Consider the following 1,153,433-nt stretch of genomic DNA (forward strand, 5'->3'; position numbering starts at 1 on the left):
ATGGTTGTCCACTGTTGGCGAGGAAGGTTTGATCCTTCAGGTTGGACTGTGGGGTCCTCGATAAGGAATCCATTCCGTATGCCGCAGTTCTTCCAAGCATTTCGCCCTCGGTCATCGAGGCTGAGGGGAGGTCGCTGAAGGGCTGCGGCGATGGTTCAAAATGGCCGCCTAGATTTGAGACGGGTTGGTGGTAGGTTGTTCAAGTCGGCCTGAATCGGCATGTCTTTGCTGGTGTCGTGGTTGTATTCGCTAGTGACTGCGTATTCGCGAAGGTAAATTGGGGCGACACAAGAGGTCAGGATTGGAGGAGGGTTGTAGAGCTGGAGGAAGTTACAGAGTTAGGAAGGAGCCATATGAACTAGGCCTACATGTATGTATGAAGTTTGTGTAGCCAGCACTGACCTATATGTCAGTGTTAATGGTAATCACTCACTATATCAACATCCATCGATTATCTGCTGCACCAACATTGTTAGTCGTGACCCAGGTCATTAAAATATTTATATTCCCCACGGGATTGTTATTATTACACACATTCATTCAGAGATGGGACAAGTTGAAGGACTAACATATTGTCCAGTTGTGGCTCCGTCATTTCATTGACTTGACCATGATGAATCATAGAATGGTTACAGCACAGAAGGAGGCCATTCGGCCCATCGAGCCCATGCCGGCTCTCTGCAAGAGCACCTCAGCCAGTCCCACTCCCCCACCCTTGCCCTGTAGCCCTGCAATTTTTTTGCTTCAGGTACTTATCCAATTCCCTTTTGAAAGCCACGATTGAGTCTGCCTCCAGCACTGTCTCAAGCAGCACATTCCAGACCCTAACCACTCGCTGCGAAAAAAAAGTTTTTCCTCATGTCGATTTTGGTTTTGCCAATCACCTTAAATCTGTGTCCGCTGGTTCTTGACCCTTCCAACAGTGCAGCACTCCCTCACCACTGCACTGGGAGTGTCAGCCTAGATTTTTGTGCTCAAGTCTCTGGAGTGGGACTTGACTCAGAGGCGAGTGTGCTACCCACTGAGCCACAGCTGACACCCAAATGTGCAAATTGGCTCTTCAAAAGCACTTCGTTGGCTGTGAAGTGCTTTAGGACGTCCTGAGGTTGTGAAAGGCGCTATATAAATGCAGGATATGGTGTTCGGCTCTCAGGCTGGTTCACACGTTCGCTGCGTGTTTGGACCCTTGTTGAAGTTGCAGGAGGCAGGCCTCCCTGCTTGTTCCCAACACCTGCACAGAGTGTCCCTCACTGACCTCTTACCACCAGTATCATCTTATAAGGTGAATGGAACGGTCACGATGAATAATGTTTGGCCTCTTCTTGGTTCTGGGTGGAAAATACTAGACTAGTCTGGGGCCTGTTCTTGAAGACCCACGCAACCCAAACTACCCCCTCAGCGCAGCAATCCAATCCAATCATTGGCCTGGAGGGGTACCAACTCTGACTAACACTCCCACCATCCTTAGGCCTAACTAAAGACATTTATATAGCGCCTTTCATGACCACTGGACGTCTCAAAGCACTTTACAGCCAATGAAGTATCTATGGAGTGTAGTCACTGTTGTAATGTGGGAAACGCGGCAGCCAATTTGCGGAGCAAGGTCCCACAAACAGCAATGTGATGATGACCAGATTATCTGTTTTATTACGTAGATTGAATGATAAATATTGGCCCAGGACACCGGGGATAACTCTCCTGTTCTTCTTCGAAAGAGTGCCATGAGATCTATTACATCCACCGGAGAGGGCAGACGGGGCCTTGGTTTAACGTCTCATCCGAAAGACGGCATCTCCGGCAGTGCGGCACTCCCTCAGCTCTGCATTGGGGTGTCAGCCTAGATTTCAGGTCTCAAGTCCCTGGAGTGGGACTAAGACCCCGAACCCAGAGCCAAACCAGCTGGTGTTGACCCCCGACCTGCATCGCTCCCCGCTCGGATATGGTGACACATTCCTCCCACAGTTGGGAGGTGCAGTGACTTAATTAATTGTGCATGGGATTGTCTACCCTCATTAACTGTGTCACTCTACACCTAAATGTACAACAACCTCATAAAATAGAATTGTGAGTGTAGCATTAATTGCACAATGGCTTCATAAAATATAGGCGCACTGCCACACACAATGTGTAATCCCTTCATAAATCCTGATTCTACTCTCTGAAGAACTCAGTAAAAATCGCAATAACTGGAGGTACGGAAGAGTGCAACGACTTGGCTTCACTTCAGAAGATTGTAGCAGGGCCTCATTTGAGCTGTGGCATAGTGGGTAGCATCTCTCACCTCTGAGTCAGAAGGTTGTGGGTTCAAGTCCCACTCCAGGGACTTCAGCACAAAAATCTAGGCTGACACTCCCAGTGCAGTGCTGAGGGAGTGTTGTACTGTTGGAGGTGCTGTCTTTCAGATGAGATGTTAAACTGACGATGTAACTATTAATACTGCACTTTTTTGACACACAAGCGCCCGTCCAGCCCTGCCGCCTCGTTGCCCGCACTGCACTCTTTTTAACCAGACACGCGACAAGCTCCGCCCCCACCCCCCGCCTTCCCGGCCCGAATCATTCCATCCACGTGGTGCTGAGAAGCAGGACCTGAGGCCCCGATTCTTCGCCCCGGCGGTTCTGAGGCCAAGAGCGAGAGAGAGGCTGGGGCGAGAGAGGCTACACTCCAAAAGTACTTCATTGGCTGTAAAGCGCTTTGAGACGTCCGGTGATCGTGAAAGTCGCTAAATGAATGCAAGTCTTTCTTTCTTTCCTAGTGTGAGGCAGCCTCTTGCAGATTGGTGAGTGGCTGAACGGGCTTCTCTGTGTAGGAGACGCAAATCGCTCATTGTAATCGATAACTAAAGATTATCCGTCGTAACAAAGATGGTGGCCTTTGGCTAAAGCCCAGATAGGCCGCCCCCTGCGACTCACGAGGGAACACAGCTTGCTGCTTTGAACGATGCACGCGGCACCCCTTCAGTCAGATCGCCATCCCTCCAGGGTTGTCCTGGCTTCTCCAGGAATTAATCTCCAGGAACGAATCTCCTGCTGTGAGCAACCCCCAGGGAGAAAAATTATAGGGGGCTTCAAAATCAAATTTGTGCCTTTTTTTTCTTTGTGCACTCGCGTTTATTAGTTCTAAAAATGTTGAAGGTGGGGGAAAAAAGGCCGGGCGGGGCGATTGGAGCTCGTGTGAGAAAACCTCCAGAAATACATAGGATTTACACAAGATATACAACACAGAAACAGGCCATTCGGCCCAACCAGTCCATGCCAGCATTTATGCTCCACTCGAGCCTCCTCCCGTCCTTCCTCATCTAAATCTATCAGCATAACCCTCTATTCCCTTCTCCCTCATATACTTATCTAGCCTCCCCTTAAATGCATCGATACTATTCGCCTCAACCATTCCCTGTGGTAGCGAGTTCCACATTCTCACCTCTCTCTGGGTAAAGAAGTTTCTTCCGATTCCCTATTGGATTTCTTGGTGACTATCTTACATTGATGACCTCAAGTTATGCTCTTCCCCACAAATGAAAATGTTCTCTCTGTATCCACTTTACCAAAACCTTTCATAATTTTAAAGACCTCTATTAGGTCACCCTCAGCCGCCTTTTTTCAAGAGAAAAGAGACCCAGCCTGTTCATCCTTTCCTGATAGGTATACCCTCGCATTTCTAGTCTCTGCACCATCTGCACTGCCTCGATATCCTTTTTATAATATGGCGACCAGAACTGTTGATCACTCCTTTTCAGGCTGGTGTTCCCGATACTCATAGAAGTTACAGGAGGGGTCAGAACAGCAGGAGTGAATCAATTCAAGTTCAGGACTGGAGCATCGGGTCCTTCATTGAAACATCTGTGAACTCTTGTGGAAGCAAGTCATCCTCGTTCGAGGGATTGCCTATGATGATAATCAGATCAACATGCCTGAGACCTTACCCCTCCTGGTGTGACAGGAGATCTACACCTAGTATTGCCTAGTATTGTCCGCATGCCAGACACGAGACGCCCAAAGCAAGCGCTCTACTCAGAACTCCTTCACGGCAGACATACCAAAGGTGGGAAGAGGAAACGTTACAAGGACACCCTCAAAGCCTCCCTGATAAAGTGCAACATCCCCACCGGCACCTGGGAGTCCCTGGCCTAAGTGGAGGAAGTGCATCCGGGAGGGGGCTGTGCTTAAGTGAGATGGAGATGGGGATGGGGTACAAACTGGTAGTGCGGACTCTGTCCAGAATCCAGAGGGACACTGCTTCTGCGCTGGGAGCTTGGGATTGCAGAATGACCCTTTCAGCTGCGTGCTTTGTGGCAGAGGTTAGAAACACACGATTGAATGTTTCCTACCAATTAGGCCAAACACTTACATAGAAACATAGAACATAGGTGCAGGAGTAGGCCTTTCGGCCCTTCGAGCCTGCACCACCATTCAATAAGATCATGGCTGATCATTCACCTCAGTACCCCTTGTCTGCTTTCTCTCCATACCCCTTGATCCCTTTAGCCGTAAGTGCAATATCTAACTCCCTCTTGAATATATCCAATGAACTGGCATCAACTACTCTCTGCAGCAGGTGATTCCATAGGGTAACAACTCTCTGAGTGAAGAAGTTTCTCCTCATCTCAGTCCTAAATGGCCTACCCCTTATCCTAAGACTATGTCCCCTGGTTCTGGACTTCCCCAACATTCTTCCCGCATCTAACCTGTCCAGTCCCGTCAGAATCTTGTAAGTTTCTATGAGATCCCCTCTCATCCTTCTAAACTCCAGTGAATAAAGGCCCAGTTGATCCAGTCTCTCCTCATATGACAACCAGCCATCCCTGGAATTAGTCTAGTGAACCTTCGCTGAACTCAATAGCAAGAACATTCTTCCTCAGATTAGGAGACCAAAACTGAACACAATATTCCAGGTGAGGCCTCACTAAGGCCCTGTACAACTGCAGTAAGACCTCCCTGTTCCTATACTCAAATCCTTAGCTATGAAGGCCAACATACCATTTGCCTTCTTCACCGCCTGCTGCACCTGCATGCCCACTTTCAGTGACTGATGAACCATGACACCTCCCCTTTTCCTAATCTGCCGCCATTCAGATAATATTCTGTCTTCGTGTTTTTGCCCCCAAAATGGATAATCTCACATTTATCCACATTATACTGCATCTGCCATGAATTTGTCCACTCACCTAACCTGTCCAAGTCACCCTGCAGCCTCTTAACATCCTCCTCACAGCTCACACCGCCACCCAGTTTAGTGTCATCCGCAAACTTGGAGATATTACATTCAATTCCTTCATCTAAATCGTTAATGTATTTTGTAAAGAGCTGGGGTCCCAGCACTGAGCCCTGCGGCACTCTATTAGTCACTGCCTGCCATTCTGAAAAGGACCCGTTTATCCCGACTCTCTGCTTCCTGTCTGCCAACCAGTTCTCTATCCATGTCAGTATATTACCCCCAATACCATGCGCTTTGATTTTGCACACCAATCTCTTGTGCGGGACATTGTCAAAAGCCTTTTGAAAGTCCAAATACACCACATCCATTGGTTCTCCCTTGTCCACTCTGCTAGTTACATCCTCAAAAAATTCCAGAAGATTCATCAAGCATGATTTCCCTTTCATAAATCCATGCTGACTTGGTCTGATCCTGTCACTGCTTTCCAAATGCGCTGCTATTTCATCCTTAATGATTGATTCCAACATTTTCCCCACTACTGATGTCAGGCTAATTACCTTTTTTCTCTCTCCCTCCTTTTTTAAAAAGCGGTGTTACATTAGCTACCCTCCAGTCCATAGGAACTGATACTTAAGGGGTTGACTGTGGATGGGCAATGGCAGACATTTAGAGACCGCATGGATGAACTACAACAATTGTACATTCCTGTCTGGCATAGAAATAAAAAAGGGAAGGTGGCTCAACCGTGGCTATCAAGGGAAATCAGGGATAGTATTAAAGCCAAGGAAGTGGCATACAAATTGGCCAGAAATAGCAGCGAACCTGGGGACTGGGAGAAATTTAGAACTCAGCAGAGGAGGACAAAGGGTTTGATTAGGGCAGGGAAAATGGAGTATGAGAAGAAGCTTGCAGGGAACATTAAGACGGATTGCAAAAGTTTCTATAGATATGTAAAGAGAAAAAGGTTAGTAAAGACAAACGTAGGTCCCCTGCAGTCAGAATCAGGGGAAGTCATAACGGGGAACAAAGAAATGGCGGACCAATTGAACAAGTACTTTGGTTCGGTATTCACGAAGGAGGACACGAACAACCTTCCGGTTATAAAAGGGGTCGGGGGGTCTAGTAAGGAGGAGGAACTGAGGGAAATCCTTATTAGCCGGGAAATTGTGTTGGGGAAATTGATGGGATTGAAGGCCGATAAATCCCCAGGGCCTGATGGACTGCATCCCAGAGTACTTAAGGAGGTGGCCTTGGAAATAGTGGATGCGTTGACAGTCATTTTCCAACATTCCATTGACTCTGGATCAGTTCCTATGGAGTGGAGGGTAGCCAATGTAACCCCACTTTTTAAAAAAGGAGGGAGAGAGAAAACAGGGAATTATAGACCGGTCAGCCTGACATCGGTAGTGGGTAAAATGATGGAATCAATTATTAAGGATGTCATAGCAGTGCATTTGGAAAGAGGTGACATGATAGGTCCAAGTCAGCATGGATTTGTGAAAGGGAAATCATGCTTGACAAATCTTCTGGAATTTTTTGAGGATGTTTCCAGTAGAGTGGGCAAGGGAGAACCAGTTGATGTGGTATATTTGGACTTTCAGAAGGCGTTCGACAAGGTCCCACACAAGAGATTGATGTGCAAAGTTAGAGCACATGGGATTGGGGGTAGTGTACTGACATGGATTGAGAACTGGTTGTCAGACAGGAAGCAAAGAGTAGGAGTAAATGGGTACTTTTCAGAATGGCAGGCAGTGACTAGTGGGGTACCGCAAGGTTCTGTGCTGGGGCCCCAGCTGTTTACACTGTACATTAATGATTTAGATGAGGGGATTAAATGTAGTATCTCCAAATTTGCGGATGACACTAAGTTGGGTGGCAGTGTGAGCTGCGAGGAGGATGCTGTGAGGCTGCAGAGCGACTTGGATAGGTTAGGTGAGTGGGCAAATGCATGGCAGATGAAGTATAATGTGGATAAATGTGAGGTTATCCACTTTGGTGGTAAAAACAGAGAGACAGACTATTATCTGAATGGTGACAGATTAGGAAAAGGGGAGGTGCAAAGAGACCTGGGTGTCATGGTACATCAGTCATTGAAGGTTGGCATGCAGGTGCAGCAGGCGGTTAAGAAAGCAAATGGCATGTTGGCCTTCATAGCAAGGGGATTTGAGTACAGGGGCAGGGAGGTGTTGCTACAGTTGTACAGGGCATTGGTGAGGCCACACCTGGAGTATTGTGTACAGTTTTGGTCTCCTAACCTGAGGAAGGACATTCTTGCTATTGAGGGAGTGCAGCGAAGGTTCACCAGACTGATTCCCGGGATGGCGGGACTGACCTATCAAGAAAGACTGGATCAACTGGGCTTGTATTCACTGGAGTTCAGAAGAATAAGAGGGGACCTCATAGAAACATATAAAATTCTGACGGGGTTAGACAGGTTAGATGCAGGAAGAATGTTCCCAATGTTGGGGAAGTCCAGAACCAGGGGTCACAGTCTAAGGATAAGGGGTAAGCCATTTAGGACCGAGATGCGGAGGAACTTCTTCACCCAGAGAGTGGTGAACCTGTGGAATTCTCTACCACAGAAAGTTGTTGAGGCCAATTCACTAAATATATTCAAAAAGGAGTTAGATGAGGTCCTTACTGCTAGGGGGATCAAGGGGTATGGCGAGAAAGCAGGAATGGGGTACTGAAGTTGAATGTTCAGCCATGAACTCATTGAATGGCAGTGCAGGCTAGAAGGGCCGAATAGCCTACTCCTGCACCTATTTTCTATGTTTCTATGTTTCTATGATCCAGAGTCGATAGACTTGTTTTATAAAATGCAATTAAAATTTTCAGTCTAGACTGGCGGTGGAAATGAAAAGCTTTGTGACTGGAGACAATCGTTTCCATTGATCAGTGAGGCACCCTACCTTTTTACAGGCTAAACAATAGAAGATTAATGCTGTGGTGCAGGCACGATGGGATGTATTTTATCATAGAATCATAGAATGATGGGGAAGGAGAAGGGAAAGGGAAGATAAGAATAAAAGTTGGTTGGTTCATGGCCACATAGAAACATAAAAAATAGGTGCAGGAGTAAGCTATTCGACCCTTCGAGCCTGCACCACCATACAATATGATCATGGCTGACTGAACGTCTCAAAGCGCTTTATAGCCAATGAAGTACTTTTGGAGTGTGGTCACTGTTGTAATGTGGGAAACGCGGCAGCCAATTTGCGCACAGCAAGCTCCCACAAACAGTAATGTGTTAATGACCAGACATTGAGTCAGGATGGTGGATTTGAACATTAACCTTTTACACAGTTGGGAGCCCAGACACTGGCCCTCCCCACTTTAACATGATCACAACTTGCTCTTTTTAAAACAAATGAATATACCATTGCAATTTTACAGAATTGAGACAACTAGGAAACTTCTGCCTCCATTATATGTCTTTTTGTTAATAGCCAAGGCCCAAATTGAGTTTGGCCTCTCTTTGCCAAGTTACAGAAATAATGAAAGCCTATCTTCCATTGACCTGGCAAGCTTGTTTGATTGAGAGATTTGTGAAATAATTTTTAAAAGGCCTTGTTCCAGGTGCAAATTGAATCGGACACCTCAAGGGCTTTCACAGGTGTTTGAGATGCAGCATGCTAATGAGCAATTAGTCACTTGCCTTCTCTTTGATTGTTCGCTTCTGTCGCACCTTTGATCACAACTGATTGACGGCACTGTCTTCAAACTGTATAAAACAGGAATTTGCCCATTTAGCTCTGATGTGTAAGGACAGGAAATCCATGGGAGCTTGTAGCTCACACCGTCCAGCGTCCACCGCTGCATTTCAGCTGCGAAACGGAAGACTTGACTTGACTCGACGGAAGACAAGACCCGTTCACCCATCATCACCATCATAGGCAGTCCCTCGGAATCGAGGAAGACTTGCTTCCATTCTTAAAATGAATCCTTAGATGGCTGAACAGTCCAATACGAGAGCCACAGTCTCCGTCACAGGTGGGACAGACAGTTGTTGAGGGAAAGGGTGCAGGTTTGCCGCATGCTCTTTCCGCTGCCTGAGCTTGGTTTCTGCACGCTCTCGGCGATGAGACTCAAGGTACTCAGCACCCTCCCGGATGCACTTCCTCCACTTCGGGCAGTTTTTGGCCAGGGACTCCCAGGTGTCGGTGGGGATGTTGCACTTTATTAGGGAGACTTTGAATGTTAAGTCCTGACTCTAATGTACTGACTTACACGAGGCACATGCTGAAGTCAAGGTCACTCAGGACCTGCAGCTTTAATTCCAGCTCTCCAGTGCTGCACTTGCCCGAGACCTCCCTTTATATACCACAGTGGGACAGGTATGGAGTGTCTCCTGCAAGTGCACCCCTGGTGGTAAGGTATGCTTATTGTTACAGGTCATATCCAGTTACAGTCACGTATAGCATGGTAAGATACAGTTATATACAGTAATGTGAGATACATGACATTGAGGGTGTCCTTTCCGCTCTCACCTTTGGCTCGTCACCCCTGTGCCCGCTGACCTACATTGGCTCCAGGTCTGGCAACACCTCAATTTCAAAATTCTCATCCTTGTTTTCAGTTCCTAAATCTAGAGGAAGCTGTTCAGAAATTGTATCTAGAGGACTAGAACACAAGAAGATTGGAGTTATTCTGCAGCTGTACAAAGCCCTGGTTAGACCCACACCTGGAGCACTGTGAGCCGTTCTGGGCCCCACACCTTAGGGAGGGTATATTTTCCTTGGAGGGAGTGTAGCGTAGGTTTACCAGAATGATACCCGGACGTCAAGGGTTAAGTTATGAGAGATTACACAAACTAGGGTTGTATTCCCTGTGAATTTAGAAGGATAAGGAGTGATCTGATCGAAGTTTTCAGGATATTAAGTGGAACAGATAGGGTAGATAGAGAGAAACTATTCCCACTGGTTGGGGAGTCCAGGACTAGGGGGCATAGTCAAAAAATTAGAGCCAAACCTTTCAAGCCCTTTCAGATCTGAAATTAGGAAACACTTCTACACACAAAGGGCTCAAGTTTCAGACTCCCGCTAGAACGGCGCGCATCGGAGAGGCCCGCCTAATTTGTAGACCAAAAACTGTGCCGAATACTTACCTTGCGATTCTCCGATAGCTGTGGGCCCGTTTCCAGCTCGGCGCAGCTGCTGGGGACAGAGCTCCAGCCCTGCGCCAAAAACAGTGCCGGCAGCTGCGTGCGTGCGCAGTAGTTCCTGGCCCTCCCAGCGCGTCCTGTCTTCGGGCGACGACCCTATCCCCGGCCGAAGGGACGTCGCCCCTATCCCGGGCTGAGTGGCCTGACATCTCTTACCTCGTCGGCGGCGGGACCTGGCCGAAGTGTCGTTCGGCGGCAGCGGCAGCGGCCCGGCATCATCTGCGTGTGGGCCCCGCCCGAAGTCCTCGGCGGGGCCCAATCAGCTTTCCCCCTTCCCCCTCCCGTTCAGCTTCTCCTCCTCCCCCCCCCTCCCGTTCAGCTTCTCCTCCCCCCCCCTCTCGTTCAGCTTCTCCCCCTACTCTTTCCCCCCCTCTCTTCCCCCCTCTCTCTTTCCCCCCTCGCTCTCTTTCCCCCCTCCTCTCTTTCCCCCCTCCTCTTCTTCCCCCACCTTCCCTTCCCTTCTCCCGCCCCTCCCCACCTCGCTGTCAGAAACACAGGGAGACAGAGAGAGAGAGACACTGACAGAGAGAAAGAGAGAGAGAGAGAGACACTGTGGTGGGGGGCCCATCCCAGCATGCTGTTGGAGGGTTCCCGGTGCTGCAGTGGGTGAGTAGAAATAATGTTTTATTTATTTTGGCGACTGATAGCTTTTTGTCAATTAACGGTATTAATGGATATGGGGCAAAGGCGGGTATATGGAAAGAAAATGCAGGAAATACTCAGCAGGTCAGGTGACATCTGTGGAGAGAGGAAGAGAGTTAACGTTTCAGGTCGCCGACCCTTCGTCAGAACTGGAAAACGTTAGCGATGTATTTCCAGCATTTTCTGTTTTTATTTCAGATTTCCAGTATTTGTGTGGGTATGTGGAGTTAGGTCGCACATCAGCCACGATCTCATTGAGTGGCGGAACAGGGGCTTAATACGACCAATGATGGACAGGTAAAGACCATCTGGCCCATCGAGCCTGTCCCACACAATTGCGATACCTTGTGTATCACAACATATACACTCCACCCCACCCGAAACCATGTGATCTCCTGGGAGAGACCAAAAAATAGATTAAAAACCCAGGCCATTTTGGGGAAAAAAAAATCTGGGAAATTCCACTCTGACCCATCTAGGCGATTGAAACGAGTCCAGTAGATTCTGGCCTTGAATTCCCTGCAGTGCCTACCAGAGAGGTGATCGCCGCCGCAGCCAGAAACAAATCTAGGCCTACTCCTGTTCCTATGTTTCCTCCATGGCCTTGTCCCTCCCTATCTCTGTAACCTCCTCCATCTCTACAATCCTTGAAGCTGCTGCATAGCGTAAGGCTTCTCATCCCTCGAGCCCGGTGAGGAGACGTTTGGTGGTGGTGTGGCACTTTGAAAAAAATCCAAAATTAAAGAATTGCATTAGACATCCATTTTCTCCCTTTAAGTTTGAAAAAAATTAAGATTCATGATGCATATTTAATGTCTTCTTGACTCCCTCCAAAACTTTGCATTAAAAAAACAATGGCGTCTTTCTGTGCCGATTTTTTAATGTGCGCTGATCTTTCTTAAGTGCCCAGAAGGTTTTTCGGGAGTGGTCACATGTGCTGTCCTTGGAGAAATGTAAGTTGGCCAAACTTGCATAAATCTGAAAAACTGGCGCAGGCATCAGGTTACGCACTAAAATCCGAACCTAAATATATCGTAACTAACTGAGTTACACTGGCGCAGAAACTTTGGGGAAACGTGGATATTTTAAGTTAGGCCAAAAAAAGCGTCACGCGCCAAAAAAACGGCGCAGATCACTGGGGAAAATTGAGCCCATCGTTTTGAACACCTCTATTGGATCTCCTCTCAACCTTGTTTGCTCAAGTGAAAAGATCTCTAATTTCTCTTCATAACTAAACGCTTTCATCCCTTAAAAAAAAGTGTTTGGGAGAAAGCCCGAGCTGCAACCAGAATATCTTTCCAATTATTATTAGCCGATGACATTATAAAGCTTTGCACCGTGCAACACAACTTGTAGTCCTTCAAAAACGTTGATCAAATTTGGAAACACGAGCAGCAAATGATTTCGGATTAGCTATTGCCTTAATATCCCAAACTGATTAACATTTAGCAGTATTACATTTCTTCCTTATCGGCGGAACGGCTCCCGCGGGTCAATTATGATCCATCTCTGCCTCAAGCTAGCTATCGCACCTCAACCGAGCAGTCAGAGTGCCTGAGTCACAGTAACAAGCTCTTTATCTTCGGCGGGAGAAGGGAGATTGTGAGCATGCACTCTACGGAGACCAGTACTAGGAATGTCCACATGCTGCTGACATTGATTCGTAAGTGGCTCTGACAGACAGCCGAGACAGCACAGGCACCTTTGTGTTACCATGGGCCACTTCTCTAATCGCTCGGGTTGCGTATAATGAACGTATGTAGAGTTTCCACTCCGGGTGCAATCCCTCGCTATCAAAAGAAAGATTTGCATTTATATAGCGCCTTTCAGGGCCACCGGATGCCTCAAAGCGCTTTACAGCCAATGAAGTACTTTTGGAAGTGCAGTCACTGTTGTAATGTAGGAAACACTGCAGCCAATTTGCGCACAGCAAGCTCCCACAAACAGCAATGTGATAATGAATAGATAATCGTTTTTTTGTTATGTTGATTGAGGGATAAATATTGGCCCAGGACACCGGGGATAACTCCCCTGCTCTTCCTCGAAATAGTGCCATGGTAAGAAAGAGAAAGACTTATGTTGTAGCCACCGGATGGTGGCATGAAGCAGGGCTGATCTCCTTTTCTATTGCCAACAGCTAGACATCTCTGATAGCATAGATACATTTAAGGGGAAGCTAGATAAACACATGAGGGAGAAGGGACTATGCTGATGGGGTGAGATGAAGTAGGGTGGAGACAGGCTCATGTGGAGCATAAACACCTGCATGGAGCAAAAGGAGTGAACGGCCGGTTTCTGTGCTGTATAACTAAGACCGCCTACTTCCACCTCCGTAACTTCACCCATCTCCGCACTTGCCTCAGCTCATCTGCTGCTGATGCCCTCATCCGTGCCTTTATTACCTCTTGACTATTCCAACGCACTCCTGGCTGGCCTCCCACATTCGACCCTACATAAACTAGAGGTGATCCAAAAATCGACTGCCCCGTGTCCTAACTCGTTCACCCATCACCCCTCTGCTCGCTGGCCTACATGGCCTCCCAGTTAAGCAATGGCTCGATTTCAAAATTCTCATCCTTGTTTTCAAATCCCTTTTCGGCCTCACCCATCCCTATCTCTGTAATCTCCTCCATCCCCACAACAAAGATGTCTGCAATCCTCTAATTCTGCCCCCTTGAGCATCCCTGATTATAGTCGCTCAACCATTGGTGGCCGTGTCTTCTGTTGCCTAGGCCCCAAGCTCTGGAACTCCCTGCCTAAACCTCTCCACCTCTCTTTCCTCCTTCAAGACACCCCTTCAAATGTATCTCTTTGACCAAGCTTTTGGTCACCTGTCCCACTCCAGAGACTTGAGCACAAAAATCTAACCAATATTTATCCCTACTACAAGTCTTACCTTCCAACTCCTGGAGTTATGTCACGTTTGGCAAGTCCAAAATTGAACAGAGAGCAGTATGGGGTTGGGGCAGTTCTGGTCTTTACTTAGGCATTGAGGCCAGTTAATTGAGAACTTTAATAACGTAATTATGCCATATCATATGTCGCAGAAAAAGGACCCAAAAATCATCTTCACTTTTACTATGCAAGGCCATCGACCTGAAACGTTAACTCTGTTTCTCTCTCCACAGATACTGCCCGACCTGCTGAGTGTTTACCAGAATTTCCTGTTTTCATTTCAGATTTCCAGTATCCGCAGTATTTTGCTTTTGTCCAATATTATCAAGTTTGAAAGCAGTTTGTTCAAATGGCATAGCAAGTATCATCTTAGTAAAGACAGAAAGCATAACTTTTTTGCGGGGTGGTAGAGTGGGGGAGTGGTAATTGCCACGTTAACATCACCCCCCACATCGGGAATATTTCGTCCAAAAGTTTGGAAAAGTGCCAGACATATTGAGCAGTTCAGCTGTGCAGTTTTTGTTTCTAACCATCTGAGAATATCTGATATTGGTGTCAGAGGCAGCTTTCAGTGCGATGTTTTACATCACAATCACACTGATAGACAAAGGAACATGTCTTCAGCCCCAGTGGCTGTATGTGTTAGTTGATTGACAGGTTAACAAGGGGAATGACTTGTTGTTTTTAAGGAGACTGTTGCGGGGGTTAAGCACCCTCCCCACTGTGGTATGTGCAGATCAGTTCGACAAGACAGCCAATACGGTGGCATCAGTCATTTTAGTGCACAACGTTACACACAGTAACAAGGCTGTAAGTACAAAAGATGGATATCACTCCTCAAACCTTTAACCAACAGGCGATTATGTCTTAAAACTGTCTGCCTCATTGTACTCTGCTCCTGTTCTTGATGGCCGTACCTTCTGTTGCTTGGGCCCCAAGCTCTGGAGCTTCCAGCCTAAACCTCTCCACCGCTCTACCTCTCTTTCCTCCTTCAGGACGCTCCTTAAAACCTACCTCTTTAAGCAAGCTTTTGGTCACCTGCGCTAATTTCCACTTGTGCGGCTCGGTGTCAAATTTTTATCTCGTAATACTCCTTTGAAGCGCCTCGGGACGTTTTACTACGTTAATCATCATCATCGGCAGTCCCTCAAATCGAGGATGACTTGCTTCCACGTCAAAAAGTTCACAGGTGTTTCAATGAAGGACCTAATATTCCAGATCCCGAACTACATGTTGAAGGGTGGAAGAAACCTGTGCGTGGATTTTTTTTACGTGTGGTGGCCGTTGCACGCCAGCCATCACACGGGCTTGACAGAGCTAGGTCTTGATCCAGCGACAAGGATTAACTAAGACGACTGGAGACCTGCTCTGCTGCACGGACCTAGTGCGCGCACACATATTGCAGTGTGGGCTGGGCCCGTGCTGCCCCTGGGCCCTTGTCTCTTCTGGGCCCCGAACTCACGCCTCTCCTGGGCCCCGATCACATCCCTCTACAATCTCTCGCCATTCCTTCGCCCCGACCTCGCCGCTCCTGCTGTGCCTGCCCACGCTCCAATCACCGACCTGGATCTTGGTGACGTCCCGCTTCACTGCCGTTGCTCTCCTGCTCCAGCACGTGCTGCTCCCTGGAGTGGTACACCACCACGCTGCTCCTTCCACTCCCTGGCCTGCTCCAATGGTGCTCGCAGGCCGGGGGCCACTCAGCCTGCTGGGCCAGGCCGCTATATAAATACCAGTTATTGTTGTTGTTCCCCCTGCCATTCCCCCTTAAGACAGTTCTTTATATACCCCCAACTCCATGCGGCATCCACATGACCATGACATCATCCGCCCTCAGCCAACCAGTGACATTAGGGATGCGGCTGCTACCAACGACCCGGAAGTAGATGCGCATGCGCAGTTCCAGCAGGTTTTTTTTTAAAGTTTTTGCCGGACTTCCCAAAATGATGAACAAAGAAAAAAAAAATCTGGTTCAGTTGTAGTTTAATTTGTTAATTGTGTGAATTGTAGAATTTATTCAGATATGAGACACTTGTCTGAAAGGGGATTGTGATCTGCCTCTGTGTTTCTGATCAGACATTTCTCCCAATAGCTTCCGTGTTGACAGCCCTGACAAGTGAACATATCTCAGTTCCTACTCGTATCATGCTGAATATGTTGAAGTTGCATTTGGCACGTGGAGGAGGCACTGGCTCAAAATTAATCCTCGTGATTCCTGTAAATCAATGGATTCTATTACATCTGTAATGTACTTATGAATGACTCCACAAGGCAATGTGTTGTACTCAAACTGTAGTGACCTGAGTCCTTTATTTGTAACTCCAGAGTGAGGCACAAACAAGGTGGGCAGCCTTTTATACTGGGCCCTGCATACCTATCCAGGTGACCCTCAGGTCTCCCACTGCAGTGCCCTCTGGTGGACAGCCTCTGCCACAGGGGCAGGAAATCCCGATCTCCACCAGTTGCACCCTCTAGTGGTGCCAGCATAGTATATACACAGTGTAAACTTTATTGATAGTACATCAGGTAACAAGTCTCCATCTTATGCAACTATACAGTGACTACACAGAGAGTATAACTATAGTCTGCATATATAACAGACTCCTTCAATGGACTTCAGTCTAGCTTGATGGCAACAGTCTAAACAGGTGTATCCCGGTTAAGCCATGCCTCGATTTCAAAATTCTCATCCTTGTTTTCAAGCAGAGTAATGATCCCTCCATGGCCTCGCCCCTCCATATCTCTGTAATCTTCTCCAGCCCCACAACCCCCTCGAGATGTCTGCGCTCCTCTAATTTTGCCCTCTTGAGCATCCCAGACTATAATCACTCAACCATCGGTGGCCGTGCCTTCTGTTGCCTAGGCCCCAAGCTTTGGAATTCCCTCCCTACACCCTCTTCGCCTCTCTATCTCCCTCTCCTCCTTTTAAAACACACCTTAAGACCTACCTCTTTGACCAAGCTTTTGTTAAAGTATCCTAATACCACCTTATGTGGTCCGGTGTCAGATTTTGATTGATAACACTTTTGTCAAGCGCCTTGGGATTTTTTTACTGTGCTAAATGCGCTATATAAATGCAAATTCATGTTGTTCACTTGCCTGATTGAAATGTGTCTTTTTATATCTTGCAGAAACAGGCCACAGAAACCATAATTAACCCCGTGTGTACTGCCACTGTAATATAGAGCTCCCCTAGTGGACTACTGTGGTAATGCAATTGATGTAAATACATTAAAAGGATCGTGTGACAAGGTCTCATGACAATTTCCTATGGAGCCATCTTGTGTGTAGTGTGCTTAGTGATGTTGTAAAGAATATATCACATTGGCAATGAGGATGGGATAATCGGATTCCCTCGCTGAAATTTTTGTTGGTGGAGGATTCCTGCTAAACAACAGAGAGACTTTGAGAGGTTCTCTGTCTTGCAGCACAGCTATAAATCCGCGGTAAAATACAAGCACACTTGTAAATTTGGCTGAGTCTAGATGGCCGTGCCTATGGGAATAATAGGGCGCTTGGGTGAGATCTATAACGACCGAGAGACTTTCGGAGCGTATGTGGAGCGGCTAGAAATGTTGCAATAAGCTAACACAGGGAAAAATGTATCATTGGCGATCCATTCAGGCTGGGGGCCGTGAATTGGACACCGGGATCAGTTTCAATGAGCTGAGTGTCCCTTTCTTCAGGCTTGATTTATAGTCTAAAATCTCCTGAACAGGGCTCACGGTTTGTGTATGTGTCAGACTGCACATGTCCCTTCATGGAAAATCAGCAGCCATTCAGGGGAAAACAAGCCGAGTAATGATGTCTGGATAATGGAGAAGTGATTCGCTTTGAACAGCAATTTCTTTTCACGAGCTGACATTAGCGGAGATAGCGCCGTGTTCGCTCTCCGTCGGGGTCACAGTTCACGTCTGATTGAAAGAGCAACAAGCTCACACATGTGCAGCAAACATCACCTTGATTTCTCCCAGAACAGCTGAGCCCTTCTTATTAGTTCTGCTGATTGTTTAAACAAGTCTTTTTCTTTTCATCTGTTAATTAGAGTGATTGTTAACAACATGGGGAAATTGAATGGACGCACTCTTGAAGTGTACAATTCCTCCAATTTACAGCCATTTGCAATGGACAAGTTTTCACACCGTGGTTTGTCTGGCTATAAGCAAACGTCTGATTCGGCCCGTTCAGGTCAGCAGGGCATTAACTTACCTCGCGCTTGATTTTAAAGAAAAGAAAGACTTGCATTTATATAGCGCCTTTCACAACATCGGATGTCTCAAAGCACTTTACGGCCAATGACGTACCTTTAGAGTGTAGTCACTGTTGTAATGTGGGAAACGCGGCAGCCAATTTGTGCACAGCAAGCTCCCACAATCAGCAACGTGATAATGACCAAATAATCTGCTTTTTTTATAAAATGTTGATTCAGGTAGAAATATTGGCCAGGACACCGGGGAGAACGCCCCTGCTCTTCTTCAAAATAGTGCCGTGGGATCTTTTACGTTCACCTGAGAGGGCAGACGGGGCCTCGGTTTAACGTCTCATCCGAAAGACGGCACCTCCGACAGTGCGGCTCTCCCTCAGCACTGCAGTGTCAGCCTAGATTTTTGTGCTCAAGTCCCTGGAGTGGGACTGGAACCAACAACTTTTTGACTCCGAGGCGAGAATGTTACCCACTGAGCCACAGCTGACACTTTAAAATAACTACCAAGCCTCCTGATGCAGCTGTGGCTATTTCGCAGAAGAGCAGGGGGAGTTATCCCTGGTGTCCTGGGTCAATATTTATCCTTCAATCAACATAACAAAAACAGATGATCTGGTCATTATCACATTGGTGTTTGTGGGAGCTTGCTGTGCGCAAATTGGCTGCTGCGTTTCCCACATCACAAAAGTGACTACATTCCAAAAGTACTTCATTGGCTGTAAAGTGCTTTGAGATGTCTGGTGGTCGTGAAAGTCGCTATATAAATGCAAGTCTTTCCTTCTTAAGGCGCTAGGTATCTGACATTTATATCATCTAATCACGGAAAGGAAATTGCACCTCTCTAAAAGAATGGCAAGAGCTGGAGAGAGGCAAATGATGCCGGGGAGTCCAGAATAGACAAGGGAGCAGCACTGGGTCAGGGGTAGGTGAGTGCACTCCTGAAGGTAAACGACATTAGTATCTACCTCAATGATGGAAGACCCTTCCCCCGGAGTCCCTCCTCCAGTTCAACCCCAAGCAGTGAGCTGGAGGTCTAGTCCTATACGGGAGCAGATAACACAGCGAATGGACAGAGGTGTGGCATCAAGAGCAAAGGAAATGGATTTGAATGGGCCGTGTCCACGGACCAAGGTAACGGTGTGAGCTTTCCTTAATCCTATTCAAATGTGTATTTTGGCAGTGCACTTTGGAACGAAATAAGAAAAGGAACAAATTAGAAGTGAGTGAGTGGTCTTCACAGCAGATTCCGAGAATATTCAAAGCATAGAAACCTTTGCAATCCGATTGATTCATTCTCTGAATTATCCCAATAACACTGCAGGCACACACGCTCCTGTCCACATTATTTTTTTTATATTGGAGAATGTACTGCGAATGTAATCCCTACCTTATTAAGTTGCATTCAGAACATGTAAACCTTCTTTGTTCACATCACCAGTGTTTGGTTGTCTGTGCATTTACATTATGCCAACATCTTTGGCCAAACAGTGTGCAGATACTCACACATTGTGTGACTATCCCGTTGTTAAATGTCAAACCTGATGCAGCAGGCACGCTTTGCAGTGATTCAGTGGACATTCTTCCAACTGTGACATATGCATAGGATTACATAGGATATACGGCACAGAAACAGGCCATTCGGCCCAACCAGTCCATGCCGGCGTTTATGCTCCACTCGAGCCTCCTCCTGTCTTTCCTCATCTAAATCTATCAGCATAACCCTCTATTCCCTTCTCCCTCATATGCTTGTCTGGCCTCCCCTTAAATGCATTGATACCATTTGCTTCATCATCATAGGCAGTCCCTCGGAATCGAGGAAGGCTTGCTTTCACTCTTAAAATAAGTCCTTAGGTGGCTGAACAGTCCAATATGAGAGCCACAGTTCCTGTCACAGGTGGGACAGGTAGTCGTTGAGGGAAGGGGTGGGTGGGACAGGTTTGCCGCACGCTCTTTCCCCTGCCTGCGCTTGATTTCTGCATGCTCTCGGCGATGAGACGCGAGGTGCTCAGCCCCCTCCCGGATGCACTTCCTCCACTTAGGGCGGTCTTTGGCCAGGGACTCCCAGGGTGTCAGTGGGGATGTTGCATTTTATCATGACGATCATGATCATGATGATAATAATGATTCGCTTCAACCACTCCCTGTGGCAGCGAGTTCTACATTCTCACCACTCTCTGGGTAAAGAAGTTTCTTCTGAATTCCCTATTTGCATGATCAGCTGTGATCATATTGAATGGTGGTGCAGGCTCGAAGGGCCGAATGTCCTACTCCTGCACCTATTTTCTATGTTGATTTCTTGGTGACTATCTTATATTGATGGCCTCTAGTTATGCCCGTCCCCACAAGTGGAAACACTTTCTGTGTATCCATTCTATGACAACCTTTCATCATTTTATAGACACTATTAGATCACACTTCATCCTTCTCTTTTCAATGATTTCAATCTCTTTTTTCCCCGCTATGTATACCCTCGCATTTCTGGTACCATCTTGTAAACCTTCTCTGCACCCTCTCTAGTGCCTTGATATCCTTCTTATAATACGGCGACCAGGACTGTTGATCACTCCTTTTCAGATTCATCTTCCCGACGTTCCCAGAAGCTATAGGAGGGCTCAGAACAGCAGGAGTGAGTTCAGACCAACACGCCTGTTCCGAACAATTGATAGAGTAATTTTTTTCCCCGTGGCATCCATGCTTTCGTGACCTCCAGACACAATCATTCCGATGCTCTCCTGGCCCATCTCCCATCTTTCACCCTCCGTAATCTTGAGCTCATCCAAAACTCGGCTGCCTGTACCCGACCTCACACCAAGCCCTGTTCACCCATCACCCCTGTGCTCGCTGACCGACATTGGCTTCTGGTCCGGCAACGCCTCAATTTAAAAATTCTCATCCTGGTTTTCAAATCCCTCCATGGTCTCGCCCCTCCCTATGTCTGTAATCTCCTCTAGCCCCACAACCCTCCGATAACTCTACGCTCCTCCAATTCTGGCCTCTTGCGTATCCCCGATTTATTTTGTTCCACCATTGGCGACCATGCCTTCCGTTGCTATGGCCCTAAGCACTGGAATTCCCTCCCGAAACCTCACCACCTCTCCTCCTTTAACTCTCCTTAAAACCTACCTCTTTGATCGCTCCTGGTGAAGCACCTCGGGACGTTTTACTATGTTCAAGGCTCTATATAAATGCAAGTTGTTGTTGCAGTTGTGACAAATCCCGCAAATGCTTTTGGGCTTGGCAAAAGACATAGGCCACAGAAAATTCACAACACAGTAGGAGGAGCCCACGTTGGAAGCATGGTTCACTTCAGTTTAGACGGATCTTTAGTCTGTATCGAACACCAATCTGTATCCGTGTGCTTGATGAAGACTCTGGGTTTGAGAAGTAAACACCTTGCCTTGATTGGGACAAAAATGCCGTTTACCAATTTAAAAATTGCGTTCCTAAGTAGTGAAATGATTGAAAATGAAGTTGTACAAAGTGACCATTCTCTGAACTTGAGGTCTGCAGTGGAAAGGCTTTGTTCCATCACCATTTGGTGCCTCCTGCATATTTCACGTAAAAAGGCATGAAATAAACCTGCCATCAATTAGCACCTATCGAATGGCTGGCGTGATGCAATGGCCGGCTGTTATAGTCCCACACCCAGTGATTTATTCAATGCCGTTGCTGTTTCAGATGAGATCTGCTCAAAGTCTCCGAGAACATCAAACACTTGGCTGAATCTGCATGGCTTCGCTTTTCTAACACCTTCAATTATTGAGAGAGAAACTCAAGACTGATCAAATCAGATGCCTAGCGAGACCTTATATTTTATCAGTTCATGCAGCCATCTTCTTGCATTATCATCTGGACTTTGTGAACAATCTCCACTCTAAAATGAGGCTGTTCACCGATTGAGCGGCTGAAATCAGCATAACATTGTAATGATACTGTTTAAAAATGCGTGTTTGATGTCTGGAAGTTTATACCTGCAGGACTAGGGTGCTTGCAGCTCACCGCAGTGCAGGGTGGAGGTGTGAGAATAATTACATTGGAAATGAAAGATTAGCTTCCAGGCTATTTTCCTAATAAATACTGACTGTGTTATTACCTGATTAAACTTGTCGTTGCTTATTTTATGATTTATAATTCTTCGCTGTCGCTAGCCATGCAAATTAAATAATATCAAGGGAGCCTAGATGTCAACTTATATGTTGAGTAGGTTGGGCCTCTACTCATTGGAATTCAGAAGAATGAGAGGCGATCTTATCGAAAGGTATAAGATTATGAAGGGGGTCGACAAGGTGGATGCAAAGAGGATGTTTTCACTGATGGGGGAGACTAGAACTAGAGGGCATGATCTTAGAATAAGGGGCGCGCCCATTTAAAACTGAGATGAGGAGAAATTTCTTCTCTCAGAGGGTTGTAAATCTGTGAAATTCGCTGCCTCAGAGAGCTGTGAAAGCTGGGACATTGAATAAATTTAAGACAGAGATAGACAGTTTCTTAAACGATAAGGGGATAAGGGGTTATGGGGAGCGGGCGGGGAAGTGGAGCTGAGTCCATGATCAGATCAGCCATGAATGGCGGAGCAGGCTCGAGGGGCCGAATGGTCGACTCCTGCTCCTAATCCTTATGGGACATCCCACAGCCAATGAAGTTCTTTTGAAGTATAGCCACTGTTGCAATGTAGGTAGACAGTCAATTTATGAAAAGTGAGGTACCACAGACAGGAATGAGATAAATCATAGAATGACACTGCACAGTAGGAGGCCATTCAGCCCATGGTGCATGTGCTGGCTCTTTGATAGAGTTATCCAATTAGTGCGACTGCCCTGCTCTTTCCTCATAGCCCTTTAAATTTGTTTCCTTCATGTATTTATCCAATTCTCTTTTGAAAGTTACTATTAAATCTGCCTCCACCACCCTTTCAGGCAGTGCGTTTCAAATCACAACAACTCGCTGCACCAAAAAATGTTTCCTCATGTCGCCTCTGGTTCTTATGCCAATCACCTTAAATCTGTGTCTTCTGGTTACCGACCCTTCTGCAGCTGGAACCAGTTTCTCCTTATTTACTCTATCATAGCCATTCATCATTTTGAAAACCTATATTAAATCTCCTCCTAACCCTCTCTGCTCCAAGGAAAGCAATCCCATCTTCTACAATCTCTCCACAGAACTGAAGCCCTTCATCTCTGGTACCATGCCAGTAAATCTCTTCTAGAAACATAGAAACATAGAAACATAGAAAATAGGTGCAGGAGTAGGCCATTCGGCCCTTTGAGCCTGCACCACCATTCAATATGATCATGGCTGATCATGCAACTTCAATATCCCATTCCTGCTTTCTCTCCATACCACTTGATCCCTGTAGCCGTAAGGGCCACATCTAACTCCCTTTTGAATATATCTAACGAACTGGCCTCAACAACTTTCTGTGATAGAGAATTCCACAGGTTCACAATTCTCTGAGTGAAGAAGTTTCTCCTCATCTCGGTTCTAAATGGCTTATCCTTAGACCGTGACCCCTGGTTCTGGACTTCCCCAACATCGGGAACATTCTTCCTGCATCTAACCAGTGCAATCCCATCAGAATTTTATATGTTTCTATGAGATCCCCTCTCATTCTTCTAAATTTCAGTGAAAATAAGCCTAGTCGATCCAGTCTCTCCCCATATGTCAGTCCTGCCATCCCAGGAATCAGTCTGGTGAACCTGCCCTGCACTCCCTCAATAGCAAGAATGTCCTTCCTCAGATTAGGAGAGCAAAACTTTGCACAATATTCAAGGTGTGGCCTCACCAAGGCCCTGTACAACTGCAGTAAGACCTCCCTGCTCCTACACTCAAATCCTCTCGCTATGAAGGCCAGCATGCCATTTGCCTTCTTCACCGCCTGCTGTACCAGTGGATGTGGTGTATTTGGACTTTCAAAAGGCTTTTGACAAGGTCCCACACAAGAGATTGGTGTGCAAAATTAAAGCACATGGTATTGGGGGTAATGTACTGACGTGGACAAAGAACTGGTTGGCAGACAGGAAGCAGAGAGTCTGGATAAACGGGTCCTTTTCAGAATGGCAGGCAGTGACTAGTGGGGTGCCGCAGGGCTCAGTGCTGGGACCCCAGCTATTTACAATATATATTAATGATTTAGATGAAGGAATTGAGTGTAATATCTCCAAGTTTGCAGATGACACTAAACTGGGTGGCAGTGTGAGCTGTAAGGAGGACGCTAAGAGGCTGCAGAGTGACTTGGACAGGTTAGGTGAGAGGGCAAATGCATGGCAGATGCAGTATAATGTGGATAAATGTGAGGTTATCCGCTTTGGAGGCAAAAACACGAAGGCAGAATATTATCTGAATGGCAGCAGATTAGGAAAAGGGGAGGTGCAACGAGACCTGGGTGTCAAGGTACATCAGTCATTGAAAGTTGGCATGCAGGTACAGCAGGCGGTGAAGAAGGCAAATGATATGTTGGCCTTCCTAGCTAGGGGTTTTGAGTATAGGAGGTCTTACTGCAGTTGTACAGAACCTTGGTGAGGTCTCACCTGAAATATTGTGTTTAGTTTTGGTCTCCTAATCTGAGGAAAGACGTTCTTGCTATTGAGGGAGTGCAGCAAAGGTTCACTAGACTGTTTCCCGGGATGGCTGGACTGACATATGAGGAGAGACTAGATCTACTGGGCCTTTATTCACTGGAGTTTAGAAGGATGAAAGGGGATCTCATCGAAACATATAAAATTCTGACGGGACTGGACAGGTTAGATGCAGGAAGAATGTTCCCGATGTTGGGGAAGTCCACAACCAGGGGACACAGACTAAGGATAAGGGGTAAGCTATTTAGGACTGAGATTAGGAGAAACTTCTTCACTCAGAGAATTGTTAACCTGTGGAATTCCCTACCACAGAGAGTTGTTGGTTCATTGGATATATTCAAGAGGGAGTTAGATATGGCCCTTACGGCTAAAGGGATCAAGGGGTATGGAGAGAAAGCAGGAAAGGGGTACTGAGGTGAATGATCAGCCATGATCTTATTGAATGGTGGTGCAGGCTCGAAGGGCCGAATGGCCTACTCCTGCACCTATTTTCCATATCAACCCCTTTAAAATTGCACCAGGTATGAGCAGATCAATGACTAGGTAATCTGTTTTATTGGTTTTGGTTGAGGGATTAATGGTGGGCAGGACTCTGCGTAGAAATCCCGACCGAATGTTGAATTCCTGATAAATTAATGCTGGCAACACTGGCCAATTGGAAAAACAATACTGGTGCTTGATGGAAATGTGAGTTGTCCAACTGATCAATTGTACTTTTGGAAACTTTTTGATAATTTCTTACACCTACATCTCTTTTTTTTAAATCAATAGAAATCACACAAACTAATTGTAAAGAACTTTACTTGTGGCAACAGTGCAATTTACAGGTAATAACAATTGTCCTATCAACAGCAACAACTTACATTTATGGGGCTCAATTTTCCCCAACGCCATTTTTTGCCGTATTGCAAGAGCTACGCCCGTTTTTTTTGGCCCCGACTACTCCAAAAAAATAAGTAGCAAGTTTCCCCGTTCTATTTTTTCAAATTGACTGCGCGCAACCTGTCCGTTAGCTTCGGGGGGGGAGGTGGAGCCTAATGTCTATACCGTAAAAATGATCCTCCCCCCCCCACCTTCTGCGCATGCGTGAAAAAAATTGAAGAAATTTTTAACGCGACTGCTACGGACACGCATGCCCAGTACACCTCCTGGTCTGCATTCGGCCATTTTAAAGAGCCAGTTGTGTTTGAGAACTTTAATTCTCATTGGAAATATCGGAGCTGCAATACCATATGCAACGCGGCACAAGGACCAAGAATTTCTCACAGGATGAAGTGGGGGCACTAGTTCATGTAATTGAGGCCAGATGGCACGAGCTGGTCAGAGCAGAGTTCACATAAAACTTTCACCCAAAGAAATGAAGAAACGCTGGAACCAACTTGCAGAAGATTACAGTGCAATGGTGACCACCCCGAGGTCTGGAAGCCAGTGCAAAAAGAAGTGGCAGGACCTTGGTCAAGTAGTTAGTGTAAGTAATATTTTCATTTATTCAATGGAATTGCAATTGTAAATGTGACCATTTGTATATGTCTCACCCAGCAGAAAGACACCCTCTCTAAAAAGTTACATTTTTATCTTTGCAGAGAAAGGTAGCACACAACAAAAGGGAAAGAACTCAAACAAGAGGAGGCCCAGCAAATCTGCACCCACTGACACCCTCGGAAGATAGGGTCACTGCTTTGATGGCTCCTGATAGGTGTGGCTGATTGGCTGAAAGCCTCCTTGATAAAGTGCAGCATCCCCACCGACCCCTGGCTAAAGATGGCCCTAAGTGGAGGAAGAGCATCCGGGAGGGCGCTGAGCACCTCGAGTCTCGTCGCCGAGAGCATGCAGAAAGCAAGCGCAGGCAGCGGAAAGAGCGTGCGGTAAACCAGACTCCCCACCCACCCTTTCATCCAACCACTGTCTGTCCCACCTGTGACAGAGACTGTAATTCCCACATTGGACTGTGCAGCCACCTGAGAACTCACTTTTAGAGTGGAAGCAAGTCTTCCTCGATTTCGAGGGACTGCCTATGATGATGATGAGGTGTGGCTGATCTAAAAAATGAGCAGGCTTATAAAAGAACAGTCGAATAAAAATCCAACTCAAAACCATAGATAGATGATGGCAAAGCGATTCCTGAGGCTTGGAATTTAATTAGTGGAAATATTGGAAATTTTCTAACTTGTGTTTGTTTATTTGCTCGCACCAAAAGATTGTGTCTTCTTTACTGCACCAATGCAACATTTTCCTCACAAACCCTCCAATGGCCTCTCTGAACTGAATTGAGACTGCCCATGTTCACTAAAAGCTGGGTTTATACTAATGCACCCTAACTCTTCCGATCTTACCATCCAACTATACTTTGAGCATCCTTAATTTGTTTTGTTCACCTCCCTCGCGTATTATCCCTAATAATTTTTACCTTTTCATTAAATAAGTTCCTCTTGATGTTTGAGATCTCGGAACAGATCAAGGAGATACCTTCCGGTGTAGCTCCGTGGGACTCCAAGATCTCATCCTCTGCTGCATTCTCCAAAATCTTTTGCGAAACAGAGAGGCCTAACCATTAACGAGGAGGAAGCCAATCCATAATCGAAACCAAAGCAGGAGGCAAACACCGGCTACCAGGATGCGGCTCCTGAAACACCAGAAAGGCTGCTCACCAAGTGCTCATCCAAGGTCAATTCAGCCAAGTGCCTGAACTGCGCCTTTAAGGAACGCTCCTATCCATATGACAACCACAACAACCTGTATTTATGTAGCGCCGTTAACGTAGCACAATGTCCCAAGGTGCTTCACAGGAGTATAATGACTCAAAAACAATTCTGACACCGAGCCACGTAAGGAGAAATGAAGGCAGGTGAACCAAAAGCTTGGTCAAAGAGGGAAGTTTTAAGGAACGTCTTAAAGGAGGAGAGAGAGGGAGAGGGAGAGAGGTTCAAAGCTTGGGGCCTCGGCAACAGAAGGCATGACCACCAATAGACACCATATGGACACAATTAAGTGGCTCACATCACCTTCAGTGATACTGTCTTCTGCGCTCCCCCAACTACATCAAAGGCCATCTTTTGTCATGTTGCTCCCTTATTCTAAACCTCTCCGCCTCTCTACCTCTCTTTTCTCCCAGAAGATGCCCCTTAAAACCTACCTCTTTGACCCAGCCTTTGGCCACCTGTCCTAATATCTCCTTAAGTAGCTTGGTGCCAAATTTTGTTTGATAATTGCTGCTGTGAAGCACCTTGGGATGTCTTACTATGTTAAAGTTCTTACATAAATGCAAGCCATTCATTCTACTTCCCTCACATTGGAAGGACATATCCTGTGTAAAGAAAAATTCAGATATTATAAAATTCCATGTTTAATTCTTGGAATATAATGTAGAATAATAGTGATTCTGTTTATCCTCAGCAATAAATCGCTTCTCCCATTTTTGATTAAATACCTCAGTATGTCATTTCAGCAATTCAGCTGCTGTAATATTACAATGTGTGTTTTTCTCATCAAATGATAATCCATTATTAATTACTAAGTTTTGCAGTGGTTATGTATGCAACAAATTCCTTGCCTTATTACTTTCCTGGATGTCAGCGTGTATTGACTATGTGGATATTAAGCATCTGCTATTAAATCCATTATTGGAGGAGGGAGGGGGGTGTTATGTCCTTGGATGCTCTAATAATGACTCCACGAGGCAATGTATTGTACTTGAACTGTAGTGACCTGAGTCCTTTATTGATAACTCCAGAGTGAGGATCACACCTGGTGGCCTGCCTTTTATACTAGGCCAGGCACACCTGTACAGGTAACCTACGAGTCTCCCACTGCAATGCCCTCTGGTGGCACAACTTGTAATAGTACCAACAGTAGCCATGTAGGATACATGACAGGGGCGGGGGTAGGGAGGGGGGTGGGTGGATAAAGGGCCCAAGTTTCTCTAAAGAAAACAAAATGGTGCTCCTTTACCTGGACGCCTGTTTTTTTCCGGCCCCTCAGTGCTGAGAATAAAAATGCAGAGTTTTCTCAACACATCCTCATCATAGGCGATCCCTCGAAGCAGGGATGACTTGCTTCCACGCCAAAAACGGATGAGTTCACAGGTGTTTCAATGAAGGACCTAATATTCCAGATCCCGAACTACATCCTGAAGGGTGGAAGATGCCTGTGCGTGGATTTTTTTAACGTGTGGTGGCCGTTGCACACTCTGGTGCCAGTGCTACCCGATCTGAACTCGCAGGGCGGGGCCTCCAATGTGCACCTAAAACGCACTGCGCATGCGCTGGAAAAATAAAACGGGCACCAAATCACGCATAAGCACTGCACATAAAAATTTTTTTTTAATCCATTGCACATCTACTACGAAAAAAATGACACCATTGCTGGAGAAAATTTGGGCTAAAGACCCAAAACAAAATAATATCATCCTTCCTCAACAGTCCAGTGTAAGAAAACACATGTACATAGGAGTGATTGCAAGGCTTCCTGTGACAGTTTTAAACAACATTTTTGCTCATGGTTTATGACCCGCTTGGTGAGATTACTATCATTGGATCTCGCCAGGGTATCTGCTGTTCTCTATTTAATCAAATGCCTCTCTCGGACATTCACCGCAATATATCCAGTATTACTGCCGCATCATGCAACGCGCTGTCACTTTCTATGTCATTACAATCCTATTACCCTTTCACCCATGTTTCACCCCTATAATGCTCCGGGCTGGCTGACCTACATTGGCATCCGGCCCAACGACACCTCGATTTAAAAATTCTTATCCTTGCTTTCAAATCCGTCTGTGGCCTCGTCCCCTCCCTATCTCTGTAAGCTCCTCCAGCCCCATGGACCCTCCGAGATCTCTACAATCCTACAATTCTGGCCTCTTGCCCTAGAGTGGGACTTGAACCACAGCCTTCTGACTCAGGAAGTGAGTGTGTTACCCGCTGAGCCACAGCTGACACTCCTTAATCTCATTACGTGCCTCAGTGCCAAATCTTGTCTGATAACATTCCTTTGCAGCGCCTCAGGCCACTTTACTACTTTAAAGATGCTATGTTTTATGTTCAGAAATGGAGTGGAACTAAACTACAGAACAATGGGAACCTGTTCAACTTTCGTCGTCTCCAGGCCGGATCGAAGGTTGTCCCAACCTCTGTCGTCGAACTACAGTACGCGGACAACGCTTGCGTCTGTGCACATTCAGAAACTGAACTCCAAGTCATAGTCAACATCTTCACAGAGGCGTACGAAAGCATGGGCCTTACACTAAACATCCGTAAGACAAAGGTCCTCCACCAACCTGACCCCGCCACACAGCACTGCCCCCCAGTCATCAAGATCCATGACGCGGCCCTGGACAACATGGACCACTTTCCATACCTCGGGAGCTTATTATCTGCAAGGGCAGACATCAACAACGAGATTCAACACTGCCTCCAGTGCACCAGCGTAGTCTTCGGCCGCCTGAGGAAGAGAGTGTTCGAAGATCGGGCCCTCAAATCTGGCACCAAGCTCATGGTCTACAGGGCTGTAGTGATACCCGCCCTCCTGTATGGCTCAGAGACAGGAACCATGTACAGTAGACACCTCAAATCGTTGGAGAAATACCACCAACGATGTCTCCGCAATATCTTGCAAATCCCCTGGGAGGACAGATGCACCAACGTCAGTGTTCTCGTCCAGGCCAACATCCCCAGCATCGAAGCACTGACCACACTCGACCAGCTCTGCTGGGCAGGCCACATTGTCCGCATGCCTGACACAAGACTCCCAAATCAAGCACACTACTCGGAACTCCTACACGGCAAACGAACCCAAGGTGGGCAGAGGAAATGTTTCAAGGACACCCTCAACACCTCCTTGATAAACACATCCCCACCGACACCTGGGAGTCCCTGGCCAAAGACCGCCCTAAGTGGAGGAAGTGCATCTGGGAGGGCGCTGAGCACCTCGAGTATCGTCGCCGAGAGCATGCAGAAACCAAGCACAGGCAACGGAAGGAGCATGCGGCAAACCAGTCTCACCCACCCCTTCCCTCAACCACTGTCTGTCCCACCTGTGACAGGCACTGTGGTTCTCATATTGGACTGTTCAGTCACCTAAGAACTCACTTTTAAAGTGGAAGCAAGTCTTCCTCGATTTCGAGGGATTGCCTATGATGATGATATAAATGAAGTTGTTATTTATTAAATGATGTCTATGGACATAGTTCTGCATCGGGCAAGTTTGACCGCTTGACCTTTCCTCCCTGGAAACATACAACGTTTCACTAATGTGTTTCTGTGGAAAATCGGAGGGATGGGGCCGGGCCATCAGTGGGAATTCTAAGTCCATTATTTGCCTCAGAAGAGATACTTGGATTAGATAGCTTGATGCTTTTAAAATTAAATGCACGGAAGGTCAGCTGAACAGGATGGAGCAATTTAACATGCAGCCATGCTCGGAGGAGCCCTGATCTATAAGGATATCTCACGTGGTTTCCCTGACATTCAGGGAATTCTTTGGAGATACAACGTAACATTTACTCAGCCTTGATCGAGCCCTTCAGCTTCGATAGATGAACATGTGATTCTTCATGGTGAACCTTGCAAGGATAGGACTGGTAAGACTCGATGCGCAATGGAATATGTACTTTGTAAATGCTCATTCAAGCTGGAATCGCATCGCAACATAAGTAGACCAAGGACGAGACTTCATAACAAACATGATAGATGTGGCAGCAAAAATTAGACCCAGAGTGAGTTTCACAATATTGATGATAAAATTGAGGAGGAATTGCATCAGCAATGTCAAACAAGGGTATTTATTTCAATTGGTTGAGAATTACCTCCGGTACTCTGTAAGCTGCAGTGGCCATGTTGCCTGGATCACTGAAACCTTAATGTGTGTGCTGGTATAATGACTCATGAGCTCTGCGCTGATAAGGTCAATTGCTGCACTGTGTTTCCTGTACAGCAGTTGCAAAGTGATTTATCATCCGTGAACTAGAGACGTTTGCGAAAGATGTGATAAGATGCTGTATAAATACTAGTCTCTTTTAATGACCTGAAACAGGAATGCAGCCCATGTAATAAAACGACTTTCTGACCTTCCCAAATCCTGTTTTGTGTTTCTAGCTTTCATTTCAAGGAAGAAAGGAGTTTACTTTGCCACCCTTGAGTGAGGAATTTTACATTAAGTCACATCACAACAGGACACATTCCTACTGGCTATGGATAGATGAGTTTGTCTATATATCAACTCTTTTGAACATTTGCTTCGGTTTAGCATCTCATCTGAAAGACGGCGCCTCTGACTGTGCAATACCGCTCAGAACTGCACTCATGTGTCAGCCTAGATTATGTGCTCAAGTCTTGGAGTGGGATTTCCTATGAGTCAGCAATTTAGTTGCAATCAGTGAAATATTTGGCACAGAACACACAGGGGGAGAAATTCGGCTTTGTTGCGGCGTTAATCCAGGCGGAGCGGTACTTTTAGCGCCTTGAAAAAGTTTGCGCGTCCCGCCCAGAAACTCGTCAGAATCAGTCGAAGAGCTGACAGGGGCGATGAATCGTCAGTTGCACACCCAAGCTGGGGATGAGGTGGGGGGGGGGCGGTAACAACAAAAATTTGGTCGGTACATTTTGTGTGGCCATTGCGCATGCGCGGAACTCCGAATCAGATCCCGGGAAAAGCCGAGTCTTAAGGGAGCGGCATAGTAACGCACCCATTAAAGTTTTCAAGATCACTTGTTTTCAACCTGTACACCGTTGCAAACTCGGAGGCTCACGCATGGTGCTGTGTGTAAACGTTGCACTGACTGTGACCTCCGAAGGAAGTGCTTCCTCATCCCTTTAACTAGCGCTGCCTCCACAAGATCCTGCAAATCCACTGGGAGGACAGACGCACCAACATCAGTGTTCTTGCTCAGGCCAACACCCCCAGCATCAAAGCGCTGACCACACTCGACCAGCTCCGTTGGGCGGGCCACATTGTCTGCATGCCCGACACAAGACTCCCAAAGCAAGCGCTCTACTCGGAATGCCTGCACGGCAAGCGAGCCCCAGGTGGGCATAGGAAACACTTCAAGGACACACTCAAAGTCCCCTTGCTAAAGTGCAACATCTCAACCAACACCTGGGAATCCCTGGCCCAAGATCGCCCAAAGTGGAGGAAGAGCATCGGGGAGGGCGCTGAGCACCTCGAGAGCATGCAGAAACCAAGCGCAGACAGCGGAAGAAGCGTGCGGCAAACCAGACTCCCCACCCACCCTTTCCTTCAACCACCTGTGACAGAGACAGTAATTCCTGCATTGGACTGCACAGCCACCGGTGAACTCACTTTTAGAGTGGAAGCAAGTCTTCCTCGATTTCGAGGGACTGCCTATAGAAACATAGAAACATAGGGCCCAAGTTTCCACATGATCTGCGCCTGATTTTTAGGAGCAACTGGTGGAGAACGGACTATCTTAGAATTCGCAATTCTCCACATTTTTTTTCTGCAGTTCTAGTCAGGTAGAACAGTTCTACTTTGGAACAGAATTTTTTTCTTCAAAAGGGGGCGTGTCCGGCCACTGACGCCTGATTTGAAAGTTTCCACAGTGAAAATGTACTCCAAACTAAAGTAGAATGGAGCAAGTGAAGATTTTTGTAGAACTGAAAAAACCTGTTCTACACATTAAAAAATCAGGCACAGGTTACAAATCAGGCGTCCAGAACGAGGTGGGGGGAGAGTGGGGGGGGGAAGGGAACTCATTAAATTCTACAATCAATCCTTATTTATACTTATACAAATATTATACAAATAAATCCAACCTGAATAAACATTTATAAGCAAAGAAAAGATTAAATAAACCATCTTCCTACCTGTGTGAAAGTGCTTCAGCCAGGAAGAATGGTGCAGCAAGCCTCACAAAACGAGGGAGCCGACCGAACGCGGGTCGGGGGGGAAGGAGGGAGCCGACCGAACGCGGGCCGGGGGGGGGCGGGGGGAGGAGGGAGTCGACCGAACGCGGGCCGGGGGGGGCGGGCGGGGGGAGGGGGGAGGAGGGAGCCGACCGAACGCGGGCCGGGGGGAAGGGAATGGAGCCGTTCCAGACGGCTGGCGGGAAAGAGCGAAGGCTGCAGGAAGCATCAGAAATCGAGGAGCCATTTCCCGACGGCAAAAAGGGGAGGTTGTCGGGAAACGGCTGCCTCAACTTTCTGAGGCTTCCTGCACCCTTCTCACTGCTACAAGAAGCCTCTGTGCTGATGGCAATGTACTTTTATTAAAAAATGTTCAAAAACTAAACAGCTACAAAGAACTACAAAGAACTACAAAAATGGCCGAGTGCCAATGTTTTTTTCACACTGAGCATGCGCGAACACTCCAACGCGCACGTGCAGCGTTGCCGGCAGGAAAAAAACTAATTTAAATAGTACCTGCCCCCTCCCACTTACAAAATCGGCGCGAGTGTAGGCTCCGCCCCCCCGGGCGCTGCGTCAAGCAGACAAGGAGCTGCAAAGCGCTCCAGAATCGCGAGTTTTTTTTCCGGCGCCGTTTTAGGCGTGAAAAACGGGCGCCCAGCTCGGAGGGGCGCCCGTTTTTTTATCATGTGGAAACTTGCGCCCATAGAAACATAGAAAATAAGTGCAGGAGTAGGCAATTCGGCCCTTCGAGCCTGCACCACCATTTAATAAGATCATAGCTGATCATTCCCTCAGTACCCTTTTCCTGCTTTCTCCCCATACCCCTTGATTCCCTTAGCCGTAAGGGCCATATCTAACTCCCTCTTGAATATATCTACTGAAATAGCATCAACAACTCTCTGCGTCAGGGAATTACACAGATTAACAACACTCTGAGTGAAGAAGTTTCTCCTCATCTCAGTCCTAAATGGCCTACCCCTTATCCTAAGACTATGTCCCCTGGTTCTGGACTTCCCCAACATCGGGAATATTCTTCCCGCATCTAACTTGTCCAGTCCCGTCAGAATCTTATACGTTTCTATGAGATCCCCTCTCATCCTTCTAAACTCCAGTGAATAAAGGCCCAGTTGATCCAGTCTCTCCTCATATGACAGTCCAGCCATCCCTGGAATTAGTCTGGTGAACCTTCACTGCACTCCTCAATAGCAAGAATGTCCTTCCTCAGATTAGGAGACCAAAACTGAACACAATATTCCAGGTGAGGCCTCACTAAGGCCCTGTACAACTGCAATAAGACCTCCCTGCTCCTATACTCAAATCCCCTAGCTATGAAGGCCAACATACCATTTGCCTTCTTCACCGCCTGCTGTACCTGCATGCCCACTTTCAGTGACTGATGTACCATGACACCAAGGTCTCGCTGCACCTCCCATTTTCCTAATCTGCCGCCATTCAGATAATATTCTGCCTTCGTGTTTTTGCCCCCAAAATGGATAACTTCACATTTATCCATATTATACTGCATCTACCATGAATTTGCCCACTCACCAAACCTGTCCAAGACACCCTCAGCCTCTGAACATCCCCCTCACAGCTCACACCGCCACCCAGTTTAGTGTCATCTGCAAACTTGGAGATATTACACTCAATTCCTTCATCCAAATCGTTAATGTATATTGTAAAGAGCTGGGGTCCCAGCACCGAGCTCTGCGGCACCCCACTAGTCACTGCCTGCCATTCTGAAAAGGACCCGTTTATCCCGACTCTCTGCTTCCTGTCTGCCAAACAGTTCTCTATCCACGTCAGTACATTACCCCCAATACCATGCGCTTTGATTTTGCATGCCAATCTCTTGTGTGGGACCTTGTCAAAAGCCTTTTGAAAGTCCAAATACACCACATCCGCTGGTTCTCCCTTGTCCACCCTACTACTTGCATCCTCAAAAAATTCCAGAAGATTTGTCAAGCATGATTTTCCTTTCATAAATCCATGCTGACTTGGACCGATTTGGTCACTGCTTTCCAAATGCGCTGCTATTTCATCCTTAATGATTGATTCCAACATTTTCCTCACTACTGATGTCAGGCTAACCGGTCTATAATTACCCATTTTCTCGCTCCCTCCTTTTTTAAAAAGTGGTGTTTCATTAGCTACCCTCCAGTCCATAGGAACTGATGCAGAGTCGATAGACTGTTGGAAAATGATCACCAATGTATCCACTATTTCTCGGGCCACTTCCTTAAGTACTCTGGGATGCAGACTATCAGGCCCCGAGGATTTATCGGCCTTCAATCCCATCAATTTCCCGAACACAATTTCCTGCCTAATAAGGATATCCTTCAGTTCCACCTTCTCACTAGACCCACTGTCCCCTAGTACATTCGGAAGTTTATTTGTGTCTTCCTTCGTGAAGACAGAACCGAAGTATTTGTTCAATTGGTCTGCCATTTCATTGTTCCCCATTATAAATTCACCTGAATCCGACTGCAAGAGCTTCACTAATCTTTTTCTCTTCACATATTTATAGAAGCTTTTGTAGTCAGATTTTATGTTCCCTGCAAGCTTCCTCTCGTACTCTATTTTCTCCCGCTTAATTAGACCCTTAGTCCTCCTCTGTTGAATTCTAAATTTCTCTCAGTCCTCAGGTTTGTTACTTATTCTAGCCAATTTATATGCCTCTTCCTTAGTTTTAACACTATCCTTAATTTCCCTTGTTAGCCACGGTTGAACCACCTTTCCTGTTTTATTTTAACTCCAGACAGGGATATACAATTGCTGAAGTTCATCCATGTGATCTTTAAATGTTTGCCATTGCTTATCCACCTTCAACCCTTTAAGTATCCTTTGCCAGTCTATTCTAGCCAATTCACGCCTCACACCGTCGAAGTTACCTTTCCTTAAGTTCAGGACCCTAGTTTCTGATTTAACTGTGTCACTCTCCATCTTAATAAAGAATTCTACCATATTATGGTCACTCTTCCCCAAGGGGCCTCGCACAACAAGATTGCTAATTAGTCCCTTCTCATTACACATCACCCAGTCTAGAATGTCTCTAGTTGGTTCCTCGACATATTGGTCCAGAAAACCATCCCTAATACATTCCAGGAAATCCTCCTCCACCGCATTGCTACCAGTTTGGTTAGCCCAATCAATATGTAGATTAAAGTCGCCTATGATAACTGCTGTCTCTTTATTGCACACATCCCTTATTTCTTGTTTGATGCTGTCCCCAACCTCACTACTACTGTTAGGTGGTCTGTGCACAACTCCCACTAGCATTTTCTGCCCTTTGCTATTCCGCAGCTCCACCCATACCGATTCCACATCATCCAGGCTAATGTCCATCCTTACTATTGCATTAATTTCCTCTTTAACCAGCAATGCCACCCCACCTTCTTTTCCTCTCTGCCTATCCTTCCTAAATGTTGAATACCTCTGGATGTTGAGTTCCCAGCCTTGGTCACCCTGGAGCCATGTCTCCGTAATGCCAATTACATCATATCCGTTAACTGCTGTCTGCGCAGTTAATTCATCCACCTTATTCCGAATACTCCTCGCATTGAGGCACAGAGCCTTCAGGCTTGTCTTTTTAACACACTTTGCCCCTTTAGAATTTTGCTGTAATGTGGCCCTTTTTGTTTTTTGCCTTGGGTTTCTCTGCCCTCCACTTTTACTATTCTCCTTTCTATCTTTTGCTTCTGCCTCCATTTTATTTCCCTCTGTCTCCCTGCATAGGTTCCCATCCCCCTGCCATATTAGTTTAACTCCTCCCCAACAGCACTAGCAAACACTCCCTCTCGGACATTGGTTCCGGTCCTGCGCAGGTGCAGACCGTCCGGTTTGTACTGGCCCCACCTCCCCCAGAACCGGTTCCAATGTCCCAGGAATTTGAATCCCTCCCTTTTGCACCACTCCTCAAGCCACGTATTAATCTGGGCTATCCTGCGATTCCTACTCTGACTAGCACGTGGCTCTGGTAGCAATCCTGAGATTACTACTTTTGAGGTCTTACTTTTTAATTTAGCTCCTAGCTCCCTAAATTCGTCTCGTAGGACCTCATCCCATTTTTTACCTATATTGTTGGTACCTATGTGCACCACGACAACTGGCTGTTCACCCTCACGTTTCAGAATATCCTGCACCCGCTCCGAGACATCCTTGACCCTTGCACCAGGGAGGCAACATACCATCCTGGAGTCTCGGTTGTGGCCGCAGAAATGCCTATCTATTCCCCTTACAATCGAATCCCCTATCACTATAGCTCTCCCCCTCTTTTTCCTGCCCTCTTGTGCAGCAGAGCCACCCACTGTGCCATGAACTTGGCTGCTGCTGCCCTCCCCTGATGAGTCATCCCCCTCAACAATACCCAAAGCGGTGTATCTGTTTTGCAGGGGGATGACCGCAGGGGACCACTGCACTACCTTCCTTGCACTGCTCTTCCTGTTAGTCACCCATTTACTATCTGGCTGTGTACCCTTTACCTGCGGTGAGACCAACTCGCTAAACGTGCTATTCACGTCATTCTCAGCATCGTGCATGCTCCAGAGTGAATCCACCCGCAGTTCCAGTGCCACAATGCGGTCCGTCAGGAGCTGGAGGCAGATGCACTTCCCACACACGTAGTCATCGGGGACACCGGAAGCGTGCCTGACTTCCCACATAGTACAGGAGGAGCATAACATGTGTCTGAGCTCTCCTGCCATGACTTAACCCTTAGATAAACTTAAACTGGCAACAACAATGCTAAATGTTACTTACTGATATAGAAAAGAAAAAGAAAAACTGCTTACCAATCACCAGCCAATCACTTACCCCCTTGGCTGTGACGTCACTTTTCAATTTCTTTCCACTTCTTTTTTTTTGATGAAGTAATCACCAGTTAATGACTCTGCAAGCCTGTACCGACTGTTTTTCCAGGCATTGTTATTGCCAGGCGCTCAACGAGGCGCACGCTCCGAGTTTAGCGACGGGGGCGCAAGCGTGCGCGTTGCACCAGGATTACGCCATGCTCGGAGTGATGATCAGCAGCCGGGCGCTCATGGTTTGCATCCTCGGTGAGCCTGTAATGAATATTCCGTTGGGGGCGCTAAAAGCTGTGCTCCCGGTTGCTAAGCTCTAACGCTCACATTAACGCCCCCTCTGGATGCTAACTGAGGCTGTAGACAACCGAAAATCCAACCCACAGAGCTTTATCTCCATGAAAAAATACATTTTGGCAAATCTTCAAATGGATAAGGTTCACTGATGTAAATCAACAACCGCAGCAATGTGTATTTATATAGCACCTTTAATGTAGTAAAACGTCCCAAGCCGCTTCACAGGAGAGTTACAAAACAAAATTTGACACTGAGCCACATATGGAGATATTAGGGCAGATGACCAAAAGCTTGGTCAAAGAAGTAGGTTTTAAGGAACATCTTAAAGGAGATAGAGAGGTGGAGAGGTTTAGGGAGGGAGTTCCAGAGCTTGGGGCCCAGGCAGCTGAAGGCACGGCCACCAATGGTGGAGCGATTACAATCAGGGATGCTCAAGAGAGCAGAATTAGAGGAGCGCAGACATCGCGGAGGATTGTGGGGCTGGAGGAGATTACAGAGATAGGGAGGGGGCGAGGGCCAGGGAGGGATTTGAAAACAAGGATGAGAATTTTACAATTGAGACGTTGTTTAAACGGGAGCCAATGTTGGTCAGCGAGCACAGGGGTGATGGGTGAGCGGGAATTGGTGCGAGTTAGGACACGGGTGGTAGAGTTTTGGATGACCTCATGTTTACAGAGGGTAGCACATGGGAGGCGGTCAGGAGTGCATTGGGGTAGTCAAGTGTAGAGTGACAAAGGCACGAACGATTATGATGTCAATGTGATGGAACTGGCACATAGGTTTCCTAGCTCCTTTAGCTCATGAACTTAAAAATAAATGTTGGCGAACAGTACAGGTAGTGTCCCTTTAATAAAATGGCTGCCAATGGCTTAATTCAACATTGTTATTTGGGAGCTTAAAGGGCCAAGTATTGGATCCCTGTAGGCTTTCATGAGACAAGTAATAACTGATGAAGATTATGCTAAGTGTGCTGTCAAATCTTATCCTCATAATCTGTTCAGGTTAAATAAATTAAACAAATCTTCATGACCAGACATTGCTAGTTTGGATAGTGATACTTGTGAGAGATGAGTAATTATTTTTGTGTCGAAGAGAATTAATCTAACCCATTAGATCTGTCCACTCACAATAATATTTCAGAAGGTAGTTTTGGCACAAAATGCAATTTTGTTGCTGCTATGGGTGTGAGCCATGGCTCAATGGTTAGCAAACTCACCACTGAGTCAGAAATAGTTGTGGGTTCAAGTCCCAAGCCAGGGACTTGAGCACATAAATCTAGGCTGACACTCCAAGTGCACGACTGAGGGAGAGCTGCACTGTCGGAGGTGCCGTCTTTTGGTTGAGACGTTAAACCCAGTCTGCCCTCCCAGGTGGACATAAAAGATCCCATGGCACTATTTCGAAGAAGAGCAGGGGAGTTATCCCCGGTGTCCTGGCCAATATTTATCCCTCAATCAACATCACAAAAAAAAATGATCTGGTCATTATCACATTGCTGTTTGTGGGAGCTTGCTGTGCGCAAATTGGCTGCCGCGTTTCCCACATTACAACAGTGACTACACTCCAAAAGTACTTCAGTGGCTGCAAACACTTTAAGACGTCTAGTGGTTGTGGAAGGCGCTATATAAATGCAAGTCTTTCTTTCTTTTACTTATGATTAATAAAATATTATGCACCCCACAATACAAAGAGAAATGTTAGTTTAAGTAGCAAATCGACGAAGCGAATGTGTATTAAACATTTTTCAACATATTAATCTGAAACAAAAAAAAAGACTTACATATCTATAGCACCTTTCATAACCTCAGGTCCCAAAGCACTTTACAGCCGATGAAGTACTTTTGAAGTGTTATCACTGTTGTAAGTTGCATAAACATTGGTTTATCGTCTCATCTGAAAGATGGCACCTCCGACAGTGCAGCACTCCCTCAGCACTGCACTGGAACGTCAGCCTAGATTTATGTGCTCAAGTTGCTGGAGTGGGACTTGAATCCACCACCTTCTGACTCAGAGGCTACCCATTGAGCCATGGTTGACACGCTATGTGAGTTCATATTTAGCGTTTTGTAAGGAAATTAAGCCTTCTTTATTGAAGAGGTAAGCATTGTAGAATTTCTGCGATCTTCAGGCAGTCAATACCTTCAGAGTTTTGTAAGTCTCTGGTCCCCAGATAACTGATCCACCTGTCGCGTCTAACCCTCAGTCTCCCTGCATGTTATCGATCCCACTGTGGTCACGGCTTCTCAGTACTTTCCTCTCCTTCCTCCCGAGGCCTAAGTGGGTCAGTATGTACGGTGACTCTGCCCTTGTTCACATGGCGTTCGAATGGCTGGAAAAACGAGGACTGAATCCTGCTCCAACTCGTTATTTAACACAACTTGGAAACTCTCGATTGACCTCCTTACCTGTCTTGTCATCTACAGCCTGGCCTCGACTGCAACCTATAGCTGGTGCAGTGGACCATTTGAAACAGGAGCTACTGTTACTGAAGTATTTGGTATAAGAGGAGTGAGACTGTAGCAATGACTGTGACCATTTGTGTGCAGAAATCAACTATTTTAAAAGTCCTGAGCTTGTGCTCTGCGAAAAACAAAGACTTGCATTTCTATAGCGCCTTTCACAACCACCGGACGTCTCAGAGCGCTTTACAGCCAATGAAGTACTTTGTAATGGTAGTAGTAGTCGCTGTTGTAATGTGGGAAATGCAGCAGCCAATTTGCACACAGCAAGCTCCCACAACCAGCAATTTGATAATGACCCAATAATCTGTCTTTGTTGTGGTGATTGAGGGATAACTATTGGCCTTGGACACCGGGGATAACTCTACTGCTCTTCTTCGAAATAGAGCCATGGGATCTTTTACGTCCACCTGAGAGAGCAGACGGGGCCTCGGTTTAACGTCTCATCCGAAAGACGGCCCCTCCGACTGAGCAGCTTCCCTCAGTACTGCACTGGGAGTGTCAGCCTAGATTTTGTGCTCAAGTCCCTGGAGTGGGACTTGAACCCACGACCTTCTGATTCAGAGGCGAGGGTGCTACCCAATTTTTAAATAAAATATTATTCATTCAACATAAAAAACATTTACCATGTCCTCCGCCTGCTCCACTCTCCTGGCCACTCCACTCACACCTCCTGCTCCTTCTCCCATCTCCTCGTCACTCAAGGAGCTTCCTTCTGCCTCACACTCACAGCGGGTGGGGCCTTTGCGACAAACCGCACAGCTCTCTGCCCTGCAGTTCCGAGCGATGTGTCCAGACTTGCCACAGTTATAACAGTACAGGTCTGGACAGCTTCTTATTAAATGGTCGTGTCCAAGACAGTGTCGTGTCCAAGACAGTAATAGCAAACCTTCACCTGGTTATCATGCAGGACCCAGAAGTACTGCACTCCTTCCATTGTCTCGAATTTCATGCTGTAGGGCAATGACTTCATCGCCTCTGGGAACCTCACCTTTATATAATGGGTTCCATCGGCTACCTGCGTTCCAGGATAGTATCTCCTCTTTATTGCTGAGCAAAGGTTAATATCCCACGACTCCAACTTTTTTATCAGCACATCGTCCCCAATATAAACCATCAGGTTTAAGAATGAGACCACCACCTCTTCGGAATACAGCAGAGATACATCCAAGTGCTTCTCACCAACCTTGATGCTCAGTAAAAATGTTTCCACCTACTCTCGGCCACTGACCATCACTTCGAATCCAACATTCGGCTTTGGTCGGCAGGCAAAGCATCTTCCCTCACCACAGTCCTCGTGTACCGCCTGGATGATATCCCAAGCTCGCATCTCCTTATTCTGGCAGAGAACCACCACCGTGTTTTCTTTTCCAAACCTGCTGGGGTCCCGGCCCAAATCTTTGGGCCTTTTATTCTCCCTTCTCAAGACATTCTCTCCCCTGATTAAATTCCTCTGAGGGGCCCGGCACTCCAGGCCCCTCAGCAGCCCTCTGGCTGATGTTTATGGGCCAAAAAGGCCGTAAAATTTGAAAAAAAAAACAACCCAAAAACCCTCCACCAACTTTTTACAAACTCCCTCCAGCTCCCGCAGTGATCAGCAGTACCTGCTCGCTCCTAGCCCCTCCCATCGAGAGAGTGCTACCCACTGAGCCACAGCTGACACCTGAATGATCTTGTACAACACTGAGTCACACAGGCCAGAAGATCTCAAATCAATTCTTGGTCTGTGATGATTTAGTTGGTCTCAAACCTGCTGTTAGAATTGGCTTCAGTAACCAGAGGGGTTTGGAGGAGGGAGGGGAAATCATCCAAGGTCTGATTAGTCCAGAACTCCTGTAGATGTTAATTGAAGATTAAATAAGACTCAATGGTGATTACCCCGCCATGGTCCTATAACTTGCTAAAACTCATAATCCAGGCAATGGTCATTTGGGTAAAGGTGCTGGAGGGCTGCGGGTGCCAATGGATTGGGCCCCGGTAAGAGTTTGCAACAATAGTAACGTGCATTTATATAGCGCCGTTAAATGTCCCAAGGCGCTTCACGGGAGCGTTATCAAGCAAAATTCGACACCGAGCCATGAAAGGAGATATTTGGACAGGTGACCAAAAGTTTAGTCAAAGAGTTTAGTCAAAAAGCCTCTTAAACGAGGAGAGAGAGGTAGCGAGGAGGAGTGGTTTTAGGGAGGAAATTCCAGAGCTTGGGGCCTTGGCAGCTGAAGGCACGGCCACCAATGGTGGAGCGATTATAATCAGGGATGCTCAATTGGCCAGAATTAGAGGAGCGCAGTCATCTCGGGTAGGGGGAGGGGGGTTGTGGGGTTGGAGGAGATTACAGAGATAGGGAGGGGTGAGGGCCGTGGAGGGATTTGAAAACAAGGAGGAGAATTTAAAATCTGAATAGCGTAATTTGCCTAGTTGCTTCTCATAGTTCATCTCTTGCAATGCTCGGTATCAGCCTAGGACCTTGGCAGCTGAAGGTACGGCCACCAAAAGTGGAGTGAAGGAAATCAGGGATGCACGAGAGGCCAGAATTGGAGCAGTGTAGAGATTTTGGAGGGTTGTAGGACTGGAGTAGTTTGCAGAGATAGGGAGGGGCGAGGGCCGTGGAGGGATTTGAAAATGAGGATGAGAATTAAAAAATCAAGGCATTGGTGGACTGGGAGCCAATGTAGGTCAGCGAGCACAGGGGCGATGGGTGAGTGAGATCTTCAGAAGAGGAGAGAAAATTCTGTGCATCATAGCACAATTTCACTCTCTTTCATGTGACAGGCCTTGCTACATGCCTGCCCGTGATTTTGCCCTTGGTTTTGCAGCCAGGTGCACAATGAAAAGTGGACCGCCAGTAAGACACTTGGGGGAAGTCTGGATGATGAATGGCTAACCAATGTCTGAGCTGCTTCACCCCACGCTCGCCGACCTACATTGGCCTCGATTTTACAATTCTCATCCTTGTTTTCAAATCCCACCATGCACCTCCCTATCTCTGTGACCCCCTCCAGTTCTACAACCCTCCGAGATCTCTGCCCACCTCCAATTCTGGCCTTGTGCGCATTCTCCGAATTCCTCCGCTCCACCATTGGGGGGGGGGGTGTGGGGCCGTGCCTTCAGCCACCTGACTAAACATAAGAACAGAAGAAATAAGAGCAGAATTATATCATTCGACCTCTCGAGCCTGCTCCGCCATTCAATAAGATCATGGCTAATCTTCTACCTCAACTCCACTTTCCTACAGTTCTCATATCCCTTGATTCCCATAATATTAAAAAATCTATTGATCTCTGTCTTGAATATACTCAACGACTGAGCCTCCACAGCCCTCCGGGGCAGAGAATTCCAGAGATTCACCACCCTCTGAGTGAAGAAATCTCTGCTCATCTCAGTCCTAAATGGCCGACACCTTATTCTGAGACTGTGACCCCTGGTTCTAGACTCCCCAGCCAGAGGAAACATCCTCCCTGCATCTACCCTGTCAAGCCCTGTAAGAATTGTGTATGTTTCAATGAGATCACCTCTCATTCTTCTAAACCCTAGAGAATATAGGCATAGTCTGCTCAATGTAGTTCGGAATGTGGAATAGTAGGTCCTTCATTGAAACCCCTGTGAACTCATCCCTTTTCGGCGTGGAAGCAAGTCATCCTCGTTTCGAGGGACTGCCTATGATGAGTCAATCTCTCTTCATAGGACAATCCCCCCATCCCAGGAATCAGTCTGGTGAACCTTCGTTGCACTCCCTCTATGGCAAGTGTATCCTTCTTTAGGTAAGGAGACCAAAAATGTGCACAATACTCCAAGTGCGGTCTCACCAGGGTCCTATACAATTGCAATAAGATGTCTTTACTTTTATGCTCAAATCCTCTTGTAAGAAAGGCCAACATACTATTTGCTTTCTTAATTGCTTGCTGCACCTGCGTGTTAACTTTCAGTGATTCACGTACAAGGACCATCTTGCCGTCCGGAGGAGGCGGGGGTCCCCGATGGAGGGCACTCTACGCAGGGGTCCTCCCACTATTCATCGGGGACTTGGCCTGGAGGGTGGTGCACGGAGCAGTGCCGTGCAACAAATTTTTAAGCCGGTTCACGGACTCCCAGGCCGCCTGCAATTTCTGCGGTCTGGAGGAGTCCGTGTTCCATGTTTTTATTGAGTGCACGAGGTTGCAGTCCCTGTTCCATTATTTGAAGGGGCTGCTCCTGAAATTCTGGCTGCACTTCAGTCCCACTCTCCTGATCTTTGGGCACCCTGTGCGGAGGGGAGCGGGTAGGTCCGAAGGCCTCCTCGTAGGACTGCTCCTGGGCACGGCCAAGGGTGCCATCAGCCGGTCCAGGCAGCGGGCGGTCGAGGGGGTCGTTCAACCTGACTGCCTGCCTCTCTTCCGCTCTTACATCCGGTCCAGGGTGTCCTTGGAGATGGAGCACGCGGTGTCCACCGGTACGCTCGCGGCCTTCCGCGAGAGGTGGGCACCGGAGGGACTGGAGTGCATCATCATGCCCGGCAACCAAATTTTAATTTGATTTTACGTTTTTAAGTTTAATTTGTTTTAATTGCCGGTGCTTTTAGTGTCCCCCTTCCCTTTTATAGGGGGCACTGGGGAAAATTGTGATTTTAGTGCCCAAAAAAAAAACCAAAAAAAGAAAAACACAAAAAAAAAGGGGGGGGAAAAAAGGGCCTTGTAAATGTCTGGAGTGTCACCCAGGTCGGGTGGCACCGTTTAATGTTTTATGTTTTCGTAGGTGAACTCCAAAAAGAGTTTCACGTACAAGGACACCCAGGTCCCTCTGAACACCAACATTTCCCAATCTCTCACCATTTAAAAAATACTCTGCTTTTCTGTTTCCTACCAAAGTGGATAACTTCACATCTCTCCACACTATATACCATTTGCCATGTTCTTGCCCACTCACTTAGCCTGTCTATACCCGCTTTACGTTTCTTTGCATCCTCCTCAGAACTTACATTGCCACCTGGCTTTGTATCATCAGCAAACTTGGCTATATTACATTTGGTCCCCTCATCCAGATCATTGATGCAGATTGTGAATAGCTGGGGCCCAAGCACCAATCCTTGCGTGGAATGTAAAGAGCAGTGGTCCAGCAGTATATAATCATCATAACACCAGTTAAAAAAAACATACTCCTGTATCTCGTAAATAACAGAAAATTGAGCCAAATTAAATGTAAAGGTTGTGTTATTTAATGTGACAGGTTATGAAACAATTGGATTCCAAACATATTAATATAATCCAGCGGCAGGGAGACATCACACATGACAACAGGTTTTAAATACCCTCGTCCCTGCTTTCTCAAGTGCCATTTAAAATTGACTGAAATTAGTGTTGAAGGAGGTGAAGGAAGTGCTTTGCTCGGTGCTGAAAGTAGGTTTTACCAGCACTTAGTATACAATCAAGATGATTACAGATGTGAGGTATAATTTAGAATAATTGAAATGCAATAACATAGCCACACGCAGGGATCTTAGCTCTCTGTAGGAATTTCACTTGCTGAATGAGCTGGTCTGAATACACTGTGCAATAGGTGAATCGTCGTACAATTAATTAAAGGTCTGAGGATGAAAACTGTTCATAATGTCCCTGACACTGATTTATAGCCAGCACGCAACTGAAACTCAAACTCATTTCAATTTCATAGAAATCTAGAAACAGAATTTATGCCACCCACATAGACAGAAGAATGTTAAATCAATCATCGCAAAAGTGTATCCTTGATGCCATTCCTAAGACCTTCATGAAGACCTGCTTAGACAACATCTGTCGTATTGCGTCCAGTTCTGGGCCCTGTACGTCAGGAAGGATATATCAGGCCTTGGAGTGGGTGCAGTGCAGACTCACCAGAATGATACTGGGGCTTAAAGGGTTTAATTACGAGGACAGGTTGGATAGACCAGGCCTGAATGTAGGGTGATTTAATAGAGATTTTTAAGATGAGTAATGACTTTGATTATTGGGAAGACCGTAGCCATTGATTTCGGCCCCCGCCACAAACTCCGTTCCCTGGACGCTGACTCCATCCCTCTCCCCAACTCTTGTCTGAGACTGAACCACACTGTTCGCAACCCTGGTGTCATATTTCGACCACATATCCACGGCATCACTAAGACCGCCTATTTCCACCTCCCAAGCTCTGGAACTCCCTGCCTAAACCTCTCCGCCTCTCGTTCCTCCTTCAAGATGCTCATAAAAACCTACCTCTTTGACCAAGCTTTTGGTCACCTGCGCTAATTTCTACTTATGCGGCTTGGTGTCAAATTTTTATCGCATAACACTCCTGTGAAGCGCCTTGGGACGCTTCACTACGTTAAAGGCGCTATATAAATACAAGTTGTTGTTGTTGTCGATAGGGTAGATACAGAGAGAAACTATTTCCTCTGGTGGGGAGAGTCCAGGAGAAGGGGGCATAACCTTAAAATTAGAGCCACGCCGTTCAGGGGTGTTGTCAAGAAGCACTTCTTCACACAAAGGGTAGAGAAAATCTGGAACTTATTTCCCCAAAAAACTGTTGAGGCTGGGAGTCAATTGAAAAATTAAAACCGAGATTGATAGATTTTTGTTGGGCAAGGGTATTAAGGGGTAAGGGACCAAGGCCAGTAGAAGGAGTTAAGGTACAGATCGGCCATGATCTAATTGAATGGTGGGACAGGCTCAAGAGTGTGCCAAGTATAGGCTTTAAACTTCTGTCTCTGGCAACCATTTTTTTTTGTTCTCCTAATGTTAAGCATTCGAAGACATATACACCAGTTGTCGTTGAAGATTGTAACCGGAAAGGGAAGACTGAGGGAGGTGAGGAGCTCCACAGTTTAGAAGTGCTGGATCAGGATGAGTTGGGGTGGCGACAGTCCAGTGGTGCTTGGCTTCATCACCGTGCGGATGCAAGGAAGGACAAGAGCACATGTAGAATTGAATGATATCAGAAGTAGCCACAGGGTACAAACTTTAACAAGCAGGACTGTCACCAGTCCCTAGTGAGGCTTGTATCTGTGGAATCTTTGCTGTAGGAATTGATAGGATAAGTGTGCGTGGTTTTGGGAGAAGTGATTCATCACACCAAGAGATAGAATTGGCAAGAAGACTTCAATGTCTATGTTGCTGGAGAACCTAATTTAGATTTTCAAAAATTAGGACTCAACAACAAAAATTTATATAGCGCCTTTAACGTAGTGAAATTTCCCAAGGCGCTTCACAGGAGTATTACGAGATAAAAAAGATTTGACACCAAGCTGCATAAGGAGAAATTAGGGCAGGTGACCAAAAGCTTGGTCAAAGAGGTAGGTTTTAAGGAGCGTTTTGAAGGAGGAAGGAGAGGTAGAAAGGCGGTGAGGTTTAGGCAGGGAGTTCCAGAGCTTGGGGCCCAGACAACAGAAGGCACGGCCACCGATGGTTGAGCGACTATAATCAGTGATGCTCAAGAGGGCAGAATTAGAGGAGCGCAGACATCTCGGCGGGGGGCAGGGGGGGCTTGTAGTAATGTGGCAGTTTTCTCGTTTCCCCACCTGTAGCTCTATTACAACGACTTTGCTGTCTAAAGGCACAGCACCTCTGCAGTCTGTGATTTTCCTGGCAATCCTGTCCAGTTGTTTGGTCCTCCAAAACTGAGATGAGGAGAAATTTCTTCTCTCAGAGGATTGTAAATCTGTGGAATTCTCTGCCCCAGAGAGCTGTGGAAGCTGGGACATTGAATAAACTTAAGACAGAAATAGACAGTTTCTTAACCGATAGAGGAATAAGGGGTTATGGGGGGCGGGCAGGGAAGTGGACCTGAGTCCATGATTGGATCAGCCATGATCTCATTGAATGACGGAGCAGGCTCAAGGGGCCGTATGGCCTACTCCTGCTCCTATTTCTTATGTTCTGAGACTTGAGGTATCGCTGCTGTACAAATGTGATGGGGATGAATGAATCACAGCGATCAATACGGTTTGAGTGAGGCAACAGGAAGCTGTAAGCAACTGGAATGGCCGAGCTTTCATTGATAGACACACGAGCACATAAAGGTCATCTTCACTCTCACACTGCAGGAGCTGAGAAGAAACAAATTGATATACCTGGCCAAGGATCAAAGAAAACTGCAGAGAAATATATATTTTGTCTGGAAGATAACTTTTATTGTATTTGCTCATAGTACAGGACCGGGAGTTAAGGGACATGGAGATCGGGCGGGAAGATGCAGTTGAGCTCGAAGATCAGCCACAACCGTATTGAATGGCGGAGCAGGCTCGAGGGGCCGAATGGCCGACTCCTGCTCCTATTTGTTATGTTCTTATGAGAGCTCAGGAGAGAAGGTGAAGCCAATTAAGGAGCAGGGATGAAATGATACCAAACTCAGGTTCTGCGTGCCTGTAGGAGGGAGGGAAGACAATGGGAGGTAAAGGGGGAGAACGCTGCATGGTTTGCGACCCCTCCCCCCATTAGCAGCCCCGGGAAATTGCACGGGAGTTAGCGGAGACTCAAGACTGGTAGCGCCCCGCTCCCTCCGGCAGTGCCCCAACCCGCTGCGCCTCCGGCGGTGAAGTTATCACCGTGCGCAGCGCCCCGTTTTCGCCGTGCGGCGGAATTTAAAGGGGAAGTGTGTGCCACCGTTTTGTCCTCTCGGCCTCCCGTTATTTTTTCCCGCGGGGTCCGTGCCGCGATGGTGCAGCCCGGCACTCCGCTTCTGTGCCGGGCAGCGGCCACGTCACCCTCCCCCCCCCCCTCCCCCCCCCCCCCCGCTGGTGCAGTGGCGGCCCCCCCCTGCCCACCGCAGAGCCCACAGCGCGCCCGCTCCCCTTTAACGGGAGAGGAGGTCCCCGCGCTCAGGCCCGAGCTACCCAGAGAGGCCGCAACATTCGCGCGCTTAGCGCCCCAGTCCCGCCAGCGAGGTTACCGCCCCCAATCGGCCCGATACGCAATATCGCCCTCAAAGAATCTTGAGGAACATTGCCGCACCTGGAATATTGTGTGCAGTTTTGGTCTCCTAATCTGAGGAAGGATATTCTTGTTATTGAGGGAGTGTAGCGAAGGTTCACCAGGCTGATTCACGCGATGGCATAACTGACATATGAAGAAAGACTGGATAGACTAGGCTTATATTCATTGGAGTTTAAAAGAATGAGAGTGGATCTCATAGAAACATATAAAATTCTGACGGGATTGGACAGGTTAGATGCAGGAAGAATGTTCCCGATGTTGAAGGAAGTCCAGAACCAGGGGTCACAGTCTAAGGATAAGGGGTAAGCCATTTAGGACCGAGATGAGGAGAAACTTCATCATTCAGAGAACCTGTGGAATTCTCTACTGCAGAGAGTTGTTGAGACCAGTTCGTTAGATATTTTCAAGAGGGAGTTAGATGTGGTCCTTGTGGCTAAAGGGATCAAGGGGTATGGAGAGAAAGCAGGAATGGGGTCCTGAAGTTGCATGATCAGCCATGATCATATTGAATGGTGGTGCAGGCTTGAAGGGCCGAATGGCCTACTCCTGCACCTATTTTCTATGTTTCTATGTTTCTATGTTTCTATGAAAGAATGAGTTAAATGCATAAAAGCAAGGCTATGTCGGAACAGAGAATATGACTTCACTTTGCATCCAGTGAGATTGTGAAGACCCTGTAATTAGGCATGGCGTGGAATCAGTAAGAATATAAGTAGAGATATCATGCCCTAAGAACCTACCTTTGCATTGTGAAAGCGAACGCACTCTGAAATCTGATTCCCATTACTGCAACCTTCACTTACTGCCTCTGGCTACCGATAGCAAACAGCTTTGAGGATGCTTCAGATGGCTGACTAATACTTCGCAGAGCACCCCAACCAATCATAAGATCCCAGCGTGCAGCTTCGGATCAATGGAGATCCACCAGTGCCACAATTTTCTCCATTTTTTAGCTTCACCAGTCAAACACATGTGCCCGCGTTCTCCCTGATGTTCCATTCAAATTAATATAAAAAATCACAGGAGCCATCACTGAATGGCTTCATAGTGCTCATCTTGAATATTTCACCGACGGAAGGGGCTGTATTCTATCAGAGTGACACCTGATTACGATCTCTCTTGGCCACAAAAAGGGAAAAAAAGAATATTCGACTGTGTTGGGGCAGAAGTGGCAAACGCAATCAAGTTAGTAAGAAAGACTTGGATTTATATAGCGCCTTTCATGACCACCGGATGTCTCAAAGTGCTTTGCAGCCAATGAAGTACTTTTGGAGTGTAGTCGCTGTTGTAATGTGGGAAACGCGGCAGCCAACTTACGCACAGCAAGCTCCCACAAACAGCAATGTGATAATAACCAGATAATCTGTTTTTGTTATGCTAATTAAGGGATAAATATTGGCCCAGGACATCGGGGATAACTCCCCTGCACTTCTTCGAAATAGAGCCATGGAATCTTTTACATCCACCTGAGAGAGCAGACGGGGCCTCGGTTTAATGTCTTATCCGAAAGATGGCACCTCCGACAGTGCAGCGCTCCCTCAGCACTGCACTGGAATGTCAGCCCCAGATTTTTGTGCTCGGATCTCTGGAGTGGGAGTCAAACCCACAACCTTCTGAGTCAGAGGTGAATGTGCTACCCACTGAGCCACAGCTGACAACAGAGTATGAAAAAAAGTGCATTGGTATCAATTTAAATGTGATATGTTTACGATCTATTCAAGCTCATGGTCTATAGGGCTGTAGTGATACCCGCCCTCCTGTATGGCTCAGAGACATGGACCATGTACAGTAGACACCTCAAGTCACTGGAGAAATACCATCAACGATGTCTCCGCAAGATCCTGCAAATTCCCTGGGAGGACAGACGCACCAACATTAGCATCCTCGACCAGGCCAACATCCCCAGCATCGAAGCACTGACCACACTCGACCAGCTCCGCTGGGCAGGCCACATTGTTCACATGCCTGACACGAGACTTCCAAAGCAAGCGCTCTACTCAGAACTCCTTCACAGCAAACGAGTCAATGGTGGACAGAGGAAAGGTTTCAAGGACACCCTCAAAGCCTCCCTGATAAAGTGCAACATCCCCACCGACACCTGGGAGTCCCTGGCCAAAGACCGCCCTAAGTGGAGGAAGTGCATCCGGGAGGGCGCTGAGTGTCTCGAGTCTCGTCGCCGAGAGCATGCAGAAACCAAGCGCAGGCAGCGGAAGGAGCGTGCGGCAAACCAGTCCCACCTTCCCTTTCCTTCAACCACTGTCTGTCCCACCTGTCACAGAGACTGTAATTCCCGTATTGGACTGTTCAGTCACCTAAGAACTAATTTTTAGAGTGGAAGCAAGTGTTCCTCGATTCCCAGAGATTGCCTATGATGATGATTTGATATGAATGTCAGGCAATGGTTTTAATTATCGCAAAGAATTTCATCCTTTATGTTGAAGTGCAGCCGAGCTAATCCGTCTTCCCTACGGCATTGGGATTGGCTGTTCTTCGGAGTCTGCTTAGTCGGGATGCCTGAAGACATGAAACTGTTGCTTCTATGGGTAAGTACACTGAATAAACATTTCTTTTCTATTTTGTCTGCAAAATGCTCCAATTTACATCGAAGGCTGTATGACTTCAATTTGAATAAATTTCAATAATCCTATTAAGATATGCAGAAAATTAACATTCATAATTAAGCTCAGCCCTACATTGAATGATGTACATCCCTATTGTTATTGCTTTAGAGGGAGTGAAGGAATCCCTCAAAGGGGCAGCACACGTTAATAAATATTCAAAGGCATATTAGGCATGTATAAATCGGCAGAATACACGATTAGTTTAAAGCTGCATGCTTCCGAGTCGTTACACAGCCTTTCCTGCCCACATCCAGGCAGGAGGCAAAGATACCGACTTCTTTAAATCAGATCTTGTGAGCACTGTCCCTATGAAGATGTCGAAATCTTCATGGACTCACGCAGCCGACCTCTGAACTTTGCCCCACGGGTGCTGCCAATCGGAGCAACACATGCAGGGGGAAGGGGAGGTCAAACCAATTCTGTCGCTCCGAACTGCGATTCGGGAAAGGGCAGTAAAATCATTTTGAAAGAGCCAGGAGGCTTGGAGATTGCAGGGCTGGTTTTTGGAAAATTTCAATTTATTCATTGACCTTTCGTCAGCCAAAACTTAAACTTGGGATTAATAAAAAATCCATCAATGTAGCACGAAGCAGGAGAAATGAAGACTTGCATTTATGTAGCGCCTTTCACGACATCCCAAAGCGCTTTCCAGCCAATGAGGTACTTTACAAGTATAGTCACTGTTGTAATGTAGGGAGCATGACAGCCATTTTGAGCACAGCAAGTTCCCACAAACAGCTATGACTAGATAATCTGTTTCTCAGTGATGTTGGTCGAGGGATAAATATTGGCCAGGGACAACACACCTGCTCTTCTTCGAAATAGTGCCACGAGAGCTTTTATGTCCACCTGAGAAAGCAGATGGGGCCTCGGTTAAATGTGTCACCTGAAAGACGGCACCTCCGAAAGTGCAGCGCTCCCTCAGCACTGCAACAAAGTGTCAGCCGAGATTTTCGTGCTCACGTCTCTGTCGTGAGACTTGAACCCATAACCTTCTGACTCAGAGGTGAGGGTAATGTGCCTGTGGCATTACTGTCCGTCATAACTCACTTATTCAGAAAGAAAAACCTGCTGTTCGCCCAACATAACTTCCAACTGGCTCAAGTGACTCTAAAGTTATCACCTCCATCATGCAAGTGTTGATTACTCTTGAACCTTCAGGGCTAAATTTGCCTCTTTTTTTTATTCGTTCATGGGATGTACGCATCGCTGGCCATTTATTGGCCATCCCCAATTGCCCCTTGGGAAGATGGTGGTGAGCCGCCGCCTTGAACCGCTGCAGTCCGTGTGGTGAAGGTGCTCCCACAGTGCTGTTAGGGAGGGAGTTCCAGGATTGTGACCCAGCGACGATGAAGGAACGGCCGATATATTTCCAAGTCAGGATGGTGTGTGACTTGGAGGGGAACGTGGAGGTGGTGGTGTTCCCATGCGCCTGCCGCCCTTGTCCTTCTAGGTGGTGGAGGCCGCGGGTTTGGGAGGTGCTGCCGAAGAAGCCTTGGCGAGTTGCTGCAGTGCATCTTGTAGATTATACCAGTTTAAACCAAAGACCCCCTTTTCCTACTCAACATTTTCCTTGAAGTAGTGCTCTCGATTCATCATTTCTGCACCATTTAATATTATATATGTCTATTAAGTCTCTCCTGAGATCACTTTTTAATCATAGAATCATAAAGCAAAGAAAAAGACCATTCAGCCCATCATGCCTGTGCTGGCTATTTGAAAGAGCGATCTGATTAGTCCCACTCCCATGCCCTTTCCCCATAGCCCTGTAAATGTTTTCTTTTCAAATATTTATCCAGTTTCCCTTTTGAAAGTTATTGCAGAATCTGTTTCCACTGCCCTTTCAGGCCGTGTGCTTCATTTCATGACAACTAGCTGCGTTAAAAAAAAAAGTTCTCCTCATCGCCCCTCTGGTTCTCTTGCCAATTATCGTGGTGAGTGGGACTATAAACATAGAAACATAGAAACTTAGAAAATAGGTGCAGGAGTAGGCCATTCGGCCTTTCGAGCCTGCACTGCCATTCAATAAGATCATGGCTGATCATTCACCTCAGTAATCCTTCCCTGCTTTCTCTCCATACCCCTTGATCCCTTTAGCCGTAAGAGCCATATCTAACTCCCTTTTGAATATTTCTAACGAACTGGCATCAGCAACTCTCTGTGGTAGAGAATTCCATAGGTTAACAACTCTCTGAGTGAAGAAGTTTCTCCTCATCTCGGTCCTAAATGGCTTACCCCTTATCCTTAGACTGTGTCCCCTGGTTCTGGACATCCCCAACATCGGGAACATTCTTCCTGCATCCAGTCTCGTCAGAATTTTATATGTTTCTATGAGATCCCCTCTCATTCTTCTAAACTCCAGTGAATACAGGCCCAGTCGATCCAGTCTCTCCTCATATGTCAGTCCAGCCAGCTCGGGAATCAGTCCGGTGAACCTTTGCTGCACTCCCTCAATAGCAAGGACGTCCTTCCTCAGATCAGGAGACCAAAACTGAACACAATATTCCAGGTGAGGCCTCACCAAAGCCCTGTACAACTGTAGTGAGACCTCCCTGCTCCTATCTAGCTAATTGGATCGCTCTACCAAAGAACCAGCACAGGCACGATGGGCCGAATGGCCTCCTTCTGTGCTGCATTATTCCATAATTATATCCTAAATCTGTGTCCTCTGGTTACCGACCCTCCTGCCAGTGGAAATATCGACTCAACCCCATCTAATCTATCAAAACCTTGCATAATTTTAAGGCTGAATAGCTGTAATTTGTTTTAGTCCTCCCTCAGAGTTGGCCGTGGAGAACTGGATTGTATAACAGTGGTGGTGCTTTGCATATGACAGGAAGAGAGGATTGTTAATGGGTTATAATGCAGGCCAAGGTTATATTAGAATCAGCTAATTGCAAGAGAGATATTTTTATTGAAAAATAACACTGTTTCACACATATGCTGAACATAAAAAATTTGGACCTAGTAATTTCAAACCATCCTATGTGATCAAACGTCATCAGATGCATTTTTGTATAAATGTGTTGATGCTTGTTGCTTTCCAACGGTTATTTACATAATTTATTCATGGATGGTGCCTGAGATTATTTTCCAGAACGAATGCTCCAGGAACTGTGTTTAATAGCTTGCCACGAGGTGAGTCTGAATTTCCATCTCTATAACTTTGGCGCTGTAGAAATAACGATATTTTAAATTGTCAGTTTGGGCAGAAGCTGAAGTGGTGACTGATTTCATGTTGTGGAATCTATTGAATGCAAAATGTAAAATGTTGAAGAGTGGCTTGAAGCCCCAGAATTAGAATGGCAAACTAGCTTTGTGACACGTTAGTGAAATATGTGGGTGGGAGTACCTACTCCATGGCCTCGCCCCACCTCCCAATCTCTGTAACTTCCTCCAGCCCCACAACCCTCCCAGATCTCTGCGCTCCTCCAATTCTGGCCTCATTCTCATCCCTGATTTTAGTCGCTCCACCATTGGTGGCCGTGCCTTCAGCTGCCTAGGCTCCGAGCTCTGCAATTTTCACCCCAAAACCTCTCTACCTCTCTCTCCTCCTTTAAGAGGCTCCTTAAGCTTTGGTCACCTGTCCTGATGGCCCAGAAATCCCGGTCAGCTGCTTCCCGCGGGCGACTGGGTAAACAACTTTAAAAAAAAAATGCGCACTTACCTTAAACCTGCTGATCCCACGTGAGCTCCCGGTCCTGAGGCCTCCGCTGACTGCGTGTCACTGCGCGTGCATGTTGGGACGTGCGCAGAGCTGGAGCTGCAGTCACATGGCTCTGGGCAGCCAATCAGGTAAAGTATGTTCTCATTCATAATAATGGGAATTTCGTAAGTCGGAGTTCCCATTATGATGAATGAGAAACACCCCCCAAAACACACAAAACCAATAATAAAAATAGAAAAAATACACCACATATTTTTATTAATTTAAATTAAAGTTATTTATGTATTATAAAAAAGATATATTTTTCTGATTTTTAAAAAAGTTTTTAAAATTATGGTTTTAAAATAAACTTACCGTAGCGGGGAGGGTTTTTAAACAATTGTTAAGTATTTAACCCCTTGTAACCCATTGTATCACACCACCACCAGAGACCGAACTGTTGGAGTCCCAAGGGATCCCAGCATCCCTTGGGAGCACGGTATATAAGCAGGTCTCCCACGAAGTACCTGCACTCTGGAGTCTTATTAAAGGAGCTAAGGTCACACTTGCTCATTGTACACAGTACTCAGTTTCATCCTTTATTATGGGCATAGCAACAATAAAATGTGCTTTTATAATTTTATTTTAAAATGTTTTTGTGTGTTTTAAAAGGCTTACGCCTGTAACAGTAGGCTATGTTTCTGCTTTTATCAGGCACAAGAGTTTTGAGGACATGGACTGGGCAAGAGATGGATAAATCCCGCAATCTTGCCCGTGCATATGTCCTCGCTCCTGAGATATGGAGGATCTGTCCAGCTCCAGCTTGACAGATCGTAAAAACCGGTTTTCAGCGCATGCGCATTGTGCGTTGAAAACCGCCTTTTGCGATGCCTTCCTGGGTCCGTATACATTCCGCACGGACCCGGGAGGCCAGAATTTCTGCCCCAATATCTCTTTATGCGGCTTGTGGGTCAGTTTTTTTTTGATAACGGTCCTGTGAAGCACCTTGGGACGTTTTACTAAATTCAAATTGTTGCTGTAGCGCGTGACCTATAAATCTCTGGGGCGACGATGTCGGACTTACTTCCGAATCAGATGGATCCTGTCACAGGACGACAGCACGGTCGGTATTCTGGAAGGATGAGATCAAACAGGCCGAAGGCTTAAAGGGCCGAATGGCCTACTCCTGCACCAATTTTCTAATAACTGAACTGATCTCGCAAAGTTACTGACTACAGAATACATTGAACTCATGAGTAGTGTTGTGTTCCGAACACAGATGAGACTGCACACAGCGAGGTTAAAGTAACAGTGACCTCAGTCTTTATTAAGACACTCCAGAGTGAGTAACAGGCCTTAGGGTTATATGCAGTGCTCCCAAGGGATGCTGGGATCCCGTGGGACTTCAGGAGATGCGCTCCCTGGTGGCGGAACGTGGGAGAGCAAGCTTTACAGATACACAACATCACTCCTCCCGCAAAGTCAAAGTGAAAACTATTTACAAGATGAGGCGGTTGGGAGCCTTTCTTTCCCTGGTGGACCGCCTCGGTACAAATGTCTGTTCTGGTGTGTTGGCTGTGCACTCGCTGGGTTAGCGTGTTGTTGGCCCTGCAGGGCTGCTGGGTGAGCCTGGCTATTGGGCGTGATGGGTTCGACTTCCTAGTCCAGCGTGGTGTCGTTGATCCTTTGGGTGTGTGTTTGTAGGCTTGAAAAAAGTGGTGTCTGCTGTGGGTTGTTCAGGGCAGTCTGTGAACCGCAGCCTCGTTTGGTCCAGCTGCTTTCTGCAAATTTGTCCATTGTCTAGTTTGACTACAAACACCCTTTTCCCTTCTTTAGCTATCACCGTGCCTGCGATGCACTTGGGACCATGTCCATAGTTTAGCACATACACAGAGTCATTCAGATCAATTTCCCGTGACACAGCGGCGCGACCATCGTTTACATTTTGTTACTGCCGTCTGCTCTCTACCTGATCATGCAGGTTGGGGTGAACCAGCGAGTGTCTGGTTTTAAGTGTCCTTTTCATGAGTAGCTCAGCCGGGGGCACCCCTGTGAGCGAGTGGGGTCTCGTGTGGTAGCCAAGCAGTACTTGGGACAGGCAGGTTTGGAGTGAGCATTCTGTGACTCATTTGAGGCTCTGTTTGATTGTTTGTACTGCCCGGTCTGCCTGCCCATTGGAGGCTGGTTTAAATGGGATCGAGGTGACATGTTTGATCCCATTGCGGGTCATGAATTCTTTAAATTTGGCACTGGTGAAACATGGCCCGTTGTCACTGACCAGTATGTCAGGCAGGCCGTGGGTGGCAAACATGGCCCTCAGGCTTTCAATGGTGGCGGTGGCGGTGCTTCCTGACATTATTCACATTCAATCCATTTTGAAAAAGCATCCACCACCACCAGGATCTTTTTACCAAGAAACGGGCCCGCATAGTCGACATGGATCCTCGACCATGGTCTGGAGGGCCAGGACCACAAACTTAGTGGTGCCTCTCTGGGCGCGTTGCTCAACTGAGCACACACGCTGCATTGCCGTACACAGGACTCTATGTCAGAGTCGATACCGGGCCACCACACGTGGGATCTGGCTATCGCTTTCACCATTACTATACCCGGGTGTGTGCTGTGGAGATCGAGATGAACGTCTCCCTGCCCTTTTTTGGTAGCACTAGCGGTTACCCCACAACAGGCAGTCTGCCTGAATGGACAGCTCGTCCTTTCGCTGCTGGAACGGCTTGATTAGCTCTTGCATTTCACAGGGGCTGCTGGCCCGGCTCCCATGCAGTACACAGTTTTTTACTAGGGACAGCAGATGATCTTGGCTGGTCCAAGTCCTAATCTGGTGGGCGGTGACAGGTGATTTTTCATTTTTAAACGCTTCCATGACCATCAACAAGTCTGTGGGCTGCACCACCATCAACAAGTTTGCAGGCTGCGCCATTTCCACCCCCATGGTGGGCAATGGTAGCTGACTGAGATCATCCGCACAGTTCTCGGTGCCTGGCCTGTGGCGGATGGTATAGTTATATGCTGAAAGCGTGAGTGCCACCTTTGTATGCAGGCTGAGGCATTAGTATTTATCCCCTTGTTTTCAGTGAACAGGGATATGAAGGGCTTGTGATCGGTTTCCAGCTCAAATTTGAGGCCAAACAGGTACTGATGTATTTTCTTTACCCCGAACACACACGCTAATGCCTCTTTCTCAATCATGCTGTAGGCCCTCTCGGCCTTAGACAAGCTCCTGGAAGCATAGGCGACAGGTTGCAACTTCCCTGCAACGTTAGCTTGTTGTAATACACACCCGACTCCGTACGACAACGCATCACATGCTAGCACAGGTCTTTTACACGGGTTATACAATACAAGCAGCTTGTTGGAGCATAAAATGTTTTTGGCTTTCTCAAAAGCAATTACTTGTTTTTTTTCCCCATACCCAGTTCTCACCTTTACGCAATAACACATGTAGGGGCTCTAAGAGGGTGCTTAACCCCGGTTGGATGTTACCAAAATAGTTGAGGAGGCCCAGGAACGACCGCAGCTCCATGATGTTCTGTGGCCTGGGCACGTTCCTGATAGCCTCTGTCTTGGCGTCTGTGGGCCGAATGCCATCCACCGCGATCTTTCTCCCCAAAAACTCCACTTCTGTTGCCATGAAGACGCATTTTGACCTCTTCAACCGCAGCCCTACTCGATCCAGTCGTTGGAGTAGCTCCTCCAGGTTTTGTAGGTGCTCGACGGTGCCCCGACCCATGACCAATATGTCTTCCTGAAAAACCACCATGCGTGGTACCGACTTGAGTTGGCTCTCCATGTTTCTCTGGAAGATTGCTGCAGCCGACTGAATTCCAAACAGGCATCTGTTATAGATGAACAGTCCCTTGTGCATGTTGATGCAGGTGAGGCTCTTCGAAGACTTCTCCAGCTCCTGCGTCATGTAGGCTGAAGTCAGGTCGAGCTTGGTGAACGTCTTGCCTCCTGTCAGCGTCACAAATAGGTCATCTGCCTTACGTAGTGGGTATTGGTCCTGTAGCGAGAAATGATTAATAGTTATTTTATAATCGCCGCAAATCCTGACCGTGCCATCACTTTTGAGTACTGGAACAATCGGGCTGGCCCACTCGCTGAATTCCACTGGGGAGATGATGCCCTCGCATTGCAGCCTGCCCAGCTCAATTTCCACTCTCTCCCTCAATCATGTGAAGTACCGCTTGCGCCTTGTGGTGAAAGGGTCATGCCTCTGGGACCAAGTGGATCCGCACCTTCGCCCCGGAAAAGTTTCCAATGCCTGGCTCAAAAAGGGAAGGAAATTTGTTAAGAACCTGGGTACATGAGGCCTCATCGACATGTGTTAGCGCTCGTATATCATCCCAGTTTCAGCGGATTTTGCCCAGCCAGCTCCTTCCAAACTGTGTGGGGCCATCGCCCGGGACAATCCAGACTGGCAGTTCATACACTGTGCCCTCGTAGGTCACCTTGACCATGGCGCTGCCCAGGACAGTGATAAGCTCGTTGGTGTACATTCTCAGTTTCGTGTGGATGGGGCTCAGGGCTGGTCTGAGTGCCCTGTTGCACCACAGTCTCTCAAACATCTTTTGACTCATGATGGATTGGCTAGCGCCAGTGTCCAGTTCCATGGCTACGGGTAAGCCATTCAATATTACGTGTAGCATTATAGGTGGACATTTCGTCCAAAATGTGTGCACCCCATGTACTTCAGCATCTGCTTCCTTTCCCTGAGGCTTGAAATTGCTTTTATCCACCATAGACCGATCTTCCTCTGCCACGTGGTGGTTAGCAGGTTTTGCAGAGCTTGCAGCTTGTCTGCAAGCTCGTTGGAGGTGCTCCATTGTTCCACAGCTCTTAATAACATACCCTTTGAAGCAGCATGAATAAGCTGAATGGAAGCCTCCACAACACCAACAAGGAATGAATTGCCTTGCATTCATCGTTTGTTGGGGACTCTGAGTCATCTGGGTCACCTGAGGCCTGCTGGCAGTTGCAGACTCGTGGGTTCAGCCCTGTACATTTCTGCTCGCAAACACAGTTCCAGTTAATTTATGAACATTGCTAGCACTTGTGTGCTGAGAGATTTGTTTGGCGTTATCACTGGTGGACATAAACGCCTGTGCTGTCGCAATGGCCTTGCTGAGGTGTCTCTACAGTCAAAAGTTTTCGTAGGATGGTCACGTGGCCAATGCCCAGTACAAAAAAGTCTCTGAGCATTTGCTCCAGGTAGCCATCAAACTCACATTGTCCTGCATGTCGCCTTAGCTCGGCAACGTAGCTCGCCACTTCCTGACCTTCAGATCGCTGGCACGTGTAGAACCGATACATCGCCATCAGCACGCTCTCCCTCGGGTTAAGATGCTCCTGAACCAAAGTACACAGCTCCTCATACGACTTATCTGTGGGTTTCACCGGAGCCAGAAGATTCTTCATGAGGCTGTAGGTCGGTGCCCCGCAGACCGTGATGAGGACCGCTCTCCTTTTTGCAGCGCTTCCTTCTCCGTCCAGCTCGTTGGCTACAAAGTACTGGTCTAGCCGTTCGACATAGGCTTCCCAGTCCTCACCCTCCGAGAACTTCTCCAGGATGCTCACAGTTTGCTGCATCTTTGCGTTGGATTCGTATACTCGTCACCAGTTGTTGTGTTCCTAACACAGATGAGACTGAACACAGGGAGGTTAAAGTAACAGTGACCTCAGTCTTTATTAAGACACTCCAGAGTGAGGAACAGGCCTTTGGGGCCGGCTTATATACAGTGCTCCCAAGGGATGCTGGGATCCCTTGGGACTTCAGGGGGATGCGCTCCCTGGTGGCGGAACATGGGAGTGCATGTTTTACAGATACACGGCAAGTAGGACCTACATACTATGCTTGCCATCCAATCGTGAACCATTCAGTTCCCCTCAGTCACAGGATACGCTGCAAATAGCGTCTACTCAACCGTGGGATGGCCTGGTTTTTCAAGCGTGACTTAGGGCGGGTGTTAAATGTGGTGTTAACACCTAATTTAGCGACAGGGGGGCGCTAGTGGCGACATTGCACGGCGACTGACGTCATGATCTGAATGAAACTACAGAGCGAGGCGGTCGTGTTTTGCCCCGTCGCAAATCTGCCACCGAATTTCCCGACGGGGCGCTGGAAGCTGGCGCCCGGGCGATCAGCATTTAGACACTAACTCCGGGGCGCAAACAGTGGAGCGATACAACTGAAAATCCAGCCCTTAATGCCTGGTCAGAGAGTATCCTTTATTTGAATAATGGAAAATTTCTTTGGTGTATCTCGAAGCAACGTCAAAAGATATATTTTACCACAGGTGTAAAAACGTTTTAACTTGCATCTCTGTGAGTATCTTTCAGATTATCAGTGTGACACTCATTGTAGCCCCAAACATTCCAAGGTAAATTATAACATTTAGGCCAGATACAATACTCCCTGTGGCTCATTGGGGGGCACTCTCACTTCTGAGATCAGGACGTTATGGGTTCAAGTCCCACTTCAGGGACTGGAGTACAAAACTCTCGGCTAACACTCCAGTGCAGTGCTGCGGGAGTGCTGCACTGTCGGAGGTGCCGTCTTTCGGATGAGACGTTAAAGTCGAGAACCTATCTGAGGTGAAAGTTAAAGAGCCCATGGCATTATTTCGCCGAAGAGCAGGGGAGTTCTCCCGACGACGTGCTGTGAAGGGACATCCTGAGGTCATGAAAGTCACTATCTAAATGCACCGTGGCTGCAGTGTGCACCATCTACAAGGTGCACTGCAACAACTTGTCAAGGCTTCTTCGGCAGCACCTCCCAAACCCGTGACCTCTACCACCTAGAAGGACAAGGGCAGCAGGCGCATGGGAACACCACCACCTCCACGTTCCCCTCCGAGTCAGACACCATCCTGACTTGGAAATATATCGGCCGTTCCTTCATCGTCGCTGGGTCAAAATCCTGGAACTCCCTCCCTAACAGCACTGTGGGAGCACCTTCACCACACGGACTGCAGCGGTTCAAGAAGGCGGCTCACCACCACCTTCTCAGGGCAATTAGGGGATGGGCAATAAATGCCGGCCTTGCCAGCGACGCCCACATCCCATGAAAGGATTTTTTTTTAAAGGATTTCTTTATAATTACCTTGATCATGTGACATGACTTCTTTATAATTACCTTGATCATGTGACAAAGCCCCAGCCTGCAAAGACCACCTTTGTACCAGGCCCATTGCCCCTAGGTGGTGTCCTGAAATGAGCTTTGTAGTGCCGACTGATTGTCACAGGGTTATACCTTCCTGAAGCTCGTTTTTTCATGGGACTAACTTACAGCCCATATTCCTATTCCTTGAAGAAATCAATAAAATTTAATAACCTCAGATTATATTCTGTGGACAATCGTTACTTCTGTAACTGTGCAATGAATAATTTAATTCAACTTTTATTAAAACTCGGGGATCACCTGCATTTCTGTTCAGAGTGAGTCAGAGGATAGACTGCGATCAATTTTCACAGTATCAACGGTGGCTCAGTGGGTTGCACCCTCACCTCTAAGTCAGAAGGCTGTGGGTTCAAGCCCCACTCCATGGAACTTGAGCACATAAATCTTGGCTGACACTCCCAATGCAATGCTGAGGGAGTGTTGCACAGTTGGAGGTACCGTCGTTTGGATGAGATGTTAAACTGATAAGATGTCTGCTCTCTTGGGTGGATGTAAAAGATTCTATGGCACTATTTCGAAGAAGAGCAGGGGAGTTATCCCCGGTGTCCTGGGGCCAATATTTATCCCTCAATCAATATCACAAAAAAACAGATTATCTGGTCATTATCACATTGCTGTTCGTGGGAGCTTGCTGTGCACAAATTGGCTGCTACATTACAACAGTGACAAAGTACTTCATTAGCTGTAAAGTGCTTTAGGACGTTGGTGGTCGTGAAAGAGGCTATATAAATGCAAGTCTGTCTTTCTGCCTATTTTTCTTTCTTTCTCCTCTTCTCTCTTTCTCTCCTCTTCCAGCCTCATTTAAATCTGGCAGGCGAGCTGCAGGGCACCAAACACTCGGGCTCACTGGATTGAGGCCTCAAGATCGGGCCGAACCGGCCGCCCACCAGGTAGGTTGCGTGGGAGTGGTCGCGATCGCAGAGGATGGGTGTCCCCGGGCCAGCAGAGGCCCGGATTATTTGTTGCAGGTCACTCCTGCTCCTCCGAGGCCTATAAAAATGATGCAACCCTTACCTTTGGCTGGGCCCCTTCGGCTCCGTTGCCGTGGAAACTGCCGAGTGTGTGCACGGCGCAGGCTCTGGCCTAAAAAGACAATCGGGGTCCTATTTACCTCACATTGCCTGAAACAGGCAGGCGTGTTGGACACCCGTGGGTAGGCCTCCTTCAAAAGGGAGCCGGCTGCATCACCGGCATTAAAGAGACGGTGAAGCAACTGACTCCATTTTGAGCGACAGACCCGCCCCCACACCCCTCCCCCACCTCCCACCCCATTAATGCCAGGAAAAGATTAGACAGGCAAAATCGCAACCACTGTGTTTTTGAACAGAATCGTTCCATTTAATGTATCATGAATGATTCTGTTGCTAAGGTGCTACAGTGTGTTATCCTGTATGTTCATTAAAGTCATAAAATGTAATTGCATTCCTGCCTTGAGGTCAATTAGAGGCTCTTTATTTTTTGGGTTGCAATAGCTTTATTATATGTGCAGAAGTTACCGCAAAATTAGTCAAATCTAATCCCGTGCAGCTCAGTTCGAATCCTGAATCCAGAAGTTATTTGAAGCTATTTTATGTCACAAGTTCTCCAAGGGCTCTGCGTTCTTCCAATTCTGGCCTCTTGCACAGCCCCGACTTCCTTCGCTCCAGCAGTGGCATCCGTGTCTTCAGCCATCTAGGCCCCAAGCTCTGGAATTCCCTCCCGAAACATCTCCACAACTCCACCTCTCAGATAGTAAAAGCTTTTACAGATATATAAAACGGAAAAGAGTGACTAAAGTAAATGTTGGTCCCTTAGAAGATGAGAAGGGGAATTTAATAATGGGAAATGTGGAAATGGCTGAGACCTTAAACAATTATTTTGCTTCCGTCTTCACAGTGGAAGACACAAAAAGCATGCCAAAATTTGCAGGCCACAGGAATGTGGGAAGGGAGGACCTTGAGACAATCACTATCAGTAGGGGGGTAGTGCTGGACAGGCTAATGGGACTCAAGGTAGACAAGTCCCCTGGTCCTGATGAAATGCATCCCAGGGTATTAAAAGAGATGGCGGAAGTTATAGCAGATGCATTCGTTATATTCTACCAAAATTCTCTGGACTCTGGGGAGGTACCAGCGGATTGGAAAGCAGCTAATGTAACGCCTCTGTTTAAAAAAGGGGGCAGGCAAAAGGCAGGTAACTATAGGCCGGTTAGTTTAACATCTGTAGTGGGAAAATGCTTGAAACTATCATTAAGGAAGAAATAGCGGGACATCTAGATAGGAATAGTGCAATCAAGCAGACACAACATGGATTCATGAAAGGGAAATCATGTTTAACTAACTTACTGGAATTCTTTGAGGATATATCGAACATGGTGGATAGAGGTGTACCGATGGATGTGGTGTATTTAGATTTCCAAAAGGCATTCGATAAGGTGCCACACAAAAGGTTACTGCAGAAGATAAAGGTATGCGGAGTCAGAGGAAATGTATTAGCATGGATAGAGAATTGGCTGGCGAACAGAAAGCAGAGAGTCGGGATAAATGGGTCCTTTTCCGGTTGGAAATCAGTGGTTAGTGGTGTGCCACAGGGATCAGTGCTGGGACCACAACTGTTTACAATATATATAGATGACCTGGAAGAGTGGAAAGAGTGTAGTGCAACAAAATTTGCAGATGACGCAAAGATTAGTGGGAAAGCGGGTTGTGTAGAGGACTCAGAGAGGCTGCAAGGAGATTTGGATAGGTTAAGCGAATGGGCTAAGGTTTGGCAAATGGAATACAATATCGGAAAGTGTGAGGTCATCCACCTTGGGAAAAAAAACAGTAAAAGGGATTATTATTTGAATGGGGAGAAATTACAACATGCTGTGGTGCAGAGGGACCTGGGGGTCCTTGTGCATGAATCCCAAAAGGTTAGTTTGAGGTGCAGCAGGTAATCAGGAAGGCGAATGGAATGTTGGCCTTCATTGCGAGAGGGATGGAGTACAAAAGCAGGGAGGTCCTGCTGCAACTGTATAAGGTATTGGTAAGGCCGCACCTGGAGTACTGCGTGCAGTTTTGGTCACCTTACTTAAGGAAGGATATACTAGCTTTGGAAGGGGTACAGAGACGATTCACTAGGCTGATTCCAGAAATGCGGGGGTTACCTTATGATGATAGATTGAGTAAACTGGGTCTTTACTCGTTGGAGTTCAGAAGGATGAGGGGTGATCTTATAGAAACATTTAAAATCTTGAAAGGGATAGACAAGATAGAGGCAGAGAGGTTGTTTCCACTGGTAGGGGAAACTAGAACTAGGGGGCATAGCCTCAAAATACGGAGGAGCCAATTTAAAACCGAGTTGAGAAGGAATTTCTTCTCCCAGAGGGTTGTGAATCTGTGGAATTCTCTGCCCAAGGAAGCAGTTGAGGCTAGCTCATTGATTGTTTTCAAGTCAAAGATAGATAGATTTTTAACCAATAAGGGAATTAAGGGTTATGGGGAGAGGGCGGGTAAGTGGTGCTGAGTCCACGACCAGATCAGCCATGATCTTATTGAATGGTGGAGCAGGCTCGAGGGGCTAGATGGCCTACTCCTGTTCCTAATTCATATGTTCTTATGGTCTTATGTTCAAGAGATTAATGTGCAAAGTTAGAACACATGGGATTGGGGGTAGTGTGCTGACGTGGATTGAGAACTGGTTGGCAGACAGGAAGCAAAGAGTAGGAGTAAATGGGTACTTTTCAGAATGGCAGGCAGTGACTAGTGGGGTACCGCAAGGTTCTGTACTGGGGCCCCAGCTGTTTACATTGTACATTAATGATTTAGACGAGGGGATTAAATGTAGTATCTCCAAATTTGCGGATGACACTAAGTTGGGTGGCAGTATGAACTGCGAGGAGGATGCTATGAGGCTGCAGAGTGACTTGGATAGGTTAGGTGAGTGGGCAAATGCATGGCAGATGCAGTATAATGTGGATAAGTGTGAGGTTATCCACTTTGGTGGTGAAAGCAGAGAGACAGACTATTATCTGAATGGTGACAGATTAGGAAAAGGGGAGGTGCAACGAGACCTGGGTGTCATGGTACATCAGTCATTGAAGGTTGGCATGCAGGTACAGCAGACGGTTAAGAAAGCAAATGGCATGTTGCCCTTCATAGCGAGGGGATTTGAGTACAGGGGCAGGGAGGTGTTACTACAGTTGTACAGGGCCTTGGTGAGGCCACACCTGGAGTATTGTGTACAGTTTTGGTCTCCTAACTTGAGGAAGGACATTCTTGCTATTGAGGGAGTGCAGCGAAGGTTCACCAGACTGATTCCCGGGATGGCGGGACTGACATATCAAGAAAGACTGGATCAACTGGGCTTGTATTCACTGGAGTTCAGAAGAATGAGAGGGGATCTCATAGAAACGTTTAAAATTCTGACGGGTTTAGACAAGTTAGATGCAGGAAGAATGTTCCCAATGTTGGGGAAGTCCAGAACCAGGGGTCACAGTCTAAGGATAAGGGGTAAGCCATTTAGGACTGAAATGAGGAGAAACTTCTTCACCCAGAGAGTGGTGAACCTGTGGAATTCTCTATCACAGAAAGTTGTTGAGGCCAATTCACTAAATATATTCAAAAAGGAGTTAGATGTAGTCCTTCCTATGAAAGGGATCAAGGGGTATGGCGTGAAAGCAGGAAGGGGGTACTGAAGTTGCATGTTCAGCCATGAACTCATTGAATGGCGGTGCAGGCTCGAAAGGCCGAATGGTCTACTCCTGCACCTATTTTCTATGTTTCTATGTTTCTACTTTCAGATGCTCCTTAAAGCCTACTTCTTTGACTGAATTTTGAGTGTCAGCTGTGGCTCAGTGGGCAACATTCTCGCCTCTGAGTCACAAGGTTGTGGGTTCAAGTCAGGTGCTGTCTTTTGGATGAGACGTTAAACTGAGGCCCTGCCTGCACTCTCAGGTGGATGTAAAAGATCCCAGGGCACTATTTCGAAGAAGAGCAGGGGGGTTATCCTCAGTGTTTTGGCCAATATTTATCCCTCAATCAACATCACAAAAACAGATTATCTGGTCATTATCACATTGCTGTTTGTGGGAGCTTGCTGTGCACAAATTGGCTGCTGCATTTCCCATAGTGACTACACTCCAAAAGTACTTCATTGGTTGCAAAGCGCTTTGAGATGTCTGCTGGTCGTGAAAGGCGCTATATAAATGCAAGTCTTTATTTCTTGCTAAGCTTTTGTTCACTTGTCCTAATATCTTCTGACATGACTCGATGTCAAATTCTGTCTAATAACACTCCTGTGAAGCATTTGAGGTGTCTCACTAGGTTAGCTGCGCTATATAAATGTAAGTCATTGTTCTTATCGGCCAGGGTTCAATCACTGGTCAGCCGGGGAGCACTAAGATGTACCACAATTGGTCATTGGTTGTTTGGCAGTGGAAGAAGAAAAATTAGGAAGCTTTCCTGCCCCTGGTCACTATCCTTGATCCCGAACAGAATGTGTGCGGACGTTGAGTGAAGACAGGACCCACTGTGATGCCCCCATGGCTGAATTGCCAGCGGGTGCTCACCATAAACACTCACGCAAGAAGCATGACCACTTGGATGAGGTAACAGAGGTTTGCTGATGAGTGAGGAATCGCACTCAATCAGAAGCTTCATAAAAAATTAATGGGAAAATTGGGGAGGGTGGAGAGGGAGGGGGGCAAGGAGAGAATAATGCAAACTCCTGTTAGTCTTCTTTTCATTTACTAATCCCGTACCTGTGTGAAATTATATCTACATCATGCAAAAGAAAGGCAGCAATGTAGAACTAACAGCAGGTTTAAGCTGTAACGTGAGCATCCTTTGTTCAAAAACGCCACGCAGATCGACTTAAGAAAAAGTGTTAATTGCATTTTCTCCTTCCAATCCTGGCTACTCATGCAAATAACTCCCCCATCCGACAGCAATCCCTCCCCTCGCCGACCCAGCCAGAGTCACCTTCTGGCGGGTTGGGGCATCGGCACCAGGTACATCCGAGACCAGCTCAGCTTTTCGTTCCCTAATTGGCAACCAGGAAGCGTGTTTGTAGAGCGGGGCAGGACATGCCATGTCACATTTATCTCCCCTGAGGTGATAGCTTCTTATCCAGACCCCAGACAAGAACTCAGGCAACTCGTTAAAACCGGAGGCTGGCACATACAAGAGCAATGCATCCCCAGCATTCACAGCCTCTGACCTCTGTGTTTCTAACCACGGGCAGCCAGCGGTCGGCCCAACAATTTCTATTTAACTCTTTCGTGGGGAGGAAGGAAGGAAGGACGGAAGGACGGAAGGAAGGAAAGAAAGAAGGAAGGAAGGAAGGAAGGAAGGGAGGGAGGGAGGAAGAGAAAAGGGAGGAAGAGAGAAGGGAGGAAGAGAGAAGGAAGGCAGAGAGAGAAAGTAAGGAAGAACTTGCATATATATAATATATATTGCGTCTTTTTATTTAGGCTATTGTTGGTCGTGCCTTCGGCTGCCGTGGCCCTAAGGTCTGGAATTCCTTCCCTAAACCTCTCTGCCTCTCTATCTCGCTCTCAGTGGGAAGCACTCTCGCCTCTGAGTCAGAAGTTTGTGGGTTCCAGGGACTTGAGCACAAAAATCTAGGCTGACACTTCCAGTGCAGTACTGAGGGAGTGCTGCACTGTCGGAGGTGCCGTCTGTCGAATGCGACGAGTACCCGGGCTGCCCTCTCAGGTGGACGTAAAAGATCCCGTGGCGCTATTTCGAAGACGAACAGGGGAGTTATCCCCGGTGTTCTCGTCTCTATTTATTCCCCAATCAGCGCCATCTGGTCATGATCACATTTCTATTTCTGGGAGCTTGCTGTGCGTGTATTGGCTGCCACGTTTCCTACAACAGGATGCTCCTTAGAACCTCCCTCTTTGACCAAGCTTTTGGTCACCTGCTGTCATTCCTTCTGATGTGGAATGGTGTCAAATTTATTTGTTTTGTCTTGAAACACACCTGTGAAGCGCCTTGGGACACTTTACCACATTAAAGGGCAATATAAATACAAGTTATATTTGTTGTAGACGGACACCAGTGAGACCATTGAACAAAAATGATTTGTCCTAGATTTAGCTACCCCTTTAAATATGTTCTAATCAATCTTCGCTTTACTAACAAGGGGCATTCCACGTATATAGACTGCGAGGAGTGTGAACAGCCGGATTAATGTGCTCCTTATTTTGTTTTTAAAAGGAGAAGCATGTTAAAATTTATATTAGGAAGGCTCCATGCTCCCTTTTTATTAATACGAAGCTCAGTGTTGAAGACTAATTTTTCTTCAGCATAAGTAAACTAATTTGGTTGATTGCAGGCAATGGAGCTGAAAGTGCTGAATATTAAATTAACGTGCACAGGAGTGTAATTCTCTCAGGGTTTTGTATTTTTATTACTGAGACATTAATAACGAAAAGTCACAGGGGATGAAAGTTTTGTGTGCTTGCCTCCATTTTCACCGAGTCTCTACACCTCTCAGTTTCACTTCCTCGTAGCAGGGGCTGAGGTGTCACAGTGGATTAAGAGGAAAAGACTGTGCCAGCACTTCAGTTCTGATGCTTACGGAGGCTTCCCCAGTCAACTTTAACCAGGATCATGTTTCAGGCTCTGTTTCGAACCCCCCCACCCTATCCGACTCTGAACATAAACATAAAAACAGCACCTCCGACAATGCAGCTCCCCGCTACAGAAACGTCAGAACATAAGAACACAAGAATTAGGAGCAGAAGTCGGCCAAACGGCTCCCTCGAGCCTGCTCCGCCATTCAATACGATCATGGCTGATCATCGACCTCAACTCCGCTTTCCTGCATTGTCCTCATATCCCTTGATTCCCCTAAAGTCGAAAAACCTATCGGTCTCAGCCTTGAATATACTCAGAGACTGAGCCTCCACAGCCCTCTGGGGCAGAGAATTCCAAAGAGTCACAACCCTCTGAGTAAAGATATTCCTCCTCATCTCAGACCTAAATGGCCGACCCTTTATCCTGAGACTGTGCCCTCTAGCTCAAGGCACTCCAGCCCAGGGAAACATCTTCACAGCATCTACCTTGTCAATCCCCTTCAGAAGCTTGTATGTTTCAGAGATCCCTCTCATTCTGCTAAACTCCACAGAGTATAGGCCCAATCTACTCAATCTCTCCTCATAGGACAACCCTCTCATCCCAGGAATCAATCTGGTGATTGAAGAAATCTGAAGGAAGACATCCCGGTTGCCATAGTAACCAGCTGTTCCAACGGTTAGCATTCACACTTGTCCTGTCATCGTTTTACAATTAAGCCCAGAAATTGTGAGACTTCACAAGTCAGAACAGGAGTCGGCTATTTGGCAACTTGAGCATCTTCCGCCATTCAATTAGATCCTGGCTGGTCTGTATCTTATCACCGGGGGGGGCAGAGTCTGGCATTTTCAGTGCTTTAACAACAACAACAACTTGTACTTATAAAGCGCCTTTAATGTAGTAGAACGTCCCAAGATGCTTCATCATCATCATCATCTTCATGGGCAGTCCCTCGAAATCGAGGAAGACTTGCTTCCACTCTAAAAATGAGTTCTCAGGTGACTGTACAGTGCAATACGGTAATTACAGTCTCTGTCACTGGTGGGACAGACAGTTGTTGAGGGAAGGGGAGGGTGGGACTGGTTTGCCGCACGCTCCTTCCGCTGCCTGCGCTTGCTTTCTGCATGCTCTCGGCGACGAGACTCGAGGTGCTCAGCGCCCTCCCGGATGCTCGTCCTCCACTTAGGGCGGCACTTCACAGGAGTGTTAGAAGACAAAAAAAAATAATAATTTGACACCGAGCCACATAGGAAGAAATTACGGCAGATGACGGAGGTAGGTTTTAAGGAGCTTCTTAAAGGAGGAAAGAGAGGCGGAGAGGTTTAGGCAGGGAGTTCCAGAGCTTAGGGCCTGGGCAACAGAAGGCACGGCCACCGATGGTTGAGCGGTTATAATCAAGAGGGCAGAATTTGAGGAGCACAGACATCTCGGGGGGGATGTGAAACATTGAAATGAAATTAGGATTGAGGCACACCATTGGTGCAGAGCAAAAAGGACAGCTGTTCATCCAGCTGTGTTGTACCTGACCTAGGAGGGCCTGATACCTGGCGCTCAAAATAGGCCCATTACCATGCACTGACATCCCTCAACTTGATAAGCGCACAAAGCCACGCAAAAAGAGGCAAATAAACGTCTCGTAAATCGGTAGTTTGAGCACATGTCGTCCTCCATCTCAACTAAAGTTTTACGTTCTCCATTCGTGTCACTGGTAATTGGCCAGATCCTGAGTAAAGCGTTCCAATGCCCTATACGTACCTTCTATGTATCGTAATACTTAGGAATTCAAGCAAGCCGTGCACCCATTGCGATTCGAAGCCTTGTGCTTCATGGCAATTGAATGAACCCATTAGTGTCTGTGGACGACAGTTGACAATCAAACTCTTTGACATCGCGCTCACGCTTTGGCGGCCAAGAATGTGCTATTAACAAAACTAAAAAGGGGTGAGATGCTGACTGTCGATGAAAGACCTCCGAGATCTGATTAGACTGCACTAATGAGTTGAGCAAAGCAACATGGTTTATAAATAATGCAGAATCCCAAATGGGGCCCCAGATAGTGGCGCCGTGCTAACCGATGAATCTTCAGCACCCTTACAATGTTGATAGTCGTCTTATAGAGCTTTCCGTGCTGGCATGAAAGAAAGACTTGCATTTAATAGGCCTTTCATGACCACCCGAAGTCCCAAAGCACTTTACAGTCCTTTTTTTGCAGTGTAATTACTGTTGTAATATAGGAAACTCGTCAGCCAATTTTGCACACAGCAAGCTCTCACAAACAGCAATGAGTTAATGGCCTGGTCATCTGTTTTGATGATGTTGATTGAGGGATAAATATTGGCCCCCAGGACACTGGGGAGAACTTACCCTGCTCGTCTTCAAAATAGTGCCGTTGTGTCATGTATCCAGACATGTTTACTGCTTGTACTATTACATAAGATGTGCCACCAGAGGGCACCAGCTGTATGGTCACTAAGGTGTGCCACCAGAGTGGGAGACTTGTAGGTTATCTGTACAGGTGTGCCAGGCCTAGTATAAAAGGCAGGCCACCATGGGTGAACCTCACTCTGGAGTTATATTAAATGGACTAAGGTCACTACAGTTCAAGTGCAATACGTTGTCTCGTGGAGTCATTATCAGAACATCTAAAGATATAACACATGGGATCTTTTACGTCCACTTGAGAGGGTGGATGGGGCCTTGATTTAACGTCTCATCCGAAAGACGGCACCTCCGACAGTGCAGCACTCCCTCAGCACTGCACTTGGGAGTGTCAGCCTAGATTTTTGTGCTCAAGTATCCAGAGTTGGACTTAAACCCACAACCTTCTGACTCAGAGGCGAGAGTGCTACCCAGTGAGCCACGGCACATGTAGACGACAGGTGAACCTTTGGTATGCAGGAATCATTTTTGACCAAATCCTGCCTTATTGCAAATAACTTAGAGCAGCAGTTACCAACAGGAAGAAAAGAACAGAAATAGCATCGAATACAAGGATGTGAGCCCTTGGTGTTTTCGTGAACCAGATCTCTTTAGTCTACAGGCTGGACATATAAAGGGTGATTTTGCAAAGCTTTGTCCCCCGTATGGAACCTTGCTAGACAGAATCACAGGTCACAGTGTCAGATCTGTGGTGTTATTGTTGAATCTTCGAACTGAGCAGATTTGGGTATAAGAGTAAAGTTGGGGCCGAAATTTCCGTTTGCGTCGGCCATTCCTAAAAATCGAATGGCTGCCGTTTTGGGGTCAACAGGCCGACCGGATCTAAATTCAGGTCGGGGATTTTTCGGTCTGGACCCCCATCCCGCCCAAGTAGATGCACCGCCGATTTCAAATAAAATAAATACTTAGCTATCCATTTTCAGCTCGATCCGTCAATCCCCCGCCGCGCGGGGCCCCCGGCAGGTTCCTCTGTCGGTGCACCATCTCCTCGCGGCGGCCCTTAAAGGGGAGGTCCCACTACCGCGGCCACAATGGAAGAATTTTTGCCGGCCGACTTGCCGATTGGCCGGCAAAACACTGGCCCCGGCTTCAGCCGAAACCCTCCCCGATGGCCCAGTGGCCAAAGTTAAAAAACAATTGAATCTCTCCCCTTTAACGGAGGGGAGAGAGCGTGGTGACGCACATGCGCTGTGCTGTCATCACGTTGACTGACAGCGGCGGGCGGCCCAACCGACCCATTTTCAGCCTATCAGCCTGGCTTTGAGTCTAAGGCCCGCCCTATTATGATCCATCTCCTGTCACCAAGAGTTCCAGCGGTGAGCATCAGTTTAAAAACTCATATGTGTGCCAGCTTTCTGGCCCACCTGAATTTCGTCCCCAAGACGTCTTACTGCGATTATACAGGGCCCTGGTGAGACCGCACCTGGAGTATTGTGGACAGTTTTGGTCTCCTTACCTAGGGAAGGATATACTTGCCATTGAGGGAGTTCCCCGAAGGCTCACCAGACTGATTCCTGGGATGGGGGGATTGTCCTATGAGGAGCGATTGAGTAGACTAGACCGATATTCTCTCGCGTTTAGAAGAATGAGAGGCGACTGGGTGGATTGAAGTCCTGCCCACAGTACGCATCAGCTGAGTAGGGCTTCCAAAATTTCTACACCACAAATTACCAGTGAAACCTGACTGTTGGGCTGATTCACTAACAGCTTTCATTCAAAGAGGAGTGCCCTTTGTTGCGAAAGCCAGTTGAATGGCCAAGGATCAGATGCTGCCAAGATTTAGGCAGTAGGAAAAAAAAGACTGGATAGATAAAGAAGCAATGGAGCAATGTGGGATGTAGCATTCCTGTACGGCTCAGAGACATGGACCATGTACAGCAGACACCTCAATTCGCTGGAGAAATACCACCAACGATGTCTCCGCAAGATCCTACAAATCCCCTGGGAGGACAGGCGCACCCCAACATTAGTATCCTCGACCAGGCCAACATCCCCAACATTGAAGCACTGACCACACTTGATCAGCTCTGCTGGGCAGGCCAAATTTTTCGCATGACAGACACGAAACTCCCAAAGCAAGCGCTCGACTCGGAACTCCTTCACGGCAAGCGAGCCAAAGGTGGGCAGAGGAAGCTTTACAAGGATATCCTCAAAGCCTCCCTGATAAAGTGCAACATCCCCACCAACACCTGGGAGCCCCTGGCCAAAGACCGCCCTAAGTGGAGGAAGTGCATCCGGGAGGGCGTTGAGCACCTCGAGTCTCAACGCCGCGAGCATGCAGAAATCAAGCGCAAGCAGCGGAAAGAGCGTGCGGCAAACCAGTCCCCCCCACCCTTTCCCTCAACGACTATCTGCCCCACCTGTGACAGGGACTGTGGCTCTCGTATTGGACTGTTCAGCCACCTAAGGACTCATATTAAGAGTGGAAGCAAGTTTTCCTCGATTCCAAGAGACTGCCTATGATGATGAGCAATGACTTCAACGGAACTCGGAGATGCAAAATCAGCTGTCGATTCGCTAGCGCCCATTTTACTCTGTCGCACAGAGAGTCAACGTGACCCGCGATGTGTTTGAATCTCACTGCCCTCTGGTGGCCACTACCACCTTCTCAGGGTAATTCGGAATGGAGAAAAAATTGCTCCCTTGCCAGCTTCACCCACATCCTCAGCACAAACTTTAAAAAAAGCTCCCTCGTGATAGATGAAGTGCGCTGACAAAGGATGACTAATTCTCGGGCGAAGTTGTACCCGCTAGAGAGACCTTTTTCGCAGAAGGTTTCTATTGGCAATTTTATAACTGTTGAAACTAGTTTGCAGGCTTGTGCATGGAAACACTTCTTTAATTACTGAGCTATTTGCTGGTTGCTATGTGGTGGTAGATATCTATGGGTAACTCTGCGGTGGCAATTTTTAAAGAGACTGAACATTTTATTAACGGCTCAATAATAATTTAGATTCGCAGAATACAATGCTTCAGTTTATTGCAGTCTGGCTTGTGATATCTGGGCTATCCATGGATTCAACAGACAATGAGTAAAAATAATCTTCCCTCAACAAATAAAGAAGACAATCATAGTGGACACCGTTGCTATGGCAATAGGTTTTTAGTAGAGGCAGTTTAAATTGTTTCGTTATCATTCTTGAACTAATGCACATGGAGAGGGAAAAGGGGCTGTATTATACGCGTGATTGAAAACCCGCATAGTTTCAATGTAACTGGATCTTTTTCTTGTCACCTTAAAAAAATGTCCTCTATTAAATTGTCACAAAATCTTAACTATTTTAAGATTAATTGGCAAAAAGAACCGGGGGGAGATGATGGGAATTTTTTTATACAGCGTGTTGTGATCTGGAACGCGCTGCCTAAAGGGCAGATGAATCAGATTCAGTAGCAACTTTCAAAAGGGGATTCGATATATAGTAATACCCGCCCTCCTATATGGCTCAGAAACATGGACCATGTACAGACACCTTAAGTCGCTGGAGAAATATCACCAACGATGTCTCCGCAAGATCCTACAAATCCCCCGGGGAGGACTAACGTACCAATATTAGCATCTTCGTCCAGGCCAACATCCCCAGCATTGAAGCACTGACCACACTCGATCAGCTCCGCTGGGCGGGCCACATTGTCCGCATGCCAGACACGAGACTCCCAAAGCAAGCGCTCTACTCGGAACTCCTTCACGGCAAACGAGCCAAAGGAGGGCAGCGGAAACGTTACAAGGACACCCTCAAAACCTCCCTGCTAAAGTGCGACATCCCCACCGACACCTGGGAATTCCTGGCCAAAGACCGCCCTAAGTGGAGGAAGAGCATCCGGGAGGGCGCTGAGCACCTCGAGTCTCGTCACCGAGAGCATGCAGAAATCAAGCGCAGGCAGCGGAAGGAGCGTGCGGCAAACCAGTCCTACCCACCCCTTCCCTCAACCACTGTCTGTCCCACCTGTGACAGAGACTGTGGTTCTCATGTTGGACTGTTCAGTCACCTAACAACTCATGTTAAGAGTGGGAGCAAGTCTTCCTCAATTCGAGGAATTGCTTATGATGATGATGTAAAGGAAAAATTTGCAGGGCTATGGGGAAAGAGTATAATTGGATCGCTCCTTCACAGGCATGAATGACCCCTTTCAGTGCTGTCTCATTCAATGATTCTATTATAAGCAGGTACATGGACAGTTATCCAGTCACCAGATGACTTGGTCACTTTCGTATTATCGTATTTTGCACTTTAGGCTCTGGTTAGGAACAACCTGAAAACAGATATTTTAGAAAGAACTTGCATTTATATAATGCCTGTCACAACCTCAGCCAGTGAATTACTTTTGTGGTCATTGCTGCTTTGTAGTTAAATGTGACAGCCAATTTGCATACAGCGAGCGAGGTCCCATAAACAGCACGTGAAATAAATGACCAGTCAATTTTTCTTGGTGGTGTGACATCACTGGCACGGAGGGAGAGGTAGGGGAGTGTCAACATGCCTCTGATTCAGAAAACTGTGGTTTCAAATAACATTCCAAGACGTGAACACCTGAACTAGGCTGATAGCTCAGTGTAACATAGAAACATAGAACATAGGTGCAGGAGTAGGCCATTCGGCCCTTCGAGCCTGTACCACCATTCAATATGATCATGGCTGATCATGCAACTTCAGTACCCCATTCCTGCTTTCTCTCCATACCCCTTGATCCCTTTAGCCGTAAGGGTCACATCTAACTCCCTTTTGAATATATCTAATGAACTGGCCTCAACAAGTTTCTGTGGTAGAGAATTCCACAGGTTCACAATTCTCTGAGTGAAGAAGTTTCTCCTCATCTCGGTCCTAAATGGCTTACCCGTTATCCTTAGACTGTGACCCCTGGTTATGGACTTCCCCAACATCGGGAACATTCTTCCTGCATTTAACCTGTCCAATCCCGTCAGAATTTTATATGTTTCTATGAGATCCCCTCTCATTCTTCTAAATTCCAGTGAATATAAGCCTAGTCGATCCAGTCTTTCTTCATATGTCAGTCCTGTCAACCCGGGAATCAGTTTGGTGAACCTTCGCTGCATTTCCTCAATAGCAAGAATGTCCTTCCTCAGATTAGGAGACCAAAACTATACACAATATTGAAGGTGTGGCCTCACCAAGGCCTTGTACAACTGCAGTAAGACCTCCCTGCTCCTATACTCAAATCCTCTCGCTATGAAGGCCAACATGCCATTTTCCTTCTTCACCGCCTGCTGTACCTGTATGCCTACTTTCAATGACTGATGTACCATGACACCCAGGTCTTGTTGCACCTCTCCTTTTCCTAATCTGTCACCATTCAGATAATAATGGTAGTACTGAAGGAGTGCTGAATTGTTATAGGTGTGAGCTTTCAGATGAGACGTTAAACAAAAACCCTATCTGCCTATTCAAAAAAGAAAGACTTGCATTTATATAGCGCCTTTCATGACCACAGGTCATCTCAAAGCGCTTTACAGTCAATGAAATACTTTTTGGAGTGTAGTCACTGTTGTAATGTAGGAAACGCGGCAGCCAATTTGTGCACCGCAAGCTCCTACAAACAGCAACGACCAGATAATCTGTATTTGTTATATTGATTGAGGGATAAATATTGGCTTAGGACACTGGAGAGAACTCCCCTGCCCTTCTTCGAAATAATGCCATGGGATCCTTTACATCCACCTGAGCGAGCAGACGGGACCTAGGTTTTCAGGTAGACCTACATAAGAACATAAGAATTAGGAGCAGGCGTTGGCCATACGGCCCCTCGAGCCTGCTCTGCCATTCAATAAGATCATGGCTGATCTTTGACCTCAGCTCCAATTTCCCGCCCGATCCCCATATCCCCTGAGTCCCCTCGAGTCAAAAAATCTATCGATCTCCCAGACTTAGAGACCGAGTGGCACAATCTGGAGAAACGCAGTGAGTTCCGCAAGGGTCCTTGTCAAAATCGCTGTCTCAACCAGCACCACCAAAAGGTAAGAACTGGTCATTTATTGCAAATGCCCTTGGAACCAACTCTGGCAAGAAGTGGACACTTGCAGGAGAAGAGGAGATCTGGGCCGAAAATTCACAAGCGAAGAGCTCCCTTTGTGTATGTGGCACTTGGGCTGGTGCCCTCCCAAACTACATCCTATTATAGACGGGCAAAGAGATCACGGCCAGGAGAAAGGTCGAAAGATGAGAAAGAACTGGCACCAAAGTTGAAAGTACTTCAACAAAGTGACAATCAAAATGCCGAGAGAAAAACAAAGCAAGTTGTATCTGCTAATTATTTTTCTATTTATTATGTTTATCATTTTCTGTTTCTGTCTTAACTTTGTATCTTGTGTAAGGATAGTGCTTCAGTGGGATTCGTATGTGCATACAGGCAACTATAATGGGAAGCTCTCTGTTACCATCTACAGTAAAAGGCTGAAGATCACGTCGGGCCACTTGCCTCAAGAACGTCAATGAGGCTGCAGTGGTAATGAAGTGACTCCATTGCGAGTTTTGCAAATACTGAGCAGGTTTGCAAACAGATTACTGTGTAATGATGTTGGCACAGTGACATCATGTCACTGATCACTGCTATTACTTCAACTATCTTAAGTGCCATCAATGTAAAAGAATCAGACATCACTGAACTAATTTCACACTGAAACAGATAATGAGACATTTATTTACACTTCCACATTTATTTCCTCCCTCCTCCCTGCAGCCTCGCATTGAAACCAAGACTCAAAGGGGGAGAAATTCGGTCGTGCCTCATTTGGGGCGCTAATCCAGGCTGAGCGGTACTTTTAGCGCCTTGAAAAAGTTTGCGCCTCTCGCCCAGAAATTCGTCAGAATCGATCGAAGAACTGACAGGGTGATAAATCGGCCATTGCACACCAGATCTGGGGGAGGGGGGGATAATGAAAGTTTGGTCGGTACATTTTGCGGGCACATTGCGGATGCGCAGAATTGCAAATCAGATCCCGGGACAAGCCAAGTCTTAAAGGCACGGCGCAGTAATGCACCCCTTAAAGTTTTCAAAATCACGTGTTTTCAACCTGCAGTGTCGTTGTGCTTGCCGCTGCATATTCTGAGGCTCACTTGGAAATTGAGCCTGCTCAGCACTTTAAATCCTCTCCGCAAATATCATTGAGTTCTGGTGGATCAATCTGGCAGGACTGCAATTAATTTTGAACAGTTTCAATGGACCATAAAGATGGAAAATAATATAGTATCTTCCATTCCAGATCACTAGCTGCAGTATTGCTATTAGCGAACACAAAGCCAGCCTATAATATCACATCAGAATAAAGAGATGCAGATGGATATTTCCTTTGACAAGTTCAGACACTGTAAAACTGGAGTCTAGTATCTGTGTCACGCCTCGCTGTTACTGAAATAATTAAACGGAGCCGAGATTTGCCCGAATCCCAGGGTAATTCGGCATCCATGTTACATCCACAACAGGCTTCAAACCGAGGCAGAAGAAAATGTTTCACTTCAAGTGGGCAGCAACGTATGTACTTTATTGAGTTGTGCGATGTGTTATAATTATAGAGGTGGGTTAATGTGGATTTAAAATAGGAGCGGATCTTGCATGGCGTTGTTGAGTATATTCAAGAACATAATAAGAACATTAGAAATAGGAACAGGAGTAGGCCATACGGCCCCTCGAGCCTGCTCCACCATTTAATACGACCATGGCTGATCTGATCATGGACTCAGGTCCACTTCCCCGCCCGCTCCCCATAACCCCTTATCTCCTTATCATTTAAGAAACTGTCTATTTCTGTCTTTAAATTTATTCAATGTCCCAGCTTCCAAAGCTCTCTGAGGCAGCGAATTCTATAAATTTACAACCCTCTGAGAGAAGAAATTTCTCCTCATCTCAGTTTTAAATGGGCGGCCCCTTATTCTAAGATCATGCCCTAGAGTTCTAGTCTCCCCCATCAGTGGAAACATCCTCTCTGCATCCACCTTATCAATCCCCCTCATAATCTTCTATGTTTCGATCAGATCACCTCTCGTTCTTCTGAATTCCAATGAGTAGAGGCCCAATCTACTCAACCCCCTCATCCCTGGAATCAACCTAGTGAACTGCCTCCAAAACAAGTATATCCAAACTGCACGCAGTATTCCAGGTGTGGCCTCACCAATAACCTGTAGCAAGACTTCCCTGTTTTTATACTCCATCCCCTTTGCAATAAAGACCAAGATACCATTGGCCTTCCTGATCACTTGCTGTACCTGCATACTATCCTTTTGTGTTTCATGCACAAGTACCTCCAGGTCCCGCTGTACTGCGGCACTTTGCAATCTTTCTCCATTTAAATAATAACTTGCTCTTTGATTTTTTCTGCCAAAGTGCATGACCTCACACTTTCCAACATTTTAACTCCATCTGCCAAATTTTTAGGCTGAGATCGTTAGATTTTTGGATTCTAGGGGAATCAAGGGATATGGGGATCAGGCGGGAAAGTGGAGTTGAGGTCGAAGATAAGCCGTGATCTTATTGAATTGCGGAGCAAGCTCGAGGGGCCGTATGGCCTACTCCTGCTCCTAATCCTCATGTTCTTCTGTTGTTAATGGTCAGTTGGAGGATGTAATGTTTTACAAGGAGAGGAGCGTTATTTCTTATAATGCTCAATTGAAGCTTAAGGGGTGATCTAATTGAGGTGTTTAAAGGATTTGAAAGGGTAGATAGAGAGAAGCTATTTTCCAGAATAAGGGGGCATAACCTTAAATGTAGAGTTCGGACATTCAGAGGTGATGTCAGGAAGCGCTTCTTCACACAAAGGGCAATGGAAATCTGGAACTCTCCCCCCCAAAAAGCTGTTGAGGCCGGAGGTCAATTGAAAATGTCAAAATTGAGATTGATTGATTTTTCTTCGGCAAGGGTATTCCTCATCATCATCATCATAGGCAGTCCCTCGAATCGAGGATGACTTGCTTCCACGTCAAAACAGGAGTTTCAATGATGGACCTAAAATTCCAGGTCCAAACTAAATCTTGAAGGGTGGAAGTTGCCTGTGCGTGGATTTTTTTAACGTGTGGTGGCCGTTGCACACCAGCCACCACACGGGCTTGACAAAGCTAGGTCTTGGTCCAGTGGTAAGGGTTAACCAAGACGACTGGAGACCAGCTCTGCTGCATGGACCGAGTGCGCACACATATCGCAGTGTGGGCTGGCCCGTGCTGCCCCTGGGCCCTCGCCTCTTCTGGGCCCCAAACTCACAGCTCTCCTGGGCCCCGATCACGTCCCTCTACAATCTCTCGCCGCTCCTTCGCCCCGACCTCACCGCTCCTGCTGTATCTGCCCGCGCTCCAATCACCGACCTCGACCTTGATGACGTCACTCTTCACTTCCGTTGCTCTCCTGCCCCAGCACATGTTGCTCCCCGGCCTGCGAGAGACGATTGGAGCAGGCCGGGGAGTGGAAGGAGCAGCGTGGCAAGGGTATTAAGGGTTGCGGAACCAAGGCGGATGGTTGGAGTTCGGTCACAGGTCAGCCACGATCGAATTGAATGGAGGAACCGGCTCGAGGGGCTGGATGGCCTCCTCCTGTTCCTATGTTCTGATGTAACTCTGCATGGAACTTGCGACCGACCTGGTCTGTGTCGTTCGCTATTGGCTGACATGAAGACATGTAGATGACCTTTGAGCCAATTGGCGTGCATCTGATTTTATTTGCCCCTCCCAGAAGATTGCGTGACTGCAGGGAGGTGGAATGATGGATGGAGTTGATGGTGTGTGTGCTTTGGGACAGAATGCTTACCTTTTCTATAGAAAAGAGAAGACTGAGTGGGTGACCAGTTACAGGTCTTTAAACAATGAGAGGGTTTTGATAGGGTAGACCTAGAGAAGATGTTTCCACTTGTGGGGAAGACCAAAATTAGGGGGCCATCGATATAAAATAGTCACAAATACATCCAATAGGGCATGCAGCAGAAATTTCTTTAAAGGAAAAAGACTTGCATTTATATAGCGCCTTGCACAACCACCGGACGTCTCAAAGTGCTTTACAGCCAATGAAATACTTTTGGAATGTAGTCATTGTTGTAATGTGGGAAACCCATCAGCCAATTTGCGCACAGCAAGCTCCCACAAACAGCAATATGACAATGACCAGATAATCTGATTTTTGTTCTGTTGATTGAGGGATAAATATTTTACCCCGATAGTGGACAGAATGTGGAACTTGCTACCACATGGAGTAGTTAAGGCGATTAGCACAGATGCCTTTAAGGGGAAGCTAGATAAACATAGAAACATAGAAAATAGGTGCAGGAGTAGGCCATTTGGCCCTTCGAGCCTGCACCACCATTCAATATGATCATGGCTGATCATGCAACTTCAGTACCCCACTCCTGCTTTCTCTCCATGCTCCTTGATCCCTTTAGCCGTAAGGGCCACATCTAACTCCCTTTTGAATATATCTAACGAACTGGCCTCCACAACTTTCTGTGGTAGAGAATTCCACAGGTTCACAATTCTCTGAGTGAAGCAGTTTCTCCTCATCTCGCTCCTAAATGGCTTACCCCTTATCCTTAGACTGTGACCCCTGGTTCTGGACTTCCACAACATCGGGAACATTCTTCCTGCATCTAACCTGACAGGGTTTAGATAAAGAGGGGTGGGAGGAGGCTCATGTGGAGCATAAACACCGGCACCGATTTGTTGGGCCCAATGGCCTGTTTCTGTGTTGTACATTCTATGCAATTATTTGAATGGACAGGTTTGATGGAATAGTCAATCCTGTCATTTTTGTATGTTTCGTATGCCTGATGGTTTTTTTTAATATTCGTTCCGGGATGTGGGCATCAATGGAAAGGCCAGCATTTATTGCCCATCCTTAATCGCCCTCGAGAAGGTGGTGGTGAGCTGCCTTCTTGAACAGCTGCAGTCCGTGTGGTGAAGGTGCTCCCAAAGTGCTGTTAGAGAGGGAGTTATTATTGTTTCTTGTAGCGGTTTGTTACAACTGAGTGGCTCGCTCGGCCTTCTCAAAGGACAGTTAAGAGTCAACCACATTGCTGTGGGTCTGGAGTCACATATAGGCCAGATTTCCTTCCCCTAAAGGACATTTGTGAACCAGTTGTGTTTTTTCCTCTACAATCCAGTAGTTTCATGGTCACCTTTACTAATATCAGCTTTTTTATCCCAGATTTATTTAATTAACCACATTTAAATTCTCCAGCAGCCAGGGTGAGATTTGAACTCACATCTGCCGGATTATTAGTTCAGGTCTACTGGATTACTAAACTGGATTACTAATCCAGCGACATAACCATTATGCTACCCTTCCCGGTAGACCATGCGCAAGTGAAAATTCTAAGCTTGATGGGCGCAACCACAATTTTTGTTCATATATAGTGTAACATGCCTTGAAATAAATCCCAGTATTAGCACAGTTCAAGATGTAGGGTTAAGCACGTATTCCTTGTGATGATGGGTGCAGGGCTCGGGATGCGGCAGTGTTCATAGAGGGATGTGATCGGGGCCCAGAAGAGGCGAGGGCCCAGAGGCAGCACGGGCCCAGCCCACACTGCGATACGTGCGCACACTAGGCCCGTGCAGCAGGGCTGGTCTCCAGTCGTCCTGGTTAATCCTTGCCACAGGACCAAGACCTAGCTCTGTCAAGCCCGTGTGGTGGCTGGTGTGCAATGGCCACCACACGTTAAAAAAAATCCACCCTCAGACATCTTCCACCCTTCAACATGTCATTCTGGATCTGGAATATTAGGTCCTTCATTGAAACACCTGTGAACTCATCCCTTTTCGTCGTGGAAGCAAGTCATCCTCATTTCGAGGGACTGCCCGTGATGATGATGCACTATTGGTCTTTCGGATGAGACATTAAACTGAGGCCCCGTCTGCTCTCTCAAGTGGACGTAAAAGATTCCATGGCACTATTTTGAAGCAGAGCAGGGGAGGCCAATATTTATCCCTCAATCAATATAACAAAAGAAAAGATGATCTGGCCGTGATCACATTGCTGTTTGTGGGAGCTTGCTGTGCGCAAATTGGCTGTCGCGTTTCCCACATTACAACAGCGACTGCTCTCCAAAAATGTACTTCATTGGCTGTAAAGCGCTTTGTGACGTCCGGTGGTCGTGAAAGGCGCTATATAAATGCAAGTCTTCCTTTCTTTGCCCCTGCCTCTAGACTCGCTTAAAAAAAACCGCTCATCTCTAAATGACAAAAGGGACGAAGGTGCGAGGCAGAAGGAGGTGTTAATGAGACAAGTAAAGAAACAAAAGATGGTGCCAGAGGAGGTGTAAATGTTGCAGCGGAGGATTGAAGTTGATCAATGCAATGCTAAAGCCAGAAGGCTGCAAGGGCTGAGCCTGGATTGGCTTTGAGCGGCGAGTTAACTTTCCAGGGCTGGTTGATGATTTTGCTTCTCGCTCCGTGGACAATGCCGATGCTGCACCTGCAGTGGCAGACAGTTGCGAAAGCAGTCCCTTTTAGAACCCTGCCATTCTCCTTCCTGATCTGTCTAATTATTTCCTAGCGCAATTTAATTTCCTCAGCCTCCCGTGTCAATAACATGACAGAGTCTGCCCCTTCTCGGATCGCACCCTCGCACCCAGAGGGAATACGTCGGTGACAGCCCCGCATGTCAAAACTTATCAGGTGCTCGAGAAGAACACAGCTTGTCTGTTCGATGAAGAAGTGTCTATCTTGAAATGAAGTGCTATAATTGAAGCTCTGTTGCCCGGTTTCTTGATGTCGCGTAGAATGCAACATTATTATCTATTCATGAGAAACAAAATCATTTCTGCTCGCTAGCAACCAGATAACCGAATCTAAATGTGGTCGGAAACACGTTATCAGTCAAAACGTGTGTCCCCAAGACCTATTAACATTATCTCAGTGCTCAAGGATGCCTTTCAGGCTGACTAGCAAAATGATCACTTTTACTTAGGGAAGACCTATATTTAAAAAAAAAACAACCTGACGATATTTTCTTAGACATTTAAGATGTATATAAAAACAATTTGTATTTATATAGCGCCTTTAACGTAGTGAAGCATCCCAAGGCGCTTCATAGGAGTATTATGAGATAAAAATTTGGCACCGAGCTGCATAAGTAGAAAGTTAAACAAAGGCTTGATCAAAGAGGTATGTTTTAAGGAGCGTCTTGAAGGAGAAAAGAGAGGTAGAGAGGTTTAGGGAGGGAGTTCCAGAGCTGAGGGCCGAGTCAACAGAAGGCACGGCCACCAATGGTGGAGCGATTATAATCAGGGATGCTCAAGAGGGCAGAATTAGAGGAGCGCCGACATCTCGGGGGGTTGTGGGGCTGGAGGAGATTACAGAGATAGGGAGGGACGAGGCCATAGAGGGATTTGAAAACAAGGATGAGAATTTTGAAATCGAGGTGTTACTTATATAAAATACATTAAAAGGCTTGTGCACAGTACTCACTTTCTGTGTCACACTTATTTCCTGTAACACTTTCCCCATCACATTTTGATGAGAATATTCCCAATGTTAAAAAGCAACATATCCTCCAAATCACTGTTAGTAACGCTACAGGGAACTTCTCTCTCCCACACACACTCTCTCAGTCTCTCTCCCTCTCTTTCCCACATTACAACAGTGACTACACTCCAAAAGTACTTCATTGGCTGTAAAGCACTTTGAGACGTCCGGTGGTCGTGAAAGGTGCTATATAAATTCAAGTCTTTTCTTCTCACGCACACACACTTTCTCTCACAAACACACTCTCCATATGTATGAAACTGATGCAGCCGTATTTAAATGGAATCTTCTTTCTCTCACACACACTCTCACTTTCTCTAGTTCACACATGCTCTCTCACACACTCTCACTTTCTCTCTCTCTAGTCTCACATGCTCTCACATACTCTCACTTTCTCTAGTTCACACATGCTCTCTCACACACTCTCACTTTCTCTCTCTCTAGTCTCACACATGCTCTCTCACATACTCTCACTCTCTCTCTAGTCTCACACATGCTCTCACACACTCTCACTTTCTCTAGTTCACACATGCTCTCTCACACACTCTCACTTTCTCTCTCTCCAGTCTCACACATGCTCTCTCACACTCTCACTTTCTCTCTATCTCTAGTCTCACACATGCTCTCTCACACACTCTCACTTTCTCTAGTTTCACACATGCTCTCTCACACACTCTCACTTTCTATCTCTAGTCTCACACATGCTCTCTCTCACACTCTCACTTTCTCTCTCTCTAGTCTCACACATGCTCTCTCTCACACTCTCACTTTCTCTCTCTCTCTAGTCTCACACATGCTCTCTCACACACTCTCACTTTCTCTCTCTCTCTAGTCTCACACATGCTCTCTCTCACACTCTCACTTTCTCCCTCTCTCTAGTCTCACACATGCTCTCTCTCACACTCTCACTTTCTCTCTCCCTCTAGTCTCACACGCACTCTCACTTTCTCTCTCTCTAGTCTCACATGCTCTCACATACTCTCACTTTCTCTAGTTCACACATGCTCTCTCACACACTCTCACTTTCTCTCTCTCTAGTCTCACACATGCTCTCTCACATACTCTCACTCTCTCTCTAGTCTCACACATGCTCTCACACACTCTCACTTTCTCTAGTTCACACATGCTCTCTCACACACTCTCACTTTCTCTCTCTCCAGTCTCACACATGCTCTCTCACACTCTCACTTTCTCTCTCTCTAGTCTCACACATGCTCTCTCACACACTCTCACTTTCTCTAGTCTCACACATGCTCTCTCACACACTCTCACTTTCTATCTCTCTAGTCTCACACATGCTCTCTCTCACACTCTCACTTTCTCTCTCTCTAGTCTCACACATGCTCTCTCTCACACTCTCACTTTCTCTCTCTCTCTAGTCTCACACATGCTCTCTCTCACACTCTCACTTTCGCTCTCCCTCTAGTCTCTCACGCACTCTCACTTTCTCTCTCTCTAGTCTCACACATGCTCTCTCTCACACTCTCACTTTCTCTCTAGTCTCACACATGCTCTCTCACACACTCTCTCTCTCTCTAGTCTCACACATGCTCTCTCTCACACTCTCACTTTCTATCTCTAGTCTCACACATGCTCTCTCACACACTCTCACTTTCTCTCTATCTCTAGTCTCACACATGCTCTCTCACACACTCTCACTTTCTCTAGTCTCACACATGCTCTCTCACACACTCTCACTTTCTATCTCTAGTCTCACACATGCTCTCTCTCACACTCTCACTTTCTCTCTCTCTAGTCTCACACATGCTCTCTCTCACACTCTCACTTTCTCTCTCTCTCTAGTCTCACACATGCTCTCTCACACACTCTCACTTTCTCTCTCTCTCTAGTCTCACACATGCTCTCTCTCACACTCTCACTTTCTCTCTCTCTCTAGTCTCACACATGCTCTCTCTCACACTCTCACTTTCTCTCTCCCTCTAGTCTCACACGCACTCTCACTTTCTCTCTCTCTAGTCTCACACATGCTCTCTCTCACACTCTCACTTTCTATCTCTAGTCTCACACATGCTCTCTCACACACTCTCACTTTCTCTCTCTCTCTAGTCTCACACATGCTCTCTCTCACACTCTCACTTTCTCTCTCTCTAGTCTCACACATGCTCTCTCACACTCTCACTTTCTCTCTCTCTCTAGTCTCACACATGCTCTCTCACACACTTTCTCTCTCTCTCTAGTCTCACACATGCTCTCTCTCACAATCTCACTTTCTCTCTAGTCTCACACATGCTCTCTCTCACACTCTCACTTTCTCTCTCTCTCTAGTCTCACACCTGCTCTCTCACACTCTCACTTTCTCTCTCTCTCTAGTCTCACTCATGCTCTCTCACACACTCTCACTTTCTCTCTCTCTCTAGTCTCACACATGCTCTCTCTCACACTCTCACTTTCTCTCTCTCTCTAGTCTCACACATGCTCTCTCACACACTCTCACTTTCTCTCTAGTCTCACATGCTCTCTCTCACACTCTCACTTTCTCTCTAGTCTGACACATGCTCTCTCTCACACTCTCACTTTCTCTCTCTCTCTAGTCTCACACATGCTCTCTCTCACACACTCTCTCTCTCTCTAGTCTCACACATGCTCTCTCTCACACTCTCACTTTCTCTCTCTCTAGTCTCACACATGCTCTCTCACACACTCTCACTTTCTCTCTAGTCTCACATGCTCTCTCTCACACTCTCACTTTCTCTCTAGTCTCACACATGCTCTCTCTCACACTCTCACTTTCTCTCTAGTCTCACACATGCTCTCTCTCACACTCTCACTTTCTCTCTCTCTCTCGTCTCACATGCTCTCTCACACACTCTTACTTTCTCTCTAGTCTCACACATGCTCTCTCTCATACTCTCACTTTCTCTCTAGTCTCACACATGCTCTATCTCACACTCTCACTTTCTCTCTAGTCTCACATGCACTCTCTCACACTCTCACTTTCTCTCTAGTCTCACACATGCTCTCTCTCACACTCTCACTTTCTCTCTAGTCTCACACATGCTCTCTCTCACACTCTCACTTTCTCTCTAGTCTCACATGCTCTCTCTCACACTCTCACTTTCTCTCAAGTCTCACACATGCTCTCTCTCACACTCTCACTTTCTCTAGTCTCACACATGCTCTCTCTCACACTCTCACTTTCTCTCTCTCTCTAGTCTCACACATGCTCTCTCTCACACTCTCACTTTCTCTCTCTCTCTAGTCTCACACATGCTCTCTCTCACACTCTCACTTTCTCTCTCTCTCTAGTCTCACACATGCTCTCTCACACACTCTCACTTTCTCTCTAGTCTCTCACATGATCTCTCTCACACTCTCACTTTCTATCTCCAGTCTCACACATGCTCTCTCTCTCTAGTCTCTCACATGCTCTCTCTCACACTCTCACTTTCTCTCTAGTCTCACATGCTCTCTCTCACACTCTCACTTTCTCTCTAGTCTCTCACATGCTCTCTCTCACACACTCTCTCTCTCTCTAGTCTCTCACATGCTCTCTCTCACACTCTCACTTTCTCTCTAGTCTCACATGCTCTCTCTCACACACTCTCTCTCTCTCTAGTCTCTCACATGCTCTCTCTCACACTCTCACTTTCTCTCTAGTCTCACACATGCTCTCTCTCACACTCACTTTCTCTAGTCTCACACATGCTCTCTCACACACTCTCACTTTCTCTTTCTAGTCTCACACATGCTCTCTCACACACTCTCACTTTCTCTAGTCTCACACATGCTCTCTCTCACACTCTCACTTTCTCTCTCTCGTCTCACACACGCTCTCTCTCACACTCTCACTTTCTCTCTAGTCTCTCACATGCTCTCTCTCACACTCTCACTTTCTCTAGTCTCACACATGCTCTCTCTCACACTCTCACTTTCTCTAGTCTCACACATGCTCTCTCTCACACTCTCACTTTCTCTCTAGTCTCACACATGCTCTCTCTCACACTCTCACTTTCTCTCTAGTCTCACACATGCTCTCTCTCACACTCTCACTTTCTCTTGTCTCACACATGCTCTCTCTCACACTCTCACTTTCTCTCTAGTCTCACACATGCTCTCTCTCACACTCTCACTTTCTCTCTAGTCTCACATGCTCTCTCTCACACTCTCACTTTCTCTCTCTAGTCTCACACATGCTCTCTCTCACACACTCTCACTTTCTCTCTCGTCTCTCACATGCTCTCTCTCACACTCTCACTTTCTCTCTAGTCTCACACATGCTCTCTCTCACACTCTCACTTTCTCTCTAGTCTCACACATGCTCTCTCTCACACTCTCACTTTCTCTCTAGTCTCACACATGCTCTCTCTCACACTCTCACTTTCTCTCTAGTCTCACACATGCTCTCTCTCACACTCTCACTTTCTCTAGTCTCACACATGCTCTCTCTCACACTCTCACTTTCTCTCTCTCTAGTCTCACATGCTCTCTCACACTCTCACTTTCTATCTCTAGTCTCTCACATGATCTCTCACACACTCTCACTTTCTCTCTCTAGTCTCACACATGCTCTCTCACACACTTTCTCTCTCTCTCTAGTCTCACACATGCTCTCTCACACACTCTCACTTTCTCTCTCTCTCTAGTCTCACACATGATCTCTCACACACTCTCACTTTCTCTCTATTCTCACACATGCTCTCTCACACACTTTCTCTCTCTCTCTAGTCTCACACATGCTCTCTCTCACAATCTCACTTTCTCTCTAGTCTCACACATGCTCTCTCACACACTTTCTCTCTCTCTCTATTCTCACACATGCTCTCTCTCACACTCTCACTTTCTCTCTCTCTCTAGTCTCACACATGCTCTCTCACACACTCTCGCCTGCACGCACACACACTCTTTCTTTCTCTCACACATATTCATATCTATGGAACGGATGTCCCTTGAGAAATTATAATGGTCTGGATTTTCTGGGGCCTATAACGTTGTAGGCACAACATACACGGGCCGTAGGTGCCCCGGGAGTTCCGGGTCTGCGCACGCGCGAAACTCCAGAACTTGCGATCTGTCAAGTTTCAGCTGGAAATGGGGATCTGCTGGCGGAAAGTTGGGCTATTTGCCCAACTACTGCCCAGCCAATGCCCATGAAACTCTTAATTGTGAGTATTATAAAAATCAAAGTATATTATATAAAAATAATGTCACATTGCACGACTTTAAAATGGGATTGAATTTCAGCTGCATGCCCTGGTCCAATCATCTCCTGCCCTCTAACCCCACATTTCCTTTTGACTTCCTGCGTGCAGCGTTATTAATGCAACCCTCACTCCTTTAGCTTTGGACTGAGCAGTAGGTGACAGCTTTATTTGCTTCCCTATTTATTTTCGTAGTGTACTTAGGGCTTCTGACAGGTTACGCCACTTTGCTGCTTCACATGATTTCCCATCTGATATCTCCTTCTGAATTGTTTGTTTTATTAAGTCATGCTAAATCAGGTCAAAATGGAGCTTTTAACCCAAGTCTTTGAATGTGAACTGCCTTGGAATTGTGCAGCCCAATATTAGCGCGCAAATATTAGCCATCTTATGAAAATAAAGGGGTTAATTCCTCAGTTAAATTAGCAGACAGCGGAATTAAGTATGTACTCATTCGTGGTACGGACACAATGCATCTTCAAGGCTTACTGAAAGCAGCGTGCTTGCTTTGAACTAGTCGCTGGCTGACTCGAACTAAGAGCCATGCCAAGCAATTATCTTGTGATTACCTAGAGGTGTAAAGCCATCTCCCAGCACCACAGAGCGATTGCATACATTTTAGATGCAATGTAATCTTACCACGCACATTCTGGGAGCACGATCTTATTAGATGTGCTATGTTGGCGTCAGGTGACAACAGGCATAGCATCCAAAGAATTATAAACGGGTGGGGGAGTAATGGGTAAATCAGGTAAAGTCAGACACTTACCTCCCCTTCCAGCGCCTCCCCATTCCCGCTCCGAACCCATATTCCCTAGGAATAACTATAAGCTAAAGACAATTTGCATGATCTTAACTGGGTCTGAAAACCCATCAGTTTACTGTAATTGTTGCTGGCAGATCTGTAATTGAAAAACCTATCAGTAATTCAGATCCAGTGGAGAGTGCCAGTGTGCTATAAGGCTCACACACGTGGGGGATGGGAAATAAGCACGCTGACCTCGTAAACCATCAGAATGACGATCAAGCTGTTCCTGAATTCACCAGAGCTCTGATCGGAAGGGAGGGAAGCGAATGTCAGTTGTGGCTCAGTGGGCAGCATTTTCGCCTCTGAGTCAGAAGGTTGTGTGTTCCAATCCCACTCCAGGGACTTGAGCCCATAAATCTAGGCTGACACTCCCAATGCAGTGCTGAGGGAGTGCTGCACTGTCGGAGGTGCCGTCTTTCAAATGAAATGTTAAACCGAGGCCCCATCTACCCTCTCAGGTGGATGTAAAAGATCCCGTGGCACTATTTGGAAGAGGAGTAGGGGAGTTATCCCCAGTGTCCTGACCAATATTTATCCCTCAGTCAACGTCACTAGAACAGATTATTTGGTCTTTATCACATTTGTGGGAGCTTGCTGTGTGCAAATTGGCTGCCGTGTTTCTCACATTACAACAGTGACTACATTCCAAAAATACTTCATTGGCTGTAAAGCGCTTTGAGACGTCCAATGGTTATGAAAGGTGCTATATAAATGCAAGTCTTTCTTTCATTCAAAACACCTATTGAAAGGAGTTTGGAGACTTTCAAATGAAGATGATTCACAAAGATGATCAGATTTCATTCGCTGCTGAAATCAAGTCAACATGACTGACTGCGTGTTGTATGACGTGTGTGTGCATTATATTTGATTCTGTCGCCAGGTAGCTACGGGATCCCCAATCTCCGATGGGCAGGGATAGCGAGACGCCACTGATCTCCAACACTTCTGTCTCTGCAGTTTTCAGCTATGAGATCTGTGGAGGGCCACCTCCAGTTCTCTCCCTCTCCCGAGTGTGGTGTCCTGTGTTCTCTTCTCCTGCAGCGGGGGGGCGAAGAACAGAGCAATGAGTGAGTGCAGTGGCATGTGTTCACCCGATGGAGTGCTTTTGCTGAGGGTGACTATCGGGGAGAGGCCTCAAATTTTATAAGGATGAGGGTGAGCGGCAGTGGTCGATGGATGAAGTAGGATGTGAGGGGTGCATAGAAAGAGAAGGATGGGTGCGCTTTCAAGTTAAGTGGGTTTGAGGAGTAGGCTTGACAAGGCAGAGTGAGGGGGGGGGGGAGGGTTGATGTGCACAACAGGATGTAGGTGAACTGTTATAATATAAATACAAATATAACTGTTCTCACCTTCCCTGATCTGGTTAGGTCATTGAAGTGCTTCCTGCACTGAATCCAGGGGCATGGCACAATGCTCCTGCTGCTGACCCCCTGGGCCACCTCCTGCCCGCGCCGTTCTCGCGGCAGCAACAAATTTCTTCCTCTCATTGCTGGAAAAGAGTATCTCTCTCCGACTCCGCACTGTTTCCCAGCGGTACATCAGGCTAGCCGCCCTTAAAGCGGAACGCTGCCTTTGAGCATCCTGTGTCTACCTTCTCCGATTGCTGTCTCTACACAAAAACCTTCCAACCCCCCCCCCCCCACCAAATTCCATCTTTGGATTAGTTCTTTCGATACGTCACGTGAGTTCTCGTCACGCCCACTGCCGCGCAGTCAACTCCAAACCCAGTGGTAAAATGATAATGAGGTGGCTGCAATAAAATGCCACAGACTGACGGACTGAAATTCCTTTCGGGTTTAAGACTTAAGACTTGGACAAATGGTTTGCGTTTGCCGCCACAAAATTCATCAGCTGGGTCCGAAATTCGGAGCGCAGCACGACTGGAGGCGTTCCACACTTCTTACAAACAGAGAAACATAGAAACATCGGTGCAGGAGTAGGCCATTCGGCCCTTCGAGCCTGCACCACCATTCAGTATGATCATGGCTGATCATGAAACTTCAGTACCCCATTCCGGCTTTCTCTCCATACCCCTTGATCCCTTTAGCCGTAAGGGTCACATCTAACTTTCTTTTGAATATATCTAACGAACTGGCCTCAACAACTTTCTGCGGTAGAGAATTCCACAGGTTCACGATTCTCTGGGTGAAGGAGTTTCTCCTCATCTCGGTTCTAAATCGACTATGCCTTATCCTTAGACTGTGAGCCCTGGTTTTGGACTTCCCCGACATCGGGAACATTTAGGGCGCTAGGCCGGCTGAGCAACTGAAAATCCCGACCTAAACAGCCGGCCTGGGAGCGCCCTAAGAGAGGCTTCTGTGGAGGAAAAAAAACCTGAAAAAAACCCTACCACAAACATAAAATAAACACAAACAATCATACTTACCTGAGGTAGACATTTCTTCAATCACTTTGGCCGCTACAGCTCAGACCGCCCGCTTTTACTGGCGATTCCACTAGGGGCGCTACGGAGCGGGCGCGATCCAAATATCGAGATTGTGTTGCAACCAGGGACGTCGCATGCCGGCTCGCCTCTCCCGGGTGGTAATGCTCCTCGTATCCGCAAACCCGACACCGGATGTCCCGGCAGGGCACTGGAAGCTGGCTGCCTGGCCGCAACTGCTTTCCCGCTGCCATTGCCGGCCCTTCGGGGCGCTAAGAGGGGGCGGCAAAAGACTGAAAATCCAGCCCTACAGTGTCTATTAAAAAAATCAGCTGTTGATTTTCTCTCCTCCTCTCCTCTTGAAGGCAGCGATGACTTATTGTATATGGATCCATGGGTGGTCGTTATCATCTGGTACTTCACCCAAGGGTCATTCATCATTCAATTTTGGTAAGCTATTTGACCATAAGGAGGTCGCAAAGGAGCCTCATCCTTTCATCTCATGCCCACATACCGACATTCACGAGGGACTCTGGACCGAGATCAGAAGTGGAAACCCTGCTTGATTTTCTTTCAACCTTTTCTAACTCATGGGTGCTGAGGCCGATTTTACTGACCCAACCACTGTCCAGACTAATGCTAGAACCTAGAACCTTCCTGGGATGTATGGGTCAGCTATTCACTGGCCTAAATCAGGAGGGCATTCTGTGGACCTTATTTAAGATTCTTGTCAACCGTGACAGTTGTGGCTTAGTGGGTATCAGCCTCCTCTCTGAGTCAGAAGGCTGTGGGTTCGTGTCTCACTCTAGGCTGAGCACAAAAATCTAGGCTGACACTCCAGTGCAGTGCCGAGGAAGTGTTGCACTGTTGGAGGTGTCATCTTTCGGATGAGACGTTAAACTGAGGCCCCGTCTGCTCTCTCAGGTGGACGTAGCAGATCCTATGGCACTATTTCAAAGAAGAGCATGGGAATTATCCCCGGTGTCCTGGTCAATATTTATCCCTCAATCAGCATCGCTAACTCAGATTATCTGGTCATTATCACATTGCTGTTTGTGGGAGCTTGCTGTGCGCAAATTGGCTGCTGCGTTTCCTACATTACAACAGTGACTACACTTCGAACGTACCTCATTGGTTGTAATGTGCTTTGGGACATCCGGTGGTCATGAAAGACGCTACAGAGATCAACTTTTTCTTGAACAGAAGACAAAACTAGAATTATTACCCCAAGTCATTGTTACAATGGCTCAATGAGTATAGTGTCGAAAGAACTCATCGAACAATGAGACTATCATCATTGTGATTGTGAGTTCCAGGTATTTTAATGCAAATTACCATCCTAATTTGCCCTTGCCTTAAATATCAATGAGATCTTGACCTTCACATTCATGAAAGAACTGTAGTAACTTATCTCCACAGCGTAGACGAGAGATAGTGAAGAGCCCTTGGTTGTAGAAAATGAACTATTTGTCAACATTAGTTATGTAATCCTAAACACCGGAGGCACAATTAAGTTACATCATTCATGTCATAGGATTATTTGCATTCAATTTGGCACTAAACATGGTCTCATCTAGTAGTTGAACCCTTAAGAGTATGTTGGAAGGTTGAACTCTGTGTTTTGTGATTGTAATTGTGATATAATATAGAGTAGTTGCAGATTGTTGGAAGGGCCAGCAATCAACCTTTACATAGAAACATAGAAACACAGAAAATAGGTGCAGGAGTAGGCCATTCGGCCCTTCGAGCCTGCACCACCATTCAATATGATCATGGCTGATCATGCAACTTCAGTACCCCATTCTTGCTTTCTCTCCATACCCTTTGACCCCTTTAGCCATAAGGGCCACATCTAACTCCCTTTTGAATATATCATATGAACTGGCCTCAACAGCTCTCTGTGATAGAGAATTCCACAGGTTCACAATTCTCTGAGTGAAGAAGTTTCTCCTAGTTTTTCGAGCCTCTAAAAATATCTGGGTCATCTCGATAAAAAGTCAAAACGCATTCTCGTGTCACCGTACACCAAATGATCTCACCCAGAGACTGATGGCAAAAGAGCCAGTCCACACATATGTGTGTAGTCAGACACTGATTGATAGGAAAAAGCCTTCAAAGTTAAACTTTATTATGACTCGCAGATCTCACATGGTGTTGCTTTACAAAATTGTTTTACTTTCCATTTAGTTGTCCACAGCAGGATATAGTGATATACTGGTTATGTTACTGGACTTTTTAAATGATTCATTCATGGCAGGGTCAGCATTTATTGCCCATCCCGAATTGCCCTTGAGAAGGTGAGGTGAGCCGCCTTCTTGAACCGTTGCAGTCCATGTGGTGAAGGTACTCTCACAGTGCTGACTTTGTCGTAGCGATTTGGTACAACTGAGTGTCTCGCTGGGCCATTTCAGAGGGGCAGTTATGCGTCAACCACATTGCTGTGGGCCTGGAGTCACATATAGGCCAGACCCGGTAAGGACGCCAGATTTCCTTCCCTAAAGGGCATTAGTGAGCCAGACGAGTTTTTACGACAATCTGGTAAGTTTCACGGTCACCATTACTGATATTAGCTTTTTTATTCCAGAATCATTTAATTAACCAACCGCGTAGCTCCGCGCCTCTCGCGGAGTCTTTCCGCACGCGCCCCGCACCCCGCACCCCGCAGAGCAAGTGGAGCGTGATATTTTGCATTCCAGTTGCTCTCGGGGGCGGTATCCCGAATTTAGGTCGCGGGATGGGACTTGCGCGCCTAGAGTAGGACCTCCCGCTTCACAGCTGTTACCGTCCCCGAACGGGACGCTGCACAATTTCGAGGCCAGGTTCTGCTGGCCAAGTCCTTTTCTTCTTCACCCAACATGTGTACTGGTAGGCTTAGGTTTGTATGTAGATCTTATGATGATTCTGTAATCAGATTCAAGTTGGTGCTATTTTCCATTAACTGGTTAATTGCTGTTTTAAACCTGTTTAAAGTAGACATGATTTTGAATGATAAAGGAGTCAAGGATTATGGGGAGCGGGCAGGGAAGTGGAGCTGAGTCAATGATCAGATCAGCCATGATCTTATTAAATGGCGGAGCAGGCTCGAGGGGCCATATGGCCTACTCCTGCTCCTATTTCTTATGTTAACAGCTGTATTAGGAACGCAGGGGCAGGAATTTAGCTGGAAGGCGGTAGGGAATATTCCAAAAAGGTGAAATGAAAACCCTTACATTTCTACATCTATCATTTTGGCAGACATTTTAAAAATCGTTTTCCTCTTCGAGTGCTGAATATGAGCTTTTATGTTCTAATGTTTTTCCCTTTGCTTGTTCAATGGCATCTTTGCAATTTAAAATAAAGGACCAAATGTTATTTGAATATTAATAACACCAATCTTTTAAAATGATTGAGTCCTCCAATATTCTCCCCTGAAAGCACGAATATTGCAGAACCTTACCCAAATGACCTGTTCATGTCTGGGTCCAGACAGTGAGCACTGACAGGCCATTTGACTTTGGAAGTCCAACAACTAAGACTGATCACATGACATCGACACGTGGCCAATTCCAGCAGGATGTAGAGGATTGACACCAGGAGAAAAATGGCTGTCTCATTTTATATTATCCTCTAGCTTAGTCCAAGGACACTGATGACATTCATGGCACCTGAACTGCAGTCTTGGCTAACTCGCTATAGACTGGGGATGGAACCTTAATTATTATGATTATGGTCTGTACAGTTCAGCTTTGCAGAGAGCCATGAATTAAGCATCTGAGAAAGAAAGACTTGCATTTATATAGCGCCTTTCATGACCACCAAATGTCTTGAAACACTTTACAGCCAATTAAGTGCTTTTGAAGTGTAGTCGCTGTTGTAATGAGGGAAACGCGGCAGCCAAATTGCAAGCTCCCTCCAACATCAATATGATAATGATCAGATAATCTGTTTCAGTGATGTTGATTGAGGGATAAATATTGGCCAGGACATTGGGGCTAACTCCCCTGCTCTTCTTCGCAATAGTGCCACGGGATCTTTTTACATCCACCTGAGAGGGCAGATGAGGCCTCGCTTCAACATCTCATCCGAAAGACGGCACCTCCGACAGTGCAATACTCCCTTAGCACTGCACTGCTGGAGTGTCAGCCTAGATTTACATGCTCAAGTCCCTGGAGTGGGACTTGACCCCATGATCTTCTGACCCAGAGGCGAGAGTGCTGCCCACGGAGCCACAGCTGACAATCTGAGCCATCGAGAGAGCTACTTAATCCTGTCTACAGTCTCTCTGTTACTTGGCTATAAAGCACTTTGAGGCATCCTGAAATGGTGAAAGGCGCTATATAAATACAAGTCTATCTTTCCTTTTAACATTTTATCTAGTAAGGTGTTGACACCTCATTTGGGGATTTTATAGTTTGGGGTTTACAAGTAACAGGTACCTCATTGAACAAAATCACTGAAAAATTCCAAGAGTCAATCTACGAAAGAAATATCCACATATGTATTTGCTTCTGAAGCCCTTGCTTTACATGATGCTGCACATTATGTCCTTCATGGCAAACGAGCCAAAGGTGGGCAGCGGAAACGTTACAGGGACACCCTCAAAGCCTCCCTGGTAAAGTGCGACATCACCACTGACACCTTGGGAGGTCAAGCGCAGACAATGGAAGGGGCGTGCGGCAAACCAGTCCCACCCACCCCTTCCCTCGATGAATGTCTGTCCCACCTGTAACAGGGTCTGTGGCTCTCGTATTGGACTGTTCAGCCACCAGAGAACCAGCTTTAGGAGTGGAAGCAAGTCTTCCTCGATTCCGAGGGACTGCCTATGATGATGCTGTGTGAGGAATAAGATGGAATACCATGGTGACAGCCATGCTATGTTTTAACTCACCTTTCCCTCACTCGTCCATTGTTAGTACAAAACATTTTTTAAATTGCAATGCGTTATGAAGTTAACCAAGGTTTTCAGCTATCAGTTGCTGGGGAAAGCCCATTGTTAGCAGTATAAAGTATAGAACTGTGATAGACCCTCGCCTCCTCTAAGACGCTTCTTAAAACCGACCTTTTTGACCAAGTTTTGGCCACCTGTCCTAATACCACCTTATGTTGCTCAGTGTCAAATTTTGCTTGATAATGCCTTGCCTAGGACGTTTTACTACGTTAAAGGTGCTATATAAATCCAACTTGTTGATGGGATGTGCATGCAACTAGTATCTCATGTAAATGACACCAATGTTTCCCACATTACAACAGTGAGTACACTCCAAAAGCACTTCATTGGCTGTAAAGTGCTTTGAGACGTCCGGTGGTCGTGAAAGGTGCTATATAAATGCAAGTCTTTCTTTCAATGAGGCCACTTAGACTCAAACTCCCAATTTTAAGACCTGAAAATTAATTTTTGACCTTACCTGATTTGATGCCTGCCCCTATGCAGAACACATCATGCCTCGAAAAAACGCTCTTTCTCCTTGCCTTGACCCTAATTAATATGCATATTGAATATCAATTAACATTGGCGCCCAGAACATTTTGAAAGCTCCAAATATCCGAGAGCAGAGGTTTCTGCCTCTCATGTATATCTGATGGTGCACTTCAGTTCAACGTCACCCTACTCCCGTCCTGACCCTGAATACATCACTGAACCATTTGTTGGTGCTAAATTATTTCTGACCTTTAATAAAGCTTCAAGAGTCATTCAATATGTTTTTCTTAACAAAAAGAAATTACATTTTAGTGTCCCACGTCATTCTGCTATTAATTCTAGTCCTGCGGAAGAGACCATACTTTGTTTATCTGCAGCAGTGTACACAGTTTATCGATTATCCATTCCCTTTGTATGAAAAATTTATAAAATAATGTGACACAAAACTATAGCTCTAGAATAACTGGTTATCTAAAAAAAAATCACAGTTATACAGAAGTAAAGAGAGTTATATGTAATAAACTTGATTACTTGCGACTTGCTCGGTCCTCATATAACCTCACAAGTTGGAAGGGAGCTTGGGTCGGGCAGGTTCCAAATCAGAACCAAAGCCGATTGATCCTTTCCGAGGAACAGTTTCCTCTTTGGGTAATGGAGCTGGGACAGTAGCAGCAGATGCTCCAAGTACTTGTCCTTGGGGTTGAGATAAAGAGCTGGAGGACACCTGCCGAGGTAGAGTCATACACTCAGGGATGGAGTGGCACGGTTTGCTTAAGCGTCCGGGTCTAGAAAACGTTGTCGAGCTGCCCACAGATTCTCTGACTGAGGAAGAAGGGCTGCTCCGGTGCATTGCCTGGGCCAACTCTTGGGGCAAGGATGGCTGAGAAGTGGAAATCATCTTCAGGTCTGTGAGACGTCCGACGGGCAGTGGCTGCGTATTTTTGAGAGTTATGATCTGTTGCAGCGCCGTCGGGGTCTGTGGCATCAGGAGAGAAGTATGGGAGCCCGAGACATCAGGCGGACCGCACTGAAATGTTCTTTTGGTCACTGGGCTTTGCACGGGAGGACTCGGGGCACAAGGGGCGTAGCACAGAGAAGCGGCGGCTGAATGTTGTAGCGGGGGCATGGCAAGCAACGGGTAGCTGGGCTTCTCGGGCTGAATTTGGACCACGGAGCTGGGCTGCTGTCCCAATCCACTCGGTGGCATTTGGAAGTGTGCCGACGGGGAGCCGGAGCTGCCTTGAGGAAGGTGGCTGAAACTGGAGGAGGGGGGACTGATGCTAGGCTGATGGAGCTGGCTGAGGCTCGCAGAGGGGGAGCTGGATGGCATCTGTGGAAAATGCTTCAGGCCAGCCGACTGCTCACTGGCTGGGAAGTGGAGGTGGCCAGTGTTCACCTGGGGCGACTTCGAGGCCGATTGGAATTGGCTGAAGCCACTGGCGGCGGGGCTGGACGAAGGCTGGTGGAGCTGGGTGAAGATGGGGGAGGACGATCCCAGAGCGGGGGAGCTGCTCAAAAACTGCTGGAGTTGCCCCAGGCTGGACGAAGGCGAGCTGGCCCGGGATTGCTGCGCCTGGCTTAAAGCAGCCAAAGTTGGAGCTGGGTGGACAGCAGCGGGGGAGCCGGTTGTGAGTTGCTGCAGCTGATTCAAACCGCTGGAGGCTGTGGGCGATTCTGCACAGGGAGTCGGTGCTTGAGACGGTGTGCTGGACGGAGAACCCACCGACGAGGGCCCCGTGGCTGGAGCAGAATACTGTACCCTCTTCAGCTGCCTGGGCGTCTGGCTGGACGGCTGGCCCAGGGAGCCCAGGATGGACACCGGGGGCTGGAACATCCCTCCAGGGAGGCGTGGGTGATGATGTGTGAGTGCGATGGCCACCGAGGTGGTGGCTGCCGCCGCTTGGAGCGGGGCTTGAACCAGCGGTGTCCAGATGACCGGGGCTGGCGTGGACACCGTGGGCACCGGTCTCTGGATGTTCTGTGCCATGTCCCTGTCGTGTTGCACAATCTGCTGTATGATCTCGTTCTCCTGATAGTTCAAGGCACCAGAGCTCAGGTCATGCTGCACCTTGTGGAGCAAAATAGAGTTCTTCTTGCCTGCAGAAACAGAGGGAACATGTTAGAAGATCGTTTGTTAATTGGCAAAATCAAGGTGACTGACCAAAGAGGCAAAGATGAAGGGAATTCTTTTTTACGCAGCGAGTTGTTGTGATCTGGAACGCACCGCCTGAAAGGCTGGTGGAAGCAGATTCAATACTTAATAAGTGAGTTTAAGCTTTACTGTAATAGTGGTAGGAGGATTAGAGGGGGTTTGAGGAGAAATGTTTTCACTCAGAGGGTGGTGGGGTGCCTGGAACTCACTGCCTGAAAGGGTGGTAGAGGCCGAAACCCTCATCTCATTTAAAAAATACTTGGATGTGCACTTGAAGTGCCCTAACCCACAGGGCTACGGACCAAGAGCTGGAAAGTAGGATTAGGCTGGATAGCTCTTTGTCGGCCGGCCCTGATACGATGGGCTGAATGGCCTCATGCTGTGCTGTAAATTTCTATGACTCTATGCAGTCATCTTAGTCAGATTTAAAAGCACGGCAGCGTTCCGTGCTGGTACTGACAAGGTCAGAGGGTTGGCACCAGGCCTGTGCCGAGGGAGCTAATCTTGGTCCGAACTTGCCGCAGGTGCACTGTGGGACTGGCTCAGTGCCTGCGGCTACACAGGAGCGAAGAGATCGTCCACAGATCCACTCCCGATTGCTGTCCAGTGACCTCTGCATTTGCAGAAGATGGGAGTGGGCTTGGCTGTAACACCTCTATGATTGAATATCCTGCCGATATTCACTGCATAGACTCAGAAAAGAAAGATGATGGGTACTTTAGTGCGATCGTCTCTCATGAAATTGCGCAGTCCATGTGGCACAGGACATACAGGACAAAGATAAATCGTGAAGAAACAATATTGTGAGTAATTTGTCAGACTATTGCGAGGATATGATTAAGTCGTATGATAAATATCACTATAGTTATCTATAGTGCGTAATCTCACCATACTGTAATTAAAATGTCAGTTCTAAAGTAGTCAATGAGTTCAATTCCATCAGTTAATTAAACGGCTGGAATAGATCTCCACAATAGCAATTGGCTCATATCATAGTGTGATGGATTAGGGGTTGCAAACCTGAGTTCCATTTTCAAATAATTTAGCCCCATATGACCAAGGGCTTCTTTTTGTTCCTGAGATGTAGGTAAAGCTACATCCAGTGTGGAGGGGAGTGGGCAGGTGGGAGGACTGCTCCTGGGCCTGGCCAAGGGGGCCATTAACCGGTCCAGGCAGCGGGCGGTCAAGGGGGTCGTTCAGCCCGACCTCCTGCCTCTCTTCCGCGGCTGCGATCACGCCAGGGTGTGTCCCTGGAGATGGAGCTTGCGGTGTCCATCGGTATGCTCGCGGCCTTCCGCATGAGATGAGCACCGGAGGGACTGGAGTGTATCATCATGACCACCGACAATCAAATTTTAATTTGATCGTTTCAGGTTTGCTTAAAGTTTTTGTTAATTTGTGTGTTCTAGTGTCCCGTTAAAAAAGAAGGCAGACAAAAAGCAGGAAACTATAGACTGGTTAGCCTAACATCTGTGGTTGGGAAGATGTTGGAGTCCATTGTTAAAGAAGCAGTAGCAGGACATTTGGAAAAGCAAAATTCAGACAGGCAGAATCAGCATGGATTTATGAAGGGGAAGTCATGTTTTGACAAATTTGCTGGAATTCTTTGAGGATGTAACGATGAGAGTGGATAAAGGGGAACCAGTGGATGTAGTGTATTTAGACTTCCAGAAGGCATTTGACAAAGTGACACATAAAAGGTTACTGCACTAGATAAAAGTTCATGGGGTTGGGGGTAATATATTAGCATGGATAGAGGATTGGCTAACTAACAGAAAACAGAGAGTAGGGATAAATGGTTCATTCTCTGGTTGGCAACCAGTAACTAGTGGGATGCCGCAGGGATCAGTGCTGGGACCCCAACTATTTACAATCTATATGGAAGAAGGGACTGAGTGTAACATAGCCAAGTTTGCTGATGATAAAAGCAATGTGTGAGGAGGACACAAAAAATCTGCATAAGGACATAGACAGGTTAAGTGAGTGGGCAAAAATTTGGCAGATGGAGTATAATGTTGGAAAGTGTGAGGTCATGCACTTTGGCAGAAAAAAAATCGAAGAGCAAATTATTATTTAAATGGAGAAAGATTGCAAAGTGCTGCAGTACAGCGGGACCTGGGGGTACTTGTGTATGAAACACAAAACGTTAGTATGCAGGTACAGAAAGTGGAATCTTGGCCTTTATTGCAAAGGGGATGGAGTATAAAAGCAGGGAAGTCTTGCTACAGCTATACAGGGTATTGGTGAGGCCACACCTGGAATACTGCGTGTAGTTTTGGTTTCCATATTTACGAAAGGATATACTTGCATTGGAGCCAGTTCAGAGAAGGTTCACTAGGTTGATTCCGGAGATGAGGGGGTTGACTTATGAGGAAAGGTTGAGTAGGTTGGGCCTCTACTCTTTGGAATTCAGAATAATCAGAGCTGATCTTATCGAAACGTATAAGATTATGAGGAGGCTTGACAAAGTGGATGCAGAGAGGATGTTTCCACTAGTGGGGGAGACTAGAACTAGAGGGCATGATCTTAGAATAAGGGGCCACCCATTTAAAACTGAGATGAGGAGAAATTTCTTCTCTCAGAGAGTTGTAAATCTGTGGAATTCGCTGCCTCAGAGAACTGTGGAAGCCGGGACATTGAATAAATTTAAGACAGAAATATGCAGTTTCTTGAGCGATAAGGGGATAAGGGATTATGGGGAGTTGGCGGGGAAGTGGAGCTGAGTCCATGATCAGATCAGCCATGATCTTATTAAATGGTGGAGCAGGCTCGAGGGGCCGTATGGCCTACTTCTGTTCCTATTTCTTATGTTCTTATGTTTAATAAGAGGGCACTCGGCTTTATTTGTTTACTCAAAATAGCTGTAGGCGAAGCTGACAGGTCTGCGTTTATTGCTTCATTTCCCTGACACGTCAGAGAATATAACAACCACACATAGGTTAAACCAGGTAGCGGTGACAGTAAGTTCCCTTTCTCTGAAGTCTATCAGTCAAACATTTGACAATATTATAATAAAACAGCAGCTTTAATGGTCATTTCTTTCTGGTGTCACCCCACAAATTGATTGAGTAGATCGGGCCTATATTTTCTGAAGTTTAGAAGAAAGGTAATCTCATTAAAACATGTAAGATACTGAGGGGGATTGACAGGGTGGATGCTGAGAGGTTGTTTCCCCCTGGCTGGAGAGTCTCGAACTAAGGTGCATAGTGAGGATAAGGGGTCTGCCATTTAAGACTGAGATGCGGATGAATTTCTTCACTCAGAGGAATTCTCTTCCCGTAAGTGCTGTGGATGCTGAATCGTTGAGTATATTCAAGGCTGAGATAGGTAGAGTTTTGGCATCTAGGGGAATCAAGGGGTATGGAGATCAGGCAGGAAAGTGGAGTTGTCAAAGGTCAGCCATGACTTTATTGAATGGCGGAGCAGGCTCGAGGGGCCAAATGGCGTACTCCTGCTCCTAATTGTATGTGAGAACATAAGAACATAAGAAATAGGAGCAGGAGTAGGCCATATGGCCCCTCGAGCCTGCTCCGCCATTTAATACGACCATGGCTAATCCGATCATAGACTCAGGTCCACTTCCCTGCCTGCTCCCCATAACCCCTTATTCCCTTATCGGTTAAGAAACTGTCTATCTCTGTCTTAAATGTATTCAATGTTCTTGAGTTATAAGAGTTATTGAATATAATTCGCCATGGTAGGATTATGAACTCATGACCATAGACTAGAAGCTGCAGTACTATAACCATTACTCTGCCATATGGTGTCATTACACATGCAGAATTCTTACAGGGAAGTAGAGATAACTCCTGCGGCCTATGTAGGCGACTCAAAGCATTCTAGCCAGAAGAACAAGGATCTGTTGAGAAAGATTCATATTAACAAAGTGGCAGGGACAGAAAATGGAATGAAATGAAAGAGGATATCTCCTCCTCTGGGCAAGGTTGGTAGAGCTTAATTGGCCAGTCAGACTGCCACACCCATTATATGGTGATAATATAACATTGTGGTGATTCGCCAGACCAAATCAGATTAAGTTGTGCTGTAAATGTGAAATCTCTCCCTGTTTTTACCATGTCTTAAAGGATGAATTCCAGTAATCCTACTAGCTCGTAGAAGAGGCATTATGCTACTAATTAATGGAGTTGCAATATGCTATCTAATCCGTTATTCCCCGCAGAGATTTTACTGCCCGCGATTTAGTGGGTGAAAAGAAAATGAAAGCAAAGTTACATTTCTCAGGCTTCTTTCTCACCCTATTGTGTTGATCCAACGATTGGTTTGAGCGTTATAATTCAAAGGGGCTAACAAACCTCCCGGGGGCCGGGACTTTTATCGCCTGGCCCGGAAGTCCTGCCCCTGATGCGGAATTGGGCACATGCGCCCTACAAAGCAGGGGGAGCGCTGTCTCGGGCGCTCCGTGATCCTTGGAGGGGCGCTCCCCGGGAGGCAGGGCGACACTGAGTCCACTCCGTTATGGGTGTCGGACTGCTGGCCCGGTCGATCGGGTCCCCTGTGGCCCAGTGGCAGCCACCACCAGTCCTGCAGAATGCGCAGAGGAGGGGGCGTCGTGGTGCATTAGCGATATCCGCGTAGCGCTGCGCTCCTGAGCACGGCACTTGCATTACACGACGCACATCCCACCCTGGGAGCACCCCTGCAAGGAAACGGAGCGGCGGAGACGGTGCTTTCGCCTTGTTTGAGGTGGCGCACGGGCCCAATTTTGCATCAGGGGCTACCGAGGGGTCAGCACGCACGACGATGGTATCATTGCCGGGCGTGCACTGACACAGGGCGCTAATCACGGGGCGCTAATCACGGGGCGCTAATCACGCCAGGACAGCGCCTCCCCCTCCCCCCCCCCTCCAAATCTCCTGGGCAATTTCCCGGGAGGTGCTATCACCTCCCTCCCCCGGGCAATAATGGCATTGCGCACGGCTATAAAACAGGGCAATTTCGGCCCCATGAAGTTTCGACCTCTGGTCTGTGCTCAGTTCGCTGGTCTCATCTGGTGCGGTAATAAGAGAACTACTGTATGCTTCAGTGATACAATTGAAACATAGAAACATAGAAAATAGGTGCAGGAGTAGGCCATTTGGCCCTTCGAGCCTGTACCACCATTAAATAAGATCATGGCTGATCATCCCCTCAGTAACCCTTTCCTGCTTTCTCTCCATACCCCTTGATCCCCTTAGCTGTAAGGGCTATATCTATTGAATATATCCAATGAACTGGCATCAGCAACTCTCTGCAGCAGGAAATTCCACAGGTTAACAACTCTCTGAGTGAAGAAGTTTCTCCTCATCTCAGTCCTAAATGGTCTACCCCTTATCCTAAGACAATGTCCCTTGGTTCTGGACTTCCCCAACATTGGGAACATTCTTCCCGCATCTAACCTGTCCAGTCCCGTCAGAATTTTATACGTTTCTATGAGATCCCCTCTCATCCTTCTAAACTCCAGTGAATAAAGGCCCAGTCGATCCAGTCTCTCCTCATATTGACAGTCCAGCCATTCCTGGAATCAGTCTGGTGAACCTTCGCTGCACTCCCTCAATAGCAAGAACGTCCTTCCTCAGATTAGGAGACCAAAACTGAACACAATATTCCAGGTGAGGCCTCACTAAGGCCCTGTACAACTGCAGTAAGACCTCCCTGCTCCTATACTCAAATCCCCTAACTATGAAGGCCAACATACCATTTGCCTTCTTCACCCCTGCTGTACCTGCATGCTATCTTTCAATGACTGATGAACCATGACACCCAGGTCTCGTTGCAACTCCCCTTTTCCTAATCTGCCGCCATTCAGATAATATTCTGTCTTTGTGTTTTTGCCATTAAAGTGGATAACCTTGCATTTATCCACATTATACTGCATCTGCCATGCATTTTCCCACTCATCTAACCTGTCCAAGTCACCCTGCAGCCTCTTAGTGACCCCCTCACAGCTCACACCACCACCCAGTTTAGTGTCAACTGTAAACTTGGAGATATTACACTCAATTCCTTCATTTAAATCGTTAATGTATATTGTAAAGAGCTGGGATCCCAGCACTGAGCCCTGCGGCACTCCACTAGTCACTGCCTGCCATTCTGAAAAGGACCCGTTTATCCCGACTCTCTGCTTCTGGTCTGCCAACCAGTTCTCTATCCACGTCAGCACATTACCCCCAATACCATGCACTTTGATTTTGCACACCGATCTCTTGTGCGGGACCTTGTCAAAAGCCTTTTGAAAGTCCAAATACACCACATCCATTGGTTCTCCCTTGTCCACTCTGCTCGTTACATCCTCAAAAAATTCCAGAAGATTCGTCAAGCATGATTTCCCTTTCATAAATCCATGCTGACTTGGACTGATCCTGTCACTGCTTTCCAAATGCGCTGCTATTTCATTCTTAATGATTGATTCCAACATTTTCCCCACTATTGATGTCAGGCTAACCGGTCTATAATTCCCCGTTTTCTCTCTCCCTCCTTTTTTAAAATGTGGTGTTACATTAGCTACCCTCCAGTCCATAGGAACTGATCCAGAGTCAATAGACTGTCGGAAAATGATCACTAATGCATCCACTATTTCTAGGGCCACTTCCTTAAGTACTCTGGGATGCAGACTATCAGGCCCCGGGGATTTGTCGGCTTTCAATCCCATCAATTTCCCTAACACAATTTCCCGTCTAATAAGGATATCCTTCATTCCTGCTTCTCACTAGACCCACTGTCCCCTAGTACATTCGGAAGGTTATTTGTGTCTTCCTTCGTGAAGACAGAACCGAAGTATTTGTTCAAAAGGTCTGCCATTTCTTTGGTCTCCATTATAAATTCATCTGAATCCGACTGCAAAGGACCTACATTTGTCTTCACTAATCTTTTTCTCTTCACATATTTATAGAAGCTTTTGCAGTCAGTTTTTATGTTCCCAGCAAGCTTCCTCTTGTACTCTATTTTCCCCCTCTTAATTAAACCCTTAGTCCTCCTCTGTTGAATTCTTAATTTCTCCCAGTCCTCAGGTTTGTTGCTTTTTCTAGCCAATTTATATGCCTCTTCCTTGGTTTTAACACTATCCTTAATTTCCCTTGTTAGCCATGATTGAGCCACCTTCCCCGTTTTATTTTTACTCCAGACAGGGATGTACAATTGCTGAAGTTCATCCATGTGATCTTTAAATGTTTGCCATTGCTTATCACAAGGGAGGGAAGAGGGAGGGAAATAGAAATGGCCACGATTACATGTCTGCTGGAAGTCCACATGTAGATGTGATGTCAGGGCAGCATCGGGCCTCGCTCTGAGTGCTACCCCACACCCGCCCGCCCAATTGTTGAATAGCCTGTTGGTGCCAATGAATAGTGGTCTCTTGTGTGAGATACTCTGAGGGCAACTGTCACCCATCGGACTATAGCCTTTCAGGAGCAGAAAGAGATTGCTGACAGAGAACAAAAACGTTCTGCATTTTAGCCGATTTTGTATTCAAGATGGCCGCCATACCATTGGACACACTGGCCAATACAGATAGGGCTTAACACATTTGAAATTTGAAATACATTCACAGAGTGATGTGTTGTATGGTACCCTTAGGACTGAGTGAGGCATTACTTTTGATCGCCAAATTTAGTTCTATAAACGAGAGAGTTAATGCATAGTGATACTCTCCAGACCAATTAAGTGCATTCTTTTGGACAATCCAACTCTTAAAAATTAATAAATGTAAAGTTCTTCCAGGCCTTCATGAGAACATTCACCTCCAACGTCCCCTCCAAGACCCTGACTGATGGAACTATATCGGCATTTCATCATTGTCGCTGGATCAAAATCACGGCAGCACCATTTGCACAAAGCGGCAACGGTTCATCAAAAAACCCACCGCACTTTTTGGGGAACTGGGAGTGGGCAATAATTGTCTCCTAACACGTCAAGAACAAATTAAAAATTTTTTTTCGACATCTGCAATTGGATTTTTTTATTCATTCATAGGATATGAGCATCGGTAAGATTTCCTGGGAGCTGTGGAAGCTGGGAGTCATTAAATAAATTTAAGACAGAGATAGACAGTTTCTTAACCGATAAGGGAATAAAGGATTATGGGGAGCGGGCAGGGAAGTGGAGCTGAGTCCATGATCGGATCAGCCACGATTGTATTAAATGGCGGAGCAGGCTCGAGGGGTCATATGGACTACTCCATTTCCTATTTCTAACATTCTTATGTTCTTACTGCCCATCCCTAATTGCCCTTGAGAAGGTGGTGGTGAGCCACCTTCTTGAACCATTGCAGTCCAGCATAGCAGTTTTTTTTGACACGACAGATTGGCCATTTCAGAGGGCATTTAAGAGTCAACCACATTGCTGTGGGGTCTGGAGACACATATAGGCCAGACCCTGGATTAGGACGGCAGATTTCCTTCCCTAAAGGACATTAGTGAACCAGATGGGTTTGTACAACAATCCGGGTCGTTGCACCTTTTATGTTGAAAATATTTAAATTTAAATTCCCCAGCTGCCATGGTGAGATTTTAACTCATGTCTCTGGGATTATTTATCCAGGCCTCTACATTATTAGTCTAGTAACATAATCACTGTATTACCATACCCTTACATTACTTTTAATTTCATTCTCATAAAAGAAAATAAACACTATTGTTGGAGAATAGAACATTCATCTACTTTCAACCCATTGTTCAGGCCAGGTGCTGTGCAGGCCAATAGAAGAATGTGTTCAGGTTGGATTCAAACCCACGTCTTAGATTGTCTTGTATTTCACTCTACAATCCAGCTCCCATTAGTCTGTTCTCTTTAAAAGAACAATCAATTCCTTCAAAGGAGACATTTTGCAGATCATATCAAGGCTCCGCTGTGTGATATACATTCGGAAAGATTTCTAATGCACATTGAATGCAGGAACCACTTCAATGTGAGCCACTTATCTTATCTAATAACCTGTTTGCTGTGGGATTTATCTGCGCCCTGGTTCCTACCCAACAATATTTAAGTGCAGATTAAAAGTGCATATTATTTAAGAACAGCAAAATGCACTGAAGTGCTTAAGTAGAGATTGCAGAACAAACTAACTAATTTTAATACCATGTGGTAATCATGTTCGTAAGTAGCCGATAATCCCAAAATTCTCCACACTGAGTAAGAAAGGTCACATTGGGTTTGTGTTTGAACTTCATTTAGACTATTCATCTGAGTGTTGAGTAACATAAGCAGACAGGATTACGTCCATTCTTTGGTCATTTTATGATATTCACTCAATTGGATAAATTCAGCACTCCTATGTTCCCAGCAGGTAAGCTACATCGAATTACATTGCATTAACAGCATAGAAACAGGCCATTCGGCCTAATGGGTCCATTCCGGTGTTTATGCAGCATAGATTTACTGGAATAATACCCGGATACTTTTTGGAGTGTAGTCACTGCTGTAATGTAGAAAATGCGGCAGCCAATTTGCGCACAGCTAGCTCCCACAAACAGCAATGTGATAATGACCAGATCATCATTTTGTTATGTAGGTTGAGGGATAAATATTTTCCTAGGACACCGGGGATAACTTCCCTGCTCATCTTCAAAATCGTGCCGTGGGATCTTTTACGTCCACCTGAGAGGGAAGACAGGGCCTCGGTTTAACATCACATCCGAATGACTCCAGCTCCGACAGTGCAGTGCTCTCTCAGCACTGCACTCGGAGCGTCAGTATCAACGAGACTCCCTAAGCAATCGCTCTACTTGGAACTCCTACACGGCAAGCAAGCAAGCCCCAGGTGCTTCAAGGACACCCTCAAAGCCTCCTTGATAAAATGCAACATCCCCACCGACACCTGGGAATCCCTGGCCCAAGACCGTCCTAATTGGAGGAAGAGCATCCGGGAGGGCGCTGAGCACCTCGGGTCTCGTCGCCAAGAGCTTGCAGAAACCAAGCGCAGGCAGCGGAAGGAGCGTGCGGCAAACCAGACTCCCCGCCCACTCTTTCCTTCAACCACTGTCTGTCCCACCTGTGACAGAGACTGTAATTCCCACATCGGACTGTACAGCCACCTGACAACTGACTTTTAGAGTGGAAGCAAGTCTTCCTCGATTTCGAGGGACTGCCAATGAATGATGGGAGTGTCAGCCTAGATTTCTGTGCTCAAGTCTCTGGAGTTGGAACCTGAACCCACAATTTTCTGACTCAGAGGCAAGTGTGCTACCCACTGAGCCACAGTTGGGAAAAGAAAAACAGGGTTCTTGATGAAAATAATTCATCAGTGACTCCTAATGGAATGTATGTCTGTGGGGTCATCGAATGAGACCAAGATCATGTCCGGCTTTGATGGCCACAGCTGCTAACACCCGGTGTCTAGACTCACAAATGAAGAAGCGGCCATTTTGGTAAGATGCTGAAAGGATATCAGTGCCTGTGGAACAGTTCTTATTTGCAAGGGGGGTGGGGTGGGGGGAGGGGTGGAGTATAAAAGTAGGGAAGTCTTGCTACAACTGTACAGGGCATTGGTGAGACCCACACCTGGAGTACTATGTACAGTTTTGCTCTCCTTATTTAAGGAAGGATACACTTGCATTGGAGGCAGTTCAGAGAAGGTTCACTATGTTGATTCCTGAGATGAAGAAAGGTTGAGCAAATTGGGCCTATGCTCATTGGAGTTTAGTAGAATGAGAGGTGATCTTATTGAAACGTATAAGATTCTGAGGGAGCTTGACAGGGTAGATGCAGAGGATGTTTCCCCTTGTGGAGAAATCTAGAACTGGGGGCATAGTTTCAGAATAAGGGGTCGCCCATTTAAAACGGAGATAAGAAGGAATTTCTTCTCTCAGAGGGTCATGAATCTTTGCAATTCTCTACCCCAGAGAGCTGTGAAGGATGGGTCATTGAATATATTTAAGGTGGAGATAGACAGATTTTTGAACGATGGGGGAGTCAAGGGAGCGGGCAGGGAAGTGGAGTTGAGGCCAAGATCAGATCCGCCGTGTTCTTATTGAATCGCAGAGCAGGCTCAAGGGACCAAATGGCCGACTCCTGCTCCTATTTCTTATGTTATGTTCTTATATAGCACTCCAGCAGGGATCAATAGCTTGGGAAAAATGGGACAAATACATAACATATATCCTCAAATTTCATAAGAAAGAACAATATTAAGGATTATCATTCCACAGATTACAAGGGATTGGTGCTGGGTAATATTAATGAATCTTCCTCTGACCCATATTCGGAATGTGAACGAGATTGTTATTTAAGTATGTCCGAATGAATAAGAATTACTCAAACTGGCTATCATGTCCCTGAGGTCTAAAATATTGACGACGTTACATTAAGAACTCTGCCTGTGTGTAAATGTATGTGGACATCCAGATTTGAATTATACCTAGATCATTAGCTCATATACCTATTAAAAATAAATTGAATTTGGCTTAAAGCTTCAAAAAATACAGATCGCTTGATGATTAAACAGGCTATTTTGCACTTCCCTTTCTGCTCTTTGAATGTTGTTCTAAAATTATATTATAGAAATATCACTTCACAGAAAATAATGGGATTGCTGCTGTTTAATATTTATGAAATTCAACCTTCTCTGACCCAGGCAAATCAGCATTTCTTTATACATTTATTCGCTCTGTAGGTTGCTAACAAGGCGAGAGGGCTAAATCCGGTAACTGCAGGCAAATCAGCCTCACGGCGGTGGTAGGGAATATTGTGGAGATAATAATCCGGAACAAAATTAATTGTTAGTTGTAAAAAAATGTGGGTTGATAAATGACAGCCGGCAGGGCTATGGGGAAAGAGCAGGGCGGGGGGGGGTGGGGGGGGGGGAATGGGATGAATTGGTTAGCTCTTTCAAAGAGCCGGCACAGGCACGATGGGCTGAGTGGCCTCCTTCTGTAAGATTTTGAGAATCATTGGTAGATTCTCTCTGCTCTAAATACGAAGGTGCCATAGCTGGGCAGTGCACCCCTCAGGCCAACATCGAGGTGGAAAAATTGGGGTTGTTTGCATCTCCAGTTATTGACCCCAGGGGGCGCCAACTTTTTGCCCGGGCGTGACTCCCACGAAATTCCGCGTAAGTTTAGCGGCGGCACTGACTGGTAGCGCCCCACTCCTGCCGGTAGCGCACTGCTCCGCTGTACGGCAACGTTGACGTCGTCACCACGCGCAGCCACCCCTATTTCTCCCCCCAGAGCGAAAATTCAGCAGTGCCCCGTGAGGCCGCCATGGGGCGTTGCCGATGGCAGCTTTGCGGGGCGCGTATTTGGCTTTCGGCCGCTCGCGAGGCAAAAAGTAAAGGGGGAGGTCCGGGCGCTGAAAGTTTTAAAAATGGGACGAGTTGCCATGTCCCGGGCCTTCTCATCTTGTGACGAAGTGGCAGTCCGGCACTCTCTGCTTCTGTGCCGGGCTGCTGCCACTGTCATGTATTTCACCATCTTGCAATGACTATACGTATGTAACTGTAACTCATGCATACTGTACCTGTACCCTTGTAATGCACACTCTGACCACAGGGAGTGAGCTCTTCACCTGGGCTTCCAGGTATAAAAGGGGAACTCCCACCCAGGATCAGCACTCTTCAGTCCTGGGAATAAAGTGAAGGTCACAGAGTGAGCGTGCCTGATATATCCATGCCTCGTGTGAGTTTGTAACAAGGTGCAGAGACACTACATCTGGCGACGAGAATCGGGAATCACCGAACCACGAGGATGGCCACCGGTGGCACAGAGGAACGCTACTGTGTGGGTGAGGACTGAGACGACTTTGTGGAAAGACTCCAGCAGAGCTTTGTCACAAAGGACTGGCTGGAAGAGGCAGCGGCTGACAAGCGGAGGGCGCATCTACTGACCAGCTGTGGTCCACAGACATATGCGCTGATGAAAGACCTGCTCGCACCCCAAAGGCCAGCGGACAAGTCCTTCGAAGAGCTCAGTCAGCTGATCAGTGAGCATCTCAAGCCGGCAAGTAGCATACACATGGCCCGGCACCGGTTCTACTCTCACCGGCGTCGGGAAGGTCAAAACATCTCGGACTTCATGGGAACTGCGGCGTTTGGCCAGTCTCTGTAAGTTCTCCGATGCCTGCAGGGGGGAGATGTTCAGGGACTTTTTCATCGAGGACATTAATCATGCCGGCATTTTCAGGAAGCTCATAAAGACTAAGGATTTGACTTTAGAAGGGGCAGCATTGATAGCTCAGACCTTCATGGCAGGGGAAGAGGAGACCAAGCTAATTTACACACACAACCCTGGTTTCAATGTTGCGATGAACCAGGGAGTTAATGTTGTAAAAAGGACACAGAGCCCCACAGGCAGGCAAGGGCAATTCGACACCGTCCAGTCAGGCAGGTTAGGGCAATTCGACACCATCCAGTCAGGCAGGTAAGGGCAATTCGACATCGTCCAGTCAGGCAGGTAAGGGCAATTCGACACCGTCCAGGCAGCAACTAGCTCCAGAGTGGGCCTGCAACAGGGACAATGGAAAGGGGATCGGCAATTCATGCCACCACAAGGAACAATGCATCCTGTGATGAGACAATTAATAACCCTCCATCAGAGTGCTTAGAAACAGCCAAACGAGCCATCAGAGAGGAACGCCTGGGAATAGCCCTTTTGTTAACAGCAATCTCAGCTCATGTTGGAGATGTGGGGGCAGACACACTGCAAAAATCTGCAGGTTCCAACTTTACACCTGTAGGATTTGTAATGTCAAGGGACACCTGGCTAGGATGTGCAAAAAGGCAGTAGCGAGGCTAGTCTGCGAGACAGACGAACCAGACGAGGGGTCTGAAATGCTGGATGAGGCCTGGGGAACAACCATGGATGCTGAAGTTCAGAGAGTTCATGTGGCCGACGTCCACAGCTCATACACCAAAACGCCACCCATGATGATGAAAGTCTTACTGAATGGCGTCCCGGTGCACATGGAGCTGGATACCGGAGCTAGCCAGTCCCTCATGAGCGCCCAACAATTTGAGAGACTATGGCCACACAGAGCTAGCAGGCCCAAATTGGAACGCATTAAGACGCAGCTACGTACGTACACCAAAGAGATCACCCTGGTGCTGGGCAGTGCAAACTTGGTGGTAACGCATAATGGATCACAGAACCGGCTGCCACTCTGGATTGTCCCGGGATTGTACCGCGCTCTAGGGGAGGAGTTGGCTAGCTGAGATGAATTGGAAATGGGGGGGATGTGCACGCCATTTCATCCGTGGTGTGAAGTTCATGCTCGCAGGTATTGCAAAAATTCAAGTCACTCTTTCAACCCGCTGTCGGAACGTTAGTGATACACATCACTCCGGACGCCAGACCAGTGCACCACAAAGCCAGAGCGGTGCCGTACGCGATGCGTGAAAAAATTGAAAGTGAACTGGACAGGCTGCTCAGAGAGGGCATAATTTCGCCCGTTGAATTCAGCGTCCTCAAAGCAGATGGCTTGATTAGGATTTGTGGCAACTACAAAGCCACCATCAACCGAGTGTCGCTGCAAGACCAATACCCGCTCCTGATAGCGGAGGACCTTTTTGCCACGCTGGCAGGTGGTAAGCTGTTCACGAAGCTGGATCTCACTTCGGCCTACATGACTCAGGAACTGGTTGAAGAATCCAAGTTTCTGACCACCATCACGACACACAAAGGATTATTTGTTTACAATAGGTGCCCATTTGGCATTCGTTCGGCAGCGGCTATCTTTCAGCGAAACCTGGAAAGCTTGCTCAAAGTCTATCCTTGGAACGATGGTGTTCCAAGACGACATCCTTATAACGGGTCGAGACACTGAGGAACACCTCCGCAACCTGGAGGAGGTGCTACGCCGATTAGAACGGGTAGGCCTGCGGCTGAAAAAGGCCAAGTGCGTGTTTTTGGCCCCAGAGGTCGAGTTTCTGGGCAGGAGGGTTGCCGCAGACGGGATCCGGCCCACTGAATCAAAAACTGAGGCGATTCGCCGGGCGCCCAGGCCCGGCAACACGTCGGAGTTGCGATCATTCCTGGGACTCTTGAACTATTTTGGGAACTTCCTGCTGAACTTAAGCACATTGTTGGAGCCGTTACACATGCTCCTCCGTAAAGGTTGTGAATGGTCTTGGGGGGTTTGTCAAGAACGGGCTTTCAATAAGGCGAGGAACCTGCTGTGTTCCAACAAACTGTTGACTTTGTATGACCCCTGTAAAAAACTGGTTTTAACATGCGATGCGTCATCCTACAGAGTTGGGTGTGTTTTGCAGCAGGGTAACGATGACGGCCGACTCCAACCGGTGGCTAATGCCTACAGGTCACTCTCCCAGGCAGAGCGTGGATACGGCACGGTCGAGAAGGAGGCACTCGTGTGTACAGTGTGCAAAAGATGCACCAGTACCTTTTCAGTAGATGGTTCGAGCTAGAGACGGACCACAAGCCGTTAACATCCCTGTTGTCCGACAGCAAGGCTGTCAACGCTAATGCGCCAGCTCGCATACAGCGATGGGCCCTCACGCTGGCTGCGTATGACTACACCATACGGCACTGGCCAGGCACCGAAAATTGTGCTGACGCGCACAGCAGGCTCCCACTGGCCACCACCGAGGGAGCGTCGGAGCAAAGCGCCGAGATGGTCATGGCCGTTGAGGCTTTTTGACACTGCGGGCTCCCCCATCACAGTCCGACAGATCAAACTCTGGACCAACAGGGACCCCCTCCTATCCATGATAAAGAAATGCGTCCTGACTGGGGACTGGGCGCCCGCACACAGGGCGTGCCCTGAGGAAGTCAGGCCGTTTCAGAGACGGATGAATGAACTCTCTGTCCAAGCCGACTGCCTGTTATGGGGCAGCCGGGTAGTCATGCCCTAGAAAGGAAGGGAAGCATTCATCAGGGAACTCCACAGCGAGCACCCTGGCATCGTGTTAATGAAGGCCATTGCCCGGTCACACGTGTGGTGGCCGGGGATTGAGTCAGACCTGGAACACTGGGTTCGCAGGTGCATGACATGTGCCCAGCTAGGCAATGCCCCCAGGGAGATCCCACTCAGCCCGTGGCCCTGGCCCACCAGGCCATGGTCACATATTCACGTGGACTCTGCAGGCCCGTTCATGGGAAAAATGTTCCTAATCGTTGTCGATGCATACTCGAAGTGGATCGAGTGCATCATATTGAACTCGTGCACGACATCCATCACTGTGGAGAGTCTGCGTACGGTTTTCGTGACCCACGGCTTACCGGACATCCTATTCAGCGATAATGGCCCGTGTTTCACCAGCCATGAATTCCAGGAGTTTATGTCGGGCAATGGGATCAAGCACGTCCGGACAGCGCCATTCAAGCCGGCCTCCAATGGCCAGGCAGAACGGGCGGTCCAAGTCATAAAGCAGGGCATGCTACGCATCCAAGGACCCTCCCTTCAGTACCGCCTATCACGCCTCCTGCTGGCCTATAGGTCCTGGCCGCACTCGCTCACGGGAGTCCCGCCAGCGGAACTCCTCATGAAACGCACGCTCAAGACGCGGCTGTCCCTCATTCACCCAGCCCTGGCAGACATTGTTGAGGCCAAGCGCCAGTCCCAAACCGAGCTCCATGATCGAGGCTCAAGGGGGAGGTGTACAGAAATAGATGACCCGGTATTTGTCTTAACCATGCTTTGGAATCCAAATGGCTTGAGGGCGCCGTAATTGGCAAAGAAGGAAACTGGGTCATGGTGGTCAGACTAAACAATGGGTAGATATGCCGCAAACACTTGGACCAAGTAAAGACAAGGTTCAGTGCAGACTCGGAGGAACCGGAAGAAGAGCATGATGAGATAGCACCCACACCACTGCCAGCGCACGAGCAACAAAGACAGACCTCAGCATGCACAGTCCTATGGCCAGCCCGGACAGGCCGGAATCACCTCAAGTGACAGAGACTCGTGCTGAGGCTCAGCCACCAGAGCCACAACTGCGGCGCTCCACGAGAGAGCGCCGACCACCCGATAGACTTAACCTCTGAAACTAAAAGATCTAAGGGGGTAGGTGATGTCATGTATTTCACCATCTTGCAATGACTATAAGTATGTAACTGTAACTCATGCATACTGTACCTGTACCCTTGTAATGCACACCCTGACCACAGGGATTGAGCTCCTCACCTGGGCTTCCAGGTATAAAAGGGGAGGTCCAACCCAGGATCAGCACTCTTCAGTCCTGGAAATAAAGTGAAGGTCACAGAGTGACCGTGTCTGATATATCCATGCCTCGTGTGAGTTTGTAACAAGGTGCAGAGACACTACAGCCACGACACCCCGCTCCCCGGTAGTCGAGCAGTGGCACCTTCTCCTTAATGTAGAGTCCGCAGTGGGCTCTCCCCTTTAACGGAAGGGAAGAGTCAGTGTAGCGCTAGAAAATTCACGGGCCCTGGAACATCATGGGCCGCCCCGACCTGTGTGGGAATACCACCGCAGGTCGGGGCTATAAATCGAGCTGGAGCGCCGGGCCCTGGAACATTGTGGGCGAAAGTGCGGCGATTGAGAGTACGGGGCCCAGAAGAGGCGAGGGCCCAGGGGCAGCACGGGCCCAGCCCACCCTGCGATATGTGTGCACACTAGGTCTATGCAGCAGAGCAGATCTCCAGTTGGCCTGGTTCAACCCTTGCCACTGGACCAAGACCTAGCTCTGTCGAGCCCGTGTGGTGGCTGGTGTGCAACAGTCACCACACGTTAAAAAAATCCACGCACAGGCATCTTCCACCCCCTCAACTGGAGTTCAGGACTGGAACATCGGGTCTTTCATTGAAACATCTGTGAACTCTTGTGGAAGCAAGTCATCCTCGATCGAGGGACCACCTATGATGATGAGAAAATTTGCGATGGTTAACGACCCAGACCCACCCTCGAGAGGAAGTGGAGCGTGAGATTTTGTGCCCCACTCCCCTTTGGGGGCAGTAAGCCCAATTTAGCTGGTGTGGCGGGGCTTCTGTCCCTGGCCAACCGGGGCGGTACACAATTCCTGCATTCCAAACGTTAACGCTTACGTACAGATTCAAGTCTGCCCTTTAGGTTTCCCTTGCTGTTATTTTAAGTTCTTAATCACTCACCCTTCAACTGTGATACAGCTTGTCTATGGGTTCAGATGTCGTTTGACCTTTTTCCAAAGGCCTTTGGGAATTATTGTCACCTGACTGCAACATTTTCCTTTTATTGGCCCCGTCTCTTTAAATTTCAGGGGAATTTTGCTCCCAGGGCCAATGTATTTCCTGCACCCACCCAATTCTGTCAATCATCAGCTAAACAGCCTTGCCCAAGAAATATGAGTGAGAGTGGCAGAATATCATCATCGTCATCATAGGCAATTCCTCGGAAATGAGGAAGACTTGCTTCCACTCTTCTTCGGTGGCTGAACATTCCAATACGAGAACCACAGTCCCTGTCACAGGTGGGACAGATAGTCGTTGAGGGTAAGGGTGGGTGGGACTGGTTTGCCGCACGCTCTTTCCGCTGCCTGCGCTTGATTTTTGCATGCACTCGACGACGAGACTCGAGGTGCTCAGCGCCCTCCCGGATGCACTTCCTCCATTTAGGGCGGTCTTTGGCCAGGGTCTCCCAGGTGTCGGTGGGGATGTTGCACTTTATGAGGGAGGCTTTGAGGGTGTCCTTGTAACGTTTCCGCTGCCCACCTTTGGCTCGTTTGTCAAGAAGGAGTTCCGAGTAGAGCGCTTGCTTTGGGAGCCTCGTGTCTGGCATGCGGACAATCTGGCCTGCCCAGCGGAGCTGATCAAGTGTGGTCAGTGCTTCCATGCTGGGGATGTTGGCCTGGTCGAGGAAGCTAACGTTGGTGCGTCTGTTCTCCCAGGGGATTTGTAGGATCTTGCGGAGACAACGCAGTCAAGGCCACCCACGGTCCAAATTCCCAAGGACCCATCCCACTCCTGGCCAAGAATGGGGAAACACTCATCAAGGACACCGAGGCAGTCAGGGCCCACTGGAAGGAGCACTTCGAAGATCCCCTCAATCAAGACTCTGCCTTTGACTCGAGTGTTCTCGACTTCATCCCGCAGCATGCTACTCACCATCACCTCAGTAAAACCCCAACACTGCACGAGCTTAAAAACAACAAGGCTACAGGTATGGATGGAATCCTTGCTGAGGCACTGAAGTATGGCGGAGAGGCATTGTTGGCATGAATACATGACCTCACCTCTCTCATCTGATGGGAGGAGAGCATCCCGGGAGATCTCAGAGATGCAGTGATCGTGACCATCTTTAAAAAAGGGGACAAGTCCGACTGCGGCAACTACAGAGGAATCTCCCTGCTATCAGCCACGGGGAAGTCATCGCTAGAGTCCTCCTCAACCGTCTTCTCCCTCTGGCCGAGGAGCTCCTCCCGGAGTCGCAGTGTTGATTTTGCTCCCTACAGGGCACAACGGACATGATCTTTGCAGCGTGACAGCTGCAGGAAAAATGCAGGGAGCAGGGCCAGCCCTTATACATGGCCTTCTTCAACCTTACAAAGGCCTTTGACACTATCAACCGCGAGGATCTATGGAGCGTCCTCCTCCGTTTCGGATGTCCTCCGCCTGCTCCACGACGACATGCAGGCCGTGATCCTTACCAACGGATCCATTACAGACCCAATCCACGTCCGGACCGGAGTCAAGCAGGGCTGCGTCATCGCCCCAAACCTCTTCTCAACCTTCCTTGCTGCCAGCAGAATATAATTCTGGCAAGGTTAGCCCCAGTTCTTAACCATTAATGCTGAATTATATCAGAAGCAGAAAATCAGGCCCAAGAAGACTGCATGAAGATTTTCATGTCCAAATTGTCGATAACGATTGACGGATTCATGAGTTAAAGTGGAAGGAGTTTTGGATGTTCTGCCCTTTGATGCATTGTAAATATTCAATGTAAGCTTAGAAATGATAATCTATGATACCTGCGCGAGAACTTGCATTTATATATTGTCATAATTATTTGTGCACATATACCCCCAGGTATTCATTTTTTGACCTGGGTTTTTATTAATGGACCGAAAATGGCAGTACGAACGCCTCTGACCCGGGAAGAATTTATGAAACAACTTGTTGGTCCCGGAGGAACGTAGGATGCCAATCTGAGGCCTTCATTCGCTGCAAAGCGCACGGGGATCTGTCTTTCACATACGAACGCACGTGGGCCTGGACCACCAATCATAAGAACATAAAAAAATCGGAGCAGGAGTTGGCCATTTGGCCCCTCGAGCCTGCTCACGATTTCGTATTCTCATTGATAAAAATGGGAGCCCTGTTTGTACGGGTTCCCATTACCATCAATGAGAAAAACCCCTAAAACACTGAAACACAGCACATTAAATTAAAAAAAACTCACATATTTAAAATGAATTGAAATTAAATGTTTTGGAAAAAATATATATTTTCTGGAAATTTTTTAAAATGTGTTTTAATCGAGTTAAAAAATAAACTTATCTTAATGGGCAGGGTTTTTAACATAAAAATGAATGATAACATTTAATTTTTCTGTGTTTTAAAAGTGTTACACTGGTAAAAGTAAGCTATGCGCTTGCTGTTACCAGGCGTAAAAGTTTGAAGGACACTCGCTGGGCATGAGTTGGGCAAATAGCCCAATCTCTCCCGCGCGGATGACCTTCTCCCGGGGATGCAGAGGATCTGCCGACAGAAATTTTGACAGATCGGAAAAGCATGCGCATCGCGCCCCGAGTGCCGGCTTTTGCGAGGCCTCGCCGGGCACGAGAGTACTTTGTACGGAATTTGCGGGCCACGGTGTTTTGGGTGAATGATTTCGCTCTTCAAACTGAAGGTGCTTTAACATTGCACGGGACGTGACGTAGCACTGCCAATCTCCGAAGCTCAGGACCTGCACTGGCGCTGCCGGGCTCATGCGGGTGCTGCATGGCCGACTGAGAGCCGAATGTAAAACTGCTGGAACTTGTTTAGTTGAGCAGGGAGGCCCATCCTCAACAGGCAATCTAGGATGCTGATCGTGCAGGAATTGCACTTCAGGATCTCAGCATAATGAGAGCAATATAAAGAAAATTAAATTCAGCGTTTTTTTTTTGCAGCTTGTGCACACATGAAGAACTGGCACTTATATAGTATATTTCATAACTTCAGGACATTCCAAAGCGTTTACAGCCAATGAGGTACTTTTAAAGCATAGTCACTGTTGTAATGTAGCCAACCAACTTGCCCACAGCAAGGTCCCACAAACAGCAATGTGACAATGACCTGCTAAGAATCTGATTTTAGTGATGTTGGTTGAGTGGTAAACATTGGCCAGTACAACAAGGATAACTCCCCTGCTCTTCTTCAAAATATTGACATGGGATCTTTAACGTCCACCTGAGAGGGCAGACGGGGCCTCGTTTTAACGTCTCATCTGAAAGACGGCGCCTCCGACAGTGCACCACTCCCTCCGCACTGCACTGGGAGTGTCAGCCTGGATTTTGTGCTCAGGTCTCTGGAGTGGGACTTGAACCCACAACCTTCTGACAGGGGCGAGAGAGTGCTGCCCACTGAGTCATGGCTGACACAAGAAGAGTTCAAACCCTACTTGCTAAAAAGCCAGTTGGTGGGACATAAGAACATAAGAAATAGGAGAAGGAGTAGGCCATATGCCCCCCCACCACCCCCCCCCCTTGAGCCTGCTCCGCCATTCAATAAGATCATGGCTGATCATCGACCTCAACTCCAATTTCCCGCCCAATCACCATATGCCTTGATTCCCCTAGACTCCAAAAATCTAGCGATCTCTGCCTTGAAAAAGACTCAGCAACCACAGCCCTCTGGGGCAGAGAATTCCAAGGATTCCAAACCCTCTGAGTGAAGAAATTCCTCCTCATCTCAGTCTTAAATGGCCGACTCCTTATCCTGAGACTGTGCCCCCTGGTTCTAGACACTCCAGCTCGGGGGAAACAACCTCTCATCATCTACCCTGTCAATCCCCCTCAGAATTTTGCATGTTTCAATGTGATCACCTTTCATTCTTCTAATCTCCAGAGAGTATAGGCCCATTCTACACAATCTCTCATCATAGAACAGCCCTCTCATCCCAGGAATCAGTCTAGTGGACCTGCATTGCATCGCCTCCAAGGCAAGTATATCCTTCCTTAGATAAGGAGACCAAAACTGTGCACAATACTCCAGGTCTCACCAAGGCCTCGTACAATTGTAGTAAGATTTCCCTACTCTTATACTCTAGCCCCCTTGCAATAAAGGACAACATGCCATTTGCCTTCTTTATTGCCTACATGCATGCTAGCTTTCTGTGTTTCCTGCACAGGACACCCAAATCTCTCCAAACACCAACATTTAAAAGTTTCTCACTAGTTAAAAGAATTCTGTTTTTCTATTCTTCCGACCAAAGTGATACCACTTCCTTAACAATGGATTCCAGTATTTTCCCGACGGCTGATGTCAGGCTAACTGGCCTGTAGTTCCCCGTTTTCTCTCTCCTTCCTTTCTTCAATAGCGGTGTTACATCCACAACAGCAGTTTAATATTTCAAACCTTTTGACAGAAACTATAAATAGCTCCTGCAACGAAAGTAGTAACATAAAACAAACGTATGTCTTAGAGCCACGGGGTTAATCCAACAACATTTCATCAGCAGCGCTACATTGTTAAGATGACAAATGGTCAGTGAGATTCACCCATAGTAATCAACTCTAACATCAGTCAGGAAAATGAATTGCCTCAGCCTAATTAAAAAAAGTATTTGATTGCATGGATCGACAACAGTGGGAAATGAATTTTGGGTGATGTTAAAGGATACCTGTTAGGAAAGAGAACTAATTCCTAGCCTGTTTACAAAGTAGCTACCCAACATCTTTGGAATTCTCTACAAGGCTGAGTCACTGAGTATATTTAAGGGTGAGACTGATAGATTTTTGGATTCTAACGGAGTCAAGGGATATGGGGGATCGGGCGGGAAAGTGGAGTTGAGGTCGAAGATCAGCCATGATCGTATTGAATGGCAGAACAGGCTCGAGGGGGCCGTAAGGCCTACTCCTGCTCCTAGTTCTTATGTGCTTATGTTCTTACATACACTGAGAGGTGATTCGCTGCCACATCTAATATTGAGCAAAAACAAAATAATTTGAATAATTAGGTATTGGATGTCAAATGTTAATACCTGAAAACCAGGTTACACTTTTCAAATGCAGCTAACTTTTGGATGAGAAGTTAAACCAAGTCTGCCCTCTCAGGTGGACGTAAAAGATCCCACGGCACTATTTCCAAGAAGAGCAGGGGAGTTATCCCCGGTGTACTGGGGCCAATATTTATCCTTCAACCAACATCACTAAAAACATTATCTGGTCATTATGACATTGCTGTTTGTGGGAGCTTGCTGTGCGCAAATTGGCAGCCGTGTTGCCTACATTCTAATAGTGGCTACACTTCAAAAAGTACTTCATTGGCTGTAAAGTGTTGGGATGTCTATAGGCGCCATATTAATGCAAGTCTTTCTTTTCTTTCATACCTTAGGGGAAACAGCAAACAGCTGGCAGAATTTTATTCTGTCGGTATCAGAACTCACTGGTCCAAATGCCTTGCTCACAAATTAAACCTGACCTTAAAGATCCATTGCCTTGTTTTGTTAAAAAAGCAGCCGTGGGGATAAAGTAGGAATCCCCTCATTGTACTCATCCTAAACTTTGCGCTAATTTAACAGGGAAAATGTACTGGCCCGTGATGAGGTTGAGAGGCTAATGAATTATGTAGTGGACATGTTTGCTTTTGTTCATTCCATTGTGATAATAAGTGTAAACTAGATTATCTGGTCATTCGTCTTGTTGTTTGTGGGATTTCCGCCAATGCCTTGCCTGCTCCCGTAAGAATAACTGGTCTTCATCGAAAGGCATTCCTACATGAAATGCTTGGAGACATTTCCATGATAGGGGGCCAGGTAAGTGTAATCCTATCTTGCTTTGAAGGATCAATCAGAGGGCTACATGCCTACAATAGAGCTCCCCCTAGTGGACTACTGCTCCATCTAGTGGACAACTGTGGAAAGCAACTACTGACGTAAATAATAAAGGATCATGTGGCAAGGTCACATGATGACAGGTTTCTGTTAAGAGCCATCTTGTGTAGTGTGTGCTTCTTAGTGATGTTGTAAGAATATATCACAATGCCAACCTGATACAATTCCTTAAAAAAGATGCAAAATTGATCAATTTGCACAACACTTGTAAAATGTGACTTTATCCAGTGCCAGCTACTGCAAATTGATGGACCACTGCACTTCATTTTCATCAATTGCTGAATTTTTGTAGGTAAGTTTTAGCAAATGATAGTCACAAGTGCAAGACTGTTACTATAACTGTTCCGTTGGTCAATTAAACTACATATTTTGCATCATTCTGATTCAATGTAGGCAAGTAGAGGATGAGCACTTCAAGGAAGCAATCTGACTCTGCTGCACTGAAGCAAAGTTTAAAATATTCACGTGGGATAAAGGGCCACTTCAAATTTAATTCTAATTTTTACCACTGGGAGTGCTATCGGTTACATAGAAACATAGAAAATAGATGCAGGAGTAGGCCATTTGGCCCTTCGAGCCTGCACCACCATTCAATAAGATCATGGCTGATCATTCACCTCAGTACCCCTTTCTTGCTTTCTCTCCATACCCCTTGATCCCTATAGCCATAAGGGCCATATCTAACTCCCTCTTAAATATAACCAATGAACTGGCATCAACAACTTTCTGCGGCAGGGAATTCCACAGATTAACAACTCTCTGAGTGAAGAAGTTTCTCCTCATCTCAGTCCTAAATGGCTTACCCCTTATCCTTAGATTATGTCCCCTGGTTCTGGACTTCCCCAACATCGGGAACATTCTTCCTGTATCTAACCTGTCCAGTCCCGTCAGAATTTTATATGTTTCTATGAGATCCCCTCTCATCCTTCTAAACTCCGACAGGCCCAGTCGATCCAGTCTCTCCTCATATGTCAGTCCTGCTATCCCGGGACTCAGTCTGGTGAACCTTCGCTGCACTCCCTCAATAGCAAGAACGTCCTTCCTCAGATTAGGAGACCAAAACCGAACACAGTATTCCAAGTGAGGCCTCACTAACGCCCTGTACAACTGCAGTAAGACCTCCCTGCTCCTATACTCAAATCCCCTAGCTATGAAGGCCAACATACCATTTGCCTTCTTCACCGCCTGCTGTACCTGCATGCCAACTTTCAATGACTGATGTACCATGACACCCAGGTCTCGTTGCACCTTCCCTTTTCCTAATCTGCCACCATTCAGATAATATTCTGCCTTCGTGTTTTTGCCACCAAAGTGGATAACCTCACATTTATCCACATTATACTGCATCTGCCATGCGTTTGCCCATTCACCTAACCTGTCCAAATCACCCTGCAGCCTCTGAGCATCCTCCTCACAGCTCACACTGCCACCCAGCTTAGTGTCATCTGCAAACTTGGAGATATTCCACTCAATTCCCTCATCCAAATCATTAATGTATATTGTAAAGAGCTGGGGTCCCAGCACTGAGCCCTTCGGCACCCCACTAGTCACTGCCTGCCATTCTGAATAGGACCCGTTTATCCCGACTCTTTGCTTTCTGTCTGCCAACCAGTTCTCTATCCACGTCAGTACATTACCCCCAATACCATGTGCTTTAATTTTGCACACCAATCTCTTGTGCGGGACCTTGTAAAAAGCCTTTTGAAAGTCCAAATACACCACATCCACTGGTTCTCCCTTGTCCACTCGACCAGTTACATCCTCAAAAAAGTCTAGAAGATTTGTCAAGCAGGATTTCCCTTTCATAAATCCATGCTGACTTGGATCGATCCTTTCACTGCTTTCCAAATGTGCTGCTATTTCATCTTCAATAATTGATTCCAACATTTTCCCCACTACTGATGTCAGGCTAACCGATCTGTAATTACCTGCTTTCTCTCTCCCTCCTTTCGTAAAAAGTGGTGTTACATTAGCTACCCTCCAGTCCATAGGAACCGATCCAGATTAGATAGACTGTTGGAAAATGATCAACAATGCATCCACTATTTCTAGGCCTACTTCCTTAAGGACTCTGGGATGCAGACTATCAGGCCCCGGGAATTTATCAGCCTTCAATCCCATCAATTTCCCTAACACAATTTTCTGCCTAATCAGGATTTCCTTCAGTTCCTCCTTCTCACTTGACCCTCCGTCCCCTAGTAATTCCGGAAGGTTATTTGTGTCTTCCTTCGTGAAGACAGAACCAAAATATTTGTTTAACTGGTCCACCATTTCTTTGTTCCCCATTATAAATTCTCCTGAATCTGACTGCAAGGGACCTACGTTTGTTTTCACTAATCTTTTTCTCTTCACATATCTATAGGAGCTTTTGCAGTCAGTTTTTATGTTCCCAGCAAGCTTCCTCTCGTACTCTATTTTCCCCCTCCTAATTAAACCCTTTGTTCTCCTCTGCTGTATTACAAAATTCTCCCAGTCCTCAGGTTTGCTGCTTTTTCTGGACAAGTTATATGCCTCTTCCTTGGATTTAACACTATCCTTAATTTCCCTTGTTAGCCACGGTTGAGCCACCTTCCCAGTTTTATTTTTACTCCAGACAGGGATGTACAATTGTTCAAGTTCATCCATGTGATCTGTAAAGGTTTGCCATTGCTTATCCACTGTCAACCCTTTAAGCATCACTTGCCAGTCTATCCTAGCCAATTCACGTCTCATACCATCAAAGTTACCTTTTCTTTAGTTCAGGACCCTAGTCTCTGAATTAATCGTGTCACTCTCCACCTTAATAAAGAATTCTACCATATTATGGTCACTCTTCCCCAAGGGGCCTCGCACAACAAGATTGTTAATTAGTCCTTTCTCATTACATATCACCCAGTCTAGGATGGCCAGTCCTCTGGTTGGTTTCTCGACATATTGGTCTAAATATTGGTTTTTCCTGTCACATCTTTCCTCAGAAAATCTTACCAGCATTTTGATGCCAGGAAGCATAGCTTTGATGATTTAAATTTCGTAATCATGCAGCAAAGTATTTGGTTTCGAAAAATAAAGTTATTTGACAGAAACATGGAAGCTAGTGTCAAATTCTCGCCCTGTGGATAGGTGGAGCCGATCTTAGAGGAACTCGCTTTTCTGTGAGTTAGACAGAAGCCTTTCACTTCTGGAGTCTGGAGTCTGGATCCAGGTGCAGTCCACATTAAAGAAAGAAAGGAAGAGTTGGCATTTATATAGCACCTTTCATGACCTCAGGACGTCGTAAAAGACTTTACAGCCAACTAACGATTTTTAAGTGTAGACACTGTTGTCACGTAGGAACCAATTTTCACCCAGCAAGCTCCCACCAACAGCAATGAGATAATGACCAGATAATCTGGGGGGGTTTTTTGTGATAAATATTGGCCAGGACATCGTTCTTTTTCAAAATAGTGCCAAGGGATGTTTTACGTCCACCTGAGAGCACAGGGACAGCACCTCCGACAGTGCAGCACTCCCTCAGCACTGCACTGGAGTGTCGGCCTAGAGTACGTGCTCAAGTCTCTGGAGTGAGACTTGAACCCACAACCTTCTGACTCAGAGACAAGAGTGCGACCACCTGAGTCACAGCTAGCACCTGTTAGTTATGACCTATTATGGCAGTCTTTAAAAAAAATGAAAGTCCCCCCCCCACTGTCTGTTGGCTGCAAGGGTCCAATGTGAAATGAGATTGACGTGCAGAGGCCATCCATGAAGATCATGCCTTCGCCGGACATCTGGACACTTGTGTTTTTTAGCAGCTGCTATAGCGATTGGGAGAAGGAAGCCTGGCTGATTTCCCCACCCAACATCACTAGGTCAACTAAGGTAACCCTTAACTCTACCTTAAGCATCTCAATACACCAGAGATCCTGTTCTGGTACGGATGTAATACCACACCAGAAGGATAACTTACCTACTGAGACATTGGGATAGTTTCAGAGATAAATGACATAAATACCATTATTACAGACAAAATAGTCGCCATTGGGGTGAGAACCCTTCTGCTCTTCTTTTTTAGCTCATAATACTCCCATGAAGCACCTTGGGTCATTTCACTACATTAAAGGCACAATATAAATCTAAGTTGTTGTTGTGAAAAAATGCCACGGGATATGTCACGTCCAACTGAGAGGTTTAACGTCTCATCCGAAAGACGGCACCTCCCTCAGTGCTGCACTGGAGTGTCAGCCTAGATTTCATGCTCACATTCCCTGGAGTGGGACTTGAACCCACAACCTTCTGATTCAGATGCGAGAGGAATATTGCAACATATCCCTCGGGGAAACCCAGGGACTGAAATTCTGGTCATTAATTTTAGTGAAATGTATTGCATTTTACTTTCATATTTTTCTCGCTAAACTGAACAAAGGCAGGATTTTCAGTCTCGGAATAATTTCCAGTTTATTTCCTTAAATGGCACATTCCCTCCGGCAATATGTCCAAATCTCCTGCTATTCTTCCAATTATCAGTCATATGGTTTTAAACACCTGCTTCTTCTATCCCCACGAGGCATGTAGAATTTCAGCCCAGTATCAGCACGTGTGTGGTTGCTTTATTTTATCGTGTAAGTGGAATTTATCAAGGATACTATATCTGTGGAAAAACCCTCTCAGATTTCAGGGACCCAGTTCTATCTGTGATTTCTACATGCTGACCTGTAGAGCTTGAACGTCAGCTGTAGAGAAGATTCTGGCCTCTATCGCATCCCCAACTTTCATCACTACACCATTGGCAACTATGCCTTCAGCGACCTAAACCTCTCTGTCTCTCCTCCTTTAAGACGCTCCTTGAAACCTACCTCTCACAAAGAAACATAGAAATTTACAGCGCAGTAGTAGGCCATTTCATCCCATCGTGTCCGCGCCGGCCGACAAAGAGCCGCACAGTCCTCGGTCAGCAGCCCTGAAGGTTACATATAAACCTAGGAACAATGAACAATGGCGGAGAGGTAAAGAGCACCCAGCCCAACCAGTCCGCCTCACACAACTGCGACCACCCGTCACACTGAAACCTTTTACACGTCACTCCAACCGGAGCCATGTGATCTCTTGTCGTAATATTTCCTGATGTGATTCAGTGTCAAACTTTGCTTGATAAAACTCCCGTGAAGCGCCTTGGGTTGTTTTACGACGTTAAAGGCGCTATATAAATGCAATTTGTTGTTGTTTTTGTTGTTGAAGATCACCAGACAAGGTGGAGTAAGATACAAATGAATGTGGTCTCCAGCACTGCTGAATCAGCCCTGCAGGATCATTGGAGCAGACTGAGTATAAAGGAATTGGATCCTACTGCAGAACCTCTTCCATTGGGACGTGTTTCTGTGATATAAATGGCAGCACGAAGCTCTTTATAAATTGTTGCATATAGTTCCGCATTGCACGCCGTCATTGGGAAACAAATGGTGGTGATTGCATAAAATTACATCGAATATACAGCACAGACACAGGCCATTCAGCCCAACTAGTCCGTGTCGGTGTTTATGCTCCACACGAGCCTCCTCACACCCCGCTTCATCTCACCCCATCAGCATATCCTTCGATTCCTTTCTCCCGCATGTGTTTATCCAACTTCCCCTTAATTGAATAAGAACATAAGAAACAGGAGCAGGAGTAGGCCATAAGGCCCCTCGAGCCTGCTCTGCCATTTAATACGATCGTGGCTGATCCGATCATATTAATATCAGTATTGAAGCACTGACCACACTCGATCAGCTTTGCTGGGAAGGCCACATAGTTCGCAGGCCAGATATGAGACTCCCTAAGCAAATGCTTTATGCAGAGCTCCTTTATGGTAAATGAGCCAAAGGTGGGCAGCGGAAGCGTTACAAGGACACCCTCAAAGCCTCCCTGGTAAAGTGCGACACCACCACTGACACCTGGGTGACCTTGGCCGAAGACCGCCCGAGGTGGAGAAAGTGCATCCGGGAGGGCGCAGAGCTCTTCGAGTCTCAATGCAAAGAGTGTGAAGAGGTCAAGCGCAGGCAGCGGAAGGAGCGCACGGCAAACCAGCCCCACCCACCCCTTCCCTCGACGAATGTCTGTCCCACCTGTGACAGAGTCTGTGGCTCTCGTATTCGACTGTTCAGCCACCAGAGAGCTCACTTTGGGAGTGGAAGCAAGTCTTCCTCGATTCCGAGGGACTGCCTATGATGATGGCTGATCCGATCATGGACTCAGCTCCACTTCCCTGCCCGCTGATATGCTGATGGGGTGAGATGAAGTGGGGTGGGAGGAGGCTCGTGTGGAGCATAAACACCGACACGGACCAATTGGGCCGAATGGCCTGTTTCTGTGCTGTAATTTCGATGTAATTTTATGCAATCACCACCAACAGAATGACGGTATGCAATGTGGAACTGGGTTTATGTTACTCGACTTAACTATTCTTTGTGGTAGTGAGTTCCACATTGTAACCACTCTTTGGGTAAAGACATTTCTCCTGAATTCCCTATTGGATTTATTAGTGACCATTTTTATTTATGGTCCCTAGTTTTGGTCTCCCTTAAGAGTGGAAATATCTTCTCTACGTCTACCCGATCAAACCCTTTCTTAATCTTAAAGACCTCGATCAGGTCAATGCTTTATTCGAGAGAAACGAACCCCAGCCATAACAAAATCATTGTGCAATGTAACGCAGAGGTAGTGTAGCTAACCAAGCTGAGCAAAAGCTCAGGAAGGAACGGTTAATCTATATAAAACAGAAAAATACAGTTGAGAGTAATAAAGCGGTCATTTTAATTTATATGCCATCTATAACTGACCTAAACAGAATTCTTGCTTTTTATGGGGTCAACTAAGAGGTGAATAAATTTAAGACAGAAATAGACAGTTTCTTAAACGATAAGGGGATAAGGGGTTATGGGGAGCGGGCGGGGAAGTGGACCTGAGTCCATGATCGGATCAGCCATGATCGTATTAAATAGTGGAGCAGGCTCGAGGGGCCGTATGGCCTACTCCTGCTCCTATTTCTTCTGTTCTTATGTAACTAGACCCCCTCGATTAAGGGGATAGGAAATTTGCTCCCCTTCTCCTACAGCCAGTGACTCAAGTTGGGGTATGGCTCCACTGGCGTCCTCCGGTGCCTGGCACAAGTGACCATTCTTCATATGTGAATTTGGAGAGTGTAAACAGGCTATTCCACCATGGGAGGCATCATAGCCGAGCCTAATCCTGTCCTTGTCTCACCTGCCCAACGGACAGAGGTGGAATTTGGGTAGCAGTCAGGAGCAGGAACACGGGCCAATTTTCCGCCTTCCTCACCCGAGGATGCTCAAGCCTAATAGAATGACCCAAGTGAGGTCACTGGACTGATTCCTGGGATTGGGGCATTTTCCTATGAGGAGAGAGTAAGTAGACTTGACCTATATATTCCTAGAGTTTAGAAGAACGAGAGGCACTGGAGGACGCCAGTGGAGCCATACCCCAACTTGAGTCACTGGCTGTAGGAGAAGGGGAGCAAATTTCCTATCCCCTTAATCGAGGGGGTCTAGTTACATAAGAACAGAAGAAATAGGAGCAGGAGTAGGCCATACGGCCCCTCGAGCCTGCTCCGCCATTTAATTGAAACCTATAAAATTCCTAAGGGGCTTGACAGGGTAGATGCAGGGAGGATGTTTCCCCCTGGCTGAGGAGTCTAGAACCAAGGGGTTCAGAATAAAGGGTTGGCCATTTAGGACTGAGATGAGGAAAAATTTCTTCACTCAGAGGGTGGTGAATCTCTGGAATTCTCTTTCCCAGCGGGCTGTGAATGCTCAGTTATTGAGTATATTTAAGACAGAGAGTTTTGGATACTAAAGGGAAGTAGGAGATTAGCCCTGATCTTGTTGAATGGCGGAGCATGCTCGAGGGGCCGAATGGCCTACTCCTGCTCCTAATTCTTATGTTCTTATGAGATGAACTAACTCAGTACAGACTAGGAATTGAGCATGTAACCTTCTACATTAGCCTAGGTTATCTGATTGTGGTTATTTAAATGCTGGACCCTAAAGGGTTACCACTGGCATTAAAATAATGCTTCAGAAATCCGAAGCCACAGGGTCTGCTGATAGAGCTTGTTGAGGAAGCATTGTCTTTCTTTTTAACTAAATAGTAACAGGATTGATTCTTTTTTATTTCTATCATGCACAAAGTCAATCAAAGAGGGCTTAATCTGCGGTTCATTAAGAATCAGCAATCAATCTGTTTGATACATCTTCCCACCACTCTTGCCGGAATTGCACTGATAAGACCGATGTTTCAATGTCACTGCAGGGATTATTTTAGCTTGTGCCACTGGAATGGTGAGTTAATTGATGAAAGACCACTGCGTGTAATTCAAGTCTTTCGGAATGCTTCCTTGGCTGCAGCTGAATTAAGCAGCAAGGCGACTGACTGCTGCTATTGTCAACCCCTGCTAGTGTGATCATCGCTAGACTCAATAAAACCTTATTGAAATGCATTGGAATCCGTCTTATCAGTCTGGCAACACAGTGAATCCTAGCCATTAGATAATCTGCAGCACATTTAATCAGAGTGACTGCTCCTTGCATTATACTGGAGAAGTCCGAGGGGTCAAAACTCCGTTTCTAACACCACCCGTTACCACCAGAGAGGGGCGGCAAAGGCCTACCATAGGCGGTAAGCGGCATCGGCGACTCCGGAGAAATTCAGTTGGGTCTTTGGTGCTGCGCCCTCGAACGCCACCCACGAGGTGACATCATCCAGCGTGCAGCGCCCCCCCTTGTGGCCGCTGTCGCGATATTCGGTCCCCACGGCGGCCTTACCGGCAGGCGTTGGTACAGCCTGAAAAAAGTGGTGAGTACATAGCAGATCTCGGGTGACAATCGGCCAGAGAGCAAGGTGAGGTTTTTTTCTTTATTTACTTCTGCGTGTTTTCATTAGTTGTACCAGTGAGGAAAGTGTGTGTGTGTGTGTGTGTGTGCGTGTGGGTCGGAGAAGTTGTATTATCTTTTTCTTTCCGTTTTTTTCACCTAGCATGCCGGCAGCCTCCCGTTGGGGCCCGAGGATGAGAGCGCAACGCCACCTTTTAGCGCCGTTCGCTCATCGTTGGGCGTTAAAAACTGGATTTGGCAGTTGGAGCCTGCACTTAACGCCCGGCGGTAAAATCAGCACTCAGCCGGTGACACCGCCTCAGAACCGGCGGTGCCAAATTTCAACCCCCTAATCCTTCACTTTGGTCCCCTATTGAAGTGACACTGATTACCAAGAACTTGTGACATGTGAGTTAGGAATTCTTACTGGCAAAGGAGGAGCAATGCCGGGAACTGAGAACAATAGCACGAATGAAATTGTTTCGTAATTCATTGCAGCGAAAGTTAAATTTGACTTACATAGAATGACATAGGGCCCGAAATTGGTGCAGACCCCCGTCTGCCCAAGTGCCGCCCGAAGGACAGCCGATGGCCGCCGAGATACCGGACGGTACTTTAGGCGGGTTTTTCATCAACAAAGGCCCCTCGAAGGTCGGCGGACAACAAATGAGAGACTTACGCCGCCAATCTGGGCGGCAGCGGGCGGGAGCTCCCAATCTCGGCAGCAGAGGATCTTGCCGCCCGAGTGCTGCCGAGGATGGAGTCGGGCCCACGGATTGTCGAAGACCCACAAAGTAAAAGCATTAAAAAAAAAACCATCGGAAGACCTTCAGGGGGCCCCATCCAGGTAAGTCCCTGCGAAGAAAATCAAATTAAAAATGTTTACTCACCTTTTTTTCAGCTCTTCATACTCACCATCGGGGACAGACCAGCCTCCTCGCAGCGGCCCAACCAGATTCTGACGCCTACGCCCGCCTGCACCAATCTGGCATCTCGGCGGGCGGGCGTCCACTTACGCCACTCGGCCATCCGCTGAATGAATTAGCATCTGTTTCAGGTATCTTAATTCGAATCCATTGATGCTTTCAAGGACAACCATTCCATTTGTGAGCGCATCTCAAATGTTTCGTCTCCATGCAATCCTGAAACTATCCAAATCCGAACAGAGCTTTCTACCTCGCATCTAGTCCACTGCCAAGATCACCAACTTCCGGCTCTGGAACATGCCCACTTATGCCTCTTCCTCAACCTCTTCAGCGGTCTAAACTGTAACTCAAACGTTACCAGCTTGAGGATTGATTTCTCAGTGGCAGAGGTGTGACGAATGAGTGTACGGGGCCCAGAAGAGCCGAGGGCCCAGGGGCAGCACGGACCAGCCCACACTGCGATATGTGCGCGCTCTAGGTCCGTGCAGCAGAGTAGGTCTCCAGTCGTCCTGGTTAACCCTTGCCACTGGTTAAAGGCCTAGCTCTGTCGAGCCCATGTGGTGGCTGATATGCAACGGTCACCACACGTTAAAAAAATCCACCCCTTCAATTGGAGTTCAGGACTGGAACATCGGGTCCTTCATTGAAACATCTGTGAAGTCATGAGAAAGGAAGTGATCCTCGTTCGAGAGACCGCCTATGATGATGATTTCTCAGTTATCTTCTCACGAGCCTCACAAGCTTCAAGCTGATCCAGAACTCCACAGCTCAAGCCTTGTTGCAAAATTCTTACAGGGCTTGACAGGGTAGATGTAGGGAGGATGTTTCCCCCGGGCTGAGGAGTCTAGAACCAGGGGTCACACAGTCTCAGAATAAAGGATCAGCCATTTAGGACTGAGATGAGGAGAAACCTCTTCACTCAGAGGGTGGTGAATCTTTGGAATTCTCTGCTCCAGAGGGCTGTGGAGGCTCAGTCTTTGAGTAACTTCAAGACAGAGATCGATAGATTTTTGAATATTAAGGGCACAAGGGATATGGAAACAGTGCAGGGAAGTGTTGAGGTGGAAGATCAGCCATGATCTCATAGAATGGAGGAGCAGGATCGAGGGGCCGAATGGCCTACTCTTGCTCCTAATTCTTATGTTTTATGTTCTCCTCTTGTGTAATGTTCTCCGCACCCATCAACTCCCATCCTCGGCCAGCTCCATTAACTCCCTGTGCCCCAGTGAATTGGCTTTGAGATATTCCTCCATCTTTTCGCATCTTTCAGTTATCTTGCCCCATCCTATTTGAGTAATCCTCTCCTGCCTTATATCCTAGCCCACACCTTCCCTGATTCTACATCAGTGCTCTCGCCTAACGGTCCATTACAGTATCAGATGCTGATCATTCAGTTATTATCCCACAGTCCTCAAGCACTCTCTTCCAAAACCACTTTGCCTTGTTATTTCTCTCCCTCGTATCTAAACATGTATCCCTTTACCACGCCTTCAATCTTTCCCAAACCCTAACCCAAAAATCTGTTCCTCCCTTCTCAGTGCCATCTCTTCCCCTCTCCTTTATAAAGCACCCTGACATGGTCTTTAAAATGATAAGCACTATATATATACAGGCAGCGCTCGATTATCTGTACACGGATCCAACGGGAAACGGTTGTAACGGGATTTAAAATTCTGTGGTTAACAAGTGAAAAGACAGCTCCAAATAATTTGGAAAAATTGCCTTCCAAACACTGTGCTCATTTGTATTTGCTCATTCTCTCTCTCACACACACGCTCTCTCTCACACACTCGCACATTCTCTCTCTCACACTCTCTCTCTCTCACACTCTCTCACACTCGCATATTCTCTCTCACACTCTGTCTCACACTCGCACATTCTCTCTCACACACTCGCAAATTCTCTCTCACATTCTCTCTCACACACTCTCTCTCTCTCACTCACCATAAAAATCTGCCCTTGCTTTGCTGGTATGTGTGTGTGTGTGTGTGTGTCAGTGGCTGATGCAGAAGTTGACTCTCGCAGCCGCCACTGACGTTGGGAACGGGGGTAGTGCCCGCAACTGGTTCCAGGCACAGAACCTGTACGTGCATGCTGGTAATGTCCATCTTTTGTTACTGTTTGTAGCTGATTGTATTGATTCATTAAAGTTTTAACTTATAAATGTAAACTCGCCCTAACGATTGTATTTATTCATTAAAAACTTTTAACTTTAAAATGTAGACTCACCCTAACGGAAAAATCATTTACCCGGAATAGCCCAATCCCCGAAGGACCCGGATAATGGAGAGTTGCCTGTATAATAAGTTGTTGCACAGGACATGCCATGGAAGGTGTCAGATATAACTCACTTGGTAGCACTTTATCCTCTGAGTGAGGAAAGTCGTGGGTTTAAATCCCACGCCAGGGACTTGAGCACATAATCCCGATTTATACTTCAGTACTGAGGGAGTGCAGCAGTGGTGGAGGTGCCGTCTTTTGGTTGAGATGTTAAACCGAGTCCCCTCTGCCCCCTCAGGCAGATATAAAAGATCCTACTTCACTATTTGAAGAGCAGGGGAGGATTCTCCCCGGTGTCTTGGCCAATATTTATCCCTCAACCAACATCACCAAAAACACGGCTTATCTGGTCAGCGTCACATTGCTGTCTGTGGAACCTTGCTGTGTGCAAAGTGGCTGCCAAGTTTCCTACGTTACAACAAAAGTGACTACTTCAAAAGTACTTAACTGAGGTTATAAAAGCCACTGTATATATACAAGACTTTCTTCTTTCTTTCATGTCATTCTATTCTGGTTGTCATTGTCTTAACTCATTTATGTCATTTATGGCAGCTAGTCACTCTCTCTCCATGCTCTTCCCCCATCCTGCATCTCTCCTTGTCCCAAGATTGATCATAAGCAAGTCATTTTTGTAATCTCATGGTATTGGGGGTAATGTACTGATGTGGCTAGAGAACTCGTTGTCAGACAGGAAGCAAAGAGTAGGAATAAAAGCGTCCTTTTCAGAATGGCAGGCAGTGACTAGTGGGGTGCCGCGGGGCTCAGTACTGGGACCCCAGCTCTTTACAATATACATTAATGATTGAGTGTAATATCTCCAAGTTTGCAGATGACGCTAAGCTGGGTGGCGGTGTGAGCTGTGAGGAGGATGTTAATAGGCTGCAGGGTGATTTGGACAGGTTAGGTGAGTAGGCAAATGCATAGCAGATGCAGTATAATGTAGATAAATGTGAGGTTATCCACTTTCGGGGCAAAAACAGGAAGGCAGAATATTATCTGAATGGTGACAAATTAAGAAAAGGGGAGGTGCAACGAGATCTGGGTGTCATGGTACATCAGTCATTGAAAATTGGCATGCAGGTACAGCAGGCGGTGAAGAAGGCAAATGGCATGTTGGCCTTCATAGCGAGAGGATTTGGTATATGAGCAGGGAGGTCTTACTACAGTTGTAAAGGGCCTTGGTGAGGACACACCTTGCATATTGTGTACAGTTTTGGTCTCCTAATCTGAAGAAGGACATTCTTACTATTGAGGGAGTGTAGCGAAGGTTCACCAGATTGATTCCTAGGATGGCAGGACTGACATATGAACATAGACTGGATCGACTAGGCTTATATTCACTGGAATTTAGAAGAATGAGAGGGAATCTCATAGAAACATATAACATTCTGATGGGATTGGACAGGTTAGATGCAGGAAGAATGTTCCCGATATTGGGAAAGTCCAGAACTAGGGGTCACAGTCTAAGGATAAGGGGTAAGCCATTTAGGACCGAGATGAGGAGAATTGTGAACCTGTGGAATTCTTTACCACAGAAAGTTGTTGAGTCCAATTCATTAGATATATTCAAAAGGGAGTTAGATGTGACCCTTACGGCTAAAGGGACCAAGGGGTATGGAGAGAAAGCAGGAATGGGGTACTGAAGTTGCATGATCAGCCATGATCATATTGAATGGTGGTACAGGCTCAAAGGGCCAAATGGCCTACTCCTGCACCTATTTTCTATGGGCTAGACTTTTCACTAGGTGGCTAAGGCCCCCAAAAAATGGGCCTTGTTCCAGCGATGTGGGACGTATTGCCCGTGCTGATCACTGGCACAAGGTCCATTTTTTATTTTGCGATTTTCCACTCGGCCGTTTCCCCAGCAATGTCAACTGGGCGATCTGATTTTTCGGTGATCTCACGATCACCCAAAGAAAACAGAAGTGAATGAAAAAAAAAGCTTCCCTAGCAACGCTATACTGCGCATGTGTAGCTTGATTTTTTTTTAGGTTGATTTTCTTTGCTGTGTTTTGAGAGGTCAGGGGTCGTTACACATGCTCAGAAGCTCTGTGAGGGTCGGGGAGTGAGAGAGAGGAGAAAGGAGAAAAGAGAAAGGAAAAAGCAGTTGCTGGATTGTTTACATTTATATGATAATATTACCCACATTTCGAAAATGGAGGGATCAAATGGAAAGGCGAAGGGCCAAGCCCTTCAGCGAGGAGGCCAATGAGGCTCTCTTGAACATAGTCAGCGAGAGGTGGGAGGATCTGACACGGGGTGGGCATGGGAAACCTCCACCCCGTGCATATGGGAGGATTTGGGCAGAGATTGGCGACATGGTCATGTCGGCATCAAATGAAGCGCAGACACCGGACCAGTGCCACAAAAGATTGAACAGCCTACTGGCGGCTGCCAGAGTAAATTGAAATTTATATTTGAAATCATCCATGTGTATTATTTAATGATGTATGGAAATTGTAACTAGAATCTGCAATGTTATTTCATAATTTTTAAACATAACTAAATTATGAATAAATTTATGCACCCCAGCATAAAGTTGAATGTTATAGTATGAAATATTTTATTCCTGTGCAATATAATGCAAATTTGTAATTGAACATATAAATCTGTCAGTCTTAAATGTTTATTGCCAAATCCATTTGCTTATGCCGTGCAATGTTATCTTATCATTTACAGAAGAAGATATCTATCAACCACCGCGAGCAACACAGGACGGGCGGGGGCTGTGCCATGCTGCAGTCTCTAAGTGCTTACGGTGGCATTGGTGGGCCAGAAAGCCGTTCGGCCAAAACCCGTGGTGTGGCCGAACCCACCCTTGAGTCACGTGAGTAATGAGAACTGTGCATTGTGCAATGTGTGAATCAATAGTAAATACTATATATATCTTAGTTACGCATGTAATGTTATGCAATTATAATGTAATTTGATGTATAATTGAGATGTACTATTGATCTTCGAATGAGGTCATGTTAGGCCTGGTGATTGCTTGTGCATATGGGGTAATGGAAAGCATTGTAATGTTTTGAGTTCTTGAAAAATTGAGATGTATTGAGTTGAATTGTTAAACATTGTTTATAAACTTGTATGCACAATCATTTGGACGATCATCTCGCCGACCAAAGTGAAAATTTAGGCACCTGTTTTTCCGGCGATATTTTGGGCCTAGTTTCCGCTTTTTGCTCAAAATGGGCGATAGAGGTCTGTTTTGGACGATTGATGGGCCATAGATGAGCGACGTGAAGTGGAAAGTCTACCCAAAGTTTCTATGTAATCGAGAGCTCCACCTAGTGGACTACTGCTCTACCTAGTGGACTACTGATGTACTGCAACCACTGATGCAAACAATAAAGGATCATGTGGCAAGGTCACATGATGGCAGGTTCTGTGTTCAGAGCCATCTTGTCTAGTGTCTTTGTTAGTGATGTTATAAGACAGATGCACCAACGTTAGCGTCCTCGACCAGGCCAACATCCCCAGCATCGAAGCACTGTCCACACTCAACCAGCTCCGTTGGGCGGGCCACATTGTCCGCATGCCCTGACATAAGACTCCCGAAGCAAGCACTCTACTCAGAACTCCTATATGGCAGGTGAGCCCAAGGTGGGCAGAGGAAACATTTCAAGGACACCCTCAAAGCCTTCTTGATAAAATGTAACATCCCCACTGACACCTGGGAGTCCCTGGCTCAAGACCATCCTAAGTGGAGGAAGTGTATCCGGGAGGGTGCTAAGCACCTCGAGTCTCGTCGCCGAGAGCATGCAGAAACCGAGCGCAGGCAGCGGAAAGAGCATGCGGCAAACCAGACTCCCCGCCCACCCTTTCCCTCAACGACTCTCTGTTCCACCTGTGACAGAGACTGTAATTCCCGTATTGGACTGTACAGTCACCTAAGAACTCACTTTTAGAGTGGAAGCAAGTCTTCCTCGATTTCGAGGGACTGCCTCTGATGATGATGATGAAGAAGAATATATTACAATTTTAATTCTCATTAATCTTTCCTCATTCTCTTTCCCCATTTCACTCTCATTTGGTACAATTGATGAGCTGCTGATGTTTCATGTTTGCTGTTTTGTTACCCAACCAATCCGGCACTTGACCCAGCCTCGACAAATGGAGACCACGGGCTTTCATTCATGTAGCGCCACCACCATCCAATGCAATGGCGCTGTTGAGAGACTGGAACTTCTGGGGCATCATCCAATTCTCCATCGCTGGTAGAAATTCAGCGAGCGTTGCAGAATGCACATTGTTCAACTTTTTGTTACACCGAGGTCTAGTTGTCAACTCTATAAGTACCTGGCAAATTAGCTTCTCGCAGCAAGCCAGATCTTCGTCAGTGATTGCAAATCAAATCAATATCGTTCACAGAGTGACTCTACACCAATTCTCTCAGTAATTCTGCCATCATTGCTGTTATTGCAACTTACAGTTTGACTTAAATAAGTAAAGGGATGATTTGCATTCTCACTGAACTTCCATGCTCATTTAAAACCTGTCAGCTTTCCATTAATTCGCACTACGCTCATTAGCTTACATTATTCGTTTCATGATGTTGAGTGGTTCCTGAGAGATACCTTTAGCTCTTCATTGCTCTTCCTGTAAGGCAGTATCAAACATTGTATTGAAGTGGCAAATTTATTACACAGTGCCTTTTTAGCTTTAGCTCCACGCTACAAAGAGCCTGACGGCCATTCTAAATCCAGCTTTTCCTTCTGGTTATTGTTTTGATGCTAGATTGTAGCTCTTTGTGAATCACTGCGCTTACAAGGCTTAGATTTATTCCCTGATAGCTTATATATTCTGCCGTTTTTTTTAAAGCTTTCTTTTGGTACAAAGGAACAATGATTGCTTGACACCAGTCACCAGGTGGATCTGCATGCTATCACTAATACAGAACATCGCCTCCTCTGTTGTTCTCCCTTTTAAGAGCCGCCTCAGATGTGATCCAATCAGTCCCCAATGACTGCATTTTCCACTTCTCTCTCGAACAGAACTGGTGCCTCCTCCACAGGCAGCTCGAATAAACGCTGAGTGACTCAGCGATGGCAGATTTTGGATGCTTGTGTAATTTATGTTCTGCTCGATGGTTCGATAAGTTTGCTTTTCTCTGTGTGTTGATTACACTGCTCATCACTCACTTCACAGATTGCTCTGTTGTCCACCCGGGAGACAACTGCAAACCTGTTGCGGTGTCCATTAGCTGCGCCTGCGCTCTCGCATGTCTCTGCATGCCTCCTCCTCTTGGCACTTCTTGTACTTTCTTTGCATTTCTTGTACCCAACCATCGGTGGCCGTACCTTCAGCTGCCTGGGCCCCAAGCTCACTCAGAGAGTTGTTAACCTGTGGAATTCTCTACCACACAGTTGAGGCCAGTTCGTTAGATATATTCAAGAGGGAGTTAGATATGGCCCTTACGGCTAAAGGGATCAAGGGGTATGGAGAGAAAGCGGGAAGGGGTACTGAGGTGAATGATCAGCCATGATCTTATTGAATGGTGGTGCAGGCTCGAAGGGCCGAATGGCCTACTCCTGCACCTATTTTCTATGTTTCTATGTTTCTATGTTTCTAACTCCCTCCCGAAACCTCTCCGCCTCTCTTTCCTCCTTCAAGGCGCTCTTTGAAACCTAACTCTTTGACCAAGCCTGCCGTAATTTCTTCTTATGCGGCTCGATGTCAAATTTATTTGTTTTGTCTTATAACACTGCTGTGAAGCACCTTGGGACGTTTTACTACGTTAAAGGCGCTATATAAATACAAGTTGCTGCTGTTGTTGCAATTTCATTGCATTTTTCTACTTTTTCATCGACCACAAGTTTCATTAAGGAGTGTTTGGAAAGGGGGCCCTCTGTCTAACCATCCACCGAACTCCTGGAACAAAACTTTTTCATAAATATCCAATCATTTCTGGGGTGGGGGAAGGTAATGTCTCTGTACCAAACAGTTTTAGGTTTGACCTCCAGTATGTGTGAATATTCTAACTGCCCACCCTTGAGATGGAAAAGGACACCGAGCTACCAAAGCTAACAAAAAGGGGGAGCATTATATCAGATGATCAATATTGAATTTACGCCAAGTCTGAGGAGATCAAGTAATTCGCGAGTGGCTTGTGCAACGTATTTCTGTTAGTCCTCTCATCCTCAATACCTAAAGCTAGTTGGTCCGCATGTACAAACATTTAAAAAAAATGCTGAGCCACTATTTAATAACTTTGCAATTCCTTCATCGTCGCTGGGTCAAATCCTGGAGCTCCCTCCCTACTGTGTACTGTGGGAGCACCTTGAACCACACGGACTGCAGCGGTTCAAGAAGGCGGCTCACCACCATCTTCTGAAGGGCAATTAGGGATGGGCAATAAATGCTGGCCTTGCCAGCGACAGCCACATCTCAGGAACGAATAAAAATAAAAGTGGATAGACGACCTCAATACAGATGACAACTTTTCACTGATTGATGGCAGGCATGGTGGACTTCTATAAAAATGGAACTCTGGCTTGGAGTAGGTTGTGTCGGAGCACATGCACTGAATGTTAGTGTTGTGATAACTACAGGTAATTGAGGTGGATATAAAAGGTACTTCAATCAGAGGCATTCGGAAGACATTTCCGCAGTATATCCTGAATGCTAAACTTAATGCCGCTTAATATTAAATGTAATTGTTGGTTAAAGGGGCAGTGCACTGAATTTCAGAACAAAAATACATCGAATTCTAGCGTCAGCTGTGGCTCAGTGGGCAGCACTCTTGCCTCTGGCTCGGAAAGTTGTGGGTTCAAGTCCCACTTCAGCATGAAAAATCTAGACTGACACTGCAGTGCTGAGGGAGTACTACACTACACTACAGTGCAGTGCTGAGGGAGTGCTGCACTGTTGGAGGTTCCGTCTTTCAGATGAGACGTTAAAGTGAGGTCCCGTCTGCCCTCTCAAGTGGATGTAAAAGATCCTATTTTGAAGAAGAGCAGGGGAGTTATCCCTGGTTTCCTGGCCAATATTTCTCCTCAAACAACATCTCAAAAACAGGTTATCTGATCTTTATCACAATGCTGTTTGTGGCAGCTTGCTGTGCACAAATTGGCTGCCATGTTTCCTGCATTACAACAGTGACAATATTTCATTGGCTGTAAAGTGCTTTGAAATGTCTGGTGGTCGTGAAAGGTGCTATATAAATGCAAGGCAAAAACATTCCCAATATCTTACTGATGCCACTTCCACATGAATTGCAAAAGTAAAAAGCAATCACACTTACCTCCGGTCGGCATTACTTCACTCTCTGCGGCTGCTACAGCGTTCACAGGTGGTCCCTCTAGACGGTGCCTAGAATCGGGCATGCGTCAAATTTCTAACCAATATCGCAACCAGGGTGGTACTGCTCTGCACCCCCCCCTCCCGCGCAAACCCCGCCTCCGAATATCTCGGCATGGTGCTGGAAGCTGGCCCCCCATCCGGCAATGTTTCCTGCCGCCATTATCGTCCCTCCGGGGCGAAAACAGAGGCGGCAATGGACCGAAAACCCAGCCCATAATTTGTGTTTCTGAAGGAAGATTGCTTATACCAAAACCCGCTCTGCCGCAGTGTAATACCTCCCTCCTTCTGAGTCAGCAGAAGGGAACAGTTTATTGCCCTCAATGCTGTGGGTTGGCAGCTGATTATAAATCCCCAACTCCTTCCCTTGGAGAGGAGTCAGATTATCAGGATTATCAGGATTAGCAGAAACCAACAGCAAATGTCTGTTGTTTTTCCTCTTATACTTTAAATCATTCTGTTGTTATTTTTGACATAAATATGATATTTGAGCCAATCAGGGGACAATCAAGTGCGACATACACTTTGCATATGGCCCCTTGAAGACCCTCGGGATGTGCTACAATGCTTCACAAATCACTTGTCAAGTTTAATCGCTGTTGTTTTGTAGAAAAATGTTGCAGGCACATTACACACAGCAAGATCCCATGAAACAACCGTGAGCCAAACGCCCGGTTAATCTGTTTGGTGATGTTAGTTGAAGAATAAATGTTTGCTCTGTTTTGAATAGTACCATGGGATCTTTCACGTCCACCTGAACAGCATTGCATACACCATCTCACCCGAAAGACAATTAACAGGGTCCTCACCATGGCTCACAGTCTCAGAATAAAGGGGTCGGCCATTTGGACTCAGATGAGGAAAAATCCCTTCGCAGCCCTCTGGGGTAGAGAATGCCAAAGACTGACAACCCTTTGAGTGAAGACATTTCTCCTCATCTCAGTCCTAAATGGCCGAACCCTTTATTCTGAGTCTGTGACCACATGTTCTCGGGTCCCCAGCCTGGGGAACTATTTTCTCAGCATCTGCCCTGTCATAGAAACATAGACATAGAAACATAGAAAATAGGTGCAGGTGTAGGCCATTCGGCCCTTCGAGCCTGCACCGCCATTCAATGAGTTCATGGCTGAACATGCAACTTCAGTACCCCATTCTTAAGTCCCTTAAGAATGTTATATGTTTCAATTAGATCGCCTCTCATTCTTCTAAGCTCTGAGGAATATAGGCCTGGTCTACACAATCTCTCCTCATAGGACAATTCCCCCCATCCCAGGAATTAGTCGAATGGACTAATGCACTCCCTCGAAGGCAAATATGTCTTTCCTCAGGTAAGGAGACCAGAACTGAACACAGTACTCCAAGTATGGCCTCAACAATGCCCTGTATAATTGTAATAAAACCCTTTGTAACTAAAGCTAACATACCATTTGCTTTCCTAATTGCTTGCTGTACCTGCATGTTAACTTTCTGTGATTCTTGTACAAGGACACCCAGGTCCCTCTGACTGCAAACATTTCCCAGTCTCTCGCCATTCAAAAAATATTCTGTTTTTTTTTCCTGCCAAAGGACCCAAACATTAAACACAGACATACAATTTCAATACTGCAAATTATCCAACCACCTTAACCTGTGCATAATAACATCACTCATTGGCTACTTCATCAAAGGAATTCACCAGGTTTCCGAAGTACATTATACCTGGATCTAGTGGACCAAGTTTACAGAAAGAACGTATGGAGATTAATACCACAGTCACTAACAACATGAGGGCAACATGAGGAAGAACTCACGATATAAAACTTGAGCCTTTGCATTTTTCCCAAATTAGGCACTCAATGTAAATTAAATTGTGCGATCAATGAAAGCGTAAGCATGAAGAATTTGATGATGAGGTATGTTTAAATAACCTTATCTCCAGGAGAGACTCTTGAATATTTAACAATCTTTCAGAAATTGGGCTGGTTTCTTCCAGATACTAATCACAATTTAATGTGGTCATTAAACCTTGCTGTTTGTGGGAGTTTGCCTACCGTGTTTCCTACATTACAACCGTGACAGCACTTTGAACGTATTTTTTTGGCTGAGGCCGTGAAAGGAGCTATGTAAATTCAAGTTCTTTCTTTCCAATGTATTCTAAAGTACTCATCTAATAGGCTGGAGGGAGCCTTAATATTAGAGGTTGAAGTTATGGGGAGTGACAAAAATGGGCTGTACACGATTCTCCCCCCTTTTATCATACAGTGAGCACATGTCATTGTGACTGGAGTGTTGCTGTAATGTCAGCTGTGGCTCAGTGAGTAGCACACTCGCCTCTGTAGCCGAAAGGTTGTGGGTTCAAGTCCCACTCCAAGGACTTGAACACATAAATCTAGGCTGACACTCCCAATGCAGTGCTGAGGGAGTGCTGCACTGTCGGAGGTGCCGACTTTCGGATGAAACATTAAACCGAGGCCCTGTCTGCTCTCTCAGGTGGACATAAAAAACCTACGGTGTTATTTTGAAGAAGAGTAGGGGAATTAACCCCAGTGTCCTGGCCAAAATTTATCTCTCAATCAACATAACAAAGACAGATTATCTGGTCATTATCACATTGCTGTGTGTGGGAGCTTGCTGTGCACAAGTTGGCTGCCGCGTTTCCCACATTACAACAGTGACTGCACCACAAAAGTGCTTCATTGGCTGTAAAGCGCTTTGAGATGTTCTGTGGTCGTGAAAGGCGCTATAGAAATGCAAGTCTTTCTTTCTTTACGATGAGCGGCATTTACTTAACTAATGGCCTGCTTCCAGCACATAGTGCCTGTGTCCCCAGATACAACTACTGTCAAGAAAGTAGGTTATCATTATTAATCTGTGCATTCACAAGGCGAGGAGAAAAGGTCCAAAAAACTAGACCACTCTTAGCACAGACGAACTGTATCACACCATTTTTCATTTAGTTTGATTTTAAATAGGCGCCTCATTAAGATGAAAGATGTTAATAATGGTGGAATTAAGCATTCTTCCACTTTTCTGCAGCTGTTCATACTAGATCCCAGGTCATGCATAACACGGGCACGATGTAGTGAGTCACATCTGTCTCATGGCCCGCAGGGCAATTTCCTGCACGAGGCCTTAAGGGGTCGTCGCGGGGCGTTGATAGGTTGGCTTGCATGGCGATGACGGCCCCGCCCCCTAACCTCTGGGGCAACTTCCCCCAAGGTGGCAGCGACTCCCTTCCCCGGGCGAAAACGCCATTGCGCCCCATTAGTGCCCCACGGACGTGCTAACGGGGCTATAAACGGGGGCAATTTCGACCCAGAGGCCCCCCTCCAAAGCACACAATAGTGTCCGGTCCCTGTAAAGGAAAGGTGTTTAACATTTCCTTGGCTCCGTCTGTTGCCTTCCCTTTCTCAGATTCTCAGCAGCAAGTTTATTTTCCTGAGTGCTTATTTCATGGTTGGAGATTCTGCATTTGAACTTCTCTTTATCTCTTGAAAAGAAAAGGCTGAGGGGTGACCTAATAGAGGTCTTTAAATTGCTGAAAGGTTTTGGTAGAGTGGATACAGAGAGAGCGTTTCCATTTGTGGGGAAGAGCATAACGAGAGGCCATCAATATAAGATAGTCACCAAGAAATCCAACAGGGAATTCAGAAGAAACTTCTTAACCAGAGAGTGGTGAGAATGTGGAACTCGCTGCCACAGGGAGTGGTTGAGGCGAATAGTATCGATGCATTTAAGGGGAGACTAGACAACGTATGCGAGAGAAGGGAATACAGGGTTATGCTGATAGAGTTAGGTGAGGAAAGATGGGAGGAGGCTCGAGTGGAGCATAAACGCCGGCATGGACTGGTTGGGCCGAATGGCCTGTTTCTGTGCCGTATATCTGATGTAATCCTATATAACTTCCAGGCAGGGGTGGGGGGCGGGGGGAGAGGTGTGGTGACAGCTGGAGATGGGTGTGTTTTTAGGACTGAAATATTTCATGATGGAAGGAATTGTAGAACTGACGATGTATTTTTTGACAGAGTGCAACATCCACAGCAAAATTTAATTGTTCTTTGACCTTATTGGGTGGCTGTGGAAAAAGTACTTATGAAAGTCTGAATGTTGCAGAAATGAGGTCAGAGAATTTGGGCTGAGGGTCAAAAGCTGTGAGCAAGGTCAAAAGTTGTAGTGGTGGGGTCAAAGGTTACATGGCTTGAGGGGGTTTCGTACAGCCTTATAATTTGATCATATTTCACACTATGGAAAACCAATCATTGCACTTAAGCAATGCAAACAACACAGCAATATTAATGCTAAAAATGTTGAGTTAGCAGATAACCTGAATTAAGAATCATTGGGCTGGATTGAAGGGGTGGCAATGGTGGAAGTGAGCACTTCCAAGCGGGCGACCAGCTTTCAACGCCCTGCCTGGACTTCCGTTGCCGGTATCGATGGGGCGCGGAGCATTACCGTCTGGGAGAGGCGAGCGGTGTGCAACGCCCCTGTTTGCGACACTGACTCGATATTCGGATCGCGCCCATCCGTAGCGGCCCGTAGTGCCCCCCCTTGGTGGAAGCTGGCATTGCAAGCTGCAACGGCCACAGTGAGGCAAGTAATGTCGACCTGAGGTAAGCGTGATTGTTTTATTTTTGCAATTTACGTTGTTGTGGCGTGAGTTATTTATTGGGAATGTTTTTTGGTGTTTAATCTTAACATTTTTTTCCCCGCGGAAGCCTCTCTCAGGGCGCTCCGAGGCCGGCTGTTTAGCTCGGGATTTTCCGTTGCTCAGCCAGCTTAGCGCACTAAGAGGGGTGTGGAACGCCTCCATTAGCGCTCCGCCCCACACTCAGGGCCCAGCTGGTGAATTTTGTGGCTGGAGACGCAAACTATTTCCCGGCGCAAAATTTACCGCTCTGGATTAATACCGCAACAGAGGCGCGACCAAATTTCCCCCCCTCTGAATTAGTAGTAGACGATGCTTCTGCACAAGTTTTGCTTTAAACGCTGCTGGCAAAAGTACTGGTTGACTATCCTGTGCACCTACTAGAGGAGATGGCGCAAAGTGTCTCCATTTCAACGCAGCGAGGGTACAGAAAGAAGCGAGAACGTGCAGAAAAACACATTCAGACGTTACTGGGGCACACGAGAGAGCAGGAGCTCAGAGGAGCAATGACCAGGATTGGAGTACAAGAGTAAAGAAGTCTTACTACAACTGTACAGGGCTTTGGTGAGGCCACACCTGGAGCACTCAGGGCAACCTACGGTCCAAACTCCCAAGGCCCCACCCCACTGCTGGCCAAGAACGGGGAAACACTCATCAAGGACACCGAGGCAGTCAGGGTCCGCTGGAAGGAGCACTTCGAAGATCTCCTCAATCAAGACGCTACCATTGACTCGAGTGTTCTCGACTCCATCCCGCAGCATGCAACCCGCCATCACCTCAGTGAAACCCCAACGTTGCACGAGGTAGGAAAAGCCATAAGACTCAAGAACAACAATGCTACGGGAGTGGATGGCATCCCTGCTGAGGCGCTAAAGTGTGGTGGAGAGGTGCTGTTGGCGCAGATACATGACCTCATCTCTTTCATCTGGAGGGAGGAGAGCATGCTGGGAGATCTCAGCGATGCCGTGATCGTGACCATCTTTAAAAAAGGGGATAAGTCCGACTGCAGCAACTACAGGGAAATCTCCCTGCTATCAGCCACTGGTTGTTGCTAGAGTCTTCCTCAACCGTCTTCTCCCTGTAGCCGAGGAGCTCCTCCCGGAGTCACAGTGCGGATTTCGTCCCCTAAGACATGATCTTTGCAGCGCGACAGCTGCAGGAAAAATGCAGGGAGCAGCGGCAGCCCTTATACATGGCCTTCTTCGACCTTACAAAGGCCTTTGAAACTGTCAACCGCGAGAGTCTATGGAGCATCCTCCTCCGTTTCGGATGACCCCAAAAGTTCATCAACATCCTCCGCCTGCTCCACGTCGACATGCAGGCCGTGATCCTTACCAACAGATCCATTACAGACCCAATCCATGTCCGGACCGGGGTCAAACAGGGCTGCGTCATCGCTCCAACCCTCTTCTCAATCTTCCTCGCTGCCATGCTCCAGCTCACAGTCAACAAGCTGGAGTGGAACTAAACTACAGAACCAGTGGGAAGTTGTTTAACCTACGCCGCCTCCAGGCCAGGTCCAAGACCACCCCAACCTCTGTCGTCGAGCTACAGTATGCAGACGACGCCTGTGTCTGCGCACATTCAGAGGCTGAATTCCAGGATATAGTCAACGTATTTACTGAGGCATACGAAAGCATGGGCCTTACGCTAAACATCGGTAAGACAAAGGACCTCCACCAGCCTGTCCTCGCTGCACAGCACTGTCCCCTAGTCATCAAGATTTACGGCTCGGCTCTGGACAACGTGTACCATTTCCCACACCTCAGGACCCACTTATCAACAAAAGCAGACATTGAGGAGGAGATTCAACACCGCCTCCAGTGTGCCAGCACAGCCTTCGGCCGCCTAAGGAAAAGAGTGTTCGAAAACCAGGCCCTCAAATCTACCACCAAGCTCATGGTCTACAGGGCTGTAGTAATACCTGCCCTCCTGTATGGCCCAGAGACATGGACCATGTACAATAGACACCTCAAGTCGCTGGAGAAATACCATCAACGATGTCTCCGCAAGATCCTACAAATCCACTGGGAGGACAGACGCACCAACATTAGCATCCTCGACCAGGCCAACACCCCCAGCATTGAAGCACTGACCACACTTGATCAGCTCCGCTGGGCAGGCCACATTGTCCGCATGCCAGACACGAGACTCCCAAAGCAAGCGCTCTACTCGAAACTCCTTCATGGCAAACGAGCCAAAAGTGGGCAGAGGAAACGTTACAAAGACACCCTCAAAGCCTCCCTGATAAAGTGCGGCATCCCCACCGACACCTTGGAGTCCCTGGCCAAAGAACGCCCTAAGTGGAGGAAGTGGATCCGGGAGGGTGCTGAGCGCCTCGAGTCTCGTCGCCGAGTGCATGCAGAAAACAAGCGCAGGCAGCACAAGGAACGTGCAGCAAACCTGTCCCACCCTCTCTTTCCTTCAACCACTGTCTGTCTCTCCTGTGGCAGAGACTGTGGCTCTCGTATTGGACTGTTCAGCCACCTAAGGACTCATTCTAAGAGTGGAAGCAAGTCTTCCTCAATTCCGAGGGACAGCCTATAATGATGATGACTGTGCACAGTTTTGGTCTCCTATCTGAGGAAGGCCTTAGAGATGGTGCAACGAAGGTTCAGTAAATTGATCCCTGGGATGAGAGGGTTTTCCTACCAGGAGCGATTGAGTAGATTGGACCTATACTCTCTGGAGTTTAGAAGACTGGGAGGTGATCTCATTGAAACATATATGATACTGGAGAGGATTGACAGGGTAGATGCTGAGAGGTTGTTTCCCCTGACTGGAGAATCTCGAACCAGGGGTCACAGTCTCAGGATAATAGGAAGGTCATTTAAGACTGAGATGAGGAGGAATTTCTTCACTCAGAGGGTGGTGAATCTTTGGAATTCTCTGTCCCAGAGGGCTGTGGATGCTGAGCAGTTGAGTATATTCAAGGCTGGGATGGATAGATTTTTTAAAGGAAGTGGGTGAGTACATTGAAGATGCCTTAACTATAATCTTCCAACGTTCTCTCAATTCAGGAACTGCTCGTTTAGATTGGAAAATTGCACATGTCAGTCCACTATTTAAGAATGGCGAGAGAGGGAAACCAGAGAATTATAGACCAGTTAGCCTAACATCTGTTGTCAGGAAATTGGTAGAGTCTATAATTAGGATGGGGTGACTGAACACCTCGAAAATTTTCAGCTGACCAGAGAGAGCCAGCATGGATTTGTGAAAGGTAAGTCATGCCTGACAAACCTGATTGCATTTTTTGAAGAGCTGACGCAAGTAGTGGACAGGGGAATGTCACTGGATGTTATTTATGCGGACATTTAGAAGGCATTTAATAAAGTCCCACATAAGAGATTGTTAACTAGGGGAGAAGCCCACGGAATTGAGGTCAAATGATTGACCTGGTTAGGAAATTGGCAGGAGACAGATAATGGGCAGGTACTCAAATTGGCAGAATGTGACTAGTGGTGTCCCGCAGGGATCTGTGTTGGGGCCTCAACTATTCACAGTATTTATTAATGGCTTAGATGATGGCATAGAAAGTCATATATCCAAATTTGACAGCACTGTAGGCAGTGTAGATGGAAGCATAACATTACACGGGGATATTGAATGGGCAAATGGATTTCAATGTAGGCAAAGGTGAGGTCATCCACTTTGGACCTAAAAAGGATAGCACAGGGTATATTCTAAATAGTGAGAAGCTAAAAACAGTGGCGGTCCAAAGTGACTTGGGGGTCTCGGTACATAGATCATTAAAATGTCATGAGCAGGCACAGAAAATAATCCAACTGTTAATGGAATGCTGGCCTTTATATCTAGAGGACTAGAATACAAGGGGGTAGAAGTTATGCTGCAGCTGTACAAAACCCTGGAGCACTGTGAGCCGTTCTGGGCACCACACCTTAGGGAGGGTATATTGGCCTTGGAGGGAGTGCAGCGTGGGTTTACCAGAATGATACTCGGACTTCAAGGGTTAATTACGAGGAGAGATTACACAAATTAGGTAGTATTCCTTGGAATTTAAAAGGCTCAGGACGATCTGATCGAAGTTTTCAGGATATTAAGGGGAACAGATAGGGTAGCTAGAGAGAAACTTTTCCACTGATTGCGGATTCTAGGACTAGGGGGCATAATCTAAAAATTAGAGCCAGACCTTTCTGGAGTAAAATACTTCTACTCATAAAGGGCGGTAGAAGTTTGGAACTCTCTTCCGCAGATGGCAATTGATGCTGGATCAATTGTTAATCTTAAATCGGAGATTGATAGCTTTTTCCTTAACCAAAGGTATTAAGGGATATGGGCCAAAGGCGAGTACATGGAGTTAGGTCGCAGATCAGGCGTGATCTCATTGAATGGTGAAACAGGCTTGAGGGGCCGAATGGCCGACTCCTATCCCTATGATCCTATGAAAGATTTTTGGACTCACTGGGAATCAAGGGATATGGGGATCGGACGGGAAACATAGAAACATAGAAAATAGGTGCAAGAGTAGGCCATTCAGCCTTTCGAGCCTGCACCACCATTCAATAAGATCATGGCTGATCATTCCCTCAGTACCCCTTTCCTGCTTTCTCTCCATATCCCTTGATCCCCTTAGCTGTAAGGGCCATATCTTACTCCCTCTTAAATAAATCCAATGAACTGGCATCAACAACTCTCTGCGATAGGGAATTCCACAGGTTAACAACTCTCTGAGTGAAGAAGTTTCTCCTCATTTCAGTCCTAAATGGACTACCCCTTATCCTAAGACTGTGTCTCCTGGTTCTGGACTTCCCCAACATCGGGAACATTCTACCAGCATCTAACCTGTCAGAATCTTGTATGTTTCTATGAGATCCCCTCTCATCCTTCTAAACTCCAATGTATAAAGGCCCAGTTGATCCAGTCTCTCCTCATATGTCAGTCCAGCCATCCCGGGAAAAATGAACACAATATTCCAGGTGAGGCCTCACCAAGGCCCTGTACAACTGCAGTAAGACCTCCCTGCTCATATACTCAAATCCCCTAGAAATGAAGGCCAACATACTATTTGCCTTCTTCACCGCCTGCTGTACCTGTATGCCAACTTTCAATGACTGATGAACCATGACACCCAGGTCTCGTTGCACCTCCCCTTTTCCTCATCGGCCGCCATTCAGATAATATTCTGTCTTCGCTTTTTTGCCCCCAAAGTGGATAACCTCACATTTATCCACATTATACTGCACCTGCCATGCATTTGCCACTCACCTAACCTGTCCAAGTCACCTTGCAGCCTCTTAGCGTCCCCCTCACAGCTCATACCGCCACCCAGTTTAGTGTCATCTGCAAACTTGGAGATATTACACTCAATTCCTTCATCCAAATCATTGATGTATATTGTAAAGAGCTCGGGTCCCAGCATTGAGCCCTGCGGCGCTCCACTAGTCACTGCCTGCCATTCTGAAAAGGACCCGTTTATCCCGACTCTCTGCTTCCTGTCTGCCACCCAGTTCTCTATCCACGTCAGTATATTACCCCCAATACCATGCGCTTTGATTTTGCACACCAATCTCTTGTGTTGGACCTTGTCAAAAGCCTTTTGAAAGTCCAAATACACCACATTCACTGGTTCTCCCTTGTCCACTTCAGTAGTTACATCCTCAAAAAATTCCAGAAGATTTGTCAAGCATGATTTCCCCTTCATAAATCCATGCTGACTTGGTCCGATCCTGTCACTGCTTTCCAAATGCGCTGCTATTTCATCCTTAATAATTGATTCCAATATTTTCTCCACAGGCTAACCAGTCTATAATTACCCGCTTTCTCTCTCCCTCCTTTTTTAAAGTGGTGTTATATGAGCTACCCTCCAGTCCATAGGAACTGATCCAGAGTCGATAGACTGTTGGAAAATGATCAACAATGCATCCACTATTTCTAGGCCCACTTCCTTAAGTACTATGGGATGCAGACTTTCAGACCCCGGGGATTTATCGGCCTTCAATCCCATCAATTTCCTTAACACTATTTCACGCCTAATAAGGATATCCTTCAGTTCCTCCTTCTCACTAGATCCTCGGACCTCTAGTACTTCCGGAAGGTTATTTGTGTCTTCCTTCGTGAAGACGGAACCAAAGTATTTGTTCAATTGGTCTGCCATTTCTTTGTTCCCCATTATAAATTCACCTGAATCCGACTGCAAGGGACCTACATTTGTCTTCACTAATCTTTTTCTCTTCACATATCTATAGAAGCTTTAGCAGTCAATTTTTATGTTCCCGGCAAGCTTCTTCTCGTACACTATTTTCCCCCTCTTAATTAAACCTTTTGTCTTCCTCTGCTTATTTCTAAATTTCTCCTAGTCCTCAGGATTGCTGCTTTTTCTGGCCAATTTATATGCCTCTTCCTTGGATTTAACACTATCCTTAATTTCTCTTGTTAGCCACGGTTGAGCCACCTTCCCCATTTTATTTTTACTCCAGACAGGGATGTACAATTGCTGAAGTTCATCCATGTGATCTTTAAATGTTTGCCATTGCCTATCCACCGTCAACCCTTTAAGTATAATTTGCCAGTCTATTCTAGCCAATTCACACCTCAAACCATTGAAGTTACCTTTCCTTACGTTCAGGACCCTAGTTTCTGAATTAACTGTGTCACTCTCCATCCTAATAAAGAATTCTACCATGTTATGGCCACTCTTCCCCAAGGGGCCTCGCACAACAAGATTGCTAATTACACATCACCCAGTCTAGGATGGCCAGCTTCCTGGTTGGTTCCTCGACATATTGGTCTAGAAAACCATCCCTAATATACTCCAGGAAATCCTCCTCCACCGCATTGCTACCAGTTTGGTTAGCCCAATCAAGATGTAGATTAAAGTCACCCATGATCACACATTCAGTTTTGGTCTCCTAATCTGAGGGAGTGCAGCGAAGGTTCACCAGACTGATTCCCAGGATGGCAGGACTGACATATGAGGAGAGACTGGATTGACTGGACCTGTATTCACTGGAGTTTAGAAGGATGAGAGAAAATCTCATAGAAACATATAAAATTCTGAAGGGAGTGAACAGGTTAAATGCAGGAAGAATATCCCCGATGTTGGGGAGGTCCAGAACCAGGGGACACAGACTAAGGATAAGGGGTAAGCCATTTAGGACTGAGATGAGGAGAAACTTCTTCACTCAGAGTTGTTAACCTCTGGAATTCCTTACCGCAGAGAGTTGTTGATGCCAGTTCATTGGATATATTCAAGAGGGAGTTAGATATGGCCCTTACGGCTAAAGGGATCAAGGGGTATGGAGAGAAAGCAGGAAAGGGGTACTGAGGTGAATGATCAGCCATGATCTTATTGAATGGTGGTGCAGGCTCGAAGGGCCGAATGGCCTACTCCAGCACCTATTTTCTATGTTTCTATGTTTCTATGATAACTGCTGTACCTTTATTGCATGCATCCCTAATTTCTTGTTTGATGCTGTCCCCAACCTCACTACTACTGTTTGGTGGTCTGTACACAACTCCCACTAGCGTTTTCTGCCCCTTGGTATTCCGTAGCTCCACCCAAGCTAATGTCCTTTCTTTTTATTGCATTAATTTCCTCTTTAACCAGCAATGCCACCCGGCCTCCTTTTCCTTTCTGTCTATCCTTCCTAAATGTTGAATACCCCTGGATGTTGTGTTCCCAGCCTTGGTCACCCTGGAGCCATGTCTCCGTGATGCCAATTACATCATACCCGTTAACTACTATCTGCGCAGTTAATTCGTCCACCTTATTCCGAATACTCCTCGCATTGAGGCGCAGAGCCTTCAGGCTTGTCTTTCTAACACACTTTGCCCCTTTAGAATTTTGCTGTAATGTGGCTCTTTTTGCTTTTAGCCTTAGGTTCCTCTGCCCTCCACTTTTACTTTTCCTCTTTCCATCTTTTGCTTCTGCCCCCATTCTACTTTCCTCTGTCTCCCTGCATAGGTTCCCATCCCCCTGCCATATTAGTTTAACTCCTCCCCAACAGCACGAGCAAACACTCCCCCTTGGACATTGGTTCCAGTCCTGCCCAGGTGCACCTGGTCCCACCTCCCCTAGAACCCGTTCCAATGCCCCAGGAATTTGAATCCCTCCCTTCTGCACCACTCCTCAAGCCACGTATTCTTCTGAGCTATCCTGCGATTCCTACTCTGACTAGCACGTGGCACTGGTAGCAATCCTGAGATTACTACTTTTGAGGTCCTACTTTTTAATTTAGCTCCTAGCTCCCGTTTTTAACCTATATCATTCGTACCTATATGCACCATGACAACTGGCTGTTAACCCTCCCTTTTCAGAATGCCCTGCAACCGCTCTGAGACATCCTTGACCCTTGCACCAGGGAGGCAACATACCATCCTGGAGTCTCGGTTGCGGACGCAGACACGTCTATCTATTCCCCTTACAATTGACTCCCCTATCACTATAGCTCTCCCACTCTTTTTCCTGCCCTCCTGTGCAGCAGAGCCACCTACGGTGCCATGAACTTGGCTGCTGCTGCTCTCCCCTGATGAGTCATCCCCCCCAACAGTACCCAAAGTTTTGCAGGGGGATGACTGCAGGGGACCCCTGCACTACCTTCCTTGCACTGCTCTTCCTATTGGTCACCCATTCCCTATCTGGCTGTGTACCCTTTACCTGCGGTAAGACCAACTCACTAAATGTGCTATTCACATCATTCACAGCATCGTGGATGCTCCAGAGTGAATCCACCCACAGCTCCAGTGCCACAATGCGGTCCGTCAGGAGCTGCAGGTGGATACACTTCCCGCCCATGTAGTCGTCAGGGACAGCGGAAGCATCCCTGACTTCCCACATAGTACAGGAGGAGCATAACACGTGTCCGAGCTCTCCTGCCATGACTTAACACCTAGATTAACTTAATTTGGCAACAACAACGCTAAAGGTTACTTACTGATAAAGAAGTAAGTAAAGTGGAGCTGAGGTCAAAAGATCAGCCATGATCTTATCGAATGGTGGAGCAGACTCGAGGGGCCGAATGGCTGTCTCCTGCTCCTAATTCTTATGTTGTCAAAATTTGTATCCAAAAAATGGAGAGAGATGAGAAAGATTGCAATGGAGAGAGTAAGGCTGGCGATCAGAGGCTAGAGGTGAATCACTTAACGATGCTTGGTAATAACTCCACTCTGCTAATTTGATGCTATAATTTCCCATTCGCTGCTCGTCAGAAGAAGGAGAATATATTTAGTCACAACAACATTGTAACTGGATGCTATTCATAGTGCTTTAATAAGCCTTAGCCTTCTGAAGGGTTCTAATTAGCCTGAGGGAAGCAGCGTTTGTCTTCCTGTGTTCCTGTCATCGTTACTTCAGGAAGTGTGATCTAAACCATCAGTACCATGTTGTCACTATATGAAAACATTCTTCTTGTAGAAGCTCTACCAGCCCAGAAATCATTGTTGGCGATATAAGCGGTTGCCCGCTTAAACACAAAGCACCCGATGTCCCCTTGTCCACTTTGAGTGGCAGCGTTTAATCCTCTTCTTCGAAATGTGTTAAACTTCTCTGTTAAAGTAATGCACCATGTGAGCACGTCGAGTGTTTGCTCAGTCGTATCAGTAGTTTCTCAGCTACTGTCTGTTCTACTGAGCCGGATACATCTGTCAGTGCTGAACAAAACAGGGAAGACGAGTGCATAGTGGTAAATGCGTTGACCAGAGATTTGAAAACAAGCTGAATGACTGTCTCCAACTTGATCTTGTTGCACGGTCGCTATCTTGTCTACCGGGTTCTACTGTAAGAACATAAGAAATAGGAAATAGGAGCAGGAGTAGGCCTTGCGGTCCCTCGAGCCTGCTCCGCCATTTAATACGATCATGGCTGATCCGATCATGGAATCAGGTCCACTTCCCCACCCGCTCCCCATAACTCCTTATTCCTTTATTGGTTAAGAAACTGTCTATCTCTGTCTTCAATTTATTCAATGACCCGGCTTCTACAGCTCTCTGAGGCAGCGAATTCCACAGATTTACAACCCTCTGAGAGAAGAAATTTCTCCTCATCTCAGTTTTAAATGGGCTTCCCCTTATTCTAAGATTATGCCCTCTAGTTCTAGTCTCTCCCATCAGTGGAAACATCCTCTCTGCATCCACCTTGTCAAGCCCCCTCATAATCTTATACGTTTTGATAAGATCGCCTCTCTTTCTTCTGAATTCCAATGAGTAGAGGCCCAACCTCCTCAACCTTTCCTCATAAGTTAACCCCCTCATCCCCAGAATCAACCTAGTGAACCTTCTCTGAACTGCCTCCAAAGCAAGTATATCCTTTCTTAAATATGGAAACCAAAACTGCACGCAGTATTCCAGGTGTGGCCTCACCAATACCCTGTATAACTGTAGCAAGACTTCCCTGCTTTTATACTCCATCCCCTTTGCAATAAAGACCAAGATTCCATTGGCCTTCCTGATCACTCGCTGTACCTGCTGTAGTTGCTGCTTCACTTCCTACTGTGCAGAATTTCACTGAGTAGTCTTGACATTGTCGACATATGGTGGGTTTTTATTTTTGCAATCATCAAGGAGACGGAGCCTGTGCTAGAAGAGAGCACATCTCCACTTCGGAAAGCCAGTGGTAGTTTTTCCAATCAGGCCACCAACTATTGGATGTGTCACTGCTAATGTTCCCTCTAATTTTTCTTTCTCGTGCACAGTCTTTTTAAATTGCCACAGGGCCCATTCAGACTTTGCGCGTGCGTGGTTTTTACAATCAAACATAAAAATATAAGAATTGGGAGCAGGAGTAGGCTATTCGGCCCCTTGAGCCTGCTTCGCCATTCAATGAGATCATGGCTGATCTTCGACCTCAACCATTTAAAACAGATGAGGAGGAATTTCTTCTCCCAGAGGGTTGTAAATCTGTGGAATTTGTTGCCTCAGAGAGCTGTGGAGGCCGGGACATTGAATAAATTTAAGACAGAAATAGACAGTTTCTTAAAGGATAAGGGGGGAAGGGGTTATGGGGAGCGGGCGGGAAAGTGGAGCTGAGTCCATGATCAGATCAGCCAGGATCTTATTGAATGGTGGAGCAGGCTCGAGGGGCCCCATGGCTGACTCCTGCTCCTATTTATTATGTTCTTATGTTCTTATAACTCCACTTTCCTGCACTATCCGCATATCCCTTGATTCCCTTAATATCTAAAAATCTATTGATCTCTGTCTTGAATATGTTCAAAGACTGAGCCTCCACAGCCTTCTGGGGCAGAGAATTCCAAAGATTCACCACCCTCTGAGTGAAGAAGTTTCTCCTCATCTCAGTCCAAAATGGCCGACCCCTGTGACCCCTGGTTGTAGACTCCTCAGCCAGGGGGAAACATCCTCCCTGCATCTACTCTGTCAAGCCCCCTAAGAATTTTGCAAGAGGGCTTGAGCTGCCGAGTTCTGGATCAGCTTGAAGCTTGCGATGGATGGTGAGGCTAGCAACAAGAGAAATCAGTCCTCAAGCTGGTGACGTTTGAGAAGCAGTTTAGGCCGCTGATGAGCTTGAGGAAGAGGCCTAAGCGGGCATGTTGCAGAACTTAGTGATCTTGGCAGTGAGGTAGAAAGCTCCATTCGGATTTGGATCGTTTCAGGATTGCATGGAGACAAAACATCTACCCTGTCAAGCCCTGTAAAAATTGTGTATGTTGCAATGAGATCACCTTTCATTCTTCTAAACTCTAGCAAATATAGGCCCACTATGCGCAATCTCTCCTCATAGGATAATCCCCCCATCCCAGGAATCAGTCTGGTGAACCTTCGTTGCATTCCCTCAATGGCAAGTATATCCTTCTATCGATAAGGAGACCAGAATTGTACACAATACTGCAGGTGCGGTCTTACCAGGGCCCTATACAGTTGCAACAAGACACCAGTGAGCTGCCTGCGTGGAACCTCATAGACAACACGCATCCACATGGTCGTGGGGGCATTGGTCACTGACCCTCTACCCCCACACCACCTCGCCCCCACCCTCCCGATTCTGTGGGGTCAGCCTCATTGACATAATGTGGGCCGAACGCCCCGCCCAGATTAGACTTGGGAGTGGGGGCTCGATTTGTGTGGAGGGAAAGGTGGTGGGAATTTGCACTCCAGGGGCGATGAGTAGGTTTAAGGACACAGGGGCAGGTAACTGCGTATGGGGATAAAAATGCTGGTTATATTTTGAATGCATAATGCAGCAATTTGTAACGGCCGGGTAACAAGATTCCCTGGCCAAACGCACTGGTTGGCATCGTAGGTATGGAGGCAGGAAGCCGAGTTTCTGTCCAGGTGACAGAGTGGCGCAACCCTCTAACGCCCAGGTTGGCGGCTGCTAAAGCAACGGTGGTGCAGAATGAAGTCATAGGGCTAGAGTTTCCCTAACCTGATTTTTCTGGCGCCCTCGCCCAAGGTGTGGCGTTTTTGTCTGCCTCCAAGAGCGCCGACAAAAGACGGTGGTATTCTGGCCGCTCTCCAGCCACTCCTCGGTCGTGGCGCAGCGTGGCCCAATGGATTGGGGGCGGAGCCAGGTCCCGGCGCTGAAAACACTGCCGGGACCTCTGCACATGTGCAGTAGCTCCTGGCAGGCCGAATCTGTGAGTGCGCGCTGCAGGCTGTGTGGGAGGGGCCCGAAGCACGCCGTCCCGAGCCCTGGCCGAATGGGCTCCCTCATCGGCGGCCCGCTGCATTCCCTAAGGTAGGACTTCTATTTTTTATTTGTTATTTACTGATTGATTTTGGTGCTTTAGGTGCAGGGTTCCTTCTATTTTATTTGTTAATTAATTGCTTATTACTTTTTGTGCTTTGTTTGGTGCTTGGTGGAGCTTTAAATGTAGTTACTCGCGCCGATTCCTTAACTCTGGGTAAGGTTTGTCTGTGCGGACAGAAGTGGCCACATACGCTGGCCTAAGTTAGTTTGGAGCAACTATTTGCTGGCCAAACGCCTAAAACAGGGGTAAGTGGCTGGGAACGCCCCCTTTTGAAAAAAAAAACGGAACTAAAAAAAAACCTAACTAACTCACTTACACTGGCGCAAATTAAATGGCCAGAATTGCAACTAAAAAGCTAGTCCAGAAAAATCAGGTTGCTCCAAAAAAAAATGAGCAACTCCTGGGGTAATTTGGGCCCATAGTGAGGAGGGGGCCTCACTAGGCATTCTCGCATGGAACTGCCTGCAGCATGCCTGGAGGGTGATGGAGCCAGTGCTGGACCTCTGGTGCATTTTAGCTGCAGGTGTCCCTGCAGGAGATGGAACGGTTCTGCACCTGGCTTACCGACAGACTGTTGAGCCAGTTCCACATGGGCCATGCAGGTTTGACGTGCCTTTGCTCTTCAAATAAGGGTAGGAGGCAGCCAGGAGGATATGGGCTGTCCTCCTTGTGGCCTGACCAGCTTGGGTCTCTTCCATTGTACCATCTCTTCCTCCACAAACAAATATAAGTATCGGTGGAGTCCCACTGGGAAACACATTGTGCTGATGTCCCACTCCACGGGACTTGAACACATAAATCTAGGCCGAGGCAGCGCCCGCACTGTGGGAGGTGCCGTCTTTCGGATGAGAAGTTAAACTGAGGGCCCCATCTGCTCTCTCACCGTCTGATGGATGTAAAAGATCCCACGGCACTAATTCGAAGATCGAAACGTATAAGATCATGAGAGGGCTTGACAAGATTGATGCAGAGCGGTTGTTTCCACTGATAGGGGAGACTAGAACTAGGGGCCACCCATTTAAAACTGAGATGAGGCGTAATTTCTTCTCTCAGAGGGCTGTACATCTGTGGACTTCGCTGCCTTGGAGAGCTGTGGAAGCTGGGACATTGTATAAATTTAAGACAGAGATAGACAGATTCTTAACAGATAAGGGAATAAGGGGTTATGGTGAGCGAGTAGGGAAGTAGACCTGAGTCCATGATTGGATCGGCCATGATTGTATTAAATGGTGGAGCAGGCGCGAGGGGCCTACTCCTGCTTCTATTTCTTATGTCCTTATGGTCTTAGAGTGAAATAGTCAATGATTACAGTTACACTATCAATAATCTCGGTCGTGTTACTTTAAAAAAAATCGCACTAATATTTATCCGCAATAAATACCCCCCTCCCCCAAATCACTAACAGCGTAATCTAAAAACCTGACAAGTAACAGATTACTTATTAAAATTATAATGTTCTGAGGTTTCAATTATATTGTCAAATTTACATTGCTTCCTCCTGCTCTCAAAGGAGTGTTTCGCTGATTAGGTCACAGGCTGTCTTTCAGTCATAGTCCTTCCATTATCTGCTCCACTCATTACTTCATTCAGACAACAGAAATGAAAAGAGCAACATAATTTTGGCAATTAAAAAATGAAAGGTCTAGATTCAAGATTGCGAACTTTTGAACGCTGCCTGAATTGAAAAGAAGATGTTTGGTTAGGGAATTCAAAAGTTTGCGAAATTACAGTTCAGCAGTTATAAAAGCTTCTCAGTAATTGACCACTTAAAATCGATATTACAATCATAGTAATAATTTGCATTTTTGTCAGTTCTCTTCACCGCTACATGAATTGTTTTGTAGCCTGCACTCAGTGTTTGGGATTGCCCTGGTTGTTGTGTATGGTAGTGTATGTATGTGTGTATGTGTCGCTCAGCCCAACATCCCCAGCATCGAAGCATCGACCACGCTCGATCAGCTCCGTTGGGCGGGCCACATCGTCCGCATGCCCGATACTAGACTCCCAAAACAAGCGCTCTACTCCGAGCCCCAGGTGGGCAGAGGAAACGCTTCAAGGACACCCTCAAAGCCTCCTTGATAAAGTGCAACATCCCCACCGACACCTGGGAGTCCCTGGCAAGATCCCTCGATGTACGAAAATAATTCAGGAAGGCGCCGAACACCTCGAGTCTCTTCGTCGGGAGCACGCGGAGACCAAGCACAAACAGCGGAAGGAGCGCACGGCAACCCAAGCACTTCATCCAACGTACTTCCAACCACCGTCTGCCCAACCTGTGACAGAGACTGTGGTTCCCGCATCGGACTTATCAGTCATCTGGGAACTCGTTTGGAAGCAAGTCATCCTCGACTCCGAGGGACAGCCGAAGAGCTATGGTAGTGTACACCCAATATCCTATGACGATCTTGAAAATATCAACATTCAAAATCGCCAATAAGATCATCGGCGAGAATTCATATTTTTTTCCTCGGTTTGAAATTTTTTCCCACCTCTTGTTGGGGTTTGGTATCATTGGCGCCAGCAACACTGTGCTACATCATCAAAGGGCCTATCTTCATGAGACAGCAAATGTTGGCAGTCTACCACACTTTATGGACCATCACAACCGTGCCTCAGTGATGGTCAATTGTGTTAACCAACCATTTTCCGAGGCCTCATCTGCTCTCTCAAATGGACGTTAAAGATCGTATGGCACTATTTCAAAGAAGAGCAGGGGAGTTCTCCCAGGTGTCCTGGCCAATATTTAATCCTCAATCATAGAATCACAGAACGGTTCCAGCACAGAAGGAAGCCATTCGGCCCGTCGAGCCTGTGCCGGCTCTCTGCAAGAGCACCTCAGCTAGTCCCACTCCCCTGCCCTTTCCCCGTAGCCCTGCAAATCTTTTTCTTTCAGGTACTTATCCAATTCACTTTTGAGAGCCACGATTGAGTCTGCCTCCACTACCCTTTCAGGCAGTGCATTCCAGATCCTAACCACTCGCTGCTTAAAGAAGTTGTTTCCTCATGTCGCATTGGTTCTTCAGCCAATCACCTTAAATCTGTACCCTCTGGTTCTCGGCCCATCCGCCATTGGGAACAATTTCTCGCTATCCATTCTGTCTGGACCTCTCGTGATTTTGAATGCCTCGATCAAATCTCCTCTCGGCCTTCTCTGCTCCAGCGCGAACAACCCCAGCTTCTCCAGTCTATCCACGTAACATCGCTAAACAGGTTATCAGGTCATTATCACATTGCTGTTTGTGGGAGCTTGCTGTGCGCAAATTGGCTGCCGCGTTTCCTACATTGACTACACTTCAAAAGTACTTAATTGGCTGTCAAGGGCTTTGGGACATCCTGAGGTCATGAAAGGCACTATATAAATGCAAATCTTTCTTTTTTCTTTATGACAATCAGTTAGTTCAGCTCAGACCTTCCTGCCTATGAGGTTCAGTGTCACACCAGCTGGTACTTACTAAATTTGTGAATTCACACTTTACAGAGAGAACACAGTGTAATGTTCTAGATCTACTGAATGAAAATAGCATTCCACTATTAGCGGCACAGCATCTTAAGAGTCAGGTATATTTCCGCTCATTGTTCGAGGTATCCTGCTGGAAATAAGGGGGCGAGACCAAGAAAGCCAATGGAAGAAAAAGGAGAGTGTACCTCACAAATAGGATAAAAAAAGGAGATATACCTATCCTGTCGAGTCTGTCGAGAGCCACTGTCTCGAAGGCACGCCTCATCATTGGGTATTCCTCCAGCACTTCATTGAAGTGGTCCACAGAGAGGGAGTACAGCCTGCAGTACGTGTCGGCTCGCACACTCGCTGTTCGACGGCCACGGGTCAGCAAGCAAATTTCTACCGAGAGGGAAAGAAAGTGAAATGGATTAACGTGGTCATTTACTTCACACGCTCGTTTCACAAACCCACAAGGCATTGCCCAAATCCGAATGCTTCCAAATTGGGCCAAAACCCCATTGGCTGAATAGGATGCTTTCTTGATGAAGTGCAACATCCCCACCAACACCCGGGAGCCCCTAGCCAAAGACCGCGCTAAGTGGAGGAAGTGCATCCGGGAGGGCGCTGAGCACCTCGAGTCTCGTGGCCAAGAGCGTGCAGAAAACAAGCGCAGGCAGCGGAAGGAGCATGCGACAAACCAGTCCCACCCACCCTTTCCCTCAACCACTTTCTGTCCCACCTGGGACAGGGACTGTAATTCCCGTATTGGACTGTACAGTCACCCGAGAACTCACTTTTAGAGTGGAAGCAAGTCTTTCTCAATTTTGAGGGACTGCCTATGATGATGATGATGTTATGTTAATGTTAATGTGAAGCACCTTCACTGTGTACTGACATTGCTGTGGCTCAGTGGGTAGCACACTCGCCTTTGACTCAGAAGGTTATGAGTTCAAGTCCCACTCCAGGGATATGAGCACAAAAATCACAGCTGACACTCCCAGTGCAGTGCTGAGAGAGTGCTGCACTGTCAGAGGTGTTGCCTTTTGGATGAGACATTAAACCGAGGCCCTGTCTGGGGTCTCAGGTGGATGTAAAAGATCCCATGGTACTATTTCGAAGAAGAGCAGTGGAGTTATTTCTGGTGTCCTGGCCAATATTTATCCCTCAATCAACATAACAAAAACAGATTATCTGGTTATTATCACATTGCTGATTGTGGGAGCTTGCTGTGTGCAATATGGCTGCCACATTTCCCACATTACAACAGTGACTACACTCTAAAAGTACTTCATTGGCTGTAAAGTGCTTTGACATGTCTGGTGGTCGTGAAAGGCGCTATATAAATCTTTCTTTAAATCGCGAATTGAAGTAGAATGCCTGGAAAGTGGGTTTCCGATTCTGCTTCTCTACAGACTCACACAGGCCTTCACCCCCGATTTAGGATTAGTACATAGAAAATAGAAAATCGGTGCAGGAGTAGGCCATTGGGCCCAGAGTGGTTTCAGCTTTGCCCCAGTATATAATATGTGGAGTGCAAATATGCCATTACTTTAAAATCAAGGCTGGAATGAGAAGCGATTTCCGTACCAGTTGTAAAAAACACTGTGAAATGTGAGAGAGCAATAAGCTGTAAGTCACCAAGGACACAAAGCTTTAGAAAAATGCTCCCACTGACAACTTTGTTCACCACAAAGCAATCATCAGTGGGTTTGCAGCGCAGTAATACAGATTAGATAGAATGCCATATGACAGATAGCAAAAACCAAACCCCCTCGGTTCAAACTCTTCTTAACTCAAGTGCTTTACAATAACATTTGCCTGGGGCTCTGGATGATTTGGGCCAGTGCATATAGCACAATAGATTCCACAAATATTACCCATTTATGATTCGGATTCAGATAAAGGGATTCCAATCTCCCAGCCCATTTTCTATTCATGCAAACCATATAGGATCTCACTGAATAAACAACTTCATATCCAATCACATTGTACAGAATCCCAAGATACCTAAACTATTTCTTACTCATTGCCAATATAAAGAATGTCTATGGACCAAACCATAGACTAAACCACATCCTATTCACTCGCTCTTTTTTACAGGAAAATAATTTCCTCTTCACCAATTTCTTCTTCATTCTCATTGCATCGATTCTAATGCCTCCTAATTATCCATTGTTAATACTAAGCACACGTTAAATCAACCCAACACCACAGCTCACCTTGGGAAGCACACGTAGAAATGTAATCGCTTTTATCTGAATAACTCTTCTATTTTCTGTTTATTTGCTGACTAAATGATTAAATAAATTTAACCACTGGTCATTTTAATTCAGGTACAAAAGAGATTTACGAGAATTATTCCAGGGATGAGGGACTTCAGTTACATGGGTAGACTGGAGAAGCTGAAATTGTTCTCTTTGGAGCAGAGAAGGTTGAGAGGAGATTTGATCGAGGTGTTCAAAATCATGAGGGGTCTGGACAGAGAGAGATAGAGAGAAACTGTTCCCATTGGTGGAAGGGTCGAGAACCAGAGGACACAGATTTAAGGTGATTGGCAAAAGGACTAAAGACGACATAAGAAAAAACTTCTTTACGCAGCGAGTGGTTAGGATCTGGAATGCGCTGCCTGAGAGGGTGTGGAGGCAGACTCAATCGCGGCTTTCAAAAGGGAATTGGATCAGTATCCGAAGGAAAATAAATTGTAGAGCTACGGGGAAAGGGCGGGGGAGTGGGACTAGCCGAGAGGCAGCACGGGCTCGATGGGCCGAATAGCCTTCTTCCGTGCTGCAACCATTCTATGATTCTATTCACGCTTTAAGAACATAAGAAACAGAAGAATTAGGAGCAGGAGTAGGACATTCGGCCCCTTGAACTTGCTCCGCCATTGAATAAGATCATGGCTGATCTTCTACCTCAACTCCACATTCCTGCACTGTCCTCATATCCCTTGATTCCCTCAATATCCAAAAATCTATTGATCTCTGTCTTGAATATATTCAACGACTGAGCCTCCCCAGCCCTCTGGGGCAGAGAATTCCAAAGATTCACCACCCTCTGTGTGAAGAAATTTCTCCTCATCTCAATCCTAAATGGCCGACATCTTATTCTGAGATTGTGACCCCTGGTTTGTCGGATGTATAGGACTCCTGCTTTAAACAACAATATTTTGACAATCCCGGTCATATATTTACTGGGACTTAACTGCATTGTATTAGTCTCCCCTGTAAGCATTATTGCAGAATAAGATTTAGTGCCGTTAATAAATGCCACCCATGGTGCGTTTATAATGCATTGGTTTTCAGACCAGCATTTTAACTGGATTGGATAGTTTGAACCAACTTAAATGAAGCCAATCATCTCTTAATATTGTGCTTATTGCATGTCCATTACTTCTCTCCCCCACGTGTCAACGCAAGAGGTAGAACTCGGCAAAAGCAACCAGAAAAGTGCAAGTGCTACTTGAGACAAATTAATTCTCCCACGTCCGAAACAGCAGAGGGCTGAAATAAATCTTTCATTTTTTCATCAGCAGAAATAAAACCACTCTTGTGTAGAGCACCAACCAGGCTGAGAGGTGCTGGGATTTATCTGAGTGTTGATGGCTACGCACTAGTGACGGGCAACTTTAGGATTCAGACTCTGTTACTGAGAAAGAAAGATGTGATGCGTTTATTTAGCCCCTTTTGTGCCCTCAGGATGCCCCAAGGAGCTTCACAGCCATTTGGTCCCAGTATTTATGGGGAGTGTGCGGGGGAACACTGCAAGGCCGAGGACACGGAGGTCCCCAATTTCCCAATCCTCATCCTTGTTTTCTAAAGCCTTGCCCCTCCCTATCTCTGAAACCTCCTTTACCCCTTCAACACTCCGAGATCTCTGCGCTCCTCCAATCCTGTCCTGTTGCGTATCCACCATTTTAATCGCTCCACCATTGGCGGCCATGCCTTCAGCTGCCTCAGCTCTAAGCTCCAGAATTCCCTCCGTAAACATCTCCTCCTCTCTACCTCTCCCCCACAAAAAAAACAAAAATAACAAAATATATAAAAAAAGAGGGCAGTTAAAAGTGTCTGGAGTGTCTCCCAGATCGGGGGGCACTTGATCTAATGTTTATTTTGTTCCCCCCCCCAAAAGAGTTGTAGAGCTGTTCTAGTCTGGAGGAGTCCGTGTTCCATGTTTTTATTAAATGCACGAGGTTGCAGCCCCTGTTCCATTATTTGAAGGGGCTGCTCCTCAAATTCTGGTTGCACTTCAGTCCCACGCTCCCGATCTTTGGGCACCCTGTGCGGAGGGGAGCGGGCAGGTCGGAAGGCCTCCTCGTAGGACTGCTCCTGGGCACTGCCAAGGGTGCCATCAGCCGATCCAGGCAGCGGACGGTCGAGGGGGTCATTCAGCCCGACTGCCTGCCTCTCTTCCACGGTTACATCCAAGCCAGGGTGTCCCTGGAGATGGAGCACGTGGTGTCCACTGGTATGCTCGCGGCCTTCCGCGAGAGGTGGGCGCCGGAGGGACTGGAGTGCATCATCACCCCCGGCAACCAAATTTTCATTTGATTACTATTGTTTAAAGTTTAATTTGTTTTAATTTGCTGGTTTTAGTGACCCCCCCTCCCACTTTTTAGCCAGGGGGCACTTGTATAATTTGTGTTTCAGTGCCCTAAAAGAAAACAAGGGAGCACTTATTTGAAAATGTTTGGAGTGTTTCCCCCTCCCCCCCCCCCCCAACTTTAATCAGGGGGCACTTGATTTAATGATTTAATTGTTCACAACAAAATAGTTGTAGAGCTGTTGAATTGTGAGTGGCTTAGCCAGTCACGTGATGTTCACAAGACTCAATAAAACCCCAGCCAGTTGGGTTCGGGGAATCCACGATGAGGCAGGTGGTTGTGAACCCGGTGGATGAACTGGTAATGTGTAGTGTGACTGTTAAACCTTTGCTAATAAATCAACTCGTTCTTAATAGCAATGTGTTGCTATGAATTCTTAAGTACAGAACCCATGAAATAAATACATTACACCTACCTCTTCTAATATCTCCTTCTGTGGCTCGATGTCAAATTTTGTTTGCTAACGCTTCTGTGAAGCTCCTTGGGACGTTTCACTACTTTAAAGGTGCTATAAAAATGCACGTTATTGTTACAGGTACAATGTCCGAAATCCAGAATCCTCAGGATTGAGTCCGTTCTGGTTTTTGAGTTTTTCCCGGATTTCAGACAAGAAAATCTGAAATCCGGAATCCTCGATTGAATACGTGCCGGGTTTTGAGGGGCGAGGTCCAAAATCCGGCAAAACCTGAAATCCGGCCACGGATTTAGTCGAGGATTGCAGATTTCAGACTTGATTTTTTTTTTGTTTGAAATCCAGAATCCTCGACCGAATCCGTGCCGGATTTTGGGTTTTGCCTCAAAAATGTCCGAGTTTCGGACAATTCCGGTTTTCGGAGTTCCGGATTCGTGACGTTGCACCCGCATTGGCCTGCCCAAGGACCTCATGAGAAATCTTTCTTCCGTTCCCCACTTGGGGCTCCGGCCAAGTTCACACTCTGTTATTTATCCAACAAATCCATTAAGCGGACGGAAGTTCTTCACCAGACACAGTTTCAGTCCAACTCCTGTGACGACAGGCGCAAACCTATTTAAATGTAATACCCTGCTGCTGTACACGTGATTACTTTTCCCTGAAAATCTCTCAGTTTGAGAACATGTTCAAACAAAGTTGCAGCTGTTGCAGTGATTATAATTCACCGACAGCAATAAAAGCTGACTCTTTTTACTACTGTTAATTAGACTGACGCAGATGACTTCCACTTTTCTCGAAGAAAGCAGTGAGCGCATCTTCAGAAACAGGGTGAGCTGGGATAGCTAATGGCTTGTGAACAGCAGTGCGGCTGGATGAAGGGTTTAAGTATCCCCAGAGAAGGATTTAAGCAAGCAAGTGAAGGATACATGAAGGGGAGTAGGAGAGGAATAAACCATGGAGAAGGGAAAGTTAGGGCTGTAAGATCGAAGGAGGGAATGGCTGTATTATAAGTCCAATCTTTCTTCCATTTCTCACTTGGGGCTCCCACTTGAGTACAACAACAACAACTTGTATTTATATAGCGCCTTTAACATAGTGAAACATCCCAAGGCGCTTCACAGGAGTATTATGAGACGACAAATTTGACACCGAGCCTTATAAAGAGAAATTAGGGCAGGTGCTTGGTCAAAGAGGTAGGTTTTAAGGAGTGCCTTGAAGGAGGAAAGAGAGGTAGAGAGGTAGAGAGGTGGAGAGGTTTAGGGAGGGAGTTCCAGAGCTTGGGGCCCAGGCAACAGAAGGCACGGCCACCAACGGTTGAGCGATTATAATCAGGGATGCTCAAGAGGGCAGAATTAGAGGAGCGCAGACATCTCGGGGGGTTATGGGGCTGGAGGAGATTGCAGAGATAGGGAGGGGCGAGGGCCACGGAGGGATTTGAAAACAAGGATGAGAATTTTGAAATCGAAGGTGTTGCTTAACCGGGAGCCAATGTAGGTCGGCGAGCACAGGGGTGATGGGTGAGCGGGACGTGGAACGAGTTAGGACACGGACAGCCGAGTTTTTGATCACCTCTAGTTTACGTAGAAGAAGGAGAACCAATGCAGGACCAAAGCAGGGAGAAGGGAAAGACATTAATGTCGGTGAAGGGGAGGGCAACACTAGAATTAAAATATGCAGAAGGAAGGTAGGACTGTAGGTACACAAAAAGAAAGGAAGAATCGCCTTTCTATAGCACCTTTCACGATCACCGGACATCTCAAAGCACTTTACAGCCAATGAAGTACTTTTTGGAGTGCAGTCGCTGTTGTAATGTAGGAAACGCGGCAGCCAATTTGCACACAGCAAGCTCCCACAAACAGCAATGTGATAATGACCAGATAGTCTGTTTTAGCGATGTTGATTGAGGGATAAATATTGGCCCCAGGACACCGGGGATAAATTCCTTGCTCTTCTTTGAAGTAATGCCATGGGATCTTTTACGCCCACCTGAGAAACCAAGGCCCCGTCTGCTCTAACGTCTCATCCGAAGGACGGCACCTCCAACAGTGCAGCACTCCCTCAGCACTGCACTGGGGGTGGCAGCAGAGATTTATGTGCTCAAGTCCCAGGAGTGGGACTCGAACCCATAACCTTCTGACTCAGAGGCGAGAGTGCTCCCCAATGAGCCTCGACGACACAAGCTGAAGAGAGGCTGAGAACAGACCGTTTCAGTCAATGATCTGTTAGGGAATGTTGGATTGGAGTAACAAAAATGAAACAGCAAATGTATTCTGAGTCAGAAGGTTGTGGGTTCAAGTCCCACTCCAGGGACTTGAGCACATAAATCTAGGCTGACACTCCCAGCGCAGTGCTGAGGGAGCGCTGCACTGTCGGAGGTGCCGTCTTACAGATGAGATGTTAAACCGAGGCTCCGCCTGCTCTCTCAGGTGGATGTAAAAGATCCCGTGGCACTATTTCAAGAAGAGCAGGGGGAATTATCCCCTGGTGTCCCGGTTAATATTTATCCCTCAATCAACACGACAAAAACAGATTATCTGGTCATTATCACATTATTGTTTGTGGGAGCTTGCTGTGCTCAAATTTTCTGCCACGTTTCCCACACTACAACAGTGACTACGCTCCAAAAGTACTCCATTGGCTGTAAAGCGCTTTGAAACGTCCGGTGGTTGTAAAAGGCGCTACATAAATGTAAATCTTTTCTTTTATTCTGGGGTTCATGACCTTTTCTCGTTCCACCACTTCGATGACCACCTCACCTCCGAAGTAGGAACCATCTGAGAGTTTGGTCTCCTTGTTGCCTTTGGTAAGGATGCTGACGAGTCCATGCTGAATGAAGTACATCTTCTTCCCGATCGTTCCCTCGCGGATAATGTAATCCCCGGGCTGGAAGACCTCGAAGAGCAGCTTAGTCAGCATGGATGTGACAAAGTTGGGATCTGCATTCGCAAAGAGGGGCATGGATGCCACCAGCTTCCTGCAGTTAAAGTTTATGATTTCCTGCAACGGCGAAAAAAGGAGGAAGAAAAAACAGAATTAACAGAATGCTTCTGCACGCAGCTTACATAAGAACATAAGAAATAGGAGCAGGAGTCGGCCATACAGCCTCTCGAGCCCGCTCCACCCTTCAATAAGATCATGGCTGATCTGATCTCAGCCTTAGCTCCACTTCCCTGCCCGCTCCTCTTAGCCCTGGACTCCCCAGGAGCTTCCGGTAGTTTCTGGTTCGTTGGCAGGAGTCACTCCGTATACAAGGACACCCTCAAAGCCTCCCTGGTAAAGTGCGACATCACCACTGACACCTGGGAGACCCTGGCCGAAGACCGCCCGAGGCGGAGAAAGTGCATCCGGGAGGGCGTTGAGCTCTTCGAGTCTCAACGCCGCGAGCGCGAAGAGGTCAGGCGCAGGCAGCGGAAGGAGCGTGCGGCAAACCAGTCCCACCCCCCCCCTTCCCTCGACAAATGTCTGTCCCACCTGTAACAGGGTCTGTGGCTCTCGTATTGGACTGTTCAGCTATCAAATAAATCACTTTGGGAGTGGAAGCAAGTCTTCCTCGATTCCAAGAGACTGCCTATGATGATGATGATGAAAAACTCAGCTGCCAAGAATTATCATCAACATTAACCTCCATTGGTTTGCTCTTAATTGAATAATGGGACAGGTCACCTGCAGGTTATCAACGCGGCCCATAGACTGCGGGAGTTCATACTGAATCATCCCAGGTCACAAACTGGAACCATCCTAATGTTACTTTGGCTCTTGCACAAACCGTGGAGCTCAGAAATTCATTTGAGTGAATTCCTCCTCGGGAGTCACCAACACTTCTTAATCACCAATGACCAAAGAAAGCACAAAAAACCCCACAAAACCGGGCATAAAAAGAATAAAGTTAATTCTTTATGAGAGTTTGATTTCTAAGAGGGGGAGTCTGTAGAATGTCACTCGCTCTTCAAGCCTGCGAAAGGTTTCATCTCTCTACAATCAAAATCACGAGGGGTCTAGATAAAGTAGTCAGAGAGAAACTGTTCCCATTGTAGGAACGGTCGAGAACCAGAGGTTGCAGATTTAAGGCGATTGGCAGAAGAACCAAAGGTATCAGGAGGAAAAACTTTTTAACGCAGCAAGTGGTTAGGATCTGGAGTGCACTGAAAGGGCGGTGGAGGCAGACTCAATCATGGCTCTCAAAAGGAGAACTGGATAAATAACTGAAGGATAAAAAGTTTGTCGGGCTACAGGAAAAGGGCGCGGGAGTGGGACTGGCTGAGGTGCTCTTGCAGAGAGCCGGCACGGGCTCGACGGGCCGAATGGCCTCCTTCTGTGCTGTAACCGTTCAATTCTATGATTCTATAAGGGTCAGAGAAACATAGAAACATAGAAAATAGGTGCAGGAGTAGGTCATTCGGCCCTTCGAGCCTGCACCAGCATTCAATAAGATCATGGCTGATCATTCCTTCAGTACCCCTCTCCTGCTTCCTCTCCATACCCCTTGATCCCCCTAGCCATAAGGGCCATATCTAACTCCCTCTTGAATATATCCAATGAACTGGCATCAACAACTCTCTGCGGCAGGGAATTTCACAGGTTAACAACTCTCTGAGTGAAGAAGTCTCTCCTCATCTCAGTCCCAAAAGGCCCGCCCCTTATCCTAAGACTGTGTCCCCTGCTTCTGGAACTCCCCAACATCGGGAACACTTCTCCCGCATCTAACCTGTCCAGTCCCATCAGAATCCCGCACGTTTCTATGAGATCCCCTCTCATCCCTCCAAACTCCAGTGAATAAAAGGCCCAGTTGATCCAGTCTCTCCCCATATGTCAGTCCCGCCATCCCCGGAATCAGTCTGGTGAACCTTCGCTGCACTCCCTCAATAGCAAGCACGTCCTTCCTCAGAACAATTAAGTGAGTCACCGACTTCACCATTTTGATGCTAATTCGCTCAGCTTACTGCAAAAGGAAATTCTTTGGTCTGTTTTTCATTTCTGAGATGTGACAACTTCACTCGAGCAAGGTATTCTACTAATGAGCCCATCTGTGCAGTAATGATGTGCTATACTCTTGTGGCTGGTCAATGTAGGATCTGCTTGGGCCAAAAGCCACATGGATTGGAGTTACAACATACAGTGCAAGACGGAAACCAATAGTGTTAAGTAGCATTAGTGCCCTCATGTGACATTGCCCCCCAAAAGTCATCACCTAACCCCATTTATATTACAGGACTGTCTTTGGGGGCTGCATATGTTAGGTGGCATATGTACCTCTTGAGGCATAGAACACCACCACATGAGGTGATGTCTTTCCTTGCCCAGAACAAGCAAAGTGTGCCAACGGCAAAAGTAATAGTTGCTGCTGTCACCACTTTGAAAAGCCCTCAAGTTGTTCGTACATTTTCTTTTCAGTTATTCATTCTTGGGATGTGGGCGTCGCTGGCAAGGCTGGCATTTATTGCCCATCCCTAATTGCCCCTTGAGAAGATGGTGGTGAGCCGCCGTCTTGAACGGCTGCAGTCCACCGCAGCAGTTTTTTTGGATACAACAGAGTAGCCATTTCAGAGGGGTAGTTAAGAGTTCAACTGCATTGCTGTGGGTCTGGAGTCATGCAGAGGCCAGACCGGGTAAGGGCGACAGATTTCCTTCCTGGGTTTTTACGACAATCCGGTAGTTTCATGGTCACCATTACTGATACTAGATTTTTATTCCAGATTTATAAAATTAACTGAATTTAAATTCCCCAACGTGGTGGATGGAGGCCCACAGCCAATTTCCGAATGGTCCTTGAGAAACGTGAGTCCAAAGAAAAATACGTTCCTGAGCACATCTCCAATATAGTTCTTTCTAAAGCTCAGATCTGCTTTGCACCTTTTAACTTCCGCGTGCAAGATGTACCAAACTTACATCGTCGCCTGCAGATGATCACAAGCAATGCAATGGGGATCTGTTCGCAGTGTAATCCAAATCTATCAATGCCCTAGAAAGCGTGAATCATAAAGGTTTGGTCCCCAGTGTCTGCAAACATTACGGGATACCCAAGTCGGTGAAAGGATTTAAAAATTCAGAGCTAGCTCTTCAACTCACCTCACGGAGAGGCTCGCTCAGCTCCCCGAGAATGCTCTCCTCGTCAAACATCTTGCCCTGAAAGCGATGCTCGTAGTAGTCGTGGATTCGTTGGCGCATGTCAGCCGGCAGCTTGTGGAAGCACATGTACTGCTCCACTTGCTTGTACTGCAGGAAGAGGGAGGGAATCAAAAGGTGAGTTTTTGAATGCCGTGCGTATTTGATTAGATGCTGGTCCGAGGCGAACGGCACCTTTAATAAGAATATTCCAACATAAGAAATAGGCCCCTCGAGCCTGCTCCGCCATTTAATACGACCATGGCTGATCCGATCATGGACTCAGGTCCATTTCCCCGCCCGCTCCCCATAACCCCTTATTCCCTTATCGGTTAAGAAACTGTCTATCTGTTTTAAATGCATTCAATGTCCCGGCTTCCACAGCTCTCTGAGGCAGCGAATTCCACAGATTTACATCCCTTTGAGAGAAGAAATTCCTCCTCATCTCAGTTTTAAATGGCCGGCCCCTTATTTCTAAGATTATGCCCCCTAGTTCTAGTCTCCCCCATCAGTGGAAACATCCTCTCTGCATCCACCTTGTCAAGCAAGCCCCCTCATAATCGTATATGTTTCGATAAGATCACCTCTCATTCTTCTGAATTCCAAATGGCCTGTACTTTGTACCTGTGATGATGGTCATATTTGGAATGGCCGGACCAACAAGCCACCTTTGAGAAGATGGTGGTGAACCGCCTTCTTGAACCGCTGCAATACATTGTAGCAGTTTTTTTATTTGATATGACAGAGTGACCATTTCAGAGGGGCAGTTAAGAGTCAACCACATTGCTGTGGGCCTGGAGTCATGTATAGGCCAGACCGGGTAATAGTGGCAGATTTCCTTCCTGAAAGGACATGTGGAGAGAGAGAGAGAGAAAGAGAGAGAGAGACCCCAAACTGAGGACAGGGACCGGCAAGCCCTTCGGGCGGGGGTTGGAGGTAAGTTGGTGCTATGTATTTTTCAATTCTTTTAACGTGTTGGGAGCTGGCTGTATGCTTCACTTTGCAGCCTCAGCTCGCATTGTGTCTCTGGTTACCATGGCAGCCAGATCTCTTTGGCGCAGATCAAGACTCCACCCCTAAAACTAAAAGTTTGGGTTCGGCCACGCCGAAATGAAGAACTCCAACGGGGAAACTTAGAACATTTTTTTTTTGGCGTACTTAGGCCCCCAAAAAATCAGGCTTAACTCTTCAAGTTGCCAAAAAAAATGCTTTGGGGAAAATTGAGCCCATTATGAGGCACATTAGTCTCCATGACTTCTAGCAAAGCTGATACTCAATGGCGACGAACCCTCTGGAATGACTTGGCCTACATTTGCATTGCCGAAGCACTTGAGCCCAGTGCTGCGGAATTTGTCCCAGTTATACGGCAGGGCAGCATCCATAGTCGCAGAATAACAGACATAACTGCGCAGGGACAGAACCGGGCAGACACGCACACCTCACGTGCAAGCACACATTTTAAAGTCGCGATTTACAGCATTATTCTCTGATGGTGGTGGGAGAAACTCTTAGTTCAGAGGCATCACTGGACTGGCATGAGTGAGCTCAGTCTGCTCCTGACCTCTTTCTCCAGCACGTCCACAGCCTCCCAAGTGGCATGGCAGCAATGCTGTGAGGGAAATGATCCATTCAATAAGGAGTTGCCTACATAAACACAGTCACTGCACTCCAACTCATCACGCAAAGCACTTTGAGACACTTCCACCATACGGAAAGCCTCTATTCAAACGTTGCTTTTTTCTTTAAATAAGCCTCAGGTAATCCAGGGTAGAGATTAGTCAGTATTTAGTCACAGGTAAGAGCGAAAGTGTACCCCATGAGCACAAAGGTGCCAAATCATAAAATCATAGACTGATACAGCACAGAAGGCCACTCGGCCCATTGTGCCTGTGCCGGCTCTTTGAAAGAGCGATCCCATTAGCCCCAGTCCCCCCGCCCTTTCCCCATTAGCCCCAGTCCCCCCGCCCTTTCCCCATTAGCCCCAGTCCCCCCGCCCTTTCCCCATAGCCCCTGGCCCCCCGCCCTTTTCCCATAGCCGCAGGCCCCCCGCCCTTTCCCCATTAGCCCCAGTCCCCCTGCCCTTTCCCCATTAGCCCCAGGCCCCCTGCCCTTTCCCCATTAGCCCCAGGCCCCCCGCCCTTTCCCCATAGCCCCAGTCCCCCCGCCCTTTCCCCATAGCCCCAGTCCCCCCGCCCTTTCCCCATTAGCCCCAGTCCCCCCCGCCCTTTCCCCATAGCCCCAGTCCCCCCGCCCTTTCCCCATAGCCCCAGTCCCCCCGCCCTTTCCCCATAGCCCCAGTCCCCCCGCCCTTTCCCCATAGCCCCAGTTCCCCCGCCCTTTCCCCATTAGCCCCAGGCCCCCCGCCCTTTCCCCATTAGCCCCAGTCCCCCCGCCCTTTCCCCATTAGCCCCAGGCCCCCCGCCCTTTCCCCATAGCCCCAGTCCCCCCGCCCTTTCCCCATTAGCCCCAGTCCCCCCGCCCTTTCCCCATAGCCCCAGGCCCCCCGCCCTTTCCCCATTAGCCCCAGGCCCCCTGCCCTTTCCCCATAGCCCCGCAACTTTTACCCCTTTCAAGTATTTATCCAATTCTCTTTTGAAAGTTTCTATTGACTCTGCTCCCACCGGCCTTTCAGGCAGATCATAACAACTCGCTGCGTAACTTTTTTTTCCCTCATCTCGCCTCTGGTTCTTTGGCCTTCAGTCTGTGTCCTCTGGTTATCGACCCTCCTGCAACTGGAAACATTTTCTCCTTAGTTACTCAATCGAAAGGAATGGTATCACATGACTGGCAAATGACAGCCCAGATAGAGTGGATAGGACGGACCTATTTCCCTTAGCAGAGGGGTCAACAACCAGGGGGCATAGATTTAAATTGATAGGAGGTTTAGAGGCGATTTGAGGGGACATTTTTCACCCAGAGGGTGGTGGGGGTGTGGAACTCACTGCCTGAAAGGGTGGTAGAGGCAGAAACCCTCACCACATTTAAAAAGTACCTGGATGTGCACTTGAAGTGCCGTAACCTGCAGGGCTACGGACCGAGAGCTGGAGAGTGGGATTAGGCTAGGTAGCTCTTTGTCGGCCGGCGCGGACACGACGGGTCGAATGGCCTCCTTCTGTGCTGTAAATTTCTATGATTCTATATAGGGGCGGGATTTTCGGGTCTTCTGCGCTCCGTATTTCTGCCCTGGAGCCGCGGCAATGGCGGCGATGAGGTGTTCCGGGCGGGCGGTCAGCCTCCAGCGCCCCGCGGCGATCCTCGTGTCCGGTTATCGGCGGCGCGGAGCAGCACCGCCCGGAAGAGCTGCGCCCGGTGTGCAACGCCCCCTGGTTGCGACACCGGCGCGAGTTTGAGCTACTGCCCGACCCGTCTGCCCCGCAGCGCGCCCCGCAGCGTCCACCTGGGAAATCGGGGCGGGCCAACGATCCCGACTGCGGAGAGGTAAGCACTGGACTCCTAAGTGTGATTGTTTCTTCTTTTAATTTTATTTGCGATTTACGTTGTGGTGGCGCGGGTAATGTTTTTTGGGTGTTTTTTAGTTTTCCCCGCCAACCCCACCTCCCCCAGAGTGTCTCGGAGCGCTCCCGGCCCGGCTCTTTAGCTCGGGAGTTTCCCATGCTAGCGCCCAAGAGAGAGGGGTACAACGCCTCCCTTAGCGTTGCGCCCCCTGACTCAGGGCCCAGCTGCCCAATGTTACTGACTGAGGCGCAAACTGTTCCCGGGCGCTAACTTTACCGCCCCGCCGCCATTACCGCCCCGAAATCATCAACGCCCAAAATCCAGCCTGTTGATTCTATGATAAACAAACAACCTATTTTCTGGATTCTACCAACCTTGCTCCTTCACTCAGGAGGTTTAATATCCAGCCCGGTGAGCTGCATGTGACCCTGGAGCCAAGCCCTCGGATCCCAGGTCGCTGGTTCTACTTGCACACCTGTTTCTTATTCATTAGCTTGCCCTGTTTAATTTAGTGCGCCTGGAGGATTAAAAAAGGGGGCTGTTCCTAGCGCTGTTGGCTCAGTGGAGAACATATCCTAAATCAGAACACCTAGATCTGTCAGAATCAGCTGCGAATTAATTGGAACATAGTTACAAACTTCATGTGTGGCTCCCGTGGCATTAACTCTATGGGGCTTTCAAAGACAAAAGGTTGGACTTCCTGCTACAGCTCACTGATCCTCTGATTTTTGTTCTATCTCTATAGGGAAGAACGAGACAATTATCCATTCAGAAGTCCAAAAAATAAAAGTTCCTATTGACTCATTGTTACTCTACAGTCTGGTCGTACGGTGATAACACAATTTGTGGCTTCAGATTCACACAGGTGCTGGTGGCAATTGCCAGATCTGTTGGATCCCTTACTGCTGTTACTGATGGCAGATCACACTGTGAGCAGATGTGTGAGAGAATCATTTCCACAAGGTTCTCTGGGGATACTTTATTCATGCAGAGCATCCAACCCTTGCATCAGCGGACTGGGGAAATCAACCATATTTCGTGCACACATTCAGCTGACTTCATAATTTTTCAATGGACTAGGTCCAACCAGAGTGGATTGGCTGTGAAATTTAATAACGGAAACAGGAGCAATTGAGAATTCCTTGCATCGACGAATGGAATTGTAGTGAGCAACATATGGGAGAGCGTTGGGAAGATTAACCTTAGCATTCTTGTGTCAGCTGTGGCTCAGTGGATAGCACCCTCGCCTCTGAGTCAGAAGATTTAGAATTCAAGTCCCACTCCAGGGACATGAGCATGACAAATCTAGGCTGACACTCCAGTGCAGTGCTGAGGGAGCGCTGCACTGTCAGAGGTGGTGTCTTTTGGATAAGACGTTAAACCGAGGCCCCATCTGCCCTCTTGGGTGGATGTAAAAGATCCCATGGCACTATTTCGAAGAAGAGCAGGGGAGTTCTGCCTGGTGTCCTGGGCCAATATTTATCCCTCAATCAACATAACAAAAACAGATTATCTGGTCATTATCACATTGCTGTTTGTGGGAGCTTGCTGTGTGCAAATTGGCTGCCGCGTTTCCCACATTACAACAGTGACTGCACTCCAAGAGTACTTAATTGGCTGTAAAGTGCTTTGGGACTTCCAGTGGTCGTGAAAGGTGCTAGATAAATGCAAGTCTTTTTTATCCTTTAGTGTAGAGGCTAATGGTAGCACCTCTGTCTGCAGTTCGCTCAACCCACACCTGGGATTGGAATCCAGGACTATTTGGTCTATCCAGTTTCGTTCTGGTGGTGCCTTTAGTCACAAGGCCAGCAGGGAAGCACTATTTGCTCACGTTAATGTTGATGGACAAACATGGGAAGAAAAACAGTGGAAGGACATGGGGATTCCTCGTTGAACACTGAGTGCCATAGATTGTAAGCTTGCTATTCTCGCTTTGTCAAACCACTACTTGTTTTTAGCAAAAGCTTCATAAAGATTTTTTGTGAAGTTAAAACCCATAAGAAAATCACAGCTTTGCCGCAAATAACATGCTGCTAAGGGTAATTGCTTTATGACTGCAAGTGCTCGGATAATCTATGTGCTTTTAAATTTTGCACCCCGGGGAAGAAAATCTACAGACATAACCAAATTATTACTGTATACAGTCATCGCCTCAATGGCCTCACTAGGATATATCCAGCAACCAAAGCAGTTTTTCAGAACCCGCTTTTTGATGTGTAATGCGAAAATATATTGTACAAGAGAGGTAATTACCAGCATCAAAGGATTAAAGGAGGACTTAATATCCCCCATGTACATAAAGTACTTTCTCTGGAATTTTATTGCCTGCACTAATAATTGTGCGAACCATTCAAATGCATTTTGTTTTGTGAGCTCGAGATTCTCCTTTCCCCCCCCCTCACACATAAGTCCTCTTCTTCCTTCCATGTTGGCGTGAGAATCTGGGCTCCACATAACTCTCCATCTTTGCCTCTCCCGACTGTATCAGGTTGTCTCAGTTCAAAGCAATTGGGGCGTAAACTGCGGCCTCTCTGGGCGCGTACGATGTGCGCACGAGCCCGAAGAGGCCCCACGAGTTCCGGGCGCAATGCGCATGTCCCTAAATCCAGCACTTGCAAACTGTCAAAATGTCTTTTAAGGTCTGCTTTTACCAGCGTAAGAGTTTTAAAAGATAGAAAAATAAAATGTTATCACTAATTTTTATATTAAAACCCTGTCCATTAAGATAAGTTTATTTTTTAACGCTATTGAAACATTTAAAAAACATTTTCAAAAAAATAAGTATGTTCCTAAACATTTTTCCACCTTGGAAAAAAAAAACAGTAAAAGGGAATTTTATTTGAATGGGGAGAAATTACAACATGCTGCGTTGCAGAGGGACCTGGGGGTCCTTGTGCATGAATCCCAAAAAGTTAGTTTGCAGGTGCAGCAGGTAATCAGGAAGGCGAATGGTATGTTGGCCTTCATTGCGAGAGGGATGGAATACAAAAGCAAGGAGGTCCTGCTGCAACTGTACAGGGTTTTGGTGAGGCCGCACCTGGAGTACTGTGTGCAGTTTTGGTCACCTTACTTAAGGAAGGATATACTGGCTTTGGAGGGGGTACAGAGACGATTCACTAGGCTGATTCCGGAGATCAGGGGGTTACCTTATGAAGATAGATTGAGTAGACTGGGTCTTTACTCGTTGGAGTTCAGAAGGATGAGGCGTGATCTGATAGAAACATTTAAAATAATGAAAGGGATAGACAAGAAAGTGGCAGAGAGGTTGTTTCCGCTGGTCGGGGAGACTAGAACTAGGGGGCACAGCCTCAAAATACGGGGGAGCCAATTTAAAACCGAGTTGAGAAGGAATTTCTTCTCCCAGAGGGTTGTGAATCTGTGGAATTCTCTGCCCAAGGAAGCAGTTGAGGCTAGCTCATTGAATGTATTCAAATCACAGACAGATAGATTTTTAACCAATAAGTGAATTAAGGGTTATGGGGAGCGGGCGGGTAAGTGGAGCTGAGTCCACGGCCAGATCAGCCATGATCTTGTTGAATAGCGGAGCAGGCTCGAGGGGCTAGATGGCCTACTCTTGTCCCTAATTCTTATGTTCTTATGTTCTTATGTTCTTATTTCAATTAATTTTAAAGATGTGAGATGTTTTTGTTATTTATTGTGTTGTGTTTCTGTGTTTTGAGGGGTATTCTCATTGATAGTAATGGGAGCTCCATACAAATGGAGATCACCATTATTATCAATGAGAATATTATATTGTGATTGGTGGTCCAGGCCCATGTGATCCCAGGATGCCCATACCTTCCTGGGATGTGTGGGCCCATATGCTGGGCTGCACATCTAGGCCTCGGACTGTAAGTATGCGATCCTCCGGGACCACCAAGTACATTCGTAGAACATTTTTTGGCCGGTGGCATCCGTCCGCAGGAAGCCTCCAACTGCAATTTTTGGCCCAAAAGTATTTACAGCATAGAAAGAAGCCATTCGGCTCAACTCATCTGTGCCGGTGTTTATGCTCCACACCAGTGTCCTCCCATTCCTCTTCATCTAACTCCATCAACATAACCTTCTATTCCTGTCTCCCTCACACACTTGTCTAACTTCCCTTTAAAAACATCCATGCCATTTGCTTCAACCGTTTCCTGTGAGAGCGAGTTCCACATTCTCACCACTCTCTGGGTAAAAAATTCTCCTGAATTCCCCATTGGATATATTCGTGACTATCTCATATTGATGGCCCCTAGTTCTGGTCTCGCACACAGTCAAAGACTTATCAAATTCCTTTTTAAATGATGTCATCGTCTCTGCCTTGCTTGTATTCCATGTTCTAATAACCCTCGGTATTAAAGTATTTCTTCTCATTGAATTGTTTATTGCCGAGTCATTAGGTTTGTGCATTTAAGTCCCACTGCTGCATAGAATCTCGGCTGACACTCCAGTGCAGGACTGAGGGAGTGCTACACTGTTACATTTGGATGAGGCATCAAATGAAGCTCTGTCTGCCTGTTCAGATAGATGTCAAGGATTCCAAGGTGCTATTTGACGAGGTTCAGAGAGTTGTCTTGAGGTCCTGGTTAATTTTCCTTGCACAGCTAATACCACCCACAACAGTTCGATGGGTCTTTCATCTCATTGCTGTTTGAAGGATATTTGTGCAATAAATGGCTTCCACATTTACCCATGTAATATATTTGCTTCATAGGTTCTTTGCTTAGGAATTCATAGCAACACATTGCTATTAAGAACTAGTTGGTTTATTAGCAAAAGGTTTAACAATCACACTACACATTCATCCACCAGGTTCACAACCACCTGCCTCATCGTGGATCCCCTGAACCCAACTGGCTGGGGTTTTATTGAGTCTTGTGAACATCATGTGACTAACTAAGCCACTCCTAACTCAACAGCTCTACAAACCTGTGAGCATACTCACAGGTACATACATTACAACCCACACAACAACACACTGCATTTCAAAGTAATTCATTGCATGACAAGTTCTTTGAGGTGTTACACATGATTGTAATTTCCTACATTACAACCAGAATACCAGAAATGCAAGGGTATAACTATCAGGAAAGGATGAACAGGCTGGGTCTCTTTTCTCTTGCAAAGAGAATGCTGAGGGGTGACCTAATAGAGGTCTTTAAAATTATCAAAGGTTTTGATAGAGTGGATACAGAGAGAATGTTTCCACTTGTGGGGAAGAGCATAACTAGAGGCCATCAATATAATATAGTCGCCAAGAAATCCAATCGGGAATTCAGAAGAAATTTCGTACCCCAGAGAGTGGTGGGAATGTGGAACTCGCTGCCACAGGGAGTGGTTGAGGCGAATAGTATCGATGTATTTAAGGGGAGGCTGGACAAGCATATGAGGGAGAAGGGAATAGAGGGTTATGCTGATAGATTTAGATGAGGAAAGACAGGAGGAGGCTCGAGTGGAGCATAAACACCGGCATGGACTGGTTGGGCCGAATGATCTGTTTCTGTGCCGTATATCCTGTGTAATCCTATGTAAAACAGTGACGACACTTCGAAAGTACTTCATTGGCTGTGAAGTACTTTAGGACTTCCTGAGGGTGTGAAAGACGCTATATAAATGCAAGTTCTTTCTTTCAAGGTACCATTTACAGCAACAAATGAGGTAATTCTGCCACTTAATAAATCGTTGGTGTGACTGCATTGTGAATCCTGTGTATGGTTCTGGTCGCCGTGGAACAGAAAGGATAGTGCAGCTATTGAAAGGATACAGAAGAGGGTAAGCAGAATGATTGAGGGGATGGGAGGATTGGATTGTGAGGAGCAATAATATAAATTGTGCATGTTCTCACTGGAAAAGAGAAGGCTGAGCAGTGATTTGATAGCTGTGTTTAGGATTCTAAAGAGACTAGATAATTGAGACGATGACAACCTATTTCATCTTGTCCAGAACAGTAGAATCAAAGGACATGGCCTGCGCTCGAAGTGGGGGTAAATTGGAAACAAATCTGCGGAAGCAATGGCTCTGAAATTTCGATTTGGCCTTCCCGCGGGCATTTTAGAGAAAAAATCCGTACTTAGCTTAAGCTGCTGCGTACTTCCGAGCCTGTGGCCTGCCCTGACCGCGAGACGCAGCACGTGCACGTGGGGACGTGCGCGGTGCTGGATCTGGCGTCACAAGGCTCTGGGCAGCCAATCAGGTAAGGTATCATCGTAATAGGAGTTCCGCAGGGTCCTAAACTCCTATTACTACGATTGTGATAGAGCCCCAAACACCCAAAACACGAATAAAAAATAGGAAATAATCACACTACATTCATTTAAATTAAAGTTATAAATGTCTTAAAAAAAATAATTTCCCGATTTTTAAAAAGTTTTTTAAAATAAACTTAGCGTTGTGGAGAAGGTTTGTAATGATAATATATGTTTTAATAACTTTATTTTTAGATGTTTTTTTGTGTTTTTTAAAACACTTGCACCTGTAACAGTAGGCTATGCGCCTGCTTTTTCAGGCGCAAGATTTTTGAGGACATTTGTAAGCATAAATATCGGAAATTTCCACTTACAAGTGTCCTCGCTCCCGAGATGCGGCTATCTGTCAAGACAGAAACTTGACAGATCGGTTTCCAGCGCATGCGCATTGTGGACTGGGAAGGCATCGGAAATGCCGGAACTCCGTACGGACCCAAGGAGGCCGGAATTTCAGGGCCAATATTTCAGTGAGTGAGTGAGTGTTCTGTGGAACAGGAGATGGTGACAGTAGTAAGTAATGATTCATTCAAATTTAATTAGATAGATTTCTCTCAGAAAATAACATGTTGAGATATAGTACATGAGTAATTTGAGACATGACGTGCGGTGAGAGTAGTGAGCTCAGGAGGAACAGGTGACCTTGGACCTGTGGTTCCCAAAGCTCGCCACCACTGAGGGCTTTCCTCGCCTCATGTCTGGGCCCGTGGCAGACTAATTGATAGAGACTGATTGCTGTAATTGGTCAATAACGCCATTATCATTGTGTCATGTGACTGCCAGGATGGGAGAAGGCGAACTAGATGGACCGCAGTGTTTTGTTGTCTAGCAATTCCTACGTAGCTAAGTAGGGACTCGGGAGGGGCAAGGTTGGTCTTCACAGAAAAAGCTGGGAAGACAAATCGGAACGTCCACGACAAAAACTCACTGGGGATAGAAACAAAAAGCTGATAAACAAACTGACTGTTAAATGAAAGTTTTCCCCCTTGCATGCTGGGGGCACTTAACGGAATATGAAGACTATCTCAGAATAAGGGGCTGTCATTTAAAACTGAGCTGAGGAGGAATTTCTTCTCTCAGAGGGTTGTAAATCTGTGGAATTCTCTGCCCCAGAGAGCTGTGGAGGCTGGGTCATTGAATATATTTAAGGCGGAGATAGACAGATTTTTGAACAATTGGGGAGTCAAGGGTTATGGGGAGCGGGCAGGGGAGTGGAGCTGAGTCCATGGTCAGATCAGCCATGATCTTATTAAATGGCAGAGCAGGCTCGAGGGACCAAATGGCCGACTCCTGCTCCTATTTCTTATGCTGTTATTTAATATGAGCCATAGAGGCTAGTGTGCATCACACAGTCTGTCCAATTCTCTATCCATTAAGGAAAAAGACGGTCACCTGATAGAGATCTTTACGATTATGAAAGGGTTTGATCGGGTAGACGTAGAGAAGATATTTCCACTCTCGGGGAGGCCAAAACTAGAGACCATAAAAATATAAGATTGTCGCTAATAAATCCAATCGCGAACTCAGGAGCAACTTCTTTACCCAGAGAGCGATGAGAATGTTGAACGTGCTACCACATGACGTAGTTGAGGCGAATAGCGCAGATGCATTTAAGCGGAAGCGAGATAAACACATGAGAGAGAAAGACAAAGAAAGTTATGCTGGAAGGGTGAGATGAAGAGGGGATAGGAGGAGGCTCGAGTGGAGCATAAACACCGGCATAGACCAATTGGGCCGAATGGTCTGTTTCTGTGCTGTATATCCTATATAAAAAATGGACAAAGAATGGTGTCAGCTACGAAGTGCAGGCACCGACTAATGTACACTGTGCTGGGAGTACAAACGCATAAATTTATTCTTAAGTGCCACAATTCAAATCACTAATTTGATACAGAAGTATGGCACGACCTCTCCCTAATATTGCCCAGGCTGCCAATTTTGGGATCAAATTTCCAAACAGGCACTTTCTGCAGCACCTTGGTATGTTCTTATCCAATCTAAATCAAATGTTGTGGAACTGTTGAAAGAAAGTGATCCTGTTGCCAGACAGTGCTGATGATAACTGAAGTTGAACTGAAGTTAAAGTGCATAAGAGCTAGTGTCCGAAATCACCCCCCCTTTTTTTAAAGAGCCGTTGCCACCTCTTTGTGCGGAAAGCACGCACCGCTCGGTCTGCGCGGAGGGGCCGCCTTTTTCTCAATTGCCCTCCTTTAGTTTTGGGGCGGTGAAAGGGACTGCCCCGGCCGTCTTCCCGCCCCGTCGGGCACGCGCCGGCCCCTTACCGACCGGCGGCGACCCCATTTCTGCCCCGCTTGGGTAATTGCCCCGCTGCACCCGACAGCTTTCCCCGGTGGGAAGCTCCTTTGTGGCTGAGCGGCGCAACCGCCCTTAAAGGGGAGGGCGCGCGGCCGCCATTTTATTTTAATTGTCGGGCCGACTTCAACAATGGCGGCCCACGGGTTCGGTTCGGCCGCCAATAGGCAGCCCGGCTCCCCCTCTTGGGTAGCGGGCCGCTGGCCCAGCCGAAACCCTCCCCGGTGGCCCAGTGGACATCACTAAAGTGGCTACAGTGCTCGCGGTGGCCATCCACTTTAACTGAAGGGTGGGGGGGGGGGGGAAACGTTTTGACGCGTCAGCGTGATGGTGATTACGCGGAGCGGTGGCCGAGCCGACCCGACGGATCTTCCGCCCCGCAACCGCCTGGAACACCGCACCAATGAAAGAGCTTAATGTGGCTCTACTCTCCGCCCCATGGATTGGAATTAAAAAATGGTAAGTGCACCCCTGTTTGGGGTGGAGGCCAATTTCGGCCTCCCCCCCCTCCCCACCGCCCCTAATCTTTTCTCTTTTGGTTTTAACAGCCTCAGGGGAGAGAGTTACCTGCATGTTTCCCCGTCCCTGGGCTAACCTGGCACCCTGTGGTATTGGCCTGCTCCATGGCTGGGCCTCACACCAGAAGGTGAATGAACTTTAAACCCAGGCCCTGCCTGCATACTTATGCGGATGTAAAGGGTCCCGCGGCACTATGCATAGAAGAGCAGAGGCATTCTCCTGGTGACTTTGACCAACCTTTATCCTTCTGCTGAGAGACACAACTGGTCATTGATTTCATTTGCTGTTTGTGGGACTTTGCACGTTGTAATGTATTTTCTTGGCAGGTTCTTTGCTTAAGAATTCATAGCAACACATTGCTATTAAAGAACAAGTTGGTTTATTAACAAAGGTTTAACAATCACACGACACATTACCAGTTCATCCACTAGGCTCACGACTGCATACCTCATCGTGGATGACCTAGACCGAACTGGCCGGGGTCTTGTTGAGTCTTGTGAGCATCATGTGACTGGCTAAGCCACTCACAATGCAACAGCTCCACAAACCTGTGAGCATTCTCGCTGGTGCATACATTACACACGTTAGCCTATGATATCACAGTGGCTGCAGTTCACATCACATTGGGATATCCTGAGAGTTGTATAAACGCAAGTTCTTGCTCTCAACGCCAAAACCAACAGCTGAAAATGGCAAAAATCCTTAGTCCAGTCCTCCCAAAACGCATCATAAAATACATATGCTAGTCTAAAGTTCTGAAAATATATAATTTTAAAAAATGAGGAAAGAAAGGAGTGAGAGGGCAAGAGTGATAGTATTGCTCAAATTTTTAATTAAAATGATCTTTATTTTGGTATTCAGTGATTAATATGAAATACTAAAGAAGCTTTATTACAGTAATATCAGCATTTGTTTCAGTACTTTTAAAAATACAATGTGGGCATCGCTGGCAAGGCCAACATTTACTGCCCATTAGTTACCCTGAGAAGGTCGTGGTGGGCCCTGCTCCTTGATGTGCCAGCTGTGGCTCAGTGGGTAGCACACTTGTCTCTCTGAGTCAGAAGGTTGTGGGTTCAAGTCCCACTCCAGGGATTTGAGCACAAAAATCTAGGCCGACACTCCCTGAGGGAGCACTGCACTGTTGGAGGTGCTGATGAGACGTTAAACCGAGGCCCTGTCTGCTCTCTCAGGTGGATGTAAAAGATCCCATGGCACTATTTCAAAGAAGCGAAAGGGGAGTTATCCCCGGTGTCCTGGCCAATATTTATCCCTCAATCAACATAACAAAAGAACCAGATTATCTGGTCATTATAACATTGCTGTTTGTGGGAGCTTGCTTGTGCGCAAGTTGGCTGCACGTTTCCCACATTACAACAGTGACTACACTCCAAAAGTACTTCAGTGGCTGTAAAGTACTTTTGAGACATCCGGTGGTCGTGTCTGCATACTTACTGGCTGGAACCAGCCAAGCCCATTGTGCAATCCAAGATTCGAAGATCTGTGACTTCACACATCCAGGGCCACAATTTTACAAACGGTGAACCAAATCAGTGCGGAGCATGCGATGAAAGCACGCTGCAAGTGTCCATTGTCAGATCTGCAAGAAGACCTCTGGTTAAAAAGGGTGCACAGGACAGGGCATTGCTTTCTGTCACCGTGGGCTCGCGACACAAGTGAATACTGAAATCTACAGCCACTGGAAAAACTAACCGCTATTCATCAGAAGCTTCCAGAAGAGGAAATTCTGCCCAATTCATTTCGTTCTGAGTTTTGCTAGGTGTTCCCTGTGGATTTTTGCTCAGTCCCTCACGCCTGCCAATTTTCAGGACAAAGGACAATCATGAGGCAGAGATGCCTGATTTAGTCATTTTGCCCATTTCATCACCGAGCTGTGGCAAGCTAGATAGATAAGTTTCCCTTTTATAAGCTGGCTGCTCTTAACTCACTCAGGACTGTTTACCGCTCACTGCTTGGGAATTTCACAGCCTGGAGCCAGGAAGCCGAGGGGGAGACTGGGAGTTAACACGTCGTGACCCAAAGAGTGAGATAGAAGTAAGCATGATAGAAAGCATCGCATTTATACAACACCGTTCGCAACCTCAGCTAAAGGCCGACCAGCAGTAATTGAACAATCATAAACAGGGATGCTCCAGAGGGCAGAATTAGAGGAGTGCAGACATCTCGGTGGGGTTGTGGGGCTGGAGGATATTACAGAGATAGGGAGGGGGCGAGGCCATGGAAGGATTTGAAAATAAGGATGAGAGTTTTGAGATCGAGGGGTTGCTCCATCGGGAGTCAAAGTAGGTCGGCGAGCACAGGGGGTGATGGGTGAGCGGGGCTTGATTCGAGTTAGGGCATGGGCAGCCGAATTTTGGATCACCTCTAGTTTATGCAGGGTAGAAAGTGGGAGGCCAGCCAGGAGTGCGTTGGAAAAGTCAAGTCTAGAGGTAAAAAAGGCATGGATGAGGGCTTCAGCAGCAGATGAGCTGAGGCAGGAGCAGAGTCGGGTGATGTTACGGAGGTGGAAATAAGGGGTTTTAGTTATGTCATGGATATGTAGTCAGAAGCTCAGTTCAGAGTCAATTATGACATCAAGGTTTCTAACAGTCTGGTTCAGCCTCAGGCAGATGCCAGGGAGATGGTGGTTCGGGAAAGGTGTATGGCGGGGACCGAAGACAATGGCTTCGGTCTTCCCAATATTAAGTTGGAGGATATTTCTGCTCAGCCAGCACTGGATGTTGGACAAGCAGTCTAACAATTTAGAGACTGTGGAGGGGTCGAGAGAAGTGGTAGAGCTGGGTGTTGTCAGTGTACATGTGGAAACTGATGCCGTGTTTTCGGCATGTAGATGAGAAATAGGAGGATCCAAGGATAGATCCTCGGGGGCACCAGAGGTAACAATGCGGGAGCAGGAAGAGAAGCCATTGCAGGGTCATTCTCTGGCTACGATTATATAGCTAAGTTAGAACAAGGCAAGTGCATTCCCACCCAGCTGGACGATGGTGGAGAGGCGTTGGAGGAGGATGGAATGGCCAACTGTGTCAAAGGCGGCAGACAGGTCGAGAAGGACAAGGAGAGATAGTTTACCTGTGTCACAGTCAAAAAGGTTGTCATTTCTGACTTTGATAAGAGCTATTTTGGTACTGTGACAGGATGGAAACCTGATTGGAAGGATTCAAACATGGGGTACGCTGCTCTTCTTGAAAATGAGATCTTTTATGCTCCCCTGAGAGGGCAGACTTGATTTAATGGGGTAGAAATTCAGGTCCGCCAGAAATGGGGCACACCTACCGTTGTTGAGGTGTTTTCTCCCCGCGTTGGATGAGGTGGCCTCTTGCGCGAAATTCGGCTCTTTGTCATTTTGTTTCGAGCGGACCCGAAGTCGGTCATAATGGGGGCGGAAGTGGGGATGTGAGCGCTCTAGCGGGGCGGAAGTGGAGGTGGAACGGAGTCTCCACCGCTGTCAGTCAGCAACGTAGCGCTGATGATGTCATGACGCGCGTGCATCACCACGTCACGCCCCTTCACTTAAAGGGAGGAGCCTGGGTCCACTGGGCCACCAGCGAGAGTTTCGGCCGGGCCGAGCCTGAATTTCGGCCCCAGTGTCTCATCTGAAAGACAGACTGTTAGTTAGAATAGAAGGTGAGAGTGAGTTGATAAGAACATAAGAAATAGGAGCAGGAGTCGGCCATTCAGCCCCTCGAGCCTGCTCCGCCATTCAATAAGATCATGGCTGATCTTCTACCTCAACTCCACTTTCCTGCCCGATCCCCATATCCCTTGATTCCCTTAATATCCAAGCATGAAGTTATGCATTTTTGAAGGAATAATGAGGAGAGGAAATATAAAGTAAATGGTATAATTGTAAAGCGGGTGCAGGAACAGAGAGACCTGGGACACACAAATCCATGAAATGGGCAGGACAGGTTGAGAAGGCTGTTAAATAAGCACACAGGGTCAATCCAGAATTCACGTTCAGCGTTAAGTATCAATTCAGTGTAACATTTGAGAGATCCAGTGAAGAATTCATGTGCATAAGAAAGCAAGAAGAAAATGAAAGAAAACATTTAGCCCGTCAGACACAGTCAGCTTTTGCCGACTCACTTAATGTCAGCCGTGGCTCAGTGGGCAGCACACTTACCTCTGAGTCAGAAGGTTGCGGGTTCATAGACCCACTCCAGGAACTTAAGCACATAAATCTAGGCTGACACTCCCAGTGCAGTGCTGAGGGAACACTGCACTGTTGGAGGTGCCGTCTTTAGGATGAGATGTTAAACCAAGGTCCTGTCTGCTCTCTCAGGTGGACGTAAAAGATCCCACGGCACTATTTTGAAGAAGAGCGGGGGGAGTTATCCCTGGGGCCAATATTTATCCCTCAATCAACATCACAAAAACAGATTATCTGGTCATTATCACATTGCTGTTTGTGGGAGCTTGCTGTGTGCAAGTTGGCTGCCGCGTTTCCCACATTACAACAGTGACTACGCTCCAAAAGTACTTCATTGGTTGTAAAGCGCTTTGAGACGTCCGGTGGTCTTGAAAGGTGCCATATAAATGCAATTCTTTCTTTAATCACCTGAGGTGAATGGACTGCAAAATTGTTCCCTCATCCCCGAGAAGATTGATCAAGCAAAACTTCAAACCAACCGCACGCTCTGCATTATACATCCCAGCCCATTGATCCTCCATGAGTGCGGCAGTTGAGGACTTAGAGTGTTTGATGCAGCATTCAATTATCTCAAACTGGTGGCAGGTTTTGCTCTGTGCAAAACAGCTGCAGCAGAATCATAAATGCTGCATCTATTGTGCAGAGCATATTCCTCCAGATCTCAAACAGCATCAGCTGGCTATTGCAGATATGCGCACATTGTCAGGGGAAAGCATTCCTTCTCATCTCAAGACTACACAAATTAATTACAGTCAAGGAAGGCCAACTGGTCTGTTTTAATCCATCTATCCAGAATAACCCTCCAATTTTCCATTAAAGCATTTAATTGCTTCCTTGAATGATCCCAGGGTTTTTCTCTTCTCTACTTTGTTTGGATGTCCATTCTTAGTGTTTAACACTTTCATGTGAAGCAAAACTTTCTGACATCAGTCCAAAATCTATTTTTTTTTAAGCTTAAAGTGATAAAGTGCCACATAACAGACTTGTTGGAAAAATTGAAGCCCTTGAGATTAAAGGGAGAATGGCAAGGTGGATACAAAATTGGCTAAGAGACAGAAAGCAGAGGCGAATGGTAAACAGCTTAACATCTCATCCAAAAGACGGCACTTCTGACAGCGCAGCACACCCTCAGCACTGCACTGAAGTGTCAGCTGAGATTTTGTGCTCAAGTCTCTGGAGTGGGATTTCCGTCAGCAGCTTTTTCAACCATAATACCCGGCATCACTTCACTGCTCTTCTTCGAGATAGTGCCATGGCATCTCTTATATCCACCTGAGAGGGCAGACGGGGCCTCGGTTTAACTTCTTGTCCAAAAGACAGCATCTCTGACAGTGCAGCACTCCCTCAGCACTGCACTGGGAGTGTCAGCCTAGATTTTTGTGATCAGGTTTCAGGAGTGGGGCTTGAACCCACAGCTTCCTGACTCAGAGGCAAGAGCAGCTACTGAGCCACTGCATTTAATAACCTGAATGTTGGTATAAAGGGCATCATTTCAAAGCTTGCAGATGACACAAAACTTGGAAATGTTGTAACCAGTGAGCAGGTCAGCAGCAGACTTCAGGAGGACATCGACAGACTGGTGAAATGGGCAGACCCGTGGCAGATGAATTTAATGCGGAAAAGCATGGAGCTATGCATTTTGGAAGGTAATAACGTGGAGAGGCAACATAAACTAAAGGCTATAATTGCAAAGGGGTTGCAGGAATAGAGCGACCTGGGGGTGTGGACACACAAATCTATGAAGGGGGCAGAACAAGTTTAGAAGTTTTAAAAAAAAACATACGGGATCCTGGGCTTTATAAATAGAGACAACAAGGGGTTAAATTGGGCCTCATGCCCGTTTTTCAGGTGCTACACGACCTCCTAAGGCGTGCAGGAAGCATGTGCACACTTACGACTAGGAGAGCAGCACCTCCAATTGGGACAAGCAACAGATGTCCTTTACCTGAGGAGTGGCATTAGCAATTTCCACATGCAAATAAGGGACCTAACTCTTGCTTCCAGTCCCTCCTGCAACATTGGTTTGCCTCGGAGAAAACCAACACCAAACATCGCGTAAGAAAACAAAGTCTTTTCTTACCACAGTCGGCACCACCCCCGTCCCAAGATCCCTGCCCATGGCAACCACGCCGCCCCCCCCCCGATCTTCCTCCCGACCCGTGGCCCTGACAACCAAGCCCCTCCTCACCCCCCAAACAATCTACAATCCCTCCCTCCCTCCCAATCAAGAGGAGGGTCGAAGAACACAATCCTCTCTCTGATGCTGACCCCCGAATCCCCCATGCTGAGCGTGACCCCTGATCCCCCGCCCCCCCCCCCCCCAATGGAACCCCACCCTTGAACCACCGATGCGGGGCCCGACTACTCCTGAACCCTAAACCCCTGAGCCCAACCCTTGATAATAATCCTGACCCCCGATGTTGAGCTTAACCCCTGACCCCCCGATGTTGAGCCTGACCCCTGACCCCTGATGCTGAGCCTGGCCCCTGACCCCTGATGTTGGGCCTGACCCCCCCCCCCCGATGTTGAGCCTGACCCCTGACCCCTGATGTTGAGCCTGACCCCTGACCCCCCAAAGTTAAGCATGATCTCTGAACTCCCGATGCTGACCCCGACCCCATCATTATACTTCAAAATAGCATTTTGCATGTGTAGTGCTTTGAGTCGTCCCTGATGAGGTGCTCTATAAATACAAGTATTCCTTCCTTATGATCGAAAAGAGAGCTAATACACAGGTTAGAGAGGATAGCAAAATGCTGACTCTCTTCCTTGTGATTTTACGTCAACCAGAAATCTTGTTTTCATTCTGCCGCAGAATACCAAGGCATCATCATTCTTGTCTATGTAAAAGTCAGAATATTTTCATTACATGTTCTTACAGCACTCTGTCTGTTCCTTTTGTTTTTTTTGTGAGTTATTCCATGTATTCTTCAGTCTCTAGGGAGACAGCTTGATCCTAGACTTCTGACATCGCTGCTCTCAATTTGACTATTTGAAAGATCCACGAATAATAGTGTGGAAGTTGAAGGATTTTCCCCTCCCGCGCACAGGGTTGTTAGAATATAAAATGCATCCCCATAAATGACTATCAAAGCCATGTCAGCCAGGGGGATTTAAGAGGGAATTAAGGGGCCGCTCTGCTGAAACGCCTGATCTTAAAGGATGTGGGGAAACCAGCAGAGGAAAGAGATTAGAAGAGCTAGCTGTGACACGATGCTCACAATAACACAGGCTCAGACACATTGGGAAACCACCTGATCACCACCTTGTGTCTCCTTCCCCGCCGGAATCTGTCTCTCACGCAGGGGATGGAGGATTTCGGTTTTAATTGGGTCGGCTTGTAACAGGTATAGACTGCACTGCACACTGTTCCTGTTGCTCTGAGGCACACATCATAGGCAGCTCCTCGGAATCGAGAAAGACTTGCTTCCACTCTTAACATGAGTTCTTAGGTGACTGAACAGTCCAATATGAGAACCACAGTCCCTGCCACAGGTGGGACAGGTAGCCGTTGAGGGACTGGTTTGCCGCACACTCCTTCCGCTGCCTGCGCTTGATTTCTGCATGCTCTCGGCGACGAGACTCGAGGTGCTCAGCGCCCTCCCAGATGCACTTCCTCCACTTAGGGCGGTCTTTGGCCAGGGACTCCCAGGTGTCAGTGGGGATGTTGCACTTTATCAGGAAGGCTTTGAGGGTGTCCTTGCACACAAATACACGCACATCTACACAGTTAGCTGCTGACTCAGAGGACTGTACCTTCAAGCAACGCTGTCAGCTCACTGCCCGCACAAGATCGATTTTTCAACGCATTTTTTGTCACTCCCTATCCTAGAATATTAAACATTTACGGCACGGAAGGAGGTCATTCAGCCCATCGTGTCCGTGCCGGCCGACAAAGAGCTATCCAGCCTAATCCCACTTTCCAGCTCTCGGTCCGTGGCCTTGCAGGTTACGGAACTTCAAGTACTTTTTAAATGTGGTGAGGGTTTCTGTCTCTACCACCCTTTAAGGCAGGAAGTTCCAGACCCCCATCGCCCTCTGAGTGAAGGCATTTCCCCTCAAATCCACTCTGAAACCTCCTACCAATTACTTTAAATATATGCCCCCTGGTTGTTGCCTCCTCTCATGGGCCCTCTTAATTTTATACTCATCAATAAGTGTCATGTATGTATATTCTGTTTGTAACCACCAGATGGTGTCATTGTTGGAGGCCACTGAGCAGCACGCACATGGTGCTGCTCTGGTATAAAAGGCCAGCCATTTTAAGAGTCAGGCACTTTGGGCCTAAATTAAGCAGAGCCAAAGTTGTACCTTGCTTAGTTAAACAGTACGCAGTTTGAACCTTTATTGCATACATAATATTTGGCGATGAGAATACAAGAACCTTTGTTTGCAAAATGAGCACGATTGGATTTTTAGAGCGATTCGTGGAGGGAGAAGATTGGGCAGACTTTGTGAGCCGTTTGAAGCAGTACTTTGTGGCCAAAAAATGAAGGGGGTCGACGATGCAGATTGGCGCGGGGCCGTGTTCCTCACTGTGTGCGGTTCAAAGATCTATGGTCTGATAAAGAATCCACTCGTGCCTCGTGATCCAGCAGAGAAAATGTATGAGGAGTTGTGTACATTGGTACGGGAACACCTGAAGCCAGACGACGGCATCATCATCTCGAGATATAGGTTTTATACACACGTTCGATCGGAGGGCCAGAGCGCAGCAGAATTCGTTGCAGACCTGAGACGTCTAGCGGGACCATACAAGTTCGGGACGGTGTTGGCAGACATGCTGCGGGACTTCTTTGTTATCGGTATCAACCACGAGGTGATCTTGCGCAAACTTCTGGCGGTGGAGGAGTTGGATTTAAAAAGGGCCATCCAGATCGCTCAATCACGTATGACGACGGACAGGAGTCTAAAGCAAATATCGGTGAAGAACCGAACCTCGGCAAGTGCTGTAAATGCGATTGATTCGGCGTTCGGCAGAGCGGCACATGGCAGGGCCTATCCGGCTGCGTTCGCGAAACATGTGGCTGCCCAAAGTCCACCAGCGGGAATATATCCGACTTCTCCGTGTTGGCGTTGTGAGGGAAATCATCGGCACCAGCAGTACAGATTTAAGCAATATAGGTGCAAAGGCTGTCTGAGAGTGGGGCATCTCCAGTGCAAGTGTCCGCAGATGAGCAATCGAGCTGCAATACACCACGTGGAGGATGGGAGTCAGACTAGCGCAGATCCGATATGCAATCGGAGATGCCAGAGGAGGAAGTGTATGGATTAACTCCTTCATAACCAAGCGTAAACCAAGTTTGATTAATGTGAAGTTTAACGGGATACCGGTATCGATGGAACTGGACACAGGGGCGAGTCAATCGATCATGAACGAGAGGGCATTTAATAAGCTGTGGGATACTAAGACTGTGAGGCCCAGGCTGAACCCTGTTAACGCCAAGCTGAGCACGTACACCAAAGAACTGATAAAGGTGATTGGCAGTGCACAAATTAATGCGTCATATAACAGTGCGGTTCACGAGTTACCGCTGTGGATTGTTCCAGGCAATGGCCCAACACTGCTCGGCAGGAGCTGGTTGGAGAAAATCAGATGCGACTGGAACGACATAAAGGCGTTGTCATCGGAGGAAGATTCATGTGCCCATGTATTGAGCTAGTTCCTCTCGCTGTTCGAGCCGGGTATCGGCAACTTCACGGGAGCCCAGATGCAGCCACGTGGACTCAGATGCAAGACCCGTCCATCATAAAGCTCGGGCAGTGCCCTATATGATGAGGGAGAAGGTCAAAATTGAACTGGACAGACTCCAGCGTGAAGGAATCATATCACCGGTCGAATTTAATGAATGGGCCAGCCTCATTCTTCCTGTGCTGAAAAGTGATGGCACAGTCAGAATCTGTGGAGACTACAAGGCTATGATCAATAGGGTTTCGAAACAAGATCAGTACCCGTTACCGAAGGCTGATGACTTGTTTGCGACGCTAGCCGGAGGGAAGTCATTCACAAAACTGAACTTGACTTCGGCTTATATGACACAGGAGTTGGTCGAGACATCGAAGAAACTTACATGCATTAACACGCACAAAGGACTGTTTATTTACCGCAGGTGCCCTTTCTGAATTCGCTCAGCTGCAGCAATATTCCAGAGGAATATGGAAAGTCTACTGAAGTCTGTTCCCAGAACCGTCGTGTTCCAAGATGATCACCGGTCGTGACTCCAAGGAACATCTGAACAACAGGTTCTACTATGTTTGGATCGAGTGGGACTCAGACTGAAACGCTCGAAGTGCGTTTTCATGGCACCGGAGGTCGAACTCCTCGGGAGGAAAATCGCCGTTGATGGCACCGGACCTACTGATGTGAAAACCAAGGCCATCAATAATGCACCCAAGCTGCAGAATGTGATGGAGCTGCGTTTGTCCCTGGGTCTACTCAACTACTTTGGTAACTTCCTACATAATTTGAGCACCTTACTAGAACCACTGCACATGCTATTGAGAAAAGGCAACAACTGGCTGTGGAGCAAGACAGAGCTTTCGAGAAAGCCACCAATCTGCTTTGCTCGAACAAGCTGCTGGTACATTATGACCGAAGTAAACATTTAGTTTTAGCCTGTGACTCATCGTCATATGGAATTGGTTGCGTACTCCAGCAAGCCAATGAGTCGGGGAAACTTCACCCTGTTGCATATGCATTGAAAAGTTTGTCTAAAGCAGAAAGAGCCTACAGCATGGTAGAAAAAGAAGCTTTAGTGTGTGTGTACGGTGTTAAAAAGATGCATCAATACCCGTTCGGTCTGAGGTTCGAATTAGAAACGGATCACTGCTCATTTCATTGTTTTCTGAGAGTAAAAGTATCAATACCAATGCTTCCTCACGCATCCAAAGCTGGGCACTGACATTATCTGCCTATGATTATGTCATTCGCCACAGACCTGGCACAGAGAACTGTGCCGATGCTTTGAGCCGGTTGCCGTTGCCCACACTGGAAGTGGAAATGCCACAACCGGTGGATTTAATGTTAATCATGGATGCTTTTGAGAGTGAAGGAATCCTTGTCACGGCTCAACAAGTTTAGACCTGGACCAGCCAGGATCCGATTTTATCGGTGGTAAAGGGTTGCATCCTCAAAGGGGATTGGTCTGCCATACCTAAGCAAATGTGCGAGGAGGCCAAACCATAACATTCGTCGCAAGAACGAACTGTCTAATCAAGCAGATTGCATATAGAAACATAGAAACATAGAAAATAGGTGCAGGAGTAGGCCATTCAGCCCTTCTAGCCTGCACCGCCATTCAATGAGTTCATGGCTGAACATGAAACTTCAGTACCCCCTTCCTGCTTTCTCGCCATAACCCTTGATCCCCCGAGTAGTAAGGACTTCATCTAACTCCCTTTTGAATATATTTAGTGAATTGGCCTCAACAACCTTCTGTGGTAGAGAATTCCACAGGTTCACCACTCTCTGGGTGAAGAAGTTTCTCCTCATCTCGGTCCTAAATGGCTTACCCCTTATCCTCAGACTGTGACCCCTGGTTCTGGACTTCCCCAACATTGGGAACATTCTTTCTGCATCTAACCTGTCTAAACCCGTCAGAATTTTAAACGTTTCTATGAGATCCCCTCTCATTCTTCTGAACTCCAGTGAATACAAGCCCAGTTGATCCAATCTTTCTTGATAGGTCAGTCCCGCCATCCCGGGAATCAGTCTGGTGAACCTTCGCTGCACTCCCTCAATAGCAAGAATGTCCTTCCTCAAGTTAGGAGACCAAAACTGTACACAATACTCCAGGTGTGGCCTCACCAAGGCCCTGTACAACTGTAGCAACACCTCCCTGCCCCTGTATTCAAATCCCCTCGCTATGAAGGCCAACATGCCATTTGCTTTCTTAACCGCCTGCTGTACCTGCATGCCAACCTTCAATGACTGATGTACCATGACACCCAGGTCTCGTTGCACCTTCCCTTTTCCTAATCTGTCACCATTCAGATAATAGTCTGTCTCTCTGTTTTTACCACCAAAGTGGATAACCTCACATTTATCCACATTATACTTCATCTGCCATGCATTTGCCCACTCACCTAACCTATCCAAGTCACTCTGCAGCCTAATAGCATCCTCCTCGCAGCTCACACTGCCACCCAACTTAGTATCATCTGCAAATTTGGAGATACTGCATTTAATCCCCTCGTCTAAATCATTAATGTACAATGTAAACAGCTGGGGCCCCAGCACAGAACCTTGCGGCACTCCACTAGTCACTGCCTGCCATTCTGAAAAGTACCCGTTTACTCCTACTCTTTGCTTCCTGTCTGACAACCAGTTCTCAATCCACATCAGCACACTACCCCCAATCCCATGTGCTTTAACTTTGCACATTAATCTCTTGTGTGGGACCTTGTCGAAAGCCTTCTGAAAGTCCAAATATACCACATCAACTGGTTCTCCTTTGTCCACTTTACTGGAAACATCCTCAAAAAATTCCAGAAGATTTGTCAAGCATGATTTCCCTTTCACAAATCCATGCTGACTTGGACCTATCATGTCACCTTTTTCCAAATGCGCTGCTATGACATCCTTAATAATTGATTCCATCATTTTACCCACTACTGAGGTCAGGCTGACCGGTCTATAATTCCCTGTTTTCTCTCTCCCTCCTTTTTTAAAAAGTGGGGTTACATTGGCTACCCTCCACTCCATAGGAACTGATCCAGAGTCAATGGAATGTTGGAAAATGACTGTCAATGCATCCGCTATTTCCAAGGCCACCTCCTTAAGTACTCTAGGATGCAATCCATCAGGCCCTGGGGATTTATCGGCCTTCAATCCCATCAATTTCCCCAAAACAATTTCCCGACTAATAAAGATTTCCCTCAGTTCCCCCTCCTTACTAGACCCTCTGACCCCTTTTATATCCGGAAGGTTGTTTGTATCCTCCTTAGTGAATACCGAACCAAAGTACTTGTTCAATTGGTCCGCCATTTCTTTGTTCCCCGTTATGACTTCCCCTGATTCTGACTGCAGTGGACCTACGTTTGTCTTCACCAACCTTTTTCTCTTTACATACCTATAGAAACTTTTGCAATCCGCCTTAATGTTCCCTGCAAGCTTCTTCTCGTACTCCATTTTCCCTGTCCTAATCAAACCCTTTGTCCTCCTCTGCTGAGTTCTAAATTTCTCCCAGTCCCCAGGTTCGCTGCTATTTCTGGCCAATTTGTATGCCACTTCCTTGGCTTTAATACTATCCCTGATTTCCCTAGATAGCCACGGTTGAGCCACCTTCCCCTTTTTATTTTTACGCCAGACAGGAATGTACAATTGTTGTACTTCATCCATGCGGTCTCTAAATGTCTGCCATTGCCCATCCACAGTCAACCCCCTAAGTATCATTCGCCAATCTATCCTAGCCAATTCACACCTCATACCTTCAAAGTTACCCTTCTTTAAGTTCTGGACCATGGTCTCTGAAATTACTGTTTCATTCTCCATCCTAATGCAGAATTCCACCATATTATGGTCACTCTTCCCCAAGGGGCCTCGCACAATGAGATTGCTAATTAATCCTCTCTCATTACACAACACCCAGTCTAAGATGGCCTCCCCCCTAGTTGGTTCCTCAACATATTGGTCTAGAAAACCATCCCTTATGCACTCCAGGAAATCCTCCTCCACCGTATTGCTTCCAGTTTGGCTAGCCCAATCTATGTGCATATTAAAGTCACCCATTATAACTGCTACACCTTTATTGCATGCACCCCTAATTTCCTGTTTGATGCCCTCCCCAACATCCCTATTACTGTTTGGAGGTCTGTACACAACTCCTACTAACGTTTTTTGCCCTTTGGTGTTCTGCAGCTCTACCCATATAGATTCCACATCATCCAAGCTAATGTCTTTCCTAACTATTGCATTAATCTCCTCTTTAACCAGCAATGCTACCCCACCTCCTTTTCCTTTTATTCTATCCTTCCTGAATGTTGAATACCCCTGAATGTTGAGTTCCCAGCCCTGATCATCCTGGAGCCACGTTGTAATGCCTAAGAAAGGGAGAGAGAAGTTCGTGAGTTACACAGCACACGTCCTGGTATAGTGATGATGAAGGCCATCACCAGGTCCCATATATGGTGGCCAGGAATTGATTCTGAGCTGGAAGCATGCGTGCATCAGTGCAACACCTGCATGCAGTCCAGCAAAGCACCAGTGGAATCGTCGCTGAGTCTGTGGTCATGGCCATCCAAACCTTGATCCAGGATCCATGTAGATTTTGCAAGTCCCTTCCAGGGCAAGAATTTTTTAGTGGTGATCGAAGTGGATAGAATGTATAATCATGTCATCCAGCATGTCCACGGCAACCATAGAGAATCTCAATGTCATGTTCGCGACACATGGTCTGCCTGACATAGTGGTGAGCGACAATGGGTCGTGCTTCACTAGCTAGGAGTTTCAGGAGTTTGTGAAACTTAATGGCATAAAACATGTAAGGTCAGCACCGTTCAAGCCTGTGTCCAACGGGCAAGCTCAACGTGCAATACAAATTATCAAGCAAAGCATGAGGAGAGTAATCCAAGGGTCACTGCAGACCCGCTTGTCCTGCATACCGCTGAGTTACAGGACAAGACCCCACACACTCACAGGGGTCTCGCCTGCTGAACTCATGATGAAAAGAGGTCTTAAGACCAAGTTATCTCTTGTACACCCAGATTTAAATAATCATGCTGAATACAGAAGACAAAGTCAACAAGGGTACCACGATCGCGCAACTGTGTCACGCAAGATTTCTGTAATGATCCTGTATATGTGTTGAGTTATGGTCAGGGTCCCAAATGGATCGCTGGTACGGTCATGGCCAAGGAGGGCAACAGAGTATTTGTTATTAAGCTCAAGAATGGGCAAACTTGCAGGAAACACATGGATCAAACAAAGCTGAGGCACACAGATGAGCCAGAGCAGTCGGACGAAGAAACAGTTGACGACCAACCGACCTACCAGCAGCCTTCAGTGGACTCAAGGGTCATCAATGAACCCGGAATTTCCATCACGGACTTGTCCAATAAAAATGGACTTGCAATTCCTGACATGGCCACTGCCACCCCCAACAAGTCAGCCTTCCAGCCACCAGCCACAACAGACCCCACACACTCACCCAAGGCCGGAATCGAACTGAGACGGTCAACCCGGGAGCGCAAAGCACCGGACCGTCTCAACCTGTGAAAGACTATGATAAGATCTCAGAGGGAGGAATTGTCATGTATGTATATTCTGTTTGTAGTCACCAGATGGCGTCATTGTAGGAGGCCACTGAGCAGCACGCACATGGTTCTGCTCATGTATAAAAGGCCAGCCATTTTGAGAGTCAGGCACTTTGGGCCTAAATAAAGCAGAGCCAAGGTTGTACCTTGCTTAGTTAAACAGTACTCACTTTGAACCTTTATTGCATACATAACAATAAGGTCTCCTCTCAGCCTTCTCTGTTCTAAAGAAAACAACCCCAGCCCAATCTTTCCTCATAGCTATAATTCTCCAGTCCAGGCAACATCCTCGTAAATCTCCTCTGTACCCTCTCTAGTGCAATCACACCTTCGATAAGGTGCCACACAAAAGGTTACTGCAGAAGATAAAGGTATGCGGAGTCAGAGGAAATGTATTAGCATGGATCGAGAATTGGCTGGCTAACAGAAAGCAGATAGTTGGGATAAATGGGTCCTTTTCAGGTTGGAAATCGGTGGTTAATGGTGTGCCACAGGGATCGGTGCTGGGACCACAACAGTTTACAATATACATAGATGACCTGGAAGAGGGGACAGAGTGTAGTGTAACAAAATTTGCAGATGACACAAAGATTAGTGGGAAAGCGGGTTGTGTAGAGGACACAGAGAGGCTGCAAAGAGATTTAGATAGGTTAAGCAAATGGGCTAAGGTTTGGCAGATGGAATACAATGTCTGAAAATGTGAGGTCATCCACCTTGGAAAAAAAAACTGTAAAAGGGAATATTACTTGAATGGGGGGAAATTACAACATGCTGCGGTGCAGAGGGACCTGGGGGTCCTTATGCATGAATCCCAAAAAGTTAGTTTGCAGGTGCAGCAGGTAATCAGGAAGGCAAATGGAATGTTGGCCATCATTGCGAGAGGGATGGAGTACAAAAGCAGGGAGATCTTGCTGCAACTGTAAGGGTATTGGTGAGGCCGCACCTGGAGTACTGCATGCAGTTTTGGTCACCTTACTTAAGGAAGGATATACTAGCCTTGGAGGGGGTACAGAGATGATTCACTAGGCTGATTCCGGAGATGAGAGGGTTACCTTATGATGATAGATTGAGTAGACTTTACTCGTTGGAGTTCAGAAGGATGAGGGGTGATCTTATAGAAACATTTAAAATAATGAAAGGGATAGACAAGATAGAGGCAGAGAGGTTGTTTCCACTGGTCGGGGAGACTAGAACTAGGGGGCACAACCTCAAAATACGGGGGAGCCAATTTAAAACCGAGTTGAGAAGGAATTTCTTCTCCCAGAGGGTTGTGAATCTGTGGAATTCTCTGCCCAAGGAAGCAGTTGAGGCTAGCTCATTGAATGTATTCAAATCACAGATAGATAGATTTTTAACCAATAAGAGAATTAAGGGTTACGGGGAGCGGGTGGGTAAGTGGAGCTGAGTCCACGGCCAGATCAGCCATGATCTTTTTGAATGGCGGAGCAGGCTCGAGGGGCTAGATAGCCTTCTCCTGTTCCTAATTCTTATGTTCTTATGTTTCCTGCAATGTGGTGTCCAGAACTGCATGCAGTATTTTAGTTGTGGTCGAACCAGTGTTTCATACAGTTCAAGCATAACTTCCCTGCTCTTATATATGCCTCGGCTAATAAAGACAAGTATCCCGTATGCCTTCTTAACCACCTTATCTACCTGACCTGCTACCGTCAGGGATCTGTGGACATGCACTCCCAGGTCCTGTAATATATATAGCGCCACTGTGGACTACTGTGGTACTGCAGCCAGTCCTGTGTACAAAGCAGAGGGAACAGGTCACCTGACTAGAGTTCCAGAGTGTTCTGCCAGCTTCATGGTGATGATCATATTAAATGGCAGAGCAGGCTCGAGGGCCGTATGGCCTTCTGCTCCAATTTCTTATATTCTTATGTTCTTAAGATTGTGTGCGTCTTTGTGAATTGTACTGAAGATATATCAGTGAGTTGTACTGAAGATATAACAGGTGCCTTTGTTCCTCTAAACTTCTGAGTGTCCGACCATTTATTGTGTATTCAGTTGCCTTGTTGACCCTCTCCAAATGCATTACCTCACACTTCTCTTAAATTGCATTTACCACTGTTGTGCCCACCTGACCTCATCAGACTAATCCAGACAAGGAATGAAGGCGAGACAACTCCCGGCTCTCATTTCATTCGCTGTGGCACCGACACTTGCTTGACAGATGTTGAACATACGTCCACCGGCTCCAAGTAAGCAACTCTGTAAATAATGATATTTTCACCAGAGGGTACAGGCTGGAAGTTAATTAGGGCCTCAAACCCTGAGGATTATGGACATTTCTCCAGAGACAGTCACAATTTATTAGAAAAAAGTGCCAATGTCGGCCAGAGGATTACAGACAGAATTTATGAGATTAGTGGCAACATGAACAGCAACTTGGAATTCCATCCAAGCGTAGTTTTGTTTCTCTTTGCTGTGTTCTGGAAACGTCTGTCTGAGAATCAACCAGACTGTTCGCAATCTTGGTGTCGCATTTGACCCTGAAATGAGCTTCCGACCACATATCCATGGCGCAACTAAAATCGCCTATTTCCACCTCCGTAACATCACCCGTCTCCGCCCCTGCCTCAGCTCATCCGCTGCTGAAGCCCTCGTCCATGCCTTTGTTACCTCAAGACTTGACTATTCCCACGCACTCCTGGCTCGCCACCCAAGTTCTACCCGACGTAAACTTGAGGCCATCCAAAACTCGGCTTCCCCTTGTCCTAACTCGCACCAAGTCCCGGTCACCCATCACACCTGTGCTCGCTGACCTACACTGGCTCCCGGTTAAGCAACGCCTCGATTTCAAAATTCTTATCCTTGATTTCAAATTTCTCCATGGCCTCACCCCACCCTATCTCTATAGCCTCCTCCAGCTCCACAAGCAGTCCCACCCCCCACCCACTTACCGAGATATCGGCGCTCCTCTAATTCTACCCTCTTGAACAACCCTAATTATAATCGCTCAACCATTTTTGGCCGTGCCTGCTGTTGACTAGGCCCCAAGCTCTGAAACTCCCTGCCTACACCTCTCCGACATCCTTCAAGACGCTTCTTAAAACCTACCTCTTTGACCAAGTTTTTGGTCATCTGCCCTGATTTCACCTTATGCGGCTCGGTGTTTTAAGAGTAGAAAAGTGTGTATATGGATTGGAGAAGCTTTAGTTATTTGCTTTTTCTTCCTCTTTTTTTTCGAGCATGGTGGCAGCCTCCCCGTCAGGAAATTCAGTCGGCCTCCTGAGCTCCTGCCCGAGATGACTTTCAGCCTGCACCTAACGTCTGGCACAAAATCAGCACTCGGGCGGTAACAAAAATGGCAGTACAGGTTGAACTTCCCTTATCCGGAACCGTCGGGACCTGGCCTGTTCCGAATTTTTCCAGATGAGGGGTGGTCCCGTTAAATTGGATGGTACATAAAAACATAGAAAATAGGTGCAGCAGTAGGCCATTCGGCCCTTTGAGCCTGCACCACCATTCAATATGATCATGGCTGATCATGCAACTTCAGTACCCCATTCCTGCTTTCTCTCCATACCCCTTGATCCTTTTAGATAAGGGCCACATCTAACTCCCTTTTGAATATATTTAACGAACTGGCCTCGACAACTTTCCGTGGTAGAGAATTCCACAGGTTCACAATTCTCTGAGTGAAGAAGTTTCTCCTCATCTCGGTCCTAAATGGCTTACCCCTTATCCTTAGACTGTCACCCCTGGTTTTGGACTTCCCCAACATCGGGAACATTCTTCCTGCATCTAACCTGTCCAATCCCGTCAGAATTTTATATATTTTAATGAGATCCCCTCTCATTCTTCTAAATTCCAGTGAATATAAGCCTAGTCGATCCAGTCTTTCTTCATATGTCAGTCCTGCTATCCCAAGAATCAGTCTGGTGAACCTTCGCTGTACTCCCTCAGTAGCAAAAATGTCCTTCCTCAGATTAGGAAACCAAAACTGCACACAATATTCAAGGTGCGGCCTCACCAACACCCTGTACAACTGCAGTAAGACCTCCCTGCTCCTATACTCAAATCCTCTCGCTATGAAGGCCAACATGTCATTTGCCTTCTTCACCACCTGCTGTACTTGCATGCAACTTTCAATGACTGATATACCATGACACCCAGGTCTCGTTGCACCTCCCCTTTTCCTACTCTGTCACCATTCAGATAATATTCTGCCTTTGTGTTTTTGCCACCAAAGTGAATAAGCTCACATTTATCTACATTATACTGCATCTGCCATGCATTTGCCCATTCACCTAACCTTTCCAAGTCACCCTGCAGCCTCTAGCATCCTCCTCACAGCTCACACGGCCACCCAGCTTAGTGTCATCTGCAAACTTCCTTCGTCTAAATCATTAATGCATATTGTAAATAGCTGGGGTCCCAGCACTGAACCTTGTGGTACCCCACTAGTCACTGTCTGCCATTATGAAAAGGACCCATTTATTCCTACTCTTTGCTTTCTGTCTGCCAACCAGTTCTCTATCCACGTCAATACATTACCCCCAATACCATGTGCTTTAATGTTGCAAGGGGATATTCGGGGCTGGCTTGCTTGGTGCTGGGAGTGAGGCAGAGAGGTCATGGGGGGGTGGGGTGCGATGGATCGCGGGGTCAGGCCAGCGATTGCGGGAGTCGGCAGTGAGAAAGGACTTCAATTTGTTCGTGTCAGAGTTTTGCGTATGCGCCACCCGGTGGCCGGGAATGGTTCCGGACGAGGGGTGGTTCCGGATAAGGGAGTTCTGGATAAGGGAGGTTCAACCTGTACCAGATTTCGAACCCTGGCTGTTGGGAAGCAATTTTGACAAGAGGGGCATCACTGGCGTTTTCACCCGAACATCTGCATGTGTGCAATTTCCAGCCGGGGTCACTGGGTAATAACCAGTTGCAGAAGCTCTGGTTGATTTTAACCCTCCCTATCTCCAGCATACTGGGGCTGGATGTTTCGCCCCTATCATTGGTCCAGCTGAAACCAGATGACTAAGCATAGACTGAAACAGTGACCGTCCTTATCTCCCTGGCTCCAGAGTGTGGCATCTGATGGGTCCCTGCAGCTCAATCCCTCAGATCCAACCAGTTTATCTAAAATAGGATCCATTCACGTTATCCACACGTTGACTGTTAACTACTCATAAGAACATAAGCAATAGGAGCAGGAGTAGGCCATACGGCCCTTTGAGCCTGCTCTGCCATTCAATACGATCATGGCTGATCTGATCATGGACTCAGCTCCACTTCCCTGCCCGCTCCCCATAACGCCTTATTCCCTTATTGGTTGAGAAACTGTCTGAAATATATTCAATGTCCCAGCTTCCACAGTTCGCTGAGGCAGCGAATTCCACAGATTTACAACCGTCTGAGAGAAGAAATTCCTCCTCATCTCAGTTTTAAATGGGTGGTCCCTTATTCTAAGATCATGCCCTCTAGTTCTAGTCTCCCCCATCAGTGGAAACATCCTCTCTACAGCTACCTTGTCAAGCCCCCTCATAATCTTATACGTTTCGATAAGATCACCTCTCAATCTTCTGAATTCCAATGAGTATTCCTATGTGAATTACTCTACATTTATATAAACAATTAAAAAAACGTTCCTCAGATCTCAGCTCACATATGTGTAATTGGTTTACTTACATAGATATTACAACGCAGAAATGGGCTGGTTTATGCTTCACACAAGCAGTACTCCTATATATTCGGCCTGTTCCCAAGGGCATGGATTTTCGTTGGGCTCGCGCCTCTATTAGTGCCTCAGAGAGGCGGTAATGGGTCTGGGAATGATTAACGCCCCGGGCGGCCAGCTCCCAGCACCCCGCCGGGAAATTTGGTGACGGTTTTGCGGCAGAGCAGAGCAGTATCGCCCGGGAACGCCGCGCCGGTGTGCAACACGCCCGGTACCATCCCGATCTCAAAACTTTGACTCAGTTGCGCCCCGTAGCCAGCCCGCCTGAAAAACCAGGCGGTCAGGGCTGTTCTGGCGGCGGTGCGGGAAGGAATGACATGCTTGAGGTAAGTGTGATTGTTTTTTTTTTTTATTTTTGCGATTTATCTTTGTGTGGGCTGGGCCAAGATATTGGGAATGTTTTTTGTGGCGTGTTTTCCCCCCCCCCCCCCAGGGAAGCCTCTCTCAGGGCGCTCCGAGGCCGGTTCTTTAGCTCGGGATTTTTCAGTCGCTCAGCCGGCCTAGCGCCCTAAGAGGTGTGGAATGCCTCCCTTAGCGCTCCGCCCCACACTCGGGGCCCAGCCGGTGAATTTTACGGCTGCAGACGCAAACCATTTCCTGGCACAAACTTTACCGCCCCGTCACCATTACCGCCCGGAAAAACCTCCAACCGAAAATCCAGATGCCTTTAATTCCCAGTCCTTCAAACACCTTTCTAAACTATTCCTAAACATTGACCCAGTCTCTGCTTCAATCACTAACTCTGGCAATGCATTCCACACCTCTGTGTAAGAAAGTTCCTCCTGCTTTCCCTCCTAATCTTCATCTTGTACTTAAGCCAGCCGTTCGAGATTCCACAGCCACTAGAAACAATCTATTTCTACCTACCCTGTCTTCACAATCTTCAATCGTCTCTCAAATAATCCTTTGATCTACCAAAAGCAGACCCAATTTTTCAAGTCTTTTTTTGCATTTGTAATTCTTCACACCAGACTGTCCTCAGAATTATTAACCATACCTCCAATGTTAGCGCTGACTGATACTTTGCGTCGCTCCAAATCATTGTGCACAATGAACAGAAGTGGTCCCAGAACCGAACACTGTGTGAATACTGCTAACCACGTACAACCATGCTGAGAAACTTTCCTTAACTCCCACTCTTTGCTTTCTAACCAGTTTCTAAATCCAATGTGCTTACCTTCCTCCAATTCCATGCCTCTTCAGTCCAATAATCTCCTTTGGTACCTTGTCAAAACCTTTCTGAAAGTCCATGTATGCCACATCCACTGTATCTCCTCCATCCACGATATCTGCCACCTCCCCATTGACCACGGCCGGGTTTCTAAGCACACTCTTCCTTTCTGAAATCTACCTTGAATGCCTCTAATTATTTTCTCATCATTTGAATACGAGGCCATTTCAACTTTTATTGAAAGACTCCAAAATGTTCCCTGCCACATATATTAAACCAACCTGTCTGTAATGAAGCATCTTAGCTCTTTTTGAAAATGGCTGCAACGTTAGCTATTTTACACTGTCAGCCATGGCACAGGGGGCAGCACCCTCGCCTCTGAGTCAGAAGGTTGTGGGTTCAAGTCCCACTCCAGGGACTTGAGCACATAAATCTAGGCTGACACTCCAGTGCAGTGCTGAGGGAGTGCTGCACTGTCAGTGTTATGTATTGTCCAGGTATATTAAATGTATAAGTACAATGGTGCGCCACAGAGGGCGCTGTGGTGGGAGACCTGAAAGTACCTGCAAGACAGAGTATAAAAGGCTCCCCACCACACCTGAGAGGCACTCTGGAGTTACCTAATAAAGGACTCAGGTCACAGCAGTTAATACAACACCAGACCGTGTAGAGTCAGTGATTTGATTGCTACATACATCACATTGGCGACAAGGACACGGACAAACTTCACGCAACCATGGTAACTCTGGGCTCATTAAAGGATTTTACGGTGGGAAATGATTGGGAGGCCTTCAAGGAAAGGCTCGAGTACTACTTCACAGCAAATGACCTAACGGGGAACACGGACGCACTGAGAGAGAAGCGTAAGGCGATATTGCTTTCCAGTTGTGGCGATGATTTTTACTGTCTCGTCAGGGATTTGTTGGCACCCGAGAGCACCAGGGACAAGTCATATGAGGAGCTGATCACACTCATTCATGACCAACTGAAACCGAAGGAGAGCATCCTCACGGCCAGGCACAAATTTCACCATCACTGCAGACCCGAGGGCCAGGATGTCGCCAAATATGCTGCGGACCTCAGGAGACTTGCGGCACCGTGTGATTTTGGCACACACCTTGACGAAGCATTGAGGGACGTTTTTGTTATGGGGATTGGCCATGAGAGTCTTCTTCACAGGCTGCTATCCACGGAACCTACAGTCATTCTGCAGCAAGCCATCACCACCTATGACCTCGACCTGCAGCACCAAACAGATGATCCACACAGTCTCGAACCCGGCAGGCACAGGATAGCGCCCACCATGGACAAAACTGCAGGGCAGAGAGCACGGACCTTGGGGTCCTGGAACCCAGAGTCCGCCGAGGGGGGCTAATCAAGCAGCACCATGCTGGCGCTGCGGAGGAAGCCATGGGGCTCAGCGGTGCAGGTTTGCGGAGTACACGTGCAATACCTGCCACACGAAAGGCCACCTTCAGCGTATGTGCAAAAGAAACCTGACTCACCGTGTGGCTGAGGAGATGGCAGATGATCCACCATCCAGCGAGGAGCAGGCAGAAGAAGATGAGGTGCTTGGACTATATACGTGCACCGATGATTTGTCTCCAGTGACTATGGAGGTCAAGATTAATGGAGTCCCTGTGAGTATGGAAGTAGACACTGGATCAAATCTGTCGTTGATGAGTCAGAGAACTTTTGATAAACTGTGGGTCAACCCAGCTGCACGACCCAAGCTGGTCCCGGTCACGGCGAAGCTACGTACCTACACCAGGGAACTGATACCTGTTCTTGGCAGAGCGGATATGCAGGTATCCCACGGGGGCGAGACGCACGGGTCATTGTGGGTCATTGCAGGTGATGCTACTCGGCAGGAGGTGGATGGGGAAGGTTCGTGGGAGCTGGGAAGGCTTCAATCCTCCACAGACCGCTGTCCCACCGGGTCCCCAACGAGCAGCGCTGGAGAAAGAAGCTGTTCAATGGCAGTTCAAATCCCCACACTGAAGAGCAGACGTTGATCGGGAAATCCACCGACGGGCGACAAATCGGGGGGGGGGGGGCCCACGCGGAGACAAAGTCGGGCGGCGGTCACGGTTACGGTGGAGGCCGGGACGGCGGCGGCGGTGGCAGAGGAGGCTACAGCGGCAGAGGAGGCGGGCGGCATAACTCGGGAGAACGCAACAGCTACTCGGGTGGGTACAAGAGCCAGAGCAGCGGGGACAGCAGCAGTTACGGCAAGTACGGAGGCCACAGGGACTGATTGAATCGTTCTCGGCCGTTTTTCCTTCCTTCTGCAGTTATCAGTATGTCTGCACAGAGCTGCTTGAAGCATGGGGGAGGGTGCAGGGAGAACGGAAGGGTTCATATCATCCTGCTCATCGGCAGGCGCTAATCCTGACTCGACAAACATCTTGGAAATCAGTAACCTGGGTTAAGGTAGATGCTGAAATACCTTGAACAAAATTTTTTTTTCATTCAAAAAAAAACGTAACCTTGAATTAGTTTTAAAATCTAACACTTCTTAATTTAATGAAGAAATAACAATAAAGTGATCTCACTGCCAGCGAGCTCAAAATGGTGGCGAGCCTCGTGGCTGCAAGAACAAAGGCAAGCAGAACAACTAAACAGCACCACAAGATGACGTCTTAAAATGGAAATGCACCCGGGAGCCTTAAAAGGGCCTTACCCCATTGGTGGGTCATGGACTTACACTCAAATTACCGGCAATGGCTTTTGGAACTGGGGGGGGAGTGAGATGTTATGTATTGTCCTGGTTCATTAAATGTATAAGTACAATGGTGCGCCACAGAGGGCGCTGTGGTGGGAGACCTGAAAGTACCTGCAAGACAAAAGGCTGCTCACCACACCTGAGAGGCACTCTGGAGTTACCTAATAAAGGACTAAGGTCAGAGCAGTTAATACAACATCAGACCGTGTGGAGTCAGTGATTTGAGTGCTACATACATCACAGTCAGAGGTGGCGTCTTTCAGATGAGACATTAAACCGAGGCCCCGTCTGCCCTCTCAAGTGGGCGTAAAAGATCCCATGGCACTATTTCGAAGAAGAGCAGGGGAGTTATCCCTGGTGTCCTGGCCAATATTTATCCCTAATCAACATAACAAAAACAGATTATCTGTTTGTGGGAGCTTGCTGTGCACAAATTGGCTGCTGCGTTTCCCACATTACAACAGTGACTATACTCCAAAAGTTCTTCATTGGCTGTAAAGGGCTTTGAGATGTCCGGTGGTCATGAAAGGCGCTATATAAATCCATGTATTTCTTTCTTCTTTCTAGTCCTCTGGTACAAGCCTATGTAGTCCAAATGCTAATCATACTAGCTGAATTCAGAAGGAACAACTGTCACTAAGTATGAACAATAAAGTGAAAACTGATCACCCCACTATAATCAGTGAAGCAGATTCTTGTGCATCAGGACTGTATATATGTAAACTTGATTAAATTCATAAATCTTTAGAACAAGGTAATTATAGTTCATGGGATTAAGTGCACAGATTTTGTTGCTTTAATTTAGATCTGGGGCAACCAATTATTTTGTTAATCAAATATTCTATTGATTGGCGAAATGTATTAAATGAATATTTAATGACATGAAATAATGCTATAATTGAGTTTTATCTTTATTTAGGATCCTGTGCAATACTGTATTAAAGTAATGCAGTACTGGCATTCCTGTCCATCCTTGGGCCTTTGCAAGGGGACTGACAGACATGACCCCATGGGAGTTGGGACCATCTGGGCATCAAGTGGGCAGCAGTACCAAGCAACAACCTGCACTTACACAACACATCTATTGTGACCAAGTAACCCAAGGAGAGTGAGGGAGTGAAGGCGTGGTCAGAGCTGAGCACCAGCAGGAAGGAGGGTTATGGGGAGATGGTTAAAGGAGGTGCAGTTGAAGTGACAGGACTTTGAAAGTAGGAAAGACGTTGAACGAAAGAAAGACTTGCATTTATATAGCGCCTTTCACGACCATCGGATAGCTCAAAGCACTTTACAACCTTGGCACAATTAAAGCTAATCTTGCCAGAAACTTCGTCCCTTAGCCTTTGATCCTGTCCCTTAACCAGCAGCTCACTCAGACTGAACATAACAGTGTGCAAACTCAGTATCCCATTCACCCCCGAGCTTCATACCTCAAGTCCAATCTATCACCAGGGCAGCATACCACCATCTCCAAAATGTTGCCTTTCTAAAACAGGAGACCTGTCATCATGTGACCTTGCCACATGCTCCTTCATTATTTACATCAGTAATTGCAGTACATCGATAGTCCACTAGATGGAGCAGTAGTCCATTAGGGGGAGCACGATTACATCTATCCCTGCATCATCCACTCCTGAAACCTTCATCCAAGAAGATGACAGACGGTGCCACTAAAGTGGCTTTGCAGAGTGGATTCAAGTTGTGTGCAGGTGTGTGGTTAATTAACATTTAAAATGAACGAAAGCCAAGTCAGGGTAAAACCGTAAGTGTGGAGGCGTACCACTTCAGGGAGCAGTGCGAGCTGGTGCAGGAGGGCGACGGCAGTGAAGAGTGACGTCATCAAAGGTCCAGGCCGGTGATTGGAGCGTGGGCAGGTACGGCAGGAGCGGCGAGGTTGTGGCGAAGGAGCGGCGAGAGACTGTGGAGGGATGTGATCGGGGCCCAGGGAAGGCGTGAGTTCGGGGCCAGGGGCCCGGGGGCAGCACGGGACCAGCCCACACTGCGCTGGGTGTGCGCGCACTACGTCCGTGCAGCAGAGCTGGTCTCCAGTCGTCTTGGTTAACCCTTGCCACTGGACCAAGACCTGGCTCTGTCAAACCCGTGTGGTGGCTGGTGTGCAACGGCCACTCCACGTTAAAAAAAATCCACGCACAGGCATCTTCCACCATTTCAGCATGTATCTCAGGACCTGCAATATCAGGCCCTTCATTGAAACACCTGTGAACTCATCCTTTTTTGGCGTGGAAGCAAGTCATCCCCGTTTCGAGGGACTGCCTATCTTGATGATGGGTTAATTAACATTTAAAATGAACGAAAGCCAAGTCAGGGTAAAACCGTGAGTGAACTTGTACGGGAAAAGATAGGAATAGGAGAGACACAGAGTAAAGACGAGCATCGGGCTTTCGACCAAAGAAAATGGCTGTACAGGCAACACCGTGCCGCTATGCTTTGAGCCTTGGCCAGATTTCTCTGCTTCAGCCTTCATTGGACACACTTCCTCTCCTCTACCAGACCAAAGATCTGCTCACTACACTCCCCCACCTCCCTCCCGTTCAAGTCTGCTTTCTCCGGAAAAGAGAAGACTGAGGGGTGACCTGATTCTGAAAGGGTTCGATAAGGTAGATGTAGAGAAGACTTTTCCACTTGCGGACGAGACCAGAACAAGGGGCCATAAAATATAAAATAGTCACTAATAAATCCAATAGGAGATTCAGGAGAAACTTCTTCGCCCAGAGACTGGTGAGAATGTGGAACTCACTCCCACAGGGAGTGGTCGAGGCGACTAGCATAGTTGTGTTTAAGAGGAAGTTAGATAAGCACACGAGAGAGAAAGGAATAGAAGGATGTATTGATGGAGTTAGATGAGGAAAGACGGGAGGAGGCTCGAGTGGAGCATAAACACCGGCATGGACTGGTTGGGCCGAATGGCCTGTTTCTGTGCTGTATTTTGCAATACTTTGTAAGTGCTTCTCCTCAATTCAATGCTTGCAATCATCGGCAACTACTCTGCCCCACCTCCGTGAAGCATCTTGGGTCGTTTTCCTTTCATTAAAAGTACTATATCAATAGCAGTTGCCATTGTAAAAAAAGAAGCCTTGCATTAACTTAGTATCTGCTCACATCTATCATAAACGTCTCAAAGTGCTCCCCGGGTAATGAATTGCTTTAAAGTGCGGTCAATGTTGTTATGAAGACAAACGGCTCAGTCATTTTGTGCAGAACAAGCAGCAAAAAGAAAGACTTGCAATTATCTAGTGCCTTTCACAACCACCGGACCTCTCAAAGCGCTTTACAGCCAATGAAGTACTTTTGGAGTGTAGTCACTGTTGTAATGTGGGAAACGCGGCAGCCAATTTGCACACAGCAAGCTCCCACCAACAGCAATGTGATAATGACCTGATAATCATGTTTTTGTTCTGTTGATTGAGGGATAAATATTGGCCAGGACACCAGGGATAACTCCTCTGCTCTTCCTCGAAATAGCGCCGCGGGATCTTTTATGTCCACCTGAGAAAGAAGATGAGATCTCGGTTCAACGTCTCATCCGAAAGATGGGAGAGAGAAATGAATGCAGTGAGATGAATGAACAGTTCATCTGTTTTTGGCCACGGTGATTGAAGGAAGAGTCATATCAAGCAGACTCAGCTTCAAATAGCACCACTGATCTTTACTGTCTACCTAAAGCACTAGAGCAAGCAAATGCCTTGATTTAACACCTTATCCAAACGAAGTCCCCTCCAACAATGCAGCACCCTTTCAGCTCCATACTCTGAGATCTCTGCGCTCCTCCAATTCTGGTCTCTCAGGCATCCCTGATTTTAATCGCTATGCTATTGACAGCCGTGCCTTCAGCTGCCCAGGCCCTAAGCTCTGGAATTCCCTCCCTAAACCTCTCTAACCCTCTCTCCCCTTTAAGATGCTCCTAAATACCTCCCTCTTTGATCAAACATTTGGTCAGCTTCCCAATATCGCTTTATGTGGCTTGGTATCATTTGTTGTCTGATAGCGTGGAGGTCCCGACCTGCGTTGGAACACCAGCGGCAGGTTAGGGCCATGAAGGGAGCGGCATGGAGGCGTACTACTCCAGGGAGCAGCGCGAGCTGGTGCAGGACGTCCACGGCAGCGAAGAGTGACGTCATCAAGTATACCATGTCGGTGAGTGGAGCGTGGGCAGATACAGCAGGAGCAGCGAGGTCGGGGCGAAGGAGTGGGGCGAGAGACTGCAGAGGCATGTGATTGGGGGCCCAGGGGAGGCGTGAGTTCGGGGCCAGGGGCCATGGGGCAGCACGGGCCCAGCCCACACTGTGCGATATGTGTGCGCGCACTAGGTCCGTGCAGCAGAGCTGGTCTCCAGTCATCTTGGATAACCCTTGCCACTGGACCGAGACCTAGCTCTGTCAAGCCTGTGTGGTGGCTGGTGTGCAACGGCCACCCTACGCTAAAAGAATCCACGCACAGGCGCCTTCCACCCTTGAGGAAGTAGTTCGGGTTCTTCATTGAAACACCTGTGAACTCGTCCTTTTTGGCGTGGAAGCAAGTCATCCTCGTTTCGAGGGACTGCCTATGGTGATGATGTCTGATAACTCGCGCGCGTAGCACCTTCAGACGAAGGGCGCTATATAAAGGCAAGTTGTTGTTGTTATTTATGTGCTCCATTGTTAACCTCGATTATGTGTTCAAGTCTTAGAGGAAACCTTGAACCCATGATAGTTTGACATGGAGGCACTGAGGCAAACTCAGAACAGGCCGCTTTCAGCGACCTCCAAAGGTCTGGACAACTCCAAAGAACGAGGCTTTCATTTGCAGGTCGTATATCAGAGGCGTCACTTTTTTTTTTGTTGCTCCATTTCTCTTTTCATCAGCATCATAGGCAGTCCCTTGTATCGAGGAAGTCTTGCTTCCACGCCAAAAAAGGGATGAGTTCACAGGTGTTTGAATGAAGGACTTAATATTCCAGGTCCCGAACTACATTTTGAAGGGTGGAAGATGCCTGTGCGTGGAATTTTTCAACGTGTGGTGGCCGTTGCACACCAGCCACCACACGGGCTTGACAGAGCTAGGTCTTGGTCCAGTGGCAAGGGTTATCCAATACGACTGGAGACCAGCCCTGCTGCATGGACCCAGTGCGCGCACATATCGCCGTGTGGGCTGGCCCCGTGCTGCCCCTGGGCCCCTGGGCCCCGAACTCGCGCCTCTCCTGGGCCCCGATCACATCCCTCCACAGTCTCTCGCCGCTCCTGCTGTATCTTCTCACAGTTTACCTGGTTGTGGGATTTGTGTGGAAACTGCTGGGCTTAATCGGCATTAGCAGCACACTTGACTGGGCGATCCAAAAGGTGGGGCGAGATAACAATTTAGTGCGTGAGGTTGGCGCTGTAAGCCGGAGACTTGGCAGGTCTATTAGCGCGCCCATCGCACCAGCCAGAAGCAGTGGGTAATGTGGGGAAGCCCTCCACGTCCTTAGAATAGGAGCCGAGAGTTCAGTCTGAAGAGACTTTGACCGGAGACCATGAGCTGTCCCCTGGTACCAGAGTCGGACAGCAATATTGATGAAACCTTCACACATTCAGACATTAATCATACGTTTCACTGGATAAAGTGGTTGCTACTCTCTTAATGTCACAGCTGTTATTTTTCATTTAACAGCAACACCACAAGCTGAAGAGAAATCTCACGTTTTATTTCTCCAGCGGATTTGCAGAATCCCGGTTGAATTGCTGCCGTATACCATCCTTCGTGTCATCGGGTCTGAGCTATGACGAATGACCCGGTGGGGGAGGATTTTCCGGTCCTTCGCCCCGGAGCGGCGGCAATGGTGGCGGTGAGGTCTTCTGGGCGGGCGGACAACCTCCGGTGCCCCGCGCGGGTTTTCGGGCCCGGTTTTGCGCTGGCGCGGAGCAGCACCGCCCCGAAGAGCTGCGCTGGTGTGCAGTGCCCCTGGTCGCGAGACTGGCGCGGTTTTTGACTCCATTCCCAACCCGTCCGCCCCGTAGCCCGCCCCGCAGTGAACGCCTGGGAAATCGGGAAGAGTTATCATTTAATGAAATTTGTATTTTTCAATGACCTCTCATTCTTTTAACCACAGCGAATATAGGCCCAGTCTACTCAATCTTTCCTCATAGGACAATCCCCCCATCCCAGGAATAAGTCTGCTGAACCTCTATGGCAGGTAAGGAGACCAAAACTGTACACAATACTCCAGATGTGGTCTCACCAGGGCCCTATATAATCACAGTAAGATGTCTTTACTGTTATACTCAAATCCTCTTGTAATAAAGGCCAACGCACCATTTGCTTTCTTAATTGCTTGCTGTACCTGCATGTTAACTTTCAGTGATTTGTGTACAAGGACGTCCAGGTCCCTCTGAACACCAACATTCCCTGATCTCTCACCATTTAAAAAGTACTCTGCTTTTCTATTTTTCCTACCAAAGTGGATAACTTCACATTTCTCCACATTATATTCCATTTACCATGTTCTTGCCCGCTCACTTAGCCTGTCTATAGCCCCTTGAAGCCTCTTTGCATCCTCCTCACAACTTACATTCCCACCTAGCTTTGTATCATCAGCCAACTTGGATATATTACATTTGATCCCCTCATCCAAATCATTGATATAGATTGTGAATAGCTGGGGCCCAAACAACGAACCTTGTGGTACCCCACCAGTTATAGCCTGACAACCCAAAAATGACCCGTTTATTCCTACTCTCTGTTTTCTGTCCATTAACCAATCCTCAATCCATGCTAGTATATTACCCCCAATCCCATGAGATCTCATTTTGATTAATAACCTCATCGAATGCCTTCTGAAAAACCAAATATACCACATCCACTGGTGCCCCTTATCTATTGGACTAGTTACAACATCAAAAAATGAACAGATTTGTCAAACATTATTTCCCTTTCATAAATCCATGTTTACTCCGCCAATCTCATTATTATTCTCTAAGTGCCCTGTTACCACGTCCTTAATAATACATTCTAGCATTTTCCATCCTACTGATATCAGGCTAACTGGTCTGTAATTCCCAGTTCTCTCTCTCCCTCCTTTCTTAAATAGTGTGTTTGGGAGGTGCTGTCGAAGAAGCCTTGGCGAGTTGCTACAGTGCATCTTGTAGATGGTACACACTGCAGACTGTGCCGGTGGTGGAGGGAGTGAATGTTAAAAAGAAAGATTTACATTTATATAGTGCCTTTCACGACCACCAGACATCTCAAACAGCTTTACAGTCAATGAAGTACTTTTGGAGTGCAGTCACTGTTGTAATGTGGGAACCACGGCAGCCAATTTGCACACAGCAAGCTCCCACAAACAGCAATGTGATAATGACCAGATGAATTGCTTTTGTTATGTTGATGGATGGTGGTGGATGGGGTGCCAATCAAGCGGGCTGCTTTCTCCTGGATGGTGTCGAGCTTCTTGAGTGTTATTGGAGCTGCATTCATTCAGGCAAGAGGAGAGTATTCCATCACAATCCTGACTTATGCCTTTAGACGGTGGAAAGACTTTATGGAGTCAAAAGGTGAGACACTTGCTGCAGAATACCCAGCCTCTGACCTGCTCTTGTATGTTATACAAACATAGAAACATAGAAAATAGGTGCAGGAGTAGGCCATTCGGCCCTTTGAGCCTGCACCACCATTCAATAAGATCATGGCTGATCATCACCTCAGTACCCCTTCCCCTTATATATGCAGACTATAGATATACTCTCTGTGTAGTCACTGTACAGTTGCATAAGCTGGAGACTTGTTTCCCTGATGTACTATCAATAAGGATTACACTGTGTATATACACGCTGACACCACTAGAGGGTGCAACTGGTGGAGACCGGCGTTTCCTGCCCTGGTGGCAGGGGCTGTATAAAAGGGGAGCCACCATGCAGCTGCCTCACTCTGGAGTTACGAATAAAGGACCAAGGTCACTACAGTTTGAGTACAACACATTGCCTCGTGGAGTCATTCATAAGTACATTATGGACATAATATTGTATTTATAATTAAAATGGTAAACTATGGAGAACGGTGGTAAAGGCCTTAAATCCACTCTTGCCAGTGATACCAGAAGGTATGCCACCCATGTGGTACAGCTCAGTCCAGTTCAATTATGCAATATGGACACAAAACAGGAGGGATGATTGTACATCATGTCAAACCACACAGGTGACGGAGTGCATGCATGCTATAGTTTGCAACAGAAACTCAGAACCTTGCAACAAACTAATAACTAACAGATATGTGCTACAATCATCTTTATTTGGAGAATGATAGTGCATAAATCTGAATGCTGTGATGGGTTAATTTTCAGACACCTAAAATTCAGTTTGTGTAGGTCCAATCATTTATTTAGCGTTTGCACCAGTTGCCGAATAATTCAGTCTTGCATGGACTGTTAGTGGAAGAAGTCCTTCCAGACTAATCCCCCTTTAAAGCCTGATCTTTGTGTTAGGGTCTCAGCTGTTGCAAGGTGCCTGTAATTACTTCCGTATAGATCCTGCTTTGGAGATGCCAATCCTGTTGGTAGTGTGGCGGCTGGTGCCTTGAAGAATGTGACAACACAGCGATGTACAGTCAGTCGCCCCTGAGCCGACATGAACCTGGTGACATGTGTCACATTTCCTTAAACACCAGGCACTTACTGCCCTTGTCCTTTCCCAAGATATGTAATGTGGACTCATATCATAATTGCAACCATCTGGATTATCAGCAGACCACAACAGGACAGGCTGCACACTGTGACACTGCTGTGACCTCTCCGACTAGTTTGGGTCCATTACTGTCTCCAGTTACATTATTCATCCGTCGATTCTCTTAGATGAAAACATTTTAGTAAGGCTGCTTATTTTACAACATAGTATTAAATTCCCACTATAGAAATAAATTTGGAGTGTAATTGTAAAGAACAGTACTAATATTTTGTCAGAATTCATTCATATTGGTGAGATATTAATCAGGCTTGGCTTGACAAAAGTACAGGCACTGAGACACACTGAACTGGTGAATCATTTAAGACTCCTCTAAAAATGTCATTTCTGATTCATACAGGGTCTGTAATTGACTTTTCCTCACAGTTTGATAGGACACAGTACCGTGCCTACAATTCAGTGGCTCCCCATTCATGGCTCAGGAAAGTGTCGGAGCAAAGGACACTTCTCGAAAGAGCAGGAGAAGAAATGTTCCAAATGACTTATTCCTGGTCACTCCTGCATCTATTGCAGCAGTTAGTTCATCGATAGCCTGGGACCAGCTTGTTCATGATTGCTGTTGGAAGAGGTCTGGGTGTGAATTGCTCAAGTTTGACGTCAGAAGTAATTTGGGAGAAGGTCCAACAACACTCAAGAAGCTCGACACCATCCAGGACAAAGCAGGCCGCTTGATCGGCACCCCATCCACCACATTCAACATTCACTCCCTCCACCACCAGCGCACCGTGGCTGCAGTGTGCACCATCTACAAGATGCACTGCAGCAACTCGCCAAGGCTTCTTCGGCAGCACCTCCCAAACCTGCGAACTCCACCACCTTGAAGGACAAGGGCAACAGGCGCATAGGAACACCACCGCCTCCAAGTCACACACCATCCTAACTTGGAAATATATCGTTGTTCCTTCATCGTCACTGGGACAAAATCCTGGAACTCCCTCCCTAACCCTAATAGCACTGTGGGAGCACCTTCACCACACAGACTGCAGCGGTTCAAGAAGGCGGCTCACCAACACCTTCTCAAGGGCAATTAGGGATGGGCAATAAATACCGGCCTTGCCAGCGATGCCCACATCCTGGAACAATTAAAGAAAGAAACATTGGTGCTGATGGGCAAGAGAGTAGGTATGCTGCTCATCCTTTTGACTGATGCATTGCCGAGAATACGATATCCTCATGCCAACTTAAAGCAATGTTATGACTGCAGAACGGTCCAGTATTAGGTATACAAACATTAAGTAAGAAAGAAAACTGTCCTTTAAGGTGACTGGATAGCAGTAATGGACTTTACGTGTATCACTTTGTAGGACAACAGATATGATCGGAGACTGATGGAGCTGACCTTTTCATTTATCCTTTAATCATTCAGTCTGTCCTTAATTTAACAAGACAGCTGCATCTCCTACCTCCATATACCACAAGGAGCTTAATAGTCGATGAACAAGTTGCAATTTTCATGCACTGATTTTTAAAAATTATGTTCGATCCTACCTAACAACAACAACTTGCATTTATAAGACATCAGAGGAGCAAGTATACCGAGCCAGATCGGAATATGCTGGGCAGATGACCAAAAGCTCGGTCAAAGAAGTTGGGTCTGGCCAAGGTGGCTATCAACAGGTCCAGGCAGCAGGCGGCCAAGTGGGTCCTTCAACCCGACTGCCTGCCTCTCTTCCGCGGCTACATTTGCACCCGTGTGTCCCTGGAGATGAAGCACGCGGTGTCCACTGGTACTCTGGTGGCCTTCCGTGACTGGTGGGCACCGGAGGGACTGGAGTGCCTTATCACAACAGGCAATAACATTTTAATTTAATTTGTTAAAGGTTCCTTTAAACTTTTTGGTTAATTTACAGGTTTTATGGGTTGTGCCCCTTTAAAAAGGGGGTACATGCTTGACTTTTAATTGGCAATTGCCAACATTGTGCGTGTGTGTGTGCATGTGTATGTGTATGTGTGTGTGTGTGTCTGTGTGTGTGTGTGTGTGTGAGAGAGAGAGAGAGAGAGAGAGGTGTGTGTGAGAGAGAGAGAAAAAAATGGAGGAGGATGAGGGAGCGAGAGAGAGAGAGAGAGAGAGAGAAAGGAGGAAGCGAAGGGAAGGGAAGAAGGAAGGAAGACTGAGAATGGGACTGGACCGGCAAGCCCTTCGGGTGGGGGTTGGAGGTAAGTTGGTGCTATGTGTCTTTCAATTCTTTTAACGTGTTGAGAGCTGGCTGTATGCTTCACTTTGCAGCCTCAGCTCGCATTGTGTCCCTGGTTACCATGGCAGCCAGATCTTTGTGGCGCAGATCAAGGCTCCACCCCCAAAACTAAAGGTTGGGTTACGCCACGGCAAAATTAAGAAATCCAACGGGGAAACTTAGAACATTTTTTTTTGGTGTACTTAGGCCCAATCAAATCGGGCGTAACTCTTCAAGTACGCCCAAAAAATGCTTTGGGGAAAATTGAGCCCTGGGTTAGCGATCTCAGGGGATTGAAATTCCTCTGTGTACTATATTCAGCACACTGATTTAATCATTTAATGTCAAATTTCTCTGATTTATAAAAATCGTTAACCTGTTTAAAATAAATGTGTCAATGATTGTGTCCACAGAGATGTGATAAGCATTGGTGCCAAAGTAGGCCAGAGACAGAAATCTCAATATCCTGGCGAAACTCTTCGTGTGACTGACATGGCAACTGGAAATGTCACAGGTACACCAGTGGGTGTTCATTTGAGGTCAAATATGGAGACACTGTAGAGGTGTGGAACCCACACTTGGAAGTGCTTGATGCTGAAACTAGGTAGATCTCCCTCATGGTTGTGCCAGCTCCCAAGTGCAGCACAGAGCAAATGGAGGCAGCAAGGCATCATGTGACATCTCCAGCTCCACTACACTGCCCCTAATATTTCCAAATTGGGCAGGGAAATGGAGTTGAGGCCAAGATCAGATCAGCCATGATCTGCAAAATCAACAGTCTCAGTTGGTGGCCAAAGTGGAGTGAGTTATGCGGTGGCACTCCAGTTTCTTCCTCAAAGGGGGATGCAGTATAAAAGTAAGGAAGTCCAGCTACAACTGTACAGGGTGATGGTGAGACCACACCTGGAGTACTGCAAACAGTTTTGGTCTCCTTATTTAGGCAGGGCTTTACTTGCATTGGGGGCAGTTCAGAGAAGGTTCACGAGGTTGATTCCTCTGATGAAGAAAGCTTGAGCAGGTTGGGCCTGTACTCATTGGAGTTCAGAAGAATGAGGGGTGATCTCATTGAAATGTATAAGGTTCTGAGGGGGCTTGACAGGGTAGATGCGGAGAGGATGTTTCCCCCCGTGGGGGAATCTAGAACTAGGGGGCATAGTTTCAGAATAAGGGGTCGCCCATTTAAAACTGAAATGAGGAGGAATTTCTTCTCTCAGAGGGTCGTGAATATTTGGAATTCTCGACCTCCGAGAGCTGTGGAGGCTGGGTCATTGAATGTATTTAAGGTGGAGATAGACAGATTTTTGAAAGATAAGGGAGTCGAGGGTTATGGGGAGTGGGCGGGGAAGTGGAGTTGAGTCCATGATCAGATCAGCCATGATCTTATTGAATGGCAGAGCAGGCTCGAGGGGCCAAGTGGCCTACTTCTGCTCCTATTTCTTATGTTCTTATGTTCTCACAGGTGCAATGTATCTCGAGTACATTGCGGCTAGCTGGTTACCCAGTGGGGATCCCACAGCAAAACTGGCCCTACATTTCTCCAACTGGTGCTATATTGCTAGTGAGCTTTAAAGCACTCACACCTAATTCCTGCCTATGCCATCTGAATACTTAAAAGTAAACGGGTTAAAGCTTGGGTTAAAATGGCACAGACATGATTTGTGCAGACATGCAAAATTGACGGGCAGATAAAGCCCAGGTGGTCCATCAAGCCTTCCCCACACTCATGATGGTCAGAACACTCCCGTCCTCCCTCTCTCTCGTCCCTCTCTAACTACAGCCGTGTAATCTCCCGATAGAGGTGAACAACACAGAGAGAAACCCAGGGCAAATTGACATAAGGGTAGTTATGCCGACTAGCAATTAAATGTCCTCTCGGTGAAGAAAGACTTGCATTTATATAGCAACGTTCATAGCCACCAGATGTCCCAAAGCGCTTTACAGCCAATGAAGTACTTTTGGAGCATAGATCACTGCTGTAATGTGGGAAATGCAGCAGCCAACATGCTCACAGCAAACAGCAATGTGATAATGACCAGATAATCTGTTTTTTTTGATTGAGGGATAAATATTGACCAGGGCACCAGAGATAATCCCCCTGCTCTTCTTCCAAATAGTGCCATGAGATCTTTTATGTCCACCTGAGAGAGCAGGCAGGGTCTCAGGTTTAACATCCCATCCGAAAGACAGTACCTCTGACAGTGCGGCGCTCCCTCAGCACTGCACAGGGAGTGTCAGCCTAGATTTATGTGCAGAAGTCTCTGGAGCAGGATTTGAACCCACAACCTTCTGACTCAGAAGCGAGGGTGCTGCCCACTGAGCCACAGCTGACACACAGGTGTGCTTATTAGCTATGAGATCTCTCTTTAATTCAGCCTTCTTTCATGACAGAATAATAAGAGTTTTGGTGCGTGTTGCTGTTACTATACATGCTCATGTGTGTATTTTACAAATACTTCTCTATTTTAGATGGAGGAGAGCAAATTTGATTTCTCAATCTACCTTCTAGACATTCAACCACTCATAGAACAGAATCAAAGAATGGTTACAGTGCATTTAGCCCGTCGAGCCTGTGCCGGCTCTCTGCAAGAGCACTTCAGCAAGACCCACACCCCCGCCCTTTCCCCGTAACCCTGCAATTGTTTTTCCTTCAGGTACTTATCCAATTCCCTTTTGAAAGCCACGATTGAGTCTGCCTCCACCACCCTTCCAGGCAGCGCATTCCAGATCCTAACCACTCGCTGCGTGAAAACATTTTCCCTCGTGTCGCCTTTGGTTTTTTCTGCCAATCACCTTAAATCTAGGTCCTCTGGTTCTCGACCCTTCCTCCAATGGAAACAGTTGCTCCCGTTCTACTCTGTCCAGACCCTCCATGATTTTGAATACCAGGGGGTTGGGAATATAATATCAGCCACTTGCCACCACGCTGCACACATCCGTGACTCGGGATATAATGGTACACTTTCCTCTTTATTGTGCCTGGGGAACACTCAGTTCCATGGTAGAGAACTGTCGGAGGCACCATCTTTCGGATGGGACGTTAAACCTGAGAGCCCGTCTGCTCTCTCAGGTGGACATAAAAGATCCCATGGCAATACTTCGAAGAACAGCAGGGGGGGGGGTTAAGGGAGTAAAGGGTTATGGGGCGCAGGCGGGGAAGTGGAACTGAGTCCATGATCAGACCAGCATGATCTTATTAAATGGCGGAGCAGGCTCGAGGGGCCAAATGGCCGACTCCTGCTCCTATTTCTTATGTTCTTATGGGGTGGAGACACATTGTGTGTGGTCCCCACCTATGTTGTCTCTTCATAAAAGTTCCCGTGATACTATTTTGAAGAGGGGGCAAGGGAGTTCTCCCCATTGTCCGGGCCAACATTCATCCCTCAATTAACATCGCTAAAACAGATTATCCAGTCATTAGCAAATTGCTGTTTGTGGGAGCTTGCTGTGCACAAATTGGCTGCCGCGTTTCCCACATTACAACAGTATCTACATTTCAAAAGTACTTCATTAGCTGTAAAGCACGTTTGGACGACCAGTGGTCGTGAAAGGCGCTACATAAATGCGAGTTTGTCTTTCGTCCTTCCCTCCTTCTTTGTTCCCGATGTTGAGGAAGTCCAGAACCAGGGGTCACAATCTAAGGATAAGGGGTAAGCCATTTAGGACCGAGATAAGGTGAAACTTCTTCACTCAGAGAATTGTGAACCTGTGGAATTCTCTACCACAGAAAGTTGATGAGGCCAGTTCGTTGGATATATTCAAGAGGAAGTTAGATGTGGCCCTTACAGCTAAAAGGATCAAGGAGTATGGAGAGAAAGCAGGAATGGGGTACTGAAGTTGCATGATCAGCCATGATCATATTGAATGGTGTGCAGGCTCAAAGGGCCGAATGGCCTGCTCCTGCACCTATTTTCTATGTTTCTATATTTCCTTTCTTTCTATCTTTTCCTCTTTTATTTCTTGGGCATGGAGCAAGGCAATGTAAATCCGATCAGGCAGCTGCATTTTACTCATTGTGTGGGCAAGTGATTTTTTTTTCCCTCCCCTGGGCCGACAGCCAGAATTTCAGTCTATGAATAAACAGCCACACTCAGCTCTTAATGCACTGGTGTTGCTGTAATTTACTGGAAAACGGTAATCTCAGCAGAATGGGGGGGATTAGACTAACCGGTCGATTCACCAACCCAATGCTCCCTACGGGGAGCTGCGCTTGAAGGGAGCGTGAGCTGGAGGCGGGGACCACAAGACTGTTTTGCAGGAATGCTTTAAAAACAAAACATTTGAAATAATGTTGTGCAAATATTAGCTTCCAAATGCTTAATACATTTATTTTTAATGGACTGGTGCCTCCATTAATAGAGCAAATGAATTTCTCACAAAGACATTTTCAAAAGAGACGTATAAAATGCAAGTAGATGCTGAACATGATCAAAAGAGACTTGGGTATATACTTGAAAAGGAAACATTTGCAGGACTACGAGGAAAAAGCAGGGGGGAGTGGGACTAATTGGATCGCTCGTTCAAAGAGCGGGCGTGGGCATGATGGGCTGAATGGCCTCCTTCTGTGCTGTGTGATTGAATGTTAATGTTCACATAGTGTGTGCAGGGAAAGAGGGAGAAGTGATTAAGAGATACGTAGGAACTGGACAAATGTGTCTCTGTTGGACAGAGAAATCAATAGCTATGGTTCTGCTCTTCCACTGCCCTCTTTATGCAACCTCTCTCCAGTGGACGTTGTATTGTATGTACCTGTAGGGATGTTCACGGGTTTGTAGAGCATTTGAGTTGGGAGTGGCTTAGCCAGTCACGTGATGTTCACAAGACTCAATAAAACCCCAGCCAGTTGGGTTCGGGGGATCCACGATGAGGCAGGTGGTTGTGAGCCTGGTGGAAGAACTGGTAATGTGCAGTGTGATTGTTAATCCTATTGCTAATAAACCAACTAGTTCTTAACAGCAATGTGTTGCTATGAATTCTTAAGCAAAGAACCCACGAAGCAAATACATTACAGGCATTTCGAGCAATTCTCCTGAATGCAACCAAAAGAATGTTTCTGTATCTGAATGTGACGATACCTAAGGAGCGGAAACCAATGCCCAAGAAGAGCGCTAAGAAGTCCGTGAGTAGTCACGGCAAAGGCTGGCAAGAGGTGGAGAAGGTCGAGGAAGGAATGTTACTGCATCTACATCTACAAAGTGAAGAAGCAGCTCTACCCCTGACACCAGCAACTCCTCCAAGACCATGAGCATCGCAAACTCCTTTGTGAACGATATTTTTCGAGCGCATCGCGGTTGAACCTTCTCGCTTGGCCCATTACAACAAGCGATCAGCCATCAGATTCGGGTAGGTTCTCAGATGGCTCTGTGCCCTCTCTTAGGCGATCCCTCGAAACGAGGATGACTTGCTTCCAGGCCAAAAAGGGATGAGTTCACAGGTGTTTCAGTGAAGGACCTAATATTCCAGATCCCGAAATACATGCCGAAGAAGGAAGATGCCTGTGCGTGGATTTTTTGTAACGTGTGGTGGCCGTTGCACACCAGCCACCACACGGGCTCGACAGAACTGGGTCTTGGTCCAGTGGCAAGGGTTAACCAAGACGACTGAGCCACAGCTGACGGTGAGGAGTAAGGAGAAACACAGGGCGAGATATTGGCATCCTTTGCGCCTCCCGTTATCGCCTCCAGGGCTGGTCGGGGAAAAATGTAAATGACATAGGAAGTGATTTTTTTTTCAATTGATCCTGAGCCGCGATCGATCAACCCGTTGCTCTGCTGCAGGGCACGGGGCAGATCGGGCCGGATCGCGGCTGCCATCAGGGACCGGCTCACTGGTCCCAATGCCGGGCCCATAGTGATGGCCCTTCCCTGTAAGGGAGGAAGGAGACTCGGATCCTGGCAGCGCTGCATGGGACTGCCGCCCCGCCTGCATCCTTCAGCGCTTCAGGACGGAAGTAGAGCACTTGGTTTAATCCTTCCTGGAGCGCAAGCGCCTGGCGCTAATTTTCCCAGCTTTCTAAAGTCAACGGCCCAGTCGGGGTGTACTGAATTTCTGCCCCCCCTTGTGTGAGAGGAATGGGTGGGGGGGCATCTGCTCGGATTTAAAACGGAGGCGATCACGACGATATGTTGCAGGAGACGACTAAGGTAAGGTTAGGCCGAGTGATTGGAGATCCAGGACAGAGTGGGAATGTAGAGCACTGCGTGCAGTTTTGGTTTCCATATTTACGAAAGGATATACTTGGTTTGGAGGCAGTTCAGAGAAGGTTCACGAGGTTGATTCCGGGGATGAGGGAGTTGACTTATGAGGAAAGGTTGAGTAGGTTGGGCCTCTACTCATTGGAATTCAGAAGAATGAGAGGTGACCTTATTGAAACGTATAAGATTATGAAGGGGCTTGACAAGGTGGATGCAGAGAGGATGTTTCCACAGATGGGGGAGACTAGAACTAGGGAGCATAATCTTAGAATAAGGGGCCACCCATTTAAAACAGAGATGAGGAGAAATGTCTTCTCTAAGAGGGTTGTAAATCTGTGGAATTCGCTGCCTCAGAGAGCAGTGAAAGCTGGGACATAGAATTAATTTAAGACAGAGATAGACAGTTTCTTAAACGATAAGGGAATAAGCGGTTATGGGGAGCAGGCAGGGAAGTGGACCTGAGTGGACATGATCGGATCAGCCATGATTGTATTAAATGGCGGAGCAGGCTCGAGGGGCCATATGGCCTACTCCTGCTCCTATTTCTTATGTACAGTTTCCAAGTGACGGTCTAGACAGAGTACTACGCATAAATGATTAAACCCGATAAATAAATCTCTGGCCTTTGCTCATATATGTCACGTCAGGGGAATTTTGTATTTCTAAAGTTTGTTACAGAACATGCTGCATCGCCTGATCCGAGTAGCAACCGGGTTTTGATCATATCTGCGAACGGTTCGGGTGAGGAGCCTTGGATCAGTTGGTAATACATTCCCCCCTGTGTGCTGTCTCCAGGTCAGACACAGTGACAGACATGATAGCAAGCCTGCCGTGTTTGTCCCTGTACCACTCGTTGCCTAGGAAACCAGGTGGTAATGCAGGTAAGGTCGCAACACAGAGTCACAGATCCCCCTTCCCAACCACACTGATACTGTGTAGAACGACAGCTACTTGGGTTTGAATTGTTTTGAAAGCTATATGCAGAGATTTTTTTTTTTAAATCTTTACTGAAATTTGGCTTGCCAATTTGGAAGGGTGCAGAATATAAGCAATTGTGCCACTAGAACTCACTGCCTGAAAGGGAGGTAGAGGCAGAAACCCTCACCACTTTTAAAAAGTACTTGGACGTGCACTTTGTCATGTATGCAATAAAGGTTCAAACTGAGTACTGTTTCACAAAGCAAGGTACAACCTTGGCTCTGCTTTATTTAGGCCTGAATCTCAAAATGGCTGGCCTTTTATACCTGAGAAGCACCATGTTCGTGCTGCTTAGTGGCCTCCAACAATGACGCCATCTGGTGGCTACAAACATACATGACACACTTGAAGTGCCATAACCTACAGGGCTACGGACAAAGTGGGATTAGGCTGGATAGTTCTTTGTCGGCCGGTGCAGACACGATGGGCCGAAATAGCCTCCTTCTGTGCTGTAAATTTCTCTGATTCTATGATTTTATGAGTACAAATCCTGCCTAGGACACACCAATTTGGCACACAAGGTAAGCGCTGTAACGATGTTTTGAAGTAAATGGAAATGTTACAGTTACATATCTTCAAGTATCGCTTAAAACTTTCCACAGCTTTCTGATCAATTCGACAATGGAGCAGGATTATTTCATGGCCATGTACCTTGAAAAGAAAAAATTGGCAGGGCTGTGGGGAAAGAGCTTGGGACTAATTGGACAGCTCTTTCAAAGAGCTGCCACTCGCTCGATGGGCCGAATGGCCTCCTTCTGTGCTGAATCCAAGCCTGGAGGTTAGTGCGCCCAATTTGCAGGCTACATGATTTTCATTTGTTAATCATGCATCATCATAGGCAGTCCCTCGGAATCGAGGAAGACTTGCTTCCACTCTAAAAATGAGTCCTTCGGTGGCTGAACAATCAAATACGAGAAACACAATCCCTGTCACAGGTGGGACAGACAGTCGTTGAGGGAAGGGGTGGGTGGGGCTGGTTTGCCGCACGCTCTTTCCGCTGCCTGCGCTTGATTTCTGCACGCTCTCGGCGATGAGACTCGAGGTGCTCAACGCCCTTCCGGATGCACTTCCTCCACTTAGGGCAGTCTTTGGCCAGGGACTCCCAGGTGTCGGTGGGGATGTTGCACTTTATAAGGGAAGCTTTGAGGGTGTCCTTGAAACATTTCCTCTGCCTACCTTTGGCTCGTTTGCCGTGAAGGAGTTTCGAGTAGAGCGCTTGCTTTAGGAGTCTCGTGTCTGGCATGCAGACGATGTGGCCCCGCCCAGCAGAGCTGATCAAGTGTGGTCAGTGCTTCGATGCTGGGGAATGTCGGCCTGGTTGAGGACACTAACAAGGATGCAAGCCCCAAATCATCTATGTTAATCTCCGCATCAGAATTCCCAACCGGTGCTCCAGCCTGGCGAAGCCCCGTGCCACGAAAACTGAAGCGGGAAATTTATCTTATGCAGGAACTTGCATTTCTATAGCACCTTTCACACCCTCAGGATGTCCCAAAGCAAATGAGAGCCAATGAAGTACTTTTGAAGTGTCGGAAACGCGGCAGCCAATTTGCGCACAGCAAGCTCCCACAAGCAGCAACTTAATAATGACCAGATAATTGTTTTTCAGTGATGTTGGTTGAGGGATAAATTTTGGTCAGGATGCATTCCAGGGCTAGAGTGAACTTGTCTGTTCTTCTTCAGAATAGTGCCATGAGACCATTTACATCCACCTCAGAGAGCAGACCGGACCTCAGCTTAACGTCTTATTCGAAAGACAGCACCTTCAACAGTGCAGCACTCCCTCAGTATTACACTGGAGTGTCAGCCTAGATTTTATACTTGAGGCTCTTGGAGTGGGACTTGAACCCATGTCCTTCTGACTCAGAGGCGAGGGGTGCTACCCACTGAGCCACAGCTGACACCTCGTGTCGTGATGTAAGCTGCCCTTATACCAGCACTTGACCAGATCGGATTGGAGGGAGCAACACAAATGGTTTGCAGGATTTGTACGGAATCCGATTACTTTATCTGAGAGGTGGGAGGAGGGGGTAGATTTAAAGGCATATGAGAAACTGAGTTGAAGAACACAAGAACATAAGAAAAAGGAGCGGGAGTAGGCCATACGGCCCCTCGAGCCTGCTCCGCCATTTAATACGATCATGGCTGATCTTCTACATCAACTCTACTTTCCCACTTGATCTCCATATCCCACAATTTCCTGAATGTTGAAATATCTATCGCTATCAGTCTTGAATATACTCAATGATAGAGCATCCACAGACCCCGTGGGTAAGGAATTCAAACTGCTGGGGTAAGGGGATCTCGATTTTATCTTGTGCACACTCATGAAGCTGATTTTCTGGAGTCTGACACAGCCTTTTTTTAAATTCGTTCCAGAATGTGGGCTTCACTGGCAAGGCCGCCATTTATTGCCCATCCCTAACTGCCCTTGAGAAGGTGGTGGTGAGCCGCCTTCTTGAACCGCTGCAGTCCGTGTGGTGAAGGTGATCCCACAATGCTGTTAGGGAGGGAGTTCCAGGATTGTGACCCAGCGATGATGAAGGAACGGCCGATATATTTCCAAGTCAGGATAGTGTGTAACTTGGAGGGGAACGTGGAGGTGGTGGTGTTCCCATGCGCCTGCTGCCCTTGTCCTTCTAGGTGGTAGAGGTCGCGGGTTTGGGAGGTGCTGCCGAAGAAGCCTTGGTGAGTTGCTGCAGTGCATCTTGTAGATGGTACACACTGCAGCCACGGTGCGCCGGTGGTGGAGGGAGTGAATGTTTAAGGTGGTGGATAGGGGGCCAATCAAGCGGCTGCTTTGTTGGCAGATTCAATCAGATCATTGTCCATTGTAAAAGTGCCAGTGTTTTTCATAGAAAAATCACAATCTTTGTGTTTAGGATTTCATTGGGAATAAGGAATAAAAGAAAGTTTTACAAAGGAAATCTTCACAAATTCATTTATAACTTTGCCAAATGCAGCAAGCAGGGGAATTCTTATTTTATCATGTGTCAGAAACATATTCAGCACTGCAGTGCGATGTGAAATTACCGTGATGGAGATAATGTGCTGTTTTTTATTTTCTCGCCTTCCCCTTTGATAAAAGCAGCTAATGTCACTATATGAGGTGTCAGCCATGGCTCAGTGTGTCTCACTCTTGTCTCTAGAGCCAGTTTGTGGATTCAAGCCCCACTCCCGGGACTCAACGTTAAAATCCAGGCTGACACTTCAGTGCAATACTGAAGGAGCGCTGCAGTGTTTGTGTAAAGTCCTTACACAATACCACAAATCCACACGAGGCATATTCTATGGACAAGTTCACTCTGTGACCTGCACCTTTATTCACAGGACCAAGAAGTGATGACCCTGCGTGGGACCTCCCTTTATATACCTGGATGACCAGGTGAGGAGTGTCTCCCACACGTTCACCCCCTGTGGTCAATGTGTGCATTTCTCAAGTATATACAGTATTGCAGTGTTGTTACATGAAGGTTACATACATGACAGTTTGAAGTGCTGTTTTTCGGACGAGACGTTAAATCGAGGCCCCATCTGCCCTCTCAGGTGGATGTGAAAGATCCCAGGATATTATTTCGAAGAAGAGCGGAGGGAGTGCTCCCAGGTAGCCTCTTTCGGGACTAGTGTCAGCTTGGCTCAGTGGTAACACTCTCTCCTCTGAGTTAGAAAGCTGTGGGTTGAAGCTCCACTCCAGGGTTTGAGCATATACTGTAGGCTGACATTTCAGTGCCGTCTTTTCCAGTCAGATGTTAAACGGAGGCTTGCTGCCTGTTCAGGATCTCACGGCACTGTTTGAAAAAGAGCAGGGGAGTTCCTGGCCAACATTCGTCCCTCAACCACCAGATTAGATCGAGAACGCAACAACAAAAGAATTAGGAGCAGGAGTAGGCCATACGGCCCCTCGAGCCTGCTCCGCCATTCAATAAGATCATGGCTGATCTTCTACCTCAACTGCAATTTCCCGCCCGATCCCCATATCCCTTGATTCCCCTAGTGTCCAAAGGTCTATATATCTCAGCCTTGAATATACTCAACGACTCAGCATCCACAGCCCTATGGGGCAGAGAATTCCAAAGATTCACCACCCTCTGAGTGAAGAAATTTCTCCTCATCGCTGTCTTAAATGGCCGACCCCTTAGCCTGAGACTGTGACCCCTGGTTCTAGACTTTCCAACCAGGGGAAACAACCTCTCAGCATCTACCCTGTCAACCCCCCTCAGAATCTTATATGTTTCAATGAGATCACCTCTCATTCTTCTAAACTCCAGAGAGTATAGGCCCAATCTACTCAATCCCTCCTTATTAGACAACCCTCTCATCCCAGGGATCAACTTAGTGAACCGTTGTTGCACCACCTCTAAGGCAAGTATGTCCTTCCTCAGATAAGTACTGTAGGTGTGGTTTCACTAACTGATCATTTATCTCAATGCAATACTGCACAAGATAAAAGTTCACGGGGTTGGGGGTAATATATTAGTATGGATAGAGGATTGGCTAACTAACAGAAAACAGAGTCGGGATAAATGGTTCATTCTCTGGTTGCCAATCAGTAACTAGTGGGGTGCCGCGGGGTCAGTGCTGGGACCCCAACTATTTAGAATCTCTATTAAAGACTTGGAAGAAGGGACTGAGTGTAACGTAGTCAAGTTTACTGATGATACAAAGGTGGAAGGAAAAGCAATTTGTGAGGACACAAAAAATTTGGAAAAGGACATAGACAGGCTAAGTGAGTGGGCAAACATTTGGCAGATGGAGTATAATGTTGGAAAGTGTGAGGTCATGCACTTTGGCAGAAAAAAATCAAAGAGCAAGTTATTATTTAAATGGAGAAAGATTACAAAGTGCTGCAGTACAGCGGGACCTGGGGGTACTTGTGCATGAAACACAAAAGGATAGTATGCAGGTACAGTGAGTGATCAGGAAGGCCAATGGTATCTTGGCCTTTGTTGCAAAGGGGATGGAGTATAAAAGCAGGGAAGTCTTGCTACAGCTGTACAGGGTATTGGTGAGGCCACACCTGGCATGCAGTTTTGGTTTCTATATTTACGAAAGGATATACTTGCTTTGGAGGCAGTTCAGAGAAGGTTCACTAAATTGATTCCGGGGATGAGGGAGTTGACTTATGAGGAAAGGTTGAGTAGGTTGGGCCGCTACTCATTGGAATTCAGAAGAATGAGAGGTGATCTTATCGAAATGTATAAGATTATGAGGGGGCTTGACAAGATGGATGCAGAGAGGATGTTTCCACTGATGAGGGAGACTAGAACTAGAGGACGCGATCTTAGAATAAGGGGCCGCCCATTTAAAGCAGAGATGAGGAGAAATGTCTTCTCCTCTGAGGGTTGTAAATCTGTGGAATTCGCTGCCTCAGAGAGCTGTGGAAGCTGGGACATTGAATAAAGTTAAGACAGAAATAGACAGTTTCTTAAATGATAAGGGAATAAGGGGTTATGGGGAGCGGGCGGGGAAGTGGAGCTGAGTTCATGATCAGATCAGCCATGATCTTATTGAATGGCGGAGCAGGCTCGAGGGGCCGTATGGCTTACTCCTGCTCCTATTTCTAATGTCCTTATTTGTGGGATGCTGCTGTGTAAAAATTGGCCCCTGACCTTACCAACAGAACAATAGTCACTACACTTCTGAAAGTAACTCACTGGCTGTGAAGCACTTTGGAATGTCCTGAGGGTGTGAAAGGTGTTATATATAAATGCAAATTTTTCTCTTTCTTTATACAGGCTGCAAATTACATTGTGATATTGCACAAATTGTTAAAAAAAAATCACACTACTGCAAGTGCCTCTAAAGTTAATGTGACTATATAATTTTTGGAAAGAAAATTAAAAGCTTTGCTCTGCACCTGACCATGTTATACCAGGCCTAGGAACACCAGAGTTGATCCTGGACATCATAAATGATCTATTCCTCATGACTGACTTTTGCCATATGGATCAGCACCTGATAACCAGATATAGGGAAGTGGAGCTGAGTCCATGATCAGATCAACCATAATCTTAGTAAATGGCAGAGCAGGCTTGAGGAGCCAAATGTTCTACTCTGCTCCTATTTCTTATGTTCTTATATTTGTCTTTAAAAGTGTTGTGTGTGTGCGCGCGCATTTCTCTGTCCAAAATTATCACTACCCGTTGTCACAAGTTTTGGTCACACTTTTCAGGTAAACGTTTAACATATAATTCACCATGTAATTGGTTAGAAAGGGACTTCCCTGTGCAAACAGGTTTGAGTGATTCTGTAGTTGCAGATTGAGACCACTATGTGGCAATGTAGCTTCACTGTATCCTGCAACACAAACCGTGAGCAATGCCAGCAGTGATCGACTAATACATATAAAGTAATGAAGGGTGATTTTCGAAGAGCACAGCTAAGACAAAACAACCTTGTGTCATTCGTGTTCCTACCGAAGAGGCATTATCAAAGGGAAAACTGAAAAAAATTCATCTAAATAATAGCATTTTATGTAACAAGTAAAAGAATCAGACTTTACCCACTGATGTGAAAAAAATGTTTATAAAATCACTTCATTTTTACATGAATGGACTTGATCTGATTGAATCTGCCAACAAAGCAACCTGCTTGATTGACACCCCATCCACCACCTTAAACATTCACTCCCTCCACCACCGGTGCACCGTTACTGCAGTGTGTACCATCTCATCATTACTTTCAAATCCCTCCATGGTCTCACCCCTCCCTATTTCTGTTATCTCCTCCAGCCCCACAACCCCCCGAGATATCTGCACTCCTCTAATTCCGCCCTCCTGAGCATCCCTGATTATAATCGCGCAACCATCGGTGGCCGTTCCTTCTGTTGCCTGGGCCCCAAGCTCTGGAACTCCCTGCCTAAACCTCTCTGCCTCTCTTTCCTCCTTCAAGACGCTCCTTAAAACCTACCTCTTTGACCCAGCTTTTGGTCACCTGCGCTAATTTCTATTTGTGCGGATCGGTGCCAAATTTTTAGCGCATAATACTCCTGTGAAGCGCTGGAATGTTTCATTACTTTAAAGGCGCTAGATAAATACAAGTTGTTGTTGTTGTATTAGAAATTGGTCCGATGTATTTTTAAATTTTTCAGTCAACTTTTTATTTTAGTGCCTGCTTGAAAAATCACGATGAATGTCTAGATTTTAAGATCAACGTTATTTTAACACCAAAACCAACCCATTAATGCCAGCAAAAAAAAAATCAAAGCTTGAATATGAAGAAATTATTCCTTAGATTAAATTCATTTTGTGATTTATTTTGTGACTGACCACATTCTTTGGTTCTTCGATCCTGATTTTATACATAATAAATCCCCAGATTGACCATCTTCATTATCTTAAAAGCTTCGATCATGGCCCCTCTATAATACTTTTGTGCAGTGGAGTCTAGAGTTACATAAAGAAAGACTTGCATTTATATAGCGTCTTTCATGACCACCAGATGTCTCAAAGCACTTGACAGCCAATAAAGTACTTTTGCAGTGGAGTCACTGTTGTAATGTGGCAGCCAATTTGCACACAGCAAACTCCAATGTGATGATGACCAGATAATCTATTTTAGTGATGTTGATTGTGGGATAAATATTGGCCAGGACACCAGGGATAACTCCCCTGCTCTTCTTCGAAATAATGCCATGGGATCTTTTACATCCACCTGAGAGAGCAGACAGAGCCTCAATTTAACATCGCATCTGAAAGATGGCACCTCTGACAGTGCAGCACTCCCTCAGCACTGCACTGGAGTGTCAGCCTAAATTTATTTGCTCAAGTTTCTGGAGTAGGACTTGAACTCACAATCTTTTGCCTTAGAGGCAAGTGTGCTGCCCCCTGAGCCACAGCTGATACTGACAAAGACATCTTCTTTTGGCTTTATTTGTAGCTCAACGATCTGAATCTTGGCATCACCTTGGTTACTGTTCCTTGTATGCCTTCCACTCCCTCTTTGTCTTCACCCAATGCTGTGCTGCTCGAGCTATGAGGCAAGGGTCTTCTCTGCTGCTGCAAGCTTGTGATTTCCCGTCATTAAAATGAATTGGCTGGAAATTGGAGAGGTGCAGAATCCAGGCATCTTGCCTGGGTATGGTTGAGTTGTGGAGACTCGGGCTGGTATAATTCATACAACACTAGGGTTTTTCGAATTGATGCTACCAAATCACGGCAAAGGTTTATAATGTGACCATGTCAATCTTCAGATATCTGCATCAACAACAACTTATCCAGAGTCATAGAACAGTTACATCACAGAAGAAGGCCATTCAGCACATCGCACCCATGCTGGCTCTTTGCAAGAGCACTTCACCGAGTCTCAGTCCCCTGCACTTTTCCCGTATCCCTGCAAAATCCTCTCTCTTCAGGCACTTATCCAATTCCCTTTTGAAAGCCACAATTAAATCTGCCTCCATCACCCTTTCAGGCACTGCATTCCCGATCCTAACTACTCGCTGCGTAAACAAGTTTTCCACATTACAACAGTGACTACACCCCAAAATTACTTAATTGGCTGTAATGCGCTTTGAGACGTCCGATGGTCGTGAAAGGCACTATATAAATGCAAGTCTTTCTTTCTATAAGTATCACAGCTGTATTTTCACAGCTGCAGAGATTGAAGACAAGGAAATCTTTTCTCCGTATTTAAGGAAGGGTATACTCGCATTGGAGGCTGTTCAGAGAAGGTTCACTAGGTTGATTCTGGATACGAGGGGGTTGACTTATGAGGAAAGGTTGCGTATGTTGGGCTTATACTCATTGGAATTCAGAAGAATGAGAGATGATCTTATCGAAACATATAAGATAATGAGGGGGCTTGACAAGGTGGATGCAGAGAGGATATTTTCACTCATAGGGGAAACTAAAACTAGAGGACATAGTCTCAGAATAAGGGGCCGCCCATTTAAAACTGAGATGAAGAGGAATTTCTTCTCTCAGAGGGTTGTAAATCTGTGGAATTCTCTGCCCCAGAGAGCTTTGGAGGCTAGGTCATTGATTATATTTGAGGCGGAGATAGACAGATTTTTGAGCCATAAGGGAATAAAGGATTATGGGGAGTGGGCAGGGAAGTGGAGCTGAGTCCATGATCAGATCAGCCGCGATCTTATTGAATGATGGAGCATGCTCGAGGAGCTAGGTGGACTACTCCTGCTCCTATTTCTTAAGTTCTTATCAACGCTGCACTCATATGATAGGGATGTCATCTGTTTTCGAAATCTCAATTTCCTCCCTGTTTTAGTCCGATTCAGAGTTGCTGCTGCACCATTTGCAGAGCCATGCCGATGGAGAAGCTGTATTCAAACACATCGGTATTTTGGTTATCCCATCTATTGCTTTGACAAAACAATAAGCGGCCCTGTGAATCTGCTTTTACAGCTATATTAATGCAGATGCAGAAGGGTAAAATTAAATGTTGCTTCCAAGAAAAATGATAACAAGGGTGGCTCATTCCTGTCAAAATCTCCAGCACTTGGCTCGTCCCCAGTAATGTAAGAATTGTCGGGCAGTGCGTTATGATTCAAGCGTTTTCAGAATGGTCCATTACACATATTACCAGCATAAAGTGTCACACTGAGAGAAGGTGGAAGGCAAGGGAAGAGAGGAGTTGATCATTTGTCAATCACAAATTCAGATGGATTAGCAATAATGCTGGAGTACAAGTCAGAAAGACGGACTACGTTTGCTCCTCTATTTGAGAAATTCACAGAAAATCAGGCTTAATTGCTGTTTACGTGCAAGTGTGGCCTTCCTACGGAAGAATATTTCTGTTAACAGATAAAAAAATATTAACGATTCTCAGAAAGAAGTAACGTCATAAATTAATGGATTAGTGCAACGCGACTCCTCTGATGGTTCAGTGACATTATTCAGTGACCAGCTGAGCCATATAGACCACATGGTTCTCGATTGACTTGATTTGGGACAAGGATCACAGGCAGAGGAACAGAATACAATCCATCAAAACTGACATCAGCCTGATCAATGGTGAGGCTGGTACAAATCACCTCTGCCCCTCTTAAGGAGGGTACGAATTGTGCTAAATTTCTGCCGTGGCTCAGTGGGCAGCACTCTCGCCTCTGAGCCAGAAAGTTGCGGGTTCAAGTCCCACTCCAGGAACTTGAGCACAAAAATCTAGGCTGACGCTCCCAGTGTAGTGCTGAGGGAGTGTCGCACTGTCGGAGGAGCCGTCTTTCAGATGAAACCTTAAACCGAGGCCCCCTCTGCCCTCTTAGGCGGACGTAAAAGATCGCATGGCGCTACTTCAAAGAAGAACAGGGGAGTTATCCCTGGTGTCTGAGGCCAATATTTATCTCTCAATCAACATCACTAAAAACAGATTATCTGGTCATCATCATGTTGCTGTTTGTGGAAGCTTGCTGTGCACAATTTTCCTGCCACGTTTCCTACATTACAACAGTGACTACGCTTGAAAAAGTACTTCATTGGCTGTAAAGCACATTGAGACAGCCGATGGTCATGAAAGGCGCTCGATAAATGCAAGCCTTCCTTTTTCTGATTGCAGTACAGCAATGCCTATTTGAAGGGTGCGCAGAGGAGGACAGAAGCGAGGTAAAGAAAGACTTGCATTTATATAGCGCCTTTCCATGACCGCCGGACGTCTCAAAGCGCTTTACAGCCAATGAAGTACTTTTGGAGTGTAGTCACTGATGGAATGTGGAAAACGTGGCAGCCAATTTGCGCACAGCAAGCTCCCACAAACAGCAATGTGATAATGACCAGATAATCTGTTTTTTTTTGTTATGTCGATTGAGGGATAAATATTAGCCCAGGACACCGGGAAGAATTCCCCTGCGCTTCTTCGAAATAGTGCCGCGGGATCTGTTACGTCCACCTGAGAGAGCAGACGGGGCCTCTGTTTAACATCTCATCTGAAAGACGGCATCTCCGACAGTGCAGCGCTCCCTCAGCATGGCACTGGGAGTGTCAGCCTAGATTTGTTTTGCGCACAAGTCCCTGGAGTGGCACTTGAACCCACAACCGTGTGATTCAGAGGCGAGAGTGCTACCCACTGAGCCACGGCTGATACTAAGCCGTGATGCCACAGGAAAAGCCTACGACGGATCAATGGGCAACCAGAAAACGTGCAGGGTACGACGATGTCATTGGCAGATCATTAGTTGCACGGTAAAAGAAGCAGGCTCCCATTGTTTCGCTGAAGAAGCGCACTTTACGAGATATACAGGACGATTCTGCTCACTCAGCAGGGGAACGTGCTAACAGCAAGCCCCATGCAGGTAAGTGGGGGCTGCCACCTTCTGCCCACTTAAATGAACGGATGGAAAAAATGGTGGGTTGTTACTTGTGAGCTCCTGTGCTGTGCTTCCCGAGAGTGCGGCCTCCCGCGGGGAACGCAGAATCCGCCCATAAAGAGCCATTGCAGGAAACGCCCACCGCGCAAGACCAAGTTGAATAAAAACACAGGTGACTTAGAAGCATAGAATCGTAATGGTTACAGCACAGAAGAGCATAAGAATTAGGAGCAGCAGTCGGCCATTCGGCCCCTCGAGCCTGCTCCGCCATTCAATGAGATCATGGCTGATCTTCTACCTGAACACTTTCCTGCACTATCCCCTGATTCCCTTAATATCCAAAAATCTATCGATCTCTGTCTTGAATATACTTCGTCATCATCGTCATCTTAGGAGATCACTCGTATCGAGGATGACTTGCTTCCACACCAAAAAGGGATGAGTTCGCAGGTGTTTCAATGAAGGACCTAATATTCCAGGTCCCGAACTACATGTCGAAGGGTGGAAGATGTCTGTGCGTGGATTTTTTAACATGTGGTGGCCGTTGCACACCAGCCACCACACGGGCTTGACAGAGCTAGGTCTTGGTCCAGTGGCAAGGGTGAACCGAGACGACTGGAGATCAGCTCTGCTGCACGGATCGAGTGCGCACACATATCGCAGTGTGGGCTGGCCCGTGCTGCCCCCATCCCATGATGCTCCTTCGTCCCGACCTCTCCTCTCCTGCTGCACCTGTCCATGCTCCAATCAATCCTTCAGATACTTCTACAACTCCCTTCTGAAAGGTAAAATTAAGTCTGCTTCCAGCACCCTTTCAGGCAGTGCATTCTAGATCTTAGCCACTCGCTGCGTAAAAAAGTTTTTCCTTACGTCGTGTTTGGTTCTTTTGCCAATCACCTTAAATCTGTGACATCTGGTTCTCGACCCTTCCACCAATGGGAACAGTTTCTCTCTATCCACTCTGTCCAGACTCCTCATGATTTTGATCACCTCGATCAAATCTTCTCTCAACCTTCTCTGCTCCAAGGAGAACAACCCCAGCTTCTCCAATCTATCCACGTAACTGAAGTCCCTCATCCCTGGAATCATTCTCGTAAATCTTTTCTGCCCCCTCTCCAAGGCCTTCACATCCTTCCTAAAGTGCGGTGCCCAGAATTGGACACAATACTCCAGTTGAGGCCGAACCAGTGTTTTATACAGGTTCATCATAACTTCCTTGCTTTTGTACTCTATGCCTCTATTCATGAAGCCCAAGATTGAAACATATTAGATAATGAGGGGGTTTGACAAGTTGGCTGCAGGGAACATACTTCCACTCATAGAGGAAACTAAACCTGGGGGATATAGTCTCAGATTAAGGGGCCGCCATTTAAAATTGAGATGAGAAGCAATCATGGTTTAAAAACTAGTATTAAAACACTCTACCTAAACGCACACAGCATTCGAAATAAAGTAAATGAGTTGACGGCACAAATCATTACAAATGGGTATGATTTGGTGGCCATTACAGAAACGTGGTTGCAGGGGGGCCAAGACTGGGAATTAAACATACAGGGGTATCTGATGATTTGGAAAGTTAGACAAGAAGGGAAAGGAGGTGGGGTAGCTCTGTTAATAAAGGATGATATCAGGGCAGTTGTGAGAGACGATATTGGCTCTAACGAACAAAATGTTGAGTCATTGTGGGTGGAGATTAGTGATAGTAAGGGGAAAAAGTCACTGTTGGGCGTAGTTTATAGGCCCCCAAATAATAACTTCACGGTGGGGCGGGCAATAATCAAGGGAATAATGGAGGCATGTGAAAAAGGAACGGCAGTAACCATGGGTGATTTTAACCTACATATCGATTGGTCAAATCAAATCGCACGGGGTAGCCTGGAGGAGGAATTCATAGAATGCATACGGGATTGTTTCTTAGAACAGTATGTTATAGAACCTACAAGGGAGCAAGCTATCTTAGATCTGGTCCTGTGTAATGAGACAGGAATAATAAACGATCTCCTAGTAAAAGATCCTCTCGGAATGAATGATCACAGTATGGTTGAATTTGTAATACAGATTGAGGGTGAGGAAGTAATGTCTCAAACAAGCGTACTATGCTTAAACAAAGGGGACTACAGTGGGATGAGGGCAGAGTTGTCTAAGGTAGACTGGAAACACAGACTAAACGGTGGCACAATTGAGGAACAGTGGAGGACTTTTTAGGAGCTCTTTCATAGTGCTCAACAAAAATATATTCCAGTGAAAAAGAAAGACGGTAAGAGAAGGGATAACCAGCCGTGGATAACCAAGGAAATAAAGGAGAGTATCAAATTAAAAACCAATGCGTATAAGGTGGCCAAGATTAGTTGGAAAATAGAAGATTAGGAAAATTTTAAACGACAGCAAAGAATGACTAAGAAAGCAATAAAGAAAGGAAAGATAGATTACGAAGGTAAACTTGCGCAAAACATAAAAACGGATAGTAAAAGCTTTTACAGAATATAAAACGGAAAAGAGTGACTAAAGTAAATGTTGGTCCCTTAGAAGATGAGAAGGGGGATTTAATAATGGGAAATGTGGAAATGGCTGAGACCTCAAACAATTATTTTGCTTCGGTCTTCACAGTGAAAGACACAGAAACCATGCCAGAAATTGCTGGTCACAGGAATGTGGGAAGGGAGGACCTTGAGACAATCACTATCACTAGGGGGTTAGTGCTGGACAGGCTAATGGGACTCAAGGTAGACAAGTCCCCTGGTCCTGATGAAATGCATCCCGGGGTATTAAAAGAGATGGCGGAAGTTATAGCAGATGCATTCGTTATAATCTACCAAAATTCTCTGGACTCTGGGGAGGTACCAGCGGATCGGAAAGCAGCTAATGTAATGCCTCTGTTTAAAAAAGGGGGCAAACAAAAGGCAGGTAACTATAGGCCAGTTAGTTTAACATCTGTAGTGGGGAAAATGCTTGAAACTATCATTAAGGAAGAAATAGCGGGACATCTAGATAGGAATAGAGCAATCAAGCAGACGCAGTATCGATTCATGAAGGGGAAATCATGTTTAACTAATTTACTGGAATTCTTTGAGGATATAACGAGCATGGTGGATAGAGGTGTACCGATGGATGTGGTGTATTTAGATTTTCAAAAGGCAGTCGATAAGGTGCCACACAAAAGGGTACTGCAGAAGATAAAGGTACGCGGAGTCAGTGGAAATGTATTAGCATGGATAGAGAATTGGCGGGCGAACAGAAATCAGAGAGTCGGGATAAATGGGTCCTTTTCGGGTTGGAAATCGGTGGTTAGTGGTGTGCCACAGGGATCAGTGCTGGGACCACAACTGTTTACAATATACATAGTTGACCTGGAAGAGGGGACAGAGTGTAGTGTAACAAAATTTGCAGATGACGCAAAGATTAGTGGGAAAGCGGGTTGTGTAGAGGACACGGAGAGGCTGCAAAGAGATTTAGATAGGTTAAGCAAATGGGCTAAGGTTTGGCAGATGGAATACAATGTTGGAAAGTGTGAGATCATCCACCTTGGGAAAGAAAACAGTAAAAGGGAATATTATTTGAATGGGGAGAAATTACAACATACTGCGGTGCAGAGGGACCTAGGGGTCCTTGTGCATGAATCCCAAAAAGTTAGTTTGCAGGTGCAACAGGTAATCAGGAAGGCGAATGGAATGTTGGCCTTCATTGCGAGAGGGATGGAGTACAAAAGCAGGGAGGTCCTTCTGCAACTGTATAGGGTATTGGTGAGGCCGCACCTGGAGTACTGCATGCAGTTTTGGTTACCTTACTTAAGGAAGGATATACTAGCTTTGGAGAGGGTACAGAGACGATTCACTTGGCTGATTCCGGAGATGAGGGGGTTACCTTATGATGATAGATTGAGTAGACTGGGTCTTTACTCGTTGGAGTTCAGAAGGATGAGGGGTGATCTTATAGAAACATTTAAAATATTGAAAGGGATAGACAAGATAGAGGCAGAGAGGTTGTTTCCACTGGTCGGGGAGGCTAGAACGAGGGGGCACAGCCTCAAAATACGGGGGAGCCAATTTAAAACCGAGTTGAGAAGGAATTTCTTCTCCCAGAGGGTTGTGAATCTGTGGAATTCTCTGCCCAAGGAAGCAGTTGAGGCTAGCTCATTGAATGTATTCAAGTCACAGATAGATAGATTTTTAACCAATAAGGGAATTAAGGGTTATGGGGAGCGGGCGGGTAAGTGGAGCTGAGTCCACGGCCAGATCAGCCATGATCTTGTTGAACGGCGGAGCAGGCTCGTGGGGCTAGATGGCCTACTCCTGTTCCTAATTCTTATGTTCTTATGTTCAATTTCTTCTCTCAAAGGGTTGTAAATCTATAGAATTCTCTGCCCCAGAGAGTTGTGGAGGATGGGTCATTGAATATATTTATGGCGGAGATAGACAGATTTTTGAGCGATAAGGGAGTAAAGGGTTATGGGGAGCGGGCAGGGAAGTGGAGCTGAGTCCATGACCAGATCAGCTATGGTCTTATTGAATGGCGGAGCAGACTCGAGGGGCCGAAATGTCTAATCCTGTTCCTATTTCTTATGATCCCATTAACTTTTTTAACCGTTTTCTCAACCTGCCCTACCACTTTCATCGATTGTTGCACATACACCCCTAGTTCTCTTTGTCTGTGCACCCCCTTTAGCATTGTACCCTTTAATTTATAGTTCCTCTCCTCATTCTTTCTAACAAAATGTATCACTTCACACTTTTACCTGCACAAACCTTCTTAAAGCAAAAATCCACAATCTTGGGCAGATTGTATCACGGCCCTTATGCCTGTGATCCTTGTCCCAAACCAAGTCAATAACCTGTCATCCTAGAACTAATGCACAGATGTATACTGCAGGACCTAATAAAATCAACACACTCTCACAGGTAATGTAGTTGGTGAGCTAGCAGTAATAAGGATCTTGCCAGAAACCTTGCCAATCCTCTGAACACTGTTTTTGTCAAGTGAGATTGAGAGAACTGTCAATGGTGGCCTTCCCCTTTAAGCATTTAATGGATTGACTGATTATTGCTTCACTCTCAGTGGAAGACAAATCTGGTCCTCTCTATTTGATACTTTCTCCTTGTAAAGTGACTCACTCTTAAATTAGCAAAGATAAACCCGATGGCAGTTTCACAAAGTAGGGTGGGTTTAGGATGAATAGATCGCTACTGCACCTTAAAAAAGAGTAATACATAATCGCAAATATAGAATATAGTGCACCTTCCATGACCACAGGACGTCCCAGAGCGCTTTACAATCAACAAGGCACTTTTGGATGGTAGTCATTGTTGCAATGTAGGAAACACAGCAGCCAATTTGCACACAGCAAGCTTCCACAAACAGCGACGTGATGTTTTAGTGATGTTGATTGATGGATGAATATTGGCCTTGGCACAAGGGATAACTCTTCTTTGAAATAGTGTCACAGGATCCTTTATGTCCACCTGAGAGGGCAGACGGGGCCTTGGTTTAACATCTGATCCGCAAGACAGCCCCTCCAACAGTGCAGCACTCCCTCAGCAGTGTCAGCCTGGATTTTTGTGCTCAAGTCCCTGGAGTGGGACCTGAACTCGCAACCGCCTGACTCAGAGGCGAGGATGCTGCCCACTGAGCCACAGCTGACACAATATAAAGTGCCCACTTCTTAAAGGACATATTGAATTACATTAGAATATATGATCGCTTCTGTCATCTCAACTTCAGCAGCATTGGTGCCCTTGAAAAAAATCTCACCTTGGTCCTCAGAATCCCATCCACGATCAGCCCCAACACCAGCATCACCAGGCAGACCAGCAGCACCAACAACAACACCTGCCTTCTTCGTAATCACCTGATGCTGCACAGGACACAGGGCATCTGCACCCGACCACATTGCTGCCCGGGAGGCCACGGGTGGCCTCACCATGGCCAGATTTACTTCACTTGATACTGTACACCCTGGCTGCCACATGATGCGCCGGGTTGGCACCACCTCACACCGACACCATAAAGCATCCCTGCAATGCCCAAACCATTCCTTTCACAGTCATCACCACTGTGGAGGGTACCGTTATGTCTCAACATTCACTACAACTCACTAAGCCACTTCCAAAGGTGCACACAAATCTGTCCAAGAACGCAAAGTGTTGAAAAGAAAGATTTCAATGTTTGACAACACATTAACAGAAACTTTCTTAAAGGGACCAGGGCCACATGACCAAAGGACCAGCACAGCTGTCAAAACCAATGTGGCCTGGTCCCTTCAAGAAACACTTGCACCTCTGCCCATCCTTCTCCATCTATCTGGCTCCTTGAAAGAGCAGTCATGTTTAGTATCCCCCTCACCCCGCTTTTTTGACCGTAACCCTGTAAGTTCCTCATCCTCCAGCACCTGTCCAACTCCCGGTTAAAATGATTTATGAAATCAGCTTCTACCTCTTTTGCAGGTCGTGCGTTCCCAAGTGAAAATATTTCTCCTCGTCTCCCGTCTAGATTTTTTAAATCTATCTATCACTGTCCCCATAAAGGCAGCTCTCCAATCTGACCCAGCCGTGAAGAACTGATGACGAGTTACATCCTCAGTGTAAATCTATTACCCCCTTTACTGTGTGGATTGACCTGCTATGCAAGTTCTCATTTTTATTTCAGATTTCCAGCGTCTGTTATTTCTACCCTGTTAAGTGGGTTAGTCCCTGAGCTGCCAGCAATACCGTGGAATGTGAGGCTACATTGTTGCATCTCATTTCCTTCCTTTTTTTAGTTCGCTGTTGAATACCAAGTAGAGGAGTTTGAAACAGTTTAATTCTCGCTCATCAACGAGGTGTCTCCCTCTCCCTCGCTCTCTCGCTCTCTCGCTCTCTCTCTCGCTCTCTCACTCTCTCTCACTCTCTCTCGCTCTCTCACTCTCTCGCTCTTGCGCTCTCTCGCTCTCACTCTCTCGCTCTCGTGCGCTCTCTCACTCTCGCTCCCTCGCGCTCTCTCCCTCGCTCTCTCTCGCTCTCGTTTGCTCTCTCTCTCGCTCACTCTCTCACTCTCGCTCCCTCGCGCTCTCTCCCTCGCTCTCTCTTGCTCTCTCCCGCTCTCTCTCACTCTCGTTTGCTCTCTCTCGCTCGCTCTCTCTCGCTCACTCTCTCTCGCTCTCGCGATCTCTCGCTCTCACTCTCTCACTCTCTTGCTCTCACTCTCGCGCGCTCTCTCACTCTCTCTCGCTTCCTCGCACTCTCTCCCTTACTCTCTCTCGCTCTCATGCTCTCTCGCTCTCTCTCGCTCTCTCGCTCTCTCTCTCACTCTCTCACTCTCTCGCTCTCACTCTCGCGCGCTCTCTCACTCTCTCTCGCTTCCTCGCGCTCTCTCCCTCGCTCTCTCTCGCTCTCTCGCTCTCTCACTCAATCTCTTGCTCTCTCTCTCGGTGCGAGCGGCGACGAGGATTCTGTCAGCAGCATCGCTGCAGCCTGGTCCCCGAGCAGAGGTGAGTAGAGCAGGACGGATGGTGCAATGACTGTCTGGTGCTTGGCATGTGGCGGGGGTCACCAAGCTGGTCGCCTTGTCAACTGCTCAAACGTGAACGACTGCAGTCCGTGACAGCACAGAGGATATATCTGCTTTCCTCCTCATACTGCTGCAACATGATGTAATGCCAGCACCGCTCACATTCAGCTGTGTTGCCATGTACAGTAGACACCCCAAGTCGCTGGAGAAACACTACCAACGATGTCTCCGCAAGATTATGCAAATCCCCTGGGAGGACAGACGCACCAACATTAGTGTCCTCGACCAGGCCAACATCCCCAGCATTGAAGCACTGACCACACTCGATCAGCTCCGTTGGGCGGGCCACAATGTCCGCATGCCAGTCACGAGACTCCCAAAGCAAGTGCTCTATTCGGAGCTCCTTCACGGCAAACGAGCCAAAGGTGGGCAGAGGAAACGTTACAAGGACACCCTCAAAGCCTCCCTGATAAAGTGCAACATCCCCACTGACACCTGGGAGTCCCTGGGCAAAGACCACCCTAAATGGAGGAAGTGCATCCGGGAGGGCGCTGAGCACCTCTAGTCTCTAGGAGTACGAGAAGAAGCTTAATTAAGACGGATTGCAAAAGTTTCTATATATCTTATGTAAAGAGAAAAAAGGTTAGTAAAGACAAACGTAGATCCCCTGCAGTCAGAATCAGGGGAAGTCATAACGGGGAACAAAGTATTGGCAGACCAATTGAACAAGTACTTTGGTTCGGTATTCACTAAGGAGGACACAAACAACCTTCCGGATATAAAAGGGGTCAGAGGGTCTAGTAAGGAGGAGGAACTGAGGGAAATCCTTATTAGTCGGGAAATTGTGTTGGGGAAATTGATGGGATTGAAGGCCGATAAATCCCCAGGGCCTGATGGACTGCATCCCAGAGTACTTAAGGAGGTGGCCTTGGAAATAGTGGATGCATTGACAGTCATTTTCTAACATTCCATAGACTCTGAATCAGTTCCTATCGAGTGGAGGGTAGCCAATGTAACCCCACTTTTTAAAAAAGGAGGGAGAGAGAAAACAGGGAATTATAGACCAGTCAGCCTGACCTCAGTAGTGGGTAAAATGATGGAATCAATTATTAAGGATGTCATAGCAGCGCATTTGGAAAGAGGTGACATGATAGGTCCAAGTCAGCATGGATTTGTGAAAGGGAAATCATGCTTGACAAATCTTCTGGAATTTTTTGAGGATGTTTCCAGTAGAGTGGACAAGGGAGAACCAGTTGATGTGGTATATTTGGACTTTCAGAAGGCTTTCGACAAGGTCCCACACAAGAGATTAATGTGCAAAGTTAAAGCGCATGGGATTGGGGGTAGTGTGCTGACATGGATTGAGAACTGGTTGTCAGACAGGAAGCAAAGAGTAGGAGTAAATTGGGACTTTTCAGAATGGCAGGCAGTGACTAGTGGGGTACCGCAAGGTTCTGTGCTGGGGCCCCAGCTGTTTACACTGTACATTAATGATTGAGATGAGGGGATTAAATGTAGTATCTCCAAATTTGCGGATGACACTAAGTTGGGTGGCAGTGTGAGCTGCGAGGAGGATGCTATGAGGCTGAAGAGTGTCTTGGATAGGTAGGTGAGTGGGCAAATGCATGGCAGATGAAGTGTAATGTGGATAAATGTGAGGTTATCCACTTTGGTGGTAAAAACAGAGAGATAGACTATTATCTGAATGGTGACAGATTAGGAAAAGGGGAGGTGCAACGAGACCTGGGTGTCATGGTACATCAGTCATTGAAGGTTGGCATGCAGGTACAGCAGGCGGTTAAGAAAGCAAATGGCATGTTGGCCTTCATAGCGATGGGATTTGAGTACAGGGGCAGGGAGGTATTGCTACAGTTGTACAGAGCCTTGGTGAGGCCACACCTGGAGTATTGTGTACAGTTTTGGTCTCCTAACTTGAGGAAGGACATTCTTGCTATTGAGGGAGGGCAGCGAAGGTTCACCAGACTGATTCCCGGGATGGCGGGACTGACCTATCAAGAAAGACTGGATCAACTGGGCTTGTATTCACTGGAGTTCAGAAGAATGAGAGGGGACCTCATAGAAACGTTTAAAATTCTGATGGGTTCAGACAGGTTAGATGCAGGAAGAATGTTCCCAATGTTGGGGAAGTCCAGAACCAGCGGTCACAGTCTAAGGATAAGGGGTAAGCCATTTAGAACCGAGATGAGGAGAAACTTCTTCACCCAGAGAGTGGTGAACCTGTGGAATTCTCGACCATAGGAAGTTGTTGAGGCCAATTCACTAAATATATTCAAAAAGGAGTTAAATGAAGTCCTTACTACTAGGGGGATCAAGGGGTATGGCGAGAAAGCAGGAATGGGGTACTGAAGTTGCATGTTCAGCCATGAACTCATTGAATGGCGGTGCAGGCTTGAAGGGCCGAATGGCCTACTCCTGCACCTATTTTCTATGTTTCTATGTTTCTATGTCTCGTCGCCGAGAGCATGCAGAAATCAAGTGCAGGCAGCGGAAGGAGCGTGCGGCAAACCAGTCCCACCCACCCTTTCCTTCAACCACTGTCTGTCCCACCTGTGACAGGGACTGTGGTTCTCGTATTGGACTGTTCAGTCACCTAAAAACTCATTTTTAGAGTGGAAGTAAGTTTTCCTCAATTCCAAGGGACTGCCTATGATGATGATGATGATTGGTTATCATTATTGTGATCATCATCGTAGGCTATCCCTCGAAATCGAGGAAGACTTGCTTCCACTCTAAAAGTGAGTTCTCAGGTGACTGTGCAGTCCAATACAGGAATTACAGTCTCTGTCACAGGTGGGACAGACAGTGGTTAAAGGAAAGGGTGGGTGGGGAGCCTGGTTGGCCGCACGCTCCTTCAGCTGTCTGCGCTTGGTTTCTGCATGCTCTCGGCGACGAGACCCGAGATGCTCAGCGCCCTCCTGGATGCTCTTCCTCCACTTAGGGCGGTCTTAGGCCAGGGACTCCCAGGTGTCGGTGGGGATGTTGCACTTTATCAAGGAGGCTTCGAGGGTGTCCTTCAAACATTTCCTCTGCCTACTTTTATTGTCATATCTTCTTTATGACATCACTAACAACACACACGACAAGATGACTGTACTCAGGAACTTGTCAGGTGATCTGGTCACATGCCCCTTTTATTGTACACCAACAGTTGCATTACCACAGAAGTCCACTAGGTGGAGCTTTTTATTACAATTATAAATAATCAAAGCAGAGAATGTAATCCATCTAAACATTCTGGGCACCGCACTTTCGGAAGGATGTGAAGGCCTTAGAGAGGGTGCAAAAAAGCTTTACGAGAATGGTTCCAGGGATGAGGGATCTCAGTTCCATGGAGAGGCTGGAGAAGCTGGGGTTGTTCTCCTTGGAGCAGAGAAGGTTGAGAGGAGATTTGATCGAGGTGTTCAAAATCATGAGGGGTCTGGACAAAGTAGAGACTGTTCCCATTGGTGGAAGGGTCGAAAACCAGAGGACACGGATTTAAGGTGATTGGCAGAAGAACCAAAGGCGATGCAAGAAAAAACGTTTTTACGCAGCGAGTGGTTAAGATCTGGAATGCGCTGCCTGAAAGGGTGGTGGGGGCAGACTCAATTTATCTTTTAAAAGGGAGTTGGATAAGTATCTCAAGAAAAAACAATTGCAGGGCTACGGGGAAAAGGCGGGGGGAATGGGACTAGCTGAGAGTCGGCACGGGCTCAACGTGCCAAATGGTCTTACATAAGAACATAAGAAATAGGAGCAGGAGTAGTCCATATGGCCCCTCGTGCCTACTCCGCCATTCAATATGATCATGGCTGATCCGATTGTGGACTCAGGTCCACTTCCCTGCCCGCTCCCCATGACCCCTTATTCCCTTCTTCCGTGCTGTAACCATTCAATGATACCTGCAGCGAGGCTGCCGTGGCCAAGGGTTACAAATCACCTTGCTCATCTTTTTCGGCCTCGGTTTCTCTCTGTGAGATGTTAAGCCAAGGTGGCCGAGGACAAAGTCAGCCCTGGATGTGATGCCTTGCTGTCCAGGCTCACACGTGTGGGAGATGGGTCAACTGAGCGAAGTATTAGAAGGCAAACCTTGGCCAGGGTCCTGCATAAGCCAATAAATTGGGAGGGGAAGCAAGTAAAGTGACGAAAGATGGTGATGGGGGAAGACTCATTTGGAAGCAAACACCTCAGGATTTCAGAGGATGCTCACAAGGTAGAGGAGCTGCTCAGAGAAGATTTCCAAATAGTGCCCCCATGACTTAAACTTCCATTTCAATAGCTGAAGAAAGTCTTGGACACCTTTAGTTATCTCTAGACGTCTTTTCTCCAATTCTCTCTTGGCCAGCCTCCCATCCATAAACTCAAACCTTGGCCAGAACTCTACCACCCACACACTTGCCCACACAAAGTGCCACTTGCCCACCATCTTGCTTGCCTCCTCTGTCTCTCCATCCTCAAAAACATTGAATTAAAATCCTCGCTCTCACCTGCAATTTCTTTCATGGCTTTGCGCCACTCGACCTCGTTAACCTGTTCCAGCCTAACCATCTCTTCCTCCATGCAGCCCTCCCTCCTTTCATCCCACCATCGGTGGACGAGGTATCAACCACCTCCGTCTTAAATCCTTCCCTAAACCTCTCCGCCTCTCGATTTCGCTCCCGGTCTCTACAGTGTTTCTCAAAACCCATCTCTTTGACAAAACTGTTGGTCACATCTGCTAAGCCGCCTTCTGTTGCTTGACATTCATTCCTATTTTGGTTCCTCTGTACTATTGGACATCCTGGAGAGATGTATGTTGGACATCTTGGGGATTTAAGAGTTAACAGTGAAACTTCTTTGTATCTTGGATTAACAGGCTTTCCAGGCATTCTAATATAAATAGGATGACTTTGAAGTGTTGTAAGAAGAATGCATTGCTTGTTTTCTGAGATATAATGTGCTTGTGTAAGGGAATAAGGTCGGGATTTTCCAGTCCTTTGCGCTCGGGGTTGCGCCCCGGAGCGGTGTGAAAGGTGCGCAGTGAGGTCTCCAGCGCCCCACCGTGATCCTCGGGTCGGGTTTTGCAGCGGAGTGAAGCAGCACTGCCGGGAAGAGCTGCGCTTGGTGTGCGACGCCTCCGGTTGTGACTCTGGCAGGAGTTTGGACTTTTGCCCGACCCGTCCGCCCGGAAGTGCACCCGCAATGACCCCTAGAAAATCAGAGCGGGCCGGCATATCTGGCGACGCAGATGGAGGTAAAGTTCTCCGCGGGTAAGTGTTTGTTCTTTTAACGATTTGTGTTGTGGTGGCGTGGGCAATGTTTTGGGAATGTTTTTGTGTTTTTTTTTTAAGGGTTCCCCCCCCCCGGCCTCTCTCGGAGTGCACACGGCCCGGCATTTTAGTTCGTGAGTTTCCCATCCGTGCGCCATGAAAAGTGCTGACACAGGGCCCAGATGCCCAAACTTCCTGGCCAAAGCCCAAACTATTCTCGGCCGATAACCTGTCGTTTGTTTCCTTTGTTTCCGCCCCAGAAACAGAAAGGCCCAAAATCCAGCCCTGGGTGTTAGTAATGATGTAACCCATGGTTAATGTTTAGTGTTCAGGCAATAGAACAGGGGTAGCGAGTCCATTTGCTGAAGATAACAATAGGTAAAGGAAGTCTTGTTTAAGGGAAATAGTTTGAAGTAAACAAGCTCCAACTGTTTACCTGCATAGTCTGCTTACAAAGGGTTTGGGAATCGATATGCCATGCAGTCTTATCTGTGACATTTTCCTTTGATGTCATCAAAATATGATGCATAAAGGATCGTGGTTTTCAACCGTATGTCAGAGAGTGCTGGAAGGATACAGAAACCGGGAAAAAGTCGCTTTCTGTATACAGTTAATGTCTGTTCGTATACTCCACTAGGACATCTTGCGCTTATTCGATACATGTTGTTGTGAACCAGGGAAGAGGAGGTTGACTGTCAACATGTACTTTTTTCTAACATTAAAGGTGCGATATAAATGTAGGTTGTTGTTGCAATTGTTAGTTGATTGTAGTAGTGCTAGTATTAATAATACCATTTGCAATACTGGAAATACATTTCTTGATACCTTTATCTACTTATTTAAAATAGCGTTTATATATATATATATATATATATCTGCCAGCCATAGCATTGTCTATACAATTAATTGAATAATATTTCTAAGTAACCATCCATTGTAATCATTAAGCCTTCAGATAATCACCACGATAAGTCAACAATGCAGAACACATTGGAGCACAAATAAGTTCACCCAAAATGAACTGACGACATCCTTCTATTGAATTAAAGTATTGTGTTATGCACAGACAACTTGGAGCAATTTAAAAAGAGCAATTTAATCTCCGAGTTCAGGTGACACACCTTAGGATTCTCACAGCTTCCAACAAGAATGGACCCCTCGATTAGATTACTGCCTTGTATACACTCTCGGGTATCTATTATTCACTACAATACTGCAGGGTCCTGAATTAACACTATCTCCTCCAATAAAATTGGCAGCATCGGTATCAGGTGTACTGGTTTCCTACCAGTACCACGCCATCCGGTATGGGTAGCAGTAATAAGAACATAACAACATAGGAAGTCTTGCTACAGTTATACAGGGTATTGGTGAGGCCACACCTGGAATACTGCGTGCAGTTTGGGTTTACATATTTACGAAAGGATATACTTGCTTTGGAGGCAGTTCAGAGAAGGTTCACTAGGTTGATTCCGGGGATGAGGGGGTTGACTTATGAGGAAAGGTTGAGTAGGTTGGGCCTCTACTCATTGGAATTCAGAAGAATGAGAGGTGATCTTATCGAAACGTATAAGATTATGAGGGGGCTTGACAAGGTGGATGCAGAGAGGATGTTTCCACTGATGGGGGAGACTAGAACTAGAGGGCATAATCTTAGAATAAGGGGCCACCCATTTAAAACTGAGATGAGGAGAAATTTTTTCTCTCAGAGGGTTGTGGATCTGTGGAATTCACTGCCTCAGAGAGCTGTGGAAGCTGGGACATTGAATAAATTTAAGACGGAAATAGACAGTTTCTTAAACAATACGAGAATAAGGGGTTATGGGGAGCGGGCAGGGAAGTGGAGCTGAGTCCATGGTCGGATCAACCATGACCATATTAAATGGCGGAGCAGGCTCGAGGGGCCGTATGGTCTACTCCTGCTCCTATTTCTTATGTTCTTATGTTCTTAATACTGCTACCAAGAGATTCCCGCAACGGGGGCTCATCGCTTAAGACGCGCGTCGAGCAATATCGCCACACGTGACGGAGTACTCACCTTCTCTTGGTACTGTCTCCGAGAGGAGTCCAACGACTGGATGAGGGCTGTGGCGTGACCGATGAACATGGCATAGCAGGTAGCTCCTACGATCATACTGAGCATCGTCAGCCAGACGTCAGACATGCCAACCGGTGCCTGCTGTCCATACCCGATGCACAGCATGTGGCTCATCGCCTTGAACAGTGCGTAGGAATACTGCTTCGACCAGGAGGCATCCTGCGAAAGAGAACCAACCATCAGAGTGTATAAGAAAAACACACACACAGAAGTAGAACCGACGTAAACTCCAAAGTCAGCTGTGGCTCAGTGGGTAGCACTCTCTCGCCTGTGGGTCAGGAGATTGTGGGTTCATGTCTCACTCCAGGGACTTGAGCACATAACTCGAGGCTGGCACTCCCAGTGCAGTGCTGAGGGAGCGCTGCACTGTTGGAGGTGCCGTCTTTTGGGTGAGACGTTAAACCCGAGTGGAAATTGATGCTGATGCTGTCTGCCCTCTCAAGTGGACGTAAAAGATCCCACGGCACTACTTTGAAGAAGAGCGGGGGAGTTATCCCCGGTGTCCTGGCCAATATTTATCCCTCAATCAACATAACAAAAAAAAATCAGATTATCTGGTCACTATCACATTGCTGTTTGTGGGAGCTTGCTGAGTGCAAATTGGCTGCCGCGTTTCCTATATTGCAACAGTGACTGCACTTCAAAAAGTACTTCATCAGCTGTAAAGTACTTTGAGATGTCCAGTCGTCATGAAGGACGCGATATAAATCCAAGTATTTCTTTCTTTTAAAATCAAAAGTGGCCTATTTAGACTCGAAGAGGCTGTATGTCGTCTCTTCATTAGATGGAGTTGAAAAATAGTCCGATCCACATCGTTCTATACTGTACGTTCCATCCTTGCCACAATGGTTAAGCAACTGTGCGTTGTTTAGAGTGAAGCAGAGAACAATTAGCATATTTAATAAGGGTGCCTAAATAATTAAGTTGCAGCTTTTTTCCCCTTCTTTCCCCTACCCTTCATCAAACCGCCCACACACACACACACACACTCCTGAAGGACTTGATGCATGTTGGAGTACAGTTCACCAACAACAACAGGCTATATTTATATAGCACCTTTAAAGTAGTAAAACGTCCCAAGGTGCTTCGCAGGAGTGTTATCAAACAAAATGTGATACCGAGCCTCATAAGGAGATGTTAGGGTAGGTGTTATGTAGGGTTTAAGCAACGTCTTAAAGGAGGAGAAAGAGGTAGAAAGGTGGAGAGGTTTAGGGAGGGAGTTCCAGAGCTTAGGGCCCAGGCAGCTGAAGGCACGGCCACCGATGGCGAAAGGATTAAAACGGGGATGCACAAGAGGCCAGAATTGGAGATAGCTCAGAGGGTTGGAGGGCTGGAGGAGGTCACAGAGATAGGGAGGGGGCAAGGGCCATGGAAGGATTTGAAAACAAGGAAATCGAGATGTTGCTTAACCGGGAGCCAGTGTAGGTCAGCGAGCACAGGGGGTGATGGGCGAGCGGGACTTGGTACGAGTTGGGATGTGGGGAGGGGTGGGGGCGGGGCAGAGTTTTGGATGAGCTTAAGATTATGGAGGGCGGGAGGCCAGCCGGAAGTGCGTTGGAATAGTCAAGTCTAGAGGAAGCAAAGGCACGGGTGAGGGCTTCAGTAGCGGATGAGCTGATGAGTTCATGGAAACTGGTAACCACCACCTCACCCAAGTATCCATTCTTTATATGTGAACCCAGACAGCAAATGCTTGCTGGTTATTCAACTGTGGAGGGCATCACAGCCGAGCAGCCAACACTGACACTCATTCTAGCAGGAGGTACTGAGCAGTGACCAGGAACTGGAACTATGGCTGCATTATAACAACAACAACAGCTTGCATTTATATAGCGCCTTTAACTCTGGGTGAAAACAACTACAAATTCGTAGCATTTTTTTTTCCGAGCGACGAGTCAGCGTCACGAGAGACTGAGGGGTTTTCACCTTTATTCCTCTCCAAATGACGTGAGTCATAAGATTAATAACACAACGCTCGTACAGCTGACATCCCTTCCCACCCACATCCGGTTTGGATTTTGAGTGCAATTATGCCACACAGTCTTAAATCCAAGGGTCAACAGGCTGGTTTCTCAACAACAGCGAGTAGCATTTATGTAGTAAAACGACCCACGGCGCTTCACAGGAGCGATTGTCAGACAAAATCTGCACAAGGAGATGTTGCTTACGACAGGCGACAAACGGTGTTCCCCACTGAGATGCGCGGCTATGTGGTCACGCACCAATCTGGAGGTCCCGTGCAGGCTGCTCACCGGCTGCTGTCGCTGGAAGATCTCCCGCACGTGGGCAACCGCACAGTGGCTGCGCAGCAAACTTAAAGGGACATAAGAACATAAGAAATAGGAGCAGGAGTCGGCCATTTTGCCCCTCTGGCCTGCTCCGCTATTCAATTAAGATCATGGCTGGTCTGATCACGGACTCAGCTCTACTTCCCTGCCCGCTCCCCATAACCCTTGACTCCCCTGTCGTTCAAAAATCTGTCTATCTCCGCCTTAAATATATTCAATGACCCAGCCTCCACAGCTCTCTGGGGTAGAGAATTCCAAAGATTCATGATCCTCTGAGAGAAGAAATTCCTCCTCATCTCAGTTCTAAATGGGCGGCCCCTTATTATGAAACGATGCCCCCTAGTTCTAGATTCCCTCACGAGGGGAAATATCCTCTCTGCATCTACCTTGTCGAGCCCCCTCAGAATCTTATACGTTTCAATACCATTACCTCTCAGTCTTCTAAACTCCAATGAGTAGAGGACCGCGCATTTAGACCGCAAATTAGAGGGAACATTGGTGACCAAATGCTTGGTTAAAGAGGTAGGTTTTCAGGAGCATCGTAAAGGAGGAAAGAGAGGTAGAGAGGTTTAGGGAGGGAATTCCAGAGCTTAGGGCCCAGGCAGTCGAAGGCATGGCCACCAATGGTGGAGCGCAGAAAATCAGGGATGTTCATTGGTCAGAATTAGGGAGAATTAAAACCAAACTTGAGACCTTTCTGAACTGTGTGACTGAGCTGCACACTTATCATTTACCAATTGAGCTATCAGAGCACATACAACGGAATTTTATGTTAAGAACATAAGAACAAACGATTAAGGAGCAGGAGTAGGCCATTTGGCCCCTCGAGTCTGCTCCGCCATTCAATAAGTTCATGGCTGATCTGATCATGGACTCAGTTCCACTTCCCTGCCCGCTCTCCATGACCCTTATCGCGCAAAAATCTGTCTATCTCCGCCTTAAATATATTCAATGACCCAGCCTCCACAGCTCTATGGGGCAGAGAATTCCATAGATTTACAACCCTTTGAGAGAAGAAATTTCTCCTCATCTCAGTTTTAAATGGGCGGCTCCATATTCTGAGACTATGTCCCCTAGTTTTAGTTTTTCCTATGAGTGGAAATATCCTCTCTGCATCCACCTTGTCGAGCCCCCTTGTTACCTTATAAGTTTCAATAAGATCACCTCTCATTCTTCTGAACTCCAATGTGTATAGGCCCAACCCACTCAACCTATTTTCAGAAGTCAACCTCCCTCATCATTGCTTTACATTTTTCCATTCAGCCCCTATCTGGCGTGCCCATGCCCCTAACCTTTGTATGATTCCCTGGACAGGCTTGTAACCTGTTTCCCATCAATGCTGTTCCAATGCTAACTGGGATGCAAGACAGTGCAGCCTGGGAGGCTCATTCTCCGACTCTCCCTCAGCCCTCTGCAGAAACACTCTGGCTTCACGTAATGCTCTCCTGCGGGCAGGGTGGCTGAATACTGGAAATCACTGCCTACCTCCAACCAGAAGGTGACACAGCTTGTTTGTGTCCCTGTGCATTGAGGCTCTGTGCAAATCCTTAGAATGAAATTTGTCAAGAAATATCGAACCATTTTGTACAACGCATATAAATTGAATGGATACATTTCATGCACTATTCTCATAACTGATGTTTTTTTTGCAGCTATAGGTTAACAGGATGTTGACAGAGAACACTGCTTCTTTATTACATAGAATTTAGAGCACAGACCAGGTCATTTGACCCAATAGGTCTTTGCCGGTGTTTATGCTCCACACGAGCCAATGTATATATGATCATAATCATTCTTATCGATGATCTGCAGTAATCTTTCCCATAGAAATATAGGAACAGAAGTAGGCCATTTAGCCCCTCGAGCCTGTTGCACCATACAATGAGATCATGGCGGATCTGTGACCTAACCCCATATACCCTGCCTTTGCCCCATATTCCTTAACACCTTTGGTTAACAAAAATCTATCAATCTCCGATTTAAAATTGACAATTGATCTGGCATCAATTGCCGTTTGCGGAAGAGAGTTCCAAACTTCTACCACCCTTTGTGTGTAGAAGTGTCTCCTAATTTCACTTCTAAAAGGTCTGGCTCTAATTTTTAGGCTATGGCCCCCTAGTCCTAGAATCCCCGACTAGCGGAAATAGCTTCTGTCTAGCTACCCGATCAGTTCACCTTAATATGTTGAAAAAAATCTCCTCGGCTCTAAAAGATATGTAAATATGAGCAGATCTCCTGTGGTGTTGTTCGTGGTAAATCAGGTGAAATGCTCATCATGTGATTAGTTGCACGTATTGTTGCCATGACAATAATGTTTCACAACAACTTTCCCTCCTGACCATGAAAAGAAAGGTTTGCCAGTATTCCTTTAAGTGTCAGCTGTGGCTCAGTGAATAGCATACACACCCCTGAGTCTAGAAGGTTGTGGGTTCAAATCTGGGGATGTGAGCACAAAAACCTAGGCTGACACTCCCAGTGCAATGCTGAGGGAGTGCGTCACTGTCAGAGGTGCTGTCTTTTGGATGAGACGTTAAACCGAGGCCCCGTCTGCTCTCTCAGGTGGCCGTAAAAGATCCCGTGTCACTATTTCGAAAAAGAGCAGAGGAGTTATCCCCGGTGTCCTGGAATTTATTTATCCCTCAATCGACATAACAAATACAGATGATCGAGTCATTTCATTGCTATTTGTGGGAGCTTGCTGTGCGCAAATTGGCTGTCGCGTTTCCCACATTACAACAGTGACTACACTCCAAAAGCACTACATTGGCTGTAAAGCGCTTTGAGACGTCCGGTGGTCATGAAAGATGCTGTATAAACCCAAGTCTTTCTTTTCTTTTAACAAATGAAGGCATCTCAGATCCATAATTTGCTGCAATATGAATCAATATTCTTACACTGTGAAAAAAATCAACTGCAACGTTTCCCACATTACAACCGTGACTGCACCTCAAAAAAATTTTTAATTTGCTGTAAAGTGCTTTGGGACCTCCAGAGTTTGCGAAAGATGTATATAAATGCAGGTCTTTCTTTCATGACTGCTTCTCATTGCATCTTTTATTTCTGAGCCCATCTGCACATTTTAAGGCACCAACCTGTGTTGTAGAGAGTATTTCCTCTGTAACACTTTAATGAGTACAAGCTCATAGTAAAAGTGAGTGATATAACAAAGTATAATGGTACTTCTTGAGTACTGATATGTTTGTTTGTGGTACTTCTAGTTTTTTTAAAACCTCAAAGGGTATTGGGCCCTCGCCATAACAGCAAGAAAATAGGCATCGTTCTGCCTCTTTACACCCCCACCCCCTCCTCAGTCAAGACCGGCCTGCTCAGAGGGGCACGACAACATTGGGTTGAGCTTTATTCTCTGATTGTGCCTGTGCTCGGTGCATCTGTCAGAAATCGTGGAGCGGAAGAAATAACTTGAGACAAAAAAGTCTCTTCAGACTGGTGTTAGAATTGAAGATGCATTCCCGCGGTACAATAGCTAAAGCTACTTGATAAGCGTGAACATAAATAACTGATAACAGGCAGCTACAAATGTCTGAAGGCCAAGAATGGCCTGTCTGACTCCAACCTTGGAAGGGTAAGGACAGGAGAGATGGACCTTCAGAAACTATGATTGGATCAGCCATGATCGTATTAAATGGCGGAGCAGGCTCGAGGGGCCACATGGCCTACTCCTGCTCCTAATTCTTATGTTCTTATGTTCTATCAACAGGAAAGACATGTGAAGAAGAGGGTTTCACCTACGAGTTGAGACAAAGAACTCGACGAGCCATTGAGCACCCTGGTTTGGGAAGAGCCCCTGTAGGTTAAATGATCCTGTCCATCACTTTACCCCAGGCCCACCCCTAAAAAGACAATAAAAGAGATATCTGAAGTGCATTTCAGGGCAGACGGAGCAGAGAAGAGCTGTTCGTGCTACCAGCTGTCTGTCCAATCGGGACTAGTACCAGCTACTTGTCATGGTTGTATGTCTACTATGTCTATCCTGATTGTGTGTTGCGTTTGACTATATTTGACCCGACTCTCCTTAATAAAATGCCTTCTGACTCCTAACTGTGTGTGAGACCTGTGATACTAATCTTACACATCCCCTTGAAGGCTCAGCTGCCACTGAAAGCTCACCGTGAGAGATAAATCACAGAAGCGTACCAATGTTCTGCTGCTCTGTCGCACAGTGCACCACTTCAGCAAATATGCTGTGCCAGCACTCCGCACAGCAAAAATCGATATCCTATTTGGGAAAGAGATGGAGCCATAAGTTGTGCTCATTAAGCTTGCCGCTACACTTAGCTCGTGTGTGGAGGACATTATGACATGTTCCGGGTACCGGACACTCAATAATCATCATCATCATCATCACAGTGTGGAGTGCGCGACACTTGTTAAGAACATATTTAATACGTCATTGTACTTCTACCTGACTGTGTAACTACGAGTTAAATGAGGTGCGCATGCAATCATTCCATACACCACTGACTGTTGTAAAGTGGAGAATGTGGTCTTCAGAGATGTTGTCAATTGTAACAAGAATATTGGACGCATTACGACATTCATTCATTATTTTACCAATTGTCAGAATCTTGGAAAATGTCCTGCTGTTAAAAGAAATATCTCGGCGCCCCCCCAGCTTCCTGTGATAGATCCATTCCTTCTCCTTCCTCCAATTATATTCTAGCTAGGATGATGTCACTGGGGTTGCTGTGCACTCCATGGTGCCCAGATTTCCATCAGCTTTTGATATCAGTGGTTGTTTTGGAGTAATGTGTCCTGCTTAATGTGGTACAAAATGCCGACAGGACCGAACAATGTCATTCTACCCAGAAAGTCTTACGGAGAGACCTATGAGGATCCTTAATGCTAAGAAATTACAATGGCCCTGAAATTCTGGCCTACCCGGGTCAGTGCGGAGTGTGTATCAACCCGGGAAGCCATCGCAAAAGCTGGTTTTTGGCACGCAAGGCGCACATCGTTTGCCCATCATCTCTTGCCCAGCGAACGTCCTTAAAACTCTTGCGCCTGGTAAAAACAGGCGTATAGCCTACTTTAACCAGCGTAAGAGTTTTAAAACATATAAAAATCATATAAAAATAACATTTAAAGACACATGTTTATGTTAAAAACCCTGCCACTAAGGTAAGTTTATTTAAAACACTAATTACAAAACTTTTTTAAAAATCAGAAAAATATTTTTTTACCGAACACATTTATTAACTTTAATTTCAATTAATTTTAATGATGTGTTTTTTTATTTTTTATGTTGTGCTCAGTGTGCTTGTTTTTTTCCCCCTCATTAATAACAATGAGAACTCGTAGATACGGAGCTCTCATCGCTATTAATGAGAATGTTGTACCTGATTGGTTGAGCAGTCACACGTGACGGCACCGTCTCCGTGGGAACCTGGAGGGCGGGAGCGCGCTCCACAGCGCGGGAAGAGAAGGCCTCCCCACCGGAATCCCACGCTCGTCCCGGACCACCAGGTAATTTTGTTAAAATTCTCCAGTCAAAGGCGTTCGTCCGAAAAAAGCCTCCGACCAGAGGGGGGGAAAATTCGGATCATTGGCGCCTCCAGTTAGTGCCTGCGGGGATCGTGACGTCATCGCTGTGCGCAGTGCACCGTTAGCAACTCTGACCCTAAATTGGGTTACGTCCCCTGATGCTGTGCCAGGGGATGACAGGGACAGCTTCAGGGGAGGCATACCAGGTGGCCAGCTGTTAGATGGGTGAAGGTTTAGGGCACCAAGCTCATGGTCTACAGGGCTGTAGTGATACCTGCCCTCCTGTATGGCTCAGAGACGTGGACCATATACAGTAGACACCTCAACTCGCTGGAGAAATACCACCAACGATGTCTCTGCAAGATCCTGCAAATCCCCTGGGAGAACAGACACACCAGTGTTAGCATCCTCGACCAGGCCAACATACCCCAGCTTCGAAGCACTGACCACACTCGACCAGCTCCGTTGGGCGGGCCACATTGTCCGCATGCCCGACACGAGACTCCCAAAGCAAGCGCTCTACTCGGAACTCCTAAACGGCAAGCGAGCCCCAGGTGGGCAGAGGAAACGTTTCAAGGACACTCTCAAAGCCTCCTTGATAAAGTGCAACATCCCCACCGACATCTGGGAATGCCTGGGCAAAGACCGCCCTAAGTGGAGGACGAGCATCCGGGAGGGCGCTGAGCACCTCGAGTCTCATCGCCGAGAGCATACAGAAAACAAGCGCAGGCAGCGGAAGGAGCGTGCGGCAAACCAGTCCCACCCACCCTTTCGTTCAACCGCTGTCTGTCCCACCTGTGACAGAGTCTATAATTCCCTTATTGGACTGTTCAGTCACCTAAGAACTCACTTTTAGAGTGGCAGCAAGTCTTCCTCGATTTCGAGGGACTACCTATGATGATGGAGGTTTAGGGGAGGTGGCCAATTGATTGTTAAAAAAAAAAGTCCGCTTTTCTTGTGAGCCCCATTTGGACTCTGCTTGACTGCCGGGCTGATCACGCGGCACCCCCGCTCCCTGGTGCTCCAGGTAGGACTCGTTCTTTAATGCAGAGTACGCGCGTGGACCCTTCGCTTTAATTCAGGGAAGGGCTCCTCCTACGCGACAGCGCTATGCAGCCCAGTGCTTAGCACTGCCCCCCCGCTCCCGCTCCGTCTGCTCCCCATCTCCCCCCCCCCCCCAGGAAGGAAGTAGGGTGCTTGATTTAGAGCTCCACTTCCTTTCGGTGGCGGTAGCCCCCAATTTCTCACGAGAGGCGGGACTTCTGTGCCTGGCGCAAAGTCTCGCATCTCACAACGGTTACCATCCCCAAACAGGGCGCACCCGAATTTTTGGCCCATACATATATTCTTCTCATTCCCTACACGAATTGTCGATTGAAAAGTATTTTTCTAACACATTTTGGTCCACCTTAGTTTTAAACTGTTTTTATTTCCTTAAGTTGCCTTGCCTCGCACACCTCCCAACAAAGTGCGCAGGCAGGGGACCTAATTCACGCCACTCTGGAGCTAACCGTCCACGTAAGTGCCTGATCCGCTCTCTCAGCTCCCTCTGTCCGCGACATGTCTGGAGATCACTTCACGAGAAGTTGCGGGCACAAAGCTACAATTTACCACCCTGTGGCCAAGGTTAGACGTTAATAACCTCAGTCATTATTCCGCCCCGTTAATAAATGAAATCAAAAAATACACAAGGGTAAACTCCCTCCCCGGCTGTCGATAAAACCTGGACTGGCGCAAAACCATCGTTTGATCTACTTGATGCTACACTGCCTCTTGTATTGTAGGGGGAAGCTAAGCCTTAGATTTAACAAACAGAATAAAATCACCAAGTATGTGCAACTGGCCTGTGGCTGTGTTATTTCAGGACTGTGCAGCCATGGGTTCAAAGTTCAGAAGGCAAATTGCTGGCATGCTATTGCATCCAAGATAAAGGTCAGGCTAACTTTGCCTCATTATTCGTGAAAATGCTAAATTTGCATATGATGCACGGTTCAATGCTTAAACTGTCAGATTTGGTCATCTTATTTATTTTACCAGTAGATCTTCTATGGCATCTCTCAGGTCGTCAGAGAATGCTCTGTTTTATAAGGACCATGTAAGGCGCAATGTGCTATGTAATAATGAGGGAAGGACCAGGGAAGGTAGATGGAGATAAACTAGTTCCTCTGGAGGGAGAACAAGGGGACAAATTAGGGCTGGGCCATTCAGGGGTGATGTCAGGAAGCACCTCTTCACACAAAAGGCAGTGGGAACCTGGAACTCTCTCCCCTAAAACTCTGTTGATGCTGTGGGTCAATTGAAAATTTCAAAACTGAAATTGATAGACTTTTGTTGGGCAAGGGTATTGAAGGTTACAGAACCAAGACGGGTAGATGGAGTTAAGATACAGATCAGCCATGATCTCATTGAATAGCCAAACAGGCTCGAGGGGCTCAATGGCCTCCTCCTGTTCCTATGTTCCTTTCTAAATATCTATAAAGAGGCAGAACATATTGGAACACAAATAAATTAACTCAATATTAAATGATGGCTTTTCTTCCATTCCATGAACAGTATTGCGTTACATTTCCATCAGCTTATTATTCATACACTAAGATGGAACTGTGTTTAAGCTGGCCTGTCTTGTCAAAAGGAAAAATACCTTAATTTATATAGCGCCTTTCACGACCACTGGACGTCCCAAAATGCTTTACAGCTGATGGTATACTTTTTGAAGTGCAGTCACTGTTGTAATGTGGGAAACGCGGTAGCCATTTTGCGCACAGCAAGCTCCCACAAACAGCAATGTGATAATGACCAGATAATCTGTCCTTTTAGTGATGTTGGTTGAGGGATAAATATTGGCCCAGGACACCGGGGATAACACCCCTGCTCTTCTTCGAAATAGTGCCGTGGGATCTTTTAGGTCCACCTGAGAGAGCAGACTCTGTTTAATGTCTCATCTGAAAGACGGCACCTCGACAGTGCAGCACTCCCTCAGTACTGCACTGAAGCGTCAGCCTAGATTTTTGTGCTCCAGTCTGTGGAGCAGGACTTAAACCCACAACCTTCGGAGTGTGAGGCGAATGTGCTGCCCACTGAGACACAGCTGACAGGTAATAATGCCTGACAGGAGCAAAGCAAAAACCTTTTTCCTATTCAATACACCCTGTGGACAAGTCGTCTAAATATGCATGTTGTTAAGCAAATAATTGCTGTTGCTGAGGAAATTTTGTCCGCAGAATGGAGCCCCTGAACCAGCAAAGGCAACTTATCCTGAGAACGATCAGATGTTGAATGTGATATTGTTAAGTGTGACAGATGCGTTAGATGCAAGATTGTCATGATAGATATATACAAATTCATTATCTTACTCGTTTCTCCATTCATTGATTTAATTTGACACAGATTTAAGATAATAGACAAAGGAACCAGGGGGACCTGATGAGAAGAAATTATTTAATGCAGCTAGTTGTTGTAAATTCCTGTCCCCTCAGTACAGATTCACACGAGGCATGTAGTGAAGTCAAGGTCACTCTGGACCTGCACCTTTATTTCACAGCTCTGGAATGCTGCACTTGCCTGAGGCCTGTGCTTATATACCTGTCTCTTGCAAGTGCACCCCTGGTGGTAAGGTAAGCTGGTGGTTACAGGTCATATCTTATTACAGTCATGTATATCATGTTAGGATACAGTTATTTATAATAATGTAAGGTACATGACATCACCCTCCCCCAAGGTCTTATTGTCTTTATAGGTTCAGTCCCTCAGGTGGTCTATGCTCTCGCGTGGAGCATCTGAGTTGTGGTTCAGTTGTTTGCCTTGGTGTCTGTTTATCTTTGGGTGTGGTTGCTGGTATCTCGCCTGGGCTGTCTGTTTCGATTGGTGTGATTGTTGTTGACTCGCCTGGGCTATCTGTTGGGATTGCCCTTTCCTCAGGTTGTTCCCTCTGTCTGTCCAACAGGTGTGGTGTGAATTCCACATTGTAGTCTGGCTCTGGTTCCGCAGTGTTGTTGGTAAATCTGCTTTTAACTTGGTCTACATGCCTCCGGCAGGTTTTGCCATTGTCCATTTGTACTACCAGTTGCCTGTTTCCTTCCTTGCCCGTTACTGTCCCTGCAAGCCATTTGGGACCCCTGCCATAGTATAGTACAAACACTTTGTCCCCTATCTCATTCCATCTCCCCCTCGAATTTCTGTCATGGTACTCAGTCAGCTTACGGCGCTTTGCCTCAACGATTTCGTGCATGTCTGGGAGGATTAATGAGAGCCTTGTTTTTAAAGTCCTTTTCATCAACAGTTGCGCGGGGGGGGGGGGGGACCCAGTCAATGAGTGCGGATGAGATCTGTATGCCAGCAGCAGTTGCGACAGACGACCCTGCAGCGTAGGACCTTGGATTTTAAGCATGCCTTGTTTAATGATTTGCACTGCTCTCTCTGCCTGGCCGTTGGAGGCCGGCTTGAATGGTGCAGTCTTGACGTGATTTATGCCGTGGTCAATTATAAAGTCTTGGAATTCTGCGTGGTGAAGCACGGACCATTGTCACTGACCAATATGTCAGGGATTCCGTGCGTTGCAAACATGGTTGCGAGGCTCTCCACAGTGGTGGAGGTTGTGCTCGAGTTTAAAATGGTGCATTCGATCCACTTTGAAAATGCATCTACAACTACGAGGAACATTTTGCCCATGAATGGGCTCGCATAGTCTACGTGCACCCGCGACCATGGTTTGGTAGGCCAGGGCCAGTGGAGCCTCCCTGGGGGCATTGCTGAGTTGGGCACAAATGGTGCACCTTCGGACGCAGAGCTCCAAGTCCACATCAATACCAGGCCACCAGACGTGGGATCTGGCTATGGCCTTCATGAGAACGATCCCTGTCGCGGTGGAGCTCCCGGACAAATGCCTCTCTGCCTCGCAGAGGCATGACTACTCGGCTGCCCCACATCAGGCAGTCTGCTTGTAGTGATAGCTCATGCATGCGTCTGTGAAAGGGTTTTAATTCCTCGGGGCAGGCATCGCGAGCCTCTGCCCAGTTACCGGTTAGGACACATCTTTTTACTAAGGATAACGTGGGGTCGCTGGCCGTCCAGGCTCTGATTTGGCGAGCCGTCATGGGCGAACCTGTGGACTCAAAGGCATTGATTGCCATGACTATCTCACAGTCCTGTTCGTCAGACCCTTCCGTGGTCACCAGGGGTAGCCTGCTGAGCGCGTCGGCACAGTTGTCTGTGCCTGGTCTGTGCCTTATGGTATAGTCGTAGGACGCCAGCATGAGTGCCCACCGTTGAATTCGCGCTGAGGCGTTGGCATTTATTGCCTTGCTCTCGGATAGGAGGGACGTGAGGGGCTTGTGGTCAGTTTCTAATGCGAACTTGGCCCCGAAAAGGTATTGGTGCATCTTTCTCTACTATTCCGTACCCGCGCTCTGCCCGTGAAAGTGACATGGAGGCATAAGCTATGGGTTGTAATTTGCCCGCACTATTGACATGTTGTAAAACGCACCCGACCCCATACGCTGACGCATCGCATGTGAGAACTAGCTTTTTACCTGGATCAAAGAAAGTCAAGACACTGTTGGAACACAGAAGGTTGCGTGCCTTATTGAAGGCGCGTTCCTGGGCGTCCCCCAAAACCAATCGCACCCCTTCCTGAGTAGCACGTGGAGAGGCTCCAGCAGCGTGCTTAAGTTCTGCATAAATTTCCCAAAGTAATTGAGTAGCCCGAGAAAGGCGCGCAGTTCTGAGACATTCTGGGGCCTAGATGTCAGGCGAATTGCTTCTGTTTTGGGCGGATTCCATCAGCGGCAATCCTTCTGCCCAAAAATTCAACCTCGGGTGCGAGAAACAGGCACTTGGATTTCTTGACTCGTAGGCCTACCCGATCCAACCGCTTTAGTACTCCCTCCAAATTACGGAGATGGGAGTCGGTGTCCCTCCCCGTGATAAGTATGTCGTCTTGAAATACAACTGTCCCCAGGATAGACTTGAGCAGACTCTCCATGCTGCGCTGGAATATGGCAGCTGCCGACCTGATGCTGAATGGGCATCGATTGTACATGAAAAGGCCTCGATGTGTGTTGATGGTGGTGAGTAGCTTCGATTCCTCGGTCAATTCTTGCATCATATACGCAGATGTGAGGTCTAATTTTGAGAAAAGTTTACCTCCAGCCAATGTGGCAAATAAGTCCTCCGCTCTGGTCAGCAGGTACTGGTCCTGAAGGGAGACTCTGTTTATGGTAGATTTGTAGTCCCCACAGATTCATACGGATCCATCAGGCTTCATGACTGGGACGATGGGACTTGCCCAGTCGCTAAATTCCACAGGTGATATAATGCCTTCCCACAGAAGCCTGTCTAGTTCGTGTTCAATTTTTTCCCTCATCACATAGGGTACAGCTCTGGCCTTGTGATGGACCGGTCTAGCATCCTATGTGATGTAGATTTTGACTTTGGCCCCTTTGAAAGTGCCCACACCTGGCTGAAAGAGATGTTCAAATCACTTTATAACTGTTGAGCAGGAGGTCCATTCCTCTAATGACATGGCATGGACATCATCCCATTTCCATTTTAGTTTTGCCAGCCAGCTTCTCCCCAGCAGTGCTGGGGGGTCTCCGGGGACAATCCACAGGGGAAGTCGGTTCACTGTCCCTTTGTGTGTGATAGAGAGCATGGCGCTGCCGAGGACTGGAACGATTTCTTTGGTATAGGTCCTTAGTGTGGTGTCGACCCTTGTGAGCTTTGGTCTGTCTCTTTTATGCGGCCACAGTTGTTCAAGTTGTTGAGCGCCCATGAGAGATTGACTCGCTCCCGTATCCAGCTCCATGTTGACAGATATCCCGTTGAGTAGGACCCTCATTGATACGTCCTTACTATACAGTATAAATGCACACGAGGCCCATGCTTGAAAGAAGGTCAGTCTGTGACCTGTCCTTTATTCCTTAGCACTCAAGTGATGAAGGTGGGTGGAGCTTCCCCTTTTATACCTGATGGTCCAGATTAGGAGTGTCTTCCACCTATTGGTCATTGTTCTCACAGTGTACAACTTAGGTCAGATTATACATGGGTTACAATGCTGGTTGAATACATGACATCACCTCCCCCCCAAAGTCTTATTGGGATCACAGGTTGAGTCTCTCTGGTGGTTTACGCTCTCTTGTAGAGCGCCTGAGTTGGGGCTCCGGTTGTTGGTCGTTGGCCTGAGTGTCTGCTGTTTGCGGTGCCTCAGGCCTGTCCGGACTGCCCACAGTGACTGGGCTCTCCTCCCTTTGGTTCCGGTGTTCGGTCACCTGTGGTGGAGTGAACTCTACATCGTATTCTTCCTCTGCTTCTTCTATGGAGTTGCTGAACCTCCTTTTTGTTTCATCCACGTGTTTGCGGCAGATTTGTCCATTGATAAGTTTAACTACCAGAATCCTATTTCCCTCTTTGGCAATCACAGTGCCTGCGAGCCATTTGGGCCCTGCAGCGTAGTTGAGAACAAAACAGGATCATTTACATCAATACATCGTGCCCTCACATTCCTGTCATGGGAGTCATATTGTGGCTGGCGCCTGCTCTCGACAATTTCTTTCATTGTGGGGTGTATAAGGGATAGCCGGGTTTTGAGCGTCCTTTTCATTAGCAGCTCTCCGGATGGAACCCCGGTGAGCGAGTGTGGTCGGAATCTATAGGCCAACAGGAGGCGTGATAAGCGGCATTGTAGGGAACCCCCTTGGATTCTGAGCATCCCCTGTTTGATTATCTGCACTGCTCGTTCTGCCTGGCCGTTTGAGGCCGGCTTGAACAGTGCCATTCTGACATGGTTAATTCCATTGCCTGCCATGAAGTCCTGGAATTCAGTGCTTGTGAAGCACGGGCCATTGTCGCTGACCAAGACGTCCGGTAGACCGTGGGCGGCGAACATTGCCCGTAGACTTTCTACTGTGGCAGAAGATGTGCTTGAATTTAAAATGTCACACTCGATCCATTTGGAGTAGGCGTCTACTACAACCAAAAACATTTTTCCCATGAAAGGACCTGCGTAGTCCACATGGATGCGTGACTAAGGCTTGGCGGGCCATGGCCAGGGGCTAAGGGGGGCTTCCCTGGGCGCATTGCCCAGCTGGGCACACGTGTTGCACCTGCGAATACAAAGTTCTACATCTGCATCTATCCACCAAACGTGTGACCACGCATTTGCCTTCATCATGACAATGCCCGGGTGCTCATTGTGGAGTTCTCTGCCCATCTGGGGCATGACTGCGCGGTTTCCCCACAGTAGGCAATCGGCCTGAATCGAGAGTTCACCCCTGAACCTGTGAAATGGTTTAAATTCCTCAGGGCATACCCTGTATGTGGCTGGCCAGTCCCCATTCAGGACACATTTCTTGACTAGAGACAATAGCGGGTCTCTATTTGTCCAGACTTTAATCTGACGGGCTGTCACGGGTGAGCCTTCGCTTCCGAAAGCTTCAACAGCCATGACCATCTCAGCAGCATGCTCGGTAGTCCCCTCAGTGGTGGGTAGTGGGAGCCCGCTGAATGCATCGGCGCAGTTTTCGGTGCCCGGTCTGTGCCGAATTGTATAGTCATAGGCGGCTAACGTGAGTGCCCACCTCTGTATGCGGGCCGATGCTTTTGCATTTATGGCCTTGTTGTCAGCCAAAAGGGACTTTAGGGGTTTGTGATCTGTCTCCAGCTCAAATTTCCTGCAAAACAGGTGCTGGTGCATTTTCTTTACAGCATATACACATGCGAGCGCCTCCTTTTCTACCATCCCGTAACCCCTTTCTGCCTGGGACAGACTCCTGGAGGCATAAGCTACCGGCTGTAACTGACCCTAACATTAACATGCTGCAACACACACCCGACACCATAGGATGATGCATCGCACGTTAACACAAGTTTCTTACATGGGTCGTATAGTGTTAACAGAGTGTTGGAACATAACAAATTGCGTGCTCTATTAAAAGCCCTTTCCTGGCTGTCCTCCCAGACCCATTCGCGACCTTTGCGTAGGAGCACGTGTAGCGGCTCTAGCAGCGTGCTCAATTTGGGAAGAAAGTTACCAAAATAGTTCTGGAGCCCCAGGAACGAACGCAGCTCCGTCGTGTTATGGGGTCTGGGTGCTCTCTGGATGGCTTCCGTCTTGCACGCAGTAGGGCTGATCCCGTCTGCTGCTACCCTCATCCCCAGGAATTCTACCTCTGGAGCTAGGAAGACGCACTTCGCCTTTTTCAGTCACAGCCCTACCCGGTCCAGTCTGCGTAGCACCTCCTCCAGGTTGTGGAGATGTTCTTCAGTATCGTAGCCCGTGATGAGGATGTCGTCCTGAAAAACCACCGTCCCTGGAATCGACTTGAGGAGATTTCCCTATTTCCCTATTTCGTTGGAAGATCGCGGCGGCCGAGCGAATCCCGAACGGACAAACAACCCTGTGTGTCGTGATGGTGGTCAGCTTCTTCGACTCACTCGCCAGCTCCTGGGTCATGTAAGCTGAGGTCAGGTCCAATTTTGAAACAAGTTTACCACCGGATAGCGTCGCAAAGAGGTCCTCCGCTCTCATAGCAGCTACTGGTCTTGGAGTGACACCCGATTGATGGTGGCCTTGTAATCACCACATATCCTGACCGACCCATCTGCCTTGAGCACTGGCACGATCGGGCTCGCCCAGTCACTGAATTCGACTGGCGAGATGATACATTCCCTCAGCAGGCGGTCCAATTCACCTTCTATCTTTTCCCACATCACGTACGGCACCGCTCTGGCCTTGTGGTGTACTGGCCTGGCGTCCGGGTTTATGTGAATCACTACCATGGCCCCCATGAAAGTGCCAATGCCGGGTTGAAATAATGAGTCAAATTTGTCCAGGATCTGTGAGCATGATACTCGCTCCACAGAGAAAATTGCATTGACATCGCCCCATTTCCAGTTCATGACTCCTCCCCAGTAGCGCGGGACCGTCCCCTGGGACAACCCAGAGTGGCAACCTGTTCTTTGAATCTTTGTGGGTCACGACTACGGTGGCACTGCCTAGCACCGGAATGATCTGCTTTGTGTAAGTCTGTAGCTGTGCGTCAATCGGCGATAATTTTGGCCTCCTGGCCTTGGACGCCCACAACTTTTCGAACTGTTTGATCAGGGACTGGCTGGCCCCCGTGTCTAGCTCCATTGATACTGGGATGCCATTGAGGAGCACTTTCATCATTATCGGTGGCGTCCTGGTGTATGAACTGTATACATGCTCCACATGAACTCGCTGAACTTCAGCTTCCAGCGATTTCACACAGCGTTCATTTCTGCAATTTCTGCAGGTATTTTGCTCATCTCTGCAAACTCCGGCTGAGTGTGTGCCTCCACGCTTCCAACATTAGCTGCTGTTGGAAACAGGTCCCTTGCCAGTCGATCGTCCCTGACTGCCCCTGTGATTGTCCTTGATGCGCCATTAACAGGTGTTGATGGCCCCATTACTGGCTGCATTGTCCCTTGCAATGGGGTGAATCGCCGTTCAGCTTGCCATTGTCTCTGTCGAACTCCCCCTCTGGGTTCGACTACATGTTGGGGCATGCCCGATTGCCCCTGTCTGCTTGGAGAACTGTGTGCTGCTTTAACAATGTTGAATCTCTGTCCCAACCATTCCTTAACACAGTACCTCTCGTCTATTCTGCTCGTGGCCATGCCCGCGTGGTTTAAATCCCAGTTTCTCATCGCCATTGATCCGTCCTTACTATACAGTATAAATGCACACGAGGCCCATGCTTGAGAGAAGGTCAGTCTGTGACCTGTCCTTTATTCCTTAACACTCAAGTGATGAAGGTGGGTGGAGCTTCCCCTTTTATACCTGAAGGTCCAGGTTAGGAGTGTCTCCAAACCTAGTGGTCATTGTTCTCACAGTGTGCAACTTATGTCAGATTATACATGGGTTACAATGCTGGTTGAATACATGACACTCATCATTATAGGAGGCGTCCTGTTGTAGGAGCAGCGGCCATTGATCGTGTTGACCCGCTGTACACTGGTGTCCCGGGTACTGTCCCCACCATCTTCTGGTCCGCTTTCTGACCCATCCGATTCGTATACCAGCCGAGCTGCCATTTTTTTGCACATGCGGGCCAAATGCCCTGTATATTCACAATTTATGCAAACAGCCTGCTGAAATCGACATCCCCTTGATGAGTGCCCACCCCCACACCTCCAGCGCAGACCTGTTCCATTATTTGAAGTGTTCCCAAAGAATGAGCTGCGTCTGGCTGATCGCTCTTGAGCTTCTCTCAGTTTGTAGTTGATTGCTCGCATTGTAGGTTGATGAGGTGTGAACGGCCATTCCTGTTGCCCTTGATGGCTTCTGCCTGCTGTCGAGAGCCTGTTCTCCCGGTTTTGTCTGTGTGTGGGGGTAGCAGCTTGTTTAGTGCTGTGAACTTCTTGTTCCGATATTTCGTTAGTTGTCGTACCTGCATTGTAAATCAACCTAATTTCTTCTTCCCCTACCAAGAATGCCTGTGCAACCAGTGCTGCTGCCTCTAAGGTCAAGTTCTTGGTCTCTATGAGCTTTCAGAATATGCCTGCGTGGCCTATTCCTTCAATGAAAAAGTCTCTCAGCATTTTTCTCCTCAGTTCATCGGAGAACTCACATAAACTAGCCAACCTCCGAAGTTCCGCCACGAAGTCGGGTATGCTCTGGCCCACACAGCGTCTGTAGTTGTAGAACCTGTGTCTGGCCATGTGTAGGCTGCTCACTGGCTTCAGGTGGTCTCTTACCAGTGTGCTCAATTCTTCAAACGACTTGCTTGCTGGTTTCTCGGATGCCAACAGATCCTTCATTAAAGCGTATGTTTTCGAGCCACAGGTGATCAAGAGATGGGCTCTTCTCTTGTCTGCCTTATCGTCGCCTAACCAGTCTTTGGTTACAAAGCTTTGCTGGAGCCTTTCTATAAAGTCCTCCCAATTGTCTCCCACATTGAACTTTTCATCTGATCTGTTGTTCGCCATTCTGTGGATTCTGTAATCCTGTAACTCGTCGCCACTGTAAAGTCCTGTCCCCTCAGTACAGATTCACACGAGGCATGTAGTGAAGTCAAGGTCACTCTGGACCTGCACCTTTATTTCACAGCTCTGAAATGCTGCATTTGCCTGAGACCTGTCCTTATATACCTGTCTCTTGAAGGTGCACCCCTGGTGGTAAGGTATGCTGGTGGTTACAGGTCATATCTTATTACAGTCATGTATAGCATGTTAGGATACAGTTATATATAATAATGTAAGATACATGACAGTTATTATGATAGAATAATAGAAATTTACAGCACGGAAGGAGGCCATTTCGGCCCATCGTGTCCACGTCGGCCGATAAAGAGCTATCCATCCTAATCCCACTTTCCAGCTCTTGGTCCGTAGCTCTGTAGATTATGGCACTTCAAGTGCACATCCAAGTACTTTATAAATGTGGTGAGGGTTTCTGCCTCTACCACCCTTTCAGGCAGTGAGTTCCAGACCCCCATCACTCTCTGAAAAGATTGCCCCTTAAATCCCCTCTAAACCTCCTTTAAATCTATGCCCCTTGATTGTTGACCTCCCTGCTAAGGGAAATAGATCCTTCCTATCCACTCTATCTAGGCCCCTCATAATTTTATACACCTCAATAAGTTCTCCCCTCAGCCTCCTCTGTTCCAAAGAAAACAAACACAACCTGTCCAATCTTTCCTCATAGCTAAAATTCTCCAGTTCAGGCAACATCCTCGTAAATCTCCTTTGTATCCTCTCTATTTCGATCACATCTTTCTTGTAATGTGGTGGCCAGAACTGCACGCAGTACTCTAGCTGTGGCCTAATTAGTGTTTTATAAAGTTCAAGCATAAAGTTCAAACAAAAGTTCAAGCTACCTTCAGGAATCTGTGGACCTGCACTCCAAGATCCCGTTGTTCCTCTACATGATCTGGAATGAACTGCCTGAAAGGGTGGTGGAAGTAGAATCAATAGTATTTCAAAAGATAATTGGACAAATATTCAGGGCTATGGGAAAAGAGCAGGGGAGTGGGACTAATTGGATAGCTGTTACTAATATCGTCACAGACCCGATGGGCTGAATGGCCTCCTTCTGTGCTGTAAGATTCTATGGAGGTAATTTTAACCCGACTCACTCAGCAGAAACCTGGCGGGTGGGCAGTTAAAATCGCCCTTGCTCTTACCTGTCCGAAAGCCGCCATGATCGCAGCATCTGTAATTTTAATCTGCTCTCCTGAGCAGGCAGCAAGGACAGGCACCCGGAGCTAACAGGGTCCTTCTTTACATATGCACATTACGACGCGATTACATCATTGAGACCCGACTGTAATTTTAACTCAGGCCTGAGCGGTGATTCTATGTAATGCTTATCGAATCATAGCGGCATCCCACGGCAATATCACAAGTAAGACCACATCCCATGATTGCGTCTGATACTACTCACACCCGCCCGTACACAAGAACATAAGAAGTAGGAGCAGGAGTTGGCCATTTGGTCCCTCAAGCCTGCTCCGCCATTCAATAAGATCGTGGTTGATCTGATCCTGGCCTCAACTCCGCTTCCCTGTCCGCTCCCCATAACCCGTGACTCCATTATCGTTCAGAAATCAGTCTATCTCCATCTTAAATATATTCAATGACTCAGCCCCCACAGCTCTCTGGGGCCGAGAATTCCAAAGATTCACGACGCTCTGAGAGAAGAAATTCCTCCTCATCTCAATTCTAAATGGGCAACCTCTTATTCTGAAACTATGCCCCCTAGTTATAGATTCCCCCACGAGGGGAAACATCCTCTCTGCATCTACCCTGTCAAGCCCCCTCAGAATCTTATTTATTTCAATAAGATCACCTTTCATTCTTCTAAGCTCCGAGTACAGGCCCAACCTGGTCAACCTTTCTTCATAAGACCACCCCCTCACCTCAGGAATCAAAGTGAGTCCACACACAAAAGTATCATTAATTATGTTATGTTTGTAGTGTACTTATGAATGACCACAAGGCAATGTGTTGTACTCAAATTGTAGTGACCTTGGTCCTTTATTCCAAACTCGAGTGCTGTACAAGCATGGTGCGCAGCCCTTTATCAGGGCCCTGCCACCAGGGCAGGAAACCCCCGGTCTCCACCAGTTGCACCCTCTAGTGGTGCCAGCATGTATGTCCACGGTGTGAACTATATTGATAATACATCAGGTAAACAAATCTCCATCTTATATAATCTCACAGTGACTACACATAGATTACATCCACAGTCAGCATATACAACAACTTACATCCTTTGACTGGGAAAGAACAACTCAACCCAATCTAAAATAACCCTAACATTTGTCAAACGGGGTGTTGAATGTCTGGAGGGATTAAAGGGGGAAAAAATGACCCAAAAAAAGTAACATTTTGATGAGTAAAAATTGATCACACAATTGTAACACATACAAAATACTCTGGACTTGAAAAGTTAAGATTTTTTTGTATTCATATCCATTTATCAGCTGGATGAATATATGTTTAATAATGCAAGGTTGAATTATGAGAATCAGTACAGATGGAGGCCATTGAATACTTTGTGGGAATGATGGTCCCAAAGCTGTTGGAACAATGGGAATATCCGGCCGAGGAAGGCAACCAGTCAATGATGTATAATGTCGCATGTAAGGTCATATGCATATTCAGGACTTCTGCTTTATTTAGCCCGATAGAAGCTTCTAGAATATTTCCTCAGGTGATTAAATGGATTGGGGACAGACCAACATAGAGCAAATTGTACATGGTCCATGATGGGTCAAATAACCTTCATCACAGAATCATAGACTAGTACAGCACAGAAGGAGGCCATTCGGCCCATCGAGTTTGCACCGGCTCTTTCAAAGAGCAATCCAGTTAGTCCCACTACCCCCGCTCTTTCCCAATACCCCTGCAATTTTTTTCTCCTTCAAATATTTATTCGTATTGTGTTCCTAACACAGATGAGGCTGCACACAGGGAGGTTAAAGTAACAGTGACCTCAGTCTTTAATAAGATACTCCAGAGTGAGGAACAAGCCTTAGGGGCCGGCTTGTATACAGTGCTCCCAAGGGATGCTGGGATCCCTTGGCATTTCAGGGGATGAGCTCCCTGGTGGCGGAACATAGGAGTGCATGCTTTACAGATACACAACAATTCAATTCCCTTTTGAAGGCTACGGTTGAATCTCTTTCCACCACCCTATCAGGCAGTGCATCCCAAATCCTAACCACTCGTTGCGTTAAAAAAGTTTTCCCTCATGTCACCTCTGGTTCTTTTGCCAATCACCTTAAATCCGTGCTCTCTCGTTATCGATCCTTCAGCCTTGTTTCCGTGATATATTTTTGAGGAGTATGAAAAAGGAGACAACAGGTTCAAGAGAACAGGTAGAGAGTTGAGAGACTGTTGAACTGTTCAATCCTGTCACCAGGGTTCCCGTCCCTGCACATGTTCTATTGTGTTGACTTTTGTTAGTACTTTCTGTATACTCTCTCTCTCGAGATTGGTGTGACTTTTTTTTCCAGTCAGTGACTGAATGAGTCACAACACGTTCACAGGTTCATCACTCATGTTCAGTCAGACCTGATGTCAACAAGCATTGTACCACACCTATCATAAGGAAATATGCTTTGTTCTTTTCCACAGATCACAGTAAGATTATTTTATGCCCACCGGTGAAGTATTTGAGACCGACGTCAACATTATTCCACAGGAAGGTACAATCTAGTCATTGTCTCTTTACGCACATAACCCTTATTTTTTTCAGTTGCTATCACTCCTTTGGTCACACAATGCAGTAGAGGCAACATTTTGTACCTGGAGTATTGGGATTCTAACCACTCCAGAGTTGGATTGCATGAAAACCACAGCTTCCGTCTATCTTCTTTAAAAGGAGAAAGTATCTTGCTTTAAAAGTATCAAAGCCTCCTTGTTAAAGTGCAACATCCCCACCGACACCTGGGAGTCCCTGGCCAAAGACCCCCCTAAGTGAAGGAAGAGCATCCGGGAGGACACTGAGCACCTCGAGTCTCGTCGCCGAGAGCAAGCAGAAACCAAGCGCAGGCAGCGGAAGGAATGTGTGGCAAACCAGTCCCACCCATCCTTTCCTCCAACCACTGTGTGTCCCAACTGTGACAGAGACTGGAATTCCTGCATGGGACTGTTCAGTCACCTGAGAACTCACTTTTGGAGTGGAAGCAAGTCTTCCTCGATTTCGAGGGACTGCCTGTGATGGTGAGGTGCGGTTTACTAACTTGCATTGCTGGCAATATGGGTGGCCATTTAGCCACGGCTTTCCGACTATCTTTGATTGTCGACTGACTCTCGGGTCAGCTCGAGGATGGCAGTCCTAGCATGGTCCAGGGCTGCCATCGTGCAGCCCAGCACTCCGGCTTGGATGGCAGGCTGCTGTCCGGTCCCACACTGCCCTGGTGGCCCAGTGGAAGCCATCGGAGGCCATGCAGACTGCACAGTAGCCCCTCCCTTTAACCGGCCCGGGACCCACCCCTAAAGCAAGTGGAGTGCAAGATATTTCCCTCTGCTTCCTTTCAGGGGCGGTACGGACAGTTCTGCGTCGGGCGCTAAAAGTCCCGATCGGGGCGCGGGACAATTTCGCCCCCTCTGTTTTTGTTATGTTGACTGAAGAAAAGAGTGTTGGAAGACCAGGCCCTCAAATCTGTCACTAACTCATGGTCTACAGGGTTGTAGTGATACCCGCCCTCCTCTATGGATCAGAAACATGGATCATGTACAGTAGACACCTCAAGTCGCTGGAGATATATCACCAACGATGTCTCCGCAAGATCCTGCAAATCCCCTGAGAGGACAGACGCACCAACATTAGCGTCCTCGACCAGGCCAACATCCCTCGCATTGAACACTGACCACATTTGATCGGCTCCGCTGGGCAGGCCACATTGTTCGAATGCCAGACATGAGGCTCCCAAAGCAAGCGCTCTACTCGGAATTCCTTCATGGCAAGCGAGCCAAATGTGGGCAGAGGAAACATTACAAGGACACCCTCAAAACCTCCCTGATAAAGTGCGGCATCCCCACTGACACCTGGCAGTCCCTGGCCAAAGACCGCCCTAAGTAGAGTAAGTGCATTTGGGAGGGCGCTGAACACCTCGAGTCTCATCGCCGCGAGCATGCAGAAATCAAGTGCAGGCAGCAGAAAGAGCGTGCGGCAAACCTGTCCCACCCACCCTTTCCGTCAACAACTATCTGACCTACCTGTGACAGGGTTCTCGTATTGGACTGTTCAGCCACCTAGGACTCACTTTTACAGTGAAAGCAAGTCTTCCTCGATTCCAAGGGACTGTCTATGATGGTGGTGAGGGATAAATATTGGCCAGGACACCAGGGAGAACTCCTCTGCTCTTCTTCAGAATAGCAACATTGAGTTGTTTACGTCTACCCGAGAGGGCAGGCGGGGCCTCGATTTAACATCTCATCCAAAAGACGGCACCTCCGACAACGCAGCATTCCCTCAATAATGCATTGGACAGGCAGCCTAGATTTTTGTGCTTATCTCTCTGTGACTTGAACCCACAACCGTCTGACATCAAAGGCGAGAGTGCTACCCACTGAGCCACAGCTGACACTATTCAAAACAGCTTGTGGGATCTCATATGACTGCACGCTCAATTTTTGCAAGGAACGTATTACCACACACCGGACAGTAGTGGATGTTGGAGTGACCTGAGGGCTGATCTTTCTGTGATTTCCTTCGGGCTCTCTGTTCTTCAGCTAGCTGGGTCGGTCACTAGCCAATCTTTCTCTCTACGTAAACTGAAGGAGATCCAAAACTCGGCTGCTCGTGTGCTAACTCGCACCAGGTCCCGCTCACCCATCACTCCCTGTGCTCACTGACCTACATTGGTTCCCGGTTAAGCAACGCCTCGATTTCAAAATGCTCATCCTTATGTGGTTTGGTGTCAATTTTTTGTTGTTGTCTCGTGTGAAGCGCCTTGGGATGTTTCACTACATTAAAGGCGCTATATAAAGACAAGTTGTTGTTGTTGTTGTTTTGAACTGACCACCACGAGAGCTTCTTGGACATCCGGACTAGCTGACCAGCCCACCTTAGCTACGCGTTTAATTCCATTGCCCTCAATGCCCGACGTATTGGCTGCCCAAAATAGGTCTCACATTGCAACTTCACCTGACTTTCAGTTACAGCTGTATGGCTCTCCAGAAAAGGTGCAGCGGCCAATTTATCAGCAAATGCGATAGTCTTCTGGAGTAGCTGCCACTTAACTGGGAAATGACTGCAGAAAGGCAATGAAGGAATGACTCAAGGAAAGTCAAGCAGCTCTGAGAGACCTCGGCAGCAGAGTGCCGTACAGAAGTATTGCTTCCAACCAATTCTGTAAGTGGTTGAGGTAATAAGCAAACCAAAACATTATTATCCATGAAGTGCTTGTCTGCCCCTGCTGCACCATACGATCCAGGACTCTACATAACAGCTACTTCTCCACTGCAACGAAAATCAATTCCAAAGCAAATTGCGTGCGCAAAATATTTTAATTAACACTCGCACCAACTCAATCTGTTTGTTCCGTATTAAATCGTTTTATTTTTCTTTATATATTGTACTGCTGGGTGACATAATCAATCAGAATATTGTGTTTTTTTTCCTCTCGCAAGGCTGTGACCTGGACATGTTCCAGACCCAACAGTGTTGCATACGCCACGTTTTCACTGCTAGCTGTCAAAGGCGGCCAACTGAAACGATATGGCCACATCTCTGCTCCCCCGTGACAATGAATCCCCATCACAAAACCCACAATTGTAAATTTAAGGGAGAGTTTAGAAAGACTTGAATTTATATAGCACCTTTCATGGCCACCAGACGCCTCAAAGCGCTTTACAGAGAATGGCGTATTTTCAGAGTGTAGTTCTGTTGTAATGTGGGAAACACAGCAGCCAACTTGTGCACAGCAAGCTCCCACAGATAGCAATGTGATAGTGACCAGATATTCTGCTCTTGTTATGAGGGCAGACAGTGTCGCAGTCCCTCAGCACTGCACTGGAGTGTCAGCCTAGATTTATGTGCTCAAGTCCCTGGAGTGGGACTATGAACCCACAACCTCCTGACTCAGAGACGAGTGTGCTGCCCACTTGAGCCACAGCTAACTGTTTGCTGAGCAAGTGTTATGTCAGCTCACCAATGTTGCAGTTTCTCGGGGTTAGGGGTGACTTTCCCAAGACCACGTGTACCGACGGTGTTTCAAGACCACAGCCTCCCCCCAATCTCCGATTGGCTTCAAGACCCTAGCCCCAGCCTCCCCTGATCTCCGATTGGCTTCAAGACCCGAGCCCCAGCCTCCCCTGATCTCCGATTGGCTTCAAGACCCCAGCCCCAGTCTCCCCTGATCTGCAATCGGCCTCAAGATCCCAGCCCCAGTCTCCCCTGATCTGCAATCGGCCTCAAGACCCGAGCCCCAGTCTCCCCTGATCTCCAATCGGCCTCAAGATCCCAGCCCCATCCTCCGCCGATCTCCAAGCAGCCTCTTTCCCTTGACTGTTCCCATGGGTCCCCAAGCTGTATCTCCCGCTCCCAGATCCCCGTTCCCGCCTGCCGGCACACTATACGTTCTGCCCATTAATTTCTATGTACGTCCATGATGTCATGATCATAGAGAAGTCCAAAGATTCACCACCCTCTGAGTGAAGTAATTTCTCCTCATCTCAGACCTAAATGGCCGATCCCTTATTCTGAGACTGTGACCTCTGGTTCTAGACTCCCCAGCCAGGGGAAACATCCTCCCTGCATCTACCCTGTCAAGCCCTGTAAGAATTTTGTATGTTTCAATGAGATCACCTCTCATTCTCCTAAACTCTCGAGAATATAGGCCAAGTCTGCTTAATCTCTCCTCATAGGACAATCCCCCATCCCAGGAATCAGTCTGGTGAACCTTCGTTGCAACTCCCTCTATGACGAGTATATCCTTCCTTAGGTAAGGAGACCAGAACTGTGCACAATACTCCAGGTGCAGTCTCACCAGGGCACTATATAATCACAGTAAGATGTCTTTACTCCTATACTCAAAACCTCTTGTAATAAAGGCCAACATACCATTTGCTTTCTTAATTGCTTGTTGTACCAACATGTTGACTTTCAGTGATTCGTGTACAAGGACACCCAGGTCCCTCTGAATATCGACATTTCCCAATCTGTCACTATTTTAAAAAGTACTCTGCTTTTCTATTTTTCCTACCAAAGTGGATAACTTCACATTTCTCCACATTATATTCCATTTACCATGTTCTTGCCCGCTCACTTAGCCTGTCTATAGCCCCTTGAAGCCTCTTTGCATCCTCCTCACAACTTACCACCTAGCTTTGTATCATCAGCCAACTTGGATATATTACATTTGGTCCCCTCATCCAAATCATTGATATAGATTGTGAATAGCTGGGGCCCAAGCAACGATCTTTGCGGTACCCCACTAGTTAGTCTGCCAAACCGAAAATGACCCGGTTATTCTTACTTTCTGTTTTCTGTCCGTTAACCAATCCTCAAACCACTCTAGTAAATTATCCCCAATTCCATGAGCCCTAACTTTGATTAATAACCCCTTGTTATCCTGAGGGTGGTAAAAACACACTATATCAACGGAGGACTTTTTTTTCTTTCTGTTTACCTGGAACAAAAAAAATAACTGCAATCAATGTAGAATTTGATTACAATGAAAAGATGTTTTGATGGGAATACTTGAAAAAGAAATATTAAAGTTTATTCAAGCAATTTGTCAAAGATTGATTTTTTTTTGAAGTGGCGAGGTACATGTCTACTTCAGCGTAATGTTAAATCAATGTCAGCTGAAGGTAAATTCTGCAGTTACTGGAATTTGTAGAATATAGTGTTTGTAAATGTCAGCACAGAAAAACATGCTGAGACATTCTACGAAAATAGAAACCCTGTAATCTACACTGGAGCAAATGAACAGAAATTCATATTTTCCCCAAGGTGAAATAACTGCCAGTCAAAATTAAAGGACCACTAAAAATAAATCGCAGGAATGTGCAAGTCTTTTCAGTGGTTTTGCGAGGGTTTGTTAATGTATTTTTGCAAGGGTACGAATAGTCAGAGCTGTGCACACTATCAAGTAATCAGGAAAGCAAATGGAATGTTGGTCTTTATTGCAAGAGGGATAGAGTATTAAAGCAGAGAAGTCCTGCTACAACTGTACAGGGTATTGGTGAGGCCACACCTGGAGTACTGCGTACAGTTTTGGTCTCCGTATTTAAGGAAGGGTATACTTACATTGGAGGCTGTTCAGAGAAGGTTCACTAGGTTGATTCTGGAGATGAGTGGGTTGACTTATGAGGATAGACTGAGTAGGTTGGGCCTATACGCATTGGAGTTCAGAAGAATGAGAGATGATCGTATTAAAACTTAGAAGATAATGAGGGGGTTCGACAAGTGGATGCAGAGAGGATATTTCCACTCATAGGGGGAACTAAAACTACGGGAAATAGTCTTAGAATAAGGGGCCGCCCATTTAAAACTGCGATGAGAGAAATTTCTTCTCTCAGAGGTTTGTAAATCTATGGAATTCTCTGGGTCACTGAATATATTTAAGACGGATATCGACAGATTTTTGAGCGATCAGGGAGCAAAGGGTTATTATTTCTCCTATTTCTTATGTTCTTATCTATATACCGACACTATTCACTCACATCCACATTTGTGCTAAAATGAGCGAAAAACAGGAAAATTATTGCGAAGTATAACCTTGCAGCATGGCAGTGCTAAAAAAAAATTGTATTCAGTGTTGCAATGTGAGATTGAGCAATACCAGGTGAATATTCAGGCTTTTATTTGAATATATTTAGTGCCTTGTTCTCACACCGTTTTGAATACCCCGAAGAAATTATCCCACAAAATGGCTGTTGCCTGTGGCTCAGTGGGTAGCACTCTTGCCTCGGAGTCAGAAGGTTGTGGGTTTGAATCCCACTCGCAGGGACTTGAGCATGTAAATCCAGGCTGACCCTTCTAGTGCCAGTGCTGAGGGAGTGCTGCACTATTTGAGATGCTGGCTTTTGGGTGAGACATTAAATCGAGGTTCCGTTTGCCCTCTCAGGTGGATGTAAAAGATCCCCAAGTGCTATTTTTTTGAAGAGCAGGGGAGTTATCCCGGTGTCCTCAACCAATATTTATCCCTCAATCAACATCACTAAAACGGATTATCTGGTCATTATCACATTGCTGTTTTTGGGAGCTTGCTGTGCACAAATTGGCTACAACGGTGACAGCACTTCAAAAAGTACTTAATTGGCTGTAAAGTGCTTTGGGGTATTCGGCGATCGTGAAAGGTGCTATATAAATGCAAGTATTTATTTTTCTCTACAAAGGAATATACTTCAAAGGTTGGATGGCCTATTCTCGTTCTGAGCTTTTGTATGCGTGAGTTTTGGTGAAGCCAAAATTGCCTCTAGTCGCCAGTCTACATATCACATTGTCCGCATGCCTGATTCAAGACTCCCGAAACAAGTGCTCTACACGTCATGGCATGTGAACCTCAGGAGGGCAGAGAAAACGCTTCAAGGACACTCTCAAATCCTCCTTCAAAAAATGTAACATCCCCACTGACTATTGGGAACCCCCCGGGCCAAGACCGCTCAAAGTGGAGGAGAAGCATCCGAGAAGGCGCCAAACACCTCGAGTCTCTTTGTCGGGAGCACGTAGAAGCCAAGCGCAAACAGCGGCAGGAGCGTACGGCAAATCAGGCACCCCACCCACCCGTCCCTCCAACCATCGTCTGCCCCACCTGCGACAGAGCCCGTAGATCCCGCATTGGTCTCATCAGTCACCTTAGAACTCATTTTAGTGTGTGGAAGCAAGTCATCCTCGACTCCCGGGGGACTGTCTAAGATGAGAAGAGATATCTGCCTTCGCTCTGAGCTGGACAATGTTGATTGGCAATGGGAAGAGCTAAACGGATAGATAAAAATCAACAGTGTTCTTAAAATTAGATAATGGCCCTGAAATCCCGGTTCTGGGCTTCCCCCGGGCGCTTACCTGAAAAGAAGAGAAAAGTTACGCACTTACCTTCTGCTCGGGCGCCCACCAGCGGTTGCGGTTTTCGGCCTCTTCTGCATGCGCATCGGAGCATGTGCACGTTTGAACGTACGTTGAGCTAGCGCTGGAGTCACGTGGGCTTGGACACCCAATCAAGGTAAAGTATTTTCTCATTCATAATAATGGGAACTCCATAAGTAGGAGTTCTCATTATTGTGAATGAGAAAGCCCCCCCTCCCCCAAACACCAAACACAAATAAAACATTTAAAGAACACCCCATGTATTTATCTTTAATTTAAATTAAAGTTAATAAATGTGTTAGAAAAAAATATATATTTTCCCGATATTTAAAAAAAGTTTTGTAATTCGGCTTTAAAATAAACTTACCTTAGTGGGCAGGGTTTTCAACATAAAAATGTGTTTTTAAATTTTATTTTTATATATTTTTTATATGTTTTAAAACTCTTATGCTGGTAAAAAGAAGGCTATGGACCTGCGCAAGAGTTTGCTGGGCAAGAGATGGGTAAATTGTGCAATCTTGCTCGTGTGAATGTCCTTCTCCCCAAGATGCGTTGGATCTGTCAAGCCAGAACCTGACAGATCGGAAAAGCCGGTTTTCGGCACATGGGCATTACGCACCAAAAAGCGGCTTTTGCAATGCTTCCCCGGTCCGTACACACTTCGTACGGACCCGAGGAGGCCGGAGTTTCAGGCCCATAATAATGGTCAACAGAGAGAGCAGCTACTATCCCAGTTTACCCGACTGTGCAAAACTGCGCAGCGCGATTCCTGTTATAGTCACGGTCAGTTTTTGCTAGTCAGATTATACCTTCCTGTTACTGCAAGAGCTGTAAACAAAAACGTCCATCGCTTATCTGCAGTGAATTTTAATTGCAGTGCTGGAGGAGCTGCAGAACTTGCGTCTGACTGATGTGACAAGAAAATTATAATGAATGGGATTGTAATCAAATATAAATCACCTCCGAGCATTCAGCATTTTTAAAATAAGCCTTAGATTTTACCAGTCTCTGCAATTGGTTAAGTACATTTCCACTGGTATTTTCTGCTTCATTCAATTTTCTCCGTTACTAATTCCAGCTTCAGACTTACCCCTGTATTTTACTGTCTAATCCAAAGCTACCATTATTAACACTGCTACAACTTTATACCTTACATTTAGACCAGACCCAGGAACATACGGGGTAACGTTACGATATCATGTTCCTGACACTGAACCTCAATCACCGGGGACACAGATTGAAATTTGGGCCATGCCCTTCCCATAATTTTCTATTCATAATGTTGGAAAATCATCGGGAGCACACGCCTGAGTTCCTGATGTACAATCCCCTTAGCGGGGAATACTCTGCAGGGGAAGCACAATTGTGTAACATGACTCCTCTATTGGCAGAAATTGTACAGATGACAAGTATACTAGAGATTGGTGGTGAGAAAAGGGAACCGAGATAATTAAGTATACAGGCTAAGGAATGGTAAATGGAATTTATTGTAATTGTAAATGTAAGATTATAAACATTGTAATATGGAACATGTACACTTTAAGTAAAGCTGGGAAAATAAATGCGTTGGGTTTGACTTTTGGCCATTCATTGAGAGCATCCAACAACAACACCAACTTGTATTTATACAGCGCCTTTAATGTAGTGAAACGACCCAAGGCACTTCACAGGAATATTATGAGATAAAAATTTGACACCGAGCCGCATAAGTAGAAATTAGTGCAGGTGACCAAAAGCTTGGTTAAAGAGGTATGTTTGAAGGAGGTTTAGGCAGGGAGTTCCAGAGCTTGGGGCCTCGGCAACAGAAGGCACGGCCAACAATGGTTGAGCGATTATAATCAGCGATGCTCAAGAGGGCAGAATTAGAGGAGCGCAGACATCTCAGGGGGTTTGTCAGTCATCCAGGCAGTTGCGATTACAGAATCTTTCCCCACAGAGTGGCGAATATGTACAATTTAAACTAAAGGAGGCCAGGATACAGCCTATGTCCTGGCAGAAAATAGGGTTGTGCTAGCCCATCGTGATTGACTCTTAACTGCCCTCTGAAGTGCGCTGGCAAACCACAGAGTCAGGGCAACTAGGGGGTGTCGCAATATATACTGGCCTTGCCCACACCCCAAGAATAAATATTAACAAACAAAAAGATGGCTCAACTTTGTAGCAGCCTGTCTGGTGAGGAGGAGGGGACAAAGATGGGGCTCCTCTAACATGTCCAGACATTGGTGGAGAGGGTCTCTAAACATAGGTCCCAAGGTACTGCTGGGTTTGGGCAAAATGCTTCAGGGGTCATTGCACCGACATTGGTTGTCCGCTCACGGACTGCTCCTCCTCATTTCAATTGCGCAGCACAATTGGAACCCACTAAGGAATAATTATCCTTGGGGTGGAAATTCAGATTGAGGCTAATGGGGGCGGGGCGGTAAATTTTGCACCAGGAAAAAGCTTGCATCGGCGGCCACAAAATTCACCAGCTGGGCCCTGAGTGTGGAGAGGAGTGCTAAGGGAGGCGTTCCATACCTCTCTTAGGGCACTAGGTTGGCTGAGCGACTGACAATCCCGAGTTAAACAGCCGGCCTCGGAGCGCCCGAAGAGAAGCTTCGCTGGAAACAAAAATTGCCCCCCAAAAAAACATTCCCACTACCTTGCTCAACCGACATAAACATAAATCGCAAAAAAAAAAAGGAAAAACTATCACACTTACCGGATTCATTCCATCCCTCACCGGAGCTGGGTCAGCTTGGACCGCCCGCTTTCCCAGCCGGTCCCACTAGGGGGCGCTGCGGGGTCAGCGCCAAACAAAAATCATCGCGCTGTCAAAACCGAGGGCGTAGCGCACCGGCTCGACGCCTCCGAGCGGTAATGCTCAGCACGTCGGCACCGGCACACTGACTGCGCCGAGTGGCACAAATGCCGGCACTCACGGCTGCGACTCCCTTTAGCGCCACTTGTTCTGAGCATTTCCAGGGGCGCAAAGCGAATACATTTCTACCCCCATATCTCTTATCATGGTGCGAATTAAATGTCAATAGCAACCGAGGATAATGGAAAGAAAAGATTTGCTGGTGGGGCGGGGGGTTGGGGGGGGGGACAGCAGGGGGGGGGGGGAGTGGGGGAGAAGGGTGGAATGGGGTTGGGAGGAGGCTGTCGAGCTAAACTAACCAAATGCAGCAGCAACGTGCAGCAAGAGGAATTAAAAAAATTAAAAATAGAAAGGAAAATCTGTCCTACAGCAGAAATCGCCATTTCGCCTCAAAGAAGCCTCTTTAAGCAGGCCATGTCTCAGGTCTCTTCATCTGGCCACTTGTTATGGGTAAGGCTTATGTTGTAGGCCGAGATATGCCCAAAGACATGTCATTTGGCTTTAAACAGGTAAGTTACATATTGAAATAAGGCCCGTATTGCAGCCCAGTTCCTTGCCCTCAAATCACCTAGTTGGAACATTAGACGCTTCGCAAGTGAGTCATGTGAGATCCCACACCACTTATAAAATCTATCCAGTCACGACAGGGAAGGCAACCACTCAATGATGAGTAAGACAAGATGCAAGGTCAGAAAGACATTTGCCTGAACGATGTCCATCGGTTTTCCCTTAGGTTTGTGTGGTCAAGTCCGTGATAAAACTTATTCCTTAAAGATCTGTGGGAGGAATGGACCTATAGTCCATCAGTCTTTTCGTTCATATTTTTATCTGGCTTTATCGAGTCCAACACTCGTCTGGTCTTAAAGGGGCTTTGGTTTTATGAGAAAGTCTTTTTACCAAGCCTTATTCATTTGTTTACAAGTGCACAACACAATGGCACAAATCCCATCAAGTCACTTGAATGTACGGCCATGATAATAAGGATGATGCACGGCTTTCCTCTGTCATGAAGCTGTTCAATTATGAATCGAGCTCTACAAAAGCCCAGGTCAGAGATTCACAGACAATGCCAGTGGTCACTGCCTCTCTTGTCTACTTAGAGATGGTGAGAAAATGGAATCTGGTGTTAGCTTCACTATCAGCAACAACTTGAAATTTATACAGCGCCTTTCACATAGCAAAAAGTCCCAAGGCGATTCACATGAGCGATTATACAAATAAATTGGCACCGAGCCATATACCGAGATATTAGGACAGGTCAAGAGGTAGGTTTTAAGGAGCGTCTTAAGGGGCAGAGTGATAAAGAGGCAGAGAGGTTTAGGGAGGGAGTTCCAGAGCATTGTTTCTTTCAAGGTCTTCTGCTGCTTGGGCCCCAAGCTCTGGAATTTCCTCCCCAAAGCTCTCCGCCTCTCTACCTCTCTTTCTTGCTTTCAGACGCTTCTTAAAACCTACCTCTTAGACCAAGCTTTTGGCCACCCGCCCCAATATCTCCTTGTGTAGCTCGGTGTCAATTTTGTTTGATAACTCTCGTATGAAGCGCCTTGGGACATTTTACTACATTAAAGGTGCTATATAAATGCAGGATGTTGTTGTTGGAAGGGAAGTTATTAAAGAAATCATGAACAACCCCCAAAAATAATGTGCTTGAAACCAATTTGAAGACAGTACAAATAAAAAAGAAACTAGAATTGGAGGTTACAGATATAGGGCCCAAATTTGGCCCACCTGTTTATTCGGTGCACTCACCGGAGATGCGCCGACTTCCTAGGGTGAAAATGGTGCTGAGAAGATCTCCCTGGACTCTGTGGCCTCTTCCATGGCTTGACGCGGCGTGGTCTGTCCATTAGGGGGCAGAGCTAGGGCCCTGCGTGAAAAACAGTGCCGGCAGCACTGGAGGTTTCACGCACACGCAGTAGCTCCTGCCCCCAGCTGGAGGTCCCTCGGAGAAGTCTCTAGGAGAAGTTCAGTCCTCGGCGAAGTCCCTCGGAGAAGTTCCTCGGAGAAGTCCAGCCCTTGGAGAAGTCCAGTCCTCGGAGAAGTCCCTCGGAGAAGTCCCTTGGAGAAGTCCAATCCTCAGAGAAGTCCCATGGAGAAGTCCTCGGAGAGTCCTCAGAGAGTCGGAGTCCGAGATAGAGCGTTGGAGAGGAGTGGGAGTCGGCCCGCTGACTTCCCGAGCTGAGCTAGGAAGGTAGGACTTAAGTTTAATTTTTTATCTATTATTGATGGTTTTTATGCCTCTTGAATGTTGTTGGGAAGGTGTTTAGTGCTTTGCAAGGTCCTTTACGCTTCCCTCCACCACCCCCATCTCTGGCTACCTGCGCTGATTTCTTAACTCTCCACAAGGGTTTTCTGTGCGGCTACAAGTGGCCACATACGCTGGCCTAAGTTAGTTTGGAGCAACTATTAGCTGTCCAAAGTGGCCTAAATGGCCAAAACGGGCATAGGTGGCTTGTAACGCTGCCTTTTGAAAAAAAAAACTTAAAAAAATCCTAACTAACTCACTTACACTGGCTCAAATTGAATATGCCGAATGGGGATTTTTAAGATACTCCAGAAAAATCAAGTTGCTCCAAAAAAAACGGAGCAACTCCTGGGCAAATTTGGGCCCCATAGTACCCAACCCATATATAAATATACCACAGATTTGTTTGTGCTGTATGTTACCATTAATAACAACTCTACATTAGAGTTTAAACATGACAAAAATCTATCCATATATTATTGAAATAGTAATGTCCATTCAAAATTCCTATGCCAACAGTGCCTGCGAGACTTTCAGTGCTGATGTCTCCACATCTGGTGACCTCTGTGAGGAATTTTCCATTAATGCCACAGCCAGTGATGCTGCAGTTCCACAGCTAAGGCCACTAGGTGGTTCTGTGGGGCAATTCCTGGCTTTTTTCCAACAGCCCCGTCAGCCACCTTGGTAAAGGTGCTTATGAACTTCTTCTAATAACAATGACCCAGATTTTATGGGACCGATGGCGGTGTACATACAACGCACGCCATCGTAAGTGCTCAGAATGGCCCTGCAAGTTCCGGCTAGCTGCGCATACGCAAAAACCCGGAACTTGTAATCTATCAAGTTTCACTTGGACAGAATCACCGCAACTGCTACAACATCACTATCCCTGGCCCGGAGTTGGGCTATTTGCCCAGTGAATGCCCACGAAACCCTTATGCCTGGTAAAAGCAGGCAAAAGACCTTCTTTACCAACATAAGGGTTAAAATAAATGTTAAAATAATTGTTTTAACATTTACATACACCTAAAATTAGTTTAGATAAATATTTTGCCTGTTTTAAAATGTTTAAATTTATTTTTCAAAACAATTACATTTTTATTTTAAATGCTTAATTAAAATTTTGAATATGGGAACATTTATTGTTATTTAAGTGGTGTGAATTCTTATTTATGTGTGGATTTCTATTAAGCTGATGGGGATTCTGTGCGTAATTGGACTCTCCATAAGCATCACAGGAATCCCCCCTGAGATTGGGTCACCGAGCTCACAGGATCCCAGGGACGCTTGCAAACCACATACGCCTCTGGGATCTGTGGACATTTAAAAAAATGTACAGGAACAGTAGCATAGTGGTTATGTCACTGGACTAATAATCCCAGGGGCCTGGGCAACTGATTGGCCGACATGGGTTCAAATCCCATCATGGCAGCTGGGGAATTTAAATTCAGTTTATTGAATAAAAACCCAGTGTCAGGAAGGATGACTGTGAAACTTCCAGATTATCAAATCATAGAAATTTACATTATGGAAGGAGGCCATTCAACCCATCATGTCCATTCCTATCCACTTTATCTAGGCCCCTCATAATTTTATACACCTCAATTAAATCTCCCCTCGGCCTCCGCTGTTCCAAAGAAAACAAACCCAGCCTATCTAATCTTTCCTCATAGCTAAAATTCTTGAATCCTGGCAACATCCTCGTAAATCTCCTCTGTAACCTCTCTAGTTCAACTGATTCACTAATGTCTTGTAAGGAAGGAAATCTGCCATCCTTAGTGTGGCCTACGTGTGACTCCAGATACACAGCAATGTGGTTTACTCTTAACTGCCCTCTGAAATGGCGATGCTTCAATGGCAATGAGGGATGGGCAATAAATGCTGGCCTTGCCGGCGATGCTCACATCTCTGTGAACGAATAAAAAAGGTGCGACTACTTCGGAGACATCAGGTGTGTTTGTCTTTTTTTTTGGTTCGGTGATGTATTCTTCTGGACCGCAAATTCAGGGCCAATATGTTATTTATGGAACACTTCGTTGCCCAGGTAAGTCTTGCCACAGCTATATAAGGTACTGGTGAGGCCACACCTGGAATACTGCGTGCAGTTTTGGTTTCCATATTTACGAAAGAATATACTTGCTTTGGAAGTAGTTCAGAGAAGGTTCACTAGGTTGATTCCGGAGATGAGGGGGTTGACTTATGAGGAAAAGTTGAGTAGGTTGGGCCTCTACTCATTGGAATTCAGAAGAATGAGAGGTGATCTTATCGAAACGTATAAGATTATGAGGGGACTCGACAAGGTGGATGCAGAGAGGATGTTTCCACTGATGGGGGAGACTAGAACTAGAGGACATGATCTTAGAATAAGGGGCCGCCCATTTAAAAATGAGATGAGGAGGAATTTCTTCTCTCAGAGGGTTGTAAATCTGTGGAATTCGCTGCCTCTGAGAACTGTGGAAGCTGGGACATTGAATAAATTTAAGACAGAGCTAGGCAGTTTCTTAACCGATAAGGGAGTAAAGGATTATGGGGTGCGGATGGGGAAGTGGACCTGAGTCCATGATCGGATCAGCCATGAGCGTATTAAATGGCGGAGCAGGCTCGAGGGGCTGCATGGCCTACTCCTGCTCCTATTTCTTATGTTCTTATGTTGCTACCTGTCTTTTTACCCCATAAAATGATTGTAATGTCATTTTACCTCCACCATTGTCTGGAGACATTCTAACCCCCCTTCTCCTGGGCATTGCTCCATCCCCACTATCGGGCACTCCTACCATGCCACCATCACACGCCATGCCCCTGCCACCTGCTGTTAGACAGCTCCGGCAGACAGATTCTGCATCCCTCGTCACTTTCCTGCGGATGTTGCAGGGGGTATGGGGGGGGGGGGTTACAGAGAACCAGGGGAGCGGCTTTGCCACTGGGAGGTAACGGAGGCAGATAGTGTCAGCACATTCAAGGAGGAGCTTGAATACAAAGGGGGAGCGGGCAGGGAAGTGGAGCTGAGTCCATGATCGGATCAGCCATGATCGTATTGAATGGCGGAGCAGGCTCGAGGGGCCGTATGGCCTACTCCTGCTCCTATTTCTTAGATTCTTATCTGAAAAAAAGTGTCAGCTAATTCAAAACAAAAAACGAAAAAGCTCTGTAAAGAGAAAAGACAGGCAGACATTTCGAGTGTAAAATTTTCCTCAGAGCTGAAAACTAAAAGAGAAGTAAACTGTTTGTAGGGTAGCAAGGAGAAGGAAAAAAAGAAAGACTTGCATTTATATAGCGCCTTTCACGACCACCGGATGTCTTAAAGCGCTTTACAGTCAATGAAATACTTTTGGAGAGTAGTCACTGTTGTAATGTGGGAAACGCGGCAGCCATTTTGCGCACAGCAAGCTCCCACAAACAGCAATGTGATAATGCCCAGATAATCTTTTTGGTTATGTTGATTGAGGAATAAATATTGGCCCAGGACACGAGGGAGAACACCCCTGCTCTTCTTTGAAATAGTGCCACGGGATCTTTTAAGTCAATCTGAGAGAGCAAATGTCTCAGATTAACGTCTCATCCGAACGACAGCACCTCCGACAGTGCAGCGCTCCCTCAGCCTGGATTTTATATGCTCATGTTCCTGGAGTGGGAGAAGTGGGAGAAGAAAAGCAAGAGAGGAAAGCAGGCAATAGGCTCTCCAATCATTGAGAGAAGCTTAACCGGTCCATATCTTACAGTATAAAAATAACCACCAATATACCAGCATGAAATCCAACAATAAGATAGATTGATTGCAGGATATGCTGCTTACTCCTAGAAGACACTGGGCATTAACAGTAATGGGTTAATGAAACAACAACAACTTACAACTATATAGTGCCTTTTGTGTAGTAAACCGTCCCAAGGCGTTTAACAGGAGTGTAATGAAACACCGTGGACCACTTCCCATATCTCGTGAGCCTTCTATCATCAAGAGCAGGCATCGACGACGGGATCCAACACTGCCTCCAGTGCGCCAGTGCAGCCTTCGTCCGACTGAGGACCAGAATGTTTAAAGACCAGGCTCTCAAAACTGCTACTCATGGTCTACAGGGCTGTAGTAATACCCGCCCTCCTGTATGGCTCAGAGACATGGACCATGTACAGCAGACACCTCAAGTCACTGGAGAAATATCACCAATGATTTCTCCGCAAGATCCTAAAAATCCTCTGGGAGGACAGGCGCCCCAACATCAGCGTCCTCGTCCAAGCTAACATTCCCAGCATTGAAGCACTGACCACACTTGATCAGCTCCGCTGGGCAGGCCACATAGTTTGCATGCCAGACACGAGACTCCCAAAGCAAGAGCTCTACGCGGAGCTCCTTCACGGCAAACGAGCCAAAGGTGGGCAGCAAAAACGTTACAAGGACACCCTCAAAGCCTCCCTGATAACGTGCGACATCCCCACTGGGAGTACCCTGGTCAAAGATTGCATCCGGGAGGGCACTGAGCATCTCGAGTCTCATCACCGAGAGCGTGCAGAAATCAAGCGCAGGCAGCGGAAAGAGCGTGCGGCAAACCAGTCCCACCCCCCACCCTTTCCCTCAATGACTGTCTGTCCCACCTGTGACAGAGTCCGTGGCTCTCGTATTGGATTGGTCAGCCACCAAAGAACGCGCTTCAGGAGTGGAAGCAAGTCTTCCTCGATTCCGAGGGCCTGCCAATGATGATGATGATGATGAACCAGACAAAACATTGACACCGAGCCAAAGAACGGGATGTATATAGCGAGTTATTATGATCTGGAATGCACTGCCTGAAAGGCCAGTGGCAGCAGATTCAATAGTAACCGTCAACTTGAAAAAATAATGTCATGTATTCAACCAGCATTGTAACCCATGTATAATCTGACCTAAGTTGTACACTGTGAGAACAATGACCAATAGGTGGGCAACACTCTTAACCTGGACCTTCAGGTACAAAAGGGGAAGCTCCACCCACCTTCATCACTTGAGTGCTAAGGAATAAAGGACAGGTCACAGACTGACCTTCTCTCAAGCATGGGCCTCGTGTGCATTTATACTGTGTAGTAAGGACGTATCAAAAAACATTTGCAGGGCTATGGGGAAAGAGCAGGGGGGAGTGGGACTAATTGGATCACTCTTTTCAAAGGCAGGATGGGCCGAATGGCCTCCTTATGTGCTGTAGGATTTATGATTAGGACAGGTGATCAATAAACTTGGGCAAAGCGGTCAGTTTTAAAGAGGGCCTTAAAGGAAGATGGAGAGGGCGGAGGGGCGGGGGGGGGGGGATGGCGGAGAGCTTTGAGGGAGGGGACCCCAGCGTTCGGGGCCTAGGCAGCTGAAGGCACGACCGCCAATGGCGAGGTGAAGCAACGCGCGGTACAAAGGTGCCTGGTGTAAGTGGATGCTGTTTGTTTTCGCTGGCAGTATGTGTAAACATTAGCGGGAAGTGGCCGCCGATTTAGTGTGACAATTATTAATCTTTCAAAGTTGACAGAGCTGAGCCTGCACCTTTCCTCACAATGAGGGAGCAGTCACCATGAGCGGCATTGTGGCCGTCGACAGCTCCATTACACGCAGCCTCTCGGTTTTCCCCGACGGATCCGTTGCTACCTTTATTTGACTCTGGATAATTAATTATGCCTTTTGTTGACGGGCTGACAATATCTGGGCAACTTGCTCGTTGCGTGACAGGATCCTGTGAAATGGAGACACGCCGTGATCTACGGTGGTTTAAGGCAGGTGAGGGAGTTGAATTGAGCAACTCTGCAGAACTAACACCATCAATCATTGTCCCTTCACACAAACACGCGGAATGAGAAGCCAGTTTGTTCGGGGGAGGTGATTTCCCTTCCAGGCCTGCACATTTAAAAGGGGCATGGGTGGTGAAACCATTTACCTGTTCCAATGAAAATCAGACGTGGAGGATTAGCAGCCTTGCCTCTGAGTCAGAAGGTTGTGGGTTCGAGTCCCACTCCAGAGACTTGAGCACGTAAAAAAAATCCAGGCTGACACTCCCAGTGCAGTGCTGAGGGAGCGCCGCACTGTCGAAGGTGTCATCTTTTGCATGAGACGTTAAACCGAGGCCCCGTCTGCTCTCTCAGGTGGACATAAAAGATCCCACGGCACTATTTCGAAGAAGAGCAGAGGGGTTATCCCCGGTGTCCTGGCCAATATTTATCCATCAATCAACTTAACAAAAACCAGTTTATCTGGTCATTTGCACATTGCTGTTTGTGGGAGCTTGCTGTGCGAAAAATTGGCTGCCACGTTTCCCAAAATTATAACAGTGACTGCACTCAAAGTATTTCATTGGCTGTAAAGCACTTTGAGATGTCCGTTGGTCGTGAAAGGCGCCATATAAATGCAAGTCTTTCTTTTCTTTCTTTCACAACCTCAGGATTTCCCAAAGGATAGAAGCGTTGAGATTCTCTCTCTAACAGCAGCAGTGTGGTGGGAGTCTATTTATGACAGATACAGGTGACGAAACTCTCACGGCGAGCCAATTTTAATTCAGTTGGATTTGGTCTGGAGAAAGTGTGACAGACGGGAGTAATGAAAGGGAGACTACAATGTCAGCAACCCTGACACATTCAAACGAATTTGTCCAATGTTATTGTAACACAGTTGAATAGCTTGTATAAAAAAATAAGTCATTAGCCTGACAGGTTACCTCACGGAGCCGGCTATTCATTGTCGAGACCCTCAATCATTTCTATTGTATTTAAAGAGCTGCTGTCAGCACAGTGCTCCTTTTTTTCAAAAAGAAAATCAAAATAATTTGTAATGATCAATAATTTGAAATCCTTTTCAATTCAGATTATTTTTAACGTTTCGGATTTAACAGTGACTAACTCCTGTTGGCAATGCTGGAGTTATTGGCATCGCGACAGGATTGGATCAACATGCACAGTTGCCGATGAACTATCACTGCGTTAACAACTGTCTGAGCTTAATTCAGCTGTCAGGCTCAAAAACTCATCCAAGCCGTCACCTCTGAAGCCAATGACACTCTGGCTGCTGAGAAGGAGCCCTCCAAACAGAAAAGTAATAGAAAGACATAAAAAAGGGTCAGAAAGCTAATGAGCGACGCAAAACATTAACTGACGGCCCTCGATAAAACCGAAGGCAAAGTTGACATGCTAGGAGAGATTTTCAGGTTATTTAGCTGTGCTCATAGGTTACGTCTTCTGTCACAAATGCCCATCGCGAAATCACAGGCAGTGGGGCCCATGGTATTCTGATGCGTGTTTGTAGCGGGTGAGGATTATCGTCACAGCTGAAGACATATCTACCCTTCTGTGGTACCACAATGCCATGCTGACCATGGACTCAGTAATAGTTCCTGACTTAATACACGTGGGCTCCTGCTGGTGCAGATTAGGTATAAGGCCTTTTGGCAGATGCCTACATTGAGAGGTACAATGTATTTGCTTCATAGGTTCTTTTGCTTAAGAACTGATAGCAACCCATTGCTATTAAGAGCTGGTTGGTTTATTAGCAAAGGTTTAACAATCACACGGCACATTACCAGTTCATCCACTAGGCTCACGACTGCATACCTCATCGAAATGTATAAGATTATGAGGGGGCTTGACAAGGTGGATGCAGAGAGGATGTTTCCAATGATAGGGAAGACTAGAACTAGAGGGCATAATCTTAGAATAAGGGGCCGCACATTTAAAACTGAGATGAGGAGAAATTTCTTCTCTCAGTGGGTTATAAATCTGTGGAATTCGCTGCCTCTGAGAACTGTGGAAGCTGGGACATTGAATAAATTTAAGACAGAAATATTTCTTAAATGATAAGGGGATAAGGGGTTATGAAGAGCAGGCAAGGAAGTGGACCTGAGTCCATGATCTAATCAGCCATGATCGTATTAAATGGTGGAGCAGGCTCGAGGGGCCGTATGGCCTACTCCTGCTCCTATTTCTTTTGTTTTTATGTTCTTATACCTCATCGTGGATGACCCAGACCCAATTAACTGGGGTTTTATTGAGTCTTGTGAACATCACGTGACTGGCTAAGCCACTCACAATGCAACAGCTCTACAGGTGCAAGACCATCAACAGGCCAGGACCATTGGAGGGAGCAGCGTGCAGTGCACACCACTGCAGGGAGCAACACGGCTGCGAAGCCAGGTCGTTGATTGCAGTGTGGGCAGGCACAGCAGGAGGGGCGAAGGAGCGGCAAGAGTCTGTCGCGGGAAGTGACCGGGGCCCGGGAGAGGCATGAGTTCGGGGCCAGAAGAGGCGAGGGCCCAGGGGCAGCGCAGGCCAGCCTACTCTGTGATATGTGTGTGCGCTCGGTCTGTACAGCAGAGCTGGTCTCCAGTTAGTCTTGGGTAACCCTTGCCACTGGACCAAGACCTAGCTCTGTCAAGCCCGTGTGGTGGCTGGTGTGCAACGGCCACCACACGTTAAAAGAAATCCACGCACAGGCACCTTCCTCCCTTCACGATGTAGTTCGGGACCTGGAATATTAGATCCTTCATTGAAATACCTGTGAACTCATCCCTTTTTGGCGTGGAAGCAAGTCATCCCTCGCTTCGAGGGACTGCCTATGATGATGATGAGGATGAGCATACATTGCAAGAGGAATCTTCTATCAACTTCAAGAAAAAGGACAAATAGCTGGAAAAATACCACGTGAAATAAATGGCTGAGGATCTACATTAAAATAGCGGGTGAACAAATTTCAGACCAACATTCGGACCTCAATACCACACAGTATCATTTCAAGGCAGCAGAGAATACTTTTTGTTCCTTTTCGAGATGAGAATGCCATGCCCTATAAGAGTGAGGGATTGGTTAACACAGTGGATTACAATCCTTGCGGATAGAATGAGGCTGAAATTGCTCCCCTCCTTAAGGCCCGTTACCACCGCCAATCGGCGGCCGGGCTGCAGAGTGGAGCGGCCGTCGACTTTTGGTGGAAAGGCCGCTGCTAGCCTAATTGCCCTCCCGAGTTTTCCCGGCGCTGCTCCAATCCCTCCCGACCGCTCCGCTGCTGCCGATCCACGGTAAGCGTGTCATTACCCTGTGCACCGCCGATCTACCCACCCCCCCCCCCCCCCCGATGGTGGCATTCCCCTCCAAAAATCTTCGGCCCGCCCGGCAGTGCCAAAACCTGTTTTTTCCCCGGTGGCACGGTGAGCCTGTGGCCTTCTGCAGCGGCGGCGCGGCTTCTCTTAAAGGGGAGGGCGCACTGTCGCGGCCGCCATTTAAAAAAAAAAAATCGGCCGACTGCCATGCCGGCCCGACAATTATGCCCCCGGGTTCGGCCGGGCCGCCAACAGGCGGAATGGCAACCCCCTCTTGGGTGCCAGGCCACTGGCCTGGCCCGAAACCCTCTCTGGTGGCCCAGTGGCCAAAGTTTTCAAATGGCGAAGGTTTTCCCCTTTAAATGAAAGGGAGGGCCGCGGTGACACGGCGCCGTGATGACGTCAGCGCGTTGGTCGCTCTGTACCGCCTCCAACTTCCGCCGCTCAGCTGTTGTCACCGCCCCCGTTAAGAGCGACCTCCGGAGCCAAGGGATGAAAACCGGCAAAGAACTGAATGTCGCTCAAGAGGTGACTTGAACCGCAGCTGCGGTAAAAACCATCGCAATGGAGTGGGAGCACCCCGTTTCGGGAGGGGGGCAATTTCTATTCCGATTTCTCGAAAGTGTATCAAACTGCTACAATTGAACTAGTTCAAAACAGTGGCCACCAACATGTTCTCAGGGCCACAAACACATAAAATTGCTCTCTGCGCTATTTTATTGCAATTGTTAACTCACGATTTTAAACAGATTAACAACTGTGTCTGCAGGAAGGAATTTAAACACACATTCCATCGTGCACTATTTTTTTCTTTTGCTGGGGCTTGCTCCCTCTTTATTGTAGCCGAAAACCAATGGGCGGCACTTTGAGTCAGAAGGTTGTGGGTTCAAGTCCAGGGACTCGAGCAGAAATTCTAGGTTGCAACTCCAGTGCAGTGCTGAGGGAGCGCTGCACTGTCGGAGGTGCCGTCTTTCAGATGAGACGTTAAACCGAGGCCCCGTCTGCTCTCTCAGGTGGACGTAAAAGATCCCATGGCACTATATCAAAGAAGAGCAATGGAAGTTATCCCCAGAGTCCCGACCAATATCTATTCCTTAATCAATATCACTAAGAGCAAATTATCTGGTCATTATCACATTGCTGTTTGTGGGAGCTTGCTGTGCGCAAAGTGGTGCCGCGTTTCCTACATCATAAGCGGTCCCTTGTATCGAGGATGACTTGCTTCCACCTCAAAAAGGGATGAGTTCACAAGTGTTTCAATGAAAGTCCTGATATTCCAGATCCCGAATTATATCCTGAAGGGTGGAAGATGCCAGTGCGTGGATTTTTTTAACGTGTGATGGCCGTTGCACACCAGCCACCACACGGGCTTGACAGAGCTAGGTCTTGGTCCAGTGGCAAGGATTAACCAAGATGACTGTAGATCTGCTCTGCTGCACGGGCCTAGTGCGCACACATATCACAGTGTGGGCTGCCCCTGGGCTCGAACTCACACCTCTCCTGGGCCCCAATCACATCCTTCTATGAACTCTCGCCGCTCCTTCACCCCTCCTGCAGTGGTCTGCTGCCTCCACGTTGCTTCCTCCAATGGCCCCGGCCTGCTGATGGTCTCGCAGGCCAGGACCACGCCAATTTTGCTACATTACAACAGTGACTACACTCCAAATGTACTTCATTGGCCGTAAAGCGCTTTGGGACATTCTGAGGTCATTAAATGCGCTGTATAAATGCAAATCTTTCTTTCTTTCTCTCCCTGAGCGATGTGTTTTGACGTTGAAGTTCCTAGCGAGTCACTGAGCGTCCCATAACCAGTGACAATCGCATTCAACAGGGAAGCGAAACACTTCAGTGTTTATTCCATTATCCCTGCAATGGTCCCTCCTCCCAAAGAAAGGCGCTCCATCTCGTTGCACAGGACTGTGGCTTTGTGACTTGCAACCGTCAATGTTATTTGTTTAAATCTATAAAGGAAAGATGAACGAAGAATAGCTGATAAAGGTTAATCTTTTAAACTGTCCCAAAGTACCTCAGTTGGACAGGAGGAATTCCCAAATCAGGTTCTGTGGCGTTTTGCTGCAAATAGCAACGACACCAACATCAATAGATTGACATTTATATTTCAGTCGCTGTGATTATCACAGTACGTGTCAGGTGTGAGCTCCTGAGTTGAGCGATGACATGCATTGACTGTATTAGTCACTGACTCATTCGTTCTCCAGGCTCGCCACATCAAGTCACAGTCTCTGTTTACAGTTCCCAGCTTCACCTTCCCATTATTGGTGCTTTAGGGTTGAGGTCGCTCCGTGACTAACATGGTAATGCGTGGCACTTCCATTGATTGTTATTCAAGAGTTCTCCCCGGGTGTCCTGGGGCCAATATTAATCCCTCAGCCAACATCACTAAAAAAAAATGATTATCTGGTCATTATCACATTGCGGTTTGTGGGAGCTTGCTGTGCCGTATAATGGCTGCCGCATTTCCTTTATTACAACATTGACTACACTTCAAAAGAACTTTACTGCTTCAAGCACTTTGGGACTTCCTGAAACTATATACGTAAGAACAGGAGGAAGCCATTCAGCCCCCTCGAGCCTGTTTCACCATGCAACTAGATCATGGCTGATCTATATCTTAGCTCCATTTATCCATCTTGGTTACATATCCCACCATCAATGGCTGTCCCTCGAAATCGAGGAAGACTTGCTTCCACTCCAAAAGTGAGTTTTCAGGTGACTGAACAGTCCAATACGGGAATTACAGTGTCTGTCACAGACAGTCGTTGGAGAAAAGAGTGGGTGAGGAGTCTGGTCAAGATCCACGGCACAGCCCTGGACAACGTGGACCATTTCCCATACCTCGGAAGCCTATTATCAGCAAGGGCAGACATCGGTGACAAGGTTCAACACCGCCTCCAGTGCGCCAGCATAGCCTTAGGCCGCCTGAGGAAGAGAGTGTTCGAAGACCAGGCCCTCAAATCTGGCACCGAGCTTATGGTCTACAGGGCTGCAGTGATACCCGCCCCCCTGTACGGCTCAGAGACGTGGATCATATACATTAGACACTTCAAATCACTGGAGAAATACCACCAACGATGTCTCGGCAAGATCCTGCAAATCCCCTGGGAGGACAGACGTTCGATATCCATCAATACCCTTGCCTAATTAAAATCTATTAATCTCAGTTTTTTTGAATTTTCATTTGAACCTCCATCCCCACCTCTCCCCCAGTCTCAAAAACATTTTGGGGGAGAGAGTTCCGGATTCCAAATCCCCTTTTCTGACATCACTCCTGAATGACTTAGCTCTAATTTTAAGGTTATTCTCCCTGGACTCTCCCTCCAGAGGAAATCGTTTTGTTCCATCTACCCCATCAACTGCGTTATAACTGCTAGTTTTTTCTTTCTTCAGTGATAATCTTTCACACCAATTTGAGCAGTATAGAAACATGGGCGGAGGCTGCGGGTGGTGCGAAGTTCGATTTTCGCCCAAAAAAGGCACGAAGTGGGCAAGTGGCTGTGCCAACATGTGATGATGTATTTGCTTTGTGGGTTCTTTGCTGAGGAATTCATAGCAACACTTTGCTATTAAGAACTAGTTGGTGAGGCTACACCTGGAGTATTGTGTACAGTTTTGGTCTCCTAATTTGAGGAAGGACATTCTTGCTATTGAGGGAGTGCAGCGAAGGTTCACCAGACTGATTCCCGGGATGGCAGGACTGACATATCAAAAAAGACTGGATCGACTGAGCTTGTATTCAATGGAGTTCAGAAGAATGAGAGGGGATCTCATAGAAACCTATAAAATTCTGACGTGACTGGACAGGTTAGATGCAGGAAGAATGTTCCTGATGTTGGGGAAGTCCAGAACCAGGGGCCACAGTCTAAGGGTAAGGGGTAAGCCATTTAGAACCGAGATGAGGAGAAACTTCTTCACCCAGAGAGTGGTGAACCTGTGGAATTCTCTACCACAGAAAGTTGTTGAGGCCAGTTCGTTAGATATATTCAAAAGGGAGTTACTTGTGCCCTTACAGCTGAAGGGGTCAAGGGGTATGGAGAGAAAGCAGGAATGGGGTACTGAAGTTGCATGATCAGCCATGATCATATTGAATGGTGGCGCAGGCTCGAAGGACCGAATGGCCTACACCTGCACCTATTTCCTATGTTTCTAATAGAAAAGGTTTAACAATCACACTGCACATTAACAGTTCATCCACCGGGCTCACAACCACCTGCCTCATCGTGGATTCCCCGAACCCAACTGGCTGAGGTTTTATTGAGTCTTGTGAGCATCACGTGACTAGCTAAGCCACTCCCAATTCAACAGCTCTACAACTAAATTTACAGCCCATCATGTCCGTGCCGGCCTACAAAGAGCTATCCAGCCTAATTCCACTTTCCATCTTTTGGTCTGTAGCCCTGTAGGTCATGCCACTTCGAGTGCACATCCAAGTACTTTTTAAATGCCTCTACCACCCTTTCAGGCAGTGAGTTCCAGATCCCCACCACCCTCTGGGTAAAATAAGGGTTCCTCAACTCTTCTCGAAAGAAAGACTTGCATCTATATAGTGCCTTTCACAGCCATAGGACATCTCAAAGCGCTTTACAACCAATGAAGTTCCTTTGGAGTGTAGTCACTGTTGTAATGTGGGAAACGCAGCAGCCAATTTGTGCACAGCAAGCTCCCGCAAACAGCAATGTGACAATGACCAGATAATCTGTTTTTGTTAAGTTGATTGAGAGATAAATATTGGCCCAGGACACCGGGGAGAACTCCCCTGCTCTTCTTCGAAATAGTGCCACCTGAGAGAGCAGACGGGGCCTCGGTTTAACGTCTCATCCAAAAGATGGCATTTCTGACAGTGCAGCACTCCCTCAACACTGCACTGGGAGTGTCAGCCTAGATTTCTGTGCTCAAGTCTCTGGAGTGGGACTGGAACCCACAACCTTCTGACTCAGAGGCGAGAGTGCTGCCCACTGAGGCACAGCTGACATTCTAATCCTTCTACCAATTACTTTAAATCTATGCCCCCTGGTTATGGACCGCCCCCCCCCACTCCGCTCGGGGAAATAGGTCCTTCCTATCCACTCAATCTGGGCCCCTCATAATTTTATACACCTCAACCAAATCGCCCATCGGCCTCCTCTGTGTAAATATGACCATTGCATGTCAGACAGATAAGGAGGGGCAAGTGCTTGACAAATATGGAATTATAGCGAGGCACTTTCCTCCAGTGATCAGGTTATGCTTTGAACTGAAACATCAAAAGTATCGGCTAATGTATTTCCATTGCATGACAAAGCCTGAAGGTGGAAATCACATTGATATTATTGTGTTGAAAAATAATGCTTGATTTTTTTTCTGGATCTTTTCCCTGCTGAGGCAAAAATGTTTCAGCCAGACACTGGAGGAAGGTGCCTCGCTCTAATTACAGGTGTCCTCTGGCTTGTCAAACACTTGCCATCCGTGACTTGTCTGACGGGCAGAGCAGCTTGTTACCACGGTCATATTTAAATTTGCCAAGGCGCCTATGCCTTTGTCAATGTCACCGGGACCAACGCCTCTGCGATATATTCTTCACCACGTCACAAACACACACAAGATGGTGCCACGGGAACTGGTCATGTGACCCTGTCACATGATCCTTTTATTGTTTTCTTCGGGAGTTGCATTACCACAGCAGTCTACGAGATGGAGCTCTTTAGAGTCTCTCTGGAAAACTGTTTGGTCGCAGCGCTGTTTCAGGGGACTTCATTCCAGGAAACACCAGAAGCTTTTTCAGTCGGCAACGCAGCGGACACTGCAGGGAAGCGCAGAAGCGGAATGCATTTTAATTACTTTGTGAAGGTGAGCGAGAGCGACAGTGCTGGCAAACTGAGCATGTTCCATCTCAGGCGCCCGGCGCCAGAGTGTGACACAGCGAGAGGCAGGAAGAAGCGCCTTCTACTCTTCCCCATCAATACTTCTCGGCTCCAAGCTCAGAAGCGCACTTCCTGCTGTCCCGGATATTTTTCCCATTTGCCACGACAGCCAACTGTGACCTCCCAGTGAGAACGCAAATCAGTGCCGAACTCCGAGAGGTTTGTGTTGTGGAATCAGCACTGTGTGGGAGCAGCTTCGTCACACGGACAGCAGCGGGTCAAGAAGATGGAATTCGCTGCCTCAGAGAGCTGTGGAAGCTGGGTCATTGAATAAATTGAAGACAGAAATAGACAGTTTCTTAATCGATAAGGGAGTAAGTGGTCATGGGGAGCGGGCAGGGAAATGGACCCGAGTCCATGATCGGATCAACCATGATCGTATTAAGTGGCGGAGCAGGCTCGAGGGGCCGTAAGGCCTACTCCTGCTCCTAGTTCTTATGTTCTTATGTTCTTAAGGTGGCTCACCACCACCTTCTTAAGGACAATTAGGGATGGGCAATAAGTGCTGGTCTCGCCAGTGACATCCACATCCTGTGAACGAATAAAAAAAAGTCTCATTTCACTTGGATGTTTACGGGTTGATACTATTGCTGGCATTTCATTGTGGTATAATGTAGAGGGAGGGACACTATATGGTCCTTTATGGTGTTTTGGGGGCGATAATTCCCTTTGGGATCGACAACAACAACAACTTGTATTTATATAGCGCCTTTAACGTAGTGAAATGTCCCAAGGTACATCACAAGAGTATTATGAGACAAGAAATTTGATACCAAGCTACATAAGGAGAAATTAGGGCAGGTGACCAAAAGCTTGGTCAAAGAGGTAGGTTTCAAGAAGCGTCTTGAAGAAGGAAAGAGAGGTAGAGAGGCAGAGAGGTTTAGGGAGGGGGTGTTTCTATGTTTCTATGTTTCTATGCTGCAGAATCTGAAGGGGGGGTGTTGTAGAAACATAGAAAATAGGGCAGTAGTAGGCCATTCGGCCCCTCGAGTCTGCACCGCCATTCAATATGATCATGGCTGATCCTCTATCTCAACACCATATTCCCGCTTTTTCCCCATACCTCTTGATGCTTTTTGTTTCTAGAAATCTATCGATCTCCCTCTTAAATATATTCAATGACTTGGCCTCCACAGCCTTCTGTGGTAGAGAATTCCACAGGTTCACCACCCTCTGAGTGAAAACATTTCTCCTCATCTCGGTCCTAGATTTCCTACCCTGTATCCTGAGATTGTGACCCCTTGTTCTAGACTTCCCAGCCCAGGAGAAACATCCTCCCCGCATCCAGTCTATCCAACCCAGTCAGAATTTTATAAGTTTCAATGAGATTCCCTCTCATTCTTCTAAACTCTGGTGAATACAGGCCTAGTCGACCTAATCTCGCCTCATACGACAGTCCTGCCATCCCAGGAATCAGTCTGGTGAACCTTCGCTGCATTCCCTCTATGGCAAGTGACCTTAAGGAGGCAGAAGTTTCACAAAGATGGGAATGAAGGCTCCCACGGAAGGCCTCATCTGAGACCGAGGCATTCAGCTGGTAAGTGCTGGTCCCGACATGCTGGGGAAGTCAATCTGAGGTCACCTCTCCCCGCCACTAGAGGAACTGGGGGCTTTTCTCGGGGACTACCGCCATCCTCCACATGCCAGTCCTGGGAAGCGACAGTAAGTGAAGCAGACAGTAGGGATATACACCAGGGGGACATCTACTCCCACTGGCAATTTCATGCGGCGAATGGTGAAGGAGTGGCCAACAGCAGGTTCCGGGCTCTGGGGAGGGAAATCCCAATCTGTGTGGTTGGCCTCACTGCCTGAATTTTCCCTCATTCTCCGCCATAATCCCACCCAATTCTGGATCGCAGAGGACAATTCCACCGCCACCCCCCCCGCCTCCTCCAACAGTACAATGCTGCTCATAATATAGTGCTAATAGATCACAAAGATGGCTCATGCAGCATGGATCACCCTGCCTTCAGCTGCTTAGGCCCAGAAGAGGCGAGGGCCCAGGGGCAGCACGGGCCCAGCCCACACTGCGATATGTGTGCGCACTAGGTCCATGCAGCAGAGCTGGTCTCCAGTTGTCTTGGTTAATCCTTGCCACTGGCCCAAGACTTGGCTCTGTCAAGCCCGTGTGGTGGCTGGTGTGCAACGGCCACCCCACGTTAAAAAAATCCACGCACAGGCATCTTCCACCCTTCAGGATGTAGTTCGGGATCTGGAATATTAGGTCCTTCATTGAAACACCTGTGAATTCATCGCACTCATCCCTTTTTGGCGTGGAAGCAAGTCATCCTCGATTCGAGGAACCGCCTAAGAAGAAGGCCCCAAGCTCTGGAACTCCCTCCTTAAAAATCTCCACTTCTCTACCTCTCTTTCCATTTTGAAGATCCACCTTAAAACCTACCTCTTTGACCAAGCTTTTGGTCACCTCTTCTAATATCTCCTTATGTGACTCGGTGTTAATTGCATCTTGGGATGTTTTACTATGTGAAAGGCACTATATAAATGCACGCTGCCGTTGAGATTTCTTGTTTTCACACTCTGGAGGGAAAGTATGAAGCCAGGATTTATTGGCACACTGGAGAGGCGTGAAACCGAGATCCTATGGTAGGTGGGAGATTAGGATTTCATGCACGAGGTACATACTGGATGCGGGAGATTTGTAGGCCTGAATATTTCACGAGTATTCAACCATCGGTGGCCGTGCCTTCAGCTGCCTGGGCCCCATACTCTGGAACTCCTGCCTAAATCTCTCCGCCTCTCGACCTCCCATCCTCCTTTAAGACGCTCCTTAAAACCTACCTCTTTGACCAGGTTTTGGGTCATCTGCCGTAATTTCTTTTTACATGACTCAGTGTCAAATTTATTGAGCTATTGAATATATTTAAGGCGGAGATAGACAGATTTTTGAACGCTAAGGGAGTCAAGGGTTATGGGGAGCGGGCGGGGAAGTGGACTTGAGGCCAAGATCAGATCAGCCATGATCTTATTGAATGGCGGAGCAGGCTCGAGGGGCCGAATGGCCGACTCCTGCTCCTATTTCTTGTGTTCTTATGACATTTATTTTATCTTATAACACTCCTGTGAAGCGCCTTGGGATGTTTTATGACGTTAAAGGCTCTATATGATTACAAGTTGTTGTTGCGAAGTTACTCAACAGTATGCAATGTGCCATCTTTTCATTGAAAGTAAAAATATTTACAAGCAAAATCACGAAGCTGCAGGATGAGCCATCTCATTCCTGTGAGAAGTATATGCTGCGCTCTCGTAACAAGTATCCCTGAACACTAGTCAGGCGACTGTGCAGCGCACATCCCATTTACACTTGGCATTGTATCCTTCCTGTTGTCCACACAACCTTCTTTCCAATTCAATCTTCTTTTGTCTGCTGCAAGAGGTCTCGGACTGACTGCCAATTGCGAGCGAATCCAAATGATAAGGATCATTGGCAGTCTCGTCGAACACACTGCTCTTGTCCAACTCCAACGACTCTGACTCACGTGGTGTGCAGGGGGAGGGAAGTATTTTTCAATACAACCGTCCATTGCTAAGCGCCTCCTACTGCTGGGGCTTTGCTTCTGTCTCCCGTGGTGACTATCTCCCAGTGACAGATGCGAATCCGAGCCATCAGCAGGAGGGCGATCAGTGGATAGCCCATCAAAAAAAAAATATGGTCGCGGGCTATTTTCACTGTCAATTAGTGGGGGTGGGGGGGGGGGTGGGGGTCATCATAAATCTTCAAAGTTCAGTTCTTCATTTGCAACTCTGACTGCTTAAGGACAGAGCGCAAATGGTTTATGTCACTCTGTTCCACCTCTACGAAATGAGAGTAAAAAAGAGGTCTTTTTAAAGGGGCACTGATCTCAGAAGAAAGACATCTGTAATGTACGGTACGCTCACAGGTTTATAGAGCTGTTGCGGTGTGTCCATCAGTACGCTCGCGGCCTTCCGCGATAGGTGGGCACCAGAGGGACAGGGAACAACATTTTAATTAAATTTGATTTGTTATGATTCCCTTTAATGCTTATTCGTTAATATGTGTTTTTTATGCCCTTACAAAAGGGGCACTTGAATTAATGTTCTACTAAAATAGTTGTAGAGCTGTTGCATTGTGAGTGGCTTAGCCAGTCATGTGGTGTTCCCAAGACTCAATGAAACCCCATCAGTTGGGTCTAGGTCATCCACGATGAGGCATGCAGTTGTGAGCCTAGTGGATGAACTTGCAATGTATAGTGTGATTGTTAAACCTTTGCTAATAAACCAATTAGCGCTTAATAGCAATGTGTTGCTATGAATTCTTAAGCAAAGAATCCATGAAGCAAATACATTACAACATCCTGTTTCTCTTTTTTGCAAACACATAAAACAACATGGATTGCTTGAAAAGACATCACGGCGACACTTGTACTCGATGGGCAGGTGGGGGGAGAATTACAGGCTGGCAAATGGGCAGCCAGAACGTCACTTTTGATGCATGTATCAGCCGTGGCTTAGTGGGTAACACACTCGTCTCTTAGTCAGAAGGTTACGGGTTGAAGTCCCACTCCAGAGACTTCAGCACGAAAATCTAGGCTGGCAATCCCAGTGGGAGTGCTGCACTGTTGGAGGTGCCGTCTTTCAGATACGGTGCTCAATCTCAGCTGGAGAAAGATCCCACGGCACTCTTCCGAAGAAGAGGCGGGCAGTTCTTCCTGGGGTCTTGGCCAATATTTAATTCTCAACCAATATCACTAACAACAGGTTATCTGATCATTATCACGTTGTTGTTTGTGGGAGCTTGCTGTACGCTAATTGGCTGCCGCGTTTCCCACACTATAACAGTGACTACACTCCAAAACTACTTAATTGGCTGTAAAGCGCTTTGGAAGAGCCTGAGGTTGTGAAAGGCGCTATATGAATGCAAGTTATTTCTTTCACTTTTCCTCTCCTTCCACAAGCATGCACTTATCCTGTGGAGAATGTCCCTTTAAACATAGTTGACAGGGGAGCAGGCTGATCTAATTTCTGAGATCATACCTCGGGGCATCGGCAACTAACAATTGTGCATATATTTCTTGCAACGCTTTGAAAATGAATGCATTTTTGTTTTATTTTAGAGAATACATTGCAGACATGAACCTGTTACATTTCACAATAAATCTAAATGGCAAAGTGATTTACAGCACTCAGTTTTTTTTGGAAAATAGGGTTCATCTCAGTGATGAGCAGTTATAAAGTATAGGTAAAAATCTAGTGTCACTAGCATTTAGTTAGTATGCAGCTGAGTCATATGACTAAGGAAGAAAGATAGCTGAGGGAGTGCTGCACTGCCGGAGGTGCCGTCTTTCAGATGAGACATTAAACCGAGGCCCCGTCTGCTCTCTCAGGTGGATGAAAAAGATCCCACGGCACTATTTCGAAGAAGAACAGGGGAGTTATCCCCGGTGTCCTGGCCAATATGTATCCCTCAAACAACATCACTAAAACAGATGATCTGGCCATTATCACATTGCTGTTTGTGGGAGCTTGCTGTGCGCAAATTGGCTGCCGTGTTTCCCACATTACAACAGTGACTACACTCCAAAAGTACTACATTGGCTGTAAAGCGCTTTGAGATGTCCAGAGGAAATGCGGCAGCCAATTTGTGCACAGCAAGCTCCCACAAAGAGCAATGTGATAATGCTTTTGTTATGTTGATTGAGGGATAAATATTGACCAGGACACCGGGGATAACCCTCCTGCTCTTCTTCAAATTGGCGGCAGGGTATCTTTTACCTGAGAGAGCAGACGGGGCCCCTTGGTTTAACATCTCATCCGAAAGACGGCACCTCCGACAGTGCAGCACTCCCTCAGCATTGCACTGGGAGTGTCAGTCTAGATTTTTGTGCTCAGGTCCCTGAAGTGGGACTCAAACCCACAACCTTCTGACTCAGAGGCTGCCACCCATTGAGCCACAGATGATACGTTTATGTTTATATTTAGTTTGAGTTTGGGGGAGAGATAGCGTTCAGTCTGAATAGTCTATCCAATCCGAGCACATAATCTAAGCTGACACTCCAGTGCAGTACTGATGGAGCACTGCAATGTTTGAGGTGTCGTCTTTCGGATGACACATTAAACAGAGACCCTCTCCGTCCTCTGAGGCGGATGTAAAACATCCCCCGTCACTTTTCAAAGAAGAGCAGGGGAGTTATCCTTGCCGTCCTGGACAATATTTATCCCTCAATCAGCAGTACTAAAACAGATGATCTGGTCATTATCTCATTGTTGTTTGTGAGAGCTTGCTGTGCGCACTTTGGCTGTGAATTTGCTACATTACAACAGTGACTACACTTCAAAAAGTACTTCATTGGCTGTAAAGCACTTTGGGGCATCCTGAGGTCATGAAAGGTGTTATGTTCTTTCTTATATTCTTCCTTTCTTATTTTCTTTCTTATTTTCCCTTTGAAAAGATGAATAACTGCAGCCAGGATTTATGAAGGGTTACTCGGTTATCTCTGGGTGATCTTATTCAAACGTATAAGATTCTGAAGGGGCTTGACAGGGTAAATGCAGAGAGGATGTTTCCCCTCGTGGGGGAATCTAGAACTAGGGGGCATAGTTTCAGAATAAGGGGTCGCCCATTTAAAACGGAGATGAGGAGGAATTTCTTCACTCAGAGGGTCGTGAATCTTTGGAATTCTCTGCCCCAGAGAGCTATGGAAGCCGGGACATTCAATAAATTTAAGACAGAAATAGACAGTTTCTTAAGCGATAAGGGAATAAGGGGTTACGGGGAACGGGCAGGGAAGTGGATCTGAGTCCATGATCGGATCAGCCATGATCGTATTAAATGGCAGAGCAGGCTCGAGGGGCCGTATGGCCTACTCCTGCTCCTATTTCTTATATTCTTATGTTCTTATCATATAAACAAATCCTCGGCCTCACTGAATGAAACCAAAATGATCGTCTATGGAATGTATGCACCTGTGAGTATCCTGTAAAGTTTTATTTGTTAATTTGTGTGTTTTCCTGTCCCTTAAATAAGGGGGCACTCGGTTTTAAGTTCCATTTAAAATAGTTGTAGACCTGTTGCCTTGTGAGTGCCTTAGCCAGTTGTTCAGCAGTTCCGTGCGCAGGAACAGGCAGAATCTGCCCTCAGCTTCTATTACCTCCCACGCCAGAGCCACTCAGTGTACATTGAACCTTGCTGGAACACTGTGAATGAACCGTCAATGGCCACACCCAAATCATTTCCCTTTGCCACCCTCGCTCATGAGCTTCTGAGGCATTTGTCCAACTACTTAACCAAAGTTGAGCTAAAGGTTGGATACTTTCCGAGACCACTGCGGCCATTGGAATCTTTGCTACTATGTCATAGAATCATAGTCACAGCACAGTAGAGCACAGAAGGCCATTCGGCCCATCGAATCCGCGCCGGCTCTTTCCCACTTCCCCGCTCTTTCCCCATATCCTTCAAAATGTTTTCTCCTTCAAGTATTTCCCCTTTGAAGGCTACTATTGAGGCTTTGTCCACCGTCCAAATCCTCGTTGCGTAAAAAAGTTTTTCCTCATGTCGCCTCTGGTTCTTTTGCAATCACTTTAAATCTGTGTCGTCTGGTTATTGACCCTTCACCCATTGGGAACATTTTTAAAAATTTACTCTAATACTCTATCTAAATCCTTCATGACTTTGAACACTGTGAAATCTTCTCTCAGCCTCTCTGCTCCAAGGAGAACAACCCCAGCTTCTCCCTTCTATCCATGCAACTGTATTCCCTCATCACTGGAACCATTTCAGTAAACTTCTCAAAAAGCTTGACGTCATTCTTAAATTGTGGTGCCCAGAATTTGCGCATAACAATACTATTTTGACTTCCCTCAGTGCCTCGCTTGGTATTCTCCAAAGGAATCAACATGGCATTTGTCACTGCTTCCTTGTGAGCAGCAACCCCAACTGTCCTATCCACCCTTCTCGATCATCTTCGCAACTGTAATGTCTATAAGCTTGTAATGTTTGTAACTCCACAATGTGGATGTGGACGTATTGTGCACTGCAACTACAGTGTTAATAATTGAACAGACCAGGCAGTTCCGGAGACTTCCGAGAGAGCTGCCTGCAGTGTTAGAAAGCTGTGTGTGCTTGTGCTCTGTGAATATATCACTTTGGCGGCGAGACGGGATTTTTCGGATGATTTGAAACTGAAATTTTGTTGGTGAAGGATTCAGCCACGACAGAGAGACTTTGAAAGCTTCTGTCTTTGAAAAAAGCTATAAAATCCAAGGTAAAATACAGCACACTGTGTGGACAGCTATAAATTAAAATGGCAGCACCCGCAGGTGTAATGGGACATTTGGGTGAATATAGACACGATCGGGAATGGTTTAAAGCGTATGTGAATCGGCTAGAAATGTATTTCACTGCAAATAACATAATTGAAGTTCTAGAGAAGGCAGTCCAGAATCAGGAGATATTGGAATATAAGAGAGTGATTTTCTTATCGGAAGCTGGACCGGAATTGTATGAAACTCTGATAAATTTGCTTGTGCCTGACGAGCCAAAGGACACAACGCTTAAAGAGATTTTAACGAAGCTGGAGCAGCACTATAATCCCAAACCGTTAGAAATTGCTGAAGACTATCGTTTTGAGATACGGAATCAAAAGACTGATGAAAGTATCAGTGATTACATTGTAGCATTAAAAAAGCTATCTATTCACTGTAATTTCGGAAACTTTCAAAACCGAGCATTACGGGATCGTTTTGTTTGTGGGGTGAAAAATGATGCGATCAGAAGAAAATTATTGACCACTGATGACTTAACTTTTGAGATTGCTTGTCAGACAGTGAGGTCGATGGGCATGGCTGACCGATATTCCAGAGAATTGCATAATAATTACGGTCGTCAGTCAACCGAGGTGAATCACCAGCAGGTTCAAAGTGAAAGTCGGTGGGGGCCCAAAGTCTCAGAAACTGGAAATTCTAACAGAGGCATCAAAGTCGTGCTATAGGTGCCTGGGACAACACATTGCTTAAAGTTGTCCATATGTGAAGGCAGAGTGTTCCTTCTGCAGAAAGACTGGGCATCTTGCAAAGGCATGCCGACTGAAGGGTAAATCAGCTTTCAAAGCTATGAGTCCAGTGTTCAAAGCTATGAGTAGAAATCCCCAGAGACTACATAGCATGGAAGAACAACAACAGGACGAGGAGATGTTAGAGTTACACGTCATCAGGAGCACGAGGTTAATGGACAGTATCAAAATCCACATAGAGGTTGCAGGATTCAAGATACCAATGGAATTCGACACGGGTGCATCCGTGAATGTAGTACCGGAGTCGCTATACCGCGACAAATTGCGTGATTTCCCATTGGAGAAACCCAAGATGGAGTTGCGAGGCTACTCGGGGGAGAAAATTCCTGTGTCAGGTCGTATCACCATACCGGTGAAATATAAAGATCAATTTCAGAACTTGCCTCTAATAGTAGTGAAAGGAGACAAGCCTGCCTTACTAGAAAGAAATTGGTTGAGCTCACTGAAGCTGGATTGGAGTGAGATTTTTTGCGTTGAAACAAGATTTGCATCAACGGATGATGTTATCAAGAGTTATCCGAAGGTGTTCTGCGAAACAGGCAGTCCGATCCAAGGCTTCAAGGCAAGTGTCAGGGTACAGAAGGACACTAGATCGGTTTACTACAAGTCACGTTCCGTACCATATGCACTCAAGGAGAAAGTTGAGCAAGAACTCAAAAGACTGAGAACATTATTTCTAAGATATATCGATGTAATTGGGCTACACCCATTGTTGATGTACCTAAGTCCGATGGTAAGGTAAGATTATGAAGTAACCATAAACCAGGTTCTCGAGGGTAATGTCCCCAATACATTGCCGAATATAGAAGATTTGTTCACAACACTGACAGGTGGTCAGATTTTCTCAAAACTGGATCTTGCAAATGCCTACTTACAGCTTGAACTAGATGAGGAGTCCAAGTCATGTTTGTCTATAAATACTCATCTAGGCCTATATCAATTTAATAGGCTACCGTTTGGAGTGTCTTCCGCCCCTGCCATATTCGAAGAGGCGATGAACCAGATTTTGCATGGTATTGAAGGGATAGTATGTTATTTGGATGACATATTAATTTCAGCACCAAATAGGCAAATTCATGATAACATATTGAATGAAGTCCTCAAATGGCTAGAGAAGCACGGAGTATGAGTGTCTGCTCGTAAGTGTGAGTTATTTAAAAACTCAGTGGAGTACTTAGGGTACAGAGTAGACAAAGATGGTTTACATCCAACCATGGGAAAGCTGGATGCAATCAGAAATGCACCCACTCCCAGGAATGTCACTGAACTTCATTCATTCTTGGGTTTTTTGAACTATTATGGGAAGTTCCTACCAAATTTGGCTACAGTATTACATCCACTGAATGAACTATTGAAAAAACAGGTCCATTGGACGTGGTCAAAAGAATGCGATACAGCATTCAAGGAGTGTAAAAGCAAATTGGTAGAGAGCACCAAGTTAGTTCATTATGACATACCCAAGGAGATTAAGCTAGCATGTGATGCCTCTCCATATGGAGTTATGGCAGTAATCTCTCATGTATCAAGTAGTGGGGAGGAGAGATCAATTGCTTTTGTTTCATGCACTCTCAGTGCCAGTGAGAGTAATTATGTGCAAATTGAAAGGGAAGCTTTGGCATTAATTTTTGGGGTCAAGAAGTTTCACAAATACTTGTATGGTCATAAGTTTACCATAGTTACGGACCATAAGCCCTTAACAGCAATCCTTCATCCAAAGTCCCCAGTTCCAACATTAGCTGCAGCCCGAATGCAGAGATGGGCTTTGATTTTGTCAGCATATACATATGATATTGAATACAGATGATCAGCTGATAGCAGTAATGCTGATGCAATGTCTAGATTGCCTTCCCATCACAAGTTACACCCGATAGGGAAGAAGTGTTTTATTTTTCATACATTGATGAACTGCCAGTTACAGCTGAAGAGATTGGTAGAGCAACCAAACATGACCCAGTGATGTCAAAGATGTATGAATATATTGCAAATGGATGGCCAAACCAGGTATCAGACAAAGATAGTCATCCATTCTTCATTCGAAGGAATGAATTATCAGTCGATAAAGACTGTATCATGTGGGGTGCAAGAGTGGTTAGACCAAATAAATTCAGGTCCAAATTATTAGGAGACCTCCATGACCAGCACCTGGGAATGTGCTTGACCAAGAGTTTTGCACGCAGTTATTTATGGTGGCCAGGTCTTGATAAAGATATAGAGTACATCGTGAGTCAGTGTACGACATGTCAATCGGTAAGCAAGCAACCACCACCAGTACCATTACAGCCATGGAAATGGCCTCCCAGGGTGTGGCAAAGGTTACATATTGATTTTGCTGAGTTAGAAGGACAACAATTGTTCATTGTGATTGATAGCCATTCGAAGTGGGTTGAGGTGTTTCCAATGTGGAAAATAAAACATTAGTCATTTTGCAAAGATTATTTTTTTCATTTGGCCTCCCAGAAGAAATTGTTTCGGATAATGGACCACAATTTCATTCCGAAGAATTTGCACAGTTCGCGAGCAAAAATGGGGTGAAACATACCAAGGTTCCACTGTACCATCCTGCTTCGAATGGTGCAGCAGAGCGCACTGTACAAGTTGTAAAACATGCCCTCATAAAACAAATGTTAGAGCCAAATCCAAAGAAACGACAGTTATCATTGGATCACAAATTGGCTAATTTTCTGATTACATATCGTAATACTCCTCATACAACTACTGGTAGAACACCAGCAGAGTTGTTTCTCAAACGACAGCCACGAACCAGATTCTCGTTGTTAAAACAAAATTTGGCACAGTCCGTAGAAGAGACACAATTAAGACAGAAAGAGAATCATGATAGAATTAGAGTAAAAAAGAGAAGTGTGAAATTAAACCAGAAGGTGAGAGTGAAGGACCATCACCACAAATGGTTAAAGTGGTTACCAGGAAGAGTGGTGAAGATATGTGGCCCTCGCACATATTTGGTAAAGATGTTTGATAATGGACAGGTTAGATTTGTTCATATTGATCATATTTTCCTACAGACATGGAAGGAGTTGAAGTTGGAATGATTCAATCATTTCTGACTCATCAGATGGTTTTGATACACCAGTAGCAAATCCTAAATCCAATCATTGGAAACAAATCCAAGAGAAAATCAGAGTTTAAGTCTGAGTCCGAGTCAGGAAACATACAGCCTGAAGTTAGAGAGAGTTCAAATGAAAATCAAGGAAATTCCGTGGAGGAAAACGTTCCTCAGAATGAGCCTCAAATGAGTTTAAATTCAACACCATGTTTGGATGTTTCTGTTCAAGAGCGAAGGTATCCTCTTTGAAACAGAAAACAAGTGATTAAGTTAAATTTGTAAATATGGAAAAAAATAAGTCTATATCCTGTGTTATGTATAAACATGCAAGTTATGTATGATGTTGTTATAATAACTTCTTCATTAAGGAAGGAGAAGTGTAATGCCTATAAGCTTGTAATGTTTATAGCTCCACACTATGTATTGTGTACTGCAACTACAGAGTTAATAATTAAACAGACAGGCAGTTCTGGAGGCTGCCTGCCATGTTAGAAAGCTGTGTGTGCTTGTGCTCTATGAATATATCACAGCAACCAATACAGGGTATCGGTGAGACCACACCTGGAGTACTGCGTACAGTTTTGGTCTCCTTATTTAAAGGAGGGATATACTTGCATTGGAGACAGTTCAGAGAAGGTTTACTAGGTTCATTCCTGAGATGAAGGGGTTGACAGGAAGAAAGGTTGAGCAAGTTGGGCCGATACTAATTGGAGTTTAGAAGAATGAGAGGTGATCTTATTGAAAAAGACACTGAGGAGGCTCGACAAGGTAGATGCAGAAAGGATGTTTCCCCTCATGGGGGAATCTAGAACTAGGGGGCATAGTTTAAGAATAAGGGGTCGCCCATTTAGAACTGAGATGAGGAGCAGTTTCTTCTCTCAGAGCGTCGTGAATCTTCGGAATTCCCTACCTCAGAGAGCTGCGGAGACTGGGTCATTGAATATATTTAAGGTGGAGATAGACAGATTTTTGAACAATAAGGGAGTGAAGGGTTCTGGGGAGTGGGCAGGAAGTTGAGCTGAGCCCAAGATCAGATCAGCCATGATCTTATTAAATGGCGGAGCAGGCTCGAGGGGACAAATGGCCTACTCCTGCTCCTATTTCTTATGTTCTTATAACACGCCCGCTGGGGCTTAATCTTGCCAATCTCCTTCTTGTCCTACACACCCCTACTACCGCTGACCCCATGGACCGGGCCAACAATCAGCGACCCTCTCCGTATTTCCCCTCCACAATGTCCGTCCAGCTGCAAACAAGGCCCTTGCCATCCATGACCTTATCGTGGATCATTGCATTGGCATCTTGGCCTTGATGGAAACTTGGCACATGGTTGGTGCCATCTTGCCTTTTACTGAAACCTGCCTGCCCTAACTGTCGCAGTAACGGTGTGATCACCAAATTTCACCTTGAGCTATCCCCCAAACTGCCGTGGTACCTTCTCCTTTTTTGAGCATCTCGCCTCGTTCCACCCAACACGTCTCTCTTTATAAAATCCTTGCTCTCTACCGCCCACCAAAGCCCCACTCAAGTTGCTCACTGAGCTCAATAGAATTTAGAATTTTTTTTACAGTAGTCTTCTCTTCTAACAGTGAGCCAGAATCTTTACCTTTTCTATCTCCTGTCCTGCAGAGGGACGTACCTGAGATGGACAGTCGACCCCACTTGCAGTGATCTGCTCACTGCTTTCAAAATGTTCTGGCATTTTGCTACCAAACTCTTTTTGAAATGCTAAGTATTCCCGAGCAGGCCAGAGGTTTAACAACCAACCTGTATTTATATAGCGCCTTTAACGTAGTGAAACGTCCCAAGGCGCTTCACAGGAGTATTATGAGAAAAAAAATTGACACCGAGCCGCAGAAGTAGAAATTAGCGCAGGTGACCGAAAGCTTGGTCAAAGAAATAGGTTTTAAGGAGCGTCTTGAAGGAGGAAAGAGAGGTAGAGAGGCGGAGAGGTTAGACAGGGAGTTCCAGAGCTTGGAGCCTAGGAAACAGAAGGCACAGCCACCAATGGTGGAGCGATTCTAATCAGGGATGCTCAGGAGGGCAGAATTAGAGGAGCACAGATATCTCGGGGTGGGGAACGTCTTGGAACCAATGTCGGTCAGTGAGCACAGGGGTGATGGGTGAGCGGGACTTGGTGTGAGTTAGGACATGGGCAGCCGAGATTTAATTCATCTCTAGTTTACGGAGGGTAGAAAATGGGAGGCCAGCCAGGTGTGTGATGGAATAGTCAAGGTTACAGGTAACAAAGGCATGGATGAGGGCTTCAGCAGCGGATGAGCTGAGGCAAGGGTGGAGACGGGCGATGTTACAAAGGTGGAAATAGGCGGGCTTAGTTATGCTGCGGATATATGATCGGAAGCTCATTTCAGGGTCAAATATGACACCAAGGAATGCGAACAGTCTGGTTCAGCCTCAGAGACTGTGGAGGCATCGAGAGAAGTAGTAGTGAGGTACATTTGGCACTGCCACTAGGCCTCTTGCGTGCCATCAGCACGTATCGGGAAATTGCGGGTGCAATGCCCGTGATCTCCATCCATTGATTATGAAAGGCGCCTATTCTCCGTTCCGTATTGGCCCTGAGCGAGGTGCCACAGGGGTTTTCAAAATTTATTCTGAGCAACCCAGAGTGAGTAATATCTTTCCTTTCAAATTAATATCAATGAAATCCTGAAAGAATCATGGAATGATACAGCACCGAAGGAGGCCATTCGGCCCATCGTGCCTGAGCCAGCTCTTTGAAAGCTATTCAATACCAAAGTACAAATATGTAAGCATACATACAATGAGAAAATCCATAATGGGTTAATTAGCCTTCATAAGAACAAATTTCAAATGAATATAAAAGCACGATGAACAAAGTTCTGCTTTTTTTGTATGGTAAATTCAACCTGTTTCTGCTGCCTACAAACCTTTGTATAAGTTTGTACCTCAAGCAACAATAGCAATAACTTGGATTTGTACAGCCCCTGTAGCGTAGTAAAACATCCCAAGGCGCATCACAAGAGCGTAACCAGACAAAATTTGACACCGACGTACATTAAGGAGACATTAGCACAGGTGACCAGAAGCTTGGTCAAAGAGGTTGATTTTAAGAAGTCTCAGAGGAGGAGAGAGAGGCGGAGAGGTTTAGGGAGAAAATTCCAGAGGTTAGGGCCTAGGCTTGCTGAAGATACGGCCGCCAATGGTGGAGCGAAGGAAATTGGGGATTCGCAAGAGGCCAGATTGGAGGTACACAAAGATCTCATAAGAGCATAAGAAATAGGAGCAGGAGTCGGTCATTTGGCCCATCGAGCCCGCTCCGGCCATTTAATATGATCACGGCTGATCTGATCTTGGTCTCAGCTCCATTTCCCCACCCGCTCCCCATAACCCTTTACTCCCTTATCGCTCAAAAATCTGTCTATCTCGGCCTTAAATATATTCAATGACCCAGCCTGGGGCAGAGAATTCCATAGATTTAAAACCCTCAGAGAGAAGAAATTCCTCCTCATCTCAACGACAGCAAAGAATTACTAAAAAAGCAATAAAGAAAGGAAAAGATAGATTACGAAAGTAAACTTGCGCAAAACGTATAAACAGATAGTAAAAGCTTTTACCAATATATAAAACGGAAAAGAGTGACTAAAGTAAATGTTGGTCCCTGAGAAGATGAGAAGGGGAATTTAATAATGGGAAATGTGGAAATGGCTGAGACTGTAAACAATTATTTTGCTTCGGTCTTCACAGTGGAAGCCACAAAAACCATGCCAAAAATTGCTGGTCACGGGAATGACGGAAGGGAGGACCTTGAGATAATCACTATTACTAGGAGGGTAGTGCTGGACAGGCTAATGGGACTCAAGGTAGACAAATCCCCTGGTCCTGATGAAATGCATCCCAGGGTATTAAAACAGATGACTGAAGTTATAACAGATGCATTTGTTATAATCTACCAAAATTCTCTGGACTCTGGGGAGGTACCAGCGGATTGGAAAGCAGCTAATGTAACGCCTCTGTTTAAAAAAGGGGAGCAGACAAAAGGCAGGTAACTATAGGCCGGTTAGTTTAACATCTGTAGTGGGGAAAATGCTTGAAGCTATCATTAAGGAAGAAATAGCGGGACATCTAGATAGGAATAGTACAATCAAGCAGACGCAACATGGATTCATGAAGGGGAAATCATGTTTAACTAATTTACTGGAATTCTTTGAGGATATAACAAGCGTGGTGGATAGAGATGTACCGATGGATGTGGTGTATTTAGATTTCCAAAAGGCATTCAATAAGATGCCATACAAAAGGTTACTGCAGAAGATAAAGGTACGCGGAGTCAGAGGAAATGTATTAGCATGGATTGAGAATTGGCTGGCTAACAGAAATCAGAGAGTCGGGATAAATGGGTCCTTTTCGGGTTGCAAATCGGTGGTTAGTGGTGTGCCACAGGGATCGGTGCTGGGACCACAACTGTTTACAATATACATAGATGACCTGGAAGAGGGGACAGAGTGTAGTGTAACAAAATTTGCAGATGACACAAAGATTAGTGGGAAAGCGGGTTGTGTAGAGGACACAGAGAAGCTGCAAAGAGATTTAGATAGGTTAAGCGAATGGGCTAAGGTTTGGCAGATGGAATACAATTTCGGAAAATGTGAGGTCATCCACCTTGGAAAAAAAAACAGTAAAAGGGAATATTATTTGAATGGGGAGAAATTACAACACGCTGCGGTGCAGAGGGACCTGGGGGTCCTTGTGCATGAATCCCAAAAAGTTAGTTTGCAGGTGCAGCAGGTAATCAGGAAGGCGAATAAAATGTTGTCCTTCATTGCGAGAGGGATGGAGTACAAAAGCAGGGAGGTCCTGCTGCAACTGTACACGGTATTGGTGAGGCCGCACCTGGAGTACTGCGTGCAGTTTTGGTCACCTTACTTAAGGAAGGATATACTAGCTTTGGAGGGGATACAGAGACGATTCACTAGGCTGATTCCTGAGATGAGGGGGTTACCTTATGATGATAGATTGAGTAGACTGGGTCTTTACTCATTGGAATTCAGAAGGATGAGGGGTGATCTTACAGAAACATTTAAAATAATGAAAGGGATAGACAAGATAGAGACAGAGAGGTTGTTTCCATTGGTCGGGGAGACTAGAACTAGGGGGCACAGCCTCAAAATACGGGGGAGCCATTTAAAACCGAGTTGAGAAGGAATTTCTTCTCCCAGAGGGTTGTGAATCTGTGGAATTCTCTACCCAAGGAAGCAGTTAAGGCTAGCTCATTGAATGTATTTAAATCACAAATAAATAGATTTTTAACCAATAAGGGAATTAAGGGTTATGGGGAATGGGCGGGTGAGTGGAGCTGAGTCTACGGCCAGATCAGCCATAATCTTGTTGAATGGCGGAGCAGACTCGAGGGGCTAGATGGCCTACTCCTGTTCCTAATTCTTATGTTCTTATGTTCTCAGTTTTAAATGAGCAGCCCCTTATTCTGAGACTACGTCCTCTAGTTTTAGTTTACCCTATGAGTGGAAATATCCTCTCTGCATCTAATTTGTCGAGCCCCCTCATTATCTTATAAGTTTTGATAAGATCACCTCTCATTCTTCTGAACTCCAATGTATATAGGTCCAACCCACTCAACCTATCTTCATAAATCAACCCCCTCATCTCCGGAATCAACCTAGTGAACCTTCTCTGAACAGCCTCCAATGCAAGTATATCCTTCCTTAAATACAAAGACCAAAACTGTACACAGTACTCTAGGTGTGGCCTTACCAATACCATTGCTCGCATGTCAGACATGAGACTCCCAAAGCAAGCGCTCTACTCGGAACTCCTTCACGGCAAACGAGCCAAAGGTGGGCAGAGTAAACGTTACAAGGACACCCTCAAAGCCTCCCTGATAAAGTGCAACATCCCCACCGACACCTGGGAGTCCCTGGCCAAAGTGCAGGAAGTGCATCCGGGAGGGCGTTGAGCACCTTAAGTCTCATCGCCGAGAGCATGCAGAAATCAAGCGCAGGCAGCGGAAAGAGCGTGCGGCAAACCTGTCCCACCCACCCTTTCCTTCAACGACTATCTGTCCCACCAGTGACAGGGACTGGGCTCTCGTATTGGACTGTTCAGCCACTTAAGGACTAATTTTTAGAGTGGAAGCAAGTCTTCCGCGATTCCAAGGGACTGCCTATGATGATGATGATGGTTATCAATACCCTCTACAGTTGCAGCAGGATTTCTCTGCTTTATACTCTATCCCCCTTGCAATAAAGGCCAATATTCCGTCCTCGGACGGTTGAAGGACTGGAGGGGGTTACAGAGATAGGAAGGGGTGAGGCGATGGAAGGATTTGAACAGCAGGATGAACATTTTTAAATCGATGCGTTGCCCGAACGAGAACCAATGCAAGTCAGCGAGCACAGGGGTGATGAATGATCAGAAATTGATGCAACTTAGGAAGTGGGCAGCAGAGTTTTAAGTGAGCTCAAGTTTATGGCAGGTGGTAGATGGGAAGCCGGCCAGTCGAGCTAAAGCTAAGGCATTTGATCTCGTCCAAAACAAAAGCAAAATTCTGCGGATGCCGGAATCTGAAATTAAAACAGAGAATGCCGGAAATCTCAGCGGGTCAGGCAGCATCTGTGGAGAGAGAAACCGAGTTAACGTTTCTGGTAGGCGACCCTTCAGACTAGCACCGGGAATTTCCATGGGGTTTAGCCCGTGACTCTGGCACCTTAACTTTGAGGGCAATGCGGTTAATTTCCGCCGAATCCCCGCCAAGGTCGGCCAGCGGAGTGGGAGAATCCCTGAAGAAATTGTTGGGGCAGATTTGGACCGAACGCGCATATTGTTCCCAGCTCATTCGCGCTCCTTGATGTCGAGTTTTCCAGACACCCTTGCCCAAACTTTGTAGAATTAAACAGTAGGTGACACAAACACAATGGTAAGTGTCCAGGAAGAAACACAATCTTCACAATTGAACAAAGCCGTTCTTTTCACTCCAAAGGGAACAATGCCATGAATCAATTTGAAGAAACAATCAATTTGTTCTTTTAATAAAAGGCACAGAGTGAGCTTTTTAAATAAATGAACCTTTGTTACAGAGCTTCAAAAAATATTTCCTTAAGGATTCTACATGTGTCGTATTTTACAGTTTGACCGTTAATAATTTTAATTGTTTTCTTTATTAGAATGTTCAGTTGGTCGTGACAGAGCTCCATGGAGAGCAATGTTCATCCACAGAGATCTGCCATTCCCCCCAGCCCAGAATTGGACGCAATTCTCCAGTTGAGGCTGAACCAGTGTTTTATAAAGATGTAAGAAAAGCATTGAGCCAACTCCTTTGCTCAGATGTAAAGAGATTTTGCAAGTGTGTCGATTTATTTAAGACTGTTTTTTGGCTTCCTGCTGATTGCATATTTTGCTGAACCATTCAGCACATGGTGCTGACTAAAGCAGAGATCATAAATTTTCTATAAAGCCAGGATTCTGTCAAGTCCCTTATGGTGTTAATTATCATTTCCCACTTTAACATTTATCACTTGTGCACAAACTGCTTTTGGAAAGGTTTCCTCTGCAGATATTATATCTTTTCCCTCGCCGTTCCATTTTAATTTCACAACTGGGTAGGAAGTCTCAAAATGCAATAAATTGATGTTATACTCTGACATGATGGATTCTTTTCATTGACGTTTTGAAGCAATCAGTAATAGTCTCTCACTTTGTCCTGTGCTGCAATTATGCAATGATTTAAGTGGACCTCCTGTGGCATTGCTCATGGTAAACTGGGGAACAACAGGTAGCATGCAATGTATTATTCTGCTGCTAGGTGGCAGCTATGCAAGATCCTGCAAATCCCCTGGGAGGATAGACGCAGGCCAACATCCCCAACATTGAGGCACTGACCACACTTGATCAGCCCCACTGGGCAGACCACATCGTTCGCATGACAGACACGAGACTCCCTAAGCAAGCGCTCTACTCGGAACACCTTCACGGTAAATGAGCCAAAGGTGGGCAGAGGAAACATTACAAGGACACCCTCAAAGCCTCCCTGATAAAGTGCATCATCCCCACTGACACCTGGGAGTCCCCTGGCCAAAGACCGCCCTAAGTGGAAGAAGTGCATCCGGGAGGACGCTGAGCACCTCGAGTTTCATCGCCGAGAGCATGCAGAAACCAAGCGCAGGCAGCGGAAAGAGAGTGTGGCAAACCAGTCCCACCCACCCTTTCCCTCAACAACTATCTGTCCCACCTGTGACAGGGATTGTGGTTCTCGTTTTGGACTGTTCAGTCACCTAAGGACTCATTTTTAGAGTAGAAGTAAGTCTTCCTCAATTCTGAGGAACTGCCTATGATGATGGTAGTTATGTATAATCTAGCCTGTTCCTATAAAAGTTTGGAAGTTTCTTCCATAAACATAATGTAATGTATGCACCTTTGAGTATGCTCACAGGCTTATAGGGCTGTTGCATTGTGAGTGGCTTAGCCAGTCACGTGAGGTTCACAAGACTCAATAAAACCCCAGTCAGTTGGGTCTTTCATTCATGATGAGGTATGCAGTTGTGAGCCTGGTAATGTGTGGTGTGATTGTTAAACCTTTGCTATTAAACCAACTTCTTCTTAATAGCAATGTGTTGCTATGAATTCTTAAGCAAAGAACCCGTGAAGCAAGTACATTACTCATAAGAACATAAGAAATAGGAGCAGGAGTAGGCCATATGGCCCCTCGAGCCTGCTCCGCCATTCAATATGATCACGGCTGATCTGATCTTGGCCTGAACTCTACTTTCCATCCTGTTCCCCATAACCCTTGACTTCCCTCTAGTTCAAAAATCTGTCTATCTCAAGCCCCCTCAGAATCTTATACGTTTCAATAAGATCACCTCTCATTCATCTAAACTCCAATGAGTATAGGCCCAACCTGCTCAACCTGTCCTCATAAGACAACCCCTTCATCTCAGGAATCAACCTCGTGAACCTTCTCTGAACTGCCTCCAATGCAAGTATATCCCTCCTTAAATAAGGAGACCAAAACTGCACACAGTACTCCAGGTGTGGTCTCACGAACACCCTGTACAGTTGTAGCAAGACTTCCCTGCTTTTATACTCCATCCCCCTTGCAATAAAGGTCAACATTCCATTTGCCTTCCTAATTACTCAGTAGTTGATACTAGGTCAATTGTTAATTTTTTAATCTGAGATTGATAAATTGTTATTAACCAAAGCTTTAAGGGATGATGGGGCAAAGGAGGGTAAATGGAGTCAAGTCGCAGATCAGCCATGATCTAACTGAATGGCAGAAGAGGCTCGAGGGGCTAAATGGTCTACTCCTGTTCCTTTAATGTCACAGATTATTCCTGCAGGCTAATTGTTCTTAGACACATCTCGAGGTCAGTTAAAGTGCGAAAGAAGTTTCTATGAAGGGAGGAAAAGTCAGTGCACGGATCATCATCAAGCCACTCTCATGTGGCCTTCCCCCTCCAGCTTAAAATCCCACTGTGTGACATTAGTAACAAAAATGTTAATATGTTTGCATGAACTGCTTTTCTATACTATTTTATTGAAGCCATTGCATCTTCAGTGATAGGTTCTTCTTTCACCACCGTACCATGACCTCTGCAATTGCTCAAGGATCTATCCGTGACCTTCTCCTCATTCCCATCTGCTTGCTGCCCCACGGTGAGATTATCTGTAGGCATAGGGGCATCTTGTGCATGCATGCAGCTGACACCAGGCTCCAGCTCCTCACCCTCTCTTTTGACCCCACAATCGCCTTTGTGCTATCGAGGATGAATCACAACTTCCTTTAGATGTGTATTGGACAGCTGGCATTAGTTGTTTTCACCCACCACCATAAACGACGCTCCCTTGCACCAGCCCCCTCCTCAGCCACACAGTCAGACTGAAACAGGTCATGTGAAATGTTGGCACTGTTCAATCTAGCGTTAAGCTTCAAACCCCATTTCCAGCCAACCAAAATGTTTATTTTCCCCCCCGCATCATTGCATGCCTTGATCCCTCCCTCAGCCCTCCACAACTCAAAACCTTATTCGTGCTTTTTGGGGATATGTGCATTGTTGGAGAAGCAGGCATTTATTGCCCATCTCAAGTTGCCCTTGAGAAGATGGTAGTGGGCCTTCTTCTTGAACTTTTACAGTCCTTGTAGTGAAGGTGCTCTCTATGCTGTTAGATAGAGAGTTCCATCATTTAGATCCAGCTACGATGAAGTAACGGCAATATATGTCCAAGTGGGGATGGCATGTGACTTTTCGGAGAACTTGGAGGTGGTGGTGTTCCCTTACACCTGATGACCTTGTCCTTCTAGGTGGAGGAGGTCGTGGATCAACTCAAGATTAATCTAATGCCCCTTTTGCTAACACACCCCATCCCATAACCCCAACTTACCCTAAACAATGCTGCCCCCATCCCGTCACACTCATCCATCACCCCTGTTCTTGCTAACCTACAGTGGCTCCCTGACACATTAAATTTAAAATCCTTGAATTTACCTTCAAACCTCTTTATGACTGATTTCAACCCCTTGGACTTCTCAAAGATACTGAAAACTATGTAAACAGTAAAATGTAAAACTAAAAGCCTATAAAATAAAATATCCCGGCCAAGTTATTATTTAAATGGAGAAAGTGCTGCAGTATAACGTGACCTGGGGGTACTGTGCATGAAACACAAAAGGTTAGTATGCAGGTACAGCAAGTGATCAGGAAGGCCAATGGAATCTTGACCTTTATTGCAAAGGGGATGGAGTATACAAGCATGGAAGTCTTGCTACAGTTATACAGGGCCATACCTGGAATACTGCGTGCAGTTTTGGTTTCCATATTTACGAAAGGATATACTTGCTTTGGAGGCAGTTCAGAGCAGGTTCACTAGGTTGATTCCGGAGATAAGGGGTTTGACCTATGAGGAAAGATTGAGTAGTTTGGGCCACTACTCATTGGAATTCAGAAGAATGAGAGGTGATCTTATCGAAACGTATAAGATTATGAGGGGGCTTGACAAGGGGAGACTAGAACTAGGGAGCATAATCTTAGAATAAGGGGCCGCCCATTTAAAACTGAGATGAGGAAAAATTTCTTCTCTCAGAGGGTTGTAAATCTGTGGAATTCGCTGCCTCAGAGAGCTATGGAAGCTGGGACATTGAATAAATTTAAGACAGAGATAGACAGTTTCTTAAACGATAAGGGGATAAGGGGTTATGGGGAGTGGGCAGAGAAGAGGACCTGAGTCCATGATCGTATCAGCTATGATCGTATTGAATGGCGGAGCAGGCTCGAGGGGCCGTATGGCCTACTCCTGCTCCTATTTCTTATGTTTTTATGTTTTTATGTTGTTGATTTTAATTCACTAGAGTGAAATGGGACATGATCACACCCTCTCCCCCATATATCACACTCTCTCCCCCATATATCACACTCTCTCCCCCATATATCACACCCTCTCCCCCATATATCACACCCTCTCCACCACTAAACTAAAACTAGCAATACTATGTCATGAATAATCCAGCTGTACTCTATGATGCTTTATTAAACTTATTTCTGTTGTCTAAAGAAAGAAAGGATGAGCCTTTATATAGCCACAGGATAGAAGAATGTTTAACACGTTTATATAGCACCTTTCACAAACATAGGATGGCCCACAGCGCTTTACAGCCAATTAAGTACTTTTTGAAGTATAGTCACTGTTGTGATGTAGGAAATGTGGCAGCCAATTTGCGCACAGCAAGCTCCCACAAACAGTAATGTGATAATGACCAGATAAGCTGTTATTTTTTCGCGATGTTGGTTGAGGGATAAGTAATGTGTATGGTGACGTAAGTCGAGAGTGCTATCCGGGAGAAAATAAAACCTGCATCAATCACATAAATTCCTGGGAACATGGAGTTTTGTTCAAACTCTACACCCATGAGGTGTTACTGTAGCACTTACACTTTGTATTCTTAGATACTCCAACACCTTGAAGATGTATGTAATGTTTAGATAAAGGTGAAGGCATGTAGGATTGATTGAGTGTTGTGAGATGTGGCCAGTTAATCCACAGAAGGTGTTTAGTGTAAAATGGCAGCCTGTCAGTGAACATTATCTCCTTCGCTTTATGCCTGTTCTTATCGGGATCCTGGCAGTCAGACTAATGAAACAGATGTAGAATACCGGAGAAGGGGAGTGAGTAACGAGAGTGTTATCAGGCGGCTTGGCTAATGTCACACGCCTGCACAGCTAATGGACATCAACATGAACCGGATGAATTGAAGGTTTCTGGAAGGCCTTAATCAGGAAGTACATTCAAACATTGCTGTGTGGGCGAATATAGATTGTTCATGCTTGGTTTTCCTCCGCAGACAACAACAACATCAACAAGTTTTAATTATATAGCACCTTGAACATAGCAAAACGTCCCAAGCCGCTTCACAGTAGTGAGATAAGACAAAACAGATAAAGTTGACACCGAGCCACATAAGAAGAAATTACGGCAGATGACCAAAAATGTTGTCGAAGAGGTAGGTTTTAAGGAGCGTCTTAAGGAGGAAAGAGAGGTAGAGAGGCGGAGAGGTTTAGGCAGGGAGTTCCAGAGCTTGGGGCCTAAGCAACAGAAGGCACGGCCACCGATGGTTGAGCGATTATAATCAGGGATGCTCAAGAGGGCAGGATTTGAGAATCGCAGACATCTCGGGGGTTGTGGGGCTGAAAGAGATTACAGAGATCGGGAGGGGCGAGGCCATGGAGGGATTTGTAAACAAGGATGAGAATTTTTTTTTTTAAGTTGTATTTAGTGTCAGCTGTGGCCCAGTGGGCAGCACTCTCACCTCTGAGTCCGAAGGTTGTGGGTTCATGTCCAATGCCAGGGACTTGAGCACAAAAAAATCTAGGTTGACACTCCAGTGCAGTGCTGAGGGAGTGCCGCACTGTCAGAGAGGCTGTCTTTCGGGTGAGGCATTAAACTGAGGCCCCACCTGCTCTCTCAGGCGAACATAAAAAAAAAAGAACAGGGGCGTTATCCCTGTTGTCCTGCCCAATATTGATCCCTCAATCAACATAACAAAAAAACACATTATCTGGTCATTATCACATTGCTGTTTGTGGGAGCTTGCTGTGCACATGTTGGCTGCCGCGTTTCCCACATTACAACACTGACTGCACTCCAAAAGTACTACATTGGCTGTAAAGCGCTTTGAGACATCCGGTGCTTGTGAAAGGTGCTATAAAATGCAAGTCTTTCTTTCACATCAGTTCTCCATTTCACATTCTAATATTTAGTAAAAACTTCCAAAAAAAAAATCAAACCTCGATCTTCAATCTGATACAACGCTATTCCGAGAGCTTTATTCCATTTTTGGAGATTTTAGCAGAGGCAGTGAGAAGCGCAGAGACCCACCCATGTCTTGTCTGGTCTGCGGATAGCCCACCGTGTCAGCGTAAGTTGGAAACTATTGTTGGGTACACGAGCGGAAGAAAGCTGAACAAATTTGAATGGCATTGCTGTGTCCTTTAATGAACTGATCTAACCCGGGGCAGCAGCTTAGGTACTACAATCGGCCAGTGTGACGCACTCCAGCTTCCAACTACGATTACAGAGGAACTACACATATTGAGCTGTGTGTTGAGAAAGCTACTTACCACCATGTTATTGAGTGACACCCAGCAGTCCTCCGGGAAATCCTGCAGCATGGGTACCAGGAACTGGAGGCAGCCATCCCAGTGACACAGTAACAGCATCATCCCAATCAGGTTAACAATCCGCACCACCGCACTTGCCAGGTCGTAAGTCATGTGGAAGATCTATCCAATCAAAGATAATGGTATAATTTGTTAGCTTCTTTTGAGACCGGCCTTTATTGATCAGGAGATCAATGAATGGCAACATATTTGCAGAACAAACTCATTTCAGTGCAGGAGGCAATCCAACATCCCCTTTTTATTAAATTCACTTATGCGCTTCATTCAGCTCAGTCCGCTGCGATTCAGCACATGGGGACAGCAAAGTAGAACGACCTTCAGGGTTCAGAGGTGAAGGAATTTCAAGGCTGCCCTTGATAGATTGGAATATCTGACACTGCCGGTGACACCATTAACATTCCTTTGTGTTTAGCCCTCCGCGGTGACTCAGCCTTCCGTCATACTGTCACAGATACCCATGATATGCTGAGGGCTTTAGTTCATCTTTGGAGATTTTTAGCACAGGCGATGAGACACACAGAGACCAGTCAATGACTTATCCGGTGTAAGGACAGCCCACTATGTCGGCATAACCAGGCAACTTTGATTTTTTTAAATTCATTCACAGGATGTGGGCGTCGCTGGCAAGGCCGGCATTTATTGCCCGTCCCTAATTTCCCCTGAGAAGGTGGTGGTGAGCCGCCTTCTTGAACCGCTGCAGTTTTTCATAGCAGACAACTGAGAGGCTTGCTAGGCCATTTCAGAGGGGCAGTTAAGAGTCAACCACATTGTGTGGGGGTTGCAGTCACATATAGGCCAGACCGGGTAAGGGCGGTAGATTTCCTTCCCAAAAGGACATGAGTTATTTTACGACAATACAGTAGTTTCATGGTTTTTCCAGATTTATTTAATTAATTCAATTACTAGTCCATCAACATAACCACAAGCAGAAAAATGCTAAATGTGTATATATGGCATGTTTCTATCTGTTAAACAGTGGACAGAATGGTGTAAACACACCTCACTCATTGCCAACAGTCTACCCGAAAACATCTAGAATCATAAAATGATGCATCAACAAGGCCCCATCTGCCCTTACTGGTGGGTGTAATAGATCCCATTTCATTATTCGAAGAAGAGCGGGGGAGTTATCCCCGGTGTCCTGGGCCAATATTTAATCCTCCATCAATATCACTAAACCGATTATCCGGTCATTATCACATTGCTGTTTGTGGGAGCTTGCTGTGCGCAAATTGGCTGCCGCGTTTCCCACATTACAACAGTGGCTACACTCCAAAAGTACTTCATTGGCCGTAAAGCACTTTGGAACATCCTGAGGTCGAGAAAGGCGCCATAGAAATATGTCATCTTTTTTTTGTTTACGATGTGTTCGGGGGACACACAGGAAAAGGGGGCCATTCAGCCCCTTGATCCCTGTCCCGCCATTCAATGAGATCGTGGGTGATCTGCATCTTAACTTCGTCCACTTGCCTTGGCTCCATACCCTTTTATACCCTTGCCGAGCAAAACTCTTTCGATCTCAGATTTAAAATCAATGGCGTTGGAATTTGCAGTGGGTAACCACAGTGAATGAACGGTGGTCGCTGTTATTACCCCTTCGAAACTGACCGCAATTTCAGGATTTCGTGCTGGCACATCCTAACACAGAAATCCTGAATGTTGCGGTCTGTCTTTCACTGCTGCGCTGTGCCCTTCCCCCGCCCCCAATTCCGCCCCCCCCCGCCCCCTCCTCCCCCTCCCCCGCCCCCGCCACCACAGACGGCAATCAGCGTAATCTGTCAAATCAGGGAAACTGACAAATCTTAGGCTCTTGTGCAGTAATATGGCTGTTAAAGTTAATGGGGTAATGGATTAAGTGTAACTGGGGTTTTATCAGTGTATTGGCAGCTAAACAAACGTTATGGCCCCAAAAAATGAATCGTAATTTCATGGAGTGTCAAATTTTATCCATTTTAAGAAAAGTTAACATTGTTAGGAAACATTAAAAAAACAATGTAAATGTTTTATTCGTATTTATTTCAGGTTGACCTTTTTCCTCACGGGAGAGCCCCCCAATCTTTGCTTTTGCTCTCTGTAACATTTTTTAAAAGTTAGAATCAAAAGGAGATGATCCACTTCCTGGTTCGCGATCTGTGAGAATACTGCATTGTGATTGGCTGCTTGGTGTGTTGACGTCACCGCAGCTCGCGCGAGGGGATTCCCCACGAAGCGACACCGGTTTCAACGGCGCGTGCGAAAAGCCAAACTTCTCGCCACAGAGATGGCAAGCTCTGTGCGGCAAGGTTACCTCGGGGCCAGCGGCAAACACCTTTGCGTTGCCGCTGGCCGCAAATTTCGGGCCAGTAATTGAGCGAGCATCTGTTGCTTTTTGTTGGAGAGACTGCCACACAAATATGAAGGAGAAAAAATAACAAAGAATAAGGGGAAAATATTAAACAGCGTACTACAGCACGGAAAGTGACAAATCTCTTTCTGGATATTGTATTAAAATGTTATTTTACTAGCAGTTTATTTATTTATTCTGAATTTCTCGGTTGCGACAGAGATACCTCTGGCAGTTCTGCTCTTCCTGGCCATTGTTACTTTTCTGTCTAAATGATTGTGATGAAGCCACAGACTTCAGGTTCACTGCCTCTTCTGTTCCCTAACGTTGCTATAGAAACAGCAACAATACTTGGACAAATCGGAAAACACCACACACTTCATCCCTGCGGCAAATCACCATCTGATTTGCCTAATCCTTTTGATCTTGCCAAATAAACAAAAACTTTTTCATAGACCGTATCTTTTGCAACCTCAAATCAACGTACTTTACTTATTACAGTGCAATGCTTCTGTCAAATTGTCTGAATATTTTGGCGAATGCCTTTTTCACAAGCCAATGCGGATTCAGAGGGGATTGACAGGGTAGACGCAGGAAGGATATCTCCCCTCGTGGGGGAATCTAGAACTGGGGGAGCATACTTTCAGAATAAGGGGCCCCCATTTAAAATGGAAATGAGGAGGAATTTCTTCTCTCACAGGGTCGTAAATCTGTGGAATTCTCTGCCCAGAGAGCTGTGGAGGCTGGGTCATTGAATATATTTAAGGCGGAGATAGACAGATTTTTGAATGATAAGGGAGTCAATGGTTATGGGGAGTTGCGGCCATGATCAGATAAGCCATGATCTTATTGAATGGCGGAGCAAGATCGAGGGACCAAATGGCTGACTCCTGCTCCTATTTCTTATGCTCTAACCTTGAGAACGTGATAGTCAGAGTAGGAATCGCAGGATAGTGCAGATGAATACGTGGCTTGAGCAGTGGTGCAACAGGGAGGGATTCAAATTCCTGGGGCATTGGAACCGGTTCTGGGGGAGGTGGGACCAGTACAAACCGGACGGTCTGCACCTGGGCGGACCGGAACCAATGTCCTAGGGGGAGTGTTTGCTAGTGCTGTTGGGGAGGATTTAAACTGATATGGCAGGGGGATGGGAACCAATGCAGGGAGACAGAGGGAAACAAAAAGGAGGCAAAAGCAAAAGACAGAAAGGAGATGAGGAAAAGTGGAGGGCAGAGAAATCAAAGGCAAAGAACAAAAAGGGCCACTGTACAGCAAAATTCTAAAAGGACAAAGGGTGTTAAAAGAACAAGCCTGAAGGCTTTGTGTCTTAATGCAAGGAGTATCCGCAATAAAGTGGATGAATTAACTGTGCAAATAGATGTTAACAAATATGATGTGATTGGGATTACGGAGACGTGGCTCCAGGATGATCAGGGCTGGGAACTCAACATCCAGGGGTATTCAACATTCAGGAAAGATAGAATAAAAGGAAAAGGAGGTGGGGTAGCATTGCTGGTTAAGGAGCAAATTAAGGCAATAGTTCGGAAGGACATTAGCTTGGATGATGTGGAATCTATATGGGTAGAGCTGCAGAATACCAAAGGACAAAAAACGTTAGTGGGAGTTGTGTACAGACCTCCAAACAGTAGTAGTGATGTTGGGGAGGGCATCAAACATGAAATTAGGGGTGCATACAATAAAGGTGCAGCAGTTATAATGGGTGACTTTAATATGCACATAGATTGGGTTAACCAAACTGGAAGCAATACGGTAGAGGAGGATTTCCTGGAGTGCATAAGGGATGGTTTTTTAGACCAATATGTCGAGGAACCAACTAGGGGGGAGGCCATCTTAGACTGGGTGTTGTGTAATGAGAGAGGATTAATTAGCAATCTCGTTGTGCGAGGCCCCTTGGGGAAGAGTGACCATAATATGGTGGAATTCTGCATTAGGATGGAGAATGAAACAGTTAATTCAGAGACCATGGTCCAGAACTTAAAGAAGGGTAACTTTGAAGGTATGAGGCGTGAATTGGCTAGGATAGATTGGCGAATGATACTGAAGGGGTTAACTGTGGATGGGCAATGGCAGACATTTAGAGACCGCATGGATGAACTACAACAATTGTACATTCCTGTCTGTCGTAAAAATAAAAAAGGGAAGGTGGCTCAACCGTGGCTATCAAGGGAAATCAGGGATAGCATTAAAGCCAAGGAAGTGGCATACAAATTGGCCAGAAATAGCAGAGAACCCAGGGACTGGGAGAAATTTAGAACTCAGCAGAGGAGGACAAAGGGTTTGATTAGGGCAGGGAAAATGAAGTAGAGAAGAAGCTTGCAGGGAACATTAAGACGGATTGCAAAAGTTTCTATAGATATGTAAAGAGAAAAAGGTTAGTAAAGACAAACGTAGGTCCCCTGCAGTCAGAATCAGGGGAAGTCATAACGGGGAACAAGGAAATGGCGGACCAATTGAACAAGTACTTTGGTTCGGTATTCACTGAGGAGGACACAAACAACCTTCCGGATATAAAAGGGGTCGGAGGGTCTAGTAAGGAGGAGGAACTGAGGGAAATCCTTATTAGTCGGGAAATTGTGTTGGGGAAATTGATGGGATTGAAGGCCGATAAATCCCCAGGGCCTGATGGACTGCATCCCAGAGTACTTAAGGAGGTGGCCTTGGAAATAGTGGATGCATTGACAGTCATTTTCCAACATTCCATTGACTCTGGATCAGTTCCTATGGAGTGGAGGGTAGCCAATGTAACCCCACTTTTTAAAAAAGGAGGGAGAGAGAAAACAGGGAATTACAGACCGGTCAGCCTGACATCGGTAGTGGGTAAAATGATGGAATCAATTATTAAGGATGTCATAGCAGTGCATTTGGAAAGAGGCAATATGATAGGTCCAAGTCAGCATGGATTTGTGAAAGGGAAATCATGCTTGACAAATCTTCTGGAATTTTTTGAGGATGTTTCCAGTAGAGTGGACAAGGGAGAACCAGTTGATGTGGTATATTTGGACTTTCAGAAGGCTTTCGACAAGGTCCCACACAAGAGATTAATGTGCAAAGTTAAAGCACATGGGATTGGGGGTAGTGTGCTGACATGGATTGAGAACTGGTTGTCAGACAGGAAGCAAAGAGTAGGAGTAAATGGGGACTTTTCAGAATGGCAGGCAGTGACTAGTGGGGTACCGCAAGGTTCTGTGCTGGGGCCCCAGCTGTTTACACTGTACATTAATGATTTAGACGAGGGGATTAAATGTAGTATCTCCAAATTTGCGGATGACACTAAGTTGGGTGGCAGTGTGAGCTGCAAGGAGGATTCTATGAGGCTGCAGAGCGACTTGGATAGGTTAGGTGAGTGGGAAAATGCATGGCAGATGAAGTATAATGTGGATAAATGTGAGGTTATCCACTTTGGTGGTAAAAACAGAGAGACAGACTATTATCTGAATGGTGACAGATTAGGAAAAGGGCAGGTGCAAAGAGACCTGGGTGTCATGGTACATCAGTCATTGAAGGTTGGCATGCAGGTACAGCAGGCGGTTAAGAAAGCAAATGGCATGTTGGTCTTCATAGCGAGGGGATTTGAGTACAAGGGCAGGGAGGTGTTGCTACAATTGTACAGGGCCTTGGTGAGGCCACACCTGGAGTATTGTGTACAGTTTTGGTCTCCTAACCTGAGGAAGGACATTCTTGCTATTGAGGGAGTGCAGCGAAGGTTCACCAGACTGATTCCCGGGATGGCAGGACTGACCTATCAAGAAAGACTGGATCAACTGGGCTTGTATTCACTGGAGTTCAGAAGAATGAGAGGGGACCTCATAGAAACGTTTAAAATTCTGACGGGGTTAGACAGGTTAGATGCAGGAAGAATGTTCCCAATGTTGGAGAAGTCCAGAACCAGGGGACACAGTCTAAGGATAAGGGGGAAGCCATTTAGGACCGAGATGAGGAGGAATTTCTTCACCCAGAGAGTGGTGAACCTGTGGAATTCTCTACCACAGAAAGTTGTTGAGGCCAATTCACTAAATATATTCAAAAAGGAGTTAGATGAAGTCCTTACTACTAGGGGAATCAAGGGGTATGGTGAGAAAGCAGGAATGGGGTACTGAAGTTGCATGTTCAGCCATGAACTCATTGAATGGCGGTGCAGGCTAGAAGGGCCGAATGGCCTACTCCTGCACCTATTTTCTATGTTTCTATGTTTCTATGTTCCAAGACGCTTCACGGGAGAGTTATCAAACACAATTTGACACCGAACCACATCAGGAGATTTTGGCACAGTTAAACAAACGCTTGGTCAAAGAGGTAGGTTTTAAGGAGGAGAGAGAGGTAGAGAGGTGGAGAGGTTTAAGGAGGGAGCTCCAGAGCTTGGGGCCCAGGCAGCTGAAAGCACGGCCACCGATGGCGGTACAAAGAAAATGAGAGAAGCACAAGAGGTGCGAATTGGAGGAGCGCGGAGATCTCGGAGGCTTGGAGGGCTGAAAGAGGTTGCAGAGATAGGGAAGGGGCTGAGGCCGTGGAAGGATTGGAAAACAAGGATGGGAATTTTAAAATCGAAGCGTCCCCCTAGAGGCCAGAATTGGCCGGAAGGGACCCAAAAACACAATAATGGGCAAAAACAAAGAGGGTACAGGTACTGGGAGCATTGAGTGGGGTGCTGTAGTTCAGCAGATCAGACTGTCACCTATGGAATGAAAGTTCAAATATAATCCTGACTGATTGGATGACGTTGTCACCTCGTTCCGAGCGAATAACATGAAAATATATTTGGAAAATTTGGAGACGTATTTTAGTGGCTATTGGTCAACGGCACAAAACTAGCTACAAAACAGCAAAAATTGGCAGTGAATTGACACTCTCACTCAAAGAGCTACAAGTGTGGCTGCTGCAGGAACTGATATAGGATACTATTACCGTCAGGACAGATTAGATAAATTGCTTGCTCTGCTGGCTCTCAGGAGGCTAAATGGAGCTCTGCCTGTCCATTGCTAGTTGATATCATTAAACTGATGATCCTTCTTAGAGACAAAAGATGGCTGGAGTTTGAAAATTGGAAATATCAAACTGTCCGGTAATGGAGGGTGAGTTGAATTTGGGTTTAAAGCACATTGGGGAAGAATTTCTGAGTGACGAACATGTTTTAATAGCGATACTAACCGGAGCAAACTTTTATCATGTCGCTATTGTGTTCAGTTTTGGTCTCCTAATCTGAGGAAGGACGTTCTTGCTACTGAGGGAGTGCAGCGAAGGTTCACCAGACTGATTCCCGGGATGGCAGGACTGACATATAAGGAGAGACTGGATCAACTGGGCCTTTATACACTGGAGTTTAGAAGGATGAGAGGGGATCTCATAGAAACTTACAAGATTCTGACGGGACTGGACAAGTTAGATGCGGGAAGATTGTTCCCGATGTTGGGGAAGTCCAGAACCAGGGGACACAGTCTTAGGATAAGGGGTACGCCATTTAAGACTGAGATGAGGAGAAACTTCTTCACTCAGAGAGTTATTAACTGTGGAATTCCCTACCGCATAGAGTTGTTGATGCCAGTTCATTGGATATATTCAAGATGGAGTTAGCCCTTATGGCTAAAGGGATCAAGGGGTATGGAGAGAAAGCAGGAAAGGGGTACTGAGGGAATGATCAGCCATGATCTTATTGAATGGTGGTGCAGGCTCAATGGACTGAATGGCCTACTCCTGTACCTATTTTCTATGTTTCTATACTTCTATGTTACACACTATACGCATTGACGACGAGATTCAACACCGCCTCCAGTGCGCCAGTGCAGCCTTTGGCCACCTGAGGAAAAGAGTGTTCGAATACTAGGCTCTCAAATCTGCCACCAAGCTCATGGTCTACAGGTTGCAGTAATACCCGCCCTCCTGTATGGCTCAGAGACATGGACCATATACAGTAGACACCTCAAGTCACTGGAGAAATACCACCAACGATGTCTCCGCAAGATCCTACAAATCCCCTGTGAGAACAGACACACCAACCTCGTCCAGGCCAACATCCCCAGCATTGAAGCACTGACCACACTTGATCAGCTCCATTGGGCAGGCCACATTGTCTGCATTCCCAAAGCAAGCGCTCTACTCGGAACTCCTTCATGGCAAACCAGCTAAAAGTGGTCAGAGGAAACGTTACAAGGGCACCCTCAAAGCCTCCCTGATAAAATACAACATCCCTACTGACACCTGGGAGTCCCTGGCCAAAGACCGCCCTAAGTGGAGGAAGTGCACCTCAAGTCTTATCGCCGAGAGCATGCAGAAAACAAGCGCAGGCAGCGGAAAGTGCGTGCGGCAAACCAGTCCCACCCACCCTTTCCTTCAACGACTGTCTGTCCCACCTGTGACAGGGACTGTGGCTCTCGTATTGGACTGTTCAGTCACCTAAGAACTCATTTTTAGAGTGGAAGCAAGTCTTCCTCGATTCCGAGGGACTGCCTATGATGATGACGATGATGATGAATAGCGATAATAACCGGAGCAAACCTTTATCATGTCGCTACAGGCAGTGACCACAGCTAGTCTTATTGAGATACTTCAAAGGGAGCTTTACCATGCAGCTGGGCAGTACTACACGTCTTGGATAATCTTGCCACTGGACCAAGACCTAGCTCTGTCAAGCCCGTGTGGTGGCTGGTGTGCAATGGCCACTACACGTTAAAAAAATCCACGCACAGGCATCTTCCACCCTTCAATGTGTAGTTCAGGACCTGGAATATTAGCTCCCTCATTGAAACACCTGTGAACTCATCCTTGGTTGGCACAGAAGCAAGTCATCCTCGATACGAGGGACCGCCTATGATGATGACCTGATCTGCGAGTGCGCGGGAGTTGGCAATGAAAGGGGTAAAGGTTTCCACGATTCCTCGGTGCGGAATCTTATCTGCTGGCACCGCATATGACTTATGAGGAAAGGTTGAGTAGGTTGGGCCTCTACTCATTGGAATTCAGAAGAATGAGAGATGATCTTTTCGAGATGTATAAAATTATGAGGGGGCTTGACAAGGTGGATGCAGAGAGGATGTTTCCACAGATGGGGGAGACTAGAACTAGAGGGCACGATCTTAGAATAAGGGGCCACCCATTTAAAACTGAGATGAGGAGAAATTTCTTCTCTCAGAGGGTTGTAAATCTGTGGAATTCGCTGCCTCAGAGTGCTGTGGAAGCTGGGACATTGAATAAATTTAAGACAGAAATAGACAGTTTCTTAATTGATAAGGTGATAAGGGGTTATGGAGAGCAGGCAGGGAAGTGGAGCTGAGTCCATGATCAGATCAGCCATGATGTTGTTCAATGACGGAGCAGGCTCGAGGGGCTGTATGGCCTACTCCTGCTCCTATTTCTTATGTTCTTATGTTCTTATATTAGGCATGTGGTCATAGAATCATAGAAGAGAACAACGCAGAAGGAGGCCATTCAGCCCCTCGGGTCTGTGCTGGCCCTTTGGCAGAGCAATCCAGTCAGTCACACTCCCCCCGCACATCCCTGCAATTTTTTGTATCCTTCAAGTATTTATCCAATTCCTCTTTTGAAGGCTACGATTGAATCTGTTTCCGCCACCCTATCAGGCAGCGCGCTCCAAATCCTAACCGCTCATTGCGTAAAAAAGGTTCCCCCTCACGTCGAACGGTTACAGCACAGAAGGAGGCCATTCGGCCCGTCGAGCCCGTGCCGGCTCTCTGCAAAAGCACCTCAGCCAGCCCCACTCCCCCCGCCCATTCCCCGTCGCTCTGCAAATATTTTTCCTTCAGTCGCTTATCCAATTCCTCTTTTGAAAGCCGCGATTGAGTCTGCCTCCACCACCCTCTCAGGCCGTGCATTTCAGATCCTAACCACTCGCGGCGTAAAAAATGGTTCTCCTCATGTCGCCTTTGGTTCTTCTGCCAATTCCCTTAAATCTGTGTCCTCTGGTTATCAACTTTGGGTAGATGGTGCTCATGCCAAGAGCATAAAAAATAACTCCTGATGTGCTACAACTCGAAATTGTTTAATTCTCCTGCAATAATAAAGATCACAAAAGAAATCACTGGAAAGGTGCTGCAATCATTGTTAAACATTAAATTTGACGTAAAAGCATCAAATGTGCCTATTTTGCAGGGAAATAATGTACTCGACAATCACTGCTATTTTATTTATTCTTCTCTTGATCTGTAGGGTCTTAGACGCTTTGCAATTTTACCTCACCATGACTCAAAGTAATCAAATGAAGGAACACAGTTGAACTGACAAAGATTACTGCGGCACTTTGGGGAAAATCACTTGCACGAAGCAGAATAGTCACCTTGTTCCACTCCAACAGCTTCACAGAAATGAATCCTCACCACCATAAACTCTTTTATAAATCAAGTCATCACGAAAGAGAAACGGATTATCCCATTTCATTTTCCCCATCCATATCTGTGACTCTAGGCTTTGTGAATATTTTGCTTAACTGATGAACACTGATATCATTAATGGGAAAGCGCGTGAGCAACGTTACCGAGCTTGACAGTGTATGGTGATGGAACTGACTTAATGTCAGCGGGTACAGCCATTAACCCAGGGTACTTCAGTGATTCTGTCATCTCTGCTGTGTATACCACCAACGATGTCCCTGCAAGATCCTGCAAATCCCCTGGGAGGACAGATGCACCGATGTCAGCCTCCTCGACCAGGCCAACATCCCCAGCATCAAAACACTGACCGCACTCGACCAGCTCCGTTAGGTGAGCCACATTGTCTGCATGCTGGACACAAGACTCCCAAAGCAAGCGCTCTACTCGGAACAACTACACGGCAAGCGAGCTCCAGGTGGACAGAGGAAACATTTCAAGGACACCCTCAAAGTCTCCTTGATAAAGTGCGACATCCCCACCGACACCTGGGAATCCCTGGCCAAAGACCGCCCTAAATGGAGGAAGAGCATCCGGGACGGCGCTGAGCACCTCGAGTCTCGTCCTTTAGTCGTGTCTCCACCCTTTCCTTCAACGACTGTCTGTCCCACCTGTAACAAAGACTGTAATTCCTGTATTGGACTGTTCAGTCACCTGAGAACTCACTTTTAGAGTGGAAGCAAGTCTTCCTCAATTTCAAGGGGCTGCCTATGATGATGATGTATGGTGATGGAACTGACTTAACATTGGGGGTACAGTCGTTAACCCAGAGAATTTCAGTGATTCTGCCATCTCCACTGTGTATGCTCCATCCCTCTCCATAGCAACTCTCTGAGGCTGAACCAGACTGTTTATTATCTTGGTGTCATACTTGACCCTGAAATGAGCTTCCGACCACATATCCGCGCCATAACGAAGGCCTCCTCTGTCTCAGCTCATCTGCTGCTGAAAACTTCATCCATGCCTTTGTTGCCTCTAGATTCGACTGTTCCAATGCACTCCTGGCTGGCCTCCCATGCCCTACCCTGCGTAAACTTGAGGTGATCCAAAACCTGGTTGTCTGTGTCCTAACATGCACCATTGCCCCTGTGCTCGCTGACCTACATTGGCTCCCAGTTAAGTAACCTCCATGGCTTTGCCCCTCCCTATCTCGGTCACCTCCTCCAGCATCGCCTCCCCCCCCCCCCCACCGCCATGGCCACCCAGAGATATTTGCGCTTCTCTAATTCTGGTCCTCTTGAGCATCCCTGATTTCAATCGCTCAACCATTGGTGGCCGTGCCTTCAGCTGCCTGGGCCCCAAGCTCTGGAACTCCCTCCCTAAGCCTCTTGCTATCTCTATTTCCATCTTTAAAACGCTCCTTAAAACCTACCTCTTTGACCAAGCTTTTGTTCATCTGCCCGAATTTCTCCTTATGTGAGTTGGTGTCAATTTTTTGGTAATAACGTGCCTGCGAAGCGCCTTACTACAGTAAAGGCACTACATAAATATAACTTGTTTCTGTTGTTAATTCAACTCTCTTGCACTGTTGGGCACTGACTTTCAAAATTAATTAAATAACAACACAGCCAAATGTACCGAGTTGCTTCATAGATGGTGGGGGCGGGAGGGGGGCAGATTCAAACAAGAATAAAGGAGAAACTAAGGGAGGACATTACAAGCATGATCAAAAAAGGAGGCTTTATGGAGGTTAAGAATATAAGAAATAGGAGAAGGAGTGGGCCGCCTTTTCCCTCGAGCTTGCTCCGCCATTCTGATCTGATCATGGACTCAGCTCCACTTCCCCGCCCACTCCCCTTTACTCCCTTATCGTTCAAAACTCTGTCTATCTCCGCCTTAAATATATTCCAGTCTCCACAGCTCTCTGGGGCAGAGAATTCCACAGATTTACAACCCTCTGAGAGAAGAAATTTCTCCTCATCACAGTTTTAAATGGGCGGACCCTTATTCTAAGACTATGCCCTCTAGTTTTAGCTTCCCCTATGAGTGGAAATCTCCTCTCTGCATCCACCTTGTCGAGCCCCCTCATTATCTTATAAGTTTCGATAAGATCACCTCTCATTCTTCTGAACTCCAGTGTGTATAGGCCCAACCTACTCAACCTATCTTCAGAAGTCAAACCCCCTCATCTCCGGAATCAACCCAGTGAACCTTCTCTGAACAGCCTCCAATGCAAGTATATCCTTCCTTAAATACGGAGACCAAAACTGTTATTGAAGATGGGGTGAGATCCAGTGCAGAGGAAATTTGAGAGAGATTTCCCAAGTGTGAGGCAGGATGGCTGAAGGGTCTGCCACTGATGGTAGAGCAGAGAGAGGAGGGAATACAGAGCGGATCAGAGTTAGTAGAGTGGCGTGTATGAGGTTGGAGAGGGAGAAACAAGGCCGTGGATCTGCAGGCAAGGATGAGGAGTTTGAAGGCAGTGCACTGAGAGACAGGAAGGCAAGAGAGGTCAGCAAGAATGGAGACAAGAGGCTGAGTGGGATTGGAGGCAAGTTGTGGAATTTTGGAGGAGTTGAAGTTTTTTGGAAGGCTGGCAAAGAGGGTGTTGCACAAATTGACTCCGGAGATAAACAAAAGGCGTGAATGAGGGTTTCAGCACCAGGATAGCGTATGATTACATAGAAATTACAACATTGAAACAGGCTGTTCAGCTCAACCAGTCCAATAACCAATAAGGGAATTAAGGGTTCTGGGGAGCGGGAGGGTAAGTGGAGCTGAGTCCACGGCCAGATCAGCCATAATCTTGTTGAATGGCGGAGCAGGCTCGAGGGGCTAGATGGCCTACTCCTGTTCCTAATTCTTATGTTCTTATGTTCTTATGTTGGTGATTATCTGTGCACGAAGCAGTCCTAATGGAATGTGACTCCCCTGTTCCCATGTCCCTTTATTGCCCTCTGCTCCTACTCCCGATCTAACCTATTCAATCACTACCTCCGGGAGTAAAAACGTGGGTTTAGAAGCTCAGCAAGTCCCACAAACTGCAATGAATTTATTGACCTGCAAATCTGTTTCTGAGTGTTGGTCAAGGAAGGAATATTAGCCTGTGATCCTCTTCAAATAGGGATTTTAATATTCACCGGCCTTGGTTTAATATCACGTCCACATGACAACACCTCTGATAATGCAGCACTCCCTCAGCACTGCAGTGCAGTGTTAGCCTAGATCACGCACTCGCGTCCTGGAATAGTTTATAATCCCAAAACCTTCTAACTCCGACACATGAGTGGTATCAGGGGAACAGACCACACACTCATGACAATTCTGATTAAACGTTCCACCTGAAATATGAAATTGTCTTTCTGTTTCAGATAACTGACTGATTTACTGTGTATTTTAGTTAGTCTCTCTTTTAAAGAGTTGGTGATAGTTATTCCCTTTTTGCAGCCTCTTCGGGGCCAAAATTGCCTTCCGTCCCAAACAGGGAGTACAATTCGAATTCAATGATTTTTCTCCACCCCAATAATCCACGGGAAGGAGAATAGAAGGATTCTGCCCTCTTTTCCTCTATGTTTTCGTTGGGACGGTGTTTCGGGCGGATGTGGAGCGGAAGTGGATCGGGAGCAGGGCGGAAGCCGGGCAGTGTCATCAGCACCGCGTTGAGGTGCTCAGCACAGCATTGATGACACCGCCCGCCTTACGCCCGCCCGCCTGATGACGTCAGCGCGACAGGTAACAATGTTCCTCCCCTTCACTTAAAGGGGCGGGCCACTGCGAGCTCTGCAGCCTCTTTAGCGGCGCCCACTGGGCCCCCCAGGGAGGGCTTCGGCTGGGCCGGTGGTCTGGTACCCAAGCGGAGAGTGGCTGTTGGCCGAACCCGTGGCCGCCATTGTGGGGCCGACTGCAGAGTCGGACAATAATTAAAGTAAAATGGCGGCCGTGGCGGAGCGCCCTCCTCTTTAAGGGCGGACACACCGCCCAGCCACTGCCCAGGGAAAGCTTTCCGGGATACCAAGCGGCGGTTGCTCCGATCTCGTGGGGCAATTTCCCTTGCGGTAAGGTGTCAGTGCGTGCCCGATAGGGTCAGCAATACGGGCAGGACGGAAACCCGTTTTTGCCGTTCCCGCCCTGGGGGCAATTTCCCATGGGTCGACACATCCGCCTGCTCCCAGTCGGAAAGGCCTTACTGCCCCATTACTGCTTCTTAAGGAGTGGGGAAATTTTGGCCCCTTTATGTCTCGTGCTGCCACTAACATCATTATAGAGTATTTACAGCATAGGAACAGGCCATTGGGCCCAACAGGTCCATGCTGGTGTTTATGCTCCACATGAGCCTTATTGCATCCTTCTACATCTCAACCTATCAGCATATCCTTCTATTCCTTTCTCCCTCATGTGTTTATCTAGTTTCCCTCTAAAGGCATCTATACTATTCGCCTTGTGGTAGAGAATTCCACATTCTAACCAATCTCGAGGTAAGAGAGTTTCTCCCGAATTCCCCATTGGATTTATTAGTGACTATCTTATATTTAGGGTGCCTAGTTCTGGTCTCCCCCACAAGTCGAAACATCTTCTCTATGCCTATTCTATCGAAGCCTTTCATAATCTTAACGATCTCTAGCAGGTCACCCCTGACTTCAGCAGCAATGCGGTAAAAATGGAACTGCTGCTTCTGCCAGCGTTATTTGAAGAAATGCTGCTCCTTGCAATTCTTCCAACAAAGTGAATTACTATGTTCATAGAATCATAGAAAAGTTACAGCACAGAATGAGCTTACAGCATAAAAGGAGGCCATTTCAGCCCATTGTGTCCATGCCATTCGAAAAACAGCCTAATCACACCTTCCAGCATCAGCTCCATAGCCCTGTAGGTTCCGGCTCTTTAAGCGCACATCCAAGTACCTTTACAATGTGGTGAGGGTGTCTGCCTCTACCACCATTTCAGGCAGTGAGTTCCAGACCCCCACCAGCCTCTGGGTGAAGAAACGTTTCCTCATCTCCCCTCTAATCCTTCCACCAATTACTTTAAATCTATGCCCCCTGGTTATTGACCCCTCTGCTAAGGGAAATAGGTCCTTCCCATCCCTCTAGCCAGGCCGCTCATAATTTTATACACCTCAATCAGATCTCCCCATAGCCCCCATTGTTCCAAGGAAAACAACTCCAGCCTATCCAATCATTCCTCATAGCTAAAGTTTTCCAGTCCTGGCAACATCCTCGTAAACATAGAAACATAGAAATTAGGTGCAGGAGCAGGCCATTCGGTCCTTCGAGCCTGCACCACCATTCAATAAGATCATGGCTGATCATTCAACCTCAGTACCCCTTTCCCGCTTTCTCTCCATACCCCTTGATCCCTTTGGCCATAAGGGCCATATCTAATTCCTTTTTGAATATATCTAATGAACTGGCCTCAACAACTTTCTGCGGTACAGAATTCCACAGGTTAACCACTATCTGAGTGAAGAAGTTTCTCCTCATCTCGGTCCTAAATGGCTTACCCCTTATTCTTAGACTGTGACCCCTGGTTCTGGAACTCCCCAGCAACGGGAATATTCTTCCTGCCTCTAACCCGTCCAATCCCGTCAGAAATTTATATGTTTCTATGAGATCCCCTCTCATTCTTCTAAACTCCAGTGGATACAAGCCCAGTTAATCCAGTCTCTCCTCAAATGTCAGTCCTGCCATCCCAGGAATCAATCTGGTGAACCTTCACTGTACTCCCTCAACAGCAAAAACGTCCTTCCTCAGATTAGGAGACCAAAACTGAACACAATATTCCAGGTGTGGCCTCACCAAGGCCCTGTACAACTGCAGTAAGACTTCCCTGCTCCTATACTCAAATCCTCTAGCTATGAAGGCCAACATGCCATTTGCCTTCTTCTGCTGTACCTGCATGCCACCTGCTATGACTGATGTACCATGACACCCAGGTCTCGTTGCACCTCCCCTTTTCCTAATCTGTCACCATTCAGATAAACTGTCTCCCTGTTTTTGCCACCAAAGTGGATAACCTCACATTTATCCACATTATACTGCATCTCCTCTACACTCTTTCTAGTTGTTGTGTATGCAATAACTGTTGGACTGAGTACTGTTTAACTCCAAGAGGTATAACCTTGGCTCTGCTTTATTAAGGTCCAAAGTACCTAATATACAAAATGGCTGGCCTTTTATTCTTGGGCTGCAGACACATGCATGCAGCCCAATGGCCTCCAACAGTGATGCCATCGAGTGGCTAGTGATCCCAAAGTACATACTTGACACTAGTGCAATCACATCTTTCCTGTAATGTGGTGACCAGAACTACACGCAGTACTCTAGCTGTGGCCGAACCAGTGTTTTATACAGTTCAAGCAGAACTGTTGAACCAGCGAAAATGCTAGGTTTCATATGATTTCCGAAAGCAGCACCATCTAGTGTACAGGTTCAGCAATGATCCGCCTCTTTGTTGGTGTGCAATATAAATCTTTCTGGAACAACAGAAAATGTTAGAAACACTCAACAGGTCAGGCAGCATCTGTGGAGTGAGAAACAGAATAATGTTTCAGGTTGATGACCTTCCCAGAACTGGAAGAGGTTAGAGATTTAACAGCTTTTCAGCAAGTGCAGAACCAGGGAAAGAGGGAGGTGGTGGGGCGGGGGGAGGAAAGAACAAACAACAACAACAACAACTTGTATTTATATAGCGCCTTTAACGTAGTAAAATGTCCCAAGGTGCTTCACAGGAGCGTTATCAGACAGAATTTGATACCGAGCCATGTAAGGAGATATGAGGGCAGAAAAGCTTGGTCGAAGAGCTGGGAGAAAGATTGCAAAGTGCCGCAGTAGAGCGACCTGGGGGTACTTGTGCATGCAACACAAAAGGATAGTATGCAGGTACAGCAAATGATCAGGAAGGCCAATGGTAGCGTGGCCTTTGTTGCAAAGGGGATGGAGTATAAAAGCAGGGAAATCTTGCTACAGTTATACAGGGTTTTGGTGAGGCCACACCTGGAATACTGCGTGCAGTTTTGGTTTCCATATGTACGAAAGGATATACTTGCTTTGGAGGCAGTTCAGAGAAGGTTCACTAGGTTAATTCTGGGGATGAGGGGGTTGACTTATGAGGAAAGGTTGAGTAGGTTGGGCCTCTACACATTGGAATTCAGAAGAATGAGAGGTGATCTTTTCGAAACGTATCATGATTATGACAAAGTGGATGCAGAGAGGATGTTTCCACTGATGGGGGAGACTAGAACTAGAGGGCATGATCTTAGAATAAGGGGCCACCCATTTAAAACTGAGATGAGGAGAAATTTCTTCTCTCAGAGAGTTGCGAATCTGTGGAATTCGCTGCCTCAGAGAGCTGTGGAAGCTGGGACATTGAATAAATTTAAGGCAGAAATAGACAGTTTCTTAAACGATAAGGGGTTATGGGGAGCGGGCGGGGAAGTGGAGTTGAGGCCAAGATCAGATCAGCCATGATCTTATTGAATGGCAGAGCAGGCTCGAGGGGCCATATGGCCTACTCCTGCTCCTATTTCTTATGTTCTTATGTTCTTATTAAGAGGCACGTTTTAAGGAGCTGTCTTATATGAGATAAAAGAGCTAGAGGCATGGAGAAGTTTAGAGAGTGAATTCTAGAGCTTGGTGCCTCGGAAGCTGAAGGCACGGCCGCCAATGGTGGAGCAATTAATATCAGGGATGCCCAAGAGGCTATGATCTTATTAAATGTCGGAGCAGGCTCGAGGGGCCATATGGCCTACACCTGCTCCTATTTCTTATGTTCTTATGTAGAATTGGAGAAAAGGTCTGCGATAGGGTGGAGGGCGGGAGTCATTAAATGACAAAAAGGGACAAGAGGACAAGGTAAAAGGGGTTGGTAATGGGACAATTAAAAAGACAAAGGAGGGGGTCCAGAGGAGGTGTATACAGTTACAGCAGAACCATTACCGGCACGTGCTAGCCAATGCAAGATAAAAGAGACAAACTAAAATCCTGTCGGAGAGACGAGCAATAATTCTTCAAGTTGGTCATAAAGATTTGTGGAGCTGGATGTCGTGAGATTAAAAAAAGGCAATAATAAATACGTGTTAGAAGTCAAGTCTTCTTGTTTGCAACATGCAGGCTCTGACTTCTTAACAACACAAAGAACCAAAAAGAAACAACCTTCAGAAGAAGCAATACTGCCATTGGAAAATATAATCATTGACCCCACATGACCAGCCGCCATTTTATCTGCCGATGGGCAGACTGAGTATGCAGGTCTGTACAGGGGAATGTCTGTGAACCAGTGGGAAAATGATCCTTATTGAATAATACTTGGATTTATATAGCGCCTTTCACGACCACCGGACGTCTCAAAGTGCTTTACAGCCAATGAAGTACTTTTGGAGTGTAGTCACTGCTGTAATGTGGGAAACACGACAGCCAATTTGCACATAGAATGCTCCCACAAACAGCAATGTGATAATGACCAGATAATCTGTTTCTGTTACATTGATTGAGGGATAAATATTGGTTGGCCCCAGGATACCGGGGATAACTCCCCTGCTCTTCTTCGAAATAGTGCCGTGGGATCTTTCACGTCCACCTGAGAGAGCAGACAGGGCCTCGGTTTAACGTCTCATCCAAAAGACAGCACCTCCAACAGTGCAGCACTCCACTGGGAGTGTCAGCCTAGATTTCGGTGCTCAAGTCCCCGGAGTGGGATTTGAACCCACAACCTTCTGACACGGCAATACAAATGCGCCACCAAAAGGCTATTTGTAGCAAGATTTTATCCTTCAAAGGGCTGATGGTTAGATGGCCCTCCTGTGTACTGAATGCCTGAGTGCTGCCTGTTTTAAAAGTTGCTTAATTTTGTGAATCAGCACCTTTAGATGTGAATTTGCACAACAAAGCTGCTGATAGCTTCTCCGCACAGCAAACATTAAAGGGACTCTCACAAGATTATGCATAATAATGTCTAAGGAAACCTCTCACCTACTGTTAATAAACATTGCCTGCTTAGAAACACTTGCTTAATATGCTTTTATATAAAATGCAGTTCGCGAGTGTTAGTGTTCAATAAATAACCGCCTTCTTATTAAAATAGTCAGCAAAGCTTCAATGTGAATATGATTTATCCGTGTTTGTAGATCTCATTACTGTAAAGCAAAAAGACAAGCAATGCTTTATTTTAATTGTGCAAATGATAATTCTGCTGATCAGAGATGTGATCATTCACAACAGGGATAGTTCAGGGTATATGAGGCTGCAGAGTGTTGGCCGTTGAACCTAGGAGGGTCGAGGGGTTGACATCGTTTGCACTTAGCCTTCCACTGGGTGCCGAGTTCTGGCATTCCCTCCCAGGTTTCATTGGGTGGAGGAGGCTCGGAAAATATTGGGCCCCTCCTTCAAGGCGTGTGAGCGCGTGTACGGTCCGATGAAAGCAAAGGGAGATAAAAGACCATCAGGCCTATCAAGCTCACCCCATGCAGTGGACCTTTTAACCTCATCGCAGTAACAGCAGTGGCTCAGTGGGTAGCACACTTGCCTTTGAGTCAGAAGGTTGTGGGTTCAAGTTCCATTCCAGGGGCTTGAACACAAAAAAATCTAGGCTGACATTCCCAGTGCAGTGCTGCACTGTCGGAGGTGCTGTCTTTCGGATGAGATATTAAACCGAGACACTGTCTACTCTCTCAGTAAAAGATCCTGCAGCACTATTTCAAAGAAGAGCAGGGGAGTTATCCCCGATGTCCTGATCAATATTTATCCCTCAATCACAATAACAAAAACAGACTATCTGGTCATTATCACATTGCTGTTTGTGGGAGCTTGCTGTGTGCAAATTGGCTGCCGCATTTCCCACATTACAACAGTGACTACACTTTAAAAGTACTTCATTGGCTGTAAAATGTTTTGAGATTGTGAAAGGCGCTATTATAAATGTAAGTCTATATGTAAGGGGTATGGAGAGAAAGCAGGAATGGGGTACTGAAGTTGCATGATCAGCCATGATCATATCGAATGGCGGTGAAGGGCCGAATGGCCTGCTCCTGCACCTAATTTCCATGTTTCTATGTTCTATGTCTTCTTTCATCCTCCTACCCCTTATTAATGCTGTCTCCAGGGATAGGGTAAAAAAAAACAGAGGTAAAGGCCCTGTAGCTAATTCAGGAGAAATTCCTCTCCATCACCTAAAGGAATTAAGCAAGCTCCTGTTGACCACAGTTGCTTGAGATATATTCCAATCTAGCCAACCATTCACCTGCTATTACTGACAATATCCTCCAAGTGAAACCAATAAATAGGTATCCATGAACCTGGATAAAACACTGGTTCGGCCTCAACTGGAGTATTGTGTCCAATTCTGGGCACCGCACTTTAGGAAGGATGTGAAGGCCTTAGAGAGGGTGCAGAAAAGATTTATGAGAATGATACCAGGGACGAGGGACTTCAGTTACGTGGATAGACTGGAGAGGCTGGGGTTGTTCTTTTTGGAGCAGAGATGGTCGAGAGGAGATTCAATAGAGGTGTTTAAAATCATGAGGGGTCTGGACCGAATAGAGAGATACTGTTCCCATTGGCGGAAGGGTCGAGAACCAGACGACACAGATTTAAGGTGATTGGCAGAAGAGCCAAAGGCGACATGAGGAAAACCTTTTTTCACGCAGCGAGTGGTCAGGATCTGGAGAACACAGCCTGAAAGGGAGGTGCAGGCAGACTCAATCACGACTTTCAAAAGGGAAATGGATAAGTACCTGAAAGGAAAAAAATCGCAGGGCTATGGGGGAAAGGGCGGGGGGAGTGGGACTGGCAGAAGTGTTCATGCAGAGAGCCGTCACGGGCTCAACGGGCCGAATGGCCTTCTTCCGTGCTGTAACCATTCTATGATTCATGAGCTGCTCTGTTCTATTGAGAAACAATGAGATCAAATGGCCCCTGGACTGATTGGAGAGAGAAGATTGGGGGAGATAAATGTAATCTAGAGCTCCCCCTAGTGGCCTACTGCTCCACCTAGTGGACTACTCTGGTAATGCACCTGCTGATGTAAATATAACAAAGAATCATGTGACAAGGTCACATGACAAGTTCCTGTAGAGCCATCTTGTATGAAGTGTGCTTAGTGATGTGGTAAAGAATATATCACAATAAATAAACACTAAATAAATATTTAATGTCTAACGCAGCGCATAGATCAGTTGGGCCGAATGGCCTGTTTCTGTGCTGTATGAGACCCATTTCAGATTTTTTTAAATTATTGTTCCTCTTGCCAAATTTGATTAACTCTTTCCCTTTTTCCCCCCCAATATCTCTCTCTCCCTTGTGCCTCACTCCTTCCATGGCCAAGACAGTGGGAAGGAACTATGTTCCCACATCCATGCCTTTGTGGCAGATTGGCATCTTTCCAACACTAATGTCTCAGCATAACTGGACCAAGAGACTTTGCCAAATGAAAATGATTAGAACTATATTGCTGAAAAAAGATTGGCTTGCATTACTTGGAAATCAAAATTAAAATTTTTATTGCAATTTTTTTTTAAGGACAATGCAAATTTCGACACGATGTGAGCCGAATGCTAAATTTGTAATTAAAGGACGGAGGTACTTGTAGACAAGAATGCTGTGGATGTTAAAGCACATGGCTTCAAATTACCGTCTACAGATTCTATTGGGCCCAGGACTTTAGTATTTTTCAGTTTTTATTGATTCACTGAGTGCACTAATAAATAAAATACAAGAACACTGTCTTTCAGACTTTAGGACAGGGAGTATGTCAGTGTTTGCAGGGGGTCCCCACACAGAAAACTTTGAAAACGGATGTGTTAAAGGAGAAAGGAGCTCTAGGAAACTTTGATGGACCTTCCCTCCATCATAATGTCAGAAGTGGGGATGTTCGCTGACGACTGCACAGTGTTCAGTTCCATTAGCAACTCCTCAGATAATGAAGCAGTCCGTGCCTGCATGAAGCAAGACCTGGATGACATTCAGGCTTGGGCTGATAAGTAGCGAGAGAGAGTCTAACCACCTCCCCTTGACATTCAACGGCATAACCATCATCGAACCCTCCACCATCAACATCCTGGGAGTCACTATTGACCAGAAACCTAACTTTGCCAGCCATATAAATACTGTGGCAACAAGAGCAGGTCAGAGGCTGGGTATCCTGCGGCGAGTGTCTCACCTCCTGACTCCCCAAAGCCGTTCCACCATCAACAAGGCACAAGTCAGGAGTGTGATGGAACACTCCCCACTTGCCTGGATGAGTGCAGCTCCAACAACATTCAAGGAGCTCGACACCATCCAGGACAAAGCAGCCCGCTTGATCGGCACGCTATCCACCACCTTCAACATTCACTCCCTCCACCACCGGCGCACCGTGGCTGCAGTGTGCCCCATCTACAAGATGCACTGCAGCAACTCGCCAAGGCTTCTTCAACAAGACCCCACTAGCCCACGACCTCTACCACCTAGAAGGACAAGGGCAGCAGGCGCACAGGAACACCATCACCTGCAAGTTCCCCACCAAGTCGCACACCATCCTGACTTGGAAATATATCACCGTTCCTTCATCGGAGCTGGGTCAAAATCCTGGAACTCCCTCTCCTAATAGCACTGTGAGAATACCTTCACCACACGGACTGCAGCGGTTCAAGAAGGTGGCTCACCACCACCTTCTCAAGGGAAAATAGGGATGGGCAATAAAGGCTGGCTTCGCCGGTGATGCCCACACCCGTGAATGAATTTATTTTTAAGTCTGTTCAATATATTTCCCACGATCTGTTTACCTTTCCTCTTCTGAACTTGATGTTGTGACTCTGTGTTGTAGGGTTTATGAATGTGTCAAGTATCAAAGGATGATGCTATTTCAATGACCACAAGCCCAGTTACAAAGATCACATTCAGCTGGCTGTATTCCATAGAATTCGAGCTTTGAGTTTGGCAACTGGGCTAGAGATTTCCTGGGGGACCACTGGTTCAATCAATAAAAGTGAGCTTTTATATCTGGGAGTGGTCTTAATCTGTGTCATCTTTTCCTGCTAAAGTTATTGCTATCATTTCTAATCATCGCATTGAAAATACAGGAAAAATCAATCTTCACAGAAAATATCAATGTTAAAGATTAGCAACGAGAGAATGCCATGAGCTCAGAGTAAAACAACAACCACCTGTATTTATTTAGCGCCTTTAACGTAATAAAGCGTCCTAAAGTGCTTCATAGGAGCATTCTCACCAAGCCACATGAGATATTCGGGAAGGTGACCTAATGGTGACCTATTGTGACCTAATCTGAGGAAGGACATTCTTGCTATTGAGGGAGTGCAGCGGAGGTTCACCAGACTGATTCCCGGGATGGCAGAATTGACATATGAAGAAAGACTGGTTCGACTAGGCTTATATTCACTGGAGTTTAGAAGGATGAGAGGGGATCTCATAGAAACATATAAAATTCTGACGGGATTGGATGGGTTAGATGCAGGAAGAATGTTCCCGATGTTGGGGAAGTCCAGAACCAGGGGTCACAGTCGAAGGATAAGGGGTAAGCCATTTAGGACCGAGATGAGGAGAAACTTCTTCACTCAGAGAATTGTGAACCTGTGGAATTCTCTACCGCAGAGAGTTGTTGAGGCTAGTTCTTTAGATATATTCAAAAGGGAGTTCGATGTGGCCCTCACGGCTAAAGGAATCAAGGGGTATGGAGAGAAAGCAGGAATGGGGTACTGAAGTTGCATGATCAGCCATGATCATATTGAATGGTGGTGCAGGCTCGAAGGGCCGAATGGCCTACTCCTGCACCTATTTTCTATGTTTCTATGTTTCTAAAGCATGGTCAAAGAGGAGCGTGTTAAAGGAGAAAAGAGAGGTAGAGAGGAAGGGAATCCAGAGCTCATTTTTAAATTATTCGTTCACAGGATGTGGGCGTCACCAGCAAGGCCAGCATTTATTGCCCGACCCTAATTGCCCTTCAGAAGATAGTGGTGAGCTGCCTTCTTGAAATCGCAGAGGGTATTTACTAGTCAACTACATTGCTGTGGGTCTGGAGTCACATAACGGCCAGACCAGGTAAGGGCGGCAGATTTCCTTCCCTAAAGGACATTAGTGAACCAGGAGGGTTTTTAAAACAATCCGGTAGTTTCATGGGGCTCAATTTTCCCCAGTGATTTGCGCCGTTTTTTTTTAGAGCAGGCTGCTTTTTTTGGCCTAAGTTGAAAAATCACAGTTCCTCCAATCACTTTGCACCAGCGTAACTCAGTTAGCTACGATTTTTTTTTAGGTCAGTTTTTTTTTTAGCTGAAGGAGGCATAACCCGGCACCTACGCCAATTCTGGCCATTTAGGGAAGTTTGGCCAGCTGAGAGTTACTCCAGTTGTGCTTAGGCCAGTGTATGTGGCCTCTGCAGAAAAACCTCCCCTAGAGTTAAGGAAATCGATGCAAGTAAGGAAATCGGCGCAGCAGATGCCCAGACACACTGAAAGAATTGAAAAATACATAGTAGCAACTGAAGGCTATTCCGTCCCATTCTCAAGAGAGGGAGTGAGTGAGTGAGTGAGTGAGTGAGAGGGAGAGAAAGAATGGGGACCAAGAATGGGGACCGGCAAGCCCTTCGGGCGGGGGTTGGAGGTAAGTTGCTGCTATGTGTTTTTCAATTCTTTTAATGTGTTGGGAGCTGGCTGTATGCTTCAGCTCGCATTGTTCCCTGGTTACCATACCAGCCCAATCTTTTTGGCGCAGATCAAGGCTCCACTCCCAAAACTAAAGGTTCAGGTTAGGCCACGGCAAAATGAAGAAATCCAACGGGGAAACTTAGAATCTTTTTATTGACATACTTAGGCTCCAAAAATTCGGGCGTAGCTCTTCAAGTATGCCAACAAAATGCTTTGGGGAAAATTGACCCCATGGTCACCATTTCTCACTTTTTATGCTAGATTTATTTAATTAACTGAATTTAAATTCCCCAGCTGCTGTGGTGGGATTTGAAGAACTCTTGTCTCTGAATCATTGAACTAGTCCAGTAACATAACCACTATGCTATGTATAGTACTGAAGGCATAACTGCCAATGGTGGAGTGATTAAAATCGGGGATGCTCAAGAGGTTCAGAATTGGATGAGCACAGACATCTCGGGGCTGGAGGAAAATATTTGCCCATTGACGCCCATCCAGCCCCTACCCTAACACTCCCTGCATTTTGTTCATCCACGACGGGTTTGAGCAAAGAAGTTCTTCCACACATATCGATTTTAAACTTTCCTTTCTTTCTGATTTAAATTTACATCCTGCAACATATTGATTTTTAAAAATCGAAATCTGAAGGAGCTGGCCGCAATGTTTCACATAGTCCTGATGCAATAAAGCCAAACCTTGCACAAAAGAATTGAATGGCTTCTAGATGCAATATTGATTGGATTGTTAAGGTTTGCAAGACTGAAACTAAGTGAAGATTACACACATTGAAGACCTGTTGCTATTAATTTAACGGCCTTCGTTGTCTCAGAATGTAATCTGGAGGAGAGTTGGGCACACAAAAGTTTGAACTAGAGCTCTGGATTTACCTGTTCACCAACTTGTATACCTCTAGATCACCTTTTAATTACCTCCATTCAAGGCTGAAAACTTCCCCAGTTGTTCAATGTCCTTTCTGTCATGTATGTGCCTGTGAGCATGCTCACAGGTTTGTGGAGCTGTTGCACTGAGTGGCTTAGACAGTCACGTGATGTTCACAAGACTCAATAAAAGGCCAATTAATTGAGTTCAGATTCCCCATGATGAGACGCGCAGTTGTGAGCCTGGTGGATGAACCGGTCGGGTTCAGTTTGATTGTTGAACCTCTGCTAATAAACCAGCTCGTTCTTTACAGCAAATGTGTAGCTGTGAGTTCTTAAGCAAAGAAGCCATGAAGCAAATACACTGCACTTTCTTAGAGCAATCGGTCCCTGAGAACTTTTATCAAATCCAGTACCTTGGAGGCTGGGGAAAATCCGCTCAAAATGGCTGAATGGCCAATGGCTTAGAAATTGCATCACACCTGAAAACGGACGTGCAGGGGCGGGGCGCACACTGCATGCATCTGTTCACATGGGCGCAAGAACCACATGAAATTCGTGCTGGAGTCTAATTGTTATGGGTGAGGCGCGCAGCCATTTTGCTGCTTCTGGCTATGCGCCTGTTTTGGAGGGGCTGGGAAATTGGGCGTCGCTGATGCCACTTAATGGCAACCACACCTCTTAAAGGGGAAGTGCACCATGGCTGGAGGCAGGAGCGAACGCTTGGGAACAGAGGAATGGTTGCAGGAACTATAGAACGAGCCCCCAGGTTCTCTGATGTCACCCTGGTCCAGGTGATGGACAGGAGGAGGGGGGTCTTGCTCCCTCCCACCCAGGGGGAAGAAAGCCCTCCAGGCAACACCTCTGAAGCCAGTGGGAAGCAGTTGCGCAAGAGGTCAATGCCAGGAGCTTCGCACCCTGAATGTGTGGCTGCAATGACAGAAAAGGTTCAATGACCTGAATCGAGCGGTCAAGGTAAGAATCTTACTTCTCACAACAATTGCTCTCTCCTCATACCTGAGGTTATCACTATTCACAACAGTCCTATACCCCACCTGTCCTCGCTCTCCTACAATCACTGCACCACATGTCACTCCACCTGCTGTTAGAAATCTCAAGTATTCATCAACCATAGTGGAAATGGAAACCATAGAAGAAAGTTCTTACCGTTTGCTGAAATTAGATTTTCTATCCCTATTTCACTTAGCAATCTCAATAGAATCAGCCATAGTGGAAATTCTATTGAGATTGCTAAGTGAAATAGGCATATAAAATCTAATTTCAGCAAAAAGTAAGAATTTTCTGCATAGACTCCCTCAGAGTCCACTACTTTAGTTCAACAAGTTCAAGTCTTCTTCACCCGTGGGTCACCCCTGTGCCCGCTGACCTTCACTGGCACCCGATCCAGCAACGCCTCAGTTTAAAAATCCTCATCCTTGTTTTCAAATCCCTCCATGCCCTCGCCTCTCCCTATCTCTGTAACCTCCTCCAGCCCTACAATCCTTCGAGATCTCTGCACTCTTCCAATTCTGGCCTCTTGTGTATCCCCGACTTTAATCGGTCCACCGTTGGTGGCCATGTTTTCAGCAGTTTAGACCCTAAGCTCTGCACTTCTCTCTCAAAACCACCTCCAGCTCTTCACCTCTCGCTCCTCCTTTAAGTCCCTCCTTAAAACCTACCTCTTTGGTCATCTGTTCTGATATCTCCTTCGGTGGCTCAGTGTCATTTCTTTCATTGGTATCGCTCTTGTTAAGTGCCTTGGGACTTTTTGCACTATATCCTTATCTGAGAAAGGACATACACGCCTTAGAGGCAGTGCACCGAATGTTCACTCGATTGATCCCCGGGATGAGAGGGTTGTCCTATGAGGAGAGATGGAGCAGATTGAGCCTATATGTTCTGGAGTTTAGAAGAATGAGAGGTGATCGCATTGAAATATATAAGATTCTGAGAGGGCTTGAGAGAGTAAATGCTCCCCTGGCTGGAGAGTCTAGAACCAGGGATCATAATCTCAGGATAATGGGTCAGCCATTTAGGACTAAGAGGAGGAAAAATGTCTTCATTCAGAGGATTGTGAATCTTTGGAATTCTCTACCCCACGGGCTGTGGATGCTGAGTCTCTGAATATATTAAAAGCTGAGATAGATAGATTTTTGGACTCCAGGGGAATCAAGTGATATGGAGATCGGGCGGGAAAGTGGAGTTGAGGTCGAAGATCAGCCATGATCTTATTGAATTGGGAGTATCGCGTGCTGCTGCAGGAGGGCGACGGCTGCGAAGGCAGGTCGCTGATTGCAATGCGGGCAGGCACATCAGGAGGGGTGAAGGAGCGGCAAGAGTTTGTCGATGGAAGTGACCGGGGCCCAGAAGAGGCGAGGGCCCAGGGGCAGCACGGGCCAGCCCACACTGCGATATGTGCACGCACTAGGTCCATGAGGCAGAGCTGGTCTCCAGACGTCCTGGTAAATCCTTGCCACTGGACCAAGACCTAGCTCTGTCAAGCCCGTGTGGTGGCTGGTGTTCAACGGCCACCACACGTTAAAAAAATCCACGCACAGGCATCTTCCACCCGTCAACATTTAGTTCGGGATCTGGAATATTAGGTCCTTCATCGAAACATCTGTGAACTCATCCCTTTTTGGAGTGGAAGCAAGTCATCCTCGCTTAGAGGGACTGCCTATGATGATGATGAATGGCGGAGCAGGCTCGAGGGGCCGAACGGCCTACTTCTGCTCCCAATTTTTATGTTCTTATGTGCAATGTAATGCTAGCACGAGAAAAGAAAGGTTACTTTTTAGAAGAATGGGAAATAGAATAGTCATGGCCAACTCTACAATATTACCTGGAGATGTACATTATCATTTTGTACCTTAATGGTTCATGATGCGTCAAGCGCATGTCAAGAACTCAGTAGGCACATAGGAAGAGGATTAGGCCATTCAGCCCCTCCATATTGATTGGCACTTTTTGGTATGGGCCGTGCACGCTGCAATAAGTGAAGGCAAAGTGTGAGATCAGGTGAGGTGCAGAATGGGCATTGAATCAGCAGTCAGCAGGCCCATCAAAGGCAGGCAGAGGAGAATACCACAGTGCAGACCGACTCAAATCCAAGTTCTTCTTCTCCAATTTATTTTCAAATGACAGGCTTGCTGTGAAAAATAATAGCTCTCTCACCATGGCAGTAATTGTACTTTGGATACCCCCCAATGTTTCTGCCTGTGGTGTCCTGCCTGGTGATGCTGATTCATCTCCAGTTAATGGGAGCACATTGCTCGGGGGTGATTGTGTAAAAAGCTCCCAAAAACTGAGGGGCCACTTTTCTCTTTTTATCACATTTCCAAGCAGATGCTGCACATTAGTAGGGAACAGTAGCACAGTGGTTATGTCACTGGACTCTTAATCAAGAGGCTGGGACTAATGACTCGGAGATATGTGTTCAAATCCCACCATGGCAGCTGGGGAATTTAATTTCAGTTAAGTAAATAAATTGTTGTACAAATGCATCTGGTTCACGAATGTCCTTACCTGGTCTGGTCCATATGTGACTCCAGACCCACAGCGATGTGGTTGAGTCTTAACTGCCCTCTGAAATGGCCCAGTGAGTTGAAGAAGGCAGCTCACCACCACCTTCTCAAGGGTAATTAGGGATGGGCAATAAATGCTGGCTTTGCCAGTGGCGCCCACATTGCATGTACAAACAAAACAAAAATTACTTGTTTGGATTGGCATACCTACAGATGCTTTACCCATGTTTATTGTAAAATGTCTTCACCACACATGGGAACACAAACCTTTAATGAAAAGACCTTTCCCATTCTTTGTCAAGCACTGTGATGTGATAATGTAACCTCCATCATCCTGTGCATGAGGCAAATGGTGATTGCTGTTCACCCTGTAACAACTTATATTTGTATAGCACCTTTTATGTAACAAAACATGCCAAGGCACTTCACAGGAGCCTTACCCAACAAAATTTGACACTGAGCCACATAAGGAGAAATTAGGGTAGGTGACCAAAAGCTTGGTCAAAGAGGTAGGTTTTAACGATTGACTTACAGGAGGAGAGAGAAAGAGAGATAGCGAGGTGGTGAGGTTTAGGGAGAGAATACTAGAGCTTAGGGCCCAGGTTGTTGAATGTATGGCTGCCAATGATGACACGATTAAAATCAGGGGATGCTCAAGAGGCCAGAATTAAAGTGACTACCATGCCTACTGCACCCAGCTGAGAAGAGCATTATTGAGCTCTGACTTGTAACTGACACCTTGCTTAGTGTTTAAAACAGCAGTGTAGATTGGGTTGAGTTAGCGCCCAATGTCCTTTGAGTATAAGCACCAAATGAAGTATAACTGCAATCTCGCTAGACGTAGTATGTGGAACTTTGAACTTTTCACCATTTATTCTCCTTTATTTGTACTGTTTTATCAGCAGGTTCATGTGAACGAAGACCAGAGTGATCCACAACTATGTCAGATTGTGACGATTTACAGACAAGTGGGTTACATCTGTGAACACAGTATGCTATCCCACTTCAGGGATGTGAACACAAAATCTAGGCTGACACTCCCAGTGCAGTGCTGAGGAAGTGCTGTACTGTCGAAGATGCCGTCTTTCAGATGAGACGTTAAACCAAGGCCCCGTCTGCTCTCAGGTGGACGTAAAAGATCCCGCGGCACTATTTCGAAGAAGAGCAGTAGAGTTATCCCCGGTGTCCTGGGGCCAATATTTATCCCTCAATCAAAGCAACAAAAACAGATTATCTGGTCATTAGCACATTGCTGTTGGTGGGAGCTTGCTGTGCGCAAATTTGCTGCTGCGTTTCCCACATTACAACAGTGACTACACTCCAAAAAGTACTTTATTGGCTGTAAAGCACTTTGAGACGTCTGGTGGTCGTGAAAGGCGCTATATAAATACAAGTCTTTCTTTCTATTTTAATGACTGGTATTATCATCTCAAATTTCAGAGGCATTTAACTGGGCAACTGAACGGTGTTCTGATCGAGGTGTTTAAAATGTTAAAAGGATTTGAGAGGGTAGATACTGAAACTATTTCCTCTGGTGGGGAAATCATAAACAAGGGTAATGTGATCTTTAAAGTTGAGCTAGTCCTTTCAGGACCAAAATCAGGAAGTATGTTTTCCACACAAAGGGTAGTAACAATTTGGAACTCTTTCCCCCAAAAGGCTGTGGATGCTGGAACAATTCAAGCTTTCAAGATTTTGAGAGAAAGATTTTTGTTTGGTAAAGGTATCAAGGGATATTGAGCAAAGTCTGGAAAATGGAAATGAGTCGAGATAAGCCATGATCTAATTGGATGGTGGAGCAGGCCCGAAGGCTGAATGACCTATGCCTGTTCCTATGTTCGTAACTGTAATTATGCAGAATTCAGCATCGTATCAAGCTAGTCTCTAGTTATTTTGCACAGTTATTTAAATGCAAATCATTGCTACTTTTTTGTGTGTCTGTGAAGCATTTTTTTGTGGATTTGCCTCTGCAAGATCCTGAAAATCCCCTGGGAGGACAGACGCACCAACATTAGCGTCCAACATCCCCAGCATCGAAGCACTGACCACACTCGATCAGCTCCGTTGGGCGGGCCACATCGTCCACATGCCCGACACAAGACTCCCAAAGCAAGCGCTCTACTTGGAACTCCTACACGGCAAGCGAGCCCCAGGTGGGCAGAGGAAACGTTACAAGGACACCCTCAAAGTCTCCTTGCTAAAGTGCAACATCCCCACCAACACCTGAGAATCCCTGACCCGAGACCACCCTAAGTGGAGGAAGAGCATCCGGGAGGGCGCTGAGCATCTCGAGTCTCGTCGCAAAGAGCATACAGAAAGCAAGCACAGGCAGCGGAAGGAGCGTGCGGCAAACCAGACTCCCCATCCACCCTTTCCTTCAACCTGTGACAGAGACTGTAATTCCCGTATTGGACTGTACAGCCACCTGAGAACTCACTTTTAGAATGGAAGCAAGTCTTCCTCGATTTCAAGGGACTGCCTCTGATGACTAATTACATAGAGGATACCCAGGGAGTGATAGCAATGCAGCAATCTCATTGATGGGTCCAAGTGGTATAAGTGTATGAGAATAGATTAGTGGCTAACATAGAAAGGAACCTAAAAAGTCTCTTCTAAACATATAAATAGTAAATGGGTAGTCAAAGGAACTAGGGACCATAAAGGAGATTTTCTTGTGGATGCAGAGGGCATGGCTGAGGTATTAAATGAATACTTTGCATCTGTCTTCACTAGCAAAGCAGTTGCTGCCAATGTAGAGATCAAGGAGGAGGTAGCAATAGTATTGGGTAAGATAAAAATAGGGAAAGAAGAGGTACTTAAAAGATTGGTAGTCCTCAAAGTAGAAAAGTCACCAGTTCTGGATGGGATGCAACTAGGTTACTGAGGGAAGCAAGTGTGGAAATTGCAGAGGCTCTGGCCACAATCTTCCAATCTTCCTTGGATTATGGGGTGGTGCCAGAGGACAGGAGGATTGCAAATGATACACCCCTGTTTACAAAAGGGTAGAGGGATAAACCCGGTAATTGCAGGCCAGCCCGCTTAACGTAAGTGGTGGGAAAACCTTTAGAGACAGTAATCCAGGACAAAATTAACTATCACTCGGAAAAGGCTGGGCTAATAAATGAAAGTCAGCAGAGATTGTTTAAAGGTGAATCGTGTTTGACTAAGTTGATTTCTTTGATGAAGTAATGGAAAGGGTCGATGAGGGTAGTGCAGTTGATGTTGTGTATCAAAAAGCATTTGCTAAAGAATTTGATAAATTTGACATAATAGACTTGCAAGCAAAATTAAAGCCCGTGGGATTAAAGGGACAGTGGCAGCATGGATACACCATTGGTTAATGGTCAGAAAGCAGAGAGTAGCGGTGAACGGTTGTTTTTCAGACTGGGGGATGTATACAGTGGTGTTCCCCAGGGGTTGATATATATTAATGACCTGAACTTGGGTATGCAGGGCATGTTGGCATGTGCATGTTGGAAGACGAAAGGATTGGGTAAGATCTCTCATGGCTCCCGGAAGGACATACTTGCCATAGATGGAGTGCAACGAAGGTTCACCAGGCTGATTCCTGGGATGGGGAGAATGTCCTATGAGGAGAGATTGAGTAGACAAGGTCCATATTCGCTAGAGTTTAGAAGAATGAGAGATGATGTCATTGAAACATACACAATTCTTACAGGGCTTGACAGGTAGATGCAGGGAGGATGTTTCCTCCTGGCTGGGGAGTCTCGAACCAGGGGTCACACAGTCTCAGAATTAGGGGTCGGCCATTTAGGATTGAGATGAGGAGAAATTTTTTCACTCAGAGGATGGTGAATCTCTGGAATTCTCTACCCCTGAGGGCTGTGGAAGCTCAGTCATTGAGTATATTCAAGACTGAGATTGATAGATTTTTGGATATTAAGGGAATCAAGGGATATGGGAATAGTGCAGGAAAGTGGAGTTGAGGTAGAAGATCAGCCATGATCTTATTTATTGGCTCATGGGGCCAAACGGCCTACTCCTGCTCCTAGTTCTTACGTTCTTATGTTCATGGCAAAATAGTCAGCTTCACTTTGGCAGCACCTCCCATACCCGCGACCTCCACCACCACCTAGGACAAGGGCAGTAGGCGCACGGAAACACCATCACCTCCAAGTTGTTGCACACGATCCTAAATTGGACATGAAAACTAAAAAAAGAACATGGTACCAGAGGGACCTGAGGAATTGTACTTGAGCATGGGCCTTCACAAAAATAACTTGCATTTATAAAGCATTTTTAACATGTGAAAACCTCTCAAGGCGCTTCGCAGGAGCGTGATCGACAAATAAATGTCACAGAGCTAAAGAAGGAGACATTAGTGTTGTGTACACGTAAATAACTAACAAACTGAGCCAGAAGAAAAGTAACTTAACTTCATCATCATCATAGGCGGTAGCTCGTATCGAGGCTGACTTGCTTCCACGCCAAAAAGGGATGAGTTCACATGTGTTTCAATGAAGGACCTAATATTCTAGGTCCGGAACTCCATCCTGAAGGGTGGAAGATGTCTGTGCGTGGATTTTTTTTAACGTGTGGTGACCGTTGCACACCAGCCACCACACGGCCTTGACAGAGCTAGGCCTTGATCCAGTGGCAAGGATTAACCAGGACGACTGGAGACCAGCTCTGCTGCACGGACCTAGTACACACATATCGCAGTGTGGGCTGGCCCGTGCTGCCCCTGGGCCCTCACCTCTCCTGGCCCCGAACCCACGCCTCTCCTGTGCCCCGAATATGTCACTCCATGATAACTCGCTGCTCCTGCGCCCCGACCTCACCGTTCCTGCTCAACTTAACTGTGCTTTTATACAACTCAAAATGGTGTCCCCAAACCGGCATGAACCAGAATGAAAACAGCAACTGTGAATAGCTCCCGCAGGGTCCTAATGCCCGCCCTGTGAGCTGTAACAAATAAAAAGTATGAACACAACAATTAGCACAGGTGACAAAAAGCTTGGTCGAAGAGGTAGGTTTTCAGCTGAAGGCACAGACGCCAATGGTGGAGTGAAGTTGGAGAGACAGACAAGAGGCACAGACAAGAGCTGGATGAGCGCAGCGATCTCGGTTATTTGTAGGGCTGGAGGAGGTGACAGAGATAGCAGGAGGCGAGGCGGGATGTGAATGCGAGCTGAGAATTTTTAAATTGAGGCGTTGCTGGACCGGGAGCCAATGTAGGTCAGCGAGCACAGGGGTGATGTGTGAGCGGGACTGTCGGAAAAGAAAAGAGAAAGCAGATGAATCAACCACTTATCACCTGAAGGCTGGGATTAGATTGCTGCCTTGAAATTGATTCTCAGGGTTAGGAACAGCACTGAAGGGGTTTTACCCCCAATGATTAGTCTGCCTTTTGCTTTTCCTCCCCGAATTCTCTCACCTCCTCTCCTGAAATCATTGATGGCTTTCTGGAGTACACGTTCCATGGTCACCAAGTGCCTTTTGGTATCTCACCCAAGCGAGCGTTCCTCCTGTCTAAGCCATAGGCGGTACAGACAAGCCTAATCTTGTCGTCCTGTGACGTCTGCAAGCAGCTGGTGTCCCTGGAAAGTGATGAGGTGCTCTCATCAGGAGCCTGTTTCTTGGCTCTTGCAATGTAGTCCTGCTGGAGTTACAGCAGGCATCCATTGGAGTGCCCACGCATTGCCAGGGCCCGTGGTTTCTTGTTTTGGGGAACTCTGCTGCACAAAGGCGCCATTATCGACAAAGCCAATGATCTTCCCACGGTCAAGCCTGACAACATTTGGCAGAATACCTCTCTGTGAGAATATGGTTTTCCAGCTTCTGGCTTGAAGCTCACCATCTCCCTTCAAGTGCCGACTATGCCAGCAATGCCCAGCTTTTCCCTTGCTGAATATAGCTTGTGACTGAAAATCTCACATCTCGGATCGATCCAGTGTCCAATCACCACTGGCCTGATTCTCCATCGACCATAAAAGAAAGAATTTGAATTCATAGAGTGCCTTTTCGTCCTCAGTGTCAGCTCTGGCTCAGTGGGCAGCACTCCTTGCCTCGGAGGCAGAAGGTCGTGCGTTCAAGTCCCACTCCAAAAACCTGAACACAAAGTTCGAGGCTGACACTCCCAGTGCAGCGCTGAGGGAGTGCCGCACTGTCGGAGGTGCGTGTTTCAGATGAGACGTTAAACCGAGGCCCCGTCTGCTCTCTCGGGTGGACGTAAAAGATCCCACGCCGCTATTTCGAAGAAGAGCAGGGGAGTTACCCCCCGGTGTCCTGGCCAATATTTATCCCTCAATCAAAAAAACAGATTAAAGGAGTGGGAGAGGTGGCGGTATTTGTGCTTTATCACATTTGGTCATTATCACGTTGGGAGCTTGCTGTGCACAAATTGGCTGCCGTGTTTCCTACATTACAACAGTGACTGCACTCCAAAAGTTACTTCATTGGCTGCAAAGTGCTTTGAGACGTCCGGTGGTCATGCAAGTTGCTGTATAAATCCAAGTCATTCTCCAAATTGCATTTCAGCCAATAGATTAAGTTCGAAGTGCTGTCATTGTTATGTCGGTATTCTCTGTTATAAAGGCACAAACCAAACCGACCTTTCTGATTGTACTGAAAGGAAGAGCAGGCACATATTCATCTCTATACTCTCCGATACCAGATGAAAAAGCCAAAGTGACCAAGTAGCCTGTCAACGACATCAGGAAGATTGGATGTGCGCTCACCATCAGACTGTCTGAAGATGCACACTGCCTCACACTCCCTTAATGAGACTGCCTGTAAAATGGATGTAAATTAGACGGCCAGGAATCAGATGTTCCCCACTAGGCTGCCAGCTGTCGGCTCATTTTCTTTTTGATTAAAGGAAGACTAGACCCGAGCTTTATTGCAGTGTCTTGAGTCTCAACTAGCAGCTACTTAACCATTGCCTCTGAAGGAAGTGAGAAAAGCTGAGGCACGATTAGGAAAATTGCGCTGCACATTGACAGACCAGCATTCTGCTCCTCTGCACCTATTCACCACCAAGCCCAAGATGTCCTCAGCTGAGAAATAAAATTAAGCATTTTGTAAATCAATGAAAAGACACAAATTCAAAATCTGAGATAAAAACAAAAGGACATATACCACCACCCCGCCCTCAGCCTACCACAAACCCGACCCCCTTGGTCCTTTTCTAAGTTTTCATGTTAATAATTACTGTCAAGTTTGTCTTTCCCAACATTATAACAATGACTACACTTCAAGCGTACTTCATTATGTAAACTAGGGGTGATCCGAAACTCTGCTGCCCCGTGTCCTAACTCGCATCAAATCCCGCTCACCCATCACCCCCTGTGCTCGCTGACCTACATTGGATTCCGGTTAAGCAACACCTCGATTTCAAATTTCTCATCATTGTTTACAAATCCCTCCAAGGCCTCGCCTCTCCCTGTCTCTGTAATCTCCCCCACCCAGCCCCTCCCCCCGAGATGTCTGCGCTCCTCTAATTCTGTTCTCTTGGGCATCCCTGATTACAATCGCTCAACCGTTGGTGTCCGTGCCTTCTGGTGCCTGGGCCCCAAGCTCTGGAACTCCCTGCCTAAACCTCTCCGCCTCTCTACCTCTCTTAACATGGATTGAGAACTGGTTGTCAGACAGGAAGCAAAGAGTAGGAATAAATGGGTACTTTTCAGAATGGCAGGCAGTGACTAGTGGGGTACCGCAAGGTTCTGTGCTGGGGCCCCAGCTGTTTACATTATACATTAATGATTTGGACGAGGGGATTAAATGTAGTACCTCCAAATTTGCGGATGACACTAAGTTGGCAGTGTGAGCTGCGAGGAGGATGCTATGAGGCTGCAGAGTGACTTGGATAGGTTAGGTGAGTGGGCAAATGCATGGCAGATGAAGTATAATGTGGATAAATGTGAGGTTATCCACTTTGGTGGTAAAAACAGAGAGACAGACTATTATCTGAATGGTGACAGATTAGGAAAAGGGGAGGTGCAACGAGACCTGGGTGTCATGGTACATCAGTCATTGAAGGTTGGCATGCAGGTGCAGCAGGCGGTTAAGAAAGCAAATGGCATGTTGGCCTTCATAGCGAGAGGATTTGAGTACAGGGGCAGGGAGGTATTGCTACAGTTGTACAGGGCCTTGGTGAGGCCACACCTGGAGTATTGTGTACAGTTTTGGTCTCCTAACTTGAGGAAGGACATTCTTGCTATTGAGGGAGTGCAGCGAAGGTTCACCAGACTGATTCCCGGGATGGCGGGACTGACCTATCAAGAAAGATTGGATCAACTGGGCTTGTATTCACTGGAGTTCAGAAGAATGAGAGGGGATCTCATAGAAACGTTTAAAATTCTGATGGGTTTAGACAGGTTAGATGCAGGAAGAATGTTCCCAATGTTGGGGAAGTCCAGAACCAGGGGTCACAGTCTAAGGATAAGGGGTAAGCCATTTAGAACTGAGATGAGGAGAAACTTCTTCAACCAGAGAGTGGTGAACCTATGGAATTCTCTGCCACAGAAAGTTGAGGCCAATTCACTAAATATATTCAAAAAGGAGTTAGATATAGTCCCTACTACTAGGGGGATCAAGGGGTATGGCGAGAAAGCAGGAATGGGGTACTGAAGTTGCATGTTCAGCCATGAACTCATTGAATGGTGGTGCAGGCTCAAAGGGCCGAATGGCCTACTCCTGCACCTATTTTCTATGTTTCTATCTTTAACTCCTTCAAGGCATTCCTTAAAACCTACCTATTTACCCAAGCTTCTGGTCACCGACCCTAATTTCCCCTTATGTGGCTCGATGTCAAATTTTTTGTCTCATAAAACTCCTGTGAAGCACCTTGGGACGTTTCACTTCATTAAAGGTGCTATATAAATACAAGTTGTTGTTGTTGTTGTTCATTGGCGCAGAAAAGCTTTCGGACATCCCGAGGTCATAAAAGGCGTTATATAAACGCAAGTTCCTTCTTTCTTTGTAAACAGTGATTATTTATGCACCAAAGTCTTTGATTGCTACAAGTGATACAATCACCACACGGTCCTTGTTCCAACAAAAGACCTCTAGTTACCAACATATGAACAATAACGGACAGGAAAAGACCCTGTGGTCCATCTAGCCTGTCCCACACAATACATATACACTTCCTAACTGACCTGAAAACCATGTGATTTCCTGGGAGAGGCAAAAAAAACAGATAAAAACTGTTATATATGCAGAATGTAGATATACTCTCTGTGTAGTCACTGTATAGTTGCATAAGATGGAGACTTGTTACCTGATGTACTATCAATAAGGTTTATACTGTGTATATACTATGCTGGCACCACTAGAGAGTGCAACTGGTGGAGACCGGGGTTTCAGCCCCTGTGGCAGAGGCTGTCCACCAGAGGGCACTGCGATGGGAGACCTGAGGGTCCTGCTATGCTGTGCAGGGCCCAGTATAAAAGGCTGCCCACCATGCTTGTGCCTCACTCTGGAGTTATGAATAAAGGACCAAGGTCACTACAGTTTGAGTACAACACATTGCCTCGTGGAGTCATTCATAAGTGCATTATAGACATAACAAAAACCCAATCCAAATTCCTCTCTGACCCCTTAGGTGGTCACTCTAGCCCTGATAATTCTGTGCAGTACCTACTGTCTGAATGAATGCATCTTAATCCTCTTTCTTTATTTAAAAATAACTAGACTGACTAAAACACAAGGTGAAAACTTTTAAACAACATAAAAGAGCGGGGAAAGTTATCCCCAGCATCATGGGCCAAAATTTATCCCTCCGTCAACATCACTAAAACAGATTATCTGGTCATTATCACATTGCTGTTTGTGGAAGCATGCTGTCCGGAGATTGGCTGCCCTGTTTCCTGCACTACAACAGTGACTACACTTTAAAAGTACATCATTGGCTGTAAAGCGCTTTGGGATATCCTGAGGTTGTGAAGGCGCAACATAAATGGAAGTGTTTCTTTTCTCTTATATTCCTTCAAGTGCAGTGGAGATCTCCTGTTCCAATGTTAGTAGGAGGTTACATCATCTGGTTCATTGCCACTAAAATGAATATTTCTGTTTGGTATCTGGGAAATGTTGAGATTCCATCAAATGCTATTACTTTCCTAAAGATACATTTGTGGTCATTAGTTGGGACCTTCCTTGAGCAATTATGGTGGAACCAAGTCTGTGAATCATGGTGTTGGCTCGTGCTTTGTAAGGGTGTAATAGTTTCCCTTGCTCATTATTTCTCAATAGATCGTGATGGTGAACTTAGATTTCACTAGGTTGGGCATGATGTTCCCAGCCATAATTCCTTCCTAAGTGACTCATAGCTCATGTCAAAGCAGCCACAGCTGGCAGCAGTCAGCCTTCAAAGCCTGCCATTGATTAGTGTGTCGACACTATATAGCTGCTTGCTGTACAATGCCCTTCTGTGTGGCTTGCTTGGTATCAGCTGGAGCAATTGAGATGGGGGGATGCTGCACTACAAATTAATGGACTGAAAATTCCAGCCTCGCCGGCTCTGCACAAAGTGTGCATGGACCCAGTGAGGCACCACAAAAGCCAGTCCTCGGGCTACGAGGTACATGCACCGAAAACCTGCTTTTACGATCTGTCAATTCTCTTGACAGATCTCCGCAGCCCCGGGAGAAGGTAATTCACACGGTGGAGCTTTGGCTATTTGCCCAACTCATGCCCAGCGAATGTCCTTCAAACTTTTACGCCGATAAGCTACAAGAACATAACAACAACATAAGAACATAAGAAATAGGAGCAGGAGTCGGCCATTTGGCCCTTCGGGCCTGCTCCACCATTCAATAAGATCATGGCTGATCTGATCATGGACTCAGCTCCACTTCCCAGCTCGCTCCCCATAACCCTTTACTCCCTTATCGCTCAAAAATCTGTCTATCTCCGCCTTAAATATATTCAGTGACCCAGCCTTCACAGCTCCCTGGGGCAGAGAATGCCACAGATTTACAACCGTCTGAAAGAAGAAATTTCTCCTCATCTCAGTTTTAAATGGGTGGCCTCTTATTCTAAAACTATGTCCCCTAGTTTTAGTTTCCCCTATGAGTGGAAATACCCTCTGCATCCATCTAGTTGAGCCCCCTCATAAGCAGGTGTATAGCTTACTTTTACCAGTGTAAGAGATTTAAAATATACAAAAAATAAATGTAATCATTCATTTTTATGTTAAAAACTCTGTCCATTAAGGTAAGTTTATTTTTAACCCTATTAAAAAACATTTTAAAAAGTCCAAAAAGTATATATTTTTTCTAAAACATTTAATATTTTTAATTTAAATTATTTTGAAATATGTGAGTTTTTTTCAAATTTATTATGCTGTGTTTCTTGTTTTAGGAAGGATTTCTCATTGCATCATTACGGGCAGTCCCTTGAATCGAGGATGACTTGCTTCCAGGCCAAAAAGGGATGAGTTCACAGGTATTTCAATGAAGGACCTAATATTCCAGGTCCCGAGCTACATCCTGAAGGGTGCAAGATGCCTGTGCGTGGATTTTTTTAACGTGTGGTGGCCATTGCACACCAGCCACCACACGGGCTTGACAGAGCTAGGTCTTGGTCCAGTGGCAAGGATTGACCAAGACGACTGGAGACCAGCTCTGCTGCGCAGACCTAACGTGCACACATATCGTAGATATTTTTTCTAAAACATTTAATTACATCTAATTTCAATTATTTTTAAATATGTGAGGTGTTTTTTTTATTTATTATGCTGTGTTTCTTGTTTTAGGAGGGTTTTCTCATTGATAGTAATGGGAGCTCGCACAATGGGAGTTCCCATTTTTATCAATGAGAATACTACCTCGTGACTGGTGGTCCAGGCCCACGTGACTCCAGCTTTTCCGTACGTTCGGAGAAGTTATCTCCCCGTACGGCTGCGCATCGACTGAAGGCCTCCGACCACAATCGTAGATTCCTTAGTGACCACCAGGTATTTCCGTAAAATGTTTTCGGTACGGAGACATTCGTCCGAAAGAAGCCTCCGGCCGCAATTAACCTCCCAATTAATTCCTCAGCACTTTTCAAATGCTGACTTGTGGCAGCATCCAGGTCTAGGAGTTACAAGGTAGTGAACAAGACTATTGGATCAGGATAATAGCTAATGATCATGTAGTTCAACCGAACTTTAAGCAACTAGTGCTGCATCCTGAACGAAGGTTTAGACTATGGCTTGGAAAGTGTAACGTATTTGCTTCATTGGTTCTTTGCTTAAGAATTCATAGCAAAACATTGCTATTAAGAACTAGTTGATTTATTAGCAAAGGTTTAACAGTCACACTACACATTACGGTTGAGGGATGTGATCGGGGTCCAGGAGAGGCCAGGGGCCCAGGGGCAGCACCCAACTGGGTCCGTGCAGCAGAGCAAATCTCCAGTCGTCTCGGTTAGCCCTTGCCACTGGATCAAGACCTAGCTCTGTCAAGCCCGTGTGGTGGCTGGTGTGCAACGGCCACCACATGTTAAAAAAATCCACGCACAGGCATCTTCCCTCCTTCAGGATTTAGTTCGGGACCTGGAATATTAGTTCCTTCATTGAAACACCTGTGAACTCATCCTTTTTTGGCGTGGAAGCAAGTCATCCTCGTTTCGAGGGACTGCCTATGATGATGATGATGATGATGACAGTTCATCCACCAGGCTCACAACCACCTGCCTCATCGTGGATCCCCTGAACCCAACTGGCTGGGGTTTTATTTATGTCTTGTGAATATCACGTGACTGGCTAAGACTCTCCCAACTCAACAGGTCTACAAACCTGTGAGCATACTCACCGGTGCGTACATTGCAGAATGTATGGGGATCAAAGACTTGTGATCGATAAACATTAGCATTGGAATTGTTAAAAAGTCCCATATAATTGCCAACCTTCCACTCTCAGTCTGGCTGTAGCCTGCTCTGTGGAATTGAGTTATTATCGGCAAGGTTTATTTGCAGCAAGGTTATTATTTTGTTGTATAAAGATGTCTCTTAATTCACCGGATTGCATCAACATCGATCTCCATGGCCTTATTAGTATAAGAATAAGCCATCACTGTTTTGACGAGATAGCCATGTTTGATAGTGATCATGATTGTCTTCCCTTTAATCAGAAGGTTGTGGGTTCAAGTCCCACTCCAAGAACTTAAGCACAAAAATCCAGCACAGTGCTGAGGGAGTGCGGCACTGTCAGAGAAGCCGTCTTTCGGATGAGACGTTAAACCGAGGCCCCGTCTGCTCTCTCAGGTGGACGTAAAGGATCCTGCGGCACTATTTCACAGAAGAGCAGGGGCGTTATCCCCGTTGTCATTGCCAATATTTATCCCTCAGTCAACATAACAAAACAAATTATCTGGTCATTATTACATTGCAGTGTGTGGGAGCTTGCTGTGCGCAAATTGGCTGCCGCGTTTCCCACATTACAGCAGTGACTACACTCCAAAAGTACTTCATTGGTTGTAAAGCATTTTGGGACGTCCGGTGATCATGAAAGGCGCTATATAAATGCAAGTCTTTCTTTCTTTTAGGTGTTAGTTCTCACAATGTCTCTGTAATTCTATCCAAATTGTGCACAAACCAGGAAACATAGATAGCCATGTCTAGAAGACTACAGCCTTCTAACATATTACTTGGGCAGCAGAATTGTGCAAAGTGTTGACTTTCTTGGGGCCTGGTGACATTCCCCATTTTGTGAAGAATATTTGGCTTGGTGTATGTATCAGAATATCATTGTTTGCATTGAAGCTGACTGGAATGTGTCCAGGAAATATCCCTACTGCTGAAGATATTTAAAAAATAAGCCTTTTGTAATCCTTCAGGCCAAAATGTATTGCAAACTCTCCTCATTTAGCAAGGTTTGAATAACATATTTCTCACACTTAATCACTTGTTTACTGCTCTCATACTGACATATGTTGTTAGGATTTTTGGGCTTGATGATAAACATAAGAACATAAGAACATAAGAAATAGGAGCAGGAGTCGGCCATTTGGCCCCTCGAGCCTGCTCTGCCATTCAATGAGATCATGGCTGATTTTATCTTGGCCTCAACTCCACTTCCCTACCCGCTCCCCATAACCCTTGACTCCCTTATCGTTCAAAAATCAGTCTATCTCCACCTTAAATATATTCAATGACCCAGCTCCGCAGCTCTCTGGCGTAGAAAATTGTAAAGATTCACGACCCTCTGAGAGGAGAAATTCCTCCTCATTTCCGTTTTAAATGGGCGACCCCTTATTCTGAAACTATGTCCCCTAGTTCTAGATTCCCCCACGAGGGGGAAACATCCTCTCTGCATCCACCCTGTCAAGCCCCCTCAGAATCTTATACATTTCAATATGATCAACTCTCAGTCTTCTGAACTCCAATGAGTATAGGGCCAATATATTATTTATTTAATGATGATAACTAGAGGTGAGACCCAAGTAGTATGACCACCTCATTGTCCAATTTTATCTGCTATCCTTCAAGTCATTTAGCTTTGCCCCAACTGTCTCCCATAAAGGAAATGTTATCTCACAATGACGCTGAGCAATAGGACATAATAGATAACTGGCCTATATTGTCAAATATGTGAGAATTTACTGCAAGTAGTCTCCTCCAACAATGGTATAATTGAGGACATGTACTGCTAAAAGTGGATGAATGAGTAGAGCGTGGAAAGAAGTAAAGACTTGCATTTATATAGCACCTTTCATGACCACTGGATGTCCCAAAGCACTTTACAGCCAATGAAGTACTTGTGAAGTACAGTCACTGTTGTAATGTAGGAAATGCGGCAGTCAATTTGCGCACAGCAAGCTCCCACAAACAGCAATATGATCATGACCAGATAATCTGTTTTGGTGATGCTGATTGAGGAATAAATATTGGCCCAGGACACCCGGGGATAACTCCCCCGCTCTTCTTCGAAATAGTGCCGTGGGATCTTTTGCGTCCGCCTGAGACTGCAGACGAGGCCTCGGTTTAACGTCTCATTCGAAAGACGGCACCTTCGACAGTGCAGCACTCCCTCAGCACTGCACTGGAATGTCAGCTTTGATTTTGTGCTCAAGTTTCATGGAGTGGGACTTGAACCCACGACCTTCTGACTCAGAGGCGAGGGTGCTACCCACTGAGTCTCGGCCCACACTTAGCGTCCCTTTATGAACAAAACATTAGCTGAGGATGAACACTTCATGGATGCAATGTGTGCAAAAAAGTACTAGGAGGTGGAAGTACTCGAAGGTGCAAGGTGGTATACCTTGCAAGCATTGAAAGCTAAGGGAACTGAAGATCCTTATGACAATGTTAATGGTCAATCAGTTTCACAAAATAACAAAGCATTAAGTATAAAAGATGGAAGGTGCACCAATCCTTTATAGAGTAGACGAGCATGTCTTGAAATTATCGGACCCTTTGTTCTTTGCTCCTGTTCTGCCAATCCCCTTAAGGCAGTTCTTCATATGACTGGGGCAGTCATATGACCATGACATCAACCGCCCTCAGCCCATTTAACTCGTACAGGTGCAGCGTCCCGAATCCAGAACCCTCGGGACCGAGGCCATTTCGAGTTTTTGCATTTTGCCGGACTTTGGAGCGTCTTTCTGACGTCACGAACCCGGAAACACCCGAGCCCAGGTTTGGGTATTTCCGGATTTCGGAATGTTAGAAAGTGGGGGGGGGGGCTCGCCGAAGAGCTGTTTGGGTCGCCGGGCGATGAGGTCGTCGGGCGGGTCCCGTCGCGGTGGAGGTATTCGGGCGGGCCCCATCGCGGAGGAGGTGTTCAGGCGGGCCCCATTGCGGAGGAGGTGTTCAGGCGGGCCCCATCGCGGAGGAGGTGTTCAGGCGGGCCCCATCATGGAGGAGGTGTTCATGCGGGCCCCATTGCGGAGGAGGTGTTCAGGCGGGCCCCATTGCGGAGGAGGTGTTCAGGTGAGCCCCGTCGCGGTGGAGGTGTTCGGGCGGGCCCCATCACGGAGGAGGTATTCGGGCGGGCCAGCGAAGAGGCCCCGAGGTCGGGCAGCGGCGGCATCTCAAGGTCGGCAGGATCCGGATTCCGGAACATTTTACGGATTCCGGACGACCCTGACACCAATCGGTCCGGAACATTCCGGATTCCAGAACTCCGGATTTTGGATGCTGCATCTGTATATGGACATGCATCCATTTTATTTCTCCCTAACTCCTTTCAGCAGTTTTCCACCAGACACAACTTAAAGCAAACAGCAGTAGGACAGTTTACGAGTACGCTGACGTAAAATGGCAAACTCCTTTTTGTTGGGTTTTATTTTCTTCCTCAGTTCCCTATTGCATTGTTGCTTGCTGAATGGGCGAACGGGTTCTGTCAACGCTGTCGGCGTTAGTGGGTTCTACAGCAACCTAAGTGGTTGCCGCTAATATTTCTGACCCACCATTCGGGAGAGTGTCTGGTCTCTGTAGCACAGTAGCATGGCTGAAATAGGTTGCTTGAGGAATCATCTGACTACTTCATAGTACCCACACCATCAACGTGCAGAAGGAAGGCTTCCCAACAAATCCTATAATTTGTAAAATAAGATATATAAAAGTTTATAAGATCCATCTTTACATAATTGCTACTGAAGTCAGGGATGACCTGATGGAAGTCTTTAAGATCACTAAAAGGTTTGATAGGGTAGTCGTAGAGAAGATATTGTATGTCGTGGGGAGAGACCAAAGTTAGGGGCCGTAAATGTAAGATAGTCACTAATAAATCCAATCGGGAGTTCAGGAGAAATCTCTTTACCAGAGATTGGTGAAAATGTGGAACTCGCTAACACAGGGAGTGGTTGGGACAAATAGTATAGATGCATTTCAGGGGAAGCTCGATAAGCACATTAGGGAGAAAGGAATGGAAGGATATACTGAGATGAAGTAGGTTAGGAAGAGGCTCGTGTGGAGCATAAACACCGGCGTGCACCAGTTGGGCCGAATGGCCAGTTCCTCTGCTGTAAAAACGTCTGCAACAACAACTTGCATTTATATAGCGCCTTTATAGTGGTTAAAAACGACCCAAGGCATTTCACAGGAGCGATTATCAAACAAAATTTGACACTGAGCCACATAAACAGACATTAGGACAGCTGACCAAAAACTCGGTCAAAGAGGTGGGTGTTCAGACAAAAACATGATTTGAAATCAAACCATGAAAATGAAAAGATTACGATGTAATTTTTTTTTAAAAGGCAAAAAGTGAGTCAGGCCTTCAATTACAAAAGAAATCGTGAGTGTGTTTGTTGACTGAATTCACCTCCCGGTTCAGGACTACTTATGCCAGTTGCCCTTTAAGTCTCTGTTATTGATTGAAATTTAACTGCATTGTGAGTTTGCAGCACAAAAACATTTCATTTAATAGTGTGTCAGTGGCCAGTTATTGTAGTTCTTCGAACGAAGGTATTTTCTGTAAATTGTGAAACAACACTGGAATCTAGAGGCGAAGAGTAACACTGGGGGAAGATGTCCACTGCTCCCTATCTGCAATGAACATGCGAACATGGGACTTGCTAGGGGATAAACGACTGAGGGCTATCGAGTTTGCCTTCCACATCCTGGTAGTTGCATAAGACCATAAAAAATAGGAGCAGGGTACGCCATACAGCCCCTCGTGGCTATTCAATAAGATCATGGCTGACCTGATCTTGGCCTCAACTCCACTTTCCTGCCTGTTCCACATAATCCTTGATTCCTCTATAGTTCAAGAATCCGCCTAGAACACATTCAATGACCCAGCCTCCACAGCTCTCTGGGGCAGAGAATTCCAAAGACTCACGAAACTCTGAGAGAAGAAATTCCTCCTCATCTCCGTTTTAAATGGGCGACCCTTTATTCTGAAATTATGTCCCTAGTTCTAGATTCCTCCATCATAGAAACATAGAAACATAGAAAATAGGTGGAGGAGTAGGCCATTCGGCCCTTCGGGCCTGCACCACCATTCAATGGCCCCAAGTTTCCACACGCGGCAAAACAGGTGCCCCTCCGAGCTGGGCGCCCGTTTCTCGCGCCGAAAACGGCGCCTGAAAAAAAAACGCGCTATTCTCGAGCGCTTTGCAGCTCGATGTCTGCTTGGCACGGCGCCCAGGGGGCGGAGCCTACCACTCGCGCTGATTTTGTAAGTAGGAGGGGGCGGGTACAATTTAAATGAGTTTTTTTCGTGCCGGCAACTCTGCGCGTGCGCGTTGGAGCGTTCGCGCACGCGCAGTCTGAAGGAAACATTGGCACTTGGCCATTTTAAAAAGTGCTGCAGAAAAAGTGAAAATTTGTTTATTGAACCCTTGCAAAGGCTTGTATTTTAATTTTCTTGATATTTCTGTGTGTGAGGGTGAGGGAGTGCATTCTGTAATTAAAGATAGACTGTGATAAACGGGACACATGCACTTGTTTGAGACTATTCAAATTCTTTGTAGCTGTTCAATTTTTAAAATTTTTTAATAAAACCACATTGCCCTTCCATGATCAGCACTGAGGCTTCTTGCAGCTTTCTCCCCTGCCGTCCGTCGGGCCCGATGGCAAACGGCTGCCTCAAGTAATGAGGCTTCCTGCAGCCTTCTCCCTGCCTCCCCCTGCTGTCGGTCGTTCCCGACGGCAAACCACTGCCTGAAATGTCTGCCTGAAGCACTTTCACACAGGTAGGAACATGGTTTATTTAATCTTTTCTTTGCTTATAAATTTTTATTCAGGTTGGATTTATTTGTATAATATTTGTATAAGTATAACTAAGGATTTATTGTAGAATGTAATGACTTCCCTTCCCCCCCTCCCCCCCCTCAACTCGTTCCCGACGCATAATTTGTAACCTGCGCCTGATTTTTTAATGTGTAGACAAGGTTTTTTCAAGCCTACAAAAATCTTCACTTGCTCCATTCTAAGTTAGTTTGGAGTACGTTTTCACTGTGGAAACTTTCAAATCAGGCGTCAGTGGCCGGACACACCCCCTTTTGAAAAAAAAATTCTGTTCAAAAGTGAAACTGTTCTACCTGACTAGAACTGCAGAAAACTTAAATGTGGAGAATTCCGATTTCTAAGATACTCCGTTCTTCACCAGTTGCTCCTAAAAATCAGGAGCAAATCATGTGGAAATTGGGGCCATGATGATCATGGCTGATCATGCAACTTCAGTACCCCTTTCCTCCTTTCTCTCCATACCCCTTGATCCCTTTAGCCGTAAGGGCCATATCTAACTCCTTTTTGAATATATTTAGTGAATTGGCCTCAACAACTTTCTGTAGTAGAGAATTCCACATGCTCACAACTCTCTGAGTGAAGAAGTTTCTCCTCATCTCGGTCCTAAATGGCTTACCCCTTATCCTTAGACTGTGACCCCTGGTTCTGGACTTCCCCAACATCGGGAACATTCTTCCTGAAGCTAACCTGTCCAATCCCGTCAGAATTATATATGTTTCTATGAGATCCCCTCTCATTCTTCTAAATTCCAGTGAATATAAGCCTAGTCAATCCAGTCTTTCTTCATATGTCAGTCCTGCCATCCCGGGAATCAGTCTGGTGAACCTTCGCTGCACTCCCTCAACAGTAAGAATGTCCTTCCTCAGATTAAGAGACTAAAACTGTACACAATATTCAAGGTGTGGCCTCACCAAGGCCCTGTACAACTGCAGTAAGACCTCCCTGCTCCTATACTCAAATCCTCTCGCTATGAAGGCCAACATGCCATTTGCCTTCTTCACCGCCTGCTGTACCTGCATGCCAACTTTCAAATGATACAATGGTGATGGAGCGGTTGAATGATGATGGACATCAGTCTCTATCAATTAATCTACAACAGACCCAGACATGAGGCGAGGAAAATCCCCAGTGGTGGAGAGCTTTAGGTCCAAAGTCACTTGTCCTCCCAAAGCATGCTACATTTACCACATGAAATTAGGAAGAATGGGTTTATGGTTTAACTATAAATAGCAAAAAGAGGAAATGTTTCCCTGATTTTTTTAAATTTCAGTGTGAAGCTGCTTTTACTATTGGCTTTATTTTGTTAAATTAACAGATTTGCTTAACAATTTGATGGTGTTTACAATTCTTTACTGTGGTGTTCAGATATAAAGCACAACCATTATCTATTCAAAAAATGGTGGATCATTGACCAGAAACGTAACTGGACCATCCACATAAATACTGTGGCAACAAGAGCAGGTCAGAGGCTGGGTATTCTGCAGTGAGTGTCTCACCTCCTGACTTCCCAAAGCCTTCCCATCATCTACAAAACACAAGTCAGGAGTGTGATGGAACACTCTCCACTTGCCTGGATGAGTGCAGTTCCAACAACACTCAAGAAGCTCGACACCATCCCGGACAAAGCAGCCCGCTTGATTGGCGCCCCATCCTTAAACATTCACTCCCTCCACCGTGGCTGCAGTGTCTACCATCTACAAGATGCACTGCAGCAACTTGCCAAGGCTTCTTCGGCAGCACCTCCCAAACCCACGACCTCTACCACCTAGAAGGACAAGGACAGCAGGTGCATGGGAACACCACTATTGCAAGATCCTCTCCAAGTCACACACCATCCTGACTTGGAAATATATCGCAGTTCCTTTATTATCACTGGGTCAAAATCCTGGAACTCCCTCCCTAACAGCACTGTGGGAGCACCTTCATCAGACGAACTTCAGCGGTTCAAGCAGGTGGCCCACCATCACCTTCTCATGGGCAATTAGGGATGGGCATTAAATGTTGGCCTTGTCAGCGATGCCCACAGCCCATGAACAAATTTTTTTTAATTACCGTCGGGTCTCGATGATGTCATTGGGCTGCAGCAGGTATAAGGAAGGACCCTATTGGCTCCGTGGTGGGGGGGGGGGGGATAGTGTCCTTGCTGCCTGCTTAGGAAAGCAGGATAAAATTGCCAATTAAAGTACCCACTGGAAGTTGGTTTGAGAGTGGCAAAACTCTTTTCAACTATAAATAGCAAAAAGGGGAAATGTTTCCCTGATGTTTCTTAATTCTAGTGTAAAGCTGCTTTTAATATTGACTTTATTCAGCCCCATGGGCTGATTTGAAATCACGCCCCAGGTCTCAACCTAATCCATTTAATGACCCAGGTTCCTCAAGCTTTCATTTTTTTTAAATGTTGTAGATTGAAGGAAGGGGAAAAGACTGAAGATCCTGGGAAAAATGAGCCCGAGTATGACACTGTGCAATGGATATTCATTTCAACACAATGAGAATATTACGTCTGTAATGTACCTATGAATGACTCCACGAGGCAATATGTTGTACTCAAACTGTAGTGATCTTGGTCCTTTATTCGTAACTCCAGAGTGAGGCAGCCGCATGGTGGCTCCCCTTTTACACAGCCCCTGCCACCAGGGCAGGAAACCCTGGTCTCCACCAGTTGCACCCTCTAGTGGTGCCAGCATAGTATATACACAGTGTAAACCTTATTGATAGTACATCAGGTAAACAAGTCTCCATCTTATGCAACTAGACAGTGACTACACAGAGAGTATATCTATAATCTACATATATAACATCACTCTCCCCCAAGTCCTTTGTGCCAATTACCTTTGCACTATGTGCTCTGGCTTAGCTCTCCCCAGACTTAATTGCCATCTTGCACCTTGGCTGTGCTTTGGCTTGGCTCTCTCCCTGTTAACCCTCAAGTCCTTTTGCCACAACGTTGGGTAGTGGTTACCAGTTTGGATGGCTCGATGATGCAGTGGAGGTTCCAGAGGGTTCTGGGTGCGATCCATGTGTGTGTCCATGGCTACATACATCCATTCCCCACCCGCCCCCGCCCCTACCACAGCGAGATCATGCAGCTGGCCTGATACATTAACATACAGGATCAGTACAAAGAAAGGAAGAAAGAAAATATTTTTTTACAGTTTGTATCATGACACCTTGGTTCAGTGACTTACATTCGTTATGTTTTATGATCGTGCACCAGGATTGGGTAGATTGCATTCATGGTTCAGTCCTGGTCAGTACTGAGGTAGTGCAGGTATGCGAGGACGCTTGTTCCAGAGCAACCAGATGGGGTCCTAGTCATCTGATGATGGCGCTGCACCTCCTGCTAACGGGGTAGGCTTGGTTCGCTCACCTTGGCAGGAATTAGGGCCTTTGCCATTGCCTATTGGTTGGCAGATGTGTGTGGCCTCCCTGTCCTCCTTTGAGGGCTGCAGAATCTTCTGCCTGCTCTCTAACGGTGTTGGGAACCTGGCTGCTCCAGATCCCGTTTGGGGAGCTCGTTGGTTCTGACCTTTCGCTCCCAGACATGGCCGAGGTAGCGACTGGGTCTGAGGGCTGCGCCATCTCCACCCGGGTATTGGACAACGGCGGCCAACTGCACGTATTGGTGTCGTTTTCGTTTCTATGTCCGTGACGAATACTGCTATCAGCTGCCTGCAGCATGGGATAGACCTGGGGCAGGGTATCAGGATCAGTGACTTCACCTTCCTGAGTTTGCTGGCCTATAACTTGAAGGGACACCTGGGGCAGGGCATCAGGTTGAGCGCTTTTACCCTCCCGACATCTCGCAACAACATTTTGTTCCTTACATTCTTAATCGATTTGTTACATTGATTGCCATGCATACAATGTCTCTTTAAGTTCAGTTGGTTGCAGGTCTCCTTTAAGAGAACCCTGCTGAATTTACCCCAATCAATCCTTTGTTAGACACCAAGTGTTGGTCCCTCAGCGTTGCACCTCGTGGTCTGGCTGTGGCCATCTTGTTTTTCAGTCATGCTGCACCTCACTGCAGCAGGGACGCCATCTTGCCTCTGTCCTCGAGGTCGGCTGCCTTGATCCTTCTCTCCCGCGATTCTGCCACAAAAGCTGGAAGAGTGCCTGTGAATTCGATCTTCCGCCCCAGGAATCCTGCCGCTGGAGCCGGGAAGGTACTTTTAGGTTGTTCCGGTCGGATCATTGCCACACAGTCGTGATGAACGGTCTGTGCCTCAGGTGCTGCGCTGGTCTGTTCTCTGGTGCCTGGCCCAAGCGAAGGTGAGATTTTGCTCTGCCTCTGAGCATGGGGGACATCGATGGCTGGAGTGACAAGATCTTCCCATTTCCACTGGATCTTCCCCATCCACCTTCTTCCGAGTAGCGTTGGACCATCACCTGCAACAATCCACAGAGGTAACTTGTGCACCACGCCATTATGGATTCCACTTACATCCGCACTACCAAGGACTGGGATCAGCTCCTTGGTGTAGGTGCACAACTTTTCCTGTACTGGAACCAGCTCGGGTCGTTTTTCGTTCCATAACCTCTCAAAGGCATCCTGGCTCATCACTGACTGGTTCGCTCCCTTGTCCACTTCCATGAAGACTGGAACGCCGTTTATCTCAACTTCCATCTTCATTGGAGGACAATCGGTGGTGCAGGTATACACTCCATACACTTCTTCTTGGGGCTGAGCTGTCTCTCTGGCCAAATCATCATACTCCCCGCTGGATTCAAAGTCATCTACCGACTCCTCTGCTAGGCGGTGAGTCGTGTTTCTTTAACACATACGCTGGAGGTGGTCCTTCGTGTTACAGGCTTTGCATATGTACTCCGCAAACCGACACTGGTGAGCCCTATTGTTTCCTCCGCAACGCCAGCATGGTGCTACTCGATTAGCACCCCTCGGTGGACTCTGAGTTCTGGTACCCTGAGCTCTGTGCTCTCTGCCCTTGGCAGAGCCACGTTCTACAGTCTTGCCTGTGAAAGGCACCATTCTGTGTACAGTACTTGCTGGGTTTGAGTCCACAGGATGAATAATTTGCTTGGTGCTGCAAGTCGAGGTCATGAACGCCTGTCTGATGTTGGTTGACTGTGGTGTCGGCAGATAAAAGCTTGTGAAGGAGGCCCTCGTGGCCAATTCCCATAACGAAGATGTCTCCTTATGGGAATTGGCCACAAGGGCCTCCTTCACAAGCTTTTATCTGCCAAAATCACACGGTGCCATAAGTCTCCTGAGGTCAGCAGCATATTTTACAATCTCCTGGCCCTCAGGTCTGCGGTGAGTGTAGAATCTGTGCCTGGCCATGAGGATGCTCTCTTTTGGTTTTAGTTGGTCACGAATTAGTTCAGTCCTATCCTTGGCCTTCATGGGTGCCAGCAAGTCCCTGACGAGGCGGTAGACCTCGGGCCCACAACTGGTCAGCAGTATAGCCTTGCGCTTCTCCGCCAATGTGTCCGTCTCTCCTTCCAGGTCGTTTGCCACGAAATATAGCTCGAGCCTTTCCATGAAAGCATCCCAATCATCAACCTCTGTGAAGTCTTTTAATGTGCCAAAGGTAACTATAATCACGTGAAAGTCCGTATACTCGTTGCTAGTTATTATGTCTGTAATGTACCTATGAATGACTCCACAAAGCAATGTGTTGTACTCAAACTGAAGTGACCTTGGTCCTTTATTCGTAACTCCAGAGTGAGACAGCTGCATGGTGGCTCCCCTTTTATACAGCCCCTGCCACCAGGGCAGGAAACCCCGGTCTCCACCAGTTGCACCCTCTAGTGGTGCCAGCATGTATATACACAGTGTAAACCTTATTGATAGTACATCAGGTAAACACGTCTCCATCTTATGCAACTATACAGTGACTACACAGAGAGACAGGGAGTATATCTATCGTCTGCATATATAACAGAGAATGCAGGGAAGGCATATGGGAGAGCACATTTGGAGGCTTGGAGGAGCAAGAGAGGACAGTTGAGAAGAACAATGGCCATTGTAGTCATCTGTAAAATAAAGACAAGAAATGTTTCAAGAGGAACTGGCACTAATAAAAGGGTTGCCTATCAGAAAAAAGGCTATTTCTTGTATTCCTATCCAGGAATAGAACCTCTTAGTAAATTGGCAATTGTACTAATGTCTTCTTGTGGGATATTTTAGGACAGTATACAGTCCTCCCTTAAGGTAAATACCTTATTATTTCTTACTCTAACACTTCTCAACAGGAAGCACAGCTCACTACATACATAATGAAAAATCAACAGTATTAAGTGCTTGAAAGCCCAGATGTTATAGTTAGAAATCTGTGTGCATTATATATAAAACGAGGGATTCATAAACGAAACAACATGTGTACAATGATGTTGCAATTTAAACCAGGGTACCTGATCTAGGACGAACCTGTTTTGCTCTTGTTTTGAGCTTGTAGTCGATAATTGCATTATATATTTGCTGCAAGGGATCATACCCGTGCTGTTGCACACAGTGATATTAGCATGGAGCACACATAACTCTTCCTGCTCGAGTTATTTTTCCACTAAAATCATCGAAAATTAAATTGCAAACAAAAAAAAGTCACGCTCCAATTTCCTTTCCTGAAGGCACTAGTTCGTGCTTGCTTTCCTGAGCAATGCCTGCACTCTTGTATCTCACCTGGTATTCACAGTTCGCTTATGAATTAAACACTGAAGGGCTCATCTTACCACTTTGCTCTCCCTACGGGAAAGCCACACCTGCAAAGCGGTATTATTATTGCTAACATACTTTCCAAAGCTAATTTATAAACAGAGTATTACTCTGTGGCGTCACCTGTAATGTAACGGCACTGTCCTGCTGGCTGATCAGATCTGTCTTTGCCGCTGACAACACCAAAGGAAAGCAAAAGCAATCTGAAAACTGCACAGTGCGTAGAAGGAGGCTTTAATATATGCACCTGTGAGTATGCTCACAGGATAGTTGTAGAGCTGTTGAGGCATAGCCAAGGGGGCCATCAGCCAGTCCAGGCAGCGGGCGGTTGAGGGGGTCGTTCAGCCCGACTGCCTGCCTCTCTTCCGCGGTTACATCCGAGCCAGGGTGTCCCTGGAGATGGAGCACGCGGTGTCCACCGGTACGCTCGCGGCTTTCCGCGAGAAGTGGGCGCCTGAGGGACTGGAGTGCATCATCACCCCCAGCAAATTTTAATTTGATTTTAATGCCTAAAGTTTAATTTGTCTAGGTCTGTCGGTTTTAGTGCCCGCGCGCCCCCCCGCCCCGCCCACCAACCCCTTTTAGCCAGGGGGCACTTATATAATTTGTGTTTTTGGTGCCCTCAAAAAAAAACAAGGGAGCATTTGTATTAAAGATTGCCATCTAATTTACCCCATTAAAAAGGAGGCATTGATTTACAGATTTGCGGATGCAACTCAAATCGTTGTAAAACTGTTGGGCACTTGATTGGAAGTTTTTGAAGTGTGACCCCGCCCTCCCCCCCTTTAACCAGGGGGCACTTGTTTACAGATACAACAAAAATAGTTGTAGAGCTCTTGAGGCATGGCCAAGGTGGCCATTAACCGGTCCAGGCAGCGGGCGGTCAAGAGGATCGTTCAGCCCAACTGAATGCCTCCCTTTTGCGGTTACATCCGAGCCAGGGTGTCCTTGGAGATGGAGCACACAGTGTCCACCAGTACGCTCGCAGCCTTCAACGAGAGGTGGGTGCCGGAGGGACTGGAGTGCATCAGCACCCCCGGCAACTACATTTAAATTTGACCGTAGTTCAAAAAGTTTTATTTGTTAATTTGTCGGTTCTAGTGCCCCTTTAATAAGGGGGCATTTGTATTAACGTTACTTTAAAATAGTTGTAGAACTGTTGAGTTGGGAGTGGCTTAGCCAGTCACCGTGATGTTCACAAGACTCAATAAAACTCCAGCCAGTTGGGTTTGGGGGATTCATAATGAGGCAGGTGGTTGTGAGCCTGGCGGATGAACTGGTAATGTGTAGTGTGATTGTAAAACCTTTTGCTAATAAACCATCTAGTCCTTGATCGTAATGTGTTGCTATGAATTCTTAAGCAAAGAACCCGTGAAGCAAATACATTACAGAGGCCATTCGGCCAATGGTGCATGTGTCAGCTGTGGCTCAGTGGGTAGCACTCTCGCCTCTGAGTCAAAAGGTTGTGGGTTCAAGTCCCACTCCAGAGACTTGAACACGTAAATCTAGGCTGACACTCCCAGTGCAGTGCTGAGGGAGAGCTGCACTGTCGGAGGTGCTGTCTTTCAAATCAAGTGTTAAACTGAGGCCTGGTCTGCTCTCTCAGTTGAATGTAAAAGGCACTATTTTTCGAAGATGAGCAGGGGCGTTATCCCCTGGTGTCCTGGCCAATATTTATCCCTCAATTAGCAGAACAAAAAATATAGAATATCTGGTCATTATCACATTGCTGTTTGTGGGAGTTTGCTGTGTGCAAATTGGCTGCTGCGTTTCCCACATTACAACAGTGACTACACTCCAAAAGTACTTCATTGGCTGTAAAGCGCTTTGAGACATCCGGTGATCATGTAAGGCGCTATATAAATGCAGGTCTTTCTTATTTCTGCTCTAAGGAGAACAATCCCAACTTCTCTGTTCTTAAGGGGACAAAACAAAATTAAAATTGCCGCTATTACCTATTTACCTCCCCAAAAAGGAAATTACAAATGCCACTGACTGTTATCTGGGTTGGATGTTAGTAGCAATAATCAGACAGAAATTAATCCATTTGGAGGAGAAATACAGGCTTATTTTCATAAACACATCAGCATCTGGAAGTATCACTAAATATAGCATTTGGTGTTGTGTCAGAGTGCTGACTGAATGGCGAATTCACAGCATGCTGTTCCAGGTACCATCTCAGTTAAAGTGTGTTTCATGTTTTTTCCTGTTATTTTATCCACCTGCCCTCTGGAACAGGTTGACTCGTGCCCTGGTAGCTCTGTGGTACCTGTCTCAAGTAGCCATTCTTTCAGCTGTGAACTAGGCAGTCAGTCTAAGTGCAGGGTTCAGGGTTGTGAAGGATGCAGCTAGTAGAAACAGGAACAAATGTTCCGTTCCACTGAGGGGATCGCAAGGTGAGATGGGTTGCCAGGAAGTGTGGTTGAGGGCAGGGCATCTCATTCATGCATCTGTACGGGGCGTTGTGAGACCACACCTGGAGCACTGCGCACAGTTTTGGTCTCCTTATTTAGGGAGGGATATATTTGCATTGGAGGCAGTTCAGAGAAGGTTCACGAGGTTGATTCTTGAGATGAAGGGGTTGTCTTATGAAGAAAAGTTGAGCAGCTTGAGCCTATACTCAGTGGAGTTTAGAAGAATGAGAGGTGATCTTATTGAAACATATAAGGGATTAACAGGGTAGATGCAGAGAGGATGTTTCCCCTCGTGGGGGAATCTAGAACTAGGGGGTATAGTTTCAGAATAATGGGTCGCCCATTTAAAACAGAGATAAGGAAGAATTTCTTGTCTCAGAGGGTCGTGAATATTTGGAATTCTCTACTCCAGAGAGCTGTGGCTGGATCATGGAAGATACTTAAAGTGGAGATAAACAGATTTTTGAACTATCGTGGAGTAAAGGGTTATGGGGAGCGGGCGGGGAAGTGGAGTTGAGGCCAAAATCAAATCAGCCATGATCTTATTGAATGACGGAGCAGGCTCGAGGGGCCGAATGGTTGACTCCTGCTCCTATTTCTTATGTTCTTATTTAGGAAGCAGATGGATGCTGCAGGGGATTGGTACTCTGGCAGGATAAAGTCAAAGGGACTCAATGGCCTTCTGTATCAGAACCTATCTTGTGAATGTTGAAAAGCGATTGAAGCACGGGGCATCAAAGCTGATATAATCATTTCCTTTTCCAACAGCAACCCCTTCTCGTGCACACACGCCACACCGGGGTTATTGACTCGCAGTCGTTAGGGGGAATCGTATCTGTCTTTTCACCTCCATGACTCAGGGGTACTGAGGCCAATTGTAGCAGTCCTCTGTTTAAAAAAGGGGGCAGACAAAAGGCAGGTAACTATAGGCCGGTTAGTTTAACATTTGTAGTGGGGAAAATGCTTGAAACTATCATTAAGGAAGAAATAGCGGGACATCCAGATAGGAATAGTGCAATCAAGCAGACGCAGCATGGATACATGAAGGGGAAATCATGTTTAACTAATTTACTGGAATTCTTTGAGGATATAACGAGCATGGTGGATAGAGATGTACCGATGGATGTGGTGTATTTAGATTTTCAAAAAGCATTCGATAAGGTGCCACACAAAAGGTTACTGCAGAAGATAAAGGTACGCGGAGTCAGAGGAAATGTATTAGCATGGATAGAGAATTGGTTGGCTAACAGAAAGCAGAGAGTCAGGATAAATGGGTCCTTTTCGGGTTGGAAATCGGAGGTTAGTGGTGTGCCACAGGAATCGGTGCTGGGAACACAACTGTTTACAATATACATAGATGACCTGGAAGACGGGACAGAGTGTAGTGTAACAAAATTTGCAGATGACACAAAGATTAGTGGGAAAGCGGGTTGTGCAGAGGACACAGAAAGGCTGCAAAGAGATTTAGATAGGTTAAGCGAATGGGCTAAGGTTTGGCAGATGGAATACAATGTCGGAAAGTGTGAGGTCATCCACCTTGGGGAAAAAAAACAGTAAAAGAGAATATTATTTGAATGGGGAGAAATTACAACATGCTGCGGTGCAGAGGGACCTGGGGGTCCTTGTGCATAAATCCCAAAAAGTTAGTTTACAGGTGCTGCAGGTAATCAGGAAGGCGAACGGAATGTTGGCCTTCATTGCAAGAGGGATGGAGTACAAAAGCAAGGAGGTCCTTCTGCAACTGTATAGGGTATTGGTGAGGCCGCACCTGGAGTACTGCGTGCAGTTTTGGTCACCTTACTTTGGATATACTAGCTTTGGAGAGGGTAGAGAGACGATTCACGAGGCTGATTCCGGAGATGAGGTGGTTACCTTATGATGATAGATTGAGTAGACTGGGTCTTTACTTGGAGTTCAGAAGGATGAGGGGTGATCTTATAGAAACATTTAAAATAATGAAAGGGATAGGCAAGATAGAGGCAGAGAGGTTGTTTCCACTGGTCGGGGAGACTAGAACTAGGGGGCACAGTCTCAAAATATGGGGGAGCCAATTTAAAACCGAGTTGAGAAGGAATTTCTTCTCCCAGAGGGTTGTGAATCTGTGGAATTCTCCACCCAAGGAAACAGTTGAGGCTAGCTCATTGAATGTATTCAAATCACAGATAGATAGATAGATGTTTAACCAATAAGGGAATTAAGTGTTACGTGGAGCGGGCGGGTAAGTGGAGCTGAGTCCACAGCCAGATCAGCCATGATCTTGTTGAATGGCGGAGCAGGCTCGAGGGGCTAGATGGCCTACTCCTAATTCTTATGTTCAGCAACATAAGAACGTATTGGGGATTTAAACTGTGATCTTCTTGGTCTGCAATGTTCAGCTCTAAGTGGGGGAGGGGGGAATTTTTTATAATTTCATTCACAGGATTTGGGCGTCACTGGCAAGGCCAGCAATTATTGCCCATCCCTAATTGCCCTTGAGAAGGTGGTGGTGAGCTGCCTTCTTGAACCGCTGCAGTTCGTGTGGTGAAGGTACTCCCACAGTGCTGTTAGGGAGGGAGTGCCAGGATTTTGACCCAGCGACGATGAAGGAACAGCCGATATACATACAAGTTGGGATGGTGTGTGACATGGTGGTGAACTTGGAGGTGATGGTGTTCCCATGCGCCTGCTGCCCTTGTCCTTCTAGGTGGTAGAGGTCGTGGGTTTGGGAGGTGCTGCCAAAGAAGCCTTGGCGAGTTGCTGCAGTGCAGCTTGTAGATGGTGCACACTGCAGCCACGGTGCGCCGATGGTGGAGGGAGTGAATGTTGAAGGTGGTGGATGGGGTGCCAATCAAGCGGGCTGCTTTGTCCTGGATGGTGTCGAGCTTCTTAAGTTTAATGGAGCTGCACTCATCCAGGCAAGTGGAGAGTATTCCATCACACTCCTGACTTGTGCCTTGGAGATGGTGGAAAGACTTTATTTCATTATTAGTCAGAGATCATTTGGATCACTGAGGTAAGTGAAGTGATGTTCTCCTTGACAAGGCTTAATCCCGAAAGGTCAAGTTTCTCAATCGCTTGAGGTTGACTACAAACTGATGCCTTGCGTCCCTTTAAACATTTGTTCTTAAAGTGGTTAATGGCATTCTGGGCTGAGGGGGTGCTCGGGGAATACGCTATTGTGAAAATCACAAATTCGGCAAACCCATGCAAGGAAAGTTCAGGTCCGGCAGAGATTAATTGCAAAGGCCGAGTGTGGATTTTTATCATGTATTTCTGGCCAGGGCCCACACACATTGCTCTGAGAGTATTGACTATTTATAGTGTTATTTTCATAGCATGCATTAGAATTCAGTGCTTCAAACACTTTGATGTGACATATCTTTCAAAGGGCTACAAGTTTTTTCATTCAAGTATTTGCATGTGTTTCATCTGTTACTGCTAACGGGAAAGGCCATTGAATCTATGTTAAAAAAAAAACACCGACAGCTGTTGGGCTGAAATTTCATTACTTGTTCCGCATCTCAGACCGACCTAATTTTCTCCTGGAGTGAAGCCAACCAGACAGAAAATGCGCCATAACATTGTCCTGGATTGGAAATGACTGCAGCGGAAGCTGCTTTAAACGTGGGCCAGCAAATCGACCCAGGGTCTTACTTGGAGTGTCCTGAATAATATTAGATTCAACAGAGGAAAAGAAAAGAAAGAAGCACATTTATATAGCACCTTTCACGACCACCAAGCGATTTACAGCCAATGAAGTACTTTTTTTTTGGGAGCATAGTCACTGTTGTAATGTAGGAAACACGGCAGCCCATTTGCACACAGCAAACCCCCACAAACAGCAATGTGATAATGACCAGATAATCTGTTTTTGTTATGCTGATTGAAGGATAAATATTGGCCAGGACACCGGGGATAACTCCCCTGCTCTTCTTCGAAATAGTGCCATGGGATCTTTTACATTCACCTGAGAGAGCAGACGGGTCCTCGGTTTAACGTCTCATCCGAAAGACGGCATCTCCAACAGTACGGCGCTCCCTCAGCACTGCACTGGAGTGTCAGCCTAGATTTGTGCGCTTCAATCCTGGAGTGGGACTCGAACCCACAACCTTCTGACTCACAGGCAAGTCTGCTCCATTATCATCATAGGCAGTCCTTTAAAATTGAGGAAGACTTGCTTCCATTCTCAAAGTCAGTTCTCAGGTGACTGAACAGTCCAATATGAGAATTACAGTCTCTGTCGCAGGTTGGGACAGACAGTGGTTGAAGGAAAGGGTGGGCGGGGAGTCTGGTTTGCCGCACGCTCCTTCCGCTGCCTGCGCTTGGTTTCTGCATGCTCTCGGCGACGAGACTCGAGGTGCTCAGCGCCCTCCCAGATGCTCTTCCTCCACTTAGGGCGGTATTGGGCCAGGGATTCCCAGGTGCCGGTGGGGATGTTGCACTTTATCAAGGAGGCTTTGAGGCTACCCACTGAGTCACAGCTGACACATGTGTGGAGAAGCATAAGAACTTTCAGAAACAGGAAAGGCTTATAGGGTCACAAGCCTATCCCCATTTTTTAACAATTCTCAATCCCCTGTACCTGCCATCTCACCATCTTTCAATCCCCTTCCTCTGCCAAAACACAGGTAATTATCTGTTGAACCCATTTGTACAGTCCACTTCAATGGCTTTCTCGGAACCCACAGACCTGTTACTCCGTTAGTTCAAAATGTTCTCCCTGACTTCCATTCTTATCCCCAACTTCTTAATTTTTACTGCCGTCCCTTGGTGTTAGAGCACATTCCCCTATTGAATAATTTCCTACATCAACTCCTTCACAACTGTGAAAACTTCAGTGAGATCATCTCGGAGTCTGCTCACCTATAAAAAAGCTTAGCTTTTCTGAGACAGAGCGTTTTCAATGTTTGCTGTTATACTTTCGTAAGAACAGGAAGGTTTACCAAATTTGCCTCATTTTTTAGCATTCATAGTAAGTCATAGTAAGTCTTATGTCATTCCATTACCATCCTGCTATAGAAACTCCAGACACAATTGTAAAGTCCTGTCCCCTCAGTACAGATTCACACGAGGCATGTAGTGAAGTCAAGGTCACTCTGGACCTGCACCTTTATTTCACAGCTTTGGAATGCTGCACTTGCCTGAGGCCTGTGCTTATACACCTGTCTCTTGCAAGTGCACCCCTGGTGGGAAGGTATGCTGGTGGTTACAGGTCATATCTTATTACAGTCATGTATAGCATGTTAGGATACAGTTATATATAATAATGTAAGATACATGACAACAATCATAAAATTACAGAAATTTAAAGAAATCTAATGAAAACTATGTGGACCAGTGGAAATGATAGGATACAATGACAGTCAGTATTGTTCTCATACAAACACTTAAGCTGACTGCCCCAGATTCTTCTCCGCGCTCTATGAACACAACCTTCCTAAATGAGTTCAAGCAATTGCAAATTCATGAGAAATACTGACGAAAGGAAATCTTCCCCTGCTAGTTTATATAGAGACAAGTGAACACCATCTCCACTGGTTTTCCTTTGTGACTATTCCAACTCTCTCCTGCCCAGCCTCGTATCTTGCACCCTCCGTAAACTCAAGCTCATCCAAAGCTCGACCACCCATGTCCTAACTCGAACCAAGTCCTGTTCTCCCATCACCCCCGCTGTGCTCGCTGACCTACACTGGCTCCCGGTTCAGCAACGTCTTGATTTTATCATTTTCATCCTTGTTTTCAAATCCCTCCATGGCCTCGCCCCTCCCTATCTCAGTCATCTCCTCCCTCTGAGATCTCTGCGCTGCTTCAATCCTGGCCTCTTGCATATCCCTGACTTTCTTTGCTCCACCATTGGTAGCTAGCCGTACCTTCAGCTGCCTGGGCATCAACTCTGGAATTCCCTCCCTCAACCTCCGCCTCTCTGCCTCCCTCTCCTCTTTAAAGCCTACCTTTTTGACCAAGCTTTTGATCGCCTGTCCTAATATCTCCTTACATGGCCCAAACATCAAATTATGTTTGATATCATCATCATAGGCAGTCCCTCGAAACGAGAATGACTTGCTTCCACGCCAAAAAGGGATGAGTTCAAAGGTATTTGAATGAAGGATCGAAATATCCCAGATCTCGAACGATATCCTGAAGGGTGGAAGATGCCTGTGCGTGGATTTTTTTAACGTGGGGTGGCCGTTGCACACCAGCCACCACACGGGCTTGACAGAGCTAGGTCTTGGTCCAGTGGCAAGGGTTAACCAAGACGACTAGAGACCAGCTCTGCTGCACGGACCCAGTGCGCACACATATCGCAGTGTGGGCTGGCCCGTGCTGTTTGATAATCGCTCCTGTGGAGCACCTTGGGGATGTTTTACTACATTAAAGGCGCTATATAAATGCAAGTTGTTGTTGTTCTTGTTGTCGCAGTTATTACTTGCACCACATTCAAAGAAATTCTGGACCCGACTGATAAACTTTGATCTTTTCCCGTCTAGCCTTTCTCAGTGTTAGGAGTGCCACAGCTGTTGGGATGGAGAGAGGGAGACACACTGGTCAAAATCAGTGCCGGGTTTCACACTGACTGACTCATCATTCTACATTTAACCTTAAAGAGCAGAGCACAAATTAATCTTGTATGCACAATTAAAACCAAATAAAGGTGTCTTATTAGATTAATGACTTATTTAAAGTAGTACACACACACATTAACCTGCATGCTAAAAATAATCCAGCACTCAGAATTTCCTACACAGCAAATACATTAATTATGTTTAACCCCAATAAACAAGGGGATCTTTTTTCGGGACAATGCTTCTTTCCTGACACTTATATGGCTGGGATTATCCTTTTTGGGCCAGAGTTATGGTGGACGGCACTTCCACTTGCCCCTCTGGCTCTGCTTCGAATCCAATCAATGGGCTGAGGCTTATTATCGAGGCATGGCAGGTTTCCGGAGAAATTCCCACTGCCCAGAACCATGGCTCAGTGGGTAACCATCTCTGAGTCAGAAGGTTGTGGGTTCAGGTCCCACTCCTGAGACTTGAACACAAAAATCAAGGCTGACATTCCCAGTGCAGTGCTGAGGGTGTGCTGCACTGTCAGAGGTGCCGTCTTCCAGATAATAGAAGAATGAGAGGGGATCTCATAGAAACATTTAAAATTCTGACGGGATTGGACAGGTTAGATGCATGAAGAATGTTCACAATGTTGGGGAAGTCCAGATGTAGGAGTCACAGTCTAAGGATAAGGGGTAAGCCATTTAGGACCGAGATGAGGAGAAACTTCTTCACCCAGAGAGTGGTGAACCTGTGGAATTCTCTACCACAGAAAGTTGTTGAGGCCAATTCACTAAATATATTCAAAAAGGAGTTAGATGTAGTCCTTACTACTAGGGGTATCAAGGGGTATGGCGAAAAAGCAGGAATGGGGTACTGAAGTTGCATGTTCAGCCATGAACTCATTGTATGGCAGTGCAGGTTCGAAGAGCCGAATGGCCTACTCCTGCACCTATTTTCTATGTTTTATACACTGGAGTTTAGAAGGATGAAGGGGATCTCATAGAGACGTATAGAATTCTGACGGGACAGGACAGGTTAGATGCGGGAAGAATGTTCCCGATGTTGGGGAAGTCCAGAACCAGGGAACACAGTCTTAGGATAAGGGGTAAGCCATTTAGGACTGAGATGAGGAGAAACTTCTTCACTCAGAGAGTTGTTAACTTGTGGAATTCCCTGCCACAGAGAGTCGTTGATGCCATTTCATTGGATATATTCAAGAGGGAGTTAGATATGGCCCTTAGATATGGCTAAAGGGATCAAGGGGTATGGAGAGAAAACGGGAAAGGGGTACTGAGGTCAGCCATGATCATATTGAATGGTGGTGCAGGCTCGAAGGGCCGAATGGCCTACTCCTGCACCTATTTTCTATTTTTCTATGTTTCTATAAGGCTTTAAACCGATACCCCGTCTGCTCTCCCAGGTGGATGTAAAAGTTTATGTGGTGTTATTAGAAGAAGAGCAGGGGAGTTCTCCTCGGTATCCAATATTTATCCCTCAATCAACACCAAAAAAAATAGATTATCTGATTATTATCACATTGTTGTTTGTGAGAGCTTGCTGTGTTGCTATGTTTCTTACATTCCCTGACCTGCGTGAGAACACCAGCAGCAGGTTGGGACCATAAAAGGAGCAGCGTGGAGGCCTCAGGGAGCAGCGTGAAGGCCTCAGGGAGCAGCGCGAGCTGTGACGGCAGCAAAGAATGACGTCACCAAGGTCCAGGTCGGTGATCGGAGCGTGGGCAGGTACAGCAGGAGCGATGAGGTCGGGGCGAAGGAGCGGCGAGAGACTATGGAGGGACGTGATCGGGGCCCAGGGGAGGCGTGAGTTCAGGGCCAGGCGCCAAGGGGCAGCACGGGCCCAGCTCACACTGCGATATGTGTGCGCACTGGGTCCATGCAGCAGAGTAGGTCTCCAGTCGTCTTGGGTAATCCTTGCCACTCGACCAAGACCTAGCTCTGTCAAGCCTGTGTGGTGGCTGTTGTGCAAGGGCCACCACACCTTAAAAAAATCCATGGACAGGCATCTTCCACCCTTCGGGATGTAGTTCCTTGAATGAAGGAATATTAGGTCCTTCATTGGAGCACCTGTGAACCTATCCTTTTTGGCGTGGAAGCAAGTCATCCTCGTTTCGAGGGACCGCATATGATGCTGATGATCCTACAAAAGTAGTTAATTAGCTCTAAAGCGCTTTGGGATGTTCTGAGGTTGTGAAAGGCGCTATATAAATTCAAGTCTTTCTTCTATTTACAATTGGCGCCCACCATCGGCCCCAAAGTTAAAGCCAGCACCACGAGGCAGGGTTAGAATGAAAGTGGACAAGGCTGCAGCCCTGGAAACTCCAGCAGAGACCAAGGCCTACACATGTGGGGTTGGAATGGAAGGTGGGGAGGGTGTGGAAGGCCCTTTCCCTCCATGGGGGGGTGGGGTGGGGTGGCACACAACGGGGCTGTCACCACAACTTCCCAGGCATCCTGCCACCTTTCTCATGGTGGTTGGAATGTGGCAATAGCAGGGTCGATGTGAGAAAAATCAACTGCAGGTTCCAGCTCTGCTAAAATTTGTGGGCGGCGGGAGTGGGTGGGGAGAGGTACGGTCGCTGTGAATGGGAATTCTCAATCGGGACAGTGAGGCCTCACCACTCGAATTTTCTGTCATTGTCTGCCTTGATCCATAGAATCGTAGAAAATTACAGCACCGAAGGAGGCTGTCATGTATGTAACTGTGTAATACTTGCCACTAGAGGGCGTAACTGTTGGAGCCCTAATGGTCACCTGCACACAAGTGCAGGGCCAATATAAAAGGTTGGCTGCCATGTTGTTTAGGCACTCTGGAGTTGTAATAAAGAAGACTAAGGTCGCACTAAGTTTAGCTCACAGTACTCAGCCTTGTGGAATTCTTCTATACATAATAGAGGTCCCATCGAAAAAGAGCAACCCAGCCTAATCCCACCTTCCAGCACTAGATCCGTAGCCAGTAGGTTATGGCTCTTCAAGTGCACATCCAGGTACTTTTTAAATGCCGTGAAGGTTTCTGCCTCTACCACCCTTTCAGGCAGTGAGTTCCAGACCCCCACCACCTACTGGGTGAAAAAATGTTTTCTCAACTCCCCTCTAATTCTTCTACCAACTACTTTAAATCTATGCCCCCTGGTTATTGACCCGGCTGCTAAGGGAAATAGGTTCTTCCTATCCACTCTATCTAGGCCCCTCATAATTTTATGCACCTCAATTAAATATCCCCTCAACCTCTTCTGTTCCAAGGAAAACAACCCCAGCCTATCCAATCTTTCCTCATAGCTAATGTTTTCCAGTCCTGCCAACATCCTCATAAATCTCCCCTGCACCCTCTCTAGTGCAATCACATCCTTCCCGCAATGTGGTGACCAGAACTGCACGCAGTACTCAAGCTGTGGCCCAACTAATGTTGTGTACAGTTCTAGTATATCCAGCCCGGCTGTGAAGGAGAATCTCGGTCTACATTTCATTGCGCAGTTTATTTCTCTGATTCGGCATCATAATCTTGTGAGAAACCATTTCCTATTGCTTGGGGAAACATACAATAATGGACAGTGGTGCAGGACTCCTCGGGCACGAGACCAAGGGTGAAGGGGCGCTCTGCCGTGTAGAGAAGTCAAGGACTTACCTCTTCCCATTGATGGATGTAACGAATCAGCCGGGATAGCCGCAGCAACCGAAGAAGGCTGAGGATTTTGGTAAATCTCACAATCCGCAGTGCCCTGGCCGTCTTATAAACCTCCGAGTCAATCCTCGTTTCGACTATGAGAAAAATATAGTCCACCGGAATGGAGGATATGAAGTCCACCACAAACCAGCTCTTCAGGTACTTCATCTTGATCTTCTGCGGGTCCAGAATAATCTCCGTGTTGTCCTCCACCACAATCCCAGTTCTGAAGTTCAGCACAAGATCAACGAGGAAGAAGGTGTCAGACACCACGTTGAAGACAATCCATGGAGTGGTGTTTTCGTCCTTGAAGAACGTGATGCCTACAGGGATGATGATCAGGTTTCCCACCATGAGCAGCAGCATAGTCAGGTCCCAGTAGAACCTGTAAGGATAAATACGGACAATGTTGTTTTTCAACCTTTACTTAATTAAAACAGAAAGCAATTGAAGCAAGCTACATGCAATTACGTAGAATGTGCGGCATAGAAACAGGCCATTCGGCCCAACTAATCCGCGCCAGCATTTATGCTCCACGCAAGCATCCTCCACCCCGCTTGATCTCACCCTATCAGCAAATCCTTCTATTCTTTCCTCCCTGTCAGCTGTGGCTCAGTGGGGAGCACTCTTGCCTCTGAGTCAGAAGGTTGTGGGTTCAAGTCCTGCTCCAGGGATTTGAGCACAAAAAAGATCTAGGCTGACACTCCCAGGGGAGTGCTGTACAGTTGGAGGTGCTGTCTTTCAGATGAGATGGTAAAACAAGTCCCTGTCTGCCCTCTCTTGGTGGATGTAAACGATCCTGTGGTACTATTTTGAAGAAGGGCAGGGGAGTTATCCCCGGTGTCCTGGCTATTATTCATCCCTCAATCACCATCACTAAACCTGAACCGTTAACTCTGTTTCTCTCTCCACAGATGCTGTCTAACCCGCTGAGATTTCCAGCATTTTCTGTTTTTATTTCAGATTCCAGCATCCGCAGTATTTTGCTTTTATGTTACTAAAACATTATCTGGTCATTATCATATTGCTGTCTGTGGGAGCTTGCTGTGCGCAAATTGGCTGCTGCCTTTCCCACATTACAAAAGTGACAGCATTTCAAAAAAAAGTACTTCATTAGCTTTGGGACTCTGGTGGTCATGAAAGGCGCTATAGAAATGCAAGTCTTTCTTTATGAAGTCAGTGGTACGTCCTGGCATTCAGCTTCCGAGATGTCTGCGCTCCTCTAATTCTGCCCTCTTGAGCATCCCTGATTATAATCGCTCAAACATCGGTGGCCGTGCCTTCTGTTGCCTGGGCCCCAAGCTCTGGAACTCCCTTCCTAAACCTCTCCACCTCTCTACCTCTCTTTCCTCCTTCAAGACGCTCCTTAAAACCTACCTCTTTGTCACCTGCCCTAATTTCTACTTATGCGGCTCGGTGTCAAGTTTTTATCGCATCACACTCCTGTGAAGCGCCTTGGGACGTTTCACTACGTTAAAGGCGCTATATAAATATAAGTTGCTATTGTTCCATCATTACAATATAACAATCCCTTCGGTGGCACGGCGAAAAGTGTTGGAATCAGTGTGGGGTCAATGGTTACCTGAAGAAGCTCATCAATTGCTGTTTTCATTGGCCAAGAGAGCAACCTAAGTGCGCCACTCTACAGTCACATCTAAACAAACAACAACAATTTTCATTTATATAGCGCCTTTAATGTAGTAAAGCATCCCAAGGCGCTTCACAGGAGCATTATCAAACAAAATTTGACACCAAGCACATGGAAGATATTAGGGCAGGATACCAAAACCTTGTTCAAAGAGGTAGATATTAAGGAGCGTCTTAAAGGGAGGGAGAGTGGCAGAGAGGTTTAGAGAGGGAACTCCAGAGCTTAGGACTCAGGCAGCTGAAAGCACACTGGCACTAGTGGGGCGATGGAAATCTGGGATAAGCAGGAGGCCAGAATTGAAGGAGAGCAGATATCTCGGAGGGTCGCAGGGCTGGAGGAGATAGGGAGAAGCAAAAAAGCCATGGAGGGATTTGAAAACAATTTTTTTTAATTTTAAAGAAAGTAAAGAAAGGCTTGGATTTATATAGCGCTTTTCATGATCACCGGACGTCTCAAAGCGCTTTACAGCTAATTAAGCACTTTTGAAGTGTAGTCACTGTTGTAATGTAGCAAACACGGCAGACAACATACACACAGCAAGCTTCCACAAATAGCACTGTGATAATGACCAGATAATCTGGGTTTTTTTGTTATTTGGATTGAGGAATAAATATTGGCCTCAGAACACCGGGGATAACTCCCCTGCTCATCTTCGAAAAAGTGTCATTGGATCTTTTACGTCCACTTGAGAGAGCAGACAGGGCCGCGGTTTAATATCTCATCCAAAAGATGGCACCTCCGACAGTGCAGCACTCCCTCAGCCTAGATTTCTGTGCTCAAGTCCCTGGAGTGAGACCTGAACCCACAACCTTCTGACTCCAAGGTGAGAGAGTGCTACCCACTGAGCCACGGCTGACACTAAACACCATAACAGATCTCCGTGTAGAACTTGTGCACACTTAATCCTGGCATTCTGCAGATGTACAGACCAATTTTGACAATCTGCATGCATGAACCAGTGTTGTCATGACATGAGCAACAAGCGATGCTATAATTGAGACGTCTAAAGATGCTATCCGCAACCAATGCGTCAAGAAATCTTGAACCACATCAGCAGCTTTACCAGAGGCCCGAAGGCTGAGAGCAGTCAGGACTGCCTGTAAAAAGTGAGTCATCCCAGCTGCCAGTCTCATCTGATTCTGCAAAATTAGTTCTGGGGTATTGCCGGCTGCATATGTCAGGAGCTGGGAACTTTAGGTCCATTAAGGTAACGCAGCTAGAGCCAGCAACGGTCAACAAAAGGTTCCTGGATCTAAATTCACCACACCCATGCAAATCGTTAAGACCCCCCCCGCCACTCCCAACCCCCACCTCATTCCTCTCTTCTCCAAAAAGTAAAGTCACAGCTTAGATAATCTGTCCTCATAAATCAGCTCTCTAACTTCAAGAATCAGCCCTGGAGCCATACTTTGCGTTCTCTCCGATAATTCTACATCCTTCCTGTAGTCGAGAGAAAAATTGAAAACAGATGTGTCCTCAGATTCAGATGAAGTTGACAGACCATGTGAGCTTTCAGAGTCTCACTTCCACTTGCAATGCCCCGCAGCCTACATTGTACTGATGTGTCTCTTACCAACAACAGCTTGCACTTACGTAGCACCTTCAACAAATAACAACATCCCAAGGCACTTTGCAGTGGAGATACGCTGAACCATGGAGGGAGAGATTAGGAAGGCTGACCAAAAACTTGGTCGAAGAGACAGGGGTGGAAATTGGATTGATAGCACCACCTATTAACGCTGGTGAGGGGCAGCTAATGGGTGGCAAAGGACTTACCTTCGGCAGAGAGGGGGGTTCCGCTCTGTGGAAATTGAATCGGGCAGCGGGGGGAAGGGACGCTGAGAGATACCGCTGCACGCTCTATTGCAAGGGGGATGGAGAATAAAAGTAGGGAAGTCCTGCTACAACTGGAGTACTGCGTGCAGTTTTGGTCTCCGTATTTAAGGAGGGATATACTTGCATTGGAGGCAGTTCAGAGAAGGTTCACGACGTTGATTCCTGAGATGAAACATAGAAACATAGAAAATAGGTGCAGGAGTAAGCCTTTTGGCCCTTCGAGCCTGCACTACCATTCAATATGATCATGGCTGATCATGCAACTTCAGTACCCCACTCCTGCTTTCTCCCCATACCCCCTGATCCCTTTAGCCGTAAGGGTCACATCTTTTGAATATATCCAACGAACTGGCCTCAACAACTTTCTGTGGTAGAGAATTCCACAGGTTCACCACTCTCTGGGTGAAAAAGTTTCTCCTCATCTCGGTCCTAGATGGCTTAACCCTTATCCTTAGATTGTGACCTCGGTTCTGGACTTCCCCAACATCGGGAACATTCTTCCTGCATCTAACCTGTCCAACCCCGTCAGAATTTTATATGCTTCTATGAGATTCCCTCTCATTCTTCTTAATTCCAGTGAATATAAGCCTAGTCGATCCAGTCTTTCTTCATATGTCAGTCCTGCCATTCCGGGAATCCGTCTGGTGAAACTTCGCTGCACTCCTCGGATTAGGAGACCAAAACTGCACACAATACTCAAGGTGTGGTCTCAAGGGGTTGTCTTCTGAAGAAAGGTTAAGCAGGTTAGGCCTATACGCATTGGCGTTTAGAAGAATGAGAAATGATCTTATTGAAACGTATAAGATTATGAGGGGGCTCAACAAGGTAGATGCTGAGAGGATGTTTCCCCTCGTGGGAAAATCTAGAACTAGGGGCATAGTTTCAGAATAATGGGTTGCCCATTTAAAACGGAGGAATTTCTTCTCCCAGAGGGTCATGAATCTTTGGAATTCTCTGCCCCAGAGAGCTGTGGAGGCTGGGTCATTGAATCTATTTAAGGTGGAGACAGATTTCTGAACGATCTGAATCAGATCAGCCATGATCTTAATGAATGGCGGAGCAGGCTCGAGGGGCCACATGGCCTACACCTACTCCTATTCCTTATGTTCTTGTGTTTTCTACCGCCACCCACGTGCTGACGTCAATGAGCGTGCTACGCCGCCTTGGTACCGCTGCCACGATATTTGCTTTATACGGCTCGGCAGGCGTTCGTACAGCCTGGGAAACGCAGTCTGTACATCGGGGATCATGGGGCGGTTTGGTCCAGAGAGCAAGGTAAGTTTTTTTTCTTGATTGATTTCAGCATTTATTGATTAGTTGCCAGTGGGGAAGCGGGTTTGTGTCCCCCCATTTTTCCAGCTTGCAGCCTTCCGTCGGGAAATTGAGAGGGCCTCCTGAGCTCCCGCCCCACTGGGGCCCCGAGGATGAGTGCGCAGCGCCACTTTTAGCGCTGCCCGCTCATCGTTGGCCGTAAAAGCTGAATTTGGCAGTTTGAGGCGGTGACTACCGTCTGGCACCAAAATCCCGTCTCAGGCGGTAACACTGCCTCAAAAACAGCCACACCGAATTTCAACCCCATAAGTTTTGAGTAAGGATATCATTCTCTTTGATAAGCACGAGAAGAATGAGAGGGGATCTCATAGAAACATATAAAATTCTGACGGGATTGGACAGGTTAGATGTAGGAAGAATGTTCCCGATGTTGAGGGAAGTCCAGAACCAGGGGTCACAGTCTAAGGATAAGGGGTAAGCCATTTAGGACCGAGGTGAGGAGAAACTTCTTCACTCATAGAATTGTGAACCTGTGGAATTCTCTACCACAGAAAGTTGTTGAGGCCCCAGTTCGTTAGATATATTCAAAAGGAAGTTAGATATGGCCCTTACGGCTAAAGGGATCAAGGGGTATGAAGAGAAAGCAGGAATGGGGTACTGAAGTTGCATGATCAGCCACGATCATATTGAATGGTGGTGCAGGCTCGAAGGGCCGAATGGCCTGCTCCTGCACCTATTTTCTATGTTTCTATGTTTCTCAAACTCTACAAGACAAAAATGACAAAAGGGATGTTGAGGGCCTAATCGCAAAGGCTTTGAAAGGAAAAATATACATTCTTCGAACCCGTGACAAAACTGGTGATTTTCTGTAATAACACATTCTGAGAATAGTTGTGCAAACAAGCTGCTACATCTATTTATATTTTGACAAATTCCACTGGTTTCGCACAACAAAACCTTTCTCTTTCAGCAGGGTAGTTAAACCAGTAGCACTGAACACCTTCTCTCAACTTTCATCAGCAAATGAAATGCTTGCAATTAATTAGTCAGATTGCCTCAAAGCAGACTTGCAGTCTGTTCGAACTGACAATGTGATCTGAAATAAGTGAAGAACTCTGAACAGAATTACAAGGAAGAGCTGAAGACAAGTGGAAATGTTAGCCGGCCTTTAAAAGCAACCTAAACCCAGCATCCGTTTGGCAGGTCAAGCTTAGCAACGGTTGCCATGGAAAGGAAGTTACCAACTTTATTGATCTCTGGACAAAATCAGCAAGGGAGTGACTGGGTTTAAAACTGCTACGCAGACAAAGATAACAGCCCTGAAATCCCTGCTTCCCCGGGTCCGTACAGAGTGTGCGAAAGTCGGTTTTCAGAGCACAATGCGCATGCGCTGAAAACCGACTTTTCCGATCTGTCAAGCTGGAGCTGGACAGATCCAACGCATCTCGGCAGCCAGGATGTTCGCAAGGGCAAGATTGCGGTACTTACCCATATCTTGCCAGCGGATGTCCTGAAAACTCTTGCGCCTGATAAAAGCAGGCGCATGCCCAACTTTTACAGGTGTAAGAGTTTTAAAACACACTTAAAACATAAAAAATTAAATCATAAAAACACATTTAATTTTAAAAACCCTGCCCACTACGTTAAATTTATTTTAAAGCATAATTTTAAAAAACCTTTTTAAAAATCGGAAATTTTTTGCGTATTTTTTCTATTTTTTATTAATGTTTTGTGTGTTTGGGGAGGTTTCTCAATCATAATTATGGTTCTCCAAATACGGAGTTCCCATTATTATGAATGACAGAATACTTTACCTGGATTGGCTGCCCAGAGCCATGTGACTGCAGCTCCAGCCTTGCGCACGTCCCGAAGCGCAGTCAGCGGAGGCCTCAGAATCGGGAACTCGCGTGGGCGCAGCAGGAACAGAACAGGTAAGTGCGCATCTTCTTTGTAGAATCCAGTCAAACGCCTGCGGGAAGGAGAAACCTGGATTTCTGAGCCAGTATACAACAATTGTACTTAAGCTGCTATATTGATGTGCCAGCCAAGCACATTTGACATTACCAGAGATGGGGAACAGTAGTTATGAGGAGAGACTTCAGATACTCGGACTGTTTCCACTGGAGGTGGGAAGGCCAGGAGAGGATTTAACTGAGGTTGATAAAAAATTGTTGAGGGTTCTGATTGTGTGAATGGAGATAAAACATTGCCTCTGATTGGGGACAAGGGGAGATCAATTTAAGATTGTCGCTGAGCGTGAGAAGAGAGGTATGCAGAGGATTGTCAGAGCAAGGGATAGTTTTCCCAATGGAGGTTTGGGACAATTACATCTCTGAATGGAAAACTGCAAAGAAGGATAGAGGGCGAGAGCACGGCAGTGGGATTAATTATGGATTGCTCTAGCAAAGGCTCGGCACAGATATAGAATAGAATTGTGCGGGGCACAAGGACGCCATTCGGCCCATCGAGTCTGTGCCGGCTCTTTCAAAAAGCAATTCAGTCAGTCCCACTCCCCCCGCTCTTTCCCCATATCCCAGCACTTTTTTCTCTTTCAAGTATTTATCCAATTCCCATTTTGAAGGCTGCTATTGAATCCATATCCACAACCTATCAGGCAGTGAATTCCGAATCCTAATCACGCCTTGCCTAATAACGTTGTTCCTTAGGTTGTCTGTTTCTTTTGCCAATCGCCTTGAATCTGTGTCCTCTCTGGTTTGAGAGCAACGATCTGAGGGCTCATGGGAAGGGAGGGAGGAAGGGAGGGAGGAGAGAAGGAGGGAGGGGGCAGAGGAGGGAGGGAGTGAGGGGGGGAGAGGAGAGATAGGAGATAGAGGGAGAGAAAGTGAAAGAGAGAGGGAGAGAGAGAGGAGAGAGAAGAGGGGAGAGGGAGAGAGAGAGTGAGAGCGAGAGAGAGAGAGAGGAGAGCGGAGAGAGAGGAGAGAGAGAGAGAGGGAGAGAGGAGAAAGAGAGAGAGAGAGGAGAGAGAGGAAAGAGAGGAGAGAGAAAAAGAGAGAGAGGGGAGAGGGAGAGAGGAAAGAGAGGAGAGGAGGGGAGAGAGAGAGGGAGAGAGAGTGATGGAGAGAAAGAGAGAGAGAGTGGGGGGGGAAGGGAGAAAGAGAGAGAGAGAGAAGGAAGGTAAGGAAGAGAAGGAAGGAATTTTTATATAGCGCCTTTCATGACCACCGGACGTTTCAAAGTGCTTTACAGCCAATGAAGCATTTTTGGAGTGTCGTCACTGTGGTAATGTGGGAAACGCGGCAGCCAACTTGCGCACAGCAAGCTCCCACAAACAGCAATGTGATAATGACCAGATAATCTGTATTTTTAATATACATTGAGTCCAGAATGCTGTAAAGTGCCGAATCGAAAGATGACGTGCTGTTCCTCAAGCTTTGTTGGAGCAGTGTAAGAGGCTAGTTCTGACAAAGGGTCGCCGACCCGAAACATTAACTCTGCTTCCTCTCCACAGATGCTGCCTGACCCGCTGAGATTTCCAGCATTTTCTGTTTTTATTTCAGATTCCAGCCTCCACAGGATTTTGCTTTTGAATCTGTTTTTTTTTTGTTATGTTGATCGAGGGATAAATATTGGCCAGGACACCGGGGATAACTCCCCTGCTCTTCTTCGAAATAGCGCCATGGGATCTTTTATGTCCACCTGAGCGAGCAGACGGGGCCTCGGATTAACGTCTCATCTGAAAGACAGCACCTCCGACAGTGCGGCGCTCCCTCAGCACTGCACTGGAGTGTCAGCCTACACGTTTTTATGTGCTCACGTTATTTTTTGACTATGCACCTTGTCCTGCAATCAATTGCACGGGACAAGGCAGCCCATTAATTTTAGCAACACTGGACATTAAATTCAGTCACGTTCTAGAAGCCCCAAGTTACTTAGACCTCAATAATTGAGACAACAGCAAGTCCTTCCTTCTTGTAATTTAGTATACTGCATTCACTGCTCACGATGTGGACTCGTCTACATTCCGGGAGACCAAGCCGGGAGATTGGGTGACCGCTTTGTGGAACACCTCCGTTCAGTCCGCAAGTCTGACCCTGAGCTTCCGGTCGCCTGTCACTTTAATTCTCCGCTCCATTCCCACTCTGACCTCTTGGTCATCGGCCTCAACAAAGCTCAAGGTACAGCATCTCATCTTTCAATTCGGCACTTTACAGCCTTCTGGACTCAAAATTGACAATTTCAGACCATAATCTCTGCCCCTATTTTTTCAGATGGCAGCTATTGATGATTCTGCCATTCCCATTTTCACCCCTTCTAGCCCCATCTTTTGTTCCTTTGCTTGTCCCATTACCATCTCCTTTTGCTTTGTACCATCATCCATTTTGTCATTTAATCACTCCTGCCTTCCACCCAATCATGGACCTTCCCTTTTGTTCTTCCCTCCCCTCCCCCCTTTCCCTGCCCCTACATTTGCTTAAAACCTGTCACATCTCTGACTTCTTCCAGTTCTGACAAAAGGTCATCAACCTGAAACGTTAACTCTGTTTCTCTCTCCACAGATGCTGCCTGACCTGCTGAGTGTCTCCAGCATTTTCTGTTCTTAATAATTGGAAACTATGTCCGTTGACATATTCCCACCATTAATGTACCAATAAGGGTGCGCAGCCAAGTATAAGCAGATGTGTTCAACATCTGTCACTTGTGGTGAAAAATTCAGGAAGTGGCGGAGGATATGGGGGGGGGGGGTTCAGAATTCCTGTTCCTAACCATCCTGCTACCAGCTGTAGTCCAGTTCCGATCATTGCCAGGTTCTGTCCAAGATGTCAAAGCCTCCAAATTTCCTTCCCCGTCTCTCTTTGAAAGATATTTCCCCTTCTGGACATCTTTCCGAGACAGCCTGGGAGATAGTTTGAGATCAGAAATCACCTTGTGGGAAATGCAATCATGCTCTGTGGTGCCATGTATTCCAGCATCAACAGGGCAGTGGGTTCCCCAGTAACATCTTAGATGATTAATATGTTGGCTTTCTTATTCCGACACCTCACCAGCATGAGGCACAAATTGAACAGATGGTTTCTAGTTGTTGGCTACACAAATAATCCAACTTGTGATGGAAACAAATAGACCATAATACCACTTGGTGGGTTACTATAGCAAGTACAACCACTCCCCACTTGTTTAATTAACACTTATCTGGAACAATTTGTAATCATCTATTGAGATCTATAATATTGCCATTATATTGCTGGTCCGTGACATAACTAAGACCGCCTTCTACCAGCTGTACTCCAGCTCCGCTCGTTGCCAAGTTCTGTGCAAGATGTCAGAGCCTCCAAATTTCCTTCCCCGTCTCTCTTTGAAAGATATTTCCCCTTCTGGACCCCTTTCCAAGACAGACTGGGAGATAGTTTGAGATCAGAAATCACCTTGTGGGAAATGCAATCATGCTCTGTGGTGCCATGTGTTCCAACATCAACAGGATTCCCACCTCCGTAACATCGCCCGTCTCCGCCCTTGCCTCAGCTCATCTGCTGCTGAAGCCCTCATCCATGCCTTTGTTACATCTAGACTTGATTATTCCAACGCACTCCTGGCTGGCCTCCCACATTCTACCCTACGTAAACTAGAGGTGATCCAAAACTCGGCTGATGTGTCCGAAGTCGCACCAAGTCCCGCTCACCTATCCACCTTGTGTTCACTGACCTACATTGGCGCCTGGTTAAGCAACGCCTCAATTTCAAAATTCTCATCCTTCTCATCCTTTCTTGCTCCCTGGCCTCGTCCCCCTTCACTATCTCTGTAATCTCCTCCAGCGCCTCAATGCCCCCCCACCCTGCCCGAGATGTCTGCGCTCCTCTAATTCTGCCCTCTTGAGCCTGTAAAAGCTGCTTAAACAGGGCGGTAGGTGAGTACCCTGCAAAGAAAGGTAAGTTAAAGGTTCTTTATTTATTTATTTTTTTACAATTTTAAAATGCCGATTAGGTATAAAAGTGTCTTGGGAATGTTTTGTACGTTTTTATTTTTTTTAATAGAAATTTTTTTAAAAAGTTTTCCCCCCCTCCCTAGGCCCAACCGCAGCCTCGGACTAAATTTTAAATACTTACCGTCCATTCCGGTAACAACCGCCCATGTTACTAACTTTCCACTTAAACGCCGAGAAAACTGCCAGCAATGAGTGTGCAATGCCCATTTTCTCGTCGGGCGATTAGTTTTAATTACTTTAAACATAGAAATGGAAATTCTCGCCAGCGTTACTTACCGAACGTTGGCGGTTCTTTTCAGCGGGCAATCGGGCGTTGAGGGGCTTGAGGGAAAGTCTAGCCCATAGTTTCTGTGTTACTGAGTGTCATGTGTGTACTTTGGGGATCACTAGCCACTAGGTGGCATCACTGTTGGAGGCCATTGGGCTGCACACACATGTGCAGCCCAAGTATAAAAGGCCAACTATTTTGTATATTAGTTACTTTGGGCCTTAATAAAGCAGAGCCAAGGTTATACCTCTTGGAGTTAAACAGTACTCAGTCTAACAGTTACTGCACGCACAACACTGAGGGAGCCGTAAAATGTGTCTTATCGGAGGTAGCACTGTACTAGAGTGTTAAGATGAGAATTAATGTTTCATTTTGTATTGTGGCATTGCTGTTTACTAATCATAAGTCTAATTCACTTTTCTCAGTAGTGGTCTCATACTATTATATTTACAGTAAAACTACAGCTGCAATTTTATTTGTAAAGTTTTAAAATTTCATAGTCTATATTTTTAAAGCAAACAAATAAACACTTGCATTTATTTAGCACCTTAGCAAATGCACAATATCTCAAAATACTTCGGAAACAATCAATTACTTTGAAGTTTACTGACGATGATTTTGGAAGCAAAAACAGCGGACATTTTGCACACAGCAAAATCCCACAAACAACTAGTTAATCTGCTTTTGGTGTTGTCTGAAGGAAGAATGTGGGGCCAAGATACCGAGATGATTCCTTGCTGTTCCTTGAACTGAGACACAACATCTACCAGAATCACCTCAAAAGTGAGATAGGGCCTTTGCTTTTTGTTTCATCCAAAGGACAGTACCCTCAACAATGCAGCACTCCCTCAGTACTACATTGGGCTTGAACATAAAGGCACAATTACTGCTGCAAGTTAGCTTGGCTCAATTGATAGCACTCTCACCTCTAGCATAACGGAGGTTATGGGATCAAGCCTCAAGCCCAGAACCTAGTGCAAAATCAGTCCGGGCATTTTATCTTAATCTTGAAGGGGCGCTGCACTGTTGGAAGTGCAGTTTTTCAGATGAGATGTTGGACTGAGATCTCAGTTGTCTATTCTGGCACATGGGAAAGATGCACTATTTCTCCTCGTCGCTGGGTCAAAATCCTGGAACTCCTTCCCTAACAGCATTGTGGAGGTTGCCTTCAGCACACCGACTGCAGCGGTTCAAGAAGAAGGCCCACCATCATCTTCTCAAAGGGCAACCAGAGGTCGAGGCAATAAATATCAACCATGCCAGCGACGCCCACATCCCCAGAATAAATAATTTCACGCAGGGCAAAGCGAGTTATCCCAGTTAATTAACCAACGTTTCTCCCTTAAACAACACCGCCAGATGAACTGGTCATTTATCTCATTTGCTTTTGGTGGGACCAAACTGCACAACTTGGCTGTTGCATTTGCTTCCATAACATAGAAACATAGAAACATAGAAAATAGGTGCAGGAGCAGGCCATTCGGCCTTTCGAGCCTGCACCGCCATTCAATATGATCATGGCTGATCATGCAACTTCAGTACCCCACTCTTGCCTTCTCTCCATACCCCCTGATCCCTTTAGCCGTAAGGGCCACATCTAACTCCTTTTGAATATATCCAACGAACTGGCCTCAACAACTTTCTGTGGTAGAGAATTCCACAGGTTCACAATTCTCTGGGTGAAAAAGTTTCTCATCATTTCGGTCCTAGATGACTTATCCCTTTTCCTTAGACTGTGACCCCTGGATCTGGACTTCCCCAATAGCGACTACACTTCAAAAGTCATTTGATCACTGTGAAGCACTTTGGAACACTGAGCATATGGTAACGCACTGGATGAACACACGTTTTTTTCTTTAAAGAACGTACAGCACAGTTGGCTTGCCGATATCACTTCAACACCTGCGAATGGAGTTCCACAATTGTGGTTAAATATGCTCCATTTACCAACGAAGATTTTTGCCTGTATAAACAGCAATATAAAATTGGCAATATAGTTCTATGTCAAATGGGCCAAAACAACAACAACTTGTATTTATATAGCGCCTTCAACGTAGTGAAACGCCCCAAGGCGCTTCACAGGAGTGTGATGAGATAAAACATTTGACACCGAGTCGCATAAGGAGAAATTAGGGCAGGTGACAAAGAGGTTGGTTTTAAGGAGCGTCTTAAAGGAGGAAAGAGAGGTAGAGAGGCGGAGAGGTTTAGGGAGGGAGTTCCAGAGCTGGGGGACAAGGCAACAGAAGGCATGGCCGCCAATGGTGGAGCGATTATAATCAGGGCGGGTCTCTCGGCAATCTGGACGTCGGCAGTTGAGGCCAAATTTATGCCCTGGCGGTTATTCTCGGCGTTGCACGTGAGCGGTTTGGTCCCGGTGGGCGACTTCAGATGTGGGCGATACCATGAAAAAACTGAAGGTGACAGTCTGGCCCTATATCATGCATCCTCTCCATATTGCTTTGAAGAAGAGCAGGGGAGCTCATCCAGTGTCCTGGCCAATACTGATCCCTCAATTAACATCACTGAAACACGTTATCTGGTCATTATCACATTGCTGTTTGTGGGAGCTTGCTGTGAGTAGATTGGCTGCCACATTACAACAGCGACTACACTTCAAAAAGGTATTTCATTGGCTGTAAACGCTTTTTGGGACATCCTGAGGATATGAAAGGTGCTATGCAAATGTAAGTCAAAGTAAAAAAAAAACGACCAGTGCCTCAGCAAATAATGTTTTACTAACCACCCCCATTAATTGCATCATCTGAAATATGGGGCCTCTTTTTATCATATTGCCAACCAGGAAAATAATCAATCACTTGTTAATTTCCCATAATCTTGAAGGCCTTCTCCACTTCGGTGAAAAAATGTGAACATCTCCAGTCTCTCTTCATAATTGTTACTGCTCAGCACTGATCATATTCCAGTGAATCTGCACTGCACCTTTTTCATTGTTTTCAGCATCATTATCATAGACAGTCTCTCGTATCGAGGATGACTTGCTTCCACGCCAAAAAGGGATGAGTTCACAGGTGTTTCAATGAAGGACTTGACATTCCAGGTCCCAAGCTACATCTTGAAAGGTGGAAGATGCCTGTGCGTGGATTTTTTTAACGTGGGGTGGCCGTTGCACACCAGCCACCACATGGGCTTGACAGAGCTAGGTCTTGGGCCAGTGGCGAGGATTGACCAAGACGACTGGAGACCAGCTCTGCTGCACGGAACTAGTGCGCGCACATATCGCAGTGTGGGCTGGGCCCGTGCTGCCTCTGGGACCTCGCCTCCTCTGGGCCCCGAACTCACATCTCTCCTGGGTCCCGATCATGTCGCTCCGCGATCACTCGCCGCTCTTTCACCTTGACCTCGCCGCTCCTGATGTACCTGCCAATCAGCGACCTGGATTTTGGTGACATCCAATCCAGTTGCCCTCTTCACAGCCGTCGCTCTCCTGCCCCAGCTCGCGCTGTACCTTGAAGTTATATGCTCCACACTGCTCCTCCTTTAAGGACCCGACTTGCTGCTGATGGTCCTCAGAGGTCGGGGCCACCGCTTTGACTGCCGCATCCATGTTGCTCCTTCCTATAATGGAGTGCCCAAATCATACACAATACTCCAAGGTCATAAACCTGCTCAGCATTATTTCCTTGCTTTTGTATTCTATGTGTCTAGACACAAAACCCAGGATTTCATTTATCATGTTAATGCCTTATCTATTTGGCACTGCCACCTTTAATGTCCTGTGTATCTCCACACTAAAGTCCCTCTGCTTCTCTACTCCATCTAAAGTCTTAGCAGTTACAGGTATTTCCTTTCCCTATTCTTATTTCCAAAGCGCCTTGCTTCACACTTTTCTACACTGAACTGCATCGACCACCTATCCATCCAGCTTGCGAACCTAATTCGATCTGCAATCTTTCATCATTTTCATTACAATTTGCCATACCCCTAAATTGATGTCACCAGCAAATTTTGATAGTGTTCCCTTATTCCTAAATCCAGATTACTTACATCATAGAATCATAGAAATTTACAGCATGGAAGGAGGCCATTTCGGTCCATTGTGTCCGTGCCGGCCGACCAAGAGCTATCCAGTCGAATCCCACTTTCCAGCTCGTGGGCCATAGCCCTGCAGGTTATGGCACTTTAAGTGCACAACTAAGTACTTTTTAAATGTGGTGAGGGTTTCTGCCTCTACCACCCTTTCAGGCAGTGAGTTCCAGATCCGCACTACCCTCTAGGTGAAGGAATTTCCCCTCAAATCCACTCTAAACTTTCTACCAATTACTTTAAATCTTTGTCCCCTGGTTGTTGACTCCTCTGCCAAGGGAAACATGTCCTTCCTATCCATTCTATCCAGACCCCTTATAATTTTATATATCTCAATTAGGTCTCCCCTCAGCCTCCACTGTTCCAAAGAAAACAGACCCAACATCTCCAATCTTTCTTCATAGCCAAATTTCTCCAGTCCAGGCAACACTCTTGTAAATCTCTTCTGCACCCTTTACAGTGCAATCACATCTTTCCTGTAATGTGGTGACCAGAACTGCACACAGTACTCCAGCTGCGGTCTAACCAGTGTTTTATACAGTTGAAGCATAACCTCCTTGCTCTTGTATGCCATGTCTCGACTAATAAAGGCAAGTCTTCCATATGCCTTCTTAATCACCTTATCTACCTGGCCTGCTACCTTTAGGGATCTGTGGACCTGCACTCCAAGGTCCCCTTGTTCCTCTACACTTTTGAGTGTCATACCATTGAAGTTTTCGAGGAGGTAACCAGGAGGGTCGATGAGGGCAGTACATATGATGTAGTGTTTATGAATGTTAGCAAAACTTTTGATAGGGTCCCACGTGGCAGACTGATCACAAAACTAAAAGTCCATGGGATCCAGGGCAAAGTGACAAGTTGGATCCAAAATTGGCTCAGAGGCAGGAAGCAAAGGGTAATGGTTGATGGGTGTTTTTTGACTGGAACTCTGTATCCAGTGGGGTTCCACAGGGTTCAGTGCTGGGTCCCTTGCTTTTTGTGGTATATATGCCTTATGTGCCTTGTTAGACCTCCCCAAATGCATTACATCACACTTGAATTCTATTTGCCACTGTTCTGCCCACCTGACCAGTACACTGATACCTTCCTGCAATCTACAGCTTTCTTCTTCATTATCAACCACACAGCCTATTTTAATGTCATCTGCAAACTTCTTAATCATACCCCCAACATTCAAGTCCAAGTCATTGATATATATCACAAAAAACAAGAGACCCAGCACTGAGCCCTCCGGAACCCCACTGGATACAGCCGTCCAGTCACAAAAACACCCATCAACCATTACCCTTTGCTTCCTGCCTCTGTACCAATTTTGGATCCAACTTGTCACTTTGCCCTGGATCCCATGGGCTTTTACTTTCCTGACCAGTATGCCATGTGGGACCCTATCAAAAGCTTTGCTAAAATCCATAAACACTACATCACATGTACTGCCCTCATTGGCCCTCCTGGTTACCTCCTCGAAAAATTCAATCAAGGTAGTCAGGCACAACCTTCCCTTAACAAATCCATGCGGGCTGTCCTTGATTAATCAATGTCTTTCCAAATGAAGATTTATTCTGTCCCTTAGGATTTTTTCCAATAATTTTCCAATTACTGAGGTTAGGCTGACTGGCCTGTAATTACTCAGTCTATATCTTTCTCCCTTTTTAAACAAAGGTACAACATTAGCAGTCCTCCAGTCCTCTGGCACACACCTTAGCCAGAGAGGACTGGAAAATAATGGTCAGAGCTTCTGCTATTTCCTCTTTTGCTTCTCTTAATAACCTGTGATACATTTCATCAGGGCCTGGAGATTATCCACTTTCAAAACTGCTAAGCCCCTTTATACTTCCTCTCTCATTAGGTTTATCTCGTCTAATGTTTCACACTCCTCCTCCCTCATTGCAAAGTCTGCAACGCCCCTCTCTTTTGTGAAAACAGATGCAAAGTTTTCATTAAGAATCATACCTGTCATGCATTTAACTATCATTGTAACCCATGTATAAACTGACCTAAGTTGTACACCGTGAGAACATTGACCACTAGGTGATGAACTTGTGGGAGACACTCCTAACCTGGACTTTCAGGTATAAAAGGGGAAGCTTCACCCACCTTCATCACTTCAGTGCTGGCTAATAAAGGTTACTGGTCACAGAGTGACCTTCTCTCAAGTATGGGCCTCGTGTGCATTTATACTGTATAGTCAGGACATGTTATTGGCGACAAGAAACTGGGATTTAAACCACGCGAGCATGGCCACGAGCAGCACAGACGAGAGGTACTGTGTTGGTGATGATTGGGACGACTTTATTGAGAGACTACAGCAAAGTTTCGTCACTAAGGAATGGCTGGGACAGGTTTTGGCTGACAAACGCAGGGCTCATCTCCTGACGGTTTGTGGATCCAGGACATACTCCCTGATGAAGGACCTTCTAGCGCCAGAGAAGCTGGCAGACAAGACTTTTGAAGAGCTCAGTAAGTTGATCGGGGAACACTTTAAACCGGCGAGCAGCTTGCACATGGCGAGACACCGGTTTTACACGCACCGGCGGCGAGAAGGGCAAAGCGTTCCAGACTTCGTGGCAGACCTTCGGCCACTGGCGAGCCTATGTAAGTTCCCAGATGCATGCAGAGCGGAGATGCTGCGAGACTTTTTTATTGCGGGCATCGGGCACGCTGGGGTTTTCAGGAAACTGATTGAGACCAAAGACTTGACCCTGGAAACGGCGGCTTTGATGGCCCAGACATTTATCTCAGGGGAGGAAGAGACCAGAATGATGTTTGACAAAAATCTTGGTTTAAATGCAGGAAATGGACAGGGAGTCAACATTGTTAAGACAGCACACAGTTCTCCAGGCAGACAGGGGCAATCGGACATGCCCGAGCATGTAGTCGAACCCAAAGGGGGAATTCAACAGAGACAATGGCTAGCTGAACGGCGATTCATGCCATCGCATTGGACAATGCGGCCAGTAATGGGGCCATCAACACCTGTCAGAGACGATCGACTGGTAATGGACCTTTTATTTCCAACAACGGCTTATGTTGGAGGTGTGGAGGCAAACATACAGCCAGAGTTTGCAGGTATCAGCAATATACCTGCAGAAACTGAAATGTCAGCGGTCACTTGGAGCATATGTGCAGGAAGCCAGCAGCCAGGTTGATGTACGAGGAGGACAGGCCCGATGTAAGCCCTACGAGGCCAAATGGACACTGGGGGATTTCGCTGGAAGCTAAAGTTCAGCGAGTTCATGTGGAGCACATATACAGTTCATACACCAGGACGCCACCGATAATGATGAAAGTGCTCCTCAATGGCATCCCAGTATCAATGGAGCTAGACACAGGGGCCAGCCAGTCCCTGATGAGTATCAAGCAGTTCGACAAGTTGTGGGCGTCCAAGGCCAGGAGGCCAAAATTATTGCCAATTGACGCACAGCTACGGACATATACAAAGGAGATCATTCCGGTGATAGGCAGCGCCACGGTAGTCGTGACCCACAAAGATTCGGAGAACAGGTTGCCACTCTGGATTGTCCGCACTGCTGGGAAGGAGTTGGCTGGCTGTCATGAACTGGAAATGGGGCGATGTCAATGCAATTTCTTCTGTGGAGCGAATATCATGCTCACAGGTCCTGGACAAATTTGACTCACTATTTCAAACCCGACATTGGCACTTTCATGGGGACCAAGGTAGTGATTCACATAAACCTGGATGTCAGGCCAGTACACCACAAGGCCAGAGCGGTACCGTACGTGATGCAGGAAAAGATAGAAAGCGAATTGGACCACCTGCTGAGGGAAGGCATCATCTTGCCAGTCGAATTCAGTGACTGAGCGAGCCCGATTGTGCCAGTGCTCAAGGCGGATGGGTCGGTCAGGATATGTGGTGATTACAAGGCCACCATCAATCGGGTATCACTCCAAGACCAGTACCCGCTACTGAGAGCAGAGGACCTCTTTGCGACGCTATCCGGTGGAAAACCTTTTTCAAAATTGGACCTGACCCAGGAGCTGGCAAGTGAGTCGAAGAAGCTGACAACCATCACGACACACAAGGGGTTGTTTGAGTACAACAGATGTCCGTTTGGGTTTCGCTCGGCCGCCGCGATCTTTCAGCGAAATATGGAAAGCCTCCTCAAGTCGATTCCAAGGACAGTGGTTTTTCAAGACGACATCCTCATCATGAGTTGTGATACTGAAGAACACCTCCGCAACCTGGAGGAAGTGCTACGCAGACTGGACTGCATAGGTCTGCGACTGAAAAAGGCGAAGTGCATCTTCCTAGCTCCGGAGGTAGAATTCCTAGGGATGACAGTAGCAGCAGATGGGGTCAGCCCTACTGCGTCCAAACAGAAGCGATCCAGAGAGCACCCAGACCCCGTAACACGACGGAGCTGCCTTCATTCCTGGGATCCTGAACTATTTTGGTAACTTTCTTCCCAAATTGAGCACGCTGTTAGAGCCGCTACACATGCTCCTATGCAAAGGTCACGAATGGGTCTGGGGGGACAGCCAGGAAAGGGCTTTTGATAGAGCATGAAATTTGTTATGCTCCAACAATCTGTTAATGCTATAAGACCCATGTAAGAAACTCGTTTTAATGTGCGATGCATCGTCCTATGGTATCGGGTGTGTGTTGCAACATGTTAATGCCAAGGGTCAGTTACAGCCGGTAGCTTATGCCTCCAGAAGTCTGTCCCAGGCAGAACGGGGCTACGGGATGGTAGAAAAAGAAGCGCTTGCATGTGTATATGCTGTAAAGAAAATGCACAGTACCGTTTGGCAGGAAATTTGAACTGGAGACAGATCACAAACCCCTAACATCACTTTTGGCCATCAACAAGGCCATAAATGCAAATGCATCGGCCCGCATACAGAGGTGGGCACTCACGTTAGCCGCATATGACTATACAATTCGGCACGGACCAGGCACTGAAAACTGCGCCGATGCACTCAGCAGGCTCCCATTAGCCACCACCGAGGGGGCAATCAAGCATTCTTCTGAGATGGTCATGGCTGTTGAAGCTTTCGAAAGCGAAGGCTCACCCGTGACAGCCCGTCAGATTAAAGTCTGGACAAATAGAGACCCGCTACTGTCTTTAGTCAAGAAACGTGTTCTGAATGGGGACTGGGCAGCCACGTACGGGGCATGCCCTGAGGAATTCAAACCATTTCACAGGCGCAAGGATGAACTCTCGATTCAGGCCGATTGCCTACTATGGGGAAACCGAGTAGTCATGCCCCAGATGGGCAGAGAGATGTTCATCAGAGAACTCCACAATGAGCACCCGGGCATTGTCATGATGAAGGCAATTGCCAGGTCACACGTTTGGTGGCCAGGGATAGATGCAGACCTGGAACTTTGTGTTCGCAGATGCAACACGTGTGCCCATCTGGGCAATGTGCCCAGGGAAGCCCCCCTTAGCCCCTGGTCCTGGCCCGCCAAGCCATGGTCACGCATCCATGTAGACTACGCAGGTCGTTTCATGGGAAAAATGTTTTTGGTTGTAGTAGACGCCTACTCCAAATGGATCGAGTGTGACATTCTAAATTCAAGCACATCCTCTGCCACGGTAGAAAGTCTACGGGCAATGTTCGCCGCCCATGGTCTACCGGACGTCTTGGTCAGCGACAATGGCCCGTGCTTTACAAGCATTGAATTCCAGGACTTCATGGCAGGAAATGGTGTCAACCATGTCAGATCGGCACCGTTCAAGCCGGCCTCAAACGGCCAGGCGGAACGAGCAGTGCAGATAATCAAACAGGGAATGCTCAGAATCCAAGGGGGTTCCCTACAAAGCCGCTTATCATGCCTCCTGTTGGCCAATAGATTCTGACCACACTCGCTCACAGGGGTCCCACCCGCAGAGCTGCTAATGAAAAAAATGCTCAAAACCAGGTTATCCCTTATACATCCCACCATGAAAGAAACTGTTGAGAGTAGGCGCCAGTCACAATGTGACTACCATTGCGAGGAATGCGAGGACGCAATGTATTGATGTCAATGACCCTGTTTTTGTCCTCAACTACGCTGCAGGGCCTAAATGGCTCGCAGGCACTGTGATTGCCAAAGAGGGGAATAGGATTCTGGTAGTTAAACTTACCAATGGACAAATCTGCCGCAAACACGTGGATCAAACAAAAAGGAGGTTCAGTAGCCCCATAGAAGAAGCAGAGGAAGAACACGACGTAGAGTTTACTCCACCACAGGTGACCGAACACCGGAACCAAGCGGAGGAGAGCCCGGTCACTGTGGGCAGTCCGGACAGGCCTGAGGCACCGCAAACAGCAGACACTCAGGCCAGCGGCCAACAACCGGAGCCCCAACTCAGGCGCTCTATAAGGGAACGGAAACCACCAGAGAGACTTAACCTGTGATCCCAATAAGACTTTGGGGGGGAGGTAATGTCATGTCATTGTAATCCATGTATAAACGGACCTAAGTTGTACACCGTGAGAACATTGACCACTAGGTGGTGTACTTGTGGGAGACACTCCTAACCTGGACTTTCAGGTATAAAAGGGGAAGCTCCACCCACCTTCATCACTTCAGTGCTGGCTAATAAAGGTTACTGGTCACAGAGTGGCCTTCTCTCAAGTATGGACCTCATGTGCATTTATACTGTATAGTAAGGACATATTAATACCCACATCTTCTGCCTCCACACACAGATTTCCTTTGTGGTCTCTAATAGGCCCACTCTTTCTCTAGTTATCCGCTTGCTCTTAATGTATTTATAAAACATCTTTGGGTTTTCCCTGATTTTAGTTGCCAACAGTCTTTCATGTTCTCTCTTTGCTTTCCTGATATTTTTTTTAATTGCCCCGCTGTACTTCTTGTACTCCTCTCAAGTCTCTGCATAGAAGCATAGAATCATAGACTGGTTACAGCACAGAAGGAGGCCATTCGGCCCGTCGAGTTCATGCTGGATCTCTGCAAGAGCACTTCAGCTAGTCCCATTCCCCCACCCTTTCCCCATAGCTCTACAAATTTCTTTCCTTCAGGTACTTATCTAATTCCCCTTAGAAAGCCACGATTGAATTTGCCTCCATGACTCTCTCAGGCAGTGAATTCCAGATCCTAACCACTCGCTGCGTAAAAATGTTCTGCCAATCACCTTAAATCTGTGTCCTCTGGTTCTCTACCCGTCCACCAATGAGAACAGTCTCTCTCTATCTACTCTGTCCAGAGCCCTCATGATTTTGAACACCTCGATCAAATCTCCTCTCAACCTTCTCTGCTCCAAGGAGAACAACCCCAGCTTCTCCAGTCTATCCACGTCACTGAAGTCCCTCATCCCTGGAACCATACTCGTAAATCTTTTCTGCACCCTCTCTAAGGCCTTCACATCCTTCCTAAAGTGCGATGCCAAGAATTGGACATAATACTCCATTTCAGGTCGGACCAGTGTTTTATGAAGGTTGACCATAACTTCCTTACTTTTGTACTCTATGCCCTTATTTATGAAGCTCAAAGTCCCGTATGCTTTTTTAACCATTTTCTCAACCTTCAACGATTTGTGCACATATAGCCCACAGATCTCTCTGTTCATGCACCCGCTTTAGGATTGTACCCTTTAGTTTATATTGCATTTCCTCGAGCTTCCTACCAAAATGTATCACTTCAGACTTTTCTGTGTTAAATTTCATCTGCCACGTGTCCGCCCATTCCACCAGCCTGCTGATGTCCTCTTGAAGTCTATTATTATCCACCTCACTGGATATGGTAGACATTGAGCCCTGTGCAACTAGTCACTCTACCTTTCCATTTCAAGAAATGTCCTTTTTTTGGCGTGCTTTGCTTTCTGCCCTCCAAACATCTTGCTATCCGTGTGCCATTGTCACACAAGTCTTTTGTGTGGTAAATGTTAATCAGCTATTCACCTTCCTCGGGGAGTTATATAAACCGGTGAGATTCCATCATATGGAAGGAGCAGGGACAATAGGTTGCATGACCTTTTCTCAGCCCACGTTTTCTTTTGACATTATGTAATGATTAATGGCAAAGTTAGCTGCAGGATGCTGAAATTTGTGGAGACAACAAAGGCTTCGGCCTTGTACACAGTTAATTGCATTCACTCACTGTGCCAATGATTTTGACTTTCATCAGGTTGGAAGCAGTGTTTTGAATGTTCTGCAAAATATAGCACATACTGACATTGCAAAAATATGCATAACAATGCCTAGCTGCTCTTCCCATGTCACTTTTTTCCATTTCACAAATAAGCCCTTGCAGTCCCTCTGCAGTAGTGCGATTGTGTTTCGGATGGCACGTTAAACCGAGGCCCTGTCCACTTTCTCTGGTGGATGCAAAAGATCCCACTATTTCGAAGAAGAGCAGAGGTGTTATCCCCAGTGCCCTGGCCAATATTTATCCCTTAATCGACAATACTAAGTGTAATACATGCCCCTGTGAGTATGCTCACAGGCTGGGAGAGCTGTTGCATTGTGAGTGGCTTAGCCAGTCACGTGATGTTCACAAGACTCAATAAAACCCCAGTCAGCTGAGTCAATAAAACCCCGGTCAGTTGGGTCTAGGTCATCCACGATGTGGTATGCAGTTGTGAGCCTAGTGGATACATTGATGTGATTGTTAAACCTTTGTTAATAAACCAACTAGTTCTTAATAGCAATGTGTTGCCATGAATTCTTAAGAATCCATGAGGCAAATACATTACACTAAAAAGACAGATCTTGCTGTTTGTAGGAGCTTGCTGTGCACAAATTGGCTGCCACGTTTCCTGCATTACAATGGTGACGACACTTCTGAAAGTACTTCATTGGCTGTAAAGTGCTTTGGGACGTCCTGAGGTCGTGAAAGGCGCTATATAAATGCAAGTCTTTCTTTTTTTTCATCCCAGGACTCTGCCTCACTTGAAGCAGACACCAGCCGAGGAGGAGCTTAGTGAGTTTCAGGAGGTGATGCAGGGTGAGTCACTGATGCGTGACGGAGCAGCAGAGATGGTGGATGAAGACAGGCTGGGTGGCTTCATAGAAACATAGAAAATAGGTGCAGGAGTAGGCCATTCAGCCCTTCACCACCATTCAATAAGATCATGGCTGATCATTCCCTCAGTACCCCTTTCCTGCTTTCTCTCCATACCCCTTGATCTCTTTAGCTGTAAGGGCCATATCTAACTCCCTCTTGATAGATAAAGGTCAGACCAGGTAAGGACAGCAGATTTCCTAAAGGACAATTAATAAACCAGATGGGATTTTACAACAAAGCTTTATGGTCACCATTACTGATACTAGCTTTTTAATTCCAGATTTATTTAATTAACTGAATTTAAATTCCCCAGCTTCCGTGGTGGGATCTGAACTCATGTCACCAGATCATTAGTTCAGGCCTCTGGATTATTAGCCCAGTAGCATAGCCACTATGCTACTGTGCCCCATAGCAGTCGCACATCTGATTTCACAGATGAACCGAGTGGACCTCCCAAGCAAGGACCGCTGAACGTCACTTGTCACGTTGGTGATGTGAAGTTTGACAAGTGATCTCCCAATAGTTACGCGCTATCTAAAATGTACAGTTGTGTAAAGCCTTATCAACCATCAGCATCTGTAGGGGTTCAAGGAACCCACACACGGACTCTTTATAAGAATTTTCACACTTTCAAATGATAAACTCCTGCTATGTGATATACTAATTGTGACTCAGCTGAGATAATTTATACTGCTACTGAAGCAGCTGCTAACTTGGCATTACTACATGAAAGCTATTACCAAACTAAATTGTGGGAAATGGCAGACAATTGTGATTTTTACAGTGATGTCTTGTGAGAAAACCTTTCCTTGAAGATTACACTTTTGAAACTGTCCAATTAGCGTAAAGCTTCTGACAGACTTTCCATCCCTTATTGAGCAGATCCAAGTTCAGCACTAACAATAACATTATTCAGATAATGCTGCTGTGGTTGCAACTTAGCTTGTTCTGATCTGTTAGCAATATTGTCTATAACCTCCTCCAGCCTACAACAACCGCTGAGATCTCTGCACTCCTCCAATTCTGTCCTCTTGTGCATTCCTGATTTTCTTCACTCCCCCATTGGTGGCCGTGCCTTCAACAGCCTCGTCCCTAAGGTCCGGAACTCCCTCCCTAAACCTCTGTGCCTCTCCACCTCTCTTACCTCCTTTAATACACTTCTTAAAACCTATTTCATTGACCAAGCTTTTGGTCACCTGTCCTAATATCTCCTTATGTGGCTCAGTGTCAATTTTTATCTGATAACGCTCCTATGAAGAGCCTTGGGGAGAGAGAGAGAGAGAAAGAAAAAGAGAGGGAGAGAAAGAGAGAAAAAAGGAAAGAGAGAAAGAGAAAGAAAGAGAGAAAGAGAGAGAGAGAAAGAAAGAGAGAAAGAGAAAGAAAGAGAAAGAGAGAGAGAGAAAGAAAGAGAGAAAGAAAGAGAGAAAGAAAGAGAGAGAGAAAGAGAAAGAAAGAGAGAAAGAGAGAGAGAAAGAAAGAGAGAAAGAGAAAGAAAGAGAGAAAGAGAGAGAGAGAGAGAAAGAAAGAGAGAAAGATAGAAAGGAAGAAAGAAAGAAAGAAAGAACCAACCACAGATACCGTCAAGAACATGGAAAATATCGATCCTTTTAAATTAAAGAAAGGAATAGATTTAATGCCAACATCATTAACTTACTCCCAAACAAATCAGACCACAAACAATCAGCTAATTCCTATTGAACATAAAATAAACTCAAAATAAAATGGTTAAGGTACTGAAAACCCTTGTGAGTATTATCATGTCGTTTATTACCACTGATAACATAAAAGAACAGACGAATTTTATGGAGAAGGCCAACAATCTACAATCTTACCATGTCCCTCAAAGCGTTCTCTCTCCATAAATACATCACGGGGGTTTACGGCTTAAAAGAGGCTTTTAGCCTTTTCATCCTTTTTTTTAGCATGACTACAGGAATACGCACATTTAGTCAGTGTGCATTTTAGAAGTTCAGATATATTACGACTAACATAAAACTCAGCCGACAATCACAAAAACATATTGACTCATTAACCAACACAACGAAAGAAAGACTTACATTTATATAGCGCCTTTCATGGCCACCGGATATAAATATAGTGACTAGTTCAGGCCCAGCACAGATCCTAGTTACTTCCTTCCAATTCAAGTACATATCCATTATCCCTACTCGCTGTCTTCTATCACTGAAACAATCCCCTAACCTTCAATTCCATGAGCTTTAATTTTAGCTAAGTCTCTTACGTGGAAACTTATCGAAGGCCTTCTATATCTATGTAAAATATATCCACAGACATTCTCCTGTCTACTACTTTAGGTATCAGCTGTGGCTCAGTGGGTAGCACTCTCTTGCCTTTGCTTCAGAAGGTTGTGGGTTCAAGTCTCTCTCCAAGGACTTAAGCACTAAAATCTAGGCTGACACTCCCAGTGCAGTGCTGAGGGAGGGCTGCATTCTTGGAGGTGCTGTCTTTCGGATGAGACATTAAACTGAGGCCCTGTCTGCCCTCTCAGATGAATGTAAAAGATCTCATGGCACTATTTTGATGAAGAGCAGGGGAGTTATCCCTGGTGTCCTGGCCAATATTTATCTCTCAATCAACATAACAAAAACAAATTATCTGGTCATTATCACATTGCTGTTTCTGGGAGCTTGCTGTGCACAAGTTGGCTGCTGCGTTTCCTACATTATAACAGTGACAGTATTTTATTGGCTGTAAAGTGCTTTCAGACGTCCGGTGGCCATGAAAGGCACTATATAAATGCAAGTCTTTCTTTAGTTACTTCCTCAAAAATATGTTAGTCATGACCTAAGTTTTACAAATCCATGTTGGCTCTCTCTAATCAGCTCAACTTTCTCTAAGTGCTCAGTCGCTCTGTCATTAATTGGAGATTCCAATAACTTCCCCATAACATATATTAGATTAACCGGTCTATAATTTCCTAGTTACTCTCTCTCACCTTTCTTAAATAATCGAGTTACATTTTCAATTTTCCAATCGAAAGCGACAATTCCTCAATCGAGAGAGCTTCGGAAGGTTATGGCTAAAGCCATCTGCAATGTATCTTACAGATCATTTGCCAAACTTGGACGGGATTGAGTCCTCTTCACTGCTGGAATGGGCAACCAATCAGCACGCTTCCCCGATCGATCGCCCAAAAGTCAAAATCGATCCCGTTGACTTTTAATAAACTCAAGTGTTGAGAATTGTAGGGGTTTTTTTTATTACTAACTACAAAAAACGAAAAACAACCAGGCAACTTTTATTACAATATTTTCACATTGTTGTCAATTTGGCCTTTTGTTTATAGGGGGTGCCTTCATGGATCAGTTACTATAGCATCAATTAGCATTTATATAGCGCCTTTAGTGTAGAAAGACGTCCAAAAGTGCTGCAGTGGTGCTGGGTTAAAGCCAGAATTAAATTGTATTTGTCACAGTTCAGCTTCAAAGTAAGTCTTGCCAATTCTTTAACTTCTGTCACTACAGGCTTTTCTTTGGTAGAGTTCCTTTATTGAACTCTCGTTACATCTTGGTGGAGCTGTCCAGCTGCCTTCCTTTAAGCATCGAAACATAGAAACAGGAGGAGGCCATTCAGCCCCTTGAGCCTGTTCCGCCATTCCATTAGATCCTGACTGGTCTGTACCTTAATTCCATCTAGCCGCCTTGGTTCCGCAATCCTTAATATCCTAGCCAAACAAAAATTTATCCATCTCAGTTTTGGCATTTTCAGTTGACCCCAGACTCACCAGCTTTTTCGGGGGGGGGGAGAGTTCCAGATTTCCAGTACCCTTTGTGTGAAGAAGTGCTTCCTGACATCACGGCCAAGCGCACCCCCTTGTTCTGGACTCCCCGCCAGAGGAGTTTCTCTCCATCTACCCTGTCAAATCCTTCATCATCATCATCATAGGCAGTCCCTCGAACGAGGATGACTTGCTTCTACACCAAAAGGGATGAGTGCCAGGTGTTTCAATGAATGACCCGATGTTCCAGTCCTGAACTCCAATTGAGGGGGTGGAAGATGCCTGTGCGTGGATTTTTTTAACGTGTGGTGACCGTTGCACACCAGCCACCACACGGGCTTGACAGAGCTAGGCCTTTATCCAGTGGCAAGGGTTAACCAGAACGACTGGAGACCAGCTCTGCTGCACGGACCTAGTGCACACACATATCACAGTGTGGGCTGGCCCGTGCTGCCCCTGGGCCCTCGCCTCTTCTGGGCCCTGTACCCTCATTTGCTGCACCTCCCCTGGGAGGATGGGCGCACCAACATCAGTGTCCTCGTCCAGGTTCACATCCCCAGCATTGAAGCACTGACCACACTCGATCAGCTTCGCTGGGCAGGCCTCATAGTTCGCATGCCAGACACCAAGGCTTCCTAGCAATTGCTCCATGCGGAGCTCCTTCGCGGCAAACAAGCCAAAGGTGGGCAACGGAAATGTTACAAGGACACCCTCAAAGCCTCCCTGGTAAAGGACAACATCACAACTGACACCTGGAAGTTCCTGGCCGAAGACCGCCCTAAGTGGAGGAAGTGCTTCGAATCTCAACGCCGCGAGCGTGCAGAGGTCAGGCGCAGGCAGTGGAAGAAGCGTGTGGTAAATCAGTCCCACCCTCCCACTTCCCCTGACGAATGTCTGTCCCACCTGTGGTTGGGTCTGTGGCTCTCGCATTGGACTGTTCAGCCGCCAAAGGACTCACTTTGGGAGTGGAAGCAAGCCTTCCTCGATTCCGACGGACTGCCCATGATGATGATGATGCACCTCCGCTGTGCCTGGGCCCCGCCGATGTTCCATCCCACGCTCTAACCGGCGACCTGGGCCTTGATGATGTCACCCAGTCACCCACCTCAATGTCGTCGCACACTTGGGACGACTCGCGCTCGAAGCTGTAGAGGCATGCTCCAGCTCTTTATACTCCCGACCTGCGGTGGTGTCCTCTCCTTCAAATCCTTCGATCGTACCACTAAAGGCACCGCCCGCCCACCGGTATCCGAAACAGCGCATTCCCAATCGGACCTCCTTGGGCTTGGTTTTCACTGCCGTCACCTGGCGTGACTGGGGCGGTAGAGGCCTCAAAATGGGGTTGGCAGCAAGGTCCCAGTTAACGGTCTGGAGGTCGCACGCAGGCCGCACATGCGCCAAAACGTGAGTGGGCCAGGCAGCCAGTTAAAGGGACCGCGCGCCAAAAACAATGAGAGGGAACATCCAATCAGTGAGGGCTAGTGTTTTTTTTAAATGAGAAGATATTCGCGGGGAACAAGCACAACAGAGTGCGAGAGAGCTGACTGCACAGCAGGCGGTGGCATACAAGGCACTGATTCAGCCTTGCTCCGGCTTGTCCTGCGTTTATAATCAGAGTTATCGCCCGGTTGTCACCGGTGCCTACTGGCAGGTGTCCAAAACATCCAGCTGTTTCAGGCGATAGACTGCTTTGAATATGGAAATCTGTAACTACAGCACTCTCCCTGTAAATACAGCACAACCCCTGTAAATACAGCACGCCCCCTTTTAAATACAGCACACCCCCTGTAAATACAATGCACCCCTGTAAATACAGCATACCCCCTGAAAATACAGTGCACCCCCTGTAAATGCAGTGCACCCCCTAATAAATACTGCACACCCTGTAAATACAGCGCACCCTCTGTAAATACAGTGCCCCCCCGCAAATACAGCACACCCCCTGTAAATACAGTGCACCCCCTGTAAATATAGTGCCCCCCCCTGTAAATACAGCACACCCCCTTTTAAATACAGCACACCCCCTGTAAATACAATGCACCCCTGAAAATACAGTGCCCCCCTTGTAAATACAGCACTCTCCATGCAAATACAATGCACCCCCTGTAAATACAGCACACCCCTGTAAACACAGTACCCCACTTTAAATACAGTGCCCCCTGTAGATACTGCACACCCTCTGTAAATACAGTGCCCCGCCTGTAAATACAGAACCCCACTTTAAATACAGTACCCCCCTGTACAGTGCACCCCCTGTAAATACAGTGCACCCCCTGTAAATACAGTGCTCTCCTGTAAATACAGCACTCTTCATGTAAATACAGTGCACCCCTTGTAAATACAGTGCACCCCCTGTAAATACAATGCACCCCTTATAAATACAGCACACCCCCTGAAAATACAGCGCACCCTCTGTAATTACAGTGTACCCTCTGTAAATACAGCACAACCCCTGTAAATACAGCACACCCCCTGTGAATACAGTACCCCACTTTAAATACAGTGCCCACCCGTAAATACAGTACCCCACTTTAAATACAGTGCCCCCCTGTAAATACAGTGTAACCCCTGTAAATGCAATGACCCCCTCTAAATACATTGTCCCCCCTCTAAATACAGTACACCCCATGTAAATACAGTGCACCCCCTGCAAATATAGTGCATTCCCTGTAAATACAGCACTCCCCCTGTAAATACAGCACACCCCCTGTAAATACAGAACACCCCCTGTAAACACAGCACACCCTCTAGAAATACAGCACATCCCCTGTAAATACAGTGCACCCCCTGTAAATACAGCACTCTCCATGCAAATATAATGCATCCCTTGTAAATATAGTGCTCCCCCTAAATACAGCACACCTCCTGTAAATACAGTGCACCCCCTGTAAATACAGCACACACCCTGTAAATACAGTGCACCCCTGTAAATACAGCACCTCCCCCTGTAAATACAGTACCCCACTTTAAATACAGTGCTCCCCTGTAAATACTGCACACCCCCTGTAAATACAGTGCCCCCCTGTAGAGTGCACCTCCTGTAAATACAATGCATTCCCTGTAAATACAATGCCCCTCCCCGTAAATACAACACTCTCCATGTAAATACAGTGCACCCCCTGTAAATACAGTTTAAATACGGTGCACCCCTGTAAAAACAGTGAAACCCTCTAAATACATTGACCCCCCCCTGTAAATACTGCACACCCCCTGTAAATACAGTGCCCCCCTAAAAGTACTGCACACCCCCTGTAAATACAATGCACCCCCTGTAAATATAGTACCCCACTTTAAATACAGTGCAACCCTGTAAATACAGTGACCCCCTCTAAATACATTGCCCCCCCACCCCTGTTAATACTGCACATCCCCTGTAAATACAGCACATGCTAGGCGTAACATACTGCACAACTGAACCATCAATCAAGTGAACTGTCAATCAATTTCAGCATCGCAAATTAAACTGTAAAATAACAGAGGACAGGAAACAATAATGAGTTTGTTTTGAGCACTGAAGGCATTAACTAGACACCGTGATTTCATCTGGAAGTATCGGAGATTTTACATGCGGAAATTCTCCATCTGATGCAGACTGGTCCTGTAATAATGAGAGATCTGTAAATATGCAAAGTCAGTTAAGGAGGCTCATGAGACAAAGGGATTCCCCTGGGATTAGCTCTTATCGACTGATCTTTATTCATAAAGCCATAGAACGTCTTTTGCTGCACTGAGTCCAAGGAAACAGCATAATGCTTTTCGTATGACTCAAAGCAGTATTTTGTTCCTAACTAATTCATCAGAAGTTAGTTTTGATGAATGATCCTTTTCAAAACACTGTTAACCTTTCTTCTTCTTTTAGCTGTGTATTTTCAAAATGTCTTTTTATATATCAGAATTTGTAGTTTCCTTTCTGTCTTGTCTCCACTTATACATCTATATTTGGCTTGGGATTATCACAACTCTCCAGAAATAAGAATCAATGAATGAAAATAGGAATATGAATTCTCAAGTTTGTACCAACGAGAATAATCAAAGCAAAATTCAAACTGAACTTCACACCAACGAAAACTGGCTACAAATACAATATACACATACACCATGAGCTGCCAATCACAAAAGTAGACCAGACAACCCCTAGATGGGAGCAATTATTTTTTTTTAAACGCATTTATATAGCACGTTTCACAGCCTCAGGATGCCCCAAAGAGATTTACAGTCAATTAAGTGCTTTTGAAGTGTAGTCACTGTTGTAATTCAGGAAACGCGGCAGATAATATGCGCACAGCAAGCTCCCACAGTCAGCAATGTGATGTTGACCAGATAAGTTGATAATTACAGAGATTTGATAGAGGTGTTCAAGATCGTGAGGGGTCTGGACAGAATAGGTAGAGAGAAACTGTTCCCATTGGTGGAAGAGTCGAGAACCAGAGGACACAGATTTAAGGCGATTGGCAAAAGAAACAAAGGCGACATGAGGAAAAACTTCTTTACGCAGCGAGTGATTAGGATCTGGAATGCGCTGCCTGAAAGGGTGGTGGAGGCAGACTCAATCGCGGCTTTCAAAAGGGAATTGGATAAGTACCTGAAAGAAAACATTTTGCAGGGCTACGGGGAAAGGACGGGGGGAGTGGGACTGGCTGAGGTGCTCTTGCAGAGAGCCGGCACAGGCTCGACGGGCCGAATGGCTGCCTTCTGTGCTGTAACCATTCTATGATTCTAGGATTCTCAGCTGTTATCTATTCTGCAATCTATTTATTTTGGCTGTCATGGCACTAACTTTCAAACCACATGTGCCACACATGTTTACGCCATTCTCCGTAAAAGACTTGGATTTATATAGCGCCTTTCACGACCAAACGGATGTCTCAAAGCGCTTTACAGCCAATGAAATACTTTTGGAGTGTAGTCACTGTTGTAATGTGGGAAACGCAGAAGCCAATTTGCGCACAGCAAGCTCCCACAAACAGCAATGTGTTAATGGCCAGCTGATCTGTTTTTTTGTTATGTTGATTGAGGGATAAATATTCGCCCAGGACACCGGGGATAACGCCCCTGCTCCTCTTCAAAACAGTGCCATGGGATCTTTTATGTCCACTTGAGAGAACAGACGGGGCCTCGGTTTAACGTCTCATCCGAAAGACATCACCTCCGACAGTGCTTCTTCTGAGGCGATCCCTCGTATCGAGGATGACTTGCTTCCCCCAAAAAAGGATGAGTTTACAGGTGAAGGACCGAATATTCCAGGTCCAGAACTGCATATTGAAGGGTGGAAGATGCCTGTGCGTGGATTTTTTTAATGTATGGTGGCCGTTGCACACCAGCCATCACACGGGCTTGACAGAGCTAGGTCTTGGTCCAGCGGCAAGGGTTAACCATAGGTGGACTCTCAAACAAGGATGACTTGCTTCCACAAGAGTTCAAGATGTTTCAATGAAGGACCCGATGTTCCAGTCCTGAACTCCAGTTGAGGGGGTGGAAGATGCCTGAGCGTGGATTTTTTTTACATGTGGTGACCGTTGCACACCAGCCACCACACAGGCTTGACAGAGCTAGGCCTTTATCCAGTGGCAAGGGTTAACCAGGACAACTGGAGACCTGCTCTGCTGCACGGACCTAGTGCACACACTTATCACTACAGTGTGGGCTACAGTGTAGTGCTCCCTCATCACTGCATTGAAGTGCCAGCCTAGATTGTTTTTATGTTCAAGTCCCTGGAGTGGGGCTTGAACCCACAACCTTCTGACTCGGAGGCAAGTGTGCTGCCCACTGAGCCACAGCTGATGCAGCAACTCACAAAGTGGTGGAAGGATGGGGTTGTTGTTGCTGCTGATTTTGCCAGCTTGGTACCTTGCATGCTGCTGCTGCTGGGTTCTGTCCAAGTACTGTGCAATGTTAGCATGTCCCAAACATAACAGGGCAGTTGGGAAGGACGCTCACTCCCACTTGCAGCGGGAATGCTGCAGCTTCTAAGTTACAGATTCTTAAACCCGGCAACAAAATAAATATTACCCTTTTAGCTCTGGTTACTAGCATATTTTGAATTGCAAAATTCTAAATGAATATATGTGTTAAGTTTATTTTCTTTTTTGAAACATAACCATATCATATTTAAAACTGTGCACAAGAAAGGTGTTTAGATATATTTTTTTGGAAATCATATTTTTTATGCAAATTGTGTCTTCTACCTTCATGTTATGTGATTTTAGATGGCTAAAGCAGATCTGACTTTGTTAAAAGAATGACTTAGGTCTTTGTGTTAGGATCTCTTTGTCCTGTGGCTGTACGCCAGTTTCATGTTGTCTAGCTTACAGCTAGAGAACTCCTTTTGCCGAATTGAAAATGATTCTTGCCTCCCTCCTGAGGTGAGGTAAAATGTAGTCTTCTCTTTCATCAGGTATCACGAACCACTGCAAGTGGGAAGTGGCGAAACGCATGCTAATGATATTAATTTACTGGACTGTTCATGGATGGGTTGCCAGTATGTGATGTTTGTTAAGATTAATCTTCAAGAGGGTCTACATTTATAGAAAGACAGTAATCCAGGGCTGGTCCCGTGGTCTAAAGCCTTTGTATGTTGCCGAGCCTTCACCCAGAGTGTGAATAGGAACTGTGGGAGAGATCGCTTGCTGTGATCACAATTACGATGAAGAACCGGTTGAAAAGAAGAGCAAAGACCTCTGTCACTTTTGTTCTGCTTGTTCATAGATTGTGTAAATTTGGTTATTGTACTCAGCGAGTGTATTTCTTTCCCTCTGTGTGTTATTCCACCCATAAGTAAATCTTAACAGGTTGGAGTAGCTTGTGTACATTGCTCAATTGAAGTTTGTTTTGGAGTTCTGAGGGGATGGAAATATTTGATGGCCATCCCATGTATTCTCCAGAGCGATATACCACGATGAGGGGGGTCAGTCGGAGCTAATTGCTAAACCAGGCAAGCTGGCAGTCGGTAAAGACTCAGGTTTCAGTCCGTAAGAGAATCAGTCTGCTTATGAAAACTATAGTCTGGCTGCAAAACACACTTGGGCTGGATTGTCCGGTCCGTTGCGATCGGGGTTTCGCCCCGGAGCGGCGTAAAAGGCGGCGGTGAGGTCTCCCGCGCCCTGCCGCGATCCTCCGGTCGGGTTTTGCATCGGCGCTGAGCAGCACCGCCGGGAAGAGCTGCGCCCGGTGTGCGACGCCTCCGATCGCGACACCGGCAAGAATTTGGACTTTTGCCCAATCTGTCCGCCGGGAAGTGCGCCCGCAATGACCGCCTGGGAAATCGGGGCGGTCCGGCACAGCCGGCAGCGGTGAGGAAGGTAATGTGCTGTAAAAGTAAGTGCCAGTGTTTTCTGTTTTAAATTTTTGTGCCATTTTTTTTACGGTGGCATGGGTAATGTTTTAGGAATGTTTTGCTGGGGGCTTTTTTTAGGTTTCACCCCCTTACCCCACTTCCTGGCCTCTCTCGGAGCACTCCCTGACCGGAACTTTAGTTGCCGAGTTTCCCATCCTTGCACCAAGAGAGGTGTACATTTTGTACAACGGTGCATTAAAGGGGCCCCAAAATATTCTGACCAAACCAAGAGCTGCAGCATCATGGTTATATCCAATTGAGCGCAGTGCGGTCTGATTGGCTGAATAATATCCTGTCAAAGCTTTGCATTAGTCCGCTGTTTACAAACACAAACATTTATACATCAGCTGAATTTGCTGATTTGGATGTTCGCAAGTGAGTGAAGAATTGTGGTGAGGGATGGAAGGGTGGTCACAAAGATGCTGTGCTGCGGAGCATGCACTCTCGCGAGGGACTGCGAGATTGTGTGTGATCAGCGGGAGGAGGGGCTTTCCGCAGCTTTCTGCTCGCAATAATTCATTAAAGAAGATGAACGCTTTTGGCAAAAGGAGGAAATATAAGCCCTAACTGAAGAGCAATTTATGTACAAATATCTGAATTTCATTTGTACTTGGCTTGACATAGTATTCCAGTATTTTTGCAGGTTTGTATATGGTTCATAACAATAGGAGTAGTTCATTACAATATCAATCGGATAATACATGACGGTCAAAGTTACAAGATTAACATTAAATGTTGCCATTCCCATAAGATAAGGAATGCCCAGAAAGCATGCAAAGCAGACTGTCAAGACTGATTGACAATCTCATAACTCACCAATAGCCATCTATTAGCTCATGTGCTGTTCACTATTACACCTTCAAATATTGTTATTCATTATATTGCATAAACATTTTTTTTGCATCTCATGTTTTTGCTGAATTATACAACTGGGAGAGAAAGATAAATGAATGGGGGACAAGAGATGGCATTAAGCAGAAAAATTGCAATTCTTTAAAGATAATGGGGCAACATTTAGAATAGATAGAATACTGTAAGTTATTTCGACAAAGAATGAAGCTAAAATAAAAGCTATGTTTGAGGGAAAATAAGACGAGGCAAAATAAATTAGTAGAATAGAGAATAACTGGGTGTCAACAAGTATAAGTGGTCAGAATGTTTTATTCATATTTCAAGTTGTATTTTGTGTTTATATTGATAGTACATAGTTACTATTACAGGGATAAATCTATTTTGACATTTGAGTAGGTTTATTCTTGTATGGTTAATATTTAAGTCGGCATCAGCATGGGTAAAATAAGTAAGATGGTTCACTCAGGGAGACTGAATTTACCTCTCAGGAGAAGATCAGAAACTTGTTGGTGGGTGTGGGGGAAGAAAGTCGGGAACTCAGAGGGAGGTCAGGAACTGGGGGTGGGGGGGTGCAAGGGGGAAGGTCAGGAACCTGGGGTGGGGGAGAAGTTCGTGAGCTTATTGGTGGGGGTGAGGGGGGTAGGTCAGGACCTCGGAAGGAGAAAGTCTGGAACTTGGGTGGGCGAGAAGCTCAGGAATCTGTGGAATTCTCTACCCCAGAGAGCTGTGGAGGCTGAGTCGTTGAATATATTCAAGGCGGAGATGGACAGATTCTTAAATTATAGGGGAGTCAAGAGTTAAGGGGAACAGGCAGGGAAGTGGAGTTGAGGCTAAGATCAGATCAGCCATGATCTTATTGAATGGCGGAGCAGGCTCGAGGGGCTGCATGGCCTATTCCTGCTATTTCTTATGTTCTTATAAACTTGTTGGCAGGCTAATCTAATTACACATTCCAGACAAACTGCTGGATGTGTCTTGTCCTCCAAGGGGTCCAATCAGAACTTTGGTGTTGCAAATGCACACGACCATTAAGAGTTAATACTAAACAGAGAAATTTTCCATTTTCCTCGGACTAAACACAAAGACCATTTTGCAGTTTAGCAGTTTTTTGTATTCTGTAATACTAATATTTTAAGAAAAATAGGTTGGTGGAAAGTGAATTTGAAGTTCAAATTCCAGCTTAATTATTAGTCATTTTGTCAATAAGAGCCATAATGGCAAGTTTACAATATATAAGTATTTAGAACAAACATAGGGATATGTTTTCCTTGGTAATTGAAATTGAATGAAAAATAATTTCAATAAACAATAAGCAAATAGCACAAATAGCAAAACAGTATTGCACAACTGATAAAATAATTGCATTACAATAACATAATATGCCCCGACAGATTGCTTTTTTGACATTAGTTCCCATCAGCTTTCACATTAAGAATTCTACTCTAAACACATTAATTATGTAGCAGGTAAAGTCAACTCATTAGTCACAAATAAAATATTAATCGTCTTATAGTAGCAGTTTGTAAATAAGAATTTGTAAATCATGTGCATCCATTCCTATGGATGTAAATTTAAAAAATTTAGAAGGGAATTCTTAACAGGGACAGCAGAGTTGCAGGATATAGATATAGTATAGTATTAGGCAGTCCCTCGTATTGAGGATGATCCGCTTCCACACAAAAAGGGATGAGTTCACAGGTGTTTCAATGAGGGACCTGACATTCCGGATCCCGACCTACATGTTGAAGGGTGGAAGATGCCTGTGCGTGGAATTTTAACGTGGGGTGGCCGTTGCACACCAGCCACCACACGGGCTTGACAGAGCTAGGTCTTGGTCCAGTGGCAAGGGTTAACCAAGACGACTGGAAACCAAGCTCTGCTGCGCGGACCTAGTGCACACACATGCTCCTACTATCCATAGATCACAGTGTGGGCTGGCCCGTGCTGCCCCTGGGCCCTCGCCTCTTCTGGGCCCCGATCATGACGCTCCTGGGCCCTGATCTCTCACCGCTCCTCCGCCCCGATATAGGTGTGGTCCCTCTGATCTGCACAGCCCACGATGGCCCAGTTCAATGGTAAACTGTACAGGGTGATTCACTGCACAGGGTGTTTTGCCTATTCAGTTGTGGGAGGTGCTGGTTGGAGGTGAAGCCCTCCTCAACGGGAAAGAATGTAAATACCGGTCATTTGTAAATACCTCCTGACAATTAGAATAGGATCATGGCAATTAGAGCTCTTATCTCAAGGTTTTGTGCAGCGCAAAAGATAAGGTTTGCAGGAAAAAAGAAACAAAGACTTGCATTTACATAGCGCCTTTCATGGCCACCGGATGTCACAAAGCACTTTACAGCCAGTGTAGTCACTGTTGTAATGTGAGAAACACGGCAGCCAACTTGCACACAGCAAGCTCCCACAGGCAGCAATGCAATAATGACAAGATAATCTGTTTTTGTTATGTTGATTGAGGGATATGTATTGGCCAGGTCACCCGGGATAACTCCCCTGTTCTTCTTCAAAATAGTGCCAGGGGATCGTTTATGTCCACCTGAGAGAGCAGATAGGGCCTCGGTTTAACGTCTCATCCGAAAGACAGCAACCCTGACAGTGCAGCACTCGAGCATCAACCTAGATTTATGTGCTCAACTCCCTGGGGTGAGACTTAAACCCACAACCTTCTGACTCAGAGGCGAGTGTACTGCCCACTGAGCCACAGCAGACACTAGGATAGAATGCGCAAGAAATTATTTGAGCAATCTAGGTAAACATACTGATCAGGGATTTGTTGTACGGGCCCTCACCTGCACATGGGTCAGCTTCCACATGTATGTGGAAGGCACCCAGCTCGACCTCTCCAACACCTCTCTCAGCCCTCCACTGCCTCTGTGTTCTCAGCCTACGGCTGGGATTTTCCCATTTCCAACCAGCACAGAGCGCGGGGGAGGGAGGGGGGGGGGTGGACCCAGTAGACAGCACACAGCATGTGTGTGACGTGACAGGCTGGTTTCCAGTTGGGCGGGGAGCACTGGCTGAGGAGGACATTGGAGCAACAGGTATATGCAGCTTCGAAGGCGGCGGATGGGTCAAGCCAGGAGGTGATCCAGGATGCACAGTAGTGCAGTGGCTACGTTACTGAACTAGTCATCCAGATGCCTGGAGTAATGATCCGTAGACCTGAATTCAATTCCCACCACGGTAGCTGGGAAATTTAAATTTAGTTCAATAAATAAATCTGGAATAAAAAGCTAGTATCAGTAATGGTGACCCTGAAACTCATAAAAAAAACCCAGCTGGTTCACTAATGTCCTTTAGGGAAGGAAATCTGCCGCCCTTACCCGGTCTGGCCGATTTGTGACTCCAGACCCACGGCAAGGTGGTTGACTCTTAACTACCCTCTTAAGTGGCCCAGCGAGACACTCAGTTGTTCCAAACCGCTGTGACAAAGTCAGCACTGTGAAAGCACCTTCACCACACGCACTGCAGCGGTTCAGGAAAGCGGCTCACCACCACCTTCTTCTCCAGGGCAATTAGGGATGGGCAATAAACGCTGGCCTTGCCGGTGCTGCACACATCCCGTAAACGAATAAAAAAAATCTCCCGGAGCTGTCCGATCCCCGACCCCAGGCTGCTGATGGGGGAGTTTGCGGGAGCCGAGAGGAGCACTCCTGCCACTCCCCGGCCCACAAGGATTGTACCTGCATCACTGCAGCTTTCGGGGATTCCGAGCCCCGGGATCCCCGGTTGGCAGCAGTAAAACCTGCAAAGCAGAGACTTCAGACCTCATTATAATATTCCCGCTCCCCGTCATGCTGATCCGATCATGGACTCAGCTCTACTTCCCTACCCGCTCCCCATAACCCCTTATTCCTTTATCGGTTAAGAAACTGTCTATCTCTGTTTTAAATTTATTCAATGGCCCAGCTTCCACAGCTCTCTGAGGCAGCGAATTCCACAGATTTACAACCCTCTGAGAGAAGAAATTTCTCCTCATCTCAGTTCTAAATGAGCGGCCCCTTATTCTAAGATCATGCCCTCTAGTTCTCGTCTCCCCCATCAGTGGAAACATCCTCTCTGCATCCACCTTGTCAAGCTCCCTATAATCTTATACGTTTTGATAAGATCACCTCTCATTCTCCTGAATTCCAATGAGTAGAGGCCCAACCTACTCAACCTTTCCTCATAAGTCAACTCGTCAGCTCGTCCGAAATTCTGCCGCCCCATGCCAAAATCAACAAGTATGTGTGTCAACTGCACGACAGATTCTTGATTTGAACTGGGACGGGTGTCTAGAAAGGCCTGGCATTTCTGCTGCACTGGGGGCACAAGAACCGAAGCGGCCTGCCCAAGAGCGTCACTGGCAGAAATCTCACTGTAGCTCACCTGTTTCCCATCTCAGTAAGGGAACAATCGGCCTGGTAACCAAAGAGAGAGAGAATAAAATAACCAACAATGGAGTGGGGCGGAGGGGATGGGAAAACAATATCCGAACCATAATTATAAACTCCAATCATAATTTTAATACTTTTTTGACTGTAGTTATTGTCACCGTAAATTGTTACTGGCATAATCACATGCTGTGACTGGGGGAGTGACATCTCTGCTCTGCACTGAAAATACAATGTAAGAGCTACTTAAACACAAACACCATCAATCTAACTTTCTACATCAACAAAAACATCCATTAGATACGTTATCAATCATGGGTGTGTTATTTGCTCAGTGCCACAATCCTATACTCCAAGGTCTACATTCTCAGTTGCCTTACTGCCACATATTACAGGCGACAAATGGACTTAAGCGCCATCATCAAGCGTCTGCTCCAATAATGTTACAGTTCTAATAGATGTTATTTCTCTCACTCGGCACCTGTTCCTGCTGAGGGCCTGAAACGAAAAGCGGAATGAGTTGATGTTGTTTGTAACTGTTGCACAGAGTGGCCCCGTGCTGCCCTCTGTATTCTAAAACAGACACCAGAGGTTGCTCAACCAACAATTTAACACACAGACGACAGCTCTCAGCAGATAAAATGCAATAGGTATATTGATGGAAGAAAGCATTTGATTGGCAACTAGTAGAAAAGGTGAGGGCCCAGGGGCAGCACGGGGCCAGCCCACACTGCGATGAGTGTGCGCACTCGGTCTGTGCAGCAGAGCTGGGCTCCAGTCATCTTGGTTAATCCTCGCCACTGGACCAAGACCCAGCTCTGTCAAGCCCGTGTGGTGGCTGGTGTGCAACGGCCACCACACGTTAAAAAAATCCACGCAAAGGCATCTTCCACCCTTCTACATGTAGTTCGGGACCTGGAATATCAGGTCCTTCATTGAAACACCTGTGAACTCATCCCTTTTTGGTGTGGAAGCAAGTCATCCTCGATATGAGGGACTGCCTAAGAGAGAGAGAGAGAATTTATGTATCCCTCTTTATGTAAAGGTACAGTGATTCCTCTCTGTACATAAGCCATATCAATCCCTCTCGATAACAGCTATGTATGTGCAGTTGGATTAGCAGGAAGTGGGCTCTGTCAGGTTTCCCGGGGAGCGAGTTTCCAATTTCAGGCATACTGCTGTGGAAGGAGACTCACACTGGGAAATTCATGCAGCCCTGCTACCAGCCAGTTTCAGAGGAGCGCTGGAGAAGCTCAGACGCCTGCCAATTGCCCTCACTGCCGGGGATGCTACGTGGCACAGGAAAATCTACAGTAGGAAAATCTGGACAAAAATGCAAATATCGCACCATATAACTTTGTTTGTTTTTAATTATTACTTTAGGAAAAAGGAAGTGTCAGTGAGTATGATGGTAAGAGAGGCAGCAATAAGCTGAATCCACTACATGTTACTGTTCCCAGAGTGAGAATAGGTACAATCTGCATTGACTGACTGTCTGTAAATATATTTGTGTCTTATTATTCTCTTTAAGTATTCTAGTACTGAAAGCTGGGGACAGTAAATTTTTTTCATGTTTTAAAATGTTCATACAAAAATAACATTCTGAAAAATACTCGATGATAAGTATATACATTTAAACTGAAAGGAAGGAAATAAAGAAAGAAAGAAAGAAAGAAGGAAGAAATAAAGAAAGAAAGAAAGACTTGCATTCATATACTTTAATATTTCACGATCACCCGACATTCCAAAGCACTTTACAGCCAATGAAGTAATTTTTGAAGTGTTGTCACTGTTGTAATGTAGGAAACGTGGCAACCAATTTGCGCACAATAAGCTCCCATAAAAAGCAACGTGATTAAAAACCAGCTAATCTGTTTTAGTGATGTTGATTGAGGGATAGATTTGTTGCATTATTGTGAAAAGAAATAGGACATGTCTATAATTTAAAACAAAGTCACGTATGGCCTTATGAGATGTGGTCAACAGTTGAACTACACTGGTGTCTGATGAGTAGCTGGGCCCTATGGAGCAAGGCGGTCCCAGGTTTGACCCTTGGCATGTGCTGACTCAGCTGTCCTCAGTGCCTTTTGGTTAACAAGGGGAAAGTTAGCCCAGGGTTCCCATGTCTGAGCCTCATCCAGAGAGTCTGTGGTTGCCGGGTGAGGACAGTATTAAGCTCTGCACCAATGCCCCCATGATTTACCATGCTAAAGCACACTGTTGAATCTCACATATGAATGATTGCCACTTGGGATAAGCTACTGGAGTATGACTGGAGCCTATGGAACCCTAGCCCAGCAAACAATCAACGCATTATGGACAGGGTAGGAGTGAGTTGGTGATGAAATAAATAAATAAACTCACAGAAATATTATTGTTGAAATAAAACTAGGAAAACCATCCTTTATAAGCATTGACTGTTTAATGTCGATGTCCTCACTGAATAAAACTAAGGACTCACTATTTTTGTTTATTGATGCCATTCCATCACTTATTATTTTGTGTTCATTTTACTCTGTAATAATCTACAGAAAGATTTTTTAACAAGTTATTTTATTTTTAAATAAAAATATATTATAAAGGCTGATGCTCAACTCAACATTGATAACATCAGTTTTGCAAACCATTCTGTACAACATTCCAAATGTAGCACCTCTATTCTTACATTTAACATTTTAAAATTTGTTCAATTTTTCACTGGGTGGAGTTAGAACCTCCTACCCTTCAACACTCCCCCCACCGCTGAAAGCAGGAGTTGAATTCATTCCTGAATTAATTTCCACTTATTCTCAGAGGAGGATTTTCATTCTCCAATCCCACACTCCAATGCTCTTTTTCATCTCGTCCCAAATCCACTGGTAGAGTCCAACTTTTACTACATTGTAAAATCACATCTCCACAGATTCTTAGACTTGAAAATGTTGCAACTAGCTATTGTATGATGTTCTGCCTTTATCTCTCATTAAATCTTTGATGGCTGCACACCATACCCCTCTCCCCCAATCCCAGGCTTGTGACCCAATACCAGGCCTCTGCCAATACAGCTCTATACATCACCACTAAGAGCAGTGATCCAGAGTGATCCTTCTGCATATTTTGCCTTCTTCCTTATGGGGATATGTTTGATTTTCACTTGGCCCCTCTCATTGTTGAGATCTGGGAATTACAAAGATGTAATTGGGAACCTGAATCAATGTCCTATCATTACCTGCTTTCATGCCACCCTCCAGTAAGAAAGTGGAAGAACTTATATTTATATAGCACCTATCACAACCTCAGGATGTCCCAAAGCCCTTTACAGTCAATGAAGTGTAGTCACTGTTGTAATGTAGGAAACGCAGCAGCCAATTTACACACTGCAAGCTCCCACAAGCAGTAATGTGATAATGACCAGATAATCCGTTTTGAGCGATGTTGGTTAAGAGATAAATGTGGGCCAGGACACAGAAAACTTCCCTGCTCTTCTTTAAAAAGTTCCATGGGATCTTTGTCCACCAGGGAGGGCAGAAGGAGCCTCAGTAACGTCTCATCCGACAGTGCAGCACTCCCTCAGCACTGCACTGGAAGCGTCAGCCTGGATTGCGTGCACAAGCCTTGCCTTTTTATTTTGCTCCTGAAATTAAACTGGATGGATCACCAAAACCTTTCCATTCACATGCTCAGGACGAGTGAACCACAACTGCCTCTTACTTACATCAATGAAACCATGGTGCTTCCCACATACTACACCCTGCAGTTTGTGAGACAAGAGGAGGTGATGAGATGTACCACTTTCATGTTGCCTGTGACTCATTACACCACAGCCCAGCTTTACAATCAATGTAGCTCGGAACATTTAAGGTTTAATCAGCTGGGACAAAGTGGTTGAAAGAATAATATATTTTTGCACTGAGAGCTGTCACAGCACGTTCCAGAGCTGCATCCTAAATGCGCCTTGCACACATTGACATACAGCATGATTTAAACTTTGGAAAACCATTATCTGTGTTTGTATTAACTTGAAGCTTAATCAGATTTAAGTTGTGACATCTCAGTGCCGGGTTATGCAAATACAGTAGGGTAAAATATGAATAAGGCAGAGGAAACAGAAAATGATTTATTGGATCCTGAGTTTAGTTGTAATTATATTGCCAGGATGTGCTATTGCTGACACTATCGTGATTCCAGATAGTACTGCTTATTATTTAATTAAAACACTAGTTATTCCTGTATGCTACATAATCTGCAGAAGCCAAAAAAATCGATTGAGGCTATCCCTTGGCCAGCTATGTGATATGATGGACGGCTCCATTGGAACCTGGATAAATCAGGAATAGCAAAGGCAATAGTGGGTTATGGCCAGCCTCACAAGAAATGCTCATCATGACATTTTCTGCTTGTAATGGAATAAATATTTCTTTGCAGTGTAAGTAAAATCGTTGGCATTGCTTTATGTTATTGCAAGAACACTGTCAGAGACCAGTGAAATGTGATCTTATTCCGACTGTCATTTCGTTAATGAGTGTTCCATGTTAAGCATGGTGTATTATTAGCATTGCACCGTGTATTTGATACAGCCAATTTGCAAATGACTTACCAATGACGTTTGCATTTACCGATAAGGAAATTAAAGCGAATAGTTAATAAATGGGTTAATGTTGCAGACACATTAATTTCACTTGGAAGCACTGAGCGAATATGGCGCGGTGTTAGTTTTGGACTCGACAGAATAATGGGAGTGATGCTAAAGGTTGGGATCTCATCTTAGGCTTTAGGTAGCAGTTGTAAATTATTGACACTTTGCTTTCACGGTTTATCGTATCACCTGAACACATGGACAAGATTATAGTCTTGTAATCGCTGCTATGCGCCCATCTGTAAAACTGATGGATATTTGCCGTATGTCTAGCAGGCAGTGTCTTGGTGAGATGTTCTTGCACACGGGGTTGGCCAAAGTCGCAAATTCAATCACGGACTGCGATTATAATCACTGCAAGTTTCTGAGGTGATAGGCGACAGGTAATTGCCAAGAATTAAAACTATCTGTGCATATAAAACAAAAGAGAGAGACAGGTAGAGAGGGCGAAATGTGGGTGTTAGATTTCGATTGCCAAAGTTCTACTGTGCTAAGCTTTTAAGACCTTAACCTCTACAAAAAAAAAGTGAGATCATATCGTTCAGGTCTAAATTCGTCTCCCTCCTCGCCCTCCCTACCCGATCGTTTTAGCTTTAGAGTTCTCAAACTTGGTATTGTTTCTGAATCGAACAACTGATGGTACCCCGGTGTCCTGGGACAATATTTATCCCTCAATCAACACAACAAAAACAGATTCTCTGGTTATTATCACATCGCTGTTTGTGGGAGCTTGCTGTGCGCAAGTTGGCTGCCGCGTTTCCCCATATTAAAGCGGTGACTACACTCCAAAAGCACTTCGTTGGCTGCAAAGCGTCCGGTGGTCTTGAAAAGCGCTATACAAATCCAAGTCTTTCTTCAATGCGCCTGTTGCAAAGGGGGACTCTGCAGTATCTGCACTAACTTTTAGAGAATGAACTCTGTTCTGATGACTTTGCTACCCGTGAAAATTGTGTTAACTTTGCTGCAAACTCATGCCAGTGGAAGATGCATGTGTCTGCACTGGGTCGGGACTGAGCCGGAGAGGCGCTGTAAACAAGGAGAGCTTTCAGCACCAGGGACAGCGGCCGCCCAACTAACCCAACTTATTCGCAGTGGTACAATGGACGGGACAGCCACTGTTCCATGTCTTGCCTCCCTGACTTCAAGGCGTGGAGCGTTTACAGACCTCTCCTTTCCTCCCTCCTCCTCATTTTGGTTTTGAACACACACACATTAGGATTAGGTGTTATCAGCAATGAAGAGCCGAGTGTTGGCTGAGCTTGTCCAAACTCTCTCACACCCCTCGAGGCTAGGTACCACCCTTTGAAATGTGTAAGGCTTGCTGGATCGCACTGCCTGCGTGCAATCGCACCTCGCCGCTTTCTCTCTCTCTTTCATCTCTCGCCTCTGATTCACTTTCTGCCACGTACAGTGAATGGGAATACGAGAAAAGTGTGCGCGGATAGTAAATGATAAAACTATATACTGTGCCGCGGGATGTGGTATTGGATCTATGCACAGAGGTGTACGCGGCTCGCAAAATTCAACTCTTAGTGTCAAAATGTAGGTGTGTTAAAATCGTTATTCAAAAACATTTCCAATATTGATGTATTGCTGAATTCTGATATTTAAACGCTTCCACAACGCTATCATTAAATAAAATTGTGAGTTGGCATTGCAAAAAGTGTAATTCACATATTTGTGATTTCAGAGAGAAGGAATATATATATTTCTAGTTAAGTACAGGATACCAGTCACACTCTGCGCATAATCCACTGCGCTTTTACAACATCGAAATATATATTAAGTCCCACCCAGCACTTTCGGAAAACCTTGTGAGTTCCGAGTGCAGATTGCACGGTTTACTAGACGGGTGTGGACAATCGATATTATTTACAAACCAATAAAGCTTCTCAAATTAGATTCCTACAGTTCTGGCGAGTTGTTTTCGAATCGTTTCAACATGTCAGCAGTAAGTCCCTTAGTTCCAACTTCCTCACAGTTCTCTGTCTCTTGTTTCTACCGTAAGCACGTGTGGAACATGCAGAATGTGAATCAATTCTCGATATTTTGGTCGTGAGGATTTTTAAAAGTGATTTAAAGCCCCCAAGGGGAGATATTTTTTTTGGCGGTGATAGCAAAAGAGTTATAAGTACCTGAAGTCACTGTAAGGGTGCACTATCCAGAATCCAGCCGATTTGACACGCTCCTGTTCCCTCTCCACTGCCTTTTGACTCCCAAACATCCTCAGGGAGAATTTGTTGACTCCGGGCTGGAGCATGGCCCCAAACTGCCTCTGCATGAAGCCGGCTTGGCTGGCCCTCAGCTCCTGGTCCAGGGTGATGTGCTCGGCGCTGTTCCCTTTGAGGGCAGCCGGGTTGTGTTCCTGGTCGGTGGCGGGCGGCTGGGCTTTGGTGGCCGGCTGGTGGCCGGAGCCCGAGCCCTCACTGCCGGGGTGGGTGTCGTCGCTTGGGGTGGTCTCCCCTTCCACGATCAGGCGCTTGTCCTCCGCCACGTCTGGGTCGTGCAGGTGCCGGCTGCCGATGGAGGAGAGGCTTCCTCGGAAGCGCCGGCAGTCCCCGTTGGTGCTGCTCTTCAAGCTCTTGCCCACCTCCGTCTCCAGCGTGCCCGGCTCCCCGCCCTTGGTCTCGCCCGCCGCCCTTGCGCCTGCCCCCGGAGGCGAGGGCAGCGCTCTCATCTTGATGCCCCTTCTGCCGGCTTCCCTGTCGCCGTCCTCCCCTTCCTCGTCCATGATGCTAGCCTTGGCCCCGATCTGGGGAGGCAGGCTGTACAGCCTCTTGCGCATGGAAGGTGGCAGCTTATCCATCCTCGCCACGGCAGTCGGAGCCCCAAACTTCTGCCGGTCCTCCCGCATCCAAGTGTGTGTGTGTGTGTTGTGTGTGTGGGGAGGGGTGCCAGGGACACGCTGTCACGGGCATTTCAGCCAGGGGACCTGGGTTCCACGGCGTAGCTCACCCTCAGACAACACGATCCAGTGAGAAAACAACATTAATCCAGCCTCCCCGCCCGCCCGCCCCCACCCTCCCTTTCCTCTGGCTGCTTAATTTTTCCTTCCTGCTGTCTTGACTTTTAAGTTGAGGCGCAAAGAGGTTGAAATCTCCAATTCTGCATCGAGGTCCCGGGGAGGGCGATTAAAAAGAAATGAGAAGTCTTGAGGGAGGAATCAAGAGACTTGATCCTTTTGGTTACAAAGCAGATACAAAGCCAAGACGCCAAATAGTCTTTGCACGGCTGCGTGCACCAGCCCAGACTGAAGCCTGTTCAGCAATGGTTGGATTGCAAAGGAGGAAAAAAAAAACGCAGGGAAAATCTTATTGCAATCGTGGGCAGCTGCCTTGCACACTTGCTATTGCTCGCTGCTGCTGCTGAATAAGAAAAGACGAACCATTGGGTTGCTATAGGAGCCCAATGTGTGTGTGTGTGTGTGTATAATGTACGGCTCTTCCTCCAAACCCCACACACACACACACACACACACACAGCACCTGTGCTTTAAGCTGGGAAGACACCCTTCCACAGGGGACAACAGGGGGTGATTCCTCTGTTGGCAAAGCAGTTTCCACAACAATCCAGGGGGGGGGATGGGAGAATCATTTCCAAACTGCACAATTGTGGCTAACCTTGGAGCGCAACGATGGGCGAATGAGGATATTTTTAATCAGCCTGCCTGTCGCCTCAACTGCAATTGCTAACTAGTGCCGAGGTTCTTCTCAGTTGACATGTAATAACGTACAACCTAAACAGAGATGGATTTTAAGCGGAGGGTCTGAATTGCTTTCATGTCGCGTTCTAAAAATAAAATAGCATGAAATCAATAACACTGGGCAATTTTAAATGACATTTTTTTTTTAACTTGCATTCTCAGAAATGACTCAAAGCAATTTATGTGAATTGCTTCGAAATGCAGTGATAACGGTCGCCATTTTACACACGGGAAGATCCCACAAAGAGCAATAGGCCAGTTAATGTGGTTTTGGTTGGGGAGGAGTGTTTGGGGGCACTGGGATCGTTAACGCCCAGCTACATCGTCTCAGTGTAATGTTTTCTCCAAAGGACAGTACCTGTGACAATGCAGCACTCCCCCCACCCCGCGCCCCCCGGTGATGCATTAATATTTCAGCCTAGCCTAGATTACATGCCCAAATCATGGAGCTAGCTTGAACGTGGCACCTCCTATCTCTGAGGCAAGAATCACAGGACCAACCAATCAAGCTGACCCCTCCCACCAAATAAAATACTGCAAATTATATACGCAAAACATTTACTTTGGTCTTTGCTTTGAAGTCATTACAGGAGAGAGATTTGCCCATTGTCCTAAATTGTGCTTTCTCTGTCAAACTCAACGTTGTCAACAGATGTGCCACCTTTGCCTGGTTGCTTTTAGCTTCTAGGACTCCTCAGAAGTACTCCAGCAGAAGCAAGCAAGAGAACAGTTTGCAAATGGACCTTTTTGTACAGTCCACATAGTTTTTAATAACAATCTACATCTCCTAAATATGCCTCCAAAACAAAATGAGGCTTTAACGTTCTCACTCAGGCCAACATCCCCAGCATCGAAGCATGACCATGCACGACCAGCTCCACATGCCCCCATGCTCGACACTAGACTCCTGAACTACGCGCTCTACTCTGAGCTCCGACACGGCAAGCGAGCCCCAGAAGGGCAGAGAAAACGCTTCAAGGACACCCTCAAATCCTCCTTGAACAAGTGCAACAATTCCAACTCTTGGGAATCCCTGGCCCAAGACCATCCAAAGTGGAGGAGAAGCTTTCGAGAAGGCACCGAACACCTGAGTCTCTTCGTCAGGAGCACGGGAGAGCCAAGTATAACAGCGGAAGGAGCGTACAACGAATCAAGCACCTCACCCACCCGTCCCTCCAACCACCACCTGCCCCACCAGTGACAGAGACTGTAGGTCCCGCAATGGTCTCATCAGTCACCTTAGAACTCATGTTAATGTAGAAGCAAGCTATCCTCGACTCCGGGAGACTGCCAAAGAAGGATACTACATAGAACTACATAGAAATACAACACCTAAACAGGCCATTTGGTCCAAGCCGCTGTTTCTGATCAATCCACCTCCCTTTATCTAATCCTATCAGTATAACCTTCTATTCCGTTTCTCCCTCATGTGTTTATCTAGCTTCCCCTTAAATACACCTCTGCTATTTGCCTTAACTTGTGGCTTCATATTCGAGCCACTCTCTGGGTAAAGAAGTATTTTATTTATTTAGGGGAATATATTAAGAGCATAGAATTAAAAGTGTTGCCTATAAAAATTCTGCAAGGCTTTTCCCTGCACTTCAGGATTAGGCACATCCACATTATTACTCACAAATATAGGCACAAAACCAGTTGGTACTAACCCAGTGGAAATTGTGTCAGTGGGTGAATTCAGCAACTCACAGCAGGTGTCTTTTTGTGATCGCTACAGTATGTTGATGTAGTTACTTAAAAATAATTCTATATTGCGGGGCTTTTTGTGTTTGTTGTCTCATGGAGGCGTTAATGTTTTGTAATTATTTTCCTTTGCACAAAGTGCAATAATTACAGTTCCTTGTTATATTGGAGCATCTTAATAGGCGTATATTTGAAAATCCCTTTTACTTTAGCTTTTAGATTGCTGGTAGTGGCAGGTCCAGGGAAATTCCTTTCCTCTGAGCTGATTGGTTTATTACTGTGATATTTGACATTAAGGTAAGCTAACTTGCTTACCTTAGTGTCAAATATCACAGTAATAAACCTACTCAAACATCAGCAATATGTTGGATCCTTCTGTGCGATAAAGGCACTATGGAAATGTGAGTTGTCATTGTAATATTACCTCCTAGGGTACGGGGCCCAGAAGAGGCGCCAGCCCACACTGCAATATGTGTGCGCACTTGGTCAGTGCAGCAGAACAGGTCTCCAGTCGTCCTGGTTAACCCTTGCCACTGGATAAAGGATAAAGGCCTAGCTCTGTCAAGCCCGTGTGGTGGCTAATGTGCAACGTCACCACACGTTAAAGAATTCCACGCACAGGCATCTTCCACCCTTCAATTGGAGTTCAGGACTGGAACATCGGGTCCTTCATTGAAACATCTGTGAACTCATGTGGAAGCAAGTCATCCTTGATTGAGAGATCGCCTATGATGATGATTAATCTAAACTTATTTTAAAAAATTAAACACATCAATTTAATGTGCCTGCTTGTTAGATCTCTTAATTTCCAATGAAATACGAACTCCGGTTGTCGTTTTAATGTAATTTTATTCTGGCAGAAGCAACAAGCTCTTGGCTTTAAGCCAGGCCTTTGTCCTTCTGAGACCACATGGCCAAAATGGCTGTACTTATACCTGGTTCAATTTACAGAAAAGAACTCGCCTTCTTTGACCTTATTGGCTCAATTGATAATGTTTTAACCTTTAATTGGCTCGCTACCCAAAGGTCCTAAAGTTGATTGATGACTTAATGCAACATGCTGAGTTGCACGTAGCAGCTTTGACTTGGGGTCTGTGAATTTTCACAAAACTACAGCCAGGCCACAGAGCTTGAATTCTTTATCAATCCCCCCTTTGATTCTTTCACAAACTGAATCATAAAACATCAGCTATCACTGGTTAAACATTCTACAAAATAATTTCATACATGTTAATAGAGTTTCCTTCTAAAATTTGTTGATGTGTTTCGCCACATGTCCGGACTAGTAGCTTCCACACAAATTTATACCAACCCGAGTTCCATCGTGACCACAATGGAAGTCTGGTTTTAGTAGGTTAATTAACCTTATTCCAATTTAATCCAAATCAATATCTCAATTCAACCAGTAAACAACCGTCCCTTAAGCATAACATACCCCTGTGCCACGTACAGACGGTCTGCTGGGACCTGCAAGGTGTCTCACCTGCGGGACAGCAGCTACAGCCGCCTGGTTGCAACAACATTTAATCAACATAAACAAACAATATAAAAGTAAAATAATTACAACGACTAGAATTAAACCTTCCACCAATGAAGTTCCTATTGAACCTAGCCATTCAGTGGCTCCGCTCCACAAAGTGAATGATGGGGGTTGCTTAAGTTTATCTACCTCCTTTTGGATATGCTCCGCTAAGTGGGTAATTTCTTCGGAGCTATCTGGGATATACGTTCAACACTCAGTTCCGAGTAGGGCGCAAGTACCTCCCTTTTCAGCAAGGATGTAATCAAGGGCCAGTCTATTCTGTAGGGCTACTGTGCAGATTGCTACCATTTCTGCATTGGTTTTAACTAGGACCTCTGAGGTATCATTGGCTACCTGTTCCGCAACGGATGCCATGTTAATGGATTCCCTTGCCAGTCTGGCGGTCCCATATCTGGGGATCAGAATGGCAAAGAACCTCTCTGTTTTTGTGATAGCTCTCTTAGGACGGTGAAAATGTTCCGACAGTGACTTTATATGATACATATAAGGCACAATGTAGGCTAAATAGCAGGAACCCGTCCAATTCTGGGGCAGCCAAGGGTAGGCCTTGTGGCCACACACCCAATAGGTGCCATTATAGGCAATGAAGGTTAGCTGTTTCTTTGTCAGCAACACTCCGGGGCCTGTCCAGGCTTTTCCATCTGTTTTATTCAGAATCCCTGTTACGTTAAAAATTCCCACATCGGCCCAGTTTGGACGGTTCCATGGCTTGATTATATTATAATTCCGGGAGCATTTACTACGCCCCATATTTTGGCCTCCTTTGATGTTTCTAATCAGACAGACCGATTCCCCTGGTCTTCCTATTCCCGTTGTATTAGTGATAACAAAAAATGGGGGCCGTTTGGAATTATTGTAGCATGGTTGGTATCCCCCTTCAAAGGTAGTCAGATTGTAACCTGTTGTAACCATTTACGTGCCCAGTTTTCCGTATCCTGAAACGCATTGCCTGTTTTGTTTTGATTAATTATCCACTCAGCCATTTCCGAGATATTCAAGGGAACTGGCCTCAAGGGAATCCCTCCCTTTGAGTGAATTGGAATATGCGCACACACCCAACAACTAGAAATGTTACCTTGTTTGGCATAAATGTATGACATATATAAATTATGACATACATGTAATTCCCTTGGTACTCTACTATTTCCCTTTGGTGCAGAGGGTCAGCTAGTAAGAAGTAGGCCTATGCCTAGAATACCTACAATCAGTAATACAGTAAATTTATACATTTTGGCAAAAAGTAATTGTCCTTATTAGATTTCAGCTTCAGTTACGGGTGTTCATTTAACGTGTGAAGCGTGGATCCCGGCTTTCTTTCCTTGGACTTTAACAGCTGCCTGGGTGGTCAATAACACTTGATAAGGTCCCTCCCACTTGGCACCTAAAGGTTCTTTATGCAACTTTTTCACATACACCCAGACTCCCGGGATGATGTCGTGTCCTCTTTCGGGTGAATTACCCCAAGCTGCCGACCTGTTGGGAAACAGAACTAATAGCATTGGTTAGGTTCTACAGTATGGTAACAAAGTGTCACTCATTAAGTGAACATCAGCTTTTCTTAAATCGATAGTTCCTGGCAGCGACATGGGTCTTCCTGTTATAATTTCAAATGGGCTTAGATCTGTAGTTCTGTTCGGGGTTGCCCTAATGCTGCATAGCACTATTGGTAGTGCCTGGGGCCATGGTGTTCCTTCTTGGTGATATTTGGCAAGCTGTTGTTTCAGAGTTCGATTCATTCGCTCTACTTGTCTTGATGATTGTGGATGATAAGGACAGTGTAAATCCCACGTAATGTTCAGTAACCTACAGACTTCTTGGCAGACAGCACCTGTGAAGTGTGTTCCCTGATCTGAGTCGGGACTCCCCATCGGGGAATGCAATCCTTACACAAGACCTTTGCAGTGTGATTGGCTGTGGCTCTTTTAGTTGGGCCAGCTTCTACCCATCTAGAGAATCTGTCGACCATGACAAGAATGTTAGTATATCCTTGGCATGAAGGAAGAGATATATAATCAAGCTGCAGATGCTGGAATGGTCCGACAGGGGCAGGGGGCCTCAGTTGGAGCATTACCGTGATGGGTCCAGAATTATTTTTCTGGCAGACCACACAGCAGTCTGCTACCAGCTGGGCATATTTTTTAAATCCCCGACCCCACCAGCTTTTCTGGAACTGTGCCGTCATCTGTTGTGAGGCCAAGTATCCCCACGAGTGGATCTGTTGGGCTAAAAAAGGCATAAGTGCTTGTGGCGCAACTGGCTTGTCGGTAACTCTTTGTCTCCAGTCACCACCTTCACATAGCTTAATTCCTGCCTCAATCCATGTCCATTTTTCCTCTCAGGAGCACTCGCCTTGCATTGTTTGAAGGTCTTGTGTCAGAGTCCTGAGTGCTTTCAATCTGCACATCTGTGTTGGTTCTTCTGGAGGAACGCCCTGTGAGGCGGCATCTTTAGCTGACTGGTCGGCTAGGGCATTTCCCTGTGCTTCCGTGGTATTTTCCTTGGTATGGGCCTTACACTTCAGGATGGACACTTCCTGAGGTAATTGTATGGCCTCTAGTAAGTCTCGGACTTCTTTAACATTTCGGATAGGTGTACCAGCAGCAGTGAGGAATCCTCTTTTCCGCCACAACAGACCAAAGTCGTGAGCGACTCCAAAAGCATAACGCGAATCTGTGTAGACATTAGCTGTCTGTCCTTCTGCTATTCGACATGCTTCTGACAGGGCCCGTAACTCGGCCTGTTGTGCTGACGTTCCTGAGGGTAAACATCCTTTTGCCACTTCCTCATATAAGGTTGTAACTGCCCATCCTGTTTTTCTGGTACCATTGTCAACAAAGGAGGAATCATCTGTAAACAGGATGAGGTCTTGGTTGTGCAGAGGCTCCTCTGCTGCTAAGGCTGCTTCTTCTGTTTCTTTTAAAATCTCCACGCAGTCATGCTCTTCACATACTCCCCCTCTTGCTCCCTCGATTCTGACATCGGGAGCATAGTTGCGGGATTAACTGGGCTGGCCCGGACGATATGGAGATTAGAAGTTTCCAAAACTGCTGTCCAGCGGGTCCATTGAGCTGCCGTCACCTGAGCCATTCTATTCATAGACAGCAAAGCATGTACGGTGTGGGGACACTTGACAATTAGCTTTTGGTCGAGGACTAGGCCCGCAGTGATCATTACCGCTCGACATGTAGCTTCCATGGCCCTTAGGCAATTTCCCCATCCGAGGGCTGCCGCATCCAGTTTTGTCGAATAATAGCCAATAGGTCTTTGCCGATCCCCATGTTCTTGTGTCAGTATAGCTGTCATGTATCTTTCTTTCTCATGAACAAACAGGATAAATGGCTTACCACTGTCGGGGATTCCCAGAGCCGGTGCCGAACACAAAGCCTTTTTCAAACTCAGGAAGGCCTCTTGCTGTTCCTTAGTGAGGGTAATGGCTTCTTTAGAGGCACATTTCCCCCTTAAGATATCATTCAATGGCTGAGCAAGCTGTGTGAAGGAGTCAATCCAATTTCTGTTAAAGTTACACAATCCCAAAAAAGACCTTAGTTCCTGAATAGTGGTGGGTTTTTTAGCAGCCCGAATGGCTGCAGTTCTATCCTGGGTAAGTTCTCTCTTTCCTTGTGAAATCTTTTGTCCCAGGTATACAACCTCTTCTTGGGATATTTGTGCTTTGTCGATGCTGGCTTTATGTCCTTTCAGCCAAAGGTGGTCCAGCAAAGCTCATAAATCTTGTTCATGCTGTTCTTCCGTGTTTGAAGCTAGCAGGATGTCGTCTACATATTGGATGACTGTGGATGACAGGGGAGGTAATTTTCGCAAATGGCTTTGTAAAGCCATGTGGAATACCGTAGGGCTGTTGTGGAAACCCTGCGATAACCGGGTCCAAGTATACTGTTGTCCTTGGACCGTGAAAGCAAACCACTGTCGAACCTCCGGTGCCAGAGGCACCGACCAAAATCCGTTGGCCATATCTATAACCGAGAAATATTTATGTTCCAGTTTGAGGGCATTAAAAATGGTGGAGGGATCTGCGACCAAAGGAGCTTTTTGATCAATACACTGGTTAGCTTTCCTATAATCAACAGTCAAATGCCAAGTCTCATTAGATTTCTGTACCGGCCACACAGGAGGAGGAGGAGGAGCTATGCGTTTTAATAAGCACCCCTTGTTTCTCCAATTGCTGAATAACCGGTAAGATTCCCGCGATGGCAGTTGGACTGATGGGATACTGTTTAGTGCATGGAGGCTTGGTCCCAGTAAATGACGCAGGCTCCATCTGGAGTAGGCCACAATCGTTCTTCTCTTTAGCCCATATCGGGTGTTCCTTTAATTCTTCTTTCTTCAAAGTTCTAATTGATCATGTCACCCGACCATTCTCAAACTGCAACGATGAATCTATTTGGATTAGAACGTCCATTCCCAAAAGGGGTTGATCTACTGGGCCTATCCAGACCGGCGTGGTTAGTTCATGTGGACCCAGCCCTATAAGTACCGGTGTTGTCCTTTTAATTTCCATTTTATGGCCCCCAACTCCATAGGCTGTACGTGCCCTACCATCCAACGGCAAAAAGTCTCCATATTGTAGGGGTAAGCATGTTAATTCCGCCCCTGTGTCTAAAAGACAGTCCACATCCTTATCGCCCACCCTCACAGTTATATATATCCCATCTCCCCTCTGTTGTATTAGTGCGAGGAGGTGGACCAGGGTGGGCTCTAATCGTTTTTTTCTATCCCAAGTAACTCCTTCTGTTGTTGTATTTGTCAGTCGCTTAAATGCTTCTATGAGGTCGTTATCTTGTGACAAGCCTGGTTTGTTGGCTGAATTGTATCCCTGGTTGCATCCTCTTCCCCTGGCCACGACCTTGCTGTTTTGCCCTGCACGTCTTGGCCCAGTGACCTTCTTTCCCACAATAATGACATTTTCCGGGTAATTTTCCTAATAACTGTTTATCGGAATCCTGGGATTTCCATCCCATAGCCTGTACAGCTCGGACTTTAGCTCCCATATCCCGATCTAATTGGTTACATTGATCCACCAATGCTGCAAAGGTAGTTCCTCTACCTTCCCAGTCTGGTAACACTACCTTAAGCATTTTGGACAGTTCTGGCTTTAGACCTGCCATGAAAGCTGCTTTCAGGGGTCCAAACGCTTGTTCATCCATTTCCTCATCCGTATTATTCATACCCGAATGTTCTAGCCACGTGCATCTAAACCGCTCGTCATACTCCAGGACCTCCTCTGTTCCTTTCTGTTGGCAGGCTGCAATTTTTCCCCAGTCTGTCTTAGCTGGGCTGAAGGCTTGCAGCCAGTGTTTAATCGCCTCCCATCCTGCGTTTAATTCTTGCTCATCCTGCCCCAAAGCTTCTTCTACCTTGTCGTGCAATTTTCTTCCCTGTGTTTTTGGCACCATTATGGTAAAAATTTGCACTCCGTCCCAGAGATGAAGTTGATATATATTTCTTAAGTGGTCCAATTGGTCCCACGTTTTCACTCCCCCTTTCTCAGGATTGGGCAACTCCTTGGGCCATTTATCAATTTTCTCTGGGTCTGCCAGATCATGAACTAAATATTCTGCATACACCTTTTTCTTTGTTTTTTTGGTTCCGCCCACAACCGCAGTCTCTTCTGATTTGACTGCAACTCATCTTTTTTTAAATGGGGCAAAGCGCACCCCTAATTCTTCATCCTCCGACCCTGCATCATCAGAGGATTCAGAATCCGTATCTATTCCTTGGTCGTGTCTTCGGGTTTGCGTTTTAATTTATCCAAACATGGGTACCCTGGGAATTGACCGATGCATTTTCCTTTTCCTATTACTGTCTCTTGACCTAATGATTTTTTCCATTCTTTAATTTCACCTTTAAGATCTTTAACTTCCGCTTCCGATTTTTCAAGTTCAAGTCTTGTCTGTCGCAGCTGTGCACAAACAGCTTGCAATTGGTCCTTTGTACTGGTCAGTTCTCGATCATGTTGGGAATGCATTATAATTTCATTCCGCTTTCGGATCTGTCCCATAACGGCTAGGGACCATCTAGTTCGCTCTTTATTTTTCATACGGGTCGTTTTTCCCCAGACCCTTTTAATCTCGTCCAAGGACCATTGTCCTTTGGAGGTACTGTATTTTTGTTCGATCTTAATACAGGTTTTAGATAAGTTGAATTGTTGCTCTATGTATTCTTTCAACTGTTTGAGGATTTCATCTATCGAAACCTCAGATGGTGCCCGCCCGCCTTTAACAGTTGTAGGCAATTCTTTGCTTTTATCTCCTGCTGCCATAATACTGATTTCTTTACTGGGGTCTCGAGTCACTGGCTTTCCAGCTGATCAGTAGGTTGGTGATTAATTAACTAACACACCGCCGAAGTTAGACGTCTATGGGACCTCGAGCCGACTACCAACCGGAGGGTTCACAAACCGGAGGCTTTCGGAATCGCGTAGAAGGAAAGGCGAATTTAGACTTTTGACCGAGGACTTTTATAAAGAGGAGTCCTTACCTCAATATGTAGGTCCGATGTCCAAAATTCAGTTCCTTCCCTCAGCGATTGTGTTCGTGACACCAAAATTGTTATATCTCTTAATTTCCAATGAAATACGAACTCCGGTTGTACTTTTAATGTAATTTTATTCTGGCAGCAGCAACAAGCTCTTGGCTTTAAGCCAGGCCTTTGTCCTTCTGAGACCACATGGCCAAAATGGCTGTACTTATACCTGGTTCAATTCACAGAAAAGAGCTCGCCTTCTTTGACCTTATTGGCTCAATTGATAGTGTTTTAACCTTTAATTGGCTCGCTACCCAAAGGTCCTAAAATGTCAAGTTGATTGATGACTTAATGCAACATGCTGAGTTGCACGTAGCAGCTTTGACTTGGGGTCTGTGAATTTTCACAAAACTGCAGCCAGGCTGCAGAGCTTGAATTCTCTATCACTGCTCTTCCTATTTCCGACACGTTCTCTTTTGCGAATCTCTCTATCTGACCTATTTTTATTTTACTTCTCCCCCTAAAAGTTACATTTAAAAGCTATTCTGTACCTCATTTTCCTCTGGTTCCCATCCTGCATTTTGGAGCTGGGGGCGGGAGCTGAGTAGTTGGGGTGAATAGTTTTATCTGTCTTTGAAAGAAAGTTGATCCTTTTTCATAGATTTTCGTGGCACCAGTTAAGAAGATAGTGAATGGGTGTCATTTTGCTGCGGCTGATTATATACAGCAGAAATTAGATAACAGAAACAATGTAAAACCAACCAACCATGGCACACCTGTAATAATACTCTTTCTTTCACACTTCAATTAGCCGGTTAATCAGTATAAATGAAACAAATTGTTGGTGCAGATTTTGAATGTCGAAATATTAGAGTGATGAAGAAGCCAACGTCTATTCCTTACAGGTTGTATGATAGGGAACTGCAAAGACATTCTTGGTCAGGCAGGGCAGCTTATATGTTTAAGAAAGAAAGACTTGCATTTATATACCGTCTTTCACGAGTATTGGACGTCTCAAAGTGCTTTACAGCCAATTTAGAACTTTTTGAGTGTAGTCACTGTTGTTATGTAGGAAACGTGGCAACCAATTTGCACACAGCAGGCTCCCACACACAACAATGTGCTAAAGACCAGATAATCTGGTTTTTTTGTTATGTTGATTGAGGGATAAATATTGGCCAGGACAACGGGGATAACTCCCCTGCTCTTCTTCAAAATAGTGCCATGGGATCTACTACATCTACCTGAGAGGGCAGACGGGGCCTCGATTTAACGTCTCATTCAAAAGACGGCATCTCCGACAGTGCAGCACTCCATCAGCACTGCACTGGGAGTGTCAGCCTAGATTTATATGCTCAAGTCTCTGGAGTGAAACTTGAACCCACAACCTTCTGAGCCAGAGGTGAGTGTGCTACCCACTAAGCCACAGCAGACACTAGCACTATTCATCGCGATCACTACTTTCCTAATGCTCATGGAGATTTCAAAAACATATTCTCATTGCTCACAGTAATTACCATGATGCTCTCATCGCCCAAGTGGATTTGTTGCAGTAACAGTGAGATTTACTGTAATGCTTGTAGTTCTCGCAGGAACTCAGTGCAATTCATCGATCTCTTGCATTTAATATTCTGATTCCTCAAAGGGACTCATCAAGATTCTTGCATTTCTTGCAAATATCTGACTGCTGTAGTTCAAAAATATTTATTTACATAGAATAACATAGGATATATGGCTCAGAAACAGGCCATTTCACCCGACCAGTCCATGCTGGCATTTATGTTCCACTCGAGCCTCTTCCCATCTTTCCTCATCTAACTCTATCAGCATAACCCTCTATTCCCTTCTCCCTCATATGCTTGTCTAGCCTTCCCTTAAATGCATCTCTACTATTCGCTTCAACCGCTCCCTGTGGTAGCGAGTTCCACATTCTCACCACTCTTTGGGTAAAGAAGTTTCTTCTGAATTCCTTATTTGATTTCTTGGTGACAATCTTACATTAATGGCCTCTAGTTATGCTCTTCCCCACAAGTGGAAATATTCTCTCTATATCCACTCTATCAAAACCTTTCAAAATTTTAAAGACCTCTATTAGGTCACCCCTCAGCTTTCCTTTTTCAAGAGAAAAGAGACCCAGCCTGTTCATCCTTTCCCGATGGGCATACCCTTGCATTTCTGGTATCATCCTTGTAAATCTTCTCTGCACCCTCGTCAATGCCTCTATATCCTATTTATAATATGGCGATCAGAACTGTACGCAGTGCTCTAAGCATGGTCTAACCGAGGTTCGATACAGGTTTAGCATAACTTCTCTACTTTTCAATTCTATATCTCTAGAAATAAACCCTAGTTCTTGATTTGCTTTTTTATGGCCTTGCTAACCTGTGTCGCAACTTTTAGTGATTTGTGTATTTGTACTCCGAGATCCCTTTGTTACTCTACCCCACCTAGACTCTCACCCTCCAAGTAATATGTGACTTCCCTATTCTTCTTACTAAAATGTAATACCTCACATTTATCTGTGTTGAACTTCATTTGCCAATTATGGATCCAGCGACGATGAAGGACTGGCAATATACTTCCAAGTGAGGATGGTGTATGATTTGGAGGGGAACGTGGAGATGATGGTGTTCCCATGCGCCTGCTGCCCTTTTCCTTCTAGGTGGTAGAGATCGTGGGTTTGGGAGGTGCTGCTGAAGAAGCCTTGGTGTGTTGCTGCAGTGCATCTTGTAGATGGTACACACTGCAGCCACAGTACACCGTGGAGGGAGTGAATGTTTAAGGTGGTGGATGGGGTGCTGATCAACGGGCTGCTTTATTCTGGATGGTGTCGAGCTTTTGAGTGTTGTTGGAGCTGCACTCATCCAGGCAAGTGGAGAGTATTCCATCACACACCTGACTTGTGTCTTGTAGATGGTGGAAAGGCTTTGGGGAGTCAGGAGGTGAGACACTTGTCGCAGAATACCCAGCCTCTGACCTGCTCTTGTTGCCACTGTATTTATGTGACTTGTCCAGTTAAGTTTCTGGTAAATGGTGACCCTCAGGATGTTAGTGGTGGGAGATTTGGCGATGGTAATGCTGTTGAATATCAAGGGGAGGTGGTTAGACTCTTGCTTAATTTCCCACTGGAGGAGAGGTAAGATTGTAGTCAGTTTAATCCCAGTTGCTACTTTTTGAGCCAGAACCTTGTTTAACTATTCTTTTGTCACTTTGATAAATAGCTGACCCAAGGCTCAAGCAGTGGGGCGGACTCTCCTGATGTGGTAAAAGATGTGACTGGATGTCTTGTGAAGGTTTCCTCAATCAGGCCTGAGCACCTTTAATTAAGTTTGAACGTGCGGAGTTCAGATAATCAACGTGCCATATTTTCAAATGTTAAGAAGTTATTTTCAATCATGCAATTTAACTATGTAAAGAGAAAGATAAGTTGGGTTCAAATTTCATAAGGAATATCAGATTTTCAGTTCCACAAAAAGGGAGTAGCCTACACTATTGATTTTATTTTACTATTTTATTTTGCAAAAAATCAGATGTGTCAAGGAGCACTTTTTTTAACATAAGATTATCTAGGACATACAGCACAGAAACAGGGCATTTGGTCCAGCCAGTTCATGCTGGCGTTTATGCTCCACTCGAGCCTCCTCCTGTCTTTCCTCATCCAAATCTATCAGCATAACCCTCTATTCCCTTCTCCCTCATATGCTTGTCTAGCCTCCCTTAAATGCATCGATACTATTCGCCTCAACCACTCCCTGTGGCAGCGAGTTCCACATTCTCACCACTCTCTGGGTAAAGAAGTTTTTTCTGAATTCCCGATTGGATTTCTTGGTTTTACATAGGATTACACAGGATTATACGGCACAGAAACAGGCCATTCGGCCCAACCAGTTCATGCCGGCGTTTATACTCCACTCGAGCCTCCTGTCGTCTGTAGATGACTAACTAATATTGATGGCCTCTAATTGCATTCTTCCCCACAAGTGCAAATATTCTCTCTGTGTCTACTCTATCACAAGCTTTCATAATTTTAAAGACTTCAATTAGATCACCCCTCAAGAGAAAACTATACTCTCACATTTCTCGTATCATCCCTATAAATTGTTTATGCACCCTCTCCAGTGCCTCTACCTTTTTATAATATGGCAACCAGAATTGTACAAAGTACTCCAAGTGTGGTCTAACCAAGGTTCAATACAAGTTCAGCATAACTTCTCTACTTTTCAATTTGGTCCCTGTGGAAATAAGCCCTAGTGCTTGGTTTGCTTTGTTTATGGCCTTGTTAGCCTGTGTCACTATTTTCAATGATTTATGCAGTTGTACTCCGAGATTCCTTTGTTCTTCTATCCCACTTCGATTCTCTCTTTAGGATCTTTAGCTTCCACAGTTATAGTTGTAACACATCTCTGTGTATTTGAAAAATACCCGACAAAGGGTATAATTAGCAAAATTGTTCTTTGCTTAGCTGTGTCACCTGCAGTGGGATTTCCTTCTGGGTCGGTTAAAGTATTTAAGGTCAGACTCCATTCACCTAAGGGAAAAATAAGATTTATGAAAGCTGGAGGATAAATATGCATTTTTGGGGGAAAATGAGAGAAGGAAGATTTAGGAAGCTGGAACGCTTTCAGACCACAAAGGCCTTGGAAGTTGAAAGAAACATTTCAGAAGGGTTTAGAAAGCTAAGAGAGATTTTAAGAATGTAAAATATTAACAGGATACGTTTCTAAGCACTAAGGGCTAGAAATTCGGTTTTAAAAACAGTATTTTTTCCGCCAAAATTACCGTTTTCACTTCGCTACCGCCAGTAGGCCGGAAATTCAACCTTTAATTTGCGCAGCGGTAAAAATCGGTGTTTCACGAGGATTCGCGGCGCAAACTGCGATCCTCGCCAACTTTAGTCTGAGGCCGAGAGCGCTGCGAGAGAGGCCTTGGGAGAGGGGAAAATCACCCCAAAAATAATTGGAAAATAAAGTTTCACAAAACATTCACAAGACTATCGAATTGCTGAAAAAGAATGAAAAAATAAAAACTTTAACTTACCTTTTTTGCAAGTCTTTACACTTACTGCTGCTGGCAGGGCTGCATGACAGGGTTTTACGCAGAATACGAGAGAGCCAAATTTTTGGCGAAAACGCTATTTCGGGTCTTGCACGCTCTACTCCCCAGCGGTACGTGGAAAGTGTTGCCGCAAAATGTCACCGAATTTCCCGCCGACCGTTTTTTTCGCCAAATATGGTGAAATATCGCTAAAAACCCGGTTGCAAAGTCGGAAAATTTCTAGCCCTAAGAGTGCAAGTCAACAAAGAAAGTTGCAGTATGTGCTGTTACTTAAACTAGGAAGATAGAAGAGAATTGAAGAAAGATGATGAGCACTGTCTTGTCCCAGAGGTGACCTCAGAGCATCATAGAGGAAAGGAGAACTGCCTGATATCACTGCTCAAGGAGAGGTTGCATTATTTTATGTTGACAACAAGCGACACTCTTAACATTTGGGGGAACGTTCTTAAGCTCTTATGACAAATTTAAGTGACTTCAATAATGCACACTTGCCTGGATGAATGTAGCTCTAAAAACACTTAAGACGCTTGACATCATCCAGGACAAAGCAGCCTGCTTGATTGGCTAACCCGTCCACCACCTTCAACACTCACTCCCTCCACCACCGGCGCACCGTCTAGAAGATGCACTGCAGCAACTCGCCAAGGCTTCTTTGGTAGCACCTCCCAAACTGGCGACCTCTAACACCTAGAAGGACAAGGGCAGCAGGCGCACGGGAACACTACCACCTCCACATTCCCCTTCAAGTCACAGACCATCCTGACTCGGAAATATATCGGATGTGCCTTCATCGTCGCTGGATCAAAATGCTGGAGCTCCCTCCCGAACAGCACTGTGGGAGCACCTTCACCACACGGACTGCAGCAGTTTAAGAAGGCGTCTCACCACCACCTTCTCAAGGGTAATTAGGGATGGGCAATAAATGCTGGCTCTGCCAGCGATGCCCACATCCCAGGAGCAAATAAAAAAGAAACATGAACATGGGAGGGGCACGTGGAAAATTCCTCTTTCATTTTACAAAGCAGATAAGTGAGAGTTTACTTATTAAGAGATTTCTGGAGGGCCTCATGATAAAAGAGGGGCCACAATGGTAAATCAAGGTAGTTTACCAGCACATTGGGAACAAGCAGCAAACCACAGGCAAAAGGAGGCTGGGTGCTGATTGGGTACATCGATCCCTCCCTTAATCTGATTGGTCTAAGAAATACTCTTCGCTAATTGGACACCTGGGCAGTCACTGCTACTTGGCCAATAGCACGGGAGCTGCAATGGGATTGGTGGAGGTTTGTTGAAGCTGCGGTCTTATTGGTGGACGCTCCGCCGCGCTGGCTGTTGATTGGCTATTTTGTTTTTCCCGCCTGCTCCGAGCCCGGCTGTCCGGCTGATGGCGGCGGTGCGCGCAGCGTGGGCGGCCGGAGCGGGGAGTCGGGAGCCGGGGCAGGGCCAGGGCCAGGCGGCGCTGGACAGCGCTCAGTGGCCGCTGAAGCGGTACGGCCGGTTCGCGGCGCCGGGCGGGGCGTCGAGCGCCTGGGAGGTGAGAGGGGGAGGGGTGTGATATAGGGTGTGATATATGGGGTAGGGTGTGATATATGGTGATAGGGTGTGTATATGGGGGTAGGGTGTGATATATGGGGGATATGGAGGGTAGGGTATGATATATGGGAGGGAGGGTGTGATTATGGGTGTGATATATGGGGGTAGGGTGTGATATATGGGGGTAGGGTGTGATATATGGGGGTAGGGTGTGGTATATGGGTGGAGGGTGTGATATATGGGGAGGAGGGTGTGATATATGGGGGTAGGGTGTGGTATATGGGTGGAGGGTGTGATATATGGGGAGGAGGGTGTGATATCCGGGGGAGGATGCGATAAATATGGAGGGCAGGGTGTGATATATATGGGGGGGGGGGGGAGGTGAATGCGATATATGGTGGGGGTGTGATATGTGGAGGGAGTGATATATGGGGAGTTGGTATCTGGATACGGTATACGTGGGTGAGAGGTGGGATCGGGTCTGGTACACGAGGGTGGGAAGTAGGATCGGGGTATGGTATTCGAGGGTGGGTGGTGGTAATTGAAGGTGTGCGTGTGTCATGATTCAGTTGCTCTCTAGATATTTTGTCTTGTGCTGGTGGGGAAAAGTGTTCCAATGCTCCAACCTAAAAGTCCTGTTTATCTAACCCTTTTATTTTACTTTGAGGTTTTTGAGTCCGGTCCGGAAAAGGGTCTTCTCTCTTTGACGATCGTGCAGTCAGGCCATTTCCTCATCACTCAAGGTGCGGCAACCCTGCTGGTGAGTGCTTCTGAGCAGATTTAAGTTGTATTTTTCCATTTCTAGATGTAAACTACAAAGCACTTAGACCTTGCTGTCAAAATTCTGTCTGTTGCCTCCGACTTGAGAAGGGATAATTAAGTGAGGTGAAGAGATTTGTTACCTATCTGATTGAATCTTTTTTGAATTTGAAGTATCTTCTGCAGACCAGAGAAGTGAGACCAGCTGTCAGTCTAATGCAAGGAAAATCCACGAGGACATTTTGATATTTAGATTGCCATAACATCACCACATGACACTTCCCTCTCCTTGCTCAGCACATGAGTGCAACTCTTGAACACAGCCACTAGAAAGGTGACAGGAAAGCACCTGCTAAAAGGTGTTTTGATACATGGGGAGGGGGAAATGCTTCTTCATACTTGCAGACTAAAGCAAACCCTAGCAAGTTGGTAATCACCTTGGCAAGAGCATGTGCGTATATGGACTGTACCATGTGGCTGCATTACAGATGCTCCTTGCAGAACTTGGGAGAAAAAAAATCCCTGATTTAAAAAAAAATTGCATTTCCATAGCACCTTTCACGACCCCTGGACATCGCAAAGCGCTTTACAGCCGATGAATTACTCTTGGAGTGTCGTCACTGTAGTAATGTAGGAAACGCGGCATCCAATGTACGCACAGCAAGCTCCCACCAACAGCAATGTGATAATGGCCAGATAATCTGTTTTTTAGTGATGTTGGTTGAGGGTTAAATATCGGCCAGGGACACCGGGGATAACTCTCCTGCTCTTCTTCTAAATAATGCCATGGAATCTTTCACGTCCACTTGAGGGAGCAGACGGGACCCATGTTTAACGTCTCATCCGAAAGACGGCGCCTCCAACAGTGCAGTGCTCCCTCAGTGTGCCAGCCTAGATTTTTAGTGCTCAAGTCCCTGGAGGCGAGACTTCCGCCCACTGAGCCAGAGCTGACAATGTGTGATGTTGCTATTCGGGCTTGGATTAAGAAGCAATAAAAATAATAATTGTAGTACAATAACTTTATCAGATTTTGAAGGTAAATACTTCTCCCCACTCGCAGAAGAAAAGTAAACATCACTAGATTACTGTGTGAAATATAAAACATTAACACATTTCGGTTTGAAAACAAAAAAAAAGTTCTGTTCTCTGCTTGAAAAAATATGTATAAAATTAACAAATAAAGGGATGCTGCTTCAAGAGTGTTACAAATTTTACGCTGTTGTGTGCATGAAGTTGTATTTACAGATATTACAGATAACTGGCTACAGCACTGTAGAAGAATCCTCTATTGGGTTATAATCTGGGTATGGAAGCACATAAGAACTTGACGCTGTCTTTCAGAGCAGACAAAGATATGTCTGAATAGCAGGGTCCTGGATCTATAAGGGCACAGCTACAATGCAGCTCCTGGAGTGAAACAGGCAGTTGCAGTTCGGATTCCAGCCGTGCAGAATCCTGTTTACACTGCTTGATTGCTGCCTGATTGGAAATGAACCCATCTTGTTTCGGAGAGAGCTCTATGCCTGCTTGAGCCCATGCATGCAAGTTTGACATTTAAATGTATAGCAAGCAGGCAGGGGAGAATCCCCACTCATTTTTTTTAAAAGAACACACAACTTATATTTATATGAGCTGTGGCTCAGTGGGCAGCACACTCACCTCTGAGTCAGAAGGTTCAAGTTCCACTCCAGGAACTTAAGCACATAAATCTAGGCTGACACCCCCATGCAGTGTTGAGGGAGTGCTGCACTGTTGGAGGTGCTGTCTTTTGGATAAGATATTAAACTGAGGCCCCGTCTGCTCTCTCTCAGGTAGTCATAAAAGATCCCATGGCACTATTTTGGAAGAAGAGCAGAGGAGTTATCCTGGTGTCCTGGCCAAAATTTATCCCTCAATCAACATAACAAAAAAAACATTATCTGGTCATTATCTTCTTCTTCGGCTGTCCCCCGGAGTTGAGGATGACTTGCTTCCACACTAAAATAAGTTCTAAGGTGACTGATGAGACCAATGCGGGACCTACAGTCTCTGTCACAAGAGGGGCAGATGGTGGTTGGAGGGATGGGTGGCTGATGTGCTCCATTTATCGTACGCTCCTTCTGCTGTTTGTACTTGGCTCCCGTGTGCTCCCGATGAAGAGACTCGAAGTGTTTGTCGCCTTCTGGGATGCTTCTCCACTTTCAAGGGGGCTTTGAGGGTGTCCTTGAAGTGGTTTCTCTCCCCTCCTATGACTCGCTTACTGTGACGTAGCTCGGAGAAGAGTGCTTGTTTCGGAAGTCTAGTATTGGGCATGCGGATAATGTGGCCCGCCCATCGGAGCTGATCGAGTGCGGTCAATGCCTTGATGCTGGGGATGTTGGCTTGAGACGAACGTTGACGTTGGTGCACCTATGGCAGGATTTTGCGGAGGCAGCGTTGGTGGTACTTCTCCAGTGCTTTGGAGGTGCCTACTGTACATAGTCCATGTCTCTGAAGCATATGAGAGGGCGGGTATCACTACTGCTTTGTAGACCATGAGCTTGGTGCCGGGTTTGAGATCCCGGTCTTCAAAAACACTCTTCCTCACGCGCTCGAAGGCTACACTGGTACACTGAAGGCGGTGTTGGACTTCGTTATCGATGTCTGACATTGCTGATAGTAAGCTCCCAAGGTATGGGAAGTGGTCCACATTGTCCAAGGTCTCGTCATGAATCTTGATAATCGGGGGGCAGTACTGTGTGGCGGGGGCTGGTTGGTAGAGAACCGTTGTCTTACAGAAGTTTAATGTTAGGCCCAGACTCTCATACCCTTCAATGAAGATGTCAACGATGGTTTGGAGTTCGGCCTCCGAGTGTGCACAAATGTAAGTGTCGTCTGCGTACTGTAATTCAATGACAGAGGTTGGAACAATCTTGGATCTGGACTAGAAGCGACGGTGGTTGAACAATTTCCCGCTTGCCCTGTAGATTAACTGCACTCCAGCAGAGAGCTTGTTAAAGGTGAGATGAAGCATTGCAGCAAGGAAGATTGAGAAGAGCGTTGGTGCGATGACACAGCCTTGCTTTACTCCGTTCTGCACTTGTATTGGGTCTGTGGTGGATCCGTTGGTAAGAATCACGGCTTGCATATCACATTGCTGTTTGTGGGAGTTTGCTGTGTCCAAGTTAGCTACCGTATTTCCCACATTACAACAGCGAATATACTCCAAAAGTACTTCATTGGCTGTAAAGAGCTTTGAGACATCCGGTGGTCGTGAAAGGCGCTATATAAAAATAAGTCTTTCTTTATTTCTTTAACATAGCAAAACGTCGCAATCCGACGGTGCTTTGCAGGAGTGGCATAAAACAAATGTTGACACTGAGCCACATAAGGAGATAGTAGGGTAGATGACCAAAAGCCTGGTCAAAGAGGTAGGTTTTAAGAAGCGTTTTAAATGAGGAAGGAGAGACGGAGAGGTTTAGGGAGGGAAACCTTGAGCTTAGGGCCCAGGCAGCTGAAGGCACGGCCACCAATAAACATAAGAACATAAGAATTAGGAACAGGAGTAGGCCATCTAGCCCCTCGAGCCTGCTCCACCATTCAACAAGATCATGGCTGATCTTGCCATGGACTCAGCTCCACTTACCCGCCCGCTCCCCGTAACCCTTAATTCCCTTATTGGTTAAAAATCTGTCTATCTGTGACTTGAATACATTCAATGAGCTAGCCTCAACTGCTTCCTTGGTCAGAGAATTCCACAGATTCACAACCCTCTGGGAGAAGAAATTCCTTCTCAACTTGGTTTTAAATTGGCTCCCCTGTATTTTAAGGCTGTGTCCCCTAGTTCTAGTCTCCCCGACCAATGGAAACAACCTCTCTGCCTCTATCTTGTCTATCCCATTCATTATTTTAAATGTTTCTATAAGATCACCCCTCATCCTTCTGAACTCCAACGAGTAAAGACCCAGTCTACTCAATCTATCATCATAAGATAACCCCCCTCATCTCCGGAATCAGCCTAGTGAATCGTCTCTGTACCCCCTCCAAAGCTAGTATATCCTTCCTTAAGTAAGGTGACCAAAACTGCACGCAGTACTCCAGGTGCGGCCTCACCAATACCCTATACAGTTGCAAAAGGACCTCCCTGCTTTTGTACTCCATCCCTCTCGCAATGAAGGCCAACATTCCATTCGCCTTCCTGATTACCTGCTGCACCTGCAAACTAACTTTTTGGGATTCATGCACAAGGACCTCCAGGTCCCTCTGCACCGCAGCATGTTGTAATTTCTCCCCATTCAAATAATATTCCCTTTTACTGTTTTTTTTCTCCAAGGTGGATGACCTCATACTTTCCGACATTGTACTCCATCTGCCAAACCTTAGTCCATTCGCTTAACCTATCTAAATCTCTTTGCAGCCTCTCTGTGTCCTCTACACAACCCGCTTTCCCACTAATCTTTGTGTCATCTGCAAATTTTGTTACACTACACTCTGTCCCCTCTTCCAGGTCATCTATGCATATTGTAAACAGTTGTGGTCCCAGCACCGATCCCTGTGGCATACCACTAGCCACCGATTTCCAACCCGAAAAGGACCCATTTATTCCGACTTTCTGCTTTCTGTTAGCCAGCCAATTCTCTATCCATGTTAATATATTTCCTCTGACTCCGCGTACCTTTATCTTCTGCAGTAACCTTTTGTGTGGCACCTTACCGAATGCCTTTTGAAAATCTAAATACACCACATCCATCGGTACACCTCTATCCACCATGCTTGTTATATCCTCAAAGAATTCCAGTAAATTAGTTAAACATGATTTCCCCTTCATGAATCCATGCTGCGTCTGCTTGATTGCACTATTCCTATCTGGATGTCCCGCTATTTCTTCCTTAATGATAGTTTAAAGCATTTTCCCCACTACAGATATTAAACTAACCGGTCTATAGTTACCTGCCTTTTGTCTGCCCTCTTTTTTAAACAGAGGCGTTACATTAGCTGCTTTCCAATCCGCCGGTACCTCCCCAGAGTCCAGAGAATTTTGGTAGATTATAACGAATGCATCTGCTATAACTTCCGCCATCTCTTTTAATACCCTGGGATGCATTTCATCAGGACCAAGGGACTTGTCTACCTTGAGTCCCATTAGCCTGTCCAGCACTACCCCGCTAGTGATAGTGATTGTCTCCAGGTCCTCCCTTCCCACATTCCTGTGACCAGCAATTTTTGGCATGGTTTTTGTGTCTTCCACTGTGGAGACCGAAGCAAAATAATTGTTTAAGGTCTCAACCATTTCCACATTTCCCATTATTAAATCCCCCTTCTCATCTTCTAAGGGACCAACATTTACTTTAGTCACTCTTTTCCGTTTTATATATCTGTAAAAGCTTTTACTATCAGTTTTTATGTTTTGCGCAAGTTTACCTGGTTGAGCAATTGAAATCAGGGATGCTCAAGAGGCCAGAATAAAATAAGTGAAGGTCAGGTGGGTTTGCAACGTATGCAGCCGGTGAGCAATCGCCTGAGAGCTTCACACACTAGCTTTGAGACCGCACTGGATTTGTACTTGACGCAGTGTCAGACTGAAGTAATGTGAGACAACCTCCTCCAGGCAGTCTCGCTTCACTTTGCTCCGGAGTCAGGTCGGTCACCAGTTCTAGATTTACATCGCCAGGTTAGCATCAGGGCGAAGCAGAAATCGCTTTGCACAGATGCTAAATATTAGAGATAGAGATACATGATTATCCTCTCTCCGCAGACTTCTGTGTATTCCTCATATCCCTCACACTTCTGAGGAAATGACAATTTCTGAGTGCATTTCTGGCGAACAGAATGTAGGGGCTCAATTTTGGCCAGGAGTTGCTCCGTATTTTTTTTGAGTAACTTGATTTTCTGGTGTATCTTAAAAATCCCCATTTTGCACATTCAATTTGCGTCAGTATAAGTGAGTTAGTTACGATTTTTTTAGTTTCGTTTTTTTTCTCAAAAGGGGGCCTTCTCTTCCCGCGCTGCGAAGCGTGTCCTCCAGGTTCCCACACAGAAGATGCAGTCACGTGCGACTGCTCAACCAATCAGGTACAGTATTCTCAATAATAATGGGAACTCTGTATCTGAGTTCTCATTGCTATTAATTGAGAAAAAAAAACAAACACAATGACACCAATTAAAAAATTAAAAACACACCTCACATAATTAAAATTTATTGAAATTAAAGTTAAAAATATCTTGGAGAAAAACATTTTTCTGAGTTTTTAAAATGTTTTTTTAATTATGGTTTAAAATACATTTAACGTAGTGAGCAGAGTTTTTACAAATAAAGTGTATTTTTAATTTTATTTTTTATATTTTAAGTGTGTTTTAAGATTCTTACGCCTGTAACTGTAGGCTCTACGCCTGCTTTTATCAGGCTCAAGAGTTTTGAGGACATTTGCTGGGCAAGATACGGGTAAATCCCGCAATCTTGCCCTTGAAAATGTCCTGGCTCCCGAGGTACGAATGATCTGTCAAGCTGGAGCTTGACAGATCGGAAAAGCCGTTTTTCAGCGCATGTGCATTGTGTGTTGAAAACCGGCTTTTCCGATGCCTTCCCGGGTCCGTAGAAACTCCGTACGGACCCGGGAAGGCCGGAATTTCTGGGCCATTTGTCCTGTCACGCAGCATCGTTAGATGTGACCAGAGTACCCTGTGGAATGGACAAATTGAGTGCTCTACTAAAGCAGGCACTTGTACTTTTCCAATGTAAGCATGTTCTGGGTTATCCAACACGTGTCCACTGTGACGGATGTTAACCCTCTAGCTGTATAAGACACCCTCCACATGGACATCTCGGGATTAAGTGTGAAGTCAACACTGCAGCCCAAGTTCTGGACTCTCGAATCTCTCTCCAACAATAACAACTTGTATTTATATAGCACCTTTAATGTAGTGAAACATTCCAAGGCGCTTCAAAGGAGTATTATGCGATTTAAAAATTTGACACCGAGCCGCGTAAGTAGAAATTAGGGCAGGTGACCAAAAGATTGGTCAAAGAGTTTTAAGGGGCGTCTTGAAGGAGGGTAGAGAGGCGGAGAGGTTTAGGCAGGGAGTTTCAGAGCTTGGGGCCTAGGCAACAGGAGGCACAGCCATCAATGGCTGAGCGATTACAATCAGGGATGCTCAGGAGGGCAGAATTGGAGGAGCGCAGACATCTCGGAGTTGGTGGTGGTGGTGGTGTTGCGTAGCTGGAGAGATTACAGAGCTAGAGATACGTAGTTATCCTCTCTCCGCAAACATCTGTGTATTTCTCATATCCCTCACTCTTCTGAGGAAATTACAATTTCTGAGTGCGTTTCTGGAGAACAGAATGTAGGGACTCAATTTTGGCCAGGAGTTGCCCTGTTTTTTTTGGAGTAACTTGATTTTTCTGGCATATCTTAAAAATCCCCATTTTGCACATTCAATTTGCATCAGTGTAAGTGAGTTAGTTACGATTTTTTTAGTTTAGTTTTTTTTCTCAAAAGGGGGCGTTACCAGCCACCTATGCCAGTTTTGGCCATTTAGCCAACTTTGGCCAGCTAATAGTTACTCCAAATCTACTTAGGCCAGCGTGTGTGACACTTCAGAAAACTCTTGCAAGAGATAAGAAATCAGCGCAGGTAGGTACATTGGAGGCCATTCGGCTTGGGCTAGGGGCAGGCAGGAGAACTGATAGTGCTCCTGCCTGGATGATTTCTATCTGTTCTGCTGCCCACCCGCTCCTAGCCCTGGCTGAGTGATTTTCAAAAGACTGAAATTTAATTTGGTCACTAATAAAGAAACTTAATGACTAAAAAATGTGAATAAGATCAAACAGCTATACAGGACATCAGATGACAAACTTCGCAAAGTTAATTTACTATACAACAGAAGCATTCATGGAAGCTTAAACTGCAAAAATTAAAGATGTGGCGAAGACCTGCACCTAAAGCACCAAGCCTTACAAACTACCAAACCTTGCAAACAAAAAGTTCTAAGAATTAAATAATAAATAAAAAATTGAAGTCCTGACTTCATGTCCCGGGACGGCAGCGGGCCGGCCTGTGCGGGAGGCCACTCGGTCTGGGCTCGGGGCGGCACGACAATGTGCGCACCGGGAGGCCACTCGGTCAGGGCTAGGGGCGGGAGCGATCGGCATCGGGATTCAACCGGCATCTGTATTCCATGAGGAGAGAGAGAGGCTGGGCTGCAAATGAAGGGGGGGGGTGGTGGTGGGAGGAGGAGGAGAGCGAGTGAACGCGGCAGGAGAGGCTGGGCCGATTGCCAAATTTCGGCGTTACTGCGCATGCGTGAATATCGCGACCTGACTCCAGTGCGCATGTGCAGACGTCCCGGCAGTTGTCGGCGCACCACGCTGGCTCCACCCCGATTCGACTGGCCACGCTGCGCGACGATCGGGGAGAGGCCAGGCAGTGGCCAAAGTGGCGAGGAATTTTTTTGCCGCGAGTCTAAATGGTGAGAAGTTGCGCATCTCCAGTAAGTGCGCCGAAAAAAGGAGTGGGCCAAAATTGAGCCCTATGTAACTAACTTGTGAAGACATGGAAGAATATTTCTCCAATACACTTCGATTGTGCATGGACTTCAAGTTGTTTAGAGTAAGATTGTTTAAGGTGCATACTACCAATTACCTTATTTACTTTAAATAATGTACAAATGAATACAAGCAAGCATGCTAAGTAGTTGCAAATTGTTACTTTGACCATTTTAGCACCATTTTCTCTGGGGTTTTTTCTCTGTGATCTGGAAACTGTATCTTTTCTATATTCTGGCTTCGGAAGTGTGTGTGCTCAAGGGGCTAATGGTTATCCCAACTTCCTGGATTTAGCTTAGATTCAGACCTCATTCTCTTCAAAATGGCAGGAATTACCGCAATGTCATGAACATTTTGAACAGCTTGATGATGCAGGAGGCTGTGCTTTCGCAATACTTTAGGCATGTCGTGGGGGTGTTGAATTAACAAGACTTGTCTGTCGCAACAGATCGGTCCCTGAGCCTGCTGTGGTCGAACCTCCAACTTTATAGCACAATCCAGAGATGTTGCTGTTACTGGTATGAAGTCCACACAGTAGTTGACAATGCAGCATCAGGCATCTCGAATTTCTTAATTCCAGACATTATTGTGCTGACTTTACAGAACAAATCATGACTATAAGTTAACTAGGGCTAAAATGGATGCTGTCCACCATTATTAAGGTTTCAAATGGAAGACCTCAGACAATTAGGCCCCAAGTTTCCACATGATTTGCTCCTGATTTTTAGGAGCAACTGGTGTGGAACGGAGTATCTTAGAAATCGGAATTCTCGACATTTAGTTTGCTCCAGTTCTAGTCAGTTAGAACAGTTTCACTTTGGAATAGAATTTCTTTTTCAAAAGGGGGCGTGTCCGGCCACTTACGCCTGATTTCAAAGTTTCGTGAGTGAAAACTTACTCCAAACTAACTTAGAATGGAGTAAGTGAAGATTTTTGTACGCTCAAAAACCTTGTCTACACTTTAGAAAATCAGGCGTAGGTTACAAATTAGGCGTAGGGAACGAGGTGGGGCGGGGGGGGGGGGGGCAAAGGGAAGTCATTAAATTCTACAATCAATCCTTAGCTATACTTATACAAATATTATACAAATAAATCCAACCTGAATAAAAATTTATAAGCAAAGAAAAGATTAAATAAACCATGTTCCTACCTTTGTGAAATAGCATTAGCCTTCGAGCTGCTGTGCTTCAGGCAGGCCTTTCATGTTGGAGACAGGCAGGGGTGTGGCGTCAGTGTCTCGACGGCAGCGGCAGCAAGCTTCGAGCTGAGCTGCAGTGCTTGAGGCAGGCCTTCATCCTCTTCGTGGCTGGCCACGAAGAAGCAACACCGGACGGACCCGAGGCCATTCGGCCATGAGATATCAGCGGCGTCAGTGACTGGCCGGCAGCCGAAGAATCAGCAGCGGACCGACGTGCGGCCATTCGGCCATAGGATATCAGCGGTGTCAGTGGCTGGCCGGCAGTCGAAGAATCAACACCTGACACACGCAGCTCTTTATGGTGCTTGAGGCCATTCGGCCACACTTTAGGGGCGGCGTCAGTGGCTGGCCTGCAGCCAAAGATACAGCAGCAGCCTTCGAGCTGTGAGGGGGACTGAGGCCATTTGGACAGAGAGAGGCAGCCACATCGACAGTTTTATATTTAAATTTGCAGAATGGGTGCTGCATTGTCAACACCACGTATTATGCAATGGTTTGCCATCAATTCACTGCATAGGAGAGAATTGATTAGAGCTCACCGCAACAGGAACATCGTAGCCTGTAGGTTGATGGGCAGGAGACCTTACCCACGTCGACAATATCGAACCAGGCGCTCGTACCTGGACATGAGCGAGGCTGATTGTGTGAAAAGGCTGCGTTTTCGCAGAGAAGTTGTCACTGAGATCTGTGATATGGTGAAAGCAGATTTGCAGCCCAGAAGCAGAAGGATAACTGCCTTGTCTGTTGAAGTGAAGGTAACAGCTGCACTTTCTTTCTATGCCTCGGGATCGTTTCAGGCTACAGCTGGAGATGTGTGTGCCATCTCTCAATGTGCATTACATGCCTGCGTTTACCAGGTCACGGCTGCACTTTATGCGCGAAGGAATGACTTCATCAATTTCCCAATGACCGCACAAGCGATCCATGAGAGGGCTGTGGGCTTCTTCAGGATTGTCGGCTTCCCAAAGGTACAGGGCTGCATTGATTGTACCCACATAGCCTTGCGAGCACCTGTGGAGGAATCTGAGCAGTACCGAAATAGGAAAGGTTTCCACTCTATCAATGTGCAGTTCGTGTGTGACGACAAGCAGCGCATCATGTCAGTCGATGCGAGACACCCTGGCAGCACCCACGATGCGTTCATCCTACGCGACAGCGTTCTATCTGACATGTTTGAGCAGCAGCCAGAAGGGCAGAGCTGGCTACTGGAAGACAAAGGGTACGGCCTGACCACCTGGCTCATGAAGCCCATACGCGTGACACGGACAGAAGCTGACCATCAATACAACATGGCGCACATTGCGACGCGCAGTATCATTGAGAGGACCATTGGCATATTGAAACAGCGATTCCGATGCCTGGACCATTCCGGAGAACAGTTGCTATTACTCTCCTCAGATTGTCGGTCACTTCACTGTTGTGTGCTGCATGCTTCATAACTTAGCCATCATGAGGCAGCAGGAGCTGGTAGTGGAACCTGAAGACCGACGTGAGGGTCCAGTGCATGATGATAGTATTACCAGACTGATTCCCGGGATGGCGGGACTGACCTATCAAGAAAGACTGGATCAACTGGGCTTGTATTCACTGGAGTTCAGAAGAATGAGAGGGGACCTCATAGAAACATTTAAAATTCTGACGGGGTTAGACAGGTTAGATGCAGGAAGAATGTTCCCAATGTTGGGGAAGTCCAGAACCAGAGGTCACAGTCTAAGGATAAGGGGTAAGCCATTTAGGACCGAGATGCGGAGGAACTTCTTCACCCAGAGAGTGGTGAACCTGTGGAATTCTCTACCACAGAAAGTTGTTGAGGCCAATTCACTAAATATATTCAAAAAGGAGTTAGATGAGGTCCTTACTACTAGGGGGATCAAGGGGTATGGCGAGAAAGCAGGAATGGGGTACTGAAGTTGAATGTTCAGCCATGAACTCATTGAATGGCGGTGCAGGCTAGAAGGGCCGAATGGCCTACTCCTGCACCTATTTTCTATGTTTCTATTACGGAAGACCAGGATGTGGATGATAACGACAATCAGGAAAGCATGCAAGTGCCTGATGCCGAAGCATGAGGTCGGAGGAGGGCCGTCAACGATTGCTCGAGACTTGCGCCAGCAGCTCATCCGTGAACGCTTCAACTACTGATGCCTGAGGGCTCTGCGACCACTTTTGCGTATGGACATGTTTATTCTTTGCAGTTGTTCCTGCGTTGTGTTGTGTTAATGGAACATGAAACAGTTTTAATGAAAAAATATTTTATTGAAAAGTTAACGTCACTCTAATAAAATATTTGTTGTATCAAACTATATTTTTTATTATGACTCTTGAAGATCACTTATAAGTTGTAAAGTTACAAAACTTACAAAACAGTTTCATTGTGAAAAATCTTACACTCTGAAGAACACTTAAACTTCAGGATCACTTTTTAGGTGCAAAATTAAATAAGATACAAAAAATGTGAGAGCATTTACACTATAAAATCACTTAAAAACCATAAGATCCCTTATAAGTTGTAAAGTTACAAAACTTACAAAACAATTTGAATTTGAAAGACGCTACTACAGCTACATCAAGAACAAGAACAAAAGCAGCAAAGAAAGGCTGCAACCATGTCTCATCCATATCTCAGTGAATGTTCACTTCCTCATGGGGGTGTCATTTGATTGGCTGGGCTGTGTGTACCCTTATTGCAGCAGCTACCTCAACCAGGCCCATCCTGACGGCCTGTGCCGACACTTGCATGCCCTCCCTGATGGCCTGTGCCGTCATTTGCATGCCCTCCCTGACGGCCTGTGCCGTCGATTGCACTCCCTCGGACATTCCCTCCCTAAGTTCCCGTGTCATTAATGCTATTTCTCCCGTCAGGACCGTCAACTCTTCACCTATGCACTGACGCCACCGATGAGTGATTGGGTAAGCTCATTGATCTCCATACCCGATGCCACAACCTGAGTCGCATCTGTTGCACGCTGCATCTCAGGAGAGCGTGTCTCCAATCTCCTTCTCCTCTGCCTGGGTCTGCCTTGTGGCACCACTACACTGGGAGGCGCGGGCACGGACGGTGGGATGCTCGGTGTTGCAAGCGGCACCACTACACAGGGAGGCGCAGTCTGGGACTGTGGGACGCTCTGTGTTCCAGACGGCTGAACTGGAGGGAGAGGCTCGGGCTGGAATGGTGGGATGCTCTGTGTTGCAGACGGCAGAACTAGAGGGAGAGGCTCGGGCTGGAACGGTAGGACGCTCGGTGTTCCAGACGACAGCACTCGAGTGCGAGCCGTGGGCTGGGATGTTGGACGAATGGGTGTAAACTGCTCCATGATATCAGCAGCAACACTGGGACCCGAAGCGTCGGAATCAAAACCATAGTAGGTGAAATCAGAACCTATGCGAGAGGGAGGCGCAGGCTGGGACGGTAGTGCACTGACTGTAGAAAGCTGCATTATACCAGCAGCACCACTGGGACCCGCAACATCGGAAGCGAAACCATGGAAGGTGGAACCAAGACCTATGCTAGGGGTTGAAACTCTGATGCCCCTTGATGGGGGCTCATAAACATTAAATTGGAAGCTCTCCCCTGCAGACATTTCAGTCATCGCTGCCATCATCCAGTCTGGATCGTCCGCAGCTGGTTGTACTGGTTCTTGTTCTGTACCCTCAGGGTCCTCAGGGTTGGCAGCAGCAGCATCGTCATCATCATCATCATCATCATGTTCTGCAAAATACATCAGAACAGTCAAATGCTTAACAGCAAGGGAGGGGGCCGGTGGGTGACATGAGTACTCTCACACATAGCAGGCCAGGCAACAGGTTGATTTAAAGGGCCATGATGCATTTTCAGGACTTGCCCTCTTCCTCGCGTGTGGGCCCAGCTTGTGCTGTACCGATTGCTTTTCTCCATGTACGACTCATCATAGCAGCTACCAGGGTGTCAGTGGATGCAGATTGGACACGCCTCCTCCTGTCCGAGTTGCCTCCCTTTTGTTGTGGGCCAATTTCTTCTGCAAAGAGTAAAATATAACTTTTTACAGAGTCTGTCAGATAGCCAGGTTACAATTATGATTAAATTAAAAATAGGAAATATTACTTACACTAACTACTTGACCACGGTCGTGCCATTTCTTTTTGCACTGACTTCCAGATCTCCTGGTATGCACCACTGCGCAGTAATCTTCTGCAACTTGGTTTCAGCGTTTCTTCATTTCTTTTGGTGGCACTTTTATGCGACCTCTGTTGCTGGTATCTAGCTCCTGCCATCTCTGCTCAATTACGTTGACTAATATCTCCACTTTCTCATGCAAGAAATTCTTTGTTCTTGGTGGACGTTGATCCATTGCAAAGTTGAATTGGCACTCTTATTTCTTCAAACACACAGTCCTTAATTTGCATGCACCAATGCAGCACCGGTTCTGCAAGTTTAGCAGTGAAAAGCTGAACTCACTGATTTCAGCAGGTGATTTATTCAGCAGTGCTGCTAAAAGCACTCCCTCACACACAGAAATATAAAAAAAAAATTAAATTACAAGCCTTTGCAGGGGTCCAAGAAACAAATCTTCACTTTTTCTGCAGTATTTTAAAAAATGGCCGAGTGCCAATGTTTGTGTGAGACTGCGCGTGCGCGCACGCTCCAACGCGCACGCGCAGGGTTGCCGGCACCATGAAGGCTAATTTAAATTGTACCCGCCCCCTGCTACTTAGAAAATCGGCGCGAGTGTTAGGCTCCGCCCCCTGCTGCGAAGAGCGCGCCGCGCCAAGCAGACATCGAGCTCCAAGGAGCTCGAGAATATCGGACTTTTTTTTTAGGTGCAGTTTTCGGCGCGAAAAACAGGCGCCCAGCTCGGAGGTGCGCTGTTTTCGCCGCGGGACGAAACTTGGGGCCTTAGTCTCTGGAAAAGAGGCAAGTGCATTGTGTTTAGAGATGGATTAAGATAAAGTTACTTTGATGTTTTGAATACTTGTAATTTTAATTACGCCGGAGAGAATTGTGTTTTCCAATTGCTGTCGATGTCACAAACAGACTGAAGTTTCCTAGAAGTCTCAGTTCATACAGTTTGCACCTTGTCTACTTAGGTGCTAAAATGTTTAATATTTTGATTGACTAACTATTGTAGAAATAGTTTGATCTTAAAAAGAAAATATGACTTGTAACCCACAGATGTTTTAGGGGCCTTTAGTTCCCTATTCACCTTGTTATTACAAGTCAATTGGGACTCAGTAAAGAATAATTTTCAATATTATTTAGCACCACAGATTGTTTTCTACAATTTGTCATGGGAAGATGCAAGGATTTTAGACTCTTATTTGTAAGTTAACAAGCCATCTCGTATTGTGTGTAAGGTTGATCAGCATCCTGTAATAATATATATATATATATCAACATTATTCCTTCTGTAAATGAACCTTACTAAATGGTGTAGCATGTACGAAGTCAGCTGGCAGCATATAAGACAGCTTAAGAACAACAAGGCTTCGGGAGCGGATGGAATCCCTGCCGAGGCACTGAAGTATGGTGGAGAGGCACTACTGACGCGAATATGTGACCTCATCTCTCTCATCTGGAGGGAGGAGAGCATGCCAGGAGATCTCAGAGATGCAGTGATCATGATCATCTTTTTAAAAAAGGGACAAGTCCGACTGCGGCAACTAGAGGAATCTCCCTGTTATCAGCCACTGGGAAAGTCGGCACTAGAATCCTCCTCAACCGTCTTCTCCCTGTGGCCGAGGAGCTCCTCCCGGAGTCACAGTGCGGATTTCGTCCCCGTCGGGGCACAACGGACATAATTTTTGCAGCGCGACAGCTGCAGGAAAAATGCAGGGAACAGTACCAGCCCTTATACATGGCCTTCTTCGAGCTTACAAAGGCCTTTGACACCGTCAACCGCGAGGGTCTATGGAGCATCCTCCTCCGTTTCGGATGGCCCCCAAAGGTTCGTCACCATCCTCCGCTTGCTCCACGACGACATGCAGGCCGTGATCCTTACCAACGGATCCTTTACAGACCCAATTCACGTCCGGACCAGGGTCAAACAGGGCTGCATCATCGCCCCAACCACCCTCTTAATCTTCCTCGCTGCCATGCCTCACCTCACAGCCGACAAGCTCCCTGCTGGAGTGGAACTAAACTACAGAACCAGTGGGAAGCTGTTCAACCTTCGCCGTCTCCAGGCCTGGTCAAAGACCACCCCAACCTCTGTTGTCGAGCTACAGTATGCGGACGACGCCTGCATCTACGCACATACAGAGGCTGAACTCCAGGACATAGTCGACGTATTTACTGAGGCGTACGAAAGCATGGGCCTTACGCTAAACATCAGCAAGACAAAGATCTTCCACCAGTCTGTCCTTACCGCACTGCACTGTCCCCCAGTCATCAAGATCCACGGCGTGGCCCTGGACAACGTGGATCACTTCCCATATCTTGGGAGCCTCCTATCAACAAGAGCAAGCATTGACGAGATCCAACACCGCCTCCCAGTGCGCCAGTGCAGCTTTCAGCCGCCTGAGGAAAAGAGTGTTTGAGGACCAGTCCCTCAAAACTGCCACCAAGCTCATGGTCTACAGGGCTGTAATAATACCTGCCCTCCTATATAGCTCAGAAACATGGACCATGTAGACACCTCAAGTCGCTGGAGAAATACCACCAACGATGTCTCCGCAAGGTCCTACAAATCCCCTGGGAGGACAGATGCACTAACATTAGCGTCCTAGACCAGGCCAACATCCCCAGCATCGAAGCACTGACCACACTTGATCAGGTCCGCTAGGTGGGCCACATTGTTCACATGCCAGACACGAGACTCCCAAAGCAAGCGCTCTACTCGGAACTCCTTCACGGCAAACGAGCCAAAGGTGGGCAGTGGAAACGCTATAAGGACACCCTTGAAGCCTCCCTGATAAAGTGCAATATCCCCACTGACACCTGGGAGTCCCTGGCCAAAGACTGCCCTAAGTGGAGGAAGTGCATCCGGGAGGGCACTGAGCACCTCGAGTCTCGTTGCCGAGAGCGTGCAGAAATCAAGCGCAGGTAGCGGAAAGAGTGCGGCAAACCAATCCCACCCACCCCTTCCCTCAACAACTATCTGCCCCACCTGTGACAGAGTCTGTGGTTCTTGTATTTGACTGTTCAGCCACCTAAGAACTCATGTTAAGAGTGGAAGCAGGTCTTCCTCGATTCCGAGGGACTGCCTATGATGAATTTTTGCTTTCTGAGTTGATGCGAGAACTGATATCCCATGTATTCTCAGGTTATCATTTACCACTATTCAAGGTAAATTATTAATCATGGGAGGGCTAACTCATGCACAATGAGGAATAACAGTGCAGGTTTCGGACCACAAGGGACTGGGGCTGCTTGTGGAAGTTAGTCTGGTTTTGCACAGGAGAAATGGTGGAGAGAGAGACCAAACTGAAACAGATCCTTTAGTTGATATCAAATTGCCATAACAAATGGCACATAATAAAAGGTGGATTGCGAGTGTCGCAAACACAAGAATGTCTGCAATAGGTTAATTATTCTTAGGAAGCACGGCTTCTGATCTAGTTCAGGTGCCTGTCAAATTGATAAAGTTCTTGTTAAAATGCAACAAATTCAACCTCCCAGCACTGTGCTCCGTGTCAGAAATTCATGATCTGTCAGGGCAAATAGCTTTCAAAGTAACTCCCGGGCTCTTCCATTTAACTTCATATTTGTCAGAACCAACATTTCTGTGAAATCTCAACGGCTGTCTTTCCAAATCAAGTCACAACATCTCATGCAGCTTTCGGATTAACATAATAAATTACTTGTGGATTATTTCCCAAAGAATTCCTACAATGTGCCTAATGAATCTAATTAAAGACTATATGGATGTAGAGCTTCCTGTCAATATAGTAGGCATGATTTGGGAAAGATGCAAGGCCGTTCACTTTAAGATGAAGACGATTTGTATACACAAAATCAAAAGGGTCTCTAAGTTAATTAGTTGAGTGTCTTCCCCATTGAACAAACCAATTCTTTATTCAAGGGGAAAATCCTGCTAATTAAATCAATGAGACTCTGCGCTTTACATATTCGGCACCATTTAATTGTTGCAGTCAAGGAAGCAAACAGTTCAGACTCTGCCACACAATCCTACTGTAGAGAACTATGCACATTGCCGTGATGTTATTTCTTTCTACTGATTTTAAAATAAAAAAATACCAGTCAAAAGTCTCAAAGAATGTACCAGTTCCCTTCCAGAAGATTGAAGTGTTTAGATATATATTTTTTTCATGATCTTTTATGGAATCATAGAATAGTACAGCACAGAAGGAGGCCATTCGGCCATTGTGTCTGCTCTGGCTTCTTCGAAGAGCAATCCAGTCAGTCCCACTCCCCCGCTCTTTCCCCATATCCCTGCAATTTCTCCTCCTTCACGTATTTAACCCATTCCTTTTTGAAGGCCACCGCCCCATCAGGCAGCGCGTTCCAAATCCGAACCATTTGTTTTGTAAAATTTTATTCCTCATTGTCGCCTCTGGTTCTTTTGCCAATCACCTTAAATCTGTGCCCTCTCATTGTCGACCCTTCAGCCATTCGGAAACCGTTTCTCTTTATTTACTCTTTCATGATTTTAAACATCTCTATCAAATCTCCTCTTAGCCTTCTCTGCTCCATGTATATCTATCTCTTGGAGAATATTATTTTTAATTATGTGCTAGTTTAAGCTTAGCTATGTGTTTAAAGTCATGAATGCTTCCTGGAGTCCTCTGCATGTGTAACAACTTGAGAATATTTTTTCAGTTTTCAGGTAATGATGATCTACGCCTTTTTGATAGTTCTGTGTGTTTTGGTCAATGCTCCTAATGAACGTATGTTTGAAGTTGTCATACTGCTTTTTTAAACAAACAGACTTGTTAGAATTAAACAACTCTTGTATGCTTTGACTTTCATTGCTGTTTTATGCTCTTTATTGCCAGAGAGCTGTGAGCCATATTGGTTTGCATATGTCAAGTGCCTCATTTCCTCGTGCTAGAGCTGTATGTTTTGAATAATTTTAACTGATTACCAATTGGAAGACACAGCACAATGGAATATTGGGCATTAATAACCTGGCGGTAAACATGCATATTTACACCAGTTGCCTAGTTATTTCCAGACTGTCAGCCACCTGTTCTTGCTGTTTTGTAGGTTAGAAAGTCCTCAGTTTTCTACTAATAATGCAAATGACCAATTTAAGGGAGAGAAAGAATACTTGCATTTATATAGCGCCTTTCATGACTACTGGACGTGTCAAAGCGCTTTGAGCCAATGAAGTACTTTTGGAGTGTAGTCACTGTTGCAATGTGGGAAAGAGGTAGAAAGTGCCCACTTTTTAAAGGGGCACAGCCCATAAAATGTAAATTAACCAAAAAATTCTAAAGGAACCGTAACAAATTAAATAAAAAATTAATGAAGGCAAGAGGTAATGCAGATTATTGCTATTGAAGAGGAGTGTGATATTCTGGATGAAATAAATATAGTGCGAGAGGAAGCATTTAAGTCCTCAGGCCCGGATGAAATGCATCCCAGGCTGTTGAGCAAAGTAAAAGAGGAAATAGCAGAGCCTTGACCATCATTTTCCAGTCCTCTTTGGATTTGGGCATGGTGCCAGAGGATTGAGGGCTGCAAGTATAGTTAAAGAAGGGAGAAAGGGATAGGCCGAGTATTTACAGGCCTGTCAGCCTAACCTCAGTGGTGGGAAAATTATTGGAAAAAATCCTGAAAGACAGGATAAATCTACATTTGGAAAGGCAAGGATTAATTAGGGACAGTCAGCACGGATTTGTTAAGGGAAGATCATGTTTGACTAACCTGATTGAATTTTTTGAGGAGGTAACCAAGAGGGCCGATGAGGGTAGTGCGTACGATGTAGTGTATATGGACTTTAGCAAAGCTTTTGATAAGGTCCCACATGGTAGACTGGTCACGAAGGTTAAAGCCCATGGGATCCTGGACAAAGTGCAAGTTGGATCCAAAATTGGTTTGGAGGCAGGAAGCAAAGGGTAATGGTTGATGGATGTTTTTGTGTCTGGAAGGATGTTTCCAGTGGGGTTCCGCAGGGCTCAGTACTGGGTCTCTTGCTTTTTGTGGTATATATCAACAATTTAGATTTGAATATAGGGAGTATGATTAAGAAGTTTGCAGACGACACTAAAATTGACGCTGTGGTTGATAATGAAGAGGAAAGTCATGGACTGCAGGAGGATATCAATCTACTGGTCAGGTGGGCAGAGCAGTGGCAAATGGAATTTAATTCATGAGAAGTGTGAAGTGATGCACTTTGGGAGGGCTAATATACACATTAAATGGTAGGCCACTAAATAGTGTAGATGAACAAAGGGACCTTGGAGTGCTTGACCACAGATCCCTGAAAGTAGCAGGCCAGGTGGATAAGGTGGTTAAGAAGGCATACGGAATGCTTGCCTTTATTGGCCGAGGCATAGAATATAAGAGCAGGGAGGTTATGCTTAAATTGTATAATACTTTGGTCAGGCCACAGCTGGAGTACTGCATGCAGTTCTGGTCGCCGTATTATAGGAAGGACGTGTTGCACTAGAGAGGGTGCAGAGGAAATTTACTAGGATGCTGCCTAGAATGGAGAATCTTAGTTATGAGGACAGATTGGATAGGCTGGGTTTGTTCTCATTGGAACAGAGGAGGTTGAGAGGAGACCTCATTGAGATGTACAAAATATTGAGGGGCCTAGACATAGGTGGATAGTAAGGGTCTATTTCCATTGGTGGAGGGGGCTATTACAAGGGGACACAGTTTTAAGGTGGTCGGTGGAAGGTTTAGAGGGGATTTGAGGGGGAAGGGGGGGGGGGCTTCTTTACACAGAGGGTTGTGGGGATCTGGATCTGGACCTGGAAGAGTGGTGGATGCAGAAAGCCTCACCACTTTTAAGAGATGGTTGGATGGGCACTTAAAGTGCTTTAACCTGCAGGGTTACAGACCTAGAGCTGGTAATTGGGATTAGACTGAATGACCTTTCGTTGGACGGCGCAGATATAATGGTAAGTACTGCAGGAAATCGAATAATTGAATACAGGCAGGGTGATCTCCTGGACTAGTTTCGATTGTTTAGATGGGTTGCAGAGGAATTTTCCCAGATTTTTATTCACTAAATTGGCTTGGGTTTTTATCTGGTTTTTGCCTCTCCCAGGAGATTACATGGCTCCGGTTGGGGTGGAGTGTAGAATGTTTTAGTATAACGGGTGTCGCAGTTGTGTGAGGCGGACTGGTTGGGCTGGGTGCTCTTTGCCTTTCCATCATTGTTCATAGGTTTATATGTAACCTTCAGGCCTTCTGACTGAGGGCCGTGGGCTCTTTGTCGGCTGGCGCGGACAGGATGGGCCGAAATGGCCTCCTTCTACACTGTAAATTTCTATGTTTCTATGTTGTTTTGGGAGTGACAAAGCACTCCAGTTCCCCCAGTGCTCTGGTCGCAGAAGTTCTCAAGCGCACCACATGCTCCATCTCCAGGGACACCCGGGCGCAAACATAGCCGCAGAAGAGTGGCAGACAGTCGGGCCGAACGACCGCCTGCTGCCTGGACCTGTTGATGGCCATCCCAAGAGCAGTCCTATGAGGGTAACTCAAGATGAATGTCTAAATTTAGATGAAAGTTATAAGCCACTCATACTTTGCTCTTGTGGTTTGTGATCTTAAGCTGACCACATTGCAGCTTTTGTCATTTGATCCCCATTTTTGTTATTTCTGTTGCATCTTTGACTCTGTAAATGCTGTTTAGTATTTGATGTTAATAGCCATGTCAGAGTGGCAGTTTTTAGTAAGATTTTTTGAGAAGGAAATACTGATGTGTAAAGTGAAGATTCTTTACAATTCAGACTTGGGCTGGGTGAATTTCCCCATTTTTTTTTTGCCCACTGCGCCATAGGTTCGGAAGAGCTGCAAAAGCCCCAGGAATACAGCCACAACCTCAATTTTCCCAGGGTTTCCGTGACTCTTAAACCAAAGCTATGGCAGACAAGTGGCAGAACCTCAACGGAAATTGCCCCTCCTTAGTTTGGTTCAGTCCCGAAGTTGTAGTTTTTTAGTGGCTTCATGTTCCTCGGCTGGATTAGTGGGTAAATGCACTGTGTGTTGTGACACTAAGCCATACACACCACAAGATCCCAGGCCTGCTTGTGAGTCTGTTGAATTAGCTGATTTCAGCTGGAGCAGTCGTTGGCCGCAGTGCCACAAGAGAGAGGGAGGAAAAACTAGCTGGTATTCCCATTCCTATCCATTTAGCTCTGCTGGAGAATGCACATGTGGGCATCGGTGAAGATCAGATTGGGTGTGGCTAAAAAAGACTTGCATTTATATAGCGCCTTTCATGACCTTAGGGCGCCCCAAAGGACTTAACAGCCAATGAAGTATCTTTTGAAGTGCAGTCACTGTTGTAATGTAGGAAACGCGGCAGCCAATTTGCGCACAGCAAGCTCCCACAACCAGCAATGTGATAATGACCAGATATGCTTTTTCTTTAGGTTGATGGGTAAATACTGGCCAGGACCTGAGGGATAGCTCCCCTGCTCTTCTCTGAAATAATGCGATGGGATCTTTTACGTCCACCTGAGAGAGCAGACGGGGCTTCGGTTTAATATTTCAGCTGAAAAAACAGACACCTCCGACAGTGCAGCACTCCCTTAGTACTGCATTGCAGTGTCAGCCGAGAATTTTGTGTTTGTGTCTCATGGAGTGGGACTATGAACCTACAACCTTCTGATTCAGAGGTGAGAGTGCTACCCACTGAGCCACGGCTGACAATGTGCTCCAGGGTGAATAGCCTGCTGTCATTCCCTATCTAGGCTAACAAATGATAGGCACTTGGGTGAGCTATATGAATGAGCTGCTAGTACCCATGAAACTGCATCCTAACAAACATTAGCACTCTGGAAGAGTAAGGTTAAAGGCTGCCTTAAAAAAAAATAGGTTCTCACTATGGTATGAACATGGGCTTCACGAGCTGTGATATACCGTTTAATTAGAGAAAGTTAATTAAGATTCCAGTGAACATCAAACTGCTCTCAGATTATGCTAAGATGACAGTGTTATGTGGGGCAGGAAAAACCCAGCAGAGAAGCGACCCAAAGCAATTAATTTACATCCATGTTCTTTAATGATTCATTGGGCCACCATGATGGGAAAATATCTTTACTGACAGATTAATCTTTCATTCACAGATTTTGTTTCCTTAATATATATAGAAAGAATAAAGTTGGTTAATACAATTGCTATATTCCATAAGTTGAAATAGCAAGGAAGCGAATTAAAATAACTTAAAGAAAATTTTTTTTTTTTTGCAAAAGTGTTCATTTAATTAAAAGAGCTTCGCATCAGAAAAAGGTTACCCAATTTCTAGTATTAATCTAAATTTATGGCGTGGAATTTACAGCTCAGAAACAGAACATTGGGCCCAACTGGTCCATGCCAGTGGTTATGCTCCACACGAGCTTACTCTCACCCCGATTCATCTAACCCTATCAATATAACCTTCCATTCTTTTCTCCCTCATGTGTTTATCTAGCTATCTCCTCAAATGGATATATGGAGCCATGGCATTATGTATCTCACAGTGAAAATTGTCACCGTGCTTTAGCGTCCCAAAACCATGCTAAAGAGAAATCCAAACAAAAGCAAAAAAAACCCCTCCAGATATTGGAAATCTGAAACAAAAACAGAAATTGCTCAAAACACTCAGGCCGCATCTATGGAGAGAGCAGGCAAGTTAACATTGCTGATGTTGGCCCTACGCCTTTGGTACTTAGCTGCGACTGAAGAAAGAGCAAAGAGCTTTTTGCCGCTCCCTCAGTGTGACAATTGTGTTGAAGCTAAGGCTGGTATTCATGATTACTTTATGAAAGAAAGAAAGACTTGCATTTATATAGTGCCTTTCATGCCCACCAGATGTCTCAAAGTGCTTTACAGCCAATGAAGTACTTTTGGAGTGTAGTCACTGTTGTAATGTGGGAATGCGGCAGCCAGCTACCACCAACAGCAATGTGATTATGACCAGATAATTTGTTTTTGTTATATTGGTTGAGGGATAAATATTGGCCAGGGCACCGGGGATAACTCCCCAGCTCTTCTTCGAAATAGTGCCACGGGATCTTTTATGTCCACCTGAGGGGGCAGACATCTCATCCAAGGACAGCATTTCCAGCAGTGCTGTATTCCCTCAGCACTGCACTGGAGCATCAGCCTAGATTTATGTGCTCCAGTTTCTGGAGTGGGACTTGAACCCATAGCTTTCTAACTCAAAGGCAAGTGTGCTACCCACTGAGCCACAACTGACATTATATGAATGAATATGTCCTTTATAGATTCCATATTAACTGGATTAAGCAAGAGCACATAGTTAGTACATGAACAGCAGTGCGAATAATAGAGGAAGGCAAGATAAACAAGGATTTCAGAAAAAGAACCTGTCCTTCTCAATTTCAGAACGTCTCGAAGTACTTTACAGCCAATGGAGTATTTATCAAGTGTAGTGAAATGTAGCGAAACACGGCAGCAGGACCCCACAGATAGCAATGTGGTAATGATTAGATATTCTGTTTTAGTGATGTTGGTTGACGGATAAATACTGACCAGGACACTGGCAAAAGTCCCCTGCTATTTTTCGAAATAGTGCCGTTGGATTTTTTACACCCGCCCGGGAGGGCAGACAAGCCCCGGTTTAACGTCTGATTGGAAATACAACACCTCTGACAGTGCGAGCACTCCCTCAGTACTGCGCTGAAGTGAAGTGTTCATCTCTATTAAGTGGTCAAGTCTCTGGAGCGGGACTTGAACTCCCGACCCTCTGACTCCGAGGCGAGTTTTCCCACTGAGCCAAAACTGACACCTTTTAGGACAAAGTGCCCAATGGCAGAAAAGAAAACCTGATGGGCACGGAGCCAAATACATGCCAACTTGATGGAATGAGAGGGTGACAGAAAAAGGACTGGTGTACTGCCAGAGAGGGAAAAATTGGTGTGCTGCTCAAGGGAGAAGAGGGGTTACCTTATGATGATAGATTGAGCAGACTGGGTCTTTACTTGTTGGAGTTCAGAAGGATGAGGGGTGATCTTATAGAAACATTTAAAATAATGAAAGGGATAGACAAGATAGAGGCAGAGAGGTTGTTTCCACTGGTCGGGGAGACTAGAACTAGGGGGCACAGCCTCAAAATACAGGGGAGCCAATTTAAAACCGAGTTGAGAAGGAATTTCTTCTCCCAGAGGGTTGTGAATCTGTGGAATTCTCTGCCCAAGGAAGCAGTTGAGGCTAGCTCATTGAATGTATTCAAGTCACAGATAGATAGATTTTTAACCAATAAGGGAATTAAGGGTTATGGGGAGCGGGCGGGTAGGTGGAGCTGAGTCCACGGCCAGATCAGCCATGATCTTGTTGAATGGCGGAGCAGGATCGAGGGGCTAGATGGCCTACTCCTGTTCCTAATTCTTATGTTCTTATGTTATTAGTAGGCTGATAGATATTCTGCATTTAGTCTTTGAAAAGAAATGTCTTAGTCCTGCAGTATTATTGAAAATGATTATGCTGAATCGAGGATAAATATATCTTTTAAAATCTGGAACAGGCATTCCGCAGTATTTCATTTTTAGAATCATGGTGCTACTTGTATTCAAGTGTTCATCACTGATTTCTTTTTTCAATCCGGGTCAGAATCAGGAAAAGAATAGAAGCAAGACCAAAATGAACAACAACTTGCAATCTATAGCGCCTGTAGCATAGTAAAACATCCCAAGGTGCTTCTTACAGGAGCTATATTGTGTTCATACTCTATTTGCTTGTTACAGGACACTAGATAGGCATTAGGACCCTGCGGGAGCTATTCACAGTTGCTGTAAACATGCTGGTTCATGCTGGTTTTGGGACACCATTTTGGGTGTTGCTATAAAGGACACAGTTAAGTTATTTTACTCCTGGTTTGGTTAGTCTGTTTATTTACATACACAACAAGCGTGATCTGGCACCTTTCGCACCGAGCTAAAAGAAGGCGACCTTAGGACAGGTAGCATAGTGGTTATGTTACTGAACTAGTAATTCAGAGGCCTGGACTAACAATATGGAGCCGCGAGTTCAAATCCCAACACGGCAACGGGGAACTTAAAATTCAGTTAATTAAATAAATCTGGAATTTTTTTAAAAAGCAAGTATCGGTAATGGTGAACATGAAATTACCGGATTGTTGTAAAAACCCATCTGGTTCACTAATGTCCTTTTAGGGAAGGAAATCTGCCGCCCTTATCCCGTCTGGTCCTATATGTGACTCCAGACACACAGCAATGTGGTTAACGCTTAACTGCCCTCTGAAATGGCCCAGTGAGCCACTCAGTTGTACCAAACCACCAGCACTGTGGGAGCACCTTCACCACACGGACTGCAATGGTTCAAGAAGGCGGCTCACCACCACCTTCTCAAGGGCAATTAGGGATGGGCAATAAATGCCGGCCTTACCAGCGACGTCCACATCCCATGAACGAATAAAAAATGAGGACAGGTGACCAATAGCTTGGTCAAGAGGTAGGAATTCCAGAGCTTGGGGCCTAGACATCTGAATGCATAGCTGCCAGTGGTTTTAATTTAGGCTTTTTAAAAAGTAACTGAATCACTACCGGTGGGGGCGGGGGTGGGGGGTAGTGGGGAGATGGTGTCTGCAGAGAGATTGCTTCCTAAACTGGACTAAATCCAGTTTGTATAATATTTACATAACCATTAATGTGGAATCAATTTGTGCTCATTTAATAGCATTCTTGCCTGATTGGTCTAAATTGATAGCTCTGGTTACTGCAAGAGATAATTTTTCATTGAGTGACAATTTGATGAGCTCCCTTCTATGCTTTTTCCTGGTTTCTCCCAGAAATCTGGTGCAGAGCACAATGGAGCAAGTGCAAAATACAAAGTTATGCATAATAAATGAGACTTTAGGCTTGCTGACTAATCAAGTTAAAGCAGTGAGCAGCTGTGTTACAAAGAAGACAGATAGACTTTCATTTATATAGCTCCTTTCACGACCTCAGAACGTTCCTAAGTGCTTTACAACCAATGAAGTACTTTTGAAGTATAGTCACTGTTGTAACATAGGAAACACAGCAGCCAATTTGCACATAGCAAACTCCCTCAAACAGCAATGTGATGAAGACCAGATAATCTGGGTTTTTTTTTGTGATGCTGAGTGAGGGATAAATATTGGCCAGGACACCGGGATAACACCCCTGCTCTTCTTCGAAATATATCCGTGGGATCTTTTTCGTCCACCCGAGAGGGCAGACCGGGCCTCGGTTTAATGTCTCTTCCGAAAGATGGCATCTCTGACAGTGCGGTGCTCCCTCAGCACTGCACTGGGTGTGTCAGCCTACATTTTTGTGTTCAAATCTCTGGAGTGGGACTTGAACCCACAACCACGACTCGGAGGCGAGAGAGTGCTACCCGCTGAGCCACAGCGGAAAGAGAAGCCAGGTTGTCCCATGTTTGATCCTATTATAATTGTGTTGAGTTCGAAGGTCTCACCAGAATGGGCATAAGGATTGCTAACCCTCCCAAGTTGGGGAGAGGAAAACTGCCCAGGATTTTGTTTCCTGATTGCTATCTTGTCACCGCTGTCGGAAGTTTTTGGGGGACATTGGGTATGGTTAGGATCAGTCTCCGCTGCAATACTGTCGTGCTCAAATAGCGTGCTTACTGACTTGCCTGTGAAGGATGGCTGCTTTGGTGAGGTCCCGATGGAATCATATCCCAGCAGGGAGTTAATATTTTCAGGAAGGAAGGTGAGAAAACATGAAATAAAAGTGCCCGTAGAATATATTTAACATCCAGGTTTAAATATATAGAATATTTTAAGACCGTAACTTCCCTGATTGAAATGTTGCCTGCACACCCGCATGATAGCTACTATGTCAGAGGTGTTCGTCAAGCAGTTCTTAATTGTGTGAGAAATTTGCGATTCTGCTAGATGTAACCATCTCCAGGCACTACTCTGAAATTTTTATAAGTACGTATGACTAAACGACTGCTCCAGATCTGCAATCTCTAGATACTTTAAATAAAAAGACATTTGCTCAATATATTTTACATATAGAGCAGTCCTTTGCTGTGGCATACTGCTACCTATAAGAGGCATTATGTTGGCCCCCTCCACGAACAGAAACCATAATGATTATCGCTGTAACACATTCATCATTAAACCATGCTCTGAGGCTCAAGGGCAGCGGAGAGCTGACTACATTTATGTTCCTCTCATGCCCTCTTCTGTGCAGTAATGCAATCTACACCACCAGATTTTTTTTCTATGTGGAAGATTTAGGGGAAGACTGTTTTGCACTAAGGCATTTTAGGCAGTTTTCTAGTCATAACTCGAATCGGCCATGACTGAGGCTTTAAGGCTGAGCATTCTGATCCCTTGCCTCACGAAGGTTGAGACTATTTCGAAGAAGAGCAGGGGAGTTATCCCCGGTGTCCTGGCCAATATTTATCCCTCAATCAACATAACAAAAACAGATTATCTGGTCATTATTACACTGCTGTTTGTGGGAGCTTGCTGTTCCACGACCACCGGACATCTCAAAGCACGTTACAGCCAATTAAGTACTTTTGGAGTGTAGTCACTGTTGTAATGTGGAAAACGCGGCATCCAATTTGCGCACAGCAAGCTCCCACAAACAGCAGTGTAATAATGACCAGATAATCTGTTTTTGTTCTGTTGTTTGAGGGATAAATAGTGGCCAGGACACTGGGGATAACTCCCTTGCTCTTCTTTGAAATAGTGCCATGGGATCTTTTACGTCCACCTGAGAGAGCAGACGGGGCCTCGGTTTAACATCTCATCCGAAAGATGGCACTTGCGACAGTGCAGCCCTCCCTCAGCACTGCACTAGAGTGTCAGCCTAGATTTATGTGCTCAAGTTCCTGGAGTGTGACTTGAACCCAGAACAAGAGGGCATAACCTTAAAATTAGAGCCAAGCCATTTGGGAGTGAATCGAAGCATTTATCATGCAAAGCGTAGTGGAAATCTGGAACTCGCTCCCCCAAGATGTTGGGTCAATTGAAATTTTCAACATAGATTGATAGATTTTGATTGGGTAAGGGTATAAAGCGAGTAAATGGAGTTGAGATACAGATCAGCCATGATCTAACTGAATGGCGGACAGGCTCGAGGGGCTGAATGGCCTACTCTTGTTCCTGTGTTTCTGTGACCAGGAAAAAAATGTCTGACTGTTAATCTTGAGGAATGTTGACAATATTACTTTAAATTGTGGGAGTAGGACAAAGGGATGCGGGTTTAAATTAATGAAATGAAATTTTGTACTCATTAAAGATGTGATTTCACTAGAGAGGGTACAGAGAAGATTTACGAGGATGTTGCCAGGACTGGAGAATTTTAGCTATGAGGAAAGGCTGGGGTGTTTTCTTTCGAACAGAGGAGGCGGAGGGGAAATTTAATTAATGGTGTGTAAAATTATGAGGCACCTGGATAGAGTGGATAGGAAGCACCTATTTCCTTCAGCAGAGAGGTCAATAAGCAGGGGGCATAAATTTAAAGTAAGTGGTAGGAGGATTAGAGGGGAGTTGAGGAGAACTTTTTTCACCCAGAGGGTGGTGGGGTTCTGGAACTCACTGCCTGAAAGGGTGGTAGAGGCAGAAACCCTCACCACATTTAAAAAGTACTTGGATATGTACTTGAAGTGCCGCAACCTGCAGGGACCAGGAGATGAAAAGTGCGATTTGTCGGGATAGCTTTCTCGACCATCGCAGTGCTGTAAATTTCTATGATCGATAGTTCTTCGCACAGAGTGATCAACACACGGAATAGATTTTTAGATAGAGCAGTGGAGGAAAAGCCCTGGGATTACTTAAACAAATAGATACTGCAGTGGGGGAACTGTAAACCTTTTCCAGCTGGATGAGTTAAAATGGGTCAAATGGCCTTCCTCATCCGTAATTATCTTGTCATCTTTGATAAATTACTGTGGTGGGTAATTAAAAATATCCAGTTAGCTAATGGTTGAGATTGTTCAAACGTATCTTTCCAACGAGGGTAAAATGAGCCATTATAAATGTAAATAAATCTGACTTAATAATCTGAGTGCTAGAAATGTGACTTAATGGAAAATGTTGACATACATAGCAGATTAGTCAACATCTAGAAGGGAAAGAAATAAAGTTGCAAATGGAGCCCTTTGTCATATTGTCTCTGTGGTGACGATGACAGTTGATTTTATTCAAAGAGAACAGTCTGTATTGAACAGGACCTCAAGTTCAAGCATGCTTTTATTTTTCGGCATCAGAAACCACATTGCCCACACTACAAAAATGTGAGAATGTAACAAAGTTCCAAAGTGCTGAGAAATGCAGACACTGGGGAACCATCATGTCTGTAATTAGCCCTGGAACATCGTGGTCGAAGGTATGGGGGTATGGGGCCCAGAAAAGCCGAGGGCCCAGGGGCAGCACGGGCCAGCCTACACTGTGATGAGTGTGCGCACTAGGTCCGTGCAGCAGAGCAGGTCTCCAGTCGTCCTGGTTCAACCCTTGCCACTGGATAAAGGCCTAGCTCTGTCAAGCCCGTGTGGTGGCTGGTGTGCAACGGTCACCTCATGTTAAAAAAATCCACGCACAGGCATCTTCCACCCCCTCAACTGGAGTTCAGGACTGGAACATCGGGTCCTTCATTGAAACATCTGTGAACTCTTGTGGAAGCAAGTCATCCTCGTTCAAGGGACCACCTCTGATGATGATGAATTAATATCTGACTAAATGTAAAGTTGAAAGCAGTAACAAAAATCTGTAGTGTACACAACACACATCCCCCCAAAGATAGTCAGTTGGCCAGAAAAAAGACTGGTAACTACTCGAGTCTTCCAGGCACGGGAGCCATAGCATGTCTTTGTGATTCCAGGCTCTGGTAAGTGGTATTTGCAGTGTTTTTAAAGTTATTCATAAGTATAAAATAATAGCATCCTCTGAATATTCATAAGTCTTGTATGATAATAGTGACATTGTGCAAATCACATGGATAATCTGCATTCATATGTGTGCTGTGCTTGAAGTAAATAAATTGTACTTTCTCTGTCTCCTGCTGTAGAAAAAAAAATCAGTTCATGCATATTATGTTGGTTAATGAAAGTATTCTTTCTTGTCTGCACGGAAAATTCTTCCGCAATCCAGTTCCTCAGATTTGCACCCAAGTAGAAAGGATGATGAGGACAGTGGGTTTGGAGTGTGTCGAGCACGTTCGAGGTCCTGAAGACGAGTTCCACGATTAAAATCTTACACCATGCTGCAAAGCCTACCTGTGCTAGGATGCTCCATAGGTCACCTCTCTACAAGCTGGAACACCTTCAACAAATTAGAGAGATACATCATTCCACTGACTGGTGCTGGCCCTTCAACCCCCGCCACACACCCAGAGCGCAGTGGAGAAGGTCGTATACCTGCTGAATCAGCCCATTCAAAATGCCAATGGCACTGTGCAGTCAGGAACAGTGACGTGACAAAATTGCAGAATATACAACTTGACTAGTTGAGAATCCAGGACTTTCCTCCCCCTCCCAGTTCGGAACTGTGAAAACATAAGAAATAGGAGCAGGAATAGGCCCTTTGGCCCATCAAGCCTGCTCCGCCATTTACTGAGAACATGGCTGATCTAATCATGTACTCAGCTCCACTTCCCTGCCCGCTCCCCATAACCCTTTATTTCCTTATTGCTCAAATCTGTCTATCTCCGCCTTAAATATATTCAAAGATCCAGCCTCCACAGATTTACAACCTTCTGAGAGAAGAAATTCCTCCTCATCTCAGTTTTAAATGAGCGACCCCTTATTCTGAGACTATGCTGCCCAGTTTTAGTTTCCCCTAAGATCATTAAGATCATGGCTGATCATTGACCTCAACCCCACTTTCCCGCCAATCTCCATATTCCTTGATTCCCCTAGCCACCTATAGCCATTGAGATGACACTTTAGAAGACAACTCAAGTTAGGAATATAGGGTCGCATTAAGTTCTTCTGTGACGGACATTGCTCCAAATCCAGGGTGGCCCAGTGGGAGAGCATTCTAGTGATAAGTCCATGGTAAAATCTGTAAATTGAACAAATACACGCATAGATTTAAAAACAAACAATGGTAACATATTCTTTAAACAACGTTCCTTTATTTTTATTAATGTTAAAGTAGTGAACAGAAAGATTCATTTCAAATGTTGAAAAGAAATATACTTACTAGTTGTTTACTATTGAAACGCTTTCACAGATTAATGCAACAAAGTTTACTTTTATGTTTAAACATTTGGAAGTATCAGAGAAATTAGAGCACAGGAGGAGGCCATTCAGCCAGTGCCTCGACTGGAGTTATCTAATGTAATCTTATTTCCCAGTATCTTTATATATTGTTACTTTTCAAATAGTTATCCTGTTCCATTTTAAGTTATGTTATTGTCTCAATAACCACTTGTGGTAACGTATTTCATACTCTATGGGCCCGAATTTGGTCAAACCAAAGTTCTACCCATTTACTGTCAAAAAGAGCGCTAAGATCCTGACGGTACTGTGGGCAGAAGTTTGGTGAAACAAATGGGAAACAAACACCCGGTGGAAAAAATGGGTGTTACACGGCGATTCTGGCGGCAGCTGGCGGTAGGTTGGATTCTGGGCGGCAAATACAATCCGCGACAAAGTAACGCCAAAGCTAGAGTCGGGGCGGGGGGGAAACGCAAAAAAAAAAATCCAACAAATAAAAAACAAAACATGACAAAACCTTCAGAGGGCTCTTTCAAACAAAACTGCTGCAAAAGAAATAAAGCAAACCATCTCACTAACCTTTTCTTGCAGGTCTTCATACCTATCAATCAGATTGAAGAATCCTCACTGAGACATGCAGTCTCAACCAGGAAGTAGAAAGCAGGAAATAAAAATAGATTTAAATCACATATTGAAAGACAAATAAATCTTGGGAAAGACAGATTGGATTAAGAGATAGACAGAAAAAGTTTACAAAAACATTTTTTTTTCTAAATCTCCAACACTAAGAAACAGACTCTACGCTTGTAGAATTAAATTTTCAGGGCTAGAGAGGTTGTTTGGCAGTAATTAGCACTTATCACAGTTTAAAATTCACTTCTGAATGTACCAGCTCTAACCTTTTCTGGCATCATTAGTGGGAAAATACTGGGCAAGTACCTCAAGTTCACACCATTGCATTGATTTCAGTGCTGAGTCTAATCGGTGTGGACCGTTACAGCGCACCCTGTGGAGGAGCAGGCTATCTCTGGCAGGAACTACCAGATATACGCGTTTAACTGCGCATGTGCGTACTCCAGAAGTCGCTGTCCGATTTCCTCTGTAATAACGGTGAGTGCTGATAGCCTCACCGTTATTATTATCGCAAAATCCGGGCCAATTAATCTGTTTATCTTTAAAAATACACTTCTGTATGTATATTATGTTGAAAATGTTGACAATGAAGTCTTCAGTACTAATACTCTACATCAGGCTTTTCGAGCTTTACTGGAAGATGATTCAGGACAGAAACATTTACAGCTGTGTTTAGTTCTGTTTGACAGAAGAAAGGATGTAGAGCAGTTTTATTAATGATCAGTGAACCTTTGTCTTGGTTTTCTTCTCAATTTGCAAAACCTCTGAACAAGCCTTTGACATATTGCGTTAGTACTTCTGCATTCTTACAATCAACTGATCCTGCAGGGTTTTTTTTAAGATGTTGAATCATTACATCCTGTTGTAGTTCATTTTCTCTATTGGTTCCTAATTATGTTTGATCAGTACAGATGGAAAGCATATTTAGGCTGTTGGATCTCCAGGCCATGAAAGTATTATGCATATTATGATTTCTTCCAGCTTAACTGTGCACAAAGTTGTAGCTTGTTGGTGAGTGGCAAGGATCATCATATGTAGAAGGATGGGGGGGATATTTTTGTGTGCATGTGTATTGGAGAAGGAGCAGGAAGGAGCAACAATATGTATTTATATACCGCCTTTAACATAGTGAAATGGCCAAAAGTGCTTCATAGGAGTACTATGAGATTAAAAATTTGCAGGGAAAAAAGAGGAAGAATGTACGCTGTCAAGTGAGTGCAATTTAAGGGTAGCAAGCCTTTCTGATTTATAGAGCAATGGGAAACAAATAGTAAAAGGCAAAAACTTGCAAGTAATCCAGCCCTTTTATGTCGCAACTTAGGTTCTGAGATAGATGCCACAATGAATCTTGACTGCTGTTAGCTCTGCAGAAGTTGGGTCATTCATCTTTAGCAACAGTACTCTCGGCATAAGAATCATATGATAAAAATGCTTTAAATTAAAATATTAAAAGGTTAATTTTTTTATTGTTTTAAATTATGGTACACTTTTGTTGAATAAAGTTGTAGCAACAAAAAATCCATCATTTTAAAATTTGAAGGTTTTGATTCCAAGTACTACAAAAATAATTTTAAAATGCAATAATTTGTTAAATAATGAAAACATTGTTCGCAATATGACTAACTAGTGACATCACTAATTACAACAAAACTAGACTGGCATTGCACAAAGCACAGTTGACTTCCAATATGCATTACTTACGTCTTGCTATTGAGGGAGTACAGCGAAGGTTCACCAGACTGATTCCCGGGATGGCAGAACTGACATACGAGGAGAGACTGGATCAACTGGGCTTGTATCCACTGGAGTTTAGAAGAATGAGAGGGGATCTCATAGAAACATATAAAATTCTGACGGTATTGGACAGGTTAGAGGCAGGAAGAATGTTCCCGTTGCTGGGGAGTTCCAGAACCAGGGGTCACAGTCTAAGAATAAGGGGTAAGCCATTTATGACCGAGATAAGGAGAAACTTCTTCACTCAGAGTGGTTAACCTGTGGAATTCCCTACCGCAGAGAGTTCTTGAAGCCAGTTCGTTAGATATATTCAAAAGGGAGTTAGATATGGCCCTTACGGCCAAAGGGATCAAGGGATATGGAGAGAAAGCAGGAAAGGGGTACTGAGGTTGAATGATCTCGAAGGGCCGAATGGCCTGCTCCTGCACCTAATTTCTATGTTTCTATGTTTCTACCATCCAGGTATGAAAAGGTTATACTTCCTTTGGAGGCAGTTCAGAGAAGGTTCACTAGGTTGATTCCGGGGATGAGGGGATTGACTTATGAGGAAAGGTTGAGTAGGTTGGGCCTCTACTCATTGGAGTTCAGAAGAATGAGAGGTGATCTTATCGAAACGTACAAGATTATGAGGGGGCTTGACAAGGTGGATACAGAGAGGATGTTTCCACTGAAGGGGGAGACTAGAACTAGAGGGCATGATCTTAGAATAAGGGGCCGCCCTTTTAAAACAGAGATGAGAGATTTCTTCTCAGAGGGTTGTAAATCTGTGGAATTTTCTGCCTCAGAGAGCTGTGGAAGCTGGGACATTGAATAAATTTAAGATAGAAATAGATAGTTTCTTAAATGATAAGGGGTTATAGGGAGCGGGCGGGGAAGTGGAGCTGAGTCCATGATCAGATCAACCATGATCTTAAATGGCAGAGCAGGCTCGAGGGACCGTTTGGCCTACTGCTCCTATTTCTTATGTTCTGATGTTCTTATGGCCTGCCTCCACGCGGCGGTCTTTTCTCCTGCTGGAGCGGAGGACCGTTCGGATGAATCTTGGGTGGGAGTGGGCGGGAGGACTTTTATCGGCGCTGCACGCTGGCGCATGCCAGCGGACGCTCCCCAGCGGTCCTTTCAAACCGCCGGCGTAAGAGCCTCACCAAACACACACGGATAGGAGAGCGGCGAAGAAAATAGAGAGACCGCCGAGAAAACTCCGTGGCAGCCGGTGGTAGGTTGACCAAATTCGGGCCCATACATATGTAAAACAAAACTTCTCTTCTAACTTTGGCCTTCGAGTAATAATCCTCAGTCCATGTTCTTTGGAATTCTCTGCCCATGGGGGCTGTGGCTGCTGAGTCATTGAGTATATTCAAGGCTGAGATCGATAGATTTTTGGACTCTAGAGGAATAAAGGATATGGGGATAGGACAAGAAAGTGGAGTTGAGATCAAAGATCAGCCGTGATCTTATTGAATGGTGGAGCAGGCTCGAGGGGCCGTATGGCCTACTCCTGCTTATAATTCTTATTTTCCCTTATTACTGATTAGTCAACTTGCTGAAACAATTTTTCACTGTTTACCCACTCAAAACGCTGCATAGTTTTGATAACCTCTGTTCGATCTAACCCGTAACTTTCTCCGATCCAGTGAAAAAAGCATCTGTTTTCAAGCGTTTCCTTCACTGTCATGACCCTTTCTAGGCTGACGCTCCAGTGCAGTGCTGAGGGAGTGCTGCACTGTCAGAGGTGTCTTTTGGATGAGACATTAAATCAAGGCCCCGTCTGCTCTCTCGGGTGAACATAAAAGATCCCATGGTGCTATTTTGAAGAAGAGCATGGGAGTTATCCCTGGTAGCCTGGGCCAATATTTATCCCTCAATCAACATCACTAAAACATTATATGATCATCACATTATCACTGTTTGTGAGAGATTGTTGTGCACAAACTGGCTGCTGTGCTTCCGACATTACAACAGTAACTACACTTCAAAAATATTGGTTGTGAAGCGGTTTGGGGCGTCCTGAGGGCATGAAAGGCACTATAGAAACGCAATGTTTAGCGAAAGGCTCATGCTTTCGTACGCCTCTGTGAAGGTGTTGACTGTGATATCTTCGCAGAGCACGGCACACACAGCTTCCTAACATGGCAGGCAGCTCTCTCGGAAGTCTCTGGAAATCTGCCTAGTTCTGTTTATTATTAACCCTGCACTTGCAGTACACAATACGTCCACATTCACAGTGTGGCGCTACAAACATTACAAGCTTACAGACATTACACTTCTCCCTCCTTAATGAAGAAGCCATCATAACAAACATCATACATAACTTTCATGTTTATACATAACACAGGATATAAACTTATTTTTTTTTCTATATTTACAAATTTAACTTTACCACTTGTTTTCTGTTTCAAAGAGAATACCTTCGCTCTCGAACAGAACCTTCCAAACATGGTCTCAAATCTAAACTCATTCGAGGCTCATCCTGAGGAACGTTTTCCTCCATGGAATTTCCTTGATTTTCATTTGAACTCACTCTTAACTTCAGGCTCTTTGTTTTCCTGACTCGGACTCAGACTTTCATTCTGATTCTCTCCTGGATTTGTTTCCAGTACATTGGATTTATGATTTGGTACTGGTATATCAAAACTATCTGATGAGTCAGAAATAATTGAATTATTCCCACCTTCAAATCCTTCAATGTCTTTAGGTAAAATATGATCAATATGAACAAACTTAACCTGTCCATTATCAAACATCTTTACCAAATATGTGCAAGGACCACATATCTTCACCACTCTTCCTGGTAACCACTTTAACCATTTATGGTGATGGTTCTTCACTCTCACCTTCTGGTTTAATTTCACACTTCTCTCTTTTACTCTACCTTTATCATGATTCTCTTTCTGTCTTAATTGTGTCTCTTCTATTGACTGTGCCAAATTTGACTTTAACAACGAGAATCTGGTTCGTGGCTGTCGTTTGAGAAATAACTCTGCTGGTGTTCTACCAGTAGTTGTATGAGGAGTATTTCGATATGTAATCAAAAAATTAGCCAATTTGTGATCCAAATGACAACTGTCATTTCCTTGGATTTTGATCTAACATTTGTTTTATGAGGGCACGTTTTACAATTTGTACAGTGCGCTCTGCTGCATCATTCGAAGCAGGATGGTATGGTAGAACCTTGGTATGTTTCACACCATTTTTGCTTGTGAATTGTGGTCCATTATCCGAAACCATCTCTTCAGGGAGGCCATATGAAGAAAATAATTTTCGTAAAATGTCCAATGTTTTACTTGTTATTTTCCACATTGGAAACACTTCAACCCACTTTGAATGGCTATCAATCACAATGAACAATTGTTGTCCTTCTCACTCAGCAAAATCAATATGTAGCCTTTGCCACACTCTGGGAGGCCATTTCCATGACTGTAATGGTACTGGTGGTGGTTGCTTGCTTACCGATTGACATGTTGTACACTGACTCATGATGTACTCGATATCTTTATCAAGACCTGGCCACCATAAATAACTGCTTGCAAAACTCTTGGTCAAGCATATTCCCAGGTGCTGGTCATGGAGGTCTCCTAATAATTTGGACCTGAATTTATTTGGTATAACCACTCTTGCACCCCACATGATACAATCTTTATTGACTGATAATTCATTCCTACGAATGAAGAATGGCTATGTATCTTTGTCTGTTACCTGGTTTGGCCATCCATTTGCAATAAAATCATACACCTTTGACATCACTGGGTCACGTTTGGTTGCTCTACCAATCTCTTCAGCTGTGACTGGCAGTTGATCAATGTATGAAAAATAAAACATTTCTTCCCTATCTGGTGTAACTTGTGATGGGGAAGGCATTCAAGACATTGCATCAGCATTACTGTGATCAGCTGATCATCTATTCAGTATCATATGTACATACTGACAAAATCAAAGCCCATCTCTGCATTTGGGCTGCAGCTAATGTTGGAACTGGGGACTTTGGACTGATACTTTCATCAGCCTTTTGATTCCGAATCCCAAAACGATAGCTTTCAGCAATTTCTAACGGTTTGGGGTTATCATGCTGCTCCAGCTTCGTTAAAATCTCTAAGTGTTGTGTCCTTTGGCTCGTCAGGCACAAGCAGATTTACAAGAGTGTCATATAATGCTGGACCTGCCTCCGATAAGAACATTGCTTTCTTACGTTCCAACACAGCCCGGTTCTGGACTGCATTGTCTGGAACTTCGATTATGTTATTTGCAATGAAATACATTTCTAGCCGATCCACATACGCTTTAAAATGTTCCTGGTCATGCCGATATTCACCCAAATATCCCAATACACCTGCCATTTTAATCTCTAGCTGTTCACACCATGTACTGTATTTTACCTCGGATTTTGCAGCTTTTTTCCAAAGACAGAAACTTCCAAAGTCTCTCTGTCGGCTGGCTGAATCCTTCACCAACAAAATGTTAGCTTTAAATCATCCGAAAATTCCCATCCTCGTCGCCAAATGTGATATCTTCACAGAGCACAGCACACACAGCTTCCTAACATGGCAGGCAGCTCTCTCGGAAGTCTCCGGAAACCTGCCCAGTTCTGTTTATTATTAACCCTGCACTTGCAGTACACAATACGTCCACATCCACAGTGTGGAGCTACAAACATTACAAGCTTACAGACATTACATTGACGATGGCTTGGAGTTCGGCCTCTGAGTGTGTGCAGACGCAAGCGTCGTCCGCGCACTTTAGTTCGATGACAGAGGATGGGACGACCTTGGATCTCGCCTGGAGGCGACGAAGGTTGAACATGTTCCCGTTGTATAGTTTAGTTTCACTCCAGCGGGGAGCTCATTGATAATGAGGTGGAGTATTGCAGCAAGGAAGATCGAGAAGAGTGTTGGTGCGATGACACAACCCTGCTTGACCCTGGTCGGGACGTGCATTGTGTCTCTGGTGGATCCGGTGGTCAGGATCATGGCTTGCATGTTGTCGGGGAGCAGGCGGAGGATGGTGACAAACTTTTGTGGGGTAGCCGAACCGTAAGACAAAGGTCCTCCACCAACCTGACCCCACCAAACAGCGCTGCCCCCCCCCCCGGTCATCAAAATCCACGGCTCGGCCTTGGACAAAGTGGACCATTTTCTATACCTCGGGAGTCTACTATCATCAAGGGTAGACATCGATGACTAGATCCAACACCGCCTCCAGTGTGCCAGCGCAGCCTTTGGTTGCCTGAGGAAGAGAGTGTTTGAAGACCAGGGCCTCAAATCTGGCACCAAGCTTATGGTCTACAGGGCAGTAGTGATACTTGCCCTCCCATATGGCTCAGAGACGTGGAATATACACAGCAGACACCTCAAAGCGCTGGAGAAGTACCACCAGCGCTGCCTCCACAAGATCCTGCAAATCTATTGGGAGGTGTGCTCTCTCAGGCCAACATCCTCAGCATCGAAGCACTGACCACATCAACCAGTTCCGTTTGGCGGGCCATATCGTCCGCATGCCCGACGCCAGACTCCCTCAACAAGTGCTCTACTTGGAACTCCTACATGACAAGCGAGCCCCAAGTGGGGAGAGGAAATGCTTCAAGGACACCCTCAAAGCCTCCTTGATAAAGTGTAACATCCCCACTGGCACCTAGGAATCCCTGGCCCAAGACCACAAAGTGGAGGAAGAGCATCTGGAAGGGCGCTGAGCACCTCGAGTCTCGTTGCCGAGAGCATGCAGAAATCGAGCGCAGACAGTGGAAGGAGCGTGTGGCAAACCAAGCCCCCCCCCTTTCCTTCAACCATTGTCTGCCCCACCTGTGACAGAGACTGTAATCCCCCCATTGGGCTGTACAGTCACCTGAGAACTCACGTTTAGAGTGGAAGCAAGTCTTCCTCGATTTCGAGGGACTGACTATGATGATGATGATGAGAAATGCAAGTTTTTTTTCTCTCATTCCTCTTACCATTCTAATGAACCTTTGCTGTACTCTTTCTATGACTCTTATATTCTTCATCTAACGGACTACCCAGATGTACATAGAAACATAGAAAATAGGTGCAGGAGCAGGCCATTCAGCCCTTCTAGCCTGCACCGCCATTCAATGAGTTCATGGCTGAACATGAAACTTCAGTACCCCCTTCCTGCTTTCTCGCCATACCCCTTGATCCCCCGAGTAGTAAGGACTTCATCTAACTCCCTTTTGAATATATTTAGTGAATTGGCCTCAACTACTTTCTGTGGTAGAGAATTCCACAGGTTCACCACTCTCTGGGTGAAGAAGTTTCTCCTCATCTCGGTCCTAAATGGCTTACCCCTTATCCTTAGACTGTGACCCCTGGTTCTGGACGTCCCCAACATTGGGAACATTCTTCCTGCATCTAACCTGTCTAAACCCGTCAGAATTTTAAACGTTTCTATGAGGTCCCCTCTCATTCTTCTGAACTCCAGTGAATACAAGCCCAGTTGATCCAGTCTTTCTTGATAGGTCAGTCCCACCATCCCGGGAATCAGTCTGGTGAACCTTCGCTGCACTCCCTCAATAGCAAGAATGTCCTTCCTCAAGTTAGGAGACCAAAACTGTACACAATACTCCAGGTGTGGCTTCACCAAGGCCCTGTACAACTGTAGCAACACCTCCCTGCCCCTTACTCAAATCCCCTCGCTATGAAGGCCAACATGCCATTTGCTTTCTTAACCGCCTGCTGTACCTGCATGCCAACCTTCAATGACTGATGTACCATGACACCCAGGTCTTGTTGCACCTTCCCTTTTCCTAATCTGTCACCATTCAGATAATAGTCTGTCTCTTTGTTTTTACCACCAAAGTGGATAACCTCACATTTATCCACATTATACTTCATCTGCCATGCATTTGCCCACTCACCTAACCTATCCAAGTCACTCTGCAGCCTCATAGCATCCTCCTCGCAGCTCACACTGCCACCCAACTTAGTGTCATCCGCAAATTTGGAGCTACTACATTTAATCACCTCGTCTAAATCATTAATGTACAATGTAAACAGCTGGGGCCCCAGCACAGAACCTTGCGGTACCCCACTAGTCACTGCCTGCCATTCTGAAAAGTACCCATTTACTCCTACTCTTTGCTTCCTGTCTGACAACCAGTTCTCAATCCACGTCAGCACACTACCCCCAATCCCATGTGCTTTAACTTTGCACATTAATCTCTTGTGTGGGACCTTGTCGAAAGCCTTCTGAAAGTCCAAATATACCACATCAACTGGTTCTCCTTTGTCCACTTTACTGGAAACATCCTCAAAAAATTTCAGAAGATTTGTCAAGCATGATTTCCCTTTCATAAATCCATGCTGACTTGGACCTATCATGTCACCATTTTCCAAATGCGCTGCTATGACATCCTTAATAATTGATTCCATCATTTTACCCACTACTGAGGTCAGGCTGACTGGTCTATAATTCCCTGTTTTCTCTCTCCCTCCTTTTTTAAAAAGTGGAGTTACATTGGCTACCCTCCACTCGATAGGAACTGATCCAGAGTCAATGGAATGTTGGAAAATGACTGTCAATGCATCCGCTATTTCCAAGGCCACCTCCTTAAGTACTTTGGAATGCAGTCCATCAGGCCCTGGGGATTTATCGGCCTTCAATCCCATCAGTTTCCCCAACACAATTTCCCGACTAATAAAGATTTCCCTCAGTTCCTCCTCCTTACGAGACCCTCTGACCCCTTTTATATCCGGAAGGTTGTTTGTGTCCTCCTTAGTGAATACGAACCAAAGTACTTGTTCAATTGGTCTGCCATTTCTTTGTTCCCCGTTATGACTTCCCCTGATTCTGACTGCAGGGGACCTACGTTTGTCTTTACTAACCTTTTTCTCTTTACATACCTATAGAAACTTTTGCAATCCGCCTTAATGTTCCCTCCAAGCTTCTTCTCGTACTCCATTTTCCCTGCCCTAATCAAACCCTTTGTCCTCCTCTGCTGAGTTCTAAATTTCTCCCAGTCCCCAGGTTCGCTGCTATTTCTGGCCAATTTGTATGCCACTTCCTTGGCTTTAATACTATCCCTGATTTCCCTAGATAGCCACGGTTGAGCCACCTTCCCTTTTTTATTTTTACGCCAGACAGGAATGTACAATTGTTGTAATTCATCCATGCGGTCTCTAAATGTCTGCCATTGCCCATCCACAGTCAACCCCTTAAGTATCATTCGCCAATCTATCCGAGCCAATTCACGCCTCATACCTTCAAAGTTACCCTTCTTTAAGTTCTGGACCATGGTCTCTGAATTAACTGTTTCATTCTCCATCCTAATTCAGAATTCCACCATATTATGGTCACTCTTCCCCAAGGGGCCTCGCACAATGAGATTGCTAATTAATCCTCTCTCATTACACAACACCCAGTCTAAGATGGCCTCCCCCCTAGTTGGTTCCTCGACATATTGGTCGAGAAAACCATCCCTTATGCACTCCAGGAAATCCTCCTCCACCGTATTGCTTCCAGTTTGGCTAGCCCAATCTATGTGCATATTAAAGTCACCCATTATAACTGCTGCACCTTTATTGCATGCACCCCTAATTTCCTGTTTGATGCCCTCCCCAACATCACTACTACTGTTTGGAGGTCTGTACACAACTCCCACTAACGTTTTTTGCCCTTTGGTGTTCTGCAGTTCTACCCATATAGATTCCACATCATCCAAGCTAATGTCTTTCCTAACTATTGCATTAATCTCCTCTTTAGCCAGCAATGCTACCCCACCTCCTTTTCCTTTTATTCTATCCTTCCTGAATGTTGAATACCCCTGGATGTTGAGTTCCCAGCCCTGATCATCCTGGAGCCACGTCTCCGTAATCCCAATCACATCATATTTGTTAACATCTCTTTGCACAGTTAATTCATCCACCTTATTGCGGATACTCCTTGCATTAAGACACAAAGCCTTCAGGCTTGTTTTTTTAACACCCTTTGTCCTTTTAGAATTTTGCTGTACAGTGGCCCTTTTTGTTCTTTGCCTTGGGTTTCTCTGCCCTCCACTTTTCCTCATCTCCTTTCTGTCTTTTGCTTTTGCCTCCTTTTTGTCTCCCTCTGTCTCCCTGCATTGGTTCCCATCCCCCTGCCATATTAGTTTAACTTCTCCCCAACAGCACTAGCAAACACTCCCCCTAGGACATTGGTTCCGATCCTGCCCAGGTGCAGACCGTCTGGTTTGTACTGGTCCCACCTCCCCCAGAACCGGTTCCAATGCTCCAGGAATTTGAATCCCTCCCTGCTGCACCACTGCTCAAGCCACGTATTCATCTGCGCTATCCTGCGATTCCTACTCTGACTAGTACGTGGCACTGGTAGCAATCCCGAGATTACTACTTTTACGCCACAAAACTTCAGCTGGTGACCTAACCAATGTCTTGTGCAAATTCACCACCGTTTTGCTTCTTTATTCAAAGTGCATATGCATAAAGCTTGAGTCCTGTTTGTCTTTTTACAATCCCATCCAGCTGTGTTTTCACCTTTATACGTATCTACCTCTAGATCTCTCTGAACTCTCTCCACAGCCTTGACATCCTTCCTATACTGCGGTGCCCAGAATTGGACATACAACTCTAGCTGAGGCTTGACTCGTGATTTATGAAGAATTAGCATACCTTCCTTTGTACTTTTTATGCCTCTTATTTATAAATTCAAGGACCCCACCCCCATGCTTTTTTAACCACTTTAAGAGTACTTACTGTGGGACTGGAGTCATAATTCTTTCCCTCGGGGACATTAGTGAATCAGTTTTACAACAATCTAGCAGCTTTCATGGTAATTTTACCTGGCGCTAACCACACATTACCAGATTTATTGAACTGAACTGCAGTTTATCCTGATGGGAATTTGAACTCTGGGTTCCTCCTCCAATATACTTCTAAACCCATGTAATCATGCCTGCTTGGAACTGGGTTGAGAGTCCTCGAATTCATTTCATATCGACCTTTTACAACTCGCAGAGAGTGGAGACTTGCATCCCCTCACCTGGAATGTATTCCACGCCAGAGTTGAAGAAACGTTCTCGTTTACTGTGCTGCACAGAAGTCTACTTCAGGGTTGTACTAATGCCCTTAATTTTTTTCAGGAAGGATTTTCCCTAATTGAAGCCCACAAATGGTGGAAAGCGGTACGTAGAGCAGATTGTGTGCTCTTTGGGTCTAAAGTTAAGGTAAGAAGTTGGTTGCTGTGTGTCTCTGTCGGTTAAATTTCACCCCATTGTGCCTGTGGCCGCTCTTTGAGCAGTCCAACGCAAATCCCACTACCCTGCTCCCTCCCAGTTGCCCTGTATCTTCCTCTAATTCAAATATTTAGCCGGTTTTCCTTTAAAAAATGCGGTGGTCTCTGCCTCAACTGTACCTTTTAGCAAAGCATTCATTGCTGCAGATGACCCACTGCATCAATAAATTTCTTGTAACCTTGCTTCTCACTCTTCGTGACAATTGATTACCCATGTCACCAATTCCCGAGCCAGAGGAAGTCATTTTTCTCTTCACCCTTGCTAAACCGTTTTTAAAAACCTCTATTAAATCTTCACTTTCCTACATTATTGGCTGTTGCGTTTCCTACATTACAACAGTGACTACATTTCTATTGGTTGCAAAGCGCTGTGGCATCCCATCATGAGGTTGTGCAAGGTGCTATGGAATTGCATGTCTGTCTGTCTGTTTTTCTTCCCTTTCTTCCTCTCCTTTCTTTGCCTTCTCCAATGGAAATAGTCCCAGTATCTGAAGTCTCTCCTCATAACTATAGTTTCCCATCCATGGCTTCATCCTGATAAAAAATAATTGTATAAAGTATCTTTCATCATCATAGGTGGTCCCTCGAATGAGGATGGCTTGCTTCCACACTAAAAGGGATGAGTTCATAGATGTTTCAATGGAGGACCCAATATTCCAGTCCTGAACTCCAGGGGTGGAAGATGCCTGTGTGTGGTGACCATTGCACATCAGCCACCACAGGGGCTTGACAGCTAGGCCTTTATCCAGTAGCAAGGGTTAACCAGGATGACTGGAAACCTGCTCTGCTGAAGTATCTTCATAGCAGACAAATGCATAATATTTAACTCTCATTTTATCTGTCTAAGAGAAACTGAAAACTTGATGAGGAATCAATGTAATTTGATAGTTCATGCTGTGAAATCGTGCTGTGATATCTAAGAATAGAAATTTAAAAGAAATTATGCCTTTTAATTTACAAACCGTAGTGTATCTGAACATGTTTGATATTAAGGAGCTTTGACAGTTCACATACAGAAAGTCAGAATTATTCTATTCTGTAAAAATGAAAATGGAAAAAGAAGCACAATTGTAATCTTCCAATGTTTCATTTTTTCCCCTCCTCCAGAATGAAAGCCGCATGTTTCGAGTGCAGTTCAGTGGAGATTCACACGATCAAGCACAGGAGCACTGCTCTCGCTGTGTGCAGAAACTCCTTCAGTATATAGATGTAAAAAATCCCAATGGAAAGAATCAGAGCCAAGCTCTGCTATTGAGCCAGCCAGCAAACATCAGCCACTCTGGAAGTTTGGAGCTAGAGGTAGGATCATCATCATCATCATCATCATCATAGGCAGTCCCTCGGGATCGAGGAAGACTTGCTTCCACTCTAAAAAATGAGTCCTGAGGTGGCTCCAATACGAGAACCACAGTTCCTGTCACAGGTGGGACAGATAGTCGTTGAGGGAAAGGGTGGGTGAGACTGGTTTGCCGCACGCTTCTTCCGCTGCCTGCGCTTGGTTTCTGCATGCTCTCAGCGATAAGACTCGCGGTGCTCAGCGCCCTCCCGGATGCACTTCCTCCACTTCGGGCGGTCTTTGGCCAGGGACTTCCAGCCGAGGGTAAAATAACCCCTCCTGCCCCAACCCCAGTTTATTTTGCACCGTGATTGAGCCGAATCTACCTGAAACTTCTATGAGAGTATGTCGAACAGTGCATTGTTAACCTGCAATCAAAATATTCAAGATGATCCCTCTCGCTAACATGAATGCCCTGTACCTGTGAAATCTCATGTACCACTGACAAGCAACTTATCTGCAAACGGCGTTACAGAGTAGGTCACATTAAAAGCTGCATGGTGTGAGAAGCATCACTATTCATGCTGGTGTTGTTGAGTAATCCCAGCTGTCATGTTCTCATGCTTATCCTTTAAACTAACAGCTCAGCAAGAGTGTACCATTGCTCAGAATCCTCTACAAACTATTTATCAACCCCATCCTTTTCCTCATTATACAAAAGAAAGACTTGCATTTATATAGTGCCTTTCACGACCACCGGACATCTCCAAGCGCTTTACAGCCAATGACGTACTTATGGAGTGTCATCCCTTGAAACGAGGATGACCTGCTTCCATGCCGAAAAGGGATGAGTTTACAGGTATTTCAATAAATGACCTAATATTCCGGATCCCGAACTACATCTTGAAGGGAGGAAGGTGCCTGTGCGTGGATTTTTTTAATGTGTGGTTGGCCATTGCACCCCAGCCACCACACGGGCTTGACAGAGCTAGGTCTTGGTCCAGTGGCAAGGGTTAACCAGGACGACTGGAGACCAGCTCTTCTGCACAGACCAAGTGCGCACACATATCGCAGAGTGGGCTGGCCTGTGCTGCCCCTGAGCCCTCGCCTCTTCTGAGCCCCAAACTCGCGCCTCTCCTGGGCCCTGATCACATCCCTCTACGAATTCTTGCCGCTCCTTCGCCCCGACCTCGCCACTCCTGTTGTACCTGCCCACAATGCAGTCAGCCGTTGCCCTCCTCAACAGCACGCGCTGCTCCCTGCAGTGGCATGCCGTCGCACGTTGCTCCCTCTAATGGCCCCAGTCTGCTGATGGTCTTGCAGGCCGGGAGCGCGCCGATTTCCGAGCCTGGCCGCCGCACGTTGCTCCCTCTATATATACAGTGTAGTCACTGTTGTAATGTGGGAAAAGCAGCAGCCAATTTGCGCACAAGCAAGCTCCCACAAACAGCAATGTGATAATGACCAGATAATCTGTTTTTGTTCTGTTGATTGAGGGATAAATATTGGCCCCAGGACACCAGGGATTACTCCCCTGCTCTTCTTTGAAATACTGTCATGGATCTTTACATCCACCTGAGAGAGCAGACGGGGCCTCGGTTTAAGGTCTCATCTGAGAGACGGTACCTCCGGCAATGCAATGCTCCCTCTGCATTGGGAGTGTCAGCCTAGATTTTTGTGCTCAAGTCCCTGGAGTGGGACTTGAACCCACAACCTTCTGACTCAGAGCCAAGGGTGCTACCCACTGAGCCACAGCTGACACATTGTGAAGAGCATATGACTGAGATTGTGAAAAGTAGAGATTATTTGGATTACATTTTAAGGTTTTTTTTTTGTAACTTTGAACAAGTGTAAGTCATTTGTTATATCTGAAATGATTGCATTGAGCAGCAAAACTGGAGTCTAGGGGTCAAACAGAGAGTTCTTCAATGGCAGGAGTAAAACCTGACACAAAGGAAGATGGTGTGATTGTCAGAGGCCAGTCATCACAGCACCAGCACATCACTGCAGGAGTTCCTTGGGGATATTCAGCTGTTTCATGAATGACCTTCTATGATAAGGTCAGGAGTGGGACTGTTGATGATTCCACAGTATTCAGCTCCATGCACAGCTTCACTGATAATGAAGCAGCTCATGCCAGCCTACAACAGGACCTGGATAACATCCAGACTTGAGCTGACAAGTAACATTTATAACATTGTCCAGGTAATGATAATCTTGTACAAGACAAAACCCAGCCACCACCTCTTGGTCTTCAATAGCACCACCATCACTGAGCCACCATGAAGATTCTGGCGATCACCATTGACCAGAAGTTGAACTGGATCAACCATACCAACACTCTGTCCTTTTTTGACCAGAGGTTGCATACTCCATATCGAGTTGCTTACAGCTTGACTCCTCAAAACTTCATCACCATCTCATCATCATCATAGGCAGTCCCTCGAATCGAGGATGACTTGCATCCACACCAAAAAAGAATGAGTTCACAGGTATTTCAATGAAGGACCTAATATTCCAGATCCCGAACTACATGTTGAAGGGTGGAAGATGCCTGTGCGTGGATTTTTTTAACATGTGGTGGCCGTTGCACACCAGCCACCACACCGGCTTGACAGAGCTAGGTCTTGGTCCAGTGGCAAGGATTAACAAAGACGACTGAAGACCTGCTCTACTGCATGGACCTAGTGCGCACACATATCGCGTGTGGGCTGGCCCGTGCTGCCTCTGGGCCCTCGCCTCTTCTGGCCCCAAACTCACGCCTCTCCTGGGTCCCGATCACATCCCTCTACAATCTCTCGCTGCTTCTTTGCCCCGACATCGCCGCTCCTGCTGTACCTGCCCGCGCTCCAATCACCGACCTGCAGTGGTATGCCGCTGCACGCTGCTCTCTCTAATGGCCCCGGCCTGCTGATGGTCTTGCAGGCTGGGGTCACGCCTCTTTAAAACCGCACCGTGGTTCTGTGCTCCTCTTTGTTTCACCATCTACAATGCTCAAGTCAGGAGTATGATGGAATCGTCACCACTTGCCTGGATATGTGCAGTTGCAACAACATTCAACACTCAAGAAGCTCAACACCATCCAGGACAGAGCAGTTAACTTGATTGTTGCCCCACCACTGGACTCAGTATCCACCTCCTCCTCTGCCAGTGTATTGTGGCTGCAGTATGCATAAGCTATAAGATTTAACGCCCCAAGGTCACTTCGACAACGCTTCAATCTCTGCCACGGAGAAGAACAAGCAATGTTGTGGGAACCTCCAAATTTCCCTTCAAATTACAAGTGGAAGATGAGGGATGACCCGAAGTGCGACTGTGGCCACGAGTCCCAGACCATGAATCACATCACATCAACCTGCCCACTGAGATCTGTTGTGGGAGGCACTTCATTTCTCCACTCGGCATCTCAGGAGATCATCGAAAGGATAGCCCAAACTCGACATCCCATTATAAGTTTTTTCCGTCGTACGAAACAACAGCAGTCGCACACCATCCTGACTTGGACATATATTGTTCCTTCACTTGGTCAATATCCTTAAATTGACAACTTAACACTGTTCAGGGAGCACCATAACCACAAGGACTTGCAGCGGTTCAAGGGGAGGACCCATGACTAACACCGTTGCAGTGTAGCCAGGAAAGAATAATAAATAGTGCCTTGCCTCATAACTCCCAGCCCAAGAACAAAAGAAAGCTAAATGTCTAAATGGGATGCGAGTGAGGATGAGCAAATTTAAGAGGAACTTGATACCGTTCCACCTTCTGAATGCTCTTGGATTTCTGAAATAATCCAGAACATAAGGGGTTATTTTTGTTAGATAATTAATGTCATTCATTGTAGACCATTCCTGCTTTGTATGAAAAAGGACCGAGGTTTCGGTTCATTAACTGAACTTGTCTACAATCAACATTGGCTGCAGTTTGGCTTGTTTAAAGAGCTGTCATCATTGAACAAGTTCCTAGATGTGATACTTTCAATCACGAGCCTCATATGCAAGATGTTGACATCTGCATCTTCCACGTGTGCTGCAGAAAATGGCTCGGTGTCATGAGTTACATTTTTCTTTTCTCTCACTTTCCCCATCTTCTCTTGTCCAACTTTCACTTCCTTTTCTCACTTGCTCTATTCTTTCTCCATAGCCTAATTAGCTCGGGGATTCCAATTATTTCCTCCTGCTCCTTCTCACTGAGTGAGAGAAAGCACAAGACTGACCCCGGGTATGTGTGCTGGCGTTGACCCTGGGTATGTGTGCTGGCGGTAACCCCGGGTATGTGGGCCGTGACCTGGGCAGTGACCCCGAGCATGTAGGCAGTGACCCTGGGTATGTAGGTGGTAACCCCGGGCGGTGACCCCGGGTATGTAGGTGGTGACCCCGGGTATGTTGGCGGTGACCCAGGGTATGTTGGCAGTGACTCCGGGTGGTGACCCCGGGCACGTTGGCGGTGACCCTGGGTATGTTGGCAGTGACCCGTGACCCCGGGTATGTTGGCGCTGACCCCGGGTATGTTGGCAGTGACCCCAGGAGGTAACCCCTGGTATGTGTGTGGTGACCCCTGGTATGTGTGTGGTGACCCCGGGCATGTTGCGGTGACCCGGGCAGTGACCCCGTTTATGTTGGCGGTGACCCCGGGTATGTTGGCGGTGACTCGTCAGTGACCCCAGCTATGTTGACAATGGCCCTGGGTATATTGGCGGGGACCCTAGGCGGTCACCCTGGGTATGTTGACAGTGACCCTGAGCGGTCACCCCGGGCATATTGGCAGGGAGCCGAGGCGGTGACCCCGGGTATGTTGGCAGTGACCCTGGGCGGTGACCTTGGGTATGTTGGCGGCGACCCTGGGTGACCCCGGGTATGTTGGCTGCTCCTATTCTGGTTGCACTTCAGTCCCACGTCCATGATCTTTGGGCACATTGTCCGGAGGGGAGTGGGCAGGTTGGAGGGCCTCCTCGTAGGACTGCTCCTGGGCCTGGCCACAGTGGCCATTAACTGGTCCAGGCAGCGGGCGGTCAAGGGGGTTGTTCAGCCCGACTGCCTGCCTCTCTTCCACGGTTATGTTCGAGCCAGGGTGTCCCTGGAGATGGAGCACGTGGTATGCTTGTGGCCTTCTGCGAGAGGTGGGCGTCGGAGGGACTGGAATGCATCATCACCCCCGGCAACCAAATTTTAATTTGATTTGTTTACTGTCGAATATTTAATTTGTTTAATTTATCGGCTGGAGCACTTGAATTTTAGTTATACCAAAATAGTTGTAGAGCTGGTGATGCACCGAAGGGACTGGAGTGCATCATCACCCCCGGCAACCAAATTTTAATTGACCATTTAAAGTTCCAAAAGTTTTATTTGATTTAAAGATTTGATTTAAAGTTTTACACAAAATAGTTGTGGAGCTGTTGCGTTGTGAGTGGCTTAGTCACAAGACTCAATAAAAACCCAATTAATTAAGTTCAGGTTCTCCACGATGAGACATGCAGTTGTGAGCCTGGTGGATGAACTGGTAGGGTTCAGTTGATAAACCTTTGCTAATAAACCAGCTCGTTCTTTGCAGCAAACGTGTAGCTGTGAATTCTTAAGCAAAGAACCCATGAAGCAAATACACACCAGGATTGAAAGTAGTTGTGAAAGGTCCCTATTAAAACTGCAGCCGCAGGTCGGGGGTATAAGAGGAAGAGCATGCCACTTCAAGATACAGCGCAAGCCATTCCAGGAGGGCGAAGGCTTCGAGGAGGGCGACTGGATGACATCACTAAAACCCAGGTCGCCGATTGGAGCATGGGCAGGAACTTCGGCGGGGCCCAGGTACAGCAGAGGTGCAGCGAATGACCGGGGCAGAGGAGCGGAGCGAGATTGAGACCCACGAGCGATGTGATCGGGGCCCAGGAGAAGGGAGAGTTCGGAGCCCAGAAGAGGTGTGGGCCCACGGGCAGCCCACACTACAATATATGTGCGCACTAGGTCCGTGCAGCAGAGCTGGTCTCCAGTCGTCTTGGTTAATCCTTGCCACTGGATCAAGACCTAGCTCTGTCAAGCCCGTGGGATGGCTGGTGTGCAACAGCCACCACACGTTAAAAAAAAATCCACACAAAGGCATCTTCCACCCTTCAATATGTAGTTTGCGACCTGGAATATCAGGTCCTCATCGAAACACCTGAGAGGTCATCCCTTTTTGGTATGGAAGCAAGCCATCCTCGATACGAGGGACCGTCTTAAGTAGAAGAAGACCCGATTGTTTTTAATAGAGAGCTTTCAGTATTGCTTTGAATGTTGGGCTGACCCCATCTCTATGGCGATCTTTCATTATCCCCTTTCTCCAATGAGGGAGACCTAAATGCCAGCACAATCTACATGTGTAAGTGGGTCAGGACAAATGCAGGCGAACTGGTCAGCCGGTTTGTTTTCATTTTATATGTTGTAATACACTACTTCTTCAAAGAAATAATCTTTAAAGTGTTTGTTTTCTTCTAGGAAAGCTTTGAACACGAGTGAATGAATAACAAACTCTGCTTAATCCAGAACATGATCAGGGATTCTTGATATTCGATAACTAGAAGCTGAAAACCCCCCACCTCCCATAAAAACATCTCAATTATATAATTTCATTCACTCTTCTGAACTGAATTGCTTTAAATCTCTGTGAAATAAAAAAAAATCTGCCCCCATTGAAGGGAGTTACCCACAGAAGAGTTGAGGTTGTAGACAGGAGGAGGCTCCTGCTTCTCCCATGTTTGAGTAGTAATTGGTGGGCAATTCTGCCATCAGTTTTATTCAAGGAATTTCCCTAGAGCCATGAATTATTTGAAGACAGGAAAATGTCGGCATTACAGTGGCTGGAATGTGTGGCATCTCGAAGTATATAGTGCCACAAAATCATAGGCAGTCCCTCGAAACGAGGATGACTTGCTTCCTCGCCGAAAAGGGATGAGTTCACAGGTGTTTCAATGAAGGACCCAATATTCCAGATCCCAAACTACATCTTCAAGGGTGGACGATGCAAGTGCGTGGATTATTTTTGACGTGTGGTGGCCGTTGCACCTCAGCCAACACACAGGCCTTACAGAGCTAGGTCCTGGTCCAGTGGCAAGGATTAACCAGGACGATTGGAGACCAGCTCTGCTGCATGGACCTAGTGCGCACACATATCAAAATAGCTGTGGGTTCACGTTGGCTACTCCTGAGGTTCCAGTGGCGGCTGTTCTGCTGCCAGGAGGTAGCAACCAGCAGGTATGTACAGGAGAAGTAAAGTCAGAGAGACAGAATCATCTCTCGGCTTCTCGCGTGGCTTGTTTATGAGCAGCACAGGCAGAAACCTGGGAGTGGGTAGCCCACTGTAATGTATTTGCTTCAAGGGTTCTTGCTTAAGAATACATAGCAACACATTCAGAATAAGGGGTCACCCATTTAAAACAGAAATGAGGAGAAATTTCTTCTCTGAGGGTCGTGAATCCTTGGAATTTTCTACCCCAGGGAGCGGTGGAGGCAGGATCATTGAATATATTTAAGGTGGAGATAGACAGATTTTTGAATGATAAGGGAGTCAAAGGTTACGGGGAGCGGGTGGGGAAGTAGATTTGAGGCCAGGATCAGATCAGCCATGATCTTATTGAATGGTGGAGCAGGCTCGAGGGGCCAAATGACCTACTCCTGCTCCTATTTCTTATGTTCATTGCTATTAAGAACTAATTGGTTTATTAACAAAAGTTTAACATAGAAACATAGAAAATAGGTGCAGGAGTAGGCCATTCGGCCCTTCTAGCCTGCACCGCCATTCAATGAGTTCATGGCTGAACATGCAACTTCAGTACCCCATTCCTGCTTTCTCGCCATACCCCTTGATCCCCCTAGTAGTAAGGACTTCATCTAACTCCTTTTTGAATATATTTAGTGAATTGGCCTCAACAACTTTCTGTGGTAGAGAATTCCACAGGTTCACCACTCTCTGGGTGAAGAAGTTTCTCCACATCTCGGTCCTAAATGGCTTACCCCTTATCCTTAGACTGTGCCCCCTGGTTCTGGACATCCCCAACATTGTGAACATTCTTGCCCCCTGGTTCTGGACATCCCCAACATTGTGAACATTCTTCCTGCATCGAACCTGTCTAAACCCATCAGAATTTTAAACGTTTCTATGAGTTCCCCTCTCATTCTTCTGAACTCCAGTGAATACAAGCCCAGTTGATCCAGTCTTTCTTGATAGGTCAGTCCCGCCATCCCGGTAATTTCCCTTTCACAAATCCATGCTGACTTGGACCTATCATGTCACCTCTTTCCAAATGCGCTGCTATGACATCCTTAATAATTGATTCCATCATTTTACCCACTACCGATGTCAGGCTGACCGGTCTATAATTCCCTGTTTTCTCTCCCTCCTTTTTTAAAAAGTGGGGTTACATTGGCTACCCTCCACTCGATAGGAACTGATCCAGAGTCAATGGAATGTTAGAAAATGACTGTCAATGCATCCGCTATTTCCAAGGCCACCTCCTTAAGTACTCTGGGATGCAGTCCATCAGGCCCTGGGGATTTATCGGCTTTCAATCCCATCAATTTCCCCAATACAATTTCCCGACTAATAATGATTTCCCTCAGTTCCTCCTCCTTACTAGACCCTCTGACCCCTTTTATATCCGGAAGGTTGTTTGTGTCCTCCTTAGTGAATATCGAACCAAAGTACTTGTTCAGTTGGTCCGCCATTTCTTTGTTCCCCATTATGACTTCCCCTGATTCTGACTGCAGGGGACCTACGTTTGTCTTTACTAACCTTTTTCTCTTTACATAGCTATAGAATCTTTTGCAATCCGTCTTAATGTTCCCTGCAAGCTTCTTCTCATACTCCATTTTCCCTGCCCTAATCAAACCCTTTGTCCTCCTCTGCTGAGATCTAAATTTCTCCCAGTCCCCGGGTTCGCTGCTATTTCTGGCCAATTTGTATGCCACTTCCTTGGCTTTAATACTATCCCTGAAGAAGGTTGAGCCACCTTCCTTTTTTTATTTTTACGCCAGCCAGGAATGTACAATTGTTGTAGTTCATCCATGCGGTCTCTAAATGTCTGCCATTAACAATCATACCAAACATTACCAGTTCATCCACTAGGCTCACAACTGCATTCTTCATCGTGGATGATGTAGACCCAACTGACTGGGGTTTTATTGAGTCTTGTGAACATCACGTGACTGGCTAAGCCACTCACAATGCAACAGCTCGACAACTATTTTGTTGTTTATCAATAATCAAGTGCCCCCTGATTAAAGGGGGGCACACTCCAAAAACTTTCAAGTGCCCCCTTTCAGGGCACTAAAACGCAAGTTATACAAGTGCCCCCTGCATAAATGTTCAAAGGAAATAATTCACCCAACGTAGGGCTCGAAACTACAATCCTGTGATTAAGAGCCTCAAGCGCTATCGGCTGAGCTAGCCGGGCATCTCAGACCTGTTACACCCACCTGTAGTCAGGTGAGCTCTGGTGTAATGTTGGTTACAAATGCAGCAATTATCACACTACTGCTTTAAGATGCTTTCTGCAGTACAGATACCATCTACACAGAAGGTACAAGAGGTTTGACTCTTAACATTAACCACATGGTACTCATCCTTGGAATGATTCAATAATTTTCAGATTTTAAGATGCTGCTTTTTTTATCTTTTAATGACAGGCACGTGGTACAGAGGAGGGACAAACAGTGGCACAAAGTACCCTTCCCGAGGGTAGGATGTCCATCAAACAATTGGCAAAGGTAGATAAAGACAGCCAGCTATATGCCTTCTGCTTTTTGCTGTGTAACAAATACTGTTGCACTTTTTACAATCCGTGCAAGCAAAACCTACTCCCAGAAAAGATACTGCGTAGATTTAATGCAGAGTAAAACTCCTTCTACGTTGTTCCAATAAACTATAGCAATATGGCATTTCCTACTCCAGGAAGAGGATTCAAATTATTTTTGATAGCCACAGCGGTCATCCTTGCGGCTTCTGAGTGAGACTTACAATCTAATACTGAATTACGAATGGATTTTGCTCTGAAGACTCGAGTCCAGCCTAAACTTGGTGAAGACTGGCCCAGATTCAGTTCATGAAGGGCTTTTACAGCTTAGGGAGCTGAATACGAATCTCGCCCAGAGATTTGAAGAAAAAAAAGTCATTTTATTTACTGCTGTGTGCAAATTGGCTGTCACCTTGCCTGCACAACAGTGATGACACTTTAAACGTTATTTAGATTTTAAGCAGAATATGAAAAATCACTATCTAAATGCAAGCTGGCTTGCTTGCTTGCTTTACTTCTTTCCTTCGCTATGCCACACATTTCCGCTTTAAGATTTTTTGAAACTTTAAAAAAATATTTTTTCTTTGAGCTCTACATTAATTCTAAACTTGCTAATACAACAACTAAGGATAGAAGAGAAAAGGGTAATCAATAAAAAGGGGAAAAAGTAGGGGGGAAATCAAAGGAAGAACTGGAGAGGTAAGAATTAAAAGGGCTCGTTTCTATTTCTATTTTGTTTCATGCAGCCAGGAAGCAAATGTTAATCCACTGGTTTAGCACCTGTAGTTTGTCCCCTTGATGTGTTGAAAGAATTGAAATGTCACAAGTTACTCTGGAGAAGGATTTTTATTCTCAATTTGGATCGGCAAATTTGGCAGTTTCTCATAGCATTGATAAAATCGAGCTTTTTCTGTCCCTACACAAACCTTATCAAAACTATGACTTCTACCTGGATCATCATCTGCATCTAGTGACTTGTAGCTGCTGTTTGTCTAGACTCGGTTGAATTGGAAGGTGGATATAAGAAGTATCCTATATTCTCGGTCGAGCTCATGGTCTACAGGGCAGTAGTGATACCCACCCTCCTATATGCTTCAGAGACATGGACTGTGTACAGTAGGCACCTCAAAGCACTGGAGAAGTACCACCAATGCTGCCTCCACAAAATTCTGCAAATTCATTGACAGGATAGCCGCACCAACGCCAGTGTTCTCGCTCAGGCCAACATCCCCAGCATCGAGGCATTGACCATGCTCGTTCAGCTTCGATGGGCGGGCCACATTGTCCGCATGCCTGATACTAGTCTCCCGAAACACACACTCTACTCCGAGCTACGTCACGGCAGGCAAGCCCCAGAAAGGCAGAGAAAACGCTTCAAGAGCACCCTCAAAGCCACCTTGAAAAAATGTAACATCCCCACTGACTCTTGGGAACCCCTGGCCCAGGACCGCTCAAAGTGGAGGAGAAGCATCCGAGAAGGCACCAAACACTTTGCATCTCTTCGGGAGCACGCGGAAGCCAAGTCCAGGGGTATTCAACATTCAGGAAGGATAGACAGAAAGGAAAAGGAGGTGGGGTAGAGTTGCTGGTTAAAGAGAAAATTAATGCAATAGTAAGGAAGGACATTAGCTTGGATGATGTGGAATCTGTATGGGTGGAGCTGCGGAATACCAAAGGGCAGAAAATGCTAGTGGGAGTTGTGTACAGACCACCAAACAGTAATAGTGAGGTTGGGGACAGCATCAAACAAGAAATTAGGGGTGCGTGCAATAAAGGTACAGCAGTTATCATGGGAGACTTTAATCTACATATAGATTGGGCTAACCAAACTGGTAGCAATACGGTGGAGGAGGATTTCCTGGAGTGTATTAGGGATGGTTTTCTGGACCATTATGTCGAAGAACCAACGAGAGGGCTGGCCATCCTAGACTGGGTGATGTGTAATGAGCAAGGACTAATTAGCAATCTTGTTGTGCGAGGCCCCTTGGGGAAGAGTGACCATAATATGGTACAATTCTTCATTAAGATGAGAGTGACAATTAATTCAGAGACTAGGGTCCTGAACTTAAGGAAAGGTAACTTTGATGGTATGAGACATGAATTGGCTAGTACAGACTGGCAAATGATACTTAAAGGGTTGACGGTGGATAGGCAATGGCAAACATTTAAAGATCACATGGATGAACTTCAACAATTGTACATTCCTGTCTGGAGTAAAAATAAAATGGGGAAGGTGGCTCAACCGTGGCTAACAAGCGAAATTAAGGATAGTGTTAAATCCAAGGAAGAAGCATATAAATTGGCCAGAAAAAGCAACAAACCTGAGGACTGGGAGAAATTTAGAATTCAGCAGAGGAGGACAAAGGGTTTAATTAGGAGAGGGAAAATAGAGTATGAGAGGAAGCTTGCCAGGAACATAAAAACTGACTGCAAAAGCTTCTATAGATATGTGAAGAGAAAAAGATGAGTGAAGACGAACATATGTCCCTTGCAGTCAGATTCAGGTGAATTTATAATGGGGAACAAAGAAATGGCAGACCAGTTGAACAAATACTTTGGTTCTGTCTTCACGAAGGAAGACACGAATAACGAAATTTAGAACTCAGCAGAGGAGGACAAAGGGTTTGGTTAGGGCAGGAAAAATGGAGTACGAGAAGAAGCTTGCAGGGAACATTAAGACGGATTGCAAAAGTTTCTATAGATATGTAAAGAGAAGGAGGTTAGTAAAGACAAATGTAGGTCCCCTGCAGTCAGAATCAGGGGAAGTCATAACGGGGAACAAGGAAATGGCGGACCAATTGAACAGGTACTTTGATTCGGTATTCACTAAGGAGGACACTAACAACATTCCGGATATAAGAAGGGTCGGAGGGTCTGGTGAGGAGGAACTGAGGGAAATCCTTATTGTCGGGAAATTGTGTTGGGGAAATTGATGGGGTTGAGGGCCGATGAATCTCCAGGGCCTGATGGACTGCATCCCAGAGTACTTAAGGAGGTGGCCTTGGAAATAGCGGATGCATTGACAGTTATTTTCCAACATTCCATTGACTCTGGATCAGTTCCTATCGAGTGGAGGGTAGCCAATGTAACTCCACTTTTTAAAAAGGGAGGGAGAGAGAAAACAGGGAATTGTGGACCGGTCGGCCTGACATCGGTAGTGGGTAAAATGATGGAATCAATTATTAAGGATGTCATAGCAGTGCATTTGGAAAGAGGTGACATGATAGGTCCAAGTCGGCGTGGATTTGTGGGGGGGAGGTCATGCTTGACAAATCTTCTGGAATTTTCTGAGGATGTTTCCAGTGGAGTGGACAGGGGAGAACGATTTGATGTGGTGTATTTGGACTTTCAGAAGGCTTTCGACAAGGTTCCACACAGGAAATTGATGTGCAAGGTTAGGGCACATGGGATTGGGGGTAGTGTGCTGACATGGATTGAGGGATGGTTGTCAGACAGGAAGCAAAGAGTGGGAGTAGGTGGGTACTTTTCAGGGTGGTGGGCGGTGGCTGTTGGGGTGCCGCGGGGTTCTGTGCTGGGGCCCCAGCTGTTTACACTGTGTATTGGTGATTTGGACGAGGGGATTAGGTGTGGTATCTCCAAATTTGCGGATGACACTGGGTTGGGTGGCGGTGTGAGCTACGAGGGGGATGCTATGGGGCTGCAGAGCAACTTGGATGGGTTGGGTGGGTGGGCAAATGCATGGCAGATGAAGTATAATGTGGATAAATGTGAGGTTGTCCACTTTGGTGGTAAAAACAGAGAGACAGACTATTATCTGAATGGTGACAGATTGGGAGAAGGGGAGGTGCAGCGAGGCCTGGGTGTCATGGTACATCAGTCATTGAAAGTTGGCGTGCAGGTGCAGCGGGCGGTTAGGAGAGCAAGTGGCATGTTGGCCTTCATAGCGAGGGGATTTGGGTATGGGGGCAGGGAGGTGTTGCTGCAGTTGTACAGGGCATTGGTGAGGCCACACCTGGAGTATTATGTACAGTTTTGGTCTCCTAACCTGGGGAGGGACATTCTTGTTATTGAGGGAGTGCAGCGAAGGTTCGCCAGACTGATTCCCGGGATGGCGGGACTGACCTATCAAGAAAGACTGAATCAACTGGGCTTGTATTCACTAGAGTTCGGAAGAATGAGAGGGGACCTTATAGAAACGTTTAAAATTCTGATGGGTTTAGACAGGTTAGATGCAGGAAGAATGTTCACAATGTTGGGGAAGTCCAGAACCAGGGGTCACAGTCTAAGGATAAGGGGTAAGCCATTTAGGACCGAGATGAGGAGAATCTTCTTCACCCAGAGAGTGGTGAACCTGTGGAATTCTCTACCACAGAAAGTTGTTGAGGCCAATTCACTAAATATATTCAAAAAGGAGTTAGATGTAGTCCTTACTACTAAGGGGATCAAGGGGTATGGCGAGAAAGCAGGAATGGAGTACTGAAGTTGCATGTTCAGCCATGAACTCATTGAATGGCGGTGCAGGCTAGAAGGGCCGAATGGCCTACTCCTGCACCTATTTTCTATGTTTCTATGTTTCCCAAAGTACTAGGAGACCGAGGGTCTGGTGAGAAGGAGGAACTGAAGAATATCCTTATTAGGCGGAAAATTGTGTTAGGGAAATTGATGGGATTGAAGATCGTTCAATCCCCGAGGCCTGATAGTCTGCATCCCAGAGTACTTAGGGAAGTGGCTCTAGAAATAGTGGATGCATTGGTGATCATTTTCCAACAATCTATCGACTCTGGATCAGTTCCTATGGACTGGAGGGTAGCTAATGTAACACCACTTTTTAAAAAAGGAGGGAGAGAGAAAACGGGTATTTATAGACCCGTTAGCCTGACATCAGTAGCGGGGAAAATGTTGGAATAAATTATTAAAGATGAAATAACAGCGCAATTGGAAAGCAGTGACAGGATCGGTCCAAGTCAGCATTGATTTATGAAAGGAAAATCATGCTTGACAAATCTTCTAGAATTTTTTGAGGATGTAACGAGTAGAGTTGACAAGGGAGAACCAGTGGATGTGGTGTATTTGGACTTTCAAAAGGCTTTTGACAAGGTCCCACTCAAGAGATTGGTGTGCAAAATTAAAGCACATGGTATTGGGGATAATGTACTGACGTGGATAGAGAACTGGTTGGCAGACAGGAAGCAGAGAGTCGAGATTAACGGGTCCTTTTCAGAATGGCAGGCAGTGACTAGTGGGTGCCACAGGGCTCAGTGCTGGGACCCCAGCTACGTACAGTATTCATGAATGATTTGGATGAAGGAATTGAGTGTAATATCTCCAAGTTTGCAGATGACACTAAACTGGGTGGCGGTGTGAGCTGTGAGGAGGACGCTAAGAGGCTGCGGAGTGACTTGGACAGGTTAGGTGAATGGGCAAATGCATGGCAGATGCAGTATAATGTGGATAAATGTGAGGTTATCCACTTTGGTGGCAAAAACACGCAGGCAGAATATTATCTGAATGGTGGCAGATTAGGAAAAGGGGAGGTGCAACGAGACCTGGGTGTCATAGTACATCAGTCATTAAAAGCTGGCATGCAGGTACAGCAGGCGGTAAAGAAGGCAAATGGTATGTTGGCCTTCATAGCTAGGGGATTTGAGTATAGAAGCAGGGAGGTCTTACTGCAGTTGTACAGGGCCTTGGTGAGGCCTCACTTGGAATATTGTGTTCAGTTTTGGTCTCCTAATCTGAGGAAGGACGTTCTTGCTATTGAGGGAGTGCAGCGAAGGTTCACCAGACTGATTCCCGGGATGGCTGGACTGACACCTGAGGAGAGACTGGATCGACTGGGCCTTTATTCACTGGAGTTTAGAAGGATGATGGGGGATCTCATAGAAACATCCCCCTGCAAAACAGATACACCGCTTTGAGTACTGTTGAGGGGTTGACTCATCAGAGGGGAGCAGCAGCAGCCAAGTTCATGGCACCGTGGCTGGCTCTGCTGCACAGGAGGGCAGGAAAAAGAGTGGGAGAGCGACAGTGATAGGGGATTCATTGTAAGGGGAATAGACAGGCGTTTCTGCGGCCGCAACCGAGACTCCAGGATGGTATGTTTCCTTCCTGGTGCAAGGGTCAAGGATGTCTCGGAGCGGGTGCAGAACATTCTGAAAAGGGAGGGTGAACAGCCAGTTGTTGTGGTGCACATTGGTACCAACGATATAGGTAAAAACGGGATGAGGTCCTACGAGACGAATTTAAGGAGCTCGGAGCTAAATTAAAAAGTAGGACCACAAAAGTAGTAATCTCGGGATTGCTACCAGTGCCACATGCTAGTCAGAGTATGAATCGCAGGATAGCTCAGATGAATACGTGGCTTGAGCAGTGGTGCAGCAGGGAGGGATTCAAATTCCTGCGGCACTGGAACCGGTTCTGGGGGAGGTGGGACCAGTATTAACCGGACGGTCTGCACCTAGGCAGGACTGGAACCAATGTCCGAGGGGGAGAGTTTGCTCGTGCTGTTGGGGAGGAGTTAAACTAATATGGCAGGGGGATGGGAACCAATGCAGGGAGACAGGAAAACAAAATGGAGACAGAAGCAAAAGACAGAAAGGAAATGAGTAAAAGTGGAGGACAGAGAAACCCAAGGTAAAAAACAAAAATGGCCACTTTGCATTCAACATTTAGGAAGGATTGACAGAAAGGAAAAGGAGGCGGGGTGGCGTTGCCTGTGAAAGAGGAAATTAATGCAATTGTATGGAAAGACATTAGCTTGGATGATGTGGAATCGGTATGGGTGGAGCTACGGAATACTAAGGGGCAGAAAACGCTCTGGGAGTTGTGTACAGACCTCCAAACAGCAGTAGTGATGTTGGGGAGGGCATCAAACAGGAAATTAGGGGTGCATGCAATAAAGGTGCAGCAGTTATCATGGGTGACTTTAATATGCATATAGATTGGAGCTAACCAAATTGGAAGCAATACGATGGAGGAGGATTTCCTGGAGTGCATAAGGGATGGTTTTCTAGACCAATATGTCGAGGAATGAACTAGGGGGGGGGCCATCTTAGACTGGGTGTTATGTAATGAGAGAGGATTAATTAACAATCTCATTGTGCGAGGCCCCTTGGGGAAGAGTGACCATAATATGGTGGAATTCTACATTGGGATGGAGAATGAAACGGTTAATTCAGAGACCATGGTCCAGAACTTAAAGAAGGGTAACTTTGAAGGTATGAGGCGTGAATTGGCTAGGGTAGAATGGCGAATGATACTTAAGGGGTTGACAGTGGATGGGCAATGGCAGACATTTAGAGACCGCATGTATTAAACTACAACAATTGTACATCCCTGTCTGGCATAAAAATAAAAAAGGGAAGGTGGCTCAACCGTGGCGATCAAGAGAAATCAGGGCTAGTATTAAAGCGAAGGAAGTGGCATACAGATTGGCCAGAAATAGCAGCGAAGCCTGGGACTGGGAAAAATTTAGAACTCAGCAAAGGAGGACAAAGGGTTTGATTAGGGCAGGGAACATAGAGTACGAGAGGAAGCTTGCAGGGAACATTAAAATGGACTGCAAAAGCTTCTATAGATATGTAAAGAGAAAAAGGTTCGTAAAGACAAACGTAGGTCCCCTGCAGTCAGAATCAGGGGAAGTCATAACTGGGAACAAAGAAATGGCAGACCAATTGAACAAGTACTTTGGTTCGGTATTCACTAAGGAGGACACAAACAACCTCCCGGATATAAAAGGGGTCAGAGGGTCTAGTGAGAAGGAGAAATCGAGGGAAATTCTTATTAGTCAGGAAATTGTGTTGGGGAAATTGATGGGATTGAAGGCTGATAAATCCCCAGGGCCTGATGGTCTGCATCCCAGAGTACTTAAGGAGGTGACCTTGGAAATAGCAGATGCATTGACAGTCATTTTCCAACATTCCATAGACTCTGGATCAGTTCCTATAGAATGAAGGGTAGCCAATGTAACACCACTTTTTAGAAAAGGAGAGAGAGAGAAAACAGGGAATTATAGACCGGTCAGCCTGACATCGGTAGTGGGTAAAATGATGGAATCAATTATTCAGGATGTCATAGCAGCGCATTTGGAAAGAGGTGACATGATAGGTCCAAGTCAGCATGGATTTGTGAAAGGGAAATCATGCTTGACAAACCTTCTGGAATTTTTTGAGGATGTTTCCAGTAGAGTGGACAAGGGAAAACCAGTTGATGTGGTATATTTGGACTTCCAGAAGGCTTTCGACAAGGTCTCACACAAGAGATTAATGTGCAAAGTTAAAGCACATGGGATTGGGGGTAGTGTGTCGATGTGGATTGAGAACTGGTTGGCAGACAGGAAGCAAAGAGTAGGAGTAAATGGGTACTTTTCAGAATGGCAGGCGGTGACTAGTGGGGTATCGCAAGGTTCTGTGCTGGGGCCCCAGCTGTTTACATTGTACATTAATGATTTAGACGAGGTGATTAAATGTAGTATCTCCAAATTTGCGGATGACACTACGTTGGGTGGCAGTGTGAGCTGCGAGGAGGATGCTATGAGGCTGCAGAGTGACTTGGATAGGTTAGGTGAGTGGGCAAATGCATGGCAGATGAAGTACAATGTGGATAAATGTGAGGTTATCCACTTTGGTGGTTAAAAACAGAGAGACAAACTATTATCTGAATGGTGACAGATTAGGAAAAGGGGAGGTGCAACGAGACCTGGGTGTCATGGTACATCAGTCATTGAAGGTTGGCATGCAGGTACAGCAGGTGGTTAAGAAAGCAAATAGCATGTTGGCCTTCATAGCGAGGGGATTTGAGTACAGGGGCAGGGAGGTGTTACTACAGTTGTACAGGGCCTTGGTGAGGCCACACCTGGAGTATTGTGTACAGTTTTGGTCTCCTAACTTGAGGAAGGACGTTCTTGCTATTAAGGGAGTGCAGCGAAGGTTCACCAGACTGATTCCCGGGATGGTGGGACTGACATATCAAGAGAGACTGGATCAACTGGGCTTGTATTCACTGGAGTTCAGAAGAATGAGAGGGGACCTCATAGAATCGTTTAAAATTCTGACGGGGTTAGACAGGTTAGATGCAGGAAGAATCTTTCCAATGTTGGGGAAGTCCAGAACCAGTGTCCACAGTCTAAGGATAAGGGGTAAGCCATTTAGGACCGAGATGAGGAGAAAGTTCTTCACCCAGAGAGTGGTGAACCTGTGGAATTCTCTACCACAGAAAGTAGTTGAGGCCAATTCACTAAATATATTCAAAAAGGAGTTAGATGTAGTCCTTACTACTAGGGGGATCAAGGGGTATGGCGAGAAAGCAGGAATGGGGTACTGAAGTTGCATGTTCAGCCATGAACTCATTGAATGGCGGTGCAGGCTCGAAGGGCCGAATGGCCTACTCCTGCACCTATTTTCTATGTTTCTAATAAAATTCTGACGGGACTGGACAGGTTAGATGCAGGAAGAATGTTCCCGATGTTGGGGAAGTCCAGAACCAAGGGACACAGTCTAAGGATAAGAGGTAAGCCATTTAGGACTGAGAGGAGGAGAAACTTCTTCACTCAGCGTTCTTAACCTGTAGAATTCCCTACCGCAGAGAGTTGTTGATGCCAGTTCATTGGATATATTCAAGAGGGAATTAGATATGGTCCTTTCAGCTAAAGGGATCAAAGGGTATGGAGAGAAAGCAGGAATGGGATACTGAGGTGGATGATCAGCCATGATCTTATTGAATGGTGGTGAGGCTCGAAGGGCCGAATGGCCTACTCCACCTATTTTCTATGTTTCTAAGTACAAACAGTGGAAGAAGCGTACCATCAATCAAGCACCCTGCCCACCGGTCCCTCCAACCACCATCTGTCCCAGAGACTGTAGATCCCGCATTGGTCCCATCAGTCACCTTAGAACTCATTTTAGTGTGGAAGCAAGTTATTCTCGAAAAGAAAGCAAGCTAATATTAACCTGCCAGAGTATGTGAGTTGTGAGTTGACATTTATTGTGTCTTAGTCACATCAGAATTCTAAGTATAATGAGGGCATTAAACTACTGAATGATTGATTGCCTTTATTACAGTGCATAATAGATACCAGTCAGTGCTCAGTTTTGCACCACTACGTTGCCAAAGATCACAGTGTTTTCGTGCCATAATCACAGTCAGATTTTCCTTGTTTGCTGTTTCTAGTGAAATCGCAAAGCAGTTCTTCAAAAAGCTTTTATGATTTTCTTAGAAATAGCAAACCTTACCGCTAACACACTCAAACCAGAGGAAATGTTTCCACTGACTCACTGACGGGAGAAAATATCACCACTAATTTATACTGACCAGAGAAAATATTTCCACTAACGCACTGTGACCAGGGGTAATATTCCCACTCACAGGGCCCAAGTTTCCACAAGAAAAAAAACGTTTCGCGCCTAAAACGGCGCCTAAAAAAATCCTCGGTATTCTCCACCTACTTACAGGCCCTGTGGCACTCGGCGCAGCCAGCACGAGCTGTGGGGGGGCGGAGCCAGGTCCCGGCGCTGAAAACAGTGCCGGGACCTCTGCACATACGCGCTACAGTCGGCACGCAAGTGCAGTAGCTCCAGGCGCCGAACTGTGTGGGAGGGGCCCGAAGCACGCAGCCCCTAGCCCTGGCTGAATGGCCTCACTGGGGCTGCGTGAATGAGGCTCCTCCCACGGCCAGCTCCTGCTCCCCGCCCCCGACAAGACCCGACACCCGCTCCTCGCCGACCAGACCCGACCCGACACCCGTTCCCCCCCCCCCCCCCCCCCCCGCCGACCAGACCCGACCCGACACCCGCTCCCGTCCCCCCCCGCCCCGACCCGACACCCGCTCCCCGCCCCGACCCAACACCCGTTCCCCCCCCCGACCCGAGACCTGCTCCCCCCCCCCCCCCCCCCCCCCCCGACGCCCGCTCGCCCCGACCCGAGACCCGACACCCGCTCTCCTGCCCCGACCTGAGACCCGCTCCCCCCCCCCGACCCGACCCGAGACCCACTCCCCCCCTCCCTCCCTCCCCTTCCCTCCCTCCCTCCCCTCTCTCTCTCCCTCCCTCCCCTCTCTCTCTCCCCCTCCCTCCCTCCCTCCCCTCTCTCTCTCCTTCTCTCCCTCCCCTCTCTCTCCCTCTCCCTCGTCCTCCTTCCCTCTCCCTCTCCCTCCCTCTCTCTCTCTCTCCCCCTCCCGCTCAGCGACACGAACGGCTGCAGAATTCTCCCTGGCTGAAGCACTTTCACACAGGTAGGAAGATGGTTTATTTAATCTTTTCTTGGCTTATAAATGTTTATTCAGGTTGGATTTATTTGTATAATATTTGTAGAAGTATAAATAAGGATTTATTGTCGAATTTAATGAGTTCCCTTCCCCCCCCCTCCCCCCCACCTCGTTCTGGACGCCTAATTTGTAACCTGCGCCTGATTTTTTAATGTGTAGAACAGGTTTTTTCAGTTCTACAAAAATCTTCACTGGCTCCATTCTACTTTAGTTTGGAGTACATTTTCACTGTGGAAACTTTCAAATCAGGCGTCCGTGGCCGGACACGCCCCCTTTTGAAGAAAAAATTCTGTTCTATACTAGAACTGTTCTACCTGACTAGAACTGCAGAAAAAAAAATGTGGAGAATTGCGATTTCTAAAATAGTCCGTTCTCCACCAGTTGCTCCTAAAAATCAGGCGCGAATCATGTGGAAACTTGGGCCCACAGTGACCAGAGAGAATTTTCTACTACCCTTTAACACAGTAACTGGGGAAAATCTTCATAGTAATGCACAGTGACCAGAGAAAATCTTCCTAAGTTGCTTTGTATCTGGCTTGGGCTGATATGTGGCAAGTAACATTCGTGCCACACTGTTGTGGAAAAATATTTCCGAGACTGTATGATATATAAAGAGAGGTTTATTAAATCGGAGACAAAGCTTTGGGAGAAGTGTTAAAGACCCCTGTCTTTGAACCATCTTCTCAAATTGGTATCTGCAGTGAAGTTCTTTTATCTTACAAATTACGTCACTTTACAATACATGCTTTAGCACTACAAAGCTGTTACTATCGAAGGCTAAGCTTTTGATATTAACCATCCTGCATTGTGACAGGGCAGTATAAACAAGTGCAGGTCTTTTGGCACCGGTATAAACAAACATACTCAGCACTTAACTCTCCAGTGTTCATTATCTCACTTTCTTATCTCCATAACTCAAGGCCAGCATACCTTAAAGTCTAACTGTTTTTTTTCATATAAAGCATAATGCATCAGTATTGTCCCTTACAAAATTCATTAAAGGGGAAACTAAAACAAATGTTTGGTCCCGTATACTAGTCCAGTATATGTCCAAAAATCCGCTCCAACACACACAAATGCCAGGCAATAACCATCACCAACAAAAGAGAATCTATCCACCTCCCCTCAACACATATAGGATTACAAAGCATATACTACACAAAAACAGGCCATTTGGCCCAACCAGTCCATATTGGCATTTATGCTCCACTCGAGCCTCCTCCTGTCTTTCCTCATCGAAATCTATCAGCATAACACTATTCCCTTGTCATATGCTTGTCCAGCCTCCCCTTAAATGCATCTGTACCATTCACTTCAACCACTCCCTATAGTAGCGAGTTCAAAATTCTCACCACTTTTTTTTGGTAAAGAATTTTCTCCTGAATTCCCTATTGGATTTCTTGGTGAATATCTTGTATTGATGGCCTCTAGTTATGCTCTTCCCCACAAATGGAAACATTCTCTCTGTATTCACTCTATCAAATCCTTTCATTATTTTAAAGACCTCTATTAGGTCACCCCTCAGCCTTCTTTTTTCAAGAGAAAAGAGACCAAAACATTCTATGAGATTACCATCACCGAATCCCCCACCATTAACATTCTGGGGGTCATCATAGACCAGAAACTTAACTGGACCAGCCACATAAATACTGTGGCTATAAGAGCCGGTCAGAGGCTGGGTATTCTGTGGTGAGTGTCTCATCTCCTGACTCCCCAAAGCCCTTCCACCATCTGCAAGACACAAGTCAGGAGTGTGATGGTATATTCTCCACTTGCCTGGATGAGTGCAGATCCAACATCCTTCAAGAAGCTCGACACCATCCAGGACAAAGTAGTCCACTTGATCTGCACCCCCTCCACCACCTTCAACATTCACTCCCTCCACCACCAGCGCACCATGGCTGCAGTACACATCATCTACAAAATGCACTGTAGCAACTTGCCGAGGCTTCTTTGATCGACTCCCAAATTCACAATCTCTGTCAACTAGAAGGACAAAGGCAGCAGGCTCATGGAAAGACCACCACCTCCAAGTTCCCCTCCAAGTCGCATACCACGCTGACTTGGAAATATATTACCATTCTTTCATTGCTGGGGCAAAATCCTGGAACTCCCTCCTTAACAGCAATGTGGGAGTACCTTCAACACAAGGACTGCAGCGGTTCAAAAAGGTGGCTCTCCACCACTTTCTCAAGGGCAATTAGGGATGGGCAATTAATGCTGGCCTTGCCAGCGATGCCCACATCCAAGAACTATTTTTTTTTTAAGTACATTTTTCCTCTTTCATTCCATTGTACATTTCTGGAAAAATCATTGGGATGCATTGCCTTTTAAAGTCGGGTTCTATCATCAGTAAGCGTATCAAAAATTGAACAGTTAATCTTCCGTAAACTTTAAGTTGAAAATCAGTTATTTTTGTGTTTTATTACTTTGAGATAGTTTGTATTCTGGTAAAAGCTGTATACAGAAGCCTGAGAAAGCACAATCCAGTTACAGATACTTATATTTGTTCAACAGTTTCAAATCTATAACTTAGGTTCTTCTTTCCTAGAGCATGTTAGGAGCTACATCACCTAAACTGCCGTTGGCCTATCAGCAGTCAGCATTGAACACTGAACAGCTGGGTCCTTTCCTGCGACTTTGTCTTATGGATCAGAGCTTCCCAGCATTTGTGGAACAGGTGGAGCAGGAACTTAAAAAGCTGATAGACGAATGACTGAGAACATGTTTGACCATTTTCCATGGATGGAAACTATGACATTGCATTAATTTTCACATTGGTGTTTCTTCGGGATGATATATCTGCGGTAGTACTGTCTCTATTTTAGACATTTTTATTTCTGATCATTAGTTTGCTAGTGTCTTTAAACAATAATAAATTCTTCTTTTAACAAACTTAGAGCTAGACTTTCGGTTCTGCTCACTTCGGGGTGGTAATGGTGGCGGGGGTGTGGGGGTAAAAGTTTGCACCCGGGAACAGTTTGCGCCTCAGCAAAATTCAGCAGCTGGGCCTTGAGTATGGGGCAGAGCGCTAAGGGTGGCAGTGTTGTACAAAGACGGGCTTAATATCAGAATAGCTAATACTGCATGTGTGAATTTTTAGAAAAATATTTTTCACCAGGAGAGGAGTAATGTCAATCATAAATATCCAAAGCACATTAAAGTAAAACCTGATCCTTTCAAGACTCTTAGTGGTGAATGAGAAAGAATATCAGTTGCTCTGCAATGTATAAAAGAATGAGGAAATAATTAATGTGCAATTTGGCACGTTTTTATTTTCCACATGGATCAATGGAATAGTATGCATCAGCTTTGTCAAACAAAGAAGAGTTGTCTTACAAGTCTTGTTGCATTTCTTTGCCTATATGCAAAAGTCTTGTTAATTATCATCATCATCATAGGTAGTCCCTCAGAATCGAGGAATACTTGCTTCCACTCTTAACATGAGGTAACTATGAAAGTAAACTAACACAAAATATAAAAACAGATAGCAAGAGTTTATATAGGTATATAAAAAGGAAAGGAGTGGCTAAAGTAAATGTTGGTCCCTTAGAGGACGAGACCAGGGAATTAGTAATGGGAAACATGGAAATGACAGAAACTCTGAACAAATATTTTGTATCAGTCTTTATGGTAGAGGACACTAACAATATTCCAGCAGTGGATATTCAAGGGACTATCTGTAAGACAGTGGAAACAGGGCTTAGTATGTGGTAAGCAAGGAGGTCTTCCTGTGCTGAATGGTATATACTTTAATGCAAGGAGTATAGCGAATAAGGCGGATGAGCTAAGAGCACAGGGAGACACTTGGGAGTATGACATTATAGCCATTTTGGCTGAAAGAGGGGCAGGTTTGGCAGATTAATATTCCTGGCTACAGGATTTTTAGACAAGATAGAGAGGGGGGTAAAAGGGAGGGGGGGGGGGTTGCGGTACTAATTAAAGAATCTATTACAGCGGTGAGGAGGGGCCTGAACATAGTGGATAGTAAGGGTCTATTTCCCTTGGTGGAGGGGGCTATTACAAGGGGGCATAGTTTTAAGGTGGTGGTGGAAGGTTTAGAGGGGATTTGAGGAGGGTTTTCTTTACACAGAGGGTTGTGGGGATCTGGAACTCGCTACCTGGAAGAGTGGTGGATGCAGAAACCCTAATCACTTTTAAGAGATGGGTTACGGACCTAGAGCTGGTAGTTGGGATTAAACTAGACAACCTTTTGTTGGTCGGCACAGATATAATGGTAAGTACTGCAGCGAATAGAATACGGTCAGAGTGATCTCCTGGACTAGTTTCGATCGCCTGGATGGGTCGGAGAGGAATTTTCCCAGATTTTTTCTCCCTAAATTGGCCTGGGTTTTTATCTGGTTTTTGCCCTCCCAGGAGATCACATGGCTCCGGTTGGGGTAGAGTGTAGATGTTTTTACTATAAGGGGTGTTGCAGTGGCGTGTGGCGCACTGGTTGGGCTAGGTGCTCTTTGCCTTTCCGTTATTGTTTATGGGTTTGTATGTAACCTTTAGGGTTGCTGACAAAGGACCGTGTGGCTCTATGTCAGCTGGCGCGGACATGATAGCCTCCTTCTGCACTGTAAATTTCTATGTTCTATAGTAGGGGAGGAACTTAACACAATCACAAAGGAGGTGGTACTCAGTAAGATAATGGGACTAAAGGCAGATAAATCCCCTGGACCTGATGGCTTACATCCTAGGGTCTTAAGAGAAGTAGTGGCAGGGATTGTGGATGCATTAGTTGTAATTTACCAAAATTCCCTGGATTCTGGGGCGGTCCCAGCAGATTGGAAAACTACAAATCTAACACCCCTATCTAAAAAAGGAGGCAGACAAAAAGCAGGAAACTATAGACCAGTTAACCTAACATCTATGGTTGGGAAAATGTTGGAATCTATTATTAAAGAAGCAATAGCAGGACATTTGGAAAAGCAAAATTCGGTCAGGCAGAGTCAGCATGGATTTATGAAGGGGAAGTCATGTTTGACAAATTTGCTGGAGTTCTTTGAGAATGTAACGAACAGGGTGGATAAAGGGGAACCAGTGGATGTGGTGTATTTGGACTTCCAGAAAGCATTTGACAGGGTGCCACATAAAAGGTTACTGCACATGAAAAAAGTTCATGAGGTTGGGGGTAATATATTAGCATGGATAGAGGATTGGCTAACTAACAGAGAACAGCGAGTCAGGATAAATGGTTCATTCTCTGGTTGGCAACCAGTAATTAGTGGGGTGCCAGAGGGATCAGTGCAGGGACCCCAACTATTTACAATCTATATTAACGACTTGGAAGAAGGGACTGAGTGTAACGTAGCCAAGTTTGCTGACTATACAAAGATGGGAGGAAAAGCAATGTGAGGAGGACAGAAAAAATCTGCAAAAGGACATAGACAGGCGAAGGCAAAAATTTGGCAGATGGAGTATAATGTCGGAAAGTGACAGAAAAAAATCAAAGAGCAAGTTATTATTTAAATGGAGAAAGATTACAAAGTGCCGCAGTACAGCGGGACCTGGGGGTACTTGTACATGAAACACAAAAGGATAGTATGCAGGTACAGCAAGTGATCAGGAAGGCCAATGGTATCTTGGCCTTTATTGCAAAGGGGATGGAGTCTAAAAGCAGGGAAGTCTTGCTACAGCTATACAAGGTATTGGTGAGGTCACACCTGCAATACTGTGTGCAGTTTTGATTTCAATATTTCCGAAAGAATATATTTGCTTTGGAGGCAGTTCAGAGAAGGTTCACTGTTGATTCCAGGGATTAGGGGGTTGACTTATGAGGTAAGGTTGAATAGGTTGGGCCTTTACTCATTGGAATTCAGAAGAATGAGAGGTGATTTTATCGAAACGTATAAGCTTATGAGGGGGCTTGACAAGGTGGATGCAGAGAGGATGTTTCCACTGATGGGGGAGACTAGAACTAGAGGGCATGATCTTAGAATAAGGGGCCGCCCATTTAAAGCAGATGAGGAGAAATTTCTTCTCTGAAGGTTGTAAATCTGTGGAATTTGCTGCCTCAGAGAGCTGTGGAAGCTGGGACATTGAATAAATTTATGACAGAAATAGATAGTTTCTTAAACGATAAGGGGATAAGGAGTTATTGGGAGCGGCGGGGAAGTGGAGCTGAGTCCATGATCAGATCAGCCATGATCTTATTGAATGGTGGAGCAGACTCGAGGGGCCATATGGCCTACTTCTGTTCCTATTTCTTATGTTCTTATGACTTCTTAGGTGGCTGTACAGTCCAATACGAGAACCACAGTCTCTGTCACAGGTAGGCAGATAGTCGTTGAGGGAAAGGGTGGGTGGGACTGGTTTGCCGCACGCTCTTTCCGCAGCCTGCGCTTGATTTCTGCGTGCTCTCGGCGACGAGACTCGAGGAGTTCAGCGCCCTCCCGGATGCACTTCCTCGTCTTAGGGCGGTTTTTGGCCAGGGACTCCCAGGTGTCGGTGGGGATGTTGCACTTTATCAGGGAGGCTTTGAGGGTGTCCTTGTAACATTTCCGCTGCCCACCTTTGGCTCGTTTGCCGTGAAGGAGTTCCGAGTAGAGCGCTTGTTTTGGGAGTCTCGTGCCTGTACATTTGTCTGTTAATTGTGCAGCAGTGACCAGTTGGACCAGAAATTGCAGCAATGGTGGGCTTGGTGGTGAACGATGTTAATTGGATGTTTCTACTCGCCATTCATGTTGTACTATACTTGTGCCGCTTATCGCTAGAACAGCACAGAGCTGTCGGTGGGCCAGAAATTGCTACAATGCCACATCTCGTGGCCATCAACTTTTTACCTCGCTGTGTACATTGCATTTATTTTTCTGGCCGCAAATCACGAACAATAACGCCGCAGAGAGGTCAACATCGCATCTGGGATCTCATGATCATCTCGCCCAGCGACTTACCTCCCTGACCAAACCATATGCCATTATAAAAAGCTGAAAACCGACCCCGTCACTCAGTTCAGGCGCGGCATTGAGGTGAGTGACCTGCAACTTTTGAAAAGACCTTTTAAAAAGTTTTCAAAATTAAAAAAAAAATCTTTTAAAACAAATGAACAGTTTTGAATATAAACTTCCCTACTAAAATATTTCTCAAGAGGAAAGCGTTGGTGGGAGCCGTATTGGCGCAATAAGGTGAGTGTCAAATCCTTGTGCATTGTCTCCTGGCCAGGAGCTATTCAAGAATGAGACTGAGAGGAGGGACATTTGAGATTTGTGAAAGGCATGGGCTCCATGGGCTGTTGCCTGGCTGTGGGTGATGAAAGATGATTAGAGTGGGTGCAGCATGCGAGCTCTTGGACAGATCTGCCGCCTTCTGAGTTGTGCATTGAATGTAGGATCTTGGCAAACCTGTCCCACCCACCCTTTCCCTCAACGACTATCTGTCCCACCTGTGACAGAGACTGTGGTTCTCGTATTGGACTGTTCAGCCACCTAAGGACTCATTTTAAGAGTGGAAGCAAGTCTTCCTCGATTCTGAGAGACTGCCTATGATGATGATGCATTGAATGTGAAGGTGACTATTAGGTAAGAAGCCAAATAAACCGACGCACAGGCCTTGCAGGAGCCGACTGCTGAGGATGAGCCTCCAGTGTTGCAGCCGGAAGTCGCAGATGGCAATGGCCGCAGCCCGCCTACTTCCCGTCTCCCCTCGGAGCAACATCCGGAACCCAACTCGCAACTCCATGAACTCTGAAGCACATGGGTTCATGCACATGAATGGGTGAGGCGCAGCTGCACGAGGGAATAGGGAGCCCCTCTCGTGCAGAATCCACTTCCTCTCGCTCCGTCTCACTCACAGCTGAACTACAGGCTTTGGACCTTGGTAAATAGCATGAGCTGTTTTGAAAATTGTTCATATAATCGTTCAATCAATGGGCGCGATCGAGCCCAATTTCACACCATCAGAATTGCAGCAAACAGAACTCGTGACCAAAACTACTGCAGCCACTCCCAATACAAGCAGGGTTACTTCTCCATCAAAATTCAGTGAGTGGATGATAGCTGCATAATACAAATTATGTGCGTAAAATAAATGCCAGTCACTTACAGTGCAATTGACGGGAGAATTACCCAATCATCTCCATTCTGGCCAGAACTTTGGTGTCTCGCAATATGCAGCCAAAAATATAAGCAGAAATAAATTGAGGATCTGACCTAAGGGTGTATGGCCGTACTAGTCTGAAACAGTCTGATGGAAGTTAAGCAGAGTCAGGCCTGGTTAATACTTGGATGGAAGACTGCCTGGAAATGCTAGGTACAGTAGGCTTGGGGTACTGAGGTGAATGATCAGCCATGATCTTATTGAATGGCGGTGCAGGCTTGAATGGCCTACTCCTGCGCCTATTTTCTATGTTTCATAAACTCCAAGGCATGATCAAATATTGGTATTGTTTGCGGAGAAAATCGCTACCAGAAAACCAATTGCCCAGGATCTCTCATGGACACGCTGGCAGTTGATAAGTGCCATTGGCGGAGGCCAAGCGAACCTGTTATTTAGACACCTTTTTTATGGTCCGAAGGGATGAAAGGGGCAAAAAAAATCAGAAAATACCATCCTTCAAAAATTGCTCAGTCATGTAAGTTAAAAAAAAATGTATGCAATATTTTACATAGTACAAGTTTAGGGATATTGAATGAATGCCCAATCTAAACAAATGAAAAAACATTGTGAAATGTTTATGTAATGGGCTGGGCAAATTCAGCTATTTAAGCGAGTTTTGGGTGACAGACACGGGTCAACTTATAGAAGAGACAGGGTAAACATACTTAAGCTGTTTTTTTCAGAGCCAAGCACAAATCAAGGAAGGAACCCTCAAATGGTTTGACTTGAGTCTTGGAGAGGGTGAGTAATGGTCAAATGCTAGATCAGCTTAACAAGAAAGACTTGCATTTCTATAGCACTTTTCACAACCACTGGATGTCTTGAAGCGCTTTACAGCCTGAGGAAGGACATTCTTGCTATTGAGGGAGTGCAGCGAAGGTTCACCAGACTGATTCCCAGGATGGCGGGACTGACCTATCAAGAAAGACTGGATCAACTGGGCTTGTATTCACTGGAGTTCAGAAGAATGAGAGGGGACCTCATAGAAACGTTTAAAATTCTGACGGGGTTAGACAGGTTAGATGCAGGAAGAATGTTCCCAATGTTGGGGAAGTCCAGAACCAGTGTCCACAGTCTAAGGATAAGGGGGAAGCCATTTAGGACCGAGATGAGGAATTTCTTCACCCAGAGAGTGGTGAACCTGTGGAATTCTCTACCACAGAAAGTTGTTGAGGCCAATTCACTAAATATATTCAAAAAGGAGTTAGATGAAGTCCTTACTACTAGGGGAATCAAGGGGTATGGTGAGAAAGCAGGAATGGGGTACTGAAGTTGCATGTTCAGCCATGAACTCATTGAATGGCGGTGCAGGCTAGAAGGGCCGAATGGCCTACTCCTGCACCTATTTTCTATGTTTCTATGTAAGTACTTTTGAAGTGTAGTCACTGTTGTAAGGTGGGGAAAGCGGCAACCAATTTGCCAACAGCCAGCTTCTATAAACAGCAATGTGATAATGACCAGATAATCTGGTTTTTTTTGATGATGTTGATTGAGGGATAGATATTGGCCAGGACACCGGGGATAACTCCCCTGATCATCTTCGAAATAATGGGATCTTTCACGTCCACCTGAGAGGGCAGACGGAGCCTCAGTTTAACATCTCATCTGAAAGACGGCACCTCCGACAGTGCAGCACTCCCTCAGCAATGCACTGGAGCGTCAGCCTAGATTTATGTGCTCAAGTCCCTGGAGTGGCACTTGAACCCACAACCGGCTAACTCAAAAGTGAGTGTGCTACCCACTCATCATCACAGGCGGTCCCTCGAACGAGGATGACTTGCTTCCACATGAGTACACAGATGTTTCTATCACGTATGCACATGATGCTGCTCTGGTATAAAAGGCCAGCCATTTTGTGAGTGAGTTACTTTGGAACTAAATAAAGCACAGCAAGGTCGTATCTTGCTTAGTTAACCAGTATTCAGCTTGAACCTTTATTGCATACATAACAGATTCAATGAAGGACCCGATGTTCCAGTCCTGAACTCCAATTCAGGGGGTGGAAGATGCCTGTGCGTGGATTTTTTTAACGTGTGGTGACCGTTGCACACCAGCCACCACACGGGCTTGACAAAGCTAAGCCTTTATCCAGTGGCAAGGGTTAACCAGGACGACTGGAGACCTGCTCTGCTGCATGGACCGGTGACACACATGCCTGCGCTATCCAATGACCCTGCTGCTGTCTGTTCCTTGTTATATGTCTTTATTAACATTATCCTGCCGGTGAGTATGAAATTATGTTTGTGCGACTTGGATTAGAGACAAGTTGGTTTAGATATCTTTGGAAAGCACTATTAGAAGCAGGCATCAGAGTTTCAGACTTTTAAAGGAAAATCTATTTGAAACACCCTTGACAACAAGAAGAATAGGGAACTTTTAATGATGTCTTTACCATTTTAAAATGCAAGTTGAGAACAAAGAATTTGGAGGAACATTTTTAAGACACATTACTCATAGAGCAGTTGGAGCCAAGGGGTTGCCATAGAACCAGTTCAAGTGGAGTCAAGGTATTTTCTAGCATTGACTGAAGAGACTGTTGGTTAAGACTTTTTGGGCTAACAATTGGTTGAATGCTGACCGCCAAAGGCCTGGAGAAAAATCAGTTATAGGCGAGCAAACACTGTATGAAAGATTGCTGAATTAGATTGAGAAACATAGGGCTCAATTTTCCCCAAAGCTATTTTTTGGCGTACTTGAAGAGTTATACCTGTTTTTTGGGGGCCCAAGTACACCCCAAAAAAAAACATCCAAATTTCCCCCTTTTGAATTCTTCATTTTGGCGCTGCCTAGCCTGTCGTTTAGTTTTGGGGGTGGAGCCCAAGATCTGCGGCAAAAAGGTTGGGTTGCCACGGTAACCAGGGACACAATGCGGACTGAGCCTGGAAAGTGAAACATACAGCCAGCTCACAGCAACCTGCTCAAGCACATTGCAGCAACTTATCTCCATTAAATTATTAAAGTTCCCACCCCACCCCCTCCTCTGCTGGTCCCGATCCCCACACCTATCCCAGGTCGAATGGCCTCCCCCCTCCCGGTCCTAATTATGCCCGAAAGACTTTCGCATTCTCCCTTACCTCTCCTGCTGCAGGTGTCCGGGCATCTGCTGCGCTGATTTACTTACCTGCACCTATTTTCTTAAGTCACCAGTAGGCTTTTCTATAGAGGCCACATACGCCGGCCTAAGAAGAATTGGAGTAAATCGGAACTGGCCAAATTTGCCTAAATGGCCAGAATTGGCATGGGTGGCAAGTTACGCCCCCATGGCTCAAAAAAAAAACGAACCTAAAAAAATCGTAACTAACTGAGATACGCTGGTGCACATTGAGGAAACCTGTATTTTTTAACTTGGCCCCAAAAAAGCGGCGTGCGCCAAAAAAACAGCGCAAATCACTGCGGAAAATTGAGCCCATAGTACATGGGTATCTAGTGCCACGACCTCAAAAACAAGACTTGCATTTATATAATGCCTTCCATGGCCTCATGTGATCTCAGGACATCTGAATGCGCTTTCCAAAGATATCTAATGTGTTCTAATGTAGGAACCACAGCAGTCATTTAACGCACAGCAAGCTCCCACAGACAGCACTGTGATAATGACCAAATAATGTGTTTTTAGTAATACTAGTCAAGGGTTAAATGTTGGCCACGAGCTCCCTTGCTCTTCTTTGTAATAGTGCCATGGGATCTTTTACATCCACCTGAGGGGGCAGGCAGGGCCTCAGTTTAACGTCTCATCAGAACAACGGCATCTCCGACATACACTTAAAGTCTCTGACCCACGGTCGACACTTCAAATATTGAAACGTCCCAAAAGTGCTTCACGCAATGAATTACATGTGAAATGCAGTCATTGCTGCATGGGCAGGCGTTGCAGCCTTCCTGTGACAGCAGGACACCATAAATAACAATGAGACGCAAGACCTACTAGGGTTTTTTGTGTTATACATTGTGGAAATAATTGTGGAGTTCCCTACTCTCATTTGAAATTCAGCCCCGAATGTTGGAATGGGACGTTGGTCTTGCTTTGCACAACGAGTAAAAGGATGAAAAGTATCAGAGTTTGGCAGCTTCGTGGGCAGAAAGCAGTATCTCATTTTCTTTGGTGTGGGTGGATACGGGGAAAGGCTCACACAAAAATTGGATTCAGTCATTTTTAAATAACACTTGCATGACACTTTAAGTCAGTTACAAAAGGGTGTGTCATGCATAATCATTTTAATGTGCGTCTTAGTGCCGCCTCCAAGGAGTGTTATTTCACACTCGTGTAATTGTCAGAGATTTTGTGTAGTTCAGCAGTTCCTCCTGTGCCTCTTTGGAGGAATATATAAATCAGCCCAGATCAAATCTCTTTATTGACTTAAAGCAACCTTTATCTAACAAATCGAGATGGGTGACCTACCTCCCGGTTTGTGAAGCTCTGCATAGCCTACAGATAGAGAGCAAGCTTTCATAAGGTATGTTGTTCTACTTTCCCTTTCAGACTGTTTTAGAATACTTTAAATTTCATTATTTTAAATCACATTTTTAAGCGTTTAATGCTGCATGTAAAGGATCAATTCCATAGCTAAGTCTGATTATTGTGCAATGTAAAAAGTTACAGTTGATTATCTATAGCATATATTATGTAACGTACACACATATATATGTATAAATTATATATAATTTTAAAAAAAATAACATGGAGTTGGTAAGGCTGGAAACCAGCATTTTCAGTCAAAAACTGGCATTGTTAATGCTTCTAGTCCCATGGCATTGCTCACCATGAGCAAAACTGTCAACGTTTGCCGTCATTACCTCTCTGAAACGGACCGTAACTTCATGATTTAGCGCATGCGCAGATAAACGCAGAAATCCTGAAGTTGTGGTCAGTGATTCCCTGCTGCGCCATTGTCTGCACTGTGGACCACCCTCTTCCCCCACCCCCCACCTCATCATGGTCTGCGAGGTCCCGCGCAGGCCGCTCAGCGGCTTTTATATTGTAGATACTGCTCATGCGCGAAGATTTGAATGGTCCGCGCATTGGGAGAAGCAGGCTGCACAGGGGCGACGTTTGTGGAATATCAGATTTCTCCTTTATGATTAAAAATTACTCGAATTTTAAAATAATTTTTTTAACGTTTATGATATTTCAGCTTCTACCTTAAGCCCCCCCCCCCCACATGTGTATGTCCCAATCTTTATTTCGTGCTCTGTATAATTTTGAAAAAGTGATAAATCGGTGCTTTTTCATCAAATCATAGGCAGTCCCTCGGAATCGAGGAACACTTTCTTCCACTCTAAAAATGAGTCCTTAGATGGCTGAACAGTCCAATAAGAGAACCGCAGTCCCTGTCACAGGTGCGACAGATCGTCGTTGAGGGAAAGGGTGGGTGGGACTGGTTTGCTGCACGCTTTTTCCGCTGCCTGCGCTTGATTTCTGCATGCTCTCGGCAACAAGACTCGAGGTGCTCAGCGCCCTCCCGGATGTGCTTCCTGCACTTAGGGTGGTCTTTGGCCAGGGACTCCCAGATGTCGGAGGGGATGTTGCACTTTATCAGGGAGGCTTTGAGGGTGTCCTTGTAACGTTTCCTCTGCCCACCTTTGGCTCGTTTGTCGTGAAGGAGTTCCGAGTAGAGTGCTTGCTTTGGGAGTCTTGTGTCTGGCATGGCAAGTGTGGCCTGCCCAGTGGAGCTGATTAAGTGTGGTCAGTGCTTCAATGCTGGGGATGTTGGCCTGATCGAGGACGCTAACGTTGGTGCGTCTGTCCTCTCAAGGGATTTGTAGGATCTTGCGGAGACATCGTTGGTGGTATTTCTCCAGTGATTCGAGGTGTCTACTGTACATGGTCCATGTCTCTGAGCCATACAGGAGGGCGGGTATTACTACAGCCCTGTAGACCATGAGCTTGGTGGCAGATTTGAGGGTTTGGTCTTCGAACACTCTTTTCCTCATGCGGCCGAAGGCTGTACTGGCGCACTGGAGACGGTGCTGAATCTCGTCGTCAATATCTGCTCTTTTTCATGAGCGACTCCGAGGTATGGGAAATGGTCCACATTATCCAGGGCCGCGCTGTGGATCTTGATGACTTGGGGCAGTGCTGTGTGGCGGGGACAGGTTGGTGGAGGACCTTTGTCTTAGGGATGGGATAATCGGTGCTTTATATTTCCTAGTTTGTTGCCTGTGAGAATTCTTCAATGTGATTGGCTGCTGAGACAGCTTGACAACATCACTGCTAATGTATGCTGGCGATCCCCTTTAGACAGCACTACAATCAAATTAAGGTTGAGAAAGCTAAAGTTTTACCATGGGGATCGTGAGATCTTTGTGGGCAGCTTTTTTTGAGTCAGCGGTGATCGCATTCGCTTTGCCGCTGACCGGAAAGTCCAGGCCTTTACGTTTCTCTTTCTGTCTTATTCATGGTTCTGCTTCTATCTCTCTCTCTCCTGTCCTCTGCTACTATCTATCGATATTCCTATCTTCTTTCTATCTCACCACCTGGTGCTCTGTTTCCATTTTCGATCCCAGCTCATATGCTTCTGTTGTTTCACTGTTTCTTTGCTGCTCTTCTGTTTCTCTGTCTTTCCTTCCCTTTCTATCTGTGCTTTTCTATTTATGTCTGTTTCCTTTCTTGTTCTCTCATTTTGGTTGGGAGTTAATGGGTCTTTGGCATGGGGAGGGCTCTGGCAAAGTTCAACTCGCTACCTGGGCATAAAACTGGCATTGTAAATCCAGCCACCCAATATAGACAACGTGGACCACTCCCCATACCTCGGGAGCCTTTTATCAACAAAGGCAGACATTGATGCGGAGATTCAACATCGCCTCCAGTGCGCCAGTGCAGCCTTTGGCCGCCTGAGGAAAAGAGTGTTCGAAGACCAGGCCCTCAAATCTATCACCAAGCTCATGGTCTACAGGGCTGTAGTAATACCCGCCCTCCTGTATGCATCAGAGGCATGGACGATGTACAGAAGACACCTCAAGTCGCTGGAGATATATCACCAACGATATCTCGGCAAGATCCTGCAAATCCCCTGAGAGGACAGGTGTCCTCGCCCAGCATTAACATCCCCAGCATTGAAGCACTGACCACACTCGATCAGCTTCGCTGGGCAGGCCACACAGTTTGCATGCCAGATACGAGGCTCCCTAAGCAATTGCTCTATACGGAGCTCTTTCTCGGCCAACGAGCCAAAGGTGGGCAGCGTTACAGCACACCCTCAAAGCCTCCCTGGTAAAGTGCGACATCACCACTGACACCTGGGTGTCCCTGGCTGAAGACTGCCCTAGGTGGAGAGCTCTTTGAATCTCAACGCCGTGAGCGTGCAGAAGTCAAGCCCAGGCAGCGGAAGGAGCTTGCGGCAAATCAGTCCCACCCCTCCCTTCCCCCGACGAATATCTGTCCCACCTGTGACAGGATCTGTGGCTCTCGCATTGGACTGTTCAGCCACCAAAGGACTCACTTTAGGAGTGGAAGCAAATCTTCCTCAATTCCGAGAGACTGCCGGTGATGATGATGATAGTAATCGCCCGATTTTAATCTAATGTGACCTCAATGAAAATTGGGCAATTTCTGCAATAGACAGACAATCTTTAGTTTTATGCTCAGAGAGCAGTTTGAAAATCTCCCCACAGTGCAGTGGCAGCAATCTTGCCTCCAAATCAGCCCCTGTCAGGACTTGGAACCCACAACCTAAACATTTCAATGCAGGACTGAGGGAGTATTGCATTGTTGGAGGTGCCTCCTTTCCGATCAGATGTTAAATCGAGGCCCTGTCTACCCTCTCGGGTGGACATTTTAGGAAGAGAAGAGGAGTTCTACCATTTGTCCTTCAACCAACATCACTAAAAAATAGATTTACTTGCTATTCAGCTTGTTGCTGTTTGTGAGGCTTTGTAATAAGAACATAAGAAATAGGAGCTTGCTACCCCTCAGTCTTCTCTTTTCTAGACAGAGGAGGCTGACAGAAGACCTTAGAGGTGTATAAAATTATAAGGGGTTTAGATGGAGTGGATAGGAAGAAACATAGAACATAGGTGCAGGAGTAGGCCATTCAGTCCTTCGAGCCTGCACCACCATTCAATAAAATCATAGCTGATCATGCAACTTCAGTACCCCATTCCTGCTTTCTCTCCATACCCCTTGATCCCTTTAGCCGTAAGGGCCTCATCTAACTCCCTTTTGAATATATCTAACGAACTGGCCTCAACAACGTACTGTGGTAGAGAATTCCACAGGTTCACAATTCTCTGAGTGAAGAAGTTTCTCCTCATCTCGGTCCTAAATGGCTTATCCCTTATCCTTAGACTGTGACCCTTGGTTCTGGACTTCCCCAAAATTTCTCTTAGCAGAGGGGTCAACAACCAGGGGGCATAGATTTAAAGTAATTAGTAGGAGGTTTAGAGGGGATTTGAGGGGAAATATTTTCATCCAGAGGGTGGTGGGGGTCTGGAACTCACTGCCTGAAAGGGTGGTAGAGGCAGAAACCCTCACCACATTTTAAAAAGTACTTGGATGTGCACTTGAAATGCGATAACCTGCAGGGCTACGGACCAAGAGCTGGAAAGTGGGATTAGGCTGGGTAGCTCTTGGTCGGCCGGCGCGGACACGATGGGCCGAAATGGCCTCTTTCCATGCTATAAATTTCTATGATTCTAGACAAACGAGCCCCAGCCTGTTCAATCTTTGCTAATAGTCATTAGCTCTCAGTTCTGGTAATCTGGATTATTTTTTTGCACCTTCTGCAATGGCTCTATATCCTTTTTATAACATGGAGATCAGAATTGTGCAACAGGGGTACTACTTGCACCACACAAATTGAATTGCACTGGTGTCGGGCTTAATTTTATAGCATTTAAAAGAGCACCAGCGAATTCTACATGTTTTTACATACCATCTCATTCTGTTCCATGAATATTTCTTTACTTATGGTTGACAGATCAATGTGGAGAGTCCAAATTCCATAGGTTTAAAAGTTTAAAGTTGGAAGATGATGACAGCGAGTAACTTAATACCACTGGCCGTTTCCTGGGCTCTGTTGCTGTGTTACCCTTCATTTACCAGTGAGTAATATTGCCAATGTCATTTACAAATGGAACATGTTGCAAAACAATTTACTGTTGGCTTAAACTTTTAAATAAGAGGCTATAAAGGATACGTTATTTGTACCATGGACCTGACTGAATAATGCGTCAGCAATCAAGTCTTTGGGTCTGATTTTTGCATACTGGCATAATTCAATCCTGAATGGTTTGGAACATATGCAGACTGAGCCAGAATAGCAATCTGATAAGAGCACACAATTTTACAGAGTCATAATCAATGGTCCCATTGGGCTTTTAAATGGGGCAACCGTGCATGTGTGGCAATTTGAATGGGCTACAAAAAAAATTAGAGGAAACATCGGCTATAATTATTCACAGTTCCAGGTGCAGATTTGTACACCTGTAGGGAGCTCGCCGAGTGATGGGACCAGAAAGTTGCGCACAGGTGAAATTTAAAGGAAAAGCAAAATGCTGCGGAAGCTGGAATCTGAAATAAAAACAGAAAATGCTGGAAATCTCAGCGGGTCTTGTGGAGAGAAACAGAGTTACCGTTTCAGGTCTGTGACCCTTTGTCAGAACTGGAAAAGATGTAACAGATTCTTAAGGAAGTCATCATCAAAGGCAGTCCCTTGGAATCGAGGAAGACTTGATTCCATTCTTAAAATGAGTCCTTAGGTGGCTGAACAGTCCAATACGAGAGCCGCAGTCCCTGTCACAGTTGGGAAGGTAAGGGAGGGTGGGACAGATTTGCCGCACACTCTTTCCGCTGCCTGCGCTTGATTTCTGCATGCTCTCGGCGATGAGATTCGAGATGCTCAGCGCCCTCCCGGATGCACTTCCTCCACTTAGGGCAGTCTTTGGCCAGGGACTCCCAGGTGTCGGTGGGGATGTTGCACTTTATCAGGGAGGCTTTGCGGGTGTCCTTGTAAGGTTTCCTCTGCTCACCTTTGGCTTGTTTGCCGTGAAGAAGTTCTGAGTAGAGCGCTTGTGGAAGTGCAGGAGCTTAAGGAAGTGCAGGGGCAGTGAAAGTGGGAGAGGAGGAAAGAACAAAGGGGAAGGTCTGTGACAGGGTGGAAGGCGGAAGAGATTTAAGAGACAAAAGGGATGATGGGCAGAAATGAGATGGTAATGGAACAAGTTAAGAAACAAAAGATGCGTCTAGATGGGGTTGAATGGCAGAATCATCACCAGCTGCCATGGGAAAGATTAAAAAAAGGAAACATGGACAATTGAAGAGGAGTGGCAAAATAGTGGCACAACAATGCTTGCAGGCTTTCGATAGGCTGAAAAGGCGTTTGGAACTATTCGTCGTCTCTGCCAAGGCTGAAGGGGAGAAGCGTGAAGAAATGACAGGCAAATGTAATAGGAAAGCAAACCCGAGGTAAAGACACGAGTCGGCAGGCAAGTTGTGGAGCTGTTCTTGTATGATGGTTCATGTAGTGGAGCTGGGATGTTTTTGAGGATGTTAGCCCTGTTTGCCATTCCCATTGGTCAGTATGCCTATAGGGAGCCAGAGACAGGTGACTGACGGTCATTGACTATGCCAGTGGTTTGATCCATGCTAGCTCCAGCTCTCTTTACAGCAGATGGCAAAGCTCTACATCTGGTTCTCTGTTGACCCAGGGGCTGTGAAGACATATCCTCAAGGCCGTTGCAAAGTAGCCATGCAGGGACTTGGACAACTGGTTGGGTGGCCAATCAGGTGGTTGGATTACCCTGGCATGCCTTCTTTGATGTACCACTGAAAACATAATGTATTGTGATTGGGGTGCTTCTGAAGAACCATCCAGTATTACAGCGAGTCAGGATTTTACCTGTGCCATCAAGTCTGCTGCCAGAACTAATTTTGAGAGTTGGAGCCTGAGCACGACCTAATCTTTTACCAAAATAAGGTATTGACCTTTGTCCATAGATGAGGGTGTGGGCACAGAACACACCTGTAATGTCTGTAGCTCCATACTGTCGATGCCTCTTTTACTGCAGCTAGTGCTGTTAATAAAGAGCAGGTCATCTGACCAGCAGGTCAGGGGTCACCGGAACCTGCAGCCATTTTACAGGCTGTGTGATGTGTGTGCTCTCTAAGATATGACATTGGCGACGGGAATGAGATGTAATCAGATAATACAAAGCTGAAATTTTTGTTGGTGAAGGATTCAGCCAGCCGACAGAGAGACTTTGAGAGCTTCTCTGTTTTTGGAAACAGCTACAAATCCGAGGTAAATCACGAACAAAAATGGTGTGAAACATATCAAGGACCCACCGTACCACCCTGCTTCGAATGGTGCAGCAGAGCGCACTGTAAAACATGCCCTCATAAAACAAATGTTAGATCCAAATCCAAGGAAATGACAGTTGTCATTGAACCACAAATTGTCTAATTTTCTAATAACTTATCGTAATACTCCTCACACAACTACTGGTAAAACACCAGCAGAGTTGTTTCTCAAATGACAGCCACGAGCCAGATTCTCATTGTTAAAACCAATATTGGCATAGTCCGTAGAAGAGACACAATTAAGACAGAAAAAGAATCATGATAGAGGTAGAGTAATGGACTGCCTATGATGATGATGATGAGTCAAAGAGAGAAGGGTGAAATTAAATCAGAAGGTGGGAGTGAAGAACCATCACCATAAATGGGTAAAGTGGTTACCAGGAAGAGTGGTAAAGATATGTGGTCCTCGCACATATTTGGTCAAGATGTTTGATAATGGATAGGTTAGGTTTGTTCATATTGATCATATTTTACCCACAGACATGGAAGTAGTTGAAGGTGGGAGTGATTCCATTATTTCTCACTCAGCAGATAGTTTTGATACACCAGTAGCGTATCCTACATCCAATGTACTGGAAACAAATCCAGGAGAGAATCAGAATGAAAGTCTGAGTCTAAGTCAGGAAAACGAACAGTCTGAAGTTAGAGAGAGTTCAAATGGAAATCAAGGGCATCCCTTGGAGGAAAACTTCCCTCAGGATCAGCCTCGAATAAGTTTAAATTCGACACTATGTTTGGAAGATTCTGTTCGAGAGCGAAGATATCCTCTTTGAAACAAAAAACAAGTGGTTAAGCTTGATTTGTAAATATGGCAAAATAAGTCCATATCCTTTGTTATGTATAACCATGCAAGTTATGTATGATGATTGTTTGTTATAATAACTCTTCATTAAGGAGGGAGAAATGTAATCTCTGTAGCTCCACACTGTGGACACCTGTATTACTGCAGCTAGTGCTGTTAATAAAGAGCAGGTCACCTGACCAGCAGGTCAGGGGTCACCAGAATCTGTAGCTATTTTACAGGCTGTGTGATGTGTGTGCTCTCTAAGATATGACAACATCTGACGCAGTTTGACCTGTCTGGCATCCTCCCATGAGTCCTTCTTCTCCAAAAGTTCATATATTGGGGAATTCCCATTGAAAAACCCATCGGTGGCACTAATGGAAGTGTAGGAAACAGGGAAGCAGATGAGAAATCATCCCCAGGGCTGATGAACGTCTTAAGTGACAGCAGACATTAACACAAAACAGGAAAGCAACCAGAAATTACCGTAAAACTGCTGACTGAATCTTCTACAATCCCCTCTAAATAAGTGTGGTCTGCAGCATTTCCTCAGCAACCCTGGGCGACCATTGTAAGAAGCTGATGAGTGGCACATGGCACTCTGCATGTCCAAACATTGGAAAATAGCATCAGAATGGAGTGAAATGTGTCAGCCGTTGCTCTGGTAGCACTCACGCCTCTGAGTCAGAAGGTTGCAGGTTCAAGTCCCACTCGAGAGAGCCTTGAGCAGGTAAATCTAGGCTGACACTCCAGTGCAGTGCTGAGGGAGTGCTGCACTGTCAGGTAACCTCTTTTGGATGAGAGGTCAAACCAAGGCCTTGTCTGCTCTCTCGGGTGGGCGTAAAAGACCCCATGGCATTATTTCGAAGAAGAGCAGGGGAGTTATCCCTGGTATCCCTCAATCAACATCACTAAAGCAGATTATCTGGTCATTACCACTGCTTTTTGTGAGAGCTTGCTGTGTGCAAATTGGTTGCTGTGTTTCCCACATTACAACAGTGACTACACTTCAAAAGTATTTCATTGGCTGTAAAGTGTTTTGGGACGTGCTGAGGTTATGAAAGGCGCTATATAAATGTAAGTCTGACTTTTTAATGAAGTTTCAATACAATCTTCCTGCCCTGTTTGAAATGGCACCTTTTTTTGGATCTATTTGACAATGTGTGTAAGCCAGTTATGGGACGTAACGGATATGTAGCTTGGGACCATAAGGTCCTGCACATGAATGATATGACTACTACATCGAAGGAGGCCACATGATGTCTTCCATTTATACCATTTCTCTCCTTGGCTTACATGTGTTTTATTCTTTCATTTATTTTTGTGTATTTTGTGCTGATTAAGATGAGGATGTTAGTGCTGGAATATGGAACTCTTTCTGAATTCCATCATCAAGTGTTTGCAGGTCTTCGTCATCACCATCATCATAGGCAGTCCCTTGGAATCGAGGAAGACTTGCTTCCACTCAAAAAATGAGTCCTTAGGTGGCTGAACAGTCCAATATGAGAACCACAGTCCCTGTCACAGGTGGGACAGACAGTCGTTGAGTGAAAGGGCGGGTGGGGAGTCTGATTTGCCGCACGCTCCTTCCGCTGCCTGCGCTTAGTTTCTGCATGCTCTCGGCGACGAGTCTCGAGGTGCTCAGCGCCCTCCCGGATGCACTCCCTCTACTTCGTCCGGTCTTTGCCCAGGGACTCCCAGGTGTCGGAGGGGATGTTGCACTTTTTCAGGGAGGCTTTGAGGGTGTCCTTGTAACGTTTCCTCTGCCCATCTTTGGCTCGTTTGCCGTGAAGGAGTTCCGAGTGGAGCGCTTGCTTTGGGAGGCTCGTGTCTGGCATGCGGACAATGTGGCCTGCTCAGTGGAGCTGATCAAGTGTGGTCAGTGCTTCAATGCTGGGGATGTTGTCCTGGTCGAGGACTCTAATGTTGGTGCGTCTGTCCTCCCAGGGGATTTGCAGGATCTTGCGGAGACATCGTTGGTGGTATTTCTCCAGCGACTCGAGGTGTCTACTGTACATGGTCCATGTCTCTGACCCCTTACAGGAGGGCGGGTATTACTACGGCCCTGCAGACCATGAGCTTGGTGGCAGTTTTGAGGGCCAGGTATAATACAGTGGAAGCAGAGTTAAACGCCCTATCAGATAAGTTTCTTTTTAAATTCCTCGGATTTTTCCTGAAGCCATTGTCAGGCAGGTTTTGATTGAGTTTAGAGACGCGGCGAGGGGAGGGTGCATGTGGAATATATTTGTTTATATGCAATAGGGGTAGGCACCACAGAGTTGAGCGAACAATGCTGTAACAATGGGTATTGCTGGCAGAAAGTGCTTTGCATGGTCTGCTGGCCCTGAGACACACAAAATAAGCTTTCCCTGCTGTTTAAAGCAGTTGCATTGTTCTTTTGCACTGCAACAGTACCATGGCAACCACAATTTTGAGGTGTTGCCTAGAAATTCAAATAAATTGGTATCAATGCTTGAAGGTAAATAGTCAAAGAATTCCTCATAAATATTTAGCATAGGGTGGGAATAAACATGCTATTTAACAACTCATCTTAAGATGCCTTCAGCATTTTGAATGAAAATGTGAAACAATGAGGGGGAAGAAATTGTCCTTCAGAAAAAGGCCCAGGCGGTAACGGGAACGGTAAGGCCTTACCGACTGGGGGCAGATAGAGGGTGCGACCCATACGCAATTGCCCCTGGGTCGGTGGGAACGGCTTGTCGGCCGCGCGCCGTCCCCTTACCGCCTGGCGAGGAAATTGCCCTGCAGGGGCACGACCGCCGCCAGTTGCTGCCCCCAACAGCTTTGCGAGGCAGGCAGCTGCCAATGGCTGGGTGGTACAGCCGTCCTTAAAGGGCGCACCACTGCGACCACCATTTTGTTTTAATTGTTGGCCGACTCCTGAGGTAGCCTGACAATGGCGGCAGCTGGTTTGGCCGGACCACCAACAGGCAGCCCGTCGCCCCCTCTTGGATGTAGGGTCGCTGGCCCAGCCGAACCCCTCCTTGGTGGCCCAGTGGGCCTCCCCTTGAAGTGAAGGGAAGGGATGTTGTGACGCGTCAGTGCAACGTGGCAAGCTCGCATCGCGCTGACATCATCGCCGCCACACTGACGTGGGTTAGCGCGGCAGAGATGGACACTGCCCCAGAAGCGCTGGCACGCGGTTTCTTCAACTAACAACCGAATTTCCCGCCTCTTATCTCCGACTGCCGCCAGGGGATAAATTTCTGGCTAATTCAAAGTGCCCTCCCCAGTTTCTCGCTGAGGGCAATTTCGGCCCCCTAAAGTTGAATGATGAGTGCGGATCTTGGTTTAATTACACAGCCAATGTTTTGCATTCTGCTTCACTTTCCAATGATGGCGGCAGATTATTTCAAAGCAAGAGGTGAAGGCCGATTGTGTAGCTCAATGTTTGCTTGAAGAACTTGAATTACAATTGCTAATCAATGCAGTAAAACACCACAGTAAAAAACGGAAATGCTGGAAATATACAGCAGGTTCATCAGCATCTTGAAGTAGAAAACCAGGTTAGTGTTTCTGGCAGAGGCCGTTTATCTGAGCTGTCGCGCAGATGAGAGCGAACACTGGGCAGTAGAAGAGTTGGGAAAAATGACCAACACACGGTGTAAAGAATAGGTTTTGAGGAGGCTTTGGGCAGAGAGAAGTGACAAGGCGAAGAGGTTCAGGGAGAGAATTTGAGACAGTGCAACAGAGATGGATGAAGGTTCTGCTCCCTCAAAAGAGGAGGAGTGTGGAAGGGAGATGCATTGGAGGTCAGAGGATCATAGGACATAGGTTGGGATTTAGGGTTGAAGGAGGTAGAGAAAAAGAAAGATTTTTTATATGGCGCCTTTCATGACCACCAGATGTCCCAAAACGCTTTACAACCACTTTTGGAGTGTAGTCACTGCTGTAATGTGGGAAACGCAGCAGCCAACTCGCGCACAAGCAAGCTTCCACAAACAGTAATATGGTAATGATCAGATATTCTGTTCTTGTTATGTTGATTGAGGGATAAATATTGGTCAGGACACTGGGAAGAACTCTTTCACACTCTTCTCCGAAATAGTGCCGTGGGATCTTTTACATCCACCTGAGAGCAGATGGGGCCTCGGTTTAACGTCTCATCTGAAAGACGGCACCTCCGACAGTGCAGCGCTCCCTCAGCACTGCACTGGGAGTGTCAGCCTAGATTTATGTGCTGAAGTCCCTGGAGTGGGACTTGAACCCACAACCTTCTGACTCAGAGGCGATAGTGCTGCACACTGAGCCACTGAGAGGAAAAGCTTCATATTTGCGCAGAGTAGCTGCTGCTTTTGCTTGCATCACTGAACTCCAAATCCTAACTCATTGTTTGAAGCATTGTATAAAGTATAGGTGAATGGATGCAATATAAATTGAACGAGGTTGATTCCTGAGATGAAGAGGTTGTCCTATGAAGAAAGGTTGACCAGGTTGGGCCTATACTCATTGGAGTTTAGAAGAATGAGGCGATCTTATTGAAACATATAAGATTCTGAGGGGGCTTGGCAGAGTCGATGCTAATGTTTTCCCTCCTTTGGGAATCTAGAACTAGGGGGCATAGTTTCAGAATAAGGGGCCGCCCATTTAAAACGGAAATGAAGAGGAATTTCTTCTCTCAGAGGGTCGTGAATCTTTGGAATTCTCTACTCCAGAAAGCTGTGGAGGCTGGGTCATTGAATATATTTAAGGTGGAGATGGATAGTTTCCTGAATGATAATGGTGTCAAGGGATATGGGGAACGGCAGGGAAGTGGAACTGAGTCCATGATCAGTTCAGCCATTATCTTGGAGGGGCCAAATGGCCGACTCCTGCTCCTATTTCTTGTCAGCCATTCTTTCTTGGATTATACTTTTGCCATCTGTCTACCATCTAAGAGAAAGTGGAATCAGTATTTAGTTACATTGGAGTAGACTTTCACTGTCTGGGTAGTAATCTGATGGAGAAGATCGGCTGATGTTTATTGAACCTGATGTTCATTTCTGGGAGATTACTGGCAGATTACTGCTAATGCGTTGAAGACAATTAAAGGCTTATTAATCTGAGTGGGAGCAAAATAAAACTGAAACTTTTAAATGCATTTTGTTTTTTCTTTAAATAACTTTGTTGCGCAAGTTAAAAGGTATGAGCATCTATCTGTTTAAACGTAATTTGCTTGTGTTCAATTTTGATTCTATTAATAATGAAAATCTGAGCAACGTGTTATTGAGTAGAATCACTTCAACTTTCACCCTATGGTTTTGTTTTGGTTTAGGTGCCCTATTGCCTTGGGAGGTGCAACGATACGATGGATGGTACAACAACCTGGCACATCACAGCAGGGGTACAGTGGGTAAGGGATTATTATTTTTTTGATTCCAAATTACCAAAGTCATCTTACAACATCCTGTCCAAATAACGAGTCATCTGCATGCATGAAAGAATTTATTTCATCAACGTGAAACTTGAAGTACACCCAATTGCAACACACCCAAATTCATCATCTTACAGTCCGCCACTGGAAACATTTTGTGACAATTAATAGTTTCACACACAAGATTAATAGGATTGCTGGCATGGGCACAATGGGCCGAATGGCCTCCTAATGTGTCACTTTCTGATCCCATAATTCAGCCATTTTAGTGGCTGAGAGGTAAGCGGTCATCTCTAAACCACACAGATGAGGAAAAGCTTCAGCTTCAGTCCTTGGTTTTATGCCAAGTTTGCTAATCTCAGTCGAGGGCAGTGATCGAGGACTCCGATTGGCTTGTAGTGTCCTGGAGTAGGGAATAATCATCCAGGGCTCTTGGCTTTACATGACAATCCCCACTGGAAGTGTCCGTGTGGCTGCTGGCTGCGAACAAGATCGGGCTTGGCCATTAAGCCTTCTATAGTTGGCACTCACTCCTTTTTTTTAATAGCTCGTGCATGAATCATGACCGCCTGGTTGAGGAACCAGTGTTATGGTGCATATGTGATCTTGTGTCAATGAGACAGTCAACGCCTGCAGAAGAGGAGGAAACGGAAGAAAGATAAGGAGTTTTGTTCTGCATTCAAATTTTAAAAGAATGTACAGTACCTTAAAATAGCACTTCATTTGAATAAACTATCCAGGAGGGAAAGGTAGGAATTTAATCTTATAAATACTGAATGTCAACTGAGACACCCAATAATAATAGAATTCCTTTGGGCTGGATATTTCCTATGTTGCCGCCTCTATTTGTGCCCCCGTGGGGCGGTACTGACAGCGGGGATGGTTACCTGGTGGACGGCCAGCTCCCTGTGCACAGCTGGCAAATTAGTTGCTGGTCTTGCGGGGGCGCTGAGCAGCACCGCCCGGGAGTGTCAAGCCAGCGTGCAACGCCGCAAGTTTTGACTGCGCGGTGAAATTTGTTGTGCTGTGCGCTCACCTTATAGCTCGCCGTGGTGGGACCGCCTGGAAAACCAGGCGGTCGGAGCTGTCCCGGCACCGTGAGTGATGGAATTGGTGTAAGAGGCAAGTTTGATTGTTCTGTTTCGTTTTATTTTCACGGTGTAGCTTATTGTGGGGTGTTTAAGGAATTGGGAATGTTTGTTGTGTTTTTAGGTGCGATTTTCTTTTTTCCACAGAAGCCTCTTGGGGTACTCCTGAGGCCGGCTCTTTGAACAACTGAAAATCCATTGCTAATCAACCTAGAGACCTAAAAGAGGTGTGGAACGCCTCCCATAGCGCTCCGCCCCACACTCCGGGCCCAGCTGGTGAATTTTGCTGACTGAAACGCAAACTGTTCCCGGGCGCAAACTTTACCGCCCCGCCGCCATTACCGCCCCGAAATGAGCAGAACCGAAAATCCAGCCCATAGAATTTACAGCACAGAGACAGGCCATTCAGCTCGTCTGGTCCATGTTGGTGTTCGTACTCCACACGAGCCTCCTCCCACCATACTCTATCTAACCCCATCATCATCTCACTCTGTCAACATATCCTTCTATTCCTTTCTCCCTCATGTATTTATCTAGCTTCCCCTTAAAAGCATCACGCTGTTCGCCTCAACTCCTGTGGTAACATTCTGCGTAAAGAAGTTTCTCCTGAATTCCTTATTGGATTTTCTGATGACGATCTTATATTTATGGCCCCCAGTTTTTGACTCCTTCGCAAGTGGAAATACCATTAAATACGTCTACCCTATCAAACCCTTTCATAATTTTAAAGACATCTATCAGTTCACCTCTCAGCCTTCCTTTTTTCAAGAGAAAAAAACCCCAGTCTGTCCTCTCTTTCCTGAGAATTATAAGCTCTTAGTTCAGGTATCATGCTTGCTAAAGCTTTAAGAAATGAGATTTAAAGAGAATTAAAAATTTTTTTTACGTTGCTGTATTCCTTCCAGGTGCCCCCTTTGTGCGCCTGTTACCTGCGAATTATGCTGACGGAGTTTTAGAGGCGTTACAGGAACCAGAGTTACCAAATCCCCGGAGCATCAGCAACAAAGCAATGAAGGGGCCATCGGGAATACGGTGCGACAGGAACAGAACTGCGTTGTTCGTTTACTTTGGTAAGCTGGCTTGGAATTTTGGGGACATCAGTAGAATTGCCGTATCTTCCCAGATTTTGAAGTGTTTTTCAAAATAAACTAGCTCTCAATGTCTTGCTGCCACGTATTTCTTGATGAGCAAAATACTGCAGATGCTGGAGATCTGAACTAAAAACAGAAAATGCTGGAAATGCTCAGCAGGCCAGGCAGCATCGACCTGAAACGTTAACTCTGTTTCTCTCTTCACAGATGCTGCTTGACCTGCTGAGTATTTCCAGTATTTTCTGATTTTAGTTAATGATGAGGGTGCAAATAAAAGTAGTGCTTTTATTTAAAAAACTTGTATTTATACAGCGCCTTTAACGTAGTGAAACATCCCAAGGCTCTTCACAGGAGTATTATCAGATAAAACAATTTGACACCGAGCCACAAATTAACGCAGGTGACCAAAAGCTTGGTCAAAGAGGGAGGTTTTAAGGAGCGTCTTGAAGGGGGAAAGAGAGCAAGCAGTTACAAAGATGGTATATTCACAGAGTGAGTCCATCACTTTCTGATACCAATGTTAAGGACCAGTGATCCTCTGCAAGGAAAATGTAACACAGGTACACTTGGGTACTACAGGTCGCCACCTGACTGTCCTAGTGCCCAAACTCATAACATTAAAAAAGGCCACAAAGCTCACATCACGCAATGCTAATACTCCAAGCACAAAGAAAGACAGAGCTTGCATTTATGTAGTACCTTTCATGCCACAACCAATGAATTAATTTTGGAGTATAGTCACTGCTGTAATGTAGGAAACGCAGCAGCCAATTTGCGCACAGCAAGCTCCCACAGACAGCAATGTGATAATGACCAGATAATCTGTTTTTTTGTTATGTTGATTGAGAGATAAATATTGGCCAGGACACCGGGGATAACTGCCCTGCTATTCTTTGAAATAGTGCGGTAGGATCTTTTACTTCCACCAGAGCAGACGGCGCCTCGGTTTAACGTTTCATCTGAAAGACGGCACCTCTTACAGTGCAGCACTCCCTCAGTACTTCACTCAAGTAGCTTAGATTTATGTGCTCAAGTCTCTGGAGTGGGACTTTTATGTCCACTTGAGAGACAGCAGACGGGGCCTCGGTTTAACGTCTCATCCGAAATGAGATAAATGAGCAGATAAGCTGTTTTAGTGATGATGATGGTTGAGGGATAAATGTTGGTCCAGGGCAACCTTGCGCTTCGTCAAATAGTGTCATGCAGTCTTCTACATCGTCTTTAAGGCAGGGCCTTGGTTTAACACCTCATTTGAAAGACAGCATCAGCAGTGCAGTACTCTATCAGCACTGTACTGAAACATAGAAACATAGAAAATAGGTGCAGGAGTAGACCATTCGACCCTTCGAGCCTGCACCACCATTCAATAAGATCATGGCTGATCATTCACCTCAGTACCCCTTTCCTGCTTTCTCTCCATACCCCTTGATCCCTTCAGCCATAAGGGCCATATCTAACTCCCTCTTGAATATATCTAACGAACTGGCATCAACAACCCTCAGCGGTAGAGAATTCCACAAGTTCACAATTCTCTGGGTGAAGAAGTTTCTCCTCATCTCGGTCCTAAATGGCTTACCCCTTATCCTTAGACTGTGACCCCTGGTTCTGGACTTCCCCAAAATCGGGAACATTCTTCCCGCATCTAACTTGTCCAGTCCCGTCAGAATTTTATATGTTTCTATGAGATCCCCTCTCATTCTTCTAAGCGCCAGTGAATACAGGCCCAGTCGATCCAGTCTCCTCATATGTCAGTCCTGCCATCCCGGGAATCAGTTTGGTGAACCTTCGTTGCACTCCCTCAATAGCAAGAAAGTCCTTCCTCAGATTAGGAGACCAAAACTGAACACAATATTCTAGGTGAGGCCTCACCAAGTCTCTGTACAACTGCAGTAAGACCTCCCTGCTCCTATACTCAAATCCCCGAGCTATGAAGGCCAACATGCCATTTGCCTTCTTCACCGCCTGCTGTATCTGCATGCCAACTTTCAAAGACTGATGTACCATGACACCCAGGTCTCGTTGCACCTCCCCTTTTCCTAATCTGCCGCCATTCAGATAATATTCTGCCTTCATGAAGTACCAGCCAGAACACCAGAGTGGGGCATGAGCTCTCAAATACCTGATTCAGAGCCAAGAATGGTACCACTGTGCCAAGGCTGAAGCCACATGCTGCATAACTGGAACTACGGAAGTGACTTCGAGGGTTGATATTAGAACATAACATAAGAATTAGGAACAGGAGTAGGCCATCTAGCCTCTCGAGCCTGCTCCGCCATTCAACAAGATCATGGCTGATCTGGCCGTGGACTCAGCTCCACTTACCCGCCCGCTCCCCATAACCCTCAATTCCCTTATTGGTTAAAAATCTATCCATCTGTGATTTGAATACATTCAATGAGCTAGCCTCAACTGCTTCCTTGGGCAGAGAATTCCACAAATTCACAACCCTCTGGGAGAAGAAATTCCTCCTCAACTCGGTTTTAAATTGGCTCCCCCGTATTTTGAGGCTGTGCTCCCTAGTTCTAGTCTCCCCGACCAATGGAAACAACCTCTCTGCCTCTATCTTGTCTATCCCTTTCATTATTTTAAATGTTTCTATAAGATCACCCCTCATCCTTCTGAACTCCAACGAGTAAAGACCCAGTCTACTCAATCTATCATCATAAGGTAACCCTCTCATCTCCGGAATCAGCCTCGTGAATCGTCACTGTATCCCCTCCAAAGCTAGTATATCCTTCCTTAAGTAAGATGACCAAAATTGCACGCAGTACTCCAGGTGTGGCCTCACCAATACCCTGTACAGTTGCAGCAGGTCCTCCCTGCTTTTGTACTCCATCCCTCTCGCAATGAAGGCCAACATTCCATTCGCCTTCCTGATTACCTGCTGCACCTGCAAACTAACTTTTTGGGATTCATGCACAAGGACCCCCAGGTCCCTCTGCACTGCAGCATGTTGTAATTTCTCCCCATTCAAATAATATTCCCTTTTACTGTTTTTTTTTTCCAAGGTGGATGACCTCACATTTTCCGACATTGTATTCCATCTGCCAAATCTTAGTCCATTCGCTTAACCTATCTAAATCTCTTTGCAGCCTCTCTGTGTCCTCTACACAACCCGCTTTCCCACTAATCTTTGTGTCATCCGCAAATTTTGTTACACTACACTCTGTCCCCTCTTCCAGGTCATCTATGTATATTGTAAACAGTTGTGGTCCCAGCACCGATCCCTGTGGCACACCACTAACCACTGATTTCCAACCTGAAAAGGACCCATTTATCCCGGCTCTCTGCTTTCTGTTAGCCAGCCAATTCTCTATCCATCCTCATACATTTCCTCTGACTCCGCGTACCTTTATCTTCTGCAGTAACCTTTTGTGTGGCACCTTATCGAATGCCTTTTGGAAATCTAAATACACCACATCCATCGATATACCTCTATCCACCATGCTCGTTATATCCTCAAAGAATTTCAGTAAATTAGATAAACATGATTTCCCTTCATGAAACCATGTTGAGTCTGCTTGATTGCACTATTCCTATCTAGATGTCCCGTTATTTCTTCTTTAATGATAGCTTCAAGCATTTTCCCCACTACAGATGTTAAACTAACCGGCCTATAGTTACCTGCCTTTTGTCTGTCCCCTTTTTTAAACAGAGGCGTTACATTAGCTGCTTTCCAATCCGCTGGTATCTCCTCAGAGTCGAGAGACTTTTGGTAGATTATAACGAATGCATCTGCTATAACTTCCGCCATCTCTTTTAATACCCTGGGATGCATTTCAACAGGACCAGGGGACTTGTCTACCTTGAGTCCCATTAGCCTGTCCAGCACTACCCCCCTAGTGATAGTGATTGTCTCAAGGTCCTCCCTTCCCACATTCCTGTGACCAGCAATTTTTGGCATGGTTTTTGTGTCTTCCACTGTGAAGACCGAAGCAAAATAATTGTTTAAGGTCTCAGCCATTTCCACATTTCCCATTATTAAATCCCCCTTCTCATCTTCTAAGGGACCAACATTTACTTTAGTCACTCTTTTCCGTTTTATATATCGTTAAAAGCTTTTACTATCTGTTTTTATGTTTTGCGCAAGTTTACTTTCGGAATCTATTTTTCCTTTCTTTATTGCTTTCTTAGTCATTCTTTGCTGTCGTTTAAAATGTTCCCAATCTTCTAGTTTCCCACTAACCTTGGCCACTTTATACGCATTGGTTTTTAATTTGATACTCTCCTTTATTTCCTTGGTTATCCACGGCTGGTTATCCCTTCTCTTACCGCCCTTCTTTTTCACTGGAATATATTTTTGTTGAGCACTATGAAAGAGCTCCTTCAAAGTCCTCCACTGTTCCTCAATTGTGTCACCGTTTAGTCTGTGTTCCCAGTTTACTTTAGCCAATTCTGCCCTCATCCCACTGTAGTCCCCTTTGTTTAAGCATAGTATGATCGTTTGAGACACTACTTCCTCATCCTCAATCTGTATTACAAATTCAACCATACTGTGATCACTCATTCCGAGAGGATCTTTTACTAGGAGATTGTTTATTATCACTGGATCTAAGATAGCTTGCTCCCTTGTAGGTTTTGTAACATACTGTTCTAAGAAACAATCCCGTATGCATTCTATGAATTCCTCCTCAAGGCTACCCCTTGCGATTTGATTTGATTTGACCAATAGGTTAAAATCCCCCATGATTACTGCCGTTCCTTTTTCACATGCCTCCATTATTCCCCTGATTATTGTCCGCCCCATCGTGAAGTTATTATTTGGGGACCTATAAACTATGCCCACCAGTGACTTTTTCCCCTTACTATCTCTAATCTCCACCCACAATGATTCAACATTTTGTTCATTAGAGCCAATATCGTCTCTCACAACTGCCCTGATATCATCCATTATTAACAGAGCTACCCCACCTCCTTTCCCTTCTTGTCTATCTTTCCGAATTGTCACATACCCCTGTATGTTTAATTCCCAGTCTTGGCCACCCTGCAACCACGTTTCAGTAATGGCCACCAAATCATATCCATTTGTAATGATTTGTGCCGCCATCTCATTTACTTTGTTTCAAATGCTGCGTGCGTTTAGGTAAAGTGTTTTAATACTAGATTTTAAACCATATTTTTAGTTTTGACCCCTCCTGCAGCCCCTTTATATTCATACATATTGATGATGAAGTAACCGTGGGGATCTCAGTTCACCATGCCACTCTGGAGCTACACTGGGGCCAATTTGGTCTGGTGAAAAATTGGCCTGCTTTTCACACAGTATTTTGATCTGGGTCACTCCAGTGAATGTGATTTAGACTAATATGGCTCCCATCTTGTTCTCAAACAAGAGAATGGGGAGGCAGAGAAACAAAATAAACTTAAGATAAGTAAGCTAAAAGTTATGTTAAATTACTCAAATAATAAGTATAAAATAAAAGCATAAATAGTGAATGTAGAAGAAAGTGGATTGGAACAAAGAGGGAATGGGGGGGAAGGAGAGACAGAGCAGGAGGAACATTTAATACATTTTATTTTTATTTAGGTTGTTAAAATATATTTTTAATGGTATACAATATTGTCTAAACCATGGCTCAATTGGTAGCACTCTCACCAGAAGCTCAAAACGCTTTCTAGAAACTTGAGCACTTAATCTAGGCTGACACTCCCAGTGCAGTACTGAGGGAGCGCTGCACTGTCAGAGATGCCGTCTTTTGGATGAGTCGTCAAACCGAGGTTCCCTCTGCCCTCTCAGGTGGACATAAAAGAACCCATGGCACTATTTCTGAGAAGAGCAAGGGAGTTATCCCTGGTGTCCTGGCCAATATTTATCCCTCAGTCAACATCGCAAAAACAGATTATTTGGTCATTATCACATTGCTGTTCGTGGGAGCTTGCTGTGCGCAAATTGGCTGCCGCGTTCCCTACATTACAACGGTGAATACACTCCAAACAGTACTTCATTGGTTGTAAAGTGCTTTGGGATATCCCGTGGTTGCAGGTAGGTGAGAAGTAGGCCAATGATTGCAAAAATATCGACTGCACTGGCATGAGTTGGCAGCTTCCTTGATTCTGTTGGTGGCCAACAGGCAGAACTGCCTACTCTACCAACGGCAAGATATTTTGGGCTGATAGTGCACTGTGCCTGGTGCCGACACTATTCGAGCGTTCCACGTAGCTGTTTGGGAATGAGCTGACTTCATGCTAATGATGCAAAGTCATCTCATTTGCCCCTTATATCATCAGTTGGATTTTCTGGCATGGATGGGAAGGGTGGGGTGTGATAGGGGGTAAGAGGTATTGTTGCAGAGGTGGCAACAGTGGCAAAAGGACAGGAGTGGGGGGGGGGGGGGGGGGGTGGGCACCAGGGAATTCAAATTTATAATAATTGAAGCCTCCTCTCCAAATGCATGCTCTGCAGCTACAGTAATGCTCAGCTGCTATATAGTCGTATAATCATAGGCATTCCCTCGAAACGAGGATGACTTGCTTCCACGCTGAAAAGAGATGAGTTCACAGGTGTTTCAATGAAGGACCTAATATTCCGGATCCCAAACTACATCCTGAAGGGTGGAAGATGCCTGTGCTTGGATGTTTTTAACGAGTGGTGTCCGTTGCACCTCAGCCACCACACGGGCTTGACAGAGTTAGGTCTTGGTCCAGTGGCAAGGATTAACCAAGACGACTCTGGAGACCAGCTCTGCTGCACGTACCTAGTGCGCACACATATTGCAGTGTGGACTGGCCTGTGCTGCCCCTGGGCCTCGAGCTCACGCCTCTACTCGGCCCCGATCACATCCCTCCACAAACTTTTGACGTTCCTTCGCCCTACCTCACCACTCCTGCTGTACCTGCCCGTACTACAGTCAGCCATCGCCCTTCTGCAGCAGCACGTGCTGCTCCCTGCAGTGGCATGCCACCGCATGCTGCTCCCTCTAATGGCCCCGGCCTGCTGCTGATCTTGCAGGCCGGGACTGCGCGGATTTTCGGGCCAGGCCACCACACGTTGTCTCGAATTAGAATCAATTCAGGGCATGCACAAGCCTCGCATATAGTTTGTGTGCAGACTCCCAGAGCCCTTTGAGCTGTGCTGTGTGCCTTGGCCTTGGTGCAGGTCTCAGCTTTCTGAGCCCAACAAGATGGGGGAGGGATTGTTACCCCCACTCCCACATAGAACATAGAAACATAGAAAATAGGTGCAGGAGTAGGCCATTCGGCCCTTCTAGCCTGCACCGCCATTCAATGAGTTCATGGCTGAACATGCAACTTCAGTACCCCATTCCTGCTTTCTCGCCATACCCCTTGATTCCCCTAGTAGTAAGGACTTCATCTAACTCCTTTTTGAATATATTTAGTGAATTGGCCTCAACAACTTTCTGTGGTAGAGAATTCCACAGGTTCACCACTCTCTGGGTGAAGAAATTCCTCCTCATCTCGGTCCTAAATGGCTTCCCCCTTATCCTTAGACTGTGTCCCCTGGTTCTGGACTTCCCCAACATTGGGAACATTCTTCCTGCATCTAACCTGTCTAACCCCGTCAGAATTTTAAACGTTTCTATGAGGTCCCCTCTCATTCTTCTGAACTCCAGTGAATACAAGCCCAGTTGATCCAGTCTTTCTTGATAGGTCAGTCCCGCCATCCCGGAAATCAGTCTGGTGAACCTTCGCTGCACTCCCTCAATAGCAAGAATGTCCTTCCTCAGGTTAGGAGACCAAAACTGTACACACTACTCCAGGTGTGGCCTCACCAAGGCCCTGTACAATTGTAGCAACACCTCCCTGCCCTTGTACTCAAATCCCCTCGCTATGAAGGCCAACATGCCATTTGCTTTCTTAACCGCCTGCTGTACCTGCATGCCAACCTTCAATGACTGATGTACCATGACACCCAGGTCTCTTTGCACCTGCCCTTTTCCTAATCTGTCACCATTCAGATAATAGTCTGTCTCTCTGTTTTTACCACCAAAGTGGATAACCTCACATTTATCCACATTATACTTCATCTGCCATGCATTTGCCCACTCACCTAACCTATCCAAGTCGCTCTGCAGCCTCATAGAATCCTCCTTGCAGCTCACACTGTCACCCAACTTAGTGTCATCCGCAAATTTGGAGATACTACATTTAATCCCCTCGTCTAAATCATTAATGTACAGTGTAAACAGCTGGGGCCCCAGCACAGAACCCTGCGGTACCCCACTAGTCACTGCCTGCCATTCTGAAAAGTCCCCATTTACTCCTACTCTTTGCTTCCTGTCTGACAACCAGTTCTCAAGCCATGTCAGCACACTACCCCCAATCCCATGTGCTTTAACTTTGCACATTAATCTCTTGTGTGGGACCTTGTCGAAAGCCTTCTGAAAGTCCAAATATACCACATCAACTGGTTCTCCCTTGTCCACTCTACTGGAAACATCCTCAAAAAATTCCAGATTTGTCAAGCATGATTTCCCTTTCACAAATCCATGCTGACTTGGACCTATCATATTACCTCTTTCCAAATGCACTGCGATGACATCCTTGATAATTGATTCCATCATTTTACCCACTACCGATGTCAGGCTGACCGGTCTGTAATTCCCTGTTTTCTCTCTCCCTCCTTTTTTAAAAAGTGGGGTTACATTGGCTACCCTCCACTCCATAGGAACTGATCCAGAGTCAATGGAATGTTGGAAAATGACTGTCAATGCATCCACGATTTCCAAGGCCACCTCCTTAAGTACTCTGGGATGCAGTCCATCAGGCCCTGGAGATTCATCGGCCCTCAACCCCATCAATTTCCCCAACACAATTTCCCGACAATAAGGATTTCCCTCAGTTCCTCCTCACCAGACCCTCCGACCCCTTTTATATCCGGAAGGTTGTTTGTGTCCTCCTCAGTGAATACTGAACCAAAGTACTTGTTCAATTGGTCCGCCATTTCTTTGTTCCCCGTTATGACTTCCCCTGATTCTGACTGCAGGGGACCTACGTTTGTCTTTACTAACCTTTTTCTCTTTACATATCTATAGAAACTTTTGCAATCCGTCTTAATGTTCCCTGCAAGCTTCTTCTCGTACTCCATTTTCCTTGCCCTAATCAAACCCTTTGTCCTCCTCTGCTGAGTTCTAAATTTCTCCCAGTCCCCAGTTTCTCTGCTATTTCTGGCCAATTTGTATGCCACTTCCTTGGCTTTAATGCTATCCCTGATTTCCCTTGATAGCCACGGTTGAGCCACCTTCCCTTTTTTATTTTTACGACAGACAGGAATGTACAATTGTTGTAGTTCATCCATGCGGTCTCTAAATGTCTGCCATTGCCCATCCACAGTCAACCCCTTCAGTATCATTCGCCAATCTATCCTAGCCAATTCACGCCTCATACCTTCAAAGTTACCCTTCTTTAAGTTCTGGACCATGGTCTCTGAATTAACTGTTTCATTCTCCATCCTAATGCAGAATTCCACCATATTATGGTCACTCTTCCCCAAGGGGCCTCGCACAACGAGATTGCTAATTAATCCTCTCTCATTACACCTTTGACCAAACTTTTGATCATTTGTTCTAATCGCTCTACTTTGATCTCGGTGTCAATTTTTATCTGATTACGCTTCTGTGAAGTACTTTGGGATGTTTTACTACAGTAAAGGTACTATATAAATGAAAAAGAAAGACTTGCATTTACATAGCACCTTTCACGACCACTGGACGTCCCAAAGCACCTTACAGCCAGTGAGGTACTTTTTGAAGCGTAGTCACTGTTGTAATGCAAGAAATGCAGCAGTCAATTTGTGCACATCGAGCTCTCACAAACAACAATGTGACGATGACCATCTATTTTGATCTATTTTAGTGATGTTGATTGAGGGATAAATATTGGCCAGGACACCAGGGATAACTTCCCTGTTCGTCTTTGAAATCGTGCCATGGGATCTTGTACGTCCACCTGAGAGAGCAGACGGGGCCTCGGTTAAAGTCTCATTTGAAAGACGGCACCTCCGACAGTGCAGCGCTCCCTCCCAGCCTAGATTTTTGGGCTCAAGTCTCTGGAGTGGGACCTGAGCCCACAACCTTCTGACTTGGAGTCAAGAGTGTATTGCATCCAAAGATGTCACTGCCTCCAGGGTAAATAAAGATAGGATCGATCACAATCTGTCAGACAATTTGTAAGACTTCAACCTCTCAACACTTGCATCTCTATTCAAGAAGTACAATGGAATCAATGATAAAAGAACATTATGCAAAAACCACAAATTCAAATCCACAAAGGAAATGATATTAGCAAGTACTAGTTAACTTGTTAGTTTATTGTTTCTGATACACTGGTCCTGAATTCACACACGCCCGTGGGGTTCCTGCAAGTTCCGGGTTTAGCCATGCGAAATGTATGCGTCTAAACTTGCAATCTGACTTGAATTCTCTTGACAGATTGCACGCATCTGGAAGTAAAAGGCCTCCATGGGCAGAGAGTTGGGCTATTTGCCCAACTCCTGCCCAGCGAATGTCCTTCAAATTCTTACGACTGATAAAAGCAGGCATAGAATAATACATTTTTTTCAATAATTTAAACATTTAAAATCCTTTTGAATAAGGTAAGTTCATTTTTAGACCCTTTAAAATATGTACATTTATTCAAAAAATTAAATTTTTGTTTTAAGTAATTACATTTCATTTTGATTAATTTCTGTGTTCTTGGGGGTTTTCCCATTCATACTTGTGGTGGTTCCTTATCGGTACCGCCATCCATATGTACGGAAACACCATAAGTATGAATGGGAATACCCTTACTCTGATAAGTTGGGTCAGCCCATGTAATCCCAGGGATGCGAATGAAACTCTTACGCTCCTGGGATACGTGGGACTCTCCAGCCAGGGTAAACAACCTCTCAGCATCTACCCTTTCAATTTCCCTCTGAGTCTTCTGTTTCAATGGGGTCAAGTTCCGGCCTCAGTTGCTCCTATTGTTTTGGAATAGCTAGTTTAGAATGGAGTATCTTAGAAATTGCAATTCTTGGCATTTAGTTTGCTCCAGTTCTAGTGAGTTGGAACAGTTTCATTTTAGAACAGATTTTTTTTTTCAAAAGGGGGCATGTCCGGCCACTTTCGCCTGTTTTGCAAGTTTAGGCAGCAAAAACTTACTCCAAACTAACTTGGAATGGATTTTTGTACGCTTAGAAAAACCTTGCCTACACTTAGAAATCAGGCTTAGGGAACGAGAGATGGTGGGGGATTGGGGGGAGGGAAGTTTACAAGCATTAAACACTTCACTTTTACAAATAAAGAGACATCAGCAATAATTAATGATAAATAAATCAATAAATCAATCAATAAATCAATCAAAAAAAATTAAAAGATAAATTTTTTTTTAAAAAATCAATAAATAAAAAATTATGTTTCTACTCACCGACTGCAGCACCGGGAGCCCTCCAACAGCGTACTGGGATCCCCCCACCCCAGTGTCTGTCTCTCTATCTGTCAGTGTCTCTCTGTGTTTCTGACAGCGATGGGGGGGGGTGGGAGGAAGGAGGGAAGGGGGGGGGGGGAGGAGAGAAGAGGAGGGAGAGGGGGAGGAGAGGGGGCAGGGAGGGGAGAGGGGGAGGGAGGGGAAAAGGGGAGGGAGGAGAGGAGAGGGGAGGAGGAGAGAGGAGAGGGGAGGAGAAGAGAGGAGGGGGAGGAGAGGGAGGGGAAGAGAAGAGAGGAGGGAGGGGGGGAGGCTGAACGGGCCCGGCCGACGAGAGGAAGCCAGGCCGAAGACTTCGGGCGGAGCCCGCCCCCAGCAAGATGCCGGGCGGGCCCCGCCGAGGACGTGGAGGGAGGGGGAACGGCTGAACAGGACGGGGGGGCGGGGAGCGGACCGGACCTGAAGGGGGGAGTGGAGCCGGAGCAGACCTGGACGGGGGTTGGGGGGGGGGGAGAGCTGGAGCAGGAGCTGAAGCTCAAGACGAGGGAGGTCCAGTCCGATCTTCGCCACCCCAGTGAGCTCATTCGGCTAGGGCTAGGGGTGGTGTGCTTTGGGCCCTTCCCATGCAGCCTCGGCGGCTTGGAGCTATTGCACATGCGCACACACTCTAGCGCGCATGTGTAGAGGTCCCGGCACTGTTTTCAGCGCCGGGACCTGGCTTCGCCCCCCACAGCTTGTACTGCGCTGAATATGGTGGAGAATACCGAGGTAAATATTAGGCGCGTTTTTTGTTCTAGAAAGTCGGCGGACCTCTTGGAGGTGCGTTGTTCTATGGGTCAGTCAAAACTTGGGCCCAATGAGATCACACCTCATTCTTCTAAACTCTAGAGTGTATAGGCCCATTCTACAATGTATTACCTCCGCAAGATCCTACAAATCCCCTGGGAGGACAGATGCACCAACATTAGCGTCCTTGACCAGGCCAACATCCCCAGCATTGAAGCACTGACCACAGCTCCACTGGGCAGGCCACATCGTTTGCATGCCAGACACGAGACTCCCAAAGCAAGCGCTCTACTTTGAACTCCTTCACGACAAACGAGCCAAAGGTAGGCAGAGAAAACGTTACAGGGACACCCTCAAAGCCTCCCTGATAAATTGCAACATCCCCACCGACACCTGGGAGTCCCTGGCCAAAGACCGCTCTAAGTGGAAGAAGTGCATCCGGGAAGGCACTGAGCACCTCGCGTTTCATCGCCAAGAGCATGCAGAAAACAAGCGCAGACAGCGGAAAGAGTGTGTGGCAAACCAATCCCACCCACCCCTTCCCTCAGCGACTATCTGTCCAACCTGTGACAGGGACTGTGGTTCTCATATTGGGCTGCTCAGCCATTAAATAACTCATTTTAAGAGTGGAAGTAAATCTTTCTCGATTCCGAGGGACTGCCTATGATGATGATGATGATGCTTTTGCTGCATTTACAGGTTTGTGGCCGTGTCAGAACCAGTTCTACTGGATTCCTGGCTAATATTCTCTCCTTAACCAACACCAGCCAAAGCAAATTAGTTGATCATTCATCTTGTCACCATTTGGCTAATCTTGCTTTGTGTACAATTGCAGCCACATTTGTCCAAAAGCAGGCTCTGCCCTTCAAAGGAATTCATTTTACGTGAAATGCTTTAAGGTGTTCCTGAACAATGTAAATACTATATTTTTTCTTCCTTCTTCCTCTATAATGAGCTCCAAAACCATGCAAAATTTTCATGACTTCAATTGAAAATAAAATTGGGTGCAGTGAAGTAAGGTAAGAACATAAGAACTAGGAGCAGGAACAGTTTCCATACGGCCCCTCGAGCCTGCTCCGCCATTCAATAAGATCACGGCTGATTTTCTACGTCAACTCCACTTCCAACTCCCAACCCCCGATCAACCATATCCCTTGATTCCCTTTGAGTCTAAAAATCTATCGATCTCAGCCTTGAATATACACAACGGCTGAGCATCCACAGCCCTCTGGGGTAGGGAATTCCAAAGATTCACAACCCTCTGAGTGAAGAAATTTCTTCTCATCTCAGTGCTAATTGCCCGACCCCTTATCCTGAGACTGTGCCCCCTAGTTCTAGACTCTCCAGCCAGGGGAAACAGCCTCTCGGCATCTACCCTGTCAAACCCTTTCAGAACACGGGCTGCCGATCCGCTATCGCTATTGTGCTTCCGGCCAGGACAAATTTCATCCCTTAAACCTAAAACCAAACTGTGACGAAGAGGTCCATGGAGGCCTGACTGGTTAGGGGTGGTAGGTTTCCTTTTCTGAAGTGCATTGGTGAAACATTTGGATTTTTAATGACAACCTTGCAGCTTTCGTGGTCATTTTTATTCCTATAAATTACTGGATTTGTTGAATTGAATTGCACAACTTTACCACCGTTGAGTTTGCAGTCCCAGTCTCTGGGTTGCCAGTCTAATACCAGAACCTCGTGCTTAGTTTTTGTGTGACAACAGTGTTAAGAGGCTTGGCACCTCAACTGCAGAGCAAACTTAAAGCGCAAAGAGTATAAACTATTGCTGACAGTTTTTGTTTGAATGGTGTTCTCTCATTGACCTCCAAGTCATGTTGTGTGAAGGTTAGTTCACAAGTATCCAATGTATTTAAATGGTGGCAGAAACAGTGATAGTATCATCATCATCATAGGCAGTCCCTCGGGATCGAGGAAGACTTGCTTCCACTCTAAAAGTGAGCTCTCAGGTGGCTGAACAGTCCAATATGAGAACCACAGTCCCTGTCACAGATGGGACAGATAGTCGTTGAGGGAAAAGGTGGGTGGGACAGGTTTGCCACATGCTCTTTCTGCTGCCTGCGCTTGATTTCTGCATGCTCTCGGCGATGAGACTCAAGGTGCTCAGCGCCCTCCCGGATGCACTTCCTCCACTTAGGGTGGTCTTTGGCCAGGGATTCCCAAGTGACGATGGGGATGTTGTATGTATGGTAGTACGGCCGTTTGATCTAAGGCGCTGGATTAAGGCTTTAATCTGGTGCGGTCCAGCGCAGAGCTCTTCGCCCGAAAGGAGTGGCCGAGCTCGGTGTCAAGAAGAAGAGAACGGAAAGCAACACAAATGCTGGTTCAAATCACCTCAAAGTAGCAGCAGGAGGAGGAGGAGGCGGGAGAGCATAAGCGAACAACTATGGACAAAAGGACTCCCATCACAGAAGGCTTTGATTCCCACGGCTGCTGTGGAAGATCATTGGTTCTGCATCACACAGCACAGCAGTACACTGTCGTAAACACCTGACTAATAATGCTGAGTGAACCCGTATAAACCCGGATTTTAAATGTATTGTCCGCCTCCTTTTTAGTTACCTATTTTATCATTAGGTGTTCTAGAAGGTGGAGATGACATGAAATGGCCGTTGAACTTTATGGGCTCCATTTTCTGTTTAATGATCCTGGCTGTGTTGGGTTACCTGGGCACCGCATGTAGGGGAGACTTGGGCGTGCTCCTTTCCGGCTGTGCGATCGTCATCCCCTTCGCATCCTGTGATCCAACACATCCAGGTGCAGTAACAATTAAATCTGCACCTTGTTTTCCTCAAAGTAAACATGGCAGCAACACGGTTAACATATAAGTGAACGAATGATCAGCCTGTGGATCGGACGTCCCAGGGAGATGGTGGAAGCACTGAGTATTGATTCAACAAAATGCAAATTAGATGAATTTATTTCAGAAAATATGTGAGAAAGCACTCCTGATCCACAGGGCGTTCTCTCCGAGGCTGTCCTTGTCTCACTGCAGTTGCTGGGGAAACCCGACTGGCCTCAGTAAAACCTGCAAAGCAGGTCGAATCCTATTTAAAATGCCAATGTTGGGGTAAAAAGACTTCTCCTCCTCAAGGTGGTCTCCCTGATGTAAGGAATCGACACCTGCCCTTTGACATAGAGACCATGGAATCACTCAGACGAAACCTTCGGTTCAACCGGTTTTATTTGAGCATATGCAAGGGAAGATTTAAACGTGAACCTTCCCAGAACAATAGTTCTCACTCACAATTATACAACAAACCCAAGTGTCTGCCTCTCCCACAAAAACGCCGGTTGGTTTACTGCTTATCAGCGAAGTTACATTGATTGGTCGTCTCATATCAGTCTGGCTCTGAGTGGTGCTTCCAAACTGTCCATCTCCCATCATGTGTCACTTTGTGTTGTTCAGTGATGTGAACTTTACCTTAGTCCCCATGACGTGTGAAGTTATTCTGTTCCCAAACACCGGCTTTCACATCACTTCCCCGAGAGAACTCTAGTCAAAATGTTATGTATTTTAACTGCTGACCTTTCCACTGCCCTTGTTATTCAGCAATGAGTGTATGTGTTATGTTCTATCAGTCTGTGTTGAGAGTCAGTCCAGCAGATGGTTCATTTACCAGCAAGCTTTGTTTCTTAGCCGTTCTCCATTTTAAAACCCATTTGTAAGTAAGTTTTATAAGTGAGCTTTACATGCATATAAGCGAATGTCTACTTTCACTTTGGTGACTGTCTTTTTTATTCCCTTACACCAACCTGCCTCCTGGCAGTATCTTCCCTGCGCCCCTTCCGTCCCACCTCAGCTGGAGCCGGCTTCCGGATACTTCGATTATTTGCCCATTTAACACCCCACCCGCACTCACTCGCACTCGCTCATCCATATTAAAATCCCCACCCCCACGGTTCCCAAATCCCTACCGCTGGGGGTTTTCCTCACCTCATGTCTCGGTCTGACGGAGGCTAATTGATAGAGATTGCTTGTTGTGATTAGTCAACAACTCCATTACCTTTGTAACGTGCTCTTTTTTGGTCAGGGCAGACACGATGGGCCGAATGGCCTCGTGCCGTGCCGTAAAATTCTATGATGTGAGGACCAGGATGGTAGAAGGTGTTTTTGTTGGATTTGGTCTTTTTCAGTCTAGCTATTCCTATGTTTAAATAACAGAATAGATAATTATATCTACGATTTCGCCAGAAATACTGAACAGAGGAAATTGTCGTACCCACACTTGAGATACCACTACAGATTGCAGCCAAACAAATTCTTACTCCTTAGTTCTTTCTATGTAATTCATTGAAGGAGCCCTAGGGTTTCCCTCACAAATAGTTTTTCACCCTGAAGCTTTTGGAATGAATGTTCTTCTATTTTACTTACATTTTTCAGGGTTTCATGTCATTGATGAAATTTTGGAAGTAACTGGATCTGGTTGTCCTCCTGAATTCTTAAACATTCGGGTTCCTTCCGGAGACGCAGTTTTTGATCCGGACAACACAGGGAAGGTCCAGCTGCCATTCCAGCGCGGTCGGTGGACAAAAAGCTCAGGCCAAAGTCCAAACAACCCCCGAGTGCAGGTAAGTTATACAATTAGCAGCATTGGCCAAATAAATAGTGCATATTTCTAATTTGGAACTTTATAGGATACAGATATAAAGTGGGAGATGCAGTTCTCCAAATGATGAGTTCCCAATCTCAGCTCTTCCTTCCTTCAGAGCGAGTGTGGGGTGGGGTGGGGGAAATGATTCCTAATTCCTAAATAAGTGTCAGTTGTGGCTCAGTGGGTAGCACTCTCTTGCCTCTGAGTCAGAAGGCTGTGGGTTCAAGTCCCACGCAATCTAAGCTGATACTTCAGTGCAGTGCTGAGGGAGTGCTGCACTAGTTAGCACAGGCACAGATTTTAACACCAATAAAAATGATATACGATTAAATGAAAAGTTAGCAGGCTGATAGAAGATACACTCCCAAGGGAATCAGAGACGACATTCTGAACTAAAGGTGCATGCTTTTTCGTTTAGTCTCTTATGTGATATGCCTGTTCTTCAAAGGAATCTATTTTTGGTGGTGGTGTTCAGGGGAGGAATGTTGGTCACTGGGAGAACTCCCTACTTTTCTTCAAGAACTGCCATGAAGTCCTTTGCATCCACCTGAGCAGGCAGATAGGGCTTTGGTTTATTACTTCATCTGACAGATAGCATATTTTGGGATGATGGTGCTTGGTTTGATCCGCCGGTTCCATTGCAATATTAATAATCATAGACAGTAGAGTTCTGTGGTTAAGGTTAAGAGAAATGATTCAGAGGTGAATGTTGCAAATTGCAACCAAGCTGTGTTGTATGGTGGAAAACGTTATCTTGTTGCTGGGTGCAGAAAACTTCAGTACTTTATGAACACAAAAATTGATTACAAACAAATTGGTAGAGAAAAATTTGTGTGTAACAACTTACATCTGTCTTTATTCCAGATAAACCATGTCACTGCATGGATAGATGGAAGCTCTATCTATGGGTCATCCCGTTCCTGGAGTGATGCCCTGCGTAAATTTACTGATGGGCTTTTGGCCTACGGTTCAAACATCATGTCGCCTCGGCAAAGTGCTGGAATGATTCGTTTGTGGAAAATGGCAGATCCCGCAACCGGGGAACAGGGACTTGAGGGATTATATGGTAAATAGTTTGGACTCCTCAATGTGCTTTGAACTGTAATCACATCTCTTGGGAATTATAACTCATTTCTGATTTTTTTTTTCAGAAAGTGGATCAAATTGTTACTTTCGAATAACTTACTTAGCATTGTCAATGAGCTTATTTTCTTGATGTAGAATTTAATGCACAGATCAGAAAGCCAGTTTGTTGCGACTTACAATCTGGCTGTGTACAATGACGTCTGTCAGTTTTCTCTCAATCTATGTAACATTTGTGCTGCTATTTGCAAAGCTCAGCAAATACTGATTGAAAACCAAACGCACTAGTTGGGGATTCGCTTGAAAACACATCGGGGCCCAAATTGCCCCTCCAAATAATGATTCGCCGTCCACGGGGCGGCGAGGAATGGCCACCGACTCTCTGTGGAGGGGCCGCCATTTTTTTTTAAAGTTGCCCTACCTCAGGAGTGGCGCGGTGTCTGGGACTGCTCCGCCTGTTTTCCCGCCGCGGCGTGCACGCACCAACCCCTTTCCGACTGGCGGGAACCTCCTCCCGAAATTGCTCCGCGGGAGTGGCCACGCCCCCGACAGCTGTCGGTGCACTCTCTTGTGAAATGGCGGCACAGCCACCCTTAAAGGGGAGGGCACACTGCCGCGGACGCCATGTTATTTATTTTTTGTTGGCCGACTTGCCAGGTTGGTCCGACAATTATGCCCACGGCTTCTGATGACTAATCCGAGCGGCAGACCCGCGGCAAGGTCACTTCCGCACCGCGCTCGACCGGAACACCGCACCACGGAGAGAAAAAAAACAAAGTGCTGAGTTTCTCCGGTATCTCCACCCCATGGACTGGGCGGAGAAAAACTTTAAAAAACAGTAGGTGCGCCCTGTTTCGGGTGGAGGGCAATTTTTACCCCATCAAGTGCAGTCCAAGAGGATCCATTTAATGAAATCGTCAAAGTACATTCACTTCACCGAGGAAGTGTAAGAATAACAGTTGCATAGATCATTTATATCTCTTTTCAACATAATTTTTCTAGTTCCTATTTTATTAGTATTGCTACTACTGTCATTCCTCTACTTAATGGACCAAAAATGGCGGTCTCTATGGGTGCGAACAATTTGCTAACTTGTCAAAATGTCTTTGGACAGTTCCAACGCATCCCTGGGAGAAGAAACAGAGAAACATAGAAAATAGGTGCAGGAGTAGGCCATTCGGCCCTTCGAGCCTGCACCACCATTCAATATGATCACAGCTGATCATGCAACTTCAGTACCCCATTCCTGCTTTCTCCCCATACCCCTTGATCCCTTTAGCTGTAAGGGTCACATCTATCTCCCTTTTGAATATATCTAACGAACTGGCCTCAACAACTTTCTGTGGTAGAGAATTCCACAGGTTCACAATTCTCTGGATGAAAAAGTTTCTCCGCATCTCGGTCCTAAATGGCTTACCCCTTATCCTTAGACTGTGACCCCTGGTTCTGGACTTCCCCAACATCGGGAACATTCTTCCTGCATCTAACCAGTCCAATCCGGTCAGAATTTTATATGTTTCTATGAGATCCCCTCTCATTCTTCTAAATTCCATTGAATATAAGCCTAGTTGATCCAGTTTTTCTTCATATGTCAGTCCTGTCATCCCGGGAATCAGTCTGGTGAACCTTCGCTGCACTCCCTCAACAGCAAGAATGTCCTTCCTCAGATTAGGAGACCAAAACTGTACACAATATTCAAGGTGTGGCCTCACCAAGGCCCTGTACAACTACAGTAAGACCTCCCTGCTCCTATACTCAAATTCTCTCGCAATGAAGGCCATCATGCCATTTGCCTTCTTCACTGCCTGCTGTACCTGCATGCCAACTTTCAATGACTGATGTACCATGACACCCAGGTCTCGTTGCACCTCATCTTTTTCTAATCTTTCACCATTCAGATAATATTCTGCCTTCCTGTTTTTGCCACCAAAGTAGATAACCTCACATTTATCTACATTATACTGCATCTGCCATGCATTTGCCCACTCACCTAATCTGTCCAAGTCACCCTGCAGCCTCTTCGTATCCTCCTCACAGCTCACACTGCCACCCAGCTTAGTGTCATCTGTAAACTTGGAGATATTACATTCAATTCCTTCGTCGAAATCATTAATGTATATTGTAAATAGCTGGGGTCCCAGCACTGAACCTTGTAGTACCCCATTAGTCACTGCCTACCATTCTGAGAAAACCCGTTTATTCCCACTCTTTGCTTCCTGTCTGCCAACCAGTTCTCTATTCACGTCAATACATTACCCCCAATACCATGTGCTTTAATTTTGCACAATAATCTCTTATGTGGGCCTGTCCAGCGAATGTCCTTCAAACTCTTGCGCCTGGTAAAAGCAGGCGTAAGGCCTTCTTTTATCAGTGTAAGAGTTTTAAATGATAGAAAAATAAAATCTTATCAATAATTTTTATATTAAAAACCCAGTCCATTAAGGTAAGTTTATTTTTACCCCTATTAAAACACATTAAAAAAACATTCCCCCATATAATTTTTTGCCTAAAACATTTAATTTAATTAAATTTCAATTAATTTAAAATATGTGAAGTGGTTTTCTTATCTATTTAAAATGTTTGTGTTTTGGGGGTATCCTCATTCATAGAAATGGTGATCTCTGTGAAACAAAATGGAACTCACCATTACTGTGAATGGGGATACACAATTTTAATTGGTTGATCCGGCCCACATGATCTCAGGCTGCACATAATTTCTTGGAGACGCATAGAGGCCTCATAGCACAAGTCCAGGACCACCAGGTATTTTCATTAAAAAAGCCTCCGACTGCAAATTTTGGCCCAATGTTCCGCTCTTGTTCCTCCTAAGCTTTAAATGCAGTTGGCTCTTGCTCCAACCCTGAATGCTCAGTGTTGAAATCAAGTTTCATTGCATCTCCTGCTTTAACTCATTCTTTCTCAGGGCCTCAAACCCATGGACCTGCTGTCTCCCATCGTTTTCCCTTCTTCCTTTAATCTAAAGGTTTATTAAAACTGAAGAGTTTGTTATTACCATCTTGATTCACCTTGCCATCTCTCATGTTCTCTTTAACCTTGCATTGCCTCCACGGGACTTTGCCCTCCTCAAAGATTTCTCGATAATTTTCTCAGTCAGAAAAGATAGACATTTCTGGAAAACATGAGACACACCCAGGCGAAGTAGTGGACACAATCGACAGGATGTAACTCTTAAAAATTCCTTCACCTTTAAAGCAAAAGGAGTACAAGTTAATGATTGTCACAGTGAATGCTGAATACCTGTACAAGAATTTACTGGATACTTATTTGGCCTTTAAAGTACAGTATTTACGCTCTCAATGGTTCCAAGAGCAGGTCTTGTCCTCTACATTCTGGAAGATTTGCCTTTTTCAATAATCTGTCTTTTGAAAACGATAGTATTTTTTAATGGATAAACTCTTGTTGAATCTTTCCCCTCATTTACTTTGTGCAGTCCCAGTATCACTTGACATAAATTGCAATAATGTCACAGAATAATACCGGCGCTTAGAGGGTTAAGTTACGAGGACAGATTGCATAGACGATGTTTGTATTCCCTTAAGTATAGATGATTAAGAGTTGATGATAAAAGGATATGATCGAGAGAAACTATTGCCTCTGGTGAGAGAACCCGGAACAGGGGGTGGGGGTAAATAACCTTAAAATTAGAGCTATACTGTTCAGGGGTGATGTCAGAAAGCACTTCTTTACACAAAGAGTAGTGGGAATCTGGAACTCTCTTCCCTAAAATGCTGTTGAGGCTAGGAGTCAATTGAAAATGTCAAAACTGAGATTGATAGATTTTTGTTAGGTAAGAGTATATGGAAACAAGGTGAGTAAATGCTGTAAAGGTGCAGATCAGCCATGATCTAATTAAATGGCGGAGTAGGCTGGAGGGGCTGAATTGGCTACTGCTGTTCCTATGAATCTAGTTCTTCCAATTCAATTTCAGAATTCAGATAAGTTGCAAAAACTATAGTAAAATCCTGTCTTTATCCATGTCATTTACCTTTGAAGTCAGGTTGCAAGCTGAAATTTGACATGGTCATGTCCAGAAATGTAATTAACATTGAGGCTGGATGATTAGACAAACCTTTGATGAGGTTGGATCAAGGAATGCTGTTGACAAGTTCTTGCTGTCTAACACAGCAAAATGCCCCAAGGTACTTCGCAAAAGAGGGGTATGGAAGGAAAGTGCGCAGGTGGTAGGGGAAAGTTAGGGCAGGTGAGAGACGTGGCAAGATGGAAGGGTTTAGGAAGAGAATCCCAGTGTGTGAAGTGTGAGGATGAAAGACGGTGGAGTGGTTGTGGCGGGGGCGGGGCGGGGAGGCGTGGAGTGAGGTGAGTGGGGGAGTCAGAAACTCGGGTCTCAATTTTCCCCAGTGATTTGCGCCGTTTTTTTCGAGCAGGCTGCTCTTTTTGGCTTAAGTTGAAAATCCCCAGTTTCCCCAATCAATTTGCACCAGCGTAACTCAGTCAGTTACAATTTTTTTAAGTCAGTTTTTTTTTCAGCCAAAGGGGGCGTAACCTGCCACCTACGCCACTTCTGGCCATTTAAGGATGTTTGGCCAGCTGGGAGTTACTCCAGTTCTGTGTAGGCCAGCCTTTGTGGCCTCTCCAGAAAAACCTTCCCTGGAGTTAAGGAAATTGGCGCAGGTAAATAAAGCGGCCCGGATACAATGAAAGAATTGAAAAACACATCGCAAGAAACTTACCTCCAATCTCGCCCAAAGGCTGTCCGGTCCCTTTCTTAGTCCCCGGTTCACACACACACAGTCTGGTCCCGTTCTCGGTCCCCGAGAGAGAGAGGGAGAGAGAGACGCCAAAAAAATGCATTGGGGAAAATTGAGCCCACAAGCACTGCAGGCCCTGGACCCCCCCCAATCAGCACTTCCTACAAGTCCTGCTCTACACCAGGGGAATTCCATTGCAGAATCAACCATCTTTGTGCCCTAATATTAGGTACTTCATCATAAAATCCAGATAAGGTTTCAGAAAATGAAAGAATATTCCTTGACGATGAGGGGACAAAAGGTTAGCAATACATTTTTGCTAAATCTTCATGATCTCTTTTTGCACTTTTGTTTTTCGCTGACAGATTTTGGAAATCCAAGAGCAAATGAGAGCCCCTTCCTCAAAGCAGAAAGCATCATCTGGTTCCGATACCACAATCACTTGGCTACCCAGCTCAAAAAACAGAATCCCTCGTGGAAGGATGAAGATTTATTTCAGAATGCCAGGAAACAAGTGATTGCCACCTTCCAGGTAACTTCAAACCAGTATGAAAGTGTTGTTCATATTGCATTTTGTGGTTCATTTTATTGGGATAGATTAAATACTTTCTTCCGTAACAAGCCATCCGCTTCATTGTTTACTGACCTTGACCATCAGCAAGGCTCCAGCATCAGTGTTTATAACACAACTATTACTGAACCATGCACAACAATGTCACCATTACAAAGATATTACTTCCCACTGACAATCATTTTTACAACAGTTCATATGAAGTTTTTGGTTAATGTAACAGATCCATGGGAGTTTATTTTCTATACATTTTCTGGCCTGTAAGACAAAAAGTATCTGTATATTCAATCTACCTTTTCATATTTAAGGTTCGACAGCTCATTCATTGAGCCTCAGACTTGGGCTAGAATGGCTTTAAGAACATAAGGAATAAGAGCAGGAGATATGGCCCCTCGAGCCTGCTCCACCATTCAATAAGATCATGGCTGATCTGATCATGGACTCAGCTCCACTTCCCTGCCCGCTCCCCATAACCGATTTGCTTGAACCCTTCCAGTCTGAGCAACGCACATTGGGCTCAAGTTTCGGCTCGAGTTGCTCCTATTTTTTTGGAGCAACTAGTTTAGAATGGAGTATCTTAGAAATTGCAATTCTCGGCATTTAGTTTGCTCCGGTTCTAGTGAGTTAGAATAGTTTCGTTTTAGAACAGTTTTTTTTTTCAAAAGGGGGCGTTACCAGCCACTTACGCCTGTTTTGCAAGTTTAGGCAGCGAAAACTTACTCCAAACTAACTTAGAATGGAGTAAGTGTAGATTTTTGTACGCTCAGAAAAACCTTGCCTACACTTATAAATCAGGTATAGGGAACGAGAGATGGTGGGGGGGGGCGGTGGGGAGGGAAGTTTACAAGCATTAAACACTTCACTTTTACAAATAAAGAGCCATCATCAATAATAAATGATACATAAATCAATAAATCAACCAATAAATCAATCAAAAAAAATTAAAAAATTTTAAATAAAAAAAATCAATTAGTACAAAATTAAGTTTCTACTCACCTACTGCAGCACCGGGAGCCCTCCAACAGCGTGCTGGGACGCCCCCCCAGTGTGTGTGTCTCTCTCTCTGTCTCTGTCAGTGTCTCTCTCTCTCTGTCTCTGTCTCTCTGTGAATCTGACAACAAGGGGTAGGGGGGAGAGAGCGGGGAGGGAGGGGAGGAGAAGAGGGGGAAGGGCTGAATGGGAGGGAGGGCGGGAGGCTGAACAGGAGGGAGGGAGCTGAACGGGAGAGAGGAGCTGAACGGGAGGGAGGGAGGGAGGCTGAACGGAAGGGGGAGGGGGACCTGAACGGGAGGGACAGTTGCTGAACGGGAGGGAGGGTGGGGGGGAGCTGGGAAGGAGGGAGCGGGGGGGGAAGCTGAACGGGAGGGAGGGAGGGGTGGGGAGCTGAATGGGAGGGAGGGGGGGAGAGGCTGAATGGGAGGGAGGGGGGAGCTGAACGGGAGGGCGGTGGGGAGCTGAACGGGAGGGAAATTACAGTGAAAATAGAAACATAGAAAATAGGTGCAGGAGCAGGCCATTCAGCCCTTCTAGCCTGCACCGCCATTCAATGAGTTCATGGCTGAACATGAAACTTCAGTACCCCCTTCCTGCTTTCTCGCCATAACCCTTAATCCCCCGAGTAGTAAGGACTTCATCTAACTCCCTTTTGAATATATTTAGTGAATTGGCCTCAACTACTTTCTGTGGTAGAGAATTCCACTGGTTCACCACTCTCTGGGTGAAGAAGTCTCTCCTCATCTCGGTCCTAAATGGCTTACCCCTTATCCTTAGACTGTGACCCCTGGCTCTGGACTTCCCCAACATTGGGAACATTCTTCCTGCATCTAACCTGTCTAAACCCGTCAGAATTTTGAACGTTTCTATGAGGTCCCCTCTCATTCTTCTGAACTCCAGTGAATACAAGCCCAGTTGATCCAGTCTTTCTTGATAGGTCAGTCCCACCATCCCGGGAATCAGTCTGGTGAACCTTCGCTGCACTCCCTCAATAGCAAGAATGTCCTTCCTCAAGTTAGGAGACCAAAACTGTACACAATACTCCAGGTGTGGCCTCACCAAGGCCCTGTACAACTGTAGCAACACCTCCCTGCCCCTGTACTCAAATCCCCTCGCTATGAAGGCCAACATGCCATTTGCTTTCTTAACCGCCTGCTGTACCTGCATGCCAACCTTCAATGACTGATGTACCATGACACCCAGGTCTCGTTGCACTTTCCCTTTTCCTAATCTGTCACCATTCAGATAATAGTCTGTCTCTCTGTTTTTACCACCAAAGTGGATAACCTCACATTTATCCACATTATACTTTATCTGCCATGCATTTGCCCACTCACCTAACCTATCCAAGTCACTCTGCAGCCTCATAGCTGATGGCTGGCTGATCCTCCTTTTAACAAATAAAGTCACTGGCACCAAAAATGGTAAGTTTGCCCTTTAGGAGGACGGGTGATGGTTCCATCCGAAATTCCACCCCATGAAACAGCCTGATTGTAAAATTACCGCTAAAATTACAGATAACTCAGCATATCTTCAATGCCTGCAGAGCCCAATCGGACAGGGCTAGGGGGCAACGTGCTTCGGGCCTCTCCCATGCAGCGTCGCAGAGATTCGGGCTGCGAGGGGCTACTGCACATGCGTGCACACTCTAGCGTGCATGTGCAGGGGTTCCGGCACTGTTTTCAGCGCCGGGACCTGGTTCCGCCCCCAACCCCTCGTGCTGCGCCACACCGAGGTCGAAGACATCCTGAGGAGCTTGGAGAATCACAAGATAAGTTTTCGCCACCCTTTTTATTCCAGAAAGTCGGCGCACCTTATGGAGGTGCGCCATTTTTACAGAGGGCGGAAACTTGGGCCCATTAACCCGAACTCATCGACCTCTGTTTTACCCCATATTCTACACATGGTACTCATTTTATCCATCTTGGAAGGCTGTGTACCCTGTAGATATGCTCAAATTGTAATTTCCAAAATCAGATTGCATTGCAGGCTGCAGTTTCTAAACTGCTGGTTGTGATCAGTACAAGTCAACTGAACTAATCGATTTACACAGGGCCAACTTTTAAGTTTGTAGGTGGATCGTTTTACAGGTGATGGCTTGTGCTTGCAATTGTAAGTGTAGTGTATGGAGAAAGAGTCAGACTGAACACTGTGAGCTCAAAGTGAAGTGTGACCGTAGTCTTTTATTGCCGGTCTCCAGAGTGCCTCTCCAACCTGTGAAGCACTCTTATGAGATCCCTTGGGACTCCGGAGAATGAGCCCTCTGGTGGCTGTACAGAGTATATACAAGTCCAGATACATAAGAATATTCCCCTCTAAAATCAATAGTGTAACTATTTACAAGGTGAGTCGATCTGGGGCCCTTCTTATCCTGGTTGATCATCTCGGTGTGAAGGCTGGTGTTGTTGAATCATTTGTTGCGCTCTCACTGTGCTACTGTCCAGCTGGCCTAGCTGGGCTGCCTGGTGCGTTGGGCCCTGCAGGGCTGCTGTGGATGATGGGTTCTGCTTCGTGGTCAACCGTGGTGTCGGTTGCCACTGGTGTGTGTGTGTTGGGGGATCAAAAAAGGTAGGGTCCAAGGTGGGTTGCTCAGGGTGAGTCTGAGTTTGATTTGGTCCAAGTATTTCCGGTGAATGAGTCCATTTGACCCGAAACACCCTGCTCCCCTCTTTGGCCATGACAGTGCCAGGAAGCCAATTGGGACCTTGCCCATAATTTAACACAAATACAGGATCATTAACTTCAATCTCGCGTGACACATTTGCGCTACCATGGTATACACTTTGTTGAAGCTGCCTCTCTACCTGTTCATGTAGATCAGGGTGAACTAATGAGAGCCTTGTCTTAAGTGCTCTTCTCATGAGCAGTTCAGCAGCTGGGATCCCAGTGAGTGAGTAGGGTCTTGTGCGGTAGCTAAGCAGGACTCGGGATAGGCAAGTCTGCAGTTACCCTCTTCAAGCCTTGCTTGATGGTTTGCACTGCTCTCTCTGCCTGACCATTGGATGCTGGTTTAAACGGGGCAGATGTGACATGTTTGATCCCATTACAGGTCATAAATTCTTTTGAACTCAGCACTGGTAAAACATGACCCGTTGTCGCTCACCAGGACATCGGGTACGCCATGTGTGGCAAACATTGCCCGCAGGCTTTCAGTGGTGGCAGCGGACGTGCTAGCTGACATTATCTCTCATTCAATCCGCTTGGAGTACGCGTCTACAAGCACAAGGAACATTTTACCCAAGAACGGGCCTGCATAGAGAACGTGTACCCTAGACCACGGTTTGGAGGACCAAGACCATAAACTTCGTGACGCCTTCCTGGGTACATTGCTTAACTGCGAGCATGTATTACATCTGTGAACGCAGGACTCTTAAGTCCGCATCCCAAAAGGTTAGTTTGCAGGTGCAGCAGGTAATCAGGAAGGCGAATGGAATGTTGGCCTTCATTGCGAGAGGGCTGGAGTACAAAAGCAGGGAGGTCCTTCTGCAACTGTATAAGGTATTGGTGAGGTTGCACCTGAAGTACTGCGTGCAATTTTGGTCGCCTTACTAAAGGAAGGATACACTGGCTTTGGAGGGGGTACAGAGGCGATTCACTAGGCTGATTCCGGAGATGAGGGGGTTACCTTATGATGATAGATTGAGTAGACTGGGTCTTTACTCGTTGGAGTTCAGAAGGATGAGGGGTGATCTTACAGAAACATTTAAAATAATGAAAGGGATAGACAAGATAGAGGCAGAGAGGTTGTTTCCACTGGTTGGGGAGACTAGAACTCGGGGGCACAGCCTCAAAATACGGGGGAGCCAATTTAAAACCGAGTTGAGAAGGAATTTCTTCTCCCAGAGGGTTGTGAATCTGTGGAATTCTCTGCCCAAGGAAGCAGTTGAGGCTAGCTCATTGAATGTATTCAAGTCACAGATAGATAGATTTTTAACCAATAAGGGAATTAAGGGTTATGGGGAGCGGACGGGTAAGTGGAGCTGAGTCCACGGCCAGATCAGCCATGATCTTGTTGAATGGCGGAGCAGGCTTGAGGGGCTAGATGGCCTACTCCTGTTCCTAATTCTTATGTTCTTATGTTCGATGCCGGGCCACCACACATGGGATCTGGCTATCGCTTTCATCATTACGATGCCTGGGTGGGTACTGTGGAAGTCATTGATGAAGGTGTCTCTGCCCTTCTTGGGGACCACTACTCGATTGCCCCACAGAAGGCAGCCTGCCTGTATAAACATTTCATCTTTGCGCCGCTGGAATGGCTTTATCTCTTCCCACATTTCCACTGGGACACTGGACCAGCTCCCGTGAAGCACACAGCTTTTGTCTAGAGATAATAACGGGTCCTGGCTTATCCAGGTTTTGATCTGCCGGGCAGTGACAGGTGATTGCTCACTCTCAAATGCTTCCATAACCATGGCTAGATCTGCGGGCTGCGCCTAAGAGAGCATCGGCGCGGTTTTCTGTGCCTAGCCTGTGGCAGATGGCGTAGTTGTATGCGGACAATGTGAGCGCCCATCTCTGGATGCAGGCCGATGCGTTGGTATTTATCCTTTTGCTCTCGGAAAACAGGGATATAAGTGGCTTTATGGTCAGTTTCCAATTCGAATTTTAGCCCAAACAGATATTGATGCATTTTCTTTACCCCATAGGCACACATGCTAACACTTCTTTTTCAATCATGCTGTAGGCTCTCTCGGCCTTAGACAGACTCCTGGATGCATAAGCAACTGGTTGCATTTTCCCGAAATCATTAGCTTGTTGCAATACACACCCGACGCCATGTGACGACGCATCACATGCTCGTACCAAACGCTTACATGGATCATACAACACAAGCAATTTGTTTGAGCATAACAATGTTCTCGCTTTTACAAAGGCATTTTCTTGACTTTTGCCCCAAATCCATTCGCCCCCTTTTCGTAGTAAGACATGTGGTTCTAGCAGGATGCTGAGACCCGGTAAGAAGTTACCAAAGTAGTTCAAAAGTCCCAGGAACGACCGCAGCTCCGTCATGTTCTGTGGCCTCGGTGCGTTCTCAATTGCCTCCGTCTTCGCGTTGGTGGGCCTGATGCCGTCCGCCGTAGTCCTCCTTCCCAAGAACTCCACTTCAGGCACCAGGAAAACGCACTTCAAGCGTTTTAACCAGAGCCCCACGTGGTTGAGCCGACTAAGAACCTCCTCCAGATGCTCGACTGTGTTCCGATCCGTGACCGAGCTGTCGTCCTGGAAGACCACGGTGTGCGGGCCCGACTTCAGTAAACTCTCCATGTTTCTCTGGAATATTGCCGCCGCTGATCGGATTCCAAACGGGCACCTGTTATAAACAAAAAGACCTTTGTGCGTGTTGATGCAGGTGAGGGCCTTCGATGATTCCTCCAGTTCCTGCATCATGTAGGCTGAGGTCAGATCCAGCTTCGTGAACGTCTTTTCTCCCGCCAGCATTGCAAAGAGAGCATCGGCTTTTGGAAGTGGGTATTGGTCCTGCAGAGAGAAACGATTGATAGTTACTTTGTAATCACCACAGATGCCGACGGTGCCATCTCCCTTGAGGACTGGACAACAGGACTGACCCACTCGCTGAACTCGATCGGTGAGATGATGCCCTCTCTTTGTAGCTGGTTGAGCTCGATTTCTACCCTTTCATCATGTATGGTACTGCTCTCGCCTTGTGATGGATGGGTCGCGCCCCCGGAATTAGGTGGATCTGCACTTTTGCTCCTTGGAATTTCCCGATGCCTGATTCGAACAGCGAAGGAAATTTGTTTAAGACCTGGGCACACGAAGTGTCGTCAGTGGGCGATAGCACTTGGATGTCATCCCAGTTCCAGCATATCTTTTCCAGCAAGCTCCTGCCGAGCAGCATGGGACCATCGCCCGGTACCACCCAGAGTGGTAGCTTGTGCACCGCTCCATCGTAGGAGACCTTTACGGTAGCACTGCTGATTACAGGAATCAGTTCTTTCTTGTAAGTTCTTAGTTTCGTGCGAATTGGAGTTAAAACTGGCCTTGAGGCCTTGTTGCATCACAACCTTTTTGCTCATGATGGACTGGCTCGCATCCGTGTCCAGCTCCATTGACACTGGGAGTCCATTTAGTTCAACCTTCAGCATTATCGGGGGACAATTCGTGGTGAATGTGTGCACCCCACGTACCTCTGCCTCCTCTATCAGAAGTCCTGTTTCGTCGTGATCCTCCGTGGATCTGTCCTCCTCTGCAACGTGGTGGTTTGCAGGTTTAGCAGGCCTAGCAGCTCGCCTGCACACTCATTGGAGGTGTTCCATTGTTCCACAACCCTTGCAAATGTATCCTTTGAATCGGCATGAATAGAAACGATGGTCACCCCCGCAACGTCAACAAAGTGTTAATGGCCTTGCATTCATCACCCTTGATGATGGACTCTGAGACATCTGTGGAAGTGTAGCTTCAGGTATGTGTGATCTGCCCTGTCTGTTTCGATTCGAAAACAACATCACTTTGTTCACAGTACTTGTAGCAGCACTTGTGTGCTGAGACATTTGCTTAGTATTGTCACTGGTGGCAATGAACGCCTAGGCTATCGCTATGGCCTTACTCAAGGTTGGGGTCTCTACAATCAAAAGTTTGCGAAGTATGGTTTCCTGGCCAATGCCAAATACGAAAAAGTCTCTGAGCATGTGCTCCAAATGTCCTTCAAATTCGCAATGTCCTGCAAGGCGTCTTAGCTCGGCGACATAACTCGCCACTTCCTGGCCTTCAGATCTTTTGTAGGTGTAGAACCGGTACCCCGCCATCAGAACGCTTTCCTTCGGGTTCAAATGTTCTCGGACCAGTGTGCACAAATCGTTATACGATTTCTCCGTGGGTTTCGCTGGAGTGAGCCGATTTTTCATGAGGCCATATGTTGATGCCCCACAGACGGTGAGGTGGATCGCTCTACGTTTGGCAGCGCTCGCTTCCCCATCTAGCCCGTTGGCCATGAAGTATTGGTTGAGTCGCTCCACAAAAGTGTACCAATCATCTCTCTCCGAGAATTTCTCCAGGATGCCCACTGTTCTCTGCATCCTTGGGTTCGCTATCTGTATCTCGTCGCCAGTTGTAGTGTATGGAGAAAGAGTCAGACTGAACAGCGTGAGCTCAAAGTGAAGTGTGACCTTAGTCTTTTATTGTCGGTCTCCAGAGTGCCTCTCCACTCTTAAATACCTGTGCTGCCAAGGGATTATGAGATCCCTTGGGACTCTGGAGAATGAGCCCTCTGGTGGCTGTACAGAGTATATACAAGTCCAGATACATAACAACAAGCACCATTGAAATGTTCAAAGTGGGGTTAAAAATGTGGCTATGAAGAGGTGCTTACTCATCAGCTTTCTATAAAACACTAGTTTGGTCCCAGCTTGGAGTATTGTGTACAATTCTGGTCACTGCACTTTAGGAAGGACGTAAAGACTTTGGAAAGCGTATAGAAGAGATTTACTGCAATGGTTCCAGGAATGAGAGATTACAGTTACCTGGAGAAGCTGGAATTGTTGTTCTTCGAGCAGAGAAGGCTTGGAGGAGATTTGATTGGAGGTGTTTGAAATCATTAAGGGTTTAGATAGAGTAAATAATGGGAAACCCTTTCCAGTGGCTGAAGGGTCGACAACCAGAGGGCATAGCTTTAAAGTGATTGCAAAAGAACCAGAGGTGACATGAGGACATTTGGAATGCACTGCCTGATGTGCTGGATATAGATTTACTAGTCGCTTTCAAAATTGGATAAATACGAGGAAGAGAAAAATCCGCAGGGATATGGGGAAAGAGCGGGGAGTGGGGCCAACGGGATTGCTCTTCGAAATAGGCGGCACAGTTTCGTTGGGCCGAATGGCCTCTTTCTGCTGTACTATTCCAGAGTCCTATGGTTTACCTGTTGCGCTTTTGCAGATCAGTGCTGATTTTGCAGGACCTGGGATCTATGCCGAAGATGAGTCAGAGAGACTTAGCTTTGCAGTTCATGCTTCCTCAGTCAACACAGCAAATCTTCTGAGGAAGAAGGCCTAATTGTTGAGGGTTTAGCTTAACAGTGAGAGTCCAGGCAGTAAAAGAAATAGAGTTTGGAAAGATCCTGATATGCAAAACGTTCTGCTCTGTTGGACAAAATGCGCAGTGTCTCATGATTACTGCTCAATGCCGCATTGCTCAGATGGAAAACAAGTTGACCCGACATCAACAATGGGTAGAATCCGAAATGAGAGTGACTGAATAATGGCTTAGTGAATGGGAAAGCCAGACAGCATTGTTTTATAAAAGCTTCATGATGAGAAAACTAATGCTGATGGTGGAGCTACTGAAGCTTGGAAAAGGAATGTGCTGACACAGCGGCTAAAATAATTTAACCCACAGCACAACTGTGATAAAACCAGACAGATTTGAAAATCGCACACTAACTTTTAAAACCTTTTTAGAAGTTTTTCTTTACAATTGTAACTTTTTAAACCAAGGGCTAGATTTTCCACTTCACATCTCCCATTTATGGCCCATCTATCGCCCAAAACTGACCTCTATCACCCATTTTGAGCAAAAAGTGGAAACTAGGCTGGAAAACAGGTGCCTAAGCTTCCACTTTGATCGCCTAGAAGATCGCCGAAATTATAGCCCACACAAGGCCCATCCCAAGTTTCAGCACCTAGCATGCACTTCGCTGGGCCGATGTAAGGCCCAAAACAGTGCTGAGAAATAGTTGCTTTTTCTGGGCCTAAGAGAAGGAAAATGGGCACTACGGATGCCATTTTGACTTCAATGGAAGGGTAGAGGATTAGTTGTGATTTAATTAGAGCTAGTTGTACTCAGAATATTGGGACAGGGAATATAAATAGATATTAGTACATTATTTTTTAGTAAATAGGTTTTATATAGTATAATTTATTGATAGCTGTAAGTTTTCATATAGTTATCGTTATGTTATTTTTAGTAAATAAGTTTTATATAATAGAATTTATTGGAAGGTTTTACATATATTTTATATATTGAATTTATTAGAAAGCTTTTACATAGTGAAGTTATTTACTGATATTGTTGGTGTCTATCAAACTGACTGGTAAACAGCGTAGAGAGTACAGAGAGTGCAGAGTACAGTGATTAGATATTAAGAGATTATTAAAATCACAAATCAGCACGCTACACACAGCTGCATTTGCCAGGTGACTGAAGCTCTTTATGCTCGTGGAGGGACTTAATGAGATTCACAATGACCAGGGAGGCACAGACAGTGAGTACTTTTCGGTTTCCAAAGAATAGCAGACTTCCCCAAGGTGCAGGGAGCAATATACTGTACGCACATTGCCCTCAAAGCACCATGAAATAACGCGGAGGTCTTTCATAACAGAAAGGGGTTCCACTCGCTAAATGTGGACATTTCAGATGTTGATTTACAGTTAGGGTTAATCAAAATACTTTCAATTGCTTGGGGTGTCCTTTAGGTCTTGCCTTCAATGGCCTATCATCAGAACTTATGCTTATTTTATAAAATTTAGTGTTACTGAAGTGTTACTAAAGTACTCGTATCTTAATAGAATGAACAGATATGGAATAACATCGGTATAATTGATAACTAATGTAACTAAGAGAGAAGACACACACAATTTATTGAATTGAAGAAAAAAAAATTTATTAACAAAAACACAAATAAAAATTGAAAAATTATCCCTCCAACCCCCCCCCCCCCGCCCCCCACACCAATCCACCCTTCCTTCAAATACTCAAAACACTTAACAGTTAACAATTCACAATTTACAATTAATCTTTTAACAACTAACAAAAGTAACAAACAGGAACAAGGACAATTGAACAAGTTAACAAACTTTGTGAAAAAACGTCCCCCTCCCTACTTGCGGCCACGTTTTCCTCCAGGTCCAGTACCACCCAGTATCCGTACCCCACTCGCCCATTTTGGTCTACGCAGACCGACACCAAAACATCGTGCAGTGTAGGACGGCAAGACTTCCTGCCGTGGTGGAGGTGATGGAGCGGAAGTGGAAGCCTGAAGCTCGACTTCCGAGTCAGGAGGAACTGTGTCCTTCGTTCTCGCTTGCGTGCTCAGGGTCTCACTGCAAGTAGACACGACACCTTGGGATGCAGCGCCGTGTCCAGCCAGCAACGCATGCCGTAGGGCATTGGTTGCGGCTGTCTGCTGCCAAATGGCCTCCAAGGCTTCCCTTACAGTCTGTGCTTGCTCGGAAGATCAATTGGAGAAGTTCATGCAGAACTCACTCCAGGATGCTGGAAACTGGCTCCTGTTCGCAGAGAATCCCACGAACACCTGGATAAGGTCGCGACCAATCGCGACCGTCTCCCTGCACAGGGAAATCAAGCTCTCTGTCTGGTACTCCGTGGTAGGCGATTGCTCACCACGCTGACCGGATCTCCGTGGGATCGGCGTTTGCAAAATGATGCGCTTTGGCGTAGTCACCTGCACACCGCTTGGTCCTGGTGCTTCTTCCATCTCAATCGAGGTGTTCCCCCCACCCCACAATAAAAATCTCATCATCCTCCTCCTCCTCCTGCTCGTCCTCCGCCGTCTCAACCTCCTGCGAGCTGCTTAAGGGGTCTATCACATTTTGAGATGTCTCTGCTACCGAGCACTGCTCAACGGACACTTGACTTTAGAAAGATGAATTAAATTTCTAAATAACTCATAACAATACATATCAATATATTTCAATATTTCAATATCAATATCAATATTTCAATATAACCCAAAACTTTGCAAAACCACTTATGCACAAGGGTTCATCAGGGTTAACATGGCCTCATTCGTAGATCAGACTACATCTAAATTAATGAATTATAATTGCATAACAAATGCGTAACTATGATATTTCTCGTATGCATTTAGTAATGTTTGGTACATTGCACATTTCACATTACTCACCAGACTCAAGGGTGGGCTCAGCCACGCCACGAGTCGTGACTGAACGGCTTTCAGGCCCCACCAAGGCCACCGCAAGCTCCTCCTACGAATTAAGTGTGTGCACTGTCGCGGAGCCGCCACCTGTCCTCCTTTGCTCCGCATGGTTCATAATGATCTTTTTCTGTGAATGATAATTTAACATTGCACGGCATAAGCTACTGTACTTGACAATAAACATTGAAGACTGATTTAAATGTTCAATTGTTACATAACATCGTAGTGCATATTAATAATTTTTAATATTCTAATTATAAACAGTAAGTAAATAATACATATGTATGATTTTAAATGATTTTTAAATATCTTTTAAATATTAAAATGCAATTTACTTTGGTAGCTGCATATGAATTATTTTAAATACTATAACATGCAACTTAGTATTCGGGTGAATAAATGTAATTGGTAATGTAATTTTTTTAAATTGAATGTCGTTTTTAAATTAATGTTATTACTTAATTATAAATAAATAACATTGAGGATTTTGTTTGCAATTTATAAACATCAAGTAAATAATACATAATAATAATTTATAAAACATGAAGTAAATAATACTTACGTGTGCTTTTAAATATGACTTTTAAATATGTTTTAAAGACATATAAAATCCAACTTATTCTGGCAGCTGCCAGCAGGCTGTTCCATCTCTTGCGGCACTGGTTAGCCGTCCGCACCTAATTGGATGCCGATGTGACCACATTGGCAATCTCCAGCCAGATCCGTCTATCGGCACGGGGAGGAGGTTTTCCAAGGCCACCCCATGTCAAGTCCTCCCACCTTGTGGAAACAACATTTACAAGGGCCTCGTTCGGCTCCTCACTAAAGGCTTTTGCCCTTTGCCTCTCCATCTCCCTTCTATTTGGTGTTTTCATTGTTGAATTTTAAATCAAATTAGCAAAATAAAAAACTACTTCCTCACTGCTTCCTCGATGACTCTCCTTCTCCTCTTCTCTCCCTACCGCTCTCTCCGACCCACCCTGTCCTTCTGAGCATGTGCGATGACCCATGAACTCTCCAAACGGAGCAAAAAAAATCAACCCAAAAGAAAAACATCACACACATGCGCACAATATCGTTGCTAGGGAAGCTTTTTTTTTGGACTTCAGTTTGACTTCCTCTTTTTTTAGGCAATCGTGAGATTGCTGAGAAATCTGATCGCCCATTTGACATCGCTGGAGTAAGGCCGAGTGGAAAATCTGAAAAAAAAAATGGGTCTTATGCTGGCGATCAGCATGGGCGATACATCACACATCGCTGGGATATGGCCCATTTTTTGGGGGCCTTAGCCACCTAGTGGAAAGTCTAGCCACCTATTGGAAAGTCTAGCCCCACGTATTAATTAATATGTAAAGTGCAGTCATTTACGAATGGGTGATGTTATGAATAATAGCAGAGATCACAAGGGATCTGGGATATTTGCATTCTGCTCAGTGCTCAGTTAGATACAAAGGTCATTTGCATTATTTGCCAAATTGATCACTACCCCTAGATTCAATCGCAGTGGGAGTATGGATAATCACAGCCCCAATATTTCCACTTCTGTAAAGCTTTGTGAATTATAAATGGATTTTATTTTGCTAGAAAAGAAGTTTAAAAAACTAATTGTATAAAAACTGTAAAATACACAATTCTCACTGGTACCTTTATTGTGATTTTAGCATAAATTAGTTCAGCTCAGCCCTAATGGACTTTAATTTAGATTCACTGTTGGTTTCCAAGCTATATTTTATTCAACTTTAAAAGCAGGTTCTGTTATTGCTCGAGTGAGATGCTGGTCCACCTGTGGTGGAAGCAGAGCTCCATCTTGTTTCAATGCACACAATCTCTGTATTATATCTTTTGCATATGAAGGTTTTGATCTGCTAATATACTATGAAATTTAAAATGAAACTGTTTAGCTGCATTGTGAAAATTATTCTTTTGCCTTGGTGCCCGAGTCAAAGCAACATGCAAATATTGCTGAGGACTTATATGCATTCCTGGGGCAGATTCTCTAGCCCAGTCAGTCCTTCAGGGAGGGAAGTCATGTCTCGATAATTGTATCAGAATAACGTCTCTGGCCCTTGAGATGTGGGGATTATGTGTAGCTTTCAGATGAATACTGGTCACTAAGAATTGTCCTTGAGACCAAACGATTTGAGATGCAAGTCAGGTGTTGGAAGATATCAAAAGTCATCCAAATGACAAAAATCACCAGCACATGCATGATCTAATTGAAAGCGATGAAAAGCATGTTTATTTACCTTGTATGAAAGGATTTTTTTGATCTGTTATTGAAAGCCATTGCTTAAACCATTATTTCCACATGCTGACAGTGAATTTGAATTCCCTGTGGCTTATCCACATCATGCTCTTCAAACATGATCAGTGTTCATTGATGAAATAATTTGGGCTTACTTAAAACCCTCTTAATTTTAATTAACAGATTTTAAGATTGCAGAGATTTTACTAATGTAGATTGTAAGTTAAGAATTATATTTCTGATTCTGTGATCTATCTCTTTTGCTTGTGCGTAGTTTAAAATTGTACAAATAAATCTGACTACAGGTTGAACCTCTCTGGTCCGGCTCCCTCGGGACCTGACCGGTGCCGAAACAGAGAATTTTCTGAACCATGGGAGGTCAGTGTTGGTGATCACTGAGTGAGGGAGGAGAGGCGGGAAATGTTGGTGATTGGTCATTTCTGTCTGTCTCAGGTCTGACGTCCCTTCACTGCGCCATCAAGTCCCACAATTCCACAATGAGGAAGCAGAGTGAGATGCTGAGCATCACTCTGGCGCTTAACAGTGAGGTCCAAGTCCAGGCCCAGGAAAGCGGCAGTTCTGCAAATAATGCCAAACTACAGATGTTCCCAGACCATAGAGTGCCGGACCAGAGAGGTTCAACCTGTACTAGTTTTAGCCTGAAAGACAAGATGTGATGGTGTGGAGTTTTCACCTTTTTGTAGTAAACAGGTGTGCATGGTGTTTGGCCTATTCAAACTCTGGTGCAAAGTACCTGAGTATAGAGACAATTCTGTGGCACTCCACTCCCATTTACACCACTTACAAGGGTGCATGTTTAGGGTCATGCACACAAAATGAGGGTTTGGAGTAAACCCACATTATAACCGCACCACTTTGTTGGGACTCTACACTTTAGAGAAGCCTAGACTTAGAGGTGATCTGATTGAGGTTTATAAGATAATGAAGGGAATAGATTGACAATTTAAATAGATTAGGGAGGACCAGGGGTCACAAATTTAAGTTGTACAAGGTCAGGTGAGAGGAGGTAGTTCTTTTCCCAGAGAATACCGGATCTCTGGAACAGGCTGCTGACTCGTGTGGTGACTGCTAATTCCTTCAAGCGAGAGCTGAACCTCTTTGTGGCTGGGGCGGAGATCACCTTACAGAAGGTCGGTACTACAGGGAATTCAGGGACAGACTGATCTCCTGGCTAGTTTTGATCGCTTAGATGGGTCGGAGAAGAACTCCCCAGAATTTTTTCCCCAAATGAAGCCTGGGTTTTTAAATCTGTCTTCTTTCCCAGGAGATCACATGATTTGGGGTGGGGTGGAGTGTCTATGTTGTGATACACAAGGTATTGCAATTGTGTGGGACACCCTCGATGGGCCAGATGGTCTTTACCTGTCCGTCATTGTTCGTAGGTTCATAATGAACAAACTGTACCGTGGCCATAGTATTATATTTAAGATAGTTTGTTGACATTGTTTCCTTATCTTTGCAGAATATCCTACTTTATGAGTGGTTACCTGCTTTCATTGGACAAAATGTGAGCATGTATGGAGGTCAGTATGGTTTATGGTTGCCCAGAAACTCCTGTAAACTGTGGCAAATTAAATCAAACAAATCACGTGTTTCCAGAGAGTAATGCTGAGCATTTCTGATTTGCTATCTATTTTTCAGGCTATAAGAAACAAGTAGATCCTGGTATCTCACCTGAATTTCAGGCTGCAGCTATTAGAATCATCAACTCCATGGTTCCACCAGGCATCTATATGAGGTAGGAGAGATAAAGATCATGTTGACTTAACGCTTCTCTGTATTTTTATAGGTGACCCATTGTGTTTGATCCACCTCTGTTGTATTGTTGGAATCTTTAATTTAATTTGCCTAAAAAGCTTGGCCTATACAGTTTGATGATATAAAAGTCCATTCAATCTTAGGTTAGCCTGGCTCAGTGGATCTCCCTCTCACTTCTGAGTCAGAAGGTTGTGGGCTCAAACTCTACTCCAGCACATTAGCATGTAAATATTGGCTGCCATTTCAGTGCGGTACTTAGGCGTTGTCAAAGGTGCCGTCTGTTAGACAAGATGTTAAACCGAGGCTCTTTCTCCCTGGTCGTAGATGTAAAAGATCCCATGGTGCCTTTTTGAGTTCTCCCAGTGGCTTGATCAGCATTTGTCCCTCAACCAACATCACCAAAACCAACAAATTTCAATAATGTTGGCGCGATCTGGTGGTGCGAAAATTGGCGACTGTATTTGTCTAAATAACAACAGTAACTATACTTCAGAAGTAATTCATTATCTGTGGAGCACTTTTGGATATAGCTCATATCTGGGTCTGCTGTAGACTAATTTACGCCCCTCCCTATCTCTCTAATCTCCTCCACCCCCACAACCCTCCCGAGATGTCTGCGCTCCTCTAAACCTGCCCTCTTTAGCATCCCTGATTATAAACGCTCAACCATTGGTGGCCGTGCCTTCTGTTGCCTGGTCCCAAGCTCTGGAACTCCCTCCCTAAACCTCTCTACCTTTCTCTCCTTCAAGACGCTCCTTAAAACATACCTCTTTGATCAAGCTTTTAGTCACCTGCGTTAATTGCTACTTATGCAGCTCGATGTCAAATTTTTATCTCATAATACTCCTGTGAAGCGCCTTGGGATATTTCACTACGTTAAAGGCGTTATATAAACACAAGTTGTTGTTTCCTTTGATAATTCAACAACTCCATTATTGTTGCATCATGCGACAACCAGGATGGTAGAAGGCGAATTAGATGGACCTTGGTCCTTTTACATCGAGATTCCTATATTCCATTTGTTTCCTAACTAAAATACCAGATGTAAGTGAAATGTAAAAACCATTCCGAAATTGACGGTGATGCCAACACTTACTCCTATTTGACTCTTCCAGGAATAAAGCATGCCAGTTTCGAAACATTGTTTTGAATGGTTATAACAGAACATACCCAGCACTTCGAGTGTGCAATAACTTCTGGAATAGAAAGGTATGGTAGTGCAACGATTACAGTACTGAACTGGCAAGCAAGAGGGCGTGACTTTAAATTACACCGTTACTAATTGTGAAATGGAGTTGAATAATTCTGGATATCTGTGGAATGGCACTGCAAAAAAATTACCATGGAACCTGCCGATTGTTGTAAAAGCCCAACTGGTTCACAAATGTCCTTCAGGGAACGTAAGAAATAGGGGCAGGAGTAGGCCATACGGCCCCTCGAGCCTGCTCAGCCGTGCAATAAGAGCATGACTGATCTTTGACCTCAAATACACTTCCCACCCACCCACCCCCGATCCCAATATCCCGTGATTCCACTAGGGAAGGGAACCTGTGGTCCTTACTCAGTCTGTTCTACATGTGGCTCCAGTCCCACGATGAGGTTGATTCTTAATGCCCTCTGAAGTGGCCCGGCGAATCACTTGGTAGGGACTGGAGAGGGATTTTGACAGCCTCCTGAGAAGAAAAGCAATTTTTTTTTTAAATGAAAAAAAATTATACACCAAACGCACTCCATAGACATCACCGTACCGTACTCCAACTTTGCACTACTGAATTAAATTCTCAGCTCTCACCACGTGACATCCGTGAAAATGATTTAGTTTAAATTGCTGCGTTTGTTTGAATGAGCAAATCGTAAATATATATTAAAAATCCAAAAGCAAACCTGCTGGCACTTGGCTCGAACCATGGCGTTCATTTGCTTTATATTAGCCAGAAGAGGCGAGGGCCCGGGGTTTGCCCACACTGCGATATGTGTGCGCACACTAGGTCCGTGCAGCAGAGCTGGTCTCCAGACGTCCTGGTTAATCCTTGCCACTGGACCAAGACCTAACTCTGTCAAGCCCGTGTGGTGGCTGGTGTGCAACGGCCACCACACGTTAAAAAAAATCCACGCACAGGCATCTTCCACCCTTCAACATGTAGTTCGGGACCTCCATTGAAACACCTGTGAACTTTTTGACGTGGAAGCAAGTCATCCTCGATTCGAGGGACTGTCTATGATTAGTCATGGTGGACTGTGTTACTATTTTTTGAAAAAGGGTCCAGAAAAAGAATTAACCAAACTATGAAAAAAATGCCCGAGTAACGCTGACATTTTATATTTTTTCCTCATGCTTTTTTGCTTGGGTTTCGCAATACGATGTGGGGTGAAGCTGCTCCCATGCTTCAGGCTCAGCCGCTCTGCAGCGGTTTTGGGAGAGCAGTGAGGGATGGGTGCGTGGGGGGGATGGTGAGAATCCCTACATGCGCCGATTTTGGTTTCTCTCCCTGTGCAGAAGCACTCGGCCACCTTACGTCGAGGGACAGCGATCTTAAGTCCGTGTTCCACAATCAAACAGCAATTGAGCTTTTGCCATGTGTCAGAAACTTTTTTCCATGTGTTGTGTATCTGTAAAGCATGCACTCCCATGTTCCGCCACCAGGAGTGCATCCCCTGAAGTCCCAAGGGATCCCAGCATCCCTTGGGAGCACTGTATATAAGCCGGCCCCTAAGACCTGTTCCTCACTCTGAAGTGTCTTAATAAAGACTGAGGTCACTGTTACTTTAACGTCCCTGTGTGCAGTCTCATCTGTGTTCGGAACACAACAACTGGCGACGAGTATATGAATCCAATGCAAAGATGCAGCAAACTGTGGGCATCCTGGAGAAGTTCTCATTGGGTGAGGACTGGGAAGCCTATGTCGAATGGCTAGACCAGTACTTTGTAGCCAACGAGCTGGACGGAGAAGGAAGCGCTGCAAAAAGGAGAGCGGTCCTCCTCACGGTCTGCGGGGCACCGACCTACAGCCTCATGAAGAATCTTCTGGCTCCGGTGAAACCCACAGATAAATCGAATGAGGAGCTGTGTACACTGGTTCGACAGCATCTTAATGCGAGGGAGAGCGTCTGATGGCGAGGTATCAGTTCTACACGTGCCAGCGATCTGAAGGTCAGGAAATGGCGAGCTACGTCATCGAGCTAAGGCGACTTGCAGGACAATGTGAGTTTGATGGCTACCTGGAGCAAATGCTCAGAGACTTTTTTTGTACTGGGCATTGGCCACGAGACCATCCTACTAAAACGTTTGACTGTAGAGGCACTGACCCTCAGTAAGGCCATTGCAATAGCACAGGCGTTTATGTCCACCAGTGATAACACCAAACAAATCTCTCAGCACACAAGTGCTAGCAATGTTCATAAATTAACTGGAACTGTGTTTGCGAGCAGAAATATACAGGGCAGAACCCACTGCAACAAAGGATGAATGCAAGGCAATTCACATCTTTTTGGCGTTGTGGAGGCTTCCATTCAGCCTATTCATGCCGCTTCAAAGGGTATGTTTGCAAGAGCTGTGGAACAATTGGGCACCTCCAACGAGCTTGCAGGCGAGCTGCAAGCTCTGCAAAACCTGCTAACCACCACGTGGCAGAGGAAGATCGGTCCATGGTGGATCAAAGCAATTTCGAGCCTCAGAGAGGAGGCAGATGCTGAAGTACACGGGATGCACATATTTTTGACGAAATGTCCACCTATAATGCTAAATGTAAAATTGAATGGCTTACCCGTAGCTATGGAACTGGACACTGGCGCTAGCCAATTCATCATGAGCAAAAAGATGTTTGAGAGACTCTGGTGCAACAAGGCACTCAGACCATCCCTGAGCCCCATCTACACGAAACTGAGAACGTACACAAAAGAGCTTATCACTGTCCTGGGCAGCGCCATGGTCAAGGTCACCTACGAGGGCACGGTGCACGAATTGCCACTCTGGATTGTCCCGGGCAATGGCCCCACACTGCTTGGAAGGAGCTGGCTGGGCAAAATCCATTGGAACTGGGATGACACCCGAGCGCTATCGCATGTCGATGATGCCTCATGTACCCAGGTTCTTAACAAATTTCCTTCCTTTTTGAGCCAGGCATTGTAAACTTTTCCGGGGCGAAGGTGCGGATCCACTTGGTCCCAGAGGCACGACCCATTCACCACAAGAAGCGAGCGGTACCTCACATGATGAGGAAGAGAGTGGAAATTGAGCTGGACAGGCTGCAATGTGAGGGCATCATCTCCCCAGTGGAATTCAGCGAGTAGGCCAGCCCGATTGTTCCAGTACTCAAAAGTGATGGCACGGTCAGGATTTGTGGCGATTATAAAGTAACTATTAATCGTTTCTCACAACAGGACCAATACCCGCTACCTAAAGCAGACGACCTATTTGCGACGCTGGCAGGAGGCAAGACGTTCACCAAGCTCGACCTGACTTCGGCCTACATGACGCAGGAGTTGGAGGAGTCTTCGAAGTGCCTCACCTGCATCAACATGCACAAGGGACTATTCATCTATAACAGATGCCAGTTTGGAATTCGGTCGGCTGCAGCGATCTTCCAGAGAAACATGGAGAGCCTACTCAAGTTGGTACCACGCACGGTGGTTTTTCAGGACGACATATTGGTCACGAGTCGGGACACCGTTGAGCACCTACAAAACCTGGAGGAGGTCCTCCAGCGACTGGATCGCGTAGGGCTGCGGCTGAAGAAGTCGAAATGCGTCTTCATGGCAATAGAAGTGGAGTTTTTGGGGAGAAAGATCGCGGCGGACGGCACTCGGCCCACAGACGCCAAGACAGAGGCTATCAGGAACACGCCCAGGCCACAGAACAGAGCTGCGGTCTTTCCTGGGAATCCTCAACTATTTTGGTAACTTCCTACCGAGGTTAAGCACTCTTTTAGAGCCCCTACATGTGTTGTTGTGCAAAGGTGAGAACTGGGTATGGGGAAAAAAACCAAGTAATTGCTTTTGAGAAAGCCAGAAACATTTCATGCTCCAACAAGCTGCTTGTATTGTATAACCCGTGTAAAAGACTTGTGCTAGCATGTGATGCGTCGTCGTACGGAGTCGGGTGTGTATTACAACAAGCTAACGTTGCAGGGAAGTTGCAACCTGTCACCTATGCCTCCAGGAGCTTGTCTAAGGCCGAGAGGGCCTGCAGCATGATTGAGAAAGAGGCATTAGCGTGTGTGTTCGGGGTAAAGAAAATGCATGAGACCTGTTTAGCCTCAAATTTGAGCTGGAAACCGATCACAAGCCCCTCACATCACTGTTTGTTGAAAACAAGGGGATAAATACTAATGCTTCAGCCGCATACAAAGGTGGGCACTCGCGCTATCAGCGTATAACTATACCATCTGTCACAGGCCAGGCACCGAGAACTGTGCGGATGCTCTCAGTCGGCTACCATTGCCCACCATGGGGGTGGAAATGGCACAGCCTGCAAACTTGTTGATGGTGGTGCAGCCCGCAGACTTGTTGATGGTCATGGAAATGTTTGAAAATGATAATTCACCTGTCACGGCTCGCCAGATTAGGACTTGGACCAGCCAAGATCCTCTGCTGTCCCTAGTAAAAAACTGTGTACTGCATGGGAGCTGGGCCAGCATCCCCGTTGAAATGCAAAAGCTAATCAAGCTGTTCCAGCGGCATAAGGACGAGCTGTCCATTCAGGCAGACGGCCTGTTGTGGGGTAACCGCAACGTGCTACCCAAAAAGGGCAGAGAAACATTCATCTCGGATCTCCACAGCACACACCCGGGTATAGCAATGATGAAAGCGATAGCCAGATCCCACGTGTGGTGGCCCGGTATTGACTCTGACTTAGAGTCCTGTGTACGGCAATGCAGCGTGTGTGCTCAGTTGAGCAATGCGCCCAGAGAGGCACCACTAAGTTTGTGGTCCTGGCCTTCCAGACCATGGTCAAGGATCCATGTCGACTATGGGATCAAACATGTCACCTCGGCCCCGTTTAAACCAGCCTCCAATGGGCAGGCAGAGCGGGCAGTACAAACAATCAAACAGAGCCTTAAATGAGATAAAGAAGGCTCACTCCAAACCCGCCTGTCCCGCGTACTGCTCAGCTACCGCACGAGACCCCACTCACTCACAGGGATGCCCCCGGCTGAGCTACTGATCAAAAGAACACTTAAAACCAGACTCTCGCTGGTTCACTCCAACCTGCGTGATCAGGTAGAGAGCAGGCGGTAGCAACAAAATGTAAAGATGGTCGTGCTACTGTGTCACGGGAAATTGATCTGAATGACCCTATGTATGTGCTAAACTATGGACATGGTCCCAAGTGGATCGCAGGCACGGTGATAGCTAAAGAAGGGAGTAGGGTGTTTGTAGACAAAGTAGACAATGGACAAATTTGCAGAAAGCACCTGGACCAAACGAGGCTGCGGTTTACAGACTGCCCTGTACAACCCACAGCAGACACCACCTTTTTCGAGCCCACAACACACACCCAAAGGATCAACGACACCACCCCGGACCAGGAAATCGAACTCATCACACCCAACAGCCCAGCAAGGCCAGGCTCACCCAGCAGCCCTGCAGGGCCAACAACACGCCAACCCAGCGATGGCACAGCCAACACACCAGAACAGACATTTGTACCGAGGTGGTCCACCAGGGAAAGAAAGGCTCCCAACCGCCTCACCTTGTAAATAGTTCACTTTGACTTTGGGGGGGGAGTGATGTAGTGTATCTGCAAAGCATGCCCTCCCATGTTCCACCACCAGGAAGCGCATACCCTGAAGCCCCAAGGGATCCCAGCATCTGTATATAAGCCGGCCCCTAAGGCCTGTTCCTCACTCTGGAGTGTCTTAATAAAGAGTGAGGTCACTGTTACTTTAACCTCCCTGTGTGCAGTCTCATCTGTGTTCGGAACACAATACCATGCTTAATAAAATGTAGCTTCGTTATGCAATTACATTATTATAAAATTCATCTGCATCATCTATAGTATTGCTTTGTCATTATAGACAGTACTATATTTGGATGGACGAGCCTTGATGATGCTTTGAAATCATGTCCTTCCATTTGTATCAATAATGCCCATTCTGATCAGGAATTCAAAGCTGATTTTTCATTTTTACCCTCCCTGTACAATTCTAACAAGTTTATCACGACCTTAACAAGATCTTAATGGTCTTAACGAAACAAATATTACCCCCTCTCCTCCATAATCGGAGGACCAGATCAGAGTCGTGGTAAAGTTGTAAAAGTAAGATCCATTAGCATTTTTTACCACCAGTGTTCCCCTGTTTACTTGTGTCTGCTTTCTTCTTCTAATTAATTCAGGGAGGATATTTATGCTGTGTGGAGACTTGCGGGTGTAATCCTATATTCTCCCATTCCCCAGTGCAATGTGTTAGTTACAGCAATGTGCTGCGTATTGATGCAAAGTGGCTTGTAGTTATGGAAGCCATTTTCTTTCTATTTCTTTCTTTGTATTTTTTGGCGGAGAATTCTTTAACTGGTTAGATTTGTGTGGTGATTCACGGTATCCATAATGAAAGCATGAAATTCCTTGTGCATTATTTGTTTGCCCATTTAACGAATTTGGTTACAAAGCTATGCAAATGCCAAGCCATCCTCATGTTGAGAATAAAGATTCACCAGAAATGTGCTAATCAAAATACAGTAATGGTACATTTCTACAATACTTTATTAATCTACTTGAATAATATTTATTTGTGACCACTTGGTCGATTTTGGTTGATTGAATTTAGATATTTTCCCACCCCTCCATTTCATTACATGTCCTGGGCCAATATTTATCCCTCAACCAACATAACAAAAACTATTTATCTCTTCATTATTACATTGCTGTTTGTGGGAGCTTGCTGTGCACATATTGGCTGCCGCGTTTCCCACATTACAACAGTGACTGCACTCCAAAAGAAAGATCGACTGTAAAGCGCTTTGAGTCGTCCGGTGGTCGTAAAAGGTGCTACGCAAATGCAAGTCTTTCTTACATGTTTTATGGCTTTTGTGCTTCTAGAATCCAAACATCAATGATCCAGAAGACATAGATGATCTGATTCTGGGGATGGCTTCTCAAATAGCGGAACAAGAGGACCATATTGTGGTGACAGATCTCAGAGGTAAAAACACTGTCCTGGAAAAAGGGTTTAAAAAACGTTGACCTGTTTTCCTGGAGTTGGGTAACTCTGGCTTCGCTCTGGGCCATTCCAAAATTGGTTACATACACCTGTCACACTATTAAGAGTGCACGTACTGAGTCATCCTCACGTGTTGGGAAGAACAAAAATTCACCAAAATGTGCACTAAATAAATAAAAACTGAAAACATTTGACTGTAAATGCTATAAAACTGAAACAAAAGCAATAAATACTGGAAATCTAGGATCATTCGGAACAGGAGGAGGCCATTCAGCCCTGCTTCATCATTCAATTAGATCATGGTTGGTCTTCACATCAACTCCATTTAACTGTCTTTGCTCCAGATCCTTACCTAACAACAATCTATCTCTGTCTTGAATTATCGCAGCATCCACAGTTTAGAGAGAGAATGTTCCAGATTTCTTCCACCCGTTGTGTGAAAAATTGCTTCCTGATTTCGGTCGTGAATTCTAATTTTAAGATTCTGTCCCCGCGGTCTTCATTTAGCCAACAAGAGGAAATAGATTCTCAGTATCTACCCTATAGAATCATTGAAATTTATGGCACAGAAGGAGGCCATTCGGCCCATTGTGTCTGTGCCGGCCGACAAAGAGCTATCCAGCCTAATCTCTCGTTCCAGCTCTTAGTCTGTAGCCCTGCAGCTTGCGGCACGTTAAGTGCACATCCAAGTACCTTTTTAAAAATGTGATTAGGGTTTCTGCCTCAACCACCTTTACTGCCCTCCGGGTGAAAAATTTCTTTCAACTCAGGATTCGCACTAACAAACAACGCTGAAAACAAATTAAAGGTGTACGCAGGCTCCCTTGATTCTGAAATCATTACGAAGCCTCCAGATGCAACTAGGTCCTGTCTGTTTAAATTGTTTTTTTGAGCCAGTAAGCAGAATGTGCGTTAAATGCAGAAGCAACCAAATACTGTGCCAGCTGGTGTTCCACTCAGCATGTACCCCGCTCACTGGTACAAAGCTCGTTATCAGCCATGATCAGATTGAATGGTGGTGCAGGCTCAAAGGGCCGAATGGCCTACTCCTGCACCTATTTTCTATGTTTCTATGTTAAACAGCTACATCAAGAAGTTCAATGCTTTTAAAATGAAGCGTGATGCAAGCATGACTTTACATTGAATAAGACAGGCTCTATATTCATTAAAATGTGTCTTAAAGAGATGAAAATATGAAAACTTCATACCCCAGACTGTATCAAATGTCAGACATTGAGGTATAATTGATAATTTGTCTGTTTAAATTGTTTAATTGAATTCTTAAAGTGGTGGTTGTAACAAGCACCGATGTTACCCCCATTTATTTAAGAGCATAAGAAATGGAGTAGGCCATTTGGCCCATCGAGCCTGATCCGCCATTCACTAAGATCATATCTGATCTTGGCCTCAACTTCACTTACCTGCCCGCTCCCTTAACCATTGACTCCCCTATCGTTCAAAATTCTGGCTATCTCCACCTTAAATATATTCAATGACCCAGCCTCCACAGCTCTCTGGGATAGAGAATTCCAAAGATTCACGACCCTCCTGAGAGAAAAAATTTCTCCTCATCTCCGTTTTAAATGGGCGACCCCTTATTCTGAAACTATACCCCCTAGCTCCAGATTCCCCCACAAGGGGAAACATCCTCTTTGCATCTACCCTGTCAAGCCCCCTCAGAATCTTTTATGTTTCAATAAGATCACCTCGTTCTTCTAAACGCCAATGAGTTTAGAAGAACGAGGTGATCTTATTGAAACATCAGACCCAACCTGCTCAACCTTTCTTCATACAACAACCCCTTTGTCATGTATTCAACTATCATTGTAATCCATGTATAAGCTGAACTAAGTTGTATATCTTGAGAACATTGACCACAAGAGGGTGAACTTGTGGGAGACACTCCTAATCTGGACTTTCAGGTATAAAAGGGGAAGCTCCACTCACCTTCATCACTTGAGGTCTTGGTAATAAAGGTAACTGGTCACAGAGTGACCTTCTCAAGAATGGGCCTCGTGTGCATTTATACTGTATAGTAATGACATATCATTGGCGACGAGGAACGCCGGAAGCTGAAGTTCAGCGAGTTCATATGGAGCACATATACAGTTCATATACCTGGACGCCATCGATAATGATCGAAGTGCTCCTCAATGGCATCCCAGTATTAATGGAGCTAGACACGGGGGCCAGCCAGTCCCTGATGAGTATCAAACAGTTCGAAAGGTTGTGGGTGTCCAAGGCCAGGAGGCCAAAATTATTGGCGATTGACGCACAGCTACGGACATATACAAAGGAGATTATTCTGCTGCTAGGCAGCGCCACGGTAGTCGTGACCCACAAAGATTCGGAGAACAGGTTGCCACTCTGGATTGTCCCAGGGGATGGCCCCGCACTACTGGGGAGGAGTTGGCTTGCTGTCATGAACTGGAAATGGGGCGATGTCAATGCAATTTCTTCTGTGGAGCGAATATCATGCTCACAGGTCCTGGACAAATTTGACTCATTATTTCAATCCGGCATCGGCACTTTCATGGGGGCCAAGGTAGTGATTCACATAAACCCGGACGCCAGGCCAGTACACCACAAGGCCAGAGCGGTGCCGTATGTGATGCGGGAAAAGATAGAATGCGAATTGGACCGCCTGCTGAGGGAAGGCATCATCTCGCCAGTCGAATTCAGTGACTGGGCAAGCCCGATCGTGCCGGTGCTCAAGGAGGATGGGTCGGTCAGGATATGTGGCGACAACAAGGCCACCATCAATCGGGTGTCACTCCAAGACCAGTAGCCGCTACCGAGAGCGGAGGACCTCTTTGCGACGCTATCCGGTGGCAAACTTTTTTCAAAATTGGACCTGACCTCAGCTTACATGACCCAGGAGCTGGCGAGTGAGTCGAAGAAGCTGACCACCATCACGACACACAAGGGGTTGTTTGAGTATAACAGATGTCCGTTTGGGATTCGTTCAGCCGCCGCGATCTTTCAGTGAAATATGGAAAGCCTCCTCGTCGATTCCAAGGACGGTGGTTTTTCATCCTCATCACGGGTCGCGATACTGAAGAACACTTCCACAACCTGGAGGAGGTGCTGCGCAGACTGGACCGGGTAGGGCTGCGACTGAAAAAGGCGAAGTGCATCTTCTTAGCTCCAGAGGGAGAATTCCTGGGGAGGAGGGTAGCAGCAGACTGGATCAGACCCACTGCGTCCAACACGGAAGTGTTCCAGAGAGCACCCAGACCCCGTAACACGACAGAGCTGCGTTCGTTCCTGGGGCTGCTGAGCTATTTTGGTAACTTTCTTCCCAAATTGAGCATTCTGTTAGAGCCGCTACACATGCTCCTATGCAAAGGTCGCGATTGGGTCTGGGGGGACAGCCAGGAAAGGACTTTTGATAGAGCATGCAACTTGTTATGCTCCAACAAACTGTTAATATCATATGACCCGTGTAAGAAACTTGTTCTAACGTGCGATGCGGCATCCTATAAGGCTGGGTGTGTGTTGCAGCTAGTGAATGCCAATGGTCAGTTACAGCCGGTAGTTTATGCCTCCAGAAGTCTGTCCCAGGCAGAAAGGGGCTACGGGATGGTAGAAAAGGAAGCGCTAGCATGTGTATATGCAGTAAAAAAAATACACCAGTACCTGTTTGGCAGGAAATTTGAGCTGGAGACAGATCACAAACTCCTAACGTCCCTTTTGGCCGACAACAAGGCCATAAATGCAAATTCATCGGCCCGCATAAGAAGTGGGCACTTACGTTAGCCGCCTATGACTACACAATTCGGCACAGACCAGGCACTGAAAATTGCGCCGATGCACTCAGCAGGCTCCCACTAGCCACCACTGAGGGGGCAACTGAGCATGATGCTGAGATGGTCATGGCTGTTGAAGCTTTCGAAAGCGAAGGCTCACCTGTGACAGCCCGTCAGATTAAAGTCTGGACAAATAAAGACCCGCTACTGTCTTTAGTTAAGAAATGTGTCCTGAATGGGGACTGGGCAGCCACGTATGGGGCATGCCCTGAGGAATTTAAACCGTTTCATAGGCGCAAGGATGAACTCTCGATTCAGGCCGATTGCCTACTGTGGGGAAACTGAGTAGTCATGCCCCAGATGGGCAGAGAGGTGTTTATCAGAGAACTTCACAATGAGCACCGGGCATTGTCATGATGAAGGCAATTGCCAGGTCACACATTTGGTGCCAGGGATAGATGCAGACCTGGAACTTTGTGTTCGCAGGTGCAACACGTGTGCTCAGCTAGGCAACGCACCCAGGGAAGCCCTCCTTAGCCCCTGGCCATGGCCCGCCAAGCCATGGTCACGCATCCATATGGACTACGCAGGTCCTAGACGCCTACTCCAAATGGATTGAGTGTGCCATTTTAAATTCAAGCACACCTTCTGCCACGGTAGAAAGTCTACGGGCAATGTTCGCCGCCCATGATCTACCGGATGTCTTGGTCAGCGACAATGGCCTGTGCTTCACAAGCACTGAATTCCAATTCCAGGACTTCATGGCAGGCAATGGAATCAACCATGTCAGAACGGCAACGTTCAAGCCGGCCTCAAACGGCCAGGCGGAACGAGCAGTGCAGATAATCAAACAGGGGATGCTCAGAATCCAAGGGGGTTCCCTACAAAGCCGCTTATCACGCCTCCTGTTGGCCAATAGATCCCGACCACACTCGCTCACAGGTGTTCCACCCACAGAGCTGCTAATGAAAAAGACGCTCAAAACCAGGTTATCCCTTATACACCCTACCATGAAAGAAATTGTTGAGAGCAGGCGTCAGTCACAATGTGACAGGAATGAGAGGGTGCGATGTATTGATGTCAATGACCCTGTTTTTGTCCTTAATTATGCTGCAGGGCCCAAATGGCTTGCAGATACTGTGATTGTCAAAGAGGGGAATAGGGTTTTGGTAGTTAAACTTACCAATGGACAAATCTGCCGCAAACACGTGGATCAAACTAAAAGGAGGTTCAGCAACCCCATAGAAGAAGTAGAGGAAGAATACGACGTAGAGTTTACTCCACCACAGGTGACCGAACACCGGAACCAAGTGGAGGAGAGCTCAGTCACTGTGGGCAGTCCGTACAGGCCTGAGGCACCGCAAACAGCAGACACTCAGGCCAGCGCCCAACAACCGGAACCCCAACTCAGGCACTCTACAAGAGAGCGTAAACCACCAGAGAGACTCAACCTGTGATCCCAATAAGACTTTGGCGGGGAGGTGATGTCATGTATTCAACTATCATTGTCACCCATGTATAATCTGACCTAAGTTGTGCACCTTGAGAACATTGACCACAAGGGGGTGAACTTGTGGAATACACTCCTAACCTGGACTGTCAGGTATAAAAGGGGAAGCTTCACCCACCTTCTTCACTTGAGGTCTTGGTAATAAAGGTAACTGGTCACAGAGTGACCTTCTCTCAAGTATCGCCTCGTGTGTATTTATACTGTATAGTAAGGACATATCACCCTTCATCTCAGGAATCAACCTAGTGAACCTTCTCTGAACTGCTTCAATGGAAGTATATCCCTCCTTAAATAAGGAGACCAAAACTGTACATAGTACCCCACACATGCATTATAACTGACTATACTTTGAACAAAAAGTTATTCTCCAAGACTTTCCTTCCCGTTTCCGCATTTCATATCGGGTCATGTTTGTAAAGTTTCACATTCTATTTTAACTTAATTCACCAAGCCGCACTAATAAAGTCGAATAAGAAATTGTTTCTATTTTTTGACACTGTTGTATTTGTGTTGGAACTGCATAATGTCTTAACATAAGAAATAGGAGTAAGACATACGACCCCTCGAGCCTGCTCCTCCATTCAATAAGATCACGGCTGATCATCGACCTCAACTCCATTTTCTCGACTGATCCCCATATTCCTTGATTTCCCCTAGAGTGCAAAAATGTATTGATCTCATTGATTGCTGTTCTACTGCTGTTGCTTGAATGAGTTAAATATTATACTGTCTTGTTGACAATAGTATTTACTTATTACAGACTATATGTATGGCCCTCTGCGGTTTACAAGATCAGACATAGTGGCAATGGACATCCAGCGGGGGCGAGACAGTGGTCTTCCAAGTTATAACCAAGCACGTCAAGCACTTGATCTCCAGCCAATCGCAAACTGGTCAAATATCAACACTCAGCTCTTTGATGAGAAACCAGAGGTTAAATACCAGAACTGCTCACTCCTGTCTTGGGGGGGGGGGAGGGGGGAGGGGGGGAATGAAAAAAGCTTTTCCAAAAGTGAAGCAGTGTGTGTGTTGCAACATATAATTCTCAATGGCGTGATAAACACCCACATGGTTTCTGCATTTAGGGGGAAGCTGGATAAGCACATGAGGGAGAAAGAAATAGAAGGATATGTTGATGGGGTTAGATGAAGAAGGGCAGGAGGAGGCTCGAGTGGAGTATGAACCTGTTGGGCCGAATAGCCTGTCTCTGTGCTGTAAGTACTTTATAATAATAATCATCCACAATATTTCACCACCCGAACATCAATCTGAAAAGCATGAGCCAAGTCGATCTTACCCAAGGCTTCAAAACTATGAACTCTTTATCTTCCTATGCACCTCCTCTCTTGGAGCGTTACATCACAGACGGCCATTTGGCCCATCGTGTATGTGTCAGCTCTTTAAAAGAGCCATCCAATTAGTCCCACTCCCTCGCTGTTTCTGCATAACCCTGCAATTTTTTTTCATTTTCAAGTATATATCCAATTCCCTCTTCAATCTATTAAATCTGCATCCACCATACTTTCAGGCAGTGCATTCTAGATTGTAACAACTTGCAGCATTAAACAATTCTCTTCATCCCCCCCCCCCCCGGTTCTTTTGCCAATTATCTGTGTCCTCTGATTACTGACACAGTGGAAATAGTTTCTCGTTATTTACTCTCTCAAAACCGTCAGAATTTTGAACACTTCTATTAAAGCCTTATCCTTCTCTGCTCTAAGGAGAACAATCTAAGTTTCTCTCGGGTCTACTTAACTGAGGTCCCTCATCCCTGGTATAATCCTGGTAAATCTCGACATCCTCTCCAAGATGTTGACATGGTTCCTGAAGTGCAGTGTCCAGAACTGGACACACTACCCTAGCTGAGGCCTATCCGGTGGTTTACAAGGGTTGAGCTTAGCTTCCTTGTTTTAAATTCTGCAAGCTTTTAAAACTGAAGTTTGGCAGAGCTGCTCATTACTTCGTGATTTAGCTTGTTTTTAACTCCTACTTTTTCATCCTCGCTGCACCACGACTATAGGCCTCTTCGTCTCGGTTTCTCAGTAGGAAAAGGCCCACAGCCAGAAGCCCAGTGCCCAAAAGCAGAATAATTTAAGCTGAGAAGTAAAGAAAAGAGATGAGTAAACAGATACAGGAAGAATATTTTAATTTATCAGCTGTGACTCAGTGGCAGCACTCTTGCCTCTCCCGGGGGAGGTTGGGGCGGGTCAAATCATTAACCAAAAGTTGAGACTTGGTCGCTGGTAAGACTAAGTGACAGGCTGGATAAATTATTAACCAGAAGTCGCTAGAGAGAGAGAGAGAGAGAGAGAGAGAGAGAGGCGACCAGGGCTGAAGGTTTAGGCCGGGTTGAGGCCAATCATAGCCAGAAGAGTCAAAATCCCCGCTTCTGGAAGTCCGATGAGGTCAGATTTGGCCACTTTACCGGGCCTGCAGTCGAAGGTTTCCTGCTTGGGCATGCGAGTTGGCCCGGCGGAGTCAGAAGGTATGGGTTCAGGTCCCAGACCAAGGACTTGAGCACACAACCTAGGCTGACCCTGAATTTAGCACAGTACAGAGAGAATGCTGCACTGTTAGCGGGAGTGTCTTTCGGATAAGATGTTAAACCGAGGCCCCCATATGCTCTCTTTGGTGGACGTAAAAGACACTATTGAAGAAGAGTACTTTCGGATACTACTTGCATAGTATTGATTTATTCAGCTGCTTGTATATATTACAAACAAATTATTTTGGAGATATTCTGAATGGCAAAATACTAAATGATGTATTGTCTCTCCTTTATCCCAGCTCTTTAACCAGTTAGCGGAACTGTACAATAATGACATTTCCAAACTGGAGATGTTTGTTGGAGGTGTGCTAGAAAGTGCTGCGGACTCTAAGCGACTCTTTACTACAATCATAAGAGACCAGTTTGAACGCTTACGGGATGGAGATAGATTCTGGTTCGAAAATACCAAGAACAGGTGAGTTAAGGTCATTCGTTGTCTGTCGATTTCTCACTTGATGGGTGGATTCATGAGGACGGTTTGCAAGGAGTGAAAAACACAGGGTTGCCTAACTGCGGATGCTACTCCAGATGTGAGGTGCGGGAGGTGGGCTGCTTTTAAATAAATGCATTGCTGTGGTGCGATCTTGGTGTTGCCACTGTCTTCAAAGCTATGGAAAATCCGGAGAAGGAGGATGATTCTGCTCGGAGTCGCCCCATTCCATCACCAGCGCAATACTATCGTAGCGCCATCTTGGATTTAGTGGAACAGAGTTTCTACCCGGTAGCCACTAGTCTTGTCTTTTTTAACCAGTAACCATCCTTAAGTATTTCAACCCTTGTAGGAATACAGAAGCATTTCATTGCTAAAATTTATAATATTTGACAAGTGGGGAGCCACTAGGGGGAACAAGGGGTGTGGCGAGAAAGCAGGAATGGGGTACTGAAGTTGCATGTTCAGCCATGAACTCATTGAATGGCGGTGCAGGCTCGAAGGGCCAAATGGCCTACGCCTGCACCTACTTTCTATGTTTCTATGTGCCTCGTAGGCTGTCATGTTTTTCTTTGTCTCTAGCTCTTTACTATGTTCCTTGCCTGTTATAACATTCACTCTGCATTGAAAGAAAAACATGTGGCAAGTGTGACTATACAGGCCTCATATGAGAGCCTGGGTTTGAATTGGGAAGCTTTAGCTGTAAATGGCACAGCTGGCTACATGCACAGCTTGAATGTTTATACATATGCATATCAGATGAAATTTTCATTACCGTCCATTTCGCGGCGTTATTCATGGCGGGGCAGTAAAGTTTGCTCCCAAGAAAGGTTTGCGCCCCAGTCAGCAAAATTCGTCAGCTGGGCCCTGAGTGTGAAGCGGAGCGCTAAGGAAGGCGTTACACACCTCTCTTGGGGCGCAAGGCCGGCTGAGCAACTGAAAATCCCGAGCTAAAGAACCGGTCTCGGAATGCCCTAAGGGGGGTTTTTGTGGCAAAAAAAATCGCAACTAAAAACACAGCAAACATTCCCAATACCTAAAACACCCCACAATAAGCTACATCGGCAAAATAAAACTAAACAAAACAATCACACTTATCTCATTTGCCAATTCCATGACTCACAGCCGCCGGGACAGCTCATATTGCCTGGTTTTCCAGGCGGTCCCACCACTGCGCACTACGGGGCGCTATAGAGTCAGTACACAACAAATTTCAACACGCAGTCAAAACCGGGGGCGTTGCACACCGGCTTCACACTCCCGGACGGTGCTGCTCTGAGCCCCCGCAAAACTGGCAACTAATTTGCCGTCAGGGCGCTGGAAGGTGGCCGCTCGCCCGGAAAGGTTTTCCTCCGCCATTACTGCCCCCTGTGGGGCACGAACGTAACAGAAATCCGGCCCCTTATTACCTCGCACACCTCTCCATCCATCCAACAAAAGTGGAGCGGAGGGCCTTGAGCAGGGGACTGGAAAAACAAGCGATGCAAGACTACAGAAAGCAGAGTTAAATCTAGGGAAAGTATTTCTGTAAATATGAAATTGTACCAGAACATTTTGACTTCTTGACGGGTAAGGTAGGTAACATTATTACCAATTGTGTTTCTTCTAGAATGTTTACAGTAAGGGAACTTGAAATCATTCGGAATACCAAATATGCTGATGTGTTGCTAGCGACGACAACTGCGGAACCTGGGGATATTCAGCGTGATGTTTTCTACTGGATGGACGGTAAGCAGGGTGCCGAGGGGCCCTGGATCTTCTGTAATATGCGAATAGGGCAAGATGCTTAACAATATCTTTCAACAATATAACATAGTAAAATGGACTGAGTACCAGCAGGAGATGCGCAAGTAGAAAGCAAGGCAAAACTGCGATCTGTTGCAAGCTCCAGGTAATACCAGAAATTGTTAAACTTACACCTGCTATTTTAATGTGTAGCATCTCCTGCCCAATTTTTTTGAAACAAAATCAAATGCAGACATTTCCTTCGCCACACTATTGGTTGCCATGCTCTCAGCTGTCTGGGCCCTCAGTACTGTATTTCCTTCTCTAAACCTCTGCCTCTCTACCTTCTCCTTTTAAGATACTCCTTTAAAACCGACCACTGACCAAATTTTGTTCAGCTGTTCTAATGTCTCCTTCTGTGGCTCGGTGTACAATTGTGTCTGATTACGCTCCGGTGAAGCGCCTTGGGACGATTTTCCACGTTAAAGGTGCTTGTATAAATGCAAGTTGTAAGAGGTACATTATGTTGTGTTTCGGTCAGAGACTTAACTCTGACCTTTCAGCAGGAAGGTCTGACCTTGGATCCCTGTCTGTGATGTTAGGTAGTCACAGGTGGGGCAGACAGTCGTTGAGGGAAAGGGTGGGCGGGACTGGTTTGCCGCACGCTCTGTCCGTTGCCTGCCCTTGTTTTCTGCATACTCTTGGCGATGAGACTCAAGGTGCTCGCTCAGTGCCCTCCCGGATGCACTTCCTCCACTTAGGTCTTTGGCCAGGGACTCCCAGGTGTCGGTGGGGATGTTGCATTTTATCAGGGAGGTTTTGATAAAGTGGCATGTATACAGAGCCTTTAATGTAGCACAACATTCCAAGCCTTATTATCAGACAATATTTGACAATGTTTGGTCAAAGAGGTAGGTTTTAAGGAATGCTTTGAAGGAGGAGAGCGAGGTGGAGAGGTTTAGGGAGGGAATTCCAGAGCTTGGGGCTGATACGGCTGAAGGCACGGCTGTCAATGGCAAGATGTCAGAGTTGGAGGAACGCAGAGTTTAATTACTGGGAAATTCTGCAAACAGTGCACTATTATTCATCTAATTCTATTTTGATGTTCCCAACAGACATTTAAAGAAATTAATCTTATCCATATTAATATGAGTGTTCTGAAAGCATCAAAAGAAATCCCGCACTGGCAAGTTTAAGAACTGTTTCCTCATGATAACCTTACTAATGGAATTATTTTGTGTGCTCGTAGGTGATCCCTGTCCTCAGCCAAACCAGCTGAATGACGGTAATATGGAGCCATGTAAAAATTTCACCACCATGCATTATTTTCAAGGCAGTGGAGCAGGCTTCGGCATACTTATCGTGGCACTTTGTTGTTTCCCTTTAGGTTTGTAGATGCTTTCTTTTTAAAAAGTGAATTGGTAATACCATGTAGATAGTACACTTTGATTAATGCAATATCACAACAGAAATCAAACTATCAAAGCAGAACCTTTTAGCTATCATTTTCTTTTATATAGATCATTGCTTCTTTATAAGGTGTCTATTTGCATATAACTTGAAATGAAGTGGTTCCAGTTGAAATTTACAGGTCACAGGAATGTGGGAAGGGAGGACCTTGAGACAATCACTATCACTAGGGGGGTAGTGCTGGACAGGCTAATGGGACTGAAGGTAGACAAGTCCCCTGGTCCTGATGAAATGCATCCCAGGGTATTAAAAGAGATGGCGGAAGTTATAGCAGATGCATTCGTTATAATCTACCAAAATTCTCTGGACTCTGGGGACGTACCAGCGGATTGGAGAGCAGCTAATGTAACGCCTCTGTTTAAAAAAGGGGACAGGCAAAAGGCAGGTAACTATAGGCCGGTTAGTTTAACATCTGTAGTGGGGAAAATGCTTGAAACTATCATTAAGGAAGAAATAGTGGGACATCTAGATAGGAATAGTGCAATCAAGCAGACGCAGCATGGATTCATGAAAGAGAAATCATGTTTAACTAACTTATTGGAATTCTTTGAGGATATAACGAGCATGGTGGATAGAGGTGTACCGATGGATGTGGTGTATTTAGATTTCCAAAAGGCATTCGATAAGGTGCCACACAAAAGGTTACTGCAGAAGATAAAGGTACGCGGAGTCAGAGGAAATGTATTAGCATGGATAGAGAATTGGCTGGCGAACAGAAAGCAGAGAGTCGGGATAAATGGGTCCTTTTCCGGTTGGAAATCAGTGGTTAGTGGTGTGCCACAGGGATCAGTGCTGGGACCACAACTGTTTACAATATATATAGATGACCTAGAAGAGGGGACAAAGTGTAGTGCAACAAAATTTGCAGATGACACTAAGATTAGTGGGAAAGCGGGTTGTGTAGAGGACTCAGAGAGGCTGCAAGGAGATTTGGATAGGTTAAGCAAATGGGCTAAGGTTTAGCAGATGGAATACAATGTCGGAAAGTGTGAGGTCATCCACCTTGGGGAAAAAAAACAGTAAAAGGGAATATTATTTGAATGGGGAGAAATTACAACATGCTGCGGTGCAGAGGGACCTGGGGGTCCTTGTGCATGAAACCCAAAAGGTTAGTTTGCAGGTGCAGCAGGTAATCAGGAAGGCAAATGGAACGTTGGCCTTCATTGCGAAAGGGATGGAGTACAAAAGCAGGGAGGTCTTGCTGCAACTGTATAAAGTATTGGTAAGGCCGCACCTGGAGTACTGCGTGCGGTTTTGGTCACCTTACTTAAGGAAGGATATACTGGCTTTGGAAGGGGTACAGAGACGATTCACTAGGCTGATTCCAGAGATGAGGGGGTTACCTTATGATGATAGATTGAGTAGACTGGGTCTTTACTCGTTGGAGTTCAGAAGGATGAGGGGTGATCTTATAGAGACATTTAAAATCATGAAAGGGATAGACAAGATAGAGGCAGAGAGGTTGTTTCCACTGGTCGGGGAGACTAGGATTAGGGGGCACAGCCTCAAAATACGGAGGAGCCAATTTAAAACCGAGTTGAGAAAGAATTTCTTCTCCCAGAGGGTTGTGAATCTGTGGAATTCTCTGCCCAAGGAAGCAGTTGAGGCTAGCTCATTGAATGTTTTCAAGTCAAAGATAGATAGATTTTTAACCAATAAGGGAATTAAGGGTTACGGGGAGAGGGCGGGTAAGTGGAGCTGAGTCCACGACCAGATCAGCCATGATCTTATTGAATGGCAGAGCAGGCTCGAGGGGCTAGATGGCCTACTCCTGTTCCTAATTCTTATGTTCTTATGAAATATATTGTGGTATCTTCAAAAGCATCTGAGTTGATGGCATCAAGTGATGCAAAGAATTATGGAGCGCTCTAATTCTGTAGGTTAGTGAATAGCTCTATGCTCTTTGGGGCCAGAAGAGGCGATGGCTCAAGAGCAGCACGAGCCCAGCCCACACTGCGATATGTGTGCGCACTAGGTCCGTGCAGCAGAGCTGGTCTCCAGTCGCCTTGGTTAACCCTTGCCACTGGACCAAGACCTAGCTCTGTCAAGCCCGTGTGGTGGCTGGTGTGCAACGGCCACCACACGTTAAAAGAAATTCCATGCACAGGCATCTTCCACCCTTCAGGATGTAGCTCGGGACCTGGAATATTAGGTCCTTCGTTGAAACACCTGTGAACTCATCCCTTTTTTGGCGTGGAAGCAAGTCATCCTCGCATCAAGGGACCGCCTATGATGATGCTCTAATATTGCTCCTTTTAATGCCAAAAAATCATTTTCTTATCAAGGTGAGGGATGTTAATTCTGCATTGGGACTCTTTCCATTTCAGAGACCCAGTGTCAAGCGTCACACAATTCCAGGTCCGCTGTAGCACAGCTAGATACAAAATGAAGTTCTTTCTACTCTGCCCCTCCACCGGGCCGGAACTTCGGCAGGTTTGCGACCGGGTTTTCGCCACAATTTGACCCGCTGCGGTGAATACCCGGTCCTCGGGTACCTGTTTGCGGCGGCGCTTCCAAGTATTGCCGAGGATAAGTGCGCTGACGTGCAACGACGCTGTGGTGTATGAAATGATGCAATGAACTCCGTACTGTGAGCCAGTGATTAGGTATAACCTGGTCAGTCTTTAATGGCTTCCAGAAGTGAAGATATAAAGGTGAAGTTCAGGTTATATACCGGGCCCAGCACGAGTGTACCTATGACCCTAGAACCTCCGATGGTACTGCCCCCTGTTGGTGGGCAGACCTTATGTACATACATTACAGACGCAGATTGCATTTGCATTGTACTTTCGGCTCTCTCCCGACCCATACGCCGCGCCCAGAATAGCGACAGGTCAAACCTGTCGGTGCAGCCCTGCTAGCAGCGGTAAGTATGAAAACCTAAAAAGAAGCTAAGTTAAAGTTTTTATTTTTTTTATTTTTTTCCAGCGATTCGATAGATATGGGTCTTGTAAATGTTTTTAGAATGTTTTGGGGAGTTTTTTGTTTTTTCCCCCCTCCCAAGGTCTTTCTCGCAGCGCTCCTGGCCCCAGACTAAAGTTGCCGAAACTTGCGGTTTGCACCACGAATAGTCGTGCAACGCCTCCTTTACCGATGGGTAAAGATGGAAAATTCGGCCTAAAAACAGTAGTGCAGCATAAACGGTAATTTTGACGGAAAACCGAAAATCCCGCCCAACGCGTCTTAGCACCAATCCCGGAAGAGCCCTTCCTTATACCTGTGTGGCATTACTTCCACTCTCCATACCAACTCTCCTTAGGCTGATCAAGTGACATTATCAATAAAACATAAGAACACAGGAGCAGGAGTCGGCCATTCGTCACTTCGAGCCTGCTCCACCATCATGGCTAATCTTTTACCACAACTCCATCGTCCCGCACTATGCCCATAGCCCTTGATTCCCTTCGTATCTAAAAATCTATCGATCTCTGTCTTGAATACACTCAACAACTGAGCATCCACAGCTCCGAGATAGAGAATCAAAAGGATTGTGAATCTAAAGATTGAGTGAAAACATTTCTCCTCATTTCAGTCCTAAATGGCCAACTCCTTATTCTGCGACTGTATGACCCCTCGTTCTAGACTCCCCAGCCAGGGGAAACATCCTCCCTGCATCTACTTTGTCAAGCCCTTTTAAGAATTTTATATGTTTCAATGAGATCATTCTTCTAAACTCTAGGGAATATTCGCCTAGTCTACTCAATCTCTCCTCATAGGACAATCCAGTTTAGTGCTGTAGGCCAGTAGGAGGAGGATTGAGACTGCACAAATACATTTCATATAGAACATTACAGCCAGCAGATATAGGAGATGATCATTCCATCATTCTGGCTGGGTTTGACTGCAAGTTCCAAAGGTGAAAGACCAGATCTAACCTATTGCACCACTTGCTTCCTAGGACGTGCATTTCTTGGGCATTCTAAACTCTGCAGTGTCTTGAATAATTCGGGATAAGGACACAAGAAATAGGAACATAAGAAATAGGCCATTTGGCCCCTCGAGCCTGCTCCGTCATTCAATGAGATAACAGCTGATTGAATGTGGCCTCTACACTTCCCCGCCTGCTCCCCTTAACTCCCGTATCGTTCAAAAATCAGTCTATCTCCATCTTAAAATATATTCAATGACCCAGCCTCCACAGCTCTCTGGGGCAGAGAATTCCAAAGATTCATGACCCTCAGCGAGAAGAAATTTCTCCTCATCTCCGTTTTAAATGGGCGACCGTTTATTCTGAAACTATGCCCCCTAGTTCTAGATTCCCCCACAAGGGGAAACATCCTCTCTGCATCTACCTTGTCAAGCCCCTTCAGAATCTTATATGTTTCAATAAGATCACCTCTCATTCTTCTAAACTCCAATGAGTCTAGGCCCAACCTGCTATCAACATCGGGCTAATTTTGTATGTTATAATGTTGTGACTAACTTCATACTTTATTCCAATGGTGCATGAACCAGGGAAACCAGGAGGGAGGGAGAATAATGGTGAAAACATCCTTGGAAAGTAACAGCTAGGGATTAATGCTTCGTGGTGGAGCTCCTGCACATAAGCAACGGGACCACATTTGTGTCACGCTGCAGCCTTTCATTTCCGCAGAGCTACTCCCCTTTCGCCGAGATAACTTTGCAGGATGTGCGTGGCAAACAGGATTTCTGATGTTCTTCTGCTGAAGTTACACTGGCACAGCGGGAGAGGCTCTGAGGAAGTTCTGGGCCAATCTGAAACTTTGCAGTATGGAGGAACAACGCAGAGTGCAAAAGGGTTTCAACAAGTTCGAAGTGGAATGCATTTTCAGGTTGGACTGAGAGAATCCTGAGTCCTAACTCTGTGTATATGAATTCAAAACTTCATTTTTTTTGGGATCTCTGAATCCAACAGTTTTGATTCGCACTTCATAACAGCACAATGGATATTACAGATATCTCACCTGGTCTAAAATCTCTCGTCCCTTAAATTGTGAGTTTGTGCAAAATGGGTGAGTCTGTCTAAATCCAAAATAGCCCAAATTGGATTAGTTTAGAAAGAACTTTACAGGTCATGTCTGTTTTAATACAATTTAATAAACTACGTTTGTTTTTTACATAACAGCGGCCTTGCTAATGGCTTTTAGTGTATCTCTTATTCGAAAGAGAGAAAAGAGTAAATTACAGAAAAAAAGAAAATCTGTAAGGAAGCGAGTGGATTCAGGAGAGAAAATCAAAGGTATTGATTATAAAATTATGAAATAAATTGTTTTATATGAGAGAGTTGCAACTTCGACTGCTCAGCATATCTTCTCACGGGTAACTGGACATCACTAGTTATTAATAACTGGTTTCACTCCAGTTAATAAAGGCACCTCCATTATATTGCAACCATTTTGAGACTCCAGCTCTGTGCCCTTTACGTTATAACCCCCAAAACACTGATTATAAATCACTGGTCAGTAAAATTTAATAGAAATAAAAATGTAATTTAAGCAGTCTAAACATCTCCATTCTCATCTTTATACAAGACCAAAAACTTCTCCAGCTCAAACAAATAGCTGCTCCGTCTTGCCTTTATTTTAACACTACTACCATGGTCATTACACCTTAGAGTTCTCCTCTGAGTGAAGAAGTTTCTCCTCATCTCAGTCCTAAATGGCCAATCCCTTATTCTGAGACTGTGGGCCCAATTTTGGCCATGACTTACTCCAATTTTTTTTGGAGTAAGTTGGTTTTTCTGGCGTAAGTTAAAAAACACCATTTTCCCCAATCAACTTGCTCCAGAGTTAGGTACGATTTTTTTTAGTTCAGGTTTTTTTTCCAAAAGGGGGAGTTCCCAGCCACTTACGCCAGTTTTGACCATTTAGGCAATTCTGGTCAGCTAAAAGTTACTCCAAATCCACTTAGGTCAGCGTATGTGGCCAGCTCTGAAATACCTTGCGGGCAGTTAAGAAGTCGGCGCAGGTAAGTAAGTAAGGATCTGCATCCAAGCACCACACATTGCAAATAAAAGTTGAAATAACTCAAAAAAATAAAGAACTCAGGTAAACAATTGAATAACAAATAAATAATTGTAGTAAATCCTACCTTGAATTGAACTTAGCTGGGGAAGGCAGCGGGCCGGCCTGTACAGGAGGCCATTCGGCCTGGGAAAGGGGCGGCCGGCAAAGACGCATCGAGAGGCTGAAGGGAAGGGAAGGGAAGGGAAGGTAAGGGGTGGGGGGCGGAGGGTGGGGGGGAAAGGCTGGGCTGGGCTGGCTGGGCTGGGCAGAAACGCGGCAAAGTATCGGGAGACTGAAGAGAAGGGTGGAGGGAGTGGCTGGGCTGGGCTGGGCAGAAACGCGGCAAAGTATCAGGAGCCCGATTCGACTGCGCATGTGCGGTCAGCTGAAACTGCAGCTCTCTCACTCACCCACTGACCTGATTCTACTGCACATGCGAGATCACAGCAATCTCGATCCTACTGCGTATGTCCAGCGTCCCGGCACTGTTTCCAGTGCAGGACGCTGGCTCCGCGCACAGACCCAGTTGCCATGCCACACCAGCAGCTAGAAGACCCGGGACAGCGGCCAAAATCGTCCCGAGGATTTTTGGAGCACTTCCAAGCGTGGAAAACTGGCGCACCTCTGGTAAGTACGCTAGAAATCTCTAGTGGCCAAAATTGAGCCCTGTGATTCCTGGTTCTAGACTCCTCAGCCAGGAGAAATATCCTCCCTGCAACTAACCTGTTCAGTCCTTCACAACTCATGGAATAAATTATTCCACTGTCCCTATAATCTATGGTCCATTATCTCATAGGGGTGTTACCATTTGTGCAAAGTTACAGATATTGGCAGAACAGTTTGTTTTTATCAGGGTTACATTATTTTGAGGTATGTATCTTCTCCATTGTTTGTAGTCGAGTTCTTAAAAAAATTTTTTTGGAGGTTTGTTTTAATAAGATCAGTATTCCTCATTCACTCCCATCTCTACTTCACTGGGACAACCTTTGTCTGCTAATGCTAACAAAATGTTGCCATTGTAAAGTGATTGACACTCATTTTAGAGAATCGTGCAAAATGTGATCCCATTTAGAATTGAGAAGTCCTTCTTGAATACATGTTAGTTTTCTTGGCTCATTTAGTTTAAACTTGGCATCAAATGGGTATTTCATCACAGTTGACATTTATTCTGCTATTTAATTGTACATGGCACTGTAGAATGTTCTTTCCATTTCTCACACTGACTGACATTGCCAAGTTCTAGATGGTTTGTGTCCACACACTGGGAACCGGTTTGAGAGCTATGATTGCTCATTTTACTTAAAAATATTAGAGCCAGCAGAGAGACAAGAGACATCGACTTGGTCCCAGACGTGGAAGGACAGTATTCTCACCCCTTGCATATTACAAACCTCTAACCACTACATTCCCAACAGAATAGCCGCCTTTTTTGGATATGTTGGAGGAGATTCTTAGGGATGCATTAAATATAGGAAAATGGGAGGACTGCATGACCCCAACAAAGCCTCTCTGATTTTTTTTTCAATCATTTAAATGGATAGAAAATCTGGCAGGCTTATTTCCTGGGGCTCATTCCTCCTTGCCTGATTTTCCTCTATTCGTTGAGCCCCGCACTATCCAATATCCCAGCGCAGGAACAGGAAAATCTGTCCTTGTACAGACCTAACAGAGGTCTTTAAAATTATGAAAGGTTTGGATAGAGTGGATACAGACAGAATGTTTCCACTTGTGGGGAACAGCATAACTAGAGGCCATCAATTTAAGATAGTCACCAAGAAATCCAATAGGGAACCTCCTTACCCAAAGCATGGTGAGAATATGGAACTGGCTACCACAGATAGTGGTTGAAGCGCATAATTTAGATGCATTTAAGAGGAGGCTAGACAAGTATATGTGAGAGAAGGGAATAGAGGGTTATGCAGATAGAATTAGATGAGGAAAGACAGGAGGAGGCTCGAGTGGAGTATAAACGCCAATATGGACTGGTTGGGCCGAGTGGCCTGTTTCTGTGCCGTATATATATGTAATATTGTGGGATGTAATTTTATGATTCCATGTTTGATTGTTTGGTCATAGATGTGAGACCTGAAATATTTAAAGGATCTTTAATTATCTTCTGATGTGTTCCTCACTTTATGTATGTACTTGCTTTGAATTTAGCCTCTGAATGGCAAGGGCCCAAAGAACCACTCCGGCAAATCAGTATTCTCCTTGACTCCAACAAGTGCATTAAGATCAAGGACAACAAACTTTCTCTGATCCGAAACATCAATCTAAGTAACCAGAGCCACGTTGATGTTATTCAGTCCACCAATAATGAACAAAAAGCTCTCCTGCTGAAGGTTCCTAAGGAATATGATCTGGTAAGCAAGAACTTGCCTATCAAGTGCCCTTGTTTTCTAAACATTGTTTTTAATTTTCAAAGACTCCCCCCACCCCCTCTCCATGGTGGATTCAGAGATCCAAAGAAATGCCTCAGATTTAAAATTCTCACCCTTGTGTTCAAATCACTCCATGGCCTCTCCCCTCCCGTAACCTTCTCCAGACCTACTCTCTGTTCCTCTAATTCTGGCCCCTTCTGCATCCCTGATTTTATTTGCTCCATTATGGCAGCCCAGGCCCTAGGCTCTGGAATTCATTCCCTCTTCGCCTCTTTACCTATCTTTCCTCCTTTAAAATGCTCATTAAAACCTACCTCTTTCCCTCTGTCCCAATATCTCCGTATATGGCTCTTGTGAAGCGCTTTTGGACGTTTTACTATGTTAAAGGGGCTAGATAAATACAAGTTGTTGTTGTTGGCTATGCTTGACCCTGATGCTTTACCCAAACAGGTTGGCTAAAGACGGCAACAGTTAGGTCCCATATCCTGATTGCCATCCATTGAACCATGTTGGAAGAGCCATATATGAGCATCTCAATACGGCCATTACAGTTGGCTTCAGAGTCTGCAGACCAGGAGAGGAACATTAGTCAGGATTCCCACCTCAGGTCATTATCCAGAAATCCCTGCTAAAAATGTGGATACGTCAATGCTGGATAAGGTCAAAATTGGGCTCAGCATTCCAGGTTGAAGAGCCAGCTACCAGTTAGCCACGCTCGCCACTTGGCCAAGGTACCAGAGTGCTTCCAGTGCTTATGGTTCTGTACTCCAGAAAGAGCCACTTTCTTTGGGAAATGTGTGTCAAGGGGGAAAGGGCATGTGACTAGAACATGTATGTTTAAATAACATATTCAAAGTTTCAAGGGTTTGCTCAGAGAGCCCATGGTGAAATATAAATAGACTTCCTCTTCAGTCCCAGTAACACATTCTACCAGATGCTTTACCAGTCCTGCCACAGGGCCTTTCTTGTGAAACACAACTCACATGATGGTGGCTTATTTCTATACCTTGCTGAGATCCATAAAATGTTGAATGATAAATGAATGACAAAGAATCTCTCTGTTTTCGTTGAATCAGCCGTGACATTTATGCACCAAAATTGAGAAATAGGGCTATTATGCAACACCTCAAAAGCTGCTGCACCTTAAAATTGATGCTGTCTATAAATCATTGGATCACTAACTCACAAAGGAATTTCCTAACTGGTTTTGGCCTGTTACTGTGCTGCTTTGCATTTCATCATCATAGGCGGTCCTTCAAAGAGGATGACTTGCTTCCATACCAAAAATGATGAGTTTACAGATGTTTCAATGAAGGACCTGATATTCCAGTCCTGAACTCCAGGAGTGGAAGATGCCTGTGCGTGGATTTTTTTAACGTGTGGTGACCGTTGCACATCAGTCACCACACGGGCATGACAGAACTAGGCCTTTATCCAGTGGTAAGCGTTAACCAGGACGGCTGGAGACCTGCTCTGCTGCATGGACATATCGCAGTGTGGGCTGGCCCGTGCTGCCTCTGGGTCCTCGGCTCTTCTGGGCCCCGTACCTCATTTGCCGCACCTCCGCCACGATCTCTCGACGCTACTCCGCCACAAACATTCGCCGCACTTCCGCCACGATCTCTCACCGCTCCACCGCCACGATCTCTCGCCGCTCCTCCGCCACAATCTCTCGCCACACCTCCGTCACAATCCCTCGCCGATCCTCCGCCACAAAACATTCGCCACAATCTCTCGCCACACCTCCGCCACGATCTCTCGTCGAATCTACTAAATACTGTGGCTAAATACTGTATATTCTCCTGCTGTACCTGCCCACATTCGAATCAGCAACGTGTGGATTATGGTGACGTCCAATCCAGTCGCCCTCCTGAACCGGCATGCGCTGTACCTTTCAGTGGTATGCCGCCTCCACGCCGCTCCTTTTAAGGCCCCGACCTGTCGCTGGTGTTTCCTCGCAGATCGGGGCTGCGCTGAGTCAACCGACATCACTATTCCTCAACCGACATCACTGCCCCGCAACCGACATCACTGCCCCGCAACCGACATCACTGCCCCGCAACCGACATCACTGCCCCGCAACCGACATCACTGCCCCGCAACCGACATCACTGCCCCGCAACCGACATCACTGCCCCGCAACCGACATCACTGCCCCGCAACCGACATCACTGCCCCGCAACCCACATCACTGCCCCGCAACCCACATCACTGCCCCGCAACCCACATCACTGCCCCGCAACCCACATCACTGCCCCGCAACCCACATCACTGCCCCGCAACCCACATCACTGCCCCGCAACCCACATCACTGCCCCGCAACCCACATCACTGCCCCGCAACCCACATCACTGCCCCGCAACCCACATCACTGCCCCGCAACCCACATCACTGCCCCGCAACCCACATCACTGCCCCGCAACCCACATCACTGCCCCGCAACCCACATCACTGCCCCGCAACCCACATCACTGCCCCGCAACCCACATCACTGCCCCGCAACCCACATCACTGCCCCGCAACCCACATCACTGCCCCGCAACCCACATCACTGCCCCGCAACCCACATCACGTTCCCTCAACCCACATCACGATCCCTCAACCCACATCACTATCCCTCAACCCACATCACTATCCCTCAACCCACATCACGATCCCTCAACCGACATCACGATCCCTCAACTGACATCACTGCACCGCAACCCACATCACTATCCCTCAACCCACATCACTATCCCTCAACCCACATCACTATCCCTCAACCCACATCACTATCCCTCAACCCACATCACTATCCCTCAACCCACATCACGATCCCTCAACTGACATCACTGCACCGCAACCCACATCACTATCCCTCAACCCACATCACTATCCCTCAACCCACATCACTATCCCTCAACCCACATCACTATCCCTCAACCCACATCACGATCCCGCAACCGACATCACGATCCCGCAACCGACATCACGATCCCTCAACCGACATCACTAAAACAGATTATCCAGTCATTACCACTGCTTTTTATTTCATTGCGGTTTGTGGGACCTTGCTGAGCACAATTTGGCTGCCACGTTTCATACATTACAACAGTGATTACATTTCATTGGCTGTAAATCACTTTGGGACATCCTAAGATCATGAATGGTGTTGTATAAATACAAGTTTTTTTTTCATATTTTAGGGGTTGGTTGGGGACAGCATCATCATCATCATAGGCAGTCCCTCGGAATCGAGGAAGATTCCACTCTTAGCATGAGTTTTTGGGTGGCTGTACAGTCCAATACAAGAACCACAGGCTCTGTCACAGGTGGGACAGACAGTGGTTGAAAAGAAGGGTAGGCAGGGAGCCTGGTTTGCCGCATGCTCCTTCCGCTGCCTGCGCTTGATTTCTGCATGCTCTCGGCGATGATACTCGAAGGATCGCGTATGACTGCGATGCCCCGTGACAGTCAAATAGCCCACCAAACCTCTCTTTGTTCAGGCTCACAAATGAAGCTTTCATGGCACTATTGTCCCTGTATTCTGGCCAATATTGTTCCTTCAACCAACACCATTTAAAAAAAAAAAGATTAACTAATTATTTGTTTATTTGCTGTGAGCAATTTGGCAGCCAAATGTGCCTGCACAGTGACTGAATTTCATAAGTAGTCCATCGGTTGTAAAGTGCTTCGAGACATCCTGAGGACTTGGTAAAAGCGAGATAAATGTAAATACAAATGACGTAAAATTCTTTGTAAGATTCTGACCATGACTTGGGCACTCAGGGATAGGTTAACTCTGCTGCTACCACCAGGTTTATCACTTCCTTCGTTTACATCTATTTGTCTTCCTCAACACTATCTGTAAAATTGTCTTAATTCCAAGAAGATTCTGGCGTCTGAATGTGCTCTCATCTTCAGCAGATTTGAGTTATGTTGCAATACCCTTTGTTAAAATCCCAGTACCAACCTTCTCTGTGTATAACCTTTGCTTTGCTTTCCTTTGTGGTATTTATGAAGTATGTCCCTATAATGTATGCACTGGTGAGTATGCTCACAGGTTATGGTTTATGTTATGCTAATAGGTTTATTTAATCATCGTGTAATCAAGAAAGTGTAGAGCTGTTGCCATCAGCCGGTCCAGGCAGCGGACGGTCGAGGGGGTCGTTCAGTCCGACTGCCTGCCTCTCTTCCGTGCTTACATCCAAGCCAGGGTGTCCTTGGAGATGGAGCACGCGGTGTCCACTGGTACGCTCGTGGCCTTCCGCGAGAGGTGGGCGCCAGAGGGACTGGCATGCATCATCACCCCCGGCAACCAAATTTTAATTTGATTTTATATGTTTTAAAGTTTAATTTGTTTTATTGCTGGGTTTTAGTGTCCCCCTCCCCTTTTATAGGGGGCACTTGTATAATTTGTGGTTTTAGTGCCCCAAAAAAACACAAAAAAAAAAGAAAACACAAAAAGAAAACAAGAAAAAGGCACTGTACACTGTTTGGAGTGTCCCCGCTCCCCCCCCCCCCTTTGGTAAGGGGGCACTTGATTTAATGTTTATTGTTCTCTCTCAAAAGAGTTGTAGAGCTGTTGCCATCAGCCAGTCCAGGCAGCGGGTGGTCGAGGGGGTCGTTCAGCCCGACTGCCTGCCTCTCTTCCGCGCATACATCCGAGCCAGGGTGTCCCTGGAGATGGAGCACGCGGTGTCCACCGGTACGCTCGCGGCCTTCCGCGAGAGTTGGACACCGGAGGGACTTGAGTGTATCATCACCCCTAGCAACCAAATTTTAATTTCATTTTATATGTCTTAAAGTTTAATTTGTTTATTGTGCTGGGTTTTAGTGCCCCCCCCCTCCCCACCCGCTTTTTAGCCAAAGGGCACTTGTATAATTTGTGTTTTTAGTGCCCCCAAAAAAACAAAAATAAAAAAAAAGGGCACTTGAAAAGTGTTTGGAGTGTGCCCCCCCCCCCCCCACCCCTTTAATCAGGGGGCACTTGATTTAATTGTTTGTTTTTCACAACTGAAAGAGTTGTAGAGCTGGTGCATTATGAGTGGCTTAGCCAGTCACGGATGTTCACAAGACTCAATGAAACCCCAGTCAGTTGGGTCTCGGTCACCCCGATGTGGTATGCAGTTGTGAGCCTGGTGAATGAACTGGTAATGTGTAGTGTGATTGTTAAACCTTTGTTGATAAACCAACTAGTTCTTAATAGCAAAAGCAAAATACTGGTCGAGGATGAAGGGTCACAGACCTGACCCGCTGAGATTTCCAGCATTCTCTGCTATTAACAAGTAAAATAAAGACAATGGGCCCAAGTTTCCACATGATTTGCACCTGATTTTTAGGAGCAACTGGTGGAGAACGGACTATCTTAGAAATCGCAATTCTCCACATTTTCTTTTCTGCAGTTCTAGTCAGGTAGAACAGTTCTACTTTGGAACAGAATTTTTTCTTCAAAAGGGGGCGTGTCCGGCCACTGACGCCTGATTTCAAAGTTTCCACAGTGAAAACGTACTCCAAACTAAGTTAGAATGGAGCAAGTGAAGATTTTTGTAGAACTGAAAAAACCTGTTCTACACATTAAAAAATCAGGCGCAGGTTACAAATTAGGCGTCCAGAACGAGGTGGGGGGGAGGGGGGGGAAGGGAACTCATTAAATTCTACAATAAATCCTTATTTATACTTCTACAAATATTATACAAATAAATCCAACCTGAATAAACATTTATAAGCCAAGAAAAGATTAAATAAACCATCTTCCTACCTGTGTGAAGGCACGGAGAATGCTGCAGTCAGCCTGAGGCGCCCGTTCTTCCCGCAGGGGGGTAGGAGGCGCCCATTCTTTCCCGCGGGGGGGGGGAGGCGCCCGTTCTTCCCGCGGGGGGGAGAGGAGGCGCCCGTTCTTTCCCGTGGGGGGGGGAGGTGCCCGTTCTTCCCGCGGGGGGGGAGAGGAGGCGCCCATTCTTCCCGCGGGGGGGGGGGGAAGGAGGCGCCCGTTCTTCCCGAGGGGGGGGGGAGGCGCCCGTTCTTCCCGCGGGGGGGTAGGAGGCGCCCGTTCTTTCCCACGGGGAGGGGGGGGGAGGAGACAGTGAGAAGGCTGCAAGTGCTGATGTGCTGATGGCAATGTGCTTTTATTAAAAAAATGTTCAAAAATTAAACAGCTACAAAGAACTACAAAAATGGCTGAGTGCCAATGTTTTTTTCACACTGCGCATGCGCGAACGCTCCAACGCGCACGCGCAGTGTTGCCGGCAGGAAAAAAACTAATTTAAATAGTACTCGCCCCCTCCCACTTACAAAATCGGCACGAGTGTAGGCTCCGCCCCCCTGGGCGCCGCGCCAGGCAGACAAGGAGCTGCAGGGCGCTCCAGAATCGCGATTTTTTTTTTAGGCGTGAAAAACGGGCGTTCAGCTCGGAGGGGCACCCGTTTTTTATCGTGTGGAAACTTGGGCCCAATGTGTTGCTATGAATTCTTAAACAAAGAATCCATGAAGCAAATACATTACAGTACCAAATATACCTACGCTGTTAGATTAGACAAATATATAATTGGGAGGGCTTGAATTCCTATATTAATGACACAATTACAGTGCTGTCACCAAGTCACTGCTTAAGCATTCAAACATTCACCTAACTCAACCAGCAGCCATGACAGATTCTAAAATACTTATTAATCTGTCCCTTTATTTCTGGATAACTCTGGGACTTGCCTTTAACAAGCAGTATGCTAATTTGACACTGGTTTTGCATATTTGGGAGTATTGTCTTGATCTACAGCAAGTTTCAGTCTTCACTAGGTCCTTATCTTAAGCTTCATTTTCAAATCCCTCCATGACCTCGCCCCTCCCTATCTCTGTAATCTCCTCCAGCCTCTTCCCCCGAGATGTCTGCGCTCCTCTAATTCTGTCCTCTTGAGCATCCCTGATTGAAATCACTCAACCATTGGTGGCTGTACCTTCTGTTGCCTAGGCCCCAAGCGCTGGAACTCCCTCCCTAAACATCTCCACCTCTTTTTCCTATTTCAAAACGCTCCTTAAAACCGGCCTCTTTGACCAAGCTTTTGGTCATCCTGCGCTAATATCTACTTCTGCGGCTCGGTGTCAAATTTTTTATCTCGTAATACTCCTGTGAAGCGCCTTGGGACGTTTCACTATGTTAAAGGCGCTATATAAATACAAGTTCTTATTGGCCAAATTGTTGTGAAGACCATGGTGCAATCTTCCATCTTCCTTTTGTCATATATTCATCTTCTCCATCATCTGGTTCTCAAGGATAACATCTTGAATTTCAATGATAGGCTAAAGTGTATCATTATATATTGTATTCATGTTACCTTCCAGAGTACCTATACGCATATGACTGGCACACTTTTAAAACATTTTAACTTTTTTTTAATTGAATATTATCATTGCAATAATGGATTGGACATCATGATGCACAATTTTTATTTCCACTCAATAGTTGAACGATAATTCACTCATTCCAAACATTTATTGAGTTACTGAATCAGTTCAGTCATGGAAAGAAAAATCACGCACTCCATTTGTGTCTGAACATATTGCCCAATAAAGTTCTTCTACTTTAACAAGGTTAATAAGGTTATCTTATTAACCTTCGCAACATTAATACTTATTTATCGTACCTTGTTTGGTAGGTATAAGATATATCTTGGTTACCATCACCTTCACAAAAATAATCCTGTGTCTCAATGAATTTAATCTAAATACTACATCTTATTCGCAGGTGTTGATGTTTAATGGAGAAGAGGATCGTGATGGCTTTATGGCAAATTTGAAAGCATACCTGGAAAGTAATGGCATACATCTGCTGGTCCATGAAGTGAAAGAACGTACTCTTTTGAAAGAAGCTGTGACAAAGCGGCAAAGAATGAAGATCTTAGATACATTTTTCCGTCGTGTCTTTGCACAGGTAGTGTGGCAGTCACTTCAAGTTAATTGCATCATTTTGAATTTTCTCTTGTGAATACATAGCGTGCAATTTGTTTCAACTTGATCCCACATTGAATTGGATGTGCTCAATTTCTCAAGTTGTGATAAGAATGTTAGATAATGAAAACTGCAATGAGTTCTATTTAAAAGTCTGTGTTTTCATAAAGAAGATTAGAAAACCATTTTTTACGGCCTGTTTCAGTGTCAGATATCCAATGTAATCCTATATAAGATAGTCACCAAGAAAGCCAATAGGGAATTTAGAAGAAACTTCTTTACCCAGAAAGTGGTGAGAATATGGAACTCGCTACCACAGGGAGTGGTTGAGGCGAATAGTATCGATGCATTTAAGGGGAGGCTAGACAAGCATGTGGGGGGAGAAGGGAATAAAGGGTTATGCTGATAGTTAGATGAGGAAAGACGGGAGGAGGCTCGAGTGGAGCATAAACGCCGGCATGGACTGTGCTATATATCCTATGTAATCCTATATTTTTGTTTGGGGAGAGAGAACAATTTCATGACGATGTAAGATAAAACCCAATATTCGCAATTTCACTAAATCGGCGAATGGCAATGGTTGATAGCTGGGAAATGGAAATCTCACACTAGTGCATAATGGAGAATGTTGTTTTAAAGATGTGGTTGATGCAAGGTGTTATGTATGCAATAACTCGATAGACTGAATACTGTAAACTAACACCTGTACAATACAAATCTGGCTTTGCTTTATTAGGGCCCAGAGTGATTACATTACATGATGGCTTGCCTTTTATACCTGGGCCGCACGTGCATACAGCCCAATGACCTCCGACAGTGGCGCCACCTGGTGGCTAGTAACCCCAAGCATACACGCATGACAATATCCCCCTTTAAGATATTAGTAATGGTCTTTTTATAAATTGAGAAGGTCCGGGGCTTTCCGCTCCCGAGTTGATTGTCTCAGTTCAAATCCAGCCTTGAGCGAGCGTTCTGAGTCTGTTATGACTGGGGGCTGGGTAGCCGATCCGATGGGAGTGGCAATGACCATGTCAGGGATTGAAAGTCCAGATTCATTGATGACAGCGGAGTCCTCTGATGACTGAGGGTAGGTTGGTTGGTCACTGATTGTGTCTTCCTCAGACTGTTCCGGTTTATCCGTGTGCCGCAGCTTTATCTGATCGACATGTTTCCTGCATGTTTGCCCATTCTTGAGCTTGACGATAAACACTCTGTTACCCTCCTTGGCCGTAACAGTACCGGCGATCCACTTGGGACCTTGACCATAATTTAGTACATACACAAGATCATTAACAGAAATGTTGCGTGACACAGCAGCACAAGCATGATATCACTGCTGACTTTGACGTCTGTATTCAACATGATCGTTCAACTCAGGGTGGACAAGAGAGCGCTTGGTCTTGAGACCTCTCCATCAATAGTTCAGCAGGGGGGACCCCGGTAAGCATGTGGGGTCTTGTCCAGTAACTAAGCAATATGCATAACAAGCGAGTTTGCAGTGAACCTTGAGTTACACATTTCATACTCTGCTTGATGGTTTGGACAGCATGCTCTGCTTGACCATTAGATGCGGGTTTGAATGGTGCTGACCTCACATGTTTGATACTATTGAATTTCATGAACTCTTAAAACTCCAGACTAGTGAAGCAAGGTCCGTTGTCGCTTACAACGATGTCGGTTAGACCATGAGTGGCAAACATGACACAAAGGCTCTCAATGGTAGTTGTGGATGTACTGGATGAGATGATTATACACTCTATCCCTTGGAATATGCATCCGCCAAAACTAAAAACATCTTTCCCAGGAAGGGACCAGCAAAGTCGATGTGGATCCTGGACCATGGTTTCGATGGTCACGACCACAGACTCAGCGGCGATTCCGCTGGTGCTTTACTTAGCTGCATGAAAATGTTGCACTGATGCACACATGACAGATCGGAGTCAATTCCAGGCCACCATCCATGAGACCTGGCAATGGCTTTCATCATGACAATACCGGGATGAGTGCTATGTAGGTCATGTACAAATTTCTCTCTTCCTTTCTTAGGCATAACAACACGATTACCCCACAGTAAACAATGACTGAATGGATAGTTCGTCTTTGCAACGGTTGTAAAGTTTGGTCTCATCGCCCATTTGCTTGGGTATGGCAGACCAATCACCACTAAGGACACAATGTTTCACAACCGATAATATCGGGTCCTCGCTGGTGCAGGTCTTAACTTGTAGGGCCGTGTCAGGGGTTCCTTCACTTTCAAAAGCATCCATAGCTAACAGTAGGTCTGCAGGTTGTGGCGTCTCCACCTCCGGTGTGGGCAACGGCAGACGGCTCAGTGTATTGGCACAATTCTCGGTGCCAGGTCTATGGCGAATGACATAATCATAGGCAGATAATGTCAGCGCCCACCTCTGGATGCGGGACGAGCATTGGTATTTATACCTTTGTTTTCCGAAAACAATGAAATGAGTGGCTTGTGATCTGTTTTCAGTTCAAACCGAAGACCAAACAGGTACTGATGCATCTTTTTAAGCCCATTTACACAGACTTATGCTTCTTTTTTTACCATGCTGTAGGCTCTTTTCGCCTTTGACAAACTTTTAGAAGCGTACACAACAGGTTGTAGTTTACCCGACTCATTGGCTTGTTGGAGCACGCAACCAACTCCATATGACGAAGCATCACAGGCCAATACTAGACATTTACATGGATCATAATGTACCAGCAGCTTGTTAGAGCAAAGCAGATAAATAGCTTTCTCAAAAGCTTTATCTTGAGACGCACCCCAAACCCAGTTGTCGCCTTTTCTTAGCAGCATGTGCAGTGGCTCTAATGAAGTGCTCAATCTAGGTAGGAAATTACCGAAGTAGTTAAGTAGACCAAGGAACGAATACAGCCCCGTCACATTCTGGTTGCATTTTTGATGGCCTTGGTGTTCGAGTCCGTAGGCCTGATGCCGTCAGCAGCAATTTTCCTCCCCAGGAATTCGACTTCCAGTGCCTTGAAGACGCACTTTGAACGTTTCAGTCTGAGTCCCACTTTGTCCAGACGATGTAGAACCTCTTCCAGGTTGTTCACATGTTCGGCGGTGTCACGACCTGTGACCAGGGTGTCATCTTGGAACACGACGATTCTAGAGACGGACTTCAGTAGACGCTCCATGTTCCTCTGAAATATGGCTGCAGCCGAGCGAATTCCAAAAAGGACACCTGTTGTAGATAAACAGTCCTTTGAGTGTTGATGCACGTAAGTCTCGACCAGCTCCTGTGTCATGTAGTCCGATGTCAGATCCAGTTTAGTGAACGACTTCCCCCCCGGCTAGTGTTGCAAGGTCATCAGCCTTCGGTAATGGGTATTGATCCTGTTTCGAAACTCGGTTAATCGTAACCTTGTAGTCTCCACAAATCCTAACAGTGCCATCACTCTTCACCACAGTAGCAATGGGGCTGGCCCATTTGTTAAATTAGACGAGTGATATGACCCCTTCATGAATGGAGTCTGTCCAGTTCAATTTCGACCTTTTCCCTCCTCATGTATGGAACTGCCTGAGCTTTATGATGGATGAGTCTTGCATCCGAGTCCATGTAGATCTGCACCTTGGCTCCTGTGAAATTGCCGATGCCTGGTTCAAACAGTGAGGGGAACTTGCTCAGCACTTGAGCATGTGGAGTATCATCCTCTGATAACGCTTTGATATCATTCCAATTCCATTTGATTTTTTTCCAGCCAATTCCTGTCGAACAGCGTTTGACCTTGCCTGCAACAATCTATAACGGTAAATCATGAACCAACTGCACCATCATATGACACCTTGACTACTGCACTGCCAATCACCATAATGAGTTCTTTAGTGTATGTACGCAACTTGGCATTGACTGGACTCAGCTTAGGCCTCACAGCCTTAGCATCCCACAGCTTGTCAAATGTCCTCTGGCTCATTATTGATTGACTCGCACACGTGTCCAATTCCATTGGTACTGGCACACCGTTAAGTTTCACATTAATCATTATTGGTTGGCTCTTTGCTCGGAACGAATACAGTCCATGCACTTCCTCCTCTGGTATCTCGGATTGCATATCCAGATCCGCTCTATACTGGTCATCATCCTCCATGTGGTGTGTCGCAGACACATGCGCTGGAGATGCCCCAGTCTCAAACAGCCTTTACAAATGTACTGTTTAAACCGACACTGATGAGGCCGATGATTGCCCCCACAACACCAACATGGTGAAATCGGATTCATTCCCATTGGTGGACTTTGGGCAGCCACAGGTTTCGCATACGCAGTCGAGTAGGCCTTGCCATATGCGGCTTTGCAAAATGACGATACAATCTTGTTTACAGTACTCGCTGAGTTCCGATTTTTAGATGATATCTGCTTTAAGTTTTTGTCCGTCGTCATGCATGCCTGGGCAATTGTGATGGCCTTGCTCAAATCCAGCGTCTCCACCGCCAGTAGCTTACGTAGGATCACTTCGTGGTTGATGCCGATTACAAAAAAGCCCTTCATCATGTCTCCCAATGCTTTTTCAAACTTACACGGTCCAGCTCGATGTCTTAGGTCGGCAACAAATTCCGACACATCCTAGCTCTCAGAACGAACGTGCTTGTAGAATTGATATTGTGAGATGATACCTTTTCTGGTTTGAGATGGTCACGTACAAGAGCACACAATTCCTCATAGTCCTTGACCATTGGACTTGCAGGCGAGAGAAGATTCTTTGAGTCCATAGATTTTTGGACCGCAAACCGTGAGGAAGACCGCCCTGTGCCTAACTGCGTCAGGGTTCCTCCATTTTGTTGGCCATGAAGTACTGTCCAGGCGAGCTACAAAATCTGCCCAGTCCTCTCCCTCCACGAATCTCTCCAGAATTCCAATTGTGCTCATTTTTGCATGTGAAGGTTCTTAAGTTACCTCGTCGCCAAATGTTATGTATGTAATAACTCGATAGATTGAATACTGTAAACTAACACAGTTACAAACCTGGCTCTGCTTTATTAGGGCCCAAAGTGATTACATTACATGATGGCTTTTATACCTGGGCCGCACACACATGCGTACAGCTCAATGACCTCAGACAGTGGCGCCACCTGGCGGCTAGTAACTCCAAGCATACATACATAACACAAGGTATTGGGAAAACGTAGATGGATCCTTACTCGACATTTCACCTGTGATACATATATGAAGACATGTTTCCTTCTCTTGCTGTCCGTGGCAATCACAAAGTACCACTGGCACTGAATGTCACATGATCCCGAACTGCAAATGCAGGCCAGCACGGGTTGAAGGCCAGTACAGACCTTTCCGCTAACATCTTAGCAAAAACAATCTGAGTCACAGTTGTGACTTTTTAACAATGTGTATAATTAGTTCTTTTAGTATTGCTACTCGTGCCCCGAAGCGATCTCCTGAACACCAGCGCACCAAACACACACACAATATAACTTGGAAAGATTCAGAGTACTGGTAGCCAAATCAATTAGCAACACTACTTCAATTCAATAGAAGGCCGATAAATCCCCAGGGCCTGATGGACTGCATCCCAGAGTACTTAAGGAGGTGGCCTTGGAAATAGCGGATGCATTGACAGTCATTTTCCAACATTCCATTGACTCTGGATCAGTTCCTATCGAGTGGAGGGTAGCCAATGTAACCCCACTTTTTAAAAAAGGAGGGAGAGAGAAAACAGGGAATTATAGACCGGTCAGCCTGACATCGGTAGTGGGTAAAATGATGGAATCAATTATTAAGGATGTCATAGCAGTGCATTTGGAAAGAGGTGACATGATAGGTCCAAGTCAGCATGGATTTGTGAAAGGGAAATCATGCTTGACAAATCTTCTGGAATTTTTTGAGGATGTTTCCAGTAGAGTGGACAAGGGAGAACCAGTTGATGTGGTATATTTGGACTTTCAGAAGGCTTTCGACAAGGTCCCACACAAGAGATTAATGTGCAAAGTTAAAGCACATGGGATTGGGGGTAGTGTGCTGACGTGGATTGAGAACTGGTTGTCAGACAGGAAGCAAAGAGTAGGAGTAAATGGGTACTTTTCAGAATGGCAGGCAGCGACTAGTGGGGTACCGCAAGGTTCTGTGCTGGGGCCCCAGCTGTTTACATTGTACATTAATGATTTAGATGAGGGGATTAAATGTAGTATCTCCAAATTTGCGGATGACACTAAGTTGGGTGGCAGTGTGAGCTGCGAGGAGGATGCTGTGAGGCTGCAGAGTGACTTGGATAGGTTAGGTGAGTGGGCAAATGCATGGCAGATGAAGTATAATGTGGATAAATGTGAGGTTATCCACTTTGGTGGTAAAAACAGAGAGACAGACTATTATCTGAATGGTGACAGATTAGGAAAAGGGGAGGTGCAACGAGACCTGGGTGTCATGGTACATCAGTCATTGAAGGTTGGCATGCAGGTACAGCAGGCGGTTAAGAAAGCAAATGGCATGTTGGCCTTCATAGCAAGGGGATTTGAGTACAGGGGCAGGGAGGTGTTGCTACAGTTGTACAGGGCATTGGTGAGGCCACACCTGGAGTATTGTGTACAGTTTTGGTCTCCTAACCTGAGGAAGGACATTCTTGCTATTGAGGGAGTGCAGCGAAGGTTCACCAGACTGATTCCCGGGATGGCGGGACTGACCTATCAAGAAAGACTGGATCGACTGGGCTTGTATTCACTGGAGTTCAGAAGAATGAGAGGGGACCTCATAGAAACATTTAAAATTCTGACGGGGTTAGACAGGTTAGATGCAGGAAGAATGTTCCCAATGTTGGGGAAGTCCAGAACCAGAGGTCACAGTCTAAGGATAAGGGGTAAGCCATTTAGGACCGAGATGCGGAGGAACTTCTTCACCCAGAGAGTGGTGAACCTGTGGAATTCTCTACCACAGAAAGTTGTTGAGGCCAATTCACTAAATATATTCAAAAAGGAGTTAGATGAGGTCCTTACTACTAGGGGGATTAAGGGGTATGGCGAGAAAGCAGGAATGGGGTACTGAAGTTGAATGTTCAGCCATGAACTCATTGCATGGCGGTGCAGGCTAGAAGGGCCGAATGGCCTACTCCTGCACCTATTTTCTATGTTTCTATGTTAATACTTCAAGCAGTCTGGAAATTGCTGCTAAGGATATTTATGGATCAACTATGAATACATTTATATGATATTCTTCTGTCCGTGTGTTTAACGCAGGTGCTAAGTTGTGTTTAATGCAGGCATTAAGTTGTTTATTTTAAATGGTTTAAGGCCTCCAGTAAATAAAGGAATTCCAGAAGAGCTAGGTAAGTTTTAACTTGCTAATATTGCCAACAGTAATATCTAGGCTTACATTTTAAATATCTTCATCTTTGCTATCTTTAGGTTCTGGAGATTGATGGGTCAGATGCTGGGGATTTTGACAATGAAAGCACAAAGAAGGCAAAGGAGTCCCTGAACTGTGAGCTGACGAGTGCGGATTTTGCTGACGCGCTGGGTTTAAAGGAAGACTCCATGTTTGTGGTGCAGATGTTTGAGCTAGCAGACAAAGATGGAAATGGCTACCTATCATTCCGGGAGTTCCTGGACATCTTTGTAATCTTGATGAAAGGTAACTCCGAGCTCGGGAGGTGAGGGCTGGTTGAAACTCAGCTGGAGGCCTGGTCTGCCTTGAAGACAGCGCAGACTGACCAATACCGGTGTCAGCAATAGAGACTGGAAGACAATGGAGTAGTCCTGTGATATGGGATATGCACGGTAGTGTGTATCCTCAATACATTCACTCCTGCATCACATGAAGTTCTTTCATGTCTAGTTTGTGCATTTCCCATAAATGTTGTTGAATTTGAACTTTTTAAAAATTTAACAGTATTTTAGATATTCCTCTATCTCAAGGACTGTACTTCCAAGTCCAACTACACCCCTCTAGGAGATACAGAAGTGTACTTATTTTCCTTCGTTGGCTCTGCTGAGTGGAGGTAATTTTCACCTTCACAGCTTGGCTGCTAAACCGGCAAAGCAGATCGGGTGCCCGTTATAGAATCCGCCTGATCAGTTCCTCAATGAAAATGAAAATCGGGCAGTTTCTGTAACAGGCGGGTCATCATCTCAGTCACAGCCAGTGGTCAGAGCAGTGAATGACTGAGCACAACTTCAGGATTTCCGTGTTCGGATGCACATGCACTACATCCTGATGTTGCAGTCAGTTTCATCGTTCGCTGTTATTACCCACCACAAATTCCAGGCCGATATTTTTTCTGTTTGATATTATATACTTTCACAAGTTTGCGGCCACTGCAGTTGCTGATTTAAGCCCAAATTTTTTATGTTTTAAGTATTGCATTCTTTGGTAGGACCTCAAACTGCTATGGACACCGAAAGTTTACTTAAAAAAATTTATGATACAGTTTATGAAACTGTGTGGCCTTTGACACTGCTATTTGAGCAGGTGATATACAGAAAACAGCTACAGGTACAGTGTCTCAAATCCGGCAACCTCGGGACCGAGACCAAACCGGTTTTTGGATTTTTCCATATTTCGGACAAGAAAATCTTTGCAGTGACACACCTCTATCTGACGCACCGGGTCGAGGGTCATTTGTCAAGACTCGGACCGATCGCTCTCCATTTAAAACATCATCACAGGCGGTCCCTCAAAACGGGATGCCAAAAATGGATGAGTTCACGGGTGTTTCAATGAAGGACCCGAACTACATCCTGAAGGGTGGAAGATGCCTGTGCGTGGATTTTTTTAACGTGTGGTGGCCTTTGCACACCAGCCACCACACGGGCTTGACAGAGCTAGGTTTTGGTCCAGTGGCAAGGATTACCCAAGATGACGGGAGACTAGCTCTGCTGCACAGACCCAGTGCGCGCACACATCGCAGTGTGTGCTGTCCCTGTCCCCAAACGCACGCCTCCCCTGGGCCCCGATCACGTCCCTCTACAGTCTCTTGCCGCTCCTTCATCCCGACCTCGCTGCTCCTGCTGTATCTGCCCACGCTCCAATCACCGACCTGGATCTTGATGACGTCACTCTTTGCTGCCGTTGCCCTCCTGCACCAGCTCGCGCTGCTCCCTGGAGTAGTATGCCTCCACACTGCCCATGGTCGCCGCTCACCGCTCCTTTTATGGCCTTGACCTGCCGCTGGTCTTCTCACGCAGGTCGGGCCTCCACGCTGCCCATGGACATAGTGGTAAACATAGCGGCGAAGCTGATAACTATATGGCCCGCCGGTTTTTGGACAATAATTCCGGAATTTATTTTACCGAGTATCAAATGGGATTTTTTCAAAAATGTCTGGTTTTTGGACAGCCGAATTTGAGCCGTTGTAACTGTACTTAAAAAAAGGACCTCATTTCAGTGAAGTTTCGGAGTTTCCTTATGGCTACTTAAAGCACTCTAAGGAAGGAAATCTGTAAGTTTTGCAGAATCTTAGACCACGATTCCATTTGTGTACTGTGTGTATGAGCTAAATCTATGATGGTCTTTTTATAAAGAATAGTTTACAATTTCACTACGCATGCTGCACTGGGAAAAATGTCCCACCTCTCTTCCCCCATCCTGGTCAGCTGGCCACAAAGAAAATCCTGTGGAGTCGCAAGAGTTTTAAAAACTAGGCCCGAGTTGCAATTTTGGCGGCCTTTTGTCTAAACAATTTAAAAATATTCCATTTCCTTTACGTAGGTAGCCCAGAAGCAAAATCTAAGCTAATGTTTGCAATGTACGATGTTGACGGGAGTGGTTCCATGTCGAAGGAAGAGTTCTTGCAACTACTGAGGTAAATCAAGTCGATTTTACTTCTCGTAGTGTATCCAGTGGACATGTCCTGTTTTATTTGGCAGGGTTTTCTCTGGGCTCTACCTGTTGTGATATTAAAAATATTTTTTGTAATTTTCTCTGTTGGATGTTTTTAGAGTAACCGGGCTTAGAGGGTTGGGTTTTCGGCTTTGATGATTTTGGGGCGGTAACATTTGTACCTCAGTCATCAAAATTGGGCAGCTGGGCCCCGAGTCTGGGGCGCAGCGCTAAGGGAAGTGTTGTATACCTCTCTTAGGACGTTAGCATGGGAAACTCCCGAGCTAAAGAGCACTCAGGTGCACTCCGAAAGATGCCTGGGAAGAAAAAAAACCCTGAAAAATCCCACAGAAACATTCCCAATACATAGCCCACGCCACCACGACATAAATCGCCGCCCCCAAAAAAATCACGCTTACCTTAGGATGACATTACTTGCCTCTCCGCAGTCGGTAGAGATTGGAACGCCCATTTTCCCAGGCGCTCAGCAGGGCGCGCTGTGGGGCGTACGGGTCGGGCGGGAGCCAAAAAGCTCACCGGTGTCGCAACCAGGGGCGTTGCACACCGGCGCAGCTCTTCCGGGCGGCGCTGCTCCGTGCCGCCGCAAAATCGGACCCAAAAACGCCCGCGGGGCGCTGGAGGCTAACCGACCGCCTGCCCAGAACACCTCACCGCAGTCATTGCCGCCGCTCTGGGGTGAAAAACGGAGCATAGAGGACCGGAAAATCCTTCCCTAAGGATCTCTCAGATAAAAGAGGAAATGTTGCTAATAGCCTTGTCCGTGCTGCTCACAGATAGCACTCGGAGAACATGTTTTAAAGTCTTACTTGAAAATAAAGAATTCTGAGACTATCACCTGGTTCAAGAGATGGGATCCAAATTTGGAGTTTTACATTTTTATCGAAGTCACAGAATAATTGAAAGATTTTAAAATAAAAAGTCTTATTTAAGAATTGGTGATGTAGGAATTTGTTTCCGCTGGCCTTCTGGCATGAACTGGGCACAGGGGACAATTCCTGCGTCTGAACAGATAGGCCCGAGTCTCACCCAATATTGGACCTCGGATCTGGCCTGCCATTGATGCATGGCGGAAAATCACAGTCACATTACCCACCATTTTCCACCTCTACCAAGGCGCACTCTCAAAACGCATGCTATCATTTATCAAAAGAATTTAAAAAAATTTCCATACTGCCATTTTGGGATTTGTTTTCATCCTCAACTTGTGCTTCCTAGATAACAAAGATTGTAACCCAGCGACTGGGAAGCAATCGTTTCTCCCCGCCCCACAATCCCCTCTACAACAAGTGCTGGTATGTAATGTCAGAAGGAAGGTGCTTGTGAACATTGTGGTCTGCCTACCTCAGGGGAAGCAACACAGCTCTACTTAGGATCTACTGAAGCAACCCGGAGAGAGATCAATGGCTCAGTATGAGGGGAAACTCGGGTTAGACACTGAATCATGACATGCTGTGACACAAACTAGCCGGGCCTTTTTATTTTAAAAAGCAATAATTCGACCTGAAGTACCAGAGTTTAAAAATACTACTGTAATTCCATACACATTGCACCTTTGTGCAGGAATACTTATAACCTGGAGACTCAACTTGGAAATTTAACAGAGAAGATTAAAGTTCTTAAAGATCTTTAGACTGATGCCATCAATAATCTGGATTTGGGATTACAAAGATTTCCTGCTTTCTTCAAGCAGAAGAGAATTGAATGTTACCTTACCAAAACGAAACCAAAAAGCAGGCACTTCTAAAGATCACTTTAAAATATTCAGAGGAAAATTGATCTGAAAGCACATTTGCTGTGTGTTTATATTGACTAGAAAATGAAAACTCATGGGTGTACTTATTAGGTGTATAAAATATAAGGGGCCTAGATAAGAGTGGATAGGGACCTATTTCCCTTAGCAGATGCGTCAACAACCAGGGGGAATAGATTTAAAGTAATTGGTAGGAGGTTTAGAGGGAATTTGAGGGAAAATTATTTTACCCAGAGGGTGGTGGGGGTCTGGAATCCTCACCACATTTAAAAAGTACTTGGATGTGCACTTGGAGTGCTGTAACCTACAGGGCTACGGACCAAGAGCCGGAAAGTGGGATTAGGCTGGTTAGCTCTTTGTCGGTCGGCGCAGACACGATGGGCCAAAATGGCCTCCTTCCGTACTGTAAATTTCTATGATTCTATACTGATTTCTTGTTTCATTAGATTTAAGCAAGTGTTGGTTTATTTTGTAATGTTTTAGGTCTTTTATCGAGATCTCTAACGACAGCTTGTCAAAAGAACAGATACAGGATGTGATGGAGTCAATGTTCAAAGAAGCAGGATTTGAAGACAAAGACGAGTTAATGTGGGAGGATTTTCATTGCATATTCCAAGATCACTACACTGAGATGGAGGCAGCTACGGTCAATCTGAATGGTCAGCAAAAATCTATTAGACCGTTAGACCGTTAATAACTATTAAATGCTAAACTTGTAAATGGCAACTGCAAATCAGGAATTGCCATTTCACAGCTTTTGCAATCAGGGTTTACAGTGGGATAACATAATGTGCAGATTTATTTAAGGGTTAGGGTTGGACCTGTTATCTCACTCCCAAATCAGTGACCTGACCTCATCTTTATCCAGCATCTTCACAATGTTGACTAATATCTAAGCTTGGTGTCTATCAGAAATAGGTAATTAGTTTGTTTTGGTTTTCAACATAAGAACAAAAGAAAAAGGAGCAGGAGTAGGACATTTGGCCCCTCGAGCCTGCTCCGTCATTCAATAAGATCATGGCTGATCTGATCCTGGCCTCAACTCCACTTCCCCACCCGCTCCCCATAATCCTTGACTCCCTCATCGTTAAAAAAATCTGTCTATTTCCACCTTAAGTACATTCAATGACCCAGCCTCCACAGCTCTCTGGGGTAGAGAATTCCAAAGATTCACGACCCTCTGAGAAGAAATTCCTCCTCATTTCCGTTTTAAATGGGCGACCCCTTATTTTGAAACTATGCCCCCCAGTTCTCGATTCCCCCACGAGGGGAAACATCCTCTCTGCATCTACCCGGTCCAACCACACAGTCCAGTTTTTGATGGAGTGGGTGCCGTCAGATAATCGGGCAGTGTGAAAAAGTTTTGAGTTATTTTCGCATATCTGCCGCCAGAAACTAATGACCATGAATTGACGAGAACTTTTTTTCTCTCGATTATGTGCAGAAGATTGTGCATGCTCAGAACTTATTTCCTAAAGTAGCTAAATCTCACACAGATTTCACTAAACAATCATTAGGGATGGGGGGCAGGGGGTTGAGAATAAAATTAGGTAGGGGGGGTCTGATAGGGTAGATGTAGAGAAGATATTTCAACTTGTTGAGAGTCCAAAACTAGGCCATCAATACAAGATAGCCACTAATGTAACGATTAAGATCTGACTAATACTGTTACAAACACATTATTTTCTTCTGATTACCTTTTGTGTGCACTTACTGTCATTTTTTGACTGAACTAACCAGGAGAAGTAGTCAGCATCTTCCTGGGCCCAGAATATTTTTCAGAGGTCCAAGTCAGCCACTTTTACAGCTCAGAACAATTATTGGGGAAGTGATGGAGTTGAGGCGGTGAGCTGGCCATTGTTCTGATGTTCTGTCGACCCTGAATGGCCACTTTAACAACAGCAACAAAAGTTTCTCAATAAGTTTGCAACTTGGGGTCACATCATATGGATTTGGTCCATAAAGGGGACATAGAGCTCAACAATCAACATGGCGTTTAGCTCGAGAAAGCCGAGCAAGTTCAATTTGGTCTTGGGTTTGATAGTCTTCATGTTAGACTGCTTTCTGCGACTAACAAAAGAGAAAAAGTGCTTCTCGTTCCTAAAACTCAAAAGTCATGCCAACCATAATTTAAAGTTTTGATATTTGTTTCACCACAAGACGGTATTCAAGAAGGATGAGGTTAAATCGGTTAATGGCCTGCTTCATCTGAATTTAGTGCAATGCTTGAGAAACCGTTTAATGAAGAGCAGTACAGCCAAGGACAATCGAAGTATTTTTGTTAAATATTAGTGCAGTCCCCACCATTTATGGCGAGTGCGTGGTATTGCGATTTGCCCACAACTCGCGGTGGACGGTAAAACCAAAATTAAAGTCACTATTTAATGGAGTCACTAAATTGATTGAAGTGGTTGAAGTAGCAGTGGAGGTAAAATATGTCAGTGGACATTTTTATTAAGTTGTAGCCTGGTATTTGTAGATTTGATATCTATTATTCATTTATTACTCCAGGTAATGAAGGACAGAATCGTGGCAAAAAGAACCGGGTTTCCTTAATAAAGAAGAAACAATCAGAGTAAGTAAACAGCAGGCAATTAAGGGGTGACCTAATTGAGGTCTTCAAAATTTTGAAGGGGTTTGACAGGGTAGAAGTGGGGAAGATGTTTCTACTTGGGGTGTTGCGGGGTGGGGGGGGGGGGGCGGCGGGTGTCCAAAACTAGGGGACATAAATATAAGATAGTCACTAATAAATCCAATCAGAAATTCAGGAGAAACTTCTTTACCCAGAGAGTGGTGAGAATGTGGAACTCGCTACCACAGGGAGTGGTTGAGGCAACTAGCATGGATGCATTTAAGGGGACGCAAGAGAAGTACACGAGGAAGGAAGGAACAGAATGATATGCTGATGGGGTGAGATGAAGTAGGGTGGGAAGAGTCTCGTGTGGAGCATAAACACCAGCAGGTACCTATTGTGCAGAATGGCCTGTATCTGTGCTGTAAATTCTATACGATTGCTATACATTGTATAACAAAGCATAGAGACCGGAAGAATGACAGGGTCACTCCGCTAGCGGAAGTTCAGTGTACACCCCGACTAAGTGACTGACTCATCTGCACACTTCGGGTGGGTGGCCCATGCTCATAAGTGGCACCCATTATGATCTACCAGAAATGAAATCAGAGTAGCGTCATACCATTCTGAGGAAGAGAGTCCCCGGAAGGGCCCAGTCAAAATGCAGCTTCTCCTCCCAATGGAGCTATCGGGGCTTTTTTTTTAAATAATTAAATCCCTCCAGATTGATTGTCTTTGGCTGCATAAGTTTTGTGATCGTGGCAAGACTCGTGCCAGCTTTCAGCATTCCACCGATGCCTTTAAAAAAGATTACTGGGAAGCATTCCTTGTGTTAACATGAGATCTGCTCCAGAAACAATGGATTCGATTTTCGGTTTTGCCATTTTCGGGACGAAAACGGAGGCGGGCAGAGAAAATTACCGCCCGGAGAACGTTTACGTGGCGTGGAGAAATTTTTGCCATATGGGCCCTGAGCCAGGGGCACAGCGCAAAGAGGGGCGTTGTACAACTTTTGTGGCGCAAAAATGGGAACCTCGCCAACTAAAGTGCGGGGCCGGGAGCGTTCTGAGAGAGGCCTGGTGGGGGAGGGGGAATCACAAAAACATTGCCCACACCACCACAACACAAATTGCAAAAAAAAATAAACACTGGAACTTATCTGTTTTGCACTTTATCCACCTCACCGCCGCTGGCAGGGCTTTGGACTGCTGTGTTTTCCCTGGCGGTCATCGCGGGCCGCGCTTCATGGCGGACGGGTCGGGTGCGAGTCCAAACTACTGCCGGTGTCGCAACCAGAGGCGTTTCACACCCGGCGCAGCTCTTTCCGGCGGCGTATCATGACCGGACACACAAGACCTTGCCTCCCCATTTCTCGCCGCTCAGGAGCGCAAAGGTCCTGAAAATCCAGGCCATTGCCTTGATGTGGTGGAGGGAGCTGGGGAGGTGGGCAGAATAATTGCCCTGGCCCCTTCCCCGATTGGAAAATCTATCATTCGCGTAAACAGAAGGGCAGAACCGGGTCTCTCCCCATTTTCCAGTCCCTCATCTGGCAATCTGCCCATGGTCAGATTGGAATTGTGGATCCAGAGACTTTAAATGGTGACATTTGGTTCGATACATATATTTTATTCATTTGAATTGATCAATTCTTTTTAATCATTGAGCTGTCTCTTCACTGCTCAGTAAGCTCCCCAACCGGGTGCTTGCATATTGGGTCTGAAGGGGCCTGCGGTTTCATTCTGCCGCCGTTAAGGTATACCTTGGCTGGGTGTGCTAACACATTGGTTGCAGCACACTGCAATAGCGAAGTATCATGCCAAGGGCGCAAATCCCAAAGTATGATGCTTCGCTCTTGCAATGTGCTGTGCCCTGTGGCCTGGCACACCTCTCCCTTATCTTCATTGCCGTACCTTCAGTTCACTACTCGTATGGCAACATATTTCCAAAAGCCTGTTTCCAACAGAGCGCAGCTGTGTTCCTTGTTGAAGAAAGTCACGCAGAGTTGAGAGGCCTTTCTGGAGGGGAGGACAAAATTTTGAACTATAATTGTACTCCCACTCTCAGGCTTCAATGAGGACACCTTTCACCTTTGCTAAACTTTTTTTAATGGCACCATTTATTTCCTGACATCCAGTCTTTTTTAGCTCACTTATATTGGTAAAACTTCTGAAAATTAATTTTCAGAATTTCCAGTCATCCTTGTCTCGGGATGCTTTGATCCTTGGGGGAAAAATTGGGCTCATATGCGCCTCCCGTTAGCGCTTCTGGGGGACGCTAATCGGCGCAAATGGCTTTGTGCCCAGACACGGTGCTGACATCGACTCCCGCCATATTTGGCGAGAGTTTTGAGGCGGCGCTACAGCGTTACGCCACGATCTCCTGCTTCCGGATGGGGATTCCCAAAGGGGATGGAGTATAAAAGCAAGTCTTGCTACAATTATACAAGGTATTGGTGAGGCCACATCTGGAATACTGCGTGCGGTTTTGGTTTCCATATTTACGAAAGGATATACTTGCTTTGGAGGCAGTTCAGAGAAGGTTCACTAGGTTGATTCCGGGGATGAGTGGGTTGACTTATGAGGAAAGGTTGAAAGGTTGGGCCTCTACTCATTGGAATTCAGAAGATTGAGAGGTGACCTTATCAAAACGTATAAAATTATGAGGGCTTGACAAGGTGGACGCAGAGAGGATGTTTCCACTGATGGGGGAGACTAGAACTAGAGGGCATAATCTTAGAATAGGGGCCGCCCATTTAAAACAGAGATGAGGAGGAATTTCTTCTCTGAGGGTTATAAATCTGTGGAATTTGCTGCCTCAGAAAGCTGTGGAAGCTGGGACATTGAATAAATTTAAGATAGAAATAGACAGTTTCTTAAATGATAAGGGGTTATGGGGAGCGGGCAGGGAAGTGGAGCTGAGTCCATGATCGGATCAGCCATGATCTTATTGAATGGTGGAGCAGGCTCGAGGGGGCCGTATGACCTAATCCTGCTCCTATTTCTTATGTTCTTATGTTTTATGTTCAACAGTTTTCTGCCAAAACATCTCTGTCATCAGTCACTTGAGAGCTCAGACAGCTGTCTGGAATCAGACAGAGTTGCAGATGCTTATCTATTACTTGCCGCACGTTAACACAGTTCAAGATGTGTTCCAAGTACCTCTGAGTTCAGAAGGTTGTGAGTTCAAGTCCCGCTCCAGAGACTTGTGGCCATAATCCAGGCTGACACTTCAGTGGAGTGCTGCACCTTTGGAAATGTCATCTTTCTAATGAGACATTAAACCGAGGCCCCGTCTGCCCCCTCAGGTGGACGCAAAAGATCCCATGGCACTGTTTCGAAGAGGAGCAGGATTGTTCTCCTGATGTCCTGGCTAATGTTCCCTCTAATATTGTTTGGCCCCTTTAAAGGGATGCACGGTCCATTCACAATACCGCGCATGTGAGATCTTTGTATGGAAACGCTAGCTGCGCGGGTTCTCTGTAAGCTGTGCGGCCGCGTGGCTTACAGGGAACATTGGCCCTGGCCAATATTTATCACTCAACCAACATCCCTAAACAACAGATTATCTGGTCATTGTAGTTTCTGGAACCTTGCTTGTGCGCAAATTGCCTGCCGCATTTCCTACATTATACAACAGTGCCTGCACTTCCATTCTACTTCATTGGCTGTAAAGTGCTTTGAGACGTTCTGAGGTCATGAAAGGCGCTTTATAAATGCAAGTCTTTCTATTCTGTGGGCAATTATTTATTTTCTGTTTATGTTTCAGATCTTCTCAAGTAAAGAATAATGTCTTCACGGAAGCAAAACGGGAGAAGTATACCAAAAACAAGTTTCAACAGAAAATTCAGGAATACAGGCAATATATTCAAAATCATCAACGTCAAATATTTTGTACCATCATCTTCTTTGGTATTACTGCGGGTGTCTTTGTTGAGCGAGCCTATTGTAAGTACCACGTTATACTTGCACAGTGACCCATTCTAGAATTAAGAGACTGTGTTACTGTAGGGACATATGAACAGAAGGAGGCTATTCAGCCCCATGGGCCTTTTCCGCCATTCACTTAGATCTGTATCTTAACTCCATCTAGCCACCTTGGTTCCATCTCCTCACCCAACAAAAAAAATCTAGCGATCTTAATTTTGAAATTCCGATTTGACTCCCGTCCCCTCCAGCCTCCACAGCTTTATGGGGGAGAGAGTTCCAGATTTCCACTACCCTTTGTGTGAAAAAGTGCGTCCTGACATCATTCCTGAATGGCCTAGCAGTAATTTTAAGGTTGTGTTGGACTCTCTCACCAAAGGAAATGGTTTCTCTCCATCTATCCTCTCAAATTCTTTCATCATCTTAAACACCTCAATTAGATCTTCCATACTCAAGGGGAATACAAGCCTAGTCTAAGCAACATGTCCTCATAATTTAACCCTTTTAGCCCTGGTATCATTCTGGTATATCTGTGCTGCTTCCTCTCCAAGGCCAACATATCCTTTCTGAGGTGCGTTGCCCAGAACTGAATGCAGTGCTCCAGATGTGGTCTAATCAGAACTTAAAGAAATGAAGAGTGATTGGGATAAAGGCTAACATTCAATTAGCCTTTTTAATTTTTGTACCTGTCCACTTTTTGAAACAACCATTCACAAATATAGTAGCTGGTGGGGCTGTCGCTTAATCAATTATTTATATGGCCAATTATATAAACAGATATGATATTTTCCACATGTTGAACTGTGGAATATATTCATGGGCTAAAAATTCGGTGTAGCTCGGTTGGAGGTGGTGACACCGCTAATTTTAGTGCTGGGCAATGTTTACCGCCTCCAACCGGGATATTCACTTTTAGCACCCCCTAAAGGGGAGGGGAGTGGAGCACCGCTCTTAGGGCACTAACTCTGATTCCGGGGCGCTATCGCGGGAGTGCTACTGAGGTTCTGGCGCTAGGAAACCGGCATCCCAGCGCCTGTCCGAAAAGTTGGACTGTCCGAAAAGTTGAAGAAAAGTCAAGGCAAGTAAACAACAGTGTCCAGCATCTAGGAGAAATGCATTAATGGAAAAAAAAATTATTTTAACTACCCACTGCTCCCTCTCGGATATATTGCCCCGGCAGCTTCTTCGGGACGCCTATTTTCCCTGTCGGAAGTAGTGGCAGGTACTACAGCAAACGAAAGCAGTCAGGTTCGCGACGGCATTGCACACTTGGTGATGTCACCAAGTGGGTGCGCTAATGGGTGACGCTAAGCAATTGAATTTTTAGCCCAATATTATCTGTGACAAGGTGATAAATGAACCCTTTCTGTTTAGACTATGCGCTCTTAAGAGAGCACTCTGGAGTTCCTCAGACCACAAGAGTTGGTCTCATCATTGCCCGTGGAGCAGCAGCCGCTGTTTCGTTCATGTACTCGTACATCCTTCTCACCATGTGCCGCAACCTCATCACTATCCTGCGTGAGACCTTCCTCAACCATTACATTCCCTTTGATTCAGCCGTGGACTTCCATCGTTGGGTTGCAATGGCCGCTGCCTTTTTCTCAGGTGAGAGATGTTTTAATGATTCTGGGCATACCAGTCAGTGGACATCCTGCCGACTGTTAAAAGGGACATCGGCAAAGCTATCCCGCTGGCTCAGTTGTTGGGCACCAGTGTGGAATTGGCCAACTTGAAATTGAGCCAGACAGAACGGAAGAGCCTAAGGCTCCATCCCATGCCCATGCTAAACTAGCTCATCTCAGCCGGAGCAGAAGAAAAGGTTGCTGCAATTGGCCTCATCACTTGTGTCCGGGAGGGACAAAGCCATCCAAGGTTCCTGCTCCAGCGAGCACCAAATAAAAGGCGGATGCGTGTGGACGTTGGTTGAGGGCAGAATTGAGCTTGGATGTTATGGTCCCAAGATCATCACAGTCAAATTTGATCCTGTTCTCATCTAACATATACATAGACACTTACTTAAAGCAGTGGTCACTGGATAGTAATTAGGATGGCTGATCTTTTTTCCCACATCCCTGCTTTGAGGATTAGAGTATCTGTTCTGCCACCCAGTCAACCAAACTACTGATTGGCTCTGCATGGCTTAGCTACTCACTGCCGTAAATCGGTGAGTCATCGGGAAGTAAATTTTTATATTCATCTCAGGATGTGGGCAAGGCCAGATTTTATTGTCCATCCCGAATTGCCCTCGAGAAGATTGTACTGAGCCAACTGAGTGTCTCGCTGGGCCACTTCAGAGGGCTGTTAAGAGTCAACCGCATTGCTGTATATTGGAGTCACATATAGGCCAGACCGGGTAAGAGCGGCAGATTTCCTTCCCTAAAGGACATTAGTGAACCAGATGGATTTTTACGACAATCCGGTAGTTACATGGTCATGATTACTGATACTAGCTTTTTATTAGAAATGTATTTAATTAAAATCATAGAATGGTTACAGCACAGAAGAAAACCATTCGTCCCATTGAGCCCGTGCCAACTCTCAGCTAGTCCCACACCCCCGCCCTTTCCCCACAAATGTTTTTCCTTCAGCTACTTATCCAACTCCCTTTTGAAAGATAAAATTGAATCTGCCTCCACCACCTTTTCAGGCAAAACATTCCAGATCCTAACCACTCGCTGCGCAAAAAACGTTTTTTTTCATGTCGCCTTTGGTTCTTTTGCCAATCACCTTAATTCTGTGTCCTCTGGTTCTCGACCCTTCTGCCAATGGGAACAGTTTCTCTCTATCTACCCTGTCCAGAACTCTCATGATTTTGAACACCTCTATCAAATCTCCTCAATCTTCTCTGTTCCAATGAGAACAACCCCAGCTTCTCTAGTTTATCGCAGCAATTTAAGTCCCTCATCCCTGGAATCATTCTCATAAATCTTTTCTGCACCCTCTCTAAGGCCTTCACTTCCTTCCTAAAGTGTGGTGCCCAGAATTGGATACAATACTCCAGTTGGGGCCGAACTAGTGTTTCTTAAAGGTTCCACACTTTTGTACTCTATATCTCTATTTATGAAGCCCAGGATTCTGTAAGCCTTTTTAACTGCTTTCTCAACCTGCCCCGCCACCTTCAACGATTAATGCACACATACCCCCAGGTCTCTCTGTTCGTGCAACCCCTTCAGGATTGTACCATTGAGTTTATATGTCCGCTCCTCATTCTTTCTATCAAAATGCATCGCTTCACACATTTGTGCCCTTTTCACCAGCCCGTCTGTCTTTCTGAAGTCTTATCACTCTCTCTTCACTATTCACTACACTACCAAGTGCAAATTTTGATACTGTGTCCTGTACACACATGTCCAAGTCATTAATATATATCACAATAAGCAGTGGTCCTAGAACCGACCCCTGGGGAACACCACTGCATACCTTCCTCCAGTCCGAAAAACATCCATTCACCACTACTCTCTATTTCGTGTCATTTGACCAATTTTGTAGCTAGGCTGCCACTGTCCCTTTTATTCCATGGGCTTCAATTTTGCTGGCAAGCCTATTATGTGGCACTTTGTGGAACGCCTTTTGGACATCCATGTACACAACGTCAACCTCATTACCTTCATCAACCCTTCCTGTTACCTCATCAAACATCTCGATCAAGTTGGTTAAACACGATTTGCCTTTGACGAATACGTGCTGGCTTTCCTTAATTAATCCACACCTATCCAAGTGACTGTTAATTTTATCCCTGACTACGCTTTCTAAAACTCACTGAATTTAAATTCTCCAGCTGCCGTGGTGGGATTTGAACTCGCGTTCCGGATCATTAGTCCAGGCCTCTGGATTGCTGATCCAGTGAAATATTCTGCTACGGTACCCTTCCTTAATGCATGTTTAATGAAGAGGTGGTCATTTTCCAACATTCGATAGACTCTGGATCAGTTCCTGTGGATTGCAGGGTAGTTAATGTAATCCCACTTTTTAAAAAAGGGAGAGAGAAAACATGGGATTATAGATCGGTCAGCCTGACATCGGTAGTGGGGAAAATATTGGAATCAATTATTAAAGATGTAACAGCAGCGCATTTGGAAATCGGTCCAAGTCAACATGGATTTATGAAAGGGAAATCATGCTTGACAAATCTTCTAGAATTTTTAGTGGATGTAATTAGTAGAGTGGACAAGGGAGAACCAATGGACTTTCAAAAGGCCTTTGACAAGGTCCCACACAAGAGATTAGTGTGCAAAATTAAGGCACATGGTATTGGGGGTAATGTACTGACATGGATAGAGAACTGATTGGCAGACAGGAAGCAAAGAGTAGGAATAAATGGGTTCTTTGCAGAATGGCAGGCAGTGACTAGTGGTGTACCGCAAGGTTCAGTGCTGGGACCCCAGCTATTTACAATATACATTAATGATTTAGACGAAGGAATTGAATGTAATATCTCCAAGGTTGCAGATGACATTAAGCTGGGTGGTAGTGTGAGCTGTGAGGAGGATGCTAAGAGGCTGCAGAGTGACTTGGACAGGTTAGGTGAGTGGGCAAATGCATGGCAGATGCAGTATAATGTAGATAAATGTGAGGTTATCCACTTTGGTGGCAAAAACAGGAAGGCAGAATATTATCTGAATGGTGACAGATTAGAAAAAGGGGAGGTGCAACGAGACCTAGGTGTCATGGTACATCAGTCATTGAAAGTTGGCATGCAGGTACAGCAGGCAGTGAAGAAGGCAAATGGCATGTTGGCCTTCATAGCGAGAGGAATTGAGTATAGGAGCAGGGAGGTCTTATTGCAGTTGTACAGGGCCTTGGTGAGGCCACACCTTGAATATTGTGTGCAGTTTTGGTCTCCTAATCTGAGGAAGGACATTCTTGCTATTGAGGGAGTGCAGTGAAAGTTCACCAGGCTGATTTCCGGGATGGCAGGACTGACATATGAAGAAAGACTGGATCGACTAGGCTTATATTCACTGGAATTTAGAAGAATGAGAGGGGATCTCATGGAAACATATAAAATTCTGACCGGATTGGACAGGTTAGATGCAGGAAGAATGTTCCCGATGTTGGGGAAGTCCAGAACCAGGGGTCACAGTCTAAGGATAAGGGGTAAGCCATTTAGGACCGAGATGAGGAAAAACTTCTTCACTCAGAGAATTGTGAACCTGTGGAATTCTCTACCACAGAAAGTTGTTGAGGCCAGTTTGTTAGATATATTCAAAAGGGAGTTAGATGTGGCCCTTATGGCTAAAGGGATCAAGGGCTATGGAGAGAATGCAGGAATGGGGTACTGAAGTTGCATGATCAGCCATGATCATATTGAATGGTGGTGCAGGCTCGAAGGGCCGAATGGCCTACTCCTGCACCTATTTTCTATGTTTCTAAGTTAACAAAGAGCCATAGATTCTGTACTCTATGTAATCCCAGCAAGTTAATGAGTTCCTTACATGATTAAAGCCATTGGACAGAGGAAGCTTCCGTCCCATCAATCTGAGCTAGATCTGAATTTAGAGCAGTGGTGAGAGGCAAAAATCTAATCCATTGCACCACTCAGCCCTTATTGGTTATGGATTGTGAAACTCAGAACTGTATTGCATTAATCTATACAACGCATTTTACTTCTTTGCAGTACTTCACACTGCAGCTCATATGGTCAATATCTACTCATTCTCTGCCAACCCGCTCAGTGTTCTTGCGTGCCTCTTCCCTGACGCTATCTATGATGATGGGTAAGTTTTAACTGTTAGAAAATAAGAAAAAACTTGCATTTATATAATACTGCTCGACCTCAGGACCTCCCAAATGGCTTCACAGCCAATGAAGTAACAAGAAAAAAAGAAAGACTTGCAATTATATAGTGCCTTTCCTGACCACAGGCTATCTCAAAATGTTTTACAACCAATTGAGTGCTTTTGGAGTGTAATGTCGGAAATGCGGCAGCCAATTTGCGCACAGCAAGCTCCCTCAAACAGCAATGTGATAATGATCAGATAATCTGTTTTAGTTATGTTGATTGAAGGATAAATATTGGCCAGGACATCGAGGGGAAAACACCCCTGCTCTTCAAAATAGTGCCATGAGTGTGCAGATGGAGCCTTGGTTTAACATCTCATCCGAAAGACGGCACCTCCGACAGTCCTGTATGAGGTAGGAAAGGCCATCCGTCAGCTCAAGAACAACAAGGAATCCCCGCTGAGGCATTAAAGTATGGTGGAGAGGCACTATTGGCGCGAATGCATGACATCATCTCTATCTGGAAGGAGGAATACATGCCTGGAGATCTCAGAGATGCCGTAATCGTGATCATCTTTAAAAAAAGGTGACAAGTCCAACTGTGGCAACTACAGAGGAATCTCCCTGTTGTCAGCCACTGGGAAAGTCATCGCAAGAATCTTCCTCAACCATCTTCTCCCTGTGGCTGAAGAGCTCCTCCCAGAGTCGCAATGCGGATTCCGTCCACTACGGGGCACAATGGACATGATCTTCACGGTGCCACAACTGCAAGGAAAATGCAGGGAACAGCACCAACCCTTGTACATGACCTCCTTTGATCTCACAAAGGCCTTTGGCGCTGATAACCGCGAGAGACTATGGAGCATCCTCCTCCGTTTCAGCTGCCCCCAAAAGTTCGTCGCCATTCACCGCCTGGTCCATGACGACATGCAAGCCGTGATCCTGACCAATCGATCCACCACAGACCCAATCCACATCCGGTCCGGGATCAAGCAGGGCTGAGTCATTGCGCCAACCCTCTTCTTGATCTTCCTCGCTGCAATGCTCCATCTCACGCTCAACAAGCTCCTCGCTGGAGTGGAACTAAACTATAAAACCAGTGGGAACCTGTTCAACCTTCGTCGCCTCCAGACCAGATCCAAGACCATCCCAACCTCTGTCATCGAACTACAGTACGCGGACGATGCTTGCGTCTGCGCACATTCAGAAGCTGAACTCCAAGCCATCGTCAACATCTTCACCAAGGCGTACGAAAGCATGACCTTAGACCAAACATCCGTAAGACAAAGGTCCTCCACCAATCTGACACAGCACTGTCCCCCCCGGTCATTAAAATCCACGGCGCGGCCTTGGACAACATGGACCACTTTCCATACCTCGGGAGGCCTACTATCAGCAAAGGCAGACATCGACGACGAGGTCCAACACCACCTCCAGTGCATCAGCGCAGCCTTCAGTCGCCTGAGGAAGAGAATGTTCGAAGACCAGGACCTCAAATCTGGCACCAAGCTTGTGGTCTACAGGGCTGTAGTGATACCCACCTTCCTATACAGCTCAGAAACGTGGATCATATACAGTAGACACCTCAAATCGCTGGAGAAATGCCACCAATGTTGTCTCCGCAAGATCCTATAAATCCCCCGGGAGGATAGATGCGCCAACATCCCCAGCATCGAAACATTAACCATACATGACCAACTTCTTTGGGCGGGCCATATCGTCCGTATGCCCGATACAAGACTTCCAAAGCAAGCGCTCTACTCGGAACTCCTACACTGCAAGCGATCCCCAGGTGGGCAGAGGAAATGTTCCAAGGACACCCTCAAAGCCTCCTTGATAAAGTGCAACAGCCACACTGACACCTGGGAATGCCTGGTCAAAGACCACCCTAGGTGGAGGAAGAGCATCCGGGAGGGTGCTGAGCATCTCGAGTCTCGTCACCGAGAGCATGCAGAAAGCAAGCGCTGGCAGCGGAAGGAGTGTGCGGCAAACCAGACTCCCCACCCACCCTTTCCTTCAACCACTGTCTGTCCCACCTGTGACAGAGACTGTAATTCCCGTATTGGACTGTACAGTCACCTGAGAACTCACTTTTAGAGTGGAAGTAAGTCTTCCTCGATTTTGAGGGACTGCCTATGAATGAAAGGAGGGGCAGCCTAGATTTTTGTGCTCAGGTCTCTGGAGTGGGTCTTGAAAGCACAACCACCTGACTCGGAGGTGAGTGTGCTATCCACTGAGCCACGGCTGATACTTGAAGTACAGTTGAAGTGTAGTCGCTGTTGTAATGTAGGTAAACACAGCAGAATCAATTTGCACACGTCAAAGTCCCACAAAGCAATGAAATTGAATGACTGAAAAATCTGTTTTAGTGATGTTTTAGCATGGAACAATCCTTGCGCTGCAACAGATTGAAACTGGACCTCAGGCTTCCTTTAGATTAGACTGGTGAGCAGCAGAAACATAAGAACATAAGAATTAGGAACAGGAGTAGGCCATCTAGCCCCTCGAGCCTGCTCCGCCATTCAACAAGATCATGGCTGATCTGGCCGTGGACTCAGCTCCACTTACTCGCCCGCTCCCCGTAACCTTAATTCCCTTATTGGTTAAAAATCTATCTATCTGTGATTTGAATACATTCAATGAGCTAGCCTCAACTGCTTCCTTGGGCAGAGAATTCCACAGATTCACAACCCTCTGGGAGAAGAAATTCCTTCTCAACTCGGTTTTAAATTGGCTCCCCCGTATTTTGAGGCTGTGCCCCCTAGTTCTAGTCTCCCCGACCAGTGGAAACATCCTCTCTGCCTCTTTCTTGTCTATTCCTTTCATTATTTTAAATGTTTCTATAAGATCACCCCTCATCCTTCTGAACTCCAATGAGTAAAGACCCAGTCTACTCAATCTATCATCATAAGGTGACCCCCTCATCTCCGGAATCAGCCTAGTGAATCGTCTCTGTACCCCCTCCAAAGCTAGTATATCCTTCCTTAAGTAAGGTGACCAAAACTGCACGCAGTACTCCAGGTGCGGCCTCACCAATACCCTGTACAGTTGCAGCAGGACCTCCCTGCTTTTGTACTCCATCCCTCTCGCAATGAAGGCCAACATTCCATTCGCCTTCCTGATTACCTGCTGCACCTGCAAACTAACTTTTTGGGATTCATGCACAAGGACCCCCAGGTCCCTCTGCACCTCAGCATGTTGTAATTTCTCCCCATTCAAATAATATTCCCTTTTACTGTTTTTTTTTCCCAAGGTGGATGACCTCACATTTTCCGACATTGTATTCCATCTGCCAAACCTTATCCCATTCGCTTAACCTATCCAAATCTCTTTGCAGCCTCTCTGTGTCCTCTACACAACCCTACACAAAGCTGCTGAGCTTCCCTGGGCAGCCTGCTGGTGAAGTAGATGTCACTTTCTAACAGCTGCGACGCTGGCAGTGGCCCTCGGGTAGTTCCTGGGAGGCAGGAAAGGGGCGCCGAGCTGGAGTCGGCACCGATCTGTGGGACAGCAGCGGAGCCGAGAGGAGCATGCCTCCGCATTCAGACAAGTATATCCGACGAAATGTAACTTTGTTTTTTGGCGGCAGCCTCCCTTTAAGGACTTCTGGGTCAGCGGTGTGTCGATCTGGTTGTCCTGAGCACGGCTGGCTCGGTGGTAGCTGCGTTCAGGGCTGACCAATTTTGGGAAGGAGTCCTAAACCAGCGTTACTACCCTCATTTGCATATGCGAAGGGCCTAACCCGTGTCAGGCGTGGACCCTGGACACGCACACTGGAGCCTTTGTCAATATAACAGGTGGCTCACTTCCGGTGTGGAATGTGCGCATGTACACAGCCAGTCATATTTGGTATTTGGGCGCCCATTTTACACCTGTAAAAAGGAGCGGTGCCAACGATTTTCTAGGCCTAGAAATAGACTGGTATTAGACAGGTTGTAATAGCTCACACTTTGAATATTAAACAGACTAACGTTTCCCACTACAGCACTACCTTTGATCTACTCCATTTAATTGTACCCGTGCTACATCCCATAACTCACGGTGTCTCCTTTTTCCTGTAGATCTGAACTTCCCCTGAAGTATTACTGGTGGTTCTTTCAGAATATTACAGGTACTTCCACCCTTTACAAGGCTGAATGTTATAAAAAAAAGATTTATATACAAACTAGTTTTTTGTGGTACCATATAATATCTTTGATCGAGCCAACTACCTACAAGCCCAGCAACACATTTTCACTGGTGCAGAGAGCCCTTCAAGATCTCATCCAAGTGGCCATTCTGGGATAATGTGTGTTGATGGCCTCTTTGACTGTCGGATGCACCACAGCCAAACCTGTCCTTTGCCTATCCCAACCCACACGCATGCACTTTCCATAAGTTAACCTGGATAGCAATCTGAAATACAAACCCTGGATTATTTTTCTTTCTCTCCCTAGCCCAGCAATACCAATTGTAATTGCCCCAGTTGTGATCAGCTAACTCAACACAAACCAGGGCTTGAACCTGGTACCTGCTGGGTCTGTGTGACTCCTGACATCGGTGCTGATGAATGGAACAATGTCAGCATCAGATACCTCAGGCCAAGATTCAGGATAAATCTCCTCATTCACCCAAAGCTCAGAAAAACACTCGTGTTACACAACAGTAATAATTCAATTTCTCACTGTAGTCATCTTGGTATCTTTTCTGAGTGAAATGCTAATATAATGACAGTTACGTAATGGACTGTTTGGAGCTGCAGACTTCTAACTATTGGAAATGAATAGAATCATAGAAATTTACAGAACAGAGGGAGATCATTCGGCCTATCGTGTCCGTGCCGACCGACAAAGAACTATCCAGCCTAATCCCACTTTCCAGTACTAGGTCCATAGCCCTGTAGGTTACGGCACTTTGAGTTCCAGAGTCCCACCATCCTCGTTGAAAAAAGTTCTCCTCAACACCCCTCTAATCCTTCTACTTGTTACTTTAAATCTATGCCCCTTGACTATTGACCGCCCTTTAATCCAAAAGACTTGTAAAGATTTAACGGCCACTGTCGGAAACCTCCGATTTGTTCAGCCGTGCATTAGTGGGGAATAATGCGTCAGGTGGAACTTTAATAACTGTTCACTGTTTTGTTTTACAGGGATGACTGGAGTCCTTCTTCTTTTTGTCTTTTCCATTATACATGTCTTTGCCGTGCACTACTTTCGACGCATTAGCTTTAGAGCATTCTGGTTGTCGCACCATCTCTACATCGTGATATACATCTTGGTAAGGAGGCATTTTCATAAGTTAACAATGAAGTCTATAAACCTTAGTGAAAATTCTGGTTGGAGACAACGATTAGATCACTACCTGAGGTCATTACCTGAGTAAGTGCTGGTGGCCGTGAACTTTGCCCATTGCCCGTGCATATATATGGTATGGTAATATAGTTACTATGGTACTGGACGACCAACGCAGAGGTCATGGCAAGTTCAATGCATCAAGTAATCTGTGTGCTGGCACCATGTAAGATGCTAAGTTGTCGTTTTGAAAAAAAAAACTCTCAACTAGTTCATAAATGTTCTTCAGGAAAGCAAACCTGCCACCCTTACCTGATCGGCCTACAGCCAACTCCAATCCCACACTAAATGGTTGACTTCAAATGTCCTCTGAAGTGGCCTGGTAAGCCAGTTGTCAAAACAATAGCTATAAAAGCTCCTCACTCCCACTCTCTCAGGACATTTAAGGTTGAGCAGAGATATGGCCTTACCAGTGTCGGTCACATCCTAAGAACAATTAGAATCATAGAAATTTGTGACTCATTGTGTCTATGCCAGATGACAAAAAACTACCCAGCCTAATCCCACTTTCCATTTCTTGGTCCGTAGCCCTGTAGGTTGCAGCACTTCAAGTACTTTGGGTGAAAAAGCTCTCCTCAACTCCTCTCTAATCCTTCTACCAATTACTTTAATCTATTCCCCCTGGTTATTGACGGAATAACATGGGTGCATTGCCTATGTTTTTCAATTCTTGCTGCTTGCGTGTAGATTTCCCCGCTACCAGCGTGTGCTCGAAAAAAGGAATCCCCATTGTTCAATCTTTAAAATGTGCTGCTGTTTAATTCGATTCAATATCCATTTATTTTGTTTTTATTTTCCCCCATTTTCATAGTTTATATTGTTGCTGCCAGTTTTCCCCTCTCCCTTTCCCTCTGTGGGGTGTGGTTCCACATGTGCCAGTTACCTCTGGTGCTTTACCGAAGTGGAGCATCCGAGGTAACTTGAGGCAGAGTGCTGGCGAGCTGTTTGACTGCGGTGGCGACGGGCAGCAACAATCCGATCTTGTTCTCAACTGACGTCCTCCCATGCTGGATAGTGGTTGCAAGCAGAGTCTTTAAACGACTTTCCCCGATCCTAGGGCCATTGGCACCCATTGCAGAATAATTAACTGAGCCACGATTGGGGATTGAGCCTGGGCATTTTCCTACATTGTGTGGGTTAGCGACTCACTGAATAAACTTACAGAGCCATTGGGGAGCCTCATTTTATCATTGTCGGTGGGACCGTTCCCCTGAGACCATCCTTCCAACAGCTGGAAAGGAGGCTCGGTAAACACACGTTCCCCTATTATTTTCATAACAAATAACAATCTGGTTCTTCCCTTTTCAGTCCTAGGGTGAATGGGCAACGTCCTTGACAATAGTTAATGTGAATGAAGACCACTGCGATGATATCACAGATCACTGTGTGATATTAGTAACCAGCATTCTATTGCAGTTGCGCTACTCAGCCATGAGTCTGCGGCCAACATCTCGCCGTAGGCAATTAAGCCCATATAGCAGTGCCTGGTCTCCAGTCGTCTTGGAGCCCCTTGCCACTGGATCAAGACCTTGCTCAGCTAAGCCCGTGTGGTAGCCGGTGTGCAACGACCACCCCACGTTAAAAGAACTCACGCACAGGCATCTTCCACTCCTCTGGGAGTCCCTGGCCAAAGACCACCCTAAGTGGAGGAAGTGCATCCGGGAGGGCGATGAGCACCTCGAATCTCATCGGCGAGAGCATGCAGAAATCAAGCGCAGGCAGCGGAAAGAGTGTGCGGCAAACCAGTCCCACCCACCCTTTCCCTCAACGACTGTCTGTCCCACCTGTGACAGGGACTGTGGCTCTCGTATTGGACTGTTCAGCCACCTAAGGACTCATTTTAAGAGTGGAAGCAAGTCTTCCTTGATTCTGAGGGACTGCCTATAATGATGATGATGCAGTTGTACGGGATTCCTTCATCTGCTATTGGAACATAAATGCTAATATTGCACAACACCGTTAGAAGTCCGTGCTTATTTTCGGAGTATTTGTTCACCTCATTTGGCATATTGACGTGCATACTTGTGTGTCAGTAAGCAAGTTTACCGACATTTGCTGCACTCTGAAAATTTCACACGGGTAACTGCGCTCTCTCACCTGTCAGGACTGTGCCAGTAAATGCCAGGCATTTCTCTCGCTGGCAGAATTGAATTAAGAAATGAGCAGAAACAATCGGGAAGGAGAGAGAATGGGAACCAAAGAGGGTCAGAAGGACAAGCATAGGTCCAAGTATGTTTTACTCTATTCACGGTCGGTCGCAAAAAATGTCACTGGGGGTCATTATCACTTTTGGTAGGGATGGAAATCTGGCGGGAATGGGTCATATACCCGCCTGATTTTCCTTTCACTAGCTTTCCAATGCTCCCCACAAAGAAAATCAGCTCCTCTCTATCCATAAAGTGGTGACATTTTCTGTAGATTCATGCTGACCTTTTCAGCTAATGTTCATTTTTTTTTTAGTGTGGTTTAGTGTTAATTAGCAGTAACTAAACTACTGAGGCTGGAATTTGATCAGCTTTTCTGCCTCATTTTTCGGCGGTATTTCTCATTTTCGTTGAAAAAAACCACCCGGTGGGAGTTTCATCAAAGTGTTCCGCCAGCGTTTTCGAAATACCGCTGGGGAGCGGACCGCCGGCGTGCAACACTGAAAAAACCGCTTCCGCCCGAATTTGGTGGCAGCGGTGATCCGTAGTTGAGGAGGAAAAAAACCGCCGAGGAGACACCAGCTAGAGCAGCCCTTCGATCGGCGGTAGGCATGAAACCCTGCAAAAAAAGTTAAGTAAAAGTTGAAAAAAAATTATTTTTCAGTGATTCACTGGAAAAGGGTCCTGTGAATGTTTTCCGTTTTTTACTTTTTTTTGAAAAATATTTTTTGTGTTTTCCCCCTCCCTAGGCCCAACTTGTAGCCTCGGATTAAATTTGACCAGGATCGTGTTTTCTGCCGAGAATCCATGTGGATCACCGATTTGTCCCGCCGGGCGGATTTTTTTTTCCATTTTTTGATTAATTACCCACTGATCTTAATTGAATAATCCTAGCGGTTTTTTTGTGTGGTAATCCAGTGGTAATGGCTTTTGATCAAAATCCAGCCCCGGGTATCTTATTCCAGTAATAATAATTTTGATTTCAACATCATAGTTTTCGAGTCGTAAACAAAGGGTGACTCAGTCAAGCAGGTATTTATTCCAAGCTGTGGGCAAGGGTCCAGAGTTTCCAAGAACCTACAAGCAAGGGTTCAAGGTTTGAGTGTTTATTTAGAGCTGCATTGGCACCTAGTTTCACAAGCAACAGCCCCTGACATATAATTATGTCCACTTATTTTCAATATTGAAAGAGGCAGCCCATGATTACAGAATAGGCTAAACAGTATGTGTGAAGGAGCCAGACAATGCCAGATGAAATTTGATGCAGCCAAGTGTAAAATGTTGAACATAGGAAAGAGTCGCATGGACCGGAATTTTAATTTGGCTCGGGGAGGGATGCTGGGAGAACGGGTGATTTCAATCACCGTAAATATGAATGGGAATACCCCAAAACACACAAGATAATTAAAATTAATCAAAATGGCATTTAATTAATTATTTGAAACAAAAATTCATTTTTGAAAAAATAAATTTACATATTTTAAAGGGTCTAAAAATAAACTTGTCCAATAGGATTTAAAACATTGAAAATGTTGAAAAAATGTATTATTGTGTGCTATAAAAGTCTTGCACTGATGAAAGCAAGCCTTATGCCTGTTTTTATCAGTCGTAAGAATTTGAAGGACATTCGCTGGGCAGGAGTTACTCTCCGCCCGCGGAGGCCCTTTACCTTCCGATGCGTGCGATCTGTCAAGAGAATTCTTGACCGATTGCAAGTTACGGATGTCATGAAGTAGGCTGAGTAGCCAATCTCATTGAAGAATTCCCATAGACAGCAAACCAGGAAGTAAAATGCACAAATTCTAATTTACGTTTTATAAATTTTACAGAAAGCGAAATAAAGATTGGGACATACACATAGGATTAAGGTAGAAGCTGAAATATCATAAACAAATTTTGAAAAATTATTTTAAAAACCATGAAATTCTTAATCACATTAATGGAAAAATGTAACATTCCACAAATATAAAATTAGGGGGCAAAATACCTCAGCGCCCCATTTAGGGGCAGTAACTGAGTCATGGCGGGAAATTACGGTTACCGCCCCTCACTTCCTGTTGGGGCGGGTTCAGGAACACTACTCGGGCACGTTCATCAGTGCTACGCGGCTGCTACTGTAGTGCTGACGTGTTTCAGCGCCCCGCTTTCCCCGATGGGGTGCTGTCTGCGGCTGGGCGCATCCGCTCCTAAAGGGAAGGTCACACTGCCGGCGATTCCATTTTATTTTTTCTTGCTATGCCCGCGGGTTCGGCTGGGCTGCCAATAGGCAGCCTGGCACCCCCTCTTGAATGCCTGGCCACTAGCCCAGCCGAAACCCTCCCTGGTGGCCCAGTGTTTGCCACTAAAGTGGCTGCAGAGTTCACAGCGGCCCTCCCCTTTAACTGAAGGGGAGGGATGTTGCGACGCGATGCGGCGCTGATGGCTTGGAGCGACAGCCGTTCCGAACCGCCACCACTTCCGCCCCGCTGATAACGGTTGCTCCGACCCGCCCACACTTCCGCCCCTCTCCCAACACCAACACCGCTCCAACTGGAAACAAGAAACAAAGTGCTGAAAATCGCCGGATCGTCCGCCCCATGCACTGGGGCGGACAGAACACTTAAAAATTGGTAGGTGTGTCTCGTTTTGGGCGGAGAGCAGTTTCGGCCCCTCTGTGTTCCACTGGGCCTGAAATCCCGGTTCTGGGCTCGCCTGAAAATAACAAAAAAGATCCGCACCTACCTTTTCCTCCTGCACCCTCCAGCGATTCCGGTCGGAGCCCTCCTCTCGCTGCACATCGGAGCGCGTTCACGTCTTAGCAATGCGGAGGGAGAAGCTGGAGTCACGTGGCACAGGACAGCCAATCAAGATAAGGTATTCTCATTCATAATAATGGAAACTCCGTAAGTAGGAGCTCTGGTTATTATGAATGAGAAAGCCCCACTCCCCGCCTAAACACGAATAAAAATTAAAAAAACACCTCATATATTTAACATTAATTTAAATATGTTAGAAAAAATATATATTTTTCAGATTTTTTTTTTTAAGTGTTGTAATTGGGGTTTAAAATAAACTTACCTTCGTGGACAGGATTTTTAAACAATGTGTTTTTAAATTTTATTTTTATTTTTTATATGTTTTAAAACTCTTACGCTGGTAAAAGTAGGCTATGCGCCTGCTTTTACCAGGCGCAAGAATTTTAAGGACGCTGGGCAAGAGATGGGCAAATAGCGCTATCTCGCCCACACGAATGTCCTGGCTGCGGGGTTGCATTGGATCAAAGCGGAATGCGTACGGACCCGGCGAGGCCGGAATTTCAGGTCCATTGTTTAGGAGACCACCAAAAGAGTAGGAGAGATGACCAGATAGATCAAGCAAGTACTGAATAGGTGATATTCAGTGCTTTTAAATCCTGTTGATTGGCAAACCGAAGGAGATAAGGAATTGCACCGTTTTGAGGTCCTGGGAAAGAATGGATTAGTACTAGATGGCCCATTGATTCTCAACTTCAATGGTGTGGAGATGCATTGAGGAGGAAGAAGATGGCGTATTTAGAGCTTGAGAGGAATGATAGAGGAAAGTTCAGATCACCATCGTTGTATCAACATATGGAGTCAAGACACATTATGATGGGAAGAGAGACATCAGAGGTTAAAGATGAATGAAGGATCTATGGATTTTTGAATATTAAGGAAATCGAGGGCTATGGGGATAATGTGAGAAGGTGGAATTGAGGTAGATTAGCCATGATCTTATTATACAGTAGAGCAGGCTCGAATGGCCTACTCCTGCTCCTATTTCTTGTGTTCTTGTGATCACCGATCCACGTATCGTACCCAGGGATGTGAGAATGGAAATAAGGTAAAAGAAAGCAGAATAATCCAAATCAACATTTTCAACAGTCATTTTTGTCTTTTTGCAACAGATAATTTTACACGGCAGTGCTGCTCTCCTTCAGCCACAAAGATTCCACGTGTATTTTATAATCCCCACCCTGATCTTTCTTGGAGACAAATTCATCAGCTACAGCAGGAAAAATATTGAGATTTCAGTTGTCAGAGCAGAGCTTCTGCCATCAGGTAGGAACAAAACCACAAGGTTACTCTAGCCTTCCAGGGCTTCAATGGAACATTTCGAAGCAATCCAATTCATCCCAACTCATCGATTTTCTTTCATTTTAAATAACGCTGTTATAGGTTGAATTGATTGTAAGTGTTAGCTTGAGTCAGAAGATTGTGGGTTCAAGCCATAGGTCTAAGTTTAAACTTGGGTCTTGAGTTTCAACTCGGGTGGATGTATAAGTTCCCATGGTGCTATTCAAAGAGGCACAGGGGAGTTCCTTCAGTGTCTTGGTGAATATCCTTTCTTCAACCGGTACCAAGGACAGATAGCTGTTCATTTATCTCATTGCTGTTTATGGAACTTTTCTGTGCACAAATTGACTGCACAAAACTATAGTGATTCCACTTCAAAAGTGATTTGCTATAAAGCATGATATAAGGGCAAGCCATTCTATTAGAGCGTGTTTTTCTTTCCATGGCACTTTTCCAAATTCAAATGGGGGCAAAGATTGGTGCCCCAGACAGAAGTTCACTTCCCAACTTGCAACCTCTACTACCTAAAAGGACAAGGGGAGCAGGCACATGGGAATACCATCACCTCCACGTTCCCCTCCAAGTCACATACCATCCTGACTCGGAAATATATCGGCCGTTCCTTCATCGTCGCTGGGTCAAAATCCTGGAACTCCCTCCCTAACAGCACTGTGGGAGCACCTTCACCACACGGACTGCAGCGGTTCAAGGCGGTGGCTCACTTCCACCTTCTCAAGGGCAATTAGGGATGGGCAATAAATGCTGGCTTTGCCAGCGACAAATAAAAAAAAAACACTTCCTAAATGCCAGGAGGGAGCATAATCAATGGATGAATTCGAATCACCCAGCTCACTCATTCTCTCAGCCTCCTGGCTGGATTGACAGTAGCACTGGGAAAGATTGCTATACTCCAGTAAACACTCCTGGGGAACTAAAACTAGAATCCAAGCAAAGAACAGTCTGATACTTTGGCATCAATTTTAACCAAACCCGTCTGTGGGGAAATTGATGGGACTGACAGGTTCTAACCCAGCCATATTTTGCTTTCTTTCCATTGACTTCAATAGAGAGTAATTCTAGGCGGGGTGTAAAACTGGCGTTCCATCACATCCCATGGGTTTCCTGCCCATCGAGTTAGGTTAGAATGAACCCCGTCGTTTCTGGGAATTTTTCTCTCATCAAGTTAAAGGATGTTGATGCTGGGGAATTAAATACTTACCATTTCAGGCACTCAGTCTCTGGATCAAACACTCCCAGGTCAAGTAGAGCACAATTAGATTCAGAATGAACCTTCCCGAACTCTTCAGCAACCCCAAAAGAAATATCCCCCATTGCACCAATGTGACAATTTTACATTTGCCACTCCAACAGCACTGTGGCCTTGAGTGTCAGCTGTGGCTCAGTGGCCTCTGAGTCAGAAGGTTGTGGGTTCAAGACCCACTCCAGGGACTTGAGCACAAAAGAAATCTTGCCTGACACTCCAGCAAAATATGGCTGGGTTAGAACCTGTCAGTCCCATCAATTTCCCCACAGACGGGTTTGGTTAAAATTGATGCCAAAGTATCAGACTGTTCTTTGCTTGGATTCTAGTTTTAGTTCCCCAGGAGTGTTTACTGGAGTATAGCAATCTTTCCCAGTGCTACTGTCAATCCAGCCAGGAGCACTGCTCTACCGGAGGTGCCATCTTTCGGATGAGATGTTAAACCGAGGCCCCGTCTGCTCTCTCAAGTGGATGTAAAAGATCCCATGGCACTATTTTGAGGAAAAGCGGGGGAGTCTTGGCCAATATTTATCCCTCAATCAACATAACAAAAAAATACATCATTGCTGTTTGTGGGAGCTTGCTTGAGCGCAAATTGGCTGTCATGTTTCCTACATTACCACAGTGATTACACTCCAAAAGTACTTCATTGGCTGTAAAGTGATTTGAGATGTCTGGTGGTCGTCAAAGATGCTATATAAATTCTCGGAGTGAGATTGCCAGATAGTGCTCAATTATCTGTGGGCCCCATGGGTTGAGACATCTTAATTCAATTTGCACTGAATAGTTCATTGAGCAAGCGTTTCATTCCTGTTGCTAAAAGTACTGTAAAAATGTAAATTTTGTCTCTGAAGAAGGCACCAGCAAATAAAAGCATTGTTTTTGTTTTTTGTAGCTGTTACTAACCTTGAATTTAAACGTCCCAGAGATTTTGAATATAAGTCTGGTCAGTGGGTACGTATTGCAAGCCTTATCTTGGGAACAAATGAGTACCACCCCTTCACCCTGACCTCCGCTCCACATGAAAACACCCTCAGCCTTCACATCCGGGCTGTTGGACCGTGGACCATCCGCTTACGGGAAATATATTCTCCGGAAAATATATCGCTTCTTGGTAAATACCCAAAGGTAAGGAAAGGAGAGAGGCTTATTTTATACAATCTCTACCAGCAATAAATTTAATTTCACTAGTTAAAGAAGTTAATTGTAGGGAGGAGCATTTACATTGCCGAGTATCAGCCAAATCAGAAAGAAATCTCCCACCAATTTAGGACATTATGGTTTCTGTTCCTCTCCCATCATCTTTAGTGGCAGCTTGGCGCACTTTCACCCCTGCTTCAGAAGGTTGCGTGTTCAAGCCCCACTTAAAAACTTGATCAGATAAACTAGGCTGTCACTTCAATGTAGTACTGAATGCTGCCTTGTTGGAGATGCCATCTTTTGGATGAGATGTTAAACTGAAGGCCCTACCTGCTTGTTCAGGTAGATGTTAAAGATCTGACACTTTTGGAAGGAGAGCAGAGAGTTCTTCCATTGTTCTGGATATAGAGTGTCAGATATATATATATATAAAATAATATATATATGTACACATAGTGTCAGCTGTGGCTCAGTGGGTAGCACTCTTGCCTCTGAAGTCAGAAGGTTGTAGGTTCAAGTCCCACTCCAGGGATTTGACTAGGCTGACACTCCCAGTGTAGTGCTGACAGAGCACTGCACTGTCGGAGGTGCCGTCTTTTGGTTGAGACATTAAACAGAGGCCCCATCTGTTCTCTCAAGTGGATGTAAAAGATCCCATGGCACTATTTTGAAGAAGAGCAGGGGAGTTATGCACAGTGTCTGGCCAATATTTATCCCTCAATCAACAAAAAAAAAATAGATTATCTGGTCATTATCACATTGCTGTTTGTGGGAGCTTTCTGTGCGCAAATTGGCTGCCACGTTTCCCACATTACAACAGTGACGACACTCTAAAAGTACTTCATTGGCTGTAAAGCGCTTTGAGACGTCTGGTCACGAAAGGCGCTGTGTAAAGTTTTTGAGCCCGAATTTGATCACCCTACTGGCTGCCGCCGAGTTTTCTTGGCGGTCTCCCCGTTTTTTCAGCACTCTCCCCTCCGTGCGAGACTGGTGAGGCCCTCACGCTGGTGGTTTGAAAGGACCACTGGGAAGCATCCGCTGGCGTGCAACGCTGAGAAAAGTCCTCCCGCCTGAGGTTCATCCAGATACAATTGTTCTACTTGCACTACAAACAAGATGACGTTCTCTGTTTGTTGGAAGTAAAAGTTCTGCTGCTTTCCTCCTGGCCATAGAATGATACAGCACTGAAAGGAGGCCATTTGGCCCTTTGTGCCTGTGCTGGCTCTTTGAAACAGCTGCCCAATTCGTCATCCTCCCCACAAACTGGCACATGTTTCCATTTCAAGTATTTATATAAAATCCTAGAATGATAGTTATTAGTCTGGGCCACTGGAATACTAGTCCACTAACATAACCATTACACTGCTGCGAAGTGCATCCGAGAGGGTGCTGACCACCTCGAGTCTCAACACCGAGAGCATGCAGAAACCAATCGCAGGCAGCGGAAAGAGCGTGCGGCAAACCAGTCCCACCCACCCCTTCCCTCAACGACTGTCTGTCCCACCTGTAACAGAGTCTGTGATCTCATATTGGACTGTTTAGTCACCTAAGAACTCACCTCAGGAGTGGAAGCAAGTCTTCCTCGATTCCTAGGGACTGCCTATGATTATGATGCACTTATACAAGCTAGTTCCACTTACAAGTGGAATTGATCCATTTTTATCTCATTCAATTCTATGGCATTAGATTTTGTAAAATGGTAGTCATTTCAATCATAAATATTTATTTTCAGCTCCAGTGCACCACAACATGCTAGCATAACCCATCACCCTTTTCTCCTGTGACTTGGCACATTAATCGCCCATTTAGAGCAGGCGATGTAAGCTTCAGAATGTGTCTACAGATGATTCATAAATGAGAATAAGCTGATGTGTCAGCTTACTACAGTATTATTGTGCCTAAGATATTTCCAATGAGTTGTCTAACTGCCAATACTAAATACAGTTTGCTTTGTTTCACTTTTTATTAAATTAACCAAGCAGCACGAAAGAATGATCCCAAGGTCCCATTTTTGCATCACTTAGTAATAGGTCAGGAGCACAAACAAGATTGTTGGCTGGGAGTGCACCATTTTGTCATATACACTCCTTGTACATGTCACAAGTAGAACCAGAAGCATTAACCAGAAGCTGAACTGAACCAACTATACCAACACTGTGGCTACAGTCTGGATATTCTTTGATGAGAGGCTCACCTCCTGACCCCTCAAAGCCTCTCCACCATCGACAAGGCTCAAGTTAGGGGTGTGATGGTGTACTCACAGAGCGTTCATCTGGTCGCTACGTGTCGTGACATCGTAAATGCATTCTTGAACACATAGCAGATCCATGTGGGGTGTGCAGTGAGAGCGATGCAATAGGACAACTTGCTGCAGCCAGCATGATGTGTTTAGGTCGAAAGGGTCAAGTTATTGTCCGAGGCACAAAGCAATACCCTCATACTAGTGGGAATTGACTACAAATTATTTGCCACTACAACAACATCTTCTTGCATCTACATAGAGCCATTAATGTAGTTGAACGTCCCAAGGTGCTTCACAGGAGCGTTATCGAACAAAATTTGAAGCCGAGCCACATAAGAAGATATTGAGACAGGTGACCAAAAGCTTAGAAGATAAAAAATAGGAGCAGGAGTCGGCCATTTGGCCCCTCGAGCCTGCTCCGCCATTCAATAAGATTATGACTGATCTGATCTTGGCCTCAACTCCACTTCCCTGCCCACTCCCCATAACCCTTGACGTCCTTATCTTTCAAAAATCTGTCTAACTCCACCTTAAATATATTCAATGACCCAGGATCCACAGTTCCCGACCCTCTGAGAGAAGAAATTCCTCCTCGTCTCAGTTCTAAATGGGCAGTCCCTTATTCTGAAACCATGTCCCCTAGTTGTAGATTCCCCCATGAGGGAAACATCCACTCTGCATCTACCCTGTCAAGCCCCCTCAGAATCTTATATGTTGCAATAAGATCACCTCTCATTCTTCTAAACTCCAATGGGTATAGGCAAAGAGGTAGGTTTTAAGACATGTCCTACATTGCGTAAGCCATAAAATAGCAAAGGTGCCAACAGCAATGAATCTATAAGGTAAACTCTGTTTATGACTAATAACTGAAACTGAGAATCTTTTCCTTAGATCTATCTGGATGGGCCATTTGGTGAGGGCCACCAAGAATGGAACAAATTTGAGGTGTCTGTTTTGGTAGGAGGAGGGATTGGTGTGACACCTTTTGCATCTATCCTCAAAGATCTTGTCTACAAGTCAACGAAGAACAATAGAATATCATGCAAAAAGGTATACCCGCTTAACAGTGTTCTGATATCTTTTCAAGTGTGATCTAGGCTTTGAATGAAGAGGGTGAGCTTTTTTTTTGCCCCAACTTTCCTTCTCTCCTGGAGGTGCTGATTCTTATTGGGCTACTGTTGTGTAGTCGCTGGCAGTTCCCTGGTACCTAGCTCAAGTGGCGATCATGCATAAGTCTAGACAGTGAGTGCCAGACGTGATCTCTGCTATTTGAACAGAGATCACGTCGCTCCACAATCTCTCGCCGCTCCTTTGCCCCAAACTCGCCGCTCCCACTGTACCTGCCCACGTTCCAATCACCGACCTGGATCTTGGTAGAGATTGTGGAGCGATGTGATTGGGGCCCAAGAGAGGCATGGGCTCGGGCAGCACGGGCCACTCCATACTGCGATATGTGCATGCACCATCTCCGTGCAGCAGAGCTGGTCTCCAGTCATCTTGGTTAATCCTTGCCACTGACCTAGCTCTGTCAAGCCCGTGTGGTAGCTGGTGTGCAACGGCCACCACATATTAAAAAAATCCACGCACAGGCATCTTCCACCCTTCAAGATTTAGTTCGGGAATAGTCGGTCCTTCACTTAAACACCTGTGAACTTTTTGGTCAGGAAGCAAGTCATCCTCGATTTGAGGGACTGCCTATGATGATGATGCGCAGAGAGGCCATTACAATCGAGCCCCCAACCGTGCATTCGTGCAACATCCACGTGTGTACGCTTTTCAGCAAGGGTCACATGGCAGCAATCGGGAGTGGGTTAAATAGATGAGTTTTCCGTCCTCTAGCCCAGTCGCACGGGGTTAATTGTGTGCCCCCAACTGCTGCCGCTAATGTAGCACAGACTGAGTCGCCCAAACCTGTGTGAGAGCACCATCGCAGGTTGGGGCTATAAATAGAGTTGGAGCGCCGGGCCCTGGAACGTCATGGGCGAAAGTGAGGCAAATGCGGGTACGGGGCCCAGAAGAACCGAAGGCCCAGAGGCAGCACGGGCCTGCCCACACTGCGATATGTGTGCGCGCTCGGTCCGTGCAAGAGAGCAGGACTCCAGCCGTCCTGGTTCAACCCTTGCCCTTGGATAAAGGTCTAGCTCTGTTGAGCCCGTGTGGTGGCTGATGTGCAACGGTCACCACACGTTAAAAAAATCCACGCACAGGCATCTTCCACCCCCTCAATTGGAGTTCAGGACTGGAACATCGAGTCCTTCATTGAAACATCTGTGAACTCTTGTATAGAAGCAAGTCATCCTCGTTCGAGGGACCGCCTATGATGATGACAGACTTGGAATCAAACACGGGACCTTTCTGGTCTGCATAGCTCAGCACCACATCATAACTTCCCTCACTCCAGGATCAAAAGGAGAAATTAGTGCTGATACAACAATGGCGATTGTTGTTGCGAAAGACACCACATCACAATGCAGTCTTTGTACTTTCAATATGTAACCTGAGCACAGCAGAACTCATTATATTCTCTCGTTCCTCCTCCATGTACAGTATCACAATAAACATGCTTTAAGAGGAACCGAGGTATCAAATAACATGAGCAAATGTATTGGAATGTTTTGCCACGTCTGGGCACATCCTTGTACTTGACAACTCTACCGTGTCGAAACATAGAAACTTACAGCGCAGAAGGAGGCCATTTCGGCCCATCGTGTCTGCGTCGGCCGACAAAGAGCCGCACGGCCCTCGGTCAGCAGCCCTGAAGGTTACATATAAACCTATGAACAATGACGGAAAGGCAAAGAGCACCCAGCTCAACCAGTCCGCCTCACACAACTGCAACACCCCTTATACTAAAACATTCTACACTCCACCCTAACCGGAGCCATGCGATCTCCTGGGAGAGGCAAAAACCAGTGTAAGCTGTCTTGAAAATATTTCCAAGACTAATGATCAGATTTTGTTTCAATGAAAGGCACCTCCCCCATGCAGGTATCTAGAGCCTGAGCAACATAAATCTCTCCTGTTTGGCGATGATCCAATAAAGTTTTCCTTATTCTGAGAAGTTACCAAGAGTTTAGTGCAGCCAAGCATTAACTAATACAAAAAAACAACTCTGATTTATTGGAACCTGGTACAAAGCTGTATTTTATCGTGACCTTTACACTTTCCTCATTCAGTAACCTGAGGACGGTTCCACAAGTACCCATAGGATCTGAAATCTGTGTCTTTCACTTTCTGTTCTGACGGAGTGTGTGGACCCAGGGACTGACAATGATCCCTCTTGTGGTAATGTTGCTAGATTAACATAAGAAACATAAGAAATAGGAGCAGGAGTAGGCCTCAAGCCTGCTCCGCCATTCAATAAAATCATGGCTGACTCAGCTCCACTTCCCTGCCCGCTCCCCATAACCCTTTACTCCCTTATCGCTAAAAAATCTGTCTATCTCCGCCTTAAATATATTCAAAGACCCAGCCTCCACAGCTCTCTGGGGTAGAGAATTCCATGGATTTACAACCCTTAAGAGAAGAAATGCCTCCTCATCTCAGTTTTAAATGGGCGGCCCCTTATTTTGAGACTATGTCCTCTAGTTTTAGTATCCTCTATGAGTGGAAATATCCTGTCTGCATCCACCTTGTCGAGCCCCCTCATTATCTTATGTTTCAATAAAATCAACTGAAATCTAATGTGTATAGGCCCAACCTATCCTAATAAGTCAACCTCTCATCTCCGGAATCAACCTAGTGAACCTTCTCTGAACAGCCTCCAATGCAAGTATATCCTTCCTTAAATACGGAGACCAAAACTGTACGCAGTACTCCAGGTGTGGCCTCACCAATACCCTGTACAGTTGTAGCAGGACTTCTCTGCTTTTATACTCTATCCCCCTTGCCATAAAGGCCAACATTCAATTTGCCTTCCTGATTACTTGCTATACCTGCATACTAACTTGTTGTGTTTCATGCACAAGGACCCCCGGGTCTCTCTGTACTGCAGTACTTTGCAATTTCTCTCCATTTAAATTATAATTTGCTTTTCTATTATTTCTGCCAAAAGGGATAACCTCAATTACGGGCTGGGCTTCCCTCTGGGTGGGTTAACCACAGTTTTCCCACAGCGCTGCAATTTTTTTCCGCTTCAAGTAGATAACCAATTTCCCATTGAAGGCTTGAGCGCTGCCCATGATTTTCTGTCTCTTAACATTAAGGACTGAAATTTGAGGGCAGCATCATGCAATCTCCTGATATGAGTGAGCAGCAGGTGTGGCATCCCATTGGCTACCCAAAGTCAGATATTTAACCCTTAGCCCCAACCGCAGAGCCTATTCTTGCATCGGTATGAAATATCCAGACCGTTGCAAAATATTCCAACAAATTTGCTCATGTTATTAGATACCTTGCTTCCTCAGTCTCTGAAAGCATGTTTATTGTGATACTGTACATAGAGGGGGAGCGGGAGAATATAATGGGCTCTGCTGTGCTCAAGTTGCATATTGAAAATACAAAGACTGCCCTGTGATGCAACAACAGTCACCATTGCTGTACAGTATCAGCACCATTATTGGAGGTTCTTGCCTGTGGGGCAAATAGTCTATGCTAATTCCATATTTTTCCACATTTATATGTTGAGCAATTCTTTTTTTTCCTCCAATAACCTCATAAAACTCCTCATTGCCAGATCTACTTTATCTGGGTGACCCGGACACAGAAGCAGTTTGAGTGGCTAGAGGACATCATCCGTGAAGTTGAAGAGACTGATAAAAATTCCCTGGTGTCTGTCCATATCTACATCACACAGGTAGCGGAGAAGTTCGACCTGAGGACTACCATGCTTGTAAGTGAACTGTTGGGTCTCGAATTTTTAGCGGTGGTGGTTTAGAACAGGGATCTTTAGAATTTTAACCCCTCCCACATACCATTCTTGACTATCCCCTGCCTTAGCTCACCTACTGCTGAAACCCTCATCTGTGCCTTGGGTACCTCGAGACTTGACTCCTCCTGGCTGACCTCCCACCTTCCACCCTGCACAAACTTGAGCTCATCCAAAACTCGGCTGCCTCTATTCTAACTCGCACCAAGTCCCGTTCACCCAATACCCCTGTTCCTGCTGACCTACATTGGCTCCCGGTGCAGCAACACCTCAATATTAAAATTCTCATTCTTGTTTACAAATGCCTCCATGGCCTCGCCCCTCCCTAGCCTTTGTAACCTCCTCCAGCCCCACTACCCTCTGAGATCTCTGCACTCCTGAAATTCTGGCCTCTTGCGCAACCCCGATTTCAATCATTCCACCATTGGTGGCCATGCCATCAACTGCCTAGGCCCTAACTTTTGGAATTTCCTTTTAAAACTCTCCGCCTCTCTACCTCTCTCTCCTCTTTTAAGACGCTCCTTAAAATCTACCTCTTTGACCAAGTGTCCTACTATCTCCTTATGTGGCTCGATATCAAATTTTGTTTGATGATGCTTCTGTGAAGCACCTTGGGACGGTTTACTACATTGAAGGCGCTATAGAGACGTAAAGTAGTTGTTAAAATCCTGGTCTTGGAGGCCAATCTAGTGATTTTTGTTGTGTAGTAGCCACTAAACTGCATGTGCCACAATTGAATTTTACCATGGATTTCAGGAGGTAATTGACTATGTAAAGTGCTCAGACGTTTTGCTGCAGAATGTACTGCACGAATATGAGTACATTATCTATGAAAATACAAACACAAGCAAAACACCAAAATTTGGGCCTGAAATTGATGACCCTACCGCCAGGTTTCTCGGCGGTATTTCCTTCTTTTGGGCGGTCTTCCATTCGTTGGGAGTTTCATCAGGGCCTTATGCTGGTGGTTTAGAAATACCGCTGGGGAGCAGATCGCCAGCGTGCAACACTGGGAAAACCGCTCCCGCCCGAGTTTGGTGGGAGCAGCGCTCCGTATTTCTTGGGAGAAAAAAAACGGCCAGCCTTTCGACGACGGTAGATATGAAACCCTGCAAAAAAAGGTAAGTGAACGTTTTTTTTCAAATTCTTTTGCAGCAAACAGTGAAAAAGGGTCCTCTGAATGTTCTCCGATGTTTTATTTTTTACTCTAGCCTCGGATTTAATTTGACCAGGACCGCCGAGAATCCACGTGCAACACCCATTTTTCCCGTTGGGCGTTTTTTTTCTCTTTTTTTACACCAAACTTCCGCCCAAAGATCCGTCAGGATCTTAGCGGTCTTTTCGATGTTAAATGGACGGAACTTGCCTTTGGTCAATTTCGGGCCCTTTAGATCTTAAGTGGATTAATGCTGGTTTAGTTTGGACATATTTTCACACGCAGCTATTTGGTTAAAAGAAATACCCAAGGTGAAATAGCCTCTTCACCTACAAGATATAGCTGTAGAAAGCTCAATTTTAAAAATCCATAAAACTGTTCCTATATATATTATAGGACTGACCCAATGCTCAAGTGGCATTTGCAGCAACGGTATTCAGAGTCGGGTTTGCAATTTTGATTCTGGCAGTGAACTTGTATCAACCAAAAAAGCACTTTTGACAGTGCTGGACTGTACAGACCTGACATCAGGGAAGGCCCACAGCCAGAATGCTAGTCACACAAGACACTTTTGACTAAATGTGCACGTACAGATCTTAGACGCACAAGTTGGCGCAGCATTGAGGTGTCTGCTCTGATTATCAACAGGGCGTCGTCAGCACCAAGTGAGTCGGTGGCTAATTGTATTTTCCTCCTGTGCAGCGGTTAAATTAAGTGTTTTTGTGTTTCTTGCTTTAGTACATTTGCGAACGTCACTTTCAGAAGGTGTCAAACCGTAGCTTGTTCACCGGACTTCGCTCCATCACGCACTTCGGACGTCCTCAATTTATTCCTTTCTTTAACTCGCTCATGCAGGTGCACCCTGAGGTGAGTGTAGACATGCAGCTATATTTCACACTGTTGAAAAGCATCCGATCTTCACTGTGGCCAACATTGTCATCACTCATCAATTTGTGAAGGCACAATCTTGAGATGGATGTTCTTACATGGATTTATAAATTTATGCAACATGCCCCTAAGCTGAGAATATATGATGTGCGTCTCAAAATTTGTAGCGTACTAACTGATAGATTTGTGGTTTTGTTGGTTGGTAATCTAGGTTCTGAAGTGACATTAATATAGCCTGTCCCTTTTAGGACACTGCTCCATGCGGAGAACTGGTCTAAATGGGCCATCCAGAGGTCAATGAAGACCTAATTACTGTTTAGGGGGCATTTGTCTGCAGCTTGAGGAAAGGCTAGGCCAGCCAGCAAAAACACATAGCCCATAGAGCAAGGGAAAGCTGAGCAAGGTGTTCTACAGATTTTAGAGCCCAAAAGAATGACAGAGGATTTACAGCACAGAACAGGCCATTCGGCCCAGCGGGACTATGCTGGTGATTATGCTTCATACGAGCCTCCTCCTACCCCTCTTCATCTAACCTTCAATTAGTTACCCCTTAAATGCATCTATTTGCCTCAACCACGCCTTGTGGTAGCGAGTTCCACAATATAACCATTCTTCTGGGTAAAGAAGTTTTTCCTGAATTCCCTATTGAATTTATTAGTGATTATCTTATATTTATGTCCCCTCGTTTTAGTCTCCCAAAAAAGAATTAGTTAGTGCAGGAGATATTGCCTCGAGTCATGATGTTGACACAGTGATGATGTAGGAAGGTGAAAAAACCCACAGGGTGTGTATTTGGAGTTTGGGTGACCAAGAAAAGAAAGTTCAGAGGAACTATATTATTACAGTATTCATAAAACTGATGTAAAAAGTTGCAATGAAGAGAGAGGGGTTCGAGGTGAGAGAAAGATTGACAAGCAGATGACAATCTTTTTGTATCCTGTGCAGGGTTGATGACGGAGGTGTGGGGGCCAAAATTCAGGTGCGCCACCTAGGATTTTTAGAGTGGTACTCATTGCTGGGAGCTCCGACACGGTCGGAAGAGCCATTTCCAGGACTTTGAAATTTTTTCGAAGTCCCAGAGAAAATGTGTCATAATGGGGGTGGGCCATAGACTCAAAGCCAGGCTGAGTGGCTGAATATGGGTCAGACCGGGACTCCACTGCTGTCAATCAGCGGTGGAGTAGTGGTGACGTCACAGTGCGTGTGCGTCACCACGCTCTCTCCCTTCCGTTAAAGGGGAGAGATTCTGTTGTTTTAAATCGTTGGCCACTGTGCCACCAGGGATGGTTTCGGCCGGGCCAGCGGCCTGCCACCCAAGGGGGGATTGCCAGGCTGCCCGTTGGCGGCCCGGCTGAATCCGGGGGTTGTATTTTGCCAGCCGATCGGGAAGTTGGCTGGCAAAAATGTTTACATTGCGGCAGTGGGTCCTCCCCTTTAAGGGACGCCGCACTGCTGGACCGCACTCACTCTGCAGAGGGTGCACCGACAGAAAGACCTGTCGGGGGCACCGCGCAGCAGGGGATCAAGGGATGGAGCTGAATATTGGAAGGTTAGTAGTTTTGTTTAATAAAATTGGCGGTGCAATCCGTGATGACTTGCTCTCGCCGACCTGAATTTAGGCCGGGGCGGCCAGTTGACCCCAAAGCGGTGGCCGTTCGATTTTTAAGAATGGTCGGCGCAAATGGGCATTAACAAGTCTCTTTGAGACTCTGAATTTCGGTCCCGTGAAATCCTATCTGGTGGGAAATAATGGTTTTGTCCGTTCTCGATGAACAGGTCACTAAGATCGGGGTGTTTAGCTGTGGACCCCCTGGGATGACCAACAACGTGGAAAAAGCCTGCAAGCAAATGAACAAACGGCATAAAATCCAATTTAACCATCACTTCGAGAACTTCTAGCCTCATGACAAAGTAGTAAACTGCCCGCTTGGACTTGGAAATGTCCTGTTTTTTAAACTTGTAATAAGGAATATTTTTTTAATCTTGAAAATGCTTTGTCTCTTTCGTTCATATTGAGCACAAATATCAGTGTATTTCTTATGTATCTGTGTGCCTAGTCCTGTAGTGTGATCTGGAAATCTGATGTAACTCTTCTGAAAGTTATTTTTTAATTGTAAAGATCTGTAAAGAAAAAAACGAACTTGCTGAAACAACAATAACGCGTGATCGACGCGCAGTTATTAATGTGCAAATCAGCCAATAACTTATGGCGAGGAAGGGACAATCCATGAATTGCGAATCGCCATAAATTGCGAGTCAAGATCTGGAACAAAATGCACCCTTTTGCTTCTGATCTAACGCACAAAGTAATTTGGACAGAGTAATGCTGTTATCCCTTCAGAGTGACTATTTGTACTACTTTTCTGTGTGTCCTTCTGCACATGCGCGCATCGGACCCCGCCCCCTTTTTGAGCACGGGCTTTCGATTCGGTCACGCATGCGCAGTGCGACGTATGAAGAAGCACTCGGAACTTGGGCTGGGCGGTTCCAATTACACATTCCAGAGAAACTTCTGGGTGTGGCTTATCCTCCAAGGGGACCAATCGGCAATCAGGTCATGTGATAATGGAGAGCCAGTCAGAGCATTTTTCTAGTGCAAATAACTCCAATCCTTCTCCCTTTGTGCCGCTCTGACTGATGCAGTGTCCACCATGCGCCAATTCAGATAATGTCTGTTCACTTGCCCGCAGTAAAATGTTTTAAGAGCAAGCAAACTGTGAAATGAAGCAGTAATCTGAGTCCAGTGAGAGGAGCTAGTCATCCTGAGAGACGATGATGCATATAAATGAAGCACTATTTCAAATTTAGTTCGGAAGCTTTGGAGGAAGAAGCGCATTTTGAAGCAGGCGTGTTTCTTCCTCAAACAGACCATGATTGAAACCTCAAAAAGGCAACACGTGAAGGAAGTATGGTGCAGTTTTGTAATTGTGGCCTCAATGCCAACACTGAACAGGTAATAATTTGATTCTGTTTAGAAAAGTAGAAGGAAAATGAAAATAACGTGCTTCGTGCATTGTGTCCATTTCAGATGTAGAATGAGTAAGCATGATGCAATCAAGGAACTATGGCAAAGAGAAATTTGTAGTCTTCTCTTGATTAAAAGTTGCTTAATTAAAATTATCTGATTCAATTCTTATTAGCACTAACTTTGCTGTGTTATATAACGTTTAATTCAAATTATTGGTTAATTAAATTTTTTTAGTGCAGACGATGACTTTGAATTCTCATGAGTATTGTTACTGACCTGAAGCACATTCCCACTCAGACTAGATGATTAATCATTCATTTTAATGAGGAAAGTTTGGTGTCAAGGGGGAGATTAGAGCAACATATAACTTTAGATAATATTTACGAGAGGCTAGAATATTCCACACTGCCAAAATATGCTAATTGTTTTAACTATAAGTTTGATGGAACTATAAGCCGCGATTTTGCAAACTTTGGTGGGCCCATGGCGGGCGATGTCGGTGGTGCGTTTCGACCCCACTGCTGGCACCATCCCGCCCTCCAAAACGACTTTCCAATGATTGGGCTTGTTAAGCCCGCCCAGCGCGTTTCCTCGCCAATTGAAGGAAGCGGGTCTGTGACGTGTCATCAGCCAGTTTCCTTAAAGGGACCATGCGCAAATTTATTTTGTCATTTGTGCTGTCAGCGTTCTAGAGCATTGAGGTGCTGGAAACACTGACAATCGCTGCACAGAGGTGCAGGGCTGCACCCAGGCTTTTCCATGACTCCCTCCATATGCTTATGGAGGGAGTCACAGCATGCAGGGATGTTCTCATTCCCTTCCCATGGGCGAAAGAGACCTCCCCAGGACACCAACGCAGCCTGCACATTGCACAGGAGAACACAAGCAGGGATGTTGTCAGGAGGACCTAGGACCTAGATAATCTTTTAATTATCTCAGTAGATCACGAAACATCACTGCAAAGCCACACTCAACCTCATCCTGCTGTGCCATTCATCACATCCCCATCACTCAGCCTTTCCTACCCGACTCCTGCACATCCTTGCACCTCCACCCATCCCTCTCTATCTACATGATCATATCCCAATCTCACTAGCCACCACTCACTATCATCCTAGTGCAATCATACCAACTAATAACGCACAAGGGTAGGTAGGCACTTGGGTGTTTTAGCCAATGTACATGTAAAGTTTCTGTTAATGTGCTGTCAAATATTAAAACCTTTATTTTCAACACTTTCTGTTCTTGGACAGATTTTTGTGCACCTTTGGAAGTGGCTTAGTCAGTAGGAGTAAATGGTGAGACATAACGATACCTCCTGCAAAGGTGATTGTGGTGTACCTGCACCTTACTACAAATTCACACGAGGCATGTATTGCAGACACAGTCACTCTGTGACCTTAACCTTTATTCCCAAGACCAAGGAGTGCTGGCGCTGGGTGGGACCTCCCCTTTCATACCTGGAAACCCAGGTGAGGAGTGGTCAGGGTGTGCATTTCTAGAGTATAAGTACAGTGTACAGGAGTTGCATGAGGGTTACAGTTACATGAAGATTACCATTGCATGATGGTTACATACATGACATCACCTCCCCCCATCGTCTTTGGGTCAAAGATTGAGTCTTTCAGGTGGTCGACGCTCTCTCGTGGAGCGCCGCAGTTGTGGCTCTGGTGGCTGAGCCTTGGCATGCGTCTTTGTCACCTGAGGTGATTCCGGGCTGGCCGCAGGGACTGTGCATGCTGTGGACTGTCCTTGTTGCTCATCCACTGGCAGTGGTGTGGGTGACATCTCATGCTCTTCTTCAGGTTCATCCGTGTCTATGCTGAACCTTTTCTTTACTTGGTCCAAGTGTTTGCGGCATATCTGCCCATTGTTTAGTCTGACCACTATGACCCTATTCCCTTCTTTGCCAATTACAGTGCCCTCAAGCCACTTGGGTCCCGAAGCATGGTTAAGAACAAATACTGGGTCATCCATTTCTATACACCTCCCCCTTGAGTTTTGATCATGGAACTCGGTTTGGGACTGGCGCTTGCCCTCAACAATGTCTCCCAAGGCTGGGTGGATGAGGGACAACTGCGTTTTAAGTGTGCGTTTCATGAGGAGTTCCACTGGCGGGACTCCCGTGAGCGAGTGCGGGTGGGACCTGTAGGCCAGCAGGAGGCGCGATAGGCAGTACTGAAGGGAGGGTCCTTGGATGCGTAGCGTGCCGTGTTTTATGACTTGGACTGCACGTTCCGCCTGGCCATTGAAGGCTTGAACGGCGCTGTCTGTACATGTTTGATACCATTGCCCGACGTAAATTCCTGGAATTCATGGCTGGTGAAACATGGGCCATTGTTGCTGACCAGGATGTCCGGCAAGCCGTGGGTCGCGAAAACCGTATGCAGACTCTCCACGGTGATGGATGTCGTGCACGAGTTTAATATGCTGCACTCGATCCATTTCGAGTATGCATCGACAACGATCAGGAACATTTTCCCCATGAACAAGCCCGCATAGTCTACGTGAATACGTGATCATGGCCTGGTGGGCCAGGGCCACGGGCTGAATGGGGCATTGCCCAGCTGGGCACACGTCGTGCACCTGCGAACCCAGTGTTCCAGGTCTGAGCCAATCCCCAGCCACCGTACATGTGACCGGGCAATGACCTTCATTAACACGATGCCAGGGTGCTCGCTGTGGAGTTCCCTGATGAATGCTTCTCTTCCTTTCTGGGGCATGACTACCCGGCTGCCCCATAGCAGGCAGTCAGCTTGGATGGAGAGCTCATCCATCCATCTCTGAAATGGTCTGCCCTCCTCAGGGCACGCTCTGTGTGCGGGTGCCCAATCCCCTGTCAGGACACATTTCTTTATCATGGATAGGAGGGGGTCTCTGTTGGGCCAGAGTTTGATCGGGCGGGCTGTGATGGGGGAGCCTGCGGTGTCAAAAGCCTCAATGGCCATGACCATCTCGGCGTTCTGCTCCAACGCCTCCTCAGTGGTGGCCAGTGGGAGCCTGCTGAGCGCATCAGTGCAATTTTCGGTGCCTGGCCGGTGCCGTATGGTGTAGTCATACGCAGCCAGCGTGAGGGCCCATCGCTGTATGCGAGCTGACGCATTGGCATTGACAGCCTTGCTGTCGGACAACAGGGATGTTAACGGCTTGTGGTCCGTCTCTAGCTCGAACCGTCTACCGAAAAGGTACTGGTGCATCTTTTTCACACCGTAAACACAAGCGAGTGCTTCCTTTTCGACCGTGCCGTATCCACGCTCTGCCTGGGATAGTGACCTAGAGGCATAAGTCACCGGTTTGAGTTGACCGTCATCATTACCCTGCTGCAACACACACCCAACCCCGTAGGATGATGCATCGCACGTTTAAACCAGTTTTTTACATGGGTCATACAAAGTCAACAGTTTGTTCGAACACAGCAGGTTCCTCCCCTTATTGAAAGCCCGTTCTTGACAGTCCCCCCAAAGCCATTCACAACTTTTACGCAGGAGCATGTGTAACGACTCCAACAATGCGCTTAAGTTCGGCAGAAAGTTCCCGAAATAGTTCAAATGTCCCAGGAATGATCGCAACTCCGACGTGTTGCCGGGCCTGGGCACCCGGTGGATTGCCTACGGTTTTCATTCAGTGGGCCGGATCCCGCCTACGGCAACCCTCCTGCCCAAAAACTCGACCTCTGGGGCCAAAAACACACACTTGGGCTTTTTCAACCACAAGCCTACCCGGTCCAGTCGGCGTAGCACCTCCTCCAGATTGTGGAGGTGTTTCTCGGTGTCTCGACCCGTTACAAGGATGTCGTCTTGGAAAACGATTGTTCCAGGAATGGATTTGAACAAGCTTTCCATATTTCTCTGAAAGATGGCTGCTGCCGAACGAATGCCAAACGGACACCTGTTGTAGATAAATAATTCCTTGTGCGTCGTGATGGTGGTCAGAAGCTTGGATTCTTCAGCCAGTTCCTGAGTCATGTAGGCCGAAGTGAGGTCCAGCTTCGTGAACAGCTTGCCACCTGCCAGCGTGGCAAAAAAGTCCTCCGCTCTCGGGAGCGGGTATTGGTCTTTCAGCGACACTCAGGTGATGGTGGCTTTGTAGTCGCCAGAAATCCTGACCGAGCCATCTGCTTTAAAGACAGGAATGATGGGACTTGCCCAGTCACTGAATTCAATGGCCAAAAATATGCCCTCTCTGAGCAGCCTGTCCAATTCACTTTAAAATTTCTCCCGCATCACATACGGCACTGCTCTGGCTTTGTGGTGCACTGGTCTGGCGTTCGGAGTGATGCGTATCACTAATTTAGTGCCCTTGAACGTTCTGACAACGGGTTGAAACAGTGACCCGAATTTTTGTAGGACCTGAGAGCATGAACTTCGCTCCACAGATGAAATGGCGTGCACATCCCCCCATTTCCAATTCATCTCAGCTAGCCAACTCCTCCTCAAGAGCGCGGGGCCATTTCCCAGGACGATCCAGAGTTGCAGCCGGTTCTGTGATCCATTATGTGTTACCACCAAGTTTACACTGCCCAGCTGCGTCCTTAGCTGCGTCTCAATGCGTTCCAGTTTGGGCCTGCTAGCTCTCTGTGGCCATAGTCTCTCAAATTGTTGGGCGCTCATAAGTGACTGGCTAGCTCCCGTATCCAGCTCCATGTGCACCAGGATGCCATTCAATAAAACTTTCATCATCATGAGTGACGTTTTAGTGTATGAGCTGTGGACGTCAGCCACATGAACCCGCAGAACTTCAGCATGCATGGCTTTTCCCCAGGCATCATCCTGCATTGCAGACCCCTCGTCTGGTTCCTCTGTCTCGCAGATTAGCCTCGCTACAGCCTTTTTGCATGTCCTGGCCAAGTATCCATTGACGTAACAAATCCTACAGGTATATTGCTGGAACCTGCAGCTTCTCGCAGTATGTCTACCCCCACATCTCCAGCATGAGCTGAGATTGTTGTTAACAAAGGGACTGTTACCAGGCATTCCTCTCTGATTGCCCATTTGGTTGTATCTAAGCACTCTGATGGTGAGTGTTAATGGTCCCATCGGAGGTCGCATTGTTCCTCGTGAATTGCCGATCCCCTTTCCATTGTCCCTGTTGCAGGCCCACCCTAGAGTCTGTTGCTGCCTGGGCGATTTCGAAATGCCCTTGCCTGCATGCGGGGTCCCGAGCCGCATTCACCATGTTAACTCCCTGGTCCATCGCCACGTTGGGACCAGGGCTACGCACGTAAATTAGCTTGGTCTCCTCTTCCCGTGCCATGAAGGTCTGAGCTATCAACGCCGCCACTTCTAAAGTCAAGTCCTTGGTCTTTATGAGCTTCCTGAAAATCCCGGCATGATTAATGCCCTCAATGAAGAAGAAATCCCTTAACATCTCCCCCCTGCAGGCGTCTGTGAACTTAGAGACTGGCCAAGCGCCGCAGGTCCGCAACGAAGTCCGAGATGTTTTATCCCTACCAATGCCAGTGTGTGTAGAACCGGTGCCGGGCCATGTGTATGCTACTCGCTGGCTTGAGATGCTCACTGATCGGCTGGCTGAGCTCTTCAAAGGACTTGTCCGCTGGCTTTTGGGGTGCGAGCAGGTCTTTCATCAGTGCACACATCTGTGGTCCGCAGCTGGTCAGTAGATGCGTCCTCCACTTGTCAGCTGCTGTCGCTCCCAGCCAGTCCTTCATGACAAAGCTCTGCTGGAGTCTTTCCACGAAGTCGTCCCAGTCCTCACCCACACAGTAACGATCCTCTGTGCTACCGGTGGCCATCCTCGTGGTTCGGTGATTCCCGTTTCTCGTCGCCAAATGTGGTGTCCCTGCACCTTACTACAAATTCACACGAGGCATGTATTGCAGACACAGTCACTCTGTGACCTTAACCTTTATTCCCAGGACCAAGGAGTGCTGACCCTGGGTGGGACCTCCCCTTTTATACCTGGAAACCCAGGTGAGGAGTGTCTCCCACAAGTTCATCCCCTGTGGTCAGGGTGTGCATTTCTAGGGTATAAGTACAGTGTACAGGAGCTGCATGAAGGTTACAGTTACATGAAGATTACCGTTGCATGATGGTTACATACATGACAGTGATGAGTATGAAAGGAATGGCATGGACATTGTAGGGATGCTTTATGATGTTGTTGTGGGGTGGTGCCAACCTGACACATCATGTGATGGCCAGGGTGTACAGCGTCAAGTGAAGTAAATCTGGCCATGGTGAGGCCATCCCTGGTCTCCTGGGCAGCAATGTAGTCGGATGCTGATGTCCTGTGCAGCATCAGGTGATTGCGGAGAAGGTTAGTGGTGTTGTTGGTGCTGCTGATGTTGGGGCTGGTTGTGGTCGGATTCTGAGGACCAAGGTGAGAGAGTTTAAAGGGCACCAATGTTGATAGAATAGATGGTAAGTGAAGTAGAGATGACGGAAGCGATTTGGTGGGAGGAGTAATGAGGTCAGATTGGATGGAGACTTATGTAAAGATATGCAGCATCCTGAATCTGTAGTGGAAATGCAGTTTAGAGAAGCAAGTGGTTAAAGGAACATATCTCAATCAGCTAGGAGCTTTGACTTGACATTTGAAGCTATCAACATCAGCTGATTCAATGGCCACTGACTTCCCGCCTCAGCTTCACAGGCAAGGTCTAGGCACGTGGGAAACCAGTGGGCGACCTGTCGAATACAAAAAGCTGGGATAAAAACATTAATAGGTGGCTGTAAACAAGCCACTAATTATGTTAATTGCCTCCCCCGCTGTTGCCTGTCGGGTCTGCTCAATGCTGTCAGACCTGACATCGGGTAAGTCCAGTGTGTGTCCAGTTTTAACATTTTAAATTTAAAGCTGACCCACCGCCAAACCTATCCGCTGAGTGACGGCAAAATTCCGGCCAAAGTGTATGTCAGCTGCGGCTCAGTCTTTCCTCTTGAGTCAGAAGGTTGTGGGTTCAAGTCCCACCCCAGAGACTTTAGCACAAAAATCTAGGCTGACACTCCCAGTGCAGTGCTGAGGTGCCGTCTTTCGGATTAGATGTTGAAACCAATTAGATGTCTGCCCTCTCAGATGGACGTAAAAGATCCTATGGCACATCAGCTGATTCAATGGCCACTGACCCTCCCGCCTCAGTTTCACAGACAAGGTCTAGGCACAGCAGGGACTTTTTCTGCGATGTCCTGGCCAATATTTAGTCCTCAACCAATGTCACTTAAACAGATTATCTGGTCATTATCTCATTGCTGATTGTGGGAGCTTGCTGTGTGCGATTTGGTTGCCACGTGTCCTACATTACAACAGTGACTACAGTTCAAAAAGTACTGCATTGGCTGTAAAGTGTTTTGTGAAAGGTGCCATATACATGTAAATCTTATTGGTTTAATTTTTAAAATAACTGGAATAATGAGCAATATTTCAGTGGAGCTGTAAATGTATAAGCAGCTCCAGGATATTGCGCAATTTTCTGCAAGGGATATGGAGATCAGGCGGGAAGGTGGAGTCGAGGTCAAAGATCAGCCATGATCTTATTGAATGGCGGAACAGGCGGAGCCGTATGGCGTACTCCTGCTCCTATTTCTTACACTCTTATCTTTGGCTCAGTGTCAATTTGTGTGAAGCGCGGTGGGATGTTGTCCGACAATTGAAGATGTTACAGAACTGCAAGTTGTTGCTGGTGATCACTGCCCACTGTCCTAGAGAATAAATGATTGGCAAAGTCAGTGAAAAGGGGCCATGAATTCAAAATTGTCACTGACCGAGAGGAGAGAGGTTAGGAGAATTTTTTTTTTTTTTTTTAAATGGAGCAGGGAATGTGTGCCACAGGGATTGGTTGAGGCAGAGGTCATTGCATCCTTTAAGTGTTAAATTGGCTGAATATTTGAAGCAGAGAAAGATGCAAAGCTATGTGGCGAGAGCAGGATAGCAATATTCCCTACCAGCTGCGCGGCCGCGCAGCGCTCTGCAGCTCCCACGTAGCCGGCTCACCGGCTGTTAAATAGGTAAAACCGCCCGTGCACGGTACTTTGAGTGGCCCGCACAGCACCTTAAAGGGTCCGCATACCCAAAGAAAGATTAAAAAGAACATTGCAAGGCAGTGGGATTAGGTTTGGATTGGTCTCTCGCCCAGCCAGCAGAGACATGATGGGCCGGATGGCCTGCTTCTGTGCTTGAAAACTTGCATGCTTCCAGCTGGAAAGTGCTGTGTCTGGCCATGAGCGGGCTCAGCATTGATCCAGGCTGTATCAATGATAGAGTGTCAGCTGTGGCTCAGTGGGTAGCACACGAGCTTCTGAGTCAGAAGGTTGTGGGTTCAAGTCCCAATCTGGCGACTTGAACACAAAACACCTAGACTAACACTCGAAGGAGTGCTGCACTGCCTGAGCTGCTGTCTTTCAGATGAGACATTAAACCGTGGCAAAATAGTGGCACGGGATCTTTTATATCTGCTCTCAAGTGGATATAAAAGATCCCATGCCATTATTTTGCGAAGAAGAGCAGGGGTCTTAACCCCGGTGTCCTGGCCAATATTTATCCCTCAATCAACATAACAAAAACAGATGATCTGGTCATTATCACATTGCTGTTTGTGGGAGCTTGCTGTGCGCAAATTGGCTGCTGCGTTTCCCACATTACAACAGTGACTACACTCCAAAAATACTTCATTGGCTGTAAAGCGCTTCGAGACATCCGGTGGTCGTGAAAGGTGCTATATAAATGAAAGTTTGTCTTTCTTTCAAGTAACCTACTGACACTTACATCTCGGTTTTATCCCGATTGAGATTCTCCAGTATCTGGGAAACTGTTTGGCTCGTTCCTGTCACCTAGTGGTTATAATTTGTCACTACATCAATATAAATTCTGATATTAAAAAAAACACATTTTAAGCTACACACAACGGAAAACTTGAGTTTTTTGTCAATTCTTTTCTTACCTCTGCTCATCCTTATCCATAGAGAGCATAGTTAAAGTAAATGGGCAAAGCCCCTGATAACTCAATACAGCTGGAGAGAGGATTTAATAGAAAAACAGAAAATGCTGGAAACACTCAGCAGGTCAGGCAGCATCAGTGAAGAGAGAAACAGAGTTAACGTTTCAGGTCGATGACCTTTCGGCAGAATTTTCCCTCGTTGAATGCATTTGCTTCGTGGGTTCTTTGTTTAAGAATTCATAGCAACACATTGCTATTAAGAATTAGTTGGTTTATTAGCAAAGGTTTAACAATCACACTACACATTACCAGTTCATCCACCAGGCTCACAACCGCCTGCCTCATCGTGGATCCCCTGAACCCAACTGGCTGGGGTTTTATTGAGTCTTGTGAACATCACGTGACTGGCTAAGCCACTCCCAACTCAACAGCTCTCATCATCATCATAGGCAGTCCCTTGAAGCGAGGATGACTTGCTTCCACGCCAAAAAGGAATGAGTTCACAGGTGTTTCAATGAAGGACCTAATATTCCAGATCCCGAACTGCATTTGGAGGGTGGAAGATGCCTGTGTGTGGATTTTTTTTAACGTGGGGTGGCCATTGCACACCAGCCACCACACGAGCTTGACAGAGCTAGGTCTTGGTCCAGTGGCAAGGATTGACCAAGACGACTGGAGACCAGCTCTGCTGCACGGACCTAGTGCGCACACATATTGCAGTGTGGGCTGGGCCCGTGCTGCCCCTGGGCTCTCGCCTGTTCTGGGCCCCAGACTCGCGCCTCTCCTGGGCCCCGGTCGCTTCCTTCTGCAAACTCTTGCCGCTCCTTCACCCCTCCTGCTGTGCCTGCCCGCACTGCAAAGGATTTACTGTGATTGAAAGGCTGCATTAGAGGGAGCAGCATGCGGCAGCCCAGCCCGGCCCAGAAATCGGCGTGGTCCCGGCCTGCAAGACCATCAGCAGGCCGGGGCCATCAGAGGGAGCAGCGTGTGGCAGTGGCATACCACTGCAGGAGGGCGACGGCTGCGAAGTCAACAGCTCTGCAAACCTGTGAGCATACTTGCGTGAAATTATTTTACAATAAAGTTCTGACAAAAGGTTACCGACCTGAAACTTTAACTGTTTCGCTCTCCACGGGTGCTGCCTGACCTGCTGAGTATTTCCAGCATTTTCTGTTTTTATTTCAAATTTGCAGCATCTGCAGTGTTTTGCTTTTGTACCAGAGGATTTAATAAATGGGGCATGGGGAGGGGAAGAGGTCAAAGAGTTTTACCTCAGCTTGAGGGCAGCGGGATTGAGGCAAGGTGAGTCAGAATGGACAAAGTGAACCAAGTCAAGTTTGGGGAAGAGGATGGATGCTGTGAGGTGTGATACAGAGATCTGCTCATCACACATGGACACAATCAAGTTTTGAAACATTTTTTGGAACTGGACAGAATTCACAACCCCATGAGCAGAGCAAAACAAGCAACTCAGTGCCAGGGGATTCCCCTATGGTGACACATCGCACTAAACCACAGCTGCCCTTGTCTACTGACTACAAATTCCAGCACGTGTTACTGGATAAACAAGCACTTTCCTCCTTCAAGACACTCCTTAAAACCTACCTCTATGATCAAGCTTTTGGTCATCTACCCTAATTTTCTCTCATGTGGCTCGATGTCAAATTAATTTTTTTGTCTTGAAACACTTCTGTGAAGCACCTTGGGATATTTTACTACAACAACAACTTGTATTTATTTAGCGCCTTTAACGTAGTAAAACGTCCCAAGGCGCTTCACAGGAGTATTTTGAGACAAAACAGATCAATTTGACACCGAGCCACATAATAAATTACGGCAGATGACCAAAAGCTTGGTCAAAGAGGTAGGTTTAAAGGAGCGTCTTAAAGGAGGAAAGAGAGGTTTAGGCAGGGAGTTCCAAGGCTTGGGGCCTAGTCAGTTGAAGGCACAGCCACCGATGGTTGCGCGATTATAATCAGGTATGCTCAAGAGGGCAGAATTAGAGGAGCGCAGACATCTCACGGTGGTTGGGGGGGGGGGGGCGTTGTGGGGCTGGAGGAGATTACAGAGATGGGAAGGGGCGAGGCCAAGGAGGGATTTGCAAACCAGGATGAGAATTTTTTAATCGAGGCATTGCTTAACCGGGAGCCGATGTAGGTTGGCTTTAAAGGCAGTATATAAATACAAGATGTTGTTCCCTGTAAGCCTGTTTCTTTTACTGCGTGGTCCCTTTAAATTTCAGCGCCTGTGCGGTACCTGCAATGGAAAAGCCGGTGAGTGGTACGCGGGATCTTTCCAATTACTGCTTGGCCGAGCGGCTTAGAGGGAAATTGCTGACATATATATAGTACTTTCACATAAAAAAGCGTTTACATGAGGGGCAATGCTTACTGAGCAGGACATGGTAATTAGTTCAACTTCGACCTTCTGCTTTGCATAGCTCAGTACCACACTGGCTGGTGCAATTACCCCATTTCACCCAGAGACCGTATAGGTTGCTCAAGAGAATTAAATCAGTAACATTGTCTGCTTTTTTTCAACGTCTCTTTCTAATTATAAGACAGTCCGGGAAATTTTACAGCTCGTTGTGCCAGTATGGGTTTCACATCGCAAAGACTGACTTGCGATCAGTTCTCTGTTGTATTCACTCTCTATCGTGTAATGTTTATGCTGTCAGACCCCCCATGATGTTGCCCACAGTAAGTGAGATGATGGGAGGATTCTTGCAATAATTTCCCCTGTGGCAGACAGCAGGGAGACTCCTCTGTAATTACCACAATCGGTTTTGTCACCTTTCTTGAAAAATGGTCATGATTACGGCGTCTCTGAGAGCCCCCGGCATGCGCTCCTCCTTCCAGAGGAGGGAGATGAGGTGATGGATTCGCTCCAAGAGTACTTCTCCGCCATACTTTAGTACTTCAGCGGGGATTCCATCTGCTCCTGTGGCCTTGTTTTTCAGTTGCCAGACAGCCTTTTCAAACTCATGCAGGTCTGGTGTTGTGCCGAGGTGGTGGCAGGTAGCATGCTGTGGGATGAAGTCGAGGACGCTCACGTCAAAAGACAGAGTCTTGGTTCAGGAGATCTTCGAAGTGCCCCTTCCAGCGGGCACTGACTGCCTCTCTGTCCCTGAATACCTCTCCGTTCTTAGCCCTCAGTGGGGTAGGATCTTGAGTGCTTGGGCCATAAGTTGTCTTGACTGCACTAAAAAAGCTGCGCACGTCATGGTTGTCAGCTAGTTGTTGGGTCTCCTGCGCTCTTTCCACCCACCATCTGTTCTTTAGCTCGCGAGTTTTTTGTTGGAACTCTGACTTCAGTTGCCTGTAGATCTGTTTTCTTTCTCTCGAGTTGTGATGCTGTTTCCAATACAAGAATGCTTTGTGTTTCAGGTTTATTAGCTCCTGGATCTCCTGGTCATTCACAGGTGCTGATTATGGTGGATTTGAGGGCAGATCAGACACTATGGACACTCCGCAGCTCTGGTCCATTTGGAGTCGTCAAGCTGGCTGTGAGGGGTTGGCGGAATAGGGCTTTTTTTTTGCAGGGTCTTTGAGTGCTTCAGCTTTGATTTTTTTGCGGCAGTGTTTCTGTTGCTGCCGGCATTTCGAGACAACGTTGATAGAGATAACAGAGCGGATTAGGCGGTGGTCAGTCCAGCAGTCGTCAGCTCCTGTCATGGCGCGGGTGATACGGACGTCCTTGCAGTCCCTCGCTCGGACGATGACCTAGTCTAGCAGATGCCAGTGCCTGGAACGAGGGAGTTGCCATGAGGCCTTGTACTTGTCTCTCTGATGAAACAAGGTGTTGGTTATGATAAGGCCGTGTTCTAAGCATTTAGTCAGGAGGAGGGTAGTTGGCTTTCCCTACCCCTTCCCTGCCAATCACTCCTCTCCATAGGTCTGTGTCCTTTCTGACTCTGGCATTAAAGTCGCCAAGGCGAATAAGCTTGTTGCCCATTGGAACTCGGGACAGAGATTGTTCAAGGCAGGAGTAGAATTCCTCTTTGGTCTTGACCGTAGCTTCCAGGATTGGAGCGTACACACTGATGACTGAAGCTGGTTCCGAGTTAGGGTGAGCCGGAGGGACATGTGGCGTTCGTTTATCCTGCAAGGGGAATCTCTAAGAGGCCAGACTAGCTCATTTTTGATGGTGAAGCTGACCCCATGGAGATCCCATTAACACCATGTCACATTTAAGATGGCGGCAGCCTAACCACCTGACGTCTCCAATCCGGTGACATCGGGTGGCGAGTGGCAAGGAAACCAGTAAATAACGGTAAAAATCACAGCACCGGGAGCGTCCTCCTCCGTTTTGGATGCCCCCAAAAGTTTGTCAACATCCCTCGCCTGCTCCACGACGACATGCAGGCCGTGATCCTTACCAGCGGTTCCATTACAGACCAGGGTCAAGCAGGGCTGTGTCATCGCGCCAACCCTCTTCTCAATCTTCCTCGCTGCAATGCTCCACCTCACACTCAACAAGTTCCTCGCTGGAGTGGAACTAAACTACAGAACTAGTGGGAACCTGTTTAACCTACGTCGCCTCCAGGCCAGATCCAAGACCGTCCCAACCTCTGTTGTCGAACTGCAGCACGCGGATGATGCATGCGTCTGCACACATTCAGAGTCTGAACTGCAAGTCATAATAACACCTTCACTGAGGCGTACAAAAGCATAGGCCTTACACTAAACATCCGTAAGACAAAGGTCCTCCACCAGCCTGAGCCCACCACACAGAACTATCCCCCAGTCATCAAGATCCACGGCGCAACCCTGGACAACGTGGACCATACCTCGGAAGCCTATTTTCAACAAGGGCAGACATCGATGACAAGATTCAACACTGCCTCCCGTGTTCTGCCGCCTGAGGAAAAGAGTATTCGAAGATCAGGCCCTCAAATCTGCCACTAAGCTCATGGTCCACAGGGCTGCTGTGATACCCGGCCTCCTGTATGGCTCAGAGACCATATACAGTAGACACCTCAAATCCCTGGAGAATGATGTCTTCGCAAGATCCTGCAAATCCCCTGGGAGGACAGACGCACCAACATTAGCGTCCTCGGCTAGACCAACATCCCCAGCATCGAGGCACTGACCACACTCGACCAGCTCTGCTGGGCGGGCTACATTGTTCACATGCCTGACCAAAGACTCCCAAAGCAAGCGCTCTACTCAGACCTCCTTCATGGCAAATGGGAAAACGTTTCAAGGACACCCTCAAAGCCTCCTTGATAAAATGCAACATCCCCACTGACATCTGGGAGTCCCTGGCCAAAGACCACCCTAAGTGGAGGAAGTGCATCCAGGAGAACGCTGAGCACCTCGAGTCTCATCGCCGAGAGCATGCAGAAATCAAGCACAGGCAGCGGAAGGAGCGTGCGACAAACCAGTCCCACCCACCCCTTCCCTCAACCACTGTCTGTTCCACCTGTGAGAGACTGTAATTTCCGTATTGGACTGTACAGTCACCTAAGAACTCACTTTTAGAGTGGAAGCAAGTCTTCCTCGATTTCGAGGGATTGCCTATGATGATTTCCGTGACGTAGGAGTGTTAGTTTAGATTACGTGTTCAAGCCCTGGTATTGGGCTCAAATTCCGAGGGCTGAATTTTCAGTTTGTTGCCATCTGTTTACCCCATGGAGAGGCAGTAATAGCCCTAGGAATGATTTCCAGCTTCCAGAGTGCCCCGCCGGGAAATTAGTTGCTGGTTTTGCTGGAGCGCTGAGCAGCACCTCCCGGGAGCATCGAGCCAGTGTGCAACGCCACCGGTTTCAACAGCTCTTTGATATTTGTTTGACGCTGACCCACTAGTGTCCCATAGCACCCAGTAAAACCAGGCGGTCAGAGCTGTCCCAGCGGCTGAGAGTGAAGTAAGTAATGAATGAGGTAAGTATGATTGTTTTGTTTAGTTTTATATTTGCGATTTATCCTATTGTGGAGTTTTCAAGGTATTGGGAATGTTCTTTGTTTGTTTTGTGGCGATGTTGTTTTTCCCAGGGAAGCCTCTCTCAGGGCTAACTCCGAGGCCGGCTCTTTAGCAACGAATTTTCAGTCACTCAGCCGGCTTTGCGCCCTAAAAGAGGTGTGGAACACCTGCCTTAGCGCTCTGCCCCCACACTCAGGGCCCAGCTACTAAATTTTGTGGCTGCAGACGCAAACCATTCCCCGGCACAAACTTTACCGGCCCGCCACCATTGCCGCCCGAAAACATCTTCATCTGAAAATCCAGCCCCTAGCGTTTTAATCCAGAAATGTGTTTCTTAGTAACTGAACCAAAACAAAATCTCATCGAAAATAATTTCGGTTAATTTTAAGATGTGCATTGGTGAAATTCTCAAGGGGCATGCATGTCCCGAACTCCCTCGAATAACAACCCATTTCTTCAGAGCTTGCATCCCACAAACGGGGAAGGTGGCTCAACCGTGGCTAACAAGGAAAATTAGGGATAGTGTTAAATCCAAAGAAGAGGCATATAAATTGGCCAGAAAAAGCCGCAAACCTTTGGACTGGGAGAAATTTAGAATCCAGCAGAGGAGGACAAAGGGTTTAATTAGGAGGGGGGAAATAATGAGAGGAAGCTTGCTGGAAACATAAAAACTGACTGCAAAAGCTTCTATAGATATGTGAAGAGAAAGAGATTAGTGAAGACAAACATAGGTCCCTTGCAGTCAGAATCAGGTGAATTTATAATGGGGATCAGAGAAATGGCAGACCAATTGAACAAATACTTTGGTTCTGTCTTCACAAAGGAAGACACGAATAACCTTCCGGAAATACTAGGGGACAGAAGATCTAGCGAGAAGGAGGAACTGAAGGACATCCTTATTAGTCAGGAAATTATGTTCGGGAAATTGATGGAATTGAAGGCCAATAAATCCCCAGGGCCTGATAGTCTGCATCCCAGAGTACTTAAGGAAGTGGCCCTAGAAATTGTGGATGCATTGGTGATCATTTTCCAACAGTCTACAAACTCTGGATCAGTTCCTATGGACTGGAGGATAGCTAATGTAACACCACTTTTTAAAAAAGGAAGGAGAGAAAACGGGGAATTATAGACCGGTTAGCCTGACACCGGTAGTGGGGAAAATGTTGGAATCAATTATTAAAGATGAAATAGCAGCACATTTGGAAAGCAGTGACAGAATCGGTCCAAATCAGCACGAATTTATGAAAGGGAAATCATGCTTGACAAATCTTGTAGAATTTTTTGAGGATGTAACTACTGGAGTGGACAAGGGAGAACCAGTGGTGTATTTGGACTTTAAAGAAGCTTTTGACAAGGTCCCACACAGGAGATTGTTGTGCAAAATTAAAGCACGTGGTATTGGGGGTAATATACTGATGTGGATAGAGAACTGTTTGGCAGATAGGAAGCAGAGGGTCGGGATAAACGGGACCTTTTCAGAATGGCAGGCAGTGACTAGCGGAGTGCTGCAGGGCTCAGTGCTGGAACCCCAGCTATTTACAATATACATCAATGATTTAGATGAAAGAATTGAGTGTAATATCTCCAAGTTTGCAGATGACACTAAGCTGGGTGGCGGTGTGAGCTGTGAAGAGGATGCTAAGAGGCTGCAGGGTGACTTGGACAGGTTAGGTGAGTGGGCAAATGCATGGCAGATGCAGTATAATGTAGATAAATGTGAGGTTATCCACTTTGGTGGCAAAAAGGTGAAGGCAGAACATTATCTGAATGGTGACAGATTGGGAAAAGGGGAGGTGCAATGAGACCTGGGTGTCGTGGTACATCAGTCATTGAAAGTTGGCATGCAGGTACAGCAGGCGGTAAAGAAGGCAAATGGCATGCTGGCCTTCATAGCTAGGGGATTTGAGTATAGGAGCGGGGAGGTCTTACTGCAGTTGTACAGAGCCTTGGTGAGGCCTCACCTGGAATATTGTGTTCAGTTTTGGTCTCCTAATCTGAGGAAGGACATTCTTGCTATTGAGGAGGTGCAGCAAAGGTTCACCAGACTGATTCCTGGGATGGCATTCACTGGAGTTTAGAAGAATGAGATGGGATCTCACAGAAACATATAAAATTCTGAGGGAACTGGACAGGTTAGATGCAGGAAGAATGTTCCCGATGTTGGGGAAGTCCAGAACCAGGGGTCACAGTCTAAGGATAAGGGTAAGCCATTTAGGACCGATGAGGAGAAATGTCTTCACTCATAGAGTTGTGAACCTGTGGAATTCTCTATGGCAGAGAGTTGTTGCCGCCAGTTCGTTAGATATATTCAAGAGGGAGTTAGATATGGCCCTTACAGCTAAAGGGATCAAGGGGTACGGAAAGAAAGCAGGAAAGGGGTACTGAGGTTGAATGACCAGCCATGATCTTATTGAATGGTGCAGGCTCGAAGGGCTGAATGGCCTACTCCTGCACCTATTTTCTATTTTCTATGTTTCCATGTTTCTATGCCGCTCTTGCAGAATATATCCTGTGTAAAAAAAAAATATATATATATATAAAAAGAGGTATTTTCCTTGGTGGTGGATAGGGCAAATAATATTATTTAAGTTATGTATTTTTGTTGAAGTTTTTCTGTTAGTTATGTTCCTCTAAAATGGAAAATAGTTTGATCATCTTCTGGAGGAGAATATCTTCAAGATGCTACTGCATATAGTTTGAATTTTTATATGTAAAGAGGTACTTACCCGCTGGGAGAGCTTCTTTTGCAGAGAGCATATTTTGGAGGAGAACATCTTTTGTGGAGAGCATCTTTAGGAGGAGAGCATTTTTTTGAGGACAGAGATTATCTGGCAGAGGGCGTCTTCAGGAGCAGACCACTTTCTGGCAGAGAGCATCCTCAGGAACAGAGCATCTTCAGGAGCACAACATCTTCAGGAGCAGAACATCTGGCAGAGAGCATCTTTGGAGGCGAGCATAATTTTGAGGAGAGCTTCTTCAGGAGCAGAGCACCTTTTTGAGGAGAGCACTATTTTGAGGAGAGGACCTTTTGGAGAAGAGCACCTTCAGGAGTAGAGCATCTTCAGGAGCAGACCATCTGGCAGAGAGCATCTTTTGGAGGAGAGTACCATTTTTGAGGAGAGCACCTTCAGGAGCAGAGGATCTCTGGCGGAGAGCACCTTGTGGAGGAGCGGGCAGGCGTTGCCATGGCGACTGGTGCTGATGCTGGGGCGAGAACTGGGGATAAGGGGCGGGGCCGCTGAGCTGTCGCGAGAGCTGGCGGCCGGGAGCGGTTGGCAATAGGCGGCCGGTGGCGAAGGAGGAGATCGTGCAAGCTCGGGGACAGCGGGCGGCGCCATATATATTGTATTTATTTATATATATATATATAAGCCGGGAGGAGGGGAAGGAAACAAAAAATAAAAGGGTAGAATGAAATAGCACACAGCCTCCCTCCCGCGGGCCCGGCAGACGTGCGGCGGCAGTGGCAGTGGCAGTGGCAGTGGCAGCGGCGGCGGCTTTGGACGGTAAGGACGGGCCCGCGAGCTCCCGGGACAGGCGGCGGTTGGCCAGGCCTGACACATACAAGGGAGGCCAAGGGCATCCTCCAATGCAGCCCCGCCTGCAGTACAGGGCAAGGGCAACCTTGCATTGAGAAACATGCACATTGTATTTGCATTAATAAACCTGCATATTGTATTTGGGAAGATGAATTGCAGTAATAACCCTGCATATTGCATTTGGGAAGATGAATTGCATTAATAAACCTGCATATTGCATTTGAGGGATGAATTGAGGTGCATTAATAAACATGCACATTGTATTTGCATTAATACACATGCTTATTGTATTGGGGGGGGGGGGGGTGAATTGCATTAATAAACCTGCACGTTGTATTTGCGAGGTGAATTGAGGTGCGTTAATAAACCTGTAAATTGTATTTGGTGGTGAATTGCATTAATAAACATGCAAATTGTATTGGGGGTGGATTGAGGTGCATTAATTAACATGCACTTTGTATCTGGGGGGTAAATTGCATTAATAAACCTGTAAATTGTATTTGGCGGTGAATTGCATTAATACAAATGCACATTGTATTTTGGGGGATTAAGCACATTAATAAACATGCAAATTGTATTTTGGGAGGTTGAAGTGCATTAATAAACATGGAAATTTGTATAAAATTGGGGGAGGTTGAAGTGTGTAATTTATTTTTTCAAGCACAGTATTGGGATCTAAGATTTGCTGAAGGAGGCTGCAACTGAGGAAGGGGATTGTCCTAATTCATTACAAATTGATGCATTCATCCTTCAGCCTTGTGCATCTTTAATGCACATGATTCTCCAGGTACAATGTTGCAGGTTTAAATTGAGGTCTTGCTGGGATTAAGGTGCTTGGAGTTGAGTGTTTCTATATATTGATTTATCTGCTAGCAGTGTGTGCATGATGTCATCTCAACCAGTTGATTGGTTTGCACTGCAGCCTTGTGATCCACTCCTGGTTTGCACTATCGGTTACTCTCCAGTTAGCTAAAATAAGAGAAGGTTATTTATTTAAAAGGTAATAAAATTGCTGGAAACGCTCTGGGGCAACATCTGTGGAGAGGGAAAGAAGAGTTTCATGTTTAACTCTGCTTCTCTCTCCACAGATGCTGCCTGACCTAAGTTTCCAGCATCTGCAATATCTTGCTTTAGTTGTATTGTATATTTGAGGATTTGGCACATGAGTTTACAAACCATTCTGAATTTTAGAATTTCAATAATGTGTTTTATTCCTTCTGTTAAACCACCTGATAAAAGGAGAGCAGATTTGTGTTTAAAAGCAGTGCTGGAAGGGATTATTCCTCAGATGATCAGGAATTTTGGAATTGTGATTTCATGGTGGCTCTGAGAGTGGGAGAACTAGTGTAATGAGAGTTCAGCTGCTGTGGCATTTACCTCAGTTGTGCTTGATAGTTGATGCCAAGTAGATGCCAGGCATCTTGGGAGGAAAAACAAGAGAAATACTTGCATTTATATAGCGCCTTTCCCGACCACTGGATGTCTCAAAGCTCTTTACAGCCAATGAAGTATTTTTGGAGTGTAGTCACTGTTGTAATGTAGGAAATGCGGCACCCAATTTGCGCACAGCAAGCTCCCAGAAACAGCAATGTGATAACGGCCAGATAATCTCTTTTTTTTGTGATGGTTATTGAGGGATAAATATTGGCCCAGGACTCCGGAGATAACTCCCCTGCTCTTCATCGAAATAGTGTCATGGTATCTTTTACGTCCACCTGAGAGCGCAGACGGGGCCTCGATTATCCGAAAGATGGCGCCTCCGATTGTGCAGCACTCCCTCAGCACTGCACTGGAGTGTCAGCCTAGATTTATGTGCTCAAGTCCCTGGAGTGGCACTTGAACCCACAACCTTCTGACTCAGGTGAGTGTGCTACCCACTGAACCACTGCTTATTACTAGGATGTCCATATCCACAGATGGCTGACATGGTATCTACTTTAGTGAATCTGGCACTTGTTAGTTATAATGGCTGCCCTGTTTTATTATTACACTGAGTGAGAGGTTGTACTGTTTTGTAACAATGGAGGCTTTGTCAATAGTGTGTGATAGGGGGAGAGTGTTGCACTTAGCAAGACTTTGTGTTTTACAGAAATCTGGTTCGGTTGCTATTGTGAGCTAAAGTGCTTTTTGCTTCTTAGCACAGAAATGTCACCAGTAGATAACAGCAGGAAGTGGTTCCATTCACTGCAGTCATTTTAGTACATTGCAAGCAAACATTTTTTTTTCTCAAAAGATTGTAAAACTATTGATATTTTTGCTAACTCCACAATTGATTCCTTAAGTGTGTCATCTGTGGATATGGATATCCTAGTATTAGTAAGCGGTGGCTCAGTATCTAGCACACTCACCTCTGAGTCAGAAGTTAGTGGGTTTAAGTGCCATTCCAGGGACTTGTGCTTTCGACCACATATTCGTGCCATAAATAAGCCCGCCTATTTCTACCTCCGTAACATAACCTGTCTTCGCCCTTGCCTCAGATCATCTGCTGCTGAAGCCCTCGTCCATGCCTTTGTTACCTCTAGACTTGACTATTCCAATGCACTCCTGGCTGGCCTCCCACATTCTAACCGACATAAACTGGAGGTGATCCAAAAATCGGCTGTCCGTGTCGTAACTCGCACCAAGTCCCTCTCACCCATCACTCTTGTGCTCGTTGACTGACATTGGCTCCCGATTAAGCAACGCCTCGATTTCAAATTCTCCTCATTTTCAAATCCCTCCATAGTCTCGCCCCTCCCTATCTCTGTAATCGCCTCCAGCCCTACAACTTACCAGAGATGCCTGTGCTCCACTAATTCTGCCCTCCTGAGCATTCCTGATTATAATTGCTCAACCGTTGGTGGCTGTGCCTTCTGGTGCCCAGGCCCCAAACTTTGGAACTCTCTACCTTAAACCTCTCCATCTCTCTACCTCTCTTTCCTCCTTCAAGACGCTCCTTAAAACCTACCTCTTTGACCAAGCGTTTGGTCACCTGTGCTAATTTGCACTTATGCGGCTCGGTGTCAAATGTTTTATCTCGTAACACTCCTGTGAAGCTCCTTGCACTACATTAAAGGCGCTATATAAATGCAAGTTGTTGTGTGCTTGTGGGTTGGCTTGTTTTATGTGCTGAAGGATAGTTTTAGTACTGTCTCTAATTAATATTGTGGAAATTGTAGCTAATCATGTGCAGCACTGAATTACACTCTTTACTCTGCACTTGTACCCTACTTGGCATAATTGTAGCTACATTGGGCGAGAACTTGAGATCGTTCCTTTTTTGTATGTGGAAATTAAAACATTCTAGAACAGAAAAAAAGTCAGGCTGACACGCATGGAAGGAGAGGAAGAAAAAGACATAGTAGTGACGTTTTAATGTAAGTCGTGACTGAAATAACCCCCTACTTGTGACCATCATTGGCTGACTTCTGAAAGTATTTTCCTCCTGTTATCCTGAGGTGCTCTTCACTTGTGGAGTTGGACTCATTGGGCAACTTAGAAATGAAATGGGGGACAGGGCCAGGTTATGGCTGTTGCTATTGCGATGTATGCCCAGCACTGCAACTTGAACATGGCAAGGCTTTTTCACCAGAATACAGCAGCAATCAGTTGCTGCATGTAAGCAGATGCTATCCCATAGTTACTGTTACAACATAGAGTTGTTTGTCCTACAACAAGAACTTCCGCGTGATTCGAGCACAAGTGGTTTGTACAAGTTTCAATACAGGTATTGATTGACCTGCAACAGTATTATGATACAACTATCTTCAGTCTTAACATTAAATTACGAGCATTTGTACAGCCTAGTTTCCCGTGGACTTGTGGTGATCACACTCAACCTCCCTCGCTAAGGCTATGGCTGTTCGACTATCCCGAGAGCTCTAAAAACCACTATAAATTAGCCTCCTCCCACCCTACTTCATCTAACCCCATCAGCATATTCTTCTATTGCTTTCTCCTTCATGTACTTTTCTAGTTTCTCCTTAACTTGCATCTGCTATTCACTGCAACTACTCCATGTGGAAAATTCCACATTCTAATCACCTGTGTAAAAATGTTTTTCCTGAATTTATTATTTTCACTGACTATCTTGTATCCAATCTGCTAGGGTCTAATTTTGTACATATTGGCCGTGTCTTGGACTGCATCCTGTTGTTAACCATCTGTTATATGTAAGTGTCTGGTTCTTGAAACTACATGCTCAGTTTATTACCAAGCAATATGAGCTCAACTAGCACGTCAAGAGATAGTACGTCAAGAGCCAGCACGTCACAAGGACATTTTTAATTTGGAAGGCAAGTTGAGGGACTCTCCCAGTCATGTGTACAATCATTACCTAAAGGCTATTTTCATCAATGCTAAAGAAATGAGCCTGAGCTTCAGCTTTCTGGTGAACATACCATCAGGGTTAGCGTAACTGGGCTTGTTCTTTTCCTTGGATCAGTGTTGCTATTGCTTTGCCTTAAATTGTGTGCAAACGCTTGATAGAACCACTCCACATGGTAGAAAATACCACATTCTATCCATTAGATGTGGCCCTTACGGCTAAAGGGGTATGGAGAGAAAGCAGGAATGGGGTACTGAAGTTGCATGATCAGCCATGATCATATTGAATGGTGGTGCAGGCTCGAAGGGCTGAATGGGCCTACTCCTGCATCTATTTTCTATGTTTTCTATTCTCTGGGTAAAGATGTTGCTCCTGAATTCATTATTGAATTTTTTTTTTTGTGTGACCCATCTTACATTTATGGTCACAAAAGCAAAATACTGCAGATGCTGGAATCTGAAATAAAAACAGAAAATGCTGGAAATACTTAGGTCAGGCAGCATCTGTGGAGCGAGAAACCGAGTTAACATTTCAGGTCGATGACTCTTCGATTGACTCTTCGTCAGAACCTATCGAAGAGTAATCAACCTGAAACGCTAAATGTTTCTCTCTCCACAGGTGCTGCCTGACCTGCTGAGTGCTTCTAACATTTTCTGCTCTATTTATGGCCCCTAGTTTTGAACTCCCTCACCGGTGGAAACATTTTCTCAACCGTCTACCCGACCCATCATAATTTTAAAGACTTCTATTATTGGGGCCTTCTCTTTGCTATCTAGTCTGCAATCTGTGCTAGTGGTTCAGCAAGAAAATCTCTCCCATGGATGAGGGTGTCAGAAGAGGAAGTTCCACTAAATCTCAGAGTGCCGTTCCAATGAATTTTCTGCACATTCTGCTTGTGTTGTGCCATTTCAGCAATCCTAAAAACTGTGAACTCCTGGTCTTTGAGGTTTGGATTTGGCCTAGGTGGTTGTGATTGCAAAGATCAGTAGAGATGGCAAGTTTAATTCCGAGGCACGGTGTGGGGTGGTGGTGGTGGGGGGGGGGGGGGGTTGTCTTTGATTCTGGTCTTGCTAGCAATTTACATAAAACAAACAAATCGTCCTGGTGCCAGGCACTTTGGATTAAAAAATACAAATTGCCAACCAAAGGATTTTGCAAAATTGCCAGTTGAATTGCTGGCTCACCTTGCTAACTGAAAGTAGTTTTTTTTTTAATGTATACTGTTTAAAGTAACACTAATTTCTGTAAATGGATAGCTAATAATGACTACTCAATTTGGAGTCACATGTCAATTGGAACATTTCAGTTCAAGAAATGGCATTGCATTGAAGTGAAAAATCACCGTTGCACAACTACATTTCCGGGGGAGGGGTGGAGAATCTCTTTCGACGGTGTTGAATTTCAAAGCAAAGTACAAAATGCAAAAGAGTCCGTGTTTGTACCTTTTGTTCAGTTATTAAAGGTCGGTTATGTATGGAATTCAAGCTGTTGCTAGTGCAATCCTACACCTGCAGTATGATTAACAAGTATATTTTACACAAGGTGCACTTCACACAGCATTGACCTCGATTTTTGTTATCTTCAGTTGAATCTTGTGACATTTCGTAAATCTTTTTAGTAAAATGTGGGTGGTGAAGTAATGGAAAATAAAAAATGAAATATAACTTCAGTTCAATTAGAGTTCAGTACTTACCCAGGAGTGCTTGTGTTCCAGTGCTAGATATCCAAACCAGTTTAAAGCCTCGTAAGATCACAATAAAATTGTGAAGTTGAGTATAACATTTAACGCATATAAATCTTACTGAATTAATTTAGTGTTCAAATTTTTTTGGTAACTATCACTGCAGTGTTTTATTGGATTGTAAGATTCGTACTTAAGTTTTTGTACTGTCCCTTAACTGTTTGAGCTGCATGCGCTATAAATGTATACTTTCTTCAGAGACTCCAGGTTTTGTTTGAAGATGGCATTGCGAAGCATTGAGTTGGTTTAGGGCTACCCAGCGTGGTGACCCGGATTTCCACAAAGCCGAATACAGGTTCAACGTCTCAAATCCGGCAGTCCGAAAATCGGAATTGTCCGAAAACCGTACATTTTTGAGGCGGGCAAGATGGTGACATCGGGCGGTGAGGGACGAGAAAACCAGGAAAAAAGCGGTAAAAAAATGTAGCGCGGGAGCCGTGGGCGGTGAGGAGCACCAACAGCAAGGTCCGGAAAAATCCGAGCACCAGCACGGTCTCGGTTCCGAGGTTGCCGGATTTCAGACGTTGTACCTGCAGTGAGTGTCTGCATTTTACTCTTTTTTTTAAAAAAAAAAATCTTTCGCTCCCTGCTTGTTCTCTTTTTTTTTTCTCTCGACTAACGCATGCTTTCATTTTTCTGCTCAGTCCTGCCATCTACCTCTTGTTTCTTTTCTGAAGAACTTCAGATTACTTCAAAATAAAAATGATCAGGTAGAAAACAGCTATGCTATGTTCGCTAGATTGTGCATTCAGTTCGAAACAAGTTACTTTTATTCAACTCCATTGCCCTTTTACTGTGTGGCTAAGATTATCTTCTGCAGTTGAATATCTGGCTCTGTATGTGTAATGAGCAGTCTGCAACCTTATATTTTTCACAATCACGAACTTTTAAAAAAAATCTGTGAAAAAGAAAGAGATTTAAGTTTCGATGTTTTTTGCACCAAAAGAGAAATAACAGCCAATTATATACCAAGCAAAAGTATTAAGTGGAAAAACTTGCAAATTTAAAAAATAAATTAAGACATTAGCAGCGTTTAATTGCCAAATGTATTCCGAAGCAAAAAAAAAGCGAAAAATAGAACTTTGTGCTGCATGAGTTAAACATAGAAGCATATGCAGGAGTAGGCCATTCAGCCCTTCGAGTCTGCACCACCATTCAATATGATCATGGCTGATCATGCAACTTCAGTACCCCATTCCTGCTTTCTCACCATAAGCCTTGATCCCTTTAGCCATAAGGGCCACATCTAACTCCCTTTTGAATATATCTAACCAACTGCCTCAACAACTTTCTGTGGTAGAGAATTCCACAGGTTCACCTCATCTCGGTCCTAAATGGCTTACCCCTTATCCTTAGACTGTGACCCCTGCTCTTGGACTTCAATATCGGGAACATTCTTCCTGCATCTAACCTGTCCAATCCCGTCAGAATTTTATATGTTTCTGAGATCCCCTCTCATTCTTCTAAATTCCAGTGAATATAAGCCAAGTCAATCCAGTCTTTCTTCATATGTCAGTCCTGTCATCCCAAGAATCGAGTCTGGTGAACCTTCGCTGCACTCGCTCAATAGCAAGAATGTCCTTCCTCAGATTAGGAGACCAAAACTGTACACAATATTCAAGGTGTGGCCTCACCAAGGCCCTGTACAACTGTAGTAAGACTTCCCTGCTCCTATACTCAAATTCTCTCGCAATGAAGGCCAACATGTCATTTGCCGCCTTCATCGCCTACTGTACCTGTATGCCAACTTTCAATGGCTGATGTACCATGACACCCAGGTCTCGTTGCACCACCTCTTTTCCTAATCTGTCACCATTCAGATAATAATCTGTCTTCCTGTTTTTACCACCAATGTGGATAACCTCACATTTATCTACATTATACCACATCTGCTATATATTTGCCCACTCACCTAACCTATCCAAGTCACCTCTTGGCATCCTCCTCACAGCTCACACTGCCACCCAGGATACTGGAGCCAGTCCAATATTCTGCTTAATTGCCAGACACTGATTTGGGAGGCAGGAGAAGGGTATCAGCAAAAGATGCATCCCAGCCTGGGAGAGCCTGTTTAGTTCATCAGATTAGTCACTGGGCAAGGGTGGAAGGTGAACTCAGGAGTGACCCTCCGACCAGTGTTTGCCTCCGACCAGGCGAGGTCGCCAGTTGATGCAGCAGAATCATCAAAACAGCAGGCTGAGCAGGAAACATCAGGCTGTGGCCACATTGTGGACCATATAATGGCTGTGTTTGAAACTGGGCCTTCCAGTGCCCTCTATGTTTTAAATCAACTGTGATATTCATGCTTTCTTAACTAATTGACAACATAAACAGTGTGGTCAAACGTGAAACAGGGAGTGCATTTTTTTACCTGTCCAATATGGTGCTGTTTGTCTCCATGCAATTAACCAAATGCGACATGGAGAGATTGATTCCTGTCTGCATTTGATCTCGTTTCCGTCCCCATAGCCACCATGCCAGTGTATGTTGGAATGCTCTTCCTGAACCTCCATGCCCTACTTACCTCTACACCTTCAAAAGCCTCCTGAAACCTTACGCTGCATGCTTTTAGTCAACTCTCTTGACTTCTCTACTTCCTGCCTAGTGTCCACCACTCCCCCTGTAAAGTTCCCCGATATGTTTCATTATGGGAAAATAGCTTTATAATGTCGAATGGTGAGGTCAGTAATGATTCACGGGTGCCAATGTTCCATGTTTGTGTCTGCATATTTGTAATTGATGCTGGCCCTATCTTCCTTATGCTCTTATTTCATTACATAAGAATCAAGAGCAGGTGTAGGCCCCTCGAGCCTGCTCCACCATTCAATAAGGTCATGGCTGATCTTTTACCTCAACTCCACTTTCCTGCACTATCCAAATAAGTGTTTGTTATAAGCAAATACGTACATTAGTTCATTCATTGTAAATGGATAATTTTTTTAAAGAATACTCCAGGATAAATCTCCAACAGCCTTGTGCTTGAGTATTCATGGTGAAAGTAAACTTACATATTTTTTGTAATATATCTCACCCCTATTGGAGTGTTTGATATCTGGTTATAAGTATTTTTAATTAGGCCATTGTTAGCGATAGTCCAGCTTGCTTTGCTTCACCTATATAATCCGCTAAGCAGGATAATCGTGATACATTAATTGTGACACATCAGCACAAAGTGGGTTAGGTTAAGGCTAGGAAATCTTTCTAACTTGAACACACATGATCAGAACTTAAAAGGGGTTGAACAAATAACCAGGTTAATTGCATTTTGTACTATGATAATTAACTTTGCTGCGTATAACTCTTGAGAGCCAAGCAGGAGAAGCCAGCAGAGTAAGAAATCTAAACACTGAGACACCGAGGCAGCAGGGCTGAGGGAGGGAATTGCAGAGAGTGGGACTGGGGTGGCAGTGTTTGACACCGATCGTGAGCTGAAAGGAGGGGGGAGACACACGGAAAACTGGAGTTAAGTTTTGAAGCATTTGGGAAAGGTTGTAGAGCTGGAGCAGTCTGCAGAGAAAACCGGATTAAAAGGTGTAGGAACGGGTTAGGTGATTAAGAGTATTGGCTTACATGGCGGATAACTGACAACAGATTGGTTGGGCCAAGTAGCCTATTTTTAATGTTTCACAGAATGTACAACACAGAAATAGGCTATTCGGCCCACGCTGGTCTGTGCTGGTGTTTATGCTCCACATGAACCACAATTCACTTGGGCTATCAGTACAGTTGCAGCATGGTAGAAAATTGACAAAATACAGGAATGAAGTTATCTATGAAATAAACCAGGCTGTTGGTTTGCTGGAATGTTTTTCAGGCCGCCTTCCATAAAGAAAGCAGAAAAGGCATATGTTGACACCTACAAGATTTCAGTAGCTGAATACAGGGCAAGAATTCTGTGCTAGGGTCCTCGGTTTGCCTTTTATGCTTTTCTGTGCACAGGTTAAGCCTCCCTTATCTGGAACCACCCCTCGTCCAGAACCATTCCCAGCCAATGGGTGACGCATGCGCAGAACTTCGACATGAATAAACTGAAGTCCTTCCTCGCCGCCCACTCCCGCAATCGCTGGCCTGACCCCGTGATCCACCGCCGCCCCCCCATGATCTCTCTGCCGCACTCCCAGCCCAAAGCCAGCCGGCCAGTACCTGTACCATCCAATTTAACGTGACCACCCCTCGTCTGGAAAAATTCCTTATCCAGAACAGGCCATGTCCCGAGGGTTCCGGATAAGGGAGGTTGAACTTGTACTAGGAATGGCTGCTCGAGTGCGATGACCAAACTGCTATTGCCATAAAACTCTGCTCTGGTTTAGATTTCCATCTTCCAGTGAGAGAACAAGCACGCATTTCACATATTGGATCTAAAAAGAACAATCTGATCTTTCTGTCTGTAATTTGGAGTAGCCAATTGTAAAATTGGTGAACTTCAAGTTGGAATATTCACAGAATAACTTTGGTCCAAATTAGCAATAAAATGATTGTGATAGATGGGTAATTCATCTGCATAATTCAACTGGCGTCTGATTTGCAGTCTGCATTTTATAGCCGCCTGTATTTTCTTTTACAGATTAGAGCGTGTAGCTCATTTGGAACACCAGAAACGCAATCAACGCCACCTTAAATATGGCAGGTAAGGATAGATGTTGCAAGTTGCACGCAGTATGTAGCTTGTGATATTGAGTCTCTGGAAGCACAAAGGACCCATGGCTCCAAATCATCAGAGGGCCACATTTCAGATATCTCGTATCGCATGCAATTTCTATAACGTGTAACACTTCTAGTGACGCTTGAACCGACTATTTTTAGCCCATTTTCTTGTACTTGCCTCTGAGCAGCTCCTTCTTCCAACATGATCCACTTGTTCTCCAACCACCTGGGACCTTTGAACATCTCTACCCAACTTGCTCCCCCATCTCCTGCACCACGCCCTCCCCAAGGAACCGGCATAATGCTGATTACTCAGATGGGCACTGATTTTTTTTTGTAAGTTTGTGAAAGCATTTATTGTGCTCTTCCTATCTCTCCGATTCGCAAAATGATAGTAAAAGCAGAGCAAGCACTTTGGCGCCAAGCTGATGCCTTGGAGCTTGACATTTCTCGGATGGAGATGAGTCACCAGAATCTGTCTCTTAGATGAGTAAAGCATTCTGTGCACTTCAGCTATATTTGCCGACATCAAAAGCTTGGATCAACTAATAGAATTTAAGAACCTATTGGATTCAGGCCAGGTAGATAAGTTGGTTAAGAAGGCATACAGAATACTTGCCTTTATTAGCCGTGACATACAATACAAGAGCAGGGAGGTTATGCTTGAACTGTATAGAACACTAGTTAGGCCACAGCTAGAGTACTGCGTATAGTACAGGAATGATGTGAATGCACTAGAGAGGGCACAGAGGAGATTTACGAGGATGTTGCCCTGGACTGGAGAATTTTAGCTATGAGAAAAAATTGGATAGGCTGGGGTGGTTTTCTTTGGAACAGAGGAGGCTGAGGGGAGACCTTATTGAGGTGTGAAAAATTATGAGGGGCCTAGATAGAGTGGATAGGCAGGACCTATTTCCCTTAGCAGAGGGGTGAACAACCACATAGATTTAAAGTAATTGGAAGGAGGTTTTGAGGGGATTTTCTTTCACCTAGAGTGTGGTGGGGGTCTGGAACTCACTCCCTGAAAGGGTGGTAGAGGCAGAAACCCTCATCACATTTAAAAAGTACTTGGATGTGCACTTGACATATCGTAACCTTTAGGTTGACGGACCAAGAACTGGAAAGTGAGATTAGGCTGGATAGCTCTTTGTCGGTCGGCGTGGACACGATGGGACGCAATGGCCTCCTTCCATGCTGTAAATTTCTATGGTGATGGATGTTGCAGTGAGGGGACTTGAGGGACTTGGAAGGATGAACTGACATGTATAGCTTCTCTCCTCGGTAATTATCTTGTGATCTCCTGCATTCAATATTTTTTTCATATGATACAAATAATTATCTACCGTGTACTGCGTGCTGATGAATTTAAAAAATATATTATTTAAAATGCAACAATCCTTAAATGGAATATGCTTGTATTGTGTGAAGGGATATATATTGCTAATTACAAAATAGGAGCAGGAGTGGGCCATTTGGCCCCTCGAGCCTGCTCCGCCATTCAATAAGATCACGGCTGATCTGATCTTGGCCTCAACTCCATTTTCCTGACTGCTCCCCATAACACTTGACTCCCCTGTAGTTCAAAAATCTGTCTTATCTCTGCCTTAAATATATTCAATGACCCAGCCTCCACAGCTTTCTGGGGTAGAGAATTCCAAAGATTCTCGACTCTCTTTGAGAGAATTATTCTGAAACTATGCCCCCTAGTTCTAGATTCCCCCACGAAGAGAATCGTCTAGGCATCTACCCTGTCAAGCCCCTTCAGAATCTTGTATGTTTCAATAAGATCACCTCTCGTTCTTCTAAACTCCAATGAGTACAGACTTAGCCTTTCCTCATAAGACAACCCTTTCCCCAGGAGTTGCTCTGTTTTTTTTTTGGAGCAACTTGATTTTTCTGGAGTATCTTAAAAATCCCCATTCTCCACATTTAATTTGCGCCAGTGTAAGTGAGTTAGTTAGGATTTTTTTTAGTTTCGTTTTTTCAGTTTTGTTTTTTTTTCAAAAAGGGGCGTTACCGGCCACTTAAGCCAGTTTGGACAGCTAATAGTTGCTCCAAACTAACTTAGGCCAGCTTATGTGGCCACTTGTGGCCGCTCAGCAAACCCTTGCGGAGAGTTAGGAAATCAGCGCAGGTAGCCTCCAAATGACAGTGTTATGATAGGAATGCTAGTTTTTTTTTAAATCCCAAGCAGTGAGACTGGACAGGGTGTAGGTGCTATCAGACTGATTAAACTGAGTATTGGGTTTACAAGAATAAAAATGACCTTGTAATGAAGGCTGAAGTATAGGGGCCACTTAAGCAAGGAGATGGTTTTCTTTGTAAATAATAGATCAAGAGCACCAACGCTCTCCTCTAATGGATTTGTGTGCGACATCACACCACATTGGATTTTGATTTCTGCAGCACCAAAGAATTGCCCTGACTAGGTTTAGAAATTTAAAATGTTCGACTTAACAAAAAAAAAAGCATGTCAAAATGTAAACTTAAATTTTGGTGTTCAGCATTGCGTAGTGTGATTCTGATAATTAGTAATATTTTAGAATTCTATGCAGTAGTGGGTGAGCTGTAAGATACTGCAGATAGGGAATTTTTAGTAAAGCTAGCTAGATATTAAAGTACTGAAGAATCTTTGAAGATTCTTTCTCTCCCCTCACACCCCCACCCCGATCAAAAACTCTTTCCCCCCCCCCCCCCCCACACCAACCTGTCTCTTGCAGCCCTTAGTGCGGGAAGGTAGCGGCCAGCCTGTGCGGCCGGCCACTCAGCCCGTGATAGGGGCGGGACACGTTGGGCCCCACGCTGCAGCCATCATCATCACAATCATGGGAGGAGCTACTGCACATAGAAACATAGAAAATAGGTGCAGGAGCAGGCCATTCAGCCCTTCTAGCCTGCACCGCCATTCAATGAGTTCATGGCTGAACATGAAACTTCAGTACCCCCTTCCTGCTTTCTCGCCATAACCCTTGATCCCCCGAGTAGTAAGGACTTCATCTAACTCCCTTTTGAACATATTTAGTGAATAGGCCTCAACTACTTTCTGTGGTAGAGAATTCCACAGGTTCACCACTCTCTGGGTGAAGAAGTTTCTCCTCATCTCGGTCCTAAATGGCTTACCCCTTATCCTTAGACTGTGACCCCTGGTTCTGGACTTCCCCAACATTGGGAACATTCTTCCTGCATCTAACCTGTCTAAACCCGTCAGAATTTTAAACGTTTCTATGAGGTCCCCTCTCATTCTTCTGAACTCCAGTGAATACAAGCCCAGTTGATCCAGTCTTTCTTGATAGGTCAGTCCCGTCATCCCGGGAATCAGTCTGGTGAATCTTCGCTGCACTCCCTCAATAGCAAGAATGTCCTTCCTCAAGTTAGGAGACCAAAACTGTACACAATACTCCAGGTGTGGCCTCACCAAGGCCCTGTACAACTGTAGCAACACCTCCCTGCCCCTGTATTCAAATCCCCTCGCTATGAAGGCCAACATGCCATTTGCTTTCTTAACCGCCTGCTGTACCTGCATGCTAACCTTCAATGACTGATGTACCATGACACCCAGGTCTCGTTGCACCTTCCCTTTTCCTAATCTGTCACCATTCAGATAATAGTCTGTCTCTCTGTTTTTACCACTAAAGTGGATAACCTCACATTTATCCACATTATACTTCATCTGCCATGCATTTTGCCCACTCACCTAACATATACAAGTCACTCTGCAGCCTAATAGCATCCTCCTCGCAGCTCACACTGCCACCCAACTTAGTGTCATCCACAAATTTGGAGATACTGCATTTAATCCCCTCGTCTAAATCATTAATGTACCATGTAAACAGCTGGGGCCCCAGCACAGAACCTTGCGGCACCCCACTAGTCACTGCCTGCCATTCTGAAAAGTATCCGTTTACTCCTACTCTTTGCTTCCTGTCTGACAACCAGTTCTCAATCCACGTCAGCACACTACCCCCAATCCCATGTGCTTTAACTTTGCACATTAATCTCTTGTGTGGGACCTTGTCGAAAGCCTTCTGAAAGTCCAAATATACCACATCAACTGGTTCTCCTTTGTCCACTTTACTGGAAACATCCTCAAAAAATTCCAGAAGATTTGTCAAGCATGATTTCCCTTTCACAAATCCATGCTGACTTGGACCTATCATGTCACCATTTTCCAGATGCACTGCTATGACATCCTTAATAATTGATTCCATCATTTTACCCACTACTGAGGTCAGACTGACCGGTCTATAATTCCCTGTTTTCTCTCTCCCTCCTTTTTTAAAAAGTGGGGTTACATTGGCTACCCTCCACTCCATAGGAACTGATCCAGAGTCAATGGAATGTTGGAAAATGACTGTCAATGCATCCGCTATTTCCAAGGCCACCTCCTTAAGTACTCTGGGATGCAGTCCATCAGGCCCTGGGGATTTATCGGCCTTCAATCCCAGCAATTTCCCCAACACAATTTCCCGACTAATAAAGATTTCCCTCAGTTCCCCCTCCTTACCAGACCCTCTGACCCCTTTTATATCCGGAAGGTTGTTTGTATCCTCCTTAGTGAATACCGAACCAAAGTACTTGTTCAATTGGTCTGCCATTTCTTTGTTCCCCGTTATGACTTCCCCTGATTCTGACTGCAGGGGACCTACGTTTGTCTTTACTAACCTTTTTCTCTTTACATACCTATAGAAACTTTTGCAATCCACCTTAATGTTCCCTGCAAGCTTCTTCTCGTACTCCATTTTCCCTGCCCTAATCAAACCCTTTGTCCTCCTCTGCTGAGTTCTAAATTTCTCCCAGTCCCTGGGTTCGCTGCTATTTCTGGCCAATTTGTATGCCACTTCCTTGGCTTTAATACTATCCCTGATTTCCCTAGATAGCCACGGTTGAGCCACCTTCCCTTTTTTATTTTTACGCCAGACAGGAATGTACAATTGTTGTAATTCATCCATGCGGTCTCTAAATGTCTGCCATTGCCCATCCACAGTCAACCCCCCAAGTATCATTCGCCAATCTATCCTAGCCAATTCACGCCTCATACTTTCAAAGTTACCCTTCTTTAAGTTCTGGACCATGGTCTCTGAATTTACTGTTTCATTCTCCATCCTAATGCAGAAATCCACCATATTATGGTCACTCTTCCCCAAGGGGCCTCGCACAATGAGATTGCTAATTAATCCTCTCTCATTACACAACACCCAGTCTAAGATGGCCTCCCCCCTAGTTGGTTCCTCAACATATTGGTCTAGAAAACCATCCCTTATGCACTCCAGGAAATCCTCCTCCACCGTATTGCTTCCAGTTTGGCTAGCCCAATCTATGTGCATATTAGAGTCACCCATTATAACTGCTGCACCTTTATTGCATGCACCCCTAATTTCCTGTTTGATGCCCTCCCCAACATCCCTATTACTGTTTGGAGGTCTGTACACAACTCCTACTAACGTTTTTTGCCCTTTGGTGTTCTGCAACTCTACCCATATAGATTCCACATCATCCAAGCTAATGTCTTTCCTAACTATTGCATTAATCTCCTCTTTAACCAACAATGCTACCCCACCTCCTTTTCCTTTTATTCTATCCTTCCTGAATGTTGAATACCCCTGGATGTTGAGTTCCCAGCCCTGATCATCCTGGAGCCACGTCTCCGTAATCCCAATCACATCATATTTATTAACATCTATTTGCACAATTAATTCATCCACCTTATTGCGGATACTCCTTGCATTAAGACACAAAGCCTTCAGGCTTGTTTTTTTAACACCCTTTGTCCTTTTAGAATTTTGCTGTACAGTGGCCCTTTTTGTTCTTTGCCTTGGGTTTCTCTGCCCTCCACTTTTCCTCATCTCCTTTCTGTCTTTTGCTTTTGCCTCCTTTTTGTTTCCCTCTGTCTCCCTGCATTGGTTCCCATCCCCCTGCCATATTAGTTTAAATCCTCCCCAACAGCACTAGCAAACACTCCCCCTAGGACATTGGTTCCGGTCCTGCCCAGGTGCAGACCGTCCGGTTTGTACTGGTCCCACCTCCCCCAGAACCGGTCCCAATGCCCCAGGAATTTGAATCCCTCCCTGCTGCACCACTGCTCAAGCCACGTATTCATCTGCGCTATCCTGCGATTCCTACTCTGACTATCACGTAGCACTGGTAGCAATCCCGTGATTACTACTTTTGAGGTCCTACTTTTTAATTTAGCTCCTAGCTCCTTAAATTCGTTTCATAGGACCTCATCCCTTTTTTTACCTATGTCGTTGGTACCAATGTGCACCACGACAACTGGCTGTTCTCCCTCCCATTTCAGAATGTCCTGCACCCGCTCCGAGACATCCTTGACCCTTGCACCAGGGAGGCAACATACCATCCTGGAGTCTCGGCCGCGGCCGCAGAAACGCCTATCTATTCCCCTCACCATTGAATCCCCTATCACTATTGCTGTCCCACTCTTTTTCTTGCCCTCCTGTGCAGCAGAGCCAGCCACGGTGCCATGAACTTGGCTGCTGCTGCCCTCCCCTGATGAGTCATCCCCCTCAACAGTACTCAAAACAGTGTATCTGTTTTGCAGGGGGATGACCACAGGGGACCCCTGCACTACCTTCCTTGCACTACTCTTCCTGCTGGTCTTCCATTCCCTAGCTGGCTGTGGACCCTTTCCCTGCGGTAAGACCAACTCACTACACGTGATACTCACGTCATTCTCAGCATCGTGGATGCTCCAGAGCGAATTGAGAAAACAGTGATGAAAAATGAAGAAAAGGTTTGGAATAAGAATAATGGAGAGAGCAACAAGGACACTGAGAAAGAGGGAGATAATACAAAACTGGGGGTAGGGGAAGAGACATAATGAGGAAGAACACCAACTGCACAGAGAGAGAGAGACGGATGAGGGAATTATTACAAAAACTAGGAATAGAGATGTCGCAGAAAACTGAAATCCAAGAGAAAATGCTGGGAGGAGGAAAAAACAAGTCAGAAGATTGCAGCAATTGTTTTATCCAGTATTGGACGAAACTGCTTGCCTTTACATCATGTGTTCTGCGTTGATTTTTAAAAAAAATATATATTTTTGGGTTGCTTTTTAATGGGCCTGAAAATCCAAAACTGATTTACAGCAGCCCTGGATGCCAGGGAAAATAGAGGAATGAAGGTGATGGAGACAGCTGGTGGGGAAGGGGAATGGAGAAGAGGAGGTGCCTTTTTGAGGATGTGGAGGTTCTTCTCTCCTAGGGTATAAGAGAGAGAGTTCTCAACTTATGTGGACAAGACAGAGCTCAAGTGGGGGTGGGGGTGTGGGTTGGAAGGAAGAAAGGAGGAGAGAGGCTGTTGAGCGAGGGTGGTGGGGGGGCAGAAGAGAGAAGGAAATGTAACCCTATTATCTGGGAGTGGTTGGAGGACCTGTTGAGGGGGAAACCTTCCTTTTGAAGGAGGTGCGAAAGAGCGAGACCCCCATTGAGGCATTGTAGGACAAGAGAAACCTTGTTGAAAGGAGGAGGGACTCGAGGAGGGTCAGTTGCTTTGCAACTTACGCCTGTTATAAAACAGCATATCATCTGACTCAGCAGTGGCCCACAAGATCCACCAGCAATAATAATATTTGAACTACTTCAAACCTTACTTTGTGTTTTGCAATAATCTACTGGACCTTTTTAATGTATTTTGTTTTCTAGAAAACAATTTTCCACCACTCCCAAAGTTCATTCCATTGAAGCCGTGTTTTTACCAGGATTTTAATGAGATTCCAGAACCGCACCAGGCCCTGGCAAAACGCATTTACTATCTTTGGACGCGTGAGTACATCACCTATAATCACAGGCGAATGTGAATGCACTCTAGATGTGCCGTGGATCCTTATAACCTACCTCTAACTTTCCAAACATTGCTACAACCCCTTTAGTTTCAGAAGGATACATACAATGTAATTGTTATTGATTCTGCCTATATTTCAAAACTGTTAAATATCCATGCAATGTTCACAGAATTGGTGCAAGTTGGTTTAACTCTTTAAATGCTATAATTTTCTCTCCTTGTATATTGATATTTTCTACTTTGATTTAAAAATCTATATACTTGTGCCATCCAATAATGGATCTTGATGGTACAATGTATTGTAGTGCACTGTCGTTTCACCTCTGGAATCCAGATTCATCTCCAGCCTATGCAGATGGAAAGAAAGCAAGGCTTGTATTTATATATTCCCTTTTATGATCACTGAACAACCCAAAGTGTTTTACAGCCAATGAAGTACTTTTTGAAGTGTAATCACTGTTGTAATTTAGGAAAAGCGGCAGCCAATTTGCGCACAGCAAGCTCCCACAAACAACAGTGTGATAATGACCAGATAATCTGTTTTTAGTGATGTTGATTGAGGGATAAATATTGGCTGGGGATAACTCCCTTGCTCTTCTCCAAAATAGTGTCATGTGATCTTTTATGTCCACCTGAGAGGGCAGACGGGGCCTTGGTTTAACATCTCATCCGAAAGACAGCCCCTCCGACCGTGCAGTGCTCAAGACTCTGGAGTGGGACTTGTACCCTCAACCTTCTGACGCCCTGCAAGCCAAATCACTATGTGGGTTAAAAGGCCTCCAGAAATGGGTGAGAGCAGTTTCAGACCACTGGCTCAGAATAAGCATGACCCCACAGCTGCAAATCCGCATAGTTTAACTCTACATTGGTATTCTTATTCACAGAAACCATGCTAATAGCTGGTGTAGAAGGCGGAACAATTAGAGTGTTACTGCTGTGAGGTTCAGCTTTGTCCCTGGAGCATCGTAGAGGGAGCATTCCTCTGTATCTGACCTGGAAGGGTTGATGATAACAGATGGGAAGTTGGAAGCATTGTTCCTGTTGCCTGCTAGCCATTTGTCACTTTGATCAGCACAATGATCATCATAGATACTTCTTTGCAACATGTATAAATAAAGCTATTCTGGAGCCTGATTTCAATATATTTAGAAGTTTCAAATGTCAGATTTGCATAGTATTGACAGTAGAGAAATAGGCCATTTGGCCCAACTGGTCCATGCCGAAGTTTATGCTTCACATGAGCCTCCTCCCATCCCACTTCATCTAACTCCCATCAACATACCCTACTCCTTTCTCCCTCGCGTGCTTACCTGGCTTCCCCTTGAATGCATCTGTTATTCGCCTCAACTACTCCCTACGGTAGCAAGTTCCGCATTCTAACCACTCTGGGTAAAGACATAAGAAATAGGAGCTGGAGTAGGGCATTTGACCCCTTGAGCCTGCTCTGCTGTTTAATAAGATCATGGCTGATCTGATCATGGACTCTGCTCCCCTTCCCTGCCCGCTCCCCATAACCCTTTATTTTCTTATCGCTCAAAAATCTATCTATCTTCGCCTTAAATATATTCAATGACCCAGCCTCTACAGCTCTGTGGGACAGAGAATTCCACAGATTTACAACCCTCTGAGAGAAGAAATTTCTCCTCATCACAGTTTTAAATGGGCGGCTCCTTATTCTGACACTATGCCCTCTAGTTTTAGTTTTCCCTATGAATGGAAATATCCTCTCTGCATCCACCTTGTCGCGCCCCCTCATTATCTTGTATGTTTCAATAAATCACCTCACATTCTTCTGAACTCCAATGTGTATAGGCCCAACCTACTGAAGCTATCTTAATAAGTCAACCCCCTCATTTCCGGAATCAACCTAGTGAACCTTCTTTGAACAGCCTCCAATGCAAGTATATCCTTTCTTAAATACGGAGACCAAAAATGTACGCAGTACTCCAGGTGTGGCCTCACCAACACCCTGTACAGTTGTAGCAGGACTTATCTGCTTTTATACTCTCTCCTCCTTGCAAAAAAGGCCAAAATTCCATTTGCCTTCCTAATCACTTGCTGTACCTGCATACTAACTTTTTGTGTTTCATGCACAAGGACCTTCAGGTCCCTCTGTACTGAAGCATTTTGCAATTTTTCTCCATTTAAATTATAATTTGCTTTTCTATTTTTTCCTGCCAAAGTGGATAACCTACATTATACTCCCATCTGCCAAATTTTTGCCCACTCACTTAGCCTGTCATTTCTCCTGATTCTTGATTGGATTTATCTTATATTTATGGCCCCTAGTTAGTTCTGCTCTCGCTCACAAGTTGAAACATCTCTACGTCTACCTTATCAGGTCATCCCTCAGTCTTCCCTTTTCCCAGAGTAAAGAGCCCCGGCCTGTTCAATCTTTCCTGTTGTAAAACCCCTCCGTTCTAGTATCATTTCCTAAGAGCCTTTTTGCACCTTTCATGAACCTTCGGACCCTTGCACACTCCCAAATGTTGCAAAAACCCACTGCCAACGCACTGACTTACAATGGCTGCATTTAGGACGATCGGGGAATTAGCGGCTGGATAGTCAGCCTGTTTGACCTGTCTTAATGGGTCAAGGTGAGGGCTTCTTGGCAAAGAGTCGCAATGGAATTACAGTTTTGTGGGTCTGTGACACAGATTGCCTTCTTTCCCCCCCCCCGCCCCCCCTGTCAAATAAATTGTCATTCCACAATATCTGTTCAATTTATATATTTACAGCAAGAATCCTCTGTGGAGTATGTAGTTGGTGCTGCCCCCTACGTAGTCGGTCTCTAAATCTGTTACCATAGTAGCATGTTACTGAATACTAATCCGGCATACAGAGCAGCTGTCTGTAATGGTTTTGAACAATGGTTGAGAGCAGAGGGGACAGAAGTATAGAGCAATTTTCCTTCTACTTTTATACATGAAATGCTTATGCGATTTTAAAAACCATTGGATAGATCCATTTGTTGGACAAATTAATAAACAATTTAAGTTAAGTCTTTATCTGATCTCTTCCCAAACTACTTTAACCCAGTATCGACCAGCTATCCTTAGGTTCAGAAAAGTGATCGATAGCTCTACTTTAATCGGAAGTGACGTCCTTCTCTCGCTCTGGTTCCCTCGGGTTAGGTCGCGATCGTTTGATAATTCTTCCTTCAGAAGGTCTGGAACTCGGCTGTTGGCCGGTCTACATCCCGTTTATTGCAAAATTATCCCAACCTAGACAGCTGCTCTTCCTTAGCATGTTGATTTTCACTGTTTTTGACAATGGGACTCAAAATTCATTTAATTGAACTTGTGGCTTTGTAGTGTATATCAGTTTTCTTTTCTTTCAATACTGTCTCTATAAAGCTTTTTAGAATTGGCAGTTTTAGTTGTATTTTAAGAAACCAAACTACAGCAAGCAACTACAGGTGCAATGTCCCAAATCCGGAACTCCAAAAACCGGAATTGTCTGAAAACCGGACGTTTTGCGCATAGCTAATGGAGTCGTCCGGAATTATTGTCCGAAAAATTGGCATTTTTAAGGCAAAGCCCAAAATCCGGCACGGATTTGGTTGAGGATTCCGGATTTCAGACAAGAAAATCAAGTCTGAAATTTGCAATCCTTGACCGAATCCGTGCCGGATTTTGGACCTCGCCGTTCGAATTTTAGCTCGTGGCTGAATGGCCTGCTCCTGTACCTATGTTCCTGTAAGCGTAGGGATCCAGTAATTGGCTCAAAGCCAGTTAATCTTTAAAGTTAGGAGAGGCTGGGAAAGGCTCGGCTTTCTCCTAACACTCACATGGTTCAGAGGTTGGTCTACCTGCAAACATCTTAAACTTGGTTTTCCACCGGTCCCAAACTACGCTTCATTCAATGAGTCAGGGAAGAAAGAGATTGGAGGGGGATAATGAGGACTCTGGGGAAGACGGTGACAATGGGGGTCGGTGGATAGGGAGTGGGGGGGAGGGTCAGAGAGTTTGGAGGAATGGGGTCAGAGACAAGGGAATAGGTGTCCGGAACAGCAGAATGGGGGTTGGCTAGATGTTGAACCCCAGAGGGCTGTGGATTCTCAGTCGATGAGTATAGTCAAGATTGAGATTGTTTTTTTCTGGGCACTAAGGGAATCAAGTGTTTATGGGGTTAGTGCACGAAAGTCGAGTTGATATCGAAGTTCAACCATGACCTATTCCTGCTCCTATTTCATACGTTAGAGCAATGTGAGACAGCTCTTGCCCATCTTGGCTGCAGTGTACTTAATTAGATTGCTGGCTTTTGCGTCAATGAGCAATTAATATCAACACGAAAGCGGTGGTGTAAAGTTGAGTGGAATGCAATAATTTCTCCTTCTGCAGTATTTCATTTCTGCCGCTGGATGGTGCTGTTTACTTGTTCATTCACTTGGCCTTTTAATAGCAGATGCCAGATCGTGTACGGTCGGCACTGCTGGCTCATGGGCTCTGAGTTAAGACTTTGTCTCCACTGTGATACTGGCCCTGCAACAGTAAAGATGTTGGCTGCTGTGTTAATAAATTGCTGTCAGATTTTTAAAAAAGAATGAAATAATATGGGTTTGCTACTTGAAGAATTTTGAATTCTTAGCCAGTTCTACTGTCCAAAAATAATGTGTGAATTAAATCTGTGGTTATCGTGACTTAAAATATCTGTTCACTGTTATGAAGATTTAAGAAAAAGATGTCATCCAGTGCAAAGATTTAAAGATCTACTTTTAAAACATTTCAGAATTAATTTCAGTACTGCTCCAGAATTATTTGGATAATAGACCTAACCATTTGGATCAGAGTAATATTTGTGTGTTCTTATTGAAATCTTGGAACAGATGTTGTAGTTTTAGACAGTGCTTACAACAGTGTATATTGTGAGTACTCTTTAATGTAATTTAATGCTCTCAATGAAGGTGTTGCAGTATGTAGCATTACAGGTTGAGCGTCCGAAATCCGGAAACCTCGGGACCGAGGCCGTTCCAGATTGCGGTTAGTTCTGGATTTTGGAACGTCTTTGCCGAGGTAGGTGGGGTCGGGCAGCTGAGATAAGGGAGGAGGGGGGCCTGTCCCGGGGCGGGGGGGGGTGGGGGAAGTCCGGATTTTGGAACATTTTCCGGTTTGCGGACGGCCCCGCCACGGATCGGCCCGAATTCCGCAACATTCTGAATTTTGGAACTCCGGATTTCGGACGCTCAACCTGTATTGGGTATAAAACTATTCATACATGCAGAATGCTGCATTTTCACTGATTGAAGGCAAACCTGGTCCATGTTAGATTGAGCTACAGATTCAGATAGTTCTCTCAGGTTGTTGAAGAAAGAACTTGCATTTATATAGCACTTTTCAGGACCGAAGGGTGGTCCAAAGCGCTTCCTAGCCAATGAAATACTTCTGAAGTATAGTCACTGTTGTAATGTAGGGCAATGCGGTAACCAATTTTGTGCACAGTAGGCTGCCACAAACAGCAATGTAATAAATGACCAGTTAATCTGATTTATGTGATGTTGGTTGAGGGATACATTTTGGCCAGGACAGCGGGGAGAACTCGCCTCTTTTTTTAACAGTGCCTTTGGGGTGTTTTAAGAACATAAGAAATAGGAGCAGGAGTAGGCCATTATCCCCTCGAACCTGCTCCGCCATTCAATAAGCTCATGGCTGATCTGATCATGGACTCTGCTCCCCAAACCCTTTACTCCATTATCGCTCAAAAATCTGTCTCTCTCTGCCTTAAATATATTCAGTGACCCAGCCTCCATCGCTCTCTGGGGCAGAGAATTCCATAGATTTACAAACCTCTGAGAGAAGAAATTTCTCCATCAGTTTTAAATGTGCAGACCCTTATTCTGACTATATGTCCCCTAGTTTTAGTTTCCCCTATGAGTGGAAATATCCTCTCTACATCCACCTTGTCGAGCCCCCTCATTATGTTATATGTTTTGATAAGATCACCTCTCATTCTTCTGAACTCCAATGAGTTTAGGCTCAACCTATCTTCATAAGTCAACTCCCTCATCTCCGGAATCAACCTAGTGAATCTTCTCTGAACCTGATGGAGCAGTTGGCCTAAATTTAATGTCTCAACAGCACCTCCAACAATGCAGCACTCCCCCAGTACTAAATAATGTCTAAATCAAGTCTCTGAAGTGGGGCTTGAACCCACAACCTTCTGGCTCTGAGGCATGAGTGCTACTCACTGACTGAGTTAAGCTAAATTAAGCTTGGCATTCTGCTTGACTATCGAGCTGTCCCTAGCTTAGTTTGTTAGGAGCTGCACTCTGAGACTGCTGCGTTCTACTTGAGTGAAACAAACCACAATAACACTTCTGATTTTAACGTTGGCAGTCAGGCGAACTCCCCTCATTTATCTCTGGATCCAAAGGCTACAAGGTGAGCTAAAACACTGAACTAATCACGTGTGGGTGCTATTAGTTTTACGGCAGAGTTCCGTTACTGTGGTTAGTTTCAGTATATGAAATTTATTTTGGAACGAAGGGATAAGGACGGGCATTGCAGCTATTTGGGCCATATTGGTGGAATGCTATATTCCTTCCCATTGACTTGTGCCCTAAATTTTTATGTTCCTTTTTAAATTTTATAGATGTAATTTCAGTTGCTTGGACTTGAAGTAACTTTTCACGGAGCGCCGCAGACAAGACAAACAAAGATTGCAGTGCATTTTCAGTGCTTGAACTGTCTTTTGAAATAAAATACAGTCAGTGTTGAACTTGATATTAAAAGAAATTTAGAAACTCCCCAGTAGATGGCAGGATTTCTGGTACCGTGCAGTAATAAAACATGCTGTACCTTGGGCCTCCCAACACGCACTGTTTTAAAACAAAATACATATTTGTTTTTACAGGATCCTGTACAGTTACATGGTCTTTGAGTTTTCATATGGGAATTGCTGGATTTGGTCCTCTGTCAGCTGATTTTGGAATTTTTCTTTTTATGTTTAATCTTGCATTACACTGATAAAGCGAATTCTGCAGTTTTCTTTTCCTTTGGCTCTCTGGTGCTGTTGTTTAGGACTTAAGAAAAGGGGCCTTATAGGAGCATAGTAATACCGATGTCACATCCCCAGAGGGGTATTAATGTTTGCCAGGGGGCGGGGGCTCCCACAAGTTTGAACACTGCTGATATGTGACTAGTCGTCCTGCAAGAGCGTCTGTTCGCAACCTTGGTGTGCTATTTGACCCTGAAATGAACTTTCGACCACACATCCGCAGCATAACTAAAACCGCCTATTTCCACCTCCGTAACATCGTCCGCCTCCGCCCTTGCCTCAGCTCATCTGCTGCTGAAGCCCTCATTCATGCCTTTGTTACTTCCAGACTTGACTATTCCAACGGCTGGCTCCCACATTCTACCCTACGTAAACTAGAGGTGATGCAAAACTCAGCTGCCTGTGTCCTAACTCGCACCAAATCCCGCTCACCCATCACACCTGTGCTCGCTGATCTACATTGGCTCCTGGTTAAGCAGCACCTTAATTTCAAAATTCTCATCCTTGTTTTCAAATCCCTCCACGGCCTCGCCCCTCCCTATCTCTCTAATCTCCTCCAGCCCCACAACACCCCGAGATGTCTGCGCTCCTCTAGATGTCTGCGCTCCTCTAATTCTGCCCTCTTGAGCATCTCCGATTTATAATCGCTCCACCATCGGTGGCCGTGCCTTCAGCTGCCTGGGCCCCAAGCTCTGGAACCTACCTCTTTGACCAAGCTTTTGGTCACTTGTCCTAATTTCTCCTGATGTGGCTTGGCGTCAAATTTTTTGTCTCAATACTCCTGCGAAGTGCCTTGGGATGTTTCACTATGTTAAAGGCGCTATATAAATACAAGTTGTTCAGTAAAAATAACTCCAAACTGGTAAGAGGCCGACAGATTGACTCTAACCCATAGTTTAAACTGGTGCGGGTAGAAAATTATGGAGAGGTGAACAATTAGTACAGATTACACACGGAAAGAAAGACCTGCATTTATATAGCACCTTTCATGACCACTGGACGTCCAAAGCGCTTTACAGCCAGTGATGTACTTTTTGAAGTGCATTCACTGTTGTAATGTAGCAAACGGAAAATGTCTAAATTAAAAACCCAGGAAATGATCCTTCTGATGCCAAGTGGGGTGGGGGGGGGGGGGGGTGGAAATTGGATCGTTTAATGAGACTCTCAGCATTGAGTTGCGATTTTTTTTTTTTGCGAATAAGACGTAGAAACACAGTGCAGTAAGTGCGAGCTAGCTCACCTTGTCAAAATGTCATTAGAAATTTGAATAGTCACGTCATTTCCAATAGAAAATAGCTTGCCCCAGTGTGCGCTCGAGTGATTCACAGCAGTGATTCAGTGCATTTCTGGTAATGGTAATTTTGCAGCAGCGTTTGATTAATGGCCGAGCTCAGTCCCCAGTGTTACATAAGAACATAACATAAGAAATAGGAGCAGGAGTAAGCCACACGGCCCTTCGAGTCTGCTCCGCCCATTCAATAAGATCATGGCTAATCTGATCATGGTCTCAGCTCTACATCCCTGCCTGCTCCCCATAACCCCTTATCTCCTTCTCGTTTAAGAAACTGTCTATTTCTGTCTTAAATTTATTTCTACTTGCACTGTTGGGTTATTGAGGAACATTCAGAATGTAAAATCCAACTGACTGCAGTAAAACACTAAATTATAAGGACATTACTGTCATGAATTAGAATTTTTAAAATGTAATAATGTGAATATGGTTGCATATTAACACTGTTTTGAGCAGGATGTCAAAACGCGTGTCCCTGTTAAAATTTTTATTCAAAACTTGGCTACTTGGGAATATTCCGATCATCGTATGATTAAGATTTATTTCAGAAAGGTTGAAGAATACTGTCGTTCTCTCTATTATAATAATACGTCAAAAATTATTCTCGGCATATGGACAACCACCTCTTGTCCAAATTAATTGTTAGAATGGCATGCTGCAGAGCTGACAATTGCCCTGTGAACTCTTGCTTCATTATTGAGCCAAGCAAGCCTTGCTGTAACGGGTTATTAATTTTTATCTGCATTGAGGTCAAACCTCTGCTGATATGAAATATAAATTCAGAATGGAACCATAGATTTTTGTAATTTAAAAACAGGAAATGCTCAGCAGGTCAGGCAGCATCTGTGGAGAGAGGAACAGGAGTTTTCAAGTCGATAACCCTTCGTCAGAACTGGAAAGAGTTAAAGATGCAACAGGTTTTTAAGCAAAGTCTGTGATTCAGTGGAAGGCAGAAGAGATTAAGAGACATAAGAATATAAGAATTAGGAGCAGGAGTAGGCCATTCGGCCCCTAGAGCCTGCTCCGCCATTCAATAAGATCTTCTTCCTCAACTCCACTTTCCTGCACTGTCCCCATATCCCTTAATTTCCTTAATATTCTAAAATCTGTTGATCTCTGTCTTGAATATACTCAAAGACTGAGCCTCCACAGACCTCTGGGGTAGAGAATTCCAAAGATTCACCACCCTCCGAGTGAGGAAATTTCTCTTCATCTCAGTCCTAAATGGTCAACCCCTTATTCTGAGACTCTGTGACCCCTAGTTCTAGACTCCCCAGCCAGAGGAAACATCCTCCCTGCATCTACGCTGTTGAGCCCTGAGAATTTTATATGTTTCAATGAGATCAACTCTCATTCTTCTAAACTTCTGAACAAAAGGGATGATGGTGCGAGGCAAAAGATGGTGGTAATGGGGCAAGTTAAGAAAGAAAAGATGAGTCTCGATAGGATGGCAGTGGCAGAACCCTAACCCTAAATGCAGCTACCATGGGAAAGAGAGAGAAAATAGGGGTAGGGATTATGGTCTGAAATTGTTGAACTTTACGTTGAGTCCAGAAAGCTGTAAAGTGCCTAATCGAAAGATGAGGTGCTGTTCCTCGAGCTTATGTTGAGCTTCGTTTGAACAGTGTAAGAGGCTGAGGATGGGGAGATCAGAGTAGGAGCGGAGTGGAGAATTATCGTGAAGATTCACCAGGCTGATGGGGATGGGAAGCTATAATAAGAGATGTGAGAAACATACGATTTCTACTGGAGCGACTAAGACTTTAATAGAAACTTTTAAAATTATAAAATGGTCTAATAGAAAGAAAAATCTGCATTTATATAGTGCCTTTCACGACCACCATATGTCCCAAAGTGCTTTACAGCCAATGAGGTACTTTTTGAAGTGTAGTCATTGTTGCAATGTAGGAAATGTGGCTGCCAAATTGCGCACAGCAAGCTTCCACAAACAACATTGCAATAATGGCCAGATAATATTTTTAAGTTGATTGAGGGATAAATATTGGCCAGGACACCGGGGATAACTCTCCTCTTTTGAAATAGTGCCGTGGGATCTTTTACTTCCATCTGAGGGGGCAGACGGGGCCTCGGTTTAATGTCACATCCGAAAAGACGGCACCTCCAACAGTGCTGCACTCCCTTAGCACTGCACTGGAGTGTCGGCCTGGACTTTTGTGCTCCCTGGAGTGGGACTTGAACCCCCCCCCCCCCAACCTTCTGTAGGAGTCCTAGAATGATACAGCACAGAAGGAGATCATTCAACTCATCGTGCCTATGCTGGTTCTTTGAAAGAGCGATCCAATTAGTCCCACTCCCCTGTTCTTTCCCCATATCCTGCAATTATTTTCCCCTTCGTTCTCTTTTGAAAGTTACTATTGAATCTGCTTCCATCCTTTCAGGAAGTGCGTTCCATGTCATAACATGCTACATAAAACAAACTTCCCTTCTCCCCGCTAGTCCTTTTGCAAATTACCTTATGCAATTTTATTGCGCTAAATGCAAATTTTCTCTTTTTAAAAAAAAAAAAAATCTTGGTGCACGTAAACGACAAGAATTTAAAATTGTTGCTGAGAATGAAAAGCGAGATTAGGAGAAATTGATTTATACAGCGGGTTTTTTGGAGCATTGAATGCTTTGCACAGGGAGTAGCTGAGCCAGAGACCTTTTTTTAAGGGGGTAAAAATTGATGAACATTATAAACCGAGAAGGTGCAAAGTAATGGGGAGTAACCAGGAGAGTGCATTTAGTTTTACATAGCTCCAGTAAAAAGCCAGCACGGATAAGCTGGGCCAAATGGTGGCTTCCTCTGCTGTAAACTACTGTGATTCGTCTTCAGGAATCTAACCTCTGTTACGGTTCATGCCTCTCCTGAACACCTTCACTCATTGAATGAGCTTGACGACAGTTTCTATAAGCAGATTGAGTCTCATGATCTGAAGCCTGTCTTTATTCTCTGTGGGACCTTACTGCGTGCAAATTAGCTGCCAAGTTTCCCCATGTTACAGCAGTCACTACACTTCAAAAGCACTTCACTGAAACGCTTTGAGATGTCTTGCGATTGTGAAAAGCACTTGAATAAATGAAAGTTGATGCATTCTGTATTTGGGCAAGCATAACTCCGGGCTAACAATTAACCCTCAGCGGGCCAGGCAGCATCTGTGGAGAGAAAAACAGAGTTACGGTTTTGGATCATTGACCCGAAAAGTTAACGCTCTCACTTTCTCTCCACAGATGCTGCCTGACCTGCTGAGATTTCCAGCATTTTCTGTTTTTATTTCAGATTCCAGCATCCGCAGTATTTTGCTTTTATAGCAATTAACCCTGAATGTGGGAAGTTGCTTAGTGGAAAATACATGTGATAAAACTATTCTACATTTTGTTTTGTTAAAATGATCCACAGAAGCAAAACGACAGATAAAATATTAAGCAGCACAAAACACATGAGGGAATTGGATATCAACACAGGGATTAATATGCTTTTTTAATCAATAAGAGAGTTGCTGCATTACAGTTTATTATTGATCCTTTGAACAAACAAGTAGAGTCTTCACTTCACCTGGTACACAGTCTGTAGTCGTTATCCAGATGATACATAAGCCACAAGCCCCCACAGATATTTTGAGCAGAAACATGGTCTAGTAATCAGAGCTGTCGTGTTTATCCCGCAAAGTTCTTTAATGTAAACCCATTTCTTTTGAAGTAATTTCAACAGTCTTTCACACCTTTGTAGACGAGGGGATGATGAATTCTAATTGCTGGTTTTCACATCACCATACACTGTTTGTTTATTTTAATACTGTTGGCTGACACAATTATACAACCATTAAACATTCCGCCCACAATCGTACCTCAACTAAACCCTGATCAAAAGGTATACCGCCCCTTTTTCACAGCCTTGCTGTCTCTGCCCTTTCAGCCCGTACCTGGAAGTGGGAGCAAACTCTATTTTAGAATCAAACTACACATTTTAAACACAATGTTGCACCCATCAATGTAGTTTTGTCGTAATTCAATCCGGCTCAAAAAACAATCTCCTTTTTTGCAGCTCGGCCAAGACCTGTCTTGCATTTTGTACTTGGCAAAGCAAACAGATGCCACTTCAGACCCTAGCTACTTGAAACTATATGCAACTAATGACAGAAATTCCTATTCCTGTAACGCCTGCAGAGAATCAACGGGCTACATTAAATTCCCACTCTCAAATGAACGGGCAGAAAATGTAGCCCCATATGTTGTAGAATGTAAAATGAATGACTTCCATTCAATAACAACTTGTAATTATATAGCACCTTTAATGTAGTAAACGACCCAAGGATCTTCACGGGCGTTATTAAACAACATTTGACACCAAGCCACATAAGGAGCTATTGAGGCAGATGAGAGATAGATGTTTTAAGGAGCGTCTTAAAGGAGGTAGAGGCGCGGAGAGGTTTAATGAGGGAATTCCAGAGCTTGGGACCTTGGCAGCTGAAGGCATGGCCGCCAATGGTGGAGCGATTAAAATTGGGGGTGTTGAAGAAGCCAGAAATTGGAGGAGCGCAGAGATCTCTGAGGGTTGTCGGGCTGGAGGAGGTGAGAGAGATAGGGAGGGGGCGAGTCCATGAAGGGATGTGCAAATACTGATGAGAACTTTCAAATCCAAAATAAACTTTCACAGAACATGTACTGTTAACAGAGATTCTATACAAAGGAAAGCTACCTGTCTTCCAAACAAGAGACACTGGTATTGCAGAATGCTTGCCTTAATCTGGCCCTTTTAGTATAAATCAAAAATATTATTTGTTCTGCTGAAGTGCAGTCTCAACGTGATCATCTTTATCAATTCCCAGTGAAAGTTTATTGGTTCTGTTGCCAACTGGCCAAAAACACTGGGAGGGGGGAAAAAGCCACAGTTGTTTTGTACCTCTCTCCCTTTGTGCTGTTATGATTTTTTAAAAATTCGCAGTATCTACTTTCAGTTAGCTTTTTGCTGCAGAAATCTACTGGAGTGATGAAAGGATTAACAGGTTGCTTCCAAACTCGCTGACGATGTGACTGAATTTGCAGTTGTCGAGGCTAAATGTAACTTGGCACCTGCAGTACTGCGTATCAAATCATCTTGTTGTTCAGGATAACTGTGTAAAGCTGACATTAGAATCGATTGCCACTAGATGGCAGTACTTCACTGTTTCTACCATTGGGCAACAGTTCATTAAATATCCACTATCTGGACGATTCCATAGTACTGAAATCAAGCAAGTTGCTTGAAGTTCAAAAGCTCCACTTTGTCCTTAAACAGTAAAAAATTTGATTTCAGCCTGTCTTAATTATTAACTTTTTTAATTTCAATTTTGTCTGGCAGCAACATTAATTGGAGGAAAAGCCCTCTATCTCTCTGACCTTCTCCAGCCATACAACCCTCCGAGAGCTCTGTCTTCCTCCAACTCTGGCCTCGTGTGCCGCCTCCCCACACATTGGCAGCTGTGCCTTCAGCCGTCTGGGCCCTACGCTCTGAAATGTCCTTTCTGTAACAGATGCAAGTTATTTTTCTACCCATTTCTCGTTTTCCCTCTCGCCTTCCAAACTAAAGTCTTGATTCCGGTCAGAGCAAGGCGCTCCTCAGGCTCCGTGCTGGAATTGAGGAGAGTGAACGAATTAAAATACAAGCTGGTCTAGCTGTCTAACTATGGTACAGAGGTTGGACGGGCCTGCAAGAGGCGCTGTTGGACATCTAAGTGACTGATCCCAGCTGCTGCATGATTGGGACGCTGTCTTTCTGCACCTACGCACAGCACTGAGATCAAGGAACGGCGAATAAAGGATTATGGAGACAGCACAATGATGATGCAAACACAACGGATTGCACATCATGTCCTGAGCAGTGAGCTCCGAGCACAACGTCCAGCAAGCAATACAAATCCAGACCTCTAGTCTGTTGCATGAGCATATTTCGAGAGGCTCGATCTTGACGTACAACCCTGGAAAATCCTCAGCGTTTGATATTAGCCATGATTGCTCTAGTTTTCCTGATCGTTTAAATGCGTTGTCTGTAAGTTGAGGTGAATAATGTGAAATTCATGTACTTCTCCAAGGAGCGGGTAATTGAATAAGAATAATCCATACTATTTCCACAGTCCTGTGTCCCACTGTTTACAATGAATTCTTCAGACGCCCTTCATCAACCTGAGAGATTTCTGTACAAAATAATAGAATTTTTTTTTAAGCATTGTATGGACATTTTTACAAGTACTTGCTCCAATATTTCAGACTGGGTATACAGTTAACTAAAATGGTACATGTGAAATAGAGACATTATATAGAATCTATAAGCATTTTCACGAGGTGTGTGTCTGATGAGGAATGTTCTCTAAAGGGTGTTGTAACAATGTTTGCTGTGTTTTGTGTGCGATTGTTCTGATATCTTTAATTACTGACTCACCTAACTAATGGTGTAACTGCTTTACATGGAGGTCCGCTGATAACTTATAATTCAGTTTCAAAACTTAGCCTTTTATATATTTTTTTAAATAAAAGTTTCTTTTTTGCAAGTCAGTATCAAAAATTACAATTCTGCACTGAGTTCACTGAGCCACATCCCAGAATTCTGGGATTTCATTAGAATAGATGATGCATCAATCCTCCGAGAATTGAATGTCCTCTACAACATTCGTGCTATGCTGTGACCTACCGTATAACAAACTTACCTTCAGCAAGTTGAGAACTGAGGTTTTCAAACTGGGTCTAACCAAAGATCCCAAGGGATCCATGTAGCCATCAGAAACTGGGGCGCTTTCAGTTAAAACTAACAAGCTTAGGAGGACACCAGAATTACGAGTAGAGAAAGCCATTCAGCCCCTCGAGTCTGCTCCGCCATTTAGTGAAATCATGGCTGATCTTCTCCCACAACTCCACTATGCTGCTCTATCCCCATATCCCTCAATTCCCTAAATATCCAAAAATTTATCGCTCTCTGTCTTGAATATACTCAACAACTGAGCATCCACAGTCCGCTGGGGCAGAGAATTCCAGAGATTCACCACCCTCTGAGTGAAGAAGTTTCTCCTCATCTCAGTCCTAAATGGCCGACCCCTTATTCTGAGACTGTGACCCCCTGGTTCTAGACGCCCCAGCCAGGGGAAACATCCTCTCTGCATCTACCCTGTCGAGTCCTGTAAGAATTTTGTATGTTTTAGTGAGATCGTCTTCCAAACTCTAGAGAATATAGGCCTAGAATATAGACATCTGATTAATATTACCTGTATAAAAAAAAATGGTGCGCAGGCTATTCAGTTTTTTCCGCACTCGCGGCTATTTCCGTTAAAAAGCCGGTGAGCAATCTGTGCAGACCTGCAGCTTAGCGGGAACATAAGAAATAGGAACAGGAGTAGGCCATTTGGACCCCTGGAGCCTGCTCTGCCATTCAATATGATCATGGTTGATCTGATCATGGACTCTGCTCCACTTTCCTGCCCGCTCCCCTTGCATTGCATCCGATGATGTTCAGAATTAAGGGTTTTCATGAGGTAAAGGGGGATAAACTATTTGGTGAGTTGATCACTACAGGTTAGTTTAAGATCATCACCATAACGACAAAGGGAGAGGTTAGGAGATTTTTTAACGAGTGCTGTTGGGATAGGGGAATGCCCAACTTCAAACGGTGAGTCCTGTTGGGGGGGGGGGGGGGGAGGAGGAGGAGGAGGAGGAGGAGAAGGAGAAGGAGAAGGAGAAGGAGAAGGAGGAGAGAGAAAATAGTGTTGCAAATATACACTAAATATTTACTGAACTTCCAATGTGTTTGAACTAGAATGATGGACAAACCGAGCCACAGCTTAGTGGTTTTAATAGCGGCCTTTTTGATGTATTCAATACGGAAAGATGCTAATGCAAGAACCACTTTAACCATTATACATGGTGAGATTAGTTAGCTCTCAGGCAAGCCTTTGATGGTGTAGTCCTCTTGCATTTACTGGTGGGGAAGAAAGAGAGTTTTTACTTTAAAGAAATGGCAGCTGTCTCTGCCTGTTGTTCAGCATACCCTGTCAAGTAATCAAAAAGCAGCAATGAAGTTATGAAGATAAATTAATGGAAGGCAGACTGCATGAATCGGATGTCCGTGTCCAGCCTGCAGCAGAATAGAGACAAAAGCAAGTGTTCTCTTTTTTTTTTTAATGGCTTGGCTCCTCTGTGACAATACTGATGCAAGGCTTAGCTGCTTAATTATAATCCTCCGCATACTGTTGTAGAGGTATAGCTCAGCTTCCAGTTTAAGGGAAGCCACTTGCCAAATGCTGACAAGCTGAGGTGATCTCTTGCTCTTGTATCCAGGACATGTGCCATTGCACCAAACGGCAACGGTAGCATAGTGGTTATGTTACTGAACGAGTAATCCGAAGACCTGGGCTAATCCGCAGACCCGAGTTCAGATCCCATCACGGCAGCTGGTGAATTTAATTTAAGTTAATTAAATAAATCTATAATAAAAAGCTAGTATCAGTAATAGTGACCACGAAAGTACCGGACTGTTGTTTAAAAACCCATCTGGTTCACTCATGTCCTTCAGGGAAGGAAATCTGCCGCCCTTACCCGGTCTGGCCAATATGTGACTCTTGACTGCCCTCTGGAATGACTTAGCAAGTCACTCAGTTGTATCAAACCACTATGACAAAGTCGCTGAGGGAGCAACACCTGCAACACACGGACTGCAGCAGTTCAAAAAGGTGGCTCACCACCACCTTCTTGAGGGCAATTAGGGATGGGCAATAAATGTTGGCCTTGCCAGCGACACCCACATCCCATGAATGAATTTTTTTTTTTAAGTGCTTTTTTTTTCACCTGCTAAAGGGTCTTTGCTCCTTGTACCATCTGAAGTTTGATGCAAAGACTGCAGCTTTGCCACAGGGGTAGGTTTAGATTGATCAGGTATTAGAGTATCTAACCATTCTGTTAATTTATCTGGGCACTAAAATCCATAGCTTTTGATGTATTGCTCCTCAGTCTAGCCGGGCTGCATTTAGCATTGCTCACCTGGGATTTACAACAACAGCGATTACAGCTATGCATTGATGAGAGGGATATTTTGTGAGGTGGGCAGAGCAGCTTCTGGAGTCTTCTGAGAAAACAGAAACCACCCAAACTTGCATTCTACGAAAAGACCAAAGCCAAATACTGCGGATGCTGGAAATCCGAAATTGCTACCAATACTCATAGAAACATAGAAAATAGGAGCAGGAGTAGGCCATTCGGCCCTTCGAGCCTGCACCACCATTCAATAAGATCATGGCTGATCATTCACCTCAGTACCCCTTTCCTGCTTTCTCTCCATACTCCTTGATCCCTTTAGCCATAAGGGCCATATCTAACTCCCTCTTGAATATATCCAGTGAACTGGCATCAACAACTCTCTGCGGTAGGGAATTCCACAGGTTAACAACTCTTGAGTGAAGAAGTTTCTCCTCATCTCAGTCCTAAGCGGCTTACCCCTTATCCTTGTGACCCCAGGTTCTGGACTTCCCCAACATCGGGAACATTCTTCCTGCATCTAACCTGTCCAGTCCCCTCAGAATTTTATGTTTCTAGGAGATCCCCTCTCATCCTACTAAACTCCAGTGAATATAAGCCTAGTCGATCTAGTCTTTCTTGTCAGTCCCGCCATCCCGGGAATCAGTCTGGTGAACCTTCGCAGCACTCCCTCAATAGCAAGAACGTCCTTCCTCGTGCTCAGAACACCACTTCTCCACGCCAGCTGAAGTTTTGGTGTGTAGGGAGGCTGAAGATAGCAGAACCCTACAAGGTTAGATTGCCATTGTCAGAACAATTCTTGCGCTGCGCACTTATATTAAATGAGGTTCTAGGGCGTAATGCATCGAGGGGGTCTTGAGTTTTGCTCACGGTATTTGTTAATTGGCTGATCCCCCAGCACCCCCCCCCTGTACCTGCGGACCTCCATGTTGGTGTTGCCTGTGGAATGTGAACAATCACGGCTGTTGTGTGCTACTTGGTATTTTGTTGCAGTGAACAGCATCACACTTGCAGTGAATCTGATTGGCTGTCTAGCTTGGTTGATTGGAGGAGGTGGAGCGGTTAACTTTGGACTGGCCTTTCTCTGGCTGATTCTGTTCACGCCATGCTCTTATGTTTGCTGGTTTAGACCAATCTACAAGGCCTTCAAGTAAGTACTCTGAACTGTCACTCATTTCCTCAGCCCCATTCACACGGATGAGAACGTTGGAACATTTTGCTTTTTAAAATCTTTCATTTATAGAGTTAGGTGGATCATATGGACTAGATAGTCATGTTTACACATTGGCGTGTAGCTGAATGGGACAGTACATCGGAAACTGCATAAATAAGTGCTTTTGGTCGAGAGGTCTCATGTTGTAATGTTTCACTTTTTGAACACCAATTATGCTGGAGTGAGGTTTTCATTTTTATCTTTTTTTAAATTAAAAAAAAAAAGTTTAATTTTTCTGTTTCTATTGGAAAGTAATTGGCCATACTTTTCATGTCCAAATTGTGTCCAAAATGTGCATCTGATTGCTAACCACTTTGGTATAATGAACTCTGAGGGAAAAATAGCTTTAGGTTACAAGAGCATTAGTCATTTTCAGAAAAGGCCATTTCTGAATTTCCGGGATGAGGGGTTTTGATGAGGTAAATTGGGGGGGGAAACTTTTTCCACTGGCTGGTAAATTTGTCACTAAAGGACTGAAAACAAAGGGAGAGGTTTGGAGAATTTTATTCTTACACAGAGGGTTGCAAGGACAGTGGGATGCCTCATCAGACATAGTGATGGAAACCCAATTCGTATTATTTTTTTACATGTGAAGTGGATCAATTTTTGAACAAGAAAAAGGGGAAAGGGCAGGGGACTGGGATTGGGACTAAGTGAGTAGCAAGCTCGATGGACAAATAACCGCCCTCCTGTGCTGTAAAATCCTAGAATTCAGTTGTTTAATGGTGTTGTTAAGGGGAGGTCCCACTGGGGCAGTTGACTGGACTTCAGGAGAGAGAGAAGCACTGTCACGTTGGGGAAGCATCGTGGAACAATCCAAAGATTGCACAGAGCGCACTGCGAAGTTACCAATTTAAAAAGGTCCAGTGCACCATGGTAACTCTGTCCTATCTGTGCATCGCACACAGATCTATACTGAGCAGTGCAGACTTCAGCTAAAGGGGGAAATACTGTCGTGGAGTTAACCTGTTTTGGTTTGGGGAGGGGGTGTCGGGGAAGACTTTGAGGATCTCCAATGGTATTTTGAAAGTTACCCATATAAGGTGAATACAACGAGTGGAAAATTACTACAGTACTCGGCTGGCTAATTTACTATTCACTGTTATTTTCTGTACTGATTATTGAAACCTCCATGTGAGTGGGGCTTCAGATACGTGTCTAACTCTTGATGTGTGCTTTCTATTTCCATTTTTCTTTGGCTGAGGACACGCAATTCCATATTAATTGAATCACATTTTTCTTATCTTGGGTCATGCAGTGGGATTATTTCTTTGCCTGAAATTATGTTCCAGAGATGCCGTCTGCCTTGCCAGAATTGTTAATTGATGGCACACTCATTCTTGTGCCAAAAACTGCCAGATGTCCTCGTCTGAATGCAGGCTTTTATCGCTGGAAACAAATGAAATCAATATGAAAAAGCATAAAAGTCCCAAACCAATTTTATCTTGTTTTCGGAGGAGGACTGTCTAGGCAATAATTTCAAAACTGTGATCTTTGCATATTTTCCACGCACGCTGCCACACTCCCTCTCCCAGCTGTGAGGCTGAGTCAGTCAGTTCCACTCCATTATTGTCAATGCTTCTGCTGGGTGGAACTGACCCTCAGGTCCTTCTCTCTGTTCTCCTCCCCTCCCCACCCTCCTTCCCCTTCACAATCAAGCCGGCGCACACTGCTACACAAGGTGCTCCGTCGAATCTAGAGTTGCTTTGATTTGAATTTTTCTCACGCGCCACACCACTCTTGGTTTGAAACCTAGCTACAAACATTACTTCCTTTTTTGAAGAGGAAGTGGGAGACCAGTCTGCACTCAATCGACTTTTGATTTACTTTCACCTCTTCCCAGGTGTTTTTATGCAGAAGAAACAAGCAGTATTTTGTTAACGAGTACCGGGTAGGGAAAATCAAAATAAAACTTGAGATGTGAGACTCTGGTTCTGTAGCCTATGGGTTTTGTGCACACCTGTACAATCTTTTATGTTTGTGCTGCCAAAATCAACCTTTTATTTACCATCCACTTCAGGGTTCCATTGGCATTTTGTATTGGCTATTTAACCAGTTGTGTTTTAAGATTGTTAAAGAACAGTCAAATTTAGGTGAGCCAAGACTGCCTAGGTTTAATAATCAGCCTATGTGCAGCTTTACATTCAGAGCCAACCATGTTCTTGTTCAGTTTTCTGGCCCTTCTCAATGACTGCAGCTGCAGTATGGGTTTTCCACTATTTAAGCTTCGTATTTCAAATGAACATTTAAAATTCTATGCTGACCCTTTTTTGATCCAGCTTGTTTTATATGGTCGGAGGTCAATGTGTTGTTGGGCATAAACGGGGCATTTTATCATAACGCTGCCACAGCTAGTAAATGGTTGTTGACTGAAAATATCTTCTGTTCTACACTTGCACTTCTAGGACAGATAGTTCATTCAATTTTATGGCATTCTTCTTCACGTTCATGGCCCAGCTGGTGATCAGCATTATTCAAGCAGTGGGAATCCCTGGCTGGGGAGTCTGGTAAGAAACCGTTTCCTCTTGTACAAATTGTAGTATGTACAGTGCTGAAGATCTAACTATTGCTGCCTTTTTCTGCCACTCAGTTAAACCTAGCTCAGATGAGAGGTAGGTCAATCAAGGCGGTCCATTCAGAGCCACGTAACCAGAGACTACTCAATTATTAGCTGGGCGACAAAGTATTCGAAGTTGGAACTTCAGGGGTTAAGTAACGAGGAGAGATTACACAAATTAGGGTTGTATTGTTTAGAATTTAGAAGGTTAAGGGTTGATCTGATTTAAATTTTCACATTATTAAGGGGAACAGATAGGGTGGATAGAGAAACTATTTCCGCTGGTTGGGGATTCGAGGACTAGGGGGTATAGTCTAAAAATTAGAGCCAGACCTTTTTCAGGAGTGAAATTAGGAAACACTTCGACACTCAAAGGGTGGTAGAAGTTTGGAACTCTCTTCCGCAAACTGCAATTGATGCTAGATAAATTGTTAATTTTAAATCTGAGATTGATAGCTTTTTGTTAATCAAAGGTATTAAGAAGGGATATGAGGCAAGGGCGGTATGTGGAGTTCGGTTGCAGATCAGCCATGATCTCATTGAATGGCGGAACAGGCTCAATGGGCTGAATGGCCTGCTCCTGTTTCTATGGAATCTCAGTAGGTTATCACTGAAAATGTAATGGAGTACTCTGGTTTACTAACTCTTGTTTACTTTGTACCTCTGCCATTTTGTTCCCACACTCTGGAATTCTCCTCCAAACCCTTTGTTGTGCCTTTCCTCAACTTCAAAGTTTCCTTAAATCCCACATCTTCAACCACATCTATGCTCGCCTCTCCTGACTTGCACTGACCCCATTGGTGAAGCACCTTGGGACATTACATAGAATGACATGGAACATAAAGCACAGAAATGAGCCATTCGGCCCAACTGATCCATGCTGGTGTTTATGTTCCACCAGAGCCACCTCCTACATCTTTTCATCTAACCCTATCAGCCTAGGTTATGTTTATTAATGTTCCTCTAACTTCAAGTTATTGTGAAGCCAAAATTGGTGGTTTCTGACACAGAGCTGGGTCATAAATTAACTGGCACCCCACCTTCAACATACACTCCCTCCACCACTGGCACACCGTGGCTGCAGTGTGTACCAACGACTCGCCAAGGCTTCTTCAGCAGTACCACCTAAACCCGCAACCTCTACCATCTACACTGACGAGGGCAGCAGGCGCATGGGAGCACCATCACCTCCAAGTTCCCCTCCAAGTTACATACACACCATCCTGACTTGGAAATATATCGGCCGTTCCTTCACCTTCGCTGGCTCGAAATCCTGGAACTCCTCCCTAACAGCACTGGGAGTAAGTTCATCACACGGACTGCAGTGGTTCAAGAAGACGGCTCACCACCAATTTCTCAAGGGCAATTAGGGATGGGCAATAAATGCTGGCCTTGCCAGTGAAGCCCACACCCCAGAACGAATATTAAAAAAAAATTCTATGTTGATAGGAGTATGTTTTAAATTTCTCAAATATCCAATTGATAGGAATTTATTTAATCAGAAAACGTTTTGTTCATGCAAAGGACGTTTCAGATAGCTGTGGTGCCTTCCATGTCATTATCATTGACCTTGAACAGCAGCTATTGTATGTGTAAAGAGTTGCAACATTGACTATAATCCAAAGTCTCTGAGGTGTATCGTGGAGACTGCACTTTACAGCTGCCCAGCTTCCCTAATAATATCCACAACAGTCTACAATGCAGGTCACTGAACTGCTAATAAGCCAACCCTCTTCTCAAATTTGGAATCTTTAATATGTTGAGGCAATGGAACAAAACTGCTACCCACAAACTTTAAACTATCACTAGTAATCTGACTCTTGTGCTAAAATATTGCTGCCACTGGCACTGCTTAAGCTAAGATGCCTATTCTGTTTATACAAAGTAGTGAAGGCACTGGTGCCAGAATGACGATTACAACCCACTGGATGTGATGACCCAGTGATATTTGTCTTTCTTGCAAATACTGCCAGGTCAAGGGCAGTCCCCAAGATCTGGCAGTGCTTCGTTGAGCATATTCAAGGCTGAGAGCGATATATTTTTGGACTCTAGAGGAATCAAAATATTATAGGGATCGGGCGGGAAAGTGGAGTTGAGGTCGAAGATTAGCCATGATCTTATTGAATGGTGGAGCAGGCCCGAGGGGCCGTATGGCCTACTCCTGCTCCTAATTCTTATGTTCCCATCCTCCATTGTGGGCGGGAGGGAGGGAGGAAGCGTTGGGAATAGCAGTGTCTAAACTCTGTGATCTGCAAAGTCGCACCTATTTTAGTTGACATTTTGGTATTTGCAGCATATGTATAACTAGGTTGTCGTTGTGAATTTGCTGTATTATACTGGTTAAGATGGGATGCAAAAATAAAAGTGTGATCAGCTCAACATTTGTTTCCTTAACTGTTGAAATATCAGACTCCAAATTTCATATCTTGGATCTAATAATGGCTGTGTATTTAACGCACTGAAATTCACTTGTATTTTAATAATTAAATAAATGTTAATAATATCCGATGCAATTTAATTTGGTCTGTTTGATTTATACCTTCAGAAGGAATTAAATAATGCACAAGCTGCAGTAAGTTTCATTTTATATTAAAAGAAACTCATAAAAGACATCATAACTCATAAGTGGAATCTGTCTGGGGTGTTTTTTTTAAATAAAAAGGGATTTAGTGGGTTTATATTAATGCGACAGTGGGAGTTCGTATTGCGCAGTATTGTGAGCTTCAGTTAAAGGTGCTGGAAACAAACATTGCATTGTAAATATTAGAATGGTAATGGGTTTTCTTTTCCCCAGTTCCCTCTAAGTAAGTACTGCTAGGTCCTGTTATTGGAAAAATAACTACCTGAACAGCCATTATGAGCAAAAGTGCCACAAGCTAATCGTGTTCTGATGTATGAAACCCTGGTAGATTTGTAGAAATGCAGGATGATGGATTGACAGATTTCATTTACATAGCTGTCGCAGTAACAAAATTGGACTGAAATGTTCACTTTATCTGCAATATTTTGTGTGCTGTTTTCTCCGATATTAAGTTGTCATTTTAGAAGACTCGTTTAGAGAGTTACAGGGTTTTTTTTTAAAAGGGAGAATTGTTAATCATTGATTAGGGGGTTGCCCAGCTTTGTACAAATGACTATGGGTTTCACAGTAGTACGCCATTTTATTGTTGCATCAGTGTTTCGACTTGCACAACAGTTAAGAATCTATGGTCCATTCATCATCTGGGTTATATCGAGTTGCCTCATTGAAATTTGAGCCCCACAGTAATGAAAGGTACCAGCCTCATACTCTTGTCTTCTGCATCCTATTTTCAAAACGCCTGAGATGGCAATAGGTGAAAGAATCTTAACCTCTGACATTGGTCTGTTTCAATTGGCTTCATGTTAACTGATATGCTGGTTGTGCACTGTTATATGTTGCGAGATCAAAACATGATAAACACTGTGTCCCTTCCCCTCCATACTAGTATGATGTTCCTCCTTCACTGAGAAATTGTGTGGGGGGATGGGGGCAGAAGAAAATTACAAAAATGTACACACAGTGGGTTCCCTCTGCATGAAAGAAAGATGTGCATTTATATAGCACCTTTCACAACTACCAGACTTCTCCAAGCGCTTTACAGTCGATGAAGTACTTTTGGAGCGTGGTCACTGTTGTACTGTGGGAAACGGGTAGTCAACTTGTGGCAAGCTCCCACAAACAGCAATGTGAAAATGACCGGATAATCTGTTTTTGTTATGTTGATAAATATTGGCCAGGACACCAGGGATAACTCTCCTGCTTTCCGAAATAGTGCCCCGGGATCTTTTACATCCACCTGAGAGCGCAGGCGGGGCCACGGTTTAATGTTTCATGTTATTTATAATCCTTTTCTGCCCCAACAGACATTGAACGGGAGGTACTAGGAGATCTCAGTGGTTCAGGCTGATACAAGCCAATTGTTTTTTTTTGGACCCCTTTTGTTCTGTTGATCTTACAGCCTCCATCCTAGCATTGGGGCAGCTTTAAGAACTGAAGGTTAAAGTATAGAGCTGCGTTTGTTAGTCTCTGTGCAATGTGAATAGGGTATGCCTGATCCCATCCATATCTGACCCAACAATAATATGTATTTCAACTCGATGGAAAATACATTTTCAGCCTTTCCGAGCACAACAACACAAAAGTGTGCGATCTGTTAATTGTCCATTTATAGTGATCAGCAGGCTTTGTGCAATAAATTATTGTGCTTTCCATATCCCCTTGGTCTTATGAGTAAGTTAATGGGACTAAAGGCAGATAAATCTCCTGGACCTGATGGCTTGCATCCTAGGGTCTTAAGAGAAGTAGCGGCAGGGATTGTGGATGCATTGGTTGTAATTTACCAAAATTCCCTGGATTCTGGGGTGGTGCCAGCAGATTGGAAAACTGCAAATGTAATGCTCCGATTTAAAAAAAAAAAAGGAGGCAGACAAAAAGCAGGAAACTATAGACCAGTTAACCTAACATCTGTGGTTGGGAAAATGTTGGAGTCCATTATTAAAGAAACTGTAGCAGGACATTTGGAAAAGCAAAATTCGGTCAGGCAGAGTCAGCATGGATTTATGAAGGGGAAGTCATGTTTGATAAATTTGCTGGAGTTCTTTGAGGATGTAACAAACAGGGTGGATAAAGGAGAACCAGTGGCTATGATGTATTTGGACTTCCAGAAGACATTTGACAAGGTCCCACATAAAAGGTTACTGCACAAGATAAAAGTTCACGGGGTTGGGGTAATATATTAGCATGGATAGAGCATTGGCTAACTAACAGAAAACAGAGTAGGGATAAATGGTTCATTCTTTGATTGGCAACCAGTAACTAGTGGGGTGCTGCAGGGATCAGTGTTGGGACCCCAACTATTTACAATCTATATTAACGACTTGGAAGAAGGGACTGAGTGTAACGTAGCCAAATTTGCTGACGATACAAAGATGGAAGGAAAAGCAATGTGTGAGGAGGACACACAAAAATCTGCAAAAGGACATAGGCTAAGTGAGTGGGCAAAAATTTGGCAGATGGAGTACAATGTCAAGCCCTGTAAGAATGAGATCACCTCTCTAAACTCTAGAGCATATAGACCTAGTCTACTCAATCTCTCCTCATAGGACAATACTTTGGCAGAAAAAAAATCAAAGAGCAAGTTATTATTTAAATGGAGAAAGATTGCAAAGTGCTGCAGTACAGCGGGACCTGGGGGTACTTGTGCATGAAACACAAAAGGATAGTATGTCGGTACAGCAAGTGACCAGGAAGGCCAATGGTATCTTGGCCTTTATTGCAAAGAGGATGGGGTATAAAAGCAGGAAGTCTTGCTACAGCTATATAAGGTGAGGCCACACCTGGAATACTGCGTGCAGTTTTGGTTTCCATATTTACGAAAGGATATACTTGCTTTGGAGGCAGTTCAGAAAAGGTTCACTAGGTTGATTCCGTGGATGAGGGGGTTGACTTATGAGGAAAGGTTGAGTAGGTTGGGCCTCTACTCCTTGGAATTCAGAAGAATGAGAGGTGATCTTATAGCAAAGTATAAAATTATGAGGGGACTTGACAAGGTGGATGCAGAGAGGATGTTTCCACTGATTGGGGACACTAGAACTAGAGAGCATGACCTTAGAATAAGGGACCGTCCATTTAAAACCGAGATGAGGAGGAATTTCTTCTGAGGGTTGTAAATCTGTGGAATTCGCTGCATCAGAGAGCTGTGGAAGCTGGATCATTGAATAAATTTAAGACAGAAATAGACAGTTTCTTAAATGATAAGGGGTTATGAGGAGAGGGCGGGGAAGTGGAGCTGAGTCCATGATCAGATCAACCATGATCTTATTGAATGGCGGAGCAGGCTCAAGGGGCTGTATGGCCGAATCCTATTATGTTCTTATGAGTAGTTCTGACTATTCAGCACCAAGCGCAGGTCTCCGATGAACTGTTGTCTTGCCAGCAAACACCTAACATATTTTTAATGGCCTAATCACGGAAGACACTGTCACAGTGCAGAAGTGCCAAACATCTGCTTCTTTCAAAGCCATTCCTTTCTTGCGTGCCAGCTCTAGAAAAAGAATGGTCCAGATACGGATGTTTTTATCGCTGGGACTCGTCTTATCACTTGGCATTCATTTTTAAATAAAGACCAACTTTGAGGTGGTGGAGGATTCAATTAAGGTTTCACTTATTAAAACACAGCAGGTTAGGTGTGCCGTATTCCCTAGGAAATGGTAGTGAGGTAAATACAGTACTGGTCACATTACAATGTGGGGGAAAGTGATTAGAGTCTAGGACAGAGTATAATTTATCATGTTTGTAGGAAAAATGCTTAATATAAGACTCAGTACAGTTGCTTCTGGACATGTTCAGGTTCGCACATATTGTGAATTAAACCATATCGATGCTAATCCTGACTGTAAATTTTCTAACACATAAGGTGTGCACCTGTTGAATATTAACATGTTCTTGAGCATCAATTTATTCTCCATACACTACCATACTTCTAGAATGGGAATGATTTAATAAAGGGAATGTTTTGGATGCCAAGGGGTGTTCCTGTTAAAAGGCTTCTATTGTATTTGACATCAAGAGCTGGATTTCCTGATCCGACAGGAATCTGGATTGACGTGTCCTTGCTGGGCTACCATGGTATCAGCATTGCACTGCCCCACTCTCCTGAGATGAGAGGGCGGGGAATAAGCTGTCACAGCTACTGTGGCGGGCAACTCTAACTGCAGAGGAAAACATTATTTTGCCATTGATGACACTAGGCAAGGCGGCCCTTGAATTTTTAAACCACCTTCCATTCACCACCTTGGCAACAGTGGATGCCCAGGACGCACTGACCTTCTGACCAAGACGCACTGGTAGTCCAGATGCCAAACGTTGCTAAGGTGCCAACGATGGGAAATACATTGGACATCCTACTCCCCTTTTTATTAACGTCTAATTTAGTAAGTGTGGGTTGAGGCGTGCGACATTTACCATCACTTCCGACGTCCACTCCCAGAAGCGCTGGTGGATATCAGCGAGCCCACGGAATGGCTCCCTAGTCCCATCTCCCTGGTCCAGTCGCCCCTCGACTGCCCCCAAAGCTTGAAAACAAATTCATTACGGAAGACGTTGGGAAGTCAACAGAACTGTTTTAATAGTAATGGTTGAAAGGATAGAGGTAGAAAGAACTTGCATCGATGTAGCGGCTTATCATATCCTTAGGATGTCCCAGAGTACTGCACAATCAATGAAATACATTTAAGATGCAGTCACTATCATTACACAGTTAGGCTTTAGCAGGTATATAAAGTCTGCATCAGTTTAATGCACCGGGCAGGGTTCTGGTTACTATGACTGTTATTTAAAAAAAAAACACTATTGGCACACTCTCACCGAGGTTAACGCATGTTTCATTTTCTCCTGACAGTGGCTGGATCGCTGCAATTAGCTTCTTTGGGACAAACACTGGCTCAGCGATCGTGATGCTCATCCCGACTGTGATGTTTACAGCTGTAGCTGTGCTGTCATTCATCGCTCTAACCAAGGTAAAGCTCATTTGGATTAGGCTGGAGTCTAGACACCTGCTGCTGTTCAAAGCCAAGTGTTCATGGTCAAAGGAGTAAGTTTTTTTTTAACACTTTTTAAAAAAAAAAAGTTAGAATATAAGTTACTTGAGCTGCCCAGAAACAGTTCTAAATCACTTGTTATCTCTGATTTGGGAGTACTTCTCCATAGTACTATATTCCAATTTAATTTTTCAGAATCTCCACGCTGCTGCACAACAGTTGTGGGAGTTCACCAATTGCTGCTTCACAGGGAGCAACATTTTGAATTTGAATATAAACCTCAGAAGACAACGAATTGGTCACGAACACTTTTTTTCTTCTAAAGTGTCCGTTTACCATTGGGCCACGCGTTGCCGCAACTTTCACAAAAGCTCCAGACAGTCGGAACTTTGGCTTTAGACAGCTGAACCAACTGAGCGTCCCAGAGAGGAAAATGGGGAAATCGCAAATGTAGGTAAAAGCAGAACCTAAAAGAGGGAGATGGGGGTCATCAAGCGGAAACATTAAAGGACCTCCAAAGCTCATAATAAATTTGAGCTATTTTTCTTCTCCCTTTTGTAGACTGTTCTTGGCTTATTTTGTTTGAACCAATAAAATGATACTAGGTTCCCCTAATGCTACAAAATGACAGACAGCCACTGTGACAAGTACCCACTTCTACGAGGAGGGTACCACTAAAACAATTGATTCAAGACAAATTTAACAGTGCTTGCGCAAGTATGTCCTGTGGTGCCTGCGAAACGCATGAAGCAAACCAGTGAGCACTGTCTGGTCCTGCTCCTGAGAGAACTGGGTACTCCTGAGCCCAGTTGGAAAGAACCTTGTTAAGTGCATCATCCTAGCTGAGAGTCGGATGGTGTAAGCTAGCACAGGAGAAGCTGGTGGTTCATTTATCTGATTGGTTTATTGCTTTTAAAGCTGCTCCGTTTTGTTACTCACTTTCCCGTTTGTTTTTTTTGCTCTCCTTCAGCTCTTCCACTCGTGCTTTCGACCTTTCTTTGCACACTTTCTCTCTTTCTTTCTCTACTCCTCCGCAAGAGAACGCTAAATGTAGGAAGGTCTGTGCCAGTATTGCAAGTGCAAAGGCTGTACTGAAACTAATGGCGCAATGTTTCTTCTCTAAGGTAGTGGTTTGTGCAGGGATATGCTTTACATAGGATATACGGCACAGAAATGGGCCATTCGGTCCAACCAGTCCATGCCGACTTTAATAAACCATAACACTCATTTGGTCCTAGTCTGTCTGCAGCTTTTTGAATTTGGGGGTCATCATGCCCGAGACTGATCTTATCCTTCTCCTGATCTTCACATCATCATAAGCAGTTCCTCGGAATCGAGGAAGACTTGCTTCCACTCCTGAAGTGAGTTCTTTGGTGGCTGAACAGTCCAATACAAGAGCCACAGACTCTGTCACAAGTGGGACAGATAGTCGTTGATGAAAGGGGTGGGTGGGACAGGTTTGCCGCAATCTCTTTCCACTGCCTGTGCTTGATTTCTGCATGCTCTCGCCGTTGAGACTCGAGGTGCTCAGTGCCCTCTCGGATGCACTTCCTTCACTTAGGGCAGTCTTGAGCCAGGGACTCCCAGGTGTCACTGGGGATGTCGCACTTTATCAGGGAGGCTTTGAGGGTGTCCTTGTAGCGTTTCCGCTGCCCACCTTTGGCTCGTTTGCCCTGAAGGAGCTCCGAGTAGAGAACTTGCTTTGGGAGTCTCGTATCTGTCATGCAAATTATGTGGCTTGCCCAGCGGAGCTGATCGAGTGTGGTCAGTGCTTCAATGCTGAGGGCGTTAGCCTGGACGAGGACGCTGATGTTGGTGTGCCTGTCCTCCCAGGGGATTTGTAGGATCTTGTGGAGACATCGCTGGTGATATTTCTCCAGCAGCTTGAGGCGTCTGCTTATATGGTCCATGTCTCTGAGCCACACAGGAGGGTAGGTATTACTACAGCTCTGTAAACCATGAGCTTGGTGGCAGTTTTGAAGGCCTGGTCTTCAAACTACACAGTTAGGGTATGGCGGGGGTGGGGAGGGGTGTATGCTGGCGGATGATCGAGGTGGTGTGAGGGAGAGGCCATGAAACGATTTAAACACGAGGTTGAGAATTTAAAATTTGAGGCGTTGGGGGATCAGAAGCCATTGGAGGTTGGCGAGGACAGGGGTGATGTGTGAACGGGATTTGGTACAGGATAGGATATGGACAGCAGATTTTTAAATGAGCTGCAGAAGTTGGTGACTTATGGGAGGCCAATCAGGAGAGCATTGTGGTAATCATGCCTGGAGGTGACAGAAGAATGGATGAGGATTTCAGTGGCAGCTGGGGGAAGGTAGGAAGGTTGAATATCTGCACTTTGTTGATGGCTTAGTAGATAAGATAATGGCAGGAAAGTGTAGTAGATTGAAGTGCGGCGCCTTTTTAATATTTTTGTTTAGCAGCAAATACTGATAATTTTGTCAGGGAACTGGGTTGGAAAAATGAGTGAATGTGACAGTATGAGGAAGCTGGATTAACATACAAAGCTGAAATGATGCTCACTGAAGCAGAATTAGTGACTGTATCTGGGGATGTTAATTCAACCACTAATGGATTCATGTGCTTTTTGCCAGAATAAACACAATAATGTGATGTATACATAAGATTCCAATGATATAAAAATGCTAGAGAATTTCAGTACATCCATTTTCCTCCTGTAGAAATCATGATCAAATTCTAACGTTCCATATCATGATCTAATTTTAACTCTTCTACCTTCATAACTCTTCCATTCTAAATCAGCAAGCATTGTTGTAGACAAAAGTATTCACTTAAAGGCAGGCCTAAATTATATAAAAGCTAATTGATCTGTTCATTTAATAATTTTTTTTGTATCATTTTCAACGGTCTAACTGCTGTTCCCATAAGTACACCTTTATCGCCTGATTGGGAAATGTATCCTTTTCTATATTCTGCTCTTGCCGAGACTTTCAGCCATAAAATAGGGTGGGAGCCGCTCGAGAGTTTGGTCTGCATTGCTATGTCATGCCGATCAGAGATAGCTGCTGCTCGAGATATCTGAAGAACACACACTTGTTTGCAAGATAGAGCTGGCAATCTCTTGGTCGATCACTCATCAGTGGAGACAACCATACACATGAACTGCTTAATCACATTCAGCTGGGCTCTGCTAATGGTGACAATTGGTGCGTACATTGTTTGCACAGGTTCAGTCGGTTAAGACACAATCTCAGTTTTCTCCAAAGCTCGTGAAAAAATTGCTCCCTCTGTTTTTTGCAGGTTTCAAAATGTACACGTCTAGTAAGAAGCTACATGTTTTCTTTCCTATTTCTAATCAAACAGTATCTCCTGCAGTTTGCGGATTTAATTTAGGAGTCTATGACGATAAATCAAATGTTGAAATTCCTATTAATCTAGAAGTCTGGTCTCCACACCCACAAAGGGGAAATATGCAGCCCATTGAGATTCTAAAAAGCCTTTGCATGTGGACAGGAAGTGGATTCGTTTGTTAATTGAATCGGTGTTATTTATAATGGAATAAACCAGAGCCCCTTGATCAAAGAAAACATCTGCTAATTAAATCCATGAGTCACCCTGATCTGAGATTAAGCAGCCCCATTTGAACATTAAAGCCGAGAATTGAAGCAGTTCTGTCGACTGCACACGCTGATATGAAGCAGAGGGCCCCCATAATCTCGCCGGCATCAGTGAGCCGCATTTTTGTCAGTCCTGCGGGCTGCTTGTGCCTCTCCGCTTGCCTCGACACAGAGCTGGGTTCCATAACCTTGCCGTCATCAGGCATTGGGTTTGCAGACTCCAATGGGCTTTGATTACGCGATCACGGCAGGAAGGAAGCTAAATAGGAGAGTGCAGAGTTCCAGAACCCGAGTTTCGATGCAATAGTGTCCAGGGAAAAGGACCAATGCAGACTTTGTCACGTGCTGGTTTGATCTTTTGTACTTTGTGAAAAGAAAAACAAAAGTTAACGCTAGTTTGATTTTTGTCTGGGACTTTTTGCACTCCGAAGTTGTTCAGTGTGTGTTTGATTAATGACGGTATTAGAATAATTGTACACTGCAGAACTCCTAATGATTGCAGCTGCCACGTTTTTTGATTCAATTAAGATACCATTAGTGTACATTGCCAATGCAAACAAATGCCATGTCCTGTAATTAATTTTCAGTGGAAAGTCCACATACTGTAAAGCTGCACGTTGTGAGTTTTGTCTCTGGCTCTTTGACACCAGAATTATGGTGCTGTTTTCCAGCAGTTAATGAGCCACGATGTGTTTGATATAAATGGTTCCTTGTTCACTGCGCTAACTCCCTTGGGATGCTGATGTATCCAGCTCAATTGGAAGTTTACAGCATAGAGGCAACAATCTTCATAGTCGAGCATACGGATGCAATGTGTTCATGTTGCTGAGTAGTCGTCTTTCATTTAGACCTACTTATTTTACCAATTTCACTCTTGTCAAGATTGTTGGCCTTCAAGGAGCCTTATTCCGCTTGGAGGCCTGTTAGATTGAGAACGGAGAAAAATGACTGCAATGCAGAGGTCAAACGTAACTCCCATGAACTTAGCTGGATCCGTCGAGGCATGTTTTGGATTTGTTGAAAGATTATAGGATTATATGTTTGATGTATCTGGACCTGAAGTGACTATCTTCTCCCTCCCTAGGCGCCCCCCTCCCCCCATACTCATAAGCACAAGAACTAACAAGTCAGACGCAACAGTTTGGCCATGGCCCAAACCATCGCTGTTGACTGCGGTTGAAATGCATTTTTAAAGTTCTGTGACGTGCTGACAATAGTATGTTGTAATAAATGGCAACCACCACTGAGAACTTTTGTACCAATCTAAAGAACCACTTGAAAGAAAGACAGACTTGCATTTATTCAGTGCCTTTCACGACCACTGGACATGCCAAAGCGCTTTACAGCCAATGAAGTGCAGTCACTGTTGTAATGTAGTGGAAAGAGCGTGCGGCAAACCAGTCCCACCCACCCACCCTTTCCCTCAACGACTGTCTGTCCCACCTGTGACTCAGTCTGTGGCTCTCGTATTGGACTGTTCAGCCACCAAAGAACTCACTTCAGGAGTGGAAGCAAGTCTTCCTCGATTCCGGGGGACTGCCTATGATGATGATGGTAGGACACGCAGCAGCCAATTTGCGCACAGCAAGCTCCCACAAACAGCAATGTAATAATAACCAGATAAACTATTTCAGTGATGTTGATTGAGGAATAAATATTGGCCAGACCATCACGCTTCTTTGAAATAGCGCTATGGGATCTTTTTATGTCCACCTGAGGGAGCAGACGGGGCCTCGGTTTAGTGTCTCATTTGAAAGCCGGCACCTCCAACAATGCAGCACTCCCTCAGTACTTCACTGGAGTGTCAGCCTAGATTTTTGTCCTTCAGTCTCTGGAGCGGGACTTGAACCCACAACCTTCTGACAGAGGTTCCCACTGGGCCACAGCTAATACCGAGGCTGGTTTGCTCATCTGTAGTTACAACACCATGCAGCAATGCTATTGCGTTACTGTGCTCAGCTGGCTAGTGTACAAATAGAGTAGGCTAAGATAGCCGGTAACAATCTCCAAATTTCTTTAGTCTTTGATTGCTTGGCTTGATTTTTTAACTTTCCTGAAAATTTTGTAAAGAGTTGATATTTATTGTATTTTGCTACAGTGGGTTATCATCAGAAACAGCCACAGGCAGAGCTCTGATTAAAATAGATGCAGCATCAGTTTGGACAATAAATTGGGTTTTGGTCATGTCATGTACCTGCATTTAGAGGGAATGAGCTCCTTGTTACTCCAATCCAAATAATACATAGCAAAACCCAGTGCAAATATTAGTCGTGCTGCAGTATTATCTCTTAGACTGTCGGCAGGTCCAGAGAAATGTTTGCTCCCTGTGCAGCTAAATAAATATGCATTAAAGTCGTCCAAATGTTGGCAGTATATTTATTACAACAAACACATTTTTAAAATGGAGTTTAGGTTGGCGATCAGCCGTGATATTGAATGGCGGAGCAGGCTCGAGGGACCGAATTGCCGACTGCTGTAATTTTTATGTTCTAAAGTATAGAATTCTGACCACCGTATCTATCTTCCTTTTCCTTTATTTTGTCTTCCTCTTTCCAGTTTTTACTGTTTTAACTTTTAATGCTTTTCGAATCTTTTTTTTTAAAACACAAATTCAAAATTCCTTTTCTAGCCTTTTCCTCCTGGCTCCTGCTCTCAACTTTGGAGCCTAGGGCAAAAGGATTGTCTGACTGAAAATCAAAGGCTTTATTTTTTTCTGCTATTGATTCTCAAGTCAATGAAAGCCCTTTTAAAAAGAGCTGAACACTCTGGCGTAGACATGCTTCAAACCCGTTGTTGAGTGGCAATGTGTCGAAGCCAGTAACTCTGCTGTCAGATGTAAAGATCCCTCCCCTCCCCAGCTGCAGCAAATCGATCGATGATGCAGTACGAGCTATTCCTTTTAGTCGCAAATTTCGATCCCATTCCCCAGCATTATTTCCGCCGTTTTTACTTTATTATTGTGGGGGAATCCAAAACTAGGAGTCCTAAATAGAGGATAGTCATGAATAAATTCAATAAGAATTCAGGAGAAACTTCTTTATCCAGAGTGGTCAGAATGTGGAACACACTGCCAAATGGAGGGGTTGAGGCGAATAGCATCGATGCGTTTAAGGGGAAGCTAGATAAGTACACGAGGGAGGAAGGAATAGAAGGTTATACTGATGGAGTGGTGTGGGAGGAAGCTGGAGTGGTGTGGGAGGAAGCTGGAGTGGTGTGGGAGGAAGCTCGAGTGGAGTATAAGGAGTGCAGAGTCGAGAATGGCTGAGGAGTCTAGAACCAGGGGTCACCGTCTCGGAATAAGGCGTTGGCCATTTAGGACCGATGAGAATTTCTTCACTCAGGGTGGTGAATCTTTGTAATTCTCTACTACCGAGGGCTGTGGATGCTCAGTCTGAGTATATTCAAGACAGAGATCGATAGATTTTTGAATATTAAGGGAATCGGCGGATATGTGAAGTGCCTTGGGATGTTTTACTACGTTAAAGGCGCTATATAAATAAAAATAGTTTATATGGAGATAGTGCAGGAAAGTTGAGGTAGCTCATCAGCCATGATCTCATTAAATGGAGGAACCGGCTCGAGGGGCAGAATGGCCTACTCTTGTTCCTAATTCTTATGTTCTTATAAACATTGGCATTCATCTGTTGGTCCAAGTGGCCTGTTTCTGTGCTGTCAATTCTTAGTAAATTTTGCATCTTTTAAAATTATGAACTTTCATTTTTTATCATTTCTAATCCCAGGTTCACAACTATTACCGGGGCAGTGGAGGGAGCATGAGCAAGGCTCAAGAGGAATGGACCACAGGCGCGTGGAAGAACCCTCATGTTCAGCAAGCAGCCCAGCAAGCCGCTGTGGGCGCAGTGCAGGGGACCGTGCAAAGCCCGCAGTACACCGAGTATTCGGACACGCCCAACTACGCGTACAACAACCAGATGTAAGCCTCCACGCGTTAACGCACCTCTCCCGTTTACAGAGCCTCGCCTGGTTTCCGGATCAGTTGGGAAATGCAAAAATGTGGCGTGTGTCTTTTTTTTTCCGTATGTACCGTTCAGAGATTTAAGAGCTCCGCGCTCCCGGAAAAAAAACGCTGATATTTGTGGTGTACACTAGAAACCGAAACCGTGGTTGCTGTAGAACAATGTGCAAATACCTTTTAAAAGATGTGATGTTATTGATATTGAAAGTGTTTGTGATATAGGTCCAATTTAAGCAACAAGAAAAATGCGCGAGCGCACATACACACAAAACGTAATATCTGGTAGTCTAGTAACACTGATGCCAGACCATAATACTAGGAATAATCAGGTCTTTTCTGGATGGGCACAGAAGAATTCCCTGCCTATGTGACACTCCCAATATTGATTGTTAGTTGTGATTGCCCTCCAGGCTCCTCTATGAAATGTTTCTTGTATTATCCAGATCATGGAGTTAATGTAATGGCACTGAATAACCAAATAGCCCCAGAATAGTTTGACTAGATCCATTTATCATAACTTGTAGCTGTACACTGATCCACCATGTATCTGTAAGGACCACAGCTTCTAAAGGGAAGTGCGTGTGGGTCTCAGTCTTGAGATCACCACCGATCGTAAACCAGATTCTGATCATTTCACATACATGCATTTAAAAGACATGCTCGTTACACTGCACCCTAATTCGGCCCTTCAATGGGCAAGCTTCTGAACTTTACAAAACAATTTCTGATTCTGATTATTGTAGACTAGAGTAATGCAGAATGGTTTAATTTCAAAGTATGTGTGGAATAAACAATACAATTTGTAACCACCCTCTTATGATGATTCAAATACTCCCGTAGTACTTATTGAGCCAACAGCCCAGAGAACACAAAGGAAAATTAAGTTTGATTTGCTTATGATTCAGATTATTTTTCTATCCTGTGCACTTGCTAAAGTGAGATTCAATTTGGAGAGGTTTTATATAAGGAATAGTTCTGCTTGTTTAATGGATTTCAATTATTTATGTGCTGTTTATATGCAAAAGACTTCTGGATTCTTATTTTGTGTTCTTATATTATGCTTCAATTGCAAACATGATCATACGTTTTTTTTTTAAAACACTGTCCTTGTCAAACTTCACAGGAATTTGGTTTGAGTCTGAAAGAACCACATCTTTGCAATTTAGGCAGGCTTTGCCTTGCATATGTGAACTTTGAGGGCTGGAGCAATAATAGCTACAAAGAGATCTTGAATCACAGTGCATGGGAGATTAATTTTTCAACCCAGCCACTGGATTGCTTTTTGTTAGTTTGTAACTGTTCTTGGTTTGTTTCACTTCAAACATTATTTTTATACACTCTGGCTTGTAACACACTGACGTGTCTACGCATTTTATGTCCGTGGAAAGTGTAGAAGCTTTTGATTCCCAAAGGAAAAGTGTGAATAGCAATAACACAGGAGAGAAATGTCAGTAAACATACCAATAATGTTGTTGCTTCCTTTCCCTATTGGCCCCATTCCTATGCTTTTATCGCCTTCAGATAGGGTCAAAAAGAAAGGAGAACTAATACTATGGGCAAAAGATGGCTCTGGGGCAAATACACATTAAACATAGGGTTTTTGACTTGGGACTTGAGTATACAACTACAAGCAATACACATCATTTTTCTTGCCTGTACATTGCTGCATTCTACATGTTTAGGTCAGGGAGGTGGGTGGGAAATCAAGTTAGTTTCCAATTAAGGCTTCAGTTTAATTTCAAAATCTGTCTCCGACATGTAGAAATTTATTTTGGTATCCATGATTCATTCCTGATAATTCATGATCAGCACTGAGGTCTGTCAAGCCATTAAGAAATGCAGTATCACGCGCCAGTCGACAAAACCGAAACATGGTGGGTAGGTGCACGGGCAAAACAATTTAATGTGAGGAGCAAGAAAATGTACATCATTTGAGATAATTGCACATGGAGTCAAAATGCGGAGATGTAGCCAGTCAATATAGTTAACCTTCTCCATTGAACAAACCAAGAGGAAAACCTATAGGTTCTTTGTTCTCTGCTCCAGAGAATTTATTGCAAATTGTAGGGTCTCTGGTTAAGCCTGTAAAGTTGACCTGTCTGTTGTAGCATTGTACTACACAGTAGAAAAGCTGAAAACAAATATTTGGCTTGGAATCAATTCAAGAAAGAACCCATTCCTGTTTATTTACAGACTTTTGTAAATCTCCAAAATTAATCTTGATCAGTATTGTGAAAAGAGATTTCTTATTTGTAAAGCTGCCGTGATGTTCCAATCTAAAACTGTTCATATTTGGGAAGAGGCATAAAGTGAATTAATTTTATATAATGTTAAATATAATCTGAGATTAGAAAGAAACCAAGTTTAAAATTATCATGTGAATTAGAATCGAGTGTATGAGGTGTACATAAGAGTATTTAAGCTGTTTATTCAAACTGTGGTTGTGGTGGTTGTGCAGGCTTGGTACAAGTCGTATAAATGGTCTGTAGGTGCATGTGTAATAGTTGGTTCGTCTCTGCTATTTTGGGTTGCACACGTACTTTGAGGTTGTTGTGACTTCCTGCTTTTACCTGGGGACTACGGGAATATGTAGTTCAAGCGTTCGAAGCAGTATCTGGATTGTACATAACTTGTCAACATGCATCTTTTTAAAAAGTGGATTGATTTACTTGAAAACAACATTCTCTGCCTACTTTATCTTTCTTATTTTCTAAATCTGAAATCTGGGGAATCGTTTATCCCAAAGCCACTATTTTTTTTCTTTTAAAACACATGATAGAATTCCTGATGCTGGAATAATGTTCAAATTATATTTTGCGGATACTAGCACTTAGAAAATGTTCTGTCTGTATAAAGGTAGAAATCATGATCCAGAATAGTATTTTGTGAGGAAATGCAATACAATTTCTGACCTGAAAATTTGCAGCACTTTGAGCGTAACTCCGTTTTAAGTAAAAGATAGATGCTCCCTCCATTGCATGTAGAAATTAGTTAAATAAATGCTAAACACTTCTGGCTTTCACAGCAGAAATTTCTGCACATTACAGTAAGATTGTTCTTAGAGTTGTTTCATCGGCATGAAGATTTGCTGTAAATAGTTGCTGATTGCAAGATATTGTTTGTGAAAATTACAATAGACTTCATTGGTGGTCACTTTGTTTAACATTGTTCTAACTGCTGCTTGATTACCTGCAGAAATCCTCACCAAACATTCCTAATATTGACAGACCTCTTTAATGTCCTTCAGAGTTAGTTCAAGTGCTTCATTTCACCCTAGGCACAAACATTGTGCTGTGCAGTAATCAAAAATTAATGCACTTTTTTTCTTATTGTTATCCCTTAACTACAGGGGAATTATATTGTGTTCTGTCATATTACATAATCTTAAAATGCCCATATATGACTGCATATAAAGTACTTGCTTGGATGGAATGTTTTGTGTCTGTGTGAAGCCATTTAGACAGTCACTGGGACATAGTGACTGTTGCTAGCATCTCAATATCCTGCAAGTGAGCAGGGAGTTATTGGCTTAACTCAGTGGAGAAAAGCTATTATTTTTCTCTGCATTTTATCTTCAAATAATTGGATTTGCCACATGAATTTATAATCTACTGTAAACCACACATTAATTTGAGTTTTTTCAGTATTTAAAATAACTGCCCTAGTGATGATGGAGGGGATTTGGCATGGCCTGCTGATGGTAACTATTTTTCACCATTGCTGAAGAATGCCTGGAGCCAAGAATCTTTTCATTCTGCACCATTTAATTGCAGATACAATGGGGTAAAATATCTCACGTCTCTGTCGACGCCGAGATACCTCACCTGTTCCCAATGGGGGGTGGGGGGGTCAGAAAATCACTGGCACATTAGTTGCATTTATTCCCCTCCACAGAATTCAGTGGATGGCTAAGCAGGGAGCAGTCATTTTCCGATTTAAAAACTAGAGGTGTGAGAGGTACCTCACTGCTGACCCAGACGCCTAAGACTTAGCCAAAGCGATTGCCCCTGTGCTGAGAACCTTATTATTTTCCGTCCATGCGCGCCAACGTATGTCGGAATATATCCTGTCTTTCAAATGCTTGCTGTGCTTTGATGTGTAAATATTGCCATTTTTATGTTATCTGAAGGAACACTGGTGGTGCAATAGGCTTGTGTTGATACTCTACGATCCATGTCTATAGCATCTCAACTAGTTATATTTTATAAAACATTTTTTCTTTAAGCAAACAGAATCGTGTGAATGTTCTCTCCCTTTTTTTTTAATTTACCCGATTCTGTTTATGTGCAATGATCTAATTCACGTTTTGTGTGTGTTGCTGCACACTTCCTACAACGAGCACTGCCCAGATGTGAACCTTCTGCACTTCAGCGATAGCTTGAACTCCCTTTTTTTTTCCCTTGGTTATAATTAGTTCATATTTTTTTTAATTCTTCAAAGTTTGAGTCCAGGAAAGGCAATGTTTTGCATCAGGGGATTCCCAACACTCCGTCTGCAACACTCAAGATTGATAAAGCTGCTTACATTTAAGGTTTTTTTTTGGTGAACCACTTTTTATATTGAGCAACTAACTTGCTTTTGGATAGAGTCCCTTTCATTTGGCCGAGGAGCATTTTTTTTTTTTTATGACTTTTGCTTTCAAGTGCAGTTGCAGTTAAGTTTTTTTTTTCCCCACAGATGAACTTTACATTCCCCAACTGTCTAGAGTTATTATTGTAAAGACTGTTTTGAAGGTACCAATTCTAATTGAAAGGCCAGGATCCAGGAATGTGTTTTCCTCCTCGCCACCAGTTACCTGCAGATCAAGGCATGTTGGTAACCACCTATTAAAAGTTGAATATTGTGGGGGGAAAAATTTTCGGTTTGAGTAATTGAAATCTAAACATGGGGTTAATCCCAGGCAGAGGGTTGTGTTGGAGTAAATAAACTTAGTCAAGCAAATCATGACACAAAATGAAAAATGTAGCCATTATGTTTATATAAAAAAAACTTTGCCATTTGAGAAATGTAAGCTGCCAGGTCGACAGAATTACAGTGAATAATGTTGGCCATTCATCTGTACCATTTTTCACCATCCAGAAGCACTTGCAAATTTGTAAATATACTTAAAACAAAAAGTAACAAGATATTAATCTTGCTTCGTCGGGACTCTGCTGTGTACTGGGATACATGGAAAGTTGTATCTCTAATGGTTTTTGGAGTTTAATTTGGTGATACAGTCAAGGCATAGGAATTAATTCAGTATTGATGTCCAGTATCTTAATTGAGTAATTTGGTATAATGTTGGTATAACATGGCTATGTGAGCCTGTATTATATTTTATTTTAATTCCTAAGCTTATGCAAATATATTGATACATGTCCCCTTATTAACCTGGTACTGCTGATTTGGCCAATCAGAAGTCTCCTTACAGTAGCCCCAGGGTAGTTTGGTAATGTTTAATTCTCATTCTGACTGCATTTAGGGTTAGTGTAATCTGTTAACCAATCCCTCTACGACTTAGAAAAGGGCATTTCTACAACAACAAAAAAACAGCTAAAGATTTGTTACTGTCTGTGCTATTGAATAGCTGCTGTGCTGATACATATGATGTCTAGAAAGTCTTGTCTGTATTGTTTCATCACTTTTTACACTATAGTGATTCTTCAAAATGGAGCATCTTACCTTTTTTTTTCCTATTGAGAAATGATATCACTGTCATTCCAGTCCGTCAATATGTCAATGTCATTCTGGAGAAATAAATGGTAAAACCCAACCTTGTTTATCTTGTTCTAACTTTGAAGTTGAGTGTTGCGAATTCTTACTCCCATCTCATCAGAATAATACGACTCCATCAACAACAACGTGTATTTATACAATGCCTTTAACGTAGGGAAACATCCCAAGGTGCTTCACAGGAGTATTATGAGATTTTTAAAAATATAATATAAATATACATACGCCCATCTTAATGGGACCAATTGCTGTGGCTGGCCTAATTATGAAATGCCTGTTACTGCTAAGTGCAAGTTGGAAGACAGTACAGGTTGGCCCTCCCTTAACCGGAACCCTCTGGACCCGGCCTGTTCTGTATAAGGGATTTTTCCGGACAAGGGGAGGTCATGTTAAATTGGATGGTACAAGTACCGAGCAAGAGGATCTTGGGGCTGGGAGTGCGGCAGAGAGATCATGGGGACAGGAGGGGTGAGGCGGGGCGGTGGATCGCGGGGTCAGGCCAGCGATTGCGGGAGTTGGCAGCGAGGAAGGACTTCAATTTATTCATGTCGGAGATCTGCGCATGTGCCACCCAGTCACCGGGAATGGTTCCGGACGAGGCGTGGTTCTGGATAAGGGGGTTCTGGATAAGGGAGGTTCAACCTGTATTAAAATTCCTTTCTTCAAATGTGTTCCATTATTTAAAATGGCCCCCGATTTTTAAGCTGTGCAAGTTGGCGTTCCTGCTGGAACTTTGTACTCTGTGATTCTAAATCCAAGCAGAAGACTTGGCCAACCAGCCCCAAAGAGGAATTCAGTTGTATATTCTCAAAGTGCATATGATGCTCCAAACTCATTGCCACTATTTTTAGAACTTCAATTTTAAACATTGGGGGGGAGGGGGGGTGCCATAAAAAAATAGGGAAGAGGAGATTGACCCACTCGGCTACTACACAACTAATTAACCAGTAAAGGGGGTGGGAGGAATGCTGCTAATGAATAGAAAACTTTAGCACATTTATATGAGTGGCTCCTAAACGTGGCAGCAATTCTTGCAATAAAGATAAGTTCTATAGTAATGGACCTACACTCAATGATTTCATGCCCGTTAAAATGTAGTGAGGTTCTTAACTTTCGGTCCTACCTAAAAAAATCAGTTCGTAGAAAAATGTCTTTGTGACCAAACCTGCTATGGTGAGCTTTGGCAGTCTCTCCCAAGGTCCTCATCAGACTGAGCCCCCCCCCAGCTTGACAACGTGACTCTGAGACCATGGAGGATAACTGATGAGGATTTGAGAATGGCACACTGCCCCAGTTACAGATGGATTTGAGGCTACGGTTAAACCATATCATTGGGGTAGATTAGAATTTGTGACTGACCATTATGGTGAGCAAATGCAAAAGCACTCAATTCTCCTGCCTTGATATCCCTCATCAGGTTGGGTTTATCTAGCCAACGTTGCCAAAAGATGCATCATGACTCGTGGTAGGATGTCTGAACACCAGTTCAGTCAGTATTTTCAATTTCTAGACTCTGCAAACAGATTTCCAAAGAGTACAATGGACCCATACTAAATGCTGCCACAGCGTTCTTGAAACGTAATGTCTCGCTGTTATAAATGTGCAGTTTAGTTAATTAAAGGTAATGTGCTATGAAACACAACTCCATTGGTGTCCATGAGTGAGCGGCTGAGTGACAACCGCTTTAGAAAATATGATTGCTCATTAACAGGAAGTTGGAATTCAATGCTTGGACAAGGGAAATGCTGAATACATCTGCAGTCCTGAACACAGAGCCAACATAGAAATTTACAGCGCAGAAGGAGGTCACTTCGGCCCATCGTGTCCATGCCGGCTGACAAAGAGCCGCACGGCCCTCGGTCAGCAGCCCTGAAGGTTACATATAAACCAATGAGCAATGGCAGAAAGGCAAAGAGCACCCAGCTCAACCAGTCCGCCTCACACAACTGCGACACTCCTTACACTGAAACATTCTACACTCCACCCCAACCGGAGCCATGTGATCTCCTGGGAGAGGCAAAAACCAGATTTAAAAACCCAGGCCAATTTAGGGAGAAGGAAAATTCCTCTCCAACCCATCCAGGCGATCGAAACTAGTCCAGGAGATCACCCTGGCTGTATTCGATTCCCTGCAGTACTTACCATTATATTGGCGCCAGCCAACAAAAGGTTATCCAGTCTAATCCCAATTACCAGCTCTAGGTCTGTAACCCTGCAGGTTACGGCACTTTACGTGCCCATACAACCATCTCTTAAAACTGGAAGGGGAAAAAAAAGATGGCAGTAAGTTCAACTCTACTTAACTAAAATCTTCTGTTTCTAGAGATAAGAGATCCTCGCCTTTCCTGTAAAATGTACTAAAACCATGAGGTGCATTTCTTGGTACTGATGCACACACTATAACTTCAGGCCTGACTTCCTGACATTCAATTCAGTATATGCAGTACGTCGTTTAAAAAAAAATACACTAGCATTCACTTTTGGAATTATCCAGATTATTACTTTTTCCATGCATGATGTGTTTATGCTCCTGTCTGTGGGATCAACAAGGCAAAAGCTATTGAATCGAACTGCAACACGTCCTGCTGATAATACAAATGTTGAAATCCTGTTTGAGCACTTGCTTCCATTAGCAAGAAGGCTGGCTGAGCGACCTATCTTCCAGATCAATACTGTTCTGTGCCCAGTAGACATCATCTGATACTGAACAAGGAATAAGAAATGGCTCTGTTCAATGCTGGCCAATTAGCACCCTTCCAATCACTATCAATACTTTCTTGCCAAGGTTTAGCCACCCACAATTCTATTTTTATCATTATCATTATCCAGAGACTTGAGCACAAAATCTCGGCTGAAACTCCAGTGCAGAGCTGAGGGAGTGCTGCACTGTCGGAGGTGCCGTCTTTCGGATGACACGTTAAACCGAGGCCCCGGATGCACGTAAAAGATCCCACGACACTATTTCAAAGAAGAGCAGGGGAGTTATCCCCGGTGTCCTGGCCAATATTTTATGTCAATCAACATCACTAAAACAGATTATCTGGGTTATTATCATATTACTGTTTGTGGGAGCTTGCTGTGGGCAAATTGGCTGCTGCGTTTCCCACACTACAACTGTGACTACACTCCAAAAGTAATTCATTGGATGTAAAGTGCTTTGAGAGGTCTGGTGATCGTGAAAGGCGCTATATAAATGCAAGTCTTGTACTCAGATTATCTGGTCATTATGGCGTTGCTGTTTATGGGAGCTTGCTCTACACAATTGGGTGTCATGGTTCCTAACTTATAAAAGTGACTGCATTTCAAAAGTACTTCATTGTCTGTAAAGCACTTTGGGCCATCTTGAGGTCATGAAAGGTGCTTTAAGTCTCTCTTTTTCATTTTCTTAATCCCTGACTTACAGCTGGCAGAGTATGGAGATGTTCATCAATCTGAGCTAGACTTGACCGGGGGTGGGGGGTACGTTACTTGGTAAATTTACATAATTTTCAGATGAACAATTTGTATTTATATAGCTCCTTTTAACATAATGAAATATCCCAAGGTGCTTCACAAGTATTATGGGACAAAAATGTTGATACCAAGCCAAAGGAGAAATTGGGGTTTGTGACCAAAAGCTCGGTCATAGAGGTAGGTTTTAAAGAGCGGCTTGAAGGAGGAAAGAAAGCCAGAGAGGTTTAGGCAGGACATTCCAGAGCTTGGGGTCTAGACAACAGAAGGCATAACCAGCGATTATAATCAGGAATGCTCAAGAGGGCAGAATTAGAGGAGCGCAGACATCTCGACAGAAGAGGAAGGAGCGAGGCCATGGAGGGATTTGAAAACGAGGATGAGAATTTTGAAACCAGGAGCCAATGTAGGTCAGTGAGCACAGGGGTGATGGGTGAGTGAGACTTGGTGCGAGTTAGGACATGGGTTGCCGAGTTTTAGATCACCTCTAGTTTATGTAGGTTAGAATGTGGGAGGCCGGCCAGGAGTGCGTTGGAGTTGTCAAGTCTAGAGGTAAGAAAGACATGGATGACGGCTTCAGCAGCGGATGAGCTGAAAGAAGAAAAGATACTGTGCTTATTTTATCCGGGAACACGAGTAATGGCTTTTCTGATTATCAAAAAAAAACTTGGTAAGCTATTTTCTTCTTGACTGACCTGACCGCCATGCTGCACAATTAAAGACTTTCTCAGCATAATTAGTTATATTGTTTGACCACGTAGTCTTTGAGTATAATTGGATGTGATAGTGGGCCTCTCATTTTGTAACTGGAAAACAATTGTGTGGGCTCATCGATGCTCTTTGAATTCTATTAGCATCTTCTTTGAATAGCACTCTATTAACAACTTAAACACTGTTTTATTTGCTTCAGTAATTGGTCCTATATGATATGGCAACACTTGGTTGACTGGCAAACATATTTTTCCTACTAATTTATAAAGAATAGCATGGACGGCTGCAGCATACTTTGGCATTGAAATGATATAAACCACAACAGCATAAGTAATTTGTCAATGTTGCTTCCGACACCAAAATCTGTTGCTATCTGTTAAGTGTATTAAAAAGAAAGACTTGCATTTAAATAGCGCCTTTCACGATCACCAGACGTCTCAAAGCGCTTTACAGCCACTGAAGTACTTTTGGAGTGTAGTCACTGTTGTAATGTAGGAAACGCGGCAGCCAACTTGCGCACAGCAAGCTCCCACAAACAGCAATGTGATAATAACCAGATTTTGTTAAGTTGATTGGGGGATAAATATTGGCCAGGATACCGGGGATAACTCCCCTGCTCTGCTTCGAAATAGTGCCATGGGATCTTTTATGTCCACTTGAGAGAGCAGACAGGGCTTCGGTTTAACGTCTGACCTGAAGGACGGCACCTCCGACAGTGCAGCACTTCCTCAGCACTGCACTGAAGTGTCAGCTTAGATTTTTTTTGTGCTCTGGTCCCTGGAGTGGGAGTTGAACCTACAACCTTCTGACTCTGAGGCGAGAGTGCTACCCACTGAGCCACAAGCTGATAGTAACTGTCACCAATATCAGAGTAATGGTGTCAGCCCAATATTGGAGTAATGTAATGAGCCCAGCATTCAGCTTACTGGATATGTCATAGCCCCCTTGTGATCTTCTCGGCTTCACTGGTAGAATAAACCACAAAACCATTTTTAATAGATATACAGTAGCAAAGATGATATAGCAGATCTAAATTAGTACTCAAAACATCCCTGCTTTAATACAGAAATGATTTTGTGCTAATAATCTGAGAGGAAAGTAGTCCAGAGATTCCTGAACAATAACTGGGGGGTTCACTGCTGAATTTCCCTCACAACCTCCTGCCTCTTGATGAGCTCAAGAACCAGATGCTCCCTGAGAAACATTCCTGTTAATATTTGATCAGGAACTCGGGAAATCAAATTGCATCAAGCTGTCAAACATTCGCAGTATTTGAAACTCCGAGAATGCTTGCTGGTCGAGGGATCAGAGCTCCCGATGAATCAACGGATTCAAACTGAATAGGGTAGTTCCCTCCGAGGAGCAAATTAAAACTGTTTCTAGCACTTTGGAGTAGATGTGAAACTGTTATAATCACGTTAACCAGCATACTCTTAGAACAAAGCCAGTAACAATCAAGAAGCGTTTTCAGAGCAATCAACCCAATTGCCTTCACCACTAAAATAACAACGCATTAGAAGCCACCGTATTCAGCACTCTCGCCTCTGAGTCAAAAGGTCATGGGTTCAAGTCCCACTTCCAGGGCTTGAGCACATACAAAATCTAGGCTGACACTCCAGTGCAGTGCTAAGGGAGTGCTGCACTGTCGGAGGTGCCGTCTTTCGGATGAGACGTTAAACCGAGGCCCCGTCTGCTCTCTCAGGTGGACGTAAAACTTCAGGGTGAACATATGCACTGTGTTTTTTCTGAACCTGTGTCCTCTGGACCCCGCCCCGACTCCTCTCGCGCATGCGCAGACTCCTCGGACCTGAAATTGGAACCAGAAGTGGGGCCTCAACGAGTCCACATGGAGTGCACTGCTGAAACATTGCTCCCAGACTTTGCATTATTGTGGCCTTCTGTGGGAGAAAACATCAGAGGTGGGGGGTGAGAGAGAGAGAGTGATGGGGAAGCGGGAGGGGACTGGAAGAGAGAGAGGGAACTCGGAAGACTTATCACATTCTTCCAACCTCCTCTACACCCACAGTGGTTGAAATCCGGAAGTCATGACACCCACTATCCACTTCATGCCCACTAAACCTTTTAACAATCCATGACCCACACACAATGCCCCATCTATGGCGGGCGGTGGGAGGGAGGTGGCAGGTGGTAAGGTCAGGAACTTGGGCTTGGGGGCATGAACTGGGGGTGGAGTAAAGAACTTGGGCTGGGGGTTGATGAACTTGGGCTGCGGGGATGGGGGGGGGTGTGAACTTGGGCTGGGGGTCAGAGATTTGGTAGGCTTTTGCTGGGAGTTCTATCCTCTCTGTTGCGGGAGATTTCTGAAGTCAATGGCTCGAATCACACCTTGCAAAGTCACTCAGAACTTTGGCTGGGCAGTTTCAATTACACACTCCAAAGAAACCTCTGGGTGTGGCTTATCCTCCAAGGAGACCAATCAGCAATTAGGTCATGTGATAATGGAGAGCCAATCAGCCAGAAACACAGTGCAAATAATTGGATCCATAAAACATCCCTTGCCCACTATTTCGAAGAAGAGCAGGGGAATTATCCCCAGTGTCCTGGGGCCAATGTTTATCCCTCAATCAACATAACAAAAACAGATTATCTGGTCATTATCACACTGCTGTTTGTGGGAGCTTGCTGTGCGCAAGTTGGTTGCCGCGTTTTCCACATTACAACAGTGACTACACTCCAAAAGTACTTCATTGACTATAAAGCGCTTTGTGACATTCGGTGGTCGTGAAAGGCGCTATATAAATGCAAGTCTTTCTCATTGCAACGATATGTAGACACATCGATGGAAGACAATTTTTAACATAGCAATGTGTTGATAATATATATAGACTTGCATTACAACAACGACTACACTTCAAAAGTACTTAGCTGGTTGTAACACACTTTAGGACATCCTGAGGTTATCAACGCTGCTGTATACATGTAAGTCTTTTTGCACATGATTTGGATTGTGACTGAAATTCTATTAATAATAGATGTATATCATGTGATTTGGCCAGAAGTGGTAGCATGATATTTTATTGGCTGATCCATGAGAATAAAAATATATAGTGTAATCAATCTAATTGTTGAATTATGTTTGCAAATTATAATATAGATGTGTATTAACATGCATTCCTCCGTGTTTATCGCTGCAGGTGTTAGATTCCTATAGATCTGTTTCAATGAAATCCCTTTATCTCAGAACATTCAACTTTCCAATTGAATTTAATTTGGCAAACGTTGGCATATTTCTGTACTTTTGTTCAGCTCATTTAGAAACATTCTGAACAGCGAGGATCAGGTGACTTATCCCCGGGGGCTTGGCTGGTCACTGCCGCGCAATTAGATCAATTACCATTGACAGCTACTCCCTGCTTCCCATTTAACTCGGCAATTAATAATCCAATTTACAATTTCTCTGTCAATCCCACGGGTTTTCAATTGAGACATGCGCCTGAAAGCCAAGATACACAACATTGCAGCATCTTCCGCTCATCAGCTGCCTTTAAACACCTCCTCGGAGAATACCAGTACATTTGTCGGAGCCTGCCTTTCATAAGCACGTGACGCTTGGCGTGAATAGGTCCTTATTCATAACATAAGAAGTAGGAGTAGGCCATTTGGCCCCTCGAGTCTGCTCCGCCATTCAATAAGATCATGGCTGATCTGATCATGGACTCAACTCCACTTTCCTGCCCGCTCCCCATAACCCTTCACTCCCTTATCGTTCAAAAATCTGTCTATCTCCACCTTAAATATATTCAATTACCCAGCCTCCACAGCTCTCTGGGGCAGAGAATTGCACAGATTTACAACCCCTTGAGAGAAGAAATTCCTCCTCAAGTTTGAATTTCTGCTCTTAATACTTCTGCTCTTAATTCAGAGAAGGTTCACTAGGTTGATTCCTGAGAAGAAAGGTTGGGAGTTTAGAAGAATGAGAGGTGATCTTATTGAAACGTGTCAGATTCTGAGGGGGCTTGTCGGGGTAGATGCAGAGAGTATGTTTCTCCTCGTGGGGAAATCTAGAACTAGGGACATAGTTTCAGAATAAGTGATGAATTTCTTCTCTCAGAGGGTTGTGAACAGTGGCGTAACTAGAGGATGTGGGTCTCAATGCAAACATAGATTTTAAAAAATCACAGAACGACAGGGAAAAGTGCAGCCATCCAGCGAAGACCACGTGCAGCTGCCCCTCGAGTGAGGGGATCCAGGGGGGCGAAAGAGGGAGTTCGGGGTCTGGGGTGAGGGGGAGCCAGGACTGGTGTGAGGGAGGGTTTACGGGGTGGGGGCGTTACCGCGGGGTCCGGGAGCGGAGCTGAGCCGGGTGCAGACGGTGGGACGATGGTGCTCCAGGCTCGGGCTCTTGATCTCCAGAGCGAGAACGTGGGCGAGATCTCGGTGTGGGAGGGCGAGGTGCTGGCCGAAAATACAGCGAGCACGATATCGAGGGCTTGGCTGGAGGGGGCCAACAGCCGGGGCCAGAGAGGCCTCTTCCCGGCCTCGTACGTGCAGATCCTGAGGGCCGGGAGCGGGGGCGACGCTGTGCCCGGTGCCGGTGCCACTGAGCCCCCGCCTCCCGCTATGCCAACATGCCGACTGGCGGCTACGTCAGCCTGGCTCAGCCTCAGCCCCCCAGCAGCTTCCCCCTGCTGGTCTGCCAGCACCTTCTGCCCCCCCCCCCCCGCCCCCCCTTCGCGCCCAAACAGGCAGCGGTGGCGGCCTCGGTCGGGGGGGGGGGGGGGGGGCTGGTCCTGGCAGGGCTGCAGCACCAGGCATTGAACAACGACGACTGGGACGATAATTCAACGGTGGCGGACGAGCCGTTGTCTGGGGGCAGCAGGGGAGGCGGCAGCAGCGGGTTCTCGGATTTCGACGGGATGGGCCGTTACTGAGCAGGACAAGCGGAAAGCCACGAAGGACGACATGGTGCGGGGGGGGGGGGGGGGGGGACTTCTTACTGATGCTCAGCTTCGCGCAGAGCCCCCTCGACTAACAGGAGGTGGAGAGCAGGGTCGACAGGTTCAAAACTTTCACCAAGAGGATGGACGAGGAGCATTTTCCAGCTGAGCCACACCACCAACGAGTTTGCCCCCCATCAGGCGAGGGCCCCAGTGCCACTGCATTGGCGTAGTTACGCCACTGGTCGTGAATCCCTGGAATTTTCTACCCCAGGGAGCGGTGGAGGCAGGATCATTGAATATATTTAAGGTGGAGATAGACAGATTTTTGAAAGATAAGGGAATGAAGGGCTATGGGGAGTGGGCAGGGAAGTGGAGTTGAGGCCAAGATCAGATCAGCCGTGATCTTATTGAATTGGGGAGCAGGCTCAAGGGGCCGAATGGCCTATTCCTGCTCCTATTTCTTATGTTCTTATGTATACTTATGGACATGAAGCTAATAAGCCTATCTTCCCAGCTCTAAGCCACTGGTATGCAAGGGTAAGCTACTTCTGATGTTCCTACTGATATTTATCTGGTTTGGTTCCTCCATGGTTGACACATGGAGACGGGGAATTCCTTCAGAACGCAGCACATTGATGTTGCACTGCTTGTGCCACTTTGCCATCCTTCATGGCTCTAACAGTTTTAATTCTGCTTTTCTATGCCAGCGTCTTCAAGTTGAGTCAGGCTTTAATCTATTTCCTTTCACTGAAACAGAGATCCATGCATATCAATTCTCGTCTGTTCCATGCTTGCAACATTCTGCGAATCCTTCCGCGGGCCACTTTCAGCTGTTCATGCTTACAGTCTCTGCCTTTGTTGAAATCACGCAAAGAACGACTTCAAAGAATGTGAAGTCTCGACTGCTCCAAGCAGGCACATGAGAAACTAAAATGCTGAATTATCTACGGACAGAATCGTCATTTTCACCGCGCACACTTCCACACAATCGGAGCGAGGTTCTCTAGTCAGATACCCAAGCTTAAAGAAGAATGTGTTTTAACAGGTAAGAAGACCATCATAGTGGGTCTAAAGACAAAGTTGGCGGGCTAGGTATACTGTCTTTTGACCATGTTAGAATGAAATTGTTGCCAGACTCAACTCTTGCCCAAGGACTTGGCAACAACAGATTTCAAGGTAATTATGATACCATGTGACATGAGAACTAAGTTAATCCTGCCTAAGCTAGGTCACTAATGTTGTTTAAGCCTCCCTCAGAGGTTATTTTGACTGGGGCCCTTGTCAGAAAGATGTCTGCTGGCATATGCATCTCTAAACGTCAACATAGGAATTTTATCCACCCTCAAGATTGATGCTCGTGGACATAATGCATGCAGCTTTAGTTGACGCTTCCGTTGTTGTCTGTATTGAAGTGATTTCAACAGATGCTCCTTTCAGGAGTCACTAAACTGGGACATTAGCCAAACTGTAGACTCGGTGAGTTTCAAACCATTGTCTGCTCTATTTTCTATTCACATTGGATCTCATCCACAAAAGTATTTAAAAATATGTTGAAAATTTATCTTCTCAGAGATTATACACAGAAAGTCTGACATCTCGTCCCTCAGAAGTCCAAAGTAGATTTCGCTATGTCTACACCGATGGAGCCTTTTAATATTAACATTTAGGAAGGATAGACAGAAAGGAAAAGGAGGCGGGGTGGCATTGCTGGTTAAAGAGGAAATTAATGCAATAGTAAGAAAGAATATTAGCTTCGATGATGTGGAATCGGTATGGGTGGAGCTACGGAATACCAAGGGGCAGAAAACGCTAGTGGGAGTTGTGTATACACCACCAAACAGTAGTAGTAAGGTTGGAGACAGCATCAAACAAGAAATTAGGGATGCATGCAATATAGGTACAGCAGTTATCATGGGTGACTTTAATCTACATATTGATTGGGCTAACTGTTTTGTAGCTGTAAAGTATGCACTCCCATGTTCCGCCCCAGGGAGCTCATCCCCTGAAGTCCCAAGGGATCTCAGCATCCCTTGGGAGCACTGTATATAAGCCGGCCCCTAAGGCCTGTTCCTCACTCTGGAGTGTCCTATTAAAGACTGAGATCACTGTTACTTTAACCTCCCTGTGTGCAGCCTCATCTGTACTAGGAACACAATAACTGGCGACGAGAATACGAATCCAATGCAAAGGTGTAGCAAACTGTGGACATCCTGGAGAAGTTCTCGGAGAGTGAGGACTGGGGAGCCTATGTCAAACTTTGTAGCCAACGAGCTGGACGGAGAAGGAAGCGCAGCAAAAAGGAGAGCGGTCCTTCTCACAGTCTGCGGGGCACCGACCTACAGCCTCATGAAGAATCTTCTGGCTCCGAGAAACCCACAGATAAGTCGGATGAGGAGCTGTGTACACTGGTTCGGGAGCATCTTAACCTGAGGGAGAGCGTGCTGATGGCGAGGTATCGGTTCTACGCGTGCCAGCGATCTGAAGGTCAGGAAGTGGCGAGCTACGTCGCCGAGCTAAGGCGACTTGCAAGACAATGTGAGTTTGATGGCTACCTGGAGCAAATGCTCAGAGACTTTTTTTGTACTGGGCATTGGCCATGACACTATCCTACGAAAACTTTTGACTGTAGAGACAACAATCCTCAGTAAGGCCCTTGCGATAACACAGGTGTTTATGTCCACCAGTGATAACACCAAACAAATCTCTCAGCACACAATTGCTAGCAATGTTCATAAATTAACTGGAACTGTGTTTGCGAGCAGAAATGTATAGGGCAACTGCCAGCAGGCCGCAGGTGACCCAGATGACTCAGAGTCCGCAACAAAGGATGGATGCAAGGCAATTCACACCTTGTTGGCGTTGTGGAGGCTTCCATTCAGCCTATTCATGCCGCTTCAAAGGGCATATTTGCAAGAGCTGTGGACCAATGGGGCACCTCCAACTAGCTTACAAACAAGCTGCAAGCTCTGCAAAACCTGCTAACCACCACATGGCAGAGGAAGATCGGTCCATGGTGGATCAAAGCAATTTCGAGCCTCAGAGAGAGGAGGCAGATGCTGAAGTACACTGGGTGCACACATTTTTGACGAAATGTCCATCTAGAATGCTAAACGTAAAATTGAATGGCTTACCCGTAGCCATGGAACTGGACACTGGCGCTAGCCAATCCATCATGAGTAAAAAGATGTGTGAGACTGTCGTGCAACAGGGCATTCAGACCAGCCCTGAGACCCATCCACACGAAACTGAGAACATACACTAAAGAGCTTATCACTGTCCTGGGCAGCGCCATGGTCAAGGTCACCTACGAGGGCACGGTGCATAAACTACCACTATGGATTTTCCCTGGCGATGGCCCCACAATACTGGAAGGAGCTGGCTGGGAAAAATCCGCTGGAACTGGGATGACATCCGAGCACTATCACATGTCGATGAGGCCTCATGTACCCAGGTTCTTAACAAATTTCCTTCCCTTTTTGTGCCAGGCATTGGAAACTTTTCCGGGGCGAAGGTGCAGATCCACTTGGTCCCAGAGGCACCGACCCATTCACCTCAAGGCACGAGCGGTACCTCACATGATGAGGGAGAGAGTGGAAATTGAGCTGGACAGGCTGCATTGCGAGGGCATCATCTCCCCATTGGAATTCAGCGAATGGGCCAGCCCGATTGTTCCAGTACTCAAAAGTGATGGCACAGTCAGGATTTGCGGTGATTACAAAGTAACTATTAATCGTTTCTCGCTACAGGACCAATACCCACTACCTAAGGCAGGCGGCCTATTTGCGACGCTGGCAGGAGGCAAGATGTTCACCAAGCTCGACCTGACTTCGGCCTACATAACGCAGGAGCAGGAGGAGTCTTCGAAGGGCCTCACCTGCATCAACACGCACAAGGGACTGTTCATCTACAACAGATGCCCGTTTGGAATTCGGTCGGCTGCAGCGATCTTCCAGAGAAACATGGAGAGAGCCTACTCAAGTCGGTACCACACACGGTGGTCTTTCAGGACGACATATTGGTCACGGGTCGGGACACCGCCGAGCACCTACAAAACCTCCAGCGACTGGATCGCGTAGAGCTGTGGCTGAAGAGGTCAAAATGCGTCTTCAAGACAACAGAAGTGGAGTTTTTGGGGCGAAAGATCGCGGCGGACGGCATTCGGCCCACATACGCCAAGACAGAGGCTATCAGGAACGCGGCCAGGCCACAGAACATCACGGAGCTGCGGTCGTTCCTGGGACTCCTCAACTATTTTGGTAACTTCCTACCGGGGTTAAGCACCCTTTTAGAGTCCCTACATGTGTTATTGCGCAAAGGTGGTAACTGGGTATGGGAAAAAAACTAAGTAATTGCTTTTGAGAAAGCCAGAAACATTTTATGCTCCAACAAGCTGCTTGTATTGTATAACCCGTGTAAAAGACTTGTGCTAGCATGTGACGCGTTGTCGTACGGAGTCGGGTGTGTATTACAACAAGCTAACGTTGCGGGGAAGCTTCAACCTGTCGCCTATGCTTCCAGGAGCTTGTCTAAGGCCGAGAGGGCCTACAGCATGATTGAGAAAGAGGCATTAGTGTGTGTGTGTGTGTTCGGGGTAAAGAAAATACATCAGTATCTGTTTGGCCTCAAATTTGAGCTAGAAACCGATCACAAGCCCCTCACATCCCTGTTCGCTGAAAACAAGGGGATAAATACTAATGCCTCAGCCCGCATACAAAGGTGAGCACTCGCGCTATGATACTTAAAGGGTTGACGGTGGATAGGCAATGGCAAAGTTAAGGATCACATGGATGAACTTCAGCAATTGTACATCCCTGTCTGGAGTAAAAATAAAACGGGGAAGGTGGTTCAACCGTGGCTAACAAGGGAAATTAAGGATAATGTTAAATCCAAGGAAGAGGCATATAAATTGGTCAGAAAAAGCAACAAATCTGAGGACTGGGAGAAATTTAGAATTCAGCAGAGGAGGACAAAGGGTTTAATTAAGAGGGGGAAAATAGAGTACGAGAAGAAGCTTGCCGGGAACATAAAAACTGACTGCAAAAGCTTCTATAGATATGTGAAGAGAAAAAGATTAGTGAAGACAAACTTAGGTCCCTTGCAGTCGGATTCAGGTGAATTTATAATTGGGAACAAAGAAATGGCAGACCAATTGAACTAATATTTTGGTTCTGTCTTCACGAAGGAAGACACAAATAACCTTCCGGAAGTACTGGGGGACCGAGGGTCTAGTGAGAAGGAGAAACTGAAGGATATCCTTATTAGGCGGGAAATTGTGTTCGGGAAATTGATGGGATTAAAGACCGATAAATCCCCGGGGCCTGATAGTCTGCATCCCAGAGTACTTAATGAAGTGGCCCTAGAAATAGTGGATGCATTGGTGATCATTTTCCAACAGTCTATCAACTCTGGATCAGTTCCAATGGACTGGAGGGTAGCTAATGTAACACCACTTTTTAAAAAGGGATGGAGAGAGAAAGTGGGTAATTATAGATCGGTTAGCCTGACATCAGTAGTGGGGAAAATGTTGGAATCAATTATTAAGGATGAAATAGCAGCGCATTTGGAAAGCAGTGACAGGATCGGTTCAAGTCAGCATGGATTTATGAAGGGGAAATCATGCTTGACAAATCTTCTGGAATTTTTTGAAGATGTAACTAGTAGAGTGGACAAGGGAGAACCAGTGAATGTGGTGTATTTGGACTTTCAAAAGGCTTTTGACAAGGTCCCACACAAGAGATTGGTGTACAAAATCAAAGCACGTGGTATTGGGGGTAATATACTGATGTGGATGGAGAACTGGTTGGCAGACAGGAAGCAGAGAGTCGGGATAAACGGGTCCTTTTCAGAATGGCAGGCAGTGACTAGTGGAGTGCCGCAGGGCTCAGTGCTGGGACCCCAGCTCTTTACAATATACATCAATGATTTAATGAAGGAATTGAGTGCAATATCTCCAAGTTTGCAGATGACACTAAACTGGGTAGCGGTGTGAGCTGTGAGGGGACGCTAGGAGGCTGCAGGGTGACTTGGAAAGGTTCAGTGAGTGGGCAAATGCATGGCAGATGCAGTATAATGTGGATAAATGTGAGGTTATCCACTTTGGGGGCAAAAACGCGAAGACAGACTATTATCTGAATGGTGGCAGATTAGGAAAAGGGGAGGTGCAACGAGACCTAGGTGTCATGGTTCATCAGTCATTGAAAGTTGGCATATAGGTACAGCAGGCGATGAAGAAGGCAAATGGTATGTTGTCCTTCATAGCTAGGGGATTTGAGTATAGGAGCAGGGAGATCTTACTGCAATTGTACAGGGCCTTGGTGAGGTCTCACCTGGAATATTGTGTTCAGTTTTGGTCTCCTAATCTGAGGAAGGACGTTCTTGCTATTGAGGGAGTGCAGTGAAGGTTCACCAGACTGATTCCCGGGATGGCATATGAGGAGAGACTGGATCAACTGGGCCTTTATACATTGGAATTTAGAAGTATGAGAGGGGATCTCATAGAAACATATAAGATTCTGACGGGACGGGACAGGTTAGATGCAGGTAGAAAGTTCCCGATGTTGGGGAAGTCCAGAACCAGGGGACACAGTCTTAGGATAAGGGGTAGGCCATTTAGGACTGAGATGAGGAGAAACTTCTTCACTCAGAGAGTTGTTAACCTGTGGAATTCCCTGCCACAGAGAGTTGTTAATGCCAGTTCATTGGATATATTCAAGAGGGAGTTGGATATGGCCCGTACGGCTAAGGGGATCAAGGGGTATGGAGAGAAAGCAGGAAAGGGGTACTGAGGGAATGATCAGCCATGATCTCATCGAATGGTGGTGCAGGCTCAAAGGGCCGAATGGCCTACTCCTGCACCTATTTTCTATGTTTCTAAACCATAGAATCAAGGATGCACATAATTAATTTATTATGGTAGTACAACATTGAAGGATCCAGTTCCGGGCAATGACTTAGAAAATAAGCTGTGGAATATATTTTACTGTGCTATTAGCTCGCAGGTCAAGAATTAAGAAGAGTCAAAATCTCTCAAGTTTTTTTTTAAGAATTGTTTTGTGAGGCAAACACTTGGAATAATATCACTAACTATTTTGCTTAAACTTATTTTTTAAAGAAGGGACATCTTTTGTATTATAACTCTTTAAGATTCAATCATGACCCGCCTATCTCTATGACTTGTTAAAATGATATTGAACAGTTTAAAAATAAGGCCTTCAAAATATGGCCTTCAAAGTGCTTTTTATCACAGAGGTATGTTTGCTTCTTTGGTCAGAGAAACAATGAATTATTTCCAAACTGATTTATAAAAGAAAGACTTGCATTTATATAAGAAAGACTTGCATTTATATAGCGCCTTTCACGACCACCGGATGTCTCAAAGCGCTTTACAGCCAATGAAGTACTTTTGGAGTGTCATCACTGTTGTAATGTGGCAGCCAACTTGCGTGCAGTTTTCTCCCACAAACAGCAATATGAGCAGATTTTATGTTGATTGAGGAATAAATATTGACCAGGGATAACTCCCCTGTTCTTAGAAACATGGAAACATAGAAACATAGAAAATAGGTGCAGGAGCAGGCCATTCAGCCCTTCTAGCCTGCACCGCCATTCAATGAGTTCATGGCTGAACATGAAACTTCAGTACCTACTTCCTGCATTCTCGCCATACCCCTTGATCCCCCGAGTAGTAAGGACTTCATCTAACTCCCTTTTGAATATATTTAGTGAATTGGCCTCAACTACTTTCTGTGGTAGAGAATTCCACAGGTTCACCACTCTCTGGGTGAAGAAGTTTCTCCTCATCTCGGTCCTAAATGGCTTACCCCTTATCCTTAGACTGTGACCCCTGGTTCTGGACTTCCCCAACATTGGGAACATTCTTCCTGCATCTAACCTGTCTAAACCCGTCAGAATTTTAAACGTTTCTATGAGGTCCCCTCTCATTCTTCTGAACTCCAGTGAATACAAGCCCAATTGATCCAGTCTTTCTTGATAGGTCAGTCCCGCCATCCCAGGAATCAGTCTGGTGAATCTTCGCTGCACTCCCTCAATAGCAAGAATGTCCTTCCTCAAGTTAGGAGACCAAAACTGTACACAATACTCCAGGTGTGGCCTCACCAAGGCCCTGTACAACTGTAGCAACACCTCCCTGCCCCTGTACTCAAATCCCCTCGCTATGAAGGCCACATGCCATTTGCTTTCTTAACCGCCTGCTGTACCTGCATGCCAACCTTCAGTGACTGATGTACCATGACACCCAGGTCTCGTTGCACCTTCCCTTTTCCTAATCTGTCACCATTCAGATAATAGTCTGTCTCTCTGTTTTTACCACCAAAGTGGATAACCTCACATTTATCCACATTATACTTCATCTGCCATTCATTTGCCCACTCACCTAACCTATCCAAGTCACTCTGCAGCCTCATAGCATCCTCCTCGCAGCTCACACTGCCACCCAACTTAGTGTCATCCGCAAATTTGGAGATACTACATTTAATCCCCTCATCTAAATCATTAATGTACAATGTAAACAGCTGGGGCCCCAGCACAGAACCTTGCGGTACCCCACTAGTCACTGCCTGCCATTCTGAAAAGTACCCATTTACTCCTACTCTTTGCTTCCTGTCTGACAACCAGTTCTCAATCCACGTCAGCACACTACCCCCAATCCCATGTGCTTTAACTTTGCACATTAATCTCTTGTGTGGGACCTTGTCAAAATCCTTCTGAAAGTCCAAATATACCACATCAACTGGTTCTCCTTTGTCCACTTTACTGGAAACATCCTCAAAAAATTCCAGAAGATTTGTCAAGCATGATTTCCCTTTCACAAATCCATGCTGACTTGGACCTATCATGTCACCATTTTCCAAATGCGCTGCTATGACATCCTTAATAATTGATTCCATCATTTTACCCACTACTGAGGTCAAGCTGACCGGTCTATAATTCCCTGTTTTCTCTCTCCCTCCTTTTTTAAAAAGTGGGGTTACATTGGCTACCCTCCACTCCATAGGAACTGATCCAGAGTCAATGGAATGTTGGAAAATGACTGTCAATGCATCCGCTATTTCCAAGGCCACCTCCTTAAGTATTCTGGGATGCAGTCCATCAGGCCCTGGGGATTTATCGGCCTTCAATCCTATCAATTTCCCCAACACAATTTCCCGACTAATAAAGATTTCCCTCAGTTCCTCCTCCTTACTAGACCCACTGACCCCTTTTATATGCGGAAGGTTGTTTGTGTCCTCCTTAGTGAATACCGAACCAAAGTACTTGTTCAATTGGTCTGCCATTTCTTTGTTCCCCGTTATGACTTCCCCTGATTCTGACTGCAGGGGACCTACGTTTGTCTTCTTTGAAATAGTGTCACAGGATCTTTTACATCCACCTGAGAGAGCAGACAGGGCCTCGGTTTAGCGTCTCATCCGAAAGACAGCACCTCCGATAGTGCAGTACTCCCTTAGCACGACACTGGCGCATTGGCCTAGATTCATGTGCTCTAGGATGGGACTTGAACCCACACCCTGCTGCTTCAGAGGCGAGTGTGCTACCCACTGAGCCATAGCTGACACTGGACCTATTGGATATATCTTAACTTTTCTATAGGATTTCTTTCAGACGAGGAATGACTGAATTGCCACACATGGGCATTTTGTGGGTTGGGGGGTGTGGCAAATTGCCTGTCTGGGGGCTCCCAGGTGCAAACAAACCCACAAGGATCCTGGGAGTGAAATTGTCCTTTCCGTGAAATCAACCATGCTCGTGTTGTTTGCTGGCTGATTGTACTTCTGATCCTCGGTGCTTTCTGTTTCATTTACTTCGCAAACATCGTGGCCCAGTGATGCCCCCCAAACCTGGAGCTTAGTGTCTCCAGCAGCTTCAGTCTCGCACAAACCTGATAAATGATTCATTGCGCCCAAGTGTCATTCGACCTAACTGCCTCTGTCTCGCAGCTGCTGGTTCTATCGTGCATCAGCACAAGGATAATCCACAAAGCGACAAATGTTTCGAACTGGACAGATTACTGCAAGTGACCTCTTAACCAGCTCTCTGCTGACGCTGTAAAAATGCAGCACAATCTGTTAAGTTCTTTTGAAAAACTTTCCTTTGAATTTGATTCTTTTTGAAACTTTTAATAAAATGATTTTCTTTTTCTCTATATTCTACTTTCCGTCACCTCAATTTTTATTTTCTATTATATGATCCCAGTACTTTAATGTCTTTGTGTGTGTGTCTGTATCTTTCATTGACATTTTGAAGTGTATTCACTGTTGTAATGTAAAGAAATAACATAGAGACTGGGTGTTGTTGTGCAGATTGGCTCTTTTATAGTCTGCTTTCCTGCACTCATTCCGCAATTGTTCAAAATGTTCGCCCTGGTTGTAAATCCTGTAGATTACCAATTTAACAGGTGGACAGGATGTAATTGTCTCAGATCAATCTTCACGCATAAAATTTCTTCATGCATTATTTTAACAGTGTTATTTTAACAGCCCTTCAACCCTTTTAAGAGAGTTGACATCTGCATTAAAATAGTGCACCCAGGAACTTTTTGTGTACGACCAGAATCAATTACATAGATGCAAAGTTTAATAGAATTTACAGCACAGAAACTGGCCATTTGGCCCACCTGGTCTATGCCGGTGTTTATATGCTCCACACAAGCCTCCTCCCACCCTTCTGAGTCCATGATCAGATCAGCCACGATCTTATTGAATGGCGGAGCAGGCTCGAGGGGTCGTATGGCCGACTCCTGCTCCTATTTCTTATGTTCTTATGTTCTCTTCATTTAACTCTATCAGCATATCCTTCTATTCCCTTCTCCCTTGTGTACTTATCCAACTTCACCTTGAATGCATCTATGCTACTAGCCTCAACCACTCCCTTTGGCAGCGAGTTCCACATTCTCACCACTGTCGGTAAAGAGGTTCCTCCTGAATTCCCCATTGGATTTATTAGTGAACATCTTAGATTTATGTTTTGGATTGCTCCACAAAAATAAAGTGATCGGCAAAAATAATGACGGATTAAATCCCCTAATTGGAGTTGAGAGTAGAAATCCCTGAATTGGAGGTGAAGGGAAGCCCAGGGCTGGAAGTGTTCCACTCCAGTAAGTGTGCCTCCTGTCAGCTGACAGTCCGATGTGGTCTCTGGACAGTAAATGGGTCGCCTGTGGACCAAGCTGAGATGGGGTGGCTACTGAGGGACTACAACCTCAGACAACAGCAGTGGAAGGGCAGCCAAGGTGATGGAAAGATGTTTAAGAAAGTAATTATTCCTCTGTGCTCTGACTTGCTTGCTCCTGGCCTATACATTCTGCCCCATTACGATGGAAATTCCATTTAACGGTATGGACTTTTAATCCGTAAAATGTCGTAAGACAAGATACTGAGCAGAGTCGAGGCAATTTCCCACAGCGACGAAGATAAAATACAAATATCAATAGTCCGGACACACCGACCATTTATTTTAGCTGATATTCGCACAAATGTGTTTTTTTTTTCTCAAAAATACTGTTTCCTTTTACAAGTATGTCTCACTATACATATTCTTAACTTCTATCTAATGCAGTCACTGTAACACATAGAACATCCAGGGAACCTGCCTCCTGACTTCTTCCGGTCCTCCTTTATAACTGGACTGGAAGACCAGTTCAGGGGTATTTTTCGCCTTGAATTTTCTCTTTATTCTTCCCAATGCGCTCAGTATTGATTGAGAATTCACGTGGTGGGTAATCGGAGCTGTAAACATGAATCCTATCGCTCGATGGTCCAGTATAGTGAAGAAACGAAAGGAAGATCTTGCATTTATGTAGCGCCTTTCACAACTTCAGCACGTTCCGGAGTGCTTCACAGTCAATGAAGTACTTATGAAATAGTAAGAGGACCTTTTACGTCCACCCGAGAGACAGGGTCTCGGTTTAATGTCTCATCCGAAAGGCGATGACTACGACAGTTCTGTGCTCCCTGAGCATTTTATACGGCACTGAAGATTGCCTGGTAGATAATCTGAGCGATAACCATGAATCCTATCACTCAATGGCCCAGCACACTGAAACTCTCACACACTGTACCACCAGGCTCTTCCCTATATGTCATTTTCCATTGGTGCCTAGTTGATTTTGGGGAAGTGCAGCAGATTCAGTGGCATTATTGATGTACATGGAAAAGCATCCTGTTGATTATCTAATTCATTTAAACACCTTATTTTTTTAAACTGTCTGTACAGTGCATACATAAAAATTAAGAGCAGGAGTAGCCCATTCGGCCACTCGAGCCTGCTCAGCCATTAAATAAGATCACAGTAGAAGACACTAAAAGCATCCCAATAATTGATAAACAAGGGGCTATTGGGAGGGGGGAACTTAAAACAAACACTATCACGAGAGAAAAAGTACTTGGCAAACTAATGGGATTAAAGGTGGACAAGTTCCCTGGACTTGATGGCCTGCATCCTAGGGCCTTAAAAGATTTGGCTGTAGAGATAGGTTGTAATCTACTAAAATTCTCTGGATTCTGTTGAGGTCCCAGCGGATTGGAAAGCCACAAATGTAACACCTCTATTTAAGAAAGGAGGCAGACAGAAAGCAGGAAACTATAGACCAGTTGGCCTAGCATCTGTCATTGGGAAAATGCTGGAGTCCATTATTAAGGAAGTAGTAGCAGGACATTTAGAAAATCATAATACAGTCAAGCAGAGTCAGCATGGTTTTCTGAAAGTGAAATCATGTTTGTCAAATTTGCTGGAGTTCTTTGAGGATGTAACGAGCAGGGTGGATAAAGGCGAACCAGTAGATGTCATGTATTTGGATTTCTAGAAGGCATTCGATGAGGTGCCACATAAAAGGTTACTGCACAAGATAAAAGTTCACGAGGTTCGGAGTAATATATTAGCATGGATAGAGGATTAGCTAACTAACAGAAAACAGAGAGTCAGGATAAATCGGTCATTTTCAGGGTGGCAAACTGTAACTAGTGGGGTGCCACAGGGATCAGTGCTGGGGCCTCAACTACTTACAATCTATATTAATGACTTGGATGAAGGGACCGAGTATAATGTAGCCAAATTTGCTGATGATACAAACATAGTTGTGAGGAGGATGCAAAGAATCTGTAAAAGGATAGAGATAGGCTAAGTGAGTGGGCAAATATTTGGCAGATGGAGTATAATGTGGGAAAATGTGAGGTTATCCACTTTGGTAGGAAAAATAAAAAAGCAAATTATTATTTAAATAGGGACAGATTACAAAATGCTGCGTTACTGAGGGTCCTTGTACATGAAACAAAAAAAGTTAGCATGCAGGTACAGCAAGTAACCAGGAAGGCAAATGGAATGTTTTTTTTTTATTCGCTCCTGGAATGTGGGCGCCACTGGCCAGGTCAGCATTTATTGCCCATCACTAATTGCCCTCGAGCAGGTGGTGGTGAGCCGCCTTCTTGAACCGCTGCAGTCCGTGTGGTGAAGGTGCTCCCACAGTGCTGTTAGGGAGGGAGTTCCAGGATTTTGACCCAGCGACGATGAAGTGGCGGCCGATATATTACCAAGTCAGGATGGTGTGTGTCTTGGAGGGGAACATGGAGGTGGTGGTGTTCCCCATGCGCCTGCTGCCCTTGTCCTTCTAGGCGGTAGAGCTCGCGGGTTTGGGAGGTGCTGCCGAAGAAGCCTTGGCGAGTTGCTGCAGTGCATCTTGTAGATGGTGCACACTGCAGCCATGGTACACCGGTGGTGGAGGAAGAGAATGTTTAAGATGGTGGATGGGGTGCCAATTAAGCGGGCTGCTTTGTCCTGGATGATGTCAAACTTCTTGAGTGTTGATGGAGCTGCTCTCATCCAGATAAGTGGATTATATTTCATCACACTCCTGACTTATGCCTTTAGATGGTGGAAAGCCTTTGGGGAGTCAGGAGGTGAGGCACTCGCTGCAGAATACCCAGCTTCTGACCAGCTCTTGTCGCCATAGTATTTATGTGGCTGGTCCAGTTAAGTTTTTGGTCAATGGTGACCCCCAGGATGTTGATGGTAATACCATTGAATGTTAAGGGGCGGTGGTTAGACTCTCACTTGTTGGAAATAGTCATTGCCTGGCACTTGTGTGGCGTGAATGTTACTTGCCACTTAACAGCCCATGCCTGAATGTCGACCAGGTCTTGTTGTATGCGGGCATGGACTGCTCCGTTATCTGCTATCATATGTTGGCCTTTATTGCAAGGAGGATGGAGTATAAAAGTAGGGAAGTCCTGCTACTATTGTACAGGGCATTGGTGAGACCAGATCTGGAGTACTGTGTACAGTTTTAGTCCCCTTATTTAAGAAGGGATGTACTTGCATAGGAAGCAGTTCAGCGAAGGTTCATGAGGTTGATTCCTGAGAAGAAGGGGTTGGTGAGGACTGAGATGAGGAGAAACATCTTCACTCAGAGGGTGGTGAATCTTTGGAATCCTCTACCCCAGAGGGCTGTGGCGGCTCATACGTTGAGTGTATTCAAGACCGAGATTGATAGATTTTTGAATATTAAGGGATTTGGGGATAGTGCAGGCACATGGAGCTGAGGTCGGAGATCAGCCATGATCTCACTGAATGGCGGAGCAGGCTCGAGGTGCCTGATGGCCTACTCCTGCTCCTAATTCTTATGTCCTTATAAATGGTCTGTTTAAGCGAACAAATATCAGTCCTGTTTGTCTTTAATGCCCCTCTTTCAAGGCCCTTCTGAAATCTCCATGCACCATTCTGCAGCCAATGGAACAGCCCTGGATGGGAGGCAACCCCTGCTGAAAGGCTCCTGTCAGCGATGCTCTGTAACAAACTGCCAGAATCAATCTTGGATGATTCGCTCTCCCAGTGTCTCTGCTCCCGGGCATGGCTAAAATGTCAGCTGCTCAAATGAAAAATGTGTCTGGAGTTCCCAGTCTTCTTTTGTTAACTGCCGTTGCTGGTGGGGAATGAAACGGGATCAATAAGTAAGGCTGAACCGTCAATAATAATGTTCTACGCGGATAATGTTTGTGATAATAGTGCCTCACTTTCCTCTGTGCCCTCTGATTATGATGAGTGAGGGGGTGGAACGGGATTGCAAAATGAATGATCTAATTCAATGCTTGTTAATTAAGGCCCTGTAACAGGAGCTCTGGTGCAGTGCTACAGCTTCCAGATAACTCTTGAATGTAGAGCCTGGATAAATGCATTGAAAAATGTAGAAATCTGATATCTACTTTAGAGAAGTGGAGTCCCTTAATGAAGGCAGTAGTGTCAAGTATCACATGGACAATAAATCATGCTCAACTGCTTTTTGTTTAGGAAATTCATGCGTAAATAAGATGTGGAAACATGAATATTATTCCTCCCTCTCTCCCCTCAAGTGGTCCAAACATCTGAGGTGTTTAATTATCCTGGTTCGTGCCTACATTTCATTGTCATTGAGCGGCGTGGGTGGGTTCATCACTGATGCCATCAGCCAAGGTTGCAGCAGGTAGACAGAATCTTACCAACCTTCTTCCCCGGGGTGGGGGGGGGGGGAGGAAGATTGACTCCCGCCAGAGAAGCGCACGTTGAGCACGCCATTTTCCTGCGGCAGTTGTGTGCCATCTGCACATTTACAGAGAAAAACCTTTCCCTCTTCAGTGGTCTGTGTAATGTATCCACCAGTGAGTATGCTCACAGGTCTGTGGAACTGTTGCATTGTGAGTGGCTTAGCCAGTCTCGTAATGTTCACAAGACTCAATAAAACCCCAGTTGGGTCTAGGTCATCCATGATTGTGAGCCTGGTGGATGAACTGGTAATGTGCAGTGTGATTGTTAAACCTTTGTTAATAAACCAACTGGTTCTTAATAGCAATGTGGTTACTGTGAATTCTTAAGCAATGAACCCATGAAGCAAATGCATTACAGTAGGTGACGATGCACACAGGTCTATGGATGGTTGCCTGCATGCAATTAATGATGGCATGTATCCTGAAGAAGTCCCCATTCCAATCGAGTTGAATCTGTCTCTCCTGCTGCTGTTGATGATGGTGGTGGCCGTTGGGGATGAGTATGCAGGTGTTTTGAGTTGTCAGTATGGACTATGAAGGCATAGGCAAGATGATTGCATGAGCTGGGATTTAACAAGCTACCCATCGAACCTTCTTTAGCTCACCCTTACCCTGTAGAACATCCTCCCTGGTAGTCTGGAGCAGTAGAGTCCACAGTAATAGATGCTGATCAATCTGCTGTGCATTTCTATCATCTTCTGTTTTTCTTTCAAGATTCTTTATTATCTCTATCTTAGATGCATGCTTTGGATTTGTGTCGGTGGAGCAAGGTTAAGAACATAGGAAATAGGAGCAGGAGTAGGCCACATAGCCCATTGAGCCTGCTCCGCCATTCAATAAGATCATGGCTGATCTTCGATCCCAACTCCACTTTCCGGCACTATCTCCATATCCCTTGATTCATTTAGTGTCCAAAAATCTATCTATCTCAGCCTTGAATAACTCAACGACTCGGCATCCACAGCTCTCTGGGGTAGAGAATTTCAAAGATTCACAACCCTTTGAGTGATGAAATTTCTCCTCATCTCAGTCCTTATTCTGAGACCGTGACCCCTGTTCTAGAATCTCCAACCAGGGGAAACAACCTCTCAGCATCTACCCTGTCGAGCCCTCTCAGTGTTTCAATAAGATCACCTCTCATTATTCTAAACTCCAGAGTATAGACCTAATCTACTCAATCTTTCATCGTGGGACAACCCTCTCATCCCAAGAATCAATCTAGTGAACCTTTGTTGCACTGCGTTTAAGGCCTTGGGTAAGGAGACGAAAACTGTAAGTACTCCAGTGGCATTGGTATTGTAAACTCAATACAGCATGGAAGAAATATTTACATTTATATAGCACCGCAAATAGCTTCTCAGAAATGTCTCAAAACTCTTCCCATATCATTTTGGAGTGCAGTGACTGTTATGTAGGCAAATGTAGAGCAAACTGCAGTGAGATGAATGACCGCGGGAGGAATGTTGGCTGGGACACTGGGGAAACTCTGAATAGTGCCGTGGGATCCCTCACCCTCCCTATAGAACCTGGTGCAGCTGCATGCAACATTTGTTCGTTTAACAGGGCATGGGTTAATAACTACTGGTAGATGGAGTTGAGATACCGATCAGCCATGATCCAATTGTATGGCGGAACAGGCTCGAGGGGCTGAATGACCCACTTCTCTTACGTTCCTCATGACAATTTATTGGACTGTGAATACAGAATCATTTGGACTTGAAATAAATGAAATGCAAATTATTTGAGCAATTTTAATTAAAGCAGGTAAGAGAATCTTTTATCTAAGAAGAGGCAGCCAAAGGGATTTTTATTCGTCTTTTAATGGTTACCCCTTGTGGGTAGTTTTGCATGACTAATATAATAAGCAACGCTCCCATGATGTGGAGAATGTTTACTTATTAAAATCAAATGATGCATTCAGTCTTGAATGCTAGTAATGTAGTGGAACCATGCTAATTTAATTAAAGCCACTCTTGTTCTCTGGATTGAGTTAATAGGTTTGAGCAAAAGGGTAACATACATCTCATGAGAGACTATTAATGTATTTCAGTCATCTTTGACTGAACATAGGTGATAGTTTCACTATTTTATGAATGTAATGTCCTGGCCCAAGTAATGTCTCATACAGCAGCTATAGTCATTTCCTGCCTTAAAACAAAGCACTTTGGGACACACTGAGGACATGACAGGTGCTATATAAATGCAAGTTCTCTTCTCTTCTATTCTGTTTTCTGCTTTTCTCCCATGAAGATACAGTTCCTAAGCCAGTATTCCCTAGAGCTTAGAAGAATGAGAGGTGATCTCATTGAAATGTATAAAACTCTTAAGGGGCTTGACAGGGTAGATGCTGGGAGGACTTTTCCCCCTGGCTGGGGAGTCTAGAACCAGGGGGGGTCATACAGTCTCAGAATAAGGCCATTTCGGACTGAGATGAGGAGAAAAAGGGTGGTGAATCTTTGGAATTCACTACCTCAGAGGGCTGTGGAGGCTCAGTTGTTGAGCATATTCGGAGAGGCCTACAAAAGGCCCAGCGTCATCGAGCAGCCAGCAGGGAGTCGGAGGAGGTAGAGCGGGACGTCGGAGAGGCCGACAAAAGGCCCAGCGTCATCGAACAGCCAGCGGGGAGGTCGCAGGAGGTGGAGTGGGACATCGGAGAGGCCGACAAAAGGCCCAGCGTCGTCGAACAGCCAGCAGGGAGTTGGAGGAGGCGGAGTGGGACGTCGGAGAGGCTCGCTGGTGCAGCTGCAGCAGGGAGGCAAAAAAGAAGTTGAAAGAAATCGAAAGGTGACGTCACAGCCAAGGGGGTAAGTGATTGGCTGGTGATTGGTGAGTAGTTTTTCTTTTTCTTTTTCTTTTTCTTTATCAGTAAGTAACCTTTAGCATTGTTGCCAAATTAAGTTAATCTAGGGGTTAAGTCATGGAAGGAGAGCTCAGACACGTGTTATGCTCTTCCTGTACTATGTGGGAAGTCAGGGATGCTTGCAGTGTCCCTGACGACTACGTGTGCGGGAAGTGTATCTGCCTGCAGCTCCTGATGGACCGCACTGTGGCATTGGAGCTGCAGGTGGATTCACTCTGGGGCATCCACGATGCTGAGAATGACGTGAATAGCGCATTTAGCGAGTTGGTCGTACCGCAGGTAAAAGGCACACAGCCAGATAGGGAATGGGTGACCAACAGGAAGAGCAGTGCAAGGAGGGTAGTGCAGGGGTCCCCTGCGGTCATCCCCCTGCAAAACAGATACACCGCTTTGGGTACTGTTGAGGGGGATGACTCAAGAGGGGAGGGCAGCAGCAGCCAAATTCATGGCACCATGGGTGGTTCTGCAGCAAGGAGGACAGGAAAAAGAGTGGAAGAGCTATAGTGATAGGGGATTCGATTGTAAGGGGAATAGATGGGCGTTTCTGCAGCCGCAACCGAGACTCCAGGATGGTATGTTGCCTCCCTGGTGCAAGGGTCAAGGATGTCTCGGGGCGGGTGCAGGACATTCTGAAAAGATAGGGTGAACAACCAGTTGTCGTGGTGCATATAGGTACCAACGATATAGGGAAAAGTCAGGAAGAGGTCCTACAAGACGAATTTAGGGAGCTAGGAGTTAAATTAAAAAGTAGGACCTCAAAAGTAGTAATCTCAGGATTGCTACCAGTGCCACGTGCTAGTCAGAGTAGGAATCACGGGATACGTGGCTGGAGGAGTGGTGCAGAAGGGAGGGATTCAAATTCCTGGGACATTAGAACCGGTTCTGGGGGAGGTGGGACCAGTACAAACCGGACGGTCTGCTCTTGGCAGGACCGGAACCAATATCCTAGGGGGAGTGTTTGCTTGTGCTGTTGGGGAGGGGTTAAACTAATATGGCAGGGGGATGGGAACCTATGCATGGAGACAGAGGGAAATAAAATGGAGACAGAAGCGAAGGATAGAAAGGAGAAAAGTAAAAGTGGAGGGCAGAGAAACCCAAGGCAAAAAACAAAAAGGGCCACATTACAGCAAAATTCTAAAGGGGCAAAGTGTGTTAAAAAGGCAAGCCTGAAGGCTCTGTGCCTCAATGCGAGGAGTATTCGGAATAAGGTGGACGAATTAACTGCGCGGATAGCAGTTAACAGATATGATGTAATTGGCATTACGGAGACATGGCTCCAGGGTGACCAAGGCTGGGAACTCAACATCCAAGGGTATTCAGCATTTAGGAAGGATAGACAGAAAGGAAAAAGAGGCGGGGTGTCGTTGCTGGTTAAAGAGGAAATGAATGCAATAGAAAGGCGGGACATTAGCTTGATGTGGAATCGGTATGGGTGGAGCTACGGAATACCAAAGGGCAGAAAATGCTAGTGGAGTTGTGTACAGACCACCAAACAGTAGTAGTGAGGTTGGGGACAGCATCAAACAAGAAATAAGGGATGTGTGCAATAAAGGTACAGCAGTTATCATGGGCGACTTTAATCTACATATTGATTGGGCTAACCAAACTGGTAGCAATGAGGTGGAGAAGAATTTCCTGGAGTGTATTAGGGATGGTTTTCTAGACCAATATGTCGAGGAATCAACTAGAGAGCTGGCCATCCTAGACTGGTTGATGTGTAATGAGAAGGGACTAATTGGCAATCTTGTTGTGCGAGGCCCCTTGGGGAAGAGTGACCATAATATGGTAGAATTCTCTATTAAGATGGAGAGTGACACAGTTAACTCAGAAACTAGGATCCTGAACTTAAGGAAAGGTATGAGGAGTGAATTGGCTAGAATAGACTGGCAGATGATACTTAAAGCGTTGATGGTGGATAGGCAATGGCAAACATTTAAAGATTACATGGATGAAATTCAAAAATTGTACATCCCTGTCTGGAGTAAAAATAAAACGGGGAAGGTGGCTCAACCGTGGCTAACAAGGGAAATTAAGGATAGTATTAAATCCAAGGAAGAGGCATATAAATTGGTCAGAAAAAGCAACAAACCTGAGGACTGGGAGAAATTTAGAATTCAGCAGAGGAGGACTAAGGGTTTAATTAAGAGAGAGAAAATAGAGTATGAGATGAAGCTTGCCGGGAACATAAAAACTGACTGCAAAAGCTTCTATAGATATGTGAAGAGAAAAAGATTAGTGAAGACAAACGTAGATCCCTTGCAGTCGGATTCAATTAAATTTATAATGGTGAACAAAAAAATGGCAGACCAATTGAACAAATAGTTTGGTTCCATCTTCACGAAGGAAGACACAAATAACCTTCCGGATGTACTAGGGGACCGAGGGTCTAGTGAGAAGGAGGAACTGAAGGATATCCTTATTAGGTGGGAAATTGTGTTAGGGAAATTGATGGGTTTGAAGGCCGATAAATCCCCGGGGCCTGTTAATCTGCATCCCAGAGTACTTAAGGAAGTGGCCCTAGAAATAGTGGATGCATTGGTGATCATTTTCCAACCGTCTGTCGACTCTGGATCAGTTCCGATGGACTGGAGGGTATCTAATGTAACACCACTTTTTAAAAAAGGAGGGAGAGAGAAAACAGGTAATTATAGACTGGTTAGCCTGACTTCAGTAGTGGGGAAAATGTTGGGATCAATCATTAAGGATGAAATAGCAGCGCATTTGGAAAGCAGTGACCGGATCGGTCCAAGTCAGCATGGATTTGTGAAAGGGAAATCATGCTTGACCGAATCTTCTGGAATTTTTTGAGGATGTAACTAGCAGAGTGGACAAGGGAGAACCAGTGGATGTGGTGTATTTAGACTTTCAAAAGGCTTTTGACAAGGTCCCACACAAGAGATTGGTGTGCAAAATCAAAGTACATGGAATTGGGGGTAATGTACTGATGTGGATAGAGAACTGGTTGGCAGACAGGAAGCAGAGAGTCGGGATAAACGGGTCCTTTTCAGAATGGCAGGCAGTGACTAGTGGAGTGCTGCAGGGCTTCGTGCTGGGACCCCAGCTCTTTACAATATATATTAATGATTTAGATGAAGGAATTGAGTGTAATATCTCCAAGTTTGCAAATGACACTAAACTGGGTGGTGGTGTGAGCTGTGAGGAGGACGCTAAGAGGCTGCAAGGTGACGTGGACAGGTTAGGTGACTGGACAAATGCATGGCAGATGCAGTATAATGTGGCTAAATGTAAGGCTATCCACTTTGGGGGCAAAAAAACAAAGGCAGAATATTATCTGAATGGCGGCAGATTTGGAAAAGGGGAGGTGCAACTAGACCTGGGTGTCATGGTTCATCAGTCATTGAAAGTTGGCATGCAGGTGCAGCAGGCAGTGAAGAAGGCAAATGGTATGTTGGCCTTCACAGCTAGAGGATTTGAGTATAGGAGCAGGGAGATCTTACTGCAGTTGTACATGGCCTTGGTGAGCCCTCACCTGGAATATTGTGTTCAGTTTTGGTCTCCTAATCTGAGGAAGGACGTTCTTGCTATTGAGGGAGTGCAGCGAAGGTTCATCAGATTGATTCCAGGGATGGCTAGACTGATATATGAGGAGAGACTGGATCAACTGGGCCTTTATACACTGTAGTTTAGAAGGATGAGAGGGGATCTCATAGAAACGTATAAGATTCTGACAGGACTGGACAGGTTAGATGCGGGAAGAATGTTCCTGATGTTGGGAATGTCCAGAACCAGGGGACACAGTCTTAGTATAAGGGGTAGGCCTTTTAGGACTGAGATGAGGAGAAACTTCTTCACTCAGAGTTGTTAACCTGTGGAATTCACTGCCTCAGAGAGTTGTTGATGCCAGTTCGTTGGATATATTCAAGAGGGAGTTAGATATGGCCCTTGCGGCTAAAGGGATCAAGGGGTATGGAGGGAAAGCAGGAAAGGGGTACTGAGGGAATGATCAACCATTATCTTATCGAATGGTGGAGCAGGCTCGACAGGCCAAATGGTATACTCCTGCACCTAGTTTCTATGTTTCTATGATAGATATTTGAATATTAAAGGAATTGAGGGATTATGGGGACAGTGCAGGAAAGTGCAGTTGAGGTCGAAGATCAGCCATGATTTTACTGAATGAAGAAGCAGGCTTGAGAGGTCGAATTGCCGACTCTTGCTCCTAATTCTTATGTTCTTATCGCTCTTAATCTCTCCTGCCTCCCACCTTATCACAGACCTTCCCTTTTGTTCTTTCCTCCCCTCCCCCCTTTCCCGGCCTCTGCACCTGCTTAAAAACCTGCCACATCTCTAACTCTTTCCAGTTCTGACGAAGGCTCCTCGACCTGACAAGTTAACTCTGTTTCTCTCTCCACAGACGCTGCCTGACCTGCTCAGTGTTTGCCAGCATTTTCTGTTTTTAATTTCAGATTTCCAGCGTCCGCAGCGTTATGCCTTTGTTCAAATAAAAATGATTTGCGAATTTAACAGAACCAGCACTTCGGTGAAAGAGTAAGACAGGAGCTCTGCTCCGAATGCTTGTTGGAATGTGCGTATCTGACAGAACAATTGGAACACTCTTTGAAGTGCTTTGGGAACCATGGACAATTTAAGGCTGATTTCATAACTGACATTTAAAACGACGATAATCATAATGTGGGAGCTACTGCGCTCACAGAGACTGTTTTCCTTTGGGTTCTCCGAGGGATATAATTATACTTAATGACCAAATGGTGAGGTTGATTTTGCTGAAAAATTACCGATAATTATTTCGTGTAGAACAGAAAAACAGATTTAATTTAAAAAAAAATAAAACTGGGAATTCCAAAGTGAGCAGATTATACGCTTAATAGCTTGAACTAAACACTTACTCGGTGTAATTAAACTGGAGAGGATTTTTTTTTAGTAAGGATATTCAGAAACAAATAGTAAATTATAGCTCTCAATGTAGATGAATTTGTATGGAAATTATAGTGGTTAGCACTACTGGAAAATTATTAAATAGGTTCCCACCAACTCCTACACTCGGCCTCTGTGAAATGAATACCAGCTGTCAGTCTTTCAATGGGACTAACGAGGGATTCTGATGAACAGTTTCAGGGGATGGAGTTCAGCGGGGTCGGTATCACAGCTAAAGGATTTAAAATGATAGCTGTTTAGATGTTCCTGTTGAACAAGGCAATATTTTGCTTTAGGCCAGACTCGACAGCCTTGCCAGCACTACAAGCACTCAAAGCTAGCAAAGATGCATCTTTCACCCTCTCACTGCTGCTCTTGCATCTTTCATGGGGCTTTTTACAGGGCAGTAGTAATACCCGCCCTCCTGTATGGCTCAGAGACATGGACCATGTACAGTCAACACCTCAAGTCGCTGGAGAAATACCACCAGCAATGTCTCCGCAAGATTTTACAAATTCCCTGGGAGGACAGATGCACTAACGTTAGCGTCCTCGACCAGGCCAACATCCCCAGCATTGAAGCACTGACCACACTCGATCAACTCCGCTGGGCGGGCCATATCTTTCGCATGCCAGACACAAGACTCCCAAAGCAAGCGCTCTACTCGGAACTCCTTCACGGCAAGCGAGCCAAAGGTCAGCAGAGGAAGCGTTACAAGGACACCCTCAAAGCCTCCCTGATACATCCCCACCGACACCTGGGAGTCCCTGGTTAAAGACCGCCCTAAATGGAGGAAGTGCATCCAGGAGGGCGCTGAGCACCTCGAGTCTCATCGCCGAGAGCATGCAGAAACCAAGCGCAGGCAGCAGAAAGAGCGTGCGGCAAACCAGTCTCACCCTCCCCTTCCCTCAATGACTGTCTGTCCCACCTGTGACAGGGACTGTGGCTCTCGTATTGGACTGTTCAGCCACCTAAGGACGCATTTTAAGAGTGGAAGCAAGTCTTCCTCGATTCCGAGGGATTGCCTATGATGATGAATGGAGCTGGGAATGATTACCGCACCGTGAAATTCTGGTGCTGGTTTTGCAGCGGTGTTGAGCAGTACCGGTGTGCAACGTCCCCCGTTATTATCCCGATCTCAAAATTTGTTCCGCGCTGACCCCAAAGTGACCTGTGGCCAACCCGCCTGAGAAAGCTGGCGGTGAGAGCTATACCGGCGGCGGTGAGGGGAGGTATAACTGCTTGAGGTAAGTGTGATTGGGTTTTTCTCTCTGTTTTATTTTTGCGATTTATCTTTACGTGGGGTGAGTAAGGTATTGGGAATGTTTTTTGTGCCGATTTTGTTTTTCTCGGGAGGCCTCTCTTAGGGCACTCCGAAGCCAGCTCTTAAGCAACAGGTTTTCAGTTGCTCAGTCAGCCCTAAGAGAGGTGTGGAATGCCTCCCTTAGCGCTCCGTTCCACTCTCAGGGCCGAGCAACCGAATTTGTTGGCTGCTGTCGCAAACCATTGCCCGCCGCAAAATTTATCGCCCCACCGCCATTAGCACCCCAAGAGGCCTCCAACCAAAAATCCAGACTCCCATTTATATAGTGCCTACCATGACCACAGGACGTCCCAAAGCGCTTTACAGCCAATGAAGCAGTTTTGGAGTGTAGTCACTCTTGTAATGTAGGGAAGGAGGCTGCCAATTTGCGCACAGCAAACTCCCACAAACAGCAACGGCGTGATAATGACCTGATAATCTGTTCTGTTTTTAAGTCACGTTGATTGAAACAGTTCCAAGTGCTCTTCGATACAAGCGTGGCACTGTACCATGGGAGCGAGGTCAGTGGGCCCCATGCCCTGCGTGTGCAATAGCACGAGATGTGGGAGCACCTCCAGTGGATAGTCCGATGCTGCTCAGACTGTGCATCAAGTGCAGTGAGACTCTATCCTGGTAGGGAGCCGCACTTCCAAAGGGCCCGGACAATCCACTGGCATCTTCCGAAATCTACTTCTGATACATTTTTAACATTGTGTGTTGAAGCTCACTCTAGCAGTCTCTCTCCCAACTTTCATCTGGGGAGACTAGTGAAGCTGGGATTGTTCTCCTTAGAATAGAGAAGGTTAAGGGGAGATTTAATAGAGGTCTTCAAAATTATGAGGGGTTTTGATCGGGAGAAACTGTTTCCACTGACAGGAGGGTCGGTAACCAGAGGACACAGACATAAGGCAATTGCCAAACGAACCAGAGGAGATGATGAGGAAACATTTTTTACGTAGCGATCTGCTATGATCTGGTTGCACTGCCTGAAAGGGCGGTGGGAGCAGATTCGATAGTAGCTTTCAATGGAGAACTGAGTAAATATTTGAAGCGGAAATATTTGCAGGGCTATGGGGAAAGAGCAGGGGAATGGGACTGATTGGACAGCACTATCAAAGAGCCAGCACAAACACGATGGGCCAAATGGCGTCCTTTTGTGCCGTATGATTCTATGATAAATGTAAGTCACCCAGGGAGCAGAGTTCTGTGCAAGCATCCGACATCGTTTGTTGATATGCCTGGTGAGTGTTGGGCACAGTTGGTGGTATAATTCAGGTTTGGGGGCTCAACTGTGTAGCGATTGAGAGTGCTTAATTTGCCATCAGGGTGAGATCATAATTGAGACCAGGTATCTCCCTACAAGGGAGATTTGATGGTGCGTTGTCAAAATGGGCAATAACAGAAGGTGATCACTTGGGTTACGGCTAGTTACAAAGGACCAAGCGGATGTACCAGAATTTCAGTCCGCTATTGTGCTGAACCTCTAGTTTATTTATTCATTAATGGGATGTGGGTGTCGCTGGCAAGGCCGGCATTTATTGCCCATCCCTATATGCCCTTGAGAAGGTGGTGATGAGCTGCCTTCTTGAACCGCGGCAGTCAGTGTGGTGAAAGTGCTCCCACAGTGACTTTGTCGTAGCTGTCAAAACAAAATGCCCGCTCCTTCGAGCCGGAGTTGAACCAGCGATTTAAGTGTAGCTACTGTTGCTTTGTAGGAAAACAGAATAACCCATTTGAGCTCAGCAAGGCCCCACAAACAGCAATGAAATGAATGACCAGTTAACCTGTTTTGGTGGTGCTGTTTGAGAGCTGAATTTTGGCCTTGTTTTTCTTTGAAGAAAAAGTTCCATGGGATATATTGCAGGCAGCCAAGGCCTCGGTGTAAAATCTCATCCAAAGAACAGCAGCTCCAACTATGGAGCGCTCTCTCAGTACTGCATTGAAGTGCCAGCCTAGATAAAGTACTCAAGGCTTGAAGTAGGACTTCGACTCTACAACAGTGAGAGAGCTGCCTCTGAGGCAAGCTATTGACAGACGCAAGATAATTGGCTCCTGGTCTCTCCCCAGTGTGAACTCGTTGGTGAGTCAGCAGGCTGGATCAGTGAGTGAATCCCTTCCCACACGTGGAGCAGGTGAACCTGCTCATCCGACCTGCTAAACAACCAGCGAGTTCACACTGGGGAGAGACATAGAAACATAGAAACATAGAAAATAGGTGCAGGAGTAGGCCATTCGGCCCTTCTAGCCTGCACCGCCATTCAATGAGTTCATGGCTGAACATTCAACTTCAGTACCCCATTCCTGCTTTCTCGCCATACCCCTTGATCCCCCTAGCAGTAAGGACCTCATCTAACCTGCTCAGTGTGTGGGAAGGGATTGACTCAGTCACCCAACCTGCTGAGACACCAGCGATTTCACAAGTGACTGCAGGGGTTGGATTCTGCTGTTATTGCTGCTGTTAGTCACACCTCTACTGAATCGAGTTAATTCTGTTAGTTGGCGTTTGTTTCTGCTGATGTTAATAACCCTTCAACTAGGCTGGAGTTTAATATTTTGATATTTCAAATAACAGTGTGTCGATATTTGATGTCTCCAAGATTAGAGGAGACTAATTGATGTCCTGTTACTGACTGCTCCATTCTTTGATTGGAATGGAGGAGCGGTGAGAGATCGGAGCCCAGGAGAGGCGAGGGCCCAGGGGCAGCACGGGCCAGCCCACACTGCGAACTATGGATAGTAGGAGCATGAGTGCGCACTCGGTCCGTGCAGCAGAGCTGGTCTCCAGTCGTCCTGGTTAACACTTGTCACTGGACTAAGACCTAGCTCTGTCAAGCCCGTGTGGTGGCTGGTATGCAACGGCCACCCCACGTTAAAAGAATCCACGCACAGGCATCTTCCACCCTTCAACATGTAGTTCGGGACCTGGAATGTCAGGGCCCTCATTGAAACACCTGTGAGCTCATCCCTTTTTGGTGTGGAAGCGGGTCATCCTCGATAAGAGGTACCGCCTAATACTAATTGGCACCCCATCCACCACCTTAAACATTCACTCCCTCCACCACCGGCGCCCCCTGGCTGCAGTGTGCACCATCTACATGATGCACTGCAGCAACTCGCCAAGGTTTCCTCAGCAGCACCTCCCAAACCCACGACCTCTACCACCTAGAAGGACAAGGGCAGCAGGCGCATGGGAACACCACCACCTCCACGTTCCCCTCCAAGTCACACACACCATCCTGACTTGGAAATATATCGGCCGTTCCTTCATCGTCGCTGGGTCAAAATCGTGGAACTCCCTCCCTAACAGCACTGTGGGAGCACCTTCACCACACGGACTGCGACGGTTCAAGAAGGCGGCTCACCACCACCTTCTCAAGGGGCAATTAGGGATGGGCAATAAATGCCGGCCTTGGCAGCAATGCCCACATCCCAGAACAAATAAAACAAACACACAGGCGGACAGTAGGAACTACAGGGCAAGATGATTGAACAACATCCTAGTCCAGAAAAAATGGTTACATCGGAAAACTGTTATTCACTTCCGATTAATGGACTACTTCAATAAAGCCCAGTCTTTCCTGAGGTCAAGAAAGAGTTGTTAAGGCAACAGCCTCATGTATCTTGAAGAAATTAACCAATACTTCTCCCACTATGGCTGCTCCATTAGTTACTGTGTGACATCGAAGGCAACAAAGCTTGAAGATTCAATTGCGCACGATGGAACCTGATTATATTTTTACAAAAGACCTCTCGGGGAAATGTTATGTGCTGGAGCTGAGGGTAACATCATCAATAAGAAATTATACAAATTAAATACCTGAAGAGGATTTTGCTTTTAAACGACTCGCAAAGTCAGAGCACCATTAGTTCTAGTAATTAAACACACTATTTACTTATGTTATCTGAATACACCATTAACTCTTGCACTGCTCGCACATCTACCATCGGTCACTGGTTTAGTATAGCTGGAAAATAAGAATCTTCACCAGATGACAATAAGTAACCCGTTTACCCACGATTTGACAATTCAACGCCTCGATTTCAAAATTCTAAATTCTCATCCCTGTTTTCAAATCCCTTCATGGCTATACAGAGATAGGGAGGGGTGAGGCCATGGAGGGATTTGAAAATAAGTATGAGAATTTTGAAATCGAGGCGTTGCTTAACCGGAAGCTAATGTCGGTCAGCGAGCACAGAGGGTGATGGGTGAGTGCGACTTGGTGCGGGATAGGACACGGGCAGCCGAGTTTTGGATCACCTCTAGTTTGTGTAGGGTGGAATGCATGTGCATGGTAAATCAGGACCCGGGGGGTGGAGGATGGTGGGGTGGGGGGGAAGGGGGGGAGGGGCAATCCTCCCCTTGTGATGTTAGCAACAATGGCGCAGAAAGTTGGATGCAGAGATCAATGCGCCTAATTGGTGACCCATATATTTTCCCAACTAGAAATCGTGTGGGCCCTGAATCTGTTGCTTGGACCTCTGCGCTGAGTTGATAATATGACCTATGACACGACGGTCTGCCTCCGCGAGCACAGGCGTGTGAAACTTACTCTGAAATTCCTTGGTCCACTATTTTAACACGGGATGCTGACCCATTGATTTAACACGATAAAAGTTTGTTCTATCTCATTGCAATCCTATTATTTTGTTTCCAGTGATTAGCACGTCATTGGGAGAGAAATTCGGTCGGATAGCGCCCCTCATACTGGGGCACTAAAGGGTTTGCAGCCGCGAGCGCTGCCGCGAGCGCCGTTGGGCAAATTTGGTGTGCCGGTACCGGTGGCGCTGAGGAGTATCGCCCGGGAGCGTCGCTCCGATGTGGAATGCCCCCGGAATTAACGCGGAAGCAAAATTTGGTTTGAGCTGCACCCGTAGCGCCCCCTAGTGACCCTGCCAGAGAAAGCTGGCATGCAGCGCTGCCCCGGGGCGCTAAGAGAAGGAATGACTGCATGCGGTAAGTGTGGTTGATATATTATTTTTTTGCGATTTAACTTTATTTTGGGTGAGTAATGTATAGGGAATATTTTTTGTGTATTTTTTTTGTTCCAATCCTTTTTTTTTGCAGGGAGGCCTCTCTTAGGACGCTATGAATCTGGCTTTTTAGCTGGAGATCTTCAGTTACTCACCCGGCATAACACCCTAAGACAGGTGCGGAATGCCTCCCTTGGCGCTCAACACCACTCTCAGAGTGCAGCTGCTGAAATCTGTGGCTGCCGGCGCTCCTGTCGCTAAATTTATCCATCGCCCGACATTAGCGCCTCGAAAAACCCAGCCCATTGTGTCTGGGCTGATTGCACAGTGCACATCAGTGCTACACAATTGCTATGATAATAGCAATAATCATTCTGAATGTGCTGGAAAGGTAATTCATTAGCTCAGAACAGTTTCTGAGTCATTCAGGCTGTCGACACACGTGCCTGGTCTATGAAAATTACATTACTATTGTTTATAGCTCAAAGGAATTATAATCTACCCTGAGAATTTTAATTTACCGTATATACTCGCGTATCCTGCGATCTCGCGTATCATGCGACCCCTAAATTTTCGTCCCCAAAACATGATTTTACCAAATATCTCATGTATCATGGGAGTCACTTTTTTGAGATCGAATACAGACCTTAACATGAAACATCGAGTGGATTCTGCTGTGAAAGCTGTTCGCGAATCGAACACCGATACAGCAATCGTTCCAGCTGGCTTGACATAGCGTCGTTCAGCCACAGCCTCTACTGTGTTTGCGGGTAAAAGAAGCATGGGCTGAGATAGATGGAGCCTCTAACTTCAGAGGGAGTTGTGGGTGGCGGAGGTCGGGTCGCCGGGGGGGTGGGTGAAGAGGAGGTCGGGTTGGGTCACCGGGGGGAAGCGGAGGTCGGGTTGCCGGGTGGGGGGTGGGGGGGAGTTGGGGGAGCGGAGGTCGGGTCGCCGGGGTAGGGAGAGCGGGGGTCAGGTCGGATCCGGTCCGGTCTCTTTCCTCCCCCCCCCCGCCGACCTCCGCGACTCTCTCTCCCCCCCCCCCGACCTCCGCGACTCTCTCTCCCCCCCCCCCCGACCTCCGCGACTCTCTCTCATCCCCCCCGATACAGTACAAGCGACAATAGAGGCTGCAATCCAGCCCAGGAGATACCTGCCGAGATTCAGCGTGGATACGGTCTGCTTAACAGCCTAACAGCCTAATCTTAACCAGCACTTCACACCCGCAAATTTTGTATCTCGCGTATCATGCGACCCCCCAAATTTAGGTTACAATTTAGGTCTTCAAAAGTCGCATGATACGCGAGTATATACGGTATTTGGTGCTTTCGTTGGAATAAATTGTAAATTCCTTGTACGGCGCGAAGGGCAGTTTTCTTTTTTACATTTAAGGGATGACTTTCATTAAAAGATTCAGTGACAGCACTGAGACCCGTTCGCAATAAACCAGAGCAGGGGTGTCTAAGATTCCTGTCTCAGAGAGTATGTCTCATGGATCCTTGGGGACCCCCATTTAAAGTTTAAACCCAAGTTCTCATTAATTTGGATATATATCAAGTGTCTGATGATAACAGACTTTGCACCAATTTTAAGCCTCGTCCACAAATGAGGCAACATCCCTTTCCAGACTTCAAGGCCACAAACATTAAACGAGGCAATGCTCGTGAATAAGAAATGTAAGTGCAAATAGGACTGAGTTGCCTCCCAAGCCAGGGCTAGAGGGTCCACCAGATTAAGAACATAAGAATTCGGAGCAGGAGTAGGCCGTTCGGTCCCTCAAGCCTGCTCCGCCATTCACCGAGGTCATGGCTGATCTTCGAGCTCAACGTCACCTTCCTGCCTGATCCCCATATCCTTTGGTTCCCCGAGAGTCCGAAAATCTATCGATCTCAGCCTTAAAGATACTCAACGACTCAGCATTCACAGCCCTTTGGAGAAGAGAATTCCGAAGATTCACCGAAGAAATTCCTCCTCATCTCAGTCTTAAATGGCCTGAGTCCTGAGACTGTGCCCCCTAGTTCTAGACACTCCAGCCCGGGGAAACAACCTCTCAGCATCTACCCTGTCAATCCCCCTCAGAATCTTATATGTTTCAATGAGATCACCTCTCATTCTTCTAAACTCCAGAGAGTAGCGACCCAGTTTGGGCAGCTCCCCAGCCCTCCCCTCTACACTATGAACTTGTTCTACAAATTTTGCTTGTTAATAAGTTACAAGGTGGTTAGTTTATATCTGTGAATGGACATAAATTGAACCAGATGATGTATGAACAGAAGAGTGGATCACAAAGTTCCCAAATGGATCCCAATCAATCCTCTCCATATCTCAACGTACAGTCAACAGCCTCGCAAACTGTTTTCAGAAGCTACTGAGCTTGAAACCACTTCATAAAGGTGCCCGCTCACTCCGAATGGTCATTCTGAAAGATTGGCCTGTATGTTTTCCCAAGACTTATTTTCCAGGCACTGGAACCTTGCAGGAAGGCAAGCTCGAGGAACATAATGTAAGAACATAAGAAATAGGAGCAGAAGTAGGCCATACGGCCCCTCGAGCCTGCTCCGCCATTCAATAAGATCATGGCTGATCTGATCATGGACTCGGGTCCACTTCCCCGCCTGCTCCCCATTACCCCTTATCCCCTTATCGTTTAAGAAACTGTCTATTTCTGTCTTAAATTTATTCAATGTCCCAGCTTCCACAGCGCTCTGAGGCAGCGAATTTCACAGATTTACAACCCTCTGAGAGAAGAAATTTCTCCTCATCTCACCTTAAATGGGCGGCCCCTTATTCTAAGGTCATGCCCTCTAGTTCTAGTCTCCCCCCATCAGTAGAAACATCCTCTCTGCATCCACCTTATCAAGCCCCCTCATAATCTTATATGTTTCAATAAGATCACCTCTCATTCTTCTGAATTCCAATGAGTAGAGGCCCAACCTACTCAACCTTTCCTCATAAGTCAACCCCCTCATCCCCGGAATCAACCTAGTGAACCTTCTCTGAACTGCCTCCAAAGCAAGTATATCCTTTCATAAATGTGGAAACCAAAACTGCACGCAGTATTCCAGGTGTGGCCTCACCAATACCCTGTATAGCTGTAGCAAGACTTCCCTGCTTTTATACTCCATCCCCTTTGCAATAAAGGCCAAGATTCCATTGGCCTTCCTGATCACTTGCTGTACCTGCATACTATCCTTTTGTGTTTCATGCACAAGTACCCCCAGGTCCTGCTGTACTGCAGCACTTTGCAATCTTTCTCCATTTAAATAATAATTTGCTCTTTGTTTTTTTTCTGCCAAAGTGCATGACCTCACACTTTCCAACATTATACCTCATCTGACAAATTTTTGCCCACTCACTTAGCCTGTCTATGTCCTTTTACAGATTGTTTGTGTCCTCCTCACACATTGCTTTTCCTCCCATCTTTGTATCGTCAGCAAACTTGGCAACGTTACACTGAGTCCCTTCTTCCAAGTTGTTAATATAGATTGTAAATAGTTGGGGTCCCAGCACTGATCCCTGCGGCACCCCACTAGTTACTGGTTGCCAACCAGAGAATGACCCATTTATCCTGACTCTCTGTTTTCTGTTAGTTAGCCAATCCTCTATCCATGCTAATATATTACCCCCAACCCCGTGAACTTTTATCTTGTGCAGTAAACTTTTATGTGGCACCTTGTCAAATACCTTCTGGAAGTCCAACTACACCACATCCACTGGTTCCCCTTTATCCATCCTGTTCGTTATATCCTCAGAGTACAATACAAGAAGGAACTTGCATTTATATGGTACTTTCCACCAGCTAAGGCATGTCACATACAATATATGTATTTTGAAGTGTAGTTACATACACCCTGAAGAGCACCTCATCTTTCTTTTAGGTATTTTACAGCCTTCTGGACTCAACATCGAGTTCAACAATTTCAGACCATAACCTCTGCCCCTATTTGGCTCACTCCCCTCAGATCTTATGTAATTTTTTTTCGTTTTCTCTCATGGCAGCTGGTAATTATTCTGCCATTCGCACCCTATCTAGACTAACCTTTTTCTAACTTCTGCCATTACCATCTCAAGTTGGCCCATCACTCCTTTTGTGTCTCTAATCTCTCCTGTCTTCCACCCTATCACAGACCTTTCCTTTTGTTCTTTGTTCCCTCCCCCTTTCAGTGTTCCTTAAGAATCTGTTTGTTTCAAACATTCGCCAGTTCTGACGACGGGTCATCGACCTGAATTTCACCTCATCTCTATTTTAAATGGGCGGCCCCTTATTCTAAGATCATGCTCTCTAGTTCTAGTCTCCCCCCCCCATTAGTGGAAACATCCTCTCTGCATCCACCTTGTCAAACCCCCTCATAATCTTATACGTTTCAATAAGATCACCTCTCATTCTTCTGAATTCCAATGAGTAGAGGCCCAACCTACTCAACCTTTCCTCATAAGTCAACCCCCTCATCCACGGAATCAACCTAGTGAACCTTCTCTGAACTGCCTCCAAAGCAAATATATTTTTTCGTAAATATAGAAACCAAAACTGCACGTAGTATTCCAGGTGTGGCCTCGCTAATACTTTAAATAGCTGTAGCAAGACTTCCCTGCTTTTGTACTCCATCTCCTTTGCAATAAAGGCCAAGATACCATTGGCTTCCTGATCACCTGCTATACCTGCATACTATCCTTTTGTGTTTCATGCACAAGTACTCCCAGGTCCCGCTGTACTGCGGCACTTTACAATCTTTCTCCATTTAAATAATAACTTGCTCTTTGATTTTTTTCTGCCAAAGTGCATGACCTCACACTTTCCAATATTATACTCCATGTGCCAAATTTTTGCCCACTGTCTATGTCCTTTTGCAGATTTTTTTGTGTCCTCCTCACATATTGCTTTTCCTCCCATCTTTGTATCATCAGCAAACCTGGCTACGCTACACCCAGTCCCTTCTTCCAAGTCGTTAATATAGATTGTAAATAGTTGGGGTCCCAGCACTGATCCCTGTGGCACCCCACTTGTGACTGTTGCCAACCAGAGAATGAACCATTTATCCCGACTCTCTGTTCTCTGTTAGTTAGCCACTCCTCTATCCATGCTAATATATTACCCCGACCCCGTGAACTTTTATCTTGTGCACTTAAACCACAAGTTAACAGACTACACATGTAGCTTATAACAGCTGGGATTGAGTGTGTACTACAAGGCTGTAACTCAAGTGTTAAAATAATGTGAAACATTGATTCGACTTCCAATATATCTTACCTCCCATGACGTGCCCCACACAACAGTTATTTTATATTGTTGCTGTTGTTTAGGCCACACCGTTGCTGTGCAGTCCACCATATTGCATAACTATCCTCCAGCTATGATTGTTTTCTGAAGGTAGTGCTGCAAGATGAAGACCCAAGAGCTGCCAAATATCTCTCATATCACATGATTGCACTTTTAATAGTAGGTCACTTGAAAATAATCAAGTATACACTCCACCTTTATACAAGACCTTAGGGAGTTATCCCCGGTGTCCTGGGCCAATATTTATCACTCAACTAACGTCACTAAAAACAGATTATCTGGTCATTATCACATTGCTGTTTGTCGGAGCTTGCTGTATGCAAATTGGCTGCCGCGTTTCCCACATTACACCAGTGACCGCACTTCAAAAGGACATTATTGGTTGTAAAGCGTTTTGTGAAGACACTAGAGAAATTCCAAGTCTTTTTCATGTTGTAAGTTCTAAATTTAAAAAATCATCATCATCATCATAGGCGGTCCCTCGAAGCGAGGATGACTTGCTTCCACGCCAAAAAGGGACGAGTTCACAGGTGTTTCAATGTTTCAGATCCCGAACTACATGTTGAAGGGTGGAAGATGCCTGTGCGTGGATTTTTTTAACGTGGGGTGGCCGTTGCACACCAGCCACCACACGGGCTTGACAGAGCTAGGTCTTGGTCCAGTGGCAAGGATTGACCAAGATGACTGGAGATCAGCTCTGCTGCACAGACCGAGCGCGCACACATATCGCAGTGTGGGCTGGTCCATGCTGCCCCTGGGCCCTGGCCTCTTCTGGGCCCCAAACTCTCGCCTCTCCTGGGCCCCGGTCACTTCCATCTACAAACTCTTGCCGCTCCTTCGCCCCTCCTGCTGTGCCTGCCCGCTCTGCAATCAGCGACCTGGCTTCGCAGCCGTTACCCTCCTGCAGCAGCACGCGCTGCTCCCTGCAGTGGTATGTTGCCGCACACTGCTCCCTCCAATGGCCCCGGCCTGCTGATGGTTTTGCAGGCTGGGACCGCACTGATTTCATACTAAAATAATATGAAAGAGTTAACTACAATTAAGGAGTTGGGGGGGGGGGGGGGGAGAGAGGGCGGGGAGGGGGGTGTAACTTGGTTAAGACAGGAGTGAATACAAAGGGTGTGAGATTTTCAGTTTCTATATTCATTCACCAGATTGTCATGGAAGTGCAGTCAACACAGCCAACTGGAATATAAACCATTTATTTGTTTAGTGTTCTGCTTCTGCACAGCTTCGCAATTAAGCCACTCGCTGTCAAAGTGGCCAATTTCAAAAGGATAATTGTTTCCATCTTTATGCATATTAATATAGTTGACATTTCAAAAGGTAAGCCTCAGCAAAAAATTAAAACCCCTAATATTTAATTAACACACTCCATCGGAAACTGCTTTACTGTGACCCATTTACTTTTCGGAGCTCGCCCACACTAAAGGGGGCATTCACTTCACTCCGACCTTGCTCACCTGTTATCCCAACGCACGAGTTGATGAAGTGCAGTAAATTGCACCATTGCAATTTAAAAGAGTACATCACCTCTTGAGAAGAACATCATGTCCCTTGTATATGACGCCATTGCAATGAAGACAAAAGGGCTAAAAATTCGGCTGATTAGTGTCACCCGTTGGTGCCCGAGGGGAATCGCTGACGGGCATTAAACTCACATCGCCCGAGTGGCACACCGGCAGCGCCTCCCGCGACCATCAGTGGAGGTTTACCGGCGGCGCTAAGAGTCAAGGCTGCGCACTCTAGCGCCGCCCACTTGGTGACGTCACCGAGTGTGCAACGCCCCCTTAGGGCGCGGTCACGAACTTGACTGATTTCGCCTGCCGTCGCGCCTGCTGCTACTTCCGACAGGGATAGCAGGCATCACGAAGAAGCTGCCGGGGCGATATGTCCGAGGGGGAGCAGGTGGGCAGTTGCCCTGAAAGTCCCGTTGCCCTCTTCCCGCGGGCAAACGATCTAAACACAGAAAAAAGATACGCAGTTATCTGCTACTGCTGCTGCGCCCATCCGAACTTCCGAGCCTGAGGCCCCTGGTGACTGCGCGTGCAGTGCATGCACGTGGGCACATGCGCAGGCCGGGATCTGGAGACAGCAGCCAATCAGGTACAGTATAGTTTCTCATTCATAGCAATAGGAGTTCCGTAAGTCCAGAACTCCCAAACACCTAAATCGCAAAAAAAATAGAAAATAAATTACACAATTAACATTCATTTAAATTAAAGTTGTTATTAAAAAAAATAGTTTACTGACTTTTTTTTAAAAAGTATTTTTAATTAAGCCTTAATATAAACTTACCATAGTGGGGAGGGTTTTTAAAAATAAAATGTGTTTTTATAACTTTATATTTAATGTGTGTGTGTATTTTTAAACACTTGCGCCTGTAAAAGTAGGCTATACACCTGCTTTTTCAGGCGCAAGATTTTTGAGGACATTTACAGGGCAAGATATTCGTAAATATCGAAAATCTTGCCCTGCAAATGTCCTCGCTCCCGATATGCGCGAGATCTGTCGAGACAGAAATTTGACAGATCGGAAAAGCCGGTTTTCAGCGCATGCGTATTGTGCGCTGAAAACCAGCTTTTCCGATGCCTTCCCGGGTCCGTAGAAACTTCTTACAGACCCGGGACATCGGAATTTCAGGGCCAATGTTGTTCCCATTCTTGTGTCTCTCCTGGATGCTAGACACTGTGGTTTAGCTGCCTTGGCTTTTCTTTTTGGGTGGTCCCTTTAGGCGCTGGGATGCCGGTTTCCTAGCGCCAGAACCTCAGCAGCGCTCCCGTGATAGCGCCCCAGGAATCAGGGTTAGCGCCCTAAGAGGGGTGTGGAATGCTTCCCTTAGTGTTCCACTCCCCTCTTGGTGCGTGAAAAATCAATATCCCAGTTTGAGATGGTAAACATCGCCCGGCACTAAAGTTAGCGACCAGGCGGTGTCACCGCCTCAAACCGGGCTATAACGAATTTTTAGCCCACATCTGTGTTAACTCCTCCCTGTCTTTGCTAACAATAACCCTATAATATGCTCATGTGCCGACCTGACCTGTGTGAGAACACCACCGCAGGTCGGGGCTTCAAATAGAGCTGGAGCGCTGGGCCCTGGAACATTGTGGGCGAAGGCGCGGCAAATGAGGCTACGGGGCCCAGAAGAGCCGAGGGCCCAGGGGCAGCACGGGCCAGCCCACATTGCGATATGTGTGCGCACTAGGTCCGTGCAGCAGAGCAGGTCTCCAATTGTCCTGGTTCAACCCTTGCCACTTGACCAAGACCTCGCTCTGTCGAGCCCGTGTGGTGGCTGATGTGCAACGGTCACCACACGTTAAAAAAATCCAGGCACAGGCATCTTCCATCCCCTCAATTGGAGTTCAGGACTGAAACATCTGTGAACTCTTGTGGAAGCAAGTCACCCTCATTCGAGGGACTGCCTATGATGATGATGCTCAGTAAATAACGACAGCCACAACCTCAAACATTGCAGACTTTGAGCAGTGAAACAGGATTTGCTACCTGTGATAGTCTCTATCATTAATGACAGATTTCCCATGGCATTGCTCATAGGTTAATGACCTCTTTTATAACGACAGGAGCATTAAACCCCGTAAGGCACACAATGCATTATTTTGCTGCTAAGGTTGGCCTCTGTTTAACGTGACCTGTCTCTATCAGGTCACAAAGTATAGTTGGGGTAAATCCTGGTCAATTAGAGGACAATTGCTGCTGGTGAGGCAAGTTTGCAGATTGCAAGCTTCTGGTATCAGGTCACAAGAAACCAGTGTGACATGACTGTCTCTCCTTCCTTTTTTACAGTTTAAAGTGCGATGTCGGATGTAAAATAAAAGGACAATACTGTCGAATGTCCCATGGCATTGCTCATGATAAGTTAGACGATAAAATGTTGGGGGAGGGGGAAATGCTGAGTTGTAGAAATGGTTCATAAGGGCATAAGAAATAGGAGCAGGAGTAGGCCATTTGGCCCCTCGAGCCTGCTCAGCCATTCAATGAGATCATGGCTGATCTGATCTTGGTCTCCACTCCACTCCACTTCCCGGCCCGTTCCCCATAACCCTTGACTCCCCTATTCAATGACCTAGCCTCTACAGCTCTCTGGGGAGTAGAACTCCAAAGATTCACAACCCTCTGAGAGAAGAAATTCTTCCCCATTTCCGTCTTAAATGGGCGACCCCTTATTCTGAGACTATGCCCCCTAGTTCTAGATTCCCCCACGAGGGAAAACATCCTCTCAGCATCTACCCTGTCAAACCCCCTCAGAATCTTTTATGTTTTAATAAGATCACCTCTCATTCTTTTAAACGCCAATGAGTATAGGCCCAATTTGCTCAACTTTTCCTCATAAGGCAACCCCTTCATCTCAGGAATCAACATGGTGAACCTTCTTCCAGTATTTGCAGTGAGAGAATTTGGTAACTTCTGCTAATACAACAACAACTTGTATTTATATAGTGCCTTTAATGTGGTAAAATGTCCCAAGGCACTTCACAGGAATATTGTAAGACAACAAATTTGACACCGAACCACATAAGGAGAAATTGGTACAGATAACCAAAAACCTGGTCAATGAGGTATGTTTTAAGGAGTGTCTTAAAGGAAGAAAGAGAGGTAGGCGGAGAAGTTTAGGCAGGGAATTCCAGAGCTTAGGGCAATAGAAGACATGGCCACCGATGGTTGAGTGATTATAATTAGGGATGCTCAAGAGGGCAGAATTGGAGGAGGGCAGACATCGCGAGGGGTTGTGGGGCTGGAGGAGATTACAGAGATAGGGAGGGGCAGGGCCATAGAGGGATTTGAAAACGAGGATGAGAGTTTGAAATCGAGGCGTTGCTTAACCGGGAGCCAATGTAGGTCAGCGAGCACAGTGGGTGATGGGTGAGCGGGACTTGGTGCGAGTTAGGACATAGGGCAGCTGAGTTTTGGATGACCTCAAGTTTACATAGGGTAGAATGTGAGAGGCCAGCCAGGAGTGCATTGGAATAGTCAAGACTAGAGGTAACAAAAGCACGGATGGAGGTTTCTGCAGGGGATGAGCTGAGGCAGGGGTGGAGATGGGCGATGTTACGGAAATAGAAATACCTCCTTCTTTGGCTCGGCATCCATTGTTTTATATTATACCTCTGTGAAGCGTCTTGCGATGTTGTTCTCTATATTAAATGTAACGTATAAATACAGATTTTTGTTATTCGATCATTGTTTTTGAAGTCTCGGTATCAACAAAGAAAAAGGTGCTGTAACTATCTTGAATACATGAGAAAATCTGAGGATTCAACCCTCTGCATCTCTATTTCTGTCTGTATAAACCTTGCTCTCTCTCTCTCACGCTGAAGTAAAAATAAGCATTGGAAAATACATTTTCCCTCAGCAAGTTTCGAATGCGCACGCTGTAGTTTGTTGGGAAATAAATTAGCGAAACAATCCCACCTCTGAGAGGGCAAGTCATTGTAGAAACATAGAAATTTACAGTACAGAAGGAGGCCATTTCGGCCTATCGTGTCCGCGCCGGCTGACAAAGAGCCGCACGGCCCTCGGTCAGCAGCCCTAAAGGTTACATATAAACCTATGAACAATGACGGAAAGGCATTGTGTCATAGATTATCCGAGAGTCATCATGATGCATGCTGGGAGATCCAGTGGACATGCTTGGGCTGCAGCATGCTGGGAATTGCAGCCACATGCATTAGTATTCCCGCCCCTCCTCCAACCCCCTTCATAGTGATAGTTCTGGGAGATTAGCAACTCAACAGGCCCAAGTCTTCAATAACACATCAGTGAAGGTACTCAGGGAATTGTAACGTTCAATTAAATCGTTATTGTTAAATGTGTCATTTGTTATGCTTTCATTATGTTACGAACCTTATTTACGTTTGTGCATTCTGCTGGCTGAAGAATAAATGGCAGCCTAAAGTTAAAATGGTGATTTGATTGGTTCAATTTATTTCCTAAGAACATAAGAAATAAGAGCAGGAGTAGACTATTCGGTCCCTCGAGCCCATTCGATAAGATCATGGCTGATCTTCTACCTCAACTCCCCCTTCCTGCACTATCCCCATATCCGTTGATTCCCTTAGTATCCCGAAATCTATCGATCTCTGTCTTTAATGTATTCAACGACTGAGCATACAGAATTCCAAACATTCACCACCCTCTGAGTGAAGCAATTTCTCCTCATCTCAGTCCTAAATGGTCGACTCCTTATTCCGTGACTGTGCAACCCCAGGTTCTAGACTCCCCAGCCAGAGGAAACATCCTCCCTGCATCTACCCTGTCAAACCCTGTAAGAATTTTGTATCTTTCAATGAGATCCCCTTTCATTCTTCTAAACTCTAGGAAATAAAGGCCTAGTCTGAATCAAGCTCTCCTTATTGGTAGATTTACTTCACTGCTCAAAGTTCCAATTTGTTGCTCATTTAGGAATATTAAATTTGAGTAATCAAAAAGTGTGATGCCTTAGCGTGACAGATAAAGTGTGAAACTGATAAGCAGGAAATGTACACAGTCATAGTGCTTCTTTATAACCAAAGAGCCGGCACGGGCACGATGGGCCGAATCGCCTCCTTCTGTAGTGGATCAGTCTGTGATTCTATACTTTGACAGAGATAGATATTCAAGTTACAGAATTCATTGAAGAGAGAAATCCGGCTGTATTCTGATAGATATGAAGCAGCCTAATGCACAAGTCATTTGTGCTGCTTTAAGTTCCATTCCAAACATCATTTATTATCATTTATTATTTGCCAGATGGATATTTAATGTTTGATGTGCAGACACACGTGTGTACGGCCCACTTAGCTCCTATCTTATTTGCTTTTCAATGAGCTGCTTAATTATTGTTTCAATATTCAAAGTAGCTGCTTGTTTGTTTAACTTCTTTGGTGAAGATTGTTCAATAATTTGCCTAACAAAAATCTGCTTTAGATTCCTGTCTCTTTGCTTGTGTTTACAGCTCTTAAAGCAGTCAGAAAAATTAATGTTGGAAAATAATAAAAATCCTGCTCTAAGATGCAATATATTTAGAGGAATCCTTTTCATGTGAACTTGCTTTCTTCCATTTGTTTCAAGGACACTTTTGATTCAAGGAAAGGAGGAGGTAAGCAATGCACTCAGAATATATTTGAAAGAACGAAAAGAAAGACTTTATATAGCGCCTTTCATAACCACCGTACATCTCAAATCGCTTTATAGCCAATGATGTACTTAAAATGTCGTGAGATTTTCCCTCCGATGGCTTGAATACATAAGCTGAGTGTTGGGTGCAGATTCAATTTATATTAGTCAAGAGATTACACAAGAAAGGGTTCTAGCCCCTGGAATTTAGAAGCTTAAGGGGTGTTTTGATCAAAGTTTTCAAGATATTAAGGAGAACTGATAGGGTAGATCAAGAGAAAGTATTTTCGCTGGTTGGGGAGTCTAGGACTAGGGGACTGAGTCTAAAAATTAGAGCCAGACCTTTCAGGAATAAAATTAGGAAACACTTCTACACACAAAGGGAGGTAGAGGTTTGGAATTCTCTTCCGCAAATGGCAATTGATGCTGGGTCAATTGTTAATTTTAAATCAGAGATTGATAGCTTTCTGTTAACCAAAGGTATTAAGGGATAAGGGCCAAAGGCGGGAATATGGAGTTAGGTCACAGATCAGGCGTGATCTCATTGAATGGTGGAGCAGGCTCGGGGCTAAATGGTCTATTCCTGCTCCTATGTATTGTTTAGTAACGTGATGTGACAAAAGGCTTATTACCTTGTTTTTGTGTTTTTTTACATTGAGGGTCATTGCACAACACATCACCAGTGTTGAAAAAAATGGCAGAGAAGATGAGATAATTCAAGAAATAATGAAGTGATGCCCAGCCGTGGTGTTAAAAGGCTGTAGATTGCCGGAGGAGGGCCCTTACGGTTTCCCCTTCTCGGTCCCTGGCCCTTTTGCCTTCTCTGCGCCCTTCCGTTGCAGCCATCTGGTGAATAAAGCTGAATTCCTACCGACGAAACTACCTCTGCCACTAATGGATTCTCAATTGTGATCCGCACAGTCCCCACACATACTGTTTTTTTTTAATACTTTCTACTGCGCATGCGCAGATGGATCTTTTTTTTGTGCGCATGCGCAACTGGGTTAGAAAAATTGTTTTTTTTTCCTTTCATGCGCTGTGCCGTTTCAGCGCACGTGGAGGCTCCGCCCAGGAGAGTTAGATCAGGTATTGCCGGCGCCAGAGGTGAGGAAACGATGCATTTTTATTTTCGGTGCTGAGGGGCCTAAAAAAAAACGGGCGTCCAGGTAAGTTAAGGACATTTTTCGTTTTTGGAGAAAATTGGGGCCTATAGGAGGCTAAAGTTCCACAATTTGATGCGATGAAGTTCAACTATGATTATTCCTATTGATAATTTGGTTGGATCATTTCTTGCAGGCGATAAGTCAAATCGTTTCTTGTGGGCAAATTGCTGAAATTAGCCTGTGTAAATTCCCGAGTCTTTCAATGGTCATGTTCAGTAACACACCCAAAATTGGACGTCAGTGGATGTTTTTTTGATTTACGCTTCTGCGAAAAATTTGTGTACGTTTTTCTATGATAAGGCCGCTATGTAAATGTCGATAGTCATCAGCAGTCCCTGTTCAGAGAAAATGTGCAGAGAAAACTTGAGTTGGAGCAAGACAATTGGATCATAATTCTTAGTGATTAATAAGATGATGATTTTGATGTATTTGGAGATTTGTTAACATCTGAATTGAATGCGCGTTCAACATATGTACTGTTTACAAATGCAATCAAAGGAACATTTGGAAAGTTTTAAGAAACATCTAAGGCCAACATTTAAAGTAATGAACTGCTGTTCAGTGAATAATCCAGCAGCAAAATGCACACTAAGGACAAATTCATGCTCGAACGGTAATGGAGCAGAACTGCTATGCACCAACGCAGCTGTTCAACAACAACAACAACTTGTATTTATATAGCACCTTTAACGTAGTAAAATGTCCCAAGGCACTTCACAGCAGTGTTTTAAGACTAAATAAATAAATTTGGCACCGAGCAAAATAAAAAGAAATTACGGCAGATGACCAAAGGTAGGTTTTAAGGTAGGTTTTAAGGAGCGTCTTAAAGGAGGAAAGAGGTAAAGAGGTGGCGAGGTTTAGGGAGGGAGTTGCAGAGCTTGGGACCCAGGCAACAGAAGGCACGGCCACCGATGGTCGAGCGATTATAATCAGAGATGCTCAGGAGGACAGAATTAGAGGTGCGCAGACATCTCGGAGGATTGTGGGGCTGGAGACAATTACGGAGATACGGAGCGGGCTAGGGCCATGAAAGGATTTGTAAACAAGTGTTCAAGTGTGAACACACCTTGAATCTAGAGCCTGGGGCTGATCGGATACCAGAACTGAGTGGCCGAAACTCCATGGAGGAAGCGGTTTCCATATCACTTCACTTCAGAGTCAGTGCAGGCCTTGGCAGCTGATTCTTACTCCGAGTTTCAAGTCGGTGGAATCAGTTTTGACTTTGAACACGAATGCTTAACTTGTAGAATGTGAATGCACCATTGGATGAAAAGTCATTGGATTAGCTTTTCCAGATGTAGAAATTGGAATATTTGGGTTTCGGTTGAAAAGAAAGGAAGATTTATATTTATATAGCGCCTTTCATGACAAACTGGACCTCCCAATGTGCTTTACAGCCAATGAAGTACTTTTGCAGTCTAGTCACGGTTGTAATGTGGGAAATGCAGCAGCCAAATTGCGCAGAGCAAGCTCCCACAAACAGCGATGTGATAATGAGCAGATAAACTGTTTTAGTGATGTTGATTGAGGGATAAATATTGGCGCAGGACACCGGGAATAACTCCCCTGCTCTTCTTTGAAATAGTGTCATGGGATCTTTTACATTCCCCTTACAGAGCAGACAGGGCCTCGGTTTAACGTCTCATCCAAAAGACGGCACCTCCAACAGTGCGACGCTCCCTCAGCACTGCACTAGAGTGTCAGCCTAGATTTATGTGCTCAAGTCCCTGGAGTGGGACTTGAACCTACAACCTTCTAATGCAGAGGCAAGAGTGCTGCCCACTGAGCCACAGCTGACACTGAATCCATGCAGACCTTTGAATTTACTCCAGGAAATGTACTGTAGTTATCTGGAATGCGCTGCCTGAAAGGGTGGTGGAAGCAGATTCAATTGCAACTTTCAAAAGGGAATTGGATATACACTTGAAAAGAAACCATTTGCGGGGCTATGGGGAAAGAGCAAGGGAGAGTGGGACATAGAAACATAGAAAATAGGTGCAGGAGTAGGCCATTTGGCCCTTCGAGCCTGCACCGCCATTCAATATGATCATGGCTGATCATTCACCTCAGTACCCCTTTCCTGCTTTCTCTCCATACCCCTTGATCCCTTTAGCCTTAAGGGCCATATCTAACTCCCTCTCGAATATATCCAATGAACTGGCATCAACAACTCTCTGCGGTAGGGAATAACACAGGTTGACAACTCTCTGAGTGAAGAAGTTTCTCCTCATCTCAGTCCTAAATGGCTTACCCCTTATCCTTAAACTATGTCCCCTGGTTCTGGACTTCCCTAACATTGGGAACATTCTTCCTGCATCTAATCTGTCCAGTGCCGTCAGAATCTTATATGTTTCTATGAGATCCCCTCTCATCCTTCTAAACTCCAGTGAATAAAGGCCCAGTCGATTCAGTCTCTCTTCATATGTCAGTCCTGCCATCCCGGGAATCAGTCTGGTGAACCTTCGTTGCACTCCCTCAATAGCAAGAATGTCCTTCCTCAGATTAAGAGACCAAAACTGAACACAATATTCCAGGTGAGGCCTCACTAAGGCCCTGTACAACTGCAGTAAGACCTCCCTGCTCCTATGCTCAAATCCCCTAGCTATGAAGGCCAACATACCATTTGCCTTCTTCACCACCTGCTGTACCTGCATGCCAACTTTCAATGACTGATGTACCATGACACCCAAGTCTCATTGCACCTCCCCTTTCCCTAATCTACAGCCATTCAGATAATATTCTGCCTTTGTGTTTTTGCCACCAAAGTGGATAACCTCACATTTATCCACATTATACTACACCTGCCATGCGTTTGCCCACTCACCTAACCTGTCCAAGTCATTCTGCAGCCTCTTAGCGTCCTCCTCACAGCTCACACTGCCACCCAGCTTAGTGTCATCTGCAAACTTGGAGATATTACACTCAATTGCTTCATCTAAATCATTAATGCACTGAGCCCTGCGGCACCCCACTAGTCATGGTCTGCCATTCTGAAAAGGACCCGTTTATCTCGACTCTCTGCTTCCTGTTTGCCAACCAGTTCTCTACCCACTTCAGTACATTACCCCCAATACCATGTGCTTTAATTTTGCACACCAATCTCTTGTGTGGGACCTTGTCAAAAGCCTTTTGAAAGTCCAAATACACCACATCCACTAGTTCTCCCTTGTGCACTCTACCAGTTACAGCCTCAAAAGATTCGAGAAGATTTATCAAGCATGATTTCCCTTTCATAAATCCATGCTGAGTTGGACCGATCTGTCACTACTTTCCAAATGCGCTGCTATTTCATTCATAATAATTGATTTCAACATTTTCCCCACTACTGATGTCAGGCTAACTGGTCTATAATTCCCCGTTTTCTGTCTCCCTCCTTTCTCAAAAAGTGGTGTTACATTAGCTACCCTCCAGTCCATAGGAACTGATCCAGAGTCAATAGACTAATTGGATCGCTCTTTCAAGCACAGGAATGATGGACCGAATGGCCTCCTTCTGTGTTGTACGAATTGATGATTCTGCAACACTTGAGCAGTGCACTGATCTCTATAGCTCACAGCTCACTCAGTAGGTTCATCACTGCTTGGCATCTCCTTATTACTGACATGTACGCACAAGCTCAGTACCTCAATAGTCTGCCTTTCAGAACTAGTTCAAACTGATTTAGATACTTAACCGTACACGTGGCTGACCTGTACAGAAGCTTGACAGAACACGAATATTCGACATATAATAATCTTTGTTTGTTACAATCCGTTTGAGGGCATAGCATCGACCTCCGAAGAGGGAGAACGAAAAGATGGTTTCGATTTAACTACACAGAGGGTGGCGAATGTATGGATTGGACTGCTAAGGGAAGGTTGCGGGGGTTAATTGTATCAGCAATTGAAGAGTGAGCTGGCTAAGGGCCTGGGGAATCATTTGATAGAGGGGTGTGAGCAATGTGGTGGTACGTGATATTTCCCAGATGCTGTGACCGGGGCCATAGACCTCTTCAGTCCTATACTTTTTGATCTCATAATACTCCTGTGAAGCACCTTGGGATGTTTCACTACTATATAAATAAGAGTTGTATACACACCTGTGTTCTGAAGAAATAAATACAGATTCTGTGCACTTGGAAATCATTTGCCATCAATCACTTCTCGTTGTTTTCAACATTTCTTCATTTGAGGAGCAGCTTGAAGACTAAAAAGTACTCAAACTCAATTGACTACAGATTAACACTGTACACCGTCAAATAAAACAGCCGAAGACTGGGGGGAACAGAGCTCTAAATTGTGACGGCAACTCTGTTATATTTATTTTTCTATGGAATTTGTTCTATTTGCCGCTCGCGTTCCATCATTACAATTTCACTGTGACAAATATTACAGAAGTTAAAATGGTGCCAGAAAATTTGTTTTCGACTTAATGGAAGTGCCAGGAACAAGATTAGTATAAATATTATTCTTTCCGAACACGTTAAAGTCAACGGGAAAGCTTGAAGAGCCGTTGACAGGAAACGGCCCACAGTTCAGTCACTGCTACAAATGATGATCACCGTCATTATCATGGCTGCAGTTTCTTGTCTCAGGAAGACGACTAATAGCGACATCCAGTGTTAGCGTGCAGATTAGAAGAGAGCCAAAAATAAGTGACCTCCGCGGGGTCAATGGGGAGCCATCAGGCCCGAACTGTGCTCCTGAAGATGCGATGCAGGTGATGTTTATGTCTTTGGGCAGCAGATGGGGCTACTGCATTATCTGTGTGGATAGACCATGCCTTCACTGTGAAACCAGCTTCCTACACGCTACACTGAATAGACCAGGAGAGCTCAAATACTTTGAAATCAGAAAGCAAAAACTCTTTATAGAATGGTTAAAAGTAAGGGACAAAAGGATTTGCATTCATATAGCGCCTATAACATAGTAAAATGTCCCAAGGTGCTTCACAGGCGTGATATCAATCACAATTTGACACCGAGCCACATAAGGAGATATTAGGACAGGTGACCAAAAGTGTGGTCAGCGTAGCTTTTAAGGGGTGTCCGAAAGGAGGAGAGAGAGTTAGAGATGGAGAGGTTTAGGGAGAGAATTCCAGAGCTTAGGGAAGACAGGCAGCTGAAAGCACGGCCACCAGTGATGGCCCAATTAAAATCAGGAGTGCGCAAGTGGCCAGAATTGGAGGATCGCAGAGATCTCAAAGATTACAGAGATATGTGTGGAACTTGACATTGGGTTTTTTCAGATGATGGGCATTATGCAGTTGAAAATCCCTGTGGGAACAGATTTAGCTGTTCGACACTCCGTTTATCATTTTGCTCTTAAGAGTGAGTTGTTATTCTTATCAGAGGGAGAATTGTCATTGGTGAGGAGTGAAACCCTTCTCTACTTTCATCCCCTGGTATCAGCACAGGGCGAGGCCATGGTGGGAATTTAAAATGAGGATGAGAATTTTAAAATCGAGGTGTTGCCAGATCAGGAGTCAATACAGGTTAGCGAGCACAGTGTGGGTGAATGGGACTTGGTGCGAGTTAGGATACAGGCAGCAGAATTTTGGATGAGCTCAAGTTTATGGGAGGTGGAAGATGGGAGACTGGCCAGGAGTGCGTTGGCATAGTCAAGTTTGGAGGTAACAAAGGCACGGATGAGAGTTTTCAGCAACAGATGGGCTGAAGCAGGGGCGGAGTCGGGCGATGTTACGGAGGTGGAAGTAGGCGATCTTGGTGCTGCAGTGGATATGTGGTCAGAAGCTCAAATATGACACCGAGATTGTGAACAGTCTGATTCCGCCTCAAATGGTTGCCGGGGAGAGGGATGGAGTCCGTGGCCAGGGAACGGAGTTTGTGGCGGGGAGCCGTAGACAATGGCTTGGGTCTTCCCAATATTTAATTGGTGGAAATTGCTGCTCATCCAGAACTGGATGTCGGACAAGCAGTCTGACAAATTAGAGACAGTGGAGGGGTCGAGCGAGGTGACGGCGAAGGTAGTGCTGGGTGTCGTCAGTGTATGTGTGGAACTTGACATTGGGTTTTTCCAGATGATGGGCATTATGCAGTTGAAAATCCCTGAGGGAACAGATTTAGCTGTTCGACACTCCGTTTATCATTTTGCTCTTAAGAGTGAGTTGTTATTCTTATCAGAGGGAGAATTGTCATTGGTGAGGAGTGAAACCCTTCTCTACTTTTATCCCCTGGTATCAGCACAAGCCCAGGTCAGATGGGTCGCAACCGGATGCAAGTGAAGCTTCTCTCGAATGTGCTCAAACAACATGCCTTCAATCCAACAACTGAAGAACACCACTATAATCTCCTTCCACTTCTCACACCAGCCTTCTCTATGGTTGTGACTGAACGTGTCCACTGGACTGAACGTGTCCCATTCATGCCGCCACATTATGGGTATTCTTGTCCATGAACAGTCGGCTGAAACTTCGAACACTGCTTTCCTATATCATCATCAAAGGCAGTCCCTCGGAATCGAGGAAGACTTGCTTCCACTCCTCAAGTGAGTCCTTTGGTGGCTGAACAGTCCAATGCGAGAGCCACAGACCCTGTCACAGGTGAGACAGACATTTGTTGGGAGAAGTGGGGGGGGGGGGGGGGTGGGACTGATTTGCCGCACGCTCTTTCCGCTGCCTGCGCCTGACCTCTTCACGCTTGCGACTTTGAGATTCAAACAGCTCAGCGCCCTCCCGGCTGCATTTTCTCCACCGAGGGCGGTCTTCGGCCAGGGACTCCCAGGTATCCGTGGTGATGGCGCACTTTACCAGGGAGGCTTTGAGGGTGTCCCTGTAACGTTTCCGCTGCCAAGGCAAAAAGCAAAAAGGGCCACATTACAGCAGAATTCTAAAGGGGCAAAGTGTGTTAGAAAGACAAGCCGAAAAGCTCTGTGCCTCAATGCAAGGAGTATTTGGAATCAGGTGGATGAATTAACTGCGCGATAGCAGTTAACGGGTATGATGCAATTGGCATCACGGAGACATGGCTCCAGGGTGACCAAGGTTGGGAACTCAACATCCAGCGGTATTCAACATTTAGGAAGGATAGACAGAAAGGAAAAGGAGGCGGGGTGGCATTGCTGGTTAAAGAGGAAATTAATGCAATAGTAAGAAAGGACATTAGCTTGGATGATGTGGAATCGGTATGGGTGGAGCTACTGAACACCAAGGGGCCGAAAACGCTAGTGGGAGTTGTGTACACACCACCAAACAGTAGTAGTAAGGTTGGGGACAGCATTAAACAAGAAATTAAAGATGCATGCAATAAAGGTACAGCAGTTATCATGGGTGACTTTAATCTACATATTGATTGGGTTAACCAAACTGGTAGCAATGTGGTGGAGGAGGATTTCCTGGAGTGTATTAGGGATGGTTTTCGAGACCAATATGTCGAGGAACCAACTAGGGAGCTGGCCATCCTAGACTGGGTGATGTGTAATGAGAAAGGACTAATAGCAATCTTGTTGTGCGAGACCACTTGGTGAAGAGTGACCATAACATGGTAGAATTCTTTATTAAGCTGGAGAGTGACACAGTTAATTCAGAAACTAGGGTCCTGAACTTAAGGAAAGGTAACTTCGATGGTTTGAGGCGTGAATTGGCTAGAATACACTGGCAAATGATACTTAAAGGGTTGACGGTGGATAAGCAATGGCAAACATTTAAATATCACATGGATGAATTTCAGCAATTGTACATCCCTGTATGAAGTAAAAATAAAACGGGGAAGGTGGCTCAACCGTGGCTAACAAGGGAAATTAAGGATAGTGTTAAATCCAAGGAAGAGGCACATAAATTGGCCAGAAAAAGCAACAAACCTGAGGACTGGGAGAAATTTAGAATTCAGCAGAGGAGGACAAAGGGTTTAATTAAGAGGGGGGAAATAGAGTACGGGAAGAAGCTTGCTGGAAACATAAAAACTGACTGCAAAAGCTTCTATAGATATGTTAAGAGAAAAAGATTAGTGAAGTCAAACGTAGGTCCCTTGCAGTTAGATTCAGGTGAATTTATAATGGGGAACAAGGAAATGGCAGACCAATTGAACAAATACTTTGGTTCTGTCTTCATGAAGGAAGACACAAATAACCTTCCAGAAGTACTGGGGGACCGAGGGTCTAGTGAGAAGGAGGAACTGAAGGATATCCTTATTAGGTGGGAAAATGTGTTAGGGATATTGATGGGATTGAAGGCCGATAAATCTCCGGGGCCTGATAGTCTGCATCCCAGATTGCTTAAGGAATTGGCCCTAGAAATAGTGGATGCATTGGTGATCATTTTCCAACAGTCTATCGACTCTGAATCAGTTCCTATGGACTGGAGGGTAGATAATGTAACACCACTTTTTAAAAAGGGAGGGAGAGAGAAAGCGGGTAATTATAGATCGGTTAGCCTGACATCAGTAGTGGGGAAAATGTTGGAATCAATTATTATGAATGAAATAGCAGCGCATTTGGAAAGCAGTGACAGGATCAGTCCAAGTCAGCATGGATTTATGAAGGGGAAATCATGCTTGACAAATCTTCTGGAATTTTTTGAGGATGCAACTAAGAGAGTGGACAAGGGAGAACCAGTGGATATGGTGTATTTGGACTTTCAAAAGGCTTTTGACAAGGTCCCACACAAGAGATTGGTGTGCAAAATCAAAGCACATGATATTGGGGGTAATATACTGAGGTGGATAGAGAACTGGTTGGCAGACAGGAAGCAGAGAGTCGGGATAAACGTGTCCTTTTCAGAATGGCAGGCAGTGATTAGTGGAGTGCCGCAGGGCTCAGTGCTGGGACCCCAGCTCTTTACAATATACATCAATGATTTGGATGAAGGAATTGAGTGTAATATCTCCAAGTTTACAGATGACACTAAACTTGGTGGCGGTGTGAGCTGTGAGGGGGACGCTAGGAGGCTGCAGGGTGACTTGGACAGGTTCGGTGAGTGGGCAAATGCATGGCAGATGCAGTATAATGTGGATAAATGTGAGGTTATCCACTTTGGGGGCAAAAACGCGAAGACAGAATATTATCTGAATGACGGCAGATTAGGAAAAGGGGAGGTGCAATGAGATCTGGGTGTCATGGTTCATCAGTCATTGAAAGTTGGCATACAGGTACAGCAGGCGGTGAAGAAGGCAAATGGTATGTTGTCCTTCATAGCTAAGGGATTTGAGTATAGGAGCAGTTGTACAGGGCCTTGGTGAGGCCTCACCTGGAATATTGTGTTCAGTTTTGGTCTCCTAATCTGAGGAATGATTTTCTTGCTATTGAGGGAGTGCAGCGAAGGTTCACCAGACTGATTCCCGGGATGGCAGGACTGACATATGAGGAGAGACTGGATCAACTGGGCCTTTATACATTGGAGTTTAGAAGGATGAGAGCGGCTCTCATAGAAACATATAAGATTCTGACGGGACGGGACAGTTTAGATGCGGGTAGAATGTTCCTGATGTTGGGGAAGTCCAGAACCAGGGGACACAGTCCTAGGATAAGGGGTAGGCCATTTAGGACTGATGAGGAGAAACTTCTTCACTCAGAGAGTTGTTAACCTGTGGAATTCACTGCCGCAGAGAATTGTTGATGCCAGTTCATTGGATATATTCAAGAGGGAGTTAGATATGGCCTTTACGGCTAAGGGGATCAAGGGGTATGGAGAGAAAGCAGGAAAGGGGTACTGAGGGAATTATCAGCCATGATCTTATTGAATGGTGGTGCAGGCTCGAAGGGCCGAATGTCCTACTCCTGCACCTATTTTCTATGTATCTATGCTGCCCACCTTTGGCTCGTTTGCCGTGAAGGAACTCTGCATAGAGCAATTGCTTAGTGAGCCTTGTGTCTGGCATGCGAACTATGTGGCCTGCCCAGTGAAGCTGATCGAGTGTGATCAGTGCTTCAATGCTGGGGTTGTTAGCCTGGGCGAGGACACTGATGTTGGTGCGCCTGTCCTCCCAGGAAATTTTCAGGATCTTGCGGAGACATCGTTGGTGATATATCTCCAGCGACTTGAGGTGTCTTCTGTTCATCATCCATGCCTCTGAGAAATACAGGAGGGCGGGAATTACTAGAGCCCTGTAGACCCTGAGCTTGAAGGTAGATTTGAGGGCCTGGTCTTCGAACACTCTTTTCCTCAGACGGCCGAAGGCTGCACTGCCGCACTGGAGCCGATGTTGAATCTCCGCATCGATGTCTGCCTTTGTTGATTAAAGGCTCCCGAGGTATGGGAAGTGGTCTACGTTGTCGAGGGCCACGCCGTGAATCTTGATGACTGGGGGGCAGTGCTGTGTGGCAAGGACAGGCTGGTGGAGGGCCTTTGTCTTACGGATGTTAAACGTATGGCCATGCTTTCGTATGCCTCAGTAAATACATCGACTATATCCTGGAGTTCAGCCTCAGAAAGTGCACAGACGCAGGCGTCGTCCGCATAATGCAGCTCAACGACAGAGGTTGGGGTGATCTTGGACCTGGCCTGGAGGCGGCGTAGGTTAAACAGCTTCCCACTCATTCTGTAGTTTTGTTCCACTCCAGCGGGGAGCTTGTTGACAGTGAGCTGGAGCATGGCCACGAGGAAGATTGAGAAGAGGGTTGGAGCGATGACGCAGCCCTGTTTGACCCCGGTCCAGACGTGGATTGGATCTGTAATGGAACCGCTGGTAAGGATCATGGCCTGCATGTCGTCGTGGAGCAGGCGAAGGATGTTGACAAACTTTTGGGGGCATCCAAAACGGAGGAGGGCGCTCCATAAGCCCTCACAGTTGACAATGTGAAAGGCCTTTGTCAGATCGAAAAAGGCTATGTATAAGGGCTGGCGCTGCTCCCTGCATTTTTCCTGCCGCTGTCGTGCTGCAAAGATCATGTCCGTTGTGCCCTGTAGGGAATGAAATCCGCAGTGTGATTCCAGGAGGAGCTCCTCGACCACAGGGAGAAGACGGTTGAGGAGGACTCTAGCGATGACTTTCCCCTGTAGTTTCCGCAGTCGGACTTGTCCCCCTTTTTAAAGATGGTCACAATCACTGCATCTCTGAGATCTCCCGGCATGCTTTCCTCCCTTCAAATGAGAGAGATGAGGTCATGCATCTGCGCCAACAGCACCTCTCCGCCATACTTTAGCGCCTCAGCAGGGATTCCATCCGCTCCGGTAGCCTCGTGCAGCGTTGGGGTTTCACTGAGGTGGTGGCGGGTCGCATGCTGTGGGATGGAGTTGAGAACACTCGAATCAAAGGCAGAATCTCGATTGAGGAGATCGTCAAGTGCTCCTCTCAGCGGGCCATGACAGCCTCGATGTCCTTGATGAGTGTTTCACCATTCTTGGCCAGGAGTAAGGTGGGGCCTTGGGAGTTTGGACCATAGGTGGCTTTGATTGCAATGACAAATCCTCGCATATCGTGGCTGTCGGCCAGTTGTTGTATCTCTTGTGCTTTTTCAATCCACCACCTGTTCTTTAGGTCCTGGGTTTTTTGTTGGGCTTCAGCCTTGAGTCATCCGTAACGTTGCTTTGCAGCTCCCGAGTTGGGTTGTTGCTTGAGGCTTGAGGTTTCCTATACGACTTTTACAGTCAGCAGAGAAACAAGCCATTTATCTCAGCTTCTGGACTGCTGTGCATCTGAAAGAAAGACTTGCATTTATATAGCGCTTTTCATGAACACCAGATGTCCCAAAGCACTTTACAGCCAATGAAGTACTTTTTGGAGTGTAGTCACTGTTATAATGTAGGAAATGCGACAGCCAATTTGCTGCAAGCTCCTACAAACAGCATTGTGATAATGACCAAATAATCTGTTTTGTTTGTTATGTTTATTGAGAGGTGAATATTAGCCAGGACACCGGGGAGAACTCCCCTGCTCTTCTTCGATATAGAGACATGGAATCGTTTATGTCCACCTAAGAGAACAGAGGGGGCATCGGTTTAACGTCTCATCCGAAAGACGACACTTCCAACAGTGCAGCACTCCCTCAGCACTGCACTGGAGTGTCAGCCTAGATTTATGTGCTCAAGTCCCTGGAGTGGCACTTGAACCCACAACCGTCTGACTCAAAGGCAAGTGTGCTGCCCACTGGGGACAGTCACCCAAACAGTATAGTGTGCTAACCCAATCCCCATTGTGATACTCCTAAAATTCCTTTAGTTTTGACTGCCTACCAGACATGGGTTCGGTAGCATAATGGTTATGTTACTGGACTAATAATCCAGGGGCCTGGACTAATGACCTGAGGTTTGAGTTCAAATCCCACCATGGCAGCTGGGTAATTTATCATCGAATCATAGATGTTTACAGCATGGTAGGAGGCCATTTTGGCCCATCATGTCCATGCTAGCCAACAAGAGACTATCCAGCCTAATCCTACTTTCCAGCTCTTGGTCTGTAGCCCTGTAGGTTATGGCACTTCAGGTGCACATCCAAGTACTTTTTAAATGTGGTGAGGTTTTCTGCCTCTACCACCCTTTCAGGCAGTGAGTTCCAGACCCCCACCACCCTCTGGCTGGAGATATTTCCCCTCAAATTCCCTCTAAACCTTCTACCAATTACTTTAAATTTATGCCCCCTGGTTGTTGACCCCTCTGCTGAGGGAAATAAGCCCTTTCTAGCCATTATTTCTAGGCCCCTCATATTTTTATACACCTCAATGAGGTCTCCCCTCAGCCTCCTTGGTTCCAATGAAAACAAATCCAGCCGATCTAATCTGCCCTCATAGCTTAGATTCTCCATTCCCGGCAACATCCTCATAAATCTCCTCTGTACCCTCTCAAGCGCAATCACGTCCTTCCTGTAATGCGGTGACCAGAACTGCACGCAGTACTCCAGCTGTGGCTTAACCAGAGTATTATACAATTTAAGCATAACCCCCCTGCTCTTGTATTCTATGCCTCAGCTAATAAAGGCAAGCATTCCGTATGCTTTCTTAACCACCTTATCTACCTGACCCGCTACTTTCAGGGATCTGTGGACATGCATTCCAAGGTCCCTTTGTTCCTCGACACTTCTCATTGTCATACCATTTAATGCGTATTCTCTTTCCTTGTTAGCCCTGCCCAAATGCATTACCTCACACTTCTCTAGAATAAATTCCATTTGCCACTGTTCTGCCCACCTGACCAGTAGATTGATATCTTCCTGCAGTCCGCAGCTTTCTTCTTCATTATCAACCACACAGCCAATTTTAGTATCATCTGCAAACTTCTTAAACATACCCTCTATATTCAAGTCTAGATCATTGATGTACATCACAAAAACCAAGGGATCGAGTTACTTTCAATTCAATTCCATTAAATAAATCTAGCATCAGTAATGATGAATGTGAAACTTAACGGATTGTTGTATAAACCCATCTGGTTCACCAGTGCCCTTTAAGGAACATTAAGGATCTGCTGTCCTTACCTGGTCAGGCCAATATGTGACTCCAGACCCACAGGAATGTGGTTGATCCATAAATGCCCTCTGAAATGGCCTCGCAAACCACTCAGTTGTATCCAAGAAGGCTGCTCACCATCACCTTCTGGAGGGCAATTAGGGACGGGCAATAAATGCTGGCTTTCCCAGCGACGTCTACATCCCGTGAATGAATAAAAAACCCATTGTAAACTCTGGTATTAAACAGAACAAATTGATGGCATTAGTCAATATGCCAACACCTTATTTAATAATGGATGGGAAATATGTGCGCATACATTTAAATGAAAACAATTAGTCAAATCGATTCATCTTTCATTTCCAGATTCTTGGTTAAGTTAGAAGCCACAACAGGCAGTATTTTAGCTTTAGAAAATAAATAAATGGCACGTTGAATGCTTGAGTTTCAAACAAGAATGTTGCAAGTTCAAGACCCGTTGCTTCCTGTTACTGAAAGCCAACTTGCTTGGTCAAGTGTGTCTCCTAATTTCTGAGCCAGATTGCTGGATGGGCTATCAAGGGATGAAACAATTGTGTTTCAGAGGATGAAGGAAAAAAAAATCAGACATTATCTGGTTGCGTCATGCCTTATGTTGGGTGTTCCCGGAATCCCACCGATGGTGTTTATCGTAAGCCACGCAACACCACGTCCGTCAGTATCCTTGCTCCAGGAAGCTATTCAATGGTAAGGATTGCAGAAAGGGGACTAAGTGTACAGCGAGAGGGAGAGAAAGAGAGAGAAAGAGGTAGAACTGGACAATTCTCTCTCCAGCGTGCACAATCGCATACAAATAAAATATTAACCTTGAGCCTGCAAGTACAAATTCCCCAGCCAGCCTGAAACGTTCAGTCAAGGGTGACTGAGTGGAGTTTGCTCAGCATTACTTCCGCTGTCAGAGATGGAAATGTTAATTATGTCACAGATGGTAATTTGTCTCCCTCTCGATTACATTTAAAGTTCTACATGAGCAGGATTGAATAATTTTCTAAGTAAAGTTACCATTCACCCATGTAATTTCAAAATATCATCTGCTGTTATTTCAGCATATGCTCGGCTAATGCCATATTGGAAAAAGCTAATTTTGTTATCCTCAGCAATCTCGCGATGAACCCTTATTACAGATGTTATGTTCAAAATAACGCCACAAGGCTGTGTTGTAAGCTCAAACCATTGTGACCTTGGTCTCTTTCATGTAACTCCAAAGTGAGGAAGCAGCATGGTGGCTTGCCTTTTATACCTGCTTGCCCCAGGGTGCACAGGTGACCCATAGATCTCCCACAGGTGTGCCTCTTTGCGGCAAGTCTTACACATTGGTGAGGTTTGCAAACATAACAGCAGGCCTTGGGGATGATTCGATTTCAATTTGTACACTTAAAAGGACTACTTGCCTCAACCTTTGTACCGGACATCAATAGAGTCTCATTTTAGTGCAACAATGTTCTTTAGATAATATTCTTGCATAACAGCACATGGCAAACTGCAGGTTAAGACATAGCCCTGTACTTAACAGCTCTGGCTTCATACATAAGGATTATCAGCAAAGGGCCTGCTTGTATGATGGTTAATTCTGTCCCTAAACAAATCACTCTTCTCACAGACGACAGACGACTTATATTTATGGCCCCCTAGTTCTGGACTCGCCCACAAGTAGAAACATCTTTATGTCTACTCTATCAAACCCTTTCATTATCTTAAATACCTCTATCAGTTCACCCCTCCGCCTTCTCTTTTCTAGGGAGTCAAGGGTTATGGGGAACGGGCAGGGAAGTGGAGTTGAGGCCAAGATCAGATCAGCCATGATCTTATTGAATGGCAGAGCAGGCTCGAGGGGCCAAATGGCCTACTCCTGCTCCTATTTCTTATGTTCAAAATTAGTTGCCACTTCACCAACAATTTAGTCCAACGGCTTAGAAATTCAGTCAGCACCAGCCAATTCTGTAGCTCTAGATAAATGTCCCAAAATACACAAAGTGTGGAATGGATGGAAAACTTGACTAGTGAAGAATAACCTGCGACTCAAATGAATTTATGTTTCCCGAAATGATAAAATAAGTTTAACAGTTGAGACCAAAAGGGTGAAACATATTAACATTAGGAAATTAATAACGAAAGATAATCTACCGCTGTATTTTCGTGCAGCTATTTTTCATCAAGGTGTTGCTTTGGTCGAGACAGAGGCAGACATGAATAGATCAATGACAAAGAGCTACTTAGTTATTCAAGGGCAATGAGGACTTCTGATATCTTGCAAATAACAGCAGTTTATAAACATGCATGCTTCTATCCAGCCACAAATGTGTGTGTATTACCATTAGTTTATCCTACAAAAGCATTTCTGTGCTTTATCACCTTGAGCTAGACTTGTACTTGGTTGAACCTGACATCTGAGATCAATGATGTGCCCTCTGGAAAGGTAGGAAGCCCTGCTGTCCACCCATCTGGCATCTACCATCTATTCTTAAAATGCATGAGGTTTCACTTCTATGATAATTCAAAGCAACTAACAGGTTTCATTAAACCTCTTGAAACACATTTTGACATCTTCTCCCGAGTTGCGCCCAATGATTGCATTAAACATAGAAACATAGAAAATAGGTGCAGGAATAGGCTATTCGGCCCTTCAAGCCTGCACCACCATTCAATATGATCATGGCTGATTATGCAACTTCAGTACCCCATTCCTGCTTTCTTTCCATACCCCTTGATCCCTTTAGCTGTAAGGGCCACATCGAACTCCCTTTTGAATATATCTAACAAACTGCTCAACAACTTTCTGTGGTAAAGAATTCCACAGGTTCACAATTCTCTGAGAGAAGAAGTTTCTCCTCATCTCATTCCTAAATGGCTTACTCCTTATCCTTAGACTGTGACCCCTGGTTCTGGACTTTCCCAACATCGGGAACATTCTTCCTGCATCTAACCTGTCCAATCCCGACAGAATTTTATATGTTTCTATGAAATCCCCTCTCATTCTTCTAAATTCCAGTGAATATAAGCCTAGTCGATCCAGTCTTTCTTCATATGTCAGTCGTGCCATCCCGGGAATCAGTCTGGTGAACCTTCGCTGCACTCCCTCAATAGCAAGAATGTCCTTCCTCAGATTGGGAGACCAAAACTGTACACAATATTCAAGATGTGGCCTCACCAAGGCCCTGTACAACTGCATTAAGACCTCCCTGCTCCTATACTCAAATCCTCTCGCTATGAAGGGCAACATGCCATTTGCCTTCTTCACCGCCTGCTGTACCAGCATACCAACTTTCAATGACTGATATACCATGACACCCAGGTCTCATTGCACCTCCCCTTTTCCTAATCTGTCACCATTCAGATAGTATTCTGCCTCCCTGTTTTTGCCACTAAAGTGGATAACCTCACTTTATACTGCATCTGCCATGCATTTGCCCACTCACCTAACCTGTCCAAGTCAGCCTGCAGCCTCTTAGCATCCTCCTCACAGCTCACACCGCCACCAGCTTAGTGTCAACTGCAAACTTGGAGATATTACACTCAATTCATTCGTCCAAATCATTAATGTATATTGTCAATAGCTGGGGGCTACCCCACTAGTCACTGCCTGCCATTCTGAAAAGGATCCGTTTATTCCTACTCTTTGCTTCCTGTCTGCCAACCAGTTCTCTAACCACGTCAATACATTACCCCTAATACCATGTGCTAAGCACATTAAGCACGTATCTTTTTCGGAGCTGCTTTCCAAAGATTATTTATTTTGTTCCTGGAATTCGAGAAGTTTTTGGGGAATGTTTTCAATGACGTACCTGGTATATAAATGTTATAAATGTAACTGAATGGTGATGGTTACCATGGCAAAATCCCCAAACCTACCGATGTTATGAGCAAAAATATATAAGGGGGAAAATTCGCTACCTTAGCGCCTCCAGTTAGCACCTGGCAGGGGCTCTAATGGGGCACTGAAGCAGTAGCACCGCGGCGAGGCCAATCCAGTGAGGCATGCCAAATCTCACCCCGACCCCCCACACTGTTAGTGTCATCGCTATGAGTTAGTGCTGGGGACTCCATGCCAGGCAGATTGCGATGTCACTGAGTGATCTAAAAAAGATTCCGGAGATGAGGGGGGTGACTTATGAGGAAAGGTTGAGCCTCTACTCAATGGAATTCAGAAGAATGAGAGGTGATCTTATCGAAACGTATAAGATTATGAGGGGGCTCGACAAGGTGGATGCAAAGAGGATGTTTTTACTGATAGGGGAGACTGGAACTAGGGGGCGTAATCTTAGAATAGGGGGCCGCCCATTTGGAACTGAGATGAGGAGAAATTTCTTCTCGGAGTGTTGTAATTCTGTGGAATTCGCTGCCTCCGAGAGCTGTGGAAGCTGAGACATTGAATAAATTTAAGACAGAGATAAACAGTTTCTTAACCGATAGAGGAATAAGGGGTTATGGGGAGTGGGCAGGGAGTGGACCTTTAGCCATGGTCATATTAAATGGCAGAGCAGGCTCGAGGGGCCATATTGCCTACTCTTGCTGCTATTTCTTATATACTTATTGTAGTGTATGAATAAAGTGTCCGACCAGATACTGTGAGCTCAAAGTAAAGTGTGATCTTAGTCTTTTATTGCAGGTCTCCAGAGTGCCTCTCCAGCCTGTGAGGCCTCCTTAAGTACAGGTGCTCCCAAGGGATTGTGGGATCCCTTGGGACTCCATGGGGATGAGCCCTCTGGTGGTTAAACAAGGTATTTATATATATAACAACACTCCCCCCCCAAAGTCAATAGTGTAACTATTTACAAGGTGAGTCGATTTGGGGCCTTTCTTTCACTGGTTGATCGTCTCGGTGCAAATGCTGGTTTTGGTGAGTCGTTTGTTGGGCTGTGCAGCTGGCTTTGCTGGGCTGCCTGGTGTGGTGAGTCCTGCTGGGCTGCTGCGGGTGATGGGTTCTGCTTCGTGGTCAACTGCTGTGTCGGTTGCCACTGGTGTGTGTGTTGGGGATCAAAAAAGATAGGGTCTAATGTGGATTGCTCTGGATAGTCCGTGAATCTGAGTTTCATTTGGTCGAAGTATTTCCTGTAGATGAATCGATTTGAAAGTTTGACCCGAGACTCCCTACTCCCCTCTTTGGCCACGACAGTGCCAGGAAGCCACTTGGGACCTTGTTCATAGTTCAACACAAATACAAGATCATTAATCTCAATTTCGCGTGACACATTTGCGCTATCATGCTATGTACTTTGTTGAAACCGCCTGCTCTCTACCTATTCGTGTAGATCAGGGTGGACTAACGAGAGCCTTGTCTTAAGTGCCCTTTTCATGAGCAGTTCAACGGGTGGAATCCCAGTGAGCCAGTGGTGTCTCGTATGGTAACTAAGCAGGACTCGGGATAGGCGAGTCTGCAGTGAGCCTTCAGTTACCCTCTTCAAGCTCAGCTTGATTGTTTGCACTGCGCTCTCTGCCTGACCATTGGATGCTGGTTTGAACGGGGCAAATGTGGCATGTTTGATCCCATTGCCGGTCATGAACTCTTTGAACTCGGCACTGGTGAAACACGGCCTGTTGTCACTCACAAGGACATGAGGCAGGCCGTGCGTGGCCCACAGGCTTTCAGTGGTGGCAGTGGACATGCTTGCCGACATTATCTCACATTCAATCCATTTGGAGTATGCATCTACAACCACTAGGAACATTTTTGCCAAGAACTGGCCTGCATAGTTAACATGTACACTAGACCACGGTTTGGAGGGCCAAGACCATAGACTTAGTGGTGCCTCCCTGGGTGCACTGCTTAACTTGAACATGTGTTACATTTGTGCACGCAGGACTCTAAGTCTGCATCGATACCGAGCCACCACACGTGGGATCTGGCTATCGCTTTCATCATTACAATGCCTGGGTGGGTGCTGTGGAGATCACTAATTAAAGTGTCCCGGCTCTTTTTTGGCACCACTACCCGATTTCCCCACAGAAGGCAGTCTGCCTGTATAGACATTTCATCTTTGCACCGCTGGTATGACTTTATTTCTTCCTGCATTTCTAATGGGACACTGGACCAGCTCCCGTGAAACACACAGTTTTTTTTTACTAAGGACAGTAAGGGGTCCTGGCTCGTCCAGGTTCTAATCTGTCAGGCGGTAACAGGTGATTGCTCACTCTCGATTGCTTCCATTACCATAACTAAATCTGCGGGCTGCGCCATTTCCACCCCCGTGGTGGGCAATGGCAGCCTACTGAGAGCATCGGTGCAGTTTTCTGTGCCTGGCCTGTGGCGGATGGCGTAGTTGTATGCGGACAACGTGAGCGCCCATCTCTGGATGCGGGCCGAAGCATTCGTATTTATCCCCTTACTTTCAGAAAAGAGGGTATCAGTGGCTTATGGTCAGTTTCCAATTCAAATTTGAGCCCAAACAGATATTGATGCATTTTCTTTACCCCATAAACACACGCTAACGCTTCTTTTTCAATCATGCTGTCGGCCCTCTCAGCCTTAGACAGATTTCTGGATGCATAAGCAACCGGTTGCAATTTCCCAGATTCAATAGCTTGTTGCAATACACACGACACTGTATGACGACGCATCACATGTTAGTACCAAACGCTTACATTGATCTACAACACAAACAATTTGTTTGAGCATAACAGTTTTCTAGCTTTTACAAAGGCATTTTCTTGGCTTTTGCCCCATACCCATTCATCTCCTTTGCGCAATAAGACATGCAGTGCTTCTAACAGTGTGCTGAGACCCGGTAAGAAGATACCAAAATAGTTCAGGAGTCCGAGAAACGACAGCAGCTCCGTCACGTTCAGTGGCCTCAGTGCGTTCTCGATTGCCACCGTCTTCGAATAGGTGGGCCTGATGCCGTCCGCCGCGATTCTTCTCCCCAGGAACTCCATTTCAGGTGCCAAGAAAATGTACTTCGAGCATTTTAACCTGAGCCTCACGCGATTAAGCCGACTAAGAACCTCCTTCAGGTTCTGCAGATGCTCGACTGTGTCCCGACCTGTGACCAAGATGTCGTCCTGGAAGACCACGGTGCGCGGGACCGACTTCAGTAAGCTTTCCATGTTTCTTTGGAATATCGCTGCGGCTGATCGAATCCCAAACGGGCGTCTGTTGTAAACGAAGATACCTTTGTGCGTGTTGATGCAGGTGAGGCCTTTCGATGATTCCTTCAGCTCCTGCGTCATGTAAGCCAAAGTCAAGTCCAGCTTCGTGAACGTCTTACCTCCCGCCAGCGTCGCAAATAGGTCGCCTGCCTTTGGTATTGGGTATTGATCTTGCAGTGAGAAACGATTGATAGTTACTTTGTAATCACCACAGATTCTGACGGTGCCATCTTTCTTGAGGGCTGGAACAATCGGACTGGCCCACTCGTTGAATTCGATCGGCGAAATGATGCCCTCTTGTTGCAGCCGGTCCAGTCGATCTCTACCCTCTCTCTCATCATGTACAGTACCGCTCTCGCCTTGTGATGGATCGGTTGCGTCCCTGGAAGTAGGTGGATCTGCACTTTTGCTCTTGGAATTTCTCGATGCCTGGTTCGAACAGTGAGGGGAACTTGTTTGGGACCTGGGCACATGAGGTGTCGTCAATGGACGAGAGCACTCCGACGTCGTCCCAGTTCCAGCATATCTTCCCCAGCCAGCTCCTGCCGAGCAGCGTGGGGCCATCGCCCGGTACCACCCAGAGTGGTAACTTGTGCACCGCTCCATCGTGGGAGACATTTACAGTAGCACTGCCCATTATGGGAATCAGTTCCTTTGTGTAAGTTCTCAGTTTAGTGCAAATGGGAGTCAGGACTGGCCTTAAGGCCTTGTTGCACCACAATTTATCGAAAGTCTTTTTGCTCATAATGGTGTAGCTCGCGCCCGTGACCAGCTCCATTGACACTGGGAGTCCCTTTAATTCAACCTTCAGCATTATCGGGGGACACTTTGTGGTAAATGTATGCATCCCATATACCTCTACCTCCTCTGTCTGAGGCTCTGGTTCGTCATGATCCGCCATGGATCTGTCCTCCTCTGCAACATGGTGGTTTGTAGGATTAGCAGGGTTTGCAGCTCACCTGCACATATGTTGGAGATGTCCCATTGTTCCACAGCCCTTGCAAACGTATCCTTTGAAGCGGCAAGAATGGAAACGATGATCACCCCCGCAGCACCAACAAGGTGTTAATGGCCTAGCATTCATCACCCTTGATGGTGGACTCTGAGACATCTGCGGACGTGCAGCTGCAGGTATGTGTGACCTGCCCTGTACGTTACGATTTGAAAACAATATTACTTTGTTCACAGTACTTGTAGCAGCACTCGTGTGCTGAGAGGTTTGCTTGGTATTGTCACTGGTGGCGATGAACGCCTGGGCTATCGCTATGGCTTTACTCAAGGTTGGGTTTTCTACAGTCAAAGGTTTGCGAAATTTTACTTCATGGCCAATACCAAGCACAAAGAAGTCCCTGAGCATGTGCTCCAAATGTCCTTCAAATTCGCAATGTCCTGCAAGGCATTTTAGCTCGGCGACATAGGTCGCCACTTCCTGGCCTTCAGACGTGCACGTGTAGAACCGATACCTCACCATCAGAACGCTTTCCTTCGGGTTAAGATGCTCCCAGACCAGTGTGCACAAATCATCATATGATTTCTCTGTGGGTTTCGCTGGAGCAAGCAGATTTTTCTGAGGCCATACGTTGGTGCCCCGCAAGCGGTGAGGAGAATCGCCCTTCATTTGGCAGCGTTGGCTTCTCCTTCTAGCTCGTTGGCCACGAAGTATTGGTCGAGTCGCTCCATCAAGGCTTCCCAATCATCTCTGTCCGAAAATTTCTCCGGGATGCTCACTGTTCTCTGCATCATTGCGGTGGGGTTCGATAGCTGTATCTCGTCGCCAGTTGTAGTGTATGAATAAAGGGTCTGACCAGATACTGTGAGCTCAAAGTAAAGTGTGACCGTGGTCTTTTATTGCAGGCTCCAGAGTGCCTCTCCAGCCTGTGAGGCCTCCTTAAGTACAGGTGCTCCCAAGGGATTGTGAGATCCCTTTGGACTCCAGGGGATGAGCCCTCTGGTGGTTAAACAAGGTATTTACAGGTTTACATATATAACACTTATCTTATGTATCTAAAAGTGGCAGTTCTGAGGCCATGAAAGATGCTACACAAATGCAAGTCTTTCTTTCCTTAAACTGTAATTTCATTTATAGAGCATCAGCTATCATCATGAAGAATAATTAAGCATCGGTGAGGATCTGCAGGACTAGCTGTAGGTCAATGTAATACCCACATAAAATGGGGACAGACCTGCACCAGGAAATTACAGGCTAATTAGTCCAAAATAACAAATTAAATAATAGGAACTATTCAAAGGGGCAGCTTTGAAAACCATTCACGCAGTAATAGTTTGACGATAAACAACCAGTGTGGTTTTAGAAGGGAAAGATATCAAATCATGGATCTTAAATGGCCACTTTTGTTACTATATCAAGGTGTGCCACCAGAGGGTACAGCAGTGGGAGACTCGTAGGTTATCTGTACAGGTGTGCCTGGCCTAGTATAAAAGGCACGCCACCAGGTGTGATCCTCACTCTGGAGTTAACTAATAAAGAACTAAGATCACTACAGTTCAAGTACAACACACTGTCTCGTGGAGTCATTGTTAGAGCATCGAAGGACATAACATGTCATTTGAAAAAAACATCCCTTTCTACTTTCAGAAGTTGAAACCCCCTGAAGATGTCTGAAAATGGAGAGCTTGGTTGTCCAGAATGAGCCCTTCTGTAGGGCCCAGCCAGCAGCGAGAGGGGAAAAGTGGCCAAAACAAGGCCCACTCTCTTCTTCAATGGGTTTCTCCTTCCTCGTGCAGCAAGTGTCCATCTCCAATCTCACTTGGATCAGTCTTGCTGTGGGCCGGCAGCACCGAGGCAAGAAAACACCAACATTGGCCTGTTCCAACCTCCGATCCCATGGTGCCATTAAAGTGAGGGAGTAGGGTTTCAACTCTGATTGGATGCAATCCTGGAGGATTAATCACATGACCTCCTCCCGCCAACTACCCCGCCCCCAGGCTTTGTGATTGGTCGTCCACTCTCACGCCGCAACATCTTCCCGTGCCAATTAGAAAGCAACCAGACTGGCAGTCAAACAGCCTTTTTTTTTCCCAACTACAACATTTTTAGACCAATAACATAAGAAATAGGAGCAGGAGTAGGCCACACAGCCCCTCGAGCCTGCTCCGCCATGCAATAAGATCATGGCTGATCTGATCTTGGCCTCAACTCCACTTTCCTGCCCGCTCCCCATTATCCTTGATTCCCTTATCGTTCAACAATCTGTCTATCTCCACCTTAAATATATTCAATGACCCAGCCTCCACAGCTCTCAGGGGCAGAGAATTCCAAAGATTCATGACCCTCTGAGAGAAGAATTTCCTTCTCACTCTGTTTTAAATGGGCGACCCCTTATTCTGAAACTATGCCCCCTAATTCTAAATTCGCCCATGAGGGGAAACATCCTCTCTGCATCTGCCCTGTCAAGGCCCCTCAGAATCTTATACATTTCAATAAGATCACCTCTCATTCTTCTAAACTCCAATGAGTAGAGGCCCAACCTGCTCAATCTTTCTTCATAAGACAACCCCTTCATCCCAGGAATCAACCAAGTGAACCTTCTCTGAACAGTGTTGAAAGCTGCTCCAGTGTTTTTTCCAGCCAGGTTCAGGAAATTAATCTTCCAATTCATGGATACTTCAGGACAATCCTGGAGGAATATTCTCAGTTGAAGGGTAAGCGGCTGATGTCCCATCCCCACTGGCAGTGTGGGAGATGCAATTGGAAGGCCAGATTTAGGGGGAGGGGCTTTATCAGCATTTTCCACAAGGCACTACTCCAGCGCAGCCTGAAAATGGGCAGATTCCCAGAGGAAGGGAAGCGTTGACTATAGTCCTCCGTAGATCAGTGCTTGAATCCCGATTGTCTCTAATGTACAAAGATAACTCAATCCAAGTGTAAGGTGGGTAAAGGTTTAAGAAATTAAATTGAACATTGCTAAGTGTAAAATATTGCTCAAAGGTCAGATTACTATCCAACGAATGGAATTAATTAATGTCAGCAGAACTTGGCGCCATAGTAGACACATCACTTTTAATGTCCAGACAATGCGGTCAATCAATTAAAAACTAGGACAATAGCACATAAATCTACAGAAATTGTTCTACGGCTTTGCAGCATACTTGTCGGATGATGTTAAACTATTGCACTCAGTTTTGGCTGCAATGCCACAAAACAAATCTAAATTTTCATTAAAATGAGCGACAAGGGTAGAGGGAGATAGCTCGGAGGAAAGATTGGAGCTACTTCAGCATTACAGCCTAGATCGAGCCTGGGTAAGGGGAATCTAATTTAAGTACGGGTTTGCGAGGGAGGGAGTGGGGGGGAGGGAGTGGGTTGGAGGGAGAGAGAGGGAGGGGGAGAGGGAGAGGGAGGGTGGGAGGAAGAGGGAGGGTGAGAGGGAGTGGAAGGGGGGAGAGGGTAGGAGGGAGGGTGAGAGAGGGTGGGAGGGAGACAGGGAGAGTGGTAGGGGAAGGGAGAGTGAGAGAGACGTTGGGAGAATGAGGGAAGGCAACAAGATGGTAGGGAGAGAGAGAGAGAGAGAGGGAGGACATCAGCGTTAATTCGATAGATGCAGAAGATAACAGTCCAAACAAGTAATGTTGCAATAAAGATACTAATTTGACCGCAAATGTTTTGCGAGTCTCGGTTAGTAGTAAAAATATTAAGTGCTATCGATAAGGTCAACCCAGATTATTACTTCAAATTATGCCAAAAAAATAGGACCAGAGGACATAAATACAAAATCATATGCATTTAAAACCAATACATCAGGGAAAGCTGCTCATGGAATAATAAATGTTTGGAATTATCTATCAAGCGAGACAATAGAAGCAAAAACATTGGGGTGATTCAAAGTACAATTAGATGGCAGGCTAGCAGAGTTATTGTACTAGGAGGACGATCTTTAATGGCCCAACTGTTCTTTAATCATCTCTAACTTTTCTTATGTTCACTAAGAGCCCACTTAAAATTATTTATTAAGGATCCAAAGTGAATACAGGCAGTCAAGGGCAATTTGGTTTTCTAGACACATACACCAGAGCTTTCTGCATGTAGTTTGAAGAATTAGCGCTCAATTAGAAGGCCTTAGAAAAGGTGCAGTAAAGATTTACAAGAATGATTCCACGAATGAGGGACTTCAGTGACGTGGATAGACTGGAGAAGCCGGGGTTGTTCTCCTTGGAGCAGAGAAGGTTGAGAGGAGATTTGATGGAAGTGTTCAAAATCATGAGGGGTCTGGACAGAGTAGGTAGGGAGAAACTGTTCCCATTGGCAGAGGGGTCGAGAACCAGAGGGCACAGATTTAAGATGAAAGGCAAAAGAACCAAAGGCGACGTAAGAAAAAGTTTTTTTACGCAGAGAGACGTTAGGATCTGGAACGCACGGCCTGAAAGGGTGGTGGAGGCAGACTCAATCCTATCTTTCAAAAAGGAGTCGGATAAGTATCTGAAGGAAAAAAATATGCAGGGCTACGGGGAACGGGCGGGGGGAGTGGGACTAGCTGAGAATGGCCTTCTGTGCTGTAACCATTCTATGATTATTGTCTAGAAATAAATATTAGAATAGCTGCACCTGATGTTCTCTCCATGCTCTTTCACCACTCAAGAGGTTGGAGACTACCACGGTCTATCCTTTTTGGGCGAAATGTTCAGAGATGCCGTGCTATCGGAAGGGCCTCCCACGCACAGAGCGGCTTATCAGAAAACCAAGGCTACAATTTTGCGACCATGGATTGCGTGCGAGGCCCACCTGGAGATGGCCCACATGGAGTTTACAGCTCAGAAACAGGCCATTCGGCCCAACAGGTCCGTGCCGGGGTTTATGCTCCACATGAGCCTCCTCCCACCCCTCTTCATCTCACCCTAACACGAGAACCTTCTATTCCTTTCTCCCTCATGCACTTATCTAGCTTCCTCTTTCATGCATCTACACTATTCGCCTCAACCACTCCCTGTGGTAGCGAGCTCCACATTCTCACCACTTTCTGGGTAAAGACGTTTCTCCTGAATTCCATGTTGGATTTATTAGTGACTATCTTATAGTTATGTCCCTTTATTTTGGACTCCCCCACAAGTGGAAACATCTTCTCTACGTCTACCCTATCAAACCCATTCATAATTTTAAAGACCTCTATTAGGTCACCTCCGAGCCATCTCTTTTCTGGAGGGAAGAGCCTCAGCCTGTTAAGTCTTTCTGGAGTATTGTGCACAGTTTTGGTCTCCTTACCTAAGGAAGGATATACTTGCCACTGAGGGAGTGCAACGAAGGTTCACCAGGCTGATTCCTGGATAGGGGGATTGTCCTATGAGGAGAGATTAAGTAGACTAGGCCTATATTCTCTAGAGTTTAGAAGAATGAGAGATGATCTCATTGAAACATACAACATTCTTACAGGGCTTGACAGGGTAGATGCAGGGAGGATGTTTCCCCCTGGCTGGGAAGTCTAGAAACAGGGGTCACACAGTCTCAGAATAAGGGGTCGGCCATCTGGGACTGAGATGAGGAGAAACTTCTTCAGAGGGTGGTGAATCTTTGGAATTCTCTACCCCAGAGGGCTGTGGAGGCTCAGTCTTTGAGTATGTTCAAGACTGAGATCGATAGATTGTATATTAAGGGAATCTAGGGATATGGGGATAGTGCAGGAAAGTGAAGTTGAGATAGAAGATCGGCCATCATCTTGAATGGCGCAGCAGGCTCGAGGGGCTGAATGCTCTACTCCTGCTGCTATTTCTTATTTTCTTGTGCTCTTTCATGATAGTTATTACATCTCAGTTTTGCTATCATCCTTGTACATCGTTTATGAACTGTCTCCAGTGCTGTGGCTCTACTTGAAGAAGCGTAGGGAGCCTAGCCAATATTCTTTCTTAAATCAGTGGCAATGTACAAAGATAAAGTGGCCAATCATCTTTGTCCGTTTGGGAGGACCTTGTGTGCAAGTTGGCTGCTGCATTTGCCAGTGTAACAACAGTGGCTGCACTTAAAATAAAATGTAAAACAAAAAAAAAGTAAGAAACAGAAAAATACTAGGATTGAGCACCAATGAATTTTCTTTAGCTCTTGGGACTTGTTCAAGCATTATGAAACCAAAGCGTGTAGATGGAGTTAGGATACAGATCAGCTATGATCTTACTGAATGGCAGAACAGGCTCGAAGGGCCGAGTGGCTTAGCCTGTTCCTATGGCACTGTATCTGTTTGCTGAATGAAGCAAAGCTTATTCAACAATCGATCTTGCATTTCAAGAGCAGTGCTGAGAATGGACTAGCTTTATTGGGGGGGGGATTGGTTTTGCTACTGGACTGCACACTGCCACAATGTGTGAAACCACATCTTGTAACTCGAACTCGGACTCGAGAGACAGCAAAGATAAATCAGATGTGACTTAACATTTCATCCAAAAGACAGAAACATGCAGACAGTGTTCAGATGGTCCATTTCATCTTGAACGCGGGCGAGGAATGCAACATGGGCCAAACTAAATGATTGGCATAAACATGCTACTGAATAAAATTGCACATCCTGCACTTGGCTTCCAGTAATTGATTTGTGATACTTGGATTGCCTGCTGAGTGCATTTCACATACAATGGAAAGACAGTTGAGTTAGATTATAAACTGCTATACTCCCATGTGTCTATTAATGCTTAATTATCTTAAAGGCATTCTATTTGAATTCACAGTGGGAAATACAATTATAAGATTTTGGAGATGGATTATACTGATTAGATTAAAATTTAATCCGCAACTCTTTGTAAGTAAATCGTTGTTCTCAATGGACTCCCTTCTAAACAATAATATCCAATATATATATAACTATCAAAGACTTGTTGGAGAGTCAGTGACAAAGCAAATTATTGATTGGAGCCAACTGCTTATCCAGTGAAATTCAGCGATGTGATAAACGGAGGCAGAAGTACTTTAACAATAAGTTCTCGAAAAGAAAGTGTACTTTTTTTTTAAGTTGTTGAACATTAGTCAGATTCACTGATGGCGTTCATGCCAAAAGCTTTGCAAAATGTGAGATTTTATTAGGCTAGAGGCCTGAACCTAACTATGAAGGACTTATTTTTTTATTCATTCCCGGGATGTGGCAAGGCGTCGCTGGCAAGGCCGGCATTTATTGCCCATCCCTAATTTCTCCTTGAGAAGGTGGTGGTGAGCCGCCTTCTTGAACTGCTGCAATTCGTGTGGTGAAGATGCTCCCACAGTGCTGACTTTGTTGTAGTGGTTGGGTACAACTGAGTGTCTCGCTGGGCCATTTCAGCAGGCAATTAAGAGTCAATCACGTTGCTGTGGGTCTGGAGTCACATGTAGGCCCGACCGGGTGAGGGCAGCAGATTTCCTTCCCTACAGGGCATTAGTGAACCAGATGGGTCCTTTCATGGTCACCATTACTGATACCAGCATTTTTATAAGTTCCAGATTTATTTAATTAACTGAATTTAAATCCCCAGGTGCTGCGATGTAATTTGAACCCATGTTTTGGGGATTGTTTGTCCAGACCTTTCGATTACCAGTAATATAACCACTATGATACCGGACTGTGAGTATGTCATTCTGTCACCAAAGATACTCTTAAGTTACATCACTGGTAGGGTCACATCAGCGGAGACGATCATTAAATCTGACTTGGCCAAAATGTTGACACCCAAATGGCCAAATGGAAATGAAAATCCGATGGGTTCCAGAGCTGGCAGGCAATCCACTCTCCCTCTGTGGCACCCAGCCGATGAGGATGAAAATAACTCCCAGTGAGTTTGCCAAGCTGCAAGTCAGTGTTATCAGGACTCGATAAACTTGTCCATATTGAGAAAACCAAAGGAAAATCACCATAAGGCTCCCTTGAGTTCCCTAGTGACCAATTTCAGTGCAACATCTGTGCCTGGGAATTGGCAACTCATTCTTTTGCTGGGAATATTGTGTCATTTAAGAGATTCAAAGGGAAGGGGAGAAAATATCTATAAGTGAACGGGTGTCTCACTGCAATTACATAGGGCTAGATTTTACACTTTTGTGCAGATCGCCCCAAAATGGGCGTTATTTCTGACGTGGGCGGAAAAAATAGATTTTCAGATCGCCGGCTTCTCGCCCATTCTCAAAGCACCAAGTCACCATTTTTGAAATTGAGCGTTACCGCGAGCGATATGAAATGGCCGTTAGCGTTAAATCTCTCTGAACTTCTGCCGTAAAGTGTCGCCGTCCTTAGCAACGGCATGGCAACGCTCGATTCCCGCGATTCAGGAGGTCAAGGGTCATCATAACATGCGCAGAAGAGGAGACAGAGCGAGAGCGAGCTGAGAGGGACTGAAAGCGTGTGTGGCTGTGGTGTGTGCTTGTCTGGCTGTTGTGGGAGGCACGAGGGAGATTCACCAGCAGCAAAAAGCCTACTAAGCACCAAGAACATAGTTGGCACTGAGTTTTTGTCCAACAAGTAAAATATAACGTGGAAGGGATAGTGGAGGGCCTGGAGCTGGTAGCCAGGAACACTGGTGGCAGATAGTTCCCAGTGGTCCCGGAGCGCGGCACTGCACCCCAAGGTGCCGAACACCCATTGCCAACCACATGAGAGCCAGGAGCAACGTCTTGCTTCAGGCTCGGAGCATGTTCCCACTTCGGGACCTTCCTCTCCCGTATCTGTCCAAGCAGCGATTCGGCCGTCATCCCCCCCTCCCCAGTGAAGCATCGTCTGAGGACCTCCTCGGCCAGGCAGCTTGGAGTCAGGAGGGGAAGGGGTAGAGGTGGGGAGGAGAAGCGGGGGGGGTGGGGGGCGGGTTGGTTTTTACAGAAATATTTATGATTTTAGACAAATGTTCAGTTTAAATGTTTTTATTTAACAAAACCTTGTAGCGCATTGGCTCAGATAGCTGCACCGTTACACGCTGGTGATTCCTTAACATCAAAGGGTGTAATTGCACTTAACGTCAATCAACGTAAATGTTAACTGTCACCAAGGTAATGCCCACCATTGATGTATGACCTGCACCCCAGCAGTGTGTCAGCCTTGTAAATTACACCAACGTTCTTTCAGGCAACGTGCTCATTGATGAGCTCCTGATGTAAAGTTCTTGAAGCTATCATGCCACCGTGGGCCCTTTCATGCGGTCTACAGGGGGGTGGGGCATGGCTTCAGTGTCAGCCTGATTGTCTGGGACGGTGTCAGCGTCCGCCTCCTCGTCCTCCTCTTCCTCTCGGTGGTGACGTGGACTATCAGACTCTGGTGCGTCGGCCGGAGGCTCGGGAGGTGCGTGGAGAGGCCTATAAAAAGGCCCAGCGCCGAGAGTTGTCGGGAGTCATGGTGCGTCGGCGAGAGGCTCGGGAGGTGCGTGGAGAGGCCTATAAAAAGGCCCAGCGCCGAGAGTTGTCGGGAGTCATGGTGCATCGGCGAGAGGCTCGGGAGGTGTGTGGAGAGGCCTATAAAAAGGCCCAGCGTTCGAGAGTCGTGGTGTGTCGGCGAGAGGCTCGGGAGGTGCGTGGAGAGGCCTATAAAAAGGCCCAGCGTCCGAGAGTCGTGGTGTGTCGGCGAGAGGCTCGGGAGGTGTGTGGAGAGGCCTATAAAAAGGCCCAGCGTTCGAGAGTCGTGGTGTGTCGGCGAGAGGCTCGGGAGGTGCGTGGAGAGGCCTATAAAAAGGCCCAGCGTCCGAGAGTCGTCGGGAGTCGTGGTGTGTCGGCGAGAGGCTCGGGAGGTGCGTGGAGAGGCGTGGCTTGTGCAGCTACAGTGATGAAGGCAAAAAAGAAGTAGAAAGAAATCGAAAGGTGACATCACAGCCAAGGGGGTAATTGATTGACTGGTGATTGGTGAGTAGCTTTTCTTTTTCTTTCTTTATCAGTAAGTAACATTTAGCATTGTTGTTGCCAACTTAAGTGTATCTAAGGGTTAAGTCATGGCAGGAGAGCTCGGACACGTAGTATGCTCCTCCTGTACTATGTGGGAAGTCAGGGACGCTTCCGGTGTCCCTGACGACTACATATGCCAGAAGTGCATCCGCCTGCAGCTCCTGACGGACCGCATTGCGGCACTGGAGCTGCGGGTGGATTCACTCTGGAGCATCCATGATGCTGAGAATGACGTGAATAGCACATTTAGCGAGTTGGTCACATAGCTGGTAAAGGGTACTCAGCCAGATAGTAAATGGGTGACCAGCAGGAAGAGCAGTGCAAGGAAGGTAGGGCAGGGGTCCCCTGCGGTCACCCCCCTGCAAAACAGTACACTGCTTTGGGTACTGTTGAAGGGGATGACTCATCAGGGGAGGGCAGCAGCAGCCAAGTTCATGGCACCATGGATGGCTCTGCTGCACATGAGGACAGGAAAAAGAGTAGGAGAGCTATAGTGATAGGGGATTCGATTGTAAGGGGAATAGATAGACATTTCTGCGGCCACAACCGAGACTCCAGGATGGTACGTTGCCTCTCTGGTGCAAGGGTCAAGGATGTATTGGAGCGGGTGCATGACATTCTGAAAAGGGAGGGTGAACAGCCAGTTGTCGTGGTACACATAGGTACCAACGATATAGGTAAAAAAAGGGATGAGGTCCTATGAGACAAATTTAGGGAGCTAGGAGCTAAATTAAAAAGTAGGACCTCAAAAGTAGTAATCTCAGGATTGCTACCAGTGCCACATGCTAATCAGAGTAGGAATCGCAGGATAGGTCAGATGAATACATGGCTTGAGGAGTGGTGCAGAAGGGAGGGATTCAAATTCCTGGGGCATTGGAACCGGTTCTGGGGGAGCTGGGACCAGTACAAACCGGACGGTCTACACCTGGGCAAGACCGAAACCAATGTCCTAAGGGCAGTGTTTGCTAGTTCTGTTGGAGAGGAGTTAAACTAATATGGCAGGGGGATGGGTCCCTATGCAGGGAGGCAGAGGGAAATAAAAGGGAGACAGAGACAAAAGATAGAAAGGAGAATAGTAAAAGTGAAGGGTAGAGAATCCCAAGACAAAAAACAAAAAGGGCCACATTACAGCAAAATTCTAAAGGGGCAAAGTGTGTTAAAAAGACAAGCCTGAAGGCTCTGTGCCTCAATGCGAGGAGTATTCGGAATAAGGTGCACGAATTAACTGCGCAGATAGCAGTTAATGGATATGATGTAATTGGCATCACAGAGACATGGTTCCAGGGTGACCAAGGCTGGGAACTCAACATCCAGGGGTATTCAACATTTAGGAAGGATAGACAGAAATGAAAAAGAGGCAGGGTGGCGTTGCTGGTTAAAGAGGAAATTAATGCAATAGTAAGGAAGGACATTAGCTTGGATGATGTGGAATCGTTATGGGTGGAGCTGCGGAATACCAAAGGGCAGAAAATGCTGGTGGGAGTTGTGTACAGGCCACCAAATAGTAGTAGTGAGGTTGGAGAAAGCATAAAACAAGAAATAAGGGATGTGTGCCATAAAGGTATAGCAGTTATCATGGGCGACTTTAATTTACATATAGATTGGGTTAACCAAACTGGTAGCAATGCAGTAGAGGAGGATTTCCTGGAGTGTATTAGGGATGGTTTTCGAGACCAATATGTCGAGGAACCGACTAGAGAGCTGGCCATCCTAGACTGGGTGATGTGTAATGAGAAGGGACTAATTAGCAATCTTGTTGTGCGAGGCCCCTTGGGGAAGAGTGACCATAATATGGTAGAATTCTTTATTAAGATTGAGAGTGACACAGTTAATTCAGAAACTAGGGTCCTAAACTTAAGGAAAGCTAACTTTGATGTCATGAGGTGTGAATTGGCTAGAATAGACTGTCAAATGATACTTAAAGGGTTGCCGGTGGATTGGCAATGGCACACATTTATAGATCACATGGATGAACTTCTACAGTTGTACATCGCTGTCTGGAGTAAAAATAAAACAGGGAAGGTGGCTCAACCGTGGCTAACAAAGGAAATTAAGGATTGTGTAAGATCCAAGGAAGAGGCATATAATTGGCCAGAAAAAGTAGCAAACCTGAGGACTGGGAGAAATTTAGAATTCAGCAGAGAAGAACAAAGGGTTTAATTAGGAGGGGGAAAATAGAGTATGAGAGGAAACTGACTACAAAAGCTTCTATAGATATGTGAAGAGAAAAGGATTGGTGAAAACAAATGTAGGTCCCTTGCAGTCAGACTCAGGTGAATTAATAATGGGGAACAAAGAAATGACAGACCAATTGAACAAATACTTTGGTTCTGTCTTCATGAAGGAAGACACAAATGACCTTCCAGATGTACTAGGGGACCGAGGGTCTAGTGAGAAGGAGGAACTGAAGGAAATCCTTATTAAGCGGGAAATTGTGTTAGGGAAATTGATGGGATTGAAGGCCGATAAATCCCCGGGGCCTGATTGTCTGCATCCCAGAGTACTTAAGGAGGTGGCCCTAGAAATAGTGGATGCATTGATGATCATTTTCCAACAGTCTATCGACTCTGGATCAGTTCCTATGGACTGAAGGGTAGCTAATGTAACACCACTTTAAAAAAGGAGGGAGAGAGAAAACAGGTAATTTTAGACCGGTTAGCCTGACATCAGTAGTGGGGAAAATGTTGGAATCTATTATTAAGGATGAAATAGCAGCGCATTTGGAAAGCGGTGACAGAATCAGTCCAAGTCAGCATGGATTTATGAAATCATGCTTGACCAATCTTCTGGAATTTTTTGAGGATGTAACTAGTAGAGTTGACAGGGGAGAACCAGTGGATGTGGTGTATTTGGACTTTCAAAAGGCCTTTGACAAGGTACCACATAAGAGATTAGTGTACAAAATCAAGGCACATGGTATTGGGGGTAATGTACTGGCGTGGATAGAGAATTGGTTGGTAGGCAGGAAGCAGAGAGTCGGGATAAGTGGCAGGCAGTAACTAGTGGAGTACTGCAGGGCTCAGTGCTGGGACCCCAGCTCTTCACAATATACATAAATGATTTGGATGAAGGAATTGAGGGTAATATCTCCAAATTTGCAGATGACACTAAACTGGGTGGCGGTGTGAGCTGTGAGGAGGATGCTAACAGGCTGCTGGGTGATTTGGACAGGTTAAGAGAGTGGGCAAATGCATGGCTGATGCAGTATAATGTGGTTAAATGTGAGGTTATCCACTTTGGTGGCAAAAACATGAAGGCAGAATATTATCTGAATGGCAGCAGATTAGGAAAAGGGGAGGTGCAACGAGAATTGGGTGTCGTGGTTCATCAGTCATTGAAAGTTGGCATGCAGGTACAGCAGGCGGTGAAGAAGGCAAATGGCATGTTGGCCTTCATAGCTAGGGGATTTGAGTATAGGAGCAGGGAGATCTTACTGCAGTTGTACAGGGCCTTTGAGGCCTCACCTGGAATATTGTGTTCAGTTTTGGTCTCCTAATCTGAGGAAGGACTTTCTTGCTATTGAGGGAGTGCAGCAAAAGTTCACCAGACTGATTCCAGGGATGGCTGGACTGACATATGAGGAGAGACTGGATCAACTGGGCCTTTATACACTGGAAGTTTAGAAGGATGAGAGGGGATCTCATAGAAACGTATAAGATTCTGACGGAACTGGACAGGTTAGATGCGGGAAGAATGTTCCCGATGTTGGTGAAGTCCAGAACCAGGAGACACAGTCTTAGGATAAGGGGTAGGCCATTTAGGACTGAGATAAGGAGAAACTTCTTCACTCAGAGAGTTGTTAACCTGTGGAATTCACTGCCGCAGAGAGTCGTTGATGCCTGTTCATTGGATATATTCAAGAGGGAGTTAGATGTGGCCCTTACAGTTAAAGGGATCAAGGGGTATGGAGAGAAAGCGGGAAAGGAGTACTGAGATGAATGATCAGCCATGATCATATTGAATGGTGGTGCAGGGTCGAAGGGCCGAATGGCCTACTCCTGCACCTATTTTCTATGTTTCTAGGTTTTTTCAGGCAATTCTTGTCCCCTTCTGATAGCCAGGTTGTGCATGGAGTACACCACCACGAATTGAGCTACCTGCTCAGGGTGGTATTGGAGGTCACCTCCTGAGTGGTCCAGGCATCTAAAGTACTGCTTAAGCACTCTAATGGTTTTCTCCACGATATTGCGAGTGGCTCTGTGGCTCTCGTCATATCGTCTCTCGGCTTTGGTGTGGGTGTCTCGCAGGGGAGTGATCAGCCAGGTGGTGAGGCCATATCCTTTGTCACCAAAGATCCAGCATTGACCTTGTGGCTGATTGTTAAACAAGTCAGATACAGCGCTCTCACGCAGGATGTGAGCATCATGGATGCTGCCCGGAAATTGAGCACTCACTGCCAGTATAATTTGCTGGTGGTCGACAACAAGTTGGACATTCAGGGAGTGGAATCCCTTGTGGTTCCTGAAAACCTCAGCATCCTGAAAAGGTGCCCGCATCGCGATGTGCGTAAAGTCTATTGCTCCCTTGGGGAAATTTCCAATTCTGGACAATCCTGGAGCCCTCTCAGTCTGTGCCTCCCTGGTCATAGGGAAGCTGATCAAGTCACTCCTGCGTGTGTACCCACCTACATAGCAATCGGGGGCGGACTTGAGAACACCAAGTATGTGCTACCATTTGCTTTTATCTTGTGGTGAAACCCATCGAGGGCCTTTGAATCCTGAGTTAGATGTCTAATGCAGCAATGTGTCACATGTTGAGACAGACCGCAAATGTCTCCAGCTGTGGTCTGAAAAGAATCCGAGGCGTAGAACGACAGTGCCGCGGTGACTTTGACCTCGACGGACAGTGCGGTACTGATGGTGCTGGCAGGCTGCAGATAAGCTGGCATACCTCAGTGATAACCTCTTTGTGGAAGCGCAGTCTCCGAAGGCAGGTGGTGTCGGGCAAGTCGAGGTAAGACTACTTGTCCCTGCACTTGCGGGGGGGTATAATGTCTGGTTCTTCTCATCAGTCTGGCACGTCTTACATTGGGCATATAACGCTGTGGAGCATACCTTCGGCCATCTCGAGTCTGCAGCATGTAATTGGTCATCAAGAGAGGGTGAGAAACGACAGGCCCAATTGCAATAGCTCTCTGTTTTCCACCGATTGGTCACAAAGAATGAATGTCCTGATGAAGACACTTATTAAATTTCAATTATTCACAGTATGGTAAAGACTTTTGTACAGATGTTCACATCACCTCCAAAGACCTCTCGAGTACATCTGAACTCCCCCGAGGTTGAGGCAGAGCAGATTTTTAAAGGTTGCGACGTGTGATGTAGAACATGGCGTCTATAACGCTGTGATTAGTTCCGGTTAGTTCCACTTTTTCCGAGTGTTTTTTTGGGTGATATGTGTGCGAGGTGGTGAAAGTGACGCTGGGCGATCTCATGGCCGCTAGTTTCAGCAAATGTGATCTTTACGACAAAAAAAAAGTGGGTGGGCGGTATTATTTTTTCCCAGCATTACGCACATGTGGAACGTAACGCTCGGCGATAAGTTTCCGAAAAATGCCTGTCAGTTTCCATTTGTGGCTAAATGGACGATATATAGGCGTTATACATCATTTCAATGGTAAAATGGATGTTAAGTGGGCGTTAAGCATGCAAAAAAAGTGGAAAATCTAGCCCATAGAGTTACAAATGATTTACAGCACAGAAACAGGTCATTTGGCTCAACTGGTCTCTGCTGGTCCACATGAGCCTCCTCTTCATCTAATCCTACCTGCATAAGCTTGTATTAATTTCTCCCTCTTGTGTTTGCCTAGTTTTGCCTTAAATGCATCAATGATATTTGCTTCAACGACTCCATTCTCTTTTCTTGAGAAAATTGCCCCAGTCTGTTCAGTCTCTCCTGATAATTATAACCTCTCAGTTCTGGTATCATTCTTGTAAATCTTTTTTGTACCTTCTCTAGTGCCTCGATATCCTTTTGATAATATGGAGACCAGAATTGTAATGAATAAAAAGTGCGTCAAATGCTTCCCTTCAAAGCAACTGAAATGTATTGTGCCAATGTTTATTACTCCATCTTACTTATTCATAGCCTCCTTTCTGTTTCAATCGTTTGGACGACCACATCTGTAATATATTTGCTTCATGGGTTCTTGCTGAAGAATTCATAGCAACTCATTGCTATTAAGAACTAGTTGGTTGATCAACAAAGGTTTAACAATCACACTACACATTACCAGTTCATCCACTAGGCTCACAACTGCATACCTCATTGTGGATGACCTAGACCCAACTGGCTGGGGTTTTATTGAGTGTTGTGAACATCACATGACTGGCTAAGCCACTCATAATGCAACAGCTCTCCAACTCTTTTGTTGCAAACAAAAATAAACGTTAAATCAAGTGCCCCCTTATTAAAGGGGAGGGGGGACACTCCAAACACTTTTCAGGTGCCCTTTTTTTTGGGGGGGGGGTTGTGTCTTTTTTTGTGGGTTTTTTTAGGGCACCGAGAGGCAAATTATACAAGTGCCCCCTGACTGGGGGCCAACAGCTCTACAAACCTGTGAGCATACTCGCAGGTGCATACATTACACTGTCAGTCATGAATCATGAAAAGGAGCGAGGTAACAAGACACAGAGTATGTCACAAAACATGGAACGGAATATGGTTAACTGTACCTGCGCTTGTCCAGAATAAAAATGAAACCTCACTCAAGTGGTCCGAGAAGACGGACTGATTGATATCTGCTCTATGGTAAGGGCCTCATGAATGTTTGCTCAACAGCACCAGACTGTATTGTAATCAGTTGGAAACTATGGTGGTCAGCTATTACATTATCTGAGATCTAGTTGTGGGTGGTGGGAGAGCTTCTCGGTGTGCTGTATGTAACAGAATTGTAGATCCCTCCTTTATAATGGGTGCACGCTTCTGTTGTATGTAACCCACGATGTTCCCTGTAACATCGTGGGCGAACGTGCGGCGAATGAGGGTATGGGGCCCAGAAGAACCGAGGGCCCAGGGGCAGCACGGGCCAGCCCACACTGTGATATGTGTGCGCACTAGGTCCGTGCAGCAGAGCAGGTCTCCAGTCGTCTTGGTTAACCCTTGCTACTGGATAAAGGCCCAGCTTTGTCAAGCCCGTGTGGTGGCTGATGTGCAACGGTCACCACACGTTTAATGAAATCCATGCACAGGCAATTTCCACCCCCTCAACTGGAGTTCAGGACTGGAACATCGGGTCCATAAACATCTGTGAACTCTTGTGGAAGCAAGTAATTCTCGTTTGAGGGACCACCTACGATGATGATAATGGGACTAAAGCCAGATAAATCCCCTGGATCTAATAGCTTGCATCCTAGGGTCTTAAGAGAAGTAATGGTAGGGATTGTGGATGCATTGGTTGTAATTTACCGAAATTCCCTGGATTCTGGGGCGATCCCAGCAGATTGGAAAACTGCAAATGTAATGCCTCTATTTAAAAAAAGAGGCAGACAAAAAGCAGGAAACTATAGACCAGTTAGCCTAACATCTGTGGTTGGGAAAATGTTGGAGTCCATTAAAGAGGCAGTAGCAGGACATTTGGAAAAGCAAAATTCGGTCAGGCAGAGTCAGCATGGATTTATGAAGTGTTTGACAAATTTGCTGGAGTTCTTTGAGGATGTAACGAACAGGATGGATAAAGGGGAACCAGTGGATGTGGTGTATTTGGACTTCCAGAAGGCATTTGACAAGGTGCCACATAAAAGGTTACTGCACAAGGTAAAAGTTCACGGGGTTGGGGGCAATATATTAGCATGGATAGAGGATTGGCTAACTAACAGAAAACAGAGAGTCGGGATAAATGGTTCATTCTCTGGTTGGCAACCAGTAACTAGTGGGGTGCCGCAGGGATCAATGCTGGGACCCCAACTATTTACAATCTATATTAAAAACTTGAAAGAAGGGACGGAGTGTAACGTAGCCAAGTTTGCTTATAATACAAAGATGGGAGGAAAAGAAATGTGTGAGGAGGACACAAAAAATCTGCAAAAGGACATAGACAGGCTAAGTGAGTGGGCAAAAATTTGGCAGATGCAGTATCATGTTGGAAAGTGTGAGGTTATGCACTTTGGCAGAAAAAAATTAAAGAGCAAGTTATTATTTAAATGGAGAAAGATTGCAAAGTGCTGCAGTACAGCGGGACCTGGGGGTACTTGTGCATGAAACACACAAGGATAGTATGCAGGTATAGCAGGTGATCAGGAAGGCCAATGGTATCTTGGCCTTTATTGCAAATGGGATGGAGTATAAAAGCAGGGAAGTCTTGCTACAGTTGTACAGGGTATTGGTGAGGCCACACCTGGAATACTGTGTGCAGTTTTGGTTTCCATATTTATGAAAGGGTATACTTGCTTTGGAGACAGTTCAGAGAAGGTTCATAAGGTTGATTGCTGGAAGACAAGTAATACCTCATTTCCTGCTGAACAAGCCTTTTAATACTGTCAAACCAGTCGTTTTGTTTAAAAATACTCTCAACTGTTCCTTATTTGTTCTCAGTTAGTTGGTTTCAGCTGGGGCAGTAGTAGGAATCCTACAACTGGCCTGCTCCAGGAAAGAAAAGAAAGAAAGACTTGTATTTATATAGCGCCTTTCATGACCACCGGACGTTTCAAAGCACTTTACAGCTAATGAAGTACTTTTGGAGTGCAGTCACTGTTGCAATGTGGGAAATGCAGCAGCCAATTTGCGTACAGCAAGCTCCCACAAACAGCAATGTGATAATGATCAGATAATCTGTTTTTAATGTAGATTGAGGGATAAATATTGGCCCAGGACACTGGGGATAACTCTCCTGCTCTTTTTTGAAATAGTGCCACGGGATCTTTTACGTCCACCTGAGAGAGCAGACGGTTTAACATCTCATCTCTCAGCCTGAGTTCCTCCTGCTGATTTCTATCCAGCTGAACAAGGACATTATGCAGATGTTTGGTGAGGATAGGGTCAGCTCTAACACCCCCCCCAATGCACTCGGTTATGGTAGCATTGTGGTTACATTACTGGACTAATAATCCAAAGAATGTGAGTTTAAAGTCCTACCATGGCAGATTGAGAAATAGAATTCAGTTGGCATCAGTAATGGAGTGATGAATGATAGAAACATAGAAAATAGGTGCAGGAGCAGGCCATTCAGCCCTTCTAGCCTGCACCGCCATTTAATGAGTTCATGGCTGAACATGAAACTTCAGTACCCACTTCCTGCTTTCACGCCATACCCCTTGATCCCCGGAGTAGTAAGGACTTCATCTAACTCCCTTTTGAATATATTTAGTGAATTGGCCTCAACTACTTTCTGTGGTAGAGAATTCCACAGGTTCACCACTCTCTGGGTGAAGAAGTTTCTCCTTATCTCGGTCCTAAATCGATTACCCCTTATCCTTAGACTTTGACCCCTGGTTCTGGACTTCCCCAACATTGGGAACATTCTTCCTGCATCCAAACTGTCCAAACCCGTCAGAATTTTAAACGTTTCTATGAGGTCCCCTCTCACTCTTCTGAACTCCAGTGAATACAAGCCCAGTTGATCCAGTCTTTCTTGATATGTCAGTCCCGCCATCCCGGGAATCAGTCTGGTGAACCTTCGCTGCACTCCCTCAATAGCAAGAATGTCCTTCCTCAAGTTAGGAGACCAAACTGTACACAATACTCCAGGTGTGGCCTCACCAAGGCTCTGTACAACTGTAGCAATACCTCCCTGCCCCTGTACTCAAATCCCCTCGCAATGAAGGCCAACATGCCATTTGCTTTCTTAACCGCCTGCTGTACCTGCATGCCAACCTTCCCTTTTCCTAATCTGTCACCATTCAGATAATAGTCTGTCTCTCTGTTTTTACCACCAAAGTGGATAACCTCACATTTATCCACATTATACTTCATCTGCCACGCATTTGCCCACTCACCTAACCTATCCAAGTCACTCTGTAGCCTCATAGCATCCTCCTCGCAGCTCACACTGACACCCAACTTAGTGTCATCCGCAAATTTGGAGATACTACATTTAATCCCCTCGTCTAAATCATTAATGTACAATGTAAACAGCTGGGGCCCCAGCACAGAACCCTGCGGTACCCCACTAGTCACTGCCTGCCATTCCGAAAAGTACCCATTTACTCCTACTCTTTGCTTCCTGTCTGACAACCAGTTCTCAATCCACGTCAGCACACTACCCCCAATCCCATGTGCTTTAACTTTGCACATTAATCTCCTGTGTGGGACCTTGTCGAAAGCCTTCTGAAAGTCCAAATATACCACATCAACTGGTACTCCTTTGTCCACTTTATTGGAAACATCCTCAAAAAATTCCAGAAGATTTGTCAAGCATGATCTCCCTTTCACAAATCCATGCTGACTTGGACCTATCATGTCACCATTTTCCAAATGCGCTGCTATGACATCCTTAATAATTGATTCCATCATTTTACCCACTACTGAGGTCAGGCTGACCGGTCTATAATTCCCTGCTTTCTCTCTCCCTCCTTTTTTAAAAAGTGGGGTTACATTGGCTACCCTCCACTCGATAGGAACTGATCCAGAGTCAATGGAATGTTGGAAAATGACTGTCAATGCATCCGCTATTTCCAAGGCCACCTCCTTAAGTACTCTGGGATGCAGTCCATCAGGCCCTGGGGATTTATCGGCCTTCAATCCCATCAATTTCCCCAACACAATTTTCCGACTAATAAAGATTTCCCTCAGTTCCTCCTCCTTAATAGACCCTCTGACCACTTTTATATCCGGAAGGTTGTTTGTGTCCTCCTTAGTGAATACTGAACCAAAGTACTTGTTCAATTGGTCTGCCATTTCTTTGTTCCCCGTTATGACTTCCCCTGATTCTGACTGCAGGGGACCTACGTTTGTCTTTACTAACCTTTTTCTCTTTACATACCTATAGAAACTTTTGCAATCCGCCTTAATGTTCCCTGCAAGCTTCTTCTCGTACTCCATTTTCCCTGCCCTAATCAAACCCTTTGTACTCCTCTGCTGAGTTCTAAATTTCTCCCAGTCCCCAGGTTCGCTGCTATTTCTGGCCAATTTGTATGCCATTTCCTTGGCTTTAATACTATCGCTGATTTCCCTAGATAGCCACGGTTGAGCCACCTTCCCTTTTTTATTTTTACGCCAGACAGGAATGTACAATTGTTGTAATTCATCCATGCGGTCTCTAAATGTCTGCCATTGCCCATCCACAGTCAACCCCTTAAGTATCATTAGCCAATCTATCTTAGCCAATTCATGCCTCATACCTTCAAAGTTACCCTTCTTTAAGTTCTGGACCATGGTCTCTGAATTAACTGTTTCATTCTCCATTCTAATGCAGAATTCCACCATATTATGGTCACTCTTCCCCAAGGGGCCTCGCACAATGAGATTGCTAATTAATCCTCTCTCATTACACAACACCCAGTCTAAGATGGCCTCCCCCCTAGTTGGTTCCTCGACATATTGGTCTAGAAAACCATCCCTTATGCATTCCAGGAAATCCTCCTCCACCGTATTGCTTCCAGTTTGGCTAGCCCAATCTATGTGCATATTAAAGTCACCCATTATAACTGCTGCACCTTTATTGCATGCACTCCTAATTTCCTGTTTGATGCCCTCCCCAACATCACTACTACTGTTTGGAGGTCTGTACACAACTCCCAATGATGAGACGAGCAGATATCGAAAAACTCAACTGCTTCCCCCAGGTCCTTTAGGGAAGACACTCTGCTGTCCTTACCTGGTCGGGCTTGTATGCGAATCTGATCACACATCATCATCATAGGCAGAGTCTCGAAGTCGAGGAAGCCTTGCTTCCACTCTAAAAGTGAGTTCTCAGGTGACTGAACAGTCCAATACGGGAATTACAGTCTCTGTCACAGGTGGGACAGACAGTCATTGAAAGAAAGGGTGGGTGGGACTGGTTTGCCACACGCTCATTCTGCTGCCTGCGCTTGTTTTCTGCATGCTCTCGGCGACGAGACTCGAAGTGCTCAGCGCCCTCCCGGATGCCCTTCCTCTACTTAGGGCGGTCTTAGGCCAGGGACTCCCAGGTGTCGGTGGGGATGTTGTACTTTATCAGGGAGGCTTTGAGGGTGTCCCTGAAACTTTTCCTCTGCCCACCTGGGGATCCCTTGCTGTGTAGGAGTTCCAAGTAGAGTGCTTGCTTTGGGAGCCTTGTGTCGGGCATCCGGACAATGTGGTCCGCCCAACGGAGCTGGTCGAGCGTGGTCAGTGCTTCGATGCTGAGGATGTTGACCTGATCGAGAACACTGACGTTGGTGCATCTGTCCTCTCAGGGGATTTGCAGGATCTTACCGAGACATCATTGCGGACTCGTAACCGTCCTCAGTTGTCAAGGTAACAAGGGATGAGCAAGCAACGCTGACCACCACATCCTGAGAATGAATAACGACAAAAAGGCCGAGATTCCATTCTTCAGTTTTAACCTGGCTTGGACTGTCCAATCGTGGCTCCCAGTGTTGATCCAGTTGGATTGTCTGTGGCCAGCTGATTTGAGTATCGTTGGGTGGGATTCGGGCGGGGTTTTCGGTGGCACTGGGGAAACCGCCTCTGGTGGGAGGGGTGATGAATGTCACCACTGTAGCCCTCGACTATACGAGCCATATAAAATTGAGAAGCCTCCCCTTCGTAGAGGGAAACAGAAGTATGCCAACATTCACTAGGGGGGTCTGAGGGGAGTTAGATGGGGCAAATAGTGCTTCAGTAAACAAGGTGGTGAAAGAGTGCTTTCATTGGCACCGTCATAATTATGAACAATTTAGAAGAATTAATCAGATTTAGAGGTAAGGAGGACTAAAACAAACATACTTCAAGCAGTGAGTTGTTACGATGGTGAAGGTCGTGGGCCGCCCCGACCTGTGAGAACACCACCGCAGGTCGGAGCTATAAATAGACCTGGAGCGCCGAGTCCTGCAACATTGTGGCGAAGGCGCGGCAAATGAGGATACGGGGCCCAGAAGAGCCGAGGGCCCAGGGGCAGCACGGGCCCAGCCCACACTGCGATATGTGTGCGCACTAGGTCCGTGCAGCAGAGCAGGTCTCCAGTCGTCCTGGTTCAACTCTTAACACTGGACCAAGACCGAGCTCTGTCAAGCCCGTGTGGTGGCTGGTGTGCAACGGTCACCCCACGTTAAAAAAATCCACGCACAGGCATCTTCCACCCCCTCAACTGGAGTTCAGGACTGGAACATCGGGTCCTTCATTGAAACATCTGTGAATTCTCATGGAAGCAAGTCATCCTCGTTCGAGGGACTGCCTATGATGATAATGTTATGATCTGGAACGCGCTGCCTGAAAGGGCGGTGGAAGCAGATTCAATAGTAACTTTCAAAAGGTGAATTGGATAAATGCTTGAAGAAGAATACATTTGCAGGGCTACGGGGAAAGAACAGGGGAGTGGGACTAATTGGATCGCTCTCAAAGAGTTAGCACAGGCACGATGGGCTGCATAGCTTCCTTTTTTGCTGTATCAGTGTGGTAGCTGTGGCTCAGTAGGCAGCACACTTGCCTCAGAGTCAGAAGGTTGTGGGTTCAAGTCCCACTCCAGAGACTCGAGCACATAAATCTAGGCTGACACTCCAGTGGAGTGCTGTACTGTCGGAGGTGCCGTCTTTCGGATTGGCCGTAAAAGATCCCATGGCATTATTGCGAAGAAGAGCAGGAAAGTTATCCCTGGTGTCTTGACCAATATTTATCCTTCAATCAACATCACTAAAACAGATGATCTGGTTATCATATTGCTGTTTGTGGGAGCTTGCTGTGCGCAAATGGGCTGTTGTGTTTCCTACATTACAACAGTGACTACACTTCAGAAAGTACTCAATTGGCTGTAGAGTGCTTTGAGGCGTCTGGTAGTTGTGAAAGGCGCTATATAAATGCAAGTCTTTCTTTCGTTAACATTCTGTAGGAATCTCCAACTTCTCCCAAACAAACGTCCCAAATTCTTCTGCTATCCTAGGGATAGAACATTGGGTATACCTTAAACTTAAATTATGACAACTACATGTCATAGGTTTATAGTCTAGGCTCTTTTTGGTCTGGTCAGCTTCTCTGGAGGCTCTGTGTACTTTTCTAGGTTCTCATGTGCCTGTCTTTTGGGAGACCCAGAGCGAGAAAAATTTGTCCAAAAAAAAAAGAGGGCCAAGATAAAGTGAGAGAGCCAAAAATAAATTTCAGGCACGATTAAATTTGCTTTATTCAGATTTTTTGAGATGCCTTTTATTGAATTAAGCTCGGTGGAAGCATGTCTCGATGCTTTTTCCCCACAAAAACCTGACATTTTATAAGTTTACTTTGACTCGGTTAAATTAATTTTCCACTTCCTAAAGTCTACAGCAAAGGTTTACATATGAATGTATATGTTTGGCTAAAGCAAATTCCAAATGCAGTGTAAACACCTTGAAACATGCCCACCTCCAGGCAAATCTTATTCATGTGCTGTCTCACTCACAGCAGTTTTCCCCATCTGCAGATACTAACACCTCCTTTCAGCAAACTTTGCAATCGTGTCCTGCTTGTGCGAAAATTCTGCCGTGTATTCAATAGCTGATTTCTCCGCACTCTCTAAAGCCCCAGGGTTTTCCTTCAAAAACCCTTTCATTCGTGGCCGCCACGAGCGTTTCCCTGCCAAGCTGCAACCTGATGGAGCGCGCTCTTGCTAAACAAATTTTGTGCATAGCTCTTATTTACAGTACTGCTGCTCGGAACATCTGAGTATTCATTTCTCTTTGTTTGGTCCACGGCATGAAACATGTAACATCTCCCTGACAGATGACCGACAGAATTCACAAGGAAAAGAGGATTTCTGACATTTCCCTTCAACCACTTTCCGAGCAGTTTAACGATCACATCTTTGGGCTTAGATGTCAAAGGGTCCTCAGTCTTGAGAAACAGCATCTAACGTTGAGAATGTAGCTGTTCCAAACACTCGAGGCCGCAACTAGAGTACTGCGGACAGTTCTGGTCACCACATTACAGGAAAGACGTGATTGCACTAGAGAGGGTACAGAGGAGACATACGAGGATGTTGCCAGGATTTTAGCTTTGAGGGAAGATTGGATAAGGCTGGGGTTGTTTTCTTTGGAAGAGAGGAGGCCTGAGGGGAGACTTGATTGAGGTGTATAAAATTATGAGGGGCCTGGATAAAGTGTAGGAAGGACCTATGTCCCTTAGCAGAGAGGTCAATAACCAGGGGCATAGATTTAAAGTAATTATTAGAAGGATTGGAAGGGAGTTGAGGAGAACTTTCTTCACCCAGAGGGTGGTGGGGGTCTGCAACTCACTGCCTGAAAGGATGGTAGAGGCAGGAACCCTCATCGCATTTATAAAGTACTTGGATGTGCACTTGAGGTGTCGTAACCTACAGGGCTACGGACCAAGAGCTGGAAAGTGGGATTAGGCTGGAGAGCTCTTTTTCGGCCGGCGCAGACACGATGGACTGAATAGTCTCCTCCTGTGCCGTAGATTTTTATGATTCTACTGCAGCAAGGAAGGCAGCCACATTGCACTGCATTGACTGAGATCAATGCTGCACATTTCATTGAACTTTAAGGGTCATCCTTTAGTGAGGACATGAGTACGAATGAATGATGCATTTTATCACGAATATGACCCTTGAATGACAAAGAAAAAAAATGCGTGCATTAAATATAACCACACACAATTTATTAGCTCAAGAGATAAGAACGTTGGGTCACCTGTCCTAATATCTCCCTATGAAAGAAAGACTTGCATTTATATAGCGCCTTTCATGACCACCAGATGTCTCAAAGCGTTTTACAACCAATGAAGTACTTTTGGAGTGTGGTCACTGTTGTAATGTGGGAAACGCGGCAGCCAAATTGCGCACAGCAAGCTCCCACAAACAGCGATATGATAACGACCAGATAATCTGTTTTTGTTATGTTGATTGAGGGATAAATATTGTGCCAGGACACCCGGGATAACTCCCCTGCTCTTCTTCGAAATAGTGCTGTGGGATCTTTTACATCCACCTGAGAGAGCAGACGAGGCTTCGGTTTAGCGTCTCATCCAAAAGATGGCACCTCTGACAGTGCAGCACTCCCTCAGCACTGCATTGGGAGTGTCAGCCTAGATTTATGTGTTCAAGTCCCTTGAGTGGGACGTGAACCCACAGCCTTCTGAGGCGAGGGTGATATCCAGTGAGCCACAGTGGACACATGTGGCTCTGTGTCAAACTTTATTTGATAATGCTCCTGCAAAGCGCCTTGGTACGTTTTACTACATTTAAGGCGCAAGCTGTTGATATTGTTGTTGAGAGTAAGAAATTCTTCTACCTAGAGAATATTTCTCAATTCAGACAGACGTCACGTCACAAATTACTCACGTATTCAGATACAAAAGCAAAATACTGTGGATGCTGGAATCCAGTGTGATCCCACCACCAATCGCATCTTCCGCTCCCCTCTCAGCATTCCGCGAAACCCTGGTCCATTCTTCAGTCACCCCCAGCACCCCCTCCCCTTCCCACGGCACCTTCCCATGCAAGCGCAGGAGATGCAACACCTGCCCTTTTACCTCCTCCCTTCCCGCTGACCAGGGCCCCAAACACTCCTTCCAGGTGAAACAGCGATTTACTTGTCCTTCTTTCAATTCAGTATACTGTATTCGCTGCTCATGATGCGGTCTCCTCTACACTGGGGAGACCCAAGCGTAGATTGCGTGACTGCTTCGCGGAGCACCTCCGTTCAGTCCGCAAGTGTGACCCCGAGCTTCCGGTCGCCTGTCACTTTAATTCTCCACTCCAGTTCCGCTCTGACCTCTCCGTCCTCGGTCTCCTACACTGTTCCAACGAAGCTCAACGCAAGCTCGCAAGAGGAACAGCACCTCATCTTTCGTTTAGGCACTTTACAGCCTTCTGCACTCAACATCGAGTTCAACAAGTTCACAGCATAACCGCTGCCTATCTTTGGCTCCCTCCCCACCAAGCAAACCCCCCCCCCCGCCCCTCCCAGAGCCTGTTTCTATTTTCCTCCTTGGCTCTAATGGCAGTTGGTCATTATCCCACTATTCACACCCTATCTAGACTAATGTTTTTCTAACTCCTGGCAATTGCCATTTGAATTTGGGACCATCATCCCTTTTGTGTCTCTAATCTCTCCTGCCTTCCACCCCATAACAGACCTTCCCTTTTGTTCTTTCTTCCCCTCCCCCTTTCAGAGCTGGCTAAGAATCCGTTCTTTCCGAACACTCTCCAGTTCTGCCGAAGTGTCATCGACCCGAAACGTTAACTCGGCTTCCTCTCCACAGATGCTGCAGGCACCTACTCAGATTTTCTGCATGTATTCAGATACAAGTCACAATACAAAGAAATTCAGCCATCTTGGTATTGGGACCTTTACAAAAGATAAGTGTAAATATTCAGGAAACAAATGTTAAAAATAAATCATAATACACTGTTCGTGCTTGATCCTCACTGAACGTGCTGTTTCCAGAGTGCATGCATACGGTATTAAGAATTAATGCTCCCTGATTTACTGATAATTTCTAAAATCGCATCATAACCTGTAGATTTTTCTGTAAAATCTGTATCATGAGGTTGCTGTGATTATGAACTTAGCTCCTGGCAAAAATCAGTGACTGCAAACAATTATTATTTTTAAATATAATTAAACTAATGGTTCTCATTTCCTGATCTCATTTTAGCCAGTTGATAACATGTGTAATGTATCCTGAAAGGATTGTGACATGACTTAATTGACTAATTACTGTAATTGAGTACAAAAACAGTGAGTGCTACATACGCAATCAATCATTAGCTGGGCAATCCAGTTAAAATCTACTTTGCGAAAATTCCAAAGTGGGATTTTCCTCAGCAATCAGTCAAGTGAGTGGCAAAGGATAAACATTCTCGCCCAGTGTCACTGCTGGGCTCGAACCCTGTCTTTGTAATGCCATACCCCTGCTTTAAACATTACAGAGGCTTCTGTGAATGCCATCAGATTAGTACTTGCCGGATAATGACAGAAGAAAGGAGGAGAAATGGCACATGCTGGTCGCACGTGGACGGTAACATAGAAACATAGAAACATAGAAAATAGGTGCAGGAGTAGGCCATTCGGCCCTTCGAGCCTGCACCGCCATTCAATAAGTTCATGGCTGAACATGCAACTTCAGTACCCCATTCCTGCTTTCTCGCCATACCCCTTGATCCCCCTAGTAGTAAGGACTACATCTAACTCCTTTTTGAATATATTTAGTGAATTGGCCTCAACAACTTTCTGTGGTAGAGAATTCCACAGGTTCACCACTCTCTGGGTGAAGAAGTTTCTCCTCATCTCGGTCCTAAATGGCTTACTCCTTATTCTTAGACTGTGACCCCCTGGTTCTGGACTTCCCCAACATTGGGAACATTCTTCCTGCATCTAACCTGTCTAAACCCATCAGAATTTTAAACGTTTCTATGAGATCCCCTCTCATTCTTCTGAACTCCAGTGAATACAAGCCCAGTTGATCCAGTCTTTCTTGATATGTCAGTCCCGCCATCCCGGGAATCAGTCTGCTGAACCTTCGCTGCACTCCCTCAATAGCAAGAATGTCCTTCCTCAAGTTAGGAGACCAAAACTGTACACAATACTCCAGGTGTGGCCTCACCAAGGCCCTGTACAACTGTAGTAACACCTCCCTGCCCCTGTACTCAAATCCTCTCACTATGAAGGCCAACATGCCATTTGCTTTCTTAACCGCCTGTTGTCCCTGCATGCCAACCTTCAATGACTGATGTACCATGACACCCAGGTCTCGTTGCACCTCCCCTTTTCCTAATCTGTCACCAGAAAAGAAATGCGTACAAGGTACTATAATATATCTTGTGGCATCACTAACAAACACACTGTACAATATGGCTCTTGCATAAAAACCTGTCATCATGTGACCTTGTCACATGACTCTTTTATTATTTACATCAGTAGTTGCATTACCACAGTAGTCCACTAGGTGGATCAGTGGTCCACTAGTGGGAGCTCTATTTCACGTACAACGCTCTTGCTGTTAAATCCAACCAATAACTCTATCCCTGTGTCAATGAATACATTTCCCTCGTACGTTACTTGTACTGGATTTCAGAAGATCCCTGTTGAATATAAGCCTTCGGGTTACCGTAGAGAATAAACTTTTGGTGCTCCCCCCCTTATCAGAGGATTGTGCAACAGTGCAGCTGGCATTGAAACCACGACGACACAGATAAGGCACTTTACAAAAGAGACCAAAAGAAAATTATTGCAGTTCTGTGACATTGAAATTTGAACACAAAATCTCGGCTGACAATCGAGTGCAGTACTAAGGGAGTGCTGCAATGTTGCAGGTGGCATCTTTGAGATGAGACGTTAAACCGAGGCCCCGTCTGCTCTCTCAAATGGACGTAAAAGATCCCATGGCACTATTTCAAGAAAGAGTTATCCCCAGTGTCCTGGCCAATATTTAGCCCTCAACCAACATCACTTTAAAAAAACAGAAGATCTGATCATTTATCACATTGCTGTTTGTGGGAGCTTGCTGTGCATAATTTGGCTGTCGTGTTTCCCACATTACAACAGTGACTACACTTTAAAAAAAAAAGGACTTTACTGGCTGTAAAGCACTTTGGGGCATCGTGAAAGGTGCAAGCCTTTTTACAACAGGTCGTGCTATCCCTCCTCTTGCTGACGCCTTTTTCAAGAATCGTGCGCATTCTTCTCCTACATGACAAAAGAATGCTTGTCATCGTCAGTCACAGACTGCTCGAGTTTGACGATTATTTGAGAATTTCTCGTCACTTTTCACATGGAATTCCAACCAAAGTAGTGAAGCTACAATTGTTTCTTGGTGTAGGTCGCTGTATCTGTTTAACTGAAGTCCTCCATTCATTATGCATACTTTCTTGTATTTCTTCTTAGGCAGTCCCTCGGAGTCGAGGATGACTTGCTTCCACACGAAGATGAGTTCTCAGGTGACTGATGAGTCCAGTGCGGGACCGACAGTCTCTGTCACAGGTGGGGCAGACGGTGGTTGGAGGGACGGGTGGGTGGCTGTGCTTGGGTTGGATTGCATTTTTATAGCGCCGTTAACATAGTAAAACATCCTAAGGCGCTTCAAAGGAGTGTTATAAGACTAAAAAAATTAACACCGAGCCACAGAAGCCACACAAGGAGAAATTAGGGCAAGTGCCCAAAAGCTTGGTCAAAGAGGTAAGTTTAGGCAGGGAATTCCAGAGCTCAGGGCCCAGGCAACAGAAGGCACGGCCGCCAATGGTTGAACGATTATAATCAGGGATGCTCAAGAGCGCAGGATTAGAGGAGTGCAGACATCTCGGGGGCGTGGGAGGAGGGGGATTGTGAGTCTGAAGGAGATTACAGAGATAGGGAGGGGCAAGGCCATAGAGGGATTTGAAAGCAAAAATGAGAATTTGAAATCAAGACGTTGCTTAACCAGGAGCAAATGTAAGTCAGCGAGCACAGGGGTGGTGGGTGAGCGGGACTCGGTGCGAGTTAGGACACGGGCAGTCGAGTTTTGGCTGGCCTCAAGTTTACGTAGGCTCGAATGTAGGAGGCCAGCCAGGAGTGCGTTGGAGTAGTTTGGAATAATTACTTTAGATTTGTGTAAGCACCTTGTGACTTTTTCTACGTTAAATACCCTATATAAATGCAATTTTCTGTTGATAATGAATGCACTATTGGGATAAACATAGGTCTGCGGTCTAAAATGTATATCAATAGCAGCTTGCAGAGATCAGAGGTGCTTGTGCTAACTTCTGGAAGTGGTTAGATAGTATCCTGCATTGGGAAGGGGCCCTGGGGATTATGGAGTTACCACTTACTACCTGTGCCAATTCCTTCCACGTGGTCCTGCCTGCTGTATTGACAAGTCAATTGTCACCCGCTCCCACTATTCCATCAATCCCTCCCCCTTTCCTAAGCCTAATTTCAGTCAGAAACATGTCTAGGTCACTCCCCAAGCAATTTCAGGCTTGCTTCTTCTTCCTGGCTCTTTTTTGATCTGCGGTTTGGAATAGCTGCACGCTGGTCATCATCGTAGGCAGTCCCTCGAAATCGAGGAAGACTTACTTCCACTCTAAAAGTGAGTTCTCAGGTGACCGAACAGTCCAATATGGGAATTACAGTCTCTGTCACAGGTGGTACTGCTTTAAGAACAGTCCAGCTTTAAATGCAGCAACATCCGCCTTGAGCCTCTCCGTAAATCTTCTGGCTCTCCCGCTGTAACTCGCTAGCCGCTGACCAGACGTGGCATTTCGGCCCCGTAAAGTAAATTTGCCGACCCTCTTCAGAATTTAGGATGGTGTCAAGTGTTGGGCGTAAGTTCCTCTGCAGCACATTTACAGCAGTGGGTCATGGGACCTCGGAAATCTCAAGGTCTCGGCCACTTTAAACGGTATTTTCCTTTGAACCGGGCGTTAGCAGCTTGAATGAAATCAGATGTCGGTGCAAATGCCCCTTGAGACACAGAACAAAGCCAGAACTGATCTGATTTTGTCCTACCTGAAGGATTGCCACACCATAGCCAGTATCTTCACTCACAGCATAACTCAAAGGCCATACTCTCTGGACCGCAGAAATATCGTGGAGCCATTCAGCAAACAGGGCTACTGACACCTGGCTGCATCAATGGGCATTTCAAAATGAAGCACGTCCCACGCAGAGGACTGAAGTCGGCTGACAACTTGGATGCTAAGAGGCAGAACTACTTTGACGTCGGCAATATTAAATGAAATGCTTTCAAAATTTCACAAATACATTTGGACAGCATGCATTACCTAACGACTGGGCCTCCATCCATACTCACAAAAGACCATTCACCCCCTACTTCTCAATATTGACATAAACACTGCACTTGGTTGATCTTTGACCTTAATCACAACCAGATTTCTGTCACGTTGATTTGGATTTCTTGGAGAGTATAATTATTTAGCTGCTTTTTCCAAGGACGAGAGATGTTTCCTGATTTAAAGACTTGCATTTATATAGCGCCTTTCACAACCACTGGATGTTTCAAAGTGCTTTACAGCCAATGAAGTACTTTTGGAGTGTCATCATCATAGGCGGTTCCTCGAATGAGGATGACTTGCTCCCACGAGAGTTCACAGAGGTTTCAATGAAGGACCCGATGTTCCAGTCCTGAACTCCAGTTGAGAGGGTGGAAGATGCCTGTGCGTGGATTTTTTTAACGTGTGGTGACCGTTGCACACCAGTCACCACACGGGCTCGACAGAGCTAGGTCTTTATCCAGTGGCAAGGGTTGAACCAGGATGACTGGAGACCTGCTCTGCTGCACGGACCTAGTGCGCACACATATCTCAGTGTGGGCTGGGCCCGTGCTGCCCCTGGGCCCTCGCCTCTTCGGGGCCCCGTACCCTCATTCGCCGCACCTTTGCCCAAAATGTTTCAGGGCCCGGCGCTCCAGCTCTATTTATAGCCCCGACCTGCGGTGGTGTTCTCACACAGGTCGGGGCGGCCCATGATGATTTTGGAGTGTAGTCACTGTTGTAACGTAGGAAATGTGGCAGCCAATTTGCGCACAAGCAAGCTCCCACAAACAGCAATATGATAATGACCCGATAATCCGTTTTTGTTATGTTGATTGAGGGATAGATATTGGCCAGGCCACCAGGGAGAACTCCGCTGCTCTTCTTCGGAATAGTGCCATGGGACCTTTTACATCCACCTGCGAGAGAGCCTCGGTTTAATGTCTCATCCGAAAGACAGCAACTTCGACAGTGCACTGGGAATATCAGGCTAGATTTTTCGTGTTCGAGTCAAGAGTGCTACCCACTGAGCCACAGTTTATTTAAAAATCAACTCAATGGTAAACAGTTTTTATTTACCATTGAAGCATAGAAGGAGTCCATTTGATTCATTGTACCTGTGCCAGGTCTTTGCGAGAGCAGCCCATAACTAATCTCACTGCCCTTTCATTACTGTGATATATTCACAGAGCACAGCACACACAGCTTCTAACAGTTCTCTCGGAAGCCTCCGGAACATGCCTGGTTCTGTTTATTATGTAGTTGCAGTACACAATACGGCCACATCCGCAGTGTGAAGCTACAAACATTACAACCTCACAGGCATTACACTTCTCCCTCCCTAATGAAGAAGCTATTATAACAACATCGTACATAACTTGCATGTTTATACATAACAGGATATAGACTTCCCTTTTTTCCATATTTACAAATTTAACTTAACCACTTGTTTTCTGTTTCAAAGAGGATACCTTCGCTCTCGAACAGAACCTTCCAAACATGGTGTCGAATCTAAACTCATTCGAGGCTCATCCTGAAGAATGTTTTCCTCCACGGAATTTCCTTGAATTTCATTTGAAGCTCACTCTAGCTTCAGGCTGTTTGTTTTCCTGACTCAGACTCAGACTTTCATTCTGATTTTCTCTTGGATTTGCTTCCAGTTCATTAGATGTAGGATATGTTACTGGTATATCAAAACTATCTGATGAGTCAGAAATAATTGAATCATTCCCACCTTCAACTCCTTCCATATCTGTAGGTAAAATATGATCAATATGAACAAACCTAACCTGTCCATGATCAAACATCTTGACAAAGTATGTGCGAGGACCACATATCTTCACCACTCTTCCTGGTAACCACTTTAACCATTTATGGTGATGGTTCTTCACTTTTACCTTCTGGTTTAATTTCACACTTCTCTCTTTTACTCTACCTCTAAAATGATTCTCTTTTTGTCTTAATTGTGTCTCTTCTACGGACTGTGCCAAATTTGGCTTTAACAACGAGAATCTCGTTCGTGGCTGTTGTTTGAGAAACAACTCTGCTGGTGTTCTACCAGTAGTTCTATGAGGAGTATTACGATATGTAATTAGAAAATTAGCCAATTTGTGATCAAATGACAACTGTCGTTTCTTTTGATTTGGATCCAGCATTTGTTTTATGAGGGCACGTTTTACAATTTGTACAGTGCGCTCGGCTGCACCATTCGAAGCAGGATGGTATGGTGGAACCTTGCTATGTTTCACACCAGTTTTGCTCATGAATTGTGTAAATTCTTCTGAACGAAATTGTGGTCCATTATCCGAAACAATTTCTTCTGGGAGGCCAAATAAAGAAAACAATTTTCGTAAAATGTCCAATGTTTTACTTGGTGTTATTTTCCACATAGAAAACACCTCAATCCACTTCGAATGACTATCAATCACAATGAACAATTGTTGTCCTTCTAACTTAGCAAAATCAATATGTAGCCTTTGCCACACCCTGGGAGGCCATTTCCATGGCTGTAATGGTACTGATGGTGGTTGCTTGCTTACCGATTGACACGTCGTATACTGACTCACGATGTACTCACGATTGATCAAGACCTGGCCACCATAAATAACTGCATGCAAAACTCTTGGTCAAGTACATTCTCAGGTGCTGGTCATGGAGGTCTCCGAATAATTTGGACCTAAATTTATTTGGTATAACCACTCTTGCACCCCACATGGTACAATCTTTATCGGCTGATAATTCATTCCTACGAATAAAGAATGGATGAATATCTTTGTCTGTTACCTGGTTTGGCCATCCATTTGCAATATAATCATACACCTTTGACATCACTGGGTCATGTTTGGTTGCTCTACCAATCTCTTCAGCTGTAACTGGTAGTTCATCAATGTATGAAAAATAAAACACTTCTTCCCTAACTTGTGATGAGGAAGGCAATCTAGACATTGCATCAGCATTACTGTGATCAGCTGATCATCTGTATTCAATATCATATGTATATGCTGAGAAGATCAAAGCCCATCTCTGCATTCGGGCTGCAGCTAATGTTGGAACTGGGGACTTTGGATGGAGGATTGCTGTTAGGGGCTTATGGTCCGTAACAATGGTAAACTTATGAGCATTCAAGTATTTGTGAAACTTTTTGACCTCAAAAATTAATGCTAAAGCTTCCCTTTCAATTTGCGCATAATTACTCTCACTGGCACTGAGAGTGCGTGAAGCAAAAGCAATTGGTCTCTCCTCCCCACTACGTGATACATGAGAGATCACTGCCCCAACTCCATATGGTGAGGCAACACATGCTAGCTTAATCTCCTTAGATATGTCATAGTGAACTAACATGGTGCTCTCTGCCAATTTGCTTTTACACTCTTTGAATGCTGTATCGCATTCTTTAGACCACTTCCAATGGACCTGTTTTTTCAATCATTCAGTGGATTACATTCAGTGGATGTAATACTGTAGGCAAATTTGGTAGGAACTTCCCATAATAGTTCAAAAGACTCAAGAATGAACAAAGTTCAGTGACATTCCTGGGAGTGGGTGCATTTCTAATTGCATCCAGCTTTCCCATGGTTGGATGTACACCATCTTTGTCTATTCTGTACCCTAAGTACTCCACTGAGTTTTTAAATAACTCACACTTACGAGCAGACACTCGTACTCTGTGCTTCTCTAGCCGTTTGAGGACTTCATTCAATATGTTATTATGAATTTGCCTATTTGGTGCTGAAATTAGTATATCATCCAAATAACATACTACCCCTTCAATAACTTGCAAAATCTGGTTCATCACCCCTTGGAATTAGACACTCCAAACAGTAGCCTATTAAATTGATATAGGCCGAGATGAGTATTTATAGTCAAGCATGACTTGGACTCCTCATCTAATTTAAGCTGTAAGTAGGCATTCGTAAGATTCAGTTTTGAGAAGATCTGACTACCTGTCAGTGTTGTGAACAAATCTTCTATATTCGGCAATGTATTGGGGACATTACCCTCTAGAACCTGGTTTACAGTTACTTTGTAATCACCAGACAATCTTACCTTACCATCGGACTTAGGTGCAACAACAATGGGTGTTGCCCAATTACATCGATCTATCTTACAAATAATGTTCTCAGTCGATAATCTTTTGAGTTCTTGCTCAACTTTCTCCTTGAGTGCATGTGGTACAGAACGTGGCTTGTAGTAAACCGATCTAGCGTCCTTCTGTACCATGACACTCGCCTTGGAGCCTTGGATCGGACTGCCCGTTTCGCAGAACACCTTCGGATACTTCTTGATAACCTCATTCATTGATGCAAATCTCGCTTCCACATGGAAAATCTCACTCTAATCCAGCTTCAGTCATCTCAATCTATTTCTTCCTAGTAAGGCAGGCTTGTCTCCTTTCACTACTATTAGAGGCAAGTTCTGAAATTGATCTTTACATTTCACCGGTACGGTGATACGACCTACCACAGGAATGTTCTCTCTCGAGTAGCCTCGCATCTCTATCTTGGATTTCTCCAGTTGGAAATCACACAATTTGTCGACGTATAGCAACTCCAAATTTACACTCATGGTTGCACCCGTGTCGATTTCCATTGGTATCTTGAATCCCGCAACATCTATGTGAATTTTGATACTTTCCGAATCGCTGTCTGTTAACCTCGTGCTCCTGATGACGTGTAACTCTAACATCTCCTCGTCCTGTTGTTGTTCTTCCATGCTATGTAGTCTCTGGGGATTTCTACTCATAGCTTTGAAGGCTGATTTACCCTTCAGTTGGCATGCCTTCGCAAGATGCCCAGTCTTTCTGCAGAAGAAACACTCTGCTTTCACATATGGACAACTTTGAACAATATGTTGTCCCAGGCACCTATAGCACGACTTCGACGCTCTGTTAGAATTTCCAGTTTCTGAGACTTTGGGCCCCCACCGACTTTTACTTTGAACCTGCAGGCGATTTACCTCGGTTGACTGACGACCGTAATTATTATGAAATTCTCGGGAATATTGTTCAGCCATGCCCATCGACCTCGCTGTCTGACAAGCAATCTCAAAAGTCAAGTCATCCGTCGTCAATAACTTCCTTCTGATCGCATCATTTTTCACCCCACAAACAAAATGATCCCATAATGCTCGATTTTGAAAGTTTCCAAAATTACAGTGAATCGATAGCTTTTTTAAAGCTACAATGTAATCACTGATACAATCATCAGCCTTTTGATTTCATATACTGAAACGATAGCTTTCAGCAATTTCTAACACTTTAGGGTTATAGTGCTGCTCCAGCTTCGTTAAAATCTCTTTAAGCGTTGTGTCCTTTGGCTCATCAGGCACAAGCAGATTTACCAGTGTTTCATACAATGCCGGTCCAGCTTCCAATAAGAAAATTGCTCTCTTAAGTTCCAATATCGCCTGATTCTGGACTGCATTGTCTGGAACTTCGATTTTGTTATTTGCACTGAAATACATTTCTAGCCAATCCACAAACGCTTTAAAATGTTCCCGGTCGTGTCTATATTAACCCAAATGTCCCATTACACCTGCGGGTGCTGCCATTTTAATTTCTAGCTGTTCACACAATGTGTTGTATTTTACCTCAGATTTTGTAGCTTTTTCCAAAGACAGAAGCTTCCAAAATGTCTCTGTTGACTGGCTGAATCTTTCACCAACAAAATTGAAGCTTTAAATCATCCGAAAAATCCCATCTCACCGCCATATGTGATATATTCACAGAGCACAGCACACACAGCTTCTAACATGGCAGGCAGCTCTCTGGGAAGCCTCCGGAACTGCCTGGTTCTGTTTATTATTAACTCTGTAGTTGCAGTACACAATACGTCCACATCCATATTACAAGCTCACAGACATTACAATTACCTTATAACTTTATATCGTCATCTATTTCCAGTTGCATGACAGGTTTCAGTCCTAGTTTCAAACAGTTGGATTGGGATTTGAAAGTGATGATTTGTTAAATTTTAAAATGAAGAAACAGAGGTGATAAGACATGTCTCATAGCCCAGAATAGTACGGAAGTTCAAAAGGGTAGGAGGGAGAGCAGATAAAATTAAGAATTGTTGTTTTGGCGACTAAGACTGGGTTTTAAAGTCAGCCGTAGCTCAGTCTGTATCACCCTTTTGTCTGAGTCAGAAGTTTGTGGGTTCAAGTCCCACTCCAGGGACATGAGCACACATTCTCGAATGACACTCTATAGAATCACACAGTACAGAAGGAGCCCATCGTGTCTGTGCACCAGCTCTGTGAAAGGGCTATCCAGTTAGTCCTACTCTTTCTCCCAAGCCCTGCAAATTTCTCCTTTTCAAGTATTTACTTTCCTGATCGCTCTGGCTCAGCAACTCTCTGGATGGATTTGTTGGGTCACTGTTAGAGCCAGTTCATTTTAAAAGTATTTCAAGCTTATTTTAGCCAAGAACAGGTTAGTTAAAGCTCGGCCAGTTCAAACCAAACAATGTGTGCTTGATTTCTGGTTCTTGGCGTTGTGGTTCCTTGAGGTCACAGCTTTGAATGACTGAGTACACACAGACATTACTCCATGAAAACAAGCCATTTGGCCCAACCAGTCTGTGTTGGTGTGTATCCTCCACTTTAGCAGTTGTCATGATCCTATGTGCCCACTCTTTTCCAATATCCTTTCATATCCCTTTCCTTCAACCAGCTGTCTAACTTATTCTTAAACGTCGACAGGGTCTCTGCTTCAATTAACTTCAAAATCCCATGTTTAATAAAAGGTTGTCTACTCTACATCTTAAAACTGACATATTTAATCTGTGATGCCAGAACGCACTTCTTCACACAAAGAGCATTGGAAATCTGAAACTCTCTCCCTCGAAAAGGCCGGGGTCAATTGAAAATTTCAAATCGGAGATGGATAGATTTTTGATAAGAAAGAGTATTAAGGAATATGTCCCCAAGGTGGATAAATGGAGTTAAGATACAGATCAACTATGATCTAATTGAATGGCAGACTGGGCTCGAGGTGCTGAATGACCTCTTCCTGTTTCGATATTCCGAATCTTAGATCTAAATCCTCTCATTCTTGACTGAAAACAGTTTGTTCCTATCCACTTGTACAATCCTTCATCGTTTTAAACACTTGTATTAAATCTTGCCACATTCTCCCCTGTTCTAATGGAAATAACCCCAGATTTCGCAAATCTTTCTTTGTAAGAATCTTAGTGAATCTGCACGGTATCCTTTCTAATGCCACAACATTGCTCTCATGGTGTGGAAGCCCAAAGCTGTACACATGACTTAAACTGTAGTCTTAGTAAGGTCTTAAATATTCACTACCAGCTCCATATCTCTCACCAGGGTAACCACCCTCTAAAACTCTTGCTGCAAGAGCCTCTCTTCCCTCCCTGATGTATTGGAATATCTTCAACTTCACCTCAAGCTCTGAGATCTTGCGAGCTTTGTTAACTGCATTCGATTCTGGGCACTGCACCACATGTATTGGTCTTGGAGGAGGTGCAAGGCAGATTCAAGGGGCTGAATGGTCTACTCCTGTACATTCAGTTGGAGGCGAGTCTCACAGATTTCTTTGTCCGAGTTAATATCTGCTGCTCAAAATGTCCACATCCTGAAGAAACCATATTTAATTATCCCTTCCAATGCTGCCATTCTTACTATAAATGCTCGTTTAGTTCTTGTTAGATTTTAAGTTTATATTCCTTGTCTACTTATAACGTTAATTAAACTACTCCTTTCCCTCTGCTACTAATTTCCCTTTCGGCCAAATTCTTGCTGTTTTCACTCAATTAAAGAGCTCATTCCATGGTGTGAACTAGTAACTAGTTCTCTTTTTTATACACACACTAAATGAGGTCATTAACCAGTTTCAGCCATCCAGTCAGCCCAATGACACAGTAAATCAATCACCCGGTGCGGAGAGGAGTGGGCAGGTTGGAGGGCCTCCTCCTCGGACTGCTCCTGGGCCTGGCCAAGGTGGCCATTAACTGGTCCAGTCGGCGGGCGGTCGAGGGGGTCGTTCAGCCCGACTGCGTGCCTCTCTTCCGTGGCAGGATGTCCATGGAGATGGAGCACGTGGTGTCCACCGGTACGCTCGCGGCATTCCGTGAGAGGCCCGCACCGGAGGGACGGGAGTGCATCACCACCCCTGGCAACCAAATTTTAATTTTGACCGTTTAAGGTTCACAAACTTTTATTTGTTAATTTGTCGGTTTTAGTGCCCCTTTAATAAGGGGGCATTCGGCTTTATCGTTTAATTAAAATAGTTGTAGAGCTGGCAGGCAGGCTTAGCCAATCACATGATGTTCACAATGATACGTACGCTTAGCACTATAATAAATCACTCGTGGCCCATGCTGGAGCTGATCACCTTGTGATCTTTTGGTTTAATGTAAACTCCAAAAGTGAGCACTGCAGGGGGGAGCCTGTTTTATATAGGGAGGCAGCACGAGGTGCAGTAAAGTGTGCCTCCCGGGCTTTCCCCCTCTGTTGGCTATTACATGTCATTGCATGGTACACTGCATGGTACAGAACATGGCTGTAAATATATCACAACACTTCCCCCCAAGTCTTAGATGCGGTTTACAGGTCAAGCCTGAACGGGGGTCTGCGCTCTCTGCTTGAGCGTCTGAGTTGGATGCTGGGTGTAGGCGGCCTGACCGGAGTGACGCTGCCTTGCAGTGCTGCAGCTCTGGTCGGACTGTCCGGTGCGACGGGTTCTGTCTCTTGGCGAACCTCTGGTTCTGTTGCTTGTGGTTGGAAGTCGATGTCACTGTAGTCATCCAACGATTCTGGATCATCGGTGAATCTCAACTTGGTTTGACCGATGTGCTTCTTGCAGGTTTGGCCATGAGTGAGTCTTACCACGAATACCCTACTCCCCTCTTTAGCTACGACATTGCCTGCGAGCCACTTGGGGCCCGTACCTAAGTTCAGCACGAAAACAGGGTTATCGACATTGATACAATGTGTTGCAGAGTTACGGTCATGATATGTACATTGCTTAAGATGCCGGTTTTCGGCAATCTCACTTAAAACCGGGTGCACGAGGGACAACCTTGTTTTGAGGGTCTTCTTCATGAGGAGTTTGGCGGGCGGAATCCCTGTGAGTGAGTGGGCCTTGTCCGATATGCAAACAGTACGCGAGCATGCCCTGCTTTATGATCTGTACTGCCCGTTCAGCTTGGCCGTTGGAGGCTGGTTTGAACGGGGCCGACCTGACATGCTTTATGCCATTACAGCAAAAAAATTCGTGAAATTCGGAACTCATAAAGCATGGCCCATTGTCACTAACAAGGACGTCGGGCAGGCCATGGGTGGCGATCATTGTCCGAAGGCTCTCTATTGTAGCGGTGGATGTGCTGGATGACATTATAACACATTCGATCCATTTAGAATAAGCATCAAATACAACTAGGAACATTTTTCCTAGAAAGGGACCCGCGTAGTCTATGTGGATACGGGACCAGGGTTTGGAGGGCCAGGACCACAGGCTCGGGGGGGCTTCCCTGGGTGCGTTGCTGAGTTGCGCGCACGTGTTGCACTGGCGTGCGCACGACTCTAAGTCTGCACCAATGCCGGGCCACCACATTTGCGATCTTGCAATGGCTTTCATCATTACGATGCCGGGGTGTGTGCTATGGAGATCCTTGACAAATAAATCTCTGTCCTTCTTGGGCAGGACTACGCAATTTCCCCACAAAATGCAGTCGGCCTGAAAGGATAACTCGTCCTTGCGCCGGTGAAATGGCTTCAAATCGCCATGCATCTCTCCATACGTGGTTGCCCATCTTCCACTTAATATACAGTTTTTCAGCTGGGTCAGCAGTGGGTTTTGGCTGGTCCAGGTTCTTACCTGGCGCGCCATGACGGGTGACCGTTCACCCTCAAAGGCTTCCATGGCCATGACCAGTTCCGCGGGCTGCTCCGCTTCACCCTCGGTGGTGGCGAGCGGGAGCCGGCTGAGCGCATCTGCGCAGTTATCGGTGTCTGGTCTGTGGCGGATCGTGTAGTCGTAAGCGGACAGCGTTAATACCCACCTCTGAATGCGAGCTGAGGCGTTGGTATTAATGCCTTTGCTCTCAGAGAATAACGACATGAGCGGCTTATGGTTGGTTTCTAGTTCGAACCGCCGGCCAAATAGGTACTGGTGCATCTTTTTTACTGCGTACACACAAGCTAGGGCCTCCTTTTCGACCTTGCTGCACCCCCTTTCAGCCTTGGAAAGGCTGAGGGACGTATACATTACAGGTTGGAGCTTACCCGACACATTTGCTTGCTGAAGCACTCACCCAATCCCGTAGGATGACGCATCGCACGCTAAAACAAGATGTCGACAGGGATCATACAGCGCCAGTAGTTTGTTTGAGCACAATACGTTTCTGGCCTTCTCGAAGGCCATTTCTTGATTTTTACCCCAGACACAGTCATCACCCTTTAATTAGCAGTACATGTAATGGTTCAAGCAAAGTGCTCAGCCCAGGCAGAAAGTTACCAAAGTAGTTCAGTAGTCCTAGGAACGAGCGCAGCTCCGTCATGTTGCATGGTCTCGGGGCTGCTGGATCACCTCCGTCTTGGAATCTGAGGATCTGATACCATCTGCTGCGATTCTTCTTCCCAGGAATTGCACCTCTGGTGCTAAGAAGACGCATTTGGTGCGTTTCAATCTTAGACCTACTCGATTTAGTTGGCGTAGCACCTCTTCCAGGTTATGCAGGTGTTCATCGGTGTCGTGTCCGGTATTCAAGATGTCATCTTAGAAGACGACCGTTCCTGGAGCAGATTTCAGCAGGCTCTCCATGTTTCGTTGGAAGATTGCAGCCACTGAACCGATCCCGAAGGGGCACCGGTTGTATACGAGCAGCCGCTTGTGTGTGGTTATGCATGTCACCATCTTGGACGATTCCGCCAGCTCCTGGGTCATGTACGCCGAGGTGAGGACCAATTTCGAAAACAACTTTCCGCCCGACAGGGTCACGAACAAATCCTCCGCCTTGGGTAGCGGGTACTGGTCCTGTAACAATACTCAGTTTATGGTTACTTTATAATCTCCACAGATTCTAATTGTCCCATCACTTTTAAAAACGGGGACAATGGGACTGGCCCAGTCATTAAATTCCACTGGCGATATGATGCTTTCGCACTGAAGCCGATCTAGCTCGACTTCTATTTTCTCCCACATCATGTAAGGGACTGCTCTGGCCCTGTGGTGAACTGGTCTCGCGTCTGGGCTGAGGTGAATTGTCACCTTGGCTCTTATGAAGCTGCTGATGCCAGGCCGGAACAGTGACGGAAACTTGTCTAAGACCTGCGCACACGTGGCTTTCTCCACCGACGATAATGCTTTTACATCGCCTCATTTCCAGTTAAAATTCCGTAGCCAGCTTCTGTCAAGCAGCGTGGGCTCGTTACCGGGAACAATCCATAGTGGCAATTTATGCACAGAACCATCATACAGCACCTGAACCATTGCACTTCCGAGGACCGGGATAATCTCTTTGGTGTATGTGCGCAGCTTTGTGTCGATCGGGCTCAGCTTGGGCCTGTGTGCCTTGTTTGCCCATAACTTCTCGAAGGCCTTCTGGCTCATGATCGATTGGCTCGCACCCGTGTCCAGTTCCATCGGTACCGGTATGCCGTTCAGTTTAACGTTCATCATAATCGGGGGACTCTTGTTGGTAAAGATGTGCACCCCATGTACCTCTTCCTCCTCGGTCATCTCTGTGCGATCCTCAGGATCTACGCTTGACCTCCCATCCTCCGCTATGTATCGAGTCGTAGCACGTTTACACATTCGTTGGAGGTGCCCCATCATTGAGCAATTCTTGCAGACATATTGTTCGAACCTGCACTGGTTTGCGCGATGAGCCCCTCCACAGCGCCAACAGCTTGCTGATGGACTTGCATTCACAGGTACTGATCTCTTCGCACTCCATTGTTGTGGTGAGTGCATCATCTCAGGCCGAGCAGAGGTCGCATTAGCCCAGCTGGGGGCACTTCTCCTGTCTGCCAACGAATTTAGCTTATTCACGGTGTTTGGCCCCGGGTGATTCCGAAGTTGTGAGTAGAGTAGCTTTGTTTCTTCCTCTCTGGCCATGTATGTCTGAACAATTAGGATGGCCTTGCTAGGTCCAAGTCTTCTTCCGCTAGCAATTTGCGGAAAATCCCTTCGTGCCCGATTCCCAAAACAAAGAAGTCTCTTAACATTTCTCCAAGAATTGTCCGGGAATTTGCATGGCCCAGCAAGACGCCTTAGCTCAGCGATGAACACTGCCACGTCTCGGCCTACCCCGCGCCGGTGGGTGTAGAAACGGTACCTTGCCATGAGCACACTGCATTTCGGCTTTAAGTGATTTTGAACTAGCTCACACAGTTCTTCGTAATTTTTCTCAACGGGTTTCGTCGGGGCTAGTACGTCCTTGATCAATGTGTATGTCCATGAGAAGGACGGCCTTGCATTTGCTGCCATTCGCGGCTCCCTCTAAGTCTTTTGCGACAAAGCATTGGTCCAGCCGGTCGATGAAGTCATCCCAGTCTTCCCCGACGCAATATCGCTTGATGTAGTCAATGGTGGCCATAGCTGCGTGTTAGTATCCTATTCTCGTCGCCAGTTGATACGTATGCTTATCACTATACTAAATCACACGTGGCCCATGCTGGAGCCCATACTTGTGACCATTAGGTTTAACGTAAACTCCAAAAGTGAGCACTGCAGGGGGAGCCTGCTTTATAGAGGGAGGCAGCACGAGGTGCAGTAATGTGTGCCTCCCGGGCTTTCTCCATCTGTTGGTTATTACATGTAATTACATGGTACAGAGTGTTGTAGGAGGTAGGCACCTTTAGAATATACCAGAATACTAGGCATTAGGCACCTGCTAGATATATCTAAACGCATATAAGTTTAAAGTGGCCACACATAAAATGGCTGCCCAGGCATGATGGGAAATCAGGTAGTCAAGCTGTGAACTGTTGAATGTTCAATGACCGAGCAATAACCCTGTGAGGCCCACTATAGGAATGCCTTGGATGCAGGATAAGAATAATGAGGAGAGAACCCATCTCCCGTATTCAAGGCCATAAACCAATTAATTCCCCAGGAAGAAAGAGATAAGAGAACCCATCTCCTGTAAACAAGGTTATAAACTAATTATTTCTCCAAGAAGAAAGAACTAGTGAGAGAACCTATATCAATCAGCCCAAGCTGACAAGAGACGAACACATGGTTCCTGAGACATAAGGGGAATTCTATTGGGTTAAAAGAACCTATATGTAATCTATAATCGTTGTGATTGGTTTGTGTCCAGCCGTGATGGGCTGTGTAACTGTAGTAAACTGTTTGTAACTGTTGTGAAACATATAAAAGTGAATGTAACCCTTTGTTCTGTGGAGAGAAGCCTGGACTCAGTCTTGTGATTTCCTCCCCGCTAAGCGTAATAAAGGCCGCATCAGCATTGGAACCGACTCTGAGTGTTGTGATTCTTCTGAGAAAACACTAACGCTAACACAGAGCATGGCTGCAAATACATCACACACAAGACTCAATAAACCCGCAACCAGCCCAATGACACAGTAAATCAATTAGCACCCAACCAGTGACCAATGATCGCCTGCTGCCTGTTAGCTGCCAATTCAACATCAGTTGCACAAATTTAAGGTTCAGTAAAATAGGGAAGGAATCGCAAGAAATTCTGAAATATTTACCCTCTGCTTAACCCGTTTTGGAAATTCAGTTTTCACTTCACCGGCACACCGTGGCTGCAGTGTGCACCATCTACAAGATGCACCGCAGCAACTCGTCAAGGCTTCTTCGGTAGCACCTCGCAAACCCGCGACCTCTACCACCTAGAAGGACAAGGGCAGCAGGCGCATGGGAACACCACCACCTCCAACTTCCCTTCCAAGTCACACACCATCCTGATTTGGAAATATATCGGCCGTTCCTTCATCATCGCTGGGTCAAAATCCTGGAACTCCCTCCCTAACAGCACTGTGGGAGCACCTTCACCACACGGACTGCAGCGGTTCAAGAAGGCGGCTCACCACCACCTTCTCAAGGACAATTAGGGATGGGTAATAAATGCCGACCTTGCCAGCGATGCCCACATCCTGCGAATGACTAAATAAAGAATAACTCCATAGTGTGCTTTCCACTCGTGACGTATGTCACTCGGATTTTCTTGCACCCATAAGTATCACCAGCTTGGTTTGAAGAACCAGCTCACCATTAATAAGATCTCCATTGTCCACTTAAAGGGATCATCTGTTTCGTGAAACTAAATACCCAAGAATAGTTCCACGTTTCACTGCGGCAACTTCACAAACAATGCAAATGATATCATCACAGAACAACAACAACTTGCATTTAGATAGCGCCTTGAACGCAGTAAAACATCCCAAGGCGTTTCACTGGAAAGTAATCAAATAAAATTTGACGCTGAGCCACATCCAGAGATATTCGAACAGATGACCAAAAGTTTGGTCAGAGAGTTAGGTTTTAAGCAGCATCTTAAAGGGGAGAGAGAGAGAGAGAGAGGTAGAGAGGCGGAGAGGTTTAAGGAGGGAGTTTCAGAGCTTAGGGCCCAGACAGCTGTTTAAAATGCGTTTAGAGACAGCAGAATGAAAGGTTCCACCATTACTTGCTTTGGAGGCAGTTCAGAGAAGGTTCACTAGGTTGATTCCGGGGATGAGAGGGTTGACTTCTGAGGAAAGGTTGAGTAGGTTGAGCCTCTACTCATTGGAATTCAGAAGAATGAGAGGTGATCTTATCGAAACGTATAAGATTATGAGGAGGCTTGACAGGGTAGATGCAGAGAGGATGTTTCCACTGATGGAGGAGACTAGAACTAGAGGGCATGACCTTAGAATAAGGGGCCGCCCATTTAAAACTGAGATGAAGAGAAATTTCTTCTCTCAGAAGGTTGTAAATCTGTGGAATTCGCTGCCTCAGAGAGCTGTGGAAGCTGGGACATTGAATAAATTTAAGACAGAAATAGACAGTTTCTTAAATGATAAGGGTATAAGGGGTTTCTTAAATGATAAGGGTATAAGGATGGTATGTTGCCTCCCTGGTGCAAGGGTCAAGGATGTCTCAGAGCGGGTGCAGGACATTCTGAAAAGGGAGGGTGAACAGCCAGTTGTCGTGGTGCATATAGGTACCAACGATATAGGTAAAAAACGGGATGAGGTCCTGCGAGACGAATTTAGGGAGCTAGGAGCTAAACTAAAAAGTAGGACCTCAAAAGTAGTAATCTCAGGATTGTTACCAGTGTCAAGTGCTAGTCAGAGTAGGAATCGCAGGATAGCTCAGATGAATACGTGGCTTGAGGAGTGATGCAGAAGGGAGGGATTTAAATTCCTGGGACATTGGAACCGGTTCTGGGGAAGGTGGGACCAGTACAAATCAAACGGTCTGCACCTGGGCAGGACCAGAACCAATGTCCTAGGGGGAGTGTTTGCCAGTGCTGTTGGGGAGGAGTTAAACTAATATGGCAGGGGGATGGGAACCTATGCAGGGAGACAGAGGGAAGTAGAATGGGGGCAGAAGCAAAAGATAGAAAGAAGAAAAGTAAAAGTGGAGGGCAGAGGAACCTCAGGCAAAAAGCAAAAAGGGCCACATTACACCAAAATTCTAAAGGGGCAAAGTGTGTTAGAAAGACAAGCCTGAAGGCTCTGTGCCTCAATGCGAGGAGTATTCGGAATAAGGTGGACGAATTAACTGCGCAGATAGCAGTTAATGGGTATGATGTAATTGGCATCACAGAGACATGGTTCCAGGGTGACCAAGGCTGGGAACTCAACATCCAGGGGTATTCAACATTTAGGAAGGATAGACAGAAAGGAAAAGGAGGCGGGGTGGTATTGCTGGTTAAAGAGGAAATTAATGCAATAATAAGAAAGGCCATTAGCTTGGATGATGTGGAATCGGTATGGGTGGAGCTACGGAATACCAAGGGGCAGAAAACGCTAGTGGTAGTTGTGTACTGACCATCAAACAGTAGTAGTGAGGTTGGGGACAGCATCAAACAAGAAATTAGGGATGTATGCAATAAAGGTACAGCAGTTATCATGGGTGACTATAATCTACATATTGATTGGGTTAACCAAACTGGTAGCAATGCGACCATCCTGGAGTGTATTAGGGATGGTTTTCTAGACCAATATGTTGAGGAACCAACTAGGGAGCTGGCCATCCTAGACTGGGTGATTATAATGAGAAAGGACTAATTAGCAATCTTGTTGTGCGAGGCCCCTTGGGGAAGAGTGACCATAACATGGTAGATTTCCTTATTAAGATGGAGAGTGACACAGTTAATTCAGAAACTAGGGTCTTGAACTTAAGGAAAGGTAACTTCGATGGTTTGAGGCGTGAATTGGCTAGAATAGACTGGCAAATGATACTTAAAGGGTTATCGGTGGATAGGCAATGGCAAGCATTTAAAGATCACATGGATGAACTTCATCAATTATACATCACTGTCTGGAATAAAAATAAAAAGGGGAAGGTGGCTCAACCGTGGCTAACAAGGGAAATTAAGGTTAAATCCAAGGAAGAGGCATATAAATTGGCCAGAAAAAGCAACAAACCTGAGGATTGGGAGAAATTTAGAATTCAGCAGAGGAGGACAAAGGATTTAATTAAGAGGGGGAAAATAGAGTACGAGAAGAAGCTTGCCGGGAACATAAAAACTGACTGCAAAAGCTTGTACAGATATGTGAAGAGAAAAAGATTAGTGAAGACAAACGTAGATCCCTTGCAGTCAGATTCAGGTGAATTTATAATAGGGAAGAAAGAAATGGCAGACCAATTGAACAAATACTTTGGTTCTGTCTTCACGAAGGAAGACACAAATAACTTTCCGGAAGTGCTGGGGGACCGAGGTTCTAGTGAGAAGGAGGAACTGAAGGATATCCTTATTAGGCAGGAAACTGTGTTAGGGAAATTGACGGGATTGAAGGCTGATAAATCCCCGGGCCTGATAGTCTGCATCCCAGAGTACTTAAGGAATTGACCCTAGGAATAGTGGATGCATTGGTGATCATTTTCCAACAGTCTATCGACTCTGGATCAGTTCCTATGGACTGGAGGGTAGCTAATGTAACACCACTTTTTTAAAAAGGGAGGGAGAGAGAAAGCGGGTAATTATCGACCGGTTAGCCTGACATCAGTCGTGGGGAAAAGGTTGGAATGAATTATTAAAGATGAAATGGCAGCACATTTGGAAAGCAGTGACAGGATCGGTCCAAGTCAGCATGGATCTATGAAAGGGAAATCATGCTTGACAAATCTTCTGGAATTTTTTGAGGATGTAACTACTAGAGTGGACAAGGGAGAACCAGTGGATGTGGTGTATTTGGACTTTCAAAAGGCTTTTGATAAGGTGCCACACAAGAGATTGGTGTGCAAAATCAAAGCACATGGTATTGGGGTTAATATACTGATATGGACAGAGAACTGGTTAGCAGACAGGAAGCACAGAGTCGGGATAAACGAGTCCTTTTCAGAATGGCAGTCAGTGACTAGTGGAGTGCTGCAGGGCTCAGTGCTGGGACCCCAGCTCTTTACAATATACATCAATGATTTGGATGAAGGAATTGAGTGTAATATCTCCAAGTTTGCAGATGACACGAAACTGGGTGGCGGTGTGAGCTGCAGGGTGACTTGGACAGGTTAGGTAAATGGGCAACTGCATGGCAGATGCAGTATAATGTGGATAAATGTGAGGTTATCCACTTTGGGGGCAAAAACCCGAGGACAGAATATTATCTGAATGGCGGCAGATTAGGAAAAGGGGAGGTGCAACGAGACCTGGGTGTCATGGTTCATCAGTCATTGAAAGTTGACATACAGATACAGCAGGCAGTGAAGAAGGCAAATGGTATGTTGTCCTTCATATCTAGGGGATTTGAGTATAGGAGCAGGGAGGTCTTACTGCAGTTGTACTGGGCCTTGATGAGGCTTCACCTGGAATATTGTGTTCAGTTTTGGTCTCCTAATCTGAGTAAGGACATTCTTGCTATTGAGTGAGTGCAGCGAAGGTTCACCAGACTGATTCCAGGGATGGCAGGACTGACATATGAGGAGAGACTGGATCAACTAGGCCTTTATACATTGGAGTTTGGAAGGATGAGAGGGGATCTCATAGAAACATATAAGATTCTGACGGGATGGGACAGGTTAGATGTGGGTAGAATGTTCCCGATGTTGGGGAAGTCCAGAACCAGGGGACACAGTCTTAGAATAAGGGCTACGCCATTTAGGACTGAGATGAGGAGAATCTTCTTCACTCAAAGATTTGTTAACCTGTGGAATTCCCTGCCGCAGAGAGTTGTTGAGGCCAGTTCATTGGATATATTCAAAAGGGAGTTAGATATGGCCCTTACGGCTAAGGGGATCAAGGGGTATGGAGAGAAAGCAGGAAAGGGGTACTGAGGGAATGATTAGCCATGATCTTATTGAATGGCGGTGCAGGCTCGAAGGGCCGAATGGCCTACTCCTGCACCTATTTTCTATGTTTCTATGTGATGGTGAGCGGGCGGGGAAGTGGAGCTGAGTCCATGATCAGATCAGCCATGATCTTATTTAATGGCGCAGCAGGCTCGAGGGGCCGTATGGCCTACTACTGCTCCTATTTCTTATGTTCTTATGTACTTTCCTGGTTTGACAATACTCCTTTTAATAGTTGCTGGGACTAGATTAAGATGATTGCTGTAGAGTTTCCATGTACTGCCAAACCACAGTGACCACGTTCACAGAGCTTGGCTTTTCATCGATCTCAATGGGCTGTGCAGGCTCTTTCCTTGTGCCGTGTTAGCAACACCCTGATGCCCTTGTCAGTTTTATACGAGGTGTCCAGGCAAAGGCGATCTCACGGTTTAATGAATGATGCTCCCAGTTGGCAGCAGATAGGATTGACAATCTGGTGAGAAGCATTGTGAACAAGGCCTCCATGCTACACTTCGACTACGTCGTGAAAGAAAAATATTGCGCCTGTCCGAATGAGAAATTAAATGATAAGTCACGTATGACAGAAGTATTTCCTTTCATAAGAACATAAGAATTAGGAGCAGGAGTAGGCCATACAGCCCCTCGCACCTGCTCTGTCATTCAATAAGATCATGGCTGATCATCGACCTCAACTCCACTTTCCTGTCCGTTCTCCATATCCCTTGATTCCCCCTCGAGTCCAAAGACCTATCGATCTCAGCCTTGAATATATTGAGAGACTCAGCTTCCACAGCCCTCTGGGAAAGTGAATTCCAAAGATTCACAACCCTCTGAGTGAAGAAATTCTTCCTCAGCTCGGTCTTAAATGGCCTACCCCTTATCCTGAGACTGTGCCCCCTGGTTCTACACACTCCAGCCCGGGGGAAACAACCTCTCAGCATCTACCCTTCGGAATCTTGTATGTTTCAATGGTACCTGAGCTGAGTTTCGAAATAGCCTCTCCATTGCAAAGCTGCGCTCACTTCGACTTCTGCAACATTGTCACTCCTGTCTCAAACCCTCATCTATGACTTTGCCACCTGCAGATTCATCTATTCCAATGCTCTTCTGAGCAGCCTCCTATCATCCACTCTCTATAATCTTCAGTCCATTGCAAAACTCTGCTGTCCATATTCTATCTGCACCAAACCTCACTCACCCATCACCCCTGTCTCACTCCCTCTCCCCTAACACCTCCATTACCGACTGTGACATCTGCCGTGTAGGCCCCAAGCTCTGGTATTACCTCCCCAAATCCCTCCATCCCACTTCCTCTCAACCTCCCTCTCTTTCTTTAAGACCCTCCTTAAAAAAACCACCTCGTTCACCAAGCTTTTGGGCACCCTTCCTAATATTTCTTTCATTGGCCTATCATGTTTTTTCCCCTTCCCCTCTGCCTTGGGGATGTTAAAGGCGCTAGATAAATGCAGGATGTAGTCACCATTGTTTTTGCATTTGGTAAAGTGCTTGGAATGTATGCTAAATGTGACTGATTAAGCTCCTTTAAATCTTAGCAGCTACCGGCACCTTCTGATGTAGCACTGTGCTATCTAGACCAGGAGCTCACAGTTTTGATTCCTGGCCTGCCTGTGCTGACCAGGTAATCTGGTTTTGTTATGTTGATTGAGGGGTAGATATTGGCCGAGGACAACTCCCCTGCTCTTCTTTGAAATAGTGCCATGGGATCTTTTACCTCCATTTGGGAGAACAGACAGGGCCTCGCTTTCACGTCTCTCCCGAAAAACAGCAGCTCCGACAGTGCAGCGCTCCCTCAGCACGGCACTGGGAGTGTCAGCCGAGACATTTTGTGCTCAAGTCTCTGAAGTGGGACTCAAACCCACAACCTTTTAGGCTCAGAGGCGAGGGTGCTGCCCACTAAGCCACGGCTGACACTGTCAGAGAGTGGTGAGAATGTGGAACTCACTGCCAGATGGAATAGTTTAATTTATGACCCCGAGTTTTGGTCTCCGCCACAAGTGGAAACATCTTCTCTACGTCTACCCGATCAAACCCCTTCATAAATTTTCAAGACCTCTATTTGGTAACCTCTCAGTCTTCTCCCTTCCAGAGAACAGGGCCCCAGCCTGCTCATTAAACCTGTCGAAAGCAATTTTTTATGATAAGTTTGCACATTAAAGCTAAAGCAGATGTAAAGTGGATGAAATATTTTGCCAGCAGCATGAAGTACTAGGTTATTTCCATGCTTTTATTTTACCACCCATCCTGGCCTTTCATCCCCAACCCTGGTGTCCATTTGCTAACCACTGCCCTTTAACACACTCTGAGCACATAAATCTAGGCTGACACTCCAGCGCAGTACTGAGGGAGTGCTGCACTGTCGGAGGTGCCGTCTTTCAGATGCGACGTTAAACCGAGGCCCCGTCTGCTCTCTCAGGTGGACGCAAAAGATCACATGGCACTATTTTGAAGAAGAGCAGGGGGGGTTATCCCCAGTGTCTTGGCCAATATTTATCCCTCAAACAACCTCACTAAAACAGATGATTTGGTCATTATCACAATGCTGTTTGTGGGAGCTTGCTATGCGCAATTTGGCTGCCGCGTTTCCCACAGTATAACACTTCAAAAATACTTCATTGGCTGTAAAGCGCTTTGAGACGTCTGGTGGTCGTGAAAGGCGCTATATAAATGCAAGTCTTTTTTCTTTCTTTTATACACTGTGAGATGTCCCTTTGTAGATAATGAGCACTATGGAAATGTAATTTGTAGGGCACATACAGAAATGCCTTTTATAGTGCTTGTGAATGTTTGGAAGCCTCACACTTTTGGCATGAGATCAGAGATGCTCTGCTGCTACAATTTCTTATTCCTATCGATATTTTCCAGCTGCTGTGTCACAAATGCTAGTCATATGGTGTGATAAACTGTTGATTTGCAGAAGTGACTTAAATACTGCTTTAACATCATCATCATAGGCAGTCCCTCCAATTCGAGGAAGACTTGCTTCCACTCTAAAGGTGAGTCCTCAGGTGACTTTACATTCCAATGTGGGAATTACAGTCCCTGGACAGACAGTGGTTGGAGGAAAGGGTGGGTGGGACTGGTTTGCCACACGCTCCTTCCGCTGCCTGCGCTTGCTTTCTGCATACTCTCGCCGATGAGACTTGAGGTGTTCAGCCCCCTTCCGGATGCTCTTCCTCCACTTAGGGTGGGCTTTGGCCAGGGACTCCCAGGTGCCGGTGGGGTTGTTGCACTTTATCAGGGAGGCTTTGAGGGTGTCCGTGAATCGTTTCCTCTGCCCACCTGGGGCTCGCTTGCCGTGTAGGAGTTCCGAGTAGAGCGCTTGCTTTGGGAGTCTCGTGTCGGGTATGTGGACATTGTGGCCCGCCCAATGGAGCTGGTCGAGCGTGGTCAGTGCTTCGATGCTGGGGACGTTGGCCTGAACGGGAACACTAACATTGGTGCATCCGTCCTCCCAGTAGATTTTCAGGGTCTTGCGGAGGCAGCGCTGGTGGTACTTCTTCAGCGCTTTGCGATGTCTGCTGTATATGGTCCATGTCTCTTTTAACACCCTTCCTACCCATCCCCTCTTATAAACTCGTCAGTATTTGACTGCAGTCAATATTCAGGTGATAAGTGAATCTTCATTCACCTGTTGTTCCCTCAATAACAGACAGCAACATTAAACAATTTTGGAAATCAACAACAACATGTGTTTATATAGCGCCTTTTAATATAATAAAACATCCCAAGGTGCTTCACAGGAGTGTTATCAAACAAAATTTGAAACCGGGCCACATAAAGAGATATTATAACAGATCGTAGGTTTTAAGGAGTGTCTTAAAGGAGTCGAGGGAGGTAGAGAGGCGGAGAGGTTTGGGGAGGAAGTGCCAGAGCTTGGGGCCTCGGCAGCCGAAGGCACGAACGCCACTGGTGGAGCGTTGAAAATCGGGAATACGCAAGAGGCCAGGATTGGAGGAGCGGAGAGGGCTCGGAGGGTTGCAGAGGAACAAATACCGGACGCACGGAGTCAGATTCTGTGAAGAGAAAGGGCAAGTTGTCTTTGTCCCTCTCTTTTGTCTCATTACAGATGTCGATCTCGACAGGCCGTGCAAATTCCTGCATTTTTCATTGTGCGTGACGGACTCGAGAACATGTCTGCCCGGCTCTCCCCGGCTTGTGGAGGGGGGGGGGGGAGAGTGGCCACTGAAGTCAGCACGTGGCCGCCGGGAGTGAAGAGATCCGCAGGAAGGTTCATCGACGCACGTTTTTGTGCAGCACCTCAAGCAGGTGTAGGAGATGAGTGTTTCGTTCCCCAGGCAGTTGTCAGAATGCATTTAATTGGAGCCATCTGCAGCGTGAACAAAACTGTGAGCTGGCCGCGCGAATCGACTTCAGCAGCTTCTGCTGGGCTGGAAGATTGTGTGTCTGAAAGCCCCCTGCAGACACTCGGGATTCACTGACAGTCAACGAGAGGTGATCCAAAACCGGGCCGCCCCGCGTACTAACTCGCGCCAGGTCCTGCTCACCCATCGCCCCTCGGGCTCGCTGACCTACATTGGCTCCCGGTTAAGCAATGACTCAATGTCAAAATTCTCATCCTTGTTTTCAAATCCCTCCATAGCCCTCGCCACCCCACCCCCCCCCCTCCCTATCTTTCTTTCTTAAATTTTCAACTTTCCAGGAACTTTGCTTCTTTATATACCTATATAGTTTTATCTACTTTTGCTCCATGAGGAAACTCATTTTTAAAGGGGAAGGTAACTCCTTGGATAGGTACTGTGAATGATGAGTATTAACCCCTTTAATGTACCCCAGACACGCTTGTTGTCTCCGCAACAAACATCCATACCATATCCTCCTCAGACTGAGATTGCGACGACCCTATGGATATTGTCACGTATTTTGCGGAGACCATCGTCGATGCTCCTTGGTTGATCCATCAGGAAGCTCTCTGGAACACGCCATTCGAACATCCCCTTTCCAAAGGTAGCTTTTCCTTTGTTTTCCTGGATGGTATGGTCTGGAATTTCCTGTGTATTTTCATCCAGCACAAATCATCTTAAAAAATGTTATTTATTCGTTCCTGGGATGTGAGCATCACTCGCATGGCCAGCATTTATTGCCCATCCCTAATTGCCCTGCAGAATTTGGTAGTGAACACCCTTTTTGAACCGCTGCAGTTCATTGTAGCAGTTTTTTTTGATATGACTGAGTGTCTCGCTGGGCCATTTCAGAGAGGCAGTTAAGAGTCAACCACATTGCTGTGGGTCTGGAGTCACACATAGGCCAGACCGGGTAAGGGTGGCAGATTTCCTTCCGTAAAGGGCATTATTGAACCAGATGGGTTTTTACGACAATCCGATAGTTACATGGTCAACATTACTGACACTAGCTTTCAGTTCCAGATTTATTTAATGGACTGAATTTAAATTCCACAGCTGCCGTGGTGGAATTTGAACTCACGTCTCCAGGTCATTAGCCAATACGCCCATAATCTCACAGTGTCAGCCGTGGCTCAGTGGGCAGCACCCCTGCCTCTTAGTCAGAAGGTTGTGGGTTCAAGTCCCACTCTAGGGACTTGAATGCAAAATATCTAGGCTGACACTCCCAGTGCAGTGCTGAGGGAGTGCTGCACTGTCAGAGATGCCGTCTTTCAGATGAGATGTTAAACCGGGGCCCTGTCTGCCCTCTCAGGTGGATGTAAAAGATCCCATAGCACTATTTTGAAGAAGAGCAGGGGAGTTATCCCCGATGTCCTGGCCAATATTTATCCCTCAATCAACATAACAAGAACAGATTATCTGGTCATTATCACATTGCTGTTTGTGGGAGCTTGCTGTGCGCAAACTGGCTGTTGCGTTTCCCTCATTACAGCAGTGACACAAGTCATCCTCGACTCTGAGGGACTGCCGAAGAAGAGACAACAGTCACTACACTCCGAAAGTACTTTGAGACGTCCGGTGGTCATGAAAGGCGCTATATAAATGCAAGTCTTTCTTTCTGTGATCTTTTATCAGTCTCTATGCCCCGGACACAGCTCTGTCCATAATACTGACCCAGGCCATAAGTTACAGAGCCTTGTTTACGAATTTCCAGCATTTGCACATGCTCAGAAGCTCTCTTCAAATTACGGCCAGATTTTCAGGTGCAGCAGGAAAGAAAGTCAATTTTCTGGTGTTAAATTGAAATTCTTTAAATGTTTTTACAAGTATATATCCTCTCTAAGGTCTTACTGTATTTTTTCTTTCATTGAATGCATTTTTAGGGCATAAGTATAATTTAACACTGATTGCAGGCTTCTACACTCATTGTGCCTGATGTGCATGTTGGATGGTTAGGTGAGTTAAGATTTTAATTTTCATACTTACAGAAGAAATATATGGTGTGTGTTCAGCACTTTCCACTCCAGGTGACACAGCAGTGTGGCTTGGAAATATATCGGCCGCTCCTTCATCGTTGCTGGGTCAAAATCCAGGAACTCCCCCCCCCTAACAGCACTGTGGGAGCACCTTCACCACACGGAATGCAGCGGTTCAAGAAGGCAGCAAACTTAAATTAGTTCATTAAATAAATCTGGAATTAAAAATCTAGTGTCAGTAATGTTGAGCATGAAACTACCGTAAAAGCCCAACTGTGTTCACTAATGTCCCTTCAGGGAAGGAAATCTGCCGCCCTTACCCGGTCTGGCCTATATGTGACTCCAGACCCCACAGCAAGGTGCTTGATCTTAACTGCCCTCCGAAAAGGCCCAGCGAGACACTCAGTTGTATAAAAAAAAACTGCTACAATGGCCTGCAGCGGTTCATCCCGAATCATAAAATTGGGCCAGTCAAAATACCAGGGGCAGTTTGGGAATATCGAACATGCTGGTTGTAGCCTGATGCATGGGGAGGGAGTATCAGAATTTCAAGCGTGCGCCATGCACAATTTAAGATGGTCAGGGCATCATGCGCGGTGAGCATTCCAGTTTCCAATGTGTGCTCCCACAAGCTTGGCCCATCACAGGGAGTACAACACGAGGAAATCTACCCCAACTCTGCAGACTAGTGTACAGTAACAACCGGCACTAAACAACTCAAACATTTCTGCTTGCAGACAGCTGTGACCACAATCTCTTCACCAAAAGTAAATATCTATTTCAACATAGCCACCGAGGCTGTTATTAATCAAGACTGCAATCTCCCCAACGTAATTATATTTTTCCGTGGTGCATGCAAGCATTCGGTTTCGACCTAGAAGTGTACATTTAAGAGGCAGCTCAGACATAGCTGCATACTTCTAATCTTCTATCATCTTCTTCAGATAAAATTGACATCTGTTTAACAAGTGTCCAAGATGTCTGACTTACAAGAGTGGTTTGCCTGGGTAGGCCCTTGCCACATGGTTACCTTTAACATTTCAGACTTTTATTTTGTCGCTAAACTCGGTCTTCCAGTAGGTAAAAGCAAGACTTGCATTTATATAGCGTCTTCCACGACCACCGGACGTCTCAAAGCGCTTTACAGCCAATGAAGTACTTTTGGGACGTAGTCACTGTTGTAATGTGGGAAACACGGCAGCCAACTTGCGCACAGCAAGCTCCCGCAAACAGCAATGTGACAGTGGTCAGATAATCTGTTTTGGTCATGTTGATTGAGGGATACATATTGGCCAGGAACACCGTAGATAACTCCCCCTGCTCTTCTTCGAAATAGTGCCGTGTGATCTTTTACGTCCACTTGAGAGGGCAGACAGGACCCCTCGGTTTAACATCTCATCCTAAAGACGGCACCTCCGACAGTGCAGCACTCCCTCAGCACTGCACTGGGAGTGTCAGCCTCAATTTGTGTGCTCCCGTTCCTGGATTGGGATTTGAACCCACAACCTTCGACTCAGAGGCAAAAATGCTACCTATTGAGCCACAGCTGACCCTCCATACTGCGTGTTCTGTTTTAGAATGAAAGTTGCTCAGGGACCTGCGGGGTAAATAACCCATCTTGTGCTCCCAGTGGGGAGCAGTGCTGAAAGAGAGTGTAGGTCCAAGAATGAGCAGTACAAATGCTGTAGCCTTTTCCTTGTCTCATACTCACTTGGACTGCAGGTTAGCTGAATGCACCCTTACAACTTTACATTCAAACACGATGCTCTTAACATTACCTTTGGAATACACAAATACATTGATTTTGACACAGAAGGCATTGATGTGTTAAGCATTCATGAATTAAGTAGAAATAAAATACTCCCTCTCCATTTTTCTATGATGCATCGGTTTGCTTTCTGCAGAATTAATATTGGATGTAGACTTGCCATTGCCATTAACCCTGCTGACCTATGACCCCTGTGCTCGCTGACCGACATTGGCTGTCGGTCTAGCCATGCCTCAAATGTAACGGTTTCTTCAAATGCTTCCACAGTCTCGTGCCTCCATAACCCTCCGACATCTCTGCGCTCCTCCAATTTTGGCCTTGTGCGCAACCCCCAATTTCCTTCGGCCCACCATTGGCGACCGTACCGTCAACTGTCCAAGCCCAAAGCTCTGGAATTCCCTCCCGAAACCTCTCCAGCTCTCTTTCCTGCCTCAAGGGGCTAATTGAGACCTACCTCTTCTCTCCTAATATTCCTTTATGTGGCTTGGTGTCAATTTTTTGTCTCATAATGCTCCTGTAAAGTGATTTTGGATGTTTTAGGGATTTTGGATGTTTTAGAGATGTGGGCCCTAAGCTCTGGAACACCCTCCCTAAACCTCTCCGCCTCTCTAACTCTCTTTCCTCCTTTAAAATGCTCCTTAAAACCTACCTCTTTGAGGTTACCTGCTGTAATTTCTACTGATATGGCTCGATGTCCTATAAATTTGTTTTTGGTCTTATGACACTACTGTGAAGCGGCTTGGGACGTTTTACTAAGTTAAAGGCGCTATATAAATACGAGTTGTTGTTTCATTATGTTGAAGAGGAGGTCGGGACCGGCGAGGTCTGGAGGTCGGAAGCGGAGAGGACGGACGAGGCACGGAGGAGCGGCGAGGTCGGAGCCCAGAGATGGAGCAGGGTGGACAAGACCAAGGGAAGGCGCAGCACGGGCCAATCGCGAGGCTGTGAGGCCATGAGGCTCACATTGCTCACTATAAATCCCACGTAGAGAGAGGTCCTGTGGGAAGGAGGAAGGAAAGAGGGCAGCAGGAGTGTGTTTGAGTTTGTGTGCGTGTTTTGGTGCATGTGGTGGAGCCGGTCTCCAGTCGTCTCGAACCCCCTCGCCACTGGACCAAGACCTGGCTCCGTCAAGCCCGTGTGGTGGTTGGTGTGCAACGGCCACCCCACGTTAAAAGAATTCATGCACAGGCATCTTCCACCATTTAAAATTAGTTCATCAGTCAGCTGAGTACTTATTTTTAGTGTGGAAGCAAGTCATTCTCGACCCCGAGGGAATGCCTATGATGATGATGATGATGATGTTAAAGACAATTATATGTAAATGCTAATAGTTATTGTTGTTGTTGAGGGGCATCTGAGACGAACTTGAGGGATTATTAAGTCCTTGAATAACCATTCAGATCTAGTTGATCACTGTTGTCCTGTGAGAAATAGGCAAGGTCATGCACAACCCTGCATGACGACGAACTGAACTCTGACCTCCAAACTGGCTGAGGATTCTGGGCCAGTTGATGTCACGGTGACTAGGTGCCAGTGAGTCCACTTGGCCGCCTGCATTCAAAATGGCCGCTGACTGGTTTTTGCCTTGTAATGTGAAAAGTTACAGCAAAAAAAATCGACACGAGAAAACATTTTTTTCACGCAGCCGATTGTTATGATCTGAGTGCACTGGCTGAAAGCAGATTCAATAATGGGCCATAAATCGCGCTGCCCACGGGCGCCCATGAGGTGCGCCCTCGCCCGTGGGGTCCCCTGCAAGTTCCGGGTTTAGGTATGCGAAGCGCATGCGTCTAAACCCGGCACTTACGATCTGTCAAAAAATATCTTGATAGATCACACGCAGGCGAAGGAAAAGGACCTCTGCTGGCGGAGATTTGGACTATTTGGTCAACTCCTGCCCAGCGAAAGTCCTTCAAAATTCTTACGCTGGTAAAAGCAGGCGTAAGGCCTGCTCTTACCAGCGTAAGAGATTAAAGAAATAGAAAAATAAAACATTATCACTCATGTTCATATTAAAAACTCTGTCCATTAAGTGAAGTTTACTTTTAGCCCTGTTAAAAAAAAAATTCAAAAAAATAAATGTTTGTCTAAAATATTTAATTAAATTGCATTTTAATTAATTTTAAATATGTACTTTGTTTTTTTTTTACATTTATTTTCAGCGCGTGTGTGTTTTTGGGGGCGTATTTCCAGTCATATTTATCGCAGATCCGTACATATGGAATGACTATAAATGTAAATGGGGATCCCCCTACTCTGATAGGTTGGGTCGGCCCATGTGATCCCAGAGATCCGTACGAACCGCTGAAGTCCCTGGGATACGTGGGATCCCACGCTGGCCTTCGCGTCGCGCCTCAGCATCGTGAGCCCCCGAATCTCCGGGGCCACCGGGTACTTTGGTAGAAATTATTGCGGTCGAAGACATCCGCCCGCGGGGAGCATCCGACCACAATTTCTGGACCAGTGATAGAGAGCTGGAGGAATACTTGAAGGGGGAGAAATAAAATTTGCAGGGCTATGGGGAAAGAGCAGGGCAGTGGGATCTATTCGATAGCTCTACCAAGGAGCCGGCAGAGCCACGATGGGTCAAATGGTCTTCTTCTGAGCTGAATGGTTCAATGATGCCATGAACATAAGAACATAAGAATTAGAAACAGGAGTAGGCCATCTAGCCCCTCGAGCCTGCTCCGCCATTCAAAAAGATCATGGCTGATCTGGCCGTGGACTCAGCTCCACTTACCCGTCCTCTCCCCATAACCCTTAATTCCCTTATTAGTTAAAAATCTATCGATCTGTGACTTGAATACATTCAATGAGCTAGCCTCAACTGCTTCCTTGGGCAGAGAATTCCACAGATTCACAACCCTCTGGGAGAAGAAATTCCTTCTCAACTCGGTTTTAAATTGGCTCCCCCGGTATTTTGAGGCTGTGCCCCCTAGTTCTAGTCTCCCCGACCAGTGGAAACAACCTCTCTGCCTCTGAAAAAAATAACTGTTGTCTTCGTTTTAAAATGAAACCTAAAAACAGACATGTTGCTACCAGTAAGATACCCATGATGGTTGCCTTAGCAATATTTTGACAATAAGATCGGAAAACCCTGCAGTTTTCTTTCCAAAGCGCCAAAATGTGTGGTAGCCACCCACACATTACCTGGGTAATCTTGGGTTAAGCTCCTTCCTACAGAACTGATTGTGGTGCTTATAATGTCTGCCCACAAAATTAGTATAGCTTGTGTTCTAGATATATACTTAAACAGAAGCAGTCTTTAGTCACTGTGATGTTGGAATTGTGAGCGTTGAATTGGATGCTAACAGAATAATCCAAACAAACTCTCTTGTGGAACTTGAAGGAAGCCCAACTAACCCAAGTAAGTCCCCAGTTTGCTATCTTCCTGCACAGATGATGATCTGATATATAAACAGAGAAACTCAGCAGGTCAGGCAGCATCTGTAGAGCGAGAAGCAGAGTTAACGTTTCAGGTCAATGGCCCTTCATCAGAACTGGGGTGATCTCCTGGACTAGGTTTGAGGAGTCAGAGAGCAATTTCCTAGATTTTTGCCCCCAAATTGTCTTGGGTATTAATCTGTCTCTCTCCCAGGAGATCATGTGGTTTTGGGAGGGGGTGGGGAGAATATATGACTCTGATATCATAATTGAGTGGGACAGATTGGATGGACCAGAGGGTCTTTTCCTGTCCGTCATTGTTCATATGTAAGTCCTCTCCTATATTTCAGTTGTCACATTGGATTCTGAGATTATGGGGTAGATTGTCTGCAGTGTTTGTAGGTGTCGGCAGAATGTTGAATCGTGGGCTGTGTACATGCCTACGAGGTACATGGTGACCTAGATGAATTCTTTGGGGTGGGATCGGATTTTGATACAAGGATGTACTTTTGTCTAATTTGGGGATGGTTGCTCCCCCTTTAAATCCAGCCACAATACACAATGGCCCAGAATTTGTGGCCAGTGGTGAAGCGATGGTGTTTGCCGCTGACCTCAAAGAAAGCTTCCCACAAAGATCAAATGATCCCTGTGGTGCGAATTTCAGCTCTCCCGACCTCTGCTTGAATCTGCCGCCAAATCAAGCGAATCCTAAGTGTCCAGCAACAGTGATGTCATCAAGCTGGCTAAGCAGCCAATCACATTGAAGAATTCTCACAGATAGCAAACCAGGAAGTAAAATGCACAGATTCTAAATTACTTTTTATGAATTTTACAGAGATCGAAATAAAGATTAGGACATACACATCATTATCATCATAGGCAGTCCCTCGAATTCGAGGAAGACTTGCTTCCACTCTAAAATTGAGTTCTTAGGTGACTGAACAGTCCAATGAGCAGAGCTGGTCTCCAGTCATCTTGCCACTGGACCAAGACCTAGCTCTGTCAAGCCCATGTGGTGGCTGGTGTGCAACGGCCACTACACATTAAAAACATTCTACGTACAGGGATCTTCCACCCTTCAACATGTAGTTCGCGACCGAGAATATTAGGTCCTTCATCAAAACACCTGTGAACTCATCCCTTTTCGGTGTGGAAGCAAGTCATCCTCGATATGAGGGTCCACCTAAGAGAGGGTCCAATACGGGAATTACAGTCTCTGTGACAGGTGGGACAGACAGTGGTTGAAGGAAAGGGTGGGTGGGGAGCCTGGTTTGCCGCACGCTCCTTCAGCTGCCTGCGCTTGATTTCTGCATGCTCTCGGCGACGAGATTTGAAGTGCTCAGCGCCCTCCTGGATACACTTCCTCCACTGAGGGTGGTCTTGGGCCAGAGATTCCCAGGTGTCGGTGGGGATGTTGCATTTTATCAAGGAGGCTTTGAGGAGGTCCTTGAAACGTTTCCTCTGCCCACCTTGGGCTTGCTTGCTGTGCAGGAGTTCCGAGTAGAGCGCTTGCTTTGGGAGTCTTGTGTCAGGCATGCGGACAATGTGGCCCGCCCAACGGCCCACCTCACACTAGACATACACATAGGATTAAGGTAGAAACTGAAATATCATAAACAAACTTTATATAAAAAAAACATTAAAAACTAGTAATCTAAAATGAGTTTTTCAGGGCCAGGATAGTTGTCCAGCAGTCAGTACATAAGAACATAATAAATAGGAGCTGGAGTCGGCAATTCGGCCCCTCGAGCCTGTTCAATGAGATCATGGCTAATCTTCTACCTCAACTCCACTTTCCTGTACTATCCCCATATCCCTTGATTCTCTTAATATCCAAAAATCTATCGATCTCTGTCTTGAATATACTCAACGACTGAGCCTCCACAGCCCTCTGGGTTCCAAACATTCACCACCCTCTGAGTGAAGAAATTTCTCCTCATCTCAGACCTAAATGGCCGACCCTTTATTCTGAGACTGTGTGACCCCTAGTTCTGGACACCCCAGCCAGGGGGAAACATCCTCCCTGCATCTACCCTGTCGAGCCCTGTAAGAATGTTGTATGTTTCAATGAGATCACCTCTCCTTCTTCTAAACTCTAGAGAATATCGGCCGAGTCTGCTTGATCTCTCCTCATAGGACAATCCCCCCATCCCAGGAATCAGTCTGGTGAATCTTCGTTGTACTCCCTCTATGGCAAGTATATCTTTCCTTAGGTAGAGACCAAAACTGTGCACAATACTCCAGGTGTGGTCTCATCAGGGCCCTATATAATTGCATTAGGACATCTTTACTCTTGTACTCAAATCCTCTTCAAATAAAGGACAACATAACATTTGCTTTCGTAATTGCATATTAACTTTCAGTGATTCATATACAATGACACCCAGGTCCCTCTGAACACCAACATTTCCCAATCTCTCACCATTTAAGAAATACTCTGCTTTTCTATGTTGCCTACCAAAGTGAATAACTTCACATTTCTCCACATTATATTCCATTTGCCATGGCCTTGCCCACTCACTTAGCCTGTCTTTATCTCCTTGAAGCCTCATTGCATCCTCCTCACAACTTTAGTACACCATTAAAAACCCAGTTACACCTCTTTCAACAAGGCTTCAAGTTTTAGGGTATTTTTTTAACAGCAAACATCATCAAAGGGGAAGTTTTCAATCTTAGATGTGATTTCAACTGCTTGTTCCACAATGAGGTCCACTGAACAGCCAGTGGCACAGCAGTAAATGACCGAGAGCAACTTCAGGGCTTCCATTTTTATGTGTGCATGAAAGAAAAGAAAGACTTGGATTTATATATTTTTTAATATTTATGTTACATTTTTTGAGGAGGTAACTAAGAGGGTCGATGAGGGTAGTGCGTACGATGTAGTATATATCGACTTTAGCAAGGCTTTTGATAAGGCCCCACATGAAGGTTAAAGCCCATGGGATACAGGGCAAAGTGTTGGATCCAAAATTGGCTTGGAGGTAGGAAGCAAAGGGTAATGATTGATGGATGTTTTTGTGACTGGAAGGATGTTTCCAGTGGGGTTCCGCAGGGCTCAGTACTGGGTCTCTTGCTTTTTGTGGTATATATCAACGATTTAGATTTGAATATAGGGAGTATGATTAAGAAGTTTGCAACAACACAAAAATTGGCTGTGTGGTTGATAATGAAGAGGAAAGTCATGAGCTGCAGGAGGATATCAATCTACTGATCAGGTGGACAGAGCAGTGGCAAATGGAATTTAATTCAGAGAAGGGCGAGGTGATGCACTTTGGGAGGGCTAATAAGGAAAGGGTATACACATTAAGTGGTAGGCTACTTAATAATGTAGATGAACAAACGGACCTTGGAGTGCTTGTCCACAGATCCCTGAAAGTAGCAGGCTAGGTGGATAAGGTGGTTAAGAAGGCATATGGAATGCTTGCCTTTATTGGCCAAGGCATAGAATATAAGAGCAAGGAGGTTATGCTTAAATTGTAAAATACTTTGGTTAGGCCACAGCTGGAATACTGCGTGCAGTTCTGGTCGCCATATTATAAGAAGGACGTGTTGCACTAGAGAGGGTGCAGAGGAGATTTACTAGGATGCTGCCTGGAATGGAGAATCTTAGTTATGAGGACAGATTGGATAGGCTGGGTTTATTCTCATTGGAACAGAGGAGGTTGAGAGGAGACCTCATTGAGTTGCACAAAATATTGAGGGGCCTGGACATAGTGGATAGTAAGCGTCTATTTCCCTTGGTGGCGGGGTCTTTTACAAGGGGGCATAGTTTTAAGGTGGTTGGTGGAAAGTTTAGAGGGAATTTGAGGGGGGGCTTCTTTACGCAGAGGGTTGTGGGGATCTGGAACTCGCTGCCTGGAAGAGTGGTGGATGCAGAAACATCCCACTTTTGGTGGGATGGGCAGTTAAGGTGCCGTAACCCTACAGGTTACGGACCTAGAGCTGGTAAGTGGGATTAGACTGGATGACCTTTTGTTGAACGGTGCAGACACGATGGGCCGAAATGGCCTCCTTCGGCACTGTAAATTTCTATGTTTCTATTATTCTATTTTGCGCCTTTCACGACCACCGGACGTCTGAAAGTGCTTTACAGCCAATGACCTACTTTTGGCGTGTAGTCACTGTTGTAATGTAGGAAATGCGGCAGCCAATTTGCGCACAGTAAGCACCCACAAACAACAATGTAATAATGCCTAGATAATCTGTTATGTTGACTAAGGGATAAATATTGGCCAGGACATCGGGGATAACTCCCCTCTGCTCTTCTTCGAAATAGTGCCACAGGATCTTTTACGTCCACCTGAGAGAGCAGACGGGGCCTCGGTTTAACGTCTCATCCGCAAGACGGCACCTCCAACAGTGCGGCGCTCCCTCGGCACAGCACTGGAGTGTCAGCCTGGGTTTTTGTGCTCAAGTCCCTGGAGTGGGACCATGAACCCATAAGCTTCTGACTCAGAGGCGAGTGCGCTACCCACTGAGTCACGGCTGACACAGAATGCATGCGCTAAATCCTGAAGTTACGGTCAGTTTCAGAGCGCTGACAGCTTCGCCATCATTGCCCCCGCAAAATCCGGGCCAATGAGTTTAAAAGCCTGCGGCAGTTAAATTCCATGACCCAGCCTAGGCCAGCATGAATTTTGCGAGGTTGGTTGCAACCTGTATTTTGAACAGTAGGCTTAAGGGGAGATGCCAATCCACATTCAAACAAACATGTACTGTGTGATTTTATTCCATTCTCTGCATGACAGGAGGTTACTTTTAAATTCCACATTCAGCTATTCATGTCCACATCTGCTGAGGGAATAAATATGTGCCTGAGGTGAGCCAGGTCGAATGGAGTTCAGCTTGGAACTCTAAAGACTTGCTCACAAATCAGTGATAGCCTCCTGCATTTATTATGGCAATTCCACACTATCTGGCTTGTCAAATATAGTCAGAGTCTTTTGAGAATTTGAATGGGGCCGATTTTCAGCACCTCGTAGCCTGCTGCCACCCACTGCTGTCCACTCCCACCAACATTCCTCCTGCAGATCCGCCCAGTGCCACTTTGGAGATGGCCTGGTGCGGGCAGGAGGGGAGAGCCGCCAGGAACCGCCCGCTGACGTCAGCGGACGGCCGAGTGGCGCAACTGAGCTCCCGCCTGCCGAGCTCCCAGATTCCCAGCGGGCGGGACTCGGCGGCGGAACGGGGATGGACCGCTGGCTGGAGGCCGGTCTGTCCCCGACGGTAAATCTGAAGAACCTTGGAAAAAAAGGTCAGCGAATATTTTTTTACAAAGCGACTTATCTGCACGGGGTCGCCCCTGAAGGTCTTTGGATAGTTTTTGTATTTTTTTTTATTTGTGATTTTTATTTTTACCTCTTCGACCCTCTGTGGGCCCGATTCCATCCTCGCCACCAAGAATGAGACCTCCCGCCGGCTGACGCCCAGATTGGCGGTGTACGTCTTCCATTGGCCAGCCGCCGACCTTCGAGGGACCTCGGCGGTGAAAACCCCACCCAAAATAACGTCCAGTACCTCGGCGGCCATCGGCGGCACTTGGGCAGGCGGAGGCCTTGTTGAAAATCGGCCCCATTGTCCTCTGATAGTATTTTAGTTGGGCATTGTGTCTTCTAAAAAATGAGTTGCAAGATGGACCCATTTTTGAGGGAGTACAACATCTCAGCAGTCGCAAGGTCTGTCACAATCTTCCTGATATTGATAGATATCAGCTATGGCTCAGTGAGTAACAGTTTTTCCTTGGAGTCAAAAGGTTGTGGGTTCATAATCCCACTCCAGGGACTTGAGCACAAAAAAATTTAGGCTGATACTCCAGTGCAGTGCTGAGGGAGTGCTGCACTGTCGGAGGTGCTGTCTTTTGGATGAGTCGTTAAACCGAAGCCCTGCCTGCTCTCTAAAGTGGATGTAAAAGATCCCATGGCACTATTTCAAAGAAGAGCAGGGGAGTTATCCCCGGTGTCCTGGGGTCAAAATTTATCCCTCAATCAACATAACAAAAAACCAAAATCATCTGGTTATTATCACATTGCTGTTTGTGGGAGCTTGCTGCGTGCAAATTGGCTGCTGCGTTTGCTACATTACAACAGTGACTACACTCCAAAATACTTCATTGGCTGTAAAGCGCTTTGAGAGGTCCGGTGGTTGTGAAAGGCGCTATATAAATGCAAGTCTTTCCTTTTTTCTTTCTTTGAATACCACATCATCACAAAAATATCTCAATCCCTTAATCAGGAAACAAATGAGTGCTACCTGTTTTTTTTGAGCAAGCGCAATTGAGCCTTAACTCCAACCTGAAGATTTATGTAACGGTCTCCGCATCCAATCAACCCATCACAATTCAAGACTCTGAACATCATCCTACAGAAGATATGCGATCAGAGAGTAAGGAACTTATGGTTGTGTCTCACAGGAGGGAGGGTAATTCAAAGCAAAAAAGCCCAGAACATACAGTATATACAACAGGACAGTTGAGTGCAGTTGAGAGATTCTGGATCTGTGACATTGTGCGACAATTGACAGCTGGACCAAAGTAACTACTTGATCTGGGAAATAGAAGAAAGTCATCAGAAAGGTATTTATATGAGATATCTCTGTATAAATTCAGCATAAATCTATGCTGAAATAGATTGACATGGAGAAAGAAAATCTAATGGTTAAAACAAATCTTGGACAAATTCCTTATTGGCCGAGTTAAATAATTCACGACGTGTCCTTAAATAATTAAATGAGGATCTCAGCCTAAGATGGATGCACCATAAATAGAAATAAATAATTTAAAACTTGAGGAATAATTTGATGTTGCCACCTCTGTTCATGTGATTCTGGTTCTGGAAGAGGTCTAGCTTTCATGAGCGAACCAGTTGGCAGTCCAGGTCATTGCTTCTATGTAGGAGATTAATACTCCCCATGGCCAGCCAATTATTTCAACTGTCCTTGCCCAGAATAAACTTTAACTTTATTTACTGATTACTTTTAGCATATATTGTCAGAGAACTTAGTACTTCAAGGTATTATCATTGCGGGCGCTTGCTACTACCTTAAATCATCACATTAAAGGCCTTAATTATTTTCCTGATAGCTCTTTGGGATGCCATTTGCAGGCAACACTGCACAGAGAGGGCTTTAAAGTGGCTGGGTGAGCTATGCATATTTTAGTATTCATTTGATGAGTAACACTCATGCCTTTGAGTCAAAAATTGTGGGTTCAAGTCCCACTCCAGATACTTGTGCACATAATCTAGGCTGACATTCCAGTGCAGTACTGAGGGAGTGCTGCACTGTCGGAGGTGTCGTCTTTCGGATGGGACCATAAACCGAGGACCCTACCTGCCCTGTCAGGCGGACGAATATAAGATCCCATGGAGAGAAGGACAGTTCTCTAGGTCTCTCGGGCCAATATTTATCCCTCAACTAACATTACTAAAACAGATTATCTGGTCATTATCACTGTTGTAGAGCCCCCCCTAGTGAACTACTCCACCTAGTGGACTACTGATGTAATAACAATAAAGCCATGTGCTCAGCACAGTTCTTATTCAGCAGCCATGTTGTGAAGGTGTGTGTACTTAATGTGTCTCAAACTGTCACAATCACAGTGCTGTTTGTGGAAGCTTGCTGTGCAAAAATTGGCTGCCGTGTTTCCGACATTACAACAGTGATTATACTTCAAGAGTGCTTCATGGGCTGTAAATCACTTTGGGAAGTCCTGAGGTCATGAAAGGGACTATATAAATTCAAGGCTTTCTTTATTCATGTTCCTAATGTTCCTATAGGGGACAGAACTGTACGCCTCACTTTATCCGTGGAAGGGTTTTCATAAGAAAAATAACACAGTTCACCATGAATTGCACAGCTCTATTGAGCAGTTGGCAAACACGGGTGAAACGTGTGCACCTGTGAGTATGCTCAGGGGGTTGTGGAGCTGTTGCATTGTGAGTGGCTTAGCTAGTCACATAATGTTCACAAGACTCAATAAAACCCCAGTCAGTTGGATCTAGGTCATCCACAATGAGGTATGTAGTTGTGAGACTTGTGGATGAACTGGTAATGTGTCATCATCATAGGCAGTCCCTCGAATCAAGGAAGACTTGCTTCCACTCTAAAAATGAGTTCTTAGGTGACTGAACAATCCAATATGAGAACCACAGACTCTGTCACAGGTGGGACAGACAGTCATTGAGGGAAAGGGTGGGTGGGACTGGTTTGCCGCACGCTCTTTCCGCTGCCTGCGCTTGGTTTCTGCATGCTCTCAGCGATGAGACTCGAGGTGCTCAGCACCCTCCCGGATGCACTTCCTCCACTTAGGGTGGTCTTTGGCCAAGGATTCCCAGGTGTCGGTGGGGATGTTGCACTTTATCAGGGAGGGTGACCTTAAAACGTTTCCTCTGCCCTCCTTTGGCTCGTTTGCCGTGTAGGAGTTCAGAGTAGAGCGCTTGATTTGGGAGTCTCATGTCAGGCATGCGAACAATGTGGCCTGCCCAGCGGAGCTGATCGAGTGTGATCAGTGCTTCAATGCTGGGGATGTTGGCCTGATCGAGGACGCTAATGTTGATCCGTATGTCCTCCTGGGATTTGCAGGATCTTGCGGAGACATCGTTGGTGGTATTTCTCCTGGTAATGTGTAGTATGATTGTTAATCCTTTGTTTATAAACCAACTAGTTCTTAATAGCAATGTGTTGCTATGAATTGTTAAGCAAAGAACCCATGAAGCAAACACATTACAATGGGATAAAATATTTCATTAAAAGAGGATGCCTCGAGTTGTGTTGAGCATTTTTTAAATGATCAGTCACAGGTTGGCAAGTGTTTCAGTGTCCTTGCCCTTCAAGCACAGATTTATTGAGGAATTACTTGCCTGAAGGCATGAGACTTAATCCTTGCTTCAGAATGAAAGGAATCAAAATGTACTGGTGCAGGTATACATTATTGGAGGAGATTGCCAAGGAGCTAACAGATACATTCTATCGGTGAACTTTCTTGGATAAAGCAAGAATTTGTTCAAAACCAAAGAAGGTGAAGTAAATTTTGTGGTAGGACCTTCAAAATTGTACCAGGGCAAAGGTTTGATGATGGCCACCCTCTCCATCATGCTCTAAACATTGCTTTTGATTTATTTCGCGAGAAAGTGACCATGATGCAATGTGTTAGAAAGAAAGACTTGCATTTATATAGTGCCTTACTTTTATTTTATTATTTGTTCCGTAATGTGGGCATCGCTGGCAAGGCCAGCATTTATTGCCCATCCCCTAATTGCTCCTTGAGAAGGTGGTGGTGAGCCGCCTTCTTGAACCGCTGCAGTCCGTGTGGTGAAGGTGCTCCCACAGTGCTGTTAGGGAGGGAGTTCCAGGATTGTGACTCAGCGACGATGAAGGAACGGCCGATATATTTCCAAGTCAGGATGGTGTGTGACTCGGAGGGGAATGTGATGGTGTTCCCATGCACCTGCTGCCCTTCTCCTTCTAGGCGGTAGAAGTTGTGGGTTTGGGAGGTGCTGCCGAAGAAGCCTTGACGAGTTGCTGCAGTGCATGTTGTAGATTTCACTATATCCCAAAGCGCTTCACAGCCAATGAAGTACTTTCTGAAGAGTAGTCACTATTGGAATGTAGGAAATGTGGCAGTCAATTTGTGCACAGCAAGCTCCCACAAACAGCAATGTGATAATGATCAGATAATCTGTTTTAGTGATGTTGGTTGAGGGATAAATATTGGCCAGGACACAAGGGATAACTCCCCTGCTCTTGTACAATATCGTGCTATGGGATCTTTTACATCCATCTAAGAGAGCAGACGGGGCCTCAGTTTAACGTCTCATCTGAGAGACGGTACCTCTGACAGTGCAGCACTCCCTCAGCACTGCACTGGAGAGCTAGCCTAGATTTTTGGGCTCAAGTCTCTGGAGTGGGACTTGAACCCACAACCTTTTGACTCAGAGCTACCCACTGTACGTCAAAAAGTGCAAAACACAGGACAGTAGGGGTCAGAGTTTCATCTGTCATTCTCCTCTTCCTGAAGTCCAGGCATAGTCGTGTCACTGAGGAACAGTGCCAAGTTTAAACTTCAGCAGCACCCCAACTCATGGAGGTCTGTTTCAGGGTCTCATTACTCGGAGCCTAACAAAAGCTTAGCTACCAACCCCCTGAGTCTCGGGGTGAGGATGACGCAACGAGACTGAACTAAAATGTTGGGGACAAAATACTTTGAAAAACAATCTTTATATTGAAGGAGTCTTATCCCCAATAACAGTCAAAAAAGAGATAGTGGACAAAGTTCGATTGAATTGACTATGTGGCCAAGCAGTCGCATTAAGTAGAGTATGTGCCACATGCATTTTCACGGACTTCTAATAAATTTCCACACCGCTGGAAAATTTGTTACAGTCAAGATGAAATGCAGCATTAAGTTTTTTTCCATATAAAAAATTATTCTAATATATCAAAGATATTCGGAATCTATTAAAAGACCATAGCAAATTCGAAGAGCACAAAAATTTCCCGAAATTACAGACTTCACTCCCATGGAAGACTTTTTGTTCTGCAACTGTTCCCTTGCTTCTTTCTATTATGTCTGTAGTGTACTTATGAATGACTCCACGAGGCAATGTGTTGTACTCAAACTGTAGTGACCTTGGTCCTTTACTCGTACCTCCAGAGTGAGGCAGCAGCATGGTAGCTCCCCTTTTATACAGCACCTGCCACCAGGGCAGGAAACCCCAGTCTCCACCAGTTACACCCCCTAGTGGTGCCAGCATAGTATATACATAGTGTAAACTTTATTGATAGTACAGCAGGTAAACAAGTCTCCATCTTATGCAACTATACAGAGAGTATATCTGTAGTCTGCATATATAACACTTTCCCACTCTGCAATTATTTTCCGTGTCCCTCTCTCTGTCTCCTTTCCTCTGTGTGGCTCGGAACTTGCAGTTCAGGCTTGCCCTTTGCTCCACATGATCTTTGCTTTTGCTCTCTCCAACATTTGTTAATATTTGGAATTTTAAGGGGCTTACCCACTTCCTGGTTCGTTGGCTAGGAGAATTCTGTGTTTTGATTGGCTGCTTTGACAGCAGGTTGACACCACAGCAGCTCGCGCTGGGGGAATCCCCATTAACTTCCGCTGAACTACGCGTTGGAAAACCCGGAACTCTCGACACTGAGGTCGCGCGATCTTTGTGGCAAGCTCACTTTGGGCTGAACACCTTTGCTCCGCTGCTGGCCTGAAGATTCCGGGCCTACAATACTTGGAGACTATTCTCATTGTGGTGTCCATTGGTCAGACTTTCGGCTTCATTGTCGCCGATGTTCTCGGCGGTACAGCTGGTTTTCCGCCCGGCGAGAGTCTCCGCGTAAGTTTTTGAACGTTATCGCCCACATCTGAAGTCGCCTGCCTGGACCAGTCCGCCCACGGGCAACGCCGAGAACAACCGCAGGGCGTAAGTTTGGCCTCAACTGCCTGCATCCAGAACACCGAGAGACCCGGCCTATAAAAGCTGCTTAAGCAGGGCGGTAAGTGGGGGGGGGGGGGCCCTGCAAAGAAAGGTCAGTTAAAGGTTATTTAATTATTTTAAAAATTTTAACATGGCGATTGGGGTTAGAACTGTCTCGGGAATGCTTTGTATGTGTTTTTTTTTAAATGAAATTTTTAAAAAGTTTTCCCCCCTCCCTCGGCCCAACCGCAGCCTCGGACTAAATTTCACTCCTTACCGTCCATTTCGGTAACGACCGCCCATTTGGCTAACTTTGCACTTACTCGCCGAGAAAAGCGCCGACAATGAGTATGCAATGCCCATTTTCTCACCGGGCGATTAGTTTGACTTACTTTTACCTTTAAGATGAAAATTCTCGCCAGCTTTTCTCGCCGAACATTAGCCTTGCTCTCAGCGGGCAATTGGGCATTGAGGGCCCATGACTCTGTTGGCGTCTGACTTTTCCTCACTCTTTACCGACCACTCTTTTTGCCAGTATTTTCTTTCCTATGTCTCTTTTCTCTTCCGTGTATCTTCCCCAAGCCAGAAGCCCAATTTTATTTATTTTGGAGACAGAGGTTTTAGAAATAAGTCAATGGATTCAGGCAGGACGAACTCCTGGCTTCTTATCTTTCAGTAGCAGAGACTGACATGGTGTTGACAGGCATAAAATGGCAGCCTCCTAATTTCCCCAGGCTGCAAACTGGCAGTGAGCATGACCTGAGCCAGCGAACTATTGATAAGAAAACCCAGCTATACTATACAAGGTTGAGAACTGAAGTAGATCCCAAGTGCAGATTATAGAGGCAGGGATAAACTGCTGTGTAGGAAAGTTGGTGCAGGTATTTCCCAGATAAAATATGTATGATCATTGCAAAGTTTAGAGCTTTATATGGGAATGATATGTTCTTTAGAGATATAATAGTTTATATAACATTACAAGATATAATGTAGTGCATATATTATATATTAATATGTTCTGTTTTACACAGATATAATATTCGTGCATAGCGATTTCTAGAAAAGGTTTTGGAGCATGTCTCACTCCAGACACCTCACTCTAGACATCACTCTCCAGGCACCTCACTCCAGACACCTCACTCCAGCCACCTCACTCCAGATACCTCACTCTAGACATCACTCTCCAGATATCTCACTCCAGACACCTCACTCCAGATACCTCACTCCAGATACCTCACTCTAGACATCACTCTCCAGATATCTCACTCCAGGCACCTCACTCCAGATACCTCACTCCAGATACCTCACTCCAGCCATCACACTCCAGACACCTCTCTCCAGACACCTCACTCCAGACATCACACTCCAGACATCACATTTCAGACATCACACTCCAGATACCTCACTCCAGCCATCACACTCCAGACACCTCATTCCAGACATCATACTTCAGACATCACACTCCAGACACCTCGCTCCAGACCCTCGCTCCAGACACCTCGCCCCAGATACCTCACTCCTGACACCTCACTCCAGACACCACATTCCAGACACCTCACTCCAGCCATCACACTCCAGCCATCACACTCCAGACACCTCATTCCAGACATCACACTCCAGACATCACACTCCAGACACCTTGCTCCAGACACCTCGCTCCAGACACCTCACTCCAGATACCTCACTCCAGCCATCACACTCCAGACACCTCGCTCCAGACACCTCACTCCACACACCTCACTCCAGACATCACACTCCAGACATCACACTCCAGATACCTCACTCCAGCCATCACACTCCCGACACCTCATTCCAGACATCACACTCCAGACACCTCACTCCAGATACCTCACTCCAGATACCTCACTCCAGACATCACATTCCAGACGTCATACTATGTGTAAAACACCAACAATCACAACTGAACAATTTTGAAAAAGGTATTAAAAAAAGAGAAAGAGAACCAGTTGCTTGATGCTGTTTTTTTCTGACTGTGAGATAACCTCGTCTCTCCCTAAGTGGAGGGGCCATGTAGCTTTAATCTGAAGCAATTTCCAACAACAACACTAATTAGCCTCTAAAGTTGCCCATCAAAATAAAGTTACAACTCGTATAATTATCATCTACTTCACCCAAGCAGCTATTTAGATCCCTTCGCCATAGCAAAGTGGTCTTAAAGGGACAAGCTAGGTTACTAACTCTATCTTACAGCTATGCTCTAGTCCCCAGACTATCCATGAGTAAAACCATGGGAGATCAGCTAGTGTTCTGTAACAACACAGTCAGTGAGCACAGATGTGCGACTTCTGGAGCAGAACAAATTTAACAGTAACACCATGTACGGCTAGGGACAATTCTTTCATTGTAAAAGGTTTTACTGGGAACATGCTTAAAGCAGCCAGCTTTAATTTTTCTAATTTAATGGCACAATCAGCAGATGGTGAATGCTTAAGTGCCAGCGATTACATTTTGTAGAAATAATACTTTCTAATAAATGCTTTTCTTTTGGGAATGACATGTGGCAATGCCCAAACAAAGTATCCACTCGTGGCCTGCTGCAATAGACATAATGCACACACATACACACACACACAGATACACACACATACACACATACATACACACGCACACACACATACACACATATATACACACACATACACACACAGATACACACACATACACACACACACATACACACATACACAGGTGGAACAGACAGTCGTTGAGGGAAGAGGTGGGTGGGACAGGTTTTCCGCACGCTCTTGCCGCTGCCTGTGCTTGATTTCTGCATGCTCTTAGCGATGAGACTCGAGGTGCTCAGCGCCCTCCCGGATGCTCTTCCTCCACTTAGGGCGGTCTTTGGCCAGGGATTCCCAGGTGTCGGTGGGGATGTTGCACTTTATGAAGTATAATGTGGATAAAATGAAGTATAATGTGGATAATATGAAGTATAATGTGGATAAATGTGAGGTTATCCACTTTGGTGGTAAAAACAGAGAGACAGACTATTATCTGAATGGTGACAGATTAAGAAAAGGAGAGGTGCAGCGAGACCTGGGTGTCATGGTACATCAGTCATTGAAGGTTGGCATGCAGGTACAGCAGGCGGTTACGAAAGCAAATGGCATGTTGGCCTTCATAGCAAGGGGATTTGAGTACAGGGGCAGGGAGGTGTTACTACAGTTGTACAGGGCCTTGGTGAGGCCACACCTGGAGTATTGTGTACAGTTTTGGTCTCCTAACTTGAGGAAGGACATTCTTTCTATTGAGGGAGTGCAGCGAAGGTTCACCTGACTGATTCCCGGGTTGGTGGGACTGACCTATCAAGAAAGACTGGATCAACTGGACTTGTATTCACTGGAGTTCAGAAGAATGAGAGGGGACCTCATAGAAACGTTTAAAATTCTGATGGGTTTAGACAGGTTGGATGCAGGAAGAATGTTCCCAATGTTGGGGAAGTCCAGAACCAGGGGTCACAGTCTAAGGATAAGGGGTAAGCCATTTAGGACCGAAATGAGGAGAAACTTCTTCACCCAGAGAATGGTGAACCTGTGGAATTCTCTACCACAGAAGGTTGTTGAGGCCAATTCACTAAATATATTCAAAAGGGAGTTAGATGAAGTCCTTACTACTAGGGGGATCAAGGGGTATGGCGAGAAAGCAGGAAGGGGGTACTGAATTTACATGTTCAGCCATGAACTCATTGAATGGCGGTGCAGGCTAGAAGGGCCGAATGGCCTACTCTTGCACCTATTTTCTATGTTTCTATGTTTATCAGGGAGGCTTTGAGGGTGTCCTTGAAACGTTTCCTCTGTTCCTTGGCTCATTTGCCGTGAAGGAGTTATGAGTAGAGCGCTTGCTTTGGGAGTCTCGTGTCTGGCATGCGAACTATGTGGTCTGCCCAGCGGAGCTGGTCGAGTGTGGTCAGTGCTTCAATGCTGGGATTGTTGGCCTGGTCGAGGACACTAACGTTAGTGCGTCTGTCCTCCCAGGGGATTTATAGGATCCTGTGAAGGCATCGTTAATGGTATTTCTCCAGCGACTTGAGGTGTCTACTGTACATGGTCCATGTCTCTGAGCCATACAGGAGGGCGGGTATTACTACAGCCCTGTAGACACACACACACACACACACACACACACACAAACACAAACACACATACACACATACACACACACACACAAACATACCCTCACACATGCACACACACTGACACAGACACACACAAACATGCACACACAGACACACACTAATACACACAGACACACAGATACATACATACAGACACACACACATATGCACACACAGATACACAAACACACACATCATCATCACAGAAATCGAGGAAGACTTACTTCCACTCTAAAAGTGAGTTCTCAGGTGACTGTACAGTCCAATACGGGAATTACAGTCTCAGGTGGGACAGACAGTGGTTGAAGGAAAGGGGTGGATGGGGAGTCTGGTTTGACGCAAGCTCCTTCCGCTGCCTGCGCTTGGTTTCTGCATGCTCTCAGCGACGAGACTCGAGGTGCTCAGCACCCTCCCGGATGCTCTTCCTCCACTTAGGGTGGTCTTTGGCCAGGGATTCCCAGGTATCGGTGGGGATATTGCACTTTATCAGGGAGGCTTTGAGGGTGTCCTTGAAGCGTTTCCTCTGCCCACCTGGGTCTCGCTTGCCGTGTCGAAGCTCCTTAGGGAGTCTCGTGTCGGACATGTGGACGATGTACCACATCGTCACGCACATATACACACATTCACAGACAGCATAAATGCAAGCACACACATCACATGTGCAGGCACACATGTACAAGCATAACCACATGCACACACCACAGATACATGCCCACACGCATCTTTACGAACATACTACCAACACACACACGGTCTTGTAGAAACAAATATCAACATCTTTTGAGAAGTTTGTGCTAGCTTTTCTGATTGCTGTACAAATATATCGTCCATATCATTGAACATGTCAAGAGATTTCAGAGCCCAGGACCAACCATTCCCATCTAATTAGGAGGGGATCACTCACTAAGCTAGTTTTTCCAACACTGTTAATTGTCGCACACTATCACATTGCGTTAGTAACTGAGCAATAGGTATTTTTTTAAATTTGTACTGATCGGATGCTTTATAAGAATTGTTGTGAACCTTTAGATTTCTACACTTTCCATTGCGTAGTTAAACCTGTCACTCATCCAACTCCAGGAGGCATTAAACCCTGCCTGACTGGTCACTGGAATGCCAGATTGGCTATCGAGAGACTTGAAGACTGATGGAGTCGTGGAAGGAATGCTTTCTTAGGCACGCCACACTGGCAACCCATGCATAACGGGAAGCAGAAAAAAATCCTTCAGCCCTAACTTAAAGTAACAAGCAAGTTTTTTTTTAGAATGCTTGCGTATATTTTGTAAAGTCACTGTATAGTACAAGAGGAACTTATATTTATGTAGCGCCTTTATATAGCATCCTTGGCAATATTTATCACTCAATCAACATAACAAAAAAAAGATTATCAAGTCATTATCACGTTGCTGTTTGTGGGAGCTTGCTGTGCGGAAATTGGCTGCCGCATTTCCCACATTTCAACAGTGACTACATTCCAAAAGTACTTCATTGGCTGTAAAGCGCTTTGAGACGTCTGGTGGTCGTGAAAGGCACTATATAAATGCAAGACTTTCTTTCTATTAAAAGCATCCTTACGCCATTAATGCCAGAACCAGCTTTCTTGCCGTGAGTTTAATTCTTACTGAGGGGTCAAATCCAGCAGTTTCTTGAAACCCACGGGGAGCTTGAGGACGAGTTGCTGTTTCCATGAGGCTAAAGGCAAATGGACCAGCAATTTGCGGTGATTTGCAACTCACCGGATCTCCTCCTCTCCACAGATTGCTGGATCTTTTACACACTAATAAGACACACAATTCTGGCCCATTGTGTGAAGCACTTTGCAAAGTGTTGATGAGATAAAGACATACAGTAATTCAAAAAAAATCTAATTTCCTTGATGGAAAACCATTTCTATTTTGGGGGATTTAGGGATGGATCTAAAACTTCTTCCGTTCTTGCATTGAGGAAGTCATACTTGGATACAGCGTGTGAATATTTTTTGCAATGTAACTGCCTAGCACAAACATGCGGAGACTGGCATTGTGGATCTGCACCCCTCTTTCTGTGTCTGAACATCTGATGGACTAGTGTGCAATGCCGCGTTTAGTAGATGAAAAACCAGCCTTCTTCTGCTTTATTCCAAATTTACTCAGTGCAGAACGTCCAGATTTCTTTTTATTTGTTCACGGGATGTGGGCGTCGCTGGCGAGGTCGGCATTTATTGCCCATCCGCTAATTGCCCTTGAGAGGGTGGTGATGAGTCGCCTTCTTGAACTGCTGCAGTCCGTGTGGTGAAGGTGCTCCCACAGTGCTGTTAGGGATGGAGTTTGACCCGGCGACGATGAAGGAATGGCCAATATATTCCCAAGTCAGGATGGTGTGTGACTTGGTGGTGTTCCCATGCACCTGCTGCCCTTGTTCTTCTAGGTGGTAGAGGTCGCGGGTTTGGGAGGAGCTGCCGAAGAAGCCTTGGCGAGTTGCTGCAGTGCATCTTGTAGATGGTGCACACTGCAGCCACGGTGCGCCGGTGGTGGAGGGAGTGAATGTTGAAGGTGGTGGATGAGGTGCCAATCAAGCGGGCTGCTTTGTCCTGGATGGTGTTGAGCTTCTTGAGTGTTGTTGGAGCTGCACTCATCCAGGCAAGTGGAGAGTGGAGATATTTTGCATTGTGCTAAAGTGCGTCAACAGATAACACCCGATGCGACTGATTAGAAGACCGGGAGCCAGGAGACTGGACGGTGCAGTGGGGAAGAACAATCTCCTTTTGTAATGGGGGCGGGCATTTCACAAGCTCTTCTGCCTCCCTCTCATGGGCCGAACCAATCCTCTTTTCCATCTCCAAGTTTGGATGGAGCGTCGGCCACAAGAAGATATAATAACAGCAGTTTGTTGAGACAGAGAACATAGATTATCAGAACAGCAGGCTGCATGCCATGATGGAATTATCCTCGATCATAAATATAATTAGGCTTGTTTCGACAGGTACGACTCTGTAAACTTGGACCAAATCAACACTTGCCTTGTATCCTCAAGTAATTGGCAGGCAAACTGTTAGTTATAAAGCTGTGAGACATACATTACTCAGCCTTGTATCAAGACACACCTGAAAGAGAGAGAGATATTTCCCAGTCCTTTCCCATGGTATGTAGCACTGCCACCACTTTTGCAAAACTGGGCAGAGAGCAGAATCAGCAAGGGCGAGAGGGTTGGGAGCCCGGCTTGAGTTGTCTTGTCTTTCCTGCTGATAACAATTCGTTAAAGACCGTATGGGGCTAAAAATTCGGTTCTCAGCAATAACTCTATTTTTTCGCCAAAATTACCGTTATCGCAACACTATCGCTACGTAAATACAAGGTTTAATTTGCGCAGCGGTAAAAATAGGAGTTGCACGAGGATTTGTGGCGCAAACCACGATCCTCGCCAACTTTAGTCTGAGGCCGATACCGCTGCGAGTTGGGCTCAGGGAGGGCGGAAAAACACATAAAAATAAATTGGAAAAAAAAATTCACCAAACATTTTCAAGACACGTATCTAGCGACTCACTTGCAAAAGAATGAAAAAATAAAAACTTTATCTTAACTTTTTTGCAGGTCTTCCTACTTACCGCTGTTCCAAGGGCTGCAACGCAGGTTGTTACCTGGCGGTCTTTTGCGCCCTAAATACGGGTGCACTGTGAGACAAATTTTTGACGAAAGCGACATTTCGAGTCTTGCATAGCGGCGCTACCTTTTCCATTTGAACATCACCGCCGCAAAACGTCTCCGAATTTTCCGCTGGTTTTCACAAAAAAAGGTGAAATAGTACCAAAAAACCAGTCGCAAAATCACCAAATTTCTAGCCCTATAATTATAGTTAAAGGATGCACAAGATGTAGAACTATTACTTTTTTTGCCCTGGTTACATTTTTGTGATTTTCCGGAATGTCCTGTCCACTTTGACACTGCTGCAAGATACCAATCAAAGTATGTCAAAAATGGTCTCCTTCGGTGTCGCCTCTTTTCCCAGAATCCATTGCCATTGCAAATTGGACAGGGTGTCTGGATTATCCAGACTACTGGATTTAGAGTTTTACAGTATCACAGTGGGGTGCTAATTGTCCTAATGAGTTATTTACCACCATCTCAGGATGTCCCTAAGCACTTTACAGTCAATGAAGTACTTTTTTTGAAGTGTAGTCACTGCAGGAAATACAGCAGCCAATTTGCATACATACAAGATCCCACAAACAGCACTGAGATAATGAGCAGTTCATCTGTTTTAGTGACGTTGTTTGAGGGATAACTATTGACCGGGACACCAGGGAGAACTCCCCCGCTCTTCTTTAAACAGTGCCATGCGATCTTTTACATTCACATGAGAGAGCAGACCTGAGAAGTTTAATGTCTCATCCAACCCCACAGCACTCCCTCAGTACTGTACTGGAGTGGAGTGTCAGCCTGGATTTTGTGCTCCAGTCCCTGGAGTGGGACTTGAACCCACAACCTTCTAACTCAGAGGCGAGAGTGCTACCCACTGAGCCACAGCTGACACTGAATGAAGTAGGGTGAGACGAGGCTCATGTGGAGTATAAACACTGGTATAGGCCAGTTGGGCTGATTGGCCCGTTTCTGTGCTGTAATTTTTATTTAACGTTACATTCTCTGCCCTAAAATAGATCCTGATAATTTTTCATTGGAAGAGGTGGCACTTACAAACAGCAGGTATGTTCTGCAATTGGTCATTCATGCTGTCAATCATCTCAGTAATCTCCTTCAGCTCTACAACCCCCCTGAGACGTCTGCACTCCTCTAACTCCCTCTTGAGCATCCCTGATTATAATCGCTCAACCATTGGTGGCTGTGCCTTCTGTTGCCTAGGTCATAAGCTCTTGAATTCCCTGCTTAAACCTCTCTGCCTCTTTTTCCTCCTTCAAGATGCTCCTTAAAACCTACCTCTTCGATCAAGCTTTTGGTCACCTGCGCTAATTTCTACTTATGCGGCTCGGTGTCAAATTATTTGTCTCATAATACTCCTGTGAAGCGCTTTGGTCACTATGTTAAAGGCGCCATATAAATAAAAGTTCCTGTTGTTGTTATTCTTGCAGTCAATTATAAAACTTTCTATAAGTTGACTGGGTAGGTGCATTGCAGTATCTGTAGCCTTCTGGATCAACTCTTAAACCTTTATGTATGTAAACCTGTAAATACCATGTCTAACCACCAGAGGACTTATCCCCTGGAGTCCCAAGGGATCCCACAATCCCTTGGGAGCACCTGTATATAAGGAGACCTCACAGGCTGGAGAGGCACTCTCAGATCTGTAATAAAGGACTACGGTCACATCATACTTTGAGCCTGCAGCATCTAGTCTGACTCTTTGTTCAAGACATAACAATTGGCGACGAGATACAGATGACGAGCCCCACTGCAACAATGCAGAGAACCATGGGCATCCTGGAGAAATTTTCGGAGGGAGATGATTGGGAAACCTTCATGGAGCGACTCGACCAATACTTTGTGGCCAACGAGCTAGAAGGAGAAGCAAGCGCTGCCAAACGAAGGGCGATCCTCCTCACCGTTTTCAGGGCACCAACGTGTGGCCTCATGAAAAACCTGCTCGCTCCAGCGAAACCCACTGAAAAGCCATACGATAAGTTGTGCACACTTGTCCGGGAGCATCTAAACCCGAAGGAAAGCATTCTCATGGCGAGGTATCGGTTCTACACATAAAAAAGGTCTGAAGGCCAGGAAGTGGCGAGTTACGTTGCCGAACTAAGGCGCCTTGCAGGATATTGCGAATTTGAAGGGCACTTGGAGCACATGGTTAGGGACTTCTTTTTACTTGGCATTGGCCATGAAGTTATACTTCGCAAACTTTTGATTGTAGAGACCCCAACCTTGAGTAAAACCATAGCGATAGCCCAGGCGTTTATCGCCACCAGTGACAATACCAAACAAATTTTTCAGCACACTAGTGCTGTAAGTGCTGTGACCTGTGATATATTCACAGAGCACAAGCACACACAGCTCCTAACATGGCAGGCAGCTCTCTCGGAAGCCTCCGGAAATCTGCCTGGTTCTGTTTAATGATTAACTGTGCAATTGCAGTACACAATACGTCCACATCCACAGTGTGGAGCGACAAATATTACAAGCTTACAGACATTACACTTCTCCCTCCTTAATGAAGAAGTTATTGTTACAAACATCAGACATAAACTTCATTTTTATAACACAGGATATAAACTTATTTTTTTCCATATTTGCAAATTTAACTTTACTATTTGTTTTCTGTTTCGAAGAGGATACCTTCGCTCTCGAACAGAACGTTCCAAACATGGTGTTGAATCTAAACTCATTCGAGGCTCATCCTGAGGAACGTTTTCGGCCACGGAATTTTCTTGATTTTCATTTGAATTCACTCTAACTTCAGGCTCTTTGTTTTTCTGACTCGGACTCAGACTTTCATTCTGATTCTCTCCTGGATTTGTTTCCAGAACATTGGATTTAGGATTTGCTAACTGGTGTATCAAAACTATCTGATGAGTCAGAAATAATTGAATCATTCCCACCTTCAACTCCTTCCATGTCTGTAAAATATGATCAATATGAATAAACCTAACCTGTCCATTATCAAACATCTTTATCAAATATGTGCGAGGACCACATATCTTCACCACTCTTCCTGGTAACCACTTTACCCATTGATGGTGATGGTTCTTCACTCTCACCTTCTGGGTTAATTTCACACTTCTCTCTTTTACTCTACCTCTATCATGATTCTCTTCTGTCTAATTGTGTCTCTTCTACGGACTGTGCCAAATTTGGCTTTAACAACGAGAATCTGGTTCGTGGCTGTCGTTTGAGAAACAACTCTGCTGGTGTTCAACCAGTGGTTGTATGAGGAGTATTTTGATATGTAATAAAAAAATTAGCCAATTTGTGATCCAATGACAACTGTCGTTTCCTTGGATTTGGATCTAACATTTGTTTTATGAAAGCACATTTTACAATTTGTACAGTGCGCTCTGCTGCACCATTCGAAGCAGGATGGTATGGTGGAACCTTGGTATGTTTCACACCATTTTTGCTCGTGAATTGTGCAAATTCTTCTGAATGAAATTGTGGTCCATTATCCGAAACAATTTCTTCAGGGAGGCCAAATGAAGAAAATAATTTTCGTAAAATGTCCAATGTTTTACTTGTTGTTATTTTCCACATTGGAAACACCTCAACCCACTTCGAATGGCTATCAATCACAATGAATAATTGTTGCTCTTCTAACTCAGCAAAATCAATATGTAGCCTTTGCCATATCCTGGGAGGCCATTTCCATGGCTGTAATGGTGCTGATGGTGGTTGCTTGCTTACCGATTGACATGTCGTATACTGACTCACGATGTATTCTATATCGTTATCAAGACCTGGCCACTATAAATAACTGCGTGCAAAACTCTTGGTCAAGCACACTCCCAGGTGCTAGTCATGGAGGTCTCCTAATAATTTCGACCTGAATTTATTTGGTATAACCACTCTTGCACCCCACATGATACAATCTTTATCAACTGATAATTCATTCCTGCGAATGAAGAATGGATGTGTATCTTTGTCTGTTACGTGGTTTGGCCATCCATTTGCAATATACTCATACACCTTTGACATCACTGGATCACGTTCGGTTGCTCTACCAATCTCTTCAGCTGTAACTGGCAGTTCATCAATGTATGAAAAATAAAACACATCTTCTGGGTGTAACTTGTGAGGAGGAAGGCAATCTAGACATTGCATCAGCATTACTGTGATCAGCTGATCGTCTTTATTCAATATCATATGTATATGCTGACAAAATCAAAACCCATCTCTGCATTCGGGCTGCAGCTAATGTTGGAACTGGGGACTTTGGATGGAGGATTGCTGTTAGGGGCTTATGGTCCATAACGATGGCAAACTTACGACCATACAAGTATTTGTGAGACTTCTTGACCCCAAAAATTAATGCCAAAGCTTCCCTTTCAATTTGCGCATAATTACTCTCACTGGCACTGAGACTGCGCGAAGCAAAAGCAATTGATCTCTCCTCCCTACTACGTAATACTTGAGAGATCACTGCTCCAACTCCATATGGAGAGGCATCACATGCTAGCTTAATCTCCTTAGATATGTCACAGTGAACTAACATGGTGCTCTCTAGCAATTTGCTTTTACACTCCTTGAATGCTGTATCGCATTCTATTGACCACTTCCAATGGACCTGTTTTTTCAATAGTTCATTCAGTGGATGTAATACTGTAGGCAAATTTGGTAGGAACTTCCCGTAATAGTTCAAAAGACCCAAGAATGAACGAAGTTCAGTGACATTCTGGGAGGGGGTGCATTTCTAATTGCATCCAATTTTTCCATGGTTGGCTGTAAACCATCTTTGTCTACTCTGTACCCTAAGTACTCACTGAGTTTTTAAATAACTCACACTTACGAGCAGACACTCGTACTTTGTGCTTCTCTAGCCATTTGAGGACTTCATTCAATATGTTATTATGAATTTGCCTATTTGGTGCTGAAATTAGTATGTCATCCAAATAACATACTACCCCTTCAATACCTTGCAAAATCTGGTTCATCACCCCTTGGAATTTGGCAGGGGCGGAAGACACTCCAAACGGTAGCCTATTACATTGATATAGGCCGAGATGAGTATTTATAGTCAAACATGACTTGGAGTCCTCATCTAGTTCAAGCTGTAAGTAGACATTCGTAAGATCCAGTTTTGAGAAGATCTGACCACCTGTCAGTGTTGTGAACAAATCTTCTATATTTGGCAATGTATTGGGGACATTACCCTCTAGAACCTGGTTTACGGTTACTTTGTAACCACACAGTCTTACCTTACCATCAGATTTAGGTACAACAACAATGGGTGTAGCCCAATTACATCGATCTATCTTACAAATAATGTTCTCAGTCTCTAGTCTTTTGAGTTCTTGCTCAACTTTCTCCTTGAGTGCATATGGTATGGAACGTGGCTTGTAGTAAACCGATCTAGCATCCTTCTGTACCCTGACACTCGCCTTGAAGCCTTGGATCGGACTGCCCGTTTCACAGAACACCTTCGGGTACTTCTTGATAACCTCATCTGTTGATGAAAATCTCACTTCCACACAGAAAATCTTACTCCAATCCAGCTTCAGTGAGCTCAACCAATTTCTTCCTTGTAAGGCAGACTTGTCTCCTTTCACTACTATTAGAGGCAAGTTCTGAAATTGATCTTTATATTTCACCGGTACGGTGATACGACCTACCACAGGAATGTTCTCTCCCGAGTAGCCTCGCAGCTCTATCTTGAATTTCTCCAGTTGGAAATCACGCAATTTGTCGAGGTACAGCGACTCCGGTACTACATTCACGGATGCACCCGTGTCAATTTCCATCGGTGTCTTGAATCCTGCAACATCTATGTGGTTTTTGATGCTTTCCGAATCGCTGTCCGTTAACCTCGTGCTCCTGATGACGTGTAACTCTAAAATCTCCTCGTCCTGTTGTTGTTCTTCCATGCTATGTAGTCTCTGGGGATTTCTACTCATAGCTTTGAACGCTGGACTCATAGCTTTGAAGGCTGATTTACCCTTCAGTTGGCATGCCTTCGTAAGATGCCCAGTCTTCCTGCAGAAGAAACACTCTGCCTTCACGTATGGACAACTTTGAGCAATGTGTTGTCCCAGGCACCTATAGCACGACTTTGACACTCTGTTAGAATTTCCAGTTTCTGAGACTTTGGGCCCCCAAAGTCTTTTACTTTGAACCTGCAGGTGATTTACCTCGGTTGACTGACGACCGTAATTATTATTTAATTCTCGGGAATATTGTTCGGCCATGCCCATCGACCTCACTGTCTGACAAGCAATCTCAAAAGTCAAGTCATCCGTCGTCAATAACTTCCTTCAGCTTGCATCATTTTTCACCCCACAAACAAAACGATCCCGTAATGCTCTGCTTTGAAAGTTTCCAAAATTACAGTGCATCGATAACTCTTTTAATGCAATGATGTAATCACTGATATTTTAATCAGTCTTTTGATTCTGAATCCTGAAATGATAGCTTTCAGCAATTTCTAACGTTTGGGGTTATAGTGCTGCTCCAGCTTCGTTAAAATCTCTTGAAGCGTTGTGTCCTTTGGCTCGTCAGGCACAAGCAGATTTACAAGAGTGTCTTATAATGCCGGACCTGCCTCCGATAAGAAGATCGCTCTCTTACGTTCCAACACAGCCCAGTTCCGGACTGCATTGTCTGGAACTTCGATTATGTTATTTGCAATGAAATACATTTCTAGCCGATCCAGATACGCTTTAAAATGTTCCCGGTCATGTCTATATTCCCCCAAATATCCGATTATATCTGCCATTTTAATCTCTAGCTGTTCACACCGTGTGCTGTATTTTACCTTGGATTTCGTAGCTTTTTTTCCAAAGACAGAAACTTCCAAAGTCTCTCTGTCGGCTGGCTGAATCCTTCACCAACAAAATTTAAGCTTTAAATCATCTGAAAAATCCCATCTCGCCACCAAATGTGATATATTCACAGAGCACATGCACATACAGCTCCTAACATGGCAGGCAGCTCTCTCGGAAGCCTCCGGAAATCTGACTGGTTCTGTTTAATGATTGACTGTACAATTGCAGTACACAATACGTCCACATCCACAGTGTGGAGCTACAAACATTACAAGCTTACAGACATTACATGAACAAAGTAACATTGTTTTCGAATCGAACTGTACATGGTAGGATTTACATGCCTGCAGCTGCACGTCTGCAGGTGACTCAGAGTCCACCATCAAGGGTGGTGAATACAAGGCCATTAACACCTTGTTGGCACTGCAGGGGTGATCATCATTTCCATTCATGCCACTTCAAAGGATACGGTTGCAAGGGCTGTGGAACAATGAGACACCTCCAGCGTATGTGTAGGTGAGCTGCAAACCCTGTTAATCCTGCAAACCACCATGTTGCAGAGGAGGACAGATCCATGGTGGATAACGACGAACCAGTGCCTCAAACTGAGGAGGCACAGGTATATGGGGTGCACACATTTACCACAAAAGTGTCCCCTGATAATGCTGAAGGTTGAATTAAATGGACTCCCGGTGTTCATGGAGCTGGACACGGGCACAAGCCATTCCATAATGGGCAAAAAGACTTTCGATAAATTGTGGTGCAACAAGGCAAGGCCAGTCCTGACTCCTATTTGTACTAAACTGAGAATGTACACAAAGGAACTGATTCCCGTAATTGGCAGTGCTATCGTAAAGGTCTCCTACGATGGAGCGGTGCACGAGTTACCACTCTGGGTGGTACCGGGTGATGGCCCCACGCTGTTCGGCAGCAGCTGGCTGGGAAAGATACGCTGGAACTGGGACGATGTCCAAGCGCTTTCATCCTTCGACGACACCGCATGTGCCCAGGTCTTAAGCAAGTTCCCCTCACTGTTCGAACCAGGCATCGGGAAGTTCCAAGGAGCAAAAGTGCAGATCCATTTGATTCCCCCGGGGCGCGACCCATCCATCACAAGGCGAGAGCGGTACCTTACATGATGAGGGAGAGGGTGGAGATCGAGCTGGACAGGCTGCAACGAGAGGGCATCATTTCGCCAATCGAATTCAATGAGTGGGCCAGTCTGATCATTCCAGTCCTCAGGGGACCTTCAGAATCTGTGGTAATTACAAAGTAACTATCAATCGTTTCTCACTGCAGGATCAATACCTGCTACCAAAGGCAGACGACCTATTTGCGATGCTGGCGGGAGGGAAAATGTTCACGAAGCTGGACTTGACCTCAGTTTACATGACGCAGGAGCTGGAGGAATCATCGAAAGGCCTCAACTGCATCAACACGCACAACGGTCTCTTCATTTACAACAGATGCCCGTTTGGGATTCGATCGGCTGCAGCGATATTCCAAAGGAACATGGAAAGCTTGCTGAAGTCAGTCCCGCGCACCGTGGTCTTCCAGGATGACATCTTGGTTACAGGTCGGGACACCATCGAGCACCTGCAGAACCTGGAGGAGGTTCTTAGTCGGCTCACAGGAAGGTGTGACCGCTCTCCTTTATTACAGATCTCAGAGTGTCTCTCCAGCCTGTGAGGCCTCCTTATATACAGGCGCTCCCAAGGGATTGTGGGATCCCTTGGGACTCCAGGGGATAAGCCCTCTGGTGGTTAGACATGGTATTTAAAGGTTTATTTAAGGTCTTGAGGTCTTGGTAATAAAAGTAACTGGTCACAGAGTGACCTTCTCTCAAGTATGGGCCTCGTGTGCATTTATACTGTATAGTAAGGACATATCATCCACGATCGCCCTAAGTGGAGGAAGAGCATCCGGGAGGGCGCTGAGCACCTCGAGTCTCGTCGCCAAGAGCATGCAGAAACCAAGTGCAGACAACAGAAGGAATGTGCAGCAAACCAGTCCCACCCACCCTTTTCTCCAACCACTGTCTGTCCCACCCTGTGACATGATACGTCCTTACTATACAGTATAAATGCACACGAGGCCCATGCTTGAGAGAAGGTCAGTCTGTGACATGTCCTTTATTCCTTAGCACTCAAGTGATGAAGGTGGGTGGAGCTTCCCCTTTTATCTCTGAAGGTACAGGTTAGGAGTGTCTCCCACAAGTTCACCACCTAGTGGTCATTGTTCTCACAGTATACACCTTAGGTCAGATTATATATGGGTTACAATGCTGGTTGAATACATGACATCACCTCCCCCGTCAAAGTCTTATTGGGATCACAGGTTGAGTCTCTCTGGTGGTTTACGTTCTCTTGTAGAGCGCCTGAGTTGGGGCTCCGGTTGTTGGGCGCTGGCCTGAGTGTCTGCTGTTTGCGGTGCCTCAGGCCTGTCCAGACTGCCCACAGTGACTGGGCTCTCCTCCCTTTGGTTCCTATGTTCGGTCACCTGTGGAGGAGTGAACTCTATATCGTGTTCTTCCTCTGCTTCTTCTATGGGATTGCTGAACCTCCTTTTTGTTTGTTCCACATGTTTGCGGCAGATTTGTCCATTGGTAAGTTTAACTACCAGAATTCTATTTCCCTCTTTGGCAATCACAGTGCCTGAGAGCCATTTGGGCCCTGCAGCATAGTTGAGGACAAAAACAGGGTCATTTACATCAATACATCTCCCTCTCGCATTCCTGTCATGGTAGTCATATTGTGACTGGCGCCTGCTCTCGACAATTTCCTTCATGGTGGGGTGTATAAGGGATAACCGGGTTTTGAGCGTCCTTTTCATTAGCAGCTCTGCAGATGGAACCCCTGTGAGCGAGTGTGGTTGGGATCTGTAGGCCAACAGGAGGCGTGATAAGCGGCTTTGTAGGGAACCCGCTTGGATTCTGAGCATCCCCTGTTTGATTATCTGCACTGTTCGTTCTGCCTGGCTGTTTGAGGCCGGCTTGAACAGTGCTGTTCTGACATGGTTAATTCCATTGCCTGCCATGAAGTCCTGGAATTCAGTGCTTGTGAAGCACGGGCCATTGTCGCTGACCAAGATGTCCGGTAGACCGTGGGCGGCGAACATTGCCCGTAGACTTTCTACCATGGCAGAGGATGTGCTTGAATTTAAAATGTCACACTCGATCCATTTGGAGTAGGCGTCTACGACAACCAAAAAATTTTTTCCCATAAAAGGACCTGTGTAGTCCACATGGATGCGTGACCAAGGCTTGGCGGGCCATGGCCAGGGGCTAAGGGGGGCTTCCCTGGGCGCATTTCCCAGCTGGGAACACGTGTTGCACCTGCGAACACAAAGTTCCAGATCTGCGTCTGTCCCTGGCCACCAAATGTGTGACCTGGCAATTGCCTTCATCATGACAATGCTCGGGTGCTCATTGTGGAGTTCTCTGATGAACACCTCTCTGCCCATCTGGGGCATGACTACGCGGTTTCCCCACAGTAGGCAATCGACCTGAATCAAGAGGTCATCCCTGTGCCTGTGAAATGGTTTAAATTCCTCAGGGCATGCCCTGTACGTGGCTGCCCAGTCCCCATTCGGCCAATATTTATCCCTCAATCAACATAACAAAAAAAAGATTATCTGGTCATTATCACATTGCTGTTTGTGGAAGCTTGCTGTGTGCAAATTGGCTGCTGCGTTTCCTACATTACAACAACAGTGACTACACTCCAAAAAGTACTTCATTGGCTGTAAAGCCCGGTGGTCGTGAAAGACGCTATATAAATGCAAGTCTCTCTTTCTTTCACATGGCAGCAGTTTGATACAACTGTACGGCTTGCTCGGCCATTTTGGAGCGTAATTCAGAGCCAACCCCATTGTTGTGGGACTGGAGTCACATATAGGCCTGACCGGGTACGGGCGTTCGTGAACCAGTTGGATTTTTAACGACAATCCAACAGCTTCCAGGTCACTTTTACAGATTGCCATATTTATTTTCCCCTCTTATTTCCAGATTCTCAAAGCTGATTCCGATAAGATTTATAGAATTCGTATGTGGACACGTTCGAAGTATTTGCAATTTAGAGACTGCCGCCTCTGCCTGATGGGTTAACGTTTATTCTTCTGGCAGATTCTGGTGCCTGCAGCTGTCATGTATTTGCTCACTAATCATGGCTAGTTAGGGCTGGCCAGGGAAAAAGAAGTTCTTTCTCAGTAATTTGAATCGGGGAAACGCCACCAGTGATTGCTGAAACATTATCCACACTATTAGGAAAAAAACCTGGCAAAGACAGAATTGCATCAATTGGTCATTGCACGAGTCCTGTAAGGGTACGAAGAATTCTCACAGGTCCTAGTGCCTCCCAGCTCAGCCAGCCCTTGCAGAAGATCATACCGATGACACTCTTATCAGTGTAACTATTTGTACTGCACTTTTCAGGACAGACATGCGTCCCCTGTCAAACCCCGCCCCCTGTCAAGCTCAGCGCACCCCATCCCCTGGACCCCGATTCATTCCCTCCACGTGCTGCCGAGAAGTAGGACCCAAGACTCAGACTCTCTTCGCCTGCTCTGGCCCCGGCCCCGACACTCCCCATTACCCCCGAGTCTCCCCCCCGACTCACCCCCCGATTCTCTCCCCCCGACTCTCTTCCCCCGATTCTCTTCCCCCCGACTCTCTTCCCCCCATCTCTCACCCCCGACTCTCTCTCCCCAGACTCTCTCTCTCCCGACTCGCTCCCCCCGATTCTCTTCCCCCCCCGACTCTCTTCCCCCCATCTCTGTCCCCGACTCTCGCTCCCCCGACTCTCTCCCCCGATTCTCTTGCCCCGACTCTCTCCCCCCAACTCTCTTTCCCCCGAACCTCTTCCCCCCATCTCTCTCCCCCGATTCTCTTCCCCCGACTCTCTCCCCCCGACTCTCTTCCCCCCGACTCTCTTCCCTCCATCTCTCTCTTCCCCATCTCTCTCCCCCGATTCTCTTCCCCCCCGACTCTCTTCCCCATCTCTCTCCCCCGACTCTCTCTCCCCCGACTCTCTTACCCCGATTCTCTCTCCCCCGACTCTCTCCCCCCGACTCTCTCCCCCCCGACTCTCTCTCCCCTGACTCTCTCCGCCCCGACTCTCTCCCCCCGACTCTCTCCCCCCCGACTCTCTCCCCCCCGACTCTCTACCCCCGACTCTCTCCCCCCCGACTCTTTTCCCCCCCATCTCTCATCCCCCGACTCTCGCCCCCCCGACTCTATCCCCCCCCCGACTCTCTCCCCCCCGACTCGCTCCACCCCCAACTCTCTCTCCAACCCCACCGACTCTATCCCCCCACCAACTCTATCCTCCCCCGACTCTCTCCCCCCCGACTCTCCCCTCCCCCAACTCTCTCCTTCCCCCGATGCTCCCCTACTCCGACCCCTCTCAGGGGCCGAGAGCGGCGGCGGCAAGCAGAGAAGCAGCGGGGGGACGAGAGGGAGGGAGAGAGTGGGGGGGGAGATAGACAGAGAGTAAGAGGCTGGGAGAGAGAGAGGCTGGGGAGAGAGAAAGGCTGGAGGGAGAGTGAGAGAGGCTGGGGAGAGAGAGAGAGAGGCTGGGGGAGAGAGAAAGGCTGGGGAGAGAGAGAGAGAGGCTGGGGAGAGAGAGAGAGGCTGGGGGAGAGAGAGAGGCTGGGGCGAGAGAGAGAGGCTGGGGAGAGAGAGAGGCAAGGGAGAGAGAGTGGCTGGGGGGAGAGAGAGAGAGGCTGGGGGGAGAGAGGCTGGGGAGAGAGCAAGGCTGGGGAGAGAGAGAGAGGCTGGGGAGAGAGCGGCTGGGGGGAGAGAAAGGCTGGAGGGAGAGTGAGAGAGGCTGGGGAGAGAGAGAGAGAGGCTGGGAGAGAGAGAAAGGCTGGGGGGAGAGAGAGAGAGGCTGGGGGGAGAGAGAAAGGCTGGGGGGAGAGAGAGGCTGGGGAGAGAGAGAGGCAAGGGAGAGAGAGTGGCTGGGGGGAGAGAGAGAGAGGCTGGGGGGAGAGAGAGAGGCTGGGGAGAGAGCAAGGCTGGGGAGAGAGAGAGAGGCTGGGGAGAGAGAGGCTGGGGGGAGAGAAAGGCTGGAGGGAGAGTGAGAGAGGCTGGGGAGCGAGAGAGAGAGGCTGGGAGAGAGAGAAAGGCTGGGGGGAGAGAGAGAGGCTGGGGAGAGAGAGAGAGGCTGGGGGAGAGAGAGAGGCTGGGGAGAGAGAGAGAGGCTGGGGAGAGAGAGTGGCTGGGGGGAGAGAGAGAGAGGCTGGGGGGAGAGAGAGAGGCTGGGGAGAGAGCAAGGCTGGGGAGAGAGAGAGAGGCTGGGGAGAGAGAGGCTGGGGGGGAGAGAGAGAGGCTGGGGGGAGAGAGAGGCTGGGGAGAGAGAGAGGCTGGGGCGAGAGAGAGAGGCTGGGGAGAGAGCAAGGCTGGGGGGAGAGAGAGGCTGGGGGGAGAGAGAAAGACTGGGGGCAGAGAGAGAGAGGCTGGGGGGAGAGAGAAAGACTGGGGGGAGAGAGAGAGAGGCTGGGGGGAGAGAGAGAGGCTGGGGGGAGAGAGAGAGGCTGGGGAGAGAGAGAGGCCGGGGAGAGAGAGAGGCTGGGAGGAGAGTGAGAGAGGCTGGGGGAGAGAGAGAGGCTGGGGGGGAGAGAGAGAGAGGCTGGGGGGAGAGAGAGAGAGGCTGGGGGAGAGAGAGAGAGGCTGGGGGGAGAGAGAGAGAGGCTGGGGGAGAGAGAAGCTGGTGGAGAGAGAGAGGCTGGGGAGAGAGAGATGCTGGGAGGAGAGTGAGAGAGGCTGGGGGAGAGAGAGAGGCTGGGGGGGAAGAGAGAGAGAGGCTGGGGAGAGAGAGAGAGAGGCTGGGGGAGAGAGAAGCTGATGGAGAGAGAGAGGCTGGGGGGAGAGAGAGGCTGGAGGGAGAGTGAGAGAGACTGGGAGAGAGAGAGAGGCTGGGGGGTGGGGGAGACATGGGTAAGGGGCATCGGAAGGGAGCGGTAACTCAGGGAAGACGGATCAAATTCTTCCAACCCCCTACAAGGGACATCGTTGGAGTGGATGATATCCAGAAGTAACAACACTGTCACTATTCACTTCATACCCAATAAACCTGTTAACAATCCGTACATATTGCCTGGTCCATCTATGGTGGGGGAGGGGGTAGGAAGTACTTGGAATGGGGTAAGGCACTTTGGCGGGCCTGTGCTGACTTCTGGGGACCTCTGTCCTCTGTCGCTTCAGGAAGTCAAAGTGGATCGAGTTACAACTTGCAAAGTCAGTGAGCCCTTGGGATGGGCGGTTCCAGTTATACATTCTTGTGAAACTTCAGGGTGTGGCTTATCCTCCAAGGGGACCAATCGTAGACAAAGCGTGGAGCATGGTGGCCATTTTTGCAGTACAAATAAGCATCCCACTTTTATCAGAAGAGAGGCTTTATGTTCTCTCCCTTATCTCCTGAAGGCATTCCGTCATGCTGACTACAGTTGCCACAAGTGGTAGTTGCTGCCTTTCCCAATTGCCATTCTTCCTGTGTGAGCCCATATAGTGAGGGCTGACGGGCTATTCGATCTCAGACCGGCATCACAGCTAACCCTGTCCATATCCTCACTTGATGTCTACTTGAGTGTCAGCTAGTGGCTCAGTGGGCAGCACCCTTGCCTCTGAGTCAGAAGGTTGTAGATTCAAGTCTCACTCCAGGAACTTGAGCACAAAAAATATCTAGGCTGACACTCCCAGTACAGTGTCAAGGGAGTGCAGCACTGTGGGAGGTGCTGTCTTTCGGATGAGACGTTAAACCGAGGCCCTGTATGCCCTCTCAAGTGGATGTAAAAGATCCCATGGCACTATTTCGAAGAAGCACAGGGGAGTTATCCCTGGTGTCCTGGCCAATGTTTATTCCTACATTACAACAGTGACTGTACTTCATTGGCTATAAAGCACTTTGGGACATCTGGTGGTTGTAAAAGGCACTATACAAACATAAGTTCTTCTTTCATTTGTGAGTGGTAATCCACAGTTAGCGATCGGGACCAGGAACCACTCTGATTTTCCCTCTCCCTACCACTACTGGCTTGCCACAGAGCTGTGATCAAACTTGGGACTCTCCTGGTCTCTGTGGTTCCAAACTGTACATTCATTTACAGAGTAAGCTGTCAAGGGAGCCAGCAGAGTCATTGGATCATGAATGCAATAGATCTTCGAGGTCTGCATTGGCGGCCCTGTAGGGGCCTAAGGCCACCTCATTATTTACGAAATTGGACCTTGGAAATGATAGCTTGACCTCAGTTGTCGGGAAGCTATTGGAAAGCACTAAAACCCACCTCTTCGACTACGCATTGTGTCACCCCTCCTACTTTGACCCGAGTTCATTTCTTGCCCAACTCCTCTGTGAAATGCCTTGAGATGTTTTTTTCTACATTAAAGGTGCTACTTAAATGCAACTTGATATAGAGTTACTTGGAATGTTTGGTAGTTGCTAACGATGCCCATCATGGCTTTAGGAATTGTGAGTCCTGCCTTGCCGACTTGATTAAATTATTTGACGGAGTGACTGTTAAGTATGGAAGAGCTCCACAAGACTGAGCATTGTGAGCTAAAACTGATGTGGCCTTAGTCTCTTTAGTACAACTCCAGAGTGCCTAAGCAGCATGGCAGGCAACCTTTTATATTTCCTTGCACGAGGTGTGCAGGTGACCCTTGGGCCTCCAACAGTTGCGCCCTCTGGTGGAAAGTCTTACAGAGTTACAATGTTTACATACATAGCATCACTTCCCCCCTCAAAAGTTTTTGATATAAATTATTTACAAGTTGAGACGATCCAGGACTCTACGCTCCCTGGTTGATCGCCTGAGTTCAAACTCTGGCATGGCTGAGTTGGTCGCACTATTGCTGCACTGCAGCGCGGCTGGTCTGACAGGACTGTTGGGAATGGTGGGTTCATCCTCTTGATTGACAGCAAGGTCGATCGCTGGTTGGGTGTGTGTTGGTGGATCGATGACGGTGATGTCCTCTTCAGGTTGTTCCTGGTTGTCGGTGAACCGCAGTTTGGTCTGATCCAAATGCTTTCTGCATGTTTGTCCATTCAATAGTTTGACTATGAGCATTCTATTACCTTCTTTGGCCAAGACAGTGCCAGCAACCCATTTAGGACCATGACCGTAATTCAGGACAAACACAGCGTTGTCAACATCAATGTCACGCGATACAGCCGATGACGCCGGGTTTCCACATGATCATTTAGATCAGGGTGAACTAGGGAGAGCCTGGTTTTGAGTGCTCTCTTCATTAACAATTCTTCAGGGGGAACCTCAGTGAGCGAGTGGGGTCGCGTCCGGCAGCTGAGCAGAGCCCGAGATAAGCAAGTCTGCAAGGAGCCTTCCGTCACGCGTTTCAAGCTCTGTTTGATAGTTTGGACTGCCCGTTCCACTTGACCGTTGGATGCGGGCTTAAACGAGGCAGACCTGACATGCTTGATGCCATTGCAGGTCATAAACTCATTGAATTTCGACGCGGTGAATTTAAACACTGTCCATTGTCACTGACAAGAATGTCGGGCAAGCCATGGGTAGTGAGCATAGCTCGGAGGCTTTCAATGGTGGCAGTGGATGTGCTGAATGACATGATTATGCATTCAATCCATTTAGAGTAAGCGTCCACTATAGCTAAAAACATCTTTCCGTGAAAGGGGCCAGCAAAATCTACGTGGATCCTGGACCACGGATTGGAGGGCCATGACCACAGACTCAATGGAGCCTCCCTTGGTACATTGCTCAGTTGTGAGCACGTTTTGCACTGGTGTATGCATGTCTCTAAGTCTGAGTCACTGCTGGGCCACCAAACATGCGACCTGGCTATAGCCTTCATGATGACTATGCCTGGGTGGGTACTGTGTAGGTTGCGTATAAACGTTTCCCTGACGCTTTTTGGCAAAACCATGCGATTACCCCATAAGAGACAATCCGACTGGATGGACATTTCAATTTTACATTGGTGAAATGGCTCAATTTCATCTTGCATTTCCCCGGGAACGGCCGATTAGCTCCCATCGAGGACGCAACTTTTTACAAGTGATAGCACAGGATCCTGGCTGGTCCCGGTCCTGATCTGGCGAGCAGTGACAGGTGACCCCTCGCTCTCAAAAGCATCCAGGACCAGAAGCAAGTCTGCGGGCTGCACCATTTCCACCCTGGTAGTGGGCAATGGTAGCCGACTGAGGGCATCAGCGCAGTTCTCCGTGCCTGGTCTGTGGCGGATAACATAGTCATATGCAGACAATGTTAGTGCCCATCTTTTGATGCGGGATGAAGCATTGGTGTTTATACCTTTGCTTTCTGAAAACAGCGAAGTGAGTGGTTTGTGGTCGGTTTCAAGCTCAAACCGAAGTCCAAATAGGTATTGGTGCATTTTCTTAACCCCATATACACATGCTAACGCCTCTTTCTCGACCATACTGTAGGCTCTTTCAGCCTTAGATAGACTTCTAGATGTGTATGCAACCAGTTGAAGTTTGCCTGATACATTGGTTTGCTGTAACACACAGCCGACCCCATATGAAGATGCATCACAAGCTAGCACTAATCGTTTACATGGATCATACAGTACAAGTAACTTATTAGAACAAAGTAGCTTCATGACCTTCTCAAAGGCTGTCTCTTGAGATTTACCTCAAACCTAGTTGTCACCCTTACGTAGCAACATGTGCAACGGTTCCAGCAAAGTGCTTAAGCCGGGTAGAAAGTTACAAAATAGTTGAGTCCAAGGAATGAACGCAGCTCCATCACATTCTGTGGTCTGGGTGCATTCTTGATAGCCTCTGTCTTTGAGTCCGTGGGTCTGATGCCGTCTGCCGCAATCTTTCTCCCCAAAAATTCAACCTTTGGTGCCAGGAAAACACACTTGGAGCGTTTCAGACTGAGTCCCACTCTGTCTAGTCGACTTAGAACCTCTTCTAGGTTGTGCAGTGGTGTTACGACCAGTGATCAGGATGTCGTCTTGAAACACAACGGTGCACGAAACCAATTTCAGCAGACTCTCCATGTTCCTCTGGAAGATGGCAGCAACCAAGCGAATCTCAAAAGGGCACCTGTGGTATATAAACAATCCTTTGAACGTGTTGATGCATGTCAATCTTTTCAAAGATTCAGCCAGCTCCTGTGTCATGTAGGCGGAGGTTAGGTCCAACTTGGTGAATGACGTCTCCTCTGCTAACGTTGCGAACAGGTTATCCATCTTGGGTAGCAGATATTGGTCCTGTAACGAGACTCTGTTGATTGTTACCTTGTAGTCTCCACAGATTCTGATCGTGCCATCGCTTTTCAACACCGGAACAATCGGACTGGTCCACTCGCTGAACTCGACTGGCGATATGATTCACTCTCGTTGAAGTCTGTCCAGTTCGATCTCAATATTCTCCCTCATCATATATAGAACCGCTTGAGTCTTGTGATGAACGGGCCTTGCATCGGGGACTAGATCGATCTGCACCTTAGCGCCTGTGAAGTTGCCGATGCCTGGTTCAAATAGCAACGGAAACTTGCTCAGCACTTGGGTGCATGAGGCATCATCCACTGAAGATAGTGCTTTGATGTCATCCCAGTTCCATCGAATCTTTCCCAGCCAGCTTCTGCCAATTAGCATTGGGCCATCGCCTGGTACAATCCACAGTGATAAATCATGCACAGCTCCATCGTATGATACCTTAACTGCCGCACTGCCAATGACTGGCATGAGCTCTTTGGTGTAGGTGCGCAGATTTGTCTGAATCGGGCTCAGGTTGGGCCTTTGTGCCTTGTTGCCCCACAGTTTCTCAAAAGCCTTCTGGCTCATAATTGACTGACTCGCCCGCGTGTCCAACTCCATTGATACCGGAATACCATTCAATTTGACTTTCAGCATGATAGGAGGGCTCTTGGTGGTGAAGGTGTGTACCCCATACACTTCTTCCTCGGGTTGAGTTGCCTCTCTTGTTTGTTCTGCGTGATCCGAGCCGAATCGCTCATCCTCTGCCGACTCTGCCACGTGGTGAGTCGCAGAACTCTTGCACATTCGCTGGAGGTGTCCCATTGTTTCGCAGCCATTGCACACGTAGTGCTTGAATCGACATTGATGGGCTCGATGATTATCCCCGCAGCGCCAAAATGGTGCTAATGCATTTGCATTCACGCCCGATGGCAGACTCTGAGTCATCCTAGGTCTTGCAGCTGCAGGCGTGTAGACCCTGCCATATGCAGTTCTGCCTGCTAGCGACGTTATTTTATGCACAGTATTTGCCGGTGAGCTTCGATGCTGGGAAGATATCGGTCTGGTATTATCGCTTGTGGATATGAATGCCTGGGCTATTGTGATGGCCTTGTGCAGGTCTAGGGGATCGGTGGACAGCAGCTTACAAAGAATGACCTTGTGGCCGATGCCAAGCACAAAAAAGTCCCGCAGCATTTCCCTCAAAAATCCAACAAATTCGCAAGTTCCCGCAAGGCGTCTCAGGTTGGCGACATAACTCTCCATGTCCTGGCCCTCGGAACAGTGGTGCATGTAGAAGCGATACCTGGTTATTAAGAAGCTCTCCTTCAGCTTGAGGTGGTTCCGAACCAGCGTACACAACTCTGTATATGTCTTCTCCGCTGATTTCTCCAGTGCTAGCAGATTCTTGATGAGGCCATATATTGTGGACCCGCACACGGTGAGGAGAATCATCCTGCGCTTGATCGCTTTATCGTTCCCATCTAGCTCGTTAGCCATGAAGTACTGGTCAAGACGCTCAATGAAGGCTTCCCAATCATCACCCTCTACAAATCTTTCTAAAATACCAATGGCAGCCATGACCACGTGAAAGTTCGTAATGTTACTCGTCGCCAATTGTTAAGTATGGAAGAGCTCCACGAGACTGAGTACTGTGAGCTAAAACTGATGTGTCCTTAGTCTCTTTAATACAACTCCAGAGTGCCTAAGCAGCATAGCAGACAACCTTTTATAGTCCCTTGCACGAGGTGTGCAGGTGACCTTGGGCCTCCAACAGTTGCGCCCTCTGGTGACAAGTCTTACACGGTTACAATGTTTATATACATAACAGTGACTAGATTGGTGGATGAACATTTTGACGTTGTATACCTTGACTTCCAAAAAGCTTTTAATAAATTATCACTACAGACAGCTGTCAGAAAATTTAGATCATATGGGATTACAGGACACTTTTGGATAGATTAGCTAGTTGAAAACATAAACAGAGGATTGTTATTAACGTGCGTGGATCTGATTGAGGCCTGTTTCCTCAGAGCTCTGTAATGAGTCCATTATTGTTTATGATTTTCATCAATGATCTGGAGAAGGCCTTATATAGAACCATTCTGAAATGCATGGATGAGTATAGAGATGTGTATAGAGAGTTACTAATTCAGAATAAACTGACAGGATTCAGGCTGGTTTAGATATGTTGGGTCAAGTACAAATGGAAGAGCACTATATGTTATATAAAACTCTGGTTATGTCCACACTTCGAATGCTCCATCCAGTTTTTCTATCCACACTTGGTGGATATCAAGGGTCTCGAAAGGATACAATCGAAGACGACCAATTATACCTTCTAAATTTTGCTCAAGGTACCATAATTTGTCCTCAATTGGCCGCTGTAATGTATGCACCCGTGAGCATGCTCACAGGTTTGTGGAGCTGTTGCATTGTGAGTGGCTTAGCCAGTCACGTGATGTTTACAAGACTCAATAAAACCCCAGTAAGTTGGGTCTAGGTCATCCACGATGAGGTATGCAGTTGTGAGCCTAGTGGGTGAACTGGTAATGTATAATTTAATTGTTAAACCTTTGTTAATAAACCAACTAGTTCTTAATAGCAATGTGTTGCTATGAATTCTTATGCAAAGAACCCATGAACCAAATACATTACAGTCACAATTGTAATTTTTAGCATACCAATTATCTTCAATTCTTGAACAATATATTTGAGTATTTTCCTCCTCTTCTAAGGGCCAATGGTATTTTCAGTATTCATCGGGTAGGAGGACATCTACAAAATCCACTCCCAACCACCTGTCAGGGTGGGGATGGTCATTATGGCCATGTAAATACAAACTGGGTAACTTTCCCACCCCTGTGGGGAAACAATTGACTTCTTCCCAGAACCTCCCTCCCCCTGACATGGCCAAGGTCGCAAATGTGTCAAATGAAGAACTGTAGGGTTGAAACCCTGTACTGCCACTCAATTGCAGCCATCTCCTTGAAGATTATTTCTTCAAAATTACAAGTGCGGCTGCCACTGAGCGAATGAATTCCCCATGTCTTCGGAGAAACGCACTTGGAAAAGGCTCAGTGCTTGTGATGGAGAAGAATGGGTTTGACGAACTTCGAGAGGGACAGACATCCTGTTCCAACCCAGTTATGCCTTAATCCAAACTTGTGTTTGGCATCAAGTAGTGAAGGGGAGCACTTTTGCTAGAACCACGCACTGAAGCAATACCTGTCTGGTCATTTTGGAAATAAGCGACATGACTGGTTTCGAAGAACTGTTTCCTTAAAGGGAAAAAATATACATTTGCGCACTACTTAAAACGTTAGCTTCCCAAGAACCCACAGCAAGAGAGCAGAGGTCGGATCTGTCCAAGTTTAGTTACTGCAAGCGCAGACCTTTTTTTCCACACTCGTATTACCCTGCGGAATATTGATGGGAGTGCCAACATTAAAACACAATTGCTAAACATCTTCTAGAAAATGGAAAATACATGAATCTTGTGGTTTACATTCTGGCTCTGTTTGCTTTTGCATATATTGACACAGAGATGCGCTCTGTTCTGTTTGCCAATATCTAATGCTGGCTTTATGTGGTGAAATATAATGTAGAGTGGGTATGTTATTTTTCTTCTATTTTTGGAAGAGTTACTCTAAATGGAAGATTTGAAAACAGGATCATTATAGATATGAAAGATGGAAAATGATAGTTAGACAAATGAAAATGGATCACCCGATGCCGGTATAAATTTGCAAAGTTTTTGATCTAAAAATAATCTCTGTTGCACTATTGTACATAGTTCAACTTTAAAATGATCACCACCACGGGAGAGAGAATAGCAGAAACTTGGCGTCCCAATGATGTCCTGCATTTCTTAAATTCATTTTCGGGATGAGGGCGTTGCTGGCAAGGCCGGCATTTATTGCCCATCCTTAATTGCCCCTTGAGAAGGTGGTGGTGAGCCGCCTTCTTGAGCCGCTGCAGTCCTGTGTGGTGAAGATGCTCCCACAGTGCTGTTAGGGAGGGAGTTCTGGGATTTTGATCCAGCGATGATGAAGGAATGGCCGATATATTTCCAAGTCGGAAATGCGTGCGAGACTTGGAGGAAATTTTGGAGGTGGTGGTGTTCCTGGTCATTCAGGACAGAAGTTAGGAAAAACATTCAAGCAATTGTTAACAGAAGTATGGAACTCTCTGCCGCCAGGAGATGCTAGCTCAATGAATAACTTTGAATCTGAGATCAAGGCAGGTGGATGGGGTTAAGATGCAAATCAGCCGTGATCTCATTGAATGGCGGAACAGGCTAGAGGGGCTGAATGGCCTCCTTCTGAGTCTCATGTTCCCATGCACCTGCTGCCCTTGCGTTTCTAGGTGGTGGAACTCGCGGGTTTGGAAATAATAGAATATCCTTTTTATGAAACGTGATGCATTACCATGTGGGTTGCTTTGTTGCATTCATTGGTTGGAAGGCACAGAGCAAGGTCATGATCACATCGGCTGTTTGTGGGAGCTTGCTGTGCGCAAATTGGCTGCTGCGTTTCCTACAGCAGTGACTACACTCCAAAAAAGTACTTCGCTGGCTGCAACACACTTTGGGAGGTGCCAAGGTCATGAAAGGCGCTATATAAATGCAAGTCTTTCTTCTTAAAAGTGGTTTCCCTCCTTGGCAGCAAACAAAGCAGACCCAAAACAATTTGGAGGTCCATACGACTTAATATTATAGCTTTTAGCAGCGATGCAGGATGGAAACCGATTTGTACTGACGCCAATCGACTGTTAAGGATACAAGCGAAGCTCATTCGGTGTTAGATCCGCTATTGGGCTGCGTTTGCGCTGCAATTACAATTGTTCCTGTAAAGCTAAACCTCACAAGACAGAGTGAATGCATCATCCCGAGACGCAAGCCTAGGCAGTGTCTATCGTACAACGACTTAATGGAAGCTCTCTCTGTCGAAGAATCGGACAGAATTGAGGGAAATAGTACTCACTGTGACTTAACTCTGAAGAAAGTTGCCCCTCCTCAAAATTATTGCAAACTATATGCGAATATGGGAAAATATATTTCACTTCGAATTTTAATTCTAGAAGTTAACTTTACGCCTCGCAGTAAAGTTGACTTCCAGTTTGGGCAGTGCATGTTTTCCCCAAAAAAAATTAAAACGCGTCGGGCGCAGGGATCGCTCGGAATCCCCTTTGAAGAAAAGTCCATTTGCGCAGGAGGCGAGTTGCTTCAGCCTTTGGAGCCAGTGAGTTGCTGGACCAAGCGGTGACGGGTGTGAGCAGGGAGAGAGAGAGAGAGAGTGAGAGAAGGAAAAGGAGAGGGCGGCACACACACACACAAGGCAGTGGTTGCATTAAGTTTCACTGCAGAGCACATGAGGCACAGAGAAGCTGCCTGGGACCTCGCCTCTCACCTTCAGCCCTCTGGCAAGATGTCCAGGCTGCAGCAGCGCATTGCTGGGGAGGATCTGCAGGACCTTTGAGGCTCTGCCGCCTTTATGCGGAGGAGGAAGAGGGAGGAGAGAGGATCAGAAAAGTTTCTCGGGGCAACTGGAGAAGTTGTGGCGATGGAAGGAGCGTGGCGCCTGCTGGCGCGGGCTCTGCTGGGCTGGTCAGTTTCCTGGTTAGTTTCCCTGCCTCTCCAGCCGGCGCAAGTGGCGGCTCAACAGGGGCAAGGTGGGGCGAGCGACGGGCGCTGGAGGCAGATGATCCAGTGGGAGAACAACGGGCGGGTGTACAGCCTCCTCAACAGCGGCTCCGAGTACCTGCCCGCCGGCCAGGCCGCCCCCCAGAGCCACCCCAGGGTCTGGCTGGGGGGCTCCAGCAGGAATCCCAGCAGAGCCCCATTGCGCCCCGCCGGCACCGGCCGCCGGCAGGCTCCCTCCCAGCCGGGCCGGGTGGGCTCGGAGACGGTGAGGGGTCAGACCAGGCACCCGTTCGGCTTCGGCCAAGTACCCGACAACTGGAGGCAAGGCACCTTTGGCGACCCCAGCAACACCCACAGGTACATACCGCCCTCCCCGAGGCAAGACAGCAGGCAGAGGCAACGCCAGCCCAGCTCCTTCCCCGAACCCTCTTTCCTCCAACCCTCTTACCCGCGTTTCCCGGGGGCCCAGCCCTCTTACCCCAACTCTTATGACCCCAGCTACGAGTATGGCTCACCCAGGGGCTTCGACGGGGTGGACGAGGGAACCCCTTATCGCAGAGTGCCTGGCAGCTTGCCCTTGGAAAGTGGGGCTTACCCTTACCAGCCCAGGACCAGGTACGACGAGTATGGAGAGAATGTCTACCCCTACCGACCCCAGGACCAAATTCCCGTCCAGGAGCGCTACAACGTGCCCCAACAACCTTCTGCCTTCGATGGGCTGGACAGGAGGTACATGCACAGCCTGTACGACGAGAGCAGGGACCCGGCAGCAGAGGACCCGTCGTCTATTTTGCCCTCTAGTGCGTCTGACCGAAGCCCCCCCGTTCAAGCCCCTGGCCCGTCCTCGGGGGCTGGCTATTTTGGCCCGCGAGCGAACGCCGAGGGCACAGGCGCTGGGTTCTACCCACTGAGCCGCAACGTCCCAGTGGACCCGTACGTCTCGTCCCGCAACATTGGGCCAAGTGGCCCTGTCACAAACTTGGAGCAGTACGCACTTCCGAGAGCGGATCCCAGTGAACAAGTGAGGCGCCAGATACCTGTGCGTATGGCCCTGGGCAGTGTATACAGACCAGACCAAATTGGCAGAGGTACGGTTTTCAAACTGTTGTGTAACCACTTGTCAAACAATAACTTGTCTTTGCTGTCGGGAACACAATCGGACATGAAATTACTGTTTTCTTCAAACATGAGTGAAATTCTTGAAATGCTTGCGTGACACGTCACGATTGTCCCCCAGCGCATACATTAGTGAGAAAGATAAACCACTGAAGTTAGCATGTTTATTGGGTAAACACATACCAGCAGGTGAGGATTAAAACACCTTGTATGATTAATTATTATCCTGTATTCATTACAAATGCCAAATCAATATTTGAAAATCTTTTGGGCGGTGCTGTATGTGTTGGAAGCTGTAATATTCTGGTTCCACTGCAATCTACTTTTTTTTTCCATTGGTAAAGAAAAATCTGCATTTAGAAAGTGTCTTTCATGACCTGTGGATGTCCCAAAGGCGTTTTACAACCAACAAAGTACTTTTGGAGTGTAGTCACTGTTGTATAGTAGGAAATGCGGCAGCCAATTTGTGCACAGCAAGCTCCCACAAATGCCAATTTGCAACAGTACGTTCTTCCGCGAGTGGGGCCCACTGGGGGGGGACTGAACAACTGGGGCGCCAAATTCTTGTGATAAGATAATTGGTGATGTTGATTGAGGAAAAAATATTGGCCGGGAGAGAACGCCCCTGCTCTTCTTCGAAATAGTGCCATGAGATCTTTTGTTTCCAGCGGAGAGGGCAGACAGGGCCTCGGTTTAACGTCTCATCCGAAAGATGGCACCTCCGACAGTGCAGCACTCCCTCAGCACTGCACGAGAGTCAGCTTAGATTCTGGAATGGGACTTGAACCCACAGCCTTTTGACTCAGAGGTGAGCGTGCCAGTCTCTAGTCCAGCTGCAGTGGATCATTGGGATAGAGTTTCTCAGTGACAAATGAAAATCCTGCGGGATTTCCCAAGACATTTTACACATGGTTTCATTTCATTGTTTTTCGGTTTCCCTAATTGCTCGTTAAATATCACTTTCCTTATGAAGTCACAATGACTTTATATTGTAGGCATTCCCTCAAGGATAATATTACAGTTACAGAGCGATGATAAACTACAGGGTTCAAAGACTGAATCTAGTTCGAGTTAAGAATGTTTTTCTGACTGGAGGGAAGTCTGCAGTGGGTATTAGGACCATTGCTTTCCTTGTTATGTATAAATGACCTGGACGTGGGTATAGGGAGTAGAATTGCGAAGTTTGCGGATGATGCAAAACTTAGCAACATAGTAAATAGTGAGCAGGATAGTAGCATAAATCATGAGGACATAGACTGCTGCAGACCTGGCTGGCTTCCCACGTTCTACCCTATGTAAACTTGAGGTGATCCAAATCTCGGCCGTCCATGTCCTAACTCGCACCAAATCCCGCTCACCCATCACCCCTGAGCTCGCTGACTTACATTGTCTCCCGGTTAAGCAACGCCTCCATTTCAAAATTCTCATCCTTGTTTTCAAATCCCTCCATGGCTTCACCCTTCCCTATCTCTGTAATCTCCTCCAGTCCCACAACCCCCCGAGATGTCTGCGCTCCTCTAATTCTGCCCTCTTGAGCAGCCCTGATTATAATCGCTCAACCATTGGTGGCCGTGCCTTCCGTTGCCTGGGCCCCAAGCTCTGGAACTCTCTCCCTAAACCTCTCCGCCTCCCTCTCCTCCTTTAAGACGCTCCTTAAAACCCACCTCTTTGACCAAGCTTCTGGTTACCTGCCTTAATTTCTCCTCATGTGGCTTAGTGTCAAATGTTTTGACTCATAATACTCCTGTGAAGTGCCTTGGGACATTTTACTACTTTAAAGATGCTATATAAATACAAGTTGTGGTGGTTGTTATTGAAATGGGCAGACATATGGCAGATGCAATTTAATGCGGATAAGTGTGAAGTGATGCACTTTGGGAGTAACAATATGGAGAGACAGTATAATCTAAATGATACTATTTTGAGGGGTTGCAAGACCAGAGAGACTCAGGATTGCATATTCACTAATCTTTGAAAGTAGCAGGGCAAGTTGAGAAAGCGGTTAAGAAAGCCTATGGAATACTTGGCTTTGTAAATAGGAGCTTTGAATACAAAAACAAGGAAGTCATGCTAAACCTTTACAAATCTCTGGTTAACCTCGCGTTTACCTACAGAGTCTGTAATGTATGGACTGGTGAGTATGCTCACAGGTTTGTAGAGCTGTTGCATTGTGAGTGGCTTAGCCAGTCACATGATGTTCACAAGACTCAATAAAACCCCAGCCAGTTGGGTTTAGGGATCCACGATGAGGCATGCGGTTGTGAGCCTGGTGGATGAACTGGTAATGTGTAGTGTGATTGTTAAACAGTTGCTAATAAACTAACTAGCTCTTACTAGCAATTGCTGTGAATTCTTAAGCAAAGGACCCATGAAGCAAATACATTGCAGAATCTTACGGGGAAAAATTCGGTACCAGCCCGTTTGGGAGCGAGGTGCAGCGATATGCACTGGACCGGGTAGGAGGGGCTCTTCCCTGATTAAAGGGAAAGGCCCAAGCTGCAAACTCTGCAGCAAAAGGAGGGTCCTATCTGGACCACTGGGGAGTGGGGATGCCATGCCAACAGCCCAACACTCAAGCAGTGTGCCGGGCTGACCGATCGTGGCACATTTGAAGCACCAATGAGGCACACAAAAAAATCAGGGAATTAATTTTTTTTACCATGGCACAACTCCCCTTTACGATTCACCCCGCGAACGGCCAGCTGCCCGTTCCATGTGCCCCGAAGCGGTCGCTGGCATCGCCTGGCGCAGCTTCAGGGGGAAATAACCAATTTAGGGTCTGGGGCGCTACCGGGGTGCTGCGCTTGCGATGACATCGGCATCGCCGGCGCAGCGGAGCGGGGCGCCACGGGTTACCAGCGCCCTAAACTCCTGTGGAATTTAACGGGAGTCGTCAGTGATGAAGTGCCCGGGCGAAAAGTCGTTAGCTCCCCCGGAGAATCTGCTTTCTGAGGGCTGGTGGGCCCTGGGGTCAGTCGGAGCTTAATTGCATTTGCCGAGGGTCATTGGCAGATTGGCAGCTGCTTTGCAACCTCGAACTCCAGGTTAAAAGAAGCCAATGTGAATTTTTTAAATATACTTTTGCCACTTTGAACTGTGACATCTGAAGTGGCTCAATCAAAGCTATATATATATATATATATAAAATGTACATATATATATAATGTACATATAATGTACTATGTGTTTAACCTTACTTCCTGTGTCGAGTCTTTTGATCGCCATTTTATGTCATCTTTGCCCATTGTAAATTCTCATGCCCACATTTCAAATCTAATTTTCCTATTTCTACTTCCACTATTACAGTCTGTTGATGAACTAATTAAACCACTCAATGTTTTATGTTGAGAAATCTCGAATGTCCAAAATAACCTTCTGAACAAAATACTTCAAAAATACATATTTCACAATACATGCTTAAATTTATCGAAGGAATTGCATTCATGTCTTTTAATACCTTCATTTGAGTCTTTAGTTGAAGGCAGAAGTTTCCCCATAGCACCTGGGCTGTTACTTGGTATTTCTCACCAGAGTTGTGAGCCGAAAGCAAGGCCTGTAAGTCAGAGCATGTGCAGGGAGCATGATTTCCCAGAACCCATCAACGAGCCAAGTGGTTGGAATATACATAAGAACATAAGAAATAGGAGCAGGAGTCGGCCATTTGGCCCCTCGAGCCTGATCATGGGTGATCTGATCTTGGCCTCACCTCCACTTCCCTGCCTGCTCCCCATAACCCTTGACTCCCTTATTGTTCAAAAATCTGTTTGTCTCCACCTTAAATATACTCAATGAGCGCTCCCTCCCTCCCTCGCTCTCTCTCTCTCTCTCTCTCTCTCAGTCTCTCAGTTGCTCTCAAAATTTCTTTCATTGTTTTCCAAAATTATTTGAAGGAAAACTTGAGGAAACATTTCAAGTGCTGTATTCAGGTAAAATGGACGTTGACTTTTTTTTCAACAGAGAGAGGCTGTGTGCGTGTTTGTGAGTGAGTGCGAGCGAGTAAAACAAACAAACATGACAAGCTACTCATTACATACCTGTTCTAGCATTCATCGCTACTAAGATTATACTCTTTAAACTTCAGATAGCGTATTAAGCTGAGGGAGAGAGAGTAAACAGGGCTCCTTAACCTAATTGGAATTCTTCATTTAAATAAACGAGTCATTTTTAAATTTTGAAAGTAAACAGTGAGTCTCCAACTATTACTTGACTATCATATGTGTGCTGTTTAGAAAAGCCTCATTTAAATGGTATATCTCACCAAACGAGGTCCTGTGCTAAATGTCACAGTGTTGGTGAGGCTTTGCACCCATTGAGTGCCTTATATAATGGGATGTATATGGGGCGGGAGTTATTTGGAGCAAGGTTGCTGTTGTTTCGTGAGATGTATTCTCGTTGTTTGGTATTCAGTGTCTCTCAGTTTGGGCATTGATCATCTTTGCAGACTTGTGTTTCCCTCTAAATTTCTGCCTTTTTTTTTGGTTGAAGCCTTCAGTTTGCGACCACATACTTTTCTGGCGTCTTGGCCGTTCCTGCTCGAGTTCACAAAGTTGGACGAGAATCACTATGGGTGTTCCCACAGTGCTGCATGAGTTGGATGAGGAGGAACGGTTGATGAGAGCAGCCTTGATATGGTGATATATTGGGCCCTCTTATGAGAACAGGCTTACTCCCGTGTTTTGCTTTGCCTTTGGGTATTGTTCCTTTTTTAGTCACAATGTGCCAGCCATTACAACAGGGTCTGTTGCATTCATAAAACAAATTGTTCTGGTTTATTGGGTACGGCACTGATTTTTACAACTACAACAACAACTTATATTTATATAGCGCCTTCAACATAGTAAAACGTTCCAAGGCGCTTTACAAGAGCATTACCAAACAAAATTTGACACCGAGCCACACGAGGAGATATTGGAGCAGATGACCAAAAGCTTGGTCAAAGAGGAAAGAGATGTAGAGAGGCGGAGGGGTTTAAAAGAAAGACTTACATTTATATAGTGCCTTTCATGGCCACCAGATGTCTCAAAGCGCTTTACAGCCAATGAAGTACTTTTGGAGTGTAATAATGTGGGAAACTTAGCCAATTTACGCACAGCAAGCTTCCACAAACAGTAATGTGATAATGACCAGACAATCTGTTTTTGTTATGTTGATTAAGGGATAAATATTGGTTTAGGGAGGGAATTTGAGAGCTTAGGGCCTTGGCAATAGAAGGCACGACTCCCAATTGTGGAGTGATTGAAATCGGGGATGTTCAAGAGGCCAAAATTAGAGGAGCGCAGATATCTCTGAGTGCTGTGGGTCTGTAGGAGATTACAGAGATGGGGAGGGGCGAGGCTGTGGCAGGATTTGGATACAAGGATGAGAATTTTAAAATCAAGGCGTTGCTTAACTGGGAGCCAGTGTAGGTCAGCGAGCATAGGGGTGATGGGTGAGCGGGACTCGGTACGTGTTAGGACACGGGGCAGCCGACTTTTGGATGACCCCAGGTTTGCAGAGAGTAAAATGTGGGAGGCCGGCCAGGAGTGCGTTGGAATAGTCAAGTCTAGAGGTAGCAAAGGCATGGATGAGGGCTTCAGCAGCGGATGAGCTGAGGCATCACCTACGTTCAAAAAAAAATGTGGACTCTGTCTCTTTTTAAAAAAAAATCCTGGACGGTGTCAAACAGGAACAAACAAAATAAGATTACTGGCCACATTTCTGTTAGCTTGGTAAACAGTGAGGGAATCTATGTAGGTACAAAGAGCTGCAGTGTGGGATTAGGGTCCGCACATGTGACTGGGAAATAATGAATAAGAAGGCGTGTGTCTGACGGCAGTTTTAACCAAGCTTTTTTGATTGAAATGTAATATAAGATCGTCACTAATAAATCCAATTGGGCATTCAGGAGAAACTTCTTTACCCAGAGAGTGGTGAGAATGTGGAACTCGCTGCCACAGGTAGTGGTTGAGGAGAATAGCACAGATGCATTTAAGGGGAGGCTAGATAAGTACACGAGGGAGAAAGGAATAGAAGGATAAAAAAAAGGACTTGCATTTATATAGTGCCTTTCACGACCACCGGGTGTCTCAAAGCGCTTTGCAGCCAATGAAGTACTTTTTGGAGTTTGGTCACTGTTATAATGTAGGAAACGCAATAGCCAATTTGTGCACAGCAAGCTCCCACAAACAGCAATGTGATAATGACCAGATAATCTGTTTTTTGTTATGTTGATTGAGGGATAAATATTGGCCCCAGGACCACGGGGGCGGGGGGGGGGGGGGGGGGCTAACTCCCCTGCTCTTCTTCAAAATAGCGCAGTGGGATCTTGTACCTGAGAGAGCAGACGGGGCCTCGGTTTAACGTCTCATCTGAAAGGCGGCACCTCCGACAGTGCAGCACTCCCTCAGCACTGCACTGGGAGTGTCAGCCTAGATTTATGTGCTCAAGTTCCTGGAGTGGGACATGTACCCAGACTCTTTTGACTCAGTGTGCTACCCACTGCGCCACTGCTGACAGAAGGATAAGGTGATAGTGAGATGAGGAGGCTGATGTGCAGCATAAATACCACAAGTACCAGTTGGGCCGAATGGCCTGCGTCCCTGCTGTGCATTCTGTGTAACCATGCCACAGTTGTAATTGGACTTTCAGCAAAGTTGTTCCATTAGTAGACTGACACGCTGATTGCAAAGGTTGCTTCTGCAGAAGGTGAAGCTGAATTCTAAGATGAACTCTCAGTCAGTGAAACCCGCATACACTTGTACCTTTAAGCTCGATACTGCCATTCGATGCTGTATCACATTCGCCAATCTGCAGATGTAGGGAGAGAAAAAAAATCCCGTTACGTTTTGAGTCCCCAATACTTTCCCCCCCCCACTCCTGCTCGCCTGGAGCTGCTGGAGGACAGCAGGTCCTGGGAATACATTCCTCACGTGGGACTGAAGCCAGATTCCATCCCTGTCTGACATCCACATTGTCAGAGCGCAGGTCTCTGGTCGGGAGTGAGAAGCTCGGGTGCAGCAGTGGAAGGAGAGGTGCATGAAGGACATGGGGGTCGAAATCGGGATGTGGACGTCGCCCGTTACCGCCGGCGATGGGCGGCAAAGGCCTGCCATCGTCGTTAAATGGCGTCCATGTCCTGGCTGAAATTGCATCGGGCTCGTTGGCAGAGGAGCCAAGAGGCAATGCTGCACCAGCTAATGCCACCCGCGTGGTGAGGTCGTCCAGCGTACAATGTCTCTGTGACGCCTCTGCCGCGATATTTGCTTTGTACGGGCTGCCGTACCGGCAACATAACCACTATGGCACTGTTCCCCCATACGTAACGATTTCCCTTACACCTTGGGAAAGCTTACAGGCGATTGGGATTCCCACAGCAAGTACGTGAGGAATCACACACTGTCACCCAGGGTGGACATGGGGGTTATAGAATTAGGGCTAGGTGGCAACTGCAACCTCCTCATTGGCCTCACATCCAAAATGATAGTGTCACTGGAACACTGCTTGTCTTCAGAATCTTATATGTTTCAATGAGATCACCCCTCTCATTCTTCTAAACTCCAGAGAGTATCGGCCCATTCTATACAATCTCTTCTCACAGGACAACCCTCTCATCCCAGGAATCAATCTAGTGAACCTTCATTGCACTGCCTCCAAGGCAAGTATATCCTTCCTCAGATAAGGAGACCAGAACTGTGCACAGTACTCCAGATTCCACTCCAGAGATTTGAGCACCAAAATCTCAGTCTTAAATAGCTGACCCCTTATCCTGAGACTGTGCCCCCATGTTCTAGACACTCCAGCCCCAAGGAAACAACCTCTCAGCATCTACCCTGTCAATCCCCTTCAGAATAGTGACTGTCGGGCTAACTCATTTGTGACTCTCCTGTCAATAGTCCCAAAAAGTGGCCATTTTGAAGGGCGGAACATTTTGCTTTTAAATTGAGGAAAAAGTAGGTGAAGGGTCGTAGTCCAGAATGCAGGTCACCATCAAGGTTGAAAGAACTGTTAAATGTTTGGAGGCCCCAGTGTATTATCTCCACGTCCACTTGCCCTGCCACTGGCAGATGACTCAACACGTGGCGAAAAAAGCCCACTTTATGAGCCCTGCGCATTTCTGCCAGTGTTACAGAAAGGAGAGCCTGAATTCCCGTTCCCAGTATAATGGCATTTGTCAAAAGACGGGTAATGATTCTCGTGTCTTGGCACTGAGGAAAAAATAAAAAAGGAAGACTTGCATTTATATAGCGCCTTTCACGACCACCGGTTGTCTCAAAGCGCTTTATAGCCAATTAAGTATTTTTTGGAGTGTAATCACTGTTGTAATATAGGAAACGCGACAGCCAATTTGCACACAGAAAGCTCCCACAAACAGCAATGTGATAATGACCAGCTAATCTGTTTTTTTGTTATGTTGGTTGAGGGATAAATATTGGCTCAGGACAAATATTGACCAGGAAGAACTCTCCTGCTCCACTTCGCAATAATGCCACGGGATCATTTACATCCACCTGAGAGAGCAGACGGGGCCTCGGTTTCATTTCTCATCCAAAAGACAGCACCTCTGACATTGCAGCGTTCCCTCAGCACTGTACTGGAGCGTCAGGCCTAGATTTTTTATTGTGCTCAAGTCCCTGGAGTGGGACTTGAACCCACAACCTTCTAACTGAGAGGCGAGAGGGCTGCCCCCTGCGCCACAGCTGACAAAGGTCAAAGTTAGAAGGCCAGACTCGTAGTCAAACCATTTGTTCGGTGAAAAAAGGAAAAAGGATTTCAGCTAAATTCACTGAGTTTCCTGATTCAACCAACCTCGCTGTTGAGGTATCCGTTTCATGTCACTTTTATTGCTGATCGCATTACAGTCGGTTCCCAGTTCTGTTCCTCCCATTCCACTGCTGTTTGATCCTGGTATTAAATCAATCTGGGAGGATCTGATGTCTGGGAAACGTCTCTTACTTTTAAAACTGTGTACAATCAGACCTCCTGCCGCACCAGATAGAGTTTGGTGCTGATTTAGAGGTCAGAAGTGCTTAAAGAGTCTGAATGAATGTTTGATCACTGGGTGATCCATGAGTGGATGAGGCTTGCATTTATTGTGAGCTTCACGTTGAGGGACTTCACCATTTTGGAAAAATGCACTTCCGATTGAGGGACTGGTTAGGGTCATCATCATCTTAGGCAGTCCCCTGGAATCGAGGATGACTTGATTCTACACTAATATGAGTTCTAAATGGGGTTGTCCATCAGGATCTTGATGTTGCAGGTCCCGAACTTCATCTTAGAGAGTGGAAGATGGCTGTGTGTGAATTCCTTTAACGTGGGGTGGCCGTTGCACACCAGCCACCACATGGGCTTGACGGAGCGAGGTCTTGATCCAATGGCAAGGGGAGTCAAGACGATTGGAGACCAAGCTCTGCTGGCTGGGCCTAGTACACACACACACACACACAACTCTGAATCTAGAAGTCTGGGAACGCACTGGCCTGCAGACTTCTGTGCAACCAGCAGGCAGCCGAGTGGGAGGGAGGGAGGGCTAGGTGGGGAGGAAAAGATAAAAGGAAAAATCAGAAATGCAAATGCACACATACACACACACACACACACACACACACACACACAGTGTTCGGGTTCACTCTCGTGTTAATGGGGATTTGTGCCCATGTTTCTACTGGAGGGTGAATTGGGGAAGTATTGGCAGGTGATCTGTGGAAAGGAGAGAGAGAGTGGTCTCCCTGTACTGCTAACAGGCTAGCCAGAAATGACATTGGTCCGCGGTGATGATCCAAGGGTAGTCTCTCCCATCCTTCAATTTCATTGAAACGGAGATCATTCTTAGAGGGCTTGACAGGCTAGATGCTAAGAGGCTGTTTCCCCTGGCAGGAGAGTCGGGAACTCGGGGTCACAGTCAGTATTCCCACAATGTTTATTTTGGTACTCGGCCCCTTTTAACGGCCCGTACAAATTTGCACGTATGCGCGTTTTTTCCATTTAAAAGCCGGTGACCATCCTGCACGGGACCTTCAGGCCACCGCACGGCCATGCATCTTAACGGGAACATTGGTCACAGTCTCAGGATAAGAGGTCAGCCATTTAGGGCTGAGATGAGGTGTATAAAATTATGAGGGGCCGAGATAGAGTGGACAGGAAGGACCTATTTCTCAGCAGAGGGGTCAACAACCAGGGGGCATAGATTAAAGTAATTGGTAGGAGGTTTAGAGGGGATTAGAACATAAGAACATAAGAATTAGGAACAGGAGTAGGCCATCTAGCCCCTCGAGCCTGCTCCGCCATTCAACAAGATTATGGCTGATCTGGCCATGGACTCAGCTCCACTTACCCGCCCGCTCCCCGTAACCCTTAATTCCCTTAAATCCCTTATTGGTTAAAGATTTGAGGGTAAATCTTTTCACCCAGAGGATGGTGGAGGTCTGGAACTCACTGCCTGAAAGGGTGGTAGAGGCAGAAACCGTCACCACATTTAAAAAGTACTTGGATGTGCACTTGAAGTGCCGTAACCTACACGTCCACGGACCAAGAGCTGGAAAGTAGAATTTAGGCTGGGTAGCTCTTTGTTGGCCGGCGCGAACATGATGGGTCAAAATGGCCTCCTTCCGTGCTGTAAATTTCTATGATTCTATTCTATGAAATTTGTTCACTCAGAGCCTAGTGAATCTTTGAAATTCTCTACACCAAGATGTCTGAGATCCATAGAATTTTGGATACCAAAGGAATCGAAGGATATGAAGATAGGGCATTGAAAGTGGAGTTGAGGTTGAAGATCAGCCATGATCTTATTGAATGCTCGAGGGGCCGAATGGCCGACTCCTATTCCTATGGTCTTGCACTCTCCCTCAATTGAATCAGATGTTAGAAAACGATGGCCAAGGATTTTCCATCTCTGCCAGCCACTGAATTTCACCCAGTTAATTTAGAGGGCAGAAAATCACAGACGGACGTAGAAGCAGGAAACTCCAGCCAGTAATTTTTACGATCTGCTTTCAAAGTGATGGAGGCTCAATAACCTTATGTTAAAAAAAAAACTCGCCTAATTCTTGAATGTTGTTTTGACGTGAAAGATCCCACGGCACTATTTCGAAGAAGAGCAATGGGAGTTATCCCCGGTGTCCTGGGCCAATATTTATCCCTCAATCAACATCACTAAAACAGATTACCTGGTCATTATCACATTGCTGCTTGTGGGATCTTGCTGTGCGCACGTTGATTGCTGCGTTTCCCACATTACAACAGTGACGACACTCCAAAAGTACTTCATTGGCTATAGAGCGCTTTGCGATGTCCGGTGGTCGTGAAAGATGCTATATAAACGCAAGTATTTATTTCTTTTCTTTGCTAATAAGCTATCGGAATAAACTAATGTTCAAGTCAGATTTAATCAAATAATAATGCTTTCCTTCCAGTTTCTTCAGCCTTCTCCTACTCAGCACAGCTGACTGGTGCAATCGCTGCGGAGGGGGAAGGTGACGGGTCACATGGCTTCCTCGAATTGATTTGCTTCAAATCTTCGAATACCTTTTCATGCCTCTCGCAACCTCTAATTCACAGCAAACCTCATTTTATTTTGGTTTGTAGCTTAATAGGTTACCTCCATCCCAATAGTTACTTCCTCTTCTTAGGCAGTTTCCCCGGAGTCGAGGGATGACTTGCTTCCACACTAACATGAGTTCTCAGGTGACTGATGAGACCAATGCGGGACCTACAGTCTCTGTCACAGGTGGGGCAGACGGTGGTTGGAGGGACGGGTGGGTGGGGGGGCTTGGTTTGTAGTACGCTCCTTCCGCTGTTTGCGCTTGGCTTCCGCGTGCTCCCGACGAAGAGACTCGAAGTGTTCGGCGCCTTCCCGGATGCTTCTCTTCCACTTTGAGCGGTCTTGGGCCGGGGATTCCCAAGAGTCAGTGGGGATGTTGCATTTTTTCAAGGAAGCTTTGAGGGTGTCCTTGAAGTGTTTTCTCTGCCCACCTGGGGCTCGCCTGCCATGACATAGCTTGGAGTAGAGAGCTTGTTTCGGGAGTCTAGCATTGGGCTTGCGGACAGTGTGGCCCATCCATCGGAGCTCGTCGAGCCTGGTCAGTGCCTCGATGCTGGGGATGTTGGTCTGGGAGAGAACGTTGATGTTGGTGCGCCTATCCTGCCAATGAATTTGCCGGATTTTGCGGAGGCAGCGTTGGTGATACTTCCCCAGTGCTTTGAGAGTGACCTACACCGCTTCCCTCCCCATTCCAAGTCTCTATTTTATTGATACCAAGGTCAGTTCTCCTTAGAACGTTCCACTTTGGCCCCTTCTAACTCCCAGGCTCACTGCTCCACAGCACTTTCCCTGTGCAACATCCTCATGCTAGTGAAATCAAGACTTATTGCAAAGCCTCTTACTCTGACGCATGATTTCACAGGATCCCAGGTCAATGGGCGTTCTTGCCTCTTTCACTCTTCCCACCCCTTCTCACCCCTTCTCCCCAACTCTTTCTACATGGTTGCACAGCTGTAATACAGACGTCACATGCTGCCTTCCTGTGCCACCTACATGGCCCCTTATACTTATTTTGCAGGCTCAGCAGCAGTCTTTAGTCTTCCAAGAGTTAGTGGAGCCAGAAAGCTGTGAGTTTTTAACTGGTGCTCCCCGCTGGAACTCCTGGCGTGGAGAGTAGGTCCATTTTCAGGACTTTGAATTTTTGAATAATGGGGCGGGTCTAAGATTCAAAGCCCAGGCTGACAGTCTGAAAATGGTTCGGTTGGGCCATCCATCGTTGTCAATCAACGTGGTGACTTTACAGTGCATGTGCATCACCGTGCTCTCTCCCCTCCGTTAAAGGGGAGAGATTTGATCGTTTTTAAAATTTTGGCCACTGGTCTACCAGGGAGGGTGTCGGCCGAACCTGGGGTCAGTGTTTTGCCGGCCGATTGGCAAAAATTCTTACATTGTGGCCGCGGCAGTGGGCCCTCCCCTTTAAGGGCCGCCGCGCTGCCGGGCCGTACTCAGTGCGGAGATGGTGCACCGACAGAGAAACCTGCCGGGGGCACCGCGCGGCGGGGGATCGACGGATCGAGCTGAAAATGGATAGCTAAGTATTTATTTTATTTGAAATTGGCGGTGCAACTACTTGGGCGGGATGGGGCCCAGGCCGAAAAATCCCCGACCTGAATTTAGATCCGGTCGGCCTGTTGACCCCAAAGCGGCGGCCATTCGATTTTTAGCAATGGCCGACGCAAATGGGCATTAACAGGTCTCTTTGAGTCCCTGACTCAGTATATCTGAATATATTCAAGGCTGAGATCGATAGATTTTTGGACTCTTGGGGAATCGAGGGATATGGGAGATCGGGCGGGAAAGTGGAGTTGAGGTCAATGATCAGCCATGATTGTATTGAATGACGGAGCAGGCTCGAGGGGCCATAGGGCCTACTCCTGCTCCTATTATGTTCTTACGTTCTTAATAGTAAAAGGCCTCGCCGACATTATTTGTTCCTCCTGCAAAACAAAACCCCTTTCTGTATTCCAGTAAATAATTGGTGCGTATTAAGGATCTGGCTCCTGGCTTGCACAGTCTTATCTGTGTTTAGATGAATGGAAAAGAAAAGCACTGATTTGCCACATGTGGTTTACAGTTGAAAGATCCAATATATCTGTATAACCTTGTGATCACACAACCGTGCTCGTAAATTTCCATTGTGCACAGTGTTTTTGTTTTGTTTACCGCAGCAAATTGTCAGAAAACGCAAAGCCCTGCCAGGAACAGATTGCTGAATATCTCGGCTTTTCTTTGAGTAATGTTTTTGAAAAGGTGGGCAGAGGAAATGTTACAAGGACACCCTCAGAGCCTCCCTGATAAAGTGCAATATCCCCACCGGCATCTGGGAATCCCTGGCCAAAGACCGGCCCTAAGTGGAGGAAGAGCATCCGGGAGGGCGCTCAGCACCTCGAGTCTCGTCGCCGAGAGCATGCAGAAATCAAGCGCAGGCAGCGGAAGGAGCGTGCGGCAAACCAGACTCCCCACCCACCCCTTCCCTCAACGACTATCTGTCCTACCTGTGGCAGAATCTGTGGTTCTCGTATTGGACTATTCAGCCACCTAAGGACACATTTTAAGAGTGGAAGCAAGTCTTCCTCGCTTACGAGGGACTGCCTATGATGATGATGATGATGATGAGTTTTTGAAAAGGGAGAAAAGTGGTCTGAAATTCAGATAAATGGTTGTAACCCATCGCCCAAGCTTTTCGGGCACCCCTCCGAACTTCGCCTGCCCTGGCTCCTGTCTGTGAAGAGGTGTGGAACATTCTTTGCAATTATAACAGTGCCAGCCAGTGGCTCAGTGGGTAGCACACTCGCCTCTGAGTCAGGAGGTTGTGGGTTCAAGTCCTACTCCAGCGACATGAACACAAACAAATTCTAGGCTGCCACTCCAATGCAAAGTTGAGGGAATGCTGCACTGTTGGAGGTGCAGTCTTTTGGATGAGATGTTAAACCAAGGCCCTGTCTGCCCTCTCAGGTGGACGTAAAAGATCTCCCGGCACTATTTTGAAGAAGAGCAGGGGAGTTATTCCCAGTGTCCTGGCTGATATCTATCCCTTAAAGCAACATCACTAAAACAGATGATTTGGTCATTATCACATTGCTGTTTGTGGGAGCTTGTTGTGTGCAAATTGGCTGCTGAGTTTCTCACATTACGAAACCTCAGAAAGTACTTAATTGCTAATAAAGCGCTTTGGGATGTCCGATGGTCATGAAAGGCGCTATATAAATGTAAGTCTTGCATTTAAAGGCACTGTCGAAATGTGAGTTGTTGCGACTGTAACAGCAAGGGGAGCAATTACAGTTCTGTGCTTTCCAAACTAATGTTTAAAATGTACTGATTTATTCTGACTCCGAATTTTGAAAATGTAAACCAGCCGAATGTTGGTAATGCAAAGGGTACAGTGTTTAGCAATTTAACATATTTGAACAAACTTAGAATAGCATTAACATTACAGCATGACAACAGTGGGTCAGGCTGTGATGGTTGGTATAAGCGACTCAGGAGGTCGCAGAGATGAAGATACTCATAAAATCCTGATGATTAGAACATGTTTGTCATCAACTTTTATCCGGTCCTGTTGACGATTTCCTTCATCAACCTCTTTTGCATGTCCATCAATGCATGCAATTCCCTGTCAGTGCTGAATGGCTTTATCTTGACCTTATCCATGTCTTTCACCAGGGCAATGACAACCTTGTTTGTTTCAAGTCTTCAAAGAGCTTTTTCATGCCTCTTGCAACTCTTATCAACAGCCACCCTATCTTAATCTTGGCTTGTTGCCTTATAGGTGATCTGCATCCCCTATCTCTCCATTCCAATCTTTCTTGTCTCTTATGTTATTGATACTAAGGTCAGTTCGCCTTCGGACATTCCACTTTTTGTCCCTCCTAAATTCCAAACTCTCTCTTCCACATGTCCTTTCCCACTCCACGTCCTCATTATATTGAAATTAAAATTGATCGCAAATTCTCCCGCTCTGACACAGGGGCGATCTTAACCCTACTCGCCCAGCAGAAACCAGGAGAGTGGGCAGTTAAAATCACCCTGGCTGGAAAGTGGAATTAGGCTGGGTAGCTCTTTGTCGGCCGGCGCGGACACGATGGGCCGAAATGGCCTCCTGCCATGCTGTAAATTTCGGTGATTCTATGACCGAGACCCGACTGTAATTTTAACTCCGGCCTGAGCGGGGAATCCAACTGGCGTTAAAATCGGGGCCAATATTGAGTTTGCCTCTCCTTCATTTCTTCTTGCTTTGAGAATTTTAAAGCCAAATCTTGATGTCTTGGTGTACTTACTGCTTCCTGATTTATTTCATGTTGCTGTTTCTAGCCTTGACAAGGCTTGCACTCTGTGTCTTTGCCCCACATATTGGTTTCTCAGTTTCCTTGCAAGAGTGCAGCTATCAATGCTTAGGCAGATGCTATCAACATGTCTTGTTATGACTGCATCAACAATCAGAACCTCGTATTGTGCACCACAGTAGAGTACTTAGACAATACAGCCACAGTATAATGAGCTCTATTCTTACGATCATAACTCTGGGGGAAAAAATTGCCCCTTTTTAAGAGTCCCGTTAGCGCCTCCGGGGGGCGCTAACAGGGCGGAAGAGACTTTTCGTCTGGGGTGGGGGAGGGGAGCGCTACTAGCTCCCCAAAATTTTCCCGGGAGTTTGCGGAGGCGTCACGCTCCGCGGTTATCGTCCCGGGCCGCCGCGCAACCGCCGGTGACATCATCGACGTGCGCGGCGACCCCATCACCGTCTCGCGCCGACCCCTTACCGCCCCACAGGGGAAATTGGTCCGCGAGGCTGGCGTTGACATCCGCTCATGGGGCGGGACTTAAAGGGGAAGGCGCCAACACCCCGCGCCGTCATCTTAAAGGTTTTGCTGACTCTCGGGTTGGCTCCACCGACGGCCTGCGAGCTTGTTCCAGGCTGCTATCGTGCAGCCCGGCACTTTGTGTTGGGTGACGGGGCTTCAGTCCCGGTCCCACGCTGCCCTGGTGGTCTAGTGGAGGCCATCAGAGGCCTTGCAGAGTGCGCAGCGGCCCTCCCCTTTAAGTGAAGGGGAGGGGCATTGAAGCGCATTGGCGCTACGTGGATCATCTGCGTAGCATTTGACTCACCACCCCAGTAGCACCCCCGGGACCTGTCCCTAAAGGAAGTGGAGCGCGCGAGATTGCACTCCACTTCCTTTGAGGGGCGGTAAGCCCAATTCAGCGGCAGAGGCAGGACCTCTGTGCCGGGCGCTAAAAGTCCCAGCCCCAGCTGGTTACCGCCCCTATTCGGGGCGCAGGGCAATTTTGCCCTCCGAGTCTGACTCTTAAATATGCAACACTTTCCATTGCTGTTCTTTGTCCATTTGTATTACAACTCGTCGATCCCAGGATTGCCCTGGAATTGAAATATTCATTTCGAGGACACTGCTGTGAGCAACTTGAGATTAAACGCATTGGGACAATAAAAAAATGGTGCAAGAAAAATTATTTGAACACTTTTGTTTACGAGTTATAACAATATTGGAGATGGGGCATGTCATATATGTACTTTTGGGATCACTAGCCACTAGATGGCATCACTATTGGAGGCCATTGGGCTGCACGCATGTGTGAAAGGCCAGCCATTTTGTATGTTAGTCACTTTGGGCCTTAACAAAGCAGAGTCAAGGCCATACCTCTTGGAGATAAACAGTACTCAATCTAACAGTTATTGCACACACAATTGGACAAAAGACTGTTTGATTGGCAGCCAAGAATCATCCTATATTGCAAAGGGGATGGAGTATAAAAGCAGGGAAGTCTTGCTACAGCTACACAAGGTATTGGTGAGGCCACACCTGGAATACTGCATGCAGTTTTGGTTTCCATATTTACGAAAGAATATACTTGCTTTGGAGGCAGTTCAGAGCAGGTTCACTCGGTTGATTCCGGGGATGAGGGGGTTGACTTATGAGGAAAGGTTGAGTAGGTTGGGCCTCTACTCATTGGAATTCAGAAGAATGAGAGGTGATCTTATCAAAACGCATAAGATTATGATAGGGCTTGACAAGGTGGATGCAGAGAGGATGTTTCCACTGATGGGGGAGACTAGAACTAGCAGGCATGTTCTTAGAATAAGGGGCCGCCAATTTAAAACAGTGATGAGTAGAAATTTCTTCTCTCAGAGGATTGTAAATCTGTCGAATTCACTGCCTCAGAGAGCTGTGGAAGCTGGGTCATTGATTAAATTTAAGATAAAATAGACAGTTTCTTAAACGATAAGGGGATAAGGGGTTATGGGGAGCCGGTGGGGAAGTGGAGCTGAGTCCATGATCAGATCAGCCATGATCTTATTGAATGGCGGAGCAGGCTCAAGGAGCCGTATGGCCTACTCCTGTTCCTATTTCTTATGTTCTTATCCAGTCGGATAACAAGCCTCTCTCGCTTCCCGATTGGCGTGAGAAGGCGGGGATCTGCGAGGATGGGCGTCCAATGGCGGGAATGTTGGGGCTGGACAGGAGGTCATGTGACGATACCTCCAGGAACATGTACCAGCAGAGTTGGAAACCCTATCTTGGGTGCTGTTCAAGGGGATAGAGCATGAATTTGTGCGGTGAGTTTGCAACTCGTTTCACATCCCTCCCGATTTTTCCCCGACTTTAACGGAAATAAAAATCGCGAGAGATGTAAAAGGGGCTGCCGATTTGCTATCACCCATTTCAGAAAGAAAGAATCAAGAACTTGCATTTATCTATCATCATAATCATAGGCAGTCCCTCGGAATCGAGGAAGACTTGCTTCCACTCTTAATATGAGTCCTTAGGTGGCTGAACAGTCTAATACGAGAGCCACAGTCCCTGTCACAGGTGGGACAGATCGGCGTTGAGGGAAAGGGTGGGTGGGACTGGTTTGCCGCACGCTCTTTCCGCTGCCTGCGCTTGGTTTCTGCATGCTCTCGGCGACGAGACTCGAGGTGCTCATCGACTTCCCGGATGCACTTCCTACACTTAGGCGGTCTTTGGCCAGGGACTCCTGGTGTCAATGGGGATGGCGCACTTTTTCAGGGAGGCTTTGAAGGTTTCTTTGTAATGTTTCTTCTGCCCACCTTTGGCTCGTTTGCCGTGAAGGAGTTCCGAGTAGAGCGCTTGCTTTGGGAGTCTCATTTTGTATATCATCATCATTTATATGGCAACTTTCACGACCACCGGAAGTCTCAAAGCGCTTTACAGCCAATGAAGTACTTTTTTTGGAGTGTCGTCACTTTGCACACTATCACACAAAGTAAAGATCTACTCTCAGGGGAGTCAAGATCAAGGGTAGTTTTCAGCTGAAAAGGGATTAGAGGGCAGGGAATAATTATACTATGGCGTGTAGATCTAATTCAGCGCTTGCTTTAAAATCATATATTCTCTCCTTATCTCTGCATAATATTTTGATTATATGAATATTTATAGTTGCTTGACACTTTTATTTATATAGCGCCTTTAACGTAGTAAAAAGTCGCAAGACGCTTCACAGCAGTTTTATGACTAAATAAATAAATTTAACACCGAGCTATATATTAAGGAATTAGGGCAGGTGACCAAATTGGTCACAGAGGTAGGTTTTCAGGAGCGTTCTAAAGGAGAAAAGAGAGGTACAGGTCAAGATCACTAAACACAGATTATCTGGTCATTATTGATGTGTCCTTACTATACAGTATAAATGCACATGAGGCCCATACTTGAGAGAAGGTCACTCTGTGACCAGTTATCTTTATTATCAAGACCTCAAGTGATGAAGGTGGGTGGAGCTTCCCCTTTTATACCTGAAAGTCCAGGTTAGGAGTGTCTCCCACAAATTCACCCCCTTGTGGTCAATGTTCTTAGGTCAGCTTAATACATGGGTTACAATGATAGTTGAATACATGCCAATTATCACATTGCTGTTTGTGGCAGTTTGCTGTGCGCAAGTTGACTGCTGCGTTTCCCACATTACAACAGTGACTACACTCCAAAGTTACTTCATTGGCTGTAAAGTGAAGTTGATTGAGAGATAAATATTGACCAGGACACCAGGGATAACTCCCCTGCTCTTCTTCCCAATAGTGGCATGGGATCTTTTACATCCACCCGAGAGAGCAGACGGGGCCTCGGTTTAACGTCTCATCGGAAAGACGGCATCTCCGACAGTGTGGCGCTCCCTCTGCACTGCACTGGGAACGTCAGCCTAGATTTCTGTTCTCCAGTCTCTGGAGTAGGACTTAAACCCACAGCCTTCTGAATCGGAAGTGCGAGTGCTACCCACTGAGCCTCTGGCTGACACTGAAAGAGCAGCTATGTGTTCTCCTGCTCAAATTGAAAAGTTAACGCATACGGATGTTAAGGCAACATCTATAAATTCTCAGATTTAAACTGATGGTTCTTGACAGCCAAAGAACAATGTCACTTTCTACTTACACTGGACCCCTCTCCCTGAAATGATGGCAGGCACCGAGCCAAGCTGCTGATTTACAGGACATTAAAAGCATCGAAGGATGAAACACGACAAAGGGGATGGGACGGAGGGGGACACAATACCTTTCAACATTGTGTTATTCTGTGCAGCATCGAAGCGGACATTAAAATAAATTTAATGCCAGGGCCAAATTAAGACACAGGATTTTCTCGACATGATATTGAAGTACCCAGCAACATTTAGCGCAGTCATACTGCAGACCTTTATAGAGTACTGATGCCTGCCCATTGCTCCGTGCATGTAGCATGGTATAATGTGTTCTGTAGTAGTTGTGGCCCTCATACCTTTGTGCCTCAGTCATACACTAGGCTCATTATGATGCTCAAAAAGGATTTCAATCCCTCTAATGCAGTCTACATTAAAAGCTTGCTGCATAGGAGCCCCATCCCCCACCTTCCCTCTGCTATTAAAGGTGGTCTGCACTTTTCAGGGCTTTCGTTGAATCACTTCCTGAACTATTTTGTACTAATTTGTTGTTTTGTGATAAAGGATGACCCTACAAGCTTCGGGCTATGTTATTTGTGTCTGCTTGCCCATGGTGAGCACAGCTTAACACAGGGCAACCCTGCACGTTTTGTGTCTGACTGGATTCTCCAAAATGTAGGACTTTAATAATGATGCATATGCAGCCAATTTGGCCCCACCCCCTCCCCGCAATAATGCCCTCTCCTCAAATGTGTGGCCATCAGTACAGATAAGGCGTGTGGATGCCTGCTAACTTGGCAGTTGGCTCGCTTGGTCCATTTAATTGTGGGAGCTTGCTGTGCACAAATTGGCTGCCGCGTTTCCCACATTACAATAGTGACTACAGTTGAAAAAGTACTTCATTGGCTGTAAAGCGCTTTGAGACGTCCGGTGATTGTGAAAGGTATTATATAAATGCAAGTCCTTTTTGCTTTATTTTCCTTCCTTCTCTCTCTCCTTCCTCCCTTCCTTCCTTCCCTTCTTCCCTTCCCTTCCCTTCCCTTCCTTCCTTTCTATCTAAATCCACAATTCCGACACTATTTCACGAGCCAGGAATGCTGCCTACCTTGCTCTCGAACTACGGTCCTGATCTATGCGTCTCTCAACCTGCATTCACAGCCTATCAGCCCAGACTGGGAAGAAGAAAGCGGGTCTCGTCGGGGCAGAAAGAAACAATGTGTCACCCTGGTCGAATGACATCACGCACATTGTTTTAGCAGCTCAGAGTGGTACTCTGGGCTGTTTCCCAGCAGGAGACCAGGGAGATGTTTGTGGGAAAACATACTGTACTACTTATTGCCTGAAGGTGTCTGGAAAGTGTTATGTCATTACCTCACTGTGGATCTCGTGAACATTTATTACAAGCTCGAGAGGAAAATTATTTCAGTGTACAGATGTCACGGCTTTGTACTTTCAGTGACCTATGTGGTAACCATCACAAAAGAGTAGACCTAATCAACCCCTATTTCCTCACAGTAACCTTTGGTGTGTAAGCTGCATTAAGAACCTTCAAACAGGAAATGAGGAAAAGCCTTTCATCCCTCAAACCTCCTCACACAATTTGCCCTGTGGTCAACCCTACCCAACTTATCTAATCTCCGGAGGAAAAGTTCTGCAAACATTTCTCCCTGACCCCTGGAGGTAATTGGGCGGAACGCCAGGATATCTATTTAACCTTCCACCCTCTGTTATTCAGCACTGGCTGGTTACTTTCCACAGATGGCATTTACATAGTTGCAGAAGTATGAGGATTGTTGCAGTCCCGGGGGTATTTAATCATCTGTCTGCACTTAACCATGCAACCGTCGGTTACATTTCCAATCAGATATTTACCCAGCTGCTTTTAAAAGTTGAGTTAATCAACGCAGCATTAACCTTTGCCGGGAGTCTGATCCGCTATTTTAAACTGTGTACAGTTCTGGTCGCCATATTATACAAAAGGACGTAGAGGTACTGGAGAGGGGTGTGGAGAAGGTTTACAAGGATGATACCAGAAATGCGAGGGTGTACATATCAGGAAAGGATGACCAGGCTGGGTCTCTTTTCTGTTGAAAAAAGAAGGCTGAGGGGTGACCTAATAGAGGTCTTTAAAATGATGAAAGGTTTTGATAGAGAGGATACAGAGAGAATGTTTCCACTTGAGGGGAAGAGCATAACTAGAGGCCATCAATACAAGATAGTCACCAAGAAATCCAATCGGGAATTCAGAAGAAAGTTCTTTACCTGAAGAGTGGTGAGAATGTGGAACTCGCTGCCACAGGGAGTGGTTGAGGTGAATAGTATCGATGCATTTAAAGGGGAGGCTAGACAAGCGTATGAGGGAGAAGGGAATAGAGGGTTATGCTGATAGATTTAGATGAGGGAAAGACGGGAGGAGGCTCGAGTGGAGAATAAACGCCGGCATGGACTGGTTGGGCCGAATGGCCTGTTTCTGTGCCGTATATCCTGTGTGATCTCCAGTCTCATATTTTAAAAATCGAAAAAGATTCCCGGGTAGATTGTACAATGATTGTGCTTCCAAAAGTGGGTGCATTTAGGGAACGCCGGCTCAGAGGTCCATGCGTTCGAATTGCAGGTTGCACAGTTTTCTATCCATTCAGACTCATCATCATCATAGGCGGTCCCTCCGAGGATGACTTACTTCCACGCCAGAAAGGGATGAGTTCACAGGTGTTTCAATGTTCCAGACCCCGAACTAATATTCCGGATCCCGAACTACATCCTGAAGGGGTGGAAGATGCCTGTGCGTGGATTTTTTAAACGTGTGGTGGCCGTTGCACACCAGTCACCACACGGGCTTGGCAGAGCTAGGTCTTGGTCCAGTGGCAAGGGTTACCTAAGACGATTGGGGACCAGCTCTGCTGCACGGACCGAGCGCGCACACACAGCGCAGTGTGGGCTGGCCCGTGCTACTCCTGGGCCCACACCTCCTCTGAGCCCCAAACTCGTGCCTCTCCTGGGCCCCGGTCACTTCCCTCGACGGACTCTTGCCGCTCCTTCGCCCCTCCTGCTGTGCCTGCCCGCACTGCAATCAGCGAGCGGTGGCCCAGCCTCGGAAATCGGCGAGGTCACGGACTGCAAACCATCAGCAGGCCATTCAGACTAAGTAATCCCCAGCAGTGCCCTGGGACATTTTACGACGTTAAAGGCTCTATATCAATGCAATTCATTGTTGTTGAGTAAGGTACCTCAGTCTGATTAAAGATTCCCGTCAAAGCTTAATGCTCAGAAAGCATCCTTTGAAAGCAAGATCCACGAGTTCCAAATGCTCTGGCTCATCAGTCAAGACAGGACGCAGAACTAGTCCTCTGGAGGTAGGTTGCTCCTCCCGCTAGGCCCCGTCTGCCCATGGGTGGATGCGAAAGATCTCCTGGTGCTATTTTGAAGAAGAGCAGGGATCTTCTCCCCAGTGTCCTGGCCAGCACTTATTCTCATCCTTGTTTGCAAATCCCTCCATGGCCTCGCCCCTCCCGATTTCTGAAATCTCCTCCAGCCCCACTGACCCTCTGAGATGTCTGCGCTCCTCCATTTCTGCCCGCTTGAGCATCCGTGATTATAATCGCCCAACCATCGGTGGCCGTGCCTTCTGTTGCCTGGGCCCCAAGCTCTGGAACTCCCTGCCTAAACCTCTACGTCTCGCTACCTCTCGTTCCTCCTTGAAGACGCTCCTTGAAACCTGCTTCTTTGACCAAGCTTTTGGTCACCTGCCCTAATTTCTTGTTGATGAGAAACCGCCCGTTGAAAGTTTCCTTCCCTTATTTTCTAAAGAGTTCCGCCCACATTTCTAAAAGGCCGCCGGGGAGCAAACCGCCCACGTGTCCCACCGAGAAAGCCGGCAGCATCTAAGTTTGGCCTCAGCAGGGACCCATTCACACCGCCAAGGAAACCGCCCAGGAAAAGCTACCTAAAACACGGCGATAGGTGAGTACCCTGTAAAGAAAGGTAAGTTAGAGACTTTTTATTATTATTTTTTAAATTCTAAAAACGGTCTCGAGAATGTTTTCTAACTTTTGTTTTGAAGTGAAAAAATATTTTTTGAGTATTCCCCCCTCCCTAGGCCCAACCGCAGCCTCGGACTAAATTTTAAATACTTACCGTCCATTCCGATAAAAACCGCCCACTTTCCCTAGTTTCAGCTTTAACCACCGAGAATCCTGGTGCAAGTCCATTTTCTCACTGGAAATTTTCGCGAGCGTTAGTTGCAGAACCTTAGCAGTGTTTCTTGGCGGCAATCATGGTGAGAGTCTTTAGGGAAAGTCTAGCCCTTATATATTACCAGTCGATCCCTTCTGCTTCATCACCTTCTTCACCTCGAGACTTAACTATTCCAACGCACTCTTAACTAACTCCCATATTCTACCCTACGTAAATTTGAGGTCATCCAAAGTTCTGCCGCCTGTGTGCTAACTTGCACCAAGTCCCCGCTCACCCATCTCCCCTGTGCTCGCCGACCTACATTGGCTCCCGGTTAAGCAATACCTCGGTTTTAAAATTCTCATCCTTGTTTTCAAATCTCTCTGTGGCCTCGCCCCTCCACCTATTCTGGCCTTTTGAATAGCTGCGATTTTAAATGCTACACCATTAGCGCTCTAGGCCCTAAGCCCTGGAATTCCTTCCCTAAACCTCTCCGACTCTCCATCTCTGTTTCCTCCTTTAAGACGTTCCTTAAAACTTACTTCTTTGAGCGAGATTTTGGTTATCAGCCCTAACATCCCTTTGTTTGGCTCGGGGTCAAATTTAGTTGCTTTTTGATAACACCTATGAAACGCCTTGGGTTGTTTCATCACGTTAACAGTGCTATATAAATATAAGTTGTTGTTTCTCTGTTCTATTCCTTTGTTAACTCAAAGGTCATTTCATCTCCAAGCTACGAAAACCAGCAAGGTACTAAATTCCTTCCCATGTCGTTGCAGTGTTAGCTCTCTCTGACAGCCAGGGACAGCACGGGCAAGCCCACACTGTGATATGTGTGTGTACTAGGTCCGTGCAGCAGAGCAGGTCTCCAGTCGTCCTGGTTTACCCTTGCCACTGGATTAAGTCCTAGCTCTGTCAACATGCAGGCTGTGATCCTCACCAATGGATCCATTACAGACCCAATTCACATCTGGACCGGGGTTAAACAGGGCTGCGTCATCGCTCCAACCCTCTTCTCAATCTTCCTCGCCGCCATGCTCCACCTCACAGTCAACAAGCTCCCCACTGGAGTATTTCTAAACTACAGAACCAGTGGGAAGCTGTTCAACCTACGCCGCCTTCAGGCCAGGTCTAAGATCACCCCAACCTCTGTTGTTGAGCTGCAGTACGCAGACGACGCCTGCGTCTGTGCACATTCTGAGGCTGAACTCCAGGATATAGTCAATGTAATCACCGAGGCATATGAAAGCATGGGCCTTACGCTTAACATCTGTAAGACAAGGGTCCTCCACCAGCCTGTACTCGCCGCACAGCACTGCCCTCCAGTCATCAAGGTTCACGGCGCGGCCTTCAACAACGCGGACCATTTCCTATATCTTAGGAGCTTCCTTTCAACAAAGGCAGACATTGCTGCGGAGATTCAACATCGCCTCTAGTGCGCCAGTGCAGCCTTCGGCTGTCTGAGGAAAAGAGTTTTCGAAGACCAGGCCCTCAAATCTACCACCAAGCTCATGGTCCACAGGGCTGTGGTAATACCTGCCCTCCTGTATGGATCAGAGGCATGGACGATGTATCGAAGGCACCTCAATTTGCTGGAGATATATCACCAACGATGTCTTCGCAAGATCCTGCAAATCCCCTGGGAACATCAGTGTCCTCGTCCAGGCTAACATCCCCAGTATTGAAGCACTGGCCGCACTCGATCAGCTTTGCTGGGCAGGCCACATAGTTTGCATGCCAGACATGAGACTCCCTAAGCAAATGCTCTATGCGGAGCTCCTTCATAGCAAATGAGCCAAAACTGGGCAGCGGAAACATTACAAGGACACCCTCAAAGTCTCCCTGGTAAAGTGCAACATCACCACTGACACCTGGGAGACCCTGGCCGAAGACCACCCTAGGTGGAGAAAGTGCATCAGGAGTCTCAACGCCGAGAACATGGAGAGGTCAACGCAGGCAGTGGCAAACCAGTCCCACCCATCCCTTCCTTTGACGAATGTCTGTCCCACATGTAACAGGGTATGTGGCTCGCGTATTTGACTGTTCAGCCACCAAACAACTCTCTTTAGGAGTGGAAGCAAGTCTTCCTCGATTCCGAGAGACTGCCTATGATGATGATGAGCTCTGTCAAGCCCGTGTGGTGGCTGATGTGCAACGATCACCGCACGTTTAAAAAATCCACGCGCAGGCATCTTCCACCTCTTCAATTGGAGTTCAGGACTGGATTGAAACATCTGTGAACTCATGTGGAAGCAAGTCATCCTCGTTCCAGGGACCGCCTATGATGATGATAAGCTCTCTCCGACAGGCAGTGTTAGGATCACTCCAGTTAATCACCGCACCCTGGGTTAGGGAACGAACGGGAGCCAGATTCCCAGCCCCTGATCGCTGCATTCCATCCCAAGGAGGTGCAGATCCCTGGATGCCCATTTGAGGGGTCATGGTCAGTCGCCACTGCGATGGCTTCCATCGACTGCCAGCACACGCACTCAAGGTTCACACACGAACAGTGCCTACTTGGGCCAGGCACTGGGAGGGCAACTGAGGAGTGGTACTTGGTTGGGTTTTCACGAGCGGAGAGAAAATTGGAATTTAAAAAAATATCCTCTGCCACCTCCCCAAGACTATTCTTTTGCCCCAGAACCCTTTTCAAGAGGTAAGGAGGGGAAGAGGTTTAGGGAGGGAATTCCAGAGCTTGGAACCTTGGCAGCTGAAGGCATGGCTGCAATGGTTGAGTGATTAAAAGCGGGGATGTTCAAGAGGCCAGATTTGGAGGAATGCCAATATCTCGGCAGATTGTAGGGCTGGAGGAAGTTAGAGATACTGTGAGGGGCGAGGCCATGGAGGGATTGCTTAACTGGGAGCCAATGTAGAGCAGTGAGCACAGGGTTTTGGAAGACCTCAAGTTTATGGACCTCAGTTGCATTGTTGAATATAAGTACTGAGCATTGGACACTCTTTCCTGTAGCAAACGGTATGTATGGCGGCCATGTTGCGGGCGAAAGTCAAGTGGTCTGTGGCGTAAACGAGCGGCAATTGATGAGGTCACGTGATTGGTGCAAAGACACAGCTCAAAGTGTTTTTGGGTGCGAAGCAGCAGACGGGAGGAGTCCATTTACTCCGATAAATGTACAACCCACCACAACGTTCTTCCCTTAACTCCGAGTCTCTTCCAGGTGCCCAACTGAGATATGGATCTCGACTGCTGGTAAATATCGTGGGTGGCCTGCACCATGGTGCATTTTTGTTGAGCATTGAAGCACTGACCACACTCAACCAGCTTCGTTGGGTGGGCCACATTGTTCGCATGCCTGACACAAGACTCCCAAAGCAAGCGCTCGACTTGAAACTCCTACACGGCAAGCGAGCCCCAAGTGGGCAGAGGAAACATTTCAAGGACACCCTCAAAGCCTCCTTGATAAAATGCAGCATCCCCACTGACACCTGGGAGTCCCTGGTCAAAGACCACCCTAAGTGGAGGAAGAGCATGCAGGAGGGCGCTGAGCACCTCGAGTCTCGTCGCCGAAAGCATGCAGAAACCAAGCTCAGGCAGCGAAAGAGCGTGCGGCAAACCAGACTCCCCACCCACCCTTTCCTTCAACCACTGTCTGTCCCACCTGTGACAGAGGCTGTAATTCCCGTATTGGACTGTTCAGTCACCTAAGAACTCACTTTTAGAGTGGAAGCAAGTCTTCCTCGATTTCGAGGGACTGCCTATGATGATGATGATGATGATGGTGCATTGTTCCATCGGTCCATAGAATGATAAAAATTTACAGCACAGAAGGAGGCCATTTGGCCCATCGTGTCCGTCCCTTCCGACAAAGAGCTATGCAACCTAATCCCACTTTCCAGCTCTTGGTCCGTCGCCCTGTAGGTTACGCGCTTCAAGTGCACATCCAAGTACTTTTTAAATGTGGTGAGGGTTTCTGCCTCTACCACCCTTTCAGGCAGTGAGTTCCAGATCCCCACCACCCTCTGGGTGAAAATATAAATTCTCCTCAAATCCCCTCTAAACCTCCTACTAATTACTTTAAATCTATGCCCCATGGTTATTGACCCCCCTGCTAAGGGAAATAGGTCCTTCCTATCCATTCTGTCTAGGTCCCTCATAATTTTATACACCTCAATTAGGTCTCCCCTCAGTTTCTTCTGTTCCAAAGAAAACAATCCCAGCCTATCTAGTGTTTCCTCTTAGCTATAATTCTCCAGTCCAGGCAACATCTTCTTAAATCTCCTCTGTACCCTCTCTAGTGCAATCACATCTTTCCTGTAATGTGGTGACCAGAAATGCACGCAGTACTCTAGCTGTGGCCTAACTAGTGTTTGATACAGTTCAAGCACAACCTCCCTGCTCTTGTATTCTATGCCTCGGCTAATAAAGGCAAGTATTCCATCCATTAGCCATGGTGCCATTTTGTTCCACACTGTGAGCTTGGAAGAAACATTTTATTGCTCTGGGTTAGTAAAGGAATTCTGTTTGTTAATTTTTATTTTAAGTATTTAGACCTTTTGAAAGTTTGGAAATATTTCCTGGTTAAACTGTTTATCTAAGAAGCAAATATTTGCAGCTGGCTCCCTGAACGATTATCAAGATGGCAGCGTTTACATCCTCCTTACTTGGTTTCTTCATTTTAGTGTAAATACTTTGAAGGAAATATAAATATTTGGGCCATTCATAAATTTGTTATTAAGTGTTTATTTCCTTTTCTTTGAATACTTGTTTATTAGTATAAAAATATTAAGAAAGAAAGACATGGATTTATATAGCGCCTTTCACAACCACCGGACTTCTCAAAGCGCTTTACAGCCAATGAAGTACTTTTGGAGTGTGGTCACTGTTGTAATGTGGGAGAAAACTATTTGTATAGAGAAACAGAAATAACATCTTGGTAAGTTCACAGACAGAAATGGGAAGCTGTGTTCCCCCATGGTCACCCTTTTGGGCTGGGAGACCTCAGGTTGAATATCTTATGCGCAAAGCAACGTGTGATTCCTGAGGTTAACTTTGTTCTCTGTTCACGGTCTTCTCTTTTTTTTTCTGCTTCTCACTTAGGTTTGCCTGACCTAGTGCCAGACCCGTACTATGTTCAAGCTTCCACATACGTGCAGCGATCCCACTTGTACTCATTACGGTGTGCAGCGGAAGAGAAGTGTCTGGCAAGGTATGCAGCCGCGTTCTGGTCGTGTTTATTCCGCCCCCGTCCCTCCAGCAGATTTTCATTTGCTTCGCGAAGTCAAGAGGTCTGTGCTGATGAAACGGAATGCCGAAGATCTTTCCATAGGCAGTCATACAAAGAGAAAGCCTCAGTTGCTGTTCTTTGGCCCAACTCCTGGGTTTAGATCAAATGATTCCAGTTAACAACAAAGGTCTACTCATGGAGTCTGCAATGGAGTGGAGTTGCTCCTTATTTCCTGGCACGCAAGCCGCTGAACTCCAGTCAACCCGATGTAAATGACGGTAGGGAAAGCCAATTCTAAAGTGGACTTTCACTCAATTTATAAATCCACTTTGATTCTGGCAAGCCTGTCCCTTTAAATAGAACCGTAGGATAGTACAGCACAGAAGGAGGCCATTCGGCCCATCGATTCTGCGCCGTCTCTTTTGAAGAGCCAACCAGTTGGTCCCACTCCCCCAGCTCTCTCCCCATAGTCCTGCAACTTTTTTTCCCTTCAAGTATTCATCCAATTCCCTTTGAAGTCCGTTACTCACCTTTTCGCCCACGGGATGGTTGGACCGCCCTGATTTTCCAGGCGGTCAGTGCGGGTCGCGCTGCGGGGCGGACGGTTCGGGCAGGGGCTCGAACTCGCGCGCCGGTGTCGCAACTGCTCCGCGCCGCTGCCAAACTGGACCCGAGGATCGCTGCGGGGTGCTGGAGACTGACCGCCTGACCAGAACACCTCAGGGTTCAGTGCTGGGGCCCCAGCTATTTACAACATACATTAATGATTTAGACAAAGGAATTGAATGTAATATCTCCAAGTTTGTAGATGACACTAAGCTGGGTGGCAGTGTGAGCTGCGAGGAGGATGCTAGGAGGCTGCGGGACAACTTGGACAGGTTAGATGAATGGGCAAATGCATGGTAGATGCAGTATAATGTGGATAAATGTGAGGTTATCCACTTTGGTGGCAAAAACAGAAAGGCAGGTAATTATCTGAATGGTGACAGATTAATAAAAGGGAGGTGCAACGAGACCTGGGTGTCCTGGTACATCAGTCATTGAAAGTAGGCATGCAGGTACAGCAGGCAGTAAAAAAAGCAAATGGCATGCTGGCCTTCATAGCGAGGGGATTTGAGTATAGGAGCAGGGAGGTCTTACTAAATTTGTACAGGGCCTTGGTGAGACCAAGATTTGTACAGGGCCTTGTGTGCAGTTTTGGTCTCCTAATCTGAGGAAGGACATTCTTGCTATTGAGGGAGTGCAGCAAATGTTCACCAGACTGATTCCCGGGATGGCAGGACTGACATATGAAGAAAGACTGGATCGACTAGGCTTATACTCACTGGAATTTAGAAGAATAAGAGGGGATCTCATAGAAACATATAAAATTCTGACAGGATTGGACAGGTTGGATGCGCAGGAAGATGTTCCCGATGTTGAGGTCGTCCAGAACCAGGGGTCACAGTCTAAGGATAAGCCATTTAGGAGCGAGATGAGGAGAAACTTCTTCACACAGAGAATTGTGAACCTGTGGAATTCTCTACCACAGAAAGTTGTTGAGGTCAGTTCATTAGATGTATTCAAAAGGGAGTTAGATGTGACCCTTATGGCTAAAGGGATCAAGGGGTATGGAGAGAAAGCAAGAATGGGGTACTGAAGTTGCATGATCAGCCATGATCATATTGAATGGTGGTGCAGGCTCAAAGGGCCGAATGGCCTACTCCTGCACCTATTTTCTATGTTTCTATGTTTCTATTGCCGCCGGCGAAAAACGGAACGGAGAAGTCCTGAAAATCCAGCCCATTATAACTGTATTTATGAAGCCCGGGATCCCCTTCAGGAGTAGAACAAACTGTAAGACAAATTCGGCCCTCTGGGTTCGGAAGGGAACAAAAATTTGGAAAGCCGGTGACCTGAAATTCAAAGGGAATGTGGTGTGTGAACCAGGAAGGGCCTCCACCCTGATGGCCAGGGGCTTCTGGCTGAGTGCGGATCACCTGCTGAAAGAGGCACAGCCACTAAGCCACCGGCTTGCTTTCGTAGTGACACTCTGCCACCAAGTCCCTGAGGCACATTTGCTGTGCAGCTAACAGATGGTTTTTCTCAGCTGCACTTGGGCGGCGCTATTCACTTATAGTTTGTTGCGTTATTTAAAAATACAGGCTTACCTGAATCAAAGCGGAGCTGTTCATTGCGTGAGATTTCGCTTCATACTCTGCTCTTGCCCTGCTGCTAATTACACCGGGCTGCGTGGAGCACAAGGGCTTGTGTGTCAGCATAAAAGCAGAGAAGACCTGCTACAACTGTACAGGGTATTGATGAGGCCACACCTGGAGTACTGCGTGCAGTTTTGGTCTCCGTGTTTAAGGAGGGATATACTTGCATTGGAAGCTGTTCAGAGAAGGTTCACTCGGTTGATTCCGGAGATGAGGGGGCTGACTTATGAAGATAGGTTGAGCAGGTTGGGCCTCTACACGTTGGAGTTCAGAAGAATAAGAGGTGATCTTATCGAAACGTAAAAGATAATGAGGGGGCGCGACAAGGTGGATGTAGAGAGAGTATTTCCACTCATCGGGGAAACTAAAACTAGGGGACATAGTCTCAGAATAAGGGCCGCCCATTTAAACCTGAGATGAGGAGAAATTTCTTCTCTCAGGGTTGTAAATCTGTGGAATTCTCTGCCCCAGAGAGGCTGGGTCATTGAATATATTTATGGTGGAAATAGACAGATTTTTGAGCGATAAGGGAATAAAGGGTTAATGGGGCATGGGTAGGGAGGTGGAGCTGAGATCAACCATGATCTTATTGAATGGCGGAGCAGGGGCCAGGTGACCAAATCGTGCTCCTATTTCTTATGTTCTTATGTAAACTTGCATTAATGAGGGCTTTCCACATCTTCAGAGGGTGGTCTGCATCGTTAGGGGAAGAAACTGGGTGCATGTGCGCCTCCCGTTAGCGCCCCTGGGGGGCGCTAGTGGTGCGCTAGCAGGGCGGAACTGCATTTGTGACTGGGCGTGGTGCTGACAACAAATCCCGCCATATTGGACGGGTGTTTAGTGGTGGTGCTACAGCATTGCGCCCCGATCCCCTGCGCCCGGAGATCGTGTCGTCACCGCCGTGCGCACCGCCATTATCATATTGCTGTTTGTGGGAGCTTGCTGTGCGCAAGTTGGCTGCCGCGTTTCCCACGTTAAAACAGTGACTACACTTAAAAAAAAAAGTACTTAATTGGCTGTAAAGCGCTTTGGGATGTCTGTTGGTAATGAAAGGCGCTAACCGATCTATAATTACCCGTTTTCTCTCTCCCTCCTCTTTTAAAAAGTGGTGTTACATTAGCTATCCTCCAGTCCATAGGAACTGATCCAGAGTCGGTAGACTGTTGGAAAATGATCACCAATGCATCCATTATTTCTAGGGCCCCTTCCTTAAGTACTCTGGGATGCAGACTATCAGGCCCCGGGGATTTATCGGCCTTTAATCCCATCAATTTCTCGAACACAATTTCACGCCTAATAAGGATTTCCTTCAGTTCCGCCTTCTCACTAGACCCTCGATCCCCTAGTATTTCCAGAAGGTTATTTGTGTCTTCCTTCGTGAAGACAGAACTGAAGTATTTGTTCAACTGGTCTGCCATTTCTTTGATCCCCATTATAAATTCACCTAAATCTGACTGCAAGGGACCTACGTTTGTCTTCACTAATCTTTTTCTCTTCACGTATCTATAGAAGCTTTTTCAGTCAGTTTTTATGTTCCCAGCAAGCTTCCTCTCATACTCTATTTTACCCCTCCTAATTAGACCCTTAGTCCTCCTCTGCTGAATTCTAAATTTCACCCAGTCCTCAGGTTTGCTGCTTTTTCTGGCCAATTTTATGCCTCTTCCTTGGATCTAACACATTAATGATTTAGATGAAGGAATTGAGTGTAATATCTCCAAGTTTGCAGATGACTCTAAGCTAGGTGGTGGTATGAGCTGTGAGGAGGATGCTAAGAGGCTGCAGGGTGACTTGGACAGGTTAGGTGAGTAGGCAAATGCATGGCAGATGCAGTATAATGTGGATAAATGTGAGGTTATCCACTTTGGTGGCAAAAACATGAAGGCAGAATATTATTTGAATGGCGGCAGATTAGGAAAAGGGGAGGTGCAACGAGACCTGGGTGTCATGGTACATCAGTCACTGAAAGTTGGCATACAGGTACAGCAGACGGTGAAGTAGGCAAATGGTATGTTGACCTTCATAGCTAGGGGATTTGAGTATAGGAGCAGGGAGGTCTTACTGCAGTTGTACAGGGCCTTGGTGAGGCCTCATCTGGAATATTGTGTTCAATTTTGGTCTCCTAATAGAAACATAGAAACATAGAAAATAGATGCAGGAGTAGGCTATTCGGCACTTCGAGCCTTCACCGCCATTCAACAAGATCATGGCTGATCATTCCTTCAGTACTCCTTTCCTGCTTTCTCTCCATACCCCTTGATCCTTTTAGCCATTAGGGCCATACCTAACTCCCTCTTGAATATATCCAATGAACTGGCATCAAGAACTCTCTGCGGCAGGGAATTCCACAGGTTAACAACTCTCTGAGTGAAGAAGTTTATCCTCATCTCAGTCCTAAATGGCCTGACCCTTATTCTAAGACTGTGTCCCCTGGTTCTGGACTTCCCCAACATCGGGAATATTCATCCCGCATCTAACCTGTCCTGTCCCGTCAGAATCTTATATGTTTCTATGAGATCCCTTCTCATCCTTCTAAACTCCAGTGAATAAAGGCCCAGTTGATCCAGTCTCTCCTCATATGTCAGTCCAGCCATCCCTGGAATCAGTCTGGTGAACCTTCGCTGCACTCACTCAATAGCAAGAACGTCTGTCCTCAGATCAGGAGACCAAAACTGAACACAATATTCCAGGTGAGGCCTCATCAAGGCCCTGTACAACTGCAGTAAGACTTCCCTGCTCCGATACTCAAATCCCCTTGCTATGAAGGCCAACATACCATTTGCTGCCTTCACCGCCTGCTGTACCTGCATGCCAACTTTCAAGGACTGATGAACCATGACACCCAGGTCTCGCTGCACCTCCCCTTTTCCTAATCTGCCGCCATTCAGATAATATTCTGCCTTCGTGTTTTTGCCCCCAAAGTGGATAACCTTACATTTATCCACATTATACTGCATCTGCCATGCATTTGCCCATTCCCCTAACCTGTCCAAGTCACCCTGCAGCTTCTTAGCATCCTCCTCACAGCTCACACTGCCTCCCAGTTTAGTGTCATCTGCAAACTTGGAGATAGTACACTCAATTCCATCATCTAAATCATTGATGTATATTGTAAAGAGCTTGGATCCCAGCACTGAGCTCTGCGGCACTCCACTAGTCACTGCCTGCCATTCTGAAAAGGACCCGTTTATCCAGACTCTCTGCTTCCTGTCTGCCAACCAGTTCTCTATCCACGTCAGTACATTACCCCCAGTACCAGGTGCTTTGATTTTGCACACCAATCTCTTGTGTGGGACCTTATCAAAAGCCTTTTGAAAGTCCAAATACACCACATCCACTGGTTCTCCCTTGTCCACTCTACTAGTTACATCCTCAAAAAATTCCAGAAGATTTGTCAAGCATGATTTCCCTTTCATAAATCCATGCTGACTTGGACCAATCCTATCACTGCTTTCCAAATGTGCTGCTATTTCATCCTTAATGATTGATTCCAACATTTTCCCCACTACTGATGTCAGGCTAACCGGTCTATAATTACCTGTTTTCTCTCCCTTCTTTTTTAAAAAGTGGTGTTACATTAGCAACTCTCCAGTCCATAGGAACTGATCCAGAGTTGATACACTGCTGGAAAATGATCACCAATGCATCCACTATTTCTCGGGCCACTTCCTTAAATACTCTGGGATGCAGACTATCAGGCCCCGGGGATTTATCGGCCTTCAATCCCGTCAATTTTCCTAACACAATTTCCCGCCTAATAAGGATTTCCTTCAGTTCCTCCTTCTCACTAGACCCTGGGTCCCTAGTACATCCGGAAGGTTATTTGTGTCTTCCTTTGTGAAGACCGAACCAACGTACTTGTTCAATTGGTCTGCCATTTCTTTCTTCCCCATTATAAATTCACCCGAATCCGACTGCAAGGGACCTACGTTTGTGTTTATTAATCTTTTTCTCGTCAAATATCTATAAATCTGAGGAAGGACGTTCTTTCTATTGAGGGAGTGCAGCGAAGGTTCACCAGACTGATTCTCGGGATGGCAGGACTGACATATGAGGAGAGACTGGATCGATTGGGCCTATATTCACTGGAGTTTAGAAGGATGAGAGGGGATCTGATAGAAACTTATAAAATTCTGTTGCGACTGGACATGTTAGATGCTGGAAAAATGTTCCCGATGTTGGGGAAGTCCAGAACCAGGGGATACAGTCTAAGGATAAGGGGTAAGCCATTTAGGTCTGAGATGAGGAGAAACTTCTTCACTCAGAGAGTTGTTAACGTGTGAAATTCCCTACTGCAAAGAGGTGTTGATGCCAGTTCATTGCATATATTCAAGAGGGAGTTAGGTATAGCCCTTACGGCTAAAGGGATCAAGGGGCATGGAGAGAAAGCAGGAAAGGGGTACTGAGGTGAATGATCAGCCATGATGTTATTGAATGGTGGTGCAGGCTTGAGGGGCCAAATGTCCTACTCCTGCACCTATTTTCTATGTTTCTATGTTTTTATACAAATGTAAGTCTTTAGTATTGCATTGGAGTGTCAGCCTGGATTTTGTGCTTAAGTCACTGGAGTGGAACTTGAACCTTACATAGAAACATAGAAACATAAAAAATAGGTGCAGGAGTAGGCCATTCGGCCCTTCGAGCGTGCACCACCATTCAATAAGATCATAGCTGGTCATTCCTTCAGTACCCCTTTCCTGCTTTCTCTCTATACCCCTTGATCCCTTTAGCCATAAGGGCCATATCTAACTCCTTCTTGAATATATCCAAAGAACTGGCATCAATGATTCTCTGCGGCAGGGAATGCCACAGGTTAACAACTTTCTGAGTGAAGAAGTTTCTCCTCATCTCAGTCCTAAACGACCTGCCCTTATCCTTAGACTGTGTCCCCTGGTTCTGGACTTCCCCAACATCGGGAACATTCTTCCCGCATCTAACCTGTCCTGTCTGGTCAGAATCTTATATGTTTCTATGAGTTCCCCTCTCATCCTTCTGAACTCCAGTGTATAAAAGCCCAGTTGATCCAGTCTCTCCTCATATGTCAGTCCAGCCATCCCTGGAATCAGTCTGATGAACCTTCGCTGCACTCACTCAATAGCAAGAACGTCCTTCCTCAGATTAGGAGACCAAAACTGAACACAATATTCCAGGTGGGGCCTCACCAAGGCCCTGTACAACTGCAGCAAGACTTCCCAGCTCTTATACTCAAATCCCCTTGCTATGAAGGCCAACATACCATTTGCCTTCTTCACCGCCTGCTGTACCTGCATGCCAACTTTCAATGACTGATGAACCATGACACCCAGGTCTCGCTGCACCTCCACTTTTCCTAATCTGCCACCATTCAGATAATATTCTGCCTTCGTGTTTTTGCCCCCAAAGTGGATAACCTCACATTTATCCACATTATGCTGCATCTGTCATGTATTTGCCCACTCGCCTAACCTGTCCAATTCACCCTTCAGCCTCTTAGTGTCCTCCTCACAGCTCACACCACCACCAAGTTTAGTGTCATCTGCAAACTTGGAGAGATTACACTCAATTCCATCATCTAAATCATTAATGTATATTGTAAAGAGCTGGGGTCCCCGCACGAAGCCCTGCGGCACTCTACTTGTCACTGCCTGCCATTCTGAAAAGGACCCGTTGATCCCGACTCTCTGCTTCCTGTCTGCCAACCAGTTCTCTATCCACGTCAGTACATTACCCCCAATACCATGTGCTTTGATTTTGCACACCAATCTCCTGTGTGGGACCTTGTCAAATTCTTTTGAAAGTCCGAATACACCATTTCCACTGGTTCTCCCTTGTCCACTCTACTAGTTACATCCTCAAAAAATTCCAGAAGATTTGTCAAGCATGATTTCCCTTTCATAAATCCATGCTGACTTGAACCAATCCTATCATTGCTCTCCAAATGCGTTGCTATTTCATCCTTAATGATTGATTCCAACATTTTCCCCACTACTGATGTCAGGCTAACCGGTCTATAATTACCCGTTTTCTCTCTCCCTCCTTTTTTAAAAAGTGGTGTTACATTAGCAACTCTCCAGTCCATAGGAACTGATCCAGAGTCAATAGACTGTTGGAAAATGATCACCAATGCATCCACTATTTCTCGGGCCACTTCCTTAAGTACTCTGGGATGTAGACTATCAGGCCCTGGAGATTTATCGTCCTTCAATCCCGCCAATTTCCCTAACACAATTTCCCGCCTAATAAGGATATCCTTCAGTTCCTCCTTCTCACTAGACCCTCGGTCCCCTAGTACATCCGGAAGGTTATTTGTGTCTTCCTTTGTGAAGAAGAACCAAAGTACGTGTTCAATTGGTCTGCCATTTCTTTGTTCCCCATTATAAATTCACCTGAATCCGACTGCAAGGGACCTACGTTTGTCTTCACTAATTATTTTCTCTTCACATATCTATAGAAGCTTTTGCAGTCAGTTTTTATGTTTCCAGCAAGCTTCCTCTCATACTCTATTTTCACCCTCTTAATTAAACCTTTTGTCCTCCTCTGCTGAATTCTAAATTTCTCCCAGTCCTCCGTTTTCTGCTCTTTCTAGGTAATTTGTATGCCTCTTCCTTGGAATTAATACTATCCTTAATTTCCCTTGTTAGCCACGGTTGAGCCACCTTCCCTTTATTTTTACTCCAGCCAGGGATGTACAATTGTTGAAGTTCGTCCATATGATCTTTAAAGGTTTGCCATTGCCTATCCACCGTCAACCCTTTAAGTATCATTTGCCAGTCTAATCTAGCCAATTCGCGCCTCATACCATCAAAGTTACCTTTCCTTAAGTTCAGGACCCTAGTTTCTGAATTAACTTTGTCACTCCCCATCTTAATAAGGAATTCTACCATATTATGGTCACTTTTCCCCAAGGGGCCTCGCACAACAAGATTGCTAATTAGTCCTTTCTCATTACACATCACCCAGTCTAGGATGGCCAGCTCTCTGGTTGGTTCCTCGACATAGTGGTCTAGAAAACCATCCCTAATACACTCCAGGAAATCCTCCTCCACCGCATTGCTACCAGTTAGGTTAGTCCAATCAATATGTAGATTAAAGTCGCCCATGATTACTGCTGTACCTTTATTGCACACATCACTTATTTCTTGTTTGATGCTGTCCCCAACCTCACGACTACTATTTGGTGGCCTGTACACAACTCCCACTAGCGTTTTCTGCCCTTTGGTATTCCATAGCTCCACCCATACCGATTCCACATCATCCAAGCTAATGTCCTTCCTTACAATTGCATTAATTTCCTCTTTAACCAGCAATGCCACCCCGCTTCCTTTTCCTTTCTGTCTATCCTTCCTAAATGCTGAATACCCTTATATGTTGAGTCTTGGTCACCCTGGAGCCATGTCTCCGTGATGCCAATCACATCGTATCTGTTAACTGCTATGTGCGCAGTTAATTCTTCCACCTTATTCCGAATTCTCCTCGCATTGAGGCACAGAGCCTTCAGGCCTGTCTTTTTAACACACTTTGACCCTTTAGAATTTTGCTGTAAATTGGCCATTTTTAATTTTTGCCTTGGGTTTCTCTGCCCTCCACTTTTACTATTCTCCTTTCTAGCTTTTGCTTCTGTCTCCATTTTATTTTCCTCTGTCTCCCTGCAGTGCGTAGTACTCTCGCCTTCTGACTCACAGGCAAGATTGCTACCCACTGAGCCACGGCTTTAACCTATACTTGCAAGGCACTTTGATAAGACAAGTGCAGCTCACAAAAACCCTAATGAACCGAAAAACTACCTCTGGGATCAGATTAATTCAGTGGTGATGGGATCATTGATGAATAATTAAACCCTCAACAGTTTACAGCGCTGCTGTAGAAAGCCTCCACTCCAGCATGGCGCATTTCGGAGGCTGTGTTTCAATCGCCTGATTGATGCCTCTCTTGCTGAACTTTGTTCAACCAGCTCTTCATTCACCAAACTATCCCGATAGAAAATGACATTAAAAGGGCACCGACTCTGTGAAAAACTGTTCAGCAAACCTTCTCATTTGCTTGCTACCAGACGATGAAATGATATAACGTGCATCGAAATGCATCATCATATCACTTTTGCATCCTGAAGACTGATATCCATCTCTTGCTCTGCAAATTTTATGAAGGTGATGCTCATTGGTTGAAGAATGATTCAAGAATTCAAGGGTGTGCAAATTATGCTGCAGTTGTATAAAGATTGGCTTCAACCGCAGTTGGAGTACTGCACTCAGTTCTGGACACTGCGCCTCACAGAGGATATAATGGCCCTGAAATTCCGATGTCCCGGGTCCATAAGAAGTTCCTACAGACCCGGGAAGGCATCGGAAAAGCCGGTTTCTGGCGCGCAATGCGCATGCGCTGGAAACCGACATTTCCGATCTGTCAAGTTTCTGGTCTTGATAGATGGCCGCATGTCGGGAGCAAGGACACTTGCAGGGTAAGATTTCCGATATTTACAAATATATTGCCCTGCAAATGTCCTTTAAATTCTGCGCCTGAAAAAGCAGCCGTATAGCCTACTATTACAGGCGCAAGTGGTTAAAAATACACATACAAATAAAAAATAAAGTGATAAAAGCACTTTTTTTGTTTAAAAACCCTTCCCACTATGATAAGTTTATTTTAAGTGTTAATAAAATTTTTTTCTTTTTAAAGTCGGAAAACTATTTTTTTATAACAACTTTAATTTAAATGCATATTAATTGTGTGCATTATTTTCTATTTTTTACTGTTTTTTAAGTGCTTTGGCGGGGTTTCCCATTAGCAATAGGAGTTCCATCCTATTGCTGTGAGTGAGAAACTATACTGTACCTGATTGGCTGCTGTCACTAGATCCCGGCCTGCGCACGTGCCCACGTGCACGCGCTGCATGCGCAGTCACCAGGGGCCTCAAGCTCGGAAATTCGGAAAGTCGCAGCAACAGCAGGTAAGTGCGCATCTTTTTGCTTTTTTTAGGTCGTTTCCCCGCGGGAAGAGTTCGAACGGAATTTCAGGGCCATTGGCCTTGGAAGGGGTGCAGTGTCGATTCACCAGAATGACACCGGGAGGGTAAAAGAGTTGAATTGTGAGGACTGGTTGCCTTGACCAGGATTGTGTCCCTTGAGTATAGAAGGGTGATCTAATTGAGGCATTTAAAATTCTAAAAGGACAGGGTTGATAGAGAGAAACTATTTCCTCTGGTGGGAGAGAGTCCAGAACAAGGAGGCATCACCTTAAAATTAGAGCCAGGCCGTTCAGGGGTGATGTCAGGAAGCACTTCTTCACACAAAGGGCAGTGGGAATCTGGAACTCTCTTCCCAAAAAGGTGTTGAGGCTGGGGGTCAATTGGAAATTTCAACACCGAGATTGATAGATTTTTGTTGGGCAAGGGTATTAAGGGATATGGAACCAAGGTGCGTAGATGGAATTCAGATACCGATCAGCCATGATCTAATTGAATGGCGGAACAGGCTCGAGGGGATGAACGGCCTCCTATATTCCTAAGCAAGAACAGAGGACTCGGGGTAATATATTTAGTGAAATAAAATTAGAAAATTGCTGGAAATGCTCAGCAGGTCCGGCAGCTCCTGCGGAGAGAGAGAGAGACGGAGTTACCATTTCAGGTGTCCTTTCGTCAAAACTTTAATTCGTCAGCTGTGGGACATCCTATTGAATCTGTATTTTAAAGTTTTAATCTCTCAATTACTCTCTGGACAATGAGGAGAATGAAGCATTGTACTTTGTTCTGATTTCATGAACTGAGATAAACGTTATTGAAAATGAGCCTGAGACTATTAAAGCGCGCGAGCTTGCTCTTACTGATTTGACTTTTCCCAGCTCGACGGGCCGAATGGCAGGCCTTCCGTGCTGTAAGGGAAGCTGAGAAGGGATTGCATCAATGCAGACCCATCCAGCTCTCAAATATGACCATGGGCCACCAGGAGAAAGGACGCTCACCCACTCAACCGGCAATTTACTTTTGTGGTTCGACCCAGCCACCTCCTGCTGCGTTCGGGCACCGCTGCTTAATAATATCTTGTTGTGTTCTTATGGAGCGGGTACAGAAGAGATTTATAAGAATGGCTCCAGGGATGAGGATCTACAGTCGCGCGGATAGACTGGAGAAGCTGGGATTTGCCTGAGAGCAGAGAAGGCCAAGAGGAGATTTGATTTAGGTTTTTATAATCATGAAGGGATTAGATAGAGTACATAAGGAGAAATTGTTTCCAATGGCTGAGGGGTTGATAATAAGCGGACACAGATTTAAGGCGACTGGCAAAAGCACCAGAGGCGACATGATGGAAAACATTTTTACGCAGCAAGCGGTGGCTAGGATTTGGAACGCTCTGCCTGATAGGGCGGTGGGTACAAATTCAATAGTGGCCTTTAAAAGGGAATTGGGTCAATACTTCAAGGAGAAAAAATTGCTGGGATATGGGGAAAGAGCGGGGGAATGGGACTAACTGGATCGCTCTGATTCATAAACATGAACCAGCCTTCCTTTCCTTTGTGAGGAGGAGAACCATTTACTTTTCATTTTAACTGACTCAATGGGAGTTATCTCAAGGCTCACTGTTGTAAACAAACATCTTTTTGTGTGATCTTCTACTTATTTTCTCAGAGTAACACCTGCCTTAAGTACCTGAATATGAAATTTCTCCATGAGCAAAAGTAAAAATTGTACATAGGTCAAATAATCCTAATTCAAATATTAATTTTTAAATTCTATTAGTGATTTCCCCCAAACCTTGAGCAGTGTAAAATGCATGTTGTCTGTTTAAAATAGATCCCCCTCCCCCTGCCAGAATACCTGGGCAAGGGTGTTCAGTGTCAGCGAGCTGCACTCTCGCCTCTGAGTCAGAAGGTTGTGGGTTCAAGTCCCACTCCAGAAATTTGAGCACATAAAAAATCTAGGCTGACACTCTGAGGGAGTGCTGCACTTTCGGAGGTGCCGTCTTTTGGATGAGATGTTAAACCGAGGCCCCGTCTGCTCTAAAAGATGTAAAAGATCCCATGGCACTATTTTGAAGAAGAACAGGGGAGTTATCCCAGATGTCGTGGCTAATACTTGTTTTCTTAGCGATGTTGGTTGAGGGATAAATATTGGCCAGGACACCGGAGAGAACTCCCCTGCTCTTCTTTGAAATAGATGTTTTACGTCCAGGCGAGAGAGCAGTCTAGGTTTTATGTCTCGTCTGAATGATTGCACCTCCAACAGTGCAGCACTCCCTCATCACTCCCTTTGGTTCGATGGTACTCTTTGAAGAAGAGCAGGGGAGTTCTCCCCGGTGTCCTGGGCAATATTTATTCCTCAATCAACATCATTAAAACAAATTATCGGATCATTATCTTATTGCTGTTTGTGGGAGCTTGCTGTTCGTAAGTTGGCTGCCATGTTTCCCACAGTGACTACACTCAAAAAGTACATTCAGTGGCTGTAAAGTGCTTTGAGACACCCGGTGGTCATGAAAGGCGCTATATAAATGCAAGTCTTTATAGCTTTTTTTTGAAGTGCATCCCTGCAGTTCATTGACGGGCTTTGCGGCGAACTCTATCTGCACAGGCTCAGACAAATTTCTCTCTCTTTTGTCTCCTTCAGCTCTGCTTATTCCGCCGAAGCCACGGACTATGACATACGGGTCCTACTGAGGTTTCCACAGAGGGTGAAGAACCAAGGCATCGCCGACTTCCTCCCGAACAGACCCCGGCATACTTGGGAGTGGCACAGTTGTCACCAGTAAGTCTGCTCGCAATGACATGGTGCGCGTGGGTGTCGGGAGTAGTTGGATAACCTTTTGGCACGGGGGCAAATTAGAATCTTCATCTGTACAGAACCTGCTTAAGCACTATTGGCCCAGGGATTCAATTAAGATAAAATTACGCCTCCACGGCAGTAATTATTTTCATATAATGGAACTGACTTGAGAACTTTGTTGGAAAGATTACAGCTCATTTCAAATGTCAAGTGAAAAGGTTAAGATAGTGACTTGCAAAGTCGAATAAATAATGGCAATTGATGTGTCATTCACAGCTAAATAGCAGTCATTAATATTTATCGAGGATTCTTTTTCTAATCGTGTTTCCGTTAGTTTCCATTTCATGTTCCATTTAAACACGGTGTTGACATATCGCACCCTTAGCTGTCTGTCGTCATGGCAATGGGCTGGAATTTGAGGTCGGAGGCTTGCCGCGAGCAGAGGCTTCCAAACCGTGAAGAAAGTAGGAACATAAGAAATAGGAGCAGGAGTAGGCCATATGGCCCCTCGAGCCTGCTCCGCCATTTAATACGATCATGGCTGATCCGATCATGGACTCAGGCTCACTTCTCTGCCTGCTCCCCATAACCCCTTATTCCCTTATCAAGAAACTGTCTATTTATTCAATATCCCAGCTTCCACAGCTCTCTGAGGCAGCGGATTCCACAGATTTGTAACCCTCTGAGAGAAGAAATTTCTCCTCATCTCACTTTTAAATGGGCGGCCCCTTATTCTAAGATCATGCCCTCTAGTTCTAGTCTCCTCAATTAGTGGAAACATCCTCTCTACAACCACCTTATCAAGCCCCCTCATAATCTTACACGTTTCGATAAGATCTTCTTAATTCTAATGAGTAGAGGCCCAAACTACTCAACCTTTCCTCATAAGTCAACCCCCACATCTCCGGAATCAACCTAATGAACCTTCTCTGAACTGCCTCCAAAGCAAGTGTATCCTTTCGTAAATATGGAAACCAAAACTGCACGCAGTATTCCAGGTGTGGCCTCACCAATACCCTGTATAACTGTAGTAAGACTTCCCTGCTTTTATAATCCATTCCTTTACAATAAAGGCCAAGATTCCATTGGCCTTCCTGATCACTTGCTGTACTGCATACTATCCTTTTGTGTTTCATGCACAAGTACCCCCACTGTACTGCAGCATTTTGTAATCTTTCTCCATTTAAATAATAACTTGCTCTTTGATTTTTTTTTCTGATGGTCCCGGGGGGTTCGTGAACATTTTATGCATGAAGAGGAGTCAAACTTTACAACAAGATTGGGGCCCAACTCTACTGAAGTGGCAGGGGTTGCAAACATTTTGGGGTGTTGATTGTGCTTTTAGCCTCGGGCTGAATGCGCCCAAAAACAGGAGGGTGTAACCAGCATTGCCGCTAAGCTGTGCAGCCGGGCAGCGCTCTGGAGATCCTGTGCAGGGCGCTCACCGGCTTTTAAATGGGAGAGACCGCCCACGCACGGAAATTTGAACGGGCCGCGCAGCCTCTTAAAGGGACTGCGCACCCAAAAAAACTATTAGAGGGAGAATTGGGCGAAACTGTCCAATCAGATTCATTTCGAGCAGTGTCAGCTGTGGTTCAGTGGGCAGCACCCTTGCCTCTGAGTCAAAAGGCTGTGGGTTCAAGTCCCACTTCAGGGACTTGAGCACATAAATCTAGGCTGACACTCCAGTGCAGTGCTGAGGGAGTGCTGCACTGTCGGAGGTGCCGTCTTTCAGATGAGACGTTAAACCGAGGTCCCGTCTTCCCTCTCAAGCGGATGTAAAAGATCCCACGGCACTATTTTGAAGAAGAGCAGGGTGGTTATTCCTGCTGCCCTGGGCAATATTTATCCCTCAATCAACATCACAAAAAAACAGATTATCTGGTCTTTATCACATTACTGTTTGTGGGAGCTTGCTGTGTGTAAATTGGCTGCTGTGTTTCCTACATTACAACACTGACTACACTCCAAAAGTACTTCATTGGCTATAAAGCGGTTTGAGATGTCCTGTGGTCATGAAAGGTGATAGATAAATGCACATCTTTTCCTTCAAAAATGCTCAATGAATTGATTGCTTTTGGTAGGTGTTTTCCCGTATCACCTATGGAAATATCATCTTTACTACAAATTTATTATTCATTTTGAAAAGCTACATATTTTTAGTCCAAAACTAATCTAAAGTGACAATTAATGTCGGCTGCATCCTGTACAGTACAGATACGGATTTCCTTGATTAGATCATTTGATTTATTATCTGATGACTGGCTAAGACAGCAAATCTTGCTTTTCCTTTTATAAATATTTGAGTAGCACAACACTATACGTTCCAACGGGCTGATCACTAAAACCAGTGAAATCTTAATCGTCCTGTCACAGAGTTGACGATGGCATGCTTATTAGTCGGCATTCATTCTTTAATCTTTTAATCGGGTGCTGGTTATTTAAACATTTATAGAACAAAATCACCCAGCGCTAGTGCTCTGTCTGCTTAAAGATTCTGCAGTACAGCGCTAATTTGCACTTGCACTCTGCAGCATTCTGTACTTCCCATTGTGCAATCTTGGCTGCACCAGAGAAACGGGTAAATCTTCCCTTTTCATTTTCTATAAACTCGGGTCTTGAATGAGCCACCTGTCGATCCTAAACATGGCGGGGCTTGTGATTGGTCTGTGCGGTAACACATGACGGGCGGCATCGCCTCGACCGCCTGTTACGCGCCCTGCTTGATATTCTGCTCTGTCATGGAACCATAGAAATGTACGACACAAAAGGAGGCCATTTCGGCCCATCGTTTCCGCACCGGCCGACAAAGAGCTACCCAGCCTAATCCCACTTTCCAGCTCTCGGTCCGTAGCCCTGTAGGTCACGACACTTCAAGTACACATCCAAGTATTTTTTAAAATGAAGGTTTCTGCCTCTACCACCCTCTCAGGCAGTGAGTCCCAGACCCCCAGCACCCTCTGGGTGAAAAACGGTTCTTCTCAAATCCCCTCTAATCCTTCTATCAATTATTTTAAATCTGTGCCCCCTGGTTATTGACCTCTCTACTTAGGGAAATTCCTATATACTCTAACTAGGCCCCTCATAATTTTATACACCTCAATCAGGTCTCCCCTCAGCCTCCTCTGTTCCAAAGAAAACAACCCCAGTCTATCCAATCTTTGCTCGTAGCTAAAATTCTCCAGTCCAGGCAACACCCTCATAAATCTTCTCTGCACTCTCTCTAGTGCAATCACATCTTTCCTGTAATGTGGTGACCAGAACTGTTCACAGTACTCTAGCTGTGGCCTAACTAGTGTTTGATACAGTTCAAGCATAACTTCCCTGCTCTTATATTCTGTACCTCGGCTAATAAAGGAAAGCATCCTTCTTAACCACCTTATCTACCTGTCCTGCTACCTCCAGGGATCTGTGGATATGCACGCCAAGGTCCCTATGCTCCTCGACATTTCTCAATATCCTACCATTTATTGTGTATTCCCTTGCCTTGTTAGCCCTCCCCAAAAGCATTACCTCACGTTTCTCTGGATTGAATAACATTTGCCACGTTTCTGCCCACCTGACCAGTCCATTCATATCTTCCTGCAGTCTACAGCTTTCATCCTCACTATCGACCACACGGCCAATGTTTGTATCGTTTGCAAACTTCTTAATCATGTCCCCTACATTGAAGTCTAAATCATTGATGTATACCGCAAAAAGCAAGGGACCTAGTACTGAGCCCTGCGGAATCCCACTGGAAACAGCCTTCCAGTCACATAAACATCCGTCGACCATTACCCTTTTCTTCCTGCCAGTGAGCCAATTTTGGATCCAACTTGCCACTTTCCCTTGGTTCCTATTGGCTTTTATCTTTCTGATTAGCGGAACTGAATATGGGGCGGGGCGTAAAGTGGGTGACTGATACGATAGTGCCCACTTAGTGCTACCACCCACGATGCAATGCTGCCCCGTGAACTCTTTTTGAGCCTTGTAAAAATGCTCAATGTTTTTTGCATTAAATGTGAGAATGTTAAGTATGTGCACGCGAGTGTGCTCCCGTGCGTGTGTGACCAAACGAGTGTGTGTGTGTTGTGCAGATCTGTGACTAATAGTCAAGGCCAAGTACTGTCTTTCAGTCATCATCATCATAGGCAATCCCTCGGAATCGAGGAAGACTTGCTTCCACTCCCAAAGTGAGTTGTCTGGTGGCTGAACAGTGCAATACGGGAGCCACAGACTCTGTCACAGGTGGGACAGACATTCGTCGAGGGAAGGGATAGGTGGGGCTCGTTTGCCGCGCGCTCCTTCCGCTGTCCAAGCCTGACCTCTTCACGCTCTTTGCGTTAAGACTCGAAGAACTCATCGCCCTCCCGGATGCACTTTCCCCACCTCGGGCCAGGGTCTCCCAGGTGTCAGTGGTGATGTCGCACTTTACCAGGGAGGCTTTGAGGGTGTCCTGGTAATGCTTCCGCTACCCACCTTTGGCTCATTTACCATGAAGGAGCTTCGCATAAAGCATTTGCTTAGGAAGTCTCATATCTGGCACGTGAACTATGACCTGCCCAGTGAAGCTGATCGAGTGTGGTCAGTGCTTCAATACTGGGGAAGTTAGCCTGGACGAGGATTCAGTGACACGCGGTTAGAGCATAATTGATACTTGTGTATGCAGCTGTAATTCAATCTCCATTTTAATTTCAAATAATCCCTGCTTATTTTTATGTAATAAAATACTTTCATATATATTATTATTTATTCTTTACAAATAGGCAAACTTTCAGGAATTTAGGAAGCAGAGAGTTATAGTTGGTTGGAGTGTATAGGTTTCTATGTGACATAAAACTGAGGTGCTATACTGCCTCCATTGGTAGGACGGTGTAATTACAGTGTGACATGTTGACATAGGCAGCTCCCATTATAAATGTGGAGGTAGGAATTTATAATGGAAAAGTTGGCATAAAAGTGTAATAAAATGTGGCAACAGGAAGTAAGCTTTCATAGACAAGACGTGCATGCAGACATAGGATCTTTAATGTTACAGAAATATCTATTTATATATTTACCGTGCATGTTGTGCACTTCTCATTGAGGCATCGCTATTCTGTGTCACAGTCACGCCTGCAACTGCATCCTTTTACCACTAGTTGGAGCTTCTTAAACTCCCAAAACATAGAAAATAGGTGCAGGAGTCGGCCATTCAGCTCTTTGAGCCTGCACCACCATTCAATATGATCATGGCTGATCCATGCAACCTTAGTACCCTATTTCTGCTTTCTCTCCATACCCCTTGATCCCTTTAGCCGTAAGGGCCACATCTAACTCCCTTTTGAATATATCTAACGAACTGGCCCCAACAACTTTCTGTGGTAGAGAATTCCACAGGTTCACAATTCTCTGAGTGAAGAAGTTTCTTCTCATCTCGGTCCTAAATGGCTTACCCATTTATCCTTAGACTGTGACCCCTGGTTCTGGACTTCCCCAACATCGGGAATATTCTTCCTGCATCTAACCTGTCCAATCCTGTCAGAATTTTATATGTTTCTATGAGATCATCTCTCATTCTTCTAAATTCCAGTGAATATAAGCCTAGACGATCCAGTCTTTCTCATATGTCAGTCCTGCCATCCTGGAAATCAGTCTGGTGAACCTTCGCTGCACTCCCTCAATAGCAAGAATGTCCTTCCTCAGATTAGGAGACCAAACTGTACACAATATTCAAGGTGAGGCCTCACCAAGGCCCTGTACAGCTGCAGTAAGAGCTCCCTGCTCCTATACTCAAATCCTCTCGCTATGAAGGCCAACATGCCATTTGCCTTCTTCACCGCCTGCTGTACCTGCATGCCAACTTTCAGTGACTGTAGATCCCCACACTGAGGCACTGTTAGCCGCACCACTGTGAGAAAAATGTAGCGTTAAATAGCAATAGTCTAAAAGTAAACTGAAGTTATAAAAATTACGTTAATAAGGTATAATATGGGAGATAGATGTAAAATATATGCTGCAAGGCCTAATCTCTCTGGGCACAAGGTTTCTGCTGACGCAATGTAATGCTAATGTATTACAGCAATATTGTTTAAATATGAGGAGTTTTGAACCTTATCTTAGAAATGAAAAAGACCCTCTCATTGTCTTGTATTACCCTTTTCTCTCTCCTCATTTTTATTATTTACCACCATCTAATTTTTAGCGACTAGATCCTATTCTAACTATTCTATATCATTATAGAATCATAGGAAATCACAGCACAGAAGGAGGCCATTCGGCCCATTGTGCCTGTGTCGGCTCTTCGAAAGAGCAGTCATGCTCAGTCCCACCTCCCCGCTTTGTGTCTGTAGCCCTGTAAGTTCCTCACCCTCAATGATCTGTCCAACTCCCGGTTAAGCTGATTCATGGAATCACCTTCCACCTCCTTTGCAGTAGAGTGTTGAAAAAAATTCCCCTCCTCTCCCCTCCAGATCTTTTTCCAATGATTTTAAATCTGTGACCTCTGGTTATTGACCCACTCGCCAGAGGGAATGGCTTTTCTCGATCTACTCTTATCAAAATCTCTCAGCATCTTGAAAACCTCTAATGGCTCACCTCTTAACCTTCGCTGTTCGAAGGAGAACAGTCCATTGGAATTCAGAAGAATGAGAGGTGATCTTATCGAAACGTATAAGGCTATGAGGGGGCTTGACAAGGTGGATGCAGAGAGGATGTTTCCACTGATAGGGGAGACTAGAACTAGGGGGCATAATCTTAGAATAAGGGGCCGCCCATTTAAAACTGAGATGAGGAGGAATTTCTTCTCTCAGAGGGTTGTGGAAGCTGGGACATTGAATAAATTTAAGACAGAAATAGACAGTTTCTTAACCGATAAGGGATTAAGGGGTTATGGGGAGCAGGCAGGGAAGTGGAGCTGAGTCCATGATCGGATCAGCCATGATCTTATTGAATGGTGGAGCAGGCTCGAGGGGCCGTATGGCTTACTCCTGCTCCTATTTCTTATGTCCTTATGTTCTTATGAGAACACTCCTAACGTTTCCAACCTTTCCTCATAACTGAAGTCCCTCATCCCTTTTAACATCCCGGGAAACCTCCTCTGTACCCTTTCTAAGGCCTTTGCATCTTTTCTGGAGTGCAGTGCCCAGAATTGTCCCCAGCTGAGGCCTAACCATTCATTCATTCCTTTTAAACTTACATGTTTGACTTAATCATTCCCTCTGCCTTTTTGAATTGCATTAACTATCCTAGCAGTAGGAAGACGTGAAAAATTGGCCTCTGCCTGCCCTCCTAAGACCAATGATTCAACCAACCGTGCCAGAATACAAAAATTTGACATGGTTACATCATTGGTACATCCAAGCCAACCTTGGCTGAGGCTATAAATTGTCAGAGCTGAACAGGCCATATTGTGCATTCATGCTGGCTGCTCAATTGCAGCCAAAAGCAACAATTAATGCTACAAGTGTCCGACCTTGCTAAGATAACCTCCCTGTTGCCAAGTTGAAAGATCCTGCTGCTTTTAAGAGTGAGTGCAGCTTGCAATAGGTTTCTCACCATACCTTTTCCCTTAAATCATAGGAGCCATAATTGGGTTAGAACAATATCTTTTCATGCCTGGGATCAGGAATCAAATGAAACGCAGACTAATAAACCTCGTCTCTCTTGGACTACTGTAAGAGACTGATGGGAAATGAGTTTAGCTCTGTTGATTGGCAGTGGTCCGTAGCACAAAACTCCTCCATATGTATCACTAAAAGTGCCTATTTCTAGGAAAAACTGCGCTGTTCTCTTATTTTTCAAGTGGTCCTCCACTGTTATTTCACTTAAATCATAAGAACAAAAGAAATAGGAGCAGGAGTCGGCCATTTGGCCCCTCGAGCCTGCTCCGCCATTTAATAAGATCATGGCTGATCTGATCTTGGGCTCAGCTCCACTTCCCTGCCCGTTCCCCATAATCCTTTACTCCCTTATTGTTCAAAAATCTGTCCACCTCCACCTTAAATATATTCAATGACCCAGCCTCCACAGCTCTCTGGGGCAGAGAATTCCACAGATTTACGACCCTCTGTGTAAAGTCCTTACTCTACAGCATGAAACCACACGAGGCACATTCTGGGGACAAGGACTGCTCTTTATTTACAGGACTCCCAAAAGTGATGACCCTGCGTGGGACCTCCCTTTATATACCTGGATGAGCAGTCTCCCACAGGTTCACCCCCTGTGGTCAAGGTGTGCATCTAGGTTGAGTGTGTACAGTAATACAGTGGTGTTACATTGTGGTTACATACATGACATCACCTCCCCCCCAAAGTCTTATTAGGATCATAGGTTTAGTCTTTCAGGTGGTCTTACGTTCCCTCGTGGAGCTCCGCAGTTGGGGCTCTGGTTGTTGGACACTGACGTGAGTGTCTGTCACCTGTGGTGATTCTGGCCTGTCTGGGCTGACCGCAGGGACTGCATTCTTCTGATTGCTCTTGTTGCTCGTTCACTGGCGGTGTTGTGAGCTCCATCTCATGGTCTTCTTCAGGTTCCTCCGTATTGATGCTGAACCTTTTTTTTACTTGGTCCACATGCTTACGGCATCTCTGACCATTGTTGAGTTTTACCACGATGACCCTATTCCCCTCTTTGTCAATTACAGTGCCCTCAAGCCATTTGGGCCCCATGGCATGATTGAGGACGAATACAGGATCATTTATTTCTATACATCTCCCCCTCGAATTATGTTCATGGTACTCGTTTTGGGACTGGCGCTTGCCCTCAACTATGTCGGTCAGGACTGGGTGAAAGAGGGACAACCGAGTTTTGAGTGTCCGTTTCATGAGTAGCTCTGCGGGCAAGACCCCCGTGAACGAGTGCGGTCGGGATCTATAGGCCAGCAGGAGGCGCGATAGGGGGCATTGTAGGGAGGGTCCTTGAATCCTGAGCATACCTTTCTTGATGATTTGGACCGCACGTTCCGCCTGGCCATTGGAGGCTGGCTTGAACGGCGCTGTCCTGACGTGGTTGATGCCATTGCCCGACATAAACTCCCGGAATTCGTAGTTTGTGAAACATGGGCCATTATCACTGACCAGGATGTCCGGCAAGGCATGGGTTGCAAAGGTCACATGTAGGCTTTCCACAGTGGTGGATGTCAGAATGATGCACTCGATCCATTTCCAGTACGCATCTACCACAACGAGGAACATCTTTCCCATGAACGGGTCCGCGTAGTCTACATGAATGCGTGACCATGGCCTGGTGGGCCAGGGCCACGGGCTGAGCGGGGCCTCCCTAGGGGCATTACCCAGCTGGGCACACGTCGTGCACCTGCGACCACAGTGTTCCAGGTCTGAATCGATTCCAGGCCACCAAACGTGTGACCAGGCAATGGCCTTCATCAGCACAATACCTGGTTGCTCGCTGTGGAGTTCCCTGATGAATGCCTCCCTGCCGTTCTGGGGCATAACTACCCGGCTGCCCCATAGTAGGCAGTCTGCTTGGATGGAGAGCTCATCCATCCGTCTGTGGAATGGTCTGACCTCCTCAGGGCATGCTCCGTGTGCGGGCGACCAATCCCCAGTCAGGACACATTTCTTAATCGGGGATAGGAGGGTATCTCTGTTTGTCCAGATTTTGATCTGGCGGGCTGTGATGGGGGAGCCTGCGCTGTCAAAAGCCTCGACAGCCATGACCATCTCAGCGCTTTGCTCCACTGCCCCCTTAGTGGTGGCCAGTGGAAGCCTGCTGAGCATATCAGCGTAATTTTCAGTGCCGGGCTGGTGCCGGATGGAGTAGTCATAGACAGCTAGCGTGAGAGCCCATCGTTGTATGCGAGCTGATGCGTTGGCATTGACAGCCTTACTGTCTGACAGCATGGTTTGTGGTCTGTCTCTAATTCAAACTTCCTACCAAAGAGTTACTGATGCATTTTTTTTACACCATAGACACATGCGAGCGCTTCCTTTTCGACCATCCCATATCCCCGTTCTGCTTGAGAGAGTGACCTGGAGGCATAAGCCACAGGTTGTAGTTGACCCTCAGCATTGCCCTGCTGCAACACGCACCCAACCCCATAGGACGATGCATCACATGTCAGAACCAATTTTTTACAGGGGTCGTACAGGGTCAACAACTTGTTCGAACAAAGTAGGTTACGTGCCCGATCAAAAGCCCGTTCCTGACAGTCCCCCCAAAACCAATCGCAACCCTTACACAGGAGCACGTGTCGCGGCTCCAACAACGTGCTCAAGTTCGGCAGAAAGTTCCCGAAATCGTTCAACAGTCCCAGGAATGAACCCTGCTCCGATGTGTTGCAGGGCCTGGGTGCTCGTCGAATCACCTCTGTTTTGGATTCGGTGGGCCGAATCCCATCTGCAGCAACCCTCCTGCCCAGAAACTCAACCTCAGGAGCTAAGAACACACATTTAGACTTCTTGAGTCACAGGCCTACCTGGTCCAGTCGGCGTTGCACCTCCCCCAGGTTGTGGAGGTGTTCCTCGGTGTCTCGACCCATGATGAGGATGTCTTCCTGGAATACGATCGTTCCAGGAATGGATTTGAGCAGGCTTTCCATGTTTCCTTGAAAAATCGCGGTCGCTGATCAAATGCCAAACGGGCACCTGTTATAAACGAACAGTCCCTTGTGCGTGGTGATGGTGGTCAGTAGTTTAGATTCGTCGGCCAGTTCCTGGGTCATATAGGCTGAAGTGAGGTCCAACTTGGTGAATAGCTTGTCGCCTGCCAGCGTGGCAAAAAGGTCCTCCGCTCTTGGGAGCGGGTATTGATCTTGTAGGGACACCCGATTGATAGTGGCCTTGTAGTCGCCACAGATCCTGACAGAGCCATCCACTTTAAGGATGGCGTTCGCCCAGTCGCTGAATTCAATGGGTGAGATGATGCCCTCTCTCAATAGCCGGTCCAATTCGCTCTCAATTTTTTCACGCATTACATACGGCACCGCTCTGGCTTTGTGGTGCACTGGCCTGGCATCTGGGGTGATGTGTATCACTACTTTAGTGCCTTTGAAAGTCCCGATGCTGGGTTGGAATAGTGAATCGAATTGTTGTAAGACTTGTGAGCATGAACTTCGCTCCACAGACGACATTGCGTGAACATCCCCCCATTTCCAGTTCATCTCGGCTAACCAGCTCCTCCCCAACAGTGCGGGACCATTGCCCGGGACAATCCAGAATGGCAGCCGATTCACTAATCCATTGTGTGTGACAGCCAACATTGCACTGCCGAGCACCGGAATGATCTCTTTAATGTAAGTCCGTAATTGTGTCTCAATACATGCTAATTTGGGTCTACTGGCTTTAAGTGGCCATAGCTTCTCAAATTGCTGAATGCCCATGAGTGACTGGCTGGCCCCAGTGTCCAGCTCCATGCGTACTGGGATACCTTTTAATAAAACCCTCATCATCATTGGTGGCGTTTTGTTGTATGAACTGTGAATGTTCGCCACATGGACCCGCTGAACCTCGGCGTCCATCGATTTGCCCCAAAAGTCACCCTGCCTCAAAGAACCCTCTTCTGGTCCATCCACCTCATATATTAGTCTGGTTGCAGACTTCCTGCACATTCGAGCTAAGTGGCCACTGAGATTTCAGTTCCCGCAGACAAACTATTGAAATCTGCAAGATCTAGCTGAGTGTTTTCCCCCACACCTCCAGCATGAGTTAAAGTTTCCATTGTTGGGAACAAAGGGACTATGGCCAGGCATTCCGTGCTGACTGTCCCTTTGACTGCTCTTAAGTACCCTATTAGTGGGTGTCAATGGCCCCATCCCGGGCCACATTGTCCACTGTGATGGCGTAAATGTCCGTTCAGCCTGCCATTGTCTCTGTTGAAATCTTACTCTGGGGTCTATTGCTGCCTGGGGAGTGTCGGACTGCCCCTAGCTGCCTGCGGGGCACTGAGTCGCATTGATGATATTGACTCCCTGATCCATCGCCGCATTAGAGGCAGAATTGCGCGCATATATTATTTCCGTCTCTTCCTCCCCCGCCATGAAAGTTTGAGCCATCAACGCTGCCGCTTCCAAGGTCAAATCTTTGGTCTCAATTAATTTGCGGAAAATTCCCGCATGACCAATGCCCTCGATAAAGAAGTCCCTTAGCATCTCCCCCCCTGCAGGCGTCTGTGAACTTACAGAGGCTGGCCAAATGCCGGAGGTCCGCTACGAAGTCCGGTATGCTCTGTTCTTCACGATGTCGGTGGGTGTAGAATCTGTGTCAGGCTATATGTGTGCTGCTCACCGGTTTGAGGTGCTCCCTGATCAATTTGCTAAGTTCCTCAAAGGTTTTGTCTGCCGGCTTTTCGGGTGCTAGTAAGTCCTTCATGAGCGCGTATGTCTTTGGTCCGCAGCTGGTCAAAAGATGAGCCCTTCGCTTGTCGGCCGCTGCATCCCCCAGCCATTCTTTCGTAACGAAGCTTTGCTGAAGCCTTTCGACAAAATCGTCCCAATCTTCCCCAACACAGTACCGTTCCTCTGTGCTACCGGTGGCCATTCTCGTGGGTCGTGAATTCCCATTTCTCATCGCCAATGTAAAGTCCTTATTCTATAGCATGAAACCACACGAGGCACATTCTGGGGACAAGGTCACTCTGTGACCTGCTCTTTATTTACAGGACTCCCAAAAGTGATGATCCTGCGTGGGACCTCCCTTTATATATCTGGATGATCAGGTATGGGCAGTCTCCCACAAGTTCACCCCTTGTGGTCAAGATGTGCATCTAGGTTGAGTGTGTACAGTAATACAGTGGTGTTACATTGTGTTTACATACATGACACTCTGAGAGAAGAATTTCCTCCTCATCTCAGTTCTAAATGGGCGACCTCTTTTTCTTAAACTATGCCCCCTAGTTCTAGATTCCCCCAGGAGGGGAAATATTCTCTCTGCATCTACCTTGTTGAGCCCCCTCAGTACCTTATATCTTTCAATAAGATCACCTCTCATTCTTCTAAACTCCAACGAGTGTAGGCCCAACCTGCTCAACCTTTCTTCATAAGTCAACCCCTTCATCTCAGAAATCAACCTTGTGAACCTTCTCTAACCTGCCTCCAATGCAAGTATATCCCTCCTTAAATATGGAGACCCAACCTGCACGCAGTACTCCAGGTGTGGCCTCACCAATACCCTGTACAGTTGTAGCAGGACCACTCTGCTTTTATATTCTATCCCCCTTGCAATAAAGGCCAACATTTGTGACCGGTACAAAGATATCTTTCTTTACGATTATCCAATGGTTTGCCTTATATTTAACAGTCCAGCTTAAGAGCTAATTGCCAGTAATTACCAGCAAGTTCTCACTAACGTTGCGTCCTGTGTGTGGTTTTTTTTGTTTTCGAAGAAATAATGTCCATCAGCCCTTAATCACATTAATGAGCTTTTTCCTCTTGGCTGGAGATTTGCAGACCATCCATAATTGAACAACAGCAAGCTTGCAAACTATGTGAAGCATTCCTAACAAACAAGTCGAAAGTTCACGACTACAAAGGCACGACTGTGCCAGTGTGGATAAACGATCTTCAGGTTTGCACAAATCCAACGCAATGCTTTGCCCTTGTGTTGAAATGTCACCACAACAAAAAAAAAACCCAGGAATTCCTGTAACTAAATTGTGAGCCATTGAAAAAGAGATAATGAAGTCGGGACAGCAGCATAATCATGTGTACATCAAAATGGGGGCATGAAAGCCTGTATTTATTCACCAGTGTGTCGCATGCCAGAAATAGCAAATGTTTTCAGATCTCCACCGTATGTCGGTCAGCCTAAGCTGTTATTTTAACTAACAGTTGCACTTTTAGTAAAGCAGAGTAATATTGGGCGGAATGTAAAACCGGTGTTCCACCCAATCCTGTGGGTTTTCCCGCCCGGCATGTTCGGTTAAAGTCACCCCCATTGTTATAGTTCGAATCAACGGCGTTTCAGAACATGCTTATAGCCACTAGCGTAATATAGAGTTCCCCCTAGTGGACTACTGCTCCACCTAGTGGACTCATCATCATCATTGGCAGTCCCTTGAAATCAAGGAAGACTTGCTTCCACTCTAAAGGTGAGTTCTTAGCTGACTGAACAGTCCAATTCGGGAATTACAGTCTCTGTCACAGGTGGGACAGACAGTCGTTGAAGGAAAGGGTGGGTGGGGAGTCTGGTTTGCCGCACGCTCCTTCCGCTGCCTGCGCTTGGTTTCTGCATGCTCTCGGCGACGAGACTCGAGGTGCTCAGAGCCCTCCCAGATGCTGTTCCACCACTTAGGACGGTCTTTGGCCAGGGATTCCCAGATGTCGGTGGGGATGTTGCATTTTATCAAAGAGGCTTTGAGGGTCCCCTGGAAGCGTTTCCTCTGCCCATCTTGGGCTCGTTTGCCGTGTCGGAGTTCCGAGTAGAGCGCTTGCTTTGGGAGTCTTGAGTCAGGCATGCAAACAATGTGGCCCGCCCAGCGGAGCTAGTCGAGTGTGGTCAGTGCTTCGATGCTGGGGCTGTTGGCCTGGTCGAGGACACTAACGTTGGTGCGTCTGTCCTCTCGGCATTTGCAGGGTCTTGCGGAGACATTGTTGGTGGTATTTGTCCAGTGACTTGAGGTGTCTACTGTACATGGTCCATGTCTCTGAGCCACACAGGAAGGCGGGTATCACTACAGCCCTGTCGACCATGAGCTCGGTGGCAGATTTGAGGGCCTGGTCTTTGAACACTGTTTTCCTCAGACGGCCAAAGGCTGCGCTGGCGCACAGGAGGCGGTGTTGAATCTCGTCGTCGATGTTTACCCTTGCTGATAATAGGCCACCGAGGTATGGAAAGTGGTCCAGTGTAATATAGTGGATTGAGTGTAATATAGAGCTCCCCCTAGTGGACTATTGCTCGTATATGCTATATGCACGGTCCCAACCTGCAAGACCATCAGCAGGCTGGGGCCATCAGAGGGATACCACTGCAGGGAGCAGCGCGTGCTGCTACAGGAGGGCGACGGCTGCGAAGAGGGTGACTGGATTTGACATCACCCAAATCCAGGTTGCTCATGCCAGTGGAGGCAGATGCAGCTGGAGCGGCGAGGTCGGGGCGAAGGAGCGGCAAGAGTTCATAGAGGGATGTGATCGGGGCCCAGGAGAGGCATGAGTTCGGGGCCCAGAAGAGGCGAGGGCCCAGGGGCAGCACAGCCAGCCCACACTGCGATATGTGCACGCACTAGATCCGTGCAGTCGCCAGTCGTCTTGGTCAATACTTGCCACTGGACCAAGACCTAGCTCTGTCAAGCCCGTGTGGTGGCTGGTGTGCAATGGCCACCCCACGTTAAAAAAATCCACGCACAGGCATCTTCCACCCTTCAACATGTAGTTCGGGTCTGGAATATTAGGTCCTTCATTGAAACACCTGTGAACTCATCCCTTTTTGGCATGGAAGCAAGTCATCCTCAATACGAGGGACCGCCTATGATGATGATTGCTCCACCTAGTGGACTACTGTGGTAATGTAACCACTGCTGTTTATACAATAAAAGGATCATGTGACAAGGTCACATGACAAGTTCCTGTGGAGCCATCTTGTGCATTTGTGATGCCGCAAAGAATATATCATAACTGGGACAATTTCAAATCGAAAGACTGAGAGGGGAGATGAGAAGGAATGTTTTCATCAGAGAGGTGTCAGACTCAGGAAGGCTCTGCCTGTCAAGGTGATTCCATAAAGCATTTTAAAAGGGAGCTGGGCAGGTACTTGACGATGAGGAACTTACAGGGTTACGGGCATAAAGCGGGGATGTGGGACTCAGCACGACTGATTTTTCGAAGAGCCGACACAGGCACGACGGGCTGAATGGCCTCCTTCTGTGCTGTAAGTTTCCATGACGCTAAATCTTTGGGTAGTTGCCTGTCTGTTTTATGAGATTAGTTCCTGATTGTTGCAGGAAGTTTTTAAAAACAAAAAGTAACTATTTATCTGAAGTAATTCACTGAGCTTACCTTGACTGACGCCCCAGGTAACCGTTGAGTCAGGCCAAAGGGTTACCGAAGCGATTGGACTCTGCAGAGCTGACCCACGAGACTGTGATTTAAGCTTGAAGTTGCCAGATGCCCCTCGGTACAAACCCTGTCTCGGCCCGAATCGGGCAGTGGGATGGAGAAGTGCCGCAGTACAGTCATCGAGCAAAAGGCATCGTGGGCGTGACCTGTCGAAACAAGGCCCTGATTGGTCAGGGGGCTGCGAAAGATCCCACGGCACTATTCGAAGGACAGGACGTGGAGGCTCAGTCATTCAAGACCGAGAGCGATAGATTTTTGGATATTAAGGGAATCTGTTTTCTTTGGAACAGAGCAGGCTGAGGAGAGACCTGATTGAGGTGTATAAAATTATGAGGGGCCTGGCTAGAGTGGATAGGGAGGGCCTGTTTCCCTTGGCAGAGGGGGTCATCAACCAGGGGGCATAGATTTAAAGTAATTGGAGGGAGGTTTAGAGGCGATATGAGGGGAAATTTCTTCACCCAGATGATGGTGGGGGTCTGGAACTTGCTGCCTGAAAGGGTGGTAGAGACGGGAACCCTCGCCACATTAAAAAAATAATTGGATGTGCACCTGAAGTGCCATAACCTACAGGGCTATGGACCGAGAGCTGGACAGTGGGATTAGGCTGGGTAGCTCTTGGTAGGCCGGTGCGGACACGATGGGCCGGAATGGCCTCCTTCTGTGCTGTAAATTTCTTTGAGTCTATGGTCTTATTGATGGCCTACTCCTGCTCCTAATTGTTATGTTCTTATGACTGTCACTGGGGGACTGAGTGGTGGAATCTCCAGAGACTGCTCGCTCTACAAATGTCAGGGAGTTTCGATTTAAGACCGAGTTGTTCAGATCTCTCGCTCTCGCTCGGGATCGGCAGGTCACAGACACTTGCTTTGTACCCGGTCAGCTTCGGCGATGGTCCTAAGTGGCTCCTGGGAGTTACATTGTTGGCGTGAGGCAGGAAATCGTTTGCAAGGCGACAGGAAATAAGGAGGGAAAATGAGCAGCAGTAACGATTGAGCCGCTGGACAGGATGGACAGGATTTTGTATGCTGTTTGAGCACGATGACTTTTAGTGTTTGGGAACTGGATGTAAATCTGCTGAACAGAGACAAAATCCTTCTGCCCTCGTAAGAGGGTGGCTCAATATGTTATTAGTTTATCACTGGAATCTGGTGTTGAATTTAGATTGATACGTACAGCACAGAAGGAGGCTGTTCGGCCCCTCAGGCCTGTGCTGACTGTTTGAATGATCAGTTCCCGCTTTGTGTCCATAACCCTGTAAGTTCCTCATCCTCCAGTGCCTGTCCAACTCCCCTTTAAAATTATTGATGGAATCACCTTCCACCACCTTTTCAGGTAGAACTTCCCAGATCCCGACAACTCTCTGAGTGAAAAAAATTGTCTCCTCTAAATCTTTTGAATCTGTGATCTCGCATTTTTGACCCACTCACCGAATGGAACATTTTTTTTCACCTATTTACTCTATCAAAACTTATCATCATCTTGAAAACCTTTTTTATTCATTCATGGGATGTGGGCTTCGCTGACAAGGCCAGCATTTATTGCCCATCCCTAATTGTCCTCAAGTGGCTCACCAGGCTATTTCGGAGGGCAGCTAAGAGTCAACTGACATTGCTGTGGGTCTGGAGTCACATATAAGGACGTCAGTGAACCAGGTGGGTCTTTATGACAATCCGGTAGTTACATGGTCACCATTATTGAGACTAGCTTCTTATTCTAGATTTATTTAACTGAATTTAAATTCCCCAGCTGCCGTGGTGGGATTTGAACTCTCCGCTCGTGGATTATTAGTGCCTTTAGGATTACTAGTTTAGTAACTTTACCACTATGCTACCATTCCCATCACCTTACTCATCTTAACCTTCCTTGTTACAAGGAGGACAGTCCGAACTTTTCCAACCTCATAACTGAAGTCCCTGGTAACCTCCTGGTAAACCTCCTCTGTACCCTTTGTAAGGCCTTTAGTGGGTGGGGGGGGGGTGGTTTTGGAAAACCAAACATTTTTGTTACTACCCTTCACTGAGGTGAGCACATCTCTACTTGAAAGTAGTCTCTTGTGTTAATAACTCCCTTTAATACGTAAGCTTCCATTTAGGATGCAGAGTGAATCTTCAGATCCTGAAAATGGGACTTTGTGATGTTTTTATACACAAATGTTATCAGGCATAAATGACCAATTAAGAATGTCGAACCAATGTTAAAATCCAAACGCTTCACCAGGAACCAGAATTGGATGTATGATCATGTGACTAAGCTTCCTTACTAGAACTGATGTTTGCATAAATCCACTCACGCAATCATGCAAGCTGTGATGATCTTACCCTGTCCCAATAGATGGTGCAATTAGTAAATATGCATTTAAATTCGGAGCACTCCCAGGCTTATTTTGCAAGTTAACCACGGTGAACTTCCACACGCTCCAAATTGAGCTAAAGCCAGCTTGCTCCTCAATCAGCGATTGCAACCAGTTTGATGTCACGAAGAGGAAATGGATGCACGACCAAGGTCTAAGCTTCATATGCTTAAAAAAGGAATTTCCATCTCAGAAACATAGAAACATGGAGCAGTAGTAGGCCATTTGGCCCTTCGAGTCTGCACCGCCATTCAATATGATCATGGCTGATCCTCTATCTCAACACCATATTCCTGCTTTCTCCCCATACCCCTTGATGCCTTTTGTTTCTAGAAATCTATCTATCTCCCTCTTAAATATATTCAGTGACTTGGCCTCCACAGCCTTCTGTGGTAGAGAATTCCACAGGTTCACCACCCTCTGAGTGAAAAAAATTCTCCTCATCTCGGTCCTAAATTTCCTACCCCATATCCTGAGACTGTGACCCCTTGTTCTAGACTTCCCAGCCCCGGGGAAACATCCTCCCCGCATCCAGTCTATCCAACCCAGTCAGAATTTTATACGTTTCAATGAGATCCCCTCTCATTCTTCTAAACTCTAGTGAATACAGGCCTAGTCGACCCAATCTCTCCTCCTACGGCAGTCCTGCCATCCCAGGAATCAGTCTGGTGAACCTTCGCTGCACTCCCTCAATGGCAAGTGTATCCTTTCTTAGGTAAGGAGAGCAAAACTGCACACAATACTCCAGGTGCGGTCTCACCAAGGTCCTGTATAACTGTAATAAGACATTTTTGCCCCTGTACTCAAATCCTCTTGTTCAACCACCTTTGTTTTCAGTGCAGGAGTTTCCCCCTCACCTAAACTTGCAGTAGAACGAGTGGCAGAGAAGGTAGCCAAAACGAAATTGCGATTGAAGAAGAGTAAAAACTGTTCACAGGTTTCCACAATGGGGCAGAAACTCATCTTGCACAATCATGTAAAATGGGCGGTAGTGTATCCGCCACAAATGGAGCTGAATATTGGGTGGCTCCCGTTTTGTACCCATGAAGGATTTCTACCCCAATGTGTGCATATGAGGTGACACTCATCATCATAGGCAGCCCCTCGAAGCGAGGTTGACTTGCTTCCACGCCAAAAAGGGATGAGTTCACAGGTGTTTCAATGAAGGACCCAATATTCCAGGTTCCGAACTACATATTGAAGGGTGGAAGATACCTGTGCGTGGATTTTTTTAACGTGGGCTGGCCGTTGCACACCAGCCACCACACGGGCTTGACGGAGCCAGGTCTGGGTCCAGTGGCAAGGATTAACCAGGACGACTGGTTAATGGAAGCTTAAGATCGGGGCCCAGGTGAAGCGAGCGCCCAGGGGCAGCATGGGTCAGCCCACACTGCGATATGTGTGCGCACTAGGTCCATGCAGCATATGAGGTGACATAGCGTCAGTGAAGGACTTTCCTTTGTCTCTAAGTTCTGAGGATAGATAAGGTTGTATTCCCTGGAATTTAGAAGGTTAAGGGGCGATTTGATCGAAGTTTTTCAAGATATTAAGGGGAACTAATAAGGTAGACAGGTAGAAACCATTTCCGTTGGTTGGGGATTCTAGGATTAGAGGACAAAATCTAAAAACCAGAGCCAGACCTTTCAGGAGTGAGCTTAGGAAACACAAAGGGTGGTAGGTGTTTGGAGCTCTCCTCCGCAAAAGGCAGTTGATGCGGGAACAAATGTTAGATTTAAATCTATGGTTGATAGATTTTTTTTAACCAAAGGTATTAAGAGATATGGGGCAAAGGCAGGTATATGGAGTAAAAGCATAAGAACAGAAGATATAAGAGGAGGAGTGGGCCATACGGCCCCTCAAGCCTGCTTCGCCATTTAATAAGATCATGGCTGATTCGATCATGGACTCAGGTCCACTTCCCTGCCCGCTCCCCATAACCCCTTTTTCCCTTATCGGTTAAGAAACTGTCTATCTCTGTCTTAAATGTATTCAATAACCTGGCTTCCACAGCTCTCTGAGGCAGCGAATTCCACAGATTTACAACCCTCTGAGAAAAGAAATTTCTCCTCATCTCAGTTCCAAATGGGCGGCTCCCGATTCTAAAATTATGCCCTCTAGTTCTAGTCTCCCTCATCAGTGGAAACATTTTTTCTGCATCCACCTTGTCAAGCCCCCTCATAATCTTATATGTTTTGATAAGATCACTTCTCAATCTTCTGAATTCCAATGAGTAGAGACTCAATCTACTCCAGCTTTCCTCAAAGGTCAACCCCCTCATCTCTGGAATCAACCTAGTGAACCTTCTTTGAACTGCCTCCAAAGCAAGTATATCCTTTTGTAAATATGGAACACAAAACTGCACACAGTATTCCAGGTGTGGCCTCACCAATACCCTGTATAGCTGTGGCAAGACTTCCCTGCTTTTATACTCCATCCCTTTTGCAATAAAGGCCAAGATACTATTGGCCTTCATGATCATTTGCTGTACGTGCACACTATCCTTTTGTGTTTCATGCACAAGTACCCCCAGGTCCCGCTGTACTTTGCAATTAGGTCACAGATCAGACATGATCTCATTGAATGGCAGAACGGGGATTAAATGGCCTTACGGGGACTAAATGGCCTTCTCCTGTTCCTATATTCCTATGTTCTTTAACACCTAGTGCCAGAATTTGGCTTACTCTGCTTTTTTTGTTTGTTGCTGATGGAACTGTATACATTGATGTGGAATCCAGACACAATTTACAGAGCCCTTCAGGGGCTGGAAAGTAATGAAACCAGCCACTTCTCAGCTGAATCTGCCAAGTGAGTATTTATCCCTGGGCTGTTCGCAAGAACTTGACAGACCTTTTAGATTTAAAAGATTAGATCCCATCATTTGGATCTCAAATGTAATAGTAATTAGGCAACAGGTTCCCTTTCTGGCCTGCTGAGGTACACAGAGTGAACTTTGGCTGACAGACAAGCAAATGACCTTCCCAGACTGTGGGCCCAAGTTTCCTCCATAAGGTGCGCCGACTTTCTGGAATAAAAAGGGCGCCGAAAACTTACTTTGTGATTCTCCGGTCTCCTCACGGCGTCTTTGTGCTCGGCTTGGTGCAGCACAAGGGGTTGGAGGGCGGAGCCAGGTCCCGGCGCTGAAAACAGTGCCGGGACCTCTACACATGCGCGCTAGAGTGTGCGCGCATGTGCAGTAGCTCCAGGCCTCCGAGGCTGCGTGGGAGGGGCCCGAAGCACGCCGGCCCTAACCCTGGCCGAATGGGCTCACTGGGCGAAGATCGGGACTCGGGCCGCCCTCCCTCCCGTTCAGCTCCCGCCCCCTCCCTTTTAGCCTCTTCCCCCCTCCCCCACCCTCTCGTTCAGCCTCCCCCCCCCCCCCATTCAGTCCTTCCCCCTCCTCCATCCTCCTCTCAACCGCCCCCCTCCCCCCCCCACTTGCCATCGTCGGTGGGGCCCGCCCACACGGCATCTCGCTGGGGGCGGACTCCGCCCAAAGTGTCGCGGTGGCGGCCAGGCTTCTTCTTCATCGGCAGCGGTGGCGGGGCCCATTCAGCCTCCCGCCCCCCCCCCCCATCCCATTCAGCCTCCCCACCCCCCCATCCCGTTCAGCCTCCCCACCCCCCCTCATCCCGTTCAGCCTCCCCCGCCCCCTCCCGTTCAGACCTTCCCTCTTCCCCATTCCTTTCCTCTCCTCCCCCCTCCTGTCCCCCCTCCCCCTCCTCTCCCCATTCCTCTCCCCCCCTCCTCGTCTCACCCCTTCCTCCCCTCTCCCTCCTCCTCCCCCCTCCTCCTCCCCCTCTCTCCCTTCTCTCTCCCCTCCCCCCTCCTCTCCCCCTTCCCTCCCCCTCCTCTCCCCGCTCCTCTCTCCCTCCCCTCTCCCTCCTCCTCCCATCTCCTCCTCCCCCCTCCTCCTCCCCCTCTCTCCCTTCCCTCTCCCTCCCCCCTCTTCTCCTCTCCTCCCCCCTCCTCTCTGCCCCCTCCTCTCCCCCTCCCTCCTCCTCTCCCCCTCTTCTCCTCTCCCCCTCCTCCCCTCCCTCCCCTCCGCCCTCCTACTCCCTCCTCCCCCCTTCCTCCCACTCCTCTTCCCCCCCTCCCTCCCCCTTCCCCCTCCTCTCCCTCCTTCCCCCTCCTCCATCCCCTCGTTCCACACCCTCCCCTCCTCCCCCCTCTCTCCCCCCACCCCTTCCTGTTATAAACACAGAGAGACACTGACAGAGACAGAGAGAGAGACACTGGGAGGGGGCATCCCAGCATGCTGTTGGAGGACTCCTGGTGCTGCAGTAGGTGAGTAGAAATGTAATTTTTTATTTATTGATTTTTTTTTTTTTAAATTTTTTTTGATTGATTTATTGATTTATTTATCATTTATTATTGATGATGGCTCTTTATTTGTAAAAGTGAAGTGTTTAATATTTGTAAACTTTCCTCCCCTCCCCCCATCTCTCGTTCCCTATGCCTGATTTATAAGTGTAGGCAAGGTTTTTCTGAGCGTTCAAAAATGTACACTTACTCCATTCTAAGTTAGTTTGGAGTAAGTTTTTGCTGCCTAAACTTGCAAAACAGGCGTAAGTGGCTGGACACGCCCCCTTTTGAAAAATAATTCTGTTCTAAAATGGAACTATTCTAACTCACTAGAACTGGAGCAAGCTAAATGCCGAGAATTGCAATTTCTAAGATGCTCCATTCTAAACTAGGCCGAAATTCAGGCCGTAACTTGAGCCCACAGAAACATAGAAACATAGAAAATAGGTGCAGGCTAGGCCATTTGGCCCTTCGAACCTGCACCACCATTCAATATGACCATGGCTGATCATGCAACTTTAGTACCCCATTCTTGCTTTCGCTCCATACCCCTTGATCCCTTTAGCCGTAAGGGCCTCATCTAACTCCATTTTGAATATATCTAACAAACTGGCCTCAACAACTTTCTGTGGTAGAGAATTCCACGGGTTCACAACTCTCTGGGTGAAGAAGTTTCTCCTCATCTCGGTCCTAAATGGCTTACCCCTTATCCTTAGACTGTGACCCCTGGTTCTGGACTTCCCCAACATCGGGAACATTCTTCCTGCATCTAACCCGTCCAGTCCCGTCAGAATTGTATTTGTTTCTATGAAATCCTCTCTCATTCTTCTAAATTCCAGTGAATATAAGCCTAGTCGATCCAGTCTTTCTTCATATGTCAGTCCTGCCATCCCGGGAATCAGTCTGGTGAACCTTCACTACACTCTCTCAATAGCAAGAATGTCCTTCCTCAGATTAGGAGACCAAAACTGCACACAGTATTCAAGGTGTGGCCATCACCTGATGTGATCTCATGACAGCCACTGGGGAATCCTAGAATAATAGAATAGGGCAGCACAAAAGAAGGCCATTCAGCCCATCATATCTGCGCCAGCTCTTTCGAAGAGCAATCCAGTTAGCCCCACTCCCTGGCTCTGAGGTGCCGTGGAGGTTGTAGCCTCTGGTCGGTGTTTAATCTCCCCGCAAAGGCGAGACACTTCACCTCTACTTACAGAAAGACTTGCATGTCTATAGCGCCTTTCGCGACCTCAGGAGATCCCAGAGTGCTTCATGGCCGATGAGGTGCTTTTGAAGTGTAGCCACCCAGCATCTGTTAGCCCAGCCTTGGCGGGAAAATTGGCACGGGGACTCTGGGGGTCAATCCAAGCACATATTGACAGAAGCTGGGATTCAAACCTGGTGCCAGACACATTGCACTGAAGCATTGCACCACCGAAACTACTTTTTATTAAAGATTTTAAAAGGATTCCATTAAAATAACTAACTTTAACAAGTTCTATAATACTGCGTGCAGTTTTGGTTTCCATATTTACGAAAGGATATCCTTGCTTTGGAGGTAGTTCAGAGAAGGTTCACCAGGTTGATTCCGGAGATGAGGGGGTTGACTTATGAGGAAAGGTTGAGTAGGTTGGGCCTCTACTCATTGGAATTCAAAAGAATGAGAGGTGATCTTATCGAAAGGTATAAGATTATGAGGGGGCTTGACAAGGTGGATGCAGAGAGGATGTTTACACTGATAGAGGGCATAATCTTAGAATAAGGGGCTGCCCATTTAAAACGGGAATGAGGAGAAATTTCTTCTCTCAGAGGGTTGTAAATCTGTGGAATTTGCTGCCTCAGAGAGCTGTGGAAGCTGGGACATTGAATAAGTTTAAGACAGAAATAGACCGTTTCTTAAACGATAAGGGAATAAGGCGTTATGGGGAGCGGGCGGGGAAGTGAAGCTGATCGGATCAGCCATGATCATATTAAATGGCGGAGCAGGCTCGAGGGGCCGTATGGCCTACTCCTGCTCCTATTTCTAATGTTCTTATGTTCTAATACTAAGATTGGCAGCAGTTGGAAAGGTTAAGATGATTGGATGAAGAACATAGTTCATTTGTGAGTTGAGAAGATCAAACAGTTGTGCAGTCTTTGAGAAGGCTACATGGTTCCTGCTTCAACCATTAATCCACAGTGTCATAATCCTCTGTCTTTCATTTTTTTTATTTTTATTCCCTGTCCTACACATCTCATGTTTTTTCTTACAAATACATTCCCTCATTCTGGACCCATCAACTACTAGAAACGGCCTATTTCTATCCATCCAACCATCATTATTTAACAGTACGATCAAATCTTCTCAATTTCCCCAATTTTTCAAGAACAATACAACAACAATTTATACAGCAACTTTAATGTAGTGAAACATCCCACAGCGCTTCACAGGAGTATTATGAGATTAAAAATTTGACACCGAGCCGCATAAGTAGAAATTAGCGCAGGTGACCAAAAGCTTGGTCAAAGAGGTAGGTTTTAAGGAGCGTCTTGAAAGAGGAAAGAGAGGTAGAGAGGCAGGGAGGTTTAGGGAGGGAGTTCCAGAGCTTGGGGCCCAGGCAACAGAAGGCACGGCCACCGATGGTTGAGCGATTATAATCAGAGATGTTCAAGAGAGCAGAATTAGAGGAGCGCAAACATCTTGGGGCGGGGGGGGGGTGGGCGGTGGGTGGGTGGAGGGGTTAGAAACATAGAAATCTATAGCGCAGAAGGAGGTCATTTCGACCCATCGTGAGCCATCTGGCCTGCTACTTTCAGGGATCTGTGGACAAGCACTCCAAGGTCCCTTTGTTCATCTACACTTCTAAGTGGCCTACTGTTTAATGTGTATACTCTTTCCTTATTAGCCCTCCCTAAGTGCATTACCTCACACTTCTCTGAATTAAATTCCATTTGCCACTGCTCTGCCCACCTGACCAGTAGATTGATATCCTCCCGCAATCCATGACTTTCCTCTTCATTATCAAGCACACAGCCAATTTTAGTGTCATCTGCAAACTTCTTAATCATACTCCCTGTATTCAAATCTAGATCATTGATGTATACCACAAAAAGCAAGGGACCCAGTACTGAGTCCTGCGGAACCCCACTGGAAACATCCTTCCAGTCACAAAAACATCCATCAACTATTATCTTTTGTCTCCTGCCTCTGAGCCAACTTTGGATCCAACTTGCCACTTTGCCCTGGATCCCATGAGCTTTAACCTTCATGACCAGTCTACCATATGGGACCTTATCAAAAGTTTTGCTAAAGTCCATATACACTACATCGTACGCACTACCCTCATCGACCCTCCTGGTTATCTCCTTGAAAGATTCAAACACGATCTTCCCTTAACAAATCTGTGTTGACTGTCCCTAATTAATCCTTGCCTTTCTAAATGTAGATTTATCCTGTCTTTCAGGATTTTTCCCAATAATTTTCCCACCACTGAGGTTAGGCTTATAGGCCTGTAATTAATTGGTCTATCCCTTTTTCCCTTCTTAAACAAGGGTACCACATTAGCAGTCCTCCAGTTCCCGGCACCATGCCCAAATCCAAAGAGGACTGGAAAATGATGATCAAGGCCTCTGCTATTTCCTCTTTTACTTCGCTCGACAGCCTGGGGTGCATTTCATCTGGGCCTGGGGACTTGTCTACTTTCAAAGCTACTAAACCCCTTAACACCTCCTCTCTCATTATGTTTATTTCATTCAGAATTTCACACTCCTCCTCGATAGCAGTATCTGAATAGCACCTTTCCTTTATGAAAAGAGATGCAAAGTATTCATTAAGAACCATACCAACTTCTTCCGCCTCCACACAGAGATTATGGGCTGTGGGGCTGGAGGAGATTACAGAGATAGGGAGGGGCAAGGCCATGGAGGGATTTGAAAACAAGGTGCAGTGTGTGCTTTCCACCTAGTTTTAGTACTAAAGCGTTAATTGCTGCCCTCTGGAACAAACACAGTGGGGAAAAGTGCACAACTTACTGCGAGCATGAGAAATGATTTTGAGCTGACTTTATTATTCATTTGCTCACTTTTTCATTTTACAACTGTAAAATCCTCTCCAGTCTCTAGTCCCTGAAAGTTATCTCTCTCTCTCCCTCCTCTCTCTCTCCCTCCTCTCTCTCTCCCCTCTCTCTCTCTCTCACTCCCCCCTCTCTCTCCTCTCTCTCTCCCTTCTCTCTCTCTCTCCCCCCTTCTATCTCTCTCCCTCCCTCTCTCTCCCTCTCTCTCTTTCTTTCTCCTCCTCTCTCTCTCTCTCTCCCTCTCTCTCTCTCCCCCACCTCTCTCTCTCCTCTCTCTCTCCCTCCTCCTCTCTCTCTCCCCTCTCTCTGTCCCCCTTTCTCTCTCTCTCTCTCTCTCTGTCTCACACTCTCCTCTCTCTCTCCTCTCTCTCTCTCTCTCTGTGTCCCTCTCTCTCTCTCTCCCCCCTCTCTCCCTCTCTCTCTTCCCCCCCTCTCTCTCTCGCTCTCTCCTCTCTCTCTCTCTCTCCCCCCTCTCTCTCTCTCCCTTCTCTCTCTCTTGCCCTCTCTCTGTCCCTCTCTATCTCCCTCTCCCTCCTCTCTCTCCCCTCTTCCCCCCCCTCTCTGCCCCCCCTCCCTCTCTCACCCCTTCCTCTCCCTCCCTCTCTCTCTCCCCCTCTCTTTCTCTCCCCCCTCTCTTCCCACTCTATCTCTCTCTCCATTGTGATTAACAAGACATTTTCCCCACTGTGTTTGTTCCAGAGGTCAGGAACTGGCAATTTAGTACTAAAACTTGGTGCAATGCACACACTGCACCAGCTTTAGTTGGGAAGAGAATCCTTTTAAAACTTTCAATAAATAGTAGTCCAGGTGGTGTAATGCCTCAGGTTGGCACCAGATTTGAATCCCAGCTTCTGCCAGTGTGCGCTTGGTTTGACCCCAGAGCCCCAATGCCAACTTACCCGCCATGGCTGGGCTAATGGATGCTGGGTGACTACACGTTAAAACTACCTCATCGGTCATAAAGCACTTTGTGACTGCCTGAGGTCGTGAAAGGCGCTATAGAAATGCAAGTTGTTAAGTAGAGGTGAAGACTAGAAACAGAAGGTGAGATGTCATTAATCAGCCCTTTGGGGAGTTTCTAAGGAGATTCAGTATGTGGAACAGCCAATAGCATGTCTGCATATTGGTCAGTGAGAAGGATAATGTGGTACAGTGCAAGCTATTATATGTTGAGTTAAATATGTATTTTTGCCTAAGGGACAGTCAATAATGAATTGATGGCAGTCGCATCAAGGCACATTTTTGTTTATAAACAGGTGGTAAAATGATATTCTAATGGTTCAGCCAGGATGGTAAGATGTACTTCTTGGTAATCTGTGGTGGACGCTATTCCTGATTGTGTCAGAGTCTGCGTTTGCAAAACCTTCTCCCTCTCCTTGTTATCAGGCACCAGCAAGCATACAAGTGAGCAAGAGGCAGAAAGAATTTTCATTTTATAGCACCTTTCACATTCTCAGCGAGTCCTAAATTGCTTCACAGCCAATGAGTTACTTCTTTGAAGTGTGGTCACTGTTGTTTATCAGTCAATTGTGGCACCCAAATTTGCGCACAGCAAGCTCCCACAAACAGCAATGTGGCAACGTCCAGACTATTTGTTTTAGAGATGTTGATTGAGGGATAAATATTGGCCAGGACACTGAGGATAACTTCTCTGCTCTTCAAAGCCAAAGCAGACATCAAAAATATAAAGTTTGCTTAGTAAGGATTCATCAGTAAACAGATTCTCCATCCAAGGAATGTCCTATTAGATCCTCCATTAGCTCAGCATTTATTCAGTGAGTAGCTGAGTGATGTAGACCATGAAGCTGGAGGATTTGATTTCGAGTTTATCTCAACCATGACTTTGTTACCTCGAGACTTAACTACTCCAACACTCCTGGCTGGTCTCCCACGTTCTACTCTGTGTAAACTTGAGGTCATCCAAAACTCAGCTGTCCATGTCCTAACTCGCACCAAGTCCCACTCACCCATCACCCCTGTGCTCGGTGACCTACTTTGGCTCCTGGTTAATCAATGCCTCGAATTCAAAATTATTATCCTTATTTTCAAATCCCTCCATGGCCCTCGCCCCTCCCTATCTCTGTAATCTCCTCCAGCCCCACAACCCCCCGAGATGTCTGCGCTCCTCTAATTCTCCCCTCTTGAGCATCCCTGATTATAATCACTCAATCATCGGTGGCCGTGCCTTCTGTTGCCTAGTCCTTAAGCTCTGGAACTCCCTGCCTAAACCTCTCCACCTCTCTACCTCTCTTTCCTCCTTTAAGACGCTCCTTAAAACCTGCCTCTCTGACGAAGCTGTGGTCACCTGCCTTAAATTCTCCTTATGTGGCTCGGTGTGAATTTTTTTTGTCTTAAAATGCTCCTGTGAAGCACCTTGGGACGTTAAAGGCACTATATAAATACAAGGGGTTGTTGTTGGTTGGGCTGAATTGGCTGATCTCAATTAGTGCATTGGGAGGGGCACCACAAAGATTCTCAGTACCTCTCTGAGGATGATGATATCAGCCTCTTGATATCATCCTCTTGCTCTTGAATTACCATTGCTGGAAATGCTTGGCGTGAATGTCAAGTGATGAATTAAGCTCAGTTGTGATTCTCCCTGTAGCCGAATAGCCCGTCGAGAATCACCTTGTAACGCGCACATGTTGATACTGGTCATTTGAGCATGGCACCGAATGATCAGCGGCACTCTTGGAACTGCACCCTAGCAAGGGTTCAACACCACACCCCCCCCCTTAGCTTGCCCCCCTCCACACACCTCCTCCACATCCCTGAAAGAAGGGAAGTGGAGGAGAAAACTATTAACTGGGCAAATGGAGAAGAACCCAATTTAATTGCACCAGAAATAAAGGGCTGGAAATTTGGTGCATTTGCGCCTCCCGTTAGTGCCCCCGGCGGGCGCTAATGAGGCACAAATGCCTTAGCGCCCAGGCGCGATGCTGGCAACGCCTCCTGCCATATTGGGCGGGAGTTTAGCGACGGCACTGTGGCGTTGCGCCCCGATCTCCTGCACCCGGAGATCGTGATGATATCGCCCCGTGCATCGCCCCATTAGCACTCCAGGACCTGAAATTGATTTCCGCCCCCTGCGTCAGCAGAGCCAGGCGCAAACACCGACAGCTGCAGGAGGCGATGATTGAAGGCGAGGTGGCCGAGGGAAAGAAAAACTTACCGTGGTTTTCCCGCTGCTGATGTCTTTTCTTCACGGGGTTCCTGGCGACGATCAGTCGGGCTGACACTCTGCCCGAGTGCCGGGATTATCGCGCGGGACCCCTGCCCCATGGTGGCCCCAGGCAGGTGCCTCTTTTCTTTGCATAGTTGGCAGCGTGGACCCTTCCTTTTAAGTGAGGGACGGGGCCCTCGGACGAGGGAGCGCCGCAGGACCAGTGTGCATCGCTACTGAGGTGTCACCCCTCTAGAGCCCACGGAAGGAAGTGGAGCGCTTGATTTAATGGGGGACGGTAACCCAATTCCTTGAGTCGAGCGGGACTTCAGAACTAAGTCTCGCGCCTCCTGACTGTTACCGCAACTAAACGGGGCGATACTGAATTTCTTCCCCAAAGTCTGTTGAAAATGGCAAATATTATCTGTACACCTGCAGGAGAAAATAATAATGGCACGCAGAAAATTCAATGAAAAGTTGATAAAAATAAATCATCTTTTTGAAGCTGTTTTTGAATGTTTTTTTAATCTTAAAAGAAAACTTGTGTTTACAAAATTCTCTGCTGTTTGACTGGATACTCGAGGCCCTTGTTGATCGAGAGAGTGTTTTTGATATCTTTATAACTCGTAGAGTCACACAGCACAGCAGGACGCAATTTGGCTCATCGTGCCCGTGCTGGCTCTTTGAATAAGTGATCCAATTAGTCCCACTCCCCTGATCGTAACTCACAAATGTACATACAGCACATGCAATGCAAAGCAGAATGTAGCATAATGCGCAGACTCTGGGCAGTGCATGGCTGTGTTTCCGACATTCTAGCCATTTAGGACTGAGCTGAGGAGAAATTCCTTCTCTCAGAAGGTGGTGAATTTTTGGAATTCTCTACCCCAGAGGGAGGGCTGTGGAGGCTCAGTCGTTGAGTATTCTCAAGATGGAGATCGATAGATTTTAGAATATTAAGGGAATAAAGGGACAGTGCAGGAAAGTGGAGTTGAGGCAGAAGATCAGCCATGATCTCATTGAATGGCGGAGCAGGCTCAAGGGTCCAAGTGCCCTACTCCTGCTCCTAATTCTTATATTCTTATTACAACAGGGACAACACTTTAAAAGGACTTCATTGGCTGTAAAGCGCTTTTGGTAGTGAAAGGCGCTGTATCAATGCAAGTCATTCTTTACCTGAAGTATTTTCTCCATTTTCTGAGTTGCACTCAAACGCTCTCCTCAAAACCATGTAACTGGCTAACTTTCTTCGGCAGGTCATTATGAGATCATTACGAGGTGGAATATGTTGGCCCCGACTTACTAGTTCCCTTGCCAGCTTCATATGGAACTGGTACTGTATCAGCCTCTTCGAAGGGAAAACATCTTGTGCACGATCGACTCCTTCATGAGTCATCATGTTGCTGGAGTGGAAGAAATGTCCCTTTCAAGCTTTCATCACCCTCCCTGCCAAGTGATATTGCTTTCCAAGCAAAACATTTCTATCAGCATCCTCCATGTGTTTGTTATAATCCAAAGTACAACTGGGCTCGATGATAGCAGCTCCAGACGTTTGATCAAACCTGAAGATATCACCCCCAGGATGCATTATCGAGCTTGTTGTAGCATGCGACGTGCAACAGACCAAGTCTCCACCCTCCAGCATTGTGTCTGACAGAGTATGAAGCACATTTTTCTTTCATTTTCATCGGTATTCATCAACCATTGAGCTCCATTCTTCAAAGAGTATTTGAGGAGAGCAGACATCTCGGAGGGGTTAGAACAATAAAAAAGTACACTGAGTATCCTCTTGTTGGAATCTTGCCCCGCCATACTGAAGACCAAATGGTGAACGACTTTGTGCTCGCCTGTGTAATTGCTCCCGTCTAGAGATACTTGCCACTCACACTTGTAACCATTTTGAGTTTCATGCAGGGAGTATGAACTCCTTTATCGAAGTGAGCATTGACACCACTGTGTCAGCCAGTGAGTTGGAGGCGAGGCAGGATCTACAACAGGACTTGCAGCAAAGAGTCTATTTTTTACAGCAGAGTCTATTTACTCAGCAGACAACAATCAGAGTCTATTTACTCAGCAAACAACAAACAGAGTCTGTTTACTCAGCAAACAACAAACAGAGTGTTTACTCAGCAAACAACAGAGTCTATTTAAACAGCGCACTGCAGCAAACAGTCGACTTACTCAGCAGAGTCTCTTTAAAAAGAGGCTCTACGAACTACCGCAAACAGAACTCATGAGCTAAACTACAGCAAAGTCTCCCGATTGAAGCAGGGTTATTTCTCCAGCAAAATGCAAAGAGTGGAGGATAGTTACATAATACAAATTATCACTTGCAGCAGTGCGGTCCCCAGGCATGATTGACGGGGGAATTACCCAATCATCTCCTTTCTGGCCGGAAATAGTGGTGTCATGATATGCAGCCAATCTTTATGCTTTTTGGGGATTGAGGTATGCCCACGTTCTTTAAGCATATCTATTTATAATAATTTCTGTGAGATGCTGGAGGACGGAATGATTTTCATTTTCTGTTTCCCCCGTGTGTCAGAAATGAGCTTGGCTACAATTGACCAGACCCACATTAGATGCAGGCTGCAAATCCCCTGGGAGGACAGACGCACCAACATTAGCATCCTCGACCAGGCCAACATCCCCAGCATCGAAGCACTGACCACACTTGATCAGCTCCGCTGGGCGGGCCACATTGTTCGCATGCCTGACACAAGACTCCCAAAGCAAGCACTCCACTTGGAACTCCTACATGGCAGGCGAGCCCCAGGTGGGCAGAGGAAGCATTTCAAGGACACCCTCAAAGCCTCCCTGATAAAGTGCAACATCCCCACCGACACCTGGGAGTCCCTGGCCAAAGACCGCCCTAAGTGAAGGAAGAGCATCCTGGAGGGCGCTGAGCACCTCGAGTCTCATCGCCGAGAGCATGCAGAAACCGAGCGCAGGCAGCGGAAAGAGCATGCAGCAAACCAGACTCCCCACCCACCCTTTCCCTCAACCACTGTCTGTCCCACCTGTGACAAGGACTGTAATTCCCCTATTGAACTGTTCAGTCACCTAAGAACTCATTTTTAAAGTGGAAGCAAGTCTTCCTCGATTTCGAAGAACTGCCTATGATGATGACGAGATGCAGGTTAAAACTCCAGTAATATGTCCCTACTCCAGTTGCAGAAGGAATTTTGGGCTGTATTTTCCAAATGCTAATTTGATGCCAATTGGGAAATGCCAGACCTTGTGTTACTGTCTAAACAAACAGTAATGACTTAAAGAAAGAAAGAAAGAACTGACATTTATATAACGCCTGACCTGGAGAATTTTAGCTATGAGGAAAGATTGGATAGACTGGATTTGTTTCCTTTGGAACAGAGGAGGCTGAGGGGAGATCTTATTGAGGTGTATAAAATTATGAGGGGCCTGGATAGAGTGGATAGGAAGGACCTATTTCCCTTAGCGGTCAATATCCAGGGGGCATAGATTTAAAGTAATTGGTAGAATGATTAGAGGGGATTTGAGGGGAAATTTCTTCACCCAGAGGATGGTGGGGATCTGGAACTCACGGCCTGAAAGGGTGGTAGAGGCAGAAACCCTCACCACATTTAAAAAGTATCTGGATGGGCACTTGAAGTGCCGTAACCTACAGGGCTACGGACCGAGAGCTGGAAAGTGGGATTAGGCTGGATAGCTCTTTGTCGGCCAGCGCGGACACGTTGGGCCATAATGGCTTCCTTCCATGCAGTAAATTTCTATGATTCTATAGGGCTTTCCCTAAAGCCCGCCGCCACTGGATTGCCGCCCAAAAAGATCGCTAAGATTCTTTCAAATAACGCCGGCAAAGAATTGCATAAAAAGGGGGAAAAATGGATCTTACACGTAGATTCTCGCCGGTGAAACGCGATCCTGGGCAAATTGGGCGGTTCTTAACCAGAATGGGCAGTAATTACTCAAATTTAGACTGAGGCTGCGGTTGGGCCGAGGGAGGGGGAAAAAATATTTTTTCAATGAAACAAAAACTAAAGAAATCAGAAATCATTCTCAAGACCCTTTTTCACTTAATCGCCGTAAAAGAATTTTAAAAGAATTATAAAAAAAAAACGTTTAACTTCCCTTTCTGCACAGGGGTTCTACCGCCCAGCTCCCACTGCTTTTCATGGGCGTTAAAAAAAAAAAATCTTACCTACGGGTCACCGCTGAGCCAAAACCCGGGCATTGGCGTTTTTTTGGGCGGTGCATGTGGGCGTTCCGCCCCCCCCCCTCCGCCCCCGACCCACAGCAATATTTTGAAAATGCTGGCGGAACTCTTTAAAAAAAAATGAAGAGGAAACTTACGCTGGGTGGTTTTTCCGCCGAAACCGAGCAGTACCGCCGAGAAAACCACCGAAAATGAAGAGGAAAGTCCAGCCCCTTATGATTCTTTCACAACTTAATGATCTCCCTAAACACTTTGTAGCCAATGAAATACTGTTGAGTGTAGTCACTTGCAATGTTCCAACTCTCTGCTGGTCCCGTGGAGCCCGGGACCAGTTTTTCAATGTTAAAGTTCAACTGTCAATGGGCCGCACAGCCCTTTTAAAGGGGCCGGGCATACCAAAAAAATACGGGGAGTATTGGCCACTTGTAATGTCGAGATGCAGCAATGTCCCGCAAATACCAATGAGATAAACGACCAGATAATCTTTTTTCTGGTGTTGGCTGAGCGATAAAAGTTGGCCAAAACTCTCCGAATCTTTCGAAAGTCGTGCCATGCAAAAGAGCTCCACCCCATGGGCTACTGCTCCACCTAGTGGACTACTGCGGTAATACAACTACTGCTGTATATAATAAAAGGATCATGTGACAAGATCACATGACACGTTCCTGTAGCGCCATCTAATATATGCGCCTGTTTGTGATGTCGTAAAGAGTATTTCACACTGGGAGGGAAGATAGGGCCTTGGTTTAGCATCCCAGCTGAAAGACAACACCTCTGATAGTGAGTCACTCCCTCAGTACGGCAGTGAACACGGCAGCGAAGTGTCTGCCTTAAATTCTGGGCTCTGTTCTCTGGAATGGGGCTTGAACCCACAACTTTCTGATTCGGAAGCAAGATTGCACCAAGGCTGACCCCTGAACCCTTGGCACGTGTCCCATCCCCCTCCGCGTCCGCTGTCTCAGGCTGAACTAGATTGCTCGTGAGCTTGATGTCCTATTTGATGCTGAGCCAAGTTTTTGAAATGACATCCTCTCCAGCACTCAGACCACCTCCTTCCACACCTGTAAAAATTGCCCGCTTCTGTCCCTGCCTCTATCCACCTGCCACTGAAACCCTCATCCATGCCTTTGTCACCTGCAGTCTCGACTATTCCAATGCTCTCCTGGCCAGCCTTCCATTCTCCACCCTCCATAAACTTCAACTCAACCCAAACCCGCTGCTCATATCCTATTTTGCACAAATTCTTGCTCACCCAGCACCCCTATCCTTCTGGTCCAGGGGACACAGTCTAAGGATAAGGGATAAGCCATTTAGGACCGAGATGAGGAGAAACTTCTTCACCCAGAGAGTGGTGAACCTGTGGAATTCTCTACCACAGAAAGTTGTTGAGGCCAATTCACTAAATATATTCAAAAAGGAGTTAGATGTAGTCCTTACTACAAGGGGGATCAAGGGGTATGGCGAGAAAGCAGGAATGGGGTACTGAAGTTACATGAACTCATTGAATGGCGGTGCAGGCTCGAAGGGCCGAATGGCCTACTCCTGCACCTATTTTCTATGTTTCTATGGTCCGTTCCCCCCCTCCGCCAATACCCCAAATGTTTTTATTCTGCTCCTTGATAAATGCCCTCGTGGCCTTGTCCCTCCCTATATCTGTGACCTACTCCAGCCATACCACCCCACGCCAAACTCTCCGTTCCTTTGATGCTAGCCTTGTGTACATTCCCCTTGCCCTTGCTGCACCATTGGCAGCCAAGCCTTCAGCCATTCAGGGCCCAAGAATTCCCTCCCTAAACCCTTTCAGCCTTCCACATAGTGTCAGCTGTGGCTCAGCGGGTAGCACTCTCGCCTCTCACTCAGAAGGTTGTGGGTTCAAGTCCCGCTCCAGGAACTTGAGCACATAAATCTAGGCTGACATTCCAGTGCAGTGCTGAGGGAGTGCTGCACTGTCGGGGGTGCTGTCGTTCAGATGAGACGTTAAACCGAGACCCCGTCTGCTCTCTCATAGCAGATCCTATAGCACTATTTGGCAGAAGAGCAGGGGAGTCTAGAACCAAGGTTCACATTCTCAGAATAAGGGGTCGGCCATTTAGGACTGGGATGAGGAAAAACTTCTTCACTCAGAGGGTGGGTGAATCTTTGGAATTCTCCATCCCAGAGGGCTGTTGTGGCTCAGTCTTTGAGTATATTCAAGACAGAGATCGATAGGTTTTTGAATATTAAGTAATTCAAGGGATACGGGGATAGTACGGGAAAGTGGAGTTGAGGTAGAAGATCAGCCATGATCTCATTGAATGGCGGGGCCGAGTGGCCCACTCCTGCTCCTAATTCTTATGTTCTTATGTTCTTCGACCTCAACTCCACTTTCCTGCCCGATCCCGGTATTGCTTGATCTCCCCGAGCGTCCAGAATAAGCCAGGAATTTTGATCTTTGTGATTTGAGGTTCAATGTTCTGCTCATTAAGGTAATGGCTCATGTACCATTCCTGACACCCAATGGGAACGCCAAGCACTCCCAGGACAGGTGTCGCACAGATAGCTGCTCCCTCCACCTGACCCGAATAACGTGTTTTAGCTGCAACCTCGGGGCAGCAGACAACACTGGCACTGCAGGCGCTGTGCGGGTCTCTCTCTTGTTAAGCTAATTAATGGCAAGACAAGGGCAGCTTTGCACCGTCTGCCCATTCCCAGTGAGAACTGGTTAAGTTTGTTCAAATTCACTCCACATACAGTCGGAGGTGACTTCCATCTCAATTATCTGGGATGGATTTGCACAAAGTGACAGAAGCAATGGTTTGTTCTTTCAGGACAATGTGCAGCTTTACTTAGAGCTGGTGTACTCGGTCACTGCCTTTGTCCCTTCCGACGCAGCGTGCTTGGCCAGCTCCCCGAGCAGCAGCAGGCGTACGGCAGTCTGGATCTCCCGGGAGCTGATGGTGCGGCATTTGTTGTCATAGAAACATAGAAAATAGGTGCAGGAGTAGGCCATTTGGCCCTTCAAGCCTGCACCACCATTCAATATGATCATGGCTGATCATGCAACTTCAGTACCCCATTCCTGCTTTCTCTCCATTCCTCCTGATCCCTTCAGCTGTAAGGGCCATATCTAACTCCCTTTTGAATATATCTAACAAACTGGCCTCAACAACTTTCTGTGGTAGAGAATTCCACAGGTTCACAATTCTCTGAGTGAAGAAGTTTCTCCTCATCTCGCTCCTAAATGACTTACCCCTTACCCCTGGTTCTGGACTTCCCCAACATCGGGAATATTCTTCCTGCATCTAACCTGTCTAAACCTGTCAGAATTTTATATGATTCTATGAGATCCCCTCTCATTCTTCTAAATTCCAGTGAATATAAGCCTACTCGATCCAGTCTTTCTTCATATGTCAGTCCTGTCATCCCTGGAATCAGTCTGGTGAACCTTCGCTGCACTCCCTCAATAGCAAGAATGTCCTTCCTCAGATTAGGAGACCAGGCGGGAAGCCTCACCCCACGATGTGCTTGAAAATGTCGTGCACAAACGAGTTTGTGATGCCCATGGCCTTGGAGGAGATGCCGGTGTCAGGGTAAACCGACTTCATCACTTTGTAAATGTAGATGGAGTAACTCTCCTTCCTCGACCTGCTTCGCTTCTTGCCGCCATTCACTGGGGGTTTAGTGATGGTTTTCTTGGCGCCCTTTTTCGGAGCTGCTTTCTTATCATCAGACATCGTCGCGTTCAGTCAGGCGTGGGTGGGCCAGTGTGCTTATTCACTGTGGTCCCCTCCCTTCCCTTGCTTCCACAGGCCAGTCTACATAAGATTTCAGCTGTATAGAAATGATGTATTTTGTTTTTTGCAATCGAGCCATTAATTCACACGCATCTTGCTTTCCCAGGCACTATCACAGCATGGATGAGTTCAGTCACTATGACCTGCTGGACGCTGTTACTGAGAGGAAGGTCGCTGAGGGACACAAGGCCAGCTTCTGCCTGGAGGACACCACGTGCGACTTTGGCCACTTGAAGCGTTACGCCTGCACAGCGCACACTCAGGTAGGAAGTGCAATTCAGGCGACGCGACTGTTCATTTGCCAGCACTCTGAAGCCGTTCAAATTAAGCGTTAGTGCAATGATCGGCAGAAGATGGGAGGCTATCTCCTTCATAATGGTGCTTGCTTTTTTTTATTCGTTCATTGATGTGGGCATTACTGGCAAGGCCGGCATTTATTGCCCATTGAGAAGGTGGTGGTGAGGCATGCTAGGCCATTTCAGAGGGCAATTAAGAGTCAACCACATTGCTGAGGGGTCTGGAGTCACATATAGGCAAGACTGGGTAAGGGCAGCAGATTTCCTTCCCTAAAGTGACATTCGTGAACCAGATGGGTTTTTCCGATAATCCGTTAGTTCCATGGTCACCACGATTGATACAGGCTTTTAAAAAATTAATGAACTGAATTTAAATTTCCCAGTTGCCATGGTGGGATTTGAACTCATGGATTATTAGTATAGGCCTCTGGGCTAGTAATCCAGTAACATGTGAGGAGGACACAAAACATCTGCAAAAGGACATAGACAGGCTAAGTGAGTGGGCAAAAATTTGGCAGATGGAGTATAATGTGGAAAGTGTGAGGTCATGCACTTTGACAGAAAAAAATCAAAGAGCAAGTTATTATTTAAATAGAGAAAGTTTGTAAAGTGCTGCAGTACAGCGGACCTGGGGGTACTTGTGCAGGAAACACAAAAGGATACTGTGCAGGTACAGCAAGTGATCAGGAAGGCCAATGGAATCTTGGCCTTTATTGCAAAGGGGATGGAGTATAAAAGCAGGGAAGTCTTGCTACAATTATAAAGAGTATTGGTGAGGCCACACCTGGAATACTGCGTGCAGTTTTGGTTTCCATATTTACGAAGGTTCAGAGAAGGTTCACTAGGTTGATTCCGGGGATGAGGGGGTTTGACTTATGAGGAAAGGTTGAGTAGGTTGGGCCTCTACTCATTGGAATTCAAAAGAATGAGAGGTGATCTTATCGAAACGTATAAGATTATGAGGGGGCTTAACAAGGTGGATGCAGAGAAAATGTTTACACTGATGTGGGAGACTAGAACTAGAGGGCATGTTCTTAGAATAAGGGGTCGCCCATTTAAAACTGAGATGAGGAGAAATTTATTCTCAGAGGGTTGTAAATCTATGGAATTCGCTGCCTCAGAGAGCAGTGGAAGCTGGGACATTGAATAAATTTAAGACAGAAATAGATAGTTTCTTAACCGATAAGGGGATAAGGGGTTATGGGGAGCGGGTGGAGAAGTGGAGCTGAGTCCATGATCAGATCAGCCATGATCTTATTGAATGGCGGAGCAGGCTCGAGGAGCCATATGGCCTACTCCTGCTCCTATTTCTTATGTTCTTATGTAACCATTATGCTATCATACCCTCTGTTGTGTTGTGTTGTATGTCAGAAATAGCATTTGACACATGCCTCAGAGAGCTGTGGAATATGCGAGGTAGAAGGGAATGAGATTGTAAGGAGTATTACTGGACTGTCCCTTTAAGGAAATGTATTCTGGTCAAAGTGTGGGGGTATGATTAAAAAATAATCATCAGTCATTTTATAAAAATTCCAAAACATTCACCATTCTGGTCAGCTTAAGAGAATTATGCTTCACATTCCTGAGATTGATTAACTTATCATGCAGTCTGCAAGACAGCCTATTAAATGTGCTGATGTTGTTTGATGCAGGAATGATGAATGTGATGTCTCGGGGGTAAGTTGTGATATTTAGCTGGTTTGAGTTGTCCTACATTAACTGAACCCAAATGAATTCAATTTAAAATTGGTTGGGAACCAGTTAACTCTTGGAATACCAGAGTGATCAAGAAATGAGTACCGACGTGGAGTTGAATCTTGAGACTCGAGCGCAGAAATCTCGGCTGACACTCCCAGTGCATTGCTGAGGGAGCGCTACACTGTCGGAGGTACCGTCTTTTGGATGGGACGTTAAAACCGAGGCCCCGTCTGACCTCGCGGGTGTGCGTAAAAGATCACATGGCACTATTTTGAAGTTGAGCAGGGGAGTTCTCCCCGGTGTCCTGCGCCAATATTTATCCCTCAATCAACAGCTTGACATTATCACATTTCTGTTTGTGGGAGCTTGCTGTGCGCAAATTAACCTTTCCTACATTTCAAAAGTACATCATCGGCTGTAAAGCGCTTTGGGAAGTCCTGAGACTGTGAAAGTTGCTATATAAATGCAAGTCTTCCTTTCTCTATCATGAAGATGGCTTGATTATCAAAGTGATAATCACTACAGGGACAATAATTGTAAGCAATGACAATATTTATTAAGAGATGATAGCAGTACAGAACTTAGCTGGGTTCAATTTAACATAACATCTCAGTTCTACATTTGGTTTTAGGAATTAAATTACAGGTAGTCTTTTCAATTTGCGTATCTGTATAATAATAGATCCTATAATCAGATGTTTCTATTTAAGTCTATGGTACTAGTAGAAGGGTTTACGACTTCTTCGCTCCAAAATACCTGTCTCTGCAGCATGCTATTTCTGTCTCTCTGCGATGTGCTGGTTATGTCTCCAAGTGATGTGTTGGTTAGGCAGTCTGCGCATCCTTCACAGTCGTCCTTTCTTCCTGCTGAAGTGTGATTTTATCAAGGATGGAGCCATCAACCATTTGATATCTTCTTTTCTGTCGCTTTAGCTATTACTCCTATAATGTTTACAACTTGAGAGCCTATGTTGCTAAGTTACCATATCATAAAGAAAGACTTGCATTTATATAGCACCTTTCACGACCACCGGACGTCTCAAAGCGCATTATAACCAATGAAGTACTTTTGGAGTGTAGTCACTGTTGTAGTGTGGGAAACGCAGCAATCAATTTGCGCACAGCAAGCTCCCGCAAACAGCAATAGAATGACCAGATAATCTGTTTTTGTTATGTTGATTGAAGGATAAATATTGTCCAGGACACCAGAGATAGCTCCCCTGCTCTTCTTCAAAATAGTGCCATGGGATCTTTTACGTCCACCTGAGAGAGTAGACGGGGCCTTGGTTTAACTCCTTTTAAGACAGCACCTCCAACAGCACAGCACTCCTTTGGCACTGCACTGGAGTGTCAGCCTACATTTATGTGCTGAAGTCTCTGGAGTGGGATTTGAACCCACAACCTTCTAACTCAGAGACGAGGGGTCTGCCCACTGAGCCACACTGATAACTGCCGAAACTCTCTCTAAACTGAGTTCAGTTCTTTAAACTTCTCAAATCAAGCTGACGTTCTAACTCTGTCGGATCTCTTTCAGATGACAACAAGCTCTATCTCATCACCTCTCTCGACCCCTCCACTGCCTCTGACCTCCATCACCGAGGCAGCCTATGTCTACCTCCGTAACATTGCCCATCTCTGCCCAAGTCTCGACTCATCTGCTGCTGAAACCTTCTTCCATGCCTTTGTTACTTCCAGACTCGACTATTCCAATGCCTAATACCCTCCGTAAACTTGAGCTCATCCAAAACTCTGCTGCCTGTATCCTAACTCGCACCAAGTCCCGGTGACCCACCACCCCTGTGCTCGCTGACCTACATTGGTTTCCAGTCGGGCAGTACCGTGATTTTAAAATTCTCATCCATCTGTTCCAATCCCTCCATGGCCCTCGCCCCTCCCTATCTCTGTAACCTCCTCCAGCCCTACAAACCCCCGCGATCTCTGCGCTCCTCCAATTTTGGCCTCTTGTGCATCCACGTTTCCCTTTGCTCCATCCAGCTGCCTGGGACCTAAACAACTGGAATTCCTTCTCTCAACCTTTCTGCCTCTCTACCTCGTTTTCCTCCTTCAAGCCGCTCCTTAAAATCTACCTCTTTCACCAACCTTTTGGTCACCTATCATAATATCTTCAAAAGTGGCTCCACGTCAAATTCTATCTGACAGTGCTACTGTGAAGTGCCTTGGGATGTTTCACTAGGTGAAGGATACTATAGAAAAGCAAATTGTTTGTGGATTTATTCCTTTGTATTTACACCTGAATAATCTGCCTGTATATTCACCCTGCTCAGGTTGTTTGATTTGTCACTTAATAATTTTGGGGTTTCTGGTTTTACAATTGAGCCTGTGCCGAGATTTTCAATTCACAATAACGGCAACTGCAGAGACAGTGGGCCCAAATTTGTCCAGTACAGATTTCTGGCGCACTCACTAGAGGTGCGCCACTTTTGTCGAACTCCAAGGGCTCCAAAAATCTTCGGGCTGAGCTTGGCCGCTCCCAAGGCCTCTCCTCCATGGGGGCGTAGCGTGGCAACTGGATTCGGGGTGGGGGCAGAGCCAGGTCCCGGCGCTGCAAACAGTGCCGGGACCTCTGCACATGCGCGCTAGAGTGCGCGCGCATGCGCAGTAGCTCCTCACCCTCAGAATCTGAGAGTGTGTGATGCAGGCTGTGTGGGAGGGGGCCGACGCTCGCGGCCCTATCCCGGGCTGAGTGGCCTGCTGCACAGGCCGGCCACTGCCTTCCCGCGCTGAGGGCTACAAGAGACAGGTTGGTGAGGAGGAAGTGTTTTGATCGGGATGCGGGGAGGGGAAGAGTTTTGATCCGGTGCGGGGGGGGGGGGGGGGGGGGGAGGAAGAATTTTGATCTGTCGGGGGGGTGGGCAGGGCGGGGGAGGAAAGAATCTTCAAAGATTTTCCAGTACTTTAATATCTAGCTATCTTTACTAAAAATATACTCAGTTTAATCAGGCTGATAGCACCTACACCCTGTCCAGTCTCGCTGCTTGGGATTTAAAACCAAACTAGCATTCCTATCATAACTATCATTTGGAGGCTATCTATGTTGATCTCTTAATTCACCGTAGGGTTTTTCAGAACGTACAAAAGGAGCCACCTACTCTGTCCGAACTTAGTTTGGAGTAAATTTTAGCTGGCTAAACTTGCTTAAATAGCCAAAACAGGCGTAAGTGGCTGGTAACGACCCCTTTTGAAAAAAAAACGGAACTAAAAAAAAACCTAATGAACTCACTTACACTGGAGCAACTTAAATAGGGAGAATTGCGATTTTTAAGTTAAACCAAAAAAATCTAGTTGCTCCAAAAAAAACGGAGCATCTCCTGGGGAAACTTGGGCCCCATAAAAGCAGCCTTCCTTAAACGTTCTTTTTCCTTGTAACAGCTCCTTGGCCACATCTTGCTTCACACCCAAAGAGGTCTGACGGTTGCAAGCCAAATGTCTCCGTTTATCGACCCAGTCTCTCGGGGGGGGGGGGGGGCAGGGCGTTTTCTGACTGGATAGTTATGCAGTAATTGGCACATGCTCGGATGGAGATTCTTCTGTTTAAGGAGCTGGTTGGCCATTATGAGCTTTTTAAACTTATTTTCTATACTAAGGATAAGCAATACCTCAGTTTGAATTAAATGTTTTTTCCCCCCCCGGGAGGACAAACGCACCAACGTTAGCGTCCTCGACCAGGCCAACATCCCCAGCATTGAAGCACTGACCACACTTGATCAGCTCCGCTGGGCAGGCCACATCGTTTGAATGCCAGACACACGACTCCCAAAGCAAGCGCTCTAGTCGGAACTCCTTCACAGCAAACGAGCCAAAGGTGGGCAGCGGAAGTGTTACAAGGACACCCTCAAAGCCTCCCAGATAAAGTGCAACATCCCCACCGGCACCTGGGAGTCCCTGGCCAAAGACCGCCCTAAGTGGAGGAAGTGCATCCGGGAGGGCGCTGAACACCTCGAGTCTTGTCGCCGAAAGCATGCAGAAAACAAGCGCAGGCTGCGGAAAGAGCGTGCGGCAAACCAGTCCCACCCACACCTTCACTCAACAACTGTCTGTCCCCCCTGTGACAGGGACTATGGTTCTCGTATTGGACTGTTCAGCCACCTAAGGACTCATTTTAAGAGTGGAAGCAAGTCTTCCTCGATTGCGAGGGACTGCCTATGATGATGATGAGTTTCTTGGTTGGCGAACTTTGATTTCCAGAGCAGTTTGTGCTGTTGATGGCATTGGCCCGATGCAGTCACTGTGTAACTTGCAGCTCTTAATCCTTGGTAAATAGTTCAGCCCTGCTTATTGCAACTGGCTGGTACCAACTTCTCAACTCTTAGGGGGTGAAATTCCCCTGTTGTGCACCTCCTGTTAGCGCCTCTGGGGGGGTGCTAATGAAGTGCGAAAGTGTTTTTGCTCGGGGGAGGGGGGAGGGGGGAGCGGGGGAGATGCGGGAGTTTGTGGAGACGTGAATTCAGTAGCGCCGCCCCCCCCCTCACGCCGCTGGTAGCGCTCTGGGTCGCTGCGCCTCCCGCGATGACATCATCGCTGTGCACGGTGACCCTTTGATATGTCCCGCGGCATCCCGAGCCACCCACCAAACGCGGGCCGAAACGTACAGTGGAGGTGTGCTCACCGTCCCACTAATCGGGCCGATATCCACCGATGTCCGTTTACATAAGACCATAAGAAATAGGAGCAGGATTAGGCCATACGGCCACTCGAGCCTGCTCCGCCATTTAATACGATCGTGGCTGATCCGATCATGGACTCAGCTCCACTTCCCTGCCTGCATCCCATTACCCCTTGATCGCTTATCGGTTAAGAAACTGTCTATCTCTGTCTTAAGCTTATTCACTGACCCAGTTTCGGTGCAGGGCTGTGGCCACCTGCAACCCCTCATCCCCGGTGGCCCCGTGGTGGCCCATCAAAAGGCCCGCAGAGCTCGCATGTCGCTCCCGAGAGCCCACATTGCGCTCCATTTCCTGTGAGAGACGGTAACCCTAATTTTGCTTCTGGGGGCGGGACTTCCACAGAATGCCTGGCCTCGGAAGGGTGACCGGGGCGATAGACATATTCGACCCCTTAGACTTTAACCTACCAGAGCATATAAAACTCCTGTTCACCTAATTATTTCACTGGAACATCATAATACAGGCAAGCGACACTTATTTGGCAGGAGTGCATTATTGCTAATTCCAAATCATGGTTACGTGGGGCCAGATTTTGCTGAATAGGTAAACGGTGTCTGGATGGCGGCCAGCGTTACTAATGCGCAAATCGACCAGCAACTTGTGGCGAGGACAAGATTCCCCGTGAATTGTGAATCGCCACAAGTTGCTGGCTACAAGCACCGCTCCACTGTTACCTTCGCGAAAATGGCACCTCACACTTCACCTCCCCATGGGTTTCATGAGGTTGCTAGATTGGCACAATAATTGCCCATTAAACCCGCCACAGAAAGTCAAATCCAAAAATGAACCGCGTAAGCACTCTTTTGACTGACTACTCTATTGTTGTTAATGACTGCTAATCAATCTTACTTGCCCAGAAAGTAAACAATTATAAGTGCGCCATCTCATTCCTTCGGGTAGTGAATTGTTGTCGGAGATTTAAAAATATGTCAAATTGTTTAATTACAATTTTTTTTTCTTACTTTTCCTTTCTGTTTCTTTTTTTTCTCTCTTAACCCAATCTTTCCTTCCCTCTTTCCTTGGCACTAAATTCACCCACTCTACATTGACAAGGCGGATAGAGAGTGTAATATACGCACCTATGACCATGCAAAAGTATTTGGAGTGTATCCCCCCCTTTAATCAGGGGGCACTTGATTATTGATATACAACAAAAAATAGTTGTAGAGCTGTTGCACCACCAGAAGTGGGCGCCGGAGGGACTGGAGTGCATCATTTCAACCGGGAACAGAATCTTAATTTGATTTAATTTGATTTAATTTGACAAAGGTTCCCTTTAATTTCCAATTGTTAAATGGTGATTTTTGATGCCCTCAAAAAAAAGGGGGGCACTTGATTTAAAGTTGATTTAAAGTTATTTTTCAAAATAGTTGTCGAGCTATTGCATTGTGAGTGGCTTAGCCAGTCACATGATGTTCACAAGACTTAATAAAACCCCAGCCAGTTGGGTCTAGGTCATCCACGATGGGGTATGCAGTTGTGAGCCTAGTGGATGAACTGGTAATGTGTAGTGTGATTGTTAAACTTTTATTAATAAATCAACTAGTTCTTAATAGCAATGTGTTGCTATGAATTCTTGAGCAAATGACTCATGAAGCAAATACATTACAGAGAGAAACTATTTGATCTGATGGGGGAGTCCAGAACAAGGGGACATAACCTTTAACATTGGAGCTAGGCCGTTCAGGGATGATTAGGCATATGGTTTACTCAATAAATTCGTGCAACAGAAGCAGACCTGCTTTGTCCTTATAATATACAGGGTACTATAGAATACATCTCGTCTATTAGTTTTGCTGTCGGAGACGGGTCGCTAGAAACTAGGCCACCTGGGATTCCAACGCTACCCATGTTCTGCTAAACTTTGTGGGTAAGTCATGCCCCTCGAGACTCATAATTTCTCATACTTTCTGGGTTGAATCAGTGGGGCTTTATTTTGAAAAATGATATGTATACCATTAAGTGAATATCAGTAAAATTGTAGTAGTATCTGCCCACAGTATAGGGCTGTGCTGTTTCTCGGTCTGGAGCTATGCGTAGGAAGTTACTGCAGGTGAACTAATATTTCGCTTTGAAGAAAAGTAAACTCCAGTGGTGAAGTCATTCCTTTCATTGCATTAGTCACCGTGATTTCCATATTGGCACAATAAAGGTTTTGCTTGTTCTTCTGGTCAAAGCACTCTGCACTCACTTGTTTAGGCTATCTGGACTGCATATTTCCCTGCTGAAAATTATGATCGCTGTAGGCTCACCCGTTCCTTTTTCTGATGCTTTTTCATGAGCTTCTCATTTTCCCGTTGCAAATTTGTCTCTCATCTTCAGTCTGCCTGGTCTTGATGTCTCTGTGTCTGCGAGGGCAAGAGATGGCATGCCTGTAGGTTGCTGCCCATGTGCCAGTAGCTGGCAATTAGATGGAGCTGGGAAGCCCTGAAGTGTGATTCTCCCCTCCAATGTTCCTCCACCCAAAGTGAGACAACACCGAGAATCACATCGGGCTGGATTTCCGGTCTTGTGCCGCCCCTGTTAGCGCCCCGGAGAGACGGCAATGGCAGTGGTAAGCACTTCCAGGTGGGCGGCCAGCATCCAATGCCCCGCCGGGACTCGCAGTGCCGGTTTCGACGGGACGTGGAGCAGTACCACCTGGGAGAGGCGAGCCGATGTGCAAAACGCCCCTGGTTACAACACCGGCTCGATTTTTGGATCATTTCCGACTCTTAACGCGCTGTAAGGCACCCTGGTGGGAGCGCCTGTGAAAGCGGACATTTCAAACTATAGCGGCCATGGTGAGGTAAGTAATGTCGACCTCAGGTAAGTGTGTGATTGTTTGTTTTTTTGCGATTTACGTTGTGGTGGCGTGAGTTATGTATTCGGAATGTTTTTGGTGTTTTTTTTTTCCCCCAAGGCCTCTCTTACGGCGCTCCGAGGCTGGTTGTTTACCTCGGGATTTTCAGTTGCTCAGCCGGCCTAGCGCCCTATTCGAGGTTTGGAACGCCTCCCTTAGCACTCCGCCCCAAACTCCGGGCCCAGCTGATGAATTTTGCGGCGGCAGACGCAATCAATTTGCCGCCGCAAAATTTACCACTCCACCCGGATTAACGCGATGACAGAGGTGTTACCGAATTTCTACCCCCATAGAATTTACAGTTCAGAAACAGGCCATTCGGTGTTTATGCTCCACATGCGCCTCCTCCCACTTTACTTCATCTGACCCGATCGACACATCTTTCTATGTCTTTCTCCCTCATGTATTTATCTAGCTTACCACTGAATGTATTGCTATTCGCCTCAACCATCCAATGTGGCGGCGAATTCCACAGTCTGACCACTCTCTGAGTAAAGATAGAATATGCTTCCTCTCGATATTCTCCCGCTCAACAGCGCTTGGATAGGGAGCAGAGTAGAGCAAGGATCAAGCTCGTGTTCATCCTCGCTCTTGTTACTGAGGCAACTCCATCACCCGCGGACTTCTCGTTCAAATGAAAATGTTCCTGCCGCTGCCTTATTTGAAGCAGTACTTCAAGAGAAAATCTTTACAGCGGCCCCCTTATCTTTGTGTATCTTTGCATTAAAAAATGCAAAAGTGTACATTTGTAATTTAGTCTTAGCATTCAACCATAGCTCCCAGCATCCCCCACTGCTTCTCTGAAGGCGGCAAGCAGTGGGGAATGCTGGGAGCCGAGGCCTAAGTAAAGCATGGTGCAGCTCATAACCCCAACCAGGGTAGTGGTGAATTCTTGGGGGAGGGGGTGGGCGTGGAAGCGTCATTCAAATATTATCATTTTCAAAATAAATAAACGAGGGAATGTATTTTTCAGATAAAATCAGCATCTAAGAGAAATAATTGTTTTGGACGTAGTCGCTAGCGTGGTCAGGCTGGGGAGGTCCCTGTTATAGGTAAGGACACAGAGGTGGGACCCCAGGGAACGATGGGTTGAGGTAGTTTGGGAGTTTTGACTGCCTACTTTGAGAGAGAAGCAGCTAAGGGATTGAATCGCCTCTGAACAGATTTGAAAATACTGGCAAGTGATGGAGACTACACACACCACTTCAGATGGGAGTCAGGTATGCATCTCAGTAACAAGGCTGGTCATCTAATGGGCCAATTGTTCCCCCTAACCTCCAAAAAAACCCCATGGATTCAAAATGGGTTCAAAATTTATCATTGTTGTGACAGATTAATGTATTTAATATTAGTTTATAGCGATGAAACACAACTATATTCTCTAGACTGTTTGGTGAAGTTTTGATTATCAAAATTGGCAGATTATGACATTGCAGGTTTTACTTTTGGCTTGCTGTGGCTCAGTGGGCAGCACACTCGCCTCTGAGTCAGAAGATTGTGGGCTCAAGTTCCAGGCCAGGAACTTGAGCACATAAAATCGAGGCTGATTCTCCCAGTGCTGAGGGAGCGCTGCACTGTCGGAGGTGCAGTCTTTCGGATGAGATGTTAAACCGAGGCCCCGTCTGCCCTCTCAGGTGGACGTAAAAGATCCCGTGGCACTATTTCGAAGAAGAGCAGGGGAGTTATCCCCAGTGTCCTGGCCAATATTTATCCCTCAATCAACATAATCTGGTCATTATCACATTGCTGTTTGTGGGAGCTTGCTGTGCACAAATTGGCTGCCGCGTTTCCGCACATTACAACAGTGACTGCACTCCAAAAATACTTCATTGGCTGTAAGGTCTGTTCGGTGGTCGTGAAAGGCGCTATATAAATGCAAGTTCTTCTTCCTATTCCAACTCCCTCTTCCCCATTCCCCCGCCACAACATTTAAAAAGTTATTTTCGCATTTATGTGAGGAGGGATAGAATTTTCCCATTTCGGATACCCATGTGTTGCCGTGAAGCATTCCTTGGTCAGATGTAGCCAGCTCAAGAGTAAGACTCTCTCTGCTCCGTATCTGGGGACTATGTCCATTATGACTCATAGTCACGCTGCCCAAACTCATTTCACATAAGTCCAGTCAACAGATAGAGCGAAGAAACTGGATATAACACAGAAAGAGGCCGTTTGGCTCTTCGGCCAATGTCGGCTCTTTGGTTAAAAAAAGAAAGCCTTGCATTTATATAGCATCTTTCATGATGTCCCAAAGCGCTTCACAGCCAATGAAATACTTTTGAAGTGTTTTCACTGTTGTAATGTGGGAAATGTGGCAGCCAATTTGCGCACAGCAAGCTCCCACAAATAGCAATGTGATAATGACCGTTGGTAAGGATCACGGCCCAGCATGTCGTTGTGGAGCAGGCGGAGGATGGTGACAAACTTTTGGGGGCAGCCAAAACAGAGAAGGACGCTCCATAGACCCTCGCGATTGACGGTGTCAAAGAAGGCCATGTACAAGGGTTGGTGCTGCTCCCTGTACTTTTCTTGCAGCTGTCGCCTCATGAAGATCATGTCCATTGTGCCCCGTGGGGGAAGAAATCTGCACTGTGACTCCGGGAGGAGCTCCTCAGCCACAGGGTGAAGACAGTTGAGGAGAACTCCAGCGACAACTTTCCCAGTGGCTGATAACAGGGAGATTCCTCTGTAATTGCCGCAGTCGGACTTGTCCCTTTTTTAAAGATGATCACAATCACTGCATCTCTGAGATTCCCCAGGCAGGCTGCCCTCCCTCCAGATGAGAGAGAGCCCACCAACAGTGCCTCTCCACCATACTTCAGTGACCAGATAAGCTGTTTTTTTTTTTAGTGATGTTGATTGAGAGATAAATATTGGCCAGGAAACCAGGGATAACTCCCCTGCTCTTCTTTGAAATAGTGCCGTGGGATCTTTTACGTCCACCTGAGAGGGCAGACGGGACCTCGGTTTAACATCTCATCCGAAGGACAGTGCAGCACTCCCTCAGCACTGCACTGGGAGTGTCAGCCTAGATTTTTGTGCTCAAGTCTCTGGAGTGGGATTTGAACCCACAACCCTTCTAACCCATCGGCAAGTGTGCTGCCCACTGAGCCACAGCTGATACTGCGGTGAAAGTGGGAGTGGAGTGGAGAATTAAAGCGAAGTGATCGGAAAGTCCCGTATTTTCTTTGCTTGTTTTTCTAGCTCAACCTCAGAGTTTCTTCTCTCAGAGGGTTGTAAATCTATGGAATTCGCTGCCTCAGAGAACTGTAGAAGCCGGGGCATTGAATAAATTGAAGACAGAGATAGACAGTTTCTTAACCGATAAGGGATTAGGGGGTTATGAGGAGCGGGCAGGGAAGTGGACCTGAGTCCATGATCAGATCAGCCATGATTGTGTTAAATGGCGGAGCAGGCTCGGGGGGCCATAGGCCTACTCCTGCTCCTATTTCTTATGTTCTTAACTATTTCCCTGGGACAGACAGGTTGCTCCCATGATCTCTGCTGCTGTGTAACTGAACATTGAGGGTTGCATGAGGAGAGACCTGGATCAGTCACTTTCCTTCCACTCCATTTCTCCCTGTGATGAAAGCATCTCTTCATCGTCTTGCTGTGATAACCTGGGCCGAAAGTGACAGCTTGCCCTGCAGGAAATCATGGGGGGAATGAAGCTGCAGTTTTCAGCCCCACCATGCTGAGTTAAGTGCTGACCTTCCTCGTTGTAGAGGTGTTCAAATTATCAGGGGTTTTTATTGTGTTCCGAACACAGATGAGGCTGCACACAGGGAGGTTAAAGTAACAGTGACCTCAGTCGTCATTAAGACACTCCAGAGTGAGGAACAGGCCTTAGGGGCCGACTTATATACAGTGCTCCCAAGGGATGATGGGATCCCTTGGGACTTCAGGGGATGAGCTCCCTGGTGGCGGAACATGGGAGTGCATGCTTTACAGATACACAACACCCCAAAGTCAAAGTGAAAACTATTTACAAGGTGAGGCGGTTCTTTCCATGGTGGACCACCTCGGTACAAATGTCTGTTCTGGTGTGTTGGCTGTGCCCTCGCTGGGCTGGCGTGTTGTTGGCCCTGCAGGGCTGCTGGGTGAGCCTGGCCTTGCTGGGCTGTTGGGTGTGATGGGTTCAATTTCCTGGTCCAGGGTGGTGTCGTTGATCCTTTGGGTGTGTGTTGTGGGCTCGAAAAAGGTGGTGTCTGCTGTGGGTTGCTCAGGGCAGTCTGTGAACCGCAGCCTTGTTTGGTCCAGGTGCTTTCTGCAAATTTGTCCATTGTCTAGTGTGACTACAAACACCCTATTCCCTTCTTTAGCAATCACCGTGCCCGCGATTCACTTGGGACCATGTCCATAGTTTAGCATATACACAGGGTCATTCAGATCAATTTCCCGTGACACAGTGGTGCGACCATCGTTTATATTTTGTTGTTACTGCCGCCTGCTCTCTACCTGATCATGCAGGTTGGAGTGAACCAGCGAGAGTCTGGTTTTAAGTGTCCTTTTCATGAGTAGCTCAACCGGGCGCAACCCTGTGAGTGAGTGGGGTCACGTGCGGTAGCTGAGCAGTACTCAGGATACGCCGGTTTGGAGTGAGCCTTCTGTGACTCTTTTAAGGCTCTGTTTGATGGTTTGTACTGCCCGCTCTGCCTGCCCATTGGAGGCTGGTTTAAGCGGGGCCGAGGTGACCTGTTTAATCCCATTGCGGGTCATGAATTCTTTAAATTCGGCACTGGTGAAACATGGCCCGTTGTCACTGACAAGTATGTCAGGCAAGCTGTGGGTGGCAAACATGGCCCTCAGGCTTTCAATGGTGGCGGTGGCGGTGCTTCCCGACATTATTTCACTTTCAATCCATTTTGAAAAAGCATCCACCACCACCAGGAACATTTTACCGGGAAACGGGCCCGCATAGTCGACATGGATCCTCGACCATGGTCTGGAGGGCCAGGACCACAAACTTAGTGGTGCCTCTCTGGGCGCGTTGCTCAACTGAGCACACACGCTGCATTGCCGTACACAGGACTCTAAGTCAGAGCCGATACTGGGCCACCACACGTGGGATCTGGCTATCGCTTTCATCATTACTATACCCGGGTGTGTGCTGTGGAGATCCGAGATGAACGTCTCCCTGCCCTTTTTTGGTAGCACTACGCGGTTACCCCACAACAGGCAGTCTGCCTGAATGGACAGCTCGTCCTTTCGCCGCTGGAACGGCTTGATTAGCTCTTGCATTTCAACGGAGATGCTGGCCCAGTTCCCATGTAGTACACAGTTTTTTACTAGGGACAGCAGATGATCTTGGCTGGTCCAAGTCCTAATCTGGCGAGCCGTGACAGGTGATTTATCATTTTCAAACGCTTCTATGACCATCAACAAGTCTGCGGGCTGCGCCACCATCAACAAGTTAGCAGGCTGCGCCATTTCCACCCCTGTGGTGGGCAATGGTAGCCGACTGAGAGTATCCGCACAGTTCTCTGTGCCTGGCCTGTGGCGGATGGTATAGTTATACGCCAATAGCGTGAGTGCCCACCTTTGTATGCGGGCTGAGACATGAGTATTTATCCCCTTGTTTTCAGCAAACAGGGATGTGAGGGGCTTGTGATCGGTTTCCAGCTCAAATTGAGGCCGAACAGGTACTGATGCATTTTCTTTACCCCGAACACACACGCTAATGCCTCTTTCTCAATTATGCTGTAGGCCCTCTTGGTCTTAGACAAGCTCCTGGAAGCATAGGCGACAGGTTGCAACTTCCCCGCAACGTTAGCTTGTTGTAATACACACCCGACTCCGTACGACGACGTTTCACATGCTAGCACAAGTCTTTTACACGGGTGATACAATACAAGCAGCTTGTTGGAGCATAAAATGTTTCTGGCTTTCTCAAAAGCAATTACTTGTTTTTTTTCCCCATACCCAGTTCTCAACTTTGCACAATAACACATGCAGGGGCTCTAAAAGGGTGCTTAATCCTGGTAGGAAGTTACCAAAATAGTTGAGGAATCCCAGGAACGACCGCAGCTCCATGACGTTCTGTGGCCTGGGCGCGTTCCTGATAGCCTCTGTGGGCCAAATGCAGTCCACCGCGATCTTTCTCCCCAAAAACTCCACTTCTGTTGCCATGAAGACGCATTTCGACCTCTTCAGCCACAGCCCTACGCGATCCAGTCGCTGGAGGACCTCCTCCAGGTTTTGTAGGTGCTCGGCGGTGTCCCGACCTGTGACCAATATGTCGTCCTGAAAAACCACCATGCATGGTACTGACTTGAGTAGGCTCTCCATGTTTCTCTGGAAGATCGCTGCAGCCGACCGAATTCCAAACGGGCATCTGTTGTCGATGATGCAGATGAGGCATCAACACACATGAAGACTCCTCCAGCTCCTGCGTCATGTAGGCCGAAGTCAGGTTGAACTTGGTGAATGTCTTGCTTCCTGCCAGCGTCGCAAATAGGTCGTCCACCTTAGGTAGCGGGTATTGGTACTGTAGAGAGATTACTTTATAATCGTCGCAAATCCTGACCATGCCATCACTTTTGAGTACTGAAACAATCAGGCTGACCCACTCACTGAATTCCATTGGGGAGATGATGCCCTCGCGTTGCAGCCTGTCCAGCTCGATTTCCACTCTCTCCCTCATCGTGTGAGGTACCGCTCGCACCTTGTGGTGAATGGGTCGTGCCTCTGGGACCAAGTGGATCCGCACCTTCGCCCCAGAAAAGTTTCCAATGCCTGGCTCAAAAAGGGAAGGAAATTTGTTAAGAACCTGGGTACATGAGGCTTCATCGACATGTGATAGCGCTCGGATGTCATCCCAGTATCAACGGATTTTGCCCAGCCAGCTCCTTCCAAGCAGTGTGGGGCCATCGCCCGGGACAATCCAGAGTGGCAGTTTGTGCACCATGCCCTCGTAGGTGACCTTGACCTTGGCACTGCCCAGGATAGCGATAAGCTCTTTGGTGTACGTTCTCAGTTTTGTGTGGATGGGGCTCAGGGCTAGTCTGAATGCCTTGTTGCACCACAGTCTCTGAAACATCTTTTTACTCATGATGAATTGGCTAGCGTCAGTGTCCAGTTCCATGGCTACGGGTAAGCCATTCAATTTTACGTTTAGCATTAGAGGTGGACATTTCATCGAAAATGTGTGCACCCCGTGTACTTCAGCATCTGCTTCCTCTCTCTGAGACTTGAAATTGCTTTGATCCACCATGGACCGATCTTCCTCTGCCACGTGGTGGTTAGCAGGTTTTGCAGAGCTTGCAGCTCATTTGCAAGCTTGTTGGAGGTGCTCCATTGTTTCACAGCTCTTGCAAACATACCTTTTGAAGCAGCATGAATAGGCTGAATGGAAGCCTCCACAACGCCAACAAGGTGTGAATTGTCTTGCATTCATCCTTTGTTGAGGGCTCTGAGGCCTGCTGGCAGTTGCAGACTTGTGGGTTCTGCCCTGTACATTTCTGCTCACAAACACAGTTCCAGTTAATTTATGAACATTGCTAGCACTTGTGTGCTGAGAGATTTGTTTGGTGTTATCACTGGTGGACATAAACACCTGTGCTATCGCAATGGCCTTACTGAGGGTCGGTGCCTCTACAGTCAAAAGTTTTTGTAGGATGGTCTCGTGGCCAATGCACAGTACAAAAAAGTCTCTGAGCATTTGCTCCAGGTAGCTATCAAACTCACATTGTCCTGCAAGCCGCCTTAGCTCGGCGACGTAGCTCACCACTTCCTGACCTTCAGATCGCTGGCACGTGTAGAACCGATACCTCGCCATCAGCACGCTCTCCCTCGGGTTAGGATGCTCCTGAACCAGTGTACACAGCTCCTCATACGACTTATCTGTGGGTTTCACTGGAGCCAGAAGATTCTTCATGAGGCTGTAGGTCGGTGCCCCGCAGACTGCGTGGAGGACCGCTCTCCTTTTTGCAGCGCTTCCTTCTCCGTCCAGCTCGTTGGCTACAAAGTATTGGTCTTGCTGTTCGACATAGGCTTCCCAGTCCTCACCCTCTCCAGAATGCCCACAGTTGTTGCATCTTTGCGTTGGATTCGTATTCTCATCGCCAGTTATTGTGTTCCTAACACAGATGAGGCTGCACACACGGAGGTTAAAGTAACAGTGACCTCAGTCTTTAATAAGACACTCCCGAGCGAGGAACAGGTCTTAGGGGCCGGCTTATATACAATGCTCCCAAGGGATGCTGAGATCCCTTGGGACTTCAGGGGATGAGCTCCCTGGTGGCGGAACATGGGAGTGCATGCTTTTCAGATACACAACAGTTTTGATCAGAGGAAATGAGAGATGGTTTCCATTGTCAGGAGCGTCAGTAACCAGAAGACACCGATTAAAGATAATTGAGGGGAGACGAGGAGAATTAGTTTGATGCAGCGTGTTGTGATCTGGAAGGCGCTGCCTGAAAGGGCGGTGGAAGCAGATTCAATCGCAACTTTCAAAAGGGTAATTGGATATATACCTGAAAAGGGATAAAAAAAATTGCAGAGCTGTGGGGACTGGGATAATTGGAGAGCTCTTTCAAAGAGACGGCACATGCACGATGGGCCACATGGCCTCCTACTCAGCTCACTAGTTTGATCCCTGAGATGAAAGGCTTGTCCTGTGAGGAGCTGTTGTGTAGAATGGGCTTGTACACTCTGGAGTTTAGAAGTATGAGAGCTGACTTCATTGAAAGGTGTAAGATTCTGAGGGTAGATGCTGAGATGATGTTTCCCCTGCCTGGAGAGTCTAGAACCAGGGCTCACAGTCTCAGGATAAGGGGTGGGCCATTTAAGACGGAGATGAGGAGAAATTTCTTCACTCAGTGGTTGTGAATCTTTGGAACTCTGTACCCCAGAGGGCTGTGGATGCTGAATCATTTGAGTATATTCAAGGATGAGATAGATAGATTTTTGGAATCTAGAGGAATCAGGGGATATGGGGATCGGGTGGGAAAGTGGAGTTGAGGTCAATGATCGGCCATGATCTTATTGAATGGCGGTGCAGGCTCAAGGGGCCTTAAGAACATAAGAACATAAGAAATAGGAGCAGGAGTAGGCCATTCGGCCCCTCGAGCCTGCTCCGCCATTCAATAAGATCATGGCTGATCTGATCCTGGACTCAACTCCTCTTCCCTGCCCACTCCCCATAACCCTCGGGTCTACATTTGCTCCTGATTCTTATGGTTCTTCTGTGCTTTATGATTCTATACACCTACACATTCTGATACTCCACCAATTACTTTGGTAAAGTATATTATATAATGACAATTGTAAACATGACTTTCTTTTTCATTCTTTCAGGGTTTGAGTCCGGGCTGCTATGACACGTACAATGCAGATATTGATTGTCAGTGGATTGACATTACAGATGTCCAACCTGGGAATTATATACTGAAGGTAGAGAACTACTAGAGTTGTTGCTGTACACAGTACTGACCTGTTTCAATGTTACATATTTTTATAACACACTTGTATTTTTACGTTCTAGCTTCAAGTAAATCCCAACTATCTTATACAAGAATCAGATTTCACAAACAACGTTATCAGATGCAACATTCACTACACAGGCCGATACGTTGCCACTACAAATTGTAAAATAACACAGTAAGTATTTCAAGTCTTTTGCTTTGAATTATGAGTTGCTTTCGGTCTGCCGAGCTCCAGTCTATACAACCTTCTGTTCGTCCCAAAGCTATGACAGTCCTTTCCCATTCAGCTCTCTGTCCTGCTCACACCTCGTGTGTCAGCCGCCAGTGTCTCAGTGGACAGCACACTTGCCTCTGAGTCAGAAGGTTGTGGGTTCAAGTCCCACTCCAGGAACTTGAGTACATAAATCTAGGCTGACGCTCCCAATGCAGTGCTGAGGGGGTGCTGTCTTTCGGATGAGACGTTAAACCGAGGCCCCGTTCTGCCCTCAGGTTGGACGTAAAAGATCCATGTCACTAGTTAGAAGAACAGCGGAGTTATCCCTGGTGTCCTGGCCAATATTTACTCCTTGATCGACATAACAAAAACAGATTATCTGGTCATTATCACATTGCTGTTTGCGGGAGCTTGCTGTGCACAAGTTGGCCTGCTGTGTTTCCCACATTGCAACAGTGACTGCACTTGAAAAAGTACTTCATTGGCTGTAAAGTGCTTTGAGACGTCCGGTGATTGAGAAAGGTGCTATATAAATGCAAGTCTTTCTTTCTCACCCATCATCTCCATCCCCTCTCACCTGCATTGGTGCCCCCTGTCCCCGCAACACAGAGAATTCAAAGTCCTCATCTATATTTAGATGTCTGCCCATCGCCTTGTCTTCCCTGTCTCTATTACCTTCTTCAGGCCAACGTCCTAGCCCATGACATACGGACCTCCAACTCTGGCCCCCTGTCTATCCACCCCTTCCGGCTACTCCACAATTGGTGGCGCTGCCTTGACCGTGAGATTTTGACCTCCCTTCGTAAACCCTTCCACTATTGCTATTTCTCTCCTCACCCTCGGAAGCCTCCTCGAAACGTATTTATTCTGCCAGACCTACAGTTACCTCCCTAAACTCTTGCACTGCTGCTTAGCATCTGTTTCTTTGAGAAGTGCTTTGGGATCTTTTCTACTTAAAGGTGCTCTATAAATGGTAGTTGTCATCAATGGGTATGTTGAGCAAGGTTGTATCAAAGTGACGGCTTCTAGTGAAATGCCTACAGATTTTGCATATCAAACCTACGTGCTTTAAGTACTAGGGGGAGAAATTCAGTCGCGCCTCATTTGGACCATAACCCAGCGGTAATTTATCGCCTCGAAAAAGTTTGCGCCTTCCGCCCAGAAATTCGTCAGAATTGGTCGAAGAGCTGACAGGGGCACTAAATCAGCCACTGCACACCAGAGCTGGGGGGTGGTTTAATGAAAAATTTGACCGAGTCATTGCGCATGCGCCAAACTTCGGTTCAGATCCCAGGAAAAGCCGAGTCTTAAAGGCGCGGCATAGTAAGGCACCCATTAAAGTTTTCTTAAGCTGAACTGTTCTGTGTGTCTGCCGCTGCAAACTGGGAGGCTCACCCACTGTGCTGTGTGTAAACGTTGCACTGACTGTGACGTCCCAGGGAAGCGCTTCCTCATCCCTTTAAGTAGCCATCAGTTAACGACTCTGTAAGCCCGCACCGACTGTTTTTCCAGACGTTGCTCTTGTCGGGCGCTCCATGAGGCACACTGACCTAATTTTCCGACTGGGACACAAGCGTGCACATTGCACCAGGAATACATCTGGATCGGAGCAATTGTCAGCAGCCGGGCGCTACTGGTTTGCGCTCTCTTTGAGTCTCTAATGAATTTTCGGTCGGGCCGCTAAACTCTGCGCTCCCGGTCAGTAACCTCTCATGCTCCCATTAACGCCCCCTTTGGTCGCTAACTGAGACATTAGACAACCGAAAATCCAGCCCTAGGTTTCATATTTCCTCATTACAGGTTGGACCTCTCTGGTCCGGCACCCTCGGGACCTAACTGGTGCCGAAACAGCGAATTTTCCAAACCACGGGAGGTCAGTATGTGACTGTACCGATAAACCCTACATAAGCATATGCCTAGCCTAGGCTTACCGGTCCCTGCAGAGTGCTGCTCACCGCTCTCCTGGACTATCTACCTCATCATGCCTTAAAAACCTTTGATTTCCGGAAAACCGGGACGCCACTGTGGCAGTTCCGCAAACTGATGCTGAACCACGGATGTTTGTAGATCAGAGAGTCCCGGACCAGAGAGGTTCAACCTGTACTAATGTCATTAGAATTCCTGTTTGAAATGCTCAAACATTAGCGCTGTGCCACGATGTGATAAATTGCATCCGTGATTTCCCACACAGCAAGTTTTCAATCCCTGCAGCGCTGCTGTTAAGCACTGTTGTGCCGAGAGGGCAAATCATCAGGCGCGTATCCATGGGTTGTTCTTGTACACCACCAAGTGGCTAATAATTGAATGGTAGAGGCCTGAGAGGATGTTCCTTTGACTGGGAAGTAGCATGTGACTCTGACAGACCTAAAAACAAGTGAAAGAAACATATAATTGTCTTCTGCCCCTCCCCACCACTCCCTCCCCACCCCACCACCCCACCATCACCACCCCCTCCCCATCCACCACCCTCTTGCCCCTACCCCTACCACTGCCCCCTCTTCCCTCCCCCCCCCCCACCACTGCCCCCTCCTCCTCCACCACGCCCCCTCCAGCTCCTCCCGACCCCAACCCCCCGCACCACTGCCCCTCCCATCCCATTCATGTACTATACATAGACTATATCGTGGCCAGAGGTGACATTGACCATAATTCACTGATGAGTGAAGTTCTGTATCAATGTCTTGCTGCTTGCCTCAACATGCCTGCCGTGAAGACCAACAATTTGGTTGTCCATCTGTTACTTAATTGCGGCATATGTTTACAAGGCCGTTAAAAAAAAAATCAAACCGAGCACTAGGGTTTATTTCTAGAGGGATAGAATTGAAAAGTAGGGAAGTTATGCGAAACTAGTATCAAACGTTGGTTAGACCACACTGCGTACAGTTCTGGTCGCCATATTATAAAAATGATATAAAGACACTGAAGAGGGTGCTGAGAGGATTTACAAGGATGATACCAGAAATGCGAGGGTATACATATCAGGAAAGGATGAACAGGCTGGGTCTCTTTTCTCTTGAAAAAAGAAGGCTGAGGGGTGAGCTAATAGAGGTCTTTAAAATTATGAAAGGTTTTGATAGAGTGGATACAGAGAGAGTGTTTCCACTTGTGGGGTAGATCATAACTAGAGGCCATCAATATAAGATAGTCACCAAGAAATTAAATAAGAACATAAGAAATAGGAGCAGGAGTAGGCCATTTGGCCCCTCAAGTCTGCTCCGCCATTAGTAAGATCATGGCTGATCTGATCATGGACTCAGCTCCACTTCCCTCCCTGCTCCCCATAACCCTTGACTCCTTTATCGCTCAAAAATCTGTCTATCTCCGCCTTAAATATATTCAATGACCCAGCCTCCACAACTCTCTGGGGCAGAGAATTCCACAGATTTACAACCCTCTGAGAGAAGAAATTTCTCCTCATTTCAGTTTTAAATGGGCGGCCCCTTATTCTAAGACTATACCCCCTAGTTTTAGTTTCCCCTATGAGTGGAAATATCCTCTCTGCATCCACCTTGTTGAGCCCCCTCATTATCTTATCTGTCTCGATAAGATCACCTCTCAGAAGAAACTTCTTTATCCAAAGAATGGTGAGAATGTGGAACTCGCTACCACAGGGAGTGGTTGAAGCGAATAGTATCGATGCATTTAAGGGGAGACTAGACATATGAGGGAGAAGGGAATAGAGGCTTATGCTGATAGAGTTGGATGGGGAAAGACGGGAGGAGGCTCGAGTGGGGCATAAATGCCAGCATGGACTGGTTGGGCCGAATGGCTGTTTCGGTGCCATATATTTGAAGTAATCCTATGTATACAGAGACCATATGGTGGCCAGAGGCTATACCATAACTCACTGATGAGTGGACTTCTGTATCAGTGACTTGCTGCTTGCCTTAACACGCTCACTGTGAGGACCAACAAATTGGTTGTCAATCAATTAATCTGACCTTCTACAAGGCAGATAACTGTAGCTGCACAGACCCCACTGAAGTTGCGCTACTCTCTCCTGTGTATTATTAAAGTGTAGACGTTGAAACTCCTTCATCAAGCCACTACTTTAGGTTATCAAACCACAACTCTTTCCACAGTACTGTTTTATAGCTGCCTATTACTCTCAGAACTCCATTGTCAACATACAACATTTTTGAATGGATAATTCTGCCCATCATCGCCCTTTTTACATCCACCTCTTAAACCCAATCATTGGTGCTTTGAATTGCCCTGCGTATCGTGGAGAACCAACAGTTTTCTGTTATATTTGTTCACGGGAAGTGGGTGATGCCGGCAAGGCTGCTTTAGTTGCCCGTTTCCGAGTCACCGTGACGACGTCTTGTGTGCCTGAGTGATTTGCTAGGCCACCTTAGGGGGTTTTAAGAGTGAACAGACATAGTGATCAATTTTCCCCAAAGCAGTTTTTTGGCGTACTTGAAGAGTTACGCCCGGTTTTTGTGGGGCCCCAAGTACACCCCAAAAAAAATGTTCTGAGTTTCCCCGTTGGATTTCTTCATTTTTGGCGTGGCCTGTGTGGGACCGGACTATGTGAGTGAACCAGGGACCGAGAATGGGACCGGACAGCCTTCGGGTGGGGTTGGAGGTAAGTTTCAATTCCGTCACTGTGTCCGGGCATCTGCTGCACCGCTTTCCTTACCTGCGCCGATTTCCTTAACTCTAAGGAAGGTTTTTCTGGAGAGGTCACATACACTGGCCTAAGCAGAACCGGAGTAACTCTCAGCTGGCCAAACTTCCCTAAATGGCCAGAATTGGCGTAGGTGGCTGGTTACGCCCCCTTTGGCTGAAATAAAACTGACCTAAAAAAATCGTAGCTAACTGAGTTACACCGGTGCAAACTGATTGGGGAAACTGTGGTTTTTCCAACTTAGGCCAAAAAGAGCAGCCTGCTCAAAAAAAAACAGCACAAATCACTGGGGAAAATAGAGCCCATAATTTTGGACTGGAATCATGGTTGGCATTGAAGGACATTTGTGAAACAGTTTGAAAGAAAGAAAGACTTGCATTTCTGTAGCCCCTTTCATGACCTCAGGATGGCCCAAAGCACTTTACAGCTAATGAAGTACTTTTGAAGTGTAGTGACTGTCATAATGTAGGAAACTCCACCGCCAATTTGTGCACAGCAAGATCCCACAAACAACAATGTGATAATGAGCAAATAATCTGTTCTAGTGATGTTGGTGGAGGTATAAATATTGGCTAGGACACCGGAGAGAATGCCCCTGCTCTTCTTTGAAATTGAAACGGTGCCATGGGACCTGTGATGTATGCACCGGTGAGTATGCTCACAGGTTGCTGGAGCTGTTGCACTATTTGAAAGGGCTGCTCCTCAAATTTTGGCTGCACTTCATTCGCACGCTCCTGACCATTGGGCATCCAGTGCGGAGGGGAGCGGGCAGGTCGGAGGGCCTCCTCGTTGAACGAGCTAGGCTCGAGGGGCCGAATGGCCTGCTCCTCATTCTTATGTTCTTATACAGTAGAGGTGGTGTATTATTGAGATGGTATAAAGAGAGCTTTATACGCCAACTTGTTGTGTTGAATCGGATCTGGGGAGTGCTTGATACAGACACTGGGTGAGCAAATTGGAAGACTCTCATTTCTTGGAATCGGCCGCCTTCATTTTGATGAGCAGAAAATCCTCCTCCAGACAAAGTTCTAAACTAATAACATCTCAAAGGCGTGACACTCTCATAATTGAAGAGGATCAGAGCTTTCTTGCTAGCATTGAGAATAGGAGATGACAGTTTGGTCTGATGGTGTACCAGTTTTGTGTCTATAGGTGGCATATTCATACCAGGCTTTGTCTATGACAAATATTGATCTATAAGGAGTTGCAGATATTTAAACTGAAGTTTAAGACCTCATTGTGGTTGATGGTCGAAAAGACCCTCTATTATTGTCAGCTGTGGCTCAGTGGGCAGCACACTCGCCTCTGAGTCAGAAGGTTGTGGGTTCAAGTCCCACTCCAAGGACTTGAGCACAAAAATCTAGGCTGACGCTCCCAGTGCAGTGCTGAGGGAGCGCCGCACTGTCGGAGGTGCCGTCTTTCGGACGAAACGTTAAGCCGAGGTCCCGTCTGCCCTCTCAGGTGGACGTAAAAGATCCTACGGCACTATTTCGAAGGAGTTATCCCTGATATCCTGCCCAATATTTATCCCTCAATCAACACAGCAAAAAACAGATCATCCAGTCATTATCACATTGCTGTTTGTGGGAGCTTGCTGTGCGCAAATTGGCTGCTGCATTCCCCACATTACAACAGTGACTACACTCCAAAAATTACTTTGTTGGCTGCAAGGTGCTTTGAGACATTCGGTGGTCGTGAAAGGGGCTATATAAATGCAAGTCTTTTTTTCTTATAATTTGTACGGTTTCAGTTGCAGGCTGCTACGCTGGATACTGGGCTTCAGCAGCTGTCGCAGTAGAATTCAGTTTGCGGGTCAATTAAGCAATTAAGTCTGGATTCCACATACCTTGTGAATGCCTGGGAGGATCAGTGCATGTGATGTGAATAAAGAGTGCTGAATAAATCATGGGGGACATGCACTCAAATTAGGGCACATTTCCGTGTGTGTGTGTGTGCGTGTGAAAATGCTTTGTGCAGTGCTCAGAACATCTGTGGGCTGTAGATCAAAAGACGAGAGGCCCTGTCTGCCCTCTCAGGTGGACGTAAAAGATCCCACAGCACTATTTCGAAGAAGAGCAGGGGAGTTATCCCCCAGTGTCCTGGGCCAATATTGTTCCTTCTACCAACGCCACTAAAACAGATCATCCGGTCATTATCACATTGCTGTTTGTGGGAGCTTGCTGTGCGCTAAATGGCTGCCGCGTTTCCCACATCACAACAATGACCGCACTTCCAAAAAGTACTTCGTTGGCTTGTAAAGTGCTTCAGCAAGTCTTGAGGTTGTGAAAGGCACTTTAGAAATGCCAGATCTTTTTCAAAAAAAGAATATGAATTTGAATTTTGACCCAGCGACGATGAAGGAACGGCGATATATTTCCAAGTCAGGATGCTGTGTGTGACCTAGAGGGAGAACGTGGAGGTGGTGGTGTTCTCAAGCGCCTGCTGCCCTTGTCCTTCTAGGTGGTAGAGGTCGCGGGTTTGGGAGGTGCTGCCGAAGGTTTGAAGACTGGGCCGATTGATTTGCTAAACGACCTTGAGTTTAATTGTACTGCAGCTCTCATTAAGATCTGCTAACTAAGCACCAATTATGATTGGACCTCGGGCTTTCCTGGTCTGTGTGCCTCAGCAACGTTTCCGCTAAGCCACACGGCCGTGCAGCGGTCTGGAGGTTCCGCGCAGGCCGCTCACCGCATTTGACATGGGAGAGATGGGCCGTGCAGCCAGTTATAAGAACATAAGAATTAGGAACAGGAGTAGGCCATCTAGCCCCTCGAGCCTGCTCCGCCATTCAATAAGATCATGGCTGATCTGGCCGTGGACTCAGCTCCACTTACCCGCCCTCGCCCCGTAACCCTTAATTCCCCCATTGGTTAAAAATCTATCTATCTGTGACTTGAATACATTCAATAAGCTAGCCTCAACTGCTTCCTTGGGCAGAGAATTCCACAGATTCACAACCCTCTGGGAGAAGAAATTCCTATCGGGGACCTCACACCCCAAAAAATAAGATGGAATATTGGTCATGGGCTAAGCCCACTGACCAATCGGGGACACCTCACAATACTATTTTCACAATAATTAACTTTTTTATTATTATTCTTTTTAGCCTGTAAAAAGAAAGACTTGCATTAATATAGCGCCTTTTTCGATGACTGGTGCTTTACGGCTGATTAAGTACTTTTGGAGTCACTGTTATAATGTGGGAAATGCCGCAGCCAATGTGCGCACAGCAAGCTCCCACAAACAGCAATGTGATAATGACCAGTTAATCTGTTTTTGTTATGTTAATTGGAGGATAAATATTGGCTAGGATACCGGGGATAACTCTTTGAAATAGTGCCACGGGATCTTTTATGTCCACCTGAGAGGGCAGACGGGGCTTCAGTTTAATGTCTCATCCGAAAGATGGCTCCTCTGACAGAGCCGCACTCCCTCAGCAGGAGTGTCAGCCTAGATTTATGTACTCAAGTCCCTGGCGTGGGACTTGAACCCACAACCTTCTGACTCAGAGGCAAGAGTGATACCCACTGAGCCCCGGCTGACACTATAATGTACTGTAACGTTTCTGAGATTGAAACAGCCAACTTATCTAATACCAAAGCAAAATACCGCGGATGCTGGAATCTGAAATAAAAACAGAAAATGCTGGAAAGCTCAGCGGGTCAGGCAGCATCTGTGGAGAAAGAAACAGAATTAACGTTTTGAATCAGTGACCCTTTGTCAGAACTATCGAATGTTCGAAATGAACAGATTCTTAAGGAGTACTGAAAGGCGGAGGGGTGGAAAGAACAAAAGGGAAGGCAACTTATCGAGTTGGATTTATTGCACTCTCGGAGATGAGGGGGTTGACATATGAGGAAAGGTTGAGTAGGTTGGGCCTCTACTCATTGGAGTTCAGAAGAATGAGAGGTGATCTAATTGAAACGTATAAGATTATGAGGGGGCTTGACAGGCTGGATGCAGAGAGGATGTTTCCACTGATGGGGGAGACTAGAACTAGAGGGCACGATCTTAGAATATGGGGCCACCCATTTAAAATTGAGATGAGGAGGAATTTCTTCTCTCAGAGTGTTGTAAATCTGTGGCATGCGCTGCCTCAGAGAGCTGTGGAAGCTGGGTCATTGAATATATTTAAGACAGAGATAGACAGTTTCTTAACCGATAAGGGAATAAGAGGTTATGGGGAGCGGGCAGGGAAGTGGACCCGAGTCCATGATCGGATCAGCCATGATCATATTAAATGGCGGAGCAGGCTCGAGGGGCCGTATGGCCTAATCATGCATCTATCTCTTATCATCATCACAGGCAGTCCCTCGGAATCGAGGAAGACTTGCTTCCACTCTAAAAATGAGTCCTTAGGTGGCTGAACAGTTCAATACGAGAGCCACTGTCCCTGTCACAGTTGGGACAGACAGTCGTTGAGGGAAGGGGTGGGTGGGACTGGTTTGCCGCGCGCTCCTTCCGCTGCCTGCAGTTGATTTCTGCATGCTCTCGGCGATGAGACTCGAGGTGTTCAGCGCCCTTCCAGATGCACTTCCTCCACTTAGGGTGGTCTTTGGCCAGGGACTCCCAGGTGTCAGTGGGGATGTTGCACTTCATCAGGGAGGCTTTGAGGGTGTCCTTGTAACGTTTCCTCTGCCCACCTTTGGCTCGTTTGCCGTGAAGGAGTTCCGAGTAGAGCGCTTGTTTTGGGAGTCTCGTGTCTGGCATGCGAACAGTGTGGCCTGCCCAGTGGAGCTGATCAAGTGTGGTCAGTGCTTCAATGCTGGGGATCTTGGCCTGGTCGAGGACACTAACATTGGTGCTTCTGACCTCCCAGGGGATTTGCAGGAACTTGTGGAGACAGAGGCTGAAATCCAAACTGAGGTGTACGAAAGCATGGGCCTTACGCTAAACATCCTATTTCTTATGTTCTTATGCTAACACACAAATCTTGCTTGTGTATTTCACAATGTCCAGTCTGGGCCTGCTTATGCTCAAGAGCTGAGGGTGATTGAAGTCAATTGGGATTTCCTGTCGTGACTTTTGCCTGAGATTTTTTTTTTTTCTTTCTTCTTACAGGTCATGATCTGCAAGTTTTGAATTTCAAAACACTGCGTATCCTGAGCGAACATCTGGTGCGTGTGGAACATGATCGTGCAGCAGCTGTGGTTCAGTCGCCGCCATCGGGAGTTCAGTCATGACCACAGAAGCCACCTGTGATGCAAGGAGAGCTGTGGGACACGAGCCAACTTCTACAAATAAACCTTTGCATGGACTAGTCACCAGAGTATTGCCAGCGAGTCTGTGCGAGCATCCGGAAAACGGTGCTGTTAATTAGCAACTCTGTTGAAATTGAACTAGGTGTACCTTATTAGTGAAAGAATCACCTCAGTTTCACTCATAAGAAGTAGGAGCAGGAGTAGGCCATACGGCCCCTCGAGCCTGCTCCGCCATTCAGTAAGATCTTGGCTGATCTTCTATTTCAACTCCACTTTCCCGCCCTATCCCCATATCCCTTGATTCCCTTAGTGCCCAAAATTCGATCCATCTCTGTCTTGAATATACTCATCGCATCCACAGCCCTCTGGGGTAGAGAATTCCAATGATCCACAACCCTCTAAGTGAAGAAATTTCTCCTCAGCTCGGTCCTAATTGCCCGACCCCTTATCCTGAGACGATGCCCCCTAGTTCTAGACCCTTCAGCCAGGGGAAACAACCTCTCAGCCTCTATCCCGTCAAGCCCTCTACGGATTTTATATGTTTCAATGAGAGCACCTCATTCTTCTAAACTCCAGAGAGTACAGACCCATTCTACTGAAAATGGGCCTTTACTTTTGATTACTGGTACTCAGTACTCCATAAGAACATAAGAAATAGGAGCAGGAGTAGTCTATTTGGCCCCTCGAGCCTGCTCCGCCATTCAATAAGATCATGGACTCAGCTCCACTTCCCTGCCCGTTTCCATAACCCATTACTCCCTTATCACTCAAAGTTCTGTCTACACTTTAAATATATTCAATGACCCAGCCTCCATAGCTCTCTGGGGAAGAGAATTCCATAGATTTACAACCCTCTGAGAGAAGAAATCTCATTTCAGTTTTAAATGGGCGGCCCCTTATTCTAAGACTATGTCCCCTAGTTTTAGTTTCTCCTATGAGTGGAAATATCCTCTCTGCATCCACCTTGTCGAGCCCCCTCATTATCATATAAGTTTCAATAAGATCACCTCTCATTCTTCTGAACTCCAATGAGTAGAGGCCCAACCTACTCAACCTATCTCATGTCAACCCCCTCATTTGGAAATCAACCTAGTGAACCTTCATGGGATCCTTCTATGCCTTTGATTTGTTGCTATGGTAGAAAAATCAAATTTCTGTGATTATATAATAAAAATTGAGCATGTTTAGTTAGTTAATGGGATTATTCATCTCGCCTCCTAGTTTCCAATGGCTGAACAGGCTCGAGGGGCTGAATGGCCCACTCCTATTCCTATGTTTAAAATCTCTCTGCACACGGGAGTTAGACACTTGGAACATGAACCTGTCTTTCCTCTTCACAGATGCTGACTGACCTGTTTCTTGCATGTTCTGATGTTGTTTCGCCTCTCCATTCATTTTATTTCTGCTTTTCTTTCGGTAAAGTAAAAATAAGGGGAAAAAAACTGAAAACGCTGGAAATCTGAAATAAAAATAAAAGACACCAAATTGCTGGAAATACACAACGGGCCAGTCACCATCTGTAAAGAGAAAAGACAGGCTTGCTGTTTCGGGTGTGTGGCCCTTCATCCGAACTGAAATTGTAATAAGTTTGCATAACATTTGAGAGAGAAGAAAAGAGGGAGGAAGGGGCAATCAAGAATATGCCAATCACAGATCTCTGCCGTAGTCATTGTTCTATAATGGCTGTCGCATTTCCTACGTTACAACAGTGACTACGCTCCATTGGCTGTAAAGTGCTTTGGGATGTGCAGTGATCTTGAAAGGCGCTATATAAATGCAGTTCTTTCTTTTGTTCTTTCTTTAGCGAGAGGATAGGAGCAGAGAGGTCTTACTGCAGTTGTACAGGGCCTTGGTGAGGCTTCACCTTGAATATTGTGTACAGTTCTGGTCTCCTAATCTGAGGAAGGACATTCTTGCTATTGAGGGAGTGCAGCGAAGGTTCACCAGACTGATTCCCGGGATGGCAGGACTGACATATGAAGAGAGATGGATCGATTAGGCTTATATTCACTGGAATTTAGAAGAATGAGATGGGATCTCATCATAGAAATATATAAAATTCTGACGGGATTGGACAGGTTAGAAGCAGGAAGAATGTTCCCGACGTTGGGGAAGTCCAGAACCAGGGGTCACAATGTAAGGATAAGGGGTAAGCCATTTAGGACCGTGATGAGCAGAAACTTCTTCACTCAGAGAATTGTGAACCTGTGGAATTCTCTACCACAGAATGTTGTTGAGGCCAGTTCATTAGATATATTCAAAAAGGAGTTAGATGTGGCCCTTACAGCCAAAGGGATCAAGGGTATGGAGAGAAAGCAGGAATGGGGTACTGAAGTTGCATGATCAGCCATGATCATATTGAATGGTGATGCAGGCTCGAAGGGCCGAATGGCCTGCTCCTGCACCTATTTTCTATGTTTCTATGTTTCTTTCGTTCTTTCTTTCAACTTCTTCGTATTGAAATCAAAATTAATCTACATTGTCCCCTTACTGTAACTCATTCATTTGCTGGACCCAGAAACCCTGGAACTTGCTTCACTGGAACTTAATTTCCTCCTTCAAGATGCATCTTTGCCGTGACCTAACCATGATCTCAACTTATCAAACCACAACTCGCATCTATAGCGTGCCTTTAACATAGTGAATATCCCAAGGCCCTTCACAGGCACGAGGCCAGACAAAATTTCACGCCAAGCCACGTAAAAGAGGTAGTACAGCAGATGACCAAAAGCTTGGTCAAAGAGGTAGGTTTTAGGGAGCGTCTGAAAGGAGGAGTGAGCGGTCGAGAGGCGGAGATGTTTGGGGAGGGAGTTCCAGAATGTAGGGCCCAGGCAGCTGAAGGCAGGTTGTTTTTATACTAATCTAAGTGTATTCCTGATGATTTGAGGGTTTTTTTGCATTTAAAAAATCTGCATTATCTAACATTTCGTGCAACTTTGAATTACTTCCTACTTTTATCCCCATCTTGCATTATGAATCTTGGTTATTTACCTAAGTTTCTCAAAATAAATAAATCGCTCTATCATTCTGAGTATAGTTGAAAGTAAGTGAAGTACTTGTCAAGTGAACGCAAATTACACACCGTTGTTTTTATGCAGAGCTGAATCAGTAATGTAATTTGTTGTTGAAGAAGTTTCTATAGAGAGCTTTCTCAATATATCTGCACAGTGTTTCTCGTTCCACTCCTACCACAACTTTGACCTGATCATGTATTTTTTTTTAAAGTTAGGCAAAATTTTAAAGCAATCTGCCAAGGAAAGTTTCTTTTTAAATCATTCCAGGGACTTGGGGATGGCTGATTTCAGAAACTGATCTAGAACTGACAAGGTCGAAAGGGAGAAATGTATGACTTTACATTTGTCCAGTGAGATTTGAAGTGTAGCTCACTGAAACATGCCCTCTCAACCTGTAGTATTTTATATAACGCCATGGCCTAGGCTAAAATCTGCCTGACCAGTTAAGGACAATTATGTTTTACACTGATTATAAAATAAACATGTAGTTCTGGGTTCGAGCACTATGGGGGAGATATTGTCCTCCATCCCGATTGGGGGGGGTAACCTGTTGGGGCCGGTACTTCCTGCGTCCGGTGTGGAAAACCCTCCCTGGCCTCGGAATTGGCCTTAACGCCCCTCAGAGGAAGTGGAGAGCAATCTCGCGAGTTCCACTTCCTCTTGGGGGCGGGTCCAGCGGAGATAATGGTGCGCGATCAGCAGAACTAGGTGCATGCTCTGTGTAGCGCTGACGCTGTTTCAAAGCCCCCCCCCCCCCTTTCGCTTAAAGGGGAGGGCCGCTGCGCGCTCCGCAGGGCCTCTGATGGCCTCCACTAAGGCCACCAGGGCAGCGCGGCACCGGGCCTTGCCCAAAGCGGAATGCCGGGCTGCACAATGATGGCCCAGACCACGATTCGGTGCCGACCAGTGAGTCGGCAAAGCCGCCGAGATAGCAGCGCGGGGCGCTCGCGACCTCCCCTTTAACTCCTGCCCCGCGAGCAGATGTTGGCCCGGTTCGCGACCCGCCTCGCGGGGCAATAGCCACCGCGGGGTGGAAAAGGGTCGGCGCACACGCTGATGACGCCATCGCCGGATGCGCGGCGGCCAGGGGCGCTAAACGCACAAATTCCCGGGAGCCAGTAGCGCCCCCCCCCCCTCCCTCCTACAGGTCGAAAAGTGTTTCGCACCCCATTAGCGTCCCCAGGAAGCTCTAATTGATGGCACATAAAGGAGCACTTTCGAACCCTCTAGATTTAGGAAAGTTGTGCTCAACGTTACCGCTAAGCTGCCGCGTAGGCCGCTCATCGGCTTCTAAATGGAAGAAACCATGCCTGTGCGGAAATTTGAATGAGCCGCGAAGCCATTTAAAGGGATCGCGCACGGAAAAAAAAATTACAGCGAAGATTAGTTGTGTTCACATTGCTTTTAAAGATTGTCGTTCTACAGTATACTCCTGGTGATTTGAAGTTGGGTTTTTTTGCATTAAAAAAACCCCAGAATTATCTAATATTTCAAACAACTTCAAATTAAGAGGAGTAGAGAGAAAGATAGAACTTGCAGTTCTCTGGTGTCTTTCACAACCTCAGGACGTCCCAAAGCACTTTACAACCAATAGAGTACATAAGAACATAAGAAATAGGAGCAGGAGTAGGCCATATGGCCCCTCGAGCCTGCTCCGCCATTTAATATGATCATGGCTGATCCGATCATGGGCTCAGCTCCACTTCCCCGCCCGCCCCCCATAACCCTTTAATCCCTTATCAGTTAAGATATCTCTGTCTTAAATTTATTCAATGACCCAGCTTCCACTGCTCTCTGAGGCAGCGAATTCCGCAGATTTACAACCCTCTGAGAGAAGAAATATCTCCTCATCTCAGAATAAGGGGCTGCCCATTTAAAACTAAGATTATGGCCCCTAGTTCTAGTCTCCCCCATCAGTGGAAACATCCTCTCTGCATCCACCTTGTCAAGTACTTTTGAATGTAGTCACTGTTGTACTGTAGAAAATGCGGCACCCAATTTGCGCACAGCAAGCTCCCACAAACAGCAGTATGATGTCTGACTAGATATTCTGCTTTATTGATGTAGGGATATATTTTGGCCAGGGCACCGGGGAGAACAACCTTGCTCATCTTCCAATAATGCAGTGGAATCTTTTACTTGCAAATGAGAGAGCAGACTAAGCCTCGGTTTAACATCTCACCCAAAGGGCCTTTGATTGAGAGATAGAAAATGCCACCCAAATGAGTCTCTGTGCTGCAAATATAGTGGGAGAGAATCAGAGACAGATTTATCATTAATGGCAATGGGAACACAATGAGCCGTTTCAATTTCAATTTCATGGAAAGCTTCAGAAGGGTTCTTAAGGGCAAGGTGAATGAGGTGTTGGTAGTCCTAATGTAGCTTTTAACCCCAAGCATTTCTGGCATTTTTTAATGGGGTGGATGGCAGGGTGCCTGTAGTTTGGATAGAGTTACACAGATTTACATAGGATATACAGCACCAAAATAGGCCATTCGGCCCAACCAGTCCACGCTGTCCACTCGAACCTCCTCCCGTCTTTCCTCATCTAACCCTATCAGCGTAACCCTCTATTCTCTTCAGTCTTATATGCTTGTCTAGCCTCCCCTTAAATACATCGATACTATTCACCTCAACCACTCGCTGTGGTAGCAAGTTCCACATTCTCACCACTCTCTGGGTAAAGAGGTTTCTTCTGAATTTCCTCTCGGACGTCTTGGTGACTATCTTATACTTAGGGTGTTGAGCCGATGTACAGAACCTCCAGAACTCCTGATTATATTTTAACCACAGAAAGCGAGTGATGGAGGAACCACTGAGTAAAGTTCTCTCATGTCCTTGATTGCACTCGTTGCATACGAACCTTCTTCGCTTGTGCTTTCAGTGGAATATTTTAATCGCTGTGTGCGTTTCTGTAAATAACTCTCATCTGTAGTAAGCCTCTACTACTGACAAAGAAAAATAATGATTTACTGTGTGCCAAAAGTAACGGAATGAAATAATGCTTGTGGGGAACATTTCAGCTATTTCCCCCCCACCCCCAGAATAATAGCACAATACAATGAGCTGGACACAGTTGTACAGGGAATTGATTTGTGCTTTTATTCCGAATACTCAGGAACCGAAAACTGGAAAACCTGACAACAACTTTAACCCTACTGTATGATTTGACGTTCACTGAACCAAAACGATTACCTGAGATATATAACATTGCACTCAAAGGCTCTGCCCGGTAACTGTGTGTATGCTCCAAATCAATATCAGAAATATTTCCTAAGAAATGGTTAATTTTGCTGAACTTTTGTAGGCTGGATGTATAATTACAATATTAAAAAATAAATAAAATTCAAATACAAGTTTTGATTTGAAGCCAGCCACCACCTGATGCAGCCACCGGTTTTATTGTGTGTCTTCCACTATCTGACTGTCTCTGTGTGTGTGCTCACGTTAGTGTGACAAGCTAGAAGAAGGGAACACTTGTATATTACACCCTGTAACAGACTATCCAATAGCACAGGATAAGTCAATCCCACCACTGCAGCTGGGGAATATAAATTCAGTTTAATAAAATCTGGAATAAAAAGCTAATGTCAATAATGATGACCATTGAAACTACCAGATTGTCTTAAAGCCCCATCTGGTTCACTAATGTCCTTTAGGGAAGAAAATCTGCCGTCCTTACCCGGTCTGGCTGATATGTGACTCCAGACCCACGGTAATTTGGGTGACTTTAACTGCCCTCTGAAATGTCCCAGTAAGTCATTAAATTGTTTTCAAGAAGGCAGCATCTTGAGGGCAATTAGGGATGGGCAATAAATGCTGATCTTACCAGCAATGCCCAAATTCTGTAAACGAATAAAAATAAAGTTGGAACATGTTTCAAGGATGCGTCAGTTTGGACAATGCTGTTTATTGCAATCTGAACCTTGAGATGTTGTGCTATCCTGTATTAAGGATGTATTATCTATGCAATGAAAATAATGGTTAAAGATTGGATGTGGGGATTTCTACAGGTGTCCTGGCCAAAATTTATCCCTCAATCAACACCTCCAAAAACAGATTATCTGGCCAGTTATTTCATTGCAGTTTGTGGGACTTTGCTGTGCACAAATTGGCTCTCTGTTTTACTTTTCCTTCACTCTCAGGATGTGGGTGTCGATGCTGTAATGTATTTGCTTCATGAGTTCTTTGCTTAATTAAGAACTAGTTGGTTTATTAACAAAGGTTTGACAATCACACTACACATTACCAGTTCATCCACCAGACTCACAACTGCACACCTCATCGTGGATGACCTAGACCCAACTGGCTGGGGTTTTATTGAGTCTTACGAACATCACGTGACTGGCTAAGCCATTCACAATGCAACAGCTCTACAAATATTTTGGTAAAACTTTTAAATCAATTTTTTAAGGGCACCAAAACCCACAAATTTACAATTAAACATTAGAGGGAACCTTGTCAAATCAAATTAAAATTCTGTTCCCTGTTGAAAAGATGCACTCCAGTCCCTCTGGTGCCCACCTCTCGCAGAAGGCCGCGAGCGTACCGATGGACTCTGCGTGCTCCATCTCCAGGGACACCTGTGAGCATACTCACAGGTGCATACACTACAGATGCCAATTCACTTCACAGCCAGAAACGACAGCAAACTTACTGATTAAAATAAAGAAGAAACTGCAACAAAGAAGAAGGCCCACCAAGGGAAATTAAGGATGGGCAATAAATGCCGGCCTTGCCAGCGACGCCCACATGCCGAGAATGAATTAAAAGTAAAGCACAGAGCCAATTTGTGCACAGCAAAGTCCTACAAACTGCAATGAAATAACTGACCAGATAATCTGTTTTTGGAGGTGTTGATTGAGGGATAAATTTTGGCCAGGACACCTGTAGAAATCCCTGCTCTTCTTTGAACAGTTCCATCCACCTGAGCAGGTCAATGGGGCTCGGCTAAACATTGCATCCGAAAGACAGCACTTGCATCAATGCAGCAAAATTGTGTGAGGTTTGAGGGTAAGGGTTAGGGTTTGCGATAATATCAATTGTAGGAAGAAAAATGTGCCCACTCCTCAATCATCACCCCATTGAATGGTAGCAAGGACAAGTATTGGACATTCTCTAGGATGCTCCCATTCCAAGAATGGAATGGGTCAGACAACAGGCTATAAATGCTTTATGGAAAAAGAAATAATTAGCTCCAAATCCTGGCCAAATTACAATTACTCCAAGTATAAAATAAATCTAACACTAAGAGGTCAAGGTATTTTTGGAATTCAGTGAGATAGCCACCATTGGGACTACCATCTGTGACTCAGTTACTAATAACAAGGTGTAATGTATTTGCTTCATGGGTTCTTTGCTTAAGAATTCACAGCTACACATTTGCTGTGAAGAATGTGTTCAGCCTCAGACAGAATTAAATAAAGCCAAGTATTCAAAAAAGAAGGGATATAAAGGTCAACATCCACCCTGACTTGATGCATGTAAACTCGAATCAACCAAGATTTGGGACTTTGGAAAGCATATTTCACAGGATGTGGGCAATATGGCATGGCCACATTTATGGCCCATCCATGGTTGCCCTGTGATGATGGTGGGGGGCCCCATCCTTGAAGCACTGCAGTCGTTGTGCTGATGGTGCTCCCACAAATCATAGAATCAGAGAAACTTACAGCACGGAAGGAGGCCATTTCGGCCCATCGTGTCTGCATTGGCCGACAAAGATCCATCCAGCCTAATCCCACCTTCCAGCTCGTGGTCCGTAGCCCTGTAGGTTACGGCACCTCAAATGCACATCCAAGTACTTGTTAAATGTGGTGAGGGATTCTGCCTCTACCAACCTTTCAAGCCGTGAGTTCCAGACCCCCACCGCCCTCTGGGTGAAGAAATTTCCCCTCTAAACCTCCTACAAATTACTTGAAATCTCTGCCCCCTGGTTGTTGATCCCTCTGCTAAGGGAAACAGGTCCTTCTTATCCACTCTATCCAGGCCCCTCATAATTTTGTACACCTCAATAAGGTCTCTCCTCAGCCTCCTCTGTCCCAAAGAATGATTGTGCCAGGACTTTGACCCAGCAACGATGAAGGAACAGCGGTGATATATATCCAGCGTGTGACTGTGGGAATGTGGAGTTGATGGTACCCTCGTTATATTGCTGCTCTTGTCCTTCTTGATGGTGGAAGTCGCAATCTGGACCTGGATCTTTCAGAACTCACCATTCCACTCATTTGCCAACTATATGGGGATTTCCAGTTATTCTAGTGGGAGGATGTGGAATTTTCATGTGGTCTTGAAATTCATTCACAAATGCCAAGTGCTCTTTGTGATTCTAAAATACTTCCCATCTAATAACACTGTAAAGTCTCAGATGAAGAGAACTACTCCAAAGTTTCGAAAGCACGTAAGACATATATTACAAACATTGTGTCTGCCTATACTATGTACGTTTAGAAAATATTAATGCACGTCTACTTGACTATTCTTAAACAGGTTAATGTTTCAAGGCTTCTGTACTTTTAGTAACACCGAGGCTAAAATTTGTTTGGAATTTCTAACAGTAGCACTACATGACTTGCAAACCTCCAGGAAGACAAACACTAAAGATTTTCAGATCTGTCCACTGCAGTCCACCCAGAAAAGCGTACAACACCAGAACTAAAGTGAAAGCGGGAAGCTGGGATGGGAAGTCTTGTTGCCTGAAGTCAAACAACGCCAATTCTACATCCGGACAAGAAGTCCACAAGAGTATTTCGCAGGAGGATGCGATTTTCAGATGGTTGGAGACCTGAGCTACCCAGCGGCAGTGAGATGACTGAAGTTTTTCTCAAAACATTAGCTGCAGCGGGCATAAAGACTGGGTTTTGGAACCTCAAAGTTCACGTTAAACGTTCACTCACGTGCATCTCCAACTATTCCAGCAATTTGGTGATTAGCATTACCCTCTTCCTGATGATTGCAAGGTTGTGGAGAAAATTAAACATTGGGGGCAATTTTTGACCACCCCTTTGCTTGTTTCTGAAAAACACGTGGCCATGAGAGGTGATCTTATCGAAACATATAAGATTATGAGGGAGCTTGACAAGTTGGCTGCAGAGAGGATGTTTCCACTGATGGGGGAGACTAGAACTAGGGGACATGATCTTAGAATAAGGGGCCACCCATTTAAAACTGAGATGAGGAGAAATTTCTTCTCTCAGAGAGTTGTAAATCTGTGGCATTCGCTGCCTCAGAGAGCTGTGGAAGTTGGGACATTGAATAACTTTAAGACATAGACAGTTTCTTAAACGATAAGGGAATAAGGGGTTATGGAGAGTGGTCAGGGAAGTGGACCTGAGACCATGATCGAATCAGCCATAATCGTATTAAATGGCGAGCAGGCTCGAGGGGCCGTATGGTCTATTCCTGCTCCTATTTCTTATGCTCTTATATGCTATTGATAATCACTAAAGGTTGACGTAGATCAATAAGGCCGTAATCAAAGCAAACTAAGCACCAGGTTTATCTCTAGAGGGATAGAATTGGGAAGTAGAGAAGTTATGCTAAACTAGTATAGAACTTTGGTCAGATCTCACGGAATGCTGTGTACAGTTCTGGTCGCCATATTTTCAATAGGATATCGAGGCACCAGAGAGGGTGCAAAAGAGATTAACAAGGATAATACCAAATCTGCGAGATTATACCTATCAGGAAATGATTAACAGGCTGGATCTCAATTTTCCAGTAAAGAGAAGGCTGAGGGATGATCTGTTGGAGGTCGTTAAAATGATGAAAGGGTTTTGGCAGATGGATACAGAGAGAATGTTTCCACTTGTGAGGAAGAGTATAACTAGAGGCCATCAATATAAGATAGTCACCAATAGGGAATTCAGAAGGAACTTCTTTACCCAGAGAGTGGTGAGAATGTGGAAATCGCTACCACAGGGAGTGGTTGAGGCGAATAGTATAGACGCATTTAAGGGGAGGGTCGATAAGTATACGAGGGAGAAGGGAATAGAGGGTTATGCTGATGGATTTAGATGAGGGAAAGACGGGAGGAGGCTCGAGTGGAGCATAAACGCCGGCATGGACTGGTTGGGTCGAATGGACTGCTTCTGTGCCGTATATCCTGTGTAATCCTGTGTAAAAAATTGGAAGAGAGTGAGTACCTCTGCCACCTGTTGAACACCCAAAGCCTGCCAATGCCATTTTCAGGTGGGCCTGTAAATGGGTGCATAACAAACCCGCCTGGAACAGGCAAGAGAAGGCTTGCATGTGCCAATCAAAATCTGATGCCAGTCACTTTGCTATTTTCAGTTATGAAGAGGTGGAGTGTGCCCCCTACATAAGTTGCCCATTTATAAGAAATAAGAGCAGGAGTCGGCCATTCGGCCCCTCGAGCCTGCTCCGCCATTCAATAAGACCGTGGCTGACCTTCGACCTCAACTCCACTTTCCTGCACTATCCCTATATCCCTTGATTCCCTTAATATCCAAATATTTATCGGTCTCTGACTTGATTATACCAAAAGACTGAACCTCCGCAGCCATCTGTGGTAGAGAATTCCAAAGATTCACCACCCTCGAGAGTGAAGAAATTACTCCTGCTCTCAGTCGTAAATGGCCGACCCCTTGCTTTGAGACTGTGACCCCTCGTTCTAGACTCCTCAGCCGCGGGAAACATCCTCTCAGTGTCTACCCTGCATCAAATGCTTTCATCTCATAATACTCCTGTGGAGCACCTTGGGATGTTTCACTACATTAAAGGCGATACATAAACGCAAGTTGTTGTTGTTGTACCAGGCGGCAAGTGGTGCAATGAGGAGCCCTTAAAGGGCCGCTTCAGAAAAGGGTCGTTTTGGGAAGGGACATTGAGTCTTTTTGGAGCTGGGAGCTCCAGAATAACTGTTGCCGGTCGCTGATTGGGTCCCTCTTCCTTTGAGCACCGCCCCTTCAGGTAATTACAACTGGCTTGGTTCATTCCTAGCTTTACTGACCCCACGCCCCCTCCCCCGTCCCCTTCCCTTGTCCGACAGCACTCACCGAGCACTCGGCAGCCTGCCCGGAATATACTGCCGAGGCCCGAACTGACAAATGGTTCTGGCCCGCCCATCACCACTGGATAGGAAGGACCTACGTCCCTTAGCAGAAGGGGTCAACAACTAGGGGGCATAGACTTAAAGTAATTTGTAGGAGATTTAGAGGAGATTTGAGGCGAAATTTCTTCACCCAGATGGTGGTGGGGGTCTAGAACTCACTGCCTGAAACCCTCACCACATTTAAAAAGTACTTGGATGTGCACTTGAAGTGTTGTAACCTACAGGGCCACGGACCAAGAGCTGGAAAGTGAGATTAGGCTGGATAGCTCTTTGCCGGCCGACGCGGACCCGATGGGCCGAAATGGCCTCCTTCCGTGCCGTAAACTTCTACAATTACTATGATTCAGCTTGCCAACAATGAGCCTTGTGCCGTGATACAGCCTTGCAGTCGGCCACCGTGAATCACAACCCTCCACATAAACCTTGCCCAAGCAATCATTTGTTTTACGAAAAGAGCGATTGAGTTGACCGCTTTGCTTCTCGAGCATCTAGACTTTATCACCTTAGGTTAGAACAAAACGTTACTTGCAAATTAAATACAGCAGAAATATACCATTTAATAGGTTCTTCATATTGGAACGGAAAAAGACAATTACAAAAATTATTTTCCATTATTATTAAAGTCCTGTGCTATCTTAACATAATGGGAAAGATAATTGTGAGTTCGAATTTTCAAGTTAATATTTTCCTGTTACAAAGATTTGTACACTTGAACACGGGAATAATATCTATATTCGATTAAAAATCTTGACTTAGAAATTGGGGTCATTTGCAAGGGGCGCAAATTTTTTGGCCGGGTGTGGCACTGCTAACGACTCCTGCTAAATTCCGCGGGAGTTTATCAGCGGCAGTAACCCTATAGCGCCCCGCTCTGCTGCACCGGTGATGATGTCATCACCTTGCGCGACGCCCCGTCTTCGCCCTGGAATAAAAATTGGGGAGCGCCCCCTGAAGCTGCGGCGGGCGATGCCAGTGACGGTTTCATGTGGACGTGAACCAGGCGGCCTGCTGCTCACAGGGTGCTACTTAAAGGGGAGGTGCGGCCATGTTAAAAAAAATGTGGCGTTTTTCTTCTGCGCCCCATTGGCGCTCCCATCGCGGGGTCCGTGCCGCGATCGTTCTGCCCCGGCAATGCTTGAGTGCCCAGGCTGTTGGCATGGCAATCTCCGCTCCCTGGTGATCCATGGATGCCCGTTTACTTAACTGCAGAGTTTGCAGCTTGGGCCCCTTCCCTTTAATGAAGGGGAAGAGCCCCTCCTATGTGGCAGAGCTGCGCACCCCAGTGCACAGCGCTGTGCCCCTCACCCGACCCATCCGCCGCACTAACGCCCCAGACAGGAAATGGAGCGCGTTATAAGGACAAAGTATTATTTAAATGGTGACGGCTTGGGAAGTGTCGATGTACAGAGGGACCTGGGTGTCCTTGTACACCAGTCATTGAAAGCAAACGTGCAGGTGCAGCAAGCAGTTAGGAAGGCAAATGGTATGTTGGCCTTCATTGCAAGAGGATGTGAGTACAGGAGCAAGGATGTCTTACTAAAGTTATACAGGGCCTTGGTGAGACTGCACCTGGAGTATTGTGTGCAGTTTTGGTCTCCTTACCTAAGAAAGGATACAGTTGTCATAGAGGGAGTGCAGCGAAGGTTCACCGGTCTGATTCCTGGGATGGCAGGACTGTCGTATGACGAGTCCTGTATTCACTAGAGTTTAGAAGAATGAGAGGGGATCTCATTGAAACGTATAAAATTCTGACTGAGTTGGATAGACTGGATGTGAGGAGGATGTTTCCTCTGGCTGGGTAGTCTAGAGCAAGGGGTCATAGTTTCAGGATACGGGGTAGGAAATTTAGGACTGAGATGAGGAGAAATTCTTTCACTCAGAGGGTGGTGAACCTGTGGAAGGCTGTGAAGGTCAAGTCAGTGAATGTATTCAAGAGGGAGATAGGTAGATTTCTAGAAACAAAAGACATCAAGGGGTATGGGGAAAAGCGGGAATATGGTGTTGAGATAGCGGATCAGCCATGATCATACTGAATGGCGCTGCAGACACGAAGGGCCGAATGGCCAACTCCTGCTCCTATTTTCTATGTTTCTATGTAATCCGAATCATTCGAGCAGGGCGGCATGTCCGCGCCTGCCACAGAATGTCCCGCCTCCCGGATGTTACCGCCCTCAAGCGGGCTGCAATGGAATTTCCCCTCCCTAATGTCTGTGGTCAATTTTTTTCTATTAGAAATTCCTGTGACCACATTAATAATGGGAACTGTCTGCTTTAATTACAGCACCCTCCAATGAAGATGCTGCAGCAACAGTGAGAGTGTAATTCAAGTGTGACAGCTTTATAGTGACAAGTTCCATTATAAATGTGGACATTGGAATTTAAAAGAGAAATATAAAAATAAAGACACATTAGACAACTTTAAAATGGATATTGAATTACGTCTGTCTGCCCTGGTCCAATTATCCCTTCTCCTCTAACCACATTTTATCTGCAGATGACACTTAGTCCTGACTGTACAACAGGAGATTGACTAGTAGTATATTAAAAAATCTTGCGACTACATGCACTCTCTGCCAAGTAATACTTACTTCCTTTTAAAACTTTCTTGTCAAAATGAAATTATCTTGTTCGTAGCACCACTAGAATTTCTAATAGAATGCAACTGATCCAAGATATGATCCAAAACTTGGCTGCCGTGTCCTAACTCGCACCAAGTCCCGCTCATCCAACACCCCTGTGCTCGCTGACCTACATTGGTTAAGCAACGTCCCGATTTCAGAATTCTCATCCTTATTTTCAAATCCCTCCATGGCCCTCGCCCCTCCCTATCTCTGTAATCTCCTCCAGCCCCACAACCCCCCCCCCCCGAGATGTCTGCGCTCCTCTAACTTTGCCCTTTTGAGCATCCCTGATTATAATCGCTCAATCTTTGGTGGCCGTGCCTTCTGTTGCCTGGGCCCCAAGCCCTGGAACTCCCTGCCTAAACCTCTCTGCCCCTATACCTCTTTCCTCCTTCAAGATGCTCCTTAAAACCTACTTCTTTGACCAAGCTTTTGGTCACCTGCACTAATTTCTACTTATGCAGCTCGGTGTCAAATTTTTTTAATCTCATAATACTCCTATGAAGCGCCTTGAGATGTTTCACTACATTAAATACAATATAAGTACAAGTTGTTGTTGTTGCAGCCAACAACACGGAAGTAGATGCGCATGCTCAGTTCCAGTGTCTTTGTTTGTTTGTTGTTGCCGGACATCCTAAAATGAGGAACAAAGAAGCGGATTTAAGGAATTCTGTTAGAACAGTGAATTGTAAATTGTTAAGTATGGAAGAACTCCACAAGACTGAGTACTGTGAGCTAAAACTGATGTGATCTTAGTCTCTTTAATACAACTCCAGAGTGCCAAAGCAGCATGGCAGGCAACCTTTTATACTCCCTTGCACAAGGTGTGCAGGTGACCCTTGGGCCTCCAACAGTTGCGCCCTCTGGTGGCAAATCTTACACAGTTACAATGTTTACATATATAACATAAATAAAATTTCAAACTGTGAGTTTCCTTTTTAAAGTTGTTGATGGTCCTTTGAGACTGCGGTTCTTAAACTGGAAAAATCACCAGTAACATTAACTGAACCCAGTAACATTAACCTAATGCAGTGACATTAATGAAACTTTATTACTGATGAGCTTCAGCACTTTGCAGATCCTCCGTCTGTTGTGGTGAATGTTATTTTTTTAAATTTAGGACCTGACAGTTACGTGCAGAATGCTTCTGCTCAGCTTGCGGTTCGCTGGTAGGAGTCACTCCGTTTTTGACACGCATTCTTGGCCATCGAAGCTCCCCGCCCACAAAAATCTAGGCTGACACACCCAGTGCAGTGCTGAGGGAGTGCTGCGCTGCCGGAGGTGCCGTCTTTCGGATGAGACTTTAAACCCAGGCCCCGTTATGTGGTCATTATCACATTGCTGTTTGTGGGAGCTTGCTGTGCCCAAATTGGCTGTCGTATTTCCCTACACTACAACAGTGACTACAAAATGTACTTCGTTGGCTGTAAAGCGCTTTGGGACGTCCGGTGGTCGTGAAAGGCGCTATATAAATGCAAGTTTTAGTTTCTTTTACTCTGCTTGGATTGAGTGCTCAATGTTTGCACCCACCCCCCCGTGCCCACCCCCCACCCCAAGGTGAATGGAACTGTTGCTTACATCACTGAGACTTGCCATCTACATCTCCAAGATAGGTAGCATTTATTTCCCAACCAGATATTGTTAGGTGATCCCAACTGGGCTGCTGGGAGAGGTGCTAGGATTGGTCTCATTGTTACTGGGCTATGAAGAGACAAATTGGTCCAACTGCTAATCACTTTCTGGCAACGCCTATTGGGAAGAGACCATTTATGGTTTGCCTCCTGTGGTGTCATGGGGCTGCTGACACTTGGTGATGCCATGTACACATAAGGAATAGAAACATAGAAACATAGAAAATAGGTGCAGGAGTAGGCCATTCGGCCCTTCGAGCCTGCACACCATTCAATAAGATCATGGCTGATCATTCCCTCAGTAACTCTTTCCTGCTTTCTCTCCATACCCCTTGATCTCATTAGCCGTAAAGGCCATATCTAACTCCCTCTTGAATATATCCAATGAACTGGCATCAACAACTCTCTGTGGTAGGGAATTCCACAGGTTAACAACTCTCTGAATGAAGAAGTTTCTCCTCATCTCAGTCCAAAATGGCCTACCCTTTATCCTAAGACTGTGTCCCCTGGTTCTGGACTTCGCCAACATCGGGAACATGCTTCCCGCATCTAACCTGTCCAGTCCCATCAGAATCTTATATATTTCTATGAGATCCCCTCTCATCCTTCTAAACTCCAGTGTATAAAGGCCCAGTTGATCCAGTCTCTCCTCATATGTCAGTCCCACCATCCCGGGAATCAGTCTTGTGCACCTTCGCTGCACTCCCTCAATAGCAAGAACGTCCTTCCTCAGATTAGGAGACCAAAACTGAACACAATATTCCAGGTGAAGCCTCACCAAGGCCCTGTGCAACTGCAATAAGATCTCCCTGCTCCTATACTCAAATCTCCTAACTATGAAGGTCAACATACCATTTGCCTTCTTCAACGCCTGCTGTACCTGCATGCCAACTTTCAATGACTGATGTACCATGATACCCAGGTCTCGTTGCACCTCCCCATTTCCTAATCTGCCGCTATTCAGATAATATTCTGCCTTCATGTTTTTGCCCCCAAAGTGGATAACCTCACATTTATTCACATTATACTGCATCTGCCATGCATTTGCCCACTCACCTAACCTGTCCAAGTCACCCTGAAGCCTCTTAGCGTCCTCCTCACAGCTCACACTGTCACCCAGTTTAGTGTCATCTGCAAACTTGGAGATATTACATGCAATTCCTTCATCTAAATCATTAATGTATATTGTAAAGAGCTGGGGTCCCAGCACTGAGCCATGCGGCACTCCACTAGTCACTGCCTGCCATTCTAAAAAGGACTCGTTTATCCCGACTCTCTGCTTCCTGTCTGCCAAACAGTTCTCTATCTACGTCAGTATATTACCCCCAATACCACATGCTTTGATTTTGTACACCAATCTTGTGTGTGGGACCTTGTCAAAAGCCCTTTGAAAGTCCAAAAACACCACATCCACTGGTTCTTCCTTGTCCACTCAAACAGTTACATCCTCTAAAAATTCCAGAAGATTTGTCAAGCAAGATTTCCCTTTCTTAAATCCATGCTGACTTGGACCGATCCTGTCAGTGCTTTCCAAATGCGCTGCTATTTCATCTTTAATAATTGATTCCAACATTTTTCCCACTAACCGGTCTATAATTATCCGTTTTCTCTCTCCCTCCTTTTTTAAACAGTGGTGTAACATTAGCTACCCTCCAGTCCATAGGAACTGATCCAGAGTCGATAGGCTGTTGGAAAATGATCACCAATGCATCCACTATTTCTATGGCCACTTCCTTAAGTACTCTGAGATGCAGACCATCAGGCCCCGGGGATTTATCGGCCTTCAATCCCATCAATTTCCCGAACACAATTTCCTGCTGTATAAGGATATCTTTCAGTTCCTCCTTCTCACTAGACCCTCGGTCCCCTAGTATTTCCAGAAGGTTATTTGTGTCTTCCTTCATGAAAACAGAACCAAAGTATTTGTTTAACTGGTCTGCCATTTCTTTGTTCCCCATTATAAATTCACCTGAATCTGACTGCAAGGGACTTACGTTTGTTTTCACTAATCTTTTTCTCTTCGTATATCTGTAGAAGCTTTTGCAGTCAGGGCAATTGATTGAGATGGTGATGGGCAAGCAATGCCCGTGGAACCATGCACCAGCTAAATGTCAATGCCTTGATCCTCTAATTCTGGCCGCTTGCGGAATTTCCTTCATCTCACCATTGGCGGCCATGCATTCAGCTGTCTAGGTCCTAAGCTCTGGAATTCCCTCCCTTCATAAACCGCTCTATCTCTCTACCTCTCTCCCCTCCTTTAAGACACTCCTTAAAACATCATCATCTTAGGCAGACCCTCGAAATTGACGAAGACTTGCTTCCACTCTAAAAGTGAGTTCTCAGGTGTCTGTACAGTCCAATACGGGAATTACAGTCTCTGTCACAGGCGGGACAGACGGTGGTTGAAGGAGAGGGTGGGTGGGGAGTCTGGTTTGCCGCGCACCCCTTCCGCTGCCTGCGCTTGTTTTCTGCATGCTCTCGGCTACGATACTCAGGTGCTCAGTGCTCTCCCGGATGCTCTTCCTCCACTCAGGGGCTCCCAGGTGTCGGTGGGGATGTTGCACTTTATCAAGGAGGCTTTGAGGGTGTCCTTGAAACATTTCCTCTGCTCACCTGGGGCTCACTTGCCATGTAGGAGTTCCAAGTAGAGCGCTTGCTTTGGGAGTCTCGTGTTGGGCATGCGGACCACCCAACGGAGCTGGTCGGGTGTGGTCAGTGCTTCGATGCTGGGGATATTGGCCTGATCGAGAACACTGACGTTTGTGCGTCTATCCTCCCAGGGGATTTGCAGGATCTTGCAGAGACATTGTTGGTGGTATTTCGCCAGCGATTTGAGGTGTCCACTGTATAGGGTCCACGTCTCTGAGCCATGCAGGAGGGCGGGAATCACTACAGCCCTGTAATGGGCAAAACACACCTGTAATGTAGACACCTATGAGTATGCTCACAGGTTTGTAAAGCTGTTGCCTTTTGAGTGGCTTAGCCAGTCACGTGATGTTAACAAGACTCAATAAAACCCCAGTCAGTTGGGTCTAGGTCATCCACGATGAGGTATGCAGTTGTGAGCCAAGTGGATGAACTGGTAATGTGTAGTGTGATTGTTAAACCTTTGTTAATAAACCAACCAGTTCTTAATAGCAATGTGTTGCTATGAATTCTTAAGCAAAGAACCCATGAAGCATATACATTACAACACATATTTGACCAAGCTTTTGGTCACCTGTCCTAATATCTCCTTTTGTGGCTTGGTGTCATTTTTTCTCTGATAAAAGCTCCTGAGAAGCGGCTTGGGAAGTTTCATGTTAAACTCACTTTAAAAATGCAAGTTATTTTTGTATGATGCCTGAAGTGTAACGGACATGCTGCAAAACCTTTATGTGTATGGATGTGCACAGATGATGCAAGGGGATCGTCTTCTATATGCCAATTTTGAAGAGATTTGGGCAATGGTAGATGAGTTTTAATCATTAAGAGTTTATTATAATACTAGTCGAACTCCTGTGCTGTTGCACACAGGAGAACAAAACCAAGTGTCATTTTATGGTTGAGTGGAGTTGGGGAATAAAGAATGGTTTGACAAAGATGGAATTCTGGCCTCTAGTCTATCCCCAATTTCCTTCGCCCCACCATTGACGGCTGTGCCTTCAGCTACCTAGGCCCCAAGCTCTGGAATTCTCTCCTTAAATGTCTCTGTCTCTCTCCTCCAAAAATTTGACAACAGGAAGTCAGCTTTTGTAGCCAGCAAGAAAAAACATAGACTTGCATTCATGCAGCATCTTTCATGACATCATGCCATTCCAAAGCGCTTTACAGCCAATAAGGTTCTTTTTGAAGTGTAGTCATTGTTGTAATGTCAGAGGAGTGGCGAGAGATCGTGGCGGAGGTGTGGCGAATGAGGATACGGGGCCCAGAAGAGCCGTGGGCCCAGGGGCAGCACAGGCCAGCCCACACTGCGATATGTGTGGGCGCTTGGTCCGTGCAGCAGAGCAGGTCTCCAGTTGTCCTGGTTAACCTTTGTCACTGGACCAAGGCCTAGGTCTGTCAAGCCATGTGGCGGCTGATGTGCAACGGCCACCCCACGTTAAAAAAGTTCACGCATAGGCATCGTCCACCTCCTCAATTGGAGTTCAGGACTGGAACATTGGGTCCTTCATTGAAACATCTGTGAACTCATGTGGAAGCAAGTCATCCTCGTTCGAGGGACCGCCTCTGATGAATGTGGGAAACGCAGCAGCGAAATTACACACAGCAAGATCCCGCAAGCAGCAATGCAATAACAACCTGATCATTTGTTCTGGTTATGTTGGTCGAGTGATACATATTGTCCCAGCACACCAGGGAGAACTCCCCTGCTCTTCTTCGAAAAGTGCCACGGGATCGCTTACACCTGAGAGGGCAGATGGAGCCTCGTTTTAACGTCTCATCCGAAAGACAGCACCTCTGACAGTGCAGCGCTCCCTCAGCACTGTACTGGGAGCGTCAGCCTAGATTTATGTGCTCAAAGTGACTGGAGTGGGACTTGAACCCACAACCTTTTGACTCAGAGGCGAGAGAGCTGCTGTTGAGCCACAGCAGGCACCTAAAGGAAGCACGCAGGCATAATATGGTTAATCGATTATTGTTTAGACTCAATTCTTTCTGAAATTGGTTTGTGGTGTAGCACATTGCTAATGGCTCTCAGTTAAATGTTGCTTCCTGATCAATCCACACAGCAGGTTGTTTGGCAGCAGAGAGGTGTTGCTGTCATTAGGGAAGTAATAAATGCTGTTGAACAAGCTCTTAGGTAAATTAATTTTATGTGCCAGACATCGGTTAACAAATGTGTCTTTTGTTGGACAGAAAACATGTTCAGCATAGCTGTCAGTTTTATGAGGCAGGACACAGCAGGACAACAGGGTTTTCATTTTCATTTATTTCGGGTGACCTCATTGACGGATGGTGCATCAGTGATGGGAATGAGAACATTTTGGTTCCGTCTTCTCCTCCAGCCTCCCCAGACGTCGTGCCGCAGCGCCTGCCCACGATGCCCATCACCTGCTTTTCAAGCGGGTGAGAGCGCGTGGATGAAGGGTTACGCTCCCTCCTGTGGCTCCCCGTTACAGCGAGCGAGCTTGGCCTGGGCGGAAGACGCAAGTGCGCCGGTGTCGGGGGAGCGTAGAATTCTGCGGGTGTGCGCGTGAGGGCAGGGTAATGTCGTCGGTGTGTGAAAGTGGGCAGAAGCGCGAGGAGTTGATGGAAGCAATAACGCCGGCAGCAGCAGGTGCAGAGGGCTACAGAAGGAGGTGGAGCGAAGTGTGCCGCAGTGATTGGAGAAGAGTGTTGGTAGGCAGTGGCTCAGTGCGTAGCACACTCGCCTCTGAGTCAGAAGGTTGTGGATTCAAAGCCCACTGCAGGGACTTGAGCATGAAAAATCTAGGCTGACACTCCCAATGCAGTGCTGAGGGAGCGCTGCACTGTCGGAGGTGCCGTCTTTTGGATGAGACATTAAACCGAGGCCTCGCCTGTTCTCTCATGTGACGTAAAAGATCCCACGGCACTATTTTGAAGAAGAGCATGGCAGTTATCCCGTTGTCCTGGCCAATATTTATCCCTCAATCAACATAACAAAATAAACCCGGATTATCTGGTCATTATCACATTGCTGTTTGTGGGAGCTTGCTGTGCGCAAGTTGGCTGCTGCATTTCTCCCATTACAACATTGACTACACTCCAAAAGCACTTCATTTGCTGTAAAGTGCTTGGAGACGTGAAAGACGCTATATAAATGCAAGTCTTTCTTTCTTTCTAATCCAGGACAGGAAGGGTTGTGAGTGTACGGACAACAGGAAAGCTAACGAGAACAAGAGATATTAATTACGAAGCTTACCTTAGCTCTTCTCATGAGGTCGTTGAACTTTTTATTGGTGCAGCAGCAGATGTCCAAGGGGGCAATACCTTTCCCACTTGGTGCTCAGCTGTCTCTGACCACTTGTACTGGGCAGTTTGCCTGGAGCCCTTCCTATTCCTGGGAGCCAATGCCCTCAACACTAAGGGGTGAAACTCGACTTGGGCTGGGATATAAAGTGCACGGTATAACATCGTCTGCCCGTGATACATCCGGGCTGATATTCAGTTCCACTGACTTACATTGAACTACAAATCGAGTGGATGTAATAATGCCTGTTTTAGGTCCTTTTCCAACTCAGATTTCAGCCCCTGAGTGTTATTGATAGAGGGTCCCATGGCGTGTGGGTATAATTGTGCAGTACAGGATAGGGATTTGCTAACAGCTGAATTTACACTTAAATGTTTGGCTGAATTGCAGGAGAATGATCTGCATCATTTTTTTAATCACGAAAACAATTTTGGCGATAAATGCATAATATACTATTTTGGTATTTATTGTGAATTGCATTTTTCCCCGTGGGCACTAAGTTCCTTTGAAGCCTGTGCTGAATCTGGAGCTCTTCATTCCAGGTAGGTCACTGGGGAGTTAATGGTTGTCTTACGATTAGAACATAATAATTGGAGCAGGAATAGGCCATACGGCCCCTCGAGCCTTCTCCGCCATTTAATACGATGATGGCTGATCCGATCATGGACTCAGCTCCACTTCCCTGCCCGCTCCTCATAACCCCTTATTCCCTTATCAGTTAAGAAACTGTCTTTCTCTGTCTTAAATTTATTCAATGTCCCAGCTTCCACAGGTGTGAACACTTTGGATGAATGATGGATAATTCTAGTGGTTTGCCCGTGCCAATAAACGATTAATTACTTTCAATTGCTGGTAATTTAGCAGTTGGTTTCCACTTTAAAGAGACACTGTATTCTGTGTTTGGCAAATACAGAAGCAATGCCGCAAATTGTAGTGAACATAAGAAATAGGAGCAGGAGTAGGCCATTCGGCCCCTCGAACCTACTCCACCCATTAGTAAGATCATGGCTGATCTCCTACCTTTATGTACTATCCCCCCCTTAATTACCTTAGTATTCAAAATTCTAGCCATCTCTGTATTGCATATACTCAACGACTGAGCAACCACAGCCCTCTGGGGCAGAGAATTCCAAAGATTCACCGTTTGGTGAATTCTGATGGGTTTAGACAGGTTAGATGCAGGAAGAATGTTCCCAATGTTGGGGAAGTCCAGAACCAGGGGTCACAGTCTAAGGATAAGGGGTAAGCCATTTAAGACATAGATGAGGAGACACTTCTTCACCCAGAGAACCTGTGGAATTCTCTACCACAGAAAGTTGTTGAGGCCAATTCACTAAATATATTCAAAAAGGAGTTCGATGTAGTCCTTACTACTAGGGGGATCAAGGGGTATGGCGAGAAAGCAGGAATGGGGTACTGAAGTTGCATGTTCAACCATGAACTCATTGAATGGCGGTGCAGGCTCGAAGGGCCGAATGGCCTACTCCTGCACCTATTTTCTATGTTTCTATGTTTCACCGCCCTCTGAGTGAAGAAGTTTCTCCTCATCTCAGTCCGAACCCTTATTCTGAGACTGTGACCCCTGGTTCTAGACTCCCCAACCAGGGGAAACATCCTCCCTGCATCTACCCTGTCGAGCCCTGTATGACTTTTTATACATTTCAATGAGATCACCTCTCATTCGTCTAAACTTTAGAGAATATAGGCCTGGTCTACTCAATCTCTACTCATAGGGCAATCCCCTCAGCCCAGGAATCAGTCTGGTGAACCTTTGTTGCAGTCCCTTAAGGCAAGTATATCCTTCCTTTAGTGAAGCGTGTAATTTCTTTTGCAAATTATGTCATTCAGATAAAAATAAGCCAGGGATCTAATGTGTCTTTACCTCACCAAACCTGCCTTTTGCGTGAAGATAGTGCCCCTTTAAGAAAATGTGGCTGACTAAAAATACATGGGCTTGCTCCTAATTTAATTAAAAGGCTTTACTTCATTTCAATTGCTTGATTCTCCTCATTTGTAACAGAGGGAGAATTTCAACACTTACTGCTGTACCTCAATTTTCCTTTCAACCTGTAATTTGTCCTTTGAAGCAGCCAGTTAGAGCTAGCCTGTGAACAAGCATTTGGCTAAAACTCTTCAGTGCCTCAAAGATCCAGTCCACCAATGTTCGGAGTGCAGTTAAGATGACTGCAAGTAGGCTGCCCCATTTGCGATGTTGCTCAGGAAGCAACTTTAACCCATGGGAGATTGACAGACACCAGTAAGTGTGTCGATATGATCCCGGTTCCATGAGGGAGAAAGGACTATGGTGATAGGGTGAGCTGAAGTAAGATGGAAGGGGGCTCATGTGGAGCATAGACACCTGCATAGACCTTGTTGTGCCCAATGGCCTATTTCTCTTTTATAAATTCTATATTTCAGCCATCCATCCAGTTTATGGGCTAACTAAAATCGAGCCTTGTATTTTGATTGTTTCACTAAAGCGATGGGGTGCAGTTCAGCAGATGCAAAGAAGTGTCTCGGTTTCTGTCTTAGAAATCATTACGGTATCAGCAAATCCGAGCAGATACCTTGTAACAGGTACAAGTTTGAACAAAGCTTTTCATTTAACCATAATAATTTCTAGATAAAAATGGCAAAGAAATGGTTATCTCAGAAGCATGGAGTTTTCCTAGTCTGGCGTGTTATTGAGCCCCATTTCTGATGTTGGGTGTTGTAGGCCCACCTCTGCCCTGCGTGTTGTAGGCCCACCTCTGACCTGCATGTCAGATGTGGCTCAGTGGGCAGCACTCTCACCTCTGAGTCTGAAGGTAGTGGGTTCAAGTACTACTCCAGGGACTTGAACACATAAATCTAGGTGACACTCACAGTGCAGTGCTGAGGGAGTGCCGCACTGTCGGAGGTGCTGTCTTTCAGATGACGCCTTAAACCAAGGCCCCGTCTGCCCTCTCAGGTGGACGTAAAAGATCCCGCGGCACTATTTCGAAGAGCAGGAGGGGAGTTTTCCCTGATGTCCTGGGTCAATATTTATCCCTCGATCAACAGAACAACAACAGATTATCTGGTCATTATTACATTGCTGTATGTGGGAGCTTGCTGTGCGCAAGTTGGCTACCGGGTTTCCCACATTACAACAGTGATGCACTCCAAAAGTACTTCGTTGGCTGTAAAGAGCTTTGAGACGTCCGGTGGTCGTGAAAGGCACTATATAAATGCTAGTCCTTCTTTCTATCTCCTGCAGAGCAGTATCACTAGATGGGAGTGCAGAACATAGAATCAGGCCTTAGGGCTATTATTCTAATAATGAATTTGTGCTGCGATCAAGTGCAGCATCATGACTGAGGTAATACCTCACTGACTTTATATTCTCTTCATGTAGAACTAAATGGAACAGAAGCAGGACCAGGCAGCTTCCTTAGTTAATTAGATGATTTGAAAATCCATAATGTTATATAGTTCCCTTCAGCTGCAACCCACCTTCTGAGTGAAAACAAAATTCTGGATGTTTCACAGTTCAAGTGGGCACAGTGAGAGAGGCAATGCAAAGTTTGGGAGGGGAATGCTTGCATGTTAAATCCTAGTGACAAACATGAAGTCAGCTGATTCTGAAACGGAGGGAAGAAATATTAAATAATGGGGCTCGGTTGCATTGATTGTCGATGCAATTCACCCGAAATTCCTTTTTAAATGAAGCAAATGATTGCAGAATCTTTAAGAAAGGAAGCAAGACTTGCATTTACCTTTCACGACCACCGGACCTCTCAAAGCGCTTTACAGCCAATGAAGTACTTTTTGGAGTGTAGCCACAGTCAGAATGTAGGAAACTCGGCAGCCAATTTGCACACAACAAGCTCCCACAAACAGCAATGTGATTATGAGGGTCAAGGATAACAACGCTCAGGTCAGAGGCAGGCCTGCACGCCCGCACGGGTCAGAGGTGGGCTTACGACACTTGGGTCAGAGGTCAGGCTCAATAACACGCCAGGCTAGGGAACATAGGAACATAGAAAATAGGAGCAAGTAGTAGGCCATTCGGCCCTTCGAACCTGCACTGCCATTCAATATGATCATGGCTGATCCTCTATCTCAACACCATATTCCTGCTTTCTCTCCATACCCCTTGATGCCTATTGTGTCTCAAAAATCTATCTACCTCCTTCTCGGCGGCAGTCCGAGAGGCGGGAGTTCGAGGCGTTGGTGAGGCCTATAAAAGACTCCGAGGCGGCGGCAGTCCGAGAGGCGTCCTGCTGCAGCGGGGAGAGAAGGCAAAAAGAAGTAGAAAGAAATCAAAAGGTGACGTCACAGCCAAGGGGGTAAGTGATTGGTGAGTAGTTTTTCTTTTTTCTCTTCTATAACAGTGAGTAAACTTTAGCATTGTTGTTGCTTATCTAAGGGTTAAGTCATGGCAGGACAGCTCGGTCACGTGTTATGCTCCTCCTGTACCATGTGGGAACTCAGGGACGACACCAGTGTTCCTGATGACTACGTGTGCAGGAAGTGTATCCGCCTCCAGTTCCTGACGGACCGTGTTGCGGAGTTGGAGCTGAGGGTGGATTCACTCTGGAGCATCCACGATGCTGAGAATGACGTGAGTAGCACATGTAGCGAGTTGGTCGTACCGCAGGTTAAGGGTCCACAGCCAGATAGGGAATGGAAGACCAGCAGGAAGAGCAGTGCAAGGAAGGTAGTGCAGGGGTCCCCTGTGGTCATCCCCTGCAAAACAGATACACTGCTTTGGGTATTGTTGAGAGGGATGACTCATCAGGGGAGGGCAGCAGCAGCCAAGTTCATGGCACCGTGGCAGGCTCTGCTGCACAGGAGGGCAGGAAAAAGAGTGGGAGAGCGATAGTGATAGGGGATTCAATTGTAAGGGGAATAGATAGGCGTTTCTGCGGCCGCAACCGAGACTCCAGGATGGTATGTTGCCTCCCTGGTGCAAGGGTCAAGGATGTCTCGGAGCGGGTGCAGGACATTCTAAAAAGGAAGGGAGATCAGCCAGTTGTCGTGGTGCACATTGGTACCAACGACATAGGTAAAAAAAAGGGATGAGGTTCTACGAAACGAATTTAAGGAGCTAGGAGCTAAATTAAAAAGTAGGACCTCAAAAGTAGTAATCTCGGGATTGCTACCAGTGCCACGTGCTAGTCAGAGTAGGAATCGCAGGATAGCGCAGATGAATACGTGGCTTGAGCAGTGGTGCAGCAGGGAGGGATTCAAATTCCTGGGGCATTGGAACCGATTCTGGGGGAGGTGGGACCAGTACAAACCGGACGGTCTGCACCTGGGCAGGACCGGAACCAATGTCCTAGAGGGAGTGTTTGCTAGTGCTGTTGGGGAGGAGTTAAACTAATATGGCAAGGGGATGGGAACCAATGCAGGGAGACAGAGGGAAACAAAAAGGAGACAAAAGCAAAAGACAGAAAGATGAGGAAAAGTGGAGGGCAGAGAAACCGAAGGCAAAGAACAAAAAGGGCCACTGTACAACAAAATTCTAAAAGGACAAAGGGTGTTTAAAAAAAAACAAGCCTGAAGGCGTTGTGTCTTAATGCAAGGAGTATCTGTAATAAGGTGGATGAATTAACTGTGCAAATAGATGTTAACAAATATGATGTGATTGGGATTACAGAGACGTGGCTCCAGGATGATCAGGGCTGGGAACTCAACATCCAGGGGTATTCAACATTCAGGAAGGATAGAACAAAAGGAAAAGGAGGTGGGGTAGCATTGCTGGTTAAGGAGGAGATTAATGCAACAGTTAGGAAGGACATTAGCTTGGATGATGTGGAATCTATATGGGTAGAGCTGCAGAACACCAAAGGGCAAAAAACATTAGTGGGAGTTGTGCACAGACCTCCAAACAGTAGTAGTGATGTTGGGGAGGGCATCAAACAGGAAATTAGGGGTGCATGCAATAAAGGTGCAGCAGTTATCATGGGTGACTTTAATATGCACATAGATTGGGCTAACCAAACTGGAAGCAATACGGTGGAGGAGGATTTCCTGGAGTGCATAAAGGATGGTTTTCTAGACCAATATGTCGAGGAACCAACTAGGGGGGAGGCCATCTTAGACTGGGTGTTGTGTAATGAGAGAGGATTAATTAGCAATCTCGTTGTGCGAGGCCCCTTGGGGAAGAGTGATCATAATATGGTGGAATTCTGCATTAGGATGGGAATGAAACAGTTAATTCAGAGACCATGGTCCAGAACTTAAAGAAGGCTAACTTTGAAGGTATGAGGCGTGAATTGGCTATGATAGAATAATACTTAAAGGGTTGACTGTGGATGGGCAATGGCAGACATTTAGAGACCGCATGGATGAACTACAACAATTGTACATTCCTGTCTGGCGTAAAAATAAAAAAGGGAAGGTGGCTCAACCATGGCTATCAAGGGAAATCAAGGATAGTATTAAAGCCAAGGAAGTGGCATACAAATTGGCCAGAAATAGCAGCGAACCCGGGAACTGGGAGAAATTTAGAACTCAGCAGAGGAGGACAAAGGGTTTGATTAGGGCAGGGAAAATGGAGTACGAGAAGAAGCTTGCAGGGAACATTAAGACGGATTGCAAAAGTTTCTATAGATATGTAAAGAGAAAAAGGTTAGTAAAGACAAACGTAGGTCCCCTGCAGTCAGAATCAGGGGAAGTCATAACGGGGAACAAAGAAATGGCGGACCAATTGAACAAGTACTTTGGTTCGGTATTCACTAAGGAGGACACAAACAACCTTCTGGGTATAAAAGGGGTCAGAGGGTCTAGTAAGGAGGAGGAACTGAGGGAAATCCTTATTAGTCAGGAAATTGTGTTGGGGAAATTGATGGGATTGAAGGCCAATAAATCCCCAGGGCCTGATGGACTGCATCCCAGAGTACTTAAGGAGGTGGCCTTGGAAATAGCGGATGCATTGACAGTCATTTTCCAACATTCCATTGACTCTGGATCAGTTCCTATGGAGTGGAGGGTAGCCAATGTAACTTTTTAAAAAAGGAGGGAGAGAGATAACACGGTTAGCCTGACATCGGTAGTGGGTAAAATGATGGAATCAATTATTAAGGATGTCATAGCAGTGCATTTGGAAAGAGGTGACATGATAGGTAGAAGTCAGCATGGATTTGTGAAAGGGAAATCATGCTTGACAAATCTTCTGGAATTTTTTGAGGATGTTTCCAGTAGAGTGGACAAGGGGGAACCAGTTGATGTGGTATATTTGGACTTTCAGAAGGCTTTCGACAAGGTTCCACACAAGAGATTAATGTGCAAAGTTAAAGCACATGGGATTGGGGGGTAGTGTGCTGACATGGATTGAGAACTGGTTGTCAGACAGGAAGCAAAGAGTAGGAGTAAATGGGTACTTTTCAGAATGGCAGGCAGTGACTAGTGGGGTACCGCAAGGTTCTGTGCTGGGGCCCTAGCTGTTTACATTGTACATTAATGATTTAGACGAGGGGATTAAATGTAGTATCTCCAAATTTGCGGATGACACTAAGTTGGGTGGCAGTGTGAGCTGCGAGGAGGATGCTATGAGGCTGCAGAGCGACTTGGATAGGTTAGGTGAGTGGGCAAATGCATGGCAGATGAAGTATAATGTGGATAAATGTGAGGTTATCCACTTTGGTGGTAAAAACAGAGAGACAGACTATTATCTGAATGGTGACAGATTAGGAAAAGGGGAGGTGCAACGAGACCTGGGTGTCATGGTACATCAGTCATTGAAGGTTGGCATGCAGGTACAGCAGGCGGTTAAAAAAGCAAATGGCATGTTGGCCTTCATAGCGAGGGGATTTGAGTACAGGGGCAGGGAGGTGTTGCTACAGTTGTACAGGGCCTTGATGAGGCCACACCTGGAGTATTGTGTACAGTTTTGGTCTCCTAACCTGAGGAAGGACATTTTTTCTATTGAGGGAGTGCAGCGAAGGTTCACCAGACAGGTCAGTCCTGCCATCCCGGGAATCAATCAAGAAAGATTGGATCAACTGGGCTTGTATTCACTGGAGTTCAGAAGAAGGAGAGGGGACCTCATAGAAACGTTTAAAATTCTTACGGGTTTAGACAGGTTAGATGCAGGAAGAATGTTCCCAATGTTGGGGAAGTCCAGAACCAGGGGGGACAGTCTCAGGATAAGGGGTAAGCCATTTAGGACCGAGATGAGGAGAAACTTCTTCACCCAGAGAGTGGTGAACCTGTGGAATTCTCTACCACAGAAAGTTGTTGAGGCCAATTCACTAAATATATTCAAAAAGGAGTTAGATGAAGTCCTTACTACTAGGGGGATCAAGGGGTATGGCGAGAAAGCAGGAATGGGGTACTGAAGTTACATGTTCAGCCATGAACTCATTGAATGGCGGTGCAGGCTAGAAGGGCCGATTGGCCCACTCCAGCACCTATTTTCTATGTTTCTATGTTTCTTAAATATATTCAGTGACTTGGCCTCCGTAGCCTTCTGTGGGAGAGAATTCCACAGGTTCACCACCCTCTGAGTGAAGAAATTTTTCCTCATCTCGGCCTTAAATTTCCCGTATCCTGAGACTGCAACCCCTTGTTCTAGACTTCCCAGCCAGACTAGGAAAGCTCCATGCTTCTGTCATAACTATTTCTTTGTCATTTTTATCTCGAAATAATATACTGGTTGAGGGATAAATATTGGCCAGGATAAGTGCAAATTAGGTTAATCGCAAATCAAGCTTCTGTGATTGTGTTCAAATAAAAGCATGCGCTGGAAATCGGGGCTACCCATAAAAACTGGTCACCCCCCCAGATGAATTAATCACCATTGGGAGTTTCCTCTAATTGCGGTCGTTTGTGGGCCCGTGCAGAGTATTCAAAATAAATTTTGCGATTTATACGTGGCCCTGAGCCAGATAGAACCTGGTAGCTCGCTCTTCTTTGTAAAGCTTCATCAACAATATTGCTGGTTTATTGTGTGCACTTGGTATGCAATAATTTCTTTAAGCTGATGTGAATGAGCGATCAGTCAGAACATAAGAAATAGGAGCAGGAGTCGGCCACCAGGCCCCTTGAGCCTGCTCCGCCATTCAATAAGATCATGGCTGATCTGATCACTGACTCAGCTCCACTTCCTGCCCGCTCCCCATAAACTTTACTCCCTTATCGCTCAAAAATCTGCTTATCTCTGCCTCAAATATATTCAATGACCCAGCCTCCACAGCTCTCTGGGGCAGAGAATTCCACAGATTTACAACCTTCTGAGAAGAAATTTCTCCTCATTTCCATTTTAAATGGGCGGCCCCTTATTCTAAGATTATGTCCCCTAGTTTTAGTTTCCCCTATGAATGGAAATATTCTCTCTGCATCCACCTTGTCGAGCCCCCTCATTATCTTATGTTTCAGTAAAATCACCTCTCATTCTTCTGATCTCCAATGTGTATGGGCTCAACCTATCCTTATAAGTCAACCAACTCACCTGCAGAATCAACCTAGTGAACCTGCTCCTGAACAGCCTTCAATGCAAGTATATCGTTCCTTAAATACCGGGACCAAAATTGTACGCAGTCTCCAGGTGTGGCCTCACCAATACTCTGTACAGTTGTAGCAGGACTTCTCTGCTTTTATACTCCATCCCCTTTGCAATAAAGGCCAACATTCCTTTTGCCTTCCTGATCACTTGCTGTACCTGCATACTAACTTTTTGTGTTTCATGCACATTGGCCCCCAGGTCTCTCTGTACTGCAGCACTTTGTAATTTTTCTCCATTTAAATTATAATTTGCTTTTCTATTATTTCTGCCAAAGTGGATAACCTCACATTTTCCCACATTATACCCCATCTGCCAAATTTTTGCCCACTCACTTAGTCTGTCTATATCCCTTTGCAGATGTTTTGTGTCCTCCTCACAATTTGCTTTCCCACCCATCTTTGTATCATCAGCAAACTTGGCTACATTACACTCGGTCCCTTCATCCAAGTCATTAATATAGATTGTAAATAGTTGAGGACCCAGCACCGATACCTGCGGTACCCCACTAGTCACTGTTTGCCAACCGGAAAATGACCCATTTATCTCGACTCTCTGTTTTCTGTTTGTTAACCAATCCTCTATCCATGTTAATATATTACCCCCAACCCTGTGAGCTTTTAACTTGTGCTGTACAACCAGATGCTTTCACTCAAAGTGACATTTTTACATTTGATTTTTTCCAAATGTTTCATCAAGTTATATTGAGGTTGCTAATAAGAAAGAGCTGTTTGTGATTGTGCGAAGACTTTGTCCTAGCATAAATAGATAGCTCCAACATGGAGCGCAAATGATAAAAAATGACTGGACTCTGTTACCACTCTTTTTGTTTCTTTCTGTGTTCTCTGGAGCCACCAAAGCCAAATTTCTGAGACATCTGTCTTTGTTTCAATTTCAGCCAGCTGCATCCTGCTGTTGTGACCCCCTTGTTCCCTCCCCACCCTCCCCAGCGAACACAAAAATGCATTTACGCTAACTGCATGCATAGCGTGGTTTAAGCACAAAATCTCGGCTGACACTCCCAGTGCAGTACTGAGGGAGCGCTGCACTGTCGGAGGCGCCATCTTTCAGATGAGACGTTAAACCGAGGCCCCGTCTGCTCTCTCGGGTGGACGTAAAAGATCCCACGGCACTATTTCAAAGAAGAGCAGGGGAGTTCTCCCCGGTGTCCTGGCCAATATTTATCCCTAAATCAACATCACTTAAAAACAGATTATCTGTTCGTGGGAGCTTGCTGTGTGCAAATTGGCTGCCTCATTTCCTACATTACAACAGTGACTACACTCCAAAAATAAAGAACTTAATTGTAAAGCGCTTTGGGATGTCCTGAGGTCATGAAAGGCACTATATAATTGGAAGCCTTTCCTTCTTTTTATTAATTGAATTATCATACAACAGAGTAAAGTAATGTTCTATAAACTGGTAAAATATAGGGAACTTATTGCTGTGATATCCCGCTATTACTGAAAGCTAACACACTGCACGCTCCCAAAAGGGCTGATGATAGCTGTCCAATGCATTTTTAAGCTCCAAATTGGAACAGGAGCATCACACTGAGCACCATATCCAATATTTATCCAATTGCCTTTTGAAAGTTACTATTGAATCGGGTCCTGCTGCCCTATCAGGCAGTGCGTTCCAGATCACAACCACTCGCTGTGTCAAAATATTTCTCCTCATCTTCCCCCCACCCCGTGATTCTTTTGCTAATGATCTTAAATCTGTATCCTTTGGGTTACTGACCTTCCTGTCAGTGGAAATAGTTTCTCCTTATCTATTCATAAACCCTTCATAATTTTGAACAGCTCTCTTAACTCTCCCCTTAACCTTCTGTGCTCGGAAGAGAACTGTATTTTATAGTCTCTTGAACACTCTTAGTTCAATTTAACTCTCTTTATTCAGTAGGTCCCAATCAGCCATGTGCTGATAAAATGGCGCTCCTCATGCAGCCCGTCTCTTAATAGAAACATAGAAAATAGGTGCAGGAGTAGGCCATTTGGCCCTTCAAGCCTGCACCACCATTCAATAAAATCACAGATCCACGGTGCTACACCTTCTCCCGAGAGGGCACTATATATTATATTGTTACAAGAACAATCACAGCTTCTCCAGTCACTCTATATAACTGAACTTTCTCATTCCTGCGACCATTCTAGTAAATCTCCTCTGCAAGGCCTTGACATCCTTCCTAAAGTGTGGTGCCCAGATTTGCACACAATACTCCAGTTGTTAAGTATCGAATAACTCCACGTGGCTAAGTACGGTGAGCTAGTTCAGGCATGACCTCACTCCAGTTTATTTATTCTCAGTGAGGATTCAACATGGCAACATTATATACCCGGCTTGCACGTGTCTGCCAGTGACCATTAGGACTCCGACAGTCGCTCCCTCCGGTGGCAGGTAAAACCCAGTTAACATACATAACACCAGTGATTTCCACTAATCAGTGATTTTTATAAAGGTTTAGCATAACTTCCATGTTTTTGTACTCTATGCCTTAATTAATAAAGCCAAAGATCCTTTGTGCTTTCTTAACACTGATCAACTTGCCTTGCCACTTTCAAAGATTAGTATATATAAGCCCACCCGGCCCTCTGTTCCTGCACCCGCTTTATAATTATACTGGTTCAGTAGCTTTTTCCACTTCACCATGATCAGAAAGTACAGATGAGTTAGGAAGTGCTGTGGGTTTGCACCTGGTTTTAAGAACATAAACAGGAGCAGGAATAGGCCACACGGCCCCTCGAGCCTGCAAGATGCAACAAGATCATGGCTGATCTGATCTTGGCCTCAACTCCACTTTCCTGCCTGTTCCCCATAACCCTTAACTCCCCTATTATTCAAGAATCTGTCTATCTCAGCTCTAAATATATTCAATAAGGCAGCCTCCACAGCTCTCTGGGAATTCCAAGGAGCCTCCGAAGTGACGAAATTCCTCCTCATCTCTGCCTTAAATGGGTGACCCCTTATTCTGAAACTATGCCCCCTAGTTCTAGATTCCCCCACGAAGGGAAACATCCTCTCTTGAGGAAGCATATTGGGAAATCAATAGAAAGGAGAGATTGAGCTGAACTGAAATGATCTTTAAATAATGTGTGTGAATGACTACTTTTTTGCTTCACATAAAGATGTACTTTTTTGTCCCCCGCAAGTCGCACGCTTGATTGATTGGTAGAATAAGTGGGGCAGTGGTCAGCGGGAAGGGAAGGGGGCCTTTTTAAGAATCGCTTTCTTGTACAAAACTTGGCACTTAAGTTTAAAACCACAATCCGACTAACTGCAGAATTAACAACAAATAACTTATATTAGCAAAGAAATTGGTGGCACGGGCACTTAATCATAACTGTCGTAGATAACTAACAACCTAATAGTCCAACCGTTTTGCAATTTAATAGTAAATATATCATTCTTTGAATAGATTCCGCTCTTCGGCATTTTTGACATTCAGTACATTTTGAATGGAATAAAATTCTGCTGACACCGTGAGGTACTGGATAATGGAAAATGGTATGTCTGCATCTACCTTTGCAAGCATCAGATTTAGCAGGTAAAGTGACCTCGATTATTACCGAGTATTTACAGCACAGAAACCGCCCATTCGGCTCAATTCGATCCCTGCCGGTTTATGCTCCACACCAACCTCTTCCTACTATATTTACTCCAGCTCACCCTATCAGCATCTCCTTCCCCTTTCTCCCTCATGTACTTGTCTATCTTTCCCTTGGAAGAATCTAATGCTATTCGTCTCAACCATGCCGTGTGATTGCGAGTTCCACAAATTGTTCTTTTTTTCTTCTTGGATATCCTTAGGGGGAGAAGTTGCGTCGTTTGCGCCTCCCATTTGCGTCCATGGAGGATGCAGGTGACTTCGCGCCCGGGACGCTACCGTCACCCGCGAAATCCTGCGTGAGTTAGACGGGGGCATGAACCGGGCCACATTCTGCCCGCGGGGCGAAAATTAAAGGGGAGGTGCAGTGCGCCATTTTTAATTTATTTTGCAATGGCCTTGCCTTGTGGAATTTGCGGGGTCCGTGCCGTGATGTTGCAGCCCGGCACTTCGCCTTTGTGCCGGGCAGCTGTGCCATGGCATTCCACTCCCCGATCCCCGGTGGAGAAATGGTGGCTCCTCGCCCCACTGCAGAGTTCGCAGCGTTCCCTCCGCTCCCCCCCCCCCCTTTAACGGAAGGGGAGGGCCCTGGTTAATCGCCGCGGTTAGCGCCCCAGTCCCGCCCCCGACAGGAAATGGAGCATGTGCCATTGCGCTCCACTTCCTCTCGAGGGGCGGTAACCCCAATTTCGCTGCTGGGGCGGGACTTAACGCTCCGGGCACAGGAAGTCCCTCATCACCTCGATTACCACCCCCAAGCGGGGCGGTACTGAAGTTCGGCCCCCTTGCCTGCTCGTTTAGCAGCTTGAAAGAAAGAAAAAGCTTGCATTTATATAGCGCCTTTCACTGCTTCAGGATGTCCCAAAGTGCTTTGCAGCCAATGAGGTACTTGTTTGTTTTAAGTGTACCTCTGACCTTCACTGCAAAGGGGTAGAGAGTTATTGCCAATTCGTTGTATGGTGAGTGAACTCGGAACAGTGGAGCATTTTGACGGTGTAATGATGCTTCACTGGGCTAGATTTCCAACTGAAGCTGGTGTGTAATACTGATGTTACTGACCATCCGTTAGTTATAGAAACCACCCAATTCTACTGATTTCAATGGAAATAAAAATCTTGCGTTTCCTATAATGCCCATCCGATCCTCAATGTTCTACCTGAGTGGCAAATTGACATTTTACCCCACTATATTGACAATCTACCCCACAATGTCAACATTCATTGAAGGTAGGCTGTCCAGTATCCAGAGCTTGCCCCTTTCAGCAAATAACAGAATTTTAATTGTAATCTTTCTCTCACACACACATAGGATTGCATAGGATATACGGCACAGAAACAGGCCAATCTGCCCAACCAGTCCATGCCGGCGTTTATGCTCCACTCGAGCCTCCTCCCATCTTTCCTTATCTAACTCTATCAGCATAATCCTCTGCTGTCTTCTCCCTCATGCTTGTCTAGCCTCCCTTAAATATTATTCACTTCAACCACTCCCTGTGGTAGCGAGTTCCACATTTTCCCCACTCTCTGGGTAAAGAAGTTTCTTCTGAATTCTCTATTGGATTTCTTGGTGACTATCTTATATTGATGGCCTCTAGTTATGCTTTTCCCCACAAGTGGAAACATTCTCTCTGTATCCACTCTATCAAAACCTTTCATCGTTTTAAAGACCTCTATTTTCAAGAGAACAGAGACCCAGCCTGTTCATCTTTTCCTGATGTGTACACCCTCGAATTTCTGGTATCATCCTTGTAAATCTTCTCTGCACCCTCTCCAATAGATTTGCTTCATGGGTTCTTTCCTTAAGAATTCATAGCAACACATTGCTATTAAGAACGCGTTGGTTTATTCGCAAAGGTTTAACAGTCACACTACACATTACCAGTTCATCCACCAGGCTCACAACCACCTGCCTCATCGTGGATCCCCCGAACCCAACTGGCTTGAGTTTTATTGAGTCTTGTGAACATCATGTGACTGGCTAAGCCACTCCCAACTCAACAGCTCCACAAACCTGTGAGCATGCTCACCGATGCAGACATATCCAGTGCCTCTATATCCTTTTTATAATGTGGCGACCAGAACTACACACAGTACACTTAAGTATGTTCTAAGCATGGTTCGATACACATGTATATGATATCCATTTAATGTAGGGTATGATGGATATTATAGATTCAACACAGCCTCCAATGCGCCAGTGCAGCCTTTGGCCACCTGAGGAAAAGAGTATTCGAAGATCAGGCCTCAAGTCTGCCACCAAGCTCATGGTCTACAGGGTTGTTGTGATACCCGCCCTCCTGTGTGGCTCAGAGATATGGAACATATACAGCAGACACCTCAAATCGCTGGAGAAATACCACCAACGATGTCTCCGTAAGATCCTGCAAAACCACTGGGAGGACAGATGCACCAACGTCCTCAACCAGGCCAATCCCCAGCATCGAAGCACTGACCACACTCGACCAGCTCTGCTGGGCGGGCCACATTGTTCGCATGCCTGACACAAGACTCCCAAAGCAAGCGCTCTACTCGGAACTCCTACACAGCAAATGAGCCAAAAGTGGGCAGAGGAAACGTTTCAAGGACACCCTCAAAGCCTCTTTGATAAAATGCAACATCCCCACCGACACCTGGGAATCCCTGGCCCAGGACCGCCCTAAGTGGAGGAAGTGCATCCAGGAGGGCACTGATCACCTCGAGTCTCATCGTCGAGAGCATACAGAAACCAAGCGCAGGCAGTGCAAGGAGCGTGCGGCAAACCAGACTCCCCACCCATCCTTTCCCTCAACAACTGCCTGACAGAGACTGTAATTCCCGTATTGGACTGTTCAACCACCTTAAGAACTCATTTTTAGAGTGGAAACAAGTCTTCCTCGATTCCGAGGGACTGCCTATGATGATGATGAGTTTGCAATATGATGGATAATGTTTATCATGCAATCTGTTTGAAGTGGGCTTAGATTAGCCAGTTGAAAAGTATTAAAAGAAACATGCTGTTTGAGACTGCTATGTGTTGACTGGTAGTGGCCAAGGGAAGCTAATGTTACAACAGAGAGCAGTCAAGAGCAGAACTCTGAAAAAGCCAAGAGGAAATATGAAGATATTAATCTGTGTTTTTTTTTGAGGTCCTTGTTCAGTCATTCGCCTCCTTCTTCATCAAAGCATTTTTAGATGATGGTAATCTGATGCCTGGCTTCATCACCAGTCGTCAAGGTTGTGAATACAAATGAGTTAATGGCTTTGATGAGTGCCGCTTTAAGATGCTTCCACTGTTGTCAGATTCTGACTGATTTAAAACCCTCACTGCATTCCCGTTAGCGGCACTTCTTCTAATTAAAGGCGAAGTAACCACTGTGTAAAGAGATGATAAATCTTCGGAAAATATCACGGTGAACGCAGCTGTGAAAAATGATGAACCCAAAGACCATTTCCTTTTTTTTTTAAAAAAACAAAAAAGGACTTCTCAACCTAAGCATTTAACTTGCTCTTCGTTCTAAACAATATTGTAATTCATGATTTATAGAGAAAACAGTGAGTTTATATGGCTGCCCCCTGTCGATCTGCATTCTTGTTTCAGGAGCTGTGGGAGTGAAAGGAAGCAGCGAAACTTAACTACCGAGTATTTGATGTTTTTTTCACAAATGCTCTGCTAATATTTTATACTCTAACCCTGGCAAGTTGTAGCAGTGTTTATATGATGCTAACAAATGTCAAAACATTGAAAAGGAATTAGTGGAGAACCAGGGGGCCACATTGGTTTAGGGCGATTACTTTTTCACCTCTTCAAGTCCCACTCCAGGGACCTGAGCACATAAATCTAGGCCAATACGCCAGTGCAGTGCTGAGGGAGCGCTGCACTGTCGGAGGTGCCGTCTTTCAGATGAGACGTTGAACCGAGGCTCCAACTGCTCTCTCAAGTGGACGTAAAAGACCCCACGGCACTCTTTCAAAGAAGAGTGCTAGCCAATATTTATCCCTCAATCAACATAACAAAAAAACAGATTATCTGGGCATTATCACATTGCTGTCTGTGGGAACTTGCTGTGTGCAAATTGGCTGCCGCGTTTCCCACATTACAACAGTGACTATACTCCAAAAGCTCATTCATTGGCTGTAAAGTGTTTTGAGATGTCCAGTGGTCGTGAAAGGCGCTATATAAATGCAAGTCTTTTTTTAATGGAAGTAAATGAAATGTGCTTTTAGAGGTGTCGTATCTAAAGCTAGCAAATGACACAAGGACATATGGATATAAAATGAGCCAGTCAAGAAAGAAAACGGACTTTAAGGAGAAACTTCTTCTCGTGTTGAGTTTGGTGTTGGCTTCACTTAAGGGGGTAATGCAGGAAGGTGAAGTTGAGGTCAAAGATCAGCCATTAGCTTATTAAATGGTGGAGCAGGCTAGAGGGGCCGAATGGCCCTGCACCTAGTTCTTGTGTTCAAATATGAAGTGGAATAACTTTTAACACTGCCGGAGAAACTTTATCATTTGCAACAAAAAGAAACGTTAGCGTTCAGCTCTTTCTCTTGCTCCAGACAAGTGTGCGGGGGGTTAAAACTGGCAGCAGCAGTTCCCCCCCAAACCAATCATGATTTATGATTTTGAAAATAGCCGAAAGTGTGGACATTTTGTGGGAATGGCTCCAGGAATAATGGGGAGTCTTGGCAGAAAATGGATTTTATTCTGTGCAATTAGAATGATTTTTGCACAAGCTGGAGTTTTAAAATGTCACAATCCATCAGATATGAGGGGAAAAAAAGCAACTCTCTGGGTGTTGAAATAGCAATGTGCGATTATTATTGCACAAACACTTCCTTTTTTATCTGCGACTTTCGCCGCCGTGTAGAAGGCAGCTAATGCCTCGAGATAGCGGATGGAGAAATGTGCTCAGCGTTTGTACACACATCCTTGTACAGTATCATTTCAAGATCACTGCAAAGGAAGGGAATGATGTCGAAAGAGTAATGAAGGCTCCAAGAATAGGCTGACATGTCCGAGAAGTGCAAGCTGTAATTTATACTGAAGTGCACATTATTGTCCTTTAAATGCTTCACGTGGGTTTCCAGACTCGATTGTGAAATTTTCATTCATCTTTCAGTCTGCTTTCCGCTCACACTGATACCAGTCTCTATTTCCATTCATGCATATCAGTGTGGCATATCTATGAGCTGGCTGACACTGAGGTACAGAGAGACCTTGGCGTGCATGTCCACAGATCCCTGAAGGTAGCAGGACAGGTAGATAAGGTGGTTAAGAAGGCATACCTGATGTGTGCCTTTATTAGCCGAGGTACAGAATACAAGAACAGGGAAGTTATGCTTGAGCTGTATACAACACTAGTTAGGCCACAGCTAGAATACTGTGTGCAGTTCTGGTCATCACATTACAAGAATGATGTGATTGCACTAGAGAGGGTACAGAGATTTACAAGGATGTTGCCAGGACTGGAGAATCTTAGCTATGAGGAAAGATTGGATAGGCTGGGGTTGTTTTCTCTGGAACAGAGGAGACTGAACTGAGACCTGATTGAGGTGTATAAAATTATGAGGGGCCCAGATAGAGTGGATAGGAAGGACCTATTTCCCTTAAAAGAGGGGTCAACAACCAGGGGGCATAGATTTAAAGTAATTGGTAGGAGGTTTCATCATCATAGGCAGTCCCTCGAAATCGAGGAAGACTTGCTTCCACTCTAAAAGTGAGTTCTCAGGTGACTGAACAGTCCAATACGGGAACCACAGTCTCTGTCACAGGTGGAACAGACAGCGGTTGAAGGAAAGGGTGGGTGGGACTGGTTTGCCGCAAGCTCCTTCCGCTGCCTGCGCCTGTTTTCTGCATGCTCTCGGCGATGAGACTCGAGGTGCTCAGCGCCCTCCCGGATGCACCTCCACCACCTAGGGCAGTCTTTGGCCAGGGACTCCCAGGTGTCAGTGGGGATGTTGCATTTTATCAAGGAGGCTTTGAGGGTGTCCTTGAAACGTTTCCTCTGCCCACCTTGGGCTCGCTTGCCGTGTAGGAGTTCCGAGTAGAGTGCTTGCTTTGGGAGTCTTGTCAGGCATGCCTGACAAATGTGACCCGTCCAATGGAGCTGGTCGAGTGTGGTCAGTGCTTCGATGCTGGGGATGTTGGCCTGATCGAGGTCGCAAACGTTGGAGCGTCTGTCCTCCCAGGGGATTTGCAAGATCTTACGGAGATATAGTTGGTGGTATTTCTCTAGCGATTTGAGGTGCCTACTGTATATGGTCCACATCTCTGAGCCATACAGGAGGCTGGATCAAATCGTTGGAGGAGGTTTAGAAGGGATTTGAGGGTGATTTTTTTTATCCAGAGGGTGGTGGGGGTCTGGAACTCACTGCCTGAAAGGGTGGTTGAGGCAGAAACCCTCACCACATTTAAAAAGTACTTGGATATGCACTTGAAGTGCCATAACCTACAGGGCTACGGACCAAGAGCTGGAAAGTAGGATTATGCTGGATAGCTCTGTCGACCAGCACAGACACGATGGGCTGAATGGCCTCCTTCTGTGCTGTAAATTTCTATGATTCTATGACTATAGTCCACATAATATCTGATCTGTCATGACTGTGGCACAATTAACCTCTCGTCCAGCACCATAACTACTAGCCTATCTTAGCTTATATAGGTCTAACAACTAACCTTTTGAATTGAGGTAATCAATTAATATATAATGTGCAGAGTATTAACTAGATTTTCCTGTTCACCTCAGAAGATGAAAAACAACACACTGCAGACCACTGCATACAGGCTAAAGCATTTATCCGGATTTATTTGTAGATTACACATGGGTCACTTCTGTGCTGTAGGATTCTACAAACTCTGCCACAGCACAAAGGAAATTTCATGCAGACATCAGCTGGCTGGTGACATTTGTATTACCCTATAAAAGAAAGAAAGACTTGCATTTATATAGCACCATTCACGACCACTGGACGTCTCAAAGCGCGTTACAGCCAATGAAGTACCTTTGGATGTAATGTGGGAAATGCGGCCGCCAATTTGCGCACAAGCAAGCTCCCACAAACAGCAATGTCATAATGACCAGATAATTTTTTTTTTTGTTATGTTGATTGGGGGATAAATATTGGCCAGGACACCAGGGATAACTCCTCTACTCGTCTTCGAAATAGTGCCATGGAATCTTTTCCAGCCACCTGAGAGCAGACGGGGGCCTCGGTTTAATGTCTGATCCAAAAGACGGCACCTCCGACAGTGCAGTGCTCCCTCAGCACTGTATGGGAGTGTAAGCCGAGATTTTTTTTTTTTTTCTGCTCATGTCCCTGGAGTGGTACATGAACCCGCAACCTTCTGACTCAGGCAAGAACGCTACCCACTGAGCCACAGCTGATACTCGATGTGCAAACAATGTAAAATCAATACAGAAATCCCTGTTTTTGTCACAGATACTGAAGAAGCCGAGCAGCGCTACTGTTGAAGCACACGGGCGCTAACCCTTTCACGCCCCTATAGCGCACCCCCCTAGCGAATCGAATTTTCCGTCCAACTTGTTTCATCGCATTGTCAGGAAAATTCCAGTTTGCAGAAATTAAGCAAATAAATAACTAATGCAATTGACATAATGAGAATGTCAATAATTAAACACTTTAGATGATGGACGAACATTATATTCCTTTAGGCTGCTTGATGTTTATTTGAGTACAGGGTGTCCCTGGTCTCCAATAAGAAAAGTGTGACTGTTTCCTACTACAAGATATCTGCATAAATTAGTTTCTATTAACTTGTAATGACGTACATTGTAAAATTGAATTACAGCACTGCATTCAACCAGAGAAAAGATCTTGGATTAAAACATCCTTTGAAAAGAGGTTACGTTTTCCAATCGTTACATTCTGTTCTGCACCACACTTTTATTATCTGGTTGGGGAATTATGCTCATTAGCACATCGTCCTTTCACCTCCTGGGTCTGAATCCAACTCTTAAGTAATGGAGTGAAAGTCTCTTTTCTCTCTCTGATGGCTGCAGGAGCCAAGATTTAGACAGTCTCGCTCTCAACCCAACAACTGGGATGACAGCAGAAAAAACTGATCTAAATTGGCTCTATCAGCAACAGCAAAAGGTTGTATTTATATAGTGCCTTTAACATAGTAAAACGTCCCAAGGCGCTTCATAAGAGTGTTTATCAGGCAAATATTTAACATCAAGTCACATAAAATGAGTTACGGCAGATAACCATAACGTTGGTCAAAGAGGTAGGCTTTAAGGAGCGTCTTAAAAGAGGAAAGAGAGGCAGATAGGTTTAAGCAGGAAGTTCCAGGGCTTGGGGGCCTAAGCAGCCAATAGTTGCACGATTTATAATTAAGGATGTTCATTGGGCAGAATTTGAGGAGCGCAGATATCTTGGGGGGGAGTGGGGGGGGGTTTGTGAGGCTGAAGGAGATTAGAGATAGGGAGGGGCGAGGCCATGGAGGGATTTGTAAACAAGGATGAGAATTTTGACATCGAGGCGTTGCTTCACCGTGAGCCAAAGGAGTGATGGGTGAACGGGACTTGGTGTGACTTAGGACAAGGGCAGGCGAGTTTTGGATGACCTCCAGTTTACGTATGGTAGAACATGGGAGGCCAGCCAGGAGTAGTTTGGAGTAGTCAAGTCTAGTGGTAACAAAGACATGGATAAGGATTTCATTGGGAAAGGACACAAGGTAGGCATGAGGGAAATGGAAATATATCATTGGGTGCAGCTGGTGATGAAATTAAGGTGGAAATGTGTTAAGCTCCCACAAACAGCGATGTGATGATGACCAAATAGTCTTTTTTTTAATATTGGTTGAGGGATAAATATTGGCCAGGACACCGGGAATAACTCCCCTGCACTTTCGCCTCTGAGTCAGAAGGTTATGGGTTTGATTCCCACTCCTACTCCAAGGACTTGAGCACAAAAATCTAGGCTGACACTCCAGCCATCAAAGAGAGGTTCCGTCTTTCAGATGAGCCATTAAACAGAGGCCCTGCCTGCGCTCTCAGGTGGAAGTAAAAGATCCCACGGCACTACTTCAAAGAGCAGGGGAGTTATCCCCGGTGTCCTGGGCCAATATTTATCCCTCAATCAACATAACTAAAACAAATTATCTGGTCATTATCACATTGCTGTTTGTGGCAGCTTGCTGTGCACAAATTGGCTGCTGCGATTCCCCCATTACAACAGTGACTACACTCCATAAGTACTTCATTGGCTGTAAAGCACTTTGAGATGTCTGGTGGTCGTGACAGGCGCTATATAAATGCAAGTCTTTCTTTTTCTTTGAAACATGCCATGGTATCTTTTATGTCTATCTGAGAGGGCGGAATGGGCCTCCGTTTATTGCCTCATCTGAAAGACGGCACATCACACAATGCAGTGCCCCCTCAGTACTGCACTGGAGTGTCAGCCTCGACACCCTCCAGCACAACTCCATGCCCCAAGAGATCATGTAACCAACATTTTCCCTGTTCTTCAACTATGATGTAATATACATTGTCAGTCGGAGATGTACAGAATAGTTGGGGATAACCATTCTTCTGCTTGGCAGCTCCCCCAGGTACCCATTCAAGGACAAGTTTTGGAAAAGCGTGCATGTATAACAGAGGGGCAAAGATTAGCTCTTGACGCGAAGAAGAAGATTAACTGCTGGTTCCCTGCACTATTGGAAGAACAATGCGGAAGAAATGAGCCACTAAAAATATGTGGTTCCATTTGAGTGTTGCTGGACCCAAAAAACAATTCAGAAATTGGACTGTTTTTACGGCAACAATTGGCGGCATGAACAAATTTGGTTTGACCGTAACTGCGGCTCGTGGCAACTGCTCGTTTGAAAGATAAATTAAGCCTCAACTGAAAGTCCCCTGTTGCTGCGTTATTGTTAAGCACGTGCCAAGGGTGGTTGGCTGCCAGAGTAATACTGAAGTGGACAAATGAATTATAGATTTGTTGGAAAGTCAATACTAAAGCTCCCTCTCGTTTTGGATTTCGTGCAAGAAGTTTGCGGAAATCTGGCAGATTGAAGACCGCTCTCGAAGGGATAGGGTTTGAAAACAGAGAGAGCAGCAATGCACCGAGGTCAAACTAAACCAGATCTCTTCAGCTGTCTGATTGTACAATAATTGTCTCTCTTCCAAATTCACTGGAAGGGTACTGTGGGAACCCTGAGGGCAGAGGGGCTCCAGACGTAGAGCGTGAATGAAGAAAGCGGTATTGTCTGTGTGTGCGAGTGGGTCGAGCACAGGACTCTACCATCAATAGATGTCACAATAGGATTTGGAAAGGTGGAGCAGCTGAAATATTTAAATGCAGATCCAGTTCCATCAGATTGACTATATGTCAGCTGATCTCTTTAGCTGGAAATAATGTCCGTGACTGAGTGAAATAGTTCAGGCTGAACCTATGTAGACTATAATCAAAAGGTCTATTAATTAAGAAATCACTGTAATGGGTATTGCACCAATGTCACATATGGACTTTGTGGTTATGTATTCTGACTCTGTGTTGACTTTAAAAAATCATTTAATTTTTTAAAAAGCTATTCATCCCGTTGAGCAGATTCCTTCCACAGCTATTCATAGATCATTTTCCACTTGAACATAGAATCGTAAAAATCGCAGAAGGAGGCCATTCAGCCCATCAATCCTCTCCATGTTCGCTCTTCCAATGGAGCTATCAACACTAATCGGATTTCCTTACCCCTTCTCTGTATTCTTTTGTATTTTTATCTTCGCAGATACCTATTCAAGACTATAACATCATTTAAAATGAACAGACGGTTAAAGGTTTAGGAAAGAATCTCTGTACAGGGGTTTGTGTCTCACTGGTAAGGCTCTAATGGGTTGGACACCATGAGGACTGCTGACACTCAATAGCCTACATAGCGAGGACAGCAGGGATGATTCTGTCTGTGTGATGTAAGAACATAACCTAACAAATAAGAGCAGGAGTCGGCCATTTGGCCCCTCGAGCCTGCTCCGCCATTCAATAGGATCATGGCTGATCTGATCATGGACTCAGCTCCACTTCCCTGCCCGCTCCCCATAACCCTTTACTCCCTTATCGCTCAAAAATCTGTCTATCTCCGCCTTAAATATATTCAATGACCCAGCCTCCATAGCTCTCTGGGGCAGAGAATTCCACAGATTTACAACTCTGAGCAAATTTGTCTTCATCTCGATTTTAAATGGGCAGCCCCTTATTCCCGTTTTCCCGTTGAATAATGATCATATCCATGTGTTGTATGTGTGTTTGTTCTGTCATTCCTGTTGGTAGTGACGTTCTGAAACAAATTATATTTTTTTATAAGTTACTTATTCTGGAGCAATAGCCTCCATTCCTGAATAAAAGTCTGCACTGGAACAGCCTGTACCCGCATATGCTAACATTAAATATAGAACACTGTGAGAGAACAGTCTGGCATTGCTAAACTCTTTTGCTTCAGCACGCAGTCTGAAGTTTGGATTAAAAAACAGGAAGATTGAAGGTTGGATCGAAAAAAGACTGTTAGACAATGTGGTGCCGTTCAGCCATTGCAATGAGTAACTGGTCATTGTCTGAATGTTAAGTATTTGAGTACCTTGTTACGGTGGGAATAATGGAAATTTAGGACTAAGCTATTTGATGATGTCTGTATGTATTTGAATGTAACTTTGTTACTATGCGAGGAAACGATTCTCTAAGTTAAGTATTTGATTGAACCTTTGTTATTATTTAATAACATCTGCAGGTTAAACAAGCAATGTTAAATATTTGAGTACCTTGTTACGTTGGGAATAATCTGTATGTTAAACGATTCAGAAAGCAGTTAGTCACGATTGTCTAAATACAAAGAATAAGAGTTCAAAGATATAAAAGATGGAACTGGCTTTTAGAGACACTGGAATCTCGCAAGGTGCGTAACTTCTGGAAGAGCTGCCTTTGCAAGCAGAGTTGTTGGCTTGTGAATGTCTGAATGTCTAAATAAAGATCCGGCCTTTACTACAACTGAGTGTGCGCGGGTAATTCGACGTTAAAAGCAACGAAGCGAAAAGAGCGAGACAGCTGTACAACAACCACCACAGGTTTAAAATCTTTGGTGATTTGGGGTATTATTGCAGGTTAAATTACGACAGTGGATTACACAAACTGTGGTTTTGTTTCCTGGAATTTAAAAGATTAAGGGGTGATTTGATCGACGTTTTCAAGATATTAAGGGAACTGATAGGGTAGATTCTAGGACTAGGGGACATAGCCTAAAACTTAGAGCCAGACCTTTCAGGAGTGAAGTTAGGAAACACTTCTACATACAGTGGTAGAAGTTTGGAACTTTCTTCCGCAATCGGCAATTGCTGCTGGGTCAATTGTTAATTTTAAATCGGAGATTGATAGATTTTTGTCAGCCAAAGATATAGGCCCAGAAATTGCGGTCGGAGGCTTCCTACGGGCGGATGCCTCCGACCTGAAACATTTCTACGGATTTACCTGGTGGTCTGGGAGGAGCGTGGGATTCCAGTGGGGAGGCCTTCCCTTCCCACGCTGTGAAGCGCGCTCCCGTCCTCCAGGTTCCCACGGAGACGGTGCATTCACGTGTGACTGCTCAGCCAATCAGGTCCAGTATTCCACAGCTTTCTCATTAATAGCAATGGGAGCTCCGTATCTACCAGTTCCCAATGCTATTAATGAGAAAAAGAAAACACACACTAAACACCATAATAAAAAATAAAAAACACACCTCACCTAATTAAAATTAATTGAAATTAAAGTTGGAAAAAATATATGTTTTTTAAAAAGTTTTGGTATTAAGGTTAAAAATAAAACTTACCTTAGTGGGCAGGGTTTTTAACAATAAAATGTGTTTTTTTTTAATTTAATTTAATTATATTTTCGTGTGTTTAAAACACAATGTGCTATGTGCCTGCTTTTATCAGGCGCAAGAGTTTTGAGGATATTTGCTGGGCAAGATATGGGTAAATCCCGCAATCTTGCCCTTGCAAGTGTCCTCGCTCCCGAGATACGGAGGATCTGTCAAGCATAGATCGGAAAAGCCGGTTTTCAGCACATGCGCATTGTGCGCTGAAATCCGGCTTTTTGCGATGGCTTCCATGCTCCGTACCCACTCCGGGGAGGCCGGGATTTCCAGGCTAATAAGGAATATGGGGCAAAGGTGGGCATATGGAGTTAGGTCACATGAGCCATGGTCTCATTGAACGGGCACGAGGGGCTAAATGGCCGACTCCTGTTCTTATGTTCCTATTCCGTGAGCAGATCACACATCCCTCCACGTACTGCTGGAATGACCTGCACTTTCCTGGGTGACACTTGGAATGAAAGGCGTTGCAACCCGTTGCAGCTCTTCCCGGACCAGAGGATCGCGACGCCACCTCTCATGCCGCATCAGGGTGAAACCCAGAGTGCAAATGACCGGAAAATCCAACTCATTGTCCCTGAATCCACACCGTTGGATTGGAGCCATCAAACACTCAGCGAGTTTGCCTGAAATTCCTCTTTCTGATATTTTATTGGAAGTCTTAACTTGTGTAAAATAGAAAGGAAAGAATGAACACGAAAGCAAAATACCGTGGATGCTGGAAATCTGAAATAAAAACAGAGAATGCCGGAAACATTCAGCGGGTCAGGCAGCATCTGCGGAGAGAGAAACAGAGTTAACGTTTCAGGTCGCTGATCCTTCGTCAGAACTGGAAAAAGTTAGAGATGTAACCGGTTTTAAGCAAATGTATGATCAGAGAAGGTCTGTGATAGTGTGGAAGGCAGAAGCAATTATGAAACAAAAATGCAAGGCAAAAGGAGATGGTAATTGTTATATATGTAAACTTGTATTTACACTGTACCGCCACCAGAGGGCTCCCATAATCCCTTGGGAGCACAGATATTTAAGGAGGCCTCACAGGTTGGAGAAGCACTCTGGAGACCTGCAATACAAGACTAAGGTCACACTTTACTTTGAGCTCACAGTGTTCAGTCTGACTCTTTCTCCATACATAACAGTAATGGGGTAAGTTAAGAAACAAAAGGAGGAAATAATTAACTTGCATTTATATTGTGCCTTTCAGATTCTCAGAACGTCAAACAGCATTTCACAGTTTATGAAATATTTTTGATTGTGGTCATTGCTATAAATGTAGGGAAATCCAGCAGATAATTTGCATAAAACAAGGTCCCACAAACAACAATGAGGAAACTGTTGAGATAATTTGTTTTAATGGCTTTGATTTGAGGGATAAATATGGACAAGACCGGGAAAACTCTTCAGTTCTTTAACTAGTGCTGTGGGGTCTTTTATGTTCACCTGAAAGGCAGATAGAACCTCGGCTTAATGTCTCATCCAAAAGAAGGCACCTCCGACAGTGCAGCCCTCCCTCAGTGATTCACTGGAGTGTCAGCCTAGAATTGAGTGCCGAGAACGAGGCTTAAACACATGACCTGACTCCGAGGCAGCTGAGCCAAGGCTGATCTTTCCAATCATTAGAGAAAACGAGGAATTTTAGGTGAATGTGTTGACAGGTTAGATGCAGGAAGAATGTTCCCAATGTTGGGGAGGTCCGGAACCAGGGGTCGGGGTCTGGGGTTTAGGGGGTGGGCCGTTTGGGACCGAGATGGGGAGGGGCTTCTTCGCCCGGGAAGTGGTGAGCCTGTGGAGTTCTCTGCCACAGAAAGTTGTTGAGGCCAATTCACTAAATATATTCAAAAAAGGAGTTAGATGTAGTCCTTACTACTAGGGGGATCAAGGGGTATGGCGAGAAAGCAGGAATAGGGTACTGAAGTTGCATGTTCAGCCATGAACTCATTGAATGGCGGTGCAGGCTCGAAGGGCCGAATGGCCTACTCCTGCACCTATTTTCTATGTTTCTATGTTGCTATGTAAACATTCATCCACTCATGCTGCAGCATATACACTCAGGGTTGAAGTAATTAAGCTCTCTTCAATGAGAATGAGTCCGCCTCTGGGGTTACAGTAAACCACCTCAGTTCAACAGGCGATTATCAGAGATTAACCATTAGGAACAACTGGTATCTCAGGTTATTGTAATGTTGTATGGTAGAGTACGTGCGTTAATACTATGCGAAGCTTAAGTTATTATGATGGCACGCTCCATAGGGAGGAAACCTTTCCAAATATTTACTTAATGAATAATAATTGTTGAATCTAGCATTTCAATGTTGTCCACAAAGGAACTTTTCATTAGACTATTTGTTGAGTGCTTTAATTCTCATCAAATACTTCAGCGGCAATAATAAAGAAAGAGTCTCGAGACCAAACAAGATTAAACTTACAGCTGCTGTATAAACAAATCTGATGTGGGAATTGGGGAATTTATGTATTGGAAAATTGATAACAATTTTGGCGATTGCTCGGTGCTATATTTCCCTCTCTTCTTCTCGTTCTAACACACAAGTGAACTTGAGTTTAAAAAGTAGTTCAGCTGCATTGATCTCCTGAAGATTAACATAAGAACATACGAACATAAGAATTAGGAACAGGACTAGGCCATCTAGCCCCTCGAGCCTGCTCCGCCATTCAACAAGATCATGGCTGATCTGGCCGTGGACTCAGCTCCACTTACCCGCCCGCTCCCCGTAACCCTTAATTCCCTTATTGGTTAAAAATCTATCTATCTGTGACTTGAATACATTCAATGAGCTAGCCTCAACTGCTTCCTTGGGCCGAGAATTCCACAGATTCACAACCCTCTGGGAGAAGAAATTCCTTCTCAACTCGGTTTTAAATTGGCTCCCCCATAATTTGAGGCTGTGCCCGCTAGTTCTAGTCTCCCCGACCAGTGGAAACAACCTCTCTGCCTCTATCTTGTCTATCCCTTTCATGATTTTAAATGTTTCTATCAGATCACCCCTCATCCTTCTGATCTCCAACGTGTAAAGACCCAGTCTACTCAATCTATCATCATAAGGTAACCCTCTCATCTCCGGAATCAACCTAGTGAATCGTCTCTGTACCCCCTCCAAAGCCAGTATATCCTTCCTTAAGTAAGGTGACCAAAACTGCACGCAGTACTCCAGGTGCGGCCTCACCAATACCCTGTACAGTTGCAGCAGGACCTCCCTGCTTTTGTACTCCATCCCTCTCGCAATGAAGGCCAACATTCCATTCGCCTTCCTGATTACCTGCTGCACCTGCAAACTAACTTTTTGGGCTTCATGCACAAGGAACTGCTCCTGGGCACGGCCAAGGGTGCCATCAGCCGGTCCAGGCAGCGGGCGGTCGAGGGGGTCGTTCAACCTGACTGCCTGCCTCTCTTCCGCTCTTACATCCGGTCCAGGGTGTCCTTGGAGATGGAGCACGCGGTGTCCACCGGTACGCTCGCGGCCTTCCGCGAGAGGTGGGCACCGGAGGGACTGGAGTGCATCATCACGCCCGGCAACCAAATTTTAATTTGATTTTACGTTTTTAAGTTTAATTTGTTTTAATTGCCGGTGCTTTTAGTGTCCCCCTTCCCTTTTATAGGGGGCACTGGGGAAAATTGTGATATTAGTGCCCAAAAAAAAAAAAAAAAGAAAAACACAAAAAAACAAAAAAAAAGGGGGGAAAAAAAAAGGGCCTTGTAAATGTCTGGAGTGTCACCCAGGTTGGGTGGCACCGTTTAATGTTTTATGTTTTGGCAGGTGAACTCCAAAAAGAGTTTCATGCACAAGGACCAATGGTGGAGCTTTGGAGGCGTGACCTAAACAGTTGGAGCCTGGGGCAGTGAGGGAAGGAGCTACCTGCTTTTGCTCCTGTTTGGAAGGCCTTGAGAGCCCTGAGAACAGCCCAGGAAGAGGAGGGAAGGGCTGGCTTGCTACCCATTCAACATCCGGAGGGAGAGGAAGAGCACACAAACATTTATTATTTACCACAACTACAGAGAGTTGGAGAGAGGGGGAAAAGACCAACAACATCCAGTGTGGAAGGAGGGAGACTCTACATTTCTACAGGTGGGTGTGGGTGCATTTCCCAAAAAGACTTTGTTATATCGGTGGGGGGAGGAAAGAAGACCACTGAGGGCCGGAACATCGCGGGGGGTGTGTGTGTGTGGAAAGTGTGTGCGGGGGCCTTGCTATAACTAGGCCCCCCCAACAATTGGAACCCCCCCCCCACCACCCACATTTGCCTAGCCTGGGATAGCTGGAGCTACCAGGCTGAAGATTTTTCTTAATCACCCTATTAACATTGTTAGGAGTGTGTGCCTGGTGGCTCGAGCTGCCCCAGGTGAAGACGTCTTCTCCCCCCACCTGAAGACCAATCCAAAGACTGTGTTTTTTGTGTTTTGCCATCTGGGGAGTGCACCCACCCACAGCTGCGAGGGGAGACCTGCCCTCGCAGTTCCCCCCCCCTTCCCACCCCCCTCTCTCTTTCTCTGTTACTCTGTTTCTCCCCTCTCTCTCTGAGGCCCCTTTCTCCTAATTTAAAAAAAAACAATTGAGAAAACTGAGCAGAGGGAGCAAGGCACCTCCCAAATTGCCAACTAGGGGAGAGGTGCCTCGTTAAGGGCTCCTCTGCTCAGTTAATATACGAGGCCAATAAAGACCATTAAGGCCTGTGACTTTGGGGTGGGTGTAGCCCTTAAAGGGACCCCGTGATGGCGACCCCATCCACGCCGGTGGCAGGGCCAGCGAAGACGTATGCGCAGGTGGCAACCGCTTCCACGGCACCTCCTGCGCCACCCACTGCCCTGCCACCTTTCAGATTAATTATCAGAAAACACGGGGTCAAGAGCTACACTCACCCCACAATGAGCATTGAGGAGTGCGTGCGGGCGATGGCTGGGGTAGTCGGCCCCTCGGCCATTGTCGCGGCCTCCAAGATGTCTGGGAAGGCTGTTTTCTTCCTGGGGTCGGAGCAGGCGGTGTCCCTGGCCCTCGAAAAGGGACTCATGGTGGGCGGGACGTTCCTGCCGGTAGACCCTCTCGAGGCCACCGCGCAGAGGGTCATCGTTTCAAACGTCCCGCCCTTTGTTCCCGCTGAGCTCCTCCTCCCTCACCTACACCAACTGGGGGAGGTAAGGTCGGGGATCAACCCCATACCGCTCGGCCTCAGGGAGAACAGCCTGCGCCACGTGTTCTCCTTCCGCCGCCAGCTCTTTGTCCGGCTGGCGCGGGAGGAGACGACGGAGGGGAACTTTAATGTGGTGCACGAGGGGACTGCCTACCGCGTCTTCTGGACGTCGGACGGCGTGCGGTGCCATGCCTGCAGAGAGGTGGGGCACATTCGCAAGAACTGCCCCGCCTCCAAGGCCGCCAAACCACCGAAGCCGGCCAAGGCTGGCGCCGCCGCCACCCCTCCCCCTAGTTGCGTCCGCGTGCCGGGAGCCGTAGGTGCGCGGGCATCGTCGGAGGCCTTTGTTTTCGGGGCCTCCGGCGGGGGGGAGGGAGAGCGCCCGAGCGGAAAGAAGGCGCGGAACAAGGCGAAACATCTAGAGGCGGGTCCCCTCAGTGCGCCAGAAAGATTGACCACCGCGCTCGGCCCAACCCAGCCACCGGCGAGCGCGGGGTGCCCTGAGCCCGTGCCCGAGCCCTTGAACAACACCGCAGAGGGGCCCGGGCGCGGGCAAGAAAAGAAAACGGGGGGGGCGGAGCGGGAGGCCTCGGCAGACATGGAGGTCTCCCTGCCTCAGCGCACCTCCAGCAACAAAAGGAGGCGCCGCTCCGTTGAGGCGGAGGGGGAACAGAGGAGTCCCCCACCAGCGCCCCCAAGCAGCGCCGTAGGCGGGAGGAGTCTGTCCCCGGGGAGGGTGAGACAGTCGAGGCTGCCCAGCCTCTGCCTCCCGGGGATGGCGTGGAAGATCTGCATGTCGTGGGGGGCGTGGGGACCGCGGAGGAATGCATTGCCGCCGGGCCGGGCGCCCCGGGGACTGAGGCGGGCGGGGCCGAAAAGGCCGAACCTGAGCCCGCCCAGCTATTAATCAACTTCCCCCGGGAGTCGCTCGACCCGGCAGAAACACAAATTATTGATTTTAATGAAACTGTAGATGCTGGGCCGGGGGGTGGCAGCGGGGAGGGGGAGGAACACCCACCCTCGCCTCTTGCTGTGGAGCTGGAGCACTTGGAGAGCCTGGGGATTTCCTATGGCCGGGTCTCTCCTTGTTCCCCGGTTTCTGGGGCGGAGGGGGAACCCCTTCCGCTGTCATTTCCCGACCCAGCACCATTTTTAAAAGAGCCCAGTGGGGACTCCTCTGCCGACGATCCTGGGGGTGGGATCGGGGCAGTGCCAGGGCCGGTTGGAGCGGCCGGTTCATTTGCCGTACCTTGTGCGGTCGATGGGCCGGCTGCTGGCGGCCACCTCCTGGAGGAGGACGGGGACTCGGTGGGGGACGCGGGTGAAGACCTAGAGACCACCGCCAGCGAGGCGGTGGATCTGCTCGTGGCCGCCGCCGAGACCATCCTCATTCCTGCAAAGGAACTCCGGGACTTTTTGGCCCAGAGCCGGGGTCACTGCAACCAAGCCCGACTGGCCCTGGAAAAATGGTCCGAGCCAGAGCTGATCAAGGGGTCCGTCCGCGCCGCCGTTAAAACCTTGGCCACGGGCGGGCCCTTGACAAAGGCGCAACACCTTGAGCTGCGCGAGCTCGAGAGACTCCTCGCTGGGCTGCGGAGGGAGCGGAGTTCAACAAACGACTCCGCTCCCCCTTCCACAATATGTTAAGGTAGAGGTTGCACTATGCTTTTGCCATGAAGATAACCATAGCCAGCCTCAACATCAACGGCGGCAGAGGGGCACGCCGTAGATTTGACAATTTTTCGCTCCTGCGGGAGGGGAAATATGCGGTGTGCTTCCTGCAAGAAACCCACACCGTTCCGGGAGACGAAGCCATGTGGCTCCTGGAATGGCAAGGAGAGGTCCGCATGAGCCACCTCACCGCCATTTCTAGTGGGGTGGCCATCTTGCTGGGCCCGCATTTTCAGGCGGAGATCTTGGGGGTCGAGGAGCCCGTGCCAGGCCGCTTGCTGCACGTAACGGTTCGCCTGGGGGACGTGCCGCTCCATCTCGTGAACGTGTACGCCCCTCAGCCCGGCCCGCAGCAAACGCGCTTCTTTGAAGAGGTGTCCGCTCTTCTTGGCTCCGTCGACGTCGGCGACTGCATTGTCCTCGGGGGAGATTTTAACTGCACCCTCGAGGCGAGGGACCGCTCCGGTGCCCCGCAGTGCATGACGGCGATGGAGAAGTTGAGGGACCTGGTCGGGTCCTTCGACTTGGTGGACGTCTGGCGAAATCTCCACCCCGACTCCAGCGCCTTTACTTGGGTGAGGCCTGGAGTAGGATGGTCCAGAGTCGACCGCCTTTACGTGTCTCGGGCGTACGTTTCCTGCGTCCCGGCGGCCTCCATGCGGCCGGTGCCGTGTTCGGACCACCACCTGGTGTGGGCGGAGCTCGCTTCGCTCCGCGCGAGGACGGGGTCCGCGTACTGGCACTTTAACAACCGGCTGCTGGAGGACGTGCGGTTCCAGGACTCGTTCCGTCGATTCTGGTCTGACTGGAGAAGGAAGCAGGGGGGCTTCCCCTCCTTGAGGCTATGGTGGGACGTGGGCAAGGCTCACGTCCGCGTCTTCTGTCAAGAGTACGCGAGGGGGTCGACCAAGAGGCGGGCGGCCAGAGTCGGGCGCCTAGAAAAAGAGGTGCTCGACCTGGAAGCCCGTCTCGGTCAAGTCGTCCAGGACCCGGCCCTGCGGATGGTGTACGAAGCGAAGAAGGCCGCGCTGAAGGACCTGCAGCTCGTCCGGTCCCGAGGCGCGTTCGTGAGGTCGCGGATCCGGTTCCTGCGGGATCTGGACCGCGGCTCCCCCTTCTTCTACTCGCTGGAAAAAAGACAGAGTGTCCGTAAGCAGCTCTTGACGCTGCTGGCCGACGACGGCTCTCTCGTCTCGGATCCGGAGGGCGTCAACAACAGGGCCCGTGAATATTACGGGGCTCTGTTCTCTCCGGATCCGTCCAGTGAGGAAGCGCGTAGAGTTTTGTGGGAGGACCTGCCGAAGGTCAGCCCGGAGGGCGCCGAAAATCTGGAAGCTCCGCTAAGCCTGGCGGAGCTGACCGGTGCCCTCGCCCGGCTCTCAAGGGGAAAATCCCCGGGGCTGGATGGGCTGACCGTGGAGTTCCACAGGGCGTTCTGGGACGTCCTGGGGAGCGACAACGCGCGGGTCCTGGGGGAAAGTCTGGTGACCGGGGAGATGCCCCTCTCTTGGCGCAGGGCAGTCATCGTCCTGCTGCCTAAGAAGGGCGATCTCCGCCTCCTTAGGAACTGGCGCCCGGTCTCCCTCCTCAGCACGGACTACAAAATCTTCGCCAGGGCGATGTCTGCTCGCCTTGGTGCCGTGCTGGACCACATGATCCACCCCGACCAGTCCTACACGGTCCCAGGCCGGACAATCCACGATAACATCCATCTGGTCCGGGACCTCATCCATTGTTCCCAGGAGGCTGGTCTGTCGGTCGCCTTCCTATCCCTCGACCAAGAGAAGGCGTTCGACAGGGTGGATCACGACTATCTGCTCGGAACTCTGCGCGCTTTCGGGTTCGGGATGCATTTCGTCGCCCGGATCCGACTTTTGTACGCCGCCGCGGAGTGTCTGATTAAGGTTAACGGGTCCTTGACGGCGCCCCTTCGCTTTAGGAGAGGGGTGCGCCAGGGATGCCCCATGTCCGGCCAGTTATACGCCGTTTGCGTGGAGCCTTTCCTGCGCCTCTTGCGGACGAGGTTGACGGGACTGGCTCTGCAAGGGCCGGGCGTGGAGGTCGTCCTCTCGGCTTACGCTGACCTGCGGAGGATGCGTGAGTGCCAGGAGATTTACTCGGCCGCGTCCTCCGCCAGGATCAACTGGGAGAAATGTTCCGGACTCCTGGTGTGTCAGTGGCGGGTGGACTCCCTGCCGGAGGAGCTCAGGCCTTTTGCCTGGAGCATGACCCATCTCCTCTATCTGGGAGTCTACCTTAGCCCCGACGAGGAAGCCTGGCCGGCGAACTGGCAGGAGCTGGAGGCCAAGGTCGCTGCTCGCCTAGGGCGCGGACAGGACTGCTCCGAGTGCTGTCCTACAGGGGTCGAGCGCTAGTCATAAACCAGCTGGTGGCCGCAATGCTGTGGTACCGGCTGGTCACTTTGACCCCTCCCCCTGCGTTTGTCGCCAAGATACAGAAGAAGCTGGTGGACTTCTTCTGGAACAACAGGAAGCACTGGGTCTCTGCTGCGGTCTTAAGTCTCCCGCTTGAGGAGGGCGGTCAGTCGTTGGTGTGCGTCAGCGCCCAGCTCGCGACTTTCCGTCTTCAGACCCTGCAGAGATACCTTTACGTCGAGCCCCCTCCTAGGTGGTGTGCTCTGGCGAGGTATTTCTTCCGCCAGCAGCGCGACCTCAATTATGACACGCAGCTCCTGTTTGTGAACTTGGGGGGTGTCAGGACCGCCCTCCGGGAGCTGCCTGTCTTTTACAGGGAACTCATCAGGGTCTGGAACAAAGTCTCCACCAAGCGCAGCTCTCCGCCGGCTGGAGTGGCGGCCGTCCTGCAGGAACCGCTGCTCGGGAATCCGTACCTCCACGGCCGAGGTTTTAAGTGGCGGTCGGAAGAGAGGGCTGTGGCTGGTGAGGTGACCAGGGTCAGGGACCTGCTCGATGGCGGAGGAGCGGGCTGGATGGCGCCAGACACGCTGGCGCGGCGCCTAAATTCTGCCAACGTCCGCCACGCGGCCGATGCCATCGAGTCGCTAAAAACAGCTTTGGGCCCTGATTCTGTTAGGTGCATCGAGGAGGCTCAAGCACGTGGGGAGATCCCGTCCGAACTGACCCCCGTCCGGACGGAATTCCTCATTGGCGCCAAATCCCGGAACCTCCCTCGGGGGCCGGCGCCTCACAACTTGAGCCGCCTCGGGGAAATCCCCTCCGTGCCTTTCAGTTCCGCGCGGAGGGGTTTCCTGTACGGGCTGCTCCTGCACACTCTCAAATTTGCCATCCTCGACGGCCGTCCGGACACACCATGGCGTACCATCTTGCCGTCCGGAGGAGGCGGGGGTCCCCGATGGAGGGCACTCTATGCGGGAGTCCTCCCACTATTCATCGGGGACTTGGCCTGGAGGGTGGTGCACGGAGCAATGCCGTGCAACAAATTTTTAAGCCGGTTCACGGACTCCCAGGCCGCCTGCAATTTCTGTGGTCTGGAAGAATCCGTGTTCCATGTTTTTATGGAATGCACGAGGTTGCAGCCCCTGTTTTATTATTTGAAGGGGCTGCTCCTGAAATTCTGGCTGCACTTCAGTCCCACACTCCTGATCTTTGGGCACCCTGTGCGGAGGGGAGCGGGTAGGTCCGAAGGCCACCTCGTAGGACTGCTCCTGGGCACGGCCAAGGGTTCCATCAGCCGGTCCAGGCAGCGGGCGGTCGAGGGGGTCGTTCAACCTGACTGCCTGCCTCTCTTCCGCTCTTACATCCGAGCCAGGGTGTCCCTGGAGATGGAGCATGCGGTGTCCACCGGTACGCTCGCGGCCTTCCGCGAGAGGTGGGCACCGGAGGGACTGGAGTGCATCATCACGTCCGGCAACCAAATTTTAATTTGATTTTACGTTTTAAAGTTTAATTTGTTTTAATTGCCGGTGCTTTTAGTGTCCCCCTCCCCTTTTATAGGGGGCACTGGAGGAAAAAAATTTGATTTTCATGCCCAAAAAAAAAACCCACAAAAAAGGAAAAAAAATGGGCCTTGTAAATGTCTGGTGTGTCATCCAGGTCGGGTGGCACCGATTAATGTTTTATGTTTTCCAGATAAACTCCAAAAAGAGTTTCATGCACAAGGACCAATGGTGGAGCTTTGGAGGCGTGGCCTAAACAGTTGGAGCCTGGGGCAGTGAGGGAAGGAGCTACCTGCTTTTGCTCCTGTTTGGAAGGCCTTGAGAGCCCTGAGAACAGCCCAGGAAGAGGAGGGAAGGGCTGGCTTGCTACCCATTCAACATCCGGAGGGAGAGGAAGAGCACACAAACATTTATTATTTACCACAACTACAGAGAGTTGGAGAGAGGGGGAAAAAACAACAACTTGTGTGGAAGGAGGGAGATTCTACAACATTCTACAGGTGGGTGTGTTTTGGTGCATTCCCCCTAAAAGACTTTGTTGTATTGGTGGGGGGAGGAAAGAAGACCACTCGAGGGCCGGAACATCGCGGGGGGTGTGTGTGTGTGGAAGTGTGTGTGGGGGTCTTGCCTACAGCTAGGCCCCACACACAATTGAAGCACCCCTCCCCCATTGCCTAGCCTGGGATAGCTGGAGCTACCTGGCTGAAGATTCATTAATCACCCTATTGAAACATCGTTGGGAGTGTGTGCCTGTGTGGCTCCAGCTGCCCCAGGTGAAGACATCTTCTCCCCCCACCCGAAGACCACCCCAAAGACTGTGTTTTTGTTTTTGCCATCTGGGGAGTGCACCCACCCATTGCTGTGCGGGGAGACCTGCCCTCGCAGCCTCCCTCTTTCCCACACCCCCTTACTCTATCTCTCTCTCTCTGTCTCTCCCCTCTCTCTCTGAGAGCCCTTTCCTCCTAATTTAAAAAAAAACAATTAAGACACTGAGCAGAGGGAGCAAGGCCCCTCCCCAATTGCCAACTAGGGGAGAGGTGTGCCTCTTTCAGAGCTCCCTCTGCTCAGTCTTATTAAACGAGGCCAATTAAGACCATTAAGACCATTTGGGGTGGGTGTAGCCCTTTAAGGGACCCCGTGATGGCGACCCCATCCACGCCGGTGGCAGGGCCAGCAAGGTCATATGCGCAGGTGGCATCCACATCCACGGCACCTCCTGCGCCACCTGCTGCCCTGCCACCTTTCAGACTTATCACCAAGAAACACGGGGTCAAGAGCTACACTCACCCCACAATGAGCATCGAGGAGTGCGTACGGGCGATGGCCGGGGTAGTCGGCCCCTCGGCCATTGTCACGGCCTCCATGATGTCTGGGAAGGCTGTGTTCTTCCTGGGGTCGGAGCAGGCGGTGTCCCTGGCCCTCGAAAAGGGGCTCACGGTGGGCGGGACGTTCCTGCCGGTGGACCCTCACTCGGCCACCGGCAGAGGGTCATCATTTCAAACGTCCCGCCCTTTGTTCCCGCTGAGCTCCTCCTCCCTCACCTACACCAACTGGGGGAGGTAAGGTCAGGGATTAACCCCATACCGCTCGGCCTCAGGGAGAGCAGCCTGCGCCACGTGTTCTCCTTCCGCCGCCAGCTCTTTGTCCGGCTGGCGCGGGAGGACACGACGGAGGGGAACTTTAATGTGGTGCACGAGGGGACTGCCTACCGCGTCTTTTGGACGTCGGACGGCGTGCGGTGCCATGCCTGTAGGGAGGTGGGGCACGTTCGCAAGAACTGCCCCGCCTCCAAAGCCGCCAAACCACCGAGGGCGGCCAAGGCTGGCGCCGGCGCCACCCCTCCCCCTAGTAGCGTCCACGTGCCGGGAGCCGTAGGTGCACGGGCATCGCCGGGGGCCTTTGCTTTCACGGCCTCTGGCGGGGGGGAGGGAGAGCGTCCGATCGGAAGGAAGGCGCGGACGAGGGCGAAACATCTCGAGGCGGGTCCCCTCGGTGCGTCGGACAGCTTGAACACCGCGCTCAGCCCAACCCAGTCACCGGCGAGCGCGGGGTGCCCTGAGCCCGTGCCCGAGCCCTTGACCAATACCGCAGAGGGGCTCGGGCGTGGGCAAGAAAAGAAAAAGTGGGGGGGTGGAGCGGGAGGCCTCGGCAGACATGGAGGTCTCCCTACCTCCGCGCACCCCCAGGAACAAAAGGAGGCGCCGCTCCGATGAGGCGGAGGGGGAACAACACCCCTCCACGGAGGAGTCGGTTCCCGCCTCGTGTCCCGCGTCCCCCACCAGCGCCCCCAAGCTGCGCTGTAGGCGGGAGGAGTGTGTCCCCGGGGAGGGTGAGACAGTCGAGGCTGCCCAGCCTCTGCATCCCGGGGATGGCGTGGAAGATCTGCCTGTCGTGGGGGGCGTGGGGCCCGCGGAGGAATGCATTGCCGCCGGGCCGGGCGTCCCGGGGACTGAGGCGGGCGGGGCCGAAAAGGCCGACCCTGAGCCCGCCCAGCTATTAATCAACTTGCCCAGGGAATCGCTCGACCCGGCAGAAACTGAAATTAATAATTTTAATGACATTGTACATGCTGGGCCGGGGGGTGGCAGCGGGGAGGGGGAGGAACACCCACCCTCGCCCCCTACTTTGGAGCTGGAGCACTTGGAGGGCCTGGGGATTTCCTATGGCCGGGTCTCTCCTTGTTCCCCGGTTCCTGGGGCGGAGGGGGAACCCCTTCCGCTGTCGTTTCCCGACCCAGCACCATTTTTAAAAGAGCCCAGTGGGGACTCCTCTGCCGACGATCCTGGGGGTGGGATCGGGGCAGAGCCAGGGCCGGTTGGAGCGGCCGGGTCATTTGCCGTACCTTGTGCGGTCGATGGGCCGGCTGCTGGCGGCCACCTCCTGGAGGAGGACGGAGACTCGGTGGGGGATATGGGAGAAGATCTAGAGACCACCGCCAGCGAGGCGGTGGATCTGCTCGTGACCGCCGCTGAGACCCTCCTCATTCCTGCAAAGGAACTCCGGGACTTTTTGGCCCAGAGCCGGGGTCGCTGCAACCAAGCCCAACTGGCCCTGGAAAAATGGTCCGAGCCAGAGCTGATCAAGGGGTCCGTCCGCGCCGCCGCTAAAACCTTGGCCGCGGGCGGGCCCTTGACAAAGGCGCAACACCTTGAGCAGCGTGAGCTCGAGGGACTCCTCGCTGTGCTGCGGAGGGAGTGGAGGTCAACAAAAGACTCCGCTCCCTCCCCCACAATAGGTTAAGGTAGAAGTTGCACTATGCTTTTGCCATGAAGATAACCATAGCCAGCCTCAACATCAACGGTGGCAGAGGGGCACGCCGTAGATTTGACAATTTTTCGCTCCTGCGGGAGGGGAAATATGCGGTGTGCTTCCTGCAAGAAACCCACACCGTTCCGGGAGACGAAGCCACATGGCTCCTGGAATGGCAAGGAGAGGTCCGCATGAGCCACCTCACCGCCACTTCTAGTGGGGTGGCCATCTTGCTGGGCACGCATTTTCAGCCGGAGATCTTGGGGGTCGAGGAGCCCGTGCCAGGCCACTTGCTGCACGTAACAGTTCGCCTGGGGGACGTGCCGCTCCATCTCGTGAACGTGTACGCCACTCAGCCCGGCCCGCAGCAAACGCGCTTCTTGGCTCCGTCGACGTCCTGCATTGTCCTCGGGGGGGATTTTAACTGCACCCTCGAGGCGAGGGACCGCTCCGGTGCCCCACAGTGCATGACGGCGATGGAGAAGTTGAGGGACCTGGTCGGGTCCTTCGACTTGGTGGACGTCTGGCGAAATCTCCATCCCGACTCCAGCGCCTTTACTTGGGTGAGGCCTGGAGTAGGATGGTCCAGAGTCGACCGCCTTTACGTGTCTCGGGCGTACGTTTCCTGCGTCCCGGCGGCCTCCATGCAGCCGGTGCCGTGTTCGGACCACCACCTGGTGTGGGCGGAGCTCGCTTCGCTCCGCGCGAGGACGGGGTCCGCGTACTGGCATTTTAACAACCAGCTGCTGGAGGACGTGCGGTTCCAGGACTCGTTCCGTCGTTTCTGGGCCGACTGGAGAAGGAAACAGGGGGGCTTCCCCTCCTTGAGGCTATGGTGGGACGTGGGCAAGGCTCACGTCCGCGTCTTCTGTCAAGAGTACGCGAGGGGGTCGACCAAGAGGCGGGCGGCCAGGGTCGGGCGCCTAGAAAAAGAGGTGCTCGACCTGGAGTCCCGTCTCGGTCAAGTCTTCGGGGACCCGGCCCTGCGGACGGTGTACGAAGAGAAGAAGGCCGCGCTGAAGGACCTGCAGCTCGTCGGGTCCCGAGGCGCGTTCGTGAGGTCGCGGATCCAGAAAAATGACAGAGTATCCGTAAGCAGCTCTTGACGCTGCTGGCCGACGACAGCTCTCTCGTCTCGGATCCGGAGGGCGTCAACAACAGGGCCCGTGAATATTACGGGGCTCTGTTCTCTCCGGATCCGTCCAGCAAGGAAGCGCGTGGAGTTTTGTGGGAGGACCTGCCGAAAATCAGCCCGGAGGGCGATGAAAATTTGGAAGCTCCGCTAAGCATGGCGGAGCTGACCGGTGCCCTCGACCGGCTCTCGAGGGGAAAAACCCCGGGGCTGGACGGGCTGACCGTGGAGTTCCACAGGGCATTCTGGGACGTCCTGGGGAGCGACTACGCGCGGGTCCTGGGGGAAAGTCTGGCGACCGGGGAGATGCCCCTCTCATCGTCCTGCTGCCTAAGAAGGGCGATCTCCGCCTCCTTAAGAACTGGCGCCCGGTCTTCCTCCTCAGCACGGACTACAAAATCTTTGCCAGGGCGATGTCTGCTCGCCTTGGTGCCGTGCTGGACCACATGATCCACCCCGACCAGTCCTACACGGTCCCGGGCCGGACAATCCACGATAACATCCATCTGGTCCGGGACCTCATCCATTGTTCCCAGGAGGCTGGTCTGTCGGTCGCCTTCCTATCCCTCGACCAAGAGAAGGCGTTAGACAGGGTGGATCACGACTATCTGCTCGGAACTCTGCGCGCTTTCGGGTTCGGGACGCATTTCGTCGCCCGGATCCGACTTTTGTACGCCGCCGCTGAGTGTCTGATTAAGGTTAACGGGTCCTTGACGGCGCCCCTTCGCTTTAGGAGAGGGGTGCGCCAGGGATGCCCCATGTCCGGCCAGTTATACGCCGTTTGCGTGGAGCCTTTCCTGCGCCTCTTGCGGACGAGGTTGACGGGACTGGCTCTGCAAGGGCCGGGCGTGGAGGTCGTCCTCTCGGCTTACGCCGATGACGTGCTCCTCGCGGCAGAGGATCCCGCTGACCTGCGGAGGATGCGTGAGTGCCAGGAGATTTACTCGGCCGCGTCCTCCGCCAGGATCAACTGGGAGAAATGTTCCAGACTCCTGGTGGGTCAGTGGCGGGTGGGCTCCCTGCCGGAGGAGCTCAGGCCTTTTGCCTGGAGCACGACCCATCTCCTCTATCTGGGAGTCTACCTTAGCCCCGACGAGGGAGCCTGGCCGGCGAACTGGCAGGAGCTGGAGGCCAAGGTCGCCGCTCGCCTAGGGCGCTGGACAGGACTGCTCCGAGTGCTGTCCTACAGGGGTCGAGCGCGAGTCATAAACCAACTGGTGGCCGCAATGTTGTGGTACCGGCTGGTCACTTTGACCCCTCCCCCTGAGTTTGTCGCCAAGATACAGAAGAAGCTGGTGGACTTCTTCTGGAACAACAGGAAGCACTGGGTCTCTGCTGCGGTCTTGAGTCTCCCGCTTGAGGAGGGCGGTCAGTCGTTGGTGTGCGTCAGCGCCCAGCTCGCGACTTTCCGTCTTCAGACCCTGCAGAGATACCTTTACGTCGAGCCCCCTCCTAGGTGGTGTGCTCTGGCGAGGTATTTCTTCCGCCAGCAGCGCGACCTCAATTATGACACGCAGCTCCTGTTTGTGAACTTGGGGGGTGCCAGGACCGCCCTCCGGGAGCTGCCTGTCTTTTACAGGGAACTCATCAGGGTCTGGAACAAAGTCTCCACCAAGCGCAGCTCTCCGACGGCTGGAGTGGCGGCCGTCCTGCAGGAACCGCTGCTCGGGAATCCGTACCTCCACGGCCGAGGTTTCATGTGGCGGTCGGAAGAGAGGGCTGTGGCTGGTGAGGTGACCAGGGTCAGGGACCTGCTCGATGGCGGAGGAGCGGGCTGGATGGCGCCAGACACGCTGGCGTGGCGCCTAAATTCTGGCAACGTCCGCCACGCGGCCGATGCCATCGAGTCGCTAAAAACAGCTCTGGGCCCTGACTCCGTTAGGTGCATCGAGGAGGCTCAAGCACGTGGGGAGATCCCGTCCGAACTGACCCCCGTCCGGACGGAATTCCTCATCGGCGCCAAACCCCGGAACCTCCCTCGGGGGCCGGCGCCTCACAACTTGAGCCGCCTCGGGGAAATCCCCTCCGTGCCTTTCAGTTCCGCGCGGAGGGGTTTCCTGTACGGGCTGCTCCTGCACACCCTCAACTTTGCCATCCTCGCCGGCCGTCCGGACATGAAATGGCGTACCATCTTGCCGTCCGGAGGAGGCGGGGGTCCCCGGTGGAGGGCACTCTACGCAGGGGTCCTCCCACTATTCATCGGGGACTTGGCCTGGAGGGTGGTGCACGGAGCAGTGCGGTGTAACAAATTTTTAAGCTGGTTCACGGACTCCCAGGCCGCCTGCAATTTCTGCGGTCTGGAGGAGTCCGTGTTCCATGTTTTTATGGAATGCACAAGGTTGCAGCCCCTGTTTTATTATTTGAAGGGGCTGCTCCTGAAATTCTGGCTGCACTTCAGTCCCACTCTCCTGATCTTTGGGCACCCTGTGCGGAGGGGAGCGGGTAGGTCCGAGGGCCTCCTCGTAGGACTGCTCTTGGGCACGGCCAAGGGGGCCATCGGCCGGTCCAGGCAGCGGGCGGTCGAGGGGGTCGTTCAACCTGACTGCCTGCCTCTCTTCCGCTCTTACATCCGGTCCAGGGTGTCCTTGGAGATGGAGCACGCGGTGTCCACCGGTACGGTCGCGGCCTTCCGCGAGAGGTGGGCACCGGAGGGACTGGAGTGCATCATCACGCCCGGCAACCAAATTTTAATTTGATTTTACGTTTTAAAGTTTAATTTGTTTTAATTGCCGGTGCTTTTAGTGTCCCCCTCCCCTTTTATAGGGGGCACTGGAAAAATTTGATTTTAGCGCCCCAAAAAAAACCAAAAAACAAAAACCAAAAAAAAAAAGGGGCCTTGAAAATGTCTGCTGTGTCACCCAGGTCGGGTGGCATGGTTTTAATGTTTATGTTTTTGCAGGTAAACTCAAAAGAGTTTCATGCACAAGGACCAATGGCGGAGCTTTGGAGGCGTGGCCTAATCAGTTGGAGCCTGGGGTAGTGAGGGAAGGAGCTACCTGCTTTTGCTCCTGTTTGGAAGGCCTTGAGAGCCCTGAGAACAGCCCAGGAAGAGGAGGGAAGGGCTGGCTTGCTACCCATTCAACATCCGGAGGGAGAGGAAGAGCACACAAACATTTATTATTTACCACAACTACAGAGAGTTGTAGAGAGGGGGAAAAAACAACAACCTGTGTGGAAGGAGGGAGATTCTACAACATTCTACAGGTGGGTGTGTTTTGGTGCATTCCCCCTAAAAGACTTTGTTGTATTGGTGGGGGGAGGAAAGAAGACCACTCGAGGGCCGGAACATCGCGGGGGGGGGTGTGTGTGTGGAAGTGTGTGTGGGGGTCTTGCCTACAGCTAGGCCCCACACACAATTGAAGCACCCCTCCCCCATTGCCTAGCTGGGGATAGCTGGAGCTACCTGGCTGAAGATTCATTAATCACCCTATTGAAACATCGTTGGGAGTGTGTGTCTGTGTGGTTCCAGCTGCCCCAGGTGAAGACATCTTCTCCCCCCACCCCAAAGACTGTGTTTTTGTTTTTGCCATCTGGGGAGTGCACCCACCCATTGCTGTGCGGGGAGACCTGCCCTCGCAGCCTCCCTCTTTCCCACACCCCCTTACTCTATCTCTCTCTCTCTGTCTCTCCCCTCTCTCTCTGAGAGCCCTTTCCTCCTAATTTAAAAAAAAACAATTAAGACACTGAGCAGAGGGAGCAAGGCCCCTCCCCAATTGCCAACTAGGGGAGAGGTGTGCCTCTTTCAGAGCTCCCTCTGCTCAGTCTTATTAAACGAGGCCAATTAAGACCATTAAGACCATTTGGGGTGGGTGTAGCCCTTTAAGAGACCCCGTGATGGCGACCCTATCCACGCCGGTGGCAGGGCCAGCAAGGACATATGCGCAGGTGGCATCCACATCCACGGCACCTCCTGCGCCACCTGCTGCCCTGCCACCTTTCAGACTTATCACCAAGAAACACGGGGTCAAGAGCTACACTCACCCCACAATGAGCATCGAGGAGTGCGTACGGGCGATGGCCGGGGTAGTCGGCCCCTCGGCCATTGTCACGGCCTCCATGATGTCTGGGAAGGCGGTGTTCTTCCTGGGGTCGGAGCGGGCGGTGTCCCTGGCCCTCGAAAAGGGGCTCACGGTGGGCGGGACGTTCCTGCCGGTGGACCCTCACTCGGCCACCGCGCAGAGGGTCATCATTTCAAACGTCCCGCCCTTTGTTCCCGCTGAGCTCCTCCTCCCTCACCTACACCAACTGGGGGAGGTAAGGTCAGGGATCAACCCCATACCGCTCGGCCTCAGGGAGAACAGCCTGCGCCACGTGTTCTCCTTCCGCCGCCAGCTCCTTGTCCGGCTGGCGCGGGAGGACACGACGGAGGGAAATTTTAATGTGGTGCACGAGGGGACTGCCTACCGCGTCTTTTGGACGTCGGACGGCGTGCGGTGCCATGCCTGCAGGGAGGTGGGGCACGTTCGCAAGAACTGCCCCGCCTCCAAAGCCGCCAAACCACCGAGGGTGGCCAAGGCTGGCGCCGGCGCCACCCCTCCCCCTAGTAGCGTCCACGTGCCGGGAGCCGTAGGTGCACGGGCATCGCCGGGGGCCTTTGCTTTCACGGCCTCTGGCGGGGGGGAGGGAGAGAGTCCGATCGGAAGGAAGGCGCGGACGAGGGCGAAACATCTCGAGGCGGGTCCCCTCGGTGCGCCGGACAGCTTGAACACCGCGCTCAGCCCAACCCAGTCACCGGCGAGCGCGGGGTGCCCTGAGCCCGTGCCCGAGCCCTTGACCAATACCGCAGAGGGGCTCGGGCGTGGGCAAGAAAAGAAAAAGTGGGGGGGTGGAGCGGAAGGCCTCGGCAGACATGGAGGTCTCCCTACCTCCGCGCACCCCCAGGAACAAAAGGAGGCGCCGCTCCGATGAGGCGGAGGGGGAACAACACCCCTCCACGGAGGAGTCGGTTCCCGCCTCGTGTCCCGCGTCCCCCACCAGCGCCCCCAAGCTGCGCTGTAGGCGGGAGGAGTGTGTCCCCGGGGAGGGTGAGACAGTCGAGGCTGCCCAGCCTCTGCATCCCGGGGATGGCGTGGAAGATCTGCCTGTCGTGGGGGGCGTGGGGCCCGCAGAGGAATGCATTGCCGCCGGGCCGGGCGTCCCGGGGACTGAGGCGGGCGGGGCCGAAAAGGCCGACCCTGAGCCCGCCCAGCTATTAATCAACTTGCCCAGGGAATCGCTCGACCCGGCAGAAACTGAAATTAATAATTTTAATGACATTGTACATGCTGGGCCGGGGGGTGGCAGCGGGGAGGGGGAGGAACACCCACCCTCGCCCCCTACTTTGGAGCTGGAGCACTTGGAGGGCCTGGGGATTTCTTATGGCCGGGTCTCTCCTTGTTCCCCGGTTCCTGGGGCGGAGGGGGAACCCCTTCCGCTGTCGTTTCCCGACCCAGCACCATTTTTAAAAGAGCCCAGTGGGGACTCCTCTGCCGACGATCCTGGGGGTGGGATCGGGGCAGAGCCAGGGCCGGTTGGAGCGGCCGGGTCATTTGCCGTACCTTGTGCGGTCGATGGGCAGGCTGCTGGCGGCCACCTCCCGGAGGAGGACGGGGACTCGGTGGGGGACGCGGGAGAAGATCTAGAGACCACCGCCAGCGAGGCGTTGGATCTGCTCGCGACCGCCGCTGAGACCCTCCTCATTCCTGCAAAGGAACTCCGGGACTTTTTGGCCCAGAGCCGGGGTCGCTGCAACCAAGCCCGACTGGCCCTGGAAAAATGGTCCGAGCCAGAGCTGATCAAGGGTTCCGTCCGCGCCGCCGCTAAAACCTTGGCCGCGGGCGGGCCCTTGACAAAGGCGCAACACCTTGAGTAGCGCGAGCTCGAGGGACTCCTCGCTGGGCTGCGGAGGGAGTGGAGTTCAACAAAAGACTCCGCTCCCTCCCCCACAATAGGTTAAGGTAGAGGTTGCACTATGCTTTTGCCATGAAGATAACCATAGCCAGCCTCAACATCAATTGCGGCAGAGGGGCACGCCGTAGATTTGACAATTTTTCGCTCCTGCGGGAGGGGAAATATGCGGTGTGCTTCCTGCAAGAAACCCACACCGTTCCGGGAGACGAAGCCACGTGGCTCCTGGAATGGCAAGGAGAGGTCCGCATGAGCCACCTCACCGCCACTTCTAGTGGGGTGGCCATCTTGCTGGGCCCGCATTTTCAGCCGGAGATCTTGGGGGTCGAGGAGCCCGTGCCAGGCCGCTTGCTGCACGTAACGGTTCGCCTGGGGGACGTGCCGCTCCATCTCGTGAACGTGTACACCCCTCAGCCCGGCCCGCAGCAAACGCGCTTCTTCGAAGAGGTGTCCGCTCTTCTTGGCTCCGTCGACGTCGGCGACTGCATTGTCCTCGGGGGGGATTTTAACTGCACCCTCGAGGCGAGGGACCGCTCCGGTGCCCCGCAGTGCATGACGGTGATGGAGAAGTTGAGGGACCTGGTCGGGTCCTTCGACTTGGTGGACGTCTGGCGAAATCTCCATCCCGACTCCAGCGCCTTTACTTGGGTGAGGCCTGGAGTAGGATGGTCCAGAGTCGACCGCCTTTACGTGTCTCGGGCGTACGTTTCTTGCGTCCCGGCGGCCTCCATGCAGCCGGTGGCGTATTCGGACCACCACCTGGTGTGGGCGGAGCTCGCTTCGCTCCGCGCGAGGACGGGTTCCGCGTACTGGCATTTTAACAACCGGCTGCTGGAGGACGTGCGGTTCCAGGACTCGTTCCGTCGATTCTGGTCCGACTGGAGAAGGAAGCAGGGGGGCTTCCCCTCCTTGAGGCTATGGTGGGACGTGGGCAAGGCTCACGTCCGCGTCTTCTGTCAAGAGTACGCGAGGGGGTCGACCAAGAGGCGGGCGGCCAGGGTCGGGCGCCTGGAAAAGGAGGTGCTCGACCTGGAAGCCCGTCTCGGTCAAGTCGTCCAGGACCCGGCCCTGCGGACGGTGTACGAAGCGAAGAAGGCCGCGCTGAAGGACCTGCAGCTCGTCGGGTCCCGAGGCGCGTTCGTGAGGTCGCGGATCCGGTTCCTGCGGGATCTGGACCGCGGCTCCCCCTTATTCTACTCGCTGGAAAAAAGACAGAGTGTCCGTAAGCAGCTCTTGACGCTGCTGGCCGACGACGGCTCTCTCGTCTCGGATCCGGAGGGCGTCAACAACTGGGCCCGTGAATATTACGGGGCTCTGTTCTCTCCAGATCCGTCCAGCGAGGAAGTGCGTGGAGTTTTGTGGGAGGACCTGCCGAAAGTCAGCCCGGAGGGCGGTGAAAATTTGGAAGCTCCGCTAAGCCTGGCGGAGCTGACCGGTGCCCTCGACCGGCTCTCGAGGGGAAAAACCCCGGGGCTGGACGGGCTGACCGTGGAGTTCCACAGGGCGTTCTGGGACGTCCTGGGGAATGACTACGCGCGGGTCCTGGGGGAAAGTCTGGCGACCGGGGAGATGCCCCTCTCTTGGCGCAGGGCAGTCATCGTCCTGCTGCCTAAGAAGGGCGATCTCCGCTTCCTTAAGAACTGGCGCCCGGTCTCCCTCCTCAGCACGGACTACAAAATCTTCGCCAGGGCGATGTCTGCTCGCCTTGGTGCCGTGCTGGACCACATGATCCACCCCGACCAATCCTACACGGTCCCGGGCCGGACAATCCATGACAACATCCATCTGGTCCGGGACCTCATCCATTGTTCCCAGGAGGCTGGTCTGTCGGTCGCCTTCCTATCTCTCGACCAAGAGAAGGCGTTCGACAGGGTGGATCACGACTATCTGCTCGGAACTCTGTGCGCTTTCGGGTTTGGGACGCATTTCGTCGCCCGGATCCGACTTTTGTATGCCGCCGCGGAGTGTCTGATTAAGGTTAACGGGTCCTTGACGGCGCCCCTTCGCTTTGGGAGAGGGGTGCGCTAGGGATGCCCCATGTCCGGCCAGTTATATGCCATCTGCGTGGAGCCTTGCCTGCGCCTCCTGCGGACGAGGTTGACGGGACTGGCTCTGCAAGGGCCGGGCGTGGAGGTCGTCCTCTCGGCTTACGCCGATGACGTGCCCCTCGCGGTAGAGGATCCCGCTGACCTGAGGAGGATGCGTGAGTGCCAGGAGATTTACTCGGCCGCATCCTCCGCCAGAACCAACTGGGAGAAATGTTCCGGACTCCTGGTGGGTCAGTGGCGGGTGGACTCCCTGCCGGAGGAGCTCAGGCCTTTTGCCTGGAGCACGACCCATCTCCTCTATCTGGGAGTCTACCTTAGCCCAGACGAGGAAGCCTGGCCGGCGAACTGGCAGGAGCTGGAGGCCAAGGTCGCCGCTCGCCTGGGGTGCTTGACAGGACTGCTCCGAGTGCTGTCCTACAGGGGTCGAGCGCTAGTCATAAACCAGCTGGTGGCCGCAATGTTGTGGTACCGGCTGGTCACTTTGACCCCTCCCCCCGCGTTTGTCGCCAAGATACAGAAGAAGCTGGAGGACTTCTTCTGGAACAACAGGAAGCACTGGGTCTCTGCCGCGGTCTTGAGTTTCCCGCTTGAGGAGGGCGGTCAGTCGTTGGTGTGCGTCAGCGCCCAGCTCGCGACTTTCCGTCTTCAGACCCTGCAGAGATACCTTTACGTCGAGCCCCCTCCTAGGTGGCGTGCTCTGGCGACGTATTTCTTCCGCCAGCAGCGCGACCTCAACTACGACACGCAGCTCCTGTTTGTGAACTTGGGGGGTGTCAGGACTGCCCTCCGGGAGCTGCCTGTCTTTTACAAGGAACTCATCAGGGTCTGGAACAAAGTCTCCACCAAGCGCAGCTCTCCGCCGGCTGGAGTGGCGGCTGTCCTGCAGGAGCCGCTGCTCGGGAATCTGTACCTCCACGACCGAGGTTTTATATGGCGGTCGGAAGAGAGGGCTGTGGCTGATGAGGTGACCAGGGTCAGGGACCTGCTCGATGGCGGAGGAGCGGGCTGGATGGCGCCAGGCACGCTGGCGCGGCGCCTAAATTCAGCCAACGTCCGCTGCGCGGCCGAAGCCATCGAGTCGCTAAAAACAGCTTTGGGCCCTGACTCTGTTAGGTGCATCGAGGAGGCTCAAGCTCGTGGGGAGATCCCGTCCGAACTGACCCCCGTCCGGATGGAATTCCTCATCGGCGCCAAACCCCGGAACCTCCCTCGGGGGTCGGCGCCTCACAACTTGAGCCGCCTCGGGGAAATCCCCTCCGTGCCATTCAGTTCCGCGCGGAGGGGTTTACTGTACGGGCTGCTCTTGCACACTCTCAACTTTGCCATCCTCGCCGGCCATCCGGACACGCCATGGCGTACCATCTTGCCGTCCGGAGGAGACGGGGGTCCCCGATGGAGGGCACTCTATGCGGGAGTCCTCCCACTATTCATCGGGGACTTGGCCTGGAGCAGTGCTGTGCAGCAAATTTTTAAGCCGGTTCACGGACTCCCAGGCCGCCTGCAATTTCTGCGGTCTGGAGGAGTCCGTGTTCCATGTTTTTATTGAGTGCACGAGGTTGCAGCCCCTGTTTCATTATTTAAAGGGGCTGCTCCTGAAATTCTGGCTGCACTTCAGTCCCACTCTCCTGATCTTTGGGCACCCTGTGCAGAGGGGAGCGGGTAGGTCCGAGGGCCTCCTCGTAGGACTGCTCCTGGGCACGGCCAAAGGTGCCATCAGCCGGTCCAGGCAGCGGGCGGTCAAGGGGGTCGTTCAACCTGACTGCCTGTCTCTCTTCTGCTCTTACATCCGGTCCAGGGTGTCCTTGGAGATGGAGCACGCGGTGTCCACCGGTACGCTCGCGGCCTTCCGCGAGAGGTGGGCACCGGAGGGACTGGAGTGCATCATCACGCCCGGCAACCAAATTTTAATTTGATTTTACATTTTAAAGTTTAATTTGTTTTAATTGCCAGTGCTTTTAGTGTCCCCCTCCCTTTTATAGGGGGCACGGAAAAAAAAAAGTGATATTAGTGCTTCAAAAAAAAGGGAAAAAAAAGAAAAACAAAAAAAAAGGAAAAGAGGGCCTTGTAAATGTCTGGTGTGTCATCCAGGGCGGGTGGCACGGATTAATGTTTATGTTTTTTCAGGTAAACTCCAAAAGAGTTTCATGCACAAGGACCCCCAGATCCCTCTGCACCACAGCATGTTGTAATTTCTCCCCATTCAAATAATATTCACTTTTACTGTTTTTTCCCCCAAGGTGGATGACCTCACACTTTCCGACATTGTATTCCATCTGCCAAACTTAGCCCATTCGCTTAACCTATCCAAATCTCTTTGCAGCCTCTCTGTGTCCTCTACACAACTCGCTTTCCCACTAATCTTTGTGTCTTCTGCAAATTTTGTTACACTACACTCTGTCCCCTCTCCAGGTCATCTATGTATATTGTAAACAGTTGTGGTCCCAGCACCGATCCCTGTGGCACACCACTAACCACCGATTTCCAACCCGAAAAGGACCCATTTATCCCGACTCTCTGCTTTCTGTTTGCCATCCAATTTGCTATCCATGCTAATACATTTCCTCTGACTCCGCGTACCTCTATCTTCTGCAGTAGTGGCACCTTTTGTGTGGCACCTTATTTAATGCCTTTTGGAAATCTAAATTCGATTGAGGGGGTTTATTGCCATGATGAAGCACAATTTTACCTGGGCAAGAGATGTGCCTACGTCGACAAAGCAAAGAACAACACTGTCACTCCCGGTAGTCAACAAAACAAGACTTGTGTCATTTGAGGTAAGGTGCCTCGTGCTCAAGGAAACAGTGACATGGTGCGTGCCAAGTTCATGAGAACATGAGTAGGGCATGTGGCCCCTCGCGCCTGCTTCACCATGTAATACGATCATGGCTGATCCGATCATAGACTCAGCTCCAATTCCCTGCCCGCTCCCCATAACCCCTTAATCCCTTATTGGTTAAGAAACTCTCTATCTATGTCTTAAATTTATTCAATGTCCCAGCTTCCACAGCTCTGAGGCAGCAAATTCCACAGATTTACAACTCTCAGAGAGAAGAAATTCCTCCTCATCTCAGTTTTAAATGGGCGGCCCCTTATTCTAAGATTATGCCCCCTAGTTCGAGTCTCCCCCACTAGTGGAAACATCCTCTCTGCATCCACCTTGTCAAGCCCCCTCATAATGTTATACGTTTTGATAAGATCGCCTCTCTTTCTTCTGAATTCCAATGAGTAGAGGCCCAACCTCCTCAACCTTTCCTCATAAGTCAACCCCCTCATCTCCAGAATCAACCTAGTGAACCTTTTCTGAACTGCCTCCAAAGCAAGTATATCCTTTCATAAATATGGGAACCAAAACTACACGCACTATTCCAGGTGTGGCCTCACCAATACCCTGTATAACTGTAGCAAAACTTCCCTGCTTTTATACTCCATCCCCTTTGCAATAAAAACCAAGATACCATTGGCCTTCCTGATCACTTGGTGTACCTGCATACTGACCTTTTGTGTTTCATGCACAAATACCCCCAGGTCCCGCTATACTGCAGCACTTTGCAATCTTTCTCCATTTAAATAATAACTTGCTCTTTGATTTTTTTTCTGCCAAAGTGCGTGACCTCACACTTTCCAAAATTATGTTTTATCTGTGAAATTTTTGCCCACTCACTTAGCCTGTCTATGTCCTTTTGAAGAGTTTTTGTGTCCTCTTCACACATTGCTTTTGCTCACATCTTTATATTGTCAGCAAATTTGGCTGCGTTACACTCTGTCCTTTCTTCCAAGTTGTTAATATAGATTGTAAATAGTTGGGATCTCTGTGGCACCCCACTAGTTACTGATTGCCAACCCAAGAAGTAAGGAAATTGTAATTTGCGCGCGTCCCAGCTGGGCGATCTGAGACCAGCTTGAAATTGCTCCTGGCCAATAGTTATTCTTCAACCTACATCACTGAAAAACAGAGGGGGCAAAAATTGTCTCTTTTTTTATAGTCTAGTTAGGGCTAACTGTGATCAGTGCCATGCTACTGCCCCTGGAGCACCCCTCAAAGGAAGCGGAGCAACGAAGATGGCGCTCGGCTTGCTTTGAGGGACGCACAATCCAATTCTGCTTCAGGGGCAGTACTTCCGGACCAGGGGCAGTACTTCCGGGCAGGGGGCAGGACTTCTGGGCCGGGCGCAGGAAGTCCTGGCCCCAAAAAGTCACCACCTCCAATCGGGGCGAAGGGCAATTTCTAGCCCCGATTATCTGGCCACTATCACGTTTTTGGTTGTGGGAGCTCGCTTGTGCAAAGTTGGCTGCTGCCATTCCCTACATTACAACAGTGACGACTTATTGGCTGTAAAGCGCTTCAGAACATCCTGAAAGTGTGAAAGGTGCTGTATAAATACAAGTTTTTTCTCTTTCTTTTCATCTTTCTTTCTCAGCATTGGGCACTGTGCATCAGTGGCGGTCCAGGATTGAAATACCTGGGGCATTGGAACCGGTTCTGAGGGAGGAGGGACCAGTACAAACCGGACGGTCTGCACCTGGGCAGGACCGGAACCATGTCCTAGGGGGAGTGTTTGCTGGTGCTGTTGGGGAGGAGTTAAACGAATATGGCAGGGGGATGGGAACCAATGCAGGGAGACAGAGGGAAACAAAAAGGAGACAAAAGCAAAAGACAGAAAGGAGATGAGGAAAAGTGGAGGGCAGAGAAACCCAAGGCAAAAAACAAAAAAGGCCACTGAATATGAAGGGGCTGCAGGAGGGGTCAAAACTAAAAATCATGGTTTAAAAACTAGGATTAAAACACTCCACCTAAATGCAAGCAGCATTCGAAATAAAGTAAATGAGTTGACGGCACAAATCATTACAAATGGGTATGATTTGGTGGCCATTACAGAAACATGGTTGCAGGGGGGCCAAGACTGTGAATTAAACATACAGGGGTATCTGACGATTCGGAAAGCTAGACAAGAAGGGAAAGGAGGTGGGGTAGCTCTGTTCATAAAGGATGATTAGGGCAGTTGTGAGAGACGATATTGACTCTAATGAACAAAATGTTGAATCATTGTGGGTGGAGATTAGAGATAATAAGGGGAAAAAGTCACTGGTGGGCGTAGTTTATAGGCCCCCAAAAAATAACTTCACGGTGGGGCGGGCAATAATCAAGGGAATAATGGAGGCATGTGAAAAAGGAACGGCAGTAGTCATGTGGGATTTTAACCTACATATTGATTGGTCAACTCAAATCGCACGGGGTAGCCTTGAGGAGAAATTCAGAGAATGCATCCGGGATTGTTTCTTAGAACAGTATGCAACAGAACCTACAAGGGAGCAAGCTATCTTAGATCTGGTCCTGTGTAATGAGACAGGAAAAATAAATGATCTCCTAGTAAAAGATCCTCTCGGAATGAGTAATCACAGTATGGTTGAATTTGTAATACAGATTGAGAGTGAGGAAGTTGTGTCAGAAACGAGCGTACTATGCTTAAACAAAGGGGACTACAGTGGGATGAGGGCAGAGTTGGCTAAAATAGACTGGGAACACAGACTAAACGGTGGTACAATTGAGGAACTGTGGAGGACTTTTAAGGAGCTCTTTCACAGTGCGCAACAAAAATATATTCCAGTGAAAAAGAAGGGCGGTAAGAGAAGGGACAACCAGCCGTGGATAACCAAGGAAATAAAGGAGAATATCAAATTAAAAACCAATGCGTATAAGGTGGCCAAGGTTAGTGGGAAACTAGAGGATTGGGAAAATTTTAAACAACAGCAAAGAATGACTAAAAAAGCAATAAAGAAAGGAAAGATAGATTACGAAGGTAAACTTGCGCAAAACATAAAAACAGATAGTAAAAGCTTTTAACGATATATAAAACGGAAAAGAGTGACTAAAGTAAATGTTGGTCCCTTAGAAGATGAGAAGGGGGATTTAATAATGGGAAATGTGGAAATGGCTGAGACCTTAAACAATTATTTTGCTTCGGTCTTCACAGTGGAAGACACAAAAACCATGCCAAAAATTGCTGGTCACAGGAATGTGGGAAGGGAGGACCTTGAGACAATCACTATCACTAGGGGGGTAGTGCTAGACAGGCTAATGGGACTCATGGTAGACAAGTCCCCTGGTCCTGATGAAATGCATCCCAGGGTATTAAAAGAGATGGCAGAAGTTATAGCAGATGCATTCGTTATAATCTACCAAAATTCTCTGGATTCTGGGAAGGTACCAGTGGATTGGAAAGCAGCTAATGTAACGCCTCTGTTTAAAAAAGAGGGCAGACAAAAGGCAGGTAACTATAGGCCGGTTAGTTTAACATCTGTAGTGGGGAAAATGCTTGAAACTATCATTAAGGAAGAAATAGCGGGACATCGAGATAGGAATAGTGCAATCAAGCAGACGCAGCATGGATTCATGAAGGGGAAATCATGTTTAACTAATTTACTGGAATTCTTTGAGGATATAACGAGCATGGTGGATAGAGGTGTACCGATGGATGTGGTGTATTTAGATTTCCAAAAGGCATTCGATAAGGTGCCTTCAAAAGGTTACTGCAGAAGATAGAGGTATGCGGAGTCAGTGGAAATGTATTAGCATGGATAGAGAATTGACTGGCGAACAGAAAGCAGAGAGTCGGGATAAATGGGTCCTTTTTGGGTTGGAAATCGGTGGTTAGTGGTATGCCACAGGGATCGGTGCTGGGACCACAACTGTTTACAATATACATAGATGACCTGGTGAGGGGACAGAGTGTAGTGTAACAAAATTTGCAGATGACACAAAGATTAGTGGGAAAGCGGGTTGTGTAGAGGACACAGAGAGGCTGCAAAGAGATTTGGATAGGTTAAGCGAATGGGCTAAGGTTTGGCAGATGGAATACAATATCGGAAAGTGTGAGGTCATCCACCTTGGGAAAAAAAACAGTAAAAGGGAATATTATTTGAATGGAGGGAAATTGCAACATGCTGAGATGCAGAGGTACCTGGGGGTCCTTGTGCATGAAACTCTTTTTGGAGTTCACCTGCAAAAACATAAAACATTAAACGGTGCCACCCGACCTGGGTGACACTCCAGACATTTACAAGGCCCTTTTTTTTTTCCCCCTTTTTTTTTTTGTGTTTTTTTTTTGGGCACTAAAATCACAATTTTCCCCAGTGCCCCCTATAAAAGGGAAGGGGGACACTAAAAGCACCGGCAATTAAAACAAATTAAACTTAAAAACGTAAAATCAAATTAAAATTTGGTTGCCGGGCGTGATGATGCACTCCAGTCCCTCCGGTGCCCACCTCTCGCGGAAGGCCGCGAGCGTACCGGTGGACACCGCGTGCTCCATCTCCAAGGACACCCTGGACCGGATGTAAGAGCGGAAGAGAGGCAGGCAGTCAGGTTGAACGACCCCCTCGACCGCCCGCTGCCTGGACCGGCTGATGGCACCCTTGGCCGTGCCCAGGAGCAGTCCTACGAGGAGGCCTTCGGACCTACCCTCTCCCCTCCGCACAGGGTGCCCAAAGATCAGGAGAGTGGGACTGAAGTGCAGCCAGAATTTCAGGAGCAGCCCCTTCAAATAATAAAACAGGGGCTGCAACCTTGTGCATTCCATAAAAACATGGAACACGGACTCTTCCAGACCGCAGAAATTGCAGGCGGCCTGGGAGTCCGTGAACCGGCTTAAAAATTTGTTGCACGGCACTGCTCCATGCACCACCCTCCAGGCCAAGTCCCCGATGAATAGTGGGAGGACCCCTGCGTAGAGTACCCTCCATCGGGGACCCCCGCCTCCTCCGGACGGCAAGATGGTACGCCATGGCGTGTCCGGACGGCCGGCGAGGATGGCAAAGTTGAGGGTGTGCAGGAGCAGCCCGTACAGGAAACCCCTCCGCGCGGAACTGAAAGGCACGGAGGGGATTTCCCCAAGGCGGCTCAAGTTGTGAGGCGCCGGCCCCCGAGGGAGGTTCCGGGGTTTGGCGCCGATGAGGAATTCCGTCCGGACGGGGGTCAGTTCGGACGGGATCTCCCCACGTGCTTGAGCCTCCTCGATGCACCTAACGGAGTCAGGGCCCAGAGCTGTTTTTAGCGACTCGATGGCATCGGCCGCGTGGCGGACATTGGCAGAATTTAGGCGCCGCGCCAGCGTGTCTGGCGCCATCCAGCCCACTCCTCCGCCATCGAGCAGGTCCCTGACCCTGGTCACCTCACCAGCCACAGCCCTCTCTTCCGACCGCCACATAAAACCTCGGCCGTGGAGGTACGGATTCCCGAGCAGCGGTTCCTGCAGGACGGCCGCCACTCCAGCCGGCGGAAAGCTGCGCTTGGTGGAGACTTTGTTCCAGACCCTGATGAGTTCCCTGTAAAAGACAGGCAGCTCCCGGAGGGCGGTCCTGGCACCCCCCAAGTTCACAAACAGGAGCTGCGTGTCATAATTGAGTCCTTGTGCATGAATCCCAAAAAGTTAGTTTGCAGGTGCAGCAGGTAATCAGGAAGGCGAATGGAATGTTGGCCTTCATTGCGAGAGGGATGGAGTACAAAAGCAGGGAGGTCCTGCTGCAACTGTATAGGGTATTGGTAAGGCCGCACCTGGAGTACTGCGTGCAGTTTTGGTCACCTTACTTAAGGAAGGATATACTGGCTTTGGAGGGGGTACAGAGACGATTCACTCGGCTGATTCCGGAGATGAGGGGATTACCTTATGATGATAGATTGAGTAGACTGGGTCTTTACTCGTTGGAGTTCAGAAGGATGAGGGGTGATCTTATAGAAACATTTAAAATCATGAAAGGGATAGACAAGATAGAGGCAAAGAGGTTGTTTCCACTGGTCGGGGAGACTAGAACTAGGGGGCACAACCTCAAAATACCGGGGAGCCAATTTAAAACCGAGTTGAGAAGGAATTTCTTCTCCCAGAGGGTTGTGAATCTGTGGAATTCTCTGCCCAAGGAAGCAGTTGAGGCTAGCTCATTGAATATATTCAAGTCACAGATAGATAGATTTTTAACCAATAAGGGAATTAAGGGTTACGGTGAGCGGGCGGGTAAGTGGAGCTGAGTCCACGACCAGATCAGTCATGATCTTATTGAATGGCGGAGCAGGCTCGAGGGGCTAGATGGCCTACTCCTGTTCCTAATTCTTATGTTCTTATGAACATGTGGTGTCGGCCAGATCACTGGCTGCTTTTGAGGGCCATCACTGCAATGGGGTCAGAAACAGGCAATACCTGATCCATTAGGAGCCAACTCTTGACTTGCTGAGTTCCAGTAAACCATGGATGAAAATCGACGGCCTTTTCAGCTAAGCCGCGCAGTAACTCCAATGCTGGAGGGCCACGACTTGTGCTCAAACCCAACCTGGCCTAGCGTTGGGGATTTCATGGGGGCCTTGTAAAGGACGCAACCTCTGTCCAACCCCAAACAAGTGCAGAGGTGGGGCAGGGCTGGAGCTTTCAAGGCTGGGAATTCCCACGACCCTGGCCTCCACGAGGTCCCCTTTGGCCGGTAGGCCCAGTGAAAGCAAACATATCGGCCCATTCATTGGTGCACATGAAGACCGACCCACGGGTCTCCAGGCCAGGGATGGTATTCTGGAACCCCTGAAGGAAAAGATAACTGCAGGCCCTTGATCAAGGGGGTCTGCGGGGGCATTCTGAAGATGTCTCGGGTGTGTGGACAGACATCCCCCAGGATATACCAACCATCACCACGGGTTGCAATCTCTGGAAAAGGGCAGGCACTCAAAATGCTGGATGATGAGGATGTGGCAGCATCCCCTACCCCACCCCCCTACCCACTCTATCACGGTTAGTGCCAGTGTTCCATTGGAGATGCATCACTGTTGTGATGCTAGGCTAGATAGCCTACAGGGTTTTGGCCTCCAATTTGCGGCATCGCCTGAGGCTAACTGGTACGTATAATGTGGTCTTTAGTTACACCATGTGGAGGCCTGTTCTAGTGGTTCTTATTTTAATGTGCACAGTTGCTTTTTCCTGTGACTGTTGCAGGTCTCTTTTAAGAACATAAGAAATAGGAGCAGGAGTCGGCCATTCGGCCCCTCGAGCCTGCTCTGCCATTCAATAAGATCATGGCTGATCTGATCATGGACTCAGCTCCACTTCCCTGCCTGCTCTCATAATCCTCGACTCCCTTATCATTCAAAAATCTGCCTATCTCCACCTTAAATATATTCAATGACCCAGCCTCCAAAGCTCCCTGGGGCAGTGAATTCCAAAGATTCACGATCCTCTGAGAGAAGAAATTCCTCCTCATTTCCGTTTTAAATGGGCGACCACTTATTCTGAAACTATGCCCCCTAGTTCTAGATTCCTCCAAGAGGGGAAACATCCTCTCTGCATCTACCCCTCAGAATCTTGTACGTTTCAATAAGATCACCTCTCATTCTTCTAAACTCCAAAGAGTATCAGCCCAAACTGCTCAACCTTTCTTCATAAGACAACACCTTCATCTCAGGAATCAACCTCGTGAACCTTCTCTGAACTTCCTCCAATGCAAGTAGATCCCACTTTTTAGCTGTGTTCCTAACACAGATGAGACTGCACACAGGGAGGTTAAAGTAACAGTGACCTCAGTCTTTATTAAGACACTCCAAAGTGAGGAACAGGCCTTAGGGGCCGGCTTATATACAGTGTTCCCAAGGGATGCTGGGATCCCTTGGGATTTCAGGGGGTGCATTCCCTGGTGGCGGAACATGGGAGTGCATGCTTTACAGATACACAACATCACTCCACCCCCCGCCCCTCCAAAGTCAAAGTAAAAACTATTTACAAGCTGAGGCGGTCGTGAGCCTTTCTTTCCCTGGTGGACTGCCTCGGTACAAATGTCTATTCTGGTGTGTTGGCTGTGCTGGGCTGGCATGTTGTTGGCCCTGCAGGGCTACTGGGTAAGCCTGGCCTTGCTGGGCTGTTGGGCGTGATGGATTAGATTTCCTGGTCCGGGGTGGTATCGTTGGTCCTTTGAGTGTGTGTTGTGGTCTCGAAAAAGGTGGTGTCTGCTGTGGGTTGTTCAGGGCAGTCTGTGAACCACAGCCTCGTTTGGTCCAGGTGCTTTAAATTTGTCCATTGTCTAGTTTGACTACAAACACCCTATTCCCTTCTTTAGCTATCACTGTGCCCGCGATCCACTTGGGACCATGTCCATAGTTTAACACATACACAGGGTCATTCAGATCAATTTCCCATGACACAGTAGCGCGACCATCATTTACATTTTGTTGCTGCCGCCTGCTCTCTACCTGATCACGCAGGTTGGGGTGAACCAGCGAGAGTCTGGTTTTAAGTGTCCTTTTCATGAGTAGCTCAGTCAGGGGCACCCCTGTAAGTGAGTGGGGTTTCGTGCGGTAGCTGAACAGTACTCGGGACAGGCGGGTTTGGAATGAGCCTTCTGTGACTCGTTTGAGGCTCTGTTTGATTGCTTGTACTGCCCGCTCTGCCTGCCCATTGGAGGCTGGTTTAAATGGGGCCAAGGTAACATGTTTGATCCCATTGCGGGTCATGACTTCTTTAAATTCAGCACTGGTGAAACATGGCCTGTTGTCACTGACCAGTATGTCAGGCAGGCCGTGGGTGGCAAACATGGCCCTCAGGCTTTCAATGGTGGCGGTGGCGGTGCTTCCCGACATTATTTCACATTCAATCCATTTTGAAAAAGCATCCACCACCACCAGGATCATTTTACCGAGAAACGGGCCCGCATAGTCGACATGGATCCTCGACCATGGTCTGGAGGGCCAGGACCACAAACTTAGTGGTGCCTCTCTGGGCGTGTTGCTCAACTGAGCACATATGCTGCATTGCCGTATACAGGACTATAAGTCAGAATCGATACCGGGCCACCACACCTGGGATCTGGCTATCGCTTTTATCATTACTATACCCGAGTGTGTGCTGTGGAGATCCGAGATGAACGTCTCCCTGCCCTTTTTTGGTAGCACTACGCGGTTACCCCATAACAGGCAGTCTGCCTGAATGGACAGCTCGTCCTTTCGCCACTGGAACGGCTTGATTAGCTCTTGCATTTCAATGGGGATGCTGGCCCAGCTCCCATGCAGTACACAGTTGCTCCAAGTCCTAATCTGGTGGGTCATGACTGGTAATTTATCATTTTCAAACGCTTCCATGACCATCAACAAGTCTGCGGGCTGCGCCACCATCAACAAGTTTGCAGGCTGCGCCATTTCCAACCCGTGGTGGGCAATGGTAGCCGACTGAGAGCATCCGCACAGTTCTCGGTGCCTGGCCTATAGCGGATGGTATAGTTATATGCTGATAGCGTGAGTGCCCACCTTTGTATGCGGGCTGAGGCATTAGTATTTATCCCCTTGTTTTCAGCAAACAGGGATATGAGGGGCTTGTGATCGGTTTCCAGCTCAAATTTGAGGCCAAACAGGTACTGATGTATTTTCTTTACCCCGAACATACACGCTAATGCCTCTTTCTAAATCATGGTGTAGGCCCTCTCGGCCTTAGACAAGCTCCTGGAGTCTTAGGCGACAGGTTGCAACTTCCCGCAACGTTAGCTTGTTGTAATACACACCCGACTCCATACGACGACGCATCACATGCTAGCGCAAGTCTTTTACACGGGTTATACAATACAAGCAGCTTGTTGGAGCATAAAATGTTTCTGGCTTTCTCAAAAGCAATTACTTGGCTTTTTCCCCATACTCAGTTCTCACCTTTACGCAACAACACATGTAAGAGGGTGCTTAACCCCGTAGGAAGTTACCAAAATAGTTGAATCCCAGGAACGACCGCAGCTCCGTGATGTTCTGTGGCCTGGGCGCGTTCCTGATAGTCTCTGTCTTGATGTCTGTGGGCCGAATGCCGTCCGGCGCGATCTTTCTCCCCAAAAACTCCACTTCTGTTGCCATGAAGACACATTTCGACCTCTTCAGCCGCAGCCCTACGTAATCCAGTCGCTGGAGGACCTCCTTCAGGTTTTGTAGGTCCTCGACAGTGTCCCAACCCGTGACCATTATGTTGTCCTGAAAAACCACCGTGCGTGGTACCGACTTGAGTAGGCTCTCCATGTTTCTCTGGAAGGTCGTTGCAGCCGACCAAATTCCAAACGGGCATCTGTTGTAGATGAACAGTCCCTTTTGCGTGTTGATGCAGGTGAGGCCCTTTGAAGACTCCTCCAGCTCCTGCGTCATGTAGGCCGAAGTCAGGTCGAGCTTGGTGAACATCTTGCCTCCTGCCAGTGTCGCAAATAGGTGGTCTGCCTTAGGTAGCGGGTATTGGTCCTGTAGCGAGAAACGATTAATAGTTACTTTATAACCGCCACAAATCCTGACCGTGCCATCACTTTTGAGTACTGGAACAATCAGGCTGGCCCACTCACTGAAATTCCACTGGGGAGATGATGCCCTCGTGTTGCAGCTTGTCCAGCTCGATTTCCACTCTCTCTCTCATCATGTGAGGTAGCGCTCGCGCCGTGTGGTGAATGGGTCGTGCCTCTGGGACCAAGTGGATCTGCACCTTCACCCTGAAAAAGTTTCCAATGCTTGGCTCAAAAAGGGAAGGAAATTTGTTAAGAACCTGGGTACATGAGGCCTCATCGACATGTGATCGCGCTCGCATGTCATCCCAGTTCCAACGCATATTGCCCAGCCAGCTCCTTCCAAGCATTGTGGGGCCATTGCCTGGGACAATCCAGAGTGGCAGTTCATGCAACGTGCCCTCGTAGGTGACCTTGACCATGGTGCTGCCCAGGACAGTGATAAGCTCTTTGGTGTACTTTCTCAGTTTCGTGTAGATGGGGCTCAGAGCTGGTCTGAGTGCCTTGTTGCACCACAGTCTCTCAAACATCTTTTTACACATGATGGATTGGCTAGCGCCAGTGTCCAGTTCCATGGCTACGGGTGAGCCATTCAATTTTACGTTTAGCATTATAGGTGGACATTTCGTCAAAAATGTGTGCACCCCATGTACTTCAGCATCTGCCTCCTCTCGCTGAGGCTCGAAATTGCTTTGATCCACCATGGACCGATTAAGGGTTATGGGGAGTGGGCTGATAAGTGGAGCTGAGTCCACGGCCAGATCAGCCATGATCTTGTTGAATGGCGGAGCAGGCTCGAGGGGCTAGATGGCCTACTCCTGTTCCTAATTCTTATGTTCTTATGTTCTTATGTTCCTTTGCCACGTGTTGGTTAGCAGATTTTGCAGAGCTTGCAGCTTGTTTGCAAGCTCATTGGAGGTGCGCCATTGTTCCACAGCTCTTGCAAACATACCCTTTGAAGCGGCATGAATAGGCTGAATGGAAGCCTCCACAACGCCAACAACATGTGAATTGCCTTGCATTCATCTTTTGTTGTGGACTCTGAGTCATCTGGGTCACCTGAGGCCTGATGGCAGTTGCAGGCTCGTGGGTTCTACCCTGTACATTTGTGCTTGCAAACACAGTTCCAGTTAATTTATGAATATTGTTAGCACTTGTGTGCTGAAAGATTTGTTTGGTGTTATCACTGGTGGACATAAATGCCTATGCTATTGCAATGGCCTTATTGAGGGTCGGTGTCTATACAGTGAAAAATTTTCATAGGATGGTCTTGTGGCCAATGCCCAGTACAATAAAGTCTCTGAGCATTTGCTCTAGGTAGCCATCAAACTCACATTATCCTGCAAGTCGCCTTAGCTCGGCGACATAGCTCGCCACTTCCTGACCTTCAGATCGCTGGCACGTGTAGAACAGCTTTCTCGCCATCAGCACGCTCTCCCTCAAGTTAAGATGCTCCTAAACCAGTGTTTACAGCTCCTCATACGACTTATCTGTGAGTTTCACGGGAGCCAGAAGATTCTTCATGAGGCTGTAGGTCGGTGCCCCGCAGACCGTGAGGAGGACCGCTCTCCTTTTTGCAGCGCTTCCTTCTCCGTCCAGCTCGTTGGCTACAAAGTACTGGTCTACATAACAACATAAGAACACAAGAATTAGGAACAGGAGTAGGCCATCTAGCACCTCGAGCCTGCTCCGCCATTCAACAAGATCATGGCTGATCTGGCCGTGGACTCAGCTCCACATACCCGCCCTCTCCCCGTAACCCTTAATTCCCTTATTGGTTAAAAATCTATCTATCTGTGACTTGAATACATTCAATGAGCTAGCCTCAACTGCTTCCTTGGGCAGAGAATTCCACAGATTCACAACCCTCTGGGAGAAGAAATTCCTTCTCAACTCGGTTTTAAATTGGCTACCCCGTATTTTGAGGCTGTGCCCCCTAGTTCTAGTCTCCCCGACCAGTGGAAACAATCTCTCTGCCTCTATCTTGTCTATCCCTTTCATGATTTTAAATGTTTCTATAAGATCACCCCTCATCCTTCTGAACTCCAACGAGTAAAGACCCAGTCTACTCAATCTATCATCATAAGGTAATCCCCTCATCTCCGGAATCAGCCTAGTGAATCGTCTCTGTACCCCCTCCAAAGCCAGTATATCCTTCCTTAAGTAAGGTGACCAAAATTGCATGCAGTACTCCAGGTGCGGCCTCACCAATTCCCATTTACAGTTGCAGCAGGACCTCTCTGCTTTTGTACTCCATCCCTCTCGCAATGAAGGCCATAATTCCATTTGCCTTCCTGATTACCTGCTGCACCTGCAAACTAACTTTTTGGGATTCATGCACAAGGACTCAATTATGACACGCAGCTCCTGTTTGTGAACTTGGGGGGTGCCAGGACTGCCCTCCGGGAGCTGCCTGTCTTTTACAGGGAACTCATCAGGGTCTGGAACAAAGTCTCCACCAAGCGCAGCTCTCCGCCGGCTGGAGTGGCGGCCGTCCTGCAGGAACCGCTGCTCGGGAATCCGTACCTCCACGGCCGAGGTTTTATGTGGCGGTCGGAAGAGAGGGCTGTGGCTGGTGAGGTGACCAGGGTCAGGGACCTGCTCGATGGCGGAGGAGCGGGCTGGATGGCGCCAGACACACTGGCGCGACGCCTAAATTCTGCCAACGTCCGCCACGCGGCCGATGCCATCGAGTCGCTAAAAACAGCTCTGGGCCCTGACTCCGTTAGGTGCATCGAGGAGGCTCAAGCACGTGGGGAGATCCCGTCCGAACTGACCCCCGTCCGGACTGAATTCCTCATTGGCGCCAAATCCCGGAACCTCCCTCGGGGGCCGGCGCCTCACAACTTGAGCCGCCTCGGGGAAATCCCCTCCGTGCCTTTCAGTTCCGCGCGGAGGGGTTTCCTGTACGGGCTGCTCCTGCTCCTGCTCAACTTTGCCATCCTCGCCGGCCGTCCGGACACGCCATGGCGTACCATCTTGCCGTCCGGAGGAGGCGGGGGTCCCCGATGGAGGGCACTCTACGCAGGGGTCCTCCCACTATTCATCGGGGACTTGGCCTGGAGGGTGGTGCACGGAGCAGTGCCGTGCAACAAATTTTTAAGCCGGTTCACGGACTCCCAGGCCGCCTGCAATTTCTGCGGTCTGGAAGAGTCCGTGTTCCATGTTTTTATGGAATGCACAAGGTTGCAGCCCCTGTTTTATTATTTGAAGGGGCTGCTCCTGAAATTCTGGCTGCACTTCAGTCCCACTCTCCTGATCTTTGGGCACCCTGTGCGGAGGGGAGCGGGTAGGTCCGAAGGCCTCCTCGTAGGACTGCTCCTGGGCACGGCCAAGGGTGCCATCAGCCGGTCCAGGCAGCGGGCGGTCGAGGGGGTCGTTCAACCTGACTGCCTGCCTCTCTTCCGCTCTTACATCCGGTCCAGGGTGTCCTTGGAGATGGAGCACGCGGTGTCCACCGGTACGCTCGCGGCCTTCCGCGAGAGGTGGGCACCGGAGGGACTGGAGTGCATCATCACGCCCGGCAACCAAATTTTAATTTGATTTTACGTTTTTAAGTTTAATTTGTTTTAATTGCCGGTGCTTTTAGTGTCCCCCTTCCCTTTTATAGGGGGCACTGGGGAAAATTGTGTTTTTAGTGCCCAAAAAAAAACAAAAAAAGAAAAACACAAAAAAAAAAGGGGGAAAAAAAAAAGGGCCTTGTAAATGTCTGGAGTGTCACCCAGGTCGGGTGGCACCGTTTAATGTTTTATGTTTTTGCAGGTGAACTCCAAAAAGAGTTTCATGCACAAGGACCCCCAGGTCCCTCTGCACCGCAGCATGTTGTAATTTCTCCCCATTCAAATAATATTCCCTTTTACTGGTTTTTTTCCCAAGGTGGATGACCTCACACTTTCCGACATTGTATTCCATCTGCCAAACCTTAGCCCATTCGCTTAACCTATCCAAATCTCTTTGCAGCCTCTCTGTGTCCTCCACACAACCCGCTTTCCCACTAATCTTTGTGTCATCTGCAAATTTTGTTACACTACACTCTGTCCCCTCTCCAGGTCATCTATGTATATTGTAAACAGTTGTGGTCCCAGCACCGATCCCTGTGGCACACCACTAACCACCGATTTCCAACCCGAAAAGGACCCATTTATCCCGACTCTCTGCTTTCTGTTAGCCAGCCAATTCTCTATCCATGCTGATACATTTCCACTGACTTCGCATACCTCTATCTTCTGCAATAACCTTTTATGAGGCACCTTATCGAATGCCTTTTGGAAATCTAAATACACCACATCCATCGGTACACCTCTATCCACCATGCTCGTTATATCCCCAAAGAATTCCAGTAAATTAGTTAAACATGATTTCCCCTTCATGAATCCGTGCTGCGTCTGCTTGATTGCACTATTCCTATCTCGAGGTCCCGCTATTTCTTCCTTAATGATAGTTTCAAGCATTTTCCCCACCACAGATGTTAAACTAACCGGCCTATAGTTACCTGCCTTTTGTCTGCCGCTTTTTTTAAACAGAGGCGTTACATTAGCTGCTTTCCAATCCGCTGGTACCTCCCCAGAGTCCAGAGAATTTTGGTAGATTATAACGAATGCATCTGCTATAACTTCCGCCATCTCTTTTAATACCCTGGGATGCATTTCATCAGGACCAGGGGACTTGTCTACCTCGAGTCCCATTAGCCTATCCAGCACTACCCCGCTAGTGATAGTGATTATCTGAAGGTCCTCTCTTCCCACATTCCCGTGACCAGCAATTTTTGGCATGGTTTTTGTGTCTTCCACTGTGAAGACTGAAGCAAAATAATTGTTTAAGGTCTCAGCCATTTCCACATTTCCCATTATTAAATCCCCCTTCTCATTTTCTAAGGGACCAACATTTACTTTAGTCACTCTTTTCCGTTTTATATATCTGTAAAAGCTTTTACTATCTGTTTTTATGTTTTGCGCAAGTTTACCTTCGTAATCTATCTTTCCTTTCTTTATTGCTTTTTTAGTCATTCTTTGCTGTTGTTTAAAATTTTTCCAATCCTCTAGTTTCCCATTAACCTTGGCCATCTTATACGCATTGGTTTTTAATTTGATACTCTCCTTTATTTCCTTGGTTATCCACGGCTGGTTATCCCTTCTCTTACCACACTTCTTTTTCACTGGAATATATTTTTGTTGCACACTATGAAAGAGCTCCTTAAAAGTCCTCCACTGTTCCTCAATTGTGCCACCGTTTAGTCTGTGTTTCCAGTCTACTTTAGCCAACTCTGCCCTCATCCCACTGTAGTCCCCTTTGTTTAAGCATAGTACGCTCGTTTCTGACACAACTTCCTCACTCTCAATCTGTATTACAATTCAACCATACTGTGATCACTCATTCCGAGAGGATCTTTTACTAGGAGATCGTTTATTTTTCCTGTCTCATTACACAGGACCAGATCTAAGATAGCTTGCTCCCTTGTAGGTTCTGTTACATACTGTTCTAAGAAACAATCCCGTATGCATTCTATGAATTCCTCCTCCAGGCTACCCCGTGCGATTTGAGTTGACCAATCAATATGTAGGTTAAAATCCCACATGACTACTGCCATTCCTTTTTCACATGCCTCCATTATTCCCTTGATTATTGCCCGACCTACCGTGAAGTTATTATTTGGGGGCCTATAAACTACGCCCACCAGTGACTTTTTCCCCTTACTATTTCTAATCTCCACCCACAATGATTCAACATTTTGTTCATTAGAGCCAATATTGTCTCTCACAACTGCCCTGATATCATCCTTTATTAACAGAGCTACCCCACCTCCTTTCCCTTCTTGTCTATTTTTCCGAATCGTCAGCCGTTCGACATAGGCTTCCCAGTCCTAACCCTCCGAGAACTTCTCCAGAATGCCCACGGTTTGCTGCATCTTTGCGTTGGATTCGTATACTCATCGCCAGTTATTGTGTTCCTAACACAGATGAGACTGCACACAGGGAGGTTAAAGTAACAGTGACCTCAGTCTTTATTAAGACACACCAGAGTGAGGAACAGGCCTTTGGGGCTGGCTTATATACAGTGCTCTCAAGGAATGCTGGGATCCCTTGGGCCTTCAGGGGATGCACTCCCTGATGGCGGAACATGGGAGTGCATGCTTTACAGATACACAACATTCAGTATGTCCATTTGGATGTACTTGATAGTTCAGTGCAATGAGGTTTTGTGGCTTCAAGGAATATCTACAAGGAGAGCTGTGCATATCAGCGAATAAACACCTCTTGCACACTGAATAAATGGAAAGGCTCTTGAGGTGTTGCTGTTTTTTTTTATTACCCTGGCATTCTGCTCCTTTAGCTAATCTCCATTATATAAAAGGCATTTATTTGAAGTGACATATCTCTTTAATACTCCCAGTGGTTCTCGATCTGCTGTGTTAGCATCTCCTTGACGAAGAGTCTTTTGATATCTCCGAGTGATAGTCTCTTGATCTGAGGCCAATATGCCCAGTCGAGCAGAGCCCATGGCCTAGATCAGCTAGTACTGAAGTGAGTAAAAGGAGATGATTTGCGTGCTAAACAGAAGGCCAAGAGATTACTCGTGAGATTGTGTTATCTTTCTGTTTGGTTCAACATGAAGGGTTTGGTGATGAATGGTTGTAACCAATTTGATGACCGTGACAAGCAGGTCAGCAATACTCGCGGTTAATGTACTGTGTACAGTTCTCGTCTCCATATCTTGAAAGCTGCAAAAAAGATTCACAACAACAACAACAACTTGTGTTGATCATAACAGAAGAATTAGGAGCAGATGTAGGCCATTCGGCCTCTCGAGCCTGCTCCGCCATTCGATAAGATCATGGCTGATCTTCTACCTCAACTCCACTTTCCCCATATCTCTTGATTCCCTTAACATCCAAAAAAATCTATTGATCTCTGTCTTGAATACTCTCAAAGACTGAGCCTCCACAGCCCTCTGGGGTAGAGAATTCCAAAGATTCACCACCCTCTGAATGAAGAGGTTTCTCCTCATCTCAGTCCTAAATGGCTGACCCCTTATTCTGAGATTGTGACCCCTGGTTCTAGACTCCCTCAGCCAGGGGAAACATCCTCCCTGCATCTACCCGGTCAACCCCTGTAAGAATTTTGTATGTTTCAATGAAATCACCTCTTGTTCTTCTAAACTCTAGAGAATATAGGCCCAGTCTACTCAATCTCTCCTCAAAGGACAATCCCCCCATCCCAGGAATCAGTCTGGTGAACCTTTGATGCATTCCCTCTATGGCAAGTATATCCTTCCTTGGTAAGAAGACCAAAACTGTACACAATACTCCGGGTGCGATCTCACCAGGTCCCTACAGAATTGCAGTAAGACGTCTTTACTCTTATACTCAAATCGTCTTGTAATAAAGGCCAACATAACATTTGCTTTCTTAATTGCTTGCTGTACCTGCATGTTAACTTTCAGTGATTTATATACTGCCTTTAATGTTGTAAAACGTCCCAAGGTGCTTCACAGTAGTATTATAAAACAACAAAAATTGACACCGAGCCACATAAGAAGAAATTATGGCAGATGACCAAATACTTGGTCAAAGAAGTAGATTTGAAGGAACGTCTTAAAGGAGGAAAGAGAGGTGGAGAGGTTTAGGGAGGGAGTTCCAGAGCCTACACGGATGATACCAGAACTGCGAGGATATACTTATCAGGAAAGGATGAACAGGCTGAGGCTCTTTTCTCTGGAAAAGAGAAGGCTGAGGGGTGGAGGTCTTTCAGATAATGAAAGGGTTTTATAGGGTAGCTGTAGAGAAAATGTTCCCACTTGTGGAGGAGACCAAAACTAGAGGTCATAAATATAAAACAGTCACTAATAAACCCAATAGGGAATTCAGCAGAAGCCTGGTGAGAATGTGGAACTTGCTGCCACAGGGAGTGGTTGAGGCAAATAGCATTGGTGCACTTTAGGGGAAGCCAGATGAGTACTTGAAGGAGAAAGGAACAGAAGGATATGCTGATAGGGTGAGATGAAGTCAGGTGGGAGGAGGCGAGTGTGGAGCATAAACACCGGCACGGGGTGCTTTTGGGCCAAATGTGCTGTATACTCGATGTAATTCGATGATGTAATGATTGACTGGCCAGCCTGGCTTATGATGGGATCTGGAGGGTAGATCTGTCACCGAGGGCTGGGAGTCTTTCCATATGGATCCAAACAAGCCTTTGAGCCAATACCCTAACCGATAAGGTGGTCCTATCCGGACAAGCAGCAGAAAGTTTACAAGGACCCTGTATTAGTAAGCTGTGTGGGTTTATCCAGTTAATTCCAATAGTACCCCTAATGCACACTTGGAGTTCTCTGAGCCTTGACTCCTTGGGTAGCTGGGATACGGAGAGCTGCATGTTGGAAAGAAAGAAAGACTTGGATTTATATAGCGCCTTTCACGAGCACTGGACGTCTCAAATGCTTTACAGCCAATAAATTCTGGCCTTGCCACCGATGCCCACATCCCAGGGACAAATATATAAGAAAAGGAATAGAAACTTAGAAAATAGGTGCAGGAGTAGGCCATTCGGCCCTTCAAGTCTGCACCACCATTCAATATGATCATGGCTGATTATGCAACTTCAGTACTCCATTCCTGCTTTCTCTCCATACCCCTTGATCCCTTTAGCTGTAAGGGCCACATCTAACTCCCTCTTGAATATATCTAATGAACTGGCCCCAATAACTTTCTGTGATAGAGAATTCCACAGGTTAACAACTCTCTGAGTGAAGAAGTTTCTCCTCATCTCGGTCCTAAATGGCTTACTCCTTTTCCTTAGACTGTGACCCCTGGTTCTAGACTTCCCCAACATCGGGAACATTCTTCCTGCATCTAACCTGTCCAATCCCGTCAGAATTTTATATGTTTCTATGAGATCCCCTTTCATTCTTCTAAACTCCAGTGAATATAAGCCTCGAATGGTTTCTTCCAACTGCTAATTCTGGTTCTTATTGAAAGACTGCTGGATGCATTTTTCTGTTTTGAGCCCCACTTACAGAGATTACATAGATTAAAAGAAAGCAAGACTTGCATTTATATTGCACTTTCAGGACCACTGGACGTCCCAAAGCGCTTTATACATAGAAACATAGAAACATAGAAAATAGGTGCAGGAGTAGGCCATTCGGCCTTTCAAGCCTGCCCGCCATTCAATGAGTTCATGGCTGAACATGCAACTTCAGTATCCCATTCCTGCTTTCTCGCCATACCCCTTGATCCTCCTAGTAGTAAGGACTACATCTAACTCCTTTTTGAATATATTTAGTGAATTGGCCTCAACTACTTTCTGTGGTAGAGAATTCCACAGGTTCACCACTCTCTGGGTGAAGAAGTTTCTCCTCATCTCGGTCCTAAATGGCTTACCCCTTATCCTTAGACTGTGACCCCTGGTTCTGGACTTCCCCAACATTGGGAACATTCTTCCTGCATCTAACCTGTCTAAACCCGTAAGAATTTTAAACGTTTCTATGAGATCCCGTCTCATTCTTCTGAACTCCAGTGAATACAAGCCCAGTTGATCCAGTCTTTCTTGATATGTCAGTCCTGCCATCCCGGGAATCAGTCTGGTGAACCTTCGCTGCACTCCCTCAATAGCAAGATTGTCCTTCCTCAAGTTAGGAGACCAAAACTATACACAATACTCTAGGTGTGGCCTCACCAAGGCCCTGTACAACTATAGTAACATCTCCCTGCCCCTGTACTCAAATCCCCTCGCTATGAAGGCCAACATGCCATTTGCTTTCTTAACTGCCTGCTGTACCTGAATGCCAACCTTCAATGACTGATGTACCATGACACCCAGGTCTCGTTGCACCTCCCCTTTTCCTAATCTGTCACCATTCAGATAATAGTCTGTCTCTCTGTTTTTACCACCAAAGTGGATAACCTCACATTTATCCACATTATACTTCATCTGGCATGCATTTGCCCACTCACCTAACCTATCCAAGTTACTCTGCAGCCTCATAGCATCCTCCTTGCAGCTCACACTGCCACCCAACTTAGTGTCATCCGCAAATTTGGAGATACTACATTTAATCCCCTCGTCCAAATCATTAATGTACAATGTAAACAGCTGGGGCCCCAGCACAGAACCTTGCGGTACCCCACTAGTCACTGCCTGCCATTCTGAAAAGTCCCCATTTACTCCTACTCTTTGCTTCCTGTCTGACAACCAGTTCTCAATCCATGTCAGCACACTTCCCCCAATCCCATGTGCTTTAACTTTGCACATTAATCTCTTGTGTGGGACCTTGTCGAAAGCCTTCTGAAAGTCCAAATATACCACATCAACTGGTTCTCCCTTGCCCACTCTACTGGAAACATCCTCAAAAAATTCCAGAAGATTTGTCAAGCATGATTTCCCTTTCACAAATCCATGCTGACTTGGACCTATCATATCACCTCTTTCCAAATGCACTGCTATGACATCCTTAATAATTGATTCCATCATTTTACCCACTACCGATGTCAGACTGACCAGTCTATAATTCCCTGTTATCTCTCTCCCTCCTTTTTTAAAAAGTGGGGTTACATTGGCTACCCTCCACTCCATAGGAACTGATCCAGAGTCAATGGAATGTTGGAAAATGGCTGTCAATGCATCCACTATTTCCAAGGCCATCTCCTTAAGTACTCTGGGATGCAGTCCATCAGGCCCTGGGGATTTATCGGCCTTCAATCCCATCAATTTCCCCAACACAATTTCCTGACTAATAAGGATTTCCCTCAGTTTCTCCTTCTTACTAGACCCTCTGACCCCTTTTATACCCGGAAGGTTGTTTGTGTCCTCCTTAGTGAATACCGTACTTGTTCAATTGGTCTGCCATTTCTTTGTTCCCCGTTATGACTTCCCCTGATTCTGACTGCAGGGGACCTATGTTTGTCTTTACTAACCTTTTTCTCTTTACATATCTATAGAAACTTTTGCAGTCCGTCTTAATGTTCCCTGCAAACTTCCTCTCGTACTCTATTTTCCCTGCCCTAATCAAACCCTTTGTCCTCCTCTGTTGAGTTCTAAATTTCTCCCAGTCCCCAGGTTCACTGCTATTTCTGGCCAATTTGTATGCCACTCCCTTGGCTTTAATACTATCCCTGATTTCCCTTGATAGCCACGGTTGAGCCACCTTCCCTTTTTTATTTTTACGCCAGACAGGGTTGTACAATTGTTGTAGTTCATCCATGCGGTCTCTAAATGTCTGCCATTGCCCATTCACAGTCAACCCCTTAAGTATCATTCGCCAATCTATCCTAGCCAATTCACGCTTCATACCTTCAAAGTTCTGGACCATGGTCTCTGAATTAACTGTTTCATTCTCCATCCTAATGTAGAATTCCACCATATTATGGTCACTCTTACCCAAGGGGCCTCGCACAACGAGATTGCTAATTAATCCTCTCTCATTACACAACACCCAGTCTAAGATGGCCTCCCCCCTAGTTGGTTCCTCGACATATTGGTCTAGAAAACCATCCCTTATGCACTCCAGGAAATCCTCCTCCACCGTATTGCTTCCAGTTTGGTTAGCCCAATCTATATGCATATTAAAGTCACCCATGATAACTGCAGTACCTTTATTGCATGCACCCCTAATTTCCTGTTTGATGCCCTCCCCAACATCACGTTTGGAGGTCTGTACACAACTCCCACTAACGTTTTTTGCCCTTTGGTGTTCTGCAGCTCTACCCATATAGATTCCACATCATCCAAGCTAATGTCCTTCCTAACTATTGCATTATTCTCCTCTTTAACCAGCAATGCTACCCCACTGCCTTTTCCTTTTATTCTATCCTTCCTGAATGTTGAATACCCATGGATGTTGAGTTCCCAGCCCTGATCATCCTGGAGCCACGTCTCTGTAATCCCAATCACATCATATCCGTTAACATCCATTTGCACAGTTAATTCATCCACTTTATTACGGATACTCCTTGCATTAAGACACAAAGCCTTCAGGCTTGTTTTTTTAACACCCTTTGTCCTTTTAGAATTATGATGTAGTGTGGCCCTTTTTGTTTCTTGCCTTTGTTTATTCAGCCTTCCACTTTTGCTTTTTACCTTTCTACCATCTGTTTCTGACTCCATATTACTTCGCCCTATCTCGCTGCATAGGTTCCCATCCCCCTGCCATATTAGTTTAAACACTCCCGAACTGCATTAGCAAATGCTACCCCTAGGACATCAGTTACAGTCCTGCCCAAGTGCAGACCGTCCCTTTTGTACAGGTCCCACTTCCCTCAGAACTGGTTCCAATGTCCCAGGAATTTGAATCCCTCCCTCTTGCACCACTGCTCAAGCTACGTATTTATTCTAACTATCCTGCTCCCTCTACTCTGATTAGCACGTGGGACTGGTAGCAATCCAGAGATTACTACCTTTGAGGTCCTACTTTTTAATTTAACTCCTAGCTCCCTAATTTCAGCTTGTAGGACCTCTTCCCACTTCTTACCTATATTGTTGGTACCTACATGTACCACGA

General features: G+C 46.3%; 5 protein-coding genes and 2 long non-coding RNA genes across 8 annotated transcripts; 4 read left to right on the forward strand and 3 right to left on the reverse strand.

The window, feature by feature from the left end:
- Window positions 1-101,073: 101,073 nt before the first annotated feature.
- On the reverse strand, window positions 101,074-451,475 carry LOC139233720 (potassium/sodium hyperpolarization-activated cyclic nucleotide-gated channel 3-like). The gene is made up of 8 exons (XM_070864182.1): window positions 450,805-451,475; window positions 403,727-404,150; window positions 336,067-336,228; window positions 259,442-259,660; window positions 177,820-177,966; window positions 174,510-174,750; window positions 166,976-167,140; window positions 101,074-102,709 (listed from the first exon to the last, which is right to left on the reverse strand). Exons 1-8 carry the CDS (start codon window positions 451,473-451,475, stop codon window positions 101,172-101,174), a joined length of 3,567 nt encoding a protein of 1,188 aa, XP_070720283.1. The 3' UTR covers window positions 101,074-101,171.
- A 17,040-nt stretch (window positions 451,476-468,515) lies between these two features.
- On the forward strand, window positions 468,516-539,128 carry rec114 (REC114 meiotic recombination protein). Its single transcript, XM_070864183.1, has 6 exons — window positions 468,516-468,682; window positions 469,349-469,441; window positions 513,824-513,907; window positions 515,083-515,274; window positions 524,902-524,982; window positions 538,781-539,128. Exons 1-6 carry the CDS (start codon window positions 468,533-468,535, stop codon window positions 538,943-538,945), a joined length of 765 nt encoding a protein of 254 aa, XP_070720284.1. The 5' UTR covers window positions 468,516-468,532; the 3' UTR covers window positions 538,946-539,128.
- Window positions 539,129-548,600: 9,472 nt separating this feature from the next.
- Window positions 548,601-689,963, forward strand: LOC139234116 (dual oxidase 2-like). 2 transcript variants are annotated; one of them, XM_070865074.1, is made up of 33 exons: window positions 548,602-548,783; window positions 553,245-553,368; window positions 561,685-561,762; window positions 563,777-563,941; window positions 580,506-580,693; window positions 581,581-581,782; window positions 586,895-587,061; window positions 602,737-602,797; window positions 602,916-603,012; window positions 604,148-604,241; window positions 611,071-611,173; window positions 617,211-617,383; window positions 619,238-619,413; window positions 621,038-621,156; window positions 622,403-622,540; window positions 627,710-627,823; window positions 630,750-630,952; window positions 638,691-638,876; window positions 646,260-646,485; window positions 648,562-648,655; window positions 650,927-651,102; window positions 652,955-653,018; window positions 656,781-656,959; window positions 658,313-658,543; window positions 662,556-662,655; window positions 666,721-666,770; window positions 667,788-667,915; window positions 674,038-674,191; window positions 676,363-676,595; window positions 679,741-679,899; window positions 683,525-683,680; window positions 685,611-685,739; window positions 687,537-689,963. In XM_070865074.1, exons 2-33 carry the CDS (start codon window positions 553,296-553,298, stop codon window positions 687,657-687,659), a joined length of 4,539 nt encoding a protein of 1,512 aa, XP_070721175.1. In that variant the 5' UTR covers window positions 548,602-548,783; window positions 553,245-553,295; the 3' UTR covers window positions 687,660-689,963. The 2 variants fall into 2 exon arrangements, with proteins under 2 accessions (XP_070721176.1, XP_070721175.1); XM_070865075.1 differs by lacking the exons at window positions 662,556-662,655; window positions 666,721-666,770 and having other exon boundaries at window positions 548,601-548,783.
- Window positions 561,887-588,236, reverse strand: LOC139234118 (uncharacterized). The gene is made up of 3 exons (XR_011588278.1): window positions 588,097-588,236; window positions 584,813-585,004; window positions 561,887-562,413 (listed from the first exon to the last, which is right to left on the reverse strand). It is a non-coding gene; the product is annotated as an uncharacterized lncRNA (long non-coding RNA).
- Window positions 597,809-706,721, reverse strand: LOC139234117 (uncharacterized). Its single transcript, XR_011588277.1, has 3 exons — window positions 706,270-706,721; window positions 602,949-603,003; window positions 597,809-599,135 (listed from the first exon to the last, which is right to left on the reverse strand). It is a non-coding gene; the product is annotated as an uncharacterized lncRNA (long non-coding RNA).
- A 103-nt stretch (window positions 706,722-706,824) lies between these two features.
- LOC139234119 (secretory carrier-associated membrane protein 5-like) lies at window positions 706,825-767,483 on the forward strand. Its single transcript, XM_070865076.1, has 7 exons — window positions 706,825-707,049; window positions 717,694-717,756; window positions 725,432-725,551; window positions 743,848-744,004; window positions 746,473-746,574; window positions 754,046-754,163; window positions 761,512-767,483. The coding sequence occupies exons 2-7, from the start codon at window positions 717,750-717,752 to the stop codon at window positions 761,707-761,709; spliced, it is 702 nt and encodes a 233-aa protein (XP_070721177.1). The 5' UTR covers window positions 706,825-707,049; window positions 717,694-717,749; the 3' UTR covers window positions 761,710-767,483.
- A 177,640-nt stretch (window positions 767,484-945,123) lies between these two features.
- Window positions 945,124-1,063,402, forward strand: LOC139234120 (lysyl oxidase homolog 1-like). The gene is made up of 7 exons (XM_070865077.1): window positions 945,124-946,508; window positions 975,666-975,774; window positions 989,566-989,703; window positions 1,027,630-1,027,786; window positions 1,046,338-1,046,433; window positions 1,046,525-1,046,640; window positions 1,056,371-1,063,402. Exons 1-7 carry the CDS (start codon window positions 945,272-945,274, stop codon window positions 1,056,375-1,056,377), a joined length of 1,860 nt encoding a protein of 619 aa, XP_070721178.1. The 5' UTR covers window positions 945,124-945,271; the 3' UTR covers window positions 1,056,378-1,063,402.
- The last annotated feature ends 90,031 nt before the right edge of the window (window positions 1,063,403-1,153,433 follow it).

This window comes from Pristiophorus japonicus, chromosome 21 (genome assembly GCF_044704955.1).
Source record: "Pristiophorus japonicus isolate sPriJap1 chromosome 21, sPriJap1.hap1, whole genome shotgun sequence".
NCBI classification, from domain to species: Eukaryota; Metazoa; Chordata; class Chondrichthyes; family Pristiophoridae; genus Pristiophorus; species Pristiophorus japonicus.

Bases quoted from the DNA above. Each gene is read 5' to 3' on its own strand.
- LOC139233720 (XM_070864182.1), bottom strand. From the start codon at position 451,475: ATGGATAAGCTGCCACCTTCCATGCGCAAGAGGCTGTACAGCCTGCCT. The intron at 174,751-177,819 runs GTGAGTTGAAGA...TCGCCGTTGCAG, and splicing joins TGAGCGAGCCTCTCCGTGAG to GAAATCATAAACTTTAACTG. The intron at 167,141-174,509 runs GTGAGGTGGTCA...CCCTCTCGGTAG, and splicing joins AGATGGTTCCTACTTCGGAG to AAATTTGCTTGCTGACCCGT.
- rec114 (XM_070864183.1), top strand. From the start codon at position 468,533: ATGGCGGCGGTGCGCGCAGCGTGGGCGGCCGGAGCGGGGAGTCGGGAG. The intron at 513,908-515,082 runs GTAAGAAGTTGG...CCCCTCCTCCAG, and splicing joins TCTTTGGGTCTAAAGTTAAG to AATGAAAGCCGCATGTTTCG. The intron at 524,983-538,780 runs GTAGATAAAGAC...CTTCTTTCCTAG, and splicing joins CCATCAAACAATTGGCAAAG to AGCATGTTAGGAGCTACATC.
- LOC139234116 (XM_070865074.1), top strand. From the start codon at position 553,296: ATGATGACAGCGAGTAACTTAATACCACTGGCCGTTTCCTGGGCTCTG. The intron at 602,798-602,915 runs GTCAGTATGGTT...TCTATTTTTCAG, and splicing joins AAATGTGAGCATGTATGGAG to GCTATAAGAAACAAGTAGAT. The intron at 653,019-656,780 runs GTAAGTAAACAG...TTTATGTTTCAG, and splicing joins ATAAAGAAGAAACAATCAGA to ATCTTCTCAAGTAAAGAATA.
- LOC139234119 (XM_070865076.1), top strand. The intron at 744,005-746,472 runs GTAAGTACTCTG...TTGCACTTCTAG, and splicing joins CCAATCTACAAGGCCTTCAA to GACAGATAGTTCATTCAATT. The intron at 746,575-754,045 runs GTAAGAAACCGT...TTCTCCTGACAG, and splicing joins ATCCCTGGCTGGGGAGTCTG to TGGCTGGATCGCTGCAATTA.
- LOC139234120 (XM_070865077.1), top strand. From the start codon at position 945,272: ATGCGGAGGAGGAAGAGGGAGGAGAGAGGATCAGAAAAGTTTCTCGGG. The intron at 946,509-975,665 runs GTACGGTTTTCA...CTTCTCACTTAG, and splicing joins ACCAGACCAAATTGGCAGAG to GTTTGCCTGACCTAGTGCCA. The intron at 1,027,787-1,046,337 runs GTAGGAAGTGCA...TCATTCTTTCAG, and splicing joins CCTGCACAGCGCACACTCAG to GGTTTGAGTCCGGGCTGCTA.